This window comes from Suillus subaureus (assembly GCF_016647635.1).
Source record: "Suillus subaureus strain MN1 chromosome Unknown BJ212scaffold_5, whole genome shotgun sequence".
Classification (NCBI taxonomy): Eukaryota; Fungi; Basidiomycota; class Agaricomycetes; order Boletales; family Suillaceae; genus Suillus; species Suillus subaureus.
Window position 1 is genome coordinate 841,234 of NW_024538561.1, and position 1,030,991 is coordinate 1,872,224.

General features: G+C 46.9%; 338 protein-coding genes, 1 non-coding gene and 1 pseudogene across 340 annotated transcripts; 188 read left to right on the forward strand and 152 right to left on the reverse strand.

Annotated features, from left to right (window-relative positions):
• Nucleotides 1–2,468: 2,468 nt before the first annotated feature.
• BJ212DRAFT_1263892 (uncharacterized protein) lies at nt 2,469–2,882 on the reverse strand (the record flags this gene model as incomplete). Its single annotated transcript, XM_041330379.1, has 1 exon — nt 2,469–2,882. A coding segment is annotated over one exon (414 nt), but the record flags the coding sequence as incomplete, so codon positions are not given.
• A 1,502-nt stretch (nt 2,883–4,384) lies between these two features.
• Nucleotides 4,385–6,609, forward strand: BJ212DRAFT_1540454 (uncharacterized protein; the record flags this gene model as incomplete). The annotated part of the gene is made up of 10 exons (XM_041341838.1): nt 4,385–4,691; nt 4,751–4,813; nt 4,870–4,903; nt 4,958–4,977; nt 5,041–5,108; nt 5,273–5,350; nt 5,401–5,509; nt 5,672–5,859; nt 5,910–6,009; nt 6,169–6,609. Exons 1-10 carry the CDS (start codon nt 4,617–4,619, stop codon nt 6,607–6,609), a joined length of 1,176 nt encoding a protein of 391 aa, XP_041197064.1. The 5' UTR covers nt 4,385–4,616.
• Nucleotides 6,610–6,996: 387 nt separating this feature from the next.
• BJ212DRAFT_1444950 (uncharacterized protein) lies at nt 6,997–11,867 on the forward strand (the record flags this gene model as incomplete). The annotated part of the gene is made up of 21 exons (XM_041338031.1): nt 6,997–7,068; nt 7,120–7,165; nt 7,222–7,310; nt 7,371–7,400; nt 7,454–7,518; nt 7,572–7,831; nt 7,885–7,936; nt 7,991–8,361; nt 8,408–8,719; nt 8,772–9,053; nt 9,091–9,381; nt 9,433–9,491; nt 9,544–9,582; nt 9,637–9,783; nt 9,840–9,974; nt 10,024–10,090; nt 10,143–10,245; nt 10,297–10,619; nt 10,673–10,842; nt 10,897–11,177; nt 11,228–11,867. The coding sequence occupies 21 exons, from the start codon at nt 6,997–6,999 to the stop codon at nt 11,865–11,867; spliced, it is 3,834 nt and encodes a 1,277-aa protein (XP_041197065.1).
• Nucleotides 11,868–12,100: 233 nt separating this feature from the next.
• BJ212DRAFT_1444951 (ribosomal protein L5 domain-containing protein) lies at nt 12,101–13,557 on the reverse strand (the record flags this gene model as incomplete). Its single annotated transcript, XM_041338032.1, has 2 exons — nt 12,101–12,985; nt 13,498–13,557. The coding sequence occupies 2 exons, from the start codon at nt 13,555–13,557 to the stop codon at nt 12,101–12,103; spliced, it is 945 nt and encodes a 314-aa protein (XP_041197066.1).
• Nucleotides 13,558–14,099: 542 nt separating this feature from the next.
• BJ212DRAFT_1240455 (uncharacterized protein) lies at nt 14,100–15,079 on the forward strand (the record flags this gene model as incomplete). Its single annotated transcript, XM_041329581.1, has 2 exons — nt 14,100–14,954; nt 15,002–15,079. Coding segments are annotated over 2 exons (933 nt in total), but the record flags the coding sequence as incomplete, so codon positions are not given.
• Nucleotides 15,080–15,981: 902 nt separating this feature from the next.
• BJ212DRAFT_1329607 (IgA peptidase M64-domain-containing protein) lies at nt 15,982–18,390 on the reverse strand. The gene is made up of 9 exons (XM_041334700.1): nt 17,866–18,390; nt 17,678–17,808; nt 17,590–17,621; nt 17,420–17,541; nt 17,341–17,361; nt 17,261–17,279; nt 16,662–17,201; nt 16,569–16,607; nt 15,982–16,516 (listed from the first exon to the last, which is right to left on the reverse strand). Exons 1-9 carry the CDS (start codon nt 18,347–18,349, stop codon nt 16,222–16,224), a joined length of 1,683 nt encoding a protein of 560 aa, XP_041197068.1. The 5' UTR covers nt 18,350–18,390; the 3' UTR covers nt 15,982–16,221.
• An 88-nt stretch (nt 18,391–18,478) lies between these two features.
• Nucleotides 18,479–19,448, forward strand: BJ212DRAFT_1444954 (thioredoxin-like protein; the record flags this gene model as incomplete). Its single annotated transcript, XM_041338033.1, has 4 exons — nt 18,479–18,510; nt 18,561–18,914; nt 18,969–19,171; nt 19,228–19,448. The coding sequence occupies 4 exons, from the start codon at nt 18,479–18,481 to the stop codon at nt 19,446–19,448; spliced, it is 810 nt and encodes a 269-aa protein (XP_041197069.1).
• Nucleotides 19,449–19,897: 449 nt separating this feature from the next.
• BJ212DRAFT_819923 (S-adenosyl-L-methionine-dependent methyltransferase) lies at nt 19,898–22,450 on the forward strand. Its single transcript, XM_041344140.1, has 13 exons — nt 19,898–19,947; nt 19,997–20,136; nt 20,226–20,602; nt 20,651–20,831; nt 20,889–21,124; nt 21,174–21,188; nt 21,237–21,297; nt 21,351–21,490; nt 21,553–21,657; nt 21,716–21,812; nt 21,866–21,927; nt 21,978–22,099; nt 22,149–22,450. Exons 3-13 carry the CDS (start codon nt 20,354–20,356, stop codon nt 22,228–22,230), a joined length of 1,350 nt encoding a protein of 449 aa, XP_041197070.1. The 5' UTR covers nt 19,898–19,947; nt 19,997–20,136; nt 20,226–20,353; the 3' UTR covers nt 22,231–22,450.
• Nucleotides 22,451–24,221: 1,771 nt separating this feature from the next.
• Nucleotides 24,222–25,978, forward strand: BJ212DRAFT_1444956 (pyridoxal phosphate-dependent transferase; the record flags this gene model as incomplete). The annotated part of the gene is made up of 10 exons (XM_041338034.1): nt 24,222–24,342; nt 24,401–24,646; nt 24,713–24,800; nt 24,835–24,856; nt 24,887–25,069; nt 25,127–25,185; nt 25,243–25,346; nt 25,495–25,637; nt 25,690–25,848; nt 25,904–25,978. 10 exons carry the CDS (start codon nt 24,222–24,224, stop codon nt 25,976–25,978), a joined length of 1,200 nt encoding a protein of 399 aa, XP_041197071.1.
• Nucleotides 25,979–26,124: 146 nt separating this feature from the next.
• Nucleotides 26,125–27,348, forward strand: BJ212DRAFT_1477085 (ribosomal protein L1p/L10e family-domain-containing protein; the record flags this gene model as incomplete). The annotated part of the gene is made up of 5 exons (XM_041339488.1): nt 26,125–26,324; nt 26,373–26,639; nt 26,694–26,792; nt 26,850–27,079; nt 27,116–27,348. The coding sequence occupies 5 exons, from the start codon at nt 26,125–26,127 to the stop codon at nt 27,346–27,348; spliced, it is 1,029 nt and encodes a 342-aa protein (XP_041197072.1).
• A 291-nt stretch (nt 27,349–27,639) lies between these two features.
• On the forward strand, nt 27,640–28,820 carry BJ212DRAFT_1329642 (uncharacterized protein). Its single transcript, XM_041334701.1, has 7 exons — nt 27,640–27,786; nt 27,846–27,865; nt 27,918–27,989; nt 28,038–28,263; nt 28,318–28,327; nt 28,383–28,743; nt 28,792–28,820. Exons 1-6 carry the CDS (start codon nt 27,667–27,669, stop codon nt 28,592–28,594), a joined length of 660 nt encoding a protein of 219 aa, XP_041197073.1. The 5' UTR covers nt 27,640–27,666; the 3' UTR covers nt 28,595–28,743; nt 28,792–28,820.
• A 2,660-nt stretch (nt 28,821–31,480) lies between these two features.
• BJ212DRAFT_1263839 (quinone oxidoreductase putative) lies at nt 31,481–33,023 on the reverse strand (the record flags this gene model as incomplete). The annotated part of the gene is made up of 9 exons (XM_041330376.1): nt 31,481–31,508; nt 31,564–31,622; nt 31,680–31,749; nt 31,813–31,924; nt 31,980–32,218; nt 32,321–32,435; nt 32,499–32,604; nt 32,670–32,843; nt 32,913–33,023. 9 exons carry the CDS (start codon nt 33,021–33,023, stop codon nt 31,481–31,483), a joined length of 1,014 nt encoding a protein of 337 aa, XP_041197074.1.
• Nucleotides 33,024–34,440: 1,417 nt separating this feature from the next.
• Nucleotides 34,441–37,123, forward strand: BJ212DRAFT_1263924 (uncharacterized protein; the record flags this gene model as incomplete). The annotated part of the gene is made up of 2 exons (XM_041330384.1): nt 34,441–34,577; nt 34,627–37,123. 2 exons carry the CDS (start codon nt 34,441–34,443, stop codon nt 37,121–37,123), a joined length of 2,634 nt encoding a protein of 877 aa, XP_041197075.1.
• A 329-nt stretch (nt 37,124–37,452) lies between these two features.
• On the reverse strand, nt 37,453–39,521 carry BJ212DRAFT_1477089 (Alpha/Beta hydrolase protein; the record flags this gene model as incomplete). The annotated part of the gene is made up of 5 exons (XM_041339489.1): nt 37,453–38,424; nt 38,483–38,693; nt 38,744–38,870; nt 38,925–39,176; nt 39,227–39,521. 5 exons carry the CDS (start codon nt 39,519–39,521, stop codon nt 37,453–37,455), a joined length of 1,857 nt encoding a protein of 618 aa, XP_041197076.1.
• Nucleotides 39,522–39,615: 94 nt separating this feature from the next.
• BJ212DRAFT_1456337 (translation initiation factor eIF2 gamma subunit) lies at nt 39,616–41,416 on the forward strand (the record flags this gene model as incomplete). The annotated part of the gene is made up of 7 exons (XM_041338869.1): nt 39,616–39,813; nt 39,869–39,884; nt 39,938–40,065; nt 40,124–40,499; nt 40,552–41,022; nt 41,072–41,329; nt 41,373–41,416. Exons 1-7 carry the CDS (start codon nt 39,670–39,672, stop codon nt 41,414–41,416), a joined length of 1,437 nt encoding a protein of 478 aa, XP_041197077.1. The 5' UTR covers nt 39,616–39,669.
• A 3,798-nt stretch (nt 41,417–45,214) lies between these two features.
• BJ212DRAFT_1329703 (uncharacterized protein) lies at nt 45,215–45,661 on the forward strand. Its single transcript, XM_041334702.1, has 3 exons — nt 45,215–45,367; nt 45,449–45,560; nt 45,622–45,661. The coding sequence occupies exons 1-2, from the start codon at nt 45,242–45,244 to the stop codon at nt 45,482–45,484; spliced, it is 162 nt and encodes a 53-aa protein (XP_041197078.1). The 5' UTR covers nt 45,215–45,241; the 3' UTR covers nt 45,485–45,560; nt 45,622–45,661.
• Nucleotides 45,662–46,378: 717 nt separating this feature from the next.
• BJ212DRAFT_820736 (uncharacterized protein) lies at nt 46,379–46,826 on the forward strand. Its single transcript, XM_041344142.1, has 2 exons — nt 46,379–46,408; nt 46,462–46,826. Exon 2 carries the CDS (start codon nt 46,514–46,516, stop codon nt 46,766–46,768), a length of 255 nt encoding a protein of 84 aa, XP_041197079.1. The 5' UTR covers nt 46,379–46,408; nt 46,462–46,513; the 3' UTR covers nt 46,769–46,826.
• BJ212DRAFT_820677 (uncharacterized protein) lies at nt 46,638–47,530 on the reverse strand. Its single transcript, XM_041344141.1, has 4 exons — nt 47,435–47,530; nt 47,021–47,379; nt 46,839–46,953; nt 46,638–46,776 (listed from the first exon to the last, which is right to left on the reverse strand). Exons 2-4 carry the CDS (start codon nt 47,368–47,370, stop codon nt 46,765–46,767), a joined length of 477 nt encoding a protein of 158 aa, XP_041197080.1. The 5' UTR covers nt 47,371–47,379; nt 47,435–47,530; the 3' UTR covers nt 46,638–46,764.
• A 1,608-nt stretch (nt 47,531–49,138) lies between these two features.
• BJ212DRAFT_820863 (WD40-repeat-containing domain protein) lies at nt 49,139–50,898 on the reverse strand. Its single transcript, XM_041344143.1, has 5 exons — nt 50,643–50,898; nt 50,522–50,590; nt 49,442–50,463; nt 49,287–49,386; nt 49,139–49,228 (listed from the first exon to the last, which is right to left on the reverse strand). Exons 3-4 carry the CDS (start codon nt 50,455–50,457, stop codon nt 49,380–49,382), a joined length of 1,023 nt encoding a protein of 340 aa, XP_041197081.1. The 5' UTR covers nt 50,458–50,463; nt 50,522–50,590; nt 50,643–50,898; the 3' UTR covers nt 49,139–49,228; nt 49,287–49,379.
• A 696-nt stretch (nt 50,899–51,594) lies between these two features.
• BJ212DRAFT_1329758 (translation protein) lies at nt 51,595–52,736 on the forward strand. Its single transcript, XM_041334703.1, has 3 exons — nt 51,595–51,777; nt 51,830–52,300; nt 52,329–52,736. Exons 1-3 carry the CDS (start codon nt 51,678–51,680, stop codon nt 52,637–52,639), a joined length of 882 nt encoding a protein of 293 aa, XP_041197082.1. The 5' UTR covers nt 51,595–51,677; the 3' UTR covers nt 52,640–52,736.
• A 3,566-nt stretch (nt 52,737–56,302) lies between these two features.
• Nucleotides 56,303–56,734, reverse strand: BJ212DRAFT_1329769 (uncharacterized protein). The gene is made up of 2 exons (XM_041334704.1): nt 56,679–56,734; nt 56,303–56,626 (listed from the first exon to the last, which is right to left on the reverse strand). The coding sequence occupies exon 2, from the start codon at nt 56,597–56,599 to the stop codon at nt 56,360–56,362; it is 240 nt and encodes a 79-aa protein (XP_041197083.1). The 5' UTR covers nt 56,600–56,626; nt 56,679–56,734; the 3' UTR covers nt 56,303–56,359.
• Nucleotides 56,735–59,445: 2,711 nt separating this feature from the next.
• Nucleotides 59,446–61,517, reverse strand: BJ212DRAFT_1296673 (uncharacterized protein; the record flags this gene model as incomplete). The annotated part of the gene is made up of 7 exons (XM_041332486.1): nt 59,446–59,559; nt 59,687–59,698; nt 60,251–60,387; nt 60,486–60,561; nt 60,613–60,843; nt 60,904–61,105; nt 61,372–61,517. The coding sequence occupies 7 exons, from the start codon at nt 61,515–61,517 to the stop codon at nt 59,446–59,448; spliced, it is 918 nt and encodes a 305-aa protein (XP_041197084.1).
• A 3,667-nt stretch (nt 61,518–65,184) lies between these two features.
• BJ212DRAFT_1477097 (uncharacterized protein) lies at nt 65,185–68,035 on the reverse strand (the record flags this gene model as incomplete). Its single annotated transcript, XM_041339490.1, has 10 exons — nt 65,185–65,470; nt 65,520–65,871; nt 65,930–65,998; nt 66,050–66,364; nt 66,414–66,509; nt 67,081–67,272; nt 67,306–67,556; nt 67,628–67,731; nt 67,785–67,874; nt 67,928–68,035. 10 exons carry the CDS (start codon nt 68,033–68,035, stop codon nt 65,185–65,187), a joined length of 1,863 nt encoding a protein of 620 aa, XP_041197085.1.
• A 1,810-nt stretch (nt 68,036–69,845) lies between these two features.
• Nucleotides 69,846–70,157, reverse strand: BJ212DRAFT_1203827 (uncharacterized protein; the record flags this gene model as incomplete). The annotated part of the gene is made up of 1 exon (XM_041329120.1): nt 69,846–70,157. A coding segment is annotated over one exon (312 nt), but the record flags the coding sequence as incomplete, so codon positions are not given.
• Nucleotides 70,158–72,150: 1,993 nt separating this feature from the next.
• BJ212DRAFT_1444962 (uncharacterized protein) lies at nt 72,151–75,644 on the forward strand (the record flags this gene model as incomplete). The annotated part of the gene is made up of 14 exons (XM_041338035.1): nt 72,151–72,276; nt 72,544–72,736; nt 72,803–72,995; nt 73,077–73,258; nt 73,332–73,610; nt 73,632–74,056; nt 74,115–74,244; nt 74,284–74,328; nt 74,385–74,552; nt 74,589–74,650; nt 74,869–75,087; nt 75,123–75,207; nt 75,261–75,321; nt 75,353–75,644. The coding sequence occupies 14 exons, from the start codon at nt 72,151–72,153 to the stop codon at nt 75,642–75,644; spliced, it is 2,460 nt and encodes an 819-aa protein (XP_041197087.1).
• Nucleotides 75,645–94,464: 18,820 nt separating this feature from the next.
• On the forward strand, nt 94,465–95,351 carry BJ212DRAFT_1585417 (uncharacterized protein; the record flags this gene model as incomplete). The annotated part of the gene is made up of 5 exons (XM_041342363.1): nt 94,465–94,501; nt 94,541–94,609; nt 94,662–94,741; nt 94,764–94,965; nt 95,308–95,351. 5 exons carry the CDS (start codon nt 94,465–94,467, stop codon nt 95,349–95,351), a joined length of 432 nt encoding a protein of 143 aa, XP_041197088.1.
• Nucleotides 95,352–95,987: 636 nt separating this feature from the next.
• On the reverse strand, nt 95,988–97,633 carry BJ212DRAFT_821650 (WD40-repeat-containing domain protein). Its single transcript, XM_041344146.1, has 3 exons — nt 97,430–97,633; nt 96,198–97,373; nt 95,988–96,146 (listed from the first exon to the last, which is right to left on the reverse strand). The coding sequence occupies exon 2, from the start codon at nt 97,365–97,367 to the stop codon at nt 96,306–96,308; it is 1,062 nt and encodes a 353-aa protein (XP_041197089.1). The 5' UTR covers nt 97,368–97,373; nt 97,430–97,633; the 3' UTR covers nt 95,988–96,146; nt 96,198–96,305.
• A 333-nt stretch (nt 97,634–97,966) lies between these two features.
• On the forward strand, nt 97,967–98,391 carry BJ212DRAFT_1477105 (uncharacterized protein; the record flags this gene model as incomplete). Its single annotated transcript, XM_041339491.1, has 2 exons — nt 97,967–98,060; nt 98,108–98,391. 2 exons carry the CDS (start codon nt 97,967–97,969, stop codon nt 98,389–98,391), a joined length of 378 nt encoding a protein of 125 aa, XP_041197090.1.
• Nucleotides 98,392–98,501: 110 nt separating this feature from the next.
• BJ212DRAFT_1444963 (uncharacterized protein) lies at nt 98,502–100,066 on the forward strand (the record flags this gene model as incomplete). The annotated part of the gene is made up of 9 exons (XM_041338036.1): nt 98,502–98,560; nt 98,617–98,711; nt 98,781–98,872; nt 98,933–99,156; nt 99,209–99,293; nt 99,351–99,449; nt 99,566–99,672; nt 99,790–99,907; nt 99,959–100,066. 9 exons carry the CDS (start codon nt 98,502–98,504, stop codon nt 100,064–100,066), a joined length of 987 nt encoding a protein of 328 aa, XP_041197091.1.
• Nucleotides 100,067–103,498: 3,432 nt separating this feature from the next.
• Nucleotides 103,499–105,351, forward strand: BJ212DRAFT_1329871 (uncharacterized protein). The gene is made up of 14 exons (XM_041334705.1): nt 103,499–103,552; nt 103,609–103,618; nt 103,672–103,691; nt 103,749–103,881; nt 103,932–103,960; nt 104,014–104,041; nt 104,091–104,123; nt 104,173–104,249; nt 104,303–104,459; nt 104,514–104,633; nt 104,690–104,727; nt 104,787–104,818; nt 104,870–105,026; nt 105,087–105,351. The coding sequence occupies exons 1-13, from the start codon at nt 103,520–103,522 to the stop codon at nt 105,015–105,017; spliced, it is 858 nt and encodes a 285-aa protein (XP_041197092.1). The 5' UTR covers nt 103,499–103,519; the 3' UTR covers nt 105,018–105,026; nt 105,087–105,351.
• A 1,067-nt stretch (nt 105,352–106,418) lies between these two features.
• On the forward strand, nt 106,419–108,263 carry BJ212DRAFT_821510 (uncharacterized protein). Its single transcript, XM_041344145.1, has 13 exons — nt 106,419–106,745; nt 106,807–106,816; nt 106,875–106,894; nt 106,952–107,084; nt 107,141–107,169; nt 107,223–107,250; nt 107,299–107,331; nt 107,382–107,458; nt 107,512–107,674; nt 107,729–107,848; nt 107,905–107,942; nt 107,999–108,030; nt 108,082–108,263. Exons 1-13 carry the CDS (start codon nt 106,713–106,715, stop codon nt 108,227–108,229), a joined length of 864 nt encoding a protein of 287 aa, XP_041197093.1. The 5' UTR covers nt 106,419–106,712; the 3' UTR covers nt 108,230–108,263.
• Nucleotides 108,264–110,175: 1,912 nt separating this feature from the next.
• BJ212DRAFT_1329890 (uncharacterized protein) lies at nt 110,176–110,577 on the forward strand (the record flags this gene model as incomplete). The annotated part of the gene is made up of 1 exon (XM_041334706.1): nt 110,176–110,577. The coding sequence occupies exon 1, from the start codon at nt 110,288–110,290 to the stop codon at nt 110,573–110,575; it is 288 nt and encodes a 95-aa protein (XP_041197094.1). The 5' UTR covers nt 110,176–110,287.
• A 2,189-nt stretch (nt 110,578–112,766) lies between these two features.
• On the forward strand, nt 112,767–114,477 carry BJ212DRAFT_1456374 (uncharacterized protein). The gene is made up of 8 exons (XM_041338870.1): nt 112,767–113,149; nt 113,206–113,376; nt 113,435–113,470; nt 113,530–113,603; nt 113,649–113,842; nt 113,892–114,023; nt 114,079–114,165; nt 114,228–114,477. Exons 1-8 carry the CDS (start codon nt 113,016–113,018, stop codon nt 114,333–114,335), a joined length of 936 nt encoding a protein of 311 aa, XP_041197095.1. The 5' UTR covers nt 112,767–113,015; the 3' UTR covers nt 114,336–114,477.
• A 381-nt stretch (nt 114,478–114,858) lies between these two features.
• Nucleotides 114,859–115,584, reverse strand: BJ212DRAFT_1444969 (RNA polymerase Rpb4-domain-containing protein; the record flags this gene model as incomplete). Its single annotated transcript, XM_041338038.1, has 3 exons — nt 114,859–115,125; nt 115,182–115,532; nt 115,558–115,584. 3 exons carry the CDS (start codon nt 115,582–115,584, stop codon nt 114,859–114,861), a joined length of 645 nt encoding a protein of 214 aa, XP_041197096.1.
• Nucleotides 115,585–115,711: 127 nt separating this feature from the next.
• BJ212DRAFT_1329903 (concanavalin A-like lectin/glucanase domain-containing protein) lies at nt 115,712–118,066 on the forward strand. Its single transcript, XM_041334707.1, has 11 exons — nt 115,712–116,237; nt 116,290–116,317; nt 116,369–116,462; nt 116,511–116,612; nt 116,671–116,696; nt 116,760–116,853; nt 116,916–117,097; nt 117,159–117,174; nt 117,227–117,380; nt 117,452–117,457; nt 117,512–118,066. The coding sequence occupies exons 1-11, from the start codon at nt 116,096–116,098 to the stop codon at nt 117,820–117,822; spliced, it is 1,155 nt and encodes a 384-aa protein (XP_041197097.1). The 5' UTR covers nt 115,712–116,095; the 3' UTR covers nt 117,823–118,066.
• Nucleotides 118,067–118,480: 414 nt separating this feature from the next.
• Nucleotides 118,481–119,201, forward strand: BJ212DRAFT_1574624 (uncharacterized protein; the record flags this gene model as incomplete). The annotated part of the gene is made up of 4 exons (XM_041342112.1): nt 118,481–118,601; nt 118,654–118,748; nt 118,797–118,845; nt 118,934–119,201. The coding sequence occupies exons 2-4, from the start codon at nt 118,682–118,684 to the stop codon at nt 119,199–119,201; spliced, it is 384 nt and encodes a 127-aa protein (XP_041197098.1). The 5' UTR covers nt 118,481–118,601; nt 118,654–118,681.
• Nucleotides 119,202–120,977: 1,776 nt separating this feature from the next.
• BJ212DRAFT_1477113 (uncharacterized protein) lies at nt 120,978–121,762 on the forward strand (the record flags this gene model as incomplete). Its single annotated transcript, XM_041339492.1, has 2 exons — nt 120,978–121,045; nt 121,111–121,762. The coding sequence occupies 2 exons, from the start codon at nt 120,978–120,980 to the stop codon at nt 121,760–121,762; spliced, it is 720 nt and encodes a 239-aa protein (XP_041197099.1).
• A 7,308-nt stretch (nt 121,763–129,070) lies between these two features.
• BJ212DRAFT_1296684 (uncharacterized protein) lies at nt 129,071–130,710 on the reverse strand (the record flags this gene model as incomplete). Its single annotated transcript, XM_041332487.1, has 6 exons — nt 129,071–129,282; nt 129,352–129,582; nt 129,831–130,079; nt 130,133–130,180; nt 130,415–130,431; nt 130,589–130,710. The coding sequence occupies 6 exons, from the start codon at nt 130,708–130,710 to the stop codon at nt 129,071–129,073; spliced, it is 879 nt and encodes a 292-aa protein (XP_041197100.1).
• Nucleotides 130,711–139,110: 8,400 nt separating this feature from the next.
• BJ212DRAFT_1253206 (uncharacterized protein) lies at nt 139,111–139,320 on the forward strand (the record flags this gene model as incomplete). Its single annotated transcript, XM_041329737.1, has 1 exon — nt 139,111–139,320. A coding segment is annotated over one exon (210 nt), but the record flags the coding sequence as incomplete, so codon positions are not given.
• Nucleotides 139,321–154,099: 14,779 nt separating this feature from the next.
• BJ212DRAFT_1444967 (uncharacterized protein) lies at nt 154,100–155,379 on the forward strand (the record flags this gene model as incomplete). The annotated part of the gene is made up of 4 exons (XM_041338037.1): nt 154,100–154,190; nt 154,253–154,356; nt 154,407–155,133; nt 155,189–155,379. The coding sequence occupies 4 exons, from the start codon at nt 154,100–154,102 to the stop codon at nt 155,377–155,379; spliced, it is 1,113 nt and encodes a 370-aa protein (XP_041197102.1).
• Nucleotides 155,380–158,593: 3,214 nt separating this feature from the next.
• On the forward strand, nt 158,594–160,643 carry BJ212DRAFT_1296686 (uncharacterized protein; the record flags this gene model as incomplete). The annotated part of the gene is made up of 3 exons (XM_041332488.1): nt 158,594–158,900; nt 158,953–159,105; nt 159,160–160,643. The coding sequence occupies 3 exons, from the start codon at nt 158,594–158,596 to the stop codon at nt 160,641–160,643; spliced, it is 1,944 nt and encodes a 647-aa protein (XP_041197103.1).
• Nucleotides 160,529–161,123, forward strand: BJ212DRAFT_822419 (uncharacterized protein). The gene has a single exon (XM_041344148.1). The coding sequence runs from the start codon at nt 160,645–160,647 to the stop codon at nt 161,023–161,025; it is 381 nt and encodes a 126-aa protein (XP_041197104.1). The 5' UTR covers nt 160,529–160,644; the 3' UTR covers nt 161,026–161,123.
• Nucleotides 161,124–162,107: 984 nt separating this feature from the next.
• Nucleotides 162,108–163,960, forward strand: BJ212DRAFT_1329929 (uncharacterized protein). Its single transcript, XM_041334708.1, has 8 exons — nt 162,108–162,253; nt 162,353–162,559; nt 162,676–162,847; nt 162,967–163,064; nt 163,118–163,148; nt 163,218–163,288; nt 163,357–163,467; nt 163,527–163,960. Exons 2-8 carry the CDS (start codon nt 162,393–162,395, stop codon nt 163,810–163,812), a joined length of 936 nt encoding a protein of 311 aa, XP_041197105.1. The 5' UTR covers nt 162,108–162,253; nt 162,353–162,392; the 3' UTR covers nt 163,813–163,960.
• Nucleotides 163,961–164,678: 718 nt separating this feature from the next.
• On the forward strand, nt 164,679–168,645 carry BJ212DRAFT_1263459 (NAD-specific glutamate dehydrogenase; the record flags this gene model as incomplete). The annotated part of the gene is made up of 18 exons (XM_041330347.1): nt 164,679–164,822; nt 164,890–165,170; nt 165,226–165,597; nt 165,647–165,894; nt 165,942–166,129; nt 166,179–166,246; nt 166,294–166,425; nt 166,474–166,677; nt 166,729–166,845; nt 166,896–166,938; nt 166,989–167,088; nt 167,138–167,365; nt 167,418–167,435; nt 167,490–167,687; nt 167,740–167,827; nt 167,877–168,043; nt 168,093–168,520; nt 168,574–168,645. The coding sequence occupies 18 exons, from the start codon at nt 164,679–164,681 to the stop codon at nt 168,643–168,645; spliced, it is 3,096 nt and encodes a 1,031-aa protein (XP_041197106.1).
• A 197-nt stretch (nt 168,646–168,842) lies between these two features.
• BJ212DRAFT_1329970 (flavoprotein) lies at nt 168,843–169,994 on the forward strand. The gene is made up of 6 exons (XM_041334709.1): nt 168,843–169,137; nt 169,199–169,312; nt 169,365–169,493; nt 169,545–169,716; nt 169,771–169,875; nt 169,935–169,994. The coding sequence occupies exons 1-5, from the start codon at nt 169,015–169,017 to the stop codon at nt 169,851–169,853; spliced, it is 621 nt and encodes a 206-aa protein (XP_041197107.1). The 5' UTR covers nt 168,843–169,014; the 3' UTR covers nt 169,854–169,875; nt 169,935–169,994.
• A 1,071-nt stretch (nt 169,995–171,065) lies between these two features.
• BJ212DRAFT_1329998 (terpenoid cyclases/protein prenyltransferase alpha-alpha toroid) lies at nt 171,066–172,860 on the forward strand. Its single transcript, XM_041334710.1, has 7 exons — nt 171,066–171,329; nt 171,384–171,606; nt 171,656–171,804; nt 171,858–171,990; nt 172,043–172,088; nt 172,144–172,334; nt 172,402–172,860. Exons 1-7 carry the CDS (start codon nt 171,223–171,225, stop codon nt 172,552–172,554), a joined length of 1,002 nt encoding a protein of 333 aa, XP_041197108.1. The 5' UTR covers nt 171,066–171,222; the 3' UTR covers nt 172,555–172,860.
• A 327-nt stretch (nt 172,861–173,187) lies between these two features.
• BJ212DRAFT_821934 (uncharacterized protein) lies at nt 173,188–174,616 on the reverse strand. The gene has a single exon (XM_041344147.1). It carries the CDS (start codon nt 174,306–174,308, stop codon nt 173,589–173,591), a length of 720 nt encoding a protein of 239 aa, XP_041197109.1. The 5' UTR covers nt 174,309–174,616; the 3' UTR covers nt 173,188–173,588.
• Nucleotides 173,354–173,548, reverse strand: BJ212DRAFT_1220636 (uncharacterized protein; the record flags this gene model as incomplete). The annotated part of the gene is made up of 1 exon (XM_041329375.1): nt 173,354–173,548. A coding segment is annotated over one exon (195 nt), but the record flags the coding sequence as incomplete, so codon positions are not given.
• A 497-nt stretch (nt 174,617–175,113) lies between the features above and the next one.
• BJ212DRAFT_t33 lies at nt 175,114–175,196 on the forward strand. The gene has a single exon. It is a non-coding gene; the product is annotated as a tRNA-Asp (tRNA).
• Nucleotides 175,197–175,302: 106 nt separating this feature from the next.
• On the reverse strand, nt 175,303–179,793 carry BJ212DRAFT_1330024 (NAD-specific glutamate dehydrogenase). The gene is made up of 17 exons (XM_041334711.1): nt 179,309–179,793; nt 178,969–179,249; nt 178,548–178,913; nt 178,249–178,496; nt 178,014–178,201; nt 177,897–177,964; nt 177,714–177,845; nt 177,464–177,667; nt 177,292–177,408; nt 177,199–177,241; nt 177,050–177,149; nt 176,772–176,999; nt 176,508–176,723; nt 176,370–176,457; nt 176,154–176,320; nt 175,677–176,104; nt 175,303–175,620 (listed from the first exon to the last, which is right to left on the reverse strand). The coding sequence occupies exons 1-17, from the start codon at nt 179,510–179,512 to the stop codon at nt 175,552–175,554; spliced, it is 3,147 nt and encodes a 1,048-aa protein (XP_041197111.1). The 5' UTR covers nt 179,513–179,793; the 3' UTR covers nt 175,303–175,551.
• Nucleotides 179,794–182,158: 2,365 nt separating this feature from the next.
• On the forward strand, nt 182,159–182,942 carry BJ212DRAFT_823202 (uncharacterized protein). The gene is made up of 2 exons (XM_041344149.1): nt 182,159–182,392; nt 182,449–182,942. Exons 1-2 carry the CDS (start codon nt 182,261–182,263, stop codon nt 182,572–182,574), a joined length of 258 nt encoding a protein of 85 aa, XP_041197112.1. The 5' UTR covers nt 182,159–182,260; the 3' UTR covers nt 182,575–182,942.
• Nucleotides 182,943–185,368: 2,426 nt separating this feature from the next.
• BJ212DRAFT_1330078 (uncharacterized protein) lies at nt 185,369–186,526 on the reverse strand. Its single transcript, XM_041334712.1, has one exon. It carries the CDS (start codon nt 186,082–186,084, stop codon nt 185,473–185,475), a length of 612 nt encoding a protein of 203 aa, XP_041197113.1. The 5' UTR covers nt 186,085–186,526; the 3' UTR covers nt 185,369–185,472.
• Nucleotides 186,527–186,640: 114 nt separating this feature from the next.
• On the forward strand, nt 186,641–187,809 carry BJ212DRAFT_1263726 (uncharacterized protein; the record flags this gene model as incomplete). The annotated part of the gene is made up of 3 exons (XM_041330367.1): nt 186,641–187,015; nt 187,073–187,347; nt 187,653–187,809. 3 exons carry the CDS (start codon nt 186,641–186,643, stop codon nt 187,807–187,809), a joined length of 807 nt encoding a protein of 268 aa, XP_041197114.1.
• Nucleotides 187,810–190,229: 2,420 nt separating this feature from the next.
• On the reverse strand, nt 190,230–193,788 carry BJ212DRAFT_1330090 (uncharacterized protein). Its single transcript, XM_041334713.1, has 7 exons — nt 193,476–193,788; nt 191,914–193,427; nt 191,334–191,768; nt 191,017–191,259; nt 190,638–190,967; nt 190,304–190,581; nt 190,230–190,252 (listed from the first exon to the last, which is right to left on the reverse strand). Exons 2-6 carry the CDS (start codon nt 193,409–193,411, stop codon nt 190,481–190,483), a joined length of 2,607 nt encoding a protein of 868 aa, XP_041197115.1. The 5' UTR covers nt 193,412–193,427; nt 193,476–193,788; the 3' UTR covers nt 190,230–190,252; nt 190,304–190,480.
• A 139-nt stretch (nt 193,789–193,927) lies between these two features.
• Nucleotides 193,928–194,664, forward strand: BJ212DRAFT_1262984 (ENTH-domain-containing protein; the record flags this gene model as incomplete). Its single annotated transcript, XM_041330309.1, has 6 exons — nt 193,928–194,002; nt 194,057–194,127; nt 194,185–194,223; nt 194,273–194,284; nt 194,337–194,418; nt 194,467–194,664. 6 exons carry the CDS (start codon nt 193,928–193,930, stop codon nt 194,662–194,664), a joined length of 477 nt encoding a protein of 158 aa, XP_041197116.1.
• A 267-nt stretch (nt 194,665–194,931) lies between these two features.
• Nucleotides 194,932–196,017, forward strand: BJ212DRAFT_1330096 (uncharacterized protein). Its single transcript, XM_041334714.1, has one exon. It carries the CDS (start codon nt 195,279–195,281, stop codon nt 195,930–195,932), a length of 654 nt encoding a protein of 217 aa, XP_041197117.1. The 5' UTR covers nt 194,932–195,278; the 3' UTR covers nt 195,933–196,017.
• A 648-nt stretch (nt 196,018–196,665) lies between these two features.
• Nucleotides 196,666–198,038, forward strand: BJ212DRAFT_1585433 (uncharacterized protein; the record flags this gene model as incomplete). Its single annotated transcript, XM_041342364.1, has 5 exons — nt 196,666–196,680; nt 196,735–196,959; nt 197,008–197,199; nt 197,250–197,346; nt 197,407–198,038. 5 exons carry the CDS (start codon nt 196,666–196,668, stop codon nt 197,547–197,549), a joined length of 672 nt encoding a protein of 223 aa, XP_041197118.1. The 3' UTR covers nt 197,550–198,038.
• On the forward strand, nt 197,489–198,038 carry BJ212DRAFT_1330097 (uncharacterized protein). The gene has a single exon (XM_041334715.1). The coding sequence runs from the start codon at nt 197,807–197,809 to the stop codon at nt 197,966–197,968; it is 162 nt and encodes a 53-aa protein (XP_041197119.1). The 5' UTR covers nt 197,489–197,806; the 3' UTR covers nt 197,969–198,038.
• A 140-nt stretch (nt 198,039–198,178) lies between these two features.
• BJ212DRAFT_1477129 (uncharacterized protein) lies at nt 198,179–199,782 on the reverse strand (the record flags this gene model as incomplete). Its single annotated transcript, XM_041339493.1, has 8 exons — nt 198,179–198,506; nt 198,555–198,911; nt 198,959–199,014; nt 199,069–199,231; nt 199,283–199,416; nt 199,472–199,534; nt 199,596–199,717; nt 199,770–199,782. 8 exons carry the CDS (start codon nt 199,780–199,782, stop codon nt 198,179–198,181), a joined length of 1,236 nt encoding a protein of 411 aa, XP_041197120.1.
• Nucleotides 199,783–200,180: 398 nt separating this feature from the next.
• Nucleotides 200,181–201,003, reverse strand: BJ212DRAFT_1264039 (uncharacterized protein; the record flags this gene model as incomplete). Its single annotated transcript, XM_041330395.1, has 3 exons — nt 200,181–200,511; nt 200,610–200,816; nt 200,870–201,003. 3 exons carry the CDS (start codon nt 201,001–201,003, stop codon nt 200,181–200,183), a joined length of 672 nt encoding a protein of 223 aa, XP_041197121.1.
• A 25-nt stretch (nt 201,004–201,028) lies between these two features.
• On the reverse strand, nt 201,029–202,076 carry BJ212DRAFT_824209 (uncharacterized protein). Its single transcript, XM_041344150.1, has 2 exons — nt 201,661–202,076; nt 201,029–201,618 (listed from the first exon to the last, which is right to left on the reverse strand). Exons 1-2 carry the CDS (start codon nt 201,936–201,938, stop codon nt 201,228–201,230), a joined length of 669 nt encoding a protein of 222 aa, XP_041197122.1. The 5' UTR covers nt 201,939–202,076; the 3' UTR covers nt 201,029–201,227.
• A 1,041-nt stretch (nt 202,077–203,117) lies between these two features.
• Nucleotides 203,118–207,094, forward strand: BJ212DRAFT_1477131 (uncharacterized protein; the record flags this gene model as incomplete). Its single annotated transcript, XM_041339494.1, has 18 exons — nt 203,118–203,222; nt 203,276–203,321; nt 203,384–203,391; nt 203,442–203,960; nt 204,010–204,102; nt 204,157–204,258; nt 204,313–205,010; nt 205,063–205,116; nt 205,167–205,242; nt 205,290–205,557; nt 205,712–205,843; nt 205,895–205,978; nt 206,026–206,082; nt 206,139–206,159; nt 206,211–206,461; nt 206,511–206,687; nt 206,735–206,826; nt 206,875–207,094. The coding sequence occupies 18 exons, from the start codon at nt 203,118–203,120 to the stop codon at nt 207,092–207,094; spliced, it is 3,003 nt and encodes a 1,000-aa protein (XP_041197123.1).
• A 6,911-nt stretch (nt 207,095–214,005) lies between these two features.
• On the forward strand, nt 214,006–214,452 carry BJ212DRAFT_1477134 (uncharacterized protein; the record flags this gene model as incomplete). Its single annotated transcript, XM_041339495.1, has 3 exons — nt 214,006–214,149; nt 214,199–214,326; nt 214,380–214,452. The coding sequence occupies 3 exons, from the start codon at nt 214,006–214,008 to the stop codon at nt 214,450–214,452; spliced, it is 345 nt and encodes a 114-aa protein (XP_041197124.1).
• A 1,390-nt stretch (nt 214,453–215,842) lies between these two features.
• Nucleotides 215,843–216,082, forward strand: BJ212DRAFT_1263163 (uncharacterized protein; the record flags this gene model as incomplete). Its single annotated transcript, XM_041330323.1, has 1 exon — nt 215,843–216,082. A coding segment is annotated over one exon (240 nt), but the record flags the coding sequence as incomplete, so codon positions are not given.
• Nucleotides 216,083–216,538: 456 nt separating this feature from the next.
• On the forward strand, nt 216,539–217,000 carry BJ212DRAFT_1208683 (uncharacterized protein; the record flags this gene model as incomplete). The annotated part of the gene is made up of 1 exon (XM_041329186.1): nt 216,539–217,000. A coding segment is annotated over one exon (462 nt), but the record flags the coding sequence as incomplete, so codon positions are not given.
• Nucleotides 217,001–217,273: 273 nt separating this feature from the next.
• Nucleotides 217,274–218,017, forward strand: BJ212DRAFT_1477136 (uncharacterized protein; the record flags this gene model as incomplete). The annotated part of the gene is made up of 2 exons (XM_041339496.1): nt 217,274–217,855; nt 217,904–218,017. 2 exons carry the CDS (start codon nt 217,274–217,276, stop codon nt 218,015–218,017), a joined length of 696 nt encoding a protein of 231 aa, XP_041197127.1.
• A 3-nt stretch (nt 218,018–218,020) lies between these two features.
• On the forward strand, nt 218,021–218,302 carry BJ212DRAFT_1262965 (uncharacterized protein; the record flags this gene model as incomplete). Its single annotated transcript, XM_041330305.1, has 1 exon — nt 218,021–218,302. A coding segment is annotated over one exon (282 nt), but the record flags the coding sequence as incomplete, so codon positions are not given.
• Nucleotides 218,303–219,527: 1,225 nt separating this feature from the next.
• BJ212DRAFT_1477137 (uncharacterized protein) lies at nt 219,528–220,004 on the forward strand (the record flags this gene model as incomplete). Its single annotated transcript, XM_041339497.1, has 3 exons — nt 219,528–219,848; nt 219,903–219,931; nt 219,983–220,004. The coding sequence occupies 3 exons, from the start codon at nt 219,528–219,530 to the stop codon at nt 220,002–220,004; spliced, it is 372 nt and encodes a 123-aa protein (XP_041197129.1).
• A 3,386-nt stretch (nt 220,005–223,390) lies between these two features.
• On the forward strand, nt 223,391–225,434 carry BJ212DRAFT_1296702 (uncharacterized protein; the record flags this gene model as incomplete). The annotated part of the gene is made up of 8 exons (XM_041332489.1): nt 223,391–223,512; nt 223,661–223,793; nt 223,885–223,946; nt 224,004–224,614; nt 224,669–224,897; nt 224,952–225,188; nt 225,239–225,365; nt 225,396–225,434. 8 exons carry the CDS (start codon nt 223,391–223,393, stop codon nt 225,432–225,434), a joined length of 1,560 nt encoding a protein of 519 aa, XP_041197130.1.
• Nucleotides 225,435–226,297: 863 nt separating this feature from the next.
• On the reverse strand, nt 226,298–226,789 carry BJ212DRAFT_1296703 (uncharacterized protein; the record flags this gene model as incomplete). The annotated part of the gene is made up of 4 exons (XM_041332490.1): nt 226,298–226,369; nt 226,392–226,457; nt 226,508–226,607; nt 226,668–226,789. 4 exons carry the CDS (start codon nt 226,787–226,789, stop codon nt 226,298–226,300), a joined length of 360 nt encoding a protein of 119 aa, XP_041197131.1.
• A 4,267-nt stretch (nt 226,790–231,056) lies between these two features.
• BJ212DRAFT_1263995 (uncharacterized protein) lies at nt 231,057–231,557 on the reverse strand (the record flags this gene model as incomplete). Its single annotated transcript, XM_041330390.1, has 1 exon — nt 231,057–231,557. The coding sequence occupies one exon, from the start codon at nt 231,555–231,557 to the stop codon at nt 231,057–231,059; it is 501 nt and encodes a 166-aa protein (XP_041197132.1).
• Nucleotides 231,558–231,584: 27 nt separating this feature from the next.
• On the reverse strand, nt 231,585–232,160 carry BJ212DRAFT_1477142 (uncharacterized protein; the record flags this gene model as incomplete). Its single annotated transcript, XM_041339498.1, has 2 exons — nt 231,585–231,818; nt 231,867–232,160. The coding sequence occupies 2 exons, from the start codon at nt 232,158–232,160 to the stop codon at nt 231,585–231,587; spliced, it is 528 nt and encodes a 175-aa protein (XP_041197133.1).
• Nucleotides 232,161–236,573: 4,413 nt separating this feature from the next.
• Nucleotides 236,574–237,030, forward strand: BJ212DRAFT_1330135 (uncharacterized protein; the record flags this gene model as incomplete). Its single annotated transcript, XM_041334716.1, has 3 exons — nt 236,574–236,635; nt 236,737–236,820; nt 236,890–237,030. The coding sequence occupies exons 1-3, from the start codon at nt 236,590–236,592 to the stop codon at nt 237,027–237,029; spliced, it is 270 nt and encodes an 89-aa protein (XP_041197134.1). The 5' UTR covers nt 236,574–236,589.
• An 800-nt stretch (nt 237,031–237,830) lies between these two features.
• BJ212DRAFT_1330137 (uncharacterized protein) lies at nt 237,831–238,366 on the reverse strand (the record flags this gene model as incomplete). Its single annotated transcript, XM_041334717.1, has 2 exons — nt 237,831–238,122; nt 238,146–238,366. Coding segments are annotated over 2 exons (357 nt in total), but the record flags the coding sequence as incomplete, so codon positions are not given.
• A 229-nt stretch (nt 238,367–238,595) lies between these two features.
• On the forward strand, nt 238,596–243,387 carry BJ212DRAFT_1444980 (ubiquitin elongating factor core-domain-containing protein; the record flags this gene model as incomplete). Its single annotated transcript, XM_041338039.1, has 23 exons — nt 238,596–238,622; nt 238,676–238,942; nt 238,993–239,071; nt 239,120–239,195; nt 239,322–239,436; nt 239,486–239,601; nt 239,695–239,860; nt 239,940–240,221; nt 240,285–240,386; nt 240,463–240,579; nt 240,632–240,730; nt 240,849–240,969; nt 241,102–241,262; nt 241,317–241,361; nt 241,423–241,580; nt 241,651–241,743; nt 241,797–241,914; nt 241,976–242,096; nt 242,147–242,191; nt 242,245–242,326; nt 242,378–243,024; nt 243,083–243,232; nt 243,284–243,387. The coding sequence occupies 23 exons, from the start codon at nt 238,596–238,598 to the stop codon at nt 243,385–243,387; spliced, it is 3,291 nt and encodes a 1,096-aa protein (XP_041197136.1).
• Nucleotides 243,388–243,821: 434 nt separating this feature from the next.
• Nucleotides 243,822–244,675, reverse strand: BJ212DRAFT_1477146 (chromatin modification-related protein EAF7-domain-containing protein; the record flags this gene model as incomplete). Its single annotated transcript, XM_041339499.1, has 3 exons — nt 243,822–243,937; nt 243,983–244,406; nt 244,460–244,675. 3 exons carry the CDS (start codon nt 244,673–244,675, stop codon nt 243,822–243,824), a joined length of 756 nt encoding a protein of 251 aa, XP_041197137.1.
• A 146-nt stretch (nt 244,676–244,821) lies between these two features.
• On the forward strand, nt 244,822–247,306 carry BJ212DRAFT_1444982 (uncharacterized protein; the record flags this gene model as incomplete). Its single annotated transcript, XM_041338040.1, has 11 exons — nt 244,822–245,023; nt 245,077–245,179; nt 245,229–245,425; nt 245,475–245,562; nt 245,611–245,716; nt 245,769–245,915; nt 245,962–246,292; nt 246,347–246,459; nt 246,508–246,623; nt 246,674–247,030; nt 247,090–247,306. 11 exons carry the CDS (start codon nt 244,822–244,824, stop codon nt 247,304–247,306), a joined length of 1,977 nt encoding a protein of 658 aa, XP_041197138.1.
• Nucleotides 247,163–248,404, reverse strand: BJ212DRAFT_824419 (uncharacterized protein). The gene is made up of 5 exons (XM_041344151.1): nt 248,205–248,404; nt 248,071–248,152; nt 247,862–248,014; nt 247,262–247,794; nt 247,163–247,208 (listed from the first exon to the last, which is right to left on the reverse strand). The coding sequence occupies exons 1-4, from the start codon at nt 248,336–248,338 to the stop codon at nt 247,345–247,347; spliced, it is 819 nt and encodes a 272-aa protein (XP_041197139.1). The 5' UTR covers nt 248,339–248,404; the 3' UTR covers nt 247,163–247,208; nt 247,262–247,344.
• Nucleotides 248,405–248,484: 80 nt separating this feature from the next.
• Nucleotides 248,485–250,272, forward strand: BJ212DRAFT_1477149 (uncharacterized protein; the record flags this gene model as incomplete). The annotated part of the gene is made up of 5 exons (XM_041339500.1): nt 248,485–248,595; nt 248,660–249,361; nt 249,411–249,553; nt 249,624–250,140; nt 250,189–250,272. 5 exons carry the CDS (start codon nt 248,485–248,487, stop codon nt 250,270–250,272), a joined length of 1,557 nt encoding a protein of 518 aa, XP_041197140.1.
• On the reverse strand, nt 250,156–251,273 carry BJ212DRAFT_824717 (uncharacterized protein). The gene is made up of 5 exons (XM_041344152.1): nt 251,108–251,273; nt 250,952–251,051; nt 250,498–250,897; nt 250,357–250,439; nt 250,156–250,180 (listed from the first exon to the last, which is right to left on the reverse strand). Exons 1-3 carry the CDS (start codon nt 251,190–251,192, stop codon nt 250,507–250,509), a joined length of 576 nt encoding a protein of 191 aa, XP_041197141.1. The 5' UTR covers nt 251,193–251,273; the 3' UTR covers nt 250,156–250,180; nt 250,357–250,439; nt 250,498–250,506.
• A 50-nt stretch (nt 251,274–251,323) lies between these two features.
• Nucleotides 251,324–253,451, forward strand: BJ212DRAFT_1330174 (RIO1 family-domain-containing protein). Its single transcript, XM_041334718.1, has 5 exons — nt 251,324–251,618; nt 251,665–252,071; nt 252,128–252,411; nt 252,471–253,275; nt 253,325–253,451. The coding sequence occupies exons 1-5, from the start codon at nt 251,378–251,380 to the stop codon at nt 253,424–253,426; spliced, it is 1,839 nt and encodes a 612-aa protein (XP_041197142.1). The 5' UTR covers nt 251,324–251,377; the 3' UTR covers nt 253,427–253,451.
• Nucleotides 253,452–255,898, reverse strand: BJ212DRAFT_1330177 (dihydroxy-acid/6-phosphogluconate dehydratase). The gene is made up of 11 exons (XM_041334719.1): nt 255,684–255,898; nt 255,561–255,634; nt 255,181–255,434; nt 255,092–255,120; nt 254,917–255,054; nt 254,672–254,866; nt 254,433–254,622; nt 254,197–254,371; nt 253,956–254,149; nt 253,814–253,907; nt 253,452–253,760 (listed from the first exon to the last, which is right to left on the reverse strand). Exons 1-11 carry the CDS (start codon nt 255,825–255,827, stop codon nt 253,508–253,510), a joined length of 1,740 nt encoding a protein of 579 aa, XP_041197143.1. The 5' UTR covers nt 255,828–255,898; the 3' UTR covers nt 253,452–253,507.
• A 974-nt stretch (nt 255,899–256,872) lies between these two features.
• Nucleotides 256,873–258,686, forward strand: BJ212DRAFT_1477152 (uncharacterized protein; the record flags this gene model as incomplete). Its single annotated transcript, XM_041339501.1, has 3 exons — nt 256,873–257,599; nt 257,655–258,086; nt 258,148–258,686. The coding sequence occupies 3 exons, from the start codon at nt 256,873–256,875 to the stop codon at nt 258,684–258,686; spliced, it is 1,698 nt and encodes a 565-aa protein (XP_041197144.1).
• Nucleotides 258,687–259,170: 484 nt separating this feature from the next.
• Nucleotides 259,171–262,740, forward strand: BJ212DRAFT_1330188 (uncharacterized protein). Its single transcript, XM_041334720.1, has 7 exons — nt 259,171–259,999; nt 260,058–260,095; nt 260,155–260,881; nt 260,940–261,255; nt 261,311–261,364; nt 261,417–261,998; nt 262,052–262,740. Exons 1-7 carry the CDS (start codon nt 259,265–259,267, stop codon nt 262,414–262,416), a joined length of 2,817 nt encoding a protein of 938 aa, XP_041197145.1. The 5' UTR covers nt 259,171–259,264; the 3' UTR covers nt 262,417–262,740.
• BJ212DRAFT_1330193 (Septin-domain-containing protein) lies at nt 262,740–265,366 on the forward strand. Its single transcript, XM_041334721.1, has 6 exons — nt 262,740–263,393; nt 263,448–263,759; nt 263,811–263,857; nt 263,908–264,883; nt 264,940–265,054; nt 265,107–265,366. The coding sequence occupies exons 1-6, from the start codon at nt 262,992–262,994 to the stop codon at nt 265,118–265,120; spliced, it is 1,866 nt and encodes a 621-aa protein (XP_041197146.1). The 5' UTR covers nt 262,740–262,991; the 3' UTR covers nt 265,121–265,366.
• Nucleotides 265,367–267,204: 1,838 nt separating this feature from the next.
• BJ212DRAFT_1263077 (chorismate mutase) lies at nt 267,205–268,296 on the reverse strand (the record flags this gene model as incomplete). The annotated part of the gene is made up of 5 exons (XM_041330318.1): nt 267,205–267,270; nt 267,321–267,604; nt 267,655–267,944; nt 267,992–268,013; nt 268,068–268,296. The coding sequence occupies 5 exons, from the start codon at nt 268,294–268,296 to the stop codon at nt 267,205–267,207; spliced, it is 891 nt and encodes a 296-aa protein (XP_041197147.1).
• Nucleotides 268,297–270,516: 2,220 nt separating this feature from the next.
• BJ212DRAFT_1330217 (uncharacterized protein) lies at nt 270,517–271,816 on the forward strand. Its single transcript, XM_041334722.1, has 4 exons — nt 270,517–270,720; nt 270,808–270,963; nt 271,019–271,083; nt 271,319–271,816. The coding sequence occupies exons 1-4, from the start codon at nt 270,550–270,552 to the stop codon at nt 271,344–271,346; spliced, it is 420 nt and encodes a 139-aa protein (XP_041197148.1). The 5' UTR covers nt 270,517–270,549; the 3' UTR covers nt 271,347–271,816.
• A 518-nt stretch (nt 271,817–272,334) lies between these two features.
• Nucleotides 272,335–275,021, reverse strand: BJ212DRAFT_1477156 (uncharacterized protein; the record flags this gene model as incomplete). Its single annotated transcript, XM_041339502.1, has 8 exons — nt 272,335–272,362; nt 272,423–272,737; nt 272,788–273,078; nt 273,133–273,426; nt 273,474–274,548; nt 274,601–274,734; nt 274,782–274,926; nt 274,982–275,021. 8 exons carry the CDS (start codon nt 275,019–275,021, stop codon nt 272,335–272,337), a joined length of 2,322 nt encoding a protein of 773 aa, XP_041197149.1.
• A 1,506-nt stretch (nt 275,022–276,527) lies between these two features.
• On the forward strand, nt 276,528–277,643 carry BJ212DRAFT_1296715 (uncharacterized protein; the record flags this gene model as incomplete). Its single annotated transcript, XM_041332491.1, has 5 exons — nt 276,528–276,584; nt 276,646–276,762; nt 276,890–277,028; nt 277,351–277,373; nt 277,515–277,643. 5 exons carry the CDS (start codon nt 276,528–276,530, stop codon nt 277,641–277,643), a joined length of 465 nt encoding a protein of 154 aa, XP_041197150.1.
• Nucleotides 277,644–278,186: 543 nt separating this feature from the next.
• On the forward strand, nt 278,187–280,628 carry BJ212DRAFT_1444991 (uncharacterized protein; the record flags this gene model as incomplete). The annotated part of the gene is made up of 15 exons (XM_041338041.1): nt 278,187–278,227; nt 278,285–278,345; nt 278,395–278,433; nt 278,490–278,504; nt 278,563–278,975; nt 279,031–279,115; nt 279,170–279,234; nt 279,309–279,360; nt 279,415–279,505; nt 279,529–279,549; nt 279,607–279,708; nt 279,758–279,807; nt 279,864–279,994; nt 280,080–280,446; nt 280,617–280,628. 15 exons carry the CDS (start codon nt 278,187–278,189, stop codon nt 280,626–280,628), a joined length of 1,545 nt encoding a protein of 514 aa, XP_041197151.1.
• Nucleotides 280,629–281,461: 833 nt separating this feature from the next.
• Nucleotides 281,462–282,071, reverse strand: BJ212DRAFT_1330257 (uncharacterized protein). Its single transcript, XM_041334723.1, has 4 exons — nt 281,943–282,071; nt 281,713–281,889; nt 281,532–281,664; nt 281,462–281,478 (listed from the first exon to the last, which is right to left on the reverse strand). Exons 1-3 carry the CDS (start codon nt 282,040–282,042, stop codon nt 281,555–281,557), a joined length of 387 nt encoding a protein of 128 aa, XP_041197152.1. The 5' UTR covers nt 282,043–282,071; the 3' UTR covers nt 281,462–281,478; nt 281,532–281,554.
• Nucleotides 282,072–283,711: 1,640 nt separating this feature from the next.
• Nucleotides 283,712–285,188, reverse strand: BJ212DRAFT_1263648 (uncharacterized protein; the record flags this gene model as incomplete). The annotated part of the gene is made up of 10 exons (XM_041330362.1): nt 283,712–284,078; nt 284,129–284,169; nt 284,222–284,320; nt 284,371–284,414; nt 284,471–284,519; nt 284,579–284,655; nt 284,708–284,902; nt 284,952–285,001; nt 285,060–285,086; nt 285,148–285,188. The coding sequence occupies 10 exons, from the start codon at nt 285,186–285,188 to the stop codon at nt 283,712–283,714; spliced, it is 990 nt and encodes a 329-aa protein (XP_041197153.1).
• Nucleotides 285,189–286,058: 870 nt separating this feature from the next.
• On the forward strand, nt 286,059–288,620 carry BJ212DRAFT_1477159 (ras guanine nucleotide exchange factor domain-containing protein; the record flags this gene model as incomplete). Its single annotated transcript, XM_041339503.1, has 5 exons — nt 286,059–287,915; nt 287,971–288,054; nt 288,105–288,228; nt 288,285–288,407; nt 288,457–288,620. The coding sequence occupies 5 exons, from the start codon at nt 286,059–286,061 to the stop codon at nt 288,618–288,620; spliced, it is 2,352 nt and encodes a 783-aa protein (XP_041197154.1).
• A 363-nt stretch (nt 288,621–288,983) lies between these two features.
• On the reverse strand, nt 288,984–289,818 carry BJ212DRAFT_1330278 (60S ribosomal protein L17 L23). Its single transcript, XM_041334724.1, has 4 exons — nt 289,747–289,818; nt 289,563–289,691; nt 289,374–289,501; nt 288,984–289,315 (listed from the first exon to the last, which is right to left on the reverse strand). Exons 1-4 carry the CDS (start codon nt 289,772–289,774, stop codon nt 289,115–289,117), a joined length of 486 nt encoding a protein of 161 aa, XP_041197155.1. The 5' UTR covers nt 289,775–289,818; the 3' UTR covers nt 288,984–289,114.
• A 291-nt stretch (nt 289,819–290,109) lies between these two features.
• BJ212DRAFT_1444994 (IMP dehydrogenase/GMP reductase) lies at nt 290,110–291,834 on the forward strand (the record flags this gene model as incomplete). Its single annotated transcript, XM_041338042.1, has 4 exons — nt 290,110–290,569; nt 290,617–290,738; nt 290,783–291,759; nt 291,810–291,834. The coding sequence occupies 4 exons, from the start codon at nt 290,110–290,112 to the stop codon at nt 291,832–291,834; spliced, it is 1,584 nt and encodes a 527-aa protein (XP_041197156.1).
• Nucleotides 291,835–293,005: 1,171 nt separating this feature from the next.
• BJ212DRAFT_1477162 (uncharacterized protein) lies at nt 293,006–295,302 on the reverse strand (the record flags this gene model as incomplete). Its single annotated transcript, XM_041339504.1, has 15 exons — nt 293,006–293,371; nt 293,420–293,469; nt 293,527–293,662; nt 293,729–293,754; nt 293,801–293,902; nt 293,960–293,980; nt 294,028–294,094; nt 294,147–294,203; nt 294,253–294,342; nt 294,396–294,480; nt 294,533–294,945; nt 295,000–295,014; nt 295,063–295,101; nt 295,151–295,211; nt 295,262–295,302. The coding sequence occupies 15 exons, from the start codon at nt 295,300–295,302 to the stop codon at nt 293,006–293,008; spliced, it is 1,569 nt and encodes a 522-aa protein (XP_041197157.1).
• A 786-nt stretch (nt 295,303–296,088) lies between these two features.
• Nucleotides 296,089–298,407, forward strand: BJ212DRAFT_1330312 (major facilitator superfamily domain-containing protein). The gene is made up of 10 exons (XM_041334725.1): nt 296,089–296,175; nt 296,236–296,545; nt 296,619–296,684; nt 296,753–296,913; nt 296,963–297,097; nt 297,152–297,308; nt 297,360–297,867; nt 297,923–298,089; nt 298,142–298,177; nt 298,231–298,407. The coding sequence occupies exons 2-9, from the start codon at nt 296,366–296,368 to the stop codon at nt 298,172–298,174; spliced, it is 1,407 nt and encodes a 468-aa protein (XP_041197158.1). The 5' UTR covers nt 296,089–296,175; nt 296,236–296,365; the 3' UTR covers nt 298,175–298,177; nt 298,231–298,407.
• Nucleotides 298,408–299,499: 1,092 nt separating this feature from the next.
• Nucleotides 299,500–300,525, forward strand: BJ212DRAFT_826003 (Ndufs4, NADH dehydrogenase Fe-S protein 4). The gene is made up of 5 exons (XM_041344153.1): nt 299,500–299,774; nt 299,833–299,983; nt 300,042–300,115; nt 300,168–300,183; nt 300,237–300,525. The coding sequence occupies exons 1-5, from the start codon at nt 299,576–299,578 to the stop codon at nt 300,328–300,330; spliced, it is 534 nt and encodes a 177-aa protein (XP_041197159.1). The 5' UTR covers nt 299,500–299,575; the 3' UTR covers nt 300,331–300,525.
• Nucleotides 300,402–305,654, forward strand: BJ212DRAFT_826020 (uncharacterized protein). The gene is made up of 17 exons (XM_041344154.1): nt 300,402–300,761; nt 300,823–300,963; nt 301,018–301,044; nt 301,094–301,227; nt 301,284–302,303; nt 302,352–302,772; nt 302,827–302,914; nt 302,963–303,293; nt 303,350–303,394; nt 303,449–303,453; nt 303,512–303,602; nt 303,656–303,760; nt 303,816–303,832; nt 303,883–303,961; nt 304,020–304,036; nt 304,089–304,183; nt 304,241–305,654. The coding sequence occupies exons 1-17, from the start codon at nt 300,721–300,723 to the stop codon at nt 305,595–305,597; spliced, it is 4,014 nt and encodes a 1,337-aa protein (XP_041197160.1). The 5' UTR covers nt 300,402–300,720; the 3' UTR covers nt 305,598–305,654.
• Nucleotides 305,655–305,908: 254 nt separating this feature from the next.
• On the reverse strand, nt 305,909–307,960 carry BJ212DRAFT_1540904 (Haloacid dehalogenase-like hydrolase-domain-containing protein; the record flags this gene model as incomplete). The annotated part of the gene is made up of 5 exons (XM_041341839.1): nt 305,909–306,653; nt 306,738–306,848; nt 306,936–307,100; nt 307,135–307,184; nt 307,233–307,960. 5 exons carry the CDS (start codon nt 307,958–307,960, stop codon nt 306,187–306,189), a joined length of 1,521 nt encoding a protein of 506 aa, XP_041197161.1. The 3' UTR covers nt 305,909–306,186.
• A 1,376-nt stretch (nt 307,961–309,336) lies between these two features.
• On the forward strand, nt 309,337–309,829 carry BJ212DRAFT_1245313 (uncharacterized protein; the record flags this gene model as incomplete). Its single annotated transcript, XM_041329648.1, has 3 exons — nt 309,337–309,534; nt 309,583–309,708; nt 309,752–309,829. Coding segments are annotated over 3 exons (402 nt in total), but the record flags the coding sequence as incomplete, so codon positions are not given.
• A 4,709-nt stretch (nt 309,830–314,538) lies between these two features.
• On the forward strand, nt 314,539–314,730 carry BJ212DRAFT_1263297 (uncharacterized protein; the record flags this gene model as incomplete). Its single annotated transcript, XM_041330332.1, has 1 exon — nt 314,539–314,730. One exon carries the CDS (start codon nt 314,539–314,541, stop codon nt 314,728–314,730), a length of 192 nt encoding a protein of 63 aa, XP_041197163.1.
• Nucleotides 314,731–315,339: 609 nt separating this feature from the next.
• On the forward strand, nt 315,340–315,549 carry BJ212DRAFT_1263056 (uncharacterized protein; the record flags this gene model as incomplete). Its single annotated transcript, XM_041330315.1, has 1 exon — nt 315,340–315,549. One exon carries the CDS (start codon nt 315,340–315,342, stop codon nt 315,547–315,549), a length of 210 nt encoding a protein of 69 aa, XP_041197164.1.
• Nucleotides 315,550–319,799: 4,250 nt separating this feature from the next.
• Nucleotides 319,800–320,534, reverse strand: BJ212DRAFT_1263475 (uncharacterized protein; the record flags this gene model as incomplete). Its single annotated transcript, XM_041330349.1, has 3 exons — nt 319,800–320,042; nt 320,103–320,191; nt 320,291–320,534. Coding segments are annotated over 3 exons (576 nt in total), but the record flags the coding sequence as incomplete, so codon positions are not given.
• A 1,797-nt stretch (nt 320,535–322,331) lies between these two features.
• Nucleotides 322,332–323,057, reverse strand: BJ212DRAFT_1223253 (uncharacterized protein; the record flags this gene model as incomplete). The annotated part of the gene is made up of 4 exons (XM_041329414.1): nt 322,332–322,489; nt 322,514–322,639; nt 322,694–322,847; nt 322,869–323,057. Coding segments are annotated over 4 exons (627 nt in total), but the record flags the coding sequence as incomplete, so codon positions are not given.
• Nucleotides 323,058–324,532: 1,475 nt separating this feature from the next.
• BJ212DRAFT_1263384 (uncharacterized protein) lies at nt 324,533–324,919 on the reverse strand (the record flags this gene model as incomplete). Its single annotated transcript, XM_041330340.1, has 1 exon — nt 324,533–324,919. The coding sequence occupies one exon, from the start codon at nt 324,917–324,919 to the stop codon at nt 324,533–324,535; it is 387 nt and encodes a 128-aa protein (XP_041197167.1).
• A 4,230-nt stretch (nt 324,920–329,149) lies between these two features.
• BJ212DRAFT_1296730 (uncharacterized protein) lies at nt 329,150–335,390 on the reverse strand (the record flags this gene model as incomplete). Its single annotated transcript, XM_041332492.1, has 24 exons — nt 329,150–329,500; nt 329,737–329,762; nt 330,110–330,263; nt 330,312–330,471; nt 330,742–331,544; nt 331,614–331,677; nt 331,708–331,748; nt 331,901–332,000; nt 332,055–332,188; nt 332,221–332,317; nt 332,400–332,495; nt 332,943–333,030; nt 333,054–333,086; nt 333,135–333,219; nt 333,333–333,424; nt 333,597–333,773; nt 333,834–333,925; nt 334,024–334,168; nt 334,257–334,455; nt 334,502–334,747; nt 334,800–334,928; nt 334,961–335,125; nt 335,173–335,313; nt 335,361–335,390. 24 exons carry the CDS (start codon nt 335,388–335,390, stop codon nt 329,150–329,152), a joined length of 3,648 nt encoding a protein of 1,215 aa, XP_041197168.1.
• A 696-nt stretch (nt 335,391–336,086) lies between these two features.
• Nucleotides 336,087–336,782, reverse strand: BJ212DRAFT_1477173 (uncharacterized protein; the record flags this gene model as incomplete). The annotated part of the gene is made up of 3 exons (XM_041339505.1): nt 336,087–336,140; nt 336,195–336,263; nt 336,339–336,782. 3 exons carry the CDS (start codon nt 336,780–336,782, stop codon nt 336,087–336,089), a joined length of 567 nt encoding a protein of 188 aa, XP_041197169.1.
• A 2,467-nt stretch (nt 336,783–339,249) lies between these two features.
• Nucleotides 339,250–339,514, forward strand: BJ212DRAFT_1477174 (uncharacterized protein; the record flags this gene model as incomplete). Its single annotated transcript, XM_041339506.1, has 2 exons — nt 339,250–339,313; nt 339,366–339,514. 2 exons carry the CDS (start codon nt 339,250–339,252, stop codon nt 339,512–339,514), a joined length of 213 nt encoding a protein of 70 aa, XP_041197170.1.
• Nucleotides 339,515–348,445: 8,931 nt separating this feature from the next.
• On the reverse strand, nt 348,446–351,034 carry BJ212DRAFT_1477180 (uncharacterized protein; the record flags this gene model as incomplete). The annotated part of the gene is made up of 8 exons (XM_041339507.1): nt 348,446–349,234; nt 349,290–349,496; nt 349,551–349,812; nt 349,881–350,019; nt 350,067–350,185; nt 350,238–350,366; nt 350,421–350,809; nt 350,855–351,034. 8 exons carry the CDS (start codon nt 351,032–351,034, stop codon nt 348,446–348,448), a joined length of 2,214 nt encoding a protein of 737 aa, XP_041197171.1.
• Nucleotides 351,035–351,874: 840 nt separating this feature from the next.
• On the reverse strand, nt 351,875–353,095 carry BJ212DRAFT_1477181 (uncharacterized protein; the record flags this gene model as incomplete). The annotated part of the gene is made up of 5 exons (XM_041339508.1): nt 351,875–352,012; nt 352,060–352,476; nt 352,531–352,725; nt 352,780–352,851; nt 352,907–353,095. The coding sequence occupies 5 exons, from the start codon at nt 353,093–353,095 to the stop codon at nt 351,875–351,877; spliced, it is 1,011 nt and encodes a 336-aa protein (XP_041197172.1).
• A 2,290-nt stretch (nt 353,096–355,385) lies between these two features.
• Nucleotides 355,386–357,046, forward strand: BJ212DRAFT_1296734 (uncharacterized protein; the record flags this gene model as incomplete). Its single annotated transcript, XM_041332493.1, has 8 exons — nt 355,386–355,521; nt 355,590–355,600; nt 355,666–355,698; nt 355,763–355,865; nt 355,953–355,999; nt 356,065–356,073; nt 356,635–356,763; nt 357,005–357,046. The coding sequence occupies 8 exons, from the start codon at nt 355,386–355,388 to the stop codon at nt 357,044–357,046; spliced, it is 510 nt and encodes a 169-aa protein (XP_041197173.1).
• A 1,603-nt stretch (nt 357,047–358,649) lies between these two features.
• Nucleotides 358,650–358,892, forward strand: BJ212DRAFT_1263288 (uncharacterized protein; the record flags this gene model as incomplete). The annotated part of the gene is made up of 1 exon (XM_041330329.1): nt 358,650–358,892. A coding segment is annotated over one exon (243 nt), but the record flags the coding sequence as incomplete, so codon positions are not given.
• A 2,624-nt stretch (nt 358,893–361,516) lies between these two features.
• On the forward strand, nt 361,517–362,855 carry BJ212DRAFT_1243097 (uncharacterized protein; the record flags this gene model as incomplete). The annotated part of the gene is made up of 5 exons (XM_041329617.1): nt 361,517–361,774; nt 361,823–362,004; nt 362,054–362,201; nt 362,268–362,413; nt 362,462–362,855. Coding segments are annotated over 5 exons (1,128 nt in total), but the record flags the coding sequence as incomplete, so codon positions are not given.
• Nucleotides 362,856–363,866: 1,011 nt separating this feature from the next.
• BJ212DRAFT_1540916 (uncharacterized protein) lies at nt 363,867–364,307 on the forward strand. The gene is made up of 2 exons (XM_041341840.1): nt 363,867–364,062; nt 364,123–364,307. The coding sequence occupies exons 1-2, from the start codon at nt 363,879–363,881 to the stop codon at nt 364,218–364,220; spliced, it is 282 nt and encodes a 93-aa protein (XP_041197176.1). The 5' UTR covers nt 363,867–363,878; the 3' UTR covers nt 364,221–364,307.
• Nucleotides 364,308–368,696: 4,389 nt separating this feature from the next.
• BJ212DRAFT_1263334 (uncharacterized protein) lies at nt 368,697–369,032 on the forward strand (the record flags this gene model as incomplete). Its single annotated transcript, XM_041330333.1, has 1 exon — nt 368,697–369,032. A coding segment is annotated over one exon (336 nt), but the record flags the coding sequence as incomplete, so codon positions are not given.
• Nucleotides 369,033–371,181: 2,149 nt separating this feature from the next.
• Nucleotides 371,182–371,922, forward strand: BJ212DRAFT_1296737 (uncharacterized protein; the record flags this gene model as incomplete). Its single annotated transcript, XM_041332494.1, has 3 exons — nt 371,182–371,295; nt 371,351–371,405; nt 371,732–371,922. The coding sequence occupies 3 exons, from the start codon at nt 371,182–371,184 to the stop codon at nt 371,920–371,922; spliced, it is 360 nt and encodes a 119-aa protein (XP_041197178.1).
• A 5,776-nt stretch (nt 371,923–377,698) lies between these two features.
• Nucleotides 377,699–379,669, reverse strand: BJ212DRAFT_1540918 (HAD-like domain-containing protein; the record flags this gene model as incomplete). Its single annotated transcript, XM_041341841.1, has 4 exons — nt 377,699–378,597; nt 378,652–378,794; nt 378,845–378,894; nt 378,942–379,669. 4 exons carry the CDS (start codon nt 379,667–379,669, stop codon nt 377,953–377,955), a joined length of 1,566 nt encoding a protein of 521 aa, XP_041197179.1. The 3' UTR covers nt 377,699–377,952.
• Nucleotides 379,670–380,294: 625 nt separating this feature from the next.
• BJ212DRAFT_1263833 (superoxide dismutase) lies at nt 380,295–381,053 on the reverse strand (the record flags this gene model as incomplete). Its single annotated transcript, XM_041330375.1, has 4 exons — nt 380,295–380,534; nt 380,586–380,607; nt 380,665–380,862; nt 380,914–381,053. Coding segments are annotated over 4 exons (600 nt in total), but the record flags the coding sequence as incomplete, so codon positions are not given.
• A 371-nt stretch (nt 381,054–381,424) lies between these two features.
• Nucleotides 381,425–383,286, reverse strand: BJ212DRAFT_1330348 (PapD-like protein). The gene is made up of 6 exons (XM_041334726.1): nt 383,146–383,286; nt 382,989–383,080; nt 382,880–382,940; nt 382,713–382,828; nt 382,497–382,661; nt 381,425–382,436 (listed from the first exon to the last, which is right to left on the reverse strand). Exons 1-6 carry the CDS (start codon nt 383,186–383,188, stop codon nt 381,852–381,854), a joined length of 1,062 nt encoding a protein of 353 aa, XP_041197181.1. The 5' UTR covers nt 383,189–383,286; the 3' UTR covers nt 381,425–381,851.
• Nucleotides 383,287–383,842: 556 nt separating this feature from the next.
• Nucleotides 383,843–385,185, reverse strand: BJ212DRAFT_826281 (uncharacterized protein). The gene is made up of 5 exons (XM_041344155.1): nt 384,783–385,185; nt 384,673–384,725; nt 384,297–384,622; nt 383,936–384,250; nt 383,843–383,867 (listed from the first exon to the last, which is right to left on the reverse strand). Exons 1-4 carry the CDS (start codon nt 384,902–384,904, stop codon nt 384,140–384,142), a joined length of 612 nt encoding a protein of 203 aa, XP_041197182.1. The 5' UTR covers nt 384,905–385,185; the 3' UTR covers nt 383,843–383,867; nt 383,936–384,139.
• Nucleotides 385,186–385,596: 411 nt separating this feature from the next.
• BJ212DRAFT_1296740 (uncharacterized protein) lies at nt 385,597–387,385 on the reverse strand (the record flags this gene model as incomplete). The annotated part of the gene is made up of 7 exons (XM_041332495.1): nt 385,597–385,712; nt 385,834–385,952; nt 386,438–386,576; nt 386,783–386,858; nt 386,883–387,068; nt 387,158–387,209; nt 387,264–387,385. 7 exons carry the CDS (start codon nt 387,383–387,385, stop codon nt 385,597–385,599), a joined length of 810 nt encoding a protein of 269 aa, XP_041197183.1.
• On the forward strand, nt 387,313–389,502 carry BJ212DRAFT_1330375 (mitochondrial carrier). Its single transcript, XM_041334727.1, has 8 exons — nt 387,313–387,853; nt 387,909–387,924; nt 387,975–387,997; nt 388,067–388,337; nt 388,389–388,547; nt 388,597–388,765; nt 388,835–389,021; nt 389,071–389,502. Exons 1-8 carry the CDS (start codon nt 387,769–387,771, stop codon nt 389,124–389,126), a joined length of 966 nt encoding a protein of 321 aa, XP_041197184.1. The 5' UTR covers nt 387,313–387,768; the 3' UTR covers nt 389,127–389,502.
• Nucleotides 389,503–390,309: 807 nt separating this feature from the next.
• Nucleotides 390,310–391,069, reverse strand: BJ212DRAFT_1263959 (uncharacterized protein; the record flags this gene model as incomplete). Its single annotated transcript, XM_041330386.1, has 4 exons — nt 390,310–390,420; nt 390,468–390,793; nt 390,845–390,897; nt 390,957–391,069. The coding sequence occupies 4 exons, from the start codon at nt 391,067–391,069 to the stop codon at nt 390,310–390,312; spliced, it is 603 nt and encodes a 200-aa protein (XP_041197185.1).
• A 669-nt stretch (nt 391,070–391,738) lies between these two features.
• On the reverse strand, nt 391,739–392,405 carry BJ212DRAFT_1296743 (uncharacterized protein; the record flags this gene model as incomplete). The annotated part of the gene is made up of 3 exons (XM_041332496.1): nt 391,739–391,811; nt 391,860–392,041; nt 392,301–392,405. The coding sequence occupies 3 exons, from the start codon at nt 392,403–392,405 to the stop codon at nt 391,739–391,741; spliced, it is 360 nt and encodes a 119-aa protein (XP_041197186.1).
• Nucleotides 392,406–393,767: 1,362 nt separating this feature from the next.
• BJ212DRAFT_1296744 (uncharacterized protein) lies at nt 393,768–394,477 on the reverse strand (the record flags this gene model as incomplete). Its single annotated transcript, XM_041332497.1, has 5 exons — nt 393,768–393,989; nt 394,014–394,052; nt 394,101–394,123; nt 394,235–394,277; nt 394,322–394,477. The coding sequence occupies 5 exons, from the start codon at nt 394,475–394,477 to the stop codon at nt 393,768–393,770; spliced, it is 483 nt and encodes a 160-aa protein (XP_041197187.1).
• Nucleotides 394,478–395,978: 1,501 nt separating this feature from the next.
• BJ212DRAFT_1445004 (uncharacterized protein) lies at nt 395,979–396,960 on the forward strand (the record flags this gene model as incomplete). Its single annotated transcript, XM_041338043.1, has 5 exons — nt 395,979–396,018; nt 396,269–396,400; nt 396,448–396,611; nt 396,660–396,863; nt 396,922–396,960. 5 exons carry the CDS (start codon nt 395,979–395,981, stop codon nt 396,958–396,960), a joined length of 579 nt encoding a protein of 192 aa, XP_041197188.1.
• A 2,242-nt stretch (nt 396,961–399,202) lies between these two features.
• BJ212DRAFT_1477195 (uncharacterized protein) lies at nt 399,203–400,774 on the forward strand (the record flags this gene model as incomplete). The annotated part of the gene is made up of 5 exons (XM_041339509.1): nt 399,203–399,524; nt 399,581–399,591; nt 399,648–399,773; nt 399,822–400,006; nt 400,315–400,774. The coding sequence occupies 5 exons, from the start codon at nt 399,203–399,205 to the stop codon at nt 400,772–400,774; spliced, it is 1,104 nt and encodes a 367-aa protein (XP_041197189.1).
• Nucleotides 400,775–403,152: 2,378 nt separating this feature from the next.
• Nucleotides 403,153–404,799, reverse strand: BJ212DRAFT_1296747 (uncharacterized protein; the record flags this gene model as incomplete). The annotated part of the gene is made up of 5 exons (XM_041332498.1): nt 403,153–403,583; nt 403,607–403,641; nt 403,784–404,189; nt 404,250–404,317; nt 404,552–404,799. The coding sequence occupies 5 exons, from the start codon at nt 404,797–404,799 to the stop codon at nt 403,153–403,155; spliced, it is 1,188 nt and encodes a 395-aa protein (XP_041197190.1).
• Nucleotides 404,800–405,960: 1,161 nt separating this feature from the next.
• BJ212DRAFT_1296748 (uncharacterized protein) lies at nt 405,961–406,952 on the reverse strand (the record flags this gene model as incomplete). Its single annotated transcript, XM_041332499.1, has 4 exons — nt 405,961–406,209; nt 406,234–406,345; nt 406,503–406,788; nt 406,904–406,952. 4 exons carry the CDS (start codon nt 406,950–406,952, stop codon nt 405,961–405,963), a joined length of 696 nt encoding a protein of 231 aa, XP_041197191.1.
• An 8,813-nt stretch (nt 406,953–415,765) lies between these two features.
• BJ212DRAFT_1477199 (uncharacterized protein) lies at nt 415,766–416,435 on the reverse strand (the record flags this gene model as incomplete). The annotated part of the gene is made up of 3 exons (XM_041339510.1): nt 415,766–416,138; nt 416,283–416,353; nt 416,403–416,435. The coding sequence occupies 3 exons, from the start codon at nt 416,433–416,435 to the stop codon at nt 415,766–415,768; spliced, it is 477 nt and encodes a 158-aa protein (XP_041197192.1).
• BJ212DRAFT_1296749 (uncharacterized protein) lies at nt 416,432–417,819 on the reverse strand (the record flags this gene model as incomplete). Its single annotated transcript, XM_041332500.1, has 8 exons — nt 416,432–416,545; nt 416,598–416,702; nt 416,793–416,928; nt 416,985–417,013; nt 417,143–417,191; nt 417,254–417,255; nt 417,420–417,444; nt 417,620–417,819. The coding sequence occupies 8 exons, from the start codon at nt 417,817–417,819 to the stop codon at nt 416,432–416,434; spliced, it is 660 nt and encodes a 219-aa protein (XP_041197193.1).
• A 328-nt stretch (nt 417,820–418,147) lies between these two features.
• BJ212DRAFT_1296750 (uncharacterized protein) lies at nt 418,148–418,778 on the reverse strand (the record flags this gene model as incomplete). The annotated part of the gene is made up of 3 exons (XM_041332501.1): nt 418,148–418,337; nt 418,395–418,495; nt 418,659–418,778. 3 exons carry the CDS (start codon nt 418,776–418,778, stop codon nt 418,148–418,150), a joined length of 411 nt encoding a protein of 136 aa, XP_041197194.1.
• A 1,869-nt stretch (nt 418,779–420,647) lies between these two features.
• Nucleotides 420,648–421,254, forward strand: BJ212DRAFT_1296751 (uncharacterized protein; the record flags this gene model as incomplete). Its single annotated transcript, XM_041332502.1, has 3 exons — nt 420,648–420,744; nt 420,829–420,935; nt 420,991–421,254. 3 exons carry the CDS (start codon nt 420,648–420,650, stop codon nt 421,252–421,254), a joined length of 468 nt encoding a protein of 155 aa, XP_041197195.1.
• Nucleotides 421,255–423,165: 1,911 nt separating this feature from the next.
• On the forward strand, nt 423,166–423,366 carry BJ212DRAFT_1211945 (uncharacterized protein; the record flags this gene model as incomplete). Its single annotated transcript, XM_041329247.1, has 1 exon — nt 423,166–423,366. A coding segment is annotated over one exon (201 nt), but the record flags the coding sequence as incomplete, so codon positions are not given.
• A 104-nt stretch (nt 423,367–423,470) lies between these two features.
• BJ212DRAFT_1211557 (uncharacterized protein) lies at nt 423,471–423,769 on the forward strand (the record flags this gene model as incomplete). Its single annotated transcript, XM_041329239.1, has 2 exons — nt 423,471–423,619; nt 423,664–423,769. Coding segments are annotated over 2 exons (255 nt in total), but the record flags the coding sequence as incomplete, so codon positions are not given.
• Nucleotides 423,770–426,970: 3,201 nt separating this feature from the next.
• Nucleotides 426,971–427,417, forward strand: BJ212DRAFT_1477201 (uncharacterized protein; the record flags this gene model as incomplete). The annotated part of the gene is made up of 1 exon (XM_041339511.1): nt 426,971–427,417. The coding sequence occupies one exon, from the start codon at nt 426,971–426,973 to the stop codon at nt 427,415–427,417; it is 447 nt and encodes a 148-aa protein (XP_041197198.1).
• Nucleotides 427,418–427,956: 539 nt separating this feature from the next.
• BJ212DRAFT_1330386 (uncharacterized protein) lies at nt 427,957–429,102 on the reverse strand. Its single transcript, XM_041334728.1, has 4 exons — nt 428,909–429,102; nt 428,806–428,858; nt 428,429–428,754; nt 427,957–428,381 (listed from the first exon to the last, which is right to left on the reverse strand). Exons 1-4 carry the CDS (start codon nt 429,028–429,030, stop codon nt 428,271–428,273), a joined length of 612 nt encoding a protein of 203 aa, XP_041197199.1. The 5' UTR covers nt 429,031–429,102; the 3' UTR covers nt 427,957–428,270.
• A 1,213-nt stretch (nt 429,103–430,315) lies between these two features.
• Nucleotides 430,316–434,557, reverse strand: BJ212DRAFT_1263502 (DNA mismatch repair protein MutS; the record flags this gene model as incomplete). The annotated part of the gene is given in 24 exon segments (XM_041330352.1): nt 430,316–430,505; nt 430,562–430,657; nt 430,707–431,024; nt 431,044–431,159; nt 431,209–431,246; nt 431,296–431,339; nt 431,430–431,473; nt 431,522–431,539; nt 431,595–431,757; nt 431,808–431,994; nt 432,043–432,130; nt 432,271–432,374; nt 432,429–432,510; nt 432,564–432,671; nt 432,725–432,784; nt 432,839–432,916; nt 432,967–433,214; nt 433,264–433,340; nt 433,395–433,430; nt 433,484–433,599; nt 433,651–433,925; nt 433,981–434,061; nt 434,110–434,207; nt 434,334–434,557. The coding sequence occupies 24 exon segments, from the start codon at nt 434,555–434,557 to the stop codon at nt 430,316–430,318; spliced, it is 2,889 nt and encodes a 962-aa protein (XP_041197200.1).
• A 360-nt stretch (nt 434,558–434,917) lies between these two features.
• On the reverse strand, nt 434,918–436,724 carry BJ212DRAFT_1425425 (band 7 family-domain-containing protein). Its single transcript, XM_041337656.1, has 9 exons — nt 436,477–436,724; nt 436,392–436,425; nt 436,292–436,340; nt 436,161–436,239; nt 435,924–436,108; nt 435,741–435,866; nt 435,625–435,687; nt 435,390–435,567; nt 434,918–435,335 (listed from the first exon to the last, which is right to left on the reverse strand). Exons 1-9 carry the CDS (start codon nt 436,643–436,645, stop codon nt 435,292–435,294), a joined length of 927 nt encoding a protein of 308 aa, XP_041197201.1. The 5' UTR covers nt 436,646–436,724; the 3' UTR covers nt 434,918–435,291.
• Nucleotides 436,725–436,738: 14 nt separating this feature from the next.
• BJ212DRAFT_826722 (PQ-loop-domain-containing protein) lies at nt 436,739–438,259 on the forward strand. The gene is made up of 9 exons (XM_041344156.1): nt 436,739–436,915; nt 436,970–436,995; nt 437,055–437,217; nt 437,274–437,616; nt 437,672–437,695; nt 437,749–437,892; nt 437,954–437,985; nt 438,050–438,155; nt 438,247–438,259. Exons 1-8 carry the CDS (start codon nt 436,883–436,885, stop codon nt 438,119–438,121), a joined length of 837 nt encoding a protein of 278 aa, XP_041197202.1. The 5' UTR covers nt 436,739–436,882; the 3' UTR covers nt 438,122–438,155; nt 438,247–438,259.
• Nucleotides 438,260–439,444: 1,185 nt separating this feature from the next.
• BJ212DRAFT_1540962 (uncharacterized protein) lies at nt 439,445–440,985 on the forward strand (the record flags this gene model as incomplete). Its single annotated transcript, XM_041341842.1, has 3 exons — nt 439,445–440,215; nt 440,263–440,385; nt 440,440–440,985. 3 exons carry the CDS (start codon nt 439,445–439,447, stop codon nt 440,827–440,829), a joined length of 1,284 nt encoding a protein of 427 aa, XP_041197203.1. The 3' UTR covers nt 440,830–440,985.
• An 89-nt stretch (nt 440,986–441,074) lies between these two features.
• Nucleotides 441,075–442,169, reverse strand: BJ212DRAFT_1263505 (uncharacterized protein; the record flags this gene model as incomplete). The annotated part of the gene is made up of 1 exon (XM_041330353.1): nt 441,075–442,169. The coding sequence occupies one exon, from the start codon at nt 442,167–442,169 to the stop codon at nt 441,075–441,077; it is 1,095 nt and encodes a 364-aa protein (XP_041197204.1).
• Nucleotides 442,170–442,194: 25 nt separating this feature from the next.
• Nucleotides 442,195–444,915, reverse strand: BJ212DRAFT_1330432 (kinase-like domain-containing protein). The gene is made up of 10 exons (XM_041334729.1): nt 444,113–444,915; nt 443,834–444,062; nt 443,720–443,785; nt 443,478–443,671; nt 443,292–443,423; nt 443,083–443,243; nt 442,957–443,031; nt 442,665–442,906; nt 442,512–442,611; nt 442,195–442,451 (listed from the first exon to the last, which is right to left on the reverse strand). Exons 1-10 carry the CDS (start codon nt 444,541–444,543, stop codon nt 442,414–442,416), a joined length of 1,668 nt encoding a protein of 555 aa, XP_041197205.1. The 5' UTR covers nt 444,544–444,915; the 3' UTR covers nt 442,195–442,413.
• Nucleotides 444,916–446,175: 1,260 nt separating this feature from the next.
• Nucleotides 446,176–448,389, forward strand: BJ212DRAFT_1445011 (cytochrome P450; the record flags this gene model as incomplete). Its single annotated transcript, XM_041338044.1, has 15 exons — nt 446,176–446,276; nt 446,323–446,388; nt 446,446–446,542; nt 446,596–446,729; nt 446,784–446,909; nt 446,967–447,015; nt 447,062–447,214; nt 447,264–447,389; nt 447,440–447,542; nt 447,596–447,682; nt 447,737–447,762; nt 447,823–447,869; nt 447,919–448,041; nt 448,096–448,125; nt 448,197–448,389. The coding sequence occupies 15 exons, from the start codon at nt 446,176–446,178 to the stop codon at nt 448,387–448,389; spliced, it is 1,461 nt and encodes a 486-aa protein (XP_041197206.1).
• A 716-nt stretch (nt 448,390–449,105) lies between these two features.
• BJ212DRAFT_1477208 (uncharacterized protein) lies at nt 449,106–451,339 on the forward strand (the record flags this gene model as incomplete). The annotated part of the gene is made up of 5 exons (XM_041339512.1): nt 449,106–449,126; nt 449,176–449,193; nt 449,243–449,410; nt 450,758–451,136; nt 451,197–451,339. 5 exons carry the CDS (start codon nt 449,106–449,108, stop codon nt 451,337–451,339), a joined length of 729 nt encoding a protein of 242 aa, XP_041197207.1.
• Nucleotides 451,340–452,159: 820 nt separating this feature from the next.
• On the reverse strand, nt 452,160–452,618 carry BJ212DRAFT_1477209 (uncharacterized protein; the record flags this gene model as incomplete). Its single annotated transcript, XM_041339513.1, has 1 exon — nt 452,160–452,618. The coding sequence occupies one exon, from the start codon at nt 452,616–452,618 to the stop codon at nt 452,160–452,162; it is 459 nt and encodes a 152-aa protein (XP_041197208.1).
• BJ212DRAFT_1585471 (uncharacterized protein) lies at nt 452,534–453,348 on the forward strand (the record flags this gene model as incomplete). Its single annotated transcript, XM_041342365.1, has 3 exons — nt 452,534–452,706; nt 452,764–452,945; nt 453,109–453,348. Exons 1-3 carry the CDS (start codon nt 452,655–452,657, stop codon nt 453,346–453,348), a joined length of 474 nt encoding a protein of 157 aa, XP_041197209.1. The 5' UTR covers nt 452,534–452,654.
• A 1,921-nt stretch (nt 453,349–455,269) lies between these two features.
• Nucleotides 455,270–460,659, forward strand: BJ212DRAFT_1330480 (P-loop containing nucleoside triphosphate hydrolase protein). Its single transcript, XM_041334730.1, has 23 exons — nt 455,270–455,357; nt 455,418–455,623; nt 455,672–455,744; nt 455,796–455,988; nt 456,036–456,209; nt 456,263–456,446; nt 456,499–456,752; nt 456,807–456,890; nt 456,943–458,076; nt 458,129–458,167; nt 458,224–458,296; nt 458,345–458,472; nt 458,520–458,548; nt 458,602–458,675; nt 458,724–458,806; nt 458,858–458,898; nt 458,951–459,259; nt 459,312–459,616; nt 459,667–459,790; nt 459,845–459,978; nt 460,031–460,086; nt 460,141–460,324; nt 460,380–460,659. The coding sequence occupies exons 2-23, from the start codon at nt 455,421–455,423 to the stop codon at nt 460,489–460,491; spliced, it is 3,990 nt and encodes a 1,329-aa protein (XP_041197210.1). The 5' UTR covers nt 455,270–455,357; nt 455,418–455,420; the 3' UTR covers nt 460,492–460,659.
• Nucleotides 460,660–461,134: 475 nt separating this feature from the next.
• Nucleotides 461,135–462,682, reverse strand: BJ212DRAFT_1263185 (26S proteasome subunit P45; the record flags this gene model as incomplete). The annotated part of the gene is made up of 6 exons (XM_041330325.1): nt 461,135–461,175; nt 461,232–461,529; nt 461,578–461,870; nt 461,918–462,317; nt 462,368–462,493; nt 462,563–462,682. The coding sequence occupies 6 exons, from the start codon at nt 462,680–462,682 to the stop codon at nt 461,135–461,137; spliced, it is 1,278 nt and encodes a 425-aa protein (XP_041197211.1).
• A 315-nt stretch (nt 462,683–462,997) lies between these two features.
• BJ212DRAFT_1263015 (NuA4-domain-containing protein) lies at nt 462,998–463,689 on the forward strand (the record flags this gene model as incomplete). Its single annotated transcript, XM_041330313.1, has 3 exons — nt 462,998–463,105; nt 463,163–463,348; nt 463,414–463,689. The coding sequence occupies 3 exons, from the start codon at nt 462,998–463,000 to the stop codon at nt 463,687–463,689; spliced, it is 570 nt and encodes a 189-aa protein (XP_041197212.1).
• A 123-nt stretch (nt 463,690–463,812) lies between these two features.
• BJ212DRAFT_1263150 (uncharacterized protein) lies at nt 463,813–464,684 on the reverse strand (the record flags this gene model as incomplete). The annotated part of the gene is made up of 4 exons (XM_041330322.1): nt 463,813–464,023; nt 464,077–464,228; nt 464,289–464,438; nt 464,493–464,684. The coding sequence occupies 4 exons, from the start codon at nt 464,682–464,684 to the stop codon at nt 463,813–463,815; spliced, it is 705 nt and encodes a 234-aa protein (XP_041197213.1).
• On the forward strand, nt 464,487–465,869 carry BJ212DRAFT_828767 (uncharacterized protein). Its single transcript, XM_041344157.1, has 6 exons — nt 464,487–464,838; nt 464,888–465,015; nt 465,068–465,195; nt 465,244–465,492; nt 465,555–465,767; nt 465,822–465,869. The coding sequence occupies exons 1-4, from the start codon at nt 464,789–464,791 to the stop codon at nt 465,481–465,483; spliced, it is 546 nt and encodes a 181-aa protein (XP_041197214.1). The 5' UTR covers nt 464,487–464,788; the 3' UTR covers nt 465,484–465,492; nt 465,555–465,767; nt 465,822–465,869.
• An 844-nt stretch (nt 465,870–466,713) lies between these two features.
• On the forward strand, nt 466,714–472,555 carry BJ212DRAFT_1330519 (Rapamycin-insensitive companion of mTOR, N-term-domain-containing protein). Its single transcript, XM_041334731.1, has 27 exons — nt 466,714–466,926; nt 466,994–467,074; nt 467,124–467,373; nt 467,420–467,648; nt 467,699–467,833; nt 467,887–468,107; nt 468,161–468,327; nt 468,377–468,482; nt 468,532–468,614; nt 468,663–468,750; nt 468,801–468,937; nt 468,986–469,114; nt 469,162–469,304; nt 469,354–469,471; nt 469,521–469,700; nt 469,751–469,885; nt 469,941–470,056; nt 470,105–470,209; nt 470,259–470,310; nt 470,365–470,603; nt 470,656–470,734; nt 470,785–470,873; nt 470,921–471,101; nt 471,155–471,261; nt 471,311–471,455; nt 471,506–471,654; nt 471,711–472,555. The coding sequence occupies exons 1-27, from the start codon at nt 466,804–466,806 to the stop codon at nt 472,090–472,092; spliced, it is 3,969 nt and encodes a 1,322-aa protein (XP_041197215.1). The 5' UTR covers nt 466,714–466,803; the 3' UTR covers nt 472,093–472,555.
• A 250-nt stretch (nt 472,556–472,805) lies between these two features.
• On the forward strand, nt 472,806–475,465 carry BJ212DRAFT_1330523 (ATP synthase regulation protein NCA2-domain-containing protein). The gene is made up of 6 exons (XM_041334732.1): nt 472,806–473,338; nt 473,416–474,287; nt 474,335–474,538; nt 474,589–474,782; nt 474,834–474,880; nt 474,931–475,465. The coding sequence occupies exons 1-6, from the start codon at nt 472,954–472,956 to the stop codon at nt 475,146–475,148; spliced, it is 1,920 nt and encodes a 639-aa protein (XP_041197216.1). The 5' UTR covers nt 472,806–472,953; the 3' UTR covers nt 475,149–475,465.
• Nucleotides 475,288–476,583, reverse strand: BJ212DRAFT_1477217 (uncharacterized protein; the record flags this gene model as incomplete). Its single annotated transcript, XM_041339514.1, has 3 exons — nt 475,288–475,436; nt 475,490–476,392; nt 476,445–476,583. The coding sequence occupies 3 exons, from the start codon at nt 476,581–476,583 to the stop codon at nt 475,288–475,290; spliced, it is 1,191 nt and encodes a 396-aa protein (XP_041197217.1).
• A 693-nt stretch (nt 476,584–477,276) lies between these two features.
• BJ212DRAFT_1477218 (uncharacterized protein) lies at nt 477,277–478,063 on the forward strand (the record flags this gene model as incomplete). The annotated part of the gene is made up of 2 exons (XM_041339515.1): nt 477,277–477,761; nt 477,826–478,063. The coding sequence occupies 2 exons, from the start codon at nt 477,277–477,279 to the stop codon at nt 478,061–478,063; spliced, it is 723 nt and encodes a 240-aa protein (XP_041197218.1).
• A 267-nt stretch (nt 478,064–478,330) lies between these two features.
• BJ212DRAFT_1296769 (uncharacterized protein) lies at nt 478,331–479,259 on the reverse strand (the record flags this gene model as incomplete). The annotated part of the gene is made up of 5 exons (XM_041332503.1): nt 478,331–478,600; nt 478,633–478,772; nt 478,975–479,056; nt 479,132–479,183; nt 479,231–479,259. 5 exons carry the CDS (start codon nt 479,257–479,259, stop codon nt 478,331–478,333), a joined length of 573 nt encoding a protein of 190 aa, XP_041197219.1.
• A 2,757-nt stretch (nt 479,260–482,016) lies between these two features.
• BJ212DRAFT_1477219 (ras guanine nucleotide exchange factor domain-containing protein) lies at nt 482,017–486,026 on the forward strand (the record flags this gene model as incomplete). Its single annotated transcript, XM_041339516.1, has 10 exons — nt 482,017–482,427; nt 482,486–483,113; nt 483,227–483,811; nt 483,862–484,629; nt 484,658–485,190; nt 485,243–485,335; nt 485,388–485,511; nt 485,561–485,686; nt 485,746–485,866; nt 485,918–486,026. The coding sequence occupies 10 exons, from the start codon at nt 482,017–482,019 to the stop codon at nt 486,024–486,026; spliced, it is 3,498 nt and encodes a 1,165-aa protein (XP_041197220.1).
• Nucleotides 486,027–486,315: 289 nt separating this feature from the next.
• Nucleotides 486,316–487,816, reverse strand: BJ212DRAFT_1263083 (uncharacterized protein; the record flags this gene model as incomplete). The annotated part of the gene is made up of 2 exons (XM_041330319.1): nt 486,316–487,638; nt 487,697–487,816. The coding sequence occupies 2 exons, from the start codon at nt 487,814–487,816 to the stop codon at nt 486,316–486,318; spliced, it is 1,443 nt and encodes a 480-aa protein (XP_041197221.1).
• Nucleotides 487,817–488,041: 225 nt separating this feature from the next.
• On the forward strand, nt 488,042–490,692 carry BJ212DRAFT_1263416 (P-loop containing nucleoside triphosphate hydrolase protein; the record flags this gene model as incomplete). Its single annotated transcript, XM_041330345.1, has 15 exons — nt 488,042–488,078; nt 488,130–488,188; nt 488,241–488,322; nt 488,379–488,521; nt 488,569–488,674; nt 488,723–488,838; nt 488,885–488,986; nt 489,040–489,269; nt 489,317–489,401; nt 489,451–489,599; nt 489,661–489,958; nt 490,007–490,138; nt 490,191–490,262; nt 490,311–490,435; nt 490,494–490,692. 15 exons carry the CDS (start codon nt 488,042–488,044, stop codon nt 490,690–490,692), a joined length of 1,935 nt encoding a protein of 644 aa, XP_041197222.1.
• Nucleotides 490,693–491,036: 344 nt separating this feature from the next.
• On the forward strand, nt 491,037–492,723 carry BJ212DRAFT_1477222 (uncharacterized protein; the record flags this gene model as incomplete). Its single annotated transcript, XM_041339517.1, has 7 exons — nt 491,037–491,125; nt 491,176–491,561; nt 491,611–491,687; nt 491,740–491,778; nt 491,827–492,177; nt 492,237–492,623; nt 492,676–492,723. 7 exons carry the CDS (start codon nt 491,037–491,039, stop codon nt 492,721–492,723), a joined length of 1,377 nt encoding a protein of 458 aa, XP_041197223.1.
• Nucleotides 492,724–492,881: 158 nt separating this feature from the next.
• Nucleotides 492,882–494,080, reverse strand: BJ212DRAFT_1330584 (uncharacterized protein). The gene is made up of 4 exons (XM_041334733.1): nt 493,872–494,080; nt 493,743–493,824; nt 493,458–493,691; nt 492,882–493,405 (listed from the first exon to the last, which is right to left on the reverse strand). The coding sequence occupies exons 1-4, from the start codon at nt 494,030–494,032 to the stop codon at nt 492,974–492,976; spliced, it is 909 nt and encodes a 302-aa protein (XP_041197224.1). The 5' UTR covers nt 494,033–494,080; the 3' UTR covers nt 492,882–492,973.
• Nucleotides 494,081–494,201: 121 nt separating this feature from the next.
• BJ212DRAFT_1330592 (uncharacterized protein) lies at nt 494,202–498,829 on the forward strand. The gene is made up of 9 exons (XM_041334734.1): nt 494,202–495,065; nt 495,124–496,568; nt 496,624–496,843; nt 497,023–497,142; nt 497,339–497,392; nt 497,500–497,531; nt 497,629–497,691; nt 497,778–498,219; nt 498,304–498,829. Exons 1-9 carry the CDS (start codon nt 494,468–494,470, stop codon nt 498,489–498,491), a joined length of 3,162 nt encoding a protein of 1,053 aa, XP_041197225.1. The 5' UTR covers nt 494,202–494,467; the 3' UTR covers nt 498,492–498,829.
• A 24-nt stretch (nt 498,830–498,853) lies between these two features.
• Nucleotides 498,854–501,056, forward strand: BJ212DRAFT_1330617 (uncharacterized protein). The gene is made up of 4 exons (XM_041334735.1): nt 498,854–499,372; nt 499,407–499,661; nt 499,757–499,858; nt 499,879–501,056. The coding sequence occupies exons 1-4, from the start codon at nt 499,187–499,189 to the stop codon at nt 500,608–500,610; spliced, it is 1,275 nt and encodes a 424-aa protein (XP_041197226.1). The 5' UTR covers nt 498,854–499,186; the 3' UTR covers nt 500,611–501,056.
• Nucleotides 501,057–502,099: 1,043 nt separating this feature from the next.
• On the reverse strand, nt 502,100–506,110 carry BJ212DRAFT_1574689 (uncharacterized protein; the record flags this gene model as incomplete). The annotated part of the gene is made up of 9 exons (XM_041342113.1): nt 505,885–506,110; nt 505,558–505,837; nt 505,344–505,507; nt 505,115–505,299; nt 504,972–505,062; nt 504,839–504,920; nt 503,222–504,794; nt 502,670–503,168; nt 502,100–502,343 (listed from the first exon to the last, which is right to left on the reverse strand). The coding sequence occupies exons 2-9, from the start codon at nt 505,723–505,725 to the stop codon at nt 502,100–502,102; spliced, it is 3,006 nt and encodes a 1,001-aa protein (XP_041197227.1). The 5' UTR covers nt 505,726–505,837; nt 505,885–506,110.
• A 2,220-nt stretch (nt 506,111–508,330) lies between these two features.
• On the reverse strand, nt 508,331–509,293 carry BJ212DRAFT_1574690 (uncharacterized protein). Its single transcript, XM_041342114.1, has 4 exons — nt 509,260–509,293; nt 508,782–509,206; nt 508,651–508,713; nt 508,331–508,599 (listed from the first exon to the last, which is right to left on the reverse strand). The coding sequence occupies exons 2-4, from the start codon at nt 509,090–509,092 to the stop codon at nt 508,539–508,541; spliced, it is 435 nt and encodes a 144-aa protein (XP_041197228.1). The 5' UTR covers nt 509,093–509,206; nt 509,260–509,293; the 3' UTR covers nt 508,331–508,538.
• A 585-nt stretch (nt 509,294–509,878) lies between these two features.
• BJ212DRAFT_1263538 (ribosomal protein L10-domain-containing protein) lies at nt 509,879–510,919 on the reverse strand (the record flags this gene model as incomplete). The annotated part of the gene is made up of 5 exons (XM_041330357.1): nt 509,879–510,343; nt 510,391–510,490; nt 510,541–510,638; nt 510,774–510,832; nt 510,892–510,919. The coding sequence occupies 5 exons, from the start codon at nt 510,917–510,919 to the stop codon at nt 509,879–509,881; spliced, it is 750 nt and encodes a 249-aa protein (XP_041197229.1).
• A 205-nt stretch (nt 510,920–511,124) lies between these two features.
• BJ212DRAFT_1330667 (Deoxyhypusine hydroxylase) lies at nt 511,125–512,863 on the forward strand. The gene is given in 9 exon segments (XM_041334736.1): nt 511,125–511,147; nt 511,231–511,423; nt 511,508–511,689; nt 511,775–512,005; nt 512,060–512,291; nt 512,349–512,500; nt 512,569–512,736; nt 512,747–512,756; nt 512,842–512,863. 5 exon segments carry the CDS (start codon nt 511,274–511,276, stop codon nt 512,418–512,420), a joined length of 867 nt encoding a protein of 288 aa, XP_041197230.1. The 5' UTR covers nt 511,125–511,147; nt 511,231–511,273; the 3' UTR covers nt 512,421–512,500; nt 512,569–512,736; nt 512,747–512,756; nt 512,842–512,863.
• A 549-nt stretch (nt 512,864–513,412) lies between these two features.
• On the reverse strand, nt 513,413–515,622 carry BJ212DRAFT_1445029 (Alpha/Beta hydrolase protein; the record flags this gene model as incomplete). Its single annotated transcript, XM_041338045.1, has 14 exons — nt 513,413–513,487; nt 513,546–513,573; nt 513,635–513,762; nt 513,816–513,831; nt 513,892–513,911; nt 513,964–514,029; nt 514,085–514,279; nt 514,330–514,543; nt 514,594–514,731; nt 514,782–514,909; nt 515,037–515,113; nt 515,160–515,206; nt 515,275–515,330; nt 515,383–515,622. 14 exons carry the CDS (start codon nt 515,620–515,622, stop codon nt 513,413–513,415), a joined length of 1,428 nt encoding a protein of 475 aa, XP_041197231.1.
• A 934-nt stretch (nt 515,623–516,556) lies between these two features.
• BJ212DRAFT_1445030 (Alpha/Beta hydrolase protein) lies at nt 516,557–517,739 on the reverse strand (the record flags this gene model as incomplete). The annotated part of the gene is made up of 7 exons (XM_041338046.1): nt 516,557–516,663; nt 516,718–516,847; nt 516,929–517,075; nt 517,129–517,312; nt 517,367–517,436; nt 517,483–517,551; nt 517,610–517,739. 7 exons carry the CDS (start codon nt 517,737–517,739, stop codon nt 516,557–516,559), a joined length of 837 nt encoding a protein of 278 aa, XP_041197232.1.
• Nucleotides 517,740–519,158: 1,419 nt separating this feature from the next.
• On the forward strand, nt 519,159–521,121 carry BJ212DRAFT_1330682 (uncharacterized protein). The gene is given in 10 exon segments (XM_041334737.1): nt 519,159–519,201; nt 519,292–519,301; nt 519,314–519,663; nt 519,875–520,075; nt 520,126–520,201; nt 520,248–520,317; nt 520,372–520,433; nt 520,454–520,563; nt 520,598–520,958; nt 521,013–521,121. 7 exon segments carry the CDS (start codon nt 519,409–519,411, stop codon nt 520,658–520,660), a joined length of 837 nt encoding a protein of 278 aa, XP_041197233.1. The 5' UTR covers nt 519,159–519,201; nt 519,292–519,301; nt 519,314–519,408; the 3' UTR covers nt 520,661–520,958; nt 521,013–521,121.
• A 262-nt stretch (nt 521,122–521,383) lies between these two features.
• On the forward strand, nt 521,384–523,255 carry BJ212DRAFT_830260 (uncharacterized protein). The gene is made up of 5 exons (XM_041344161.1): nt 521,384–521,551; nt 521,604–521,785; nt 521,839–522,043; nt 522,099–523,051; nt 523,101–523,255. The coding sequence occupies exons 1-4, from the start codon at nt 521,482–521,484 to the stop codon at nt 523,046–523,048; spliced, it is 1,407 nt and encodes a 468-aa protein (XP_041197234.1). The 5' UTR covers nt 521,384–521,481; the 3' UTR covers nt 523,049–523,051; nt 523,101–523,255.
• A 157-nt stretch (nt 523,256–523,412) lies between these two features.
• On the reverse strand, nt 523,413–524,992 carry BJ212DRAFT_1264123 (Cdc37 N terminal kinase binding-domain-containing protein; the record flags this gene model as incomplete). Its single annotated transcript, XM_041330402.1, has 4 exons — nt 523,413–523,896; nt 523,926–523,930; nt 523,951–524,394; nt 524,450–524,992. 4 exons carry the CDS (start codon nt 524,990–524,992, stop codon nt 523,413–523,415), a joined length of 1,476 nt encoding a protein of 491 aa, XP_041197235.1.
• A 6,822-nt stretch (nt 524,993–531,814) lies between these two features.
• BJ212DRAFT_1574698 (NADP-dependent oxidoreductase domain-containing protein) lies at nt 531,815–533,891 on the reverse strand. Its single transcript, XM_041342115.1, has 6 exons — nt 533,286–533,891; nt 533,139–533,220; nt 532,855–533,079; nt 532,647–532,797; nt 532,215–532,588; nt 531,815–532,157 (listed from the first exon to the last, which is right to left on the reverse strand). Exons 1-6 carry the CDS (start codon nt 533,525–533,527, stop codon nt 532,065–532,067), a joined length of 1,167 nt encoding a protein of 388 aa, XP_041197236.1. The 5' UTR covers nt 533,528–533,891; the 3' UTR covers nt 531,815–532,064.
• Nucleotides 533,892–534,789: 898 nt separating this feature from the next.
• Nucleotides 534,790–536,064, reverse strand: BJ212DRAFT_1585493 (uncharacterized protein; the record flags this gene model as incomplete). Its single annotated transcript, XM_041342366.1, has 5 exons — nt 535,966–536,064; nt 535,571–535,682; nt 535,463–535,523; nt 535,317–535,414; nt 534,790–534,965 (listed from the first exon to the last, which is right to left on the reverse strand). The coding sequence occupies exons 1-5, from the start codon at nt 536,029–536,031 to the stop codon at nt 534,790–534,792; spliced, it is 513 nt and encodes a 170-aa protein (XP_041197237.1). The 5' UTR covers nt 536,032–536,064.
• Nucleotides 535,951–539,694, forward strand: BJ212DRAFT_1330738 (Alpha/Beta hydrolase protein). The gene is made up of 17 exons (XM_041334738.1): nt 535,951–536,045; nt 536,110–536,128; nt 536,176–536,253; nt 536,310–536,577; nt 536,631–537,117; nt 537,170–537,283; nt 537,334–537,476; nt 537,581–537,665; nt 537,799–538,321; nt 538,386–538,451; nt 538,502–538,593; nt 538,657–538,716; nt 538,775–538,834; nt 538,896–538,943; nt 538,993–539,168; nt 539,305–539,404; nt 539,427–539,694. Exons 3-16 carry the CDS (start codon nt 536,247–536,249, stop codon nt 539,402–539,404), a joined length of 2,229 nt encoding a protein of 742 aa, XP_041197238.1. The 5' UTR covers nt 535,951–536,045; nt 536,110–536,128; nt 536,176–536,246; the 3' UTR covers nt 539,427–539,694.
• Nucleotides 539,695–540,133: 439 nt separating this feature from the next.
• BJ212DRAFT_830746 (uncharacterized protein) lies at nt 540,134–541,287 on the reverse strand. The gene is made up of 5 exons (XM_041344163.1): nt 540,835–541,287; nt 540,600–540,608; nt 540,461–540,519; nt 540,255–540,395; nt 540,134–540,156 (listed from the first exon to the last, which is right to left on the reverse strand). The coding sequence occupies exons 1-4, from the start codon at nt 541,066–541,068 to the stop codon at nt 540,347–540,349; spliced, it is 351 nt and encodes a 116-aa protein (XP_041197239.1). The 5' UTR covers nt 541,069–541,287; the 3' UTR covers nt 540,134–540,156; nt 540,255–540,346.
• Nucleotides 541,288–544,639, reverse strand: BJ212DRAFT_1541076 (P-loop containing nucleoside triphosphate hydrolase protein; the record flags this gene model as incomplete). Its single annotated transcript, XM_041341843.1, has 11 exons — nt 541,288–541,800; nt 541,865–541,983; nt 542,014–542,279; nt 542,329–542,451; nt 542,498–542,573; nt 542,631–542,780; nt 542,832–543,790; nt 543,843–543,964; nt 544,042–544,100; nt 544,146–544,259; nt 544,316–544,639. The coding sequence occupies 11 exons, from the start codon at nt 544,637–544,639 to the stop codon at nt 541,707–541,709; spliced, it is 2,406 nt and encodes an 801-aa protein (XP_041197240.1). The 3' UTR covers nt 541,288–541,706.
• Nucleotides 544,640–546,385: 1,746 nt separating this feature from the next.
• On the reverse strand, nt 546,386–547,786 carry BJ212DRAFT_1456530 (uncharacterized protein; the record flags this gene model as incomplete). Its single annotated transcript, XM_041338871.1, has 4 exons — nt 546,386–547,019; nt 547,073–547,159; nt 547,279–547,390; nt 547,436–547,786. 4 exons carry the CDS (start codon nt 547,784–547,786, stop codon nt 546,712–546,714), a joined length of 858 nt encoding a protein of 285 aa, XP_041197241.1. The 3' UTR covers nt 546,386–546,711.
• On the forward strand, nt 546,496–546,714 carry BJ212DRAFT_1203999 (uncharacterized protein; the record flags this gene model as incomplete). Its single annotated transcript, XM_041329123.1, has 1 exon — nt 546,496–546,714. A coding segment is annotated over one exon (219 nt), but the record flags the coding sequence as incomplete, so codon positions are not given.
• A 4,510-nt stretch (nt 547,787–552,296) lies between the features above and the next one.
• BJ212DRAFT_1330785 (P-loop containing nucleoside triphosphate hydrolase protein) lies at nt 552,297–555,550 on the reverse strand. The gene is given in 12 exon segments (XM_041334739.1): nt 552,297–552,770; nt 552,838–552,956; nt 553,017–553,253; nt 553,289–553,290; nt 553,308–553,430; nt 553,477–553,552; nt 553,610–553,759; nt 553,812–554,770; nt 554,823–554,944; nt 555,024–555,082; nt 555,128–555,241; nt 555,298–555,550. The coding sequence occupies 11 exon segments, from the start codon at nt 555,146–555,148 to the stop codon at nt 552,584–552,586; spliced, it is 2,055 nt and encodes a 684-aa protein (XP_041197243.1). The 5' UTR covers nt 555,149–555,241; nt 555,298–555,550; the 3' UTR covers nt 552,297–552,583.
• A 440-nt stretch (nt 555,551–555,990) lies between these two features.
• BJ212DRAFT_1296788 (uncharacterized protein) lies at nt 555,991–557,685 on the reverse strand (the record flags this gene model as incomplete). Its single annotated transcript, XM_041332504.1, has 5 exons — nt 555,991–557,034; nt 557,086–557,274; nt 557,323–557,343; nt 557,401–557,559; nt 557,611–557,685. 5 exons carry the CDS (start codon nt 557,683–557,685, stop codon nt 555,991–555,993), a joined length of 1,488 nt encoding a protein of 495 aa, XP_041197244.1.
• A 1,570-nt stretch (nt 557,686–559,255) lies between these two features.
• On the forward strand, nt 559,256–559,604 carry BJ212DRAFT_1477246 (Epl1 protein; the record flags this gene model as incomplete). The annotated part of the gene is made up of 2 exons (XM_041339518.1): nt 559,256–559,373; nt 559,423–559,604. The coding sequence occupies 2 exons, from the start codon at nt 559,256–559,258 to the stop codon at nt 559,602–559,604; spliced, it is 300 nt and encodes a 99-aa protein (XP_041197245.1).
• Nucleotides 559,605–561,820: 2,216 nt separating this feature from the next.
• BJ212DRAFT_1477247 (uncharacterized protein) lies at nt 561,821–562,155 on the forward strand (the record flags this gene model as incomplete). Its single annotated transcript, XM_041339519.1, has 2 exons — nt 561,821–562,015; nt 562,078–562,155. 2 exons carry the CDS (start codon nt 561,821–561,823, stop codon nt 562,153–562,155), a joined length of 273 nt encoding a protein of 90 aa, XP_041197246.1.
• A 226-nt stretch (nt 562,156–562,381) lies between these two features.
• BJ212DRAFT_1263711 (Sec1-like protein) lies at nt 562,382–566,805 on the reverse strand (the record flags this gene model as incomplete). Its single annotated transcript, XM_041330365.1, has 19 exons — nt 562,382–562,496; nt 562,548–562,629; nt 562,680–562,791; nt 562,844–562,921; nt 562,972–563,292; nt 563,345–563,631; nt 563,702–563,860; nt 563,917–563,959; nt 564,498–564,612; nt 564,667–564,810; nt 564,862–564,992; nt 565,041–565,148; nt 565,207–565,365; nt 565,417–565,737; nt 565,787–565,990; nt 566,042–566,269; nt 566,320–566,399; nt 566,464–566,659; nt 566,716–566,805. The coding sequence occupies 19 exons, from the start codon at nt 566,803–566,805 to the stop codon at nt 562,382–562,384; spliced, it is 2,973 nt and encodes a 990-aa protein (XP_041197247.1).
• A 1,711-nt stretch (nt 566,806–568,516) lies between these two features.
• On the forward strand, nt 568,517–568,842 carry BJ212DRAFT_1255734 (uncharacterized protein; the record flags this gene model as incomplete). The annotated part of the gene is made up of 2 exons (XM_041329764.1): nt 568,517–568,711; nt 568,744–568,842. Coding segments are annotated over 2 exons (294 nt in total), but the record flags the coding sequence as incomplete, so codon positions are not given.
• BJ212DRAFT_1330847 (opioid growth factor receptor conserved region-domain-containing protein) lies at nt 568,740–569,857 on the reverse strand. Its single transcript, XM_041334740.1, has 2 exons — nt 569,556–569,857; nt 568,740–569,498 (listed from the first exon to the last, which is right to left on the reverse strand). Exons 1-2 carry the CDS (start codon nt 569,785–569,787, stop codon nt 569,170–569,172), a joined length of 561 nt encoding a protein of 186 aa, XP_041197249.1. The 5' UTR covers nt 569,788–569,857; the 3' UTR covers nt 568,740–569,169.
• Nucleotides 569,858–571,586: 1,729 nt separating this feature from the next.
• BJ212DRAFT_1296792 (uncharacterized protein) lies at nt 571,587–572,949 on the forward strand (the record flags this gene model as incomplete). The annotated part of the gene is made up of 8 exons (XM_041332505.1): nt 571,587–571,739; nt 571,794–572,060; nt 572,114–572,189; nt 572,237–572,291; nt 572,342–572,364; nt 572,499–572,566; nt 572,598–572,705; nt 572,755–572,949. 8 exons carry the CDS (start codon nt 571,587–571,589, stop codon nt 572,947–572,949), a joined length of 945 nt encoding a protein of 314 aa, XP_041197250.1.
• A 3,301-nt stretch (nt 572,950–576,250) lies between these two features.
• BJ212DRAFT_1264135 (uncharacterized protein) lies at nt 576,251–577,953 on the forward strand (the record flags this gene model as incomplete). Its single annotated transcript, XM_041330403.1, has 3 exons — nt 576,251–576,395; nt 576,447–577,706; nt 577,760–577,953. The coding sequence occupies 3 exons, from the start codon at nt 576,251–576,253 to the stop codon at nt 577,951–577,953; spliced, it is 1,599 nt and encodes a 532-aa protein (XP_041197251.1).
• Nucleotides 577,954–578,708: 755 nt separating this feature from the next.
• BJ212DRAFT_832028 (uncharacterized protein) lies at nt 578,709–579,337 on the forward strand. The gene is made up of 3 exons (XM_041344164.1): nt 578,709–578,755; nt 578,818–578,991; nt 579,100–579,337. The coding sequence occupies exons 2-3, from the start codon at nt 578,836–578,838 to the stop codon at nt 579,181–579,183; spliced, it is 240 nt and encodes a 79-aa protein (XP_041197252.1). The 5' UTR covers nt 578,709–578,755; nt 578,818–578,835; the 3' UTR covers nt 579,184–579,337.
• A 4,073-nt stretch (nt 579,338–583,410) lies between these two features.
• BJ212DRAFT_832076 (uncharacterized protein) lies at nt 583,411–584,569 on the forward strand. Its single transcript, XM_041344165.1, has 8 exons — nt 583,411–583,527; nt 583,590–583,791; nt 583,848–583,905; nt 583,952–584,018; nt 584,072–584,130; nt 584,182–584,237; nt 584,287–584,502; nt 584,564–584,569. Exons 2-7 carry the CDS (start codon nt 583,660–583,662, stop codon nt 584,368–584,370), a joined length of 456 nt encoding a protein of 151 aa, XP_041197253.1. The 5' UTR covers nt 583,411–583,527; nt 583,590–583,659; the 3' UTR covers nt 584,371–584,502; nt 584,564–584,569.
• Nucleotides 584,570–584,631: 62 nt separating this feature from the next.
• BJ212DRAFT_1477254 (uncharacterized protein) lies at nt 584,632–585,021 on the reverse strand (the record flags this gene model as incomplete). Its single annotated transcript, XM_041339520.1, has 2 exons — nt 584,632–584,750; nt 584,802–585,021. The coding sequence occupies 2 exons, from the start codon at nt 585,019–585,021 to the stop codon at nt 584,632–584,634; spliced, it is 339 nt and encodes a 112-aa protein (XP_041197254.1).
• A 1,262-nt stretch (nt 585,022–586,283) lies between these two features.
• Nucleotides 586,284–588,126, reverse strand: BJ212DRAFT_1477255 (uncharacterized protein; the record flags this gene model as incomplete). The annotated part of the gene is made up of 3 exons (XM_041339521.1): nt 586,284–587,072; nt 587,126–587,991; nt 588,048–588,126. The coding sequence occupies 3 exons, from the start codon at nt 588,124–588,126 to the stop codon at nt 586,284–586,286; spliced, it is 1,734 nt and encodes a 577-aa protein (XP_041197255.1).
• Nucleotides 588,127–588,188: 62 nt separating this feature from the next.
• BJ212DRAFT_1330923 (uncharacterized protein) lies at nt 588,189–588,942 on the reverse strand. Its single transcript, XM_041334741.1, has 3 exons — nt 588,729–588,942; nt 588,606–588,667; nt 588,189–588,553 (listed from the first exon to the last, which is right to left on the reverse strand). Exons 1-3 carry the CDS (start codon nt 588,919–588,921, stop codon nt 588,410–588,412), a joined length of 399 nt encoding a protein of 132 aa, XP_041197256.1. The 5' UTR covers nt 588,922–588,942; the 3' UTR covers nt 588,189–588,409.
• Nucleotides 588,943–589,501: 559 nt separating this feature from the next.
• On the forward strand, nt 589,502–590,589 carry BJ212DRAFT_1330930 (uncharacterized protein). The gene is made up of 5 exons (XM_041334742.1): nt 589,502–589,764; nt 589,826–589,971; nt 590,033–590,094; nt 590,159–590,363; nt 590,433–590,589. Exons 1-4 carry the CDS (start codon nt 589,736–589,738, stop codon nt 590,180–590,182), a joined length of 261 nt encoding a protein of 86 aa, XP_041197257.1. The 5' UTR covers nt 589,502–589,735; the 3' UTR covers nt 590,183–590,363; nt 590,433–590,589.
• A 553-nt stretch (nt 590,590–591,142) lies between these two features.
• BJ212DRAFT_1330943 (Cerato-platanin) lies at nt 591,143–591,981 on the forward strand. Its single transcript, XM_041334743.1, has 2 exons — nt 591,143–591,617; nt 591,667–591,981. The coding sequence occupies exon 1, from the start codon at nt 591,180–591,182 to the stop codon at nt 591,609–591,611; it is 432 nt and encodes a 143-aa protein (XP_041197258.1). The 5' UTR covers nt 591,143–591,179; the 3' UTR covers nt 591,612–591,617; nt 591,667–591,981.
• Nucleotides 591,925–593,538, forward strand: BJ212DRAFT_1330945 (NADP-dependent oxidoreductase domain-containing protein). Its single transcript, XM_041334744.1, has 7 exons — nt 591,925–592,209; nt 592,263–592,344; nt 592,407–592,628; nt 592,687–592,837; nt 592,897–593,094; nt 593,146–593,321; nt 593,375–593,538. The coding sequence occupies exons 1-7, from the start codon at nt 591,983–591,985 to the stop codon at nt 593,465–593,467; spliced, it is 1,149 nt and encodes a 382-aa protein (XP_041197259.1). The 5' UTR covers nt 591,925–591,982; the 3' UTR covers nt 593,468–593,538.
• Nucleotides 593,539–593,999: 461 nt separating this feature from the next.
• BJ212DRAFT_832500 (uncharacterized protein) lies at nt 594,000–595,149 on the reverse strand. Its single transcript, XM_041344167.1, has 2 exons — nt 594,364–595,149; nt 594,000–594,308 (listed from the first exon to the last, which is right to left on the reverse strand). The coding sequence occupies exons 1-2, from the start codon at nt 595,068–595,070 to the stop codon at nt 594,191–594,193; spliced, it is 825 nt and encodes a 274-aa protein (XP_041197260.1). The 5' UTR covers nt 595,071–595,149; the 3' UTR covers nt 594,000–594,190.
• A 2,170-nt stretch (nt 595,150–597,319) lies between these two features.
• On the forward strand, nt 597,320–601,452 carry BJ212DRAFT_1330954 (uncharacterized protein). The gene is made up of 11 exons (XM_041334745.1): nt 597,320–597,542; nt 597,603–597,644; nt 597,700–597,744; nt 597,774–597,837; nt 598,011–598,385; nt 598,409–598,461; nt 598,521–598,590; nt 598,626–599,475; nt 599,528–599,546; nt 599,607–599,832; nt 599,898–601,452. Exons 1-11 carry the CDS (start codon nt 597,474–597,476, stop codon nt 601,280–601,282), a joined length of 3,198 nt encoding a protein of 1,065 aa, XP_041197261.1. The 5' UTR covers nt 597,320–597,473; the 3' UTR covers nt 601,283–601,452.
• Nucleotides 601,453–603,779, reverse strand: BJ212DRAFT_1330957 (uncharacterized protein). Its single transcript, XM_041334746.1, has 9 exons — nt 603,322–603,779; nt 603,250–603,271; nt 602,931–603,101; nt 602,706–602,871; nt 602,615–602,648; nt 602,310–602,568; nt 601,988–602,258; nt 601,916–601,930; nt 601,453–601,856 (listed from the first exon to the last, which is right to left on the reverse strand). The coding sequence occupies exons 1-9, from the start codon at nt 603,636–603,638 to the stop codon at nt 601,651–601,653; spliced, it is 1,461 nt and encodes a 486-aa protein (XP_041197262.1). The 5' UTR covers nt 603,639–603,779; the 3' UTR covers nt 601,453–601,650.
• Nucleotides 603,780–603,896: 117 nt separating this feature from the next.
• Nucleotides 603,897–606,858, reverse strand: BJ212DRAFT_1264145 (uncharacterized protein; the record flags this gene model as incomplete). Its single annotated transcript, XM_041330404.1, has 10 exons — nt 603,897–603,991; nt 604,040–604,146; nt 604,202–604,325; nt 604,378–604,421; nt 604,480–604,533; nt 604,587–604,861; nt 604,909–605,403; nt 605,462–605,956; nt 606,066–606,549; nt 606,605–606,858. 10 exons carry the CDS (start codon nt 606,856–606,858, stop codon nt 603,897–603,899), a joined length of 2,427 nt encoding a protein of 808 aa, XP_041197263.1.
• Nucleotides 606,859–608,133: 1,275 nt separating this feature from the next.
• BJ212DRAFT_1263004 (Alpha/Beta hydrolase protein) lies at nt 608,134–609,453 on the forward strand (the record flags this gene model as incomplete). The annotated part of the gene is made up of 8 exons (XM_041330311.1): nt 608,134–608,317; nt 608,376–608,444; nt 608,491–608,560; nt 608,620–608,803; nt 608,861–608,945; nt 609,004–609,065; nt 609,146–609,279; nt 609,318–609,453. The coding sequence occupies 8 exons, from the start codon at nt 608,134–608,136 to the stop codon at nt 609,451–609,453; spliced, it is 924 nt and encodes a 307-aa protein (XP_041197264.1).
• A 2,336-nt stretch (nt 609,454–611,789) lies between these two features.
• BJ212DRAFT_t34 lies at nt 611,790–611,871 on the reverse strand (annotated as a pseudogene). The gene has a single exon. The product of its transcript is annotated as a tRNA-OTHER (tRNA).
• A 12,770-nt stretch (nt 611,872–624,641) lies between these two features.
• BJ212DRAFT_1541204 (SMAD/FHA domain-containing protein) lies at nt 624,642–625,882 on the forward strand. The gene is made up of 5 exons (XM_041341844.1): nt 624,642–625,177; nt 625,228–625,342; nt 625,398–625,449; nt 625,503–625,597; nt 625,654–625,882. The coding sequence occupies exons 1-5, from the start codon at nt 624,932–624,934 to the stop codon at nt 625,710–625,712; spliced, it is 567 nt and encodes a 188-aa protein (XP_041197265.1). The 5' UTR covers nt 624,642–624,931; the 3' UTR covers nt 625,713–625,882.
• A 3,063-nt stretch (nt 625,883–628,945) lies between these two features.
• On the forward strand, nt 628,946–630,910 carry BJ212DRAFT_1296804 (uncharacterized protein; the record flags this gene model as incomplete). The annotated part of the gene is made up of 3 exons (XM_041332506.1): nt 628,946–629,209; nt 629,269–629,794; nt 629,841–630,910. The coding sequence occupies 3 exons, from the start codon at nt 628,946–628,948 to the stop codon at nt 630,908–630,910; spliced, it is 1,860 nt and encodes a 619-aa protein (XP_041197266.1).
• A 202-nt stretch (nt 630,911–631,112) lies between these two features.
• Nucleotides 631,113–633,121, reverse strand: BJ212DRAFT_1263367 (phosphatase 2C-domain-containing protein; the record flags this gene model as incomplete). Its single annotated transcript, XM_041330336.1, has 8 exons — nt 631,113–632,011; nt 632,059–632,208; nt 632,259–632,315; nt 632,368–632,452; nt 632,505–632,581; nt 632,633–632,764; nt 632,827–632,916; nt 632,989–633,121. 8 exons carry the CDS (start codon nt 633,119–633,121, stop codon nt 631,113–631,115), a joined length of 1,623 nt encoding a protein of 540 aa, XP_041197267.1.
• A 1,267-nt stretch (nt 633,122–634,388) lies between these two features.
• On the forward strand, nt 634,389–635,594 carry BJ212DRAFT_833229 (uncharacterized protein). Its single transcript, XM_041344168.1, has 3 exons — nt 634,389–634,431; nt 634,494–634,612; nt 634,668–635,594. Exons 2-3 carry the CDS (start codon nt 634,556–634,558, stop codon nt 635,268–635,270), a joined length of 660 nt encoding a protein of 219 aa, XP_041197268.1. The 5' UTR covers nt 634,389–634,431; nt 634,494–634,555; the 3' UTR covers nt 635,271–635,594.
• Nucleotides 635,513–637,228, reverse strand: BJ212DRAFT_1331019 (Bud-site selection protein). The gene is made up of 5 exons (XM_041334747.1): nt 636,995–637,228; nt 636,760–636,938; nt 636,650–636,707; nt 635,922–636,598; nt 635,513–635,872 (listed from the first exon to the last, which is right to left on the reverse strand). Exons 2-5 carry the CDS (start codon nt 636,792–636,794, stop codon nt 635,545–635,547), a joined length of 1,098 nt encoding a protein of 365 aa, XP_041197269.1. The 5' UTR covers nt 636,795–636,938; nt 636,995–637,228; the 3' UTR covers nt 635,513–635,544.
• On the forward strand, nt 637,229–641,898 carry BJ212DRAFT_1425529 (TBCD protein). Its single transcript, XM_041337657.1, has 21 exons — nt 637,229–637,438; nt 637,491–637,686; nt 637,735–638,017; nt 638,065–638,140; nt 638,186–638,402; nt 638,457–638,587; nt 638,635–638,892; nt 638,948–639,172; nt 639,234–639,334; nt 639,386–639,539; nt 639,588–639,707; nt 639,755–640,014; nt 640,069–640,207; nt 640,260–640,353; nt 640,407–640,776; nt 640,826–640,967; nt 641,016–641,239; nt 641,288–641,368; nt 641,416–641,500; nt 641,546–641,649; nt 641,706–641,898. The coding sequence occupies exons 1-21, from the start codon at nt 637,277–637,279 to the stop codon at nt 641,779–641,781; spliced, it is 3,498 nt and encodes a 1,165-aa protein (XP_041197270.1). The 5' UTR covers nt 637,229–637,276; the 3' UTR covers nt 641,782–641,898.
• Nucleotides 641,899–641,914: 16 nt separating this feature from the next.
• Nucleotides 641,915–644,138, forward strand: BJ212DRAFT_1331033 (P-loop containing nucleoside triphosphate hydrolase protein). Its single transcript, XM_041334748.1, has 10 exons — nt 641,915–642,093; nt 642,152–642,179; nt 642,229–642,256; nt 642,353–642,623; nt 642,678–642,817; nt 642,877–643,203; nt 643,273–643,423; nt 643,476–643,663; nt 643,720–643,849; nt 643,901–644,138. The coding sequence occupies exons 1-10, from the start codon at nt 642,003–642,005 to the stop codon at nt 644,071–644,073; spliced, it is 1,527 nt and encodes a 508-aa protein (XP_041197271.1). The 5' UTR covers nt 641,915–642,002; the 3' UTR covers nt 644,074–644,138.
• A 513-nt stretch (nt 644,139–644,651) lies between these two features.
• BJ212DRAFT_1263920 (T-complex 11) lies at nt 644,652–646,951 on the forward strand (the record flags this gene model as incomplete). The annotated part of the gene is made up of 3 exons (XM_041330382.1): nt 644,652–645,012; nt 645,061–645,719; nt 645,743–646,951. 3 exons carry the CDS (start codon nt 644,652–644,654, stop codon nt 646,949–646,951), a joined length of 2,229 nt encoding a protein of 742 aa, XP_041197272.1.
• A 336-nt stretch (nt 646,952–647,287) lies between these two features.
• On the reverse strand, nt 647,288–648,974 carry BJ212DRAFT_1585515 (uncharacterized protein; the record flags this gene model as incomplete). The annotated part of the gene is made up of 6 exons (XM_041342367.1): nt 648,525–648,974; nt 648,447–648,462; nt 648,117–648,351; nt 648,019–648,056; nt 647,660–647,962; nt 647,288–647,568 (listed from the first exon to the last, which is right to left on the reverse strand). The coding sequence occupies exons 1-6, from the start codon at nt 648,876–648,878 to the stop codon at nt 647,288–647,290; spliced, it is 1,227 nt and encodes a 408-aa protein (XP_041197273.1). The 5' UTR covers nt 648,879–648,974.
• A 520-nt stretch (nt 648,975–649,494) lies between these two features.
• Nucleotides 649,495–650,240, forward strand: BJ212DRAFT_1296810 (uncharacterized protein; the record flags this gene model as incomplete). The annotated part of the gene is made up of 4 exons (XM_041332507.1): nt 649,495–649,518; nt 649,595–649,848; nt 649,963–650,068; nt 650,154–650,240. The coding sequence occupies 4 exons, from the start codon at nt 649,495–649,497 to the stop codon at nt 650,238–650,240; spliced, it is 471 nt and encodes a 156-aa protein (XP_041197274.1).
• Nucleotides 650,241–651,447: 1,207 nt separating this feature from the next.
• Nucleotides 651,448–652,187, forward strand: BJ212DRAFT_1445054 (uncharacterized protein; the record flags this gene model as incomplete). Its single annotated transcript, XM_041338047.1, has 2 exons — nt 651,448–651,504; nt 651,582–652,187. The coding sequence occupies 2 exons, from the start codon at nt 651,448–651,450 to the stop codon at nt 652,185–652,187; spliced, it is 663 nt and encodes a 220-aa protein (XP_041197275.1).
• A 1,099-nt stretch (nt 652,188–653,286) lies between these two features.
• Nucleotides 653,287–654,032, reverse strand: BJ212DRAFT_1585518 (uncharacterized protein; the record flags this gene model as incomplete). Its single annotated transcript, XM_041342368.1, has 4 exons — nt 653,287–653,538; nt 653,597–653,689; nt 653,745–653,824; nt 653,902–654,032. The coding sequence occupies 4 exons, from the start codon at nt 654,030–654,032 to the stop codon at nt 653,483–653,485; spliced, it is 360 nt and encodes a 119-aa protein (XP_041197276.1). The 3' UTR covers nt 653,287–653,482.
• Nucleotides 654,033–655,212: 1,180 nt separating this feature from the next.
• Nucleotides 655,213–660,368, forward strand: BJ212DRAFT_1331086 (uncharacterized protein). Its single transcript, XM_041334749.1, has 9 exons — nt 655,213–655,779; nt 655,805–656,007; nt 656,055–656,290; nt 656,340–657,383; nt 657,432–657,489; nt 657,539–658,097; nt 658,149–658,812; nt 658,847–659,927; nt 659,980–660,368. Exons 1-9 carry the CDS (start codon nt 655,286–655,288, stop codon nt 660,198–660,200), a joined length of 4,560 nt encoding a protein of 1,519 aa, XP_041197277.1. The 5' UTR covers nt 655,213–655,285; the 3' UTR covers nt 660,201–660,368.
• A 1,408-nt stretch (nt 660,369–661,776) lies between these two features.
• On the reverse strand, nt 661,777–663,671 carry BJ212DRAFT_1541251 (uncharacterized protein; the record flags this gene model as incomplete). Its single annotated transcript, XM_041341845.1, has 9 exons — nt 661,777–662,280; nt 662,408–662,448; nt 662,526–662,608; nt 662,721–662,985; nt 663,021–663,043; nt 663,139–663,183; nt 663,241–663,319; nt 663,364–663,420; nt 663,581–663,671. 9 exons carry the CDS (start codon nt 663,669–663,671, stop codon nt 662,062–662,064), a joined length of 903 nt encoding a protein of 300 aa, XP_041197278.1. The 3' UTR covers nt 661,777–662,061.
• Nucleotides 663,672–666,268: 2,597 nt separating this feature from the next.
• BJ212DRAFT_1445057 (uncharacterized protein) lies at nt 666,269–667,821 on the forward strand (the record flags this gene model as incomplete). Its single annotated transcript, XM_041338048.1, has 8 exons — nt 666,269–666,313; nt 666,375–666,462; nt 666,589–666,665; nt 666,713–666,839; nt 666,866–667,044; nt 667,071–667,164; nt 667,384–667,638; nt 667,760–667,821. The coding sequence occupies 8 exons, from the start codon at nt 666,269–666,271 to the stop codon at nt 667,819–667,821; spliced, it is 927 nt and encodes a 308-aa protein (XP_041197279.1).
• Nucleotides 667,822–668,208: 387 nt separating this feature from the next.
• Nucleotides 668,209–672,732, reverse strand: BJ212DRAFT_1477283 (uncharacterized protein; the record flags this gene model as incomplete). The annotated part of the gene is made up of 11 exons (XM_041339522.1): nt 668,209–668,477; nt 668,532–668,606; nt 668,656–669,003; nt 669,054–669,435; nt 669,485–669,766; nt 669,813–670,107; nt 670,158–670,304; nt 670,354–670,874; nt 670,925–671,929; nt 671,978–672,213; nt 672,273–672,732. 11 exons carry the CDS (start codon nt 672,730–672,732, stop codon nt 668,209–668,211), a joined length of 4,020 nt encoding a protein of 1,339 aa, XP_041197280.1.
• Nucleotides 672,733–675,114: 2,382 nt separating this feature from the next.
• On the forward strand, nt 675,115–675,600 carry BJ212DRAFT_1263479 (uncharacterized protein; the record flags this gene model as incomplete). Its single annotated transcript, XM_041330350.1, has 3 exons — nt 675,115–675,352; nt 675,406–675,501; nt 675,554–675,600. The coding sequence occupies 3 exons, from the start codon at nt 675,115–675,117 to the stop codon at nt 675,598–675,600; spliced, it is 381 nt and encodes a 126-aa protein (XP_041197281.1).
• Nucleotides 675,601–676,001: 401 nt separating this feature from the next.
• Nucleotides 676,002–676,913, reverse strand: BJ212DRAFT_1296817 (Emopamil-binding protein; the record flags this gene model as incomplete). Its single annotated transcript, XM_041332508.1, has 6 exons — nt 676,002–676,101; nt 676,154–676,167; nt 676,229–676,313; nt 676,363–676,546; nt 676,607–676,709; nt 676,764–676,913. The coding sequence occupies 6 exons, from the start codon at nt 676,911–676,913 to the stop codon at nt 676,002–676,004; spliced, it is 636 nt and encodes a 211-aa protein (XP_041197282.1).
• Nucleotides 676,914–677,114: 201 nt separating this feature from the next.
• BJ212DRAFT_1263607 (Metallo-dependent hydrolase) lies at nt 677,115–679,656 on the forward strand (the record flags this gene model as incomplete). The annotated part of the gene is made up of 9 exons (XM_041330358.1): nt 677,115–677,306; nt 677,368–677,514; nt 677,567–677,608; nt 677,657–677,861; nt 678,001–678,129; nt 678,193–678,538; nt 678,603–678,966; nt 679,020–679,425; nt 679,478–679,656. The coding sequence occupies 9 exons, from the start codon at nt 677,115–677,117 to the stop codon at nt 679,654–679,656; spliced, it is 2,010 nt and encodes a 669-aa protein (XP_041197283.1).
• Nucleotides 679,657–681,369: 1,713 nt separating this feature from the next.
• On the reverse strand, nt 681,370–681,960 carry BJ212DRAFT_1477287 (uncharacterized protein; the record flags this gene model as incomplete). The annotated part of the gene is made up of 1 exon (XM_041339523.1): nt 681,370–681,960. One exon carries the CDS (start codon nt 681,958–681,960, stop codon nt 681,370–681,372), a length of 591 nt encoding a protein of 196 aa, XP_041197284.1.
• A 576-nt stretch (nt 681,961–682,536) lies between these two features.
• On the reverse strand, nt 682,537–683,759 carry BJ212DRAFT_1477288 (uncharacterized protein; the record flags this gene model as incomplete). Its single annotated transcript, XM_041339524.1, has 2 exons — nt 682,537–683,347; nt 683,401–683,759. The coding sequence occupies 2 exons, from the start codon at nt 683,757–683,759 to the stop codon at nt 682,537–682,539; spliced, it is 1,170 nt and encodes a 389-aa protein (XP_041197285.1).
• A 695-nt stretch (nt 683,760–684,454) lies between these two features.
• BJ212DRAFT_1331141 (uncharacterized protein) lies at nt 684,455–685,337 on the reverse strand. Its single transcript, XM_041334750.1, has 4 exons — nt 685,019–685,337; nt 684,823–684,964; nt 684,678–684,767; nt 684,455–684,616 (listed from the first exon to the last, which is right to left on the reverse strand). The coding sequence occupies exons 1-4, from the start codon at nt 685,152–685,154 to the stop codon at nt 684,562–684,564; spliced, it is 423 nt and encodes a 140-aa protein (XP_041197286.1). The 5' UTR covers nt 685,155–685,337; the 3' UTR covers nt 684,455–684,561.
• A 1,514-nt stretch (nt 685,338–686,851) lies between these two features.
• On the reverse strand, nt 686,852–688,937 carry BJ212DRAFT_1574742 (NADP-dependent oxidoreductase domain-containing protein). The gene is made up of 6 exons (XM_041342116.1): nt 688,533–688,937; nt 688,110–688,470; nt 687,902–688,052; nt 687,468–687,841; nt 687,035–687,412; nt 686,852–686,956 (listed from the first exon to the last, which is right to left on the reverse strand). Exons 1-5 carry the CDS (start codon nt 688,772–688,774, stop codon nt 687,320–687,322), a joined length of 1,221 nt encoding a protein of 406 aa, XP_041197287.1. The 5' UTR covers nt 688,775–688,937; the 3' UTR covers nt 686,852–686,956; nt 687,035–687,319.
• Nucleotides 688,930–691,667, reverse strand: BJ212DRAFT_1574743 (DUF254-domain-containing protein). The gene is made up of 12 exons (XM_041342117.1): nt 691,230–691,667; nt 691,123–691,179; nt 691,009–691,075; nt 690,767–690,956; nt 690,590–690,704; nt 690,391–690,533; nt 690,253–690,334; nt 689,856–690,199; nt 689,618–689,802; nt 689,454–689,565; nt 688,992–689,404; nt 688,930–688,938 (listed from the first exon to the last, which is right to left on the reverse strand). The coding sequence occupies exons 1-11, from the start codon at nt 691,570–691,572 to the stop codon at nt 689,240–689,242; spliced, it is 1,803 nt and encodes a 600-aa protein (XP_041197288.1). The 5' UTR covers nt 691,573–691,667; the 3' UTR covers nt 688,930–688,938; nt 688,992–689,239.
• A 32-nt stretch (nt 691,668–691,699) lies between these two features.
• On the forward strand, nt 691,700–692,529 carry BJ212DRAFT_834788 (cytochrome b subunit of succinate dehydrogenase, Sdh3p). Its single transcript, XM_041344169.1, has 5 exons — nt 691,700–691,808; nt 691,861–691,900; nt 691,950–692,110; nt 692,167–692,349; nt 692,402–692,529. Exons 1-5 carry the CDS (start codon nt 691,745–691,747, stop codon nt 692,485–692,487), a joined length of 534 nt encoding a protein of 177 aa, XP_041197289.1. The 5' UTR covers nt 691,700–691,744; the 3' UTR covers nt 692,488–692,529.
• An 18-nt stretch (nt 692,530–692,547) lies between these two features.
• Nucleotides 692,548–694,098, reverse strand: BJ212DRAFT_834810 (eukaryotic porin/Tom40). The gene is made up of 6 exons (XM_041344170.1): nt 693,975–694,098; nt 693,542–693,916; nt 693,208–693,488; nt 693,081–693,142; nt 692,931–693,031; nt 692,548–692,877 (listed from the first exon to the last, which is right to left on the reverse strand). The coding sequence occupies exons 1-6, from the start codon at nt 694,008–694,010 to the stop codon at nt 692,848–692,850; spliced, it is 885 nt and encodes a 294-aa protein (XP_041197290.1). The 5' UTR covers nt 694,011–694,098; the 3' UTR covers nt 692,548–692,847.
• Nucleotides 694,099–694,176: 78 nt separating this feature from the next.
• On the forward strand, nt 694,177–694,756 carry BJ212DRAFT_1263283 (uncharacterized protein; the record flags this gene model as incomplete). The annotated part of the gene is made up of 4 exons (XM_041330328.1): nt 694,177–694,314; nt 694,393–694,471; nt 694,522–694,582; nt 694,636–694,756. 4 exons carry the CDS (start codon nt 694,177–694,179, stop codon nt 694,754–694,756), a joined length of 399 nt encoding a protein of 132 aa, XP_041197291.1.
• A 28-nt stretch (nt 694,757–694,784) lies between these two features.
• BJ212DRAFT_834849 (Rhodanese-like domain-containing protein) lies at nt 694,785–695,724 on the reverse strand. The gene is made up of 6 exons (XM_041344171.1): nt 695,491–695,724; nt 695,380–695,422; nt 695,161–695,323; nt 695,082–695,100; nt 694,938–695,030; nt 694,785–694,877 (listed from the first exon to the last, which is right to left on the reverse strand). The coding sequence occupies exons 1-6, from the start codon at nt 695,512–695,514 to the stop codon at nt 694,833–694,835; spliced, it is 387 nt and encodes a 128-aa protein (XP_041197292.1). The 5' UTR covers nt 695,515–695,724; the 3' UTR covers nt 694,785–694,832.
• A 1,120-nt stretch (nt 695,725–696,844) lies between these two features.
• On the reverse strand, nt 696,845–698,261 carry BJ212DRAFT_834986 (uncharacterized protein). Its single transcript, XM_041344172.1, has 3 exons — nt 698,094–698,261; nt 697,263–697,909; nt 696,845–697,206 (listed from the first exon to the last, which is right to left on the reverse strand). The coding sequence occupies exons 1-3, from the start codon at nt 698,180–698,182 to the stop codon at nt 696,968–696,970; spliced, it is 975 nt and encodes a 324-aa protein (XP_041197293.1). The 5' UTR covers nt 698,183–698,261; the 3' UTR covers nt 696,845–696,967.
• Nucleotides 698,262–699,776: 1,515 nt separating this feature from the next.
• BJ212DRAFT_1331193 (uncharacterized protein) lies at nt 699,777–700,493 on the forward strand. Its single transcript, XM_041334751.1, has 2 exons — nt 699,777–699,863; nt 699,913–700,493. Exons 1-2 carry the CDS (start codon nt 699,791–699,793, stop codon nt 700,089–700,091), a joined length of 252 nt encoding a protein of 83 aa, XP_041197294.1. The 5' UTR covers nt 699,777–699,790; the 3' UTR covers nt 700,092–700,493.
• Nucleotides 700,494–701,534: 1,041 nt separating this feature from the next.
• On the forward strand, nt 701,535–701,957 carry BJ212DRAFT_1574749 (uncharacterized protein; the record flags this gene model as incomplete). The annotated part of the gene is made up of 2 exons (XM_041342118.1): nt 701,535–701,771; nt 701,826–701,957. The coding sequence occupies 2 exons, from the start codon at nt 701,535–701,537 to the stop codon at nt 701,955–701,957; spliced, it is 369 nt and encodes a 122-aa protein (XP_041197295.1).
• A 1,045-nt stretch (nt 701,958–703,002) lies between these two features.
• On the reverse strand, nt 703,003–704,902 carry BJ212DRAFT_1331216 (kinase-like domain-containing protein). The gene is made up of 6 exons (XM_041334752.1): nt 704,532–704,902; nt 704,359–704,476; nt 704,175–704,305; nt 703,638–704,120; nt 703,359–703,577; nt 703,003–703,301 (listed from the first exon to the last, which is right to left on the reverse strand). The coding sequence occupies exons 1-6, from the start codon at nt 704,700–704,702 to the stop codon at nt 703,149–703,151; spliced, it is 1,275 nt and encodes a 424-aa protein (XP_041197296.1). The 5' UTR covers nt 704,703–704,902; the 3' UTR covers nt 703,003–703,148.
• An 85-nt stretch (nt 704,903–704,987) lies between these two features.
• Nucleotides 704,988–706,532, forward strand: BJ212DRAFT_1574751 (inositol-pentakisphosphate 2-kinase; the record flags this gene model as incomplete). Its single annotated transcript, XM_041342119.1, has 4 exons — nt 704,988–705,521; nt 705,571–705,840; nt 705,890–706,460; nt 706,501–706,532. Exons 1-4 carry the CDS (start codon nt 705,096–705,098, stop codon nt 706,530–706,532), a joined length of 1,299 nt encoding a protein of 432 aa, XP_041197297.1. The 5' UTR covers nt 704,988–705,095.
• A 1,008-nt stretch (nt 706,533–707,540) lies between these two features.
• Nucleotides 707,541–707,912, reverse strand: BJ212DRAFT_1331222 (uncharacterized protein; the record flags this gene model as incomplete). Its single annotated transcript, XM_041334753.1, has 1 exon — nt 707,541–707,912. A coding segment is annotated over exon 1 (211 nt), but the record flags the coding sequence as incomplete, so codon positions are not given.
• Nucleotides 707,913–709,628: 1,716 nt separating this feature from the next.
• BJ212DRAFT_1331234 (uncharacterized protein) lies at nt 709,629–710,892 on the forward strand. The gene is made up of 4 exons (XM_041334754.1): nt 709,629–709,766; nt 709,820–710,033; nt 710,084–710,191; nt 710,243–710,892. The coding sequence occupies exons 1-4, from the start codon at nt 709,726–709,728 to the stop codon at nt 710,735–710,737; spliced, it is 858 nt and encodes a 285-aa protein (XP_041197299.1). The 5' UTR covers nt 709,629–709,725; the 3' UTR covers nt 710,738–710,892.
• A 114-nt stretch (nt 710,893–711,006) lies between these two features.
• On the reverse strand, nt 711,007–712,969 carry BJ212DRAFT_1331236 (uncharacterized protein). The gene is made up of 2 exons (XM_041334755.1): nt 711,872–712,969; nt 711,007–711,815 (listed from the first exon to the last, which is right to left on the reverse strand). Exons 1-2 carry the CDS (start codon nt 712,944–712,946, stop codon nt 711,235–711,237), a joined length of 1,656 nt encoding a protein of 551 aa, XP_041197300.1. The 5' UTR covers nt 712,947–712,969; the 3' UTR covers nt 711,007–711,234.
• A 560-nt stretch (nt 712,970–713,529) lies between these two features.
• BJ212DRAFT_1445067 (aryl-alcohol dehydrogenase) lies at nt 713,530–715,337 on the forward strand (the record flags this gene model as incomplete). The annotated part of the gene is made up of 13 exons (XM_041338049.1): nt 713,530–713,566; nt 713,625–713,684; nt 713,741–713,804; nt 714,012–714,033; nt 714,099–714,200; nt 714,255–714,321; nt 714,374–714,411; nt 714,470–714,545; nt 714,660–714,760; nt 714,811–714,905; nt 714,962–715,012; nt 715,070–715,200; nt 715,252–715,337. 13 exons carry the CDS (start codon nt 713,530–713,532, stop codon nt 715,335–715,337), a joined length of 930 nt encoding a protein of 309 aa, XP_041197301.1.
• A 541-nt stretch (nt 715,338–715,878) lies between these two features.
• On the reverse strand, nt 715,879–718,628 carry BJ212DRAFT_1445068 (calponin homology domain-containing protein; the record flags this gene model as incomplete). Its single annotated transcript, XM_041338050.1, has 17 exons — nt 715,879–716,025; nt 716,078–716,149; nt 716,204–716,284; nt 716,345–716,491; nt 716,537–716,743; nt 716,793–716,898; nt 716,951–717,027; nt 717,087–717,317; nt 717,375–717,472; nt 717,528–717,627; nt 717,678–717,740; nt 717,793–717,850; nt 717,898–718,014; nt 718,064–718,142; nt 718,195–718,336; nt 718,448–718,538; nt 718,594–718,628. 17 exons carry the CDS (start codon nt 718,626–718,628, stop codon nt 715,879–715,881), a joined length of 1,851 nt encoding a protein of 616 aa, XP_041197302.1.
• Nucleotides 718,629–718,968: 340 nt separating this feature from the next.
• Nucleotides 718,969–721,319, forward strand: BJ212DRAFT_1445069 (structure-specific recognition protein-domain-containing protein; the record flags this gene model as incomplete). Its single annotated transcript, XM_041338051.1, has 8 exons — nt 718,969–719,023; nt 719,075–719,250; nt 719,298–719,403; nt 719,453–719,958; nt 720,005–720,108; nt 720,160–720,282; nt 720,330–720,757; nt 720,808–721,319. 8 exons carry the CDS (start codon nt 718,969–718,971, stop codon nt 721,317–721,319), a joined length of 2,010 nt encoding a protein of 669 aa, XP_041197303.1.
• Nucleotides 721,320–721,422: 103 nt separating this feature from the next.
• On the reverse strand, nt 721,423–722,584 carry BJ212DRAFT_1541336 (uncharacterized protein; the record flags this gene model as incomplete). The annotated part of the gene is made up of 5 exons (XM_041341846.1): nt 721,423–721,725; nt 721,776–721,982; nt 722,032–722,154; nt 722,205–722,323; nt 722,374–722,584. The coding sequence occupies 5 exons, from the start codon at nt 722,582–722,584 to the stop codon at nt 721,498–721,500; spliced, it is 888 nt and encodes a 295-aa protein (XP_041197304.1). The 3' UTR covers nt 721,423–721,497.
• Nucleotides 722,190–724,500, reverse strand: BJ212DRAFT_835213 (uncharacterized protein). The gene has a single exon (XM_041344173.1). The coding sequence runs from the start codon at nt 724,425–724,427 to the stop codon at nt 722,667–722,669; it is 1,761 nt and encodes a 586-aa protein (XP_041197305.1). The 5' UTR covers nt 724,428–724,500; the 3' UTR covers nt 722,190–722,666.
• Nucleotides 724,501–725,707: 1,207 nt separating this feature from the next.
• Nucleotides 725,708–727,825, forward strand: BJ212DRAFT_1331263 (uncharacterized protein). The gene is made up of 13 exons (XM_041334756.1): nt 725,708–725,897; nt 725,925–725,978; nt 726,021–726,102; nt 726,198–726,288; nt 726,350–726,437; nt 726,475–726,494; nt 726,548–726,582; nt 726,636–726,698; nt 726,756–726,835; nt 726,884–726,984; nt 727,036–727,209; nt 727,262–727,348; nt 727,398–727,825. Exons 1-13 carry the CDS (start codon nt 725,852–725,854, stop codon nt 727,662–727,664), a joined length of 1,188 nt encoding a protein of 395 aa, XP_041197306.1. The 5' UTR covers nt 725,708–725,851; the 3' UTR covers nt 727,665–727,825.
• BJ212DRAFT_1331267 (uncharacterized protein) lies at nt 727,776–729,180 on the reverse strand. The gene has a single exon (XM_041334757.1). The coding sequence runs from the start codon at nt 728,817–728,819 to the stop codon at nt 728,142–728,144; it is 678 nt and encodes a 225-aa protein (XP_041197307.1). The 5' UTR covers nt 728,820–729,180; the 3' UTR covers nt 727,776–728,141.
• Nucleotides 729,181–731,198, forward strand: BJ212DRAFT_1331272 (uncharacterized protein). Its single transcript, XM_041334758.1, has 5 exons — nt 729,181–729,826; nt 729,887–730,147; nt 730,204–730,394; nt 730,443–730,701; nt 730,762–731,198. Exons 1-5 carry the CDS (start codon nt 729,262–729,264, stop codon nt 731,019–731,021), a joined length of 1,536 nt encoding a protein of 511 aa, XP_041197308.1. The 5' UTR covers nt 729,181–729,261; the 3' UTR covers nt 731,022–731,198.
• A 1,055-nt stretch (nt 731,199–732,253) lies between these two features.
• Nucleotides 732,254–733,688, reverse strand: BJ212DRAFT_1477308 (major intrinsic protein superfamily membrane channel protein; the record flags this gene model as incomplete). Its single annotated transcript, XM_041339525.1, has 9 exons — nt 732,254–732,335; nt 732,387–732,513; nt 732,569–732,779; nt 732,831–732,869; nt 732,917–733,111; nt 733,165–733,223; nt 733,281–733,314; nt 733,366–733,489; nt 733,540–733,688. 9 exons carry the CDS (start codon nt 733,686–733,688, stop codon nt 732,254–732,256), a joined length of 1,020 nt encoding a protein of 339 aa, XP_041197309.1.
• Nucleotides 733,689–735,147: 1,459 nt separating this feature from the next.
• Nucleotides 735,148–737,069, reverse strand: BJ212DRAFT_836171 (major intrinsic protein superfamily membrane channel protein). Its single transcript, XM_041344174.1, has 8 exons — nt 736,659–737,069; nt 736,479–736,602; nt 736,386–736,419; nt 736,275–736,333; nt 736,028–736,222; nt 735,937–735,975; nt 735,541–735,878; nt 735,148–735,489 (listed from the first exon to the last, which is right to left on the reverse strand). The coding sequence occupies exons 1-8, from the start codon at nt 736,805–736,807 to the stop codon at nt 735,411–735,413; spliced, it is 1,017 nt and encodes a 338-aa protein (XP_041197310.1). The 5' UTR covers nt 736,808–737,069; the 3' UTR covers nt 735,148–735,410.
• A 1,212-nt stretch (nt 737,070–738,281) lies between these two features.
• On the reverse strand, nt 738,282–741,111 carry BJ212DRAFT_1477310 (nineteen complex-related protein 2-domain-containing protein; the record flags this gene model as incomplete). The annotated part of the gene is made up of 11 exons (XM_041339526.1): nt 738,282–738,350; nt 738,402–738,692; nt 738,752–739,012; nt 739,064–739,630; nt 739,680–739,927; nt 739,982–740,097; nt 740,146–740,254; nt 740,300–740,494; nt 740,542–740,738; nt 740,793–740,866; nt 740,923–741,111. 11 exons carry the CDS (start codon nt 741,109–741,111, stop codon nt 738,282–738,284), a joined length of 2,316 nt encoding a protein of 771 aa, XP_041197311.1.
• A 669-nt stretch (nt 741,112–741,780) lies between these two features.
• On the forward strand, nt 741,781–742,865 carry BJ212DRAFT_1445073 (uncharacterized protein; the record flags this gene model as incomplete). The annotated part of the gene is made up of 4 exons (XM_041338052.1): nt 741,781–741,917; nt 741,971–742,220; nt 742,274–742,418; nt 742,468–742,865. The coding sequence occupies 4 exons, from the start codon at nt 741,781–741,783 to the stop codon at nt 742,863–742,865; spliced, it is 930 nt and encodes a 309-aa protein (XP_041197312.1).
• Nucleotides 742,866–742,990: 125 nt separating this feature from the next.
• BJ212DRAFT_1264089 (mRNA capping enzyme) lies at nt 742,991–744,042 on the reverse strand (the record flags this gene model as incomplete). The annotated part of the gene is made up of 5 exons (XM_041330400.1): nt 742,991–743,176; nt 743,230–743,354; nt 743,407–743,677; nt 743,737–743,786; nt 743,832–744,042. The coding sequence occupies 5 exons, from the start codon at nt 744,040–744,042 to the stop codon at nt 742,991–742,993; spliced, it is 843 nt and encodes a 280-aa protein (XP_041197313.1).
• Nucleotides 744,043–744,196: 154 nt separating this feature from the next.
• BJ212DRAFT_1331342 (Zinc/iron permease) lies at nt 744,197–745,636 on the reverse strand. The gene is made up of 5 exons (XM_041334759.1): nt 745,398–745,636; nt 745,265–745,340; nt 744,794–745,206; nt 744,559–744,740; nt 744,197–744,504 (listed from the first exon to the last, which is right to left on the reverse strand). Exons 1-5 carry the CDS (start codon nt 745,495–745,497, stop codon nt 744,343–744,345), a joined length of 933 nt encoding a protein of 310 aa, XP_041197314.1. The 5' UTR covers nt 745,498–745,636; the 3' UTR covers nt 744,197–744,342.
• A 1,790-nt stretch (nt 745,637–747,426) lies between these two features.
• On the reverse strand, nt 747,427–748,167 carry BJ212DRAFT_836446 (uncharacterized protein). The gene is made up of 2 exons (XM_041344175.1): nt 747,689–748,167; nt 747,427–747,624 (listed from the first exon to the last, which is right to left on the reverse strand). The coding sequence occupies exons 1-2, from the start codon at nt 748,101–748,103 to the stop codon at nt 747,578–747,580; spliced, it is 462 nt and encodes a 153-aa protein (XP_041197315.1). The 5' UTR covers nt 748,104–748,167; the 3' UTR covers nt 747,427–747,577.
• Nucleotides 748,168–748,234: 67 nt separating this feature from the next.
• On the forward strand, nt 748,235–749,610 carry BJ212DRAFT_1445077 (mitochondrial K+-H+ exchange-related-domain-containing protein; the record flags this gene model as incomplete). The annotated part of the gene is made up of 5 exons (XM_041338053.1): nt 748,235–748,501; nt 748,565–748,702; nt 748,803–748,983; nt 749,076–749,135; nt 749,213–749,610. 5 exons carry the CDS (start codon nt 748,235–748,237, stop codon nt 749,608–749,610), a joined length of 1,044 nt encoding a protein of 347 aa, XP_041197316.1.
• A 1,489-nt stretch (nt 749,611–751,099) lies between these two features.
• Nucleotides 751,100–753,100, forward strand: BJ212DRAFT_1331365 (uncharacterized protein). The gene is made up of 8 exons (XM_041334760.1): nt 751,100–751,180; nt 751,239–751,497; nt 751,555–751,789; nt 751,846–751,886; nt 751,947–752,107; nt 752,156–752,319; nt 752,370–752,869; nt 752,919–753,100. Exons 2-8 carry the CDS (start codon nt 751,459–751,461, stop codon nt 752,967–752,969), a joined length of 1,191 nt encoding a protein of 396 aa, XP_041197317.1. The 5' UTR covers nt 751,100–751,180; nt 751,239–751,458; the 3' UTR covers nt 752,970–753,100.
• Nucleotides 753,101–754,178: 1,078 nt separating this feature from the next.
• On the forward strand, nt 754,179–754,789 carry BJ212DRAFT_836793 (uncharacterized protein). The gene is made up of 2 exons (XM_041344176.1): nt 754,179–754,280; nt 754,358–754,789. The coding sequence occupies exons 1-2, from the start codon at nt 754,248–754,250 to the stop codon at nt 754,607–754,609; spliced, it is 285 nt and encodes a 94-aa protein (XP_041197318.1). The 5' UTR covers nt 754,179–754,247; the 3' UTR covers nt 754,610–754,789.
• A 1,209-nt stretch (nt 754,790–755,998) lies between these two features.
• BJ212DRAFT_1445079 (thiamine diphosphate-binding protein) lies at nt 755,999–757,808 on the forward strand (the record flags this gene model as incomplete). Its single annotated transcript, XM_041338054.1, has 9 exons — nt 755,999–756,241; nt 756,291–756,316; nt 756,370–756,448; nt 756,562–756,617; nt 756,675–756,682; nt 756,731–756,843; nt 756,902–757,199; nt 757,255–757,646; nt 757,695–757,808. 9 exons carry the CDS (start codon nt 755,999–756,001, stop codon nt 757,806–757,808), a joined length of 1,329 nt encoding a protein of 442 aa, XP_041197319.1.
• Nucleotides 757,809–758,090: 282 nt separating this feature from the next.
• On the reverse strand, nt 758,091–762,847 carry BJ212DRAFT_1566970 (P-loop containing nucleoside triphosphate hydrolase protein). The gene is made up of 21 exons (XM_041341980.1): nt 762,477–762,847; nt 762,318–762,420; nt 762,254–762,265; nt 762,083–762,188; nt 761,801–762,030; nt 761,697–761,746; nt 761,405–761,644; nt 761,229–761,309; nt 761,030–761,173; nt 760,915–760,970; nt 760,410–760,883; nt 760,264–760,360; nt 759,962–760,215; nt 759,799–759,913; nt 759,622–759,741; nt 759,415–759,570; nt 759,226–759,363; nt 758,957–759,175; nt 758,749–758,907; nt 758,561–758,699; nt 758,091–758,514 (listed from the first exon to the last, which is right to left on the reverse strand). Exons 1-21 carry the CDS (start codon nt 762,774–762,776, stop codon nt 758,315–758,317), a joined length of 3,393 nt encoding a protein of 1,130 aa, XP_041197320.1. The 5' UTR covers nt 762,777–762,847; the 3' UTR covers nt 758,091–758,314.
• A 2,542-nt stretch (nt 762,848–765,389) lies between these two features.
• BJ212DRAFT_1477318 (uncharacterized protein) lies at nt 765,390–769,521 on the forward strand (the record flags this gene model as incomplete). The annotated part of the gene is made up of 15 exons (XM_041339527.1): nt 765,390–765,478; nt 765,529–765,580; nt 765,641–766,459; nt 766,510–766,776; nt 766,825–766,936; nt 766,988–767,117; nt 767,166–767,348; nt 767,403–767,516; nt 767,570–767,683; nt 767,730–767,791; nt 767,895–767,973; nt 768,021–768,830; nt 768,880–769,018; nt 769,070–769,171; nt 769,234–769,521. 15 exons carry the CDS (start codon nt 765,390–765,392, stop codon nt 769,519–769,521), a joined length of 3,360 nt encoding a protein of 1,119 aa, XP_041197321.1.
• Nucleotides 769,522–769,680: 159 nt separating this feature from the next.
• Nucleotides 769,681–771,685, reverse strand: BJ212DRAFT_1331400 (uncharacterized protein). The gene is made up of 3 exons (XM_041334761.1): nt 771,294–771,685; nt 770,522–771,224; nt 769,681–770,471 (listed from the first exon to the last, which is right to left on the reverse strand). Exons 1-3 carry the CDS (start codon nt 771,452–771,454, stop codon nt 770,154–770,156), a joined length of 1,182 nt encoding a protein of 393 aa, XP_041197322.1. The 5' UTR covers nt 771,455–771,685; the 3' UTR covers nt 769,681–770,153.
• Nucleotides 771,686–772,938: 1,253 nt separating this feature from the next.
• BJ212DRAFT_1477320 (Mur ligase) lies at nt 772,939–774,420 on the reverse strand (the record flags this gene model as incomplete). The annotated part of the gene is made up of 1 exon (XM_041339528.1): nt 772,939–774,420. One exon carries the CDS (start codon nt 774,418–774,420, stop codon nt 772,939–772,941), a length of 1,482 nt encoding a protein of 493 aa, XP_041197323.1.
• A 60-nt stretch (nt 774,421–774,480) lies between these two features.
• Nucleotides 774,481–777,233, forward strand: BJ212DRAFT_1331409 (uncharacterized protein). The gene is made up of 4 exons (XM_041334762.1): nt 774,481–774,818; nt 774,879–776,150; nt 776,203–776,347; nt 776,401–777,233. The coding sequence occupies exons 1-4, from the start codon at nt 774,798–774,800 to the stop codon at nt 776,961–776,963; spliced, it is 2,001 nt and encodes a 666-aa protein (XP_041197324.1). The 5' UTR covers nt 774,481–774,797; the 3' UTR covers nt 776,964–777,233.
• BJ212DRAFT_1331419 (uncharacterized protein) lies at nt 777,234–779,576 on the forward strand. The gene is made up of 10 exons (XM_041334763.1): nt 777,234–777,361; nt 777,409–777,469; nt 777,532–777,597; nt 777,657–777,694; nt 777,762–777,806; nt 777,856–777,916; nt 777,966–777,982; nt 778,032–778,324; nt 778,380–778,867; nt 778,919–779,576. Exons 1-10 carry the CDS (start codon nt 777,279–777,281, stop codon nt 779,219–779,221), a joined length of 1,455 nt encoding a protein of 484 aa, XP_041197325.1. The 5' UTR covers nt 777,234–777,278; the 3' UTR covers nt 779,222–779,576.
• A 590-nt stretch (nt 779,577–780,166) lies between these two features.
• Nucleotides 780,167–781,453, reverse strand: BJ212DRAFT_1264106 (GRASP55/65 PDZ-like domain-containing protein; the record flags this gene model as incomplete). The annotated part of the gene is made up of 5 exons (XM_041330401.1): nt 780,167–780,566; nt 780,622–780,693; nt 780,750–780,796; nt 780,855–781,129; nt 781,192–781,453. The coding sequence occupies 5 exons, from the start codon at nt 781,451–781,453 to the stop codon at nt 780,167–780,169; spliced, it is 1,056 nt and encodes a 351-aa protein (XP_041197326.1).
• Nucleotides 781,454–781,522: 69 nt separating this feature from the next.
• On the forward strand, nt 781,523–784,307 carry BJ212DRAFT_1331441 (uncharacterized protein). The gene is made up of 3 exons (XM_041334764.1): nt 781,523–781,644; nt 781,706–784,095; nt 784,146–784,307. Exons 2-3 carry the CDS (start codon nt 781,714–781,716, stop codon nt 784,152–784,154), a joined length of 2,391 nt encoding a protein of 796 aa, XP_041197327.1. The 5' UTR covers nt 781,523–781,644; nt 781,706–781,713; the 3' UTR covers nt 784,155–784,307.
• A 29-nt stretch (nt 784,308–784,336) lies between these two features.
• BJ212DRAFT_1331447 (fungal-specific transcription factor domain-containing protein) lies at nt 784,337–787,786 on the forward strand. Its single transcript, XM_041334765.1, has 12 exons — nt 784,337–784,717; nt 784,944–784,957; nt 785,026–785,167; nt 785,222–786,007; nt 786,057–786,226; nt 786,317–786,410; nt 786,477–786,873; nt 786,928–787,058; nt 787,108–787,147; nt 787,206–787,302; nt 787,356–787,398; nt 787,461–787,786. The coding sequence occupies exons 1-12, from the start codon at nt 784,611–784,613 to the stop codon at nt 787,516–787,518; spliced, it is 2,079 nt and encodes a 692-aa protein (XP_041197328.1). The 5' UTR covers nt 784,337–784,610; the 3' UTR covers nt 787,519–787,786.
• Nucleotides 787,787–787,954: 168 nt separating this feature from the next.
• On the forward strand, nt 787,955–789,720 carry BJ212DRAFT_1331461 (uncharacterized protein). Its single transcript, XM_041334766.1, has 8 exons — nt 787,955–788,094; nt 788,186–788,243; nt 788,334–788,505; nt 788,568–788,723; nt 788,774–788,886; nt 788,979–789,127; nt 789,186–789,333; nt 789,390–789,720. Exons 1-8 carry the CDS (start codon nt 788,040–788,042, stop codon nt 789,559–789,561), a joined length of 1,023 nt encoding a protein of 340 aa, XP_041197329.1. The 5' UTR covers nt 787,955–788,039; the 3' UTR covers nt 789,562–789,720.
• Nucleotides 789,721–789,945: 225 nt separating this feature from the next.
• BJ212DRAFT_1264149 (glycoside hydrolase family 16 protein) lies at nt 789,946–792,224 on the forward strand (the record flags this gene model as incomplete). Its single annotated transcript, XM_041330405.1, has 11 exons — nt 789,946–790,020; nt 790,075–790,637; nt 790,691–790,724; nt 790,776–790,851; nt 790,902–791,000; nt 791,055–791,077; nt 791,130–791,160; nt 791,212–791,804; nt 791,854–791,881; nt 791,940–792,084; nt 792,137–792,224. 11 exons carry the CDS (start codon nt 789,946–789,948, stop codon nt 792,222–792,224), a joined length of 1,755 nt encoding a protein of 584 aa, XP_041197330.1.
• Nucleotides 792,225–792,629: 405 nt separating this feature from the next.
• Nucleotides 792,630–796,887, reverse strand: BJ212DRAFT_1477327 (uncharacterized protein; the record flags this gene model as incomplete). Its single annotated transcript, XM_041339529.1, has 22 exons — nt 792,630–792,917; nt 792,976–793,165; nt 793,224–793,321; nt 793,377–793,460; nt 793,515–793,703; nt 793,755–793,838; nt 793,889–794,035; nt 794,096–794,170; nt 794,224–794,311; nt 794,359–794,383; nt 794,439–794,667; nt 794,716–794,905; nt 794,957–795,066; nt 795,118–795,170; nt 795,231–795,434; nt 795,490–795,556; nt 795,611–795,898; nt 795,949–796,097; nt 796,149–796,210; nt 796,270–796,340; nt 796,387–796,550; nt 796,602–796,887. 22 exons carry the CDS (start codon nt 796,885–796,887, stop codon nt 792,630–792,632), a joined length of 3,141 nt encoding a protein of 1,046 aa, XP_041197331.1.
• Nucleotides 796,888–797,469: 582 nt separating this feature from the next.
• BJ212DRAFT_1296857 (uncharacterized protein) lies at nt 797,470–798,922 on the reverse strand (the record flags this gene model as incomplete). Its single annotated transcript, XM_041332509.1, has 4 exons — nt 797,470–797,547; nt 797,614–798,078; nt 798,131–798,481; nt 798,659–798,922. The coding sequence occupies 4 exons, from the start codon at nt 798,920–798,922 to the stop codon at nt 797,470–797,472; spliced, it is 1,158 nt and encodes a 385-aa protein (XP_041197332.1).
• A 298-nt stretch (nt 798,923–799,220) lies between these two features.
• BJ212DRAFT_1477328 (uncharacterized protein) lies at nt 799,221–799,656 on the forward strand (the record flags this gene model as incomplete). Its single annotated transcript, XM_041339530.1, has 3 exons — nt 799,221–799,281; nt 799,334–799,489; nt 799,541–799,656. 3 exons carry the CDS (start codon nt 799,221–799,223, stop codon nt 799,654–799,656), a joined length of 333 nt encoding a protein of 110 aa, XP_041197333.1.
• Nucleotides 799,657–800,595: 939 nt separating this feature from the next.
• On the reverse strand, nt 800,596–801,214 carry BJ212DRAFT_1331502 (uncharacterized protein). The gene is made up of 2 exons (XM_041334767.1): nt 800,875–801,214; nt 800,596–800,820 (listed from the first exon to the last, which is right to left on the reverse strand). The coding sequence occupies exons 1-2, from the start codon at nt 801,091–801,093 to the stop codon at nt 800,734–800,736; spliced, it is 306 nt and encodes a 101-aa protein (XP_041197334.1). The 5' UTR covers nt 801,094–801,214; the 3' UTR covers nt 800,596–800,733.
• Nucleotides 801,215–801,469: 255 nt separating this feature from the next.
• BJ212DRAFT_1296858 (uncharacterized protein) lies at nt 801,470–802,894 on the forward strand (the record flags this gene model as incomplete). Its single annotated transcript, XM_041332510.1, has 3 exons — nt 801,470–801,507; nt 801,549–801,568; nt 801,723–802,894. 3 exons carry the CDS (start codon nt 801,470–801,472, stop codon nt 802,892–802,894), a joined length of 1,230 nt encoding a protein of 409 aa, XP_041197335.1.
• Nucleotides 802,895–804,568: 1,674 nt separating this feature from the next.
• On the forward strand, nt 804,569–805,701 carry BJ212DRAFT_1263818 (uncharacterized protein; the record flags this gene model as incomplete). Its single annotated transcript, XM_041330374.1, has 5 exons — nt 804,569–804,789; nt 804,845–804,937; nt 804,990–805,266; nt 805,320–805,528; nt 805,584–805,701. 5 exons carry the CDS (start codon nt 804,569–804,571, stop codon nt 805,699–805,701), a joined length of 918 nt encoding a protein of 305 aa, XP_041197336.1.
• Nucleotides 805,702–806,477: 776 nt separating this feature from the next.
• On the forward strand, nt 806,478–813,089 carry BJ212DRAFT_1331537 (uncharacterized protein). Its single transcript, XM_041334768.1, has 28 exons — nt 806,478–807,793; nt 807,844–807,965; nt 808,016–808,246; nt 808,300–808,416; nt 808,457–808,873; nt 808,931–809,065; nt 809,116–809,197; nt 809,245–809,341; nt 809,391–809,429; nt 809,482–809,575; nt 809,627–809,694; nt 809,748–809,818; nt 809,867–809,963; nt 810,017–810,086; nt 810,211–810,385; nt 810,435–810,489; nt 810,538–810,697; nt 810,747–810,833; nt 810,887–810,961; nt 811,010–811,027; nt 811,084–811,205; nt 811,259–811,518; nt 811,572–812,137; nt 812,188–812,292; nt 812,345–812,621; nt 812,673–812,757; nt 812,954–812,981; nt 813,013–813,089. The coding sequence occupies exons 1-27, from the start codon at nt 806,686–806,688 to the stop codon at nt 812,979–812,981; spliced, it is 4,761 nt and encodes a 1,586-aa protein (XP_041197337.1). The 5' UTR covers nt 806,478–806,685; the 3' UTR covers nt 813,013–813,089.
• A 2,157-nt stretch (nt 813,090–815,246) lies between these two features.
• BJ212DRAFT_1331542 (uncharacterized protein) lies at nt 815,247–816,060 on the reverse strand. Its single transcript, XM_041334769.1, has 4 exons — nt 815,979–816,060; nt 815,776–815,925; nt 815,619–815,717; nt 815,247–815,567 (listed from the first exon to the last, which is right to left on the reverse strand). Exons 1-4 carry the CDS (start codon nt 815,995–815,997, stop codon nt 815,533–815,535), a joined length of 303 nt encoding a protein of 100 aa, XP_041197338.1. The 5' UTR covers nt 815,998–816,060; the 3' UTR covers nt 815,247–815,532.
• Nucleotides 816,061–817,168: 1,108 nt separating this feature from the next.
• Nucleotides 817,169–818,540, forward strand: BJ212DRAFT_838998 (uncharacterized protein). Its single transcript, XM_041344177.1, has one exon. It carries the CDS (start codon nt 817,342–817,344, stop codon nt 818,365–818,367), a length of 1,026 nt encoding a protein of 341 aa, XP_041197339.1. The 5' UTR covers nt 817,169–817,341; the 3' UTR covers nt 818,368–818,540.
• A 5,001-nt stretch (nt 818,541–823,541) lies between these two features.
• On the forward strand, nt 823,542–823,874 carry BJ212DRAFT_1263646 (uncharacterized protein; the record flags this gene model as incomplete). The annotated part of the gene is made up of 2 exons (XM_041330361.1): nt 823,542–823,634; nt 823,683–823,874. 2 exons carry the CDS (start codon nt 823,542–823,544, stop codon nt 823,872–823,874), a joined length of 285 nt encoding a protein of 94 aa, XP_041197340.1.
• Nucleotides 823,875–836,521: 12,647 nt separating this feature from the next.
• BJ212DRAFT_1541580 (uncharacterized protein) lies at nt 836,522–837,079 on the reverse strand (the record flags this gene model as incomplete). Its single annotated transcript, XM_041341847.1, has 2 exons — nt 836,522–836,727; nt 836,770–837,079. The coding sequence occupies 2 exons, from the start codon at nt 837,077–837,079 to the stop codon at nt 836,522–836,524; spliced, it is 516 nt and encodes a 171-aa protein (XP_041197341.1).
• Nucleotides 837,080–837,977: 898 nt separating this feature from the next.
• Nucleotides 837,978–839,003, forward strand: BJ212DRAFT_1477339 (uncharacterized protein; the record flags this gene model as incomplete). The annotated part of the gene is made up of 1 exon (XM_041339531.1): nt 837,978–839,003. The coding sequence occupies one exon, from the start codon at nt 837,978–837,980 to the stop codon at nt 839,001–839,003; it is 1,026 nt and encodes a 341-aa protein (XP_041197342.1).
• Nucleotides 838,999–840,552, reverse strand: BJ212DRAFT_1331549 (uncharacterized protein). Its single transcript, XM_041334770.1, has 5 exons — nt 839,694–840,552; nt 839,567–839,631; nt 839,404–839,512; nt 839,256–839,349; nt 838,999–839,146 (listed from the first exon to the last, which is right to left on the reverse strand). The coding sequence occupies exons 1-4, from the start codon at nt 840,108–840,110 to the stop codon at nt 839,257–839,259; spliced, it is 684 nt and encodes a 227-aa protein (XP_041197343.1). The 5' UTR covers nt 840,111–840,552; the 3' UTR covers nt 838,999–839,146; nt 839,256.
• Nucleotides 840,553–842,111: 1,559 nt separating this feature from the next.
• BJ212DRAFT_1263998 (uncharacterized protein) lies at nt 842,112–842,976 on the reverse strand (the record flags this gene model as incomplete). The annotated part of the gene is made up of 4 exons (XM_041330391.1): nt 842,112–842,204; nt 842,263–842,371; nt 842,429–842,493; nt 842,554–842,976. The coding sequence occupies 4 exons, from the start codon at nt 842,974–842,976 to the stop codon at nt 842,112–842,114; spliced, it is 690 nt and encodes a 229-aa protein (XP_041197344.1).
• A 1,095-nt stretch (nt 842,977–844,071) lies between these two features.
• Nucleotides 844,072–847,525, forward strand: BJ212DRAFT_1477342 (uncharacterized protein; the record flags this gene model as incomplete). The annotated part of the gene is made up of 3 exons (XM_041339532.1): nt 844,072–844,180; nt 844,225–845,149; nt 845,197–847,525. 3 exons carry the CDS (start codon nt 844,072–844,074, stop codon nt 847,523–847,525), a joined length of 3,363 nt encoding a protein of 1,120 aa, XP_041197345.1.
• Nucleotides 847,526–848,026: 501 nt separating this feature from the next.
• Nucleotides 848,027–855,628, reverse strand: BJ212DRAFT_1263514 (pre-mRNA-processing-splicing factor; the record flags this gene model as incomplete). Its single annotated transcript, XM_041330355.1, has 11 exons — nt 848,027–849,073; nt 849,123–849,368; nt 849,422–850,201; nt 850,255–850,846; nt 850,904–851,204; nt 851,262–852,552; nt 852,607–852,883; nt 852,935–853,626; nt 853,683–853,940; nt 853,994–855,379; nt 855,431–855,628. 11 exons carry the CDS (start codon nt 855,626–855,628, stop codon nt 848,027–848,029), a joined length of 7,068 nt encoding a protein of 2,355 aa, XP_041197346.1.
• Nucleotides 855,629–857,330: 1,702 nt separating this feature from the next.
• On the forward strand, nt 857,331–858,132 carry BJ212DRAFT_1331577 (uncharacterized protein). Its single transcript, XM_041334771.1, has 2 exons — nt 857,331–857,769; nt 857,820–858,132. The coding sequence occupies exons 1-2, from the start codon at nt 857,626–857,628 to the stop codon at nt 857,913–857,915; spliced, it is 240 nt and encodes a 79-aa protein (XP_041197347.1). The 5' UTR covers nt 857,331–857,625; the 3' UTR covers nt 857,916–858,132.
• On the reverse strand, nt 858,094–859,095 carry BJ212DRAFT_1264057 (uncharacterized protein; the record flags this gene model as incomplete). Its single annotated transcript, XM_041330396.1, has 4 exons — nt 858,094–858,297; nt 858,354–858,494; nt 858,556–858,769; nt 858,842–859,095. 4 exons carry the CDS (start codon nt 859,093–859,095, stop codon nt 858,094–858,096), a joined length of 813 nt encoding a protein of 270 aa, XP_041197348.1.
• A 1,219-nt stretch (nt 859,096–860,314) lies between these two features.
• Nucleotides 860,315–861,672, reverse strand: BJ212DRAFT_839530 (uncharacterized protein). Its single transcript, XM_041344178.1, has 6 exons — nt 861,483–861,672; nt 861,391–861,431; nt 861,315–861,337; nt 861,108–861,256; nt 860,457–860,985; nt 860,315–860,405 (listed from the first exon to the last, which is right to left on the reverse strand). The coding sequence occupies exons 1-5, from the start codon at nt 861,612–861,614 to the stop codon at nt 860,464–860,466; spliced, it is 867 nt and encodes a 288-aa protein (XP_041197349.1). The 5' UTR covers nt 861,615–861,672; the 3' UTR covers nt 860,315–860,405; nt 860,457–860,463.
• Nucleotides 861,673–863,400: 1,728 nt separating this feature from the next.
• BJ212DRAFT_1477347 (uncharacterized protein) lies at nt 863,401–865,061 on the forward strand (the record flags this gene model as incomplete). Its single annotated transcript, XM_041339533.1, has 2 exons — nt 863,401–863,598; nt 863,652–865,061. The coding sequence occupies 2 exons, from the start codon at nt 863,401–863,403 to the stop codon at nt 865,059–865,061; spliced, it is 1,608 nt and encodes a 535-aa protein (XP_041197350.1).
• A 12-nt stretch (nt 865,062–865,073) lies between these two features.
• On the reverse strand, nt 865,074–866,802 carry BJ212DRAFT_1331594 (uncharacterized protein). Its single transcript, XM_041334772.1, has 5 exons — nt 866,683–866,802; nt 866,195–866,611; nt 865,577–866,140; nt 865,488–865,531; nt 865,074–865,435 (listed from the first exon to the last, which is right to left on the reverse strand). The coding sequence occupies exons 1-5, from the start codon at nt 866,768–866,770 to the stop codon at nt 865,184–865,186; spliced, it is 1,365 nt and encodes a 454-aa protein (XP_041197351.1). The 5' UTR covers nt 866,771–866,802; the 3' UTR covers nt 865,074–865,183.
• A 632-nt stretch (nt 866,803–867,434) lies between these two features.
• Nucleotides 867,435–867,980, forward strand: BJ212DRAFT_839720 (uncharacterized protein). Its single transcript, XM_041344180.1, has 2 exons — nt 867,435–867,639; nt 867,698–867,980. The coding sequence occupies exons 1-2, from the start codon at nt 867,548–867,550 to the stop codon at nt 867,879–867,881; spliced, it is 276 nt and encodes a 91-aa protein (XP_041197352.1). The 5' UTR covers nt 867,435–867,547; the 3' UTR covers nt 867,882–867,980.
• Nucleotides 867,981–868,649: 669 nt separating this feature from the next.
• On the reverse strand, nt 868,650–870,429 carry BJ212DRAFT_839708 (F-actin capping protein alpha subunit). The gene is made up of 8 exons (XM_041344179.1): nt 869,951–870,429; nt 869,773–869,888; nt 869,619–869,717; nt 869,519–869,568; nt 869,331–869,465; nt 869,184–869,280; nt 868,913–869,134; nt 868,650–868,865 (listed from the first exon to the last, which is right to left on the reverse strand). Exons 1-8 carry the CDS (start codon nt 870,030–870,032, stop codon nt 868,797–868,799), a joined length of 870 nt encoding a protein of 289 aa, XP_041197353.1. The 5' UTR covers nt 870,033–870,429; the 3' UTR covers nt 868,650–868,796.
• Nucleotides 870,128–872,577, reverse strand: BJ212DRAFT_1331615 (isocitrate lyase). Its single transcript, XM_041334773.1, has 6 exons — nt 872,119–872,577; nt 871,898–872,061; nt 871,727–871,842; nt 870,653–871,677; nt 870,458–870,595; nt 870,128–870,407 (listed from the first exon to the last, which is right to left on the reverse strand). The coding sequence occupies exons 1-6, from the start codon at nt 872,179–872,181 to the stop codon at nt 870,294–870,296; spliced, it is 1,620 nt and encodes a 539-aa protein (XP_041197354.1). The 5' UTR covers nt 872,182–872,577; the 3' UTR covers nt 870,128–870,293.
• Nucleotides 872,578–872,692: 115 nt separating this feature from the next.
• BJ212DRAFT_1331619 (glycosyl transferase family 4-domain-containing protein) lies at nt 872,693–874,946 on the reverse strand. The gene is made up of 8 exons (XM_041334774.1): nt 874,584–874,946; nt 874,383–874,533; nt 874,119–874,332; nt 873,739–874,066; nt 873,498–873,686; nt 873,198–873,438; nt 872,839–873,122; nt 872,693–872,790 (listed from the first exon to the last, which is right to left on the reverse strand). The coding sequence occupies exons 1-7, from the start codon at nt 874,829–874,831 to the stop codon at nt 873,048–873,050; spliced, it is 1,446 nt and encodes a 481-aa protein (XP_041197355.1). The 5' UTR covers nt 874,832–874,946; the 3' UTR covers nt 872,693–872,790; nt 872,839–873,047.
• Nucleotides 874,947–874,983: 37 nt separating this feature from the next.
• BJ212DRAFT_1263860 (uncharacterized protein) lies at nt 874,984–876,784 on the forward strand (the record flags this gene model as incomplete). Its single annotated transcript, XM_041330377.1, has 6 exons — nt 874,984–875,110; nt 875,168–875,320; nt 875,384–875,749; nt 875,804–875,858; nt 875,907–876,243; nt 876,293–876,784. 6 exons carry the CDS (start codon nt 874,984–874,986, stop codon nt 876,782–876,784), a joined length of 1,530 nt encoding a protein of 509 aa, XP_041197356.1.
• A 545-nt stretch (nt 876,785–877,329) lies between these two features.
• Nucleotides 877,330–879,549, reverse strand: BJ212DRAFT_1263412 (uncharacterized protein; the record flags this gene model as incomplete). The annotated part of the gene is made up of 13 exons (XM_041330344.1): nt 877,330–877,446; nt 877,500–877,800; nt 877,856–877,974; nt 878,025–878,125; nt 878,176–878,236; nt 878,293–878,493; nt 878,548–878,691; nt 878,743–878,838; nt 878,888–878,930; nt 878,982–879,045; nt 879,097–879,241; nt 879,294–879,323; nt 879,382–879,549. The coding sequence occupies 13 exons, from the start codon at nt 879,547–879,549 to the stop codon at nt 877,330–877,332; spliced, it is 1,590 nt and encodes a 529-aa protein (XP_041197357.1).
• Nucleotides 879,550–880,228: 679 nt separating this feature from the next.
• On the reverse strand, nt 880,229–880,774 carry BJ212DRAFT_1445098 (mitochondrial ribosomal protein subunit L20-domain-containing protein; the record flags this gene model as incomplete). Its single annotated transcript, XM_041338055.1, has 1 exon — nt 880,229–880,774. The coding sequence occupies one exon, from the start codon at nt 880,772–880,774 to the stop codon at nt 880,229–880,231; it is 546 nt and encodes a 181-aa protein (XP_041197358.1).
• A 73-nt stretch (nt 880,775–880,847) lies between these two features.
• Nucleotides 880,848–881,934, forward strand: BJ212DRAFT_1331633 (UbiE/COQ5 methyltransferase). The gene is made up of 3 exons (XM_041334775.1): nt 880,848–881,335; nt 881,384–881,594; nt 881,643–881,934. The coding sequence occupies exons 1-3, from the start codon at nt 880,891–880,893 to the stop codon at nt 881,872–881,874; spliced, it is 888 nt and encodes a 295-aa protein (XP_041197359.1). The 5' UTR covers nt 880,848–880,890; the 3' UTR covers nt 881,875–881,934.
• A 179-nt stretch (nt 881,935–882,113) lies between these two features.
• BJ212DRAFT_1262940 (Cullin) lies at nt 882,114–884,777 on the forward strand (the record flags this gene model as incomplete). The annotated part of the gene is made up of 7 exons (XM_041330303.1): nt 882,114–882,306; nt 882,371–882,450; nt 882,514–882,681; nt 882,744–883,619; nt 883,674–883,854; nt 883,907–884,649; nt 884,700–884,777. The coding sequence occupies 7 exons, from the start codon at nt 882,114–882,116 to the stop codon at nt 884,775–884,777; spliced, it is 2,319 nt and encodes a 772-aa protein (XP_041197360.1).
• Nucleotides 884,778–885,196: 419 nt separating this feature from the next.
• On the forward strand, nt 885,197–886,750 carry BJ212DRAFT_1263897 (histone acetylation protein-domain-containing protein; the record flags this gene model as incomplete). The annotated part of the gene is made up of 1 exon (XM_041330381.1): nt 885,197–886,750. One exon carries the CDS (start codon nt 885,197–885,199, stop codon nt 886,748–886,750), a length of 1,554 nt encoding a protein of 517 aa, XP_041197361.1.
• Nucleotides 886,751–888,024: 1,274 nt separating this feature from the next.
• On the forward strand, nt 888,025–890,093 carry BJ212DRAFT_1296878 (uncharacterized protein; the record flags this gene model as incomplete). The annotated part of the gene is made up of 2 exons (XM_041332511.1): nt 888,025–888,251; nt 888,299–890,093. The coding sequence occupies 2 exons, from the start codon at nt 888,025–888,027 to the stop codon at nt 890,091–890,093; spliced, it is 2,022 nt and encodes a 673-aa protein (XP_041197362.1).
• A 116-nt stretch (nt 890,094–890,209) lies between these two features.
• On the forward strand, nt 890,210–890,894 carry BJ212DRAFT_840549 (uncharacterized protein). The gene is made up of 2 exons (XM_041344181.1): nt 890,210–890,213; nt 890,273–890,894. The coding sequence occupies exon 2, from the start codon at nt 890,384–890,386 to the stop codon at nt 890,741–890,743; it is 360 nt and encodes a 119-aa protein (XP_041197363.1). The 5' UTR covers nt 890,210–890,213; nt 890,273–890,383; the 3' UTR covers nt 890,744–890,894.
• Nucleotides 890,895–891,104: 210 nt separating this feature from the next.
• Nucleotides 891,105–892,168, forward strand: BJ212DRAFT_1263408 (glutathione S-transferase; the record flags this gene model as incomplete). The annotated part of the gene is made up of 7 exons (XM_041330343.1): nt 891,105–891,244; nt 891,316–891,553; nt 891,610–891,640; nt 891,688–891,738; nt 891,795–891,915; nt 891,992–892,049; nt 892,109–892,168. The coding sequence occupies 7 exons, from the start codon at nt 891,105–891,107 to the stop codon at nt 892,166–892,168; spliced, it is 699 nt and encodes a 232-aa protein (XP_041197364.1).
• A 1,042-nt stretch (nt 892,169–893,210) lies between these two features.
• Nucleotides 893,211–894,996, forward strand: BJ212DRAFT_1262983 (major facilitator superfamily domain-containing protein; the record flags this gene model as incomplete). Its single annotated transcript, XM_041330308.1, has 7 exons — nt 893,211–893,384; nt 893,448–893,513; nt 893,576–893,736; nt 893,786–893,920; nt 893,984–894,140; nt 894,190–894,688; nt 894,743–894,996. 7 exons carry the CDS (start codon nt 893,211–893,213, stop codon nt 894,994–894,996), a joined length of 1,446 nt encoding a protein of 481 aa, XP_041197365.1.
• Nucleotides 894,997–896,121: 1,125 nt separating this feature from the next.
• On the forward strand, nt 896,122–897,898 carry BJ212DRAFT_1477361 (major facilitator superfamily domain-containing protein; the record flags this gene model as incomplete). Its single annotated transcript, XM_041339534.1, has 7 exons — nt 896,122–896,295; nt 896,360–896,652; nt 896,703–896,837; nt 896,891–897,047; nt 897,098–897,440; nt 897,558–897,587; nt 897,645–897,898. 7 exons carry the CDS (start codon nt 896,122–896,124, stop codon nt 897,896–897,898), a joined length of 1,386 nt encoding a protein of 461 aa, XP_041197366.1.
• Nucleotides 897,899–913,155: 15,257 nt separating this feature from the next.
• On the forward strand, nt 913,156–913,843 carry BJ212DRAFT_1477364 (uncharacterized protein; the record flags this gene model as incomplete). The annotated part of the gene is made up of 3 exons (XM_041339535.1): nt 913,156–913,432; nt 913,489–913,547; nt 913,604–913,843. 3 exons carry the CDS (start codon nt 913,156–913,158, stop codon nt 913,841–913,843), a joined length of 576 nt encoding a protein of 191 aa, XP_041197367.1.
• A 468-nt stretch (nt 913,844–914,311) lies between these two features.
• Nucleotides 914,312–915,476, forward strand: BJ212DRAFT_1477365 (uncharacterized protein; the record flags this gene model as incomplete). The annotated part of the gene is made up of 5 exons (XM_041339536.1): nt 914,312–914,873; nt 914,933–914,962; nt 915,039–915,183; nt 915,232–915,374; nt 915,436–915,476. The coding sequence occupies 5 exons, from the start codon at nt 914,312–914,314 to the stop codon at nt 915,474–915,476; spliced, it is 921 nt and encodes a 306-aa protein (XP_041197368.1).
• Nucleotides 915,477–920,846: 5,370 nt separating this feature from the next.
• Nucleotides 920,847–921,059, forward strand: BJ212DRAFT_1211751 (uncharacterized protein; the record flags this gene model as incomplete). Its single annotated transcript, XM_041329243.1, has 1 exon — nt 920,847–921,059. A coding segment is annotated over one exon (213 nt), but the record flags the coding sequence as incomplete, so codon positions are not given.
• A 990-nt stretch (nt 921,060–922,049) lies between these two features.
• On the reverse strand, nt 922,050–923,238 carry BJ212DRAFT_1296885 (uncharacterized protein; the record flags this gene model as incomplete). Its single annotated transcript, XM_041332512.1, has 5 exons — nt 922,050–922,465; nt 922,523–922,617; nt 922,665–922,741; nt 923,017–923,142; nt 923,197–923,238. The coding sequence occupies 5 exons, from the start codon at nt 923,236–923,238 to the stop codon at nt 922,050–922,052; spliced, it is 756 nt and encodes a 251-aa protein (XP_041197370.1).
• Nucleotides 923,239–926,475: 3,237 nt separating this feature from the next.
• BJ212DRAFT_1263794 (uncharacterized protein) lies at nt 926,476–926,664 on the forward strand (the record flags this gene model as incomplete). The annotated part of the gene is made up of 1 exon (XM_041330372.1): nt 926,476–926,664. One exon carries the CDS (start codon nt 926,476–926,478, stop codon nt 926,662–926,664), a length of 189 nt encoding a protein of 62 aa, XP_041197371.1.
• Nucleotides 926,665–927,712: 1,048 nt separating this feature from the next.
• On the reverse strand, nt 927,713–928,138 carry BJ212DRAFT_1263066 (uncharacterized protein; the record flags this gene model as incomplete). Its single annotated transcript, XM_041330316.1, has 1 exon — nt 927,713–928,138. A coding segment is annotated over one exon (426 nt), but the record flags the coding sequence as incomplete, so codon positions are not given.
• Nucleotides 928,139–947,953: 19,815 nt separating this feature from the next.
• On the reverse strand, nt 947,954–949,062 carry BJ212DRAFT_1477370 (uncharacterized protein; the record flags this gene model as incomplete). Its single annotated transcript, XM_041339537.1, has 3 exons — nt 947,954–948,417; nt 948,466–948,517; nt 948,604–949,062. The coding sequence occupies 3 exons, from the start codon at nt 949,060–949,062 to the stop codon at nt 947,954–947,956; spliced, it is 975 nt and encodes a 324-aa protein (XP_041197373.1).
• Nucleotides 949,063–963,202: 14,140 nt separating this feature from the next.
• Nucleotides 963,203–964,987, forward strand: BJ212DRAFT_1477374 (major facilitator superfamily domain-containing protein; the record flags this gene model as incomplete). The annotated part of the gene is made up of 7 exons (XM_041339538.1): nt 963,203–963,376; nt 963,439–963,504; nt 963,573–963,733; nt 963,787–963,921; nt 963,975–964,131; nt 964,181–964,679; nt 964,734–964,987. The coding sequence occupies 7 exons, from the start codon at nt 963,203–963,205 to the stop codon at nt 964,985–964,987; spliced, it is 1,446 nt and encodes a 481-aa protein (XP_041197374.1).
• Nucleotides 964,988–965,704: 717 nt separating this feature from the next.
• BJ212DRAFT_840815 (MFS general substrate transporter) lies at nt 965,705–967,724 on the forward strand. Its single transcript, XM_041344182.1, has 8 exons — nt 965,705–965,742; nt 965,802–966,057; nt 966,126–966,191; nt 966,258–966,418; nt 966,470–966,604; nt 966,658–966,814; nt 966,864–967,353; nt 967,408–967,724. Exons 2-8 carry the CDS (start codon nt 965,911–965,913, stop codon nt 967,659–967,661), a joined length of 1,410 nt encoding a protein of 469 aa, XP_041197375.1. The 5' UTR covers nt 965,705–965,742; nt 965,802–965,910; the 3' UTR covers nt 967,662–967,724.
• Nucleotides 967,725–969,373: 1,649 nt separating this feature from the next.
• Nucleotides 969,374–970,498, forward strand: BJ212DRAFT_1263382 (uncharacterized protein; the record flags this gene model as incomplete). Its single annotated transcript, XM_041330339.1, has 5 exons — nt 969,374–969,588; nt 969,642–969,734; nt 969,787–970,063; nt 970,117–970,325; nt 970,381–970,498. The coding sequence occupies 5 exons, from the start codon at nt 969,374–969,376 to the stop codon at nt 970,496–970,498; spliced, it is 912 nt and encodes a 303-aa protein (XP_041197376.1).
• A 244-nt stretch (nt 970,499–970,742) lies between these two features.
• On the forward strand, nt 970,743–972,347 carry BJ212DRAFT_1477377 (FAD binding domain-containing protein; the record flags this gene model as incomplete). Its single annotated transcript, XM_041339539.1, has 2 exons — nt 970,743–971,447; nt 971,505–972,347. 2 exons carry the CDS (start codon nt 970,743–970,745, stop codon nt 972,345–972,347), a joined length of 1,548 nt encoding a protein of 515 aa, XP_041197377.1.
• A 1,192-nt stretch (nt 972,348–973,539) lies between these two features.
• On the forward strand, nt 973,540–976,132 carry BJ212DRAFT_1574813 (Sas10 C-terminal domain-containing protein; the record flags this gene model as incomplete). The annotated part of the gene is made up of 5 exons (XM_041342120.1): nt 973,540–973,666; nt 973,721–974,168; nt 974,216–974,380; nt 974,432–975,493; nt 975,545–976,132. 5 exons carry the CDS (start codon nt 973,540–973,542, stop codon nt 975,801–975,803), a joined length of 2,061 nt encoding a protein of 686 aa, XP_041197378.1. The 3' UTR covers nt 975,804–976,132.
• BJ212DRAFT_1566994 (uncharacterized protein) lies at nt 975,947–979,305 on the reverse strand (the record flags this gene model as incomplete). Its single annotated transcript, XM_041341982.1, has 18 exons — nt 979,168–979,305; nt 979,011–979,110; nt 978,910–978,952; nt 978,761–978,795; nt 978,585–978,707; nt 978,278–978,427; nt 978,132–978,224; nt 977,579–977,934; nt 977,508–977,528; nt 977,408–977,460; nt 977,228–977,355; nt 977,079–977,175; nt 977,023–977,028; nt 976,759–976,972; nt 976,537–976,706; nt 976,457–976,486; nt 976,110–976,409; nt 975,947–975,994 (listed from the first exon to the last, which is right to left on the reverse strand). The coding sequence occupies exons 1-18, from the start codon at nt 979,220–979,222 to the stop codon at nt 975,947–975,949; spliced, it is 2,022 nt and encodes a 673-aa protein (XP_041197379.1). The 5' UTR covers nt 979,223–979,305.
• Nucleotides 979,306–979,563: 258 nt separating this feature from the next.
• On the forward strand, nt 979,564–980,111 carry BJ212DRAFT_1262904 (mitochondrial import translocase subunit Tom22; the record flags this gene model as incomplete). The annotated part of the gene is made up of 2 exons (XM_041330299.1): nt 979,564–979,951; nt 980,041–980,111. 2 exons carry the CDS (start codon nt 979,564–979,566, stop codon nt 980,109–980,111), a joined length of 459 nt encoding a protein of 152 aa, XP_041197380.1.
• Nucleotides 980,112–980,578: 467 nt separating this feature from the next.
• Nucleotides 980,579–982,060, reverse strand: BJ212DRAFT_1296895 (39kDa subunit of Ndufa9, NADH ubiquinone oxidoreductase; the record flags this gene model as incomplete). The annotated part of the gene is made up of 8 exons (XM_041332513.1): nt 980,579–980,624; nt 980,684–981,027; nt 981,084–981,139; nt 981,196–981,440; nt 981,503–981,594; nt 981,650–981,744; nt 981,802–981,946; nt 982,004–982,060. The coding sequence occupies 8 exons, from the start codon at nt 982,058–982,060 to the stop codon at nt 980,579–980,581; spliced, it is 1,080 nt and encodes a 359-aa protein (XP_041197381.1).
• Nucleotides 982,061–982,217: 157 nt separating this feature from the next.
• Nucleotides 982,218–982,525, forward strand: BJ212DRAFT_1263396 (uncharacterized protein; the record flags this gene model as incomplete). The annotated part of the gene is made up of 2 exons (XM_041330342.1): nt 982,218–982,361; nt 982,421–982,525. The coding sequence occupies 2 exons, from the start codon at nt 982,218–982,220 to the stop codon at nt 982,523–982,525; spliced, it is 249 nt and encodes an 82-aa protein (XP_041197382.1).
• Nucleotides 982,526–987,670: 5,145 nt separating this feature from the next.
• BJ212DRAFT_1477384 (AOX, alternative oxidase mitochondrial precursor) lies at nt 987,671–989,314 on the forward strand (the record flags this gene model as incomplete). Its single annotated transcript, XM_041339540.1, has 10 exons — nt 987,671–987,878; nt 987,939–988,069; nt 988,124–988,188; nt 988,243–988,360; nt 988,415–988,498; nt 988,547–988,611; nt 988,669–988,751; nt 988,808–988,883; nt 988,934–989,185; nt 989,236–989,314. The coding sequence occupies 10 exons, from the start codon at nt 987,671–987,673 to the stop codon at nt 989,312–989,314; spliced, it is 1,161 nt and encodes a 386-aa protein (XP_041197383.1).
• BJ212DRAFT_841318 (uncharacterized protein) lies at nt 989,181–993,553 on the forward strand. The gene is made up of 7 exons (XM_041344184.1): nt 989,181–990,708; nt 990,763–990,920; nt 990,969–991,222; nt 991,273–991,627; nt 991,684–992,265; nt 992,323–992,639; nt 992,699–993,553. The coding sequence occupies exons 1-7, from the start codon at nt 989,601–989,603 to the stop codon at nt 993,153–993,155; spliced, it is 3,231 nt and encodes a 1,076-aa protein (XP_041197384.1). The 5' UTR covers nt 989,181–989,600; the 3' UTR covers nt 993,156–993,553.
• Nucleotides 993,204–994,696, reverse strand: BJ212DRAFT_1566998 (uncharacterized protein). The gene is made up of 6 exons (XM_041341983.1): nt 994,189–994,696; nt 994,007–994,123; nt 993,836–993,958; nt 993,721–993,775; nt 993,565–993,670; nt 993,204–993,516 (listed from the first exon to the last, which is right to left on the reverse strand). The coding sequence occupies exons 1-6, from the start codon at nt 994,612–994,614 to the stop codon at nt 993,294–993,296; spliced, it is 1,050 nt and encodes a 349-aa protein (XP_041197385.1). The 5' UTR covers nt 994,615–994,696; the 3' UTR covers nt 993,204–993,293.
• Nucleotides 994,697–994,892: 196 nt separating this feature from the next.
• On the forward strand, nt 994,893–995,368 carry BJ212DRAFT_1263005 (uncharacterized protein; the record flags this gene model as incomplete). The annotated part of the gene is made up of 2 exons (XM_041330312.1): nt 994,893–995,170; nt 995,227–995,368. The coding sequence occupies 2 exons, from the start codon at nt 994,893–994,895 to the stop codon at nt 995,366–995,368; spliced, it is 420 nt and encodes a 139-aa protein (XP_041197386.1).
• A 1,679-nt stretch (nt 995,369–997,047) lies between these two features.
• On the forward strand, nt 997,048–998,185 carry BJ212DRAFT_841699 (mitochondrial 39-S ribosomal protein L47 (MRP-L47)-domain-containing protein). Its single transcript, XM_041344185.1, has 3 exons — nt 997,048–997,423; nt 997,482–997,651; nt 997,701–998,185. Exons 1-3 carry the CDS (start codon nt 997,138–997,140, stop codon nt 997,926–997,928), a joined length of 684 nt encoding a protein of 227 aa, XP_041197387.1. The 5' UTR covers nt 997,048–997,137; the 3' UTR covers nt 997,929–998,185.
• Nucleotides 998,038–998,389, reverse strand: BJ212DRAFT_1263387 (uncharacterized protein; the record flags this gene model as incomplete). The annotated part of the gene is made up of 2 exons (XM_041330341.1): nt 998,038–998,287; nt 998,337–998,389. 2 exons carry the CDS (start codon nt 998,387–998,389, stop codon nt 998,038–998,040), a joined length of 303 nt encoding a protein of 100 aa, XP_041197388.1.
• Nucleotides 998,390–998,491: 102 nt separating this feature from the next.
• On the forward strand, nt 998,492–999,653 carry BJ212DRAFT_1263495 (isoprenoid synthase domain-containing protein; the record flags this gene model as incomplete). Its single annotated transcript, XM_041330351.1, has 5 exons — nt 998,492–998,713; nt 998,764–998,859; nt 998,909–999,026; nt 999,072–999,475; nt 999,525–999,653. 5 exons carry the CDS (start codon nt 998,492–998,494, stop codon nt 999,651–999,653), a joined length of 969 nt encoding a protein of 322 aa, XP_041197389.1.
• Nucleotides 999,654–1,000,040: 387 nt separating this feature from the next.
• On the forward strand, nt 1,000,041–1,003,462 carry BJ212DRAFT_1445116 (uncharacterized protein; the record flags this gene model as incomplete). The annotated part of the gene is made up of 15 exons (XM_041338056.1): nt 1,000,041–1,000,056; nt 1,000,108–1,000,298; nt 1,000,375–1,000,665; nt 1,000,717–1,000,737; nt 1,000,794–1,000,886; nt 1,000,937–1,001,046; nt 1,001,128–1,001,244; nt 1,001,393–1,001,738; nt 1,001,797–1,002,141; nt 1,002,193–1,002,325; nt 1,002,380–1,002,480; nt 1,002,531–1,002,647; nt 1,002,707–1,003,108; nt 1,003,162–1,003,227; nt 1,003,280–1,003,462. 15 exons carry the CDS (start codon nt 1,000,041–1,000,043, stop codon nt 1,003,460–1,003,462), a joined length of 2,532 nt encoding a protein of 843 aa, XP_041197390.1.
• Nucleotides 1,003,463–1,003,618: 156 nt separating this feature from the next.
• Nucleotides 1,003,619–1,005,920, reverse strand: BJ212DRAFT_1477390 (MFS general substrate transporter; the record flags this gene model as incomplete). The annotated part of the gene is made up of 16 exons (XM_041339541.1): nt 1,003,619–1,003,940; nt 1,003,996–1,004,029; nt 1,004,087–1,004,122; nt 1,004,178–1,004,207; nt 1,004,255–1,004,373; nt 1,004,431–1,004,477; nt 1,004,530–1,004,709; nt 1,004,759–1,004,955; nt 1,005,005–1,005,069; nt 1,005,125–1,005,191; nt 1,005,248–1,005,356; nt 1,005,428–1,005,451; nt 1,005,485–1,005,568; nt 1,005,639–1,005,657; nt 1,005,717–1,005,737; nt 1,005,787–1,005,920. The coding sequence occupies 16 exons, from the start codon at nt 1,005,918–1,005,920 to the stop codon at nt 1,003,619–1,003,621; spliced, it is 1,488 nt and encodes a 495-aa protein (XP_041197391.1).
• Nucleotides 1,005,921–1,006,703: 783 nt separating this feature from the next.
• Nucleotides 1,006,704–1,008,257, forward strand: BJ212DRAFT_1331805 (ATPase V0 complex subunit D). The gene is made up of 5 exons (XM_041334776.1): nt 1,006,704–1,006,835; nt 1,006,892–1,006,991; nt 1,007,045–1,007,216; nt 1,007,261–1,007,439; nt 1,007,490–1,008,257. The coding sequence occupies exons 1-5, from the start codon at nt 1,006,815–1,006,817 to the stop codon at nt 1,008,089–1,008,091; spliced, it is 1,074 nt and encodes a 357-aa protein (XP_041197392.1). The 5' UTR covers nt 1,006,704–1,006,814; the 3' UTR covers nt 1,008,092–1,008,257.
• Nucleotides 1,008,258–1,010,791: 2,534 nt separating this feature from the next.
• On the forward strand, nt 1,010,792–1,010,968 carry BJ212DRAFT_1262971 (uncharacterized protein; the record flags this gene model as incomplete). Its single annotated transcript, XM_041330307.1, has 1 exon — nt 1,010,792–1,010,968. One exon carries the CDS (start codon nt 1,010,792–1,010,794, stop codon nt 1,010,966–1,010,968), a length of 177 nt encoding a protein of 58 aa, XP_041197393.1.
• Nucleotides 1,010,969–1,012,209: 1,241 nt separating this feature from the next.
• BJ212DRAFT_1264000 (Alpha/Beta hydrolase protein) lies at nt 1,012,210–1,013,782 on the reverse strand (the record flags this gene model as incomplete). Its single annotated transcript, XM_041330392.1, has 8 exons — nt 1,012,210–1,012,375; nt 1,012,427–1,012,595; nt 1,012,646–1,012,899; nt 1,012,955–1,013,022; nt 1,013,073–1,013,101; nt 1,013,156–1,013,198; nt 1,013,252–1,013,412; nt 1,013,461–1,013,782. 8 exons carry the CDS (start codon nt 1,013,780–1,013,782, stop codon nt 1,012,210–1,012,212), a joined length of 1,212 nt encoding a protein of 403 aa, XP_041197394.1.
• A 2,073-nt stretch (nt 1,013,783–1,015,855) lies between these two features.
• Nucleotides 1,015,856–1,017,390, reverse strand: BJ212DRAFT_1331826 (Alpha/Beta hydrolase protein; the record flags this gene model as incomplete). Its single annotated transcript, XM_041334777.1, is given in 8 exon segments — nt 1,015,856–1,016,021; nt 1,016,069–1,016,231; nt 1,016,280–1,016,357; nt 1,016,377–1,016,535; nt 1,016,703–1,016,727; nt 1,016,799–1,016,846; nt 1,016,903–1,017,060; nt 1,017,111–1,017,390. Coding segments are annotated over 8 exon segments (1,077 nt in total), but the record flags the coding sequence as incomplete, so codon positions are not given.
• Nucleotides 1,017,391–1,018,914: 1,524 nt separating this feature from the next.
• On the reverse strand, nt 1,018,915–1,020,456 carry BJ212DRAFT_1541707 (uncharacterized protein; the record flags this gene model as incomplete). Its single annotated transcript, XM_041341848.1, has 8 exons — nt 1,018,915–1,019,057; nt 1,019,115–1,019,149; nt 1,019,219–1,019,431; nt 1,019,476–1,019,504; nt 1,019,546–1,019,749; nt 1,019,851–1,019,982; nt 1,020,083–1,020,206; nt 1,020,293–1,020,456. The coding sequence occupies 8 exons, from the start codon at nt 1,020,454–1,020,456 to the stop codon at nt 1,018,915–1,018,917; spliced, it is 1,044 nt and encodes a 347-aa protein (XP_041197396.1).
• A 472-nt stretch (nt 1,020,457–1,020,928) lies between these two features.
• Nucleotides 1,020,929–1,025,235, reverse strand: BJ212DRAFT_1477396 (uncharacterized protein; the record flags this gene model as incomplete). Its single annotated transcript, XM_041339542.1, has 15 exons — nt 1,020,929–1,021,110; nt 1,021,166–1,021,275; nt 1,021,328–1,021,917; nt 1,021,969–1,022,102; nt 1,022,161–1,022,245; nt 1,022,296–1,022,697; nt 1,022,747–1,022,852; nt 1,022,919–1,023,091; nt 1,023,142–1,023,183; nt 1,023,239–1,023,383; nt 1,023,434–1,023,491; nt 1,023,640–1,023,667; nt 1,023,717–1,024,711; nt 1,024,774–1,024,990; nt 1,025,050–1,025,235. The coding sequence occupies 15 exons, from the start codon at nt 1,025,233–1,025,235 to the stop codon at nt 1,020,929–1,020,931; spliced, it is 3,453 nt and encodes a 1,150-aa protein (XP_041197397.1).
• A 561-nt stretch (nt 1,025,236–1,025,796) lies between these two features.
• On the reverse strand, nt 1,025,797–1,026,744 carry BJ212DRAFT_1477397 (uncharacterized protein; the record flags this gene model as incomplete). The annotated part of the gene is made up of 3 exons (XM_041339543.1): nt 1,025,797–1,026,162; nt 1,026,216–1,026,484; nt 1,026,537–1,026,744. 3 exons carry the CDS (start codon nt 1,026,742–1,026,744, stop codon nt 1,025,797–1,025,799), a joined length of 843 nt encoding a protein of 280 aa, XP_041197398.1.
• A 701-nt stretch (nt 1,026,745–1,027,445) lies between these two features.
• Nucleotides 1,027,446–1,028,134, forward strand: BJ212DRAFT_1477398 (uncharacterized protein; the record flags this gene model as incomplete). The annotated part of the gene is made up of 4 exons (XM_041339544.1): nt 1,027,446–1,027,464; nt 1,027,517–1,027,584; nt 1,027,640–1,027,765; nt 1,027,823–1,028,134. 4 exons carry the CDS (start codon nt 1,027,446–1,027,448, stop codon nt 1,028,132–1,028,134), a joined length of 525 nt encoding a protein of 174 aa, XP_041197399.1.
• Nucleotides 1,028,135–1,029,236: 1,102 nt separating this feature from the next.
• On the forward strand, nt 1,029,237–1,030,753 carry BJ212DRAFT_1296909 (uncharacterized protein; the record flags this gene model as incomplete). The annotated part of the gene is made up of 6 exons (XM_041332514.1): nt 1,029,237–1,029,253; nt 1,029,317–1,029,331; nt 1,029,514–1,029,609; nt 1,029,961–1,030,080; nt 1,030,225–1,030,309; nt 1,030,396–1,030,753. Coding segments are annotated over 6 exons (691 nt in total), but the record flags the coding sequence as incomplete, so codon positions are not given.
• Nucleotides 1,030,754–1,030,991: the final 238 nt, after the last annotated feature.

Here is a 1,030,991-nt window from a genome sequence, read left to right on the forward strand (position 1 = left end):
CAATGTCTCAGTCCTCGTCTTTCCAGCCTGGGAGGTGCCATGCTCTCCACCTCCCATTGATCCAAACCATGATCCCAGTGCCTGAGCTAGTGTCTGAGTAAGCCAAGGGGTCAATGACTTCGACGGGCCCTGGAATGGGGCGGGAGATGATGGGTTGTGTGAGCCTGGCTTTCCACCAGCGGATGTCCTCACCTGTGCATTTAGGGGGGGTACGAGGCATGAGTGGATGGTCGTGAAAAATGGATAACATGGCTTCAAGAGAGACAAGGTAAGCGTGTCCTGCAGGAAGGACCAGAGAGGCGTGTAAGAGCTTTCCATAAAGCTCTTGGACTTCCTGTAAGGTATGTGATGCTCAAGCCTCCCAAGTCCAAATGGCTGCCAAGTATTTCTCTTTCTTTTTCTGAGGGATCAAGACTGACTTTGAGGCAATATCCCAGAGGAAACCGATAAATGGAGCATGTGACAAGAAGAATATGTCCTTCGCCAGTTCCTAGGGTATTCCCAGTATTTTGGATAGGCGGTTGATGTCGTTGAAACAATAGGTGAAGAGAGCATCCTCTGGTGACCGTGGGGAACATGCTGATAGATCAAGGATAGGGAATGACATGTTCTTGTCAAATTCCTCAACACTGTCATCTGGCATGACTGATCCACGGTACCATTTTCGACCTCCTTCCACAAGCAAGCCCCCGTTTCTAGAGATAATGACTGAGCGGGCTTTGCAAAGGGCATTATAGCTTTTGAGGTGCTCGCAAAGGATGTGGATGAACAGGTGGTCATCCACCCATTTGGATATGGGTCCGATGCCTTGTGATCTGAAAATGTCAGCACCTGCATTGGCAACCTCGCCGTAAGTTCTGGTGGAAGCTGAGAACCCAAAACAAAAGTTTGTATCAATAGCGAAATCTTCATTCCCAGTTCTAACCACCAGACCCAGCCATTGAGATGGATGAAGTGGGATTGTGCGATATGCTTCCACCACATCACATATGGCTGCTTGAGATCCTGGGGGAAGGGACCAGATAAGAAGGCAGATAGTCAAAGCAGTGCCCCAGGTGCATGGGTAGAGATTGAAATCAATAGATGAATTAATAGATGATATGGTAGCTGATGGGTGCATAGGGAATGATAAATTTTGTACGAGCCTGAATTTCCCTGGCTTTCCTGGTTTTGGGACCATGGATAGAGGGGCTGTCTGAAAAGAACTGATAAGTTTTTCTGTTTCCAATTTAGATAGGGGACCAATGTAATGACCGGTGGAGTATTCACGATCCAGAACAATTGTAAAGGCATCATGGTGTGTGTGTAAGGATGGACTATTAGATGGGGTATAAGTGTGAGATATAACAGGGACACTGCCCATGAAGCTGATACGTAAGCCGTTAGGAATATGTGCATATTTATGTAAGAGGTGCAAAGAATTGAGAAGATCAAACCATGCTTCGGGTTGGTAGGGAGTGACTGCTCTAGATGCTCTCGCTTTGAGGACATTCTTGAGCTCCATGATCCTTTGCTCCACAGCCTGAGCACTCGTGCATGTGAGAGCAAGCAGTGCTGTGACATCCCTTTGGTCTCTGCCAGTTGTAACAGAGTTTGAGGCCTTCAGGGTTGACCAAGTGACCCTCTGTGCCACGTCAACAGCGGGTTTTGGTCCACTTGTCCCAAAGGAACTCGGAAGTGCACTTGTGGATGGGGTGGCAGAAATGGCCGAGACAGAGGGCACAGGCTGAGGGACTGGATTGACCTGCACCCACTTGAAAAGACTGTTGACCTTTGTGTGGTCTCTTCGCTGCCTGTTCGATGGGGTGATATCAGTGATATCAGTTGTTTCCTGATGGCGAAGATGGCTCTGCACGCTTTCCCCGATTCTCACTGACTTCCCATCCCCGGTAGCAGGTGGGAAGATTGTAAGCTGGAAGCGAGTTTTGGAGCTGTGTAAGATGGAGTGTGGGTGCAAGAGGGGCAAGTTCAATTCAAACCGGTGGTAGCAACAATATAATAGGAGCTGGGTAGTCAGCATTGGTGTACACATGAGCAGAGGAAGCGTGATTATTCAAGTGAGCAGTGGTAGCAGGGTCATGACCCATTCGAGGAAGCAGTAGCATGGTATGGTTAAGTAAGCAATGGTATACGAGCGTGGTTGTTGACAACCCAAAGTAGGAAGCATAGAAAGCAGATGGTAGCCAGATGCCAGCAGGACATGAATCATTGAAGGAAATGATAGCAGTAGTGAAAGGATATCAGTAATTTCGTTAGTTTTTGGGATAGTCTGTTAGAAGATTGGTAGAATGCACCAATTTGAGGCTCTTGTCATGCTCAGCTTCCCAGACATCATCTGATAAAGATCTGCACAGGGCAGGGTTGAATGTGCCGATATTGAATCCTTGGTTTTGCATGAGCCAATCATGCCATTCACAGCACACAAACCCTGCATAACAAAGGAGGGTCTTCTCTCCCCTTGGATGCATTCAGTGTTCATGGTTGGTAATGAGCATGAAGAATAGGGCCAGCACTTGCTGGTGCTTTTCAGGCCATCCGTTCTTCTCTATGTGGATGAGGAAGCTGGTTTTTGCCAAGTCAAATTGACACCATGATAGGTCATGGTCCTGCAAGGCTTTCTGGGAAGCCTTGAAGGACACATTGGTCTTAAGGGCCACCATGCCATTGACTCTCATGAAGCCAAAGGCATCATCAGAATCGGAAGTGGACCTAGAAGTCAAGGCAGCTTCATGACAACCATCGGGGCTGAAGTACCATAGTTCCACATATTCCATGTTCTTTACCTTCTGGATGGCATATTGGGATGGTCGTGGAATGATAACATCCACTACCATGATTTCAGCATCGAAGTCACTAATCTTGGGTTTCTTCTTCTTGGCTTCTCAACACTCTTCCTGCTCCTCAGCCTCCTTTTCAGCCTTCTCACATTCTGTGTGCTCCCGCAGCTCACAGGCTTCCTCTTCTATCTGTTGCTGCCACACATGAGTACATTCTTGGCACTCAAGTCCCCAGCCCTCTGCCATCTGTGCAAGGGCCCCCCATCCATTAAAGCAGCGAGCCATGCTCGGTATGCGGCCAATTCAAAGTTTGGTTGTGCCTCTAGCACTGGGTCAGATGTGATGCACTCCATGAAGCTTCGGGAGAATTCAGACAGTAGCCAGTGATAGCTGGGGGATGATTATCGAGCTCGAATTTGTAGTGAATGCACAGACAGTAGATTCAGTGAGATTGAGAATGGGAGGAAAAGAAAGTAGGGAAGACAACGTCGTTGAGAATGACTGAGACGAGAGGATGCGTCGTCGCAGTACGAAGGCAAAGGTTTGTACTGCTCCCGACGCTTGCGCAAAGACCTAACTCTATTCTTCCGCTCGTGCCTCGTTACATAATAGAGTATCAATTAGTATTACCTGTGCACAGCCACTGGTGCCGTCCACGTGTCCGACAACTCTGATGAATTGACGACTTTAACTTAGTCATTCGCGCGAAGTTCACACGATATTACAGCCTGCACCTGGACATCGGCAAATGCCGAGCAAATGCCGAGGAGGCTCTTCGCCAACGATGATCGATGATCCGCAGCTAAAATTACCATGCTCGACAACCCCTATTCCATACATCTCAATGGAATTTGACGATGCTCAATCTTTCAAGAGTGTTGATGAGCAGGGTCTCTGTCATGACATGCCTCATGAACCCCAGGGAACCGTCCTAGCCGAAGGCGGCATAATTCTGTCCTGTGTACCGTGATGGAATGCTCAGGAAGCCTGTGCCGTCCTCACACCAGTTAGCCGGACAGTCCGCAGCAGCGCTAGCACCAAAACAGCACAATTGCTATTGCGCCTGTCATTCTTATTGGACACCTGGCAGGAACATGCACTTTGTCACATCTGCTGTTGGACCAAAGATACATAACTCACAAGCGCCAGATACACCGCAGCGATGATGACCATGGGAACTATTATGTTAAATCCTGTATGCACCGCCCACTTGTCGACTCTTCTCCACACTTCTCCACAGGTGACCTATTGTACGAGCGAGCCACCATCCACATGCCAACATCCCACGTCAGTCCCATCTCCATGATACAGCGAAGGTAGACGCTCGGCATTGTGGTGCTTTTATCTCGGAAAAAGTACTATTGCTTCACTCACAGTGATGCATGTGTAGACTTGGAAATGTATGCGACCATACTGCTCCACAAGGTTGCCCGTTCAACACTGGATGACGACCGACCACTTGCATTGCTGAAGACATAATATTAAACATCACTTATGCGATACTTCAAGTTGGCACAAACTTGGCATGTGATCACCTGATGGCTGTCGGTGACTTTTCATTTGGACGTACTTACCAATAGCCAACTACTAAGCCGTGATATCTCGGACCCTGATCGGACACGCCCATTGGACCAGTGCTGTTGTGTATAAATGTGTTCATCACAATGTTGTTGACGTTCTCTCCGTCCACAATTCCATTCAGACAACCTTTCGGGATTGATAATCCTAAAATCTTCCCTGAAGCACACACCTTACTGACTTGCTGAGTCTCCCATCATAGATAAATGTCTCACTTACCCATGACAGAACCAATGAAAGATAACGTACTCCAGGACTCGAATGAAACGTGAGCCGTGCTTGTCTGTTGTACGTCTTTGCATACATTATACTCACTATTTCAGGCGCCAAACTATTGTACGTTTTTTCTGCCTAGCCTGCTGTTGCCAGTGGCTGACACGTATCCTATGATTTAGTATGTTGGGATCGTTGGTTTCACCATATTGATTTGGGACCACATTGTCACCATCGCAGACGAGGTGCGACATCACTAGAATTTAGTGAAACTCAAATTTATCAATATATTCTGAGTTAGATTGAGTTAATCTGGCGACGCCCTAAGGGGACTCGTGAGTGTCATCTTTGATAAGGGCATGTGCTGGTATCTGAACTTGTTTACCAAGTTGTATACTTATTTCTACTGGTATGCATATGTATTGGCAGTGTCTATCAGTAAAAACTCTCATGTTCCGGGTTAATATTCCAGAACCGATATCTTACTCCTCTCGTCTTTATCATCAATCTGGTTGGTGAGTACTTCACCTTTGACTTATAGTTTCACCTGTAACCTCTACTAGCATATACTCTACCTTCATGGGACTACGCAGTGAGTTTTGATGTTTTACCCCCACTATCTGCCAATGGTGAATCTTACAATCTTGATTGCAGAGGTCGGCATTGCACTGTGCCACAGGACTTAGCTGACATTGCATTTGAAGTTGCCGGCATTTTGTTCGATACGAAGGGGCCACCACAGCTGTAGGGATCGAGATAGTCGGGTTGATGATGCTGTTACGGTAAAATTTGTTTCTCCTCCCGGCAAACATCTACTAATGATGGAGAGCAGCGTCATTGCAATGTATAAAAATCAATGGGCCGCCATTGCGCCGGCAGTGTTCTTACTGCTAGCTTGGATTGTAGTGACTGCATGGCTATTGAGTTATGGCGAACGTATGGTTTCACCTTCGCCACGCAACGTATGAGTTTACGACATAATTCCCAGCCGTTCTTCACTCAAACCATGTTCAATGTGAGAGATACTCATTTTTCACACACGACAACCCCATTCACGATTTCACAGCTTGCACTATGGTGTTCGATTCGTGAGTCCTTACTAGCAATATGCAGATGTGAGTTCTGAAACCCTTTTCAGCGGCAGTATTGCTTCGGCTACAGCTTGGTTGCCTCTGCTCTACGACACGTATGTCTTCGGGCTGACGTTGAAACGCACGCTTCCTTCGATCCGCAATAAAGAAGCGGGGTATGTTATCCGTACTGTTTTCGCAGACGGGCTGCTGTACTACAGGTGCGCAAACCAGGTTCTCCCGGTAGCAGAGCTCACCGAGCACATGACAGCGTCATTTGTACTATAAATCTGATATTGGCAATCATGATCGTCAGAGCTCAGGAGGGGGTGAAAAACATCGCCGCACAGTACGCATATCTCCATTACAGAGTTTGCTCACATTTTTATCGATTTACTCACTGTACACAGGCTTGAGCTTCTGTGAGTGTTTCTTAGTAAACTACTAATAACAGAGATTGACCGAGATTATTCTGTCACAGCCTTACTGTGAGCACTGAGCAGTAGTTCGTATTCGTCGTAGGCTGACAGTTTCACGGTCAACAGGTCACAATGATGTCAAGGATTACTCTAAACCTTAAGAAGCAAGGATTTCATGGATTTAATCCCCACCACTCGCGGGCGGAAGATTTTATTATGTCTATACGCAATCATGTCATATCCACACCCTCAGGGGAAGTTTCGCTCAGCCGATTGCGATCACATTCTGTCTCCTCCGCAGCGCGCGTCGAGTCGAGCAGCCGTGCGCGATCTGGCTCGGTAAGTTCTATTGTATCTCCCGTGCGGACCATCACCCTCCCAGAGGATCCATTAATCTTCGCTACTCGGCCTCGCTTGAGCACGGTATTTTCTGCTACCAGTACTCCAATTGCTTTAAGTCCTAGTGGTAGTCCAGTTAGTAGCGAATATGTCGACTGGCCTTCAGCTTTGAATTCCGACCAGCGAAATACTACAGACATTAATATTGTATGATTTACATCTCATCGATTCTACTACCTAGTCGGTTATGGCAGATTTGTATGCACTAGTTCTTCCACCTGTTAGGCCAATGAATGTTCAATGCAATGTACTAAATAATTTATTCATAAATGGACGCGGTCACTGAGGGAGTGACAGTGACAGGTGAACGAAGGCTTCCGAATCGGACTGAGTTCTGCTCAGTGGCCTTGGCTCGTTCTTCTTCGTCAGCGCAGGACGCGACGCTCAAACTTAGAGAATCATTTGTGAGCTCTCTTTTGTTTTCCTAGTTTAAAGGCTTCAAATACCTTCTAAAGTCCTCTGGACTTGGACGCCAGGTCCACCCATCACAGGCCATCCTTCTATACCCGCCTTGATACCGACCATATCCCATCCAAGGCTATGGCAACTCCTTCGTCGACTTCAACCAGTCCCGGAAAGCGCGCGAACACGTCGAAGCTTCTCAATGACTATGTTTGTTTGCATCGGTTACATCTCGTGGCATTGTACTGAATATGTTTGCAGCAACTCGGGGACTCTCTTGGAAAGGGCGCGTTTGGTCAAGTCTACCGTGAGTAATGAGGATTTCTGCGGAAATAAACTTTATGCAAGTGTTCATGCACGTAGGGGCACTTAACTGGGCTACTGGTGAGACCGTGGCCGTGAAGGAGATACAACTCAGCAACATACCAAAGGGAGAGCTCGGGCAGATAATGGTGGGTCCGGGACTCCATTATTCAAGGGCTTCGGGCGCCTTGTTCAAGACTTCATTCTAGTCCGAAATCGACTTACTCAAGAACTTGAATGTATGTAGCTCTCGAAACTTATAGTCTGATCGTTTACCCGATCCATTCCTTAGCACCCTAATATAGTCAAGTACAAGGGCTTCGTCAAGACCAGGGAATACTTATACATCATCCTTGAGTAAGTATTTATCCTACCTCAACCGAGGAAAGTAACTGAGCATGCCGTGCCAGGTTCTGCGAAAATGGATCATTGCATAATATCTGCAAACGTTTTGGTAAATTTCCAGAGAACCTGGTAGCGGTTTACATCTGTCAAGTCCTGGCGGGGCTCGTATACTTGCACGACCAAGGTGTCATCCATCGCGATATTAAGGGCGCAAATATTTTGACTAACAAGGATGGCTGTGTAAAGCTTGCTGACTTTGGAGTCGCTAGCTCTACTACAACTGGTGCCATTCATGATGATGCCGTTGTGGGCAGTCCATATTGGAGTGAGTTGTCATGGTATATGTCCTCGCCACGACTTAATAACTTTCTACGCCAGTGGCACCTGAGGTCATCGAGCAATCTGGCGCAACTACTGCGTCAGACATCTGGTAAGTATAATCGAGCCACTTGTGAGTCAACATAAATGCTGACATATTATTCAGGAGCGTTGGTTGTGTAGTTATCGAACTTCTGGAAGGAAAGCCTCCATATCACTTCCTCGACCCCATGCCTGCGCTCTTTCGCATCGTCCAGGATGACTGCCCTCCTATTCCTGATGGTGCATCTCCAATTGTCAAGGATTTCCTACTTCACTGTTTTCAGAAGGACTGTAACCTCCGAATATCGGCCAAGAAATTACTCCGTCATCCTTGGATGATATCTGCAAAGAAACAGATGAACATGGCTGCAGGGAAGGGACCGGGGTCTCCAGAAGGCGGACCGCAATCATTCCTGGATGGCAAGAGACCCACGAGCAACTATAACTACGACGAGGCTGTTCTCAAGGTACAGGAATGGAATGAAGCTCTCAAATGTGATTTGTCATTGTTTTGATCGATACTTCGCTTATGCTCCTTTAGCTCCTACACGACCTACGAAGAAGACTAGTCGTAACTCCGTCTCTGAAGGTCAACCACCATCCCCGACTCGTGGCGGTCGAGATAAGCCTGCGGTGTCGCTCCTTCAGCATTCAGTTCTTGGTCTCCAGGCTTCGACCTCTGGGAACTCTGTTCTCAAAGGATCCAATACTGCCCCGGGAAAGCCCTCTGCCCCCGTTGCTCTAGTGGAGAAGATTCGGGAGCCGCTAGCTTTTGTCCTTCAGCCTCCAGAAGAGCAAACAGACAACTGGGACGATGACTTTGAGGATGGACCCTCATTCACCAAGTTACAAGGTATGCGCGAGATTGAACGAGAATCGTGATCTTATTTTGTATTGCTATGTAGCCTCCACCTTAGAGAAAACGTCCATGGAAGATGAAAAACCGGAGGGTGATGATAATGCGCAGACCATCAGACCAAATCGTAGCCCAGCTGGCCCCGGGACAATACCACTCGCAAGGGCACCGTCTGCCGATATTGTACCCATCGTCGAAGACTATTCCGACATCGCAACCGAGGAGGACGAGCTCCTGCTTCAAGAGAAAGTGGCAGATTTCAAGGTCAGTGTATCCCTTTTCCCCTTATTGCTGTCTGAGAACTCTCGCAATGTCGAAGATGAAGAATTCAGTGCGTAGGGGACTCTTTCATCCTGACGATATCAAAGTTCTCGGACTCCTTTCTGGTTCTCCCGGTCCTATATCTGCACCTCTTCCTAGTCTGTCGCGGAAGGCATCCCGCCCGTCTCTCAGTCCTATTTCTGGCATGGGTCTACCACCTACAGGTTCGATACGATCACATTCCCGCTCATCTTCCTTTGTCGGATCTGGTTCAAGTGCTTCCGGCTCTTTTGGTCGCGTAGAGGCGAAACGTGCGGCTAGCCATGCTGAATTTGGCAAGTATGCTGAGGACGACGATGAGGACTACGATGATATCTTTGGAAAACCTGGCGGAACTAGTAAGTAGTTTTAGGCCAATGTATGAATAATTTTGAACTCTAGCTCCGCAGCTCTCGAACAACCGATGCAAACTCTACAACTCAACACAAGGTTGTCGAACAAGTCATGGGTAAGGTCTATGTTTTATTTCGGACATCTTGTGGTGATTGATTTTGCTGCAGCTCGGAGACGATTCGGACGAAGACGATCCTTTCGCAGAAGCAAGTTTTTATGTGTCATCTATGATACTGGCTGATTAAATCTAAATTCCTCAGATCGACGAAGGTTTTGCTGAAGATGATCTTGAAACTAATCTCCAACGTGACAAGAATGCCCGGTTGTGCAACATGGTGAACCAACTCATCGATGAACTGACGCCCTCGGCGCCTGACTTCCAACTGCGTGATGCTTGCGATCAACTGGTCAGTTCAATTGCATTGGATGATTTTTATGGTCTGATATGTTGTCACATCTCTAGATCAATATCATGACAGAGAACCCAGATATGCTTGTGCAGTTGGTGTCTTCACATGGTATGCTGGCAATTTTGGAGGTACTGGAAGGCAAGTGCTCTAGGGACGTCCTCATGAAGCTTCTTCACATCATCAACTTGGTAAGTTGGCGACTTGAAATGCATCCATGAACTTAACGTCATTGACCAGTTGGTCACGAGCGATCTTGGGTTCTTAGAAAGCTTCTGCCTCATAGGTGGGATTCCGGTCATGATGGGTATGTGCCGTAGCCCCAAAGGGGTTGATAATGAAGGATTGACGCGCTGCAGGTTTCACTTCAAAGAAATACCCTTCTGAGTGTCGCGTAGAGGCGTCCAACTTCATCAGGCTACTCTGCCACACATCTGTATTGACGTTGCAGATGTTCATCTCGTGCGTGCTTGCCTGACTTCTCTTTATGCACGCGTTCATATCCCCTTACAGATGTCGTGGCCTGAAAGTTCTTGTTGATCTGTTGGACGAGGACTACACCGACCAAACTGAGCTCGTTGTCGACGCTCTCAACGGCATAGGAAGCGTGTTCGAATTGCAAACACCAACGACTAAGAATGACTTCTGTCGTATGTTTATCCGCGAAGGCCTTCTCGACCCTCTCTCCTCCGCTTTGCTCAATGTCATGGGCAATTCCAGTCCCAATGCAGTCCAGATGAAGCACAAGATTATACAAATCCTTCTCGTGTTCTCGCAAGTGACACAAAGCGATATCCACGTACGTAACGCCATGGGAACACGGAAGATCGTCAGACGTGAGATTTTCGTGTCGATCAAATGATGCACCTAACCGCAATTATGATGGCAGGTCTATTACGCGCATGCGAGCTTCTGGAGATGGAATGCCTAGTTCAGATGCTGAAAGCTGTGAAGCACTTGTCCATGAATGCTAATCTGCTTGAGGTGCTTCAAAACGCCAACGCCATCGAGATACTCATTAAACTGCTGGACGAAGAAAAGACCGATCCCCATAGCACGGTAAGCCATATGAGATCACGACTTGGGCGTCGCTCAGATCAAATGGTACTTCAGGAAGTGTCAAATCACATTTTCCAGACCTGTTATAACCTCTGTCGGCTGAACAAGTCACGACAAGAGGAGGCGGCTCAAGCCGGCATTATTCCGTGCTTGAAGCGAGTAATTGAGACCAGCTCACCTCTCAAACAGTTCGCGTTGCCCATTCTGTGCGACTTAGCTAGTGCGGGGAAAAGCTGCAGATATCTCCTCTGGCAACATAATGGTCTCGCGCTTTACTTGAAACTTCTAGAGGACCCATACTTTCAGGTCAGCGCCTTGGAGGCGATTCTGTCATGGTAACGAAAATTTTGAATTGCATTCTGCACCACGACTAACATGAACTTAGGTTGCAAGATGAAACGGCCAAGATCGAAGATGAGCTGGTCAGCCACGAGTCTCTTGAGGCGTTGCTCAAGTGCTTCGTATCCGCGAAAGCCAACTCCTTTGAAAACCTCCTTGACCCCCTTCTTAAAATCTGTCGTATCTCTACCCCACTCACCATCGGCCTTGCAAAATCTCAATTCTTCAAGCGCATCATTGACAGGCTCAACCACAGCCGCGCGGTCGTTCGTCTTAACCTCTTGCGTATCCTTCGGACTGTTTGCGACGTGCACCCAAACCGTGCGATGTTGGTAGAGCGCTACGGATTGCACGAAATGGTCATGAAGCTTAGCAAGGATGATGGTGCTGTCTTGGTGCGCGAGCTGGCGAGAGAGATTCTACCGGCACTAGCCCCTGCACTTAAACCGGCGGGCAACAGGTCTCTGCTCAAGGGGTACGATACTCCGAAAAGCAGTGTAATAGCGCCCAAGAAAGCCAGGCGGACGGCATCGGAAACGTCTGTGATGACGGGATCAAACTCGTCCATGCTGGGTCTGAGCATGGGTCCCCCTCCGACATCGAGGACGGGGATAGAGAGGGCGCACTCATCATCCAGGCATAGACTTGGTGATATACCTTGGCAATCTCATGGGGGACAAAGATGAACCATTTATTTTTATTGTCTGGTCAAACAGTGTGCTTTTTATTAATTTATTGTCCGCTCTATATCGTTAGCTTTGCATCGCCATCACAGACAGTACTTTCATTTGCACATACCATATATCCCTCACTAATGATGGCATGCAAAGAACAAATAACTTGATTAACAATGTAATCTGGACATGGATTATGAGCAAATTAAGACACGGCGGAGTAACGTAACGAACGTACAAGTAATCTACTTGCGAGCAAAGGGTATCTGGAAACCGGAGACCAGTGCCCTTGCACGATTTTGTGCACCGAGGCCCACCGCATTGGTAATAAAGTGTATGTGCATACCATAAGATTTGGGGTACGAGTCCAAGTTGACCTCAATTTGAGGGAAGTAGCCCATGGCCTCTGGCGGCAAGCCAAATGAAACGACACCAGCCACGCCGCTCGGAGATTTCATTGTTGATGATGCGGGAGGCATGACTATGCCCGGGAACTCTCGAATCCTCGGAAGCACAAATTCCACCAGGGTACTCAAGAAGTCGTACATCTTGGGTCCCTTCAACTCGACCTTTGCACCAACTGGAAGACCAGGACGCATCCATCCACCGACATTCTTTTTCCCCTTCACGATCTGCACTCCATCGCTCGAAGGACGACCTCCACCATCCTCGGTTTCTCCCGACATTGCACGGAACGCGGCGATGAGACCAAGTAAATTACTCCGGTTGGTAAGTGCTTCCTTGGTCATGGAATGAATGACTATTTTTTCCAAACGGACGATATTCTCTGAAGTGGTGGGGGGTGCCGGCTTCTTGCCTGCCTGGGAGCCACCAACAGGAGGGTTATAACGGTTTTTAGTGTACGGGTCGTTGGGGTCGTAAGTGAGACGGATTTGGCGTGGTGATGGTGGTGTACCAGACTCGTGATTGTAAGTCATGTACATCAAGTTGTCTTGGAGAGTCGTGTGGTAGTGATCCATGAGACGACATGGGTGGGTATCGCGGACAACGAGATTCCTGACGTGCGGCACTGGAAGACCATTCTCGTCGCGCTTGAGGAATTTGCGAATTTTCGGAGGCTTCCTGAAAGGACGGATTGCCTTCGCGCTGTGAGAGACGCGAGCTGCTGCCTGCACTCATCTGAAAATTATATCTGTGAGAAATAGGTTCAGGTGTCAGAAACTGGAAAACGAACTGAGGGACGCGAGAGTCGAAGTGAGGAAGCAATTTGACTTGGTGGACAAGTATGGAAATATTTATTTGTAAATTATTTTTGTACTTTCTTCCTCGGGTTAACGGTCAGGTCAGCCTTGCTAATTCATTGCCATTAGATTGCAGTCCTCAACGTTGCTGACGACGTCGACGGTCGACTTTATTTCTTTTCTTTATTTCTTTTCATTTTTCACTTAATGGCTTTGACTGCAACAGCACATTCAGCTCTCCCAACACGGTGGGACGATACAATCGTGCCAACTCTTCGCAAGAGTACGTATAATACTATAACGTTCTTGTCCAGAAGCTTCTGGCCCGTCAGATTCTGACGGACCCGCCTTCTCTTCCTTTTTTCCAGGACTAGAAAGCGAAAGTCGCATCCTTGCTAAACGCCTGTCAGTGGCATCTTTTTCTTCTACGGACGACACACCAAGGTCGAACGCTCCTTCAATTTCTGGCCATACTCTGCGAGATCTGGCTCCAAGTTCATTTTATTCTCCAGAACACAAGAAATCTAGTGCTATACCCAGACCAAACTTGCAACAGTCGGAAAGTCCTTCAGAAGCATCCCGTGCCAACGGCGCTTCCTCATACAATCCTCCATATACACGCGCTCGCACAGTTTCTCAACCATACTTGTACGATTCTTCTTCTCAACTTAACGGCTACGCGAACGGACACGCTATACCCACCCCAGATCCTTCTCGCCCTACTTCCCCTCGCACTTCTGACGTGAAGCCCACCCGAATACCGATGGTCGCGCGGGGGAGAACCACAAGTACTTCCAGTCATGCCCAGAGTGTCGCGACTCGTACAGAAAGTCGCAATGACGTCCTTTCCCACCAGACACCTACTCCTGATACGTCTCCTGATCTCTGGATTGTCGATGAGACTGACCCCACTTTGTCAAATGTCACCATTCGACATCAGAGATCAAATATCATGAACGAGCCTGCTCCATTCGGGGCGAGTTCTATCAGTTCCTCTATTCTCTCCAAACAGTCTCACCACGACACTGCCTTTGCGCCTCCGCGGCCTTCCAACGAATCAGAAGAACGTCCGTTTGAACACTGGTACAGAGGAGATGTGCATAGAAACGGTGGCGTCGGGGAATTGCGTGTAGGTAAACGTATGGAGATGTTGCGTATCGCCAACTTCGGACACGACATGAAGTCGAGCACGCACCGTTTTGCACCTCGTGACTTCTCTACCGCTTTGGAGTACAGCCGTAGACGAAAGAGAGCTGATAGTGCTTCTGGCCTACGGGAAAGAGAGAGTTTGTATTTGGATGAACAGAGAGCAAAGGAGGCGGATATGGTACTGGACGAAAGCCCACCGACGGATATTGACGGTGATCCTGACACCGACCCGGAAGATAACTATGACGCATATGGCAGCACAGAGGACGTCACCATTCATCCTCCATTCAGTGCGTCTACGCCCGGTCTGGTCAGATTCTCTACGGAGAATACCCGCAGCGAAGCACACCCCACTATTAATACCGAGATGCCACCTACTCGGATACCCGTTGCACGTACAGCCTCGGAACCCCTCAGAGCCAACACATCCATTGAAACAACACGCAGTTCCGAAACTTTGATTCCATCTCCTGATTCCATCACAAGTTCCCGCCGGCGGTCATTTTCACGATCACAGAATCAATCGCCAGATCATCCGCCGAGTAACAAACGTCGCACGAAGAGCCCAGTGTCGCCTTCAACACCGAAGAGGTCCAAATCGAAAGCGAGGACGCCCCCTTCTGCTGCACGACGGAAGGATGACAATCGCGGTTCGATCGCTTCATATCCAACTCCCGAAGGAGATGGTATGGTTGACGCTATACCCACGTGGACCCAACCAGTTCAGAAGTCGGGCACCTGGGACGAGGTGATAAGATAAGAGTAACATTAATCGTTTCGCTGATAGCTTTTCAGGTGGTATTACCGGTTGTGGCGCGCAAGAAAGGTCTGAATGGTCAGTACGAGCAAGCAGATGGTAGCCCTAGACCGAAACCTCCCAATCCTGTTGCTCCAGTAAGTGTATTTCCAATTCTCGTATCCGACCAATTACTGACGTCTGCATTAGGCGCCTGGCACTTTTGGTTATGATTACTCTAAGTATCGTGCGCCTCGGGGGGAGGAGATACCAATGGATGAATTCGGCAAGCTACCAAGTGCAATTCAGGAGACACCAGCACCGATACCCGAAAGCCCATCTCCAACACTACCACCGCCCCTCACCGAAGAACCAGAGCGACCTATCCGTCCAGCCCGTCGGAAAACGACCCCACGTCCTCCTGATTCTCCAGCACCATTCTCGCACTACCGACATGCAGACATTCCGACCATCAACGTTACGCGACCATCCACTGACGTCGAGCCATCACAGCAAGTACCTCACGACGATGAAGACACAGGCGCTGGGTGCTGCAAGTGTGTTGTTATGTGATTGCGACGATTTCGAAGCATTTGGTCGTTTTCTTCTCTTCATTGTTCTATGTTTTCACGTTCACTTTCTCATCCACATCTGCACATATGTCATCTTCATTCTCTCTTAGTCGCGTCACTCAGATTTCTTTGCATATTGGGCGTTCCTCCTCTTTCCGCATACCTTATCACTCAAGACAACCGGAGTGTCATACCTCTCGTTCACCTTCCGTTTCGTATCGTCCTCCACCCATACCATTGCCTTATCGCAGAACACGTCTGTCCCTCTTCTTATGCCGCTCATTTTCCTTGTGTATTATGGATCCATGGCCGGTATTCACTCTCAAACTATTCTAGTGCTCTAGTACTCTGGGTTGACTCACTTACATATACATCATCAGTGATATTCTTGTTGTGCATCGCGAGCTGCCAGTCCAAAGTTAGAAACATTAATCGTATGACATTACTTTGGGATATGTGGACGGAGAGTCGAGAGAGCCACTACACTTTGCAATTTTCAAGCTCAAGGTCAAGCGGCACATGGTCAATTCACTTCCGTCCATATGGTACTGTAATTTATTGCCATGCATAACTCAAGGGCAAGTCTCAGTAACAGGTAAACGATCTGCTGGCTCCAAGCAGTCCATCTTCATCTACACGCACTTCCTCCGTCGAGAACCGAATATCTACATGGTACGTCCCAACTTCATCACTCACGTCTATGTGTGTCATGTTCGCAAACTGCGGAAGGACTTTCCCGTCCTTCGACCAGGCGATGCTGTAGCTTTCCTCGCTGGAGACAGGGGTTCTCTAAACTCAGCAAGCGGAACCAGATCAACCCCAAATATCCTGCGGCGATCACGCCCACACGCTATCTTGAAGTTGTCGACGAGATCGATACGTTTGAGTAGCGATAGCCAAAGACCCTCCAAGCACACTTTGCAAAAGTTGGGCTTGGTGACGCTGCGCATAAGACAATCGTCGTTCGTCGGACGATAAGAAGTATCATTATCTATGCTGAATCTTCACACCAGTCAATGGCTTAAACTCCTTGACGTGAAAACCACCCACTCACGTCGGGAACATGCTATAGTGACCGAGTGTCGCGTTGAATCTGTCATTGGTATTAGATTTCCCAGATTAATGGATATGCGTGATCACAACATACTCAGCTTCCGTCCCATATTCCAATACCTCTACGCTACATAGTTGCGCGCTTCCTTCAAGAGCGCCGTTCTTCAGGACAAACGAGATTTCGTGTACGCCAGCGCTCAACGACGTATCCTCATAAACATCATAGTGCCATCTATCGGCACCGATATCTTTTCTTGGAGCCCAGCGTAAATCGACTTTATCAAATAGGACAATCAAGTCATCTCGATCTGGGAGGCCAGACAGCGAAAATTTGACCAGATGACGTGCGTAGTTTCCTGATGACAAGAAGGAGATCGTCCATGGTTGAGTTGTATTTAGCAGTGTCCATGGATACGCTTGCATCGGCATCACGGACCGTTCTGCGCGGAACATGTTTGCATCATCTTCCTTGTGCTCGAGCCACTGTGTCCACGTCACGTCTGAGAGATTGTGAACAGCATTAACACCGAAATAAGCATATCCTCCGTCATATTCTTCGCCTACGTCGATGATGGAGTGACCAATCTCGTGTCGAAGGACCAACGCCCCGTTTGCTAGGGAGGCGGTAGTTGTCCTTCACACCTTCTGTTAGTATGATGAAGACCAAGAATTAATGCGGAATCGCAAACATACGTATACTCTCCACCAAGTCCTGGGCATAGGAAAGTGGTCAGTGTGATGCAGTATTTAAAGATAAGTACTGGATATCTTACCGCCGTATAATGGATCATTGCCTTTCGTAAGGAAGTAAGCCTGAGAGGAAAAGCTGAAGCAAGTATCCAAAACACGTACCAAGGAGAATCGCATAGTTACATTTATTTCCGAGAGACGCACAGGCCATTAAAGCAACATCAGAGTTATTTGCGTAAAGGCCCCTTAATTCCGTGCCATCGCGGTATAACCCAAAGGGAGTCCTGAGCCGGAATGTTTATGAAGTAAATGATTATGGATATGATAAGCACCTCTTAGCTTTCCCATTAACACCCACGCCACTCTAGATGATGGATGGATCAGCCTAGAGGTTGGTAGCCAATTTGGAAGAGCACTGACTTCTCGACTAGGTGAGAACACGGCCCAGAAGTTCAACAGAGGCCTGACAGAAGCAAACGTCTGATTTGTTGACAAGTCGGTAACCAGACGCATTGTATCATCAAGAAATTTATCTCTTTCACGCATTGTATCTGTACATTAGGTGAGGACTGAGGACATGACATGCAGAAAGACAGATGAAAACGCACACCCGTCGGAGAAGAAAGCAAGATCGATACGGTTGTCTGACGGCCCAGATTGCAAAAGACTGACGACTTCTAGCGGCGGGACGGGGACGTCCAACAGAATACCATGCAACACCCCTTGATCCCCAAATGACACTTGCGTCTCGAATCCATTGAGTCCACCTTGTCCAACAAACGATAAGTCATTCGAACACTCGAACTGCGCACGAAGCCATAATTCGTTGGTGTTATATGATAGAAACCGTATTATTTCTTCATCGCCAAGCAATCCAGTAGATGGTACAATGTTGTGCTGCCTGATTATCTGCCCTGATGTCGCTGGCAGGAGACTCTTGTGCAACTGTGTCTCGCCGAAAGACACGATGTCACATGAGCTAGTATTTGTTTCCCGTCGAAGAGTTAGTTGGTATGGTCGAGAATTCCAGTATGCACCAGTACTAGCTACGAGGGCAAATGCAACAGTACTAGTGGTCAGCAACGTCTTCATGTTTCATTGAACCAACCGTATGGTGATGAAAGGCTCAGAGGCGGGCGGCCCTCGATCTACACAACACCAAATAAAGCAGTAGCGAATTCTGCGCGTTTACCTGCGGAACTCAAGTACCCGCGTATAAGCATGGCCGTCAATCCGGACGAAGATACGGAATTGTGAGCAAATATTCTCTACCTCATCTACACTTGCCTATATACGTACCCAGCAACGATGCCCTCCGCAAGTACGGCATCATCCCTCCTAAAGAAACCACTCCCCCTACCCCTTCACCTCCAAGCTCTCCAAAGCTACAACATGTACTCGATGACCTCACTGTAGAAGAGCTAAAAGAACTGGGCGAAGAGATCACTGACGACGACATAGACCGCGATATCGATTTATATCGGAGGCAGCGATTAGCTCGAGAACAACTGCAGCAGAAACGCGCCCGCTTTGGGAGAGTTTATCCAATTGGACGCGATGATTATACCAGGGAGGTTACTGAGGCTAGTAAGATCGATGAAGAGGGTGATGAAGAAGAGAAAGGCACCGGCGTGATCTGCTTCTTATACAAAGATGGGTCAGTTCTCCTCTGTTCCTGGTAGCTCAGCTATTCATTTGAATAAACTATCAGAATTCCTCATAGTGACAGAACTTCTGGACATATACAAACTCTAGCAAGTCGATATCCGCACTCAAAGTTCGTGTCAATCGTGGGCAACAAATGCATTGCAGACCTCCCAGATTCTCGAATTCCCATGTTGATCATATACCGCAAGGGGGAAATACGGAATCAACTTATTGCGTGGGGCGCTGATCGTGAAAGACAGCTTGAAGGCAAGCTCATTCAATTTCATGATATCACTGCATATTAAGTTATGGATTTATTGCAGAACTCGAGGCCCTTCTGATTTTGTGTGGCGCCCTAGATCTTCCCCGCGGGCCACTCGGTGAACGACGAGCGCCCGATGGTGACGACTCAGAGGAAGAGGACGATGATACGTCTTCTCGCATGCGGTCTGCTACCACAAGTACGAACATTCGGGTACCCAAAAATATACGGGTGCAAAGCAAGAAAGACGACTCAGACTCGGAATTTGAATTTGACATGTAGTTTGCAACTGTGTCAGAATTTCAGGTGTACCAAAATGTACCCCTCTTTTGTTTCGTGCTGTGATTTTTCTGGCCGATCTGCCTTCTGTTGGTACGAACCTGCACTTTTTACGGCGTACGAGAGTTTCCTTATGTACCGAGCCCCGGATCTCCCCAGATATGCTCGCTCCACTTGGGACATTGCGAAAAAGGATATTACTTTGAAGGTTAGCGAATAACCCGAGCAGAGGGATGTCCGCAAGGTCACACTGAAACTTACCGTTGGCCTAAGTTGGCCTGCGCGATTTCTTCTCGATATATGATCTCGAGTTCCGCTCGGGAGCACAATCGTGGAAAATTATTGACATTCCGTGGCACCCACAACATCAGGCCACCTGGCGTGTAAATCTTTGGAAATGGGTAGTTTCTAACCAGACCTTCCGGGACCACCGATGAGGTTCTTCGGTGGAGCGTCGGCGATCGTGTTGTGTTCAATTCAGAACTTATCTGGTTCGAGAACAGTAATTATCATGCTTGTTACTCATTCGTTGTATATTGACTATGATCAAGGTCAATATCACGTGTCCCAAAAGACAGGACGTGTACCGTCACAACTACATGCCCCATCGGTCTAGCACGATATTATATTTGCCTACTAATCAAGCGTATAAAATCTGAATGACTGACAGGAGAACTTCGACGTCACTCTCGTACGTACTCATCCGTCTCTTTTACATACACAATCACTCCTCATTACACGCCCCATACGCGTTCACCTTTGATTCTCCGTCTCAATCAGCGTATTAATTCCTCTCCCCTCGAACAATCTCATCAGCCTTTTGATCTAAGACTGGGACCCTTTCCCGTTCCTAGTCCGAGCTTCTTCATTCTTTGAGATTGTTTCCCCGTAGTATCACCCCCCGAAAGATGACGGACTTCAATGAACCGGAGACTAAGCTTGAAGCTCTTTTGAACATTATCAACTCCTCTGCGCACCAAGCAATCGCAGAGTACAAGAAAACCGGACATGGGGTCCCCAGTGCCGACGCAACGACCTTCCACCCCCTCGACCTGACGACGGATACACTTGCCCTCAAAAAGGCGATCAGGCTGCTCGAAGGCGCATACCATCAACTGAGCTCAATACTGGCACCCCCCCAGCACACGGTGATGAATGTGAGTGTCGTTTGCAAATGATCTCCACTCTGTTGTTAATTTCCTTAGTTTGTTCTCAATTACAACTGGGTGTGCACAGACGTTGCCCTCCGAGCGCGTCTTGCAGATGTTCTGGACCAACATCCGGAAGGCCTTAGCGTGGATAAGCTGGCTGAAGCAGTCAACTTCGACAAGGTCAAGACTGCACGCGTCTTACGAGCTTTGACCCTCATGGGCTGCTTTAAAGAAGGTAATGTGCATGTTGTTGGTTGAGGATTGTCTCTGAAACATGTGATGCGTCAAAAAGTCGAGCGAGACGTCTTCGCAAACAACCGACTATCCCTTATACTCAAGTCAACGAACAACACTGGGTGTTATGCGCGACTTCATAGCCAGGATGTCTCGAAATCTGCCGGCATTGTGTATGAAACTATGATTGACGAAGAATTTTCAAGGTCTCATGAGATTGACAAAGCACCCCGGGTATTTGCCTTCAGAAAGGAGGGTATAGAGGTTAACCAATACGAAATGATGGAGGGTGACGTGAGTTGTTGTCATCACACTACCCCTTCACTACCTTGACACATTTTAGGAAGAGAAACGTGATGTATGTATGGTGTCATCCTCAAGTGATGGCTCACAATCCTCTGTACAGGCTTTTCACAGAGCCATGCTTGGCCAAAGTGATATGTTAGGCGCTTCTGCAGTGCTGCACCGTAAGCCATCACAGTTTTCGAATCATTAATATGTCTGACGAACAGGTCGTAAGACTATCCTTGGAACGATATATCATCTGTGGTGGATGTCGGATCTGGCATTGGAGCATTTTCCACTCCTCTGGCGAAAATGTACCCTCACCTTAGAATAACCCATCATGATCTCCCGAATGTCATGGTTCTAGCACGAAATGTGAGTTCAGATATCCAGTACACATAAGTATTCCAGCGGGCACACCGTTGATATCTGATTAGGCATGGGAGAGGAATGTTCCTGAGGCATTGCTTGACGGCCGCGTGGAGTTTATCCCGATTGATTTTCTCGAGGACGCACCTGTTGCTGGGAAGGATGTCTACTATGTAAGAGCCTAATCTCGTTTTCATTCGTCACCGGTAATTCGATCACCTTACTACATAGTTGAGGCACATTATCCACAATTGGCCGGACGCCAAGGCAACGACGATCCTCCGCAACATTCGCAAGGCAATGGGACCAAACAGCCGAGTGTTAATCCGTGAGTGCTATCTTCAATGTGGTGTTTACTCCAAAATCATTGCCTCGTGCTAGACGATTGCGTGATTTCCCACACATTTCAAAAGCCTGATGTAGAAACCAACGGATTAAGCGTCGTGAGTCTCAGAGTGCAGCCTGGCGTATTTCTGAATTCATGATCCCCAAGGCCCCTGAACCTATGTTGCCGAACTTCGGGGCAGGCAGTCACAACGCGTACCAAACAGACCTGACTATGTGGCTCACATTCAATAGCATGGAACGAACCTTGGAAGAGCTGAAGATCATTGGGCAAGTTCATTATAGATCTATCCGATTATCGACTAATGACGGTGGACAGGGCTGCCGCTGGTCTGGTGCTCACTCAGGTTTATGATCTTGTAGATACAATGCTCGTAGAGCTCAGGATCGCTCAGAGCTGATGCCAACAACAAGATCTCCAAATACATGGCCTGTGCCGTAGGTATTTAGCGCTATAGCAATCACGGATCTGCTCATGGAATCGTACGAGATACCGTGACTATGGACGACTTTGCTGTATGCTACCTACTTTTCATGCAACTGACTTCCTTGTCCCACCGTCTCTTTTACCAAACGTATTCCAATAACTTTCGCTTCGTAGGCATTGCCGGGGCTTACACTGGTGTCTCCCCTTCCGAGAAATATATGTGTCCAGCTTCGTTGCTTCTCCTCATGGCATCCGAGGCACCTCCGAGTCCTTGCTGTCAGTATTAGCTTTATATAAGCTGCCAGAAGGCATACTTAGAACTCGATGGTAGAACATCACTGGACAGGTAATGGCCTGAACCGCCTGTGTCGTTCCTTCGTTGAGCGCTGCAGGACTGTTGCCGTGCACCCCACATGGATGCGAAGGTACCCCTCGCGCTGCCAGTAGTTGTTCCGCTGACAAACGGTCAATGTTGCCCGTTTACCACGATAAATTTGCATTACTCATCGGGAACACCTCCTTGGTGTAAATTCGCTAGCTCGAATAGAGTAGGTCAACATCGCAGCGTCGGTGAAATGGCACATTTATGAGGAGTAATTGAAGATCTTGAAGAGTTGAGGTCGAGAGTTAGTCGAAAGGAGTCACAAACTCTAATACACGATTTTACGTAAAGGAGATGCCGGGGGCACGGAAGCAATACTAGACCCTGTGGAAGAACGGCGACGCTCTGGCGAAAATTGGCTCCATTCAATATTAAGATATTCATGTTGGGGCGAAAGCCTAGTATACACGAGCTGTACATGGACTGCACGCGCGTACCTCAAAGAGAAGTAGCAGGTCGAAAGCGAACTATATGTGCGGCTGTAAACACTGTCTCGGAAGCGGATGCACTGTGCGGCACAACCCGAAGTTATGCAAGTTACTTGTCATTTTGCTCGAAGCCTTTGCCCACATAGTTAGTCTGATCGAGGGAAGGCTCCGAGTCTTTGCTTGACTTGACTCATCAGTGGTACAACTTGTACTACAAGCCAGGCTAGCCTTGCGTCTGTGGTCTATCTCTACCCTTATTTGGAATTTGGATGTTACTCTGATTTGCAACCCAGCACCCAGCAGCACATCGTTCGTGGGGCTCTACTCGCTAGCGACGCCGACGCCGCTACAGCAATCCAGCGTCAAGCATGGCAGTACCTGCTGCTTGTTCCCGCCTATGTGGCCTGGCGAGAAGGAAAGAGTACCAACGAGCCCCAACAGCCTCCTCAAGCCCAGTCGGACTCGACGACAGTGCGCAACCTCTGTAGCCGGCCAAGCACAAGATGATTTCCGAGATCTTCGCGTCCTCGAACAGCCTTATGGCTCAAGAGAAGGAGTCCTAATATGTCTCTCGCTCGAAGCTTGTTGATGCCGCAAGTTTCTGTTTACCGTCGTGCTAACCGTTGTGCTTATGTCAAGGCGAACGTTCCCAGAATGTAACTCTCCTGCCTGGCAATCGCTTCTCTGCTTACCTTGTTATTGTTGCTTTCATCCTCTCGCTCTCCCAACTTGGTATCATGCCGTGGCAGATGAAGATTGTGGTTGTTGCGCATCTGTGATGTTTGCCAACTGTTCTGCTTGTTACTTGGATTCATGTTGTATGCGAATGCTGCACCGTTCTGCGCGTTCCCGCATTGTTCTATTTGTTACTGCTGCATCAATCTGTATGCTACACAATTCATTCACGTTCTTGGCATGAACACGCGATCCCCGATGTGTGGGTCTACTGAACGGCCTGCCGCGCCAAAATTTCTGTGGCTCATGGTTGACTTGTGGTCATATTCGCTCTGGCGGATGCACCGGTCTGGTTGACCGGTGGTGATCAAGTGATCACTGTTCGTGCTCCCACGGTGAATTGCCAGGAGTATTTGGCACTTGACTTGGACCGTGGCTGCCCTGCGCCCCATGCACCCCATGACCGACATGGAGACCCCAATGTCCTCCGAGTCGGCCCCAACATCCAATGCAGAGCTCGACAAACAGGCTCCGCCTTCATTTGGGCACGCTATGCACAAGTTATTCGAGTTTGACCCATCTTACGTGAACCTCAACCATGGTGAGTTCTATCAGGCGATATCAATATCGTACATTGGTTCATAGCCGATGCATCGAAGGCTCGTATGGTTCATCACCCAAACCAGTCAGAGTTGCATGTGATAAGCTCAACACTCGGATCGAAGCTAACCCAGACAAATTCTTGCGCATCGAGTGTATTCACCACTGGATCGAGGCTCGTACTCGAGTGGCCAAGCTGATAGGGGCAGATGTTGATGAATGCGTTTTGGTGAATAATACATTACATGGCATAAGTACAATTCTCCGCAACTTCGAGTGGCACGAAGGGGATATCATCATTGAGAGTAGGTCAATAATCACCACATATGAAGTCCCCCCACTTATTGTTATTCTCTTTCCCCATAAAATAGCGACCACAACTTATAATGCCGTGTCCCGAGCGATTAAGTATCTCGGAGATATCCCACCGTATCCACAAGTATCCATATTCAATCTTCAGTTCCCTACCACACACGCGGATATACTGGAAAAGCTGGCAAGAACATATCCGCCAGGTGACTTTGGAAAAGAGCGACCTCCAGCAGACTCGCAAGGTCGTCACCGTAGTAGACGCCATCGCGGCCAACCCTGGGGTACGTCTTCCTTGGAAAGAAATGGTGGCCATTTGCAGGGGTGCAGGTGTTTGGTCAGTGGTGGATGCCGCGCATTCAATTGGCCAGGAAGTGGATATCAATTTGTCGGAAGCGAAGCCTGATTTTTGGATATCGGTTAGTCTGTCAATTCTGACTTGTGATACTGTGTTCTTGACCAGCTGAGCTGAACAGACTTGCCACAAATGGCTCTTTGCAAAGAGAAGTTGCGCAGTCCTTTATGTGCCAAAACGGTATGTTCCAACCTCCCAGAAGTATCATATCGAATGACATCCAATGGGATGGGCTAGAAACCAGCATGTTATCAAATCTTGTATACCCACTCCACGCAATTATTGCTCACCTCGAGACAAGGATTACAATGGCCCACAAAGTTTCGTGAATCTTTTTGAATGTTAGTTCTCTCGAAAACACTATAACTTCGAGCGATCATGTCTTATTGATTGCTAGGGACGGGGACCATAGATTATGCTCCATTCATAAGCGTGAATTCAGGTTAGTGCGAAGTTGTCATCGACACCACTGTTCTGACTTGCGACTAGCCTTGGACTTCAGACAGTGGCTCGGCGGCGAACATAAGATCAACAAATACACTCACAATCTCGCAATCGCAGGTGGGAAGTATTTGGCAAGTCTCCTAGGAACTAGTGTAATGGACCCTGACGGTGACTTGACTTTGAATATGGTGCGTTAATGCAGTTTTCTATTTCTTCGTTCACTTCATGTTCCTTGATCAGGTTAACGTGGAACTGCCCATTCCTGGCGACATTAAATATTCGAATGAAATTAACAACCTGCTGAGAACTACGTTGTTAATTGAGTGGAACGTGTATGCTATTCATTACTACCACAACGGAAAATGGTGGACAAGGTGTAGCGTGCAGATATGGAACGAGGTGAGAAGAGTCTATTCGTGAAGATATCGTCTTGATTCTTACCCATAAAAATAAGATTTCAGACTTCGAAGTTCTCGCCGATGCTTTCAAGGACGCGTGCCAGAAAGTAGTGAAGTTTGCGAGGCAATAAATACTCACTTCGTGTACGAATATATTCCTTACAAAAAAGAGATTATTAGAACAGACTGGCGCCAAGAAGATCTACCTGCTGACTAAGCCAAGGGACTAAAGGTAGCGGAACAAAAGCTGTTAGATGCAACTTCAAGGGCGCACACCATGGCGAAAACCGAATTAATCGACTCCCGTATTTCCGTGAAACAGTGCACACGGGCCGTACATGCACTGCATGCATATGCCTTGAAAAAACAAAAGGAACAGGAGGAAAACGAGCTTTTACCATCCAACGAGCAATATGTATGGCTACAAATTACAGTGAAGCGGATGCACCCCGAACACAAGATCAAACCATTCAAAATGTACGTTTTACTGCTCTTTAACGAATGTACAATTGTGACATTTCCAAGCCCACTTAAGCATCCTCTCATCGATCCACGAGTTACGCCTGTCTGTCTCATCACCAAAGATCCTCAGCGAGAGTACAAAGACCTTATCGAGTCTCATAAAATCAAATTCGTATCAAGGGTCGTTGGGATCACAAAACTCAAGGGCAAATTCAAGTCCTATGAAGCCAGGCGAATGTTGCTAAAAGAGAATGGAATGTTCCTGGCAGATGAACGTGTTATTCCATTACTGCCGGGCTTGTTGGGAAAGAAATGGTTTGATGCAAAAAAGTAAGATTGCTCGAGACTGCCTCTATCGCGAGCATATCTGAATTTATCTCGCAGACAGCCAATCCCGGTCTGCTTGACACGCAAAGACCTTAAGGGTGAATTGGAGCGAGCCATCGAGTCAACCTACATGCATCAGAACAGAGGAACGTGCACGTGCGTCTATTTTTACCTGCCTCCTGAACGCGAGCCTGATCCAACGCTGGTTGTCAGGTCTGTTAAGATTGGACTACTATCGCACGCGCCAGAAAAAGTCATTGACAACATCAAAATATCTCTCCCTGCTATCGTGAACAATATAAAGGGTAACTGGGATAACGTTCAAAGTCTTCACATCAAAACAAATTCAAGTATCAGTTTACCGATATGGACATGCGAACTCGGAGATGCGGCTGGTGGACGGTGGGATGGTATGGTCCAGTCCAAGGACAAATCTGAGGAGAGTAAGTCAGATGAGGACTCTGATTCTAATGACACAGACATGGATTTGGAGGAACACGTGCCGGAAGTGCCGGTCAGCAAGGGTAAGAGCAAGGGCACGAAGAAACACCTGGACGAGATTGTTGAGAAGTCCGAGTCAGTTACGCTGAAGGAGGTGAAACAAAAACGGAGCACTGAAGGAGCAGAGAAGAAGAAAGTGAAGTTTGTGAAAGGCGCCACAACAAAGAGTGTAAAGGGAACCCTCATTGGCAAAAAGCCAGGTCGACCGTGATTACTGCTGCTAGGTAGTATGTCATTGAGCAGATATGTATTGCTGATATTGCATGATTGTTTGCGAGCTTGTTCAGATATCTCAATATTCCTTCACCTAGGCATATACTGCTGCCAACGCTCTTTCCAAACGCCATTGTTTATATGCTACTGAAAGTATGTACAACAGATTTTGGGTGAGTAATGGCAAATATTGTGACTCCGAGTGCCGAACACTACCTTCCTTTTTTGTCATCGTTTCTGATTGGGTCGGTACTCAGTACTTGCCGGTACCACTCTGTGCCATTGTCATCTTGCCTTTTCCTTCACACCTAGCACAATGGCCAGTAGGAAGTCCACAAAACTGCGTGTACCGCATTCTCAAGATGATTGCGAGCTGGTTGGGATTTTGGAACAACTGGCACCTAAAGAGTCCACGCAGGGCAGAAAGATTGCCCTGGTATGATGCTGATCATCATCCCGATCTTACAAAATTACTTGACTCATTGTATGTTCCAGATTCTCCACGGGACTATGGGGTACGTTTCTACTATTTCTGCTCTTCTCTCTTCTTATTCTTCTTATCTCCAGGCATAAAGACTACTTGTTCCAAAAGCGTCTTGCACTACGGTTTCCGATGGACTCATTCAGATTTGATTTCCGGTCCGTCAACCGTTCATCTTGGCGTCAATCCCTATTCATATAGAACAGCGGCAATCACGAAAGTGGTGGCCAACGGACACAAGGTGGATTTGCGAAGGACGTCGAGGACCTCGTGACGGTCGTTTCTTACCTCGGCGATACGTATGGGTACGAGATTGATGTAGTGGTGGGCCATTCTCGTGGTTCTGTGGTGGGGATGTATTGGCTATGCACGTCAGAAGAAGGCAAACGTGCTCGTGCTATGGTCAATGTGTCAGGCCGTTACCGAATGCATGTGAGAGAAATCACCTCCTGTGTGCCACAGAATAACTGAAATAGCCGTCATTAGCGAATTTACGGTAAGTTCAAGAGTTTCGAAGTCCAGCCAATCGGTCATCTGATCTTAATTTCTAGACGTTGCCGAGGCCTACAAAGAGCAGTGGGACGCCAAGGGTTACTACGAGCGGACCGTGACAGTTGCTCGACAAGCAGTTGTGGAAAGGATCTATCCACGCGATCTAGAGGAGTTTTCTCAGTGGAATACCGCGATTGTTTGGGATAAATTTCCTGATCAAATCCATGTTCTGACAATGCATGGTCTCGTCGATAAGACAGTTCCTACGTGAGTGTTTGTGAACTGATAGCGAATGACAGGGAAAAAAATTCCCATTGCATCAGATATGATGCAGTTATTTACTCTCGGGCACTTGGTGCCAGAACGCCTGGAACCCACAGCCTCCATTTAATAGAGGAGGCCGATCACAATTTTACAAATGTGAATCTCGATTCCTATCGTCGTGGCCACTGCTAACAATATACCTAGCGCCAAGACGAGGTTGTAGACTGCATCCTAGAGTGGTGGGATGCTCTTAACCAAGGACGCTTGGAAACAGGCATATTAATGACAGGCGTACGTGGAAAACTGTGATTACGAGTGCCTGGTCCTTGCGAAAACTAGTCGAATACACGTTGTTTTTCCTGGACACTATGTAGTGGAAATGTATTCAGTGAGTCCACCGCGCTGCGCTGTCCACGCCATTCTTTGGACAGCTTGCGAATTTCCGCTGTGCCGCAGAATTTCTGGGCGCCACAGGCTCTCGTGTTCGACGGTCTCACCTGGTAGTTCACTCGTAATGCAGTATTTTAATCCCATTTTTCATGGCACGGAAAAGCCAGAAAACATCGTCAGCTGTGTAGTTTCATTTCCTCGCTCGGGATAATCCCCTGGTGAATGAGTTGAAACACAATAGAAAGTTGAAACAACCACAATAGTGCATCATTGATCACCCGGGATACCCGTCTCCGTGGTCAGCACCGCATACTACTTGAATGCGCAGTAGAGCACTTTAACCAAACTTGTTTCAGGCCGTTGATGTGTCGGATCCCTGGTAAAGCACAGGTTGCTGATCGGCAATCACTCCTTCATGCCACTATGTATGCACTGCACTGAGCGTGTTATGGGAGTCTTTATCACGGCTGGGCGTTTCTCGGACAGGGTGACAGGCCGGGCGTCCTCGTCCTCGTCTTTGATGCTACCAAATCCGTGTATCCGGACAACTTCGGAGATTCTCGAACAAGTGTGGCGCCAGACCTATACGCAGCATTGATACTTTCGATAACCCGCAGGCGCCACCGCAGTGCAATGTCCCGCTGAGTACAATCAGATTAACTCCGGTGATTACTAGTTACTAGTTACTGTAATCAGATAGCAAATCAAATGCCAAATACATAGTAAAATCTGTGGTGAATCAAAGTATGGTCCGTATGATAGAGCCTAGATTTAGCCAGGATTGATCTTCTTCCTCGTGTTCCTTCCCTGCAAATCCTCTTTTGCACATATTAAATTGTGATTATGCGGCAATACATCCCAGCGTAAGCGGTGGGGAGTCTGAAGGTGGTGGCGAATTATGATAGTGATGTATGATTATGGGGATGTTGAAAAACGGGAGCGTGCTCAGGGAGCGAACGCTAGACACCATGTGGCGTCGGGTGTGCTTAGGCAGCAAAATGCTCCCACTTCAGAAGAACACTGGTACGACTGTGCTAGCACCAGCACGGATGGTGGTGCGCTGCGACGAGTATTGTGACGACTGCGGGTGTGATTGACCACGCGAGTCTGGATGGCTCGAAGGTGATTGGGAGCTGGGATTGCTCGAGTACGACTTGGATGAAGCGTAAGCAGCTTGTGAAGTGTTGGAGGTGTTGTATTGGCTGCTCATGACGCGTTCGAGGTAAGTTCTGGTACACTGAAGTGGTGGTAGGAGTGCTTTCTGAATGAGTGTGCTAGCATTGCAGGCCGAGTCTTTATAGGTAGCAGGTTCATCGCCTTGCTGTATTGAATTAAGAAAGATTCCAAGATCTGGACTGCCGGGACCGACACCGTGACAGGCCCGATCGAGAATAAAGGAAGGGGTACTACGTACTCTCACGGATACGCAATGGCTTGGGAAGGCACATCAACTTTGCTTGCGAGCTTATTAATATTGACGCTCATCTAAGGGTAGCGTTTTACCAACGGCTGCCAACCAGGTAGGCCTGCTGGGTAGCACAGGCTGCCGCTCGTTCCTGCCACAGATCCGCTGTGTACGTAGATCGGCGTTTGCCGCCCCGCTCTCACACGCTTCTTACCTCCGATGCTGTACAGATCTGGTTCTGGATGTGACACCCATTCTGGCGAATAGTCTAAAGTATGCACCCTTTTATTAGGAACCCTTCTCTTCTTCCAGTACTTGTCGGATTCTCCTTCCATTTGTTTTCCCCGAAGCACTCGGCGTATGCTGTAGAGGTATACTTATGATTGCCGATTTGTTTGACGGGCACTCATCATTCAATGTCACTGAGGTCCGAACTTCCGAGTCATCCAGTGTCAAAGCTTGGTCAAATCCAGTTGGTAAGTTTGATGACTAACGTTCCCTTCAAGGCACGTTCTCGCTAGTACTCTTCTGTGAGATAATATGAAAGCAATTGTCTGGCTAAATTCGTGCCTGATGCTTGGACGTAGTATCATACAGTGAGTCATGAAAATTAGGGTGACCACTGAATATACCCTTCTTTGAAACTCGCTCACCTTGGCGGCGAAACACAACTCGATACCGAGGTCCCGAGGAACCCCCATCTTGTAATGAGTCTGACAATAGCAATGCAAAGGCAGCGAACAAGGTTACATGTAACTTAGGGCACACACTAGATTTGACCTTGAAGAATGAACGATTGAATTACGGGGAGCCCCGTTGTTCCTGTCATCGGCTTGATTTGGGGTTCAGTACGGTATATCAATCATTCTCGCACTGTCTGTGGTAAGCGGACGTTGACATCCGATGACTCCAAAGCCCACAGCACATTGGATCACGTAGTTCATGTTCAATAAATAAATCTGTTTGGCAGCAGCTATTGATTCCATATCGCACTGCCTGCCTTGATGCCGTGCAAAAATTTACCCATACAAATAAGCGCTCGAATTAAGCGAACAGTTGGCAGATTCTTGGAACATGTTGATGCTGTTCGGGTTCAATCTACTGAACTTCGACAATTATCTTCCCGCTAACAATGAAGTCTCGGCCACCGTTAGATCTTCCGATGGAGACAGAGTGCTCACCTATTCTTATTGTCAACCATCTCATGATGAGCACTTTGAATCTCTGTCCAAGGATACACCTGTGGAGTTGTGTGTCCGTCTCCGACGGGATGAGAAGAGCAGAAGAATGTACTCACTTTGTGAATGTAGGTCCGCATCGGGCCACCTCCGTTGGCGCCAGTTACCTTATCAATCATATCACGGAAACTTGAGCTTATAAGATAAGTTAGTCTGAAAGGGAATCACATCAGGCAAATATTATGATGATACCTTGCGATGAGCTCGGTCTGATATTGTAGACTACGGGAACGCAACGTAGAACCTTGAATGCGAAGACGCTTGTAAAGGATCGGGCCAAGGTTGACTGCGGGGACCTCGCTCCCTAGCCAACCATTTAGTCACGAGTTTTTGGAATTCAAGACATAACAAATGCCCACCACTCAAAGTAGCCAACATCGTCATCCTACCATCAATGGCGAGGGATTCCACATTCTTGGCCCAATGACTTTGTCCAACGAAATCTATGACAACATCGACACCTTTACCGTTGGTCGTTTTCTTCACCTCCGCGGCAAAGTCTTCAGTTCTGTAATTGACGGTATGCGTGGCCCCGTTAGGAATAGACCGCAGCCAATTAAGTTTTTCTGTGGTAGACGCCGTTGCAGTAACGGTTGCCCTGTGAACACGAGGTGATACGTATTCAGTAAGAACGTGCAGAACAAGGCAGAACAGCATCGAAGGCAGTGGGGGCCGGGATACTGAATACCGGAACACTCACGCTCCTGATTCTCTCGCTATTTGGATAGCCGCAATGCCTACACCAGAAGCGCCTGCATGAACGAGTACATGATCGCCCTTCTTGACTTCCCCGTACTTCACAAGAGCTTGATAGGCTAAGAATGACCCCAGAGTAGTCAGAACCGAAGACGACCGCTTGGCTGATCTGCCGTACTCACCTGTAATATAGCATTCTGGTATACTGGCTGCCTCTACCCAAGATAAGTGACCGGGCTTCTTCAACAAGAGTCCTTCGTCACAGTTTACGAACTCCGCATAAGCTCCCTGAGGTACCCGTGACAATTTTAGTCAGTCAAGAACATACACTTTAGCTTGGGCAATCGACTAACGCCGCCCACAAGACCGAATACTTCATCCCCAACAGCCCATCTTGTTGCTCCTTCCCCGAGTTCAGTCACACGTCCAGAGAATTCCACACCAAGAATAAAGGAAGCGCCTTGGGGTACAGGGTAGCCACCCTGACGCTGATGATGGTCCATGCGATTAATGCCGAATGCGACAATCTACCACGAATATTCCATACCGGACTAGATCAATTTGCGTAGATCCATAATATGAAGAAAGGCACGGACCTTTACCAAAACCTCTCCCCTGGTTGGGACTGGCTTATCTGTCTCCCCAATGTAGAGGTTCTCGATGGGACCCTGACCGTCTTTAATTAAAACAGCGCGCATTTTGGACATCACTACACTAGCACGGAGTGTCGTTGTTCGGACGATCGTTGTTCTGTGTCTATGATGCGTGATGCGCGTGGATGTTTGAATTTGAACAAATGGATCCTATCTGTAAACATCGGCTCCCCACCAGAATATACATTTCAAATTGGAATAGCTAATTATAAGAGGTTTTGTATTCCACGAAAATCCAGCGACAACCCAGCTGTCTCCGGAAAGAATGGCCCGTAGATATCGCAGGGAAGTCTGACTTCAGAAGTTGTTCAAAGGTCACCGCTCTCGAAGCAACGATGTTTAGTCGGTAGTATGATCGAAAGTGAATTCAAATGGTGGATATGATTGCCTGATCGATGGCGAGCACCGTGAAATCGCGAGAGTCGGATACGAAACCAGATCGCAGTCGCCGTCCTTCCCTGTTCTCAAGTTCTTTTCCACCGTGCAGGACTATCAGCTGAACTGTCCTATAAATGCTCACCACTGGGGGGATCACAAGGTGGACCGTGCGATGCACAGGAGATAAGAATAGTATTCCGCAGGACAACCACAAGGCATGGGTCATCATTCCAACGTGGAAGGAGATACTCATCTGATAGAAGGCTCACTGTTCTGCCGACAACCACTTTTAGACGTTCATTAACAAGTTCTCATGTCAATGCGCTGACCACACACGACGCCTGAGTATGCGGAAATGAGTCGAGAGTGGCCAGCTTTTGGCATGATCAACCTCATTCAGTTCGACCCTATCGTTCGTACCGAGAGAGTGGTAAGACTACGCGTCAGCGCAAGAGTAGAACACCGGAGGATAATAAAGCTAGTGGGATAAGTCAGCATTGCGAATGCATCGCGCATGACTCAAGCTGCTACTGCCTCATGGTTGATTGCAACGCGGGTAAATTCAAATTCCTGACCTTGAGTTCGAGGTTCAAACAAGACCACGAGTAAAGCACCAGCGAATAAATTGGCACAAGTTATCATCCATGTATTAAGGATTGCAGATGCAAATTCCCTAAGGCGAGTATTGAGTTTCGTTGGACCAAAGTTGTGGAACAAAATAATACCGTCCCAACTTGCCAAGACACCGTTGAATTGTCGTCTATCCGTATTGGGTGGTACCTACCAAGCTCGCTGTTGCATAGCATCGAAGTCGCCGTCCTCGATAAGTAATAGATGTTGTAAAGCCACTAGAGCCTATAATAGTAGCCAAGGCAGCAGTTCTTGGCACTTGCCAGTATAAATAAGTACTGCTATGAGTCGGGGAAAACCGCTATGGTAGTGCTCGGGCGGAAGCGGCTGAGTAAGCGGAGCGGCTGGCCAAACATACATCATCATTGACATTGACGACCGGCGTCGAACTTACTCACAGCTCACTGTTTCGCTTGTGCTCGACGTTACAAGTAGTTTGGAAGCGCAAAGACCCTTTATTGCAATGGCGCAGTCTTACTTTCCCGCCCCAGCTCGATCATCTTCGTCGCTGGCGAAGGAGCCTTTGATTTCAAATCATGGCGGTGAGAAGCATTTAAAGGTGGAGGATGTCCAAGAAGCCTACATTGAACAAAAGGATCGGTTTGTTTGGAATCTTTCCTCACGTTTTATTTTCTAATGCGTTAGGTAGTTTGATCCAGGCCCTTGATTCCTCCAAGTCTATTCTTGGGGAACTGCGTCGGTTCAACAAGGAGGAGTGGGTGGTAAGGTACCCCACTTTACACGAGCAACCCTCCGCGGAGCCTTCATCGCTGTCAAGGACAAAGCCCCGTCGCTCTCTTCGCCGTTCGCTTTCGTTCGCAGATGATCCAAACAACCAAACGGAAGTTCTTTATACTCCTGTGCGAGAGGGCCTGAGCCGGGCTGTCACACTGGCACCAATTTCTGACGCCCCGGAAGGCACTGATGTCAAGCCTGCAGATGAAGACATGAATCAGGGCGAAAGGGATACATGCGAGGGGGAGAGGTTGATGTTGTCGTCCAAGGATGGTGACTTTAATATCCTTCGCCTGGACCTCAAGCTCGGTCCCCACGGCTCCACCACATCCCCTGCCGCTCTCGTATCACACCTCGAAAAGGGTTCTATTGCCAGTTTATTGGACGAACGTATCGGTGCTTCCGTCAATCATATGGATAAGCTCCGCCTTCGTGTGGAGGACACTTCATCAAAGGTTCTTGTCACCGGCGACCTTAATTCTGGAAAGTCCACTTTTGTCAATGCCCTTCTTAGGCGTGAGGTGATGCCAATTGACCAGCAGCCTTGCACAACCGCCTTTTGCGAAGTGCACGATGCTGCCGAGAATAATGGCAAGGAGGAAGTTCATATTATCGAGGAGGGTGCGGCGTATAGCATCTCGGACGAATCGACCTTCACTCGCGCTTCGCTTACTGAATTGGAGACGATTGTCTCAGACAATGAGGGTGTTCAGCCAGTCTTGAAAATGTACCTTTCCGACAGCCGGGCACCATCGGAATCATTGCTCAATAATGGGGTCGTTGACATATCCCTGATTGATGCACCCGGTCTTAACCGCGACAGTTTGAAGACAACGGCTCTCTTCACTCGCCAGGAGGAGATTGACGTCGTTGTCTTTGTCGTTTCCGCCGAAAATCACTTCACTTTGTCCTCCAAGGAATTCCTATCGAACGCTAGCAATGAGAAGGCATACCTTTTCATTGTCGTGAACAAGTTCGAGCAGATCAAAAATAAGGAGAAATGCAAGAGGTTGGTGCTGGAGCAAATCAAGCAGCTGAGCCCTAGGACGTACGAGGACGCTGAAGACCTTGTCCACTTCGTTGATTCTGCCGCTGCTCTTCGACCGTACACAGCCAATCCAGCATTCGACGACCTGGAGTCCTCGCTTCGTTCGTTCGTTCTCGTCAAACGATCCAAGTCAAAGCTCCAGCCTGTCATGACCTACCTCTCCAACCTCCTATCTGATGTTGATCTTTTGGTTGGCGCAAATGCCATCGTCGCCCAATCTGATCTTGACCGTGCTGAAGATGATTTAACTCGTGTCAAGCCAGTCCTTGAGAAGATGAAGGGGAGCCAGGAACTATTGGAAGAAAATCTGGAGTCTATAGAGGAATCGGGGGCAGAGAAGACGAGTGCCAGAACAAAGGCCATCCTTTCCTCTGCCATCGAGCGCGTCGGGCAAGGCCTGTCTGGGGTTGATCATGCTACCATTTCTCTGCCAGCTTTCCCTGGATTCCTTCGCATTTGGGATTATGCCAGGGATGTGAAGAAGGCTCTGCTGGCGAGTTTGGATGCGGCTGTGAAGTTGGCTGAGGATGAAGCGCGCGTCATTACTTCTGCAGGGGTGAAGAAGATCGGGGAGCTTGGCGACGTCAATCTTCCTGAAGGAGTCGAGAAGTCGCGGAGGGTATTCATGCCCGAGGCCATGTTCTCATTGCGTTCAGGCAAGAAGGGACTCCGTCGCCGTTCCTCTGTAACAGCCACCGCCGTCGTGGCTGGAGGGGTCCACAACCTTGGCATTGGCCTCTCCCAGCGCCCGGACATGCTCGACACGTCTGCTCTCGACATCTTTGACTTCCATCGGCTCTGGCCTCACTTTGCTGATGATAAGAAGGAAGCAGAGGATGTGGCCAGTCCTACCACTGCGCTTAGCGTGGTCTCCGTTGGCGTCAGTGCGCTCACAATGGTTGGCGGTCAGACGTTCGGTGCCCGAGGCATTGTAGATGGTATCGTACGCATTTCTGAGCTGTTCGGAAACGAGACTGCAAGGAAATGGGCAGCTCCTGTTCTGGGCGCTTTCGTTATCGGTGCAACTGCCTACTTTATCCTTGAGCTACCCAACACCATTCCACGTACCATCGGTCGCCGTATTCGGACATCCCTAGTTGCCGTTGACGAGAACGCAACCGAGGACGAACTCTTCGTTAATGCCCATGCTGGCCGTGTCAGTAGGGAGACACGCAAGGTTTTGCGCCTGGCGTCTTGGGACCTCAAGGAGCGCTTCAGAGCCGCGATGGAAGAAAGAGGCAAAGAAGTCAAGAACGCAGAGGAGATGGAGAGGAAGGCCAAGAGAGCACTCGAGTACTTCCTGGAGGTGGAGGCAAAGACGGGTTTGATTAGAAATGATGCTGGCTTGACCAGTGTCTTGTAAGATCATCACGCTTGTTTATTTTCTTGCACCCTTACCACCTTGCTGTCTTCGTTCGTCCTTCTGCGCACCATGATGTCTTTGTCGTTGTCGCTCACTGTCGTTGATTGATCTTTTTATTGTTTTGTTTCGTCTTTCATGCACATGCCTTTAACGTAGAATAGCAATGAAATTTCCGCACGTTAGGTGATCGGAATGTCACTATGTTTCAGCACAGACGAAATATTTCTACTTGCCTACGCTAACTACAGCTAGTAACTAGGTCGACTTGTGTGCGCCAGTGACAGAGTTGTATCCCCAATAGAATAAAATGGACTGCATTTAATATAGATTTACAACCCCTCGTCATACAACTTTCGAGATAATGCCACATAGAATCTCTCCAGATCCAATTTAGAGGCTAGCTCATGCTTGACAGACTTCTTGACCTTCTGCTTCTGTGAAGTGTCTCCAGGGGGAGACTTGTTCGTCGATGGGACCTGATCGATGATCCAATCAAACACAGCGGAGAGCTTATCCGTTGACGCTTTCACAACAGGGTCACTCTCGCCCTCCTTGTGCATCTCCTCCCTAGCCCCTCGAGAGACTCTCGGGTCCGATGACGACATCGAAGATCCACCAGCACCAGCGAACTCATACCCACCAGACGACCCTTTCTCTTGCTTCTTCCACGCCCGAATAAACTTCGACCAGTCGCCAAATGCCCACCCATCTGCACCGACGCGACCCGCTATGCTCGTCAAGGGCACAGACGACAAGTCGACATTGAATTCCAGCCCCCGTGCACCTCTGATCTCCCAGTGATCGCAACCCTCCATTGTCCCGAGAAATTCGCCCCACCTTGCACTCTGCACGGTCACGAGGCCGTCATTTCCCCACTGGTCGTCCTGCTCCCATGTCAGAGGCGCGTGTATATCCCCCGAGTCGGTGTGTTGGCGTCTGAGGCGTTCCTTTTCTTCTCGTTCCAACTCATCAAGCACCATCTTTGGGAGACAAAGCGGGTGCCAGATGCTCATGTCGGCAGTACGTCCAGTGACGCTGAAGTACTTAACACGTGGATCATTGGGGGTGGCAGGATTGAATACGTTGTTAAGGTAGGACGATGTCAAGTTGGCATATGCTGGCGAGTCCAGGATGGACAACAAGAGCGTTGTGAAAGAAGACGGCAATGAAGCCAGTGACAAGGAGAATGAAGTCTCGCGCTTCTCAGTGGTTGTCTCTTTTTCTGACATAGACTGCTCTTGAATCTCGGTCGTTTTCTTGAACATTTCTTCCTGGGGTCGTCTGCCGAGGCCGATATTTGTCTTAGCGTCAGGTGAAGTGAATGCACTGCAAAGCGAGAACAAAATTTTGGGAACTTACCGCACACCAGTCCATAAAGGGGCTTCCTCTATGGGGAGTACTGATTGTTGTCAGCGATAATGGGGTATATTCACTTGGCTGCACGTGTGTAATGAGATGGCGGCAATCGAGACCTCCCATGGAATGAGCCATGAAATTGACACCTCGCCCTCTGGCCTTCTCCTGGAGTAATCGATCAAGGTTTTCTGCCCTCGACGCTATGGAACCCGTCCTAAGTAGAAAAAATCAGAAATGGTCTGATAATAAATTTAATGACCGTACCCGGGTACCGCTGTGACAATAACATCTGCTCCGACCTTCTTTTTGAGGATGTTGAGAACGTTGGCCCAATAGTGCATTCGGAGACTGGGAAATGCAGCAGGACCTCGCACGTCAAACCCGTATAGCCCTATATATCAACGTGTGTGGTTCACTCTAATTAAGCAGATTAAGATGAGCTAACCGTGGCAGAGGACAATCGGAAACCTAGGGGCTCTGATAGGGTCATACAGCGCTGGATTTCGCAGTAAACGATGGATGGTATCAGTGGAATCACCCTCGGATGGTTCTTGAGGTGGTAATTTCCCCTGCGGCAATTTGGAATTGAGAGTGAATGTGTCAAGAGCAGTGGTATGAGGCTCAGATGGGACTTTGGAATCAGAAGGAGATAGATTTGGCGGCCATGATTTGGTATCGTCTTTAAAGAAGCATCGGCCTGTTTATGGACGACTACATGAGTCTGGTGAACACTGGTGAACGTCAAACGAGGTGACTTGCCTTCCAAGGTCCGATGAGGGAGCGTTGAAGTCAGGGGTTTGGTTGGTTGCTCCAGAACACTATTTACAAATAACCCTACACGAAGCCAGTCCCATTTATTCGGTGACAGCGGGTTCCACCAAAAGTCATTGGGAGTGGTGGGAACTTCAGGTGTGTTACTGGAGGTATCTTCGACCCTGACCTTCGATACGAGGTACTGGCCAGATAGTGAAAAGGTAGCCATGACATTGACGAGGCGCCGAAATAAGGCTACGACTTGAACTGGGAAGTGGACGTTGTTCATGATTTCGTTGGAGAAACATGCATGAACGTGACTGAGTCGGAGCAATCAAATGAGTTGCTTGATTAGGGTGGTCTGATCCATTATTCAGATTTGGGACATTTTCGAGTCACAGCTGAAAAGCGCTGACCTCCTGCCTTGATCACACAAAATGTCAGACGAAGAAACTCCACAGAAACATCACGAAGAATCAGACTCTGAAGAAGAAGAGGAGGAACAGCTGGAAGATGTCCCAAAGATTGATATAGATATCTCAAAGCTGACGCCACTTTCGCCTGAAGTAATATCAAAACAGGTGCGCAAGCAGCTTTCCTTTATCTGAGGCATCTCATCGACCACGATCCTTTCAGGCTACAATAAACTTGGGTACGCAGAGTTCTGCGAGTACATATAAGTTAGCCATTGATTGGTCTCTACAGGAACGATCGGTCATGTCGCACACGGAAAATCAACAGTTGTGAAGGCCATATCAGGCGTCATGACTGTACGATTCAAAAACGAACTCGTTCGTAACATCACGATTAAGCTAGGTTATGCAAATGCAAAAGTATGTTCCTTCTGATTCGCATCTGATCCATTGTTAATCTCGAGACCCACCACCATAGATCTACAAATGCGAGAACGAGGCATGCCCCCGCCCAGGCTGCTATCGATCGTACCGCTCAGACAAGGAAGATAATCCTCCTTGCGAACGACCAGGATGTGGTCACCGGATGAAACTCATTCGTCATGTTTCCTTCGTGGACTGTCCCGGTCACGACATTCTGATGGCTACCATGCTTAACGGTGCCGCAGTCATGGACGCTGCCCTTCTTCTAATCGCAGGAAATGAGACGTGTCCTCAGCCGCAGACATCGGAGCACTTGGCAGCGGTTGAAATCATGAAGCTGGAAAACATCATTATTTTACAGAACAAGGTCGACTTGATCAAGGAAGCCCAGGCTCTTGAACATCAAAAATCAATCGCTGCATTCGTCAAGGGTTGGTACTTGGTGACATGGACTATTCAATGATGTACTAATTCTCACAACAGGCACGGTGGCCGAGTCGTCTCCCATAGTTCCGATATCTGCGCAGCTGAAATACAACATCGACGCTGTCAACGAATACATTGTAAAGCGTATACCCATCCCAGTCCGCGACTTTACCTCCGATCCTCGTCTCATCGTTATCCGTTCCTTCGATGTCAACAAACCTGGTGCTGAGGTCGACGAGCTCAAAGGCGGTGTTGCCGGTGGTTCTATCCTCACAGGAGTTCTAAGGCTAGGGCAAGAAGTCGAGATTCGTCCGGGAATTGTGACGAAAGACACTCAGGGCCGCAACCGCTGCAAACCGATTTTCAGCAAGATCGTGTCTCTACACGCGGAGAACAATCACTTGCAATTTGCAGTTCCGGGAGGGTTGATCGGTGTTGGAACCAAGATTGATCCTACACTATGTAGAGCGGATCGTCTTGTTGGTCAAGTGCTGGGTGCGGTCGGGAAGCTCCCGAAAGTCTACACTGGTAAGCATCCTCGTTTTCGCCAAGCTAGTGGGTTCTAATGAGAATTCAGAGCTTGAAATCAGTTTATTCCTCTTGCGCCGTTTGCTGGGTGTTCGGACAGAGGACAAGAAACAAACCAAAGTCTCGAAACTCGCTAAGAACGAGCTCCTTCTGATTAACATTGGTTCAACATCGACTGGTGGGCGCGTATTGAGCGTGAAAGGGGATCTCGCGAAGATTCAGTTGACTTCACCGGCATGCACTGAGGTTGGAGAGAAGGTCGCGCTTTCGAGACGTATCGAGAAGCATTGGCGACTTGTAGGCAAGTGTTTCTGTAGACTCAGTAAACCCATTTGCTGACTTGCCGTCAGGTTGGGGAAGTGTACAGCGCGGAACGGTGTTAGAGTTGGACTGATTCGCTACCCACATTCTTGCACTTAATGTGACCGGAGCCAATCTACATCTGTATCATTTTTACAGCACGCAAATGCATTATTTCGATTGCACTGTGCATCTTTGTTGTGGAGACTCGTGATGGTCGCTCTCCATTATCAGGATCTCTTACAACTTGATTTGTAGACTTTGACGCCGCCTACATGCATATTCAATCTTCAACGTCAACTATGCGGTCTTGGCTAATCAGACGACCTTTGACTGTTCTAACAGGGAAGCTCTGAAGCCGCAAGTATGTGCGTGTGTTGTCTCAGACTCGAACTTCATTTTTACCACAGGGTTGCTGTCTCAACCACAAACTTTGCAATCTCAAAGTGCAGCCTACGCTGTCCGATTACTGAAACTCTACATTGCGTGGATGGTCGACCGGTCAATGGGCTGAATTATTCCTTATGTCTTGAACATGACGGACCCCGTATCTACTGCATAAGAATGACACTCCGTACTAATTAGAAACAACCTTCCCGTCTCTGTTTTTGCTTTTGGAATAATATTTACTTCAATGACGCTGTGAAAGAACGTGATCAAGCACCTCCCGATGTTCCCAAGTACCTCGTAATGCGATTTCAAGAACTTATCCGAAGATCATTTAAACCTGAAAGGGAATACCATTTGCGCGGTACAATGGAGCACATCAGTCGACAATGGTTCAATGTGCGGGTATCTATTATAAAAAACATCGTTGTATGAACGAGACGAATGTTATAGCGTGTCAAAGGACAAAGGTGATCTTTTAAAAGACAGGGAAATCATTAATGATGACCGTCGTCATACTCAGAGGAGGCACAACACATGGAGACCCAAAAACGAGTCCAGCGCCCAGCGTGTTTGATTATAATATGAGGATTGGTGCTTGATCCGTTAGTAACAGCGGGATCCGGAGATGTGGTGGATGATGTCGAGACGGCAGCCTGTGTTTGCAAAGATGTTTTGGCTTGAGCAGCACCACTGGGTTGTGGTGTGGCGTCGCTATTTGGAGGGCGTGAGGTGCATGCAGCAGGGTTCTTGGGTTTCAATGGAATTATTACCATCCGTTTTTCTCGTGCTGACGCGTTCCTCTGTGTGGTGTATGATGAGGTTTGAACATCGGAAAAAGAGAAGATCACATACGCGCTTGCCCTTGGCATACGGAACATCGACGATTGCTGAGGGGCGCTCGTGCAGCTCGATCTCCGCACGACTGGGTCGGGCAGAGAAAAGGTTTCGAACCCAGTGAAATATGTGGGGTCGTGGTGGCGTATCGCGGGAGTTGAGTCGCGCAGAAGACTAAGAACATAGAGGTCAGGAAAAACAGTACAATGTAGATGAGAGATGAGCGACGTACGTGAGCACTATGTGGTGTGCCATCGAAGAACCCTTGGGGAACCCGATTGGAGACCTTGATTGGCTGACGGACTGGACGTCGTGTAGCATCAGCCTAGAAAATGTTTGAATGCAATGAGATCTGTGATAAAAGTGTCACGCACAGCGAGTAGAGACTTGTCATGCTGGTCCAACAGAAGTTCGTCGAGGCCAGCCTCTTTTACGATTGCAGAAACATCCCACGTGTATGCATTGTTGTCACCACAGCCAGTGGCTAGTAGCTTTCCATCTGCCGAAAACGACACAGAATGCACAGTACTTGCATGTTGGAGGGGCGAACTGATGGACTGGTTGTTGTCGAGGTTCCATAATCGTGCTGTTGTGTCCGCTGATGCGCTTGCGAGGATGCAGCCATTCGGAGATATTGCAACGCCATAGACTTCAAATTGTGCCCTTCCAGCACCGCGATTTGTTTCCAAGTTGTTGTACTCCATTTTCTAACCGAGTGATCGTTTGATCCGGAGATAAGTGTTTTTCCATCTGGCGTCCAAGCCAGGCACCACACCCAACCTTTATGTCCTTCAAGGGTAGCGACAAGCTCGCCGGTCTTCGCATTCCAGATTTTGATTGGGCACTTGTCATTTCTGCTATTCCAAGGCTGTTTGCCTCCGCCAGTCGCAAACATGGTCGTGTCTGGCGAGTAGACGGCTGCCTTCACACTTTCATCCCCAGTCTCGATTGGACCAAGGATGGTCTTTCCGCTCTCCACATCCCACTCCCTTGCAGTCCCATCGTCAGATCCGCTCAAGACTCGCTGACCATCTCGACTCCAGCAGACAGACATTACTCCCTTTGTATGCCCCACCCATTTCGCGATGACTTTGCCTGTGTCGATGTCCCACAACCTCACTCCACCATCTTCACCCCCGCTAACCACTTTCCTCCCATCCAGAGACAACGCTATGGTCCACACTGAATTGTCTCCGTCCCGCCACTCATCTCCTATCTGTTTGCCACTTTTCATGTTCCATACCCGCAGCGAGCCGTCATTTGAACAAGTCATTATCCGTTGTCCACCTGGCAGATGTATGGCACTGTAGACCGAATTAGTGTGTCCCTCCAATTTCTGGCGGGGTGTGATCACTGATGCCTCCTGCGCTAGTGAAGACATAATCAACTATTGGGCACAGCTCGGTCTCAGCTTTCATACAACAAGGTTCAAAATCATCACTTACAACAATATGGTCCTCAGCTGCTCCCGATGAATCGAGGCAAGACACAAAAGGTGTTTAGGTCAAAAGAGCACTGGAAGGTTGAGCTGGTGCGTTTTACATGTGTTGTCCTCGTGTTCACTTCACAGCTTACAGTATATCCTGTGCAGCTGAAGCGCCCAAGCCTCATTTCTGATCACGAGTCGCATTCCATTAGTCACAGTTCTGACTGAAAGCCCTCTATGTTTCCCGCTATGACCTTGCTCAATACAACTTCACTCGGCCATACTCGTTAACACCGTCTGAAACTGCTTCACCCTCCCAACTGCCACCCGAAGATGCCGTCGTCTCATTGATGCTTGCATACAGTGCATAAGACACGTATTTCTGTATATCGGTACACGGGGAATCACCAGAACTTTCCCAAATTTAACTGATACAACCCGCCGATTCGTCTTTGTTCAGAAGCCTCGGCACAAAGTCACCACGCGCGAATCTGGCGTTATAGTTTTGTCACCGGACTACAATCGCCCCTCCAGAGCAGCAAGACAGCTAAGGAGATGACCGCCCCCAGAAGGCGTCGTAGCTTCTAAACAGTCCACTTGGCTGAAGGTTAATGTCTGCTCAGTGGGAGGATGCGATACCTGGGAGCTGCCGAAGTTGGATTACAATAAGGGTGAGGAACGTCCAATGTTTTACTCATCATCATTAACAGGCATTCGTCACCCAGCCTTTCGATTTCTACGTATCTGAAATATAACATCGATGCCGTCAAGGAATATGTTGTAATCACTCCAGATCCTCGTCTTATCGTCGTCCGTTTCAGACCTGGTGTTGAGGTCGCAGGTGGTCTATGCTCACTGACGCCCTACAGCTAGGACAGGAAGTTGAGATCCGTCTGCGAATTGTGGACACTCAAGGCTGGGACAGTTTCAAGCCCATTTTCAGCAAGGTCGTCTCTCTGCATACCGAGAGTAATCACTAGCAGTTTTCTGTTCTGGGAGGTCTAATCGATGTTGGGACCAAGATTAATCGCTGTGCTGAGCGGATCGTCTTTTTGGTCAAGTGCTGGATGCGGTCGGGAAGCTCCCGAAGGTCTACACCGGTAAGCATCATCGTTGTCTTCATGCTAGTGCGTTCTAAAGAGATTCTAGAACTTGAAATCAGTTTGCTCTTCCTGCGCCGTTTGCCGGGTGTTCGCACAAAGGACAAAAAACAAACACAAGTTTCGAAACTCGCCAAGAACGAACTCCTGCTTATCAACATTGGTGAGCATGAAAGGGAATCTCGCGAAGATTCAGTTGACTTCACCTGCATGTACTGAGGTTGGAGAGAAGGTCGCGCTTTTGAGACGTATCGAGAAGCATTGGCGGCTTGTAGGCAAGTGTCAGACCGTATCGGTATGTCCTTCATATTTCTGTTGGGGAATTATCGTCGATGAACCCTGCGCTGGTGAAGACATAATTAACTACTGGGTGCAGCTTTGTTTCAGCTTTCATGCACAAATTCTGCAATGATCACTTACGACTGTTGGCAGGTCTTGACACCAGGACACAATGAGCGTTGAGGTTGGTGCACCGGAAGTTTGAGCTGGTATGTGTTACATGTGCTATTCTCATGTTCACTTCGTAGCTTCTAAGCATAGGCTGTCCAGCTGAAGCACTCAAGCTTCGTTTTTGATCACGAGTCGCACTCAACAGCCCCAATATTCATTCCACAACGGATGCTTGATCCTCGTTCGGCGCGTAACATGTATCATTCTGGGTCTCAGTACATAGAAAACAACTATAAATTTGTCAATCGCTGGTATGTCTTCAGAAACCGAAAGCTTGGCGCAACATCGCTGCGTGCGAATCTGGCGGTATAGCTTTGGTGCGATGGATTGCAATATTGCTTCCAGAGTAGTAAATGAAAGTGTCGTAGCTTCCGCAGTCCGGATGACTGAGAGCACAGATGTCCAGTGGCCTGGAGACAACGATGCCTTCGGTCGGAGGATGCGATACCCGGGACCTGCTGAAGTTGGTCTTTTAGTTAGATCACAACAAGGGTGGTCCCCGGACCCCGATGGCTTGAAACAATATTTTTACTCATCCTCGTCCTAGGCACGGTAGCCCTGTCGTTACCCATCGTTCCGATATCTGCGCAGCTGAAATACAACACCCACCGTCAACGAATACATGTCAAATATATATCTATCTCAGTCCGTGACTTCACTTCCAATCCCCGTCTCATTTGATGCTAACAAGCCTAGTGCCAAGGGTGGGCGTGTCGAGGTTGCTGATTATAGACTGTGCGAAGAGGATCTGGTAAACTTTAACTACTAGCACATTCTCTGGAACGATTTTATGGCTCCTGAGGTATCGACTGCATCACCCTCCTGTGAGACCGGACTGACGTCGATGCAGATTCTACTCGCAACGGCGCGGTCGCGCCGTGAATTGGTGGGCTTTTGGTGTCTTGCTTGGACAATCGCCTTGCCATGACGACAATGAAGAAAAAAAATTGATGCGATCTTGGAGTATGTGCCTCTACATCCATCACCATGGATGCCGAGAGATGCTCTTTGCATCTTACAAAAGGTCAAATGTCCACTGCTTTGCTTTCTGTGCCTGCAGGTGGCAGCTTTGACATGGGATATCATTTGGAATCCGAGAAGGCCAATACCGGGGAGAGTAAAAGACATCCATTTTTCAAGGTTGTGTATCGAGCTTTGGCAATGTCTTGAATACACGCATCCCGCTGCTGTACTCTTTTCCCCAATATGTGTCCAAATCTTTGGAACCAACCCTGCTGTGACTTAAAAACAAGGCTGCGCAAAACACTTTGGTATCAGTGTTTTCCTTGCCATGCCCGAATGTCAAGATCACCTACTGAATTTCCCAACCTACATAGCACACGAGCTCGAGACTCGAGACTATCACAATATATAACACTCGGTACACATACACTGCCACTCGTCGGATCCGTTGGATGAAGATTCTCGTATCTGTCCTTTGTCAGTGAAAATTTTGTCTTCGGACTGCGCGGTTCTAACTCGTGATCCATTTCCATACCTTTCCACGAGAGGCTTCAGATGGAGACAGTCGGCGACGCAATGCTGTTCGAGCGTCATGCTTGTCTTTCTGCTCTGTTGCACTGAACGATTCTCGCAGTTACTCCCGCCGATCACTTTCTGGCCATCCGGAGACAACGCTATGGTCCACACTTGACTTTCTCCATCCCTCCACTCGTCTCCTATCTGTTTGCCGGTCTTCAAGTTCCATACCCGCAGCGAGCCGTCCTCTGAACACGTCATTATCCGCTGTCTGCCTGGCAAATGTATGACATCGCAGACAACATCGGTGTGTCCTTCAAATTTTTGGTGGGGCGTTATTATCGATATCTCCTGCGCCGGTGAAGACATAATCAACTACTAAACGCAGCTCCGTTTCAGTTTTCATCCAACAAAGTCCCAAATCATCACTTACATTGATATGTTCCTCAGCTGCTTTGTCGTATTGGCACCAAGACATAAAAGATGTTTAGGTTGAAATTTGTCGTGATACGTTTACATGTGACTAACTATCCTAGTGTATCTACTAGTTCATTCTGGCTTACAGCATACACGCTGAAGCGCCCAAACCGTATTCTATCAGTTCCAATCACACGACAATTACCTTTCTTCAACCTCACCGCACAGTCATGCTACCACCTTGTCCGGTACAGCTTCACTTTGCTATCCTTGTTCATATTTCAACGAAACTACCCAACCACCCCAATATCCGTGATCTCACCGATGGCTCGATACCCATTTGACATGTAAGATATATTCTGTGTCTCGGTACACGGAAATCCCAATCACTGATAGTTCCACCTTTCTCCATAAACCTCGGTATTTTGATTCCATGATTCAGATTTGGGAGTCACAGCTGAAAGCACCGACCTCCTGCCTTGATATCAGATGAGGAGACTCTGAACAAGCACCACGAAGAACCAGACTGTCAAGAAGAGGATAAGCAGATGGAGGATAAGAAATCGAGATTCGTCCGGGAATATGTGACGAAAGACACTCAAGGCCGAAACCGCTCCAAGCCGATTTTCAGCAAGATCGCATCTCTGCAGCCATCACTTGTAGTTTGCAGTTCCGGTTTGTACCAAGATTGATCCTACGCTATGCAGAGCGGATCATCTTGTTGGTCAAGTGTTGGGTGCGGTCGGAAAGCTCTCGAAGCTCCATACCGATAACCATCATCGGTTTCGTCATGCTAGCGTGCTGTAAAGGGAATATAGAACTTGAAACCATTGCGTTCCTTCTTCATCATTTGTTGGGGTTTCGCACAGAGGACAAGAAGCAAACAAAGATCCCGAAATTCGCCAAGAACAAGCTCCTACTCAATTGTCTATGCGTTTCGAGACTTTGTGTCTGACTTTGAGAAAAAGATGTTCAGGTACGGCTGATTTTCAATGACCAAAGAACGGTGTTAGGCTATATTCTGTGTTAGCCTCGTACCAGATGCCTTGGCTTGCTCAAAATCACAACTTTGCCCGCATGTACTAGTAAGGTTGGAGTGAAGGTCGCACTTTCGAGACATATCGAGAAGTATTGGCGCCTTGTAGGCAAGTATTTCTGCCAACTCAGTAGACTCATTCGCTGACCTGGGTCCCATCAGGCTTGGTAAGTGTACAGCGTGGAACGATGTTGGAGTTGGACTGATTCAGTACCACATTCTTGCACTTGATTGTGACCGGAGCCAATCTACATCTCAAGAAACCAGGCGCGATATATTAATGGTGATCATGAGTATACTCGGGAGAGGTGCAACAAAAAAACAGCCAGAATCGAGTCCAGCATCCAGCGTTTTCTATCGTTGCACGAGGATTGGTTTGCGAAGTTGTGGTAGCGACGGGAAGTGCGGCAGAAGGTGTGAATACAGTGGCCTGCGCTTGCGAGGATGTTTGGGCCTGAGCCGCACCACTGAATTGTTGTGTGGCATTGCTATTGGGAGGTGAGGTGCTTGCAGCAGGTTTCTTGGGTTTCGATGGAATTGACCTCCGTTTTTCTCTTGCTGACGCGTTCCTCTACGTAATATGAGATGGGGTTTTGAACATTTGAGAAGGAGACATACACGCTTGCCCTTGGCATACGGAACATCGACAACCGCTGAGGGACGCTCGTGCAGCTCGATCTCCACACTACTAGGTCGGGAAGAGAAAAGGTTTCGAATCCAGTGAAAAATACGGGGTCGTGATAGCGTATCGCTGGGATCGAGTCGCGCAGAAGACTGAGAATATGGAGGTCAGGAAAAACAGTACAATGTAGATGAGAGATGAGCGACGTACGTGAGCACGATGTGATGTGCCGTCAAAAAATCCTTGGGGTACCCGATTGTAGACCTTGATTGGCTGACGGACTGGACGTCGTGTAGCACCAGCCTAGAAACTGCTTGAATGCAATGAGATCTGTGATGAAAGTGTCGCGTACAGCAAGTACCGACTTGTCGCGCTGGTCCAAGAGAAGTTCGTCGAGGCCAGCTTCTGTTACTATCGTAGAAACATCCCACGTGAATGCATTGTTGTCACAGCAGCCAGTGGCTAGTAGCTTTCCATCTGCCGAAAACGACACAGAAAACACATTGCTTGCATGGTGAAGGGGCGAACTGATGGGCTGGTTGTTGTCGAGGTTCCATAATCGCGCTGTCTTGTCCCAGGACGCGCTTGCGAGGATGCGGCCATTTGGAGATATTGCAATGCCATGGACAAAGCGGGTGTGTCCTTCCAGCACTGCGATTTGTTTCCAAGTTGTTGTATCCCATGTCCTAATCGAGTAATCGTAGGACCCGGAGACAAGCCTTTCTCCATCTGGGGTCCAGGCCAGGCACACCACCCCATTTGTGTGTCCTTTGAGAGCAGCGACAAGCTCGCCAGTCTTGGTGTCCCAGATTTTGATTGGGGACTTATCATACTGAGTTTCGTGTGCGAGCTCTCCGCGATCGACTGCACCGGTTGCGAACATGGTCATGTCTGGCGAGTAGATGACTGCCTGCACAAGTTCGTCTCCTGTCTTGATTGGTGCAAGGATCGTCTTTCCGCTCTCTATGTCCCATTGTTTTGCAGTCCCATCGTTAGATCCGCTCAAGACTCGTTGACCATCTCGACTCCAGCAGACAGACCACACTCCCTCTGTATGCCCCGTCCATTTCGGGATAACTTTACCTGTGTCGATATCCCACAGCCTCATTCTGCCGTCCTCACTCCCGCTAGCCACTTTCGTCCCGTCTGGAGACAACGCTATGGTATACACTTCCCTTTCTCCGTCCCGCCAGTCATCTCCTATCTGTTTCCCGCTTTTCAAGTTCCAAACACGCAGCGAGCTGTCCCTTGAACAAGTCATCATCCGTTGTCCGCCTGGCAGATGTATGGCACCAAGGACTTCATCGGTGTGTCCCTCAAATTTCTGGCTGGGTGTTATCTCTGATGTTTTCTCCCTTCCAACGGTAGTGGGTGAAGACATGATCAACTACTAGGCGCAACTCCATCTCAGCTTTCATCCAACAAAGTCCAAAATCATCACTTACAATATTATATTCCTCGGCAGGTCTCGACGTGTTGATACAAGTGACAATGAGCGCTAAGTCAAAAGTACACTGGAAGTTTGACATATTACGTTTTACACGTGTTATCCTCGTGTTCACTTACACCATATATGCTGTGCAGCTGAAGCGCCCAAGCCTTGGAATCGCACTCTGTCAGTTCCAACAACCTTACTGTACACCATCCATATGTCACGCTACAACCTTGTCTGACACAGCTTCACTCCGCTATTCTTGTCAACATGTCAACAAAACTCCCTGTCCCTACCCAACTACTCCTCGGCTCGTCATCTCACCGATGTTCGATACCCATTTGGCGCGCAAGATATATATCTGTGCCTCGGTACATGGAAGTCCCGATCACTGATCATTCTATCTTTCTCTAGAAATCTCGACATTTTCAGTACATGATTCAGATCCGGGACGGTGCCGACTTCCTGCCTTGATCACACAAAATGCCAGGAAGAATCAGATTCTGAAGAAGAGGACGAGCAGCTGGAGGATGTCCCAAATATTGACATAGATATTTCGAAGCTGGCGCCACTGCCGCCTGAAGTAATATCAAAACAGTGCGCGTGCAGCTTTCCTTTATCTGAAGCAACTTATCGACTGCGATCACAATCAACTTGGATATGCAGAGTTCTGCGAGTGCATATCAGTTAGCTGTTGATTTGTCTCTGCGGGAACGATTGATCATGTCGCACATGGAAAATCAACAGTTGTGAAGGCCATATCAGGCGTCATGTACAATTCAAAAGTGAGCTTGTTCGTGACATCACGATCCAGCGGGGTTATGCAAATGCAAAAGTATGTTCCTTCTGATCCGCATCTGATACATTGTTAATCTCGAGACCCACCATCATAGATCTACAAATGCGAGAGCGAGGCATGCCCTCACTCTGGTTGCTATCGATCGTACCGCTCGAACAAAGAAGATCATACTCACTGCCAACGGCCAGGATGTGGTCACCGGATGAAACTCATTCGCCATGTTTCCTTCGTGGACTGTCCCGGTCACGACATCCTGATGGCTACCATGCTTAACGGTGCTGCAGTCATGGATGCTGCTCTTCTTCTAATCGCAGGAAATGAAACATGCCCTCAGCTGCAGACATTAGAGCACCTAGCCGCGGTTGAAATCATGAAGCTGGAAAACATCATTATTTTACAGAACAAGGTCGACTTGATCAAGGAAGCCCAGGCTCTTGAGCACCAAAAATCAATCGCTGCATTCGTAAAGGGTGGGTACTCGGTGGCACGGACTATTCAATGATGTACTAATTCTCACAACAGGCACAGTAGCCGAGTCGTCTCCCATAGTTCCGATATCTGCGCAGCTCAAGTATAACATCGACGCTGTCAACGAATACATTGTAAAGCGTATACCTATCCCAGTCCGCGACTTTACTTCCGATCTCCGTCTCATCGTTATTTGTTCATTCGATGTCAACAAACCTGGTGCCGAGGTCGATGAGCTCAAAGGGGGTGTTGCCGGTGGTTCTATCCTCACAGAAGTTCTAAGGCTAGGGCAAGAAGTCGAGATTCGTCCGGGAACTGTGACGAAAGACACTCAAGGCTGGAACCGCTGCGAACCGATTTTCAGCAAGATCGTGTTTCTGCAGGCGGGGAACAATCACTTGCAATTTGCAGTTCCGGGAGGGTTGATTGGTGTTGTGATTAAGATCGATCCTACGCTATACAGAGCGGATCGTCTTGTTGGTCAAGTGTTGGGTGCGGTCGGGAAGCTGCCGAAGGTCTACACCTGTAAGCATACTCGCTTCCGCCATGCTAGCGGGACCTAACGAGAATTCAGAGCTTGAAATCAGTCTATTCCTCTTGCGCCGTTTGCTGGGTGTTCGGACAGAGGACAAGAAACAAACCAAAGTCTCGAAACTCGCTAAGAACGAGCTCCTCCTTATTAACATTGGTTCAACATCGACTGGTAGACGGGTATTGAGCGTGAAAGGGGATCTCGCGAAAATTCAGTTGACTTCACCGGCATGCACCGAGGTTGGAGAGAAGGTCGTGCTTTCGAGACGTATCGAGAAGCATTGGCGACTTGCAGGCAAGTGTTTTCGTCGACTCAGTAGACTCATTTGCTGACTTGCCGTCAGGTTGGGGAAGTGTACAGCGCGGAACGGTGTTAGAGTTGGACTGATTCGCTACCCACATTCTTACACTTAATGTGACCGGAGCCAATCTACATCTGTATCATTTTTACAGCACGCAAATGCATTGTTTTGATTGCACTGTGCATCTTTATTGGGAAGACTCATGATGGTCACTCTCCCTTATGACTTAATTTGTAGACTTTGACGCCGGTTACATGCTGGTCAACCTTTGACTGTTCTGATATCGCAGCTTTTAAGCCGCAAGTATATGCTTGCGTTGTCCCGAGCTCCATTCATGCCCACGGGGCTGCCGTTTCTACCGCAAACTTTGCAGCCTCAAAGAACAGCTTATACTGTTCGATCACTGAAACTCTACAGTGCGCAAATGGTCGACTGGTCAGCAATGAGCATTCTCTAGATTGAATTATTTTCTGTCTTGAACATGACGGACCCCGTGTCTTCATTTCACTGCATAAGAATGACACTCCGTACTAATTAGAAACGACCTTCCCGTCTCTGTTTTTGCTTTTGGAATCGTATATACTTCAACGACGTTGTGAAAGAAGGTGATCAAGCACCTTGAAATCCGATTTCAAGGACTTATCTGAAGATCGTTTAAACCTGACAGGGAATGCCATTTACGCGGTACAATGGAGCACATCAGTCGACAATGGTTTAATGTGCGGGTATCTATTATAAGAAACAATGTTGTATAGATGAGATCAACGCCATAACATTTCAAAGGACGAAGCTGGAGATCTTTGTAAAAGACGAGAAAATGAATTATGTAGATTTATGGTGACCGTCGTTATACTCAGAGGAGGCACAGCATATAGAGACCCAAAAACGAGTCCAGCGCCCAGCGTGTTTGATGATGATATGAGGATTGGTGGTTGGAGTTGTGCTAGTGACAGCGGGATCCGGAGATGTGGCGGATGATGTCGAGACGACAGCCTGTGGTTGCAGAGATGACTGAGGCTGAGCTGCGCTGCTGGATTGTATGGTGTTGCTATTTGGAGGACGTGAGGTGCTTGCAGCAGGCTTCTTGGGTTTCAATGGAATTGGCCTTCGTGTTTCTCTTGCTGACGCGTTCCTCTATGTGACATGAGATGGGGTTTTGAACATTCGAGAAGGAGAAGATAACATACACGTTTGGCCTGGCAATGTGGAACGTCGACGACTGCTGAGGGAGGCTCATGCAGCTCGGTCTCTGCACTACTGGGTCGGGCAGAGAAAAGGTTTCGAACCCAGTGAAAAATGCGAGGTCGTGATGGCGTATCACGGGATCGAGTCGCGTAGAAGACTGAGAATATCGAGGTCAGGAAAAACAGTACAATGTAGATGAGCAACGTACGTGAGCACCATATGGTGTGCCATCGAAAAATCCTTGGGGTACCCGATTGGAGACCTTGATTGGCTGACGGACTGGACGTCGTGTAGCATCAGCCTAGAAATGTTTGAATGCAATGAGATCTGTGATAAAAGTGTCACATACAGCGAATAGAGACTTGTCATGCTGGTCCAACAGAAGTTCGTCGAGGTCAGCCTCTTTGACTATTGCAGAAACATCCCACGTGTATGCATTGTTGTCACAGCAGCCAGTGGCTAGTAGCATTCCGTCTGCGGAAAACGACACAGAAATCACAGTATTTGCATGCGGAGGGGCGAACTGATGGACTGGTTGTTGTCGAGGTTCCATAATCGCGCTGTGTCGTCCGCTGATGCGCTTGCGAGGATGCGGCCATTCGGAGATATTGCAACGCCATAGACTTCATTGGTGTGCCCTTCCAGCACTGCGATTTGTTTCCAAGTTGTTGCACTCCATTTTCTAACCAAGTGATCGGTTGACCCGGAGATGAGGGTTTTTCCATCTGGGGTCCAAGCCTAGGCACCACACCCAACCTTTATGTCCTTCAAGGGTAGCGACAAGCTCGCCGGTCTTCGCATTCCAGATTTTGACTGCCACTGGGTACTTGTCATCTCTGCCAGCCGATTCACCTCCGCCAGTTGCAAACATGGTCGTGTCTGGCGAGTAGACGGCTGCCTTCAGCAAGTCATCCCCTATCTCGATTGGACCAAGGATGGTCTTTCCGCTCTCTACATCCCACTCCCTTGCAGTCCCATCGTGAGATCCGCTCAAGACTCGCCGACCGTCTCGACTCCAGCAGACAGACCTACAGTCCTTTGTATGCCCCATCCATTTTGCGATGACTTTGCCTGTGTCGATGTCCCACAACCTCACTCCACCATCTTCACCCCCACTAACCACTTTCTTCCCATCCGGAGACAACGCTATGGTCCACACTTGACTTTCTCCGTCTCGCCAGTCATCTCCTATCTGTTTGCCACTTTTCATGTTCCATACCCGCAGCGAGCCGTCATCTGAACAAGTCATCATCCGTTTTCCGCCTGGCATGTGTATAGCACTGTAGACCGAATTAGTGTGTCCCTCCAATTTCTGGCGGGGTGTGATCACTGATGCCTTCTGCGCTAGTGAAGACATAATCAACTATTGGGCACAGCTCGGTCTCAGCTTTCATACAACAAGGTTCAAAATCATCACTTACAACAATATGATCCTCAGCTGCTCCCGATGAATTGAGGCAAGACACAAAAGGTATTTAGGTCAAAAGAGCACTGGAAGGTTGAGCTGGTACGTTTTACATGTGTTCGTGTTCACTTCACAGCTTACAGCATATCCTGTGCAGCTGAAGCGCCCAAGACTCATTTCTGATCACAAGTCGCATCCCATTAGTCACAGTTCTGACCGAAAGCCCTCTATATGTCCCGCTACAACCTTTCCCAATACATGTTCACTCCACTATCCTCGTTAACAACATCTTAAACTGCTTCACCCTACCCGTGACCCAACTACCACCCGAAGGTGTCACCATCTCATCAATGCTTGCATATGGTGCATAAAACACGTATTTCTGTATACAAGTACTCGGGAAACCACTGGAACGTTCCCAAATCTCACTGATGCCAACTCACGTTTTGTCTTTGTTCAGAAGCCTCGGCACAAAGTCACCACGCGCGAATCTGGCGTTATAGTTTAAGACTCGTGATCGCCAGTCAGACAACCTTTGACTGCTCTAACAGCGAAGGTTCAAAACCGCAAGTATATGTGGACGTTGTCTCGAACTTAATTTATGTCCACAGGGCTTCTGTCTCCACCGCAAACTTTGCAGCCTCAAAAACAACTTTACACTGTTCGATTACCGAATCTCTACAGTGTGTGGGTGGTCGGCAGATCAGCAATATTATTAATGAGCATTCTCTAGGCTGAATTATTTCTTTCCGTCTTGAACATGGTGGACCTTGCGTCTTCATTTAACTACATTGTCGATATTAAGAATGACACCGTACTGATTAGAAATCACCTTCCCATCTCTGTTTTTGCTTTTGGATCGTGTATACTTCAATAACGTCGTGAAAGGTGATCAAGCACCTCCCAATGCTTCCAAGTATCTCGCAATGTGATTCAAAGGCGAAGGACTCATCTGGAAATCTAAAAGTGAATGCCATCTGCGCGGTACAACGGAGCATGTCAGTTGACAACGAGTCGATGTGCAGGTATCTACTATAAGAAACAATGTTGTGTGGATGAAATGAACGTCATAGCATTTCAAAGGGCAAAGGAGATCCTTGTAAAGGACGAGAAAACAAACCGGGTAGATTAATGATGACCGTCGGTATACTCAGAGGAGGTTTAACACATAGAGACCCAAAAACGAGTCCAGCGCCCAGCGTATTTGGCCATGACATGAGAACTGGTGTTCGGAGTTGTGTTAACGACAGCAGGAGGTCTGGCGGATGGCGTTGAGATGGCAGCCTGTGGTTGCGAAGATGACTGAAGATGACCCGTGCCACTGGATTGTGTGGCGTTGCTGTTGGGAGGGCGGGAGGTGCTTGCATCAGAGTTCTTGGGCTTTAATGGAATTTTTACCATCCGTTTTTCTCGTGCTGACGCGTTCCTCTAGGTGATATGAGTTAGTATTCAAGTATCTGAGAAGAACGAAATGACATACACGTTTGCCCTTAGCAGACGGAACATCGACGACTACTGAGCCACGTGCGTGTAGCTCGATCTCTGCATCACTCGGTCTGTCAGAGAAAAGGTTTCGAACCCAGTGAAAAATGCGGGATCGTGAGGGCGTATCGCGGGGGTCGAGTCGCGCAGAAGACTGAGAACATCGAGCTCAGGAAAAACAGCACTATGTAGATGGCAGATGAGCGACGCACGTGAGTATGATGTCGTGCGCCGCACTTCAGTCACCCCCAAAAGTATACCTATTAGGTTGATAGTCCTGTATACATGTATTAACTTAAGAGGTGTGATTCCTCTGGTTTTTCCCATTGTACTGTAGGTATGGGATAAGTCCTATGGGACAAAGCCAATGCTTTCCCAGCCCACCTGGGACATAATTTTGTGAACATTCCCATGGGCTTTCCCTGTAATGTGAGTGGTCTCAGGAGTCTTTTGGGCTGATTTTTTTACCATATTGGGGGGGTATAGCTGGGATCATTAGGGGGTATAGGGGTCATGAAGGTGTGGTATAGGGATCATAGGAGGGTGGTACAGGGACCATCAGAGGGTAGTATAGGGTGGTATGAGAACCATCTGAAGATGTTATTGGAGACCATCGGAGGGGAGTATAGGGATCATGATGGTCTGAATAGTGTGATCCCCAAGTGATGATTCTGTAGGTGTGGGCGAGTAGCTGAGACCAGGCATTGGTTGATCAATATTTGAACAGTGCAATCCCCAAGTGATGATTCTGTAGGCATGGGTGAGTAGCTGAGACCAGGCATTGGTTGATCAATATTTGAATGGTGTGATCCCCAAGTGATGATTCTGTAGGCATGGGTGAGTAGCTGAGACCAGGCATTGGTTGATCAATATCTGAATGGTGTGATCCCCAAGTGATGATTCTGTAGGTGTAGCAATTGGAGGGTACCATAGGGTGGTATGAGAACCATCAGAGGGTAGTATAGGGATCATGATGGCTCGGTATGAGAACCATCTGAAGGTGTTATTGGGATCATGGTAGGGTGGTATGAGGATCATGAGTATATCTGCTCAAGTGATGATATGTCATGATGGGATTTCCCCAGCCACATATACTCATGTTTGGAATTTCCTGGCCATATATACAGTGGCTCAAAAAACTGATCACATTCCCTGTCTCTTCACACACTGTGAGAAACATTCTCAAGACAGCTCATCTCAGGTCAGTAACAAGGAAGAAAAGGCTTTCCTCTCTATCACACATATGCAGAGAGGACTAGCACCCTTCTTTTTTCACATATATACCTTGCCATCTGACCCAATCCTATTTATTGTGGTCTTATATGATCATATAACATGCTTCCAGTCCATGTAATCCAATTCTGATGGGCTAAGGCAAAGGTTAGTCATCTCTGTTTACGTGTGATAGAGAGGAAAGCCTTTTCTTCCTTGTTACTGACCTAAGATGAGCTGTCTTGAGAATGTTTCTCACAGTGTGTGAAGAGACAGGGAATGTGATGGTGGAATTGATGTAATAGGTGACCTGGACAGCATTATCAGCCTTTCCTGTAGTGATATGTTGAATAATAGCCCTCCTATCAGTAGAGGTGAGCTTGGATGGACACCCTTCACAGAAGTTTTCCTTGTCTGTGTGACTTTCTTTGATGAACTTGGCCACAGTGGACTTGCATACTCCAGTTCTAGAGGAAATTTGACAAGCAGAGAGGCCAGAATAGGAAAGAGAGAGGATATTATCCCTTTGAGCAGGGGGGGTGGCTTTCATGGTGAATATAACCATGACATATGGAAATTTTTGGTTTGTATAGTTAGATATGGTTTTAAAATGACACAATGACACCACTTTATAATTTATTTAATGGTGGCATGATTGTTATGGTGTCATAAATGATGATTTATATAGTTTTAATATGTGCTCAAAAAACTGTCCGCATGAGTCATGATTTTGTGAGCCTTGTATCTCCACCATATCTCCACCGATTCCCACGGTGTAGGGCTCAAATGAAAGCCCTGAAGCCATACTACAATGTGCTATAAGCATGTCTTTGAGCCATTTGTTCCTTCTCACACAATATCATAGATAGTGAAAAATGTCAAAACATGCGGACAGTTTTTTGAGCCACTGTATAACCTCAAACACCACAAAAATATTTCACCATATGTACAAACTCTCTATTTTTACCCTGGGTTTCATCTGGCAACCTCTATTTCCCTTACTCACTGTCTCATATAAACATGCATTGCTTTCACATACTCAAACAGACTCTCGAAAATACCCCCGTGTACCAACATGCCTAGATGTATCGCATATACATTGAATAAGTTCCTATTTTTTCTCTCATGCGCACATAATCAAGCCCATAGACATCTACTTCGAACACGTGTAGCCGCACCGCACCCATTTGTTCCTGAAATATAGACTTATGCATTCACACTAATCAGGCGACAAGACAGCAGGAATAGACGATGATAGATGCACGAAGAAGATAAGATGAGTGCACACCTCGCACGACTGACCGACTGTACAGCATCTATCATGTTATAACCCTCTTATGTACTTGCGCTTACTATAATTATCTTTTTCTACCAGGCACAGTGGACCAAGCGACTTAGGACATGGATTGGACTGGACCAGGACTTGGAATGCAACGTGACATCAAACACATTATTTATACAGTGCACATTGGCACGCAGATATATCTATGGTACATGAGGGGTGCCCGGCACCAGCAATCCAAGAAAGGTACAATTACATAACACGCGCTACTCTACTGTTCCCTGAGGATGTCCCCCATCTCCCTCTCCATGATGCTCCAGTCATCTGACATCGTGTAGAGCTTGTTGGACATGAGGAGCAACTCCGCCTCCTGGCCATGTGAGTGCTGCCTCATGTTCAGAATGAACTTACTATAGCATGCATTGCTTGCGCACAGCCCCTTGTTCTCCCATTCCAAATGCCTGCTCTCAGCATGCACACGCACAAGCTCTTCCTCTAACTCCCTTACTCACATATCTCCATTCCTGGCATGGGCAGGAAGGGGGCAGGAAGGATGGATGTCCTTCTTTTGAGGATGTTACAATCATGTCTGCCCCTATCTCTTTTCTTTACTTCACCTGTGTATTATGTCATGACCGCGCCTTGTTGCGCTATCACTAGGATGAACCTTTTACCATATCTGTATTACATCACGATCGCCGCAGCCATCGCTAGATGACTCACTCTTCCCATGATGTATGACTTATCTCTGACTCACTCTTCCATGATGTATGTCTTATCTCTGACTCGTCTTGATGACGAACATGTACCGGCCCTAAAGCTATGATTACCTATAAAAGCTCGGTCATGTACTTAGCAGATCTTTACTTTAATCTACTAGGTTTTACCTGAAACATCCTTCGCTTAGGACCCCCAATCCTAAGTGTCTGATATCAATATTCAAGTTGGAGACACTCTCTCTAACTTGTCTTAAGACGCCTTGCATTTGCGAGGTCTTGATCTGACCCCAGACATTACTCTTATCGAGTATCTGTCGTCACACCCATCCTAGTTCGCTGTAACAGAGGAGGCAGGACCTCCTGGATCTTGACCTCCGACTTGCCAGATGTGTCTGCATCATCAGCAGTGGTAACAGTAGGCGCAGGCACAGTGGCCTCACCAGAACACACAACCTTGTGTGAACAAGGTGCACCAGGAACGGCCTTGCGCTTGGCTAAAAAGGCATTATCAGTAAAAACGCGACCCATACTAAAAACAACTTACCAAACAAGCAAGCCTGGTGCAGATGCATGCAGGATGGGCAGCACGTACCCAGTGTGCCGTTGCACATGATGCCGCGCACAGTGCAGCAATTGCACTTAGGAGTAGACATGCAACCCCCAGGACACTAGAAGAACGCATCATTAACAGCCAGGAAAAGGAAGGTGCAATCACTTACCAGAACCCCCATATCGCAATCCTCTGCAGCTGTAACTGCGGGAGCCTTGCCAGTGCGTGCGTCAGTGGCAGCAGCCATCAGCTCTTCAGCATGCTTCTTCCAATCGCTGACAGTCTTCTGGGCCACGCCTGCCCACTTAGTCGTTTCGGTGAGGAGTTTCACCTCGCCCTCGTCCAAGTTGAGTGCAATGCCCGCAGCGCGTGCCTTGTCACTAGACGCAGCCATGGCTGTCTGGAAGACAGGTAAAACACATTAGAAGGGCAGAAACCAAATACTAAAGCAACAACTCACCGAGATGCGGTTCCACTCTTGCAACCAATCCTCTATCTCTTCCAGGAGCTCTTGCTTTAGCCCTGGATGTGTCTCCATGCATGTGACAAAAGTCACAACAACCATGCTCCAAGTGCGAAGGACGAGTGTCATTGGCATTTCCTGGGGTGGTTCCTCACTGCGCTCTTCTAGCCCAGGGGATGGAGGGGGGAACTGTAAGAGTCTAGCATGGAGAGGGTGAAAGGAGGCATCACTGATGTCAAAAGATTATCATGGTATAGCAATAAGAGGAAGAAGAGGAAGCACAACACATGCCTGGTTTTTTATCCAACATGGCCATATTAGGTCAGCACAGGTCAATGAGCCTCGCGGCCACAGCATCCACACTGCGGTGCCCAGCTATTGAATCCTTACCAGAGCGAATGCCCATGGTCACATGACTCCGCTCATTGAATTTTTGCTAAGTCCATTCACACTACAGAGACTGACTGAGGACAGTCAGTATTCAAGTCCCCCGCGGATGTAGAGACTTGCTCCTCTATATTGCCACTATAGGACAATATACCACCCCTTCCCACTGATACTTGGTTCTGATCCTCTGGATAAGTCACTTGCACTATTGCAAACTGATGCATGATCGCCACACGCATGCGAACGCACTTGCATGTCCTGCGCACCCACTCTAGGTCCTCCACTACAGTCTGTCCACCTGTCCATGTCCTCACTAAAGTCCACTGGTGTGTTTTTATTATACTCTTATCACTCTGACATACCTTCTGGGCTGATTATAGCACTATAAATGCACAGGCACTGCATTTAAAACACTATTACATACAGATATCACTACCTACTTGCTTCACCTCCACGCTAAAAGTGTCGCCTAACACCCAATATAGGGAAGGGAGGGGGAGTTTTTTAGGGTACCTTATCCTAGCACCTCCCACCTCTGTGTAGTAGCAGTAGTTTGTGCATTTGAGCTAGTTTGAAAGCACTAAAGAATTGGAACTCGTGCGCTACCTTCATAGGCGCTGTTAAGAACCATGCTCAAAGGAGAGAGAGACTGACTCAGAGGGGCTTGGCCTCAGCTCGTACGCTGTGCCCCTTACCCAAGGATGTGCCCTTCATTTCAGAGGAAGTCTGATGATGGTCCGATGAAGTCTGGAGGACTTCTGAGGCTGGCTACTCTGGTGGAGAGTGCAGGAGGACTTCCAGAGGAGCACAGGAAACGTCCAGAGGAGCATGGGAGAGTTCTGGAGGAATGCAGGAAATGCTCAGGAGAGTTCCCACTGCAAGGTAATACTTCTACAGGAAAACAGGATGGAAGGATAGGAGGTCTGGAGGACAGGAGGGCAAGATGTCTGGAGGTCCAGAGTATGGAGGACAGGAGGTCTGAGTATGAGGGGAATCTGAGGTACGGAGGCGGAACATCCGAAGGACAGGATGCCCAGAGGTATGAGGGTCAGGACATCTGGAGGTACAGAAGACAGGAGGTCCAGAGGTCCGGAAGGAATAGGGGCTACATCGGACAAAGTCTGATGTAGAAGCAAACAGAGGTAGACTACCCTTAGGTAGAGTCGGAGAGACAGGAAGTGGACCTAAGTCCAGAAAGAGGGTAAGTGCCAGAAAGGCAAGACTCTAGCCTAGGGAAGCAATCCCTAGACTTGGGACAGAGACATAGGGGACAAATCCGAAGGTCCGGAATTCTGGCCTAGGGAATCCTTCCCTAGGCCTTATGGAAAAGGACGAGACTCAGACAGACTGAAGTCCAGAAGATGATTGGCAAGTAGAACAGGATCTAAGATAATATTCAGACTGAGGACTCTACTGTAGTTGTACAGGGGTTATATACTAGAGGCTATCTGAGAGGATCAGTAAGCAAAGGAGTAAGGCTATGTACAAGCATGCGGAAACACATTGGTAAGCAAGACAGAACATAAGTAAATGAACTCAGAGATGAAACTAGTACAAGGATCAATCAGCAAGATGGAAACAGAGATAACTGAGAACCAGAAAGGCAGAGATGCCTAAATGGGGATAGGCGCAGGATCTCGGATAGAGGGCAGGAATAGGTCCAGAGATAGTAACAGTTAATATCCGGAGGTCCAGAGATCTGGTGATCTGGAAGGCAGGGCGGAAACAGGACTGAGATATGTGAGGTGGTGGATGTAGTCCAGAATCTGAGAGGAGGTAAAGCCTGGATGTCTTGCTGGACGGAATGTGCATAGGGTGGACAGGATAGGGGATCCAGGAATGAGTCAGATATGGGGTCCGGAAATAGGTCCGGAAAGCGTGGGAATATGATTGGATCTATGTCTGGCATATGGGATATGACAGGCACGATCACCTCTAGTCAGCTCAATTCTCTCTCCACTGGATTTCATTTCCAGATAGCTCTAGCACCTACACTTTAGACCCCCATTGTGTGCACTCTCACTTTCTATCGCATCAGTGCACTTTCGTGCGCGTCTTCTTCATGCTTCTTCCAGTATTCGCGCTTTGTGCATCCTATAACGCTCATCTGGTTTTGAAGTCTCCCTCTGTCATTTCGAGGACCTTCTCTCAGTAGCTGTCCTTAGGGTCGAGTTCAGTCTTGCATCCAGGTCTTGCTTTAGTTCCCCCATAGTCCAAAGTCCTCACCTTCACTGACCCCCATATTCTTTGGTGGGGAATATCCAGACCCCCCATATTGTCACGTTGGGGATTCCCAGACCATATATATTCTGAAGTTGGGAAGTCCCAGGCCACCCAAATTATTTAGTTAGGAATATCCAGACCCCCCTTATTGTCAAGTCAGGAAGTCCCAGGCCACCCAAATTATGTAGTTGGGAATATCTAGACCCCCCTGATTGTCAAGTTGGGACATCCCAGTCCACATAAATTATTCAGTTGGGAATATCCAGAGCCCCATATTGTCCTGTTGGGATGTCCCAGACCATATATATTCTGATGTTGGGAAGTTCCAAGCCACCCAAATTATTAAGTCAGGAATATCCAGACCCCCCTTATTGTCAGGTCAGGACATCCCAGTCCACCTAAATTATTCACTCGGGAATATCCAGACTGCTCAAATTATTCAGTTGGGAATATCCAGACCCCTGTATTGTTATGTTGGGATGTCCCAGACCATATATATTCTGACATTGGGAAGTTCCAAGCCACCCAAATTATTCAGTCAGGAATATCCAGACCCCTCTTATTGTCAGGTTGGGACATCCCAGTCCACCTAAATTATTCAGTCGGGAATATCCAGACCCCCCTTATTGTCAAGTCAGGACTTCCAAGACCACCTACATTATTCAGTAGGGAATTCCCAGACCCCCCTTATTGTCAGGTCGGGAATATCCAGTATGCAATAGTAACCTGGCAAGTCAAGTCCACACTTGGAGTTTTCAATGTCTTATTTTGATAAGTCACACTGAATATTTGTTGCTGTCAGTGGTATCATAGTTATGTGTAATGATCAAGTGTCATATGCCATTCCAGGACTCTCAACTCTAAATCCGCTTCTCTGGATATCTGGATCCAAGATCTGGATCTTAAATGATCTGATCTATCTTTATCTCCCTTCTGGAATCCAAACCCTATATCAGCACCCAACTCCATTTAGACTGCCCCTGTCTCTGGACTCTGGTTAACCATGTTTCCCTTTTGATTATTGATCCATTACATACATTTCATTTCCGGTGTTCATTATTTGTGATCCTGTCCTACTTACTAATAGACTCTGCATATGCTTCGTACATAGCCTTTATGTTTGCTGACTGATTCCTATATGATACCTACAGTATATAAACCTCCTGTAACTCTTGGAAATACTCCAGTTCGAATATCATCTTAGTTCCTGCTCATTCCTGTGTCCTCTGGACTTGAGATAAGTCTCTTGTCATATTCCAAGTCTTAGGATTGTATCCTAGACTACATTTCCGACTCTACCTTAAGGGTAGTCCATCCTCTGTTAGTTTCTGGTCCAGACTTCATCTGGATTAGTCTTATCCGCTTGCCCAGGTAATATCCGGACGTCCATCGGGTTTATCTCACGTTTCAGATCCGGATGTCTGTTATCTGCCCCAGTCAAAACCCAGAAACTCCGGACGACTGTTCTAGCCCCCGGAAATTAAGGGCACATACTCAGGAAAGGGGCACAGCGTACAAGCTGAGGCCAAGCCCTTGTGATCCAACCCCCTTGAGCACGCGACCTTAACATCAAGACATTAATTCAAACTGCATTTGGAGACAAACAGATATAAGGTTCATGAAGACGGCACAGGGAGATTGACAGGATGACAGAATAGGTAATGAAGTTCATTCATAATCTTCGAAGTAATCATGATCATAGCCACCATCCTCTACCTCCACCTCTTCTTCATCTTCCATTGGAGACACCCAAGCCTTAGTAGCACGCCTCGATGGACCAGCAACAGGGGCAGATTCTTGGGTATATGCATACTGGTGTCGGACTGGAGATCTGGAGTGAGCATAGCCATGATGATGAGAATGGCGAATAGGTGGTGATGGGCTACAATGACAAGGTTGTTGAGTGGGATGGTGCTGCAAGTGATGCTGCTGCTGATGGCCATGGGAATAATGGCTAGTCATGATAATCAGTAGTGGATTTGTGTGACAAGCAGAAGACATACTGTGTAGCACTGCTCATCATCCATCTGCCAACCTTGTGATCCTCACCATCACTCTCATCTCGTTGGCACTTCTGAACAAGTGGTACTTCTGCAACCTTGTGAGATTTCACAGGTGTGCCAGGTGCAGGGTGAGTTATTCGAGACATAAGTTGAGGGTTCAAAGTATGCATGACAACACCTTTCTGCAATGAAGGTTGATGAGGAGGGACTTTGGTAGGGATGGGACAGGGAAGTGGCATGACCTTGTGGTGATCCCTACATGGTGGAGAAGGGGACCAGACAAGTGGTGAGGAGGGCTGAGGAGTTGGAGAATTGCGAGGGGGGGAAACCAGCAGAGTCTGGAACCTCAATACTAGGCAGCAGATTCTTCATAAACAGAACACAGTCCATGAGAGTACACTGGACTTTACCATCTGTGTCAGTGATGAGAGGGATGTTCAACATGGTGGAATCTTCATTGCTCATTAAGTCTTTAGACTCTGTCAGAATTTAAGTGAGTCGTGCCATAATACAAGTAAGTTCAATCTTACCATCCAACCAAGGTATGAACATCAACTCTGTCTCAGGAACCTTCACCCCACTTAACTTATCTTTCCTTTTCTTCTTCAGCTCTGGGTGTTCGACACGAGCAAGCTCCACATTGTAGTCAGAGCCCATGCAGCGCTTTAAGTAGGGACCAACCAGTGCCTTGAGCTCGTCTGTCTTCAAGTCCTTGAATACAAAATCGGAGCCAACAGGAGGGACACCTGCAGGCCAGTCAATGACCTGTGCTTGGTGAAGGTATAATGAATTGAGCATAGTTTTCCAGGGAATATTTTTCGCCTCATGTGGGATGCCAGCACCTTCTATAGCTAGAATGAATGCAATGATAGATATGATTACAAAAGAACTTACCAAACTTTTTGAGCATCATAATGGGAGCTACACAGTGATTGCAGTCATGAGTTCCCTCCCCTTTCTCGCATGCAAGCTCAGGATTGAATTTCGGAGCTGTAAAATGAGTAAAGGACAGCAAGGAAGCTGTATCGTCAATGCGATTGTACCTAGAATATAGAAACTAATATAGCAAAACATAGAGGGAAAAGATAAGTACTTGATTACAGTCATCAAGTAATCAACAAGTTCTTTGATGTCTGCTTGCTTCTTATTGACAAGCTCCAGGATAAGTGGTGACCCAGCAAACACCCCCGCTGCTCATCAACCCACTTCGGCAGTACCTGTATATAATACAAAACCCCCCACATAAATATCCTCAAGGCACGAATAAGCTTGGCACTGCAAATGACTTAAGACAACATAGAAATGTGTTGGCAATACTGACTTACACTGAGGGCGAAGGCATCGTGTACAGCCATGATACGGTTGTACAACACTTTTGAGGACTCTTCTGTGATCTTGGAGCTCCCATCCCAGAACTCACAGATCTCCTTCCATAATTCAGGGTTTTCATGCTTATTGCAGTGTTTGACCCAATGGTCATGTTGCAACTGCTTCCAGTCATTTGTAGACATTAGAAAAAACACGTAAGGAAGAGATTTGATGAGTACTGCACACTACTTACTGTCAGAAGACTTGGGGTGCTTTGTCTTGTACCATGCTTGGTACATGTTCCAACTATTGTCAGCACAAGTAGTTTTCACTGCTAACCCAGCTTGAATCAAAATTGTTCGTACTGATTTGCCATACTCCTTGGCAATTTTCTCCACCTCTGCAACTGTTTTGTCACCCAAGGCGACAGCCTTATCAATGGCTTCTTGTGGGAGTCAGCCAGACATAAGGGAATCACCAGAATTTTCATCAAGGTCGACCTGCTGCTGACCATCATCAAGGTCAGCCTGATGCTGATTGTTGTGTTGCTCTTCATCATCTGCAGGGGGAGGTAGCTGCTTCCCCTTACCCTTGGCCTGTCGAGCAGGAGGTGCAGGTGAGACGTGATCCTTGTCCGCTTGTTGAGGCTGTGTACCAGGAGGCACGGGTGACTTGTCAGCATCATCATTGTCAGAGCCCAACTGGCTCTTCTCCTCATCGTTGTAGTTGCTGTCCTCAGGAGAGGCCTCTGGCAGCACAGCATTAGAATACTATAATGCAGTAATACTTGTCTAACATACCAGTCTGATTGATTGTCACTGTCACATGCTGCTGATGATATTGTCTTGCGCTTCTTGAAGAGTATAGGGCCATCTACAGTAGAATCAACCACAGTGTTATCATCCTGAAGAAGGTCTGTCAGTAAGTCGTCAGAAAGATGAACACTGTTGTGCTTACTGCAAGTGCACCAGAATCCTTATTGGTAGGGGAGGGTTCAGGGCTTCCATCTTCAACAGAACCTTCAGCAATAGGCAAGGTATCTGGGAGCTGCAGGAGTTAAGGGTTAGTGACTTGACTCCCATAGTAAAGTGACCATGCACCTTAGAGAATTTGTGATTAGTCTTTGTGATGTGGGCAGGGCTGACCTTGTGTGGAGGGGGAGCCTTGCGAGCAGGGCCAACCTTGCAAGATGCCGATGTCCTCACCATTGTTCAAAAATGGACTGTAAGATGCGTAGTCTGTTGGTCCAAGTATTCCAGGATGCATAGTCACAGGAAGGAAACAGTCAACACACAGTCAGACCTCAGGATGGGGGAAGATAAAGACAAACCAGGGTGTAACAGTGAGTGGAGGGTGAAAATGAGGGAAAATTTCCTGGAAAAAGTAAATAATGGGCTTTTATATTGACTGAAAGACTTACCACTCAAGAAGGTTCGGAGGCATTAGGTTAAACACTGGAAACCAAACGGAGCTAACATATGAAATATTGGGTTAGTTACTTGGGCTGAGGGATCAGGCCCATCAAGTCAATACCAAGGAATGCAAGACAAGACACATTATGGTCAGCATATTCAGATCAGTGAAAAATAATCAGTAAAATAGCCTTGCCCAAACAACAGTCCATGTATTGCATCCACTAACAAATATACAAATTCTTGGCACAAATGGCCACGATTGGACCATGTACAGATGAAACACATGTCTGTTCAGAACATGGCATAATTGCAGAACTAAATTGGCTGTGTTGATTTTAAATGCAATAGAATGAATATAGTGTAAACAGGCTTACCATGACTCAGATCGCTGAATGAAACTTGTAGATACAGGAAAAATTATGCAGGAAAGCGGTGTGGGACGACAGGGGGCCTGCCGAAGTGGTCAAAGAAACATTGCACATAAAAATCACAGGCTGGTTGCATGATCTGGAAGTACATAGTAACATTGAAAACACTTGCATCCAATGGCGCATTGAGGCATGATGGGGAATCCTCCCAGCAGGACAACAGCTTGCGGAAATTTTCAATGTAGGGGAAAGTGTCAATCATCTGACGACTCCACAACCCACTGTTGTCATCAGGTAAAGATGATGACCACATCACAAAGCCGCCCTCTTCAGGGAAAATACTGTAAAGGAGATCCCGGCAATTATGTTGTGACTCCTCCCATGATGTGCGGGCCATGACTTGATCTAGAGCTAGAAGCTCATACTGGAAATTGAGTTCATACAATTCCCAGAGTATAAGGTGCATCAAGCGCAAAGGAGGGTTGCAAAGAGACATAATTGAAATGGACATATTACGCCACTGCACATTCTTGCCAATGGCCCATGTGGTTCCCTGGGTGTCCTGAAGATCTTCGCCAAATATTTGTGTGGCTGCTTGCTTCTGTGAGGCTGCAGCAGTAGGACCTGCCGACAACAAGGCTATTATGGAGGGCTCGCCAGAGGGGCTACTGTTAAGAAAATCTCACCAAAGTTGTGGTGTGGAAAGCACTCTGGAGGGTTGTGATTGACATGACTGATCCACAGCGGTCATGCAGCAAGCCAGTTCACAACAAATAATTTCTTATGCTCCAGTGAACTAGGAGTAATGAGAAGTGCAGGCTCAGGGAACCAATACCCTTGATCAACGAGACCCTTTTTGATGTGATCTTTGTCCTTGTTTGCTCTCTGGAAGGCAGAAGTCCAAAAGCCGATGGCTTCGGGGTTTTCTGGGCAATGGAGGTCCTCCCATTTGTCATGGTTAGGTTGGCCATCAGCAACCTTAGAAACTTCTAAAGACAAAAAAACAGTAAGGTTCTAGTGTCAATTACAATAGAAATACACACACTTTGCTTCATCAATTGAGATGAAGTAATGTTTCATGCCTTCTCATTTTTTTGTCCCTGAGAGGGAGCTTTACCACTAGCTGGGGTTTGAAGCAGTGTTGAAGGCAATGGGGCACCAGGGTTCACAGCAAAAGTGCCAGTGTAGGCCCAACGGGTATGAAAGTGACAGTTGAAGCCACCAGGGCCACAATACAGGAGGGGGAATGGCCGCATGATGTTGCCTTCACAATAGATGTTCCTTGTCAGATCATCTGGGAATGTCAGGACGACCAGTTTGATGATGTTCATCTGGGGAGAAATATAAGCCTCTGCGTGAACAAGCCACACAGGCACACTGGCATTGAGAAATATATCACAAGTCTTTGAATCAGTAGTAAAGCAGCCCATCAATCTCGAGTTCCCGTCAAGTAGACCCCAAGAAGACCAGCCTGAGGTGAGATGAGGTTGAACTATCTCAATGAAGTCCATGAAAGCCATGATGTTGAGGAACAAGCATTGTGCTTGGGTAACAAAGATGATGATATCACAGTACATCAAGGGATGTCACCGGAGCACATTGATGTCATGCTTGAGGGATGCAAGCATGTTAATGATGATGTCCTTCTTGCCTGCCTAATTCGCCTGCCATGGTTGAACTCGCTTGCGAGCAATGGTAAGCAAGTTGTCAATACTGTCAATGATATGTGAGTGTAGTGAACCAACAGCAAATGCAGTCCCAGGTTGAATGGCAAAGTCAGCTGTAGTGGGAGTGAACCAGGCAAATTGCAGGTCAATTGATGAGGCATCCTTGCAAGGGATGCAGACGGTGTATTTGAACTCTTTACAATACATCTGTGGCCATTGGAAACAATCAGCAGCTCCAAAATGTCCATCTGCTCAAGCCCTGAGTTCTTCTAGGTCATCATTGTGGAGTTCTGGTACCCAATCCATATTCAGAGTGGTGATGACAAGTGGTTCTTGATAGCCAATGGCTCTTGCATCCAGGGCACTGATAGCCACTGTAAACATCTTGTCAGAAGGTAATAGATGGCATATAAATGATAGTCTTACCATCTGGGCACCTGTAAGGAGTGAACTTAGTTAACACAGTAGGCATAGTTATCAACTCAAATCAAATCAAATCTGTAAGACTGTATCAATTTGGTGTTTGAAAAGATTAAAGTGAACTCACATCACAAAGACGAACTAACAACAGGCTTGTGTGATTTTAACACATGTAGCACAGTAGAAAAGTAAGTGCAGGGAGTTCCCAATGAAGTTTGTGAGCCTGGAAGGTTATCAAATCTGTAAGACTGTATCAGTTTTGGTGTTGAAATCGGTTAAAGTGAAGTCACATCACAAAGACGAACTTTCAACGGGCCTGTGTGATTGTGATGCAGGTAGCATGGTTGACAGGTAAGTGCAGGATATTCCCAGTGATGTTTGTGAGCCTGCAAGGATGTGAGTGTTAAAATCAATTGAAGAAAACAAACCTTGTGAAAATGTTTGGTGCAAGAGTAAGGCAGGCAGCGAGTGCAGAAACTAATGTAGGGTACTCCCAAGAGAGTCTTCAACCCCACTGGTGCAACAACAAGAGAGCAGCTGGGGCGACTCTCCAGATGCGAAGTCAACTGCAAGCGATGTGAACGGCTTGTAGCCAGTTCAATGGGTCCAGGTGAATTTTGAGAGGGAGACGGCTTGAAGGGGCAACAAATACGACAGGCAAGGAGGGAGTGTAAGAGGAATTTGAGGTGGGGAAACTGGTGTGTGGGGTGAAGTTTGAACACAAACTTGGATTGGTGGGAATTCCCATAGATCTTATTGATCATTGATTATTGATTATCAACATCTGTTTGTTTGGTCTTGTTGTTGCAGTTGTTGCACTGCAAATGTTGTCCTGGTGTTAACTCATCATCGATCTTCACCTCTACCTCCTACATCTATCAATCACCTTTCCTGCGCCATGGATTTTGTTTGGCCACATTCTCTCTCTCAACACTCGCACCTGGACCCATTGAATTGGCTATGTGCCATTCACATCACTTGCAGTTGACTTCACATCACTGAAAGCAATCTCCTAGACTTCGCATCTGGAGAGTCGCCCCGGCTGCTCTCTCATTGTTGCACCAATGGGGTTGAAGACTCTCTTGGGAGTACCATGTGCTTTCACCAACAACTAATCCTACCTGACTCATTTTAAAATTGGTAAGTGATTTTTTCGACTGTATTCTTGAGATCTCACTGTAAATATCAGTTCAACCACACCAGGGTTAGCAACTGTCATCAGTGAGTATTTTTTTTCGTATGTCTGACCAAGTTTACTGTTCACATGAGTATCATTCAGTCATATATGCCACACTTGGCACATGTAAATGCACTAATTCAGTCTCACAGGTAAGTTTTCTAGATTGCTGATACAATTCACAATTGACTCCAGCCTAATTATTTGTGCTGGGCTTCCCAATAGGCACTTTTGAAATGAAGGTTCAAGCACTTGTACATTGAGACTACGTGTCTCATGGCTGTGCAGTGTCCCAAACGACCCTGTCATGCAGGTCCCTCGTCACATCCCCACTCTGATCACCCACCACCTGTGACTCCTACAGACTCGCAGCCAATGACTATCATTTGTGAACTGTGGATGGTTCGTCACAAATGCCAAGCTTCTCGGACTTACCACTCAGTTGCACCTCCCCTTCTTGTTCTACCTGGCCGGCAGCACTTTACCCAAACTATTTCATCTTCATCTCAACACTTGCTTGCCCAGGATCAAAGTCACCCGCATTCCCCTAGCAGTGCTGATCCTCCAGATCACAATCCCTTCATCACCGACGAACCTCTTTTCAGCAACTTCCTCTATGAGCCCGATGGTCCTATCAACCTTCCACACCCACATCTGTCTGGCCTCCAGAAGAAGCAAAATCAATGGCAGAGATGGTCTCAAGAAGTCATTCCTTCCCTCATTGAACCTTACCTTGCCTACTGCCAGCAATCAGAATCCTTGCAATCCAACCCTGACCTTGGTCTCCTCACCAGAGACAATTTGCATTGCAGTGTGTTTTGTCGCTTGCGATCACTGGCAGTCACCTGTGTACTCTTTGACTGTGCATTCTGTCTTTTGTGGTGCAAGCATCTTCACTTATTTTTGCCATAAATATTAGGTTTGCAAGTCATCAGCATTACCTGCTGCGAGTGTTGTCCAGCACCACTCCAACTCATGACACATGGGTTATTTGCATGTGCTCCTGTTACCCTGTCTCTTGCAGTAGACATCCATGTGTTGGAGCTAGTAAAAAATCTGTTTGTACAGATGACTCCCAACTCAACTGCATGGTGCAATGTGCTAGAATTTTTTTTGAATGAGTGAGGTTATGAATTGAACACCAAGGTCAGTCTATTGCTGTTTACATTGTGTCATTGTGTTCACTCCAGTCGATAGGACAGTCTTAGATGCTGGTTTAGCAATGCATATCATTGGTATACTGTTCTGACCATAATGGCATCGGACTACCTTACCACATTTATCTCTAAATCTCGGCGCGCTGGTGCAGAAGCAACAACCAACACACCACAACTACTAAGTCAGCCAAGTGCTTACCTTTCTTTGCGTTGTCCTCTGTGCTTCGGTGGGAATGACTGGCAGGCAGCATCATGATCTGACCACAACATAAGACACTTAAATTTCACTCTATATCTTAGCTCATCATTTCATTAGGGTCGACTACATTGTTTGTGTTGATGCCTGCTTCACCCAAAAGCGCTCCAACAACCCACGAAATGGTAGCATGCAAGATCCACCTAACCACATGCCAACTGTTTTTATCCCTGAACACGAAGTCAAGTTGATGGAAGACCATGTCAATGACTGCTGTGGGGATGGAACTGGGACACACAAACAACCAAGGCAGCCAGCTGAAGAGGTTCACGATGGGTATGAGGACAGGATGAGGATTCCAGTGTCTGTCTTGGATGGGTGCAGTGAGTCCTTTGTGGCGGCAGATGAAAAGCGCGAAAAAGCAAGTACATGCTTTTTTGCAGACACTGGACTCATGGCATTACTTTGTCGACACAATCGAGTGCTGTGGCTCGTTAACATGACCTCTGCTGGCGAGAAGCAATATTACTCCCTTGCATTAGTGAAGTGGCTCTTCGAGCATCTACTGCCTGATATGCTGGTGGGGTTGCTATATGACATTGGATGTCAACTTGAGCATAGTTGTTGGAAGTGGGGCTTCCTGGATGACTCTATTCTATCACATATCAGCTTCAGAATATCTGTGTTTCATGCATATGGTCACCAGTGGCCTTGTCAAATTGTCTACCACCCTCGAAAGTGTGCTGGGTTTGGGCTATCTGATGGAGAGGGCTGTGAGCATCTATGGAGTGCCTTGAAACATCTCATTCCAGTGCTTCGAGTTTCTGGTGTATGTTACACGCTACTGTATGTTTCATGCTGGCTGGTACTGAATGTTTTCTCTTTAGTATCACCAGCAGTTATTTGTACTGGATGTACAAGTGTGCTACTTGGCTCTCAAGTCTCTGGATGCATCAGGGCAATGGTTAGTGTGGAAGTGGATGATTTGCCAGAGGAAGAAACAGGTGGCTCTGGATGGTCTGAGGGATCTTGGGTCTGATGAGGACATCCTCTGAGAGGAGTGGGCAGCCCAGATAGCTCATCAGACAAAGCCGATAGCTTGTAAGTAATTTTCTGGATTTTATTCAACAACCTGTCATATTTATTTTTGTGTACAGGCAGATCTAAACATAAAGCTGCAGAGGCTATTGTGGGTGTTCTTGCATTGGAAAAGACCCTTGAAAGCCATCAGAACACCATACAGCAACTTGAACATCAGCTCATTAGCAACAATGTTGACAACATGACTACTTTCAATCTCCAGCTTCATGATGCACATGCCCGATGTGCCAAGGTCATTGAGACCCTTGGGTGGAGATGAGCCACATTAGGTGTTTCAGAGTATGCTGATCTGCAAAAATTGAAGAAGAATGTTTATCTTCAAGTTCATATGAATGCCCATGCTTTGAAAATGCGACTTCAAGAGCGACTCTGACAATGAAAATTCAAGCTGGAAAAATTGGAACGGTCCTATCGAAACACAGTCAATGGTACATTTAATTATTTTTCATTCATATTAATGATTTACATTGAGTTATAGAACTGAACATACGCAATCACACAGAGGCCTCCATCAAGCAGTGAGAACCTACAATCCTCAAGATTGTCTCAACATACAACTCCTTGTGCGACCAACTGCATATGCTGATACATCGACGCAAGGTGCCTGCTAATGCCATTCCACCCATACCTATCTCATGTGATGGTATCTTTCAGCTGGATGTTGATGATGACATTTGGCAAGATGTAGGTCTGGAAGATGAGACTGTGAACCCACCTCGATGGCTTGCTGATGACAATGTCCTGTCAGGGAATTCATCTGTTACTTGATCTTGGACCGCTGTTTGGAAGAAGAGGACAGGTTAAGATGCGAACACTGTGTTATGCAAGAGTGCATGATCACAGAGTGGACTGCACTTCAGGAGGCTCAAGAAGTTGCAAGTGAGTTGCCTACTTAATCGTTATTGTTGGTATGTCCTAAAATATGGTGTTAGATGTTGATGTGGCATGGCACCTTGAGAAGTGTGCTGCACAGCTATCCCTCATGTGCTTTGAGTGGCAATCAAGAGTACTGTCCCATACCCAGTGCATGGGAAATGCCTGATAGTTGGGGACCATCCTCCACTGATATTGCCCATGCTGGACATTCACTTTACCATGCAAAAACTGTGCAGCCTGCAAATGCTGACTCGGGGGAATTGTCAGAGGATGAGAGCAACAATGATGACATCGATGAGGGAGGAGTTGATGATGAGTTGATGGTAGCAATAGAGGAAGTCACATATGCAAATGAATATTGGATTGTGGAATCAGATTCCAAAGGAGACCTAGAGTACTGGGATGAAGTACATGTGCCATCTTCTCCAACCTTGTATTAATTTTTTGTGTCAATGAATTTCATCAGTATTAGACACTTGGATATGAGGAGAGTAACAGATATTCAGCATGACTTGTCAACTGTAAGACATTTCAGCTTCAAATTAACCAAAGTAAACTCCATTAATGCTGTTTTTCTGGATCACATTGAGAGCATTGGCAACTCAGTGAATTTGCAGGATGATATGGGGGCTGGATATTCCCAACCAAGTCTGGATATTCCCAACTTGACAATATGGGGGTCTGGGACTTCATGATTTGAGAATATATATGGTCAGAGAATACCTGACATGACAATATGAGGGTCTGGATATTCCCTACTGAATAATGTAGGTGGACTGGGACTTCCCTACTTGACAATAAGGGGGGTCTGGATATTCCTGACTGAATAATTTGGGTGGTCTGGGACGTCCCAACTTGATGATAAGGGGGTCTGGATATTCCCAACTGAATAATTTGGGTGGTCTGGGAAGTCCTGACTTGACCATAAGGGGGGTCTGGGAATTCCCTACTGAATAATGTAGGTGGTCTGGGAAGTCCCGACTTGACAATAAGGGGGGTCTGGATATTCCCAAGTGAGTAATTTAGGTGGACTGGGACGTCCCAACCTGACAATAAGGGGGGTCTGGATATTCCCGACTGAATAATTTAGGTGGACTGGGATGTCCCAACCTGACAATAAGAGGGGTCTGGATATTCCTGACTGAATAATTTGGGTAGCTTGGAACTTCCCAATGTCAGAATATATATGGTCTGGGACATCCCAACAGGACAATACAGGGCTCTGGATATTCCCAACTGAATAATTTATGTGGACTGGGATGTCCCAACTTGACAATCAGGGGGGTCTAGATATTCCCAACTACATAATTTGGGTGGCCTGGGACTTCCCAACTTGACAATAAGGGGGGTCTGCATATTCCTGACTAAATAATTTGGGTGGCCTGGGACTTCCCAACTTCAGAATATATATGGTCTGTGTCATATCCCACAATCCAGACCCATGTTCCATCATATTCCCACGCCTTCCGAGCCTACGTCCAGGCCCCATATCCAACTCATTCCAAGATCCCCTTCTGCTGTGTACTCCACACCTCAGCAGGATCAACTACACTCCAGATTTACCCCTGAGCTCCAGACCTCTGGATCCTCACTGCTAGCCTGATCCGTACAACCCTATCCTGTCCACCCTATGCGCACTTCATCCAGCAAGACATCTGGACTTCACCTCATCTCAGATTCTGGACTATATCCACCTTCTTGTATTCCAGTCCTGTATCCACCTTGTCTTCCAGATCCCCAGATCTCCGGACCTATTCCCACCCTCTGTCCAATGTCCTGCACCTATCCCCATTTAGGCATTCTCTGCCTTCCAGCTTTCAGTTACCTCTTGTTCCATCTTGCTTATTGATCCTTGTATGAGTCCTCATCTCTGAGTTCATTTACTTACAGTGGCTCAAAAAACTGTCCGCATGTTTTGACATTTTTCACTATCTATGATATTGTGTGAGAACAAACAAATGCCTCAAGGACATGCTTATAGCACATTGTAGTATGGCTTCAGGGCTTTCATTTGAGCCCTACACCATGGGAATCGGTGGAGATATGGTGGAGATACAAGGCTCACAAAATGGTGACTCATGCAGACAGTTTTTTGAGCACATATTAAAACTATATAAATCATCATTTATGACACCATAACAATCATGCCACCATTAAATAAATTATAAAGTGGTGTCATTATGTCATTTTAAAACCATATCTAACTATACAAACCAAAAATTTCCATATTTCATGGTTATATTCACCATGAAAGCCACCCTCCCTGCTCAAAGGGATAATATCCTCTCTCTTTCCTATTTTGGCCTCTCTGCTTGTCAAATTTCCTCTAGAACTGGAGTATGCAAGTCCACTGTGGCCAAGTTCATCAAAGAAAGTCACACAGACAAGGAAAACTTCTGTGAAGGGTGTCCATCCAAGCTCACCTCTACTGATAGGAGGGCTATTATTCAACATATCACTACAGGAAAGGCTGATAATGCTGTCCAGGTCACCTATTACATCAATTCCACCATCACATTCCCTGTCTCTTCACACACTGTGAGAAACATTCTCAAGACAGCTCATCTCAGGTCAGTAACAAGGAAGAAAAGGCTTTCCTCTCTATCACACATATGCAGAGAGGACTAGCACCCTTCTTTTTTCACATATATACCTTGCCATCTGACCCAATCCTATTTATTGTGGTCTTATATGATCATATAACATGCTTCCAGTCCATGTAATCCAATTCTGATGGGCTAAGGCAAAGGTTAGTCATCTCTGCATATGTGTGATAGAGAGGAAAGCCTTTTCTTCCTTGTTACTGACCTGAGATGAGCTGTCTTGAGAATGTTTCTCACAGTGTGTGAAGAGACAGGGAATGTGATGGTGGAATTGATGTAATAGGTGACCTGGACAGCATTATCAGCCTTTCCTGTAGTGATATGTTGAATAATAGCCCTCCTATCAGTAGAGGTGAGCTTGGATGGACACCCTTCACAGAAGTTTTCCTTGTCTGTGTGACTTTCTTTGATGAACTTGGCCACAGTGGACTTGCATACTCCAGTTCTAGAGGAAATTTGACAAGCAGAGAGGCCAAAATAGGAAAGAGAGAGGATATTATCCCTTTGAGCAGGGAGGGTGGCTTTCATGGTGAATATAACCATGAAATATGGAAATTTTTGGTTTGTATAGTTAGATATGGTTTTAAAATGACATAATGACACCACTTTATAATTTATTTAATGGTGGCATGATTGTTATGGTGTCATAAATGATGTTTTATATAGTTTTAATATGTGCTCAAAAAACTGTCTGCATGAGTCACCATTTTGTGAGCCTTGTATCTCCACCATATCTCCACCGATTCCCATGGTGTAGGGCTCAAATGAAAGCCCTGAAGCCATACTACAATGTGCTATAAGCATGTCCTTGAGGCATTTGTTTGTTCTCACACAATATCATAGATAGTGAAAAATGTCAAAACATGCGGACAGTTTTTTGAGCCACTGTATGTAGTCTGGGCTTCCCAACTTGATAATTTGGGGTGTCTGGATATTCCCAACTAAAGAATTTTGGTGGGGTGGGAATTCCCAAATTGACACTATATATGGTCAGGGAATTCCTGACTTGACGAAGAGTTGGGGGGTCTGCAAATTCCAAGTGTAGGGACTTGACTAACCAGGTTACTATTGCACACTGGGAATTCCCAACTGAATAATTTGGGTGGTCTGGGACTTCCCAACTGCAGAATATATATGGTCTGGGAATCCCCGACGTGACAATATGGGGGGTCTGGATATTCCCCACCAAAGAATATGGGGGTCTGGACTTCCCTGACCCAACAATGTGGGGTCTGGATATTTCTGACTGCAGAATTTCGGTGGGCTGGGAATTCCCGGCATGAGAATATATGTGGGCTGGGACGTCCCAACTTGACAATATGGGGGGTTTGGATATTCCCCACTGAAGAATATGAGGGTCTGGGAATCCCCAACATGACAATGTGGGTCTGGATATTCCTGATGTGATAATATATATGTTCTGGGAATCCCCAACCGGACAGTATGTGGACCTGGATACTCCCCACCAAAGAATAAGGGAGTGTGGAAATTCTTGGCTTGAGAATATATGTGGTCTGGATATTCCTGAATGAAGAATTTTGATGGTCTGGGAATCCCTGACTTGATAATATATGTGGGTGGTAAGTCCTGGCTGGAGCATATATATGGCCAGGAAATTCTGAACATGAGTATATGTGGCCGGGGAAATCCCATCATGACATATCATCACTTAAGCAGATATACTCATGATCCTCATACCACCCTACCATGATCCCAATAACACCTTCAGATGGTTCTCATACTGAGCCATCATGATCCCTATACTACCCTCTGATGGTTCTCATACCACCCTATGGTACCCTCCAATTGCTACACCTACAGAATCATCACTTGGGGATCGCACCATTCAGATATTGATCAACCAATTCATGGTCTCAGCTACCCACCCACACCTACAGAATCATCACTTGGGGATTGCACTGTTCAAATATTGATCAACCAATGCCTGGTCTCAGCTACTCGCCCACGCCTACAGAATCATCACTTGGGGATCACACTATTCAGACCATCATGATCCCTATACTCCCCTCCAATGGTCTCCAATAACACCTTCAGATGGTTCTCATACCACCCTATACTACCCTCTGATGGTCCCTGTACCACCCTCCTATGATCCCTATACCACACCTTCATGACCCCTATACCCCCTAATGATCCCAGCTATACCCCCCCAATATGGTAAAAAAAATCAGCCCAAAAGACTCCTGACACCACTCACATTACAGGGAAAGCCCATGGGAATGTTCACAAAATTATGTCCCAGGTGGGCTGGGAAAGCATTGGCTTTGTCCCATAGGACTTATCCCATACCTACAGTACAATGGGAAAAACCAGAGGAATCACACCTCTTAGGTTAATACATGTATACAGGACTATCAACCTAATAGGTATACTTTTGGGGGTGACTGAAGTGTGCGCCGTCGAAAAAGTCTCGGGGTACATGATTCGAGACCTTGATTGGCTGACGGACTGGACGTTGTGTAGCATCAGCCTAGAATGCATATGTTTAAATGCAATGAGATCTGTGATGAAAGTGTCACATACAGCAAGTAGTAGTAAGTTGTCGCGTTGGTCTAACAGGAGCTCGTTGAGGCCAGCTTCTGTTACTATCGCGGAAATGCCCCATGTGTACGCATTTTTGTCCCAGCAGCCAGTGGCTAGTGGTTTTCCATCTGCATGGTGGAGGGGTGAACCAATGGGCTGGTTGTTTTCAAGGTTCCATAAACGCGCCGTGTCATGTACTGGTAAGGTCGGAGTGAAGGTCGCACTTTCGACACGTATTGGCGCCTTGTATGCAAGTATTTCTGCAAACTCAGTAGACTCATTTGCTGACTTGAGTCCCATCAGGCTTGGGAAGTATACAGCGTGGGACGATGTTGGGGTTGGACTGATTCACTACTACATTCTTGCATTTGATGTGACCGGAGCCAATCTACATCTCAAGAATACAGACGGGACATAATATCAATGATAATCATGGGTATACTCGGGAGATATACAACAAAAAAATAGCCAGAATCGAGTCCAGCATCCAGCGTTTTCTATCGTTGCACGACAATTGGTTTGCGAAGTTGTGATAGTGACAGGAAATGCAGCAGAGGATGTGGAGACGGCAGCCTGCGCTTGCGAAGATGTTTGGGCCTGAGCCGCACCAATGGATTGTTGTGTGGCGTTGCTACTGGGAGAACGTGAGGCGCTTGCAGCAGGTTTCTTGGGTTTCGATGGAATTGGCTTCCGTTTTTCTCTTGCTGACGCGTTCCTCTATGTAATATGAGATGGGGTTTTGAACATTTGAGAAGAAGGAGACATACACGTTTGCCCTTGGCATATGGAACATCGATAACTGCAGAGGGACGCTCGTGCAGCTCGATCTCTGCACCACTGAGTCTGGCAGAGAAAAGATTTCGAATCCAGCGAAAAATGCGGGGTCGTGACGGTGTATCGCGGGGATCGAGTCGCGCAGAAGACTGAGAGCATAGAGATCAGGAAAAACAGTACAATGTAGATGAGAGATTAGCAACGTACGTGAGTACGATGTGGTGTGCCGTCGAAAAATCCTTGGGGTACCCGATTGGAGACCTTGATTGGCTGGCGGACTGGGCGTCGTGTAGCATCAGCCTAGAAATGTTTGAATGTGATGGGATCTGTGATGAAAGTGTCACGTACCGACTTGACGTGCTGGTCCAACAGAAGTTCATCAAGGCCAGCCTCTTTTACTATCGCACAAACATCCCATGTATACGCATTTTGGTCACAGCAGCTAGTGGTTAGAAGGCGTCCGTCTGTGGAAAATGACGCAGAAAACACGGTATCTGCATGGTAGAGGGGTGAACTGATGGTCTGGTTGTTGTCGAGGTTCCATAATCGCGCTGTGTTGTCCGCGGATGCGCTTGCGAGGATGCGGCCATTCGGAGATATTGCAATGCCATGGACAAAGCGGGTGTGCCCTTTCAGCACTGCGATTTGTTTCCAGGTTGTTGTGCTCCATGTCCTAATCGAGTCATCGTATGATCCGGAGATAAGCGTTGTTCCGTCTGGGGTCCAAGCCAGGCCCACCACCCCATTTGTATGTCCTTCAAGAGTTGTGACGAGCTCGCCTGTCTTCACATCCCAGATTCTGACTGGGTACTTGTACGACCCAGCTGTGATATCGGGCTCGGTTGCACATCCACCAGTCGCGAACATGGTCGTGTCTGGCGAGTAGATGACTGCCTGCACAAGCCCGTCTCCTGGCTTGATTGGTGCAAGGATCGTCTTTCCGCTCTCTACGTCCCATTGTTTTGCAGTCCCATCGTTAGATCCGCTCAAGACTTGTTGACCATCTCGACGCCAGCAGACAGACCACACTCCTGCTGTATGCCCCATCCATTTTGCGATGACTTTGCCTGTGTCGATGTCCCACAACCTTAGTTCGCCGTCCATACTCCCGCTAATCACTTTCTTGCCATCCGGAGACAACGCTATGGTCCACACTTGACTTTCTCCGTCCCTCCACTCGTCTCCTATCTGTTTGCCGGTCTTCAAGTTCCATACCCGGAGGGAGCCGTCCCTTGAACAGGTCATCATTCGTTGTCCGCCTGGCAAATGTATGGCGCCCAGGACGTGACTGGTATGTCCCTCAAATTTCTGGCTGGGTGTTATCTCTGATGTTTTCTGCCTTCCAACGGTAGTAGGTGAAGACATGATTAACTACTGGGTGCAACTTCGTCTCAGCCTTCATCCAACAGTGTCCAATATCATCACTTACAATATTATGTTCCTCAGCAGGTCTCGATGTGTTGACACAAGGCACAATGAGCGTTAGGTCAAAAGTACACTGGAAGTTTGACATGGTATGTTTTACACGTGTTACCCTTGTGTCCACTTCCTAGCTTACACCATATATGCTGTGCAGCTGAAGCGCCCAAGCCTTGGAATCACACTGTCAGTTGCAACGATCTCACCACACACCACCCATGTGTCACGCTACCACCGTGTCTGACACAGCTTCACTCCGCTATTCTTGTCGACATGTCAACAGAATTGCCCCTCCCTACCCAACTGCTCCTCAGCTTGTCATCTCACTGAAGCATTGGCGATTTGTAAGCAAGTGTCTCCGTCGACTCAGTAGACTCATTTGCTGACTTTCCATCAGGTTGGGGAAGTGTACAGTGTGGAACGGTGTTAGTTGGACTGCTTCGTTACCCACATTCTTGCACAGAGCCAGTTTACATCTGTATTATTTTTACAGCACGCAAATGCATTGTTTCGATTGCACTGTGCATTTTTGTTGTGAAGACTCGTGATAGTCGCTCTCCATTATCAGGATCTCTTACAACTTGATTTGTAGACTTTGATGCCGTCTACATGCATATCAACCTTTCAACCCTTAACGTCAACTATGCAGTCTTGGCTAATCAGACGACCTTTGACTGTTCTAACAGGGAAGCTCTGAAACCGCAAGTATGTGCGTGTGTTGTCTCATACTTGAACTCCATTTTTGCCCACAGGGCTGCTGTCGCAACCACAAACTTTGCAATCTCAAGGTGCAGCCCACACTGTCCGATTACTGAAACTCTACATTGCGCGGATGGTCGACCAGTCAATGGACTAAATTATTTCTTTGTCTTGAACATGACGGACCCTGCGTCTTCATTTTACTGCATAAGAATGACACTCCGCACTAATTAGAAACGACCTTCCCGTCTCTGTTTTTGTTTTTGTTTTTGGAATAATATATACTTCAAAAACGTTGTGAAAGAAGGTGATCACGCACCTCCCGATGTTCCCAAGTACCTTGTGATGCGATTCGAAGGACTCGTCTGAGAATTGTTTAAACCTGAAAGCGAATGCTATTTGCGCGGTACAATTAAACATATCAGTCAACAATGGTTTGATGTGTGGGTATCTATTATATAAAAAACATCATTGTATGAACGAGATGGATATTATAGTGTATCAAAGGACAAAGATGATCTTTTTAAAAGACAAGGAAATAATTAATGATGACCGTCATCATACTCAGAGGATGCACAGCATATAGAGACCCAAAAACGAGTCCAGCGCCCAGCGTGTTTGATTATGATATCAGGATTCGTGGTTGGAGTTGTGCTAGTGACAGTGGGATCTGGAGATGACGTCGAGACGGCAGCCTGTGTTTGCAAAGATGTTTGGGCCTGAGCAGCACCACTGGATTGTGTGGCGTCGCTATTGGGAGGGCATGAGGTGCTTGCAGCAGGGTTCTTGGGTTTCAATGGAATTATTACCATCCGTTTTTCTCGTGCTGACGCGTTCCTCTGTGTGGTGTATGATGAGGTTTGAATATTGGAAAAGGAGAAGATGACATACGCGCTTGCCCTTGGCATATGGAACATCGACGACTGCTGAGGTGCACTCGTGCAGCTCGATCTCTGCACGACTGGGTTGGGCAGAGAAAAGGTTTCGAAACCAGTGAAAAATGTGGGGTCGTGGTGGCGTATCGCGGGAGTTGAGTCGCGCAGAAGACTAAGAACATAGAGGTCAGGAAAAACAGTACAATGTAGATGAGAGATGAGCGACGTACGTGAGCACGATGTGGTGTGCCATCGAAGAACCCTTGGGGAACCCGATTGGAGACCTTGATTGGCTGACGGACTGGACGTCGTGTAGCATCAGCCTAGAAAATGTTTGAATGCAATGAGATCTGTGATAAAAGTGTCACGTACAGCGAGTAGAGACTTGTCATGCTGGTCCAAGAGAAGTTCGTCGAGGTCGGCTTCTTTGACGATTGCAGAAACATCCCACGTGTATGCATTGCTGTCAGTGCAGCCAGTGGCTAGTAGCATTCCGTCTGCGGAAAACGACACAGAAACCACAGTATTTGCATGGTGGAGGGGCGAACTGATGGACTGGTTGTTGTCGAGGTTCCATAATCGCGCTGTTGTGTCTGCTGATGCGCTTGCGAGGATGCGGCCATTTGGAGATATTGCAATGCCATAGACTTCAAAATTGTGCCCTTCCAGCACTGCGATTTGTTTCCAAGTTGTTGTACTCCATTTTCTAACCGAGAGATCGTTTGACCCGGAGAAAAGGGTTTTTCCATCTGGGGTCCAAGCTAGGCACCACACCCAACCTTTATGTCCTTCAAGGGTAGCGACAAGCTCGCCGGTCTTCGCATTCCAGATTTTGACTGCCACTGGGTACTTGTCGTCTCTGCCAGCCCATTCGCCTCCGCCAGTTGCAAACATGGTCGTGTCTGGCGAGTAGACGGCTGCCTTCAGCAAGTCATCCCCAGTCTTGATTGGACCAAGGATGGTCTTTCCGCTCTCTACGTCCCACTCCCTTGCAGTCCCATCGTCAGATCCGCTCAAGACTCGCTGACCATCTCGACTCCAGCAGACAGACCACAGTCCTTTTGTATGCCCCATCCATTTTGCGATGACTTTGCCTGTGTCGATGTCCCACAACCTCATTCCACCATCTTCACCCCCGCTAACCACTTTCTTCCCGTCTGGAGACAACGCTATGGTATATACTGAATTGTCTCCGTCCCGCCAGTCATCTCCTATCTGTTTGCCACTTTTCATGTTCCATACCCGCAGCGAGCCGTCATTTGAACAAGTCATCATTCGTTGTCCACCTGGCAGATGTATGGCACTGTAGACCGAATTAGTGTGTCCCTCCAATTTCTGGCGGGGTGTGATCACTGATGCCTCCTGCGCTAGTGAAGACATAATCAACTATTGGGCACAGCTCGGTCTCAGCTTTCATACAACAAGGTTCAAAATCATCACTTACAACAATATGGTCCTCAGCTGCTCCCGATGAATTGGCACCAAGACACAAAAGGCGTTTAGGTCGGAGGGTTGACTTGGTACGTTTTACATGTATTATCCTCGTGTTCACTCCACAGCTTCTAGCATAGGCTGTGCAATTGAAGCGCCCAAGCTTCATTTCTGATCACGAGGGATGCCATCAGCCACAATCTTCATTCTACAACGGTCTGACCGCATACCCTCTATGTGTATTGCTACAACCTTGCTCAACACAACTTCACTCCGCTATCCTCGTTAACACCATCTTAATCTCCTTCACCCCACCCAACTGCTACCCGAAGGTGCCATCATCCCATTGATGCTCGCATACGGTGCATAAGACACATATTTCTATATATTTGTACACAGGAAACCACCAGAACTTTCCCAAATCTCATTGATAAGACTCATCGTTTGGTCTTTGTTCACAAACCTCAGCACACAGTCACCACACGCGAATCTTGCGTCATAGCTTTGTCGCCGGATTATAATCACCCCCCCAGAGCAGCAAAATAGCTAAGGAGATGTTCGCCCTCAGAAGGCGCCGTAGGTTCTAAACAGTCCATTTCGCTGAAGGTTGATTCCCAGAGGTCTGGAGGCAACGATACCCTCAGTTGGAGGTTGCGATACTCGGGAGTTGCCAGAGTTATATTACAACAAGGGTGAGTCCTTGGGTGACGTAGAACATGTAATGTTTTACTCATCAATATTAATAGGGACAGTGGTCCAGTCGTCACCCATCCTTTCGATTTCTATGTATCTGAAATAACATCGACGTCGTCAAGGAATACGTTGTAAACACTTCGGATCCCCGTTTTATTGACATTCGTCTTTCGACATCAGCAAACCTGGTGCTGAGGTCGCAGGTGGTCTATGCTCACTGGTATCCTACGGCTAGGACAGGAAATCGAGATCCGTCCACGAATTGTGGACACTCAAGGCTGGGACCGCTGCAAACCCATTTTCAGCCAGATCGTCTCTCTGCACGCCGAGAGCAATCACTTGCAGTTTGCTGTTCGAGGAGGTCTAATTGGTGCTGGGACCAAGATCGACTCTACGCCATACTGAGCGGATCGTCTTGTTGGTCAAGTGTTAGATGTGATTGGAAAACTCCCAAAGGTCTACATCAGTAAGCATCCTCTGTTTCAGTATGCTATCACGTTCTCAAGGGTATTTTGGGTTTGGAATTAGTTTGTTCCTGCATTGTTTATTTGGCGTTCGTACAGAGGACAAGAAACAGACAAAATTCTCGAAACCTATCAAGAACGAACTCCTGCTCGTTAATATTGGTTCAACATCGAGTAATGAGCATAAAAGGCAATCTCACGAAGGTTCAATCGACTTCACCCGCATGTACAGGTCGCCGTTTCTGGATGTATGGAGAAGCGTTGGTGGCTTATAGGTGAGTGTTTCTTGTCTCAAGGTTAGGGACATGTCCAACTAGACCGATTCGCTGCCCACATTCTTGCACTTGAACCAGAGCTGATCTACATCTGTATCATTTTTACAGAATCTAAATACATTTTTTCAATTGCACTGCACATCTTATTGGGAAGACTCGTGATGATCACTTCCCCTTATCAGCGATCCCTTGTGACTTGATATGTAAACTTTGACGCATATCAACCTTTCAATGTCAATTTTGGTCTTGGCCAATCAGACTACCTTTAGCTGTTCTAACAGCGAAGCTTTCAACCCGCAAGTATGTGCATGCGTCGTCTCGAACTCCATTTATGCCCACAGGGCGTCTGTCGCCACCACAATCTCAAAGGATAGCCTACATTGTCCGATAACTGAAACTCTACATTGCGCGGATAGTTGACCAGTCAACAATGAGTATTCTCTAGGCTAAATTATTTCTTTCTGTCTTGAACATGATGATGGATTGCGCATCTTCATTTTACTGCATCGTCGATATTAAGAATGACATTCTGTACTGATTTAGAAACGACCTTGCTGTCTGTGTTTTTGCTTTTGGAATCATATGTACTTCGATGATAGGTGATCAAGCACCTCCCGATGCTCTCAAGTACCTTGTAATGCGATTTGAAGGCGAAGGACTCATCTGAAGATCGTTTTAACCTGAAAGTGAATGGTATTTGCGCGGTACAATGGAACATATCAGATGGCAATGTGCGGGTATCTATTATAAGAAACAATGTTGTATGGACAAGATTAACGTCATAGCATTTCAAAGGACGCAGGAGATCATTTCAAAAGACGAGAAAATTAACCAGGAAGATTAATGATGACCGTCGGTATACTCGGAGGAGGCACAACATATAGAGACCCAAAAACGAGTCCAACGCCCAGCGTGTTTGATTATGATATGAGGATCGGTGCTCGGTCCGTTAGTGACAGCGGGAGGTGTGGTAGATGTCGTTGAGAGGGCAGCCTGTAGTTGCGGAGATGGCTGAGGCTGGGCCACGCCGCTGGATTGTGTGGAGTTGCTATTGGGAGGGTGGGAGGTGCTTGCAGCAGGGTTCTTGGGTTTCAATGGAATTATTACCATCCGTTTTTCTCGTGCTGATGCGTTCCTCTAGGTGATATAAGTTGGTGCTCGAATATTTGAGAAGAACAAAATGACATACACGTTTGCCCTTAGCAGACGGAACGTCGACGACTACTGAACCACGCTCGTGTAGCTTGATCTCTGCATCATTCGATCTGTCAGAGAAAAGGTTTCGAACCCAGTGAAAGATGCGGGGTCGTGATGGTGTATCACGGAGGTCGAGTCGCGCAGAAGACTGAGAAAATCAAAGTCAGTAAAAACAGTACAACGGTAGATGAGCGACATACATGAGCACGATATCGATGTGGTGTGCAGTCAAAAAATCCTTGGGGTACCCGATTGGAGGCCGTGATTGGCTGACAGACTGGACGTCGTGTAGCATTAGCCTAGAATGGATAAATCTAAATGCAATGAGATCTGCGATGAAAGTGTCACATACGTTGTCACACTGCTCCAACAGAAGTTCTTCGAGGCCAGCTTCTTCTACTATCGCAGAAATATCCCAAGTGTACGCATTTCGGTCGTTGCAGCCAGTGGCTAGTAGCTTGCCATCTGCCGAAAACGACACAGAATGCACCGAATCTGCGTGTTGGAGGGGCGAACTAATGGGCCGGTTGTTGTCGAGGTTCCATAATCGCGCTGTTTGGTCCAAGGATGCACTTGCGAGGATGCGGCCATTCGGAGACATTGCAATGTCAAAAACAGGGTAAGAGTGCCCATTGAGCACTGCGGTCTGCTTCCAGGTTGTTGTATTCCATGTCCTAATCGAGTGATCGGTTGCTCCGGATATATGGGTTTTTCCATCTGGGGTCCAAGCCAGGCACAACACAGATTCTGTGTGTCCTTCAAGAGTAGCAACAAGCTTGCCGGTCTTCGTGTCCCAGATTTTGACTTGGGACTTGTTATCACTGCTATCCCAAGGCTGTTTTCCGCCCGTCGCAAACATAGCCATGTCTGGCGAGTAGACGGCTGCATACATGTATTCGTGTCCAGTCTTGATTGGACCGAGGATTGTCTCTCCCTTCTCTACGTCCCACTCCCTTGCAGTCCCATCATAAGATCCGCTCAAGACTTGCTGACCATCTCGACTCCAGCAGACAGACCACAGTCTCTTCGTATGTCCCAACCATTTCGCAATGACTTTGCCTGTGTCGATGTCCCACAACCTCAATGCACCATCTTCACCCCCGCTAACCACTTTCTTCCCGTCCGGAGACAACGATATTCTCCACACCCCACTTTTTCCGTCCCTCCACTCGTCTCCTATCTGTTCCCCACTCTTCAAGTCCCACACCCGCAGCGAGCCGTCCGCTGAGCAAGTCATCATCCGTTGTCCGCCTGGCAGGTGTATAGCGCCATAGATAACACCGGCGTGTCCCTCAAATTTTTGGCATGGCACTATCATTGATGTCTCCTGTGCCACACTGGCAACCCTGGGTGAAGTCATAATCAACTACCGCGTGCAGCTCGTTTCAGCTTTCATACACACAGTTGACAATGATTACCTACGACGATTATCAGGTCTTGACACTGAGACACAGTGAGCGTTTAGGTCAAGAGCGCACTGGAAGGTTGAGTTCGTACGTTTTACGTGTGTTGTCCTCGTGTTCACTCCACAGCTTACAGCATATCCTGTACAGCTGAAGCGCCCAAGACTCATTTCTGATCATGAAGAATGCTAAAGAGTAACAATCTTCACTTTACAATGGACTGACCCTCTATGTGTTTCGCCACGACCTTACCCTGACATCACTCCGCTAGCCTTGTTAACATGCACATAACCACCCACTGCGCCTTAAAGGTACCCGACATCTCACCAATGGTCGATACTCATCTTGCGCGTCACATGCATCATTCTGGGTCCCAGTACGTGGCAAACCACCTCAAACTTCCAGATCGCTGATGGTTCCTCAGAAACAGAAAGCTCAGTGCAAAGTCGCCTCGTGCGAATCTAGCGGTATGGTCGGGCAGATTACAATAAATCTTCCAGAATGGGGAATGAGGGTGTCATAGCTTCCACAGTCCGGATCACTGAGAGCACGGATGTCTAGTGGCCTAGAGACAACGAGACTTTCGGTCGGAGGATGCGATACCCGGGAACTGCTAAAGTTGGTCTTCTAGCTGGACCACAGCAAGGGTGGGTCCCCGATGCCATGAAATATCTAAATATTCTTATGCATTCTTGTCTTAGACACGGTAGCCCAGTCGTCACCTATAGTTCCGGTATTTTTCGGGAGTGATGATACTAACAACTTTGCAATGGACCAATTGACGTTCACGGTCAATTATCTTCGGGAGATCGACAGGGATTTCATGTGTGAGCATGACGCTTGTCTCTCTGCTCTGTTGCACTGAATGATTCTCACAGTATCATTGATATTGTGAAGGTCATTGGCACTCCATATGCCTTTGATAGAACAAAATTTTGAAATTGAAAAATCTTCCCATGCTTTTGGTGGCGGAATGGCACCCCCAATGACGGGTTAATGCTCGTGTTGTGCACTCACTTTGTATCTTCCGAGACGCAGCTGTTAGATACTGGACAAACTTTGCCTTCTGAACCTATCGTTGGCAAGATATCGCGCTCTTTCAGAGCAAAGAACTGATCACCTTGTAATGCTATTTCAATTTAAAGGACTTCATTTGCATTGAAATAAATGCCATTTGCGCAGTAAAACAAAATATATCAGTTGAAAATGGTTTAGCGTGTAGGTATATACATAAGAAACAACTTTATGCCTCCATTTTATGTACTTGAGGGATGAAATGAATGTCATAGTGGCATGCCAGATGAGATCTTCGTAAATGACGAGAAAATGGTATGTTAATGATGACCATCGGTATACTCAGTAGAAGCGCAGCAGATAAAGAGCCAGAAGCGAGTCCAGCATCCAGCATGTCTTATTGTTACATGAGGATTGTTGCTCGACATTGTATTAGCGACGGCGGGAGGTGCAATGGAGGTGGAGATGGCAGCCTGTGTTTGCAAAAATGACGGGCCTGAGACGCACCATTAGATTGTGGTGTGGTGTTGCTATTGGGAGGGCGTGAGGTGCTTGCAGCAGGTTTCTTGGGTTTCAATGGAATTGGCCTCCGTTTTTCTCTTGCCGACGCGTTCCTCTACGTGACATGAGATAAGGTTTTGAACATTCAAGGAGAAGATGACATACACGTTTGGGCTGGCAATGTGGAACGTCGACGACTGCTGAGCCACGCTCATGCAGCTCGATCTCTGCACTACTGGGTCTGGCAGAGAAAAGGATCCGAACCCAGTGAAAAATGCTGGGTTGTGATGGCATGTCGTGGGGCGCAGAAGACTGCAAACATCGAGGTCAGGAAAAACGGTACACTGTAAATAAGATGAGTGACGTACGTGAGCACGATGTGGTGTGCCGTCGAAGAACCCTTGTGGTACACGATTGGAGACCTTTATTGGCTGACGGACTGGACGTCGTGTAGCGTCAGCCTAGAAATGTTAGGTTTGGATGCAATGATATCTGTTTATGAAAGTGTCACGTACAACGAGTACCGACTTGTCGCGCTGGTCCAACAGAAGTTCGTCGAGGCCAGCCTTTTTTACTATCACAGAAATATCCCAAGTGTACACATTTTTATCGTCGCAGCCAGTGGCTAGTAGCTTCCCATCTGCTGAAAACGACACACGAAGCACGCAGTTTGCATGTTGGAGGGGCAAGCTGATGGGCTGGTTGTTGTCGAGGTTCCATAATCGCGCTGTTTTGTCCGCCGATGCGCTTGCGAGGATGCGGCCATTCGGAGATATTGCAATGTCATAGACATTGTTGGTGTGCCCTTTCAGCACTGCGATCTGTTTCCAGGTTGTTATACTCCATGTCCTAATCAAGTCATCGGCTGACCCGGAGATAAGCATTTTTCCATCTGGGGTCCAAGCCAGGCACACCACCGCATCTGTATGTCCTTCAAGAGTAGTGACAAACTTGCCTGTCTTCGTGTCTCAGATTTTGATTGGGGACTTATTATCTCCAGTGCTATTCGGAGGCTGTTCTCCACCGGTCGCAAACGTGGTCGTGTCTGGCGAGTAGACAGCTGCCCACACCCTTTCATGCCCAGTCTTGATTGGACCGAGGATTGTCTCTCCCTTCTCTACGTCCCACTCCCTTGCAGTCCCATCGTGAGATCCACTCAAGACTCGCTGACCATCTCGACTCCAGCAGACAGAAGCCACTCCCTCTGTATGTCCCATCCATTTCGCGATGACTTTGCCTGTGTCGATGTCCCACGACCTCAATGCACCATCATAGTTCCCGCCAACCACTTTCTTCCCGTCCGGAGACAACGATATTCTCCACACTCCACTTCCTCCGTCCCTCCACTCCTCTCCTATCTGTTTGCCAATCTTCAAGATCCATACCCGCAGGGAGCCGTCCACTGAGCAAGTCATTATCCGTTTTCCACCTGGCAAATGTATGGTGCCGAAGACCTGATTGGTGTGTCCCTCGAATTTCTGGCATGGCGTTATTATTGATGTCTCCTGTACCACCATACCAACGCTGGGCGAAGTCATAATCAACTACCGCGTACGGCTCATTTCAGCTTTCATGCACGAAGTTCACGATGATCACTTACGACGATTATCAGGTCCTGACACCGAGGCACAACGAGCGTTTAGGTCAAGTGTGCACTGGAAGTTTGAGCTAGTACGTTTGACCTGTGTTGACCTCGTGTTCACTTGACAGCTTCTAGCGTAGGCTGTGCAGCTGAAGCGCCCAAGGCTCCTTTCTGATCACGAGCAATGCTAAAAGTCATCAATCAGTAACAATCTTCACTTTACAATGGACTTACTCTCTATGTGTTTCGCCATGACCTTACCCTGACTTCACTCCGCTGGCCTTGTTAACATACACACAACCACCCACTGCGCCTTAAAGGTACGCGGTATCTCACCAATGGTCAATACTCATCTTGTGTGTCCTTCAAGAGTGGTGACGAGCTCGTTGGTCTTTATATCCCAGATCTTGATTACGGACTTGTCCCAAGGCTGCTTAGATCCAGCAATTGCAAACATGGCCGTGTCTGGCAAATAAACGACTGCCTCCACAGATTCGTCCCGAGTCTCGATTGGACCGAGGATCTTATTTTCATTCTCTACGTCCCATTGTCTTGAAGTCCCATCGTTAGATCCACTCAAGACTCGCTGACTATCTCGACTCCAGCAGACAGACGTCACCGGCAGTGTATGTCCCACCTATTTCACGATAACTTTGCCTGTGTCGATGTCCCACAACCTCACTCCACCATCCTTACTCCCGCTAACCACTCTTTTCCCATCCGGAGACAATGCTATGGTCCACACTTCACTTTGTCCGTCTCGCCGGTCATCTCCTACCTGTTTGCCACTCTTCAAGTTCCATACCCGCAGTGACCCGTCCCTTGAACAAGTCATCATCCGTTGTCCGCCTGGCAGATATATGGCGCCAAGGACTTCATCGGTGTGTCCCTCAAATTTTTGGTTGGGTGTTATCTCTGATGTCTTCTGCATCTTAACAATGGGTGAAGACATAATCAACTACCGCATGCAGCTGATTTCAGCTTTCACTGTGCACAAATGATCACTTACGATAATTAACAGGTCTTGACACCAAAACACAATGAACGTTAGGTCAAAAGTGTACAGGAGGTTTGAGCTAGTATGTTTTACATGTAACATCATCGCGATTGATTCACAGCCCAGTACAGGCTGTGCAGCCGAAGCGCCTGAGCCTCATTAATACATTCTACAAAAACACCAGGAAGAACCGGACACTGAAGAAGAGGACGAGCAGCTGGATGATGTCGCAAAGATTGACATAGTTATCAGGAATGATATAAAAAAGGTGCGCGAGCGTCTGAAGCAACTCATCGACTGCAATCCTTCTAGGCTACAAATTTAGTAACTTGGGCACGCAGAACTCTCCAATTAGAAGTAATCTAACAATCGAGCTGTCTCTGCAAGAACGATCTGTCACAGTTTTAAATGCCATATCAGCCGTCATGACTGTACGATTTAAAAATACGGTCGTTTGTAACATCACGATTCAGCTGGATTAAGTATGCAAATGCAAAAGAATGTTCCTTCCAATTCGCATCTGATCCATTGTTAATCTCGAGAATCACCATCATGGATCTACAAATGCGAGAATGAGGTATGCCCTCGCCCAGGCTGCTATCGATCGTACTGCTCAGACAAGGAAGATAATCATCCCTGCAGATGACCAGCACGTCGTGGTCACCGAATGAAACTCATTCGTCGTGTTTCCTTTGTGGACTGTCCCGGTCACGATATTCTGATGACCACCATGCTCAACGGTGCCGCACTCATGGATTCTGCTCTTCTTCTAATCGCAGGAAATGAGACATGCCCTCAGCCGCAGACATCAGAGCACTTGGCTGCGGTTGAAATCATGAAGCTGGAAAACATCATTAATTTACAGAATACGGTCGACTTGATCAAAGAGGCCTAGGCTCTCGAGTACCAAAAATAATAGCTGCATTCGGCAAAGGTGGGTCCTCCCTGGCATGGCCTATTCAATGATGTGCTCATTCTCATAACAGGCATGGTGACCGAGTCATCACCCATCGTTTCGATATTCGCGCAGCTGAAATACAATATTAACACTGTTAACGAATACATTGTAAAGCGTATACCTATCCCAGTCCGCGACTTTGCTTCCGATCCGCTGCAAGCCCATTTTCAGCAAGATCGTCTCCGAGCACGCTGAGAACAATCACTCGCAGTTTACAGTCCCAGGAGGGCTGATTGGTGTTGGGACCAAGATTGACTCTACGCTATGCAGAGCGGATCATCTTGTTGGTCAAGTGTTGGGTGCGGTCGAGAAGCCCCCAAAGGTCTACACTGGTAAGCATTCTCGGTTTCGGTATGCTAGTGCGCTCTAAAGAGATTCTAGAACTTGAAATCAGTTTCTTCGCCTCTTGCTGGGCGTTCATACAGAAGATAAGAAACACGCAAAAGCATCCAAATCGCCAGGAACGAACTTCTGCTCATTAATATTGGTTCAACGTTGACTGGCGGATGAGTACTGGCGGTGAGAGGAGAACTTGCAAAGATTCGATTGACTTCACCCACATGTACTGACGTTAGAGAGAAGGTTGCTCTTTCGAGACGCATCGAGAACCATTAGTGGCTTGTAGGCGAGTGTTTCTGTCGACTCAGTAGACTCATTCGCTGAGTTGCCATCAGGTTGGGGAAGTGTACAGTGTGGAACGGTGTTAGAGTTGAACTGATTCGCCACCCACATTCTTGCACTTAATGTGACCAGAGCCAATCTACATCTGCATTATTTCTGAGGCAAGTAAACGCAAGTAGTTCCATTTCACTAGTACACATATTTGACTTGCGATGATCATCTTTCCTGATCAGCGAAGCCTTCTTACTGGCACAGACAACAATTAGAATCAACTGTGGTAGGCAGAGTATGCAATAAACAACTTTGTCTCCATTGTATGTACTCGAGACATAAGATAGGAAAGATCTTCGTAAAGGACAACAAGATGGACGGGATATATTAACGACGATCATCGATATACTCGGGAGATGCACAACAAAAAAACAGCCAGAAACGAGTCCAGCGTCCAGCATTTTTTACCATTGCATGAGGATTGGTGTGCGAAGTTGTAGCTTGGGAAGTAGCGACAGGGTCAGGTGCAGTGGATGACGTGGAAGTATGTGTTTGCAAAGATGTTTGGGCCTGAGCAGCACCACTAGATTGTTGTGTAGTGTTGCTATTGGAAGGGCGTGAGGTGCTTGCAGCAGGGGTCTTGGGTTTCAGTGGAATTATTACCATCCGTTTTTCTCGTGCGGACGCGTTCCTCTGCGTGGTGTAAGATGAAGTTTGAATATTGGAAAAGGAGAAGATGACATACGCGTTTGCCCTTGGCATATGGAACATCGACGTCTGCTGAGGGATGCTCATGCAGCTCCATCTCTGCATCACTTGGTTTGTCAGAGAAAAGGCTTCGAACCCAGTGAAAAATGCTGGGTCGTGATGGTATATCATGGGGATCAAGTCGCGCAGAAGACTGAAACCATCGAGGTCAGGAAAAACAGTACAATGTAGATGAGTGACGTACATGAGCACGACTTGGTATGCCGTCGAAGAACCCTTGTGGTACATGAGGGGAGACCTTGATTGGCTGACGGACCGGACGCCGTGTAGCGTCAGCCTAGAAGGGATAGGTTTAGATGCAATGATATCTGTTTATGAAAGTGTCACGTACAGCGAGTACCAACTTGTCGCGCTGGTCCAACAGAAGTTCGTCGAGGCCAGCTTCTTTTACTATCGTAGAAATGTCCCATGTATACGCATTTTGGTCGTCACAGCCAGTGGCTAGTAGCTTTCCATCTGCCGAAAACGACACACGAAGCACGCAGTTTGCATGTTGGAGGGGCAAACGGATGGGCTGGTTGTTGTCGAGGTTCCATAATCGCGCTGTCTTGTCCCCTGATGCGCTTGCGAGGATGCGGCCATTCGGAGATATTGCAATGTCATAGACATTACTGGTGTGCCCATCAAGCACTGCGATCTGTTTCCAGGTTGTTGTACTCCATGTCCTAATCGAGTTATCGGCTGACCCGGAGATAAGCATTTTTCCATCTGGGGTCCAAGCCAGGCACAACACAGATTCTTTGTGTCCTTCAAGAGTAGCGACAAGCCCGCCAGTCTTCGTGTCCCAGATTTTGACTTGGGACTTGTCATCTTCAGTGTTATTCCAAGGCTGTTCTCCACCAGTTGCAAAAGCGGTCATGTCTGGCGAGTAGATGGCTGTGTACACACTTCTGTGTCCAGTCTTGATTGGACCGAGGATTGTCTCTCCCTTCTCTACGTCCCACTCCCTTGCAGTCCCATCGTAAGATCCGCTCAAGACTCGCTGACTATCTTGACTCCAGCGGACAGAACTCACTCCACCTGTATGCCCCATCCATTTCGCGATGACTTTGCCTGTGTCGATGTCCCACAACCTCAATGCACCATCATAGTTCCCGCCAACCACTTTCTTCCCGTCCGGAGACAACGCTATTCTCCACACTGCACTTTCTCCGTCCCTCCACTCGTCTCCTATCTGTTTCCCAATCTTCAAGTTCCATACCCGCAGCGAGCCGTCCGCTGAGCAAGTCATTATCCGCTTTCCACCTGGCAGATGTATGGCGCCGGAGACCTGACTGGTGTGTCCCTCAAATTTCTGGCATGGGGTTATTATTGATGTATCTTGTGCCACACTAGCAACACTGGGTGAAGTCATAATCAACTACCGTGTACAGCTCGTTTCAGCTTTCATACACAAAGTTCACAATGATCACTTACGACGATTATCAGTTCTTGACACCGAGGTACAATGAGTGTTTAGGTCAAGAGCGCACCGGAAGTTTGAGCTAGTGCGTTTAAAATGTGTTATCCTCGTGTTCAATTCACAGCTTCTAGCGTAGGCTGTGCAACTGAAGCGCCCAAGCCTCATTTCTGATCACGAGTCGCATTCCATCAGTTACAACCTTCAGTCTATGGAGTTACTGCACACCCCCCATATACTCTGCGACGACCTTGTCCAACACAGTTTCACTCCGCTATCCTTGTTAACATGGGCATAACCACCCCATTGTTCCTCAAAGGTATCCGACATCTCATCAATGCTCGATACTCGTGCGGTGCGTAGCATGCATAATTCAGGGTCTCAGCCTCCTCAAATTTCTAAATTGTTGGTAGTCCTTCCAGAACAGAAAGATCAGAACAAAGTCACGCCGTGCGAATCGGGTGGCATAGCTTTGGTGTAATGGATTGCAATAAATGTTCCAGAGCGGCGAATGAAGGTCGTAGTTTCTATAATCTGGATCACTGAGGGCACAAATGCCCAGTGATCCGGAAACAATAATACCCTCAGTCGGAGAATGCGGTACTCGGAAGCTCTTGAAGTTGACCTTTCAGTTGGATTACAACAGGGGTGGGTCCCGATGAAACATTCAATATTGTTACTCATTCTCGTCTCAGGCGCAGTGGCCCCGTCGTTACCCGTCGTTCTGATATTTGCGCAGCTGAAATACAACACCAACACCATCAACGAAATACATATAAAACGTATGTCTATCCTAGGCCGCGACTTCGCTTTTAATCCCCGTCTTGTTTGTTCCTTTGATGTCAACAAGCCTGGTGCAGAGGGCGGACGCATCAAGGTTGGTGATTCAATATATTCTGCCATCACTGCTGGAGAGTATACGACGCAACGATTGAAAGCTACGTATCACGAGAAAAATGTAATTGCTACTTGCTACTAGTATTGGAGCATTTCGGATGCGGCGCATGGGATGTACAAACCTCTTATCTTGTTCGGAACGATGCGGGGAACTTCTATCCTCTTCCTTCCCGGCCTGCTTCAACAATGATCATGTCTTTAGCAGAGTCGGCGTCCGTCATCGATGGCGCTTTTCAAGACATACCTGTAATGTCTGTTTGCTGGTCAAGTTCACTTGCCAAGCACGACATTTCTGACTTGACTGCAGCGATCTTTCCTGTGCAACAAATTTGGACGAGAACGAGAAGAAAGTCCTTGCATATCAGATACGCGATGCGTGTATGAGTGTAGGGTTTTTCTATGGTAAGTCTTCTGTATATGCATAGAAACAACTCTCCTACGACACTACGGCCACTTTACATTTACTGGCAGTCAAGAACCATGGGATACCAGCAGAATGCGTAGACACTATCCTCGAGGTCAACAAAGAGTACCTCAAGCTTCCAACGGAGGAAAAGCTCAAGGTGTCGATCATAAACTGTCACCCGTGTTTAGAATTGCTAATCGACGGCGTTTTTATACAGCTCAACCACGAGGCCGTCGCCAACTTCAAAGGATACATACCACTACTCGATTCCAATATCGAACCCGGGAATAGAGGCGACCTGCACGAGGGGTTCCAAATTGGCTGGGAGGAGCTCGAGACAAAGGCCCATGATGACAAGCGAGCAAATGCTGGCACCATGTCGGGCGCTAATGTATGGCCTGAGCGTCCCAAAGAGTATAGAGAAGCCATGTTGAAATACTAGTGGGTACTATTCTGCCTTGATGGGTGAACTTTCAACTTATGGCTTCGTTAGCCATGCGGCAGTAGGTGTGGGAAGGATGCTTTTCACACTGTTCGCACTGTCTTTGGATCTGCCAGAGAGATATTTTGACGACAAGGTGCAGTGCCGTTGCAATGAATGTTATGTGATCTTCGGACTTTTGAATATTTTGTAGACGAAGAACTCGGCTGCCACTATGAATGTATTATACTACCCCCCACAAACAGGTCCTGCAGACGATCGTATCGTTGGTATCGGTGCCCACACGGAGTGTGTCATTCGTTGCCAACTTTATTCTGTTACCATATTGATGCCTTATAAACATTTAGCTTTGAGGTGCAATTAAATTGCCCCAGAAATCTACCATGATTCACATTGATTGTGTTCCAGTGTTTTACGATACTCTGGCAACAACCAGGAATCCAAGCGCTGCAGGTCCTAAATTCTCAGAAGCAGTGGATCGCAGTCCCACCCATCAATGGAACGCTCGTTATTAAGTGATCGGATTTGCTTTCCACTTGGTTCCAATGATTGATTGTCTTGTACAAGCCTGGGCGACCAATTCACCAGGTGGACAAGTACGTTTTTCACACTATGCCTTGACTTCATCTCAGCGTTCGATTTTTAGATGATATTTTCAAGTCTACGGTACACAGGGCTGTCAATAGGAATGGCGTTGATCGATATTCTATTCCCCTATTCTTCGGCACTGATTACGATGTTAACATCGAGGTTCGTGCTTGTTTAGTGGTTGAATACTCGATGATTGAGATAGTGGAGCAGCCTATTGCAAGTTGTGTATCTACCGAGCGACCCGCGAGGTATGGACCTGTATTAGCTGGGGAATATGTCAATCAGCGCTTGAAAGAATTGTATTACCAGACGACCTGAACTTGGAACTACATCAGTGGTCTCAGTACTTAGTCTCGTGTGAGCACAGATCACGAGGGTTACGCGCAGTGAGATTTATTCAATAATCGGCGGAACCTTTCATGGTAAGGAGATTGTATATGACGTGTGTCCTGTATCATTTCTGCAGTATGCAAATGCAAGTCCTTCCATTTCTGTAGTACACGTGTATTGAAAAGACTCGCGATGGCCACCTAATCGTCTGTACTTATTGGCAGCGACAAAGAATAGAATCAACCTTAGTATGTAAAGTACGCAAAAACGACTTCATGTCACCATTGTATGTACTTGAGGGTAAGATCTTCGTAACGGACAAGAAGACGGACGGGATATATTAATGATGATGATCGCTATACTCAGGAGAGGTACAACAAAAAAACAGCCAGAAGCGAGTCCAGCGTCCGGTATTTTTGATCGTTGCATGAGGATTGGCGTGTGAAGTTGTAGCTTGGGAAGTAACGACATGCGCAGGTGCAGTGGATGACGTGGAGACAGCAGCCTGTGTTTGTGAAGATGTTTGGGCCTGAGCAGCACCATTAGACTGTTGTGTGGCACTGCTGTTGGGAGGGCGTGAGGTGCTTGCAGCAGGGTTCTTGGGTTTCAGTGGAATTATCACCATCCGTTTTTCTCGTGCAGACACGTTCCTCTGTGTGGTGTAAGATGGGGTTTAAACCTTGGAAAAGGAGAAGATGACATACGCGTTTGCCCTTGGCATATGGAACATCGATGACTGCAGAGGGACGCTCGTGCAGCTCAATCTCTTCACCACTTGGTTTGTCAGAGAAAAGGCTTCGAACCCAGTGAAAAATGCTGGGTCGTGATGGCGTATTGCGGGGATCAAGTCGCGCTAAAGACTAAGACCATCGAGGTCAGGAAACATAGTACAATGTAGATGAGAGATGAGTGACGTACATGAGCACGATGTGGTGTGTCGTGAAAGAACCCCTGGGGTACATGATTGGAGACCCTTATTGGCTGACGGGCTGGACGTCGTGTAGCATCAGCCTATAATGCGCACGTTCAGATGCAATGAGATCTGTGATGAAAGTGTCACATACAACGAGTAGTGAGCTGTCGCGCTGGTCCAACAGAAGTTCATCAAGGCCAGCTTCTTTTACTATCACAGAAACATCCCAAGTATATGCGTTGTTGTCGTTGCAGCCAGTGGCTAGTAGCTTTCCATCTGCCGAAAACGATACAGAAAGCACCATGGCTGTGTGTTGGAGGGGCGAACTGATGGGCAGACTGTTATCCAGGTTCCATAATTGCGCTGTCTTGTCCAACGAGGCGCTTGCGAGGATGCGGCCATTCGGAGATATTGCAATGGATCCGACATAGTCGGTGTGCCCATCCAGCACTGCGATCTGTTTCCAAGTTGTTGTACTCCATGTCCGAATCGAGTGATCATGTGACCCGGATACAAGCGTCTTTCCATCTGAGGTCCAAGCCAGGCAATGCACCCAATCTGTGTGTCCTTCAAGAGTTGCGACAAGTTCGCCTGTCTTCGCATACCAGACCTTGACTGGGGAGTTGTCATCTCTGCTATTCAGTTCGGACCCACCAGTCGCAAATATGGTCATGTCTGGCGAGTAGACAGCTGCCCACACCCAATCGTGCCCTTTCTTGATTGGTGCAAGGATTGTCTCTCCGCTCTCTACTTCCAATTGTCTTGCAGTCCCATCGTCAGATCCGCTCAAGACTCGCTGACCATCTCGACTCCAGCAGACAGACACAACCTTCTCTGTATGCCCCATCCATTTCGCGATGACTTTGCCTGTGTTGATGTCCCACAACCTCACTCCACCATCCCCACTCCCGCTAACCACTTTCTTCCTATTCGGAGACAACGCTATGGTCCACACTTCAGTGTCTCCGTCCCGCCAGTCGTCTCCTATCTGTTTCCCACTCTTCAAGTTCCATACACGCAGCGAGCCGTCCAGTGAGCAAGTTATCATCTGTTTTCCGCCTGGCAGATGTATGGCGCTGTAGACTGATTCAGTGTGTCCTTCGAATTTCTGGCAGGGTGTGATCACTGATGCCTTCTGTATTTCAACAATGGGTGAAGACATAATCAACTATCGGATGCAACTCCGTCTTAGCTCTCATCCAACAAAGTTCAAAATCATCACTTACAATTATATGTTCCTCAGTTGCTCCCGACGTATTGGCACTGAGATCTAAGAGACAAAGGGCGTTTAGGTCAAAAGTGCACTGGAAGTCTGAGCTGGTACGTATTATATGTATTATCCTCGTGTTCACTTCACAGCTTCTAACATAGGCTGTGCAACTGAAGCGCCCAAGCCTCGTTTCTGATCACGAGTCGTATTCCATTGGCCACAATCTTCATTCTACAATGAAGTCACCGCACACCCTGCCTATGCTCTACTATGACCATCCCCAACACAACTTCACTCTGATGTCTTCGTCAACAATGTCTTAAGCTGTCTCTCCTCACTCAACCGCCCCCCAAAGGTGCCCATCATCTCATCAACGCTCGATGCTTATCTGCGCAAGACACGTATTTCTGTATATCGGTACATGGGAAACCACCAGAACTTTCCCAAAATCATTGATACCACTCACCATTTCATCTTTCTTCACAAACCTCACTACAAAATCGCCACGCACGAATCTGGTGTTATAACTTTGTCGCCAGATTACAATAACCCCTCCAGAGCAGTAAGGCAGCTAAGGAGACATTCGTGCTCAGGAAGCACTATAGCTTCTAAACGATCCACATCGCTGAAGGTTGATGTCTAGAGGCCTGGAGACAACGATACCCTCAGTCGGAGGATGCGATACTTGGGCATCTGAAATACAACATCGACGCTGTCAAGGATTACGTTGTAAACAACTCCGATCCCCATCTTATTGCGTCTGTTCTTTTGATGTCAACTTATTATATATTGCTAGCATTTCGACATAACAATGTTTAGATAAGGGTTAGGCCTGCTGAGGGCCAGGAATGACGAGGTTAGGACGTGGCGCTGCGCGCCGTAAGGTTAGGTAGGAGTCCCGTTTAGGACAGAGTTTGCGTGTGTCAGCTCCCAAACGATGGCATTTTAGAGTTGACGACATTGACGTTAAGCATATGTCCCTTAGTCGACGACGTCGAAGTGTCACTTGGACTGACTTCGGTACTACAAAGTCAACCGAACTCCCACGTTTTAGAAGCAAAACGAAATTACCTCGAAGTCACTTCACCTCGACGACAATACTAAGTGGTAAGGAGGAGCAGGATTGTATCCCTCTCAGTGCAGTTCTCGCACAAGATGATCTAGCACTCACCGATTCGCTGATTAGTAGCTGCTCAAGAAAGCGACCATAGTGCTAGCGGGCTCTGCCGCGAGCGGCCCTGCACGTTATGATATATGATATATCAGCCAGTAGCAATTCAGAGCAACACTTTAAGGATCAACATTAATCACCATTAATATGGTTTTCCTACACACACAGCAGACGATCGAGGTACGAGCTCAGGCTGCGTGATACCCAATCTTCCATCTTTTGAACCGACTCAACAGTACCTTCGAGGTTTGTCGTTGGTTTCCCTTCTCCACGTTAGTCTGCTCAAATTCCTAGTAAAGTTGCACCGGCCGCTGTTTGGGTGAGTTAAGCGTATACTCTTCTCGCAATCGAGACGAAATCTTATTCCCATCACAAGGCACTCGATTATTGTTTGACCCTTGAACATGAAGTCCGTCTGTTCAGCAGCACGGGTCGTTGGAACATTGCGACTGTCATGTTCATCATAGCTAGATATGTTCCGATAGCATGGATTGTCAGCGAGATATACGGTGAGCAATAATATTTTTTCTTAGGGACAATGTTCTTAGTGGTCTGCCAGTCACTCTTGGGCCACACTCGGTGCAAACGGTATTTACTCTATCTTGACCATGCTTTAAACACGTTGATGTTTAGTAACACAGTGCTTGACTACATACCGGATTGCTGGGAGTAGGTCACCTCACGATTACTAGTTCCGCATCGCTTAATACTTCCTCAGCGTCCCTGCTTCTCATCATGCTGGCTACTGAAGGTAAGCTTTTTACATCTATAACGAAAGCTCTAGGATTTATGTGTTTCAGGACTGCTTCTCACGCGGACACTTGCCTTATGGCATGACAATAGAAAGATAAAGCGGTTTTTATGGGCAAGCTACTTGGTAATGTTTCGCCAGTTTTGTTGTCCTGATGAGTGATTCAATGGAGCTTGAAGGTTACTGCCATCTCCACAGTCATTTGTGGTGCAATTACGACACCTCTGCTTGAAAGCGCATGTGTGCCCACATCAACTCAGAGCGATCTAAACGTTGCCACCAAATTGGAGCGCCTGATAATGGGAGGATTTGTCAGTACAGCGTTGTTTGAGCTCAGTGAGTGATTCAGGACGCTGCCTTTCTTTGAATCTCCTGATGAAAGATGTGCAGCGGTGGCTGCTATCACAGTGTATCATTCAATTCAATTACGCTCTGATGACATGCACACCCTCTATAAACTAGCCCCGACCTTATCGAAGGGGAGTTTGGTATATGCGCTGTCGCTTTTTGGTATGTCACTCGTATGTTTATTAATTCCTTTCCATGTCATCTGACTGTGCTCAAAGCAATCTCTGTTGCAAACATTGTTTCTTTTTCCTTGCCGGTACGTAGTTTCTATACACCCTACCATGACTATAAGGTGTGGACTGTTTATCGGTGCAGGTCTCGGGCGGTTATAATGGCATCATCGACGTGTAAGTCGACGGCCCTCATATCTGAGTTAATTGCTCAACTGTCAGAATCAGGTTTCAAGGTGTCCTTCATGGTATTATAGCTTCACGAATTCTTTTTGATCTGCGCGATGCGAACCAGAGTCAAAATGATAGCTTTTGCCTGACTAATTTACAGTTTGTACCGCATGTGATACCCACAGCTACCCAAAGCAACGTGTGATTCACACATGTGCGTCGTGCACGTTTGATTGTCGGATTCGGGCAGACTTAAAATCTTTCGGCAATACAGGAGGGGCGGTGCCCTTGGTGCCATTAGGCCGTCATGTGTAAAAGTGGACATTGGCTTGCATCTTAACAGTAATAATGTACATGTGCTGTCATGGGAATCCGAGAGGAACGACACTTCCATTATAGCCATAATTGCGCTGTGCTGTCCCATGATGGGCTTGCGAGGATGCGGCTATTGAGAGATATTGCAATGGAGATGACAATCGTATTCCCATCCAGCAGTGCGATCTGTTTCCGAGTTGTTGTACTCCATGTCCTAATCGAGCCATCCATTGACCCGGAAGTAAACGGTTTTCCGTCTGGGGTCCAAGCCAGCCTTAGCCAGGCACATGACCCAGTCTGTATGCCCTTGACTCTTCAAGAGTAGCGACAAGCTCGCCGGTCTTCGTGTCCAAGATTTTGATTGAGGTCTTGTATGATCCATTCAAAGGCTGTTCGGCTCCGCTAGTCGCAAGTATCGTCATGTCTGGCGAGTGGACGACTGCTGGCATTCACGCCCTGTCTTGATTGGACCGATGATTGTCTCTCCGTTCTTTACATGTCATTGTCTTGCAGTCCTATCGAAGGATCCGTTCAAGACTCACTGACCATCTCGACTCCAGCAGACAGTCCTCACCGCCTTTGTATGCCCTATCCATTTCGCAACGACTTTGCTTGTGTCGATGTCCCACAACCTCATTCCACCATATTCACTCCCGCTAACCACTTTCTTTCCGTTCGGAGACAATGCTATGGTCCATACTGAACTGTATCCGTCCCTCCACTCATCTCATATCTGTTTCCCGCTCCTCAAGTTCCATACTCGCAGCGAATCGTCTACTGAGCAAGTCATTATCTGCCGTCCACCTGGCAGATGTATGGCGCCGTAGACCGAATTAGTGCGTCCCTCAAATTCCTGGCAGGGCGTTTTATCTGATGTCTCCTGCACTGCTGAAGACATCATCAACTACTGGATGCAGTTCCGTTTCAGCTCGGGCGGCCCCTCTCATGCACAGAGTCCACGATGATCACTTGCGACGATTGCCGAGACACAATGGGCGCATAGGTCAAGACTGCACTGGAAGTACGTTTTACATGTGTTATCTCCACAGCTTAGAGCATATCATGTGCAGCTGAAGCTCCCAAGCCTCATTTATGATCAACTTCATACTGCATATGCTGGCATGTTATTTTCCCAGCTAACATTAACTCGTCCATCGTGATCTCTCGTAGCGTTGCAATCGATATTCACCGCCGCAGGTTGCGCGCACCGTGTTCCACCTGCGACACAGCCATGCTTGAAACTTGATACATGCGACTTGCACTTTATAGTGTATTACCTCATGCCAGCAGTGAGTTTGTGATGCATTAAATGCAGGTCACTCATGGATCAACCGTAAGTACGGTAATGAGTATAGATAGTTTACGTACGGTGTGTGATTTCAAGTGACAATAGCCAGTAGCAATGCAGCACATGGCAACACTTATAGAATCTCCCCGTCGCCTGATGATAAGACTAACTTCTTCTAGGGCTCGGGCTGCGTGTTTCAATCCAAATTTCCTTCAAAAAGACTTGTCCTTTCCACCATCGCCCACCAAACGGTGAAATATTGACGCCCACGCACTCCACAATAACACAAAACGCCATATGGTTTTACTGCACACACAGCAGACGATCAAGGTACGAGCTACGTGGCATTCGATCTTCCAATTTTGAAATAATTTCCGTGCTTTGTTTGCAGTATTTTCGAGGTTTGTCGTTTGTCTCCCTTATTCGTTCTATTCCGGCGTGCTCAAATTCCTAGCAAAGTTGCACCAGCTGCTGTTTGGGTGAGTTAAACGCATACTCTCCTCGCAATCGAGACGAAATCTGATTCACATCACAAGGCACTCGATTATTGTCTGACCCTTGAACATGAAGTCCGTCTATTTAGCAAGATGGGTCGTTGGAACATTACGACTGTCATGTTCATCGTAGCTAGATATGTTCCGATAGTGTGGATTATCAGCGAAATATACGGTGAGCAACTTGCACCATTTTTTTAGTTTGGGGACATGTTCTTATCGGGCTGCCAGTCACTCTTGGGCCACAATCACTACAAATGGTATTAACTCTTTCTTAACCATGCTTAAAACATGTTAATGCCAGGCAATACAGTGCTTGACTACATACCGGACTGCTGGAGGTAGGTCACCTCACGATTACTAGTCCCACATTACCTAATACTTTCCAGTGTCCTTGCTTCTCATCATGTTAGCTGCTGAAGGCAAGCTTTTTGCATCTATGACGAAGATCTGCAGGATTTATGTATTTCAGGCCTGCTTCTCATGCGTACACTTGCCTTATGGCACGACAATAGAAAGATAAGGCGATTGTTATCGGCAATTTACTTGGTAATGTTTCGCCAGTTTTGTTGTCCTGATGGGTAATTCAATGGGGCTCGAAGGTTACAGCTATCTCCACGATCACTTGCATTGCCAATTCAATCACGGATCATCTGCTCGAAAGCGCATGTGTGCCCACAACAGCTCCGAGTGATTTAGAAATTGTCACGAGACTGGAACGCCTGATAATGGGAGGGTTTGTCAGCATGGCATTTTTTGAGCTCAGTGAGTGATTGAAAATGCTGCCTTCCTTTGAATCTCCTGATGAAATACGTGCAGCGGTGGCTGCCATCACAGTGTATCATTCAATGCATTTACGCTCTGTCGACATGCACAACCTCCGTAAAATAGCCCCGACCTTATCGAAGGGGAGTTTGGTATATGCGCTGTCACTTTTTGGTATGTCATTCGTATATTTATGAATTCCTTCCCACGTCATCTGACTGCGCTCAAAGCAATATCTATTGCAAACATCGTTTCTTTTTCCTTGCCGGTACGTAGTTTCTATACACTCTACCATAGCTAGGTATGGACTGTTCATCGGTGCAGGTCTCAAACGGGTATAGTGGCATCATCGATGTGTAAGTCGACGGCCCTCATATCTGAGTTAACTGCTCAACTATCAGAATCAGGTTTCAAGGTGTTCTTCATGGTGTTATAGCTTCACGAATTCTTTTTGATCTGCGCGATGCAGACCAGAGGAACAAAGATATCTTCTGCCTTTCTGATTTACAATTTGAACCGCACAGGATATCTACGGCTACCTCAGGCAATGTATGAATCATATATGTACGTCCAATCGTAAGATTCAAGCAGACTTTATGGAATAAAATGTTTGGCAACGCACAGGGAGCTATGAGAAGCGATTCCCCCACTATGCGTGAATGTGGGGTTGGCTTGCGACCCAACAGTATGCACATGTACTGTAGTGGGATTTAGAGAGGAACTACATTTCCATGATAACGTGGCCGAAAAGATGGTATCATCAAAGACATCATCAAGACACAATATCAAACAGCCGGAAGCCGGGAAGAAGTACAGAGAAAAGCTTGTCAATTCGAACCTGCACAAGATGAACCTTCAAGAAATTTATTATTCACATACTGGCCTTGTAAGATGATTTCAAAGGACATGAACAAGTGTATATCTCTCTATCCAGAGTTTTGGGTATCGTGATGACGTTCGAACCTTATCGCCAACTACAAATAACGGAGTATCAATCAACAAGTGTTTCCAGTGTTCGAAGCTGACATGAACATCGATGAGATGGATGAGATCGCAGTAAAGGTCGAGAGAATAGTGCATTAATGATGACCGTCGGAATACTCAATAGAGGCGCAACAGATAAAGAGCCAAAATCGAGTCCAGCGTCCAGCATGTTTCATCGTTACATGAGGATTAGTGCTGGAAGCTGTAGCTTCGGGAGTAATGACGACCGGAGGTGTGGGCGATGACGTAGAGGTAGCACCCTGTGATTGCGAAGATGACTGGACCTGAGCCGCGCTGCTGGATTGCTGCGTAACCGGGGAAGGACGAAAATGACATACACGTTGGGCCTGGCAATGTGGAACGTCGACAATTGCTGAGTGATGCTTGCCCGGCTCAATCTCTGCACCACCCGGTCTGCCAGAGAAAAGGTTTCGAACCCAGTGAAAAAGGCGGGGTCGTGATGGCGTATCGTGAGGACAGAGCCGTGCAGAAGACTGAGAACATGGAGGTCAGGAAAAATAGTACAATGTATATGAGAGATGAGTGACGCACGTGAGCACGATGTGATGTGCCATCGAAAAATCCTTGGGGTACCCGATTGGAGACCTTGATTGGCTGACGGACTGGATGTCGTGTAGCATCAGCCTAGAATGCACATGTTTAAATGCAATGAGATCTGCGACGAAGGTGTCACGTACAGCGAATACCGACTTGTCATGCTGGTCCAACAGGAGTTCGTCGAGGCCAGCTTCTCTTAAGATGGCAGAAACATCCCAAGTGTACGCGTTTTTGTTATAGCAGCTGGTGGCTAGTAGCTTTCCATCTGCCGAAAACGATACAGAAAACACCGCATCTGCATGATGGAGGGACGAACTGATTGACTGGTTGTTATCGAGGTTCCATATTCGCGCTGTCTTGTCCCTTGATGCGCTTGCAAGGATGCGGCTATTCGGAGATATTGCAATGCCATAGACACTCTCAGTGTGCCCATTAAGCACAGCGATCTGTCTCCAGTTTGAAGTATTCCATTTTCTAATTGAGTGATCGTTTGACCCGGAGATAAGTGTTTTTCAATCTAGGGTCCAAGCCAGGCACACCACTGCGTCTGTGTGTCCATTGAGAGTTGCGACAAGCTCGCCGGTCTTCGCATCCCAGATTTTGATAGGGGACTTGTTATTTTCAGTGTTATTCCAAGGCTGTTCGAATCCACCACTCGCGAACATGGTCATGTCTGGCGAGTAAACGACTGTGAGCGCTTGAGCACGTATTCATGCCCAGTTTTGATTGGACCAAGCATTGTCTCTCCGTTCTCTATATCCCTTTGTCTTGCAGTTCTATCCCCAGATCCGTTCAAGACTCGCTGACCATCTCGACTCCAGCAGACAGTCCTCACTCCCTCTCTATCCCCAAACCATTTCGCGATGACTTTACCTGTGTCCATGTCCCACAACCTCACTCCACCGTCCATACTCCCGCTAACCATTTTTTTCGCATCTGGAGACAACACGATGGTCCACACTTTCTCCGTCCCTCCACTCGTCTCCTATCTGTTTCCCACTCTTCAAGTTCCATACCCGCAGCGAACCGTCAACTGAACATGTCATCATCCGTTGTCCGCCTGGCAGATGTATGGCACCTAGGACCACATCGGTGTGTCCTTTAAATTTCTGGTGGGGCATTATCACTGATACCTTCTGCTTTCCGACGGTGGGTGAAGACATAATCAACTATTGGGTGCAGCTCCGTCTCAACTTCCATCCAACAACAAAGTGCAAAATCATCACTGACAACAATGCGGTCCTCAGCTGCTCCCAACGAATTGACACCAAGACACAAAAGGCGTTTAGGTCAAAAGAGCACAGGAAGGTCGAGCTGGTACGTTTTACATGCATGTTCACTTTACAGCTTCTAGCGTAGGCTGTGCAACTGAAGTGCCCAAGCTTCGTTTCTGGTCACGAGTCGCATTCCTTGAGTCGCGATCTTCAGTTACCGCACACTAATCATATGCCCTGCTACAACCTTGCCCAACACAACTTCATTCTGCTATCTTCGTCAACAACGTCTTAAACTGCCTCTCCATCCAACTACTCCCTGAAGGTGTCCATCATCTCGCCGACGCCCGATGCTTATCTGCGTAGGACACATATTCCTGTGTATCGGTACCCTGGAAACCACCAGAACTTTACCAAATCTCACTGGTACAACTCACTGTTTCATCTTTCTTCACAAACCTTGGCACGAAGTCGTCACATGCGAATATGGCGTTGTAGCCTTGTTGCCGGATTACAACCACTCCCGTAGAGCAGCAAAGCAGCTAAGGAGATCTCCACCTTCAGAAGACACCATAGCATCTGAAAGGCCCACATCGCTGAAGGTTGATATATAGAGGTTTGGAGACAATGACACCCTCAGTTGGAGGATATGATACGCGGGAGCTGCCAAAGTTGGTCTTCTGTTAGATTGAAACAAGGGTGGGTCCCTGGTGGTACGGAACGTCCAATTTTTTGCTCATTATTGTTAACAGGCATGGTTGCCCGTCGTCACCCATCCTTTCGATATCTGCACATCTGAACACAACATCGTCACCGTCAAGGAATACATTGTAAACACTTACGATCCCCGTCTTATTGTCATCCGTCCCTCCGATGTCAACAAATCCGGCGCCGACAGTTCAAATTCATTACTTACGATCATATGTTTCTCAGCAGGTCACGACGTCTTTACACGAAGACACGATGAGTGTATAGGTTAAGATTGCACTGACAATTTGAGCTGGTACGTTTTGCATGCCTCATCATCCTCGTTCGCTTCTCAGCTTATGACACGTGCTGTGCAGCTGAAGCGCTAAACCTCATTTCTGATCACAGGTTGCATTCTATCAGCCTGACTTAGTCTCAATCGTCATTTTACGATAGACAGACCGCACATCATCCATGTACCTTCACTCCGCTGTCCTGACTCCCGTAGTTACTGCCGTCCTCAATGACATCATACTTGAAATTGTGCTAACTACTCCCATTGACATGTACCTAACAGAGTATAAATCCGCCCCACCCCAGCCAACTATCACTCGAACGTGCCTGTCCCGCCGATGCCCGATACCCAGTCAAACGGTGCGCAAGATGTATGCTTATGTGCCCCGGCGGCGGTACACGGGAAACCGCCCAGGACCCCTAGTCACAGATATTGCTTACCATTCTATCTTCCTTCACAAACATTTAAAGTGACCACGCGTGAATTTGGCGTCGTGGTTTCTGAACAGTCCGGATCGCTGGGGGGTTGATGTCTGGTAGATGGACCTGCCATTAATGGAGACAGCCACGCCCTCAGTCGGAGGATACGGCTGCTGAAGGTGGCATTTTGAATTACAGCTTGTCTGCACCCGCGCCTGGCCATGTAGATGCCACCGATGTTCATTTATTTCCGTCGGACCCAGGCGCGTTGAATTGTGTGGGTGATGTTACTTAGAAAGGCGTTTTGTATCTGACCCTATTGGCGCTTCAGCTAACATTAGTTTGTGCATTGCGATACTAATGCCCAACTCCCTAGGTGGCGTATACATCTCATTGTCTTGGAAACAACTGAGATGTTCGTGCGCTACTACTGGCGCTTTTAAGGTAGATTTGTCGACGGCTATAACATATGAAAGAGAAACATAAAATATTAGAGGACGCGAGCCGATGTCAAAGCGTCGCTCGCCCTTGTCCATTTTTGGCTTGTGCTCGTACCCCTCACTCACTCTCTGTTCCTATTTCGGATCTATCGGTCTTCATCGTCCTGGATCTCTCGGAGTTCAACGCATGGTTCTAACATCGCAGTATCCTCGTGAGACCCAAGGTGGATTCCTTGTTATTGACCATTAAGAATATATCCGTGCGCGAGTGTTCACGGAGTATGGCAGGAAAAGACAGACCTTCTGATTGCCTTCCAGTCATAAAAATACTGTCCCTGACAGGTTTCGAATCTGTGTGGTCGTAAACGGATTTCTACTCTGTTGCGGTAATCACTTGGTTAAGACCAGTTAAAACAGGCGGTGGGGATCGATCTACCCATAAGCGGAGTAGAAGGTGTGCCTGCACAGAAAAAGCTCTTATTGGCAGGTTTAGAACCTGCGCCTACTGTACATATCCAAGAGCAACAGATTTCTAAGCTGTTGTAGTAACCACTTGTCTATGACCAGCCAAGACTGACGTCGAATGGTCCAACCATGAGTGAATGTCGAATGGCCTACCCGATGCTCATATCTATCATGATGGTCTCTCACCAGCGTGGAAGTCATCACACAGGCTATGTTATAAGTACTTGGGCCGTCGTCACAGAGGCTACATCATCACTTTGAACACTTTCTGCGGCCGCCATGGGCAATCACCTGTCTGTACTGGGTCAATCATTCCCGTCCAAGTCGAATTTTCACGTCGAAGACATCCCCGACCTGACGGGGAAGGTCATGATCGTTACTGGAGCCAATACTGGGATTGGCAAAGAGACAGCGAGGGTAAGTTGCGAGGGGTGGACGCTAAATACTTCATGCTGCTGACCCTAGAACGGAAGGTCTTGTTGACCCACAATGCCAAGGTATATGTAGCTGCCAGAAGCCAAGAGAAGGCAGAGGTAGCCATCAAGGATCTGAAAAACAGCACTGGGAAAGAAGCCCTCTTTTTGAAACTTGACCTCGCAGACTTGAAGTCTGTGAAAGCTTGCGCAGAAGAATACCTCAGGTTCGTCTCTCCTGTCGACTCGCAACGCCACAGGGGCCTCTTTTGATGCTATTAACAGCAAAGAGACTACGTTGGACGTCCTGTTCAATAGCGCGTGAGTGCACAACATGCACTGAATGCTGTGGTTTGTATGTGCTCACCTTGGTGTATAAGGGGAGTTATGTTCCCTCCAACAGACTGGTTAACTGTGGACGGATATGATCTTCAATTTGGAACAAATGTCCTTGGTATGACGATTGTATTTCTGCCACAAGACTCTAATTTATTTGCAGGGCACTTCTACTTCACTAAGCTGCTATTACCTACCCTCATCGCTACCGCGAAATCTGCGCCTGATGGCAAAGCTCGTGTTATTACAACTTCGTCCTCGGCACATGTCCTGAATGGTCTCAACTTTTCCGCGTTCAAAGATAGTCCTACCCGCAAAAAGATGTCTACTTCTGACCTTTATGGGCAGAGCAAAACCGCGAGTTGACTATGGTATTTTGCGTTAGCTTCTACTGACTCGCCAACAGGGTAACATTGTACAAGCATTCGAACTCGCAAGGCGCTACAGTTCAGAGGGGATCGTCTCCATACCTCTGAACCCAGGTAACATCAAAACAGACCTGGCACGCCACATGCCGTCCTTTCTACGTAGCATTTTGGTTCGTAAATGTCCTACATGCAGCTGCCAGCTGAATGCTGATGAGTATGATGTAGAACTTGTTCCTCTACGACGTTGAACATGGAGCACTAACTCAACTCTATGCTGGAACTGTTCCAGAAGCTGTGGAGTTGAACGGCAAGGTGAATTCTCTATCGAATGTCGTTCGCAAAGAGATGCTGACACCCCTCGCTCTCCTATGTAGTATCTCGTTCCTTGGGCCAGGGTTGGTCCAACTCGCCGGGATGCTCGGGACCCCAAGGTAGGCGAGGCTCTATGGGAATGGCTTGAAGAGCAGGTCAAGGATATTTGATTTTTTTCGCTGATGCCGGGAAGTATCATATATGCAAACCTTTCTGTTGTCTTTTTTGTTGCGGATATTGATGGATTTGCAGGTGCGAATAGTAGATACCCATGGTTGCGTTTCTCGTAGTCAGACTTTCAAGAAGGAAGACAGTTATTTATTCATTTTTAACATAGTTGCTTTTTGTGGAATAATCACGTTTGAAACTTGGGGGATTAGTCAAGCAAAGGGTAGCCGGAGTAACGCTGCGAGACTTTCCATTCATTATACCTCACGGACGTGAGGTACAGTAGAAATAATACCCCATGTTAAAAATCTGCAAAGCTGAGCGACAGAGTTGTACTTTGCCCGATGACATTTTCCCTCAGCCTTCGCGACAGCTAGATCTGAGGCTATCTGGTGCGCATCCAAAAGCTGTCAGAGACATCTGTTTAATTGAAGAGGAGCGTCCGTCACTTACAGCAGCGGCCTGAGGATGACCAATGGGCTCTTGCACTTGGCACGTACATGTATCCCTTGAATCATAGCATCCTCAATCATCATCAATGTCGAGGTCGCCCTCGACGCCTACTCCCTCTCCCATATCATCAAACTCCATCGCGTTTGCATCATATCCCCAAGTCTCTTGATCTGCCTCTTCGTAGACCTCCACTGCATCTTCACCAAGCGTCCCTTTGTCTTCGGGTACGGCCGTAGTCCCATTCGGATGTCCAGGGGCGCTTTCTTGTAATGACTTGGATACTACAACAAGAAGGTCATTCATTCGGTCCCCTAATCGATCTTCGAGTTCCTCGACAATCTGAATGGCGGCGTTCAGATCATTTTTGCATGATGCATATGCAGACCCGCACGTACAACATAGAGCTCGACTGGCTCAGTTGGAGCCAGGTTGACTATCTGAAGCTTTTCTGATTTGGACAATCCAAACGACTGAAGACCACGCACAAGTTGCGTGATGCCCGTGTCTGATTGGTGGAGGGTTGGCTGGTAGTCCGCAGATAGATATTGAATAGCTTCCAGCTCGACTGTGCGAAGGTTCTCGCTTATCTCTTCAGTCTGAGTGTCATGCAGGTTCTTTCCCGTAGCCTCTCCTTCCTTTTTGACGCGGATGGCAGTTTTTGTGCGGGCGATGTGCTCCGCATCTAGCTCGCGAAGGAGGTTCAAGACCTCAAAGTTCGATAAGAGTGCCGACCGGGCATTTACAACCTGTTTGAATACATAATGATTGTACAACAACTTGCAAAGTATAGAAGACCATCACGATACCTCCATAGACACGTTCGTACTAGTAGGTTGTGACCCAGGAACAGAAAAATTGTAACAATTATGTAAACAAAAACGAACGTAAGGTTAGGGTTATGTAATTGTGATTCAGAGTCAGTGCACGTTTACATGTACAGCAACGTTGCTCCAACGATGCTCAGCCGCATCATCAAATCCGCAGTTTTGGCCAACTGTTTCAGATTTCTGTCCGCACTTCTCGAAACTCCAACGCCCAGAAATCGAAATTTATCTAACCATTTCATCATTTCTATGTTTGACTGCGCTGCCAAACGTCTGATAGTACTTCTGAGATGATTGCCGTAGCAGGCACCACGTAAGCTATTGTAAACTGTGGTATTTTTGAATCTGCATCCAGCAGAGAAGAACCGCATGGTTCTCTGTGCCGGCGTGTTGGAGGTCGGCGCAGTTGCGGGCCAGGCTCGTGCTATTTATTATGAACTCCCGTAAATGGGGTCACAAAATTTGCCCTCTTTCCCTGCAGTATCATGGTATCTGCTCATCCCATAATGTCGACGGCGCTGGCTTGCTTAGCGTTCTCCGTCGCACCGGTGACTGCCACAACATACTCTATGGCTAAAGAGTACTATGGTTCTAGCTTCTTTGACGCGTGGACTTTCTATAATTATTGTTCGTGCTTTATTTCGAATTTACCATGTCTCGAGCTCACTTTTTTTTCCAGACGACAATTTGACGAATGGAGATGTAACGTGGGTGCAAAAGTGTCCTGTTGCATTTGCGATTTGACATTTTCACGGCAGTTATGTTTCGGCTCAGAACGCAACTACGTATCAGTTGGCGTATGTAGATACCACAACGAACCATGCCATCATCAAAGTAGACAACACTTCCACTGTAAGTTGTTCTACAAGATATCTCGTCTTCACTAACAGCTCCCATCAGGTGGTTTATAACAACAAGCGCAACTCCGTCAGGATTACAAGCAGCGACTCCTTCGATGTGGGAAGCATGTGGGTAGCTGATATGTATCATGTGCCTTATGGTGTGCGTACACTAATTTTGTGCTAAGATGCTCACGCACTGAAGTTTGTCTCTGATTTAGTGCTCCGTGTGGCCGGCGTGGTGGAGGTGAATTACTCTCTAGGGCGTCGCACTCTTTAAATGCATCCGAGAGCTGACGAATTATAATAGTCAAGCGGCTCTCTGGCCACAGGGTGGCGAGATCGATACATTTGAGGGCATCAATACCAATACCCAAAATCAGATGTCCTTGCACACTGAAACTGTTCGTGAACTGGCGCTGTTCTGAATTGCTTATCCTCCAGCACTAACTTGTCAACTTTACAGGGGTGCACGGCGGTTTCCCAAAATCAAACTTCAACTCTGGTTGCTAGCACAAATTGTTCGTATGCCGCGAACGAGGACCAAGGTTGTATTGTTACAGACCCGTCGACTAATTCCTACGGTGCTGGTTTTGCGAGCAGTGGTGGAGGAGCTTTTGTGACCGAAATGGCTTCTACTGGTATAAAGTACAATGATTGTCTTTTGATCTCTGTTAAACTGCATCACTTAACTTTTTGTGTCATTCAGCATTTGGTTCTTCCCTGTGAGTTACTGTACGAATGATGGGCATTTGCCAAGTACTGAATCAGTTTCAGAGGTCCGAAATACCTAGCTCGCTGTCGAATAACGAAAGCACGATTGATACCTCGACCTTTGGTATTCCTGTTGCCAACTGGCCCTCTACGGGTTGCGACATTGCCCAGTACTTCCAGGCCCAGAACTTGATTTTCGATATCACCCTCTGCGGAGGTACGTCAGTCGTATACCGGCTCGATTATTGAACTAACATTCGGCTCGTGTTAACTTTTTCTAATGGATAGACTGGGGTAAGCAGGCTTTGCTATCAACGGGCGTTGCAGGATGCTAAGACAGTTTCACAGCCGATGGTGTTACATGGAATAGCACATGCTCAGGGATTTGTTATAACAACTGGGTCATGGGAAATGGTACCGACTACAATGATGCCTACTTCGAAGTCAGTTATGTGAGGGTTTTCAGCACGGAAGGCAGCAACACTGTCGTATCTCCCTCCGGATCTTCCACCGCTGCTGCTTCTGGTTCGTCCTCGACATCAGGCTCATCAAAGTCAAGTAGCTCGTCTGTGGGCCTCCCGCATGGTGACTTTTGGATGACTGCTACAGTGCTCGTTGTCGTTGGACTTGTCAGTAGCGCCTTCTTTACATTTGCTTGAAGGGACTATGATGGTAAAAAGACCATCTCTGACGTTGCTCGGTGATAAGTATGTATTTTCCATATGTATAGGCTCCATTCACCTTATGATCACGTCCGTAGAATCGTCATACCACGGCAGCTTTTAGGGAAGAGGTATCCACAAGACTTACGTTTACGTAGTATTGACTTTGTTGAGACGATATGATTACATATAATGGTAGATCCGGACTTTGGAAAGTGAATATTGAAATATTTAGTGGTACTCAATATAACTTTTGAAACTTTTGAGAACTCGCTAAGATGCCGGCTAAACACTTCAAACTCCCGGCTAAAGCGTCAGCCGATGACCTAGGATTCAAGGTCAGGCCGGCATCGTACGGCGGACTCTGAAATAACCATGCCTCCTGTCCGTCGTGAATGTGTTTGACGTTCTGCACGCCTCAAATCTAACGGTCCATTGCACTCGAGGGCAATGGATGATGAATCAAGCTCTCAAGGGCCACCAAAACCTCCAGAATCATCTGGACCTCGATTAGCTATTCAATGGCAAAATGATTGTGCTCTTACTGATTCCCTGGTGAATTACCTGGTCACTCATTCTGCTGATTGCAGGGTTCTGTTTTACTCTGACAGTAAAAAAGCGATAGCCACTGTTGACAACCACCCATCAGGCTTGGATAAAGGCCAGATCTACCATAATATTGCCAAGCTCTTATTTGTGGGCCACCATAAGTATGGTGCCGCATACTCCATCAATCCCAAAAAATTCTGTGACACAGTTGGCAACTGCATTGGAATGTACATCCTTTTAAAAAAAATTTGGTTGATGAAGACACTAAAATTTCTGCAGTCTCAGGGGGAAATACAAGAAAATCAAGATGTCATTTGGCAGCACTGGTGCTGGTGTGATGCCAGCCAAAGGGACCCAAGCAAATAATCTCTTAGGTGAGTCCCTGGTCCCTATTTTTTGGTTCTCAACTCATTGATTTGTAGATGCAGCACTTTTGGAGCTGCCATGGTACATGGATCTGGATTCCATTTGGTATTCCAATCTGTCCATGGCAGCAGTGACCCATTCCTCAAAATTGGGCATTGATCACACTGGTGCATTGTATTCACTTGTGCAACAGCATGGTGGGGCTGGTCCCCCCACATGCTTTGGTTCTACTCCTCAACCCCAATGGTCACCTTGTGCTCCCTCATATCCTGTCATATCCCACAATCTGGACCCATGTTCCATCATATTCCCATGCCTTCCAAGCCTACATCTGGACCCCACTTCATATCCAACTCATTCCCAGATCCCCTTCCACTGTGTGCTCCACACCTCAGCAGGATCAACTACACTCTGGATTTACCCCTGAGCTCCAGACCATTGGATCTCCACTGCTAGCCTGATCCATACCCCCCTGTCCCATGCACCCTATGCACACTCCATCCAGCAAGACATCTGGACTTCACCTCATCTCAGATTCCAGACTATATCCATCTTCTCATATCCTGGTCCTGTATCCACCTTGTTGTCTGGATCCCCAGATCTCCAGACCTCCAGATATTAACTCTGGACCTATTCCCACCCTCTGTCTGATATCCTGCGCCTATCCCCATTTAGGCATCTCTGCCTTTCCGGCTTTTGGTTACCTCCTGTTCCATCTTGCTTATTGATCCTTGTATGAGTCTTCATCTCCAAGTTCATTTAGTTATGTTCCATCTTACTTACTAATGTATTTCCACATGCTCGTACATAGCCCTGCTCCTTTGCTTACTGATCCCCTCAGATATTGTCCAGTATATAACCCCTGTAGATACTCCTGTAGTTTCCTTAGTTTGAATATCATCTTAGATTTTGCTCTACTTGCCCAATCCTCTCTTGGACTTTGGTCCAGCTAAGTCTGTCCTATCCATCAGGCCTAGGGATTGATTCCCTAGGCCAGAGCTTTGCCTTTCCAGCACTTACCCTCTTTCTGGACTTAGGTCCAATCCCTGTTCTCTCCAACTCTACCTTAGGGTAGTCTTCCTCTGTTTGTTTCTACATTGGACTCTGTCTGATGTAGCCCCTATTCCTTCTGGACCTCTGGGTGTCCTGTCCTTTGGATGTCCTGCCCTCCTGCCCTCCATACCTTTGTACCTCTGGACATCCTGTCCTTCTGTCCTCTATCCTCCTGTCCTCCTGTCCTCCTGTCCTCTGGACCTTCAGACCTCCTATTCTTCCATCCTGTTTCCTGTAGAAGTATTACCTTGCAGTGGGAACTCTCCTGAGCACTTCCTGTGTTCCTCTGGAACTCTCCTGTGCTCCTCCAGACATTTCCCATGCTCCTCTGGAAGTCCTCTAGCACTCCACCAGAGTAGCCAGCCTCCAGCAGTCCTCTGGACTTCATCAGACCATCATTGGACCTCATCTGAAATGAAGGGCCCATACTTGGGTAAGGGGCACAGCATACGAGCTGAGGCCAAGCCCCTCTGAGTCAGTCTCTCTCCCCCTTGAGCAACATGGTTCTTGACATTTTTTTATTTTTTTTTGAATCCTTGTTTATTGTCCATTGGGGTGAAGCCCTATGTTAGACAGTACATGCGGTATGTTACTCTATGATACTCAGTATTTATCTAATCTGATATGGGGGTTCTGTGATCCTGGTCTGGGCTGGTGTGAGGACGATAGTGCCGTCTTAAGGCATATAAAGAGGGGATGGCTAAGCACTTGGCGCATCATGATGGTTCTAATTCTTCTTTAGGGGGTTGACATCTCCGAAAATGCTTGCTAAGCATTTGGTACGAGCAATGAATTTGAGGACTGCCTTGATACTTTTCCCCTCGTTTAGGAGGTCTTTGAGGCTGTGCGCATGTGTTCTGATCTCTGCTTTCATGATTGCTCTTTGTCTCACGTGTGCTGGGCATGATAGAAGAAAGTGGTGTACTGATTCTTCTCTTTCCTCGCAAGCAGGGCAAAGTGGGGAAGGCGCTCTCGAAATTCTGTGGAGGTGTTTGTTCAGAGAGATATGGCCTGTGCGGAGCTGGATGAGCAGGGCAGTGTGCTTTCTTGGGTACTTGTCTGCTAGTTTCACGAAGCGGTTGGATGGGTAGGATGGGTCTATTTCCTGGAATCTGTCGCTATGTGGTGAGTTGCACAGGACAGTTTTTGCTTCTTCGTTGATTGAGGCATTGAACATTTGTTTTATGGCTGATTTGCTTGCTGGGAGGGTAGCTGGCTTGTTGTTAGGTGAGCAGAGTGATGCGGGGAGTAGGTGGGTGTCTGTCGTTTCTCCTCTTGCTGCCCTTTTGGCTTGTTCATCTGCCTGTTCATTTCCAGGGATGCCAATGTGACCCACCAACCAGCGTATAGCCAGTTTTCCATTGCCCTCAGCAGGGAAGAGGGTGTGGAGGTCATCATGGAATTTGTCCATCAGATAGTGACCCAATGGTTCTTAACATATCCCTTGCATGATACCTGTCCTTATCCTCCCAGCACTTCATCTTCTCAATATAGTCAACAATACTCTCTGAGCCCTCAATATTACACATCTGCTCCTGCTCCTGCTCCCCTTTCTGCTCCCCCTTCTGCTCCCTCCCATACTGCTCCTTATAATACATCCCCCCAATTCCACCTTCCCAGTCTTCCAGCACCAGAATATAACTTCAAATATGATGACAACAATTTTAATCAGGAAACTAGTGGACAGTTTGATGCAGACACCCCAGATCACCTTGAAGGTGATGATATGATGATTGATGAGACAACTGATTGCCCTCCCCATGTTGCAGGGTCGAAATGGCAGCTCCCCTCATCACTGTCACTCCCTCCTGATACTCCAGAACCATTCCATATGCCTGAAAAATCCTCGACATCTTCCTACAACAGTCATTCAGCATTTGGTGCACACAAGCCATTGAGCCATGGGGGACAATGCAAACTACCATCAGAAATGTCATGGAGCATGTCAACACCGTCATTGACAACATGAAATACTACCTTGACGTCAGACTACTTTATGTCCCCAGCTCCCCAGACATCACATCCAACTAGTGCCAGCAGTTCAAAGAAGAAAAAAGCAAAATCAGATGTGGTGGAACAGGTAGACCAGGTGAAGGATGAGATCCAGAATATGCACTCTTATGCCATGTCCTGCCACAATAGCAAGCACAAACACTTCATGTTAAGGTCATACTCAAGGCTAAATGAATCTGAAGGGCTTCAGCCTCAGCTTGTGCCTGTGCCCCTTACTCGAGTATTGCCCCTTATTTCAGGAAGGCAAGACTAACATGTCTGGAGGGTCAGATGGGTAGCGTAGCAGATCCAGATGACTTCCAGATGCAGGATAAGTATCATAAGGCTAATCCAGATGAGTCCAGACTAGAAACTAGCAGTAGTGGCTGTCATAGACAGAGGCGGATGTGAATAGACTATAGGAATCAATCCTAAGTCTTGGAGGGTGACGAGATTAGAGGTACTCAGGTCCGGAGGACAGGAATGAGCAGAACTAAGTTGATATTCAGACTGAGGTGTTACAGAGATTTACAGGAGGTTATATACTATAGGTATCTAATGGAATGATCAATCAGCAGAGGTCTGAGGCTATGTACGAAGCATATGGATATTCTATTGGTAAGTAGAAATGGATCACAAATAATGAAACAGAAATGAAGCATAGGTAATGGATCAGTGAGCAGGACGGATATACTGATAACTGAATTACTGGAGTTAGGGGACTACTGAAAGGAGACGAGCACTGGTTGTGGATTTAGATGAGTTGTGGACCAGACTGGATGAGTGGACAGATTGGATGATGAGATGTTGGAGGGGGATAAGATGTGGATAGGATTGGAGATAAGATTGGATCTGAGATCTGGATATGTGGATGTGACAGTGGGAGAGTTCTGGAGGAATGCAGGAAGTGCTCAGGAGAGTTCCCACTGCAAGGTAATACTTCTACAGGAAACAGGATGGAAGAATAGGAGGTCTGAAGGTCTAGAGGACAGGAGGACAGGAGGACAGGAGGATGGAAGACAGAAGGACAGGAGGATAGGACATCTGAAGGTATGGAGGGCAGGATGTCCAAGGGTTAGGAGGATGGAATGTCCGAAGGACAGGACATCTGGAGGTCTGGAAGGAATAGGGGCTACATCAGACTCTGTCTGATGTAGAAACAAACAGAGGTAGACTACCCTAAGGTAGAGTCGGAGAGAACAGGAATTGGACCTAAGTCCAGAAAGAGGGTAAGTGCTGGAAGGGCAAAGCTCCAGCCTAGGGAATCAATCCCTAGGCCTGATGGATAGGACAGACTTAGCTGGACCAAAGTCTGAGAGAGGATTGGACAAGTAGAGCAAAATCTAAGTTGATATTCAAACTAAGGAACTACAGGAGTATCTACAGGGGTTATATACTGGACAATATCTGAGGGGATCAGTAAGCAAAGGAGCAAGGCTATGTATGAGCATGTGGAAACACATTAGTAAGTAAGTTGGAACATAAGTAAATGAACTCAGAGATGAAGACTCATACAAGGATCAATAAGCAAGATGGAAGAAGAGGTAACCAAAAGCCGGAAAGCAGAGAATGCCTAAATGGGGATAGGCGCAGGATATCAGACAGAGGGTGGGAATAGGTAGGTCTGGAGATCTGGGGATCTGGAAGACAAGGTGGATACAGGACCGGGATATGAGAAGGTGGATATAGTCCAGAATCCAAGATGAGGTGAAGTCCAGATGTCTTGCTGGATGGAGTGTGCATAGGGTGCATGGGACAGGGGGGTATGGATCAGGCTAGCAGTGGAGATCCAATGGTCTGGAGCTCAGGGGTAAATCTGGAATGGAGTTGATCCTGCTGAGGTGTGGAGCACACAGCGGAAGGGGATCTGGGAATGAGTTGGATATGAAGTGGGGTCTGGACATAGGCTTGGAAGGTGTGGGAATATGATGGAACATGGGTCTGGATTGTGGGATATGACACACTGGCTGGAAAGACCAAGGGACATCCAAAGGCTAGGGGTTAGCATTGGTCTACATAGTGTGTCACAAAAGGTCTGGTTGCAGGTACTGCTATTGTGGTGAGCACATTATAATCTTCTAACTTTTGCATGCATGCTGATCTCATCTTGTTCTCAGGTGCATTTCTTGTTAATGCATCATCAAGAGCTTACAGCAACCAGTGTCATGCATGGTATGTGATTCTGTCATATCCTGGAATAATCCAGACTCATCAGCAAGATAATATACCTATTGAAAGGATCAAATTGAAGATTTAAATTGATAGCTTAAAAATACAGATGCACATGAGCAGACAGTGCTATGTGAGGGCAAATCTGAGTGACAATGGAATGATCCAGACTCATCAGCAAGATAATATACCTATTGAAAGAGGGGCCTTGGATGTGTAAGCCACTGAGGCTGAGTCATGAGATTGGATTTGACTGGCATTGCTGAATGATTCAACTAGGCCAAACAAGTTAAACCCTGATTTGTAATTCAATATGTCGAAATTTTTGGTGTGTCACATGTCATATGCCTAAGTGTCAGAATGTCAAATTGACCCAGCATGTCACAGTCACACAGGGGTGTTGAATTGTGTTGATTCCTACAGTAATATGCACTACAAAGTAGGGTAGTGTGTATGAATAAAACATGGCCTGAGGTGTGTAACTACTAGTGGTCCATCAATGCACTTGATCAAAGTGTGTAAGCATGAATATGCATGAATGAGTATGAGCAACAGACAAATGAAGGTAGTGTGTGCAGACATGCACAAACAGATGAGTGCAGACGAAGAGAAACTTCAGAAGGGAGGACTTGTAAGTGATGTACACATATACATATGAAACAAAAACCCACCTAGAATGAGTACAAACATAGGGCATCTGTGGAAATAAGGCAGTGAAGCAGCATAAAACACACCATACATGCACCTCTGCAGCTTAGAGTAAGACACTCACAATCCATCCAAAGCCCACCTTGACAATGCCCAATGCCTTCAATGTTCAGTAAAATGTCATTCCAATCACTACAACCCTGTGAGAGTTCAAAGGTCAAAAAGGGTCAATAACAGTAGTCACAGTCTTTGCTGATAAATAACAGATTATTACAGGCTTGGGCAATGGGCAACTGGTAGTGAAGATAAGGACTGGGGGTATATGTAAATGGTGAAATTCATTTGATGGATTGTTGATGAATAATGCAGATCTGTGGAGCTGGTGTCACAGTGAAAGTCTGGTGCTTTAATAGATGTTGGAGATGTTGGAAATGTAACAGGGAAGGTACCAAGGGCATCCACACTGAGTAGCAAAAGGGCACCCATGGTTGGCCACTGCTGGCATTGATGTTCTGGATGTTGGTCATGAGAGTGTGAGCTGGATGGAAATGGACTGGAATGGAACTTCCTGAATTTAAACTCAGCCATAACCAACATCATATCAAGCAACAAAAAGATAGGGGAATTGATCCCTTGAACCTTGCTATGCCTTGTCCAAGCAACCAGGCAGAGATGCTGCATAGCCTTGACAAGGCTGCACTTGCACTAGCTAGGGTCACATATGATCACATAGTGCAAGATGATACCACAGACTCTCTGTCAAGCTTTTCTTCAGACTCAGACCTTGATGATTTTATGAATATCATGCCAATCACCCCTCCTTCACCTATTTCACCATTCTGAATCTGACCATTCTGAATCTGACTTTGACTCATCTGGCAATGAAGTGAATAATACTATGGCTCATTACAACTGCCTTTGAGACCAGATTGCTGTTCTCCAGGATGAGGTGGAGAAGGCACATGTACTCCACTGTCCTGATGAGCCTATACCTCAAGCCCCACAACTACACCTTCTTGTGCATTTTGGAGAATATTGTCCCCACCTATTTTGGCAGAAGCTATGTGTTGAGCCTGAAATATTTGATAACATCCTCAATTTAATATCTGACCACCCTATCTTCCACAACAATTCACACAACCTGTCATATCCCACAATCCAGACCCACATTCCATTATATTCCCATGCCTTCTGAACCTACATCTGGACCCCACCTCATATCTAACTCATTCCAAGTTCTCCCTCCACTGTCTGCCCTACACCTCAGCAGGATCAGCTCTACTGTGGAATTATCCCTGAGCTCTGGACCATCAGATCTCCACTGCTAGCCTGATCCATACCCTCCTATCCTGTCCACCCTATGCACACTTCATCCAGCAAGACATCTGGACTTCACCTTGTCTTGGATTCCAGACTATATTCACTTCCTCATATCCTAGTCCTGTGTCCACCTCATCTTCTGGATCCCCAGATCTCCAGACCTCCAGATATTAACTCCAGACCTATTCCCACCTCTGTCCAACATCCTGCATCTATCCTCATTTAAATATCTCTGCCTTTCTGGCTTTTGGTTACCTCTTGTTCTGTCTTGCTTATTGATCCTTGTATGAGTCTTCATCTCTGAGTTCATTTACTTATGTTCCATCTTACTTACTAATGTGTTTCCACATGCTTGTACATAGCCTTGCTCCTTTGCTTACTGATTCCCTCAGATATTCTCCAGTATATAATCCCTGTACATACTCCTGTAGTTTCCTTAGTCTGAATATTAACTTAGACTTGCCCAATCCTCTCTTGGACTTTGGTCCAGCTAAGTCTGTCCTATCCATCAGGCCTAGGGATTGATTCCCTGGGCCAGAGCTTTGCCTTTCTGGCACTTACCCTCTTTCCAGACTTAGGTCCAATCCCTGTCTCTCTGACTCTACCTTAGGGTAGTCTACCTCTGTTGAGCACTTCCTGCATTCCTCCAGAGCTCTCCCATGCTCCTCTGGACATTTCCCACGCTCCTCCAGAAGTCTCCCAACTTCATCAGACCATCATTGAACTTCATTTGAAATAAAGGGCACATACTTGGGTAAAGGGCATAGCATATGAGCTGAGGCCAAGCCCCTCAGAATCAGTCTCTCTCTCCACTTTGAGCAAACTGGTGTAGAGAATGAGATTGCTCTAGGCTTAGATCACACATATTTTGACTCATGACAATTGGTACAGCACATGACTTACTAGCTATGACTATCCTATGAAATGCACCAGAGGCACAATACATTCCTGCACTACATGATGTATTCTGTGCACGTGCTTAGCACACTCTTCCCACACTTTGTTGCACTATGTTGTGCAGCATCCTGAGGCCTCCATCCATTGTCCAACCAGTTCCCTAGTATGTCCCTTTTCATTATTTTACTATATCAGACCATTTCTGGTATTGTATGATATTTTATTTCATCATGGACCCTTTATTTACCTCACTTACATATATACAGCACTCCCTATTTGCTTCTGAGCCCTGGGAGTGCGCCTAGGCACAGCTTACCTGTTGCCTAGGAAGTTTTCAATACAATAACTACCATCATGTCACTTAGCATCTAGTAGTCAGAATCTATCATCTTCAGTCAGTATGCATTAGTCTTAGTCCTAGCCCTCAGCAATAGCCTATCATCATCAGTCTCCACTTAGCAGCCTTAGTTCACATCTTTACGCCATCTTTCAGTCTTTACATGTTTATGCACTGCTTGCACCTTATTCCTACACTTTGCACTCCTATGCACTCCATATTCCCATATGCACTTTCAGTGCACTTCACTAGAGTTGATCTGGCATCACTTTGTGGATATTTGCTTTCTTTGCTTCCCTTAAGGGTCAAACATATTGCTTGGTGCATTTTGACCAACACCTTAGAGAGTTAGTGGCTTTCCTCTCACTCCAGAGTGAGAGCCATCTTTCTTTCTTCTAATCTGCAAGCCAGCAGAGTTGTTGAACCTTTACCAGTTCTTAACACAACCCCCAACTTCCTGTCTCTATACAGCTTGCCATTTTTCTCAACCATGCAGGTCACTATGGTAATGACATAGCAGTGAAATATGTGGCTCAGTGGGCAGAAATTACTGTTGGATCAGTTATCAATTGCACCAACCATAATATGGTCATACTACTAGACCAGCATAACACATTTATGGGTTTCCCTCCTCCTGATTCAGAGAATTTCGAGCTTGCCCAGAAGTATGCAGCAGAAACTGTTTGCCCTAAGTGGTAGAATGGGATTCTAGCTGTGAATGGCTCTACAATCAATGTGTATCAGAAACCTGGTTTTCATGGTGAGATTTTTTTTGATAGGAAATCAAGATATTCTCTTGGCTGCCAAGTGTGTTTATTTCCTATTGATCTACCATTTGTAATTAAATTAAATTATAGGCTGTCATTATGCCTTATAATCTTCTCATAGTCAACTATACTCTTGGTCACCCTGAAAGTATTCATAATGCCTATGCTTTCAGATCTACTTGCCTTTATTGAGAACATGCTACACTTCTTCCTGATGACTACTGGGTCTGGGCAGACAGTGCATATCCACTGGAGCCCTGGTACATCCCCCCCTTCAAGAAACCCTGCAATGGTAGGCTAACAAATAATCAGAGGACATTTGACTTTCACCTCTCTTCAGTTTGTATTTTTTCATCTTGCAGTTGTTTTAAATTTTATTTAGATCCATGTCCATGTGGAACACATATTTGCAGCTCTCAAAGGGCACTTTCAATCTCTTAGGGACCTTCAGCAAAATATTCAATCAGAAAATGACCTTCACACAGCTGTTCATTAGATTCAATGCTGCCTAATACTATACAATATGGTCATACAGTTAGAAGAAGCTCATGGCTGGAAGAAAGCAAGTAGAACAGTTAAATGGGCCTATCAGCAGGGCAGAGGCATGACAGATGAAGAGTTTGAGGCCCCTAATGATAACCAGGTGGTGGACAATAGGATGTATGAAGGTACTCCAGGTCAGGCTTGCCACATGAGGTTGATGGACTTGCTATTTGACAGTCCCACATCAAAAACACAGTGCAGGGAAGGATAGGAAGCCACTACAATCAAGTACACAGTACATAGAGAAAGAGTTTGGCATGTGGTATTAATGAGATTCATAATGTAAGGGAAGATGGCAGCATACTATCATGGAAGGTGTTAGAACAGTGAAAAAGATCAAACAACAAAGCTAAAAGATAACATGAGACATGATGCACAATGATGATATACAAGTGTGACAGTACATGAGCATTCAAGACCCACCAGTAAGTTGACAGTATTTGATTTTGAGGTGCAGTAATACTGCCTCAGCATGTGCTTTTGCCTCTGCCTCACAGAGATGGATCTTAGCATTCTTCACCTCTTGAAAATGTTAATGAACAATTGCAGTATCCATGTGCTCATCCTAGCACTCAGCATGGAGAAATTGGTGCTCATTTTCCTGTCATGTGAGATTTAGTTTTGCTATGTAATGGTTATTCTTCAGCTCCTCACATGATGCCTTGTCAAGCCTGTCTGACTGAAGGTTCTCAATCTCATCATTGATCAGGCCAACTTGACTCAAGATTTCAGAATATGTCTTCTCCAAAGGCCTCTCATTTCCCTTCTCAGGGGCCACAGATTGTGTCATTGGTGATATTAACATCAATATCAATGCTAATGTTGTAGGCATAGGCCATGAATAGGAAGTTCTAATACCTCAATGGGGTTTAAGTGACCTCTCACTTGTGTGTCTCATAGGGTCAGGTGTACTGAAGATAGCATGACTATTGTGCAGTGTTGTCTCTGGCTTCTCAGGAAGCACAAGACTGGAACAAGGAGGGTGCAAAGGAGAGGATGGAGGGAGTTGGCATTTATGCCCAGTTTCATGCCTGGGGGCGCTATTAAGGTTCATGATGTTGTCATCACCATAGTCCATCCTTCTGTCATCTTGATTGAGGGGTGATGGGATTGGTCCTGGTCATGGTGAGAGTAGGAGAGCAGTTCATATCAACTATGGGGGCTGGGGGCTAAAGGCTGAGCACTGCAAGTATAACTGAATTGATGGGGTTGATTTTGATCATTTTGAGGATGATTGGAATTAGAGCACTGAGCACTGGGAGTATAATAAAGTTGGCCACTATTACTAAGGTGAGAAGGTGGGACATAGCTGCTGTTGTAATTGTCAGATAATGTGAACTAGCCACCAGGAACATAGTGCTCACTATAGGTAGCCATGGGGGAAGTAGGCTGAACACTGAGAGGAGAAGGATGAGTGCTAGGGACATAGCCCCCATACTGAGTACTTGAAGATGGCTGTGAATTTACAGATGTGCTCTCCTGTATAAGTAAAAAATAGTTAGCTGCATGATCCATTCCTGGGGCTGATGAGACTGTCTTGAGGGAGATCACTGGATTCCTCTCTAGGATGGCTGTGAGGTCATCATACCAGGGGAATTCCTCCAGGATTTGCACTGCAAAGGCAAATGTTAAAGTAGTATGACCAAATTTAAATATGAGCACATACCATGCAAGTTTGTTGCAGAAGTATCATCAAGTGGAGTGATTCCAGTGCCTGTAGCATGTAGCTTCTCATAGTATTCTCAATACTTCTTCCTCAGGCTGTAAAGGTTCAGTAGATACAAGAATAGATAGGAAAATACTTATATAATGATATGGTTATTCATGGAGTCATGAAACTTTTCAGGCTCATCATTGTAATAATTTCCATGATCAGGATCATGCTCAAAGATGTGCTTTGCAATTACATGGCAAATGGAAATTTTGTCTTTGCCTGAGGGGTGATTACCATTAGGATGGGATTTACTATCAGAGTAAAACAAAACATGACAATCAGCAGTATTTGTTCAAAGGTGTTATATGACTTTTTCAGTGTGCCTAGAATTGGCTTGCCACTGGATGGTAAATTTTGAGGGATAAACTTGGTCTTGGCCACTAGTACTAGTACTAGTGGCCAAACAACCTTGTGACCCCTGATTTTTTGGTTTTCCACACATAACAGGTATCTAGGACAGTTCCATAGTGGTTAGGGCCTTTTGTGAGGAACTCTGCAAGGCCTTGAGTCATGTAGAGCAACAAGGACATGGTGGTCAAAGTGCAGGCATGATTTTCAGAGTCTGCCATAATGCTAAGTTGTGCCACATGTTCTGTACATGTTAGGTTGGTGGTTCAGCCCAGCTTTACCTGAGTTTAGTGAGCTTTACCAATTTTCTCAAATCTTACTGTGAGTCCCACTAATGGTGTATGATAAAAGTTCAAGGCACTTATAATGCCTGTCCAAATCATGTTAAGGCACTGTAATTATCCTGGGTGGCATGTGATGAGCCTAACATTTAAGGTCATGAAATGATAGTGTAAGCATTGTAAAGGGTAGCAAGGTGAATTCAGACAATTTCAAGACTTGTCACTTGTATTTCAATGCTCTTGCTGGAATTCCAAAATAATAATGATAATGATAATAACAATATTGGTTGCATTGGTACTGATCATCATACAGGTAAAAAATGGTGATTGTAATACTCACATTATAGCAATCTGGCAGGTGGTATTTCTTGGCTAAAGGTCATAGGGTTGGTCCTGAATAGAGAAGCGAAAGGTGTGGCAAGGCACAAGGTTTTGATAGTGAGTGTGGGTCAAGGAAGTAGAGATAGCTTGGGTAGATGAACTTGAATTGGGAGAGGGGTGCTGGGTGCTAGAACTGCATATGAGGGGCATGATAATATAGTTGGGGAGTATGAGGCAGATGTTGTTTTAGGCCCAGGTGGTCCAGGAGATGCACATGAGAAGGATTTGGATCAGACATTGGACTGTGAGGAAAACTTGAGTACAAATTCACAGCTACTATTAATGGAGTAATGAAATATCTACTTACTAGTAATTGATCTGGCAGGTGACTGACTTGGCCAATGACAAAGGTGGGTTCAGCTTGAAGAGCCTTGGTGATATTCAATATGCAGTGTGGGAAACACAACAACAAGAAGAGAACTGGAAAGTAGACTTCTAATGTTGGGCTAAATGTGCTATGCCTAGCTGCTATTCAACCCTAAAGGGTTTCTGGACTAAGCTCAGTGCTCAGAGAGAGTAGGAAATCATGCTAATAACTCTCAGTCTGAGACTGGTGCTGGTAGGTGGTGAAAACTATGATGATTACATAAGCACCAAAAGTGCGAACATAACACTAAGTAATATCTGCCTATACAAGCCCACAGAATATGAAATCCCTACAGCGGGAGGGCACTGGATGCAGATACAATGGTCCAGGAGGATGTTTGAACTGTTACTGACAAATTTAAAAATTGAAATATAGATTAGAATCATCATTGAGCGGGAGAAATTTTTTGCTTTGATGACACACCAATAGACTTGATTTCAATGGACAAGCATTGCCTCTTGAGAAAGTGTTGGTAGTGTATGAATTGAGATGAATAAGAGTCAAGTAGTCAACAGAATCTTCAGAGTTGATGATGTCTGTTCAGAGGTAGAAATGGTTGAAATGAGAGAAGACTCAATGGAAGTATTGATCAGAACAAAGCTCAACTTGTTTGGCCTTGTGGTTATACTACCCTAATTGGAATGCAATTTTATGACCTAGTAATCATCTGAATTCTGAATCAAGAGATGTGCAATGTGTTGTTGAGTGAGGCATCCAAGAATTAATAGCTGTTGGAAGGTGTCAATGGGTAAGCTGGAGTTAGCATTTATAGTTGTAGGCAAATGTAAACAAATCAGAGGGTGACAGGATCAACAAGTGAGACTCGGATTCCACTACTTCTTCCCTACCTTTCTTGGTTTGGCACTACCATTGCATGTGACATACTTGACTGCTGGAGGAGCCAAAGGAACAATAGGGGCCATGTCCAAGTCCACTGGAGTCTGAGCAGCTCAATATTGAGCTGCAGACACCCTACCACCCTTGGATGCAGATGGCACCAAGTCAGTTCTAGTACCATCCAGTGACAACTGGCCAATGTCAACTTCAAGTTGCAGCTGAGTGGTGGTGGCAGGCCCTCCTAGGTTGCTGATAGACATTGCAGCCTGGTAGTTAACAGTGGTGACTGCATTCATGTCAGCACAACTCATAGATATCAGAGCATAAGTGATATGTGAAGATGATAGAAGTTGTGGTACAGGGATGAGAATGGTTTGTGGTACAGAGGCAGGATCTTCTCACTGCTGTAAGAAGTCACCTTCCCAGGTGTGAGGTTGGGAGGCAGAGGGTGGAGTAGGGGTACCACTAGTAGCTGTCATATCCCACAATCCGGACCCACATTCCATCATATTCCCACGCCTTCTGAGCCTACATCCAGACCACACTTCATATCCAACTCATTCCCAGATCCCCTTCCACTGTGTGCTCCACACCTCAGCAGGATCAACTATGCTCTGGATTTACCCCTGAGCTCCAGACCATTGGATCTCCACTGCTAGCCTGATCCATACCCCCCTGTCCCATGCACCCTATGCACACTCCATCCAGCAAGACATCCAGACTTCACCTCGTCTCAGATTCCAGACTCTATCCACTTTCTCATATCCTGGTCCTGTATCCACCTTGTCTTCTGGATCCCCAGATCTCTGGACCTCCAGATATTAACTCCGGACCTATTCCCACCCTCTGTCTGATATCCTGCGCCTATCCCCATTTAGGCATTCTCTGCTTTCCAGCTTTTGGTTACCTCTTCTTCCATCTTGCTTATTGATCCTTGTATGAGTCTTCATCTCTGAGTTCATTTACTTATGTTCCAACTTACTTACTAATGTGTTTCCACATGCTCATACATAGTCCTGCTCCTTTGCTTACTGATCCCCTCAGATATTGTCCAGTATATAACCCCTGTAGATACTCCTGTAGTTCCTTAGTTTGAATATCAACTTAGACTTGCCCAATCCTCTCTTAGACTTTGGTCCACCTAAGTCTGTCCTACCCATCAGGCCTAGGGATTGATTCCCTAGGCTGGAGCTCCACCTTTCCAGCACTTACCCTCTTTCCAGACTTAGGTCCAATCCCTGTCTCTCCAACTCTACCTTAGGGTAGTCTACCTCTGTTTGTTTCTACATCAGACAAAGTCTGATGTAGCCCCTATTCCTTCTGGATCTCCAGACCTCCTGTCCCTCATACCTCTGGGCATCCTGTCCTTCAGACGTTCCGCCCTCCGTACCTTCAGACGTTCCGCCCTCCGTACCTTCAGATGTTCCATCCTCCTAACCCTTGGATATCCTATCCTCCTGTCCTTCTGTCCTCTGTCATCCTGTCCTCCTGCCCTCCTGTCCTCCTGTCCTCCTGTCCTCCTGTCCTCCTATTCTTCCATCCTGTTTCCTGTAGAAGTATTACCTTGCAGTGGGAACTCTCCTGAGCACTTCCTGTGTTCCTCCAGAACTCTCCTGTGCTCCTCTGGAAGTCCTCTAGCACTCTCCAGCAGAGTAGCCAGCCTCCGGAAGTCCTCCAGACTTCGTTAGACCATCATTGGACCTCATATGAAATGAAGGGCACATACTTGGGTAAGGGGCACAGCGTATGAGCTGAGGCCAAGCCCCTCTGAGTCAGTCTCTCTCCCCCTTGAGCAACATGGTTCTTAACAGTAGCTAGGACTGAGCTTGTGCTGAAAACCTCCTAGTTATAATAGTTGATCACACTGGTAGCCCATGGGCTGCATTTGAATGGTCACTCCAATTAAAAATCAAAGTCTTGTGCATAATTGATTTTCATGGCTGGTCCAGTGTCCTACTACTTAAGGGTCTTATGTACAACACATACATAGTGACAACACAACTATACAGGATAAAACTTCTTGCCAGTCCTTAAGTACATGGTCTACAACTTTTCTAGTTTTTGTGATAGATAATATGTGAGTTCTTGGGAGGGATATGTTTCAATTATCCTCTTGTTTCCTTGATCTTAAAACAACTAGTGGTCTTGGGGTACTGCATGTGATGAACTTTGAATGTGTAGCACTTTGTGTGCTTGTGAATTGTGTCTCCCTTCTTGAAAAAGAGAGAAGAAAGTAATGTAGATAAAGCTTTAGCTTAGTCAGCTGTACTGTTAGTTATATAGTCAACCCCTGTAAGGTAGTATATAACCTGAATAGATGTTTCTTAGTCTTACTTCTAGGCTACTGAATGGCCTACACTTAAATCTTAATTGTTCTCACACAGTTTGAGATAAAGAGTGAAAGTGGGAAGTCTATTTTCATAGGTGTAAAATGAGCTCCTTATATACATTTTTGGAGACCATCTTACTAAGCATGATTCTTCACAATGATTAGTAAGAATGTGCTTACAAACTTGTGTTGAGTCAGCTTGTTTACTAAGTAGATACTGAATAAAGCGAAATCTTACAAAGCATAAAGAAAAGTGGCATGAGTCATCACATGGATTGGTAAAATTGTGCTTACAAACCAAGCCTGTGGGTGTGCTGAATTAGCCTTATTACTAAGTGGATTATAAATACAGTTGCAAGTCTTACAAAGCATGATGAATCATAACCAAACATGATGAGTCAAGTTGAACCCTTAGTGTTTCCTAGTCATATGACATGCTTACAAACATGCCTGGTGGCTCATGAGAAAGTCTGGTGGCTGGATATGCCTAAGAAAAAGTAGAAAGAGAAAGAAACTCATAGAAATACATGGAAAGAAAATAGGAGTGAAATCTGAAAGTAAAATAAATACTAGCTAAAGAATAAGGGGAAAATGATAGGATAACTTGGTGATAGGGTTCAGTCTAGTGTTATACCTTCCTTATCACTCCTGTTATGTATATGTCATGGTATGAATCTGTTAAGAACCAGTTTGCTCAAAGTGGAGAGAGAGACTGATTCTGAGGGGCTTGGCCTCAGCTCATATGCTATGCCCTTTACCCAAGTATGTGCCCTTTATTTCAAATGAAGTTCAATGATGGTCTGATGAAGTTGGGAAGACTTCTGGAGGAGCGTGGGAAATGTCCAGAGGAGCATGGGAGAGCTCTGGAGGAATGCAGGAAGTGCTCAACAGAGGTAGACTACCCTAAGGTAGAGTCAGAGAGACAGGGATTGGACCTAAGTCTGGAAAGAGGGTAAGTGCCAGAAAGGCAAAGCTCTGGCCCAGGGAATCAATCCCTAGGCCTGATGGATAGGACAGACTTAGCTGGACCAAAGTCCAAGAGAGGATTGGGCAAGTCTAAGTTAATATTCAGACTAAGGAAACTACAGGAGTATGTACAGGGATTATATACTGGAGAATATCTGAGGGAATCAGTAAGCAAAGGAGCAAGGCTATGTACAAGCATGTGGAAACACATTAGTAAGTAAGATGGAACATAAGTAAATGAACTCAGAGATGAAGACTCATACAAGGATCAATAAGCAAGACAGAACAAGAGGTAACCAAAAGCCAGAAAGGCAGAGATATTTAAATGAGGATAGATGCAGGATGTTGGACAGAGGGTGGGAATAGGTCTGGAGTTAATATCTGGAGGTCCGGAGATCTGGGGATCCAGAAGATGAGGTGGACACAGGACTAGGATATGAGGAAGTAAATATAGTCTGGAATCCAAGACAAGGTGAAGTCCAGATGTCTTGCTGGATGGAGTGTGCATAGGGTGGACAGGATAGGAGGGTATGGATCAGGCTAGCAGTGGAGATCTGATGGTCCAGAGCTCAGGGATAATTCCACAGTAGAGCTGATCCTGCTGAGGTGTAGGGCAGACAGTGGAGGGAGAACTTGGAATGAGTTAGATATGAGGTGGGGTCCAGATGTAGGTTCAGAAGGCATGGGAATATAATGGAATGTGGGTCTGGATTGTGGGATATGACAGGTTGTGTGAATTGTTGTGGAAGATAGGGTGGTCAGATATTAAATTGAGGATGTTATCAAATACTTCAGGCTCAACACATAGCTTCTGCCAAAATAGGTGGGGACAATATTCTCCAAAATGCACAAGAAGGTGTAGTTGTGGGGCTTGAGGTATAGGCTCATCAGGACAGTGGAGTACATGTGCCTTCTCCACCTCATCCTGGAGAACAGCAATCTGGTCTCAAAGGCAGTTGTAATGAGCCATAGTATTATTCACTTCATTGCCAGATGAGTCAAAGTCAGATTCAGAATGGTCAGATCAGAATGGTGAAATAGGTGAAGGAGGGGTGATTGGCATGATATTCATAAAATCATCAAGGTCTGAGTCTGAAGAAAAGCTTGACAGAGAGTCTGTGGTATCATCTTGCACTATGTGATCATATGTGACCCTAGCTAGTGCAAGTGCAGCCTTGTCAAGGCTATGCAGCATCTCTGCCTGGTTGCTTGGACAAGGCATAGCAAGGTTCAAGGGATCAATTCCCCTATCTTTTTGTTGCTTGATATGATGTTGGTTATGGCTGAGTTTAAATTCAGGAAGTTCCATTCCAGTCCATTTCCATCCAGCTCACACTCTCATGACCAACATCCAGAACATCAATGCCAGCAGTGGCCAACCATGGGTGCCCTTTTGCTACTCAGTGTGGATGCCCTTGGTACCTTCCCTGTTACATTTCCAACATCTCCAACATCTATTAAAGCACCAGACTTTCACTGTGACACCAGCTCCACAGATCTGCATTATTCATCAACAATCCATCAAATGAATTTCACCATTTACATATACCCCCAGTCCTTATCTTCACTACCAGTTGCCCATTGCCCAAGCCTGTAATAATCTGTTATTTATCAGCAAAGACTGTGACTACTGTTATTGACCCTTTTTGACCTTTGAACTCTCACAGGGTTGTAGTGATTGGAATGACATTTTACTGAACATTGAAGGCATTGGGCATTGTCAAGGTAGGGCTTTGGATGGATTGTGAGTGTCTTACTCTAAGCTGCAGAGGTGCATGTATGGTGTGTTTTATGCTGCTTCACTGCCTTATTTCCACAGATGCCCTATGTTTGTACTCATTCTAGGTGGGTTTTTGTTTCATATGTATATGTGTACATCACTTACAAGTCCTCCCTTCTGAAGTTTCTCTTCGTCTGCACTCATCTGTTTGTGCATGTCTGCACACACTACCTTCATTTGTCTGTTGCTCATACTCATTCATGCATATTCATGCTTACACACTTTGATCAAGTGCATTGATGGACCACTAGTAGTTACACACCTCAGGCCATGTTTTATTCATACACACTACCCTACTTTGTAGTGCATATTACTGTAGGAATCAACACAATTCAACACCCCTGTGTGACTGTGACATGCTGGGTCAATTTGACATTCTGACACTTAGGCATATGACATGTGACACACCAAAAATTTCGACATATTGAATTACAAATCAGGGTTTAACTTGTTTGGCCTAGTTGAATCATTCAGCAATGCCAGTCAAATCCAATCTCATGACTCAGCCTCAGTGGCTTACACATCCAAGGCCCCTCTTTCAATAGGTATATTATCTTGCTGATGAGTCTGGATCATTCCATTGTCACTCAGATTTGCCCTCACATAGCACTGTCTGCTCATGTGCATCTGTATTTTTAAGCTATCAATTTAAATCTTCAATTTGATCCTTTCAATAGGTATATTATCTTGCTGATGAGTCTGGATTATTCCAGGATATGACAGAATCACATACCATGCATGACACTGGTTGCTGTAAGCTCTTGATGATGCATTAACAAGAAATGCACCTGAGAACAAGATGAGATCAGCATGCATGCAAAAGTTAGAAGATTATAATGTGCTCACCACAATAGCAGTACCTGCAACCAGACCTTTTGTGACACACTATGTAGACCAATGCTAACCCCTAGCCTTTGGATGTCCCTTGGTCTTTCCAGCCAGTGAAGCCTTCATTGATGGACAGGCTACATCTCAACAAGTCTTGGCAATGGCATGCCTTGCCATTGTCAACAACTACAGATGCTGGCATTCTACCAAAGTTGATGCAAATGTGGCACTCATTGAAACCATATCGGCTAAGTTATTTGCTACACTAGAGCAGCAAGTTTTAACCATTGCAGGGCCCTGTCTTGACATGCTTGATGAAGTTAAGTCAGAGCACAACCAATACAGAAATGCAGCAAGGGATTCAAGACTGCATGCAGATGAACCAGTGCAAGTTATCAAAGAAGCCCCTTTTCCAAAGGATAAAGTAGAATGGGATCTGTTGAGCCAGGAGAACCTGCTCACAAATGGTCAAAGCTTGACTACTCCTCCATTGAAATCACAATCAAAAATAGGAATTACTAACCTCTGTCACCCAGTCTTGAATGAACTAACAAGATTCTCAAGAACTGGTTGTAGGACCAGAAAGAGGTTCAGCAATACCTCATGTACCATAAATACACTCCCAAGTTCTATAAAAGCAGATGGGCCAAAATCATCAGGGGGGAATGTATCAACCTTGATGTCATCCACACCATCATTACCTCTTCTTGAACAGTTGACAAACAAACAGAAACCCTCAGAGGTGTTGAAACCAAGTATGGAGTCTTTGAGGCAGCCTCTAGGAAAATTACTACCAACTCTAACTAGTATGCAGCATGGAATAAAGCAGCTGATGCCATCAAATTCACCTTCCCTCATAAAGAGGCTGAGCTCAGTGAATACTTTGCCTTCATCTCTAAGTACTTTGTGCAGGCAAATGTATCAGCTCACAGAAGAGTCATTCACTTTGACAAAACCGTTAAAAACAGAGTTGGGTCATCATGCAGGCTTGAATTTACTGACTTCCCAGAATTTGAGGACATTATCTTCTCACATTTCAACTCAGATGGCAAGCAATGCAATGATTCCTCAGACCCCAGAACCAGTATTGGTATTAAGATTGCATGCTCAAGGGGGTCAGATCACAAGGGCTTGGCCTTAGCTCATGCACTGTGCCCCTTTCCCAAGTATGTGCCCTTAATTTCTGGGGGGCTAGAATAGTTGTCTAGAGTTTCCAGGATTTGGCTAGGGCAGACAATGGACATCCAGATATTATTTGGACAAGCAGATAAGGCTAATCCAGACAAAGTCTGGACTAGAAACTAACAGGGGATAGACTACCCTAAGGTAGAGCTGGAGATGTAGTCTAGGATACAATCCTAAGACTCAGAATATGACAAGAGACTTGGCTCAAGTCTGGAGGACACAGGAATGAGTAGGAACTAAGATGATATTCAAACTGAAGTATTTCCAAGAGTTACAGGAGGTCTATATACTGTAGGTATAATATAGAAATCAGTTAGCAAACACAAAGGCTATGTACAAAGCATATGCAAAGTCTATTAGTAAGTAGGACGGATCACAAATAATGAACACCAGAAATGAAATGTATGTAATGGATCAACAATCAAAAGGAAAACATAGTTAACCAGAGTCCAGAGACAGGGGAAGTCTAAATGGGGTTGGGTGCTGATATAGAGTTTGGGTTCCAGAAGGGAGATAAAGATAGATCAGATCATTGGAGATCCAGATCTTGGATCCAGATATCCAGAGAAGTGGATTTAGAGTTGAGAGTCCAGAATGGCATATGACAATTGGAGGCTCAACCTGATCCAACAATAAATGTGACCCATGTTGGAAGTGGAATGCAGGCAATATGCACATATCTGCTCATTTGAGCAAGAAGGACATGTCTGTGGGCACAAGCATGTTAAAATGAAGCATATCAAAGACTCAAGAGCCAAATGATGCTGAGAGTCCCTTGAAATGTCCATGTCATCATCAAGGATTGATTTGGTCACCACTGGATGCCAGCTTTAGTCCAACCACTCACTTAATGGAATATGCAGATCCTGTTCCTAATGCTCCTCATGTACTTGACAACAGTGATTCTGCAGTAACTGTTGCACACAATCCTGATTTGTTCAAAATCATTTGTCCTATTAATGTTGATAAATTCCAGTCTTTACTATCAGAACATTCCAATCAACCTTTTGTCATTTTGGTTTGTCATGCTCTGCACCAAAGATTTTGGCCTTGGGCAGATGTACCAGATGATACCTACCCCTCAATCAATGATGATCGAATGTGAACCTGCCAGAAGACTAGTGAATAGCTGGCCTTCATTGAGGCACAACTACAAGAGGAGATCCAACAAGGACATGTCTCTGATAGTTTCAGTCAAGAACTCCTACCAGGCATGTATAGTGTCCCTATGCACATGGTACCCAAATCCAATTCTGATAAACTACATCTAGTCATTGATCACACCACTGGAGATTATTCTCTCAATTCAATAATTGAGTCAAACTCTATCAAGCACAAAACTTGACAGTTTACACTCACTCAGCACCTCTCTTCTTTGTTACCACAAGCTCCATCCTGATGATGAGCTCATCATGTTCAAATCAGATGTTTCACAAGTGTTCTGACAACTACCTATGCATCCTCTCTGGCAAGTGAAGCAAATTCTGACTGTCAATGGAGAGTGTCATGTCAATCAGAATAACAATTTTGGTGGCAGAGGTTCACCTAAGGTGTGGATCTCATTCATGTCTCTAGTCACCTGGATCATGATTCATCAGGTCCTAATTCAAAACTTACATGAATGACTCCTTTTCATTTGAACTGGCATCAAAGAAATTGTACTATGAACCCTACCAGTGTTTTTTTCCCACAAAGCAGATGTGACTCCTACAAATGCAGGATGAAATTGGATTGCTGCATGAACGACCAAAACAGTTGTTTGGAACTCCTCTAACACTCATTGGGTTTGATGTGGATCCAAATGCAATGTCTGCAACCCTACTGGAACACAAAAAAGCAGCACTTGTTGCACATTTGCATCATTTTGCTGGAAAGGGCTATAGGTGATCACTATGGGAATTTCAGCAACTTGCAGGGTAGTGTAAGTGGAGCTTTAATATCTTCCCACTGCTTAAACCAGGATTGTCTGCTGTATATGTGAAGATCTGCAGGAAGATGGACCCTATTTGGATGTCTGCATGTCAATAATGCTATCATTAGCAAGCTTCATTGGATGGCAGACCATATAGAGCATTCACAAGGTTTGATTTTCTATAAGTCTTTGGACTTCAGTCTGCAATCACAAGATGTTGCTGTGACATACACTGATGCATCAGGCATTGGTCTAGGATTCTGGTTTCCTGATGAGGACTTCACTTGTCAATGTCCGCTACCAGAGTGCTCATTCTCAGAGATCATATACTTTATGGAAGCTCTGGGTGTCTGTTCAGCTATACATGCCATACAAAACATGGCAGAAGTCCCACAGCAGATGCTCATCTATACTGACAATCAAAATGTTGTTACCATGTTCAACTCATTGCATGCTCAGCCCCCCTATAATCTGATCCTTATCTCAGCAATGGGTGTGCTTATTGAGCATGGTGTTGATTTGCATGTGGAATATGTCAGTGGGCATTGAGTGTGTACTCCAGTTTGTGCCACATGCACAAATATATGACTTTGAACTCCCTTGGAATGCACTAGGGGTGTTCAAAAAATGATGCCACTGCCTGGCACATACAGGCAACCTATTTGGGAAGCCTGGATAAAAGAGTGTCTCTTCTGAGCACACTTGATTGCACTTGGGTTTGCCATAGAGTCATCAACATCAGCTGCTTATGACTCTCATCTAAATTCATATATCACATTCTGCCAGCTGCATCATCAACCTATTGATCCAACACAAGACACACTGTTGTACTACATTGTATGGCTATCTCATCACATAGAGCCTCATTCAGTGGACAACTATCTTTCTGGTATCACCAATCACCTGGAATTCATGTATCCAGAAGTTCAGTCTGCCTGCTAGTCACTGTTACAGTTCCTCTTTTCCCTTTCACCTCTTCACTTATTCACATTACTAGTCATTCTCAGACATTCTATCACATTCTATCATATAATTCTTATTCTCTTTTCTGATTCACTATTTACTTTTCATCTCCAATTCATTTATTAAAGCTCTGCTTTAATCCCTCTATTTAAACCCTATCTCTTATGCTTGTACTCTTTAACTTGACCTACACAGACCAGGGCCTGCAATCTACTGCTTAACTTGCATGACTCATGAATAGGTTCATGCTATAAGACTCTTTGTTTCTGTCTAGATGTTCTAGTAACACCAAGCATAACAAAAGGTTAAGTTACTCCATTACTGCATGGTTCTCTTGAACTTGTGCCCAGAAACAAAAACCATTTCAACCATCACACTGACCCCTCCTGGTTTTACCTGGGACAACAAAGAAAATGAGTTCTTCTGTATTGACACCAAAGGCATCAGATACTCTCTAGACCAGTGGGCAGCATTCTACACCAACCAAGCCCCAAAGAACAAAGTTTGGAATTTCTTTACCCAAACCTATGAACAATCTGCCACCATGTCATATCCCATATGCCAGACATAGATCCCATCATATTCCCACGCTTTCCAGACCTGTTTCCGGACCCCATATCCGACTCATTCCTGGATCCCCTATCCTGTCCACCCTATGCACATTCCATCCAGCAAGACATCTGGACTTTACCTCCTCTTGGATTCCAGACTACATCCACCACCTCACATATCTCAGTCCTGTTTCCGCCCTGCCTTCTGGATCCCCAGATCTCTGGACCTCTGGATATTAACTGTACTATCTCTGGACCTATTCCCACCCTCCATCCGAGATCCTGCGCCTATCCCCATTTAGGCATCTCCACCTTTCCAGTTCTTGGTTATCTCTGTTTCTGTCTTGCTGATTGATCCTTGTACTAGTTTCATCTCTGAGTTCATTTACTTATGTTCCGTCTTGCTTACCAATGTGTTTCCACATGCTCGTACATAGCCTTACTCCTTTGCTTACTGATCCTCTCAGAGAGCCTCTAGTATATAACCCCTGTACAACTACAGTAGAGTCCTCAGTCTGAATATCATCTTAGATCCTGTTCTACTTGCCAATCATCTTCCAGACTTCAGTCCATCTGAGTCTCATCCTTTTCCATAAGGCCTAGGGAAGGATTCCCTAGGCTGGAATTCTGGACCTTCGGATTTGTCCCCTATGTCTCTGTCCCAAGTCTAGGGATTGCTTCCCTAGACTGGAGTCTTGCCTTTCTGGCACTTACCCTCTTTCCGGACTTAGGTCCACTTCCTGTCCCTCTGACTCTACCCTAGGGTAGTCTACCTCTGTTTGCTTCTACATCGGACTTTGTCCAATGTAGCCCCTATTCCTTCCGGACCTCCGGACCTCCTGCCTTCTGTACCTCCAGACCTCCTGTCCCTCATACCTCTGGGCATCCTGTCCTTTGGACATTCCGCCCTCCATACCTTCTGCCCTCCATACCTTCCGCCCTCCGTACCTTCGGATGTTCTGTCCTCCGGACCTCCAGACCTCCTGTCCTCCTGTCCTCTGGACCTCCTATCCTTCCATCCTGTTTTCCTGTAGAAGTATTACCTTGCAGCAGGAACTCTCCTGAGCATTTCCTGCATTCCTCCAGAACTCTCCCACGCTCTTCCGGACATTTCCTGCCCTCCTCCGGAAGTCCTCCCACACTCTCCACCAGAGTAGCCAGCCTCCAGAAGTCCTCTGGACTTTGTTGGACCATCATCAGACTTCCTCTGAAATGAAGGGCACATACTCAGGTAAGGGGCACAGCGTACAAGCTGAAGCCAAGCCCCTTTGAGTCAGTCTCTCTCTCCTTTGAGCATGGTTCTTAACACACCACTACCATGCCTAAAGAAATCGGCAAGACCCCCTCACCCTTCAATGGTGATACCTGCCTTGCTCAGGGATGGACCCTCCAAGTTGAGGTGTACCTAGATATGAACAATGAAGTATATGATAATGACAAGAAAAAGGTTATCTTCGCACTAAGCCTTATGACCAAAGGTGAAGCTGCTAAATGGGCTGAAGGCCAATTGAAAGCTGCAGTAGTAGCTAAGACTTATGGAATGTGGGCTGACTTTGCCAAACAATTTAAAGCAACCTTCTTCCCTAAAAACATAGAACAGACCATGATTTGTCACATTTCTACTCTTAGGCAGACAGGCAGCATAGCCGCATATGCCTCCCTATTCCACACCATCCTCACCAATACCGGCATCAATAAAGAGAACACCAAGATAATGTTCTTTAGAAATGGCTTGAAGCATGAGATTACCTCTGCTATCTATGCCTTCGACACAACCCCCACCACCATTGAATCCTGGCTAGAGAAAGCCTTAGACATTGAGGCCTGAAGGACCTTAACAGCACCTCCCTCCTATACCAAGGCATGTGACCCTTATGCCATGGACATAGATAAGTTAGAAGTAGATGAAGAAGACAGTGAGAAGAAGACTAGGAAAACTTACCTAACTCCTCAAGAACAGGAGTGTAGGCGCAAGGGCAGCCTCTGCTTCAAATGCAGTAAAAAGGGCTTAGCTGCAGACTGCCCTAATCATCCCACAGTTACAACCAACACCAGAAAGGTAATCAAGGAATCATCTGATGATGATTACAAAGAATTCCAAGAATGGAAGGCATTTAAAGCACACCAGATGAAGAAGACTGGTAAGAAACCAGTTAAGAAAGATGAGAGTAGCAATGAAGAGGATTTTGCTTAGGGGAGCCTGCACCAGTGTCAGACACTCCCAGAATTGGACTAGTAGTACAATCTGTTGGCAACACTAATTCTATTTGTTTGCCTTTAACCATCAGATCAAACAAGTCCCCGAAAACCACTGTAGCTGCCACTTTAATTGATTGCAGCACAGAAGGAGAATTTATTGATGAGAAGTTCATACTCAGAGAGAACATTCACACACACAAACTTGAAAACCCCATACCTGTGCATAATGTAGACAGCACATTAAACAAAGCTGGGAGAATCACACAGTATTGTGAACTTTCCTTTTTAATCAAAGATATCCCAATGCAGAAGTGATTCTTTGTAACCTCCTTAGGAGGAGAAGACGCTATCCTGGGAATGACTTGGCTAAAGAAAGAAAACCCAGATATTGACTGGACTAACCAAGAAGTCTGCTTAAGGGAGCATACCCTGAAAAAAGCAACCATTGAAGAAATCAAAGATGAAGATATCTTTTATGATGCTCTAGAAGAACTAGAAGACAAATGGGATCCCACTAATGAAACTCTCTCACACCTTCTAGATCCCATCAACAATGATGACAACTTTTATACCTTTATCCAGAGAACTGACAATATTTCACAGACACTCACCCAGGATGCTGCCAAACCAAAGAAAACTTTTGAAGAACTCATTCCCAAAGAGTTCTAACAATATAAAGACATATTTGGTGATGTAGCTAATGGTACCCTCCCTCCAGAATGTAAATATGACCACAAGATCAACCTCAAAGAATCCTTCAAACTGTGGAAATGCAAGATCTATCTGCTCAACACAAAAGAAGAGGAGGCTATGAACAACTTCATCAACAGACACCTCACCAAAGGAACAATCATTCCTTCTGAATCCCCACAATCATCACCCTTCTTCTTCATTGGAAAGAAAGATGGTTCTCTCCAACCCTGCCAAGATTATCGCTACCTAAATGAACATACAGTTAAAAATAACTACCCCTTACCACTAATCTCTGATCTTATAGATAAGCTAAAGGATGCCAAGATCTTTACCAAGATGGACATCAGATGGGGATATAATAATATACATATGAGAAAATCTGATCAATGGAAGGCAGCTTTCACTACTTCCAGAGGACCTTTTGAACCCATGGTCATGTTCTTTGGAATGTGTAATTTGCCTGCCACCTTCCAGTCTATGATGAATGACCTGTTCAGAGACATGATCCAAGAAGGATGGATTATCATATATATGGATGACATACTCATCTTTTCTAGAGACAACAAAACTCACTGTATCCATACTCACAAAGTACTCCAACAACTCCACAACAACCTCCTTCATCTCAAACCCAAAAAATGTACCTTCAACGTAACTGAAATTGAATACCTCAGTATGATCATCACACCTGGTTCTATCACCATGGACCCTGCCAAACTAAAGGGTATATCTGAATGGACAACTCCCATGAAAGTGAAGGAAGTCTGATCATTCCTTGGATTTGCTAACTTCTACCAACAGTTTATTGCTGACTACTCTTCAATTGCCAGACCCCTAATTGACTTAACCAAGAAAGACAAAGAATTCTCTTGGACCACAGAACATGAGGAAGCTTTTAATAAGCTGAAACATATCTTTACCTCATCTCCAATCCTTCAAATACCCGATAAGAACACCCCTTTTGCAATCGCCACTGATGCCTCCTTATATGCTACTGGTGCAGTACTTCTCCAAAAGAATGACAATGGAGACTGGCTTCCCTGTTCCTTTTTATCTCAATTATTTAATCCTGCTGAACATAACTATCAGATCTATGATCGAGAACTCCTTGTGATCATCTGAGCTTTGAAAGCTTGGAGACACTATCTCCTCAGATCTCCCTTTCCCATCTTAGTACAAACTGACCATAAAAACCTTCAATATTTCAGGGACATACAAGACCTCAATTGCCATCAAGCCAGATGGCAGACTTTCCTTTCTCAATTTAAACTCCAAATCCAGCATGTACCTGGAAAAGACCTCATTATACCTGACCTCCTTTCTCATAGAATGGATCACCTTCCAGACATAGACATCAAAAAGGACAATACTAGTATTCAACTCCTACCAGACTCATTATTTCTTAACATCATTGACACATCATTCACTGACAGATTACACATCTCTTCTGCTATTGACCCCATAGTACATACAGCACTTCAGGCACTTACAGACTCTTCTATCCCTCCTCCCCTCCATTCAGCTCTTTCTGATTGGAAATTGAGCAACAGAATTCTTACTTATAAAGAACTCACTTCCCTCCATCATGACTCTCCCACTGCCAGACACCCTGGATGCTGTAAAACCCAGGAACTCCTACCTCATGACTACTGGTGGCCAGGACTAGCCACCTTCATCAAGAACTTTGTAGATGGCTATTGCATCTGTCAACAGAATAAAGTAAACACGCACCTGTCTACTCCATCCCTATTCCCTATCCCCACTCCTATTTCCAACTGACCCTTTGCTCATTGCTCAGTTGACCTCATTACCGACCTTCCCCTCTCTGACAGCTTTGACAGCATCATGGTCATGGTCAACCATGGACTTTTGAAGGGGGTAGTTTCACCCCTTGTCTCAAGACTATAGATGCTGAAGGCATCATGAACATTTTCTTTTCTAAAGTTTTCTCTAGATATGGACTATACGATAAGATTATCTCTGACCACAGACCTCAGCTCACTTCCCAATTCCAGATCAAACTCGGAAAACTCCTCAGATACAAGAACTCCCTTTCCACTGCCTTCCATCCTCAGAGTGACAGAGAAACTGAACAAGTTAACCAAGAACTCAAGGTTTATCTTTGAATCTTCTGCACTAATGACCAGACAGGTTGGGTGCCCATGTTACCACTTGCCAAGTTTGTCCACAACTCACATCATCATTCCGCTCATGGAACATCCCCCTTCTACCTTATGATGGGTTATCACCCACGTCATCTCCCTGACCTTCACTCAAAATCTGATATCCCTAATATAGAACAACACCTCACTGTTCTTAATAAAGCACATGATGAAGTGCTAGCTGCTCATGAACTTGCATGCAACACTATGTGTCAACAAATCATGTCTAAATTCATACCATTCTCCAAAGGTGACAAAGTCTGGCTCGAAGCCAAGAACTTACATCTCAGATACCCTAATCAGAAACTTGCTCCTAAATGCAAAGGACCATTCACTATTATTGATGTATTATCCCCCATAACTTATCGACTTGCCCTACCTGCACAATGGTGTATTCACCCTGTTTTCCATGCTGCACTCCTTTCTCCTTATAAAGAGAATGATACCCATGGCCCTAATCATATTATGCCCACACCTGATCTTATTAATGGTGAAGAAGAATATGAAATAGAAGCCATCGTCGGACACTGAGACTCTTCTCCTAGACACCAATATTATGTTAAATGGAAAGGATTCCCGAGTTCTGAGAATGAATAGATGAAGGAAGCAGAACTAGGTAACACTTCCGATTCTCTTCTCACTTATAAATGATTGCATCATCTTCTTTGATAGTAGTCAGTGCCTACTACCCTTACAATGGGGGTAATGTTACAGTTCCTCTTTTCCCTTTCACCTCTTCACTTATTCACATTACTAATCATTCTCAGACATTCTATCACATTCTATCACATTCTATCATATGATTCTTATTCTCTTTTCTGATTCACTATTTACTTTTCATCTCTAATTCATTTATTAAAGCTCTGCTTTAATCCCTCTATTTAAACCCTATCTCTTATGCTTGTACTCTTTAACTTGACCTATGCAGACCAGGGCCTGCAATCTACTGCTTAACTAGCATGACTCGTGAATAGGTTCACACTATAAGACTCTTTGTTTCTGTCTAGATATTCTAGTAATGCCGAGCATAACAGTCACCTCTCATAACTTGGACATTACAAGGTTGTAAACATCATTTGTCAAAACCCATTTGCCAGAAATTGCATCTGGGACTGGATGATCTTGCTCATATAATTGATATCATCAGGAGAGACGCTAATCCACCCTATGATGACACATTGTTCATTGCAATAGTAATTACAGGCTTCAAAAGTCTACAGCAACTCAGCAAGCTTACTTGGCCAGACTCTACCAAACTTCAATCTTGTTACAGTCAATGTACACCCCTATTCATTTTCCCTTACTCTTACACTGTACTACATCTGTTAAGGTCACGTGCTCAAGGGGGTCAGATCACAAGGGCTTGGCCTCAGCTCATATGCTGTGCCCCTTTCCTAAGTATGTGCCCTTAATTTCCAGGGGCTAGAATAGTCATCCAGGGTTTCTGGGTTTTGACTAGGGCAGACAACAGACATCCAGATGTTACTTGGACAAGCAGATAAGACTAATCTGGACAGATTCTGGACTAGAAACTAACAGGGGATAGACTACCCTAAGGTAAAGCCAGAGAAGTAGTCTAGGATACAATCCTAAGACTCAGAATATGACAAGAGACTTGGCTCAAGTCTGGAGGACACAGGAATGAGAAGGAACTAAGATGATATTTGAACTGAAGTATTTCTGAGAGTTACAGGAGGTCTATATACTGTAGGTATCATATAGGAATCAGTCAGCAAACACAAAGGCTATGTACAAAGCATATGCAAAGTCTATTAGTAAGTAGGACAGATCACCAATAATGCATATCAGAAATGAAATGTATGTAATGGATTAACAATCAAAAGGGAAACATAGTTAACCAGAGTCCAGAGACAGGGGAAGTCTAAATGGGGTTGGGCACTGATATAGAGTTTGGGTTCCAGAAGGGAGATAAAGATAGATTAGATCATTGGAGATCTGGATCTTGGATCCAGATGTCCAGAGAAGTGGATTTAGAGTTGAGGGTCCAGAATGGCATATGACAACATCACTGTGCCACATGCTGCCAGCTGCTAGACTCATCTCCACACCTGCCCTAAAGCACTTGTATTCACTATACAGTGGCTCAAAAAAGTGTCTCAATGTTTGTGACTTTTCATGTAATTGCTGTATTATGAGCCAGGGTGTGAGAATATGACTAAGCCATAGGGAGATGTGGGAAAGCTCTGCTTCTAAGCTTCACGTTTGATTCCTATAGCGTGGGAATATTATGTAATCAAGTGAAGATATGGTTAATTTAATTTGGTGACTCATTGAGACACTTTTTTGACTTTTAGTTTGGCCAACACAATCTCTATAATTCTAGTACTTGGTGCTTCCTTCTGTTGCTCTAACTACTTCCACCACTCTTCTATGCATACTATCTATCAATTTTAAGCATTCCTCATCAACAATCTTGCCCCACTCTGCTGCAACTCTCTCCCACAGCTAAAATAACCCCTATTGAGGATCTTGATAGACTGCAAGTGATATCTTGAGTAATTACCAGAGCTGTTCAATAGGGTTGATGTCTGAGGACCAGACTTACTATGATAGCACACTGATACCATAGTTTTCAAACCATTTTATGGTCAACTTGAAGTATGCTCAGGGACATTGTCTTGATAGAAGGTAATGTCTTATTCAATAATTCTTGATTCTTGCATGCTTCTGAGCAGATAGTTTTCCAAAATTGAAATATGCTACTCTGCATTCATCCTCCCCTCCCCCCCCCACCTCACAGAGAATTCCTACTCCATTCCACCTCATACAACACCATACCATCAAGTCTCCTACTTTACATACTTTAGTGTTTTCTTGACTTTTTTTGCTCTGGTAGTTTTTCTGCCTTTCATCATATATATTCCTAGCCATCTGACCCCATCCTATTGATTGTGGTCTCATCTGACCAGGTAGCCCTATTCCAGTCCTCAACAATCCAATATTGAGGCTTTAAAGCCAAGGCTGATCTTCTCTCCTATAGGCTGAAGACAGGAAAGGTTTTTTCTACCTGTTTACAGCTTTAAGATTGGCTGCCTTAGGAGTATTCTTGACTATTTGAGTGGAGAGAGCAGTGTAGATGATGTAATTAATAAATTTGGTGACTTGAGTAGCATTGGCAGCCTGCCTAGTTTGAATATTATGAACAAGAGATTTTTTGTTATATGGTGTAAGCTTGAAAGGACAATCTAGTTTGATATTTTTCTTATCTGGCATGACTTTTTTATGATCCTAATGATAGCAACCCTGCTCAGACCAGTTTTGGTAGCAATCTGCCTGGTGTACAGATTAGAAGAGCTGAGGATAATAATAGGGGCTATTTCAGCTGTGGGAGAGAGTTGCAGCAGAGTGGGGCAAGATTGTTGATGAGGAATGCTTCAAATTGATAGATAGTATGCATAGAAGAGTGGTGGAAGTAGTTAGAGCAACAGAAGGAAGCACCAAGTACTAGAATTATAGAGATTGTGTTGGCCAAACTAAAAGTCAAAAAAGTGTCTCAATGAGTCACCAAATTAAATTAACCATATCTTCACTTGATTACATAATATTCCCACGCTATAGGAATCAAACTGTGAAGCTTAGAAGCAGAGCTTTCCCACATCTCCCTATGGCTTAGTCATATTCTCACACCCTGGCTCATAATACAGCAATTACATGAAAAGTCACAAACATTGAGACACTTTTTTGAGCCACTGTATATAGTCTACCTTGTACACCTAGATACTGCACTTAATCTTACTAGGTTTTACCTGGAACATCCCTCACTTAGAACCTTCAATTCTAAGTCATCTGAACCGTACTTTAAGTTAGAGGCACTCCCTCTACCTTAGCTTACTCTGAACACTTGGCTTATCACTTTGTGTAGAATCTCAACAGAGGTCCTGACTCTTATTGAGTTGTCTGTTGTTAGACTACCCTAGTTCATAACAAATCTTACAAGAAGGTGTCATTATGGCACACCTTATCCTACACAACCACCTCACCATCATATCTACTGCCTTATCAGAAAAATGACAACCTGGGAACCAGCTGCAAAATCCACATTGTGGCTGAGCCAAACTCAGCCATTGATCCCTTAGCACACATACAGCACTATCTTGACACAAGGGATACCTCGTTCTTGCATCATCCTGCTCTATGGGTGACTGAGGCTGGGAAAGTGCCAACACAATCATGGTTTCTGTGGCGGTTACATCATTTCTGTGGGACAGATTTCTCTGGACATTCCATGCAAGCAGGGGGTGCAACAGCACTGGCAGCTGCAGGAATGTCACTAGATCTAATTCAAGCATCAGGATGGTGGTCTTCTGACAAGTTTAACAAGTACATTCAGCAGCATCCAGTCATCTTGCATGCACTTATGCACAGCACAGCATGCACACTGTAAACAAACACAACAATCTAGGTCTCTCACACACTCAGACAGTCTTGGTCTTGTTGGTGTGTATTCTTGGTCTTGTTCTCTTGAACACTCGGCAAGTTCAAAGACAAACTTACAAACAACAACAAAAAAACAATTAAATTTTTTTTAAAAACATTAACCCTTTAGCATTTCTCTCGAATCTCCAAACTCACTATTTAGCTTTTCTCCTTCTCTGCGAGTCCCTGAACATCTGCATCTATTCAATTTCTTTGTATTCAGCAACTCTGGCTGTAATAAAAATGTGACTGAGTCCCCCGAGCATAGAGCTGGGGGACTCCACTTGCCCTAAACAAATGTGACCTCCCATCCAAGCATAGATTGATTCATTAGGCAGGAGTGAGCTAGATTTTGTAAGTAGTCAGAACATATGTCATACAGATACAGCGCTGAAGCCAGAGGCATGTAGTCAGAACCACTGTGCAAATTAACATGCATTATAAGTGTACCGTGTGAAAAGGTCCCTTAAAATGTCTTAAATTGAATTCGAAGGCTCGCTGGAAATTTCCGACAAAACTCCGCACCAGATACTTTGGCCTGTAGTCAGAATTATCATCATGACGATTGTGCGAGAATGAACTAGAAGCACACCACACTGGCCCGGGCAATCTTGGAGAGTTTGACGAATCGTTCCTTCTCCTCAACAGTGATGATGTGGCAAACTCGCATTAGTCTTGCGTTGCGCCAGGCCCATCTGGCAATCAATTCAAAAATTGTTACACGTATAGCATGATAAGCAAATCGCTTGGAAAGCGAAGAATCAGGGGCACAGAATATAAGGGTCATAATCGAGCTGGGGCAGGCAGGGAATCCAAGTACGTATTGAGACTCTCGATGCTGCCTGTGAATATTGGCGGAGACCGTTTGCTAGGTATCGCATCTATTGGCGGAAATGACGTCCTTATCATGTTGCGACCACTACTAGGACCCAGTCATATGAAAAGGATCTGAGGGGCATCGACGTAGACTGGTCTGCACTGCTCAGGACCCCGGGAGGCTGCGTCAGCAACAATGACCGGCACAGCTTAGCGATAGATAATGGTATGATTCACGAATCACGTTGATTTGATCGGGCTCTGCGCTTGATCAGATGAAGAGAAGGGGAGATGAAAGAGATCGTTCGATTCGAGTTGAACGAGCAGGGCAACCAGGAGCCCTTACACTGGCATGAAAAATGTCTTTGCGCACTTTGCACGGCTGCGGAGTAAATTAACTTATGTAATACGATGTCGAGGAAATTACCCTTTACTATGTTTGATGATTTCCCCTCGCGTTTCACCACGCTCACCTGTGAACTTAATCAACCATAGATACGGGCGATCCGTAAAATCTATTGCATTGGAGTTACGGGCGAGGGCATCACCAGCTGGATTCTTCTTCGACGTCGTCGATTCCTTGGCTGATGCTGACAACTGATATGAAATGTTTAGCGCCCGGTCGGTTGCAGTAGAGCTTACTGTTTATTTCCGAATCGACCTGAATTTGTACGGACGTTGCTTCCTACGCTTGCCTTAGAGTGCTATCGCCTCGGCCCTAGAATTTGTAGCTGATTGATACTACATGGCCTAATCCGCCATTGCAACTTGACGTTTGCATAAAGCAGGTTCAAATTGGGACACTGGCAAACTCCACTGTAACTATATAATATCGGCACACCGGTGTTTGTAATGCACATCTCACACCCCTGCCCGATACCATCATGACTAGTACAGGTGTATCCATTCATACGAATCCTGCTGCCTTGTTTGGCGTAGAGGGACAGGTCGCTGTGGTCACAGGGGGTGGCACCGGTACAGTCTTTTCTTGGCCTTGTGACAAATCCTGCTCATCATCATGATATAATGTTTGCTAGGTATCGGACTCATGATTGCTACTGCGTTAGAGAACAATGGTGCCACCGTGTACATCATTGGTCGGAGGCTTGAAGTTATAGAAAAGGCTGCCAAGGAGAATAACGTATGGGATATTGCATTTATAGTGATAGTTTCTGACGCCAAAGCTCCCAGAGATTCGGAAAGCTCATCCCATTACAGGGTGACATCACGTGTCGTCGGTCTCTCACAAAACTCGTCGAGACTGTCAGAACACGCCATGGCTATATTGACCTCCTTGTCAATAATGCCGGCATCGCCCGCAATATTCTACCCTCGCATTTACCATCCCCGCTGGACGGCCCCGCAGATGCCTCCCCATCCATCAAGGCGTTCCAAAGTGTCCTTTGGGATACTGGATCACCAGAAGGCTTTGCCGAGACGTTCGATACGAACGTCACTGCCGTTTATTTTACTACCGTCGCCTTCCTCGAGTTGCTTCACCTTGGCAATTTAAGAAGGGGTGACCTGCCTCCTGTCATGTCGCTGCGTCCACCGGTTTTCAACAAGGAGCCCTGTGATGATGTTTCGAACGATCGAAGCTCCGCATCCTTCAGTCCTTCAGTAGCCTCTCATTCCTTTTCTCCAACATCACCCTCACCTCTTGCGTCCCTTCCTGCAGGATTGTCCTCCATTAATTCTACTCAGGCCACTCATCCTCCGGAGAAATGCATTCCACAGCCGACATCTCAAGTTATCACCATCTCCTCATCTGGCTCCTTTCGCATTGATGCGCGAGTCCTATCTATCTCTTATACGATGGCAAAGAGTGCTTGCACACACCTCGGAAGGCTTCTTGCTAACCTTTTGGCTGATTGGGGTATTCGCTCCAACGTACTATGCCCAGGTGTTTTTCCAAGCGGTGAGCAATTACTTCTCTAGATATTGATTGGCTTGTTGATATATTTTTGTGACAGAAATGACATCAACTCAACACCTCACACCTGCCCTTTTGGCTCAAGCTGTTCCTCTCGGGCGCGCAGGTGTCCTATCTGATATCTCTGGTCCTATTCTTTTCCTGGCTGGCCCCGCGGGAGCATACGTTAACGGTGCTGTATGGCTGGTTGATGGGGGACGAGTTGGCTCTGTCGCTAGCTCCTACCACTGATTCGACTGGGTGCCTCGGCCCACAGATAATGCAACGGGTCGGCTCACATGTTTGTTTACGCCCTCAAACAAGAAGTGCTTCACACTCGCGGCTTTCATGATTCTTCAAAAGTTTTTTTTTTCATTTGTGCTGACTGTTCGATACTATTATTTCATCGTCAATTTCATACTTTTTTGGTTTGATATCACGCCGTCAAATGCTCTTTAAAACAGCGAGACGCGTCGCCAATGTCGCTAATCAACTACGCAATTTTCGCTCACTGCCTCGATGAATCTTGCACGGTGATGGTAGGCAGGTAACAAACATTCCTGACCCCATCCTACTTGCATGAAACTTTATCTAGAAGGTGCGGCAAACCATCATCTACCCAATCCAGACTCTAAATTTAGACCGACAATCACGAACCCTCTATTTACCGAAGAATATTTCACCATTCACACCCAATTATGACCTCGGCCATGGATCGTGAACCCCATGGGCGCGTGGATTCCCAAACTTGACACCGGGCTCTGTTATGATTGGTTACCCTATCCCCGGTCACGATGCCATTGAGGTCGACAAGCGTCGACATCGTCTCCATTGACCACTTCATGTGAGGTCACATGAGAGACCAAACAACGTTAGTGGATTCTGACATGTACAGATGAGTCAACTTGTCAAAGCTATATGCGCAAAGTCTCTTTTTGAACTAAGTACGCCATACAAAGAACGATGTAACGCCGTGCGGGCTCAATATAATCATGGCTTAAAATATTCAGAACTTACCATACTATGAGCCAGTTTATCGGGCTCACTGGTACTCAGCAAACTACACCGCCGCACCTCCCCCGGACTTGCCTGGGCTCGCGTCCTACGTCGTCAGTCCGTTGTAGTTCCCGTGTTTTGGTGTTGATGTTCAATGCTCGTGTTATGCCGGTACACAGCTGCCAATGCAGGGGAATTTCGGATGCAGACACCAATCACTGAATTGTGAGACTTTATTCGTCGTTGTGTGACACAATAGGAAGAGTCTCTGCTTATGCAGCCGAAATTGATGCGTAGTGTGGACAAGTGTGTTGAAGATCGAATGCAAGGCGATCTTTAAAATTACCAAATCTGTAATAACACTACACGATCCCCACATTCCCTTGTGGTGGTTTTATGGGGCGGCCGTGTGACACTCCCTTGGGTCAGTCCCGGTCCAAGACCTAACTACAATGCCAACGTTTAGCCCAGTTGCAGTCTGTCATCAGACCGTAAGGCAAATCAGCAGTTATCAAATTAAACCTACGCAGACTCATGAAGCGTCACTCATCTTCAACGAAATTCCTTCAGATAAGTACTGGAACCTGCGTTCCTAGTCAATTAAGTGGCGATATGGAAAACATACTACTTATGACAATGATTATGTAGCGATTTTCGTCACCACATGCCATATCAATTCGCGAAGATTTGGACACATGGACACGAGAACGGGCCAGCATTGATATTGGCGAACGTTCTGATGACACATATAAGATCTTGGCATTCACAAAGTAGCTCAATGTTTATGTAGGAAATTATATGACGAAACATTATTCGGCCAGTGAATGACTGAAGGTGCCTCAAGCACATACTGTGATTGATGTGGTCCCCTGGAGTCCGGAATCCTTGTAATGTGTTCACTTACCTTAGGAGCTGCAATGGGGGTGGGGAATCATGCGCGCAGCAGTCCCTTGCTGAGTAATATTTGCGCCTCAACGGGGTGGCTAACACGCCGTCCGTTAATTTGCGACTGATTCACGTATCTGTGAAATACGGAGTGGGTTTAACTTGTCCACCTGGCAAACAGGTCTCCGAGTCTATGCAATCGCATTACAAACAAGATATGGTCACATATTACTAGATACGTACTTCCAGGATCGGAACAGCGCTGAGCCCATGTGAGTGATATTCTCCATTTACAAGACTCAGACCATATCTTGTTGCTGAAATTACTGAATGGTTACCGGAGCCGCAGATCAGATTGACACGAATCCTATGCAGGATACTTTAACACAAAATCATACCTGATAACTGTAGTAGGCAGTCGCTCAAGCTGATCGATTTACGTGCAGTACTCGTTATGGGCACCGATAACCGCACATGGATAGCGTGATAGCTGCATGATGCAAGCGCGTCTCTTCACCCTGTTTAAGTCAGGAGCAAACGATAAAAGAATCTCAGGCTGAAAAGACTGACCATCTCGTCAAAAAAGGATCTGGCAGAATATGAATGACATCTGTTAGACTCAACGCGAAGGCAAACAGGGAAGATTATCAATTTCTTTGCAGGAAGACTGGGAAAATAGGCATAAATACTCCAACGATGGATTTTTCGCATAGCATGAAAACCGCGAGACTTGCTCAGGCAAACTATTGGGCCACACGACATCATCTGTTGCCTAACCTTCAGAGCGAATGTCTTTGGTTCCCAGTCGATGTCGAACGTTTTCCCTGAAATAGCGTTCTCTGCTGCATCAAACATTACCAGTCATTAGTACTGATAGGATCAATATATACGAACCACCAGTACTGTCGGTGGACACATCACCCCGTCAGCAAGAGCACTGCAACTCGGTAGGTATTGCTAGTGTCCGCTGTGATCATGATCATCTGATTGAACGAAACTGACTGATGGTCGGCATCAGTCGGCAACGGAACTTTTCCCAAAAGGGAAGACAACGTTTGGAAGTGACACAGCAGCAAGCTGTTCGACGTTGTTCAACGTCGTTCTTGTTCGTCGCCCGCAGGTATCTTGAATTTTTGTCATTCTTGTCCTTCGCAATCGTCTAGCAGGCTTTGACTTTCGCTAGACCGGCAGGCTCCGCTGGTCTCGTCTAGACCCAAAGCAGCGCAACGCAACGGTCGCATTATCATCAGTTCTGCTCAGCAGACTTTGCAGTCGTGCTTTTGATTCTAGCATATAGTCCCCAAGACTCGACGTCAGGGCTCCTTCTAAAGAGATTTAGCTCTCATCAAAGAGCCATCTCAATCTCATATCTACTCCCCTCCTTCCAAAATCTCATCTTCTCATCGTGTCCTCGAGGATTAGGAACACATTTCTACTCCCTTCCTATATCTTGCAAAAACGTGTCTAGCGACATCAATTCTTCATACATTTTACCGCTAGCGGATCTTCACGAGCGTCGCATTTCAAATTTCATCCTCTAGTTCAATTCGCATATCATCGTGCCTTCCAGTCATCAATAGCGCCCATGTCTACTCTTCGTCCTCCTTCCAGTCCTTCACCTTCTCCTCTCAATGCTGATCACGCTCGCTCTGCTCGCGCTTCCATGGGTCCTCGCCAAACTCTAGCGCCAGCTTCCCCTCGTCCCGGTGGAGGAAGTAGTGCTCGTCCCACAAGCGAACTACTCGGTAGCGCGACCATGTTTCAAACCCCAGAATCGGAGGCAATCGACCAATGGTTTGAGAATCTCCAAAACTACGAAGAGACTCTTGAGGAGATGGCTGCTGCATCCTTGGATGTCAATTTCAAGGAAGAATTAAGTGCCATTGAGCAATGTAAGCGCCTGTCCCGTTTTAATTCGTCATCAATTAATATGCTTTTTTGAAGGGTTCAAGGTCCTTTCTGAAGCAGAGCGCACTGCTGCTCTTTACAGTCTTCTTCAACAATCTACCCAAGTTCAAATTCGATTTTTCATTACCGTTTTGCAGCAGATGGCGAGGTCAGATCCGATGACCGCTCTCTTGAGCCCTGCTATTGGTGGTGAGTATTCTTGGTCAATATTTATCGTCTCATGAACCTAATTTTGAGATGCAGGTTCGATGCAGAGTCAGATGGAAGCTAAGTTAGCCCAGATGACGTTGAAGAGCCCCGCGCTTAAGTCGCCTATGCCCGCCTCTCCTCGCGTATTCAGTGGCAGTCAGAACAGGCAATCCCTTGCACTCGATACCACTTCTTCTGGGTTTCTTTCCCCAGACTCAGCTGCAATGGGATCTAGCAATGACGCAGCCGCCACTCTTGCCCATCAACGCGCTAAGCTAAAGGCCAGCAATGCAGCACATAGGATTTCCGCACCCATTCTTGCGTCTGGCAGCAGTGATTCGCGTACCTCCTGGGGATCTGCACTCAGTCAAGTCGCAGAACAGAATATCAACTCTCCTGCACAGGAAATTGTTGTTCCGTCTGTTGGCAACAGCTCAAGGCCCAAAAGCACTGAGTTTAGCGGCTCTCTCGGAACACCACGCGCTGGAGTTGAGGCGTTGTCCCCTATGGTCGGCGATAGCTGGGCCAGCAATGTCAATACACCCTTGATTCCTATGTTCTCTAAGGATACACATTCCCATCTCGACGTGGCAGCTGCCAAGCTTAGTGACTGGAATCCTGGTGCACGTGTTCCCCTCATGGCCGATCCGAAGTCCTTCCGTCGGCCGTCGAGGGGTAACGGAAGTGCAAACCCTCCTGCTCCGGACACCAACGTACAAGCAAACAACAATATATATGATAATGAGGGCAATCTTGTTTCTCAACAGCCATCCGGTCAGCGTCGGAACGTTAGCCAGGGTTCCAACGCCAACAACGCACAGCTTAATCTCGGCCAACAGCCAGGCAACTGGAACAGTAGTAGGAGTCCTGCGCTACCTCAGTCGAACAGGTTCGGCGGGGAAGATGTGAACGGCCCCCTGAACGGGCTGGGCATGAATGGGTTCAACATTGGTGGACTCGGTAGCCCTGGACTCGGGATGGGTATGCCAAGCGCAGGGTTATTGGCGGGCATGAACCCCATGCAGATGAACATGTTGAACCTACAAGCTCAGATGAGCGCCATGGGGATAAGTTCAATGACGCCGGAGGCGCAGCTTCTTGCGGCGCAAATGGCTGCTGGATTTCCGCAGAACTGGCTAGGCATTCAACAAGCTGCTGCTATGCAGCAGAGCAACAACAACAATAACAGCAGGAGCCGTGGAGGAGGACGATCCCCTGGGCTTCCGAAGACCGGTTCTTCTGGTGGAAATAGTGCGAGTAGTGCAGCAAAGAAGGATGAGGAAGACGTTGACCCCGCGCTGCTTCATGATATCCCGGCTTGGCTCAGGAGCCTGAGGCTACACAAGTATACGCCTAACTTTGAGAAGATGAAGTGGCAAGACATGGTCGTGCTTGACGAGGCGGGCCTGGAGGCCAAAGGTGTTGCCGCTCTCGGCGCAAGGAGGAAGATGCTGAAGACTTTCGAGATTGTCCGGAAGAAGATGGGCATCGAAGCTCCTAGTGGTTCTTCCAATAACTCAGGTGGAGAAGAGTCTTAAAATGGATGTATTGGGAGTATGTATCTGCCGGGGCAGATCGAGCATGCTACCCCGGTTGGTTAAATCTTTGCTGATGTTGATTATGATTCCATTTGTTTTGTACGTGTTGACTCAACTTCGGTTTACCAATAGCCACCGCTCATATATGGACGAAAATTGGCTAGTCGTTATGCTTTCTCGTTACTGTAGTTATCCTGTACTCGCGTACAATCAATTGTCCGCTTGTTCATGCGATAGATACCTTGTTTTTAGTGGTCTAACTTTGGGCGCACTGTATCTACGGCCTCTGGCATTATTATCTCATTCGACAAAAGTTATTCTCGAAGGATTAGCATGCGTTTTGCAAGTCTTGGCCTGTCTCATAATACTATTTGGAGTTTAGCCAACGTACCACAGATCACATTATATGCTTTTTGCGTCATATTTACTCCGAGACCGGTGCACGATAAGACGGTGCCAATTTTTTTAATGTTAACGTTCAAATGATTATGCTAACTTGCAGCTAAGTACCAGATTCAAGGGGAGAAGAAGGGACGGCCTGATCTGGACTCTTCTCGAAGCTCGAGATCTGAGTCTTGGTTTCTGAAACCTCCAGGAAGCATGCCTTGGGACTGTTCTAGTATACTGTCTACTTGCGCGCTCGAGGTGAAGGTGTGAAGCCGATTTTCTGCTCAGAGTGTATCCGAATGCCTTCTAACGATTGCTGAACCGTTCAGCCGTTCAGCGCTCAGCCAGGGACGAGCTTTTTAGCATTCCAGAGCATATCATGATATTCTTAGAATTAACATTTGCGGGGTGTTCGTGCGACTTTGGATCCCAGTCACTAGACCTTTTATAAGCACGACTGTCTTCCTTTTGGAAGTTCTAAAGGTCTGGCCAGGGAAGAACAACTAGGGTCGAGAATCGAGACCAACTTGGATGGTCTACCCTTCATGGCCCTTGACTGTTCACAATGACTCCCCGCATCTGACCATCACCTACCTGTAGGTTTCAACTTACATAAACGAGGTTGAAAAGCTGGCTGCAGACCATCTTCCTACCGCACTGGGGCCCCAAAGACTACGAAGTTTAATGGCCTGGATGAAACAGGAGCTACCTGAACGATTCGACGAACATGTCGTCAGCGAGGACTCCGAGGAGAGTTGCTGGCATCCAGTAGGTCAGGGAGACGCAGAACGAGCCACAATAAAATCAATGCCGAGGGACCACCAAGAGCCAAGGCCAAAGCGATTCCAAGTTCGAACATCACGTTGGGGACCACGTTGCGGCTTGACGTACATTCTTCGTACATCAATCCGAGGGAACAGTTCAGTTATTACCATTTACTTTACATGCTGCGCAGTCTGGAATGATCAATCCCACCTCGAATTTATTTATTTTATTTTATGTTATTTTAGGCGAGTAATTTCTTGAAAGGTGCACTTTGCTTCGGAGTCCGGACTATTCGGGCGATGCCTCTTGGATTGCTAGTTAAGCTTCTCATGGTATATAAACATCGTATTTAAACTTGTCCTAAACATCGCATGTGTCCTCGTTATTTCTTTTGATTGCTCGACGAGACAACGCTTGCGAGTCCAGCGAGTCTACCAGAGCCATTTTATTGTATTTCTGTGGGTTATATTTACTCCTGCGCTATACACGACAGCCACTGACAATGTATGACATGTGCTCGACTTTTTCTCTGATAATAACCACCAATCGATCCCCAGTTATTTCTCAGGAATCGCATCCACCGCTAGACCTGCAGATATGCCTCTTGATCGTGGCCCTTCACCTTTTACTCCCTCCCATAGACGTTTCGAAGCCATGTCTCCCCTGGATAGCGAAGTTCATCCAGTCTTCCATGCTGGTAGAGTGGCAGTTATCACCGGCGCTGCGAGCGGTATCGGTAAAGCTGCTGCTGTCGAATTGGCAAAGTGCGTGGGTGCCGTCGCTCTTGACCCCGCGAGCGAGATACTCACGAATGTGATATGTCTACGCTGACGGTGTCGGCTGTTGCATTCGGTGCTTTGGTGATTTGTATTGTAACCAGGCTCGGTCTGAAAATTGCTATGGCGGATGTCTTGGAGGATGTCTTGGCCCTTGCTGCTAAGGAGGTTATTTCCATCGTTGGAGAGGCTAATGTACTTGTTATTCCGACGGATGTGTCGAAGATCGACGATGTTGTGCGTTTGCGCGACAGGGTCTATGAGGCGTGGGGCGAGGTGAGCGAATTATGCCATTGTACACAGAACCTGTGATTCCCACCTCAAATCACGCCATTCAATCTCATCTCATCCCATCTTACATCGGGCGAACATCCTGATCTGATCATTATCGACAGGTTGCAGTTCTCCTCAACAATGCCGCAATAGGTCCTGACAGCAAATCTTGGAAGATGCTGGACAACTGGAAGAAGACGTTTGACGTCAATCTTTTCGGGTTCGTCATCAGTTTGATGGGAACGCGAGCGTAGTCCAACTTATAATGTTTAGTGTGGTCAATGTGCAGCAGACCTTTGTGCCAGTTGGTGTTCCCCTCTGCGTGTACCGTATATCCTGGCGCTGATGGTGATGTCATTCTTATTTCTGCCAGTCCATGCTGCACCAGGAGAACCAAGCTGTAGTCATCAACACTGGATCTAAGCAAGGGATCACTAACCCTCCGTAAGTTCGAGCAAAACATCGTTGTTACCCGAATTAATCATTACGTCATCCCATTCGCGATGGGACAGTGGCAACCCAGCATACAACGCCGCAAAGGCCGCAGTGAAGAGCCTAACGGAAGGACTCGCACACGAGCTTCGCGAAAGTCCGGCGTGCAACGTCACCGCGCATCTCTTCATGTGGGTTATCTCGGATTCTTTCGGGTGTATTTACATGAAGGCTCACTTGGGTCCCACAGCCCTGGGTGGACCTTCACAGGTCTTACCGCCCGCAACGGTGGTGAGAAACCCGCGGGCGCTTGGACGGCCGAGGAGACAGTTCTTTTCATGCTCGACCATGTTCGTGCTGGCGAGTTTTACATCCTCTGCCCTGATAACGAGTCTCGCCACCAACTTGATCAGCTACGCATCATGTGGGGCGCGGCAGATGTTGTTGAGGGCAGGCCTGCGCTGAGTCGTTGGCACAAAGACTGGAAGTCCCTCTTTGAAGAGTACGTGCGTGACGGGCTAGCTAACATGGAGTGAGGAGAGGTGCAATAATATATTATACCGATCATGTTGGGAGGAATGCAGAAGTAAAAGACGTGTTCTAAGTGTTGTTGTTCTCATCGTTATCGAGTATCGCTTCACTATGTATAAACGTTGTTCCTATATAACATTTTGTTCGAGTTTATTTGTTTGGCGGCAGATTGCGGTTGATCACCCTTACTTACCCACATGACTTGTGAGTCCTACATCTGCACTTCGAGCGTAGAACTTATCGATCGCAGCCATGTCCTGTGTCCGCATATCTGTTTATGCAGCTGTTGCTGCGCGCTCGCCGTTTAAGATTTTTGGGAAGATCCCCACCTCCACCGCGCTCAACACTTGGTGGAATTGACCCATCAGGGATACTACTGTGAGTTTACTGGCCAAGCCAGCTTCATCGTTTGAACTTAATTGGACCACAGATCGCATCTGCCTGGAAGTAGCGTTTGCCATGTGTTACACCGCGGGTAGAGTGGCACTCAAAAATTTCAAGCAACGGCGCTTCCCGGGTATAAATCTATTCACTTGATTTTGCATTTGAATGGCGATATAATTGGAGCCGCAATGCCACCTCAAGCTATGACGTATTTGCGAACCTTAACCTGTACGAATTTGCCACAGTACTGTCGTGGCAAACGTGGTTTTGGCGATGCAGGTGACAGTGGATGGTTGCAGAGTCAAAATGCCCCAAATTCTAGACACGGTCCGTATAAATACGCTGTTTTACACTCACCATCCATCGATTTATCTTTCTGACAACTGGACACGACCTTCCTATAGATCATAGACCTTAATCAATGCTGGACGCCGTGCTGGACGCCATCCTGCCTCGTCCTAGTTCAGGCATCCACCGTGACCCCAACATGACTCTCGTCAATGGACATGACTCCGGTCCAGGCACCGAGGAATCGCCGCAGCGCGTCAGGAACCTGCCTGGCTACACTACGCCCATATTCAATGGTAAAGATGAACAACGCGCTAAGGTGAAGGTTGACGTCGCTGCCAAGGTGCTGCAATTTGCATCTTTTGAGGTCAATCCTCACTGCGCATCGCGTCATATTAACATAGTATTAGGGATTTATTCCTCGCCAGCTGGTCGAGAACGAGGTGGACTGGTTCTACTCTCAACTTGGTATCGATGATACCTACTTTCAAAACGAATCGTCCTTTGTGATATCTGATCACATCATCGCGCTCTTTGGTGCTAAGATTCTTGCATTCACGAAGCACGACTTCAATAAGCTCGTCATCGACCTCGAGAAGATCGACGAGAATGGAGATGGTGCGACTTTCATTCACACTAGTTTGCCGGGCCTGACTTCTACGGAGGGCCCTGGCGCTACTTGCGAATCGAGGTGTGTTTACAATTAATAGCTTCCAATTAATCTACCAATGCTGTTTTTGATGCAGAATTGACTCTTTATACCTTGACAAATCAACCCCGTCGGAATGTTACCGCCTGGAAACTTACCGGTCAACTGGATCCATATCAGCAACAGCAGCTAAACAGTTGCGCTGCTACTTTGTTACCAAGTGCAACTTTCCTTCCCCGCCCACGCCCACGCCCTCAACTCGGGGGGATAGACATACCGACATCCGCACTGTCTCTGACACTGCTTTCCTTGAGAGAGCGAGCCCGCATACTCTTCGGGTGTACCAGAAGATCATGTGGCAAGTCGAGAGCCGCTATGGTCCTGTAATGGAAGTATATGAAGTTGAAGGCACTCGTGAGAGGCGTCTTGTCATTGGATACAAGATGGGCAGCACTTCCCGGTTCTTCAGGTATGTTGACCGGCATATGTAATAGCACGGTGGTTACATCCGTTTTCAGCGCTCTCTCGCACCTCTATCACTTTTACCAGCTGTACTCGGCCCGCAAGTATGTAGAGCAGTTCTCCAATGGGATCACGATCATCTCTCTATACCTGAATCCGATGCCTGATTCAACCGGCGCGCCCATCGAGCACTCCATATTCCAGGTGATGAAAGAAGCATCTCTTCTGTACTGCCTCCCCGATAACCCCTTTTTTCGTGATTCCGTCAACTCTGGACATGCTGTGCAAGAGGCGACCTATGCCTGTACGTCAAATATTGTTTAGACAGGAACAGAGTTCATCCTTCATTAGATTGCGGTTGGGTTTTTGCTCAACACTTCTGCAATCGCCTGGGTCCTGCATACCACCACCTCAGGAATATCTTGGACGAATCAAACCCCTCGCACGCTGAAGTTCTCAATGATATCAAGAGGCGCTTCAGAGAGGAAACTTTTACGCGCGATAATATCGCTCAAGTTATCCACGCACATTCGGAAATTGTGCGTTATCCGTTTTGCTCGGTTCCCTGTATGAATATTTCCCTAACAGATCCGCCTCCTGTACGTCAACTTCGCTATGGTACACTATCCCACTGCGGACCAAGCATCACAGCTGCGGTGAGTATGATAGTTTTCCCTGGGCGGCCTTGACGAGCAATTCCCAGTCCTACTCTCTCCTACCAGCGTCTTCACACGACGCAGCCCCTGTCCGACTCTGAGTTGCACGATAAAATCAGGCGTGCAGTCTCAAACAAGCAAGATCTACAAGTTCTCGAGAGCTTCCTTATTTTCAACAAGTGAATTCAAAAACAGGTTGATTAACTGGGAGCTGACCTCGCTTCAAGGCACGTCCTGAAGACGAATTTCTATCAACCAACCAAGGTCGCACTATCGTTCCGTCTCGCCCCCAATTTTTTGCCCCAGGGTGAATATCCAACACCGCTTTTTGGAATGTTTCTTGTCATCGGAAATGAATTTCGTGGCTTTCACATTCGCCTCAGAGATGTTGCCCGTGGCGGCATTCGTATAGTCATGTCGAGAAACGAGGAGTAGGTTCACCTCTTTTGAAGGTGGTTCTACGACTGAGCACCGGACGATAGAAACTACACGATCAACAAGAGGATGCTGTTCGATGAGAACTACGGATTAGCTGCCACCCAATCTTTGAAGAACAAGGACATTCCGGAAGGAGGGGCCAAGGGTACTATTTTGCCTTCGTGCGTGATTTTCCGTGCTCTCTTGGGTGTTCTTTTTACTCGTCACCCAGTCTTGGAGCGCCGCCCAGACGCTGCTTCGAGAAGTATATTGATGTAAGCGTGCATGGTACATGAGTTGATAAATTTATTGATCGTCATTCCAGGCTATCATCGATCTCCTTATCCCCAATCATAGCTCGGGAATTAAGGAACGCCATGTCGACTTGTATGGCAAAGAAGAGTTGTTGTTTTTTGGGCCTGATGGTAAGATCCCTTTGCGCTAACTCGTTGAGATGACTGACATCTGGTGTAGAGGGTACAGCAGACATGATGGATTGGGCGGCATTGCACGCTCGTGATCGTGGTGCCGAGACATGGTGGAAGACATTCACCACTGGCAAGAGTGCTGAGCTTTTGGGCGGTGTTCCCCATGATACTTATGGGATGACATCGTTGTCTATTCGCCAATATGTTCTCGGCATTTATAAGCAGTTTGCACTAAGGGAGACGGACATCACAAAAGTGCAGACTGGTGGCCCTGGTATTTGCGTTTTCACTCTGGGGTTTTTCGTCCTTGACGCAAGATTTTGCAGATGGAGATCTTGGTTCAAGTAAGTTGTGATATGCGGTGTGCCCATGGAGTGTGTTCATTAACCACTCTGTAGATGAGATACTCTTGAGTTCTGACAAGACCGTTGCTATTATTGATGGCAGCGGCGTTCTTGCCGACCCTGTAGGTATTAACCGCAAGGAGCTCATCCGCCTCGCAAAACTACGACTACCCGTGTCTTACTTCGATAAGACCAAATTGAGCAAGGACGGGTACCTCGTCAAGGTCGAGGAACAAGATGTCAAGCTACCATGTCCGTTCAGCTTTCTTCAAGTTCGATATTATCTTACATACTCTGTACTTAGCTGGAGAAGTCGTTCTCGATGGCAACGATTTCAGGAACGGCGCTCACTTCCGTTTCAAGGCAGACCTTTTTGTGCCTTGCGGTGGACGGTATGTTTGCGTTACTACCTGCACAAAACACCAGCTGACGATTATGCAGTCCTGAAGCCGTAAACATCTCTAATGTTGCTGCTTTGACGGATACAGAAGGCAAACCCCACTTCAAGTACATCGTTGAGGGTGCAAATCTGTTCTTCACTCAGCAGGCAAGGTCTCACCTGGAGAAACGCAGGGTCGTTATGTTTAAGGACTCCAGTGCGAACAAGGGTGAGATTACCTTACTATCACTTGTTTAATAATGTTGACCCTGCTTCAGGCGGTGTGACCAGCTCCTCGCTTGAAGTGCTCGCAGGTCTCGCCCTCACGACCCAGGAATACCTCGACCTTATGGTCTTCAAGGGCGGCAAGCCGTCAGACTTCTACCGAAACTACGTTAAAGACATTCAGACCAAGATTGCTGAGAATGCCGCCGCAGAGTTCCACTGCATTTGGCAAGAGCACGCCCGCCTCCAAGGTGGTAAGCCTCGGACGCAGATTTCGGACGAACTCTCCATCATGCTCAACGAATTGCACACTAAGCTCGAACATTCCGACTTGTTTGAGGATGTTCCGAGCCGCAAAGGTGTAATGAGACGCGCTATACCCACCACCCTAGTGGAGCAGGTCGGTCTCGATACCCTGCTGGAGAGGCTTCCCGAGCCATACCAGCGCGCTCTGTTCTCGAGCTGGGTTTCTTCACATTTTGTGAGTTTTAGCCACTTTTCATGTTACATGAGCACCATCCTCACCTCTCACAGATCTATAAATACGGCGTTAACAGTTCCACTATAGATTTCTTTCACTTCGCTCGGGATCTCTCACGGGAATGATTGATTTGGGTATTGAAAAAAGGGAGTTGGTATCAATATTGGTACAGCGACTAGTATGTGGTAGCATTTTCATAGTAGAGAATGAATAAGCACTCTCAGCAACGCCTGTTCAGAGACTCACAAGTGACTGTTTGCTGAAACTTCAAAAGTAGTATATGATAATTGATTAGTAGGCGCCCAGTGGGCGCCAGTGACTCGGACGTTGACGTATGCGGCCGTAGCCCGTGGGATAAACATCTTACCAGCACTAGCGTTGAACTGAAGCTATCGTCAGTGCAATCAACTAGCTCAAAACTAGCTACTTGCAAGTCGACTACAAGTACCCTACTTTCTCCAGCTGCTCAGCAAACTTCTAATGTATACGCACCGATGATGAACAGACAGTTTATTGCCGAAAAAGAGCGCCTCCTAGATCACTATCATGTGCTGCTGATAACAACTGGCAGCGTAGCATCTATCAAAGCTCCTCTCATTATCGCAGGGCTTCTTCAAGTCTGTCCCTCTTGATAAGATCCTACTGCTGCCAGTGCTTACACTGCACATGCAAATATAGTATCAGAATGTCAAGGTAGAAGTGGTTGCGACGAAAGAGTCGCTTGCGTTTTACGACCGTGCGGACGTAGTCAAGGCAGGTGGACGCGTGTGGACGGATGAGGACGAGTGGTTAGTGAGTACACGAAATTTCAAGATGAATTTCTGCGTCTCAACGTCCATGACAGGGAACATACAAGATAGGAGATCCAATCCTGCATATCGAGTTGAGGAGATGGGCTGACATAGTCCTTGTCGCTCCCTGCTCGGCAAATACGCTCTCAAAAATCGCACACGGACTCTGCGACAACCTTGCAGTATGTTGTGCCGCCTGTTCGCGTCTCATGCGGTGATAATATTTTTAGTAGACCTCTCTACTTCGTGCGCTGGCACCTACGACGCCGACTTACGTATTCCCGGCAATGAACACGCTCATGTACGAACATCCGCTCACAGCAGAGCATGTGCGCATTGTGCGGGATGTTGTGCGGTATCAAATTATCGGGCCAATTGGAAAGAATCTCGCATGTGGGGATGTTGGTATGTTACTTCGACTTTTGTTTTCGTTGTGGATAACTTGGTCCTTTCTCGCAGGACTGGGTGCCATGACAGAATGGTGCGATATTGTGAAGATAGTGGTGGATCAAATGAAACTCACTCGCAAAGATGATAAATAATAATAATTTCATGACCGAAGGAGTCTGTATGAGACTACTTCAGAGTATTCTGAATTGTCTCATCTTGGTCTATTCATCCAGGACTGTTTCTTTCGCCATCACGTGCTAGCTTGGATGTATGATGTTTTCGTGGATCAGGAGGTGAGTGTTCCATGAGGCATTCGGGACGTGTCTATGCAGCTCCATGATCTCTGGCTGCGAATAGATAAGCAGGACAGGGGAGTGATGCATTTTTGTCTTTTTAAGGCCTAGGGTCTATTACAAATGTTGCTAGGTGGCAGGGACGATTAGAGAAAGATTTTCGTCCCAGCATAGCGACGCTTTCGCGATGGAAGGAACGCTTTGATTCGGTATTCATCTAGCTTTGTCTTTTCCCGCCATGCGACTGATCGAACCAGATGACTTCCATTCTGTCACAAGTGCCGTATTCATATTACTCCTCAATCACTTGATTACAGGATTTCCATCGCAAACGAACCTAAATCGCGCATCTCTCGCCCAATGTGCTTGATCGGACATCACATGCTCATCGACATAAAACCAATGATCACAAGTTGCCATTCTAGCGCAACAATACACCAACAAAACAGTGCCGTAGGCACTTGACCTTAGATATGACACTAGTTCTGTTTCAGTGCCGCCGTCTTCAGGATATAGTTCAAACCTTCCCAGCGCAGGTGAGTCGGATTTCCACAACACGCCTCTCACAAGGCGGTTGATCTTTGTACAGGATTTTACATGTGAGAGAATCGGATATTGGGGAGTGCTTGTATTACATCGGTTGTATAGCAACAAGAATATCAATCTTCTCGATATTTCAAGTTGCAGGAGCTGTACACGACAGCATGAATATGTCATCGCGATAGATCTTATGTGAGAGTAGTGCAGGATCTTCAAATCTCGGAAGTTTCAATCCGCAGGAAGCTGAGCGCTGAGCGGTACGCGCGATAACACGCTCGAACCATAGAGACCAGAGACCAGCCCATCTATGGGGCAGGGCTGATCACGTCTAGCTCGAATATGTCATCATGATATTTCTCGAAAGGCGATAGTAGGTCTCATACCAGATTAGCAACAGTCTCCTTGATAGTTCATCTCAAAAAGTCTCGAGGCTGCAAGAGTTCAACGGCACGGCTACACAGTGCGCACGCGCTTACATTGAGTTGGGTGACCTAAGACCTTCCATGTGAGCAACAACGGCCCGCCCGGGGACGGTTTTCCGACGACCACAATCATCGATTTTGAATGCGCGCGAGAGTCAGCGAACACTATATATGCTAGCCACCACACCCTCTGCTTGCTAGCAAATCGGAACACCTCTTCCATCTTTATTGATCTGACCAAGGGAGACTCTTGTAGGAAAATCACCATGCTGCCAACAAGTTTGCCTCTGCTGAGCAAAGGTGGTCATGCAACACACTGCAAAAGATGCTTGTCCGGCTTGCCATCTTCCCAAGTGGATATTGATCCGGCCAAGTGCTTTATTCAATGCTGATCTCGATGGCAGCTATTCTAACACGATTATCACAGGCTTGCCCTGTCCTTTTACTGCCTAGGCTCCCTAGATGTTTCGGGTGAACTCGAAAAGAAAACTAGGGATTGGGAAAGAGAACAATGGAGGGAATGGATATGGAGTCAACAGACTCGTGAGCCAGTTCTGAAATCCAAGTGTGTTGGAGAATTGAGCCAGTCACCAGGCGGACATTATGGGACTGGCTTCCGAGCGAGCTCTTATATGACTACGAAACACTCGGTGAGAGTCGACCTTCGTTATATAGACATAATTGATTTCTGGTCTGAAGACAGAGGAATATTCGGGCCATGATAACCCTCAGATCATCATGACTTATACTGCCCTTCTCTCCCTGTCCATATTGCGCGACGACTTTTCACGTCTTGACAGGAAGGGCCTCCTGAAATTCCTTAGGTCCTGTCAGAATATCGATGGAAGGTAAGTCCCTATATCATGTCAAACACTTTCAAGGTACAGACCAAGGGTCCTAGTTTTTCTTCTGAGCCTTTAGGGGGTGACTCTGATCTACGCACGACGTTCTGTGCTTTCGCCATCAGCACCATGCTTGACGACTGGTCAGGGATGGACGTTGCAAATGCTCTCCAGTTCATCTGTTCGTGCCGAGTAAGCTTGCGATAATTTTACATTGGGAGCTGTTCTAACAGCCGTTCTTAAGTCATATGAAGGAGGCTATGGGCAATCACCGTTTGGGGAGGCTCTAGGTAGCGCACCATGCCTTATGACGTAATAAAAGTTCACCCCACCTCCCCTCATCAGGCGGCACTACGTATTGTGCACTGGCAGCACTCCAGTTAGCTACTAAACAACTAGATCCTCTTTCCCTTCAAGATCGACAGAAAACCATTCGGTGGCTTGTACAAAATCAAGCATCTAATGGCGGGTTTAGTGGAAGGACCAACAAGGACGCTGATGCATGTTATTGTTTCTGGTGCGGCGCATCGCTGCATGTAAGTTCGTAGCATCCTATGGTGTCGATAGAAACTAAAAAACAAATTCCCCGTTCCAACGCAACAGGTGTTAAATGCAGGCGATCTGATTGACAAAGCAGCAATGACATCTTTTATAGCTTCCTGCCAATTCAAATACGGCGGAATTGCAAAGATTCCCGGCGAGCACCCTGGTACGCCATTTTCAAATCCTTTGACTTTGCAGCAAACGCTGTCCTAGATCCTTATCACACATACCTCTCACTGGCAGCGGTGGCGTTACTCCCACCCAATTCGTCAGAAGGAACATCGTGGGCACTTTGTCCTCTAGATCCTCTATTGAACGCGACGGACCAGACGTCCTCGTGGGCTAGAGCACATATTCCAGCACCTAAAGTTGACGGTAATGTAGGCATATAGGCGCGCGCTGAATTATGTCGAAGAATTAGACAGCTGGTCTGGATAAGCACCCGATTATAACATTTCACTGACTATCTTCGAAGTGTTTGTATGGAACATTGCCTCATGCCATTGTTACGTGTACCGTTGACAAAGGCGGAACCTCTCTTCGACTTACCTCATTATTCTCTTGAGGTGAACGTCACAGAGCACATTCACGCTGCAAGTGCAGCACTAAATCCGTCTAGGGTTTATCCTACGCCACCCAAACCCTAGTGTTTGAATCAAAGCACACTATTCTTATAGTCAAACCTGGTATTCTTCATAAAGCATATGTTTTTATCTTCAGAGACACTCAGCTACGATGCGCATAGACTACATATTAAGGCCAGATAATCCCCAGATAGATTTCACCGCAGGCGGAGGGCACTCTGACCGCCGCGCTTGCCATTCACTGATCAGCGAGATAATATTATCAGCCTGTGCAGTGAACAATGTGTTTTAATTCCACAAAAGCTATTCAGCAATATCACACACACCTTTATCACCTTACGGATGCTTTCTTCTTGTCTAGTCAGGCTTGCATTATCTGGAAGTGATGTAGTGCGCTCCACGAACTGCGTGGTGAATTCCTGGCGGCGTTCATGACTATCGGCTGATTGCCATAACGTCGGTCCAGCGCGTTTAACCATGGCTTGGACGGCGCGTACGTGTTGCACGCCAACCATCTCGTGCAACAGAATCCCCAGACAATCGTGCATGACTGGTGTTTCGATGAGGCCAAATGAGAACATGTCCGCTATGAAACAAGAAAAATCCAACGCGACATTCCACCGTTTGCTTTCGAGTCTATTCCGTTGGCAAATAGCATCCGGGTTATCCTGTGCGATGGTGAGTACCATCAGAATGAACTGCGATACTACGCACAAAAGAACACCAGAATGATTTGAAGTGATCTAAGGCGTACTTTTGCAAGTGAGACACAAAGCAGCTAGAGTGCCACTCGGAGTGATGGATCGTCAATGTATCACGCACGTCTCGCGCAAAGAGCGCCGCCTCCAGTCCAAAATCCACTATATTCGCTTTGGCTAAAATTTCCCAGCAGAAAAGTTGTGCAAGATCGCGTAATGTATCGATTGACCATGGACCCAACCGTACCAGGAGAGGTGGCAAGGTGGGATCGGATGTCAGCATACCGATATCAAGGATATGCAACCATGCCTCCGGTGTGTGAATAGGTGGAGGAAAGTAGCCGTACTCTACAAAGCGGTCGGGAACAAATGTCGTGGCGTTCGGGTTGAGCTCGGAATTTATGGGTTGGGCCGCCTGAATGCGACACGAGTGGACGCCTGGCACAGTTTCCTGAACCGATGCCTGACTAAGTTGGTCATACTCGAGCCCGTGAGCTTGTGTTTCGTCATCGACCAATGTTGTATTGCTGCTGCAGGGAGAAATATTCAAGGATCGATCGGGCGTGCCAGCGCTCGACTGCCAGGAGAGAGCTGCGTATGGACTCTTGTCGCCTCCGAACGATGATGCTGCATGTTCATAGAGATGGTTCATTTGTGACATGAGTTCAGCATCAACAGTTGCCATGGCTAAAAGATGAGGGGACGAGTCGATAGATAGGCTGAGGGGGTATGTTGGTTTTCAATGATAGGTACAACTCCAGTCCGATGGTAATTTATAAGATTGGCGAGGGCCACAGCTATGTGGAACTTTGTCGTAGTGGTGGACCTCCACCCAGGTCCTGAACAATGATCGTCAAAGCATAGTCAAAGCATAGTACAACGCGACTGGCATCTAGTACTGGTAAGAAGATGGCGACGGGCAACAAAAAGCCTTGTACACCACTGGTCCACATCGATGTGATGACCAAGCCTTTTATTGTGTACAACCAAGGCCATGTCGCCGACACATTGTCACGACATTCAAGCTAATACTTGAGAGGAGTAATTTTACTTACTTCAATACTCCGGCTGATGGCATCCGACATCATCGATAGAGAAGCACAAAACAGGTTCCGGTATCGTGGCGTCCACAGTTATGAATTACTGGTCGACAGGTGACCAGTGAAAATCATGATCTAAGTGGGACCAAGCATCAGTGCGGGTGTGAAAGCATAGCCATGCGACCGAGTCAAAGGAGCGGAATCTGGATTCGAATTTCAAGTTCAAGCAGCAAGTAACCTCTCTGCTTTGGCTTGAGATAATCAAGCCCATATGGAAGAGGCACAAAACCATTTACTTAACAGTTCTCCTTTTGTGCCCTTGACTGCACAAGGTCTTTCGTCAGTGGCACAATTCTTGTTACATAGGGACAACCTAGTAAAATAATAATATTGAACGTTTACCATATATACGAGGATTAGAGGTATAAGTATTTTTCCTCTCCAAATATATCTCTGGTAGTATATCGGATAGTACACCCGCCTGTCACAGCTGCTGCGCGCGGGAGAGCGGGGTTCGACTCCCCGCCAGAGAGTTTTTGTATTGTTTTAGTTTCGTGGTGTCTTGATACTTGGAACTTGCTTTCTTGATAATTTATTGTCAGCTTTCTGGACTTTCGAGCTGCAGTTTCATGCAAACGATGGTTGCAAATGTTTTTAAATTCCTCATTTCATTCGCTGGTGTAGGACATGTCATCTTCTACAATGTTAGAGTCAACGTGGCAGTTCGGGTTTATAACGTCGTGTCACATTTGGTACATTATGTATATAGTCCATTTTGAAAGCGCCACTAGGCAGGAGAAAGCGGTCTTATCGGTCCTGATATGGCATTATTGGCCTCTCCTTATGTACAGTACGTAGTGATTCCAAAGTCAAGTCCCGAAACAAATGTTACCGTGCGAGATCCCGAGCGAAATGGAAAAAGTCTACACTAGAGCTGTTAACGCCATATTTGTAGATCTGCAAGACGAAGGTTAAGGATGAGCAAATAGCAGGGAGGTACGGTTGGAACTCACGTAATGCGAAGCAACCCAGCTCGAGAATAGAGCGCGTTGGTATGTTTCGGGAAGCCTCTCCAGCAGGGCGTCGAGACCGACCTGATCTACTAGGGTGGTGGGTATAGCGCGCCTCATAACACCCCTGCGGCTAGGTACATCATCAAACAAGTCAGAGAGCTCAAGCTCTGCCTGCAAGTTATTGAGCCTCATGGACAACTCGTCTGAAATCTGCGTTCGGGGCTTAGCGCCTTGGAGGCGGGCGTGCTCGCGCCAAATGCAGTGGAACTCCGCTGCGGCATTCTCCGAAATCTTCTCTTGAATTTCTTTCACGTATTTTTGATAGAACTCTGAAGGCTTGGCGTCCTTGAAGATCATCAGGTCGAGGTATTCCTGGGTCGTGAGGGCGAGACCGGCGAGCACTTCAAGCGAGGAGCTGGTCACACCACCTGAAGCAAGGTCTAGACCATATAATAGACTGTAAAAAAGTAATCTCACCCTTGTTCGCACTAGAGTCCTTGAACAAGACAACCTTGCGTTTCTCCAGGTGCAACCTTGCCTGCTGAGTGAAAAACAGATTTGCACCCTCGACGATGTACTTGAAGTGGGGTTTGCCTTCTGTATCCGTCAAAGCAGCAACATTAGAGATGTTCACGGCTTCAGGACTGAATGATTGTCAACAGGTGTTTGGTGCAGGTAGTGACGCAAACATACCGTCCACCGCAAGGCACAAAAAGGTCTGCCTTGAAACGAAAGTGAGCACCATTCCTGAAGTCGGTACCGTCCAGAACGATTTCACCGGCTAACAACAGCATGTGAGATGACAACAAACTTCAAGAGAGCTAAACATACAGGGTAGCTTGACGTCCTGTTCTTCGACCTTGACAAGGTACCCATCCTTGCTCAACTTGGTCTTGTCAAAGTGAGCGACAGTCAGGCGATGTCTGGCAAGACGAATGAGCTCCTCCCTATTGATACCTGCAGAGTCTGCAAGGACACCACTGCCATCGATAATAGCAATGGTCTTGTCAGAACTCAAGAGTATCTCATTTGAACCAAGGTCTCCGTCTGCAAAATGTCAAGGACAACTTTCAAAAAGTAAAGACGTAAACATACCAGGACCACCTGTTTGAACTTTTGTGATGTCTTTCTCCCTTAGTCCAAGCTGCTTGTAAATGCCAAGCACATATTGACGAATAGATAGCGACGTCATTCCATATGTATCATGGGGAATACCACCCAAAAGCTCAGCACTCTTGCCGGTGGTAAATGACTTCCACCATGTCTCGGCACCACGATCGCGAGCGTGCAACGCTGCCCAATCCATCATGTCTGCTGTACCCTCTATACGAGATGTCAGTCACCTCCATGGAACATCGAACACGCAATCCTACCATCAGGGCCGAAGAACAGCAACTCCGGCTTTCCATACAAGTCAACCAGGCGTTCCTTAATCCCTGGAGTTTGGCCGGGGATAAGCAGGTCGATGACAGCCTAATTGAATGATCAATATCTGTCCATTGATGCATAGTTGCGCACTTACATCGACATATTTCTCGAAACAGCGTCTAGGCGGCGCTCCAAGACTGCATGAAAGGTATATAAAAATACAAAGATGGGAAGTGAAATCACGCACGAAGGCAAAATAGTACCCTTGGCCCCTCCTTCCGGAATGTCCTTATTTTTCAAAGATTGAGTGGCAGCTAACCCGTAGTTCTCATCGAACAACATCCTCTGGTTGATCGAATAGTTCCTAATTGCATAGAACTTAGCTGCAGGATCCCGAAATCCAGAAAAGGCGCACGTACTCCTTATTCCGTGACATGACGATTCGAATACCACCACGGGCAACATCTCTAAAGCGGATGTGGAAGCCACGGAATTCATTACCGATGATGATGAACATTCCAAAAGGTTTATTTGGATATTCGATCTCGGGCAAAAATTCAGGGGCGAGACGGAACGACAGTGCAACCTTCGTGGGTTGATAGAAGTTCGTCTTCAAGATGTGCCTACGGAAAGGTCAGCTACCAATCAATCACTCGCTTTCAGACTCACTTGTTGAAGATGAGGAAACTCTCAAGAACTTGTAGATCCTGCTTGTTCAGGACTGTGCGTCTGATTTTATCGTACAACTCAGAGTCAGACAGGGGCTGCGTGGTTTGAAGACGCTGGTAAGATAGAGTGGGACTAGGCGCATCTCGTCAGAGTGACCTAAGGCAAATACATGAGCCGACTCACCCGAGCTGCGATGCCTCATCTGCAGCTGGATAATGTACCATGGCGAAATTAACATAGAGGAGACGAATCTGTTGGAAAGATATTAATGTAACATCCCAAGCGAGACTGGCAGCGCACAATTTCCGCGTGTGCATGGATGACTTGTGCAATGCTCTCCCGCGTGAAAGTCTCCTCCCTGAAGCGTCTCTTGATATCATTGAGAACTTCGGCGTGTGAGGGGTTCGATTCGTCCAGGATATTCTTAAGGTGGAGATACGCCGGGCCCAGGCGATTGCAGAAGTGTTGAGCGAAAACCCAACCACAATCTAATGAACGATTAATTCAATTTCTGTCTTAAAAATATTGAGCATACAAGCATAGGTCGCCTCTTGCACAGCATGTCCAGAGTTGACAGAATCGAGGAAAAAGGGGTTGTCCGGAAGACAGTAAAGTAGAGATGCTTCTTTCATCACCTGGAATATGGAGTGCTCGATCGGCGCGCCAGTTGAGTTAGGCATCGGATTCAGGTATAAAGAGATGATCGTGATCCCATTGGAGAACTGCTCTACATACTTGCGGGCCGAGTACAGCTGGTAAAAGTGATAGAGGTTCGATAAAGCGCTGCGAATGAGTTTAAGGCTAGTGTGCTATAATATAAACAGGTCAACACACCTAAAGAAACGGGAAGTGCCGCCCATCTTGTATCCGATGACAAGACGCCTCTCACGAGTGCCTTCAACTTCAAATACTTCCATGACAGGACCGTAGCGGCTCTCGACTTGCCACATGATTTTCTGGTACACTTCAAGAGTATGCGGGCTCGCCTTCTCAAGGAAGGCAGTGTCGGAGACCGTACGGATATCAGTAAGTCCATCAGTCCGAGTTGAGGGAGGTGGTAGGGAAGGAAAGTTGCACTTGGTGATGAAGTAACAACGCAGCTGTTGAGATGCTGTAGCCGATATGGATCCAGTAGATCGGAAAGTCTCAAGGCGGTAACAATTCAACGGAGTTGAGTTGTCGAGGTATAAGGAGTCGATTCTGTGTCAGGCACAAAATCGGCATAGCAATTATGAGCCACATCAGATAAACATACCTGGATTCGCAGGTAGCGCCGGGCCCTTCGGTAGAAGTCAGGCCCGGTAAACTGGTGTGAATGAAAGTCGCCCCATTGCCTTTCTCGTCGATCTTCTCGAGGTCGATGACGAGCTTATTGAGATCATGCTTAGTGTAGGCGAGCACCTTAGCACCAAAGAGCGCGATGATGTGATCAGATATTACAGAGGGTGATTCATTTTGAAAGTAGGTGTCGTCGATGCCGAGCTGAGAGTAGAACCAGTTGACTTCGTTTGCGACCAGCTCGCGAGGAATGAAACCCTATGGATGTGACATGAAAATTAATGCTTGCTGTGACTGAGAGATGCAATTTGCATTACCTTGCCAGCGACATCCGCTTGCACCTTGGCGCGTTGTTCTTCCTTGCCTTTGAAGACTGGGGTAGTATAACCTGGCAGGTTCTTGACGCGCTGCAAGGATGCCTCGCTACTAGCCCTCGAGCTTGCGGCAGAAAGACCGTTGAGGTGATTCATGTTTGGGAGAACTCCCAGACTGGGATGAGATTGGGACGGCGTCGAGGACATCGTCTAGCAGTGATAATAGACGTCTATAGAAAATCTACAGGTAAGTCGCGTCCACTTAACCAAGAATCGATTGATGCAGTGAATCGGGGAATAACAATGGTTTCAATAGTGACAAGAATCAACCTCGTATTTATACAGATTTACGGACCATAACTCGAGTTTTGAGCTCTCTGTGTACGGATCTTGTGCTTGCCAAGGTATAATCTGGTATGCCGGTCAAAATAATGACAAATAAAAAGAAAAAAAAAGGAACAATTCGGAAAAGGTCGCTTTACCAGGTACCAAGTCTCTGATACTTCATGTACTCAGTAATTGATGTGATATATTTCGAGGAGATCAGGTGTCGAGTTAACATCATACATGTAGGTCTATCCAATATTTAGCTGTCGTGAAACTGCTCCTTATTGTTTCAACCCGGCTCTTCAAGGTGCCCGATAGCAGTTCCGTTCCCCAGACGGCGCTGACATGATTAATCGGCGGCCAGGGGTACCTGGGGTTTCACCGTTACAGCCTTGCGATTGCTACCGCCATCACCGACAGTCTAATAGTAATCTGCCTGTCTGGACGGTCGTAACTGATGCATGGCAACCACTTTAAGGATGAATTCATCGAGATCAATCTGCAAAATTATTTCGAAATCAATGAGCAAAAATCAGAACCCATTGCATGCTTCGCCTCGTCATCTTAAATCATCGGATCGTATCATGGGGCCAAATTGCACAGGCATGAAACTGCACATATGTCCAAATCCGCTACATCATAAGGCCGGCGGACCTGAACTCGTGCTCTGCTGCATAACGTTGTTTGCGTCTCCGAAGGACCGAAACTGTATCTGCCACGACACAAAACACATCGCCCGTTATGTATTTCTTTCGACTTTTTAGTCGAGACGTGATCAGGACGGTACTGGTCGTTTATCGCCCAAAATTCCTCCCACCCAGTACTTATTGTTGCATATTACAGGTGTAGGCTCACCACATTCCATGACACTGCACACCATCCATCATGGGGCATGTGTACATGTTACAAGGCGTTGCAAGTACGGCTTGGAAGGTTGAAAACCTAACTTGAAGCTAGCGGCTCGCGCGGTCCGGTCCATGTCTTTTAGGTCATTCCAACCTCAGCTTCGTCACTGACTTACAGCGTCGTTCCCCCGAACCTAATTTTTGCGATTAAAGTTACGATATCCCGCGTTCTATTCAAAAATGCCCCTTGATACTACCCTTCATAGCAACGACGCGTTGAAGAAGGGGCGATGGAGGGAGTTGTACAAAAAATCACTCCTTTTGAACATGAAGGACCAGACTCGAGTCCGAACGTGCTACATACACTGCAAGGTACATTGTGACACATTTGTGGACTCGATATCCTATCCGGAGATATGCTTCCGCGCAACTCGCGAGAACGGTTAGTTGAAGGAGATGTAGGATTTCGTGAATAATTCCGTCATTTAGACACATCAGCCATACCCTGAAGGAATTGAATGCTGCTCGGACCGACCAACGCTGGGGCTACGTGATTGGTATGGGCTGGCTTCTGCCTGTCCCTATTCAACTTCAATTGGAGCTCCGTGGAGTCTTCCGAGAACGAACCTCGCGGGTATACTCGAGTATCGAGGACTTGACACTTTCAGTGAGAAGCGAATGATCAATCCATGACAACGTATGGATCCCTGTATGACCAACGAGAAAATGAAACTCGTATCTTGGTATATCATAAGAATCTGCTAGTATGCAGTACTTTCCTTCATTCCGAGTCGTGGTTTATTGCTTCGTAGCACTAGTTTCTACTGCACCGATTTCCCGAAGGTCATCATGAGTGGGCAGTGAATTTGTAAATCCGTGGCCTAATGCCAAGCTAACGCCCCTTATATATTCGAGTGACCTGGCAGCTCCTGGTAACAGGCAGCGCTTTGGGCTGCGAATGATAACACTCACTTGAACTCTGTTATACTCGGAAAGCGCCGTCTCAGTCGGCAGAAACCCTTCAGAAGCCTTGCATGGTAAACTCCGGGTTGGTACTTCTCTGAATAACCTTTCGACGGGTTCTGCGACGCCCCGGAAGCGAAAGCGTGTGCATATTCAATTGAATTCAAGATATTGGGAGGCATGCAACTTGCTTCGAAGGTTCGAAATCGAACACTAGGGGGCTCGGACTACTTTTGCCAATGACTTGTGTCGTTGGTAGGATTTTATAGCTTCCGAGACTAACAGAGATGTTATCTAGAATAAACGTACCGACGGTTGGGGTACAAACCAACGGTACCATGACGCAATAGTAGTCTGTCTTCGTCTGAATGGGTGAGGATATTGCAAGGATCAGCCTGTACGGTTTGGCTACAGTTGAGGTTAAGTGGTTCTCGCATAAGAGAACACAGATGCCGAGCCTAGATCATTTTTTGGTGAGTCGCCCCCACGAATGACTTGTTGAACCATGATTGAATCGTATGGAAGTCCGCGGTAATCAGTGGTGACGATGCAGTCGCACCACCGCAAATTCCAGGGTTTTCCCTGGATTCTCGTACGGTCCTCATCTAGGGAAGCTTTTCAATCTGACAACAAGCTGTTGTCGATTACGATGGCGAAGATAATGTGTGGGATGATGCAACTTATGTTGTGCCGGCCGGCGAATACCCAATTTTGTCAGCCGGGCTCCGGCAGGACCGGTAGAGTAGTCAACCTGTCGAACATGGATCTTCAGACTTTGAATTCGATTTCATATAATTGACTCGCTTGGCATACTGTTACCATGTTCCTCTCGCGCCTCGTAGCGACTGCAAAACAATTCTCCACATCTGCCGTTACCAGTTTCCCAAAACTCAAGACGCACAGCGGTACAAAGAAACGGTGGAGGGCGCTCAGCAATGGCAAGTTCAAACGCGTACGTGCATCTCCCCGTTCCCCCATCGATCTTATTTAGCTCAACGATGCGCACAGGCACATGCGGCACACGCGCATTTGAACGTTACTAAGAGACCAGGGCGTAAGAACGCACTTTGTCAGACAGCATATTCCAGCGGAGCGCAGACACCAACCTTAAAAAAACTCATGCCCTACGCCTAGCCTTACTTATTCTATAGGTCGGTTCCTTGTTCTGAGCTAGGGAGCATCGCACTCATCGCCTCCAGATACTCTGTACTTCTTATATAATCAACGTCTGTTTTACCAAGAGTGGATGTTTGCGATACATACGTGACACTTCCTGACGACATATGTTCGTCTGGCATCACAGTTCCAATTTGCATAATTATCCTCCAGAGCAGAGGGTTGGTCCAGGTGCACTTAATGTCACCATTTCTGATAGATGGTCCTCAGATACACAAAAAGCACACCATATTCGGTATTCAGGAAAAACGCGGTGAAGTCACTGAAATCACTAACGCTTCAATGATTTTATGATTTGAGTCTGTATAGCTTGAAGAACAAGAATACGTAAGTGCGTGGTCATGCGGTCGTTCGTGCGTGTCTAAATCGATGCAAAGCTGACTATATCGACTGCATGATGGATCTAGACTGATGAGCAGTTACGCTCACCAATCCAGGAGCGCAGAAAGCGCCGATGCTCTTCGAGAATGATTGAGGTGGCTGGGTTTTCGGAGCGTTCCGTCTCGGCTAGGCCTATGGATTGATCGGATCAATGGGCGGCAAGGCTCATTGCTCTCGGAAAACTGATTGCACCGGTATAGATTTGGCAGGGTTATATTAAGGTGCTGAAAACGCTCTCAGCCCTTCACGGCCTCGCGCGATACCCGAACGCCCCGCACCTCGCGCACGACACCACATCGCCGTTCCATAGCCAAATATCGTTTGACTCAATAGTTAGTACATCCACATTTTCTATTTGCACCACGATGCTCACTTCCGTCAATCAAGGCAGTGACGAATATCTTCATAATGTTTGGTAATGAAAGTACCGGGTTGTCGCGTATATCTAGCAGGAATTTTCACATCCGATAATCTCACCCCCCGCACCCGTCCATCAAATATGACACCAATCTCGAATAATCCCACTCAGTGGCCAATAATCAGTTTGAATATTTATTATAGCTATCTTATACATTCGTGAAGATTCAGTTGTGGGTGATATGTTCACCTAACTATGACTGAGGGATCACAGTTGCCTCGTCTGCTGTATTAATTTATGATTGAGGTGAGCAAGATAATTTTCAAGAATCACTGATGCCTCATGATATTTCAAGCACTTACATTCAGACAATAGGTAGGGGTGACGCCATTACCGAAGCAGCCATCTCGCTAAGAATGTGTTGAAGGTCGAATTAATTTGGGTGGGCACAACACACGAGCACGACGGGATAATACAACTGATTCGTGCAGAGGCAACGTTGATCCCTCATGACTGTTATATGTGTGTGCGCGCAGTCTGTATTATTAATATAGGTCCAGTTGACAAGGTGTACCGACTTGAACCTATTTAGGTCCGTTATATGGGAATAATGTACGCAACGTATGTTTGTAAGGCGAACAAATCTGCCTTGTGCTAATAGCCCACCTCATGTAACTAGCGTCAACATGCTGAGTGTGTCTCACCATATACACTGCGTTTGTTTCTTATGGCTGGTGGTATATAGTCAGTCTTCCGTCAAGCTCGGTGACAGATGTAGTGGGTAGTCTACACGAACGCCTGCCATTCACATCTGATTAAATGCACTCTTATGTAGGGGTAAGTCAATTCTTCAGCTAGCTAATTCATAGCATGATGACCGCCCCAGCCCTGAGTTTGCCTGGAGCTTTTGATCCACCCAAACACTTCACTACCCAATCTCGCAGGCAATTTTACGTTTTACATCATAGATTGGATGGATCTCGTCACAGTAGTGGGTCACTCCGTTGCAATACCATCGGTGATATTGACTAGACCGAAACGTGCTATGAGTGATCATAATCGCTCGATTACATGCTATGCATCAGCGATCCAGAAAGATGCTGATCTTTCTTGTTGATGTATTCCTGGCCGTCCACATTGCCTGCATCGTGATCGGCACAATAGACATCACGTATTTCGCAGAAGGTAAGCTTGATCATGGACTAAAGAGAATTGTGTCATCAGGCTCATTAGTGAATAACAGAGAAGTTGATACTCTCTGGCGTCTATCTGTGCGAATAATGGGATAAATGGACAACTTCTGAGGACCATGATTTGGGTACTCTACACTGAATGCGGGGTTCTTGTGTTGTGTCTTGCAGTGCGGATTGCTGTACAACACTTCCGTGAACTGCAACAATTCGGACCGTCAGTAATTATTTCAAGGCGTTACTACAAACTCATGTGGTGGACTTTGCAAGGTGAATTCGATTTCAATGCGGTTGTATTTTCTGCTGAAGTTCCGCACATGCTAGTTTTATTGGTGCCCCTCGCTTCAATGTCGGTGCTCTCGCTAAACATCTCGGTAAGCCAATCTGGCCATGATATCTGCATGCGACCATTATTCACAATTTCTTTCTGTAGACCTCAGCTTCCACGGGAACCGTAGTTTGTGATGGCATTCTTGGAATCCTCGCGGTTGTGCAGTTGTTTGTACTGGGATCAAGGCTCATCCTTAGCGTTCGTGAACATCACGTTAAGCCCGTACTCCGATGCAGGGACCACCTTGACTTAGACTGTTTTCCAGGAGCGCGTCCATGTGCCAACTAGTAGTGGTGTATAACATGAGGAACGCTCCAACCAATCAGCACATATTGAGTACTCATATCTCCAAGATCATCCAGAATGCAAATAATTATGAGGGCGCTTCGCGTTACTCCCATCAACTGGTTAACTGACCATGTTGAACTCGGAGTCATGCCTGATCAGAGGACAAAGTTCGTTTAATTAGACAGCAATCAGATGGAAGGTTAACTATCATTACCAGCCACTATCGAAGAAACAGTGCCTTGTCCACACTTAAAGCAACCCAGGCAGCTTCATGAATGACGCCCAACCCAATACGTTCCATCAAGCCCTCATTCTGACTGACTGTCATGACATGTAGCAAATATCATCGCAAACCACGAGAATCTCCTCGTCGTGCATGCCGCGCAAATCATTAGTACGGGAAACAGCGATGAACCCAAGGGAATTCGGCAGGGCAGGATCCAATGGCAGGATAGCAATGCTAACCCAAGTGCGAGGGGAAGATGTGGTAGAGAGAATATTAAAGACATCAGGTGGACAGTCGCACTTGATTCCTGGTTTTCTTCAGCATCTCGTCGCGCAATACCAAAGTAGCTAGAAGTCATGCGAAGATGAGCGTGCCCGGTTCTAGCGGTCGGGTGGGTCAGCTCCGTTGAGTCCCTTGCTGAGAAAAACATGCCGAGTTTGCTTCCTCCGTGGGCTTCGAAACGACCCCAGGGGCACGGTGAACGCACTATATCGCCGCTGTGGTCCACGTTCAATGAGCGATTCTCGCACCGACGGTTTGCCACTACTGATTCGAGTCCCCGCATACACACACGCCGACATGTAGATAACAGCGTTACGCCACGCAAACTATGCCCAAGAAGGCCAAAATGAGTGAAGTACATCCTTCGCCGGGAGGGTGTTGCTCCCGATAGGTCCAACAACGCGTATTCCATGGGGACAGAGCGACAGCTTCCGTAAGTCTTCGAGGGGCCATATATAGATGACCGAGTCCTTGGACAACCTCGATATGCTGTTGTAGCGTTCTAGTTCGTGGACGGCATCTTGGGAGAGGTCCCTGCCTCATGCTAAAACTCTGATAGAGATTTCATATTATTCGGGACGCCATTGTATACGTGGCTGCTAGAATAGAAAACTCTGCAGCGACCCAGATCGCTTGTTCCTGGCCAGAGTCGAACGGTAAGTTGATTCTTGAACGAGCGGTGGATGACATGAGCAGTGGAAGAAGATTTAAATTGAAAGTTGATAGAGTCTGCACATTGTCTGCACAGTGTACCGTGGACAGGGCCTTCTAGGGCTCGCACACGACGAAGGATGATCCAAACTCTGACAAAGAAAGTTGGTGTTAGTAAGTCGATTAGTAGGCCGTGGATGACATAAGCGCTCAGAGAAGGTTCTTGAAGTTGCCCTGTGAGGGTGCTTGCGTGTCGGTGGACGCGCGTCTGGCCTTTAAAAGCTCTGAACTCGACCGCCACTACCACCAAACACACCATGTCCTACAACGAACACGAAGCCCAACTTCTCGGCCTCGGAACGCCCTGCTCATACCCTCACTGCTCCCTCCTCGATTTCCTTCCATTCAAATGTCCACACTGCCCAGGGACTCCTGCCTTCTGCTCAGAGCACTTCCATCCACACTGCACTACCGCACATGCTCACCTGGATCGTGTGGCACCAAACTGCCCTCTGTGCAGCGTTCCCGTCGCGATTCCTCCCGGGGAGGACCCGAACGTGCGGATGGAGAGACACATCAGCCGTTTCTGTGAGGTGATGAATGCTAGTGGTAGACAGCAGGGAAAGGGTGGGAGCAAGATATGCGCTAGGGGAAAGTGCGGTAAGGTGTTATTTGCGCCCATCGGGTGTGATGTGAGTCGAACGACTGCTAATTTGGTGTATGTAATGATACTAATAAAGACCACACAGAAATGCCACAAGGAATTCTGTCCCCAGCACCGTTTTCCAAATGATCATAGTTGTCCGTCGCTTACTTCACACCGGCCGAACACCAATTCCAGCTCAAAGCCATCTATCAGACCGAGTCCTGTTTCAGCCACTGCCAGCTCATCCTCAGCCAAATCTGCGCCTACGGCCTTATCCAGACCGGCTCCTTCATCCAAACCGAAATCAGCACCATCCCTTTCGAAGTTCTCCATCCCAGTCTCTGTCTCTGTCCCAGATGTATTCTCCAAGTCTGATCGGTGAGTACACGTCCGCTTTCCGCGTCTCAGTATCAACTCATAACGCACCAGCGTTTCTCCTGCGCCTGTTCTACCCACGTCTCCCGCATCTATATCTGTATCACCTTTATCTGCAACCAAACCTCCTTCACCAATAATCGCTCCCAAACCTGTGAACTGCACCAAATCAACCTCGTTTAATTTCCTCGATCCAATGTCCTTCGTCCCTCCATCGATCTTCGTATCTGCTTAATCTCACTCATCACACTATGCATCAACCCATCTAATGTCTTGCTGTATCAACATCTATATATCCTTCCCTACAGACGTGCAAAGGAGGAGCGTGCGAGCAGACGGAAAGCCATGACAGAGCGTGCCAAAAGGGGTCTTCTCACAGAAGAAGAGAAGCTCATCCTCGCGCAAGAAGAGGCAGGACGCGCGCAGAAAGTCAGACAGGGAGGCAAAGAGTGTCGCATCATGTAGCTTTCCCCCCTGAACATGCTAAGAACTTCACATAGTACCCATATACTACACCACACACGAATCTTCCCCGCGACCTTGTATTTTGTTGAACCCCTGTTATATTTTAAGGACACTAGTGATATAGGCCCCGCTTTCGTGGTAAAGTGTGTTGCTTGTAACGACTGTTGCAGGATTACACTCTTGAGTCACGATTCATTTGAACTATACAAGGACTCCCCTTCGGTCAGCCGCGAGAAAGAAAAGATGTCATGTCAACAGCAAGAGACAGAAACTCTCATGCAGAAGCAACAGCGAAAACGCGCAGTAACGTAGCATGACGTCACATGGTCATAATAGCCAACGTTGAAGATCTAGAGAAAGATGGAAACTATAGCGGTCCTGGTCATCCCCAGATCCAATAATCACTTCTGCGTCTGCAACTCATGAGGGACTTGAGACTTGAAATTTTCACACGCCCAACTGACATCATCATATTCAAACAGCAATAAGCTTTAGCTTCAAGTATTCGTGCAACTTTCCAATTGGCATCTGTTCGACCAACTCGATGTCATTATCATAGTGGGTTGAGGAAATGAAGCCCAAAACAGAATTTCAGTCTCTTGTCTAAGAGCTACAGTACATCTTGCCCTACCGCGAGATATCCTTTGTTGTACATCAGTGAGCAACAAACTATTTACTAATTGATGTTGCGACCTTGCAGGCATGTAGCGCACTTCGCCAGACGTACGTGTCCTCCCCGAGCTTCAGTACATCGTTGAACTCGGGTTGCTAACGGGTATCTCTGCCTCTGGGACCCCAATAAAGACTCGGTCACGGTCTTCCCGACAACTACCAAAGGTCCCGAAAAAGACAATCACGCATGATTTGTCTCCCAAGGTCGTTGCGTTCAGATGCTGACGCACACACCTTCGACGTGTTCATGGACCCAGCGCAAAATCTGATTGCCGTCGCGTATGCTATTCCTACTGTCATCTCCGGCCGGTAATGAGAGGTTCTATGTTAACATTGGAACCTTGGATGGAGGTGGTATCCACCCCCAGGCTGCTGGACATGCAACCTCTGCTCAAGCCGAGACCTCAGACCGTGGGTATTGCAAATTTGGGACTGTAAACATTCGACGATATCCGGTGTGAACCTGGGTCGGAAATATTAAACAATATGGTCTTGATAGCTGACATTTGATTTAGAGCATCCTCACTGGCCCCCAAGAACGTGGCGAAACAACAGATTTTTGTTTCCTTGGACACGATCCATTGCTGGTTTTCAGCCACGATTTGGAACTCTATTCCATCGAGGATATATCCCAGGCGCCACAACTGCTGGCGTGCTTCATGATGGCTGTCCCAGCGATGGGAATATTTTACGCAGAGTGCACCTATCCCATGGATGATAGCACGCAACCACTGATACAAGCCCAACAAATGATGTGAACCTCGGACCCTAAACATCAACTTTTAATATTATCCATTGACCCATACTATACGACTTTCGTCATCATCACTCCCACCAGGATTTTCTGAAGGAATGCTAAGGGAAATACCGTGGACAGACTGGCGCCCTTTGAATTCTCGTGCGTTCCGGGAATACAAACGATGCCGTGTTGACGTTGGCGGAAATCGAGTTTTGATGATAGAGGAAGACTGGTATGTCTCAAAGTTCAGATTTCACGCGATGGACTTTAGCCCGTTGGCTGTTGAACGCCGGCAGGGTCTTGGACGAGTAGTGAAAGAGCCATCTACGATAGACATCACCGACTCACTGGAATCCCCCGACTCGTTGGAAAAGGTGACCCTTCGGTTGTATTGGACGTAATTTGTTTACCAGGATGTGGATTGATATGGACAGAATATATCTTTATCAAGTACGTGCTCCCCATTGTTTCAAGCATGTCTTGACATATTGGTTTATCAAGTATCATGAATCTCCTACGTTCAGCCATGCATATCCGAGTCCTACGCTCGACGTCATTGAGATAGCAACGAGGATGGGAGAAAAGGCAACGCCTACTACATACGTCATCTGACTAGTAGTAAAATCAGGTAAGTCGCAACTACATAGGAGTTAAACCAGACCAAGTTGGCAGTAGAATACTTCTACATCAAACACGTAAAGCAGACCGCAGGGGGACTGATACTCCCACAGAAGTAAAACTCATTCTCGCACAAGAAAAGGCACGCACGCAGGAGATTGGAAGACTGATTGGAGGACGAGTATCTCGTCATGTAGCTTTCTGACTTTCGCGCTTCTTTGTATACTACAGTGCATACGTATGCTGCGCACATGGGTCTGTCCTACGAACTTGTGTTTCCTCAAACTCCTCCGCTTGGATTGCCACGACACTACTAAAAACACAACACCGATGAACAACACTAATAGCGGTACCTACTTTAGGAATGCGGTCGGGGATAAGTCGACGAATAACACAGGAAACGAGTGAAGACAGTAAGTGAAAGGAATGGATACAGTCAATGAATGTTCACAGAACCAAAACAGGACGAGAAAACTGTGATGGAGAGGAAGGTTCGTAGGAGGTTGCAGATTGCATAGAACGTGAAGTATGCAGCAAGAAAACGGAACGTCATAAGTGCAATGAGAAACGTAACGTGCCGTTGCGGGTAGAGTCAGGGTCCTTGGGATGCAAAATATGCGCGTGACTTGTTCATGTGCAGTGCTATCGTCGGACAAAGAAGACAACCAAAATGATGAAGGGGATGTATGTAAACAGCGACACTATGGACATCACGCGGCACCGGAACCGCCATGCCTTTGCATCTAGCATCAGCACACTCGTCAGTTCGACCCAAACCCTGCATTATATGATCACCCACCATGCTCGATCTGTGGATCATCTAGTGAAACGCCCTTCTCATCACCAACAACGCGCGTGCGCGGCGTGCGGAGAAAGAGAGCAGCAACCCACCAGACAGGGAACAAGGCGAATCCCACAAAGAAGCACCACGCATGCACAGGTGACCCAGGCTCATCCTCCGCACGAAAATGCAGCGTCCAAGGCGTCTCTGCAAGTTTCTTTGGTGGACGTCTGGGATCTCGCATATGAAACGTGCCAGAACGCGCGATTGAAGGTGCATGCGGGGACACAAGCGCGCTGATAGGGATAGATGCCTGAGACATGCTTTGACGTCTCGCGTGATTCGGATCTGGTAATTGAGTTGGTGTGAGAGTTCTTGTTGGGTGTTTGTTGAGGACGGGCTGAACCAGCGGACGCGGCACGAGAGGGTACGCTAGGACTGGAGAGGATACGGGCGCTCGTTTGGCTCGACCAGGAACCGAACTTGCCCACCTCAGGCGCCTGCTCTAAATTCGTACTCTGGCTCTGAATGGAGACAGGTCGCGAATGGATGGGGGTGCCGAAAGGAGAGGACGATGATATACGGGGGCGCTTGCGGTGGTACGATGATGGTGCGTGTGATGAAGCAGAGAGCTTTTGACCTGCGTAATGAGATTAAGCAATCATTTCGCGTTCGGAACCGTCAGGAAGGGGCAACGTAATAGAAGGTACGTACTTCGATTGCTCTCTGGGACGGCGAACGTTGCGCGCTGGGCGTCCTTTTTCTGCTCGGGCGGTGTGGTGTCTATGTCTTCGGCTTTGCGCTTGCCTTTTGTCTTGTCGCTATGGTTGCGTGAAGCGGGAGTAGGGGTACTTGGATCAATGGTGATTGTGCGGGAAGTACGTGCAGGTGTGGGAGTCATGGTGGAGGGAGGGAGGAGAAATTGAGACGATGGACGACCTTGTGTTTTGCTTGGACCCACAGGCACATCTAGTCTCGAAGGAGTATGGTTTGGCGAGGCGGCGCCATCCGTAGCGACGCGAGTACCATTTGGATTCACAGACATGCGCGGGTCCGCGTAACTTGCTGGGTGGCGATGGTGGAGGAGGAGGAAGGTTAGGTAATGGGATGAGATGGAGGTGGAGGGGGACTGAGATGCGTGTTCCCCGCCTAGAACAAATGAGTGAGTAGATGAAACGAGTGACTGAAGTGAACGTATGAGAAAGTACATGGATGAATAGAAAGAGAGACAAGATGCGGAATCCGGAATGTGTGGCAGAAAGCAATACCTGAGTGCCGTAAGCACTAGACTTACCTTGGGGAGCTGGGGAGCGTGGTCGAAGTGGTGAAGGTGATGGAGAAAATGATCGTTGTATGGGCGTCTGATTAGGAAATTGAGCCATGCTGCTACCGCGTGTTTCGGACCCCGGACCCGGGACACCACTTTGGGATGGCCAATTGACGAGCCCTTCACCCAACGAAAGCCGCAGCATTTCGCGCGATACCTCTGCGGGCCATGCAGTGTTTGAATATGAGTTGACACCTTCTGTAGCTTGCTGTGCACTCCAAGAGGCACTGTTGCGTCGACGAGGTCGGGCTTTGTCAGATATTGTTCGGGCGCGGAGATGTTGTGCGGCAGGCTGCTGTTCCGAGGAAGGAGGGAAGTCACCTTGCACCTTAGGGAGGCTCGCAGAGTGTCTAACAGATCGGCCAAATGTCATTGATAGCGATGCAAAAAGATCATCACCAATGTCAGACGGGATCCGTGATGAGCGTTTGGGAAATGAGTCGGATCGGTCTGCGAAACCTGATACTGTGGGAGTAATATCATTAACGTTTTTGTCCTTGAGGCAGGATGACAAAGCCGGGTGGTTCAAGGGGGGCAGAGGGGGTGGAGGCGATGGATATGCAAACGTAAACGTGGACCGGCTCTCCGGTGTCGGATGGCCAAATGTTCCGGGAGAATCGAATCCCAGTTCACGAAGGATAGGTGTAGTGAAGTATGCAGTTGGGCGAGTTGTCGGAGACGTATTGGAGCGTGGACTATTGGGTGTTCGTGGATGCAATTTAGAGGACACAGAATCTGTTGGCGATGATTTGGAATGGATGGATGAGCTGCTTGTGTGATCATTGTCGGGTATCATTAAGGTGCGTCCCCTATTGCTTGTTTGTGCTGATATATCGCGAGGCGCTGTGGAGGATCGTGACACACTATGGGAGCTCACGATAGAGTGCGAACTCTCGGCTGAGCTGTGGCCTTTATCATTCTTATTTTTGTCACTTCTCTTCAGCGAAGAAGAATATGACGTCCGTCTGGTAGTGTCTTTGGTGGGACTAAGGTCTGCAAATCCTGGTACCATTGGGGAGCTGCGCACTCGTCGGCGACCAAACGTGGACCAATCTCCAGGGGCAGCCAGGGGATCAATAGGTTTGGACTCGCTTAGAGTTGTTACATGGGTTGGTGAGTCTAACTCAGGTTTGTCCAGTTCGCAGATACTCTCGGACATAGGTTTTGCCCGCAGTATATTGCGAAGCCTCCAGCTGCTGTCATTAGCGGTGTGTCTCCGAGTTCTGGGACTCAAACTGCGAGGCAGAAATTCTGAATCATCCATGTCCAAATATGAACTCGGATTTTCGAGAATCTTCTTGTCTATGGCATAACGCACTGCTGAGGATGTTTCGATGGTTGAATCAACACCATAGCTGAGGGCAGGAGTGGGCGGGACAATGCAGCAGTTTTCTGGTTGTGAAGGTGGAGCAGCGGAATGGTTAGTAACACCTCGGCCTCGGATATGAGAGAAGAATGAATGCATCTCTCGCCAGATACCTCTGCTACGCGGGTCAGTGCGGCGCATAAACGAGGATCGTCAGACGTACAGTCGCTCCACAAACTATAAAGCCCTAGATCGAATGCGCTGAACCTGTGTTCCCGTGAGGCACCGGGACAGTATGAACAGAACTTATAACTGTTGCACGTGAATCGCAACTATCGCTTATCGCCAAGCAACCGGGCAACAAAGGCCGACCTAAACCAGCACGAAGGCAACAGTCGTGCGCCTACCCAACGAACGTTGACTAGCTGAACGGAGCTGAGAGAATCACCGTTCCCTGTTCCGGATCAGTAATAGCCTAAGCACTAGATCAGGAGCCATAAGATTCAACCCCTTCTGCAGGGGTCGATTCCATTTACGCGTCGGGGTCACATGATCATCGACAATCGATTACATAATCACATACCTCAGTTGAGGCAGTGGCAGTGGCAGCTGCACATCCAGACCGTGACCACACTTTCCATCGAGCTGCCAGCTGTGTCCTTGATTTTGCCTACCATGGATCGCTTCGACTCCCTGGCGAATACCCTGTCAAACCTGACTGTTTATGACCTCAAGAGCATGTACAACCAAGTACGTGGCGATGAAGAACAGAGCAATTGCACATGCTAATAGTTGTCGATGTAGGCCAAAAATGTTGTGCTTAATATCAGCGAGATGGAGTCCAAGGTCAGGGAGGCGACTAATGATGAACCTTGGTAAGCATATCGCGACCAAGCTCAATGCAGGGCGTAGTAGTCTCACGGGCAATGCAGGGGTGCCAGTTCCACATTAATGCAAGAAATTGCTCAAGGGTTAGTAACTTTCTATATCATAGGAAACGTCAATTAAAATTTTGCATAGGACGTTCAACTTGTAAGCCTATTGCTCCAGGGTTCCGGCTGTATGCCCCATTGACGTACCCTAGCCAAAACTTCAATGAGATCATGCCATGTATATATGCCCGGTTCATGGAAAAAGAGGCCCGGCAATGGAGACAGATCTACAAGGTAGGCTGTCCGTGCTTTATTCAGCCTCTCGCCAACCTATGCCCACAGGCACTCCAACTACTCGAATACTTAATCAAACACGGCAGTGAGAGAGTTGTCGATGACTCTCGCTCCCACATCTCTACGCTCAAGATGCTCAGAAATTTCCATTACATAGATGACAAAGGCAAAGATGAGGGCCAGAATGGTATGCAGTCGACAGCGAGTCAATGGACACCTCTGACGCATTGCGCATATAGTCCGTAACCGGGCCCGTGAACTGGTAGACCTATTGTCTGATGTAGATAACATCCGCACGGAGCGACGGAAAGCGAAAACCAATCGCCATAAATACATTGGCACTGGAAACGATTCTATGAGTTTCACCTCAGGTGGCAGCCGTTTCGGCGGATTTGGCAGGCGATAGCTTCTCGAGTGGAAGTGGAGGCTATTATGGCGACAGAATGAGTGGTAGAGATGGTGAGAGTCTCGTAGGTCTCATCTCAAGAATCATCGTTTGCTCACGTTGTGTTAGATTACGGAGGCAACTCTGGTTTCAGAGATAACAATGGTAGAAAGGACTTCGAGGAGTACACTGCTGGGGACGACGAGACTGTGGTCAGACGATCTGGTTCTGTCAGTAGGAGTCATACTGGGTCCCGTCAGGGCACACAATCAGTTAGTTCTCCTGTTCGTCCGGCGCAACCTGCACTCCCAAAGCCGAGGGAAGCCGAGGTCGACCTCCTGGGTAGTTTCAATGACGAGCCGGTGGCCGCTGCCAGCGTCAATCCCGTGTCCAACACAAACAAAGCCCTCCCATCCGTAGGCAATGTCAATCTCGACGGTGAGGCGCGCATCAGAATGTTTCTTTCAGAAAACTGATGAGTCATGCAGATGATGATTTTGCCGATTTCCAAGCTGCACCGTCTTCACCCGCGCCGTCTTCACCTGCCGCGGCACCCGCTCCCCTCTCTACCAAACCTACGTTGATGGAGATGCTACGGAGCACCAGCCCTCCTGCCAATCGGGCACCCATGATGAGCCCATCACTTGGGTCACAAGTTCCCAAACCCGCTGCGTTTTCTAACACCTCTGTGAGGGCGCTTTCTCCTACAAACAGGCAATTTTCCCCTACTACTGCCGGTGGGTCATCCGGCAACTTGTGGTCTACGTCGACACCGTTGTCGCCCACGACATCCGTCCGAACATCCATGTCAGCTGTCCCAATCACCCCCGCGGCTCCACCCCAAAAAGCGTCACCCGCCGCACCCCCGAAGTCGTCATCGAACTTTGAGGACTTGTGGTCGTTGTCCCTAGGTACATCATCGACGACCTCGGCTTTCAAATCTGGAAACACTGGTAAATCTATTAAAGATCTCGAGAAAGAGAAAGTCCAGGCTGGTATCTGGGCGTCGAGTCAGAAGCCAGGTACAACCCAGATGGGAATGGGCAGCGGATTCGGGAATTTTGGTGGTATGGATACCTCCGGCAGAGCTTCTGCTTCTGCAAGTGGTGGAGATGACCTCTTACTGTAAATCATGATTACAGGCTTGAGCGTGCGGTTCAGGGGATTGGAATGGACGACGGGGTACTTGAAGGGTACAGTTGCTTGTTTAATGTCGCCACGTTGGTTCATAAGTTTATCTGCTATCAAATTTTGTGGACTGATTTATGTTGTATCCGTGTACAACAACTCTGTCTGAGTTCTTAGACCCATTAAGCTGAGGAAGAGTTGGAGGTACAGGAGTCACCATACCACTTCTTGATCTCCGTTAACATGCAAGTCTGAGCGAGAGATGTAAAAAAAGTCAGCTGAGCCGGTCATGGAACGTTATCGCCACGCTTTGCTGTGGTGTCTCCGCATTCTTCCGCCTTGGACAGGTGACACTGACAGCGCTCAATTCGGTGTGAAGAGAGCTCTCGATGAACTAATGAGCATTGAGTGCTGAGTGACGTCATGGATGAATCAGAAACACTATGATTTGTAAGGTCATCGCTCTTGGTTTTCAGTGATCACCGCGCCATTTCTCAATCGTATTCAACTCCGACAGTAAAATTAAACGGTCCTTCAGTAGGGAGTACTTTTCAGCGTTGGTTGGTTGATGCCAGGGAACACAGCTTTTCACTTTCAACTCCGACAGTCGTATCTTCCATGCTTCGAAATTCACTAATACGGTCACGGGTCAAGATATCTCAATCGTATATAAGCCAGCATGTCAAGATGCAGTATACGTAGTCCAACTGTACTCTTCTCTTTGGCCGTTCGACATGGCTCTACCGGAGGTGAGTTTTCAACATGTAGGAAGACTTGCTCCTTGTATGACAGGACTACCCTAGGCTTTCAGCACTGATGAGACTCGGACCTCCGATCAAAGTATACTTGCTGAAGACCGAATACTCCCCGGAGCTCTTCACAACACATCCTTTATAACGAGGGTACTCTGTCTTTTTGCACTGGGACGCCCCGATCTTGAAGCCCATTGGGGGTCACTGCAATCCGAGGAGGCATTCCAGAACGTGAGGGAAAGGTTATGCTCCATCCTGACCAACACTGTCACCGCAGTGAGTTATTCGACTCCTTGCTGGCGCTTACACAGTCTAAAACTTCAGAAGGCGGGTCTACTTCTCGCGACAAGTGGTGTCTTCGTGACCACTGTCTCTCCCGCGCCGTATTTTGACTACACTTCACCCACCCCCTATCTTCTACTCTTCATATCACTCATGATGGCAATGATTGCAATGTTGACTTCTGGCTTGGGCATGATGCGTTGGCTACACGCCGATCGGCAGTGCACTCAAGAAGTAAGGATTGTTTCTTGCTTTGTTGACTACATCGACTAACTCATTATCAGCAAATCAAGTCAGGCGGTTATTCCCTCTTGTCCTACCTCTTATCAATGGTCATGCCCATGTTCTTTGTCGGCTTGTCCTTGAATTGCTTCATATTCGGTGAGTTGCTCTACTGACGCTGTGTTCTCTTTGGGTCCTCATGCACTGCTTCATCCGCAGCGATGTTGATAGCAGGCTTCTACTCTCAGGACACTGTCTGCCGCACTCTCACCGCGGCCTGGCTCGTCGCATACGTCGTCAGCGTTGGGTTAATGTCGATCGAATTTATGTGGAAGCTTGCCAAGTGTCTCAAGTCACCCTGATTTAGACACCGCTACTGATCTACTAGCTCTCACTTACACCGATCTGAACATTGAATAAGATCAACAGCGTGACTCGAGCTCGATATGTCATAATTATTTTTGGAACTAATGTGTCAGTTTCTGCCTCCTGGTGTTCTGGAAGCCAGGCAGCACACTTCGAACGCAGTGTACCGCTCTACAATGAGTTGATTTCTCCCCATCAAGGTGTTTCTGGAATCCAGTCATCAGGCGCGCGGTTGTGTTATCTTGAAAGTGAGATGGGTAGATGTTGCCAAGTACTGGCACCGTTGACTTTCGAAGCGTGTTTGATTGATCCGCAGTCACCTCTGCTCACTTCGTCACAACATCTGCACCGCCCGGTCCGCCCCGCACAAGCCCATGCACAAGCAGAGTTAACGACTTACTGTAAAAGTAGCTAGCATGAGCGCCTCTGCTTGGCGTCGCTCCAACAATAAACAAAAGCGACTAAATGAATTTTCGATATTCTGGTCTATCGATATGAAAATAACTGTAGGCACAAACTATATCACTGGCGTCCTACCTCATCGATTCATTATGATCATGCCAATGATTGCAAATATCGATCCTTTGAGATTATGTGGTAGTATGATACATAGATGCAAACAGAACTACACAAATTTTTTCCGCGGCCTACCCTTTTTAACAGTCGATGCGTTCGAATCAGGATTGGCGAGATATGCAAAGTTGCGTTTTATCGGTTTCACATAATTCACGCCGAGCTCGCGTAGGATAGCGACTTCGCTTTCGCCTTCTATAAACGTCCAGTACCCTTCCTCTGCATCCGCTGGGAGTGATGGATCAGAGGTCCATCTCCACAGGCCGAATTCATTGAGGAGCAAGCCCAGTTGTGTAGCTTTGGTGCGGATGTCGAGGCTGAACTCCTTATCCCCAGTCAACGCGAGTAGTGCTGCACCCTTCGACTTCATAGGGGCGAGGCTGCACGCGATTAAATCAGTGCGCCAAAAGATTTTTATCAAAACTTACTTCAAGTCCAATCGAATATAAAGGCCCTGCTGCTCGCGAATGCGCTCGATTCGTTGAGAACGTTCTTCCCAAGTTCCGTCTACAGTCCTTTCAGGTAGGCGGATCACACCCTGCCACTTCTTGGATCCCAGCAACAGTGTCTCGGCGACGAGGCCACGGCTTTCGAGTGGGAAGACTACATCACGGAAGAGAAGGGAGTTCTGCGCTTCCCGTAGCTTTCTAGATGGCGTGCGAAAAGGTGCACTGTTAATTCCCTGTGTAACTGAGCCATTCTTTGACGGGGGCGTAGGCACGTGAACATGAGATGGGTGAGTCAACATAATATCGACGCCTGGGAACGACTGAGCACCCCGTCGGCTATTGAAGTCAACGCAGAGACGAGGAAAAAGATGCAGGCCGCTTACTAGCTACCCACGAGCTCAACATCAAATTTACAAGAAATGTTCTCCGAAATAAATTTCTATACATTAATGAGCTGATGGAGCGTTCTTCGAGCAATAAATCAATAACGTACAGCGAGTAGTTCGGCTTGACTTCTCTCGACAGGTCGTCCGAGATGCTCGTGGTATCGCGCACCGGTTTGCTGCAGGGGACTCAACATGTCAAAGAATTTCGGTTTCTTCAGGTCCCCAATGGACATACAGCCCGCGTCAATGAGGGCTTTCGCAGCTGTTGGGCTGTAGTCATTCAACTTGTCAGAACACCGTCAAAGTCGACGCGAGGCGAACGTGTAGTACCCAATGCCGGAAACAGACGTTAATGACCGAACTATCATTTTCCTTCGTGTCTCCTCGGGATCAGAGCCTTTTCTTGCCTTGGATTTCGATGTTCCTTTAGAAAGCTCGGTAGCAGCTGCCGGGTCCTGGAGACATGCATGAAACCCACGGACACTTGAAAGATACGCAACACCTACGGACATAATCTTTACCCGACAAGAACGCGTCTATCCTGTTGCTGATTCCGACGCCTACCCCTTTCAGCTACATAGAGTCCCTAGCATTGAGCACTAAACTGGCAGAGTCGGTAGTGAATGGTTCTGACCTTTTTCACCTGACCTACGTCCCGCACGGGTTCCTCCAGCGCGCCAATAACCTCGATAGCTCGTGCAAACGCACGAACTTTGTAACCGTTTCTGTTTGGGCAGGAGTTTTCACGGTCTAAATCTATGTTGGGGGTTGAGGATTCCCTCCCCAGTTTGAACTTGAAGGAACTCACTTTGTGACAGCATTTGGAGGAGATCATGGTTCGGACCAAGATTTCTCGTTGAGAATGCCGTCCTCGAGCATGAACCATGGGAGAAGATAGTGGTCGCTCGAAATAGTGAGCGGGACAGCATGAAGCGCAGTACGCGATTCTTGAGCCAGCTTTAATGGCCACAATTCTTCATTCAGGTTGCCAACTTGCAACTTGACTTCTATTCGGAATTTGATTACATAACCTCATTTTATGTCAGGTGACCAGTTGTTCATTTGCTCAAAAGGAAATTAGGCGAGTCGGGAGAATTCATGAGTGCACAGAATCACAGATACAATCGTTCACTTCACAAAAAAAATGGCGATGAAGCAGAACTTAAAATACGTAAGCGCACATGCGAATCGAATGCGATGATAAGGTCATCACTCCAGCTTAGATACCCGCCATCTGCATCCTAGCCTGCCCAACAGATTGTGCTCCTCCCTGCTGCCCTGCGGCACCCTGCACTTGCTGTTGCCCAGGTATGGTTTGATTGGGTTGTGCCAACACCAGACCCGGTCCCATCACGAATGCTGGGACTGTCTTCTCCTCGAGGTCTGCATAGCGAACGCTCATCTCTTTACGCTCTTTGCACCAGTCATCGGGATTCCACCATGTATATGTTCCTGCTTCGCCCCCTGGGATTTTTGATGATGGAGCACTGCCGCTTTCTTTTGTTATCCAAATCCGTAGGTCTTTGTGGTATCGCCAATTACGATTCCACCTGTGAAGCCACAAGTCAGCCCGAATTCATAAGTTGAGGCAGCCAAAACAGCATTGTGGGGGTCTCGAAAGTTTTCTGGGGCATGAATGGAGACCTACAATTCTTGCGCTGCGATTTCTTGTAGTGCATCCCTCGGACTTGAATAGAACATGAAAAACAGCGTCTCGTCACTGAAAGCTCCAGCCTTGGCTGGTCCTAATGCGGGCGGTTGAGCGCTGTAACACGGAGGCAGATGAAAATCAGGTTCAACGCTATGGGCTGCAGATTGATCTGCCCACGGCGTAACAAATGTCGAATACAGGTTTCTTTTATGCAACATAAGTAAAAATGGTCGAGTGTCTAGTAATGCATGACATACCCCTCGTAACCCATGTCGAGTCCCATTGCACCTAAATCCGTACCAACGCTGCTCAGACCTCCATCTGCATCAACACCTGCGTTCTTAATCATTGCGAGCAGGCCAAGTAGGCCCCACCGGTCAGCTGCGGACATAAGCACCTGCTGTGCGGGAGTCTGTGGGTGATGGTGAGCCTGCACAAGTGGGTTATGTGTCGGTTGTGGATTATGCAGCTGTGGGAGCGCGTTATGCTGATGCGGATGTAGATGATGGGTCCCATTCGACACATGCGGGCTTACTCCTGGAGGTGGTACACCGGGTGGTGCGCTGAGATCAGCACCAGGCGGTGGATTCTGCGATTGGGACGAGTTCTGGCCGCTTAGTGGCTGCTGACCTGCCTGACTTCCCAGCGCTGGGAAATCATCAGGGCCAAAATCTCTGCTCTGCGCCACTGCACCTGCAGTTCCTGACCCACTCTGCCCCGCCTGCGTTGCATAACTTGTGACGTTAGAACCTGGTGCAATGGCAGGCGTTCGGTGCGCATTTTGTTGCTGGAGGGTTGGTGTCGGATAACTCCGTTGTGGTAGAGGATATTGCGACGTTGGGTAGGGAGAGCGAAATTGTGACGACAAGCCGGCTGGGGGAGCAAGACTTGGTGGTCGCTGTAATGGTTGACCTGAGCGGAACTAAGTGCAACAATGGCGCCAGAACAAGCTGGGAACACACCTGGTCGGTTCATTATGAGTGAAGGATATCTGCTACAAACGTTACTGTCGTTATGATATTAGATGCAGTGAATAAGAAAGACTCACGGCAACTGGTTTGACGGTTTCTGATGTTTTGCGTAGCTGGTCGATGAATATCTTATGTTGATACTTGTTTGTTGACCTGTAGCGTTCTGTTCACGGAGCGCTTGTCGGTTACGAACGACCGTCAACAAGAACGAATTTGGCGTCAGCTGAGTTATGATGAGGCAGAGAAATTTAGCAGCGTTTCCCAACAAAGAAAGCGGGCGCAAACTATGATATGCTGTCTCTCCATGTACGTAAGTTTTCCCGCTAAGCTGCTGCCCTGACATTGCAATGTGCATGGCGCATGCCTTATTACTGACCTACAGCATGCGGCACACCTCTCTGACTGGCGTTCAGTTGACCGACTCTACTCTACTTTGGTGTAATGTGCGCAAAGGCTGCCAAGCCTACCGCTCTGGGTAACCTGATGCTAATGCCGTTCCAGGTGCGACGTCACATACATCTTCGATCCTCCAGATACGGTAATTCTGCGGTCTTGACCCCACCAGAAAAAGCGTACATCTACGAACGACCAGCAACGCAGAGATTTTACACACCATCCACGTACCCAGGCGTATGGACCTCTCTTGCTCGCATCGGACTGAACTGAACGAGTTCCCACCTCATAGCACGCCGGCTTGTGCAGACAACCGGTACTTGCCTCAACGCAAATCGCTCAGTCTACTTACAATGAATGATACCATCAAGGGTTCGCAACCACAACGCGCGGCGCGGTCAAACTACGGTCTCCAGCTTCCCGAAAATCGTCACTTTCTTGGCCGTTCGGTGTCGCCAGTTACCGATCACCACTCTTGTGGCGTACTTCGAGTTAGCTTACCACTGGTGCCTGATCTTCCAGTTGGCAATGGGTGAGAACCGAGCTGGCTCCATAAAGATGCAGCATGTCAGTCTTGTGGAGCTACTTTCTGCCTCGGCAATTTTTAGCTCCGTGTTTCTAGCCCCTGTGAGTGGATGAATGAATGTCATGATCATGTTCCAGGATACGTCTGGTTCCCGCGGTGTCACATGATTATCATTTTGCCATGAGCCCTCAGTGTTTTGCTTGTGGCCTCAGCTTTTTATTCAGTCTTACAGAACCGACAACACGATTCGAGCGTCTGGTGGAAGGATTTGTGGGCACGAGAACCCTGAGTTCGACCAGTTGTCTTTCCGTGGCTATGATCTATTCGGTTAACGCGTCAAAGTTGCGTCAAAGGGGACTTGTCGTTGAAAGGGACCCTCATTCTCTGGTAAATTATACGCTAAAGACATTTTTCCTTTCTAAAGCTCCATGGAATGTGGCTGTCCTCGTACCACAGTCGTGCTAAATATAACCGAGGGAGAATGAAATCTGCATGTCGGTATCAAATTTATGCTCCGACACGCTATAGCCTCATTTCGGTTGCACTTCGGTATGTAAAGGCTATTGATTGGATTGATCAGTGTCAGATACCATCAGCATCCTCTGATCAGACAAGATGCTCACAGTGACATTGGTACGTCCATTCAATATCCGGGAGACTCTTCTAACATCGCCGATGGTGTACGCGCAGATTAGACATGGAGAGTCCACGCACAACGTGGTAAGGCTGAACTAGTGGTCCGGCGATACTCACTGATCGCGAGATCATTGCAGCTAGCTCTGTGGTCGGGCTGCACGGAATGTCCTCTCACAGAAAGAGGTGAGTGGTAATTCGAATGCGCCTTTAACTAACGAGCATCACGACTGATCTTAGCTAATCAGGGACGCAGGTAAGCCTTTCTACCGCCTCTCCATCAACCCAAGCTAAACCCGAGAACAGCAAGCACGCGCCGTAGGCGCATACTTCGCAAATACACAATTCACCAAGATCTACGCGTCTCCTTTACCCCGCGCACGGGACACAGCCCAAGCGGTACTAGACGCGCAGCCCACGCCCAAGCCTCCTCATGATTTCACCATCACCCAGATCAGAGAACAAAGTTTTGGAGCCGCAGAAGGGCATCAAACGTGCATACGGGAGCCAGGCAAGACGCTCGAAGCCCACTTTGCAGAGGACAAGTACCCGATTTTATATGAAAGCGAGAAACACGTGGCGTTTCCTGGTGGAGAGTCGGTGGAGGATCTGACCAGGAGGGCTGAGAGGGCAGTGAAAGAGGTTGTGCTTCCTCATGTGGTGAATGTTACGAGGTCTGGGAGGGACGAACATATCGCACTTGTGAGTCATGGGTTGTGTATTGCGCAAGTGGTGAGCGCAATTGTGAGATTGGGTGGGGGAACATGGAAGCGAAAAGGACCCATGGTTAATACGGCTTGGGTGAGGGTAGAGGTGCGGATTCAGGTGAGTGTAGCGGGCATTCATTATGAGGTGTTGCTCATGGATGGCTTAGGGTGGAATGCCCGTGGAAGTCGCAGACGACGAGGTTCCTCCGGTAGAAGTGACAGTGACGGACGAGGCCAGAGCGGATCACCTTGAAGGCCTTGTGCGTTGATTTCGTTTGTGATGTTCGACTGGCTGACGTGAACATGACTGACAGCTCGACGGAGGCCCACTTCTTGGCATAAAAGCGATTATGGGTGGAGGAGTGGTGGATGCAAAGAGCCCAAATGAGGCGGAGGCTATCGCGCAGACGTCTGCGGTATAGTAGAGCTTGGATATACATTACGGATGTTATGTAGAATAGAATTGCCAGTCACAGCTGCAGCCTGGATTAATGTTGCAACATGCACTCGTTAACATGGTGGACTTTGCTATGCACATGATCGGTACCACCTCATTATTTCCCGGTATCCAACATCCCGCACTTCCCAAGTTGAAGTTCCTGGACGTACCGTTGAAGCTTCGAAGCTTGCTCGGCTGGATTCGAATAAAAAAGGAAATCAAAACGGTGTCGTTGACATGCAGTGCCTGGAATTGGTTCATGTCATATTCTCACTTCCTACAGGCTAACCTAGTAGCAGACAAAATTCTAGTTTCTGTGTTCGGATCCTTGATTGTCATGCAGGGAGGATACTCATACATCCGCACGTTAATCTCCTGGCTGAGGCTCACTGTCAAGACAACCGCATTCAAGTCGTACAGAACTCTCCTCTCTGTTCTCCTGCGGATGATTCGACACTGTCAATTCGTCCTTAATGGAAAGGAGAGATCTCTTCGGGAACAGAGTCTAGCATTGAGCTCTCAGCTAGTGACCAACCAAGATGGGTTGACGGCTTCTGTGACCCTCGCCGTGCCGCGGTTACCTGAAGCAGCTGTAACAAACATTCAATTTCCAACTCCCGAGCTCAACCAAGGACCGGATGGCACGGCGTCTGGACAATCCTTTGATATCATTCTTACTCCCATTGTGCCTGAACCACAGGTCAGCCGATACGAGAGGAATGTACATGTGTATGCAAATCATGGTTGTCGAGTAAACTGCTGATCTAATTCATACTCACAGTCAAGACAAGGATGAGTCATTTGAGATTAAGAAAGGTCCTTTGGACTGTTCCGAGTAAGCATGTTAATGTGAGAGCTAACGACAAGATTCAAATGGGTTCGTAGGGAGCTTGCTGTGGTAGCAGGGTGGGAGCCGCTCACGCACCCTGAAGGGGCTTTGTTCTTCTACCACCTATATAAAGTGTGTCTACCACCCGCTTCTAATGGCTTGACTCATCGCCCCACCAGAGAGTTTTCACTGACGCTAATGTTCGAAACCCTGAAACGGCTGTAAGGATAGGCAAAGCTGTTGAGAAAGCATACGAAGAAGCGCGCAACGCAAACATCTTCTTGCACCCATCCATCGAGCTAGTGTTGGAGCTCATAGAGAAGGATAGCGAAGAGTGTGGCTACTATTTTGTTGATCACGAGAAGCGTGTCATTTTCTGGTTTCAAGACCACAAATCCGATGTGCTCATGTGTAACATTCGCGGTGTAGAGCGCAAAAGTCATGTCAGTGAGTTCTTTCGTAAATTACTTTCCATTTAAGCATTTGTGATTGTGTTACTGTCAGGATATGCACTAGAATCACAGTATTGGTCCGTATGACTTTTAGAAGTAGGCATCTCCCCTTACATGGTCGGAATAAATGTGCTCACACTTTGCTGCAGCTCCCTTGTACCTCCTGCGATTTACATATCACGGATCCGACAGGAGACACGTCGAACTATTTCCAAACAAACGCTCCCTTCCGAAAGATGTTGTCATGGAACTCAAAGAAATTGTCATGCATGCTCACGCAGGTGAGTAAGACTAGTGAGTGTTTTGTTCCCTACAAGATTGACTTGTGATAGAAAATATCACTTCTGAGACCTGCCTGGCCCCTTTTGCTGCGGATGAGGTTGCAAGTATGCTCAGCCTTGTGGATCTTCTCACGAGTGAGTCATCTTCTGATGTGGGAGGTCGTTGTTGATTATCTTTTCAGACAGTGATACCAATGACAGTACTCACAAGGCGCGTGAGCATTCAGTGTGGATCGTCGGTAAATCTAATCGCGAAATGTTAGCTTGTTGCTTCTGATACGCTGGCTTATTTCAGCTCGATTGATGAGACTTTTCTGTAAGCTCATCCCAGTGGTCTACGAATCCTCCTTCCTGATTTATTTGCTAGGCAACGCCAAGTTTGTGAATTTTTGTGGGCAACCAGGTGCTCGACTGAACGTAGACCAATCATTATACCGAGAATCCATCACCCGCTCGAGAAGGATTTTTCTTCGTCTCATGAATGTAATGCTGTTTGGATCCCCTGATGCCCAGAGCAAGGCTCTTCACAGGATATGGGTCGACGATACCATCGTTCAGCCACGGTGGAAGAATTTTATTGATAGGCTCACTACTGAATGGAATGGGTATACAATATTCGTGAGTTATGTTTGCTTTATATTGTTTGCGCAATGAATGACTATCGCAGTCTACTGTGATGCTTGCTGTTGATATCAGCTTTCTTGGGGTCTCATTTGTCCAGACTCAAACGTCTGCGATCATTCTAACATATCTGTCTACCCTCTGCGCTATGGGCTCGTTACTGGTCTCACTGATCTTGGCTGGACAAGTTAATGACAGCCGGCGAGGCTCTGCCGAAGCCGTGGTAAGTTTCTTTTCGATTGTTTGATCTGTATTTTTTTACGTGTACAGGCCTCTTTCATGGTAGGAATGTCGCATTCTATGCTCGGCCTTGAGAGCCTTGCCCTCATGCTCAGCCTACCGTTTGCTCTTTTGATTTGGGGGTGCGTTTCCAGTTATATCCAACAGGTTAGTAGCTCATTCTTTGACAGAATGGTGTTCTTTGCTGTAGCATTGTCCACCTTGATCTTCCGCACATCTGGCGTTGTCGCAGTCTCGATTACATCTCCGGTTTGGGCCGCCGTATTCATCCTTGTAACGTGGCCTGTACTGGCTGCCAATGATATTCACATCTCTCGCTTGAGATCCTGGATCATAGAACATGTGTCTATTACTGATTCGTCTGCAGTTGCCACCCCGTCTCTTGTCTAGAGCTTTCGCTTTTTGGTGGGCGCGTGCAGTTGTATCTGATGCTTCGGTTGATGTATGCGACCTCACGTTTCCTCCTGGATATTGATACACAGGACATGGTTTGCACTACATTAACGTTCATTACTAGGGCGCTCTCACGTATTGTATGTTCTACATAATCAATATAAATATACTAGCTATAGAATTATGCGCGTGCGAAATCAGTCATACAGCAATACTTAGAGTCTGTTCGGATAGGTTCAAATTTGCGCAGCTAGACAAAATTTCAAATCTCCAGTTGCTTTGTCATCATCAGTATTAGTGTGACATATGTGACCATCGATAATCAATATCAGTAAAATATGCCCGCAACCCGATCCTCTACTACTCGTTCTCGTTCTCGTCATTCTAAGGGTGGTCGTGTGTATCTCATGGCACCCAGGAAGAAAGCTTCTGCAAATTCAGGTACCCAGAGTCAGGAACCAGAGCCAAGGTGTATTTGGATGCCAGCAGATGAAGCACACCTCATCACCTACATCACTCACAACTGTGCTAAAGGTGGCAACAGACTGAATTTTGACAAGACATTTTGGACTCAGGCTGTGATTGGTATTGCTCAATCTATGACTGCCAGTGCTCCCAAGACAGCTGATTCCTGTGCAACAAAGTGGTCCCAGGTACATCATATGTTATTGTCATATACCAGATATTAGTACTGATAATAAACTTCCAGCTTCGCGCCACATATAATGTTGTTAATAGAGTTGCACATTATTTGGGTGTGGCATGGAGTGCAGAGCATGGTGCTGATATCACAGCCAAATCAGAGGGACTTTGGGTGGATGTTATTAAAGTAAGTACCAGTATTTTTTTTCACCCTCTGCCACTAACACTGTTTAATTTAGAGTATCCCAGCTGCCAAAATTTCAAAAATAAAGGCTGGGCACCCTATAACTCCTTGCATAAGCTCCTGCCTTCAAAGGTGGTTGGTAGCAGTGCCTTCCACCCTCTCATGCAACTTACTACCAGCTCATTGACTCCTTCTACCAGTGCTGCTCCCACAACCTTGAACTTCAATCAGGTTGATGCACAGGAGCAGGAGCAGATGCTCACAGACCTCGAGAATGGCACTGGTGAAGCAGCATTGAGTATCCTCACACCACTGCCCCCTCCCTTCAATGCCACTCAGCAAGCAACTTTCTCCCCCTCCACACTGGGTACAGGTATGAGCCAACCTGGATCAAAGGCCACGGGTAAATGCAGAGCTGAGGGTGATGACAGTGCAAGAGCCCTTGCCCGCCCTTCGGGCTCTACCAAGTCACCCACAGTGTCCAGCAACTCTGTGAAGTCCACACGTATCAGTACCCCTCAAGCATTTCAACAGATGGGTTCACAGATGTGTGACCTTAACTCATCATTCAGTGTTGTGGCAAATGCATTGAAAGATCGCACTGAACACACGATCACGCACTCTGTAAATCCTATCCCTATGCACAGGGAGAAGGCTATCTCTCATTTACTAACAGAGGGTCTAGAGGATGCCCAAGTAATTGCGGTCATGAAGCAGTTCAGGCAGGATGACTCCATCACAGACTCTTACTTAGCTATTGTTAACGCTAAGGATAGTATATGCCAAATGTTTTTTCAGGACTTAATCAATAGTTAGAACAATTTTTGTACTAGGTACAAATACATTTGATTGTGAGCACTACAAATATACACTAGTACAAGTCAGTTGGATACTCCTCCACATATGACTCCCCCCTCTCCCATCTTACAGTAGTGTAGTCCTCCCACATTTGGAGGGCAATGTCTTTGCAGCATTGATGTGAGCAAGTGTGCACCTCATCAGTGGGAGGGCCTTGAGTGAGTGTGCCAGTATCATGTGGCTGCTGGCCATCCAAGTCGAGATCAATCTGATGGTAGTCCAGCATGTTGTTGGGGTCATGAACATGGATGACATTGTGCACTAGACACAATGCTGGGGGGATGCGAGCTTGCACGGATGTATCGTAGTGAGGGGGGAGGAGGAGAATCTGGAAGTGATTCTTCAGAATACTGAAGATGTGCTCAACAATGTTTCAGAGCATGGCATGGCATAAATTAAATAACTCTTTGTAATCACATGGTCTAAATAAATATCAGTACAGATGTATGATAGAAGGGGGAGTACATATGTGAGACGGCCATGGCCCCATTCAGTGAGATGATAGCGTACTCCCTGATAGGGGATGAGTAGCTCATCACACACTCCAAAACCAGCATCCACAAGATAGTACTTACCCGCAGGGATATTAAAATCCTTAATGTGAGCGTCATGATATAAACATGCATCTGCTGTGGATCCCTCCCAGCTGCTCAACATGTACATAAATGACATGTTGAAGCTACAAGCAGCCAGGCAGTTTTGGGTCAGACTGCCCTTATGATTGCGAGTGGCATCACGATCTTTGGCAGGGGGATGGCATGCAATATGAGTGCCATCAATAGCACCAATGGTGTCAGCAAAATAGGGGTAAATTTTCGGCTTCTGGAGAATTTCCAGAGGTGTGGGATTGTCTGTGTCAGGCAAGTGGACATATAAGGGATATATAGGGGGAGAGGTGAATGCATTGAGAATCTGTTTATAATATCTTGATAAAAATCAGCATATCTATCAATAAAATGAAGGAATGACACACTTTGATATGGTATCATTGGAACGTTGAAAGCGCTCACCAACATGGCACACAGAGAGACCTGTGACACTTGTGTACAGGAATATGGCGAGCTGCTCCTCCAGCTGGACATATCTGGAATTTTTGCATCCAGAATCACAAAGTAAATTCAGGAGAACATAGAATACATGCTGCTGCACTCCAAGTTCACATCATATACAATCAGGATGTCCGTTGAGTAATTCATTGACCCATCCCATCCCTGTCAAAGCAGAAGTATGGTAAGGTTGCTTGTTAAAGTGAGTATCAGAGTAAGAATTAAGGGTCTCAGTAGCAGCATTGAGCATGATGTTGACCAGACAAATAGCACCAAAGTACATTTTCTGTATCCACTCCAGCTGGAGTATATCCAGCTCATCGGTGTTGACCACAGTGCTGCCATTGAGACTCATTATTTTCATCAACAACAGTAGTGTTGTCGTATTCTGGCGGGTCAACGTCAGGGTTGTGCTTGTTGGATGACATTGTGGGTGCACAAAGGCTGAAGGGTGTGTGTTATCGATACATATCTGATGTCACACTGATATCGGATATTCAAGGGCTGATGATGACAAAGCAACTGGAGATTTGAAATTTTGTCTAGTTGCGCAAATTTGAACCTATCTGAACAGACTCTTACCCTTGAGGCCTTGAGGTGTGGAACTGTGGGGAAAAACTGGATGGTACCAGTTAGTGTTCAAAAAGTCCTGGAAATATTGGAAAATATTACTTGGATAGCAGACACCAGATAACCATCTACTCCCGCAGAGCACGGACTCCGGAGTGGATGCGAACATTTGGGTACTATGTACAAAAAGTTGACACCATGTTGAGACGTGGAATCAATCCACTTCTACTCTCCTGACATGGTGCTTGCCATGGCCCTACAGTATTTTCCAGAGGTGCGTTTTGATAACAAAGACATAGAACTCAATTGGGACGCTAGGTTTCTACGTTCCACCAAGAACAAACAATCCCCGCATCCCTTTGTGACACATCCTCTTTAACGAGAGTACTTTGCTTTTTGGCACTCGGACGCCCTGATCTGGAAGACCACTGGGAGTCACTGCAATCCAAACAAGGATTTGAGGACGTGAGGAAAAGGCTATGCTCTATCTTGTCCAACACTATCTCTGTAGTAAGTTATTCAACTCTGCGAGTTCAAGTGCTGCTGACATAGTCGAAATTTCACAAGGTGAGCCTGCTTCTCGCAGTTGTGTTTTCGTGTCTACAGGTTCTCCTGTGCCATACTTCAACTATTCCTCACCTGCACCCTATTTCCTGCTCTTTATGTCGCTCATGCTTGCCATGATTGCAGTGATGACATCTGGTTTGATCATGATTCGCTGGCTACACACTGATCAATGGTGGACCCAAGAAGTAAGAGTATGTTTGCTTTACCTATGATATCAGCTGACATCTTATCAGCAACTCAGGTTGGGTGGCTACTTCCTCTTTTCCTACCTGCTATTGATTATCATGCCCATATTATTTGTTGGCCTGTCCCTGAATTGTTTCATATTCAGTGAGCTCCAGTAGTTCAGTGCTCCTTCTGGTTCCTTATGTACTTTTTCATCTGCAGTGATGTTGATAGCAGGCTTTAACTTCCAAAATACTGTCTGCTGCATCTTTGCTGCGCTCTGGCTAGTTATATATGTTATCTGCATTGGAACAATATTGATGGAATTTGTGTGGAGGTATGTGAAAGACCTTAGATTGCAATGATCCAGACACTGCCAGGAGTTTCTACTTACTTTTCGCCTATTTACCATGTTGGAACCTCTAGCACTTATGTGGATGTACAATAAAATTGTCAGGATGGACAACACTCCGGCAGATGGTTTGTAACAGTGGAGGAGTATTGCTTTTACTTCAAATATACCAATATTTACTTCAAATAGTCAGATTACTGGTGCGAGAGCAATTATGATGTGTCAGAATTCTTTTGTCTATGTGGGCATTCTTCGATATACACTCATGAATCGAGCCGGGTGATTAATGGGAGCCTTGATGCTACAGTCAAAACACAGGAGACAGTTTAAGTAGTGTGGTTTGTTTTGATGGGCATGCTGCTGTGGCACTGGGGCAGAAAAGAATTGGCCTTGTGGCAAGATCATCTGAATCCTGGAGGGGGTTGGGCATATCACTTCAGTGAAGTGCTTGTCAGTGACTGTTTTAGCTATAGGAATCTACAGCATAGCAATGCAGTGACCAAGGCTAAAGATCCGGAAGTGGTTTGAGGGTGGTTAACACCTTACACTGGTATTGAGGGCGGTTGACACCTTGCACTAGTCTGTTTTCTCACCACCAGCTCCACCACAGGACCTTCAAGAGATGACACCCAGTGAGAACTGGCCCTCACCATATCGACATAAAATGATGGATATATTTATAAATATTGTCAAAGCTACACAAATCGTGAATTTAACATATTATCAAGAAAGATGACGCACATTGTGTTGATCAAACAAAGCAAACACAATTTTGTCAATGTCTTGCACATTTGGATCAATCAAATCAATCAATCAAGATGATGTGAACACAATGAAATTTGAATCACCTGTTCATGTTGCTTTTAACTTGATAACTGTGTACATGTCATATCCCATGATCCAGACCCATGTTCCATCATATTCCCACGCCTTCCGAGCCTACATCCGGACCACACTTTATATCCAACTCATTCCCAGATCCCCTTCCACTGTGTGCTCCACACCTCAGCAGGATCAACTATGCTCCGGATTTACCCCTGAGCTCTGGACCATCGGATCTCCACTGCTAGCCTGATCCATACAACCCTATCCTGTCCACCCTATGCGCACTCCATCCAGCAAGACATCTGGGCTTCACCTCGTCTCAGGTTCTGGACTATATCCACCTTCTCGTATTCTGATCCTGTATCCACCTTGTCTTCTGGATCCCCAGATCTCTGGATATTAACTCCGGACCTATTTCCACCCTCTGTCCGATATCCTGCACCTATCCCCATTTAGGCATTCTCTGCCTTCCGGCTTTCAGTTACCTCTTGTTCTGTCTTGCTTACTGATCCTTGTATGAGTCCTCATCTCCGAGTTCATTTACTTATGTTCCGACTTACTTACTAATGTGTTTCCACATGCTCGTACATAGCCTTGCTCCTTTGCTTACTGATCCCCTCAGATATTGTTCAGTATATAACCCCTGTAGATACTCCTGTAGTTCCTTAGTTTGAATATCAACTTAGACTTGCCCAATCCTCTCTCAGACTTTGGTCCACCTAAGTCTGTCCTACCATCAGGCCTAGGGATTGATTCCCTAGGCCGGAGCTCCACCTTCCGGCACTTACCCTCTTTCCAGACTTAGGTCCAATCCCTGTCTCTCCAACTCTACCTTAGAGTAGTCTACCTCTGTTTGTTTCTACATTGGATGAAGTCCAATGTAGCCCCTATTCCTTCTGGACCTCTGGACCTCCTGTCCCTCATACCTCCAGGCATCCTGTCCTTTGGACATTCTGCCCTCCGTACCTTTGGACATTCTGCCCTCCGTACCTTTGGACATTCTGCCCTCCGTACCTTTGGACATTCTGCCCTCCGTACCTTTGGACATTCTGCCCTCCGTACCTTTGGACATTCTGCCCTCCGTACCTTTGGACATTCTGCCCTCCGTACCTTTGGACATTCTGCCCTCCGTACCTTTGGACATTCTGCCCTCCGTACCTTTGGACATTCTGCCCTCCGTACCTTTGGACATTCCATTCTCCTAACCCTTGGACATCCTATCCTCCTGCCCTCTGTACCTTTGGACATCCTGTCCTTCATACCTCCGGATATCCTGTCCTTCTGTCCTCCATCATCCTGTCCTTCTGTCCTCCATCATCCTGCCCTCCTGTCCTCCTGTCCTCCTGTCCTCCAGACCTTTGGACCTCCTATCCTTCCACCCTGTTTCCTGTAGAAGTATTACCTTACAGTGGAAACTCTCCTGAGCACTTCCTGCATTCCTCTGAAACTCTCCCACGCTCCTCCGGACGTTTCCCACGCTCCTCCGGAAGTCCTCTAGTGCTCTCCAGCAGAGTAGCCAGCCTCTGGAAGTCCTCCAGACTTCGTTGGACCATCATCGGACTTCATATGAAATGAAGGGCACATACTCAGGTAAGGGGCACAGTGTATGAGCTGAGGCCAAGCCCCTCTGAGCCAGTCTCTCTCCCCCTTGAGCAACATGGTTCTTAACAGTACGCGTATGTCCTTACTTTCAACTACGATGTCTTCATCTCAGGCTGATATTGTTAACTGCACCGACAGTGTAGATTTCTGCGACAATGTTATTGTTATGGAAGTCAACAATCTCCTAGTAGGATGGCTGGCATATGAAATAAAATTCACGCCTAAAAAACCAGGCCCTGTGGTAAGTAGACACATATCCAATTGGTTGTATGCTAACAATTCTGCTATAGAAACTCATTATTCATCTTAAAGATGCTGTCAAATTCATGCATGTTGAAGAACCCACTGACAGTGAGGCTGAGTTGTTGTTTTTGAGCAATGGATGGAAGAGGGCCCGCAAGAACAAGAAAGTCAAGATGTAAGTATTTTGAATGTTATCATTCCATCCACCTACTAACTTATTGACAATAGCTCTGTTATTGATGCAAACATGATCACAGAGGGTCTCACAGCTCTCAAAATCACATCTACCAGTTCTGAGTAGGAACAATTTTATTTTTGTTTAAATCTCAAATTGACATGAAACATATCTACAGTAGTACCTCATTCCATGCGAATCCTGTATGATTGGTCAGAATCAGGGAGCCTCCAGCTGCTCCTGTGCGTGTCATTCCCAAACACAAGTTTGGTGATGACAACAAACCATGGCCACCTGTTCGCCCTTGCCACACTCTTGGGATATCAGGACAGATGAAAGAATGAACCTGTTTGAGATGGTCAAAGCCATTCCTGCTGCTGTTGCCCCCAACAAAACAGACACTTAGAACGCTCTTTGCAGCTCTTGTGTTTGTTTTGCTACTAAGGCTTTTGCATGTGTTTCATTGCAGTTTTCACTTCCACTCTTGCATTTGCATCTTTGTCATATTATAAATTACACACCCTGTACTAATAGCTGTTTGTTGTTGCTGCATACCATTGTAATAAGAATATGTTGCTGGTTGAAAAAACTGTTTGCTATCAGTCACAATTGTACACATTGATCCAATCTGTTGAAGTCTTTGCATCCAAATAATACCTATGCCACCAAGGGAAGAAGACAGCACTGAGTACTGGTGTGTCTGTCAGCTCTATTGCCATGGATTGTGGAGACAGCTACACTCTCAATCTGCATGGTACCAGCACCTGCAAAAGGCTCCCACTGAGGATGAGAAAACTGCCATATGTGCAGCACATCTTTCAGACAGATTTTGAGCATCAGTAGCTCTGCCAGCTGGCCCATCTTCATCAAACCAACTAAATAATGACTTTGATAATTTGGATCACCCCGAGCCACCTCAAAAATGTATGCATGATGATGCAGAGGTATATTTCAATTTGATTGTCTAATGCTAGAGCTAGATAGTGATCTTATTTCACAGGTGGATTTCGAAGATTTTCCACCTGATGACTCTGATCTCAAGGTGCCTCCAGATGTGCCCTGTATGCCCCCAGATGATGAACCTCACCTACCCCCAGACAATGAACCTTGCCTGCCCCCAGATGAACCTCATAGCAATACAGCCCCAAATAATGGATGTTACCATCCCCCAGATGAACCTCACCTGCCCCCAGATGGGCTGCCTTGAGGTGAAGACCATCCATTTCCCCCAGAACCTCCCACTCCACCATGGCAAAACCCTCTGAAAGCACTTGACTTTGATCAGCTCCTGCAGTCTGCTCAACTTCTGCACCTTCAGCATGACATGGGGGTCATCTGTGCTCTCCAACAAGCATCTCTTGATGATGAAGTAGGGCTGACTGGAGAGGATTTGGAGCAGCTATGAAACCCACCACAAACATCATGTCACATCGACAATCTGTGCGACGAACTTGCCATCTCGATGTTTTTAGCCCTTTAGCATTCATCTGAAGCAGCATACTTGAACATATGAGCTGCTGTCAAGAAATGTTACCCTGATTCAGAAGTCCCAAGCCTTCACTGCATCAAGAAAATGATTGCAGACCTCACCAGTATCAAGTCCATAATCAACCACAGATGTATTAATTCCTGTGGAGCCTTCATTGGCCTGTGGGCTGACCTTGATGCCCGTCCAACATGTGGGGAGCCATGTTATGACCAGAAACAGCTTCAATGGAGTCATGGTCATACAAAGGTTCCCTGTGCTGTTTTCTAGACCATTCCAATTGGTCCACAGCTACAGGCACTCTGGCATGAACAAGGGAGCATGAAAAGCATGAGATACAGGAACAAATGGATGCAACAAATATTTGATGAAATCCATTGGAACAATGGCTTCATTGATGCATATGATGATATTCTCACTGGGAGTGCTTATCTTGATGCAGTCAGAGTGGGGAGAATCAAACAAGGAGATATGGTTCTGTTGATCTCCATCAATGGCACATAACTCTATGAAAGCAAGATGCCTGATTGCTGGATTTATATTTGGATCATTGTTGACCATTCTCCAGAGCACCATTACAAGAAAAAGCATGTACTTCCTGGCGGCGTCATTCCTGGTCCCAATAAGCCCAAATACATCCAATCATTCTTGTATCCAGGCTTTCATCATCTTGCCTCAATTCAGAGAGCAGGTCTGCATATTTGGGACACCTGGAGTGATGTTGTCTTCATATCCCATCTGTTTCTTGCACTTGCACTTGCCAATGGCCCTGGACTTCTCTGCATGAGCAGCCTTGTCGGGCACACAGGAAAGAATGGTTGCTATATGTACTGTGGTTTGAAAGGACAATGCAAGCCACATGCCTCTCAATACTACCCTGTCCTACTGAAGCCGAACAATTACACCATTGCAGGTTGCACACATGATGACATTGACATTGCCAATCTTTCACAAGGCACCTCTGCACACTATGTTGAGAATCTCCATATCATGATGGCATCATGTACTCAAGCCCAATATGAAAGAAACCATTTAGATACAGGTATTGTTGGTCCCAGCATCCTCCTTGGACTCGAACTGGATCACATTCTGGGTGTACCTGAGTGCTTCTCCTCTGAGATCATGTATTTCTCAGGCACTAACATGGCATCACTGTATACAGATCTTTGGCAGGGTGTTGCAGACTGTCATCCAGTTACTGATTCTGTTCAAGACTGGGATTGGGCAGTGCTCGTTGGTGATGTATGGGAGGCTCATGGAAAATCAGTTGCTGCTACGCACCTGCATCTCCCTGGCTCCTTTGATGTTCTCCCTCGAAATCCTGTTGAAAAAATCAATTCCTTCTACAAATCACATGAGTTTATCACTTGGCTCTTTGGTATTGGCCCTGGTTTGCTTTATGGTGTCCTCCCTGACAGATATTTTTGACACTATTGCAAGTTTGTACGTGGACTCCACATCATGAGCCAGTACTGTATCACACCTGCAGAAGTCATTGATGCATGTGTTTCCTTTGCCGAATGGGAGCAGGAATTGGAGGAAATGTATTACCAGCATTGTATTGACAACATTCATTTTATCTGTCCATGTGTTCACCTCTCAAATCACATCACACAAGAAGCAACTCATGTTGGTGCTCCCAGTTGCTCATCCCAATGGCCTCTCGAGCAGACAATCAGGGACATCAAGTTCAATTTGTGCCAACCATCCAATGCTATGGCTAACTTCACTGAGATCTGTGTTCTTTGTTGTCAGGTAAATGCTCTCAAGGCCATCCTCCCACAGTTTGACACCAACGACAATCTACACCCACATGGCTCATTCAATGTTGGTGATGGATATGTTTTGCTTCATGGTTGGGATAAAAAGCCTCAGCAAGCTCATGGTCTTGAGGCTGCTATTATTTCAGATTTCCTTCATTGTCCTGCACCAAAATTCAGATGGTGGTCATGTCTTCGACTTCCCAATGGCCAAATTGCCTGTTCCACTTGGAGAGAAAAAGAATCTTCTGCTGAGAATGTCCGCACATCTCATAATGCCAAGGTACTTATTTCTACCACTGATGTAGACTATCTGACAATTCAGCATTAGTTCCATGTTCATGGTATTGACTGTTTCGGGGAAGTTCAGTACTTCATGCAACTTGCAGTAGAGGACAATGAGCCAGAAGATGTGGATGATGAATTATACAACATGGATGAATGACATCATCTCCGATGGGAAAATATTGCCCTTATTTCCATTTACTCACTACCAGATGCACAGCTCCTTGACTTCTCCCATGGAACTGTATGGTCATGCATTCATGAAGGTGACAATGGCCTACAAATTATCAACATTAAAACAATCAGGGCAGTTGTTGCTATGGTTCCACATTGCCCCACTCTACCTTCCGGTATCACCAAAAACAGATTTTTCATGGTAGAGAAAGCTGGGCTTGATGTTACACTCACTGGTGTCAAAGTCGAAGTTGATGTACAAGATGAATAGCACTTGAATTGAAATTGCTGTATGTTTTTGTGAGCACATGATAAGATATTGGCAATGTCGATAATATCAAATACAAACACTTCAGCAACTATGATATTCACATCTTTCCTTTAGACCTTTACGACTTTTATGCCTACTGAATATGCTCCCAGACACTCCACAAATGCAGCATCATAGGCCTCTATTTTCAAATCTGCTTGAACCAAATGATACTTCTTACTTTCCAGATCTCCGGTGCACTCACAATGGGAGGGCAGATTCACTGTCACCATTCTTAGATGGATCATCAAAACAGGCTAGTACTAGCTATGGACATTGTCCACCACATGACAATGGAACAGTGAGTATATGGTAACATATTCAATGTACTAGCTGAATCAACACATAAGGCTGCATATACGCACATGCATCAACAGATTCAAGCTCTAGTGAGCGAAAACAAGACTCTCAAACAGCAGAATAATGTATTATTAGCATCTCAAGATGCATACAAGTTTGTTTTTCACATGTATCTATCACTGTACCTGATACTGCTACAGGAACACCTTCAAGATACTTGCAACCTCAATTTCCCTTGATGTCAGTGACTCGGACATTGCTAAGTTCTCTGGAATTCCACCTGGTTTCAAATGCACCATCTACAAACCCTCAGCTCATGAGCGAAAGCATTCCAAACCCCTTCACCAGAGTGCCTATCCAAATATGAGATTTTGGACACCTAGCTTGTATGAAACATGGAAGAAGTCACCCGACGTGCAGTACACTGAACACAGAACCTTTCCTTTCCTCGAGAATGCAAATGGCAAGCCAGTTGAATAGTCCAAGGTAACTTGCATTACAAAGAGTTTGTGAAGCTGCTGGGCCACCTTAAAGCAAGAGAACTGAGCTCCCAATACCTGGGGCAAGACCAGAAACAAGATCCTTGACGAAGTTGTGGAGGAGATGGCACGTTTGCACCCTATTCTTGCCTTATGTGAAAATGGATGGAAGGTACATGTGATTGCAACAGAGCAGTATCCCTCATGGACAGCTACACACCTGGACAAAAAAAAGGAAGGTCCACAACACAGGGTTCAACAATCATGACACATCAAAACAGCGGAAAGTATCTGGGTCTGTCAAGCCTGAGTCTGATGCATCGAAGTCTCGAATCACTGGCAACAAGTCTATTAGTACCCTCCCTGAGTGTGAGGTGAAACAGGACACACCCCTGAAAGACATTTCCATGACTTTTGTCCTCAATTTTCAGAAAAGCAATATTGACACTTCTGGGCAGGAGCAACAGTCCAATGATACACAACAGCCACAATCTATTGAAGTGTTGACTCCTTCCCTGTGGCCCAGGCCTGTGTCTGTTCCTGTGCTCCATGTTTCACTGATTACTACTACCCATGATGCAAGCAACTCTCCAAAAGCTTCATCCCACGCAAACACAGCAGATACAACCCCTCAAGACTGTTTTGATCATAGCAATGACACCATCAACATGAGCACTTGTATTACTGAGGACACAGAGATGCCTGTAGAAGTAACAGTTGCAGCCATAGTAAGTCACCAACTTGTGCTTGTATTATGTTCATAAATACTGATAGTATTGTAGGCCTCCTTCCCTGTTATCAAGAACCCTCTGTAAGTCTTCCATAATCTTGTTCAAACTGGCACTGACTCAGGTACATGCAGTGTGAAGCTTGCCAGCTGTTAAGGTCATACTCAAGGGATAACTGGATCTGAAGGGCTTTGGCCTCAGCTCGTGCGCTGTGCCCCTTACCCAAGTATTGCCCCTTATTTCAGGAAGGCAAGGCTAATGTGTCTGGAAGGTCGGATGAGTAGTGTAGTGGATCCGGATGACTTCTGGATGAGGGATAAGTATCGTAGGGCTAATCTGGACTAGTCCAGACTAGAAACTAATGGTAATGGACTGTCAGAGACAGAGGCAGATATGGATAGACTATAGGAATCAATCCTAAGTCTTGGAGGGTGACAAGAGCAGAGATACTCAAGTCTGGAGGACAGGAATGAGTAGAACTAAGATGATATTCGAACTGAGGTGCTACAGAGAGTTACAGGAGGTTATATACTATAGGTATCTAATGGAATGATCAATCAGCAGAGTCCAAGGCTATGTACAAAGCATATGGGTAGTCTATTGGTAAGTAGAAACAGATCACGAATCATGAAATGGAAATGAAACATAGGTAACGGATCAGGGAGCAGGACAGATATACAGATAACTGAAATACCAGAGTTAGGGGGTTACTGAAAAGAGATGAGCACTGGCTGTGGATTCAGATGAGTTGTGGACTGGACTGGATGAGTGGACAGATTGAATGATGAGATGTTGGAGGGAGATAAGATGTGGATCTGAGATGAGATAAGGGTCAGATCTGAGATCCAGATATGCAGATATGACATATACATGTTATTGATGCAAAGAGTATTACTGATGTAGTTGCAATGGTTCCCCACCATCCGAGACTACCATCCAGAGTTGTCAAGGACCGCTTCTTTATGGTGGAAAAACCTGGCCTTGACGTGGCATCATTTGGTATTTTACCAGTGGATGATGCAGTAGAAGGTGAAGACAGTGATAATGATTCAGATGATGCTATGGATGGATGATAAAGTCTTTGGTCATTTAGTGCCTTGCCTGACTCAGTCTCACTCCTCCTTGCCTTCCCTATTGCAATTGCAGTTCCCCATGTCATCCTTCGCATACCCAAAATCTCCAAATCAGACTCAGGTCTCACTGCATGCAACAAGTCAACAATAGTTGTTATTATTTTTGTATTGTGACTCAGATACATGCGACAACAGTGATTACAGTAAATTCAGAATGCAATCAAGTGTCATATCCCACAATCCGGACCCATGTTCCATCATATTCCCACGCCTTCTGAGCCTACATCCAGACCCCACTTCATATCCAGCTCATTCCCAGATCCCCTTCCACTGTGCTCCACACCTCAGCAGGATCAACTATGCTCTGGATTTACCCCTGAGCTCTGGACCATCAGATCTCCACTGCTAGCCTGATCCATACCCCCCTGTCCCATCCACCCTATGCACACTCCATCCAGCAAGACATCCAGACTTCACCTCATCTTGGATTCTGGACTATATCCACCTTCCCATATTCTGGTCCTGTATCCACCTTGTCTTCCGGATCCCCAGATCTCCGGACCTCCAGATATTAACACCGGACCTATTCCCACCCTCTGTCTGAGATCCTGCGCCTATCCCCATTTAGGCATCTCTACCTTTCCAGCTTTCGGTTACCTCTTCTTCCGTCTTGCTTATTGATCCTTGTACGAGTCTTCATCTCTGAGTTCATTTACTTATGTTCCGTCTTACTTACTAATGTGTTTCCACATGCTTGTACATAGCCCTGCTCCTTTGCTTATTGATCCCCTCAGATATTGTCCAGTATATAACCCCTGTAGATACTCCTGTAGTTCCTCAGTTTGAATATCAACTTAGACTTGCCCAATCCTCTCTCAGACTTTGGTCCACCTAAGTCTGTCTTACCATCAGGCCTAGGGATTGATTCCCTAGGCCAGAGCTCCACCTTTCCAGCACTTACCCTCTTTCCGGACTTAGGTCCAATCCCTGTCTCTCCAACTCTACCTTAGGATAGTCTACCTCTGTTTGTTTCTACATCGGACTTCGTCCAATGTAGCCCCTATTCCTTCTGGACCTCTGGACCTCCTGTCCCTCATACCTCCAGGCATCCTGTCCTTTGGATGTTCTGCCCTCCGTACCTTCAGACATCCTGCCCTCTGTACCTTCGGACATCCTGTCCTTCTGTCCTCCATTATCCTGTCCTCCTGTCCTCCTGTCCTCCTGTCCTCCTGTCCTCCTGTCCTCCTGTCCTCCTGTCCTCCTGTCCTCCTGCCCTCCTGTCCTTCCATCCTGTTTCCTGTAGAAGTATTACCTTGCAGTGGGAACTCTCCTGAGCACTTCCTGCATTCCTCCGGAACTCTCCCGCGCTCCTCCGGAAGTCCTCTAGCGCTCTCCAGTAGAGTAGCCAGCCTCCAGAAGTCCTCTGGACTTCATCGGACCATCATCGGACCTCATATGAAATGAAGGGCACATACTTGGGTAAGGGGCACAGCGTACGAGCTGAGGCCAAGCCCCTCTGAGTCAGTCTCTCTCTCCTTTGAGCAACATGGTTCTTAACATCAAGGTCCAGCACAACAGATATAAGCGGTGCAATGAGACAGATGTGAACAATGCAATGAGATGGATTGGAAAAATACAATGAGGCAGTTGCAAAAGCTGCAATGAATGAAATGGGTACAAGAAATGCATGAGGACGGATTGGGTACAAGAACTGCGTGAAGATGGTTATGAGAACTATGCAATGACAGTTATGAGAACAAACTGCAATGAGACAGGTGCGAGAACTGCAAAGAGAGGAGGAGGATGTCATTCTGCTGCAACAGCACCAGGCAATGCCCTAAGCATGTCAAAGTGGGAGATTTCTTCACTAGTTTCAATGTCTCTAAGAGTGCAGCAGTGATGAGGTGGCCATGGTGTGTCTGAGTCATCAACAAACTTGCATCATTCAGAAGGCACGTTGGCAGGAGCTTTGTAGATTCATACCAAGCGTACCGGGTTTGCTTTGAATGAGTTACTTTGGTAAATAAATTTCTGTTAGTTTAAATAATCAAGGTGATAAAAGCAAACCCTACCTGGAAGCCAGAGATGTTATTTTGAGGGCCGCAAGATCTTCTGCAATCTTGTTTGCATTAATGATTGAGTTACTGTAAGCATGTTAGTAGGAACTCAGGGTGAGAACATTGATTCTTATGTCTTGATTTGCTTATTCTTGTGATCAGAAGAGGTTCTCTTTTGTCCTTTTGGTTTGCCCAGAAACAAGAGCTCAGCCTCACTATCTGTTGTGTCTTCAATATGAATGAGCTTGACAGCATCTTTAAGCCGGATGATGAGTTTCTATAGAATAATTGTTAGCATATAATCAAGTGTATCTAGGCATTCAGTTTACTCACCATGGGTCCTGGATTTTGAGGTGTGAAATTTACTTTGTAGGTTGGCCATCCAGTGAGAAGGTTGTCAATGTCCATTACCATGACATTGTCCTGGATAAAGACGTTATCTGTGCAGTCAATAATGTTAGATGAAGCCATGGAAGATGTACTATGTAGCTGGAGCTTAGGATATGAGGACTGGAAAGACTTGGAAGAATTTCAGTGAGTTGATGACTAAGCTTGACCTCATTATATGCGCATTGGTTCTGATGTCAACTTGAAAACACCCCAACCCTATATGCCTCTCCTTCTCTGCAACCATTATGATGTTCTATACCCCCCAGCTTCCCCATTATCATTTTTCTAATAGTTCTAGTCCGACGTTAATACAAACACCATCCCCACTGCCTTCTGGGCCCAGTCAACTACTGCCATTACATGGTCTTGAATACCCCCAGTCAAGTGACAACCTAGAGCGTCCGGGTGACTCTTCCCTTTTTCAAGTAAGTCAAATCTATATGAATATTTTGCTACACTGATTTAAAACCCCAGAGTGGATATTCAAACAGCAACTTGTATATTAATACGTTACAGAATCAGGTAACCAAACTTCAGCTCAAGCTTGTTACAGCCAAAACTGCATATTCAACATTGGAGTATGTTGCTGTTGTGTTTCTATATCCACACTGTTTAATTGATGTTTGTTTTGACAGGGGAGCATTCTGTGAACTTGCTTGTAACGTGCAGCTTGTTCATGCAGATCCTATGACTTTCACAAGTGCCAGTATCTCCCCAACATCTTCGACAAACCAACTATCCCCAGTCAACAAGAATGATTATCCTGGTGTCATTTTTTGGACACATGCAGACTGGGACAAGTGGCAGACAACATCACAGGGACTCAAACAGAAGGGAAAGCACAGGCCCGCAGCTTTCCTAGAAGACAAGAATGGTGAGGCGATCACAGAAGAATCACTTGACATCATCTGCAAAACCATTCATGGCCTCTGGTTCAAATTCACCACCAAAGGACTTCTTGCAACCAGCTGGAGCAAAATGATGCACTTGACCAGAACACTGTTCCACAGCATCATGGAAGAGAAGCACCCTCTTTTTAGATTAGCGACTGACAGCTGGAAGTTGGACTTATTGTGCAGCACTGCCTACCCTTCATGGCGCAAGAACCATCTTGATGCCGACAGTAACCTCTTGAAGCAGTTGAAGAAAGTCAAACAAGAAGATGACAATATTGACTACTGCAGTAGTATAAAGCGAACATGCAGCCCTGATTCTGAGGGGGCCAGTGCTTTGAAGCATGTGAAAGGTATTTTTTCTTTTGATTTCCACACATACACTCACACATAATATGTCTTTGCAGACGAATCCACAGGACCTCTCCTGCCAGTCAATTCTGACATCCCTACATCTCAGCCAGTGCTACTTGAAGGCAGCCCTAGTCCTATCAAGACAAACCTCCCACTAGCAGATTCCAATACTTCAATTCCTCCCCTGTTCAAGTTGCTTGAAGCAGAAAAAGAAAATGAAGCACCTCTGGCTTTAGCAACAATGCCGCTGACTCTGAGTCGCATTGTTTTGACAAATCCTCTGTAAGTGTCTACTACATTTGCACATTATTACTAACCACAACACTGCAAATGTAGTGCCAGTTTGACTTGTCGGCCATTATCGAAATCAACTACCACTAGTCTTGGTCCCTCTGATTCTGTTTTGAAGCCTGCAATGGCATCCCCTTCAATTACAGTGGACCTGACTGGCACAAACACACCTCTGTCACCTTGTATACCAACTACACTCTCTCCTCAGTCTGATGTCCTTGCTGCTGCCATGTCATCAAAGAAGGCCATGAAAATGTGCCCAGGTCCAAAGAAGAATGCGCAGTACATGTTTTTGTCTAATTGTAAGGATTGTTACTTATCTGATTGTATAGGAACCTCTGTGCATTTTGCTGGCTTAAACAAGTCAATGCAGCTGGTTCCACTAATGAATTCAATGTCTACTATTCGAAGTTGAATGAGGTGCAGATCAAATCTTATGATACTGAGGCCAAGCAGCTAGTAAGTTCAGCCACTCTCTCCATTGTCAAGTCGCTGAGAATATCTAGGAACAAGATGCAGGCTGGATGAAGAATAGTGACATCGCCAACAGTTCATTATACTAGTATCCCTATTGCTTTCCTAATCTTGCCTGCCTCATTGCCTTGCAGTCGTCTGCTCTCGCTTGCCTCATTGCCCCACAGTCATCTGCTCTTGCTCACCTGCTTTTGCCTGCCTCATTGCCCTGCAGTTGTTTGCTCTCGCTTGCCAGCCTCATTGCTGTGTTGTATTTGCTGCTGCCATGTTGATCTGCTGTGTTTCGCATCATTATCGTGCTTTCTGGTCACATATCATGTTTTCTGGTTGCCAGTCAAGTTATTTGTACCATTAGATTATAGCACAATTGGCATGAATACAACTGATTTTATTTCATACACGCAACTGAAAGAAATGTGGTGAAATATGATATAAATATTCTCAACATACCCTACAATATTTGAGAAGATCACAATGGATGTGAAATATTCTATTTGTCTCCACAGCAAGTCTCCTATAGCAAAATATGTTGCTCCCAAACTTGTCATATTTTGCATGATTCCAACAGTTTTGGCCATGTCCAGTTTTCCCTGGGGATGAACCAGGAACACAAGATTTCCATAGATTTCCATAGAGAATGGGACATATATGAGATTTTCTAGTGATGCTGTTCGACGGAGATCTCACAATTTTGTGCTGATTCTCACATATGATATTTCCATTGATGATCATAGATTCTCAATTGTAGTTGTACCAGGCAATAAAACTATGGAAATTGCATGAAAATGATGCTGATATACATTGCAAGAAAAAGCAAATGAATAGCTGGTTGATACTGCCCACTGCGGCCTGCCACCCCCCTGGTCCTCACCAGCAGGCCACCTGATGTCGACCTCTGCATGCGCCCTGGATGCCGACTAGTATAAGGTGCCAGAAGAGATCTTGCTGATGATGTCAACTGTATTGCTGTTCCATATATCATCCTTGACCTGAGAAAAAAATTGTAAACACCTGCATCAGGATGAGGGCGCATTTAGTCAAGTTTGTTACCAGCTTCAGCATGTCTGTTTCATAAGCCTGCAAGACAGAAATCAATGTTGTGAAACATGTATCACAGGAGTACCTACCAGCTGCTTCTCTTTTGTCAATCCGGACCAGTAAATCCTGAAATTGGCTGATGAGCCATTTGGAGCAACCTGCTTCAACCACTGATGTGTGCAGAGTGACCTAAGTCCAAGACTCCATGTCAAAGGTTGCTACTGTGTTCTAGATCAACACATGACATACCTTCCATTCTTCGATGTACAAGGTCGAAATTTTTTAACACTTGCTGACTTGACAGTAGCTGATGCAGGGGGTGTGGGCATATCATTGGATGGCAGTGTGGGTGTGGACAGTGGGGTCAGCATGTCAGATGGAGTCACCACAGGATCGGGGACAGTAGATTTGTGCTTTCAGCTGGTGTCATATCCACATATCCAGATCTCAGATCCGACCCTTATCTCATCTCAGATCCACATCTTATCTCAGATCCTATCCACATCTTATCTCCCTCCAACATCTCATCATTCAATCTGTCCACTCATCCAGTCCGGTCCACAACTCATCTGAATCTACAACCAGTGCTTGTCTCTTTTCAGTAACCCCCTAACTCTGGTATTTCAGTTATCTGTATATCCGTCCTGCTCCCTGATCTGTTACCTATGTTTCATTTCCGTTTCATGATTCGTGATCTGTTTCTACTTACCAATAGACTACCCATATGCTTTGTACATAGCCTTGGACTCTGCTGATTGATCATTCCATTAGATACCTATAGTATATAACCTCCTGTAACTCTCTGTAGCACCTCAGTTCGAATATCATCTTAGTTCTACTCATTCCTGTCCTCTGGACTTGAGTATCTCTACTCTCATCACCCTCTGAGACTTAGGATTGATTCCTATAGTCTATCTGTATCCGCCTCTGTCTCTGACAGTCCATTACCATTAGTTTCTAGTCTGGACTAGTCCGGATTAGCCCTATGATACCTATCCTGCATCCGGAAGTCATCCGGATCTGCTACAATACTTGTCCAACCTTCTGGACACATTAGTCTTGCCTTCCTGAAATTAGGGCTGTTCATCGTATGCCATATGATGGGACTTTATGGGGCCATAATATGGTCACCATACCTATACTGTTGGCTGTTTAGACCTTCAGTTGATGGTTATGGGTTATGGGTGTAAGGGGCCTGTATGTTGCTGTATTACTACGGCCGTAATACAGTGTGAGTATGGTTTGTTTATTGTGTATAAACAAATAGACTTAGCTTGATACATGCAGTAGCCATATGTCTTATTTTGCAACAAGTTGTTCTGGACCTGATCCTCATGCCATGGAAATCCTCAAAGTACTGGTGCATCTTCTACTACAATATATAATCAATCAGATTCTAACATGTACTATGTCATGTCCAGCTATGTTCTTCAATTCCATTGCTCTGATTCTGGAGGAACCATGACACCAGTCAAGATATCCACCAGCGCTGTTGCTTTACTCTCATTGCTTGCTGTCCCCCCTTCCAAATCTCATACAATTGCTCAATGTCATCTGATGCTCCCACCACATGTGTACCTGCCAAGGATCAAGCCTTTCAGGAGGTTCTTGGCCATGGGAGACATCCCAAAAATGTTGAGTGCATGAACGCTCTCATCCAAGCTGAAGGCAACCACACTGATGATGATCGGCCCTCATGCTGCCAACACCATTCTCATCATGTACCCAAAAAAAAAAGTCACTGTCAATGGCAACAATTCTTTTTCTTGCCTCCCAGTCAAGGAGGCCTTGGATGTGATGACCAAACACTATGTGACCACTTGGACAATGCAAAGGACCAGTTGCACCGGTATTATCAAAACAATTACCTTTCATTGCAAGCTTTGAGTTCCCCCACCATCATTCCTCAACCTGTGGCAGCAGAAACCCCATCTGGATCACCACAGAAAGTGAACTTTACAGCTTGGTACAAGAAGTGCCCAATGACCTCAAGAGACAAGCTTGAGGAGTACTTTAGGCTGCCCATGAAGGACTTTGATGCCTGTGACCCCATTCAATGGTGGGCAGGCCGCCACTCACAATTTCCGAACCTCTCACGTCTGGCTCAGGATATTCTTGCTATTCCTGGTGAGTTCAATCTGCTCAACTATTGTACATAGGTACACTAATTCCCCGCATGTTGTGCAGGCTCTGCTGTTGCTGTCGAACACATCTTTTCCACTGGCCATGATACTATCTCTCTTCAGCATGCTAGTCTCCAACCCAACACTATCAGGACATTGATGTTGCTTAAGCAGTGTCTGCGCCTCACTCATAATGCCATCACAGTGATTGATTGATTCATATTTGTATATACCTTTTGCTACATGGTTAGTACTACTGTAATTCGATGTTTTTTCATCTCCTGTACAACCATATAGCCGGTCATATGACCATATGATGACCCATACCGTACCATCAAATGTTTTGAATGTTTTGTACAACATACAGTATGGTACAGGTAGTACCTGTAAGCCCACTGTAAATTGTATGGCCATAACCATATATGGTTACAGTGGCCAGCCCTACCTGAAATAAGGGGCAATACTCAGGTAAGGGGCACAGCACATGAGCTGAGGCTGAAGCCCTTTGGATCCAGTTATCCCTTGAGTACAACCTTAACAGTATATCATCATCTCCATGATTAGTGCAGGATGCAACAACATGAGATGAGAGTTCAAGAAGTTCCTTATCTGGGAGGGAAAACAGTGAGATGACTGCGACATTGATGAATGACCATTCCATTTTGCCATCATCACTGCCAATGGTCTCCATAGCAAGCTGCGTGAAATAGTGGACTTCTCCAAATTGTATCACACCATCAAGAGAAAACTAAACATGTGGTGTTAGAGCCTTGAGAGTATTTAACATTGGTAGTGAGAAAACTACCTTGACATTATGAGAAACTTGTAGAGGCTTAGTGGCATCCATTGATTTCAATGACTCCCACCAGAGTGAACATGCAATTTGTCCATTAGGCAACTTAAGATGAGCCCACTTGAAAATTTCAGGAGCAGGCTCATTCAGGAAGAGTGTGATAGCGTGTTTTTCGGCACCTTGTGGGTAGGCTGACCAACAATCTTGTTTCTGGAGCAAAGCATAGCCTTCGCCAAGGTCAATTGCACCACTGGGAAGTCCCTTGAGTGGTTCATCAAGCTCTGGAAGCATTGCCTTGAGGGCATTGACTTGCGAGCGACAGACTCCCTCTCTGGAAAGGTTTGCGTAAGGTTTGGAAGGCTGTCTGATCTCCTGGCCCAGGTTTCTGATGGTCCTCTCCATCATCCACTGGGCATAGCAGACTGGGGGTCCTTTCTGAATGGCTTTGGACACGAGATGGTTGACTTGATGGGCACAAGGGCAGATGAAATGTATCTGATCCTGGCGGCGCTGATAGTATAGCTCTTCGAATTCTAGCTCCCATTCACCAAGTATGACCTGGGCCCTTTGCAAATCAGAGCGAGTGATACAATGCTGGTATATGATCCAAAAGCCTGCAATGAGCTGGCAATAGTTAAGCCAGTATGGCTCTGGCAGAAGGCCATATGTAAGTGCAGGAGCAAGGCCAAACAGATACAATTGAAACTCCCATGTTTTATAACTGGTATCGATTTTTTCTGCTATGTTGCGTGGTTTTCAATCGAAGGAACCAGGAAGATATTGTCTGGCAGCTGCCACAGCTTTGCCATGAGCCTCCCACACATCACCATGCATAACTCTCCATTCCCACAACTTGACATCATCTGAAGCTGTGCAATTGATCGTTCCTCACCAGAGTGAAAGTAATAAGTCACTCAAAAGCCCAGTGAGGTGCATAATATCTGTGGAGAAACAAGCGGGTACTTGTAGCATATGAGAGGGATTGAGACTGAGGAGAATGCTGGGTTTTGTGATGCTGGTTTCCGTCTTGCACTTGTCATACTGACATTGATTTGGAGATGATACAAGATGAAGGAGGTTTGTAGCATAGTTCTGCGATGCAGCAAGAGGAAGGTTGAACACATCAACATCAGGATGGTCGCATCTGGTGACATGGAAGTTGTTTGGACGAAGGAGGACAGGATAGTAATATGTTCCTCACTCCTTTTGGTGCCCAATCACACCACAATATAGATGGCATCCATTCTTGCCACAGTGACCAACCATTCCATCGAAATACATGAGACCCAGACTGTCAGCAGTTGCAAGAAAAAGATATGGATGTGATAAGAACACAGTATTGCACCAGGCATTGTAGACTGAGAGGCCTTCATTCTGAAGTGCGGCAAGGTGATGGAGACCAGGAAAGAGGAATGAATCAATGTTTTTTGGTTTGTGGGGGCCAGGGATAAATCCACCAGGAAGGACATGTTTTTTTTTGTATCGAACATCAGGAGCGTGATCCATAACAACCCAAATATATAGCCAGCAATTCAATAGCTTGCTCTGGTAGAGCTGAGTGCCATCCATCAATATCATCAATATGATATCATTCTTGCTGATCTTGCCTTCAAGAACTGCATTGAGATAATCGCTCCCCATCACAAAGTCATCATACACGTCAATCGACCCCCCTGACTCATGAAGTTTGTCAAATAGTTTTGCTGTGCAGTCAGTGCAATATCACATACATTTTGCACTATTGTGATCATGATAAAGTGCCTGGAGCTGTGGTCCAGCAGGAATGGTATGGAATTTCCAGGCAACTTTGTTATGGCCCCTGCTAGCCTGCAGTTTAATTTGATCATACCAATGTTTGTTGCAGACAGGGCAGTGGTCGAGGTCAGCAAATGGACCGGTGATAAGCAATACATGTGTCAGACACATGTCATGAGTTATAGACTCAACTCCAGTGTACTCGGCAATCATGCGTTCAATCCTATAGAAACTGGGCATCTCATCTGTACCAGGGAACGTGCATGCTGTAGAAGAATGAATGCATTTGTAAGTGCTCTGTGATGAGTGCTCAAGAGCATAGTAGGTTGAGATCAAGTGGCAAATGATGGGATTGGTGATATCCAGAGGTTCATGAGGAGGGTTCCGCAAGTTACTTCTGGCCTCTTCGTCAAGTTTTGCAACAGGGTCGCCTAACAATGCAGACTGCAGTGCTAAAATAAACTCCATGGTTGTTTTGATTTTAGGGAGGACAGCTCATTGTGCGAGTTCCTTGATATCAATAGCTGGTTGTTCTCTCTGATTATTGTGTTGTGGGGCATGGACCTCCTCATCTCTGCGACCATCATCACCCCACCCATCCAAATTCCCATCCCTCCATCCACCAATATCCCCATCACCTGGTCCATCTAGATTCCCATTATCCTGCATGTTGAAATCCTGATCTTTGTCACCCATGGGAATGATGGGGTCTTCATCAACAAGGCCGCGCTATTTGCCATGTGGAGATGATGGGGTAGGCAGGTGGTGCTCTCGTACATGACTCCCTTGTGCTGCCTCATCAGGTCTTTCTGGCAGACAGCTTCCTGCATCAGTCGCAACATTTCGAGAAGGACCAGCACTTGAAGACAATTCACCAAGGGCATCAGCGTGAGCTCGAATCTGTGCATGTAAATTGAGAGAGAGATTCCTGGCATGAATGGTGTCTCTTTCTTCCTCGGTTTCAGCTGCTTGCAAGTGTTTGTACCACGTAGAGCGAGAGACAGCATGGGGACAACTGCCATTGTGCCTCTTGCAGACACACATGTAACCCACTGGCAGGTCTATGGGCATAGGTAGGCTGATATTGCCAATTATCAGTTAATAGATCTATGTAAGACATGGAATCAGACATACAAAAACACCAAAGGGAGTCCAGCAATATTGCACGTGAACGCAAGTGGTGTGCACATCGACAAAAACACTATCAAGAAACACACTAGATCATCAGAACAAAATGAGAACTTTGAACAAGATATGATTGAATTGTACTTACTGGATCTTCGAACCTTCCTTCTGCCAGTTCCACCTATTTATGTGTTTTGCCCCCTGGTTACACCAAAGAGAGTTACTACACAAGGAGGGTAGAACTAGCAATATGATGGGATAGGTTTCAAGGCTGCACATGAATGAAAATGTGTTGCATCAATTGTGTACGTGTGCGATCAATGTGATTGACACGAAATGCGTGTGAGACGATGGTAAAATGATGGTACTATCCCTTCCACTGCAATCGGCACCCCACAGAAGTCAGCACTTTCACAAAACTCATATTTCTAGCTACTTAAACACAAAATTCTTAACATAGGTATCATTCTCTGTCTAATACAACTCATTCCAAGGTTGAACAACCATGATTAAAGCAGAATTGAGCGAGATAGTCAAAAGTGCCAAAGTCACGCAGAAATGTCACCTGCCAATATGTGCTGTGATGGAGTCTCAAATTGCACACACCCACTTTGGAAGTGCTGACTGGTGCAGTGCTGCTGGCTATGGGGCTGGTCCGCATTCACAAGTCTAGCAGCGGCAGACAAGGAAAGCTGCGAGCTTCGTCAGACCCAACTTATGAGTCACATATTCAGGCTGCAATTCAGGGAATTGCAAATGGGTTATATAAATCCATTGCAGCTGCAGCTAAGGAACAGAATGTGAGTCATGTTTCATCATGTGATTATTCACTCAACTGGTCTAGGTATCATGTCAGACACTGAGTGACCAATGCTTGGGAGTGCATAAGTTTCATCAGCATGCCCACGAGAGCCAGCAATTATTATCTGCTGCACAAGAGGAAACTGTTGCTGACTGGTGTAACCTGGCATCCACATCTGCAACTCCTATTCACCCTGCAAAGTTGCATGTGTCTGTTAAGGAAATAACTGGCCAACTCCCATCATGAAAGTGGCATTATGGCTTCATTCATCGACATCCATCCCTTCATATATCTCAAGCAAGTGGACTGGATCCAAAATGTGCTCAAAATTTTAACAAGGATACCATTGGGGAGTTTTTTGAGATGTGAAAGAAGCTTGATGATGACCATAATAAAATTCCACCAGAGCATCATTGGAATATGGACAAGAAAGGCAATCAAATGGGCAGGGGGAAGGAAAAATGCTGGCATGAAATTCATTTTCTCTGCAGAAGATTCAGATCATTATCAGGTCCATAGCAATAATCTAGAGCTCGTAACCATTATCAAGTGCATCTCAGCTGCGGGTGCTAAGATGCCACCATGGTTTGTCCTTTCAGAAGGACCAGCCCCAGATATTCGAGATCTAAAAGATAAAGTAGGTGGGTAAGTAAGCTACATAAGCATATCATTGTGCTCTACTAACACTGTGATATCCTTGGACAGCGTTTCTTTCTCTCCAACAGGATGGACAGATCATGAGATTGCAGATTATTGGTTCAGGAACCACTTTGTTCCTACAGCAGAGAAATACTGTGTTGATCCTGAGAAACCAATTGTTCTGACGGTTGATGGTCATAGTTCACACGAACAAAGAGCTATCAAAAGGGCAGCTTATGATAATGGTGTCATAATTCATGCCTTTCCATCGAAAACCACGCACAAAATTCAACCACTGGATGTGGGCATTTTTTCCTCTGTTCAGCGTGCTTGGACCAAACATTGTGACAAACACCTTGCTGATGGGGTTGAAATTGATCACTATAATTTTATTCATGAATATATGGCCATTCACCATGTCATTACACCAGAACTCATCCAGAAAGCATTTAAAAAAACTGGTATCTATCCTCTTGATCCATTGGTCTTCACAGACAAGGACTTTGCACCAAGCCTGGTTTATTCAACTACTGCACATCTTCCCCCATCATATCCTTCTGAAGTCCCTTCATCTCCAATGGCAATTCCTTCTGACGTTGAAGAATTTGACCAGTTGATGAGACTGGATGGCAACCACGAAGAAGAGGATTCGGAGGATGACAGCAATTTTTTTCCCATGGCTGTTGATGAACATGACTCAGACTCAGACTCTCGGAGCTCTGACTCAGGCGACTCGGAAGGACCTCAAAGTGACAACTCGGAGTCAGATGAAGACAAAGACGAAGGAGAGATGCCCCAGCAAGACACACAGCCCCCTCTAATGACACTCACATCACCGCTCAACATTGCAACTATCAGGCCCATCCAACATCCAGTTATCCCCTCATATGTTCAGGCAATGACATTGATGAAGGAGGAACTTTGGCATGAGCTCCAGCGCATGTATGAGCAGAATGGGGCATTAGTTCAGACGACTCAGATCCTGACTGCCCAGCTTGACGCTACAAATGCACACTGTACAATGGCACAGCAGGCATTGGCTCAATCTCGACTGGAGTTGGAGAATGTAAAGAAAAAGAAACAGCCAAGGAAATCTGTCAAATTACAGGCCCGTTTCATGACACACCCAGAGCTCAAGGAGGACTTCAATAAAGCGGAGGAAGAGCGGCGTGAAAAAGACAAGCTCGATGCGGAGAAACAGGCCAAAAAGAAGTCTGAAGATGAAGTGCGTCATGCTCAGATTGAACATGATATTGGGTCAAAGACATTTGATGCACTCTCAACACTCTGGCACAAGGACGACTTCATCACGCTTGCTGGTGCTCTTAAGATTTCGAGAGATGGGACAGTCGACGAACTCCAAGTGAGAATCAAAGAGTTTCTTGCTGATGCCGAAAATCAGCACTTTGCTGATAATCCACGTTTTTCTGCGCTCTTCCAGACAGGAAAAACACGTTCGAAGAATTCGGCCACCGCATCATCAACGGGACAGGCCAGTACTAGCGGCACCTCGCAGGACAACGGCGCCACCTCGTCAAACACTGTGGCTTTCAGCGGCAATCATTTTTTCACTTCTCCCACGCATGCTTTCAACTCAAATTATCCTTCGCACCTTACTAACCAGCCATATTTTCATCAATTCTACCCTAATCCAGCTCTTCAGGCGCCATATTACCTACAATGCAGAATAATAATCCATCCAGCGGTCCCATTGCATCATCATCGAACTTACATAGACAACCTCAGGCTCAGCCTGGCCATCCATACAATGTACACAGTCTCCCTATACATCCACCTCAATTTTACAACTATGGCACTAATAACAGTCACCCTCGTACTTAGGTATATCTACTAGTCAATACTGTACTTGCTCGTTCAAACATTCACGCCGAATACTAATTGACCTTGCGCTCTTGCTTGACTGCCGAACTGACTTTGAAATCGGCCTACGTGACATGTCGTGACTCACGGTGACATTTGCGTGACTGCCGACTTCTGTGGGGTGCCGATTGCAGTGGAAGGGATAGTACAGTGACAACGAAACGATAGCAATGTGGTGCCGTTGCAGATTACACAATATTTTAGCATAAATTATATGTCTAAACGATATTTCACGCAATCTCAACCGTTCTGGCCATGTCCAGTTTTGCCTGGGGTTCATCAATATTACGGCCGTTTTCCGTCGATACGGTGAGGTCCGGTTTTCACTGGGTGCATTCGAAGACATCTAACGTCGAGTCTATTTTCTCACCACTAGCACAGGACCTTCAAGTCGACTTTCTTGGTACTAAAATTAACCACGGGCCCTAAACTCATGCCCTGAACCGAACTAGTGGACCCTCGGAGGCGTCATTTGAAGCCCCATTGCTGCCGAAGCGGGTATTACAATCACAGCTTCATTCTTCCTTTATAAAAGGTCGCAACTCCCTGTTCTCAGTATGAGCCTTAGTCCATCTTTACTCTTCCATTTGGCTCCATGGCCTCACTCTATTTCACTGAGGTGCGCTTTGAAAACTTTGAAAACCTTGCTGTATCACTGAATTACGCTTGCCCTTCAAGTTACATGTGACTGGCCAAGAGCACTTACTGAAGAACAACCCCTTCCCGAAGCCCTTCGTCGCAGGTCTCTTTTAATGAGGGTACTCTGTTTTTTGTCACTGGACGCCCAGATCTTAATGATCTTTGGAAGTCGCTGCAATCCGAGGAAGCGTTCGAAATCGTTAGGAACAAATTGTGCTCTATCCTGGCCAGCACCATCACCACAGTAAGCTATCCAACTCCGCGTGCGCCACGAGCTCTAGCCAACGCTGACATTCTCCCACAAAGGCAAGCGTCGCCCTCGCTTTAAGTGGTGTCTTCGTCACTACGGGCTCCCCTGTGTCATACTTTGACTATACGTCACCCGCTCCGCATTGTCTGCTCTTAATATCGCTCATGCTCGCTATGATCGCACTGTTGACATCCGGCTCCGGCATGATACGTTGGATACACACCGATCGGCATTGGACTCAAGAAGTAAGGATCATCGTCACCACACCGATTGCACCAACTGACCTAAATACGATCAGCAACTCAAGCCAGGTGGCTACTTCGTGTTATCCTACCTGTTGTCAATAGTCACCCCCATGTTCTTCGTCGCCTGGTCCCTACATTGTTTCATATTTGGTGACTTATTCCATCATTTGAGGCTCTCCGGTCCCTTATGCATTTTCACCCCAGCGATGTTGATAACAGGCTTTTCCTCTCAAAGCATAATCTGCCGCGCCGTCACTGTGCTTTGGATGGTCACATACGTCGTGAACATGGGGACAATATTGATAGAAATTATGTGGAAGTATGCGGCAAGCCTCAATCACGCTAGATATCACCAGTAGTTTACACTTTCCGCTTTGCTCCTTATTTCACCTGCGATTGGTCTGCGTTTTATGTAACCTCCCTGATGTGGCCCATACAAGTGTGCTCAATGTAGACGAGTATATGTATGTAATTTGTGGCTTTCAGTTACATCAAATTTTCAAGTATTTGACACAGCAAATCGTGTCAATGTGAAAGCCTCAAGTGGAGATTAGTATGCACGCATTGCGCAAAAGCAAGCAGCAATAATTAATCAGAAAGCACGACACAATATTTATTTCAATTGGCTCAGTGAAGCAAGCCTGACCATATTAATATTATACAATTTGTGTGAAGTAAAAATAGCCCAATGACAAAGTTACAAAGTGACACAAGTCCAGTGGACCTCGAGAGTTGTATTGGATGAGTTGCAGGCATGGTCGTCAGTTCCAGAGAAGGAAACACGGTTGTATGATGGTTCATCTAAAGGTCTTCGGGAACACAATCTGGCAGTTCAGAGCGCGAATGGGAGTCGCCCAACGATATGCACAAGGTATCATCACCGGTGTTCAAGCCTCCATCTGTGAAACGCGACCCCACAATCCAAGACCCCATGCGACACCCAAAAGTCCAAGATAGCTATTGCTCCCGGTGAGTTTGCAGGGGTTGAACGGAGGGTTCGGCGGGACATGAAAGCCACAAGTCGAGCTCGTCCTCATACTTGCCCATGATGCCTTTCCAGACGCATGTCGGAAGTAAGTGTCGTAAATAGTGCCTCGGAGGTGACTCTCAACTTCGACGTTGCGCTAGTCTGGCGAATCTGGAGCAGAGAGGAGTCAGAGAAGGTTTCGGTGCTCAAGAGCATATCTGGTTCTAGCAAGTTGCCATACGGAACGCTAGTCTTGGATACTGAGGGCATTAAAGATGCCATTTCCGCTTCGAGGATGCGTATGTACAACTTTTTCCCCTGCACACGTTCTCGGTGTTCATTACATCTTTCACCAGGCGAAAGTCAGATGTCGAAAAAGAACGCCTCCCTCCAGAACTTTTCGATGCCGAAGTGGCAAAAGGCTTTCTTGGCTCAAGCACAACCTGGGTCGCGACCGAGAGCCCCCAGCAGACATCATCGAGTCCCTGTGTCTCCGAGTGGAGTCAACGTTGGAGTGGACACTTCCATGTCGTCGGAATCGCTAACGTCCTTACCTAGTCTCCCAGCGGTGGACAGATGGGCTCTCCGCGTACCCCATTCAAAACTCCATTCGAGGGCAGAAATAATCTGCAGGCTTCGCTTGGGATGACGATTTCCTCGACGAGGCGCTGGAATTTGGAGAGCACAATTTCGATGATCCAGAAAGTGCTCGATTGGAAGGACTTGGAGGACTCGTGGGCTTCCTGGAAATGTTTGGTCTTATGGAGTGGTAGTTCTCCCCATAATTGACTGAGATCGAAGCTCGATACTGTATATCCATAGTCTTTTTTTTCTAGTCGCTTTGATGGATCGCAACCAAAAAGAGAGGGACAGCTAAAGGAGACAAACTCTAGTCACGTGTTGATATAAAGGGCATCTAGCAGTGTACCAAGTTACAATTTAGTTGACGACCTGGACGATGAGTGAACCCACTGATGCTGATCGTGTATGGTTATTTCGTTTATTTATGCTGAAGATAACTGATCATTCGTGCACCAGATCCGAGCAAAGCGCCTTGCAAAGTTACAGGCGGGATCTACATCTAATTCACCAACCCCTTCGCCCGCCTCTCCTGGGCCTTCAACCCCCGTAGCCCAGCTTCCACACCCAAAACAAAAACCTCCTTTCATTCCACCCCAATCAACAACTCCGCCCCCTCAACGTAATGTCCCTTTGAAGAGGAAGTCCGCCGCGCCTGCTCCCAAAGTCGATTACCAAACATGGGAGAACGACACAATATCTACAGTCCTCAAGGTTACACTTAGCGTATGCTCTCCGCTTCTTTGCCGTTGTAATTGTACCTCATTGGTGAACAGAAATCAATTGCCGAGGCAAACGAGTATGATCTCGTGTGGCTCAAGCATCTTCAAGCTGAACTTGAGTCTGAGGGTTACTGTACGTCTTATATATAATCCACTTGTTTCACCGATGTAGCTTTAATAGCCCACATGACTCTTACGAGCGATATCGTGGATCGACTCCTCATCACTCGCCTCGAGCTTGATGCCCAGGCCATGTCGTAAGTTTCTTTCTTCGGTCGCCTCTTATCATTCATTTTCATATCTCATTCATCGATCCTATTCAAACGTTTGCACTCGATCACCGCCTGAGTTGTAAACGATCACTGACCAAGTCGTAAATGCAGCGATGACCTCGAATATGTTTCAGTACTTGCCTCTCTCCCTCCTCAGTCCGTCTTCGAGTATCTTGTAGGCTGCTGGAAGCGTATCAACACTGCCAAATCAACTTTACTCAAGAAGGTGCTCTCACCTCTTCTACACCTTAATAAATCATCTCACAAAATCCCAGAACCCCGTCTCTGAAACCCAGCAGGCCACTGTACTCCTCGACAAGCTCAGAGACCTCATCATCAGTTACACAGGTCTTAGCCTTCAGGAGCCAGATATGTTCCCACAACCCGCCGAGTGCGTTCTCCTCATATTTAATTGACGTGTCACTGAATAGTTACCCTTTCTCTCTTCCGCCTGTTTCAACTTTACTTTCTCTTAAATTTATAGTCGCCCGCTATCAACCCTCGGTTCACACGAGCTGCTCACACCCCTGCTCTCCCTTTCTACCCTTTCTACGCCTCTGTATGCATCCACAGCCACCCCTCAAACCACGCTGGCTCCCACAGAGATTCAGCCGTTCTTGCAGGACCTTGCAGCTCGCTTTACAGACCCAGTGCGTGTGGTTTTACCTCACAACATTCTATCGTAGAACACATACATTCCCTCAAGCTCAAACTTATTTCTTCCTCCAGGATGAACTTTTAAGCACACTGAGCACCCTCATCAGCACCCTCGTCGCGCACTCCCTTATCATACCATCCGAGGGCATCGGCGGAAGCGGCGGGGACTCAGCATGGCGCGGCGTCATAGGCGGCATGGAAGCCCTCGTTGGAGTAAAGCCCATCGCGGAGATGATCACGAAAATGCCGCAATGGCTCGGTGAGGGTTTCGGGGTGGAAGTGACGGCTGCGAACTTTGAGAGGCTGTCTCTCATGGGCCCGCTGCTGAGGTTGGGGACATTCAGTCGGGAGTGGGTGAGTGTTGTGCCGTGATGCGTGTGGATGATGACGTGTCTGACTTACGTCGTGCGCCAACAGCCAGGTATTGCGCAGACATACTTTAGCGACCCGACGAAACGCAGTCGTGCGGATGTTGAATCGTCGAATGCGAGTTTGAGAGGGACATTGAAGAGTTTGCAGGCGAGTAATTTTGGCTCATGGTTCCCTGTATTATTTGCTCACTTTCGGGTCCTTTTTATTCGCACCTGTGGTTCAGTCCTCCCTCTTCCAAATATTTAACACCCTTGTGCGCACGTCTCCCGAGGCGCGTGAGCGGGTATTAGAATACTTTGCAACGGTAGTACGTCTCAACGTAAAACGTGCAGGAATGCAGGTATGTTCTCTTTCCTTCCTGTGCACAGGGATGCTAATCAGCACTTGCGCAGGTTGAACCCGACACAGTCGCGTCCGACAGCTTCATGGTCAATCTACAGAGCGTGCTGCTGAGATTCGCGGAGCCCTTTATGGACGCAAGGTATACAAAGGTTTGTCCGTTTATCCTCAATGAATTCCAGACTCCCTCATGACTTGCTACTATTCTTCTATTCCTGTAAACGTTATTGTGTGATTGCATGCATTTTGGATGCTGTTCTGTGAGCACAGATGGACCGCATAGACCCCTATTATTTTTCGGTGTCTACCCGAATTGATCTGAAGGAAGAAACGAGGATCAAAGCGACGAGCGATGAAGCTGCCCAATGGGTCGAGGAGAGCAAGTCAAAGGGTGGGTGTTCCCTCACCTTAGCATGTTTCCCTATTGATGGCTATGCTCCACCAAAAAAAAATCTCGACACGCAATGCAACTGTATGCTCGCACACACTTCGCATCTAAATCTTATCACCTTGACCGCCTCAGCCGCAACGCCCAACTTCATCTCCGACATTTTCTATCTCTGCAATGCGCTAGGACACTATGGATACATACGCACGATCCAGGTGTACGAGGACTTGGGGAAGACTCTTGATGATTACCAGAGGCATCATGATATGATTGCTGGGGATGGGTCGTGGATGGGGGCGCGTATTTTTTCTTCGATGATCATGCATAATGGCCTCATGTTGTATCTGTAGACCCCTCAACAAGCACACGCGCAAGCAGCCATCGACAATGCCAAGGTACGTATTTTTCACGCACTAATCCCATGGCTTGAGTATAACAATATCTCACGAAAAAAAGAACGAAATGTCAAAGATCCAGTCCCAACAACTTGCGTACCGCGTTCAGCTGCTCGACCCTGAGCTTGTGTTCCGGTATATAGGGTTCACAAACTTTGCGTCGACTTGGTTGATCCGGAGTGTCGATCCGCAGGGGGCGCATCCGAATCCTGTCGTTGAGTGCGTTTCTCAGCTTTGAATAAGAAGTTTTTTTTTGGCGTGATGGCTGATGCGCGACATTCTTTGGCAGGCTGCCCCTTCCGAAGGACGTTCCGATGACGTTCCGAGTCCTTCCGGAGTTTATTATTGAGGATGTGGTAGAGTTCTTTTTGTTTGTCGTGCGGTATGTTTTTCGTCGCTTTTGTGAAATGCGCATGGCAGTTGATGGGCTTGAAGGCACTCGCCAGAGAGTCTTGACTTGTCTGGAAAGGACGAGCTTGTGATCTTTGCGCTGACGTTCCTTACTTCGACATGGTACATCAAGAACCCGTTCTTGAAAGCTAAGATTAACGAGGTGCGTTTCCCCGTTTCGCTTACTGCCATGAAAATTCGCTGACGTTGTGGATATGAAACAGGCGGTATTTTACGGTGTGTTGCCGTACGGGAACGACAGGCACGGTATTCTGGGACACACGCTGAACACGCACCCCGTCGCGCTCAAGAACTTAATACCGGCGTTGACTCATTTCTATATTGGTGTGTCTTGTCAAAAGCTGGACGAGCGTTTCTCATGATGTTTTTTTCAGAGGTCGAGCAGACCGGTGCTAGTTCGCAGTTTTATGACAAATTCAGTGCGTGCGATTTTTCAATGAGTAGATAGAATCTGAGAACATTGATAACTCAGATGCGAGGAGGAATATCGCTTACATTTTGAAAGCGGTTTGGGATAATCCTGTTCACAGAGATGCATTGAATAAGGAAGCTCAGTATGTTATTTTCCTCCATAATATTCACGCAAGACCAATGTTATCCTCTAGGAACGTCGACAAGTTCATCCGGTTCATCAACCTCATGATTAACGACGTCACCTATCTCATGGACGAGTCTCTCAGCGAGCTCACGCAGATCCACAACATCCAGACCGAGATGCGTGACCAAACCGCTTGGAACGCTCGTCCTCAGCAGTACCGACGTGAACGCGAAGGTACGCTCCGCGGCCTCGAGCGGCATGCGTCTGGGTATACCACGCTGGGCAGATCTACCGTCGGTCTTTTGAAAGATTTCACAGCAGAAACTAAGGGGCCATTCATGATGCCCGAAATCGTGGACAAACTCGCGGCTATGCTGGATTACAACCTCGACGCGCTCGTTGGGCCCAAGTGCGGCGAGTTGAGGGTACAAGACCCAGAGAAATACAAGTTCAATCCTCGTCAGCTCCTGAGCGATATTTTGCAAGTATACATCAACCTCAGCGATCAAGAGGAGTTTGTGAGAGCTGTTGCAAGCGACGGAAGAAGTTACAAGAAGGAGCTGTTTGAGGCGGCGATGGAGACTGCTAGACGGGTGCCGTTGAAGACCGAGGCTGAGATTGGGGTTGTGAGGTCTTTTATGTCCAAGGTGGAGGAGATGAAAACTACAATTGAGGCAGAGGAAGATTTGGGTGAGATTCCGGAGGAGTTTTTGGGTTGGTTTATTTCACCTTGTGCCTCGTCATGGAAAATGGCTCACGACGAATTCATCAGACCCTCTCATGGCTACGATCATGCGTGATCCAGTCACACTTCCATCTTCTCGTGCCATCATAGATCGCTCGACTATCAAGTCTCATCTACTCTCTGACTCCAAAGATCCTTTCAATCGGGTGCCGATGGTGATAGAGGATGTTATCCCCAGTACGTTGTTTTTTGTAATGCGCGTTTGCTATGCTTGACGTGATGTGGTAGATGTGGAACTTAAAGCACAAATCGATGCGTTTATAACGGAGAGAAGGAACAAGCGGTCGACGATAGAGGAAGGGATTGTGAAGATGGATGTTTCAACAGATTGATCATATCAATGCTTTATCGCTAATTTTGCATCAAGTTGAACTGAACCTGATGTCTTTTTCAGGAGTTCGTTTGAGATTAGATACGGGGTCGGGGAGACGAGCGTACTTCTTCCACCAGTGACCTGGACTCACGTGCGTTGCAGAAAGATGATATCTTCGTATGTAGACTATGCATGACGTTGGCTTTTATGTCCATCTTCTATGTTGATAAACCGCCCATTCCGGTCTGCCTGGTTGAAGTGGGCGACACTGAGCTCGTCTGTATCTTGGCCTCAATCCAGTGCACCGATGTTCGCAATGCTACAGTCGGCATTAGTATCGGCAACGGCACTTACAAGATTGGACACAATATTGTATCCCTGATAAGGGCATGCCTGTCGTCAGAGCAAACGGGTAGAGGCATGATAAGCAAATATGATAATGAACACGAAATGCTACTTCTTTCGTTTCTTGTTTCCCCGGGCATTGCTCGCTGACCCTGCCCTAGCTCGTCCCACGGCCCCTCCTCGAGCAAGCTGTTTGACACGTCCTCGTCCCGCTTTCAATTGACCTGTATACATCAGCCGAGAATAAGCCAAGAGCGAAAAGGATTTACCAGGTGATGTTTCTTGCACGTCCGTATTGTCCTCTTCGTAGTCCGTGCCTGCATCAGTGCCTGTGATGACGCTAGGAGTGATCCCAGCACCCTCATCTCCACTCTCCTGCGTGAGTGCACTGCTATCGCTATCGCCCCCTACCAGGCCAGCCATATCCGCCTTGCTCTTACTACGTTTCGTGGTCTTGGTCTTCTTCGGTTTACTGGGCTGGCGCGGGGATGGTGCGGGCGTTGATGATGGAAGGGAGGCCGTTGCGCGTATTCGACGCTCTGAGACGAGACTATTAAAACCATCCTCATTAGGAAGAGAATATTCATCTCGAAAGAAAGGATGTCGTGAGAGGTTCTGGGAAGGCGAAGGCGATCGTACGAGGTGCGGTGTTGAATTCTGGCTCGAGGTTGGCGTATCGAAACCATCAATTTCCTGGCGCGTACTGAGACAAGTAAAAACAAAACCGAAAGCGCTGTGCAGCTCACCGCTGTCTCTAGGGCATCAAGATCATAACACGTTTTCAACTTTACCCAAATACTCTCGACGGGTAGTACACGTCCAGTTTCATTGTGTATTGCATTGCGAATGGCTAATACGTGAAAATGCTTGTGAAGGCCAACTGGCCGAGCCTTCATTACAGATCGGAAGAAAACAATCTCCCCTTCGACACTGTCGAGGAAGTCACTTGGGCTATCAGACATGTTATTGAAACGTGGTTTGTGGATCCGAGTGTGGTAGCGGTTGTTTGGCAAAGGCTTTGAATCCAAACAAACGCGTTCACATTGAGAACAGTCACGTGGGCACACTCTCATTCTCGCTCACTGGTTACTTACGGTCACTGGATTTCATGTCTGACACAGAGCAGGATACAACCGTGCTTGGCAAGCGTGATAGAAACTCGGACGATGATACAGGTCGTGTGCAGGATGGCGAAGATAGTCCTATGCCAGCTGTCGACGCAGAGATAAATCAGGACGACAGCGATGATGATGTTGGTCCTATGCCTCTACCTGCCAGCGCCAACGGTGGATCCAAAAGGAAGCGCAGAGGTGGGCTGTATACTTGTCAGTCTATGGATCATGGGCTTACAACTCAATGCTAGTGGTCCCTCACGAGAAACTGTACCTGGACCACCTCCCAGATGCTGAACAGTACTACAAAAGCTACATGCACCGCGACTTCCTGAGCTTTGTTGTTGTCACGAAGTGAGTTCCAGAGAATATTTATACAGCGAATATCTCAAATTCGAAACAGGACAGGCTTTATCATTACTACATCGGTTGACGGACATCTAAAATTCTGGAAGAAGCAGGACGAGGGCATCGAATTTGTGAAACACTTTCGTGCACACACGAGCCCTGTCACCGGAGTCTCAGCAAGTGCAGATGGACAACTTTTTGCAAGTATCTCAGAAGATGGGTCTGCAAAAGTATTCGATGTGCTCAACTTTGGTGCGCAAGTGGCCCACGTTTATTCATCTTGGCGCTGACTAGCAAGCAGACATGATCAACATGTTAAAGCTCGGGTTTACCCCTCACGCTTGTTGTTGGGTACACAGACGAGGGCAAGCACAAGGCCTGCTGGCAATGTAAGTGTCTTGCGCGATTTTCTTGTTAACTTCTAACAAAGTATATAGCTCGGAGCAAGGGACGGGCACCATATGGCTTTATGATGGTCGCGGTAATGACACCCCACTGCTGACAATTGAAAAGCTTCATCGTTTCCCTGTGCATTTGATGGCGGTGAGCCTCCCCTATTTGAACGAAGCGCCTGATGTGACGGTCATGGTTTTAGTACAGCGACCGCTATGATACCGTGATTTCTGGTGATGAAAACGGTTTCATCGAGTACTGGCAACCATTTGAACCTTTCGAACCACCGAAAAATATACCCGGCATGTGGTCATTAAAGTCTTCGACGGACCTCTACGAGTTCAAAAAGGTAAATGAGCTTTTCCATCTTGTAGCATTTGCTGAGTTTTCTCTAGACAAAATCAATCCCTGCTTGCATAACGCTTTCACCTGATTCCTCTTCCTTTGTGACATTTTCTCTTCCAGATCGTCAAATCCGTATATTTTTTTTCCTGAAAGGCAAACTTACTCGAAAGTACGACGAGTCATTGACAGCAATCCAGGAAATGCAACAGGCCAGCACTTCGATCCATCGCGTAGAGGACATGGAGTTTGGTAGGCGGCTGGCAGTGGAAAGGGAGCTCGAGATGCCAGGTCCTGATGGACGGATTCCTGCAATGTCGACCAATGCAGTGTGGGACGAAAGCGGGGCATTTGTTTTGTATCCAACCTTGCTCGGAATCAAAGGTTGGAAATGACTTTGTTTGGCAGACTCAAAACTGACATCTTATGGTTTCTAAGTGGTCAACACGGTAACGAACCGTGTTGCGCGGCTACTAGGAAAGGATGAATCAGTTCGATGGATGAACCTTGCATTGTATCAAGGAGCGCCTGCAAAGAAAGGGCTAGCGCCTGTATGTGCCTATTCATGATCAAGGGGCACTGACGAGCAACTTTTATAGGCGATGACAGCATCTGCGAATCCCATGCTTGCCAATAAGGGCATTCGAGACCCGACCCTCTTGTGCATGGGGTATAAACGCCAGCGCTTCTATCTCTTTACCCGATCCGAGCCAGAGTAAGCACTTCATCATCTGGCTGCGCTACGTCTTCATATCTGTATTACAGAGACAACAAAATACACGACAGAGATGTCTTTAATGAACGACCGACGCGTGAAGAACAGTCCATTGCCTCTGCGACTGCCCTTACCAGATCAGGACCATCACCTTTGGCTTCATCTGCAGTGATTCACACTTCCATGGGCGACATACATATGCGCCTATTTCCCCAACAGTCTCCCAAGGCTGTGGAGAACTTTGTTGGCCATGCACGGAGTGGTTACTTCGAGGGTGTTATTTTCCACAGGGTCATTCCGAAGTTCATGATCCAGACTGGAGACCCATTGGGCGACGGCACAGGGGGGACGTCGATTTGGGACAGGGAATTTGAAGATGAGTTCTCTCCAGATTTGAAACATGACCGGTAATTATTTGGCGTTTGTTCCAAAGTCAAATTTCCATGGCTAATTGACTGTATTACAGCCCGTATACCGCCAGCATGGCAAACGCAGGTCCCAATACAAACGGCTCACAGTTCTTCATTACTACCACAGCCACTCCATGGTTAGACAAGAAGCATACGATCTTCGGACGCGTTTTCTCTGGATTGGAGGTCATCCATAATATCGAAAACGTGAAGACGAATAAGATGGACAAGCCATTTGAAGACATCAAGATAGTCAATGTTGATGTCGATTAACTTGAATTATACATCTTTGCATCATCTTGAGGAAATATTTAAAGCGCAACACGGTCCACAACCTCCACGTGATGATGAACCAAGAGCGATGACCCAATGGAAGAAAGGCTTTCTGAGAACTGTGATTGGATGCGTTTTGTAACGCGTTCCGGAAGTAGTTCACGGTTCGTCTCCGCGAGCAAACACAGACAGGAGAACTTGAGTAGAGTATGCGACTGATTAGAGCCTTGCAGCGAAGATACACGTGGCGTCGCGGGGACAACAATTGCTTCATAAACGTCCAAAGGTTGTCCGCTCAGGAATGAGGTCTGATCAGCCGAGACGGGGACATATGCGACCGGATAACCGATCAAAGTCGCAGCCAGAGGAACAAGATTGTCTTGTGTCAAACCATCAACGAAGGAAAATGAGACCTTGGCTTGAGATTCTAGCATGTCTGCATTCATGGCGCATATAACGTTCAGCACTGTCTTTGGCGTGCTATACAGCTGGTAGGAGGCATTGAGATGTGGCTCGGAAGTTGAGGTGTTTCCACGCAGTCTGCGTAGTACTCACCAGTGTAGGGAATACATCAAGGAGAATATATGTGACCGCAGTATTGTCCTCCAACAATGTTCGAGCGAAGGCTCGCAGGATGCGAGAATTTACGATGAACGACTGAAGTGACGAAGGATCGTACCAATGGACAATATCAGCAAAAGTCGCGCTCTGATTCATCCGCTTTCGATAAATTGTGCTGCAGTATATCCCTGATCAAAGCGTACCTTCGACCGCAAGCCAGCCAATACGCGAGAAAACAAGCTAACGGGGTCCTGTACAGCGAACGCGTCCACTAAGCAAGCAGATCTGCAGAGCCCACCATGTCAACCCACGTGTTTTCGCGACTACCAAGGCTTACCGGATGCCATGAGCAATTAGACATAATTCGGTTGAGAATTGTTCTAGTTTTCCAGGCCGAACCTTTCGCAGCGTCCTCTGCGCGGATAATTCTTCATGAGCTAGTCGTTTGTTCCCTAGAAAAGACCTCGACATCAACCTTAGACTTGTGCCACTAGCTTCTAGATCTGTGACCCTGGAGTTACGTTGTGTTTGAACTTTAGATGCTTCAAGTTGTGCCTCACCTTGGCACGGCGTCTGATCGGCCGCTAATTCGGCTCAGCTTCAAGTTGTTTTCAATGATGTTCCAACAGGAGACGAAGCCCCAAGCCGATTTCCAGTCTCTTGCTGAAGAACTCCAGTCTTATATACTGAGTTTTCTTCCTTACCGAGATATTCTTCGATGTATATCCGTGAGCTACAACCTGCTACTAGTAATTGATGTTGTCGTCCTTGATACTGACGGATTTCTTGCAGGTATGTAAGGCCCTTCGCCAGACGTACATATCGTGCTCCGAGCTTCAGTACATCGTGGAGCTTGGCGGTCAACACCTCCTCCCTGTCCCTAACACCTTTGATAATCGCACTCCTATTTCCAAGCGCCTACAACTCCTGAGGGATAATGCTCACGCATGGTTCAGATTTGATATCCACTCTTTCGAAACAGGTTTCTATACCATTCCATACCTGAAATGTGGGTTGTTAACGGGCATCTTTGCCTGTGGGAGCGACATGGAGACTCGACCACAATTTTCCCAGGTACTACCGAAGCCTTCCCAATACACGATTGAGCGTGGTTGGTCTCCGATGTCGTTGCGTTCAGATCCCAATGCATACGGCTTCGATGTGCTCATGGACCCAATGCAAAATCTCATCGCCATCGCGTATGCCACTGTCGACGATCATTTCCAATGGAATGACGAGAGAATCTATATCGATCTCGGTACCCTAGATGGAGGAGGTATCCACCCCCAAGCCGTCGGACGGACATTATTTCGGTCAGAGTTGCCCGGAATCCAGAGCGGCACTCGCACTTCAACAAATTTGGGGAAATTAAAACTCAAGTATTTCGGAAGGCATATCGCTCTGTGGCACTCTCGACAGATCACTAGTGAATATTTGGATGAGAGGCTATGGGAATTGCAGATCTGGGACTGGCAGCACTCAACAACGTCCAGTGTGAGCCTTGGTCCGAACTAGTCGAAAGACCTGTTGACACTTGATTTAGAGCTTCCTCAGTGTCACAATAAACCCACCGTGTGAGGAAGCAATCGATTTTTGCTTCCTCGGAAACGACAGGTTGCTTGTTTTCAGTGATGTCATCAAGATCTATTTGATCGAGGACACGTCCCAGGCGCCGCAATTACTAGCGTGTTTCTTGTTGCCCGTATCACTGGCGAGTATACAGTGCATATACTCAACGGATGATATTGCACACTAGCTCGCGACCCCAGATACTAGCCCAACAAACGTTGTGGACTTCTGACCCTGAACATCAACTACTATCGGTTGTCACATTCTCTCCGAGTCTCATCTTCATCATCTCCACCAGAATTTTCTTCCATCTCGATTTATTTGAGGGGATGCTGGGAGCAATACCGTGGAAAAACTGGGGCCCTTTAAATACTCGTGCATTCCAGACACCTCACCGTCGCAACATTTCCGTTGGTGGAAATCGAGTATTGCTGGCGTTTCCTGAAGATGACACGACTAGCATCTGGCATTCCCCAAAAAAGTATAGATTACATGTGATAGACTTCAGCCCGTTAGCTGTTGAGCGTCGACAAGGTCTAGGACGAGTCGTAAAAGAGCCATCTACGATAGAAATCACAGACTCACAGACGGGGGAGAGCTTAACGACATCCCTGCCATACGTCGAGATTGCGTTGAACCAGGACAGAGCATTTGGATATCGTGGGTTTGAAAAGATGTGGATTGATAGGGACAGAATTTATTTCGTAGGTTCTTCCCATTCTTTAAGAATTCGCTGATTTTCATCTACATAGTATCATGGATCGAATCAGCTCGAGGTCATTGAGATAACGCCAAGGAATGTAGTTGCAGCAAAGCCTATTACATCGTCAAACTAGCCCCCAGCAATATTGTACCGACTACAGTACATAGTATCTGGACTTCATTCAAGATGCAATCTAAAAAGAGGTTTTTGTACTCACATCGCTACTGGACAGCCCCAGCTCGTGTAATGACCTCTAACGATTAACGACGTCTAGAAAAATGGTGTGCAGGCACATCGAGGCTGGCGAAATCAATGGTCAGTCAGAGTACAAAGAAGTAACCAATTTCAGCAAGCATACTTGCGTTTTCTACGCCCCAGCAGATATATACTTCATTCTTTCAAGTTCGGATATACTTTCTTGCTCCTGCACAACCCACTTATTTGATGCATGTACGATCCAAGTCAAAAAAGCGGCAGTACACCACCACGCTGTGGTCTGCCATATTTTCCCGCTCAGAACCGAGATTGTAGGAGCAATTGCTGATAGCCCGACCGCGACGCTATAAGGAAGAGGCGTTATTCGCCGTTTAGCAAGAACCAAATTCCGGGGGTGAGTAAGCAGAGCAGCGTTTGCATGGAGGATGATTGCGAGGAGTGTCAAGACAGGACTTAGATAGAGTGGAGACTCCGTTCTATTGGCTGGTGGAAAAACAACGATTAATGGACTGTTGTAGTCGGAGATGATGTAAATGATATGCCTGGTAATATACGTTGAACCTGTATCACTGTTGCATTCATAGTGTTGTGCTCACAGTATAAAAGACAGCGCGAGCATAGTCTGCAATGCAATGCGGTTCTGGTTATTTGATGTTGCGTTCAGACTCTTAATGTTGTCGATAAGTTCACTTTGTTCTGCAATGACCAAATCAACATCTCTGACACCCAACGAAACGGTTTGACTGCGTCACCTTGTTCATCCAGGACGTGTGTGTCATGTGATTCAGAGGGTTCAGAGGAGTGTTTGAATGGGTTCCTTCGTCGGAGGGTATCCATGTCAAGAATTCGTTGTGGGACGTTCACTTTGAATGGGCTGCGCAAGAGGTACCACTGGTCACGTAAACGTTGAACTCGAAGGATTCAGGCAAATGGGTCACGTGTGTTTTATCTTATCAGCCCTGCTTAAACTTGAACTTTATTTAAGTGGTAGATTATCGATTTCTAGTACTTCAAACCACGGCATGTCTGCAGAAAACCAGTTAGCCATCGTGGAGGGGCAGTTTGATGATGCTCCTTGTGAGACCGCTATCCGAGCCGTGGACGACCAGCAAGATCCGCGCGCAGGCAGATACTTCATTGACGACGAACACCTTCTCTCATGGTCTGACGAGAGCTCGGAAGATGATGACGGAGACGAGCTAAACGAAGATGACTTTGAAGATGTCAGAGCAGATGATGAAGATTGGGAGGTTGCAGAACGAGGTGAGTTGCATCCACCCTTACGACGACCGATGTTTGATCATCCTAGATTTTACCAAACAATATAACCGGCTTCGGCAGCATGTCGCTGTACGCACTGGCAACGCACAGGGAACCCCATCCTCCATTAATCGTGCAGCTGTCGTTGCACCTCTTCCTGCGGTAAATAAGCCACGCAGCCTGAATGCAGTTCCTGCACATGCAAAGGACAAAACTACCAATCAACTAGCTGTTCTCTCGAAGTACTCGTCTCGCATTGCTAAAATTGATCAACCGTACGTCATGGGCGCCAGCGTGAACAGAAAAGGTCCTAGTTCATATGCGAATGCGAAGGACAAGTCAGATCGCGCCACATCTGAGCAAGTACTTGACCCCCGCACTCGGATCATCCTTTTCAAGATGATCGGACGAGAACTCATCCAGGAGGTGAATGGATGTGTTAGTACAGGAAAGGAGGTGAGGTCATTTGGGTTTATCTTGACGTTTTTGCCTACAAGCCTGAGAGTCTTTAGGCAAATGTTTATCATGCTCTCACCCCCACCTCCACGCATATTGCCCTCAAAATATACAAGACATCAATCCTTGTGTTCAAGGACCGCGATCGTTATGTGACAGGCGAGTATCGCTTCAGACGCGGCTATAGTAGACGCAATCCACGCAAGATGGTACGTCTGTGGGCGGAGAAGGAAATGCGCAATCTCAAGAGACTTGTGTCCGCCGGGATACCATGCCCCGAGCCCATCGAGGTCCGGGAAAATATCTTGGTAATGGGTTTTCTTGGTGATGAGGAGGGCTGGTAATATTTTTTGTCACGCTCAAGTCTCTTCCATCGCTCATCCATCACTTGGACGCCAGGGCATCTCCTCGCTTAAAGGACGCCGACATCCCCTCTGCATTATACCCAGCATTGTACGAAGAGCTCATTCTCAATGTCCGGAAGATGTACCACACTTGCAAACTTGTTCATGCCGATCTTTCCGAATACAATATTCTCTTTCACGGTGGACATCTCTGCATTATCGACGTCTCGCAATCTGTAGAGCACGATCACCCCAGCGCGTTCGACTTCCTGAGGAGCGATATCAAGAATATCGAGGACTTTTTCGAGAGGTTCGGGGTAAAGTGCCTGGGTTTGAGGCGATGCTTCGATTTCATCACGAGAGTGCACGTAGTCGAGGAGGGGCAGGACGAGGGATCCGCTTTGAAGCACTGGCTAGCAGAAGCCGACAAAGAACAACAAAGCCCCCCATCTATGGACGGAAGCACTAACAATATCATCTCCTTATCGAACACATCAGCTACTCATGAAGACAATATTTTCCTTCAGTCATATATCCCCCGCACGCTGAACGAGGTATACGACGCTGAACGCGACGTGGAGGTTTTGACGAAGGGTGATGGGAAAAATTTGATTTACGCAGAAACCATTGGTTTGACGCATCCCACCTCTGGTGTGAGTCAGGAAGGCGAAGTCAGGCCACATGTGCGATTCAAGGGCGAGGGATCTTCAGAGGATGGGGGCCTCGTTGACGAAGGCGAGTACACGAGCGATAGCGAGGAAGAAGGGAGTGGAGAGCCTGAGGCAGCTGAGGTGAGCAAGGACACCTTCGACCCTCGCACACCTAGGGGCCACAGGCACGAAGATCGGGAGGCCAAGAAGGCGAGTATCGCTCTATCAGAAGCCAATCATATTGCTGATTTTCACTCAGGAACGCAAAAAAGCTGTCAAAACCGAAGCACGTGAGAAGCGGAAAACTAAAATCCCCAAGGCTGAGAAGAAGCGCAAAACAAAAAGCTCGCGAGCACACTAAAAGGACCCTTGGCTATATCCCTTCATCTTCAGTAGATTTGTTTTATTTTCATTGAATACTGGGTAAAGAATATAGCCGATCTTAACCATCCGTGATGCACCCATGGCTAGCGTCTTCGACCATTTTGACATACTTGTAGAGTGTTCCTTGGGTGACCTTGATCGGTGGGGCAACCCAGGTTTTCCGACGGCGTTCCATCTCCTCAGAGGAGATGTGCAGTTCCATGGTGTTTGCCACAGCATCGACAGAAATGGTGTCACCATCCTCCACGAGCGCAATAGGTCCACCGACCTGGGCTTCAGGGACGACGTGACCTATGCAGAACCCATGAGATCTAATAGATATCCCATCAGTCTATAAATCGTCGTGAATGGAAATGGCACAAACCCTCCGCTAAATCGTCCATCTGTGAGGCACGCAACGTCCTGACCTAGGCCAGCGCCCATAATCAAGCTAGTGGGTTTCAGCATCTCACGCATACCTGCATAGTCCGTGCATTAATATTACCCCAAAGATACTATTCACTCACCAGGGCCACCCTTAGGGCCGAGGTAGCGCATGACGACGACTGTTTTTTCGCCCTTTTTGATTGAGCCAGACTCAACGGCGGAGACAAAGGCCTCCTCTGAGTCGAAAGTGCGAGCTTTTCCGGTAAACCCAAGACCTTCCTTTCCGGTAATCTTGGCGACAGCACCTCCAGGAGCCAAATTACCACGTAGAATTCTAGGGTTATTTGAGAAAATATCTATTGAAAGATAGCAATGACAAACCTGATGTGTCCAGTAGCTTTAATAGGCTTGTCGAGGGGACGGATCACGTCCTGACTAGCGGAGAGTTCCCCGTGTTTATGTACCCAACGCTCCAGGTTCTCGCCTATAGTAGCGCCAGTGACCGTCATATTGTTACCGTCAATGAAATTATTTTTCATCAAGAAATGAAGTATCTCTGTAGTTGAAAAAAATTAATATGTGAACGCGGAAATCACCGCGGTAGTGGAATCACTGACTGGGTATGCCTCCGATTTTGTAGATGTCTTCCATAACATACTTGCCGCTTGGTTTGATGTCGGCAAGGAAGGGTGTTGAGTCAGACACTCGTGCGAAATCATCAATAGTAAGCTTGATGCCTACGGCATGTGCCATAGCAATAAGATGCAGTACGGCATTAGTCGAACCTCCTAGGATCATGGTAAGAACCTGAAACTTGGTATGAGTGACCGTGAAATTTGAAAAAAGTATGGCACACCATAGCGTTCTCGAATGCCGAACGTGTCATGATGTCGCAGGGCAGAATGTTTTTCTCGATGAGATTCCGCATGGCGGCACCAACGGTCTTACATTCATCGTGTTTTTCTTGAGATTCGGCTGGATACGACGAAGAGCCAGGAAGAGTCATTCCAAGGGCCTCAGCTGCACTGGCCATGGTGTTCGCCGTGTACATCTGCCAATTTGTGAACAAATTATCGCTGAACTGGGTACATTGGTACTAACGCCTCCACAAGCGCCTGGGCCAGGGCATGCATGTCGCACTGTCTCGTACCTGAGGGCTTCTGCTTCCGGTGTCTTTCCGTCTTGTAGGTATTGTCCATAAGCCTGGAATGCGGAAACAAGATCCAACTGAGGTTGACCCTGCGCATGAGCCTGCACGAATCGTGCCTCCATACACCATAAGACCCGGACGGTTGAGTCGTCCAACTATACAAGTATGATAATACGTCAGTACGCATGGTGAATCCAAAAAAGTACCTCACTCACGAGCCATCAGGACACCTGGCATATTCTTGTCACATCCCGGTACCACAACCATTCCATCCAACCAGTGCCCGCCAGCGGCTGTCTCTACTTGATCGGCAATGAGGTCGCGCGATTGCAGAGAATATGACATTCCCGCAGTGCCCATGCTGATCCCATCGCTAACACCAACTGTACCAAACTGGTAGCCAATGAGGCCAGACTCGACCAAGGAACTCTTGATTTCCTGCCCCAAGCCAAGCAAGTGTCGGTTGCATCTGAAAGCACCTTAGCCAAAAAAAATCTATTTATGGCATACGTTCTTCCTTACGGATTGCCCTCATACCTTGACCGTAGTCAATGGAATGGCCACGGAAGAATTTGATTACTTCCACACTCACCACACGCTAGCGACACCGACCATGGCCTTTTGAAAGTCCTCGTCATCTTTGATACCTTCAGTAGCGTACAGCATGGCCTACGAATATCAGTTTCTCCACATTCCTCACCTGACTCGAATGACTCACTTGGCTTGCACCTTGGTCTTTTGGTTGCGTGACAGTCCTGCTGTAGCGGTTCATGATGGGCTTGTCCTCGCATCTTGCAGGAGACGACCACAGTGATCTCGTTTGCCTTGCAAGGCTCCTGCTAACTGAGAGTCTTGAATGCATCGTTCGACCTGCTAACGCGACAACTCGGCACAAGTAACGAAAAATATCGATCTCCCGATTTGGTAGCTTACAGAGATCGAGAATGCCGTAACATATCGCACTTTTCAGCAGCCAATGAATTCAGGACGATTCCAATTGAGACGTACGTGTAGTACTGCTATGTCTCGGATGTTTTTTTTGCTAGGCTCTAGCCATAAGTTCCATGGAGAAACTATGCATGCGCTTGTCATAATTTTTTTTTCGACCGTCTCCACGGCACTTGAATAGTCAATCAGTGAGCGTGAACTAATCGCAGTTCATAACTGTGTAGTTTGCAACTAATGCATAGCTCAGTCTAGGCACTTTCGAAGACACTGTTGTGATATTAGACTTTCAAAGCGACCTACCGGTAAGCAGGTCCACTTTGTACAAATATGGAAAGGCTGGCGTAGTACATTTCATCCTCCCCGCCGATCATGTTTCACTTTTGTCATCCCCTCGATACTGAAAAATCATAGAGTTAGGGTCAATTGTAAGCTCCCGACAATAATGGCCAGTCAAACTTGTATGTTTGACTCCGGAGTTGGACGCGGTATACGAGCCCGATGATTTCTTGGCAGTGTGTTGGCGATCTGACACCTTCTGACACTGTGTATATCACAAGTTTCCAAAGGGGGGGAGACAAAATTTTCCATGAATTTAGACACCGGTACGGGTTTTTTTGGAGTGTCTGCATTATCTAGATGTGGATCCAGTTGTTCCGCCATTCCGCCTCAAAAAAATCTGAGCTATGCCATAGCGGATGTAAACTTATTCCAGCGGATTTTTTTTCGTTTCTGTGCTCGTCTTCCCTTCGTTGCAACCAGCAGGCTCCTCACAGAACATTGACCAGCGTGTTCAGCGCTTTCGCCATCAGAGGACATCTCACTAATGGCTCTCAGTAACATCGTCATTTCCCAACAATCCGAGCGCTGCTGAAAGAAGCGACCCCTGCATTACCGTCGCACCGACGCTTCCTCCAAACTTTCGCAAGTTTACGTTCCGCTTAGATTGCGAGGAAAGAGGTATGGATGACAGAGATGACGATAGGGTATCAAGTTCGCTCCCAGAAACATTACACGCACATATAATCCGTCCCAACGATCAATATGGACGTTCCAATGAGGCGTCATGGAGTGCCCAAGATAGACATCTCGTCCAGCAGGCTTCCCACCTCACTTCCCAATCTATATCGTCGTTGACTCCCGCGACCTTTCCAAACAGCCATGGTTCACGAGGGGAGTCGTCACAAGACAGATTAGTCTCACCAGATGTAGAAGAGAGTGGATATAGTTCCCAACGCATTCAAAACACCTCAGCTAGCCGGAGGGGAAGTGCGGCCGCTGGCCTTGCGCACCCCCCTAGGGCTTTCTTAATCCCCCATGGTAATCGAACTCCAGGCAGCGAGCCACCCTTTTACCATCAAGTTCCAATTCATTCTTATACGTACCCCCCACCCCTTCCAAGTCAATATCATGTACCGTCACCGAGCGCATTTCAAGGCAGGGCGGGTCTTTCGTCGTCGTCTCACACGGCCTGCAGGCCGGGAGGTGGCAGTCGTGCGCCAGAAGAGAATCGAAATGGAGATGACGGCGACGACAGTGAGCAGACGCACGAAATTACGCCCCTCGATCCTGTACAGGAGATCCATTTAGACAGATATTTGACTTCACAGCCAAGACCAGTGCCTTTTCCGCCCTTCATTCCAAGGGGTAGTCGTGAAAATAGCACCTACCTGTACAATGCACCTCACTGTGAGTCCTTGATTATGTTTGAAAAAATTCTGAAAATTCTGAATTTTCCCTGAAGCATATGATGATTCTGGTCACCTACAACCGTCTTCGCATCACCTCGAGTCAAATATCATACGACATCACTCACTTCCCCCTCAGCGACGGGAAGAGCGTAGCCGTCCTGGGTCCTCTAGCAACCGACATGCACCAGGAACGTTGCTAGATGGTCGCCCAATTCAGAGGGCATCCTCGTATTCTCTCCCTCCAATTACAACTTTTATGCGGCCGCTGAGGGAAGAGTACTCCGACAGAGGGCCGCAAACGTCCTCACACGGTCTACTTGACCAGACACGGGAAGATTTGCCTGCAGAAGTATCAGTGGAGGACAGAGAGTCCAGTAGCGAAAGACCGACGTATAGGCGAGGGAAAAGAAAGCGATCAGATACTCAGGATGAAAGGAAGACCAAAGTTGCGCGAAAAATCTACGTTGCGTGTGATTTTTGTCGAGGTGAGTGGATATCTTTGCGGGAATCGCTCCGATTGGCATCAATTGCCCCATAACTTTACAGGGCGGAAGCTTCGATGTGACGGGACCAAACCTTCCTGCGCGAATTGCTCCACCCGGACATTGGAATGTATATATAAGGATCACCCTAGACGTCGTGGCCCTGGAAAAGCACCAAAAGGTTCGCGGACCAAGAAATCAGAAGGGAAAGGTCGAAAGGGGAGGAAAAGTTCTAAAACAGCCACAAGTGAAATTGATAGGGAAGGATCTGAACAGCCTTCAGCTGCAGGACTCCCAGATCGGCATGTATTTGAGCCACCGATGATGTTACCAGGTCACGGTCACCCTCACTTGTCCAGACTGGTAGCTGTTTATGCGCTACCGCCCTACACTGATCGTCCAAGCGCTTCGAACATGCATCGCGAAGAACCGGAACCGATCCCACACTGTCACTTCAGGAGCGATGTGTTCGATCAAGGACCAGTAGAGGGCATGCAGCCACTCTGGAGACGAGACGAAGAAGACAGCCGGTCAGCGGAGTCTGGACATCCATTGCCTCCTGGGTCGCGGAAGGGTGATACAGACGAGGAGCTGACTAATTAAAAGCAAACAACACACGAGGTCATTCAATGGAGACACGGTACTTGCTGTTGATGTTGCGGACGTAGACCGACGCAGGCGGACAGTAGAGGATCGGCACCCACAACTGTCCACGGTGTTGACGGGATAGTGACCCGGCGGCGCACTGCTTGTTACGTATTCTGGAGATCGGATACCTCTTTATCGTTGCTACGGACTTTTCTTGGTGAGCGTCTTTTTCGAATAAGCTCTCACGTTCTGTTGACGAGAAATGAAGTCTAGATGCGAGTGTTGTTTCGGAATCACCCTCTTTTCCGTGGCTGAGCCATATCCGCCGTACCCTATTTCCTTGTTTCAATCCTGATGGTGATAACCTGGTTTAATTTTCTCAGCTGCAGATAGCCTCTCTCAGTGATAGCCTACCACATTATAATGTTATGTAGTGCCATTTGATTTATTTCTACGATATATACTCCAAGTCTGTGCTACGTATCTACTACAGACCGCTTTATCACTATTTTGTCTGTTAACATTTTTGAGCCTCGGCTGTCAGATCGTTGAACCTGAAATAATAAATGAATATTGAACGAAAAGGGAAATAAATGATTGAAATTTCCAAGGATTCAATTCAAGTCGGAGGAATAAACCTGGGTGTAATGGACCCGATTGGCTCGGTGCATGTAGATTTCAGGCTCGGCTCCGTTAGCTTCCCTCTTTTCTGGAATTTCGGTGTTTATCATCCCCGCGCTTGCCTCACCTCGCGGGCAAACCCTCGCTCTGTCTCCCCCGAACGGACATTCGATTCGTCTGTCATACTCACGATGCCGCTCGTCGTCGACAATGGCGAACAACGCATCATGAACGACGACGACGACCGTATCCCAATCCCTCCTTCCGTTCAGTCCGTCCCAGGGGCCACACATTCATATTCTTCAAACGGTCTTGTCCCCGGAACAGTTGGCAACGGCCATGATCCTCACTCCAACGGCTTAAACGACTTTAGTGGTTATACAGTCATGGTTGCTGGTCAGCGCACCGGCAAGACCTCATTTCTGCGTCTTCTCTTGGACACCAGTGAAATCTCCTCGACAGCCACCAAGGACCAGCTCGCCTCCGTCGCAAAGTTCGTGCAGGGTTGCAGCGGTCATACATCCCACATACGCACCGCATCCATCAATATCGAACATGATATTGACCAAAATAGCACACCTCAGGTCCTTACTCTCACGCTCGTGGATACACCCTCTTTGACGTTCGAGGATGAAGCTTCCACTGAGCGGGCTATCCATGAGATACTCAGGCATGTTGAATCCAGATTCGCCGATGGTATCGAGGATGTAAGTTTGCCCAGACTCCTTTCCTACATTATATTGAACCCCAAATTTTTCGGTGCAGGAGTGGAGATCCCCAGCGGGTGACAACAACATCCATTTGTGCGTTGCTGACATGGGCGCTTAGTCGCCGCGTCACTGTGAACTGACCCACGGACCAGGTGTATATACTTCTTGGATCCCGACGTGATTGTTCCACCGTCTGTACCAGGACCTCCCGCTCCTCTGGTCACTCGTGCTCGGGGCAGTAGCTTCTCTGTCACGGAGCCGGAGCCCGTCATCCTCGAGCCCCCTGTCACGAACAACCCACTCCTATGTCGCCCTTCCCTTCCTCTTAGCGAAATTAGCACCATCAGGCGGCTTTCTGCCAGAGTCAATGTACTGCCTGTAATAGCTCGCGCAGACACGCTTACCAACGACCGCCTTGCGGCCGTCAAAATGGCTGTCCGCCGAGATCTTGCGGAAGCCGGCATTGGCTTCGGAATCTTCGATATGGACTCCCATGCGCAGTACCAGCACCGTAAAGACGCGGCTGAATCTGCGCACCCTGTAAAGGGTGAAATGGTGAATGGTTACAGTGGTCATGCGAATAAGACTTCTCCGCATGGACATCCTTCGCCTCCGAATTCCCCAGCGATGGCGTCTCTCAAACTCCCATACGCCCTTATCTCACCCGATATCTACTCGCATAGTGATGGCGTAGCGAGAGTGCCCCTATCACGTCACGAGCTTGTACAGCAATATGCTCCTTTGGTTCTTCGTCACACCGCTTCTAAACTGACGCGTGGCAAATTCATCAGAAGCTATCGGTGGGGATCTATGGATGTTCTAGATCCTGTTCATAGTGACTTCATGCCGCTCCGCACTGCTATATTTCATCACATGGAGGTGGGTATTCCAGTTGTCCGACTTTTGATGTCACCATTAAAATCGATCCTGGCCCTAGACGCTGCAGAAATACACTCGAGAATATCTTTTTGAAAAGTTTAGAAACGAATACTTGCTCCAGCACCATTCTGCTAACCACCAGCTTCACCCCCATACCCTACAACAAGCGGTCCCACGTACTTCTGTACCTCTTGCGCATGCTCCTCGCCCTGTCTTGACTATTGAGACTCAGCCAGGTCATGGCTCTGTCCGACATCCCCCTCTTCCCATGGCCCGCGACATCCCTCCTGGGGCGGATTTGCGTGGGCCGCCACTTTCCCGTCCGATGACAGATGGTGCTTCTTCACAGCTTCAAGGCAAGACAGCGTCTGGAAGTAAGTCCATGCGTGGTCCTGACTCAGATAAATTTGTGCTAACCCTGGACAACAGGATCCTCCAAGCAGAGGACTAAGAAGATTACAGTGGCATGCAACTTCTGTCGATGTATGTAGACTCCGCCCTCCCTTGCGGATTCAATACTCAGGACGCTCTCTAGCCCGAAAACTCAAATGTGATGGGGGGCGCCCTGCTTGTAGCCAATGTGTCAAGCGGTCCAACCTTTGCGATTATATGCCACAAACCAGCAAACGGCGCAACCCTCACCGTCCACCTAAGGAGGATAGTGAGTCTGAGATGAGTGGCGAAGACCGATCCGCCGAAGACAACGATCCCTCGGTATCCCCCGAGATTGTTTCCCAGCCACTATCTCGCAGGAGCTCCAACGTTGTCGATAAGCGGCCAATACTAGATAGCTTTCCTGCCATCGCTGGCCCATCAGAGCCTCGCGAAGGTCTTCATAATATGCCTCCTAGGCCTAAGTCTGGCATAGCTACAGGAAGTTCGGGAACCTCCGACGGACGGACGTTGTTCAAGGACAATGAGTTACCCCATATTGCAACTCTGTCGCTACCTGAGAACTCCCCTGCGGCTGCGATGAGTGCTCCCCCGCTCCCGCCTATTAGACCAGCCTCAGAGCAACAGGCTGCTCAGCGAAAACGTGCTTCCACTGTTCCAGGGAGGAGCAATCGTCCCGCTGCCAGCACCGGTCCCAAAGTGGTGGCATGCAACTTCTGCAGAGGTTGGTTTGTCAAGCATTATGTTGTTCTGGACTGATTCAATCATCCTATCTAGCAAGGAAGACGAAGTGCGACGGAGCGCATCCAGCCTGTTCCAGCTGTGCGCGAAGGTCCCTTCCATGTAACTACAATCACGATTCCAGCACCAACGGCGTGAATAAAAAAGGGACTCGACGTGCCTCGACCTCCAAGGCAAATGCTCCTCAAGTACATCTTTCCTCCGTGCATTCACCTCCCGCCCACTCTCCCCCTTCGTCAACTGTTGTCGGTGACTCTCGTTATTCTGCCGGGAAGTCCTCTGAGGAAAACCAAGGAGAGCCCATGGATATCGATCTGAAGAGAAAGATGGACGATATGGAACCCTCGCATATTCAAAAGAGAATGAGGGTGGATGAAACCACTGGGGACCTTATACCCTGAGCACCCCTCATCATCACCCCTCCTCCCTGACCAAATCAGGTGTAAACTGTAGAATTAACTCGCATATGCACTGTCCCTTGGAAAGCTTGGAAACTGTCGTTGAACGTTATGTTTTTTGGGTTATCTCCAAGTGTTCTTGTCTTGTTTTGTGCATGGACCACGATTGCACTGTATTTTTTCTCCTTTGCTATTTTCGTTTCAGGCGCCAACGTTTTCTCTTCGATATTGCTATCATCGACCATTGTATGTATGTCGATTCAAGTTGGGGAATCAAGATCAAGTTTGTATAAACGTTGTAACTCGTTGTGCTATTGCCATTGGTGGGAATCCTAATGGCCTATCAACCAGCGCAGGTTGCTATGGGTTGCCCTGAGCTTGTGATTCTGTCGAAATATGGATTTGACTTATCCTTAACACCAAAATTACCGCTGAAGCGGAAGCCCTGTTGCCTGTAAACCTTTCTCTTTGGCTGTAAACTGATATTCCTATATCCCTCACGTTCTTTATTCTACCAGTGTTGATACCCGCCCCACACTGTCGCACTCTCACTATTCTTCTATTTCTTGTATCTCATCATGTTTTCTTTTCGCAGAAAACCCCGAACTTCAGACTGCACGGGGTCACCACTGAAAGCCTCTCCCTCTCTGCCTGAGCTGCATTCTCAAGGCATTCCGTGGCCGGAAAACTTGGTAGATGTCACGGTAATACGCGAAAGTTCCATTCCAGAGCCAGAACGTTATCCCCAGCAAGGTGCGGTCAAAAGCTCTGTATCATGCTCCGATCGTGCCCCCATTCCGTTCCACAAACCATTTCGGTTAATTGCAGGACAACCGGCGGAAAATGGCAGCAAGATTTCGTCAATGTATATGTCTCACCCTCCGTCTGCGTTCGGTAATTGGAGATCTTCCACCGTTCCTGTCCCGTCACCACGGCGATCCCACCGTAAAAGCCGTACTCCACCTGCGTTCAACCTCATGGTATGTTATCACATTGATCTCCCCAAATTGATTGAACTGCGACGTGTCAATCAGGTTGTAGGAGCAAGAGGCACAGGGAAGACTTCGTTCTTGCGTTTGCTTCTCGAAACTGCAGATATATCATCAAATGCGACAGAAGACCAGCGTGTGGGCTTGGACCGGTTTTTAAATGGTTCTCTGAAGCACACACAGCAAATTAACACGGCGTGTGTTGAAATTTGCGAGTCGCGGTATGACCGAGTGCTTCTGACTGTCATTGATACTCCCGGACTGGATTTCAGCGATGGGCACGAGTTGCGGGTTGAACGTCAGGTCAGTGGGATGATCAAGTATCTTGACACGCAATATGCAGATACAATGAATGAGGTATATCACGCAAGCTTGTTCTTTCAAAGTTGTTACTGAATAGATATATAGGAGTCTAAAGTCGTTCGTCAAAGCAAAGGGGATCAACATGTTCACTTGTAGGAATTTTATCATGTTAACAATTATTGATTCAAAATTATGGATTTAGGTGTATCTTTATGGTTGATCCCTCGTCTATATTGTCACCGTCACCTTGCGCCCAGTCTATGTCGGGCAGAGCCCGGTCAGATACCACGGTTTCTCGGACTACCATCGGAGATACCCAGGAAGTCATTTACCATCAAGAATATTCCAGAGACTTCGCAATGTCCCCCGCTGAGCTTCGCGTGATCCGTCGTCTTTCGGCACGGGTGAACGTGCTTCCTGTTATTGCACATGCGGACTCACTTACGGATGACACGTTGTCGCTGGTGAAAGCTGCCGTTCACAGGGACCTAGAGTCAGCTGGGCTAGACTTTGGGGTGTTCTCTACACCCAACCCGAAAGCGGAGTCCCCCGCATCGGTATCGCTCTTGGACGATAAAACTGCCACAACGTTGCCGCAAGAAGTAAACGGTCACCGTGAGAACGGTGACATCCACCAAAATGGGAGCTCTTACGTTGCAAATGATAGTGAAAACAAGGGTCGTCCCTCACGTCCAGTGATCACACTGAAAGGGACACGGCTTTCCCGTTCCCGTTCCCGCTCTCGTCGTGACCTATCTGCCATAGTTCAAGACGAAAGAAAGCCCTACTATCCTGATGGCGCCGAAGAAGATAGCGTAGCGAATATTCGTTTCTCAGCTCATGTTGTTTCTAAAACAGATATCTCAACGTTACTCCCCTTCGCGCTTATCGCTCCAGAACAGGCAACTTCCCCGCGGATTAGACGGCCGCAGCCAGCTTCCCCTGAATCTAACCTTTCCGCTCGGGGAGACACGACAGGGCCCTCTAGCCCTGTGGCAGAAACACCCATCTCCCCTGATAGTCCTACTGTCCGCAAATCCTTGTTTCTTCAGGGTCCCCCAGAGGATCTCAGGGGCATTTTCACTAGGAAGTTCAGATGGGGGACCGTTGACGTACTGAACCCTGACCATTGCGATTTCGCTGCCCTTCGAACAGCAATCCTATTGACCCATCTCAAGGTAAATAATTTGCTAACGTATTGTAAACATTAATGAAGCTATGGAACACTCCCCAGGTTCTCAAAGTACATACTCGGGAAGTTCTGTACGAGAAGTACCGAACGGAGAAACTCTTGGCTAGGCGTGCAACCAGGAACATAGGCCCCGAGGAAGCAAAGCGTCTGTTGGAAGGTACGCCACCTGTTTGTGAATTACGGTCTTTGTGACTCACTCTGTCCCCTAGATCTTGGCTTGTAATCCCGTCGATTTATTCCTATTTATGAGTTCCCTCTTGTACTCCCTAATCTTTGATAACTTCCTCTGCACCAGTTGTATGTTGTACATATGTTATCGTTCATACCATGGATCTATTTTTTGTATTCCCTTTCACATTGGGAACATCACATTGGGCTTGCCGTCCCCCGCACTTTTGGATTCAAATCTACGCTCCTTTGCAATACACTACTTTTGAACCCCTGTTTGAAATTGACTGTGATCTGGCACGGGGCCCCTCAAAGGTTTTTGAGACTCAAACTAAGTGGGAGATAGAAGCACATGCGAAAATAGCTCCGGAGAGAGCCCGTGAGATTAGTATGGAGCCGATACATAATACAGCGGGACAACCTCGTATACAACTATATAAGTAGAATTTGGTCAATCGCGATTGAAGGGCGTAACGCAATACTTTAACCAAAAAGACACGAATACGTAGACATTAGCAATCACGGGTGGTGAATACAGCGACCATAGAAGAGCAAACTGGACTTGAAAATCCTGTCATGATGATCAAACTCAGTCACAGTGGGTTCTTGCGGCAAGAATCTTGCGAACGTAGCACTCCCATGTAAGTATCTGAGCACCAAATTGCTAATGCGCCAATGCGCTGGCGCAGCGGCGGTATCCGTACATAATATATTTTAGCGGGGCAACAAAAAGACCAACCCTCTCCAACCCTTCGGCGCCCCCTCTGAGTCAGGAATGACGCAAACTTGTCACAGGATCCAAGCCTGTCCAGTGGTACATGATACAGGCAGAACACGCCCGCTGGACCAGGCAGGGACTGCATGCAAAGGAAACCCAAGGCCAAACTTCTATAGCTATAGCGGCTGCGGCTCTATCTATCGAGGACTGTCACAGCGCAGGACTGCCGAACGGCGACCCTGGCATTCCCGAGGACCTGCGCCAGGCCAGGCACTCCGAGTAAACTTGTAAGTAACATAAATAAAATAATTATAATTATAAACTGCGCTTACCATTCTTGGGTACTACCACCAGCAATATGAGCTGACATAAGCTTCCTCTGAACAACTTAGCGTCAAACGACTACGCAGCTCCTACTGTTCTATTGATTTAAAGGAGTTGTACTCCTTTTCTGTCTATAGTATTGTTGGCAGATCAACTGGTAGCAGATATAATCGTTCTAGGCCACGAGCGTTGATGCAATCGTGCGCTCTGCTCTAGTGACGCCAATTTAGGTGCCTGTCCTCGGCCTAAATGCTCGTTGAGGGTCGATGATCATTGCATTTTGGGACATCAATAGAGATGAGGGCATCCATGTCGGCTCAAAACAACGGTCGAACTTGACAACTTCCCACCCAGCGACGCCACACGACCCACGTTTGATGTCCCCCTATAGATTTTCTCAGCGGATTTGGAGATTGCTTGGACCATGTCCGTGGCAGAGACCGCTAGTGCTAAGTAACTATCCCTCAAGGATTATTGTTCTGCTGTGTTACGATTTTGCAAGCAGAACTTGACAACGGCTAATCAATGATCTTGTGGAGATCATATGCTGTGTCTCACTAAATGCCATGATTGAAACTTACAGCTGTACACGAATGTACACATCTGACACTCGAATGCGAGAAGACAGTGCAATAGCACAGTAGATGGCATCCAGAATCAAGTACTTGGGCCGGAGATATCAAGATTCGAACAACATCACTGATGTTATAGCGATGCGGTGGTTCAACTGTCTCCCGAACGCCCGTCACCAAGGGCATCCCACTAGTGAGTACTAAGATCTGTCAGCACCTGCTCACACCATCTGCTGCAGCTGCGGCACGCACGGATGAATAGGCTTCTCTTCCAAAAATAACCCTGAATCTCCCTCATAATTTCCAGTGAAAATCTATCAAAAACCCACGTCCAAATGTCCGATCCAAAAGGTGGTGGAATACCGCAAGATCAACGTACGTCGGTATCAAGTGACGACAACCTAGTTATACAAAATCGATGGAAAAAAACAAGTGACTATCGTGATTATGTATGGTAGTACCTCGAGGCAGGGAAGTAGGTTATACAGCGTAATAAGTTCAAAAAGTCAATCATATGGTTCATTACTATGCAGCGAGAGCATCGATCTCTTCCTGCGACAAACCATCTAATCTGTGCAATAGATAGTCGACCTGGCAAAATACATTAAGTTGAGGGATGACAAGACTGAGTAAACGCATACCTCGACCTCTTTTGTCAGAGGGATGATATAACTCTCGTACAACTCCACCACACCATCAACATCAATTTTTGCACCACCATTCAAATGGGAGTTGACGATGGCCTCACCATCGGCGCTGAATTCTTGTGCGTATGTGGCAGCTTTCTTGCGTAACCGCTGAAGCAGCTTGCGCTCAACCTCTGGTTTCGTAACCAGCGCCTCGAGTGCGGTTGGATTAGGCGTGAGGATGTGGGGAATGAAAGCAGCGGGGTTTTCAAGGAATTTTGATTCAGAAACAAATTTGCCTATATTCAGAAATATTAGAAGAATATCGGGCTCGATGGAGGTGACTGACCGTAATGTACGCGTTTACTAATTGCCTGCAGAACTTCAACGTCTATGGTTGCCGCGCTGCCATAATTACCATCATCCTCGTATTCTTCATCTCCAATAATCCCATTTGAGCGCTTGATGGCAGCTAGCGCCAGGGTCGCCCGCCTTGTTATCCGCGGAACAATAGAACGAGTATAGAAAGACAGGATTGATGGATTTGCATTGATAGTGTTCGGTTGTAGTATTTTTGGGAAAGCCAGGGGTAAAAGCACTGGGACAGGGAGATTGGACGTGAAAGGGTATTCGTCTGGGCTATGATAACGTTAAACCGCGAAACGGATGTGATTGTAAGAATATACCTTGTATATCTACGAGCTCTAGCTGTGTAGTAATGTGATTTAGCATACTGCCTATGTTTAGCATTGGTCAAGGTACGAACCATGGAAAGTTTCAATCTCTTCAAAAACCACTCGAGCCAACTTCCATCAAACTCCATATCCCTCAGTTCCTGAAAGGAGCCACGGATGTAGATTCGGGGGTTGTGAGCAAACTGCGCTCGCTCTATCAAGTCAAATATGATAGTGTCTTCAAGGCGGACCAAAATTTGACGGATTCGCTCGAGAGACAGAGGGTCTTTCTCTAGCATGAAATTTTGGGACAACATGGCGAGGAATGGGTGCTCGGGTGAGAGGAGGGTGTGGGTGCGGATGGAGCTACTGAGACGTGGTATGGGTTTAAGTATGACTCCGGATGAGATGCAACGGGTTGCTTCCGATACGAACACAGATTCCGTTGTCAAAGCGTCAAACTAACCACACCGGTGACTCAGGGTACAGACGTGTGCTAGTACTCAACGTTCTCTCTAGTCTACTTATATATTAAAAACTGATCAGGTGCTGTGATTTTAACCTTGAATAAAATTTCGGCCGTCGATTTATCATCAAGTACGGCATATCCAACTACGAATATTTCCGAGTAATTGATCTTTTACCTGTACTAGATGCTGATCACGCCATGTCCATATATCACTTTACTACATATGAACAGGAAGAAAATACAGGGCTGCCAGTGGGAACTCGAGAAAGTAACGTTAGATCCTTCTACATTCTCTGAGAACCCCGTGGAGTCGAGCTCCATTGGAGGCGTCACTAGGACTCACTAACCGAGGCCGAGTGACGAGATGAAGTATTACCGCGGCTACACGACAGGCTGCCGACTTAAACAAGCTTGCTTGCAAGGTCAATTGACAATCGGTCACCGGTCATACATGGTACGTTGGCGAGGCTATATGTACTGGATTAAGCCACTAGCGAACTTGTCGGAATTCGAGAACGAGGAAATTTCAAATACGGAATACATATACAGTCATTTTATACTATGAGGATTTGTTGAATAGTTCAGTGTGCAATCTTAGAAAACTGTTTAACGGTTAAACAATTCACCCAGCCTGTAACACGCCTTCAAGTCGCTGTCACTCTAGCAGCCAGAGCGCCCATCCCATGATCATGAGCATTACTAATAATGACTTAGAACTAGATCGGCTGCTAGGCATGTGGGCGCTCTACTAGTAACACGCCCCGCATTCTTGGTATTACCCCGTCGTTGCAGCCGAACTACTACCCCAATCCTTTATTTCCCCAATGAAACCTAGAAGTCCTGTTCGGAATTGGGTGTACACATTCGATTGCTTGTTCCCTACATTATTATGTAGTACTGAATAGCGCTTGCAAACTAAAGACGTTTTTGCCGCCTCATTTTGCACTTCTTCGGCGCCAAGCCCTTACATTCCGCCACGTAGACAGCACATGCTGCGCCATGGGGATATGCTGTACTGATCACTTTACCAAGAGCAACTGAGAGGAGCTGGGAGGCGATTCAACGGATCTGTGGCTATTGGAGTTGCACCATTTGCTGATCAAGTCCGACGGAGATGGAGCCACGGGGAAGCGATTTGTAATGGCACTAGTTGAGCTACTACTAGTAAGGCTCCAATGAACCGTGCATTGGTTTCGTGCAGCTACGCGGCACTTTCGCCCTTTGGTATTTTGTACACTGTACAGTGCAACCAGTGTCGGACACCCACTCTTCCAAGTCGTCACTTCCTTCTTGATACAGGGAATAGACAAGGGGGCACACAGCCAGAAGGTTGACGGGAATAAACGAAAAGGAGATCGAACCACCCAACACCTGAGACTCTGAATGACGCAGCGATAATAGCTGAATGATTGACACCACCAGAAGTACATCAGACATCCGGATCATTTACGGACACAAATGGCAGTGAAGTGCAATGTAGGGTTGTCGAACACAATGGTTCCTTGCCGAGTGAGATGAATGCCCGTGATAGAATTGAGCAGAAACACAAGCTGCGCTTTGATATCCCTATATCGACGCTCTGCTCCCACCGAGGGTGCCCGGTCTGCAAGAATTTCTGGTGTGCTTCTTCTAGTGCGCCTATCATGTCGCAACGCATCGCCCGGATCTTGAAATTGCTATCTTGGTTAATAGAACAACGGTAAAAGACAAGATTATCCGAACAGATTTACAAGGTCTAAGAACGACTCGGATGTCGAGACGAACTGACCATCGTCTTAGCACGGAGTCATGTATGGACACCCTTACTGCTCTTGTCATGGCCTCAGCGACATGTGTGATAGCCCAGCGGACCCACCTTTGGTGCTATGATGGCAATCGAACAATTCGCGTCTTCAGTCCTATCTAGAACATGTACAGCCAGGTAATTGGATGTATACATCGAGGAACATATACTTTTGAGAGTGTATATGCATGTACATGCTGAGAATGAACCAGTTGGTTGGAACGTCGAGAGTAACTCCTTGCAGGTTACGTAAACGCGTCTGAATCACATAATGACATTAGATCTTCTCCAACTCATCTTTCTGCCAGAAATACGAACATGGGGTTCATGCTGCCGTCCCCAACCAACCCAAGAGAGCACGCTCGTGCTCTCATGTCTCAAAAAGAGAACATCGAAGCCGAACTCGACGCGCAGTTTTCTATCCTTAAAACCAATAACGTTGATATGACCACACCCCTGGTTGATCGGGAAGGCTTTCCTCGAGCAGATGTCGACTTATATGCCATACGGCATGCCCGCAGACGCATCAATGAGCTGCGGAACGACTACAAGCTATCATGAATGAGATTGAGACAGCTCTCCAGGCGGTATATGATCCATCGACAGTTGGATCATCACCCGCTGCATCTGAGGAGGCTTGCACAGCACACGAGTTTAACGGATAGCGCGGAATCGCTACTTGCCTTTGCAAGAGTGGATGGCGTGGCCCCGAGTAGCCCCGCAGCAGAAGCGGTACGTTGGTATGAAGCTCGCTTCAAGGACGACATCAACAGAGTTTTACTTACAGGGACTTCGACGAGAAGATCTGATATTGAAGTTTGGATCTCTCGCACGATCATCATTTACATGCAAGTTCTTTGCAACCACTGGCAGATCTAGTATCCGTTAATGAAAATGTTGGTTCAGGTTGCTTTCCCGCACAACCTACCTATTGACATCATTTAGCGCGAGCTTCAGGTCATCATATCAAGGTCTGGGGAAACCATCTCATTGAAACTCATCCCCCGTAAGGGCTGGGGTGGGCGTGGCATGCTAGGGTACGATGTTTTTGGTCGTTCGCCCGACGCGAAATAATGCTCATCAACAGGTGCCATATTGTCCCTCACGAATCCTAGCCATCATCGACGCTCTTTTGAGACGGCGCAGATGTTTATTCATCACAGCTTTGTACATGTACTTATACACATACTGTCGAAGATCATTCGCTCATCGCAGGAGCCCTTGGCAATGCAGACGATACGTTACGGAATACAGTTCCGGGATCGACCTGGTGCGGGTTTCCCGTTCCAGGTCCACTCGAGCAATTTCAAAGTTATTCCTTTCAAATATTTCATATTGAACGATTTCTGACGCAAGCCAGTCAATCGATTGCGCAAAAAGGGCAACCTTAATAGAGGAAGTACGGATAGGAAGAGATGTTCAGCCAAAGCAATGTCCTACTTTCTGATTATTGATGTATCCCGATTCGCATGCATTCGCGCCCGGTCATGGTTTTTCACAGCTGGTAAACCCCGACAATGGCCTTATCCAGATTGGCGGGTTGTAACTTTTATACATACCGAACGGAACGAGACTGAGCACTGCGGAGCGCTCTCATTCAGCAACTAAGTACCACCTTGATAGCCCTGATGAACTTTGAGTTTGTAGTTTCAGTTTTTTAAAAAGATTTGCAGTGCGATATACAACCACGATGTCCGCACGGACGAATTTAGTACGAGTTTCAGAGACAACGCCATACCTGAGTTCGCGTTGATGGTACCTTCCTTTCAAAGGGAAAGACCAGATCACTGGTCAAGATGTATGTGCTTCGAATTCTCTCGTATACGCCACATCGTACATGGCCCATCTAGGAAATCAACGATGTCAAGCAACGTTGAAGACTATGCGGGCGGGAGCGGATCGGGCGAAATCAGTCATCGCTGACTCCGCTTAGGCAGGCAGGCATCTATGCACCCGATCGTCGTTTGCATCAATACTGCAAAAAGTCAGTCTGGTACCGATGCGAGGATGCGGAAATTAAGGATGGTTCAGCAGCGTAAAGAATTACAACACTTTGATATTCAAATAAACAAGAGAAAAAAAAATCGAAGCAAGAAGTACAACTCATTCTACACCAAATCCTTCTGTTTCCCTGTGAAGAACCCAAAAAAATCAGTGTGCGCCTCCAAGATCGGATAGAAAACGAACGCACTCGATGGCATACGTCAATTTTTTCTCGAGGCTCTCGTAATCTTCGTAAGGAGGCAACTCGATCCTGTTGAAACACGTATGACTCCTCGGGAGCTGTGATGGATCGCCAGACTTGTCGATGGTGAATCTCCGGGGCCCATCCGAACCTTGTAAATCCTTGAAGCCATTGACAGGTACCCTGGAAGTACCCGTCGCAAATTGCAGTAAGCGCGACTTGCGTTCTGGGGGCCAACTACGGATACATTGCCAGAACCACTCGATGACTTTGTCCGTCTTTTCGTATCCGCGGTAATCAGTGTATTGGATCCAGTCATCGCTTGTAACGCACTGTTAACGTGATAAAGATGAGCATGATGAGATACGTACGTGTCAATTTCGGACATCCCTCCTATGAGAAGCTCCAGTTCTCGCTCGTCAAAGAGTTCAATCAAGTCTTGAGGTATGATCTCATGGAAGCCGTGCATGAAGGCTTGTGATTGTTCCCGGACTCTTGTCTTAGTACGGTATTCCACAACCGCTTCGACGTATTCCTTCTTGTTATCTTCTGTGACGGGTATACTAGCTCCACCAGGCTTCAGCTCGACTTCCACAATCTCGCCAAAGCGGTCTTCCGTAGAAGTGAACGTCTCGTCCAAGACATCGGTGATGTCATTTTCCCTGAGTCAAATGATTGAGCGACTCGACTTAGCAACGATAAGAACGGAAACATACAACATCCACACTAAACTGCGGTAAAGGTCGGCGTCGACACCTTCGAGATCAGCCAATGTTGACTTTTTTCCGAGGATGATCTTGTAGAAACTCGGCACGAAATAGGCATCGAGGAACCGCCTATGGAATATAGCAAGCCCAAGACATCGCCCGATAAATTTGAAGTACGTTAGGTGCTCAGGATTGATGCCCGACATCCAGTTCATCTGAAGGGTGTAATTGTCGTGTGCAGAATATTGGAACAAGCCGTAGGATGGGTCGAAGATCTCATGAGACACCAGGAAGAACCACTCCCTATCGCAGCATTAGAACAAGGTCAGCTCAACCAGTGAAGTGCGTACCTTGAGACACCTCCATAGTCCAAGCCATCTTCTCCTTCGAATTTGATCACGAGCCTCTTCTTCAGCTCGTTTCCGCTCATTCTCATGACAGTGGCGAAGCTGTCATCCAAGACTCGGCTTCTCCGTAGCTTCAACTCGCATTTTCCCTCCTTCAGGTTCATCGCAGGTTGACTGCGGAAGTAGATCACCTTCCTTCGGTAATCACGCTTGTACTGAGGGGCATTAGAATCCAGATTCGAGGGTAATCTTGGATCATCCCAGGTCGTGGTGCGGGTATTGTGATCAACAAAGTACACTCTGCCAGTGGAGGTGAGGCGCATCTCCCAACCTGATGGCAGGGGACCCATATTCGCATTCGCGCTCGTGGACGCAGAGATAGCGGAGGGAGCGACCTGTACTGTACGTGGGTCTATCCATGTCGTCAGGCGTGTATGATGGTCAACGAAGTAAGGACGTCCTTCTGGCGTTCGACGCTCTTCCCACCCTGCCGGTAGGGGGACATCTACATAGCCACCGCTGCTGCGAGTAGGGCTCTGAACGTGCGGCTGCGGCGCCGAGATTGATGGAGCACGAACAGAAGATGCAGAAGGTGTGGCTGCGGGCTGTGCCCATGTGGTCATCCTTCTATTGTGGTCAACGTAATAGACTCGACCGCTTCGCTCGTCAAGACGACGCTCCCATCCTCGAGGGAGGGGTGCTTCGTCTTCGTCGTCCACAGTACTGGAGGTAGAATGAGAAGGCTCACGTGCAACAGCTACAGGAGGTCTGGTTAATGCTGTTGCACTATCTGACGAGATTCGGGAGTCTGGGTTGGAAGTTGAACCTCGGCGGTTAACAAGGGGACCGAGAGATGGGACACGGGGAAGAGTGGGTACCCTTGTTGAGGACTCGGGGCGAAGCATGGGTGTGCTCTGACGGGAACGCAGACACCTGTTTGATGATACACTAGGTGATAGATTGCTTTGTCCTGCATCCGACGGAGTATTCGTGACTGGCGGAAGCGAGAACGAAAATAGCATCTTCCCGTAGACAGATACTCCAGTAGACGATTGGCGAAGGTCGTGAGTTATAAGCCCTGAAGAAGTATCGTGTCAGCTTGGGGTGTTGGAGGTGGAGATTATGAGTACTGTAACTGTTGGCCGTGTGGTCTATCGCCTGTTGGCCAGTAAGCTCAACAAGCCCTAGGAAACCTTGATCTCGCTTTCTGAATCTCTTTTGGTCGAATATCTGGATTGTGATAGTAGAAGATGGCCGAACGGTGCTACGAAACATGTTTAATACTGATATAATAGCAGCGAGATAACTCACATATCAAAGTGCTGGTTCCAAGTTGGGCTCAGACTCTTTTTCACAGGACTGGTGGTGTATGTCTGATCGGTGTCAACGGAGACGACAGCGAATGGGTCTGGGAGACTGAAAACCTCTCGTTTCACAAGGGAGTTGGCGGCAAGGACTGGGCGTGCGCAGATCAGCAGTCATTGTAGTACAGATAATCATGCAGTACTCACCAGTGATTCGGACGGTCTGTGTTTGCTGCTCGTTCGACATCTAGAGCAGCCAGGGTGCTCGTCAGTAGTTGTGAAGTAAATGCCAGGATGGTGAGCGAACAAAGAAAGAAGGTCTCTCTCAAGTTGAGGTTGAGTGGGGTATTCTTGAGCGCTATGCTGTGAAGATGGCAATGACCATGAGACGACGATTCAAAATTAGATTACACGGATATAGCAGTCCGGTCAATACTGACCAATGTTTGAAGAAGATATGGCAGATATTTTATGGACGAAGATGGTGAGCGACCAATTCGTTGGAGCAACGCAAGACCAGCTGCGGCAAGGTTGCGCAGAAAACAGCGTTGCACAAAACCCTTGCAAGGGCGTAACGCAAGTAACATGCTGTAACATGCTCGTAAACTTTTTGTAATCCTGTTTTCATTACGCCAACCTTACCCTCGGAGCCTCTCGGAGGGTATCCATGCCATTGCACAAAGAGCTACTTTAAATCATACATATATGACTATGTAGGCATGATACTAGGCTACAGGCATCGCCAGCACCAAGGATTACCTTGCCAACATCCCACCGATAACTCGACTTTCTTTCGACCGAATCATCATGTTAAGCCGAGCACCCTCGAGAACCCCCGCGACTTTCAATTTCACAGTACCTCGTGGATCAAAGCACGGCTGAACGCTTCCATCAGAAGATCTGTCGACCTTCGAATCCAAATCCAAGCCGCTTTGCGAATGCGAAAATATCGCGGGAAGATAGCACATATCTGGCTGATAGGGGAAAGGTACTAGGTGGAAGATGCCTTGTAATGGTGGATTGGACATCAATCAGTTATAACGAATTAATCAGATGTTCCTTCCCCAATTACATTCACGTAACACGCTGCTAGCCAAACAAAGAAGTTACTTACTAGAGTTCGGCCCTGCCGACCTTACTCCGTGGCATGTGGTTTTGTTTTCTGCACCATTTTATTGCGAACGTACTAGGATCTGGAAAACTACATCAACGTGCCAGCCATTTTGGCGACCAGTGATACTCAAGCTGTGCACGGTGATTCTCGATTCACAAACAAGCCTTTGTTCTTTTTGTCACCTTGAAAGAACTAGCACTTGCGTTGTGGTGCATCTTTTTGCCTGTACTAGTTCATCGAGCGAGTCGTCAGAATTGGCTGGTAGGGCCCGAGTCTAAGCATATTGATCTTCTGCGGTGTTGCTTGGAAACTATCATAGCCCTTGATCCTCCGGTGCCGTACAGTGAACTCGATCTCTCATTTATGTAAGATGTACGGTGAATGAGGACGTCATCATAGTAGACAAGAAGGGGTTCGGTGCGAAAATGGTACTTCAATCATTGTCATGATGTTTTTAAAGACAATGGATGTAAGTACCACTGGCCCAAGCTCTTCGGTAATCGCGACCCTTCCGAAACGGTTCTAGTCGGTACAAGATGCAGTACGTATTGAAGTTTTGCCGTTCTGTGACTTCTGGGAATATCTTAAGGGAGATCACAGAACGACAAACCCACTTCATCTCCTGAACATTGTCGCGTGATGGCCTTGAAGACTCATTGGATGCTACAGGAGTCAAATCATGGGGAAGTATTGACTGTAAGTTTAAAATATCAGACTCACACAATCATGATGGACCGACTGTATACAACTTGACCAGGTCCGTACTCGCAGCAGCAGACGAAATGATCGTCATGTTTGGCAAGACCGACAAGTATGGCATTGTTATTACACTAAGGTTATTCGTAACGTGGTCACGATCGCTGGTGGTCGCCCCGTGAGTTAACAGATAGCCAAACAGTCTGACGCATGCCAGTGCCAGTGATAATAACTTCACCCTTGATAACCAATGAGACGTAGGCTTTATGTCGATGATCTCGACCCCTTTTGATTGGTTTCATTAGCTTGGCAGGGGAAATACACCAACAGGCTCGAACAACAACACCCACTCTTTATCCACCACGACGCCGAAAGGGCAGACAGCAAAAGTGGGATTGCCAATTATCTCTTCGTTAGGAAGGAAGGCTGTCACTGGCATATACTGTTCGTCATCCTGTGGAATGGCGGGTGGAAAATCGTAGCTTCCCGAACTACCTTACAGATACAATGCCTGTCTTAAGACCGATCGGCACTTCCAAGTGGAGTATGAAAGTCACTGTGGTTAATGGCAGTCGTTAACCAGCAGCGATTACCGGGTAGGCCTATATAGTAGAACAAGAGTGAAGGGATGAAATTTAAGGAAGCGAACGAGTACGAAAGAAAACGGGCAGGAAATATCTTCGATCACAACCATGGCGGCGGGCGAGTTGGCAGCAAGTCCTAGTACACAAACGCTGCTCGATGGTGACTCATGATCCCAAAACAGCGCGTGCTCATCATGGGTGGGCGGTGTGTGGTATGGTTATATCGTATCAATGGATTGTTGAATTTTGTCTGCCCAAGTCACACTTGGTATGAAGAAGTCCACAAATACATCAAATTTGAATTGCTCCAAGCATGAACTAATTTAAACCATGAATACCATGATAGAGACGGGAGCGGGGGCACCATGAAGCTCACATGAGTGGGCGGGAGGTGTCGGGGCACAACTGGATAGTCGAGACATGGGCGTGCAAGAGTGCAGATCAGACACAAGGAGTTGTGGGAGGGCCCATGTAAGACGGTACGAGAGCACGCGAGAGGGGGCGTTCAATGGTTCCATTAGTTATGAGAACCCTTAATGCGGGTGAGAGGACAGTATGTGCTGCTGGAGAGTAATAGCATATAGCAACAAGCACAAGAAGTTAGCGGGAGGTGTTGGAAAGTAGGAGGATACAGAGGATCCAGGTACTGTCTACTGAAATATTAGTGCGCAGAAGAAAAAAGTAATGATATGCGGTGAGTACATAAACAGGTGGCGGATGGGAGGGCGGGAAGAATAGAGCTCGGGAGGCGGGGTGGCACATCAATATTGCAACTCCGCTCGCCCTACAACACATCGGGCGGGATTTAAACCCCGCATAACTTTCTGGCGATAAGCCCGCAGTTATGTAAGGGCACCAGAGTCCGAGGCACAAGGTATCTCCCACTTAGGACAAGCAACTTCCTCGATAAGGCTTGATAAACCAGATGACCTCGTTCGGTGTTGCCTAGCTAACCGGTATACCCAGGTGAGAGAGTATTAAAGGAATATTCAGAGTCTTGAGAGTCATTATTTTTAACATGAGTGAGATTCAGCGGAGAGTTGCCATCATCGGCACCGGGTAAGTATTGCTTTTGACTTGATTCTATACCAACTGAACATTGGACCGCGCGCCTAGTATTGCCGGGTTAACCCAAGCTATTGCACTCAAGACCAAGCTTAATTTTCACAATTTCACAGTGGGTGCATCCATGCAACGAGTAGTGTGCTCGCTGAGTAGTTCAATAGATATATGAGAAAGGGTCTGAAGTCGGTGGAGTATGGAGGGTACGTTGTTCTCATGTGACATGTACCAAACGTTCTGCTGACATTTGTTTGCACAGGCCAACACATATCCTGTATATATTGTCAACGACTGAAGCTGCAGCACATCCCTCACCTCAAAGCTTGTTTTAGGGATGTTCGTCGGATGTCGAAATTCATTGGTACAGCTTATCAACAGATCTCTACCCATACTGGAACAAGTCTCATGGCCTTCAGCCGGAGATTCAAGCCTACTGGATTAAGCTCTCGAAGAAATATAATCTATATTCACATATCGCGTTCAATACAAAAGTGTTATCTGCCGAGTGGGAGGATGCTAAACAACAATACGCCATCGTCGCAGAAGATGTCTTTTCAGGCAAGAGGACGACGAGTGTGGCCCACGCTGTAATATCTGCACTTGGCATTTTGGAGGCGCCAAAGATGCCATACGAGATCCCTGGAGTTCGGAAGTTTCAGGGGGTTTCGTTTCACTCCGCACGGTGGCCAAGTTCAATAGATCTGCAGAATAAGTGTGTTGCAGTGATTGGAAATGCCTCTTCCGGGTGAGTTACATGACTTCTGCGTATCCATTATATGGTGATCCAGACATGCGACAAGAGCACAATTCGTGCCAGCTATATCTGAAGATCCATCTGTCGAAGTAGTAAACTTCATCCGCACCCCGACCTGGTTCAACACTCGAGTGAGATTCTTTATGTTATGTTCAATGATTCAACAACTGAACAAAACGTCTAAGCCACGTATTCCGTACTCCGACACTGCGAAATGGATATTTGCTAGCATCCCCCTAGTGATGCGACTGTACTGAGCTTGGATCGCATTCTGGGTCAGGCCTCCTGCATCACAGAATTTTAGCCTGTTGACATTTGTCACAGTACGTTAATCCCTTTCACTCACCCATGGGTGATGAGGATCTCCAGAAACAACGTGACGTGAGCAGGGGTCTCGAGACCGTGTATTCGATCTAACGTTTCTACTCAGGCGATGACGAAATACATCCTCGATAACACACCGGATAGATACCATTCTCATATGATTCCTGATCATCGTACGCGTCTGATCAAGGAGTTTTGTTTGTGCTCACATGTTCCACAGCTCCAGGTTGCAAGCGGACCGGTTCGTCAACAGTAATCAGACTGATTCATTATTTTCTTTCTTATTTCCTTATATCAGTCGCGGACAGTGGTTTCCTGAAAAGTCTCTATCGCTCTAACGTGAAACTGAACTTCGACGGAATCGCCGAGATAGTGGAGAATGGCATTGTCACAAAAACTGGTGTGTGAGAATTGTCAATGATATCATCACTTTCCTCACATCAGTTTAGGCGAAATGTTACCATTTGATGTCATTATATACGCAACCGGATTCATTGGCGTGAGTTGCTATACATGATCCAACATTCCATTCGATGCAAACTGCGGAAACAGGAGCGGTACCCGATGCATGCTCGAGGCTTGAATGGAGCCATTGTCCAAGGCTATTATGATGCCCATGGTGGCCCTACCGCATACATCGGGACTGCAATTCCAGACACACCAAACTTTTACTTGATAAATGGTGAGTTCAGAGGGGAGCATGTCGTTATCAGCTGTCGCCTGAGGTAATAATAACAGGACCGAATACAGGATCACAACTCGGAACATCAGGGATATTTGTTGTGGAAATGCAAGTAAGTACACCTTGATTTTTTTATCTTTCTACTATCTTTCTACTCAAGCTTGTCGTAAGGTTGCATACATCCTTCAACTCATAGAGCCGGTCCTTACCGGTTCTGCCTCATCTTTTACCATTAAAGCTACGCCCACAGATACATATAACGACAAGCTACAAGAACAGCTCTCTCGCTCGGTGCACGTACACTGTTTCTCTTGGGCGCGTACGAACGGTACAGGCAAGACATTCAATCCGTTTCCTTGGCCTACGACAGTTTTGTGGTGGTTACTTTGTAGACCGAACTGGGATCATTATACGGCAGTCGGCGCCGAGAAATGGGCGTGGGCAAGGCGAAGAAAGGTTGTTTTAGAATATTATGAAATGCACTGCAATCTTGATGCTGTTGCGGTCATATATCAGCGGCTCTGCGCAGCGGATTTTATACGAGATGTGGTGAGTCCATTAATGTTCTCGATGCCTATCATTTGAACGATCTCTATCTTTAGGCATGGAATTCCCGCAACTTGTAGCTACTTGAGTAAATTTGTCCTCCGTCTTTGAGGTGCCATAGTCTACGAGACACATCATACCTATACGAAGTAAAAACTGGATGTCTCGTCTCCTGTTTCTTCACGACGAAATTTGGCAATCGGGAACAATACGACGACAACCTGTTAAACTGGTCTTCAATATGTTTGCCGATCATTATGAACCATGTTTTTCAGCTTGCTCGCTAGGTCAAATCTAACAAAGCGGTTAGGTTGGCTTCGTCCATTCTTCACGATTATAATGGAAGGATCTGAAGCAACCGAGCGATCTTCAAACTTATTCATGGGAACACGTCTATGCGGAGTCAATACTTAGCTTGAAGCACCATGTTCAACAATGAGCCGAGCAATGGAAAAGTAATTTATCTTCGGTCGTTGTGAGTTACCTTTTCTCGCCTTCTTCAGCTGCCAATGAGTTTGAAGGACCCTGCATTCGTGTTAAACAAGCTCCATCGCATTCTAAGAACCACCTTTAAGACAGACCCGTATTCAATCTCTCATGCAGAACTGCTAACATGCGTTCGCTAAGACACTTCCAGCCACTTGTAATTTATGTACACTCTCCAGGCTGATATCTTCAGTCACTCAGTAGGTTCGTGCGACTAGGAACGACTGTATTAACTGAATAATCCAATCAATACAGAGTTCATATCACATCAACAAGTGGACTCACTAGTACCAGAAGCACGCGCAGACCGGATGTTAACGGTGAGGTTATCCACTACTGTGCCAGAGCCGCAACACGTAACACGCTCACGCCTTCGGGCGTGAGTCATTTGAGGGGAATAAGCCCTCGCAGACGGTGGTCGCTATGGTCGGAACGTGCCATCGGGAGTGTTGTTTGCTAGAGGACTGATCAGTATACAACAGCAACGAGTTCAGAATTGTGTCGCTCACTTGCTCCAGTCGCATCGTCTGAGTCAATATTTATCGTTGGTGACCCAACATACGAGTTGGAATCGAAAAAAAACGCAGTCTATGTCTTCACCCAGTGGTGCATGTGGACCAGTATTCTGAGCCGGGGGTGGTGCTGTGTGGCGTCAGTGTTGAACTGTAGGTAAGAACATCATGCACATGCCTGTAGAAGCATTTGACCTGGTTTGGGTCGCGGGACCATCTGTACCGGTTGAAGCCTCGGAATAGTACGAGTTACTACCACTGGCACTCGTCATTGTTGAATCGAACCGAAGCGACATGGGTCCTCCAGATGATGAGTTTTCACTAGAGCTGGGTTCAACGCCGGTTTGGGCAGTAGCTGGTGTCCGGGACTAAGTTAGCCCTCAGTGACATCGGCGACGTAGCACCTACCCAGAGTTTCTGGTAACACCGGGCCACCCTGTTCTGAAGCTGGTGAAGTAACAAAGTACTTCCAGAAGGAAGACATGATGTAGCGGTATAATCTCATCATGGTCTGGCTATTTGGTGAATTATTAAGAGTATGTTGATGGGTACTACTCACCTCTGACTGGTCTCATATTTATACTTTTGCAAGGCTGGCCCGGGCAAACTACTCGAGTTTCGCTTTCCATGGTATTGAGAAACAATGACACCTACTATAGGTAGTCACCGTAACAATTTAAAGGAAACGTTCGTGATGGCCGCAGTTCGATTATAAGGCAGTGAGAAGATAGTACAGCACCTACAAATGGTTCACAAAGGCCCAGAAATAACGTATACCTTGAAGTTGCCAGGACCGCCAAGGCAATCTTTTTTATTTATTTTAATTCTGGCAATTTGTGTCCTTTCAGAGCAGACTCTATGTAGGACATTACGGTCTAGTCTAAGGGCCCCCGGTGCCCTGTTCGCACCCCTGAATCCACGAATGCCCTGGTGTAAGGCGTATCCCACCAGTCTGCCATTCCTGCCGGCCATTTTAGACGCGCGATTCATCGGAAAGGCAATCTTAAACGATCACTCACATCACTGGGCTGTGCCTACTACACGCGGTGGTCGCATCAAACTCAGAGTACAATTGGATTTTTTTGCGTAAAAGAACCCGCGCGGGTGAGTCAAGGGTAACTTGAAACGCACTGCCAATCATGATTTTATACTATATGTACATGGAATCTTGAACAATTACAACCACTGTTGTCATAGACAAGCTGCCTCCCCTGTTCAATATTGTAACTAGCTCAACAAATACTATCATGCGCATGTTGTTCGATATTCAGCTTCGAATTGAGTCAGGACTCCGAGGTCAAATCTGCCAGATCCATGCCTTGTTTCCCCCATCCGAACTAACTAGTACATAGTCGCTGGCTGCTACGTCTCTGACTTACCTTATATTTCAAGTGTCGTAATATTCTGAGCACTCGCGAATGAAAAGATCACTGAGCCAGTAAAACAGACAGCAAAAATCAATATAGTAGCACAAGTAATATTTACCTCCAACGCGGAGGCGAAACTGACTCATCTGAAAGACAGGACTCTCGCGGAGTCCAAGTGCTTACCGACACTACAATGCATAGATATCACCAGTCTCTGACTACGCGACACGAGTCGCCCCCCGGCGCTCAATCAACTCGTACACCGTATACTATGTACATGTGCTACACCAGACTTCGTCAAAAGAAATAATCATTTGTGCGTGATACTTAAATTTTGATTGTCGCGGAGCACGAAAATGCGGTGAGTAGGTCCGTTATAGACGCGTAACGCGTGGTATAATACCGTGCTGTGCAACGGACAATATTTTAGTTGCAAAATTCGTGAGTTGCTGTAGAGGTAATGACTGCAAAATCGTACTTCTCGCATCCGGCGCTGGCTCCAGTAGGGCGAAACCCCAGGCGAGAATCCTCATTTCACCTCGCTTAAGTTGGGACACGCGTTTTTTTGGCGGGACCTCAAGGCTATAGGCAGCATGTGCCTCGCAGGTAGCATATGATATTGCCCCGCACCCTGTACTGCATGACATCATCGACACTAACGTTCCCGCAGGCTTCCCCCCCGCAGCACCACCCATAATTCCACAAGGGTCGATAAATTTGTCAAGGCGCTTTATCGACTGGCTGCCTACTTATCACGTACTTACGAAAAATGAACGGCAAGATAATATCACAATAACCAGGTATACAACATTACAACTTAGCCTTCGCCTTGACCAGCTTGGCCATCCCACCGATAATCTCTTCTGTCTCCCTCTCTATACGCGACAAGAGCTCTTCGCACGTCGGGATGTCCTTGATTAAGCCAAGTACAAGACCTGCAGTCCAGATCCCATAGTCAGGATCACCGTTCTCGAATACAATTCTGCCTCGTGCGCCAGCAACAAGGTCGCGGACGTCTTCAAACTTCGCCCCACCTGGCCGCCGCTCGATGGCGACGACTTGCTGTGAGACTACATTCTTGAAAACACGTGAGGTGTTGTTCAAAGTACGGAATATGTGGGTGGTATCATATTCGGTGGAGGCGACAATCTTCTCTTTGATATTTTGGTGGATAGGGCTGAACAGCACAAGTGAGAAGGGTATGGAGTTGCAGTGTTACTACCGTACCTCTCAACCGTGCACATGAATCGTGTGCCCATGTTCACTCCCTGTACGTGCATGTGATCAATAACATTATGATGGGGGAGGTACAATACTCACAGCGGCACCAAGTGCGAGACAAGCAGCCAATCCACGGCTATCTCCGATTCCACCCGACGCAATGTAAGGTATTTTGAGTTCTTGCGCAGCTCTTGCAAGCTGCGAATTGTTACTGTGTAATGATAGACATGGCCGGTGATAAAACGCACCAGAACAAGGCCACCGATGTCCTCCTCCCCAGGGTGACCAGCACCTGACCATGTCGTTAGGTGTCGCGATCAAATTCAAACATATAGACGAAAGACTCACATTCGAAACCGTCTATACTCACAACATCAACGCCCAGTCGTTCTGCGGACTGCATGCCCGCTTTAGCCATGAAATATGCAGCGTAGTCTGATTAAACGGGGAGCGAACCTTGGCGTGTCGAATCGTAGTGCACTTGTGTATTACAATACATCCATGCGACTTGAAGAACTCGATGAGCTTTCCCGCTATGAGTTGTGTCAAAATCATTGTGACTGATGGGAACATGAGATTACACACGATTGTTCCCTGCTGTTTCAAATATCTTGACGCCCTCTTCTACAGCTACACGCGCGAAACCTTCGTAGTCTGGTGGGTTAATCGAGGGTAGAATCGTCAGGTTTACGCCAAAGGGCTTGTCAGTTGCTGCGCGTGTTTCACGAATCACAGTGCGCAACGCTTCAGGATCCGGCTGGGTGAGTGCGGTGATTAATCCTACAGCAAATTTAGCGGATGCCGCTGAGAAGCGAACAGTATTGCACACCAAGACCTCCCGCATTCGACACGGCAGCAGGAAGTGGAGGTTTTCCGACCCTACGCACAACAATCAGATCATTCTTAACAGAACTTCACCGGCACGAATGACGTTTACCATTGCATACCCCCTTGTACTACTGGGCTATCGACAGTGGAACAAGTCGTAAATATGCCTTCCGAACAGCAAACGTACATTAACTTACACACGGATGCCCAGAAGTTTGGTCAATGCAGTTGTAATCATTCTGCCTGGATTATATCTTGAATGCTCCTGGTATACTCGGTTCGCTTTGAGATGTATACAAAGCAACAGTGAGCCTGGTATGAGAATGTGAAACGGGTGTATGCGTGATGAACAAAGGTCTGTGGGCTGGGCAAGCAAACTAATGCGTTGAGTGCTGAGGGTGACTCTGCACCGGTAAGAGAATCCCGAGACTACATATACGACGCTTTTCTATGGGCGCTCGGTCAGTTCCCTCGGTGACAGGTAACCGGCATGTGATTATAATACAACCGGTTGCCAACTTGGACCTTTAAGCGCTTTATTAACATTGCTACTACTAGAGTGCTTGCAATCACATTCAATTGCGCCATTCAACCCATCATCATCAAATCCAACTTACGTAGGCTACAAGTATAGCACGCAATGGTGGGCTCGTGTAACCGGTGACTAACTTTAAAAATTGCATAGGACTCGGTGCGTTATGCACCTGAATGATGACCTCAGATCTTGCTAGTGACTACTAGTAGGTCACTCTGAAGTTGATACTGGTACGCCTTACTTAGAATGAAAGTGTGGCATCTGATATTACCATGTTCAAAGGATCTCTGCTTGAAAGTTCAGGCTTAAGACCTATAATCTCCCTTCGCAGAATATAAAAATGTGCCTCAACGAAGAAGTTTCGTGGCTTTGACTGTGGATACAAGTTGTTGCACTGTCCTCAAGTGTGGACATACTTCCTCATGCCAAAACTGACTTGTGGATCAAAACTAAAGTTCACAACGTCCACAGCTAAACAATGGGTGGCAATCTAGAGCCTCACTATAAAAACTTGATGCTATCTGAAACCACTTGCTCTCGCATATTATTGGCATTGATACCTGTATCATCTCAATGAACAACACAGTAACCCCAAGCCCCTCGAAGCCTCGCACTATCAAACGGAAAGCAGCTCCTCGGTTCGCACTAGAACCAGAACCCCAAGTCATCGTACTTGGCCCTGGAGAATTTCCTACGCAGAAGTCGGACAGCACCACCAATGACAACCTCGCTGTTTCGTCGACCTGCATATCTTCCCCCAATGCCCCACAGTTCGACATCGAAGGAACGTTCCAAATGATCCTCGGTTCTGCCAGACTTCTCCGCGAAGCCGCAGACGCACAGGACATCGAATCAATCCGTTCTTTGTCGCCGACCTTTTTTCGCAGCTTGACTACGATTTTACGGTCGATGTCGCGGCTCCCACGGGACGTTCTAAACGCTTCAGGCTACAGGAACGCGGAGTGCGGAGTCCAGCACTACAAGCTGCTCTTCATGAGTCATGTCCAGCTCCTTGACAACAAGGACTTCGAACTGGGTTGCAGGAGGCAATTTACTTGGAAGACTCTTGGATGTTTAGGTGCTGTCATGTCTAGCCTGAAAAGGCTCATGCAAGTTGCCGAGCGCGAGATGCGTCAACTAAAGCCCCTTCCTGATACTCCCGAAGAATGTGAAGAGGACGTTGAAGCGGGGGAGGTAGATGGGGTAAAAGCGGAAGAAGCGGAAGCTGATGGCGACCAGTTCTATGGAGCTCGCCGAAATTCTTTACTGTCAGGGGATACTCACCAGACCAGTGAAAGATCATCGACGGACAGGACATGTGTTGAAGAGGTAGACGAAATGGGTTCTCTTGTCAAGCCCCCAGCGGTCAAACGCACGAAACGGGGACTGGCCGCTATCCTTGGGCCACTTTCATTCAACTTGCGCCGCAAGATCTCGCAGCCATTTTTGAAGGCGGACAAAGTGGTATCTATCGAGAAGCTCGCGACTCGCGCAGGGCATGCTCGCGCAACTGCGAGTATCAGGGACTCGATTGCCCTCTTTCCCGAGTTATTTGACAGCAAGCTGGAGAATTCCTTCCCTCACCCAGATGATAGTACGGACCTCTTCCTGGACAGGAACGGTGTTCTTCAGCTTGCCTCGTTGAAGGGCCTTGTCAGGTATCTAACATCTGCAGTCTCCGATGATGACCTGGAGCTCCCAGATGTCTTCTTCCTCTGCTTCCGCTACTTCTCGACTCCAACACTCGTTCTCGAGGCTTTCATAGAGCGATACAAGGAGAATTTGTTTAGTTGCTCGTCTCCCGACCAAGTTCCCATTCAGTCCATGCACGTCAAGATGCGTGTAGCTCGCTTGCTTAACCAGTGGGTCGATCTTCATTGGCGCCACTCGGAAGATCAAGAGGTCTTCGCGCCTCTCCTGCAATTCGTATTCTCTGATCTCTCTCGAGATCTCCCCCGCAATGTCTCCTCGAAACTTATCGACACATTGCACAACGCCGCGTGCGCTAACGAATACAACGGACGTCGCCTCGAGAAGACGGTTCAACTCATTCAAGGCTCTTCGCCAGCTGAAGAGTTCCGTAGCTTATGGGAACCTCGCGATAAGAAGGCAATGGTTAAGGGGGAGTTTGCAAAGATCAAGTTGTCCAACTTCGATTCTCCTCAAGGAATGGAACTCCTGACCCATCAACTCACCGTCATCTTGTGGGAGAAGTACCAGGACTTCCAGCCCGAGGATGCTGCGCGCTTTTGGGTGGAGGAGGCAACCGGAAAATCCACTTATGGCATTTCCAATGACGCTGGCACGAAGGTGACCACTTATGCTTCTTTTGAGAAGGCCCTTCACCTTTGGGCACTGGACGTCATCGTGTCTGCGCAGTCGATGGAGGATCGTATCGAGAAGGTTCAGTTTATCTTGGAGTGGGCACGGGTCAGTTTTTCGTCATATAATCATGGCCTCCCCTGACGCGTCCTTTTACTTGCAGGAATGCCACATCATCAGAAACTACGCTGGTTCATGGGCATTGTTTTCCGCGTGCGACAGACAGAGTTTGGTTGGCTCTTTGTCGGTATGCACCTAAGATTATGATATTGTCTTCTCACTCACGTTACTTCGCAGAACATCGGTGTTAGGCATGAAGAGATTCTACTCGCCCTGCGCCTCTTTTTCAGCTACACAAACCGCATGAAGGCCTACAAGGACGCGATCCAAAGTAGCGATGGACCCACTCTCCCAACCCTTGGTACATTTAAAGACACTGATGACTTGACCCCTGCCTCTAACGATACCTTCATGCAGTTCTTTTTGTAGGCGACGTGAAGCGCCAGTGTGGTAACGAGGAACGCGTAGACCACCCAAATGCGCCGGGACATAAGCTCATCAACCTAAGGCGTTACCGCCCTCTCACGCGAGCTATCAGAGGTATGTTTTTTGCTCGTATGCCTCTTGGTCAGTACTGACGTTGTGACAGATATGGAGAGATGTCATGCCCCCTATTACATCCAGCGTGTGGATTACGTCTGCCAATGGATAGAGGAGGTCATCTGCTCTTACCTCAGTCGCCCGGAAGCGGAATGGGAGGACATATTCTATGACAAAAGGTATGATTCTGTATCCTGCTCTAGACGTTCATGAACCCACGACCCTCTCAAGTCGGCGTCTAGGGAAGAAGATAAACCGGAAATGCAGTGTCTATGTGTAACAACAATATTCGTTTTTCTTGTGGACGCTTTACCATTGCTCTCGATCTTTTATTGGCTGGCTTATGATTCAGTCTGTACACATTAGTCTGCTTTCATTCACCATGTACATTTTTATTGTCGATGCTTTGTTGCTTTTCGTTCCAACGTTTTATTAACTGGCTTATAATTTTCAGTCCACACATTCATTTGCTTCGCTTGCTTTCGTTGACCACGTATACGTATAAACACGTCCACTCATTACCTTTCCTGTTATCGCGCTGTAGTTGCTCACACACTTGTTCATTTGCTCAATATATCAGTTTTGAATGCGATTCGGATGAGATTGTGTAGTGTCATAACATATGCATAGGTGCATACAAAACATGGCCCTTGTGCTGTCGCATATCGTCGCATCACCAGCCGTGTCGAATATGTGGGATAATGACATTAAGCGCGCGCAGCCTCGATTCTCCTTCTGGCAACCTGTCTCCGGTTTAACGACGACAAGGATGACACGCCAACAGCGTCCTTATCCTTGCTCCGCTCGACCTCCTCAGCTGAAACACCCAGAATGATCTCGACGTGGCATGGGTGGCCCTGGTAAGGGTTGATACGACCGTGTGCACGGTACGTGCGGCGGCGAGTTTTCTATGAGGTGTCAACAAGATTACTATATCAACTGGAATTTAGAGTGAGATATACGTACGGGTGCTTGCTGGACGCCGATGTTCTTGATGTAAAGGTCCTCGAGCTCTAGGCTCTTTGCGTCTGCATTCGACTCTGCGTTTTTAAGGAGGCGAGTGATGAACTTGACGGATTTCTCGGGCCAACGACCTATAGTATATCACCAAGGTCAAATTTGCGCCGCCCACTTGTCTGATATCACGAGACGCACCCTGGGTTGCCTTAAATTGCTTGGCTTGGCTGGCCCGTCCGACACCACCAGCGAATCGACGGAAAGGGATGACTTGTTTGTGGTCCGAGACGTCAGATAGGTAGGCATAGGCCTTGGTAAGTTTCAAGCCTGAATCGATCATATGGTTTATACCCATCACCATCACCATGACTTGGACACTGACCTGTGAGGGCTGCAGCAACTTCCCTCATGTTCTTGAAGTGCGTACGGAGGTACTCGCCCCGAGCACGGGCGGCTGAACGAGACCAAACAGCTATATGAGTGTTGGGTTCGATATCAAAGTGCAACACAGACCTTTTTCGGGATTGGTGGCGAGAGCGGCGGCGGCGTAGCGGACTGTTTGAAGACGGTGAGCATTCTAGTGAATACAAACGACGATGACGCACCCATTTTTGAGCCTTGAGGATGTTGTCGAGCGCGGGCTTGTAAGTTTAGGATCGAAGACTGGGCAAGTGTGGCTTGAACCTTAATTCTACAGTACTTCGGAATTTACCGATGACATGGTAAATTAGCGACCAAAGTAAAAATGGCGGGCGCTCTCCTGTCTCCCTTAGAGGCTGTTGCTCATCTTGCAACTTACGAACGATTAGATGGCCTCTCAGCCAAGGATCTCATGGACTCTCGCGTCCATGGTGGTCTCACATACAATGACTTCCTTATGCTTCCTGGAAAGATCGATTTTCCTGCTTCCGATGTCATTACGGAGACCAGAATAACTCGGAATGTCATTCTCAAGACTCCTTTCATGAGTAGCCCTATGGACACTGTCACCGAGACAAACATGGCTATTAGTCTCGCCCTGCTAGGTGGTATCGGTGTCATTCATCACAACCAGTCCCCCGCTTCTCAAGCAGCCATGGTTCAAGCCGTGAAAAGGCACGAGAATGGTTTCATCGCGGATCCTATCGTCTTCTCTCCCAATCACACCGTTGCAGACATGCTCGATATCAAGGCGCGTCTTGGATTTTGCGGAATCCCTATCACAAGTACGCCATCTCCTCCGTCCCTTGAACCTGATGCCTATGCTCTTCAGAAACTGGATCTTTGGGAGCTAAACTTGTCGGTATCGTTACCTCGCGCGACGTGCAGTTTGAGTCTCCTGAGGCACCCCTCCATAATGTCATGACCACGTCTCTTGTCACTGCGCCTCAAGGCGTTACACTGACAGAAGCCAACCAAATCCTCCTGCCTCCAAAAAGGGGAAACTCCCCATCGTCGACGAACAGGGTCGCCTCACCTCCCTCCTCGCCCGTTCTGACCTTCTCAAAAACCAAAATTACCCGCTAGCTAGCAAGGATCATAGCAAGCAACTGTATGCCGCCGCGGCCGTCGGCACGCGACCTAGCGACAAAGACCGCCTCAGGCTCCTCGTCGAGGCTGGCCTTGATATCGTCATCCTCGACTCGTCTCAGGGTAATTCCGTTTTTCAGATTGACATGATTAAGTGGATCAAGCAAACGTTCCCAAAACTCGAGGTTATCGCAGGCAACGTTGTCACCCGTGAACAGGCTGCCAACCTAATTGCCGCAGGGACAGATGCCCTGCGCGTTGGCATGGGTAGTGGTTCCATTTGTATCACCCAAGAGGTTATGGCTGCAGGTCGCCCACAGGCCACGGCTGTGTTCGCTGTTGCTGAGTTCGCGTCCAAGTTTGGTGTTCCCGTGATTGCGGACGGTGGTATCGGCAACGTGGGGCACATTGTCAAGGCACTTGCCCTTGGTGCGAGCGGTGTCATGATGGGAGGGCTTCTTGCGGGTACCACAGAGGCACCAGGAGAGTACTTCTACCACGATGGGAAGCGAGTAAAGTCTTACCGAGGCATGGGTAGCCTTGAAGCTATGGAAGAGGGTAAATCGAATGCGTCAGGTCAGGTCAACGGCTCCACAAAACAGGCGTTCCAGTCCTCGAACGAGCCACACGAGAACGCTGCTACGACGCGCTATTTCTCCGAGTCATCCGCAGTCAAGGTTGCACAGGGCGTATCGGGCGATGTGCAAGATAAGGGCAGCATCGAGGCGTTCATCCAATACCTATACGTTGGTGTCCAGCACAGTCTTCAGGACATCGGCATGCGCAGCATTACGGATCTTCAGGAAGGCGTGATGAAGGGTCGTGTCAGGTTTGAAATGAGAACGGCGAGTGCACAGGTGGAGGGGGGTGTTCATGGTTTGCATTCGTAGGTGATGATAACGTGCTATCGTTATGCGTCGCTGATGTCTTTGACAGATATACCAAACGATTGTATGCTTGACATGACGGTCTACCGACCAGCTACCACTCATACGACCAGCAATATAATAGATGATCCGTCAGTACATACATCAATCTCTTTCTCGTGCTTGGCTAGCACCACCTTCTTGTTTAATCTCTCGACGTGCTGGGCACGACTTTGTCAAGTGGCGCGAGGTTGTATAGTAGAATGATTTCACATACCAGTCCAGGATCAACTCGATGAACGCGAACGACAGGTCCTCGTGGGCAAGCCCCGTTTGCTTGATGGGAGGCATTCGAATTGTCGATGTGTTCTGTTGCTCATGTTGTCTCCAGTGAAGAAGCAGCTTTGACGGCATCAAAGAGATCTCTGACATGGCCAAATATTCCCTGAGCAGGACCTTCACGAAGCTTACAGCTTCCTGACTGTAAATGACAGCAATGCTCGAGGCCGGCTGGTATAGGCATGGTGACTATCTTGTAACAATAACATGTAGAGTGAAGTAGCTAGTAGCTGCATTGATGCATGGGGATGAATATAATCTACAAACGCGAACGGTAAGTGTGCAAAGAGACAGCGTGGTTATCACTTTGTGGATTTCAATAATTTGTTCCTGAGAAAACCTAGACGACAGGGCTCGCCGCTTTACTGGCGACATGTATCCAAAATGTGTAGAATTGCTAAGACTTGCCTTCGTTCTATACGCTCTATGCTTTCAAGAACTGCAGTGTGTGCTCGATCTCCCCCCAAATGCAGGTACAGAGCTCGTCCTTTTCAGTCGGGACTAATCCTCTGGTAGACCTTGAGAAGTCCGAGTAAGAAATAACCACGAGATGGTGTGTTTGAAGCCATTCAGAGGCCGACAAACCTCGAAACTGATTTAAATGAATCTTCAACATTTTCATTATTTTTGAACCGCGCATGTGCTAATTCCCTTCACGTACCACCGACGTTCAAGCAATCCGAAGTACACATTAATCGAGTAGTGAGCATGTTCGGGTTGAAGCATGCCAGAGGAGCCTCCGAGAGCGATGATGAAAATGGTGACATGCCAGTGGATGATGCTGTTGATGAAGCAGTGAATGACAGAAATCCTGTGATGATCACGCTCCGTCCAGTGAGCAGGATCATTGGCTTTGACAAGTGATCTCATTTGTAGTGGATGTTATTGATGATATTTGTATTTAGCTTCATGTCCTGAACATTGGACTCAAATCCGCTGAGCAGAGCCGCTGATGTATGACCACGATAGCGTCAAGATTGCAGCGCATTTCAGAATGTTCTTAACAGCCTTTCCTCGCCTTGCCCATACCCATTTCTCGGCGCCGACTGCCACATAATGATCCCAATTCGGTTTGCGAAGCCACCACCACCAAAGCGTCACGGCCCAAGGGAATGGATTAAATACCTTGCCTGTGCCGTTCGTACGCGCCCAGGAGTAACACTGCACGAACACCGAACGGGAGATTTGTTCTTGAACCTTGGCGTTATATGCGTTTGTAGGTGAAGCTTTGACGGTGAATGATGAAGCAGAACCGTTGAGGACTGGCTCTATGAGTTGAAGGATATATCCAATCTTGTGACAAACTTGAGTAGAAACACGCAAAAATTACACTGGATTTACTTGAACTTCTTCCACGAACAACGTTGATGTTGGTGTTCCGGTATTTGGCCCTGGAATCAATATGTCAAACAGCAAATCGATGATAAACATGTCCCTTGTGAACTCACCAGCTAGCAAGTAAAAGTTTGGTATGTCAGGAACTGCGGTCCCGAGGTATGCGGTAGGGCCACCGTGCGCATCATAATAGCCTTGGATAGTGGCTCCATTCAAGCCTCGAACGTGCATTGGGTATCGCTCCTGTTTCTGCAGTTGGCATCTTATAGAATAGTGTAAGTAGCACTTACGCCGATGAATCCAGTCGCAGTATACGATGACATCAAATGTCAACATTTCGCCTAAACGAATGTGAGGGTGATGATATCGTTGACGGCCCATACATACCAGTTTTTGTGATGATGCCATTCTCCACTATGTTGGCAATTCCATCGAAGTTCAGTGTCAAGTTGGGCCGATGGAGAACATCCAGGAAACCACTGTTTGCGACTGCATGAAATGAAATGAGAAGGAACATGTCTACAAGTTCAACCACCGCCGACGAACCGGTCCGCTTGCAACCTGGAGCTGTGGAACATGTGAGCACAAAGAAAATTCCTTGATCAGGCACGTACGATAATCAGGTATCATATGATTATGGTATCTAGTCGGTGCGTTATCGAGGATGTATTTCGTCATCGTCTGACAAAAAAACGTTGGAACGAATGCCCCGAGACTCTCGCAGCCTGCTCACCTGACGTCGTTTCTTGAGAGTTCTGTCACTCGGGCGCACAATAGAGGGAAGATCGAACTACAACAGACGTCAGCAAGCTAAAACCATGCAACGTAGCTGGTCTGACCCAGAACATGATCCAAGCTCGGTGCAGTCGCATTGCCAGAGGGATGTTGGCAAATATCCATTTCTCAGTGTCTGAGTACGGAATATGTGGCTTGATGTTTTGTTCAGTTGTTGGGTCATTGAACATGGTACGAAGGATCTCACTCGAGTGTTGAACCAGGTCGGGGTGCGAATGAAGTTAACTACTTCGACAGACGGGTCTTCAGATACAGATGGTACGAACTGTGCTCTTGTTGTATGTCACCACCGATTACCTGCAGAGAAGTCATCGTGTGACTTACCCGGAGGAGGCATTTCCAATCACTGCAACACGCTTGTTCCGCAGATCTATTGAGCCTGGCCACTGTGCGGAGTGAAATGAAGTCCCCTGAAACTTCTGAACTCCAGGAATCTCGTATGGAATCTTTGGGGCCTCCAAAATACCAACGGCAGATATCACGACGTGGGCTATGCTCGACATTCTCTTGCCTGAAAAGACGTCTTCTGCGACGATGGTGTACCGTTGTTTGGTATCATCCCACTCCGCCGATAACACATTTGTGTTGAATGCGATGTGTGGATATAGATTATATTTCTTTGAGAGCTTAATCCAGTAGGCTTGAATCTCCGGTTGAAGGCCATGCGACTTGTTCCAGTGCGGGTAAAGGTCTGATGATAAGCTGTACCAATGAATTTGGACATCCGACGAGCATCCCTAGAAGAAGCTTCGAGGTGAGCGATATTCTGCAGTTTCAGTCGTTGACCATACAGGATATGTGTTGGCCTGTGTGGAAAAATGTCAGGAGAACGTTTGTGTATGACAACAACGTACCCTCCAAACCCCACCGACTTCAGACCCTTTCTCATATATCTATTAAAATACTCAGCGATCATACCACTCGTTGCATGGATGCACCCACTGTAAAATCGTGAAATCCAAGTTTGGTTTTGAGAGCAATAGCTTGGGATAACCCGCCAACACTGCGAGCGGATATTCAGTTGGCGTAGAATCACAACAAAGCAATACTTACCCGGCGCCAATAATGGCGACTCTTCTCTGGAGGTCAATCATGTAAGAAATGGCTAGTCTCAAGACTGTGTAGTATTCCTTTAATACTTGCTGACCCAGTACGATAGGCTTTATCGAACGAGGTCATATGGCCCTGTCAAGCTCCGGGCCAGGAAGTCCGTATCCTAAATACGACTGTGAGATATCTCGCAGTCACCACCGGTCGAGACTCGGCAACATCAAGCTGACTTGGCACTTGACGGGGTAATTGCAAAATGAGATGTATCTACCCCAGGCGTGTTCCAATGCTGAAGGAAATGGCAACTCGGCGCCGCATTTACGAAAAGTGATGGCGGGACATGGAATTCTCACATCTTCATCTTCATCATCGCTCTCGGAGGCTCCAAGTTTGGCATGCTTCAACCCGAATGTGCTCACTACTCAATTGATATGTGCTTCGGATTGCTTGAACGGCGATAGTGCGCGAAGGGAATTAGCATATGCGGAGAGCTCCAGGACCAGTTCGTCATCCAACTTGGCGGTGAGGGTATGGAATATATATCTCCTTCAAGCTGGTAAATGGTACCATCGCGTCAAAACAGTGTGTATAGAGCAAAAATTTAAAACACAGGTGCGATGATCGGCGTTAACCGAGAAGCGGGTTTGTTGCAACTTGCAACCGTTATGCATCATGCATTATGGTTGTGTCCAGCAGAGGTTTGAAAAGAACGCCAAATTGTTGTATTTGGATCTTCAAAAGTTTCGACCTTGGGCGAATTGTTTTGCCAAAGAAAGAAGGTGACCCCCGGGGCAGTGAGCACCTCTTTCTGGGATGCTGACCTTTCAAGCTGGAAAGCTTCGCTGGGCCGTAGCTTGGCAGACCCGGCACCTTGCCATGACCAAATTTCCTATTGAGCGACGTTAGGGCGTTTGCTGGTGGTTATCTGGCCCATCCGATCCATATCAAGAGCTAACGCGAATTCCTCATCAACTTAGCACCTCGCCCTACGTCGCCCCGTTCGGTGGCTCCTATCAATGTGCATGCTGTTCTTGTCCTATATCAAGGCGATTTGATTGGTTTATCTCTGCACTCGCAAAGATCTCACTGGAGCCCTGATCCACCTGGATGGTCACTTCTGGTTCTCCTCGTATAGCAAACGGCGAGATCATTGTGATGCCTCTTGTCCATGCAATGCCCCCGAGAAAGCCTACAACGCCTCTTCCACAATTCCAGACAGGCATGCTTATGATGTTTGAACTGGCGGAAATTATAGCTTCGATGTCTATATACCCGTACATCAATCAGGTATGAACTTTTACAATGATACGACATTTACTCAAATGTCCGTGATCGATACTGTAACTGAAGCTCTTCTCAGCTCATCAGAGAAATTGACATCACTGGAGGTGATGATGCGTCTGTAGGATACTATGTTGGATTAATTGTAGGTGGCAATATCATGACTTGTAAAAATTATCATTCCCTCATAGTATTATCGGACATGATCGACAGGATTCTCTGTTTTACCTTGCACAGGCGCTGACAGTATTGAGCTGGAGTCGGTTGTCCGACCGAATTGGACGCAAGCCGGTGTTATTAATCGGACTAACAGCAGCTTGCATTTCGATGATATGTTTCGGCCTTTCGACGACCTTCTGGAGCCTGGTCATCAGGTTTGCTTCAGCTGAAGGAGGTATTGTAATGCTGACATGGTTTCCTCAGCCGCTGCATGTGGGGTGTATTGAATGGCAACACTGGAGTCATGAAGACCGTGATGGGTGAATTGACGGACTCTACAAACATGGCTCAAGGATTTGCCTTGATTCCGATCATCTGGTCCATTGGAAGTTTTGTTGGGTAAGTGGAATCGTTTGACTATTGCGATGGCTGCCGACGAAATTGGCACACCAGCCCTTTAATGGGGGGAATGCTTGCGCGGCCGCAGGATCACTGGCCTGGATTATTCACTAATCCATTTTGGAGAAAATACCCGTACTTTCTTCCTTGTGTAGCGTCGGCTTCTCTGCTCCTCTTGGCTTTTTTCATGCTGTCACGCTTCTTAGAAGAAGTAGGTCCCATATACTACCTTCTTCAACGTCACGTTATTCACGTATAGCAGACATTGTCAACCAAGCGTCGACCAAGGTTGACATTGTCCATTCCCGACGTCTCTCATGATGTCGACAGTAATGACCAGGAAGCGTTTGTGCGACAACCCACGGCAAATGCGTCCTTGTGGTCTCTGCTTACACCTGCCATTGTTATTCCGATCGCAAACTATGCTATGCTGTCCTTCCTTGACATGTCTTTCAGGGTTCTCGTACCGTTGTTCCTTTCCACGCCCACCCATCTTGGCGGTATGGGTCTTACTCCTTCTTCTATTGGTTTGTGGCTGGCGTTCTATGGGATCGTGGACGGACTCTTTCAGGCATTGTTCTTGGCCAAAATTGTTGATTGGGTTGGTCCCAAACGCCTATTCTGTGTATCAGTGTCGTGCTTCACACCGCTAATGGTCGTGTTTCCGACAATGTCGTGGCTGGTATGCACAAGGGGGGTGGTTGATCATGCAATTATGTATGCCTTGCTTGGCCAGCTGATTCTGACGGTAACTTGGGATATGGCATTTGGTGCGTGTCACAATGAAACTTGTCGTGCCATTACAAGTAACCTGCTTAAATACAGCTACTGCTTTAATGTTTGTCACAGCTTCTGCCCCTACGAAGAATGTTCTTGGCGTTGTCAATGGTCTCTCCCAAAGCTCCAGATCGATCGCTTGTGCCCTTGGGCCTGCCCTAACCACATCACTCTTCGCATTCTCAAAAAAATACAATGTTCTCAGTGGAAATTTAGTATATCGTCTTGATTATGCTGTCCGGTGTACTGAGTTGGCTGGGCTCGCAGCTGCCAGATAAAATACGAGACAGGGATGAGTGAAAGGTCAGTACTTCCCGAGGTTTTCACCTCGAAATCCATGAATAATAAATATCCAGACAGTTCAACAGGCCTGTCGGTTCCCGCACAGAATCATGTCGGATATAGAAAATGTACCCTGCTGCCCCATTGATTGACTCAGACGCATACTTAATACATGTACTATCATTCCGGGTAATCTGCAACATTTTCAGCAAATCTTTTGTAGCTCGTCAATCACTTCATATTATCTTCCACGAATTTAGAGTGTTGTAGATTCGTACCGCCTCTATATAGATCTTATTTTTGCTCATTTTTAGGATTTTGTGGTGTGGTGTCGGATGAAAGCCGAGAAAATTCAGGGTCTGACTGCTAATCTGCAAAATATGGTCACGTCGAGTCACACCTCGGCATAGCACCAGCACAGTCAACTTTGATTCTCCGCACTGCGCTCTCGATCTGTTGGCGTTGAGTCGTCGAACTGGAAGCTTGAAACTTAATGCTCTGATAAATAATGAATACAGCAATATATTATCATCAAGTATCGTGATTCATGTAATGATTGTGAGTGTACTGGTGATATGGTCCTGAATAAGGTTCTTGGTCTTCTCCTCTCTGATAGCCTGAATAGCAGCAGTGAAGTTGGCTTCGCGAATCACATCTTCTTCAGCTTTCTTCTGACTGGTAGTATGCCTGCGGTTTGGTGCCATTGTAACAAGGATGTGAGAATGATGCAAGAGGAGACAACAATGCAAGACTTCGTGCACTTGCTGAGTGTGCCGTAGAGGAGATTGAATTTGTTACACACTCTCCTATCTACTGTCACATTTTCATACATGTCGTCAATTCTTCCTCTATAGCATCTTAAAATGACAGGATGAGCTTTATCGAAATTGTGTTCTGTAATCCTGACGAGGTGATTGTTGTGCTCCAGGTATAACTTCAGGAATATACCTGCAGGATCTATGGTATCTGGATAATTTATGTTCCTGCATGGTTACAAATTACCACTATTTCATCCCTCGCAGCTGCAACACGCAAGAAATTTTCATTCTACTTGGACAGTACATCATATATAAGTAGTCTACATATGCATGAATTTTTTTGAAGTGAGTTGAGCAGTGCGTTGAGGTGTTTTGAACATTTTGCATATTGCATGCATGTTGCAGATTACCCGGAATGATAGTATACTACCTAGTATCCCCGCTCATCTCAAAGACATGGTTCAGCTTAGATCCTCACTGTTTGCGCACCACAAAGTGCTTCCTGTCAAGTAAACGAGGTAATTGAATGGCAGGTCTGGGATACATCAAAATATTAATCTACTTTAGTTAGCGGACGAGCCACCTTGCACCGCCACTAAACCGGACTTTGCCGCGTCTCCCGAGAGTAGCTCGTCTCTTCGCCTCTCAATAGATTTCGACCATGTCTCTGCTCCGTTCTTCTAAGCAGGCAATATTTAGATGGCCATTGCCTGCGTGTCCAACTTATACGCGCCGTTTCTCTGCAGAAACTCACAACCAGCCAGTTCGCACTGGTGATGCCCCCCAGAAAGAGACCGCCCAAATTGCAGAGGTTGCTGATACTGATGTATTGACGGCTGAAGTTATAAGTGGTGCTCCAGGTGTGTTTCAATCAACCGACACTGACGAAAACGCCATACTTAATGACTGCCGATCCAGTGGAGCTCCGGCATCGCATGGTACGGATCTATCAACCAGCCCGCAACACCATGCAAAGCGGAGCAGGAAAGTCAGAGCGGTGGCGCATTGACTGGGATGTTCTGCTGGGAGCAGGTCGGTGGGAGAATCCGCTGATGGGTTGGGCCAGTTCGTGAGTGGTTGCTACTTGAATCTCCCACCTGAAACGGCGTTCATCACTGTCTGCACAGCGCGGATTATATGCAGGGGACCAGGATGTCATTCAGAAGCAAAGAGGATGCCATGCACTTCGCAGAGAAACAAGGTACGCTTCATCTCTACCCCAACGTCCATTGCCCTCACTGTTTTTCCTTCAGGCTGGAATTACTATGTGTGAGTGCCTCTTTCACTTTTGACATGAACTAGACACTGATGAGCCACCGCAGACAACCACCTCCCACCAAGAAAATTCCTCCGAAGAACTATTCAGAGAACTTTGTCTATAGGCCGAATACACTACGGATAATGCGCACGAAGTAGACTATTCTGTCCATAGAACTAACTTGCATCTAGTTCACACGTTCTGCAATTGGTTGGAACTTAAAGCTTAAACTTGCACCTAAGACATAACGTACTAAGCACTTGAAGCTTGCAGACTTTTGTGTTGACAGCTAGTAGTAGTAAGTAACAACAACACATGGATTAATACAACATCGGAGCATGCCACGATTGCGAGGCAGCTGCATGCTCGGCGGCGCTGATCGAAGCTTGTCATGGTGGAGCCACACGGGATAGAGTTCTTTGAAACCGTCGAACTCGGAATTTGAGTACCACAGTTTACTCCATTTGCTCCACTCCTGTTGTCCCACCTATATATCATCATCTGGACCAAGCTGACGTATTTGACACTTACTGGATACTGTCGCCATCATGGCCGACATTCAGAACAGGCCCTTTTCAAAGGATTACAGGTTTAGTCTATTCTCTCAAAGTCTTCAGTGCATATAAAGTTAACATTTGGTACTGTCTTAGTGGCCTCGTCAATCAGTCGGTCATAGCAATTGCATTGGCCGTGGTGTCTGTGACGTCGCACGAGATCATGAAGAGAAGGAGACGCGGACTTCACACCCAATCTGGGGGGCTTGGAAGTGTCGAATCTTGGGAGTTTGGCTAGTGAGCACACTCATCGTTTCCTTATTGTCTTCTAATTGGTGCTCGAACTTCTAGCTTGTATCAGGGTCGTTCGTGGGCGCGGTTTGTCACTCGTAGCTCCTGTTCTTTCTCATTCTGATAGTGGTAACAGGAATCCTTCCCCTCCGACGCCGAAAGGCTGGCCATTATCCTGGGTCAAGGACAGCATCATATTTCCCCAAGCGAAGCTTAACGAGCTTAGAGGAGTCGATGCAACGTTGTATGTGCGTTTCCTGCGCGGGACCCGTGAGTACTTACAGCGTGCACTTGATTCGTATCCGCTAATTTCTGTCGTCCATAAGTATTCTTTGTCCTCGTCCACACATTTACGACCACTCCTATCCTCCTTCCAATACATGTGCACTTTTCTTCGGATGGCGTTTCACCGCAGTCAATGACAAGAGCATCAATTTCTTCACTCGTAGAAACTCAGCAAGGTCGCTCCCTACTTTGGATTCATATTTGCCTCCTCTTTTGGATCACGCTTACATGGATGTGCAATCTCTTCTACATTTGCAATGGAGCGTTCAGGTTACGAGCAGCGAAAATAGAAAGTGCCATACGCAGTGTGGAGTCCGATACCACGCTCGAGAGGGAGGCACAGTACCACCCTCATCCTCACCCACAATACCCCTTCCAGGATATTCAATCCCTTGACACCGACCACTCCAACCGTGGTTTGCGTCTGCGTACCGTGATGGTGACCAATGTTCCATTGCAGCTTCGCTCAGAAAAGGAGCTTAAGGAGTACTTTGAGTACTACCTATCGCGGTCTCTCGACAAACCTTCCGTTGGCTTGCCAGCATCGACTCAACCCGGTCTATTGAACAAATTATTCGCCTTTGGTTTCAATCGAGCAAGGCGCATTCCGCAGAACATAGGTATGTCTGCACGTGAAACTGTGAATGGGAGCCAGGAAGGAAGCGATGGAGCTCCACTTGGACAAATTCTCAGCCTAAACCTGGAAAATGTGCCACCCATCGACCGAGTTGTCATTGCACGACGAATGACGGAACTGGCGTCGTTGCTGGAACGGCGCGAGGAGATCCTCCGTCGTTTAGAGGGTGCGCATATCAGATTGGCGAAGAAGGCACTCTTAGCGGTATACAGCGTAGAACATAGACGCGATTCAAGGGGGAATACCACCGTGCCCGGGCGCGCTAGGACTTCTGATGTAGAAAACGAGCGTAATCAAAGTCACATCGGACACCAGAACAATGATACAGACTTACTCGTTCGGACTCTCTCACCGTTTGTGGTTGATTATGAGTTGACCGGCAAGTTTGCGCTCCCAAAGCGCAAGCTCATTTTGAAGACGGAGGGTGCGTCTTACAGAATTTAACAATTACCACAGATTGACAGTGTCAAAGTGGATCCGGCGACGGACAGCATTGACTCACACAAGACGATATGGGATGCACTTCTCAGTTTGCCACGAAACATATTGGACCCATACCAGCCGTTAATCCACCTTTCTGTCTTTTTCCGTGGGAAGACCGTGCCTAGCATTGATTATTACGCTGCCAAACTCAACCTCCTTACATCGTTGATAACGCAGAATCGAGCGCGGGCTGCTACGGAATACGACGCTGTGTCAACAGCGTTCGTAACCTTCAAAGATCCGGCAGATGCAATAAGGGCATGCAAGTACTTAGCAGTGCATCCCAATAACCCACTCGCATGCCTTGTAACGATGGCCCCGCAGTATGAAGACATCGATTGGACGAGGGTTATGAGGTCAACTTACCAAGTGGACATTCTCAAAGATTGGGTAGTAAATATTGGGGTTTGGTAAGTGCTGGTCCGCTGTCATATGACCATGAGGGGTCGCTGACTATGTCTCAGGGGATTCACGATATTCTGGGTTTTTCCAGTATCACTATTCGTTGGTCTCGTTTCTATTCAAAGCATTTCGACGTTGTGGCCGAGTCTGGTATGTGTGATCCTTCTTGGGCATCTTCTGTGCTGAACATCCAAGTAGTACAATTATCTATCCAGTCACCCTTGGGAGGAAGAGGTCATTCAATCATTCCTCCCGACTGTCCTTATATCACTACTCACGATTCTCATTCCGCCCATTCTTCTACTCATTTCGAAGAAAGCGCATACAATCATCACTCTTTCCGTAATGCACGACACGATCACGACCCGTTACTATAAATTCCTAATTGTCAATGTCTTGGTATTTTTCTGCGTGGGAACCGCTGCACTCCAGTCTTTCCTTACTTCATTCAGGACCGTTTCCGGGAGTGGTATAATAAATACTGTCGCTAGTAGTTTCCCGACGGCCGGACCGTTCTATGTTGGATGGCGTAAGTACAATCCCTTGATGTCTTGCAGTGAATTGATGGGTTCTACTTGATTGCAGTGATCTTTACCACCGCAATTCATGGAGGCTTTGAGCTTGTATTGTGTAAGCATCCGTAACTTATGGTATTGCATACCGTTCTCACGTCGAGCTTTGCAGTTGGTGTAAGTTTCTATGGGGTCGTATTAACGATCGTCATGATGTTGACATGCCTCGCTGTAGTTGCCTTTGTTCACTCATCCCTCCACCAAGCGACATGTGACTCCGAGGAAAAGAGCTACTGGTATTCGCCCACGAACATTTAATTTCTATTGTGAGTTTCGTCATTTTGCCCAGCAAGATTTCTTACAGTGTTTCCGAATGTAGACTGGCTACCAAACCATCTCCTGGTCATTCACGTGTTACTCCTCTTCGCTCTGCTTAACCCACTTGTCATACCCTTCGGGTTGGTCTACTTCTCGGTCGAGACTGGTTTGTTGTTTATATGGTCCATGATAGCACCTATGCTGACTAAAACGTTTTCCAGCTGTTGTAAAAAATCAGGTATGTTACATCACACCCTTCGCGGAGCTAGATTCGACTCAGATGGGCAGTTGCTACATGTTTATGCGAAGAATTACGAATGCAATGGTCGAATACTGTTGATCCGTATCCTTCGTTATTCATTGGATGGTATGATACTCATAAGTATCTGCACACCTGAACCCTGCTGATGTATTTCCATTCATAGGATTGATGCTATCTCAAGTTCGTCCTATTCTCTGCCACTCGCTGTACGATCAACTGACTCTTGGCTTAGTTTGTATTCCTGGCGTACATGGCTGTGCTGCGGATAACTGTCAATGTAGCGCTATCGGGTTTCTTATTCGTCTTTACTGCGATAGTCAAGGTGATGTGCGTGTGTTTTTATCTTTTGATCAACCTCTACTCTGATAATGAAGTTACGATCAGCATAACCCGAATGTGCCGCGCCAAATTCGAGCTAGATGATACTGAGGAGGCGCAGGCAGTCTGCAGGACGGGCACGGGAGAATCTGAAGACAGCCCTGAAAGCCAGATTATCCCGTCAGACCATCCTGGCAGTGCTAAAAACGTAGCAGTCAGCGCTGAGGATCACCCTTCGAGATTCCAGATCTGGCGCTTACCGGCCTGGGTGAATTTTTCTTATTCAACCGTTCCTCGAAGACTTCGACCGCACGAGCGGCGTAAGCCGAATCTGTCCGGCCTTCACGCCCGTTCGTTCTCGAGGCTACATTCAGTAGATGAGAAAGGGAAAACGCCATCGACCTCGGCCCAAGGAGAACCATCCGCTGCCATTCTGGATAGGGCGGTTGAATCCCCATCTGCTGAACGGCAACACCAGCCTCCAGCGCGCATCTCGACTTCCCTCGTACAGCGACATCCACCTCTTGCAGCGTGGGATGATGAACCCCGCCATGACATCCCTTATGATAACCCTTACTACACACGACCTATCACTAATGCCCTATGGCTCCCAACAAATCCGCTAGGTCTTCTAGACCTCAATGACACTGTTGATGTTTACCAAGCTTTAACAAGTGAGCCCGGCACTGGTGATATGGATCACTGGTTTGGTCCTGGCTCTTCCGCATCCCCCGTGTTTCAGCCCCCCAGCTCAGTGCCCGGCGATGAACAACCGTCCATCCTTGTAACTAGGCAATACAGTGGCAGTGAAGATATCGATCTTCCTGAAGGCATCAAGTCCCGCGTTGTCACTATTGATCAAGAGGTTGATGTAGAGTCCACAAGACCACACCGTCCATCCTTGTTCTCTCGACATCGCTCAGGTAGTAATGTCAGCATGAAAAGTGGCGACCGCGCATCTCGAGGTCTTCCAAGTCGATCGCAGATCATGGACGGCAGTCGCCCCGAGTTCTCTCGCAAGTCATCCTCCGACCACGCACCAAGGTCCTTTCGTGAAAGGGTATCTTCATACCTTCCGCCACCTAACCTTCACATTCAATCTCAGTTTCGTGGCCTTGACCCTGAGTCTCGGCCAGATCTATACGCACAGGCTGAATTTGCGCGTTCTACGGCATCGATTTTAAGGTTTGGTGGCTCGCGGGTGTCGTTGTCACACCCCATCAATGTGACTTCTCAAGAAGCCGCAGCGACACCTCGAGAAGCTGTCGTGACAACCCGGGAAGCTGTCGTGACTGAAGCAATCGCAGAAGAACATTTGGCGATGGAGGAACGGTTGAGAAAGGAGCATGCGGCTGCTAGGTCAAATCATGGGTGGACGAGACGGTCTTGGTTTACATCTTGGATTTATGCTGAGGTTCAGTGACAAACTGAGTGGGGCTGATTGTTATTTCGAAATACCTTCTGTGGAATCGACATATTATGTGATGACAGTGCGTTTAGCGCCCAGCGCTGGGAAGTCCTGTCTTCGTGCGAAGGGTCAAGTATAAGCCGAAACTTCACGAACATGATTGTTCGATGTCGGAGCTGGAGAACAAAGCTGTATCGTGTGTCCACAACGTAGGTGTATATAAGTAGTAGGGACTATCCGAACATCGATCAATGACGAAGGGTGAATTACCAAACTCTAACACACGATTGAGTCGATGTCAGTGGAATCCTGTCGCACGACATCTCTGGAATCATATAAGGACCTTGATAACATGGAACGGTTACATTATGGTGATGCGAGGGGTCTAGACTTGACAACGAAAATCTAGAATTGCTGTAAGTGCGTAGGATTCCGCTCAAGGACAACAAATGGCACAGAAGGGCACAGTAATACTGGTACATATTCGTTTTTTGAAAGTATCGCACATATTGGACAGCGAGAAAAAGCAAAAAGCGCCACGAACCACGGCGGGAAATCTGTCGTCAGAACCCTGCCTCATCCGCAGCTTTCGTCATTTCTTCAATCATCCTAGAACCAATGGAACAATTGATGGGTGTTCCCTCGTACTGGCTGATGGGCTCACTGCAATAGAGCTGTGAGTAGTTGAAGAGTCGCTCTTGCGCTGCAAAAAGCGCTCAGGAGGAGATTGTGCAGTGGTATTAGCCTGTTTGACGAGGGGAACAGCGGGTGCCACAGAAGGGGACGAAGGGGGACTAGGGAAGCGTTGTTGCATCTCCAGAATGGCTTTCATGGCCAGGGATGTGGCAAGACCGCGGTTTCCGATTTTAATACCGGAGGACCCGTATTTGTAGATCCACCCGATTTCCCAGCCTCCATCTTCACATTGCAGAGGAAGCAAAGTGCGAAGATCAACGTCGTTGCGTAGTCCAAGGTAGGCACAAAGCCGGAGGCGCATGGAGAGCGCCAGAGCGTCACCATCAGCCCCTATGCGCTCCTGAACACGTTCAATCAGCAGCGGCTTTATATAGGCTGCCAAGTGGACGTCGTTAGTGATTTCAAGCAGCCGGCCAAGGAAATGAAGAAAGCACTCCGGGGTCGCGTAATATCGCGTACCATCGAGATAAGCTCTATGCAGGAGCACCTCACGTATCCAGTGAAGGGTGCGATCGAGCTGATGGCCGCGTCCATAAAAATAGAACAACGTGAGCGCGTTGACGCATACAACTGGATCAAACCGAGGTCGGCGGTGGTCAAAGTATGTCTGATTACTAGGAGGTTGGCTAACACATGGGAAATAACAACCGAACGCACGTACCTGAATAATCCCATCGTCATCAATGTAGTCAAGCATGTCATCCATGACGGAGTGTGCTACGTCTTCAGGGCTGCCCATTACGGTCAACCCAAGGGACGTGGTATCCAGGTCAAAAGGAAACTCTTCAGTAGTAAGCGATGGTTTTCCTGATACCAAATCAGCTGTTAAATAATGGTAACAAAATTTGATATATACCTTGGAAAAAATTCCACGTCCGATGTGTATCAGTCAAATTGACGAGACTCCTGGCATGCTGTTCGACGAGTGCAGGAAAAGAAAGGTAATCCTCTTACCGGTTATCAGTTGTCTCCAGTATCAGGAGCTGAGAGAAGTTCTCCCGTAAGAAAATGCCGTTGTCAGTTACAGATAGGAGTTTCTTCGCATTCACGGTCAAGTATTGTCTGCCCCTTTCGACAGGGTCTCCAAGTAGGTTATAAAGCGCGCGGACGACTTTACGTTGATCGTCGAAAACAATACCATGCATTCCAAGCGAACGCGCGGAGAGGACATTCTCTATTTTATCGTCCACAAAAATAGTGCGTGAGGGGTCAGCCCCTGTGCCTGAAATCACTGCCTTGTAGAAGCCGAGGTTAGGCTTCCGCTCGCCCACGCCGGCGGAGGTGAAGATGCCGTCGAACAACGACCAATCAACAGGCTTGGTACGAAGGACTTCATAGTCAGGCGCAGAAATATTTGACATGGCGAAGACGTGTAACATCCCATCCGAGTGTGCTTTGAGATGTCGAATAACCGATATGAGCTTTTCGTTGGACTGCAGAGAGTCACGAGCATCTTGGAACGCACGACCGACCTCTGTGGGGTCTACAGAGAATTCGCCGCCGACCGCAGCATAGCACTCAGCCTGGGAAATCCTCCCCTTCTCGTAGTCAATCCATGTGGGGGAAGAAAGAATTTTACGTAGGGTGGTTGGGGATATGGAGGTTTTGGTCTGTGGGGACCAAGAGAACAAAACATCACCGATGTCGAAGATGAGAGTGGTGTAATTCGAGGTAGATGACATCTGGATCAGTTAGATGTCGCAGGTAAAAATGTAAAACGGAGTACGATGGAGCATATATTCCTCAACAGATGGCTATTTGAATGCTTGGAGAAGGCCTAAGACCAAAGCACCCTGTTCATATTATCATTCGGACCTTCATGTTTCCGGTGTCTGGTAAGTTTCCGGTGTCTGGTACTATACCCTGTTCGTGTTATCATTCAGACCTTTCCGGTGTCTGGTATTATACCCTATTCATGTTATCATTCGGACCTTTCCGGTATCTGGTGCTATATGGGTAACAACGATTACGACGGGCAGTTTCAGAATGTGATGTATGAGGCGTAGCGAGGACCTTTTGTGAGTCTGCATGCGCTATCGTAAACTTAGCATTCTGTGCTGTACAGTCAGACGCACCTATTAAGTATATACCTGGCAAGACACATTCAGCAGGGTGAGACATTGTTTAGATGGGAAGATAGAATCAACTTGATTGAGTGATCCTCACAAACCTTAATCTGTATATGTGGTATATGGAATGGGTGCTAACATTCAAACCATTGTGAAGGGGAGACCTCATCCGTTGTGACGCGCTAATAGGTCCACTCCAGGATGATTTTGTTACCCCAGTTTCAGAAACGATATGGAGCGCGGGTATTGCACAATGAGTGGCATTAAGACAGGTCGGAGACTGTCAGGAAATCTGGTGAATTGGATCAATTCGGGTACACAGATTGACTCATTGATTTCAATTTTGTCAATTTAGACCAGGGGCCCCCTGGAGGGCATCTCGGGCTTCGACTTTCGCCCCATTCGCCCCATTCGTGCCAAAGAAATCACCTTGCTCCGCAAGGTTAGGTTGTTGGAAACCCACCAGGAATGATAATGGGGGGAAACAGGCGATAATTCACAGGACAACCGTGAATCTCCGAGCATGATACAAAAGAGCAGATGATGGTAGGTCAGAGACCTGAGTCTATATGAAAATAACGTTGGTAAACGAAAGGGGAGATCATGTGACTTGGTGATGTCATAAGCAGCCAGCTGCGCTCCTTGTGGGGATGGGCACACCCATTACTCCCACCTTTCTAATATAGTAAGCAGGTACCTAAGATGTTTGCTCACCCATAGATTAAGTTAAAAAGTGTTCGAGTCTGTTCGGGAAGACGATTTCACCCAACTTTGCCCAACTTGAAAAAATGAAATCACAGTTAAGTAAGCATGCCGGTGTGCCGGATTAGTGTGACAGATCAGTGATGGTCAGTAACAGGCTCTTATCAGTCAATATGCCCTCGATGCAGATGCAAACCTCTGTCTGTTTATGCAGTACCACCAGGATGCCACCAAAAGGCAAAGGGAAAAAAAAAGCAGCCACTGATGATCAGGATTCCTCCGGAGAGATGAAAGACTGTTGCATCTGGTCTTTGGCTGACAAAACTAGGCTGATTGACTATATCATTGAATGCCATTCCAGAGGGGGAGATGGGATGAACTTCAACAAAACCTTCTGGACCAATGCTGCCATACATATGGTGGCATTTCAGACTGACCAGGCTGCTCTCAAGACTGCTGATTCCTGCCAATCCAAATGGGGTTGTGTAAGTACTCATCTATGAGTGCCAGCACTGATACCAACATATTTTTAGATAAGAAAAATGTATAAAGTAGTCAATAAAATAAGCAATGCCTCAGGTTTATCATTCAACATCAAGAAGGGGGCTAACATTGGCAATGGAGGTGAGAGTGTGTGGGTGGACTATGTTTTGGTATGTGTTATTTGTCTCTCCCACTCTACTGCACTAACTATTCACATAGAAAAACCCTGAAGCAAAGAGCCTCAAAACAAAAGGATGGCTGCATTATGAGAAACTCCAAGGTATTATCCCAGCGACCATGAGCAGCTGGACTGGCTTCCACGTCAACATGAACCATGTCAGAGACACATTGACTCCCACAGCCAGTAGTGACATTACAAGTGGCAAGTCTGGTGACATGGTCATGTCAATGCTGGAGAAAGCACTTGACCAGGTTGAGTTTGGTCCTGGTGGTTTTGTCGATACTGAGATGAGCAGCTCCTCTAATCTAATACCCCTGCCACCCCTGCCTCTCACACCTGTCATGCTGGGTGGTTTCAATGCAGCAACACAGCCCTTTGTTCCTCCTCAATTGCAAAGTGCAAATGCAATGGGGAGAATAATTCATGCAATCATTCCCACCCCCCAAATTCTTCCAAATCAAGGAGCACAGCAGGATCAAAGTCTCAATGTCTCAGTATGCCACTTGCACTGGAAGAGTTGGGGGGAAAGGTTGCTGATAGTATCAATAATGCCACTGTGGTGCTTCAAGACACTGTTGCTGGACATTTCATGGATCCTGTTCTGCTTCGCAAGCAGCAGGCTGTCCTTCATGTGCAAGAAGAGACGAACTTGGATGACCATGAGATCGTTACCATGATCAACCTTTTCCAAACTGATGTCATGATGGCTGACTCTTACAATTCCATCAAATGAGATGGCATTCGCAGTATTTTTTTAGCACAGTGCTTGCAGGATGCAAGGGAAGCATGGTGAGGGAAAGTAACAGTATATCTCAGATGTGTTAGACTTAGTTAAACAATATACACTTCATTTGTGTGAAGGGCCCAGTCATGCATGACATCAAATGAAAAGTGACACAGAGTAGCACTCTTGGATTTCTCTGTAAGTGCAGTGAATGCAGCAAAGGATGACTTTCAATGGTTGCTGAGGTGTAGAATGGTAGCTCTGCAAATCTCAATGATAGAGATGATGAGCTGGACACCATTTTCAAATCCATTGGTAGTCAAGGTTGAACTGACATGGTCTTTGGCTAGTTTGCTGAAGAGGCATAGAAGGGATGCACTGAATGGCTGACCAAGGGTGTTATGTGAACCAGGATCATGTTCAGGCTGAAAACAATACATTGTACATTGAGGGAACTGAATACAACAATGAACAACAAGATAAAAACTATTGACTATTCTATACTGGCACTTGTACACCAGGCAGTAAAGCTTTGCCTCTACAATACCTTTCTTTAGGGTAATCGACCCACATTGACTGTGTGATCTCATCATGGACTTGGTGTGCATGTGTGTGTGCCACATCAGTGGGTGGTCCATCAGTGAGTGTACCGCTGTCATAATGAGCCCCCATTCATTGGACTCCACATTATGGTAGTCCAAGATATCATCAGGGTTGTGGATGTGGATGATGTTGTGGACGAAACACAGTGCTGGAGGGATGTGAGATTGTATTTCCCAGTTGTACTCAGGAGGGAGATGAATGATCCGGAAGCACTTTTTCAACACACTAAAGATATGCTTGATGATGTTTTGGAGCTGTGCATGATGCAGATTGTACAGTTCCTTTGGGTTGCAAGGCCTGAAAAAAATAAGTACTAGGGGCAGCAAGTTAGTGGGATAACATACAACATATTCACCTGGCCCCATTCAGCAAGGTGGTAGTGTACACTGTGATAAGGCACGAGCAACTCATCACATACAGCAAATCCTGCATCTGCAAGGTACAACTTGCCCAGAGGGATTGTGAAGTTGGTTAGATGAGCCACATTGTAGAGGCGAGCATCTGCTGCAGACCCCTGGAAACCACTTAACATGTAAGTGAAACACATGTCAAAATCGCATGTGGCAAGGCAATTTTGTGTTAAGTTTCCTTTTTGGTCACAAACACCATTGTGATCAGCAGCATCAGGATGGCATGCAATGTGAGTGCCGTTGATGGCACCGATTACATTGGTGAAGTAGGGATATAATTTCTTTGTCTTGAGGATTTCAGCAGGTGTTGGAGTTTGTGCATCTGGAAGCCAGACATAGGTAGAGTAGATTGGCTGAGAGGATAGTGGAATGAGAATTTGTTTGAAATACCTTGTGAGGAATATTAAACACATAAGTATGAGAACTAAGGGAGGACGTACTTCAATATGGTATCATTCAAGCATTGAAAACACTTGGCAAGGTGCCATACAGCAAGGCCTGTAATGCAGGCATACAGGAAGATAGCCAGCTGCTCTTCCAGTGTGACATTTCTTGAGTCGCTTATCCTGCCACTATGAAGTACATCCTGCAATACAAAGAATATGTGGTGGTGTACACCAAGCTTGCATTGGATTCATTCTGGATGGCTGCTCAGAAGCTCATTTACCCAGTCTATCCCCAACAGAGCTGAGGTGTGATATGGTTGTTTTTTGTAATATGCGTGTGTATAGGAGGTAATGGCATCCCTGGCAAGACCAACAACTTGAGAACCCAAAGTAACCAAGTTCTGAAAAAAGTGTATAATTGTGTGGAACTTCTTCATATCTGACTGCTCAGCATCCTCAATATGGGCCTGCCTGTCATCCTGCTCATCCTGCTCATTCTGCTCATTCTGCTCATCCAGCTTGTCCTGTGAACTCATCTCATCTTCATCAGTGGGAGGGTTATCAGCGTGGCACAAGAGATGGGGTAGCATGGCCATAATGTGCATAGAGCATATGCGCTGTACTATATGTTACTGATAGCGCTAATCAGTGTGTCATTAATTCAAGCTCCAAGCTTACTCAATGATGTTTTTCTTTTTTTCAAGTTGGGCAAAGTTGGGCGAAATCATCTTCCTAAACAGACTCTTATTTGTGAGGACCAGTGGTCCAGAGCAGCAAATTAAGGTGACTTAGAACACATTTAGTATTGTTGCCCTTGGGAAAGCTGACACAATCACTGCATTTGGTAATAGCGCACCATGTATGTTGCTTTCAACCTTCTGCTCACCATCACCCATGACAAACTCAACAATATACTCAACCCTGCTACTTTTTGCCCATTTTCTCACAGCATATTGCTCACTCTTACTATGATGCTATCAACACCATGAAGTGCACAGTAGGCAATGTGGCACACCATCAGTTTCTCAATATGCCTTAACTGTATATCACATGTCACCATCAAGCCACCTGCCTTTAACCACCACCATCCTCCAAGACACTCTGTTTGTGATGACAAAAAGCAGCTTCAGCACCCCTGGTGTCTCACAGGCATTGTGAATATCTGTTGGAGGAAGGAGAAATAGGGTGGTATGCAGCCAGGACTGTGCCAAATGAATGGCGGCAGCATCTGCAGAACATGCAGCCCAACTCCAAAATAAGTTTTTTCTGTTCATTTCTATTGCTACTGCCTAATAGTATCTACAGCCATGAATTTGCACCAGAGAGAACAATTTCTCAAGGCTGAGCATAATGTTACCACACCCATATTTGACCCCAATGATGATAGAGTCAACAACAACATGGATTTTTCAAGTATGATCCCCCCCATTGGTGAGGAAGGTTTTGCAGTCAGCCATGGTGGCAGGGAGATGGAGCTTTATGAAGAACTTAGCCAAGATTTATCATACCAATGGTGTGTAATTCCATGCAATTTTTTTCTACTACCTCTCTCTCATGGGACTATCCAGAATTTGTATTGATGATCATGACCATCATGACTGTACAGCCAGACTCACATTTGTGTGGGCAGAACAATACAAAGCTCTTTCCAATGCATATATTCAGTTTTGTCTCCACAATCCTTCATTAGTGTCCCTCAATGCAAGTGTCCCAGCATCCAATGACACCTTTACAATAGGTATTGTTGACATCTTTGGTGAGTGAACTTTATTTCACAGCATGTATTTATCATATGTTTGCTTAGAACAACAGCATAGTGTCTTTGAGCACTGCTCACCACACATCAACATGTCTCTCATGACATGTGGGTGTATAGGTTCTTCGCCATTACAGCCCACTGTGGCCATCACCATACAAACACTTGAGGTCTATCATCAGACACATCATGTATGCCCAAGGCTCAGTATCCATGCAGAGGTGAAGAAGTTATGTCACTTGCATGGTGTGAGTACATTTATTTATTGAGTACATTACAAATGATGGAATGAGTCTTCTGATTCTAGGTTCATTATGGTTGGTATTTAGCTGAACAATTTTGCATTGCTTATGACATGTATCTGGAAATTCTGCAGCAGGTGTCCATTTGTGTTTCACAAGCCCTTGGACACACTGGTCTTAACTGGCATGCATGCAATTTGTGTCCCTGTTGTCACTACAAAGTTGAGGATGAACCTGAACTTAGGCTTCCCTTTGAGATTGCACTGGACAGTAATAACTCAGCAAAGTTTGTAGATCCTGGATTATGTATGTGGAGGAAGAGAATACCTTGACCCTTGCAATGGACAATCAGATATATGGATTGACAAAGAATATGTTGACCGATTCAAAGACGAAGTCCAGAACACTTGATACTGCCACTGTCCAAATACTTCAACCCCTGCCGACACTGTGGATCCTGATGATCCCTGGATAGATTGCAAGAATGATGAATAAGATTCAAATGAACCAGTCAATGTCTGCATTGATTGATGGCATAATGCAGCACCTGAGGCTCGCAAGTGAATGTTCTCTGTTTTCTGGAAGTCCAGCATTTTTGTTGTGGTGTGCCATCATGGATTCCTCTTGTCCATATGTGACATGGTCCACAGTGGCGAGCTGTAAGTTCTAGTCTAGATTGATATGTCTGCTGACAATCTTGCAGGATGAAATATCCACTGGCAACAATCAACAAGTTGATTGATGTTTTTGCTGAGCCCTTTCTTTACAGCTATGATATCAAATGCACATTCCATTCCATCCTTCAACATTCATCCTTGGGACCTGCTGTACAAGATCTTGGTATCGAGGGTGTTGTGCCTGGATTCCATGGACATGCCCATGACTGCCTTTGTTAAGTTTAATATCACTCTAAGTTCATGCTTGGCACTGGCAAGGAGGACTTTGAGACTTGCAAATGAACATTCTCAGAGTCAAATGCCCTCACACCCAAAATTTGGAATTCAACAGAATTTCACTGGCATCAGGCACTCAACAAGCATTTCTGATTTGCTGATCAAGACAAATATGCTGCCCTCAGTAAGTTCATCAGTGCCAATCTTATCACCTGATATATACTGATTATGATAATTAGGTACTTTGTTTATCATAATTACATGCAGGCATTAGAATGTATCCAAGCACATGATGACTTCCTCCTCCTATTCAATCTCATGCTGGAAGACTTTGAATCTGACTTGAAAGATGAACAAGACTATCTTCAAAAGGCTAGTCAATGGTGACCTGGTGATAGCATGGAGGTTGAGTACATAAAGGCACTGAATGAGCTTGATGTGGCATGGTAAGATTAAAGTTTACTGTCAATTTTATAATTAACTTTTTTTAGATCTCAGTGGGAGATCACTCAGCATGAATTTAACTGCCTTGACCTGCATGCCATACCAGATGGATTCACAAACAAGGATATTGCCAACATCTGCCACTGTCACACAACAACCCAGAACAAGATGGAGCTCAAAGGTCAAGTAGTTGATGATTTTGAAACTCACTTGGGGATCAAGGAGAGATGGATGCCAACACACCCTGAATGTGTGAGAGTGCAATCATATATTGTGAATGTGCAATACCATAAGGCTGTTGATGATGTGGAGTGTCTCATTATAATGCACCTGCTTGAACTTATGAAACTTCAGATGAGTGGTTTAGGTAAGTTCTGAACATTGTTGGATCATGCTCTGACACATATTGCAGTGACCTATCTCCATATTATATGAGTGAATGGACGTGCATAATATCCCATATGATATGGGCCAGCAGACCATGGGCCAAAGGTAAAAATATCCCTGACTATGATGGATGGGCCAGGAGGGATATTATTCCTGATGGAGGTGGGTGGGCCCATGTGAGGGATATGTACAGTAGATGAGTTGGCTGAGGTAGTTGGATATTATGTAGATGGGTGTACCAATGTAGATGTGTATCAGATAGATGGGTATGCCAAGAGTACTTGTTATCACATACATGGGTGGGCCCAGATGTATATTATATTAGATGGTGAAGGAATCAACTACCAAGCTATGGCACTACAAGGGACGCCAAGTCAGAGTATATGTGTGGTTGTCTCAGCTCTGCCTAGGCTGCTATACTTTGCAAAGGCAAGTGCATTCGACCCAAGGGGAAGTGAGTGCAACACATCCACAGGTCGTGCGAAGCATGGGAAAGTCATGCGCTAATAGGCAAAAGTGCACAAAGGGGTAGGAATGTGATGAGGACTAAGGAAAGATGATGACTGATACTGATGGGCATGAGAATGACAAATGCAATGATAATTGAGTGTGATTGCCAAAATGCTACTGACTATGGCTTGAAAAAGCATGCACTATGCTGAGGGATGCTAAGGGATACTAACTGGGAACTAAGTGGTAGCTAACTAAGTGATAAAAATGTGAATGCTATCATGCAAAAGGCAACTAAGTGCATTTCCATGATGCGGAGCCAACATGAGTAAGGTGCAGGAACAAAGAAGGTATATGTAAGTAAGGGTCCATGATGGAATATGGTGTCATGATAAGAATAAGTGCAAAAAAACGTACCAGTAGGACTTGCTGGACAATGGATGGATGCTCCTGGATGATGGGTGATGAAGCGTGGGAAAGCACATGGGAAAGTGTCACAGGAGAGTAGTGTGTGCATCATGTGATGTGTGGGAGGATTTCACATGTATAGGCTGAGTGAAGGAATGATATAGGGAATGATGCTGCAAGTTTGTGCTGTGAACTGTATGCAGATACATTGCAATATAGGGCTCTACAGGCATACAGAAGCACAAGTCTCTACAACAGGTGGGCCAAGGGTGGTATATAATATAGATGGGTGGGCCCAGGTGAATGATAATTGTAGACATGACAGAGCTTAGGTAGTTGTATATCATTGATATCAAAGGAGGTAATAATTCAAAGTTGGAGCATGGGAGAGTTCTGGAGGAGTACAGGAAATACTCAGAGGAGTTCCCACTGCACAGGAAGTGGAGAGACCCCAAGGTAATATCTCTATGGGAAACAGGATGGAAGGATAGGAGGTCTGTAGGACAGGAGGACTGAATGTCTGGAGGACAAGATGTCTGGAGGTACAAGGAACAGGATGTCCAGAGGTCTGGAAGGAATAGGGGCTACATTGGACTTCATCCAATGTAGAAAAAAACAGAGGTAGACTACCCTAAGGTAGAGTTGGAGAGACAGGAATTGGATGTAAGTCCAGAAAGAGGGTAAGTGCCAGAAAGGCAAGGCTCCAGCCTAGGGAATCAATCCCTAGGCCTGATAGATAGGACAGAACTTAGGTGGACCAAAGTCCAAGAGAAGATTGGGCAAGTCTAAGTTGATATTCAGACTGAAGACTCTACAAGAGTTGTACAAGGGTTATATACTAGAGGATATCCAAGAGGATCAGTAAGCAATGGAGTAAGGCTATGTATGAGCATGTGGAAATATATTAGTAAGTGAGACAGAACATAAGTAAATGAACTCAGAGATGAAACTAGTACAAAGGTCAATCAGCACAACAGGAGTAGCTGAGAACTGGAAGGGGGAATATGCCTAAATAGGGTTACACACAGGATCTTGGACAGAGGGTGGGAATAGGTCTGGAGATCTGGAAGGCAAGGCAGAAACAGGACTGAGATATGTGAGGTGGTGGATATAGTCTGGAATCTGAGAAGAGGTTAAGTCTGGATGTCTTGCTGGACAGAATGTGCATATGGTGGACAGGATAGGGGTGTACAGATCAGGCTAGTAGTGAAGATCTGGAGGTCTGGAGCTCAGGGTAATCCATAGTGGGCTAATCCTGCTGAGGTGTGAAGCACACAGTGGAAGGGGATCTGGGTATGAGTTGGATGTGGGGTCTGGAAATAGGCCTGGAAGGCATGGGAATATTATGGGATCTAGGTCTGGCATACAGGATATGACAGTATGCAACATGTGAATTTTTGTCATATGCCATTCTGGACTCTCAACTCTAAATCCACTTCTCCGGATCTCCAATGATCTGATCTATCTTTATCTTCCTTCTGGAATCCAAACCCTATATCAGCACCCAACCCCATTTAGACTTCCCCTGTCTCTGGACTCCAGTTAACTATGTTTCCCTTCTGATTATTGATTTGTTACATACATTTCATTTCCGGTGTTCATTATTGGTGATCTGTCCTACTTACTAATAGACTTTGCATATGCTTCGTACATAGCCTTTGTGTTTGCTGACTGATTCCTATATGATACCTACAGTACAGTGGCTCAAAAAACTGTCCACATGTTTTTGCATTTTTTACTATTTACAATATTGTGTGAGAATACATAAAGACCTCAGTGACATGCTGATATCATATTGTAGTGCTGCTTCAGGGCTTTGGATTGAGCACCGCATTGTGAGAATCAGAGGAGATATGGTGGAGATACAAGGCTTACAAAATCATGACTCATGCGGACAGTTTTTTGAGCACATATTAAAACTATATAAATCATCATTTATGACACCATAACAATCATGCCACCATTAAATAAATTATAAAGTGGTGTCATTATGTCATTTTAAAACCATATCTAACTATACAAACCAAAAATTTCCATATGTCATGGTTATATTCACCATGAAAGCCACCCCCCCTGCTCAAAGGGATAATATCCTCTCTCTTTCCTATTCTGGCCTCTCTGCTTGTCAAATTTCCTCCAGAACTGGAGTATCCAAGTCCACTGTGGCCAAGTTCATCAAAGAAAGTCACACAGACAAGGAAAACTTCTGTGAAGGGTGTCCATCCAAGCTCACCTCTACTGATAGGAGGACTATTATTCAACATATTGCTACAGGAAAGGCTGATAATGCTGTCCAGGCCACCTATTACATCAATTCCACCATCACATTCCCTGTCTCTTCACACACTGTGAGAAACATTCTCAAGACAGCTCATCTCAGGTCAGTAACAAGGAAGAAAAGGCTCTCCTCTCTATCACACATATGCAGAGAGGACTAGCACCCTTCTTTTTTCACATACATACCTTGCCATCTGACCCATGGTTTTAAAATGACATAATGACACCACTTTATAATTTATTTAATGGTGGCATGATTGTTATGGTGTCATAAATGATGATTTATATAGTTTTAATATGTGCTCAAAAAACTGTCCGCATGAGTCATGATTTTGTAAGCCTTGTATCTCCACCATATCTCCTCTGATTCTCACAATGCGGTGCTCAATCCAAAGCCCTGAAGCAGCACTACAATATGATATCAGCATGTCACTGAGGTCTTTATGTATTCTCACACAATATTGTAAATAGTAAAAAATGCAAAAACATGTGGACAGTTTTTTGAGCCACTGTATATCATATAGCCAGCCCAGGACACACATGATCCTTCTCCAGGAACAAAGCATAGACAATTGTGCTTTTGACATTTTTCATGATTTTCAGTATCTTGCCCTTGCATCCATGATCCAATCTTTTAATATGTAATGAGCATAGCTTATATTCTTGCTTCTTATGACCAAGATCAGCTCACACATCGGTGGTTTTGGAGTTTTGTGTCAGGCAAGACTTAGCACAACAACACATTTCGACACCCATTTGATGTCTATGTAAATGTACAAAATACTTTTGCATGAAATGTTGGCACAAATGTCAACTTTCACAATCCTATTTTATCCAATGATAAATCCAAAAATTTGGAGTTGTGGAAACATTTTCCACCAAATATTATATATTAACAGGAGTTTTCCCACTCCACAAGATTTTAAATTTGCCTTAGATGTAAATGATATTGACAAAATGTAAAGTTTTGGCAACTGGGAATTATAGCAGGCATTCATTGGGCACTCGCCAGGTGCTGAGTGAGCACACATTCTCACAGCCAAGCCCCAAGCAAAATAGAACATAAATATAATATTCTATAGATATGAGAACATCAGTGCTACAATCTACAGAGGGTGTGATTTCAGGTGAGTGGTGAGATGGACTATTGCTTTGTGACAGGCATTCTGTAGAGGGTGGAGGTCTGGAATTAATGTTGAGTGGCCCACAAAGTTCAAATGAAAATAAGAGACGTACCATAAGATTCTTAGTACAGGACCCTGAGAGTGTGACAGAATGCCTCTTCCACTGAACAGGGTTAGCTGATCAAAGCCGTCGAGATCATAATCTGCTAGCCAAACCCATGTTCCCTTGGTGAAGGCAATTTAAATCAGTGCACTAGATATGTTGCTAGGGCCATAATACCACACCTCAAGAGCTGTTGCACCATAGGTTATGTGTAAATCAAGGAAAGCTGGAAAACATGCAGAACTATAGGTTCCTGAAGGGCACTCCCCATCTTGAAGGTGGGTCCCATTGGCTACAATAAGGAGTAATAATGCATTGTCCGCAAGTGAGAAAACTTCAAACTTGCCTCCGCTGAGCCTGTCACAGACACAGATCAGGGGATGGACCCAAATGAGATTAAAAGGAACTCGCCAGATGTGTGAATCCCACATTCCTGCAGCTCCTTGTTGATCAAAGGGATCATGGACATTCCACTCCATGACAATGGTGCCTGCAGTTGGTCCTTGTGTCATGAATATGATATCTGTAATCTCCGTAATGCCCTGCAAGCCCGGAGTACCAACTTGCACAACAATGTTCAGGTCTTCTTGATTATTGAAATAAGAGCCAGCAGTGTATAGTGATCTCCTGGAACCAACCTGACTGGGGGAAAGGGAGTGCTGGGAGTTGTAAAGGGGCTGGGTCTAGGTCTGAACATCAGAAGCTTCTCAGATTATGTAAAGCATGACTTAACTTACCAGAAGTTGACAGAGTAAAGTACATTGTTATCAATTACTCGCCATGGCTGGGGTGAATGCAAATGCAAACATAAGTTGTTGGCAATGGATCATCCATGCAGGGACTGACAAAGAATCTATAGATGCAATACATCAATCACAATGTGAACAATATAAGTGTGTACCATCTCATCTACATGCAGCCTAATAAGCTTGTATTTTAAGCTCACTGGAGAAAACATTGTCAGTTAGCAGTTTCACAAATAAAGTTGGGCACTCACAATCCCGTGTGTCAGGCTCAGATGCAGGCACAGGCACAGGTGCAGGTGCAAGCACAGGAAGTTGAGGAGGAGGAACAAATGTTTGCAGTCACACCAACTGTGATGGTAAGCCTCTCTCATCATATCTGGCATGCTAATCGTGATTTGCACCAGGCTCTATGGGATTACGCGCATGAGATCGTGCAAGATAATGCAGTGTGGGCATGAAATCATCTGCAGGCCCCCCATCCCCCCATCCCAATGTCATGTTGTGACAAATGCATTCTCACCCTGATGGTGGAGGAGAGACATGACAAGATTTTCTGGTTGTTGAATGAGGTGATTGAAGTGGAGTGTCTCTTAGGGTTGGAGGACATGTAAGAGCATCAAGTCAGTTTCAAGGAATCTGTGTAAGAGGATGTGGACTTACTTGTAGGTCTCCTGTTGGAGAGCTCTGTGCTGGAGAAGGATAGGGGCTGGATCTGAAACTTGGGAACACAAGTCTATGAAAATAAAATAAAACATAGTTAGCACATAGAAGTGATATCAGTGACCATGTGCTTTTTGCAGTATTCCTGCACTAGTAAGAGAAGCTGTTATGAGTGTGATTCATATCGAAATCTACTTTGACCATCATGTTCTCAAACTTATAGTTGCCAACATTGGCAATGAATTCATGCTCTCTGCTTTTTCTGATTTATGTCAAGGAGTGTTTGGTGGACCGCATGTAGTTCACACTGTTTTACAATGTATATGTATATGAAAGAACATGTATATGAATATAGGCTTGCAAAGTATATCATTGGCCAAAGAACACAAGGTCACCATCACCGTCGCCATCAGGATCCAGCCTACGTTTCTTGCCAGATGGAGTGACTTGTACCCATATGAGTGTTGGATCCTGTGAGGTGCATAGTGACTTCATATATAAATGACATGCGCTCAGCCTGTCAGTCGGATGCAGTTTTTGCAGGACAACTGTGTCTTTATCAGGCCAGTTGGGCAACCCAAGGTGCTTGTTGTAGATATTGATGACAGAGTCATGTAGTTGCAGGATCTGCATACACGTCTCCTTCTTGTAAGCAGGAGAAGTGCACATGATATTATGTGCAGTATCAATCATCTTCTGCTGTGCAGCCATGTGCACAGGTCCAACTTCATCCAAAACTTCCTTCAATGAGAGCTGCATTTGTAAAAGGTCCTCCTGGTCCTCAAGGGGGATCACAGAGTACTGATGTGAGAAGAACTGGGCCAGTTCAATGATGATATTGTCAAGCCATTTGCAGCTGACAAATACATCTTGCAGAAAGTAGGTTCTCATGACAAGCCAATTAGATTTTGCAGATCCTCTGGACCCCATGAGTGAATCAGTGTCAAAGACCTGCATGATAAATTGGGTCTGCTCAATGATGTCCATGTGGCTCTCCTTGTACATTAATGCCATCCACAGAACAATGTAAAGACTGGACTTGAGGTCATCCTTGACAGCATGGATGGCCTTGATGTTTTTGATGAGGTGAGCAGACATGAACTGCCAGGTTCCCTTGGAAACAGCAAAATCAGTACAATGAGTGTGGGCATAAAAAGAACATACTGTGCAGGTTATTTGTCAAGGACCCTGAATGGTGAGTACCTTTGCTAGGTCCCAATCAATGAGGATACCCTTCCCTTGGTAGATGACAATATTCCCAATGCTGAGGTCCCAATGTAATATTTTTGCGATTTCATATGCATCCTTGTGGGCTGCATGGACAATGAGCATGACATCAGGTAATATGCGAGGTTCAAGATACATACCAAGCAATGCATCATGAACAGACTGGACAAGTTGACAAGAGCTCTCAAAGTCAGTCAACTTCTCACCCACAATATTGAGAACCAGACAATGAAGAGTGTGGGGAGTGACAGCCTCATTGCGACATGTCCATTTGGCCTCATGAAACTTGACAGTCTGGGTGTTTTGCTAAGGGACAGGGTGGATGATGTCATGAAATGCAATACATGTTGCGACATTGCAAATGTTGTGCAGCTTCAACAATTTGTAAGTCTTGCCTTCCAGTAGAACATCCTTTATTGACATGCACCAAGAGTCCTTAAACATCATGACCTTCTTGTTGAGGATATCATATGCAGGGCTCGTGCAAGTCCAGCAACCAACAAGTGGGAAACCTTTTGTAACAGGGTGGGGAATAATCAACACCAACCAGTCTGAGCCCTCAACAGCAGGATCCAAAGGGACTGCAACTCTGAACATGCGTGTAGTACTGGCAAGGTTTAATGCCATCCTTGTGAGGGCAGCATCTTTGTCACTAGCAGGTGTCTGTTAAGAACCATGTTGCTCAAGGGGGAGAGAGACTGACTCAGAGGGGCTTGGCCTCAGCTCATACACTGTGCCCCTTACCCGAGTATGTGCCCTTCATTTCATATGAAGTCCGATGATGGTCCAATGAAGTCTGGAGGACTTCCGGAGGCTGGCTACTCTGCTGGAGAGCACTAGAGGACTTCCGGAGGAGCGCGGGAAACGTCCGGAGGAGTGCAGGAGAGTTCTGGAGGAACGCAGGAAATGCTCAGGAAAGTTCCCACTGCAAGGTAATACTTCTACAGGAAACAGGATGGAAGGATAGGAGGTCCGAAGGTCTGGAGGACAGGAGGACAGGAGGGCAGGATGATGGAGGGCAGAAGGACAGGATGTCCAAAGGTTAGGAGGACAGAACGTCCGAAGGTACAGAGGGTGGAACATCCAAAGGACAGGATGCCCAGAGGTATGAGGGACAGGAGGTCCGGAGGTCCGGAAGGAATAGGGGCTACATCAGATGGAGTCTGATGTAGAAACAAACAGAGGTAGACTACCCTAAGGTAGAGTTGGAGAGACAGGGATTGGACCTAAGTCCAGAAATCCCTAGGCCTGATAGATAGGACAGAACTTAGGTGGACCAAAGTCCGAGAGAGGATTGGGCAAGTCTAAGTTGATATTCAAACTAAGGAACTACAGGAGTATCTACAGGGGTTATATACTGAACAATATCTGAGGGGATCAGTAAGCAAAGGAGCAAGGCTATGTATGAGCATGTGGAAACACATTAGTAAGTAAGTTGGAACATAAGTAAATGAACTTGGAGATGAGGACTCATACAAGGATCAGTAAGCAAGACAGAACAAGAGGTAACCAAAAGCCAGAAGGCAGAGAATGCCTAAATGGGGATAGGTGCAGGATATCAGACAGAGGGTGGAAATAGGTCTGGAGTTAATATCCGGAGGTCCGGAGATCTGGGGATCTGGCAGACAAGGTGGATACAGGATCAGAATACAAGAAGGTGGATATAGTCCGGAACCTGAGACGAGGTGAAGTCTGGATGTCTTGCTGGATGGAGTGTGCATAGGGTGGACAGGATAGGGTTGTATGGATCAGGCTAGCAGTGAGGATCCGATGGTCTGGAGCTCAGGGGTAAATCCGGAGCATAGTTGATCCTGCTGAGGTGTGGAGCACACAGTGGAAGGGGATCTGGGAATGAGTTGGATATGAAGTGTGGTCCGGACATAGGCTTGGAAGGCGTGGGAATATGATGGAAGGTGGGTCCGGATCATGGGATATGACAGTGTCATAGAGGTATCAACACCACGCAGTGCAGGCGATGCTCATGTGAAACAATGGAAGAAATCAGCCAAGTGTGGCTCATGACAGTAGTCGAAGGAGTTCATGATGATAGCTCCCTCCCTGTCCCATCTGATGATGTGAGCACGATTATGAATGATGAAGACAGAGAATGCATGGGTACGATATTGAGCGCCGAGTTGAGTGACAGTGTAGCTTGTTATTTGACCTAATGTGTTGAAGCCATTATCAGTCTGAGATACAATAGGTTTGTTGACTGCAGGATTTTTGCTGAATGCATCATGGCCATCAGTCCATTTGAATTCAATGATTACTTCAGATTTGGAAATGTCGCAGCCATGGGATGTTCCATTGGCATATACACATACATCCAGCTTGACATTGAAGGTGAACAATGAACAGTTCTTCATGTCTGCATGTTTGGAAGTGTTCACAAATGATAATTCCAGAGTGAAAGGTCATATGGCATCAATCTGCAGATAGATGGTCAAGAATCTTAATATCATAGGTGTGGGTCACTCATGAATGGTTTGTAAGAATCCTCTTCTTTCTTGATGGATTGCATGTTGAATGCTTTGGCATTGGAGGCTGAAGTGAAGTGTGAAGCAAAGTCCAAGTTGTCATAATCTTCAGGGTTTGGTAGGAACTCGTCAAGAAAGTTCTCTACTGGCATTGGGCCAACAACATGGTCTCGCATCTCCTTGCCCATGGAGTTGAGAGTATTGATTTGGCATCATGCAAGGGTCATGAAGGGTAATAGTGTAGAACTATCCCATTTAATGGGAGTGTCAAGGATAGGGGAAGCTAGCAGCGCAGCAGGCTGTGCCTGTATTGCTACAGCAGGAGTGATGGTTCTATCAGTTGCAGGACTATCCCATTGCAGAGTGCCTATGGTAGTGGGAGTAAGCTGTGTGGCAAGCTGTACTGGTATTATTTCTACATCTATAGCAGCAGGAGAGACAGTCTCATGAGCTATAGTAGGTTGGCCCAGGTCAAGACCTAAGGTCATGATATTCAATACAATATATAATATGAACTGGTATATGTACTGGTATATGTGGGTATATGTAACAAGGCAGAAAAACCAAACATGTTTTTGGTTTATGTACCTACAGAGAGAGAAAAAGAAGATGAGATAACAACATCACGAGGTTTAGATAGTGAATAGAACTCAGTCTGGATTTTCCCATGTGATAACATATTTCGGGCTCAGCACCTGCTTCATGTATCTGCCATCTTGAAAGCTCTTCTTGATCATGCGAATGACTTGTGCCAGGCTGTTGCATATTGTAATTAGTTTTTGTAATAATTCAGTCCTATTGAATGTGAGTTATCATGAATTGTCAGATAGAACTTCAGGATGCACCCGACTCAGAGACACAGCAATGATGTGCTGTGGAGAGAAGTTCCACCATGCAAAATGTGAAACCACCCACTCAGGCATGACAATTGTGAGATTTTCAGCAAGTGCTGATAAGAATAAACAAGCCAGGAAGTGAGGATAATGGCAGAAAGGATCAGAGTGAGAATGCGATGGAAGGTGATGCTGTATGGTGAAGCATACTCCTCATTTGGTCTTGAAAATATATTTAATGGTCCCTGGTGTTGGTTCCACACTCCTAAGGCCACCGGGATAATAAAGGATCAGGCTATTGCCAACATGAGTGGAGCCGCAAGTGTAGATGGATCCCTCATGGAGGATGTGAGCATGCAAGACTGCCCACTGAACTTGAATGAGCTGGTGGAGATCTTCCAGAATAAATTCTTTTAAAGTAGGGGGCATTGGGTGACCTTTGGATACATTGCTGGGATTGGTGTTGATTGAAGAAGAAATGAATCTGTCAAATAGCCACTTGACCTCCCTAAACACAAGAGGACAAGAGGGTCGGTTCAGCCAGTATTTGAGCTTTGCAGCCTTGATGTATGACCGGAGGAGAGTCGATTCTTGCTGTCCTGCATTCCAGCTTAGCATAAGAAGTCTATCATTGACAAAGAAGTTCAAATGTTACCAAAAATGTGATTACTGGGCAACCACTGCAGCTGTCCAATGAAGCATTCATATGGGAAGCACCACCATGACCACATGGGTCTGAAGAGTTGCAAGTAGTCCCAGATGTGCAATGCCATATGGCCATTGGTTCGATGGTGTGCATGGGGGAGTACTACCTGTAAATCCCTTATCCAGTTGACCATATATGTATGATATGCATCTGCACAATCTGTCATCATAGATCACAGACATATGATATGGATAGCAGATACAAGGGACATCATGTGATTGAGGATGGCATGATGGCTGGCTGTGATGTCCAAGTTGCAATGTACTGATCCCTCGCCCCATAAACTGACTAGTGCTATGGGTAAGTATACCAGTCATTAGTGTGCGCCATTCATTGGCCTTCACAGTCCCAGCTTTTGTTTCACCAAAGTTATAGGGGACTGATCTCAAGAAAGAGGGCACATCTGTTGTCTTAATGACATCAGCAATATGTCACATAACTTCTGGGGTAGCAATGCACAATTTTGACAACCTGGGAGCAAAAGGCTGTGTTCAACACTACAAAGAGGTTGCTTAATTAAGAGGAATGAGAACAGCAATACCAAAACGCCTACCCAACCCAGGAGCAATCTAACCCAGTGGACTTTGTAGACTTTTTTGCTGGGGTGTGTGACCTCTGGCCCAATGCCCAAACCTATAGATATGAACCAAAGGCATGCAACCTTCTTCAACAACAGTCTTCTCTCTAAGTTAAGAATGTGATCTTCAATGAGCTGAGGGTCATCTCCCTCAAGGTCAGCAACCACTTCTGTAAGAAGGCTATGGATTGACTTGATGACCCTGATGTCTTTCTCATTGAACTCCAGAGGTTTGTTTAGATCAATGTCAAGGAAAGGGTATTAAAAAGCAGGGATGGCATCAAACTTGCAATTGGCAGAGTCAGCTGTGAGGCCTAGAAATTTGTGGAAATGAGCATGCACGAGACCCTCCAGGAGACAATGCATGGTGTTGATGACAATTTGACAAGAGGGATCCCAGTACAATAACCTCCAGAGTGCTGACCATTGCATGCCATGTGATGCAAATAGTTTGTTGCACTCAACCGAAGTTCTGGCATTCTTCCAGAGCTCAGCATGGCAATGCACTTCGTCCTTGTCCCTAAGTCCCTAATCTTCAGTCTAGATATCTGTTCTACTGCAAGTCAACCTGTGCCAGCAATGGCACACAGTGCAATAAAAGTGACTCATTGGACCTGCCAGCTGAGCAGCCTTTCTTGCTGCCAGGAGGTCACACACAAGAAATGCTATGATGCTGCATGCAACCCAACCAGAGGCATGGAGAGCTGTGTGGGAACAATGTATCCCACATTCCCAACTTTCTACCATGTCATCAACCATGGGATAATTCAGCTCATCACCCAAAGGTTCTGATGGTCCAGGGATGATGCCAGCTAAGTACATGTGTTCAGGTTTATATTGAATATTGAGGGGGAGGTTCAAACATGCACATGAGATGATGCCAGTAGAGGTTGAGGCATTTTGCTGGAAATTGCCCTCAATGTTGAAAAAATCAACATTAAGTGTAAAAGTGTATTGACCCTCGACACCTCTATCAATAAACAAGGATTGCCCAGAAGGACCCTTGAAAGTGTGAGAGAAGTCAGCATCCCAAACATCCTTGATAATATGTGGTGGGTGCCCAATGGATGCCAGCAAATCATCACAAGGCTTATCCATCAACACTTCAAGGTTGGGATGAGACAGCAATCCAGCAAGGTAGTTGTGGAAGTGGTGATACAGGAATATTTTAATCAGCTCCAATTGCCCATCAGCAGAGGGCTGCAACAGTGGCTTGTTGCAAGGGCCATCCTCTGGTATTGGATTATTGTGGCACTTTGTGGGGTATCAGGTGCGACTTGAGTTAAGGCCAGCAGTTGGTTTATAAGTACAGTTGCATGCTGGACAGACTGCATAAGTTTTAGTCTGGGCATTGAGCTTGAAGTGCAAAAGGGCAGTTTCCATGGAGCATGGTATTTGAGACAGTGTGTTTTGACAGCAAGACTCAGAATGAGGGTTCTGAGCATCCATAGCAAGGCTCAAAATGAGGGCAAGGACTCCCATGAGGAATTCCCTGTGTCTGCAACCGATGCCAAAAATGATGACAGGGATAGCCCCTAGAAAGAGGGATATCTGGGCAACCTCATCACATAGGTCAATTGGCAAATCAAAATGGTGGACTTCATGTACATTAGTTGAAGGGCATAAGAAGGATGAATGGAACTCACATGAATCAAATTCAAGTGACTCAGATGACACAGTAAGTGCATCTTCCTTGTTGCTGAGGAGTCTGTGCATGTCATCACATGATGCCTCTAGCTGACTTCTGCAAGAAATGATACATGAGACCTTGTACTTGACTGTTCTGAGGGCCATCATGATCACAGCCAGTTCATCTCAGATGGCTTGAATAATATTATGGGAAGTCACAGAGAAAATTTGACTGCAAGCCTTGTCTATCTGTGACTCCACAATGTCCAAGGCTGCTTGAGCCTTTGACTAGTGCCACTTCTCAGCAGCTTGAAGAACAAGGGCAATGTGTCTGGGAAACAACTAAGTTAGTGAACATGTGTATGATATGATGCTCACTGCACATCATCTTCTGTGAATCTAGCTATACTGTCCAGAGAATGGTAGACCTTTCCCTTGTCTTGTTGAACTTCTGAGTGCGAATTCCAGAGTTTGCTGTGACTGTCTGGATTGGCATCATTGTCTGTTAACATGATGGCAAATAACTTGGCAGCAAGATTGTCGACCTGGGAAGTATTAGGCTCCAGCTGCTGGTGAGCAAGATGAAGCACAGATGCTTCATGTTCAGACAATGAAGGCAAGTTGGCATCTTGCAATAAATGTATGGTTTTCTGAGTGGTAGGCACTTCTTTGCCACCAGGATTACCAGGTACACCATCCCCTCCAACTTTGCAGCATCGTGTGCACTTGCAAAAAACATGCAGCTAGGCATCTAAACAAACATCAGATGATGCACTGCACATGTCGTTGATCTGACCTTTGAGAGAAAAGCAAAGGGGGTAAAATAGTACAAAGTCACACACGTATACATGTATATGTGTGGTGACTCATCTAAAGAGTCACATAACGTATAAGGTAAGGTCTGGTCCCAGGTTGTTAGGGGTGATGCCAAATTACAAGGAGCTACATTTTGAGGACTTACTAATTCTATAAGACAGGGTGCCAGATCTAAAACATGAATGTAAATCACAACTCCTGAAGACACAAATGTACTTTGTGCTTACTGATCTGTACAAGCCTGATTTTTCGTGATGATCTTTACTCATAATGATAAATTAAACTTCGACCAAGCTATGACAGTACAGTACATCAAAATCAGAAGAAAGTCGGTTGCCAATTGAGGATGCCCAAATACTGAATGGCTATGGAATCTGGCACTCAGCACCCAACATTGGATGTAAGTGAGAAATATTGTTACAGTGTTACAGTGGTACAAATATAGGCTATTCTGTTCAGCACTGGGTTACACTGCATTGGATGTAAGGAGAGAATGACTGATTATGAGCAGTTCTCACCTGGTGAGACATGCAGATCCACAGCCAGTTCAACATTGCCCGCTGCAAAGCTACACATAATGTCAAGAAGATCCCCAGCAGCAGTAGCCAAGTAACCTCGCAAAGTAACACACTTGACTTGAGGAAGAGCTTGAATCCATGCCATGGATAGCGCCTATGACCACCATTAGTATTGAAAAAGTGCTGTAACAATAACACACACCAATGGATCACCTGGAGCACTTGGGACCAAACCATCTGAGTAATCTATTACCAAGTGTTTGATATGGACCATGGAATGGGCGCCCAATAAACACATCATTGCTGCACTAGAATGACCATTAGGCAGGGAAAGGACAAGATGTCCAATGCTGTCACAATAGCTGACACATTGCAAAATAGAGGTGATGTAGTTGGGCAATGGATTATGGGCTTGTAGGGAAATATAAAGACATGCAAGGTTTTGCAGTTTATGATGACTCTGAAGAACTGGAAGGAGATGTGACAGGGGTCCATCCAGAATAGACAAAGAAAGAGTCAAAAGAGTGATGATTCAATTGGTCCTCCAGGGACCACCAGGTGGCAGAATGATGCTGAGGTTACTAATAGCTGGGTGACAGGCTAGAAAATGAATCAGTATGGGTGGCACACACTCTCCATTGACTCGGAGTTCTACAAGCATTGGGATCACAAAGTGGCATAGGGGTTTGTCCCATTGTGCAGAACTGAGCTTGACAGAACTCAGCTGAAGTTTTTCCAGACATTGGGAAAGACAGATGGTCTGAATGGTGAAAGGAAGAAGCTTCAGGGAAAAAAATGTCCATGAAGATGCATCAAAGGCTTTCAGGGTGTTCAGACCTACACATGCCTGAATTTGGGCGAGGCCAGTGACAGATGGTGAGACAGCGTCATCGCAGAAACCCATGCATGTCAGTTCTTTGACACTGGAGGCACAGATGTTTTCCAGTAATCTAACAATTTGAGAGAGAATTGGGGAAGTGAGAATGTTGAAATTCCAGAAAAGTGTGATGTATTGTATCAATTTGCAGGGAATGGACTCAAGGAAGTGCGAAAATGCAGATAGCTGTGAGGATTGCAAATCCAAATCCAGCCAACTCAACACCATATGTGGCAGATGAAAAGTGTCCATTTGTCTCCAAGTAGACAAAATGTCAAAATTTGGCGAGTCTACACAAATGTGGAACAGGTCCTGCAGGGAAGTTGGGAAGTTTCTGTCAAGGAAGAAGAGCAGCATAGCAATTTCTCTCAGCAGAGAAGAAACTTGTGTGACTAAGTGCAGATCTAGTGCTCCTAGAAGGGCAATGGTAGTGATGAGGATTTCCACAGGTAGGGACCAAATAAACACCTTAGAGTTGCATGGCTCATAAAGTGTTACACACTTGATCGCAAAGGGACCTAGTTGAGCATCTGCTTTGCACTTCAAGAAAACGTCAGACTAGAGTCTGAAATCAGTAAAGATAATTATATTTAGGAGTGATTCCTTACTGCCTCCCTGAACAAACACTTTGTTGTCAAGCTGGTTAAATCCATGTGGTGGCAGCTTAGCTTTAGCTACAGCTTCATCAATGCTGAAGCAAATATTTGAAATTGGAACATACTGTAGCATTGGAATATACCACAATAACTTGACATATGTTGCCTGTGGAGTATGATTCCGGAATACATTGCTTTCAAGGGGTGATCAAATCACCAAATGGATGGTGCACTGCTTTCCAGTGTGCTGAGGTCCTGTAGCATAGGTGTGTAGCATAGGTGTTAAATTGAGCCTGATGTACATATGAAGGATCTCACCTTGGAAGGTCCTAGACTCCCAGGGAAGTCAGTCTTTGAAACCTGCGACTGGTCAGTCTGTGAGACAAAGTCCTGTGACTGCTGCATGAATTTGAAGAATCTAAGTCATGAGGAGTAGAGGTAAAATATATGGGGTGCACATCATGAAAAGCACTTTTTGGACTGGAGAGGCAACTTGTCGAGTTTCCCATTGCAAAGGTGGGATATACGATTGAACATGATCTTGATGATATTTACTTGTTTTAAGTCGCATGAAGTTGTTCCAAGGACAGGGAAATTATTGTTTGTCTGACATGTCCAGGGGATACAGTGGCACTCACTGAAGTGAGTATGGGTAACTGGGAGATAAAATACTGAATGCAGCCTAGGATGAAGTTTAGGTGCAATACCATTGTGAAGTTACAGTAGTTGTAAGTACTACAACGACCTTGTGAGTTTATTTAAATATTACAGGTTGGAGCTTAGCAGAATCACAACTTACTCATGCCATGCACATTACCTTGCCACAAAATGACTGCAGCCCATGGTATACACTTTAACCCATACACTTGGCCCTACACCTCCAGCAATGAAAGTATTGCACCCATCACTGCACCTATAACAAGGACATATGCCTTGTATATTGATGAGGTGGTGCTGAATACTACTATAAGTAAAGATGCCATGGCCATGGCCAGCAACGACTGAACAGACCATTCATAGCTCGAGCAGATGGGATCCGCTATGTTAATCAACAAACCCCATGCACTTGACGGGACAATGGGCAGTCAACAAGATGTTCCAATTCAGAATATTGATCTGGCAGACGATGAGGTTCATAAGATTGTTACATAGCTAGCTCCATGACTGACCCTACAGTTTTCAAAGATGAGAAGCACATTGCTGGTGGTGAACTTCACGGCCCCTGATGCCAACCATGTCAGTCCCTATGTGGGGTGCCTGTCTCCAAATCAAAGAAAACTTGTTCAGAGCCTAGAGAAGGTGATAAACAGGTGTATCAATCGTAATTGTGAAGGGGACCATCCTACTACTGACCTCTTACATGAGAGGATCTATGCAGCACTGGAGGGAGCAGTATTGGGCATAGAGGTGGATGATGTTATGTGCAGGCATGTTGTGAAAGCCAAGAACTCCAAAACAAACAACAACAGACATGTAAGATGGTCATTTGGTGTCCCAGTAATATCTAATAATGAAATTCATCAGAAGCTTCCAACAAACAATGTTATCCCACCTGCAGCACAATACATTTTTGATGGTATGAAACATGGATTATTTTCACTTGGAACAGTTCTTGGCACACTTCGTTCAGAGCAGTTCTAGAACCATTGAAAGTAATCCATAGGTCAAGAGAATGTTGAACTCCGAAAATTGAATGTAAACCAGTGGAATCATTAGTTAGTACAAAGAATCAATGTGGGTGACCACTTACATGATGGAATTCCTGAGAGTGCATCTGCGAGATCAAGCCATCCATGTTTATAATTATTGGTCTGCCCATATTTTCGCTCATACAATATTGAGCTGGAAGGAAATCACCCACAGTTCAGTAGATGGACAACTTGTCACTGATACTGGTACATACAGTAGTTCTGGTCAACATTGTACAAATGGCACCTCAGTTATCCGATTTACTGGCAGGCAATGATAATCTCCATCCTCTGGAACTTCTTTTTAGATACCATGAATGACGAACATTGTTCAGTCAACCAGGTAGGATCATAGAATGCTGTTGGCAGGTCCTCAATTGCATTGTGAGAAGAATCCTGGTTAGCATTACAAAAACACTTGGCAGGCTTGCTTCCGCAAGGAGTGAAAATTGTGGCACCCATCAAATGCTGCTGGTCAATAATCTGCATCTCATGACCAAAATCTGCTCTTCATGGCATGCTCTTCCAATGAAAGACCTGAACATCACCATCTCCATACTCACTCATATCAGAGCTCATGCCATCTTTTCCAAGATTCTCCATCATGGATTGAAGATATGCCCACACAACCTGATCATCTTTTCCTGTGGCATTCCTATCACTCGGTAGCATCAATGTGACTTTTTTGTGAGTTTTGAACTTCTAGCAACTAGCTCAATATTATTCTGCTCTGAAAGAAACAAGTCAACTGACCATTGTCCTGTGAGTGAGAACCCTAGCAAGCCACAGTCACTCATTTGTCTGATCCACAAGTCAATCTCCCACTTGTTGCATGGTCTCACAAGTACCATCACCAAGGCTGAGAGGCTGAGCTTTCCTCCAACACTTGTGGCATTGACTGAATTTCAGTTTGATATCATCTCTGATTGATTCAGTAGATCATCCAGCCTATCCATTGCTCTCTTGCAAAGTCATGTACTGGGAACAGAGGAAATTGATGACTTTTTGGTTCCATTTGGACTTGTGTGTGGTCACCATATCCCATTGCAGTGCAAGGGGGTCAGGGCCTGGGCCTGTTTCATCTGCAAAAGACAATATAGCTTTGTGCAACACCGGGACATGAAGCATATACTCTTCATCTTTTGTGGCATGGAATGTGGTTTTGAATAACTCCCGAATGTTTGCCTGACATTTCCATGAGCAGAGTCATGTGCTTTAAATGGTTATGGACCTTGTTATCTTGGCACTGGTTATTAGTAAAATTCTCAACAGGAGGCTTAAGCAGTTTGTGTCCTGAGTGAGGTCCTTGGGGAGATGATGTGTGTGGAATCTGAAGAACCTTTGCGAGCACCTCAGCAAGCATACCAACAGTCACATGCACAATTGGCACGTCTCCTAGGAGTGATGTCAGGGGCAGTCCATTACTGGTCATCTGGGGTTCCTCGTCTGCATCAGACTCTGAGCTGATATCAGGAATCTATGGTGTGCAGTGTCAGCAGACAATGTACATGTGAGAGTCATGGACTTACAGGTGCAAACCCAATGATGTTGGTACATGTGGCAACAGGTTTTTTGCCCACGAGGTGCTGCCAGGCAGGTGGGGATGTGGGTGACAGAGTGTTGGCATGTTGAATTTGGCTCTGTGAAATTGTTAGAACCTTATGCACCAGGATGTCAGTTCAATACATACATTCAATGAATCAATCTTAGAACTATAACTGGCATTCAAGCAGATCAATTCAGCTTCTTTGTCAGCCAAAAATCTATCTTTTGCTAAACGCATCTCATGCTCAAATCGAGCCTCTTTCTGGCCTATTTCAGTGTGAGCCTCATTTTGGGCTTTTGCCATATTGTTCTGTCAATGAAAATTAGAATGTTGATATGACTGCAAAAGTATCCTACCTGGAGCTCCACCACTTCTTTATGGTGGTTCTTATCCAAAGAGGTGAGGGCATTAGCATTGTTGCACTGTAGAGATTGGTTGTGTTCTTCATACTGTAAAATGACTGACTGCATATCCAATTTGCGAATGTTGGAGCTGATCTGAAGCCAGTCAATTATGAACATGAGGGATGTGAGATTATGTGTACCTGTGCAGTGTTTTCGGACCAAAAGGTCATGGTTGCTAAAATGTAGCTCACACACATCTTCATGCAGCTTAGATGACTGATCAACTTCTTTGAGAAAGACTTTATTTGGCTGAACATTTCATTAGCTGACTCTAGGTAAATTGGATGTCTCGTACCTGCTGCTCATCATCATCTCTCATCCTATGAACAGACTGCCAAGGATTTGCCAACTCCATTGAAGAGTCCTCACTGGAGGAAATGACTGGCTGCGGTGGGTATGTGTGGATCATTGCTGAGGAATGACAGTCATCATGATCTATGCTTGCCAATGCAGGTGGGTATGTATGGGTTGCTGCTGGATGAAGATCACTGAGGGGATGGGACTCCACAACATCAAGTGCCTGATTGTTGAAAGAGAACAAGGGCATCAGATGAGACATCTTGATGCAACAAATCATTCTACAATCTGTAACTCATTTGAAGACAACTCACCCTGATTGTGTACCTTAGGTAATTACTGACTATGAACCGATTCAATCGAACAAAATGTTCCAAATTGTGCACATGCTAGGCAAGGTCTGGAATACTATGAGAGTAACATGATGTATCAGACAACTACTGATTCCCCTTTGGGGACAATAACACATTTGACTACTACTTCCTGACTCCTTCTGGAAACATGGAGTCTCTATTGTTATTTACCATTGTGTCATGCCTTTGCAGATGTGTTTTTTAGTTGCATCTGAATTATATCTCCAACTGGCCAACACCCTTGATAGTCAGCCAGTTCTGGAAAATGGCCTAGAGCCTTGAAAAGAAGTAAATATCAAGTGGCCATAGCAACTGCACACGTACCTCACTATGAACTTCTTGCAATGCAGCTGGAGTTTGATGTTTCTTGCTCTTGCTAATGTCACAGTGTTTCTTGATATATCAGTGAATGTACGCCTAATGTCATATCAAGATGAAGGGAAACAAAACTAAAAAGTGTAATTTCACCTTGAAATTCTTGAAGTAGTCATCATCCCAGTTGAGCACTGTTTCCAAGTTGTACCCACCATGGCCAGGATGCCCTGCCTCACCCTCCAGTTTGGGGATTTTAGAGTCCTTGGAATCTATGGAGGACAAGGAAGAATATGTTGACACCTCACTGTTCGGTGTGAACTGCTCTGCTGTGAAGGAGACTAATTTAACAACTTTGGGGGTGGGTGTGTGAGGAGGGATGGGTGTGGTTCCATGAGACATGGTTGTGAAGATGCGGGAAGGAGTAAGAGTGTGTCGCCTGAGTGGAAGAGTAGAGAATGCCATCTCTTCTTGTGAAGATATCAAGATGAATGATAAAGCAGGACAAAACATTTCTGTGTGATATGTTAATAATGGAAGGGCCTGGGGAGGACCTTCAGACTCATAAAAAGGAATGACAGGAGTAGAGGATTGAGGCATGACTGACTTTGGAAGTGAGGAAAATATGTAAATGGTGGATGATGGGTAATGCAGGCCTAGATCGGAAACCCAGTGCCCACCCAGGGTTGCCAAGTAAATGGTGTAATATTCTTATTGTATAAACCACCACCTTATAAAGACATTCAACCACACAAGGTCTCTGCATTGACAACTACCGATGCTTTTCCTATCAACCAATGATTGCAAAGAATATCACCTTGAAGGGCACCTCATTGGGCACAAGAATGCAATTAATTGCCTAGCAGTCACTTGCAATGGAAATATGTTGGCAAGTGGGGGTAAGTTGAATGTTCACAATGACAATTTCACACACTCACCCAAGTACCAGGCTCGGATGGCATGAGGATCTGGGACCTCAAATGATGAGTGCAGCTCCCAACTCCATGTCAAATGCCAGCCATTCAAAATCTGGCCAATCCAGTGACTTGTGTGTGCTGGATAATGCACCAAGAAGCAACATGCGAGACACTATGCTATGGCACAGGCCTGGGTTTCATAACCATCTGGCAACAGCAAGGGGAAGGCTTGGAGGACTTTAACGCAAAAGTATCAAGATGAATTGGAATGGGTAAAGAGATTATGTGCCTTACATATGACCATACCAGCAATGATACTTGTATTGCAACTGGAACATGTGACAGATGGGTTCAAGTATGGACATTCAACTTCAAAGGACCATTGATACCAATTTTCAGTGTTGAACTCTCCACTACGATTCTGCGCACTGTTAATTTCAATCGAACACTGGGCAGAAACTTGTTAGTATTTGGGATTCATGATGGCAAGATGTAGGTGCACATCCAAATCCATACAAATCAGCAGAGGTTTAATGTTTTAGCCATACACTTCAGGGCTCAGACGGCACTGTCATTGCTACAAATAAGGCTGGACCAATAATGTGAGCGATATCATCATGCAAGTCAACATTTACTTACTAATTTACCAAAGTGGGTATGCTGCCATGGATGCCCCTCAAACACTGTTCCTAATTGACAATGTAATGAATGGATTTAGCTTGCATCAATTGGAAGATGGAGCATGCCTCCGTACCTATATAATACCAATCCAGTGAAGACATTTCTGAAACAGGTTGTTTTTGGGGAACAGGCCACCCTTGTTGTTGGAGGTAGTGACACAGGGACAATTCATGTTTTTGACAAGAATGAAGGCAGAATTAAGCAAGTACTGCGACACACAGACAGGGGGTGAGTACAAACCATAATGGTGAGTTATTTTCGTCAATCAATGTAACATGAGTTTGACAGAATGCAAAATGTATGATAGCACACACCACAGCCTGATTTTTGGAGCAACATCTACCAATGATTCAGCTGACAATCTCCATCTGGTGTCACAAACGTGTGACATCACCAAGTGACTGTCCTCTGGGGATGGCAATCAAGAATTTTGTGCATGGAATAGTCCAGCTAGCTATCGCAATGGTGATCATGGCATATGTGAGTGTCATAGTATGGGATGCAAAACACACACTGACTTATTGGAATCCAGTTTATTGGACAAACATTGGGGATCACATTGCTGGGAGATGCCTGGCAAGAGTATTCAAAGCCAAGGGCTCAAACAGATGAGCTAACAAATGCTAACATCTGTTCCTTGGTAGAACAGTACATTGAGGTGCAGAGGGGTGAAGAACTTGAGAGAGCATGAATCTCAGGAATGAATAGAAGACATGGCAGATGATCAAAGCTCATAAAGCCACAAGAAGATATGCTACAACTTACTTTACAAATTGGATTTCAGTGGACAGACAGTGATCAGATTGATCATGATTCACATTTTACATGCTATGTCTTAAATTCTATAAAGTCCTACATAATGCAATCTATATGGTATGGTACACAATACAGTATACTAACAAATGTATTGCAAAAGTGAAAGTCCAGAAGAAAGCCAGTTCATGGACAGACACCTACCTATATACTGAACAACTACATAATCAAACTCTGCCCAAAATATGAAAGCGCCCACTTTGCATCCACTTCACAATTCTGGTGGACCACCAACTGAGTTTCAATGTGTAGTCATTCACTATATTATGGCTGCATTTTTCCAAAATTGTCTTTTCCATTTCCTGTCGTACATTATCTATTACTGGTATTAGCTATAGTGGGTTTGCTGAAGTGGGTTTGCTGAAGTCCAACAATTAAACTTGGGACAAAAAAGAGCACTATGGTCCACAATACCTCCTGTATGCATACAATAGACAATTTGCTGTGTCTGTTGTCCACAATCTCCACACTTCCAAATTAGTCATTCTCCATAAATACTGATTTCACGCCTTCATGGTTTTCTTTCCATTACTACAACCTTAACATGACACTACATAGAGAGTAGACTGACTATCAAATATAGTATGTGATGTGGTCAAGTTCATTTATTGTAATTGTAAACCATTCTAAACAATATTCTATAGAGTACAGAAATCATGTCTAAATGTGCTGCATCCAATGATGATGCACCTATCATGAAGTGCATCAGAATTGATGATGGTGAGTAGCATCATTATATTGCCGATATTGTCTACTCATGAGTTTATCACAGGGAATCAGACAGCACTGCTGGCAGATAAATGTGCATGGGCAATTCTGGAGCAATTCCTTACCATGGACATGACATACACTCAGATGGAAGAAGCACTTTCATCATACCTTGGCAACCAATATTCTCCAAATGACTGGAAGGAATCTTGAGATGCACTATTTTCCGGTGATGGTGATGACAACCTCGCCTTAATAAACCTTCATGCTGTAATGGCAAAGCACATACATCTGGGATCTGCTCTCAATGATTCTTCCTTGGCTGAAAGATGATCATCCAGTGCATGCATTCAAAGTTCTCATAGACCAGCCAAAGTAAGCAAAAATAACATGATTCTGACACCTTCATTTGCTAAACAGCCACATTTAGTTAAAAAATCCCTACCTTGATCTGGATGCAGAGGAGGACGAGGAGTCAGTGGTGGAGGACCACAACCACAATGGCCCCTCTGATTCATGGAAGGTTACATCTTTGCCAGGATCATCATCAGTCACTAGGTTTGCCACGGTCATTGATGACATGACACATAGATTCGAGGCGACACAGCACAGCTCATTGCATGATTGCCAGGCTATTCCCTCCTTGATATCTGACTTGATCCCTCCAGTTGGATTGCAGGATGGGAGAATGTATCTTCTTCATGTCCAGCATAAGTCTTTCTATCAACATAATGACATCTTTTTTCACTCATCAATCACAGGAAACATCACAGATTATATTGCTGCACACCTTTGGAAGAAAAAATTTGTCATCAAGGTGTCAGCTTGGATAGCCAGCCAGCTTTACAAACCTCCTGTAACTCTCGGAAATATTCCAGTTCGAATATCATCTTAGTTCCTGCTCATTCCTGTGTCCTCCAGACTCGAGACAAGTCTCCTGTCATATTCCAAGTCTTAGGATTGCATCCTAGACTGCATTCCTGACTCTACCTTAAGGTAGTCCATCCTCTGTTAGTTTCTAGCCTGGTGTTAAGAACCATGCTCAAAGGAGAGAGAGACTGACTCAGAGGGGCTTGGCCTCAGCTCGTATGCTGTGCCCCTTACCCAAGTATGTGCCCTTCATTTCAGAGGAAGTCCGATGATGGTCCGACAAAGTCTGGAGGACTTCCAGAGGCTGGCTACTCTGGTGGAGAGTGTGGGAGGACTTCCGGAGGAGCACAGGAAACATCTGGAGGAGCATGAGAGAGTTCTGGAGGAATGCAGGAAATGCTCAGGAGAGTTCCTGCTGCAAGGTAATACTTCTACAGGAAAACAGGATGGACGGATAGGAGGTCCGGAGTATGGAGGACAGGAGGTCCGGAGGTATGGAGGATGGAATGTCTGAAGGTACGGAGGGTGGAATGTCCAAAGGACAGGATACCAGGATGTCCAGAGGTACAGAGGACAGGAGGTCCGGAGGTCCAGAAGGAATAGGGGCTACATTGGACTTCATCTGATGTAGAAGCAAATGGAGGTAGACTACCCTAAGGTAGAGTCAGAGGGACAGGAAGTGGACCTAAGTCTGGAAAGAGGGTAAGTGCCAGAAAGGCAAGACTCTAGCCTAGGGAAGCAATCCCTAGACTTGGGACAGAGACATAGGGGACAAATCCGGAGGTCCAGAATTCTGGCCTAGGGAGTCCATCCCTAGGTCTTATGGAAAAGGACAAGACTCAGATGGGGATAGGCACAGGATCTTGGATGGAGGGTGGGAATAGGTCCAGAGATCTGGGGATCCAGAAGGCAGGGCAGAAACAGGACTGAGATATGTGAGGTGGTGGATGTAGTCCAGAATCCGAGAGGAGGTAAAGTCTGGATGTCCTGCTGGACGGAATGTGCGTAGGGTGGACAGGATAGGGGATCCAGGAATGAGTTGGATATGGGGTCCGGAAATAGGTCCGGAAAGCGTGGGAATATGATGGGATCTATGTCTGGCATATGGGATATGACATCTGGACTTCATCTGGATTAGTCTTATCCACTTGCCCAGGTAACATCCAGATGTCTGTCAGATTTATCTCACATTTCAGATCCGGACGTCCATTGTCCACCCTAGTCAAATCCTGGAAACTCTGGACAACTGTTCTAGCCCCTGGAAATTAAGGGCACATACTTGGGAAAGGGGCACAGCATATGAGCTGAGGCCAAGCCCTTGTGATCCAACCCCCTTGAGCATGCAACCTTAACAGTATATTTGAACTCACACCTTTCTGAGTATACTTACATCTATCATGGCTCCTACCAAAACAACAAACCCTCTCCAAGCAGCTGGACTAGTTTCCACCTGCCAGGATTCTACCCCTATCATCGAAACCTTCAATAGCTTCTCTCAGCATCGTGTTAGCAAGTGTGCTACTGCTGGAAGCATCTCAGAACTTCTGAGTCATCAACATCCAGAAACCCCTACATGGACTCCAGCCTTAGCCCCTCTGGGCAAAGGAGATCTGGATGACAATGACAATGATGATAATGATGATGATACCCCTGGTGGAAATCCGCCAGATGGGAATAATGGAAATCCAGACAATGATCCGGATGATGATGATGATGACAACAAAAATGATGGCCTGAATCTGCAGGACCATGTCATGGTACTCCTATCCAGAGCTATCAACAACCTCACCTGAAACAATCGTCGCACCACTCTTTCCAAAGACCCAAAGGTCAAAGTCCATGAGCTGGATGTCTTTGATGGCACTGAGCCCCAGAAACTTCAAGCATTCTTTGTCCAGTGTGAGCTCAATTTCCAGAGCAAACCCAATGCTTTCCGTACCAGAAGGTCTAAGGTCAACTTCACCCAATCCTACCTCAAAGGCATGGCCCTTGAGTGGTTTAAACCAGACCTCCTTTCTGATGAGAATACTGATCATCTGGACTGGATGGATGATTATTCCGAGTTCATGCTTGAACTCCAGACCAATTTCGGACCTCATGACCCCTCCGGAGATGCAGAAATGCAGCTTGAGCAACTCAATATGCGCAACAGACAGCACATCAATAAGTACATTGTGGAGTTCCAGTGGCTTGCCTCACAAGTCCGTGGATGGGGCGATGGAGCCCTATGCTGACAATTCTATAATGGACTTCTGGCTTGTATCAAAGACAAAATCAGCCGCATAGGAAAACCCGCTACACTCCCAGAATATAAGACCCTCGCACAAACCATTGATGCCTGTTATTGGGAACACAAGGGAGAGATCTCCCACAAAACCAAACCCTCCTCATCCACTCCTCCTAAGCAGTCAACCTCTGACCAGACCAGCTCCCACTCGTCTGGATCTGGAAGTAACAAATCTGGAAATCAGAATTCCAGACATAAACCTGGAAAACCTACTACATCCTCCACCTCATCTGCTCCAAAGGCCCCAGACCTTACCTCCAAGTTGGGTAAGGATGGAAAACTAACTTCTGAGGAGTGCCAGAGGCATTTGGATAAGAAGCTCTGCTTATTCTGTGGTGGACCCGGACACACTGCCTGGGACTGCAACAAATTGACGTTGCGCACTGCCAAAGGCCATGCTGCTACAGTCACTCTGGAAGCCAAACTGGAAGCCTCATCTGAGGTGAAAAAATAGTCCACGATCCTCCTGACTCCATATGGGATGGGGGTCATGTTATCTCAACCCATACAAAGGAGTTATGTCTTAACACTGTCTCTGTTTCCGATCCGACTTCACTCTGTCCATATATCACAATTCTGACATATCCCAGTATTTCCAAATTTCTGTCTCTTGTAGATTGTGGTTCCTCTCATTGTTTTATAGATACAAATTTCATCTGAAAATATAAAATCCCTACATATAGAATCCCTCCGCTTCCGCTTCATTTATTTGATGGTACTTGTAATAACAATATTTCTGAAGCCATAAACCTCCCTGTCCGATTTCCATCCAGTGTAGTTACCTCTGATATGTTTTATGTTACCCCTTTGGATTCGTCTTGTTTTATTGTACTTGGATATAGCTGGCTCACCCGACACAATCCATTGATTGACTGGGCTTTGGGCAGCATCTGGATGACTCCTCATGGAATGCCATCAACCCCCCTGACGTCACTTCCGCCTCCGGAACCCCTTCCTCCGGTGGAAATCCCTCCTCCAACTACACCAGAACCTTCTGCTGATAAATCCGGTCCGCATATTTCCCTCATTAATGCAGTTGCCTTTTGCCAGGCCTGCAAGATGGAAGGATCCAAGCAGTTCAGCATCTATCTCCATCCTTCCGGACTGGATCTCCGGTCCACCTCACTCTTGTCTGAAGCCCCTAGCCTTTCCAGAATACCTCCAGAATATCAGGAGTTTGTGGACATCTTCGATAAGGGCAAAGCTAGTCAACTTCCTCCTCATCATCCATATGATCTGAAGATTGATTTGGAAGAAGGAGCTAATTTGCCCATCGGAACTATCTATTCCCTTTCTCTGGTCGAGCTTGCAGCTCTCTGCAAGTTCCTTGATGAGAACATTGCAACTGGACTCCTTTGATCCTCATCCTCTCTGCATGGAGCCCCTGTCCTGTTTGTAAAAAAGAAGGATGGCTCCCTACAACTTTGTGTGGATTTCTGAGGTCTCAACCAGATCACCAAGAAAGATCATTACCCCTTGCCTCTCATTTCCAACCTCTTAGACTCTCCAAGCTGCGCTAAAGTTTACACCAAAATTGACCTCCAGTCCACCTATCATCTTGTCTGGATAGCGGAAGGAGATGAGTGGAAAACTGCTTTCCGGACATGCTATGGCTCCTATGAATGGTTGGTTATGCCTGAAGGTCTTACCAATGCCCCAGCAGCTTTCCAATGCTTTGTCAATAGCGTTTTTGCAGATATGCTGGATGTATGTGTTGTTGTGTATCTGGATGACATCCTCATTTATTCCAAAGATCTTGCAACCCATAAGAAACACATCCGAGAAGTACTACATCAACTCCAGAAGCATTGCCTATACACTAAACCAGAAAAATGCGAATTCCATTCCTCATCCATGGAATACCTTGGATACCTCCTATCTCCAGATGGCCTTACTATGTCATCTGAGAAGATCCAAGCTATCACTGACTGGCCGGAACCCCGGAAAGTCAAAGATATCCAATCTTTCCTCAGATTCACAAATTTCTATCATCGTTTTATCTTCAACTACTCAGATATTGTGGTCCCACTCACCCAGTTAACTTGCAAGAATGTCCCTTGGAACTTTTCTGAGGACTGCTGGAAATCCTTTGAAACACTCAGGAAAGCCTTCACTTCCACTCCGGTGCTTATGCACTGGATGCTGGACATTCCTATAGTTGTGGAAACAGATGCCTCTGATTATGCTATCGCCAGAATACTTTCCATTGTATGTCTGGACTCAGAGCTTCATCCAGTAGTGTTCTACTCCCATACTCTTTCTGCCCCAGAACTCAACTATGACACCCATGACAAGGAACTCCTAGCCATTTATGAAGCTTTCTGGACCTGGCAACACTACCTGGAAGGCTCTTCCAAGCCTGTGGATGTTGTCATGGACCACAAAAACCTTGAGTACTTTGCAACCACAAAACTCCTTTCCCACCATCAGGCTCAATGGTCAGAATTCCTGCATCAGTTCAACCTCATTATCCGCTTCTGTCCCAGAAAACTTGGAGCTAAACCAGATTCCCTCACTAGACATTGGGACATCTATCCCAAAGAGGGGGATAAGGACTATGCTCAAGTCAACCCTCATAATTTCTGTCTGGTATTCACTATGGAACAGCTAGCTTCATCCCTATGAGCCTCAACCTTAGCAACTCCAGTTCTTAGAGCAGCTGTATTAATGGATATAGAATGACTCTGGACTGACATCCTGACTGCACTCCCTAATGACCCTATTGCCTCCACACATCTTCTGGAACCCTCAGATCCAAGATGGACAGTGGATGTTGATGGTCTCCTCCGCTGTGACAACCATATATATGTTCTGGAATCCAATGATCTATGACTTCGCGTGCTCCAGAATATTCATGATCACCCCCTATCCAGACATTTTGGTCAAAACCAGACATTAGAACTCATCTGATGCAAATATACCTGGCCCCGGAATACACACCTATGTTAGGGACTATGTTAGATCCTGTACTACCTGCACCCAAGCCAAGGTTCTGAGACATAAACCCTATGGATTGCTCAAACAGCTCCCTATCCCAGAAAAGCCATGGAACTCCATTTCCATGGATTTCATAGAACAACTTCTGGACTCATCTGGCTTTACAGCCATCCTCATCATCATAGATCAATTATCCAAGCAAGCAATATTTGTTCCGATTCATGACACCATTACCTCCCCGGACCTCACACACCTATTCCTACTCCATGTATTCTCTAAGCATGGTGTCCCATCCCATGTCACTTCTGACCAAGGTACGGAATTCATGTCCCACTTCTTCCGGTCCCTAGGGAAAGCACTGGATATGGTCCTCCACTTCACATCCAGATATCATCTGGAAGGAGATGGACAGATGGAAAGAGCCAACCAGACCCTGGAACAATACCTCCAGATTTACTGCAACTACCAGCAGGATAATTGGTCAGAATTATTACCCTTGGTGGAATTCGCATACAACAATGCTCTGAGTTCTACTACCAGAGTTTTGCCCTTCTTCGCCAACAAGGGATACCATCTGAACATTTCCGTCCATCTGGAACATGACCTCTCTTCTGCCCGTGCCCAGGATTATGCTATAGATCTCAATGAGCTTCACCAATTCCTCCAAGAAGAAATGTCCCATGTGCAGGAGTGCTATCAGGGCCCTGCAGATGCTAAGTGGAAACCCACTCTGGACTTCAGGGTCAGAAATCTAGTCTTTGTCAAAGCACAATATTTCCAGTCCACTAGACCCTCAAAGAAACTCTTAGAAAAGAACTTAGGACCCTTTGAGATCATATCCCATCCCAGATCCTACTCCTTTACCCTATGTCTTCCAGAATCCATGAAATCCATCCACCCCATCTTCCATGTCTCCCAGTTAGAACCCACAACTCCCAACACCATCCCTAATCGCATCCAAGCACCCCCACCTCCAGTGGAAGTTGATGGAGAGCCTGAGTATGAAATTTCCAAAATTCTGGACTCTAAACTTGCCACCGGAGACAACACCATCAGCTCCTATACCTCGTCTGGTGGTCCAGATATGAGGGAACAGACGAGGAAACATCTTGGCTACTTGCCACAGAGCTCAGAAATGCCTCAGAATTAGTATCCAACTTTCACTCTGCATACCCAGACAAACCCAGTCCCATCTCACTACTTTGAGATACATGCAGATACATGAGTACATTTAAAGGGCAAGAGCAGAAATCTGGAATCAGGCATCAGTCTCCATGTCACCTCTGGATCTGCCAGCCTCATTTCTGGCCTCCTTTTCCACCTCTCCCACTCCCTCATCCTCCTGAGCACTCTCCTCTCCAGATCCAGAATCCCAGGATCCACCTTGGATATACTCCATAAGGGTGTTCTGGAACTCCCTCTGCTGATCCAGGAATCCAGCCATACCAATACTCATCCAGTCTGCTGCAGCTCTACTCCCTTCTGCTGCCTGAATGCTCCTCTCCAGAAGTCCATTAGTCTGGACCAACTCAGCCACAATACTGTTGGCTGCAGTGACCCAAGCCTGATCATCATACTCCACATTTGCTTCTTCTGCCCCTATAATAGTAGCTGGATTAGAGATGATAGTCACCTCATCTCCGGAATCTGGAATCCGGATCCAGACTGTACTGACATCTCTTCCCCTTGCCTTTGGGAGAAGGAGTCCCCTCCAGACGAGTCCTCTTCTTGTTGGAAGATGCAGATGAGGCCTGGTCAAAGTACTTCCAGTTCTCCTCAGGGCCCTTTGGATGTCCATAGCACTTCTCCTTGGTTTTCTGGCAGGCATCACAAGCCTTTATCTGTCTGGATGTCAAAATACCGGATCCGGACGTCCAGCAAATAGACACTTACAGTGGACCTACTACCAGCCTCAACCCAACAGCAGTCCCTCCTCTTAGTCACGCAGTTCCTGCATGCCTCCAGATCATATTTCATCTGAGGACAAGCACATTTTCAATTCCGGACCAGTCCAGACCACAGGAAACTCACCTTTTCTGCCCTCCAGGCCTTCTCAGCCCTTTCCTTCTGGATCTCAGCCAACTCCCTCTGCTTCTTCTCCTCATCCTCCTGATGTTTCTGCTCCTCCACCCTCTGGAGCTCTTCCACCTTCCAGCACTCTTCTGCTTCATCAGCCAGACAGATGTTGGCCTCCACTTCAGCTAATTCCGCCCTCATCCAGGCCTGACACAGTTCCAGTTCCTCCCTGGCAGTTTTGGGCTTGTTAGATTGATTGGAAGAGTTGCTAGACATAGTGAATAAGCTGATGGAAGAATATGGGGGGTAAGAATCAAATAGGACACTTTGGAAATACTATATCTGTGAAATCTGTCCCCTGGAATCCCCCATCGACTTCTCCATTGTCTTGCACTCATTTCTCCCGGACCCTCATTTCTGACCCCCTGTGCCTCAAGGGTTCGGCCTAAAGGGGGAGATACTGTCATATGCCATTCCAGACTCTCAACTCTAAATCCGCTTCTCTGGATATCCAGATCTGAGATCTGGATCTCAAATGATCTGATCTATCTTTATCTTCCTTCTGGAATCCAAACCCTATATCAGCACCCAACCCCATTTAGACTTCCCCTGTCTCTGGACTCTGGTTAACCATGTTTCCCTTCTGATTATTGATCTGTTACATACATTTCATTTCTGGTGTTCATTATTTGTGATCTGTCCTACTTACTAATAGACTTTGCATATGCTTTGTACATAGCCTTTGTGTTTGCTGACTGATTCCTATATGATACCTACAGTATATAAACCAACTGTACAGAGTGGCTGGCCCACTGGGCCAATATAATATCAGTGGGCCAGCCGCCCATATTCTACATACAGCATAGGGTGGCTGGCCCAAATAGAGGACCTTTGTCAATTATATTGACCATACAATATACAGGGTATTGTCTATGCTAACATCAATGTTACTCAAAATTGATGTGAAAATTGAAATATATATGACACCAAACTACAAGAAGGGAATTCTATGGTATTGTGCTAATAACAGTGTCTCAGTCCTTATACTTCTTTGAAGCCACTCTCTCTCGGGTAGAGCGACAAGGAGGATCTGGAGGAGCAGATGTCTTCACCTTTTTCATGACTGAATCATTCACATCTGTTGCTGGTCGCTTACCCTTCCCTTTTCCCCCAGTGTTAGTATTGCTTGCCTTCTTTGAGGTGGCAGCCCTCTCCTCAGCCATCCGAGATGCCTCAACAATCTGAGCCTCCTCAGCAACCCTCTTCTCCTCAGCCATCCGAGACACCTCAGCAACTCTCTTTTCCTCCACTACCTTCTTCTTCTCAGCAACCCAAGCCTTCTCATCCACCTTCTTTTCTTCTTCCACCCTGGCCTGCTCTGCCTCCCTCCTTTCTTTCACTTGCCTTTTGTTCTCCAGACACCCCACACAAACTTCTTCCCTCACTGTCATCTGCTTCTCATTATCACCTGGCAGCATTGCATCCACCTTCACCTGGATTCTAGTAATTGCCTCCTCAATCTTCTCCACTGCCTGGATACCAAGGATGGAGTTACCCAAATATTCAGGTACATCATCTCCAGCCTCATCTGCTTCATACTCCTGAGCATGGCTACACTCACAAAGGAGGAGTCCAAGTCCCAGGACAACAATCATACTCCAACCACGAGATTCAATGGTATAGTTCTCTAGCTCCTCCAAAGCCAGAAAGGATGACTGAAAATTATTGTGCATATTTTGAGGTAGATATGCCTCAGACCACATCCAAGATGCCCAGACAGGCAGATGTTGCTTCCTAGCCTTGCCCTTAGGATCTGGAGTTTGCTTTCAAAAAGAGTCAAATTTAATGTTGTATCACAGAGTAGTGAATTATACACACTGTCTCAGAAAGTTTTTGAACTGTGGCCAAGAGATGACGATATGATGGGAGGATAGAGAGGGACTGAAGATAACTGACTATGTCACCACCAATATGGAATTTTGGGCAGGAATTGGAAAGAGATGGACCATGGCTAGCATGTATTGCCAAGTCTTCCTCTTCATCAGAAGAAAGATTGGCTTGGGGGGCCTTCTTCAGTACCTCATCCTTATCAGATGATACTTGAACATATTTTCGACTCTTCCTTGATTTTTGACTTACATCCCCCTGCTTAGCCAGTGAATCATAGAAGTCACCTTCCTTGTACCCAACAAACCATACAACTGGTTCATTACAGTTAGCACAATATTTCCAAAGTGAAAAGATCATGCTGATGGCTTCCTTCTGCAGGTGAGAAGGATCCTTGATGACGACATTCCGGGGGATACAGTCCATGTCAAGGTAATGGTCTGGATCTTGGGTAATATGACCCCAGTGGACCGTAGCCTGAGGGTTGTTTGAGATGACCACTGTTGAATGTAATCTGTCAGAAAAATACAGTACTTCGAAAATAGAAATGAATCACCATAAGCCTTTTGAAATACCTTTCACACGACCTTCTGCTGGTTCTTGAGTATGAGAGATTCAAAGCCTGTCAGTAGGCAAGGATAGCCCTCATCGTCTACATGCACTGTTAAATTGGGCACCTTCTCATTGTCCTCATCAGATTCATCCTCAGGGTCTATAGCTACTACTAGATCATTAGCAATTAAATAAATTGCAATATCCAAAACTTACCATACTTGGCTTCATTCAGCCAGTCAGCAAGTTGATCTTGTGAGTCTCCTGCCCATTTCTTGTTGTCTTTGGAAGCCAGAGTAAAAGTTTTCTTTGCCTTCCTGGGACAGGATTCCCAGCTAAACCAATAATTTATCAATAGTAATGTCAATGGTAAAACATAACACTGACATGGTCATTTCAGGCATTTTTCCCTCCCCTCTATCATGAGCTGCAAGAATCACAATATGTAAGCCCATAGTTCTTCCTGCCATCTTTATGAAGTCCTCCATGATTTTCTTCTGGTGTCGGCTGCAGTATCTGTAGATACACATGAGTTTTTCTTAAATATATCAATGTAGTATTAAAAAATACCTGTCCTTTGCATCAGAATGAGGACCTTCCTGGTTCCACTTTTCTGCCACAAGTCTGAGCTCCTCAAGCACAGCTGGTGACAGGGCATTGTACCAGGACCAAACCAGCTTTGTCCTTGTCCCCATGGACCTTAGGTCAGAGGTGTCATGATGCTTCTTGTCATACTCCCCAATTTCTTCTTTGAACAATTTCTGAGTAACATCAAAAGGTGAGAATTTGGTCTTGAAAGCTGCAGCATTCAGAGGCTTATCATCCTTATGGTCTTTGACCATGTCTACAGTCACAATGCCTGGACCAGACATGAGTTTATGACCTCCCTGTATGATTTTTTCCTCAAGATTCTGATCCTCATCATCCTCCAGGAACCGCAAGTAATATGTACAAATAGCCTATAAAATTAGATTAATGTAAACACAACCATACTGGAAACTCACTTTACGAAGATTATTATCTGGAAGCATGGTAGAAGGATCCTTCACCTGATCAGTTTGAAATATAGTATCCTTGATGCTTTTGAGGATCATAGCTCTCTTGGTTGCGTTTCCTTTGGTGGAAACATAGGCTATCTTGTGCTCATCCAAAACAGCCTTGAATACATGTGTCCAGTCAGCCATGAGATGCAAAAATCTTTGAGAATGCAGGCCAGTATGAGTTTGCAGAAAGTGCAACCAGTACTTGACAACAGATCAACAAACCATGTCACATGATCAAAACACGGTCACATGCTCATCACATGACTATCTTGAGGTCACATGATTCAAATCACAAGTACAAAATCACCTAAGTATACATCTGACCGACTTATAAATTTAATGACATTAGCTTGTATACCAAATCTCAAGATTCAGACACCAAACAAATGATTACTCAAACTCTGAACAATGATAACATAAGCGGAGTGCAATGTAAGACAAATAGCACTGAAAAACATGTAAATCAAGCAAACTGTGTCTCTAATGGAATAGCCAACCAAGTACTACCATTCTTCCTACCAGAATACAGTACTGTGGACCCTGGTGGCTGAGAGAATGTATGGCTTACACTGCAAGAGTCATTTTTGCACTCAAAAATGTAAGTCTTGTCCTTGCTGCCTTTGACATAGGCAGACCTCCAAGAATTAGCCCAACCACACCCACTGCATTGGATAGGCAGGCGGTTGCCCCAAGGACAGACCTCCAAATTAGCCCATGCAAACCTAGAGCAAGTGAGGGCGCCCTCCTCGACAGTCCACAGAAATACGTCAGAGTGTCAACCAAGGTCACAGGACTGTGCGAGCATATCCTTGAATGCTAAACGAAGTAGGCACTGTCCAATGAGAACCCTCTCTGTGAACGAAATGAGCAAGTGTGAAGTGAAAGATGGTTGAAAATGAGGAGCATTGAATGCAATGGTACCAGTTAACTTGTGTCTGTGGGAACATTAATATAAGGCATGTCAAATAAAGGCAAAAAAAATTACCAGACAACAGCCTCTTGCAAGCCATGGAATGAGTCTGAGTTGTTGACAAGGGAGCTGCAACATAACATCCAGAGGTAAGATTCCTGGGCATGGTTGATGATAGTTTGCCAGGGTTGGAGAATTATTTCCAAGAACTGCAACAAGCGTCACTATTGGCCAACTTTGAAAGAAAAAAACTCACATCATCAACCAAAGTGCTGAGATAGTTGTTGGTATCACCATCCTCATACCCAATAAAAGGGTTGCCGAAATCCTCATCAGTATGAGTGGAAATGCCAATGACTACACATTCCCAGATGAACGAGTTCTTCAAACCTTTAATCATCTTGCAGACTTTGCTGCAGTAGGGGGTGGCCTTGGCATCAGACCCAATGTCATAGTAGACATCAAGATATTTGATGCTGTCACCAGTGTGGTAGGGCTTGAGAAAGGAATGAGTGAACTCCAAAGGGCTACCAGCCACTGACAAGTTGACGAGAATAAGGTGTATAAAAATCACCGGTGCTGCCAATATTTTGGCTAGCTCGGACAACTCAAGTGCACCGTTGATGGGCAAGAACCTATCCAAGGCCAGAAGGCCATTGGCATTATAGAAACCCTGTTATCAATGAGGCACGAACAAATAAAATAAATAAGATATAAAAAAACTCACAAAGTAGGCGCTGCCTTGTTCCATTTTGATATGGCAACAAATGCACCTGAACGAGATGTCCTCTTGCAGGACTTTGGTCTCCAGATCGGGCAGCAGCTGCAGGCAGAGTCTGCACACCACTCTGGGGCACAGAGTGCACATGAAGAGGGTATTGTCTTCATAGTGCTCTGCACCATCCCTGCAGAGTATGCAGAACTAAAAGCAAGATGAAGCAAATTAGTAACTAGAGTACTGAGAAAATAGACACACCTCGTTGTGACCACCTAGTTTGTCCAAGTCCCCACCTCCAATAGGCAAGGTAGCCTTGGTGGCAGTCAAAGCCTTATAAGAAAGATATAGTGAATCAGCAAATACAAGACAGAAAAGATAGATGCACCTTATGATGAGCATTTCTCTTTTCAAGGTCCCCACCTCCCACAGTTGTGACCTTGGAGGTGGTCAAAGCCTTCCTTCTCTGGACATCTACTCCAGAAGTACTGGTTTTACCAGTTCTCGAAGTAGTGAGGAGGACGCATGGTGCTGAGCCACCATTGGATTTTTTGGTGGTGTTCTTGGTGCAGGCCATGGTGGATGAGCGTTCAAAGCTGAGATTGTAGTTAGTATTAGCATAGTTGACAAAAATAAAACAAAAAAACTCACCTGACAAAAAGAAGCAGATGCAGAAGAGATGCGTTGACAAAAAGACATGTTACCAAAAAGACGCATTAACAAAAGAGAGAAAACTCACCTGTCATATCCCACAATCCAGACCCACATTCCATCATATTCCCATGCCTTCCGAGCCTACATCCAGACCCCACTTCATATCCAGCTCATTCCCAGATCCCCTTCCGCTGTGTACTCCACACCTCAGCAGGATTGACTATGCTCTGGATTTACCCCTGAGCTCCGGACCTCCGGATCCTCACTGCTAGCCTGATCCATACCACCCTATCCTGTCCACCCTATGTGCACTCCATCCAGCAAGACATCCAGACTTCACCTTGTCTCAGATTCCAGACTATATCCACCTTCTCATATTCTGGTCCTGTATCTATCTTGTCTTCCAGATCCCCAGATCTCTGGACCTATTCCCACCCTCTGTCCGATATCCTGCGCCTATCCCCATTTAGGCATTCTCTGCCTTCCGGCTTTCAGTTACCTCTTCTTCCATCTTGCTTATTGATCCTTGTACGAGTCCTCATCTCCAAGTTCATTTACTTATGTTCTGACTTACTTACTAATGTGTTTCCACATGCTCATACATAGCCTTGCTCCTTTGCTTACTGATCCCCTCAGATATTGTTCAGTATATAACCCCTGTAGATACTCCTGTAGTTCCTTAGTCTGAATATCGACTTAGACTTGCCCAATCCTCTCTTGGACTTTGGTCCACCTAAGTCTATCCTACCCATCAGGCCTAGGGATTGATTCCCTATGCCAGAGCTCCGCCTTTCTGGCACTTACCCTCTTTCTGGACTTAGGTCCAATCCCTGTCTCTCCAACTCTACCTTAGGGTAGTCTACCTCTGTTTGTTTCTACATCGGACTTCATCCGATGTAGCCCCTATTCCTTCCAGACCTCCAGACCTCCTGTCTCTTGTACCTCCAGGCATCCTGTCCTTTGGATGTTCTGCCCTCCATACCTTCGGGTGTTCTGTCCTCCTAACCCTTGGACATCCTATCCTCCTGTCCTCCTGTCCTCCTGTCCTCCTGTCCTCTGGGCCTTCGGACCTCCTATCCTTCCATCCTGTTTCCTGTAGAAGTATTACCTTGCAGTGGGAACTCTCCTGAGCACTTCCTGTGTTCCTCCGGAACTCTCCCGTGCTCCTCTGGACGTTTCCCACGCTCCTCCAGAAGTCCTCTAGTGCTCTCCAGCAGAGTAGCCAGCCTCCGGAAGTCCTCCGGACTTCATTGGACCATCATCAGACCTCATACGAAATGAAGGGCACATACTCGGGTAAGGGGCACAGTGTACAAGCTGAGGCCAAGCCCCTCTGAGTCAGTCTCTCTCCCCCTTGAGCAACATGGTTCTTAACATCACCTGACCAAAGGATGCAGAAGCAGAAGAGGGGCATTGACAAAAGGCACATTATCAAAAAGAGAACTAGAAGAAGACGCGTCAACAAAAGAGACAGATGAAAAGACATAGACACTCACATGACCAAATAGATGTGTTGGCGAAAGAGATGCATTGACAAGAGGGAGAGAACTAGAAGGAGATGTGTCAACAAAATAGACAGATGAAAAGACATAGACACTCACATGACCAAATAGATGCATTGACAAGAGAGAGAGAACTACAAGGAGACACAAAGACATATCCAAAACTAGTCAGTATATCATACAAAAACAAACAAAAGACACTCACATGACCAAATAGATGCATTAGCAAAAGAGACACATTGACAATTGAAGAGAGAGAGAAGAGACTTTGACTCACCAAAAATCAATCAAACATACACGTGACACCCACCGGCAAAGTCCAACAACCAGTGGATTGAGCACAGGAACAGCCAGTACAAACATCAACAAATTAACAAACTGGCAAAGTCCAATTGTGGACTTGTTTGTTCCCGCAGTCAGTGGATTTGTACAAGTCCAAAATCGGCATTTGCTGGCAGATGCCACATGCACATTTGGTGAGTGGTTTTTTCACTAAGTCCAGCGTTTCTGTGCATGCACAGAAACACTTTTATGGACTTGGCGAAAAAAACCACTCACCAAATGTGCATGTGGCATCTGCCAGCAAATGCCGATTTTGGACTTGTACAAATCCACTGACTGCGGGAATACCCAGTGCAAACATCAACAAATTAACAAACATACTTTAACACTCATATTTTTTTCCACAGTTCATATTTCTCAACTTCCACCATGTTCACTCCTCTACCATTCTTGCCCCTTATTGCACTACTTATTCTGTGTGCCTACTCTTTGGCTACTTGCAGACTGCAGCTGCAAGTAGTCAAAGGCAGTGCTACAGTGATTTTCAAGTGCACAATACTACAAAGTAAGTTTTTTTTGCACCTGCTTCACAGTACTAACTTGCTGTTTGTTATTCACAGTTGTGCTTGATAGCGTGCCTTAAGGTCAGTCTCTTTTCAATCCTTACAACATTGACTTGTCCCTATTTCTTTAGATTTATTGTCTTTAGTTGGCATACTATCATTTGATAGCACTCCTTAAGGTCAGTCTCTTTTTATCACTTGCAATATTTGACTTGTCTCTTGTTCTTTAGATTTATTTTCTAGGCTATCCATGTCCCCAGGGACTGGTGCCTTCAAGTTTGGGAACTGGGGGTGACTTTTAGGCTATCCATGTCCCCAGGGACTGGTGCCTTCAAACTTGGGACCTGTGGGTGACTTTTGTGCTTCCCTAAGTTGAGCAGGTCAGTTTTTATGTTTTCAAAATGCTCTGTACTAATGGTGTTTCTTTGTCTAGCATTCTATAACCTTCTCTGTTTGACTGCACTGGCCTTGTTTCTTCAGGTGGGTGTAGATTCAATGTTCAATATCATACTGACTTGCACACAATTTTAATTTTATTTCACAAGTTTAATCTGGTAAGCGCCAATTTAACATTCAATATCATACTGACTTGCGCTATACTAGATTGTCAATTACTCTCTATTTTTACCTAGATTTATGTACTGTAGGGTGCAAGGCTAGGATGGAGAGGGCCCCTCCATCCTTGTCTTGCATCATTTACCTTAGCTTTTTGGTTTTTGTTTTTTGCATACTTAGTTAGATATAGCAATTGAGCACAAATGTATTGCCCTTTATGGGCATTTTCTGGTCATGTGATCCTTGATTTTTGCCAAATTTTGAAGTCATGTGATTGTGAGAAATTTACTTAAAGGGCAATAATGTCCGCATAGCTATAATATGAATGTACAAGTGAACCGCTCATCTGCTACTTTGGACCTGTTCTTTGCGCTTTATCAATTTTCTGCATCCTAATTCTAGGCTTTGACTGCTCCTATCCTGTGTGATCCTGAGAAACTTGAGTATGCTCCTATCTCCCTTGAGTCGCCTTTGAAAAATCATCTGCTACTTTGGACATGTTCTTTGCACTTTATCAAATTTCTGAGTCCAGTGCTCCCTGCCTCTCCATTTCCACCTAGTGCAGAGGAGGGATCAGCAGTGAGGTGGATCTCATTGTTGTGAAGTCATGGGCACCTGCAGTAAGAAAGGACTTCTTCAAGAGAGAGTTGATGGGGAGGACCAGCGCTCTTCAGATCCAGGCCCTGAATGTTAGTTAGTAGTGTGGCTATGTCTTTGTACCCTTCCATGCTAAGGAAGGGAGCATGTACCTTTTTGAAACGAACATGGGTTGACCCTGGTTGCTCACATTCAAGACTTTCTGTAGATTCCTTCCACCAGGTTCGCCCAGCCCACCAACTCTCTCTCTCTCAGAAGTCCTTTCTTACTGCAGGTGCCCATGACTTCACGACAATGAGATCCACCTCACTGCTGATCCCTCCTCTGCACTAGGTGGAAATGGAGAGGCAGGGAGCACTGGACTCTGGTATATAGGTTGCCAAAAAAAAACCACCTAGTGCTGCTGGCAGAACACTTACCCAATGAAGTTCAGTTCTCACTTGATGGGGCCAAGTTCAGTAAGGGGAGTCGCTGCTTTTTGAATGTTTCTTGATATTAAGAATTCCCAAAGTGCTGAGCCAACTTTATCATAGGTAAGGTTACCTGGCAAGCGGACTTGGAGAATGAGCTGGTCTATGCTGCTGCACCACTGCTACATGTCCAAATTTACTTGATATTAAGAATTCCCAAAGTGCTGGGCCACTCATACTTACTACCTTCCCCTGTCATTGGCACTTGATGAAAACTCCTTAACCAAGATGGGACTTAGATCAAGGGTCTAATGTAATTTGATCATATTAGGCTATTATCTCACAACAGACTTGCCTTCAGATATAGTCTGATTGTCTAATTACATCATGATTAATTGGACAAGGGCGGAGCGTGGGAACTTTGGTTCATTTTGCATCATGATTGATTGGACAAGGGCAGAGTGCGAGAACTTTGGTTCATTTTTTCTTGTTCCCAATGGAGGACCTCAAAAGCAGGACCACTGAGCTATCAGCAACTCTGGGCAGAAGGGTTGCTGAGATAATGGGCAATTCATCTGAACTAGGTGTCCTTAAAGAGGGCAGCATTGAAACTGAATTACTGCATAAGGCTAGGTAACTATGGTTTATTTTTTTTATTGTAGCTGACTATTAATTACTAAGGGAATCAAGGATGAGAATAGCAGTGCAGCTCCGACAGTGCTTGGAATCATCAGGTGATAATTTGACCTTTGATGATGGGTCAATTTCAGAATATGAAATTGACCGGGCTGCCCTGACCATTGCACATGCCATGGTCAATCCCAGTGAGTGAGGAGATATTTGTGACTGTACATGAATTTAAATGCACAACTACAGTCAATATTGATTGGGATGTGGACAGGTATGCTGATAAGGCCAAGTTGTCACCACCAAATGTGAATGGGTCGTCCTCTGCTGGAACAGAGAGATTGAAGAAGTTCTTCCCTGAAACAATACTTGGCAAAATTTCAGTTCCAACAACTGTTGTAGACAGGCACAGAAAAATTTTAGTGGTTTACCTCCCAAATATTTTGTCACCTTCTCGTATAGTATGTTTCAGGTTGGGGATTTCCTCTTAAGGCTAATTAATTAATTGATTAGGAGCATGTCAACAACATCACTGTTGGCTTGAGGGATTCCCTTCTAAAATCTCTTACCCCCTCAAAGAAAAAAACTTGGCGAGATGAGGGCTATATGGTCTCAGATGAAGGGGGGAGTTTGGGGCTGGTCAAATAACAGTGGTGCCTGCATACTTCATGCAAAGACATGAGGTATTATATTTTCACTAAGTTGTTATATTTGGCCTAGTTTTAACTCTATTTGTAGCAACTAATGGATCTGTTGGTGACATCGGAGCATTATGGATCCAAGAAAGTCCAAAAATGGCTAGCAGCTTTGACAACTTCAGAAGTTCTGTGGAATGCTATTACTGCTGTGGTGCTGGATCTTTTCCAAGCTGGTATTTCAGCATTCTCTGAGGTCATCAAGAAAGTTCAGCCCAAAAAAAAAAAAAAGTCGCTGTGGACTCTTGGCCCTCAATATTTTCAGGGCTTGAAATCATTGCTAATCATGTTATGTTCAGCCACAGAGATGGTGGTGGATCTCCTTCCCTTTTGGATCTTCTTGTTAGTCTTGGAAGAAACCATGATGCTACATTGGCCTTGGCAGACCTCAATGCAGAGCTTGATTATTCCCCTGGAGCCATGGTCTATATCTCAGGAAGGGTGCTAAACACTCCGTTGGCCCCTGGCTTAATGGAGAATGGTTCATAATTGCCCACTTTATGAAGGATGCTGTGCACAACAGGGTGGGGGTGCCAAAGCCAGGGTTTCCCATGCAGAGCTTCTTTTTAGAGTTAGTAGGAAGGAGGCAGAAGGGTAAGACACAGAAAAGGGGTAGAAAATAGTACTGGGGAATCCCAAAAATATATATTTTTTTTTTTGGGGGGGTGTGTTATGTAGCCATGCAAAAATTCATGTTGCACTGCAGCCTTCATAACTCATAATCTCAATGAGCTCAAAAATCACACCCAAGCGTAATAGGGTCAGAGTAGCTTCATCTTCATCTGATACTTGTTTGACAAAGAGAAAATGAGGTGCCTACAAATATACATATATCTCATCAAAAACTCAGAGGGGAAAAGATACAGTGGCTCAAAAAACTGTCCATATATTTTTGCATTTTTTACTATTTACAATATTGTGTGAGAATACATAAAGACCTCAGTGACATGCTGATACCATATTGTAGTGCTGCTTCAGGGCTTTGGATTGAGCACCGCATTGTGAGAATCAGAGGAGATATGGTAGAGATACAAGGCTTACAAAATCATGACTCATGTGGACAGTTTTTTGAGCACATATTAAAACTATATAAATCATCACTTATGACACCATAACAATCATGCCACCATTAAATAAATTATAAAGTGGTGTCATTATGTCATTTTAAAACCATATCTAACTATACAAACCAAAAATTTCCATATGCCATGGTTATATTCACCATGAAAGCCACCCCCCCTGCTCAAAGGGATAATATCCTCTCTCTTTCCTATTCTGGCCTCTCTGCTTGTCAAATTTCCTCCAGAACTGGAGTATCCAAGTCCACTGTGGCCAAGTTCATCAAAGAAAGTCACACAGACAAGGAAAACTTCTGTGAAGGGTGTCCATCCAAGCTCACCTCTACTGATAGGAGGACTATTATTCAACATATTGCTACAGGAAAGGCTGATAATGCTGTCCAGGCCACCTATTACATCAATTCCACCATCACATTCCCTGTCTCTTCACACACTGTGAGAAACATTCTCAAGACAGCTCATCTCAGGTCAGTAACAAGGAAGAAAAGGCTCTCCTCTCTATCACACATATGCAGAGAGGACTAGCACCCTTCTTTTTTCACATATATACCTTGCCATCTGACCCAATCCTATTTATTGTGGTCTTATATGATCATATAACATGCTTCCAGTCCATGTAATCCAATTCTGATGGGCTAAGGCAAAGGTTAGTCCTCTCTGCATATGTGTGATAGAGAGGAGAGCCTTTTCTTCCTTGTTACTGACCTGAGATGAGCTGTCTTGAGAATGTTTCTCACAGTGTGTGAAGAGACAGGGAATGTGATGGTGGAATTGATGTAATAGGTGGCCTGGACAGCATTATCAGCCTTTCCTGTAGCAATATGTTGAATAATAGTCCTCCTATCAGTAGAGGTGAGCTTGGATGGACACCCTTCACAGAAGTTTTCCTTGTCTGTGTGACTTTCTTTGATGAACTTGGCCACAGTGGACTTGGATACTCCAGTTCTGGAGGAAATTTGACAAGCAGAGAGGCCAGAATAGGAAAGAGAGAGGATATTATCCCTTTGAGCAGGGGGGGTGGCTTTCATGGTGAATATAACCATGGCATATGGAAATTTTTGGTTTGTATAGTTAGATATGGTTTTAAAATGACATAATGACACCACTTTATAATTTATTTAATGGTGGCATGATTGTTATGGTGTCATAAGTGATGATTTATATAGTTTTAATATGTGCTCAAAAAACTGTCCACATGAGTCATGATTTTGTAAGCCTTGTATCTCTACCATATCTCCTCTGATTCTCACAATGCGGTGCTCAATCCAAAGCCCTGAAGCAGCACTACAATATGGTATCAGCATGTCACTGAGGTCTTTATGTATTCTCACACAATATTGTAAATAGTAAAAAGTGCAAAAATATATGGACAGTTTTTTGAGCCACTGTACATGGAGAGAAGCCAATGGTTCAATTATCTATGAAGACTCTGACAGTGAGATAGAGCCAGTCTCACCATCAAAACAAAAACACCAACAAAATATTGAAGATTATTCTCTGGTGGAATATGACAGAGAGATATATGGTGATTTTGGTACAAGAGGCTCAAATGGTATTCATTGAAAAACTAAAGTGAGTTCTGTCGAATTCATTATTCTCCAAAATTGGCCAACATTGCAGACTCAAAATGATTTCCTTTAGGAGTACCTGCCTTGGAGGGATGAATATATTTCGGTGTTGTTGGGATTGGAACAGCAGATCAATGGTGGGCAATGTGAGGATTGTGGAGGAGAGGAGGGACTCATTAGGTGTCTATCCTGCTCAGGAGAGCATGCTTGGTGTCCCTCATGTGCAGTTAAAACCCACCAGCACAACCCATTCCACAACCTTCAACTTTGGAATGGCAAGTTCTACCAGTCCACTACCCTATGAGACCATGGGTATATAATGCATCTTGGCCATGGAGGACATCCTTGTCCCAATTTGGTGCAGCATTCAAACCCATCACCCTGGTCAGATCTTGGAGCCATGGAAGATGTGTCTGGACAAGGAGAGGGGGATATTATTTATGAAACTCAGTTGGGATTATCTAACCTGGTTATTGTGCATTCCACTGGAGTTTACTCACACCATGTATCCTGGTGTCAGTGTCCTGGAGCTGAGATGGACAGACACCTACATCTCCTAAAAGTGAGGTTATTTCCTGCCAGCATCACTTGCCCTCAATCTGCTTTCACTTTCAACATTCTGGATAACTCCCTCATAGACACTTTGGAGTGCAAAACCTCAGCTATGAGTTTCTATCAAAAGCTATGTCATTTCACCAACAATGCTTTCCCTCATAAAATACCTGTGAGCAATTTCTTTATTATTGAACTCCTGGCTTACATGATAAAACAGGATTGTTACTGTGAACTAATGCAGGTGTCCCATATATGGAGGGATTTGATGAATAGAATATGGTTTGGTTTTGGACACAAGACAGACAGATCTCCTGGCCCAGGGGATTTAGCTCTTTATTGTCCAACATGTCCCCAACCTGGCATCAACTTACCCTCATCTTGGAAGGATTCCTATGATGAGTAAGTTCTGTCAGTAATAATTATTAGATGAGCTAATTGGTGGATTTAGTTGGTTGGTAACACAAAGATATGTTGTCGATGGAAATTTTACAGCACAACATATGAAGATGAAGACTCCAGAAGATGATGTTTCACTGGCAGATGGAAAGGGATACATGGTAACAGAGGGACCTTATGAAACTCACATAACAGAATCTGTCAAAGGGAAAGAGGCAAGTATTTCATGACATGTTCTTTGGAAATGTTGTCTAATATAATCTCAGAAATCATCTTGTAGCAATCACTGTGCTGTGAATGCAGCCAATGTTCAGAGAAGCAACCTAAGAGCTACAGGTGTTGGGGCAACAGCATGTGCTAGGCATGGATATTTTGTTCCTCATGCCATAGTAGACTTTCAGAAGGGCAAATGGTATGTAGTTTCATTGTTGTATTACAACTTTGTGCTGACAGTGGTCAGGCAAATGAACATGGACTATTCCATTTGCAATGCATTGAAATATCCATCAGAAGATATCAGCAGTGCACTCATAATCTATGATGTTGCATGCCAGTGGAGCATCCACTTCTATGAATGGGCAGATCAGAGCTATCACCTGTCTGTTCCTCAATCAATAAAAATTTTGCCAGCAATTGGCAAGTTTCATTTGAGTGCCCATAAGCTACCATGCTTTGCCAGATTCAGCCTCAATTTTATTACAGGAGCTGGTCATGTTGATGGAGAAATCTTGGAGACCCTCTGGGCTCCATTTAACAAGATTTCTCCAACTACGAGATCCATGACTCTCTCTCACAGAAAGGAAGTCTTGGACGACCATATGAGGGATTCTAATTGGAGGGAGCTTATTGGAATTAGCAAGTCCCCTTTACTTCAAAAATGTTAACTTTGACTAACAAGGCATTTAAATAGTCAAATCATTACTAAAAAAGTATCATCATGCTGTACAGGGTGTTAATAACACTCAGGGTCCATATGAAGAATTGACAAATTCACTTGATCTGGCTGATGTCCAGAAATGGAAGAAGGAAGCTGAACTAGCGGCTCTTGACTGTGGCGAGCATCTTGACATCTATCAGCTTAGAATGGATAAAGGTAGGTTTGGTGAAATTGAACTTTTAGTTATTGCTGATTGTAAATCATCAAAAGCTCCAACTATGGCTGAAATAAGGCTAAGGTTGACTGAAAATGGACTATCCACCATTGGTCGGACTGGGGCCATTGCATGGTTGATCAAGGGTATGAATATTGAAAATGCTCAGTAAGATATTCAAATTTACAAATTGTCATTGACTCAAATTGTATTACTAGAGATGCCCTGAGATCTTCTATAAGACAACAGTCAGATGATCCAACTGCTTCTCAGAAAATCATGATAGAAGAAAAAAGACAGAAGCTCTTGTCATGGATTAATAAATTCTATGAGACTGCAATGGTGATTACAAATGGTATGGAATTGGAGGGCAGAGAGGGATTGCAACAGGATGACCCTGAACTGTGCCTGGAGAAGGCTGATGGATATAATTTTCCAGGAATCGATGTTCTGGAGGAAGACAGTATTTTGGACCTCAGTGACAATGCTGACTCAGCTGCAGAGGTTGCAGAACTTTGGATGCTGTCATGGGTTGCATCTGATGCCATCATGGATGATGTTATCATGGCATTACAGCAAAAAGAACTAGAGCTTCGAAAGGGTCAAGCAAATGACTGCCTGGAGAAGCTTCGTCAAGCACTTGGTGACAGATCTGTGGTATTTCAAGAGAAATTGCACTCCAACAAATTGGTCCATCACTGGGGCACTAGATCAACGAAGGAACTTCAAAAAATGACTCTGGCCATCAACAAACATGCTCAAGAATACTGTTGATCAAGGGCAGCAATGCAACGATTAGGGGCTGACTCTGATACATTGACATCCTATCAATCTCTAAAGGCTGATGACCTTGCAGTGAGCAAAGAAGTCACTGAGGAAAATAGGCATGGCCAGGGTTCTGATAAGCTGGCTTGGTTTTGGAGAATCAACAGTGTGACTAATAGTCAGAAGAGCGAGTGGATGTATGAGTGTGAGTTTAAATCTTATCTGATTTTTATCAATGCAACAAGCTTATGTTCCCCATTCCTAGTTTATTGGGTGAATTGGTTGAAAGCAAAAGCACAGTATGATTGTTGGAGTGAAGAGCTGAAGTTGGTGCAGCATAAAATGTATTGGACAGTATGCTAGTTTCAGAACCAGCAATGTGGAGAAGGAGGTCAGGAGAGAGTATCAAGAATGGACATAAGGCATATGCTGAAAAGCAGGCTGTCATGTGGGCTGAGTTTGCAGCTGAGGGCACAAGAGGTTTTCAAGGAAAATGGAGTACAACAAGTTGATATTGGAGATGGCTTTGTAATGTGCTAGATGAGGGTACACATCCCTCTCCAAAATGTTGTAATGGCTGGTGCAGAAATACATATTGCAAAGGTTGGATGGCCCATGTGACATGGGTGACTGTCCATCCCATACAGACCACATCCCCTGACCAGCCAGTTGGTGTTAGAGTCACAAACAAGGGCAGCCGGCCTAGATCTGTAGGTTGCAAATTCAGGCTGGCCCATCTACAATGGGAAATCACAGTGGTGGCTGTCCATGACAGACAGACTGCATCCCCTGGTCGGCCAGTTGGAGGATAGGGTCACAAGCTAGGGTGGCCAGTCCAGAAATGCAGGCTGACCTATGTAGGATAGAGCACCATGACTGGTCTCCTTTCACTCATTGACATAAAAGATGAACATTGTAAATGAGTGAGGCTCAAATAATAGACAATATTTACAGTCATTATGTAGTAGAGTAAACTACATACATCAATTGATAAGCTCATCATGAACTTCATGTAACCAAAAATATTTCTGGACTGCTTACTCAAGTAAGAAGCATGCAGGCCGACCCAGTCATATAGACTGCATGGGGAGGCTGGCCGATCAGTTCAAATACAATGTTCAGCTGGCTGACCACCCTCCACAAATTGCAGAGGTAGCAGGCCTAATGCACTATAGTGCAGAAGCCCATTGGCCACCCCTATCTTACAGACTGCATGGGGAGGCTGGCTGATCAGTTCAAATGCAATGTTCAGCCAGCTGACCACCTTCCACAAAATGCAGAGGCAGCAGGCCTAATCCACCCATAGTGCAGAAGTCCACCAGCTAACCCTGTAACATTCTCTATATGAGGCATTGGCCTACAAGGCTTCTGTATGACCGGCCTATACAGTAAGTGCATAGACTGGCCAGTGTCCTGTACACCTGGTTTTGCAGGCCAATGTACATGTCCTATCAACAGGTTATGCAGTAGAAGTGACTGAAGGGTCTGGCACACAGTGGAAGGGGATCTGGGAATGAGTTGGATATGGGGTCTGGAAATAGGTCTGGAAAGCGTGGGAATATGATGGGATCTATGTCTGGCATACAGGATATGACAGAAGTCAGTAGTACTGGGTTTTGGGTTTCAGCACTCCACACTCAGTGATTTGTGTAATGAAATAAAATAATTTCATGTTATATACATTTTTTCAAGATTTGGTATTTGGTATTTGGTTTTCACATCTCAGGTTTCAAGTCTTGAGTTTCAGGCTTCAGGTTTCAGGCTTCAGGTTTCAGGCCTTGGGTTTCAGGTTTCAGCACTCAACACTTAGTGATTTGTGTAATGAATTTTTTTTACATGTTATATACATTTTTGTGAGATTCAAGTTTGGAGTTTTGGGTGTTCAGGTTTCAAGACTTGGTGATTTATGGTGAATGAAAAATGGATATGTTGCACACTGGGTTTCGGTTTTTGGGCTTTCAGGCTTTGGTACTTGGTGATTGGTGAATGTCAGACATGGTGTATTCAGGTTTTCAGGCTTTGGGCTTTGGTGGTCGATGGTAGGTATATGTTAAAGTCACGTGCTCAAGGGAGTCAGATCACAAGGGCTTGGCCTCAGCTCATATGCTGTGCCCCTTTCCCAAGTATGTGCCCTTAATTTCCAGGGGCTAGAACAGTCATCTGGAGTTTCCAGGATTTGACTAGGGCAGACAATGGATGTCCAGATGTTACTTGGGCAAGCAGATAAGACTAATCTGGATGGCCCGGACTAGAAACTAACAGAGGATAGACTACCTTAAGGTAGAGTCAGGAATGTAGTCTAGGATGCAATCCTAAGACTCGGAATATGACAAGAGACTTATCTCAAGTCCAGAGGACACAGGAATGAGCAGGAACTAAGATAATATTCAAACTGGAGTGTTTCCGAGAGTTACAGGAGGTTTATATACTGTAGGTGTCATATAGGAATCAATCAGCAAACATAAAGGCTATGTATGAAGCATATGCAAAGTCTGTTAGTAAGTAGGACAGATCACAAATAATGAACACCAGAAATGAAATGTATGTAACAGATCAATAATCAGAAGGGAAACATGGTTAACCAGAGTCCAGAGACAGGGGAAGTCTAAATGGGGTTGGGCGCTGATATAGGGTTTGGATTCCAGAAGGAAGATAAAGATAGATCAGATCATTCGAGATCCAGATCTCAGATCCAGATATCCAGAGAAGCAGATTTAGAGTTGAGAGTCTGGAATGGCATATGACAGTATATGCACTCATATAGTGGGTATGTACTCCATGTGCTCAATTCTCTGGTGCCTACATCAGCACACTGATTCATATGTTATCCAACTATCTCAGCCCAGTTATGTTTATTGCACTATTTACCTGGGCCCACCTGTGTATATGATAACAACTACCTGGACCCACCCAACATGAAACATCAGGTGTTGGCATTTGGTACTTGGCATGGTGAAGAGTTTTGAATTTTGATGTGCAAGTTTCAGGTTTCAGTACTCAGTACTTGGTGATTTGAGACTCAAAACTTGTAAAAATATATAAGTTTTGAGTGTTGAGTTTTGAAGTTTGTTTTGATGTTCGAGTTTTGGGTTTCAGGTGTCAGGTTTTGGTACTTGGTGAATGTCAGACATGGTGTATTCAGGCTTTTGGGTTTTGAGTTTCCATGGTCAATGGTAGGTATATGCACTCATATAGGGGTATTATACCAATACCTCAGCCCATACATCTAAATGATATGTATCTGGGCCCACTGTTAAGGTTGTACTCAAGGCTAAATGGATCCTAAGGGCTTCAGCCTCAGCTCATGCACTGTGCCCCTTACTCAAGTATTGCCCCTTATTTCAGGAAGACAAGACTAACACATCCAGAGGGTTGGACAAGTATCGTAGCAGATCTGGATGACTGCCAGATACAGGATAAGTATTGTAAGGCTAATCTGGATGAGTCCAGACTAGAAACTAATGGTAGTGGACTGTCATAGACAGAGGTGGATATGGATAGACTATAGGAATCAATCCTAAGTCTTGGAGGGTGATGAGAGTAGAGATACTCAGGTCTGGAGGACAGGAATGAGCAGAACTAAGTTGATATTTGAACTGAGGTGTTACAGAGATTCACAGGAGGTTATATACTATAGGTATCTAACAGAATGATCAATCAGCAGGGTCCAAGGCTATGTACGAAGCATATGGATAGTCTATTGGTAAGTAGAAATGGATCACAAATAATGAAACAGAAATGAAGCATAGGTAATGGATCAGTGAGCAGGATGGATATACAGATAACCGAAATACTGGAGTCAGGGGATTGCTGAAAGGAGACAAGTGCTGGTTATGGATTCAGATGAATTGTGGACTGGACCAGATGAGTGGGCAGATTGGATGATGAGATGTTGGAGGGGGATAAGATATGGATCAGATTGGAGATGAGATATGGATTGGATCTGAGATCCAGATATGTGGATATGACACCCACCCGTCTATATGACATCCCCCTACATTGGCCCACCCATCTATATAATACATATTTCACTGCCCCATTGGCCCACCTGTGTATCTAATATACCCCCACCTCAGCCCACTCATATATATAATAAATATTTTACCACCCCATCGGCCCACCTGTCTATGTAATATACCCCCATCTCAGCCCACCTGTCTACAAAATAGTACTAATATGTCAGCCCACCCATCCATATAATAATATCTGCCATACATCTCTCTTCAGCCCAGCTGTCTATAATATATGTCTATCCTACTCTACATACTGCCCAGATGGGCCCACCCATCTCCATCGGTAATAATATTTCTTCTGGCCCATCTGCCATCATCAAGGATATTTACAACATCAGCATAGATGGGCCCACCCATCCCATCAGAAATAATATCCCTCCCAGCCCACCCATCAACATCAAGGATATACATAACATCAGCCCATAGTCTGCTGGCCCATCTTATATGGGATATTATATAGGTTGGGTGACCCATATAATACAGAGTTTGTCACTGAAGGGGCTCGCTCTGACATATGTTTTTTTCAGGTTATAAGCTTTGAACACAGATTGCAAAAGTACTGAAGACTCATGTGACTGCAATCTGGAATGCACTAAATCACTACAACAAGTTCACAGTGGAACTTGATCCTCCCCGACTACCAATTACATAGGAGCAGGTAGTTGAATTCTCCTAGCTTGCTGAATTTGATCTCCTTCGAGACATGGATAATCAGTTGCTAGACAAACTTTGGGCAATTCCTCGCAATTGCCAAGTGTCTGCAAAATACTTTGACCTGCAATGATGCAAGGAGGAGATTGTGCACTGCAATGTTGAGATCACATGACTTTGCATGAGCATTCAAGACAATGCCATTCATTTCCCAGAGGTAATCACACAGCTTCATACATCTGATCCCACTCTTGCAGTAGAAGTTCAGCACCACTGGGATCATCTCCACTCTGTGAATGCTTTTCACTTGTCCTGCTGTGACAATCATATTGACTCTAGCCTGCAAATGGTAATTTTTACTATACTTCTCTTGTTGTTACTTTCCTTAGGTTATGTTCGCATTTTTACTGCTTACATAATTGTCTTCCCTTTACCTAGGACTCTACAGTCACTACTCAGTTTTCCCTTGTCTCCAGTTCTTGGTTGCTCCCTATTCACTTGGGTTATTTAGTAGCATCCCCTAGTTGTAGCTTCCTAGTTGTAGCTTCTCAGCTCACTAGATAGCTCCTGAAACATAGTTTTCTGTCTTTGGCCTGAAGTGTCTCTCTTTCACTCATTTTATCTCTTGAGCTTGAGCCTAGTCCATTGATTCCCTTGGGTTGAATGTTCTTGCTTGCAGGTGTAGCAGCTAGGCAGAGCATTGACCATTATACTGGCTGAGTACTTTTATCAAGTGTCCAGTCGGGTTGTGTCTTTCACACTGAAGTTTCTGTTCCTTAACAAAACAGCACTACCTTAGCAACACTTTCAAGGGCATGACAAGCACTGATAAACAAGCAGCCTCATGAGAGAGAGTGAATCATTTGTTTTGAGTATGAAAATTAATATATGACCTGGTATGTTGTGTCTTCATTTTCCTGTTCATGATTCAATTGTTTTTTTCCAGTGCACCATTCTTGACCACCTGTCTGGTAGTGTTATACTCTGCCTACACCACCCAGGTGCAACAGCACCATTAACAGACCTCCAACCTCAAGATCTTTCTGTGTTGCTGTATCTCAATCCAAAGCTCCTTGCTGAGCCCTTACAATGCCATCAACACATCACAGAAATCACATAGATGTTTACTGAGAGATGTGCTCTACCTGTTGTGCAGTCTTTCTGAGAAGCCCATCTCGCACATGGATGGAAGCAGGAGTTCAGGTGCACTGCATCAGATGTCCAAGACTATGATTCCCTGCCTCTCATTCCATTACCTTCCAGTGGCTCTCACTTATCTGATTTTGAAATCCTTGGACAGCCTTTTGGTTGCCTTGATTGAGTCATTTCCACTCAAAGAACTATGGACTCAATGGTGCCATTCTTGTCCACCTCTTCTGCAACTCCATCAATTCAGTGGATCCATCAACAGGTATCATTATCTAGGCACCCTCCATCACACACACTTGATCTCATAAGTGAGAGTGCCTCTGCATCACACACTCTTGATCTTGTAAGTGAGATTGCCTTAAAATTTATATGACTAATATTGGTTTGTAGGGTGACCAGCTCCAGCACCTCACACTCAGGGACAATTCGCCAACCCACCCAATCTCTCCATCAGCTCATGAGGCTATGCAAGTCAGGGTCAACCCTTTGGAACCATACACTACACCTACTGTTACTCCAGCTTGTTCAACCTCCAGGACATTTCATGTGGCTCAAACACTATCAAAGCCACCACTGCCCTCATGCATGTCTGCAAGCACTTTGTCAGTAAGCTTGTCAACTCCCTTGACACATTCAAAGAACCATTCAGCATCACTTTTCCTTTCACCATCACAGCTGGGGTCAATACTGGCACCATCTAGTAGCACATCCCCTCCTATATCATTTTCACCATCATATTCCATTCCAGGAAAACCTCTTCTGCCCTTTGGTCTGAAAACTTGCATCACACTGGAGAATTTGAATTACAGTGACACCCTTCACAATGTTTGCTGTGAAGTTTTCAATTCATATGTTCCTGATAGGTGGGCTTCTGAGCTAGCCAAGAGGGGCAGTATTAGTTCTAAGTCCAATGTCTGTCAAATCTTGGCTGCAATGTGGGAGGACTGGAACACATTGGGTGACAGTAACTGATCGCTTTGCTGTTATTTACATTGTAATTTTTCACTGACACAAATGAATTTTATCTCAGAGACTACCCTACCTCTTTTGCCATGGTTAGAGCAGTATTCCTCAGTAGCAGGTGGTGCATCATAGGTTGAAACCATGCACACAAAAAGGGTCCAAAGCTGACTCAGGAAGCAAGACATGCTTTGATGGCCCAACAACATGAAAAGTGCACAGATGAGGATACTGAAGTGGACAACATACTAACATATATTGATGAACAGGCCACAGATTTGGCAGAAGCCATTGATGTTATCTGGAAAAGTTTTACATTGGTTTGGCCTTATGGAGAAAGCAGCACAACAAGACAAGTGCATGGTCTGCCTTTCTGCATTTCAAAAGTGGAAAATTCAATGCTGGTGTGTTCTCTGTTGCCAACTTGTCATAGAATAGACTCAACTGATTGATTGCCAATTGATAAAGACCTAGGCCAATGAGCCAACCTTTGTGCCATCACTAAGGAGACAAGCAAATATCACTAACTGACACTCAAGCAGCACACAGAAATGGTGGAGGAATTCAAAAAGATCAAAACATCAGGATGGAGCAAGCCACTAAATATAACCTCTTGTACTCATCTCACTGAGGTAAATAGTAGCTTTGCAGCCATGGTCAGTGAGGTCAGTCCTAAATGTTCTTCATTTGAGATTTCAAATCTGACTTGTCTTATTACAGGCCGAAGTGCTGAAGGAACATGTGGGCATGGAAATGTTAATTGTCACCATTCAAAGTTCACCAAACATCAACATGCTGCCAAAAGTACACCTTATGAGTGACATTGTTTCTCACTTTGTTCATACACTTCTGTGGGAGGATCTGATGAAACTTGGCATCAAGATGGAGTCCACCATGCTTGCTGGGCTTGCACCATGAAATAGTAAGATTTTTCAGTATCCACATGCTTTCTTGTAAACTAATGCAGATTTTTAGTTCTGTCTATGAGTTATACAGACCACAAATTGGCTGCCAAGCAAGGAATATGAAGTGGTCTAAATGAGAGTCTAGGTATAAATTTTCTTAGCCTTTGATTGATAGTCTGCTAATCTATTTCAATAGTTGAGGTTACCGAGAACACAAATGCAACTCTAGAGTTTGTCTGCTATGAGTGCATGGTTCAAGAGCATCTAGTCAAGCTGGTTGGGTGGTGCCACACTGAATGGGGTAACCCCAGCAATCTGAAAGGTGGAGTTGAATGGCTAGAGGCTCTTGCACAGGCAGTTTCAGATAGGAAGTGCAAGTTTGTTTGAATTATGAGACAGGATGCTGATGAGCAGATGAGATGCATCAAGGCAGTGTCTTCTTACTTGAGGGTCTTATATAAGTTGAGGTGAAATACAATGACTATCACAATTGTACTTCAATAAGACTAAGGTGCCAGCTCCTCAAGTTCACGGTCAACAGATTTTCTACTTCTTGGTTGATAATGTGTTGTTTGTGGGTGGCCAAAGGGTAATAAATTACTTCTTTGCTAGATCACTTCTTGATAGTAAAGGGAAGTATATATTTGTCAGGTTAACTTAAACCTAGTAGGTAATATGGACCTCTGCTGAATCAAATACGATAGACTGTTGTATAGGTAATCCCTGTAAGATAGTATACAACCAATCTAGACTAGAAATACTATAGTTTTCAAAGGCAATCTCAAGGCCTTCACTTTCTTTGTAATCTCACACTATTGAGACAGAAAGAGGGAAAACTCCTGCACTTCAAATCTTATGAATCTCATGGTTTGAGACAAGAAAGAAGAAGGAAAAACTTGTTGATTATGTGAGAATGGAGTCCTTATATACATATTAGAAACCATCCTTACTAAGCAATGACTCATCACTGGATTGGTAAGAATATGCTTACAAACCAAGCCTTTTGGTGTGCTGAATCAGCTGCTTACTAAAGTACATGAGTAAAATATTACAAAGCACTGCAAAATGTTACAAAGCATGACAAATCATGACAAAACATGATAAGTCATGGAAAAATCCTTACAAATCAGAATATTACCAGTCACATGACATGCTTACAGACATATCTGAGTGGTTCACTGATGTAATCAAGTGGCTGAAACTATAAATACAAGTAAATAAATAAAGGGAAATAGATGACTAAGCTCCTAAGTGAGAAATATATCCTCATACACTCTCCTAATCATCTCCTTCTATACTTCTTCTTATATATGTCATGGTATGAACTCCATACCATGCATGACAGTGGGTGAGATCTTGACCCTGAATAAGGTAGATAAAGAACCAGAGGAGAGCCATGACAATGATGGCAGTGCTTCTGCTGACCACACAGATATTCATCCCATCCCTGCATCATCATTGCCTGCATCAACAGAATCCACCAGGCTGTTAAGAACCATGTTGCTCAAGGGAGAGAGAGACTGACTCAGAGGGGCTTGGCCTCAGCTCGTATGCTGTGCCCCTTACCCGAGTATGTGCCCTTCATTTCATATGAGGTCTGATAATGGTCTGATGAAGTCCGGAGGACTTCCGGAGGAGCACAGGAAACATCCGGAAGAGCGCGGGAGAGTTCCGGAGGAACACAGGAAGTGCTCAGGAGAGTTCCCACTGCAAGGTAATACTTCTACAGGAAACAGGATGGAGGGATAGGAGGTCCGAAGGTCCAGAGGACAGGAGGACAGGAGGACAGGAGGGCAGGATGACAGAGGACAGAGGGACAGGATGTCCAAAGGTACAGAGGGCAGGATGTCTGAAGGTACAGAGGGCAGGATGTCTGAAGGTACAGAGGGCAGGATGTCTGAAGGTACAGAGGGCAGGATGTCTGAAGGTACAGAGGGCAGGATGTCTGAAGGTACAGAGGGCAGGATGTCTGAAGGTACAGAGGGCAGGATGTCCAAGGGTTAGGAGGACAGAACATCCGAAGGTACGGAGGGTGGAACGTCTGAAGGACAGGACATCTGGAGGTCCAGAAGGAATAGGGGCTACATCGGACGAAGTCTGATGTAGAAACAAACAGTGGTGGACTACCCTAAGGTAGAGTTGGAGAGACAGGGATTGGACCTAAGTCTGGAAAGAGGGTAAGTGCCGGAAAGGCGGAGCTCCGGCCTAGGGAATCAATCCCTAGGCCTGATGGGTAGGATAGACTTAGGTGGACCAAAGTCCAAGAGAGGATTGGGCAAGTCTAAGTCAATATTCAGACTAAGGAACTACAGGAGTATCTACAGGGGTTATATACTGAACAATATCTGAGGGGATCAGTAAGCAAAGGAGCAAGGCTATGTATGAGCATGTGGAAACACATTAGTAAGTAAGACGGAACATAAGTAAATGAACTTGGAGATGAAGACTCATACAAGGATCAATAAGCAAGATGGAAGAAGAGGTAACTGAAAGCCGGAAAGCAGAGAATGCCTAAATGGGGATAGGCGCAGGATATCGGACAGAGGGTGGGAATAGGTCCGGAGCTAATATCCGGAGGTCCGGAGATCTGGGGATCTGGAAGACAAGATGGATACAGGACCAGGATATGAGAAGGTGGATAGAGTCCAGAATCTGAGACGAGGTGAAGTCCAGATGTCTTGCTGGATGGAGTGTACATAGGGTGGATGGGACAGGGGGTTATGGTTCAGGCTAGCAGTGGAGATCTGATGGTCTGGAGCTCAGGGGTAAATCCGGAGCATAGTCGATCCTGCTGAGGTGTGGAGCACACAGTGGAAGGGGATCTGGGAATGAGTTGGATATGAAGTGTGGTCCGGACATAGGCTCGGAAGGCATGGGAATATGATGGAATGTGGGTCCGGATTGTGGGATATGACACAGGCCATCTAGTGACCATACAACACCCACTCACAACAATGTCTCAAATACAACCCCTCATACTAGTGAGATCACTGATGATCTCATTGATCCAGTGCTTCAAGGTAGATATTTTATCTGTGTACATTATTACTACTGACTTTCTGCTATTTTTCAGCCCCCCCTTCTATCATCTTCACACCATCTTCTCTGCTCACCACACCTAGCAGGTCACACATGGAACCTCTTCTACCCAACACTCAGCCACCAACCAGCAGTCTGTCATATCCTGTATGCCAGACATAGATCCCATAATATTCCCACGCTTTCCAGACCTATTTCCGGTGAAGGAATCAACTACTAAGCTATGGCACAAAAAGGAATACCAAGTCAGAGTATGTGTGTGGTCATCTCAGCTCTGCCTAGGCTGCTATACTTTGCAAAGGCAAGTGCGTTTGACCCAAGGGGAAGCAAGTGCAACACATCCACAGGTCGCACAAAGCGTGGGAAAGTCACGCGCGCAGAGAGTGATAGGATGCGCGAAGCGTGGGAAAGTCGCATGCTAATAGGCAAAAGTGCGCAAAGGGCTAGGAATGTGATGGGGACTAGGGGAAGATGATGACTGATACTAATGGATGTGAGGACGACAAATGCAATGATGATAGAGTGTGATTGTCAAAAATGCTACTGACTATGGCTCAAAAAAGTGTGCACTATGCTGAGGGATGCTAAGGGATACTAACTGGCAACTAAGTGGTAGCTCCAAAAATGCGAATGCTATCATGCAAAAGGCAACTAAGCGCGTTCCCACGATGTGGAGCTGACACAAGTAAGGCGCAGGAATGAAGAAGGTATATGTAAGTAAGGGTCCATGATGAAATATGGTGTCATGATAAGAATAAATGCAAAAAATGTGCCAGTAGTACTTGCTGGACAATGGATGTATGCTCCTGGCTGATGGGTGATGAAGTGCAGGAAAGCGCATGGGATGCATGCAGGAATGCATCGTGGGAGAGTAGCATGCATGTCACGCGATGCATGGGAAGATCATGCATGTATAGGCTGAGTGAAGGGATGATATAGGGAATGATGCCACAAGTTCATGCTGTGAACTGTATGCAGATACATCACAATATAGGGCTCTACAGGCATACAGAGGTGCGAGTCTCTACACCAGACCCCACCTCCAACTTATTCCCAGATCCCCTTCCACTGTGTGCTCCATATTGAAGCAGGATTAGCACTCCTACAGAATTACCCCTGAGCTCTGGATCTCCAGATCCTCACTACTAGCCTGATCTGTACACCCCTATCCTGTCCACCATATGCACATTCCATCCAGCAAGACATCCGGACTTTACCTCCTCTTGGATTCCAGACTACATCCACCACCTCATATGTCTCAGTCCTGTTTCTGCCTTGCCTTCTGGATCCACAGATCTCCAGACCTCCAGATATTAACTGTTACTATCTCCGGACCTATTCCCACCCTCTGTCTGAGATCCTGCACCTATCCCCATTTAGGCATCTCTGCCTTTCCGGTTCTTGGTTATCTCTATTTCTGCCTTGCTGATTGATCCTTGTACTAGTTTCATCTCCGAGTTCATTTACTTATGTTCCATCTTACTTACTAATATGTTTCCACATGCTCATACATAGCCTTACTGTGTTGCTTACTGATCCTCTCAGATATCCTCCAGTATATAACCCCTGTACAACTACAGTAGAGTCCTCAGTCTGAATATCACCTTAGATCTGCCCAATCATCTTCTGGACTTCAGTCCATCTGAGTTTTGTCCTTTTCCATAAGGCCTAGGGAGCGATTCCCTAGGCTGGAATTCTGGACCTTTGGATTTGTCCCCTATGTCTCTGTCCCAAGTCTAGGGATTGCTTCCCTAGGCTGGAGTCTTGCCTTTCTGGCACTTACCCTCTCTCTAGACTTTGGTCCACTTCCTGCCTCTCCAACTCTACCTAAGGGTAGTCTACCTCTGTTTGCTTCTACATTAGACTTCATCCAATGTAGCCCCTATTCCTTCTGGACCTCCAGACATCCTGTCCCTCATACCTCTGGGCATCCTGTCCTTTGGACATCCCATCCTCCTAACCCTCGGACATCCTGTCCTCCATACCTCTGGACCTCCTACCCTTCCATCCTGTTTCCTGTAGAAGTATTACCTTGTAGTGGGAACTCTCCTGAGCACTTCCTGCATTCCTCCGGAACTCTCTCACACTCCTCCAGACATTTCCCACACTCCTCTTGAAGTCCTCTGGACTTCGTCAGACCATCATCGGACTTCCTCTGAAATGAAGGGCACATACTTGGGTAAGGGGCACAGTATATGAGCTGAGGCCAAGCCCCTCTGAGTCAGTCTCTCTCTCCCTTGAGCATGGTTCTTAACACAGTCCCTCAGCATCAAACACAACATCTTCACCAGCTGATGTCCTTGTGCAATTGATGAACTGTGAGGAAATTGCCACAGTGCCATTGAAGTGGAAGAGGAAACCCACAGAAAAAGCAGCGCTCTATGCAGCATTGAGGAAGGCTCAGAAGTTGAAGAGAGGTGCAAAGAGTGCTGCTGTGGTAGACTCTGATGAGGAGAATGGGTGGGAGGATGTTGACACTGCCAGCACAAACTAGTACACTATCATGTTATTGTGCATTTTTGGCCCTTTATACATGTACCTGTGCAGTGTTTGAATGTATTGTATTGAAGAGCAGAATGGCTTTACAAAAAATGCGCACAAAATTGAGCAGAATTAAGGGAATTGTTGAGCTCATCATGTCCAATGATGAGCGGAACATTGATGGCAACATGCATGGCACACTATTACTGAATGCAGTGCTTGTGTCACCTTTCCCAAGGGCAACAATACTAAATGTTCTAAGTCACCTTAATTGACTGGTCCTCACAAATAACACTTTTTAACTTAATCTATGGGTGAGCAAACATCTTAGGTACTGGCTTACTATATTAGAAAGGTGGGAGTAATAGGTGGTCTAGTGGGGACCAAGCTGTGGCTCTGGTGAACTGTACAGAGCATTGTAGTTTACTGACACTCTAGCCCCTATAGCTGTTAATGTCCTTTCATGGAAGGTTATCCAGTTCAAGCCATCTTCAGCAAGCTTTGGGATGTTAGACAGGCTTGAGTTGGTGCTGTGGAGCATAGTATACATGATCAAGCCAGGGCTCATAACTTCTGGTGAATTGACAAAGGTAGGGGGCACCTAACACTATGAACAAGTGCAACCTCAGTTTCTTGAAAGGAACTCTGTTAATGGTTTGATCTGCCTATAAACAAGCACACTAGTAGCTGTCAGACTTTGTAAATATAGGTAACAATTCTAACTCATATCTCAGTCTCTTGAAAGGAACTGAGATGCCTGTGCAGTACTGAGGGCATTTTTAAAGGTAAGTAGCTTGGTAACTATTATATGAGAAAGAAACATTACATATTGCAGAACGCGAGCCAACGTCACTACGCCACTCGACTTTGTCCTGTTTGGTTTGCGCTCGGATCAAGTTACTCTTCGACCATCACCATCTCGGATCCTTCGGTCTCTCTCCTCTCGGATCGCTCGGACTCCAACAATTGTGCAGTGGTATCAGCTTGCTTGACGAGGGGAACAGCGGGTACCACAGAAGGGGGCGAAGGGGGACTAGGAAAGCGTTGTTGCATCTCCAGAATGGCTTTCATGGCCAGGGATGTGGTAAGACCGCGGTTTCCGATTTTAATACCGGAGGACCCAAATCTGTAGATCCACCCGATTTCCCAGCCTCCATCTTCACATTGCAGAGGAAGCAAAGTGCGAAGGTCAACATCGTTGCGTAGCCCAAGGTAGGCACAAAGTCGAAGGCGCATGGAGAGCGCCGTAGCGTTACCATCAGCCCCTATGCGCTCCTGAACACGTTCAATCAGCAGCGGCTTTATATAGGCTGCCAAGTAGATGTTGTTGGTGATTTCAAGCAGCCGGCCAAGGAAATAAAGAAAGCACTCTGGGGTCGCATAATACCGCGTACCATCGAGATAAGCTCTATGCAGGAGCACCTTACGTATCCAGTGAAGGGTGCGATCGAGCTGATGACCGCGTCCATAAGAATAGAACAACGTGAGCGCGTTGACGCATACAACTGGATCAAATCGAGGTCGGCGGTGGTCAAAGTATGTCTGATTACTGGGAGGTTGGCCAACGCATGAGAAATAACAACCGAACGCACGTACTTGAATAATCCCATCGTCATCAGTGTAGTCAAGCATGTCATCCATGATGGAGTGTGCTACGTCTTCAGGGCTGCCCATTACGGTCAACCCAAGGGACGTGGTATCCAGGTCAAAAGGAAACTCTTCAGTAAACAATGGTTTTTCTGATACCAAATCAGCTGTTAAATAACGATGGCAAACATTTGATATATACCTTGAAAGAAATTCCACGTCCGATGTGTATCAGTCAAATTGACGAGACCCCTGACATGCTGTTCGACGATTGGAGGGAAAGAAGGTAATTCTCTTACCGGTTGTCAGTCGCCTCTAGTATCAGAAGCTGAGAGAAGTTCTCCCGTAAGAAAATGCCGTTGTCAGTTACAGATAGGAGTTTCTTCGCATTCACGGTCAAGTATTGTCTGCCCCTTTCGACAGGGTCTCCAAGTAGGTTATAAAGCGCGCGGACGACTTTACGTTGATCGTCGAAAACAATACCATGCATTCCAAGCGAACGCGCGGAGAGGACATTCTCTATTTTATCGTCCACAAAAATAGTGCGGGACGGGTCAGCCCCTGTGCCTGAAATCACTGCCTTGTAGAAGCCAAGGTTAGGCTTCCGCTCGCCAACGCCGGCGGAGGTGAAGATGCCGTCGAACAACGACCAATCAACAGGCTTGGTACGAAGAACTTCATAGTCAGGCGCAGAAATGTTTGACATGGCGAAGACATGTAGCATCCCATCCGAGTGTGCTTTGAGGTGTCGAATAACCGATATGAGCTCTTCGTTGGACTGCAGAGAGTCACGAGCATCTTGGAACGCACGACCAACCTCTGTGGGGTCTACAGAGAATTCGCCGCCGACCGCAGCATAGCACTCAGCCTGGGAAATCCTCCCCCTCTCGTAGTCAATCCATGTAGGGGAGGAAAGAATTTCACGTAGGGTGTTTGAGAATATGGAGGTTGTGGTCTGCGGGGACCAAGAGAACAAAACATTACCAATGTCGAAGATGAGAGTGGTGTAATTCGAGGTAGATGACATCTGGATCAGTTAGATGTCGCAGGTAAAAATGGAAAATGGAGCACGATGGGCATATATTCCTCCACAGATGGCTATTTGAATGCTTGAAGATAGTCGAAGACCGAAGCACCCTGTTCGCGTAACTGCACAGCATGATGTTCATGTCAGGCAACTGACAGATTATCCCAACACCAACATGACCGTGCTTCGCGAGGTAAACGCTATTAGTGCGATTCCAGGCCCTGCTAGAAAAGGTGGCACGGTTCGTGAACACAGGACTTCCACCATACTTCCCTCTTCGCCCATGGGTCACGAAACAAAGGGGGATTGGACATGACTGAACTGTAGATGAAGTTCAAAATGTTATTGAATAACATATTCAACTTACTTGGATACCTGTTAGAAACTAGAAACTATTTGTTTTCGGCTTGTTCAGCTGTGACTAGATTGAATATCTGTATCAGGAGCAAACACAGGGCAAATCCGATGGCCCGGCTAGTGCTGTCAATGGAGACGCCGTCATTCTAGAAGATGATCACAAGACTCTCGATTCTTACTGAATTCCGCAGGTACTGGCGGGCGTATCGATCCGCACTTTTTCATCTTAATGAGTTCTCACGCGACTCAGGTAAAGACAAATAGATTGTCAGAGACCAAGAAATACGTGCAGCATATGATGATGCAATGAAAGTGACAAGTGCAAGACAATGCAGCATGCTCCAATACTCAGATGATTTACACGAGTCCTAAAGTGACTCTTGATTAACATCAGGTTGTCGTGAAAGATTATTAGAAACAGACCAATCACACCACAAGCAGCTCGTCCCCCTGCATTTCCGGTCTTGAGAGACTCTTCATTATTGCCTTTTCCCAAATCATCGATACCCTATACGGTATATTAGTAAGGAACCACGTTCAACATGAAAAGGCGCCATACCGCATGAACGACAACAGCCCGTCTGGCAAACGGAAATGAGTTTCATACTATTAAGTGCGGATCTGTATATCTAACTTACCCAACTATGCTCGTGGGGCCATTCAAGGAAATGAATCTGTCCTTGAAGGAAATGGTGGCTGTGCCATATTCGTCGCTCTCGATATTCCCAAGGTCGCCAACATGCCTGACAGAGTCTGAGGGAGCACCGTGGGTTTTGTCGTATGGATTGAAGTGCGATCCCGTAGACATGCAACCATTGCTGAGATCTCCCAGAGAGCTATTGATATGATTTGAATACTTGACCTACTTCGCGAACCTCGACACTCACTGGATATGGAACCCACGCAGAGAGGAAGGGTCAAGGTTCTCGATTTCTCCTGAGACTTTGACTGGCCCATCTGCTGAAGACTGCTCAAATGTGATAGTGCCAGTGACTGGGGAGTCGCCCTTTAGTACCACGGTCGCCTGCACTTTTTGTCAGCCATGTATGCAGTGGAGAACCATAAACAACACACCTTTTGGACGATTGCGGCCTCAGATGGCTTGAAGAGCCAGGTGTAGCCGAAAAAGAAGACCACAGCAGTGATTGCTGCAGTGAAAATGATAGGTTTCTTAGATTGTTTTTGAGGGTATGTGTTCATGGTGTGCGTGTACTAGAAGTTACGTCATCCTAGTGAGGCATTATTAATGAGGTATTAATTTAGTGAGGCACAATTTTCGGCCCGACGGAGCGGACCGGCAGGTACCAGGTGCAAGGAGCTGCAAGCGTGTGCATGCGTCATTAGTGAACTCGATGACATCATTCGCGTTGCTCCGAGATACAAGCTCTCGGCCTAGCAGAGATCTCAAAAACGCGCACAAACAGGTTATTGTGCGGCATGGAACGCTGGTTACATAATGCTATTACGGTAGGCCTCGGGGTTATCGCCGATCTTTTCCTACAACATCAAATTTGACTGCAGGAAGACCAGCTCCTCAACCAAGTCCATAGTCGTGTTATTCAAATCGGATTATATATAGCAATGCACAGAACGATAACACTAAGCAGACACAACAAAGAAGAAAAATGCTAACGTACTATGTAACTCGGTAATAAATGCGAAAAGTCATGAGAACTGCAACAACACCCCCCAATACCCCATTCATATCACCAACGGAAAAAATATTGTATATGATGCGTGGCATGTGCAGCGCGAAATGGCTTCAACGAGCCCGGAGGGATCGACGAAGGAAGGGGATGAAAGGAGCACGTTCCTGCTCGGCTACTTAGAAAAATAGATACGTTGTGATAAAAACGCCAAGCGCAATAATAACAACCACCTGTAGTGGAACGCCTTCCTGGTGGATAATACTATCATGCTCCACCATGGTACCGACGTCAGATCCCGCGTATGTCTCTCCGTCGTCTGAGAGCGCCGATGTATGTCTCCTCCGGAAATCTGAGGGAGCGAGGGAGGTAGGTGCGATAGACTCTGGCGCCAGAGAGCTGGGGTCTGGCACAGCCGCAAGAAGATCCCGGAGACGTTGTATCTCGTCCTTAGCTGCGATATACTTCGCTTCCAACTCATTGTTGATCGAGGGCACCCGTGCAGCTGGAGGTGAGGGTGGCGGTGAAGATGAATGCACGTTGACGTTGACAACGCCAACTCCCCCACTGGTAGATCTCTGGAAATCGAGTTCGTCCCGATAAGAACCAGCCTCTTGAGAACTGTTCACTTCTCGCTCTGGTGCAGGTGGCGTGACGGAGCGCTGAGGTTGCACCAGTTGTGCAGCTTGAACTGCGTCATCGTGAGAGAATTCTGGCATGGGTGGAGTAAGGCGTGGCTCCGGATCCTTAAGAGTTGCATAGTTCTGCGAATAGTGCGATCGTATTCAGTAATTCGAATGCCCCTAGGTAGTCAAAGCACTCACAGATGGTCCACCAACATGTTCTGCAAGAGGGCGGGAAGGCATAGGAGGCTCCACATGTCCCTCATCCTCCTCTTCAACAGTTTGTCCTTCGGGTGGGAGGTATACGACACGGAGTTTTTGCTGGTAAACTTTCCACTCATCTCCAGCGCCCGCTTGCGCGTTCCACTGTGGAACAATATAAAGATGAGAACACGATATGCACGAGGAAAAACTTACGAATTCCTGTAAATCTCTGGTCTCCTTCTCGGGTGTGATGAGGGTACTTTGGATTAGGAACTTGTCCTTGCACTTAGACGACAAAGGTGGTTCGTCTTTCATCGGTTGTAACATTACTGTTGAAGATGTAAGCAAAGTTGCAAATGGACTAAACACGAGGCACATACCAGAGACATCGACACTTTCACCAGGTTCTATCCTGCCAGAGTTTGGTCGTACACAGTACAACTACGGAATTTATAAGTCCCTGAGATATCTTCCTCTATATCAGCTCACCTTGGGCGCCGTAGTCTTAACTTTGAATGCTACTGGTTGTGCATTTTTATTTGTGATAGTTAGAACTTGCTTGACGAGCTGCGTGAAGGGTCCTGAACAAAAAAAAAAGATGGTTGTTTCGACGGGCGCTTGACCTAGAAAGTGGGAGAAGACGTACTATTGAAACCCAACGCGTTGTTTGGAATGAGATGGACAGACATAGTTAGGAGAAATGCGCAACGAAGGCGACAGTGGATATGAGGAAGGTGAACGGTACGTATTCGTTTGGGCGGAGTTGAAGTTCTAGTGTACCACCTTTATTCCATCCGTGGCGAGGATCACACAAGGTCAAATAAGCAACTCGTGGACTGTGCGTGCTCGCCACACACCACGACGCACTCTCACCAAACATGCATTTATCTCCTCATAAATCATATTAAAGCGCCATCATTCCTAAGCACCCGCGGTGCTGATGGTATGCTTGAGGTGGACGAAAGGGTTTCTATCTTCAACTCAACAGGCTCGGAACTCACTGTATCACAGCCGTTAATCGCATTTGCAAGCCTGTCTTGGCTATTAGTGCGATTTCGCCGCGCGGTTGCATGCAGGCGCAGCAGGCGGTGACTCATCTCGCCTCTAGGTCGCATCTCTGTTTACTTGAACCGGCCTACGTCGTCCTGAAGCGGTAAATAATTGTCTAACTCCTCTGCCAGTGGGAACAAGGCTCAGCATTCAATGTGATGCAATGAGAGTAACCATAGCATAAGATTGTCGACAGACAGCATGGCGAGGCCGTGCTTGCGGTCCAATCAAATGCGCAAGGACTTCATGAATCATGATCCAGTATCGGCGTCAATTCACCACTAGCTGCCACTCCATACGACAGTGGATCCACGGAGTCTGGATAATAGTTAAGGCAGTGCCGAGGTAAATCCGGTTGCCTTTGAATTGATGAAAACCATACTTACCAGAGCCAGCTTGATATGTCATCAGAGTCGAATCCGATCAAGTGAAGTGAAGGGTGGGTTATGGGCACACGGCTCACTTGTAAAACACTGCATGTCAAATAGAGGAACGTTTACCAGAATGTTCCTCGGGGATGTTCAAGACTGCACATATTTTACAACTTCCTATACAACAACAAAATTTGGTTCGTACTACGACCATCAAGTTTACGCATGGGATTGCGTCAGTATAGCGTGGACAAGCCAAAGGTCAGCAACCTTCTTCACTTCATCGATGATCTCCTTGAGGGGACCCGAGCTTACAGCATCCCAGTGTGCCTGTGACTGATAAGTAGGTGATCGGAGGAATTAATGTTAGAATTACCTGCACACTCTCCCATCCTAACACGCCGTGAACTACGTTGGGCTTATCAACGACAGGTGCCCAGCTCGAGCCGTAGAACTTGGGTGTTCCTGGAAGCTTAACCTCAAGCTGTGTGACGAGGGGCTGGAGCTTATCCATACTGACACCCTCTTTGAGAGTGAAAGTGACAAATTCCGTTACTGGAGCGGAAAAAATCCGACTAGTATCGGAAAAGTTGACAAACACACTGGTAGGTGTGCTTGCAAAAACTTGTCGAGCAACTGCTTGTGTAGCCTTGAAAGTGTCTGTCTGACGATATGTGCGATACACATTTAGGGAGGCCCACTCTGCCAGTAGTTCAACACGATTGGACTAGTATGTCGCAAACTTAACCTACCGAAGACCCAGAATGCATTGCTTGGATCCTCAGTCTCGAAACCAAGGTATGCCCTTTAATCGATCAACGATAAGCCAGCATGCGGCTTCGAGGATGACTTTAATATTCACTTAGAAAGCCCTTCAATTGTGTCTGCTGAACTTGTGGTCGTAAGCTCAGCAATCAATCGCGAAGGATCCTGGAGGTAGGATGAAGAGGTCTTAAAGTACATGATCTGTGTGACGGGCGCCATGATGAGAGTAGGGTATAACCTGGCATGACATGGGTCGATTCGGATTACAACCGCACCCAACCCGCGGGTACCGAAATATTATTGGTTGGAAGTCTACCCGTGCCTACCCGGGTCAGATCATCGCAGGTGCGGGTCAACTCGCAGGTGATACGTGTCACCCGCTGGTGACCAAGTGTATAATGTGCAGAACAGTTGAAACGAGAATATAGATACGAAATGCGTTCAAGTAATCAATCAAAGTCGATTGATACCGGACGATAACAATGCCAAAGTACGAGTAAGCAAAAGGTGCTGACCATCCGTCGATAACAAAGTGGACTGAGCTAAGATGTTTCTACAATGAGATCAGCAGTGACTAGTGGTAGTGCGAGCCTCACAATACATCTCACCGAAAAGTGAATCTTGATATTTTAGATGCCTCGTAGTAAATGGTGTTGATATCGCGTGAGACTGCGCGGAGAAGGCACCTTAACATCAGGGCGTAAGAGTTTTACTTCTTCGACATAGTAGAGATGATCAACGACCAAGTGGAATGGGCGTTTATTGACTGCGCATCACACCGCTATAAATGCACGATGAGCCTCCGCTGTATATTTCGAAACTGATCGAGGGATAGTTTATTGTGTGCCTGTGGCATCAGTCCCTGACAATAAGACACCATGGCACTCGACGCACGCTTTGATGCCTCAATATCAATTAAGATTTTTCGTTCCTTGTGGATGCATGTGCTTGCGGTGATGGAGCCTATGGCTGACAGGATCAGCGCAGCACGTAAAAACGAACTCAAGATAATCAGCACTGTCATCACCTTTCAAGCAATGATTTAAGGTAGTGAAGTGATCATAGGCAGCAAAATTCCATCGAGCTTTGGCCGCTGCTGAAAGGGCCAGTGAGTCCACGAATGAAACAGTGAAGGAGGAGCAACATACATATCATCTGGTCATCATTTCCGTCCCGGACATCGAGATCTGCGGCCTCGGCTTTTGCTCGACATGTTTTGGTGGAAGACCCTAACACGGGAACCGACGAGACCGCTGTGCGCTTACGACTGCGCGTGTTTTTTGCCAGTGAAGAGTCAAGGCTGCCAAGCTCAAAAAAGTCACCTAGCGGTGTGCTTGTCAGAGGGGTGTCATGGTCTGATATGGGGGACTCAATGCCAGTGTGTTGCAACTTGCGATGTTTGCAAGTCTCGCGACTTATAAGTCACTTGTCCATGATACGTGGACACTGGAGACGGTAAGTAATATAAATCTGAGACACTACGGTTGACGTTGCATTTAGAAAGAAAGACAGCCGATAATCGGTAAGTCGATGATCCATGGCATTAGGCGAAAGAAATGTTGCCAAGCAAGGTAATCAACCAAACAACTAATAATACAAGACTTCAAATATTCCGGGTGGCCCATGGGCCATTATAGGTACACGGCTAAAAGCTTGTAAAACACTGCCAGTGCATATCGAAAACAGAGGAACCTCTGCCGAAATGTTCCTTGAAGATATCCAAGACTGTACAAATTTCACGACTTCAAATACCTTCCTATTACAGCAACGACAAAGTTTGGTTCGTACATCATCAAGTTCGCACTTTGTACTGCGTCAGTAATAAGTATCGCGTGCACAAGCCAAAGGTTAGCAACCTTCTTCACTTCATCGATGATTTCCTTCAGCGGACCTGAGCTAACAATATTTCAGTGCGCCTGTGACTGTTAACTAGGTGAACCAGAGGAACCAATGTGTAACATGGTCAGACTGCCGCCCGCATAACCGTTACACCAAAAGATGAAATACTGAAAGCTTAGCTTTCAGCATCAGCGACAGTATATGTACTGATTATGGGAACTCAGGTAAGCCAGCGTGCTTACACAATGTCAGAATTACCTGCACACTCCCATCCTAACACGCCGTGAACTACGTTGGGCTTATCAACAACAGGTGCCCAGCTCGAGCCGTAGAACTTGGGTGTTCCTTACAGCTTGACCTGAAGCCGTTTGATGAGGGGCTGAAGCACGTTCATGCTGACACCTCTCTTGAGAGTGAAAGTGACAAATTCCGTCACTGGAGCGGAAAAGATCCGACTAGTGTTGGAGAACCCGGCAAATGTGTGGGTAGGTTTGCTCGCAATGATTTGCCGAGCAGCTGATTGTGTAGCCTTGAAAGTGTCTGTCTGATGATATGTGTCATGTGCAGACTTGGAAGTTCACTCTGCAAGTAGTGCAACGTGATTAGACTTAGTATGTCGCAAACTCAACTTACGAAGACCCAGAATGCATTGCTCAGATCCTCAGTCTCGAAACCAAGGTATGCCCTTGATCGATCAACTATAAGTTAGCATGCTTAGAGGATGATTTCAGTGACTCACTTAGAAAGCCCTTTGATTTTGGCTACTGAACTCTGGGTCGCAAGCTCAGAAATTAACCAAGCAGGATCCTGGAGATAGGACAAAGAGGTCTTAAAGTACATGATCTGTGTGACGGGTGCCATGATGAGATATGATCGAGAGGAGGCTGGCTAGAAATCACTATCACTTGGTTTAAGTATCAATGATAGAAGCGAGCCAGATTAATTAGGCTCGACACTTTTTGGATTCAACCAGAGGCAACTTGATCATGTTTTTAAACCGCAATAACGGTGAGAAGAACGGTTGACTGTCTTCCTTCAAGATCTGGCTACGAGAGGCTCGCTCGAGATGATCGAGCTATTGAGGGAGGACACGATTCATGAAGACACCGGGTACTAATTAAAACAAATGTTGACGTCATCATCGCAGTTAGTGGGTGGCAAGTATAGTACTTGCACTGCAACGCCAGCGGCTGTATAGTATAAAACGTGTCCAGTCACTACTTACCTACTCCACCTTAGACGTGATGACGAGCAAAGCAATACAAGCCCGTCAGGCTGCTGCAATCCCCCAGTTCACCTCAAAAGATTACTCTTCCTTCTTCCTCGCGGGTATGTCTGATAAGGACTATCTCCCAATACGCAATTCTGAAAGTATCCATGTCAGGAGCACTATGTTGCACGTAAGTCTCCTCAACGGTTCCACAAAGACCACGCATTAATACAGATGAAGGGTCACCCACGGTGCAATGACGCGTGAGGCGCATTGTTTTCAGCCTAGTTTTCTTTTGTGCTTATCTTTTGACCCGCCGTTCACTCGTGCAGCCGTCGACGTCGTGAAAACGCGAATTCAAATTGATCCTGCATACAAGAAGCTGAACATGTTGACTGGAACGCGCTATGTCATTGCGACAGAAGGTCCCAGAGCACTCCTCACAGGTTTCGGCCCAACTGCAGTTGGTTATCTTATACAAGGAGGCGCAAAATTCGCTGGTTACGAGTACTGGAAGAAAAAAGCAGTCGAGTCTATAGGTGGCCAGGAGGAGGCAGTGAAGTATCGAACGGCAATATACCTTGGATCAGCCAGTATTGCTGAGTATGTCGTGATATACTGACAATCTCCTAACTTTCCTACATTCCATCCTAGGTTCTTTGCAGATATCCTCCTGACACCTTTAGAAGCCACCCGGATCCGTCTCGTGTCAGACAGAACTTATGCAACTGGACTTGTCACAGGCTTCACTCGTCTGGCGCGTGAAGGTGGCATGAGCGAGCTTTACGCAGGCTTTGTCCCGATTCTTTGCAAGTGAGCCTATAATTACTGACGAACGTCGCATAAATAATGTTCTGTCCAGACAGATACCTTACGCTATCGGGCAATTTACAGTGAACGAATTCTGTCATGAGATTGCTTTTCGTTCAATGTCCGAAGAGACTCGTCGCACGCTCTCCAGTGCCAACAAATTCACAATACAGCTCGGTAGCGGCATTATCGCAGGTTTTGCAGCAGCCATTCTAAGTCATGTGAGTATCTGTCTCGACTCGGAAGTATCTTCACCCAGATTATCTGACCTCTGGAACGATGGCATGCAGCCAGCGGATACCCTATTGAGTCAGATAAACAAGGGACACGGACCAAAGGGCTCCATGCCGCATCGACTCGCAGTGCTCGCTCGTGAGGCTGGTTTCCGCGGCCTTTTCGCTGGTCTTGGACCTAGGATGATAATGACCGCAGGCCTTGTGTCCGGGCAATTCGTACTGTATGGTGCAATAAAAGAAGGCAAGCATCAAGGAAGGTTCACATTCTACTTTTTAACCTTTCACAATAGCTTTGGGTGCACCCCCTGGTATGGAGATACACAGAGACACCAGTGCTGTTGCTTGATAAGACACCGAGCTTCCCCAAGACTCGACTTAGAAGGCTTCGCTTGCATTTTCTTGAGTCACAGTAATCCTTACAATGGTACCATACATATGGGTAGAATGCAATCACTCACGTGGAGCTCCAGGATAGAGCAACGAGTCATTACAGCAACAATATCATCCCTTTGTGTATGGAGACAACTGTGACGCGTCGTACGGCCTTGGTTGCGTTGCTAATTCACTCACTAGTGACGCAAGCGCAAGCTAGAAAACACCAACATCAAAAATCAGACGGTCTCTGTGCTATTCGTACTGTATACCTATTTCCCTTATCTTGTCAATCTTGTTCGATATTCCCCAAGACAGCTCGCAGAGCGCCGCGTCTTAACAGTTTCAGCGATATATAAATATAGAAATTCACTCTCACCTACCGGTGACGCGTCACAGAGGGTTGATTAAAGTATGTCACGAAATTCAAGATTTTGAGAAAAATATTCTACGAGCTCCCACTATACGGGGCAAGATAGTACCTGCGCTCATATATTCTCGTGACGCGTGATCTCCCAGCCCATGCAAATCACCTCTGTACATCAGCAACACAATATTTCCAGGATCAACAGCCAGGATATCAGCTGATGTCCACTGCCCAGAGCATCCTCGATAACTGCACCAAGGGATTTTTGCATCATCATCGCCAGCTTCAGCATCGGAGTGAGGCTCGGGTGCCTTGTCTTCAAGGCTGTAGAAAATGCTGGTGTTCTTCAATCTCATCACGCCTGAGATACACTCCGACAGAGGACCTTCGTAAGAGCAGTTTATTTCTGAATCTCACACTTGTTGGACGAGGCTGCTATTTCTGTGTATGTGGCTGAGTGTCATGTTCAAGCTACGGTTGCCTCCATACATGGAAGGCATAGTAGCATAAGTTTGTCAGGAGACAACACGGCGAGGCTGTGCTTATGGACTTCGTGAGCCAGCATCAGCGTCAGTTCACCACTGACCGCTACTGCATAGGATAGTGGTAAGTACACCCACAGTGGCTGGCATATTGCTAACTTGTAAAATACTGCGTGTAGAATACAGAGAAGCGCTTGCCAATGTTCCTCGGAAATATATATCCGGGACTGCATGTCTCATGACTTCAAAATATCTTCCTACCAAACAACAACAAAGTGTGGTTCGTACAGAGCATTCGATAATCAAGTTCACACATTGTATCGCGTCAGCACGGCGTGGACAAGCCAAAGATCTGCAACCTTCTTCACTTCATCGATGATCTCTTTGAGGGGACCTGAGCTTACAGCATCCCAGTGTGCCTGTGACGGATAAGCAGGTGACTCTGAGGAACTAATATTGAAATTACCTGCACGCTTTCCCATCCTAACACGCCGTGAACTACGTTGGGCTTATCAACGACAGGTGCCCAGCTCGAGCCGTAGAACTTGGGTGTTCCTGGAAGCTTAACCTCAAGCTGTGTGACGAGGGGCTGAAGCTTGTCCATACTGACACCCTCTTTGAGAGTGAAAGTGACAAATTCCGTCACTGGAGCAGAAAAGATCTGACTAGTGTTGGAGAACTCGGTAAGTGTGTGGGTAGGTCTGCTCGCAAAGACTTGTCGAGAAGCTGATTGTGCAGCCTTGAAAGTGTCTGTCTGATGATACGTGTCATGCGCGGACTTGGAAGTCCACTCTACGAGTAGTTCAATGCAATTGGACGTAGTATGTCGCAAACTTGACTTACCGAAGACCCAAAATGCATTGCTTGGATCCTCCGTCTCGAAACCAAGGTATCCCCTTAATCAATGATAAGCTGGCATGCTTCGAGGATGACCTTAGTGATTCACTTAGAAAACCCTTCAATTTTGTCTGCTGGACTTTTGGTCGCAAGCTCAGAAATCAACCGAGCGGGATCCTGGAGGTAGGACGAGGAGGTCTTAAAGTACATAATGTGTGTGACGGGTGCCATGATGAGAGGTGATTGAGAGGAGGCTGGGTAGAAATAACTGTCACTTAGTTTAAGTATGAATGATAAGAAGCGGGCCGCGTCCGACCCGCTTGTTCGCTCGAGACTCGTTTCTTGGACTCAACCGGAGCCAGCTTGAGCATGTTTTTAAACCGCAATAATAGTGAGAAAAACGACCGACTATCTTCCTTCTTCAAGCTTCGAGGTCTAGCTACGGGAGGCTAGGTAATGCTCGAGCATCGAACTAGCTGAGGGGAGGACACGAGACTTCAAAGTACCTTTCTACATCAGCAAACTAAAACGGCCTGTACAGAGCTGTACAGTATCTCAGTTCCCTAGCTTGGTCCCTACTACCTAGCTTGCTACAGTGGCAGACTTTTCTGTTAATCTCTGTACAGATACCCACAGACATGCCCAGTGAGCACCAAATAACTCTCAAGTAGTCCTGGTTTCCTCTGTCCATGTCTGTACAGACAATGCTCCCTGTACACCTTACTTGAGCTTACTATTTACTCTGTACAATGAATAGCCGCAGATAATATATATTGATTCTTGGATGCAAAAACATGAAAGCACGTAATACTAGTAGCAGATGCAACAGATCAAGAGAAACAGTATGGAGTACAACTAAGAGTAGCAGAGAACTGCAATTCAGATGTGGAATACAAAGAGTTAGTCCAGGATGACCTGGAGATCATTGTGTTTCGCCTCTGCTGCACCACCATTGAGCTTGATATTTTCAGCCCTGTATGAATGAAATCAATTTAAAGTTTTTGGCACAAAAATAACTCACCATCCAGCTTCTGTCCATTCTTGAAGTTGTGCTAACAATCTAGGGCCATGATATTCATCCTTGAGGGTATCATCGATAATTTGGATCATTTTGTAGTAGATGGGAGAGTATTCCTTTGAGGAAAAGTTGGGATAACATTTACCATTCCTGTTCTTCTCAAGACCATCAAAAATGCAGTGGAACTGTAGAGGAAAAATCAACACATGAGCACAACATTGGGGAGAGAACACATTACCACTGTGGCAACTAAAGCCAAACATGATATGGGTAATTATGGGTAATTGCATGTGGAACTTCTCTGGCTGCCTCCGTGTGATCTGGTAAGGCCCTGTGTAAAAAAAGGCTATGCAGGTATCATGGAGGGCAGGATAGGCCAAATTCCTCATTTTGCCCTGTTGATTTTGTTGTGAGTAAGGTTGCGATTAGTACAAGGTCACTTACATTTTGGTCTATTCTGAACTGTAAAAACAAACCACCCTTGAGTAAATCTTTAGTGTCCCTTTTGACCCAAGTCACACATTGTTGAGGAGGAATGGAAGGCCACATAATACAGTGACTTATCCCCACACTTATTGGACAGCCCAAGTTGACATTCCTCCACAGGTGTTGGGCCAGCCCATCATGGGCCCACATTACAATATACCTCTCATATAAGGGACAGGCCCATGTGGAATTATGCCCCTAATATATTGGGTGGGCCAGAGGTAGACAGGCTCCAAGGCTAATGAATGGGCTCACAGTTTACACATTTCAAAGGTACTATAATGTATAGGATAGTAGTGTTATGATATATAGTGTTAAGAACCATGCTCAAGGGAGAGAGAGACTGACTCAGAGGGGCTTGGCCTCAGCTTGTACACTGTGCCCCTTACCCGAGTATGTGCCCTTCATTTCAGAGGAAGTCCAATGATGGTCTAACAAAGTCCAGAGGACTTCCAGAGGCTGGCCACTCTGGTGGAGAGTGCTAGAGGACTTCTGGAGGAGCATGGGAAACATCTGGAGGAGCGCAGGAGAGTTCCAGAGGAATGCAGGAAGTGCTCAGGAGAGTTCCCACTGCAAGGTAGTACTTCTACAGGAAATGGGATGGAAGGGTAGGATGTCCGGAGGTCTGGAGGACAGGAGGACAGGAGGACAGAATGTCCAGAAGTATGGAGGACAGGATAGGGGATCCAGGAATGAGTTGGATATGGGGTCCGGAAATAAGTCCGGAAAGTGTGGGAATATGATGGGATCTATGTCTGGCATACAGGATATGACATATAGCCTAATACTGTGAGATGGTATCCAACAGTGAAGGGTGGGCCCATATGTTGGTTGGTAAAATTGCCAGTACATGATGATAGGTCTGGCATCTGGTGTCCAGCATCCAGTGTCCAGTGGCACTGATGAAGATGATGACACAAGTTGGGATTGCTGACAACAAATATTAATAGGGATAGATGGGTGGGCCCACAGATTGGTTTGCGAAATAACAGATGCATGTGTGCACCCATCCAACATCCTGCATAGCCAATGAATAGATACAGGTGAGGGAGGCCCACTGATACAGAATATTAATGGCGAGCCTCAGCACAATCATTGCAATTACTGCTGAGGTCAACTGCCCATGCCTGAATACAAGCTGCCAGAAGGAGCAGCACAGATGAAAGGTGACCAGCCCACTTATCACAGTACAATGCATTTGGAACTATTGACTTGTTTATCTACAAATTGATGAATATCATCCCTCATGTACCACACCCAGCCTACTTGATCACCATTCACCTTATCCATCCCATGCCTAACAATTCTGCCTGAAGCACCTGCCATAACACCTGAATTATAGGTGATTTCAACACCAATATTGGGCATCTGCATTTGTGCTGGTGAATAATTGCTGACACTGGTCATGACATCAAACCACTGAGCTCAGGACAGAGTATCATGGTGCAAGGGTGAATGCCGGTTGCACATGACAGCAAGGGCTGTAAACACAGACACCCATTCTTGCAGGTGATTTCCCATTTCCTCCAATTGATTATTGTCTGCCCATAGACCAAGTCCCAGCTTCATTGTCAATGATGACCAATATATGCTGGGGTGCATAACTCTCAATGCAGCAGCAATAAGAGCTGCTGGTCTCTGCATCGCCTAGCATAAAGATGAACCACACACTCTGAGGGTCACTGATACTTTGGGATGAAACTTCAGAGCCTATGAAGAAATAAGGCTGCTGTGTGATGCTGTCAAGTGCCAACTCACTGGATGAGCTTGTAAAAACCATCCTGGAGAGAGATTAATGCATCCTGGGGTATGACCTTGTTGACTGCTTTGAAAATTGGACTCATGTGTGCACTATTTCTTGTTGGCCACTCCACCATGGGTGACACTCATACCCAGTGGACCTGACATCATCAAGGTCATCACTATCATATCATTCTAAAACAGTCAGCAAAGATGTTAGGGGAGTGGTATAAACCAACCTGGATTGCCGGATCAATTGCTCCTGGGAGATACCACAGGACAATGACACCAAATTTGTCTAGGACAACTGCAGGCCATTCAAGTATGATGTTCTGATCTGGCAGGAATTGGGCAAGAAGCAATTCTTCATGCCCAAGGTTGAGGCCAGTTTTCATCATCTGCAGTGATTCTGAATACCTAACTGTATCAAAGTTGATTGTAACCAACACCGATGGAATTTAGAGCTGGTGCTGGATGAAAAGTAGGGTCATACCTGGATTCAGATATGCATTGGCAAGTGTTCTTGCTGTCTTAATAACCAAGGGTCTTATATAAATGCATGTAAAATGTAATGACACCACAATTACACTAGGATAAGACTTCTTTCCAGTCCTCGATTAACACAGTCTATGACTTTTCTTCTTTCGTGGTAGATAATGTGCGAGTTCTTGGGAGGCTCGCTAAACCAATCTATGTGATTAACTTAGCCAGAGCTTTTGTGTTATATCCCAACTTATAAACTTGTCTAGGATAAACCATCTAGACACTGGAATGTGGTTCCTCGTTAAGATAATCCTCTGTAGAGACTACGGTCTCAAATACAAATACATTGACCAAAGACTGGTTGGTCAAATAGGCACAAAGTGGTGAGAAACTGGTCTCACAAATGAACAGATTGACCAAAGCTCATGTTAGTCAATATCAGATAACTAGGTGAGAAGTGGGTCTCACAAATGAACAGATTGACCAAAGCTCATGTTGGTCAATATCAGAAACTAGGTGAGAAGCTGGTCTCAAATAAACTAAGTTTCTATTGTAAGAAACTTATGTAATCTCAAGGGAATGTCTTTTCCCTGCACTTGGTACTTCAAAGGGGCTTTCTTTGTAAGCAACAATCCTCACAGTGAGTAGCTCAAACTGAGATTCAAATGATTGCAAGTGGGAGATCCTATTTTTTTTGGGGGAGAATGGGCCCTCCTTATATACATTTTGTGTGGGAATATTATGTAAGTAAAAAAGCGGAGCAATGACATCAGAAGTGGAACAGAACATTCCAGAAAGTGGAGCAGAACATTCCAGAATATTCCATAGGTGGAGTAATGACATCAGAGGTGAGTCATTGTGGAGCAGAACATTCTAGCAAGTGGAGCAGAACATTCCAGAACAAATGACATTATCATGACATCATCATGACATCATAACTTTCAACAGAATACTTGCAGGAGTATCTGTGGAGCCATATGACATCATTATGACATCATACCCTGTAGGTACAATTGTGTGAAGTATCTGATGGGTCAGAGCATCCCAATAGAAAAATAAATCAAGGAAATACTAGAGAAAACAACTCAGAAATAATAATACAATAACAAGACACAAAACACAGGCTTTTTAGATAGGTTTTTGTTAGGTTTTGAACTTTTCTCTATGGTTTTATCTAGCCAAAGTGAATAAGCCAAAGGCAAGGCAATACCTTAACCTTCTTGCTTCACAATATCAACTAGGTCATTATGTGATTCCCATCTCACAAATGACTTTTCTTCAAGATATAATAAATTCATGAATCACAGAGGGGAAACTGAACTATATGACCAAGGTTTGAAACCAAGGTATGGGTTGACTAGCCTGATGCCTAAGCTAACAGACTTTGTCTTTTAGGGGGGCTACCTAGTAGTCATGTCCATGCATGATTCCCAAATCATGCAGGACAATGGCAGTGAGTTTGACTGGTTGGCATTGCATGTTCTTCCTCCCTCACTTAGTTCATAAAAGGTTAGAATGGAACAAGGCTCGAGAGGCTGCCAATCAGGCACTGACAGGTGTCCCTGTTGGTGACATACATCAAATTAATGCCATTCTTAGTCAAGCCCAAATTCATGTCGACACTGCTTACACTAAACTCCAGCATGCTGAAGCTTTCACTGCTCATATCGAGAGTCAGCTCACAATCAAAGAGTGATGGACAGTTGGAGGCAATGAATACAACAAGTACAAGGATGAGGTATCGCTCCAGAAGTATTGTGTAGCTCTCGATGAATTGGAGCGTCTCATGGTCATGCAATTATTCGAACTATCCAAACTCTCACTTTCAGAAATGGGTAAGCAAATGGTGTTGTGTTCAACGGAAGCTGATCACCATTAGCAGGGTACAAATTATGGCAACAAATCAGAAAGGCATTGCAGAGACGTTCAGATGCAATTCAGAATGCCATCAACAAGTATAATGTGCAAGCTACTGCCCTTAATCCTTCCCGACCATGCTTATCATGGAAGGACATAGCTGATTATAGTTTCCTGGGCGAGTTTGATGTTCTCTGATATTCACGCACTGACATGCATGAACTTGACTGGGCCAAGCCTACGCATCGAGAAGGCTCAGTCAAATTCTTCAAGCTTCGCCATGCATATGAAGAAGTTGAGCATCTCAACATTGAAGTTCATCATCTGCAGACTGCCATTCATGATGAAGGTGCACAGATATCTACAACCATCAATAAAATCCTTGACTCAAATCCTCTGCTGGGTTGGGAGCTGCAGAAGCACTGGAAACTGCATTCTGCAGTTAATTCAGTACATTTATTCTGGCTAGATGAGATTGAGGTGCAACCTGGATTCTCAGGTATTCAAGGTCATGGACAATGGATTGGCTCCTTGGTAGAGAATGAGTCTGGTGCAGTAGAGTGTTTGAACCATCAATCTGCCACTGGTGTGTTCGTCTTTCAGGTGTTGAATATATTTATGACGTCAAATTGATCACTCCCCAGATCATGATATTGTCAATGACATCGCTTTGGGGCATGCTACAGACCTTATGGAGCACAAGGAACAAATACAGACTACCCAGGCCATTGCAGATTATATATCAACCATTGTAGATTAGTAGACTCGATGTTTCGAATACAATTACACTTTCACCTCTATCAGCATCAGTCTATGAACCAGACTGGCAGTGAAATCCTCAGTTTCACCTTCACCACTATCAGCATCAGTCTATGAACTGGAACAATGGACACAGCATATATATATTCTAGGATTGTGTATCCAGATTCAGGTATGTTGTACATAGACAACTTTCATTAAGATAGCTGCTTTTGACTTTACTAGATATCAAGATAGGTGCTGCTACAAGTAATGCTTTACTCAGTCTTTGCATCCCACCTCAACCGCTACAAGGTGTACAACTACTCATTCAAAACTGCGCTCTACAGATAATTCAAGCATGAATGAGTTGAGCTATTGTCCCCCACATTTCATGCCTGTGTTAAGAACCATGCTCAAAGGAGAGAGAGACTGACTCAGAGAGGCTTGGCCTCAGCTCATATGCTGTGCCCCTTACCCAAGTATGTGCCCTTCATTTCAGAGGAAGTCCGATGATGGTCCAACAAAGTCCAGAGGAGCGCGGGAGAGTTCCAGAGGAATGCAGGAAGTGCTCAGGAGAGTTCCCACTACAAGGTAGTACTTCTACAGGAAATGGGATGGAAGGGTAGGATGTCTGGAGGTCTGGAGTATGGAGGACAGGAGGTCCGGAGGTATGGAGGACAGGAGGTCTGGAGGTATGGAGGACAGGAGGTCTGGAGGTACGGAGGACAGGAGGTACAGAGGTATGGAGGACAGGACATGGAGGTATGGAGGACAGAATGTCCAAAGGTATGGAGGGTGGAACATCCAAAGGACAGGATGCCCAGAGGTATGAGGGACAGGAGGTCTGGAAGGAATAGGGGCTACATTGGACAAAGTCCAATGTAGAAGCAAACAGAGGTAGACTACCCTAAGGTAGAGTCAGAGGGACAGGAGGTGGACCTAAGTCTGGAACACTCCTGATTGTACTGTGGTAGACCTTTACATCACTCCACAAGAACTGCGTGAGGTGCCTGATCAAATTGGTGGAGATGTCTCTGTTCTCATCCAGGCATTCTGTGAGGAGTTTGTGATGCCCCATCTTAGGCATTTTATGGAGCATTGCAGTATAGAAAATATCACACCTCCCAACCAATGTATGTTTGGATTCGTTTTTTTATCTGCTTCTGACATATTCAACTACTACAGATCCTGCAACTCCAGTGAACCCAACTGGATCCCTGTTGTTACCTGCACCATTGTGCCCTACTGGGGCTTGAATTCAGTGTTCAGCTCGCTCTCCCACACAGTTTCAGCATGACTTCATTATTGCTGCTTCATCCAAGTCACCCATGCCACCAAACCTGAAGTCAGTGGCTGTGAAGCATGCCACAGCCTTGGCTTCTTCAGGCTCTGTTGGAAGCCCCAAGATAAAACAGTATTGAAATGCTGATGCTTTCTTGTTGTCTGGGACAAACGCTGTACTGGACCCTAAGGTTTTCGCTCCCCTGCTTAGCATCAGTCCAAATACTGATGCTATGCTTGATCACTTCAAAATTGGTGATGAAGCAATCTTGAAACTTTGCAACCTCATTGTTACCGTGTGCAGTAGCTGGTGGGAAGTAGTCTTAAGGTCCCCCAAATGGGATCTCACTTATGAACAGGCAGCTAATTTGATGAAGGCCCTCCATGTGGACCTGAGTGGCGCTCCATTAGGCAGCATCAAAAAGGTATGAAGATCAAAGTATTTATTTAATGAAACTGAATTGTATGCATGCCCCCAGACTTTGATGCTACTATCTGTGATTCTCAAGGTGCTTGGCACACTTGTCTTAATTTGCACACTCTGTTTTTTTAGTCTTGTTTTATTTTTCTAGATCATGGTGCCCCTTGTCCTTTCATAAGTGCACACACCTGAAGTTCTAGGGTGCTTTGATCTTCAACTGTTAATGTAGATCTGCGTTAGTTTGTTGATTGACTTTCATGTCCTTATTTTGTTTCTCAGGCTCTCTGAAGTATATAAAGTGGCTTATAATGAATTGTTTTGTTTTCAGTGTGAAGTCATGCCTCATAACAAGACAATGAGTCACTGTTCACAAGGTTTATCTCAGTGCCATCTGAAGGTCATCCTCAGCAAGGAAGCTAGAGCTCTTCTCACCTCCCAGCATCGCCAAAAATCTAAGGGTTTCAAGACAGCACTCAATGATGCTTGGCTCCATATTGATGAAACGGTGAAGACAATTGCCTCGTCTCACCACAAGAGTATCCAATGTGTCACAAACGACTTGTATATGGGCCATGGAGGGCTGCGCTTCAAGCATTTGAAGTTGAATGCCTGGAATGCATTTTGCTGGAAGAAAAATCAGGAGGCGAAGGATGACAATGGTATGATGCATTTCTTGCTTTGCTTGAGTACTGACAGCATAATTAGCTCAAACTAGCTCCGGAAAAGGTGTACTGTAAGATCTTCTACATAACTACTCCGACAAATATTGTGAGCTCTCTCAGGATGAAAAAGATCATCTTGTTGAAGAATATGAGGAGAATAAGCTTCTCAAGTCCAAAGGTATTAGAATCTCAATGAAGTCCAAGATTAACGATGTCACCCAAACACTGAAGGCTATTGAGAACAAGGTGCTTTTTTGTGCTATTGAGTCTATACAGTGGCTGATGTAAACTTAGTTGAATAGTCTTAAGTGTCGCACCAGCACTGAAACAATTCTTTACACAGTGTGGGGCTCTACTAACATCCCACTATGTGGTATAATATTTGCCACTGAAGGTGTCAATGATTTCATGGCATTGGTAATGAATATTGATGACCAGCACCTCGTCAGCAAGATGGAAGGTTTTGCTATCCAAGGCATGTGAGGTGAGTTCATCGGTATTGCTATTTCATCATACCATACTTAAATTATTTGGGCAGGTGCTGCTCACAATTACAAGGACTGCTGTTTGGAGAAGTGGGCATTAATAAGACAACAAATCAATTGTGCACTTCATATGTTTTAAAAAAAATTCAGATCCATCAGATCATGCCTATATTTGCTTTAGAGGAAATCACTAAGGTACCCAAGGCAACAATGCAGTAGGTGAACTACTGGTGCAACATTGTCCAACATTATCACATCATCTGTGAAGGTTGGCCCACCCACATCCCATTCAAAAATCTTAGCGAAGTTTCTACTTCCCTTCCTGAGCTGCAGATGCTCCATGACATGTGGAAGAACAAGCTGATTTCATGGAGACTCCTCAACAAGGATGAATATCAGTGGCTCCTTCAAGAGCACAACAAGAAGGTTGATACTGGAGAGATAGTTGAGTCCTCCCATTGGCCTTGCTCAGACAAGGGGAAAAAATGCGTCCAACTAGCAGAGGAACCTTCCATTCCTCGTCACAAGAAGGTATACAAAAGCCTAGACACTATTGAGAGTAGTGATGAAGAGGTCAATGCACCACACACAGGCACTTCAGCGCCTTCGCCCTCTTCTGTCCAACCCTCTGTGTCTACTTCGGCACCTTTGCCTTCACCTTCTTCTGTCCAGCCCTCTATGTCTACTTTGGCACCTTTGTCTTTGTCTCCCTCTGCATCTACTTTGGCTCCTTCAACAGCAACTGCTTCTGCCAGTACCTGATATCATGACACATACAGATAATCTTGATCCCTCGCTTACAAACTTTGATTTTGACATCAATCCAAGTAGTTCACCAGTATGATATTGCAAACACTTTGAATACATATATTGCTACAAACTCCTTTTCACTTCGCTGCTGTTCTCATTCAATCCAAGTTGTTCGCCAGTATGATATTGCAAGACCATCTTGCCTTGGAGTACAATATTGCGAGAAGGCTGACGGCCTGAATATGTGAGATGGTGATGAGGGAGGAGGGAAGGCTGTGGGAACAGTTCCATATAGCAGGGTGGAAGGTTTAGTGACAAGGAGAGCCCTGCCAGATAAAATTATGAAATTAACAAAAGGGGGATGTTCCTAAAGCAAGGTAGAAGGTATGTCAATGTACCTAACACCAAACAGTGCCATAACTCTCAGTGTACGTGTCGTCTGTGAAATGGAGGAGGAGGAGAGACTGTTGAACAACAGTCAGTAGGTACTTGCTATTGGTAGGAATGGCAGCAACATACCTAACACCAAACAGTGCTATAACTCTCAGTGTGTGTGTCATCTGCGAAACAGAGGAGGAGGAGAGACTGTTGAATGACATCAGGTCATCAGTTAGTAGGTACTTGGTATTAGTAGACATGGCAGCAATGTACCTTGCCAACACCAGAGTCACCGACAAGGGGTGACAAACAAAGGGAGATGAGCACTAGAACTGTTGATTTCGTCAAGGTATTAAGGTTGTACTCAAGGGATAACTGAATCCAAATGGCTTTGGCCTCAGCTCATGCACTGTGCCCCTTACCCAAGTATTGCCTCTTATTTCAGGGAGGCAAGGCTAATGCATCCAGAAGGTCGGACGAGTAGCGTAGCAGATCTGGATGACTTCCGGATGAGGGATAAGTATCGTAGGGCTAATCCAGATGAGTCCAGACTAGAAACTAACAGTAATGGACTGTCAGAGACAGAGGTGGATATGGATAGACTATAGGAATCAATCCTAAGTCTCGGAGCATGACGAGAGTAGAGATACTCAAGTCCAGAGGACAGGAATGAGTAGAACTAAGATGATATTTGAACTGAGGTACTACAGAGAGTTACAGGAGGTTATATACTATAGGTATCTAACAGAATGATCAATCAGCAGGGTCTGAGGCTATGTACAAAGCATATGGATGGTCTATTGGTAAGTAGAAATAGATCACAAATAATGAAATGGAAATGAAGCATAGGTAATGGATCAGGGAGCAGGATGGATATACAGATAACTGAAATACCAGAGTTAGGGGATTACTGAAAGGAGACAAGCACTGGTTGTGGATTCAGATGAATTGTGGACCGGACTGGACGAGTGGAACAGATTGGATGATGAGATGTTGGAGGGAGATAAGATGTGGGTAGGATCAGAGATAAGATGTGGATCAAATCTGAGATGAGATAAGGATCAGATCTGAGATCCGGATATGTGGATATGACACAAGGGCGATGTCCAGAACCAAGCCTACATGTCACTGACAGCCTTGGCATCACAGATGACGATGAGGGAGAGGAAGGAAAGTTGTGGGAACAGTTAATATAGTGGAGTGGATGGTTTAGTGACAAAATGGGAACAGCCGAATTAGCATCAGGGTGGAATGTACATGGAACGGAACCTACCTAGTTTCCCCGAGGCTTGTATGTAGATATATCTAAGGATGCGCAGGATTTGGGGCAAGGGTTATGGCTGGTGTTAATGTTTTAGTGCAAATGACTATTCTAGTAATTGATGGCACACATATTTGTCCTGTATTAGTAAAGCTACTTATTGGGAAGGCCAGGTGTCTGTGGGTGCTGATTGCAGTGGAAGGGATAGTAGTCATGTCTAACTGCACTGTGGGCAAAACTACCTCAATTTAGTTCTGCCAATTATAACTAACAAAACTCCAGGCACCCAGGTATGCTATGTGAACTACATGTATGACATCCCTAACAATGATATCAATGTTGCCTCATTCAATCTGTCACCCTCACCCTTTCTCAGAGCCTCCTATAATTGAGAAGATTATAGCAGCAAAGAACTTGAGTGGGTGGATTTAGGATTGTCACAACCCTGGACTCAAGCACCTGATGATCAATGAGTTCCCTGTGTTGCTGCAATGCTCTCATTCCAGGCACTTGAAATTGTTGTTGATCACCCTCCCCTTTTAATCACTTGAATTCATACACATTTAAACTTGTCACAGTCAAGCTATATTTTAGACACATTTCACAAAGACCAAATTATTTACAAGATGATAATAAACATGTCATTTTCAGGGATCACTACTTGCCCTTGTGTGAACCACAGACTTGGCCAATATTGTTGGCTGCTGCAGTGCATTTGAATTGGAACTACTGGTGTTTTCCTCAACCTTCCTCAACCACTGGACTCAACCACTGGACTAAGCCTGGTGGCTCCCTCAGCAGCAGGGTGATTTTTCTTCTGATGTTTCAATGGCCTACCCTCTTGTTCTGGAGCATTCGTTACTGGGGGAGGAATGACAGGTGGCGTGGACTGTACAAGAAAGGAAGCTGATGCCAAAGGAAGTGGGGGAAGCAGCACAGTCTTTTCTGGGATGGAATTGAAGACATACTTTTGGTTGGTGGTTGTTTCAAAGCCACCCAAATTCTGAAACTGATGGCCAATCTCGACTCCCTCAGCAGCAGGGTGATTTGTCTTTTGATGTTTTGATGGCCTGCCCTCTTTTTCTGGAGTATTCATTGCTGGTAGAGGAGCAAAAGGTGGCATGGACTGTGCAGGAAAAGAAGCTGATGCCAAAGGAAGCAGAGGAAGCAGTGCAGTCTTTTCTAGGACAGTGTCAAAGACATACTCATGGTTAGTGGTTCTCTCAAAATCACCCAAATTCTGGAACTAATGGTGAATCTGAGGTGGTGATGATAGACCATAGTTGAATTGAGGATGTTCAATTGATGGTTCCAAAGCTGGGCCTTCAAGGAGGGAATAAGCTTTATCGGGAGATTTATGAGGTGCAGGGAGTAATACTGACAGTGGTTGCATTAATTCAATGTCCTCAGCTGTCTCAACTGGTTTTGGGGGGAAGTCAGGGAAAAAGTTCATGTCTAAGGGATTGTGCTCCTGAATCTGGGGTGTAGCAGCTTCAGAAAGGTAATCATTTTGGTTAAAGGTGAAATCTTGTTTGAACAAGGGCATCTGACTGGCTGTATTGAGTGCATGATGCACTGGTAATGCAGGCCCAGAAATGATAGGTGATGTATCAGCAGTGATCCCTCCCAGAGTGTCATCATTTTTGTAAGTGAAATCTTCTTCAAAGGAGAGCACGTGGTTGGCAGTATTAAGCATTTGCGGAGGTAATGCAGACATGCCAGAAACTGGTCCTGATACACTAGTGGATGGTATTGAGTGTTTTGCCCTGGTGAGCAATGCTGCTTTGGCTAGTGAAATCAACCATTAGAATCTTAGACTGTGACAAAATCCAGCTTAAAGCAACTCACAAAATACACACTCTACAAACTGAGTATAAGGAGCCATAATGCTCTGTGTAAAGTCAGGGTATGTCTGGCTGAACCAATTGTTGTTTTTTGTTGCACTGATGTGGAAGCTGCTAATATCTAAAACACCTCCCATGGCAGGGTCAGGACCACCCATCAAGATTGTGAACACCCAATCAGTCATTTCATGCAGTTCCGCAAAGAATTAAGTGAGAATTGATGTGATTTTGGATATATCACTGTGTCATCTAGGGTCAGCAACTTGAAGGCCAAGGCAGTGCACACAAGAAGACTGCACAACTTACACTTCCTTGTTCACATCTGACTTGCCCTGCCCCCCTGCCCCCTGCATCTCAGCACACTTCTTCTCTTTCATTGCTTCCACAGCTGCAAAGACCTTGTCTCTAACTTCCTTGGATTCTTCCTCAAAGGCTTGCTTAGTCTGTTGCTTGATGACACTAAGCAAAGATTTCTTGTCTGGCTTAGAAGATAAATGCTGTTTGGCTATGACAGCATCCTTAACCTTGTCTTGGTAGTGAATCTTCGAGTACATCTCTTATGGCTTCAAGACACAAGAGTTCCTTTCAGCAGAACCTTTCTTCATTATGTGGCCCAGCATTTTGTTCACAGTCATGGTATGCACAGCATTTGCGACTCAACTAGCCTTCAAACCACCTAGGTCATTATGGAATTTCTCCACCAAGTGCTTGTGATAGTAAGGTAAGTCTTTGATTGTCTAATGGGATAATAAACATTAATGAACACACCTGTTGGTGCAATCTCCAGGATTCTGCCATGATTGCATGTTGCTCCTCAGACAACACCTCATCAAGGGGAATATGCTTGAAGACTTGAAGTCATTCTGGGAAGGCCTTAGACCATTCCTCACAGAATGGAGACCAGAACAGTTTGTAGTTTTTATTTGCTTTATACTTGAGGAATTTATCATGGTAGGTTTGCATGAATGCAATCTGCTCAGGAGAATATTTGCTTTGTGGTACCATCTGATTCTGCAGATAAGTCTAGGCTATAGAGAGGTTGGTATACTGAAGGTTGCACAAACAGTGAATTTTTTTGCCATCGGTTAGTAAGTTCTATTTCACTTCAAATCATGTCATGCTTGGGTTCAGGAGGTGCAAGGTTATTTTAGGATCAAATTGTCCCAAAGTTTAAAGTGTTGTAGTAGTGTTTGACACATAACTGTCCTGAAGTTGCTCTAACTTGGTCTCACTCTGAAGTAGTATAGGATGCAAACACAAGTTGTCACTGGAGTGTCAGAGAGCATGCAAAGAATCAAAAGATTGGCACTATTTTTGGTGAGTACCTTCAAGCTGTTCCCACCAATACTCTTGTGCACTAACATAAGCCAGTCATTTAGGACGAGAGCATATGAAGTCTTGCTGAAGATGGTGAAAGGGGGCACTAATGAGGTGTGTTTATCTGCTCACTGTGTGCTCATGGTAGGTTACCAATTACTCTACAGGCTACACTAAATTCCTTCAAGAGTCTGGATTTTCTGTGGGCTAGTACATACACAGGCAGCCAAACCAACATGGGATGTCAGGAGCATGTTATTGAAGTACTACAGGACATCAATGTCTGAGGGTAGGATATAGTCAGACCTATTTGTGAGAAGGAATTGTTGGAAGCATGGGATTTGGTCAAGGATGTTGAAGTACTCATTCACTCCATCACCAATCTTAAGGGTCCATACTCAGATCAACTCCAAACTGAATGCACTGAACTTCTTTGCTGGACACAGCTGTGGCTTGTGGCCAAAGAACAGATCATTTCTTTGATGAACCAAGGGCAGGAGGTATTTGATCAAGCTCTCTATGAGGAGAAGCTTGTCTGGCAATGAATAATTGTAGATTGTTGAACCAGGTGCTGTAGTCTTAGACCCCATATCAAGATTGTGAAACTCAAACAAATTTTGGTTCATGGTTGCTACACTAGATACATGCTAGATAATACATCATACCCTCACAGTAACACCAGTCTCAATCACAGACTTGATGATATCAATACCCTCATCCACAGAGTCCACCTTACCATAGAGAGTGCAACTGACACCTTGGACCCATGAACCAACATTGTTCCTGTCAGTGGTCAATTAGTAAGTCAAGCTCATCATTGGAGGGGAATCAACATGCATACCATCCATAGAACACCCCGATCTTTCAGCCTCTTGTGATATAGTAGATGGTCACCCCAGTTTTATTGTCCATGGGGACATTAAAGTAAATGCCCATGTACACACTGAGGACACTGTCTACAGCAATAGCTGCATCAACTTCAGCATAGCCATTGGCTGTATCTACAGTGACAGTGATAGTAGACATAATGGCAGTGGCAGCAGCAGTAGAGACCATGCTGGTAGGCATGGAGGCAGTGCTAGTGGTGGTAGGCAAGCTACTTTTGGTGGTAGTCTCTTGTTCCTCATCACTGCTGATAGGAGAACTGCTGGTGGAAGACACTGTTTGTGAATCTATGGTGTGCAAAGTACCACCTTCATTGGGGTTTCTGAAGAGAAGGTTAGAGGCTAGATTCACACAGTCAGCAGAGGAGAGACAAAGCATTGACAGCAAAGTCATGACAACCTCTAGTATAATCAAATTTGGTCAGTACAGCAAGATGAATGTAGATATAGGACATACCTAATGTGTCCTTAGTTTCAGTGAAGGTCTCCACATGAACTGAGGACATGTTTGATACTTGAAGTGCTGCTTGTGTGAACAAAGTTGTGAGGTATGGATATGGATACATGTGTCAAGACACTCGCCTTTTATCCATCCAGACTAAAGATCCATCTGCGGCCTGGAGAATTGTTGACTCAGGAGTCAGGAGTTCAAGCATTCATTGAACACATTCTCAGATACAACAAACATAAGCAAACACACTTGTCTTCTCACACTGGTTTGCCAACATCATCTTCATTCATATGCCAGACATTGTTCCAATTACAGGTAAGCACTCAGTACTCAGTATCCAGACCTATCTGCAGTCTGGATAATCTTTGATCCTTGAATGCAGGAGTCCAAGCTGAACACATTATCAGATACAATAAGCACACACACTCTTGCTTTCTCATGTTGATTTGCACTGTCTTTGTTTGAATGCCTGACATTGTTCCAATTGCAGGTAAGCACTCAGTACTCAGTATTATGCCCCCCAGTAGGTCCAATAGTCTGTAGGCCTTACACCAGTCTGGTGGAACTCCTGCTTTACCATCTGTCATGTTTTCCATAACAAAAAGCATTTTATTTGCTAGTGTGGGGTATCAGCAGCAAGGTAATATCAGAAGCTAGAGGACCCACCACACAACATTTGGCAAGTGCTCTGTGTAGTTCCATGCCCATCACAAATGTAATTGGAACATCCTTTTCTACATCAAGATCAGGCCAGAGGAACTCCCACAATGGCCATATTTCATTATACTCCTCAAGTATTGAGCCCCTTCAGTGACAAACTCCATATTATACAGGTCACCCAACCTACATAATATCCCATATAAGATGGGCCAGCAGACTATGGGCTGATGTTATGTATATCCTCGATGTTGACAGGTGGGCCAGGAGGGATATTATTTCTGATGGGGATGGGTAGGCCCATCTATGCCAATGTTATAAATATCCTTGATGATGGCAGATGGGCTGGGAGAAATATTATTACTGATGGAGATGGGTGGGCCCATCTGGGTAATATGTAGAGTAGGATAGACATATATTATAGACAGCTGGGCTGAAGAGAGATGTATGGCAGATATTATTATATAGACAGGTGGGCCAATGGGGCAGTGAAATATTTATTATATATACAGGTGGGCTGACATAGGGGTATATTGGGTAGATGGGTAGGCCAATGGGGTGGTGAAATATTTATTATATAGACATGTAGGCTAACATAGGGGTACAGTAAGCAACAAAACTGTTGCAATGTTTGTATGAGATTGATTACTCTGGCTATATCATTACAGGGATGGCAGCTATGAAAATGTGAATGAGAGCAATACTGTAGCCCTACATCCAGGCTACAATAGTTGTACTACATTGGAGATGTGAAAATATTTCCTTAAAAGGATATAAGCAATTTACTACATGGTATGCATTGCAATGGTTTTGTTGCTGATATTTTTAAATATCAAAATCCTATCAATAGACATCAGTTATGTTATTGAGTATGTCTTATAATGTTATACCATGTAGTAAATTGCTTATATCCTTTTAAGGAAATATTTTCACATCTCCAATGTAGTACAACTATTGTAGCCTGGATGTAGGGCTACAGTATTGCTCTCATTCACATTTTCATAGCTGCCATCCCTGTAATGATATAGCCAGAGTAATCAATCCCATACAAACATTGCAACAGTTTTGTTGCTTACTGTATATTACATAGACAGGTGGGCCCAGATACATATCATTTAGACATATGGGCCAAGGTATTGGTATAATACCCCTATATGAGTGCATATACCTACCATCAACCACAGAAACCCAAAACCCAAAAGCCTGAATACACCATGTCTGACATTCACCAAGTACCGAAACCCAACACCTGAAACCTGAAACTCAAACATCGAAACAAACTTTGAAACTCAAAACTTATACATTTTTATAAGTTTTGAGTCTTGAATCACCAAGTACCAAGTATTGAGTACTGAAACCCAACACCCAACACCCAAAACTAGAACATCAAACATTGAAACTTGAAACTCATACATTTTTACAAGTTTCAAGTCTCGAATCACTGAGTACCAAGTACCGAAACCCAAAACTCAAACATTGAAACTTGAAACTCTTCACCATGCCAAGTACCAAATGCTGACACCCAAAGTTTCATTTTGGGTGGGCCCAGGTAAACGAGTGCAATAAACATAACTGGGCTGAGATAGTTGGATAACATACAAATCAGTGTGCTGATGTAGGCACCAGAGAATCAAGCACATGGAGTACATATACCTACCATCAACCACCAAAGCCTGAGGCCTGAAAACCTGAATACACCATGTCTGACATTCACCAATCACCAAGTATTGAAGCCCAAAAGCCTGAAAACTGAAACCCAGTGTGCAACATATCCATTTTTCATTCACCATAAATCACTGAGTCTCAAAACCTGAACACCCAAAACCTGTCATATCCGCATATCCGGATCTCAGATTTGATCCACATCTTATCTCCAATCCTACCCACATCTTATCTCCCTCCAACATCTCGTCATCCAATCTGTTCCACTTGTCTGGTCCGGTCCACAATTCATCTGAATCCACAACCAGTGCTTGTCTCCTTTCAGTAATCCCCTAACTCTGGTATTTCAGTTATCTGTATATCCATCCTGCTCCCTGATCCATTACCTATGCTTCATTTCTGTTTCATTATTTGTGATCCATTTCTACTTACCAATAGACCATCCATATGCTTTGTACATAGCCTCAGACCCTGCTGATTGATCATTCTGTTAGATACCTATAGTATATAACCTCCTGTAAATATCTGTAACACTTCAGTTCAAATATCAACTTAGTTCTGCTCATTCCCATCCTCCAAACCTGAGTACCGCTATTCTTGTCACCCTCCAAGACTTAGGATTGATTCCTATAGTCTATCCGCATCTGCTTCTGTCTACGACAGCCATTACTGCTAGTTTCTAGTCTGGACTCATCCAGATTAGCCTTATGATACTTATCCCACATCTGGAAGTCATCCAGATCCACTATGCTACTCATCCAACCCTCTGGACATGTTAGTCTTGCCTTCCTGAGATAAGGGGCAATACTCGAGTAAGGGGCACAGCACATGAGCTGAGGCTGAAGCCCTTTGGATCCATTTAGCCTTGAGTACAACCTTAACAAAACCCAAACACCCAAAACCCAAAACTCAAAACTCACAAAAATGTGTATAACATGTAAAAAATTTATTCCATTACATAAATCACTGAGTTTCAAGTGACGAACCCCAAAACCTGAAGCTCAAAACTCAAAACTCAAAAAAGTTTGAAGTCCATTTATTGAATCACTGGGTGCAAAGTGCCAAAGATGTATGCAACATGTGAGTTTTTCACTGAACAAATCACTGAGTGTCGAGTGCTGAAACCTGAAACCTGAAGCCTGAAACCCAAACACTGCAGGCATTTTCCCATTTTCCTTCACAAAACATCCAATGAACATTGATTGAGTAGATAGAATTTTTCTCTCATTTTGTCTGTCAAAACATTGAAAAAAAGTAATTCATGTTTCAATGACTTCCTGTGTGTGGGACATGATGCCAAAATTGATCATGTTCCTTCAAGGATAATGCTATATTTTCCATCTATTGTCTTTTAAATAACAGCTTAAAATAATGTTGATTTTCTTCTCTATGTTTTTCAAATATACACAGAACATTTGACAAACATGGAGACAAAAATCAACATTATTTTAAGCTGTTATTTCAAAGACAATAGACAGAAAATACAGCATTATCCTTGAAGAAACATGATTGATTCTTGCATCATGTCCCACACACAGAACATCATTGAAACATGAATTACTTTTTTCAATGTTTTGACAGACAAAATGAGGAGAAAATTCTATCTTCTCAATCAATGTTTTTTGGATGTTTGGTGGAGGAAAATGGGTAAATGCCTGCAGTGAAAGCCCAAAGCCCAAAACTCAAGACTTGACACCTGAAACTTGAAAACCAAAAACCAAACATCAAATCTCAAAAAAATGTATATAATATGAATTTTTTTTATTTCATTGCACAATTCACTGAGTGTTGAGTGCCAAAACATGAAGCCTGAAACCTGAAACTCAAAAACCAAAAACTGCAAACCAAAACTTGAGACTCAATAACCAAATCTCACAAAAATGTATATAACATGAATTTTTTTTATTTCATTACACAATTCACTGAGTGTTGAGTGCTGAAGCCCAAAACCCGGTACTACTGACTTCCAAGTGTTGGGACTCAGGACTTGGTAGTCAATATAGGCAAATAATAATGAAAAAATGAAAGTTGTTATTATGCTTAACTTTCTTAATGAAGGTTGTAGTCCAAGTCAAGGTGAGTGTCTTGGTAGCCTTTCCTTATCAATTGGTTATCATTTGACCAAGATATAAGCTAAAGAAATCTGAAACATCAGCAATAATGAAAAAATGAAAATCATTATTATGCTTCACTTCCTTAATGAAAGTTCTAGTCCAAGTCTATGTGAGTGTATTGGTGGTCCTACTGAGTGTCAGTACTCAAGACTTGGGAATCAGTACTTAGTACCCAGGAATCAGTAGTTGGGTACTCCAGCCAAACAGTTTGCAGTTGATTTTACATGTATTCCCATGAGCCACACCACTTGCAGGCATATTACATACATATTTCTGGACCCAGAATTTCAACTAGCATTCCAGATTTCTACATACTTAGTTAAGTACTGTGCAGATGCATAGGATACCTTACCATTTACCACCTCTCCTTACCTCTCTAGAGTCTTGGTCACTAGATACTCCTCATACTTTGGTGTACTTTGGAATATATCTTTTTACTCATTTTCTGGACCTGTATTTCGGAGACTTTGTCTCCCCTTGTGTTATCACTCCCTTGATAGTCTCTCCTTTGTGAATACCTTGTCTACACATAGTCCCTTTGCATTCCCTTTGCTTTTCCCTAGTTTCCAAACCTCATTTTACCATTCCCTTTCCCTTTCCCACTCCAGCTGAAGGTTCCCACACTCTGGCTAACACTTTTTACCTCTGGACTTGTCATTTCTACCTTTGGGTTACCTTTGCATAGCTTCATGTTTATTGATATCATAACTACTAACACTCATCTAGTTGCAGATCCATCATGGGTCAAACATTCTTGCTTTTGCAGGTGAAGCAGCTAGGCAGATGCAGAACCATATAGAGTAGAGCTGTTTTATTACACTCTGACTTGTTGTATGTTTGTTATATCAGTACTCAGTAGTAAAGACTCAGTTATTGATATTGATGTACTGCTTACTGAGTGTCAGGACTCAGTAGTCAATCCAATTCCCAATTTTATTTGACCCCCTGAAGCACCTTACATCACATGATGCGAGTAGCAACAGACAGAAGGCTGCAAGAGATGCAAAACTCAGTCTGAGAACAAATAGACTCATTATAATATGTATCTGCAAGAGATGGAAGACTATGGTAAATGTTTGTGATTGCAGTAAGTGAGTGTAAAGATAAAAGAATGAACATCAATAGTGAGACTTGCACATTATGTTGAGATATCCAACATTTCAAGCCTGTGATGTGATCAGAGACCTGGAATAACTCCCATATATGTCCATTATAATAGCCCTAAAAGCTTAGAAAGATCCATGAAGGATTAATGTAATGACAGGCAAAAATGACATATGTGTGAAAAGTGACAATAGGCATCTTTTTACACAAAGTCACATTTATATATGATTCTGGCCAAATATTTCATTAAAAATATGTAGGATAGATTGTAAACTACCTGAGGAACCCATACTGCCTACTGCCCTGAGGGTAGGGGGTGGGTGGAAGGGATGTAGTGAAAATATGAGTTGACCCAGCATTAAAGTCCTACCACTGCTCAACTGATTTCGATGCTTTGGGTCTTTGAAGTTTCCCACACTCAATTTCTTGTCTATTCCACTTCCTCAGCAATCAATTTTTGGTGGATTTGTCTGTAAATTTATGTCTATGATACTTGATATATTTTAAATATACTCCAGGTTTCTGATTATTAAGATTCAATGTCTTGAAGGTATGGCCCCTTATCAGTAGAAATGGCAAGCATACACACTAGCTCACAACTCCAGCCTATTGTGAGCTGATCTTGGTCATAAGAAGCAAGAATATAAGCTATGCTCATTATATATTAAAAGATTGGATCATGAATGCAAGGGCAAGATACTGAAAATCATGAAAAATGCCAAAAGTGCAATTGTCTATGCTTTGTTCCTGGAGAAGGATCATGTGTGTCCTGGGCTGGCTATATGATATATCTACTCCAAATATGCTCAGGAATAGACTCCCTACTGTCCTTGAGGTCTGGTCCTGCAGGGAAAAAATACCCAGGGAGTGAACCACCAGGAGAGGGGGAGGTACACTATACAATAAAGGATTAACCTATGGTCCTGAGCTCCTGATACATTGTTTCTATTGCTGAATAGATGATGGGGATATAATTTCAAAGTCTATTCACCTAGAAATAAACACATAGGAACATCTTTTGTATTTTTATGGATACATGCTATATCCATTTAAGTACCGAGTCCCAACACTTGATAGTTGGTAGTCAGTATTCAAGCTCCGAGTGCTAATATCACCTACCAATATGTTCACCTTGACTCAGACTACAACTGTCATTTTTTTCATTATCCCCAATATTTCAAATTTCTTTAGCATATATCTTGGTCAAATGATACCTGATAGACAAGAAAAGACTGCCAATACACTCACCCTGACTCAGACAACAACCTTCATTAAGAAAGTTAAGCATAATACCAACTTTCATTTTTTCATTATCATTTGCCTATGTTGACTACTGAGTCCTGAGTCCCAACACTCAGAAGTCAGTAGTACTGGGTTTCAGGTTTCAGGCTTCAGCACCTGACACTTGGTAAATTGTGTAATGAAATAAAAAATTTCGTGTTATATATATTTTTTTGAGATTCAGTTTGAGTCTTGAGATTCAGTTTGTGGTGTTCAGTTTTTGAGTTTCAGGTGTCAAGTCTCAGGTTTTGGGCTTCAGCACTTGACACTCAGTGAATTGTGTAATGAAATAAAAAAAATTCATGTTATATGCATTTCTTCAAGATTTGGTTTTTGGTTTTTGGTTCTCAAGTTTCAGGTTTCAAGTCTCAGCACTCAATACTTGGTGATTTGTGTAGTGAAAAATTCACATGTTGCATACTGTCATATCCCGTATGCTGGACCTAGATCCTGTAATATTCCCACGCCTTCCAGGCCTATTTCTGGACCCCACATCTGACTCATGCCCAGATCCCCTTCCACTATGTGCTCCACACCTCAGCAGGATTAGCCCTGCTATGGATTTACCCCTGAGCTCCAGACCTCCGGATCTTCACTACTAGCCTGATCTGTACACCCCTATCCTGTCCACCATATGCACATTCTGTCCAGCAAGACATCCAGACTTTACCTCCCTCAGATTCTAGACTACATCCACTACCTCACATATCTCAGTCCTGTTTCTACCTTGCCTTCCAGATCTCCAGGCCTATTCCCACCCTCTGTCTGAGATCCTGTGCGTAACCCTATTTAGGCATATCCCCCCTTCTGGTTCTCAGCTACCTCTGTTTCTGTCTTGCTGATTGATCTTTGTACTAGTTTTATCTCTGAGTTCATTTACTTATGTTCCATCTCACTTACTAATATGTTTTCACATGCTCATACATAGCCTTACTCCATTGCTTACTGATCCTCTCATATATCCTCTAGTATATAACCCCTGTACAACTCTTGTAGAGTCTTCAGTCTGAATATCAACTTAGACTTGCCCAATCTTCTCCTGGACTTTGGTCCACCTAAGTTCTGTCCTATCCATCAGGCCTAGGGATTGATTCCCTAGGCCAGAGCCTTGCCTTTCCAGCACTTACCCTCTTTCTGGACTTATGTCCAATTCCTGTCTCTCCAACTCTACCTTAGGGTAGTCTACCTTTGTTTGTTTCTACATTGGACTTCATCCAATGTAGCCCCTATTCCTTCCAGACCTCTGGACATCCTGTTCCTTGTATCTCCAGACATCTTGTCCTCCAGACATTCAGTCCTCCTGTCCTCTGGACCTCCTATCCTTCCATCCTGTTTCCCATAGAGATATTACCTTGGGGTCTCTCCACTTCCTGTGCAGTGGGAACTCCTCTAGGTATTTCCTGTACTCCTCTAGAACTCTCCCATGCTCCAACTTTGAATTATTACCTCCTTTGATATTGATGATATACAACTACCTAAGCTCTGTCATATCTACAATTATCATTCATCTGGGCTCACCCATCTATATTATATACCACCCTCAGCCCACCTGTCTAATATAATGTATTATATCACACCCTCAGCCTACCCATCTAATATAATATACATCTGGGCCCACCCATGTATGTGATAACAAGTACCCTTGACATACCTGTCTATCTGATACACATCTACATTGGTACACCCATCTACATAATATCCAACTATCTCAGCCCATCCATCTATAGAATATTCATGTCCATTGGCCCACTCATCTACTGTACATATCCCCCACATGGGCCCACCTGCCTCCATTGGGAATAATATCCCTCCCGGCCCATCCATCATAGTTGGGGATATTTTTACCTTTGGCCAATGGTCTGCTGGTCCATATCATACAGGATATTATGCATGTCCAATCACTCATATAATATGGAGATAGGTCACTGCAATATGTGAATGTACAGCATGGGCACGAGATGATCAAGTGGAATCCAGCAAGTGAGAGTGTTGAAATCTGTATGATTAAAGCAAGAGTCAGAATAGGCAAACCGACCAGGATTCAAAATACCTAGGCAGCCTTTTTACTATGACAGGGCATGGGCTTTTTCTTTGGAGGTGTGGGAGCATTCACATCCACAATAGCAGTATCACCCGCCTTGTTCATGGGTTCTTCAACCTGGATAGCACCAGCAGAGAGATGTGCAGAACTGCAAGTGTTGGACCATGTCTTGGGTACTGGTTTGGCCTTTGGAACAGGTTTAGGCCTGGGGACAGGGTTGGCCTTTTTGTGTGCAACAAGCACTGGCTTGGGAAGAATGGCAATGGATATAGTGGGTGGCTGTTTCGCCAGGGAGGGTGGGAATGATTCTGAGTTGGATAGTGGTATCAAGGCACATGATGGTGATGATAATAATGTGGAAGGTACAGCCTGCAAAGGGAGCCTGGGTGGAGTTAGTACTGGTGCAGATGATGATGGGCATTCTGCTGCTACTACTAAGGGTGGAGAAGTAGTAGTACTGTGCACACCATTGTTTGTTGCCAATGTTGAAGTGCTGCCTTGTTTACAAGCAGCACATTTTGCTCACATTTTCACAAGGTCAGAATCAGTATCATCTGAGGCAGTCACCATGGCCTTGACTGCATGTTTCCAGAAAGCCTGTCTATAATTCTTGTTAGTAGACATTTATGATGAACTACACACATACTTGTTGATCCATGCCAGTGTGTCTACTGCTCATGGGTCCTCAGGGTCATTGAGAGTTTTGATGATAGTGAAAAAGAATTCTTCTAGATTGAATGACCCAATGCACATTTTGTATGAGTTACAGGTGGAGAGGGAAAACCACACCTGTACAAAAATCAGGATACTAGTAGTCAATAAAATAAACATAAACACACACTGCACACATGGCCCAAGCCCATGCTTGCAGCGTCACCTTTGTAAGCCCATACATGGTAGCCTTGGATTTGCTTCTGCCATGCTTGCCATCATCATCATCATGTTCCTATGATCCCACAGCAGCAGGTCCTAGGTACAAGTGCTGGAATGCCTAGGAAAACTGTGAGCACACAAATAGCAACAGTGCACTACATACCCTGATACCAGCATGCCCACAAAAGAGGCCAATGTTTGGGTTCTCCCTGTCATAGATGGCGTTAGCTGCATATAGGAATAACAGCCAATTAGTTGAGAGTAGAGGCCAAGTCCTATCTTGAAGATGCTCCATCCCTCTAAAGGTAGAGTATGCAAATTATGCAAACATTGATTTCAGAGTCAAAACACTCACAAGTTGACATCTTCATCAAACACCTTCAGCTACTTTCAAGGGCAAAGTTCCTGTGCTAGCCAGGGATGATTAACACCACGATTCAACTTGCAAGAAGACTTTGGGATGGGAGGCTGGAGCATGTCAGTGCTACAGTCAGCAAGAATATACTCAAGCACCAAGTGCTTCAGGGATGAAAGATCATCTGAGCATTGTGAGCTCATTGAACTATTAATCTACATGTTTATAGTTATTTAGGTGCATATATGCGCATACATGCATGGACTCACCACTGTGAGATAAGGTTTCAGCTCATCATAGGACAGCTCATCAAGATTTTCACAGAAGCCAGGAATAAAATCTAGAATGCCATTATAAAACACAAGAAATCATGCCTGTTGCTCCTCAGATCTGGCAAACAAATCAGTTTAAGTTCCAAGATGGAAGGTGACTTACATATTTGAACTGGATGTTAACCACCCTTGTCAAGGGTCATACCATAATGAAATGCAAGTGACATGTTTGCAAACGGATATAAGGTGGCAACTGCCTTGCACCCAGTGGTGTGATATTCTGATAATGTGTCACTCAACTTCAAATCACATAATAGGCCTGGAGGTGAGCCCCAGATCATGCTTGAATACTATGAAACTTACTTGGTCTTCTTCCTTCTGCCAGTGGCAGTCATATTATCAAGGATATCATCCATTGAAACACATTTTTTGGAGTTGGAGGTTGGCAACAACATGTCAAGGTCTGATGAAGATGCACGTTGACTGGAGCTGGACTTGTTCAATGATGCACATTTTTTGGGGCTGTAAGTTGACAATGACACATCAGAGTCTGATGAAGACATGGTAGGGGTGAGGTAAAGGGCTCAGGGGAAACTCAGGGGATTGTTATCACATATATTGGAGTTTAAAACTATTGATGGCCGGAGTTTCAAGACCATCATCAAGCAACTGTGACAAGCAAATACACTTTGAATTTAATAGTACATGACAATAATCAGCAAAAGAGCATTGCAAATTAGTGGTACAGTGCAAGAAGAAAGAGGTATTCAATGTGAGCAACATGAAAGGTATTTGTAGTATGAGAGCAGGTGATAGCAAACAGTAGTTGATATAAATGACTGCAAAAGGTATGAGTGACTACAGGAAAATGAGCAAACAATGGTGGACAGATCATAATTTACAACACTTGCATGCATAGTCCTTGATGTCTTGATGCAGTGCCTTCTTTTTAGCAGCCTCCAATGGAATGTTTGACCAATCAAATGGCCATACTGAGTAGTGCCATGGTGCAAATGGGTCAGTTGGTCTTGCATTTGGATTACCACAGTGTTGAGTGAGTAGGTTGTATGGAGACATGTTCCTTTGAAAATCTGTTAGTCAGAATCTGAGTATAGTAATTAGACGGAAGGTTGCATACACAGAATTTATGGAATTCTTGTCGTCCTCCTCAAACTTTACAGAAGTCTCAACTAAATCAGGTTCTGTCTTGACCTTGTCAGCCTTGAGTGTGCTCAACACCTGATTAGTGCTAGCTTCAAAGTGAATAGTTAGCACACTGTATCAAGTCAGATGATCCCTCTCAAATGGCCCTTCCAATATCTTTGAACTGGAAAATCACTTGCTGAATTGATGAAATCATGATGGGTTTAGTGGTACTTGTAAATAAACAAATATTTCATACCTTGGAACCAGGAGTGACTATATTTAGGCCAAGACAATAGGTATCCCATGTAGAGGCAACACCATCAATCTCAATGAGTATGTTGTCCTTGAACATGTTAATGATAGACATTGAAGGCATTGAGGATAATTAATAGTAGTGTAAGTAGTACAATTAAGGGTGTTGGTATAAGAGATAAGCAAAGATTGACACATTATTGAATTGTGTATTTCTGGAAAGTGCTGACTGACTTTGTTCTTCACTGTCCCATTGTTGTCTATTTCTAGTTCATTTACTCTTTCTCTTGATCCAGTTTAATCCCTTCCAGAGGCTTCCACCTGCATATGATGGCCCTGAACTCTGGTTGGACATTAAACTTCTTATTTCTTTGATTTCCAAATGCTCCACTGGATATAGTGGGGCACTGCTTCCCCTTCCACCACATCCACAAATTTTGACCATTTTTTTGCTCACTTTCATTCCTCAGGCAATTCTAGACATCTCTCTATCTGACTACTTTGTCAAGCACTACCTACACTGGAAATTCTGCCTAGCATGGTTGAGGGATCACAGGTATCTTTCCTTATTTGGAGAGGTGTGTGTATGGTACATTCTTATGCTGCTTCACCACACTAACCTACCTTGTTTCATTGACACCCAGGACATGAGGTACATATTTGTTTACAATAGTGCAGTTGGCATCCGAACCCATCTATCCTACATAGATTGTCACATGAATATCATTGTTTCTTGTGTTGAGCTGACATCTATGTAACTTGACCCTTATTGCAAATATTGTCTCCATAACTTACAAGGTTCAGCTCTCACTCTGTACTCATCTTTCAAGAGTTTGATTGCCAAATCCACCTGTTTATCTATGGTGGCACAGTGATGATTCTACACCCAAGACTCTTCAAACCCATTTATCAACAAACTACCAAAGATACTGACTATAGGTAAATACATAAAAACCTCTTCACATCCAGTTATTATTGAATTACCAGAGATATTGAGTATATATGTCAAGCATCGCCCTCCCATTCAAGTGAGTTGCTCTGCTCTACAATTGCGCTCTACAACACATTTCACAATTCTCCTTCAGCTCACAAGGGCAGTTACTTTGCTCAAACATAGTCTATTTGCTTCAGTCATGATCTGCAGAGGCTTGGTCAAGCATGTCAGCCAGAGGGAGAGAATGGCAATATTGGACCTATAGCAGGAGCAAAGGACACACCACCATATGGTGCACAGCTGTTAAGGTCATACTCAAGGCTAAACGGATCCTAAGGGCTTTGGCCTCAGCTCATGCATTGTGCCCCTTACCCAGGTATTTCCCCTTATTTCAGGAAGACAAGACTAATGTGTCTGGAGGGTTGGACAAGTAGCATAGTGGATCTGGATGACTTCTGGATGCAGGATAAGTGTCATGAGGCTAATCCAGACAAGTCTGGACTAGAAACTAACAGTAGTGGACTGTTGTAGACAGAGGCAGACACAGATAGACTATAGGAATCAATCCTAAGTCTTGGAGGGTGACAAGAGTAGAGATACTCAGGTCCAGAGGACAGGAATGAGCAGAACTAAGATGATATTCGAACTGAGGTGTTACAGAGATTTACAGGAGGTTATATACTATAGGTATCTAATGGAATGGATCACAAATAATGAAATGGAAATGAAGCATAGGTAATGGATCAGTGAGCAGGACAGATATACAGATAACTGAAGTACCGGAGTCAGGGGATTACCGAAAGGAGATGAGCGCTGGTTGTGGATTCAGATGAATTGTGGACCAGACCAGACGAGTGGACAGATTGGATGATGAGATGTTGGATGGGAATAAGATGTGGATTGAATCTGAGATCTGGATATGCAGATATGACAACAGCACTGCTAGGATGCTCTTTGGGAGCGTAGAGTTTTGCAGGCAAGTATAAAATGCATCCTTCATTCCAACCCCTTGCCTCACCATTACATTCTCACAGTGACCCAGGTGGATATGTGCTGGCAATGCTGGCAAAGTACATCATTCTCTCACTCCTCAGCTTCATCCTTGTTATGTCATTTGCATGTCCTGCATGCAATTATACTGCTGTGTCAGCACATGGTCTGTCAATGCACCAGAACTAATGGTGCAAAGGCCTTAGAGCTGTTTCAAATAATGTCATGAATGCCTGCCATGAGTGCCAAGCTCTGCAGCCTCCTCCTGCACTGCATGCTCAGTCAGAAGCTCCCTTACTTGATGAGCCCTCACTCAATGAGGCAAACCAGCCAGAGTTTGAGAATCCTGAGCCGTATGTAAGTGAATGTTTCTTTTGTCAGAGTGATACAGGGTATTCATGCTGCTGTCTAGGAATTGCCAGTACATCATTTGCCCTCACCCCCACCACTGGCACAAGCATCAGGTCTTCCAAATTGCAGGTGGCAACTGCCTGCATGTTACCAAGATGAACTTCCTGCCCTTCCCATCCCCATTCCAATTCCACCTCCAGTAGATGATGTAGCCCATGCCATTCCACAATCTCCTGTTCATTCTGACTCAGGTACTACTGAATCAGAAGGAGAAGTGTGGGTACACACCAAACAGGACACTTTTGACACCTTCCATCCATACTGAGAAACTTTCCATTCCTATGACCCTGAGAACACTTCATTGTTCAATGATGTATGTGATTCTCATACTTTCCAACAGGCCAACAGTTCAAACAAGCAGCCCTGGTATGCGGGCTTAGGTACTGCTATTGAAGCAGTCAATCACACATTTTTCACACCTTTTCTCAATGCTATCACATTTCATCTCATGGACTGGTTTTACAAGTCATCCAGCAGTAACTCTCTGGCTAACTGTTAAGGTTGTGTGCTCAAGGGGGTTGGATCACAAGGGCTTGGCCTCAGCTCATATGCTGTGCCCCTTTCCCGAGTATGTGCCCTTAATTTCTGGGGGCTAGAACAGTCATCCGGAGTTTCTAAGATTTGACTAGGGCGGACAATGGACATCTGGATCTGAAATGTGAGATAAATCTGACAGATGTCCAGATGTTACTTGGACAAGCAGATAAGACTAATCCGGACGAAGTCCAGACAAGAAACTAACAGAAGATAGACTACCCTAAGGTAGAGCTGGAGATGTAGTCTAGGATACAATCCTAAGACTTGGAATATGACAAGAGACTTGGCTTGAGTCTGGAGGATACAGGAATGAGCAGGAACTAAGATGATATTTGAACTGGAGTATTTCCAAGAGTTACAGGAGGTTTATATACTGTAGGTATCATATAGGAATCAGTCAGCAAACATAAAGGCTATGTACAAAGCATATGCAAAGTCTATTAGTAAGTAGGACAGATCACAAATAATAAACACCAGAAATGAAATGTATGTAATGGATCAATAATCAGAAGGGAAACATAGTTAACCAGAGTCCAGAGACAGGGGAAGTCTAAATGGGGTTGGGCACTAATATAGGGTTTGGATTCCAGAAGGAAGATAAAGATAGATCAGATCATTGGAGATCCGGATCTTGGATCCAGATATCCAGAGAAGTGGATTTAGAGTTGAGAGTCTGGAATGGCATATGACACTAATGTTGACTGCCTTGTGCAGGGGGTCATATTGGTGGATGACTTTGAGCATGAGGACCTCAGGGGTTTTTCTGCATTTTGGAAAGCAAAAAGAATGGACCAGGCTGATGAGGACCTAGATTCAAAGCTGTTCAGCACATCTGACAAGTGGCATGAAGCATCTGTGAAGATTAAGCTGCCTGCTGAGAAGCACAAGTATGCATCTGAAGCTGACACACTTGAATGTGCCATGGATGGGCTCTATTACCAGATGCCTCTAGAAGTTATCAGGTCAGCCTACAAGGAAGTTGCTTTGAAATCATTTCACAATGTCCCATACAAACTCTTCTGGTAGCCTGATGAGGGTAAATTTCCAGGATGTATCATTATGAAGATCTACATGGCCAACACTATGCTTGATGAGCATGAGAAGATAAAGGCACAGCCCCATGAACCTGGTTGTCAGCTGGAGACTGTTGTCGCTTCCATCATGCTTTGGTCAGACTCAACACACCTTGCTTCATTTGGACATGCTGCACTATGGCCAATCTATATGTTCATTGGAAATCAATCAAAGTATATCAGGAATTGTCCCTCTGCATTTGCTGCTCATCATCTGGCGTATATCCCAAAGGTTTGCATATGTTTCATGATTGAGTTTGCAAAGTTCACTGACTTGCCTTTGAGTTACCAGACATTGTCCACGAATATTACCACAAATTGTATGGGCAAGCAGCAACAAGCACAGTGCTCACACATCTCAAGTGAGAGCTTATGCAAGCCATTTGGCTGTTTCTCCTTGACAAAGAATTCATGCACACATATGAACATGGTATTGTGGTACAGTTTGCTGATAACGTGAAACGCAGAGTATTTCCTTGATTTCTTACATATGCCACTGACTATCCTGAAAATTAAATACTCTGCCTATGCCACGAAACTAATCAAACACTGATAGGATTCTTCTCACATGCATCAAATTTCTGGGAAATTTTCCCTGTCCATGCTGCCTCATTCCTAAGGAGAAGATTGCCAACCTTGGGATGAAGCTGGATAGACTATGGTGTAAAAGGGATGTGCGATTGGACAACCATGCATGCAGGAGTACCATTGAGAGAGTGTGTGATTGGATCTTTATGAAAGGATGCAACATTGGCAGCACTGTGATTGACAAGTTGCTGGGGCCAATGTCACTGGTACCGACACATGTAAGTTTCAAACTTCATTAAGATAACTTTGACTGATAGAGTCAAAGAATGCATTTTCTGAATGACTATCTAGGTTTGGATTTGACTTCCATTCAATGTTCATGCCTGACTTTATGCACAAATTTGAACTCAGTGTTTGGAAAGGGACTCTCACCCATCTACTACAGATTCTGCATGCATTTGGTGGAGATACTATGACACAGTTCAATGCTAGGTGAGTTCTGTGATCTAATGCATCCAAAGACTAATACTTTGAAGATTTTGGTGTGTGCCAACATTCAGGAGGGACATTATTCAAAAGTTCAGTCAGAATATGTCAAATCTCACCAAACTCACTGTGAGAGATTATGAAGACTTGTTGCAGGTCTGTCCACCCTTTAGTATACTATTAGCTGTCTAACAACCTGATTCATATATAGTGTTGTATTCCAGTAATGGAGGGCTTGCTACCTGATCATGACAAAGTCATTCCCGACTTACTTTTTGAGCTTGCAACCTGGCATGCACTTGGAAAGCTTCAGATGCACACCGAAACAACACTCCATTTCCTTGGCAACTTGACCATCAGACTGGGATGAGCTCTCCACCACTTCAAGCAGTTTACATGTGACTCATTTGTGACACAAGAGCTACCAAAAGAGGCTGCTGCTCAGGGGCACCAAAAACCTGCATATTCTGCCAAGGGGAATTCAAAAGCCATGCCGACAAAGAAAGGGAAAAAGATTGTCACCAAGGGCACTCAACAGCGATTTTTTAACATGTCTACCTACAAGTTACATGCACTTGGCAACTTTGTGAAGTCAATCTGGTTGTTTGGGACAACTGACAATTTTTCAACACAAGTTGTGCACTAATACATACATATCCACTCTTGATTCAAGGTTCTAGTTTTGATGGTGGGGTGAGAGATTGTGGGAATGATCCTGGCGGTAGAGCTGTTGAGAGAAAGAACAAGAAGAAGGGGCAGAGCTAGACCAACAATGGCACTTGGGGTGGATAACCAAGCAGCAATATGAGCAACCAGTGGATTCCAATTGAAGCCAGGCCACTACCTCATCGATATATTCCATGATGATCTATGCTGCTTACTGCTGAGGAATGACAACCACAAACTGATCATACAATGGTCAGCCAGCCATATAAGCATCCCTGGAAATGAGGCAGCAGATGAACAAGCAAAACATGCTGCCCATGGAGAGAGCTCAGAGAATGCCAAACTCCCTACATCCCTCTGTAATGCAGACAACACCCCCATCCTACTCCCATGCAGCAAATCAGCAATAAAGCAGGCCTTTCACAGCACCATTGCACTTGAGACAACATCCACCCTCCAGACATCTCCCAGATACACATGATTCAAAGAGATAGACCCATCTTTCCCCTCCAAAGGTTTCGCAATACTGGCCAAGAAGCTCCCCAGATGCCATGCATCACTGCTAATCCAATTATGAACAGGACATGTACCTTTGAACAAACACCTTCATCACATCTTGAAAGCCCCCTCCCCACTATGCCCATCCTGCCAAGAACAAGAAGAATCAGTTCATCACTATCTCCTTGCCTGCCTGACATACACCAGACAAAGAAGCACTATGAGAGTAGAACTCAGCTGCAAAGTACACCAACTGAAAAATCTGCTAAACAAAGACAAATGCACCAAGTCCCTCTTCAAATTCATCACCTGCACTCGTTGCCTGCTCAGCTCCTTCGGAGACATCACCCCCCCAGAAAAAGATTAGAACCAGACAGAAAGAGTCAGCTAACCAGAAAGCCACTCAAAACCCCATGTCACACCTTCAGATGGCGCCTATCGTCCTCACAAAAGCCTGGACCAATATCATGGACACACATAGATCTCAATGCACATATTATACTAGAACCGTAAATACACTGTAAGTACTGTCCAACATAGGGCCCTGCCCCACAGGACAATAAACAATGACCCAAAAAAAAAAAAAATGGTGGGGTGAACTAGAGCATCACCATGTGAAACACTTTTATGCATGCACTAACAAGATCAAAATTGTGCATGGTATTGCAAAACAGCAGCGCCATGAACGACTCCTTCACAAGCTTCAACAGAAGGCTGCTGCACAATGAGCTGAAGGTCATTTGAACCATGCAGAAAATTCTCCATTGGTTGGTTTTGCTGAAACAGAGTCATTGCCACAGTGTTCTCCAGAGACCTGGTATCAGATTTCAAACTCACACTGTCAATACTGGGACATCACTTCATGGCTGCACAAGAATCGTGAGGACCTTGCAGTGAAGGTATCTATCAGCCTCTGTGGTTTTCAGTGTATCTGATTTTGTGCAGGATTTTTTGCTGTGACTCAAGGACCACATTCTTAGTTGATTTCTTGGCTATGATGATTCTGAGGAGCACACATTTACTGCTGCACAGCAGAACTCGCTCATCATCCCCAACAACAAGATCTATAAACACAAAGTACTCCATGTCAACTACATGACATACAATCTTCAAAGAGCTCAAGATTCACTCAATCCACATACACATGCAGACATCATGCTCCTAGGCAATGAGGAAAGTGAACCTGGCAAACTCACTCCTCACCCATATTGGTATGTGCATATTATTGGCATTTTTCACATATATGCCAGGTATCATGGTTCAGATTCTTGTGACCAGGCTTCATGACATGTCAATTTCCTATGGGTGCACTGGTTCTGTCAAGACTCAAATCATAAATCTGGCTGGGTTGTGCATCAGCTACACCAGATTGGCTTTTATGATGCTAACAAGGTCAGAACAGATGCTTTTGGATTTGTTGACCCTGCACAAGTGATTCATGGTGTCCATGTGATCCCAGGATTTGCACATGGGTCCACTGTGAACCTTCTTCCTCCATCAATTGCTCAACAGCCTTGTGAAGGTGATATGGATTATAGCTGGTACTATGTCAACCAGTTGGTGGTTTTTTGACTTGCAAAACAAATGATTGACTTACATTTTTTTTAGATTTGTAGACTGCTGTTATGAACTCAGATAGAGCATCGTTCTAATAAAGGAATCAAGGGTCAAGGTCAATCAAGGACTAAGCCTTATTGAGTGATGCCTCCCTCAGGAGCAATCATCTAGACTCCTGCAGGATCTAGAGTTCAAATGGGATAATGGCTAGCCTTCTTCCCAAGGAGCTAGAGTTCAAGTATGAAAGAGAACTGAGTAGATTCAAGTTAGAGAAATACAAGCAGTAACTAGGGTTTATATACATAGAGGAATTGTGCACAGACCAAGCTGGGCAAAGGGTAACAGATACTAGGAAAGGAAGGTTTATGGGAAAACAAAGGTATAAGTCAGAGATAAGAGAGACCATGAGGAAACAGCACAGTGAAAAGGAAGTGTTAGAAGTACAGCCATAAGGTGTCCACAGTGATGGTGAGAAAAGAATAGGGGTACTGTAACAACTGCAACATGTTCATGTGGTTCTGTGGTGGTGTTGGACACAAGACCACATGAGAGGCAGCACAAAGTTTCTACAAGGACCGAGATGCACTTGACTCAGTGCCATTTATGAAGGAAAGCGAGCACACTGGTATGTTTTACATGCCAGGTTTACTGATGAATGAGGATACCAACTCAGAGTCTGGCAATGATCGTGGAGATGCACTGACAGATGCAGACATGCACAGCATTAGCAGTTCCAGTGGGGAGCATATGGATTATACAGGAACTCAATCTGAGTTGGACAATGAGCTTGAAGAAGGAGAGAACTCACAGAGTGCTGCTTCCAAGTTCAATACAGATTTGTTTGATGGAGATGAGGAATCAGATGACGGGGCTGATGATGACAGGGATGGCTCAGTATTGGATGACAAGTGCAGCGAGTTTGGTTATGGTGACCTAGAGGAGCAGTTGTTGTTGGATGACAGCTCAGAAGAGGAAGGACTTGAAGGCTCACAAGATAAATTGGATGATGCCATTCTTGGTGCTGAGGATGGAGAGGGTGCTGCAGATACTGAAGAGGATTATGGTGACTATGCTGAGTATTAGAATGCATTGGAAGGACTTGTCTTCAGCTGTGTGAGGGAAGAAATATATTACATTACTTGTATTGATGATTCTTGCATACATACATGTGCGAGTGACGTGGTTATAACATTACTTTGTCATCTGGGAGCCTTACAATGCCTGGCACGACGCCCGCAAGGCCTGTAGCCAGGTTTGGAACTCTACGTCAGGCTTACGGCATTTGCCGAGGCCTTGTCAGCTTGCGCCACTTTTGCTGATGAAGTTGGGCGAAATCGTCTTCCCGAACAGACTCTAAGTTAGCTGATGTCCACTGCCCAGAGCATCCTCGATAACTGTAACAAGGGATTTTTGCATCATCATCGCCAGCTTCAGCATCGGAGTGAGGCTCGGGTGCCTTGTCTTCAAGGCTGTAGAAAATGCTGGTGTTCTTCAATCTCATCACGCCTGAGATTCACTCCGACAGAGGGCCTTCGTAAGAGCCAGTTGCTATTTTCTGAATCTCACACTTCAAGTTGTTGGACTATTTCTGTGTATGTGGCTGAGTGTCATGTTCAAGCTACGGTTGCCTCCATACATGAAAGGCATAGTAGCATAAGTTTGTCAGGAGACAACACGACGAAGCTGTACTTATGGACTTCGTGAGCCAGCATCAGCGTCAGTTCACCACTGACCGCTACTGCATACGATAGTGGTAAGTGCACCCACAGCGGGAGACTTGCATATAGCTAACTTGTAAATACTGCGTGTAGAAAACAGAGAAAAACTTGTCGATGTTCCTCGGAAATATCCAGGACTGCATGTTTCATGACTTCAAAATATGTTCCTACAAAACAACAACAAAGTGTGGTTCGTACAAAGCATTCGATAATCAAGTTCACACATTGTATCGCGTCAGCACGGCGTGGACAAGCCAAAGGTCTGCAACCTTCTTCACTTTATCGATGATCTCTTTGAGGGGACCTGAGCTTACAGCATCCCAGTGTGCCTGTGATGAATAAGCAGGTGACTCTGAGGAACTAATATTGAAATTACCTGCACGCTTTCCCATCCTAACACGCCGTGAACTACGTTGGGCTTATCAACGACAGGTGCCCAGCTCGAGCCGTAGAACTTGGGTGTTCCTTGAAGCTTGGCCTGAAGCTGTTGGACAAGGGGCTCAAGCGCGTTCATACTGACACCCTCTTTGAGAGTGAAAGTGACAAATTCCGTCACTGGAGCAGAAAAGATCTGACTAGTGTTGGAGAACCCAGCAAATGTGTGGGTAGGTCTGCTCGCAAAGACTTGCCGAGAAGCTGATTGTGTAGCCTTGAAAGTGTCTGTCTGATGATATGTGTCATGCGCAGACTTGGAAGTCCACTCTACGAGTAGTTCAACGCAATTGGACGTAGTATGTCGCAAACTTGACTTACCAAAGACCCAAAATGCATTGCTTGGATCCTCCGTCTCGAAACCAAGGTATGCCCTTAATCAATGATAAGCTGGCATGCTTCGAGGATGACTCTAGTGATTCACTTAGAAAACCCTTCAATTTTGTCTACTGAACTTGTGGTCGCAAGCTCAGAAATCAACCGAGCGGGATCCTGGAGGTAGGACGAGGAGGTCTTAAAGTACATAATTTGTGTGACGGGCGCCATTATGAGAGGTGACTGAGAGGGGGCTCGGTAGAAATAACTGTCACTTAGTTTAAGTATGAATGATAGAAGCGGGCCGCGTTCGACCCGCTTGTTCGCTCGAGACTCTTTTTTTGGACTCAACCGGAGCTTGAGCATGTTTTTAGACCGCAATAATAGTGAGAAAAACGATCGACTATCTTCCTTCTTCAAGCTTCGAGGTCTAGCTACGGGAGACTAGGTAATGCTCGAGCATCGAACTAGCTGAGGGGAGGACACGAGACTTCAAAGTACCTTTCTACACAACAACGACAGAATTTGGTCCATACAGAGAATCGACAGTCAAGTTCACATGATTGTAATTATATCGCATCATCGTGGCATGGGCAAGCCAAAGATCAACGACCTTCTTCACTTCATCATATGATGATCTCTTTGGGGGGACCTGAGCATTCAGCATCCGGTGTGCCTGTGGTCGATAAATATGTGACCTGCTGGAACTACTATTAGATTCACCTGTACATTCTCATGCCGTGAACTATGTCAGGCTTATCAATGACAGGCGCCCAGCTCGAGCCGTAGAAGTTTGGTTCCTTGAAGGCTTGGCCTGAAGTCGTTTGACAAGGGGCTGAAGCACGTCCATCTTTTTTGAGAGTGGAAGTGACAAATTCCGTTACAGGGGAAGAAAAGATGCGGAAAAGTTGACAAACGCATGGGTAAGTCTGCTTGCAAAGACTTGTCCAGAGGCTACTTGTGCAGCCTTAAGAGAGTCTGACTGACGATATATGTCGTGTATAGGCTTGGAAGCCCACTCCACCAGTAGTTCGATATCATTGGACCTGGCATGTTGCAGACTTGACCTACCGAAGACTCAGAATGCATTTCTTGAACCCTCCGTCTCGAGACCAATGTATAACCCTTAATTAATCGAAGGTAAGCACGCGCGCTTCGGAGATGACTTGTATTCACTTAGAAAGTCATTCAATTGTATTTGCTACACTTTGGGTCACAAGCTCAGATATCAATGCATCAACTGCAAGGGATCCTGCCGGTAGGACGAAGAGGTCTTGAAGCACATGATCTGTGTGACGGGGGCTATGATGAGAGGCGATTAAGGAGGCTGAGTAGAAATGACTTAGTTTAATAGCAGACTCGGCGGGCCGAAGGTCCATCGGCTGATTCACTCGAGACAAATTTTAGGACAGGAAAATACATATTCCCCCGAGAATTGAGCGAGAAGGCCTTGCTTGTATTTTTCTAGAGTTACAGCGATCCTTACAATGGTATCATGCGCATGGGTAGAATATAGTCATCCATGAGGAGCCCGGCCAAGCGCCTCTACAAGCCTTGGTTTGATGTCTTTTTCATGAGAATCGTTCGTGAGATCCATGGCTAGAAATTTGTAGGTGGCGATCCCAGCAGCCTTGATATTTTCTTGCTCCTCCGCAGTCATTTCCTCCTCCAAAAGCTGACCGAGTTCATGGTCACCCAACAATTTGCTTGACGTACCAGTGAATAATCTCTCCATGAGGTGCGCAAGAGGAAGGAAAACTACCTGACGTACTGCGCACGCTGCGCAATACGGGACGGCAAACCAAACATTGTAGCACATTGAGCTGCATGAGAGTTGCGGGAAAGACCCGGGGAGACACTGATCCATTGGTTAGGTACGTCGATGGTCGTATAAACCCAGAAGATACCGATAAAGATAAGTTATCTTTTCTCCAGGGGCGACAACAGATGTAGGTTCCAGTCGTTCGTGATCGGTTGATTTTGAGTCTCCAGACATCGACACGTCACCGGGGTTGAGGTTGCCTTTGCTTGAAGTGAAAAGGACTTGCATGTGGAGGAATGTGATTGGGAACTTGTGGGGATCGAGCATGTCCTTTTGGAAGACATCGTGGAAATGTGTGGCAGCTAAAACCTTAGGACACTGAGACCCTCGGTTGAGAAGATGCTTGATGACACCGCAAAACAATCCAGTCCCGTCTATGGACAAGTAAGAATCAACAGTTATGCTTGCACCGTGAAGCAAACGAGCCTGCAGGAATCGTCCCCTTTCCGAATTCGTCAAGGAGAATGAGAGATTTTGCGGTACAATTTCGGAGGGCCAGGGAAACCTGGTTGAGATCAATCATAAAAGCAGATTGGGCCTTGCAACTAGTTCAGCATTGGAGGGAATCGGGGATACTGCGAAAATACTTTGGATACTGATTCGCGTGTCTGTATACGAGTAAAGACTGCAGAGAAAAGTTAGTTGACACAGGGCGGAAAAGTCCAGAACGTCACTTTTGTCGACAATTCCCAGGGTGGCAGATACCGCTGGGACAAAACTTCGCAGGGTCATGAAGCACGGAAGCAGCCACGAGTTTCTTACCAGCCGATCTAAGTTGTCATTAATGAGTTACAAGTGGACCGATAACTCGGAACGGTTACTAACCTGGGCCATGTATTGAATTAGAGCAACCTGTATTCATTTTAATACATTCCGGTGTATGAGTGATCAGATCTTTACCTGTTTCAGGTAGACGCTCTGCATTGTGCAAGAGGGAATTTAGCTGATATTGTGACGTGTAACTTGAACCTACTTTTCCACACGCATTCGCGCCAGTGCACAAAACAATGCTGCTATACATTGGCGGGTTGTCAACTTCTGTCTGTGGTTCAGCACTGTCACCGAAACCGATACCAGCTAAAAGCTGAGCATTGTTGGGAACAAAAATGTCGACTACCTGCTCTTGTAAGGGATGTCTTACGAGAGAAGGTCACTAGTGTAGCGAGTAGCATTCCACAATGCTCACCGTCCTTGATCAATGTCGATGATAGGATCCTCTGAGATCTGAGGCCGACAGTAATTGTATGCTCGAGAAGCCTCGGCGAAGGCAAGCAGGCAGTCTAGTTCAGCACAAACGTCACATGTGTGCCTCATCCCTTCACTGCATACAAGGATCCGTTCCAAGAGCTCCTGGACGATCTCTATTTCACGGTCTGTTACCCGTGAGTCTCTTACTGATGAGAAAATATCAAAACTCGCACCGACTATTGATGGGTGGAGATCGCCAATGTGGGTGTCCATGTCTTTGACCTGAATCGCACGATTTCTTGAAATAAGGTTCATGTCAAGCTTACCATGCATCTCTTCCGATTTGAAATACACATGGGCACTGAAAAGACGCCGTTCAGCAACAAAGTCGATCATTGATAAGACTTATCACTCGCTCTGAGGAGAACTGAGCGATTTAGTCAGCCTGTTACATCAGATACGGCAGGGACAACGTCAGGACTCACCTGGAAGCTCCATCCGTCTAGAACATTGATGCCCTCCTCAGACCTCCATTTCTCCTGCATTGGAACGCAGATCAAAAAGCCTGCCGATAGAAACCGTTGAAAATACACTTATACTAGGTTCGAGAATGCATTACCTAGTTGTGGGAAGTATACCACGTTTAGAGACGCCGTATAATCCACAGGAATCTTCTGGCATATTTGTTCAGCGACTTTACACTATAACATGTATAAGCAAAATGACAGCATCTTTGAGATAGTAATAACCCCACCAAGACAGAGTCCAATCCAGCGTAAACGTGTTTCCTCTGATCTAGTTCCTCATCAATGTACGGCCTAACACATATGCGATTCTTGTTGGTAGATTCCTCCCAGTCAATCTAACCAGTGAAGGGGAACATGAGTAAATAGAAATAATGATACAAGCGCTTACTGTCTCGTTGACAGCATTTCCGGTGTCCTTGAAACTCGCAATGTCCAACGATGCAACTAACTAACAGCTGATTTAGTTCAGCTTCTCCTGGCGAGCCACTCATTGATACCATACCTTACGTACAACCTCTACTTGATCACCTCCATGAAGTTCCGCCAGGGCGTCGCGTATCATTGCAGAGTGATATGTGAACTTCGCTTGACGTCGGATTGAATTTGAAGCAAGAACTGGGTGAATCATACCTTCACTAGGCCTTGCCAGTCGCCAACGCTGGCTTTCCCAGATTGTAGGAGCCCGAGGATCCTCGGAATATTCTTGACACCCTTCAAGTGAGTTTGCAAAGTACTCGCAGGTGCTAAGTTTTCCGGATGTAGAAAGCATTCAATAGCGTCATGACGGGCTGCGATAACAGGAATGGACAGAGACGGGCGCATGAGCCAGGTGCGGAGCAATGAACGACCCAAGGGTGTCCGAGTATTGTCAAGAATACCTGTAGCATATTGATGAACGCGACGACATCGAAAGTTGTGACAACAAACCAAAAAGCGACAACCCCTCTTTTGTCTTATCAGAGTGGATGGACGCGTGGCTCTCATTTTCGAATATCTGAAGGGAACTGTGCTCTGCCGGTTAATGTACTCTCAAGGCAACATCCTGATACATCGCTTACAAAAGTGCGTCAGCATTGATATGCATGACCTGATCTCTTTGAAAGGAGTCAACGCGATGCTATATGAAGCGTTCGCGATACCGACTTACATGGTCAACACTTCGATGCCAGAGATGTTGAGCCCCTCGACTCCTGCATCATTATCCAGGTCGCCTGCCGCTCGCTCCCTCGCAAGGTAGTCGAGCAGAGCGCCGAGGCACGAGATCTATAGTTTCACAGATGAGACAAAACATTGCACCCGAGTATCTAGACGCACACAAAGAGAAGACTCCACCGATGCATAGTTGGCCAACCTAATCGCCGCATTCCATCTTTTCATGGTTGGGTCGCCTGCTGCCTGTTTGCGTTTTTGCATAAATTCATATGCGTTTCTTGGCTCAGCGCCTGAATTGCTGTCGGATGACAAACATTGACCAGTATCTTCGGTTGTCAACTCGGAGAGAAAACGGAGCGACAGCAAGCGGTCTCTCCCTCTGTGAGGAGTGAACTCTTTATGTGGCCTGATTTGAAAGACCCCTCCAGAAGCCTCAGCTGAGTCGTTGGATTAAGTACCTGCGCATATATGCAGTGACAGTAGAGAACATACCAAATTTCTGAAGGACCGATATAAATGGGTCATCGGCTTTGGAGCTAGTCAACACTACGTCAGCGTTGCACTGTTCGAGAACTGGTACAGGTTCATATGGGTAAAATGATGAGAAGGATTCGACTCAACGCATGTTCGTAAGATCGAAGTGAACATCCTCTTGCGTATCTTCAAGTACATAGACTATGCACCTAACAGAATCATAGTACGCGCCCGCAACACGTCCTCTAGAGTGACCGCACTTATATGCATTTGGAACACATACTCATTGGACGACTTACGATTGGCAGGAAATCGTCAAGCAGATCTAACTAGATGGTGAGCTCTACGGGACACGACTGTCTTTGCAAAACTTTACCTTTGATGTGCTCGCATCGTCCTCTGAGCTACCATTCTCCATACCTGCTGCAGCTGCCACTGATTCGGAATTGCCCTCCCATCTTACTTTCTTTCGTGGCAGCTGGACGCTCTCTTCAGTGCCAGACTCGGCTGTCTGGTTTTGCTCGTGGTTTTGCGTGCTCTTAGCAACTTTCTTTTTACGGTGATTAGAAAACCTGTTTTGTTTTGTCCTCTTCATATCGTTCCGATGTCTGTCTGTGGATGGTAGTAAGCGGCGAAGCAACAAGTTATGAATTTGTTACGTTACGTACTGTGGGGCTGTTTGGCAAAAGCTTTGGATCCAAACAACTGATATCGTGCCGCCAGTCCTGAGTCCTCGCAAATTATCATTGTCAGGTCTGCAGATCTGAATCATGGCATAGGATGTCATGTGCGGTCCCACTGCTAGCGCCAACACTTCCCTGCATGTCATCCATTCTGTAAATGACCGAAAATCCCGCTTATGCTCTGTATATACTTATCTTTTCATCTGTGTTCCAGTTCAGTGGACTCCGGCTCGAGTTGTCTACGAGAGACGCGCGAGCAGCCAAGCAAATGTGTCAAGAAAGAGGTTGTCATTTAATATAACCATGTATAAAGGAAAAGGCATGTAGCACAAGTCGGGCAAGCGAGTCATCGTAGAAAATTAGACGCATTAATCAGAAGGTCGATCATGCCACGAAATTTTGAAGACGCTTGCGACATTATTCGCATGCCCATGTTTTGTAGTTAACATAGCACGACGCGCGCTGGAGTGGAAAGGATGATGTGATCATGGACAAGAGTGCCACCGAGCCCTCATGCATCATGCTTCACTTCAGATATGTGCGTCCCTGTAGTTTGCAGTTCAATATATAAGCTCATAGTCAACATATGCATTTTTATTAGCAGCGGCGGTGACGATGGTGATGAGATGTGGACCAGGCAATAAGATTACTTCTTTACTTTCAGCAACTCTTTTGTGTCTTCTCCAGTCACTGTAAACGAGTAATTTGTTAGGAGCGGTCATCACAAAGCAGAAGACATCATACCATTCAACAAGAGGCTCTGGGCATCTAACATCACTTTATTTCCTGAGGAGGCCAACATGTTGGCAATATCCCTTGCGGCCTCAAGTCGACGAAGCTCCAGAAATCCTTTGTTCGTGCGCATAGCTTCGCCGATCAACTCAGCACTCTTTGCCTCACCTTGGGCTCGCACTATAATAGACTGCAGAATATGCATCTGAATCAAGAAAAACCGGTAATCGCTACAAGGGAATCTTACCTGCTTTTCTTGAATGGCCTGGTCAACCAAGAAGGCGGCCCTCAAAGCTGTTTGTTGAGCTACCTTTAGGGCGGAATTAACTTTGCAGATGGGCGAAGTAGTACCATATTACTCGCCTGCTTGGCCTCAACAGCATGCGTAAACTCGGGTGAAAATGCCACGTGGGTGATAGACACATCGTCCAGCACCACGTTAAAGCGTAATGCGCGATTTGTTAAGTTTTCACGAATTAATCGGGACACCTTGACACAAAACTCATCGTCAGTTTACCACAGGCAACAGTTGAAAATACTCCGCACCATCTCACGTTGTGTAATAAGCTGACTTGCATTAAACTGTGCGACTACACTTTTGAGAACTTCGTTGACGATAGACGGTAGCACGCGCTCGTCATAGTCTTTTCCTAGTTCGCGGTATATTTGAGGCAGAGCAGATACAGCGGGTCGGGATAGAACTCTGCAAGTGATGTTAACCATTTGCAAATCTACAGTTCCAAAGTAAGCGGGTACAAGCATGCCGCGAACTGCAGACGTCACCTTTCGTGCCAGTCAAACTTGCTACACTCCGAGGCTTCGCGCGAATGTCGAAAACTATTGGAGTCTCGAACCAGGGAACCTGAGGAGCGTAAAAAAACAAATCAAACTGCATTAAAAAGAGTGGTACGGACCATGAGGTGTGTCCCTTCGCTGTACACCTCATCCTTGACACCTTGGAGACTAAAGCAGGATGAGCCATCAACTTAGAAAGCGCGCGACACAACAGCCTACCGAGTATATTTAATAGCTCTGTGGCCACCATCAACTTATTTTAGGTTATTAGAACCCACTACAGAATTCACGACACGAGACACACCATTGAACAAGCTCGCATTCAGAAGAAGTCCACCGCCCACCAACGCGACAATAAGGCCCCCGCCTGCGAGGAAGCGACCTGGACCTCCTGGCATCCCACCACCACCTCCAGACTGACTAGCCCTCTGTAATTGCTGAGCGAATTTTCTGAATGCGTCTTGACTGTTCATAGTGTTGAGTATGCTTTGGAGACTTGTAAAGAAAGTTCAAAGCCTACTGCAGCCAGTGGTGTACGCACACACCGGCATCCGTCACGTGCTCTTTCATGAAATTTCAAATTTCAAACCCAGAAACCCCCAAAAATTATACCTTGATTTAGTCACCTTGATCTCTCCCACTAGCATCTTATCTATTGGTACTGGACACTGAGTGCTGAGCTACCAAGTGACACCACCGGTCAATCATCAATGTTCGAAGAAGGAAATGTAGCTAGCAGTGTCGTGCGTTTTTACATATTTCAATTGACCCTGTGCTGACTTCGAATTTTATTGAAGTTTGGATGGATTTCAATAGCATGCTGGTCAGTGAGGCAAAGAATTCATGTCAAAAAATCAGACTCATCTTGTACAACCTCTACAGGATTGTCGTATATTCTCCTCAGATAATTGAGAATTACCAACTAGAGAGCGGGGAGGGTTTATCTCTCCTTTTCATCTATGTATGGTTGTTGGGTGATGTATGTAATCTTATGGGCGCAGTGATGGCTGGATTGCTGCCTACCGTAATTATTCTTGGAGTTTATGTGAGTTTTATGTGCTACTTGTAAGCTACCTTCCTGATGTCACATTTATCGGTTAGTACACTTTATGCGACACAACATTGCTTTGCCAAGTATATTATTACCGATGGAAGCGGCAAACCGGGCGGCACGTTGTACCTGTGCACATCCCAGGGGAGGTTTCCGAAGAAACTTGCCTTATTGCTGATAATCGCTCGGCGGATCCCTCCGAAAGACCAGGGCCCTCGGTCACGCGAATTTTTGTGCGGTACCTGGCCGCTGTCTCATTCATATCAGCCACTGGTGTGGCGGCGTATTGTATCAGCAATTGGCTTCCCAACGATGATACTTCTCCAGCCCTTCCAGATACGAAGTTGGATTGGCACGTCCAACTAATAGGGTGGACCAGCGCCACTGCTTATCGTGCGTTCTTGTCACACCATGTGTGGATGCCTTCACTTACTATCTTCCTCGACAGTTGGTGCCCGGCTACCGCAAATAGGTCAGTGTCACACACGCATATTGCCAGTCCCACTGTTCTGAATTCCAATGCAGTCAAGAACTTCAAGACCAGATGCGAGGGCCTTGCTCCTGGGTTATTTGTCTTCTCTATCCTAGGAAACATGACATACGCATTATCTATTATTGCTGCATCTCGCGACGCAGACTATCTGATCAGGAATGCAAGTTGGCTAGCAGGTATTTGCTCATGACTTATGTACTTGGTACATGCAGTTGACTAATCGCTTAAATCTTTCAGGTAGTGGTTTGACCATCTTTCTCGATATACTTGTGCGTCCAATCGCTTTCTGCCAAATGGATTTCATCACTCAGACTCTAATCCTCCTAACTTTAGGTGCTCAGCCAGTTCTTCTATTACGGATTTATTTCGGGGCAGAGAGGCTGGATCGATAGAGTTCCGGCGTAAGTGTATCCCCGTTCAGCGTTGCCATTAGACGACCGTACGTTACTGTTTTCCAATAGAATTTTACGAACTTAGGCATACGCTATCTATTGTATCTTTATTTTGGCTGGGCTGACGGAGATGACCAGTGCACGCTCGTGAAACTGATTGTATTGCTATTTTGCCCAGAAAACATCAAGGAGGATGTCTATGGTACAAATGACCCATATCCCTGGATTTTGCAGTTCTTGTTAGTTGTGTGGGAAGGGGATTCGGATCGAACCAGGGACTTTGCACTTTGTTTGAATCTCACCTTGCCTCGTTGCTCTCCTCGTGCCGAATTGCTATTTTGCCGCCGCACGTTGCAAGTTTCATCAAACAATTCCGGATGAAATGTCCTCCTGGAGTAACTTAATACAACATGCTCCTGGCCTCGTGCTAATCTCGACGGACACCGCAAGATCCTATTATTTCGCAGGTACATTCTTATCCGTGCGATCAACTTAAAACCTTCCAGCCTCTCGTCGGATTGGGTCCCCATCTTTCTGTCCGGTCAACTCTGTACGTACCAAGATGATCACAAACACAGGCATGTCCCATCTTAATCATCGATTAACTACGATGACAATTATGAACAGGTGGTGTTTGAAAACGTCCACGGCTAGTCAAGCCGCGTTTTGCTGAAAGCCCTACAACCACATCACCGTTATTAATTCAGCACTTTTTACGTGCGGTTGTTCAGCACTCATAAAGAGCTCAGTGACAACCACATACCCATCGATCACCTGTAGCCATCATACTATATGATGCAGTGGCCATCTTTATCTCGCTCAGTTAGGGACGATACCACTATCATCGCTGATCGTCGTGGTTCAAAGTTACCCGATGTAACTGCCACCTTTCTCACTCCGGCCATCTAGCGTATCGTCCTCGACGTCCTCATCGCCAACGTCTCCTCCTCCACCTTATGAAGCAATTCATTTCCTATCTCAACCAGTTTCGCAATGCATTCCAGGTTTTATCCCAACGCCGTCCGCCAACGGCAGACCGCCTCGTCGTCGTGAAAGTTCTGCACTATCCATTACACGATACAATGTCGACCACTCGCTCTCAGGAGGAAGTTCGACTCCGGGTGTGTCCATTCCTCATTTGAGGGAGGCACTAGACTCCCTGGATACACAGATGGCATCCTTGCTCAATCAGCGCCAGGAGCTAGAGTCGCACCTGGAACAAGTTGTTCGATCCCAATCTCCTATCCATCGAATTCCAGAAGAACTCCTTTCGTCGATATTCGTTGCAGGAGTGTGTAATATGGGAGAGGAGGACCCCCTATTAGTAGCGACCTTAATGTTGGTTTGCCGATATTGGAGGGATGTCGCCATCGACACCCCAGAGCTGTGGGCGGATATCTGCGTGAGTCCGCACGACTCCCTTGAGAAAGCGCATCGCAAGCTCGCACGTTCAAAGTCGGTGCCTCTCGATATCACAATCAACTTCACTCCTCGAGTTGACAATTCGAGCGGCGCCATGGAGAGTATCATCCATGCAATGGATCTCATTCGTCCTGCGCTTTGGCGAGCAAGGTCCTTTCGCCTCAGTGTTCCCAACAAACCACAGGCACATGCTGCCCTTCTGCGCTGTAGAGAAGAAGCTCCCTATCTGGAAAGTCTTTGTATCCGCGTATTCCATTCTATGCAGGAAGACCATTACTCCAGCCCCTGCCTTCCGCTTTTTAAGGGGCATACTCCTCGTCTTCGTTCGTGCTCTTTCACGTCCTTTAACTTCAACTGGGACAGGAGAGTCGTATCAAACCTGCGTGTGCTCCAACTAGGGGGCTACTGGAATGGGTCTTCACCGTCCGTCGACACCTTGCTAGACATCCTACGAGGCTGTCCAGGTCTCGAAGAACTTGCATTGCGCAACATGTCAGACGTGGATCCCGAGACTTGTGTTTCTCTCGAACATGAGTTTATGTCTACAAAGGTCGTGAAACTCCCGAAGCTTACAAAGGCATCGTTCTATTACGCAGGCATCATGCGTACACGGATGCTTCTTAGTCAAATATCGTTCCCTGCGCTTGAGTCGCTCGACTTCTGCTATCTCGACAACCTCACACCAGTTTTGGAGCACCTTCGACAGCAATCTCTTACTTCCCTTCGCTCAAGTACCTTCGTATTGAGTCAAGTTTCTTGAACGAACCGAAGTTTATAATGTTACTTCGGCGGCTTACATCATTGGTTACTCTGGAGTTGGTCGACGTAGAGGATGTCACATGCTTCCTGTTGAAGGTGAGCACCCACGTAACCGTGTCATTAGCGCATATTCCAATTATTTCTCATTAGAATCTTTCCTCGCCGCCTGTGGCCCATCCTTGGGTATGCCCCAAGTTAGACCGTCTCAACCTTGACGGGTGCACTGCACTCGAATGGGATGCTTTACGAGGACTTGTGGAATCTCGCCTCTCCGGTCGCCCACCTCAACTCTCTTCTGCTTCGGCTGCAGTGGCCTCGCGCTCATCCTTCGTATCCACCGCGTCTGCCTCTGCTCATATCCACGCCTTGTCCCTTAGCCGTCCTGCGACGCCCACAATGCAGCCTTGTCGCTTGTCGTCGATCGATGTTACACGCTGTCATCAGATCAGCAAAGAGATGGTGCAGTGGCTCAAGATGTACGTCCGCGATGTTCGCTGTGAGCCAGCAAAAGGGATATGGGGAGAGTCTATCCTACCCTAGTGCCGAGCAGCTCCCGATTAATATTTCTCACGAATATACACACCTAGACTGCAAATACTTGAATTGATGCGTGCTATATGGATTTCCTGTACTGCTTGTATATTGTACTTACCCGCACGACAGTGTCTGCACGTCACGACATTATGTATGTAACGAAAGGCTGTCACTTATTAAAATATTGCTCCTGTGTAGTTTGTGGTTTTCATGCAATTCACTTGATCTCTTGAGTTAATCCGAGGTCAAAACTATTCATTAAGATAGGCGAGCATGCGTTTCCTTTCGTTCTCTTCGCGCTTTCGTACCTTCGCAAATCCTCTTCGACCTCGACCGACCTCGGCTCTCTTTCTTCGCAGCTCCTCAGAGATCCTGATGTGGGATGCCAATGCCGCTTGGTTATGAGTAACCCGCTTCTTAGACTGCTTGTATGGACCCTCCGTTTTCGCCTTCAAGCCAATCCCAAGGCGGTCAGACTTGAGTATCGTTGGAATAGGCGTCAACAGCGACTTCTGGGAGTACGGATCAGGGTCTTTAGATGCACCAGACGCTGGAGCAAGCGGAAGGGAAGAAGATTGGTGGAAAGATTCAAAGTCATCTTCTGACTCTGACTCAGATTGGGTGAGGTCAATGACGTCGGACGGTATGTCTCGAGATTTCTCGTTGCCGACCGGTATACTTGCCCCCTGCAAGGGTGCATGCGAGAGTGATACAGATGATGTGTGTGTTGGCGATCGGGGGCGCAGAGATCGAGTGACGTGTGCACCAAGCCCTTCTCCTTCATTCCAACCACCTTTCTGTAGTAGATTGAAGCCTTTGTTGGATGGCCCTATTGCCAACCAGACTGGAGGAACAAAACGTCCCTCCGATGGTAGTGGTGGTGGATCTCGTGCAATGAGGTCTGCCAATGACGGTGCGGGAGAACTGGGTTTGCTTGATGGTTCAGACTGGAGCGCTCTTTTAATGAACCAATTGTTCTTGGTGGTAGTCTCCTTCTTTGGCTTGGGATCCTCACTGGGTGTACTTGACGATCTGGCTGGTGGTTGGTTCCCCAACGTCTTTGAGTTATCTCTTGTCAAAGCTCTGTACCACTCAGAGGTTCCACTATCTGGAGCAGAGGCATTCGCAGATACTTCATGGGTAAGCGAGACAGCAGAACCCCACTCGTCATATTGAATGCGCGCGGGAACAAAGGATGGAGGTGGGGCGTGGCGAGCAGCAGAGAAAGTCGGGGCTGTGTTCCATTGTTCTGCTTCGTCTATTGGAATTTGGCCTGTGTCCTTCTCTAGCTGCTCTCTATCAGCAGGATCATAGTCTGAACGAATGTAATGAGCGACAGTGGCCATACTGATGGTCGTAAGCACTTCAGACTGGTGATTGGCTGTCTGACTAAGTGACTGTGTGCTATCTGGAAATAATTACCCCTGTCATCATCCACCCAATCTGATCACCTTGAAAACTATGACCAGAACTGTTTAACCAATATCAAAAATACGCTGATTGAGCAGTTATTACAGAATGTACGTGCAATGCGACAACAAATACATGATACCAGTGCTATATCCACTAAATGAGATTTGAGATGACCTATCAACTGATAGGCATGTTGGAACCATTATACGAGAATCCTATGGCAGACAGGGTGAGTCAAATTTCTGATATCTACAAGGACATCGTAATGGACACACCAGCAAACTGAGCTTGGACGGTGGATGAGAGGTGGGAGCCATCAACATAGCTGTCGATAGGCGCCTCGGCCGTAAAGACAGTGTCGAAGTTGGAAACATCCTGAACATCGACACGCTCAACAAACACGTACTCCCGGGGAGACATGCACTTACCACGGGACTTGAGACACTTGGTTTAAACGGCGGCTGGATCTTTTTCTGCAGAAGCTTCTTGAAGTCTATGTGGTTTACGAAGAATGGGTGCTTCTTGATCTCCTCAGCGCCGTTCACTCCAAGCCGTTTCGATGGGTCTCTGTTGAGAAGACTAGTCAGGATGCTTCGGGCTTCTGTGCCAATGTCGGGGCCAAAGGTGAGCGGATCAGAGAGAATCTTCTGGTACATCTTGTCCGTGACCTCTGAAGTGGATGGTTCATGGCAGAGACACAAATACAGTAATAGGACAAACCATCATAGAAGGGTGGAAGACCGGAGAGCATCTCGTACAGAAGTACACCAAGAGTCCACCAATCAATTGACTTGTCTAAAATAGATGATCAGGAAATCATACGACAGGCGACGGTGTGGAACTGACTATATCCTTGACCATTCAAGATCTCCGGTGCAAGATATTCAGGTGTGCCACAGAACGTGTTCGTCGTGTCTGAGTCCTTCATATTGAGCTTACATAACCCGAAGTCACACAATGCAATGTGTCCAGTATAATCCAGAAGAATGTTTTCTGGCTTCAGATCGCTGGACTTCAATGAGCACAACATAAAAAGAGGGAGACAGTCCGCCTACCGGTAGACGACGTCGAGTTCATGTAAATGTTCCAGAGCTAATAGCAACTCAGCACTGTAAAATCGCGATCGTTCCTCGTTAAACCGTTGTTCGCGTTGCAAGTGATGGAAAAGTTCTCCCCCATTGACAAAGCTAAAGGGTGCATTCATGAGTAACTTCGAGAGGCGAACATTGAAGTGGCCTTACGCGAGTACCAAGTACAGTTTCTGCTCGGATTGGAAACTGAACTTCAGGGGCACGATGAAAGGGTTGTTGACACGCGCCAGCACGAGCCGTTCTGCCAATGTGTGTGTGATTTCCTTTCGATCGACTATATGAGCTTTGCGGATGGTCTTGAGGGCATATATCCGCATGGTGTCGCGTTTCCTAACCTGCATGACCTGTAAGGAACGTAAGTACAACTATTAGCGCATCAATACTCAGCCTACCTTCCCAAAGCTGCCTTTGCCAATGACAGTGATGAGCTCAAATTCATCGATAGTCAGAGATTGACCCTGTCAACTTCGTTAGTCGCTCAAAACTCGAAACATGAAATCACCAACAGAGCTGGGCTGGTATGCCACACCAATCTGAATTTTTCCTTTGCCACCTGTCACATCGTGCCACTGGTCTTGGCCCACAGCGCCAATATTATCGAAGTCTGGCGTGAACTTGATTCCGCCCATGAAAATATCATTGCCCATATCATCCGCTAAACCATCACTGCCGACTTTGGGCTGTTCTGTTCGCAAGTAGCACTGTATTGAAATTTCTGAGTGGCGCGACACGTCACTGACAGCGAATTCAGGATGAGTTGTACGTGATGTAGAATGGACACTCACAACTGCGCCTGGTACATGTACAGTGGTTTCTCCAGATCACCACCCAATGGGGTAATTAGGACTTGATTGACTTCGAACTCCATTACCAGGTAGGGTAGCCACCAGCATTGTGTGCGCTGGATACTGTCTTTGGCGCCATGGCGCTTCGCGAGCCGCCTCTGCGTTACGCTCGAGGGAGATACAGACGCGGCAACCTTGGCCTGTTGCGTGGACAGCGCGGCTTGCACAGCAGAAGGGACCGTGGCGCCTACAGGAAGGGCAAGGCCTTCAGCCCATAAAACGCGTATGCTGAGAAGACCAGTCCGTGAAGTGGGTTTCCCCCCAGGATTGCTCGGTGTCGGAGTGGTCGACCGTGGAGGCTCGTCGGGGGATCCAGCAGACAAGGTGGCTGTTGAAGCTTTTTTAGTCAATTTCCCGAATCCTTTTAACATGGCGTCCAGCTAATATTAATGTTCAAAGGAACAAAATGGTATGTAGTTAAGGCGACGCGAGAGGATTGCACAGGATCGATGTGGGGGCAGTTGACAAAACAAGTTGATGGTCTGTGTTAACACTCAGGCCGTCGCGGTGAAGCGGTTACAGCTTATACATAGAAGTGCCTGAATAGGAAACAGCTCACTCTGATTTCCAGCGTTACAAACTTCAAGGTATTTTCATTCGGAATCTGCGTAGAATGGGATCTAGAAAATGCTCCTGGCTATCATAATATCGAGCTCTCCGTTCGAAGTGTTGTCAATGTTCATCTAGATGGTCTCAATTTCGATCAAAACTCGCGTAGTGGGCCAGTCAGTGTTATTAGTACTAAGCAAGACACCCTGCAAACCACATGCAATTATTTTTGGCGGAGAACTTGTTGGACAGGGTCCAAATTGATCCAGGTATCCAATTATTTGTGGAGAATGATACCATAGGAGAGGTCAGACTCAAAAGGTTTCAGTACTAGTACTCAACGTTCAACCGTTGCATTGAACACTCGTGTACTTTGTTAAAGTTTGCGTGTACTAGATGAGCCGCTTCCTTTCTTACTAATATAGATTTCATTTTCACTTGTTCTCCCGATCTTCTCCGCCAGATTTGTTTTTTTTGGGAAGACCGCGCGGAGTTCGGGTTGGAGTCTATGATATTTACATGGATGAAGCTGAAGAGAATTCGCAGAATGGTTTTTTTAAAATAATCGACTCGACGCGAATTGATCAAACTCTGTAAGTGCGCTCCCGCCTCCGTGAACAAGATGGGAAAACAAACGCTTAGACATTGGGCCGAAATGCCTGTTTCCCGATCTTTTTCGCTGGATTTTTCGAGTATGATAGTGGTGTTTGGGCCGCAGGTGAGTTTAAATTTATCTGTTGGTCATACATGGAAGCAACTGAAGAGGGTCCGCAGAGGATTTGGTGACCCGACGCGTATTACTTCCGCGGAATCAAGCTCTGCAAGTGTGCTCACGTCCTCGCGAAAGCGATCGGGGGACGGCGTCTAGATGCAGTCACTGTTCCCCGATCTCTCTTGCTGAGTTTTTTGGGGCACAACCGCGCTGTAGGCAAGTTTATGTTCTATTCATGTGTCGTTGTGACGTGTGGCGAAGCTAAGGTCATGTCTCCACAGTACACTAGTAGCTGAGAGGCTGGCCCCGCCCACCCAGGCGTCGTCACGGGTAATGCGTCTGGACAGAATACGTTCACATCGGGTGGTAAGGACGTGATATAAATTTGCTACTACCAATGCTGTGAAGGAAAATACTTTAGGTCACAGAACGCTCTACCGGATGAATTATCCTCAGAAAATGCTCCTACTTACACTCAAGTGTTTGGGAGACTTTGGGTTGCGAAGACATGGCATCGATAGGATGAAGTATGCTGGCTAAATGAATCATTTACAATTCCTTATACAGGTGTCCGTCAGCATAATTATCGTAGGTGCGGGCCGTGCGGCTCCCCGGATCTCTAGAGCTCAACAACTTCTCTTGGTTATATGAGGCTATATGAAGGCCGTGGCCTCGCATGCGAGCATTACTTCATATCCGGGTGTAGCCTGAGGTGAGTTGTGTGGATGCGCTGTGACTTATGATGAGTTCCCTCCAATCCTTCTTTGCGCTCATCCCACTACAACTTCCTGACCTGCGCATATCTGACGACGCGGCTCCTCCTCAGTGCTGTGGCTTGTCTTGGTGTTATAAGATTATTTGCTCGGGCCTACCGTTTTAAATCGGCAAGCAACCTTCCTCTCCCGCCTTCCCCTCCCACTTGGAGATTTGGGGGGCACTTCCTTCCACGTCGCAAGTAAGAATTCGCATTCGAATCCTTAACTTTTGAATGCTAAGTGTGTCATATCACAAGACCATTTCTTATCGTGGCGGGATGGATTAACGAGTACGGTCCTGTGATCACTATTCGATCAAGATTTGAGAAGATTGTTTACATCGGGCGTTACAAAGTCTGTCTCCACGCTGCGTTGTCATATCCATACTCAACAACGTTCTTTTGCAGGCTGCTGTGGATATTATGGAATGTCAGGGCAAATTGGTAGCCGGTCGTCCTCCCATGATTTCTGCGGGGATATCTAGCGGCGGAATGGGCTTCGCAAATGCACCCTCTGGAAACAGGTTATATCGGATGCGTAGGTTAGTAGTCCACGATACTTCCCCTCATCTATCCTACTTTTCAACGTCTTGCAGAACACTTCATTCTTATCTCCGGTCCAAAGCAGCTAAGGCCTATCAGCCCCTGCAAATGTCGCACGCGAAAAACATAGTTGTTGGCATTCTCGATGATCCATATAACTTCCAGCGCCATGTGGTAACGTAAGGGTTGTTGGTCATGATATTATCAGTAGTACTGTGCTTACGGGTGCTTTAAAGTTATGCTGCAACGACAATTATGAAAGTTGCGTACGGGAAGAACACCCACGTCTGCGACTGATCCCGAAATCGTTGAAGTTAATCAACTCATTAAGACGAGTCGTGCAGTTCAACGCCATGACGCTTACCTGGTGGATTCAATCCCATGGCTCAAATATCTTCCTTGGTATGGCCGGGACTTGAAGCTGAGATTTGAAAGGAGCAAGAAACTTCACACCAGTGAAGTGAACCGCGTGAAAGAGCAGATGGTATATATTTCTCTTTCAATCTTTACTTCGTGACTGAGTCGTTGCACAGCATAATAACGAGGACATCGGTCCTTCGTTCACGAAATATATGCTAGAAAATAGCCATATCTACGGTTTCACAGAGACTGAGATAGCCTTTCTTGCTGGTAGCTTTCTGAAAGCTGGATCACAAACGGTAGGGTGTTACCTTGCCTTCAAAGACATGTGGCTGAAAACAAGCAAAAGACCTCTAACACCATGTGCACGGTGCTCATGGCAGCCGCATGTTTCCCTGAGGAGCAAGCTAAAGTTCAGGCCGAGCTCGACGCGGTCATCGGATGGCACCGAGGTAGCTTGATTCCCTATCGCAGCGCTATGGTTTCAATAAGTTCTTCACTAAAGCACCGACTTTCGCCGACCAAAAATCCCTTCCTCGCCTGCAAGCATTCATCTCTGAGGCTTTGAGATGGAGACCTCTGGTTCCCGATGGTGGGCGTTTTCGCTTTTGTTTTGTACCCAGGTGTCACAATATTCACACTGCAGGATTGGCTCACCAAACAATTAAAGACGTGATTTGGGAAAGTGATCTTTGAACGACTTATCGCGCGAATGATGATTTTGCCCATCAGAAAACCTATTGTATTCCAGCTGGGACCACGGTATACGGCAACGTTTGGTGAGCATTGTGCTTCAAGATGCCAAGGATCTAATGGCCACTGCCTTAGGTCCATCTGTCGAGATCCAGATGTCTTCCCGGAACCTGACGCGTTCAAACCTCAGCGCTGGATTGATGGCCAAAGTAGCCTGAGAGACGATATAAAATTGTTTGTCTTCGGGTTTGGTCGTCGGTCAGCACCGTCTTTCAAATATTCGTTTTTTTTTGGAAATGACATTCCTTTCAGCGTATGCCCTGGCCAACATGTCGCGAGCAGGTAAAGGTATTTTGCACGCGCGTGGTCTTCCAAACTCACTTCGGTTGTTACGGTTATCTCTTTTGGTACAGATCGGTATTCATAACTGCTCTTCTTGTTCTTTGGGCCTTCAAGCTCACTCTGGATCCTACGAAGCCATTAGAGGACATGGGGTTTATGGGCGAGTCGATGCCAGATATCCGGCCGTGCGAATTTGAGTTTGAGAAGAGGATTCCGGAAACAGAACTCAGGCGCATGATGCAAGATTATCCTGAAGTTGCATGAGAGACTTTGATGTCTGGATGGGTCAGAGAGAGAACGAAGAAATAGTCCCCAATGAATCACTGATATTAATACATCCCTCCAGGACTCATAGTGTTTTCATTTGGTCTGAGCCGATTCTGAATTGCGCATTATGTATTTAGTGGTTCAGCCGGTGAGAAGATGCCATAATCCCACTATCACGCTGATTTAGTATCCCGAGGAACATTCTTCGCATATGTTGCTGTATGTTGCTGTGACCCCCAACGGAGGCAGTACTTTTTATGAATGACGCTCAAGCCCAGCACAAGATATTCCTGTGCCCTGATGTTGAAATCTGTCTTATCAGTCTTTCATCCCTTCTTTGAGGCAGCCCACTACAACCCTTGGGGCTAACAACACCCTTTACTTCGCTCGGTTGGAGGAACAACTTAACGGGGGTGTTAAGTTCAACGAAAGCCAAGCCGCAGCTAAGCTCGAAGAATTCATTGTAGATGATATTATATTGCTGCAGCTGACCTCCTGGTGGTGAGCTGGATTTGTTCCGTGAACTGCCGTTAACACCTCAAGCAATACTACTATTGTACGTCAATATTCCGTCACTGACCTCCATCGCCTCAATAGGGAGATTCTACTTCCGAGGTAGGACTTTGCACCATCGCACGACGAAATTTACCCTGAACTGACTTCCACGAACGGAACTTGCACCCACGGACCCAACTGGCAAGCCGAAAGATTCCATGAACTCCACACTCAACCAGGTTAGGGCGTGTAACTCATTTCGTCGCTGACCTTCCTTGCCCTCTATAGGGAGATTCTCGCCCTGGGGTAAGACTTTGCAGATGTTGTGAATAAATTTCCGACTTATTGAATGCAGGAGGCACTCACGGTTCCCAGAGGAGGCTGGACCGACAAGCTTTATGGTCCTGCGATCAAACAAATCCTCTCGGACTACATCAACGAGCCGGACCCTGACACCATTGAGGACATTTTGCGACATCCCAATTCCCAAGATTACATGCTTTCTTGCAAGGGAGAGTTTTACGTTTGCAATTGCCTAAGTGATGGGATATTTTGATACTCGAGCCGAAGGAAAAGGCGGCGCTGTGGGAGCAGATAGACGAAGATATTGATGAAGTTGCGCCTAAAGGAGGTAGTGTTTTCTGACATGGGTTCGGACAGTGAGTGTCAGTGGTAACGCCATCTACATACATAGACCTATCCCTGACCCATCGTGACTCACTCTCAGGATGATAGGTAAAGGGGAAACATCCATTCATCGTATCTCTTCCCCGAGGCGCCAGAGGAGTTTTGTTTTGATGATCGGGTTTTCTGTCATTCTTGTGGTTGGGGTATGCCCCGGGCCCCGTGTTCATTATATGTAAGTTGTTAAGACTACCGTCCTTTTATAGTTACGCCAAAAGGCAGTGATAATGAAAGCTCAGGCTTCATTATCGCGGGCAGCACTTATGCTGATTATGGGAATTCAGGTAAGCCAACGGGCCGACACCCTCTCACGTTTTCAAATCTTTTTATCCCCCCACCAGCTTTGTTCAGCATCGGTTATTCCTTATAAAGTCAATGTTCCTATGTCTTCAGTGCCGTTTTTTCTTCGTTGGGGCTGCCGCTTCTCTACGCTGGTTATTGCTGTCGTTTTGTGCCGCATTTGTCCTCAAGGACGTTGAACACTCAGGGGTTCGGCGTTGCTGACTTTTACCTTACTGCATCTCACCGTCACGCTACCCAGCGAGCGCCAACCAGCAACCAAAACCCTCGCATTCGACGTATCCTATCATCGAACTGTATCATTGCCCACTCCACAGCCCGTTTCCACATCTAATGTCAACGCACGTCCTCCTTCCCCTCGTAAAAACCCCCAGCCCCTAGTCACTACGTCAACACAGTTTTTCCCCAGTTCACCGCAAGGAAACGTTTTGTTTCGTCCTCAAAGACAGCTGAACCTTCGTGGGCTGCCCGTGTTGCAGTCTCAGGACATCCATCTACGCCTGCTCCGTCTCGATCTCACCTGCCACCAGCTATGAGTCGTAATTTCTTCCATGAATTCGAGAAGCTGATGACGCCTTCCTCTATTGCACCTTCAATATCTAAGACGTCGTAAACATTGCAGACGAATTTCGCCTCACTACACCAAGTAACTGCGCCCCCGATGAGGCAGAGGCAGGTGTCAACAGCATCTAAGGAGTCGAAGAAGAAGCCGGGTGGTTTCCTTGGAGGGTTATTTAGCACCATGTCGGGGTCTGGCTCTTCTAAGCCTCTCGAGAGTCCTGTTGCTCGATCTCTAAAGCTATCTATGATGCAGCACAAGTCTCCGGCGATTGCAGCACCATCCATGCAACACTCTAAGTCGTCTTCTTCGCCTAAGTAATTAAAGGATAAGGCAGTGGATCCCGCACCTCCTGCTCAGACTACTACTGTTCTGCCCTCATCAGCGTCGGTTCAACCGAAGGCATCAAAGGACAGAGCCCCTGAGATTACCACTTCATCTACGCATCCTCCTCGTGACCGCAAGCAGCGTCCGTCCAATGCGTTCTCCTCATTTAGTTTCCTGACTAGCAAGAGAAATCGCACTACGTCTGGATCATCTCTCGACGCGCGTATGTGGTGGAAACACAACGGTACATATGATTTTCTTGTTGTCGGATGTCGAGTCTCATCATGGTTCACACTCCCGGCTCACTCTACCGTCAATCAAGTTCAGCCTCTTCCGCCTATGATGCCGCCGCCTTCGCGCGATTCTGTGGTGGCAGCCAGTCAGTGGTGGGATTGACAAGAGGTTGAGCAGAAGAGGAAGAAAAATCGACCGAGGCCAGGAGTGACCTTTGACGTCGAGGAAGACCCGCCTGACCCTCACCCTGGGGCTACAGGCAAGCAGAAAGGCACGCGGCTGGTTGGCGCAAAACTGGCCTTCTGCGACTCCCAGACCTCGCTACTCCCGGACCTCGCTGATGCATGATACATGTCCATCGATCGTATAACAACCCAGGAAATAGCTATATTAGCATCGTCTGCAAATAGACACCGTCTTTTCGCGCTGTCACTCTCGACAACGCTGTGCACAATCTATCATGAGCGAAGAGATCAGTCCGGAGGTCGAGTACGACATCCATTACATGCAATTGCATGTGGGTCGCAGAGGAACTGTTTTCGATTCACTGTCCATAACGAATGGTTTGTATGCAATGCGGAGGATGCAGTGGCTTTCGAATGTATTGAGAAGTTGGACTTTGAGGAAACAACAATATTAATGCAGTGCGACGACGCGCACACGCGCGTTTCCGACCAATCCTATTTTTCCGAGAGGTTCCATCCTCCGGGTAGACATTGCAAGGACGCAATCACACCCGATGCCGGCGGCATCTCGTGCTTATATATTGCATAAATGTAAATAGATATATATAACGGCAGTCGAGTCGCTTTGTTTCGTTGCAGTTTGAATTAGTGCCTGAGTTATGAGGCACTGGTAGGTCTCTGGACTAAAGCTTCGTCTTTGCATCTTCCGCTTTCTGGCTTCTACTGTTTCCCCCGAATCAATACTTTCTACTTTTCTGGCATTCTACGTCCACATTGAATCAAGCGAGAGGATGAATGCTGCTTTCGAACTTCGAAGCCAGCGGTGCCAACGATCCCGAGAGATCCGTTGTGTATGCCCGATATGCTTGCATTGGCAAGCAGTCTCATTTAGCCGCAGCGGGAACGTCGAACTAGGCCCAGAGAACGGAGCGCATCTCCTCGCAGGCAATGTCCAGGAAAGATGTTGAAAGACAGCCCATAGATCATAATGCACTGCTTCGGATGATATAGCGAACGACTGAGCGAGAAATGTTATGAATAATGATGACTGGTGATAGCAAGTCAGGAGCGATGCTCAAAGGCACTGTGCGAGGCTGCAGCAAGCAGATGTCGTCCTTGAATAAGTGTGTACGACGAATGAAGCGATAAGGTTGAGAAGCGACCGCGAGCATCTGTGCAAGCTCGTGGTGTGTTTGTAAGGCGTCATAGAGGGCGCCAACATCCGTTGGCTGGTCAAGTGGTGGACACGGTTCAGTTGTTGTCGGTGGACTCGGAATACTAGATGGTAGGAACAGACCCACGTCTTGAGTGTTGGCTATCGTCGCTGATGTGCTCGCTGGCTGACGAGAGGCGGGCACGACGGCGGGAGATGATGTAAGACGGCACACTGGCCGGAAATTTCCGAAAGACACCAACACCTCCTCCACGATGTCTTGGATCATCAGTGAGTACTGGTCAACGACTGTAGCACATGGCAAATGATTATGATGTCAATTCAGAAGGCTTCCTGGAGTCGACGGGGGATTTTAAGTAGCGTTATTGCTAATTATTTTTATCCGCGCAGAGTCCTCACGAACTTTTTATTAGAACGAACCGTCGTCTTCCTTATTTTGCAGGACTGGCCAGCATCGCAAGCCAACTTAAATCAGCCTGAACCCCCAAAATATTACAACGCCGCCTTGCACAGTATCGATAAGCACAGCGGCGCTAGTACTACTTACGAGTCTATGCTTATCGAGTCACACCGACGCCTCCGGAACCCACGAATGGTGAAGCTGATGATGTCTCACATCAAAGTCTCAAATGTGATTAATATGTATGTGCGACTTCCGATTGGCTCCTGAGGCTCACACTTCAAAAGTTATGGGATCATTGATCAATCGCATTCCCCTATGAATAGGAGACTGTCAATTTCTCCAGAGACCTCTTTAGCCAATAGGGATGAGCACGCGCAAGACTTCGGCAGATAGACTCCCAGTGGGAAATTTAACAAGCCCTCAGCTTTTCTTCGACGCCGAGAAAGCGGGCAAGTATTCCCCCAATGGTGATTGCTGTGCCTCCATTGCTGTGCCTCCGAGTCCATCCCGTTGGAAAACCCAACGCATGTCGACGGGACTAAAAATTGAAAAACTAGATCCCTTCCAACGGAAGGTCACTTACAGCAAGACCTAACCATCGTTGGTGCGAGGTCTCAGATAGTGCAGAATGCCGAGCACTTACACAAGCTTACATAGCATTAAAATTTTACGTGACCAATAACACAAATGCAAGGAGGCAGGGAAGTGTCTGATGCGGCGATTCGGACCTATGTGCTGCAACTGCAAGTCTTCGCCACCTCTCACTTTTGGGGGCAGTTTGGAACGTGTTTTCGGAGTGGCCGGGAACAACCCGAGGATATCCCCGTCCCTGTTTCCTGCTTTCCATACAGTGGTGGTGGTGGACTCATGTTGTGGCTGGATCAGCCCATGGAGAGAGGATGAAACTCCACCGGTACTTTTGAGATTTGAATACTGGTCAACCATAACCTGGTCCTTTGGCAAAAGTAGTACAAGGTAGTACGATTATCCGTTGCTTGGAAATTAACATGGACTTTGACTCCAGATGAAATTGAGGCTAATTTCTGAACAACGATGAAACTAAATAAGGCAACCCTTCGCAGTGTCTCCTAAGTAATTTCTAAAGCAGGATGCAATGTTGTTTTGTGGGTTAGTTCCGGTTGGCAATGGGGTAGGAAAACCAATAGGTGCCGGAAATTATATTAATGAGGTCAATGCAGGCGGGTCCGAAGCTTGCTTGTATGTCCGCAAATTTCAAAAAAAAAACGGAGTTCGCTTCGCGAACTGGGGCGTGGCAAGTGATGTTATGGGGCTACGATGCGTTATCACAACTTGTAAGCTGAGCGAAGTCGGACAATGCTTGGTGGCCGGAAATATACTAAAAGCGGTTTAATTCCTTCTGCTTCTGGGGACTGTACATAGCTGTGAGTGGCGCCACTCAGTGGCCGAGTGACTCGGTCAAATTTTCCATCTGTAGGTCAACATGAGTTAATGCTGTATGAACTTAAAAATAATGAGTGTATTTCAAAAGCCCACTGCTTTAGAATAGATACCGGTCTTTAACAGCGGAGATGGGCGGCGAATTCCTTCGATGCTGAAAAGTGTCCACAAGCGACCCATCGATTTGCTGAACGGCGAAGATGAGAACTGGTTAGCATAAAGAGAAGAAACCAAACAAAGTACATACCTGAATAAACATCCACGATAATACCAAACGAAGAAATACCTTTTGACACCAGCAATCGGTATGCTCTCATGGCCCAAGATAAGTGACTCATCTGAAAGCGATCCTGACATGATAACGTTAACATAAGATCCAGCACGAGGGAAGATATATCATTGGTCCTCGAGAACGCCAAATTTACAATATCAGATCTTCAAGCCGAGATGGGTTTGCCGCTGCCCAGTTACCAATATCAGTTGTACGGGTAATCAACAGCAACCGACGTTACTTACGCATGAAAAGCCCTGAGAAGCCTCCGAGTCGTGATGCATCAAGTGTCTGATTGCATGCATGATCATTATCGGTCGACTGGTCAACATTAACGCTAACCTCCGATTGAATGAGTATGCCGAGTCATATTTCATAGCGATCCTCGAGTCTTAAGGGTACTCAGGCTAGATGTTGGAGTCTGTAAAAAAAGTGACCAGCTGCGCAGACAGCGGGATGTGCCTATCGCGAGGGCTAATATTATTTCTGGACATGGGTGGGAAAGGGGATACAATCCGACGGGATAACATAAGCTTTGTATTGATTTGAAATTGAATCTTGGGGCCGGTACCCAAATGAATCATGGAATGAACAGTCATCCGAGGAGTGCTAGCATTCATACCTGCATAACACAAGTATTCGCACTACCATAACTCGAAATGCGCAGGCAGAGGGGCGTTACGAACCGTGGAAGGAAACAGTAATAGACCTCGTGGGTGTTAGTGTCGGCAGCCCTAGGTCCCCTATATGACGCGGAAGCAAGGCCCGTCAGTCGCGACTGGATGACTAACCATGTTAACGTGAACCGGGCCAGTAAAACGGTATATATCTGGAAACGCGAGACAGTACAATGCCACACCACTCCGAACCGAGTACTACTATACCTAGGGTCTCTGGTCCCTCTAATTTAGCAGGTCCGTGCAACTAGGTCCTTCCCTAGTAGACCATTAAGCGCTTCCTGTTGTCTCCTCAAGATCATGTCAGACAATCACTTCTCTACGCCTGGCGAAAAACGGCCTGCTTCTCAAGACACTCAAATATCGTCGAAGCGCGATTTCTTCTCCGGGAATAATAATGCGTCCATTGCGGTCGAGAAAAAGGATCCAAATGACGACGATGCTGTTGTGGATGCTAAGCCAGTGCAAACCATTCAGCCTGTCTCTTTTTTTTCGCTGTTCCGGTGTGTCCTTTTACATTCAACTTATCTCTCAACCTGATCTATCAACAGGTTCTCTACTTCATTCGAGATTACAATTGACATTATTGGTGTCGTCTGTGCAATTGCTGCTGGTGCGGCTCAGGTGAATCTCGTCAATTTCAAATCATGTCACTATTTACGTATCGTCTATCAGCCTCTCATGAGTCTACTATTCGGTAATTTAACCCAAGATTTTGTCAATTTTAGTTTGGCGGAGAACAATTATACCGCGTCGTTACAGAGCGGCGATCCCGCTGTCATTGCACAAGCTCAACAGATTATGGACGCCGCTGCAGCAGGATTTCGTAAGAGTTCTGCACTAGATGCCTCGTATCTGACATACATTGGTGAATTCGTTCTCTTCAGATTAAACTGCTATTAACTATGTATACAGGCATCGGCATGTTCGTGTGCACATATGTGTACATGACTGTTTGGACTTATACCGGCGAGGTTAATGCGAAAAGAGTGCGAGAACGGTATCTTCAGGCGGTCCTCCGTCAGGAAATTGCTTACTTCGATGATGTCGGAGCCGGAGAAGTTGCCACTCGCATCCAAACTGATACTCGTGAGTTATGAGCCCATGATTTTTTTTCTACCTTGTTGACGTATAACAAATAGATTTGGTACAACAAGGCATATCCGAAAAAGTCGCTATCGTCGTGAGCTTCCTTGCCGCATTTGTTACCGGTTTCGTTCTCGCATATATTCGATCGTGGCGCCTTGCATTGGCATTGACGTCGATTTTTCCATGCATCGCCATAACCGGAGCTGTCATGAACAGATTTGTCTCTAAGTATATGCAGTAAGTGTTTCTTCTCTGGCGAACAAAGGTCCCTTGATGTGATTCAATACAGAATGTCTCTCAACCATGTCGCCGAGGGAGGAACTCTTGCTGAGGAGGTCATTGCCACTGTCAGAACTGCGCAAGCTTTCGGAGCTCAGAAATTCCTATCATCTTTGTATGATAAGCACATCGATGGTTCCCGCATTGCTAACTCCAAGGGTGCTATTTGGCAAGGTGGAGGACTGGCCTCCTTTTTCTTTGTCATTTATAGCGCATATGCTCTCGCTTTCGACTTTGGCACTACCCTCATTAATGAAGGGCTCGGTAAGTCCTCATATTCTTGGAGTAACAGAAGAATCTTTAATATTGTAAATATAGCCAACGCCGGCCAAGTCGTAAATGTCTTCTTTGCTATCTTAATTGGTTCGTTCTCTTTGGCCCTTCTTGCACCCGAGATGCAAGGTGAGTTTTGTTTCCTTTTATGTATTTTGCGCCTTCTCATGTTTCATTTTAGCAATCACCCACGGACGTGGCGCTGCTGCCAAGCTATATGCTACGATTGAGCGTACTCCCTCAATAGACTCTGCTGATCCAGGAGGGTTGAAACCTGAAAAGGTCATTGGCGAGATCACTTTGGAGGATGTTAAATTTAGTTATCCCTCCCGCCCCGACGTCCCTATCCTCAAAAGTCTCAGCATAAATTTCCCTGCTGGTAAGACCGCTGCACTCGTTGGGGCATCTGGTTCTGGAAAGTCGACCATCGTTTCACTTATCGAGCGTTTCTATGATCCCTCGAGTGGCTCCGTCAAGCTTGACGGTGTTGATTTGCCGGAGTTGAACATAAAGTGGTTGCGATCTCAGATCGGTCTAGTTTCCCAGGAACCTACACTCTTTGCGACAACAATCAAAGGCAACGTCTTGCACGGCCTCATCGGCACCCCATACGAGAATGCCTCTGAAGAAGAGAAATTCAAACTCATTCAAGAGGCGTGTATCAAGTCAAATGCTGATGGTTTCATTACCAAGCTACCGCAAGGATATGACACTCTGGTCGGCGAACGTGGGTTCTTGTTATCAGGTGGGCAGAAGCAGCGTATAGCTATCGCTCGTGCCATCGTCTCCGATCCCCGCATTCTCCTTCTTGATGAGGCCACCAGTGCGCTTGATACACGATCCGAGGGCATTGTTCAGGATGCATTGGACAAGGCTGCCGCTGGGCGTACAACTATCACCGTCGCTCACCGACTCTCAACGATCAAAGATGCGGATAGGATCTTTGTCATGGGAGACGGCCTCGTTCTGGAGCAGGGCACCCATGATGAGCTATTGGCCGATGAGAACGGCGCATACGCACGCCTCGTCCAGGCACAAAAGCTGCGTGAGTCGCGTGAAGAACAGAAGGTTGAGAGCACAACGACAGCCGGTAGCGAAGAAGATACGGAGAAGGCCATCCAGGAAGAGGTTCCCCTCGATCGCAAATACACTAATCATTCGGTAACCAGCGATATCGTAAAAAAACACAGCGAGGAGAAAGCGAAGACCGAGATCAACGAAGACGAATACAGTTTGTTCTACTTGTTCAAACGTATGGGAGCTCTTAATCGGGAAGGACTGTACCGCTATGCAATTGGTTCTTTCTTTGCAATGTGTATGTTGCTTCAAGGGTCCCTCGTTATTACTCTGACATGCCAGACGACTAGGTACTGGTGCTGTTTATCCTGCATTTGGTATCGTGTATGGTGAGCAACCTTTGACCCTTGCGTATCTAGGTCGGGTACTGACATATCCTTCGTAGGTCACGCAATTACTGGATTCTCTGCGCCGACAAACGCTGAGAGACGCTATGATGGTGATCGCAATGCCTTATGGTGTGTTTATGCGCATATACGGATTCTATCCACTAAATCTCAAAATAGGTTCTTCATCATTGCCATCTTGTCTGCAATGAGTATTGGCTTCCAAAACTTTTACTTTGCATCCTCCGCAGCAATTTTGACGGCTAAAATACGGTCAATCTGCTTCAAGGCCATCCTTCGTCAAGATGGTGAGCATTACACACTTTTTTCTTCTATCAAACCTTATGCTTCGCAGTTGAATACTTCGACAAGGAGGAGAACAGCGTAAGTTCTCCCACTGGAATATAGACATCCCACTCAATGACAGGATCTTGTAGACTGGTGCACTGACATCAAATCTGAGCGACAATCCGCAAAAAGTAAATGGCCTTGCCGGCGTTACTCTTGGAACGTAAGTTGACGCTCATTATGGTGCGGTTTAATTCTCATGCCTAAGCAGAATCGTGCAAGCATTCGTCACAGTGATCACCGGGTCGGTGATTGGATTGTGCTATGCATGGCAGCCAGCTTTGGTCGGAATGGGTGCGATATCTCTTCTACATCATCGAACTTCTACTTACGTTCCAAATGCAGCATGTATTCCAGTGCTTATTTCTGCAGGCTACATTCGTTTGGTACATAACATTATATTTGCTTCGGAACTCGCAGGTATTGACTTATTCACAGCGAGTGGTTGTCTTGAAGGACCAGCAGAATAAGGCAGCACATGAGTCATCAGCTCAGCTTGCATGCGAGGCTGCCTCAGCAATCCGCACAGTCGCATCGCTAACGCGCGAAGAAGACTTTCTACAGCTTTACAGCACCAGCTTAGAAGAGCCCTTACGTAGATCGAATCGCACGGCATTGTGGAGTAGCTTTTTTTTCTCCCTGTCTCAAGCCATGTCCTTCTTCGTCATTTCATTGATTTTCTGGTACGGCGCAGTCCTCGTCTCACATTTCGAAATTTCCGTCACGGGATTCTTCGTTACACTCATGGTAAGTCGAGAAGAGACCTCATCCAGCTTTTCATTGACTCATGCCGTATCAGAGCACAACCTTCGGAGCAATTCAGGCTGGCAATGTTTTCGCCTTTGTACCAGATATCTCGTCCGCCAAGGGTGCTGGTGCCGCAATCATCAAGCTCATCGATTCAACCCCAGAGATTGATGCCGAGTCGACTGAAGGGAAGAGTACATCCGGAGAAACCGTCAGGGGCCAAATTCGCTTTGAAAACGTTCATTTCCGTTACCCCACTCGTCCTGGCATCCGTGTCCTCCGCGGCCTATCGTTCAAAATCGAGCCAGGTACATATGTCGCTTTGGTTGGTGCCAGTGGATGCGGTAAAAGTACAGTGTAAGCATCCAATTTTTTCGACCTTCCAGTGCTCTCATGCTGTACTGCAGTATCCAGTTGATTGAGCGATTCTATGATCCGTTGTCGGGCCAGGTTCTGCTTGATGACGAACCCATCAATGAGTTCAACGTTCAGGAGTACAGAAAGCAACTTGCCCTTGTGTCGCAGGAACCAGTAAGTAAATAGGATCCTGAGGGGAGTATGTCTAATCTCACATTCACCATCCAGACACTCTACGCCGGCACCATTCGCTTCAACATCCTGCTAGGTGCCATCAAGCCAGAGTCTGAGGTAACTCAAGAGGAAATTGAGACTGTTTGCCGCAATGCCAATGTTCTGGATTTCATCAAATCTCTTCCCAAGTATGTCTCCAGCTGTCAGTTTAAATGAATATGTTACTGACATAATGACCAGTGGCTTTGACACTGAAGTCGGTGGGAAAGGGTCGCAACTTTCTGGCGGCCAAAAGCGTACGTTACCCATGATTTTTTGGCTTCTCTCTCAGGTACTTACTCCACAATCAGAGCGCATTGCAATAGCCCGTGCCCTCCTTCGCAACCCGAAGGTTCTTCTGCTAGACGAAGCCACTTCAGCGTTAGATTCGAATTCTGAGAAGGTTGTGCAGGCGGCTCTTGATCAAGCTGCAAAGGGTCGCACGACGATAGCAATCGCTCATCGTCTCTCGACGATTCAGAACGCTGACTGCATGTGAGAAGTCATCATTGATAATCCAGACACAATTGTACTAATACTTCCTTCGCAGATACTTCATCAAGGAAGGCCGGGTCAGCGAAGCTGGTACTCACGACGAGCTCCTTTCCCTGAAGGGTGACTACTACGAATATGTCCAACTGCAAGCATTAAGCAAGAAATAGATAGATGCCTAGCCATGTCAGTACGAGTGGTATATCCGCGATGAACTCTCGAAACATAATTACCTTACTTATCATCATACTCCATGCGTTACCTGGCCGTATTTTAATAACAATGAATACACGGAACAGTCAATGAGTTACAGCTGTTTGCATTATGACAATGACTGCAGTCATCACCGTGTCGTGACCAAGGCGGCGTTGAAATAATTGTTTGATTGAGTGATTACTTTTTCTACAAGGTGCAAGACCCGCAACAACCTTTCACGCCCGGTCGCTTTGCCGGTAGTCAGGCTCTTGCAAAGGTCCTTATAAAGCATACCATCACAAGCTGGGACGGGGATTGGGTTGGCAGCGCTGGGTTTTCTTGATAGAGCTGCACGATCGCACGAAGATGTACATGTGTGGAAAACGGAGAAAGGATTTTAGTCTGCGTGACACGACATCGAGCTCAAGGAGTCCGGGAAGGAAACATCATGTTAGTAGCTGCACAGTCAAGCAACTGGCGAGAGCAACAATATTACAGAAGGTGCACTCGCACCCCCTCAGCATAGCACAAAGCTGGCGATGGAAATGATAGTGGCATTGGTGAAGATATGAGTGCGAAAATCGAGTCTACCACAACGGAATGAATCGATAAGGCGACTTATGCGAAGTACATCAAATTGTTCTTCTTCTTGCTTTGTACTACACGACACAATTAGAAGGTTATCGGAGACAGTCGTCGAAAGCAAGCCACTCACCCTCAGCGATCCCGCTTAGGAAATGTTCGTGCCCGAGCTTGGTAGCACCCTCGCGCAGGGCGATCATACCGGCCTCCACACAAGTCGCTTTCAACTGAGCACCATTAAACTCGTCCGTGCTACGAGCCAACTCTTCAAAGTTCACGTCTGGGCTGACAGTCATCTTTCGTGAGTGAATTTCCAGGATACGGGCGCGAGCGGTCTCGTTTGGTAGTGGGAACTCGATTTTACGATCTAAACGACCTGAACGGAGAAGGGCGGGGTCAAGGATGTCGATTCGATTTGTCGCTGCGATGACCTGGACAATCTGAGTAAAGAACCTCAAGTCGATAGTAAATAGTATCACCTTGATTCGCTGGTCGCTCGAGAAACCGTCAAGCTGGTTTAACAATTCTAACATCGTTCGCTGCACTTCACGATCACCACTCTTTTCTGAGTCGAAACGCTTTGTTCCAATAGCGTCCAATTCATCGATGAAGATGATTGCAGGTGCTTTCTCTTTGGCAAGTTCGAACGCGTCGCGAACAAGCTTAGCACCATCACCGATGAACATCTGGACGAGTGAAGGACCGGCAAGCTTGAGATAGCAAGCCTTTGTTTGTGCTGCGCATGCACGGGCAAGAAGAGTTTTCCCAGTACCTATCAAAGTTATAAGCAATGGTGTGCACGTAAATAAGCATACGTACCTGGTGGCCCATACATCAAACAACCTTTCGGTGGTTTTATGCCCAAGGTCTTGAACTTGTCTGCCTGCTCCATCGGCAGAACGATGGCTTCGACCAGCTCTTCAATTTGTTTCTCTAAGCCACCAATATCAGTGTAGGTTTCTGTTGGACGTTCATCAACCTCCATTGCCTTGACGCGTGAATCATATTCAGTCGGAAGTTTGTCGAGGATCAAATAAGAGTCTTTGTTAACACCGACAAGGTCGGAAGGTCTCAACTGGTCGGCAGGTACGAGACCAATAAGAGGGAGGAAAACAGTTTGTCGAGTGGACGTCTTCACAACGGCACATTTGCCCTTGCGCATTGAGTCCAAGTCGCGGTTTGCTCCGTCTTCCTCTGATTCAGGATCAACGTCCAATACCTATGGCAGATGAACGACGGCATATGAGGATATAGCCTGGTTGTGCGTACCTCCACCACATTTCCAACGAGATACGGCAAGACTTTATTTTGCTTAATTTTCTCCCCATTGTCACGTATCTTCTCCTTCATTACGGTTTGCTCATGTTGTAATCGTAGCGTGTCTGACTTCATGACCTGCATCACCAGGACAAAGTACTCTAGATTTGAACTCTGAGAAATTATTGCAAGATGCAAACGACGCACCTTGATATCATTATCAATCAGCCGTATTCTGGTCAAAATCTCATCTGTCGTCAAAGCCTTTATCTCCTCTGGAATGTCATCCCAAGTCTCTTCTGCGGGTTGATCTGGCGTTGTGTCCATTTCAACGCCATCCTGACCTGGCGAAGGGGAAGCTTCTGGTTGTTGTGGTGTATCCGGCTTCTGCACGTTATCACCTGCAGGAGGGTCCGATGGAGGTTCAGAGGGGGGAGCTGAGGACATATGAATTGAGAAGCGGGTGGTAGAGATTGATGACGGTGCTGAATTGAGGTGCTCGCCGACGCGTAACTCCTCCCAAAAAGGGAAATCGAAGCACACGTGGTACCCCTTCGTCCTTGTTGCTGAGCCTGAGTACTTACTCGAGGGTTATTAGCTGTTTGGATGGCACTTGATCTCTAAGTCTATTGGATTCTTGCTATGGCGAGCAAAGACCCTCCCACCGCAGAGGAGAAGGCACGATACGAGAAGGTGAAAGATGAACTTGTGAAGATGATTCAAAAGAAAAGGGCCGCGGACAGACAACTAGTACGTTGACCCTCTTTATTGACTTGAATTGTTCAACCTGCTCTATATAATCTACAGGCACAGACTGAAGTCCTGATACATACACTAGAAACGTCTTATCTCGCTGAAACCTCCACTACGGGTAACATCATCCATGGATTCGACGGATATCTTAAGCCCACACAAGGTGCTGCGGCGCGTAGAAAACACGATATTGGGGACGGTGACCGGTGGTTCTCAACAAGTAGTGGAACATGGCAGAAGGTATGTCCAACTAATTCAAGATACGGATAAATATTTCATTGGAGTACTTCGCTTTTCTTCCTCAGTCCTTGGATCTTCTCGGAGAAGGTGAAGATTCGACACCTGCACCTGACGATATGAGGCTTCAAACTACGCCAGGGCTAACTACTGTTGTCGTACCTCCGGCTCCACGCACGCAGGAGTTAACTGCTGCGCAGCAGAAAAAGAACCGTGACAGAGAATATCAGCGACGTAAACGCGCTATGCGACGGAGCGCAGGTACTGTCAGCGACGAAGACTCGCAGAGCATTGGTACAGGCAGGCGGCCAACGAAACGTGCGAGGATAGCAGATGATGATTGAATTGAGAGAAACTGTGGTATATGTATGTGTCATCGCTGTCTTTTCAGCTGTACAACTTTCTTTTACTACCGTTACTTGTACCAGTGCACAGGTATCTCTCACAACTGAGGGAATGTACAGCGATTATATATCCAATTTGCTAAGGAATTTCTTTACATTAGTTGCATCCATTCCGCCGCCGTCTGGATCGACTGCCTCAATACGCCGCACGATGGCAATCGTATGTTTTGTCTCCTTCGTGCTGATCCATACTTTTCCATTCATTCCCACTGCCGCTTCCAGAGGGAAACGCGATCCAAGCAGTGGCAGGAGAAAATGTTTAGGGTCAAGTAATCTGGGTGAAAATATAATGAACAAGAGAAAAATAACAGCAAGGATGTAGCATACAGTCGGCTCATTTGCAAACTGCACTGAAGCACAAAGCCATCCTTTAGCTCACCAAACCCATCTGCCTTGTGAGTTTGCGCGTCGAAACACTCGAGTTCGGGCTCCATATCTTTGTGGGCCAAGGAAACGCGAGCATAAATGAGCGAACCAACCTGATTGATACATCAAGAAGCTATACATTGACACTGGAGCTGAAAGGAACGTTGAAGTACCTTTAGACTTGGCTTGTTTCTTTTGGTTGCCCCTTCAAACGCTAAGCCATCCAGTGAAGCAGGATGCGCAGATCCAATGTCGACGCGCCAGCCCTCACCACTCCGTCCAGTGATCACGCCAATTACACTCTCCTGAGGCGCCGGTACATACTGGAGGTGGTTATTAGACGGCTAGCTTGCACGCTATGGAGTAGAGCGCCGTACTCTTCTTGAATTGCCCTCTACCCACCATTTGCTCTTATTAACTGAGTGGTTGAGGACACCTGAGCGAGTAGCAATAACAGGAGCTGACTTCGCTTGTTGCTGTGTCTCGCTCGATAATTGAAGAAGGCCAGGTCCAAGCTTGAGGTTGACATGCTGGGCAGGGACTTGTTCACCAGGAAGGACGATGGACATCGTGGAAACTGGAAAAGGAAAAAAAGGCACACTAGCCTCCTGAACGTTGGACTCTCAAGCTGCTTTACATGACAACTTGATTGATTTACTATCCCGCGTCATTTATGGCTGCGACACCTTTGATGAATGAATTTCCCGAGCTAGCTCACCTTACGTGTGTATCACATACGAGCCTGCATTTTCAGTTCACTCATCTTGCGCAGACGTGAAGATCTCGAAGACATCCTCAATGATCCCGCTTACTTCCAGAGCATATTCCATTCCTTGCCTCAGGTCAAGGAGTTATATCAAGCTCAGGCGGAGCTAGGTATGGCAAACGAAGCCATCGCTCGTAAGCTTTTAATCATTCTTTGATAGGCAACACGCCAGATATCTCGCTTTAGGAACAAATCTATCACTGCAGGACCGTCTGTATGAGTTGCGGACTGAAACCAAAGAAGCCTTTGATAACGCCAAGTCTATGGAGTCTCGCTGGAAGGATCTCGAGCGCGAACAACGAGAAGTCTATCAAGTACGTCACCGAATGTGGCATATAAGCTAGCATCTGATGTTCTTTCAGCGGTTCAACCCTCAGTTTCTTTTACTTCGCCTTCGTCATGCGACTACCGCACAAGATGATGCTTCAGAGGCTCTCGCATCATCATTTGTGCAATCCTCTCCTTTGCCTTCCTCGGGTAACGATGCCTCAGATGTGGATGAATTCATTAGAGAATTTAGAGAGCTTAGGAAAGTCTACCACAAACGATTGATGTGGGGAGATAGGTGGGCTTCTGGACAGGTGCCTTGGGAGGATGGTTGACTGGTTATTGTGAGCCTATTCTGCCTTCTCTACGTCTTCTTCTGACGCAAGTGATCTCATGGATTGTTCAGTATTTTACTGATTTATGCACGGAGCATACACTGGTTATATCACTGTTGTTGCCACTGCTGCTTTTTGTGGGAATCTGACTCTCGATGGCGACCATCCCATGTGACACCAACCCATGGAATTTCAAGATTTGACTAACAGCTTCTTGTACTCTTCAGCTACCTTAGACAAGGCCCCTGCCTATCATCCTGAGAGTGATCGAGTCAGATATATAGGTTTGGAAAACGGCAGAACCATCCAGCTTTACCACTGACACATTTGACCGCCAGGAACACTATGCTGCATATCAAATCTCCATCAGCCATAAGCGCGCCTTCGTACTATCTTCGTCTGTCTGTTTCCAAATTTGCGAATTTCCCTTCGGCTCAAGCACAACATCCAGTGTCACTCCAGAAATTGCAGATGTAGAACTCGCCGTTACAGAAGAATACATGTTCATCGCACTCGGTGTCTTTTAAAACGTCCTTGATGGTGTTGAGATCAGGCTGGCTAATGTATTCCGCGAAGATTTCTTTGGTTGGGGTTAAACCAACTACATTGTTAGTCCGACCTCCCTTCAGGACCTTGACTGTTTCCTGCATTCAGCAAGTCAAACCAGTTATTTCCAACTTTTGCGATATCATACCTCGGGGCCTAACAAGATGAGGGAGGTCAGTGACGAAAAATGGGTCACACATCTCATCATTTAACTCATCATTTAACTCACGGAATTCTTCCAGTGGAATCAGCATGATTGGGTTGTTGCTGGGAGAGGCTGTCCGATGTGGACATTCATGAGGCAGCTGCGTCATGGCAAGGAGTCAAACGGTCGACCGTTTTTCAAAGAGAAAAACTTCGGAAGTAGTCGAAGGCGATTTCGATGTCTTCTTTACATTTCGCACTCATCTACCAGTCACGATGAATCTGGAATTTTGGAAGACGTGCTGCTGAGGTCTAGTAATCCCGAGTGTTCATACTAGGCGCAGGACTGATCGCTAGTAGACAACAGTGTTGTTGTTATTAACCCGTGTTATAACTGAATAGGAGGTCTGAGCGTAGATGGTCAAAAATGTGGGCTCCGTCATGGATGTCGCCCCTCAGCAGAGGTGGTGAGCCTGGGACTTTCTGTCAAGTTTAAAATTAGATCTCAAAGATTCCGGCCAAGTCTTAACTCTTGATTAACATAGTATAGTACCATTCGGCTGTCAGGCAGTACTCTAGAACCCGCAGCAATTGCATATATTATATCACTACTGTCCACAGCAGGTGTTGATGCCCACCAGCATCGATCAAGAGAACTCTGGTACGACACACCCAGATCATCTTCCAAGTCCACTGGAGCCAACGAATCAACTCCATGAGATAGAAGGAACTAACAGAGATTATGATGATCAGGTAGGTCCTTCCTTCGTTTCGTTTGAACCTCAGGCTGGCCAATAGCGGGCGCTCATTTACGCACCAGCTCGATACCCTCAATGCATTACTGGAACGGGAAAACAGAATTAAAGAGGGCGCAGAGAGGTTTCTCAAATTGCCCTTGAATGTATGTTCCATTACATTCTTATTTGATTGATTTACAGTGGGACGCACAGGAAACGATGCGTTTGCAGGTAGAATCGGAGCTCGAGATGGCGACGGGCGAAATCGAGTCCCTGACGAGGAAAATCGAACTTGGTGCGTCTTCTTCACGATTCGCATTGAAACTACCAGTACACGACGCACCAGAAACGTCCCGAGGCAGGCGCAGGAAGAACGGAATTCCTGTGAATCGGCGCAAATTCGCTGGTCAGGCTCCTCCAGTCGGGGTTCGTTTCAGGGCAGACAGCGATGATAGGGACAGAGGTCTGTAAATTATTCGTTTTGACTTGTAAGTTGACATTCGGGGTAGATGATTTTAGAACAACTCTGGCTCAAGCTAATGCCTGCATCAAATCCTTAAACTCGCTATCGCGTCCAATAATATCACCCCCTCCAGCATCGACTCCGTCAGCCACGAGCAGTATTTCCGCAGCAGGTAATGACAGGTCCAGGGTCGAAGTAATGAATCGATTCGTCTGCATTCTCCAACGCAATCTTCGTGTCCGCTACGAAATCAATCTACCTGAGGTTGTTCAAGCGTGCGCAGTTTTACGCGCTTTCGTCGGTACTTATTGATGCCAGTTTTCAGGATAATCCCCGCTCTCTCTGATCGATGCTCTATGCGTTGCAGAGCCGCTGCCTATCGGCTCATCAGGCATTCATTGGTCGACTCAGATTCAGCAGAGGAGCTGCATAAACAGCCTCTAGAGTGGTTCATCGTAAAGTATTGTGTTTATTTTGCCCTGCTCGACAGCAATCTCACATTTATCCGAATAGATCTCTAGCCCGAGATAACAAACACGCCATAGAGAGGGAACAAGTCATCAAGCTCATTCGTACTATTGTCGACATCGTTTCCGAACCTCGAGATCGACGTGGTATTACTGGAACAAAGACGATTCCTCTTTCGGAACCCATTATGCGAGCATTTGTAGCAGTTGCTGAACATGCTGAAGATCTGTTTCGTCCCATTTGCGTACAAACTCTCGCTGAAATGGGTGCGTGGATAGTTTTCTTGTAATCTTTCCTGCATCTGATCCAAACATTGAAGTTCTCATTGACATTGACCTCGTGGCACGATCTGGAGGCATTCGGTTCCTTTTGCATGCCCTAGGTGAAGGTCCAGTCGAAGTCGGGCCAATATTGGCAGCCACATTCTTGCACATCATCGACTCCCCTCGTACTCGTGCATACCTGCATCTTGGAACTGACTTAGAGGTGGGCAGGCTGTTCTTCTCTGCGTTCACGATTTTACCTTGTATACCAGATCGCTCTTTCTGCCATCACAGATGCTTATGGCAAGGGTGCAGATCACGCAGATCGTATGCGGAGCTGTACCAAGATCATACAACTGATGCTACGGACTTGGAGCGGTAGGCATCTTGTGACCTGCTCTCTGTTCAAGGATGAAACAATTCATAGGTTTGATGTATTTCTGTCTGGGAGATCAACACGCAATCAAGTCTATCGTCAATACGCTACGAATACCGTCTCTTGAGACAAGAGTGTGTTGCTTGAGTCTGTTGGAAGACAAGAACTCACATCGATTTAAGGAGATAGTGCTGGATATGTTCTTTGATCTGTTCAATATCAAAGCTCCGCAATGGTATAAAACGTTCATAGATGGTCGACGGCTCACAAGTAGGTCATCTAGCCCTCACGTGTTGTTGGTGACTCACGGTCCAGTTCAGTGTACCGGAAACCCCGAGCTTTTGCGGATCAGCTCGCAGATCAGAAACTTGTAGATAAGGCTCCTGAAACGCTAAAGCTGACCGACCAATACATTGCTCTTCTTGTCCTCGTCTTCACAGACGCTGGTCTGATAGATGTAAGCATAAATCCATTGTGCACCTCCAGTTAACCTGACGGCCAATAGGCACTCACGGCAATGCTTGAAGAATGTACCACTGGCTCCAACTTGTCACGTAAGGCAACCCTGCTCATGGCCGAAGTTATGCAGATGGCAAACAGAGTACTTCCCCTGGGTGTCGCTGCCAGGATACAGGTGTGTCTGCATCCAAATTATTTTTTTGGAATCTGAATCTGTTTTAGGCTGTTCCTCGCGTGTTCTGTCTGGCAGCAGATTATAACCGAGGAGAGCACAGGATAGTCGGAACATCTGCTCTCTCCGCAATCGACAGCTTCAATCGTAACCGTCTGAGACTACAACCTAGCGTTAGGAATGCACGCCCAAGGTGAGCGCTTGTGGATGGCCAGAAGAAATACGTTTACCTGGTATCATAGGGCGAATTCTGTTGAAGACGCAGTTCGGAGAGGACAGAGACAAGTCGAGCAGGTCAAAATCAAGATGGGGATGCAGATGGACGATAAAACTTTCCAGTCATCGTTGCTCGAGACTCAGGTGGGTTTACTTCGGGTCCGTGTTGTGAGGCAGGTTGACTTTACTCCAGGTTATGTTGACAAAAGATAGTGCGAAATGGAACTTTGAGATGCTTCAAGAGTTGATCGAGGGGCCACTATTGAATCCCAAGCGATTGGAAGAAGCCATCAAAGTAGCAAGATTCATGCGACGATTACTGTCTTTTTTCCATCCGTTCACACATCGATTTTCTGACCTTCCCAGGAAACAGGTATTTTACTGTCTTGTTCCAGATGCTCCACGCTGACCGTAAATTGCAAGCCCAATGTTCGCTGGGTGCGCTTGGGATGCTCTCTTCTCACCACGTTACTGGCTAGTCCAGACGGGATCCGGTTCCTTGCTTCGGAAGATGATTTGTTGAAGCAAATAGTAAAGTGTTTTGCTCAGCTGGACCCTGTATGCTTTTACCGTGTTGATCCCGTGGTTTTGTTGATGTCAGCATGTCTTGCAGTTCAACGGCACATCAGAATCCGATCCTATATTTTCCAAGTACAGGCTATCGGAGACGTTGACTTATGGCTACTTTGAGATGCTGGGAACTTTAAGCAAGCATGCAGAAGGCATTGAGTGAGCCATTCGCAACGCCTGATGTGTCTTACTGATTGATGTCCCCAGGCTGATGGAAAAGTTCAAATTTTTTACTGCTTTCTATCACCTTAGTGAGCTACGCGATCGTGAAGACTTGATCACCGCTGTGATTACGAATTTGGATTATACGATGTGAGTGCTCAGTTGTGTTGATAGAAGCAGTCATTTACTGGATATGAAGTGATGGACATCCCCGTATCGTGCTCTCGAAAGCTCTTACATCGAGCGACGTCGTGAGTCATGCCACGTCCAATGCACCGTTCATTCGCTTTATATACTTTCCACAGCGCACACGCCTTTATGCGACGAACCACCTTGGAGATCTCATACGAGACTCAATCATACCAGTCGCATGGACACTACGTCTTCTTTTAACTCAAATATATGATCAAGCGCCAGAGGTTTGTGAATTGGCGATCCAATTCCTTGAAGAAGCCTGCGATGTCATGGAAGTACTGCAACTTGTCGTAGAAATGCAACCAACGATGGACCATCTCGGAGAAATTGGACATCCGCTGCTGCTCAAGTCTGTTCGCTCTTCTGCCTTTAGCTTAGGCGCAGAGCTGACCTGAAACTAGATTCATGTCAACTCCCATGGGCTTCCGTTACTTGTATAGTGCAGGTTACATCGACAGGGAGATGGACATGTGGTTCCATGTCTGTGTTTTCCTTTACTCGTCATACTACTCTGATCACCGCCTATCTAGGATCGTAACATCTACTACGTCATACAAGTGGAAATCTTCCTGTCTAAGGTCTTCAGCTCAGAGGCCGCAGAAGATGATGAAGATGTCTTGTACGTGTCACTCTCCAACGCAGCCAGTGTAACTAAATCGACCTCAGAGCCTTCGATGGAGTTGTTCCACCCCACTTTTATGGGGAAATGTCGAAAACTGAGCTTGGCTGCCAAGTTCTTAGCGAAAAGGGCCATTTCTCTGAGTTCTCTCATTTCATAAAACAGCACGGTCTCGAGAGTGAGGATCTTGAGTTAATTCTCAAACTAAAAAGCATCCTGTGGGCGGTGGTGCGTTATCTTTACCGGTGCGCGTTCAAATAAAATCATTGATAATGCTGTAGGGGAATGTCGGGGCCACTGAGGGCGGCCTTCCGTTCCTGGAAGAGGAAGAGATCATTCCCGCCATATTAGAGATCGCTGAACACTCTCTCATTCCCTCTGTGCGAGGGTAAGCACTTTGTTGAGTGCTTGGTTCTTTGCATTGAACACAAATCTAGGTCGTGCTTCTTCGTTCTTGGGTTGATCTCCTCAACAACTCAAGGAGCAGAAATCCTAGATGATTATCGGTGGGAGGCAACCTTGTCGCCACTTGGGGTGCCAACTGGGTTGTGCATACCCCTGGATCTGAATAAATTTATCTCAGTAAGGCACTAGATTTATCTATACCATACTGTATATCTGATGCTTTCCAGTTACCTGCGTGGGATCCTGTCGGGATAAAGGGGGACGGTGATTCTCGGCTTATACCGCCAACATCTCATACGGACCTGGAGGTAATCTCCGCAATAGAGAACCTAAGCAACACCGTGATTGCAAACGCGGCATCGAGATCACTTGCCAGGTAAACTATATAGAATGGTTTTACACTTTTCTACGATTTCTCAACAATCATCCCAGGATGAAGTCTCGACCTGAATACCGATCAGCATTTTCATCACCCTCTGTGTTTTTCCGTGCTCTGCACACCGTTTCGACACAACGGTACCGTTTACCAGTAAGGAGATATATATTCGACCTCTTTACCACCGAGTTGGACAGTGAACTGGTCCTGGAGCTCTCCGCATGTGCTAATTCCCTTCGCGCACCACCGATGTTCAAGCAATCTGAAGCACATATGAATCGAGTAGTGAGCATGTTCGGATTGAAGCATGCCAGAGGAACCTCCGAGAGCGATGAAGACGACGATATGGATGATGCTGTTGATGAAACAGTGAATGACAGAAATCCTGTGATGATCACGCTCCGTCCAGTGAGCAGGATTATTGGCTTTGATAAGTGACCTGATTTATAGCGGGCGTTGTTGATGATATTTGTATTTGACTTCATGTCCTGGACATTACACTTCTGACTGTTGTGCTTGTATCTTATACACCACCACTTCCATTAGTCCACCCTCCCCTTTGGCTGCAAGCCATGTCATGCGGGAGTATCTTAGACAAGTCTCCCGCCTATCATCCTGAGAGTTATCGAGTCAATCTGATATACAGGTTTGGAAGGCGGCAGAACCATACGGCTTTACAACTGACACATATCGAGGACTTTTGAATTCACTGATGCCTGCCAGAAACACTATCATATTGCATATCAAACCTCCATCAGTATTCAGTGCACTTTCGTACTATCTTCGTTTGTTTGTTTCCAAAGTTGCGCCTTTCCCTTCGGCCCAAGCACAACACCTACAGCGTTGCTCTCGAAATTGCAGATGTAGAACTCGCCGTTACAGGAGAATACATATTTATCGCGCTTACTAGTGATCGAAATTGTTGCGGAAAACATGTCTGTTTGGGGTTCAAAGAGAAAAACCTCGAAGTAGTCGAAGGATACTCTCAGGCTAGGTATCGATGTCTTTACATGTCATCTACCAGATGAGTCTGGAATTTTGAAAGACGCTGTGCTGCAGATTTTGAGGCCTAATATTTCCTGAGTGTCGCAGGCCTATTAATCGCTTCCGTCACTGGATGACATGTACAGTGGCCAAATATAAGTGTCTTTGCAACAAACATTTTCAATGACTTCTGAAGGCTTTTATACGCTTTCCTGAAGATCTGACGAGTGCACTCTTTTACAAAGGACTTGGTTATTTGTCGAAACCATTGCTACTGCAGTCGTCTGGAAGTGAGACGCGTCACCCAGCCTCTTCATGACGTTGAACTTCACCGTTCACTACACTGAGCGTCTGGTTCCGTTGACAAGGCTGCAGTTATCTACGCAGACTAAGCCTACAAGCGATGACGGTGCACTAAAGTCGACGCATGCAATGCTCCAGGGCTCACCCTCTGAAGCTACGGTGCAGCAATCTATAGACTTTCTCCGTACTTTCCCTGTTCGGGAGGGCAAACCAGGGCTGCAATCTGACAGCGAGGAACTCGTCTTCTACAATGCCGTCGTCAGGAAAACCATTTTCAACATGTATGCGCTCGCCGTGGATCTTTACCTGGAGGAATCAAGTGCGGCTCAGCTTGACGCAGAGTGGTGGGCCGATATCGAACAATCCACCTGGTCTGTGGCATTGTATCTCTTACAGTGTACGTCTGTTTTCATTATGTACTGTACACGGCACATGTTCCTCATCTCTGTCACTTCTTTGGGCTTGGAAATTCAGCGTTGCCAAGCCGTCTTCGCAGAGTTCTGCAGTTGATTCAGACACGGAAGACGTCTGTTCGATTGTCGGCATTCCGCCCATCGTCTATTACAAGATTCTACTGGAATGCTGCGCCTATTCGCCTCAACCCGTTCATGGTTGCACTCTTTCCCTATCTGCGAGACCAGCCCTCTGCTGTGGCATCATTTACTCCTGTTATCGCAGGAAAGAGTACGCGACCAGACTCCCTCGTTGCCCTGGCTGAGAAAGTACATGGTGGGGTCATGTACAGTATACAAAGAGTGGTTTCTCTCGTGCTCTTTCCTCTCCGTCTTGCTCGAGAAGAGTGTCAGCTCAGAAGAAAAGAGTTGGAGAAGGTGAGGGACGAAAGGGCGGAAGTCCTTGGAAATATTTTGGAGTTGCGATCCTTGCTCGCAAATGGTCTGGAGGCTGACTTCAATGTTTCGACCACTGGTTCGTCCATCGACAATCAAGTCCTTACGGAGTTTCTGTTCAAGTTCGCTGTCGTCACGTCAGGCGACGCATCACAGAAAGCTGTTCTTCCTTTGATCGAACAACTCCTCAATGCATTTAAAAACCATGGAATTCTGCATGACGCGTACCTGGACGCCCACGATCTGCGACGACCATCCCGACTTACCCTCTTATGGCCTCGCTTATTTCTGCTTCCCCCACTGACGCTCTATTGCGCCAAGCACATTTATGCTTCCAGAGCAACTTTAGCCGACCTTATGCTAGATGTGGTGAACACCGTACAAAACTTTTTCAAGGGTTGGCTGTTTGACCCTATAAAAGACGTCCTTATAACTATCCGTGCTGGTGGAGAAGATGGTGTCATTGTTAGGCGAGAAGCAGTTGCTGCCGACCTCGATGTGAGCAATCCTACCACTTCCAAGTCGTTGTCTGACCGTCAGTAAAGTCACTCGAGCGCATGACCCTTGCTCTCGCTAGGGAGAAACTTAGTTATGATTCTACGCAACTTGAAGCACTTTCACAGCAGATACGTCAGGGTGACCTCACTGCCGTGCTGAAGATCTATGAAGAGGACATAAAAAATCCGGTGAAATCTGCAATATCGGGGACGCTCTTGAGGTCAATGTTCATTCAGGTCCAGAAGGCCAAAGTAAGCACAATGCACCTTTATCAGGCTACTACTCATTTAAGTATTCTCAGGTGGATCTCGATCAAGCACTGGCCGGCATCGATAAGCTGTTGAAGTCTCAAGAACTCACTTTTGCATTCGTGGGTGTCGCGCCAGCCCTTGCTGTCATATATGTCGCAGGAGGATTCCTAAGAGGATTACTGTCTATCAGACCTGGGAAGTATGGAGGGAAACTCAGAAAGACCAGCGTTTGGCTTGCAATGAGGTAGAAAAATCCTAGTGTCTCGGAAAAAGCTCGCTGACACTGCATTTCCAGACGTATCGAGCGGCTCCTGCTATTCCAACCTAAATTGTTGCACCATCGTCACGATACCGAAACGTGCACTCGGACACCATTCCTGCTTTGACGACAGGATTATTGGTTTTATCTCTGGCGCATCTTCGAGAGTACGCTCTGACGTCACTACCAGCACGGTCACGACTCCGGGAAGGATTTTTGGAAGATATCGAGATCCTTGAAGATCCTGGATTGCGTCGATCGGAAAAACTCAGAATTATCGATAGAATGTGGAAGAGTTGGGGAAAGGAGCTTGGTTGGTACGATTTGGCGGGTGGTGGGTCAAACAGGTAGAGATTGGTTCCCTCCAAGGCGCATTGCAGAGGAACCGATAGATAACTGGGGACTCAATGTGATCATATTATTTCGTTGCGTGCGTTTCCGAGGCCAACCAACAACAATCACAGCTTGTGATAGCAAAATGCAGTATTGACTACGCAGACCCAACTAGGAATTCTAGGATATCCGTACCCGTAGCATTGAGGGAATGTCGAATGCATGGTATAATGAGCTGGCGAGCGGGACTTAATGAAGGAGGAAGCATAAGCCCACCACCGAGACCTCTCCTATGCCAAGAGTTCGCTGCAAAAAAGCGCGTCAAGGTCAGCATCCACATAACATGCTCAAGCACGTACATAAGGGTTGCCCGAGTATGATGACGCAAAAATAGACCCACAACCTCCCATACAATCCACCGACACGGTATCCTGTGTACTTGTACCATGCCTTTTCACAGAGGAGCAGAGGAGCCTGCAGCACAAAAAAAAGCGGAACGATGGTATCAAAACCTCTCCCGAGTGCATATGCAGCGAATTCGTGGTATAATCCAGACCCGATGAATGTCCCAAACAGCATGCCGAACTTTCCTGCGATGACCTTGCCAAAAAATCCTCCAAAGACAAAGAAAATTTCTCGAAGGATTTGGTGCCAACGTTTGGACCAAAAGATATGAAGGGAGTCAGACTGCCAAGGGTGGTCTAGCACGGGAGGCCATGCAGACGGGGAGCTTCCCAAAAGCAAAACTGCAAAGATCGTGATGAGATCGTAAAAGAGTTCGAAGGCAGTCAAAATGCAACTGCCGGTTGCAATGTGGATGGCTGTAGAAAGCGCATATCTATGGAAGAAGGGTAGTTCCGCCCTGAATATGGTGCCGCCATGAGGAGTGCCAACGTCAGGTACTAGTTTGATCAACGACTCGAGGAGGTCGAAGATCATGTAGTTTCCGACGAATGATATCAGTGTCGCAAACAGGAATGAATTCCGTTCGAGAGATCTCTCCTCACGAGGAACATGAATCCCGATACCAAATTTCCAACCTAGACCCCGGTTGGATAGAATTACTTCCAAAGCATCATATAGCCAAGCAAGCGTTAGGGTAGCTGGATTTGACGTGACTGGTTTTGCATGCGCATCACCATTAGCTTTGACAGCATCGGGGTTTCTTGCGACACCTGGCTGAACCTCGTCAATCTTGAGCATACCCTCTTTTCTCCATGCAAAATCTATTGCCTTGGCACTTATGGCTTCTGCAAGTACACCTGTGGCAGTTTGAGTGACTATGCAAACACGAGGGAAGTGATATTACGTTACCTTGGCCCCAATTGTAGATGTTGTGATGTGGCTCTGTCCACATGAAACGAAAGTAGGTCCCAACAGCAATTGCGACCACCAACGGGAGAAGTAGAAGACGCAAGGTAAACGTGTCTGGCCGTCTCGCTAAATATCCCATGTAAATTAGTGGCAGAAAAGGGAATAGAAGGTATAGGGTATTAGTTCCAGAAATCGGTATACGCTCGTGAAGTTCGGGCACGAGTGCTCGGAAGACATCACGGACGATACAGTAACTTTTTGGGGAGGTTGTTAGTGAGCGCGAGAATTCTGAATACGAGATGTGAAATAACACACCTCAACCACATCTATCAGTCAGTGAATCCTGCAATCCACCAGTAGGGTTTGCGAATTAGTCCAATGAAGATGCGATGACGACCATGTCTCATATAAGCACCTAGTATCCTCAAGTCTAATTAGTAGCTTAGTCAGCTGATACCAGTATGTAGAACACGACGTTTTTTTTTGACCTCGCCCAACACTCAAAGGTCTTGTGAGTTTGCATTCGGATCTACGCCCGTCGGATATCTGTAATCCGCTACCTGGTTTATCTGTTGCTGTCGCACGCCCTTGTTGAACGCAGCGCGACGTGCCGCCGCACTGAACATAGAGTCTGGTTCCGATTCTCGCACCGCTTCTCTCACGCAAAACCCTGTTGTCGTTGCATCTGCCGCGTCTGCAGTACCATCAAAGATGTCCAAACTTGAACTTACCGGCATTCTCTGGTCTGATTGAGCCTGCGACAATCAATGCCTGGCTTTGGCGTTGCGAAGACAAATATCTCGCGTGGTCCGCCTGGAACCCGGTATATGCGATGTCTCCACAACTACTTGTTGTACTTGCGGACCTCCAGCTGGAAGAACCGAGCGCGAGACTTTGGTGGAGCCAGAATCGTGATGTGCTCAAACAGCTTGCCACGTGGGAGGAGTTCGCGTTGCGCTTCAAAGATCGCTTCATACCATCCGGCTGGCGTCTCGATGCCCTCACGCGCTTCTACGACATCTCGCAAGACTTCGATGACTTCCGCCCGTTCGTTGCTTCCTTACAAGCAGCTCGGAACATGCTTGGTTCGGCGGGTGATAGTTGCACTATCAGTGACTCTGTTTTCAAAAGCTACTTCTTCTTTTTTGCCAATCCCGTGCTTCAACTTCGTGTCCGGGTCATACAAAACTTTGCGTACAAGAACTTGACGGTCGACGCACTGATCAATGCCATGGCGACTACGTGGTTAAGCCTCGTTGCGGAAGGCTTCACGATGCCCGTACCCAAGTCGATGCTCAAGTCTGCCTCTGCTCCTATGTCAAACACGCACGCATTAAATTTCATATCTCCCTTCCTGACCTTACCTATACCGAACGAGAAGCCTTGCGCTCAGTAGGAGGTTGTTTCCACTGCCATCTGATTCCATCTGGAAATCCCATGTTGCTCACGAGTGTCCGGGTGACAAGCGACGCAACATTCCTCCGCAAGCTCCTCATCCCATCGCAGAAGACGCCCTACCTGAGGGTTATCGTGAGGTCCTGATTTCACATACCAACCCCGGAGTCACGGATCTTTCGAACCCGAATGCTGGTATCATTACTGGTGTTCTCCAAGTGTAGTTGTGCCATCGTGTGTCCTCGAGGGCGACTCCGATAGTGATGGAGATGATCATTATTGATAATCTCAGCTCTCAACTGTCACCCGGGTTATATTCTTATTCTTTTTTTTGGCTACCTCTGTACCACGGACTCTCCACCATACGCAACGAAGCAGCCAAAGGCATCGACTCCATGTCAAGTGCCGAGCCAGGCCTGCTTCTCACTTCTAGCATCCAACCATCTCTCCCTCCACCCGTTAACTGAGCCCTAGGTTCTTGCGATTTCTTGTTATGCCTCCCCGATACGAATCTGCCAGTTGGATCTTAATACTCCACGACCTTCCACGAAATTCTTGCCAAAGTTGACCTCAACGGCGGGAGCGGCGACGGCGCGATCATCACCCACCCGCACTTCGAGCCACCCCAACTTCAACTTCGACGCCGCCATTCTCCCTGCTCTCTCCCCACTCATCAAAGCCCGACATTTCCGCGACGTCTGTACGATGACGGACCCCGCCCGAGATCTCTCAAAAGAAAGCGACGTCCCTTCATCTAGAACCTATCGCCCCGTCATCCCCATAGACAACTCACCCCCAATCGTCTCCATGATTTTGCCACGAACACACCACAGCTCATTGACAAAGCCTCCCTCGAACTGACCATCATGAAGACACTGAATCCTTGGCTGTCGGTTGCAGCAAACGTGTTTCGAAGCGCAACGACATCGCTAACTGGATCGGATCCGTGAACATTGGTGCTCAAAACGGGGAGGCTCCGGTGGAGGTGATATGTATAGTAAGTAAGCCACATCTTCAGTGTTGTCAAACCGTGTCACTCGTCGTACTCCGAGTCATTCAGGAAGCAAGAAATCGTCTAAGTTAGCTCTTGAGCGCTTTCTCAATCATAGTCAAGTTGTTCCCTTTCAAGTTGTACCTTGATATTCTACTTGAAGGCTATTGAGCATCCATTCCGAGTCGCAACTTTGAGTTGAACGTGTATCGTAGCCCGGGCGTGTCTGACCAATTATTGTATTATTATTGTCTCAAGTGGATGGTGCTGACTCGCAAAGTCAGCTGTCCTGTGGCGGAACCGCGTTCTCCCAAAAGCCTCGCGTGAACGCTGCATCCTCAGTGCCCTCGATACTGCATGCATATGATATCATAGGATATGTTTGGTACACGTTACCTACAAGTCACTGTACGACTGAGCTGGTGTCATGTCTGACCGTAAATAACGAAGTCGGGACATATCTTACAAAGCCGTGCGGTCGGAGCATACAAGAGTTGAGGTGTAGAACTGAAGTGCTAGCCGCAGGTTAAAAGCTCTGGGAGGCCACTTCGATTGTTTCGCGGTAGTACCCAGATAATTTTATAGTTGTGAAGGTGTTAAGGAGCCATGGATATCTTATGAAAGGAGCCATCAAAAAAGAGCAAGGAGTGCTTCGCCATGTTAGGTGGAGGGCATTTAGGTGGGAATGATGGCGAAGGGTCTCGCGAAGAGAAGTTTTCAGTTCGGATGATGTGCCAGGGGGATTCGTTGAACAGAGCCAGGTCCTGCCAGGACAAAGAGCACGGGCCGAGATTTGCACACATGAGGACAAGCGTCAGCACATAGAGAAGGAACAACTATTTTAATTCGCTCAAGGTCTGCCTAGGGGAAACTAAGGATAGGCTGAGAAACGGCCCAGAAATAGTTCAGAAGATGGATAAATTAGGAGAAATGGTATGTGCCTTCTTTAACCCGATGGTGCTATTTGTAAGAAAGGCCAGGCGATTCGCCAGCGCCATAGTGAAGAATCATGTGGTAGGCCCAAGAGCTTGATCAGCAATAAGTTGGACGTTATTACGAGTCGCTGGAAGGTAGTCTCGAACCAACGTTGTGGGAAGACGCACCGAACGCTTCCCAGAGTTGCACCTGGTTGTCCCAGAATCTGGTTCAAACTGAACTGACTTGAGGGACCACCTTCGTCCTAAATGGTAGTTAAATGTCTTTCTAATGGATTTTTGGGATGATTCACGGATCATCTCAAGACCGCATTGAACATTCGGAGCTACATGAGACAGGTCAATCATCCAGTGCACAACCAGAGCCGTTCCATGATGTCAGTGGAGGGCAAACTCGTTTCTGGACTCCGACCTTGTAGGCCGCCACTATTAACATTCACAGGAAGGGCGAGCAAAGTATCACAGTCATCAGTCCACTGGATATGATCATGGCGCATTGTAAGGCGATATTGTGCCATGGTATTACTGTCATGGTGGTGCCGTGGACTTTGCATACTTGGCAAACTTTGCTCGGCGAAGTTTGATCACGGAACATTGATGGAAACACGGGCATTTACATCAACTAACGGTTTCATTGGTGAGGCGGAGCAAAATGATGGACGGAATTAGCACCACGATGATACATAGTTATGAGCGTTTTACTTGCTGGTTTTGGAGGTGTATTTCACCAATTGCAAATACACATGTTCGGATGTGGGAATTTGCATGTTTGGACCTGACTAGGCCTGGCTCTTGAGGGCTAGTCAGCAAAGAGTGTAACACCCACCATTGCTTCTGACGAAGACTAAATACATCAGTGGTGGTGATAGGTATGGATTCGAAGTAAACAGGGTTTGGTGGACATTGAGAAGAAGATCTGAGACCTGGGCTGGTAGGTATGACAAGAAGCTTGAAGGTGGGAATCGAGAAAGATCAAATGCAGCGCTATATGCATACACGATAAGTCATAGAGCTCACCGTGGTGGGAGTGCATTGTGTAAGTGGTCTGTCGAGTAACCGACTGTGTTGCCAGTAAAGAATATGTCAGAAACGAGTCTGTAACGATCACGATCACAATGACCAAGGAGATGAGTGGTTGACTGTGGCTGATCAAAATCACACAACCGTCACCGCAACTGAGTCGCTGCGAGTGTTCAAAGGAATCAAGGTATAATAGCACTGAACTCTAAGTCCAATGTGGCAAGCCGCATCAGCTTCGGCATTTTGGAGCATGATCATCATCACGGAGAATTTCCAACTTTTCTTGGACATCACGGTTGCGAAACCACGGCAGCGAAACGTTTCCCGTCAAGGCTGCGTGCCATATGTAGCATCTATGAATTCTGCGCAAAAATTTGAATAACAAGTATGTCCTACTAACCTCCTGTACTTCTTGGAAGTCGAATACTGGAAGTAATTGATGAGATTTGAATACCATAGGATCAATTATTCTTGCGGCGCGAATGGTCGTGGTTTCTGTGCTCGAAGAAATAATATCTACGCGACAGAAAAGAACGCGTTGTTTGGCTGTGTTGTTGCATTAGTGTGTTCCGTTCAATCCTATAATTTACACTGGCATCGCCGGCATAGCCTACTTGAACGGGTTGCCGCTACATATCTCGCTAGTGCTTTAACGCTTCCACGACAGTATTACGACTCTAATCTGTAACTCTACCTTTTTCTTCGTTTTTTGTATTACTGGCACTGGTCTGGCCTATCTTCTTCTCCTCTCCGGCGTCCATATCTTGTGGCGGCTTTATCGGTCTGTTCATTCTAATTCGCTCTGTTCTCCCATCTTGAATCAGTTTTGCTACCATCCTGATACTATCTTTCTTGTTGGTTTCAACCACCTGGCGCAACTTTGGTCCTGCGAGCGATCTCATTCGCATAGCAGAAGGCGCTCGGACTGCGGTGCGAGTGGGCTGACATTTTTGTGCGTGTTCCTGCTTGGTCCTTGTTCGTGGATGCATGTCAGTGACCTTACAGTTTATGACTATCAGTCATACATCACCCGCAGTTGCAGCGACCGCCAGGAACACGCAGTGATAATATCTTGCACTGGAATTAACTAGTTTCCCTCCGCCATCCTGAGCGTCGGCCCGCGAAAGAGATGCCTACAGCTCATCTTCACATTAATACAAACGTCGCCCGTGATACCAGCAATTTGAAAAGACCAGATGATACCTCCGCTCCAAACCTGATGAGCTTAAATATGGCCGTTACCCGGATGAGGAGTGGGTCCACTGCGTCAACTTCATCCTCCATCTCTGTTGACTCCCCTGGTCCATCATCTTCCTCTGCTTCCTCATCCTCACTCAACCTGCCTGATTCCGAAAAGTCATCCCGCACCCTCCACTACCCTTTGGCAAGCCCGTCAGATGAGACTGTTCGCGTCTCCCCTTCTCCGGAATTCGTTCTTGCATTACATGACTTTCATCCTCAGCACCAGAATGCGACCTGTCTGTCGTTTCGAGCTGGCCAGGTTATCCATGTCCTAAATCGGGATTCGAGTGGATGGTGGGATGGTGAGATTAATGGTCAAAGAGGATGGTTCCCCTCCAATTACGTCAGTGCTGATGAAAGAGTAATCTCACTGGCGGAGGAAGTCCTTCCTCAATCACCTGTATGTTGGTATAAAAGCGAGCGGTTTAAAGTATTAACAACGTTGTCTCGATTGTCAGGGATCTCGCCACGGGCATACTATGTCCGCCGTATCGGCAGCTTCTTGGGCCAGTGCCCCCTCACGTGGTTCGCGAAAGGACCACAGACCATTGGTCACTGAAGCTCTTGGATCGGACATAACATCATACTGTCCTCCTCTCATGGTCAATCTTTTGCACAGTTTATCTCTCCTCCAGAGTGCAGTTCGTTCCAACCGCATCGCCCATTTTCAGCCTTCCACTGCCTGTATCATATCCTGTGTGCGATTCATTCTGTCTTCGACAGAGTGTTTACCTAGGGAGGCACCGTTATTAAAGCGCTTCCCCACCCTCGCTCAGGAGCGGAAACAGATTCTATCCGTCCTGGCATCCCTGGTGTCACAAGCTAAAAAGGCATCGGATGAGACGCAAGATGAAGATTTACGGGAAACAGAAATTGAAGGAATGTTGAAATTAGGTGGTCAAGTCTTTTCACAAGTCCGGCGTTTTCTTGCTGTCGCTGTCCAATGTGGCATCGACTTGCCGGAAAGGCGTCAGCAGGTTACTTCAAATGAAGCCATCGTTAATGCGCCTGGCCTACAGGAACAAACGAGCCCTGCAGGACCTGAAGACATAGTCCTAGTATCACCCGATCCTGTCGTCCCTTCTTGTTTGTCGTCTCGTCTAGCAAGTCCCGACAACCACACTCGCATGATGGCATCTTGCAAAAGACGGCCCCGCGGACCAAAAGTTTGGGAGATCTGAGGTCGCAGCGGAGATTAGCTGCATATCGGGATTCTGATTCTTCCGTTTCTCCCCTCCTTCCCCACAGAACGATACTATCCCGGTCGAAGAAGGATCAATATCTCGTCTACGAGCGTGTCGCTGGCAAGCATAAAGCAGACATGCCATCCATCAGCAGCATTTCGTCATTCTCGTCGGTTTCGTCTGCGGAGTCGCCGAAACCACCGACAATGCCCCCTTTCCCATCAGGACCCTCGACATCTTCGGAGGTGATGGAGGCCTTGAAGTTTACTCATGATCAGTATTTATCCACTATTGCCGCCTTTATCGGCCATGCACACTCTCATTCACGCTCATCACACGCTTCTAGCACGGGTCAGATGTATGATCTCGTGCGAGAAGTAGTAGAGATGGTGTGCAAGTTGCTCACTATCGTCGAAGCTGTCATGCGGCATCCCGAGATCCCACTTCACAAGATTGGGAACTTAAAGTCCGCAAAAGAGAGGCTCTACACCGTCACTAGCTCCCTTGCCGAATCCGTGCGATTACTTACGGTGCCCCTTCCTCCCGACCTTACAGAGGAATCCGAAAAGGCATCCTTGATACGATCCGCTACAGCAGCATGTAAAGCGGGTGCCGATTGCGTTTCGGCATGTCAAAATCTGCTTGAATAGGGCTTCAGGGAGAGAGGCAGTTTATCATCCAAATACCTACAACGTCCGATTCAGACCCTGCGCCATTCACTCCAAGCAAATTTTCTCGTAGGACTGGTCACACCCCGTCCGTCAGCTTGTCGACGCATCAAAGCTTGTATCACAATGACACCGACGAAGATGATCTCACCGTGCAGGCTCTGACGCCGGCTTCTCCTACCCCCAATGCTACTATCGTCCGAGACAGATCTTTCGACACGTCCAATATCACGGCAACTTCTGATTCATCAGGCGGTTCGCATGACACTCAACCGACAACGCCAGAAGGCGGCTTATTATCTATGAGCGATCCCGACTTGATGACATCAATGGAACCTGTATCATCGCCTTCACCGGCAGTTGATGATGGGCACACGGACGAACAACAAGATCGCCAGACCACGGGCACATTTGAGGAGCGGTTGATAACCAACGAGCTTCCTGTCACACTACAAGTCAAGCGTGATCCTCTTGGTCATGACTACTCTACAAACGATGTCGTCTACAATAATGAAGGTCACCTCGTAGCAGCGACAATGGGGGCCCTGTTCGAGAGGATGACACCCCATGACAGCATTGTAGACCCTGCGTTCTCAGCGGTCTTCTTCCTTACCTTCCGCCTCTTCTCCACTCCACTTGCACTCGTAGAAGCACTCATCAACCGCTATAATATTATGCCTCCGTCCAATCTCCCAGAGGACGAAATGTTGATTTGGCAAGCAGCACAAGGGCATTCCAATCCGCTTGCGCGTATCCAATTTTGTGAAGACGTGGTTAGAGATGTACTGGCGGCCTGGGGTTGACGACATCGCTCTCTCGCACCTTTCATCGTTCACGAAAGATGCGCTCCTACATTACTTCCCTGCGCCCTCCCAGCGTATTCTCGATTTAATTTCCATGCGGCAAGACTCCAATACCAGTCTTGTGAGCCCCAAGAGTGAACGTGTCCGCGATCCTGGCATGTCAATCAATCCTCCGTCATATACATTGTCCGAGGTTCCACGACCAACGATGACGAAGGCATTGCTAGCCACGCTGCGTGGAAAGAATTTTGACACTGTTGCCATCACTGATTTTGATGCTCTAGAGTTGGCGAGACAGCTGACGATCATGGAGTGCGACTTGTACTGTGCGATCCAGCCCGAGGAGGTTCTTGAGACCGGACAGGAGGGTACAAAACCGCCTGTCAACGTCAGAGCTGTTTCCTCCCTAAGCACAGTCATCACGGGATGGGTGGCCGAGAACATCTTGAACGAGCACGATATCAAGAAACGGACGTTACTCGTGAAATTCTTCATCAAGGTTGCCGATGTGAGCGAATACGAGATTGTTAACATTATCCCAACCGACTGTTATCTTTCAGCGATGTACTTCATTGCACAACTTCAGTACTCCTAGGTCCATCCTAGCGGCCCTCGACTCTTCTACGATATCTCGGCTTCATCAGACTTGGCTAGTAAGCATCCTTCCTATTTACACCGTCGTGTTGTCCATGGCCAATTTTTCAGGGTGTTTCACATAAAAGTAAAATGCAGTTGGAGTCTTTGCGTCGATTGGCAGATCACGGGCGGAACTACCATCAATACCGAAGCAGGCTTCGCAACATCGCACCTCCAGCAGTTCCATTCTTAGGTACGGCAGTGTTTTTATCTGAAAGTTTTATATGTTGACTGGTGTGAAGGCCTTTACTTGACCGATGTGACTTTCTGTCGCGAGGGAAACCCGTCATACCGCGAGTCCCCTAGTGCACCAGGGAAGAAACTCCTTAATTTCAACAAGTACCACAAGCTAGCTCGAATTGTTCAAGGTTTGTATTTCACAATCACTGTGGGCTTCTGGGCTTCTCGACTCAAAATTTGTTCTCAGACATGCAACGTTTTCAAGTGCCATATAATCTTAAGAAAATTCCTGAAGTGCAGGAATACCTGCAGATGGCATTTGAGAACTCTAAGCACCACGGCGACCTTCAGGATCTTTATAGACGAAGGTTTGTGAGGTTTACGGCTTCTCTAAACGTCCACTAAGTTGGTCGTTGTAGCCTGCTTGTTGAGCCGAAGCAGCCTGCCGACACACCCCCTCCTAGCGATATGCGGCAATTGTTCAACTGGGCAACACGTTCACAGGCACAGCCGCCTACATCTACCTAATACTGCTTCTTCATTTTATGTTCGTTCAGACTCGTTCTGTCTTTCGTCCTTGTTGCTGTCCTCGTTGTTTATTCTATAATCACTCTTGCATTTCCCCCAATACGTGCCTATCCACTGCATTTTGAGTCACCTTTGCTGTCTGTTTTGTACTCCCACGTATGCATGGAAACCTCTAGTTAATTCCGAACCTCATCCAGCTCTGTAATATGCAGCGGTCTTGTGGAGACCACAAACATATACGTAATTCAACATGATTGAACAAGATGAGATATAAATTGGAAGATATTGTCTATGTGCGACTGTGATTGTATTGGGTGACGCAGTATCCCACTCCGTTCTTCTTTAGTTTGAGGGAGTCATGCTGAGAGCGTGTAGAAATAGGTAGGGAAGGGTATGTCTCTTTAGTCACACCGGGCCCAAAGTCGAACACAAAGGGTCGACTTTGCGTTACGCCAAATAGGCGAGAGCTCTCGAGTACCAGGGAGTAGACTGGAGATGAGTCGTTGCCTGGAGCGTGTACACTCCATCCCTCTGTGGCGCAGCGAACATCCCAGAATGCAACAACGCTGTGACGGGCAGTGCCCGCTGCAACAAAACTTGAAGAACCACCTCCACATGACACGGAATAGATGGGCTCATCAGACCAGGGATCACAGAACGTGAGCATGGGACGCAAAGGGGCAGGGGAGCCCGTCACCCCTGAATCACGCCGACCTGAGCGCATATCATGTACCCGAACAGCGCCATCGTACCACCCGGATACGATGATCTGTTTTGAGGAACCCCATGGTGCAGATGGTGGTGCATCCGTTATATCGTACACTGCAGTGGAGCGTTCACGCGTGGGATGCAGGATGGCAAATGGTGCGGGAGATAATGAGGAAGGGGTTATAGCGTGAACGACGAGAGGATTTGGGGATGTTGTGCCAAATGCCGTAAACGGGGTAGAAGACCTCATGCAGATAAAACTGGACCAAGATCTGCAATCCAGGTTTATGGCACTGACGAGCGGTGAATCTGAAGATAAGTTGCAAAGGCCTGCTGTTCCAAAAGCTGATAAAGACAGGAGCATGTCATCTGAGCATGTCAGGCTCTCTACTATATCCATGATGCGTAATCCGAGAGGAGAATCGCGTTTGATGTTCAAAGCCAATGACTTATTGTTGGATTGCTCCTGCTGGAAATGAGGAAGAAATACACGATGTATATGCCCATCTTCGAAACCAACAGCTACCGTCCGTTCCGAATGACCATCGGGAATGAAGGTGATACTTGTGATATCCTGTCGGTCTGTGAATGAATATGAACCCTCATATAAGACTCCAGGAGCACCGTCATCAAGCGAGGAAGAGCCGGTTATATGATATACGTAGATAGTGTGACCGGCGGCAACCAGCAACACAGAAGCAGACAGGACAATTATAGGCTGAAGTTTATTGCGCCAAGGGTGTGATAATGGTCGCGCGTTAAACTTGGCGTGAGCCCAGCAACGGTCAGACGCAACATCATATCGAACTTGATCAAAAGAAGACCAGCTTCTACGTGCCAGCTGTAACGTGAATGATGAACGAACGTTGTGCCCGAGGTAGAGCGACCATCCAAATTCGTGAACCTTTGGTAATGGGCAGTATCAGAGATCCGAATTTATGGAAGACTTAATTCAAATTTACCAAGAGGTTAACGAATTTGCACGTGTAGGATAAATTGATCAGGTCTTCTATACCAAGGTTTTCCATTACAATGATTAGGACATCGCTGGGAAGAATGAGACCGGCCGCCTCGACAGTCATAGTAGCGTTCAGAGGTGGTATCAAGCAGTGGCAGTGCTAAGCCGGACTTCCATAAAAGTCAATCGACTTCTTGTGCTTATATAATGCCGATCCGTGCCGAGACAGTAGAAGGACTGCCAAACAGGGAGGGATTAAGTACACTGACAAGTCTCCGAGTTCACGTCCATCGTCACCTCTAGCTAAGGCTTCTCACAGCAGTTTATCACGTCTTCTTTCGAGAGGGTCATGAGGAGGGATGTTCGCATTTTGCTTGTGGGAGATGGTATGTTATTATTCCTGTTATTCACCGCGTGTACTGACACAGGTTTCGCAGAGGGTGTTGGTAAAAGTACCATTGTCACCTCTCTCATCAAGGAAGTCTTCGTTGCACATGTATTATCTACTCTTCCACACGTAATTGCAGCACTGATGGTTTCAATACCAGGTTCAACATGTCGTTCCAGAGGTCACCATTCCACCAGAGGTGAACCCAGAGAACGTGACCACTTATATTGTCGATTCAGGAGGTATTGTACCATATTCCTATGAACGAAGACGCTCTATTCTCAACTTACGATAAAAGCTGGCCCACAAGACCGACAGCATCTCGAATCGGAAGTCCGCAAAGCACATGTTATTTGCGTGGTATACTCAATCGACAACCCTCACTCATTTGATCGAATTCCTACGTATTGGCTTCCCTTGTTTCGTCAATTAGGCGTCAACGTTTGTTTCATCTTAGCTTCCTCCCATCACCCTGACAATATATTCAGGTCCCTGTGATCCTTGTCGGAAACAAGATCGACCTAAGGGGTGGTGAGGTCACTAACGAAGCCTTGGAGGAAGAGATCATACCCATTATGAATGAGTTCAAGGCATGTCAAATTTTCTGTGATATTCTTAAATTCAATAATGTCACCTAGGAAGTCGAGACATGCGTTGAATGCTCCGCTCAGCTGCCGTTGAACGTGTCGGAGGTCTTCTACTTTGCTCAGAAAGCGGTCTTGCATCCCACTGCTCCTCTTTATGACTCCAGGGAACATGTGCGTACTGACAGCTTGTGGCGGGTTCTCAATTAAAACTTTCCAGGTCCTGAAACCCGCTTGCGTCAGCGCCTTGAAACGAATATTCAAGCTCTGTGATGCAAACAAGGATGGTGTTTTGGATGCTGCAGAGCTGAATGAATTCCAAGTATATCTTTTCACTTTCTAGCATCTGGAAGCGCTAAACACGAAATCGTGTAGCGAAAATGCTTTGACGCGCCATTACAGCTCCAGGAGCTTGAAGGCATCAAGGATATGGTTCGCGAACATGCAGAGGGAGGTGTGCGAGACGACGGGTTGACTGAGGCTGGATTTTTATACCTGCATACAATATTTATTCAACGCGGAAGGCTGGAGACAACATGGGCTGTTCTCCGCAAATTTGGTTATGCAGAAGACCTGCGACTCACTGAGCCATTCCTACTCCCAAAGTACGCGATTTATCTTTATGAGTTTCAAAAATTGATCGACCTTTCAGATTCGACGTGCCCCATGACTGTTCTGTTGAATTGAGCCCTCAAGGATATCAATTCTTCACCGATATCTTTGAAACTTTCGACAAGGTTTGGGAACCAGGACGTGCCTTTATGTCATACTCACATTCATCTTCAGGATCAAGATGGTGCACTCAACAGCGCAGAACTGGAAGAGCTATTTAGTACTTCCCCAGGGAATCCATGGGAAATTCAGAAATTCCCGGACACGACCCTAGTGGATGATAAAGGTGCGGTCACTCTGCAAGGCTGGCTTGCTCAATGGAGGTCTGTGTTTTGGGCCACCTCCAGTTAAATGCCCTGCTCATCCACCTGCCACACATGCCAGTATGACCACTCTCTTAGATCACAAAACCACTCTCGCATACCTTGCCTATCTTGGATACCCTGATGAACAACGCACATCTGCATTACTAACGACACGTCCCCGCAAACTTGACCGCCGGAAAGGCAAAGTTTCCCGCAACGTTTTCCTATGTTATGTTTGTGGTGCGGCTGGTTCAGGCAAGACGTCTTTACTGCGATCATTCGCTGGGAAGCCATTTCGTGAGGCCTACGAGCCAACTAGTAAGATGGTGAGCGTAGTTAATGCGGTGGATATTGATGGGTCAGAAAAGTACCTCGTGGTAAGGTCTTAACAACACTTGGAACGTGGATAATTGACATTGGTTTAGCTTCAGGAATTTGGATCTAAATATGAGGCAGAAACGCTTCGCGCGTCGAAGAAGACGGATCTTGCTGACGTCATTGTCTACGTGCATGATTCCAGTGATACTAACTCGTTCTCTTACATCAGTAATCTACGGGTGAGTCACTTTGATCCTCGAACGTGGATGCTTGACCCAAATTCGATTATAGCAACAATACACTCTCGACCACACACCGACCCTGTTCGTTGCGACAAAGTCGGACTTGGACCTTGCACAACAAGTTTGAATGTTCCTCGCTAAAGCCAGTTCCTTTCTGATGTCATTTTAGAGACACGAAGTTCAGCCCGACGTATACTGCAGACGGCTTGGCCTTCAGGTACCTGTCGCTGTCAGCGTCAAAACCGGACAGACCGCAGACGTTTTCCACGCAATATGCAGCATTGCCATGAATCCGTGAGTCGTTCCTGCTCTTGTGTTTCTTGAAGACGGTCTGCTGACTACCTTATTTTAGTCACGCGGCAATACCCGGAGGGGCAGATCGTGCGATGACAGCATCAGAAAAGCTGCGTGTTTACGTGGCGTTTACTGCGCTACTGGGGGGCGTCAGTGCGGGTCTCGTGATGCTCTACAGGAGTCTCCTACGACAGGAGATTCTTCCTAGTTGGACAACGCCTTGGGCTACATGGCTATTGGGCAGATGGGATCCTTGATTATCTTCGGATATTGCATATGTCTACTTTATTTTATAGAGTTACTTCACAGTTGGGCTCGTGCGTGAAATTATAGATGCTGGGCGCTGGGTTAGTTGTACAGAAGACGAGATCCGATATCCGATTGCTCAGATCCGAGATGCCTGCAGGATGTCGCCTGGAACTACACACAAGAAGCCCTTACTCCAGAAGGTGTAAACGTTGACTATATTTACCAGGTTGGATCCTCTGCATCTCTTTCAACCGCCTCTCAGGAGAACGAAGACGGACCAAGTATTCGTCGATACATATTCCCAGGAGCCTGCATTCGAACCAACTACAATACAATAACACTGTGACTCGACATGGATGAAGACATGGATTTTGATGTCAATGCGACGCAGCCGACTCCCCAGTTTCACCGTCAAAACTACTATGATGGAAGAAAGATGCTGTACGTGCCTGCAAGACTCTATACCAGCCGTCATGTTCACCCGTGCACAGTGACTTGGTGTTTGTGCAAGACTGTACGGGCAGCCAAGGAAGCTACATCTCATCTGCAACGAAGAACATCGAGGAGATTTGCGCACATATTTTTGAATCGGGGAAGCTACAATCGCAAGAAGATTTGCGCGTCGGCCTTGTTGCGTTCCGCGACCATCCGCCACAAGATCACACATATGTAGTCAAGAACTTTGGGTTCTCATCTGATATCAGCAAGGTGCATCGGGATCTTGCGGGGCTTTATGCTTCTGGGGGTGGTGATGGACCGGAGGCCGTGACAGCTGCGCTCGCAGAAGCACTCCATATGGACTGGAGAGAGCATGCAAGTAAGATGGTCGTCCTGATTGCTGATGCCCCACCGCATGGGATAGGAGAGTATGGTGATGGTGAGTACGGGGATCTGTCTAGTCGAGCGATGTATCTAATCTTTGGCAGGATTCGACGAGGGCTCTCCAGACGGACATGATCCGTTACAATTAGTTCGCGAAATGGCTAGTCGGGGCATCACGCTGGTACGTTTTATCACGGTCTAACGATCAATGATTTAGATAACCGCCTTCCCAGTTCTTCGTTGCATGCGAACCGGCCCTCAGTGGTTACTCGGTATGGTCGTCGTTGCTCGTTTGCCACAGGTACTTAGATGTGTTTCAGTATGCAACAGATTTCTACCAAGCAATCACATCCATCACGTCTGGGCTCATGCTCCCGCTTACGACAGCTGATCTCCTCTCGCACGCGATTGTAGGCAGTGTGTTGGAAAACCTTGATATGGAGCGCCTTGTTCGGGAGGTGGGGCATGCCGTGGCGCAGCGAATTCTTGGGAACAATGAAAGTGTCGATGATGTCGCTCGTGAATTGCACGAGAAGTTACTCCTCCGGAATGAAAGCACCAAGAAAGTAGTGATCGAGAGCATCTACAAGGAGTCTCCTGAAGCTGCGCATAATGTCGCGGTCTTCACTCACGCTGGATCGCTGCATGAGGCGAAATCCCAGTTGAAGAGGGTGCGTTATGATTCCATGTTTCTTTCGCGAGTTGACTTGAACGACTTTCATCGTCAAAGGTGCAAGGCACACGTTTCACGGAAAAGTATCTCATTGCAAGACAAACTGCGAATCGGAGTTTGTACTCATATCCGTATTCGCCTCATACGCCTTCGCGATCAGAAAAGACTTATTCTTCTACGACGCCGAGTACCGGCCTAGCGCCGTCGTCCCCTCCTCGTAAAGTCGTGACTGACTTTGCTGCATTCGGCGCGCCGAAGACTGCCAGCGTATTTGGTACTGCTGTTGCCACGACGCCTTTTTCGTTGGCGGGTGGCAAGGCCGCCTTTGGCGGCATGAGGAGTCCCGGTGTTCGAAGCTCATATGAAGTTGATGAGGACGATGAGGACGATGGGGATGGTAGGCAGCGGGTGGAACTCAGGGAAGATTCCATCTCACTTGATCAGGTAGGTCTATCTTGTTGCTCTGCTATCTCACACTGATTGCCGTACCATACAGGCCCGGCGTATCGCCATGCAAAGTGCGTGGCGGGGCGTGCGAGGTTGATGACCTTGTAGATGTTCATCCTGATTCTTTGTTTTTTTTTTTGCATCACGAGTGTGATTAGTTTCCTCTTGTCAGTATATCACGATGATGGATCATGTAGAATAGTTGCACATCAATCGCAATCATTAGCAGCTTGGTTTGTATCATTCGAACTGGGGTGGTGTTTTATGTTTTTATGAGAAATACTCGAATGGCAATGCAATGGTATAAACCTGCGATAATGTCAATGGTGACAGGATGAAATGCTAAATTATGAATCTTTCTTTTCCCTCTTCTTATTTCTCTTCTTTGTATCTATGTTGTCCTTGGTCGCAGGGTCGTCAACCTGAGGAGAAGCATCTATGGATCCTTCACAATGTCTCTTTGATCGAAGCTGATCGACGCTCGCGAAGACCACATCTCTAGGTGGTTTTCGACGTTCTGCAATATCAGGAGAATTTACCTCTAATTTTTTCATAGTCCTCTTGGCTTTCTTCCGCGAACTGCGCTCGTCCTTCGTCTTGAGGTCGTGTAGTACGGGCTTTTCTTTTTTAGCTTTTGCTGCTCTCTTTGCCGCTTTCTTATCCTTTTTCTTCCGTTTCAGTCGTTTTCTTTCTCTCCGTTGCTCTCGAGTCTCAAGCAGCTCTGACGATTTCCGCTTTGTACTTTCCTTGCTGCTTGGGACATCAGTCTGAGGAGCGATCTCTCTTTCGGGAGTGGAATCAGCAGAATGCAGGGGGGATGGAGCAGGGGACGATGACTAAATTGCTAGAGTCATCAGGGGCCAACATTGGCCCACGGAAAAATCGAGAATATAAGCCCTTCCTTGCAGCCTCGCGTTTCGCAATGGTCATTACGGAGGTGCGTGGGTAAGTGTCTGAGTCTGGGGTAGATATTCCGGTTGCAGGGGTACCTGACAACGGTCTTCTATTCGAGATGATGCCCGTCGTAGTTCGTTTTAGTTGAAGGGTCGTGGACTCTAATGAATCCTAATCATGCAGTGAGCGGGTGATCGCGCGGTATGAAATACAAGTGCAGACCTCGTTTTGATCGTCGTCGACATCGCTGTCATCATCATCTGCTATCTTGATGGTGATAGCTTTCGTGGCAGCTGAATATAAGCTTCGAATGGATGAGGTATCGGAGAATTTGAATGGAAGAGAACGCACTGATCCCAGAAGGGGAATGCCTCGTCACGGTCCTTGCCTACGCCAGCGAGGTTTCGTTTTTGGGGGATAGCAAGGGGCCTGTCGATAGCGCCCGTGCGAAGGCCTGTGCCTTTGCCTGACCATCCGTACGATGTCAGGTAGCCGTGTCCGTCGAGAGGCATGAAGCAAGGACTTGCAAAAATATTAATATGTAATATCGGTTGTTTAACCCTAACCCAAGCCCCACGTCAGAGGAGGTTAGCGATCAGAATTGCTCATGCTTTTGCAAATGTTCGGCGGGGAGCTTAGCGTGACAGACGTTGCGGTAGGTACTGATTAGCACAACACCCTCCTGATATAAGTCACTATTAAAATAATAGGTATACGTTAAACACTTGGTATATTGTGGACTCGAGTGAGAAAAGAGTGGGGGTCCGTGCGTTTTACGTCAGCAAAAACACCGCGCCACTGAAAGTTGTGGGTTGGTCCCCTTGCGCCTATATTCCCATCAATTGCTTGCACCTTTTCTTGAACTTGCAGTATCTTCTTCTACTGCAATCAGCAATCAGGAAATCGTTGGTTTGTTAGCTTCTTTCGCAGGTCCAAGTCGCACTATTATGGATATCGACAATCCACCACCGCAGGATCTTGACTCAGTTGATCCCGCCCAGTCACTGCGCGCAGCCGCTTTGCTTTCAAGAAAGCGCCGTAAAGTGGCTGTCGAACAACCGCCGGTACCGCCTCAGCGTCCTCTGGTCGAGCAGACTCTGCACTTAGATTACGGTCAAGAAGATACTGCCACTTACTCAGCGCCTTCTGTAAATTTTCCCGCGACAGAAACAAGGATTCCATCGACATCAGAGGAGGTCCCTAATCCGATACCAGAAATTGAAGATGGTCAGATCCGAGAGGAAGGTGAAATCAGCGATACGGAGGAAGCCGCCCCACCGCCAAGGCCTACGTCCCCGCCTCCAAAATTTCGGAGGCTCGAAACTTCCTCGAAGGACACCATCGCTTCCAAGCCTGTTCCTACCTCTCCAGTCGAGTCAAATATTAGGCATAGGCCTTCACCTCGTCTCGATTCTCCTTTCATGTCAAAATCTGCCTTCGAATCAGAAATTTACCAGTCGCCACCACCAGCTTTCCTGCAACCATTTATTCTCGAAACATCCACGTATAGACTTGACCCGGATCATGTCAGGCCAGGGCTGGCCAGTTCGTATTAGCTTTTCATTGATGACGTCAACTAATCATTGTTACTCTTGTAATATAGTGACGGAGGATCAGTATAATACCGCAAAAGACATCGTTTTGGATCTACTTGGTTGGGGTGTTCCCCCCGAGTACCTCATCGATTGTGGCCTTAGCCGTCACGTTGTGTTCTACGTTTTCACCGAACTTAATTTGCGGATGCCCACAAACTTGGATACCAATGGTCTCATCCCATACCCTACGCCTGAAATGCTGTCCTCTATTCCCGCCTCACCTTCGCAATCAATTCGTTCCTCCTCATCAGCGATGCCGCCGCCGCCGACAATCCCTTCTCACAAAGAGTTGACTAGCCCGGTTGCGGCTGCCTCTGATCACTCACGTGGCAGACGCGTTACTCGTCTTGGCTTACGTATATCGTCAGGGGGTGAGCCCACTGTCATGAAGGTGGAGCCCACATCCCCATCAGCAGTTGACTCATCGTCTTCTCGTTCTCTTCACATGATCGAACAGCAACGACGACAAGAGTTACTTGCTCGGAAAGCTGTTTTCGCTTCTCGCAAGGCCAAGCAGTCCGATTCCCCTGGCGGTTCATCTTCGAGGGACAGGGACGTTGAAATGTCTTATGTTGCTCCAACCGAGATTGTCGAAGATTTTTTAAAGAGTATTCCCGCCGTGGACAGCGAAACTGCAGAAAATGGTAGTAATTCTCCATCCTTGCGTCCAGCGCGGTACTCCAGCCCTGAAAACATGGAAGTTGATCAGGCGTTCCTAGGTCTTGTCACGCCGCAATCGACCTCTTCTGCGGAACCATCTGCTTTCTATTCAGCTGACTCAGAAATGTCTGGAGCAGGTGATACTATTTCGCCGGTGACTGATGCTCCACCTTTGTCCGGCAGTTCCACTGCACCATCCTCTGATACGTATTCTGGCGCATCTTCATCCACTGCACCGGTTGACTACTCTAATTCCACCACTCCAATACTCGCACCTGCTACTCCAGGTCATGACACCAACGGCCTGCAACGAAGGGGCACTAAGCGACCAGTCGCTGCAGACTTCGTTGATTTTGACCATGGTCCTGGTACTTCCAGAGCTTCTGGCAACGGTTATTCGAGTAATGGCTACACGCATCCTAATCTACTTCGACGGAATACAGGGAGTTTTGCGGGAGTGAGTGGCATGCGCCGATGTGTCATCGAACTCAGCGATAGCGAGGATGATGGAGATGGCGAAGGGACTGGTGATACTGGTCCATACGACGGCCCATCATCATACTCGCCGATGATCTTTGCGCGTCCCCCACGTTTTAGTGGAAATGGGACGCCAATTTCGTCCAACAGTTTCGCTAACGGCGAAGGGCGTTCGACTCCCGTAAATCTACACCTAACCAACTCCAACGCTTCGGGTATGTCGCCTGCTGCTCTCGCTGAGAAAGAGGAGGAGATCAAAAAGATGCGCCAAATGATTGCTCAGCGAGAAGAGCTTCGGCAGAAAAAACTTGCCGCTGTGCGTTCACCTTGTGTTGCCTTGACCTTCGTAAAATGATTTACCAACGTTTCAGATGTCGGGGAAAGGAACGCCGGCGATCCAACCTACACCCGCAGGGCCTGTCACAGCCGATCCTGCTGTACCTTCTTCGAGCACCGTCGTGATTAGGTCAGAAGATGGTTCCGGAGCGCCCATCAACCAGGAGGACACCGCCACGCCCCTTCATAATGGCCGCGTTGGGGGTGCGCAGTTATCCGAAGCTACTGAAGATGCTGTTATAGCAGATACTCAAGGTTCGCTTTGGTCTTTATCGCCCTCTGCCCGTGTGGTTTTCGTATGGCGTTGTCATGTCGTGGCATTGATTTCATTTCATCTGCGATCTATTTTTGAGCATGTACCGCGTCTGCCCTTGATTTCCACTCTCTTTCCTTTTCTCACATCGGCATACCTGGTGCTTATTGTGGGTCTGCAGATCACACTGAACCGACGACAGTCATCCAAGAAAGCACCGATATTCGTGTGGTCATTTCCGCTGAGGAAGTTGCTCCTGTTGGCACCAGCGGCGAAATAACCTCAACCAAGCACACCATGGGTTCTTCCTGGTTCTTCACCAGTCCGACAGCCGGCTGATATATCTCTTTGTTTGTCCCCCCTCTGGGTTTTGACTGTTGTAATTTTTTTTTCACTTTATACTTCATTTTGTCGTCATCTTTGTTGTTCATTCCTTTCCCTTTCCTGGTCATTCTTTTCATTTTTGATCCTCGCCATTACTACTTGGGTCTACTCAGGGGGTGTAGGATTCGAGCCAATCACTAATGATGGCACCGTCGACGAAGACCAAGGTTCGTAACTCATTGCCTTGGTTGAGCATGTCCTCACTTCTCCGCGGTCGCATTGACCTCGTCACTCCCGTTCGTTCGTTACATTAATATCTTGTTCGCTTTTGCAGCACTAACAGAGGAAGCACGTTCCGAAAAATGGGCAAGGACCTTTCTCTCTGTTCATTCAAGTGTGTTTTATGTCCTGACTTTAATTTTCTGTTTCCTTTCCCCATTCGTGATTCCGGAATTGGATATAGGAATCTGTAAGCGCAACGTTTCATGAAACTGCTGGCGTGTTTGATGGCCTACCGTCGTCAAAGGTGCGTCTTGATCTATTCGATCACTGAGGCTGTAAGGCCTACTTAGGCCTATCTATGCTGACGTCGGGGGTGGCGTGGCATGCCAGGTCCCGAAGAAGGAATCGCAAGATTCTCAAACGAGCTTTCCGTATTATGATTCGCCATTCTCGACCTACCCTCTGCTTCTCTCCCAATTACGTGCAACGCCTTTTGATGATGCCGATTCTTGTCAAGATCCTCGGCGAACTGCCACTCATTCATCCAGATCATCATCGCGAGCCAGTGCGAGCTATGCACCTAATTTATCATCGCCCTCATCACGCGCTTCGCTTATCTACTGTGCACCATCATTATCTCATTCATGTTCGACTGTTTTTGTTCCAGATCTCAAGCCTTTGAAGCTTGCAACGTTGCAGCGCGCCCTTGGTCAAGTCAGTGCTAGCGACTCGGGTCTTCGGGTATGTCAGTACGAAGTGCCTGGTGGAGGTGTTTGTCGCGACAAAGACTGTAACGATCTGCATCTGAGCCGACTCGCGAGCGAGCCGAGTGGTACGTATGCTTTATGTGTCAAGCTTTGAGCTGACTGATGGATTATTTGCTGTGAATACGTCTTGTGTTTACTCATCACACTAGACGCAGACGTAGCGGCGTACGTGCACGGAATATTGCCGCAACCTTGGCGTAGTCGGTGCGACGTACGAGCTATCGAAATTGCCCTTGAACGGGTTCGGCTCGGTAGCAGCACCAGAAATATTGACGAGCGTGTCAGAAGCGCGCTATCAGGACTTGGCATTCCGGCCGTTCCATCAACAAGGTCGTGACACGTTCCAACCATCAGTATGTGACCGACAATGCGGCCCGACCTCGACAGATGATGAAGACCGTGAAACTTAAAGAGACCATTGTCCAAGATGATTCGAATGTCAAAATTGTACAGGGCAAAGGACAAGAGCGCTTAGCGCCACAGGGGCATGGGCTTCTGATGGTACTTGGATTGAGGCTTGGACATAGGATTATGATATAATCAAAGTATTTGGTTGTCACGTCAGAGGGGTTGTGATTGGATGATGCGGAGAGTGAATTTTGTGACACGAGGTTTGACATGTTTTACTAAAATGGATAAGTTTGAGATTGCCACGAGGTAATCATTTCTATAAAAGGGATAGTATTTCCAAATTGAAAGTGAAATAATTACGGAAGCGGGTATCGTGAGAGCGATAGCTGCGGAAGTATAGTCGGCGGGGATTACCGCGGTGTGCCTGGCGGGCATCTGATACTCCGATTGTGACCAAACAAATGACCACAAGGACAGTCTTTTTTTGATCGTCCAGACTGAGACAACACACGCCCCGTTGACAACTCCCTCCCTTTTCCACCTCCTTCCAACTTCAGCGATTCCTTTTAAGGACGCCGTCCGCACTGACACTAAGAACATCCTCCAAGTCGCGTTCAACGTTCATATCATCTTTTATTTCAACGCGTCCTCTTCATCGTCGTCGTAGGGTGAACAACCCATATGGCCTATCGCCGTCAACCTACTTCCACTACGACTAACTCTCCATCTTATCCGTATTCCAACGCCGCGGCTCATCACAGCCAACAACCTTCCCTTTCTGGTCAGACTATTCAACAAGACGACCCCGCCGCATCCTCTCCAACAATGCGTAAGCGCCAACGCACGGACCTCAATTTGGCAAATCCTGTCATTGCGGATCCTCAACAGCAACCACCGCCAGCCTGGTAATCAACAACCTCACCAACATATCCCACAACCAGTACAACAGCCAGGCGTACCAGAGGATGGTTTCATTCATGATCAGGATGCTGCCGAGAGTGGTGGAGACGACGATGATGAAGAGGAGAAACCAAAGTCTGACAAGAAGGCAGGAAGGCGAAAGATTAAGATCGAATTTATTCAAGATAAATCGAGACGTCACATAACATTCTCCAAAAGGAAAGCTGGTACGCGATCGACTTTCTTTGCCCTCTCTGTACTTTTCCTCAATATGTTCGTCTACTTTCGCAGGCATCATGAAAAAGGTCTATTTCATCAATAGACTCTCTCGCTTATCTAACCGATTTTTAGGCGTATGAACTTTCTACTCTCACAGGCACTCAAGTCCTTTTACTCGTCGTGTCAGAAACAGGTCTCGTTTACACCTTTACGACTTCAAAGCTACAACCTCTTGTTACGCAACCAGAGGCAAGAATCTCATTCAAGCATGTCTGAATGCACCCCATGGCTCGCTTCCTTCTGCAATGCCAGTCGGTACACCTATAGGTCGTGCGTCTGGACCAATGTCTTTACCTGGTCCTGGAAGCACTAACCTTCCCGGAGGGCTTACTATTCCGGGCGGTCCTGTTGGTGGCCCTCAAAGCGCCACGAAGGAGGACGGTGACGATGAAGGTGACGAGGAGGCCGCTCGCGGTAATCGCGCAGCTGCAGCCGGAGACAAGCGTCGTCGGCGTCCGTCTACAACTGGCAGTGGGCCTGGTCGTGCCGGTCCTGGATCGCCGCAGACCCCAAATAGCACTATTCCTCCTCCCCTTTCTATTCCCGCTGCCTCTCAGCACCAGCAGCCACAGGCACCACCCCCACCACAAATATCTCTTGGCTCTCCGACGAGTCCTCAGCAGCAACATTCTCAAGTGCCTCAATCCCCTCAGTACGGAACATCCCCAACTGGAGGATACGCTCATGCGCAGCATCATGGTCATCATGCACCTGGTGGCGGTCATGCTGGAAGTCCAACTGACCCTGGCATGTACGGCGGTCATATGGGCTTACCCCCACCAGGTACCTACTCATACCCTGGTCCTGGTGGTCCTGGAGGCCAGGGAGGTCAACCTTTGGGTGGTTTGGCCGCTGCTGCCGCGCAGCACTCGCATTGGGCCCCGCCTCCACCGGTTAGTCAGGGTGGCCATTATGGTCGAAGATGATGGTGACGGGTGCTTACATTCATGCATGATAAACTTTCTTGTCCGTCCAAACTGGGTTGTTTTATGCTTTTCTTACTTCTCTGCATGCTTCCGCTTCTTCGTCTCAGCTTCTTCGCTGTTAGTTACTCACAGCTATTTCGGCTGAAATTGTACAAATAATTGATCAATCTGCGTTTCTTCTCATTTCCCCTGACTTGGTCTTATCCATATTTCTTTCCCCTATATTTTGGATGTTTATCATGTGGTTGGCGTCAAAAGTGCTTCGTACTCCATACACGACTCGCATCTGTGATATTACCAGTTCAACAAAGGCATGTCTTTGGCAAAAATAAAACCCGCGGCCAAACTTGAGCTTCAACGAAACGGGTGCGGCATGTACATTTCTGTCCATATGCTTCATTGTGATCGTTTTCTTTCCTTTCCTTTCTCGTTCCGATCGACCCTAGACAAGTTGTCGCGGAGTCTATTCTGTTCAGAAATGGAGGTAGTGATTGACCCGAGGTCGCGATGCGCGCTCTGCTGGACGGACACTAGATAAGCGAAATCGGTCACTTTGAAATGGAACTTGGCTTGCGATTGCGTTCCGACACGCGATGATCCTGAAACGTTGGTGCACTCCACCCTTTGCGACGTCAACGGGCTCCAAAGATCAAGAATACGGCGAACTCTCACCATCGATCGCTGCGACCTCACCTCTACCTCACCCACGTTCTAGCCATAATTTGTGCCTAGTCACCCGGTTATCAAGTCATGCTCCACAGGAATAAATCACATGCGGGTCTTATCTTCTTTTGACTTTTTACGTAGGAATGACGCGGGGAAGGGTCTTTTCAACCCGAGAATTGAATTGGGTTACGTACGACAGGACCTGACTCGATCCGAAAATGCCGATACTGTTGTCAAGAGATAACAAACTAGTGCTACACTAACCATGACATCACACGTAAAAGATCAAAAATACATGTACAACAAATCCTATCCATCCAATAAATACCGTTAATAAAATTATGCAAGATGAGTCAACGGTGCCGAGATGCTGAGCGCAGTCCACCTTCAAATGGTATACAAGACATGCGTCGAGCACATGCGCGAATGTTCGGAGGTAGAGGGGGAATGTGGGGATGATGGTGCGGAAATGACAAGTCGGCGAGAGACAGGGTTCTGCAAGGCTGGCGAACAAGCTTTTTTTCATCCCCTTGAACAAGCCGAGGACAACGAATACGAAGAGAACGCCACCAGGAAGTCACGATACCTCAGCTGATCCTCCCAAAAAAAGAAAATTCATATCTCCCTATCCCAAATGCAGCCAAGAATGGAAGCCCCTTACAAGGACACCAATCCTTCGCAAGGTATGGCGATATAAAGACAAGGACCAGGCCTAACAGCACGGAACCTTGAATAATCCACATTAGGAAAATAGCTTGAACACTGAAACGAGGCTTCGCCACTGCCTCATGGTCCAAGATCCGGCTGCAGGCGCCGATCATGATCATGCTGTAGGCTTCCATGCAACGAAGACTCGTAATGAACGGCTGAGACGCGTAGCGGGGTGCGGAGCGGCGACGCCGACGGCGCAAGGGGTTCGATCACCACCCCCAAGCCTCCGATACGCCTCCCATTTCTCGCATGCCGTGTCAAACGAGCGCTTTTCCTGTGGTGTCGGACCCGAGATCATACTCCAATTGAATCGGTCCTCGAGCACAGATCCGAGTCCCATGTGTTCCCTCATATCCCTGTAACAACAGAAGTTGATTAGATCATGTTGTCGCGAAGACGAGATCAAAAATAATTTGTTTGGGTGATCAGAAGAAGAAGCAGCAATTGAAACACTATCTCATCCCCCCGTTTGGAAACGATGCCCCTATCAGGAGCACACAGACTGAACTTTCTAAACGTGTATCATCCAGCTGCCGCGCTCCCCACGAAGCCAGCAAAAAAAGACGATTCCACGCCACCCCAAGGTCTCACCATCAAGAATTTAAAAAAAGATAAGCACCATGGATACCGAAGAAGAAGAAAAACTCAAATCCACACAGAGAGAGAAAGAAAGAGTACTCACAGCTCGAACCTCAACAATAACTCGTCAAACTGCGACCTCGTCAACCCCATGATCTTGACATACACACCATCCGTCAAGTTCTTCCTCCCCATGCTTCCCGTCTGAAACTCGCTTACCCACTCCCACATCGCCTCTGCGCATGCTACGATCTCTTTCACGCGCAGCGCCAGATGGAGGTTCAGAAACTTCAGGTCGATGTCTAACGCGGGGTTCGGCAGGGCCCGCATTTGTGTCTGCCGTTGAGTAGAGATTGCGGAATCGAGGGAGGCGTAAGGTGATGCCCCATTACTCAGACCGTCTAGTGAGATAATCGTGTTCTTCAAGTGGCCTGCGGCACCAGCGGCAGACTCAACGCTGGACGAGCCCACACCCACACCCGAACTTGATACCGAAAGTAGCGTATTCGCCCCATCGGGTTCCCTCAGCGGTGGGAAACGCAACAGATTGGCGGGTGCGTGCGAACGTCTACACGTCCCAGTTAGCTCAAACCCTGACATCGCTTTGCGCAGAGAAATAGAGGACAGGTTGGATGAGCCTGATATATAGGCCTACCCGACTTGGAGTGAGGCACCCTCCGTAATTCCACCCTATCAACATCTGCCCCACTCGAAAACGATGCAATAAACAAGGACTCACCCTTGAACCACAGCCCCACCGTATTAGCCAACAAACTCAACGGAGAAAGGTTAATGAACCGTTCCGCGTGCATCTCGTTGTAGATCGTCTCCAGGACTGTATGGTCGCGCGGATCCGGTGGTATGACGCCTCGAGAATCCGGTGGTACGACACCTCGCGAGTCTAGTGGTGCGACACCTCGCGAATCCAGTGGTACGACACCTCGCGCATCCAATGGCGGTGATACGACGCTCCCAGAATCAAGCGCAGCGCCACCCCGCAAATCCGGCGGCGTACCCACAGGAAACTGTACCTCCGTCCCCTCACCCAATTCATCCTCCAACAGCCTCGAACTCGAACTCGGACTTCCAACACCCACACTGGTACCGCTCCTGACACCGAACCCCAGATTCCCCAAGCCAACGCTCACTCGACTCCCCAGCGAACCTCTACTCCTGCCCTTCCCGGTTTGACTTTGACTATCCCTCCCACTACTAGAACTCGAACTGGAACTCTCCCCCATCAGCGAAACTCGACTCTTATTCTGCGGCAACACGAAAAAAGGGGTAGGAGGCTCCATCAACACCGCCTGCGCTGCCTTGTTCCTTTTTTGTGGGACTGGGGGTGAACCTGAGCTAGGGCTAGTGCCGAAGCCGGACCCAGAGGCGAAGAGAGAACCAGAACCAGTAACGGAACCGGAGACACTGGCAGAACTGGAACCAGAAGAACCAGACGCAGTGACAGACCCCACACTGACGAAAAAGGGAGCATGCATAGGTTCCATCAACACAGCCTGTGCAGCCTTGTTGAATTTATGGGATGGTGGTGGACGAGGGGTCAGTGAAGGCGTTGAGGTGTGGTTCATCATGCTTGGCGTCGGCGTGCTGCTGTCCGAGGAGAAAGAAAGGAATGTACTTTGCGAGGAGGAGGAAGAAAGGAATGGTTGTGAGGGGTTCGAAAGGGGGGGTTGGGACGAAGGAAGAGGGGTGAACGGTTGGAAAGAGGGACTCGAAGGAGAAGTTGTGCTTGGCCTGGCTAAAGTCACCGTCTCATGGGATATATTGCCAGAGGGAGGCTGGCGCAAAGAACGATGGATGAACGCATTGGCGTGGGTATTGTTCGAAGCCACGGAATGGCTGTTAGTAGGGAGGGAGGTGGATATAGTTGGGTGTTCACGTTCGTGTTTGGAATTGGAAGGGCCCTCGATGTTTGAACGATGGGGGTGGGTGTTGATAGTAATAGATGGTATAGAGTCAGGAGTGGTGACAGCACTCATGGAACCCGCAGAGTCCGAGCTGCTCGTGCTCCCGATTGCGCTGTTCCTCCCTGATTCGGTCCCGGGGCTTGGACTAGAGGTGGAGATGGAGACGCTGCTTCCTTTACTTCTCAGCGTCCCAACTTCGCTGCCTTCCACATCTGACCGCCCCGGGAAGCTCAAGTCTTCTTCGATGACTTCGAATGCCGCGCCTGGTTTCATCACGCGGGTAATTTCTTCGAAGAGGTCGTCCCACTATGCGGTGTTAGCAGAGTAAGGTGGAGAAAACACAGACGCACCTTGTCCTCTGGTACGCCTCGAGCGATACGTTTGACGTGTACAAAATCGAAAGATTCGTTTGCGAAAGGAAGACCTTCGAGGCTGTGCGAGTCAACGATGAGAGTGGGATATGGACTAGGTAGGTGAACCTACAAATTGGCTTGGACCCAGCTTACTCTCTTCAACAGGTCCTTGTCTCTGGAGAGACGGACGAGGTCAGGGTGGAGAGATACAACATCGAGGCCTGTAAGTTGTTGTTAGCGTTCCTTGGCAGTGATAGCGAATGGAGGACTGACCGACGACTTCGCAGGCTTTCCAGTGTTTGGCAGCTTCGACTACCCATACGCCGTTCCCGGAGCCTATATCCAATATTCTCTTAAGAGGGACATCCGGTGGTGGTTTGTTCCAGGATGGCGGGAATACATGCCAAGTTAAGGAACCGCCACTCATTTGGCGGGCCAGGAGGGTGTCGACGGCGTCTCTGGATAGATATGAGTGGAGTCAAGGAAGGAGATGGCCACATACAGATCTAGGACGTTTCGTTCATGATTCCTGGGATAAGGGACTTCATGGCGCCTGAAACCGTGGTGGAGCCTACCCGAGGTATCGATGCCGCCATGGACGTTGAGCACGAGGGCAGCATCAGAAGGAGAGGAGTTGTCTTCAGCTCTTAGTGAGTTTGGTATTGGCTGTGATTGATAATAAGGATGAGTGATTGGATTGTGCGCAGCGGACGTACTTTGGCAGTAGAAGCGCCTGGAGCTGCACGTGAAAGGGGTAGTACACCAACTGGACCACGTAGTATAAGGTTTGGCTGTGGTGGAGAAGAAGGGGGAGCTGTTGGGATAGGTTTTGATGGGTATGAGGATGCACTCCAAGGAGAGAGACCGCCTGGCGTTGGGTACATTGGTTGTGGTACGTGAATTAAGTTGCTGCGAGGGAGTTACTGGATCCGGTGGTAATGGAGGAAGAGGGGAAGTTGGTGGTGGAAAACGAGGAGGAGTTCTTCGATTTATAAACTAGAGATTTATCAGTGAGAGTGAGTTTATCAGTCCAACGATCTTACTGGTATAAGTTCATTCCTCAATCTATCTGGGTTCCTCGGTGGTCTAGGTGGTAGTTCATAAGTTGGAGCAACGGTATATGGAAAGAGATCAATAATATCGGATAAATTATCACTATTATCGTTCATCGTCGTCGTCGACGACGACGAAGCAGCTGCAGCAGATCTGAGGAATACGGGGAACGGGGACAACATTTTAGTCCTTCAAATAATTGAAACCCGTTCTTACATAGCCCGACACAAACTAGTGACCGACGTCATACAGATTTATCAGCCAATAGCGTCACACCAGTCACTGCCCGCCACACAGCGAGTACCCAGATAAGCAAACTGTTCCTGTCCGACAGCAAGCACTACCCCTGTTCCTCTCTTTTGGCGATTACCTGAGGATCCGACGTGGAGGCACATCGCCTCAGTCTTCGAGCAATGTCCTCGTCCTCGTCGCGAAAGTTGGACGCTGACGCGGCGGACGCACAGTACTGGAATTTTAAATTCAAACTCTTGGATAAAAAATTTCTGGACAGTCCACTATCTTATCTCATGTCTGAGACTGATACACCTCCCCCGTACGGCGGCGTCGCAGCACCCTTGGAATCACTCCGACCAACTTTCTGTGGAAGAAACGGAATGTTCTATCGTGCATCCATCACATAGTCTCCACTCCTAATCTCACTCCTTCCTCTATCACAAAAATAGCCACCGCATGCGCTGCCACCCTTACGCCCGCACAGTTCGCCCATCTCCTCCAAAAACCCAACATAGAAGGTCACACAGCCCTGTATTGGTCAATCGTCAATCACAGGCGAGAAGCCTTTTCCGCACTTGCCACATTCATCCCGTAATTTACTCCTGTTTGCTCTTCCGGCCTGCGTCTGGCCTGTATCGCAACTAGTGACCACGAATTGTTCACCCAACTGAAGTTGGGGCATGTTGTCAATCGTAAGTGGTCACACTCCTGCCCACAAGGCTTTGATTAATTATCATGTTGTAGCCAAGCACGAGTCTTGAGACGTTTTCTGGGCTGTCCGCCTGATGAGGTACAGGTGCACTCTGTCGCAGGGCATACTCCCACAAAGAATGAGTTTGTTGCTTGCTTCTCCATCAGGATGTTCCAGAAACGCCTGCGCGCGAATCCAACACAGGAATTGGGCATAGAATTTATTGCAGGGGGTACGAGCCATACTTCTTGGTATTCCTGATGCTGATTCAATCCTTGCAGGGCATATATGGTTGCTGAAGTCCTGTATGAAGAAAGAACACCGGCCCATCTCGCTTGGTCTTTCTGACGAGAGTTTGCCGGCGTATATAGACCTCCGTGTGCTTGTCATCCAGGCACCCAGTGGGAAAACACCACTGCGAATACCGCATCCTTCCAAAACATTTACCATGGTACCTATGGGGTGGGTTTATTTCAACACGGCATCAAATTGTTACACCTCAATGTATTGGTATTTGGACTGGCTGATGAACGAGCAAGTCTTTCCTATCTTGTTTTGCAGTTGTTCTGATGACCGTGTCGTTAGCACGACTATGCTGGATTGCGATGGCACCCTGCATGCACAGCTGGAGATCACATTAACATAGCCACTCCGTTACTCTCGCACTCCATTCTGGCTTATGTGCTTCTAGTATTTATTCCGTCGATCTCATTGCTTCGTATTATAACCTGTTACCTGATAGTTGATCCTTTCCTTGCCGCCCAAGCGCATACTTGGCACCTTTGTGAACATCTGCCACAAGTGCGCGCATCGGCTCACACGACCATACATCCACAACTGAGCATCATGATATGAATAACTATAATGTACATCATGAACGGACAACCGTAAATCAGTGGAGAACATTTATCATCTCCTGTTTCTCATCTGGGATGGGATTTGCGCCCTCGACAACAGAGGACCATCATAGACTCTGTTCATGGTCGAGGTTTCGTATGATAGGTCGGATTTGCGTTGGATTAGCAGCTAGGTACATTTTGTGTCTACTCACTTACCCTTTCTCCCTCGGAATATGGTCTGGTCAATTTCTCACTTCCGCAGGGAATGTAGAAGAAGAACTGCCTGGTTACCGAGGTTTTTGGTATGCGGATCACTTGTAGAATTGCCAAACTTGAGGAGTAATGAGAACCTTCTGCACTGGTATCAGCATCTTGTATCCTGGCCTGCTGCCTTCTCTACACAGAGTCGATACCATTCAATTTTCCTCAGCTGCGGCACTCCTTGAACATGATTGAAATGACCACCATGATGAAAGGCAGCACCTCCGAGTCACATGCCTGGCACTAGTGATGTACCCTCTACAAGGAGGTTTAACGCGCAGCCTGGCACTGGTACAGTGGTAGTGGTGTTGATGGTGGTCCTGGTGGTGGTGGGGGCAAAAATAATAATCATGGGCGCAGGTTTGTAGAACATTGTACTAAATCAGACTTACGGTTGTCCGTTAATGATGTATATTATAGTGATTCATACATAATACTCAGTTGTAGATGTATGGTCGTGAGTTGATGCGCGCACTCGTGACAGATGTTCACGAAGGTGCCAATTACAAGGAAATGATCAGTCATCAGGTAACAGATTATAACATGAAGCAATGAAATCGACAGAATAAACACTAGAAGCACATAAGCCAGAACGGAGCGCGAGAGTGGTGGGGAGTCGCTACGTCAATGTGATCTCCAGCTTTGCATGCAGGGTGCCATTGCAATCCAACGTAGTTTTGCTGAAAACACGGTCATCAGAACATTTGCAAAACAAGGTAGGAAGGACGCACTCGTTCATCAGCCAGGCCAAAGGCCAGAAGATCGAGACGTATATTTTTGATGCTATGATGAATCTGTGTTACCGACAGTGGGAAGATGAATCGTGAAACCATCAGTATGCTTTGACTTGGAATGAACGCACACCATAGGTTTCATGGTAAACATTTTGTAAGGATGCAGTATTCGCATATCTTCGAGTGTGGTTTTCCCACTGGGTGCCTGGATGACAAGCGCAGAGGAGTCTACACGCGCCGACAAATCCTCAGAAAGACTAAACTCGATGCGCCACTGCCCTTTTGCCATATGGAATTCCAACAACCATATGTGCCCTGCGAGGATCGACAACTGAATGAACCAGAACCAGGAATACCGAGAGGCATCGCTCGTACCCCCTACAATAAATTCTATGCCCAATGCCTGTGTTGGATCCGCGCGCAGACGTTTCGGGAACATCCTGATGCAGAAGCAAGCGACAAACTCGTTGTTTTTGGGTGTATGCCCTGTGACAGAGCACCCGTGCCTCAGCAGGCGGACAGCCCAGAAAACGTCTCGAAGGCTCGCCCTCGGCTACAACATGATAATTAATTAACGAGTGTGAGCACTTACGATTGACAACATACCCCAACCCAACTTCAGATGGGTAAACAATTCGTGGTCACTAGTTGCGATACAAACCTGACGCAAGTCGGAAGAGCAAACGCGAGTGAATTGTGGGATGAATGTGGCAAGTGCAGAAAACGCTTCTCGCCCGTGATTGACGATTGACCAATACAAGGCTGTGACCTTCTATGTTGGGTTCTTGCAGGAGGTGGGTGAACTGTGAAGGCGGAAGCGTAGCAGCAGCACATGCGTTAGCTATTTTTATGATAGAGAAAGGGGTGAGATCAGGAGTGGAGACCATATCACGGATGCATGATAGGACGATTGTTCGTTTCTGCTTCTTCCGTAGAAAGGAGAATAAGTCATCTGCCGATGGAGTGGACGGAGTCTAACTAGTGATACGGACAGGGAGATCTCGTCGTGCGTGGGAGGTGTGTCAATTACGGACTTTCTGTCATCGAGGGCCTCAGACTTGGTAGCCATCATTCGAAGGGGAATGGAGAGAAGATAGGGGCCTGAAAGAGTCAAGGACCACACAGCATTTTCTCTATAATTTGAACATCTTCTCGCCCACATAGTAATAGTAAACTGGTTCTTCCCAGTCGTGGTTCATCGCGTGATCACCGAAGGAATTGAAACCTACTCGCTCATCTCCTCATCTTCAAGATCCTCATCACCTTCCTGTTCTATCTCCGTACATCTACCCTCAACTTGAACAACCTCCCCGCTGGCAGCATCCCACCTTGCCAACAACCCAACCCTAAACACCACTAACTTCTCACCAAGAAGTTTGAGTAGCTGCGCCTGCTCGCCCGTCAAAGCCTTCCCCTTATCACACACCCGATGAGGATTTTCAAGCGTTGGTACACCCCGCTTCATCGACGTCGTGAGACCCAGCTTCCGGAGCTGCGGGTCCTCATTATGCGGGAACGGCTCAGGCGGGTCCGAGTGTACCCGCATCACAGGTCCTACAGGTAGCATCACCGTTCGCGTAGCTTTGTTTCCCGTTCGCGCGTAATCCGCTTGTTTGAAATCGTCGAACCACTCGATCACTTCTTGAGGTTCTGAATCCGTGAAAAACAATCCTACCTGGCCTTTTATTTGCTGAGATGTTTTGTTAGGCCGAGATGAACTTGGAAATGTTAGCTCACTTGGGCCAGTTTGTGGAGTCCCATTCGATGCTCTTCTTCTACTGTCGTGCCTAGGGCTTTGGCCATTACTGCTCCTCGACCGAAGAATATCCGTGCTGAACTGCAAGTCGTGAGTCGATGGTGTAGACAGGAAAAGAAGCAAGGTCATACTCTTTCCATAGTTTCCGCACAGTTTTTAGATGGGCATTGCGCATCGCGCCGACTTCAAACAGCCAGCAGTATTTCCATTTTTCAGCATTTTGTTGTACCTTGGAATGAAAGAACATTTAGCACTCGCATAAGCAGGGCACCGGGCAGTAGAAAGCGCCCTGAAATCGTCTATGATACCGTCTGTCTCCGCAGAAATGCATCCAGAGGGCAGAACAAATTCCACAAAAACTAACCTCGGCCAACAGTGCATTTTTATGCTCCCTCGTCTTTTTCGAGACGTTTGTAAGAGACACTATCCACACAGAATACGACATCAACCTCCATCACGATCATAAAAGAGTATAAACTTACCGAGTTTTGAACGTTTTGACTTGGGCATGGTATGTAGGAGAATAAGGTTTAGCAGATGAAATCAAAAGTCCGCTGCGCCAAATTATCTTTCATCTCGATCCTGCTCGATGGATGCCGTTTCTCCCAAGCGAGCTTTCTGCCATTCGCTCTGCTCTCCTCAACACGAGCGGTACTGTGCCCTTGCACGATCGTTTCAGAGCTCTCTTCACGTTGAAAAGTCTGAAGAATGATGAAGCAGTCAAGATCATATCTGAAGGTACGTGAATTTCGTCTGTTCTCTTGTTCGTGTGATCCTTTTCTTTCGATCCTAACATCAACCACCATATCTTTCATAACAAGCCCTTTCATGCGATTCCCTGCTGAGACAAGCATGCACTGATGCATGGTCCATCCACCAGGCTTCGCTGATCACTCAGCACTGCTTAAGCACGAGCTTGCATACTGCTTAGGACAGATGAAGCTCGTCTCAGCTTTGCCAGTCCTTCAATCAGTGCTGGAGAATCTTGACGAGGATCCGATGGTCCGGCATGAGGTGAGCGTCTCCATCGTCCCGCTTCGCACAGTCCCGCTTTTGTACGCTCTAGTGTATCATGATGTTAACTAGCATTCGAGACAGGCAGCAGAAGCAATAGGCGCAATCTCATCGCCTGATTTCAAAGCAGTCCTTACAAAGTACCTCACCGATCCCAACAGGAGTGTGCGTGAGACGTGCGAGATCGCGCTCGCTAAAATTGAATGGGACAATTCTGAAGAGGGACGCCAACATCTTGTGTCAAAAGAATCGTCAGATCAAACACCGTATGTAACTTTCATTGCCTATTTCGACATTCCATTCTACCCCCATTACTGCATGAATCATAAGTGACTCACAACACATACACAGTGCATACACCTCCATCGACCCTGCTCCACCCTGCTCCAAACTTCTCTCTGGTCAGCCCAGACCTGACGACCTGTCTGAATCTTCAATCGCCTCCCTCCGTGCTACGCTTTTGGATATTTCCGTCCCCCTCTTCCAACGCTATCGTGCCTATGTTTGCACTCCGCAACATCGGACGCCAGCAGCCGTGGATGCACTAGCAGCAGGATTCTCTGATGACAGCGCCTTGTTCAAGTCCGCCTCTTCAAATTTTTGACTTCATCATGATACTCAACTTATCTACTGCAGGCATGAAATCGCCTTTGTTTTTGGCCAACTCTTGAGCGCGCATTCTGTACCTTCATTGCTTAATGTTCTGCAAGACGCATCCGAGTCCGATATGGTGCGGCACGAGGCTGCGGAGGCGCTTGGAGGAATCGCCACACCTGAGGTACTGCCCCATCTTAAAGAATGGATGACGCGCGAGGATTCTCCGCGCGTTGTGCGGGAAAGCTGTCAGGTTGCTATTGACATGTGGGAGGTGTGTTATTTCTCGCTTCCTATAAAGCTTTTAGGATCTATTTCTAACGATTGGTAGTATGAGAACTCGGGGCAATTCCAGTATGCGAATGGACTGGAGAGCGTTAGGGTAGAGGCTACCCCTGCCTGATCCGTGTCGTGGTCGTTAACTATTAATCAACGTGATGTGTGCCGAATTTGCGCCAAATGCAGGATCCCGAATGGTCCTCGGCAAGCCCTTATTTTCTTATCACAATTAGTTTCTCCTCTGATGTGGGTGATATTGGGCAAATTGTCAGTTCTATCCGACATCGAATGTCCACCAGTGGACCACGTTTATCTGTTCTCATGTCCAGCCCTGCAATTGCCGTGTACCCGGGTCTGACTCAGGGACTCCGTATATTATTGACATTTGGGGCTTCAGATGAGAGCGGCAGCGTTGTTTCTGCTCTCCTTCACGAGATCGATGACCTGCAGTGAGCAAAAGACCTGGTGAGTAACACGCGTGTGCATATTACCCGGTACCGCTCAGAATCAGATTGCGCGAACATATATGGTAAATATGCATGCAGTAGCTTTCCTTGTAATCCGCCCACCTCGAACCGCCAACATTTGACGCGCTTAGAATGCCTATGCCTGCAGTCTTACATAACAGGCAGCCATATGGTCTTTTTCACCTCACGACATTCATATGTCTGATCCTTTTATTAGCTTTAGTTAATTCATTGGTGCTTGGAAGCGGGTTTTGGATATAAAATGTTATCGAAGTGAGACAAGACTGCATTCGATGTGTTTTTGGGATTCTAACAAGTACAAGGACTTCTCTTCGACCAGCTGCGAGAAAGAAAAAAATGCATCTAGAGATCTAGACAGGAACTCTCATGGCACGACACCGATCCTACACTGCAGAGAGATGCAGAACAGGACAGACTAACAGGAAATACGCACAGCAACATAGCATGATCTAGTGGACGTAATAGCCACCGTCCTTAGATTTTCGGTCTTTGAATTAAATGAGACTTCCACGAATGAAATTTAACGCAAGCATTTGCACAATAGGTCTCAGAGGAACTGTTTGCCCACTGCCCAAATACGCGAAGAACCTCAATCCAGATTCACGATGCGTGCTCCTAAATCCACCCTTTAGACAGAGTGAAGTTGTTCCTTATGAACAACCTGCGAGAAAATCTCCAAAGCTGCTTGGGGCTGGAAGGCAGCCTAACAATGACATAACAGGCATCAGTGGATATCATCATCCTCAGGCGAGTCAACTGACCACTTCGTGTCCAGCACCATACACCCGTCTAAAACGTAAAATGATGAGGTATATCTCTCGTTAACAAGCTGAGATGACAAAAGACTTACGCAAAGGAGAAGTTGTCGACGTTCTGCACAGCCGCAACAGGCGTGCCGTTGATCGTCATATTGGTGAATGGGGTATTATGGAGTGTCTCATTGCCATACCAATCCATTGCGAGAACTGACGCGTGGCCCTATTAGCCAAAATAATTCAGCGACGTTGGTGGCAAAATACGCGACAGCCTACCCCAAGCCAGTTGCAACTAAAATCAATGAGGTGTCAGGATCATGATATAAAAGGTTATTACAGCACAAAAACGAACTTCATATCAGCATCTCCAGCCTGTTCTTCCCTGGTAAATTAGCAGACAATGAAGCAGTAACTAAGTACGCACCCAAATCAAAATCTTCATCCCAGAGTTTGCCAGAGCCGATAGCTGGGGTAGCCATGTTCTAGCATCCTTTAACAGGAAGTTCTATTTAGTACTTGAGGAAAGAAGTTGGACAAATACATACGTCTCCTGTCTTTACAAATTCTTCATACGGTGCGTCTGGGCATTCCTTGTATTTGACCTGAGCACCGATCTTCTTCATGACATCTTTTTTGCGCAAATAGTGCACATAGTATTCAGGGGGGAATAAGGCAGATGAATTTTGACGTATATCATAGCTGTCGTAATCGCCCACGGCAGGGACGAAAACATTGTCGATCTGCAAGAGTTTGGTGATGTCCATACATATTGTATTGATATATTACTTACGCAGTAATTATCAGCATCTCGGCAAATCTTGTTCGAGTGAGCGGAAGTTCCAGCAGCGTAGCAAGCATTCTCTTGCACTACGCAACCATCAGGACCATACAAGGCATCCGAAATGTTCTTAAGTACGTCATCTGGCTGGAGCTGTCCATAGCCAGGGGCATAAGTCGCAAAGTTTAGGTATGCGATGTTCTGAATGAGCGGATCATACCAGCCACTGTGAATGCTCATTCAACGGGGTATTAGTAAGTCAAGAAAGCGACTTGCTTGTTGATCATCAAGGCGCTGACAACAACTGGAACAGCATCAATCTCCCCACTAGCGATTAAGGCGTTTTGCTCTTCGAAGTAGGTCACAAAACTGGGTCCGTAGTGACCACCATAGCTCTCTGTGCCAAAGATGAACCTGAGCCCGGCATAAGTAACCGTCCATGATAGTTGAGTTAAGCGACTGACTCTCGACTGGCATACTTCGAAAATAGCTGGCTTTCAAACAAAACCTGGAATGCAGTCCATACAAAGGGCGCAGCGGCTTCTGTGCTGTTTACCGCATCAGTGCCGTAAGAAAACCCTGTTCCGATTGGCTGGTCAATGTAGATTACTGGGTAAGGAAGTCAGCTCTGGTGACGAAATCGGAGGGCTACGTGCTACATACCATTGCTGAGACTATTCCAGCTGCAGGAACCCATGTTAGATTAGCATATGAAAAACAGCTATAATCCTGGCATACCTGTAGGGGTTAAGAGTGGTGGAATTGCGGTCGGCATTCACTAAGCATGGCCCGTTCTCTGTAGAAAATTAGAATCTAATTGAAAGGTAATGAAACCAATCAACCTTGGAACAATCCAATCATAGAAGAACATCCAGGGCCGCCATTCAACCTGCGAGAGCGGTTCAGAGGTGGGACTCAACTCAAGTACTTAGGTGACCCAGCTTCCCGGCAACCTACCACAGAGTGAATGGGGCTGTTTCCGGTGAGTTTCTAGACTCGAAGAACCAGAACCACTGTGTCTTAAGTCAGTTTACATCTAGAGCATTGCCGGGAACAGCGAGATACCATGGACATGTTTGTGCCAACGTCAATGTAACCAGAAAACTGGGTAACATTCGGAGTCGTTTCACAGATTCCTGAGTTCTTGACATAGCGAATGCCAGTTGCATTGTGAACCTTGGATTGAATCTCGACGTGCCCTGCTTCCGTAGTATCAAGATCGCCCTTGACAACAGAAACGGCACGAAGAACGGATAAGCTAGCTATTAGCGTAACGCCAACTCGGACGAGTGTTCTCAGAAACATGCCAGCACACACCGGTGGGGAAATCTGTAAATAAAGTTTTCATGGTCAATTAACTCAAGGTACTTATAGAGTACCAGGCACTCTGGCTAGATATTATCAAGCGATTGGAAGCAAGTGCCCACATGGCGAGAAAAAAAAGAGATATGACAACGTGCTGATGGGTCGTACGTGAGCGCTTCAGCATAAGGGTGCTGTTTTAGACTGCTTGGTTCCACGGCTGGCAAGCGAAAACCCACTGGTGTGCTAGAAATAGGGACTTGGCCACCGGCCGCATCGACCAGCGGGCGACTGCTGACCTCAGTTGGAACTTGGCAAACGACGCCGCCGCCGAAACCATTACGAAGCCGGGTGCCGTCGGGCCGCCCGGCCGCCGCATGCAGCATGCTCCCACAGTTGAATACAGCTGAATTCAGACCACTGCATACATACTTCGAGTTGTACGCTGGCAGCTCGCAGACGACCGTCTGCTGCCCACTTCTGAACAACAATCCTCAGCCGCGGCCGAGGTGGTAAATATGACCTCCAAATTTAGGTAAAATAACGACCACGATGTCATCGTCGGGAACCACCGTGACTGTGTTTCCGAGTCTGCGGTGCCTCCAATGCTTATCTCTTGCGACGAGTACACGCGTTCTCGCAACATGCTGTTGGTATTTGGGGAATGATGCCACATAGTAAAGATGGGCGCCATAGCACCCATGCCTGCACTTATTCATGCTTGAATCATAAAGACCAACTAGATATCCCGCCGTTCAGCTGTCTAATACGAGTCCATGCAACTTTTGAAAGTTCCAATTTGTGTCCATTGAGGATGAAACCCTATGCAGGACAACACTTTCTAATCTATGCCCCTGTTGTCTCTTCTGATCTCTAAAGTCGCGAATGGCCTGATGCGAGGCTCGCCCCAGTCAGTCCATGTCAATCATAAGGGATATCACATATAAATCCCTTGGTATGGACCCGAGTGGTCCGAGGCGTTGCCCACGAAGATGTTGGGCACACTCTTGATTGTGCACTGTAAATCCGTGGCATCGTCGTCGCCTATACAGGTGAGAGATGAGCGATCATATTCGAAAACACAAATGTTATATTCGCCTGGGCACTGGACTGCGTCTCCGTTAGATACGATATGGACCTCTCCATGGACATGCGAGAAGCCCAATTCGCGCCCTGGAACAATCGGAACAATGTCCTTCTTATTGTTAATTCGTTGGAAGTCTGGTACCTGCCCCGTGATTTCAGTAGTTAAACACAGGTCTAATGTGGGGAAGAGACAACGAAGTCCGAAGGGGAGAATCAAACTCACCTTGGAATCGAAGAGAGCGGCCCATGCCCGATTTCCTACGCGGGGCGTACCAAATGTCACACCTTTGATAGCGATGCTAGAAGGAAGGTTCAAGGCCATAAACACGCATTCAATCTCCGAAAGAGCGGCTCCCAGGGAGTGTCCGACCTGTCCTCGAAATCAAAGTCATTTGGAGTGGTTACAAAATGCTCGATACTGACCAACGTGACGCTCTTGGCGTTATACTGAGAGATCAGGCTCTTCACCTCCTTCAAGATGATGCTTGCAGTTAATGCGTGTTCGTCGGCAAATCCGCTGTGAACCTCGACGTCGCCATCAACACCGGGGAAAAGCGTGGGGTCCAAGCGTTTCGTCAATGCATTGGCATCAGTGAGATCAGCTAAGCTATGCAGGCCGATCAGCCTTCTCAAGTCGTATGCTGTGAACATGTACACCTACATTTTGGCCGGGTCTGTACCTTCATGAGCGACTACCACGGTATTTTCTGTCGGCCAGTAACCAACGTAGTCTGCGAAATCTCAGGAAAGGCGTGCAATATTTTGACTGGAACGCACAATATTGGATACTGCCGTCATTACCCCCTGTGAGAGAAACCTTGAACTCAGGCACCGCCTCGCAAGCTCCTGAGAGCTCAGTCAGTGAGTCAAGGCAAACCAAATAAATTAGGGTGGAATTACGTACCACCACACTTCCAGCCATTTATCAGCGTAGGCGAATAGTAAGCAGCACGAGCAAATTGAGCATACGGGACCATCTCATCTAGCTGGGTAGACGACATCTGAGTGACGACTGAGATATTCGCCCGACGCATTGCAGGAGGCGAGGGATGAGAGACCGCTGCAACTTGCAAGATGCATGCGAGCATGATGCTTGAAGCAGAAGAAAGGAAAAACATGATGTACTGCAAGGTGTAGTGGATACAAAGCTAGAATGCTGGGTTCCAGTGGAGGGACATGGTTACTAGTAACCTTGTTAAATATATTGTAAAAGAAGCATGATCTCATCTATGCTGAGTGTTTGAAATGGCAAGTGGGCTCGAGGGACGGACGCCATGCAGTATAATTATTCTGGCAAAACTGGTTATGCCTGGTCCATGGTGGAGCTCATGCGTAGTAATTTAGATCTGATGGCACCGTTTGAATTCAATAACATGAAAGCCGACGTCCCTGAAGTAAGATGGTACATGCTGGAGGACGCCCCCTCGCGCCACTGTACTGGTCCAGAGAGTATCTCTCCTGACGATGTTGCTCCTGAATTTGCGGCTTTCGAGGAGTTGAAGAGGACCGAAGAATATAAGAGCTTTGACTTGAAGTGCTCGAGGGAAATGCTTTTGTCAGTTATTTGGATCGGGTCGAACAAGGAATAATTCCACAGGTTGTTCCAAAGGTGGTTAACTACCATGGCGAGGATGACGGATGGGACAAGGTAACATTTATATTGATGAGTTGCCATTAGGAATGTCATACATATAGTTTACGTACCTAGAGTTTTGCCGTCCCGGTTTTGCCAGTTCCGCCGGTTATTGAGACCGCGTGCAAAGTTCAAACTTAGGCGTTCACCCCAAAAACGGAAGCTCGGACAAATTCCGGTAAATATTCCGTCATTTCAACGTTGTTCATCAATATCCCTCTCGCTGCCTACACAACCACAACACAGCACCTGCTCTGCCTTGCTATGCGTAGGTACTCAGTACCCAATTTCGCCATCACAAGACATGTCTCACAGTATAACAGCGGTACTGCATTATTGGGACAATTAGTGCAGTGTTCCGAATTTGTGATCCGAACTTGTGCTCGAACGTCTGCTGCTGTTAAGGTTGTGTCTATACAATGATGTGCGGCTTGGAATATATACGTTCTGTCTAAAGCCATTCCTTTGGTCTGATCACACCCTGACTCTCTCATATAACAGCGGCGCTTGTGCCCTTGCTCTGCATGCATGCCGGCGGGCCTTTACCAGACGAGTCAATCAATCAGGCTCTATTTCAAGCGAAACAAATATGCCCATCGTCAAACAGCCTCAAATGAACTTTACTTGGACCAGGAATTTGTAGGCTCACGGCCTGGCACTGACTGAATGCTCGCTAATATCTCCCTTGGGAAAATGAGGACTTCGATGGAAACGATGATGGGAATATGGTCATTTGTGTTGAGAGGAACTTTCCAGTTCAATTCCTCTCTATACTTTCCAGCATCCGATGTCGAGTCTCACATGTTTTCCTGCCGGTTTAAATAACCGGCAGAACTAGCAAAACCGGGGCGGCAAAACTCTAGGTATGTAGACTATGCGTATGACATTCCTAATGGCGACTCATCAATATTAATAATGTTACCTCGTCCCATCCGTCTACCTCGCCATCGTAATTAACCACCTCGACCTCATCTAGAATAGCCTGTGGAATTATTCCTTGTTCGACCCGATCCAGCTCGTTAAAATCACTGGCAAAAACATTTCCCTCGAGCACTTCAACTTCGTCTTCCATGAATGCTCTGATCTGGTTCGGTCCTCTTCAACTCATGAAGTCACAAATTCAGCAGCAATGGCGTCAGGCGAGATACTCCCTGGACCAGTACAGTGACGGAGGGGAGCCCTCTAGTGTACACTGTCTTACTTCAGGGACGTCGGCTTTCGTGTTATTGAATTCAAATGGTGTCATCAAACCTAAATTACATCAAGTCTCGGATGCCCTGGTGCTCTGCCAGATTCTACCACCGTCCCTTCGCATGAGCTCTGTCGTGGGCCAGGCGTAACCAGTGTTGCCAGAATAGTTGTAATGCATGACACAAGCGCGCGCACGGCGTCCATCCTTCGAGCCCAGTTGCCGTTCCAAAACACTCAGCATAGATAAGATAATGCTTCCTTTACAACATATTTAACAAGCTACCACTAACCACATCCCTCCACTGGGACCCAACATTCTAGCTTTGCATCCACTACACCTTGCAGTACATCATATTTTTCCTTTCTTCAGCTTCAAGCATCCTGCAGGTTGCGGCGGTCTCTCATCCCTCGCCTCCCGCAATGCGTCGGGCGAATATCTCAGTCGTCACTCAGATGTCGTCTACCCAGCTAGATGAGATAGTGCCATATGCTCAATTTGCTCGTGCTGCTTACTGTCCGCCCATCATGATAAATGGAAGTGTGGTGGTGCGCAATCCCCCCTAATTTATTTGGTTTGCCTTGACTCACTGACTGAGCTCTCAGGAGCTTGCGAGGCGGTGCCTGAGTTCAAGGTTTCTCTCACAGGGGGTAATGACGGCAGTATCCAATATTGTGCGTTCCAGTCAAAATATTGCACGCCTTTCCTGAGATTTCGCAGACTACGTTGGTTACTGGCCGACAGAAAATACCGTGGTAGTCGCTCATGAAGGTACAGACCCGGCCAAAATGTAGGTGTACATGTTCACAGCATACGACTTGAGAAGGCTGATCGGCCTGCATAGCTTAGCTGATCTCACTGATGCCAATGCATTGACGAAACGCTTGAACCCCACGCTTTTCTCTGGTGTCGATGGCAACGTCGAGGTTCACCCGACGAACACGCGTCAACTGCGAATACCATTTCGAAGGAGGTGAAGAGCCTGATCTCTCAGTATAACGCCAAGAGCGTCACACTGGTCAGTATCGAACATTTTGTAACCACTCCAACATGACTTTGGTGTTTTCGAGGACAGGTCGGACACTCCCTGGGAGCCGCTCTTTCGGAGATTGAATGCATGTTTATGGCCTTGAACCTTCCTGCTAGCATCGCTATCAAAGGTGACATTTGGTACGCCCCGCGTAGGAAATCGGGCATGGGCCGCTCTCTTCGATTCCAAGGTGAGTTTGATTCTCCCCTTCGGACTTCGTTGTCTCTTCCCCACGTTTGGCCTGTGTTTAACTACTGAAATCACGGGGCAGGTACCAGACTTCCAACGGATTAACCATGGGAAGGACATTGTTCCGATTGTTCCAGGGCGCGAATTGGGCTTCTCACATGTCCACGGAGAGGTCCACATCGTATCTAATGGAGACGCAGTCCAGTGCCCAGGCGAGTATAACATTTGTGTTTTCGAATATGATCACTCATCTCTCACCTGTATAGGTGACGACGATGCCACGGATTTTCAATGCACAATCAGGACTGTGCCCAACATCTTTGTGGGAGATGTCTTGGACCACTTGGGTCCATACCAAGGGGTTTATATGGGCACTTGCATATGATCGACATAGACTGGGGCAAGCCTCGCGTCAGGCCATTCGCGACTTCAGAGACAGAAGAGACAACAGGGGTCCCATAGATCAGAAAGTATTGTCCTACATAGGGTATCACCCTCAATTGATACAAATAAAAGTGGCATGGACTCGTGTTAGATAGCTGAACGGGGTGGGTGCTATGGCGCCCACCTCGGTCCTCTACTAGTGTGTGACTATGTGTGATAGAAGGATGACTCCGGGCGCAGTACCAAGTCCAACCCAATTGGTAATGCGGAGACTAATCACATGATCACATAAGTTTTAACATTAGCCTGCACCGTGCAGTCGATCCCTAAACTATTCCCGCCGAACTACGAATGGCAGACTGTTCTTGTCGCATCCTCGCTCTATCTTCTTCAAAGGATGACACCTTGCAGTTTCTGCAAAGCACGTTTGTCGCTGCAGTGCAATCATTCCTTGCATTGACGAGTCGACACAGGACTGGTACAGAGTGACCCCTCGATACCAACCGACAATTCGTCCATCATTCCTTGGACTATCGCGAACAAGTACTACACTGCCGATGTGCATTTCGAATTACATCATCTCCCGGATTGGATACCAAACAATCATGAGTTAGAAAGCGTGCCTGCCGTGGTGTATACATGGACTGTCGGAGAGGTAAGTGCTCAAAGGCTTGTTATAGTTTTTGTATGCATCTGACTTTTGAGCAGCCATACCGGGAGAATGTCCGGATGATATCGCAACGCTTATCACATCATGATTTCGAAGTATCTCTGGCCATTCGACTTCCATCCACTACGGCCAGTGGTGAAGATACTGAAGATGACGAAATAGACTCATTTCTTGGATCCCTGGGGTTTGAATTCATCGATGTGCAAGATTTAGCAAAAACTTCAGTCCATCATGATCATGATGGTAAGCATATACAGTTTTGAAACATGGAGAAACCCGTCTTGAGTTTCTACTCTAGGAGTTTCCCGAGTCATAGATGCCTTGAGCACGATCATGTGGCCGTCCATGGTGCAAACCTCCTCCAAAGGAAGGGGCCTTGGTCTCTTGGTGACGAACCGTGATACGGGAGAAGACCTCAGCAGCCTCATCGCTATGCGCTCCCCAGGAGGGCGTGATCGTATGCAACGAGAACTGGAAGAGTTGGAGCGGTGGTTTGACGAAGATAATTTCGATGGCCATCGTGATGCAAGTGAAAAAACCATAAGCAATGATCCGTGGAGTGCCACAGCCACATCCGGCAGCTTGTCGCCTACAGAGGATTCCTCTACCCAGGGCCCCCACAATAACACATTTGACGACAATTTCACCGCTTTCGTGTCTGCTTCGGTGTCAGCGGCAGATGTTGAAACTCAGTCTGCACAAACATCATCTGAGAGACGAATTTCACCTCTCCCTTCGCTGAGCTTCGATTCAACGTTCACTTTTGACTCTAGTTCTGATACCTCTGGACGATCGACGCCAGCCAACGATGAACACAACTTTTCTCGCTTGTCTGCGAGTGCCTCAGATCTTGGTATATCTTATAGATCTTTAGGGTCAGTTTCCGATTTTGGAGACCCAGAAGCAGAGGAATCCCACGAACGCGAAGATTCCAGCGACGAAATGCCTTCAAATGCTGAGATCGCTGCTACCTCAAAGCGTATCTTCGGTGCAACACCTCTTACTTTCTCATCCACTGATGGAAATGGCACCTGTTCGCTGCAAGAGAATCTTTCTGTACCGTCTGAAGTCGAAGCAGTCGACCCATCAGAAGCGGACCTCGAGCGTTTCGATCTGCAAAGGATGCTGAGCGCGCTTCAGGGTCTTAAGGAGGAAATTGCAGGGATGTCCGATTCGCAGGAACGTAAAAGGGCAGCTGCTAGAGTGGCCTTAGGTTTGGTTTATGGGCTTGATGGAAATTCCGATTAAAAGGTGCGCGCCAACAGCACACAATGACTGTCGCTAATTCGAGAGATAATAGCAAAGAACTGGATGCACATCTGGGAGGTTTTGTTGTCTACAATTGTCTTGTGCGACTTGTCGTATAGACGCGTCCCGTGTAAACCAGTGGCCATTTTGACATTCCAACTTCCAAGCTTCCTGCTGTGCTACCATGTGCACTGCTTATCCTCTTACGAAGGAATTGTGGCGAAATAACAAGCAAGTCAGTGACAAGACATTTATAGACTAAAGGCGTACAACATACATCAGACTCTTCGTTCGACAGCAGTTATACAAATAGCAATATGTACGCGTTTTAACCTGATCAACCGGAAACATATACTCCTTGGATTTATTCGGCGTTGTCTTCGTCTTCTTCCTCATCCACATTCCCAGTCTCGTCCCGGACACCTCCCGACACGAAGCTCATGATACTAGCCATCTCAAGCTTTCCCACTACATCTTCCGCAACGCTAACGTCCATATTGCCCAGCACTTTGTTGACCTCATCCAGAGTCCCAAGCTTGAGCGCAGCCCTCAGGTCCTCGGGGAAGCTCTCGAAGACATCCCATCGCATCTGCAATGCTTCGCGAACTTGTTCAACATCCAGGTCCTCCGTCCCTGGACCCTCGAGGCGCAAGTCCTCAGGCGGAGGACCATCAGGCACGTTGAACGAGATGGTTGCAGATGGGTTCTCGGGCACAAGTTGTATCTGCTCCCTCTGCACGTCAGAAGTCTCCGTTTCTGCTACTTTTGCACGCGTCTTAAGGTGAGAATATGTGCCTTCGACATCCTTGACGAAGACGGAGACAGCGCGCTGATCGCCTGTGATCATCCTACGAAAGTATCAAATTAGCATCTATACATCAGCTTATGCAGGAATCAGGCACTTGCTTCTGGAAAAATAGTCGGACGCCATCTTTGCCTAGCTTCTCGCAGTACTGCAGGAGTAAGCTTTGGTGCACACACTTCTCTGCATATTCGAACTGGCCCTTCGACTCTGCACGGAAAGCCGCCACAAGTAACGCGTCCGATGCACCGGGAACAACGACATCGCGATTTGCTTGGATAAAGTTGAAAGATTGTGTGTAGTCCCACAACGATAAGCGAGAGAATCGTTCGAGAGAGGGTGTGAGTTCTGGTAGCTCCTCAACTTCGTCTTCCTCAACGGAGTCTGGAGAATTTTTCGGAGCGACCGATTGCGATGGCGCTTTAGAACTCGAGGCAGCAGGGTTCAACACCTCGAACTCAGTGGTTTTGGTCGTTGTGGTCTTTGTCGGCGCGTCGATTTTAGCATTCTTGACGGGTGGAGGCGGTGGTTTCGCGGGAGTGTACTATCGGGAGCATTGTGAACACCATCAGTGAAGACTAATAGAATGCCGATCTTACCTTGCTCTCGAATCCCTCGTGAATATCTTCGCTTGTGATGTGCTTCTTTTGTTCATTCTCCTCGTCAACGAGATCCTTCTCCAGCTTCTTTGTGTGATCTGCGAGTTGCTTGATGTGCTTATCGAGACCACTGAGTACAGCAGCCTCCCGCTCATCTGCAGGAAGGCTCTTGGCGCCATCCCAAACCTGCAGGAGCAAAGATAACAGCATTGCGTCGTAGGTCGGCTGATCTTTGGCGTTCGTCGGCGGTGCCTCTGGAGAAGGCTGTGTTTGCAATTTCTCCACCAATTGTTGGAAGTACTTCAACCCGCCGTCTGCGCTACCGAGTGTAGCGCGGACGTTGTGAAGACGGGGAGAAAGGACGCCATTGCATGCGATCTCAGCGCCGAGAGCTGAGATCTTGAGTTTGCGGGTCTCGCGCTTCTCATGAATATCGCGTTGCTTCCATCTGATCAGAGAACGCTTGTCAACGTTCGGGTGGCCTTCGATGTCAGAATCATCAGAGAGCTCGAGCTGATCCCACTTGGAGTAGTTAAGCGGCATTGCGTCTTTGCCTAGTAGAATAGATGCTGGGCAAAGGGAAGATGAGGAGTCAGGATTCGGTGATACAGGAAGATTGGGAGTCCACGAATGTTCTCGAAGAACAACAGCGTCTCAGATCAATACAGCTTGTATCATCGGCGCTTGCCAGCAGTTGCTAATATTACTGAGGTATCAACGGGGTATGTATAAGGGTATGTATAGTACAGTGTCAATTTCAAGATATCTAATATTGAGACCGCTGACGCCAAAGCGCGGGTATACTCTGTTATCTAAACAACATAAATAAGCACACATTCCGGCGGTTCGTGTCCACCCCATCATGTAGTATCACATACTGTACGAAGTACCAATGAAAACCGTTCAGATCCCTGATCTGAATACAACTATAGTATTTCTATCATCCTGATGTCCATTAGGTCTCGAACAGAAGTCACGTCTTCGACGACCTGTGCAATGATATCACGATCCGACGCGATCCTCTTGTATTCTCCGCCGCGCTGTCGCGCTAGCAAAAATGCCCCGAAAGGCTGCCCAAGGCGAACAAGTAACCGCAATGCTCGTGATTCTGGATCAACCACCTCCCGTTTTACAAGAGAGCAGCTAGGTGAGTCATCTGACGGAGGAGGCGGCGTCCAACAATCCCCCTCGTTCTCCGTATCGTCCACAACGTCTGGCAAACCTGCAAAGTCAGGTAGTTCAAGGAGAGACCGATCCCAGGGATGGACAAGTACGAAGGTTTGCTGAATGGGTCTTGCCCGCGAGAACTGAACAATCAGCTCTTTGGTTGTGATCAGCAGATCATGAAGCCCGTCTGCCTTGACTTCATATCGAGTCTCCTGGGATGGACCGTAGCTTAAATTGACTTCTGTGACATGGAATGCAATGCAAGGCAGATGCAGTCTGCAGTTTGCGAAACGAGCAGCGCTCGTGTTATCAAGCTGGTTGTAAAGTTTCGAAGCCAAATCCACAGCCACGGGATTTTTTTGCAGCGAAGAAATAATCGTCTGAATCTGATCTTCGGATAAAGATGGAAGGGTATGTGGAGAAGTAGTGTAAGAGGTAATATAGGCTGGAAGACAGCTATTGAACTCGGAAGGTTGTCCGATCCAGTCGAGAACAGTGATATCGCCCGACCGAGCCACGATCTCCTGCAGGAGCCGTCCAAGCGCGTTCTGCTTCTTCTCGCCGTAGATTACAGGTAAATGGACACCAAAGATACCAAACAATGAGTACGCGATGTCTTCCTGCAATGTAGTGACGCGTGATGACGCCCATTGCAGTCTCCGTCGTGCATCGCTCATCCCTGGACGGAAGGAGATCAGGGCCTGTGAATCTATACCCGTCGCATCCTTCAACTCCTTCATGATTGCTGGGGACTCTTTGTGGTTGGAAGAGTGATCGTCGAGATATAATGACCAATCGTTCTGATAAAAGATAACAACTTTCGGAGCGACGAATTCTTGAAAGGTCCATCCTCGCTTGTTCCAAACACTCTTCGCCAGTGCACCGGGCTGGGATAAAGGAAGGACATCGCATAGGTAGACGATGGTAAGCGCTGAGTGGCGGTACCAGACGAACATGGAGTTGATCGATTCTTGAAGCTCGGTGTTGCTCTTCTTGTCGATGCAGCATGTGTCCATCCATGCCCAGCAATACCCAGCATTACGAGCGATTTTGCAGAATGACTGCAGTTTCACGATGCCACCAAGTCCATTCAACTCGTACAAGACTTTATCCTGGATGTCGTGCAGCAGCACCTCTGTCTCTTCCCACCTGTGTGATAGCAGGACGCAGCAGAAGTACTTCGCCACTACATCTTTGATGCGCTCTGTTCGGAGGTTTGAATCCTTCGTTGGAAATGAGATAAGCTCATTGTACTCTGGACTCATTTTGAAGGTATTTATTTGTGCCGTTCTATCGCACAAAAGACCCGTATAGGTGTTGAGCAGACGAAGGGGGGCATATTCGAGCTCAATCCAAACAGCTCTTTGAATAGCATCCTCTACTTCAGATGGACAGACATACTGCTGACGCAGATCTGCAGAGCGAGATAGGCATTTCGAGACAATGCAGGAGTGTTCCAAGGCTTACCTCGTATCTGAGCTTCGGGAGCGTCGTCCAACTTGGACAACATGATTGTGAAAGCCTTCGTGGCTTCGCCATAACGTTGCGCGCCAAGCAGCGCTGCATGTGTCAATTGGTATCCAACGTGAGACGAAGGATTGAGTTCGGTGACCTATGCATCGCCGAAGTCAACATGGGCTACGAAAAGGTAGATACCATCACACCTTTTGTGCGTCGAGGAGCGCATCCTCCCATAGCATTTTAGCTAACTTTGCCTTGCTGCGATTTGCAAAGATGACATCGGATGTACAATCCAGGTTGATTGCCGCAGAGTATAGGTCAATAGCCTTGTCATACTCGCTCGCAACGAGGGCAGCATCTCCATTAACAACGCAGAGTGCGCTGCATTCTTGCTTAAAATCTAACAGAAATGCAGGTGAGGATCATAGCTTGCATGACATTGCGGAGTCTAGACTTGCCATTGGACCAATCGAGGTAGTCGGCCCTGGTATTTTCATCACTCGAAATCATCATGTACCGGTATGATTTCACGGCATCTTGAAGTCTACCTGCCCGCAGGAGTGCATCACACCGTTTCTGGTGTGCAGTCAGCCACAAAGATTTGAGATCCCAGCCAAAGAGCTGGACAAGACACTCAGTTTTGGAAAGTATTATGTACACATTATCTTAACGCACCACGACCAAGTCCTCATATATTTCATGAATGACTAATTTTGATGATGAACTGCTGGAGTTGACAGCAGCAGTGAAATGGTCAGCGGCTTTAGCATAACGTGTGCCATCCATGGCTTTGATTTCGAGTTGAACGCGTAGATATGCCTAATGTGCAAGGTTTCAAAGGTTAGTGTTGATGACCAAGTGTGGTCGCATGATACTTACTTCTACAATATGACAGGCACGAGTATCGGCATTCGGACAACCAGCAGCGAGTTCTTTCAGGAGCAGGTTTGCCTCATCGTGTTGATCTGCATTAAACAGCGCGATGGCCTGAAATATGCAATGAGACAGAGAGTATGCGAGGCAACTGTAGCATACCTTGATCAAGAGCAGAAAATGAATGGTTTGTGAATCTTGGTCCGTGTACATGGATGCAACATCAAATGCTGCCCTCGCATCCCGGATGTGGCCTTTTCCGCAGAGAGCAACTACCATTAGAGATATAGCCTATCAATGAGGGCTGAATGCTGACGGACTATGTCACCTTCGGGTTAGTATTTCGTAAGGGGGCCATGATCAGTGGGTATACCTCACCTTAATCGCATCCTGAAGGGCGTGGTCCCAGTCGTGTTTTCGCGCCATAATAAATGAGCGATGAGCGTAGGAAGTATGGTTGTTCACATCAGTGTTGATATCTTGCGTGAGTAGTTGTTCGGCGGTAGACAAGTCTCCATGTACGCACGCAATGCAGGCTGTCATGATGCCTAGGATCTGCACGAAACATGCTCGAATAGCTTAAATGAGTTAAGGACGGAAACGTGCCTTTGAATTGATGTCGTTGGGTATTGCCCACTCTGAGATCATCTTATCGTCACCTCCGCTGAGGATGCGCTTGCCATCCACGGAGAAGGTGACACATTCTCGCGGGAATGAGTGCTTGAAGACGGCAACGGTTCGTTGATCTGAGAGCCGCCAGAGACGGACATGTTGATCATCAGATGCGGAGGCGATGAGTGTGCTAGCAGGACTGACGGCAATGGCATGGATATGGCTAGTGTGGCCCGTCCAGGGATCACCGACCTGCTGCCAGGTCAATGTATCCCATTCGCGTATGGTAGGATTGGGGTCATTGCCGCTTGTAAGAAGGCGTGTGCCATCAGGCGTCCACGCGAGTGAGCAGTTGTGAGATGAGTGACCCTTGAAGGATGCGACGCATTTCCTCGTGCCTGTGTTATAAACTTGGATGTTGCTGTTTGTTGCGATTACAAGAAGTTCTCCAGACGGCGAGTAGCGTAGGCAGCGGAAGTCTCTACCACACTTGATTGGATCTCCTTGTTGCTGCCAGGTTTTGGTATTCCACAGTTTCATTGTGTTGTCAGATGAACCAGTGGCCAGCACTGTCCCATCAGGAGAAAAATCCAGCGAGTAGATCACAATGGAGTGGGCTTTGATGGGTTGAGTGAGAGGTTCGCCAGTTTCTCCGTGCCAGATGATGACCTCTCCGCCAGCATCACCGCTTGCTATCAATTGCCCATCTCGTGATACCGCCAATCCCCACACGCTGCTGCGATGCCCCTCCATCATCGTCAACACAACACCTGTCTCCAAGTCCCACAGCCGAAGTGTCCTGTCGTGCGAGCCTGTAACTATTCGTCGTTTATCGAGGAAAACTGCAACTACTGATACGCTGTCTTCATGACCTTTAAATTCTCGCAGGGGTGTAGTGATTGGAACGAGCTTCGACATTTTACTGGAGGTTGATGGCGTTAGGCGCAGTTGAGGTGGACTTTAGAGGAGTTTAGAGGGCGGGTAGGTGACTTTCTCTCAGTTCCAGAGGTACGTGTATTTTCGGTTTAAAATATGCTTCACTGCATTCACCTGTCTCATTTCAATAGACGCCCAGGACACTTAAGGCTGTTCGCCTCCACGCCTTCATCACCACAAGGAACCTTATTGTCATACCAGCCGTTCTCGGCAATATATCCTCCCAGCGCTCGAATCTGACTCTCTATCCTGCATGATCGCATGAATAGCGTGTCGAGCAGTTACTCCAGCACATCACCATCCCACTCCTTCGAACGCATGCATATAGCTTACTACAGTACCATCCCTTCATCCCGCCTCCTCCTGGCAAGACCTGCTTAGACTGGTGACCAGCCCAACTGATTTCAGCTCTCACCCCTCTCAAATCCATCATCATTGGAATTCCGCACCATACCAGTACCAGTGCAACATGGTCACCGACTTCGGCGAGCTCTCACCGTAGATCTAAGATGCTACGCGAGCCCTATATTTAAAGGACTGCCATCGTGGGTGTTTGGGAATCTCATCTACCATGAACCTATACCTGGACCGCCGAGACACCAAGTGAAGCTCACCAGTTCTCTTACCAAAGCTCTCATCCCGATGATCATGTGCCAGGCGCTGTGTGATCGATCTTTTATTGACTCGTTGGACGCCATGTGCTGTTTCCTTTGTGAATGACAATTGGTGCATACTAATGGGGACGACACGATGGATGGTCTGCCTGTAGAATGGCAGAGCCCGCGCCTAAGCATATTACAGCCTGCATACACATTCTGTCTACGGCTCTGTTCTAGCAATATTATGATGAGCCTACTTGTAGCCCCCGAGTCCTCGAGCCGTTTGACTGTGCTTGTCAATGAAAACTGTGACTTGGAGTTGCTTAATGCAATGAATAATGTAGTTCTGATGGACAGGATATACAGTCAGTCCTTGGGAAAGTTTATGGGATGCACGAATTAGCCCTATGTCTCCCGGTGGTCATTCGAGCCTTCCTCAGACTCACACTCGTAGTGTCTACATAATTAGAAGGTCATCTTTGTAAAAAAAAAAAAGTGAGCTTCGAAGTGAGCCAAGAGCACCACTTGGGCGGAAAGTAAGTAAAGGCGACATTCATTCCGCCGTAATATATTTCTCCAGCAGCAATCGTGCGAGGACGGTCAGCTGTCAATTTTCCCAGTTTCTCCATAATATCCACGGCGGCCTGCAACAGCCTAGATATTACAAATCAGTATGTACTAGGGACCGACCTTGTAGTGGCCGATAATGACGATCTTCTCAAGTCTTGACCGAATGGTGATCAGAGGACCATCCTCGTCAATCTATCCTGATATAGTGAGGGATGGGCTTAAAACACGACCAGCATTTACAAGTCAATAAGTTGAATGTAAAATTTTACTGCCAATGCAGCAGGAAGTGCCCCCCAAGTCTCCAAGTGGAAGGGGAAGGTGGGAGAAGAAGGTCGCTCTCTGATTTAGGAAGGTCAGCCCGAGCAATTACTCCTACCACACCAAGACAAGCCACAGCACTGAGGACGAGCTGCGCGTTGTCAGAGATGTATAGGTTAGGCAGTTGTAGCATGGTCGATGGGGTGCAAAGAAAAGAACTCGTTGTAAGCCATGACTCATTCAATCAGGATCCAATATTTCAAGTGATGAATGGCTTTTTTTAAAAGTGCCCCATGCCAATGGAATGGTGACCCATACCTGAGGTGCAAACATATGGCCCTGAAGATGGTTGCGACTTGCCGGGATGGAGATATGCATATTCTAGCATGTAATGATCCGCCGCGGCGTACTCTGATACTACCTGCCATATAGTAATCAGCACCTTCGATGATCATGATGATGTTCCATTGCACAAAAGTTACACCGAGCAATACAATGGCACCGACGGATAAAGTAAACACCTATAGATACATAGGGTGAGTGATACCTGGGTGCTCACTGCTCAGTCTCGGATAGAAGACCCGGTGAGTCTGACCGACTCTATGTCATTCTGATTTGTCCACCAGTTTGCTGATGTACTAGTAGGGAATGGCGACAATGAGCGTGCATGTACCAGACATCCAGACTCCATGTCACTGGTGCTGAGGGCCCAACAACTTTCCATGCGAGTAGTAATTATAAATTTGTAGAGGTTCTTTGAAGTTCATTCTTCGAACTCGAATGAATAAATTGAATGGTAGGACACTAGGAGTACGACAACCGTGCGAAAAGAAAAGGAAGTGTATGCATTGCACGAATTTCACGCAGCACAGCATAGTACAACTTCGGAGGCTGGTCTTAGCCAAGTGGTTGCCAACAACAGAATCAAAATCTCTTTCTCTTGGACTGTGCAAGTTTGAAAATTTTCGGGCCACGAGAGCGGTCGTCCGAGTCATGGCTTCCCAGTTCGAAACCTGCTCAAGCGCAGGGTGTTGTCGGCTTCAGAATAAAGTACGCACGCATTGTCTCTTTTCATATCATCTTACAATACTGGGGCGCGCTACGCCTTAATACATGTGTAAATTACGAGCAGTGCCATACTAATCAACGTCTGGAACTATGGGCTGCCCCTGCGGCTGCTTTTCCAGATATGCAGTGTGGTGCAATAGATGATTGTATTGCTTGCCATCACCCTGAATAAGATCGGGTCTCAGTAAACTGACACAACAGAGCGCTGATCAGTGACTTACGATGAGTGTATAGGGGAAGCCGGGATCAAAAGGAACGATGCTCTCCAAATACTTCATGTGCTCGGGCGTTAGCGAAATCGCCAGAGACTCCAAGTTGGCCTCCAACTGCTCCACTTTTCGCCCGCCAATAAGCGGGAACACATAGGGTGTCTTCTGCATAAGATATGCAATAGCCACAGCTGTGATGTGCTTCGCACCGACTTCTTTCGCGACCTTCTCAAGCGCTGCGCTCATCGCCCTCTCCGTTTCGTTACGTTCCCAATTGGGATCCATGAGCATGCGGCCTTTCTCTCCTGTCTGCCGGCGGCGCTCCTCTTCTTCGTCGGTTCGAAGTTTTCCACCGGCAAGGACGTTCCAAGGGGCAAGCGCAAGACCTATGCATGAATGAACGTGAGTTGAGCCACCAGATAGCGAGGAACAGTGCTAATTTACCTTCGGAGCGGGCCATTGGTATGATATCCCGTTCAAAGTCCCGAAACATAACGTTCCAAGCACCTTGGTAGATCACAAACGGTGTTTTTCCATGATCCCGAGCATACTGGTTCGCTTTGGACACGACCCAAGCAGGAGAGTCCGAGATGCCCTGTCAGCGATACATGTTAACGAACGTTAGTGTCAGCATAGAAAGGGGGACACTCACGAGATACAACACTTTCCCTTGTTGTATCAGCACATGCAGACCGTTCATGACCTCTTCGACGGAGGTGTCCCAGTCCCACCAGTGCACGTACAAAATGTCGATGTATGAAGTCCTCAGCTTCTTCAAGCTGGCCTCAACGCTGATGTGCATTGACTTGATGTTGTTACCGGTGTATGATACCTTCTGGCGAATGGCGTCGTTGCCGCGCTGGTAATTGGTCGTGTACTTGAATATACATGTATCAGCATTGAACTATATTCCGAGTCACCGAATCCCAAAGTCACCTTTGTAGCGATCACGAGCTGGTCACGGATTCCCCGTTCCTCTGCCCACTCTCCGATGATCTCTTCAGAGCTTTGATCTTGGCTGAGGGGTTGCGGGGTATGTCAGCAACGACAACGAATTCAAGATGACTGCGGCATGATACGCACTAGTTATTAGCAGTGTCGATGAAATTTCCTCCAGCATTGTAGAAGGTGTCGAGGAGCTTGAATGAGGATGTCTTGTCCATACTACCCATGCCAAACTTCTCCCACTTGTCACCGATGCTCATGGCACCGAGCTGCAAGGGCGAGACATGGACGCCGGCATGAGGGGATAATACGCGATAACGCGCTAGCCTAGATGATGGCTTTGGAGTGGGTGCCCAAAACGCGGTGCTTTCGCTAGACATGATTGTAGAGTTGAGTGTTGATGTTGTTAAAGTGCAGTTTGTCTGGAGGCTGGCAGCATTTTATACATGTTTTCCAGCCTGGCACCTCGTCAGCACCATCGGGTGTTCACTCTGATGCCAGATAAACGCGTCAGTTTTCCGAGTCCGAGTAGGTTGTGCCGCACAAAGAAGCCAGCCTACGTGTGTCAGTTGGAAATTCAGGGTGCTGATATTATAAAGACACATACCGGTTATCACACCGCTAACGTCTAACCCTTGCTAATCCCACTCCGGGGCTTGTATCGAGTCATGCTATGTTACTCACGCAACTGCTAGTTTGTCACGAAATTCGTGTAAGACAGGCGTTGCGGTACTTAAAATGTACAAAGAGGTTCCAATAAAGGTGCCGTGTTTCTGATAGGCCATATTAATGAATGGATACCGTACGTGGTATCATGATAAGATACATCAACCGAAGAACACAACGCGAACGAATGATATTTGAAAGGGGTATCCGTCTCATTAGCACATCTATCCATTGCAGTTAAAAGACCGGGACATCCCTCAGGAAAAGTTGACCTTCTTCTTTCTTCACGCACCCAGTCACTGTGTTCGCAGCGTTAATCACTGCAGCCTTGGGTAACCGCGGCGATAAAGCCAGTTCGAACGGTTGCGTTATCTGAAGCCACGAGATTAGATTAATTAAACGGTGTTGAGCAGCCAAACACTTACCCAAACCATGACTATTTCCTTCTCCGTACGAATGCATTGTTTCCTGTATGCTCAGGTTTTGCATGTATAGCGTCATGTACGATCTGGTACAATATGACAATCCTATCTTCTGTGGTCGATTACGCTGCAAACGAAGAATTCGATTACCTTCGCTTCACATCGAGAGTATCACAAAGTTCCTCAAAAACCGGTGAGGTGATCTGAACATGCAACCTTCGACCCATAAATAAAGCAACGCAATCCAGATATCTCCAGCTGGGAGGCAGAGTGGCTCGTTTTCCCGGAGTCAAGCATAGAGCGATCCATTATCATTCAATTTCTAGGGTCAATATCAGCGACATAAATGTGCTTAAGGTAAACAGTTAAGCACACTTGAATAACGATGTCGCACCATGCTCATACAGTCTTGAGCTCTCCCCCGCTGTTGATGCACACAAGTTCGATGCCAGAATTTTCTATGAGCCTGGTTGTGTGTCGTGAAGTAGCACCTTGACTGTTTTCGGTAACATGGTTGGTGCCAGTGGTATATGAGTTTTCATTGTTCTCGGGTGTTATCCTCTGGAACCAAACTCCCATTGACACTTCGATCGTTCAGGTGTCGCAGAAGGTTTGACCTTCATCTTTGAGGTTGGTACCAATGCTTCGGCAACATGTGCTCGCAAGCCTTGATCCAACTGTAGCCAATTCAAGGAAGAAGTCGCCATTGCAAGGTCGAGTTCCACTTGACCTAACAACGAAAACATAATGATAGATGGTTCTGAACCTATTTTTTGGACAAGATTAAAAAACTTCAAGGAACAATAACAATAAAGATGAGTTATTGCACCGTCTAGTAACCTGCGCAAGTCAATGCGTGCGCTAGATGCGTAGTTGGGATGCCATGACGATACTCGGCATTTGTAGATGTAGATACTCGAGGTATGAGCGAGTCTTCCTTGTTCATAATCGATTGAATCACGAGTGAATATTCCAAAGCGAGGCCACTACTCACGACGGATTCTGGCTCACCCCACGAAACAGACATAACACAGGGGGGACAGAAGCAGAAAGGTTATCCACCACCTTCCGACATTTATACAGTGTGGCTTATCGCCATCGTCGAGGAAGGCCAACAAAAACACTTGAACTATACCCACGATAGAGGATAGATTCTCGACGTCCAGTCCATCAGAGCGACTAACAAGTGATGATGATCATTGGAACTAAATAGGCCAATACCCTCACCTAGCAAGCACAAGCTTTTCAGCGTCCTTGAGTACAGAGTACTCGAGGTGTCCTTCGAGAGCTATGCCAAATTTGGGACACATGAATATATATCATGGTGTTACTCACTTGTGTCAGAAGACACAGAACTGATTTCTAGAAATCCATCAGTTTTTCGCTTTGCATCTGCAGCATTCTCAGAAGTGCCCATAGAGTTACTCACACTTTCCAATGCAAGAGGCTAGTACACCGTTATGTGATCGTGAAGAACAATCAGTGAATACCTGCAACTAAGTGGGACCACTACTTCTAAAGGTTGATGATCGCAATGTATTGATAAATAAAGGGCTACCTCTGGTTCGTCCCAAAATAACAAAGTGGTTTCCCTTATTCTGGGGTTTTAATTCACGTCTCGTGCCTTTGTGGCATGAGGCCCATAAATTGACTTGGCGTCAGTCGAACACTTCCGAGTCCTTAGTTCATGTAAAACCTAGACCAAAACACCAGGAGTGCATCGGAATCACCTTGGCAGGCGTGAGCTCCGCGAACTCCTCAAGAGACAGCTCGCGCACGCCGGTATTGTTGTCCATAAGGTAGACCAGAGGTGAACACCACTCGCCAGCCCAGTCGGCCAGATAGATGATGTAGCTGACGAACTTCGAATCCAGGAAGAACCTGCGGGATCATGTATGCGGACTTTAAGTTTGAGTACTCAGAGCGTTTACACTCAGCAGGTCACATGTGAATATTCTTACCCACGAGAACACGCGGTACTCGACAGCTTAGTCGCACGACGTTGCACGCAATGGTGAGTGACAATGAGCAATAATTGATCTTAAAATTGAGTACCTCGTGTCGAACTAGCTAGGCCGTGGTGCACGAATTTGTGTCATGCGAATACTTCCTTTCTTGCAGCTGGGCTTTGCTGCTCAGGTGCCATTATATTACAGTTCCATTTCACCAGCTTCTGCCCCACAAATTCCTCAGATGGCTACAGACTTTACCCTCAGCGAGGGTGCAAATGCACTCTCCCCGCAAGATATGCTCACCCTCCCTCGGCCTGGTGTGCCTCTGCCAAACGACATCGGTGATCTTGCTATCGTACCCATCAGCACTTACTCTTTTCAGGATCGCAAGTATGCTCCTCCTTCTTTTCTTCGTTCTCATAATTGTAACATCGGGCCCTTAGGTCTCACAAGTCACTCTCCGTCATCGCTCTTAGCGATGGCCGTACCTATGACATTCCTTTGCCCGACGGCGGCGATGCCTTTTGGCTTGATTCTCGCACCATCGCACATGTCGTAACAAAAGATGACACACAGAGCCTCTACACCATCCCCATCAGCACTTCTCCTCTCTCCTCCGACCTCTCCTCCCACGTAGGATCCTTCCCCATCACCACTGCAAGCGCATTCCGTTATAGCTCCAGCGCTCAGCGCCTCGTGTTCTCCGCATATGTTTATCCTGATGGCCTTGTCGAGACCGTGAGAGAACAGGACACGGCGTATGAGAATCGGGGCAATTCTGGTCTGGTGTATGATGAGATGTTCGAGCGTCAATGGGATACATGGGTTGGTCCTAAGAGCAAGGCTCTCATTGGGGTCAGTCTGGCCAAAGTAGGTGCGAAGTGGGTCCTGGGGGAAACCTACGTGAACGTGCTAAAGGGGACGGGACTCGTGAGTGCTTGTTTCTACTCTTCGGGCTAGCGGTGAAACTGATTTGAACTAGTCTTCCCCTGTGGAGCCGTTCGGTGAGACGGATGACTATGATATTTCCAAAACGCATGCCATCTTCACTGCCAAGGACCCGCAACTCCCCAGAGCTGTGCACACCAGGCAGAATGTGTGTGCACTTCATATCTTGCCCTTATATGCTAACACACTACCACGTAGATCTACCTCGTTGCACATGACGGAAAAGATCTCAGACAACTCACCTCGGGCGTCCAAGGTGCGACGCACTCCCCTGTGTTCAGCCCTTCTGGCGATAAGGTCGCCTGGCTGGAACTGGCTCTTGATGGGCACGAGAGTGATCGGTAGGTTATACGATCTATTCGTATGTCGTTCTAATTTTAATTCGCTCATGTACTCTCACTCGCTCATACACTCACTTCCCGCGTTGTCAACTTCATGTGTACAGCGCGAAAGTGGTGATCTATGATCTCAAGGAAAACGTTCGGTTCACCATTACGGAGGACTGGGACCGCTCCCCTGATTCTATTGTCGTGAGTTAATCTTCACCCAACCGACCTTACTTCCTTCACTCTATCCTCTGTATTGTGATCCTTGTCAATTCCTTGCGAGTTTACTCCTCACTCCCATACGCCTGTCGTCACTAGCCAACTGATCCGAACCCAGTTTTCCCCTTCCTCTACCCTCATTTACGCTACTACCGGCGATCACGCCCGCATCAAGATCTTTGGGCTGGCTGTTCCGCCTACACCTCCCTCCAACGCCACCATAACCACTCGACCAACAGCCCTCACCTCCAGCGGTTCTATATCCGGTTTCACGCCAATCCCAGGTGGCAGGGCTACCTTCGCTCTTTCAAGCCTGACGTCTCCAAACGAGGTGTATGAGCTTAGTGGGCTCGACGCCACCGAGCGGGATCTCTTAGCAGGAAGAAAGGCAGATGTGAAGGCGACGACGGTTACGCGCCTTACTTCGTTCTCTTCCGCTGGGCTCCAAGGCAAAGATCTCTCCCCCGGGAAGGATTTCTGGTTCAAAGGTACGGCCGAGGGGCAGGACACACATGGTTATGTGATTACCCCACCTGGATTCGAACGTGGGATTAATGGGAAGTGGCCTGCGGTGTTGCTTATCCATGGAGGTCCGGAGAGCGCCTGGTTTGATCAGTGGTCGACGCGATGGAATCCGAATGGTACACAATTTCCTTTTGTTGGGTTACAAGGACTGTGTTAATATTTGAGCTATGTGTGCTCTAGTCTTTGCGAGCCAGGGATATGTGGTCGTTGCTATCAATCCAACAGGGTCCACTTCATTTGGACAGAGTGAGTTACTCTCTTCTTTTGTCTGTTCTTGTGCTGATGCAACATTTCAGAATTCACGGATGGGATCAATAAAAACTGGGGAGGCCGCCCCATCCAAGACTTGTTGATGGGATGGAAGTATATCCTTCGAGAATACCCAGAGGTGAGACCCTGCGCCTTGTCTTCCTGACACTCAACGCATCCTGATGTTGGCCTCTGCGCATAGATCGACCAAAACCGCACGGTGGCTGCTGGTGCTAGTTATGGCGGATATGCAATCAAGCGCGTATCATTTCCTTCTCGTCCTTCACATCCTCTTATGTCCTGATTCTCGCTCTTCGCAGCTGGATCCAGGCAACCCCGAGCTCGGATTTGGGTTCAAGGCACTGGTCTGTCACGATGGAGTGCGTCTCCCCTCACTGCATGATGGAGCGAAGGAAGACCTGATCTATTCACATAAAACAGGTATTTGACATAGCCTTCAACGGCTACGCCACAGATGAACTATTCTTTGTGCGTCTCCCATCTCTCCCTCACAATACTAACTACTGACACACTGCAGTTTAATCACGAATGGGGAGGACGTCCATGGGATCCTGCCGCAATCGAAGCCTCGCGGAAATATAGCCCCGCGTATACCGTTGCCAAGTGGTCGACCCCACAGCTGACAATTCATGGCAGCAAGGATTACAGGCTTCCGGAATCAGATGGGATTGGGGTGTTCCATGCGTTGCAGCAGTGCGTTTTTTTTTTCATCCTGGTTTTTCATGTATCGTTCTCTTGCACCGTAGTTTCTCTTTAATCCACCGTTCCTCTTCCTTTCCTTCTATTTTTACTCCTAGTGGGTGATTCATACTGATCGACACGCATATAGGCTGGGCGTCCCAAGCCGCCTTCTGATCTTCCCAGACGAGAACCATTGGGTGCTAAACGCTGGGAATAGGTACGTATGCAGTTCTACACGCTGGTCGTGAGCTGATGCTTTGACTGGGATAGTTTGAAATGGCACCACGAAGTGTTTAGGTGGTTTGACCAGTTCGTTGGGCTTTCTTAGGCATGAAAGCGTCAGTGGGAGAGGAATTTTTTTTTTGGAAAGTGGTAGAACTGAAGGATGCGTTTTGGAGGGGCAAATCGGGCGTTTGTAAGATAACATACATGACTATATCTGAATATTGAATCGCTAGAGCTTCTGCGATTTATGACTTGCGAGCTGAATTGTTTGACCTACCGCCTGTGCGTCTCTTTGCAAGACCAGGTCTGTGATGCAAGCACAAATTAATGGCACTTGAATTCAGCATATTGGAAGTCCATCGCAGTTGAAATGTGTCTGGGCCCAACCCCACAGTACAATCAATGAAATTACAATGGGTTCGGCTCGATGGCATTGTATGACGTTTCTCCAGCTTCTCTCCTAATGGACTTTGCAAGGCACGAGGTACGGTTGGAAGATTGGCCAACGAGAAGCGGTTCGCGGGCGATTGTTATATACTAGAATCCATCCCAGATCCATGGAGCTCCTTTGTCTTTGAAACTGACCATATCCGAGGTCCGACGGCAGTGTTACTGTGCCTTCGGAGGGCCACATCATCGACCTCAGATCTTCCAGGCCTACATGCCTGAGTGTTTCTCGACCACGAGTATCATTTTAGCCAGCAGATGTACTTGCTCGGTGCATTTAGTATGCGAGTCTATATTCAGCACGCTAGTAATTGGTGCATAGTACTGCCTATCATGATCAACGTTCACGCAAAAAAAACAGCAGCAGCATGCGTAGCAATTTATATTACCATGGTGCGATGACACGAGAGCACGCCAAGGACTCACCCTAACCAAGAAACGCATGTAGACAACCTGCAAAACAACCCCCAGCAACAGGAATGTGATGCGGCGTTTTCTGGATGCGGGGTTGACAGTATCTACAATGGAAGGCGAGTTGGGAAGGACCAATGAGCGGAGGGAACGCAGCTACACGAGTGCGAGTGCGAGTGTAAGTAAAGAGTTGACATGTATGTTATAGGGACAAGACATACTATGGATAAGGCGTTTGCAGCGAACGCATAGACAGATACGAGGGTTTATATGGTTGAGCCTAGATTGAGGAGACCCACGAAGAGTGTGAGGGTGACGCCGGTCGGAATCAGTAACGAAGGGTACAAGGAGCGGACTCACCCAACAAACCTACACCCGCCATGAGCAATCAAATCTACTACTTGACCCGTGCCTTGAGTATTAAGGAGGTAGCAGCTGCATTGGACGAAGATAAAATTGAGTATACGACGACGAGGATTTGGGGGTGAAATCGTTCTTGAAGACCAGTTTGTCGCGCTGCTACGAGTATGTATGTTACGAGTGCCATGGCGGCAGAACGAATGAGAGGGGATGGATTAATAGGAAAAAGACGCACGTAGTATGTGTAAATCACTATTATTGATATCGTCGCGAGGAGGCTGCCACTCTGTGACCAGTCTCTGCGACGGATTTTTCGTGCCCAAGGTTTGTGGTGCCAAGGGAATATAATGAGCCGGAGTTTGTAGATTACATAGGAGTTCGAGACATTGAAGTGATGTTTTAGGACGGTAACTGGTATTACACCGGCGAATTGTTCATGGTGAGCAAGCGGGGCAAAAAGAAAGTACATTCTTGTGGATAGTCTTGCCTACAGCAACAGCTATTTGACCTAAGTGCATTGAGTGCGTGCAGCATATTGTTGGTTTGGAGGTGGTGAACTAACAAAACGTTGGTAACCTTGAGGTGAAGCTGGTGCTGAAGGCGGTTCTGGTTAAAAGCTAGATGAGTCAGAACCAGGTGTTGAAGAGGCGGGAGGTGCTGGTGGGCGTGTCGCGAAATAAACAAAAGCAAATAAAGTTTTAGCATCACTGTATGGCCGAGTCATGTACATTTGTGCACTCAGGCTATATTTGCACTCGCACACTCTCTGGGTAGGCTGTCCACCATTCTTCAAAGTCGTCAAGAATACAGAAACTGCCCAGCTCCGGAGTTTTGACAGTGCTGTACGCATGGACAACCCCAGAGTTTGTTGATGTACATATACTACACTTCACATACCGGATACAGTCCGATATCATGCCATCCCTATTCCTTTGATTCACGTCCAGCTTCTTCTGATCGTGTTTGACTTACCGGGGGGCTGACCTCCCGAAGAAGTCCTCAAATTCTTCATCCCTTTTATCAAGCCTTTGATATCTTGGTCACTTCTACCAACGCGCGTCGCTTTGAGTTGTTTCTTGCGTGCGGTCCCCCGGTTCGTAGACCTCATCATGCACGCATCATAACCCTGATCAATGCGCGCTTCGTCTCTCCATCTGGCCAATTCTTCAAATCAAAGTACAAGGGCGCGTACTCGAGGAGCCTGTCGGAGCGTCAATGTGAAAATTTGCATAGCATGTCAAGATACAGTGCTAAGATGTACGTACCATTCTGGTCGGACATCTGTGACGGTCCGTATATACGGTCTCGTCGTAAGTACGAACTCGTGAAAAATCACCCACTCCGGTTGCGTATCCAGTCCGCACGATGGATGCAGCGCCGTGGCCTACCACAAAGATAGTATCAGTAAACCAACCCCACGCAAATCAAGATAACATGCCTGATTGTCCTTCATGGTCATATAATCCCCCATCCCTCCCACCATATGTGCAACTTGCATGAAAAAGCCACAACACAATGCCTGTTTGATTGCCAGAGACATCTCCCTCTGATCTCGCATGCTTACAACGGCCAACTCAAACCGCCCCATCGTCTGTTCCAGCTGCTCACGCACGTTGACTGCTTGCAGTAGCGCTGAAGCGGAGAGGTAGTGAACCCATGTCCAGTTTTTGTCGCGTTGGTCTGGGGTAGTTGTGAGTGAGTACGTACGTGGTTGTAGGAAGAGACTTACTTTGAATGTACCTATTGTACACGTTCAGAAGCATTAGGTGGTCGCCACCGGGGACGGTAAACAGTGCTTTTGCAGCATCCGCCTCTTTTAGTTTGTTACTCGGCCGTAGCCATACATTTGGCACTACAACAACTTCAGATAGGAGCAAGCCTCCAGGATGGGTACGCACCTGACAGCATCGCAGTGATCGTCAATATCTCGTTGCTACATTTTAACTCTGGGCTGACGATCAGCATCTTTGAGAACTGAGAGCATGCGTCAGAACCGTCAGGACCAAACCCACCACCAGGACAATCGCCTACCTGGGGATCCAGAGGGAATTCAGCCATGATACTCCCAAGCGCCGTGAGGTTCCCATCATCATCCACTGCTGCGAGGTAATTCAATAATTCCAGTGCCCTCATCAATGTCTCTGGTGCTGGCGCATCCACCCAATCAAACCTGATAAGATCCTACACAAGTATCAGCCCAACCCAAAAGACATCACCCCACTTCACGCTTACCTTCATCCCTGCCTTGATAAGTATCAACACGATATTAGCTAAATTACTCCTCAGAATTTCAGGGTGCGTCTGCTCCTCGAGCTCTGAGATGAAGTCATTCTCCGTGTACAACCTATAACATTTACCCGGCCTCGTTCGCCCGGCACGGCCCGCACGCTGCTGTGCCGATGCTTTGGAGATCGGGCTCACGAGTAAGCTCTCCGCACGGATGCGCGGATTGTACACCTTCTGCTTGGAAAACCCTGGGTCCACGACGTACACAATCCCATCGATCGTCAGTGACGACTCCGCGATATTCGTGCTTGCCACGACCTTGCGTCCTGGTGGGCCATTTGGACAGATTGCTTTGGGCGGTGGGTCGAAGATATGTTGCTGGTGTTGACGCGGTAATGACGAGTACAGAGGGATACACATCAGAGGGCCCACAGACATGGGGTCGAAGTTGATAAGGTCATCCGCCTCAAGCTTAATCTTCCGACACACCTCTTCTATCTCCACCTCGCCCGTCAGGAACAATAAAATATCCCCTGGTTCCTCGGCGCAATGAATCATGAGCACAGTGCGGATGGCAGCCTCGACATAGTCCGGTTCCGGCTCCTGCGTATAGAACACCTCGACGGGGTATGTACGACCGGAAACCTTAAATAGCGGGACAGGGGTGCTGCCAGAGACAGTGAAGTACTTCTGGAACTTGAGAGTGTCCAGAGTGGCGGACATGATGATGAGCTTGAGGTCTGGACATCGTTGGACGAGAGTTTTGAGGATGCCCATGAGGATGTCGGTAGCGAGGGTACGTTCGTGGGCTTCGTCGAGGATGATAGTGGAGTAGCGGCTGAGATCAGGGTCGTGCATGGCTTCGCGCAGGAGTATCCCGTCGGTCATGTATGTGAGGAAGGTGGTGCCGGGCTCGGTCATGTCTTCAAAACGTATCGAGTAACCGACTTGTTTGCCGAGTTGGACTAGGTGATAAAGTGAGCTCGGAGTGAGATCAGAGTAGTAAAACAAACGGACCGTCCATCTCATCTGCCACGCGTTCCGCAACAGACGTGGTAATGACTCTGCGAGGCTGAGTGCACGCCACAATCTTGTTCTTGGTGTGCGGAAGATCTGAGTAAGCGACAAACTGGGGTATTCTATCAGTGACAAAGGGTCTATGATAAGCGACTATCCAAAAAGACAAGGGAGCATGTGTCAAGGGATGCTAACTTACTGCGTGGTCTTGCCTGAGCCGGTCTCGCCGATCATGATGATGATTTGGTGTTTGTTGAACTGCGAACGTCAGAGTGAATGGTGTGAGGGATACATAAAACTAACTATCTTATAGAACTCGGCCATATGTGCAAACACGGGAAGCGTTTTGCGGCCTTCAAGAATCTTTTTGTATTGCGCAGTATGAGGCTGATTTGTGAACGGGTTTATATCGTGTTCCTAAGGGGATTCCCAAGTCAGCCAGCCCCGACATAGCTCTGTTATCGAGGTTATACCAATGCAAGATGCACTCGATCTGCGGTGACTTCTCCGGGAAGATAACCAAAGTTCCTTGTGGCACTGGCACCATCGAGAGTGCTTGAAGCAGCTCGTTCTCGATCTGTGGCGACCTCTCGCAGAACGACAGCAAATAGAGGCTCCCTAGGGGATGCACTGGCACCATCTTGAGTGCTTGAAGTAGCCTGCCCTCGATCGATAACATCATGTTGTGGGTTCTCTTTCGGTATCTCAGTCTTTTGGCGGGCAGGAAAGATTGCAACGTCGACGTCGTCCGTACTCCTGGTGCCTTCAAAGGACCTCAGGATTATAATTAAAGTCATTCATGAATCCTTTACCATGTTACGAAGCCCCACAGTTTCTTGATCAGTTCTGTCATAAGAGGTCGGTCTTGTTATAGGCACCGTGATACTTGGGAGACAAGTGAGGGCCAGTGCAATGTGATGATGGAAACTATCTCATCCCAGGATTCGTGAGTATTCAGGTGTTGGTATCTTGTAAGCGCTTTAGATTTGGTGTCATCATAATCATACAAAAAGAGGCATGAACTCGCACGAACACCGTAGATAGCGATAGTGTGTTGCAAAGAATGAAAAGTATAACTCACGTGGACATCACAAACGTAAATCAGACACCGCCGAACCATCCCCATCAGGGGCTTTCACCCACTCACACTCTTCGCAAGAGGTTTCTTCCCACCACCATTATTATGGTGGTTGTGCTTGAAATCAGCTTCCTCCTTTTCGCATGCGCCTGCGACACGGCTTTCATACTGCTCGTAGTTGCTATGCGCTGGGTGCCATAAACTTTGCAGCAGTTTTCCTAGCGGGCTTGGGCATCAGCACGCTGAACCGGATGTTATGATACAGCGAATGTACCTCAATGTCCAACGTCAACTCGCCTTCTTCCTCTTCTGAAGAATCAGCTTTGTTCTTGGCCCACCTGATTTGCACTAAGTCTGATCCTCGTCTTCATCGATCTCAATATACTATCGTTTAGTACTTATTTTGCGGGCGGGACGGGACGAGGGAGTAGGCTTTTTGGTAGCAGAATTGGATAGTGGTTTGTTGCCAGTGTCGGTCTACCGATAATATGGATTTGGTGGATGGAACTGATGTAGACTTGTTGTTCAATGATATGGATTTGCTCGTAGCTGAGACGACTTTGTTGTTAGTACTCTGTCCAATTTTACTAGGGACGCTAGTAGGTTTGCTGAGTTTGGGTATGGTTTTGCTCGAGATGGCTGAAGTTGGTCTACTAGATTCTGGTACTGTGGATCCTGAACCCGAGCTTGATTATAATATTAATAACGCAGAAGAACTTGATGCAGATAGTGCTTCATCAAAAATCGTGTTCTCCGCACTCTCCTTTACGGGCACCTCGATTACAGCCTGAATGGGTCGGATTAGGTACTGCTTTGACTTGTCTCTGGAGGCCCTGCGGCTTGTGGGAATGGGTACGGGGAGTTGTTGTGTGGATATGGGTTTGGATGCTCTGGATGAGGGTTCGTCAGAAAGTTCGGAGGTATAGGGAGGGGACTTGGATGCGGGTGGGTCGCTTGAGGCAATTCCTTCAATCCTAAACTTACCGCGGTATCGTCTACCTTATCCGAGCCCCCAACAACCCTTGATCGCGCCCTGGATGATGAATCTAAGACGTTACTCCCTCCATTCAAATCGAGGATTTTGGCTCGTTTGCAGACATCAAAAATGAAGGGCATGCGATCATCCCATTTTCCAGACATCTTTCCTGAAAACAAGCCACTTTTCCTCATTCAGTCTGTCTCGCAGCCTGTGAAGCGACAGAGAAGAAGAACTGTTGATAGCAGACACATGGTTTCCTCTCTCGATCTGAAAGGCGATGGCCTATTGTGGAGCTTTATTGAGATCAGCAGTGTTTCATAAGGCAGCCCCCCCATCAGACTCCAACCATTTGGCAGGGGTGTTATCCTACATCCTAGCACAGCTTCATAATACATTGTACTTGTTTGCTTCGTCCAATTGAACTCCCGAAACTTTAATGCTGAGGATAAATTAACACCCCAAACCGACTGGAGAACTTCGCTGTGGCTGAACGTTTGTTCTTATTTGTACTCACCGAGAACCGGTGTTCCTTACCAAAAATGTCTCACTGCGCGAATCACAGTGCGTCACATGAAGACGCGTCGTGTGCAAGGATGTCTGCAAACAATAACATCCCTTCGGTCGAGGAAATTCGGACTGCAGTAAAATCTACCTTTGGCTTCACTCCCTGCCCATGGCAAATTCAGTCTGCTCAGGCACAGCTTGCAAAGAAAGATGTCATTACCATATCACCCACTGGCTCCGGAAAGACACTGTGCTTTTGGATACCGTTGTTGTTTGATGACAATCGAATAATAATCTTGGTCACCCCCCTACGTAGCACTCACGAATGTGCTCTGTCGCTCTATGGTAGGTTGCGCCGTCTTGAAATTGATATCAAAATTGTCGTATGCGAATGCTGACTGCAGTGATCGGACAGCTTGCTTGATTCGGGACGAAATTTCATGAGACATGGAATTTACGGCGTGATGGATTGTTGTTACGCTGATTGAGAATCCAGCGTGAGCTAAGACCTCAATGACCTTTTGAGGGGTACCGGTCGAGTGAAGAAATATGCCGAGGATGCACTGCAAGTAATTGCAGAATTTGTTGGTGCTCTGCAGGAATATGCTGGTGCAAACTACCGCTTTCTTTCAAAAAAACAAGGTCAGTCTGTATGCTCCGAGAATGTACTCTTGTAACTGACAATCTGATATAACGCAGCTCTCCTTTCACCGGCCCTTTTTGCTCGACGACGGCGCTGCGCATTTTGACGCGAGTCTGTGCAGAATTGTCCGTTTCGCCCTCAGGCTGCCCTTCACTCCCACGTTCTGCGCTGGATATTTCATCATTATCCGTTTCATCGTCATCGCTGTGCATTTCATTCTCGTCCATGCCACCACCATCTGCCCGATACTGCCTGTCCCCCCCAAATTCCCCAAGGTCCATTTCTTCCTCTTCGTCTGGTTGCTCACCCTCCATATCGCAGTCTTCATCGACTGTAAGATTCTTCTTGCCCAGAAGAGCCATCATCATTGTCAACATATTCGGAGCAACTGATTTCACCTTTTCTGAGATAAAATTCATAAAGGTTCCCTCGAGCTGCTCAGATGTTGTACTCGTTGCTCGAAAACGGAGTCCGTGGCGCTCGTGAGCCAATTCCTTTATTTCATTGCACAGTTGAGTCCTGACTGTGACCATTGCCCATGACAAAACATGTGCTCGAGTTTTCGGGTGTTGATATAGGCTTTCGCACATGGTCTCCGCGTCTCGAATTATGTCTTCCTGAGCTGCGGAGTGCTCATGTTCACGGCTGCTTAGCACACCTTCGAGGAAAGTCAAGATAGTGAGATTGTTCACTTGCAAAACTTGCAGAATTTCACTGATTCGAGCAGTGGTAGAACTCATTAGAGGCTGGGGTGTTGATTTGAATAAGAGTCTTATTATCATCTGAAACGCTGTTCAACATGCTGGATCCTCGTGTCCTTCGACGTGTATACCCTTCACTTTCTTACTCGACTCTTTTTAGCACCGATATACCGGTATTCCGGCGACTGTTAAGGCAAGCACGCAGTTTTTACGGTGAGTACAAATAAGAACAAACGTTCAGCCACAGCGAAGTTCTCCAGTCAGCTTGGGGTGCTATCCTCAGCATTAAAGTTTCGGGAGTTCAATTGGACGAAGCAAACAAGTACAATAGTGGTACTCAGAATAAATCTTGAAACTCCTTGAAAACTCGCCTAAAGCTCGGCTACTTCAACAAAACACAGCATGAGCATGTGCTGCAATTGAAAGTCAGGCCGGCATCGCACATCGGAGTTCGAAAAACATGCCTGTTGTTCACCAACGTGCTCGCCGGTCTGCACGACTTAGAGCCAACGCTCATCCATGCGCGAGGGCGATGGACCATCTGCCATCCACCTGATCAGCGGCGCCTCGCCCTTACCGGCAAACGGCCTGTCCACCTTCCGCCTCCTTATCTGTCTCCATGGAGGCACCCTCACGTTGGAGATGGAGTCATCGGACACCATCAACAACGTGAAGGCGAAGATCCAGGACAAGGAGGGCATCCCAACTGACCAGCAGCATCTCACCTTCACTGGAAAGCAGCTCGAAGATGGCCGTACTCTCAGTGACTACAACATCCAGAAGGAGTCCGCCCTTCACTTGATCTTGCGTCTCCGCAGAGGCACGCAGATCTTCCTCCCGACGCTTTTCATCCCCCCCCACTGCTCAGCATCCCCCCCTCCTCCACTCGGCACTTATTTGGTCCCTCCCGCGCTCCCTACCCACAGCTGATTTCATTCCCGCAGGCCTTGTTTTTTTTACAATTTTATTAATGCTTTCATTTGAAATACAATTATGTTGGACCGCTACTCTACCACTTTCCCCTATGTACATAGCACGCTTTGAAAAATCACAAGTGTCGTTTTAAAGTCCGACTACATGCCGACGTGTGCCGAGCACATTTCTCTCGGACTTGCGCGAGTTCTTTCAAACTTTAAGCGGGGAGTTGAAGGGAGTTGAACGCAGTTTAGCGAGTTTTCAAGAGTTTCAAAATTTATTTTGAGTACCACTAATGTATTATGAAGCTGTGCTAGGGTGTACTGTCCTGTCCCATGCAATTGGCAGCCCCCAGAAGTCGGCACTTTCACAAAACTCGTATTTCCAGCCACTTAAACACAAAATTCTCAACATAGATATCATTCTTTCTCTAATACAACTCACTACGAGGTCGAACAGATACGATTGAAGCAGAATTGAGTGAGATGGTTGAAAGTGCCAAAGTCACGCAGAAAATGTCACCTGCTGATGTGTGCCGTGACGGAGTTTCAATATTGCACACACCAGTGCCGACTGGTGCTGTGCTGCTGGTCATGGGGCTGGTCCGCCTTTGCAAATCCATCAGCAGGAGACGAGGAAAGCTGCGAGCTTCATCAGACCCTACATATGAGTCATGCATTCAAGCTGCAATTCAGGGAATTGCAAATGGGCTATATAAATCTGTTGCAGCTGCTGCAAAGGAGCAAAATGTGAGTTGTCATTTGTCATGTGATTATTTACTCAACTGGTCTAGGTATCATGTCAGACACTGAGTGATTGATGCTTGGGAGTCCATAAGTCTCGTCAGCATGCTCACAAGGGTCAGCAACTGTTATCTGCTGCACAGGAGGAAACCGTTGTTGACTGGTGTAAACTGGTGTCTGCATCTGCAACTCCTATCCACCCAGCGAAGTTGTGTGCATGTGTTAAAGAAATAACTGGTCAACTCCCATCACAAAAATGGCACAATTGGTTCATTCATTGTCATTCATCCCTCTGTGTATCTCAACCAAGTGGACTGGATCCAAAGTGCGCTTGAAATTTCAACAAGGATACCATTGGGGAGTTCTTTGAGATGCAGAAGAAGCTTGATGATGACTATAATAAAATTCCACCAGAGCATCATTGGAATATGGATGAGAAAGGGAATCAGATGGGTGGGGGGAGGAAAAATGCTGGCATGAAATTTATTTTTTCCACAGAAGATTCAGATCGTTATTGGATCCATAGCAATAATCTAGAGCTCGTAACCATTCTTGAGTGCATCTCCACTGCTGGCACTAAGATGCCACCATGGTTCGTTCTTTCAGAAGGTCCACCCCCAGATATTCGAGACCTAAAAGATAAAGTGGGCAGGTAAGCAAGCTATATAAGTATAGTATTATGCTCTACTAACATTGTGATCACCTTGGACAGTGTTTCTTTCTTGCCAACAGGATGGATGGACCATGAGATAGCAGGTTATTGGTTCAGGAAACACTTTCATCAGCAAAACCCTAACCCTATGTGCAGTGCTGCACAACGCTGCACAGCAATCAGTGTCACAGCGAGGTCCCCCCATGTACAGCGCTGTACAGTGCTGCACACTACACAATTTCTCTATAAAACATAATTATTAGCACACCATCTTGTTATATACATGTTTGTGACTACATTACACTCATTTTTACATAGAATCAATACTTGTGTGGTGCTGCAGAGCCTTTACAACAAAGTCTATGTGACCTGTGACACGCTGTGTGGCTGTGGCACTGTACCCAAATCAGGGTTTTGCTGATGTTGTTCCTACAGCAGAGAAATATCACGTTGATCCTGAGAAGCCAATTGTTCTGACCATTGATGGTCATAGTTCGCATGAACAAAGAGCTATTCAAAGGGCAGCTTATGATAATGGTGTCATAATTCACGCCTTTCCATCAAAAACCACGCACAAAATCCAACCATTGGATGTGGGCATATTTTCATCTGTCCAGCATGCTTGGACCAAACATTGTGACAAACACCTTGCTGATGGGGTTGAAATTGATCACTATAATTTTATTCATGAATATATGGCCATTCACCATGTTATCATGCCAGAACTCATCCAGAAAGCATTTAAAAGAACTGGTATCTATCCTCTTGATCTGTCAGTCTTCACAGACAAGGATTTTGCGCCAAGCTTGGTTTATTCAACCACCACCGCACATCTTCCTCCATCATATCCTGCTGACATCCCTTCTTCTCCAATGATGGCTCCTTCTGATATTGATGAGGTTGACAACTTGATGAGGCTGGACAGCAGTGAAGAAGAAGATTCAGAAGAGGACAACAATTTTTTTCTGATGGTGGTTGATGAACATGACTCAGATTCTGAGAGTTCTGACTCAGAGTTGGAGTTGGAGGAAGAAAGCCCAGAGATGCAAGACACACAGCCCCCCCATAACCCCTATAACAATGCCCACATCAACACCCACATCACTCACTCAACATCACAACTGTCAGCCCCCATCCCACATCCAGTTATCCCCACATATGATCAGGCGATGGCATTGATGAAGGAGGAGCTTTGGTATGAGCTCCAGCGCATGTATGGGCAGAATGGGGCATTGGTCCAGACAACCCAGATACTGACTGCCCAGCTTGACACTACAAATGCACACTGTATGATGGCGCAGCGGGCATTGGCTCAATCTAGATTGGAGTTAGAGAATGTGAAGAAAAAGAAGCAGCCAAGGAAATCCGTCAAGTTACAGGCCCATTTTGTGACCCACCTGGAGCTTGAGGAGGACTTCAACAAAGCAGAGGAGGAGTGGTGTGAAAAAGACAAGGCTGATGCAGAGAAACAGGCCAAGAAGAAGATGGAAGACAAAGTGCGCAATGCTCAGATTGACCGTGATATTGAGTTGAAGATGTTTGATGTGCTCTCAACACTCCAGCACAAGGACAATTTTATCACACTTGCTGGTGCTCTTAAGATTTCAAGAGATGGGATGGTTGAGGAACTCTGGACTAGAATAAAAGAGTTTCTTGCTGATGCCACCAATCAACACTTTGCTGACAATCCACGTTTTGCCACACTGTTCCAGACAGGAAAAACACGTTCGAAGAATCCAGCCACTGCATCACCAACAGAACAAGCCAGTACTAGTAGCACTTCGCAGGACAATGGCACTACCTCATCCAACACCTCCAGTAATCATTTTATCACCTTGCCTGCACACTCTTTCAATTTGAATTATCCCCCACATTTTACCCACCAACCATATTTTCATCAATTCTACACTAATCCAGCTCTCCATGCACCATCTTATTCTTCAACACATTACACTAATAATCCATCCAGCAGTCCCATTGCATCATCATCAAATTTACATAGACAACCTCAGTATCCACACAATGTACATGGTCCCCCTACACATCCCCCTCAATTTTACAACTACGGTACTAATCACAGTCACCCTCATACTTAGATTCTACTAGTCAATACTGTACTTGCTTGCTCACGCCGAATACTAACGACCTCCTTGCGCTCTTGCTTAACTGCCGAGCTGACTTTGAAACTGACCTATGTGACATGTCGTGACTTTCAGTGACATTTGCGTGACTGCCGACTTCTGGGGGCTGTTGCATGGGACAGGACAGTAGGATAACACCCCTGCCGAATGGTTGGAGTCTGCCCCCCCATGCGCTTAGTCATTTGCTTGTAACATAACCCTCTTCCACTCAAGTGGAGTCCGGGAACCGACTTGAACGCTACTTCACATATTTACTCCACATACACGCCATATCTATTCACCTGATGCATCATGCACAATGACCGGCTTCTTCCCTAGCTTTTTGTGTTACACTTACCCCGTGGTCTCGAGCTCCTGCAGCGCTCGAGCAAAGTACTCCACCCCCTCACCAGGTCCTCAACCTCCTCATCATTTCCTCAACCTCCTCGTCACTTTCACCAACACGCGCTGCCTTGTCAAATTGCGCCCCAAACCTGCCCGTCATCGTGTTCGCAACCCTCACCAACGCACGCTTAGTCTCGCTATCTGGCCAGTCCTTTAAATCAAAGTATAAGCGCGCGTACTGGAGGAGCCTATCGAAGCATTAACGTGCAAATTTGCATCAGTATGTCAATCTACAGTGCTAAGAGGTGTACGTACCACTCTGGTCGGACACCCGTGACGGTTCGTATATACGGCCTGTTCGTAACCAAGAACTCATTGAAAATTACCCACTTCGGCTGTGTGTCCAGTCTGCACGATGGATGCAGCACCACGGGCTACCACGAAGAAAATTCCCATCAGCACGCCAACCACAACTCCAAGCCAAGATAATATACCTGATTGTTCAAAGTCATGTAGTTCCTCTTTCCTCCCACCTTATGTGCAGCTTGCATGAAAAAGCCACAACACAACGCCTGCTTGATTGCCAGAGCCATTTCGCTCTGATCTTGCACGCTTACGAGGTCCACCTCAAACCGTCCCATCGTCCGTTCCAACTGCTCGCGCACGTTGACTGCTTGCAGTAGCGCTGGAGCGGAGAGGTAGTGAACCCATGCCCAGTTCTTGTCGTGTTGATCTGGGGTAGTTGTAAGCGAGTACGTACGTGTTTGTAGGAAGAAGAGACTTACTTTGAATGTACTCATTGTACACGTTCAGAAGCATTAGGTGGTCGCCACCGGGGACGGTAAACAGCGCCTTCGCAGCATCCGCTTCTTCTCGCTTGTTACTTGGCCGTAGCCATACATTTGGCACTACAACGGTGTCAGACGGGAGTAAACCTCCGGGATGGGTGCGCACCTGACAGCATCGCAGTGATCGTCAATATCTCGTTGCTACATTTAAACTCTGGGCTGACGATCAGCATCTTTGAGAGCTGAGAGTATGCGTCAGAACCGTCGGAACCAAACCCGCCACCAGGATAATCGCCTACCTGGGGATCCAGAGGGAATTCAGCCATGATACTCCCAAGCGCAGTGAGGTTCCCATCATCATCCACTGCTGCGAGGTAATTCAATACCTCCAGCGCCCTTATCAATGACTCTGGAGCTGGTTCATCCAAATAATCAAACTGGACAAGATCCTACACAAGTATCAGCTCAGCTCAAGAACATTACCCCCGACATCAAGCTCACCTTAATCCCTGCCTTGACAAGCATCAGCACCGTGCTCACTAAATTGCTCCTCAAAATTTCTGGTTCCGTCTGCTCCTTGAACTCCGACGTGAAGTTCTTCTTCGTGTACAACCTATAACATTTGCCCGGCCTCGTTCGCCCAGCACGGCCCGTGCGTTGCTGTGCCGACTCCTTGGAGATTGGGCTCACAAGCAAGCTCTCCACGCGAGTGCTCGGGTTGTACACCTTCTGCTTGGAAAACCCCGGGTCCACGACATACACAATCCCATCGATCGTCAGTGACGACTCCGCGATATTCGTGCTCACCACGACCTTGCGTCCTGGTGGGCCAGACGGACTGCCTGCCTTGGGCGGTGGATCGAAGATGCGCTGCTGCTGTTGAGGTGGTAACCAGGAGTACAACGGGATGCACTCGAGAGGGCCTACGGTCTCGGGGTAGGAGTCGATGAGGTCTTCCACCTTGAGCTTGATCCTATGGCAGGCATCCTCTATCTCCTCCTCACCCGTCAGGAATACCAAGATATCTCCTGGTTTCTCTGTGCAATGGATCTTGAGTACAAGATGGATGGCGGACTTGACATAGTCCGACACCGAATCCTGGATGTAGAATACTTCGACGGGGTGAGTGCGGCCGGGAACCTTGAAGAGCGGGGGAAGGGCGCCGCCAGAGGCAGCGAAGTATTCCTGGAACTTGAGAGCGTCCAGGGTGGCGGACATGATGATGAGCTTCAGATCTGGGCGACGGCGAGCGAGTGTTTTGAGAACCCCCATGAGGATATCAGTAGCAAGGGTGCGTTCGTGAGCATCGTCGACGATGATAGTGGAGTAGCGGCTGAGATCAGGATCGTGCATGGCTTCGCGCAGGAGTATCCCGTCGGTCATGTATTTGAGGAAGGTGGTGCCGGGCTCGGTCATGTCTTCAAAACGTATCGAGTAACCGACTTGTTTGCCGAGTTGGACTAGGTGATAAAGTGAGCTCGGAGTGAGATCAGAGTAATGAAACAAACGGACCGTCCATCTCATCTGCCACGCGTTCCGCTACAGCCGTGGTAGCGACTCTGCGGGTCTGAGTGCATGCCACGATCTTGTTCTTGGTGTGCGGAAGATCTGAGTAGGCGACGAACTGCGGTATTCTATCGATGACAAAAGGAGTCTATGATAAGCGACTATCCAAAAAGACAAGGGAGCATGTGTCAAGGGATGCTAACTTACTGCGTGGTCTTGCCTGAGCCGGTCTCGCCGATCATGATGATGATTTGGTGTTTGTTGAACTGCGAACGTCAGAGTGAATGGTGTGAGGTATGCATAAAACTAACTATCTTATAGAACTCAGCCATATGTGCAAACACGGGGAGCGTTTTGCGGCCTTCAAGAATCTTTTTGTATTGCGCAGTATGAGGCTGATTTGTAAACGGGTTTATATCGTGTTCCTAAGTGGATCTCCGAGTCAGCCAGCCCCGACGTAGCTCGATTATTGAGATCATACCAATGCAAGGTAAACTTGATCTGCGGTGGCTTCTCCGGGAAGATAACCAAAGTTCCTCGAGGCACTGGCACCATCGAGAGTGCTTGAAGCAGCTCGTTCTCGGTCTACGGCGACCTCTCGCAGAACAGCGGCAAAGAGAGGCTCCCTAGGGGATGCACTGGCACCATCTAGAGTGCTTGAAGGAGCTTGCCCTCGATCGACGAGATCACGATGTGGGTCCTCTTTCGGTGTCTCAGTCTTTTGGGGGGGAGGAGAGATTTCATCGTCCGTACTCCCGGTCCTTTCAAAGGATCTCAGGATTACAATCAAAGTCGTTTATTAATCCTTTACCATATGAAGTCCCACAGTTTCTTGATCAGTTCTGTCATAAGAGATCGGTCTTGTTATAGACACTGTGACGCTTTGGGAGATAAGTGAGGGCAAGTGCAATGTGATGATGGACACTTTTATCTCATCCAAGGATTCGTGGGCATTCGTGTATTGGTATCTTGTAAACGTTTTAGATTTGGTGTCATCATAATCATACAAAACGAGGCATCAGCTCGCACGAGCATCTAGATAGCGATAATTTCATATGGAAATTCCGAGGCTAGAAGAACAAAGGGTGTGTTGCAAAGAATAAGAAGCATAAGTCACGTGGATATCACAAACGTAAGTCAGACAAACCCTCTGGCGAACCACTGGCAGGGGCTTTCACCCGCGCACACTCTTCGCAGGAGGTTTCTTCCCACCGCCCGATATTATGGCAGTCGTGCTTGAAATCAGCTTCCTCTTTTTCGCCGGCGCCTGCGACACGGCTTTCATACTGCTCGTAGCTGCTATGCGCTTGGTACCATAAATTTCGCGGCGGTTTTCCTGGCGGGCGTAAGCGTCAGCATGCTGATACAAATGTTCACGACAGAGGGAATATACTTCTGCGCCCAGCGTCAGCTCGTCTTCTTCCTCTTCTGAAGAATCAACTTCGTCCTCGGCAGCCGCATCACTACCTGACTTGCACTGCTCTGATATTCTATCTTCTCCATCCTTGTCTTCATCAATCTCGATATACTGTCGTTTAGTGCTTATTTTTCGGGCGGGACGGGACGAGGAGCTGGTAGCAATATTGGATAGTGGTTTGTTGCCAGTCCCGGAGAGTGTGGGTTTACCAGGTCTTACTGTAGATTTGGACGGTGGTAGGGCGGACTTGGTGGATGCTGCCGATATAGGCTTGTTGTTCAGTGATGTGGATTTGCTGGTAGCTGAGACAATATTGTTGACACCTTGTCCAGTTTTACTAGGGGCACTGGTAGGTTTGCTGAGTTTGGGTATGGTTTTGCTCGAGATGGCTGAAGTTGGTCTACTAGGTCCTGGTACTGTGGATCCTGAATCCGAGCTTGATAATGACGCAGAAGAACTTGATGCAAACGGTGTTTCATTAGAAATCGTGTTCTCCACGCTCTCCTCCTTTACGGGCACCTCGATTACCGCCTGAACGCGTCGGATTAGGTACTGCTTTGACTTGTCTCCGGAGGCCCTGCGATTCGCAGAAATGGGGGTAGGGAGTTGTTGTGTGGATATGGGTTTGGGTGCCTTGGATGACGACGTAGATATGGATTCGTCAGGAAGTTCGGAGGTATAGGGAGGGAAACGGTGGCGTGTGGATGCGGATGGATCGCTAAGACTTGTGCTTGCGGTTGTGTTGGGGTAACGAAGCATTGTCGTGAATGGAGTGATAGATGCATGCGTCTGGACAGAATGCTGTTGCGTGAACGTCAGATTCGAGGTTCAAGAAATGAGAGTGGTCCGCACAGAAAGCTGCTCTTCAATAAGCTCATCCACACGCGTTGCGAGCTTGTATCGCTCCTGTTCAACGCGTAGGAATTGCTCCTTCCAGCTGGTGGCTTCCTGGCGCGATGTGTCTTCGAGACGGAGGCACTGTTGTTTCCATTGCTCGGACTCGTAGCGAAGTTGAGCAATCGTCTCTGCATGGTGTTTTATCTGCATACAAATTTCAGTATCTCTACGCTATCAAAGTGATGGGCGTACAGTCAACTCGGCTTGCTCAACCTGTGTCAGGGGGCAAGGTTAAATAAGGTGAATGTGCAAACATCGATGAGGACATACAGCGGACTGTCGGGCACCAGCCTCTTGCTTCCACGCCTGCTCCTCAAGCCTAAGCTCATGGAGAGCCTTAACGGCTTCATCCCGCTCGTGACGCGCTTCCCGTGCTTCAGCACATGCTTGTGTGACTTCTTGACGTGTTTGATCCTGTAAGCTCGTGAACTACGCAAGTCAATGAATTTCGAAGAGCATTGAAGAGGACGATGAGCTTACTGCTATGTTTACTGCTTTATTCAGAGATGCGAGTGCATCTGTAAGTATGACGGACGGCGGGGAGTTTGTTGTCATCTAGTTGCAAATCTGGTGAGAGCAAGACGCGCCTCCGGCAGTTCCCGATTCAAAAGGTTTAACTTCAACGCGTGCCACAACCGCACAATTCAGAAGTGCTGTGAAACAACTTGAAGAAATTCGAAAGCCAGCTGTTTTTCAACTATTTATGCCTGCAATGCGCGCAGACCGCTACTTGTTGTCTTTGTGCTGTCCGCAGGTACTGGCACTGGTGCCAATCGTGACTCCGAGTCTTTACGATTTCCATGAACTCTCCTCCTTTTGCCAGGTCCATACATTCGCAAGGAGTCCAGAGTTCACATGTGCACATGTTTACCAGTATGTAGCCTACTTCAGCAGCACTCCCTCCCAAGTACCCATTTTTGTACACACCGCAACGCATCGCCTCTTGATTAGTTCATTCACCTTGCATTCACGTCTCTTTTTTCCTCGTCCCTTCTAGTTTATTTCCTGCTAGACGCTCCCAGGTACCTTGATTACTCTATTCGCAGGGGAGTATGACGAATTGCGGTGGAATATCTAGCCGTTCGAAAGTTATTCAAGCAGCACCACGAAGAGAGACCGGAACTTAGAACATGCCGTCACCCAGAATGTGTGGTAGCATTCCTCGAACAACTACATACATTCTTAGCTAGGTATGTGCACAATGTTAGTTCTGTTTATTTTCACACTGCGATATGTTCCTGCGGTGGACAATGTGTATAGCACTCATCCCCAAGTGATTGACTGGGTCACTGACTGCTGTACATATTGTCTACTGTAATCATGATATGATGTTTTAGCTTTGCTTCAAGATGTGTCATGGCCATCCTTACCAGAGTACCACCAAAGTCGGCAGTTTTTCGTCACGTGAAGCACACTAGCTGACCCTTTATTAGGAGGGATGATCTCTCAGGTTTTTCTCGGGGAGAATAGTTGACCTAAATTTGCACGCACTTGCACTAGTAACTTTGGAATCACCGCGCACCCTTAACTATTGTGAGGGTGGTCTGTGCCGATTTGGTGGCCTCGACATGTGAATATCATAAGTAGGGGCTTCTTTCATCATCGTCCGCTGCTCACTGAACCTTTTATTGCAAATGCCAGATAATCTTTCCTTCTACAGTCAAGATGGAAAGTGTCCTTCCTTTCAAAAGTCCAGGGATGCTATGTCATCTCGACATTCGCCGTTGATTTGTCTCTTGGCCATGACTTGGTTCCACCCCCCCCGCACCGGCCACTCTTGCGCATGGCAACCGTTGCGCTGAGGGGAATTAGAATACTATATGTGGTCATGTACGCTACTTTCAGCTCAGGTATGTACTTAATGTCTCGATGGTAATCAAGGAAGAAGGTCAAGCAAATGTCGGTGACCTACTCCCGACGACCTGCCCATGTGCTTCGAGTGGAGCTCGATCTGGCATCTAACCCTTCTCCCCGATGTATAAATGTGAGTAGAAAATCTTGAAATCTGCATCTGAAGTTACATCAAATAGTTCTTACACAATGAAATTCACTACTCGCCGTTGCTCTTATCTCTGCCCTTGCCCTCCCAGCGTTTGCAGTACCCGCAAATGTTACATACGACCCTATGTACACCAACCCCAATTCGTCCCTCGCTGCTGTCTCGTGTTCTGGCGGCTCGAACGGTCTTTTGACCAAGGGGTATACCACCTTCGGCTCCATTCCTTCATTCCCCAACATCGGAGGTATTCCAGGTGCCATCTGGAACTCCACCTTGTGCGGCACCTGCTGGAGCCTCCAATACACCTGCGTCCTACGGCGTCCAAACTACCATCTTCATCACTGCCGTCGATGCTGCTTACACATTCAACGTCTCCCCGCAGGCATTCAATGAGTTGAATAATGGCACCGGCTTTGAGTCTGGCAAAATTGCTGCCGAAGCCATTCAGGTCGCTGCGAGCAACTGTGGCATGTAGTGGCATGTACGTTCATCTTTGATGTTCTGCGAGACTCAAGTTCTGATTCAACGTGAGTCTAGGCAATTACCCTAGAGAGTTTTCTGGTGTGCTGGAAACAGTTGAAAGTATCGAACAAGAGGTTCTTGAGAATTTGGTCGGAGCAACTTGTATGTTGTGGTTCGTTATTCAGAAGTATGTGCGATGTAATTTTTTCGGGAAAGTAGTTACTCGACGAGTAGCCCAGTGGGTTATAGCAAACCAGATAGTAGTAAACTCCCTAGCTGGGGCCTACAGTGGTTCGAGCTCCAATGCATTTGGCCTGATAGTACGAGATACTTCTTCGTGGTGCCTCGGCTCTGATTTCAGCGCGACGAAGCCCTGGAAAAAAACTGGCTGATACGAGGTTTCTGGTGCAATACCGTCTGGACTCCTGGCAGCTGGCGGACATTTCCCATCGCGATATTAATGTGTAGGCTCGTGACCGGCTTGTGCACTATGGACAAGTCAAGTGGCGACGCCAAGTGAGGAATATCCGAAATTGGGATCCAGGCAGAAAGGAGCTATGTCATCCCAAATAAGCAGCTCAGTCCATTCATTGTGCTAGCTCCCTGTTCAACCTGAAATATTCACTGACTTCTTGCACCTGTCTTGCTCGCGTGAACGCCCAGCCTATGAACACATGGTTAGACCTCTCAGCGGGCTCTAATCACAACATTAATATTAATCCCACCCCTGGTAGACGTGTGACAGGTGACGTGTGACACCTGTATCGATCCAATGCCAGACCATATTCAACATTGTCGTGGAGTTTGAAATTTGAATTCTGCCAGTGGTGCCCTCATTGCCTTCGCATTCGATAACAAGCACGTTCGCCTCTGGGCTAAACGAGCCATCGCCATATCCGTATTCCAGCAGTCTCAGGCTGGTTGAGCGAACTACACCACCTTCCCGGGATCCTACTATGGATGGGTCATCAGATTTATCATGGCAGGCACACAGGTCACTGTCCGACGATAAAATTTAGTACATAAGTTTCCTTACTGAAAAACGCGGTGGCGGTCTTGGGACTTGATGCTGGCTATTGACCCTTGGCCAGACTCCAGAGACCCTCCCCGTCGGCCGACTACTACTTATGAACCGCACTTGCATCGTACGGTGCTGATTAATGATTGGTCTACTCCTTCGCTCACTTGCCCTGAGTCCGGTCGTCCGTTGAAGTCCGATTTTTCAAACCTTTCGATCAAAAACCACTGCATTCACGCGTCATACGTTACCTCCGAAACAGTCCCACCCAAGTCGGAAAACTGAACTATTCCCTTTCATAGTTTCCCTATACACCAAAACGAAGGAATGCAGTTTGCTATATTTATAGTAGGCTTCTGGGAAACGCAGAATCCTTCAAAGTGTAGTATGGATGCTCTTATGCTAACGGTAACGGAGACTGCGTCGTGTCAAGACGCTGTCTGTAGACTGCTTAGTACGGCGTGTGCAATTGTTGCTCATAACGTCATATTTTGCGTTCGTTTGACTTGACCTTCGTGGAGTGGACCAGTTAGTAAGTTGGCATTGTTACGCGCATACTCAGGTACTGGGGACTTCGGTAACTGGGCTCAGCTAGGCGTCGGTTGGTAGTGGCTCACTCGCTGGTGGGAACTTTTAGGATCGTCACTGCGTGGATTTTGGGCGAATTAAGGACTTCTTTCATCAGATGACCTGGAGATCATTTCCACCTTGAAATTTGCAGTCGACTTGTCTCTTGACCTTATCCTGATCTCGTTGCACTCGTGCCGGCCCTCCTTGCATTGCGCTTATCCGGGGAATATGACTACCGTGCATTTGGACACCTGCGCTACTTTCAGCTCGGGTACGTGCTTAATGTCTCGAGGGTAAATCAAGACAAATGTCGGTGACCTCCTACCGACTTCCTGTCCGTGAGCATCGAGTAGAGCTCGCTCTGGTGTCCAATGTTTTGCCCCGACGTATAAAAGTGAATAGAAGATGTTGAAACTCTGTCATCTCAATCACTGCAATATTCACATCAAACAGCTCTTGCACAATGACGGTGAGCACAGGCTTACTAGCTGAGTGCTCTTGTACGTACTGATCTTGTGTACTAACGTTGTGGTTTGTTGTTCGATGAGTAGCATATTCATGTAACGTGTCGTCAGAGTGATGTCATGCCCAGTCTCTCTGTCCATACGTACTACGCACCGTTCTCCTGTAGTTATTTCTTCATGGCACCACCGTATCTCATAACGCTGAACAAAATACCCGGCATTGACCGTCATGAGCTTCAGAAGCTGGCGCGGAAGGAGGGCAGTGGCATCACAGACGAAGCCCTGACCTTCAAGAAGTCCTTCCAGACCGTCGTTCGGCCACCCACTACGAACTACAATATTCACGACGATTATATAAAGCATCCCCCAGAAGTACGCGGCATGTGACATCGTTCGCATCAGTAACTATATTGAACTACAAGTGTCGTTCATAGAATGTTTCCCTGGTGCCGATGGAAAGTGTAAATTTGGCAAAAAAGAGGGCTCATTCAAACCTTAGCCGATGGAGATAGGTGAGGGACTGGGCCAAAGCAGCAGACATTCAGGATGGGATTCTTTGCAAATCCTTACTCCATCAGTGATTCCAAACAGCGTAGACGCGTATTTTGTGTGTTTTTTTGGGACTCTGAAGCATGCCATTAGCTGATGCATAATCGCCATCATGTAAAGTTATATGCAAGATGTGATAAATACTCAAGGAGTGTGCTCAAGTTGAATATTTTGCTATGGTACACGGTTTTACATGAGTTTCACGTTCCCGTCACTACCTTTCCTCAACTTGCGTCCTGTAGCAAATAGGATGCCATCCAGTAGTGCAGCCACGGTGAGAACACCTCCGACGATAGCGCAAGTACTATAAACAGAATAAAATGAGAGATTTCAGGCTGGATACATTGTCACTTACGAAGTGAGGAAGTGTGCAAACGACTGCCTCGTTTCAGAGTGCACGACAAGGATGGGTGAAATTTCAAAGTTGAAGTACGCGCCTGAAAGCAGTGTCAAAACATAGATGAGTAAGCCATGCTTTTCAACATACCTGGTGAGCCCGCAACGCCGTGTTGAGTGAAAATGCCTTGCTTGTTCTCGCCTTCATTAAACTTCGTCAGATCACGTTCAAATTGTGTTGAACTGTATTGGTGCGTGTTGATCTGCATTATTCAGGCAATTAATTTGTGCGACCAGTTTGATTCATGTACTCACAGTCTTGCCTTCCAGCATGCGAAATTGTGTTGATACGACTTTGAGGAAATACTGATACATGTACGCCGACTTGGTCGTCTGCGATTATGTAAGCAGAAGTATGAAGAACTATGCACACTTCATTTTACCTTCGCTTCAACACCATCTAATGGGTTGTCCGAAATCCCCATACGTTGCTTCATATCCTTCCCGATCTTCGCCTTGTTAGGGTTGTACTCGTCGTCTGCCATGAACAAAAACTCATGGATGATGTGGCTGAAATCGTGTGGGTTACCATCATCGCGAAGGTATGGCACCAGATCTTGGAAGGTACGCGAGCCTGCCTGGTAGGAACGTCCTGGAGAGATTTGGATGCTCCCGACGACCTTGTTCACCCGGATACGTCCAGAAACATTGCACCCTTCATCCGCCTGGTCCTTGAGCTTGTCTGACCATCCTTCCTCAACGCACTGTCATAGATCCCTTCACAAATTGTTATAAGAAATTCAGCATTATTCTCACCTGCTCAATACCGTCGGGAGTACTGAAACTCCACCCCTTGTCTGTATATGCCTGCCGAACCTCTTCACACGAGTTACAGCACCCGCTCTCTGGTTCCTGTCCACCATAGCACGAGCCACAATACCCACTTGCGCGTCGTTCAGCAAGCTTGTCTATCTCGTTACGGAGGTCCTCGCCCCGCAATGTAGGCATGTCCACACCACTCTTAGTGATCCGCTTCTTGAGAATATTGTGTGAAATATCGCGTTGTTGCTCGCCAGAGATGTCCATAACATCCAGGCTGAGTACTGCGCAAGTCAAAGACAAATGCACCCATAGTTAGATTGTACAGTCAGCAATACACGGGAATGGACTCACAGTAACACGGAACATGGGGGAAGGTGACGTTCAACCGCACACTCAGTTTCTGCCCACGGCTGCGGTCAACTACTATCGACGTGTCGACACCAACGCGTCGGTAGTCGAAAAACTCCATTGTTGTAAATGCCAAAATGATACATGCAGATATGATGGTCACTAGACATCCCGCTGTCAATTTCACTTCATCGTAGTGGCTCCGGACAGTGGCTTACGCAGAGCTCCAGTACGGGTTTTAACTTTGACATCCTCCGTAGTCTGATTGTGCGCGACGCATACGTGGTCAGTCTTTGCCCGTTCCCACTTCGATGGAATCAGTTCTCACCTTTCCAAAGGCATCTATGCCTTTGAAATTAGATAAAAACCCCTTGGCCATTTACGACCTTTAATGATAGCGAACACAATGAAGCGGCAGAAAGAGCGGGAGGAGAGGAGAAAAAGCTGGAAATGGTTGGTCAGTGAATTCGGAGGCCTAGAGACTATACTTGGTTTAGACCACGTGGACTTTGTGTATGAGTTACGTGTCACTTCGACTGAGTGTAGAAACCTATATCCGAGCTAGTCCTTTATTAGAACTTGAAGGGACAGATGAGTTCTCCCTCTTCGTCTAGTAAGGTAGGCTAGATCTAGAGCTTATAGTGTAATGTACAGGCTACTGCAATCCAATTTTATCTACACCTTGCTTCACCCGTCCGATGAAATTGCGCACACCATCCTTAATGCCCTCGGCTTGTACGCCGACATGGTCAGAGCTCGTTCTATACACACCAGTACCAGCCGAACCTCCAAGACTAACATTGACACCGCCAAGATTTAGGTTCAATGATGGAGCGGTGGTTGCGGATTCTGGAGGTGGTTCGTAAACTGATGCGGGAAATCTCTCTGCAGCGGCACGAATCATCTCAACGTAACTGATAAGGGTGTAGGTAGGTCGCCTCTTCATTTTTCCTGAACATACTACGCACCTGGACGAGTTGTGTACACAAGTGCCGCCAAGAAGAATTCTTGTGCCTGTTAAAGAATTACCTGCTTCTTGGTTCAGGAGTGCGACTGTCCTTGCTTCTTCATAGGTAGTTCCGCCGATCATAAAAATGATGATATCCTGAGGCCTAAAAAGCCGAGTTATAAGCTCGGACGTTACTCAGGGGCACATTTCCCACCGCTGCAATCCCATGTTTGTACCAGTCCCGTCTAAGAAAGGGTACGCAATATCCTTCAATCGGCCCTTGAAGAGATTTTCTAAAGTTTGAGAAAGATGTGGCGTGTGCTGAGTATACACGTTTTCGACACCCTGTGCATTATTAGTATGCCACGCGATGCAATGCTGTGTCCGAAATACCTTGAGTCCTTTCAAAGCGGATCTGCCCTTAGCTAATAAAGATTCCGTCGAGAATAAATCATCCTGTCGCTGATCTGATCCAGCGACATTCAAAAAAACGTAAACCAGCTGAAAAGGAATGAGCACAGGTATGCTTGTTGTGTAATTCTCAAAGCGCGAAGCTTACCCGAGCCTCTTCACGAGACATGCCATGGGAGAGTAGCAAATTGATTAAAGCGGCAATGTTGCTCGTCTGTGTCTTTTGATAACGCAATGCGTAGAGAATGACGACCCGCAACTTGTTCCAGGCTGGCACAACTGGGTTGTTGACTACAGCCTGTACGTTCTACCCTTTGTCGTAAGTGCCAAAGAATGACATCGATTCAAGAATGCAAACCTTAAAGTCTGAACCGGAGCTCGTGGCCAGCCCCTGCTCTACCTCCCCCACATCAAGTAACCTGTCACGATCTACCAACCTACTAAGCTCGCCTACCAAAGCGACGTGTTTACTAACGTTCCCACCCAGCTTCCGAAATTCTGGGTATTCCTCCACAAAGCGTTTCATGTCAAATATTGAGTTGATGGACGAAGGTGATTGGGCGAGGGAACGCGACTGATATGATTGGACATAATTCTTCAGGGAATTGCCAAGGTCTCCGAACGTCGCAAGGTAATGAGCTTGAAAGAAAGGGTCGGTAATCGTTGTCAAGGTTATTTCCTATGCATAGCATTAAAATATGGGCGATGCAAAACTTAAAGAGACATACAGAAAGCTCTGGACGGATATCAGGAACCATGCTGAGATTTACGCGACCATTATGAATGCCCAACAACTCGTGCACCATGGCTTGATAGGTCCACTGCGATAGCAGAGGAGTGACAGGGTCGTTTCGCCGGTCAAGAATCAATAGCAGTGGAGCTACTTGTGTGAGGCGAAAATCGAACAGCGTCGCTTCCGCTTGGATACGATGCTGCGATCTTCGTGAGTGATATACATGGGAACTTGCCAGCCTGACATTCACCTGCACTTCGCTCGCCAGTTTTTTGGCCATCCCGCTTGATTTCTCGTACCGAATCACAGGCTTCTTTTTCAAACTGAGAAGGACAGCCGTAATACCCTGCACAGAGCGCTCAAGCGCAAGGGAGTCCCACACATTTGGTGAAGAGCCATACAGAGGTTTCTCTGACGTCGGTGTGTGATTAAGAGAAAACAGGCAGGGTAACAGGGGCGCATAGTCGGCAAAATATTCCTAGTCGGGAGACTTGGGTAAAAATGCAATCTGAGACAATTCTCACTTACCTGCACCTCCCTGACGACTTCAAATTCATCAACATCAGCCAAACGTTCAATGGCAGGTTTACTCAGTATGTTGCTGAAATCTGAAATGTACAACTCATGTAAGCGGTCCATCTCCTTTTCTACCCTCCGTAGTCACGCACTGACACAAATAGTATTCCCCGTATTTGGGTTCCCTTAATTCGGCGGAAAGAGCATCAAGACTGTCTTCACTTGGTTGCAGAAAACAGACACATTTCATGTGCGACATACGGTCCCGTTTCCCGTTGTCGATACGATCGGTCAGGTAAACCTGATGTGAAAGTAGAGTAGATTGGGTGGACGCGAGTGAAACGATGGGTGTCTGCGATTGCGAACATGGAGTTTAGATGATTGAGCAGTAGTATGAAGAAGATGTACCGTGTGCGTGTCAAGTAGTAAGACTTTCATTGCAGAGGGCGTAGACACCAACTTCGTGATGTATGTCTCCACTGCCTTGACCACGTCCATGGCTGAATGACAATTCAGGTGAAGCTGGGTGGCACAGCGTGGGTTCAACGGGTTTGTGGCGTGAACTACCTTGCGATTCACAGGTTTCTAAGAATGTCTGTATGTGTAATAGCGCCGTGCTAGTACAAGCTGTTAAGATCTTCAAGTTGGTGAGCGTGGCGTGCATGCGCAGCGATGTCACGAGCGGTCGAATGCAGTTTCCTAAACTGGACACCAAGAAAAAGGTTAAACATTTGCAAATATTAGCAAAATTCCTTGCACCTCTTGATCTACATGGAGCTTACAGCTTACAGCACTACCAGACTAAGATAAGGATGGTTTGCTAAGAAGAATTCTAGGCCCATAGTCACTTCTGATGGACCTGTCAAGTAGCCCAGATGTTCGTATCCCCTTTTTCGTCATCCTACATGAACCCGCAGGTCAGTATCCAATCTCTTCGTACGCGTTAGTCCGCCTTCAGGCACGCAGTTGCATTTCTCAGCGTCGGAAAATGAACGTTAATGAAAAATTCACTGGTGGCAGCAGTCCTGATCCAAAAAAAAAACAGAGCGCTTGACATGATCGGTCTTTTAGGACTCAAGCTCCTTCATCTATAAAGGGCAGTCTAGGGGTGACTACTAGTATCACCTGTAAGTCTTGATCAACTTCACAGCGTTATGGACGTCCTGTAGTTGTGTGACGTGGTGTGTTTTTTCTGCCCGAGGGCTTTCAAGCGGTAGGGCTGCAAACTTGTTGAAAGTACAATGAGCGAGACTTTTCCTAGCTCACCTACCTCTAATCTCGTACGTATAATAGTCTGCTTGATCTGATTTTTACGTTGAGGCTTGAAATTTGAAACCTTTCTTGACCGCTAAACGGTTTGAACGGGATATTCCGTACACTACTCCTTAAGGGTCTCAAAATGCAGCAGCCTTTTGAGGCTTTGCGAGTAGCGAATGTAATCTAAGCTTCAGATGCGCATAACGTAAGAAAACGTTCCATAATTCCCGTCTCTCCACTAGTATCTGAGCGTTTCGCTTCTATCGGTGTTGTTTTCGTTCTGATCTTACCCGTTGTTTTGACTTCCCGTCGCCTCCGTGCAACCCTGGGGCTGTGGACAGACCACAAGACCGTGAATCACAAGCTGTGTGTCTCGTGCACCTCACCATGTGCTCCGGTTGTCTCGTCGACGGGATTATTTTGCTCCTGCATCCCGATATGGTGGTCGCTCCTCTGGCTATTTTGTGGAGAACATTACTGAGAGCTTGTGGATTCACTGAGCGTGGATGTATTCCTATATGATCGCGCTTTTAGATCTGGGCGAGAGCTATTTTCCTTGTAGCCGTACGTACCTCATGAGTCATGACTAAAAGCCAAGTAAAAATAAGACAAAAGATTGGTCGTCGAACTCAGGAAAGCATTGTACTCCTGACCGTCATCGCGGTAACTACCGATTTTCTTTCTCAACCTTCATCGAGTCTCACCTGCTCCACTACGTGAAGCCCCTCTTCAAACAGCCATCAAGATTCCTGGGATTGCCGAACTTCAAATTGCACCAGGGTCAAGCAAACAACCATGATCATTTTTAAAGCGCTGGAGTTGACATCTCGCTAAAGTTGACGTCGTGGAGTTCTTTCAGACAGGAGCTTTTACAATGTCTGCCCCTCCCTGGTTTTCAAAACTATATAACGCCGGGATACATCAATACACATGGAAACTCACATTCAAGTTGCCAAAGATCATGTCTCCTTCATTCTATCATACCGAGCTTAGCAGGGCCCTTTCTGAACAAGCCTTCGGGCTGACTCGGTTTGACGTATACGGAGGCTCGTCACCTCATGAGGCCACTGCTTCTGTCACTCTGTTAGAGGGCAGAACTATACGTATAACGCTAACTGCTCGTGGATATCAGGTGCGAATAGCGTGCGTATGGTTTACGTTCACTAAATCTTTTTTCAGCTTGATGGCGATCAGATCTTCGAATCTATTGAGGGTCTCTTGCAGGCCGTCAGTGCAGCATACGAAGGAAGGAGGAGAGAGGCTTTATTTTCGCGCCTGCGAAGCCTATCGTGAAATGCAATCGCGATATACAATGGCTCTAATGTCAGTCCTTTGTTCCCCGGATCATCGCATCCTGCTAACCTCTTTGCCGCAGCGTATTTGTAGTATTTTTGTACTAATGTATAGTGTGACACATATTTTTGTCCGTCGTCATAGCGCGTTGCTAGAGGCTCACTGACAACTGACAGGCTTGGTCCTGCAGAAGTCGGGAAAATGAGTCTTGTAGAAGATCTGGTGCAAGCTAGAATAAATTTCTTGAACATACTTCAGTTCTGAAAAGAGTCGGGTCATTCTGCCCAGTGCAAACCGGTAGTGAAGCACCTGCTACGCATCGGTACATTCAAGTTGCGGTTCAGCAAAGGACTCTGATTCCTTTCGCCTCCGCAGACTAGCTTCGTACTTCTCTCTGCTGAAAATCTCGCCGTTTCTCGCCTTCTTAATCGTAAGCCCGATCCATTCCCGATCCGCTTCATTCCTCAAGCAGTTAGCCCACCATCTATCCATGCTATCCCGTAGCAGGCTAGTATTTAGTTGTTTATGTTCGCTCTGTTCATTGAGGACATGGAGTAGGAACCCGGCATTCAGATGCTCCAGGCCCATTTCCGACAGACACTTGAGAATCCGTGTGACGCGAAGGTTGTTGTGAGGAGCTTCTGTATAGTTTATCCAAGTTCGTAAGCATGAATTTGTGATCATGGCGTCTCACCCACGCAAGAGGTTTCGGTATCGAGCTCTGTAGCCCTCTGAGCGTCCAATGAGACCAGTCTCGAAGTTCAGCAGGCACATGCCGTAGAAATCCAACATCAACCCATAAGACCCCTTGATGCGCTCAATGACATCAGAATCTCCTTTCATTGCCGCAGCCTCGTGTGGCTGGAGAGCTTGTGCCTCGAAATTCATTCCGTTCTCCCTGATGGGGAAGCTGCGCACACCATGGTTCATGAGATAATCACCGGACGCCACCAGTGGATATATGTCGCTCGACTTACAGCCATTGGATATAACCGTGATTGTACTCCAGTTGATTATAATCTTTGCACCAGCTATAGAACTTCACGGTGCATCAATTGTGTACTGAATAACGGTCGCATACCTTTCATGGACCTCGCTGATCAAAAGATCGTCTGGCTGGCAGCGCAGTCGATTTTGGTAAAATTGTAGATTATCTGAAGCTTGGGGGTCATCCGTTTGACCGTGGTAATGAGAGAGAAATGCACGAATATCGCGCGGAAGTGACATAGAGTTCAACGGGGTTTTCTAACCTGAGATCGTCAACCTTTCAGTGAAAGGTTCCGGTGAAGGACAAGGGTGAATCTTGCACCGAAATAGGAAGTCAAGAAACACATCTTATCTAAGTATGCGCCCGGCGTCTCAACTTAAAAGTCTTTGAACTGCCTGATATGGGCCGGTTCCCCTGCTGTTCAGACGAGAACAAATCGATGTACATTTAATCCCCTTCCAATAGTGCTGCTGAGAGCGATACAATTCTGTGGAATGGCCATTTTCTGACCAGTAGTATGCGCTGTGAAATGGGTTTGGATTTTGCAAATTGCGATTGAATTGCAATGTATATCGGATTAAAATTTAATCGAGGATCATCACAACCTGATTTGGTAATTTAGTCCGGACAAATACTAAATTTTAAAACACAACCACGTGTGAACCACCCCCCGGCGCTGTCTTCAACAAGTACTACTTGCTGCTGCAAGTTTGCACCTGTGCAGCCTATATTCACCCATAATATCGTGCTTTGCTTGACGAGCGAGCTAGTCGTCTCAGCACCATTCCTATACAACTTCGTCCGGTGGTCCCTCAACCATGCTGAGTTGCGCACATCCCGCATCATGACGCTGACAATTAATGCGAGGTAAGGAACCATTCTAACTTCGTACCTGAGCACTACATGGTCCAGAGCACTTTCACACCTTATACCAGACCTATCTTCCACTTGTGGGGCCTCTAAATCTGTCATATTGATGTAGGTTGTCCGCCTGCAGTTCATGCCCATTTTGTAGTCAAGTCATGGAGTTCGTCCCGAGTGCCACAAATCCGTTTGACATTTCGTTGCACTTACTACCCTGTGTCGTCCTTATTGGGAACATAGTGAGTGATATCAGTTCATTTATATCCGAGCTCACATGAAAGTGCCAGCTATGTTTCCAGGTGCTTGGCAAAACAAGTTCCCTTATCTGATCTATCTTACCGGCTAGCTGGTAGTCACACCGACCATCCGATTCAAAATACACACATTTCGCAATTATAGCTTGTCCAAGATCTATGAACTTTTGGACATCCTTAGCTAACAGACGGCAGCTTTGGGGTTCAGCGGCCATGACATGTGAGAACATGAAGACATATTACGGGATTGAGATTATCATGGTTATTGGGAGAATTGATAACCTTTAGGTGGGCTTTGACATTTACAATCGGGTCATGTCGAACATCAGATCTATTCCAGAACGCAAGGTGTGTATGCGAGCCTCATATCTCGTAACAGACAGGGTGGGCGTGACAGCTCTATATGGTAGTGGTGGATGGCACGGGGAATTGCCACTGAAAATACGAATGAAAGTGTGTATTACTCTTGCACCGATACACGCCACCATGACGCTGCATAAAATGATAGACTCAATGTGATAGGTCCAGATGCACGCAAGCACGTTCGAAGCAATACAATAATCTCCCTCCAGCTGTACTTCATTCATCAACGATTATGAATATTTTGACATTCTTCGGGGAAGATGTCAGCATGTCAGAATCTTCTAGTCAACGCGGAGATGAAGGCGCGAAATTCACTTTCTGGACGAACGTTGGCCCGAGCTAAGCAAAATGGTAGCCCCGATAAGTATCTAGAAGTCATATCTAGGCTCTGGTGTCACTCGTCCGATTGGCATGTGATCCATCTTACTAAATCGTGTCAACTCACATCTTATCAGTAAATTATTCAGCGCCCTAAGACCGCATATGCTTCAAGGTCCGCCGTGCTTTTATTCGTGTGGAGCATATCTTACGTGGAGAGGGGCATGCGAATAGTCAAGCTTTTTGGCTTGCCTCCGATCGAGGGCACGAATGACAATAATTGTGGTCCATATGTGGTCAATTCTTGCATGGAAGGGGTCATACTCTCATGGAAGGAATCATACTCGCATGGAAGGGAATCATACTCGCATCTAGTAGTAACGTGTGAGTTTCTGCGCAGCGGCAGTGTTGTTAACGTACGTGCACAAGGCCTCGAAGCCATGAGCGTCAACCCCTATAGGTTTTGCAGGAAATGGTGATCGAGCCTTGCGAGATGGATGTGTTCTTTATTTCTTCCGTGGACGACTTCTATGCAAGTGTCAATCGTATGTCTAGCCCATTGACGCCACTGATGGACCAGTCTGGTTTCCAGGTCTAAGCCTTATCCCCATTACATGGATATTGAGGGGCATTGCAAAATGCAATATGTGCATTACTACATGGGTTGAACATTGCAGGCAACAATAATGCGTCAAAGGGTGCATAATCTACACCTGATTGGTGAGTGAAATGACGACAGAGAAGTATGTTTGATGTAGTATGTTGTACCCTCAGATATTATCGAGGCAGCGTGTGACACGGCCGACGCTACAGTCATGTAACACACGCACACGGTGGTCAAACGCTGACAGTAGAGCGCATTGCATCCGCTGCGAAGCAATTGCTGGAGAGGCACAATCGGAAGTTTTTACGCCTTGTCAAGGTCTTGCTCTCCTTGCTGTTGGGCATGCCAGGTTACCGGACGGTTTAATAGAGAGCCAGCACAACTTCGTGACGCCACAAAGGAACCCGATAATATCCATGTCAAACCCGATAACACATTCGAGTTCCTCACGAAGGCAGTGCGTCACATGTGTTGCTCTGGCCCTGTGATACGCTGCAGCGTCATAGGAAGATATGTCCTCGAGGGGAAATAATCGTGGTGCTCGCATGCCATTGGCTCCAAGCCACGAAATGAACAGTGGTGCTCGCATGCTATTGGCCCCAAGCCACGAAATGAACACGTCTAAATGCTTCCAACAATGCCACTGGCTCGCAAGATCGTATTTTCCGCTGGAATTCGGTGGTCACCAGGCCCAACCATGACAGCCAAGCAGGAGGGACTCCGCATTGCCACGCACTGGCGGGATGCCATACCATCCAGTGTGGTCTGAGCGGTTAAGCCTCAGCCTCCTGCGCGTCTGGCCTCTGAAGTTGCCTGGGCAAGACCTTGACCTAGAATTCCAACGTTCCATTTCATTTCATTTCATTTCTGCATTCTGCATTCTGGGGTTTTTCGTAGTTCCAAATTTGGGCCTATGAAACAATGAAATGAAATGTTCAAGAATTGTTCGCATCTTTAAGGTCTGGATCGGTGGAGCTTTCAACTGCTTCCAAGTGCCTTTACTAGAAGAGCGGGCCTGGAAGCTCTGCTGGCGCACATGTATAACGTAAAGTAATGTATTGCTAACAAGCTACGGAACTTCAAAGGAATGCAACCAGCGCTCTATTAGCGCAATGATGACGGTCAATTTACTACTATGAACATATTATGATTCAGATATATCATATGTACCTACATGAATTCAATTGCGCGGTGTTAACCCATATGTACATAGTTGAGTGGCTATGACATACTGCGGTGCGTCGGACGGCCTTCAAAGGGAACTGTATTGGCACTTTGGCACCTTTGGTTAGTGTTTGTGAAGTAATCGTGGAAGGACTAGAAAGCAGATTGCGCGATAGGCCGCATCCGACGAGTTCAAGGTCACCATCCGGCAATGAGAGGGATGAGAAGAACACTAAGCTCAATCCGGTGCGAGCCGGCCGAGTTGGGGCTTGCCTCAGTTGACGTTCCAATTCCTCCGCGGCGAAAAGCGAGTCGACGTCAGTGGTACTGTATAGATTGAGTTCAATTTGGCTGCTCATGGATGACTTGATCGAAGATAACCAAATACGAGCGCGCATATCATGGAGACTTTTGTCAGTCCATTCCTGTGCGGCTACCGAGGTGCTAAAAGGTATTCCTGTGGACCGGGGTGTTGGGACTGAATGACGCTGAGGCAGGCCCGGGCGGCGTGCTGAGAACCAACATACAATACCAGTGTGTCCGCCCCGCGCGACATGCGTGGTGCCGCCCGTGTGGGGGATTCTATTTCGCGGTATTCAAAGAAGTATGCCGTCGCTTCTTTGCATAGAACACGGATCCGAGGGCTCAGCCTGTACTCGCTTATACAATCGCTTACCTGCTTGCAGGGAAGTACGCCTTTGCACTGGGTTGACGTGTTCGTAAGCCGATAGGCGTTCTTCGCGTTGAGAACAAAAATCTAGATCTTCGAATCGATTTGAGACAACATGCCAAACGTTCCATCATATGTGCTTCTGAGATCTCAACACGATGTAAAGGCGAGATGAGGTTCTTCTTGCACGAGGAATATTGTGCCTCTGTGAGAATATCATATGAATATTAGAATTGATCGAACATGACGTCGCGACCTCATACTTTGTGCAGTCAATGTTCGCTGGATGTTCCAGTAGAAACGGCGTGAGTCACCGAGGAGCGATCTTTGTCAGGCCTGTAGATGAAATTCGCGAGCGAATAAGGATAAAAGATCGATGCGATAGTAGCGGATTAGATATCACCGACGTAAGATATTCAAATACAATCCCCAACAGCCTATTAGGAGTGACACGGAGGAGAAACTCACGGTAGCACCTCAGTGAACACAGCAGCTGCCTATTTTCGATCGCAAAACTTGGTGGTACCTAGGTGTACATTCGGCTGGCTGAAGTTGCCGCGTGCCTTTAAAATATTTCCGGGCGGAAATGAATGATATACGGTTACTGACCGTGTGGGACCCCCGTACTAGTAAGCTTCAGCGGCGGAGAGCCCCGCGGGGAGGGCAACAGATGAGATGATCACATTGAACAGAACAGGATTTATGATGGCAATGACTGGGACTACTATAGTTTGAGCAGTGCATCTGATGAACGCCGAATAGTAAGGATCGCATTGGTGTATTCACGAGTGAACGTTAGCTGGTATCGCATTTCTCGATGCAGCAAAGGCATCGCCCAAAATCTGACGAGTCATCCGACTAGTTCGGTTTGACCTGAAAAGGACAAGTCGACTACTTGTGAGACGAGCGAGGAACGGAAGGCCCCCGACACGAATGACCCAGAGCGCAACTCGGGAACTCACCGAAAAGCAAGCGGACATCGACGTTGAGAGACATCTGATTATTAGTTACTGGAGCTCCCGAAGGAGGGCAGTTCTTGCCAAGAATGGCGTGAAGTCGGACTGGGTTCCGCGGTCGGAGAAAGCCGAGTAGTCTATCAAACGTGAATTACGAATTATGGATTGGATGGGACCAGGTGAGACAAGATTGGGCCAATGACGGATAGCGGCTCACAGGGCGGTTGCCACAGTTTCAAAGGCTGGAGTGATTGGACCAATCAAGGATGTGAAGCACTGTGTACGGTTGTGTACACCTACACATGCAACAGGTCCTATTATCTGAGTCTGAACAGCCAATTGATTCTTGTTTTGGTAAGACAAACTGTTGAGGGCAGCATGATCATGTCGAGCGTGGAGATGGATACATTCACGGAGATGATATCGTACATGTTTTTTGGAAAGGAATGATATCTAGTGTAAATCGGTGTTTGCCGATCCCGTAAGTAACGTATGCACACGGGGTGAACCGGCACTGAACAGAAAAACAATTTAAGATATGCTAGAGGGATGAGTCTGGCCAAGCTAGTGATGATTAGACTTGGTGTTTATATGAACGGCGAATTGCTTGGTATGTAAGGACGGCCAGTCTAGAAGTGTACATACGGGCCGATAGGGAACCAATTGCCACGTGCACAGGGTTCCACCACACGGGGTAGCGTGACAGCATGCGATTTCCCAATGCGGGGGCAGAGTATCATTGCCGAGGATCCGAGGTAGCCGAAGAGTAATAACCCAATTTCCAATAATTTTCAGTCGTGAATTTTTCGGCATTCGGTGCGATTGCAATCCCCAATTGGGTAGTCAATTTGGTGTATATGCGAATCACCAATCAAATAATAAAACCCCGACCTTTCACTCTTTTTTTCGTCCAATCCCATCCTCCCATATCTCACCTACATCCTTTCCTCGTCTTCCTCGCCGTCGTCCTCAACGTTGACGACCTAAACAATAGTCGTTGGCATCGGGTCACACATCTGGTGGCACGCTCCACACGGCCATAAATCGTGCGTTCATCGTTTCCATTCCATTGAAATCTGGTCTAGAACGTTTACCTTTGTTGGTGTTTCACCTTTTGTCCACATCTAGACATCTTCAGCACCGCCTGCCAACTTCTTTGTTTGACTGCCTTTAAAGCCCCCACCACTTCCCCGCACTTCCTTTAAACCACCCATGGATAACCACTTCGACGAAGCCTGGTGTCCAGTTTGTGATAGGCAAATCATGCCTAAGCGGTATACAGTACCCGTCCTCCCACAACCTCAAGAACCCACACCTGTCCCCACGTCATCCCCAGCATCGTCATCTCGTGAGTCTTGTCACCTGTCACCGTTCGCTGTCATAGCTCACTCAATATTTTTTTTTCTAGCGTCGAAAAATCAACAGAGTGACTCTACTACACGTACTTCCCGAACGAAAACTGGGGCCGTTCGCGCAAAGAATGGCCTTGTGCAAGGTACCGGTCGTCTCAAGCCTAATGGAGCAATAAAACGATCCGACTCGACGACAACGGCAAACAAGGGGCGTGCCTCGCCATCTCAACCTCAACAACCTGTCGCACCTGTCAAGCACCGTACCGTCATCGACCAGGGTCCAATCCCTCTTTACTGTTCGGATGAGTGTCGTCTCCAAGACTTGGCAAGACTTGATGGTGCTTACCCACTCAACTACCACCCTGATCGCTCATCGCCACCTCTTCCTCGCGTTCCTCATAATTCTTTCGAGAGGCGGTATTGCGAATCAGAAGATGAATCCACCAGCACTTCCGGATCATCACTTGACTCAGGTTTTTCGTCTTCCGCACCGGTCGTCACTGTCTCTCGCAGTATGGCCACGCTTGCCGCCCTGTACAACTTCCCTCCCTTACCTCCTGCGCCACCTATTTTGTCACCGGCTGACAGCACGTCCTCATTGATGCCCGAGTATCACAACGATTATCAGGGCGGGACAATGATGGCAAGCAAGCGTATCAAGGAAGTGTTGTGCCTGCCACGCGCCAAGCCTTCGTCGTTTTATAGTGAACCACCTCAACCTAGGAAACCAGTTCCTGGTTGGACCGACGGCGGTAGTGAATGGCGTCAATCAGTGTATGGCGGATACTCTAAACGTTCAGACAATGCATCTGTTGGGTCCGAGAAACCCCAGACCTCATTTGCAGCATCGTCACATCGTGGTGTTCAATGGACTTCGACACTTTCCCAGTCAAATTCATCTAGTGCTCTTGCTGCGCAGTGTCCTGTCTCCAACCTGCCTCCTCCTCGTTCGACTCAGTCGTACAGCGAAGAGTTGTACACCAAATATTCCTTGCCTCTTTCTCGCAGATCAGAATCACGTATGTCGCTTTTCCCTCACTCGGCGTCTTCTTCCGCACAATCACCTCCGCTGTCTCCTACTTCCACATCTTCGTCCAGTCGACGTCGTCGTGAAGTCCCTCTGCTCAAGCGAGGTGCAGAGGGTCGTCTACTAGTTCCCGACGTCATACTCACTCGAAATAACTCGAGCATGGGTTTGTTATCGCAACGTGTTGCGAAACCTTTAACGCGGCACCCCAGCGAAGTGAGTGAAGACAGTATCTTGAGTGACACCACGTCCGAATCACTTGGTACCCGGTCCCGACCTGCACCACAAAGTATGTTCTACCTTTGACGAATGTTTAATTGTGTGACCAATCTGTATCTCCAGCTCGCGCATGGTCATACGATAACATCAAGACTTACCCTGTGATGATGCCTCCTGCAAAGAAGGAGAAACGCATCGAGCATCGCATGGTTGATGGCGAGGTTAAGGAGGTCGAAGTCGAGGTTGAAGTGGTTCAACCTGTGAAGCGCCTCTTCCTGTTCCCTGGCAAGGACACAACTCCTGTGGGACGGTCCTAAACGGGGCGCTGCAGTCACTATCCCCCTCGGCCTTGTCTGTTTCTCGAGCATTCCATCATACCCTGTATTTGCACGGTCGCGGATCGCCGACGGCCATACCGCCACATTCACGACGCATACCCATTACTTTATCGATTCTTTACCGGCATTTCATCGCATCATGACCACACGCAATTCACGACATCCCATTTAACGATCGCGTTGTCGACTCAGCTGAATCGCGCCACCGCTACCCTGCCTAATACCGCGCATCCATATCAAAAGTTGAATAATGATTTGTACCATACCATTGTATTGTGTGTATACCTTTCCTGCTTTTTTCTTCTTCTGGGTCCGTACATCGTGTAACATCAGACTTGCGCATTTACTGTACGCATTATTCTAGGACATGGGACTAATTGGTCTTCTGTCTTTCGGGTCGAGTTTTGTGGTTGGGGTGCATGCTCGGGCCAACGTTAATTGCTTTCTGTCTTATTTTCTTATCACTATATTTTGGTCTTCGATGTTTTCTCGCTGTCATATCGCATCGTCGTTCCGTTGTGAGTAGCACTTGTATACTTGTTGCAATAATGCATGTACTGGACACTTATCTGGGTCGTTCGAAATCAAATATTCGGCTTGCATGGGAACATCGAAGCTCAGAAGTAACATTAACATTATTCAGTAGGCACCTTGTGGTCACTTCGCCGTCGGCCCTGAGCTTCTTAGTCCGCATCATGATCTTTTGTGAGTAATTCGGTTAGCTCCCTCTTTAATAAACACGGAATCATATCGTTGTGTTCAATAAGATGGCAACAAGTCGGTCAGTCAAAATTTATAATTTCCATGTCCAGCAATGGAGGTTCATTTTCGAGGTGCTCCAAGTTCCGAGTACACAAACACATGCATATACAGATATCAGTATCCTTGCATTCTGGAGCGCACGTCCGGATCGTTCCATCTGTTTATCTGAGACGATCACGGAAGGGCGTAAATCCATCCCGGGACGAGAGTCCAGAAGCGGAGACTAGCGACCCCTTGGTACCCCAACCCTCAGAGGTAAGTATTACCCCACGCCCCGGATGCATGTATTCGGCCTGTGCACAGAGAGTCAGCACCATAGCCCAATACACCAGCTTTGAATCATTGACACAGCTCTTGACACAGGAACATCACTTGGTTCAATCATGTTCCGTGCCTGCCGCAACAGCGCTCAGTTGTTTCCGCAGCAACTCTGAATCAGACGGGTGACGACGGACACGGCTTACGCTGTGAGACCTAATCCAATTCTGCGATCAACGGAACGGTGCTGGAAGACTGAATTTTTCAGTTGACCGGATCTCCGGAGTCCGGATATGACTGGCCACGTTTGTGCTGGAGCTTATTATCCCGTATGTGGGAATGGGCGCGACGCGCGACGAGCAGACATACTACGTTACAGCACCCGTTCCCTAGTAAGTAAATGTTAATGACCTCCAGGGTAAAATATATGACGAAATTCACGTTCCCTGAACCACCTGGGGCCTGATCATATATTGAAACAGCCCCATCTCTCCTGGATGGGAGTAGTTGCCCCTCTCCGGAAATGGATAGGGAATATCGCTGAGATTGCTGTGCGTGGGGCGCTTTCATTGATATCGGAACTGGGCGGTTGCACTCACCTCGGTGAGGGCATGTGGGGGATGCCCACGACCAGATATATACTTCCGGAGCTCATCATGCCATTAATATTGCTGACCGTAATAGAATCTATTTCGATCTATGATACGCATCATGTTTTGAACTCGGTCTCAACCAATAATGCATTCAGTTCGATGGACGTCGAACGCGTGCGCGCGTGTGAGCAGGGTAGATGCTTCTACGAGTCTCCGTCACGCCACGCGTCTAATACGCATCCCCACGAGCCTGCACTCATCATACAACATCCGAGTGTTACATCCAGCAAGTCAGGGCTGCCCAATGGCCTTCCACGATTATCAAAACTGCTCCCAGCACCTGCCGTCTCGATGCCTGACGAATAAATAATTAACCTGACACATGTTTATGATATACCGACGTTACCGTTCCATAAAATTACGCACATTTTGCCTGTCTGGGGCATGAACGCTCATCAGGCGGCCCGATACGACAGTTGATGCGGGGTAACGTAGTTCACGGCTTCCGCCTTTCCCTGTCCACGTCACTTTCTGGAAACATTCCTTGCGTCAGCGTCAACCGTGCGGCTGCGAGATACTTGATACAGGGACGCAGAAAACCGCGGATACCATAACGGAAGCCCGCAATACCAGCATGTTGCGGTGATTATTGGTTAGGCTGCATCATATACTAGCCTCATTTCGCGTGTGGTAATGACCTGCTGGTGCATGTCCAGGAAATATCGTATAATGCAAAAGGGACGGATATTACAATGCCTAGCGTAGACACTGAGGGGTGAACAGAAGAGCCTAGCTGCACATATTGGGAGAAGCAATTTGAGCTTTACTTGACATGCATGTCGATGATTGCTGTGCAAATGCGGGGAAACTTAAAAATCAGCATGTTTACGCCACACTGACTAGTCTCGGGTGAAGGGTCTCCCTTCTTTACATAAGGGTGCTTTCGTGTGTGTGACATACTCTGACGTATCCCGGCATCCAGCTAGCCTGAAGAAACTCAACTTTGCTGTACGTGCCCAAGGCTAATTCGAATTTTTTTATCCCATAGTTTTTGACTTGGCCGTAAGGAGCATCGCGACGTGTGACCTGTACAGTTAGACTTCACTAGCACGCTGAGGAATTACAGTCGCACAGCGCTGTGCGCATTGTGGGTAAGGAAGTGCACAACCTAAAACGTTATCGGGCAGACTAATTGCATAGCGACTGTAGGAAGAGACCATGAGATACACTTGTACATACACATGTGGTTATTTCTCTGAGGCCTTATTTGGGATCCGGGCTGAGGGGAGATCCAATATTAGCAACAGGAAACTTCTGTCAGGATAATGTGACGAGAAGGCACGTACATCCTGCCTGACCCTTAGTACTCACAAGTAGTATGACAAGCTAGACAGATGCATCAATACCTAGCGACATGCCAGAACACGACAATCAAAGACCGATCCTTGCGTTTGCTACTACGTCGCGGAATGACGCTACATAGCCTGAGGTATCCGGTGATCGTGTGCATGACCAGTGACTACCCTGCTGGGATGTGCGACAGCATGGACGAGGACCAATGATACATTCACGAGGCGATGACTCACCCACTGCGGTGATCGCCGAATACAACCTCTTTCAGCGTGGGGTTGACGGTTTGAGGTAAGTCAAAATCTAAGATACTGGGAATATGAATCGCGGTACTTGCCGACGACCGGAAACACCATCTATGATACTAGAAATACTAGAGTCACAGGACATTTAAGGCAATATTTACCTTGAGCGGATTTGCTGCAGTGTGATTTCGTCCGGCACTGAAAACCTGCCGGAAGATCAAGATCAACAGTTCTACAGTTGATAGTTTACAGCTGATGCATCTAGATGCGACAACAATGGACTAAGATGAATGCTGAAAAGACGGTAAACAGTTGCCGCTTAAGAATCTGAATACTCAGACGCCGCGTTCTTTTTGGATTAATATTTCAATGAGATTGCCGTTTCCGAGTCATTTCACTCGTTTCGGTGCCTAGGAAAGTTTCAGGCGACACCTGTAAGTCAGCTTGAGCATATAGTAGTACCCGCTAAAAGTAGGAACACATGTTTCCCGCCGGCGTTGCGTCACAGGACACCGGAAGCCGACCAGACGATGGCTTATGACGGCGGATGTGCGGTCAATTCTCATGTGGCCGTGGGCGGAAATTTTCTTACCAGAATATCATAGATCAGTCATGAATGGCTAGTTAAATTTGAGCTCGGCGAGGTGCCTGAAACTAGGGAACTCTAGAGGCGGCATGGTAACAGAGTACTGGAGGAGTACCTGACTTCTGTGTGAGCACGAGAACAGTATTAAGCACTGAACGATAGTAAGCCTTGTCTCCGTCTTAATCTAAATATCCTGGTGAAAATCTTACTTACAGGTAACCGGGCGACGCGTGAGGATCGATTAGTATCAACATGGCCAAAGGACTCCGGACGATCCGGCATGGTGTTAGAACTTCATCGAGTGTGTCATGGTGTTACTTATATGACTTTTTCGTTTCTTCCTTCTCAGCCAATATTAACGCAGGCTAACCGCATCAGTGGCCTTCAAGTCTGTGTCCGCATAGTATGATTCTATCGATAATAATTGTCAACGTTTCGTGCTCCCTCTAGATCTCAAGCCAATGATATACTTACTGTGATTGCGATAGATTCTACAATGTTTGTAGTCGGCACTCATCAATACTCGGGGACAACATGGAGTTCCACCCACCTGCAGCTCGGTGATGTGACGATGCTGCTACCTGCATTATATTTATCTTCGAGCATGGCACATCCATCGTGACTGGCGTCTACAGCTGCAGCTGGACTCCAACCTAAAAACACCCAGCTATGTCCTAAAAACCAAGCCAATTTCAAGTCGAATGTTCAGTGCAGCATTACAGCTCTCCCACGCCTGCGGCTTTAAAGCTTGGAGTTCCCGTGAGACATGGTTTTCAAGAATGGATGTAGTTGAAGTTCTGAATTTTTGCTTCAACAGGCACCACAGCGAGTCTGCCGCAGGATGTGGCCAGTTGATCCTCGGCCTGGTGTTTTTCTTTCGTGCAAGCAGATTCATTATCCATATCATACCCAGTGGCACTACTAGCTCACCATACAGTCTTCACTTGTTTTCAACTGGCGCGTCATCTCTGTCAAATACCACTCGCCGGGCCGTATTCCGACAACTTATGATCTGCGACTACCTATATGTATGCAAGCATCCGCACCTCTTAGCCACAAGTTCGTGGTCTTGGCAAGAAAATGTACTGTTGTCCATAATATTTGTGGCTGAAAGGTCAACGGTCGCTTTCGATGCAATGACAGATCTTATAACAAAGTCTCATACTTCGCATGAATTATTCCATGCGTCGTTTCCACTCTGTTCGGTGACTGGCTGGCCCTACAACAACCTGTTAGAGACGGCCACTATCCGATTTCTTCGCTGTTCAGTCCAGCAGAAGAATTTGTATATTGGGAATTATCGGCAAAGTGGATCGAGGATAATTTGTCCTGTCTTTCATCACGAGATGATGTTTAACAGAAATAATATTTTTTCTGCCCTTGTTTTGATTTGAATTTTGTGCATGCAGCTCGGACATCGGAACCATCGCCCCACCTCGTTGCTTCGGGGTAGTTTGTCGTACCTATAAATCAAGGAGTATCCACGAACAGGAAAAGAGATTTCCTTCCCCCCTGTGTAAAGGTAATATCTCTGAACGTTTATCTGCCCCCGCATAAGACAAGTCGGGACCTATGCACAGGTACGGCGGTCTCGACTCTTGACCGATGACTTGGCTTGCTAGAATTCAAATTCTTTCTCAGTTCGTACTTGTGGCACTTTGACCTTCATCTTTGATTATGATCGATGGTTTCGATGGCGCTCAACCAGCTCCCCATGGCTGAGCTTCATGGGAAGATACGAATGAAAATCAAGGGAGACGTGCGCTGGAAATCAGACTCCGTGTACCACCGGGGGGTGAGCGCTGATCATTTGGATCATAGGGTCTTGATGTTGAACCGATATCGATAACTTTCCTGCAACACTTGTATTGGGTTCAATCCGGTTCATTGAATGTTATCGACTGTAGCGGATTACCAGATTCGGATCAAGATCCGCACTCCGCCTTCCCGCCACTATAAGTGTTGCCACAAATCCCTATCATATCTATCTCCCCGCACCTGGTACGTGTCACCGTGTACAATGGTGAGCGCGCGGCATCTCCGCCATTATTCTCCTCTATCGCTAATGACTCGAAACAGGGCGTCAGTATTGAGACAATTACTCCTGGTGACGGCAAAACGTTCCCCAAACGGGGTGGTATGTACAGTATCTCCGAATCACGTTTCAACTAAGATCGCGACAGACACGGTTACAATTCACTATGTTGGCACACTAGAAAATGGCACTGTCTTTGATTCGAGCAGAGATCGGCAAGCATCGCACCTCTTGTCCATGATTATAGCTGACGATCATTCCTCCATAGTAAAGATCCTTTTGTGACACAAATAGGCGTCGGTAAGGTGATCAAGGGATGGGATGAAGGTCTGTGACTTCCCCGCATCTTTTGCTGCTCAATATTCAATGATTGATTAGGCGTGCCGCAACTATCGCTCGGCCAGAAGGCCAACTTGATAGCCTCTTCTGATTATGTGGGTGAATATCTCATGAAGATCAAGTCCCGGTCTAACATTATCTCAGGCCTATGGATCACGCGGATTTCCGCCCGTCATTCCACCGCACTCGACCTTGAAATTTGAGGTTGAATTGTTGAAGATCAATTAATGACTTTTAAATGACGCGGCGTGTACGAGCTTACTTTCGGCATTTGTGACTGCCTTTTTGTACCAATCCACTCAATTGTATGTTCATGCATTTTGGACCGTTTCGTAATTTCGCAATGGAAATATTTGTCAGGTTTGTGGTATGCATGATTGCGAACATGGTATCATTTACTTTGATTGATCTCCCCTACCAGGCGCCATAATTCTTTGTGCTCAGCTTCTCGTTGCGTCTGGTGCTCTGAATGTCGCATCATCTTGATGATCAGCATTTGGTGACATAAATGTATGGGCCTGCTTTACCCTCTGCGAAAGCCTCGATAGCAGCCAGCGACTCGTGATGAGCTTGCCGAGATGCTTCCAAGAGGACTTCCATCGATATATCTACTCGATATCAGAGATAAAGATCCAAGAGACTGAAGCGTTTCAGCTTACGGGATGTCCTATTCTCGCGCGAATCCTCCATCAGGCTATGAAGTTTTCCCCGTATCTCCGCATAAAATTGGTCCCATCCTCCTTCACCGTCCTTTTCAGCAGCTCTCGCCTCCAGTCGCATTTTAGCTTCAGCACATCTTGCCCGATTTTCTTCAAGCACTTGTTGGAGCCTATCCAGCTCAGCTCGCAACGGATCGTTCGCGTTAGATGGTGTGCTCATGAAAAAAGACTGCTCGTTACTATGTAGCGTCGGATCTCTTATGTCCCTGCTGACTGGCAGGTTGCGTTGCAGTAAACGGAAGCAGCAAGCTTCGAAGTCTAGAAGTAATTCAAGAATTCACCTCACGATCGGTCGACACACTTCTTATTGACTGCAGCTCCTTGCCTTGTGACAACCCTGCGCCATGCTGTCGGTAGTATACTATCGATCGTTTAGAGTTGCGCGAGGCGAGATTGTTCTTCGGCCACCAATAAATTATACGGCTCTCGGCCGACGGACCAGATCGAGTATTCTTTTAGAACAACACGAATGTACTTGAAATATTCACTAGTTGACACTGGACAACCATCTCCTGCAGCCTGCACCGTTCGACGGTGTCATGACGTCAACACTTGGCAGATGAGCATCTCCAAGATTTGGTGGAGCTCACAAGAATTACTGAGGAACTTTGCCGTTGAAAGCGGTCCTGATCTAGAGTCTGGTCAATACGTCGAGCATCCGACGGAGAAAACCGTACCAGTGAATGTGTGAATGCCGCGGCCAATTGTAAGCAGACCACATGGTTCACAGGACAAGCGCGATCGACCTGATGATCGATGCTATCGGTCCCTTGAACCGCTGCGCTGGAAGCCGTGGGCCGTCAGATGAAATGCGGCACCAAATAAACAAATTAAGCTGCAGTTCAGTAACACAAATGGGGGTGGTGCAAGTTTGCGGTGTTTGCATAGTGAAAGCACCTGGAACCACGCACCCTTGGATGAACGGCGTTACCATTTCGAGTACAGTACGACAACGACAGGCGTCATTAAGTCGCTGGGAACAGGACATAGTCTTCAATATTCAATCACATCTACACATAATCAGTAACACACCTGTGCGCAATTAAACTCAGTGACGTTGATCAATTACGGACCTTTGCGGACTGACGAGAGGACGGGTTGGACGATGAGGGAGTCTGGCTGTTCTTCACATAAGTATTCATTGGTTTGGGTTGCCAAGAACAACTCGAAAAATCGAGGAACGACACTGCATAACTTATTGAACGGCGAGCCTCGACTTTCTCCGGGTCACACAAATGTGTCGTCATGCCAGCCAAGGATTGCTTATGATCACGCAAAGCCCACAGTGCGTAACACCTGATAAGTTAGATGAAATCATCGATAGATCGGAAGGCCTAATTACATGTTCAGGGGAAAGTTCATACCTCCGTATGGTCGAAGTATCGGAGAACCCCGACTGGCACGGAACATCCTCTCAGAGCCTCAAAGAAAGGGATTATCGCGAGTATTAGCAACCATGTCCATGTCGTCGTCGTCATCGTCATCGTCACTATTCGATATCTGATCCGCAGGAGGTAGAGCGGAATCATGAGAATCGTGTGATTTTGCAGTCGCAGCGGAAACATAACCCTCTTCCATGCTTCTGGGAGGGTTGAGGTCTTGGGCTAGCTCGTCCTCGCCCACATCTGCAAACTCCGCCAACTGAGCAGCTAAGAGGGCAAGCTCAGCCTGCAGCGCTGCCCTTTCATCGCTGTTCAACTCAGTGCGTAATAAGGTCTCGGTATTACGAGATGGCAGAGATGTGCTCGCAATCGTCGAAACTGGTTGGCTACCGAATGTCGACGATGCCTCGGCAGAACCGGCAAATACTGGAGGTGGCACTTGAGCCATCGTCGCAGAATCTGCATGTATTGGCACTCCATCCTCGTTGGAGATCTGAAACAATTGTCCGAAATTTATGGCTTTGAGTATATTTTGGGCCGCTTCCCAAGCATCGCTGCCTTCCCGAACCTGGCTTTCGGCAGTTTGTGTTTCCGACGGAGCAGGCTGAGGGTGATGATTTGCCACAGACGTTGACGACCCTGGATAACCGAAGCTATAAGGATGGCCAGGTTGTCCTTGTGTGGAAGCATGTGGCTGAGACGATGGTGTACTGGCATCTGCGTCATGGACAAGGGGAATATGAGTGAAAGGTGATGATGTATGTCCCTGATGGGCAGACAATGCAGTTTGAGCGTGAGTCTGCGGACGACGAGTAGTTCTCTTGGAAGTCTGATGGATAACATCGTTAAAAGTTGCAACAAGAATCAAAGTGTTGTGCTTACATTCCCACCTTCCCAGTTGACATTCAATCTGTATTTACCATTATTCCCCTTTTCTAGACGTCCGCGTTTGAAGGCTTTTTGGAGGGCCTGACTAGCTGAAGGCCTAAAATTTGACTGTAACGGGTAATGTGACGCCATCCAACTAAAGAGGGCCTTTGGTGCACACCCCTCTGGGTCCCCAAAATCTATCAGCGCCTCTACAATCATTTCTTCGTAACTGGGGAGGTCATCGACGTTATTTGATGATGAGGGTGGTTCTGAAGGATGTGCTAAAGGTGCACTCGTGAACAACGATGGTGCGTGACTTGGCGGAGGTGGTGGAGGCGGGTTTGGTTGGTATTGACCCGGAGGTGGGTGAGGGTAAGGGGGATATGGATGGGGAAAATTGTAGTGTGCTTGGGGTGGCGCAGGATAGTACGGAGCATGTGGGTAGGAAGGATGGTAATAGGGTTGATGTGGATAGTGCGGAAGGGACTGTGGTGGTGGGTGTGGGTGAGCTGCCACAGACGGATGAGGTGTAGCACTACCAGAGGCCAGGTCATGTGTTACAGAGGGCACCGGTGGTTGCTCAGAAGAGGATGGAGCAGTTTTATCTCCTGTGTCTGAAGGTGAATCCTTTGGCGGTGATGTAGATTTAGATTGATCCCCAGAGTCCACTGGAGGGCTCAATTGTTGAGCTGGTGCATGCTGAGAGATCTGTGCATTTTGGGCCTGGATTGCTGCAATTGCAGCTCGAATATCATACGGCCACACAGTACTTTTTACATGGAGGGGTGCATGAGCCTCAAATGTAAGGCAGATATCTATTATCTGTGGTGGAGGAAGCAGTCCCAAGTACTGTCGTTTGATGGCATAAATTTCAGATTCTGTCATTAGGTTACGCATAAATATGCAGTCGATTATCCAGCACATTTGTCCGTACCTGTGAGGGGCTGGTATCCATTTTGTATTGGAGGATGTGTTGGATGGTAAGGAGCCGCTGGAGTGCTCGCCGTTTGCATGGTTCCGTGTGCTGCACAGTTTTTCGCATCAAGGTTTGCAAATAAATTCAGCCACCGACGACGCTAAACTCATCCATCAAACCGCACTCTATTATCCGCCTAGTCATCGTTCCTCTCGCGAACTTAAGTGCATTCTTGGGAAGAGTGATAACACCTTTATCTTTCGTCTACCGAAGATACTACTACCACAGGGTGGCTTCTAAACATATGGCCAGTACTAGGCAGGGTCTTGAAATTCAAAGGCAAACGAACTGCATCCTTCGGCAAGTTGAAGACACGTCTCTCATGAAGGACGGCCTTCTACCTGAATTCCTCTTGTAACCGGCAGTTCTGTGGTTGTTGGCGGTTGTGACTCCTCAATCAAGGAAGCTTCGTCTGGAGAAAGAGAGAGAAAAGATTCCTTGTATTTCATTGTCCATCTGCGCACCTGAAAGATCACAGGTAAGACGAGCTAAAAAAAATCTAGATGAGACACGTACTGGCGAGAAGACATGTTCCCGCTCGCCCCAATCAGCAAGGAAGACACAATAGACTATAGCAGCTAATCATTATGAATAAGTTTACTATGGTCATCAGCGAACTGTGAGAGCGCGAAAATTCACTGGGTATCAGGGTGTAGGTGAGGATGTGGGACGCAGAGTACACCCATGGTGGACGGAAGTCTCCATCATCTTGCTCGGAGCTCTGATTTTGACTCGGAGTTGGTCGAATGACTGGGGACTTTTTTGAGTAGGAACGTATACACGGTGTTCTGCGGGCCAATGCAGTTAGTCGGAAGTGGTTGATTGCGAACATGAATAGGCTGAGCAGCGAGGTCACAGCCACTGATACAGTTAGTTCCTTGTACTAAATTCTACTGAATTGTAATCTTTTGCAAGTTCAGGCTTGCAAGGTTGCAGCTTCAAGCAACACTTCCTCCTTACAACAATTACACATTGAATTTCTCTTAACAACTTCACTTTTCGAGGCTCCATGACACTCGGAAAGCCAAAATAACCCACTCTGCATTATTTCGCGCACTTGCCGAGCACCCTGATGAAAAACAGGCGTTTTAACAGAGTTACTGAGTATGAAATTTCGAAAGCGGAGAGCTGTACGAATATCTTCCCACTGGCAAGTATTGGCGTCTATCATAAAATTCTCAGCTTATCAGACTGATAAAGTACACAGAATATATCTCGGATGTCATCTTATACCACGAGACCCTTCTCGACTTCCAGCTGGCCCTGGGCTTTCGAACAGGGGCATCATTCCCGGCATTCGTGCTGACATGGACGCGCATTCTCTTCTGATTTTTTAGAATTTGCTACTCAGGGTCTTGGCGACCTTCTGCTTTGTCTACAAGCGGCAGGAGGAGGAGGAGGAGGAGGAGGAGGAGGAGGAAGAGGAGCCCGTTTCAGCAAATGGCGTGCCCCGATCCTCTGCAATTCGTCGTCCCCACCCACTCAGGCTGATCTCGAAGTCCAGGCTAAATCCTTGCTCACTGTGCCGCTATTAGTTAACAAGCTGGTCTGACCATTGTGGAGCCTGATGTTGACTTCGCTGAAGACGCGAAACTCAGGAAGAGCATTGGGGTCCACGTGAGGATAATCAGTATGTTTTATGCGAGATGCACTGCATATGGCGTACTGCTGGAGGGTAAGAACTACTTCTGGCCTTTGAGGAGTTCAGTCGCGAGTAATTGAATTGTTCACGCAAGTTCTTCTATTAAGCCTTCCTTTCCGCAACCCAGCCTCAAGTACTCTTCGCATTCTACCACGCCAACTGAAGAGAGTGGCTCGGCCACCGCTATAATCCTTGCTCGTCCAGTCCCTGTCGCAGTTGAAGGCATCATCTTCCTTTCAGGCAAGACATTCATTGCTCTCTCCTGCCCGTCCCATCCTAAACTGATGTTTTTGTCGTGTAGGTGGTCTTTCTGACCCTGATGCAGTGAAGTTGCTCAACGCGGTCAATATTGTCGCCAACAAGGTTCCTGCCAACTCTCTTGCTCGTCTACCTCATCTCATATTCTCATTTGGATGCGGTCTACAAGGTGATGCTATGCAGAAGTAGGTGAAGGCTGATGACGCTGGTGCAAAATCTGTGTGAGGCCAGGGGTGAAGCTTGGTCGCTCGCGGTGAAAGGCGAAGCTTGAAGCCCAAAATATCAGAACTTGTCCGTTTTCAGCCACCTTCCAAAATAATAGACGTCTATGACTCAGGTGCGTTGCAAAATCACGATGAGAAAGAATACCAGAGGCAAGTTTGAACTCGTAATGCATATTCATCAACAAATCTCGATTTCGAGGCTCATCAGTTTACCGCCAGATGCTTTTGAGCAGGTTTATTTTCATGTCTTGCGCTGTCTTCCATTCATCAGTGGCGCTGGCAATCTCAAACACGGCCTTGAAACATGCCACATGTCCGACCAGCACAGCGCTATTTGTCCATGTCAGAGTTAATTGGCGATGTCCATTCGCAGGTCCTGATAGGGTTGCTGCAGACTTATGGTGTGGTTGGTTCATTGGCTGATGACTGAAAGGCATATATCAATGCAGACATGGCCACCGCACGTAAGCTACACACGTGCACTGTCACTTGCTGACGGCTGAATTGTCCTGCATAGAGTTAGTTGTGTTCTCGGCGCGGGTCATGTGGTCGCTCTCCATATTTTGCGCTCATTCGTGAAAAGTACATGGCAACATACTGACAAAACAGCAGATGGCACTGTCGAAGACGCCTGCGCAGCCAATGATGGTGTTATGTAAATGCCCATAGTGCCGTCGTCTCCAGCACCTTGGTCACCGTATTTGGGTTTTAAACGTCCCGTTATGTGTCCTGCCTCGTCTCACAGGTTTGCAGGCACGAGAATTAACAACTGTCATCGGGCACTTGAGGCCACTACTGACCTCCATCCTTTGCGGTCTAGCTGCATTTTATCCTGATGCGCAGGTAAGCCAGGCTCAAATTCTGGCTGCGTGCGTGCTATTTGTCAATGGGCACGGACTATAAAGCCTGGCCAATATCCAGAGGTCAGTCATTAACAAGTCAGTCTTCAAACCACTTGTCTGCACAATGAAGCTTTCCTCCGCTGTCGTTCTTCTCTCCGTCTTTGCTCTTCCTGCTTTTGCAACGCAGGTCGAAGTGACCTACGACAGCTTCTATGATAATTCAGCCACTTCCCTCTCCAATGTCGCTTGCTCTAACGGTGTCAATGGCCTGTTGACAAAAGGCTACACCACTTTCGGCTCTCTTCCGTCTTTCCCCAACATTGGGGGTATTCCCAACCTCACTTGGAATTCAACTCTGTGTGGTACCTGCTGGAACTTGCAGTACACCACTCCTACTGGGACACATGAGAGCATCTACATCACCGCTGTCGATGCAGCGTATACATTCAATCTGTCCCTTGAGGCATTTAACGAGTTGACGGACAACACTGGTGTCGCTGCGGGCAAGGTCACTGCTACCGCCACACAGGCAGCCGAAAGCTTCTGTGGCATGTAATGACAGGCAAGCTGTTTTACAACACGCGGGTGAACAAAAGCTTACTTTTGAACAGCAAGTATGTCACATCACCAGAATGTCTTGAAGTTTGATGAATTATTGGGTTACACTATGGAACTTTCGTCTCATCTTCTTGCTTCCTCTGTCTCTACTGTTATATACTTGACCTTCGGTTTTCATTTGAAGTACAGTTGTTCACAGTACTTACTGTTCATTGTGGTTAGTTGGCCGGACTTGCATTAACTTGATTGTCTATAAATGGAAATTTGTCTTGATCGTCATGATGCATGATGGGCGTCATCGACGCCTGCGAGGATAAGTTAATTAGGAGCTCTAGGACAGGGGGTTAACAATTTCTCTTCGTTGCCACCATGAGTATCTATCAACTTGCCCCCAAACCGCCCACCAAGCTCGGCATCTATCGCACACTGGCCCCCACTGCGGGTGTGCACGTTTCTCCACTCGCGTTGGGAGCCATGTCCATTGGGGACAAATGGCACCAGTACGGAATGGGTGCAATGGACAAGCAGTCCTCAGTGAAATTACTGGACACGTATTTTGACGCAGGCGGGAATTTTATCGATACTGCGAACAACTAGTGAGTACCGTATTACTGGGCTGTGAACCCCCCTGAGTAGAATGCCATAATAGCCAAGACGAAAGCTCAGAGGAGATTATCGGCGAGTGGGCTGAAAAGCGTGGCATTCGTGACCAGCTTGTCATTGCTACCAAAGTCTGTTGTACCCAACACTTCACGACACAATTTTCTTGGGCTGAGAATTACCTTTTGAACAGTACACTACCAATTTCAAACGAGGCTCAAATGAAGCACAGAAGGCTAACTTCACCGGAAACAACGTCAAGTCGATGCGTCTCAGCGTCGCTGCGAGCCTAAAGAAACTCAGAACATCTTACATCGACATCTTATATCTTCACTGGTGGGACTTCGACACCAGTGTTGAGGAAATCATGAACGGATTGCATGTCCTTGTCCAACAGGGCAAAGTTCTCTACCTGGTAACGCATATCAAAAGCCCCTGTCACGTCATTGAGTTATTAAATGTCACTGTATCAGGGTATCTCTGATACACCCGCCTGGATCGTGTCCAAGGCAAATCAATACGCTCGTGATTACGGGAAAACTCCTTTCGTGATTTATCAAGGCATGTGGAACATTTTGGAGCGCTCATTTGAGCGCGACATCATTCCAATGGTCCGCGCTGAAGGTACAGCCGCGGAATTGTGGCCTGAGAAGTCCTATTTAATTAGTTGTCCTATTCAATAGGTATGGCGCTCGCGCCCTGGAATGTTCTCGCCGGCGGTAAATTCCGCACAGACGAAGAGGAGCAGAGGCGCCGCGAAACGGGAGAGAAGGGGAGGGAGATGTTTACCGCAGGTTGGGAACGTACTGAGAATGAAAAGAAGGTGTCCCATGCGTTAGAGAAGGTAGCAAAGGAGGTTGGTGCCAGTCACATCACCGCCGGTAAGTTTCATTATACCTATCATAAAAATACATCAATAACGGGGAATGCAGTGGCCATCGCATACCTTATGCAGAAAATGCCGTACGTTTTCCCCCTAGTTGGAGGGCGCAAAGTCGAACAACTGCATGGGAACCTCGAGGCACTTGATATATCATTGTCCCCGGAACAGATCAGGTATTTGGAAAGCATCATCCCGTTTGATCCGGGGTTCCCTACCTCCATGATTGTGCGCAGTGCCAATCTCAGTCGTATATACCAAACTGACGCGTCATCTCGCAGGGCGATGGGTCATCTCCTACTATACTTCTCGCACATACCGCTCATTTCGAGAAGGTCCCGCGCGTCGAACCAATCAGGCCATCGGATAAATAAGAGTCTCATGTCCCTAAGCGCCGTGTCTACAAAGTTGTATAGTATTCCATATCAATGAAACTCTATTGATTGGCAATTAATTCCTGACATGTACTTCACTATCATGACCGACTGCCCGAAGTTGGGTCCAATCCGAATTGCACGCGATTAACTCATCGTGGGTCACTAGCTCGATATTGTGTGGGTAATTATACACCCTCGTCGAATACTGATAGAACACCGGTGTCGAGTTCACTGAGAATCCGGATTGAACGGTCAAGGAATGGATTCAGCCCCGCGGATCTGATTTATCAGTTATCGACAATGATCTCAAGATCACCTGATGTTTTTGCCATGCTCTGATAGGTCGTGCAGACAAAGCATGGCGTCGCAACAGTCTCATTACAGTCATAGTCTGGCCTATCCCACCGTGAGCTTTAGAACCTCGTTATTCTCGCAAGTGGCCTCATGATCCAACCAAGTGGAGTTACCTGGGCGCGTTCTCCTGCGCGTATTTGTCAGTCGTATTGGTACTGAAATTTCTGACAAGTTTGTTGCTTATTCTGGGCTCAGTTAAAAGTCCCGATAGGTTTCTGTTTAAAAATATGATGTCAGAAAGTAATCTCGAATTCCATCTGAAGAGGCCGCAATGCGCAGCTCGCCGTGATGCTTGGAATTTGTGATGAATTCATATTTGCTATTCATGCGAGGTATCGGTCCAGAGTATTGTCCTCATGTTGGAGATTACGGGGACAATCTATCTATCGTCCACTGCGGTTGGTTGTTGGGCGAGCCTTCCACACGAAGATATCGGACACGGTCATGAAGCCGTGAAGGCTTTCCAAGCCAAAATTCAACTTCGCTGTGTAATTTCAACGCATAAGATTGATTGTAGTCAAGAATATGGAGAAACCTACCTGGGGATTACTCTCCATCCACCCCAGAAGTCAGGTAATGGGACATCGCCTTCTTTGTCAGATGCCTGTACTCCAAATCGTTCCTGGACCTCCGTCAATCGGTTGACTAGGTCATCTTCCCCGATGACGCTGCTCTGATGGCTTGCCCACGCACCCAAACGGGTGCCGACAGGGCGGGATTTGAAGTACTCTCCGCTCTCTTCTTTCGACAACTTCTCGACCCTGCCAAGTACCCTCACCTGCCTGGACATCTCACGCCAGAAGAAAAGCAGGGCAGCTTGAGGGTTCTCTTCCAGTTCTCGAGACTTGCGAGATGTATAGTTAGTATAGAAAACAAAGCCCCGCTTGTCTAGCTGCTTGAAGAGCACCATGCGCGAAGAAGGTATACCCGATGCTGTTGCTGTGGAGAGAGACATAGCATCAGGTTCGCGGACATTGGCCTCGCGAGCTTGGTTGAACCAGATATGAAATTGCTCTAGGGGAGATGTGTGGACATTTGACGGGGTGATATGATCTGGGGTATCATATTGGACATGTCCTTGGACTTGGAGGCAATCTGCTGATTCTGTAACGGAGACTGAAGACATGAATGATTGAGAGAAGCCACTATAGATCGGAGACAATGAAGGGACGCGAAAAGAAGATGCCGCCGGGATAAATCTGCGAAGTGTTATGGAAGTAATGATAGTACTGGTTAAAAAGAGCATGAATTCGACCGTTGTCAAGGATAATGCCTATTGAATCAGCCTGATTGATTTGAATAACTTCGGGGATTCAATTGGCGTTTGAGCCTGAAAGTCAACTTCAGAGCACATCGTTCATGAATCATGATGTTTCGACTAGTGCGAGAGGACTGGGCAAGTAAGCCTAACAACTGACGATGTTCACTAATTAATTCTGTGAATGATTACATTCCGCGCGATGAGTTATTCTATCAAGCTTCAGATGCCTTGCTCAGGCTCTGTGATCTCTTATCATCCGGGCTCTCCAATTCCAATGACAAAAACAACTAGCTGCACGGCGGAACTTGCAGCTCCCGAATTTGCGCTTCACGTACCGACTTGTTTAACTATCTGGTGACCGCGGATCACAGGTCATGTGAGAAGCTCTCTAATACGATCATATTCTAGCGAACATCAGGTAAGCGCAAGAAGACGCAAATGAGCAAAACGTTGCAAACGAATCCATAAGCGACTCGAAGCGAGTACTTCCGTGTATCGTGTACGGCATTTCCATCTTATCGATGAGCAGGTATCTCACAATCAGTTGCAATCTTTCTCGGGTCCATGACTCCTGCCGAGGTAGGCGAAATATCCTTGAAAGGAACCTCTCGGAATGAGTGAGATGAGTGATAATCTCTGCGATGCTCATAACTTTCTTTTTGTAAGATTGCGGTCCTACCGACTGAGTTTTCAACTTCTCAAAGTCTGTGCTATGGCTGGCTCAAATTATTCGCGTATAGAATGGCATACGTACGTTCTTGGTGTTTGAACGATTTTACTAGATGAACTTCCCTTCTGTTTACGTGTAAGCTGCCCAACTATGCACAAAGATAGGCCGCCGCATCTGGCGCTTCAGTAGACGCTTGTCACTCTCGATTAGGAGTAGCTTAACTCACGGGTCATGTGAGGGTGCACTTGGCTAGTACACAAACTCAACTTCAAGTTGGGGTAAGCCTAGGCTCGCTAACTTGGCGTCTGTTCAAATCAGGATAAAAGTTTGTGGATTAATTATGATGAGAACAGATAGGCTTACCTCGGGCACAGCAACGGATTGATGAAGAAGGCGGCGTCCTCGCTTAGCATAGTATCCATGTCGTCTGACAGCAGGCTCGAATGACTGCCGGCAAACTGGACGTTGACAAGAACAGGAATCATACAGGGGTTTTCATCTTCAATGATCTAGGCTTGCTGCCACTGGGAAGCGACTGAGCTTTGCTGGAGCTCTCCCCTCGTTTCGACTATTTCCCCCAATGGTAGGGGCAGGAACAGTTACCAACCTCTATGGCCCTTCAGTTGCCGCCTCACGTCCTTTATGGGCGCCAGCGCGAATAACTTAGTTTGTAAGTTGTGAGTCGGCCCGCGAAAGCGGAAATATGAACGTTGATCCCCTCAACACGCGCAAGATAGGATTTCGATAACTTCGTCGCAGGGAGTTATTACCTAATGGCAGCCCTGACCCTCGATTTTATTGTGTGCGATTGGTTCAACCGAGAATGAATAAATGGATTGAGTTCGCCGAGCAAGCGTTTGACTAAAGTGGTGACGAGGGGTACCGATTGGCGCCTTTTGCTGAGGGACTCCCCAGTCTTAATCTGTACAAATATTTAGTAACAGTGCCCACGATATATGACACACCTCAACATACCACTAGATACTTATCAACCAAGTGCCTTGGAAATACTAGGCAGATAGAGAGCTGTCAATGCGATGCAGTTCTGCCGCTGACAGCGCTGCTTGGACGGTCTATGCAGGAGCTTCCAGGAGCACCATTAAATTTGGAATGGATGAGGGACAGATTTGAAGTATTGTGCCACTACAGGGCTTTGAAACAGGTTTCAAGATTGATTTCACTTATCTGTGTGCGCTGGCAAATGATGCGCAGCTACTCGGGCCACTAATGGCCAACGTCCCCGCGTTTAGACCTCACACGAACAAGGAATTGAGTGGACTCCATCAGCATAAATTAGAATGATACTGTCTGATGGATTAGTGATCCTCGATTGGAATAGTGCAATAAACATGCCGTTTCTAGTCCTTTCCATCAACTATAAGAGGGTCCCCGACGTAAAAAAAAAAAATCAGCGTTAGTCAAGTTGAGCAGGTTTACTAAGTATAAACTTTGGAAAGTTCTAAGCTTCAAGAATCGGAGAACAGCTGAAAATAGGACTTGGAGTTGCTGCTAGCCTCACTGCGGCGCCACATGCCTGAGATTGCCGGCATATTCCGATTAGGATCTGAGATTGTAACCAATACATCCAGTGAAATGATTTCTTAGAGGTCTTAATCAACCCTTCATCTCCTGGTTTTCACTCTTCTCTTTCCTCCACAACTCCCTAGTCCCGTATCCATCTTGCCTCGTTGCCCAGCGAGCGCATTCAATTCTGAAAAATGCACTCCATATCCGACTTGACAACGTTCTGTCGGAAGACGACCGGTGACGTCCCTCCGAAGCTTGTGGTATGCATGCATTTTGCGTTGTCTACCATCCACTCATTCAGCGTTCGTCATTTTTTGTAGGGCGCGTCTACCACAGTTGTAGGGTCGAAGATGTATCTTTTCGTGCGTTGCTAGTTGGTCTCTATCATCCTTTCTTATCAAATCGTCCGTATATTAGGGTGGGCGCCTGGTCACAGAGCGCCGCATGGTCTCCGATCTATATGTGTCGACATGGAGACCTTTGTCTGGGAGAGGATCACACCATCTCCGGAGGATGATATCCCAGAAGCACGATATTTCCACTGCACAGAGACCTGTGAGTTTCTCCACCTGGCTGTTTGTCGCCCAGCTCTTATGCAAATTTGATTTGCCATAAGGGAACAATCAACTGATTGTTTCGGTGGTATGGGCAGCACCCCGAACTCCAGTAATCCAGAAGATCTTTGTGTACTCAACGACGTCCGTTTCTTCGACTTGTCAACAATGCAGTGGTTCCCGCAACAGCTACTAACGGTGCCTCTGCGGAGTCTGGCGCAGAGACGTTGGTTCCAAAGCCTCGATATGCGCATCTATCATCTGTTTCAGCTGACCGTCTTTTCATCATCGGAGGCCAAGACCTATCGAATGTTTGGCTGGATGACATCTATGTGTATGATTTATTGGGTAGAGCTTGGGTTCAGCGCCGAAGCTTTCCCCACCATTGTGGTACCTATCGTAGCGTAGCCGTTTCCGCAAACCAACGTGTCCGATTACCGCAGGAGGAAGTCCACTCGACGGATACGACCACCATGTTGGGTCCCCCTGGGGCACGATTCCGGCCCGAAAAGTCCCCTCCTTCAACCCAACATTCACTTCATCCGATTCGTTTGTTCACATGCCGTATTCAGCTCCCCCAACTGACGACTTTCCGAATGACATCTACCTGTACAGCAACTACAACGTAAGCTGTTAACTGCTGTGACTGCTTCGTTTAGGCCTGATGACATATTTATCACACAGTTCACAGATGTCAAGCGAGAGTTTGAGGTTTTCTCTCCATTGCCAGACACAGATTTCACGATCACGGATCGTTCCACGGATATGACAGGCACGTCATTCCCCCAGGACTCCGTTTTCCCTCAGGTGCCATCCTGGGCACGCACTTCATCATTGCTGGCACGTACCTGGCGCATACATACCAATCTTATTCTATCTGGGCGTTAGACATGTTGACCATGACATGGTCTCGTATTGACTCGGGGAGCGCCATGGCGACTGGCTCCTGGTTTCGTGCCTGTTTGTGGGCAGAAGCGAACAAATTTATGATCTTCGGAAACCGGAATGGCAACCTCATCGAAGATTACAACCGCCGGCTTCTCAGTTGGGATCACGTTGCTGTTATAGATTTGGAGTCATTTGGAATCTATCAACCTCCACCTCTGCAAATTGATATACCGATGCAGGAGTTTGGATTATCAGCCCTAGAAGAGGGTGTTCTTGCTGATTTTGAAATCATCTGTGACGACGGGCGCAAAGTCAAATGTTCGAGAAAGACTCTCGAAGATCGTTGGCCCTGGTTCAAAGATCAAAGGAACAAGTTCTTGGCGCGGGCTCGACAGGCAATAGAGATCTTGCCATCATCTTCCATGGACGTTGGGCTTCCGGACCTCCCTGGCGCACCAGGGTCCTCAGAAGCGCGTCCAGACCCACGTCTCACGCCACGCGCCTTCAACCTATCTGAGCCTTATCCAATCACACTGGCGCTATTGCAGTATTTTTACTCACTGGCGCTCATCACTCCCCTCCAACATGCACCTGCAGTGTTGAGCCAATTGCTGATTCTCTCGAGTACTTACCAAATTCATCACCTCGAATCCCTTGTAAAACATGCAATGCATCGGGCTCTTTCGAATTCGACTTCTGTCGGTGTGTACGAAGTCGCAACACTGTGTAGCTGTCGGAGCCTTCAAATTAGGTTTGTTTATCCAGTACCTCTTGACGGCATATTTTGACTTTTTTCCGTTCAGGGCACTCAAGACAGTTATGGTGATTATTTCAAACATGAAGGGTCTCTTGTCACGAGCTGACATAGTTCTCAACTCCTAGTCTTATAGCCAGAAGAGGACTGGTCGTTCCCGCGCTGACAGTAAAAACGGAGGCGGTGGTCGTAACCCCGACCCCAGTGACAGTGATAACCCTGGTCGTTCGAGCGACATTGTCCCAACATCAAGTCGCAGCCGTGGCGGTGGTGTTTCGAACGCAAAGTCATCTAGCTCTCTTGATCAGCAGAGCAGTACAGGCTCGACGACAAGAGGCTTCACAGCTAATCTCAGTGAGTACTTTGAAGACCGTGAGTAAAAATGAAGTATTCTAACCCGTGATTTGGGTATCATGTAGCTTTTCCCACTCGTGGTGGATCATCATGTCAGAACTCGGCTGCCACCGCAACTCCGACAGTTTCTCAAATAACACAGGCCTCACATAAAAACACCCTTTCTGAATCTACCTTAACGCCACGGAGACGATCCATGGCGCACCACCGCAACAGAACGTTCAGCATTATTTCAGCACATACGGACTTTGAGATATGCGCCGTAGCTGACCTCCTGTCGCCTGCAGTATCGCATCCACGGAGCTATGCCGAAGAGCAAGAGCGCGTTGGAGTCGCGATAGATGACGTCGATGATTTCCTTGATCCTAGCAATGGTGTTCATACTGCCGGAAAGGCCCCTACCATGCCATATCTTCTTCTAGAGCACGAAGAGCCTCTTTCGCCTTCCTTCGGATCCCATTCCATGACCAGCTCAACCACTCATTCAGAGTCAGATTTCGATATCTCTTCAGATGATTATTCTGGCCCTTACACTCCCTCCATTTCCTCCTCCCCTGCTTCCCACCTTCCACGCCGCACAAGGATGCGATCACGTGCTAGCAACGGGCACGTAAGCGCCAGTGACAGCGATACACCCTCCTTGTCGTCTTCAACAACGTCTATCAGCTCGAATGGCAGTATCTCGCAATTATACTCAGCATCGCCTCCTACCAGCCCTATCACCCTTAAAACTCCCATTGATCATCCAGCTGTTGCTAACCAGCAGCTTACAATCATTGAGGAGCGAACAACAGAAGACCGGGATATAACTGGTCGTCGCTATTCTGACTCGGGCAGCATTATCTTTTCGCCCGATTATACAACACCGTCACTACGGAAGCCATTTATTACACGAACTCCTGACGTGCGACCGAAAGGTCGTGTGTTCAATGTAGAACACCTACGACTCAATGTTCAACCCACAGTCACCCATCATTTTCCATCCATATCACCTGCACCTTCTTCGACCTTTGATATTGGCTCACCCGTGAGCAGCACCTTTTCCCCGGCAAGTGCCTATACATCGATGGCCAGCCCTCACCCTACGAAGTCATCTCTGAACCATCTCATGTCCCCGGGCGCGAGCAGTAGCAAGGCTCCAAGCGTGCTTGAAAGCGCGTGGTCAGCGTCTCCAACTGCGAGTGTCGTAACATCCAAAACTGCTCGCAAGGAAGACAGCAAAGCAGAGAAGGCGCGCAAATTGGAGGAGAAGAAGCGACAGAAGGCAGAGGCCAAGGCTGAGGCTAAGGCCAAAGTGGAGAGATTGGCGGAAGAGTTGAAGGAGCGTCAACGACGCAAAGTTGCCTCACTGGACAGGCAGTCAGTGCACACCCATCGGTCATTTGGCCGTGTTGCACGACGGCATTGGGACGATGACATTCCTATGTATAACGGTCTGGGCACCCTTTGATTGTCGGTCCTGTCTTCATTTGCTTTCCACTATCCTTACTTGTTCCTAGATTTCATCGTATATATATCATCATGTTCATTTTGCATATATTTACAATGTTGTCCTATCTGTCATTAATGTACCACACGCGATGTACCGGATTAGTCTCAAACCTATTGGAAACTCATCCCACTGGCTTTGAGGTGAAGATAACGATAAAATGACTATTAGAATTGGAAAGAGAAAGGAGACATGAAATCCGCGGTGCCAATGACATCTGAGCTAGTCATTGACTTGTAACCACGGTGAAGATTTTCCACGTGCAACCTGAACTCCGTCACAGCATTAAGCTCGTTGTAGATGCTAAGGTGAAGCGGGGGGAGTGGTCCTCATAGTCCATCAGTCAGAAGGGAGATTGTCGGGAAATCTGTCACTGCTGCATGTCCCCGACTTTCCCTCATCTCCGGCTCTAATTGCCTAGCGGCATCGGCAGTTGTAGCAGCAAATGCGAGTGGGCTGCCTTGAGTACCTGTCATTGATGCATCAGTGGAAAGGACCGAATCTCCTGAAAAACGAGGGGCGATGATGTGATTATCTGAGCCAAGAACATTAGTACAAGCACAGAAAATAAATAGGGGACGATCTGGGACTTACATTCCCTTGCATGCGCTGTAGCCGGCGTTGAGTGAACTTTGAACATGTTTATCCAAACAACAATACACTCACCGAGATCTTTCTGCCTGCTGCAGGAGGTGCCTTCCTTACAGTCAGGTCGGCGAGTCACAGTTTCCTCAAGAAAACCTTTCTGCCTTTCTCGTATCCACCAGTCCTTCATACCCCAGAGCATGACTTCTGTAGCACACTGTCTGCATATCCTGTTTCTCGGCGCATCTGGATTCTCATCAATCCCAGCGGTAACGCTATGGATATCCACGAACAAGTCGAGCTCTATCAGGGGACGGAAACCATTAGGCTGGGAGAGGATGTGTGATGCAACCTACACTGCGTCAGATACGTAGGGCCGTGATCAAAAAGGACCATCACTAACCTCGCGATAAATATGCCGAGGTGAAAGTTCTTGAGCGGTCAGGTAATCAAGCATGATATCGACCTCGACGGTATTATGATCGAAGCATCCATAAACTTCGGATGATTGGATAAGATCACCGAGGTCAGACATGTTGTGAGGGTGCTGAGACAGCAGAGGTGCCGCTAAGCAACGCCCTGGTACACCAACGCCGCAAAATGAGACCTGGCATAGGTCACATTTTGTTGTGGAAGGAGCGCGCAAGGCGAGAAGGTTTTCGCTAATAGCCAGGTAAGGGTAGGAAAGGGATAGTAGTATTCACATACCAGTTTCCGCAAAACGCATGACCAGGAGGATTACCTAGGGTACAAACAACTAAGATAACTCTTTGATAATGAAACTAATAGTGTAACCTACCGTCATCCAGGTGCCACGCGCGCTCTGGGTCGACGCCGTAATCGATAACAGGCTGAGGGCACCTCCAACCGAATGCATTATCAGGCACACAATGAGGACAAGGGCGAACATAATCCGCATTTTGATTCAGGTTGGGTTCTGGTGACGCTTCTCGTGGTGTCGGGATCTAGGAGACACGTGCTTCAGAAACGCATTCGTAAATGAACTGATTCTTGAACTACGCACCCTCATAGAACATCCAGCCTTGTATACCTCATCCGCCTGAATTCTTTCTCGTTTAGCGCGTTCTCGTGACGGATCGGCCCGCAAAAGAATATCGACGATCGATTGCAATGGGCGTGATGGTGTAACGATAGTAGATACCCCTCGGCATGCAGGACAGTTCGTACCTCCATTCTGGAGTCGGTACTCGTTAGATCAATAGCTCGGTGATGACACAGAGATGGGAAAAGAATGAACGCATGCAGCCAGCATGAATACCCGATGTGTCGGGTAAGCGCATAGTGTGCCACGAACGACTGTCAACTGGAGACCAAAAACTCACACGAATCCATAGAACACAACAGCTTGGCGGAGGTCAGCATTGGTATACGACAACATTCTTAAAGAGTCATACCTGCCACAGAAGAAGTGCTGACAAGGGGACACGACCACCGGTCGATACACTAGCTCAGTGCAACAACCGCACTGAAGTTCTTGAGCAAGATCCTCTGCAAGGGTCTCATAACCTGGTTTAGCGACAGACTTCTCGCTATCTGGCTCATTCCCCAGGTCCCCTTTGAACCGCTTCTTGCTCGTCTCATCCTCAAGTCCTTCGAATGAGGAAGGGGGCCCGCGCTTCAGGGCTGAGCTGGAGGTGCCTCCACTGCGGGACATTGATAGCCCCATCATAGAGTCAGATGTACCTGGATGCGAGGGTTGCGGTTCTTCCATCGTTCTTGAGAGTTTGAAAAAGAAAGATGTGAATGTTGTGAAGAGCTTCAAGGTCTTCAGTACTTTAGTACTTAAAGTACTGACCAAACAATCACTTTCTATTTTTGGGTCTCATTCACTACACGTATCGTCACTCAATGTTCTTAGTGATTCGCAAACAAAAGGCATAATAGGTTCAATACATAGCGTGGTAGAATAGTAGTGCGAGACTAGAGAAACAAATATATTAGGGAATAAAAATCATCTGTGATTTATACTCTACCACGCCGAACTCGGTGAGGTAGGCGGTCGTCCAATACTCCTGTATGCACACGTCAGCTGTCCACGAAGCTTAACGATCCTACGTCGTATTTCTGAAGAGTAATGATGAGAATAGAGAGCTTGTACAAGTCAAACCATACCTTCGCACGGCCAGAGGGCGTTTAGGTAATCCACAGGCTTGAATAACGCCGTACAAACGTCAAGAGCAAGGGTCAGTGTATGGTCGCAATCCCACAGAGTAAGTGCCCTGAAGCAAGAGTCCCGTCGACAAACCATACATAAGAGTAAAATGACATACTCACCGGCCGATCTGACTCATGAACCAGAGAATGAAGAATGGCCTGTGCATGAGAGAGTGAGTAGCATGGCCAGTCACTGCGCTCATTCCAAGTACAACACGCTGAGCAACATTAGCCTGATGGGATACTAATTCGCAGGTCATAAGTAAAGGAACAACACGATGAATCAAGCAACTCACGCCATTCCTCGGCTTTGCTCCGGTGGAACAGTCCGTTAGCGTTGCTGTAAAATAGACGACAAATCAGTGATCGATAACAATCGATTGCGTTTCAAGACTCACGCGGTAGCGACAGGGATAAACCGTTTGAAATCATGAGATACCGTCATGCGAACGCTGCAACAACCGGTCATTGCACAGAAAATCAAAGTAGTGAGTTCCCAGCTTACTTGAATAAAAACTCCCGACCTTGGAACAAAAAAGTCCTTTCCAAGTCACAGGTATGCGCGTCAAATGCTTGCTCCAACGCATCTGCCTCTAGCCAAGCATCCACTCCAAAACGAGCCATTTCAGCCTCGTTTGCACTCGGGGTGCGTCTAATTTGCAGGCAACTGTGCCAGAGAAGCATCGTTCGGTGAATTAATGCCCACATGGTGTCTTTACCCGAATGATGGGACGACATGCTCGACAATCCTAGTGCCTCTCCAGGAAAGAGCAGCGCATACTACATAGAATATAAGTACCTGACTGACAAGGATTGCCGAGACTCACATTCGCAGGTTCCCTGAGGAAAAGTTCTGTGGGAGTACGTTTTTCAGCAGTAATATATGAGGTATGGCCGGCGATTAAGGCGAGGGCGCTCCAACATAATCGACGGCACCCCTCCTTGCGGACCTCAGCTTCTGACCAATTATCATCCCACCCAGGGGTGGTAACCCAAAGTGGGGTATACTCATAGGCAGCTGGCCAACGTTGCCCAAGCGTCATAGAAAAGCAGGAGCAACCTTCCAAAGGATATCGTGGTTGAGTGATATTAGGAGTGGCAAGTAAGTGGTCGGTTGGGTATACGGCCTGCCGAGGAGGGCTCCACGAATGGGGTGCAATGGTAGGTACAGATCGAGGCGAGAACTTGGCAGAATATGGATTGTCGACATCAAGAAGGGTCAACCCTAGGCTGCGTATGATCATGTCAAGCATGAGTGTCGACGACGAGGCCCGCTCCCTGGTGTGTTGAGGATGGGGACAGATCTCGAAGAACGCCAGAAGCTAAAAGACGATCGTAACACATGAACACATATACAACCTTGCAGATGTATGAACTGACCCAGGCAGCTTGAGCGAGCGAATCATCTATCCATCGAGCGTTAAGGCTTGCCTCAAGATGACCTTGCGCAACATCCCGTAACCTAATAGCTCTGTCTCTCCCTTCCCTCCCGTTGCCTGCTTCTGAACTCTGAAAAAATGCAGCAATAGCGAGGGCAGCCGGAAGCAGCGCGGGTTGCATCCGCTCCCTCTTTATGGGATCAAAATACCTCCCAAGGAACTGAGGAACGTTAATAAAAGTAAACCAATAATTAGATCCGCGGAGTAGAAATTGAATGTCTGCAGTGGCTGTAGCCGTAGCGTGGCGACGTTGCGTCGCAGTTAAGGAAGGAAGGTATGATGAGGAAGTGTACATGGCGAGAAGTGAATCCCACCATGTTTTACGAGTGAAATCAAGAGAGGGTTCGGGTGTGATATTTAATGATTCGTCTGAAGTCTCACTGGTCTCATTGTCCAGTGAAGCAATAAGCGTCCGAGGTGGGCTGTGGCCATATGACTCAAATAACTGAAAATCCAACTGAGTTGCAAAACCGAAATCATCGTCTGTGTCCTTGATTCATAGGTAATATGAGCGGACTTCGTCCAACAAGTAATTAAGTCGGTACCTCAGTGCTCGTCATGGTACGATATAGAACCTCATTATCTGAAGGTGCAACCAACGCAACTGCATCAGTGAGGATATTCAAGGGTAAGGGTTGAAACGAGTTCGACCCTACTGAACCCTCTACCGGAAAAGGAGACATGGCAGTTAACTGTGGGTCGATGACTGGTGGGGGGATGTTAGGAAAGGATATGAGTGATTCGGGCTGGGGTTGATCGTTCTCCAAGTCTGTATTAGCCGTTTGATCCGAAAGAGTATTGGTTGCAGAGACTTCGCGCCTTCTTCTGCGCCGCCTACGGGACACAGCAGCATCGCTCTCGCTTCCTACATGAGCATCCCGAGCCGTTCGCTGTCGGGCGCCAGGAGTCTTGTCAGGACCCCGACGTTTTGGCACCGCATCGTATGTACATTCATCTCCACTCTTGGAACGTCGACTGCAATTATGACATTGGGGTTTTGCCCCGTCACAACGTATCTTGCGTGTCCGACTGCAGTTGTGATAGATCAACGGTCAACTCAGTGAGGCTCTAAAAATGGACGAACCATTGAAGGCAAGCAACATAAACTCGAGCACGGGGCTTTCCCTGCGTGGTAAGTGGTTGATCTGGAGCAAGCTCAATTCGCGGCTTTTCGCGGCGAGTCCTGCGAGCATCGGCAGTATCATCCCCTTCTTCGTCATGTTGCTCAGGCGATCGCGAGGATTGAGACTCAGCGTTTGACAGAGCGGGAGGGTCGTGGATCAAAGCGGAGCTGAGCTGGGATACAAAGTCTACCGCAACGACTGGAGGGCGTGACATCATGTTAGAGCGATAATAAGAATCGGTCTCGGAGGCTAGCCGTGGGTCTCGAGTTACATAGTTAAGCATGCCAGAGTTCGATCCATATTGAGACCGGCTAGATGAATCCAACTCAGATGCATAGGTGTGGGAATGACCATATGATCCTGGAGCAGGGGAAGTGAAGTTTGGGTTCATGGCAGCTCTGGAGTCTGGTGAATGTCTGGAAGGGGAGATGCCGGGAAGAGACATGCTGGTGATTGAGGGGAGTGATTCAGGGTTTAATGCATCTTTCAACTGATATGGTTGTGAATTGGAAGGATCCGAAAGCAGTGTATTCCGAGTCTCGGAGGTGGTCTGCTGTGTGTGATACATGGTTCACGGAGTAGCGCTCGCAAGGACGAACAAACGCCTTGTCGCGATGATGAGTGGAAGAAAGAAAGATGGGGAAATGTTCCTAGTTCCTTCAAAGGGGAGTGACCTCCACCTGTTGATATGTGTTTTGTTGGGTGGGAATGACGCTGAACATGGGTTGTCAGATCGGCTCGGAGGTTTGACCGCTGCGACGATCCAAAAAGCAGCACGACAAACGACAGGCAGAGAGGAAAATCTACAAGATCGAGGTCAGTAAAGTCATTAACAACAGAAGAACGGAATATACGGGTGCTGTTACTTAAAGCTTGCAGCAAGCGTCGGACCGTTCCACTCAGGACTGCTGTTGAAGCATCTGCACTCTTCCCACCTTAGTAATGCGACAAGAACGGCAACTTCCGTAAGTCAATCTTTCTTCCACCTGAATCATGGTGGCGGGCCGTTCAGGAAGATCTTTTCGTGATTTGGAGGTTCCTTTGTTTTGTATTCCTTGGTCCTCCTACCGGTGCTTAACCCAGAGACAGCACATGGAATGTCTGGTCAAGTGATCAAACGTATTTGGAGGGACCACGTTATTTCGAGCTCATTTAATTCCCAGAATGATGTCTCATCCACGAAGGAACGAGTATCTGCATCTGATGGGTTCATACATCGGCCTGATTTTGTTATTTTTGTTGCAGCAGCTACTAGGAATAGCTGTACTGCATGGCACAAACACGCCTGTGCCCGTTTGCGAGCACGCTGTCCGTCCCTCAAGCGCAGTTGCCGGTCCAAAACACTCGGCATGCATAAGATCATGTTTCCTTTGCAACATGTTTAGCAAGGCTGCTAATCACATCCCTCCCCTGAGACCCAGCATTCCAGCTTTTCATCCACTGCACCTTGCAGGACATCATGTTTTTCTTGTCTTCCGCTTCGAGCTTTATGCTCGCATGCATCTTGCAAGTTGCGGCAGCCCCTCATCTCGCACCTCCTGCAATACGTCGTACGGATGTCTCAGTTGTCACTCAGATGTCGTCTATCCAGCTGGCTGATCTAGCGCCATATACTGAATTTGCTCGTGCTGCTTACTGTTCGCCTACCATCGTAACTGGTTGGCAATGTGGTCGTACGCAATCCCACCCTACTTTGTTTGGTTTGCCTTGGCTCAATAATCGAGTTCTTAGAAGCTTGCGAGGCGGTGCCTGGGTTCGAGGTTTCTCTCACAGGGGGTGACGACAACAATATCCAATATTGTACGTCCCAATCAAAATATTGCACACCTTTCCAGACATTTCGCAGACTACGTTGGTTACTGGCCGACAGAAAATACCGTGGTAGTTGCTCATGAAGGTACAGATCCAACCCAACTGTAGGTGTACACGTTTCACAGCATACAACTTGAGGAAACAAACTTATTGGCCTACATAGCTTATCTGATCTCACTGATGCCGATGTATTGATGGAACCCCTGGACCCCACGCTTTTCCCTGGTGTCAACAGCAGCGTCGAGGTTCACAGTGGATTTGCTAACGAGCACGCACTAACTGCAAGCATCATCTTGAATGAGGTGAAGAGCCTGATTTCTCAATATAACGCCAACAGTGTCACACTGGTCAGCATCGAGCATTTTGTCACCACTCTAAAATAACTTTGATATTTTCGAGGACAGGTCGGACACTCCCTGGGAGGCGCCCTTGCGGAGCTTGATTGTGTGTTTATGGCTTTGAACCTTCCCTCTAGCATCGCCATCAAAGGTATGTCCATACCAGTAATTTTACTGGGGCGCGGGATTTTCACAGTCGGAATTTTTAGGTGTGACATATGGTACACCCCGCGTAGGAAATCCAGCATGGGCCGCTCTCTTCGATTCCCTGGTAAGCTTGATTCTCCCCATCGGATCTCGTTGTGCCTTCCCCACATTAGACCTATAGTTAATTACTAAAATCACGGGCAGATATCGGACTTTCAACGCATTAACAATATGAAGGACATTATCCCGATCGTTCCGGGGCGTTTCATGGGCTTCTCACATGTCCAGGGAGAGGTCCACATTGTATCTGATGGATACGCAGTCGAGTGCCCAGGCAAGTACAAAATTTGCCTTTTCGGGCATGATCGTTCATAAGGATCTGTATAGGCAATGACGATGCCACGGACGCTCTGTGCACAATACAGAGTGTGCCCAACATCCTCGCGGGCGATATCTTGGACCACTTGGGTCCATACCAGGGGATTTATATCGGCACCATCTATTGCACATGATTGACATGGACTTGTATTATATTAGCTGAACGTTGGGACATTTGATTGGTCTTTATGAATCAAACATGAATGACCGCAGGCATGGGTGCAATGGTGCCCACTTCTATCATGTGGAATTGTCTCCCCAATACCACCAGCATGCTGTGAGAACGCATACTCGTCAGCAAGAGATTTACAAGCAAATATTGGAAGCACCACAGGAACACTGGCTCCCGACGATGACATCGTGGTCGCTATTTTGGCCTAAATTGAGGTCGTATTTGCCATTCTGGTCGTAGCTGAGGGTTGTTGTTTAGTAGGCGGTCGCCTGGCAGCGAGCTGTGCAGTTGTGTGTACGCAGCGGACCGAAAGCTGTATGCGATTGTTGTATCCCTAAATTTCATGGGAAGTCTGGGGGTACCATTTACTCAACAATGAGAAACTACACTCACTAAAGTCCGCATGTTTTCGGGGGATTCATTGATAGTCGATTCATTGAGCCCCTCCACTGTTTCGGTGAGTACCCTACCGGCGCGGCCCATATTACTAACACGGCATTGTTAGAGGCGAGCGATGGCAAAATATGCTAAGCAAGATTTACTCATTCATCAGCCAGTCGCCCACTGGCCAATGCCATGACAATTCTGCGTCATCGACGAAGGAAAGATGAATCATGAAACCATCAGTATGCCTTGGCTTCAGGTGAACATATTTAAACCTACCCCTTAGGTGCAACTTGAATGATAAACTGTGTCAGGACTCAGTATGCGGTATTCGCGGATCTTCAAGTGGGGTTTTCGCGCTGTGTGCCTCGATGACAAGTACAGCATCTACGCACGCTTGCAAGCCATGTCGATCGAGAAGGACCACAGTTACTTTCACATCGATAAACCGAATTTCATTTTTTTTCCTCTTACCGCTTCTCTTTACTTGTGGAGCTGGACAAACAACAGGGTCACGCTTACTGCGATACCCTGGTCGGGCGAAATACCCTTGAATGGCAAAGGCGTTCTGACTGCCTGGACACCGCCCGGACACTCCAGTGGCTGCTGTTAAACAGTAATAGGTCATTGTGTCTGCCCGTATGTCATGGCTGGTTTGTGCACAGTAGATACTTGTTGCAGAACCCCTCATACTCGCGATACTGAATACCACTGAATAAGTGCCGAGCTTTGCCGGCAGTAACTTTGTCCCACAAGTACTAATGTCGTGTACTATCATTTGGAAAATGTATCAAAGATATACTAATTTTACGTCATCAACGGTATCCTTTCGAAAGTAGCGAGCCAGGGCAACATTTGAGAAAAGCTGCAGAAAGTTTGTCGGACAATATGCTATCAAGACCTGTGTAACGAGGATGGGCGCATTTCAATAGACAGGTTCTAATAAATGATTGAGATGGATATAACAGAGGGCCGGGTTTACCAGAAGTCGAAAGATGCTTGAGCACCATAGCATTCCTTTCCTTTGAGAGGTTTGTCCGATGAAAGGCCACCGCCAAGTTTACATCATTTTAGTAAACCGGAAAGCTTAGGCAATGCATGTTTAAGGGTGGCTGTAACACAATCAACTCGTGAAGGTTAGTTTCACTTGGTCAGATGAGATTGCGGGCACATTAAGAAATCGAGAGTGATGAACAAGAATGACTTACAGCAAATAAACAGTGAACAATCAACACCTACAGCGTGTGAATGATGTTTAAGTTCTCGGCATAGCAATCACGTCGAATCATCTTGAATGCCTGTAAGTTATGGATGACAACTGGAAAACTTTCTGAGAAAAGCCGAAGCCATTACAGGGCATGAAAGTGAATTTGTTTTCATGAACAGACTATCACATAAAAAAGAGGTTTCGGCACAATGACTTGGCTTAGTTGAGATGGACCTCCAAGGATCTATATACTGCAAAATGTTGTCAGTAGGTTTCGAACCAACTCCAAGAGAAACAGATTTCGACTCTGTTGTGGTAACCATTTGGCTAAGACTAGTTAGACGGAACTCTGAGGAACTATCCATGAGTCAATCTCAAGGTGTGTTCCAATATAAAAAGACCTGTCATTCAGCAGGTTTCAAACCTGCACCATCGAAGAGAAACAGATTTTGATTCTGTTGTGGTAACCACTAAGCTAAGACCAATTAAGATGAACATCCGACGAAACCATCTGCGAGAGAATGTCGAAGTGTGTTCTGACAGGGAAAAAAACTTTGTCATCAGCAAGTTTTGAACCTGCGCTGGCACGGTCCAAGAGACAGATTTAGATTCTGTCGTGATAACCACTTCAAGTGGTCCATCAGTGAATTCATGAGTCCCTGATACTGGGAGCGAATCTTCAAGCTAAGGCATGTTTCGGTAGAAAAAAACTGGCAAGTTTCGAACCTGCACAGTCCAAGACAAACAGATTTCGATTCTGTCGCGGTAACCACTTAGCTAAGACCAGTTGGGCGAACCTGCGACGAAACTATCCATCAGTGAATGTATCAAGGTGTGTTCCGAGAGAGAAAAAACTTGTCGTCGGCAGGTTTCGAGCCTGCGTAGTTCAAGAGAGACAGATTTCGATTCTGTTGCGATTCACTTTGGCCAGCACGCTTCGCAAGACGAGATGAACCTCCGAAGAACTGTCCATGAACGTCAATGTGTGATAAGACATTTGTTGGATGATTTTGTATTCGCACCACCCAAGACTTCTAATCTGTTCTGGTGCCAGTTGGCTATGACTACTTAAGATAGACCTTGAAGGATTCATGGGTGAGTGAATGTTCATGGCGTGATAAAAGGAAAAAGATTGTTGAGCAGGTTTCGAACCTGCAACTGATTTCTGCCCTGTCACACCACCACCTGAGTAAGACTGGTCGTCTGTAGTATGAGTCGAAGAACATCATGTAGTAACTGGGTGACTATCCGTAGGCTAAATAATCCAGAATAGATTATAACGGACTTTGAAACGCATTTGCAAAAGATAATCTATATAGAATACTAAACTGTAACGCATATGGAATAAAATAATCTGGATTTTCTTGGTGAGAACTCCAATGGAAGAACTACTGCTACAGCATGCTCTGGTAAACGATGCAGAAGAAATGGAATTTATTGATGACAAAGAAGATGCAAGAATGTTAGCAGCCATGTTGGTTGCTGGCATCGAGCTTGCTTGACTTGATCATATCAAAGTGTGCAATCCAGGATGACTTTACCTTTGTCACACTCAGCTACTCCCTGATCCACATCGCAATACTCTGTGGCAACTATTGTATGAAAGTCAGAATGACCATGCTTTTATTACAACCATGGGCATCAATGTCCAAACATTTGAATTCATTCTTACTTCTGGCTTTGCCACTCAGTGGTATGAGAAGCCCATCATCTGTCCTGATATCAATTTCCATGGCATTCCATGCTTGAATCGGTGTTCACTTAATACTGGTGGAGCACTTGGCCTCATACTTCACTATCTCAACTCCACCATGCAGGAGACTAGCCTTCAACAGATCTTTGCATTGATTCCTGCCACTGTCTCTTGCTATCTCACTTCTGGACTGCTGATGCTCTTACAAACTCTCCATTCAATGACTGATGCCAGAATTCAATGGCCATGGGGACCTGATTTCAAATGGTGTAGTGCACTCATGATCACATGTCACCCACAACTGCAAGGTGCCTTCGGGGGTATCAACAGGCTCAAATTGCCTGTGCAAACTTCTGAGGATGATGACATTGAAAACACTACCTACAATGGGTGGCTCTCTGAGCACTTCATAAGTTCCATCATGACTTTTTCAGCTGAAGGTGTGTTTTCTTCTCTTTTGCAATAGTCTGTACTTAATTCTTTCTTTACAAAGGCATTGTGATCACAGCAAGGATGAATGCACCTGGTAGCTGGCATGATTCTCACCTCACATCTCACATCTACACTCAACTTCAACTCCACATGCCTCCCAACTATTACATCATTGCAGATACTGCCTTCCCTTGAGGGACATCCTCCATTAATGGGCACATTCATGCACCTCTTAAACATGGTCAGGTTTTATGCAGCTCAGTTGCCAAGATAGTGGAACAAATGGCATTTAACCGTGAACTACTTTCATACCATCAAACAGCAGAATGGGGTATGCATGCCATCCAAGGAGCCTTTGGAAGGCTACATCTACCACTCAACATTGCTAATGAAGAAGCTTGCAGCAACCTCATCGAAATATGTCTTTGCCTGCACAATCTCCATGCCATACACATCGGAATCAACTAGATACAGACTGTGTACATGAACCTTTGGCAGGCTACAGAGGATGATATGGATGTGTGGCGAGATTTTGAGAATATGTTATTTTCAGACCAGAGGAAGATGTTACAAACTAGGGTAGTTGCAATGGCAGCTACTTGATAAGAGTAATGGCTGAAGTTGAATCTAGACCTTATGAATGTAAGGGTCATAAGACAAGTCAGAGAGTGTGTCTCTGGCTTGAATATCGGTGGTCTGACGACTTAGGATTGGAGGTCCTAAGCGAAGGATATTTCAGGTGAGAACCTAGTAGATTAAAGTGAGGATCTACTGAGTACATAACTGAGTATATCTAGAACATAGATGCTTTAGGGCAGGTACGTATGTGTCAGCAATGAGTCAGAGATAGCAATGAGTCATCTGGCAATGGCAATGGCGATCGTGATGTAGTACAAATATGGTAGAGAGTGAGTCTAGTGATGGCATGATGTGGTGCGGTCATGACATAATACAAAGGAGAAAAGGGAAAATGAATAGGGGCAAACATGACTGTAACATTACCCCTCGTTTAGGAATGAAGTCACCGACTTCAGTTATCCTGATTAGCCCAGTAAATAGGGTCAGTGTCGTAGTTGGAATGTAACAAGTCATCCTGCTCTTCGGTGATAGGGAGCGACCTGTCAGCTAGCTCAGCAGTGTGGTAAATGGCGTCCTGCTCAATCTCCCAGCAGGCTAAAGCTTCGTAGAAACCGGGATCAGTCCAAACCAGTGGAATGACTGCTTCTCCTTTCAACTCTTTACAAAAGACCGATAGGTGTCCAGGTGCATACTCTTTGCAAACCTGACAATAGTACGCAGGGCAGTTCTTGTGATGATGTCCAGAAGTGCGACAATTATGACATACAACATTATCAGCTGGTGCTGTTTTTATGGTTGTGATGGAGGCTGACTGATCGGGAGGAGAAGGGGATCTTGATTGCTTGTATGTTCTGTGTGGTGAAACAGATGCAGCTCATTTGGTGGCGATGCGGGAGGATCGATGTCTAATAGGGTATCGGCGTGTGGTGGGCGTGATGGGGGTAGGAGATGGAGAAGCTGGTATGTTAAGTACAGCAATAGGAGGGATATTGTTATCCTGATGCTCAACGGTAGTCATTGCAGGAATTGGTGGTGGGACTGGAATGGCAACATGTGGAGAGGGAGGGCATGCGATTGGGTCAAGAGCGATTCGTTCTGTGACAATGTGAATAGCCTCTCTGATAGCTTCTCTAGTATCATCAGGCAGCAGATGGATTGCAGTATTATGAATGCATATATGAAGATGGCGGAAGATGGTTTTGTGACATTTGTCATCAAGAAGATTAGCAGTGCGCTCGATAAGGCTAGCGTCCCTGATGATTCAGATGATGAGCCCACTAGATATCACTCCTCTTTCTCCTAAGAGGTGATCTATTTCTATAGCGTATTGCTGAGACATGATAGCGGATTCGAACAAGGCGCTGGTTTCAACTTGATCGATGATTGAAAAGTAGTCAGTAAGGATAGAGTCGTTGGTGAGGGTGGATTTGGACGATGGTGGGGAAGATGTGTTATTGGCGAGGTTAACAGTGGTGGCAGTTTACAATTGATGGGCTCTCTTATATGCAGAAAGGACATCTGTGGCATTGCTAAGGTTTTCTTCTGGGATCCATTCGTTACTGGTGGAAGAGTATCCTTTCCAGGATACTAGATAGTGTCTTCATTTACCTGTTCCTTTGTGCGATAAGATTGCATCCATTTCATATTCTTCTTCGTTATCGATGACGTCTGGGGGTGGATCATGGAAGTTCGGACCATGAACCTCTGTTTCATGATAGGACAATAGTTTGGAAGCATGGAACGTGGGGTGAACTTTCCACTGTGATGGTAACTGGAGTGTGAACGTGATGGGAGAGAGAACGGCAGTGATTGAGAAAGGGCCATATTGCTTCGGTGCGAGCTTCCGTGATGGTAACTGCGTGATTAAATTCTTTCCTGATAACCAAACTTTATCTCCTACTTTCCACAGATGATATTTCTGTCCATGGGTTCGTTCCGCCATTTGTTGCATAGCAAGGTTATGGCAGGAGAGTGCTTCTTCTCTAGATTTCTGGAGTGAGTGGAGTCTATCCTCTGCTGCAGGGATAGTGGAGTTAGGAAGGGTATGGGGAAGGGCTCTTGGTTCGTATCCCATCATTAGGAAGAATGGTGAGGCATTGCGAGAGTCGTGTTTTCGGTGATTATGCATGAATTCTGCCATAGGAAGATGTTCCACCCAATCTTCAGGGTGGTTCCTGCAATAGATCCAAAGGTAAGTTTCGAGTTCCTGATTAAGACGTTCGGTTTGACCATCAGTTTGGGGATGATAGGCGGTGGATGTGGATATATCGTATTTCAAGAGCTTGGCAAGGGCTTTTGAGAATTTTGACACAAATTGCGGTCCACGATCAGAAATGACTTTCTCATGGAAGCCGAATCGGGCGTAGACATATTTGAAAAATTTCTTGGCGACTCCTTCTGAGGTAATGGTTTTAGTACATGGGATAAGAATTACCCCCTTCATAAGCCCATGGTCTACCACGACCATGACAGAATCAAAGCCGGCACAAGGGGGAAGATCAGTGATCAGATCAACAGAGACTTGGGTGAATGGAGCTGCGGCGATGGATGGGATAGGGACAAGAGGGAGTGTAGTCGGATGGGATAGGGACGAGAGGGGGCGTAGTCAGATGGGTATCAGATTTCATCTGCTGACAGAGGGCGCAACCCTCGACGTATTTATGGATGTATGTGCCCATAGAGGGCCACCAAAAGTCCCGTTTAACCAATTCCTCAGTCTTAAAATGCCTGGGGTGACTGGCAGTGGGGTGATCATGACATCGTTCTAAAATAAGGCGCTGACCAGCAGGGCGGATGTAAGTGCGGTCCTTATAGTAAAGGATATCATCTTTGATAGTCCAATCCACAAGAGCAGATTTCATGGGGGGAAGGGAAAGGCCATCCAAGGTGTCGGAAGCAGCTTGGAAGATGGGGTTGGGGTTGGAGGGATTGGGGTTTGCAAGGGAGGTCATGAGTTCGATATCAAGGAGGCGGACGAACATGGAGTTGGGAAGAAGGGTTTCATCGGTATTATCCTCAGAGGAATCTGTTCCGTGGTCGGGGCAACAGGAGAGTGCATTGGGGGCGGCAAGTTTAGTTCCAGCAACATGGTGGAGTTCAATATTGTAGCAGGACAAAATCAACTGCCATCAGGCCTGTCATCAAGTTAATTTCTGTGCAGTCCTAAAATATAGCAGATTCTTGTGGTTGGTGAAAACAATGATGGGGTGATGGTTACCCTCCAAATAATGATGCCATTTGGTTAGGGCATGGATGACAGCAAGGAGTTCGTGATCAAAAATCTGGTAATTATGTTCTGTGGGATTCAATGTTTGTGATAGGTATCCACATGAGTGGTAAATGCCATTTTCATCAGTCTGTAGCAATACTGCGCCGGTAGCGATGAGCGACACATCAGTTGCTACTGCGAACTGCCTGCTTGGATCTGGGTTTCGAAGGACCAGTTGCTTGAGGAAACATTCTTTCAAAGTGGAGAAGGCTGATGTGCATCTTTCTGACCAAAGAAACTTGATGTCTTTCTTGGTAAGGTCAATCAGAGGTCTGGCGATGTCGGAATAATGGGAAATGAAATTTTGATAGAAGTTGCAGAATCCTAAAAATGACCAAACTTCTTTTACCATCGTGGGGGTAGGCCAATTGCAAATACCGTCAGTTTTGGCAATGTCCATTGCCACGCACCCGGGACGGATGATCATTCCTAGATATTCTACCTCTTGTGCGTCAAACGTGCATTTCTTGGGTTTTAGGAAAAGTTTCTCTTGGCAAATCTTTTCAAGGATACGCTGGGTTCGTTCGCAATGAGAGTCGAGGTCGTTGGAGAAGATTAAGATGTCATCCATGTATATGACAAGCCATCCTTCATTGATCTCCTGTTGGAATGTCTGGTTCATATACGCTTGGAAGGTGGCGGGGGAATTGCAGAGACCAAAGAACATGACATTTGGCTCAAAGAGACCATATTCCGTGGTAAAGGCAGCCTTCCATCTATCATCAGGATGAATACGAATGTTGTTGTATCCGGAATGGACATCCATCTTCATGAAGTATTTAGCACCATGCAACCGTGTGACTAGCGAAAGTGGTAGCAGGAGAGGGTAAGCATTCTTAACTGTCCAATTGTTGATGTACCAATAGTCTTGACAGGGGCAAAGATCTCCGCTTTTCTTTCCTATGAAGAAGAATCCGCTCACTTGTGGTGATTTTGACTCAGAAATAAAGCCTTTCTTTACATTTTCATCAATAAAAGCTTTAACTGCCATATGCTCTGCTTCTGATAATGGATACACCTTGGACATCTTGGGAATAAAACCAGGTTTGGTTTCGATACGATGGTCTATGCCGGGTCATTCAGGTGGTAGCTGATTAAGGCCATCTTTCGCAAAGATATCAGCGAAATCATGGAGGTAGGAAGGGATGGGCTCCTTGAACGACCTTTTCTTTTGTTCGAGTCCGGCTGCTAATGCAAATTGCTGTGCCTTGTTACTGGTTTTGATGTATTCCGATTCTGTTGGCCATGACAGTGGTGTAACTGTAGTTCGTTGTTCTGCAATGCTAGTACCGTCTTTGGTTAGGGGAGTATCCATAGAAGTGTTGGTGATAACCCGAAGCTCAGAAGTGTCAGCAGGATATTTGACTAGAAATTCATCGTCTTCAAGGTGGTACATAGTGATTTCGCACACAGGTGGTGCATAATCTGTGGTCCATACATCTTCTTTAGTATCAAAGGAGTCGTCTTCATCATCAGGAATGGGATCAAGGTTTAGGAGCACTCGGGGTGTTTCTTCATCTAGGATTTCCTCAATGGTAGCCCAGGGAATTGGCTCTTTCTTCGCAGGAGGCACCTTCGGCAGCACTACAACTGGAGTCAGATCTGATTTTAGATCGTTCTTCAGGAGTTTCCTGAAGAAGGGCAGAAGGCCGTTTTTCTCCCATTCGATATCAACTTCTTCCTCAATCTGATCACTTTTCTCAGTTCTTGAGAGTTCCAACATTTCTGCTTTCCATCGGATTACTGGGTCCATAGCACATAGCCAGGGAATCCCGAGTAAAATCTGATCTTGGTGGCCAAGCCGCATGATATTGAATTTTCCAATCATGGATCGTTCATCTATTTTCACAATGAGGACACAATAGTGGGTGATAGCGCCTCCTCTGGCATAACTTCCATCTGCAGTTGTGACTCTGAATGGTTTTGTAAGTTTATGCATCCGTATTCTGTGGTTTTCAACAAAGTCTTCAGAAATAAAGGTTCCAGTGGCACCAGAGTCAACAACAGCCATTGTTTTGACGGTTTTCAGACAAGTTTTGGAGATGAGGGAAATGGGAACGCGAAGTTCCTTTCTGATTCCAATACTTCATACAAGTCTGACAGGTACATCAGAAGATACTGACATCAATCCAGTCTTCCACATTAAAAATCCTCCATGAGACGACGGATCGTTGTATCTTCATTCTCTTCATCGCTATCTTCTATTTCTTCACGGCAAACTGGGGTTTTCTTCTTCTGTGGACACACTCTAGTCATGTGTCCCCTCTGGTGACAGGTGAAGCATAATCCTTTCTTCATGTGATCACTTCTTTCAGCTTCGGTCAGTTGATCTACCTCCATGGCATTCGGATCATGCTGGTCAATGGATGGTCTAGGCACATATCATTGCCCTGTTGGCTTGGTGGTAGTGCAGTGGTTCTGCCAAAATATGGCGCCTCTCTGCCAATTGCTATCAAGCCTAATGGCTGCGGCGACGTATTTGTCAAAATCTGTGGGAATGGTTTCCATCTGGAAAATGGAATTGATGATTCCCTTCTTTAATCCGTCATTGAAAAACATGATTAGGACGGCGTCTTGTTTTACGGAAGCCTGCGCAGCAAGAGTCTTAAAGCTAGTGACATAGGAAGTGAGGTCGCTCATTTGTTTCAAGGTACAGAGCTTATTCATGGCTGTGCCGATAGCATCGGCCAGTATGAAAGCTTCTTTGAACTTCATTTCAAAGTTTGCAAAGGTTCCATAAGACTTGGAGGCAGAGTTATCAACTTCAGTGTAAAAGGTGAGCGCCCAACCCATGGCGCTATCTTCAGTCATATATGCAAGGGTGGTGATGACCTTCTTTTCGTCGGTGTTATAGATCATAGCATTAAGCGCAAAGTACACTTTAACCGCATACAACCATCATAGGGCCTGCTGAGGACTCCCATCATAGGTAGAGGGGGCTCCGGCTTTAAGTTCTGGGGTATTGGCAATGGTGGACATCCTGATCATTCTGGTCTAGTGATGTTTCTGTTTCAGGGGATGTTTCATCTCTCCCTGCTTTCTTATTTCTGGGTCTGGGACCTCTCAGATGGAGGGGGTCAATTGGTGACTTTAATCTTTTGTTATGAACTAGGGTAGTCGCAACAGCAGCTACTCAATAAGAGTAACAGCTGAAGTTGAATCTAGACCTTACGAATGTAAGAGTCATAAGACAAGTCAGAGAGTGTGTCTCTGGCTTGAATATTGGTGGTCTGACGACTTAGGATTGGAGGTCCTAAGCGAAGGATATTTCAGGTGAGAACCTAGTAGATTAAAGTGAGGATCTACTGAGTACATAACTGAGTATATATAGAATGTAGATGCTTTAGGGCAGGTATGTATGTGTCAGCAATGAGTCAGAGATAGCAATGAGTCATCTAGCAATGGCAACAGCGATCGTGATGTAGTACAAATATGGTAGAGAGCGAGTCTAGTGATGGCATGATGCGGCATGGTCATGATGTAATACAAAGGAGAAAAGGGAAAATGAATAGGGGCAAACACGACTGTAACAGAAGAAGGATCAAGTTTCACACTTTCATGTCACATTGGAATACCAGTAGATACATATGAGATGTCTAGTACTGCTGCATGTTGCCTGTCTTGTATAGAGGATATCAAAGTTATCTAGTACTGTTACATGTTGCCTGTCTCGTATAGAGGATAGAAAAGTGATCTAGTACTGCTGCATGTTGCCTGTCTCATAGTACTGCCACATGTTGTCCACCTCGTAGTACTGCCACATGTTGTCCACCTCGTAGTACTGCTGCATGTTGTCTGTCTCACATGAGATGGACAAGGATGGACAAGAGGATGGACAAGAGGACAGTCAATTTTTCAAATGGTACATTGGTACCCTAAACACACTACAAAACTATCTAAATAGCATTGTACAATCAAATCTCTTGTGACACTTCCCTTTGAAGGGACTTGGAAGGTTCATCAGCCAAGTCCTCGAAGTGCAGGCAATCAGAATACTTGCGATGTCCAGATGGCCCCCATCTTTGAAAGCGAGGTGGCTTGGATGCCTCAGATGCAGTACTTTCACCCTCATCAGTAATCCACCTAACAGATCCCCCACCCTCAGGGTACCATTCCTGATGCAAGTTCTTGTGTCTGGGCATCTGGATATGCCAACGGTGTGTGGATCCACTCATCTCCATCATCTCAATGCAAAGCTGGGCCCAATCACATTCATGTTCAACATCATACAAGCGAGTGCACAAACCAAAGAGTTGGCCCTGCAAGTTTTCCACACTGGCTTGTGAGTCACACAGCTGCTGGCTCTGGGTAAATAGTTGCACAGTAGCCAGGCTGCGATTGGTGCATTCTTCATCATGGTTGTGCTGGGCAGCTGGGTCAAAAGCTCCAGAAAGGTGAGTGAGGAGATCTGTAGCTGCAGCTCCTCAAGCATTGCAACACAGAACAGGGGCATCTGTGTGAGCAATGGAGCGTGCAACAGCAGTGTGCTGAACTGGGGGGGAGGTACGGTATGGCTCATCCTGAATGTCAATCTCATTGGAGACAACAGAGTGATTGTCATCATCTTCAATGGTATCAAAATCCATATTGTTCAGGTCACAGGTTCCTGCACACTCATTGATAAGTTGATCAATGCGAAGTGCACATGTGACATCTGGAGGGCAGACACCATCTCCTGTGGGCTTTGTAGTCTTTACAAGCTGTAGTTCAATGTGTGAGCCATCTTGCAGCCATATGACAATTTGAACCTTACCTGCTTGAACTTCATCTCAAGTGAAGTGACTTTGTGCTCAGGACAGCTGTTTGCTTTTGCCCATTGGCAAAACTTGACATGGACAGCCTGCCACCCACATTGACCAAGGGGGAGCTCCTGATGGACCATGTTGAGAAGAATAGTCACATCTGAAGTCATATAGTTGTTAGATCCTTGAGGGTGGCCTCACCATGCATGCGCCTCATCATCTTCATCAGCATACTCTCAGGAACACTTTTTTGAGTTAGCAGATGTCAAATTTTCCTTGGTTTTACCTTTGCCCCTCGGGCCTTTGACCTGGCAACACAAGCCCACTGCTTTGACTGCTGGAGTGTGGCCTTGAGCCTCTGCAATAGTTACAGCGTCAGTCAAGTCAAGATCACCAGATTCAGGTAGGGGAAGGAATGCAGGATCAATCATACTGTTTGTCGGCATCTGGTGCAGAGGAGTACGATAACTGGACAGTAAGAGTGGTGTGTCTTCCTCAGATTGGAATGTGGCTGGAGTTCTGAGTGCATAGGTGCTGAGCTGTACATAACACAATTAGTCAAGTGAATGATATCATAGTATGGTGCCATCAACATACCTCACAGCTAAGACTCAGTTGGGGCTCCCCATGTTCAATGCAAAAGGACTGTTGAGATGTAGTAATAACCTATAATAATGTGAGCATCTGAAACTGTAGAGGTGAAAAATGAAACTCACCTTGCAAATTCCTGGGTGAGGAACCCAAGCACCAGCTGCATTGCATGTATAGGCATTGCCAGTGTCATTGTAGTGTAATTCTGGGTAGGCTGGACTACTACCAGGTGGTATCATAGATTGTAGAGGGGCAATGTCAGACATTGTGTGATTGTAGTAGTGTTTAAATTGAGAAAAAGCTTACCTTGTTGTCCTTGAGCTTTTATATGTCTCCCAAATTGCCACTGTCAGACGTGCAAGTGATTATTGAAGTTCATAGATAGCAGAAAAGACCCTGTGGTTGCAGTCATACATTAGTAGACATATATGAATCAATGAATTTAACAAGAAAAAAACTTCACTGAAGCTTGAAGGATGGACAGTGCTTGTTACTGGACAGATACAGGCAGATTGGGGTTAGCATTGCTCAACTTCAGTCACAGTGATACATGACTGCGCAGTTCTGCTGTAACCAATCTTAAAACTTCAGTAGTATTTTCACCAGCCAGTGTAGGTATTGGACCACAGTTAAAATCCTGTATATTCGAAGACATTATGATGAAGCCACAACTGTTGCTAAGCTGAAGATGAGCGAGGCAGCGACCTGAGTTGTGGATTAGTCAGGATTAGTCAGTGGATAGCTGAGGCGTTAGCGGCCTAAAACGGATATAATCCGACTGATTAATCTGTAAGGGGGGGGCCCCCCTTACAGATTTAGAGTTTATAAGAGGGTCAAGAAAATAATGTTTTGCAAATTCATCCCAAATGAACAGCGGCATCGCGGCACGACTTCCTTAAATGGGTTTTTTTATTCTATTATATTCTATTCCGCATTATTTGAGCCTACGGATAGTCACCCACTGTGACAGTGGAATCACATAGGATTATCAGTACTCATTTGATGGACAATATTGGACAAGGCGCCAGCGCTAATAGCTATTAATTCTCACGGGCGGTATCGTACAGGCTGGTCCTCCGGTAGGCTCCGAACCGACACCTTGCTCATTAGTATAAATGAAATTCCGAGTAAGCGGTGCATGCTTGATATGAGGTGTGTATGCTTGTGCATGGGTTACTTACTGTTCGACACGCGCCCGCCGCAACATTCACGCTTTGCTTTTCAAAATGCTGTGGAGATCAGGCTTCCAGAAAGAAAACAGATACAGGATCCGGCCCTCAAGACGTCGCAACTTGAATAACCGTCGCAATATATTCCGTTGGCTCCTAAACATATGTCTCGAAAACCTACCCAAACGCAAATGGGACCAAGTCGTCATGTTCTTGTTCCTTTGCGCTCTCTTCCCCTTCCTTCGCGCACTTTTCGGTATAGGGGGAAAAGCTGAGCAACGTCAAGCGAAAGCAACCGGCGAGCCTCCAAACAAATCACAAGGGAATGACTTATGCGAAGCCACCCTCCTCACGAGTTACACCCACATGAACTATCCAGTCGAGAATTCCGAACACATCGCACACTTCACGTGCATGCCCATTGTATCGACACTACAACATGCATTCCCTAATCCGACCTCTCCGGTCGCCCACTCAGAGATGGCACCTACGATGCCTTCAACGTCCGCATTCGCACAGACACGTGAACCTGGCGCTCCGGTCTTGTTTCAGGGAGACAAGTGGGATGGCAGGCCGTATGACCAATTCTATCTTGAATTCAACGGCATATCATGGAGTGAGCCGACAAAAGCAATCTAGACAACCACGGCGCGAAGAACTCGGAGCATCCGGCAAATCCAGAGGAAGTTCAAGAGGTGTTCAACTTCAGGGAGGTGTTGAGAAATTGGTGGGTCCCATCCGAGACACCAACCGTGATCAGCGAGTATGCACTTGTTTAGTTTTCAACGTACTTTTTGATATGTAAAATATGTTCTTCGTAATTATAAGTCTGTTCGTACACTGTACAGTGTACATCCATGTTTAAATATTGTCGATGGGTCGATGTTAGCGTTGAAAGTGATTTGAATGAGTCCCCAGTGGTAATGTTGACGTTGATGACTCAGCAGGAAGTATTGCTCTTCACTCAAAGCCTTGCACTGCAGATTCCAGAACTACTTATGCCTCGCGACATCTCAGCCTCACCGAGAAGGCGGCTTCATGCCCGAGAAGAAGACCGTTCTGGAAGAAGAGGAGAGAAAGATTATCCCAGAACGGATCGTGCGCACAACAATGGCTATGAGCGCGATTCAGATAGGCGAAGGGGTAAAGATGACGATGATAGACGCGCCAGACATGATGATTATCGTAGAGAGATGACCGTCGTGACCGTGATCGCGATTCTAGAAGGCCTAACCGCGAACGGGACAGAGAAGATCAATATGACCATGACCGGTCCAGGAGGCCTAACCGTGAACGGGATAGAGAAGGTCGAGATGACCATGACCGGACCAGCAGGCACCGAAGTAGAGATCTCGCAGTCTCGTCTCGTCGCTCTATGTCCCCGAAACGACCGTCTTCTATCCAACCCTCCGCTCGTCCACGCTCTGGCTCTCGGTCTAAGTCCCCTCCGCCTATCGACAAGGCCAAACCCAACTTCGCTAATTCTGGGTTGTTAGCTGCAGAGACGAATGCTGTCAAGTTAACTGACGGTACGAGCACAATCCTAAAATATAACGAACCTCCAGAAGCAAGAAAGCCCACTCTGGGTTGGAGGTTGTATGTGTTCAAAGGAAGCGAGCAAGTTGGTCAGTACCATATGTTTATCTTCTAATACCCAGCATTGACTTTTAGGCAGAATTACTCCATATTCATCGCCAAAGCGCCTATTTAATTGGACGTGATCGTACCGTCACTGACATCTTAATTGAACATCCTTCTTGCTCGAAGCAGCATGCTGTGATCCAGCGTGAGTAGTCCTTATTTAACGTTTCAGCTGGTGTCTTATGTACAACAACCTCTAGATCGTCAGGTAACGGAGAAAGATGAATTTGGCGCCTCAAAACCGAAGAACAAGTGCGTAATATTACATTTTCTCTTGTGTCTATCTTTTACAGCTAAGAATACAGGCCTTTCATTATCGACCTGGAGTCGACAAATAGTACATATGTCAACGATGAAGCCATTCCGACATCACGGTTCTATGAACTCAAAGCGGGTGATGGTGCGTGCTTCCTATTCCACATGAGCATATTGGTTCACCTACAGAATTTGTTGCAGTCATTAAATTTGGATTGTCAAATCGGGAATATGTCCTTTTGCATGACGATGCAACCTGAGGCACCTATGCCTGGCAACGCAATTTCAGGCAGTACACAAAATGTTGAATCATGTCACTTTGGCTTGTATACAAGTTAGTTCTTGTTGGACTCCCTCCGAGCTCACTTGATTTTAGGCGATTTGGCATCAGGTGTGAAGGGCTGAACCTGTTTTTTCTTTAAGTAATCATATGTCTTGTCTCGCGAGTTCTTGCGATGGCATGAGGTTCAGGTGATGTACGGCGCCTCAGCTCGAGGGAGCTCACGAATCACAACTAAACTCATGAGACGAGTCCGGTGCCCCCAGCTCCGAAATTTGAGGTGTGCCGGCGACAAACGTCACATCTCGTGTTTGGCTTGCTAAAGGACTAAAGACACTCGGGGGTCCCAACTTCGAGTCGGCATGTGAGTCAGGAGTGATCATAGTGTATCGGCTGAAACTGCAGCTGAAGGTGTCCGTCTTTCTCGAGGACTGACGATGGCTCAATTGAATCTTGATGATGGGATCCGCAGACATGAGAATTATAGCACCTCCCGCACGAGCTCCACTGCAGAAATGTTTTGGAGGATAACTCAACTACCATCTACAATCGATATTTCCTGAGGGAGCAATGGAAATTGGGAATGCTTGAAATGTAGCCATAACTTTGGAAATCGTGTGATGCAAATGATCGATCGATAAGCTAAGCTCAAGGGCGAAGAATGTCCTAGAGTGTGCGATACGCGCGCGCGCGACGACTGTTTGAGCTCTGTGATCCGTCTAGACACTTCTCTAGGCAAACAATTTGAATGGCGCCAGCAGCTCTCCCAGTGCCATCGTGCCCAACTTGACCGTCACTCTTGCCTACAGCGATCCCATCTCGACGGCAGCGTGCTCGTGCTGGTTTTGATCGCGATCTTTCTCGTCATCGTCGTCGCCCGCCCCCGGTGGAAGCAAAAACTCCCGCCTGTGAGCGCTGCACCTTCATTGTGGACCCGGCGTTCGCTAGGTAGGACATGAGCGGCACCAGTCTCAAGAAGGTGAGCACGTCCACCTCGTGTATTTTGTATTCGGAGCGCTGACGGACCGCGTGTACTGTTCCCCAGGGCGCGTAAACTTACAGACGGAGGGAATTTGCATTTTCTGAATCATGTAAGTAAAACCAAGCATGGGTTAGGCATGGTTCGATCTACATGATTCAGAATACAGGGTGGCTTGCCAGAAATGCGGTTACGAGACTTCAGCTCGTCAATTGAATCCGTGAGTTCGGTCTTGAGGGATGTAACTTGGGTGAGTATCTTTGGATGTGCAGGAATTCGGATCTTGAGGCCAGTTCGTCGAGAAGCCACAGCAGCGAGTGTGTCGACAGCTTTACTAAGGGCGCGATTGGCAATCGAGCCCAACGAGGAAGGCAGCGCTGTGGCTGAGCGCTGAGCGCTGAGTTGTCATATGTCACGTTTCTTAAGTGAGACTGCAAATCTCACCCATTGAACCATCAAATTTCCACACAAAGCAGGAGGCAAACACGGGCTGCAGGAACGACGTAAGTTTACGAAAAGGACAAGAATAGAAGGAAGTACCAAGGGGTGAGGCGCACTCTTCTTATGTGACAAGCCCAGTCGGGGAATCTGACAGTGATAAGGAAAATGGCTGAAAATGGCCGCGTTCTCGCACTGTTTGGAGGCCAGTGAAAATCGATTGGAGCTCGGTAAAGTATACATGTAATGAGAAGTAACTGGACACGGGACTAGGGGACTTGGTGCGTATGCACCATTCTGACAGAAGTATCTATAATTGCGGAATTTTGTGATTAGCGAATGTGTAGATATTTTGTAATGTGGCTGCCTGGGACGCCGTCAAACCCAGCCCATGGAAAGCTAAACTCAAGTCCTCCTTGGAGGCACTATGAGCCACAGTATTTCCTTCTGACCGTACTGTACCAAAGCTGCCATCAAAAATCATGCATAGAGCATCATCATTGAGTAGAAGGGCATCATCTGGGCGGAGCCTTGCACGGACTTTACCCACCAATTGTGGCAAAGCGTTCAGCTTGCCTGCAACTCCCTGACCCTGAAACCGGAGTTCATCGGTGGTAAAATTATAACGTGTGCTTATAAGTTCACGTGCATCGTCAAGTACAACTCGACGATGTAGATAATGCAGTGTGATGGAATGCTGGAATAAAAATCAGTAAGAAATACAGAGCATTCAGGGTATTGAAATTGAGCACTTACACGTTGTTGGGTGACGAATAGCGTCCATAATCTTCCTATCCTGCAGTGAAGTGCTGTTGTCGACCGCTGAGCTGTATGCCATCGAATCTGCTCGATAACGCTCAGTACAGAAATGATGACGTTGGAAAGATGTCGAGAACAGCGCCTACCTTTCTTTTTTTTTTTACCACCGAATGACTTGGACGACACCTGCTTTTGTTCTAGGTGCTACTTCTAGTAAGAGGTGTTGGGCGTTCACCTCAGCCTGACGTTTCTTCAACTGCATCTGGCCTTCCTCCAGCTGGGCTCGATTTTGTGTGCTTGTTGAGAATCGTGCTAATTGAATGTGATGTTGGCATTCTGAAGTTTAGCGTTAAGACCTTGGCTGATTGCGGGGCGGATTGTGAGGGTATAGGGTCTTACATCATGGTGGTGTCGACAGAAGCCGAAATACTGCAGTGGAATGTTCCATAGACTTGCGAACTCCAGAGATTCAAGGGGTCCGGTCATCGTCATCCCATGGGTATGTTATACTGAATATATGTATACGTGCTAACTTGTGGCTTAGACTCACCAAATCATTGCCAGGTACCCATACATTCCTGAGCCTGACATGATCACCGAACCTGAAATCGGCAGTCCACTTGAGTCAACATGTGAGCCAGGAGCAACTATAGCGCATTAGCTGAAACCGCAGCCAGTGCTGAAGGTGGATCATTCGAATCTTGATGATGGGACCTGCAGGCATGAGAATTATAGCACCTCCCCGCACGAGCTTCGTATACTGCAGAGATTTTTTGGAGGATAAGCTCAACAATCTTTCCTGAGGAGCAATGGGAAATTGGAATGTAGCCATAACCATGTGTTGCTCATATTAATGTAAATGATCAATCGATAAGCTAAGCTCAAAGGCGAAGAATGTCCTAGAGTGTGCGTATATACACTCGCGCGCGACGACTGTTCGAGCTCCGTCTAGACATCGCTTATGTCCGAAAAGAAAGGAGCCTAGCCGGCGTGCTTATATTAGATCACATCTCTCCTGTGTCATTCCACTCATCGTGATGTCGAGTTTCACGCCAAACCATGCCCTCCAGAACCCAAAGTTCGAGGGTTACAAACTGGAGGTAATCTCACAAGAAGACGCTGTGACGCGCTTTGGCCTTGAATATAGACCCACACAAGTGGCTAATTCTGGTCGATCCCCACTGTCTTTCAAGGAGATCCAGAGCAGGATCACACATAACCACCTGGCCATGGCAAACGGCAGCGGCAGGTGTCTATACATCGACTCAGAGCATCATGTTATCCTCGTCGACTTTACGAACGTAAGCTTTTGTGATGCCATCTTGTGTTCCACCATCAGTCTCACATCGTGCACAAGTAGGACAGTCACACACCATCATTTACTGTGGTTTATGAACTTCCCACTCCGATCAGCGCTCCTGCATCTGTGCAGGTCCATCGCGAATATCCATCAGCAGTGTTTCTTGACGCAAGGACTGCATTCGTCGCCGATGGCCAAGGGGCACTTTACATCCTCGGACTTCCTGCAGAAGGAGTTGCTACTATCCTAGCTGCTTTGAACTTGCTGATAACACGCAAACTCCTCATTCGGCTCCGACTCCATTCCGCATTCACTCTGTCGCCTAAGTTGTCCGATAGCGCAGCTATAGCACTTCTGTCTTCTCGCTTCTATGGAGACCCTGAAGCTGCTCAAACGCAATCAATGGCAAGCCATGCATCTGAATTTGACGTCTGGGCTGCGAGATTCTCGTTGCCTTTTCCAAACCAGAACAGCGATCTCGCTCCCATTGACATTCTTTGGAGGAGGCGGGGACAGGATGTACCCATGCTGACGGAGTATGACAATTATCGAAAATGCTATCTACTGGCTGGTAGCTCCGTCTATCGTGAGCTCAGCCAGCCAACCCCACCCTCGTACGAGCCCTCAGTCAGATGAAGTGGCCCCTATTCCGCGTCTGGGTGAGGAATTAGATGTAGAGACTCTCCCCAGGCCTCCACCATATTCCTGGACACAGACATCTGACTCCGTGACAGTGGCCTTCCCTCTCCCTGCAACAACTCCAACTTCAAGCATTAAAGTGACATTTTCCCAAAAGACCTTGACGGTGCACGTCCAAACCACATCACATGTTGAAGGCGTCCCTCTTCCCCGCTATTCTGCTCAACAGCTTTGGGACGGCATTCAAACCTCCACCAGCTTCTGGACTTGGGATCGCGAGGGAGAGCACTCATTTGGATTGCTCACGTTGCATCTGGACAAACAGCGTGAAAATACTCGATGGATGCATGTATTTGCATCTGCGGGTACACCAGGCGGAGAGGAGGAAGTTCTAGAAACCCTCGACCCTTCAGAGCTCTACCTCATCAGAGAGTCGTTGGAGAAGTACACAGCCGCACTCCAAAGTGGGGAGGATATGAGCGGGCTTGGACTGGGCCGAGGAGTACCAGCGCTTGCTCAGGGAGAGATGGATGAGGAAGTTGACTTTTCAGTCGGACGAGTGGCGTTCCTGACGTGGGTGGATGAGGATGGAGGGGTCCCTGTGTGGTCATCTGGCTTTGGTAATTCTGCATGCAACATTCTTTCGATCGATCTTCCTGGATCGGGTCCAGGAGCATCTATGGTTGTGAAGAATGGTATTGATGGCATCCTGTTCGCATTGGATGAAGCACAGGGGGTGGGTTCTCTGCCTACTTGGACGCACAGCTCAACCTTCTCGGCGCTCGCCTTTGTGCTCGCCTCTAAGCGGGATACACGCTTCACGTATCATGTCTCATCGAAAGCGGTTTTGGCATTCGAGAACGGCAGTAGGGATCGAGGAGGGAATGTATACATCTACCGCGGTGGGCGTCCGGGTCAACTTTGGGCAAAACAAAGTGTATTGAAAGTCGGCGATGGAAGCGCTGGTTCTCTGTTAGGTGTTGGTACGTTCAAAACGGCACAGGGGCACACGATTGTCTGTCTGTGCGAGAATGAGCTAGTGGTGATGCACAACATCTTTTGAATAAAATTGGAGGAAAGTACAGCGGACAGCCTGTAGTTCGAAGTATAATACTTGTGATACTACAGGAGGGAATCATGAACCGTCAATATTTGAAGGCGACGGTAAGAAAATAGTAATAGACGAAGCACGAGGTAGCCCAGAACACAACCTGCAGCGATCACTGACAGGTAAAAGGAAAATTAAAACACATTGAAAAACACAACTATGCCTTCAAAGGGTCTTCACTAGAGGGCATTAAGCTGTCAACATTCATCGGGGGATCACCTCGGAGAGGCACCTTGAATTGCTGGACGGGAGTGACATCTCCGTTGAGTCTAGGATTTGGCGGACTAGGTGATGGACTGGGGGATTTCGGGATGCCGTCATTTACGTCATCGAATGGACTAGCTCCATCGTCATCATCCTGAACCTCCTCAATCCGGGCGACGCCATCCAAGGACTTGTCAGTATCTTCATCGTCAAAGTCATCGTCGACCTCAAAGGAGGCAAGGCGTGCGCGCAGACCAGCTCCAGCGACAGGTGGCTGTGCACGGGGAAGCCCGAACGTGTCGCTGAAGAATGAGCGTCCACTAAAGGACGCTTCCATGTCATCACTACTGTCGTCCTCATCGTCGTTGCTGGCGAACATGAGGCGACCAGCATCGTTAAGGATCCCTGAACCCGGATGGAAAGAAATACCACCAGTGCTTCCCAAGACACGAGCAAATGGACTATTTCCGCCAAACAAACTGCCTGACGAGCTGTCCTCGCCTCGCTCCCTCCTCAATCTGTCCCTCTCTTGCTGCGCCTCTCTCCGCGCTCTGTATGATGACAGTCGATCTGATGAATAGATTTGTGGGATAGAGTCGGGTGTTGAATAACCGTAGCGGTTCTTGACACGATCTTTGACCCAGTCGTACCATTCTTGCTTCGTTCTCCCATGAAGAAGAGCCACGATGAGGACAGTCATGTTATCGCACCCGATACCTGACCCAGACGAGGTATCTGGAGCAAGACAATGCTCGCACATCATCTCTCCGATCTCTTTGAGTTCCAAGCCCTCTGAGACTTTTAGCCGCACAAAGTCAACGACGGCTTGTGAAGATAGACAGTCCCAGATACCTGACAAAAAATTAGAACCATGTCGTGCTTAGGACTCGCTGTCTCACCATCACAGGCCAGGACTAGAAACTCGTCTTCATCTGTCACATCGTGGACGGTGACATCAGGATCAGCTGTAATAATTTGTTTTTGAGGACCGAGTGCATAGTTTTTCTTGAATTCGAAATCTCCCAAAGCGCGAGACAACGCAAGGTTTCCTAGGAAGTCCATCATAAGTAAAGTCTCAGAGAGTGATTGGATGACTCACCATTGACGCGTCCATATTCTACGTATCCTCCAGCTTCCGTGATCCGTTTCCGTTCGGCTGAATACTAGTGAACAAAGATAATGGGCCAATGGTTGAATGATCAACGTACTCTCGCTTGATGGTTTATGGTCGAAACTCAAAGGCTTGGCATTACCTTGGACGCTAAGGACAGACCGGGAATCACCAGCATTTGCCTGTCGTGCAACTATTGGCAAAAGGATAATGGAATAAGAAAAACTGCTGTACCACATAAATCTTGTTATCGTCTGTTATCAAAGCAGCTACAGCAGTACAACCTGATGGGTCACGGGTATGCGACGGATCTGTGTTGAAATGAGCGGAGTGTGCAGAGGCACCAAGGCGATATAACATACCAGCGAGGAGATCTTCATCGGTGCCAAGGAATGCTTTCTTCAATGCTTCATCATAACGCTTTTCACGATATGCCTCTTCTGAAACTAGTCGCTTGTGAACGTTCTTCCCCGCAAACCTCGCGACGGTACTTCCTGTGAAGAATCAAACTAAGTTCGAGGCTAGGATCCGCGAAAAGAATCGGCAAGCAATTTACCACCGTGTCCATCATAAACAGCAAAGAATGTGTTTTTATCGGCTGTGCTCTCTTCAAGGGTCAGCATGGTCACATGGGCATCTTCCATAGCTGCAACAAGGACAAGATACGCGAAATGAGTGAGATCACATCAAAACTGCAGCCGAAAAACTAGTGACGCACTGATTCTCCATCCTTGCATCTCAGAAACTGCAAATAGATAGCGATCATCTTCTCCCGTTTCTGATTTCTTCTCTGTGGCTGTAGAAAGAAACAGGGATAGGTCATGAATGTGTTTCTTGTAATAAAATGACATCCAAAAGGCTGCACAAGGGCCCCCTTACCTGGTGCTGAGAGCGTTTGACCCTAATGGACAGCCGAAAAGTAAGACTAGCCGTATAGTGATGAGATGTGTCAGAGCGTACCATGGATGGCTATTGAGGAGAAAGACGTAAGAAAGTAGAATGTGATCGCTTAGCCGATGAGCCGAATCAGAACTGTGTAAGTGTCAGACTGTAGAGTTTCGTGGCTCGAAGGGATGGAAATGAAAGGCGAAGGGTAAAATTTCAAGAGGATGCAGATATGGTCTATGCTGGTCAACGAGCACAGCAAGCACACAAGTCATTCCTATTTTGTCTTGTTTGTCTGCTAGGGTTATCCTGAGCTGATGCCGGGCCCTGGCTATCCTACCTTGTAGCCCTAGTACGTACTCACTCGGCAAATCCGGGGTAGGACAACAACCAGCAGCAGCAGGGTACGTAGCAGCAGGGAATCGCGTAATGACTTTGAGTCACAATTGAATCACAATTGAATCAGGTTCCTAATTTTGCCATATGGTCACGGTGACTGGGCCGGGCTCACCACCACTGTAACTCTAAACTTGTGCGTGTATTTTGCAATTATCTAATTGGCTGGCTGATCACAGGAAACGTGATGGTTTATAAGGCCTAGGTTGATAGCAGGCCGTCCTTTCGAACATCCTGTTTCAAATTTTCAAACTTTCTACCGTGCATACGCGACAAGACTGACGACTGTCAAGAAGTTCACACACTCTATGCCTGCAATACAATGAAGCCTCGCGTCGTCAGTCCGTTGTGTCGCTTTGGCGTGCACCGAAGTACGACCGCCCGGACTGCAAATTCTCTGTCATGTGGCTTGCTCAAACTCGGATAAGTGATTCGGAGCGTCGTGATAGTCCTGACGTTTTCTTAGGCATCTGCTGAGGATAATGGTAGTTAAAACGTGACGCAGGACACTCACCGGCACCGGAATCTTCCAATTACCGCAAAGTACGTGAACTTCGAAGTGACACAGTAATTCAGCCCTTGAGATAAGAATGAATGACTGTCGAGATGATTGCAGGTCGCACTTTCCTGAAAAGTTCCTCACAGGTGACAACGCATTATGAATCTGATACGATACCGCTTAGGTGTAACCTGCGGACCTAGGGCAATCGGTTGCTTCTCGCTTTATCCATTGTATGCCGTAAGGAAGTAGCTAGAAGCTTCGACTTCGGGTTCGGAAAGGAAATTCCCGCTATAAAGCAAATTATGGGCACACGACCACTTTTACTCTGCCAATTGTAAGCACCCTCATTTGCCACGCAAGTCTGTGCGGAGGGCGCAGGTAAGTTATCATATCTTTAATGTTTTTCGGCAAAGCTTATTTCCACGCTCCCATCTCCTGAGATCATTGGTCGATAACTAGGAATATATACTGTGGTATTTATTCACGCTCGGAAGAGTGTTGTATGAAGAAGGATAACACAATGAACCCCTCACATCATACATCGCACAGCAGCTCTGAGGTATGTCTTTAAGCTCGATGTTGACACCCTCCTAACATGTGCGGCTTTGTAGCAGCATCAGAAATATGCTTCTGTTGGTTATAGGCGCAAACGGACATGGAGTGTCTCGCACTCTTCCATAACCTCCCAGTCGTCTACTGCATCACGATTTCCACAAAAGCTTTACGATCCATCCCCTGCTGAGGTCGTCCAAGGCGACCTCGAAGCTTATGGTTCATTTACCACGACCGTATCAGCACTCTTCTGGCTCCGCTCGTGTTTTTCTGTCCCTTCCAAACCACACGGGAAGCAACTGGACACAGGGTGGGCGAACGAGTACAACTTTGAACCCCCCGATTTCTCTCGATCGCGGTCTTGTTCACCTGTTCGCCCATCTATAAGTTGCACGTCCTCTATGAACTCAGCCTTTGGTGAACAACTTATATCTGGTTTATCCTCGCATGACTCCCCGCCTGCATCACCTCTCGGGGACAATATCTCTACACTTTGTCCCATTCTTGAAGCTATCGAGAATGCCTCGAAGTTGTCGTGCCGCACTGTGTGCGTCACATGCTTAAAAACAGGTAGGGACTTCCCGCACTGTCCCCGGTGTGGAGATATGTGGTGCTCCAGGGAATGTAGGATGCAGGGAGGGAAGAGACACGTTTGTAGAACGTGATTCCCTCTATGGTCTCTTACAATGAATACCGTCGCTGTCCAGATTTTCTTCAAAATGCTTTCCACCACTTTTATTGCCCATATACCGTTTTACAGCGACCCCATACGCACACACCATGCTTCTAGACACTTTGTTCCGCACGCGTCACGCTTCTAGGCAGCTTCTTTTTATTTACGCAAGCGTCATATGCTCCAACAGCTTTCTTTGATACATGCGTAACGCCAATTGAATTGAATTAAGTGTATTGGATGGAGTCATATGACGTCTATTAAGATTAACTGAAGACAATTCTTGTGCCCTGCGCAGGCACAATTGCGACATTTTGTTGTTTCTTCTTAGCCTCCCAGGACGGATGAAGCGATTTCTCGTCCTTACGGTTACCTAACACGAGGCGAGCGGATGCCTCGTATCTGTTCTTGTCTGGTATTCGGGTATTTTGCCTGCGGCCAGAGAACGGCGCGCCATCAGAATCGTGATTACCATTTCTGTGCTGTCGCTGATGTTGGCGGACGACCGCAATGCTGGAAGGGGCATCGGGACGGTTAGAAGCTTTCTGCTTCATCACATGATTGGCATGTCTTCCAAATTTCTTCTCCCATATTCTGAAGAAGAATTAAGTTTAATTGTTCCAAAATCAAGCCAGAAACTTACGCCCTGCGTGCCCGCTGACCACGTCTGTTCTTCTTGGCTGTGTCAGCTGCTCTCTCCTCGCTGTCGCTAAAATCGGTGTCCGAATCTCCGCGAATAAAACCCACCGAAAGGGAAGGTAGAAAAGCAGATTGCGTTGCTTTTGATTCCCCCCGACTTGATCGTTCGCGAGGGACGGGGAGATCATCACCACCGTCAGAGGTGTTGTCTTCCTCGTCAGACCCTTCATCGACCCCTGAATCTCCCTGGACAAAATGATCGCCGTCACTAACCGTGCCTGACTCCCAGCCATCATCTTCAAGATTTGCTCTCGGCTCATCTTCAGGAGTATCCACCGGAGGGACCTTAGGCAGACCCTCATTTTGTTGTGTCTTCTGTTTCTTCTTTCGAGACGGTGATACTTCGGCGCTATCGGCTTCTGCGGAGTAGACCCGTTCCGCAGGGTTCAGTAAGCGCCGGAGTCCCTCAATTATACGAGAAACATCAACCGCCAGGACCTTGGAACTAAGAAGCCTGCTTTGGACTATGCCTGCTGCGGATCCAGGTACAGCAGATGCGAACAAGTTGGAAGATAATGACTTTGACATCGCAGATTGCAGGTTGTGATCCTGTGAAAGGAATTTGTCTTTCCTGATTTTCGTTGAGAGAGCTGAGTCGGCGATAGGCCCGGGGTCGAGTTGCTGGTAGACTATTCGATAAAGACGTATATCAGATGCATCGTATGTGCTCACCTTGAGAGCCATATGCTGTGCTTCGATATCTTTGACTGCATTATCATCGCCTTTGCGCCTGGGAAATAAATCGTCAGAAAAACATTCTAATGACGAAACTGACCACACACCTCGCGTCTTTCATTTTCTTCAAAATCTTCTGCATCTCGAAGGTTTTTGCCTTCTTCGCGGCTTTCCTGACCTCCCTTGCGTCATGATGCTTGATGAATAATCAAGGATTAAGATTTTGGGTGGCTACCAATTAGAGAACGAGACGTGCCAGTTTCTTCTCTAACTTAGTCCCGATGTTCTAGGGTACAAATAAGGTAAACCATGGCATGAAATGACTTGGTATTGAACGCGCACCGTCTCGTCAGTTTGAGGTTGTCCTCTTTCTCTTCGTCGTTCTTACTGGCGCCTCAGCAAGTGACATCAGTATTTGTTATGTCTCCACTGAGCTAAACTTCGTGTGATGGGATCGAGAGGTCGGTGGACCAAGTAGTAGGTTCATATATCTCTGTAAAAGTACTCCATGGCTTTTAGGCGCTTGGCCCATATTAAAGCGGCTGACGTAAACGGACTTAAGATCAAGCTTCGCGTGTTAGTACTGTCGACTCTACTGTTCACTTTGTCAATGACACGGTGGCCATGGATGAAGACTCACAGGAAACCCGATTGTTCGCAGCTTTCGAGCGCCATGATGAGTTTGTAGCAGCTCAAAACACCCTGCTGGCAGTCGATTTGTTCGCAGAACCCAGCCGTGGAGAGGAAGACGTGGAACTCGATTGCAGTCGAAAATTAATCATGATTGTAAGTCGTCCGTTATATCCAGGGTTGACATGCTTTGATGTGATTGAGAAAGTTTGGAGAATACCAAGAGCAATCGTATTTGTTGGACCCGTACCTTGAAAGCCTCGTGTCTCCCGTCGCGGAATGCCTTAGGAAATATGCAATGACATGCGTTAATGCACGAGGTGCTCAGTCTTCTCATAGCCGTGTGGAACGCCTCGCAGATCTTCTTTATAATTATATCAAGTTCCGCGGGTATAAGACAATAAGTCGGTGGTACTTTTCTGATATATCCCCTTTATATTCATTCCAAGCAGCTAGATTCTTCCCTCATGAAGTTGCCGATCTCTCAATCGCCTTGGATTTTATTCGGCTACCGTCGGGGCCAGTAAAAGATCCCAGTCAATGGGGGCTGCGATATGCCGTGCTGCTTTGGCTATCTCTCATTTGTCGGATCCCTTTCGACTTGCAGAAATTCGATGATGTCGCTCGATCCGGTGAAACAGCAAATGCGATCGAGCTCGTTGGAAAAGATCGCCTTAACATGGCTGGTTTAGAGCGCGAAGGAGCGGCTACCCTTCTGGCACGCTTCTATGCACGGTGAGCTCAAAGCACGCGATTGCATCTATTTCTTGAACTTCTTTAAGAAAGGACATCAAGCAGCAATTCTTCTCTTTTGTCGAGTGGTCAATGTCAGTCTTTCGCTCTTCGGATATCATCCTGGTGAGATGACTTGGTGCTTTCCGAAATGCGACTCACTTGAAGTAGTCTATAGGAGTATTGCAAGTCCTCTGTGAATTGGTTAAATCTGGTTCCTCTGAACAGCTCCAAGCCTTTACGCAACAGTTCTTGGAAATTACAGATACCTTAGAGCAAAGTACCACTTTGGCCAGCAACACACTGGTTCGAAAATATCGCACGAAACTGCTATCGCGCATCGCGTTGCGTTTGATGCCTCCAAATTTATCAAGATCCAAGTTAACATGTAATGTCAACTCACATCTCAACATGGTCGACGATTTAATCTATAATTTCGCAGTCCGTAGCCTGGATGGTGATATCAGGAACGAGACTGACAACGGGAACGCAGATGGTGACAATGAGGATATCGACGTCCCTGAAGAAATCGACACAATCTTGGAGTCTCTGTTCAAGAGCCTGCAGGACAAGGTATTTTTCTGTATGCCACGTGCAAACATCAATTACACAACGTATAGGACACAGTGGTACGATGGTCAGCGGCCAAAGGCATTGCCCGCCTTTCAGAACGCCTTCCGTCGGATTTTTCCTCTCAGGTATTAGAGACGATTCTTGGTCTTTTCTCAATCCATTCTATAGCAGGCGCAAGTGTTTATGACACTCCTGCCATCGCCGAGGCAACCTGGCATGGCGCCTCTCTCGCGTCAGCAGAGATGGCACGCAGAGGTCTTGTTCAAACTGCTGCACTAGGAAGCCTCCTGGGCTGGCTTTCGAAAGTGAGAAAAGCCAGATATGAATTAACTGCTTTCATGTGATGATGATGCACATTAGGCCCTCTACTTCGATATACGTAAGGGGGCCCATTCCATCGGATCAAACGTACGGGATGCTGCGGCCTATGTGATCTGGGCTTTAGCGAGGGCACAAGATCCGAAATCCTTCTCTCCCTATGCTCGTGAACTCGCGCAGTGGCTCATTTCTGTGGCGTTGTTCGACAGGGAAATTCACATTCGAAGAGCGGCTAGTGCCGCCTTCCAAGAACATGTTGGCAGGATGGTACACCTTGATGTGCTTGTCTCAGGTAAATTACGTCGAAAGTTCATGCAATGTGTTTCAGGCGCTGTTCCCACATGGTATCGACGTCCTTAGAAAAACCGACTTCTATGCGGTCAGCGTGCGACGGAATGCATTCACTGTCGCTGCTCCACAAGTCGCTGAGTAAGTCGCCCTTTCACAACTAAGAACGGTTGATTCAATGAACCTTGCTAGGCACCTGGAGTACAGATCATATCTGATCGATCACCTCATTTCGATCACTTTGCGTCACTGGGATGTTGCGATGAGGGAATTGGGTGCTCAGGCCTTGCGCCGGATATGCGAGCTCGACTTGAAGACACTAGGGCTAGAGTGTGCTTCGAAGATGGTGAGAAATTTGATTATTCGACAAAGGATATTTCTCATTTTGCTTTAGGCGGGATTTTTACACTCCGTTGATGTATCTGATGTGCATGGAGCACTTGCAGCATTAACAGGTATTTCTGAAGCGTACCGAGCTCAGGGGAGTGAAGAAAATGCAAGCAGTCGACAAAAGGTGCGAATGAAGTTCTCAATGTCTCCCTCGTGTTGATCGCCTATCAGATATTTGCCTTCATCGCGATTGTTTCCCAAGATGCCGTTATGTCCCCTCGAAACGGCCTAGTACTTGCGGCGGCGTGCGATCTCATTGCAAGCAGCTTGACACTGCAGGAGGTTGAGCTTCAAGAAAAATCATCCGTGCCCCATTGGAAAAGGATCGTGGACCAGGGACTGCGGCACAGAAGCTCTTCCGCCCAACAAGCTGCTGCCGCTGCCATGGCCACAACAAGTTCCTTAATAGATTGCTCGCCAGATGTGCACAGATAAGATTAATTGACGCTGCACTTTTCCATTAATTGACATGCCCCCCTCAGCACATTAATCAAGGACTTTCGCCGTGGCCCTCAGTCCCTGCAGCAAAGTCTTGGATATACTCTAGGGGTTCTCAATTACAATCCGCATCCGCATGGTTTCTCTGAGGTAGTCAAGTGCTTGTTGGATAGCGTCAATCCCAACGTAAGATTTTCCCTAGTTGAGGGTTTTATGCCGGTTGAAGCGGTGATCGCAGTCCTCTGGAAGAATGTCGAGCATTGAAGCACGTCGAAATTGCTTCCAAGCATTACCCAAGATCATCGCGAATGTACTGCCTCGCCTCACCGAGTGTTCGTGTTTTTATTTTATGTTCGGCGAATGTAAATGAAACATCTCCCCTCAGATCTAATTGCAGAAAATATGTGTGGAGTCATCGATGCCCTTGACAGCGGACTGGATGATTACACGATGGATGAGCGTGGCGACGTTGGTTCGTGGGTGCGGATGGCGTGCATTCAAGGTCTAGCATCGATTTTCGAAGATCTATTTCGCGTTTCAGGAAGCATACCTGAATTCGCGAGTTACCTGCCTGCGCAGAGGTATCACAGTGTGATAGCCAGAATCCTCCGTCAGGGCGTCGAAAGACTGGATAATGTACGTCAAATTGCGGGACACTGTTTATTGCAATTGTTTCGAATTCCTCTCCCGAGCGTTCCTCGTCAAGAGGAATGGTGCATCAAAGGCTCACAACTTATGATGAAGCTGTTTCTGAAGTGAGTCGCTAATGACTTGTGTTGCTCGCACCTATCTCATCCCGAATAGCGACGCCTCGGACGCTATAACCAGCTGGAGTGTTGGGGAATGGCTATTTCCTAAAGCCGTAGAACTGCTCCGCGTACAGGAGTACAGACATCCCCTACTGACAGGTCTTATACACAGTGTAGGAGCTAGAACTGGAAGCACGGTCCGTCTCCTTTGCACTTTTGTTTCGCATCTCTGATGACGTCACTAGCATCGCCCGGCATCTTCGAGTCTGGTTTCCTTTGCGCAGGGCCTCCAATTGTCCCCCGGCGATTCTGGCTATAGTTTGTTCGAGCTGTGTGACGACCTCATTGAGTGCGCGCAAGGGAGAACGACGTCAAACGCTGTGGTGGTCCCTATCTTGCAAACGTTCAATATGCTTTTGGAAGCAGACGTATTATCTCACTTGCCTAGCGTTGACAACGGCCCATCAAAGTCGCCTTCGTTTTCCTCTCAGTCGAACCGAACTAACGAAGCTTTTAGATTGGAGAAATTATTGAACATTGCGACGAGTAATGTCCTGCGATTGAAGAATGTACAGCGAGTGCAAGAGTCCATGAAAATGTGGGTTTATTAATCGCACGATAACACCACAACTGAGCGATATGTAGCGTCGTAAATCTCTTGATCATTTCCTCGGTGTCGAAATCATCCTCGGAGCGAATCATCGACTTCCTTTCTCACCCTTATCCAAAGGTCGTATTTTTACATCACGAATAGATGATACTGACCGTGTCTTAGATCCGGACCAGTACGGCTGAATACCTTTACACATTCACACAAAGCAGAGACCTCGGCTGGGAGGCAGATGAAGCAGTCGAAGAACTACTTCTTGAAACAGAATGGTACAGTTTAGGAATCGTGTCCCCTTTTTTCGCTCAAATAGCTGACTTTATCACAGGTCTTCGGAAAGCATGCAAGTGAAGGTGGCAGCCACTCGCGTCTCGGAGCTCCTCTCTTGCGCAATTACCGAGTGATTAAAACGTTGTCCAGTGTACGACCTATACGCAGGATTAAGTCGCATGTAGATCATATCGTATGAACACCCTTAGCTGGAATATACTTTTTTTATACGAGGGGCGTGTTGTGATCTTAATGTGGGAGGCGTGGGAAAGTCGGTTTGCAGCAGCCTGCTACTTACAGTGGGTCCGAAAACCGTAGTCCTGTGCCCGCCAACGCCCAGCCTCACCTGTGCATCATGGTTGCAGACCCTCGCATGAGTGACGGAGAGCTAGCCGCAATCAATGCAGCTGCAGTGACACGGGAATACCACGTCCAACCACACCTTGGTGCGTCCCAAAGCATAAGCATTGCAAGACGCCGAGTAGTTATTGACGAGCCCACAAGACTACCGCACTGTTTCTGCGATCAATGGGTTTGTGCCGTTGTCATAGCTAATGAGTGATCTGACCGGGTCCCTACAGCCCACTTGTGGTGCTTGATAATGTCAAGGTAGGCGGCGTTTTGATGTTGATATTGATTTTGTTCTAGTTTTACATTGCCTTTGGTTGGGTTGTGCTGACCTACATACTTGCTTGTTTTACGCAGTTCCCTTCATACAATGAGATCGTACAGCTAACTTTACCCGATGGATCGAAGCGAGGCGGCCAGGTTTTGGAAGTTCAAGGAAAGAAGGCGATTGTTCAGGTGTTTGAAGGCACGTCAGGGGTGGACGTCAAAGCGACGCATGTCGAATTCACAGGAAGCAGTATGAAGTTACCTGTGGCCGAGGACATGCTTGGTCGTATCTTCAACGGTTCTGGAAATCCTATTGATCAGGGTCCAAAAGTGTTTGCTGAGGATTACTTGGACATTAATGGTGCGTGATACTTGTAGAGACTCGGCCACCTTCTAGTATTGATCGGTGGTGCAGGATACCCAATCAATCCTTACTCGCGCATATATCCTGAGGAAATGATCCAGACTGGAATTTCGACTATTGATACGATGAATTCAATCGCACGTGGACAAAAGATTCCTATTTTCTCTGCTGCTGGTTTGCCGCACAACGAGGTGCATATGAAGTCCACACAGAATCAAAAACCCCTTAAGGAGCTAACCGAAATGCGCAGATCGCAGCCCAGATCGTACGTCAAGCCGGTCTAGTGAAACGTCCCACCAAAGACGTCCATGACGGCCACGAAGACAATTTCTCGGTCGTGTTCGCAGCAATGGGTGTCAACATGGAAACCGCACGGTTCTTCAAAGAAGACTTCGAGTCAAACGGTAGTCTCGATCGCGTGACGTTGTTCCTTAATCTTGCGAACGACCCCACCATCGAGCGTATTATTACGCCTCGTCTTGCGCTCACTACGGCAGAATACTATGCATACCAGCTGGAGAAACACGTGTTGGTCATCTTGACTGACATGTCGTCTTATGCGGATGCCTTGCGTGAGGTGCGTTCTTCGTTTCTGTCGATGCTTTCTAGAAAGAGACTTACCACTCTCGGTGTGGTTCATGTGAAGGTTTCTGCGGCTCGGGAAGAAGTTCCTGGACGTCGTGGCTACCCGGGTTACATGTACACAGACTTGTCAACAATTTACGAACGGGCTGGGCGAGTGGAGGGACGGAATGGTTCTATTACTCAAATTCCCATTCTGACCATGCCAAACGATGGTGACGTCATCCCGCCTTTTTTCCATGTTCGAGCGCTGATCCGATGAGTCAGACATTACACATCCAATTCCTGATTTGACTGGATATATCACTGAGGGACAGATTTTTGTAGACCGACAATTGCACAACAGACAGATATACCCGCCCATCAATGTTTTGCCATCTCTATCACGACTGATGAAGAGCGCGATTGGGGAGAAGCTTACAAGGAAGGATCATGGCGATGTTTCGAACCAATTGGTGGGTGCCTTCATATTAGCCGAAATGACGATCTGACTGAGTTGGGATTGGTGCAGTATGCGAAATACGCGATCGGTCGCGATGCAGCTGCGATGAAGGCTGTTGTTGGCGAGGAGGCACTGTCGGCTGAAGATAAGCTTGCCCTGGAGTTCTTGGACAAGTTTGAGCGTCAATTTGTTGGCCAAGGTGGGTGAATTTATCAAGGGGCGCGGTGAAATTTTTCTGAAGGCTATGCAGGACCCTATGAGTCTCGTACTATCTTTGATTCGCTCGACTTGGCTTGGTCGCTACTTCGGATTTTCCCGAAGGAACAGCTTAACCGGATAAACCCAGAGATTATTGCAGAGTTCTACGGTAGGAAAGCTACGAAGAAGACTAGTGAGGAAGAGGAGATATTAATTGATATGTAACGATGACCTGTCTTACGATGTTCATAAAGCGATTTCTGGGGTGAATCTCCATGTGATGAGAAAACAAAGTCCGCAAGGATCGACGACGGCCAAGTTACCACGATTGCGTTTTGGCCATTATGAAAAGGAACGAGGCTAGGATGTACGAAATATGTCCGTGGTGTGCGGAGCCAATCAACGTTGATAGCACGAGTTTTTCCGGCTCGATCATGATTTTGAAAAGACTCCAGTACCAGTGAGCTAGCGTGTAATTTCTTGTACTTGATAAATAATTTAAGAGAGACACGTTCATGTGAATAGGATCTCCCTTACTAGACAGCGTGGTATACAGCTGGCCAAGCCTTGAAACTCGCGGCGTACGTCAGGTAAGGCAGTTGTGCATGTGTTCGCCCTGAGTTGCCTTTATATAACGAAACCCATCATTTTTCACTGACTAGACTCCCTTTTTATCTTGTACTACCAGCATGAGCGATTTCGGTCATCAACTCAACTGCAGAAAACGAAAACTCAACAACGACAACGAGGATGAACAGATTTCAGATCCAAAATCTAATTCAAACGATGATACCGCTACTAGTATGATACTAGACTCAACTTATGCTCCTCGTCAACCACCTCCCTCAATCTCAACTGATGCTGCACGAGCCGTATGGCCATCAGAACCCTCTCCAAAACGTCCAAGAGTCGACACTCATAATCTACAATCTTTCAAAACTCATAGGCGTTCAGCTAGGACACCTTCATCTCCTCTTACCAGTCCTTGGCGTTCTTTCAAATCACGCCCTGACCCTCATTGTACTGCTATCGATTGTCCCCCTCTACCAGTTCACCCTCCAGTCGACCTCTCATCACCCCATATTCCAGCAATGCATCCACTCATAAACAGACAGACCCTCAAAGAACTAGATCTCGACTCTATCCTTCGTAATCCACAACTTCGTCAGTTTTAATATCAATTAAACTTCTAATATATCTAATATTTCATAGGACACGACCTTCTTTTTGATGCTGGTCTCCAGTTTCGTCCTACATCTGGTCGACGTAAACGCGATCTATCAGACAAATATTGGTCCGCTATCGCACAAGAACTTCAAACAGGCTGCACCTGCGTTTCCTTTGATCTTCAATGGAAACCCCACGACCTCCTCTGCGTTTGCGCCCAAGGCCCTATACCTCAAGTACCTAGCCTCACCTACTGCTCCCCTCGTCGAGCACTCACACTCCGCATGCCCTCTCGTATTCGTCCCCTCCTCACAGAATTTCTCGAGGTTTTACTCTTTGTCATACAACCCCTTACAAGCATATGCGGCACATACGCCAATCCTGCAACTCTTCAGACGCAAATCGAGCAACACGCAGCTCAGGCCGCTCATCTCAGATCCCTCTTTGATCCGGAGCTTATTCAGCAGGAGCTTCACCACCAACTCTTCGATCCATCAGGACTCTTCATCGTCATTGGTCACACTCTCAAAAGCCACTGTGCCCCCATGCGTGATCGTCTTGTCGACGCTATGGTGGAAGCAGCCAAAGCTTGCGCCCCGGGCTGCGGTGGCACTAAAGCGGACGCGGTCAAGGCCGTTCGCATGTGCCTCGATATCTTGGAACTCATGAAACTGGCAAGTCTCTCCCAATCATCTTCCTTCCTTGTCCTGAAGGTCTTCTGCTTTAGGATATTGCGAACCATCAATTGCAAACCCTCCGCCCATTCCTCATAGAAACCGCGGGTCAATACGAGCTCAAGGCGTTCAAAGGCCGAAAGGGGGCAGGTGCCTCACTCGACCTTACCCGGAAATGGATACGAACGGCATACCACCACCTCGTGTCCTCGTCCCACCCAATTCCAATCTTACTTCCCCATCCGTCCCACCCTTCCAACACCATAACTCTAAATTATCGCCAACTCCCACAAACGCAGCAAATATACCTAAGCGTGCTCAAAGCACTCACAGACCTCGTTTTTGAACCTCCTTGTGGCCCATCCCCCACGCCCGTTCCACATTCCCACTCCCCCCAACGCGAACGCGTGTCGAAATCGAACATACCATATCTCCCACTATACCCCGAAACCACGTATCTGGACGGCGCGCGTCTGTTGGTGTTATCAGGCGAAGCGGCGGACGCCACTGCTATGTATATGTTCCTTCTTTTGTTTCGGCAACTGGCATTTAGCGATCCCGACCCTAACTCTTGCGGCGATCCGGGCTTGAAGGTGGTTGTGACCGATGCCCAACTCGCTTCGCTTAAAAAGGAAATTCGAGATATTTCTTCAGGGCATCTTGGACATTGTTTTGCGCAGGTGAAGGGAGATGGCGACGGTGAGAGATGGGCAAAGATTAGAGAGGATATTGTTTTGCAGATCGCTATGCGTGCGAAGGAGGCTCGTTCGTCTTCCACACCTTTGTCGACTTCCCCACGGACACGGAACCCAGAATCAGCATCAGCATCTGAAACAGGGTCGGATCCTCGACCCCAATCAAGGGTCCTCGCTTCCGCACCAGACGAGCGCATGCTCAAACTAGCCGAACGCTGGTCCGACACGAACATGCGTCCCAACTCGCCGCTGAGCACGCTGCTACGCAAGAGGATCCGCGATGTTGTATTTAATCAGGTCGTGGCGCTCACATTTCCTTCCACTTCTTCCTGCGATTCTGGCATAGGCTCAAACACGAACACAAGCCTAGGCAAGTCATTAAACTTGAAATCCCTCGTCCCTCCTTCGGCGTTATCCTCGGGCATGGAGCCTCTTGCAGATGAGATCCGCTTGCTCTCAGAGCGACTCTCGAGATTGGCGCATATCCATCTGGGGGTGTATCTTCCCCTGTATGAACAGGATGAATTTTCGACGTCTGTTTTTTCTGATTTAGAACCCTGTAGCTAGCCTGTTGTACATTATACATACATACCACCACCATCATCGTTCGGTTCCCACCCATCATCCTCCGATTTCTTTCCACATTTCCACGATTCTGTTCTTTCATTTTTTGACGGGCATTTAGGTCAAAGACCTACGCATATGATTGATACCTCTGACGAAATTGACGAAAGGAGCAACGAGGACGACTGCTGTGGCATTACCTTATCCAGTTAGCAGATAATACCCCCATCCATCTCCCATTGTATCCCATCATTCGAGGATCTAATGGATCGAATCAATGACAATGACAATGATATGTATGTTTTGATTTTAAGATATATGACGATGATAGATTTAGATTCAGAACTTCCTGCGTTTCTTCGAGGGCTGGGTTCTTTCTTCGTCTAGAGTAAATCGTGCGCGCTTCTTTGCACTTCCACTTCCGATGTCGATGTTGTTGGAAGCCGTACTTATGCTGGTGTTTTTGGGGGTGCGACCTGGAGCCGGAAACGGACGCGATCTCTTCTCCTTCTGACTCTGTTTCTTCTGCTTCTTTTCTATCGCTTTCTTTACTGCGCGCTTTCCTCCACTTGATGCGATGGCATCGTAGCGAGCTTTCATCAGCAACTCTTTTTTCTCGGCTGCATGGGAGACGAGGTAATTTTGATCAGCATCAGTCGGCAAAGACGAAGACCAAAAGAAGGAAGGGGAAAGAAGAGGGAAGATACTTACCCGGCTTCATCCACCAACCTGCCTTCCCCTTTTTCCTCTTCTCCCTCTCCTCCCTCCCGACCCTATCCAACGCCTCCATCTCCACCTTCTCCCTCTTGTCCCTATTAACACTACTTTCAGCCCTCTTCACTGCAAGCTCCAGTCTCCCAACCTCCCGCTCTCGCTCTGCGCGTAGGTCTTTGGGAGAGTTTAAGAGAAGCTTTCGCGCGAGGGTGAGGTTGGACCGGAGGGTGTCGAGTTCGGAGGTATGGAGCGTGGAAAGGAAAGTATATTGGGATTTGAATTTTTGAGGGTCGTAGGTGCCTGTTATGTGCAGGAAGCGGGGGTCTCGAGGTATAGGGTGTTTTGGATTCAATGACTGTTCGTCGACGGGTAACGGGGCGTTTGGAGGTTATTTCTGTGGGGCTGTGCGAGATGAGACGAGGAGGTGAGCGTGATAGGGGGAGTGGGTGCTTACGCATGCTTGCTAGATCTTTTGGCGAGGTCTTTACGCGGTTTTGAGTGTTTGTCTTGATGTTCTTTGTCTTTGTCTTTGGATGTAGTCGATTGTGGGCGTTCGTCGTTGGTTGGATATGCGTCTTCCTCTGATGGTGCGCCGGACTCGGACTCTGATTCGGAATCAGTTAGAGCGCGGGTTTGGGAGAGGGTGCGTTGTGCTTTGCGGAGCATTCCTAGAGGTACGGAAGATAGATCTAGAGATATAATAGAGGTAGAAACAAGTAGGATAAGTCAGTTGCATATAGACAAGTACAGGTGCTTGTATATGTGTAACGAAACTCGTACGCACCGTCTTCGAGAGACCGCTTCGGAGTAATGAGCGCAAATCAGTACGTCTGCACAGCGCGAAAGGAAAACGAGAGCGAACCAGATCTTGGGAAGGTTTCATGGGAAGAACGATGTTAGTGTCGTCGTCTGTTTCCTCTTCCGAGAGTCCTTCGCTGTCCTCATCTTGCGAGTCTGCCCACTGTACCACCCGAGGCGCATCCGCATCCTCATCCTCATCGTCCTGAGCATCCCCGGCACTCTCGTCAGAAACGTTCTCCGAGTCGCTATCTAACTCAGGTCCCGCTTCAGACTCAGATGCTGGGTGATGGTGCTGGTGCTCGTCTTCTGTTAGAGCATCATGATGGACGGGCTTTGATTGTACGTGTTGTAAGGCTGATTTTAGTGGTTTGGTGCGGTGTTGGAGGTTTGTTGGTGATCGAGTGTTGTGAGGCATACCCTAGCACAGCTGTGAGCTAGAGGGGAAGAGTCGGACGTGGCAGACTAATTAGATTTTGCGCTAGTGCACAGCCACATTCAACCTTGATTGAATGCATAAGTCATCTATGGTATGCCACTCTACTAAATTCTGCGAACTATTTTTCTGCAACGATATCATGTCGAAAACATTTCCTGATAAAAAAAGGAACGCAAATTCATCGATGCATATTGTCTTTTTCGAGATGAGTGTCATCGATAGCGGTCTTTAACCAAATGGATGGACACTGATACCACTGCCTCTGTGTCACAGCACTAGCTCTTGCACCTGGACCCAATATAATGCAGGTCGTGTATTTCAGACTTTTGGCACGACTTGGTCACTTGAAAATATTCAAAGGCAGTACGGTATGTGCAAAGGCATGCTGTGTCTAGCGTTAGATTCTAATACGAAAAGGACGCGGTACATTGCAAGCATTTGCATTGTTTGAGACTTGGACGAGTGTTATTGACATTACAGTAACTGACAGAACTAACTTTGTGTCACGATAGCTCTGGTACGCTGGCGTAATGATGTTTGAATATTTTCAAGTTATGGTGTGAGCCTTAAAGCTTAAATGCTCAATGCTTCCGGCATGACTTGGACGCATTCAAATGTAGTACGTAGATGACTCGCCTTCTAGTATTTCAGCTCCTGGTTCATCATCAAGTGTATGTACTCAATCTTCCCTTTAGCTTCCGAGAACTCATCACCGCGGGCATGGACAGGGCATGACTTTAAACGCTGGTCTCGGACAAGACGCAGAAGGCTACAGCCCATTCCATAGCTTCATGCTAGTATTACTGACAACTTCGTTACAGCTTGCTTCCCTTTTTGGCGACCACGCGTTTATGACTGCGAGACTGGAAATTCCGCGGACAACTGATCAGTCAAATTGCCGTCGTGTGTCACCTCCTGGAGCAAGGTCACGTTGGATGGAAGATAATCTGTCAGTCGCCTGATATGAACATCATGCTGTGTAACCACGTGAGATAAAAGAACATCGTAGAAAACAAGTAACCTAGATCTAAAATCTAGACACTCGAAACTGTAGCAATTACAGAAATCCAAAGCACTGGCCAGTTGCTTGCAAGTTCAGAAGTTCGCAATGCGGACCACTAGTTGATGCAGTTGCGGAGTTTAAATATGTCACGGTAGCTCGTAAGAAAGTGAGTTGATGCCATCCCATATCAGCCTATATCTTAACGTCGATATTTGATCACCAGTCCCTTTGCTAGCGAACCTAACATTCAGTCTGATTCAGACTCGACGGATAATGAAGGATCGGGCATCATGACCCTGCCCGACCCTGCTGCTACGATAGTACTGTTGAATCTCTGACCATCTGGTTGTCAAGTTGCGATCGAACACAATCAAGAAACAAGTGTTGTAACCAATAAAACCATTATTGCAACGTATGGAACCAGAGAAGCTGCGAAGGGAAAGGAAGAAGCCTGCGATCTGCGAAGAGGAGGAAGAAACCGGAAAGGGCGGGGGAGAAGGCTGACACTGGAGCCTGCTCACCGGTTCTCTGATGTGAGTGTCATCGTCGACATTCAGACGTTGTGGTTAATGACGGATAGCTCAAGAGTAAAAGATACAGTAAAATGTCGTTTATTCTTCTGTGGATAAGAAATAAATTATGAACAATTTTTCCGTCCACAGCAGATTTCTATACCCCGGGCGTGTAGATGATATGTGATTTACTTGTACACGTGTAATCATCATCCAATCACGGTCCCCTACTCATGGGAATGCATTTCTCAAAAAGGCATGCTCCTGGTGAGTATTTATCAAGTTCTCCGGTCGGAATGCCGATCGAAGAACTTTAGATCCAAGAGGTGGAGGACACAGGCTGTGACGCATTACGGTTGCTTCCAGAGGTATATATTTTAATTTCTACTACGAAGACCACTTACCCTACTTTCATTTTTTATATTTCACCAACTCAGGCTGTTAGCCTCTTGTCGCTCTTTAAGCAAGGCAGCGCCTCACATATAGGTGTTAGCTATGATATTCACGTCTATCACTGCCACGGGCCTTCCCATGCCATCTGATGGCAAGCCCGCTAGCTATTACTTCCATGTATCTACTCCCTATGGCCAGTGTAACACCACTGAGGTGGCAATGGCCAACCGCAGCGTGTCTTGGAACCAGATCCTCACCATACGTGAACGCCCTCAAACGTTTTTACAGAGGTTCATGTCTTTCTTCAAATTATCGAAAGCAGTTCACCTTGAAATTCGTGCCTCATATGAGCATGGTCCAATACTCGGTCGATATGAAGTTGTGTGTGCGTTTGACACGACTGTCGAACAATTGCTTGCAGAAGACGGACAGTCTAGTGAGTGCTCACCTTCAGCAATGCCATCGTCTGCTGATGTCAATTCTGAAGCATTGTATTCAGATGTTAATAATCAGTCCATATCCCTCAAATTGAAAGTGGGCGATACTAATGAGGTATAAAATCGATTCAAGGCCTTGTTATCACCGCTAATTCAGTTGAACTTTTCAGAGCATTGTGAATGGTCAACCCACACACTCCCTGATGGTGGTGCAATCTTCTGGCAAACCAGCTTCACCTGTGTCATCAAGCAAACGTGAAGTACGTGCTCTGCTTCTTGACTCGCATCATTGCAAAGAAATCTTATCAATATGATGTAGCAGACGCATCCGCGTGAGAAAAATGTTGTCATATTCGGCGAAACCGGCTCAGGGAAAAGTTCCATGATCAATGTTATCGCGCAAGAGCAGGTTGCGATGAGCTCCAATGATGCGCAGGGATGCACCTCTGAATCGAAACCCTACTCAGTAAACATTTCCGGCCAGAAATTTGCCCTGTTTGATACTGCGGGTCTCAATGAGGGGACCGCAGGCACGGTGCCACAGATGCAAGCGAGGCAACAGCTGAAGAACTTGTTGGACAAGCTCATGAGCCATCAGTCGCCGTCGGGTGGTATCGACCTTCTGGTGTACTGTGTGCGCAACACGACTGCCCCTCACGCCATCCTCAGCACCTACAACACTGTTTACTCTGGGGCCTGCCGGAAGAAGAGAGTCCCAATTGTCGTTGTCGTCACAGGACTAGAGTTTGAGACTCCCATGGAGAGCTGGTGGGATTCTCACAAGGAAATATTCACAGGCATGCATCTCGCAGGCCATGCATGCGTCACAACGATCGAGGACTATCCAGACATTCCGGAAGATCTTACTCGCCGCGTTGCACAGTCGGGCAAGATCCTGCGCGACCTTATCATGAACAAGTGCTCGGCTTCGGCGACCAAGTGAAAATTGACGAAAAAAGAGGTAGATATGTGTAACGGTGGTGCTATCAAGCGCCCGATACATTGCAACGACCACAGTTTATCGGCCACGATTTCTGGTTTTAATTCTGTTTCCTTCATCATTCCCGCCGACTCTTTGCTAAGCATACACTCCTTACATTTGCTCTGTCTTTGACAGTTGCTATGCCCAACGCCCAATGTCAGGCGCACGCTCGTTATCGACGGGATACTCCATTCCTCTACCCGAGACCTTGTTTAGAATCAGTTAAATACGGGTTACTGTCATATACCTAGGGTAGCGTTCTTTACAACCCTGAATACCAGGCTTTAACACCATTTATTATCTTGTGAACACGCTCTTCACTTGTGCTGGCTTATTGCCACGACTACTCATGCCGCCATCGAGGCCGAGTACTTTACCACTTGTTTCGCACTAGATATCTACAATATTTGACCATGACTAGTGACAATGCCTGAAGGTTTGAAGAAGTATCAGATTGCAGAAACGGTTCCAACATAACTGCTCACACTTACCTGAGATTCGCAATGGTTAGGGTGTTAAACCAAGCGTAGACGAAGGTTGCCGGTGGCAAGTGCAACTGATGCCAACACTGCGGTGTTCACCCACAATGTCCACTTGCAATTGTTCGTATCCCCTTTTGTCTATCGAGTTCAGTCTACGTACTCACGGGTCATTATGTGCACTTGAGCAATAATACCATCAAATTCCAATCATGATGAATGTCAAACATCGACCTTGCGAGTGAGTGCTGTTATTCAATTAGTAGTGATCCAACTGTATTTTTCAGAGTTTCACGTTGGGATTTTCTCTGCCGATCGTGGTTCATGAATATGCATGCATTGAATAAGCCAATTCTGATGGTATATGGTCTTGGATGACTTAGCGATGAGCCATCCGCATACGTAGTAGCCACTCGCGGGGTCTCTTTCTCTTTGAGGCCGAATTTCAATGAAAAAAGATCTAGCGTGGTGACCACTCAAACAAAAGGCCCCGATTACTAGGCTTGGACGCCCCACTAAGTATTGCCTTCAAGCGCTTCCGCCGGCAAACCGAGCACCATGATTGTAATGAACGTCCCGAAGAAGTACAACCATCACAGATGAGATTCAAAGCAACTTTGTCGCCACTAAACTACAATTTGTCCAGTAAGATCCGAGTGCATAACTATTACATAGTCCATCGCATTAAAGGGAGCACGATTACACCTGCGCGCTCTCCGTTCAACATTGACATTACTTGTTCGTCGCGTGATTAGATAGGACGTGGTAGGGTGCCAGTTACTGAAGGCCGATGATCGTGAATTGTGGGCTGTAATTGCCCGAGTCACCAAAGACTACGAGTGATGCTGATTAGCTTGTACGCACCAATCTAGGATGAAATCATGGACTTACGGACAATCGAGTAGTTCTGACCTGTAGGCACAGACGGTACTTGAATGGCAACACGACCATCCAAGATGTTGAAGCCAATTGCCAAAGGATGGTCTGAGACATTTGCTCAGTCCGAGTCGGATATGAAATGGGAAGATAGGAAGCTTACCCAGATCAATGATGGTATTGGTAGCTAGATATACCCTGCCGATCCCGTTGGTAATGTTTACGGGTGCATCGTCGGTCTCCCTGTATCCGATATGAGATCGACGATAAGCGAAGACGAGAAGGAAGAAGCACTGACCAGGTAACATTGTGATGGTGACCAGCCTATCCAGACCACACCAGCTTGTGGGTAAATGATTGGAGGGACGAAAACATCTCTGCGCATAGGAGCAGAGAGGGAGAGGCTGAAGAGAGCCAAGAGGGTAAGGATGAAAGTCGTGAGTGAGATCATGATGCGTATTGAAGAGTTAGAGTAATTCAAGTTTGATCGTGGGTTGGTGAGAAGCTGTTTGATGGGTCTTTAGAAAGTTGGATGAGCTGGTATTTGTACTTACTGGATAGTAGCCGCGTGACCCTGTGGTAAGAAACGTAAGAAGCCTGACTGGTGCGTTACCAGCGGACAGTCGATCTCGAATCAAGACCTGGTTCTCTCTAGTTCGGCTTGTTGTTAGATCTTCTGTGCTGCAGCATGCACGCGGCAATTCAACTTTGAAACGATTGCATTGCACGAACTTCGAGGCAACTTCGAGGAGTTAATTATTTGGAAGCGCTCTCGGTGTGACAGCGGCTTAAACATCACGATGTGCCTAAGACAATGACTTCATGCTCTCATTTCAGAGTCACAATCAGCCGTTACATCAATGTATACGCGTGATCGGAAGAGGGGGGGCTGCAGAAGCTTTACCAGTACGGTTATTTAGTACTTATCGGTACCTTGAACTTTTACAAGCCTTTCATTCGTGGGGTCATCGGAAGCCACAGGTTTCCATCGGACTGAATCAAGTATAAATCTCGTAAGTTATCATCAATACACTTATTGGCTCGTTGCTCGCACCTTCTTCCGCTATGAATGTCAGCGGAGGTTCTTGCAGCAATCCTCCAACTGATTGTGAGGGTCGATAAATTGGTAACCCTCATCTGGATTCTTCTGCCTCGTGTTATCACGTCATCTGGATAAGCCATTACCACTTTCTCTTTTTACCTGCGCTGCGGGTAAGGTACTGGGCTGATGTACCCGCCTCCATGATATTTCGATCTAGCATCCTCAATTCCGCTATGATCGTTCGCTGTAAACTAGACCGGTTTGCAAGCTGATCTCAGCTTCTGACTAAAATTCGCAAGGCGGCGTCTGCAAATATATTGTCTTGCTTTGAGTGTCGAACAACGTTGAAAACGCGTGGTGCCTTCTCCAAATGTATCTGCTAGGATAGTGGAGATAACTGGACGCAGCTGCTGCCCCAAGCGGCAGAGCCCCTCTGTCGTTTGGTTCGAGGCCGTCGAACTGAATGACCTTTGAGTTTGGGCCAGGCCATGTTTCCCATGGACACGATGCCAAACAAGTGCAAATATTGCACGCGACGCGTAAATTGGCGCGTTTAATTGCAAATATTTTAATATTTGGCTTGTGCTTGGTTTGTCGGATACAGACCACGACGTTCACCTTCACCACCATTTGCCACTAACGTCGTAGTATTTACTATCGACATGGCAGTCTTAACTAGTCTGCCTACGCCACCTGGCACATCTCATAGGGACAAGGAAATAACCAGCTTTCCTGGCTCTCGTGTCTCCTGGACTCAACAGAACCAATACCACATTCTTACAAGTCCAAAGGGTCACGTTCCCTTTCCACCAACTGCCTCACGCCAGTGTCCTACAAAGTCTATTCTCAAGAGATCAACATCAAATCTCCTCACCGTGTCGGAGCACGGACAACGGGAGCCAACTCCAGAACCAGAAGACCCGCTTGTAAACCTGTCGTATCTAACGCGACCTGTCTCCCAAATTCTTGCGTCAGAGACCTCCTTCACCGACCTTATCGATGCCTATGCCGTCCTCGCTGCCCGCATTAGGTCAGCAGTGGCAGGTACAACTGACGCGGACGCTTCCTGGCCTCTATTTCAACCGCTTCGTAAGAATACGCAGTCATTCACTGACGCAGTATGCCGTGACCTCGGTAAAGCGCTTGTGGAGCCAAAGTCTCCTGAACTTGAGAGCTGAAAGCGAAGAGTTTCCATTTGCTCGTGAGGAAGAGGAAGAACTTCCCTCGCTCCTACCTTCTCCGAAAAAGAGTCCTAAGAAGAAAAAACGCGGTATGTCGGCTGGACAGGCAAAATACGCGCGCGACCTCTGTACTACCTCGCACGCTGTAATGAGGCTGCTTGGATCGGTCTTTACACTTCCTGCTGTCTATCGCATCTTCACAGGTGCGTTTCTATAGCGTTCCGAAGCATGTAGCCTGACATTTTGCAAGACACTCAATTGGGCGAAATGTTGACCGCTGTTCTGTCTATTCCCATGGCTGATGTGCTCCCGACTCCCAACGCTCGGAAGACGTGTGCACTGTCAATATGGCTTTTGCAAGTTCAACGCTTACCAGAGGAAGTCCTCGTACCAGCGAAAGACAGAATTGCTTTTGCTCTGCGCCGAGGTATGGAAGGTGAACTAGGCAAAGAAGGCAAAAAAGGGTCTGCTTGCGACGGCCTAAAGGTTAACGAAGTCATTCTGCCCTCAGTTCGGTGCTTACCTTGTGCTACAGGCTATTCATGATCTTTCCGCGTATCAACCCTCGACCTTCGTACCTGCATTCACAGAGTTGCTCCCATCTATACTGGCGAACTTGCTCGCGCCAACTTTGCTTCTCCGCACTCAAGCTTGTCATGCACTCGGAGGTTTCACCCTAGCTTGCGTCTCTATCCCGCAATCGTCATTGCATGTCCGTATATCCAAAGCAGTAGCTGCCTTCCTTACAACAACTCAACGATCCTCTTCTCCGCGTAAGACCCCAACGAAACCATCGTTAGACCCGATAATCGTTCGTACGCTCCGCACAACGCTGAACGCGCTAGAGCCCCAACATGCAGCCCAAGGACCTGTCTGGGCCCTTAGCGTCATCGCTAGCTTCATCGTTTTGTTGGGGCCGGCAGTGTACCTGGACGTTCGATTGACGCGTATAATCTCGGCGCTGCTACAACTCGCAGTACGCAATAAGAAGAGTTCAGTACGAGGACTTGCTTGTGTTACGTGGCGTTGTGTTGCTTGGTCCTACTTCCGTCCACCCCCATCGACAGCCTCCAATAATGAGGATAACATCCAAGATGTGAACGACAAGGACGTTGAACTTCTTCGCGAGAACTACTGGAAACTTCTCAAATCTATTACCGACATGGGTGCCGGTGTCTCGACGGTAGCCGCTCTTTTGGGCGATGATTCCGAAGATGAGGATCGTCTGCGGAAGACCTTGACCCTGATTAAAGCCATGATAAAAAAGGGCGGTCAAACCTGTGGCGACGGAATGGAGATTGCGAGGATCTTAGTGAGCTTCGAAAACACCGGGGAGAATTGGACCATGAACAAGCTTCTTCCACATTCCCTTTTCTCATCAAATCCGGGGCTTCTTACAGCGGAATACAAGACTTTGGCTAGCGCCGTGAGACCAATATTGGAGGAATGTCCTCAGACGAGCGATATTCGGTCCCTGACGAGGGACGAGCTGTCTTGCAGTTGGGTGTTTGACGACCTAATTCACATCTGGAGATCTGGACTTGGATGCCTTGAGCTGCCAGAGGATAGTGGAACGCCGGTCAGTTGTATGCCGGGTTTTTGTTTGCACGACTGATATCAAACACAGGGCGATGTCTTGTCAATTTGGGAAGGCCTTCTGAAGGCCAACGTGGCAGTCTTGCAAGGTGGGTATTGGCCGGCGATTCATTCGTTCGATGTTCATACTGGCTTTAGATGACAACGACGACCATGGAACTATTGACTTTGCATCCAAAGCTGCCGCAATACTTGTAGACATTCTTCGTGATCCTAAGCTCGACCTTTCAGCCAAGTTTGGACCTCCTCCATCTCAGCAAGCCAGTAGTCCTATTAGTGGAGCCAAAATTACCCCCGGGCGAACCTCGATACCATCCCGGTCCAATGCCGCTCTCAAGCTAGTTGTCACCAGGGATTTGTGGACCGTGATACGAACTACTTTCCCCAATAACGTGCTTCATTCTGCTGGTGCGAGGCTCCTTGCGTGTCTGATAGAGGACGAAGCCGACCTTGTCTGGGAAACGGATTCTCCGGACGATGCTAGGAAACAATGGGCCTACCTCTGCGCGGAAGTTTTAGTCGTCTGCGAAGTGGACGATTTGCGAGAATTCTGGGCAAAGAGATCGTGTGCTGTGGCTCTGATGTCCTATGAGCCAGGAGTTCAGAGCCTCGTGTGGGGCTGCTTCGTTGAGAAGTGGACCGAGGACGCCGAGGGCTCTTGGGAAGGAGCCGCCTTGTTACTCGGTGTTCCTTTCGGGTATGCATTCTCATTGTCTTGTGTCCTTTAGAAGATCTGACCTCTTTGCAGGAAATCAAACGCGTGGGATATGGCCAACGACGAATTCGACACCTGGGATAACTTCCTGCAGCATGCAGTCAATAAAGCTCTCGATTACGGCATCGATGCTTCCAACGTGCTCGATCGTGTGGCAGAGATTGTCTCTGAGAACCCATGTCCCGCCTATGCATCGTCGACTCGCGTTGCCGATCTACTGCTCACGCACCTTGACATGGCTGACGCCCGCCAGCTTCCCTCATACATCTTCGACTTTGTCAACGATACATTGCAGTCCACATATCCACCTGAGCCTCGGAATAAAGTGACGTCGATTTGGATGATACGATCGTTGATCCGCGTGGTTGACGCGTGCCCTGCGGAACTTCGACTGAATCTTTTGGAGACGCTTCAAGAGGGCATCAGTCTTTGGATATCGGATGAATTCCACGTGTTCACTGAAGATGAATATACTGGAGATTTGCTACCGCTGTATCAAACTTCTTTGCTGAGCATGCAAGAACTTCCGAGGAGTGTTTATATGCTCGACACGCTATCAGCTCTTATTGAGTCCGTGTTTTACGGTCGTGGCGACAAGCCTTCGATTGCATATGAATCGTTTGAAGAATTCTGGCAGTCAACTTTCGCTAGCCACGAGGAGCCAGAAGGAGGATGGCCCAAGAGGATTCAAGCTTGCGTCAAGTGGTCTTCCAACCCGTGCTACAGCGGAGGAAGTGACTATAGAAGTTTCCGAGACTGTTCCTCAGGTAGAAGAGTCCGAGTCAGGATCTTCATCCGATAGCCTAGACAGCGATAATCATCAATACCCCAGCTCCCAAACAACTCCCGAGCTTGAGTCACCATTTGTCTCTGACCAAAATGACTTGCCCTCATCAGACCACTTCACCAATGTCTCACCATTCGTCGGGCGACTCGGACCTGCGCTCTTTTCCCCTTTCGAAACTTTAGAGTCCGACTCTCCACTATTTCCCTCTATCTTCTTTCCAACGACGCCGACGCAACGTCAAAACCGTGCTGAGACCCCCCCTCGCCCCCAAAAGCCCTCGACTACCCCAGAATCATTCCATTCGCTCTTACTTCGTTCACCTGCTTCGACATTGCCATTGCCTTCAGCTCCTCCATCGACCCCGCGGAGATTATCAGCCAAGTTAGAAAAGACCCCATGCAGTGCGTCACCAGGCAAGCGGCGGATGCTCGAGGACAAGGAAAACATGTCACCTGTTCGGTCGGTCATGCAACGCATCGCCAACAGTTCTCCTAGCAAGGACACCTTATCCGTGCTTGGACAACGACAACTACCTGACGACCCTTTGGACGATATCACTAAGAAAGGAAGGAGAGCATGTGGAACATTCATTCGTTCTTCCATCGAGTTTCCACACGTTGATGGAGATAGTGATTTCGAGGACGAACAGGTGGTGGCGAGCCTTCTCTCCCCGAGTAGATCGTCGGTGTCGAATCTGTGTTCAACTCCGGTTGTCAATGTCTGCAAGAAGCGGAAACGCGTGCTCATGGATGCTGTTGTTCTCCCTCCCCTTGAGGAAGTTCGTCTTCGGTGGCAGATGCAGCGTCGGGCCAGCATTGAACATTCATCCGTTATGACCACGCCTAGCAAAGGCATGCGACGCACGCGCTCTTTGCCTTTGTTCTCGGACACTGAAACAGATGAGTCTGATGGCAGTTGCCAGAAGAGGATGAGGCTCTGGGACGACTCGGACTCCACTACCTTGGAGGAACAACTGTCTTCTTCGCCCCTGAGAGCTCTGGAGGACGTACAGATGGCGGGTAGCGGTGAGTGTAAATCTGACTTCGATCATCACATGTGGCTAATCATTCTGATCAGATGATTCCATCATGCTTACTGGGCCTACGCGTGAACCATCCAAAGGATCAGATGATGATCTTCATGCCCTCGAGGTTCCTCAACATTTGGTATCACCAGCTCCGCGAAGAATGGCGCATGACCTATCTAGTGACCCCCCTTCGAGTCCATCCAGAGAACTACTTGCTCGTCGCAAACATCGCATATTTTCCCTTTCTGAGAAGCCAAGTTTGTCGGTCTGACCTGCATTATATCCACTGCATACATCCCAACAACATTCGTCCATACATCTTATATGTATCATTAACTGTCTCGCTGTGTTTATTGTAGCTGTCGTGGATTTGTTGCTAGTATAATTACAGGAAATCGTACATCAGAATGCAGATCAAATGAAATATGACACGATAACATCAGACTCCGAGTCGCAGAACTTGATGATAAGAACCACTGTCTTCTTGCACTCAGTCCCAGTGGCGGGCACTGGCAGACTTCTGATGATCTCGATTAACAGTTGCCCGGTGTGTTCCCCGTCGACGACATTCTGCCCATCACTCCTGTCCAGGTGTTATTCTCGGCATTCGAAGGTGTTGCCTAACTGACAAGGCCGTCATAGTAAAATGAAACGATTAAGTCCCCGACCATCATTAATTGCAAGGGGTAAATTCAAGCTATCGGTGTCGATTCCGATCCGACGAAGACAACGACGATTCGGTGGGCCCATCGACCATGCACAGATCTTGATTGATGCCAGTGACTAAAGCTTGAGGTTGGCCAGATCTATGCATGCAATTAACGTTATTTAGCCAAGACTACTGATCCTCAGTTTTTACTCTTCGTCGCAGATAGTGCTGTTAATCTCTGCTAAAGGATACGCGGAACTACTACGTGCAGCAAGGTTTCAGAGACGACTGTGGCGGCTATCCGTTTCCTATGAATCTGGCTGGCGTTTTTCTGTGCCTCTGATAATTTAAATCATGGAAGAGGAAACGACATTTTAATTGACTGACTTTGCATTACGGATACAGATCGCCGTTTCTGACCCATTGAAGCTACCTAGACTTAGACCATCAGACTACGGTGCTCCGGGCTCCCTTACTTACAGTATCTTCCAATCCACTTCGATTCGTACCTATCAGGATGTTAACTCAGTAATGCTGTCAAAATTTTGAGTTGCAGGCGCAAGGATGGTCGGGAGAGAGGCATATGCCAAGCAGATAGGATTGCCAGACTCATTTCTCACGGTAGATCTCCAACTTACTTGGCAACATGGCAAGACTCAAGGCCATGGTCAAGGATCAGGAGGCTAAGGCCTTGGGACCAGTTTCAAAGGCAGCCCTCTTGATGCGGAGTTCGGACGCTCTGCGTGCAGCGGGGACATACCTGTAAGTATAAAGACGGTCATATAATTTTATAGGCGTGAAAAACTCATAACGCACTCCTTAAGGACAGACTATCCTCCGAAGTTCGGAGTGCACATGAAATTGTGTCTGGTATGAGTATGAGTCCTTCCATGGTCTATAAGGGGAGTAGTTACCGAGAGGCGCACGGGACACGTAAGACAGTGACGTGCGTACTTCAGATTGCGCAAGTCACATCAACATTTCGAAACCCTCGTAACTTTCCACTCACCGGCCTCCATAGTGGTCTGGTCAAGAGTAGTAGTGGCGTGACATAGTATCTAGCGCATGACAACCTTTCACAGGAGCGCAGGGTACGAAACCACAGCAATCAGTGGTACAGGGATCGTCCTCAGGCTGCCTTCATGAAAACAGCACAGGCACTCGGTGCCGCCCCGGAAGGTCTACCAAATACTCGGCACTGAGAAGTATCATACCTCATGCAGGTTGCATTCCGAAACCTGGGTGACTATCTGCGCATCTCAGTCCAAAGGTGGCACCATCTGGCAATGTGAAACTATTAGTGATATATATCATGTATCACGGAACTCGTAACTGTCTCATAAAACGAATGAATTTACTTTAATTCGTAGAGTCCGATCCCTCATCACCAGTGCATCTTTCGACGAGCATGAATGTAGGCACGCAGCTCGACAGCGACGCATTATCCTCCTCCCGCTCTAAAGATGTTCGTCAGCGATATCCTTCATTCCTGCGGCTGACATAGAGTCGAACAGGGTGGGTTGGTCGACTCGACCTCTAAGCCGGAGGGACTCGTCGGACATGCCTCGGGGTCATCAAAAGGTCTAATGTCATCTAGGTCCACCTCGATCGTCTGAGTCCACTGACTTGGATCATTAATGCCACCCTCCTGGGATTCTTGGATTTCACGAAATTTCTCTCGGTGAAGAACTATACGACCAGCCTGAAAAAGTGAATGAGCAAAAAAACGACATTTAAGATCTCGCACTCAACAGCAACCCAAAGGCAGGAAAGCAGCACGCTAATGAAATTCAGTGAGCAGAGAAATCTGCGGTACACACAATACTTACTAAAAGGTGATATTTCCACTCATCGGTATGTTGATGACGCGCTTGGCACAGAGAAACATAAAAATGAGGATCACTGGAGCGATGAGCATATATGAACAAATAAGTACACCAAACCTACTTGTTATCACAATGGTCGTACAGCTACCGTCGCGGACCGCAAGCTTGAGCCAAGCACGCGGACCTTCCGACCAGCCGGATGTGCTTTTGAAGAATGGCCATAGCATTGCAACAAGGATGAACATAAAAGTTGCAATGATTGAGGCGCTGGTCTCGACTCGGCGATCAGATATACAAGAGGCGCAAAAATTCTCACCCGACATAGATCCGACTGTAATGAGGCGAGATTATGACGCAAGTGGGAGAATAGCGAGTGCCAGTTACAATAAATCGAGAACTGACTACCATGACGGCAGACTGCGCGCCACCGAGGGTGAATAAGAGTGCACCGCCTTTGTTGTACATATTGTACACTGCAACGAGGGTGGATAAATAGTTGCCAAGAGTAAGATCGAAAGCTACGTGCCTCGCAGTATGAGTAATGACTCCACTGAAAGCAGCAGACATTGGATCGTCGCGATCTGGTACGAGGACCATACTCTGCAAGTAAACAGACTATTGGGAACCCCTGACATCATCCTAAACGCAAACCAGATGTTAAAGCTAGCGGCAGGAGTGAGCACGCGACCTTGAGTTGCCGAACCGCTTGCCTTTGTAAAGCTAAACCAGTATACCTGGTCACCACATAAATTTTCGCTTCGGTGGTCTTCCAGATTCGTCTATTTGTCAGAACATGTTCATCAACGGCGTATATCAATACGCGGACAGGTACTCACGGCCAGACCAGCCTCATCTCGTCGAATATAGAGCAGATATACTCGAGGACCATGAACGCAGTTAATGTCGCTGATGAGTCTAAATCAAACCAGAAGATTGTTCAGATAGCGATTAGAACGCACTTGTTATTATAGCAATGTTGCGTGCAACAGGATCGATCATGATGGAGGGGGACATCACTAGGGCAAGCAAGGAGCGACTAAAGTTGAACAAGGAAGGACAGAAAAGTGGCAGACGAAAGCCCGAGACTGCCCCACTGCGAAGTTGGACGGTTAGAGGGAATAAGTATCGAACAATTATTGGTGAAAATATATGTATTCGTGAGCAGACCCGACGAACCTAGTAGGCCTGGATCACCCTGACCCTGACGAAGCACTGGCATGACATAAGTGCGCGCGCTAGACTTGAAGCTTAAGCCGAAGAACCACATGTTTCCACTGGTATTATCCCACCCCCAGCAAGTCCGCCGAATCGGCTAAGCCCAAGACTAAAACTGTGAAACTTTACTTTAATACTTACTTCGGATTCAAGCCCGACTTGCTGGCTACTGACGTGACAGTGCCGATCAGCTAGTAGCTTTAGGGTTAGTCTAAAGGATATGCCGTTTGCTGCTCACACATGATTCCCCTCCTAGTTTCTTGTAAGCACGCTGACTTACTAGAGTTCCCATAAATACTGTCCACGATACTAAAACTTTCAGTATCACTGCCTTTTGGCGTAATAGTTAAGCGGACAACTAAGTTAACATTTCTACCCCTCGAAGGTTTCGGCCTGTCCGACATTCGGACAACGTATAGTGTACGCAATGTGAGTTCCGCGATTACCCAAATCGGTGGATGAACATGCCTGTCGAACTTAAACTTTGTTTAAATTCTGCATGTACTTGGGAAGAAAGACAAATTCTGAGGCTCGTCGACTCGGACATGCGGCAAAAACGATGTCTCTAATCACAGCCTCAATCATTGACCCAGACTCAGCGATCAGGGTATTTTGAATAACATCCCGCTACGTGCGCAACGACACAGGGTCGATTAGTCGATTGCCCGCCAATTTGATCACGATTTTATGTACAATTTCGTAGACGCAATCCCTCTCCTTCCGGTAAGGGAAGAATAACGCTGAAGGTCCCGCTCATGAAAACCCACACGCTTCACCGTCATCATCAATTGAAGTTCGTACACCTGGTTTTATAAATATCGTGGCACATGGAGCATGTCACCCAAAATATGTAAAACCGCTCGCTGAACACGTAGTTCGTGAAAGACATGGTCAACAGGACTGGAAGGTCTAGGGAAGAGTCTGCATGGTAACGCAGGAGGTGGAACCAACCAATAAGAATGTCGATAACAGACGGTACTGATGAATACCATGCCGCTCGCCTGAGCACCCTCTGGAGGGTGTCGTCGCAAAGGGGGTCCTCCTGGGTAATTGGATCCGTAGGCCCTGTAATCAGGTTCTGACGCGGCATCATCGGTCACATGCAGGCGCGTTCAATACATCTGATCACTTACTCATGATAGGCTGTCCTATTTGAATCGCGATATATGCCCGATACCTGATGGTAGGACATGCGGTGAAAGACCATAGCCTGCTCTAGTATCAAGCAGGGCTTCGAAAGAGTACCTTTGCTGCTTCAGCAACTTGTGGGCCTAGCTCTCTAAGCTATGATTCCGGAAAGTGCAGCTGCGACGATTCCGGGGTGTCGCTCGACCTTGGGCGTGTGGTCTGACATTCGCTCTTGCCTGAGACAGTCGCCGAGAATGCCTGCGATGACTACTGTGCAGGGCGAGCCGATTCAGAGTACACATCCAAAGGCTATCTGGTCGACGCAGTGAATACTAAGCAGGTCTGGAGGAAAAGACCTTTAGGCCACAGGCTGTGGCCATTACAGTGTAACACATAGAACGCCACGCGACTCGTCGTACTGGGGCTGCGGTAGGGGTCTAGCAACATTTTGTCGGCTCCCTCACGATATGTGATCCCTGGTAAGGCAGGGGTGAGCTCGACTGTTGGTGACAGTAAGGTTAAGATATAGCGAAAGCGACAAGCCTACAACGTCGAAGGTGATATAAAGCTTGAACTTGTAATGCAGGTTTCCCACGGCAGAACTTTAGATTTCCAACTTACTTGGTAGCGCGGCAAGACTCAAGACCCTGGTCAAGGATCAGAGGGCCGAGGCCTGGAGGCCAGTTTCAAAGACATCCCTCTTGATGTGGACACTCTGCATGCAGCGGGGGAGATACATGCCTGTAGATGTTTCTTTCTTAGCTGAAGGATCTGACTCAGGATGATACCCTAGCCTGCCCAGGCAGCCATGATTCCCAACTTGAATATCTCGAATTCGGCATCTATGATCTGGTGCGCCATTCGGCTCACATTTTATGTCCTCAGATATCATCAATGACTAGCTACTGTTTCACTATTCGTCAATTGATTCGAATCTCCCTTTGTTTACTGTATTTTGAAATACCGGCTCTCTGTTAATATTTATCACCTCTCTCTTCTATTCAATGTGCCAACGCTGCCACTGTCGTATCAATTCTTCCCTCGACCCCGCGGAAACCTACTACATGCTATTCAAGCCATAAAATGTGCAGTGCAGTGCACATACCGGACAAGTGGCGTATGTTCGAGCGCAAGGAAAAATATGGAACCTGTTCAGTCTGTCGTCCAATGCATCCCAAGCAAGGAAGCACTTTATCTGTGCTTGGAAACACAATGATAGCACTGGCAGGTTCATCGAAACTTATTGAGGATCCGGACCCACTTCGTACATAAATGATGACGCATGAGATGTTATCATGAAGTCTTGCAGGGCCTGCATGCGTTATGCCGACACATCCCTTCAGGATATAATTGATATATCCTGCAAGGTACTGCATTAATCTATCGTTTTCAGCTGCGTCCGTTTACGAGATTCTAGACCTTGGGGAATTGTCGACATTAACGAAGGTACGGTGATATTGCCACAATCCCGGTGCAGATCATGGCTCGATGAAGTCCTCTAAGCATTAACTGCAAAGGGTCATGTACGGGGAGGTGGAATGCAGTGACCTTGTTGCTTTGTTCAAGGTCGGCTATCGCATTGCACGCCTGAGGTGTGTGCCAGATGACGTTCTGAGGTTGGCTGCAGATCTTTTTGATAAATCGGCAACATCTGGCTAGCATGGAGTCTGTTGCATCGTGGTTTTTCACAATTCCGTACACGATCACGTCTTTCGGTTTCCAAACACACTTGGCAATTCTCGGTACAATTTCGACATATCTAATGCAATGTTCGTAGGTATACCTTGTGCTTTCATGGTTGTTGCCTGTGGCTGACAAACCCTCGGGTTTCCTGTCCGAAGATATGTCATATTCTTGCGCTATCCTTGACGATCTTGATGGGGACCTTGTCTCTGGTGCTGCAGACTCAAATCTTTTAGTGGGGGCGAACATCTCATAATTCTGAATACACAACATATCCCAAAGTCGAAGAACGATTCAGGAGCTGACTGTTGCCTTGCTCCATCGCAGGATTCGTTATATGAAGCGCAGCTCCGAAAGCTGAAACACATCATTGACAAAGCCAAGATCTCCTCTGAACAGCGCGTACTGGGTCCAACTGGGGTTCCATGGCTATAGCCATTGCGCAAACATACCCCGGCACAACCATAGTTACTCTTACACTTTCCGTCCAGCAACAGGCGCTAGCTATGGAACTTGTCCAGGACGCTGGACTTCAAGACAGAGTGACAGTGCATCTCATGGATTATCGTGCGATGGTGCTGAGCTGGAAAGCTTCTTTTGGTAGAGTCATCAGTGTCGAGATAATTGAGCAAAATACTAGTATTGGTGTGTCCTTGACTTGGCGTTGAAACCCGAGGGAGGGGTCGGAGACTTGGAGTCGTCGCACAAGTCATTGACATTCCGGGGGCTCGTATGTATTTCCGTTCACAGGTTTCTTCTCTGACAATATTGCTTACAACGCTCCTTCGGAAGGTTTAGAATGATGCATCTCAGAAATCGATTTCATTCGAAAATGGGTGAGCAACTCAGTTAGGTCTCATTGATCGGGTTTTACACTGAGATTCTTGTCTACCTATAGAGTAAGGATGGACTACACGTTCTCCCCGAGTTTACGTTGACACGATGATTTACAGTATTTCCTAGAGGATTTCTGCCAACTCTGACACTGCTGCTTAAATCCATGGAGAAGGGTTCCGGCGGCTGTCTTATAGTTGACTCTGTATCGAACGTAGGTCCACACTATGCCCGAGCGCTTCGGGAATGGCGAAGTCGCTTCGTGAGCAGGTTCGAAAGTGTCATCGTCCCAGCTCTAAATGTGGAGCATCCTACCATAATAAATGGCGCTAGAGGAAGGGAAGAGAGAGAGGTCTTCCGGAGGAAATGGCTATGTAGATAGAGCACTCTTTGGGTTGAAGAATCTGACTGATATGGTATAGATTACTAGTGGGTACGGAAGGAAGGCACGTTGCATCGCGCGCTCATGATTCCCTTCTAGCTGTTATTGTGAAGTGGGCTTTACGGCGCGTGTCTTGGGAGGAGAGCTGACCGGTTTTGTCGTAGACGCAGGCTGAAGTGGCATAAGACCATATCGTCACTTTCACATGCGAAGGGTTTGAAGGGGTTGGTTACGACATTTTCTATTGATGCAGAAGATCATAATTCGACATTACATAGTCATACTGCATATCGAGTCTCTGCATTGTCCCGCTTAAACATCTAATTGGTTTAGTTGACGAACTTCGCTATAACTTCAATTCGGGTGACTTCGAGAAACGAAGTGGGACCAACTCCGAATCCCACAGTTCACTTCGCGGGAGCACTCGATGTCAAGGCGTATTAGACATTAAATGGTTGATAATAGTGCACGTACACACGTCCCAATAATGAGCAATAATGATAGCGTTCGAGTAGTCACCTGAACCCGGACATCCCCACCAAGCATACATCTTCCTACATCATCATGAAGAACCTCCAAACTGCTTATTCATCCGTTCAGAAAGGGCCGCACCGATCTGGTGGACGAGCCTGGTAGCTTGAACCAGTTCATGTACCGGTATCTGAGAACCCCCACTAGCGACCGCGGCGTACGCCTCGCGCAATGCATCCAGATGACCAGAACCAGTATTTGAACGTCTCAATGGTGTGGGATATTGAGTGACATGTTGACTAGCTTCTTGTGATTTAGAGCGTTGCTCCGTCCTCGGTGCTGCTTGCGCTTTCATAGTTCCTAGGATTTAAACAAGATTAAGCGGCTCAAAGAACTGTAACGAAGATATCCCACCTTCTTGCAAAATACTGTTACTCTCCATTAGAGAGTCCCAAGGAACTCCGGCAAGGGAATTGTCGACCTCCATTTCTGTAATCACGCATCAGTGCGGACATATGGCTGTATGATGATGGCATACCTGAGAAGCCTATCTCAGCGCAACGAATCTCCCAGCTGTCGTAATCATCAGAATCATCAGATGCAATCGAGAGTGTTTGAACTGAGCGGTGCGGATCATTGAATTGGAACGTCTCAGCTGAACTTCTTGTTGACAACTCCAAACTCCGTTCCGCGGCAACAACCTGACGCAAGGTAGGAAGCACAACGCCATCAAATACCCTCTTGCTCTGTCCAATAGGAGCCGAGTATAGTCGAGTAATGGGAACTGGGGGCATGAGCCTACTTGTAGTGGGCTCTGATATAAAGCGGGACGGATGAGATTTCTGCGTTCCTGAGATCGTTCGGCGTCGTTTTTGTGGCGTGGTATCTGACAAAGGGTTATTCAAGGTACAAAGGGGTCAAGATGATTCTAAAGACCTTGATATTTGTGGCTTCTTTTTGACCCTTGACCAGTTTGATGCGTGGACTTTGTCAATGGAGAGAAGCGTGGTGAAAGTGACTGTCCATTCAATGGGATTATCCCAACCTGACGGGAATCAGGGATGTTTAATGCAGGAATTTCGTCAGCGCTGCTTGGGATGTTCTGCGGGTTGTGAAGCATGTCGCCTTGAGACAGTGATGCAGGGTCACGCGGAAGTACTGTAGATACACTGTGAAAAGGCAACACAGATACACTTCGTAGAGTCGCGTTGCCAAAGGTGTGTTCTACGCAATGTGTATCGTCGAAAACAGCAGAAGAAAGGTGTTCTGCGGCTGAATGATTTCCTCTGATAGGGGAAGAGGGAAAGCCGGAGCTTGTCTAGTTAAATAATCAGAGACTGACTCCCAAGATGACGCGTATAGCGTACTGTTGATTGTGAGTCCGGTGGGAACCCGGCCAATAAGTCACCTCCGAACACTGTAGTGAACGCCTTCAACACTGATATTACGCCAGCAGGAATGTTCGAAGAGAATTGATGTTGCCCATGATATGTTGCCCTCCAGAATCTTTCAAACGCAAGCGGTGCAAGGGCTGGCGCAATTATGCGCGAAAACCCAGCAGCCAAAAAGAATTCTACTGAATTCAGAAAGTCGAGACCGAGAGGATGCCGTTCCAGAACCGCGAGCGTGTCTGAATACAATGGCATGATCTATACAAAGTGAGCAAGTCACCTGACAAACAGAAGGTCGACAGACCACAAGATTGAACTCATTCTCCGTCAACACCTCCTCTTTGTCTTCAATCCACAGTTGCAGTCCTGCCCGAAGTGACTCAAGGATATGCAACACGTGACTCGGCGAGGAAACCACGATGGTTGTTTGGATGCTGTGAAGAAGTTGCAGAGAGCCGTTCATCAACTCCACACTAGTCTTGTAAGTGCCCTTCAAAACAGAGTTGACGATGCTTAATAACGAATCCGGAGGACACAAGCTCGCATCAGGGATGAAACAAGACAAGAGGTGTGACAGAGGGATTTGCAAAAATATCATGCTATGTAGAAAATAAGTTGAGTGATTCTACATCTCATGGTTGGTTCTTACCGGTCCACACATGCCACTGGTAACACAGCCTGAGCGATAGCGTCGATAACAGTTGATAATTCTGTAGAAGCCTGACTCGCAGAAGTGAGGGTCTTCTGCAGCAATGAGTTCCAGACATCTAACTCCACGTCAGACATCGTCCATGACCTAAAAAGATTCTTAATATGATCTCAAGACGACAATGCGGGTAACATACCCCAAAGGAACGACGAGAAGTTTCACTGTGTCCAGCCAACAGGATATTTCGGACTGTGATATCAGCGACTGCGCTACAAGTGACCACAATTGTCGTGCGATAGTTTCTGTTACCTGCGAGGAGCTCATAGCAAAAAGCTCTTGGGTCCACAAGGGCATAGCGGCAACAATGAGGTCGGCACAGAGCTTGCTCCACCGATCCAGCACACTCTTGTCACTGAGACGAAAATCGTGCTTTAATAAATTCGTCAGGATGATCTTCGCAGCAATAGATATGCATTTTGGAGTGAAGGCGTTTTTCATCATAGACCATAGTTGCGTGATAGCAGCCAGTGCACGAACTTGAGCCGTCATTAATATCGTAGAATCTGGTTCCTCGGAATTCCCTGGGGTCTGTGGGATAAAGCCAGCGATGACGAGTGCTGATTCTTCCGCGAGATCCGCCGAAATAGCGTGATGGAATGCTTGGGTCAGTTGTGACTCTGCTAAGAGCAGAGACTGCCAGATTTCGATCAATTTGGGCTGCGGAGCGATATTCAGTCAATGACTATGGCACGTGTGGAAATACGAACTGGCAAGCAACTTTCGTACGAAATCCGTGACTGAGCCAGGTGTAACCATATGGAGCGCAGACGTATTCGGTGGCGAACAATCTCTCCCTCGGATAGATGCCGTACCTCCGTGAGTGAAGAGGGATAGATGGAACGGAGTGTAGACCGATCCCATTTGCCAGTGAGTAAGCTGCCGTCAAATAATGACGTGGGTAACCTGGGTGAACTCGTAGTCATGCCAGGAGTAGACGGTGCGGGAGCGCCCACTCCGCCCATGAGCTTGTGAAGAAGCGAAAGACCGTCAGAAGAGATGCGTTTATCGGAATCGTGTGCCATATCGTGCACAAGGGTGAGGGCTCTAGATACCGCGTCAAAGGATGTAATTTGCTCAGATGAGGACGATGATGGCGTGGCTGACGTATTCAGGAGCATTGTAACAACTGCGATTCCTACGTCACTTAGAGGTTTTCGATCAAGGTAGAGAAAGACAGCTTCTTTGGTTCGTATGTCTTGGTCAGGTATCCTTGTAAACGCAATGGCAAGGCATGACCAGAGACGTTGAGCCAATCCCCGAACCACAGATCTCACATGTGCATAGCCCAGTACAGCGAGCTGCATAAAATATTTGAATGTGTCGGAGTGAGAAAATAAACAGTGATCGGAGAGGATGACGAGGGAAGACATCATCGACAAAAGCCAAACGGGTCCCTCAACAAGTTCGGATTTCTCCTCCGCAGCTATGGCTGCCTTGGCAATGTGGTGAAACTCCGAGATCTGTGTTGAAGCTGTTTTGGGCCATTGTTTGTCCAGGAAGTCTAGAACGAAGTCTGAGATGACTTTGCGGTGATCAAGGGAGATATCGAAGGAGCTGTTCAACAAACTGAGAGCCATTCTCCCTAGAACTAGTACAGCTTGAAGGCGGACAGCATAAGAATTACACAGCAAATGCGAGAGGACCAAAGGTAGCTGCTGAATTGCATGAACGAAGAACGTTGTTGGGTAGAATTCCAAAAGGTGGCATACGCCCTATGCATTTTGTCAACAAAGATTCATATCGAAAAGTCGCTTTCAAACCTTGAGGCCGTCCTCTGTATGCTGAGCGAATTGCTGCCCAATAGGTTGAGTGTACAATGTGCTGCGGAGGACGGAAACTATGTCTGACGCCTGTGATGATAACAAACCTTCCGGCAAGCGCTGAGAACCCAGGATCCACAACGCAAGAGAGAACACTTTCGCGCTGTTCAGAATTGGTAGTCGCCGAGAGTGTGTAATGTTGAGAATTTCGGCTAAAAGACTCGAGATATCGGAACCTGGTACATGCAGACTCGTGTCGATGATTAGTCTCGGATGCACAGCACAGCTCACATACCAGAAAACAATGAATACAAATTATGGAATCTGAAAATGTCAGACAGGGCGCAAAGGGCCTGCTGGCAAATGGCAGATGAATCCCCCGCATGTTTGACCACATCGGCAGTTGATTGTCGGGGCCCTGATAATAGCGATTCCCCGGAAGTGAGGGCCCGAGGAGGTATAAATGGATCGATGTGTGCGAGGGCAAGGTCACGCCTTAGAGCTTGACTAAATCCAGGTGCTTTGGCGCGTAAGGACTCCAAGGCAGGAAGTGAAGCAGAGCTCTGCTGAAGCTCTTGAGCTTCAGCCCTGATTCTATTTGAGAAGGTGTTGTATGCATCCAGTAAGTCATGGTTGGAGTGGAGGGAATTAGGTTCCAATGAGTTTACGATGGATTCCAGAGGAGATGTAAGATATGTAGTGTCGTGCAAGGGGTTCATATGACCCGGGGCAAATCGCGTCAGCTCTCCGGTCATGATGTAAAGGTGTAAGCTCCTATGTCCACAAGCACTGGGATTAGAACAATGAACATGGTGAGCTTGTCGAAGTTCTCGATTGAAAAAGGCGAGAATGAGCCAGTAAACTGCAGGTGCGCAGCCCTAGATAAGAGGCTGTCTTTTCAAAGTCCGAATAATAGCTATAGAAGATGCGCGGATACAGAACAAGTTGGCAGCAAGCAGCCCAGCCTTGGCCTAGTACCTAGTTGAGTCAATACATCGTGTGATTATTTGCCATATGAAACACGATGTGACATGTCACGTGGAATACACGTGATGCGATGACTTATTATTGCTCGCTGTGAGTCGTGACAGTCGGAGTTCAAACTCGGACTGAGCCAGAGTGAGTGGTCTGTTATCACTTACTGACAGCGTCAGTCCACGGTTCGACATGTTGAATGGAGTTGGCGTTGAAAAGCCTGTTACCGTGCATGAAATTTGCCATCGCGCAGTACAATAGGTACGAGGTTTTGTATAAAGATCATTTATTGACAATCATATTGCGGCTTGCCAGTGAGATTAGTCTATCCTGGATTCCTGCTGCCTCTGCTTGCAGCGCAGATTTCGTTAAATTTGCCTTGTTAACAAGCGGTCTTCAGCCATATTAGTATGGACAGACCATGGTCAAACTCCGAGTCAAATTTGACGCCCACACAAAACACTGTACAATAAGGATTAGGAAACGAGTCTCAAATACGACCTCTTGGCATGTGTAAATTCTCTGCCTAAAGTTCAGGTTTTACTATTCGATCGTCTCATCTTCTGTATCGACACGACAACCCCCAGCCCATAGTGCAAGAGCAGTCCAACTACTCATACCACACCCCCGCTTGTTTTCATAACTTCTAGACTTCAGGATATTTTGCGCCATGACGATATCTATATGTTTTTTGCCCTGCCACCTTCTGCCATCTTTCTTTCTGGTACTGCCGCATCCATCCAACCCGTCGCTACTTGCTTGGAGGCTTCAGATCACCAGCCCTTCCCAAAAGTCGATTTGGTGACGTGGCCCCACGGACCTTGGGCCGGGAGACCAACAACATTCCTGAGGAGGAACAGAATTCTACCAATGATCTCCTATCGGAATACGTGCAAATGGTCACGAGAATTTGGACGTCGGAATGCTCATTCCGTAACCCTGTCCTGAATACTGTTTTTGAAAGCAAACCAGACAACCCCCTTGCTGTGGATTTCCTAAAATCAAATAGCCAGCTCTTGATCACTGTCTCTGGTGACATGATAGCTCGCGACAACGTTATTGTTGCCTATATGTGTTGCTTGTCATTTGGTTTGGTGCGTTCCTTACATGCGCTTCTACTGGTTGGTGACTCTGGAATTACTTCTCCCGAGTGTGCTATTGTATAAACTTGTGCCTCAAGCTCTGTCAAACTCATTTCTCAGGATGGATATACACGGACTTGAAAAGTGAAGATGGATATGGACTTACGCTTTACATCAGTGATGGACTTGTAAAAACAGCAGTAAATCCCCCCAGACTTGACTCAGCCGTTAAATTTTGGACTCCGGGAGTGAATGTTTGATGTGGATGTGGCTGAACTCATGAGTTTGCTGTGTTTATAGACTAATAGTCGACGCAGCGTGATAAGTCACGTGTAAATACACGTGACCTTGTTGTGAGCAGCGCGTTAGTTCCTGTCCGCGGTCTTCTGCTTAGCGCGGCGAAGCAGTACGTCGGATCGTGGGATGGATCACTCATGGGATGTGTCTCAAAATCTTGTGTGATAGCTATTCCGCTGGGTGAAGTGTAAACCCGGTATCCGGTGTCCGACATTGATAACTTTTTGATAACTTTCACTAGGACTCACAGGCTACAGCGGATGAAGTGTACCAGCAATTGATGTGGAACGACTATCTTCCTTCTATTTAGTCTGCCTACGGGAGAATTGTTCGATGGCCCGACTATAGCCCCGGCCGCTAGTAGCCGCCACCGTTCCTTACCGTGACCGTGGCTGGCTCAATAGACTTCTCCATAATACTATGGGTGCCAGGTTTGCCCAGGATTTTGCATGGAGTACTTTGAAGAATGATCAGTCCCTCCTTAGAGTCCGAGCATGCTGGCCTGCAGAGGTCTTGTTACATGCAGCTTCTTAACAAGATCTTCCTTACGTCTTCGATCATATGTATGTTTCAATCGGACCCACACGGTGGCTACAGCAAATAGAGCCAAGCCTCTCGGCGCATATATAAATACTCTGCCTCAACTCTTGCTACTCAGTCTTCCCGTTTTCTCCATCGACACGTTAAATTTAAGTACAAGCCTTGAAACCAGGCCAACTGCCCGCCCAGCACATCCCACTCCTTTTCACGACTTCGATTTCAGAATGTTCAGCACCAGTCACGATGTTCTCTATTTTTTCTGCCTTTTTGTTGGCATTTGCTACCGCTGCACCCGTCCATCCCGTTGAGCTGCTCGCCTGGAGCCCTACCATCCTTTCTCCCACTCAGTTCACAATATGGCCCAGTGGTTCCACGCAGACCGTGACCTGGGCGACTAACAACATCCCTGAGGAGAAGCTGAATTCTACTGGTCTCCTGTTGCTTGGGTACATGGAAAACAATTCAGAGAACCTGGATATCAGTACGTTCATTTCGTAACTATGTCCTAAATACTGTTGTTGAAATACAATCCAGAGCATCCCCTCGCCGTGAATTTCCCCATCATCAGCGGTGGGGTTACAGTCACTGTTCCTGAGAACGCCACGGTTCGCGGTAATGCTATCGTTGTCTGTATGTATCGCTTGTCATTTGGTTGGGCGTATTTCTTACACATGTTTTTCAGTGTTCGGTGACTCTGGAAATGCTTCTCCAGAGTTCGCCATCGTCTAAGCTTGTGCCCCGGGCCTTCAAGCTTAAACTCGGGCGGACTTGGCTCCCAGGATGGACATTGACATGGACTCTATGCATATGGACTTAGCTTTGCTTTTTTTTTTTACTTCATCACGGACTTGATGCCCTACGCCTTATTTTGCGCTTGATTCTGCTGAAGCAGAAATAAACTTCTTTCCCTCCTAAAACATAGAGCTGGGTTTCTTCAGTACACGTTATATGGACTATTAGTTACTTACATCGTGCTTGGTTCGCGAATCGTATTTCAACGCACGACTAGTCTTCACGATCATCTGACTTAACATCAATAGGAAAGCAATCTGAGGTAGACCACGCAAGGCAATAGATACAAGATATGGACGACATAGGTACCAACTGAGTATATTAATAGTGCTGGGGGTTCAGTTCTTTTTGGTCTTTGTGACTGCCTGCACGCGGCGCAGTGAGCCAGCAATGTGTCCATACGAATCCCACATCAGCCAGATTGGAATGACCACCCAGCTGAAATTGATCATTAGAATTGACGACGATAAAATCTTGCGGCTACACTCACATGACGTTCATGAACTGTCGCAGTGGAAATCAGTTGAGACAATTACAGTCAAAGTATGGAACGGGGATTACTTACGACAAGATAAACCCAGAGGTAGAGCGGGTTAGAAGTATCCAAACTTGGGCTTCCCGTCAACCATTCCGGACAGAACGTCATCCACCTGAAAATGGGGTCACTAACTTCAAGGTCACTTGCAACAACATACGTACCCGCCATATAGCTCAGCGGTGCTCAGGACGATGATCCAATAGTGACGGGCAGGATCGTCCTTAACAATTTGCCTTATAATGTAGCAGCACATAGGTGCCGCACCTAGGACCGTCAAAATCTCCAGGGAGACGACAGTAGGATCAGAAACACCCCATCGTGCATCCGCACGGGTATACTCCTTCCCTGGATAAGTAATTATCCGGTTTAAGGATTGAAGACCAGCATCGAGCTTAGATCACTCACACAGTTCAGCAAATGGCCCCACACTGGAGTTCACGGTCCTGCCAAAGGTCGAGAGGTATAGGAATGATCCTTCAAAAGAGAAGTGAATCAATGCATCAAATGCCTGTCGACATTGTCACGGTCAAATGAGGCCGAATGTGCAAGTAGACTAACGAACCAGCCAGATGAAGGTAAATGAATCCTGCCAGCGCGCGTTCTTCGGCAGTAAAACCTTCGCACCAGTGGTGGCAATGAAGGCCATGGCAGCCACCCCAGCTAGAGAGTACGCTGAGGTCGCGGTGAATATCCCTGGGCCATCGGAGGTCATGGTATAGTGTGATTGTGTGAGGAAGCGTAATGGCGAACTTCTCCCACGTTTTCTTTCCACTGTACTTTTATTGAAGCACTTACTACTAGTAAGTAGCAGACACGATTGTCGCTCAATTTTCTGATTGCGTCCAGCGACACGTCACACTGATTATAAATCCCGGTAGAACTCTCGAAAGACGTCCGAAAGACGACCGTCACGATGGTGTCCTACTCTCTTTCTGAAAACGCGTACCTTAAGATATTCTTTCATGCGGCGAAACATCCCCATCTGCCAGTGAACGGTGTTCTACTTGGTAGACAAGCCTCGGACGTGGTTGTGATAGAGGATGTCATCCCACTGCTCCATCACTGGACAAGCCTCAGTCCTATGATGGAGATCGGACTTGATTTGGTACGTCATTCCATTTCAACGCGACCTTCGTCATGATACTAACGGACAGTAACGTTTCTAGGCGAAAGGGCATGCTGAAGCACGAGAGATGACTCTAGTGGGGTACTATCAAGCAAGCGAGAGGCTAGATGACACCGCTCTTGCGCCTGTCGGCGAGCGGGTTGCACAGAAAATTCGCGATCAGTTTAACGATGCAGTAGCATTTGTTGTGAGTAGATGGATAGACCACAGCTGGGAAACTGTCTAATTCTCATTTCAAGATTGACGGCGACAAGTTGGGAACAGGAGATCCAGCTTTACTCGTATGTTTAAGCCATTATCATGACTCATAGCTGTCTGACACGCGATAGCCCTATCTACCACAGCCTTCCACGTCATTCTGGAGGCCATGCATAGCGCAAAGTCCTGCGTTCACAACGGGATCAAATTTCTTGTTGGCCAAAGCTGATTCACCTTCACGTGCAATTGCCCTTGTTCGCGACCATAATCTTCACGAGAAATTTGGAGACTTCGACGACCATCTAGAGGATGTAACGATAGATTGGTTGCGGAACAGTGCTTGTAGAGTAGAGAGCTCTGAAACATGAACGGAACTCGCCGTGGACCATTTCATGTTGAGCATTATACACGTGGTTCCGGCTAATTGCCGCAATGGGTAATACGAAGGGTCAAGATCTTATCATCTTCAGACCAGTACATCGGGATAGTCACGAACATCATCATTGTTTGTCGACTACCATGACGATTGCGAGCGCTTTCAAAGGTACCCTGGTTCACTGCCCTTCATTGGGGCAACTTCAAGTTCTTGAAGATCATATTTTACGTGAGGATTTAGTGTTTATCGTACGATCCTCGAGACATACTAATCCATCTGCGCATGCCTTAGTTGTGGATCACCAAGGTTTCATAACTTATGTAGGACCTGCTGATTCCGAAGCCTCTGTGGAATTTCTGGCAAAAATCGATATATCTACCACAATCATACCTTCAGGAGGTTTTTTGCTTCCGACATTCTGCGATCTGCATCTCCATGCGCCCCAGTTCCTGTTTCAGGGAACTGGTCTCCATCTTCCTCTGATGCAGTGGCTAAATGAGTATGCGTTCAAATCTGAAGAAAGTTTAGACAGCCAACCAGAATTGGCAAAGGCAGTTTATATACGTCTCGCAGAGCGTCTAAGAGACGCCGGAACTGGCGCAGTTCTGTTGTTCGGGACGATTAACAACACAGCGAAGTAAGCGCAAACTTAACGGGAACATCATGTCGCAAACGGACGTGCTGATTTGAAAGAATCACAGTTTAATCCTTGCAGAAGCCATGCAAACCATCGGTATACGAGCGCTCGTGGGGAAACTGTCAATGGATATCTCGTCCCGGCCCTCCTACGTGGAGCCTTCCGCTTTATCTTCATTACACTCTGCCGAGGAATTTATCGACGGCTGTCGTGACTTGGTTTCATCTTACGAACCACATAGACGTCTCGTTGAACCTGTGATCACACCGCGGTTCGTACCAACGTGCTCGGATGAGCTTTTGCAAGGGCTCGGAAAACTCGCTCGTGACAAAGGAGTACGAATTCAAAGTCACCTGGCGGAAGCTCACGAAGAAGTGCAGTGGGTTTTGAGCGAACGTCATAAAGACGATATCGACGTTTTTGACAACGTGAGTAATTCTCGCGTTCGATGAATACTGGGCTGACAACGTTCAAATCCTAGTTCGATTTACTCACAGAGAAAACTGTTCAAGCCCACTGCACATTCTTGGATACAGACATGTTGTCACGTATGGCTGGCAGCTGTTCCGCAGTGGCACATTGTCCTCTCTCGAACTCGTATTTTTCAGAAAAGCCGTTCCCGCTCCGTGAAGCGTTGGACCTCGGCGTACCCGTCGGTCTTGGCACGGATATTGCCGGTGGATATAGCATAGATATCATGAACAGCATGCGGCAGGCCGTGGCTGTCTCCAGGATCAGAGACGGTACAAGAAAACTGAGCGGTGGTGAACAGTCTCTTGCAATCGATTGGAAAGACGCGTTGTATTTGGCTACCAGGGGAGGGGCTACTGCACTCGGCCTTTCATGTGGAGTCTTCCAAGTTGGCGCTCCTTTTGACGCCCAATGCAGTGAGTTGGATGATCATTACAAAAAATAACCCCTAAACGAATGGTGCCGCAGTCGAACTGTACAAAGAAAGCAATAAGGGAGTAGGTGCGCTCGATTTCTTTGAGCCACAGTCAGGTATTACATTGGGTATACTGGAGAAGTGGTGGTGCATTGGAGACGAACGGAATAGGCGTGACGTTTGGATACAAGGGCAGAAGTTGGATGTGAACAATGCTCTAGAGCGCGCATAACTCCTCCATGTACAGGTATGGATGTCCTGAGCTTCTTGGTTTATAAACTGATTGCATCGTTTGTTCCTTAGATATCCATTCAAATTCAACACGTTCAGTTTGCCATGCGTAGCATGTGTTGCAAATGATGTACGATGAATCTTTACTCAGAATAAATGTTTGGTTTGTCCAGTACTGAGTCTAAATGCGACTCTTTCCTGTGTGAACACTCTTGGAATGTAAGTTCCTCTAACGTCATGAGTGTTGGCACTTGAAACGAGCGTAGTAATGCGCATCGCGGCAGCTACGGTGGTGGCATAGGCCATGCAAGGTTTCTGCCGACCCAGTCGGCAGTTTCCCCAGTACAAAAACTTCTTTTAAAATGACTCTTCTGAGTCGACCTCTGACCATAGTGGTTGTGGTTCGGAACACTGGGTCTCCACGATCAACATTCAGAGGGCCCACCTGATGGCAGTATGTTTGACCTATTGAACAACAATAATTGAATCGGCACTGACCTCCTTAGCTTCGGTAGGTAGTAAATCCTGTTTATGAGGTACGTCCTCGCAGCAGTTCTGAATGTGTTTTCCGACTTACTGGATGCAGACAACGTTGAGCGCCCCAAAAAGGTTGGACTGAGGATATCCTTGCTCCGAACAAGGTCAAGCCTCAACGTTTCGACGCTAGCTGTGGAATCAGGACGGCGCAGTGCATATAGGGCATGCATTCACCCTAATTCGTCCATCCTCCCCCGTCTCACCTGAATTTCATCCACAGTCACCACGTCCTGTGCCTCTTCCCGTCCTACCACTCAGCCCATCCGCATCTCTCGTCCTTTGCTACTTCGCGACATTATGTCAGGTAGCTTGAAAGACTAATGTATGAGCATATGAAGCTTGAATGTGGAGGGTGGATCACTCCATACAACCCTGGTATTCTTTCATGGCCTTCACGCTCTATCCACAGCCATAAAGCGGGCACCATAACTAGGGCTTTCAGGGGCGGGACCGCCGTTGGAGCGTGCCTCCATGAACCACAGGACTGGCTGTAGAAAGAATCGAACTAAATTGTTGATGGTGTGATCCAGGTTCCCAGCTCACCGCGCTTTGCAGGCTTCGGCCATTCCTATGATAAGGCGCGGTGATGCTCTTCGTACTATGTTACGCGGCGGACCGAGATGGAGCAAGCCCTTCCATTGACTCAGACGTCTTGCGACTACCGCGTTTGAGACAGATACGGGGTTGATATCATCCTGTTATCTATATTATTATAAGGGGGACCCAGAGTAAAAAATGAAACTTCGGTAAAGCTCGGCTAGAGTTGAACAAAACCCAGGTAAGGCTGAAAGAAACAGCTGAGCAATACTCAGCGCGCATCGGCACGACGTTGGACATTAATCAAATGACACTTAGGATTTGCGAAGCATGCAATATGTAGTCGTACATGTAGAAAATGGAACCGTGTCATGTAATGAATAGCTACAATGAAATTGCAAAAAAAACCAAGTCCCCGCAAGATAATAAACGCCAGAGGAAGCAAAGGCTGAGTGCTGGGGAGAGGCTACATCTGCGTGGCTGGAGAGGAGACAGAAGGAGGAGTCTGAGCGACAGAGGAGGATAAGAAACTTCGACGAAAATCTGCATGCCCCCACAGAGACACAAGGAATAAGCAGCATCTACACACTGCCATGAAGGTGAGCATAAAATAAGGACGAATGAAAACCACAGCAGAAACTCAAGACCCAGAGCTAGAACTAGTGAGGCGAGCGTACTCGATCTTGAGGCGTAATGTCACTGCCTCCTCTGCATGTGCACGCGCCAACGCATTATGCACCTTCGTCTCTGCTTCACAAAGGCGTATCTCGGAATCCTTAGCCTCCGGGGCACGTTTATGTGCGGCAGCAGCTTCAGCATGATCAATTGCACGCTCAGCTTTCAGGAACCGATGTTGGTTAACTTGTTCAGTGAGATGGTACTTAGCCATGTAGCACTCGCTTCGAAGTTCTTCCTCAGTGATCACGTCCGACTGCGTGTTTTCAATTTCTTCATTGATTGCAGGTGAGGAATTAGCAGGGGACATCGTAGACCTTGATGGAGGTGCCGACGATGCTGACGCAACCAATGCAGGTTTGGACCTTGAAGAGCGGCGAGAGGCTACTTTGAGTGACCCCGGGCCCATGCTGGTGTATCGAGCCTTGCCACCTCTTCCGCGAACGATGGGTCCTTGCATTTTTTCTACAGTCTTTTTGCTCCTTTGAGAAAGTGTTTGTAAGGCTTGGAGTCGCGCAGAGCGACGACGGTGAGGTGATAGTCGAAGGGCAGGCATAACGTTTGAACTCTGCTCCCAATGCCGAAGCCTGTGGCCACGTGTGTCCTACATGTTGTGGGTGGCGTTTCCTGTATTATAGCTCTAGCCGGTCTGAGCGAGCTTTACCGGAGTGTACGAAGGCTACTACTCTGAGTCACCCTACAATGTGTAATAGTCCACTGCGTCCCTTACCACTTCTCGAGTTCGCTTGCCAGTACCTTGCTGCTAATTGACGGAGAAAATATAACTAGTGCTTGACGTGACAACCGGATAGGGGAGTGATTGATGGTTGTTTTATAAGTACATACACGCCGCACGGCAATACCAGCATTCTGACAAAGTTAAGAAAATGCAACAAGCAATGTACAGAGAAGATGGTGCAATAGTAGCTGGGGTAGAAGGGTGACACTTGAGTTCCAGATATAAGAGAGATAAGCGCTGTGTCCAGGGTATGATAAAGTACTTGATAATACATGTAAGTAGATGCTGTGCAAAATCATGAGCGAGCTGTTTCACAACAAAAACGTGCATAGATCTTACCTATCAGATTATCTTGACAGCCATCACAAACCTGATCATTTCACAAGTTCGTAATTAATCATCGTAGACATTAGCGAACGCGTCGATATCTCCCACACAAGAGATATGGTCATTGCCCAGATGACGCTTGAGCGCGTCCCGTCTGCTGAACTCCTTCCCGCATCCTCCAATCATTTGTTTGCCGTTGTGAATGTAGGGAGTCGCGTTGGGCGGAACGTTGTAGATTGCAGCCGATTCAGCGGGTATGCCGCAGCAGACCCACTGCGCGGGTCTCTCGAAACGCGTATGCGTGCGGATATGTCGTTTAAGGTCAGGGGTACGATGATTGCGCTGAACCCACTTGCAATAGGGACATGCCCAAGGGTTGGATTTGTTTGTAAAGTTGGGAGTACTGCCAGGGATGGCTTGTGCGTTTCGCGGGAGGGGGGCAGCGCGAAGTCGTTTTGCGGGAGGCGATACGTATTGGGTGGTGGTATAGGTGGGAATATGGGAAGATACACTGGAATGACGCGTGGAGCGACGACGTTTCTTCGGATTACGCGAAGATGACGGAACATATTCGTCATCCGTCTCGTCTGCATCACTCTGTCCATCAGCATCCTCCCCCAAATCGTGGAGTGCAACAGAAGCATTACGCTTGAGGACAGAACGAGTGGAGCGCGTCATAAATGGCAGGGAGTTGTTTACTGTAGGGAACGCGGGTTGCGGAGCCGGTTGCGGAACAAAGAAAGATGGGGGAGTGGGTTCCATTGTAAGCGCGGCTTGGGATTCCACGTCGTACTCAAAGTTGAGTGGAGGATTGTACTCGAGCTCGACGGGAGGGATATAAGGAAGATCCACGATTGGATGAAGATTCTGGGCCAGGCTGTGAACGAGCATAAGAAGAATGACTTGTCATGACATTGACCCAAAACATACAAGTCTGAGGGGTCATATTGGATAGGGTCATAACTCTGAAAGAGAATCCCATCTGGATTATCAATGTGTTCGATCTCCGAGTCCGAATCAGAGGCGGAGTCGGATTCGCCTTCGGATTGATCATTAGAGTCCAAAGAAGTTGTTGAGTTTTGAGGTGAAGACGAGGCTGAAGATGAACCAGATGAAATAACTGAAGGTGGACTTGGGACAGAAGGAACAAAATGTTCTGGCTTGTCTTCTGTGTCGAACTCGGCGGTAACTTCGGCAAGCCAGGCCATGTGATCTTCCCCGTCTTGAGCGCGTAGTTTCTCGTAGAGAGTCGCCATAGACTGACGACGATAGATGATAGCGGACGTCATGGCGAAGTAAACTTGTGCGCAGGGATTAGGGTAAGGTAGATTTGCACTGGCCGTTAACTTGGACGCGTTATATAGATTTCTTTCTTTCATGTCTCAACTTCGGCTTACCGAACCTCGTTTTGTTCTTTCAAATAACTCCGACCTTCAACCCTCGATGTATGTCACATCGAGGCAGCCTCGCTCCAGGGATCGCCCGAATATAGACCCCTAGTACCCACTCCCTCGGTTCTCGGAACAGAACAAAAGGGTCCTCAAAAATTGACGCTCGGCTAGATCAAGATAAGATGGTTCAACCACGGTGGGAATGTGATGATTCGGTGTGGTACGCCCTGGTTGCCACGTGGGTTCCTCACAATTGTCGTTGAGAGCAAAACAAAGGGCATAGCCCTGAATTTGATTCCGGAGGTTGAACAGATACCATGCACACTCACGCAGATGGCGAGTGTACTTGATTGTCGATATTAGGGTGTAGTACAACCGACTTGCGGGCGGGACCACTGTATCCTACACAGCAAGTGGACAATGATCATCGATCAAAACCTATTTGAGCTTGACTTCTGAACGCGTGCACTGCAACGTGGGGTCGAGAAAGCTCCCAACGCCTGAGACTTCCAGTATGCCTCGTGGGAGATTGTCTGGACCAACAAAGGGTAACTCTGGCCTTAAGATTTTACCCTGAGAGAGTCACCGATCTGTTGACAGCGATTTGAACGCGATTTAAACAAAGGTCGTCAAATAATTCAGAATATGCGTGTAATGAAGAAAAGATCTGAGCGGTATTATGCTGAAGTACGGTACGGAACTACCGATCTCTCCGCGAGCGAATACGCTTTCCGAATTGAACAGCGGGACCTCGACTAATCAACAATACTTATCAGACAAAGGACAGGTCTTATTGGAAATTAAAGCTGTACGTACCCCCGTATTTTCTTCTTGGGTCTCTCCTCATGGGCAAACCCTTCTATCGGTTGATTCTGCCTGAACTTTTCCATGCACCAAAGAATATACCTGCATTTGTGTATGATGCACTGGCAAGAAACAACATAGGCAAAGAGTTACGGACCTCCGGTCTTGGATGCTCAAACCAGCATTCTTCATATCCCATCCTGATGTACGCCAGAACGCGTCCCAGCTGTCTATGGTTATTTTGGTCTCTGAAGAACGACCAATGGCTTTAAGAAAGTCTTGCGGCGTAGATATCTTGCCTGGCGCTAAGCTGGTAAGTATAACAAGTAAAAGCAGGTATCTGTCAATCAGACCTCTTGGACTCGGAATGTCAGCCCTCCGCGGAACGTTACACCTCACTGTTGTAGCAACCGTTCTACTCTGAGCATTTTGAATAGAAGGGAAGACAGGGCGAGACAATGGAACCTTGGACAACGAAATTCTAAACATCGAGCTCAAGGAAACAGGACAGCAACGGACAGCTAAGGAAATGAAAACATTGGTTTATCCCGAGTTGGTCCTAAAAAGGAAGATTTTCATGTGACGGCGACCGACGTCACGCTAACCGACTCGGGGATGTCGACACAAACAGGAAAACTGACTTGACGACAGAACAACAGATCTAGAGCTTTAATTCTATCGATCACTATGTTCTGAACTTCTGATGGCTACAAGGCCAATATCATAATTATGGCTGTACGATCCCACTTTTTAACCCCGTGAGAATTAATAGCTATTAGCAGCTCTGGGTCCGATTTTTAATTTTTTCGTTGGCAAATGATTACTAATCCTATGAGATTCTACTGTCAATGCATACTGTTCTTCGACTCGTACTGCAGACGTCTATCTCGACCAGTCCTCCTATAGGAGGCTAGCCAAGTGGTGAGCGTGGCACTCACCAGCAGGACAATCTGTCACGGTTGCAGGTTCGAAACCTGCTCAACAATCTTTTTCTTTTTATCACGCCTTGAATATCCACTCATCGATAGATCCTTCACTTGAAGGTCTATCTTGAGTAGTCATAGCAAACTGGCGCCAACACAGATTAGAAATATTGGGTAGTGTGGATTCCGACGTTCACTCATGGACAGTTCTTCGGAGGTTCATCCTGGCCAAAGTAATTACCACAACAGAGTCGAAATCTGTTTCTCTTGGATTGCGCAGGTTCGAAACCTGCCAGCAAGTTTTCTCTCGGAACACACCTTGACATTCACTCATGTATGGTTTCGTTGGATGATCATGTCACTGGTCTTCGCTGAGTGGTCACCACAACAGAATCGAAATCTGTTTCTCTTGGACTGTGCAGGTTCGAAACCTGCCGATTAACTTTTTCTTCTTCTATTGGAACATGCCTTGTAGATCCGCTCATGGATAGTTTCCTCGGAGGTTTATGTCAACTCCGTCCTGGCCAAAGTGGTTACCGCGACAGAATCTAAATCTGTCTCTTGGATGGTGCCAGTGCAGGTTCGCAACCTGCCGTTGTCAAGTTTTTTTGTGCTATTGGAATATGCCTTGAAGATTCGCTCATGGATGGTTTCCTTGGAGGGTTTCCTTGGAGGTCCATCTTAACTGGTCTTATACCCAGGCGGTTCCCACAACAGAGTCAAAATCCGTCAGACCCACCGACGACAAGGTTTTTTTCCCTATCGGAATACACTTCGACATTTACCCATGGATGGTTTCGTCGGATACTTGTCTTAACTGGTCTTAGCCAAGTGGTTACCGCAACAGAATCAAAATCTGTTTCTCTTCGATCGTGCAGTTTTGAAACCTGCTGGATGACAGGTCTTTTTCTATCGGAACACACCTTAACAGTGACTCATGAATGGTTTACTCAGAGTTCCATCTAACTAGTCTTAGCCAAATGGTTACCACAACAGAGTCCAAATCTGTTTCTCTTGGAGTTGGTTCGAAACCTACTGACAACATTTTTGCGATGTATAGATCCTCGCATGTCTATTTTAACTAGGCCCAGTCAATGTGCCGAAACCTCTTATTTATGCGACAGTCTGTCCATGAAAAGGAACTCACTTTCACGCCTCGCGATAACTTCGGCTTTTCCTCAGAAAGTTTTTCAGACTTACGGGCGTTCGGGAAGATGATTTACCGAAAACGTGATGCCGAGAACTTAAACACCACTCATACGCTGTAGTTCTTGATTCCATCAAGCTTGTTCACTGCTTATTCATTGCAACTTATTATCGTTCATCGCTAAATGCGCTTACAATCTCGTCTGACCGAGTGAAACCAACGTGAGTTGATTGTGTTGCAACCACCATTAAACATGCATTGCCCAAGCTTTCCGGTTCGCTAAAATGATGTAAACTTAGCGCTGCCCCTTCATCGGACAAGCCTCAAAGGAAAAAGGATGAAGGGTGTTAGAGCGTGCGGCATGTTCCAAAGGCATTCTACCACAAGTGGTGATATCTGTGGCGATCGCCGCAAGAGCGGTCGTCCAAGCATATGGCATCCCAGTTCAAAAGCTGCTCAAATGTTCTTCATCGACCCGTCGGCTTCAGGAATAAGGTACACACGCATTGTACCATTGCATTTCACCTTAGAATACCGGAGCGTGCTACGCCTCAAATCATGTGCAAATTACAAGCGGTGCCGTACTAATCGACGTCTGGAACTATGGCCTGCTCTTGTGGCTGCTTTTCCAAATATGCAGTATGGCCCAACAGATAGTTGTATTGCTTGCCATCACCCTGAATGGGATCAGATTTCAGTAATCTGACACAACACAGCGCCGATCAGACTTACGATGAATGTAGAGGGGAACCCAGAATTGAATGGAACAATGCTCTCCAAATACTTCACGTGCTCGGGTGTTAGCGAAATCGCCAGAGACTCCAAGTTGGCCTCCAACTGCTCCACTTTTCGCCCACCAACAATCGGGAACACATAGGGCGTCTTCTGCATAAGATATGCAATAGCCACAGCTGTGATGTGCTTCGCACCGACTTCTTTGGCGACCTTCTCGAGTGCTGCGCTCATCACTCTCTCCGTCTCGTTGCGTTCCCAATTGGGATTTGTGAGCGTGCGGCCTTTCTCTCCCGTCTGCCGGCGGCGCTCCTCTTCTTCATCGGTTCGAAGTTTACCACCGGCAAGGACGTTCCAAGGGGCAAGCGCAAGACCTGTGCGTGCGTGAAGTGTAAGTTGAAGGCACCACATCGCGAGGAACGAGGTTGATTTACCTTCAGAGCGAGCCATTGGTATAATATCTCGTTCAAAATCCCGAAGCATGACGTTCCAAGCACCTTGGTAGATCACAAACGGTGTTTTTCCGTGATCCCGAGCATACTGGTTCGCTTTGGACACCACCCAAGCAGGAGAGTCCGAGATGCCCTGCCAGCGATACATGTTAACGAGTCTTGTTGTCAGCATAGAAACGAGGACACTCACGAGATACAACACTTTCCCTTGTTGTACTAGTACATGCAGACCGTTCATGACCTCTTCGACAGAGGTGTCCCAGTCCCACCAGTGCACGTACAGAATATCGATGTATGAAGTCCTCAGCTTCTTCAAGCTGGCCTCAACGCTCAGGTGCATTGACTTGACTGTTGTTACCGGTATATGATACCTTCTGGCGAATGACGTCGTTGCCGCGCTGGTAACCGGTCGTGTACTTGAATATAGATGCATCAGCATCGAAATATATTCACCGAATCCCAATGTTACCTTTGTAGCGATCACAAGCTGGTCACGGATCCCTCGTTCCTCTGCCCACTCTCCGATGATCTCTTCAGAGCTTTGATCCTGGCTGAGAGGTTGCGAGATATGTCAGCAACAACAAATTCAATATGACTGCGATACAACACGCACTAGTTATTGGCGGTGTCAATAAAATTTCCCCCAGCATCGTAGAAGGCGTCGAGGAGCTTGAATGAGGATGCCTTGTCCATACTGCCCATCCCAAACTTCTCCCACTTGTCACCGATGCTCATGGCACCGAGCTGCAAGGGCGAGACATGGACGCCGGCATGAGGGGATAATACGCGATATCGCCCTAGCCTAGATGATGGCTTTTGAATCGGTTCCCAGAGCGCAATTCTTTCATTAGACATGATTGTAGAGTTAAGTAGAGCTGATGTTGTTGACCTGCAGTTTCTCTCAAGGCTGGCAGCATTTTATACATATTTTCCTGTCTGGCACTTCGTCAGCACCATCGTGTGATCGTTATGATGCCAGAGAAACGCGTCAGTTTTCTGAGTAAGTTGTGCCGCACAAGCTGGAGAATCGGAGTGAGCCAATATTATAAAGACACATTATAAAGACACATACCGCTAACCCTAGCTAACCCCACTCCGGATCCGGGGTATCGAGTCATGCTCTATGTTACTCACGCAGCTGCCGGTTTGTCACGAAGATGTATAAGACAGGCTAACACGCATCGCATTACATAAAATGTATAAAGGGGTCAGAATGAACGCGTCATATTCCTGATGGGCCACAGATCTCGTAGTCATAAGGTGCATCAACCGAAGAACACCCAACGCGAATGAATGACGTTTGAAAGGGGTATCGTCTCATCAGTACAGTCCATCCAGTACAATTAAAAGACCGGGGCATCCCTCAAGAAAAGTTGTACCTTCTTCTTTCTTCACCCACCGAGTAACTGCGTTCGCTGCATTGATCACCGCAGCCTTGGGTAACCGCGGCGATAAAACCACATACAGTTCAAACGGTTGCGTTATCTGAAGCCACGAGATCAGACCAAGCGGTATTGAGCAGCTAAATACTTACCCAACCCATGACTATTTCCTTCTCCGTACGAATGTATTGCAGCTTGAGGTTTCCTGTTTGCCCAGATTTTGCATGTATGGCGTCATGTACGATCTGGTACAATGTGACAATCCTATTTTCTTCAATTAAATGCGCTGTAAATGAAGAATTCTCAGATCGGTTACCTTCGCTTCGCGTCGAGGGTATCATAAGGCTCCTCGAAAGCCGGTAAGGTAATCTGAACATGCGACCTTGATTTATAAACAAAGTGACGCAATCCAGGTATCCCCAGCTGGGAGGCAAAGTAGCTTGTTTTCCCGGTGTCGACAGCTCTGGCCAGCGCATCGAGGGATCCATCATCGTTCAATTTCTAGGGTCAATTTCAGCCACACGAATGTGTTTATGGTAAACAGTCTAGCACACCTGAGTGACAATGTCGCACCATGCTCGCACGGTCTCGAACTCTCCCCCGCCGCTGATGCACACAAGTCCGATGCCAGAATCTTCTATGATGGTGTGCCTTGAAGTGGTACCTTGACTGTTCTCAGTAACATGGCTAGCGCCAGTGGTATCTGCACTTTCATTGTTCTCGGGTGCTGTCCTCTGATAAGATTTATGGTCTGCATCAGGGCGATGTAAAAAAGTGATATACGCGTTGACAAAACCAGCAGGGTTGAACTTCGGTAGACAAACTGGAATCCATGAGGCAGATGCAGGCGAGTTGATAATAGACGGGGAATAAACGGTATTGACGAGAATGTGTATATCTGCAACAAGCATTCATGAAAGTCAGACATCAGGATAAAGAAATGGCACGTGCCAGCAGGGTGTATTGAATGCTTTTTAGGTCGCACCAATGTTATGACCTGACCCCGTGCAACTAAAATGATGTAGAGGGTATCCTGAAACCAAATTCCCATTAACACTTCGACCTTTCACGTGTGGAAAAAGGCTGGACCTTCATCTTTGATGTTGGTACCAGTGCTTCGGCAACACGCGCTCGCAAGCTTTGGTCCAATTGTAGACAATTCAAGGAAGAAGTCGCCATTGCAAGATCGAGTTCCATTCGAGCTAACAACGAAAACATAAATGGTTCTGAACCTATTTTTTGGACAAGATCAAAAAATTCAAGGAATAATAGAGATGAATTATCGTACCGTCTAATAACCTGCGCAAGTCAAAGTTCGTGCGACGCTCGAAGATGCGTCGTAGTTGAGATGCCGTGACAATGCTCAGTATTTGTAGATGTAGATACTCGAGGTGTGAGCGAGCCTTCCTTATTCATAATTAAACGAGTCACGAATGAATATTCAAAACACGAGGCCACTACTCACGACCGACTCTGGCTCACCCCACGATGACGCGCAGACATAATACAGGGGGGACCGAAGCAGGAAGGTTATCCGCAACCTTCCAGCATTTATGCAGCGTAGCTTATCGCCATCGTCGAGGAAGACTGATAAAAGCGCTTGAACTATACCCATGATAGAGGACAAATTCTCAGCGTCCTGCCCAGCAGGGCGACTAACAGGTGATAATGATGATTGGACCTCACTGAGTGGGCCAATAGCCTCACCTAGTGAATACAGGTTTTCCAGCGTCCGTGAGTACAAAGTACTCTCGAGGTCTATGTCCTTCAAGAGCTACGCCAAATTTGAGACACATGAATATATGTCGTGATATTACTCACTTGTGTCAGGAGACACGGGACTGATTTCTAGAGATCCATCAGCTTTTCGCTTTGCGTCTGCAATACTCTCAGAAGTGCTAGTATGCACTAATCAAGATAAAAATGACCTGATTTCTCCCTCTGAACACTTAAAGTCCGCCGTAGATGATCACGCAGGTTCTTCCTGGATTCTTCGTCAGCTACATCATCTATCTGACCGACTGCAGTGGTATCTTCGCTGTGGGTGGTGTCCACCTCTGGGTCCACCTCATGGACAAGAATACCATCATTCAAATCAAGATTTGTTACTGATGATGCTGAACTTTCAAGACCCGGCGTGGTCACGGATAGGTTTCCTGTGCTGAAATGGTGATCTTTGATATTTGAAAGTGATGGAGGGGAGTGTAATACTGGTGGGATGACCAAATTATGAGGGGACGATGGGGTTGTCTGAGACCGTGCTGAGGTCATGACGGTCCACAGGCAAAACTGATTGTGTCAGTCACACAAGAAACAAAATTTGTACTAAGCTTGTCGCCTGAGTAGTACTGACCGCGGCAGAACACTGACCCCTCCGATATTTCCCACGATCCGGTTCCGTCTATCACCGTCAGTTTCCTCAAAACACTTTTCCACCCCCACCATGATGTCCGCTCGCATTGGCCTAGGTTCTGTTACCAGGAAAGTAGCATTCGCCCCAGTTATTGGTAAGTGCGCGTCGTAACTCTTGAAAGTTGTGCAATTACATACTTATTACAGGGAGAAACCAAACTGTTTTGCGTACCTTGATTCCCAAGCGGTAAGGATAGCTTTCATGATTTCGAACTGTCATTCTGAATGCACTTTAGTGGCGTGCAGATACAGTCCCTGTCTCCATCAGCTTCAGAAGAAATTCTGAATGCTCAGCGTCTTAAACGCCCTTCCAGCCCTCATTTCACAATCTACCAGCCTCAGTTGACATGGTTTAGCTCGATTGCAAACCGTATGACTGGCGGGGCACTCAGCGCGCGTATGTTCGATTCCTCACGAATGACTGAGATATGGCGTAATTGTGATATCATCTAGTCTTGTACGGCTTCTCGTTGGCATACCTCGTCGCTCCAGACACTTTTGATAGCGTTCATATCGTCGAGTTCGTTGCTGGGTTGCCGGACTATGTGAAATACACCGGCAAGGTTATCCTGGCTGCCCCTTTCACTTTCCATTTCTGGAATGGTCTCCGACACTTGAGTTGGGACATGGGTAAATGTATGTCACCTATGTCTTGTTTCATTGATGACTGCTCACGCGACTTTCGAAGTTTTGAGTCTCAAAGGGGCATATAGAGCTGGTTATGCTGTTTTAGGGGCCACAGCTGTATCTACAGTCGCATTGGTTTTGATGTAAAAGTCTCGTTTCAACTAGTGGCAAATCACTTGATCCCGGGTTCGTACGTCAAGCTCAAGAGCGACATGGCCAAAATCTTGAGAATGTTTGTCGAAAGTCGTGCAATAATTGTATTACATACCTTAGTAGCTTGAAAGTATGAACTCGCTATTGTCTGAGAGCGAATACTTAATAGCAGGTCAAAATCTCGGCCTGCACTGCTCCGTTCTGACGTTACTAACTGGTCCAAAATTAAGCGAGCAGAGCTGCAAGGCTATTTGGGATCTTTAAAGGTTTCCATCTTTCTAAGTAGCAATACGTAGGACGATAATGTCATTAATTATGCGGGATGACACTGCTAGCTATAGAACCGCCATGACTTTACGACTCAAACACAATGTTGGCTCCAACCTAGATGGACGGTCACAATCAATACGCTAACGAGAGCACAACGAAGGACATACCTTGTGAGTTGGGCCGGTGGGGCTGATTTCGTTCAAGCGTTGAGTGTCCAGGGCAAGACCGAAGGAAGCCTTAACACCAGGACGGAGGGCTTGTGTATAGCCTGCCAATGTTGTCAGAGAAAGCTCATCAGTGTACCTACAGTGACTTACCGAGAGCGAGAACACCGGAGTTGTTGATTTTTGCCTTAATGAAAGCAGCCGAATCAAGGTACCTATACGTAATAGGTTCAGCGGGTTTCCAACCAACTGAACCAAAACCACGCGGTCTTCAACTCACGCCTTAGTGCCCACCTCCAGAGCAACACCTGAAGTCGTTGCCTTGGTGTCGTACACAGCCTTAGCACCAGCCTCAACATCAGCGCTGACGCGGTGGTAGTAGCTCGCAGTGAAAGTTTTGAGGTTGTTGAGACCGTGAACAGTCACGGCGTACTCGGGAGCGTTGTAGCCGATAGCAGCGGCATACCGAGTAATCTTACCCTCAGTGACGTTGTATGCGGTCTCAGCACCGAACAGGAACCCGTCGCGACCGAAGACGGTGTCAGTGGTGAAGGTGGGGCCCTAATATTCTCTTGATATTAGACGGAGAACAATAGAATTCAACGTCACCAAACCTTGAACACATCGAATGCGCCACGGGTGTGGACGCCAGACTGCTTGTAGATCACGTTAAGCAAAGCTGACTTTTGGCCCTTGTCAGGCGTCAATGACGTGGCAATATCAAGCTTGAGGCCTTTGGCAAGGTAGTTCTCGAGCTCGAGCTGAGATTTGAGAGCGTTGGAAGTTGTCCACGTCTCGGTGAAAACGAGGCCGTTCTTCTTGTCGGTGTACTTGGCCTCAATGTCCCCGGCGATGAGACCAGATTTGGAATCCCGGTTTCCACCAGCTTTGAACGCGACATTAGATGGCGTTTTAGTCTTAACCTCCAAAGATGTGCCATGGAAAGGATAGTCCTTCCCCAACAAGTCGTTAGAGGACTTTCCGAGGTCCTATATTCAAATGCTTTGAGTTGCAAAACATCGCCGGCAGTCGCGACATGCATCATACCTTCCATGAAGGAGGAACTGGTTGAGGGAGAGACATGATGTAGACGTGAACTAAGACAATGAGCTGAAGGAAAAGGGAGAAGGCGGAACTGGCTTTTTGGGCGGAATTAGCCGTGAGAAGTCCAGCGGCTTCTGAATCGGCTGCGAGCCGAAGTGGCAGCTAAGCCTATAACCCAAGTACCTCGTAATATTTAGTGTTCATCATGTCCTCTGACTCTGGAGACGGGACGCAAGTTGCGTCAAGCCAACCTTCTGGATCCCGCAGACCCGTCCAAAGGGTTGAATCAACTGGTAACTTTTGGCAAGATGCGCGAGAAGCTTTCAAGGTGCGCCTGCCCCAGGTATTAACTCTTATGCAGCTGAACACTCGGCGAAGCTAGCGCATATCAATAGTTGATGATTTCCAACGTCTTGGCGAGATGCCATGTGCTCGGAACAGTCTTATGAGTGGTATCGCCAGTGGTGTTGGAGTAGGAGTCATCCGTGTCATGAGTGCTGGTGCGTTATTTGCTGGTTTATGATGACTGTCATCGACGTTATTTGTTCAGGGTTTCTCGTCGGATCACACTGGGCAGTAGGGACTTTTATGGTTGTTTCCTTGGGCACGTGGTATGTTCTTCGAGTAATTCTCATCAAATATTCCCACCGATCGACTTGCAAAGGACTGTTTGCCAGAGGAATATTGAAGCCGAGCGACGTAAGCTCCAAAAGGTGGTTGAAGAGATGCCGAAACGCTTTATCAAGCAGAAAGACAAAGCGGTAGACGAAAGCGGGGGAAGCTGACAAGCATAATAAAGGGCAGCGCTAACCCTTTTCGAACAGATTTTCTATCACCATCGACACAGGACCCTAGCTGATTCTACCAAATGATCTCTCTCCAGTTTTCCACCAACTCTGGATCGTCCTTGAAATATCTAATTGGTGACGGGTTCTAAGCTGATTGAAGCCAACGATGCAACGTTACCTTGTACGACTGCCCGAATTGGACGAAGCCCCCTTGAAGCACATACACAGTGTGATTCGTGCCATGCAAGGTGTTGCGAGTTTCTTCGTATATCTGTTCTGTTCTCAACTTTTATAACGTGATCGCTTCAAGGAATGAACGTACTCTGGCTGCCTTTGGCCCACTGTCCAAGGTGATGAGTATGGGCGGTGAATATTGGTCAGATCAAGTGGACTATTCATACCGCTCCTGACTCAGTGCACAATGGAAGATCATAATCGGTACATCCTTGGTCCGCTCAACAAGGTCATCAAGCTCCAACAGGAATCTTTGAGATGGGTGGTTTCGGGAGCCTTTGATATTTCCTCCCTTCCAGTCTTCGTCTCTGACGTCTACGATAAGGTAGTCTATGTTACGGTCAAGTCAACGACGCCCTCGAACTTGTAGTTGAAAGTAGTGACACCTTTGTCTGGGACTTTAGCACTCTTGATAAGCTTCGCAAGTTCCTGCAAAGATTAATTTCAGTCGTCAGAGTCACCCCTGGATTGGCAATTGGATAACCCAGTGCCCTTACACTTCCTATTATACCTTGCACCATCGTACACCGGGGGTCTGGCGTAAGAGTAGGGAATAAAATTGGAAGTTTGGATAAGGCTGATTGTGTCTAAGCCAAGTCCAAACGATCTAAACAATGCAAAAACAATGTGAGCCAAATGTAAGCAGTGGCTTAATGGATACATGTTATCCGCTTGGAATTGCGCATGCACGTGAGTAGTGTACGTATATCTCGGCAATTTCTACTTTTTAGATACCACTACGTATTCGAGAAACGTATGTGGGTATTGATCCTCCTTGTCAATGTTTGATCCAAACCTTATCATCTCTTTCCTCAAGGACGGCCTTGACATCCTCCACTACGGCTATTTCATCTGGATGGGGCACGAGAATGTAACTCCAACCCAGTGATCACTCCGTAACAATTTATTTCGTGAAAAGAGTATAATATGACCATTTGTTCTCTTCGTGAGGATGAAATATAGAGGTTTACCAGAGAACACCCGCCTCAGGAGATCGATGAGAAATTGAAGCACATTTTTCTGATGGACCTTCCTGCGATCCGGTAGAGCTGCTGCAACTGCAGCACGAGGTTCGACCGCTCCCAGCATGTCGATGCTCGTGAGTCGTGGCCCACTCAGCTCAGGGTATTTTATGTACCAAAACACAGGTGAATATTCCCGCCCCTGCCCCGATTCTGAATTCCAACTGAAGGGAGAAACTAGAGGTAGCTCATACGACCCACTCGATGACTTGGATGTTCAGCGGTGCTGTGCTCTTGGATGTCTGGTGAATGTACGAGGGGCGAACTGTACCTGTCATAGAACAATGGAATCAACGCATGTGGACCGGGCGGATGGTCCACTGACCGATCATATATCTCAGTTGTCCTAATCCCGAAGCATGACCATGCGATTGGATGCACATTTATCGCCGTTGTTTTCGAGTTCTCTTGGAGATACTGTTTTGAATGTCTTCTGGGATGTGGTTTTAAAGCCAAGAAGTCTAGTGGTAGCAGGTGGTCTCCCCGGTCAGTTACATCCATTCAATAGATCATCTGAATATACTGTATGTAGTTCTCTGCACGGTCACTACCTCCTGTGGTTAGGCGGCGCAGCCAATCCTTCTGAGCTTCACAGGGCATGTACGACAATCTGTGTCGTTTGACTGAGGACCAGAACGCCCTGCAACAGGACCGTGGAACTTCGGGGCACTGAACTTGAAGGATAGCATTGGACATGAGGCCGTTCATCTCCAAACTTTCATCAAAAAGTAGCCAACGCAATGCCATCCGAAGCATCCGCACTGTGCAGGACTCGGAGACACGCTGCAGGCGCGGCTATCCACTGTCACAATGGCTTACTGAGCCTCATCATAGTACTGTCAAAACAGTTCACAATAAAATTGAGCATTATCTTTATGATGAAGAGGTTCTAGTCAAAAAAGATCCGAAGCCCACTTGGAGTTCCCATCAACGTTCCCGAGCAAACATCACACTACTTAGCGTCCGTTCTCGAATTTCCCATTTCCCTCATCTTCTTGTAAACGGTGCGTAAGCGGGCTTCGGAAGCTACCGTGGAGGATGCACCATCAAGGCGAAGAATCTTATTCCACTTCGGCCTCCGGTCAATGAGTTGTTCACCAGGGGGTCGATAGCTCGGGTCGTTGCTTGAAACAAGGTCCATGGTACGTCCAACGTCGCTACGATGAATTGTGGTGCCACTCCAGTATGGACCTGCAATATGACGGTCATGGTATGTAATACATATATGTGGTGTGTGGGTAACTTACCTGCGGCGGCGATGGCCATGATGGAATCCTTGGTTTTATCTTGAATAAAAAGATGTCCTGATTGTATCACCAGGTCGATCCTAGCCTCCTGAATATGCGCCCGAATCTCTGCATCAAGCTCATCATCCTTCAGGCTCCTGCTCACAAACCTCTTCACTTCCACGAGAAGGCAAGCACTTGCCGAATTTATTCGCCACCCACCATAGCGAGACTTCTCCTCTGGTTGAGGCACAGCTGTGAGACAGACGATCGCAAAATCCACCAGAACGCTTTCAGCGTTCTTTACCGGGACTGTCGACGCGAAAGAAATGTCCCCGGCCTCCGAGTCAGGCTCATGGTCTCCTTCTTCTTCGTCGTCGTTACCGGGGACTTGGATACCTGCTGCAACATCCTCCTCTGCCTGGGCTGCCCTTTCTTCTAACTCTTCAGGATCATCACCGTCATCTGCCCCTTCAAGCTGGTCATTATGCTTTACAATCCAAACCGGAAATTGAGGTGCTACGATTAAATTTGGCACATCTGCTACAAGATCGAAGAGTGTCTGACACCACAGTGGGTACCAGTAGAATTCCATGTTACGGGAGTTGAATGTGCGAGAGAACGCATAAGACGTTTCCAAGCGAGCCTTGCGTGGCAGCAACTGATCACTGGAAGTGGCCATCACAAATTATGAGTATGTGGTTGGTGCGACGAATGACAGCATATGTTAATATACGTCGTGCGGACTTCAATATTTTTTGCGAAGAACATCACTGAGAATGTATCATTCCGACGAGATGCTATTATACAGCATTTACGGTAGACAATAACAATATTGATTTTGATGCTTACCGAGTGGCTCGACATTTTCGTATGGTTCGGATCTGAATCATGACGTGGAAGTTTAACATTAATCCCAAGAGAGGAAACAAAAAGATCATGGTCTTTTGACTCTCGAGACAGAAGAGGACAACAATGAGTGAGCAAACATGATGACAGTAATTGTGCACCAGTTGCCACTTGGCACTATTAGCCCACAGGACCGCAGTCACCGCGACCATATAAAAGCACGTGCCTTGTCACATGACACCCCATATAAAGGCAACACTTGGTTCAAAGTTGGAATCAAACAGCATCACGGATCCACTTAAGGTGAGGGCAGCAGTTGCGTCGGAACTGTCTGTATCTTAATGCTTCCTTATGCATCGTAGTCATGGTAAAATACTGTGGATATCTAGTGAGCGATAGCTGGTTGCACCAACGAGCCCTCGATGTAGGCTATCCGCCCGCCAAGACACCCGAGGACTCGGATGATATCATCAGCCTTGCGTCAATAGATGTCATGGCAGCGACGGGCGTTCTCTCCTACGCTAGAGTTCGTCGAGTGAAAACTCCCAAGGGCAAATACTTCTGGTGCATTGCCCTCGCTTGCGACTGATCCTTGTACTGTGGGGGAACGCTTATCAACTCACGCGCCGCCGGAGGCAAAATATAAGGCTTTGAAGGAGGCGCTGGGGAAGGATGGGCCGCCTCACTGGTATCGAGCGATTTGAAACGAAATGTGGGCGAGCTTTCCGCATCGCGAATGGATACAACTGACGTTTACTTCTTTTAGGGAAAGTACACAAGTCTCCTAGCATTGCCAAATGTATCGCCACATACCGTCGAAGTTATCGAATCCCAGGACGTGGTGGCATATTGGCATATATGATTATTTTCTTCCAGTTATACGCGTATATTTATATATTGGTTTGATTGAGAGGTGGGGCCAGGATGCCGAGGATCCTCTATAAGCTCCCCCTTTATTCAGCTCCCACTATATCCTGTTGTATCGAGAAAATCATTGAGGAGTATTGCGAATTAACAAAATCAAGTTGTCCAACATCTGAGTTCATTCATTCTGTGCCGTCACATTGAACACTCGATACTCTACTGAGTACATGCAGACTTAAGTAACGCCACGGGCATCGGTTATTGGCGTTGGAAGCCTGCGAGGTGGCCTAGTGAACAGCTGCAAATTGTTCTTCTGAATTTGTCATGTTGCTTTTGTGTACAGGGGTTCATCCGCTTTTGGATGGTCATGTTTTCGAACTTTTCAACGCACTCTTGCAAGAGGTGTGTAAATTTGCAACATACACCCGCCGCAACTTCGGAGCACCCACCTGGGTTGCCAAATAAGTAAGTCTCTTGTGCGTTTCTGAAGGAACCCTCACAGCCGCTGGGTGACGCTGAAAATAGTCATCGCTGATCTTTCAAGCAACAACGGAAAGCATTTCGATTACAGGATGGGAGGCCTCTCAAGCGTCTAGACGTGCCACGTACCATTCGTCCCCCTGAGCTGACGTTCTATAATCTATCCGACGGTCAAGTCAAAGATGAGTGGGGCTTGCCCAGCGACGTTTGGTCGATGGCCTGCACGAGTAAGGTCTCTTCCTTCCGACTGACGTATAGTGACAATATGTTTGCACTATAGATATGGGAGATGGTATTCTCAAAGGTGATGCTCGCAAAAGGCAGCGACGGACGATAACAGGCTTATCTATGAGACGATGGAACTCATTGGCCCATTGCCAGAGCGGTGGAAACCGTACTGGAATTCGAAGTGTTTCGAAGACTCTGACGGTACAGTTACATTGTGGTTGTCGATTACATCACTGATGTGTACTGTTAGGCAACTTCACGATCGATCCTGACGCAATATGGAAGGAAAGATGTCCTCCTAAGAACGATGACGATGCGACTGGCAGTGTGGTCACTGTGGTGGGCTTGCTGCGTGACATGTTGTGCTGGGAGCCAATGGCCCGTCCTACAGCGGCTGATTTGCTTCAACATCCTTGGTTCGCGACCTAACCATCGAGCTGGGCTTACTTCCGCGGAACTTGTATCTCCAGTCATCAACAGTCGTTGAGACATTACCGCTCGGCTCGTCGATACAAAACCAGCAACGATATGTTCTCTTGTCTAATTTTTGTCGCTACGTCCATACGGTGGAAACGTCAGTGTTTTGTGCTTGTCAAAAACACCCAGTTTTAAAAGTCATCTTTGCTGGAATCTTGATTCATGTGAAACGTTGGCAGTTCGGTGAGTGAAGTTTGCAGCCCCTGATTTGCGGCTTTGAGAGGTGGCGAAAAAATAATTTTGTTGAGTGTCCGGTACAGGAAGAAGTGTTTGTTGTAGTCGGAATAAGTGGGGGTGACTACGATGTTGTTTTTCATGCCAATACGAATTTTGTTGTATTATTATATTTGTTCATTACCAAATCGTAACGGCGCTCAGCTGCGCCAGTCCCATCTCTTTATGATTTGGCCGCCATCCGAATTTCTTGACGCGGCAATGTTAATGTTGTAGAATTGATGATTTCGCAAAGGATGGTCGTGAGTCATGCGAATGATTCAATTTTGTATGCTAATCAGACTTAGTGTACTGTGGCATTTGTTCACTTCCCAGTGCTGGTGACGGCGTTTTCGGAGCGAATCTCTTCGCAGATATCACGTGATGATGTTGTATCGATGGTAGCACAGTGCATGCATGCATGAATGATCGAATCGTATCGACGAATACAACAAACCCTGCAGCGACAGATTCATATTCCTTTTGACTACGCGTGCTGGCAGTCTGGGTGTCGACCTCAGCTCACCACCGCTAACATCGTCATTTTTCCGATTTGCTCGTCAATTTGCAGGAATCTCCAGGGCGATTTACAAGCTATGGATCGAGCACATCGTATTGTCCGCTAAGCAAGTCTACATTTTCCGCTTCATCACCGATGATAGTATTGAGGAGCGCATGCTTGAACGTGCTACACAGAAACTCCGGCTCGACCAGCTAGTTATCCAACAAGGTCGCCAACGACAAGCAAAAGGTAAAATTCTGATCAGGGGTTTTCTTGCAAGGCGCTCACTGTTGGGTGCAACTGCCAGCAGAGACGAGCTACTCGAAATGATCACACGGCGCTGAGAAACTCATCAATTCGACTCATGCGTGAGTTACTCGGCATTACACAAGTTTTATATTTCTTGATCACTGCCCATCAGATTCCTCATCAATGACGACATTGATCTGTTGTTCAACGCGGCGAGGAACGTATGGCAGAGCTGAACAGCAAGTACGAGGGCCTCGATCTTGAGGACCTAAATAATTTTAAGTCCGATGCTGCTGTGCAACAGTGGGAAGGCGAAGACTTCCGGCAGGTGTACGGTTTTATTGAGAGGTCTTTTGCCTGATAGATGGTTTATCATATCTCTGTATTCGTGTTTCTGCCATTGATCATCTACTTAAGAGGTCACGGACACAATGTACCAGAAGATTCTAGCCGATCCGCTCACCTTTGGCTCCGACATTGACACAGAAGCCCGAAGCATCCTGGCTAGTCTTTTCAACAGAGATCCCTCGAAACGAATTGGAATAAACGGCGCCGAGGAGATCAAGAAGCACCCATTCTTCGTAAACCACATTCACTTCGGGAGGCTTCTACAGAAAAAGATCGAACCGCCGTTAAGCCGGTGTATCAAGTCCGTCGCTATAAGTCCCGTAAGTGCATGTCTTCCCGGGAGTACGTGTTTGTTGATTGCTGTCGATGTCTAGGATGTTTCCAACTTCGATACTGTCTTCACGGCAAAGGCGCCTATTGACAGTTATGTTGCTGGCTCCCACCTCTCATCTACCGTCCTCAGTTCGCTCAGTTTCGCTGGTGTGTCAATTACGACGTCCTTGTAGATATAAGAATTTGACCCACCCTGTCTGCCATATGATTCTCGTATAATGGTTCCAACATGCCTATTGGTTGACAGGCGCCATACTAACGCACTTCTTCGTCTGGTCAAGTAACCTCTCGAGTTGTGGCCTGTCCCTAGCATCGGTGACTTCAAATGTACTCATCAGGTTTCTAAGCTGAATTCTCATCAAATCTGCCCACGCCATGTCCTTCAGCTTGAGATGCATCCCAAGCAGACCAACATGCATATCCCCATATCACTTCGTTTTCGCAATCTGGTGGAGGACACCCTTGGTGCGGAGACCATACGGAGCAAGTGGGTTTTGTCCTTTCTCCTTGCACTGAGATATCATACTCTGATCTGCAACAACATGCCTGTGCACTGTTCTTCTTGCCTTCGGCCGTTTGTGGCATTCCTCCAAATCGATTCTACCAGGGCCAGATTCGGAACGAAGCGGCCCGTGCTGTCCCCTGAATATTGCACTTTGCATTGAGCAACCTTTAGATCGATGGTATATTGCCGTCGCTGGCACTGGCTCGTTTCACCTAAAAATCGACTACAGACCAAGTCTTTGACCGTTGGTGTATTTTATTCGTTGAAAGTGATTGGCAAAGGGAGTTTTGGTAAAGCGATGCAAGTGCGCAAAAAGGATACGCAGCGGATATATGCTCTCGAAACGATTCGAAAAGCCCCATATCACGTCACGCCCCGGCGAGATCACATATATTGGGTGAGCAGACGGTCCTGGTCAACAATCCGTTTATCGTTCCACTCGAATTCTCCTTCCAAAGTCCTGACAAGTCAAACCCCGCAATGTCATTCGGTGAGTTGATATATCTACCTGTTGTAATATATTCAAAGTTTACTTTGCGCCATTGTCAAAATGCCCGAGATATGAGCAAGAATGTTATATTTTCCTTGGACGACAGTGAGCGCGAGGGACGGGAGTCGCCACTGACAGATACAGTCCTACCATCTGGCATATGAACATGTACTCTGATACATATAAGTATTGGTGTACGGAAAAGCGTAATCACATCACCAGTACTAGTATTGCCAGGCAGCAATAATCACACGAGCATTGATGAATTAGATACCATCCTTACATATGTTAGATAGTAGTGTAAGAAATACAGGTGATGTGTCAATGTGCAGTAATTAACAATGAAAGAAACATGGCAACCGGAGTCAGCTAGATAGGTAATTGTTTTCTAGGTAGACGGTTATCCCACTCATGGTGCACAGCTGGTACACAAACTTTGAGTCCAGGAATGCAATGCTGGGGCGGAAGGCCCTTGTTTAACCATGTCTGGGTGGGTGCGGGTGCTTCAGGGATCCAAGGAGCCTATAACATCTATCCGTCAGACATGGCAAATATGTTTGCTCACACGAGGAGACATACCATGTAGTTCCCGGCGTCCAATTTATCAAAATCGATATTGTTGAGCCATGGGTGGTCGAGAACAGAATCCTTAACACCCAGACGATGCTCGGCCGTCGTGACCAGAAGCGCTGCGACAATAGACTTGAGGGATGCACCCACGCGGAGGCCTTTGGGCCACTTGTACCTTCCCGAGGAGATCCTTTTATATATTTTGTTTTCGTCCGTACCGAAGAATGGCTGGAAGTGATAGGAGAAACATAAGAAAGGTCTCATGGCGCAGGATTCAATGGCACTGACCGTTCTCTTCGTGAGCATTTCGTACAATGTGACACCTGCTGCCCACCAGTCAACACTGTATCCTGTCATGTGCTGGTAACATAAGAGCTCAGGGGCCATGTAAATCGGGGTCCCAATCATCAACCAATCTGTCACCGGTCCATTGTCAATTTGATCTAAGCGAGCATATCCAAAATCGGCGATGGCCAAATACCCATCGGGTCTGACGAGGATATTGGCCGGTTTGAAGTCCCTGTGGATAATCCCCTCACCATGAAGGAAATAAAGCCCAGACACAATGTTGGCGAAGTAGAACCGGGCGGTGGCAGCATCAAAAGGGCCGCGCGTTTGGATGACGTCATAAAAACACCCACTCGGTATAAACTCGAGCATAAGGTAAAGATTCAATTCATCTTTGAAGGTGCCTACGACGCCGTTCACCCAGGGACTCCATGGCAATGCTGACAGGTGCATTCTCTCTGCATTAGTATCCGCAGGGTATTTCTGGTGGAAAGGTTATGTATAGTCGGAAAGATAATGTAGTGGAGGTGGACATACCTGATCGATCAGTTTCATCCTTTCTTTGGAGAGGACTTTCACGGCGAATAGAGACCCTGGGCGTGCCAGTTTCCCTAGGTTTTGCTGTTCGCGCGCTCGTACGAGTAGAACGTGACCATAAGCTCCATCGCCTGCATCGAGTAAGTTGGATCTAACTCTCAATCCTGGAATGGGGATGTCATACCTAATGTGCGAATACATTCGAAACCGTCCAAGGGAAGTGCAGGTGGGCGAGGGTCTACTGCATCAGGTGGCAAGATACCACCAGTATAACCAGGTAACCCATGGACAGTGATACGTGCCTGTATACAACAGTCAGTGAACATATTGCTCAGAAGGACACCAGGGAGCACAGACCGTTTTAGGATCATAATGCGAAGCGCGTCGAGTCTTGGATGCTTTGAGAACATGCTTGCGAGCATGGACACCTTTGAAGGGCGCAGCATTCGCTTTCGGGGATCGAGACGGATGTTTGGTAGCCCGCGAACTTTCAGATGACTTGGTTGATGAGGGAGCTGGGTATCGCATTCTGATTCTGATGGTATTAGATATTTCGTGAAGCTTGCGAGGGACAAGATCGTCGAACTGGGATGAAACACTCAAGGTTGTAAATTCCGGACTTCAAATATGGTCAATAAATACTGTGGTCAGGGCAGCAGTAATTCCACATCATAGTCTATTGTTTCTACAAACAGGTGTGGCAGCAGGTCAAAGCGTGATCGTGCTTCAAGCTTCAAGTTCGAATTGGCTTCGAGAGTCAAGCGGAGTGTTTAATTAACCCGGCGCTTGTTTGGCACATCATGTTGCGGCCATAGCCGGGTCAGTCTTCTACCAACATATACATACTACTAGCTTGCGGCATGTAACATGTTTTATCGATCATCGGTCGCAAAGCACACCTAACTCTACCCAATCTCCGCAATGACTCTAGCGTTGATTACTGAAACAAAACCTGAGGATTGGATATATGTCTCTGAGGGAGGGGCGACTATCGTATTCTCGTATCGAGGACCTCACAATGTCCAATTCTCCGATCAAGTCCTACGTCTCCGTAAAGTCCCTCACGGGTCATTAAACAGCATGCTGCTCGATACCAACACTGAACAACCAGACGATCCTATGACCACCTTTCAAGAGAACATCATCTCAAAACTCGTTCCTTCTGAGTTTCTGCCGAGTCTCGTGGTGGTGGTACTCGACGAAGGTTGGCTTAGGTCACTTATTGTCCTACGCGACGGCGATCGCCCAGCAGAGAGAAGGCAGACGGATCAGATTGATATTCGCAGGAATAAGGGTGTGTTGGCCACGGATCTCATTGGGGGTACCCCCATCGCGATCGAAGTCAAGGTGGTCGCCAGTCTATTGGGAGAATATCTGGATCTGACTGAGTATTTAGCCGAAATGGGGATATTTACCTACAGAATGCCATCTCTCGCCTGAGACTGTTGCTCTAAAGACAACAACATGCAGATTTTGTATGCACACGAGCTTCAGAATGAAACAAGGGGACATCGGTACGACCTATTGTCCATTGGACCTTTTCTCTCGCGATGAGATGCGTGTTAGAAAATCCCTAGGTGCTTTGTGGGCTGGGTGGTATGAAAGCCGTGGGTCTCTCAATAACCTACGGCTCTTTGTCGAGGGCAGAATGGCAAAACCAGATGATGTACGTCTTTAGTACACCACGCTCACAGATTTCTGATAGATCTAGATAGGACCACTCAGTACAATTGTTGGCACGCTTTTTCGCGGCGGGCGAATCAACTGACGTCCAGAACCTCCGGGAATTGTTCTCATCCACTCTTGCGCAGGTACTGCTGGATAGTCCCATTCTTCCCCTCCTGTCGAATTTACAACGAACACTGGACATCCTCGATATAGAGGGCTTATCCAGGTTGTACACACAATCATCGTCAGGTTCCTCATGTGACAGTCTCGGGTCTTCGATTCCTGATCCTTCCATGGAGGAATGGAAAGACTTCGTCGAAGTTTACCAGTCTGATCATCATTCCTGGGATCACACAGTCCCAAGTCCTGGACACCTGCGGTATTATCTCATGGCATACCTTCTTTCAGCGACGTTCAAAGATTGCTCCATCATTATCCGGCCCAAATCTGCGTATGTAGGTTCGTTTGATGCCACAATCATCGACATGGATATCAAGAGTATGGATCGCTTGGGGAAGTGGGAAAGATTAGACAGGAAAATCGTGGAACATTACAAAAGTTCTGCCAGCCAGCGGCGTTGCATCGACAGCCAACGCGTCAGTCAATCGGGATATACACGTATGTGCTGTCGCTCTCTCGCGTTGAATGTTTCTTATAGATCGATTTGAAGAACTGTCGAAGTGGCGTTAGCAAGATGTATCATAGACTGATTTCTGAGTACCTCTGGAGAATCTTTGGACGAGTGATTTGTGTTTGGCATTTTTCTTTTCGTAACTGCAACTGACATACAAGATGTATTCAAAGACCACACTGACTGTGATGCATGCTGACAGCCCTCCTGTATAGGTTTGGACATCAACAAACCTCTGTAGAAGGCCTGTCAGCAGACGAGTCGTCGAAGAGTCGTTATGTCTACTCTCCTGTGATTGGCTCGAACCCGCGTATTACAAGGACGAAGGCACAACTCCACCCGCAGATTCAAATCGACATTCGGCGAGATTCCAACGCTCAAAAACGTAAGAACTGACATGCTCCGATAGCATCGCTCCAATACAGTCGCAAGTACACCCAACGCTCCCTATAACAACTCGCCCAACATAATCATCACGTTCTCATCACTATATAATCCACCTTCTACACGTGTTCTCGCCCATCCAAGAAGAACAAGGAGTTGGACCCGAGCCGACCAGTCAATCAGTCGACCATTAACTAACCCTCATTACATCAACTCCATTAGATCCCTGTATCATTCCGCGAAAGTGGACGAGAAACGAGTTCCATCACTGCAAAACAAAACACATACCAGTAGCCATCCAAATCTATATCACACGAAATACGCATCTAAAACGGCTGGCGGGAACGGCGGACTGATGGGGGTACGCCTCACATCAGGGCATTCGCGATTTCGGGATCACCAAGACACAGGGGGTCCAGTAGATTAGATAACATTGTCCTACATAGGGTATTATCCTCAATGGACAAAAATCGGAATCAAAATAATAATAACGAAGGCAGAATCAAGGAATGATTGCTCTCCTCCGATTGGCCCGAAGCTGCGCATTCCAAGAATGAAGACAACGTCAAGGAGTGGTCCCCGTTATATTCCTTATTTATTAATAATGTTGTACGCAGGAAAAATAATACGTTCGTGATGACGATAGTATCCTGACGCTAAATGTGATACTGTCTGAACAATACAGACTGGGACAGGCTCCTTCACAACTCACTCATGTTCCGTGGATCGAGTTGCTGCGCCTTCCACCCCGTGTACAGGCTCAACGTTAAGTTCCCCTACAGCACCAACCCCGACTAATACAGCTATTGATGGACCTGTACACCTTATGCTAGTCCTTTGGGGGAAAATGATTTCTGACGTTGAGTGCCACTAAAGTTTCTCTCTCTGTTACGTTTCCCGTTCCATTTCGTGCTGATGGTGCTTAGAACAAAATAGATGTAGTTACAGGAAAGCATTCCAAGACCCAGACATACTAGGTGTATTGGCCTGTCCGCTCGATCACACAGGGCCGGTTTGATTGCCGGGCCGGTCTTAGTCATCTTGCAATCTTCGGTCCGTCAGAGTTCTGACTCCTGGCTTGCTCATACTTGTTATTCTCGCAACGCTGACACCTCTTGAATTTTGCAAACAGACCTTTTTTTAATACCATGGCTTGTAGTTCACCGACGTCAAGCCCTACTGGACGATGGAGCCAATCGGCACAGTGATAGCGCTGATCATTGATGAAATACGTCTGACAAGGATTCGGCCTGAGTTGCTGCGTTGGGATTTTAGATAGTGGGAAAAACTACGATAGCATGCAACGACATGGCCGTAATAGTGTGCTATCTCAGAGAAGATTGCGAGGAAGACGGAGACGAATGGGTGCACATGACTGCCGCCGAAGCGCGTATTGTCCCGGTACCACCAGCAGCACCATAGACGACGACTCGTTGCATTGGGATTTCAATCCAACGATAACGGGGAAAACCGTGGTGGCATGCGACAACATGGCCGTGATAGCGTGGTATCTCGGAGAAGACTGCGAAGAAGACGGAACCGAGACCTATGCTGACACGATGTAGTAAGTTACATAGGCTTGGTGCGGCACCAATCTGAATGGAGTGCATCACGTCGAAATTGTAAACTCAATTGCATTTCTCCGCTGAACCTGCAATACAACGGTACGTGTACTTGGGCCGAAAAAGGGAGGGTCCTGGGATGGAGGGGCTTTGTGAATCCTAATTGATCAGATTAGAAGGCTAGTCACTGCCAGGAGGACTGTACTACCTCAAATCAATTTATGGAAATTTACGAAAGCCCATCGCCATTCTGAAAACAATTAGAACAATCTGGAGATTCTGGACGAGCTTGAATGCATGGCTGGTGAAGCCCTTTTCGACACTCTTAGTTTGTGACACTGATTATGGAGTACAGGAACAAATTATTAATGATCATTAATCAACTAAATTCGACCTACTACCGTGCCTCGTGAACAATCGAGTACGGGATTGGGCGTCCCCCTATATGACGGTATCAGTGACGCGACTCTAGATTGGAAAAGGAGTGAAATGACCAGTGCTGAGGCGTATGTTGGTCACCGACTCGGCCGAGGCGAGCCCTCGACCTTTACCTTTCTTTCCTTGTTCTTTCCAAAAGGTTACCTCACCGTTTCTAGCCACACTAGTAAGTACTGGCGCTAGTCACTGGTATGAAGTAAGTACTGCCTCGATGTCATAGGATATTAATATTCCTTGCGATATATACCCAAGCATTTCTCTGCTGGATGTATCAATCTACTGGGCTGCGTTCAGCCATCGGGGCGCCAGCTCAACAACGTAACTATCCGCGATGCATTGCACGTCCAGCTTGGATAAATTGGCCGACGACATCCTCATACAGATACTTCAGGCATTGTCTGTGCGGGGAATATTGACACTGCGATGCGTACGTCTTATATTGTTATTTACATATGAATCCATTGCATTCTACCTTTCCCAGACCTCCAAACGTTACTATTCTCTGTCTAAGCTTCACTGCGTTTGGTATGTGGTGTTTTGTGCTGAAGTATTGGCCCACCACCTTGCTCCCCCCGGCCCTTCATGTTCTCTCAGCGCTCTGTCTTCTGCAGATCTAGAGTATCGGACAATACTAGCTCTTTCTCTCGAGAGACATTGGTTACGATCCAAGGCCAATGTCATTGTTTCGAGCAGAGAACGAGAGACTGTCGACCAGATCGTCCTTGTTCCCGGAGGAATGCAGGTCTTGACAGTCCATGGGAACAAAGTGGTGTGTTGGCTCATCTCCGGCAAACCAAGCTCACACGAGCTTCAAAATATTGAGGCGTGGTCATCACCGGGTGACGATACATGCATCGTTGTGAAGGACATGGAGCGCCAGGGAATTATTGCCATCGGCTCTAGAGACAAGTGAGTCCCTCGGCCTCTCGACACCGTTGTGAAGTATCGCTGACAACGGATAGTCCAAACCGGCATGCTGCAGTATTTTTGCTCTCCTTAAAGCCTGCTCTCAACAAGCTTTGCGACTACCCACTCATCCCTGGTACTGTCACAGGGATTTCACGGCACCTCCTTTTCCTGGATACCACGTCACAGCAAGACGGGGGCAGCCTCGAAGTCCTAGATTGGCACGCTAAGACAGAAGGCACTGCCCTTCTCCCGCGTATACCCGATCTGGTGAGTTTTCCACGTGCAACTTCAGATGATGGGCTAATGTGACTTTTCAGTTCGGTGCCCTCCTAGACTTTGTCCATTTCTCAGACCACATACTTGTAACGTGGGAGGCATGCATTAGCGTGTTCCCTGTGCCTGACGTACCGGCCAAAGGACGAACTGTGGTGGCGCATACCAAAGTATTCATGTTTTATGAGTACATCAGCTCACCTGTCGCCTTCACAACTTGTGTTTCTCGAGGTTGGTCTGGTGTAGATGCTCCAGTATATGCACCATCACAGGAAACACCTTCCCTTACAATCGCTGCCAGAGGCAAATCGGGCGGAATTTCCCTGTCGATGCTTGTTCCGCTAGATAACGACGAGGGGGGGAAATATCCGCCCAGTTTCCCGTACCGGCTTCTCCGACTCTCCCTGGTCGTTCCGACCGTGACACAAGATTTAGGGGGATGCACACAGATATGCCTGGGGTCGTCGGGGCGCGGGTTTTTTGTGTTTGGGGAGAAGGTGCGACTTTGTGCGCCAAGTCTGCTGTTCATGCCCCCATGTGAGATGCAATTTAGTCCTGAGTTTGAGACGGAAAGGGTTGTATATGAGATTGAAACCGGTGATGCTGTTGGTGGAGACAAGGTCGACTTTGACGAGGGGATGGGACGGCTAGTTGTTGCGAAGGGAAACGGGGGCTTTGATGTGGTGCAGCTGCTGTGACTGACCATACTGAATGCGAAGCGTTTGCGTTCTCTTATAAATCTGTATGATGCCCGTTAGATTTAACGTTGTATGGTACTAGAGGTTACTTGAGAAAGCTTTAAATAACGTTCCAGAGTAATCAACATTGACTCTGTGTGTTCCCACTTGGATCTAGCTTCCAACGTCAACTGCACTCCATATGGAAGAGGGGTTGCGGGCCTCTATATGCGTTGCAGGTGTTGATGTGTGCCTGACAGTAGCAACAATGGAAAAAATGTAAATCACGCTATGATTCGTTCTGCTCATCGATACAGTAGTCGGAGATCAAGACTGACCAAGTAAGAAATATATTATGTCGGCACAGCGAGCCGAGTGTGCGCATCAACTGGGTATATGATGAGGGTAGTAAGTAAGAATGAGTAACAGTACAACAGATTCTAATAGTCTTTCTTGATACCCAAGAAAATGTCCAATACATACTGCTTAAATACACAACGAGATGAAGATCATACAGCTTACGACTTGCGTTTTGCCTTTCCCTTCTTCTTGTTCGTGCTAGTGGACTCCTTAAGACTACGGGTAGGAGATGGAGTACCAGGCGTTCGTCCCCTCGCTACGAAACGCTGGTCCTGATATGTTTCCTCGTAGAATCGGGCGGACCTCCGGCGCTCAATCTTTCTCGCGTCCCTCCTTGAACCTATGGGACTCGTGGACCGCCTTCGCCTTCTATCATTCTCTAGCGTACCACCGTCATGGCCCACAAGTGTACCATCATCATCCGGCCGGTCATCATCATGTTCATCATTGCCCAGCTTAAAAGAGTGCGATGCTTCCGACGTCCCTTGTGGTCCCCAAGGATGCGCAAAACCTGGTGGGTATGCACCCCACGGACCTGTCGGTGGTGGAGGCATATGAGGTGAGCCGTATGTCAACATTGTGGCGGACAAAGCATATGACAATTGGTGCATCGCCTGGTAAAGAAGGAGTTGTGGTGGTTGTGTGGGATCGACGGAGGGGGCGGCAAAAGGGTAGACTTGAGCCCGCGGAGTACGAGACGCGAAACGGGTACTTGCTGTAGTCGAAGGAGTATCAGGCACTGCGGAACAGACCGCTGGTAAGCAACTGTGCAGACCGTAAAGGTAGCTACATTACCTAAGGTGCTGTCGGAAGATGGACAACGATACAAAGAAGATGGAGAAGATTTTCGTAGCGGAAAAAATGGTAAAGGTTTACGCCGTGAAGAAGATGGCGAAGGCTTTTGCAGTGGAGAGGATGGCAATGGTTTACGCCGTGAAGAAGATGGCGAAGGTTTTTGTAGTGGAGAGGATGAGGAAGACGTTCGTTGCAACGAAGATGGGGAATATGTTCGCAGTGGTGAGGATGGTGATGGCGTTCGTTGCGATGAAGATGGGGGATATTTTCGTTGGGAAGAAAACGAAGAGTTTCGTTTTCGCTTTCCGGCTCGCGGGGGTCGCTCGAGGAGCGCAGCAAACTCCTCGTCAGAATCAGCGAACTCGAGGATTGTTTGCTCACCTTCCGCAACATCCTGTTCAGATTCATTGCGGGTGATGTGGTACACAGCACTAGCCTCGTCGTGCTGCCATATGCTATCAAGTTCATCCTCAGACTCGTCTTCTATAACGGCTGCATGCTCTGGATCAACGGTCTCTGGCTGTTCTTCATCCTCCTCCGACTCGTGTAAAGCCTCTCGTAGTGCAGCTAGTTCTTCCATAGACATATCATCTTCACCGTCCTCATCCCCCAACAGTTCTCTTCGTCTCTTTTCAGCCTTCAGAAAGTCATTGAGATCGTCAGCGTCTGTTGTTGCTGAAAGAGGTGGCACGGCACGAAGCAACTCAGAAGTTGATGCCATAGTACCGTCGGTTCCAGGCGCGCGCCGAACGGGTAGAGTGTCCAATTCATCGACGTCATCATCCTGGTCCTGCTCGCTGGGCTCCTGCTCCTGCTCCTGATCTCGGTCATCCTGACTATCATCGGGAGTAAAATGACCAAAATCATAGTCCTTCCCATTCTTCAGTACTCCTCTGTCACTAATTATAGTACCGCTGTAGAGATCGACTATGTCATCTTCATCGAGGCGTTTGTTGTAGCGTTCGGCGAGCTGAGCCCAAACATTAAGAACGCGATGAGTAGATTTAGATAAACGAGGACGTTTCGTAGGTCGGCTATCCGGAGGGGCAACAGAAAGGGAGGCATGAGGTGCCATGACAAGCTTAAGGCCTTTGGGCTATCTTCTTGTTTACCAAGTCCAACAAACAGTCAATGCCCGTGACCTGATTGACACTCCGACATAACTCCGACGCCAACATGGCAGGCCGCTGGGCGGCTTGTTCATGACGGACATCGAGGTAGGTTAATTATAAAATGTGCGTAGATCAAGCAGTATGTTCCGGAGGCTACGTGTTACTTAGTACCTTTCAACGTCAACTCAGATTCGATATTGCATTTCATATAGCATGGCTCATGACGAGTCAGCACTATACGCAGACTGGACTGTGCTGGCACCCTCGCCTGACCGTAGACTGGAATAGTCACGAATCCAGCCTGAGCGGTATCCTCCATTATTTTGTTAATCTGGTGCTGTATTTTGATTGACAGACGAAGTAACCTTCATAATAACTTCTCCTGCAAATTGGTTCGGAGACGATCATAGTATCTGCCAGATTCCGTGAACAACTTGCCACCGTTGCGCCGCCGATGATAATGTTCCAATGTCTTTATAACCTATGATGCGTCAGTTCCAACCTCTCAGAATAGCCTCCCCCCCAACCCAGCCAGTACTAGCGATTATGTCGACCACTGGCACGCAGAAAGGAATGCCTTACGGTATGATATTAGTTCGTTTATCGAAGCTGCTACTGGACTGGCTACCACTGGCATGAAGTACGCCTGGGCAACTCTGGGCTCAAAGTTTCCAAGATCATTCTGGGAACAATGCAGTATGGTGTGTAGAGCGTTTACTCGCGCGAATGATTAAAGTCACCTGATTCTTCAACATAGGTACCAGCGAGTGGCAAGACTGGGCTCTTGGAGAGGAAGAAGCCAACATCCACATCAAGGCTGCGTGAGTACTATCGTCGCATATTTTCAATGCCAAAGCGTGTCTTTACTATCGATATTGAAATTATGACGCGGGCATCAACACCGTTGACACCGCAGATGTGAGATGAAACATCTCTTCGCCTCGGGCATGAATTACTAATCTATAAGATTAGACGTACTCCAATGGACTTTCTGAGGTCGTACTTGGAAACGCGATCAAAAAGCTCAGCCTACCTCGGGACAAGATTGTAGTCATGACATAGGCCAGACCTCAGATGTATTGGCTGTTTACAGGTCTTGATAAATGATCTTTTAGGTCTATAGAGTTGTTGGCCGTACCCCTAGTGAAAGGCTCTCCAAGCCAGGTGTACGTCCTGATCAACTAGGCTACGTTAATCAAAGGGGTTTGAGTCGCAAGGTAAGGATGTTGGCTCTTGTGGATTTGTTGCACTATCTGATCTGATACAAATAGCACATTTTCGCATCCATCAAGAAGAGTCTAGAGCGTTTGCAACTTGATTATGTTGATGTTCTGTCATGTTTGTCCCGTCCCGCTGTTCGATTAGAGATTCAAGGTTGACTGATTTCCAGGCAATCGTTTTGACACAGAGACGCCGATCGAGGAGACGGTATGTTAGTGCCATTCCTCAGCTTCATCGTCTATTGACCGACTTGCATCATGCTCAGATGCAAGCTCTGCATGATGTTGTGCAGGCTGGTTATGTCCGGTACATCGGCATGTCTTCATGCTGGGCTTACCAATGTACGCTTTGACATCCATTTTGTCATCTTAATGCACCTTCAGTCCAGGCAATGCAGAGTGAGACCATATCTTTGGCGTGAACATAATGAATTTTAACTGCATGGATCTGTTTAGATTACGCGATCACAAACCACCTCACGCCTTTCATTTCTATGCAGAACCACCACAATTTGATCTATCGTGAAGAGGAACGAGAGATGTTCCCGACACTCAAGGTTTGATTTATTTGTTTTTGTCTCTCCCTGTCTTCTGATCATCATAGTAGATGTTCGGCGTTGGATGCATCCCCTGGTCACCGCTTGCTCGAGGACTCCTCACTCGTCCTCTCGGTGAGAAAACAGTTCGTGGAAAGAGCGATTCGTTAGTTGTCATCATCTATATTTACGCATGAATCAGTCATAAAATTAACGTTGTAGTGCCATTAACTCATATGTCCAGCACGAGTCTGACAAAGACATTATGAGCCGGTGAGAATGGTCGCCCCTCGCCCCTTCATCTACCAGATTTTGAAGCGATGTACATAGCCTCGAGGAAGTTGCGAAGAAGAAAGGCGCAAGTATGGCACAGATAGCCCTTGCTTGGTCGATGGCACAAAACATCGTCACGGCGCTGATCGTCGGGACCACGTCCTTGAAGCACCTGCAGGATCTTCTTGGTATGTATCTTGTAATCAAAGAGCAGACGTCCTGAACTGATTCTTATTCAGGTGCCATTAACATCACTCTGACTGCAGAAGAGTGTAAGTATTTGGAGGGGCCTTATCAGCCAAAGTCGGTCTTTGGTCACAGATAATCCCTGCAGATAGTTGAACCAACGAACCGGTGGCTAGTTCGAGATGAATTTTTGGTGGTAAGAGTCTAGTACGCTATGCATTGAATGCATACAATAGCACTGTGACGTAACGCATTCGTGCCCACGAGTGGGTGGCACCAATCAATACAGGATCCCATAGCATTCGCTGTCTCATTTTAATCGACAATGCTGTCTTTTCTTCGTTGGATTGCAACGAACCGGGTTAATATGGGCTCTGCTGGCTTGGCCACGCGGTGGGGACAGAACACGGCTTGTGTGTTTCAGGATTCTGCCAGCAGCTGCATTACTAGGTGTCTGCTCAATTAAATCTTGCTTAACCCAGACAGGACTCAGACACGTCAGCAGCAGAAATGATCTCCAATTGCAATGTTATAGAGAGTTCAGATGCGCTGATTCGAAATTCGTGTACTGACAGTAGCTACTTACAATATGCGGAATCCAAAATATCAAGTCGGGTACATTGATGACTGACGCCACCAGGACAGCAGAGAGTTCTGAGTCATTGACCTATTGCTTGACACTATGCAAAGACGTCCTGGAGCCAAGTCTCATAGTCATACTCGGGTTCTCCGACTTCATTGTTTGTCGACGGTATCACCTCACTCAAGTAGTCGACTGCACTTACGGGCAACTGAGCCACGCGCAAGTCGAGTTCAGTCACAAACGGCTGCGGGGGGGAATTTCATCAATGCACAAGCCACGGAGTGAAAGTCGCGCACTTTGTTACCCGCGATTCCACGGAATGATTCACGCAGTTGCTCTGGTGATGTTTGATCCTCCGTTATGTCGACCTTTCGCGAGTTGTCTGTAAGAATGTCATTGATGTCGGAGGAGAATCAGCTCACCAAGAGATTGATGAAGGCTTCAAAAGTAACCGCGCCGTAGTCTTGTAACAGCTGGTCGTAAATGTAGGTCATGTCCTCATCCTAATCGTTCAATAGCTTGGTGAGCAGCGCAGCTATGCAATGTATGTATGATACACTCACTGAGTACACAAGGCCCTGGCTAGCGAGAGCTGCGCTCGTCTCTGTCAAGCTCAACGTGTTGGTTTCGTCGCGGTCGAAGTACCGGAAAGTGCTCTCAAATTGCTCCAGTTGTGCGGGAGTTAGGTTAGTCATATTTCGGGAGACAATCTGCGCTGCATTAGTCAAATAGGATGTGCTCAAAGAGATACGGACCTGATTGTCAATAAAAGATATCTTCTTCGTAAGGCTCTGCGCCACAAGTCCAAGTTCAAACTCAAGGTCTTGACATGTGAACACGGTGTAGTCGTTCTCTTCTACGTTTGCTACGACGCAGTCTTGCTCTGCCTTTGCTACGCGCGTCAGCGCTTCAGATAACGTCGGCAGGCGGGTTTGAATTTCTTTAACTTGGTCTTGCTGGGTCTATTTCATCATACGTAAGCCTCTGTCTATTTGCAAGTTAGATACAAACCTCTAGTGGCCCCGCGATACCCGAGAGTTCCAATGATATAGCATGCAGACGTTGCGAGAAATCATTAGCCAGATCCGCAAATTCTTTCCGTAACGACTCTTTGATCCTGGGCTACCCATTGAACATTGAGAGCGAGTAATGGAAAGCGTAGGACTGACTGTCGTATCTGTGCATTGATTGCCCGTGACCTTTTCGCTTCGGATTGAAGCAGGTCACTCCATGCATCGTCGAGGTCCTAGAACTCAATGTATATAATCAGGTAAAAAATTAACACATTGCGTCTCGAATACCCACCAAAAGTGCGAGACCAACGGGAGGGATGTATTCTCTCAGCCCATAAGTCCGAAGCTTGGTTTGTATGTTGCCAAGGAGTGTAGTGACATCCTGTCGCTCTGTGACCCATGTGCGTTTGGTTGTGTGTTTGTAAGCTGTAAAAGTGGCAGATTGTTCTTTCGCATCCGTATATGAGCCAGTGAAACAGCTAGTTGACCACTTTTTCTGGACCTCAGAAAGTGCATGTAGGAGCTATGGGGACCAGAAAAGGCGTGAGCTATGATAAGTAAGCGACATGAGTAGACGTACAGCGCGAGCCCGACGCTCGTAATCATTTTTGCTAGTCCAAACGGATTGCATTAGTTCAGCAAATTTTTCGACACGTCGGGAAACGGTTTCGGCTTGATCTAGCCAGGCGATGAGATACATATGATGTGATAGCAAGATTAGCCTCTAACGTACCCATCGTTGAAAAGGCGTGGAAATAACTTGCGATATAGGTCATGACACTACGTTCGTCTGGACGCGTCGAATCGCACAGGTCCTCTACCTCGAGGAGTTGCTGCATAGGAAAGTAAGCACCTCCGCAAGCGTTGCCTAATGCGAGCTTACTGGCACATCAAGATGGTCTGCAGCCACTTGGAATGCCAGGCGAGTATTACCATGTCGATCGGACTGAACAACACAGTCAGGTACAATATTTACGGATGCCTCTACTACCACATGCCTTGTCAAGTTTGTCATAATCCAGGAGCTCGGGGCGATGACAATGGATTAATGCACAACTGAACGAGTAGGTCAGCGGCGGATTGCAATCATGGAGTGTACTAACAGCGCCAGTCCATCCGACCAACTTATGGAAAAGTCTTGTACATTGACTTCTTTGTAAGGCGCAGTTTTGCGTTGTGCCCAAAGCAGCAAGCCTTCTTTCGCCGAAAGGCCTTCCTCACTGAAATAACCACATTCAACGAGGCATCTTCTCGTAAGAATTCCCTTACCTGATGTCTGCGATGGTAAAACGCAAAACCAAGGTCCAGATCATGCCTAAGATCAGTTTCAAGTTACCGTCGATGATGTCTAGAGTCCGACGGGTTGGCTGAGTTCCTTCAGACCGAACTGTGCAACGTGCCTTCTGGGCCAATATTTGTTAACTTGATACCGCGTTGCCGTATGAATTCCAATGCCTTGTTGACATTCTCTGCCTTCTGGACGCGCATCCGGGGATTCTTATTGTATCTTCCGAGGGATGTATCACCTGCACAACACGCGAGCTATCCACATCATATAGAATTGGAATGACATACAACCTTACCCATTATTTCCTGTGCAAGACAGGGTATAAATCATAATTGGTCGAGCTAGAAGACAATCGTCTCTCTTACCATGAGCTGGATTAAGCGCACCCCGTCCGAAAGGTCTTGGACGAGCGAGTGCATGGGTGGATAACCATTTGCTTCAAGTTTGGTGTTAAGCCTAGATGGCAACATGAGCTATTCCATCGGCGGCAGTGTAGGGTCAAGTAGCTCACCACTTGCAGAAGGTTCTTTCTTGAGTTGAATCCATTGCAGTTGACACTGGACAGCTAGTTCACTGTACAGTGTATAATGCGGCCACTTGATCGGCGAGTAGCACCCGAAACTTAAAGAGATCGCGTTGCCAGCTGATCCTACACTCTAGCTCGACGTGCTTCTAGAGATGCTTGGTGGAGAACAGCAGTACTAGGCTAAGGTAGTAGGCTAGATGATATATCTAGTCTAGGTGTTCGCTTATATATATGAGCAAATACAACTTCAAGCTCAAGACGCGCGTGATGATTTGTCATTGGACGCGTCAAGACTACTAACTCTCAACGTTGCAACCCCCATCTACTATCCTCTTTTGCTGACACCTTCTGTTGTCCGCTATGGCGACAACGCAGTTTGATAAAATTTATTATGGCCTTTCATCTGAAGTTGGGAGTAAGGAGACTTCCTTTGATCTCACATCCTGTATTGATAATTGCCTACCAGAATTTCGTGTTGCAGCAAGTGGAATGGCCTGGAAGGGCGAAGAGAATGATACAGTAACTGCCATACCGTCTGCAGAAGTGAAATGGGCCCAATGGTATCGCGTTGCAAGGAACTTCCAGCTGCGAATAGGCTTGAAGGACAGACGGCGAGAAACTTTCGACGGCTTCTTGCGGGAGGTTGGTACAGGCTTTGAGCGATGAGCTGCTATTAAGGAGTCTCGCAGGATCACGATAAACTCGCAGGGCTACTCAAACAGCACTTTGCGGTGACCTTGGAGGTCAAAGATGTCACATTCAAAGGCTGGAACTGGGGTGTAACGGACATCCAAGGTGTGGCATACTTAACTCTTCTTTATTTTATCTCAAACATCTATTTTAGGGCAAGATCTGGCGTTCCTCGTGTCAAACAAGACGGCTTTCGAGCTCCCTTTGAGCCAAGTAGCAAATTCCAATATAGCTGGTCGTACTGAAGTCTCACTAGAATTTGCCTCATCGACACCATCTGGAAAGAAACCTTCTCGCAGCGCTCCAGACGAGATGGTGGAGATTCGCTTCTATGTCCCTGGTACGCAAGCTCGTGCCCGAGGGTCAGACGCTGGCTCGCAGAAATCCGATGACGAGGGAGAAGGAGAAGGAGAGGAAATGAGCGCGGCACAGGCATTCCATGACGCCATCAAAGACAAAGCAGACATTGGTCAGGTTTCGGGAGACTTGGTCCTGAGTTTCGAAGAAGTTCTCGTCTTGACCCCTCGTGGACGATACGACGTCGACATGTTCCTTGACTTCTTGCGTCTTCGTGGCAAGACGTACGACTATAAAATTTTATACTCCAGCATTGCTCGATTGTTCCTCCTACCCAAAGATGATCAACACGTACTCTTCATTGTAAGTCATATCTAGTTGATTTGACCTTAGACTAAGATCGTCACAGCTAGGATTGAGCACACCCATTCGGCAAGGACAGACCAGATATTCTTATCTTGTCATGCAATTTGCCCGGGAAGAGGAGACCACAGCGGAGCTCAATATGTCAGAGTAAGCCCACCATCGATGTCTCAACATAATCATGCCTCATATGCGAATCAGAGAAGACATCGAGAAGTACGACAGATTGAAAAAGAACTACGAAGACCCCACCTTTGAGGTCGTCTCGGGTGTTTTCCGTGCTCTATCCAAGAAAAAGATCATCAGCCTAGGGTCATTCAAAAGGTGAACAAGTCATCCTGCGCTTAGACCTTTGCTGACTCCTGTCTCAGTCGCGATGGTCATCCAGGCATCAAAGCTAATCTCAAGGCTGTTCAAGGCGACTTGTTCATGCTGGAAAAATACATCTTCTTCGTTTCCAAACAGCCGACTCTCATCGAAATATCTGACATTCATCAGTGTGTCTTCTCTCGAGTCGGTGCAAGCATGGGTGCCACTGCAGCCCGCACATTCGATCTGAAGATTGTGACCAAGAGCGGCCCAGAGTATACGTTCACGTCGATCAACAAAGAGGAGCACGAGCCGGTCGAGGCCTACCTCAAAGACAAGAAGGTGAAGTTGAAGAATGAGATGGTGCCCGATGTCGACATGCTAGCCGCTGTAGGTGATTCCTCTGACGAAGAAATGCAGAGTGTTGCGAGTAGTGGGGACGAAATGCCCAAGCCGAGGTTGGGTGGTGACGATGAGGATAGTGAAGAAGGTACGGATTTCTCTCTATGTCATGTGATGGTTCTCATCCTTGTGTTGTAGATGAAGACTTCCAGGCCTCTTCCACAGACGAAGGTTCTCCGAGTGAAAGCGACTCAGATTCTGACGGCGGTGTTACTGCCTCTGATGCTAGCGGAGATCGCGAGCTGGCGAATGCTGCGAAAGGGAAGAAAAAACTGACCAAGAAGAAGGTGAAGGGCAAGGCAGCTGGTAGTGATGCAGGGGATGATGAAGACAAACCAAAGAAGAAGAAGGCGAAGCCCAAAGCAGCCGGTAGCGATGCAGGGGACGATGAAAATAAACCCAAGAAGAAAGCCAAGGCCAAGGCAGCTGGTAGTGATGCAGGCGATGATGAAGATAAACCCAAGAAAACAGCGCCCAAACCGAAGCCCAAGCCCAAAGCCAAGAAACAGGACGATGATGCCATGGATGTTGACGAAGAGCCGAAACCCAAGCCGAAACCGAGACCAAAACCAAAACCCAAAGCTTCCGGCCTTAAGGAAGGTGAGGAGGACGAACCCGCCAAGAAGAAACCCAAGGTATCTTCAGATTAAAACACTTGTGTACTTTTACTTGCTCCTTATTACTGTTCTCCTTGCTAATCATGGTTTCAACATTGTATACATTCCTTTTGAATACTACTACAAGAGTATGTAGTTACAGCTTGCGATATACAATATTCCATGACACGAACAGTAGATGCGGGGTATATTCAGTACACATAAATGCACATTATGACATGACGTCTCCTTTGTGTTTGGCTAGGAGAGAGCCAGGTTCGAATGTGACGGTAGCGGTAGCCGATGCGCTGAAGGGAGCTGAGACACTAACGAGAGGCTGACTAGGACGCGTAGAGATAGACTGTTTTCTGGTTTGAGACCGAGATAGGTTGTTAGAGATCGAGGTGGATTCCTCTGGTTTTGCGAATAGGACATGCCGTTCCTGGAAAAGAACATAGGACTAGAACAGCGATGAGCAACTTGTCTGAGGGATCGGATGCGAAGGCTTACTCGTGCTACAAGAATGGCTTCCATCCATCTCTCGCCGTCCTTTTGATTGCATGACAAAATATGAACATAGTCCGACACATTCTCAAATAGTGAGATATTGTCAGTAGATTTGATGGCAAAAACAAACGGTTTAGGAGACTTATGTTTCCGGGTGATATAGTACGCATCGAAATTGGAGAGTGAGCACAGGAAAGTCTCGTCCTTTCCCTGCAACAAGTTTTGAGTTGAATTTAAGAGACCAGATACGATAGCGTACTGTATCGCGCTTGGCCAACCACAAGCTGTGCTCTCGCAACTCCATCCAACGTTTGCTCCACTTGCCCTTCTTGCTCTCATACTCGACATATCCACGGTTGGTAGGTGAACTTGTGGGTATATTCTATGTCGCCAGTTCAATAGGTTTCGGGTCGTAACAAGTAAGAAACTTACCGAACGGCTCAAGAAGGGCGTCAGGTAGGTGCGTTTGACCACAAAGGCATTCAGAAGTTTGTCTTTGTTCCAAGAAGCAGTGACATCTGATAGTAGCTCGTAACTTCGGATAGGACGTTCTGTAATTGCGAGTCACTTGATGTTCACAGAAGATGTGAAACCTGCCTACCCATGCCAAAATCATTCGCAAGCTCGAACAGCATCCAGACTGCCGTATTATCCAACGATCCTTGGCTTGCAATCAAGGCAATGACATCACCAGCATTGGTATTGGAGGTAATCTCCACTGTGTTGAACCTTTGCATATCTCCAATAAAGACCCGTTGCTGGGTGACCTGTACTTTTGACGTAGGCAAAGGCTGAGATCGTGAATGTATCATCTCGACGGGAGGGCGTTGAAGAACACGCTGCTCTGCATCCTGATCTACGGAGACGCGAGGGACTACTGGTGTTGGTCTTCTACTATCCTCGCTTGGACGGGCGGACCTCAAGTAGCGGGTCTGAGGCATTGCGAATCTCAAAACCATCTCTGGATGGATGGGTGACGGACTTGTCCCGGCGCACAGGCGGGTCTTCTGGTCTGCGCGAAGCAGTCGTCGGTCTACGTCCGGGGCGTTGCGACAAGGACAACTCTCGGCGTGGCTGAGCTGTATTCACCGTTCGTCCCTCTGGACGATGGAAAGATCGCGTGGATCTCAACTGCCGATCTTGAGGAGGTTTGTCGGTGGTATAAGTCGGAACGTGTTGGAGGAACGCCATCTCGTCCACAGCTTGCGGACTGTGAATCCGTGGACCAGAGCCAGAAATAGGTACTCTTGCAGGTAGTGGTGCAGAAGCAATCCCATTATAGGAAGGCGACGCGGTCGACGGAGGTGTCACCATTTGAAAGTTTGCTAATTTCATCGCCAAATCATCAACGGGGAAAGGTTCGAGGGGAGCTGGCCTGCCACGAGTCCTCTCGCCTCTTGATGGGGCAAGCGAGGGCGTGACGGACGCAGAACGTTGTCGACCATGTATGACAGTAGGAGGAAGGGCAGGAACAGGAGGTCGTTCGGACGGCATTACTGCGCGAGTGCCCTTCGCACGCTGCATCTTTCGTTGGTAGCGCTCATCACGCAATTGCCTTCGAATAGACTTTTGGGCCGTGAGTGCCGTTGGCATGCTTTGAGCGAGTGGCACATCATCATCAGAACAAGAAACCATCCTTGAGCGAACGGAACGTGTACGAGATGGCGGTCGAGAGGAGTGTCCATCCACGCTATAGTAAACGGTACCGTTATCTCCTTCATCTGAAGAAGAGCTGTAATCCGAGTCGCTCCATGCTGGTGAACGTGTGCTTGGCCTACGCTCTCTATCCCCATCGTCCCCACCACCCTCGTGACCGTACCCTCCAGAACCATGATTTCCAGAATTACCCCCCTCCGCTCTTCCTCCGTATTTATGGCCTCGTCTGTCCTCATCACGGTCTCGCCCTGGGGGTGGGCCCTCGTTGGTCAGGTGTGCCATCACCATCGCGTGGAGCATCTTCATGTCTTGGTGAGAGATTTGGCTTCTTGTTTTTGGGCAGGTCGTGTAGGATTCCAGGCATAGTTTGAAACGATCGTGTGAGGTCCGAAGATGTTTCAGGAGAGTAAAAGAGGTGTATGGTGTGGGCGCAACTTCTGGGTAAGGGGTTTCAGATGTTACCTTCGAAGGTAAGTCCCAGTCTGACTCCGAATAATCAGAGTGCGGCTGTGTGTAGTAATCAAAATCAGAGTGATAGCTGAGAGGATGATCTTCATCCATGCCATTGACCTCGTGGACGAAAGACATTTCCGAATCATGAACGTGGCTGACAGAAATACTATTTTGGTCGGTCGCAGTTGTGGACCACGGGGAAGATGATATGGATGAGGAACGTGAGAGCGCAGATGAAGAAGCCTGAGGTGTAAATGAAAGGGACGGGAGGGAATCGATGTCGGCATCATCAAGCTGTACTGAGGCTGGTCTTTCATTGGTGGAATGAGAGCTACTCTCGGGGTCATCCGGATCTGTGGGTATTTTCTCTGATATTGATGAACACGCCGGTGAGGGGGGACCTTCTAAACTGAGTGTAAAGTCTTGTCTGGTATCCAAAGGCTCTGGCGTTTGCGGGACAGTAGCTGCACGTTGCCGCTGGGAGGGCCCCGCTATTGGTTCCGCAGAAGAAGCAGATGTGATACCGAGATGGGAAATAGGTTCCATGTCCCATGGTTCATGTGGTAATCGAGCGCCAGGGGTTCCCTTACGAAGCTAATGGTAATCATTAATGCGGATGTCATCAACGCCACATAAGACGTACTTTGCGCGGGATACCAATGTTCATTTGAGCTAGTGTGTACAACGAGGGTAATGACGGTCGGGGAGAGAATGCCGGTCTGGTGTGAGCGGGACGAACTTGGCCGTGACCGGATGACTTCGGACGTTTAGGATTATGGTGTCGAAGGTATGCTTGTGATGGAAGTAGTACAGTAGATGATCTCGGAGGATGCAATGCAACAGAAGGATTGGAATATGCACCCGGGCGTTCCGAAGGCGGAATTACGGAAGGGGACGAGTGCAAGTTGGCAAAGGGGTCTTCGTCCAGTAAGGGAGACGACGTAGGAGGGATAGGGATGTTTGAACCCTTCTCGAAAGCAGCGTTATGGGTGAGCGTGACCGCTGAGAGGGAGCGAGCTCGTGACGCGCTACTTGAGGATGTTTGGAAAAACGGTGGAGTAAGGAGCGACTGTAGTGAAGGTCGTTTCGTAGGAAACTTGACGTGAAGCAGGCTGGTCTTCTTCGAAGACGGAGATGTTTTGGGCTCAGATGAGAGTGGGTCCAAAGAATCTTCCATCATTAAAGCAGATAATTCTGGAGAGAAGGCAAAGGGTTCGTTGATTTGAGTCTGGGAAAGAATGTAGATGAGCACTTTCTTTTGCCATGCCACGGAGGAACTATAGTATAAAGAAGTGGAATTGTCACATTCCATGTGGTTGCTAGCGGGAGCACGTGATCAGGTCGCACTATGTAGTGAGGTGATCATTGTTCATCATGTACATGCACATCCATCACGCATCAATGATGGACAAAACGCGTCAACGGACTGCGCCGCATCTGATATTCAAAGACCGCCCAGTCCTAACAATAGGAGGAAATTCATAGAACTACACATACCTGAAATGGAGACGCAAAGCATGGAGTATCTTTAGCAACAGTTCCTATCACCTCGTTATCACATTGACACTTAATAGCCCAGCTAAAACAAGTTTCAGCGGCTGTAGGCGCTAAGCGTGGCAGGTCATCCCTAACCGCAGCAATATGCGTCTCGTTTTGGCAGGCTGTGAAAGTGTTCTGGAAAACAGTGACGGTGGGAAACGTCGATAAGAGCATGTTTGTTGTCCTCGGATCACAAATAAATGAGCTAGGCGTGATTTGAGGTGTTTAGTGCCTCTACCACTGGAGATATTACAAGAAAATACGAGTTGTACGACAGAACAAGGAGTAAGAGAAGGTAAGAGAGTTGGAGTAAGGCGACAACAAGAGCGCACTACGGACCAAAGTGAGTATTATGTAAGGCACTCCCCGCATCGACGGAAGTACCGTACTCGCAGTTTCGGCCTTTGACGTCTGTTTCTGAAGTTCTATATATGCCTCGAGATCTGCCTGGATTGTACTGGGATGAAGGAAAACAACGTTACTTTCTCTAGCATCGTCTCGGAGGCCTCAAGTTGTGGGCCCCAGCACCCTACATCCGCCGACCAGGCCGCAATCCGAGTCAGCGCCTCAGGCTACGGGGGAATCCCACAACTTGAAAAGGCTATCGAAATCGGTCTCTCTTGCGCGCAAAGGAAGATGCCAGGTTCAGCTTCCGCACCACTCATAAAAACAAGTTGATGCAGTACGTCTCTCTTTCTGGACCTGGTATGGCAGGTCACGGGCTCACCAATACCTAAAATGACTACTGCTCACGAATCCCATCATTGTGGCGCACAGCCAGATATCGTGCTTCCAAGTAGCGCGGACGTCCCATGTCGCATCATCATCCATTCTATCACTTACACGCTGCGCTATCACTGCCTTCCAGGTACGATCATCATCATCAACCTCTTTGCAGTCATATTCATGATGACCGGGTTCGTGGTAAGGCCGTATCCTACAATAACAATGTCCACAGTTTTGCAGGGGATACAGGAGGGTGGTTTTACTCGTCAGTCATTGGTCGAGACGAGCCTAGTCACAGGGTACAACACCTCGCACGACTGGCGCCCAGAGTTCAGTCTCTCCTCAGAGGCAAGCGCTGAGCTGTTCATTGTGAAAAATACCTCACACACCTGTTTCGTCAGATCTCTTCCATATGTATATCTGGTTCCCGCTGCATGTCAGTATGACCTTACCTATGATTCCGTTTATCCACTTATTTGTGTGATCCAGTGCAACTTCGTTTGGTCCAGAGAGCAAAATATTGCACTTCCCCCTTAACTTGGACTCAGAAGAGTAACAACTTTTGCCGCTGCCCCCTTCATGGTATCTTATTTCCTTTGCGTGGTGCAGCATCCGTGTGACTCGTGTAAATAATCGCTCTGTTCGTGACATATGGACAGCCGACTTTCAAGGTACCCGCTTGGTGCTGGGTATGTTCGATATATGTCCACCGTCTTCCAATTCTCAAAGAATACCAGGCACGAATGATCAGGCTGTTGTCATCGATGACGCTGCTGACCGAGCGACCGTTTGTTTTATGAAAACGGGTAGCGACGTATTTGCCGTTGCTCAAGATAATGTACATTTCAGGGTGTCACAGTGCCTGCTTTGCACTGATGCGTTTCCACAGAATATTATTTATACAGGGTCCCGCGCTGGCATTGTCCAACGTTTTGATAGCCGTATAGCTAGCACCAAGGGCGATCGCATTTTTAACGACCCAAGTACGACCCAGAATAATTCAGTGACCAACCTCAAGATTTTTTACGACTGGCAACTTCTCACGAGTAACATCGACGGAAGCGTGAGTTCACGAAACACAGGATCTATAATAAATTTACTGAGTCTGACATCAGCTGGCTATGTTTGACCTCCGCTTCCCTAGCAATCGGACACCTATAATGTCGTTTACAGGCAATATCAACACCTACACTACAAAGACTGTAAGACCTCACGTTGGCTTCGATTCTCTGTGTTCATAACATTACACAGCCTATTGCTGTTGATCCACATGAACAATTCCTCTTTGCAGCTGGTCAAGACCGCCGGATTCGTCTGTGGTCTCTCCGTACAGGAGGTCCACCGCTTGTTTCGCCTGCTAGCGTGTTTCTGAAACCATTTGAAGATCTGGTCCGTGCGCTCCAAGTTGTTGAGGAAAAAGAGGGCGTTCTGGGCTTGTGGGCCACATCGGGCCCAGCACTCTACAAGTATAACCTAGGTCAAAGGATGGAAGAAGAGTCTGAGGCGATGCAGTGCTGATCACAGACTCCAGCCTGTTTTTTTTGCTCACAACCATGCTCTGTTTTTGCGTGTCATCAAGGCAGCTGGGGGTTTGATGAAGTTGCAGTCATTCTGCAAAGTCGCTCGTGATGCGGGGTATCACTGGGCGTGGATCGACTTATGCTGCACCGACCAGAATAGCAACGTCGAGCTTCAAAAATCGCTCAACTCCATGTTTTCCTGGTACCGCGACTCAGCTCTCACGGACCAGGTAAGAAGGCTCGTTGTGAATGGACTAGTGGATTGCTAAGATACCGCAGTTTGTAACAGTACAGAGGAAAGGCGAATGTAATTAGTGGATCACTCCTAGCTGAGCGCGAGGTCTTTCTACAGAACCTGCCCAAGCAACTCGAACAAACGATCCCTCTACGAACCCTCCCGAAAGGCTCTTTCGTGCTGCAAGGTCTTAAAATTACGGAGATGGCCAGGGTCATGGGGCGTACCTTGGGTGCAGCCTCAGTAATCGGGGAATGACGAGTCTTGTGCATCGTGCGCCAGTATGTTGTGCAACAAGGATACTCTTACGGAAAAAAATACAGGCATCGTAATTGATGGATACAGCTGTGTGGTAGAATCGGTGAAATCTGGAGACAGCGCAGTATCGATGCTCGAAGCATTGTGTGTCGGGGATGACATGGCGATTGGTGAAAACTCGGGCGTTTTACTAGTAGCGTCGCCGATGGTGTCAGAAGGTGCCGGAAGGAAGAACTTTGAAAAGTTTGGGTATCGGTTGTGGAGCGGGTCCCTGGAGTATCGCCACGTTCTTGTATTCTGCCGCAATGCTCTTTCCTTTCCCAAGGACGAGTGAGATGACCTTGAACTGGGTGTGGTCGCCAAAGCAGGCGGCGCGTCTGAAGTGTGGCCAAGAGGACGCGGCTCGACTGAGTTCGGGAGAATGTATCTGGGAGCCAGCCTCTGCGTTGGGTTAACCTTGTCTGCTCTGTCGACCGAAGCGAGAAGTGATTCTGACGTCGGAGGAAGATCTGACGTTCCCTGGGGCACCATGGGATGCGAAGGAGAGGGACCTTGGGACCTTGATGCGTCAGAGGTGTTGGGTTCTGGCGGATCCAACTTTATTACTCGCATTAGCGGTTCCATCTGAACCGGAGCGCGAGGCACCCTGTTTTTTCTCATAAACCAGTTCCTGATCCACGCTTCATCCCTGTAATACTTATATGTTCGCCGGAAGGGTAGGTGGTATTAGAGTTGAACCTACAGGCCAGTCTCCACAGCCAGTTTATGCCTTTGGGAAGTTGACGGTCGAGCCTCCTCTGCGTGCATTCTCTTTAGAATGTCTAGCTGCCATTGTTTTGCGCGGACGGTCGGCTTTTTAATCGTGGTGAAGGTGGTGCTGTTCATAGTGAGAAAATAGAGCAAGAACTTAGATGAGAGAGTGTTTAGAAACCAGCGCGCGAGAAACAGACGGGGAGCGCGACGAGCCACGTGACGAATAGAATTTAATCCCACAGTCGCTGCGGGTTTAATCCGTCTGGTCTCTACTCGGATTGCGAGCAATCATGAGAAGATAATTGTATTCTTCCAGGACACCAACCGTCCTTCCGCTCTTTTGTCCTTCATGGCACAAGCCATCTCGTCCGGTCGTCAGTCAAGCTTGGACTCTCTGGCAGGCTCACCAATTACATCGCCAACCTCGCCAGCGTCTCCATATTCACCAACTGATAGCATATCCGTCCTTGATTCATCTTCAGCGCTTGTACTCCTTCCCAACCAAGATGATGAGGATTCTTTTGAGTTCAGTAGCGATGAAGAACATGACGAACACGACCCTCAGTTGGAGATTGTGAAGCTTACCATACCTCCTCTTGCGCCTGCCACAGTCTTTCTGTACCTTCTGGCGCCATACCTCAGGCTTGGTGCTATTCTCGTGCCAAATGGTATCACCTCACTGAAATTTGGTCTCGTAAATCTTTTTGTTGCTGCAGCGTTATCGATCTTTTCTCGTAACTTATGGTTCCTTCTGGCAAGGTACCTACGGAAGAGTACTACAGAGGACATTTTCTTAGAGGTGATTGCGAAAGGTATTAGTAGGGCCAAGCGCAGACAACGTGAAAGGATTCGACGACTACTTCTTTGCGTCACTGGGTCGTTGAGAATATTGATGGCATCTATGTATTTACGCGGTCAGTCGTACCATAGCTACTTCGCCGTCTTCTGTGTCTGACTTTGGCATCAAATAAAAGCATCTGTGGACTCCGTTTATCCACTTCTACTCAAGGCTCTTCCTGTACAAACCCGCCTTACTACCACTTTGGTATTGGGCCTGCTCATATCTGTCGCATCTTTCCCCAAATCTCTAGCGGCGAAGCAAGTTATTTGTATAACGTGGTTATCGATAATCTTGTACACCGCATGGTTAGCCGCTGCGCTGTATAATCATATGACTGGCACCGTGATGCCAAGCCCCATTCTGGCGCAACATGGCGTGCTCTGGAATTGTACCAGTAAGTATATGGTGATACTTCCTTGTTCGCGACCAATTATTAACTATATGGGGTAGCATCTATTGCGTTTTCGTTCGCAACATCGCTAACTGTTCCCCTACCCGCTTCTCTGGCCGGGCGACCCTCTACTTCATCAAACAAGACGAACAGGGGGACATATTTCCAGGTGCTGAGCATCTTATCGACAATCATAGCGACTCTCCTTATACTTCCATCAATTTTGACGGCCTCCTTGCCCAATGTTCCAGTATGATTTTCCGTCCTTTTAATTTCCTGCTGCTAACGTCAAGATAAGGGAGCACTCAGTGATACACGTAATATTATAGTCCACGTTCTTAGGGCATCCTCTCTCTTGTTGTCCATCCCTCCCGTGTTGGTTTCTATACATCCTCTACCAGTTCCGCTAGCTGTACGGAGAGTTTGCAAATTGGACCTCAGCAAGGCCACTCTCATATTCGTTGTTGTATTACTCAGCTCAGGCCCTCCATCAATGGCGACATTCCTTAATGACCTCACTATATTGTTGGCCCTGTGCGGAAGCTATTTCCTTCCAGGTAAGTGTACTCTGCAGGTTTTCTCTCGATGCGGTTATTCTTACATATTTTCTTCTACAGCATGGGCGCACATCACGATCCATTATTTCCGGCGGCCTATATCTATCGTGATTCCTCACTCGGTCCCGAACACACCACGAACCATACATTCACCTTCACCACACAGTCCAGACGCCCTTCTCCAGCGCAAAGAGAGGCTACTCCAGCGAAGGCGGCTTGGAAGACGAGTGTTATGGGATGTTGGTGTTTGGCTGTTACTGATACCCATCAGTGTATTTGGGATGGTCTGGGCGGGTGGCCGACTGGTTAGAAAGTGGTAGCTTTCGCAGCAGTGTACGGTCCTGCAGAATAGGCTTTGCGTATTTCCAGAATCGAGCGATATTCTAAACAAGGACTCCTCTCCTTCGGTCGGCTATATTGTGTTTACTCAGGAAATATAATGTTAGCATCGTCTCTGCAAATAGGCGGTGTCTCCTGCATTCTCACTCTCGATAACGCTGTGTAAAATTGACTACCTCGGAACGAAGGGATCAGTCCGGAAGTCGAGCACGGTTCGCACTAGCGTCAAATAAGATTCTGGATTGCTTTGTGAGTCGAATGTGTGATTGATATTATGTTGATCGTAGTTGAGCCTTCCTCTTCGCGGTGTTCTTCCCGCAACTCGAGACTAACCTTTTCTTGCTCAGAAGGTTTGATTTTTCTCTGCGCCCGGCTTAGTCTCATCATTCCGTTGACTCCGAACACCGCGCTCACAGATCGTACCTACAGCCGCGGTCTAGCAAAGCCCCACGATCAGTTGCGATACTTAGGAAAATCGCCCGGCGATTTGTCTATAATTTTGTCGTTGAAAAATCGTACGTTGAGAGGGGACAGGAATGTACGATCAAGATACTCGCTCTTACATCATGGTCACACTCCAGACCTGCTTCAGACTCGGGCCGTTCTATATAAATTACAACAGGACATGATTGCAAGGCTGTTATACTTTGATCTCCTTGTGGCACTCAGTCCGATTAAACCCTATGTACTCGGTGTCACAGGGTGTCTCGGATGGGAAGAGTTCGAAGTTAATGGTGTCGTCGAAGATTGTGGTCGCTATTATGAGTGCGAGATTCTGTCGATTTCCGGAGTCCTTGATCGGGGATCCACGAAAGCCGAGTGGTATTAATACAAAGTCCTCCAGAAGGTATTCCTGGCCGATTGCAGCAGCACAGCATGACGTAGTGGACACAAGCCGACTATTCAGATATTTTCACAGGCTGCGCATTCCGTGTTCCCCGCTGACCGGTGACTGATGACTGGACCACTAATAGTCATTTAATCAGAACGCTGTGTGCACCTGCGTTCACCCATAAGTTCAGTTTTCATTTAGAATAAAAAATCCAGCCGCACAATCACCATACAGACTAGTATCTACCATCACATCGGGCAATTTGGGGCACATTATGGAGATCAGACATGGTATACTCTAGGCCTTCACTAGGCCACCTTTGCCGAAGCTAAAAACGGTATCGTCAAAGACCATGTGCTGTTAACATAATGTAGGGTCCATTCAAGCACTCTCGATCCCCACAGGGAGCTTCCCTCCTTGTCCTGGGCAGGCATGAAGACAGCGTTCTATGGCCTGGGCGTTACTAATGTCGAGCAAAATCAGCGGTGACTAATGCCCTTCCAGATGGACTTACGGTTTATTTATAATGCTTTCTTTGCCTTCAAAAATCAACGTATCATAGACGAACGCACCACATAACATCCCGGTGACTGGACCAAGCACAATGCACCATAACCAATACTGATTGCGGTACGTGAACACTGATGATAAATTCAAGCCATCGTCCAATCTACATCAACGATGATCTCGACTTACCTGCAGTTCCATAGCCTACGGCTGCCGTGAGGAACCTTGGCCCAAGATCTCGAGCAGGATTCAGGGAATAACTCGTATTCATACCAAGAGAAGCCCCAATGCCGAGCACCAGAATGAATAGGGCAAGAGGAACAAGACCCTGTGGGGGTGGCCCATTTTTCTTGTCAGTGATGCAGAGTACACCAATAATCAATATCGCAGAGCCCAGAAACTATTTTCAGAAATAAATCAGTATCCCTTAAAGAAAGATCGAAGTTTTAACCTCGGAAAAGAAGCATGAGACAGGGGTCAGGAAGCTCGCCTGCGAAGTTATCAGTAAAGGACGGTGTGAATAAGTACACTCCGCACGGCATATGTAGCAAGAAGATCTCCTGAACCGTTGATAGTTCGGATGCCAGGCCCGCCTTCCACTATATCTATGGCATGGAAGTAGTTGGCATAGACAACACCACCACCGCAAAATCCTCCTAATAGCTGAGCAAAGATGTAGAATGGCACCTTTTTCCAAGGGAACCCTCGGAAAACTGCCAGAGTAAACGTGATCTGCGGAATTACTACTCAGAAAATAATACCCTAAGAGCAGAAGTCTAATTTACCGCAGGGTTTATGTGCCCTCCAGATATACCTCCTGCGATCCACACTCCGAGTGCCACGCCTAAATGTATTGTCACATATTTTGTGATTGAGGGACGAGATCGACATATCAACCCACCTGAAGCCCAGCCGAAGTTGAGCGAAAGGAAATCCTATATTAAACTTCACCATGAGGTAGATGCTAAATGGTAGCATTCACTTACACCTCTTGGGACCGCTTCAACACTCGGGTTGGTGGACAGAAACACCTGACAATTGACACCAGTACCGAATATCACGAAGATCATCGTGCCTAGAAACTCGGCCGCTGGTTCACGGATAGCATACCTGGACAAAGTAATGAGGAAGCACATAAATAACCGATACATATTCTTTACCTGATTCTCGACCACCTATTAGGAAATGCCGTGCAGTGATCACAATCAGCAAGGTTGGCCGTGCTATCCGAGGGAGTGCATCTTTGCTTGTCGTAAGAGCCGACACTTTCCATGCGTATTTCCTCTGACTTCTCAATAATTGCCGACATGATTCGCAAGGGATATGAATCGGAGAGCTAGCGGAGAGAGGAGAGGCACCTACAGGCCTAAAGAATCGTATTTATGCGTCAAAATGGTTTGGTCACGTACGTAGTTAGTGGCTCCTTCCAGCTTGAAGTTTATTCCGGGACCAAAGGCACAAGATCGCAAATATCACATGGCCGGTCAATGGAACAAGTTGGTCTCCCGTAGCCATACCTATACAGATGTGCCTTCTCTACTATAGGTACAAGCACAGTGAAGCCGGCTGACTTGAATAATCATTAATCAGTTTTGATAATGATTTGAAGGTCTGGGGAGGCAACCACATGTGAGGTCTCGTGATTCGGCTTAGAGAAGAAACCTACTAATCGTAAACGCGACGAATCCTCCGATTTACGGTCTGGTTCTCAACAGTAAGCATGCTCATGATCAGATATCTTCTACTTCCATTCCAAAGATTGAGCCTGCAATTCGACGTACACCGAGTAGCAATGCCGAAGACTGAGAATCGATGAAAGTGACTGCGATGACACATGACTACCACATGAGCAGGTTAGCAGGGCATACAACTTAGAAAAGATTTCCCCCTTCGGTCCAGTCTGCCTGATCGGTTGAAACTTGAGGCAAGATATCAGCATGTGATCACAGCGCCAGAACCGTTCTAGAGAGCAGCTTGTGACCAGACGGACAAGTCGAGCTTTGCTACGTCAAATATCTCAACATGCATCTCGAACTTCTTGACGTGATGACAGTCAGACCGGTTACGAGTCTATATAAATCACTCATTTACGGACTTATAAAACGAAAACTTGCCTTCTTCAGAGGACAATAAACTCGGCAGCCCACCCAATATAATCCTAAACAAGTTCTTTCATGGCTAGCGTTGGTTTCTTCAGGATGTGTTTTTGAAATGAAAAGTTGCGTGCCAACAGGAGAAATTTTAAAGTTACTTGAGGTTACCCGACTATGTTATTGAAGCTTGAAGATAAGGTTTGCAGCTTGGGATGACGTTATTGACTATCTCCCTTCGTCTAGGCATCTGCCAATAACACTTCAAGTTTGTCGGCTGAGTCTCAGGTGTAAAAAGTATACGCACACGAGCGTTTTGTGAGCGCTTTCGGACAACCTCGTGCGAACTCGCATATACTAATCCGGGCCTATAAAAGGGAGACTTACTTGAAGTACTTACATCTCGGAAGGCCCGTACCCGATTTACATACTCGGGAGTATGCAGACAGATCTATGTCACAGGGGTTGTTCGGTAGGAAGCAAGGCCTGAGTCATAGCTAAGGTTGAGCCGTAAGCTAGTCACGGTCTGTCAGGCTTCAGCAGCTCTTTCTATTTTGCGAGACGGTGGTTTGTATCCGAGTGCGATGTCATCAAGCGATGGGAACGGAAAGACCGAGTGACATAACAAGTGAACAAGACTCAAAACCTTCAACTCAAAAACGTGTGCTCTCATTCTACGTGACGTTATGTAAAGTCCGACTTGTTCTCGGTCATCGTTTATGCAATGCATTATGTATCGTTTATCGGACTTAACTCGAAATATAAAACAAAAACACTCGTGCAAAAGGAGTCACTAGTTAGTCAATGATGTCTGCCGCCATCATTAAGAGCATGCGCAATTAATCATTTCGCAAACATGTAGCAACAGATAGTCGTGTAAGGATACGAGGTCGTCAAAATCTTAGTAAGTACATGTCCGAGTTACTAGCGTCATTCAATCATCAAACTGTATCTGCAACCCCATGAAGTTTTGTCTGGCGAGCGCACGAGTGCAGGTGATGCCTTTCAGCCTCTTCAGTCCTACATACAAACGGGTTAATATTTGCGCCATACATAAACATTAAAACGCACGGCTTGTTCGTGATACTCTCGGAACCCCTGTAAAGCATAGCATCGTAGAAGAATGCAGCTACGATCATGCCAAAAATTGGACCAAGAATAGGACACCAAAGCCAATACTGGTTTCTGAAGCTGAAGACTGCGCTACCATATCCAACCATGGCGGTGAGGATACGGGGGCCCAGGTCACGAGCAGGATTAAGGGCCGCTCCGGTATCCATGCCAAGAGCCGAACTGATGCCAAGAAGTGTAAGAAATATTGCAACAGGAACAACACCAGGAGGTGCAGGTCCATTTTTTTTATCCGTGGCCATGAAAATTCCAGTGATGAGCATGGCAGACCCTATAAACTACATCGGGTCGTCAGTATGTATTCAATTGAAGATTGTTAGTTATGGATGGGCTCACTTCAGCGAAGAAGGCGGAGACTGAAGTAAGGTAATCGGCCTAGATGCAATTGAGCCGGAGGAAATCATGCCAACAAAAGGTCTAGACTTACTGCGTAGGTCCCGAAAAGGTTGCCAGACACGGCAATTGTACGAACATTAGAACCCCCTTCGGCGATGTCGATCGCATGGAAGTAAGTAGCGTAGACTACACCTGCCCCACATAAGGCTCCCAGGAGTTGCGCAAGTAGGTAGATAGGAACTTTCTTCCAGGGGAACCCGCGGACAGTAGCAAATGCTATGGTGACCTACTAATAGTCAGCACAAATAGTTACATGCAAGATATTAAGGAGTACGTACCGCAGGGTTCAAATGACCGCCTGAGTAGTTCATAGAGAGCCATACACCAAGGGACAGTCCTGACCAGCCTGTAAGGAATATGTCGACACGCGATGATAAAGGTCCGCTCACCGAGAGCCCAAGAGAGGTTGGATGTGAGAGCATCCTTTGAACAAGCACCCGTGAGCTTCAGTCCATCCACCACTTCTGATGCCTTGAACTCACCCCCGCTGGGCTTGCAGACACATTTTTATTGGCGGAAAGATTTGCCTGGCAATTGCCACCACACCCAAGCAAGCATAAAACGAAGGCGCCCATGAACTCGGCTGCAGGTGCGGAGATCTGCTCCCTGGAACACAAGTCCAGTCAACTATTGTCAATATTTTGAAGACAAGTAGGTACTACCTGATGTTTGACCATCGGTTGGGGTACCGGGAACATTGATCGCAGTCAGCGAAGTCAACGACGCCTAGGGCAGAGACATCATTGGGTCGAGTTGCATAGGAGTTGTTCGACGTGTCGGAGTGACGAGGCTTTTCGATGATATCCGTCATCGTGGGCTGAGAGAAAAAGGAAGGACAGAGTGCTAAAGCTCCTGCGGAATAAGTTCTGGCAGCTGCCTGTTTTATAGCTCCCCGTTGTTATCATCTATGATGGGTATCACGTACATGACCAAACCGGGACTCCGGACGTGAGCGTAATGGATAGACCTGCCTGCGGAAACATCATACCTATTATCCATGCATATTAGTTTTGCTTAATACATACTCGTGCCTGTTAGCCAATCGGCACGCATGATTTAGTTTAAAAGAAAATTACGTTTCTCTTAATTCTCGGTCGAGCACAACCCGTGTGTGCTTCGTGTCGACGAAACTGTAAGCAAAATTTATTCAAGCCGCACTATACCGAGCAGGGAGGTGAACAAACAGGGTATGCTATTCTTAACGCATGCAGCGTGAATAATATTATGGCCGCCGGCTCCTTCGCGTTGACTGAACCACGAACCAATTCGAAGTGAAAACAAATCGAGCCGGTCTAAGTTGGTCCATCAGTTTTAAGCCCAATTTGATTTTCATAAAGTACCTCATGATGATCTCATCAAACTTCGAAAAGGACAAGCTCAAACGCGCCGGGGTCACGTTGCAACTTCTTCAAGAAATCCTTATCGGGCAAAATAAGTTCAAATAAGATGGTCACGTACAAGCGGGATCGGGAAATCCCTTGACAGAAGCCCCCACTGCCATGGGGCTGGGGTGAGTCCAATCTGTGAATTGCGAATGACAAGGTCCAGTGAGAGCAGAGACAACCAAAAACATCCCGAATAGTTACCAAGAAGGGCACGCACATCGCACTCGTGGTCCTGCACGCTCCCAGAGGACCCTGACGAGAGATAACGACTGATCCTACATCGGATACAACTGTGTGACTCAGAGGGGTACGCAGAAACCAACAATAAAAGCTGCGTCATGATTTCACAACGCGGAAGATGAAATGTTGATATCGCATAAACAGGGTCGGCTGTAGTAATCAGACTTGTGTACTTGTCGGCTTCAAGACATTAATTTGATTGAAACTCACGAATGCTACAGCAGTTACGGAACACAGTTCAAATATTGTCGTGTAAGGTATTCCGACGAGGTAAAACACGTAACACAAGACGTATTTTCTAAGTTGAAAGTTATTCCTTCTGTCGAATCTGTGGTAAATCTGTGTCAGCGTCTAGAAATGGGATCCGACATAAACGATGGGGTGATCGTGGAAACGCGTGACAGTGGGGAATGCTACAACGGTGCAAGTGTCTGACAGCGGAACGAACCGTCCATGCGTATAGAAGCCACAGAGGCTTTGCACGACAGTCATTTGGCTTCATATTGATCTTCCGAGCGCCGAGCGGTGATAGTGTGATTACGTAGGAGGTACCCTGCACTATCCTCGCCATACAGCGTGGACTACTCGGGGAGAAACAAGGGGATAACTCGAAGTAATTACATACCCCGCTCGAACGCCGCCATAAGAACAACACTGAATTCAAGATGCCAAGGAATTTAATGGCGCTTTCAGTGCGCGTATCACTTCGTGTGGCATCATGGCAATCATCTAGAAGATGTAGAGTCAGCTACGAAAACATCCGACATTTCCGTCGATTACCTCTCGAGTTATTTCCTCTCCTCCAACCTCCCACCCGCTTTCGGCAATCGGCAAAACTATATTGTTCATATGTCGAACACAAAGGTCGCCAATGCCCAATTTCTCATCAGTATACTTGCGCCATCGAATGAGCGTATCCAAAAGCTTTAAGGCATGACGAAGTAGACGCCGACGGGCGGCAATAGCATCTGGATCGAAGACGGAGTGGTTGAGTGCAACAAAAGGAGCTATCAAGGACTCCGATGCTGATACAGAGCGTTCAAAAACGGAGTACACCGATTTCAATAGCATCTAGATAATCGCGTTAGATTAGCAAACTCGTTCGCGGTGATCATGAGGTATCTAGTTACCTGAAATTTGGGGTTGTCGTGTCCAATAGAAGCTTCCACTTGCTCTGCCAGGTTTATCATATTGCGGATGTCCAATGCGGAATAAGGGTCGAGTGCGCCTGCTTCAACTATCTTGCAGATGAGGGGCACGACCGCCGTGGAAATCATCGCAGAAACCAAGTCATCATTCGGACCTGTATCCGGCTCTAAATCTTCATCCTTATCTCCACAGTACTCGTGTAATGAAGCACACCACGAAAATTCATCTAGGGTGTGCGAAGTCTGATACCGGTGGTAAATCAAACGTCTCATGGCATAGAAGAATCAACGCACTTCGAAGGGGTTCCATCCGAGAATTTCTAGTCGCACCCAGAACTCCCAAGCACCGACGAGTCCAAGCCCACCCCATGCACCAGTATAGCTATCACCAAAGCGTCTACGCCATCCACCAAACCATTTAGCTAACCCTAAGCTCGGGTTCCTGAACTCAGCTGCATGTACATCAGATAATAATCCATGCCCGTCATTGGCTATTCTCTCCATAGCACTTCGATAATCCATGGCGTCCGATGGAGGTAAAGAGGAGTCTGTCGAGTAGCCTTCTTCCCGGTCCAGTTGCATTGTGATGGCCCTGGTTTCGCGTTCACGTTTACGACAAAGTCGACGGGCTATTCGCGCGGCTTCTCGCTCACGGCGAACAGTAACAGGGTTCGATCGAAGTAGAACTCGCCCCAGGTCATCCACCTCTTCAGATTGATCTGGGGTCGCTAAAAGAGAAAGAGAACCGAAAATCAATGATAGATTATCCTGGTCGTCCGCTTGGCGTCGCTGAGCGATCATTTCAGAGCGCTCTTTGAGCACTGAAATATATTCATCTTCAAGCTTCTCAAGCTTCGGAAACTAAACATCCGTAAGATTTTGCTTGATGTAAGATAAGGATGGTACTAACCTTCTCATCAAGAAATGTGGCCACACTTTCCACCCATTCCTTGAATGCAGCGAACCACGACCTTTTTACTTCAGCTTTGGTAATCATCTCGCGTAGTTCTGTTTCGCGGACATCCAATTGTTCTCGTTCATCAACCAATGCCGCTGCTGCCTTCACATTCGTTGCATGCGACGTTGCCATCGCGGTCAATGACTGAGACAGGCGGTCCATTGCCGGTCCAAGAGAGGGTATCGCAGTCGATGTAGGAACTTATCAAAGGCTCCAGTTAGTCAACGACAACTCCAGAAAAACCTATATCTTACTTGCAGCAGGCTTGTAGACCTGCTTTGCAGGAGACGCCTCGTGAGAAGTGGTGAATGGACCGCCTCTCCGCAACTGTTCCCTCTCCCACTCCATGGTCTCCTCATCTTCTTCATCGCTGTTCTCGGAATGTTAGTAAAATTCTCAACATGATGCTTATACATACGCATCTGCGATCAGCTCTTGCATAACATCCTTGCGCTTCGAAGCTTCAAGTTTTTTTGACTTCTTGCCAAGTGCAATGCGTTCTTGAGCGCTCGTATACTCCGCGTACTCTGTCCTTTGTCAGGCTGGTGCGAAAAAACTGATAAACGACATACCATCGTCCCCTTCTCCAAGCTCATCCTCTTCGCGCATCAATCGACTTTCTGGATGTGGACCCTGCGGTACGGTATCACGTTTCGTGACAGAAAGAGATATGAAATCATCTTCTGTACCATGAGTCCGCATGCGTTCTCGTCTTTGTTTAGCGGATAGAATTGACGATTCCGAAGGAATCACTGTGTCAACATCGACTGCACGTCATTAGATAGTGAACAAGGCATTTTAAGTGGAATTTTACCAGACATCTCAGTGGCCTCCAAACTAGTTTCAGCTGGGTCCATCGGAACGTCTGCATCATAACCCTCAGCAACTGGAACACGTCGTGACGAAGGCGTGCTTGCTTTCAGCTGTGAGAGGTACGCTTGGTCATATACGGGTGCCCCATTAGAGCGGGGAGTAATGGTAGCTTGGTCAAGCGAGACAGGCAGTAAATTCCTAATAGATCTCATGAACAAACCGAATTCTACTGCAGCACAGACATAAACATACGCAGGATGAGCACTCAGGGACAACTTTTGACTAAGATTTGATTTCTTCACTTGAAAAACTTCCCCATCTCCTGCCTAACATCTTAAGTGGTAAGCGAGAGTTCAATAGTATATGAAGTGAAAACACAAACCTCCTCGTCACCGCCGAAACTGAGCGTAGATTTGGGCTTAGTACGCTTGGATTTGTTCTTGAGTCTAGCTGCGAGGGCTATTGGCGACTCTTCGACGTTCTCCCCTTTCTCGGATGTGGCTTGTGGTATGTCTTCAGGTGACCTTTCCCTGCCCCTTGGAGCCAGCCTTGACTTGGGTTTTTTGAACATTACTGAAGAGTTTGCAAAATATTGGATGGAAGCTGGTGACCACTGGGGCAGGCCAATATTTGGATTCTTCCCACGCTGTGTACTTTCGTCATGTCTACTACGCGCCCGCGTCCAAGGCCACGTCCAGTGGCAAAGCCTAAGGTTGCATCGTCGACAACAGCCAACTCAAATATAACACCATCACCAGTGAAACCATCCTCTTCTACGAGCGCAACACAAAATTCTATTGCAGGGAACAAGTTAGACGATGAAGATGTTATATTCTTGCGTAATCGCGGAAGAACCTCTCAATACTGGAACAAGCTTCGGACAATGGCAAAGGGTGTGTCTGCTCTCATAGGTTATCACACTGACCTCACTCTACAATCCGATTCTTAGACACTCCGTCCGACAAAGCTGATGAGGACGACCTCGATTGGGGTGAACAAACTGAACCGGAATCTACCCCGAGGCACCGCAAGAAGAAGCCAAATAAACAGCATGAATTACCTCGGTGGCAAGCAGCGGACATAGTCACTCTGTGCGTTGTTCTCTCTAGTTTGTCGCTATATCTCGTACTGTTAGAGTACTTCGGCATAGTACCTGAATATCATATGGTCCCCGGATCAGTTATATTGATAAATCCTTCGTAGCCTTTCTTCAGATAACGAAGAGGACGATTTTGAAATCATGGAGAATACACCAAATGTTTCACGTAACGATACGTCCCCCCGAAAACGCAAAAGAGACCGTAGTCGCTCAGAATCTATTACACCACCCCCACAACTTCCCATACACCAACTCAACAATGCGAGGGCATTGGTCAGGTTGTGTGAAATCACTTTGGGTGAGACTTGTATCACTCACGAAGACTTACCAGACAAGCGCTTGCTGTTGCTCCACCTCGCGCCCCCTCACCAATTCAAACTCCCGATGAACCAGCGGATACTTCTGACTTGAATCCGGAGCTCGCAAGAATCGCTGAGGAAGTTCGTAGAAGGGCTGTAGCAACCAAGAACACGCCAGAACAAGGCGGTGGCCCTGAGTTAGTTATCATCAAGGTCCGATGGCAACCTCATCCGCTGAACACAGCTGGTACAAAAGATGTTTGGAACTTTAAGATGAAAAGAGTGAGTGCTTTTACCAACCAACAACATCACTGATGGTACTGACCTCTCGTTAGCATGACACATTCCGGTACTTGTTTGAGGAATTGGCAGACATGGCCGCTGTCTTGGTAGACCATCTTGTCGTCAGTCACGATGGAAAACGTTTGTTTGCTTCAGGCACACCGCACGGTCTTCGAATTTGGGCAGAAGGAGAGCTCGGTGCGTTGTTCAGGGTATACGGGCGCCTGAAACTGACAACTATTAATAGAAGCATGTGATCAAACAACTTGGGATTACGTACGTGCTCAACGCCATCAACAGGCTCCAATGGCCGCTCAGTCGTCAAATAATTCACCGTCTCCGGAAAGAGAATCAGACGCGGAATCGGAAGCCGAGTCCACTGGCGGCGACAAAATCAAGCTCGTGCTCAGGTCGGCGGCTACTGAGGACAATATTAATCTTACAGTTCGACCTACAACAACGTGTGGAGCCATTGTCAAAGCGTTTCTCAAGGCGGCTGGTCTATCTGATCGATACCCTGTTTCTCCGCGAACTGCACAAGCCATGCCTCAGCTAATGGTTGATGGTGATAAGATGGCAGATGACATGGAAATCGGAGAGGCGGACCTAGATGATGGAGATCTGGTCGAAGTTGTTGGACTGTGATTGTACTGATACTAATTTTTGGTTGCTCAGGGGTATTACATTACTGTTGTTGTATAGTTGAAGTCATAATTCGGAATACTCGAAAATTACTGAGTTACAGCTGTTGAAGAGTAACTCGGATGTAACTACGTGTGCCAGCCGTCGTTCGCGTTCTTGACCAATATTCTGGCGTTATTGACAAACGATCGAATCAGCTCATCAAACGCGTTGCGGTCAAGTTCTGACACATTTGGATCCCCGCGTTTGGCGGCAGTCGAAAGCAGCAGTCCTGGGCGAGCGATCTCCACCTCCAACTCATGAAGAACTTCAGTCTTCGTATAAGTATCTCAGCATCGTATTCGCGACAACTCAAAGGACACCATACCGGTGCATTGGGTGCCGCATTATTATTGGAATGAACTTGGGTCAGGTCGATGTTGAACTCCTCGTGCGAGTAGCATATCCTATCTTTCCGTCGTACGTGGGTTGGAGATCCAATGGGATGGGGGACTGTCGACCAATCGTCATTATTAACTAGCTGATAGGATGCATGCGAGCCTACCTGGAACTTCGAGCGACACGCTGACCCTCCAATCCACCGCCCTCTTGGGACTATATATGTTGAGATCCCCAAGCCTTATTTTGCGCGTTATTTCAAGAACGGTATTGGTCTTCTCCTCCCGGGTAACACGTATTTTTTCTCGATCCTCGGTTGAATAGAATGAGTCGATCACCTTGACATGGGTATACTCGAGGGGAGACGTCGGGTGAGACGGTTGAGATGATATTAGTTTCAGATCGTTGAGCATGGTGTTGAAGTGCTTGTGCTGGGTCTGCCGTTCGAAATGTTCGCGTGAGCTATAGCTAAAGGACTACATGAAATGGAGCTGACAAGAGACATATTGGACTCGAATCGAAGGTCAACCTCGTTCGGGATTAAGACTACTGATTGTTAGGCAAAGACCACGAACAACTTAGTGAACATACTTGTCTCCACAAGAACTGGCAGCATTAGGCGCTGCCCACTTGTGCGGTCCCTGAGGATACCAAGTTTTGCTTCTACCTCAACTTTTGCATCTGGATGAACGGGTCTCGTCACGATCATATGGTGAACGAAATCAGCGATCTCTCGAATGAATTCATCGAGAGGTTCAACACCAAGAATTGATAATGACAATGGAGGCAAGTTGGTGTTCATACTGGATGAAACGGATGGTTGATTGACTTTTGCGGCTTCGGAAGCCTGGTCATTATGGCGGGCTCGTTTTAGTGGCGGTGATTCTTTATCATCAGATTGAGAGTGACTGTCTTCCGACATGGGGAGAGAAGTAAATGAAACTGGCTGCTGAGGCAATCCAAGCATATGTTGACCTTTCTACCCTGAGATCAACCTAGGATGTAAGTAAACCCTATAAATTCCGTGTCTACTAGGCGGTGTCTAGTCCTACGTGACCATTTAATGTGCATTCTTTAAATTTATCCCAGACCTGCAATGGTATCAATGACCATGGCCCAGCATTGAACTAATTATAAATGGGAAAAACATTCCCAACAGCAGGAGAAACGTTCGTGACGTCTTGCTGATGGTTTCTAGAGTGGATGAAGATGCGTGTTCTGAAGGGGACTTCAGTACTGTCGCTACATAGAGAAAGGTACCTCCCTGTGGAGTATTAACATCAGTGCCAATTGACGGTAAGAAGCTTATGGATCTTACGCTAAATAATAAGGGTGTTCCGACCCACAGGTTATTTCCATCACCGGTGTGGGTGTACAATATATAAGAGAAGATGGCACTGACTGGCGTAGCGAGGCTGAAAAGTAGCAAATGTCTCTTGCATTCTGAAGGAGGAAGGGATGTTGCCAAGAGAGAAGATGTCAGAGCTAACGCTGTGGGTGCTGTGGTCTGTGGTTAGCAGGATGAGTGAGTGACAGAAAGCCATCAGGCGTACCCTTATGTATTATGATAGCCAAGAAAACAACGAAAGATAGAGCACCCGATTGTGTCTCAAGAGATGACACGCCCAGTACATATCCATCGACTAAAGCATGCACTATAAGTCCTAATGACAGTGGGTATGCGCGTTGTAAGCTTGAGGAAGGTGCATGTCGCAACATTTGCAAGGTAGAAGGATGTGAACCGGGTAGCGTCATGCCCTCCTCGCGCTCGAGCTCATCAAGCACGACATCAAATTGGACATCTCCTGCTTCGTCGCGAATCTCCAGAGGCATCAGCGGTCGAGCATGTGGGGATACATACTCCTCCACGAGGAACATGAACGCAAACCCCAAAAGTACGCATGACGCGATCTTGTAGGAGTACGATTCTGGTTCAGGATCGCCAGCGATCGTGCTTGCTACTCCTCTGTTAATATTGCAAATTAGAAGCGGAAATTTTTGAAGGAGAAGATATCGAGACGCACTCGGGAATAATAACACCAAGTGCAGCACCAATGAGTAATCCAGTGCTCAAGGTAGACAACTTCGCAAAGTGACTTTCTGCGAACAATAATAACGCTTAATCCAAATACAACTGAAGTCCAGCGTAGTGCATACTAGTCATTGACGACGACAACGGTACGAGGCCAGCCCCAAAGGATGCAGCTCCCATGACTAGAGACATAGATACGATGTGCAGGAAACCACTGGATGCCATTCCGCTCGCAAGATCAGTATCAGTACGATTGATGTATGTCTTTGCAAAACGGCCAGGGATTGGACCAGGATGTCGACTCGAGGCGAGCGCTCGTATGGTAAGTACACTGTACCGACATCGCGGAGTTCGAACCTTTTCATTTACTTCCGTGCGGTCACTGCAGTCTGCAATGCGATGTACAAAACACAAAAACTTAAAACTCTCAGGACGATTTTGTCAAACAGGGAACTGAATGCGCAAGAAATGACCACGAAGAGAGAGGCCCATCTCCTTCGAATAAGCCGGCCGACCATCAACACCCGCGACGATCAGTTTCAGATGGACCAGCCAGTGACTGGCAGTCATGGTGGCCTATCTGAATCCCTCACGGCACGATTCGAATACTGGCAAGATATTGGACTTCGGGATATGTAACGAGGAACAGTCGACAAAGGATGCTGTGATCATGATATACTCCTGACAATTCGTGTGTGTTTGCCAACTCGATAAACAGATCTGATTGCGACGATGGACCATCGTCTGGATCTAACCTTCTTCTTCGCTGACCTCGGTTTGTCCGAACCCACTCTGATTCTCTCTTTCATCTAGCATGTCTGGTTTAATTTCCGATGAAGCGCGTTCGGAATGTCTGTCCTCTCGATCCCGAATATTGAGGTCCGAGATCCTATCACATATATAGCGGAGGTTCAGTTGCGCAATCTGCGACCATATCCACCATACGATCGTGGTGCATGCCATCAGTCTCGAACCAACCTAGCTTATACCACGAACAAGTCAAGTGAACCTTCACTCCCCAAGGACATAGTCACTTACAGACACGGAGTATCATAGAACTTGTGCTGGTTTGCCGTCTTGGATTTTAATTAGTACCTAGACACGTCCACATTTTTCTAGAAACAATCCCAGTTGTTGTTGAATTGAATTGTTGACTCTATTTTGTGCTCCTCGTCGATAGCCAAGGTCAGAACCGAACCAGGGCAGCTGTGCAGCAGGATCTCTACCTTGACGCGGACGCGTGACGGTGAAAGTTCAGTCAAGGAAGATGGGTGTGCCTCGGCCCGGTACTCAGAATAGAACCTTATCTTTGTCAGGTCAGACAGTCCCCCCCTTTCTTGACGCTAAAGTAATGATACCTTGCAAGCAACTTGAACGCAAACCCCCGTGATAAGAAGTCAAGAATGAGCCCCCCCCCCACTCAAATAGGGCTATAGGATCTCACGTAGGGTCCACGACCCCAAAGAACAGTGATTCGTTTTTCACTAACAAAAAAACGCAAACTTCGTTTCTCTCGATCGAAGACGGGGAAATTCGAGCTGGTTTGGCCGTCGGTGTATAGCCAGAGATTCCGGCAGTACTAGCCTCATTTCAGGGAAAATGATAATCAACGCGTATCGTATGGCGGCACGAGTACGGGATGACCTAAACGAAGTTCTTCATACATGAATTTGGATACTTGAAGACTGGATTGTCGGTCCGATGTGCCATTACAAACTTGCGAAAGATAGCACATTTGATGACGATCTACAGTCTGCCCTGGGTGCGAAGATTGGGACATTTCCTTGTGCCATGGAATATGGATTGTTTCCTGCCCTCCTGTCACTGTCATCAAAGCAGAGACGAGTCAGAACCACTCCACAGGCGATGCCATTCTTTAACGACGATGGAAACCCATTCCCAGGAAACAACACAAGGGAGATATGGTGGTTAGGGGCTGCTAATGCGGGAGTATCCGGGTATCCGATCCCTGTTCAGCAGTCGCGGGCGCCAGGCCGGGGATAGGAATGTATTGATGATGTATTTCGCAACATAGAGTGCTAATATTACACTTGTCACCGCGGGCTGATATGGAAGAGAGTCATGCAAGTTCGACGCTACCACAGAACGGAAAAAAAACTCAGGAATGTCACTTGAATGAATGTAACTTCGTGTGCTCAGAAGACGTTCCTGCCGGTCCAATACGAATACGACTATGATATGAGCGGTTATATGGCGGAATGAATACAGGTGAACGGTGAGAATTTCATGCAAGAACCATTCCTCACCAACTAGGGGGAACGATTTAGATGGTGTAGTACATCGATCAGCTTGGGCTCTTAATGACTGTCTCCAAGAACGGATCCCCAAATTCTATAAGTAACAGCATACGATAACAATCAGATTGATTATCATTAAACCTACAATCGTGACCGACCTTTTCTAAGTTGTTCTGCCATTAAAACATCAACAAGGTCTTCCTTATCACGCCTGCTCCCGTGTTCGCCCTTTGTTCCCCAGGCATTACTTGCAGTCATTCCAGAGTTGCTTCCTCCTGCATTTTGATTTTGGCTTTCTGTCATTCGGCGAGAATTTCCCACCATGCTCATTGCATCCTCTCGTCTCCTCGTCTTTGCATCTCTCCGTGAAGGACCATCGAAGGAAGAGCCGCCAGGGAGGCGGCGCTTAGACCCAGGGCTGGGCATCACCGACGTGATGTTTCCCAATATTTGAGTCGTGGCAGAATGGAGGAACGATGTATGAGAATCACGCACGAACTGGAAGGCATCATCGGGTGGAGGTGAATCAGATGAATCTGTTGAGATCGGGGAACCGGGATCAGGAGAATTCATGGTCAATAGCGCTGATCACGATGCAACTTGCAAGTCGTGTTGAGCCCTCGCTGCCACATGTCACGTGGTCCACTGAATTCTTTGCAGACTGTCCCTAACATTAATGCTTTTCTATTCTTACTTTCAGGATCATGTCTGCCCTTCCTAAAGCGATGCGTACAATGCGCATCATTGCCTTGCCTCTTGCTCGCCCAAAGATCCCGCCTGATCAAGGCCTGAAGCCACACGCGGTTTTCAACCCCAACCGCATGCTTATCTTCTACCATTTTGACCTCTCTCAAGGCAACAGTGTTAAAAGTCAAGACCAGTCTGCTATGAAGCGAGCGATGAAATGGGCGTCCACAAAAGCTGCCGACCTTTGGGCTGGTTTTGGAAAGGCACCCGAAGGCAGTTGGAAGGCAGGTCTTTATTTCTGAAATATTGTGTCCGGTCGTCAATTTTTAAATGTCTCGGCCATCTAGTTGCAAACTTATGAGCTTGGCGAACGCATTGTCGACCGCATAGACTTTGAGGAGCTAGTCCTGAAAGGCGTTGACCCTTCTTTAGGGCCATCGATTACTCACGCAGACTCGGATATAACTGGACAAGAAGCAGATGAGGTAAATTTCTCGGAACAGCAAAGTCCGAGGGAGGCCTTACGAGTAAGATGAATGATGCTTTATCCGAGGATTCCGAGCGTGTATTGACCTTACCTGTTAGATACCCCTCATTTATCCGCCATCTATTTACGCTTCACTACCGCCCACTGGTATGGATGAAATATTGCATCCCTCAATTGTACACCTTCGCACACTTCTAACCAGTCGGGAACCCCGGCATCGCAGAGGATTTTGGATGTGGATGGCAATTGCTCCACTGACGGCCCCCTTCATCCTTGTCCGTGAGTCTTCCGGTCGCGACGCGTTGTTGAGTAACGTGTTTTCGACATTTGCTCACACCTCCGATCCAAAAAAAAATAACATGTCGTTATAGCCGTCATACCCAACCTTCCATTCTTCTTCTGTGCATGGAGATCCTGGTCACATTACAGAGGTTAGTGCAGTCTTTTTTTGAGACGGAATAACCATTTTTCCCACTTCTTGTCGATACACTCTGACTACCCTATACAGCATATAGAACTTCACAGTATCTATCATCCCTTCTAGATCACGGGTTGATTGCGCCAGAGCCGAGCCCGGCACTTGATCAACTCTACGCTTCTCACGTCCCATCCTTACCGAACATCAAAAGTTTGCGCTCGCCAACGGCGCCCCCTCCTGAATCCGTGACATCGTTACCGGTAAATGCTTCAAGCACGAATAGTGGCTGCCCGCCCAGTGATGTCTCAGCTTCTCCATCACAGCCCGGTGCATCTAACGTGCGCAAGACCTCGCAACGGCTATTACTTACTCGCAAAGCCATTCCGCATATCTTGCAGCTTTTTGGTCTTCCACAATCGTCAGCGGCAGACATGTATCGCGCGGTAGAACAAGTGCGCGGACGTCTCGGAGGAACACCCGGCCGGTGATAGTTGTCAATGAGCTACGCGTTTTTCTTAAGCACTGGAGCAACAAGCTCGATGGGCATTACATCCCATGGTGAGCAATGCAACGCGTATGATTGGCTGCATTAAAGCCGATTTTGCTCCATCGCTTCATCTACAGTAGAAGTTCTAGATCATGAATGCGGATTTGCAAGGCTTCGTAGCTTCGTCAATCCAGAGCATGGAACCATTTGAATAAATGTTCTCGGTCGTGTTCCATTTCGATTTGTCACGTTAGAAATGGCACTCCTATATCTGTAAGCCTGTTGTCTCCTATTGGTATCCTCAAGCAGCTCGTTCGACACGCTAGCGCCAAACGAGGTGTTTGCAAACTTAGCACTGATCCGTACTTGTCCAGTCTTAATTTATTGCGTCAACTTTAGAACAGGTTGTTTCCATAACCCGGACAATGTAGCATGTCCCCAGCTTCCTTGACAGGCGTCATTAAATTTCGTTATACGCGAGCAGGATAACCCTTCGAAGCCCTTCGGCATCGGGGTTTCATCTTGAAATACTGTTCCTGTCATTGGCTACCGGTCAGGCCATGGAGATATGGCCACATTCCGTCGCTCGCTTCGGCGCAAGGTCGCTCAATAGGAATCGAGCCTTGCGTACAAACCACCATGAACTGGTCCACGCTCGGGCGAACCTTGCACCAACCCCAAATCACACGGGGTCCCGTTTACCTGTGCTCTTCTCAGACCACATCTACATTCTAGTCTGCAGCTTAATCCTGTGTCTATGTTTGTGATTTTTGCCGTGTCCTTCGGATAGTAATATCGACCACAATTCAAAGATATCCCCAGTTAAGTACCAGCTTGCGCTCATGTAAAAGTTCCGTGTTTATTGTGATTACCACCCCTAATGATTGTTTGACCCGTAATGCCAAGCGAGACCCGTGTAAAAACTGAAGGTCGCGACACTCAAGCTACCACAGCTAACCACTATCTACCAGATGATAAGAACAACAAACACACCGGTGTTGACATATTTAACTTACCATACCGCTGGACTTGATAGCAGGGCTACCTCACACTGCATCGAAATCTACGGTGCACTTTTCAAACGAAACCATTCAATAGAAGCCCATGGCAGTTGGTACCTCGCAGTTATTGGTTATGTTGACCCTGCCAATCTACGGAGTGGCGCTTCGACAAGTTAAAACCCTGAGACCAGCTTAGTCAGGCTTTACGAATAGCATTTGCAAGTATTGCCGTTACCTCGTTATCTGATAGTACATAAGTCCGACTGATGGCCTGTTAAAGTAACATGTACCTCAAGCAAATATCAATTGGAAGATGGCAGATACCGACCCGTAGTACAGGGACCCCCACACTGAAGTGGGCCCTAATTAAATTGACGCTACTCAGTTACTTATTGGCCCTAGCTTGCGGCCTCTTGCTCTATCACCTGTTCTCCCCTTGCCGTACTTACTCTGCTGGTTCACTTCGCTCCATCGGGATAAATAGATGCATGTCAATGATGTCGTTTAAATGCCATCGTTGTCGAATCGTCGAGCAATGTACAAGCTAGTCTACTTACGAATTCGAATAGCCCTGCATACAGGCATGTGACATATGTCAGTAGCCCCTATATGATAAGTCGCTAACTCACGGGGCTCATGAAATTTTATTGGAATCTCATGATCAAGACCTCATTATCACCCTGGACGAATTTTGTTTCGTCGCCGAGTCCACTTTCGCTTTGAAGTTACATTCATCAGTTATCATTGAAGACTGGTACTGGTGTGAATTTTGACCAGGCTGTGACCAGATTCCTTTTTGGACTCTCACCGTGAACTTACAGCTGGCAGCGATACAACACTTGCCTATCATGTCCTCCGTCTTTGGTGTGTTCAAGCGTGTTTATGCGGTAAGTCGGCTTCTACCGACCATACCGTTTACATGAGTCTCATTGTTTTGATCACAGGCCTTCATTAGTCCGCCTCGCTCACTCAACGCGGAAGATAACGATGCTTCTCCTCCCCTGAAAATTGGTATTATAGGGGCAGCCGCAATCGCTCCCCCTGCTCTTGTTTTGCCTGCGATAAGCCATCCAGAGGTAGAACTTTATGCTGTGGCGGCGCGGGACATCAGTCGTGCCGAGAACTTCGCAAAGAAGCATGGTTTCAAGAAGTGGTATGGGGGGAAAGATGGCTATCAAGGTAAGTACGACAAGATGTTGACAGTGACGTCCTTTGTATTTACTGCTGTATGACAGAACTTCTCGATGACCCTGCAATAGATATCATCTACAATCCCGTGTGTGATCGAACGTTGTTGCGTGCGAACTTGAAGTCGCTGTGACTGATCGCCCGTTAGCTGCCCAACGGGTTACATTACGAATGGACGATGAAAGCTCTTGCTGCTGGCAAGCATGTACTTCTGGAGAAGCCCAGTGGCAATACTGCCGAAGAAACCCGGCGTATGTTTTCCCTCGCGGACCAGAAAGGGCTCGTTCTTCTTGAGGCATTCCACTATAAGCAAGTGTCTATCTAATCGCAACACAGGGCCGTCTTAACGAATTTCAGGTTTCACCCCGCTATTCAACGTGTCAGGGCTATCATTGACAGCGGCGAACTGGGCGCTATTAAGGAGGTAAATGCAACTCTTGCGATTCCGAAGGGTGCTATTGGCAACGATGATATTCGGATGAACTATGATATTGGTGGCGGTGCAATGATGGATTGCGGATGTCAGCTGTCCTTTCACTCGAAATGAGCCCCTCTAATGCGATCTTACAAGGTTACCCTTTAAGTTGTGTTCGTTATCTTACATCAAGAAACCCTAGTGCGGTGATATCCGCAACCGCAATGCGGTTCTCAAGAGATCCACGTATCGATACAGGCACCACCGCCAATCTCACTTTTGCTTCTCTAAAGCCTGGCGAGGAACCAGTGAGGTCCACTATCAAATGCGACTTGGCCATCCCTCCCCGGTGGGGGTTCATCCCTCGCTGGCCGGAAGTTTCCGTCCGCGCAGTTTGTGAACGTGGCTCCATCGAGATGTTCAACTTCGTGATGCCAACGATTTACCACTATATCACCGTGAGACCTGACGGTGGCGCTCCGAGAACAGAGAAAGCATACACATTCGAGGGCGGTAAAGGAGAGGAGTGGTGGTCTACCTACAGGTACCAGCTGGAAGCTTTTGTGGACAAGGTCAAAGGCCGAACACCACAAACCTGGATGAGCCCTGAGGACTCCATTGCAAATATGGAATGGATAGAGAAAATTTATGAAGAGGTGAGTATACCACACATCTTAGCGGTGATCCGTCTAATCGGACGTGCAGAGTGGACTTGGGTCTCGACCCCAATCCACATATGTCTACCCAACTGCTTGATGACAGATTGGTTATTATCATGCATGTTTCAAAGCCCTATACCGTGCAGTTTTTGAGAAATATCTAACGCGCAAGCATTTTGACACTTTGCACCACGATCCCTTACTACATGTACTTAATTGTGATGTGTGATAACATGACAACTCAGTCAGCGATCCCAGCACACAATTACGATATTCAAGATAGGAGCCCAGGAGAAGCCCGAATTCAACCCCCACAACGGTTTAGAAATATCATACACAACATTGTTCGCGAAGACAGTGATGAGGTTTAGAAGGACCACATCGTAGATGATTGTCCCAAATGCAGTTTTGGTAGGGCTAATGTTGGATCACCTCAAAGACTGTTGTCTTGGGAGGCGCAAAGTTGGCTTGTGCGTGATCAATTTCCGTACCAAGCGGTAAGGGCTGTCGATGTAACTATATAGGTAAACAGACAATGACAGCAATCACGAAGGCGTTGCGCTGGTAGGATCCGTATGGACGGACGGCGCCTCGGACTGGTTGCAATTGTGAGAGTGATGGTTATAATTCACTAGTGAAATGAGCACACTAGAAGACCATTGTACCACATCACTGCGCTCAATGTATTCATTTCCACTGAATCTCCACTGCGCTGGCGCTCGAGACCGCATGGTTTACAACAGCGATGATGATCAAGCTTCCGGTATAATTGCGCGTCATATAGTGATGATCACATGGGTCTAAATCGAGACCCACACGCGCTTGGGGCGAAACAAGAGTATCAACGTCGATGCATTCCACAAGATATGGGGTCAAAGTTTAAATGATACTGCAGCCAGTACCAATGGCTGCCGATGATTATGGATCCTGGGGGAGAACAGTCGGCAAGAAGCATGTGGTATGTACGTACCGCACCTCTGAGGGACAGCAATACTAATACCACTGCTGTTGCATTGATGCTTTTAGCCAAATATATTGTATACCAGCATCCGGCGTAAACTTTCTTCGCGCACCGAGACTGACCAACTGTGAATAAAATGACACTCCGATTATAAAAGTTTCAAGCTCACCTCCACAATAAAGACAGAGCTGGCACACTAGCAGTCGAGTTGCTAATGACCAGAGGTCGTTGTCGAAGTACATTGCCTTTCTCCTATTATTGAAACTACATCAGTACGGAACGACCGACGCCAAGTTATATGGTTCTGTAAGGTCTGTGGCATGAGAGTGTTAAACTGTGTTCAAACAGACTTTGTTGCGGTGCACGTGACAAGCAGGTAGTATTGTCTCTTTCCGAGAAATTTAGACCATCAAGATGGGGCGGAACGCAAAACTGCACAAACGCATTGTGAGTTGTCGACGATCAATTTAAATCCCAAACTTCGAAGCTTCTGGGTCTAACAATGACTCGTTGTGTCCCCTTAGAAAAAGAAGACAGCTACATCATCTGCGTCACACCCTTCTCTCAGCGCTGCCAAAACATCGGCTCCACATGTAGTATCATTACAGGTACAAGCCACAAGGAGACGCGCAGATCTTAAGTCAAAGTCAAAGTCAAAACCGTCATCAAGCAAGGCCACGGGAGAACATATTCTCGGAGGCGCGGATTATGTGACATTACTTATGGGCGGCCGCAAGAAAGTTGCAGAGGAAGCTTTAAAGTTACCAAAAGACTGACCAAAAGTGTGTTTGCAACAATTCCATCCCGCAGTGCACAATTCTCAACCATTTTATAGACCTGCACGAGCCTGATGCTTTTTTAAGCCTCATGGAAATACCAAGTCAGACGTATTACGATCTCCGAACAGTATTGTTTGCATGGCAACTATGTGCATTCATGGGGTATCTTCGGGATATGAGCAGGTCCTACTGGGTCGCTATAACGTTCGTGGCCCCTCACCCAAGTGGACCTAGATGTCGTAGTGACAACCACTATTTCATCCATCACTGTGTATGAACTTCAAACGACAGAAGATACAAGTTTTAACCGTAGTATGCAAACTCCATACATATCATAATTTGCATACCGTCACACGTTTACGATTGAATCAAAGCCGAATCACCAGTTTGATGCTGACGATTCTCGATTTCGATCGACAAGTACTTTGTAATCAACCGGGGGGAGCTCTCACACGAGTTCCAAGTTCCTTCACTGATAATGAGTTTAATTATATAAGAGCTTGCAATACCTTGTACTGGTGGTTTTAGACTTGACTTGGCGACTGGCTTGAACTTGAATAAGCGAAGCCCAAGCCAGAGCGCCCAGCAGAGCGTCGCGAGGCAGACCACGTTCTTAACACCCGCTGCAGGCACCCGTCTCCTAGGATAAAAGTTCATTAGAGAAAAGGAACGCTAGAATGGCGGAGATCGTGAAAGCTCTCATCAAGCAACTGTGCCGACCTTCTCGTTTTATTTAGGATTATACTGAGCCTATACCTAGTGGGAGTAAAGGTTCCGTTGCAAGACTGCAACCACGTCCGATGACCAGCGACCTGCATATGTTAACCTTGACCCACTGGTAGGGTAGTTTGCGGACCCGGGTACGGTTAAGGGAGGAAGCTTCGGATCCCGGGTCTCGTGGCCTTTAGCCCATCGAGACCTAAATCCACTCACCAAAGGATCCCTTCAGTCGTTTCCAAACTGATTAGGAATATGGCGTCTCCTACAGAAACGATGCTGGAGCCAACTTCTGTGGAGTGCTGATTGCACTGTTCCGAAGGGATCATAGTACAGGCTACGTGAGTGCCATTTCGTGAGTCACGCTGATTTTCGTGACCTACCGTTATCTCGCGTGACCAACCATCACGTTTCCTCACGAACTCACGAATAGAGTCTAGACTAACGACCGTAGGGGATAGTACAATAACATTTGCGTGACTTCCGACTCCTGTGGGGTGCTGGCTGGGTCGGAAGAGTAGCGTCATACGTTCTTGTGATAATGGCGCACTGAACGTAAGTACTTACGACTGTTATAATATCGTGTAGATTGAATCCTACTTTAACGGAACCTGACAAGCTCCGTGGTGCTCTTATTCCGGAACTACCACCATCCGAGCGTCTCTAGAAATGATGCGTTCATTGTCAGTCAAATATTCTCCCTTGCTGACGAGGGTTCGCTCCAGAGGTCGGGCACTCTCGACCCAACCTACCTCTTCTTCATTAGGTTGTCTCCCCACGACAGATTCACCGGTCGTGTCGAAGCTCGCATTCTTCAATTCTGTAACTGGCGACGGTAGCAAGATACCGAGTTATAGAGTCCTTGATGGGTCTGGTATTCCAATAGAAGGTGCTGAGGTGCCTGAGGCATGTGTGCGCTCTTCCGTACCAAACAAACTCATTGACGTTTAAGTTCATTTAGATCAGCGAACAGTTCGCCCGACGATTGTGGGTTGGTTCCACCGTAATTCAAGATCTTAGCTTACACAGGGTTGAATTAGATATGAGAATATGCAGTTGCTTCCGACACTGGATAATATACTTTACAATGTCCAACGCCAGGGCAAAATATCCTTCTATGTATGTGCACAATCTAATGATGTCTCTCAAACATCTGCTGACAATTCTTTAGATGACTTCTGTAAGATAAATGGCTACGCAGCGTGAATTCTAATTGCTGACCCCTTACCAAGTATGGAGAAGAGGCTGCCGTGATCGGCTCTGCTGCTGCACTGGCTGATGATGACGAGTAAGTCTCCCTGAGAACCGTCATTTCGGTTAAGTTAACGACGAGTCATGTTTCCAGAGTATTAGGTCGGGCGGATTTATTCATTACTTATGTTCTCGCTAATTCCACTACAGCACAGTACCGTGAAGTTGGGGTGCTCTTATGGCGTGGCTTCACTCTTGATCGTGTCATGGCTCAGTGTTTCGGAAACCACGAAGATTCTGGCAAAGGCCGTCAGATGCCTGTGGTACGTCACCTTGCCCCATTGTCGTTTCCTTGTTCAGAATTGACTGGCACTCTGTTAGCATTTCGGTTCCAAACAGCATCATTTCCATCAGATATCATCTCCACTCGCAACTCAAATACCACAAGCTGCTGGCGTTGGCTATGCACTGAAACGTGACCCAGAGAGACGTTCCAAGAATGTGGCCTGCGTATTTTTTGGGGAAGGGGCAGCGTCTGAGGGGGACTTTCACGCTGGAATGCTCCTTGCTTCCACGCTGCCTTCACCAACATTGTTCCTGGCACGTAACAATGGCTTCGCTATCAGCACCCCAAGCTCGCAACAATATTATGGCGATTCTCTAAGCGCAAGAGGCCCAGGTAGCCTGATCACATCTTGGGCGTTTGTGTCACAGTAATTGAACTTTCGTCGCAGGTTATGGTGTCGATACCGTTCGTGTAGATGGAAACGACGTGCTTGCGGTAATGAGCGCTGTTAAAGAGGGGCGAAGGAGATGCTTAGAAGGCGGTCGGGGAGTCCTGGTCGAGATAATGACTTACAGAGTTGGCCATCACTCGACGTCAGACGACTCGTTCGCGTATAGGGGACGCCAGGAAGTCGAGAACAGAAAGAAGATTGACAACCCTATCACGCGATTCCGCTTATTCATGGAATCCCGGGGATGGTGGAACGGGACAGAAGAGGAAGAGCTCAAGTCTCGTTTGAAACAGGATGTGCTCGCAGCGTTCAAGCGCGCGGAGACTCTTAAGAAGCCTAACCTGACGGAGCTATTCAGTGATGTATACTCAGAAGAGCCTTGGAATATAGTGAGTATAGTTGGATCCATCAGTGACGCGTACTCATTCTGGCTACAGAGGGAACAGCGGGAGGAGTTGGCGGGACTGCTCCAGAAATATGGACAAGTGTGGGAGCCATGGCGGAATGAGCTTAAGATCTTCGAGGATGAAGGGAAGAAGCTGTCGGATTGATGTTTCCCTCGATACCATTTCACAACCGTCATTCGGTTGATCAATTGCATGCAATGCATTATTGCAGGATAACCATTCCCGCAAACCCAGCATACATGGAACTGTGTAAACATTGTAAATTCGGTTGACAGAACTAGTTTAGTTAGATCTGGCACGAATTTAAATTTCATCGACAACTAGCAAATAATAACCTGGCTCAGGAGTTCCGTGTATGGAGCGATAAAGCTCGATGTCCAGAGGACAATTTAGGATGCCACTGCACAGCACTGAGCACCATATCATGAGGCTAAATGAGTGACAGTCAAAAAATGGCTGCTCGTATTTATTAGCACTAGCACTACCATTATATCGAACTGCGTCTGACTAGTTGGCATATTAATACTTAGGTGTTAGTGCTATACTCGAAAAGCATGACTAAAATAAAAGGCGACGAATAATGTATCATCTGAATACGTCTACGACCTGTCGAGACCAGAGAAGACACGAGAGCAAACAAACTCCAAAGGTCAAGTGAACGCCAGAATGCCCTGCCCGCGCTCAGGATCACTCATCCGATGGACACGGACTGTCTGGCCGACATGGATGTTGCCCATATCTTGGGGCGTGATCAGGATATACTGCTTCTTATCCGAAGCATTGGCAGTGTCGATCATCATCTTCATACTGATGCGGCGATTGACAGCATCCATGAAAACGTCAAACTCGTCTAAAAGCGGTCAGAAAGGAGAGTATATCTGTGTATGTGCACTGACCTAGGCAGCGAAGGGGGCAGCCAATCGCATCCCATAGTGAGAGCAATAAACAGATCGTGGAGAATGATTTTTCTCCGCCACTCAGCGACCGGGGATCTTTGTCCCTTCCTTGCGTAGCCATTTGATCATCAGTTTGAACCTGGTTCCAAAACGTAAGTCGCAAGTCATTCGCATATGAGGAGGCGTGCCTTCAGCTGGAGCGTTTGGTTGGCATGGTCGAACAGAATCTTTCCAAAGTACCCACGATTGGAAAGATGGTACTGGAATACAACCTTGCATCGCAGGGCAATGTGGCGCCGGAATTCTTGCCAGCGGGTTAAGCGAATAACAAGCGACCTCTTCAGAGCCTAAAGAATGACATCAGTGAAATGAATCATTAGCGCGAGCCAGCCTTACATTATTCAGCGCAGCGAGACTTTTTAGATCCTTTTCCGCGCTGTCTAGGACGACTTTCGCATTGTTTACCTCAATCGTCATTTCCTCGACCGTTGCGCCATGCCTGCGCTCTCGTTCTTTGAGTGCTTTCTGAACGGATTCGAGAGTGCGCTCCACTACATCGACTTTGCGAGGATTTTCAACCCGTTCGCAATACTCTTCAGCACTTGTGGTCCAGTTCTGATAAAAAATCAGCGCTTAAGCCCTTTTGTGAATGCAGAAATATTTACTATGAACTCCTCCTGCAGCTGTTTCGCAATGACATCAATGGCATCAACCTTTTTCTTTTCTTCCTCGAGCTTCTTTGTGTAGTGATTTTTGTTGTTTTGGGCTTCAAGACGGCTCGCGGCAGCGTCCTCGATCTTTTTCTGTATTCTGGCGTTAGGTGACAGCAGACGGAACGTGAGAGTAACTCTTGCCTGAACTTCCTGACGTGCTTCTTCAAAGTTATGGATCTGGGCTTTGACTTTGTTCAACTCCACAAGTAAAGTATTCTGCTCTTGATCGATAGCCATTCTTCTACTAACTGCATCCTCGAATTGTTGCATGATCGAGGCTTTTTCCGCTTCGGCTTCCTGTACGAAGAGGGTTGTCAGCTGGAACAGATAAAATCCACCTGAACATACATCTTTCGCGCTCTGCAATCCCATGATATCAGCCGGCATCTCTTCCTTTGCCTCCTCCTGAAGCGAAGCAAGCTCTTGTTTCGCAGCACGGTGGGCTTCGAATAAAGAGCGTTCTTGTCCCTAGTAAGCCATACATATTCAGGAACAGTGTAACAAAGAGGAACAGGGGAGACTGACATCCATTCTATTGATTTCGCGTCCCAGGGTTTGGAACTGCTGTCTGAGCTGAGCAGCCTCTTCTTGTGCAGCCCTACATTCACCCTCCGCATTCCGCAAGTTCTCTTGCCAAGTGCTGCAAATTGGTTTAGCATGATTGTGAGATCGTGCAACATCGACGAACCTAAGCACAGAGGCAGAGTCACTCGACGTGAACATCATGTTGCGGGGATCATTTGGAAGAAGCCTATGCAATTTGATCGACTGACCACCTCCCTCGGGATATCGATGGACACGCATGTAATCGGCTGCCCACGCTACACCTCCTCCATTCATTCGTTTCAGGATGTTGTCAGCATCAAGACGCTTGGGCGCAACGACTGTACGCTCGATATTTGCTTGGTTGATTAACAAACGGAGAACGTAAGGGTCTGTGATCTGGATGATAGAATTTAATAAGCAGTAACGAGAACGGTGCAGACTTACTTCCAGGACCCGAAGGACAGTGGGAATGTGGTTGGGTGGTTCCCCTGCGCTGAAGTCGAACATGTCGCGCTCGGATATGATGATATTAACATGAGAGCTATGTCATGGTCAGCCCGACGAGATAATTGAAGGGTTGGCTAACACACTTCTTCGTTTGATCAAGTAACCTCTTGAGTTGTGGCCTGTCCCTGGCATCGGTGACCGCAAACGCACTCATCAGGCCTCCCAGCTGAATTCTCATCAAATCTGCCCACGCCATGTCCTTCAGCTTGACGTGCATCCCAAGCGGACCGACAGGCACGTCCCCATGCCACCTCATTTTCGCAATCTGGTCGAGGACACCCTTGATATCTCGACCGTACGGAGCAAGAGCGTTCTGGCCTTTCTCTTTACACTGAGAAATCATACTCTGGGCCGCAACAACACGCTCCTGTGCGCTATTCTTCTTGGCTTCGGCGGCGAGCCCCCTGTGCTTAATGCCATCCTGCTCAGCCAATTTTTGACGCTTAGCTTCAAGGAAGTCCTTGTGCGCCCGATCGGCGTTCGTGACATCTGTTCTGGCAAACTCCAGCCTTCGGTTAAGCTCGTCTCGTTTTACTTGTGTGTCTGCAGCGAGACGACTGCTCTTCTTCAGCAATATTTCTCGTGTACGTCTCAATGGCATCATTGAGAGAATTAAGAGAAGTGTTCATTTGTTTCTCGTCATTCTGAATGAAAAGACAATTATGTTAGACAAGAAGTAAAGCAGAAGATAAGGTGGATAGACCTTGAAGTTTCCTATCTTTACCCTATTGCTGCGCATTTTCTCTTGCAGATCGTCGCGCTGCTTGGTGAGGTGATCAATGTCGCCAAGTGCGGAATGCTCCTTATCGAATTGTTCTACAGCATCAGAGGCAAGTTGGAATTGGGACTGACGAGAATGTGAGTATATGAATATCGGTACCCATGAATTTCTGGTGGCGCACCTCAGCTGCTTTCATCTCAGTCTCGATCTTGGGCAAGCGGCGTTCCTGCTTCGCAACTTCCCCAAGCTTCGCTTCCATCTCCTAGAAATTATAGCTGCATCAGCTCATTGTTCACAACACACACAATCAACCATGCCACACGGATCAAGGGAAATATTAAGGAGATCTGTTCTTACCGCTTGCTTCGCTGCGACATGAGCCCAGGCAAGCTCTTTCTTGAGCTCATCAACCTTGCAGCGCTGCTCGCGTGCCTTGCTTGCTTCTTCAAAGCGCACGCTCGCCTCCTTGAATGTGGCACGTAGGTCAGGAAGAACTTGCTTTTTCTGGTGTAGCACCTTCTTGGTCTGGTTAATATTATCAAGGCAAGCGTCGTATTCCTCGGAAAGCTGCGATAGCTGGGTACCTCGTAGGAAGAACTGCAATGCATGCACGTGAACTAAGAACACTAGAATGTGAAAGTAAACCCGCCTTGTATTTGTCGGAGGGATGGGAAGCACTTAAAAATTGCCTAGCAGCATCTACGTAAAACTTTAACATGGAATTCAAGACGCATATATGCATAAAGTACTCGCCTTGACTAAGGACATTCATGGGGTTATCGACCTGTATGTTCATGTGATCACAGATGGCTGAAAGCTCGTCTCTCTTTGTGGACACGACCTTGCCGTCCTTGCTCTTGATTTTCCACGAAGAAGATCCGTCCTTGGTAAATTTACGCGTAACGACAATACTCTTTCCGTATTCTTTGGGTTTATATGCTTCCTCGCCCTGGTTCTTGAGCGAAATGGTGATTTCTGATATCCTTATGTAACGTCTCAAGATCAGTAACATAAACCTGAGTGACTTAATCTCACTGTTGGCCTTCACGAATGAAAGATTTCAGGCCGCTACCGCGTCCTGTCGAGTTTGCTTTTCCTCCAAGTGCGATTGTGATCGCGGACAGGACGGCACTCTTTCCGCCTGACAGGGGTAAGTCAGTGAAACGAAACACAAGAGTTATCAGCCACTGGAGATACGACACCCACTTCCATTGTGACCTATAGAGCTATTTCAGTATCTGTTTAACGTACTTGAAGAAGTGACGCTCACCGATAATGAAATTAATCTGAGGTCCAAACGTGAAAGTAAGTCGTTTATGGCACATGAACTGGTGCATCTCAATAGACTCGATGATTCCGTGCTCTGCAATACCCTACAGCACATGGATCAGTTTGGGCCATCGCTAGAGGTAGCTGACATCCCACTAACACCGAAGGTATTACGCTTCTGCTCGAGGCGCTGGCGAATCGCCTCGCCATTGAGTTCTTCGAAGCGTTGCTCCTCTTCCTCGTCATGCTCCTCCTGGGTTAAATCTTCTTCGTCTTCGTCGCTATCCTCCTGACGTGCCTTGCCGTTGCCATTACCAGACTTCCTATTGCGGTGTCGCGAGCGGTCAACAACGACCTCATCATCGCTATCAATAGTCCTGGCACGCTTAGAGTGTTGAGATAGAGCATCCAGAGCCTCGTCGTCGTCGTCGTCGTCAACAATGACTTTGCGTTTTGCCATTACTGCTGCAGACAGTGTACGTGAAGGGGAAAGAACGCGACGGCGACGCGTTGCAATTGAAAGGTTGCCACACTATCGACGACAATAAGAACAAACAATTCAATAAAACCAACCTAATTACCTCCTTTTCTTATATTTTGGTGAACTCGAGCAAGTGTCTCGTCACTCTCGGTCTTCTCATACACACCCTCCCACTTGAGCATACAATCCTGTACAATTTGCTTGATAGGTATGTACAATTAATAATAAGCTGAGCATGGAGTTACTTATCCTGGTAGTGACTTCGTTCGAGTTTACTGTACTGCCGATGTCTTGACTTGCATTCTCGGGCTCACTTGCTTGAGTCCATGCTGCCACTGCTCATGTTCGCTAGATTTTTGGGGCACATGATTATCCATGCACCCAGCGCCATTGGTCATCTAAGCATCGCGGATAATATCAGTGGCTCTTACAGTGACTGGGCTCCTCGATCTCGCTAGGTTCTACTTGGAGCATCTCGATCTTTTGTGAGTGCACTGTTACAGCCAATAGGAGGCGTACCGTGCGTGACCTGATATCTCAAAATTGCAATCAGGTCGCAGAAGGGTCGAACCCCTTCACCTTTGGTCTACCCTTTCAGGCCGTTATTTGTTGAGGCGTTGATAGACTCAATAGACTCCATTTTCGACAGTCCAAATGACCAACACACAACACAAGCTAATGTAGGGACACCATCTGTCGAATGTTCTGAATCTTATTTCAATCAAACCCTCATTCTGGACTGTCATCGATGCCTCCTTACCAACCACTACGATGCAGACTACTTTGCCAAAAATCTCATGAAGGACCTCAACCCTATTGGGAGAAGTAAGATTAATGAGACCCGTTGCCTCATATATTCTGGCTGGAAGATGATGCGAAGGTACAATCTTTTTTTTTGTTCGTCCACTCAATACCAACTGCATCTGGTTGGATTCAACGGTGAGTTACGCGATTCAAATGCATCGAGGTTTAAATGACTTGTAGCTGATCATTCCCAAGAGAGCACAGTACAGACGAACTTGAAGGTCTCAAAACCTTTAAGTTGATCACCGCTGATCTTGGCTTGCTCTTTCCAAGTCCTCACTATCTTAGTATCTATGTCGCGTGTTGTAAAATCCCGCATCTCTGGAGCAGGAGAGTACATTGACAAGATGTGAAAAGTACAAATCACACTTTAATGTAGCAAGTTCAAGTCGACTCAGCGTCTTGAAGGGAAGGTCCTGGATTCATCGACCTTCATATTTGTCCACTGTACCATTCTACATCTGGCTCGCACACTCCGTTCTATAACCTCAATTATGCCTGCTGTATCCCTACTCTCTCACCCGATCACAGCTGTGGGCCTAAGAGAGTCAGGTTGCGCTTCCTTGATCAACGAGACAGAGTCTCCTTGCAACATTCTACGTGCCATTCCGAGACTGAACGTCAGATACATCCTCTCACGGGCTTACTAGGCTCTTGGAGAATGGTCACAAGCCCAGTCCAATCAATGATTATGTACCCGGAGCTCGTCGATGATGACCACTTCATGGAACACAATATGGTCTATTAATATCCGGAAGTTGTTCGAGTTATTCCGCTGTAGAAACCTAATTCATAAGTACCTCGACTTCGTTCATTCTTGATTACGATTCAATGTTTTCACACCTTACAGACTTAGCTCGGTGATTCTTTCATCTCTCTTGCAACCATGAACGTCGTTGGTTCCCGGTTCAAGAGAGACCCCTATGACTGGGGGGAGGATCTCAGTTACCCGTATGATCACTCGACTAGATCTTTCTGATTTTGAGATTGCAGACTTTCATTCATATGAGAAGTTCCAAGTGATCCCATGGGTGTTCTCCGGAAACCGTAGCCTCGTGGCGCGTACTGGTTCCAGCCACACGCCGCTTTCCACAGTCCCAGGCTTGTACTCGGGGCCCGAGTTCTAATCTGTACCACCAGATATCGGAAATGACGAGACACCGCCGCAAGACCTTGACTTGGACGCCTGGACCTGTGCGTACGATATTATTGGGCTGGTGGCCGTTGCAAGGTCACCACTGGATTTTCGGAGAAGGAACCAATCGCAACTGTCTTCCTTCTGTTGGTCTGCCTACGAGAGGGTAGCAGAAGAGAGATCCGCAACTCGTTTACAATGTATTGTCGGGCGCCCACTGGACTTGGTTATCAAGCTCAGCTATGAAACACATGTCAAAATTACTATGGGATCCAGCCTGACTCGGAGAGGAGTTTATTTACGTTAGCTATGAAAGCATGACTTAAGTGCACTTAAGTCCGGGTGGTCGTCTATTTCCAAGTAACGATGCGCAGATGTGTGTTGCTTTGCTATTGTTCAAGTAGAAAATCAAAGGAATCTTAGTGTGCGCTCGCGATGAGCGAAAATAACAACGGATTCCCTCCAGGTTCCTCCGTGTGTTTGCTTTGTTTGAGTAAATTGCCTAACTAAGGCAATATGAGCAAGTGAACAACTGAGCATTGGGCTCAATCTGGGTAAGCGAAGGTCTTGCGCTGGCCACCTGCGAGCTGGTCGTCTTCTTGCTCTCCCTGGCGCGCGACGAAGTGCTATTCGCTGGGCTGCAAGGGGCGCAAATGGAGTTTCCAGCCTCTCAAAGACAAAAGGTCAATAGTTTGCATGGCACTGCAGGGCCGTCCAACTACCGAGATGCATCTAGTAATTCGTACGTCTGATTCTTAACTTCGCTAGATCATTCTGAATGAAGCTTTGCAGAAGAGGAACATGGAAAAACTCTCCCACTCTAATAGCTGCCCCATCGAACACAGTGAGTTAACTGACACCCGTCAGATCCAACTTTAGTGGTAATGCTCTCACTGTTATGTAGCGTAACACACGTCCCAAGCCAGCAGCAAGTCCCTACGACCAAATCGCCAACGGCAACAATCTCCGAACAAATCCGAATGCGCAACGGACGGTTCTCGGTACCCCTGCACGATCACAAGAATACAAGCGTCCCAAACGTGATCACACATTCTCCACTAACCTTGCTATACGGATCAATAACTCGAGTTCCACAAACAACACCCGTGCTTCTGCAAGATATACAGGGCAACCAGATCCCGAGGTACAAATCATTGACAGACCTCATGGAATGAAAAGTACACCTGGACACCACAAGCATCCCATTGGTCAAGAGGCCGAGGTAATTATTTCAGACGGAGAGGATCTTGGGATGCTTGTACCTCGTTCTCATCCTTCGTCGTCTTCACCGGACCCTATGAATCTTCATCCTTTCCAGACCTTTCCAGGTGACGCACAATATGCTGACTCCAGGAAGGGCAAAGGAAAGGATTCCTCTCCGACCACACAGTCTTGCACTGTGGTTGTGTCTGATGAAGTTGATGATATTCAAGACTTTTCGTCAGAGGCAGGCAACAACCGGCCTTCGCTGCCCCCGAAACCTCAATCGCAGCGAGCTGCAGATGATGTTCAAGACTTTTCGTCAAAGGGAGGCAACAACCGGCCTTCGCTCCCTCCGAAACCTCAATCACAGAGAGCTGCAATCCGTACGCCCATAAGGCAAAATATTGTCCGCGACACTCGAAAGGTGTTCGAGCCTCACCTTCCATTCCTTGATTTACGGAAACAGGATGCACTCGGCGGCGGAGTTGTGAAGAAAATGAAACCCAGGAAATCAACCAAGGTTCAACATCAATGCATTTTTCTTTTGTAATGACTCACGCCTTCAATCAGTCTGCCTCAACGTCTCAATCGCAGTTTGATCATATTACGACATCGTCCACGCAATTCACATCCAAGGAACTTCCTCGCACTAAGGACCCTCCCCTGAAACTCCCTTTGCGAGCATGGGCAATCGGTTTGAAAATATTTAGTGCAGAGGATGGTTCCGAGCCCCCTGTCTTTGAGTATGACCCGAAGAGCAGACGTCTCACTGTGGCTGTACCTGGACAGTCTCAATTTTTCCAGTTCCAACAAACTAATGGGTTTGAAAACGTAACAGTACGTCCCCAACATAAATTATGTGGCACTTGTACTAATATAGATTAGGTCACAACTGACGATAAGAAATCCTTGAAAGACGATGTGGTCATACAGCTACTGACGGGGAAAGACTGCAAGATCTGTGATAACGGAAAATTAATAAATGAGTTTGAACCCGGTACGTATGCCATTCTGATTGGTGTGCCATGCACTGAGCCGCTGTGCCCAGGACTGAATCGTGGACGCGGGAACCTGACGTTCTTGTTTAGTACGGCCGAAGACAAAGGATGGACGCAAACGATATATCAGAACCTACGCTTTCGCCTGGCTGATGCGGCATCTACACACAATACTGTGAGGTACGAAGCCATTGACCGCCTAAAGAGAACTTGCCTGATTGACGGCAGACCAACGGGCGCGCGCACACTCTGGGAAGAAGTTCAGCAGTTTGCAGAGATGTTTCAACAGCAAAGTCATCGTTCGTCTAATTCTCGCCACGTGTCGATGGCTCCTTCCGTCAAGAATGCATCTCCTGCGCCAGATGTACTTAGCGCCACAGTCAATTCTGGATCGTGCTTGGCACCTGATACGTAGGTTACTCCATGACTGCATAGAATTTGGTTGATGACCTACAACCTTCACAGTAAATCAGCAAACGCTGAGGCCGGTACATCGCTGCGCCGTTCATCACGGCGTTCTGCTGCTGCAGCACCCGAAATTCAGTCAGAGTCTCCTCCCATAGCAGATCCTGAAGAACTGTGCGACTCTTTGATCATTAACATCTCGTTTCATTTCTTACTTGTTTTACTAGAATTCTCGTATATCCCCCATCTGGCCCTGGCGCATTGAATATCATGGGCAGCGATTTGAATAGACTCAGACCGCACGAGTTCCTCAATGATACATTGATAGAGTTTGGCTTGAAGTACGGTTACCTGCCATTTATTGAGCGTGATGCTGACATTATGTAGGCTTTGGCTCGCTGATCTTAAGGAGCAAAACCCGGATCTTGCGGAACAAATTCACGTCTTCAGTTCGTTCTTCTATAAGAAGCTCAACAACAAGAAAAGGCAAGTCTTCTCGGTTTCATTTTACAAATTTTGAAATTATATATCTTGCCTGAAGCTTGGACGAAGGATACCAAAGCGTGAAGAAATGGACGTCTAGGGTTGATATATTCTCGAAGAAATACATAATTGTCCCGATCAACGAGAAGTGAGTATGTCCTTAACGAGGTTGACTCTTACTGACTCCGTTCCAAGTCTTCACTGGTACCTCGCCATCATCTATGAACCCGAGCACACTCTTCTCCCACCTCTCCCTCAGAAAGAACCTTCTCTTTCTCAACGAGGAAAACTACGGCGAAAGACTGCTGCTGAACCAGACGTAATTCCTGCGACTGAGCCGGAGGCTGCACCACCCCACGACCTACCAGCATTAGAAGCACGATCAGAACCAGATGCTGAAGCGGCCTCACTGCACGCTACTTGTGCGTCCACGCCAAGTATTACGCAAGATGAAGACATGGATGTCATCTCACCTGTGGAATTCACACAGTCATGTTCAATATCCAACCAACACCCTCCGAAACAACTCAGGGCTTCATCACCTAAGTCTGTACCTATACGAGGCAGATCTACCTCTGTAGGCAAGGCCTCAGGGAGATCGATGTCCGTCGAAGCACATGTAGACTTGTTGTTACCGACGTCTTCTCCCCGTCCGGAACCGATGGATGTGGATGTTACTGTTATCGACATCGATACACTCCCAGAGGGGATCGAGCCGAAGGATAATCTTCCATCTTCCAATACATCAACTTCAACACATGTCTCTGAGCCTCCCAGCGCTCGGTCATCGAAACCTCCGTCTCGTATGACTGGTATCCCTACGGCTCACTTTTATGGAACCTCTGCCAAGAGCAAGGGAAAGCAGAAGGCTGTCGAGCCAGCCATTGTGCCTGACTCCGAAGAGGAGGACGAACGCAATGAGGACGAGAGGCACGAAAGGGAAGTAGATGCTATGTTGGACATCCAACCCAGTTTGGCCACTCAGATTTCCAGTGATCCTCTTAGGTAAATCTACGCGCCTGCATTTGAGTGATCGGCTTATAATACGTTGCAGGACTTGGATCTTCACGCTAGATTCCCTAGGTTCACGGCATCCTCAAGTACAGAAGGTATTGCGGTATTGGCTGAAGGCTGAAGCGAAAGACAAGCGACAACGTGACGAGGTGAGACTGGCTGAGGTCAAGTTTGCACAGGTGTGTGGAGTCTTGTTTTGCAAAAAAGAGCTTTCCAACGCTCCACTACAGGTCCCATCACAACCCAACTTTGCCGACTGCGGCGTCTACCTGCTACATTTTGCCAAAACCTTCCTTAACAATCCTGTTCACTACTTTGATCTCATCCACCAAGTGCGTAGCTTGCCTGGTTCTTACTTTTTGAATACCTGACTGACACCGGTTCTGGTCTGAAGAGCAAGAAAATATATCCTGCAGAACAGCGTAAAATCGACTGGAATGAGGGTGAGGTACAGCACTACCGGAAAAATCTTATTGCACGGATCCAAATCCTTTCCAAAGAGTGGAAGGTTTCGAGGGCGGTGAAGGAAGAGGACGCGAAACGCAAACGGGAGAGCGAAGAGCTTGGGCAAGCTGATAACGATTCAGATGCGGAGGTGGACATCCTCGAGGACGTGAAGGTCCCACAGCCCGCGCCCAAGTCAAAGGAGAAAGAGCGACCAGCCAAGAGAATGCGTGGTTGAAGGATTTCTCAGCACCTTCAGTGACAAGGAAGCTACTTACACAATTGATTATTTTTGATGCATACTCTTTAGATCCTGCATACTGAGTCCAATTGGACGGGTACCCTATTAATAATGTCGTGCTGGGCATCAGACTACACGCATATAACCACTTGGTATAATAAATAAATAAATTTCCAAAAGTCCCAAGCAATCAGTACTTGCTGAGCGCTGAATGATACAAGTTGGTGGCTGCCTCGATTCCCGTGCTCAAGCAATCGTCGTGTGCCAATGTATCTATCTGGTATCGAAGGTTATGAAAGGTGAACAGATTGTCTCCAGTGAAAGAAAAAAAAAAGGTCGTTGGACGAACGTGAAGAATGTATATTTGAATTTATTTATTTTCCCAAAAAATGCGATAGAACCCGAGCTGCGATTCCTGATAAGTACAGATCCATCACGCTGGTACCGTGATGAAATTGATTAAACGAACGGACAGGGGTTCATCCTTATGGATGCATACCCCCACAATGGAGCATGGGTTGAGGCTTGTAAGTAACCAGAAGTAGAGACCACCTAGATGAAGATCTAAACGTGAAGCCTAAATCATGGAAGAGAATTCCTGAAATGTGATGGAGTGCGAGAGGCGCGGCTTAGAGCTGGATCTCGACGTGGCGACGATGTTTCCAGCTCCGTCCCGCAGGCATGTTTAGTTTTGCCGCTGGAGCTTGGCCAATCTCATCCAAGAATTCCCCGACTACCTTGCGAATAACAGGTGTGGGTTCGGCTTCGTTACGGCGTGCAACTGTGTTTGTAGGCGAAACGTGCAACGATGAAGAAACCGCCACCGATGCATGAGTGCTGGTGGGGTTCATGGTTTCGTTGGCGCTACCACCGATCGCCTTTGGGGTCGTATTCGATGATGACTTATGAGAGATGTACCAGCCAATTCCGATACCAGCAGCAATGAGCTGCAATAATAGATGAGTTGGGAGGGAGGAGAGATAAAGAAGGCGCATACGACTAAAAGCACCATCCCAATGAACCAAACCCAGCGTGACAATTTTGAAGACCCATTCTGTGTCTTTATCAGCCAAGAGCTCGTCTTCTTCTCGTCCTTCGCAACCATGCTGAACCTCCTCCAGAAGTCTTCTCGATTCTGGCCACGTCTCGGCACCAAGTTGTCCTCCGAGCCTCCACGAATGATTGCGTCGCCTGTGTACTGTATATCTCTTGGGGCGGGTGACTTGGCGGGACGAGCAAAGACAGGAGTGATTGGGGTCATTGGAGGCTGGAGAGGATGCGGAGTGCTTGGGACTGATGGGCGAGGGGAAGGAGTCTCATAAATTGGGACAGGCATACGTAGTTGATGAGTATTTATGTCAGCTGGGGGCCGGTTGACTTTCAGTGCATTTGGCATAGGTTGTGGAGGCTGGTGCACAGGAGGGGGTTGGACAATCTGTCTCATTTCGGGTGTTGCAGCGGGAGACGGTACATTGAGTGCTGAGATGGGTGTTGGATAACCAGGACGAGGAGCAGCGAGGGGTATCGGAGACGCATTCATAGTAACATCGTGCTTAGACTCGGTTGCCATAGGAGGCTTATGCATAGGGACATCCTCGTCCTCGTCGTCACTCAAGTCCCCATTCAAGAAACCAAGGCCAACTGCACCAAAACCAGACTGACGATTGGAGGTATCTTCATGGTCAAGATATTGATCGTACCTGCAGAGTGCCCAGTCAGTTTATCCGCCTGCTCTTCTCAAGTTGAAAAAACAAAGCGTGTGAACATACATGTTATAGGCAGAAGTGCGGTCGTTGGGATTAGGATCAGCTGGTTTACGAACACGGCGTTTAGAAGGCGGTGGTTGGTCGAAAAGTTCGTCTGGATCGTCTGTTGCAAATGGCGGTTTACCGGCAAGAGGGGGTCTTCTGGATGGCTCTATACTGGACATTCGGTGATTACTGGATTCAAATACGCGATGTGAAGCGGCTGGCTAGAAAAATAAATACGAAAAAGCGAGTGGACGCCTCTCTTGATGGAGACTGGCTGAGCTGGCAGCGCGCGAGCTCTGAAAAAATAAAACAGGGAGGAGAGACAAGAGATGAGGGGAAGAAAGACAACGCGTGCTGATCAGCTCAACTGGTAACCACAACTTAAGTGTCGTGGGACTAATACTAGCTGACGTATCACAGAGTTGCATCATGAAGTTGGTCAACATTTCATCTTGATCAAGAACTTCCACCGACAGCGACATTGATCTGCATGGTCGAACGCGGGCTCGTACTCTACCGCTTATAATCACAATAGTTCGCAAGGAAATAGCTCAATGTTTTTAGGTGACTTGCCAATGGGGCACGTATATGTATTGCGGCTTATCATGATGGGTTGACAAGGCGACACAATTACATAGCTTCCGACAAAAGCATTCACGATGTCACTTTACAGGTTCTCATTCTACCAGCGGCACCTATCGGAAAGAGCTGTATTATTGCGACTGAATGGTTGCAGAGGTATGGACCCTCAGAAACGTGTAGTCTGTGAATTGACGCTTCACGAAGATGAGCCCCTGTTTTTGATGTAAGTCGAAGACTGGGCTCTAGCCAGAGCTAGATCCTGTGTCTTTACGCACATTGCGTATATTTAGTGGCAGTGGCGGCAGGATATCAATTCAATCCCACCATATCTTGATGGATTCGCGCAACGTGTACTGCAGAGCCGCTATGTCGCATCAATGGAATCATTGTGTGCCACCCAAACCGTTTACCAATAAATTAGCAGCATTCACCGTTTCACCCACCAGAAATGATCATCACTTCCATCACCTCCAAGGGAGTGGAGACTTCGACCTAGCACCCACGAACATGTCGGTATTCGTCGATAAGTGCACTTGACAGGTGGCGGAGCCCCCCGTTTTTCGGACTCGTGCTTCGGACCTCGAAGATACTTGGATCAGTGGCCGCTACTAGTGTACCATTTTTATTGACAGCTGTCAGTGGATGATCTGAATGGCCAATCACAACATTGATAATGTCACAGAAGAGAACCATTTCACCTTCCTAGTAGCATCGTACTTGCGAACAGTTCCACGATGTAGAAGAGGATATAAGTAGGCAGCCGTAATCTGTCTTGCTATAGCTCAAAAATTAGAAGGAGCCTCAGAATGAGCGCTGATCGATCATCAGATACGCAAGCATGCACATGGGTTGCACATTCCATACAGACGAGTACTGCTAGGCTGTTTGAGGCTTGTTATACACGCCACTGGCAATCATCAAATCCTTCAAAGCTTCACCCGTCCCCCACAACAAAAGACTCCACGTGGTGCCACAACCCCAATTGTGACAAACTTTTTGAGCACACCTCCAATCATTGGGCCAGAAAAACAACGATATTCAAAACAGCTGTACCGACTTCGGTCCGACCAGTTCCCCCTTGTCAACTGGGGTTCGCCTCTTGCCTCGCAAGAAGACGATAGAAATCCGCCACGAGGTATAGACTCCCCGCAACAATCATTAGCTCTTGTACTCCATCTTCTCCTTCCGTCCCCTCCGTGGTCGCCCATTCAAATGCACTCTCAAGTTGCCCCTGAATTTCGCCTTCGTCGGACGCAACCCACAACCCTACACCTGATACAGACTCACACACAGTAGCGGCGATCTCAGACGGCGGCACAGATTTCACCCAAGGCATGCCTTCCGGCGAGGTGAATCGTACTGCGGCAACTTTCGTTTGTATCGAAAGTCGTTTACTACTTTGAGAGGCGAAGAGCGGAAATAGGGTATCCTTCGGCGTTTTAGGGGGAGAATGGGATAGGCCGAGGATATAAGTTAATCGTAATATCCGCACTTTTGGATTTCCGTCCAACATCGTAACGAGGTTGGAGACATACGAAGCGAGGGTCTCTGATGACGCACGATTGTGTGCGCCATCGACAAGGACAGTGATCGCGCGGGGATTAGATGAGGAAACCGTGAGACGATGGAATGACAGGCGACCTCGCCAAGTTGCTTTTCTAATGCCTGTCTTTATGTTTTCCAAAACGCGTTCGCTAAAACCGCTTGGCATCCTCGATGTACACGATGGATGCGTCATGAGTGTGGATATGACAGTCAATACGAGACTCAAGTTCTCCACTTGATGGCTTCCATTCAAATATAGAAGTGCGGATAAGCTGCTCGGGAAAGCCGAACTAGCGAATATAATAGGTTGAGCAGGCGGAGGCCTGAATGATTCTGCATCCAGCGAGAATGCAGGCGGCAATGGTCCATCTATGGTATCGTCCCACGCTCGTCGCTGCGCAGAGTGAGTTGCTATGAAGTGAGCGCCGGTCTGTTCAACGACAGACCGCACAACATTCCCGACAGCAGCGTATTTCTGAATGCCTAGGACAAAAGGCTTGTTCTTCCTCGCAATGCTTGCCTTCTCCTTTGCAATGAGTTCGACGGTATTTCCGAGGAATGATTGATGATCAAGATCGACTGTCGTGAGAGCAGAGAGGAGTATGGATTCGTCTGGTATGTAATTGGTCGCGTCCAGGCGACCACCCATGCCCACTTCAATAACCACAATATCCACTCTAAGTTTCTCGAAGACCTGCAGTGCAACGAGCGTCAGCATTTCGAAACTGCTAACCTCTGTGCCATGGACTTGGTCCGCGCTCTCAACAGCTGCACGTGAAAGACTGTATTCCTCTAGTGATACACTCTGTTCATTGATCAAAATGGAGTCGTGGACGGATACTAGATGAGGGCTGTTGAATCGACCAACAGTAAGACCCGACGCAAGGAAAATGGATGATAGTATGCAGGTGACACTTCCTTTGCCATTTGTGCCAGCGACATGAACAGTAGGACGTGAATATGGAGGAAGGTGTGCTGCAAGAAGACGAATACGCTCCAGCGAAAGTTTGACCGACATGGTCAAATGTAAAACTCGGCAAGGACCCCGTGATACAGAATTTACAGTACAGTTTCCGATGGACCTAGGCTTGAGCTCCAACATTTCTCAACAACATGTGTGTGGCACCAGGTGGCACAAGTATCAGGATCATGTGGAACCTAGACTCTCATGATAAATCATCCAGTTATGAACGCTTGCAGATTCATTCAGAAGGCCCCCATCTGTCCTAGCATCTGTAGATCTGCAGTGCAATGCCTTCCATCGCCCGGCACGATCACTAGATCGCTATTGACGAATCCGATATGTAACAAACCTTTTTGTTCAGCATGTGGAAGGGCATATATAATTCGAGTCGCCACTAGGAAAACGAGTTTTATTAACCAGGCCATCTCGTCATGTCTTCCAACGAGCTCAAGGTTTACCGTGCTTCTACCCGTCACCAGACATTCAATTAACCATTTCTCTCAATTATCTAGAACATTTTAGACAACTTGAGCAAAGGGTCTTTCGACTCCGTCGCCTCAGCCACTCTCTTTACTCTGAGGGACGACTGCACGTTCCCTGATGCGTATCAAATCACCATCGCGTTGTATGGCATCGTAGACTCAGTTCATCTCCAACGAGTCAAGCGCGGTCTCATTGCTGAGCCCTTGCAGCAGGCTTTGGCTTTGCGAGGCCTAGCGTCATTCATGCCGTTCTGGCTTGGCCGCTCTGTTTACACTGCCAGAATGCTTAACATACTGACTTCCCGCTGGCCCATCATCCGCGAATGGCTGCTTTTCCTCGGGACAGACTACGTGTACAAAGAAAGCATCGATAGAAGCATGCGTATTCTCGCCAAGCGAGCAATCGTTGACTTCTTGGGAATCTGCAGGCATGATATGCTTGGGGACTCGCTTCCTATCGTCCTGTCTAGCCCCGGAATCGTATCTTTGATGTTCAGTCTGTGGGACTTAGAAACAAAGGATCGTCATTTCAGCTCCTGCGTGCAAGACGATGACATCCCTGGTCCACCTCCGATCATTCGCACTCCAGCCATTCTAGATTCCTGGATGTGCACATTTTCTGAGACGGAGACCTGGAATTGGCACGAAATCATGCGCCCATTCAATAATGACGGAGCGAGGATCGCTGCCACAGCTCTTGATCATCTAGAGCACGACCTCGCACAGCACCCTATTGATTACGATTTAATTATCTGGGATATCCACCTTCTGACCTCCCTTTCTGTAAACAACACGGTCCGCATTCCATTACTTATGCAACACTCCATGCAGAAAACAGCAGGCGTTATTGCTACCATGGTATCTCAGCGGCCTCACTGCATCAAACGCCACTTAGTGGCTAAGGCCATTTCGTACGCGTGTTGGTATATCAGGGCGTATGTGGAAGACACGGATGGGCTACCCTGGATTTCCGAGGTCCTCGAGGCAGGTCTGTTGCCCTCGCTGCTAGCGGTTGAGCCGTGGGTTAGATACCTCAAGGATAATAATGACGAAGACTGGGAGCCACTCTGGCTTCTTCTCTCGACCATTTTCCCCAAGTATGCGATTTTTCGTTCCGTGCTCAAAGTGATGGGTCGGTCTATCAAGGCCATAAACGCCGTTAAGGCCGTGGATAGGCCAAAGCCGGGTGGTCCAATGTACAAACACTGGTCCACATTGGAGACACTTGTGATGACCCGACTTAACTTGTTAGAGACTGATGACGTCGACGAGGCACATGTTGATTCTTGTCAAAGTTCAAAGGTGCTTACCATCTCACATATTCCCTATGATATTCACAGTGATTGTTGTCCAGTGCAATAAATCGGGAGCAGCGGGCACCTTCAAGCGCTGCGCTGGTTGCCTTCACGTGCATTACTGTAGTAGGGAATGTCAAATTTATGATTGGAAACAAGGCGGCCATCAAACATATTGTCGCGGAATACAAGCTCGCCGTGCCAGTGCGTGTTTCATAGATTTGCAACTGATGCCGAATTTCATAGATTCTTCACAGAAGGAATCATGTCCCGTATTTCTACTCGTGATCTCCGTTTTCTCGACCGCGTCATTGCATCTGATCTCTCGTATCATAACGAGCGAATCTCCAAGGCAGCGACAATACATGCTCCGGGGCCTGCTGTCGTTGAGATTGATTATACCTGCATCCCTTTCCGCATCGGTGTTGGCTCTACAGAATCCCTCCCTGTGCCAGACACCTGCAAGTGCGACAGGTTGATGCAACAAAAGTGGGACACTATGGTAGAGTTGGCACGGAACAGCAAAACGCCGGGGCAGAAGCTTTTGATTCGTGCTTTCATTCCATGTGGGTCTGCTCCAAAAGTAAAATTGCAGCTCATCCCAATCAAACGGATCATCCCCGGTTATGACCCGACCCAGGACCACGATCCCGCTGAAGCTAGTGACACGTTCGATCACTTGTATTCGTGCGCGGGGATCTCTTTTACCATCGTTGATCATTCATACCCCGTGGAGACTCTGAGGCTCATGAACAAGGAGATGGACGCGTTGACTATTGAAGGAAAGGAAAATACCACTGACCCGGCCCCATCGGCTTGAGGAGTCTTGGATACATTGTTAGATGAGTCCACATATACTAAAAGTGAATCATGTCGCATTAGCTTTTACGCAGCTTGATTACTTTCATCCATGTTCAGTATACATTGTACCTATTTAGCGACGGACAGGGGCTACGGACTTAGTCAAATCATCGCATGGCCAGTCATCGCACACATGTTTACCACACGGCTCAACGTAATAGAGCCTCTGTCTCAATATCGTCCACATATCTCGTCTTGTACCCATGAAAAGCCTTGATTCTCACACCCTCTACTGATTTGTCGGCATTAAACTATTTCATCCGAGTCACTCGTGATGGAAAAAACAGACACCCAAGAAAGCACGGCAGTCACCTTCGAATGGACCCTTCGAGGTCTCAAGAGTATCTTTGAATCGAGGTGATCGCATTGAAATACCTCCCAGCTGCCGCTGACCAGAATTGTAGCAAAGGTGAATCGAAGTCAAAGGTTACCAAGTCTGTGAGATTTGGACATGGACGCTGGCAGGTATGTGTTACACTAGTACTGTATTGCCTCCCCGGATAGCTTCATCGAATACCGCTATACAGATTCTTTTTTATGCAAACTCTGGGACGGAGGGTGGAGGGTTCGTGAGCTTGTATCTGTCCTGTGAAGTGCGCCCCTTGCATTGTTCCTTGTACCACGAACTCGTTATTGACGTCATTATCTCTAGCCCACTGCTGAAGAAAAAGACAATGCAGTGGACGGGAAGTACGTCTTATGAAGGCTTCGGCCGACTTCGGCCATATCCTCCCGCACACTAACCTCAAATTCATAGGTGGGTACGAGAGGGCGTCTATAAATTCAATTTCGAACTTCGAAGGTCGGACTTGACATGTTTATGGTTCGTCTGCAACTGATTCTTTCCATAGTCTCGGAAAGACTGCATTATTCAATATCAAAGAAGCTCACAATCATTCGTTTTCATCGAAGGTATATTTTTCGGTTAACTTTTCGATCCATGCTTAGTTGGCTCACACAGACAGCCAATTGGGGATGGTGCGTGCGTCCCGTTATTCACGAGATACGTTGGCACATCTTTGGACAGGGCTCAGTTTGCGCGACGAGATCATGTATACTATCATTCAAATGCCGTCAAGGAACAGGACGCTTTCCTCATCATCTGCACCATCACGTCATCTCCTACCGTTCCTGCGCAACCACCATCAGCGCCAGTTCAGCTTGTACCGAAGGATTTTCTGGAACGCGTAGGGTCGCTGCTTGATGATCCACTATACTCCGATGTCGAGTTCGTCCTCCCTTGCCGAGGCAGGTCAAAGAGTTTTAGGTGTATCTACGCCAACAGAAAGATATTGCAAAGAGCAGATTACTTTCAGACTAGTAAGGCCAACTGGATCAGTACAGTACATGATGCTTACACTTTCGCTGTCCTTAGTGTTCAGCTCGGGATTCTCCGAGGCTTCTTCAGACCATGGCCAATATGATATCGATGATGGCGATGGCGCCTCAGACGACACCTATCTTAGCCGTCAGTATGACGATTCGGATGACGAAGATGATGAATTTACGACACAAACAATTGATGAACCCAGTTTTGACGGCACTGTAGAGTTGCAGATCGAAGAGGACGCTGGACCTTCTGTGCCAGTTGCAAGTACTAGCACCACCGAGGCAAACGTCCATTGCGTAGAGGAAGATGCTCAAATGTTGAGTGGCCCGGAAGACGGACAGACACGTAATGTTCAACCCAAGTTGTCCCACCCGTCATCCCCAAGGAGTAATAATGTGGCTCTTGACACGAATGCATACAATTGGATTAAACCTACAGCACCTACTGAAGGCAAGGAGGTTGCGGGACCCAAGAAAATGCGTGTCTTTATTCGGGACGTCGCATATGCAACTTACAAGGCTGTTCTCTACTACGTGAGCGTGGTTTGGGATATATTTGGTACAATTATGACTTATGCATTCCAGATTTACACTGATGTTATTGTCTTCGCCCCTATATCCTCGTCGTTCATCTCAACGGCTCGAAAGAGGGCTCCGACAATAGTGTCAACAGCGCAAGCCCCTTCTGATAGTCAGTCTAATTTACTCGACATTCCAAAAGCAGGGAGCTCGACAGAAACTCCCACCTCAAGGAGAGAGTGGATCCGAAAGTGGCAACAAAGTCATCCAGGGCGACCATCGCCTTGTTCTGCGAAGGCTGTTTATCGATTAGCAGACAGTGAGTTAATTACACGCCTTCCTGTTATTCGCTGTAATCGGAAAGTATAGAACTTGGCCTCCTTGATTTGAAGGAGCGTGCATACCAGGTAGTTCGTACTCTCATACGATTGACATTTGTGTTGACGCACACGATACAGCACATTCAGAAGTCGTTCACCGTCGACAATATTCCATACGAGGTGTTTTCTCCATTTTCTGCGACCTTTTCGGATGTCCGCAAGGTCCAAGTTAATTTCTTCCTTGAGCACTGGGGAGATATCCGTTCTTCAGACGCGATGCGCAGTGTGTGGCAACAAATTCGCATAGGAAGACATCCTGGATTCGAGGAAGGTATGTGTTCGGACTATCAATTTCACGACATGGGAGGTGACGGATCATCCAGTGTGGCCCTTGATCGCACAGCATCTAGAGTTTAACCCGAAGACGGGAGGCACAGGGGATGCGGAACCGACTGAGGGTTAGAAGTAGGAGTAATAAGCTTGCGTTATTGCAAGGACATCATGTATATATGTTCCTGATATATTTAATGACACCTTCCCCTTGTTTTTGACTTGCGAGTAAGTTTTACAGCTGAAACATTTGACAGTGTATACAGTTTTTTTTTGCTGATCGCCGAGATAGAAAGCTCGATGAACAGACACAGGGGGAGGCGGAACGAACATGTAAATAACAACGTTCAATGATTGATAGAGGTGAACGAAATCCTAGAGCTCGGCGCAGTACACCTGGTTATAGTAACATGGTTCTAAATAGTCAGATAGTATTCGATTATGCGCTATTCGGTCATCATTCAACAGAGGTCAGACTGCCATAATCCGTGGCTTCCGTTCCAGACACGCTGACCGTTCCATCATGATCACTGTCTTCCTCATCGCCTTGAAGCTTCTCGGTAACTGTAGACATGCTAGTACTGAACTGGAGGGCGCTTGGGCCAGAAAACATTGCTGTTACTCCAGTACCTTGATGTGCGTAGATCCTTGAGTGAGAACGAAACTATGAGCGGGGTGACGAATCACCATTGAGGAGTGAACCAAATGAACGGCTGGCGTTCGATGTCTGTGGTGCAGGGTTTGGCGTGTTGGTGGACCGTCTCGGTGTCCCAGGACGTGAAGCGGTTGACGCTGAGTCACGCCGGAGCACGTCGCCAGCGGGCCGTCGCCCTTGCGTGGCTTCATTGTAGTGGGTGGGACGAGGATGTGCAATGTCACTTGGGCGCTGGTGAACTCCGAAGGAAGGACGTCTCTGATCTTCTGCCCCGAAAGATCGTGAGCCCTGTGAAACATCGGCGGGAACAAAGAGCTGCTGATCCTCAAGGTCACTGTGAGAATTCTGGAGGACAGCGCCTGATGGGCCGTCCGCCGTCTGCGACGGAATGCGGTGGAGAAGTCCAAAGCTATCAAAAATAATGTTAGTCCAATGATCCGTTTGAATTATATATAAAAACAAACCCAAAAACGCATCCTAATAGCCCTTCGCCACCCCAATGGCGATTGGGCACCAGTACGACCTCTCTGAGGTTGCTGAGAAGTGGCAGGTCAGAGGAATGCAAGCCACAATCTCCAGCACCAGAACGTACTCGAAATCATATGAATAGACATAAACTCGCAACGGCTTGTCAACATGCTGTGAATACAAAATGTTTAGCGGCTCAAAATAGCACAAGATCCAGATAATATCATACAGCTTCCACGACATCGTAAAAATCGTTCTCCGCGGTCAATATGCCGCCGGACCATCCTATTATCCAGTCGCCGTAAGGAACAAGACCGGCGCTTTCTGCTGGACTTCCTTCTAGAACTTCAAGAACATGCCAAACATTGTTTGTCGCATTCTCGAATTCGCACATCCGCATGCTCAAACCCAACAAAGAAGGTTGAGGAGAGTTCTCAACATCGTCTTGTGGGATAGATGCTTGTTGTGTCAAAGCCCAAGCCCGCGAGGGAACAATTGGTACAACTAAGTTTGATCACATCGTAAGTTGACACCATAAGCGACGTGTCCTCTCAGACTAGACGCACCTCGAGTTGTGCGCGTTTTACTGTTCCAGACTAGAAGATTAAGCGTTTTCTCCTCATGTTCTTCTACTATCCTTTCGAGCTCTGTAGCATCTATATCGCTCTCAGCGTAGAAAGCATCGCTGCCGTCGAAGCCAACGATGAAGTCAAAGAATGGCTCTATGGACGTCTGCGAGGCTGGCGATGAAGCAGTGACTCGTAAGACATGCAGGGCATGGGATTTTTGCGCTTGTGCTGCAGATGTCGATGATTGTCCTGCTCCCATGGAGTCTACAGGGAAACTTCGAGTCTTACATCAATTGCAACGGTGTTGGAGACAGTAGCACTAGATAGGTTGTTTATCATTGTTTGCTTTTAGCCATCCTTGAACCCTACCCAAATTTTCTTTCGCAAAGCGCAAGTCGCGTCCATTCGGGGTGTCGATACTATTTCGTCGACTGACTCCATGCGGCATGCGGTGAGCCAATTCATTGGTTTTGTAGTTTATCGTGGTCTGACCTGACATTTACCTGAGACAGCTAACTTATGTTACTTTGTCGCCGTTTACTTCCTCGAGTACACACCCCGATTCGTGTTTACGCGCAACAATTAACTGGCAGCCAGATCCATGGCAAAGCTGTATCTCACTCGGGGCTTGCCAATGTCACTGTGCATAATGCCTTGCCGGAGGCTGTGGACTTGGCGCCTATGCTTCACCGTACTTCCCGTGTTGAGAAAGAGTTGTTGGAGAGAGTTACGTGCATTTCAACATGGTTACCTCCACAGATGCCGAAGAAGTCTACACAAGTGGAGAAAATGGTGGAAGTTCTACCCGACCCTTTTGCGGCCTATGCGGAACTGCGAGCACAGGACAGAACGCTGGCCGCGTCTTTACCGCTCCCCATTCTTGTCGCTCTCTCTGAGAAGGCCACAAAGTATGGACTGTCGACTATCGTGGATGGTATTGCTACAGACTTACTGGACGGGATCATCACCACCTCAAACCGCCAGCTCCGAGTCGCTACGGCGTTGCTGTCAGCGACACACCACGATCCGCCCATTCTTGACAAGCAGAAAATTTACTCCCTCCTCATCCTCCTTCGTCAATTACACGCGCTTTCTGAATTAAGTTCCGCGAATATCTCCACACTAGTCAAGCGTATTGTCGACAACCCCAGCATAGATCCGTACGATGCAAAGACCGCGGATATCCTCCTCCCTATCTTCCACCAATCCCTTACACACCAATCCGCGCCAAAAGGTGCAAAGTCTATGTCCTATCGCCCTCCGGGCGATGTTTTCATAGCTTTTGGCCTGATTCATAAGTTGATCATATTCGACCGAGACAGACACGCGCTCCGCCTCTTCCAGACTCTCACCGAGACCTGCCATATCCCAGTAGAAGCCTTCGCAGAAGTGTATCATACGTCTGCAAAGGACAACAATTTTGCGTTTGTAGTCAGGTCGACATTGGTCAGAGCCTGTCTCCACTGGGGCTGGTACCACCGTGCACTCGACATCGTGGTCACTGCCATCCGGACTCAGGTTTCCACTGATATTGCACTCACTGAACTGGCGCTTAGCACGCTACACCTTGCTCTGCATAACGCATCTCCCAATCATTTCAAGCACTGTACATGGCTTACACGACATCTCATCAATTCCGCCGGCAGTGTTATCGTCCCAGATAGCATGGTTCGCCTATTCTACGACAAAGCCATGCACTTGCAAGATGGTCCATCTGCGGAAATTTTCTACAAGGATACACAATCCCCAAGAGTCATTCGGAGGAAGAAGTATCCTATTCCACGAGGATATTCATTGACGTGGCTCATGAACCATCTTACGATCGCCAGCCGCAACGTACACCTGGCTCGGACATTAGCCAAGCAAGTTGTCGACGAGATGGAGCCAATACCAGTGCAAGACCGGGCTCATTTCATTGCTCTCACCGCATCCCATGGTTTCTCCTCCTCCGCACGTACATTGTGGGAGCGTTATTCTGTCGGAAAGGATCGCGAAGCGGTCCTTGGCAATGCTTCCTTGATGCTTCGCATGGTCAGCATCTTTTCCAAGCTCATATATCGCACCAAGGCCGAGATAGAGGAGCCGGCGTCAAGTCAAGACGAGGCTAGCCCGAGCACAGCTTCGACGCTCGACGAGCGGCAGAAGCTGTTGGAGCACTTGCTCCAGTTCGTCGAACTGGTCGTTGGTGCTTTTCGCATGTCTAAAGGCTCTCTAGAGGAAACATCTCATTATGATCTGAGCACACTGGCTCGTGCCTACATTACGCTTGGGCGTGTTTCCGAAGGTCTGGACATGCTTAAAGTTCTACTTCAGCGCTATGAAATCCCGGACCTCTACGATATTAACATCGCACTATCTGCCATGGCTGAGCTTCATCCAAAAAAGGCGGTGGGCATCCTGAAAAAGATGGTTGAACGAGGTATACGCCCTGATGCAGTGACATTTGGAACCATTATTCATCATGCCATCCTTCATGGCGAGATGAGGCTCGCTGGCTACCTGATTGGTCGTGCCAAAGAGCTTGGTTGCGAGGAGCTGTCAGCCAAAACCACTGCTTCGCTTATAAGGGCGAGTGTAAACGCGGACGGGGCTCCCAAGTCGATTTTGAAGGAGAATCTGCAGCGCGCCTGGGAAATCATTCAATCAGGGGACATCTCGAGCGTCGTGCACACGCCCAACACCGGGAAATACTGCATTTTTGCGTCACTCCGCCTTGATGACCCCGTGATGGCGTTCAAGTTCTGGGAGACGCTGGTAAAGGAGAAGACTGAATGGGGAGATAGGAAACAGGTGTTTCAACGACGGCTTATTGCCGATATGATCCAACGACATTGCCAAGAGGGTGCGCTGAGTCGGAGTCGTGGTCGACAGATGCTTGCTCAGTTGAGGGAGAGGAGGGTGCTATTGTAGATGGTCATGCGGATTGCAAATTGTAGATATAAACTATTCACCCTACATAATGACAACGAGCAGCTCAAATTGCAAGGAGTAGCCGGAATGACTATCTTCCTTGGATATCGCTGGCTGCCACGCGACCAGATGGTCATAAACACATAGGAAGCGCGAATGACCGTAGTACTGTTAATACGATATTTGCGTGGGTGTTGTCAAGCGGAAACCGTTGGAGACGTGATCCCAGCAGGTCCTTGAGGGCGGTTGTTTGTCAGTGTTTTGATACTTCCTAAAGTGGGGTGCGGGCGACGGGCCGATGTTGTGTGCTCGTCAGAGAAGCTTTCTCTAATTGTGTCTACTAGCTGGGAGCACAAGGCGTACCTAGGCCTATAATATCTTACCGGTTCCAGCCAAGAAAAGGACACGAGAAACTACTAACTATTCATTGAATCACCGTGGCTACGAGAACTCGTTCGTTTCCGGTTCCGTCTCCACCAGTACCTCTCAGAGCTTCACTGTCACGCATGCCTGCTGTGCGAGCAAAAAAAGACGCTAAATCTGTCTCGCCTACATCGTGCGACGCAGATCCAAACGAATCAACAACCGCCGAAAACAGCAGAGGCCAGAGAAAGTGCGTCCGTGTCCTCATAAAGACCGATGTTTCTCCGTTGAGCTTCAAACCCCCCATCTCATTCCACTACCTCCATTGTGTCTAACCCGATTCATACGACCTTCGTAGCCGGGTCGAGCCTGATCTAGTACTATCGGTTGAAATAGCGAGCTTGTCATGTCATTTTTTTCTCTGCTTTGGTAAAGATACAATGTTCTAACTTCACATCCCTTTCTTCATTCAACAGGCGGCAATCTCAGAGTATGTTTTAGCGCTCATTTCTCCAAAGTTGATCGAGATTAAGTGATTCCTTCCCTTCTTTCGAACAGGCTGTGATGCTTGTAGAGCCAGAAAGGTTCGATGCGTCCGGGAGAATCTAGAAGATCCGAAGCAGACATGCAAGCACTGCGTAGCCCTTGGAATACCTTGCACTTACGACTACCGACCAAAAAAGAGAGGACCTCCTAACTTGTAAGTGATCTCCTAGGGCCACACTCTTCCCTGATACCAATGCTAGATCCTTAGATATCTCCGTCGTTTACAAGAAGCTGCCGCTGCCGCTGTTGCAGCTCAATCTGAGCAGAATAATCAGACAAACGATGTTGCGTCAGTATCGCCTACCTCTGCTAACCAATCCCTTGCTAGCCCAATACATTCAAGTTTATCCCCATTGCAGCAGCACATACAGTCCCCTTCCCTGGAACCCATCTTGGCCCCAATCCAGACTTCCGCTCCCATTATTCCCCCATCCCGATACCCTATCGCAGCCGACTCATATCACAATCATTACCCTCCTGTTAATACGATTCTCCCGACATCCACTAGTGGCGCCCTACTCCCTCAGAAGACAGACGACAATCAATCATACCCCTTTTCTGAGTCATATTGCGGATTTCCCGCATATAACTGGTCTTTTAAAAGTCAGCAGCCCCTCCCGGTTCTACTTCCGAGTGTCGTACCCCCACTTTCATATTATTATCGACCTCACCGCTTGGAAGACATTGCTCCCCGGGACAGTATTTCACTCATTATCGCTCTTTTCTTCGACTTCGTATACCCGCTAACCCCATGTATCCACAAACCATCGTTCATGGCGGACCTGCACACCAAGAGAGAAGAACGCGACCCGCTATTTTTTGCTCTTGTCATGTCCACAGTAGCATCAACCTTGGTGCAAGTACCACGATCTTACGTACCCATGGAGCGCTCGGTTGTGCGAAAGCTTGCGCAGAGGTGTTATGAAGCCAGCCGACATATCACTACTGCAGCCTACGACCCTCCCATGTCTATGCACGTTGTTATCCGATACTTGTGCGTGGTTCGGCTATCTTTCATGACTACCTCCATTCATTATCGCTAGCGACTGTATCTACCACTTTTGTGAAGGTAATGATGCCGCGCAGCACGCGGCCTTCGGCGAAGCGGCTCACATTGCCGTTACTCTGCGCATGCATGAGGAGTCCTCCTACGAGGGACTTGACCCCATTGAATGCGAGGTCAGACGGCGAACATTTTGGTTACTTTTTGATGGTACGTTTTGGATTGTCTCGTTTTGTGTCGTTCATCGATGCAAAAACATGTTTAACTACGGAAAAAACAACTTGACCTTGGGATTTGCAGCCGACAAGTCAATGTCAATTCTCTTGGGGCGCCCCATATGTCTTCGCGACGAAGATTGCACTGTTCACTTTCCGAAGGAACTCGATGACGAGTAGTAGGTCGCTTTTCTTCTCGTCCAAGAACTAACCAAGCTTATCATTTCGGTAACTTCTCCTTTGAGCATCATTCACAGCGCATATCTGCCTCAGCCGCGTGGCAAGACAGCCCTGGTCTCAGGATTAAATTACATCTCCAGGATTTTTGCACTTCTCGGTGAAATATTAGTTCGTATCAGAGTCGATAAGCGGTCACCTCCACAGGGTCAATTTGCAACGGCGAGACTGGAGGAGGTCCAATCGTTGCACTCGCGTATTATGGGGGCTCTCGTGCACACACCAGAGCCCCTGAGGCTGAAACAGACCCGTCGGCACAGCCGCCTTCCAGCGGAGTGTGGTGGCGCTGGGTTCAGGCAAGCCACATTTGCGGAGGTCAAGGACTTCTTCGAAAACCCCAAAGCTTCACGTGCAAACGCCCTTAACCCGTTCCTTGTCATGCAGGCAAATCTTTACGTGACTCAAGTGAGTTGTGATAAAACGGCGTTATTTAAAATCCCGTTAACCCTGTTGATCAAGCAACTCGTTCGATTTGTGGTGGAGCAATACCGTGATGAATTGGTTATGGCTTTGCAGGGTAGTATTGATGAACACCAGGTCGCCGAGGATAGGGAAGCGGTCGCAAGTGACTTGCTCAATATTCTTCACAGGCAAGAACTTCTTGCATTTGACACGGTGCTATTAAACTTTTTTCCACAGCATCCCTATCCAGTCAATCGCTACTAATGGTCCATCACTGGTGAGAATCCTCCGTGTTGGTTTTTGAATTTTTCAAGTAATATCATTGCGCCATCCAGGTGCACAAAGTGCGATTCGTCGCATCCACCTTGCTAGATGCTGTCCGGAAGGCGGAGACCGCTCCGGCATCGGCCGCGCGTGCCCATGCTTTCCTGTGTGCGTTTCACGCGATTATCGCCGTACCGTTATCTCTCTGACACGCTTCTTAGGGGACTTCCTATCTATTCTGTCCGAAGTCGAGAGAAATTATCTGTGAGTTGCGGCCATCAGATTCCCTACGTGTGAAGTCTGTGAAGCTCATTACTGTATGCCAGTCTCGACGACGATCGTGATGGCACATCAAGTGGCGAAGGTGGCATGCCCATGATCTAGTGCTTTTCAAAATTGGTACATGATCTATTTACTTCCTTTTGTTGCCCTTGTATCATAGATTCTCTTTGGGTTGGTGTATCATATCGCTGGACTCGTCTATTCGCACACACCAGTGTTCTTTCTAAACTTATCGATAGTCGATATTCGTTCAGTTAGACTGTCAGCTCTCTCTCAAGCTTGCTATCTTTAGCATTAGAATTCTAAACAATCATACCATATTCATGATTGGCATACGGATGCCAATGGTCCATTTTCAGAGGCATGACACCCGACCTTAAATATCATGGTGCTATCTTGACTGAACTATATTTTTGTCGGACGGTTCATAACCTGTTTCTGTGTTGGAGCTTAAATTTGTTGCTTGAGAATAGGGGAGTTCTATGTTTGGCCTAGCGTGACCACCCTGTGACATCATGTGACTCGCAAAGTGGTTTTGGCCAAAGCGGTCAACGTTTTACTTATGCCAGTCATTCAAGCGTGATTCCTCTTGGCCTGCTTATTAGTTGTCGTGCCAATTCGTCATGGACACACAATACGAAGCAGGGAGCAAAGGCGACCCAGTGCAGATTACGGAAGGTTGGACAATCTCTGCCAATTGGCTCCATATGCTGACAGGAGACGCGTCTTCTTTTGGTGCAATGACAATTGAACCTTGGTGGTTATGCAGATGAAGCAGCTGTTTATGACCGCCAGATCCGATTATGGGGCCTCGAAGCTCAACAACGGTGAGTGCACGATCCTTTGTTAGTAGTTACACAAGTAGCAGACATGACTTGCTCGCATTGTACCTCGAGTACTGAACTGACCATCGATAGAATGCGAAATGCCACCATCTTGGTTATTCGACTGCGAGGTACTGCGACAGAAGCAATCAAAAACATCGTTTTGGCAGGGATAGGGAAACTTGTCATTTACGACTCAGAAGATGTCAAGGAGGAGGACTTGGGAACTGGCTTCTTTTTCAGAGATGAGGACGTGGGGAAAAAGGTGCTACCAAGTCCAATTCTCGCAGATTTTTCGTGGTTATTTACCAGCGGTTTTTCTGATAGAGAGTGGGTGCTGCGAAGGCTCGAATAGAGGCACTAAATCCGCTTGTCACAGTGCAAACCCTGAGACATCCAACGATTTTAGAGCAAGGGTCTCTGGAAGCCCTGATTATGAGCGTTGATTTGGTTTGCGTGACGGATTGGGACCGCGAAGCCTTGGTAAGTTCGATGATTTTCAGTGTACCCGTCAGTTTATTTGTTTTTCTTAGATCAAGATCAATGACATCTGTCGGCAATTTGGGAAGCCGTTCTATGCTGGCGGTACATTTGGCTTGCTTGGTTACGTCTTCTGCGACCTGCTCAAGCATGATTACATTTCTCCGTGAGTGGCCCCCATCCATTATTCTGAATGACCGCTCGTCTCTGTCGGCCGTCAATCCTGCTCCTTTTGTCGTCTAACATCATTGAGGAAAGTGACCGGTCGGCACCCAAAGAAGCACCAAAAAATGTGAAAGCGACTGCATCCTACTCACGGCTGTCCATGGCTCTGCAGCATCGGTGGACAGGTCTGACAAAACGCCAGACAAAAGAACTCAACCCCGCTGTGGTGCATATCATTCTGGGTATGAAACGATATCACGCTCTGATTCTACGCGCATGACCTGATATGCAACTGGCCAGCCCTTTGGGAGTATCAACATAACCATGAAGGGAAACTCCCAGACGACATGGACGCAGCCTCTGAGTTAGGGCAGATAGCCAATTCTATCTTCGCTACATCGGACGTTAACCGACAAGTTCTGACCTCAGTTCCTCTAGATCTGATTGAGTGCGCATTATTAAAGCTTATCTGTTTGGGATTTTAAAATGACGTATGTGTTCCAGTGCAATGAGTACATCAGCTGCGCATGAGTTTTCGCCGACATGTGCGGTTGTTGGAGGGATTTTGGCACAGGATATTTTGAAAGCCCTCGCCGCTCGAGAAGCGCCGATAGCAAACTTTTTCACATTCGATGGAAACACAGGTAGTGGATCGGTATGTAGGATGAATATGTAGTTGATGCTGTTGGACCATACGTGATCCTCGTTTAATTCTTTATTCCCTCGATGTGATCTGTTCTTATTCGATGACTGGCTATTACCACGATATTTGTATTAATGGTCGAAGCGGTGCAAAGCTGGCCGGCGTGGGAGAGTCAATCCATCCAGGTTTAGACCAGTGTTGAAGCCACGGGTCAGGGCCACCCTGTGAATATCTTGGAGTTGCCAAGTCTCGTCATTCTTCTTCTTAACCCTCATGATTCCTCAGCAGCAACGTCGGCCTCCTCCAAGCGCCCAGGAATATTACGCCGTACCGCAGAGTCCACAAAGTTCATCTATGCAGGCCCCATATAATCAGTCACGACGACCCCCGGCAAGGTCTGGTTCTGCAGGCAGCCAGATGCAATCAGGTAGGGGCGCCATTGCACAGGGAGTGGCTAGTGGTCAAATTGGTGGGGGATATGGTCCTTATTCTGTAAGCACTCCTCACTCTATGTTGATCCTGCTATGAATTTTCTGGCGCCTCAAGTACAACCCATCTACATCCCAGAATAACGGCGTTCACAACCCTTCACGATTCAGCGCCGCCGCCTCTGAGGGCTCTTCTGCGACTGGCGAAAAGCCCGGCGGTCCTATAGGCACCTCGTCTACCGTCCCACCATATCTCTGGGACATTCAGGATCCAGATCTTGATGACGCTCTGCACAATCCAGATCCTGTCAATGATGCTGCACTCGATAGTTCTTTCACTATTTTCTCAGCACGAGGATGGGCGAATGCATCTGCACTTTTCATCCTCGTCGTTGGACTCATCACGCTGTTTGCTGGATACCCCATTATACATTATTTTACCACGATTGCTGGCACGACACCAGGATACAACTTGGGCGGAATAAACGCATCGGGTCAGATACCACTACTCCCTGGCATGCCGAGCCTCATAGACGCTGCCACCCCGTCACAATATCTCTACCGAACGGGGAGCGATGGAGATACGTACAAGCTGGTATTCAGCGATGAATTTGATACAGACGGTCGAACATTCTGGCCTGGAGACGACCCATTCTGGGAAGCAGAGGACCTTCATTATTGGTGAGCGTGGACAACGTGAGATTGTTAGCTTGATATAACACCCCCTGATACAGGGCTACTGGTGATCTCGAGTGGTATGCTCCGCAGGTGTGGCAGCACCCAGATCCTGTGTCCATCATGATCTAACATTCATCATAGGCTGTAACGACTAAAGGAGGCAGCATGGTAATTACCATAACGGAACAACCCATAAACAATCTCAACTTCTTGAGTGGTGTGTGGAAGCCGCCAATGCGATGATCCCTGTCGACTCATCATTTATAGGCATGGTTACAACATGGAACAAGATCTGCTTCACAACGGGATACATAGAGGTCAACGTGAGCATGCCAGGCTCGCCTCTAGCTCCTGGTTTCTGGCCTGGTGGGCAAAGTTGGCTATCGGGTGCTATCTATTTTTACTGATGCCGTTATTTAGGTGCATGGACCATGGGCAACTTGGTGAGTCCTTATAATCCGCGAGGCTTTCAGTGGTAATGACCAAAATCGTTAGGGACGCGCTGGTTATGGAGGCACCACCCAAGGTTAGAGAGTGAATGCGCGTGTTCTCTCACTCGTGTTTTACATTTTTGCAGGCACTTGGCCATACAGCTATGACACCTGTGACCTAGGAACACTGCCTAATCAAACCCAGAGTGGAGTTCCTGCTGCAGCGGCTACAGGTGGAAATGGTGGCGGGCCTCTGAGCTATCAACCAGGTCAACGACTCTCAAGTTGCACATGCCCTGGTCAAGATCATCCTGGGCCTAATGTGCAGACGGGACGTGGAGTTCCAGAGATCGACATTTTTGAGACCGAAGTCGACGTTACCGTCTTCGAAGGTCAAGTTTCGCAATCGTTCCAGGTCGCACCGTACAACTATCAGTATGACTTCACTTCGACTACACCTGCTACCACTCTCCAGAACTCTCAAACCCAATTGAACTCTTACAAGGGTGGTGTTTACCAACAGGCTTTATCCGCGATCACCTACATCAATAGTGCGAACTACAACGGGCAGGGCTTCGCGAAGTATGGCTATGAATGGTGGTCAAACCCTAGCAACCGGCCAGAAGGATACATCCAGTGGTACAGTGAAGGCCAAGAAACATGGAAAATTACAGCTGCATCTATCGGGGCGGATAGCACAGCTCAGATCTCGGCGCGTTTGATTCCTGAGGAACCCATGGTAAGTTGTTTGTTGTATGACCTGTTCCAACGTTTGACGCCATTTGCAGTACATCATCCTGAACCTGGGTCTCGCTCGTGAGTGGAACCAACGGAGACATCTCTTTCATTGCTCATTAAACGTGCTTTACCGTAGCTTCGTTCCAGGCGCAAGACTTTATGCACATGCAATTTCCAAGTGAATTGTACGTTGACTACGTGCGCGTTTACCAGCGGGAAGGCATCCAGAATGGCTTGACCTGTGATCCGCCAAACTACCCCACTGCGAATTATATCAATAAGTACGTATCCATCGTGCCCTCGTGCTATCAGTCGATATCTCATACTGCCCAGTCATCTGAACGCATACACCAACCCCAACATTACAACCTGGACACAAGCTGGATACCAGTTCCCCACAAATACTCTCACCGGGTGTTAAGTTGTGGCCATCCCCCTGCTTCGTGCTATGCTGTTAGTCATGATCTTTAATAACCATACGTCTTGCTTGCACTATTGTACGACCACAGCTATTGCGCGCTGGACACTTCATCCTCCTCCACTTTAACCCTTATCACGATCCCTCCCACTAAAGGACGTCCCGCCCACGACTGTGGTCACATACTTACTTCTCGTCGACACACATGGAACTTTACTAGTCTCTCGTTATTTGTGGTAGAGATTCCTTCATAGTCGTTGCCTATCGTAAATAGGATCCGAGACCACAACAGAGGAGATGGTAAACTAGATAGACCATCAGTATACCGAGCTCACTGATGAATGAGACTACGTGTCAATGTGGCAATTGGAAACAGGGATGTATGGAAAGTATGGAAAGGGCGATCGTCTAGCCCAACATCTTTCTGAAGTCGTCTTGCCCCTTCTTCCCCGTGTGCTCCGGTGGCTGGGCGTCTGAATTTGATGGCGTCTGCGTGGCACCGAGACCAGGTCTACGGGCACGACCAAGGCCAGCTCTCGGCCGAGACCCGGCCGCCCGAGGTACAAACATGCCCCCAGTTACTGGCGGCGGTGCCGCAGGCTGACCACGGAAGGGCCCTGCCTGCTCTTCAGAGAACTGTAATACATTCCCGTCCAAGATGATAGGTTCAGTCCGAAGAAGTAGTTTCCCAGCCTCCTATAAACGTGAAGATGTGTCAGTAGGATTCTGTGGAGCGTCTGAACGCAACACTAACAGCAGGATTTTCAAGTTCGACCACTGCCTCGTTCAAAGCAGCGAAGATCTCAGTTCGTTTAACGATAGAATGTTTCTCCAGGAGCTGATGAAGTAGCCCTTCTTGTGTTCCTGAGGGAATATTTCGAACTCGGACAGAACGATTTCGAGCATCAGCGCGGCGACCAAGACCTGTTTCGGCCGTGCCCTCTCTAGAAGGCGGGTAAAGTAAATTGAGTGTTGTACAGTGATGCGAAAGATTGACTGAACTTGTTCTTTGCACGCACACGAGAATCTGTGAAGGTGACCGCGATACGTCGATTCTTCAGTTCATGGTTGTTAGCAGCAAGCGCAGCACGAGCATCCGTCTACAAAGCAACATATTGAACAAACAAAATAGTTGCATGTTCGTGCAAACTATACCTCTGATTCAAAATCAATGAAAGCAAAACCTTTGGGCTGTCCGCTCTTATCCTCCGCAAGGCGGATTTCTTTGATGGGTCCGTACTGACAGAAACAGCCACCCTTAGCAACCAACTACTGCACATAGAACGGGCTCACAGTCTCGAAGACTTTTCTTAGGTCTTCTTTCGTCGCAAATTTGCTAAGGCCAGCGACGTAGAGTTCTCGCTCATTAGCATCTGCATCTGATCTCTCTTTCTTGCGCTCGGGATTTGAGATGAGCACGCTGATAGCGCGATCGGGCTCCAGCTCGCGACCATGAAGCTCGAGCGCTCGTTCAGCTGACGACTGCCGTGCGAAAGTTAGATGTCAACAGCTCATACAAAGAGTATCACAAACCGGAGATGTGTACTGCAAGTAGCAAAAACGTCGCGTAGCTTTGAATTTCTTGCTTGGCCATCGTACATCAAAGATAAGGCCATACTTTTGGAACTGAATCAGGTTTGTATAAAATACGCAGCAAGGTCGCTCACCTGGCCGAACAAATCACGAATAGATGTGTCATCGAACTTTTCTGGGAAGTTTGTGATATACAACGTAGAGCGCCACGCTAGATGTACGCCAATCTCGGTCTCGTGTATCCTCTTCTTATCCTTAGTAAGAGCGGCTGGTACGCTGTCCTTAGGAAGGGATATACGTGTCAATACACACGGTATGGTCCGTAAAATGATGTAACTTACCCTATCATAAAATTCCACCGTTGCGACAAGTGTTTCCGGCATACGAGTGAATTTGACGTCTCGGATATCGCCACACTAGATGTACGGAAGTGAGAAATATAGGAGGAACAAAATTAGGAGGATAGAACACTCGCATCTTTGAACAATGCCTTGAGATCGGCTTCAGTCGCCTCAGATGGTAAGTCGGCGACGAAAACGGTGCAGTTCTCTCGATCACTGATCATGTTAAGTGAATATCCTTTCGAGTATAAAGGCATCCATACCGTTTCAGGGAAATAGGTGGAGTTTCTGGAAGCATGGTCTCGTCAAAGCCTCAATGCAATAACAGTAATGGATGACTTACCGAGGCGAGGCTTCTTACTCCCACTGGTTTCAGTAACAGGGTGTTCTTCCTCAGCTTTTCGTTTCTCTTTCGTGTCGGCTGGAACTGAGAAGTCGACATCCATCGCTTCACTGACAACCGGTACCGAACCTTGTGTCGCACCTGTCGCGAGAATAGATACAGCTGCACCCGACGCAGCTTGCTGTTCTGCATACTGTGCTGCCGCCGCTGCATATGCTTTCTCGGCTTCCTAGAATATGGTTGAGTTATTACTAGATTATTACATGAGCACACTTACCCGCGCTCTCCGCGTCTCAAGTTGGGCTCTTGCTTGAGTGATTTTGCTAATGGCTTCCTCGAGAGAAGAAAGGGACCCATGTGCATGTTCAAAGTTGTGCCATGCATCCCAGAGGGCCTCTGGATAATCCAGATTCTTTGTGCTCATATCTTGAAAGGTTTTGCGGGTAAGATCATGGTGATCTGTGCGGCTAGACACAGTTAGTTAAATATCCAGGTAAATGAAATTAAGTGGAGCGCACATGAGAACATCAGTGTAAGCCACCCAAGCCGCCCAGCTTGACCTATAGTGAGCAGCTGTGGAAGCCCATAGTTGCACGGCGGCACCCGGAACGTCCGCGAGACTGAGATACTACATGGAAAATTCGCTGAGTTTGTTTGCGGCGCTCATGAATTGACATACGAATTCAGACAAGAACTTCTCTAGCCTGAAGCGGGGATCTCCACTATTTGACGCTGGAAGAAGGGTACTTATAGTTGCTATCAATGATCGGGTCAAACAGTATGTATTCTTACCTTGGCGAACCATCGCGATACCATCCTCCACGACCTTGATAAAGGTGGCCAAATTATTCTCGCCAGCATGACCAGCTTCAACTGCGCGCTTCTCCGCGCCTGCACGAGCGAGAACCAAAGGTACAATTTGGTCAGCGTCAATTTCAGGATCACTCCTCCTGTTCCTAGTAAATAGGGTTGTTGAAAGTGCACGAGTGTAGGCAGCTGGAAAGAGACATAAATGAGAAAAAGAGGAGTGGAGTTCAACATGGTTTTTTACCTTCAATATCCTCGTTTTTGCTGGCATCCATATCATCTTTACTGGCCTCAGACTCTTGGTCCCGTTCCTGGGGGTGAGAATAAGGATGTTGAGGGAATGGATCAAGGTTCGTCGAACTTACCAGGAAACGAATATATCGTGCCCAAACTTCGCCCGAGCCTGGTACGCTGCGCGTCGCACGTTGCCAAAACTCCACACTTTGACCTTGTGATTTCACAAAATCAATGTATCCAACCCAGAACATTTGCATTGCCCGTTCTGCGCCAGGCTCACCAGCAAATTGGCGTCTTGACGCTTCTGCAAGGCCGCGTTCGTACAATCCACAGAGAATAAAATGATCCGGATCTTTTCGACGTTGTTCTGCAGCGATGTAAGTTGCGTATGCATCGAGTGAGTATCCAGCAGCTGCCTAAACAGAGTAACAATCATAAATTTACGAGGAAAAGGTAGTTTGCCTACCAGCGCCATCTCTGAGGCCTCTCGTTTCTCATATGCTTTGATGGCCCGTGAGCGCAGTTTTGACGCAGATATGAGGAGCGATTCGTATTCGCTGGCAGGCTTGTGCGCAGTTGTAAACGAGGAGTACGATTGGTAGGTGTCCTGATGGTCTATGGTTAAAACCTTAGTATCGAAAGAGTGCATGAATGATGGTATCTTACTGGCGTGTGGCTGCTGGAGACGAGCGAGCAGAATTTTTTCAATCACGTCGACTGATAGGGGCCTAGCATATCATGAGCGAGTTGCTACAAGTTGTGAAGTGTCGAAGCTTTTGCAACGCACTTCTCATCCGTTGAGGCCTTCTCCAGTATCTCAAGCTCCCAGTTGTAATACTGATCCCATAGTACATGACTCTGCGTGTCGTCGGCGTCTAGCGGTGTGCAGTATTGAAGAACTTACTTGTGATATGTCACCAGTGCCTTTGGAAACAACGATAGACATTGCTTCTCGAGTCCAGTTATCAGAAAATAGCTCTCCTAAGTTGTCTGGTTCAACCTCTAACCCAGAGAAGTACTCGTGACGGTCGACTAGGAATCCTAGATGCTTTTGCAAAATGGAGAAGGCTAAATGCAGCCCATTAACATCTCTTATAACGCATACTGCAGCTCACATACACATATAGTCCGACTCTGCCTTCGAATATACGCCCAACACCTCCAGTGTGCCCTCTGGCGTATTTGTATCACTCACAGCAGTCTTCGCGTCAATAAGAGGTAGCCAGATGGTGTCTGGTGTTGCCATATAGTTTGCTGCCATCTCAAGAGCAACCAACAGTTGGTCCTTGTCGTCCATGGACTTTGCCAGGCGAATGTGTTGTGCATGGAGGTCAACACTGTACGAATTCGCGGATAGTCTTGTGAGCGTGTCCGCAAGAGCATCGAGAGAGGAAGATTCGTCCATGACGCGAGAAGCGGAGCAACTAAGAGCACTTATTCGTTTGGATGGTCGACTGCGACTGCGTCAAGTGTTATTGAATGATCTAGTACTTGCTGAATTCGACAAACAACTTTGTTGCAGCGATTAGTACGTAGGTGGTGTAGAGCGGACCCCGAATATTACTTCAGCTGCTGATTTTGGTTTGTCGCAGAAGAGCCAACCTAGTTCGTGGACCGTCGACTGAGGCGAGCGCGTTGATTCCAGGAATTATCATACATAACTATGACCTTCGCATACCAAATACTAGAGTCCTCACGCCTGAACTTGCTTTCCCACCGAGTCCTGGGTCAGTAGTAACTGTACAGCGTTTCGTCCCCCATCGACGTTTCATGCACACGAGTTATCAACTTCAACAACTGAATCAGTCTACACTTAGGACGTAGGTTTCATGTTTTTAGGCAAGCGGAGTACCCCACTCACAGGACTCGGCACATTTTATTGAGAGAATAGCCAGACAATGTCATACGAAAATGTCCCCCATGGGATCGAAAATAGACATGCACACCTCAAATTTACAATGAGTCAACGAGTACATGGAATGATCAGTCAGACCAATACCATTGCTTCAGGGTGTAACATGGTCAGACTGCCGCCCGCATAACCGTTACACCAAAAGGTGAAATACTGAAAGCTTAGCTTTCAGCAGTATATGTACTGATTATGGGAACTCAGGTAAGCCGGCGTGCTTACACAGGGCCGGGGCAATTCTGGATACTTTCCCATCATTCTCATCCATCCCTCCATTTCTCTGCGATCAAGCTGGAGGAACATAAATGTCTTTCTATCGCAATGGCCCTTCTCGCCCATCGAACAACATAAAATAGGAAGTGGCATGAGCTCCCGAATGTCATTCACAGCCCGATGGCTCCGAGTTTGATTATCCTCACGAGGCCCAGTTAGGAGGCAACCCGACTTGTCATCAAAGAAGTCAAATGATGTTGACATGTCTGGTCCAGCGATCACGCACGAGACCTGCTCAAGACGGGACAGCTCATCATGGAACTCCTGAAAGAGAAGCTGAGCCCATCCACACGCGTCTTCGCGCTCTCCCTCCATCCAGAATGTCAGTCTTTTCAAACTCGGTGTGCTTCCCAGTATGCGATGTACATCATATATCCAGTGGCTCATTCCGTGTTCCCCAGATATGAACGGGCGCTGTGTGGCAGTCAATATTAATGTTATAAATTAAAAAAAGTGTTTTGCTGACCCCAGTAGCAAAACCCGTCAGCGTGATTTCCTCAACATGGTTTGGAAGTAGTCCACGAGGATTATATAGTACTGACAAGGGCCAAATTGTGAGATCAAGTCCCAAATTCCTGACAGGCACTGTGGAGTGGCCAACAATCTCATCAAGACCCCATTTTGCGGATTGTACATGGCAGCCCTTGAACCACACTGTTTGAACCGGGCGCCCAGGTACAAGGGCATGTAGAAGAGAGATCGAACCAGATATTTCTGTTAGATGTGGCAGAGATGTGGGAGAAAGTATCCCAGGGAACTCAGAGTAAGTATCTCGATGTCTTGGTTCCCCAGTGATAGCGAGATCACGGATGTTATCCTGCTTGTTTAGGAAGGATAGCAATTGGAGGTTAACATCATAGGTGCAATGAAAAACACGAAGTTTGGCGTCACAGTATCAAAGGACAGATGAGTAGCGCTTTTGGGAATGAATAAGCTTGAGTGTCGAGAGGCAGGTCATATTTTTGAGGGCTAATGTGAGATTATCCAGGTGCACCTCAGGACTATCATACCCCATCGTGGTTGGATATGTAAAGATGAATGACTTGACTTTCTCTGCAAGATGGGGATGCTCTGCAAGGGTAGTGCAGACATCAGAGTTGTCGACTGTGATGCACTCGTACAAAGAGTCGACTATTGCATGATGGAAGCCAATGCACACCCGGCACAGTGCAGCTAGGTCATTCAAGGAAAATTTGAGGACTTTGGTGAGAGAAAAAACAACATGCCAGAGCTCAACAGGTAAGTTATTGGTCGCCATGATTGATAAATGATTTGTGCTCGCAATGATAGTTATACTAGGGGTCGGCGTTGCCGACTTTTTACCTTGCGGAGCTCTTTCGCTTAATTTGACTTGCCCACAATATCAACAGGGCCAAATATCTTTGATTACTCGCCGTTCAGACGCACAACATTCTGAGCATGATACAAAAGGCTGTAAACTTTCATATGGGTCCATATTCACCTTCATTAAAACGTCTCTCGGTGTCTTCTACCAGTTCTCGCATTCTTTCGTCTTCTATACGAAGATCTTCCAAAGGGTGTCGAAGGGGTCTACGATGCAGCTTAGCGTGTTCGAATTGCTGAAGACTTCCAACGCCGAATGTGCTTTTATATTTAGTATGTTTAATTCGTTATGTGCATTATTTATCGTTGATGAGTGTCTCATCAGTCGAACACCAATCTCGCGGCACTCCTCATATCTTCATTCAGACTGCGGCCGCTGTCCAAGAAGCCTTTGAGTCTAGCGGGTCTCGAATGATTTATACAGACTCTCCTACCATCCTTGCAGATCAAGTGTTATGTGCAGATCCAGCAGAGTTTAATCGTACGTCAGTTAGTTATATGTTGGCGTCTTTTACCCTAATTTATTACTGAGGAATCGCTCAGAAAATGGCACGCGACTTAGATACTACAGTGGTGTATGCAGATACACTTCTGTTAGCAGAACGGTTGAGAGATGCTGCTCTCAAAATTCCTCGAGTGGTCAGTTAAGAAATTGGTGCTTGGGCTGTTTGTCTGACAATTAACTTACGGACTTTCTGTGTTCTCTTTTGCCGCATTTTTGATAATGGTTATGTCGTTCGTTCGTCGTATTGTTCGCTGTGAATGAAGTCCATGACACCTGTTGTGATGACATAATCTGAGTTAGTCATTTGCTCGTATCTAATTGCGGAATGCGCCAGGCTGTTGACTTTCATACAGAAATGACGGCAAGCAGCTACATTTGTAGAATCGCAGGTCAGACGATCAATTGGAGTCGTGGTTCATATTCAGGCGAGTAGTCTTTGTCACTATGCATTTTTTCATATCTTGGACAGGTTTCAGGTATAAATCAATTTGGACGCATTCGCGCTCTCGTATGCTCTGGATATTGGAGCACATACCATCCTCGCATATGCTGTGTGCTTTTGCATCAGCGTGGTTGAAACAACCTCGAGGTTAATTGTTCGCGCTGTTATCGAACCTCGGGCCGTTCATAGCATGGCATATGTGTGAGGGCCAGTGATGAAATGAGTTTGCCAGATGGATTTTAAAAAAAGTAGTGTAATTATTGTTCGGGAGGATCGTTCTTGAAGATACTTTGTACCATTATCTCATTCGCCATAATGTAATTCTGTGCAGAATCAGCAATAACGCAGTCTAATTCATTTTGGTGTGTCTGGTGTCAGACGGTTCGCGATGATCACGTGTATATTTTGTGATGTTTACCACCACAGGTCACGCCGCATTCATAGACCTTGCTCCGCAAGGTAACTCTACATGGCTCCACCCAGGACTTACATAATCATTGCATCATTACGCCACTGAGCCTGATTCCTGCTCCAGAGAGATGCACAACTATACAATACGTGGCAGTACTAGTGAAGACTTGAAAGGAACGAACAAGGAACACCAGTGGTCAACTAGAAGGTTTTGACAACTTTGCTTCGACGGCTGGGTTCGAGCGGAGTTGTAATATTAATGTGCTCATCACCATCGTACCTCCCGCCCTCCCTTCCTGCTGCCTTCTCATGTCTGCTACCACTCTCCTGCATCTGCCGCCCTCTTACTTGCATTGAGCGTTCTCCTTCACTGATCAAAACATCGAGCGCCTCCTCTCGTGTGCTCTCGTACCGTCTTACATGAGCCCTCCCACTGCACCTCACACCCGCTCATGTGAGCTCCATGATATCCCGACTCCCCCGCCTCGACGTTTACGATTCAACTTAGTTCATGTATAGAGTGATTTGGTTCGGTGTGTTTATGGATTTCTTTGTACCATGTGTGCCTTTTGATACTTAGGAGAAGACCGTACATACCGTCGACTATGAAGGTACGCTGTCTCGAGAGCACCACATTCGAGTAGTGTTTGAACACTGCCCGAAGCCAGCCCAGACTGGCCCTAGACGTTGGCCCAAGAATCATGTAGAATAGCCCTAGAGTCGTCATTTCCCGGACGTTCTCGGCAGGGTTGACAGCGGGTCATGGTTAGAAGGTGCCAATCTGGGGCACAAAAGAGACCCACGTTACTCAGTATCAGAGTTACGACCCCCATCTTGTTCCATTACGAGTGAGTGACGCTAGACTATTTAGACCCATTCCATTCACAAAGCAATAATAATGGCAAGACCTGTGCTAGGATAGGACACAGCAATTCTGCTGCCGCCTCAGGCTTTTCTTTTGTCCCGACGGACTACTCTTTGTTTTCATGCTCGGAAACAATTGAAGCCGGAGCTATGTTAGGTTTAACGAGCCCCTGTGTCGCAGGAGTTACATGATCTGGATCCATAAATGAGTGGCATCGCTAAGGTGCTTCCCCCCAACCATGCAGCATGCCATCGATTCTCAGACGATCTCGTCGTCGTGAGTTAACCCTCACGAAGTCATTCACGTGCGCGATTCAGGAAAAGATTCACCCTCTGCAGTAAGTCTACCCTTCGACGTGCCATTACTAACGTCTCCCTGACCATATAACCTGACCAGGCGCTTTCCAGAGTCAATATCCTGCAGTTCATTAATCGTCGATCGCCCCGATTGTCGCCCTTCATCATCATCACCTTCAATTGCAAAATCCTCAGATTTCGCTCGCCCTTCTCTAACATTTTCCCTATATCGTAGTCCGATCTCCAACCTCCAACATCATCCCGTTCACATTCTTCCTCCCGAGCTTCTCATTCGTATCTTTGAGCTGGGCTCGTTTGATGATGCCCTATTTCTTATCACCATCTCCCACGTCTGTCACCCATGGAGGATGCTTGCTATACACACGCATACCCTCTGGCGGCGCTTGTCGTTTTGTTCTCATGGATTGCGTTTGTGGAAGGAGCGCATAGCCCGCGCCCGTGGGTGTTCCCTCGACGTTACAATTACACCTCCGCAGCACCATTTTCCCGATATGGACGCATTAGCCCTACAGCTGCATCTTCTTGTCCCACACATATCCAGAGCCCGCTCATTTGAGCTGCGGTTTTCAAGCTACTCGCCGTTCTTATGGAACACTGCTCTCGGCCCCATATGTCGTCAAGAACAACAGGACGATAACATGGGCAGACATGCTTTTACTCCATCGGTGCGCGCGCTGCAACTGGAGAGACTTACTCTGTGTTATCCAGAGAATGATGACACAAAGGAGTTTGCTCTTTTCGCAGGCGTTGCGCCTCGGTTACATAGCGTCACGCTTGATGGCATTCGCCTAACCTGGCTGCCAGAGCTTTATGGTCGCCTCACATATCTCGACTATACTCACCACGGATTCACAACTGGGCCAACCGCCGTAGATGAAGTTCTAGGAATGATTCGAGTTTCATGCGCACTACGTGAGCTTCGCATATGTTTTAGGGAAAGAGTACTGGATGGAGAAGTGTTGTACCTACCTCGCGATAACGTTCCTGCAGGACAGACTCACCTTCTGCAGCTCGAGCGGCTCGTTCTTGCCGTCGACGAATCGGATATCGATATACCCCCTGAGCTTACATCGCTCTTGTCCCGCCTTTCTGTGCCCAACCTTCGCGAATTACACCTGGTCGACCTTCGCTTTCAACCCGCTAACAGACGCTGGTGGAAACCAGCGCCATTTCTTGGACTCGGAGACGCCCTGAGCCTTTTTCAAGTCACAATACCATCCAGCATCAAAGTTCTGGCGATGGCGGGTCGCTGGACAGATCATTCCTCCATTCCTGCTCTTGCGAAACGCTTCAAAGAACTTCACAATTTGGAAGTGGATGGTGTTGAAAATCTTGTTCACATGTAACGCCTCAGTGTGAGATTTGCCACTGCATGACGAAGCGTGGATGTAGTGAGCAATATATATACCTTTGCCCCAACTTTACCCCATTCTTTACAGGCCAGTTCTTTCGCACCGGTAGACGGGGTCCCACATTCCTTGCAAGATCCACCCGTGAGTCAAGTTTAGTGAACTAAATACCTGTTGGATTTCTGTAAGCAATGGATACATCTTCCTGATTGGGATTTACACACTCGTTATCAACACGCCCAAATTTGTCTTATCTGGATTGCCTACTGCAACTGGAGACTACCGTGAACCAACCACGGGCGCGTTCATTTCGTCATTCTTTCTTGGAACCCCCGTGTCAGCCGCGGCTGAAACTATGTTCGGCCGACTCGGCCCGTTCAACACGGACCGAATGCATATCACCAAAAAGGTTGATAACTTACGTCTCAGTACACCCCTCACCAGCATGTTGTCAAAAGATTAATCGACGTAAGGTGCTAGTGGATAGGCAAAACGATGGAGAATAGATTATAATTTACAGACTCTTTTGAAAATTATTTGCAAAAGATAAGCTGTACAGAAAACAAAATTGTATCACATATGGAAGCTATGTTGGACGATTCATCTACTGCGAACGACCGTCTTCCTTCTATATCTAGGTTTGACTAGGGAAGACGGGATAGACTAGTGATCAGCCCCGGACCTATGATGCAAGCCAAGCAGGGGACGGTCCCACTGCCACTGGTTGGAGTACAATAGTTGCTTTTTCGGCGGAACTTGTTACTGACTCGTTCACTAGTTCCGTGGAGTTATCGGTGAGGGGTGGCGGCCCGATGCTTTTCGTTTGACATTTTAAGATGAGTCTGGCCAAGTGCAGGGATGGTGCAAATGATATAGCTCAATAAATGATAAAAAACATATGTTATTCCTGAACTGATATGTACAAGATGGTGAAATCTATCAGATTGTGGAAGTCGCCCTCTGCCGGCAATTGCCGGGGTGTGGTAAAACTGGCGCGGCACACTGATGGCGCAGTACTACTACTAGCTAGCCACGGCAACAACTATCACCAATTATCACCATGCTCTGGCGTTAGTCACTCAGTAGCCCCAACCGTCAATTTCATTAATCGCCATAGTCTGGACTGTGGAAGAGGCACCCCAGATCTGATATTGTTTTGCAAATTCTACCCAAATGAACAGCAGTATCGTGGCTCTGCTTCCTTAACTGGTCCTTTTCATTCCATTCCATTCTATTCTTGAGCCTACGGATAGTCACGTCTATTCAACTAGTGGGCCGCATGGCCACTCGAGGTGTCAATTATCTCACGTGTTGGCCCTTCGATGATCCGACGCAGCGTGCAGGTATCGGTACGGCAAATCATCCGCTCATTTTCATGACCACTTACAACCGCACACGTACAATAGCACACTATATTTTACATTACCGGGTGCTACATTAGTATATAGTCCACATGCCCGTTACATTTCGCTTCACTAATCCTTTCCAATCAAACTGATTCAGGTGAGACTCATCTATATGTATTCCATGCTCGATCAGACTTACTACCCCCTACACAGTAGCCTCTTGTTGTTGTTCTCTCGCAGGTAATTACTGCGCCACTAAGACCCTTCCGCCCAAACTGAGTCTGTTTCTAATCGCTCGCAGCCTCTTTTTGTTGCTCGTATCACCATGTCCTCCCCTGATAGTTATACGCTAAAGAATCTCTACGATCTCAATGGCCTGATTGCTGTAGTGACCGGTGGTGGCACAGGCATCGGCCTTAATATTGCACGTGGTCTCGCTGCTAATGGAGCCAAGGTGTACATCACCGGCCGAAGAAAGGATGTCCTTGATGGAGTAGTTGCGGAGTGGAATGCAACTAAGGGTGCCGACATGGGACCTATGATCGCGTAAGGTCCATCCTTTCTTCTCGTTTCGTGCAGGCTGATCAAGCACAATACATAGGCAAGAGATGGATGTAACGAAAAAGGACAGCATCAAAGCTGGTGTGACAAGAATATCTCAAACAGAGGGAAAGCTACATATTCTCGTGAACAAGTATGACACTCACTCTCCCTATTTTATCGTGACTCATCATGGTCGAACAAAGTGCTGGCCAATGTGGTCCTGTTTCTGATGAATTTAATCAACCATCGACTACTGCTCAAAAGGAGGCCGGACCAATTAGTGAATACCTCTTCAACAATGAATCGTTTGAGGAATGGGGATCCCTTTTCGCAATTAACACCTCTTCGATCTACTTTGTGACTATTGCGTTTTTGGATTTGCTCGACAAGGGCTCTAAGGATATCGGTAAAAAAGGATTCTCTTCAAGCGTCATCAATATCACGAGTATCAGCGGGCTCATAAAGCTCGCACAGAGACACGTGAGCAAAGTCACGGTCGCGTTCGTTGATCATCACTGACTTTGGTGGACAAGTTCTGCTACAATAGCTCAAAAGCTGCTGGGTCTCACCTTACCAGGATGCTTTCGACGGAATTTGCTCTGAAAGGAATCAATGTTCGAGTGAACGCTATCGCGCCAGGCGTGTATGAAAGCGAGATGACATACGACACGATTACAGGGCAAGAAGCAACTGATTCGGTTGGTATGCCGGTGGTGCCTGTACCAGCGAGAAGGGCGGGAACGTGAGTGAAGATTGATTCGTGAATCAGGGCGCTCACTGACGGGAAAATGTAACAGCGCTGCCGAGATGGCAGGCACTGCCGTTTACCTTGCATCGCCTGCTGCGGCGTATATGAATGGGCAGGAATTGGTGATCGATGGTGGGTACTTGGCTGTGAATCCTTCCAGAGTGTAGTGTGCTGTGGGCTGGCGTTGCCTCGTGACCTTGCTAAGCTGTTGTCGTGTGTTATTGTTCTCCCCGACTTGTTGTGTACAATAAGTATAGTCGTGTAGCAGGCGAACAGCCATAGATCTAAATGTAGTATATTGGGCATTTACAACGGGCATTCTCCGAGGTTTTAGTTGTCTACATTTTGACGATCTGTGCATGCGCAGCGAAGTTGACTTTGCTCAACAAGGTAATCTACATTTTCTCCCCTTAGCCGGACCACAAAGAACGAATACGGTCGTTCGTTCCTGATTTCGTTGCAGTGGCTGAGTGAAACGCTCAACAGCCAATTACAAGCATTGCACCACTGTCAATCCTGAACAAAGTCAATGACCGAATGCAGCTATCCGACCTTGAAAAAGGATCCCGCATTTTATGGAGTCCCACCATCACCGTGACTGATACACTCGGGTGCCAGACATAGAGGAGGTGCCACCTGAGTTGGTAGTGTCAGACCTCACACCGCAGCCAGCCGTTTCTACTAGATCTCAGTTCATCATGACGATAGACTGAGTCCAACAGTCGATCGTGAACATAGAAGCAGGAACAGATAGTTAATTGACCACCCGGACGGTGCGCGCGGAGGTCCTGGTAGTAAGTACTAGTATGCATTTCCTGAGTCGTCTGAGGCTGAAATCTTGGTCCGTCCGTGTACATGGTGGCCCAAACAATATCGATCGAATTAGTATTACGTCAATAATAATAATAATTTATGAGCGTCTATTCACGCCTTCCTTTTCCAAGCTAGCACGCAGTTGACTTTGAATTGCTGAACACAGTGGCGCTCAAGCTGCAACTGGTAATAGCACTCAAGTCTTTGATATCGGGTTTCTGGTTGGCGCGTCAACTCCACAATTGCCAATCATATTCATACGCGATTGAGCAACCAGTGGAGTCGCTATTGCAGACTGTGTAAAAACCCGTTCATCTTCTGCATACCGCGACTTCGCAATGTCATCTGTAAACTCGGTCAACGTTGGAGTCAGCGCCAGCCATGCACGAGAGGCAAAAGAGAGCTCTGCAAATTCGTCTGGACACGGCAAACATGATGATGAGACCGGGAACGTTGGCTCACGGTCTTCGATGGACCAGCGCATGAGCCGCGTTGAATCACCAATCCCAATCTCACCTACCGGGTCTCCGCTCAGGACACCGAAGGCTACCCTCCCTGACACACCCTCAAACCGTACAGGACCACCACGCTCCTTGTCATTCACCTTCTCCCACCCAAGCTCTTCATCCGTCCCGCGTCAAACTCTTCTCAACGGCCAGCGGGAATACAGCGATATTTTTGAAAATGATTTGGGAGATCGTGGCAAAACCTCGTTTCAGATTAATTCAAGTTCGTCGAGCTTCCGGGGTGCGTTTGAGCTTAGCCCTTCTCTGGGAAAAGTGTCCACAGATAAGAAGGGTAAAGCAAGAGAGAGTAGAGTTTTCGACCAATTCCATGATTCGCCATTAGAGGAGAGGTCGAATTCGATGTTTCCGGAACCTCCTAACACAATAATTGAAGAGGAAGAAGAGAAGATAGAGAGGAAACCCATGTCTCGACACCAAACAATAGGACCTATTCGCAAGTCCACTGATCCTCCCCCTGGGGATCTCCAGCGCTCTCAATCTCACCCTCCCCGAGTAGATTCCAAAAAGCCAGGAACATCCGCAAGATGGAGCAAGTTACGTGGTCTTCTACCTTATGTCGTTCGCACCGGGCAACCTGCACTACACTCCGTGGTCACCTCAAACGAGGTGAATATCACAGACGAACTCATTACGGGCGGTTTGTCCACATTGATGCTGCGTTTGTGGTTCGAACGCGATGAGAAGGGGCACCGGCGTATCCCTGTCCTCCTCCATCGTCTGCGCATACGGATTAGTGACAGTCTACATCCCATGCAAACACATAAAGCTGTGTTTCGTATCGAGTGTGAATATGCCAACGGTGCAGTGCGTTGGGTGGTCTACAGGCAGCTTCGTGATTTCTTTTCCCTGCATGCCCATTACACTTTGTCCAATGCGTTCCGCACTCAAAAGGATGTATTGCCAGAGTTTCCTCGAACTAGTAAGAGTTGTGCACTTGTCGATATTCAGAAGTACTAAGCTGTTGTACAGGCCTTCCTTACTTTAAATTCTTGAAGAAGGAATCCAGCGGGCGTCACGTCAAACAAACTGACTTTGCTCGTTTGCAACGAGAAGCGCTAGAGGACTATTTGATTAAACTTATACGCGCTGTTGTTCGTCTCTCCCCCTATGCCTTAATTACCCTTCACAAACACCGTTCTAGATGTTTCACCCAACCGCAAATCGACTCGCAGGCTTCCTAGAGATAAGCGCATTATTCATCACTCGTGCGCTGTCTGGCGGCGCACAATATAAAGCTGGATTCCTGCGCATTCATACAGAAGGCAATGGTCCCGGGTTTGGACGAAAATCAGCACGGTGGCGAGAGCGGAAGGAGGCTCGATGGTGTGCCATTCGTGAGAGCTATATCGTGGTCGTGGAGGACCCGGGGGAGGCAAGCCAAGCGCCATTTCAATGACAATCCTGCTACTAATAAACATGACTTAGGTTGTAATTTGGGACGTCTTCCTCTTCGATACGAGTTTCAAGATCATTCGGCCCACACGATACTATCGCAAGGGTCTGCACCTCTTGCACCCAGAACCGGAGGACCGTGAATTTCTTGTTGGCCTCAACAGGCCGCAGCAGCAGTCCGCACCCACAGATTCAGACGGAATACCCACAGGCCGAGGTCGACTGTCTCTCTGCAATAGATAGTATCAAAAGTCGCCTTTCGCGGGCCTTTCGAATCGCTAATAGGTCGTCACCAAACATTGCAGCCACTACGGGTGGTGAGGTGCAGGGTAATGGGGATGTTGCTACGGGAACAGGGCACAGGAGAACAGAGACAGTCAGTTCTGGCAGCTCCGCAGTATCATCTCGTCCTGCGACACCGATGCTGGACCCGTCTACGCATGTGAATCCTCTGAAGAGTAGTAACACCGCGGAGACTAGGGAGATACAAGAGGAGACAAACGAGCAGGATAAGAGAAAAAAGAAGAAACGGCCAGATGATGTCTCAAAGCATACGTTCTATGTCGAGAATTCGCAAATGCGGTTGAAGTTGTTCGCAAGAAATGAGGTCAGTTCCTTACATCGAGTGATTATACATCACTGACCAGAGGTACCCCAAATTTAGCGTCAAATGTTGCAATGGATTACTGCCCTGGAAAAAGCCGCTGCTACGACCCCTTTCATCGCAAAAAATAAAAATCGTTTCGACAGTTTTGCTCCAGTGCGATTGGATGTCGCTGCTCAGTGGCTTGTTGATGGGGTTCGTGTCTCCTTTTTTCTATATAATCTGACATTGACCATAAGGACCAGCGCGATTACATGTGGAATTTGTCCCGGGCTATCCTCATGGCGCAAGAGACTATCTATATTCATGACTGGTGGCTATCCCCTGGTATGTCCATAGCTTATCATGGTAGTCACGTTATTCATGTAGTACAGAACTACAACTGAGGCGTCCTAATAAACCCAAGTATCGTTTGGATCATCTTCTTGAGAGGAAGGCCAAGGAAGGGGTCAAGATCCACATAATTCTGTAGTAAGAACCTTTCGAATGTCGGTATCTAGTATTATTGATCTGCTTCTAGTCAGGAAGTTTCGAACCGAACTACCCCCACGGATAGCAAGTAAGAACTGACAAGCGCGTCGTAGATCTTGTAGACTCACCGTATCATAAAGCTATGCGAAGCAACGCCTCATATCGCTACACCCAAACATCATGGTTCAACGTTCACCCTCACACTTCCAAACTGGCACATTCTACTGGGCACACGTAAGGGTTCTTTACGCAGAAACGCGGCTATCAATGACATACCCTTAACAGCATGAGAAGCTCTGCGTTATTGACGAGACTATCGCATTCATGGGAGGGATTGACCTATGTTTCGGAAGGTGCGAAGTCAATTCAGATGTCGACCAGCTTTCATCACTGAACGACTTTAAAGATGGGATACGCCACAGCACGTCATCATCGATGACTCGGAGCTATCGGCAGACAAGACAGAAATCTGGCCAGGTACATTTTAACCATACGGTTTGGAAATTGACTGACCATGTATCACAGGCAAAGACTATAGTAATCCGCGGGTTCTTGATTTCCATGCGCTAAACAAACCCTTTGAAGACATGTATGACAGGGCGAAGGTGCCCCGGATGCCTTGGTACGATCATCTGTGTTTGAGGGAATATTGACATTCACAACTCCTCTCCAAAGGCATGATGTAGGCATGCAAGTCGTAGGCCAGCCTGCTCGCGATCTCGCTCGACACTTTGTTGAAAGGTTTGTCCCTAAATTCATTCGCGCGAAGCACATCGTTGAACTACCGAGCCACAGATGGAATTATTTGCTTCGGTTGAAAGTGTGTTGATCACTTCATAGGTCTCTTGCGTTTGCTTAATTCATATCAGAACCATTCCCGAACCATGCCTTTCCTGCTACCTCCGCCGGAGTTCAAACCTGGAGAGCTTGCCGCAATGGGTCTGACAGGCACATGCGAGATGCAACTTTGCAGATCGGCCGGCCCTTGGTCGCTTGGTACTACCAATCGAACTGAGCATTCGATTCAAAATGCATATCTGAAAGGTCAGGCGTCATGGTTTACGCAGGAGGTGTTACTAACACAGTCATTTAGCCATCGAGATGTCGGAGCATTTCGTGTACATTGAGAATCAATTCTTCATTACCTCGCAAGTATTCGCCGCTCTGCTACCACTGCTTGCTAATTTGTCTCGCAGGACCGTCGTGAATGATATCAAGATTGAGAACCGGATTGGCGATGCATTGGTAGATCGGATCACCCGCGCACATCGCGAGGGCACCCCGTGGAAATGTTGCATCGTCATTCCCCTCCTCCCTGGCTTCCCCTTCCCCATTGATCACAGCGACGCCAGCGCAGTTAGTTGGGAAAAATATTTTCTGAAATCTTACTAAATTAACATATTAGATTCGAATCATTATCGAGTGTCAGAACCGCACTATCTGTCGTGGGCCCAATTCGATATTTTCTCGACTTCGTAAAGAGGGTATAGATGTGCGTGCTTGGTTTTACCATTGGAATCGCTGTGCTTATCCTTGTATGATTAGCCTGATGAATATATCTCCGTGTTTTCGCTGAGAAACTGGGCTAAAATGCGGAACGGTGTATTGACTACGGAGATAGTAAGTGCCTACACTGCCGTGCCTTCCAACCCGCTTACCACACTATAGTTATATATTCATGGCAAGGTATAATACCGATTTGATCTTTGAAGCTGAATACTCAGATCCATCGATCTCATCAGGTCTGTATTGTGGATGATCGTCTGGCAATCATTGGCAGCGCAAACATCAATGAGCGTTCCCAACGTGGTGATCGAGATTCCGAAATTGCTGCAGTCATCCGAGACACTGATCTGATTGACGGGTACGACTTTCTCGGTCTCGCCTCGCAATTCTCTGATAGCTGTGGTACAACAGGACGATGGCAGGAAAACCGTTCAAAGTTGGGCGATTTGCACACACCTTGCGAATGCGGTTGATGCGAGAGCATGTTGGTGTGGATGTTGACGCCATGATTGAACATGAGCCTATGCCCCACGAAGAAATCAAACCTGACCATGAACAAGAGTGGGACCCAGAATCGGAGCAAGAGCCTAGTGGTCGCGAAGTTACTTCAGCCAAACATATGAGTCCCATACGTAGTATACTCCACACCGCAGGCGAGGGTATCAAACAAAGTTTGTGTTCACCACAACCTCGAAGACCTGAGAGACTAACCTTTTTGGTCAAGCTGGCAACGCTGCTTTGAGCGCTTCCCACCACCTCAAGAAACCTATTGTGAAGGTGGAACTCCACAAACCGAACACTCCAGAGCAAGATGTATCCCTGGAGGAGGAGCGTATGACGTGCAGCCGTGAAGGCAAGAAGGAGCCAGGGCTCGCCGGTGCGATAGTTACACCTGTGGAAGAAGCAGTTGTTCAAGAGCGCCTGCCTTCAGCTTCACAAGCTGAGAACCCTCCTTTGAAAGACAAGCTCGAACATCGACTGGGCGAAAACTCTGATCCCGTCGAGAAGCGCACGGCTGATGGGGAAGCATACAGTACTCCAGCGCTTGCGTCAAGGAATCCACAGACTGATGACAAACCACCCCATCTGGAGTCGGGAACCAATGGCCAGGACGAGCTTGAAAACACTGCTACGGGAACAAGGACCCTGCTCAGGAAGCATCCTGCTAGCAAAGTCGGCAATAAAACGTCGGCTGTACCGATCCTTCCCCATGTAAATCCAGAGGGTTTTGAGGACCCGATATCTGATGCATTTTGGAAGAATGTTTGGAACGCCTGCGCTGTGCATAACGTATGTTATCTTTACGTAGGAGTTGTGCACGGACTGATTCTTTCTCGCAGACTGAGATTTATCGCAAAGTTTTTCACTCTGTCCCTGATGACCTCATTGCGACGTGGAAGCAATACAAAGAATTTGTTATTCACCATGAACGCTTCTCTAAGCCGGTTCGTGAATCTCCCCCCCGCTATACCCCTCTCAAATACTCTTGTTTCATAGGCAACGGGTAGCAATTCGCCATACCCAGTATCACGAGTGCCCTCAGAGACAGCATGCGAAGACGGACCATATCAAAAGGGAGGTTTGGCGGATGCTGCTGAGGAGAGCCGTGAGACCTTTCATACCAACGATGGGAGCGACGGCGCTCCCTCCAGGGGTTCTCACCTCCCAGACAAGGACGGTCGTAGCAGGAAACCTGTGAATGGGATAGAGCCTTTTACCAAGCAGGAGCGAGATGAAATGGAGGAGCTGTTGAAAGATGTCCGTGGGCACCTTGGTGAGTGCCATCCACTCCCCCCATCATCGGCTTCTTCTCATATCCTCGAAGTTGTGTATCCCTCGCGATTCTTGGAAGGAGAGGATATTGCAGGGAACTTCATGTTCAATGCAGACAGGTGTGTTGCATCACATACGTATCTTTCATGCTGTTCACAGTTGCTAGGATGCTACCTCTCCCGATCTATGCCTGAACTTTCTCCGCACCACCAGTTTCACGGACTCATTTCGCATAAATAATCGACAATGTATATATATTACGTGCACTCCCGACATATGCTTTCGAGGTTCTGTTATTTTTTTCTTTTAAGCTGTCTCCATGTCGAAGACCAGTTTGTCTGGAAGTTCTTCTGCTAGGTGATCTAGTCCATTGATAATATTAATACACACACCTTCAAGGTACGGACTGGAGAGGGTCCGGTATTCAGTGTGCGCCTGATGCGGGCGGAATTCATCCAGTTTCTCTTTGCTCTCGAACAAAAAAATAGTCCCTAGAATATGTCGGACAGCAAGTCGCGAGCTTTTGTGAAATAGCCCACCCATGTCATAGTCGCGGTCAAGGGGGTTGGGGACCTTCTCTCCGGTGATAACGCTCTGAAGCGCGGATATTCTCGACGGAAGTTCCTTGATAAGTTCCTTCACATACTCTCGTTGCTCGGGGGTTGCCTCCGACTTGAACTTGTACAGGACTATGCTGTGTCAATCCCGAGCGAGGCGAGGGTGGCCGATTGAAAGTTACCTATATTGTAGATGGTCATGATGAACTCAGATGAAGCCGCCCGGGAAATGGATGGTCGCTTGAAACCTCGGACGTGTGTTACGATAATTTGGGAGCGTGAGTATTCTCTATTTAAGTGCAACAGTTATACAGTGTATGATAGCTGATTGGATGACTGAGTGTGAAGATAGGGCTTGTCAGGGCGCAAGTACCCGGGGGACAAAAATACCTGTCTACATAGAAATCACAGTCGCAGCCCGAAGGTGAGGATTATCAATTTCCTCGTATTTGGATTCATGATATTTGCAGTGGATTTAGCCATCTACACGAGTACTTAGTACGGTATGATGTCAAGTTAAGTAGTTTCCCCTCTAAGCTGTCTCGATATCAAAAATGAGTTTGTCTGTGCCCTGTTCAGTTAAAGAAATATTCGAACAACAACAAAACATACCTTCCATATAGGGTGCTGAGAACGCCTGGTAATCAAGATGTGCCTTGTGTGGGCGATACTCGTTCAACTTGGCTATGCTCTCGAATACAAAAATAACCCCTAAAGCACAATCTTATCAACCATCCGGTTTGCAGATACGATGAGAAATGATGTACCAGCATCATAGTCATGTCCAAGGGCGTTGTACACCGTTTTGCCAGTGATGAGGCTCTAGATTGCGGGTATCTGGGATGCAAGGGCACTGGCAGAGTCCTTCACACTCTGGCGTTGTTCTGCGGTTGCCTCAGGCTTGAACTTGTACAAGACTGTGCCATATGTTAGACCACTTGAAGTTGGGCTCGGGAGAGAGAGAGAGACACTACCTATATGGTGAATCGTCATGATGAACTGGAAGGGAGGAAGAAAGGATGTCCGAGTCCAGTCACATGAATGTTGTATTTAACCAAAGTCACTCGGTGCGAATGCTATTTATAGTATGCAACAGACTAATCAAGCCGGCGAGAGGCCGAAGTTGGTTGAGGGCGGGAACAGCTCAGAGGATGACGATCACCAGAAAACTCGATGATTAAGGAGCCTGTGGCCCAGGACGACGACTGACCGCCAGCACTGCAGTTGCCCACCAATCTGCATCGTGACTTCCGACGCTCACTCCGGCTCATGCATGAATGCATTGCCACCCGGGCCATTATAAGCCCCTAACGGATGGGTATTATTAGTTAGTGGAATCTCTGACCGTCCGACGAGCTAACCTGTTTCCGTGTTGGAGCTTGAATTTGTGAAGAACTTTTGGCACCAACCTAACTCAGAGCCGTCCTGTCATGCCATTGTCAGGTGTACCGCAAGCTGATTCACGGATGAGGTGAATGGTCATGACGTCACACTCGAAGGTCACGGATGACTCAATTAATTCAGTCACCTGCGAGGAAAATGACCCCTGAAGCACAGTCTTCTCAGACCTGCGAATCCTTGCAGACGAGAAACGCCATACCTTTGTCATAGCCATGCCTAAAGGGATTGAACACTGTTTCACCAGTGATGACACTCTGGATCACGGGTATTTGCGATGGAAGGGTGTTGACGGAGTCTCTCACGCTGCGTTCCTTCAGGCTTGAATTCAACAAGACTGTGGTGTGTTGGAATCTCAACTCAAAGCTGGTTTGAAGGAGGGTCTACCGATGCGGGGAATCGCCATGATGGATGGATGAGTCGAAGAGTCGAAGCAAGTGGTATCCGAGTTCAGTCACGGGAATGTGTGTTTAAGAAACGTACGATGTAAACTCTATGAACCGACTTAACCAGCGAGTACCAGTGAGGGAAGTTGATTCCACGAATTTGTATGCGAGAGCGATGCATGGGGCCAGTGCACCAACTTTTGAGATAAATAGATTGGTGATCAAAAGAAGTCGACGATCAAGGGACTTCTTGAAATGACAATCACATACGTAGAGGGGGTTGCCGTTCCTTTTGCATCGCAGAGGACAGTAACACGCGCAGTATTAACTCGCCTGCCATGTTAAGCTACAATCACGATTCAAGCCGCCCATCAGAACAAGTTGATGTCACTGTCAATAAGTACACGAATTATACGGGGGCTTGCCGGGTGCATGGACACGTCAGGGCCCAGGTGGTGATAACACTTATCTACATAGAAAAAGGGTCGCGGATCCGAAAGTGATTCATAACGCAGGCCTTCAGCCACCACCTGCATGAGCAGTACAACATCCTATCAAACTAGTTTCCCCTCTAGGCGGCTGTCTCAATATCAAAAATGAGTATACCTGCGCCTGACCATTCAATCAAAACGATCTTCAATCAAAAACAAGACATACCCTCAATCAAAGGCCTCGCGAACGTCTGATAATCAAGATGCGCCTTGTGTGGGCGATATTCATTCAACTTGGCTACGTTCTCGAATAGAAAAATGACCCCTGAGGCGCAATCTTGTCAACCACCTATGAATGTTTCAGATGACGAGAGATGACATACCTTCGTCATAGCCGTGTCCGAGGGGGTTGAATACCGTTTTACCAGTAACAAGGCTTTGGATTGCAGGTATCTGAGATGGAAGGGCGCTGATGCAGTCCCTCACGCTCTGTCTTTGTTCTGGGGTCACCTCGGGCTTGAACGTGAATAGGACTGTGCTGTGTGTTAGAATCAAGCTGATTTGAATGCTTCGAAGCAGGGTTTACCTATATGGTGAATCGTCATGATGGTCGATTGAAAGGGGTGAGAGGAAGTGATGTATGAGCCCAGTTAGCAGCTTGACGTCTATTTAAGTAAACGTCGGACTGAAACTGAAACCGAAACTGAGACTGGCAAATGATTAGAAACGTATGCGAGGGCGATGCATGAGGTTCATGGAAACAGAATAGCGATCAATTGATTTGTAAGGAACGACAACGGACTGCCACTATCATGATACTATGCACGGCCGTGTCAGGCAACGATCCTGATGCGGCCGACCTAACAAAACTCAAATTAACATCACTGCTAGTACATACTTATATGAAGCGGGGGCGCTACAAAAGCTCACACCCCCCATAGTCGTCATCATAGCTGAATAACGGGTATTTGTAAGGGAAGGGCATCTTCGATTTCGCAATTGCGTCTGTTCTATGATTATTTCGGGCTAAAATTTACAAAGAACTGCAGCCCTGCAGCAGGCATGTCAATCAAGTTAGCACTGGTCTAAGACTCACGTAAGTGTGTGAAATCTACGCTCAGCTGGCGATTAGCGCTCTGATGAAGAACCTCTCGAGGATGTGTCAGTCGATGACGCGTTGGCGGCAGCTCCAACGTGAATGAGTGACCTCAATGGAGTGAAGTGAAGGGTTTGACAATGGCCGACCTTTGCGAAACTGAAGTTCATATGTGACATTATCACCACCGTGACAGCGTGACACAGGGACGATTCACGAAGCGTTACTTTTCACATGTAAGACTCAGGCTACTATCAGACTATGTATGCATTACAAGCTCTGCAGCGCAAGGAGAGAGCACAGAACAGAGGGATTTGGTGTGAGACTACAAGAAGAGGTGAAAGTGCGGTTGTGGACCACCGCCACGAGCGCATTAGTAAGCTATTGGTGATTTGAGTTTTGAAGTCAACAACTCAAACTCGAGTACCAGGGTTGCCAACCTTCGATCATACAAATCTCATGCTCTCAAGTCACAATAACATTCAGTTAAACTCATTGCTCAAGTAGCAGTGAAATGGGCCACTCAACTTTGCAGATGTAAGAATTGTGTCGTGAGTCAGTGACGCTTTCGAGTCCGGACAGGACCTGGATGTATGCCGAGTCTGGAAGAAATCAGGTGAATGCTAATAACTCTTCCGTGGACAAGAGAGCGACACCTCCTGCCAATGACCCCAAGCAAGAGCACACTGTGCGACCTAGAAGGAACAATAACTCTGCTGTGGACTACCGAGTGACACCTTTTGGTCCTGCCATGCACACAATGGGTTTCCACTGCTGTGAATAATGCCACGATGGACATTGTTCATGAGATGAGTATTAAAGGGCTCCTGCAAACCAACTTTACTCCCCCATCATGGAACCTGTTACTCAACTTTCATTTCCGTTTGGCGACCTTCCAGTCGAGCTGGCCCTCCTCATCCTTAAATATGCAGCAGAACCCAGTTTTTCTCAGATTGAACCATACAAATCTACAAACCCATATGCATGCGCCCTCACTCTCTGTCTTGTATCTAAAGAAGTCAGAAAAACGGTGCTGCCCGAAATTCTTCACACCGTGTTGCTCCCGCAATTACACAACGTGACAGCGTTCATGGACACTCTACGTATGCAGCAAGCATACGCTCAGCAAGATCATCAATTTAAATGCGACTACACGAAGTACATACGCAGGATGTGGATGGGACAGTTTCGTGGCTCTCTCCCAGGACTTTCACTCGACGGATTTGGACCAATACACACTGGGCAGGACCTCAGCCCCTTGGCCCCCATCCTGCTTGCTGCGCCATGTATTGCAGTCGACTTTGAGAATCTGGGCCTTCTGTCAGGCTGCCTTTTCCATGCCTGGAAATCCCGCACGAACAACCACGAAGGTTCTCCGGCTCTGTACAGCCCAAAAACTTTAATGGTAACTGGTTCTGAGTTCATGACTCGCCAATGGTCGTCCTTCACCAAGACTGTTCATGGAGCGGTGTTCCTCGCTTCTATATCTCACGTCATTTCCATCACATTCACAATATCTGATAACATTCGGCACGCGCGTCACCTCTGCCACAGCGGCAATGGATCGAAAGTCTATCACAAGCTGCCTGATTGGATGGCGCAGGCTCCGCTTAGCAGTCTCCAGACCTTTTCATTGCCCATCCCGCATAGCGCACACCCGCTCGTTGAATGTGAGGTTAGCGGCAAGGACATGAAAGTAGAGCTTTTGACATTCTCTGTTTCCAAACTGTCGTCGCCCCCACGCACACTTAAGGGAATAAGGATGATTGAGCAAATGACGCGTTCTCCATCGAATCATGGTCCTTTGGCGGTGTCCAATCCTTCTTGTATCCCTTGTCAAGATTGGCTGAAAGCTTGGGCCTGTGGATTAGGGAGCTAACGAGTAGTGTTATGAGATGACTGGTTATTAGATATGTGCTTGCTCACTAGCGATTTCCTACTGCTAGTAAACTTCACCCATTATTCGGATATGGTCAAGACTAGTTTGTTGCCTCTCGACTACTTACAGATTTTGTATTTTTGTATATTAAGCACCGGTTTATTATAAATTCCCTTCACAATGATAAGACACAGGTCGTAACACGTAACGGTTGGAAGTCACGTTGGAATTGTTTGAAGAACGAAGTGTTCTGTTGGTATACAGTTATAACATTGTTAACTGGTATCGTAGATCAATACAGAATACGATAAGCAAATGTGAAGGTAATTCACTACACAGTCATCAAACTAAGTACAGTCATGTTCTTGTGGAAGGCTTCTAAAACGTGTCGCTACTCAAGAAGCTCGAGAGAACCCTCAATAGAGGTTGAAATTAAATAAAATGCTCGCAGATGCCTTAGAGATTTTTTGAATGAGCAGTGCACTATACTCCGTGTCTGACTGGCACTCCTGCCAGTCTTGCGCTCTAAATGCTGCTCGACTCATTTCTGACGTTTTGATGGGTATGGGGTGTCTGACTCGAGTAGACTGTTGCTGCTGATTTGAAATTCATCCAACTTGCACTTTCTGGATGTGCCAACATGGAATACAGCGGTGTCGGGTCCCACAGAAGGGACGGGTGGCAGGGGTGGTGCAAGAGGCGAAGTAGAAGGAAGACGCTGTGAGATTGGTTTCATTGGGTAAGTATCAGTAGGAACGGATTCCGCGTATAGGGCCACGATGAGCTCTCCTGTGGGAAGAGTGGTTGTGGGAGTTGACGGTCCGCTCATCATTCCAGCAGTGGATGGGCGTGAAGTTTCTGTTGCTGAGTGTTGGATATTGGGACTGACGGCTAACAGCCCATCATCAAGCTGCGCGTTAACGGGTTCAAACTGAGCATGAGAGAATTACAAGGAGTGTTGTAAAATGAAACAAGGCAATATTATCAGCTTTTTGGGTGGGTATTCATTGTTGGGAATATGCATACCTTTGCAAGTTTCTGCCCCTTCGATAAAATATCAAGGCAAGACCGCAGACCCTTCAAAAACCACTGATGTTCGAGCCAAGAAAGGAGGTGACAATTCCAGAAAGTCTGGAATATACAGTGGAGCATGTCATCCCATGGATTTGGAGCATGTGACAGATGAACAACCCAGTTTTGACATGCATACTTGAAAGTGTCAGAAGCTGATTGACTTCATTCCTGTGCCTTGTTTGCAAAAGTTGTAAACACATTCATAGCATGGATGATTTCTCTGTCAGGAACTTCAGGCAACACAGAAGTGAAGTGATCTCAGGGCATCAATGCCAGGAACATCAGAAACATCAAGAAATCCAGCAAGCTTTTAAACTGCTGGACTACTGGAAGGTCGGTAGTAGAGGCAATGCTGGGATAATGATATACTTGCTGATTGCATCCAATGTACTTGAGAATTCTTCCATAGTCACCCAGACAGATGCTGCAGGAGTGGATTGCCATGCTTGGCCATTGGGCATCTGCAGCCAATCTCGCCCACCCAGGGTCTGAAGCCAGTCTCACCCACCTGGGGTCATGAACCAGTCTAACCCTTTCTGAGTCTGGAGCCAGTCTGGAGCCAGTTGCACCCTCCCTGGGTCTGGAGTAGTGATGTGCATGGCCTGGCTTCAAGCCGTGGGCTGGCCAAAGCTGGCCCTAGTTAGGCCAAGCCAGGCTGGGCCAAAGTCATGGCCTGACCACAGCCTAGGGCCTGGCCTGGGCAGTTGGAAAGCTGGAGCCAGTGGCTCGAGCCATGGCTTTTACTCTTACAGCTATACTAGTCATCTGAGACAATGATGAGCTCAATTGTTAATGTATCACTCTGACAGTCCCAAAGTTGCAAATTCTCCTTTGTCTGAGTCGAGCCCTCTAACAGTCCTTCAAACAAGCCTCAATTAAAACCACTGGAATCCTCAGCGCTACTTCCTCCTTACCATGGACTCATCTGCATGTCAGCAGCTTCTGTGAATCCAACACACACTTAAGCACATCCAAGATGTCCAATGGAATAGAGGCCTGAGAGAAGTCAAGTGTTTGATGAGTGTTTGCAGAGCTTAGCCAAAAGGAGCATCAGAGCATCAGAGCATGGTGTGACGATCATATTCCTGCTAGGCTTGCAATGGCCATCTTTTGATATAGGTGATGGAAAGCTACAAAACCATCGACCACTTTTCCTGCACTCAACCCACTCTGGACACGCATTCCTGCACTCTGTGGACCCACACATTCACTCCTGCGCTGCGTGCATACCTGCAGTCGATTTCCTGCACCTTTGGACTACCTTACAGATGTCCTGTGTCAGTCCATTGTCCATCCTACCTCATTGGTACATATTTTGCCTTGCCTTGTGTGTTGTAACAAGTGTTGCAGTCTTATTACATGTCTTTACATATTCCTACTGCCTGTCTGTCCTGTCCCTTCCATTTCCAAGAGGGTTTAGCTAGTATAAAGTGCCTAGGGTGACTACTTCATATTTACTTCCCTTCTACAGTATTTCCTTCCCTTAGGTTTTACTTAGGAGCAGTCACCATTAGTGTGCGCTTTTAGCCCCTATTGGTTACCTTATACCTGGACACCTTGTCTTGACTTTCCTTACCTGTGCAATCAATACCCTTGCCCTCACTTGTTACCTGCACCATTCCTTAAGACTTCCCTACCCCTTACCCTAGCATCTTGCACTTCCACATTGACCACTCATCAACTGCTCATCAACCGCTCATTGACTGCTCATTGACCACTCATCGACTGCACTTCCACATTCCCACACTCTACATACCCACACACTTGTTCCCATGCTCTGCACACTTTCAGGTCTTTAGTATCATCAGCCATTCTCAGTAGCAATTCCCTTTAGGGTCAAACATTCTTGCTTGCAAGTGTAGCAGCTAGGCAGAGCATAGACCTACAACAATATTTTTGGTTAAGCACTTTAACAAGTGTCTAGCCATTGTTGTGTTTGCACAATGGCATGTCTGATGCTGGTGTAGAGAATGAGATTCCTCCAGGTGTATATCATGCATATTACAACTCATGACAATTGGTATAGTGTGCAACTCACTATCTATGACTTTCCCACAAAATGCGCCAGAGGCGTGACACTTTCCCGCATTACACAACGCATTCCTGTGCATGCACTTAGCATGCTCTTCCCGCGCTTGGTTGCACTTTGTTGTGCAGCATCCTGGAGCATCCATCCATTGTCCAACCAGTTCCATAGTGAGTCCTTCCTCATCTATTCTCATTATCAGACCATATTTAGTATTTGTATGGCATTATTTCATCATGGACCCTGTCCTTATCTCATTTTACATACTTAGAGCACTCCCTATTTGCTTCTGAGCCCTGGGAGCACGCCTAGGCACAGCTTACCAGTTGCCTAGGAAAGTTTTCAGACACCTACCACCATCATGTCACTTAGTGTCAGTTAGTCTCTAGAGTGAGAATCCATTGTCTTCAGTCAGCATGCTTCAGTCATTGCCCTAGTCATCAGCAGCAGCCTATCATCATCTTTTACACGTTCATGCACTGTGTGCGCCTTATTCCCATGCTTCGCTGTAGGGATTTCATATTCTGTGGGCTTGTATAGGCAGATATTGCTTAGTGTTATGTTCGCACTTTTGGTGCTTATGTAATCATCATAGTTTTCACCTCTTACCAGTACCAGTCTGAGACTGAGCAGTTTTTAGCATGATTTCCTATCCTCTCTGAGCACTGAGCTTAGTCCAGAAACCCTTTAGGGTTGAATAGCAGCTAGGCATAGCACATTTAGCCCAACATTAGAAGTCTACTTTCCAGTTCTCTTCTTGTTGTGTTTCCCACATTGTGCTCCTACACACTTGACATTCCCACACATGTGCCTTCAGTGCACTTTACCAGAGTTGACCTAGTGTCACCCAGTGGATCTTGCTTTCCTTGCTTCCCTTAAGGGTCGAACATATTGCCTGGCACACTTCAACCAACACTTAGAGAGTCAGTAGCCTTCCTCTCACCCCAGAGGTAGAGGCTTTCTTTCTTTCTTTAGCTCTGCAGCCTAGCAGAGTTGTTGAACCTTCACTGGCTCACACTCATATGCTAACCAGTAAAAACTGTGAGTCACCTTTTGTCATGCTTCATGAACTTGATGCTACTTAGATCTTTGAAGTGTCATCTATCTGCAGCACAATCTCAATGATTTATTGAGATAAATAGTATTAGTACGTTGCTATCCCTACTCACAAATCTCTAATTCTAATGGCAGGAACAATCCTCTCAGATAGTGATGATGAACCTTGACTAGTGCATCCAGTGTGCAAAATCAAGCCCTCTGCTGCACTCCTTGAGCATTCTGAGAAGGCGGCTCTCCCATCTCAAACTAAAGCCATCAATGCATTTTGTGTGGCAGAGGCCGCAAAGCATGGTTCCAACAATCCCCAGCCCACTAACTCACCTAGTCCACCTGCTCCTGAACCCACTATCCCTGTGCCTACTAACAAACGATCATGCACCAAAGATGCTGAAGAAGGCTATGAACCAAGTGACAAGGAATGTGAAAATGCATGGACAAACTCCAAATGTAAGTTTATCTATTCATGTAAGAGAGTGTGTACAAAGCTCATCTGAAACCATCAGCCAAACAAGCCTGCCAGCATCAGCAAGCTATTGTTGAAGACCATGAAGATGTGGATGAGGATGGAATTCTCATAGATATTGGTGTACAGCCCATCACTGATGAGTCTGGTCCCACACATGAGGATAGGACTTGTGATATCGACAACTTCTTCAGCAAACCTTTCAAGTGGACTAACACCAATGGCATGGTGAAAAAACACCATAAGTGCAAAGTTTGTCTGTACATCATTCCATTATCATTTCCATGTGCTGTTGTGTCATTAACATTGCCTAATCACTTGTAGGAATGGTTGTATAATTGTAAATGAGACCTCAACACTGCACTGTCACACCAAAGCTAGATTTGCTGTAAGTTTTCATCTTCATATTATTATCAATGTATATCTAAATAACATGCACAGGGTAAATATTGCAAATGGGCCAAAGACAATGCCTTCCTGTCCAAATTGCCAGGTGATATTGCTGCAGAGAAAATGAAAGCTGCATGAGCATAGGAGACGCTCAATGCACATATGACTGAGCGCAAGTTGTTGGAGTGTGTTGTTCCTTACTCCGACCAGCTTTTCAGAAAGGCAGCAATCAAGTGGCTCATTGCTACGGATCAGGTAAACTCTTCATATCATCTGGCTGCATAGTACTAATAATCATTATAGCCCATTCAGGCTCTCGAACACCTGAGATTCAAAGAGATGGTAGATGTTGCCTCACGTGCTACACAGGGCGTCAAAATTCCAGGCCACAAAGCAACCCATGCTGAAATTATGTGTATGTTCAAGAGCCATCTCACCAAACTCAGAAAGAAGTTAAATGTACATTGTCATTCTTTGCACTATTGTCTGTTATGATCTAATGTCATATTCTAGAGTGAATCTGTCAGCAGCACCATCAATGTTACATGTGACACATGGCAGGCTGACAACACAGACAGCTATTTTGCAGTCACTGGCCACTAGATTGAAGAAAAGATTCCGATGCAGTGGGAACCTGGGAATGCATTGCTTGGTTTTACAAAGCTCAACAATGCTCATAATGGCCAGCACCTGGGTGGTATGTTATTCAAAGTGCTTGATCGCCTTGTTGTTATACATAAAGTATGTTATATTAATTCCTCTCAAATGCTCCAGCTCATGTCTACTTACTAGATTGGTCATGTTACATGTGACAACACAGCCAACAACAACACTATGCTGCAAGAGTTTGCGCAGTTATACAAGGTGAAGTATAAGAAGGTTTTTCCATGGCTCAAGCACAAGATCAAGTAAGTTTGTTTTGTTATTTCATTGATGGAACTGCTAACAATATCAACAGTTGTTTAGCGCATGTTATCAATCTTGGCACACAGCAGCTCATTGGCACATACAGCAAATCTGTTCACTACAATCCTCACAATCCGCACGGCCACAAACCAGACATGTCTCTTAAGGTTGATTGGGATGAGATTGGCCTTGTTCACAGCATTTGTGTGAAAGAACATTCATTGGCAAAATGAAAAGAATTATACAGGAACATTCAAATCAAAGCCAACATGTCATTGCTGACACAGCTATTGATCGACATGAAAGTCTGCTGGTCGTCCACCTACATTATGCTGAATTGTGTTGAATTGAACAAGCAGGTGTGTATTTGATATATCATTATACTTTGTTTATTCTCACTCTTACTCACTGTAGCACATGGATACATTCATGTATGAAATGGGGCGTCAAGAACGCAGTCTCAAAAAATGGGCCAAAATTGACTTTCTGCAACTATCAGCTGCTGAATGGACACGAGTTGGTCAATTCATGGACCTTCTTTCATACACTGATGTTGCCCAGCAAGCTTTCTTGTCTGATTGAGGATCAACTCTCCATCTTGTGATACCTGCCCTGGAGATGCTCCACAAATCTTGGTCTTCATGAGCCAAAAGGCCCAAGTATACTCAGTTTGCTTGTGCACTGAAGGCAGCAGCAACAAAGCTAGATGAGTATTATGAGAGAACTACAAACTCTCCAGCCTACATCATTGCTATGTGTTCGTCATTTTCTCTTTCAGTCAGTGTGATTCTAACATCTGATATAGTACTTGATCCAATGGCAAAAATTGCTTACTTCAAAAAGCATTGGCTGTCGAACTTGCTTGATGACATGCTTACATGTGCCAAGAATGTGTTCAAACAGCACTATGACAAGCTACATCAAGATCGGCTGTTGTTGCAGCCCACAACTACAAAAAGCAAGGTTAGTGGCCTCAAGAAACTCATTCAGGAGGTCCAGAGTGACTCTGAGGATGACGCCAAGCCAGAACCAGGTGCCACATCTACTAGTGATCTGTCAAAACCATGGAGGGCTGAATTTACGAGCTACATTGAAACTATTGAGGCGGTTCAATCAGCAGGTATGACTACTATTCAATGGTGGGGTGTAAGTGCCTTTCATTTGCTTCAAGGTTTCTTGCAACTGACAGTTGTTTCTATTAAGATTAATGGCCAGAGATATCCAGTGTGGGCTTCACTGGCAAGAGACTACCTGTCTATTATGGCAGCATTGGTCTCAAGTGAGCAAGCATTCTTGCAAGGTGGGATCACAATCAGCAAGTGGTACAATCAGTTGAAAGGAAATATTGTCAAGGTGCTACAATGCGTCAAGTGTTCTCTCTGTAATGATCTTCTATTCCAGGAGCCTGGCCCATCTTCCCTTATAGAAGAGGAAACCGAAGACTCTGAACACAAGGCTGAGGTGTTAGAAGTTGAAGCAGCAGATGATGAGGGGTGGGATACACTGCTTTTAGGTGACAACAACGATATGTCAGGGTCTGATGTTGATTCAGCAGATGATGACTAATGTTAGTATACTTGAATTGAATATAGACTCTTTTCTTTCTTGAAGGCTGTGAATGAGCCTAAGCCAGCTGTGGCTTTGGCCCACAGCTTGGCCTGAATTTTTTCAAAGCCCAAGCCTCCCCAGGCCAGACCTAAGCTGGGGCTTTCAGGCCAAGCCAGGCCCGCACATCACTAGTCTGGAGCCAATCTCACCCTCCCTTAGTTTGTACCCAGTTTTTCCTACCTGTGGTCCACAGCCAATCTTGTGCACTTGGGGTCTGCAGCCAATCTTTCCCTCCCTGGGTCCTGAGCCAGTCTCTCCCTCCTTTGGTTTGCACCCAGTCTCACCTGCCTGGGGTCTGCAGCCAGTCTTGTATGCTCTGGGTCTGCAACCAGTCTTTCCCTCCCTGGGTCCCAAGCCAGTTTTGTCCTAAATCACTCTGGAGCCAGTTTCCTCCTCTCTGTGTCTGGAGCCATTCTATTGTGCTTTTTGTCTGCAACCAGCATCATCCTCCCTGAGCCTGCAACCAATTACATCCTGCCTGGGTCTGTAACAAGTCTCGTTCTGCCTCAGGCTGGATCCACAGCGAGTCTACTTCTACCTCAGGCTGGGCTTGCAATGAGTCTTGTCCTGCCTCAGGCTGGGCCTGCAGTGAGTCTACTTCTACCTTGGGCTGGGCTTGCAACAAGTCTCATCCTGCCTCAGGCTGGGTCTGCAGCAAGTCTACTTCTACCTCAGGCTGGGTCTGCAGCCAGTTCCGTCCTCCCTTGGTCTGCAGCCAGTCTCGTTCTGCCTTAGTCTGCAGCCAGTCTCATCCTGCCTGGATCTGCAGCCAGTCATTTCCTGCCTGGGTCTCCAGCTAGTCATTCCCTCCTTGGGTCTCCAGCCAGTCTCATGCTCCCTGTGTTACAATAGTGGGTACCCCCTATCTCTTTTCTCTCCGTCTCTTTTTGTACTTGTGTATTACGTCATGACCGCACCTGGCTGTGCCATCATTAGACCAACGTCTTTCTATATCTGTATTACAGCACGACTGCCGCATGCCATCGATAGCTGACTCATCTTTTATCTCTGACTCAGTCTCTTATCTCTGACTTGGTCCCTTATCTCTGACTCGTCTTGATGACAAATACGTACATACCCTAAGGTAGACTACACCTATATAAACCAGGTCCTGTACTTAGATAGACTTCACTTTAATCTACTAGGTCTTACCTGAACTATCCTTCGCTTAGGACCTCCAATCCTAAGTTGTCTGATAACCGATATTCAAGCCAGAGGCACTCCCTCTAACTTGTCTTATGAACCTTACATTTGTGAGGACACGATCCGGCTTCAGGCATGCTCTTATCAAGTACCTGTTGTCGCGCCTATCCTAGTTCGCCATAACAAAAGATTAAAGTCCACCATCAACCCTCTCCAACCGAAGAGGTCACAGACTCCAGAACTCAGCGAGAGAACGAGAACGTTCCCCTGAAAGAAGAAGAAGAACTCAGCGAGAGAATGAGAACGTTCCCCTGAAAGAAGAAGAAGAACTCAGTGAGAGAACGAGAACGTTCCCCTGAACCAAAACATCACTTGACTACACGCTCAGGATGTCTACCACTGTCAACACCCCAGAATTGAAAGCCGGAGCTCCCTCCACCTATGATGGGAGTCCTCAGCAGGCTCTTAGATGGTTGTATGTGATTAAGGCATACTTCACGCTTAATGCTACGATCTATAACACCGATGAGAAGAAGGTCATCACCGCTCTCGTGTATATGACAGAAGATAGTGCCATGGGTTGGGCACTCACCTTCTACACCGAAGTTGACAACACCACCACCAAAAGCTACGGAACTTTTGCAAACTTCGAAACCAAGTTCAAGGAAGCCTTCGTCCCAGCCGATGCTGTCGGCACCGCCATGAACAAGCTTAGGACGCTAAGACAGACAGGAGACCTTACCTCCTACATCGCCAGCTTCAAAACTCTGGCCGCTCAAGCCGGTGTTAAGCAAGATGCTGTCCTCATCACATTCCTCAATGACGGGTTAAAGAAAGGAATCGTCAGTTCCGTCTTTCAGATGGAAACCATCCCAACCGACTTCGATAAGTACATCGCTGCGGTCATCAGACTCAATAGCAACTATCAGAGGGGTGTCGTATACCGATCTAACCATCAGGTCACTACCAAACCCTTGGGGCAGCACTATGTACCCAGACCGTCTATCGACCGACACGACCCAAATGCCATGGAGGTAGACCGCCTCACTGAAGCGGAAAGAAGTGAGCACATGAAAAAAGGACTGTGCTTCACATGTCACCAGAAAGGGCACATGACTAGAGCATGCCCACAGAAGAAGAAGATCCCTGTTCGCAGAGAAGAGATAAGCGACAGCGAGGATAATGAAGATACGACTATCCGTCGTCTCGCTGAGGATTTTTAATGTGGAAGACTGGATTGATGTCAGTATCTTCCGATGTACCTATCAGACTTGTACAAAGTATTGGAATCAGAAAGGAGCTCCGTGTTCCCATTTCCCTCATTTCCAAAACTCATCTAAAAACTGTCGAAACAACAGCTGTTGTTGACTCCGGCGCAGCCGGAACCTTTATCTCTGAAGAGTTTGTCAAGACCCACGGAATCCGTACTCACAAACTCTCAAAACCATTCTGAGTCACCACTGCGGATGGAAGTTACGCGAAAGGAGGCGCTATCACGCGATACTGCATCCTCATCGTCAAGATTGATGACCGATCAATGATCGGAAAGTTCAACATCACACGACTTGGTCGACGCGACCAGATCTTACTAGGAATCCCCTGGCTACGTGCCATGGATCCTGTAATCCGATGGAAAGCAGAAATGTTAGAACTCTCTAGGACGGAGAAAAGCGATCAGATTGAAGAAGAAGTCGATAACGAGCGAAGAAAGAATAACCTCCCTCCTCTCTTCGGTAAAAAGAAGCAAGAAGTCTCCACTCCAGTCGTAGTACTGCTGAAAACCCACCTCGCAATGCCAAATCCAATTCCTCGAGCCACTATCAAAGAAATCCCGGATGAAGAAGTCCTACCGTTGCCCAATCTTGACCCCATCCCCGACGACGATGACGAAACCTTCGATACCAAAGAAGACGTATGGACAATAGATTACACACTAACTGTGCGGGAAATCTCCACGTATCATCTCGAGGAAGATGAGTTCTTGGTCGAATACCCTGCTGATGCTTCTGAACTCCGGGTAATCACCAACGTCTCATTAGACACCCCGTTGACAAAAGACGGGACTAGCATTGTGGAACAGCGAACCAAGGTTACACCTCTGACATGGCTCCCCGAATACGTTAAGACTAGCAACAAAGCCCAACAGTTTGCATTAGCCACTGGGCTTGAGCAGAAAAAGAAGTCTTTTGAAGAACTCGTTCCCTCTTACCTTCACGACTTCGCCGACATCTTTGCGAAAGATGGTCTAAACCAGTTGCCTCCTGAACGACCTGGGATAGACCACCGAATAGAAACTAAACCTGGTTTTATTCCCAAAACGTCAAAGGTATACCCATTGTCAGAAAAAGAACGCGCGGCGGTCAAGGCATTTATCGATGAGAACGTAAAAAAGGAATTCATTTCTGAATCGAAGTCTCTGCAGGCTAGCAGATTCTTCTTCATAGGAAAGAAGAGTGGAGATCTTCGCCCTTGCCAGGATTACAGATACATCAACGAATGGACAGTTAAGAACGCCTATCCCCTCCCGCTACCGCTCTCTTTGATTGCACGGTTACACGGTGCTAAATACTTCACAAAGATGGACATTCATTCTGGATATAACAACATCCGCATTCATCCGGAAGACCGATGGAAAGCCGCCTTCACTACGGAATACAGTCTCTTTGGACCAAGCGTCATGTTCTTTGGTCTTTGCAACTCTCCCACCACCTTCCAAGCCTACATGAACAAGACATTCCAGCAGGAGATTAATGAAGGATGGCTCGTCATATACATGGACGACATCTTAATATTTTCAAATGACCTCACTTCCCATCGCGAACGAACTTGGCGTATCCTTGAAAGAATTCAGCAAGAGCAACTTTTCCTTAAACCTGAAAAGTGCACATTCGACGCTCAAGAGGTGGAATACCTCGGAATGATCATCCGCCCTGGATGTGTAGCAATGGACGACGCTAAAACTAGCAGTATTCGAGACTGGCCTGTACCCACCTCTGTGAAAGAAGTTCGGTCGTTCTTGGGCTTCTGCAATTTCTATCGGAACTTCATTTCCCATTATTCCGACATCGCTAGACCGTTAATTGACCTCACAAAGAAAGACGTTAAGTTCCTTTGGACAGAGCAATGTGCGTCCACTTTCTCAAAGCTGAAAGAATGCTTTCTGAAGCAACCAGTCCTTCGGAACCCAGACCCCACCAGACAGTTTGCGGTCGCTACCGATGCATCCCTTGTCGCTACGGGCGCAGTGCTACTCCAGACTGATGATAGCGGTGTCTACCACCCATGTGGATACTTGTCCCAGACGCTAAACCCTGCAGAACGAAACTACCAGATCTTTGATCGTGAACTCCTTGCGGTTATTCGCACACTAACCGAATGGCGTCACTACCTAGAGGGAAACCCCCATCCTATCATCGTCTTCACCGACCACAAGAATCTCCTATATTTTAGGACAGCCCAGAAGTTGACCCACCACCAGGCTCGATGGCAGCTAATCCTGTCATGTTACGACATTGAACTTCACCATGTTGTGGGAACCAAACTCATCGCCCCTGATGCCCTTTCCTGTCGCCCTGATCATGGGTTGGATTCCTCAGAAGATAATACCAATGAAACCCTCCTCCCAAATTCCCTGTTTGTCAGACTTCTTGATACCGAACTCATGACCACACTTGTGAACCCTGAACCCTCCGACCCCGATCCCATTTTCTCCACCGCCTCCAATGCGCTGGATGGTCTGTCCCTTCCTCCCATGAAATCCGCTCTCACGGATTGGAAAATCAACGACGATATCCTCTACTACAAGGACCGCGCCTATGTCCGCCCCGCTGGACGGTGCCTTATTTTAGAACGCTGTCACGACCATCCTACCGCCGGCCACCCTGGACACTTTAAAACTGAAGAACTGGTCAAACATGACTTCTGGTGGCCTGCCATGGGTACCTATATTCGTAAATACATTGAGGGTTGCGCTCTCTGCCAGCAGATGAAATCAGATACTCATCCAATGACCCCCCCCCTTGTCCCCATTCCCTCCGTCGCAGCAGCACCATTCACTCAGGTTTCCGTGGATCTCATCACCAACCTTCCCCCCTGCACTGGTTTTGACTCTGTCATGGTCGTGGTAGACCATGGGCTTATGAAGTGGGTAATTCTTATCCCATGTACCAAAACCATCACTTCCGAAGGGGTCGCCAACAAATTCTTCAAATATGTCTACCGGCGATTCGGCCTACATGAAAAAGTCATCTCCGATCGTGGCCCGCAATTCATATCCAAGTTTTCTCAAGCCCTCGCTAAGCTCCTGAAGTACGACATAGCAGCGTCAACCACCTACCATCCCCAGACCGAACGACTCAACCAAGAGTTGGAAACATACCTCCAAATCTACTGTCGGAATAACCCCGAAAATTGGGTAGAACAGCTCCCTATGACGGAGTTCGTACACAACCACCGAAAACACGATTCTCGCAACGCATCCCCATTCTTCCTAATGATGGGATACGAGCCATGAGCCCTTCCACACACCCTTTCCGACTCCACAGTCCCTGCAGCAGTGGATAGACTTCGCTCACTCCAAAAGTCTAGAGAAGAAGTGCTCTCTTGTCATAACCTTGCGATGCAGTGTATGGCAGAAAGAACTCACGGACAAAAGTATCACCCTTGGAAGATTGGAGATAAGGTTTGGTTATCTGGAAAAAACCTGATCACGCAATTACCTTCACGAAAGCTCGCCCCCAAGCGATATGGCCCATTCCCAATCACCGCCGTCCTATCCCCTATCACATTCACACTCCAACTACCGCCTCAGTGGAAAGTTCATCCCACATTCCATGCTTCCGAACTATCATCCTATCATGAAACAGAGGTTCACGGGCCAAACTTCCACAACCCACCCCCTGATGTCATCGATAACGAAGAAGAGTATGAAATCGATGCAATCCTATCGCACAAAGGAACGGGTAAACAAAGATGCTATCTTTTATCATGGAAAGGATACTCGTCTGCCAGTAACGAATGGGTTCCTGAAGAAAACCTCAGTAATGCCCCCGATATCCTCGCCGCCTATAAGAAGACCCATGGGTTGTAGACTCCCCAATAATGTCCCACATCGAACGATTACGTCTTTGCATTCTCCGCATTGAAGAACTTACCGCTGCCATGAACACCGTCACTGAAGGAAACGCTCACCCCTTAACACTCTTGGATTACCAGAACGCCACCGCCGCCAACCTTGCGCAACACGCATCATCTCCCGTAACTTCGCCACCTACTTCTGACTCCACCTTAACCCTTACCGACGACTCCACCCTCACCGATTACTTCTCAGTCATTGATCAAGTCGAAACCAGCGCTTTGTTCGAATCCGCTATTACCTCCCAACAGTACGCTATTGAGATAGACCGCCTCCTCGGAGAAAGAGGAGCAATCTCTAGTGGCCTTATAATCAGAATCATTAGAGATGCTAGCCTTATCGAACACACCGCCGCCCTTCTTGATGATGAGCGTCATCAGACCATTTTTCGTCACCTTCACATATGCATTCGCAACACCGCAATCCGTCTCTTACCAGAAGAAACAAGAGACGCTATCAGAGAAGTCATTCATATCATCACTGAGCGAATTGCTCTCAACCCCGTCACACGACCACCTTCCCCCCACGTCACCATCCCCGTACCACCACCAGCTCCTGTCGCAACTACCATGGAGCATCAGGATGATAATATCCCTCCTATTGCCGTACTTGACGTACCGACTTCCCCTTCTCCTGACCCAATCGTACATACCACACGACGACTCCCGCTCAAACGTAGATCCTCCTGCCTCGCTGCTAAACGAGCCACTTCCGTCTCCCCCGCTAAAGCACCACTTAAACGATCGCGGTCACCATCCCCCCCAGACCAGTCCTCATCTGTCACAGTTGTAAAAACATCGCCGGTCGATAATGTTGTATGTTGCAACTGCCACGTCACCAGTCATCATCATAAGAACTGCCCTGCATATTACTGCAGAGTTTGCAGGGAATACGCACCAGGTCATCTGTCGGTCTTTCATAGAGACTTAAAAGGAGAAGCGGTTATTCCTTTGGTATGGACTGACGTCGGTTTCTATGATGCACTTGCTCGCTGGGAGATTGAGCAAGACACCATTGCTCACGCTGAGCAGATGGCGCAAAATACCATCACAGAAGAACAAGACGATCTTCTTCATTCCAACTACGATGCAGACCCCATCTACTGGGCTAACCAAGATATGTAAAGTTGGCGACTTCATCGCTAAACGAGGGGTAATGTTACAATAGTGGGTACCCCCTATCTCTTTTCTCTCCGTCTCTTTTTGTACTTGTGTATTACGTCATGACCGCACCTGGCTGTGCCATCATTAGACCAACATCTTTCTATATCTGTATTACAGCACGACCGCCGCATGCCATCGATAGCTGACTCATCTTTTATCTCTGACTCAGTCTCTTATCTCTGACTTGGTCCCTTATCTCTGACTCGTCTTGATGACAAATACGTACATACCCTAAGGTAGACTACACCTATATAAACCAGGTCCTGTACTTAGATAGACTTCACTTTAATCTACTAGGTCTTACCTGAACTATCCTTCGCTTAGGACCTCCAATCCTAAGTTGTCTGATAACCGATATTCAAGCCAGAGGCACTCCCTCTAACTTGTCTTACGAACCTTACATTTGTGAGGACACGATCCGGCTTCAGGTGTGCTCTTATCGAGTACCTGTTGTCGCGCCTATCCTAGTTCGCCGTAACACCCTGGGTCTCTGTTAAGAACCATATTGCTCAAGGGGGAGAGAGACTGACTCAGAGGGGCTTGGCCTCAACTTGTATGCTGTGCCCCTTACCCAAGTATGTGCCTTTCATTTCATATGAGGTCCGAGGATGGTCCAAGGAAGTCTGGAGGACTTCTGGAGGCTGGCTACTCTGCTGGAGAGTGCTAGAGGACTTCCGGAGGAGTGCAGGAAACATCCAGAGGAGCGCAGGAAACATCCAAAGGAGCGCAGGAGAGTTCCAGAGGAATGCAGGAAGTGCTCAGGAGAGTTCCCACTGCAAGGTAATACTTCTACAGGAAACAGGGTGGAAGGATAGGAGGTCCAAAGGTCTGGAGGACAGGAGGACAGGAGGATAGGAGGACAGGAGGACAGGAGGGCAGAACATCTGAAGGTATGGAGGGTGGAATGTCTGAAGGTACGGAGGGTGGAACATCTGAAGGTATGGAGGGTGGAATGTCTGAAGGACAGGATGCCCAGAGGTACAAGGGACAGGAGGTCTGGAGGTCCAGAAGGAATAGGGGCTACATCGGACAAAGTCCGATGTAGAAACAAACAGAGGTAGACTACCCTAAGGTAGAGTTGGAGAGACAGGGATTGGACCTAAGTCCAGAAAGAGGGAAAGGTGGAACTCTGGCCTAGGGAATCAATCCCTAGGCCCGATGGTAGGACAGACTTAGGTGGACCAAAGTCCAAGAGAGGATTGGGCAAGTCTAAGTTGATATTCAAACTAAGGAACTACAGGAGTATCTACAGGGGTTATATACTGAACAATATCTGAGGGGATCAGTAAGCAAAGGAGCAAGGCTATGTACAAGCATGTGGAAACACATTAGTAAGTAAGTTGGAACATAAGTAAATGAACTCGGAGATGAGGACTCGTACAAGGATCAATAAGCAAGACGGAACAAGAGGTAACCAAAAGCCAGAAGGCAGAGAATGCCTAAATGGGGATAGGTGCAGGATATTGGACAGAGGGTGGGAATAGGTCCGGAGTTAATATCTGGAGGTCCGGAGATCTGGGGATCCAGAAGACAAGGTGGATACAGGACCAGAATACGAGAAGGTGGATATAGTCCAGAACCTGAGACGAGGTGAAGTCCAGATATCTTGCTGGATGGAGTGCGCATAGGGTGGACAGGATAGGGTTGTACAGATCAGGCTAGCAGTGAGGATCCGGAGGTCTGGAGCTCAGGAGTAAATCCAGAGCATAGTCAATCCTGCTGAGGTGTGGAGTACACAGCGGAAGGAGATCTGGGAATGAGTCAGATATGGGGTCTGGACATAGGCTCAGAAGGCGTGGGAATACTATGGAATGTGAGTCCGGATTGTGGGATATGACAGTCTCCAGCCAGTGTCGTCCTGACTGGATCTCCAGCCGGTCTCGCCCTGTCATGGTCTCCAGCCAGTCTCATTCTGCCTTGGCCTGCAGCCAGTCTTGTTCTGCCTTGTTCTGCAGCCAGCCTTGTCCCACCTGAGTCTGCAGCCAGCCTTGTCCCACCTAAGTCTGCACCCAGTCTCATCCTCCCAGGGTCCACAGCCAATCTTGTCCTCCCTGGGTCTGCAGCCAGTCTCATACTCCCTTGGTCTGCAGCCAATCTCATCCTCCCTGGGTCTGCAGCCAGGCCCACCTGTCCACAGTCTCTAGGAAAGATCGTACATCTGACTTGTGATCACCCCAAAGCCACAGCATGCTGATAAGAACAGACAGTGAGTCTGGTGGCTGAACGAGGAAGGCTAATGAGTCTTTTAATCTATAAGGGTCCTTGGCTTGCATGGCTTGGCTCTGCTTCTTCAGTTCTAAGAGCTTATCCAAGAGAGCTGTACTTTCTTGAACCTCTTTCATCATCAAACAAAGAGAGGAATCAGCAAGCAGGGAATAAGCTGGCGATGTATTATGTGTGTAAGGGAGGCTGCAGTTTGAGGGGTCACAAACATAGTCGCAAATGGATGAGTGATAAATATTCACAAGGAGTGTGTTGTCAGTAGGAATATCTATGACAGACTGTAACTGTATCAGTGTTATCTCAACATCATAGCCCTGACCAGGGCCAAGCAGTTTTGAGATTTGTGATAGTGGTAGAGGATCTGCAAGTGCAGTGACAATGGACAAGTGCAGGTATGCCCACTTTGGGTTGGCACACATGGAGAGGATACAGTCATATAACTTGTACATGTCTGTTCCCACTAGCAGCTTGCTCACCAGCTCGAGCATCAGCTGTAACCAATTGTGGGGATCCTTATATTCATCATCAATAATAAACTTCACCATTGTAGACACCACAATGAAACATCTGCCAGCACAGCTTGCTAGCTGTGCAAGTTGATCCCCTGATGGCCACAGGAAATCAGGATGGCGACTTCTCAGCTCTCTGAAGGAATGCTGCAGGAAAATATAAATGTCATTGTCAACATCGGCGCCATCTAGTGACAAGATGGTCCCAATGCCCTCTCCAGAAGTTTTCACTGGTACTTCACACACCAATGAGTGCACCACATCATTCTGAAAGACTTTACTAATATGCAATTCTGAGCAACTTGTGAGCAGAATGTGGGTCATGGGAAGATCAGGGTTGCGAAGAGCCTGTGCAAGGGAAATGATGAGATCAACAAGCTCAGGTTTGGATGTGCATTCATCAAGCACATCAATAACAAACATCAAAGGCACACACTCACACAGTCTGTATCAAAGTCACCAAAGAGGTTGGAGAAAGAGAGCCTCCATCTGGTCACAGAGAGGTGCATCAGGGTCTAGTAGAGCAGGATTGTCACAGATGACTCTGTTCACATCCTTTTGAATGTTCAGGAAATTGTTGGCAAGCTGGTAGACAAGTGTTGCAAAAAAATATCCAGTTGTGCAGTGTTTGGTGTGCTTTTGCAAGAAAAAGAATGTTCCTGCTAGTCACTTTTCGACATTCATCTGCTCTGTCACTTTTAAACCTCTCATTTTTTCAGCTACTGTGAATGCGATGGCAGACTTTCCAACTCCAGCCATACCATGCAGCCAAATGAGTTGGTTCTTCTCAGGATCATCCAGTAATTCATGGATGTATTTGAGGAGATCAATCCGAGTCCCTTCCAAACATTTCAGGTGGGGCTGACATTCATGGGAGTTATATTGAGCACCCTTGACAGCCACTTGGGACAACCTGGCCCATGTTCCTTCAAATGATGGAAGGTCTGTCAATGAGGTCAGAGGGTGAGAGAGGGATAAGAGATATACATGATACTGACACTGATCGTCACTCATTAACGAAGGCTGTGATATGAGTGTGATGGAATTGACTAATTGAAAGTACTAGTTGGGTTCAAACTTAGTGCAGTTAGAAATGATAGTCATCTCCAAGTCAAGGGATGACATATGAATATTTAAATCACTGCTCATAAGTTGAGACAAGACTTTGGCTGTGAAACGATCCAGCTATCGAGTGATGAAGAGTGTGGACCTTGATTGATATGAGATCAATAAGTAAATACTTCAATCTATGGAAGACTCGCGAGATGGTAGTGGAATGCAGTTGAAGGACAAGTGGGCGCCTGTCTGGTTGCAGGACCTGCTGTACATGCCAGCACATTGGTGTCAGACCCGACTAGAGCCTAAGACACCTCAAGCACACTTGGCTCACAGGCAACTCTATGTATTAGGGCTGAGGAAGCACGGAAAACAGTACTGTAGAACGTTAGTAAAGGACCTATTATTCATCGTGCAATCGCATGTCACCCCCTAAACTCAACAACACGGCCTCAAGTTGGTGAAACAGGCAAATTAACTCGGCAATTGTAAGAGTTGTGTCCTGAGTTGATGACAATATTGACAGAACCTGGATGCACGCCGAGTCTGGAAGAACCCAAGTTGATGCCATATTCGCATCATTCCTATGATAACTGTAATCAAAAGTACTTTGTGACCTACACTGACTAATAACTCTGCTGTGGACTACCAAGCGACGCCGTGACCTTGCGGTCACAAGCAAGAGCACAGTATACGACATAGAAGAAACAATAAGTCCGCTGTGGACTACCGAGTAACAGTGTTGGTCTCACAATGCACACAATGCATCTCCACGACGCCACACGATGGATATTGTTTATAAGGTGAGTATTAAAGGGCTCCTGCAAACCAACTTTACATTAGTTACTCCCCCACCATGGAGCCTGTTGCTCAACTTTCATTTCCGTTTGGTGACCTTCCAGTCGAGCTAGCCCTCCTCATCCTTGGACATGCCGCACAACCCAGTTTTTCCCAAACTGAACAATACAAATCTAAAAACCCATATTCATTCGCCCTCGCTCTCTGTCTTGTATCTAAAGAAGTCAGGAAAACGGTGCTGCCCGAAATTCTTCACACCGTGTTACTCCCGCAATTACGCAATGTGACAGCGTTCGTGGACACTCTACGCATGCAGCAAGCATATGATCAACAAGACCATCGATTCAAATTCGACTACACGAAGTACGTACGCAGGATGTGGATGGGACAGTTTCGTGGCTCTCTCCCAGGACTTTTGCTCGATGGATTTGGACCAATGCAGCCTGGGCTAGACCTCAGCCCCCTTGCCCCCGTCCTGCTTGCTGCACCATGTATTGCAGTCGACTTTGAGAATCTGGGCCTTCTGTCAGGCTGCCTTTTCCATGCCTGGAAATCCCGTGTGGACAACCACGAAGGTTCTCTGGCTCTGTACGGCCCAAAAACATTGATGGTAACTGGTTCTGAGTCCATGACTCGCCAACGGTGGTCCTTCACCAAGACCGTCCATGGAACAGCTTTCCTCGCTTCGATATCTCATGTCATCTCCATCACACACACAACAATCGACAGCAATCGGCACGCGTATCGCCTCTGCCACTCCGGCAATAGATGGAAAATCTACCAGCTGCCTGAATGGATGCAGCGGGCTCCGCTAAGCAACCTCCAGACCTTTTCATTGCCCATTCCGCATAGCGCACACCGGCTTGCTGAAGGTGAGCTTAGCAGCACGGACATGAAAGTAGAACTTTCGACGTTCTCTGTTTCTAAATTGTCGACGCGCCAACGCACACTCAAGGGAGTAATGACGATTCAGCAAACAATGAGTTTTAATGGTCCTTTGGCGGTGTCCTATCCTCGACCATCATCCTCTTGTATCCTTTGTCAAGACTGGCTGAAAGCTTGGGCCTGTGGATTAGGAAGCTGACGGGTGGCATGATGACATGAGTGGTTATTCGATATATTATGCTTGCCCGCCAGCGGTTTCATACTGCCTGTACACTTCACCCATTGGAATTCAGATATGGTCAAGACTAGTTTGTTGCTTATCAACTACTTATATACAAATTCTGGATCTTTTGTAGATTAAACACGTTCTATCGCCAGTTGATTATAAGAATACTTTCCCTTTGAAATCATCATGAGTCCTCCAACTCGACGCGTTGCATTTATGACACACATCACCAGAGGAATGGAATAACGCGTGCAGGCACTTTTTGCATGTATGCGCGGTATTCTGTGGCAACAGCAGAATCCTTCATAATAAGAGCCTCCTGCAAATAGAATAAGTACTGCTGACTCGGAATACACAAGAACAAGACACTCGCCTCAATAGGCATCTTGACAGCGAAAGCGCCCGCAGCAATACCAAGACACACAAGTGGCGCATAAGACCAAAACATCACTGCAAAAAGTGCCTGCTGGATGAGCCCGAACCTAAGGAGGATGTCAACGTCAAATCCGACCGAGGTGATGCAATATGAGACCCACGTGTATAGCGGATGACGCACCAGTCCATATGGACCTGTCTGCACGACTCTAGGCTTCTCCCGTCTCTAGTGAGGAGCGGTCAACTTACACATATCCTCAACACACAAGTAGTAAAAATGGCACGCACCCCGATCGTGTGCCACTGGTTCCCAAGGTGTGTGAATGCGCGTCCCACAAACTTGAGGAGTACAAGGGTCAATGCACATGCCACTATTCTCAGCGCGACTTCAGTCTTGTGTTGAAAGTAATCATTAGGTAGGCTCATGCGCTGCATCCACGCAGGCTGCGTGAACAGGTTGCCGGTGACGCATAGAACATATGTCACGGGTGGAATGAAAAATGCGAGGCCGTGTATCGGGGTCACGGCCTTACCGATGAAGGTGGTTGGGCTTGTGCGAATGGGACCTGATTCTGCTCTAGCGATTGGGACGATCGTACGAGTGCGGGAAGATCCATATTGAAAGAACCGTAAAGTGGTTAATACTGCCAGTCCCTCCACGGCTTGTTGGGGTACTGGAATAGTGAGGCCGGCAATGTAATACATGCTGGACTTGGATATCAGACAAGTGTTTGGAGTTGTTTCCGATATCCGAGTGATGGTTTTATATCCCGTGTTCGTCCTCCACTGACTTGGCAAGTTGGAAGTATTGCCAGTGCTTTATGATGCGCTTCTGACTGGCATGGTCCTCACGGCGGTGTCAATGACCAACCGTGACATAGCGAATGACAAATGATGCATGATGAGAATGACAAACACAGTTGCTCATTTGATGGGCTGTGTTGTAGGTATCCAAGCTGATATCAAAATGGACGTGAAATACGGCCTGCACGGACTCACCAACTTGCCCTGTGTGACAATAAAACCGACCGAGTCCAGTGTCGGGATCGATGAACTCCGCTTGAAGGTTCCAACTTCGTCGTCTCCTCAGTCATCCCTACCAGTGAGCGAGACTGGAGAACCGTTCGGTAACGTCACACCACCGAAACGACGAAAACGAAAGTCAACTCCCTGCAGACGGCTATGTTTAGATCGCTCTAGCCTGATGAAGAAAGTAAGCATCGAACGGGCACACAGGATTGCAAGAGGACCACATGTTATGTGCTATGATAATATCGACATCAACGCATGAATTTTCGTTGAACAATGAGCGTCTGATTCTGGGCCAGGTCCAATCAGGAACTTTGGCTATCCTTTACGAGGTTCGAAATGTACCTGCCACTGTGCTCCTTTTCATCGAGCTGATCGCAGAGATTATTGATACTACCCATGACAGCTCTCAGGCCTGAGACCTCGTGCGAAACTGCATCTATCTGCTGCTGGCGCTCAGCAATGGTGGTCTCAATGATAGGCCGGTCTTTGAGCTCGATGACAGGGTAGTTCGTTTGGGGGGACCGGCTTGGGAATATGGGGTTCGAGGTTTAGAATCTGGGTATCACCAATGAAATAATATCTGATACACATATCTAGATAGACATACGGTCACTTGTGAACGTGCGAGCTGAAGCGAATGAATTGTTATATACAGACACGAGCACCTATAAAAAACTGGGGACTTACGATGTCTTGCAGAGCGGGAATAGTGTCCGAGACAGACAAATTTGCCTTTGAGTTGGCCGCCATTCCCTCGGTTGCCTGCACGTTGCCTGTCGACGCGGGGTGAATAGTACTGGTCGGAGGCTCCGATTTTCTCCGATTTACATCGTGGGGCTTGAAGTGCTGAGAGGCTGACTAAGCTGCTTGAACGTTCTCGGTGTTAGAGTTTTGGCATTCCACCAGCACCCTTCGTCACCGCTCAATGTTCGGATGTTATCTAGCTACCTGTCTCGATTTCCCCTTCGAACTCTCACACAGCCTTACACCACCAGGCTCTCCTTTGACGTCTCCCACCATTCAATAAAGCGTGGCTCTCCAGCTTTTACAAGTTACACTCCAATTCCTAAAAAAAAAATGCTGTGGATGACGTGGGTTTGGATACATATCATACAAACGCATATCATCCACGGTATTCTTTAAGCTATGAATGCTCTGAAAAGCTCTATTAGCGCCTAGTACGCAAAAGGCTTGGGACCGGCTTCTCACATCCTTCGCTTCCGAGCCGTAGTCGCCACAAGTTCCTGATTTTAATAGCGAGTGGCGAGTATGACAAGAAGGATCATCGTATCTGCAGATTTACGTCAAAGTTATGCCATGCTATCTGAGGTCAGATACAAATGTGAGTAGGAACGTTGAACGATGGCAAGGCCCAGACTCGGAGTCACTCGGTATTCAATAGTTACTATGGAAAGCAACACCAACCTGACCGCCTTGACGAGCTTCAGCGTTGAAATTAAAGGCGATCCAACCACATCTAAATCTAAATCAAATACTTGGAACAAGACGCACAGCGTCGGATAACGCCTCGGCACAGCAGTACCTGCAAATTGATGTACTTGAGGGGGATTATCGGAAATAACCTATAGGAAAAACGCAGGGTAATACTATATCACAAAAGACCGCGGGCATCCAGCAATAATAAATAACATAATCTTCAGATTAAATGATATATCACCAAAGGAACGGAATAACCCGTGCAGGCACCTTCTGCATATACGCACGGTATTCCGCAGCAACAGCAGGGTCTTGCATGATAAGATCCTCCTAAAAACAAAAGACAATCAACCCCTGTATACAGCACAGACTCGGACGAGATACCCACCTCGATAGGCATCTTCACAGCAAACGCGCCAGTAACAATACCCAATCCTACAAGCGGTGCATAAGACCAGGTCATCAGAGTAAAAAGCAGCCCTTGGATGAGCACGCCCCTGTCATAAGGGAGACGTCAGAACCCAATCTCCCAGCAGATGACACAAGAGACTCACGTGTACAGCGGGTGACGAACCACCGCATATTGACCCGTCTGCACGATTCTAGGCTTCTCGCGTCTCTGAAGAGGGGCAGCGAGCTTTATGTCTTGTACACGTATGAAAAAAAAGACGGCACGCACCCCGATCACGTGCCACTGATTCCCGAGGTGCATCATTGTGCGTCCAGTGAACCTGAGGAGCACAAAGGTCGCTGCGCATGCTGCGACTCTCAGCCCCACTTGATTTTCGTGTTTGAAATGGGTATTAGGAAGACTCATGCGCTGCATCCACGCAGGCTGCACGAAGCGGTTAAATGGGACGCATAGGATGTATGTCACGGGTGGGATGAAGAACGAGAGACCGTGTATTGGGGATATGATCTTGCCGATGAAAGAAGTTGGAGTGGTGCGGATGCTACCTGCTTCTGCGTTAGCGACTGGGGCGGTTGTACGTATACGGGATATGAGATACTGGAGATATCGGAAGGTGGTGAATACGGCGAGTCCTTCTACGGTTTGGGCGGATGATGGAAGAGCACTAGTGAGGCCGGCGATGTAATACATACTGGACTTGGATATCAGTTGATGAATTTGCGGTTGATTGATTCCAATTTCCGTGGTACGATGGTACATTTATAACATGTTTTGGCGCTCATGTTCTGGTATGTCAAACAGGTTAACAGGACTGGCCTCTATCACTGGTGGGGTCCTCATGACAAAGACCGTCAGACGGTGTGAATATCACTGACAAAGTCTATTTGGAGTTACCTCTGTAACAGTTGAGGCTGTGCTACGACGAGCCGATATTAATAGAAGTTGATTTGAAGGCAGTAGTCCTCGTGCCAGGAGTCATGATCACAAGGTGATGACCACCAGCTTTAACTGGTGTGGTAGAAGCGCACTATTCCAGGTATATCAGTATGATAAGAACTGACGTACAAATGCGCACGCAACCAGTGCAAGGTTCAGCAATGGAAACTCACGTAAGTACATTGCATGGACAAGCCCACTAACATGATTTATTGGCATGTTAAGATATCATTCAGGAGGTGGTCTTACGAGCTGGGTAAGTGGATACAGTCAAATATTGATCGCAGCACCTAGGATAAAAGAAGACTAGAACTGGACCCGAAACGATATTAATTGCGAGGCTTGGGTTGTTACGGTGGAACATTGCACGGAGTATATGCGGTGTGGAAGACGGGCGCTCCGCACTGGACGGCACCGCCAAGTTGATGATCAGAGGAATTTCGTTGTCTTCCAATAATGATGAAGAGACTGGAAGGCCGAGGTTTAAGCCGTAGTCGGTGACAGTCGTGGCGATAGTTCATGTACGTGAAACATTAAGGACCTGACAGCATATGTCATAAGTAGCATACAATTTTATGTCAAAGAGCATTTCAACGTTGACCTCATGAACTCACCATCGTTGTCGTTGTCGCCCTCGCCATCGTCGATGGAGTTGATGAATCCATGGAGCAAGGTTGGTGTTTTGCGTTGGCATTGAAATAGAAGCGTGATTTCTGACCTGTGTACTATCACTGCCCTGACTGAAATTTGACTACTGCCACGTTAAACTCGTCACACATCGCCGCTGGTCGTCGTTGTTATCCCTCTCAGTCGCTTTCATCTCAGACTACACTCGAATCACCGGCCACGATGCCAATTCATTTCTTCACTGAATCACAACGGGATGGTCGTGCAAGTCTAACCCGAGAACCGAAGGGAAAGGAGAGGGAATATGTTGATCACGTCGAATTTCCCTATGGTGCGTCGCAAGCTGACCCGCGAGCTCGAGCTTACATTCTGTAGATCAAGACTCTGCTGCAGTGTTGACCGGGTCCGCTAGCATCTCATCTCATGAATCATTAAGATATCCCTATTTGTATCCTGCTCAGCAACCAAAATCACCTCCAAAGCCCACATCTCCAAGAAAACCTCGCACTTCCCTCCTATTCTCTCTCGTTCGTAAAAAGACTGGTCCCAGTGGCCATGTTTCTCAATACGCGCATCCCATCGTCATGCCAGGCGTCATGGAAATATCCCGCCCATATTCCTATGTTCAAGAGGAAGAGGAGCGAGAGAGACTCAGAGATGCTGCTGCTCAGAGTATTGGTCTCGTCGACTATGCTGCCACTGAACACCAAGAGGATACTCGAGAGGACCAAGTACCGACATCTGCAACCATTGATTCACATATATCCTTACCTTCTCCCCCTATGCCTTCATCACCCATACCCTCATCAACCCCAACCCTCTTACCTCATCTCCCCCCCTTTCCTACAACCCTCGCTTCCCTCACATCACGAATCACACTCACCGGCACATTTCCCAAATTCTGTCCCTCGTCCTCTCTCCTCGTATACGCCCTCGCAAAGCAGTGGAAGACAAGGTCCATAGTCCTCACGACTGCGACCTCGGCCGCATCCCAGACAGTCACACATCTCCATCTTTTCAAATCAAATATTCCCTCATCCTCGGAGCTTCACCGCTTACCTATCACCCAAGACACTGCTATTTACGTTACAGAGCAATCCGGACCCAGTGTGAACTATACCCGAACCAACAGCCTTAGTAAACGCGACAGCAGGAGCGGAGCAAGAGGCAGCGGAGGCAAGTCAAATGGCTCAGTCGTTGCTATTGAGCAAGGCAACATTATCTGGCATTTCGAAATGCAGGATCCGAGCGAGAGACAGAAGTGGATTGGTGCCATAAAGGCAGTTGTCCTGGGTCAAAGGTGAGTTGCGTCGCGTCGCTGGGTCCTGATTTAACACCCCTCTCCAGATCCATGCGTGCAGGTATCACTGCATCACCCCACCTCAGTGGGCACGAACCCCGCGGGGACATGGATGTCATGCTCTCCATGCGACTCCAAGCATCATTATCTTCCGCCGCATCCCCTATATCACCCCCAGCTTCATCAACCCACACCTCATCATCTCCTCCACCTGTTTTGGCAGGTTCCCCTTCCCTCTCACCGCCCACATCCCCAATTAGAGCGTCTCTGTCGTTCGAAGGCATGCGTTCCCAACCGCACACACGGTCTTCGACACCCAACCTACCCGCACCCACCGAGCCCTTCACGCGCGCATCAAGTATCAGATCAACCAAGAAATCCCAAAGCCAAAGTTCCAACGCACATAGATCCAACTCAAACTCTGACTCCTCCCCAACGCCTTCCATCCACCTCCAATCCAAGCGCTCAGGCAACATCTCCCCTATCCAACTCTCCCAAACGCACTCTTCTAAATCCTCCACATCTACTACCAAGACTATCAAAGGCATGTTCACGCCTCGTTCTCGTTCGCCGTCCTTGTCTCTCAACGGACACAGTCATGAGCGCGAAAGTGAGCATGCAGAAGAGAGCTTTGGGACCGTGGGGAGTAGTTTAATGGGTATCACTAGTGGCGTGGGCATGAGCACCAAGAGGAGCAGCTCGCCGATGCGCCGTTCGGACTCCCCCGTTCCTAGCGTGGCATCGTCAGGACCCGACGAATCTAGTGTGCACCTGTCAAACGGGAGTACACACAATGGGAGTTTGTCTAATGGTGTAGGTGTGACCCCGAGTATGTGCTGCTCGAGCATCAACGGGAGCTTGTCTAATGGGACCCCGAGCACGTGCTGTGCGAGCATCAATGGTATTCCAGCTTGTGATCTCAAGATCGTCAAAGAAGATGAACGGTGGGCTCCTTCGCCGTCCACAACTCCACCTCTGTCGCACACGCTTTTCCACCCGCTTTCCCACTCACACTCACACTCGCATTCTCTCCACCCGCCCCCGTGGTACAAGAAGCAGACTTTCGTACACTCACTCACAGACGCGCTATGCCAGCAAATGGACACAAATACTACGCCTAGCATGCAGATCTCCACCGTGACCGAGGGCAGCTCAGGTACCGCAGTCACCCCACGTTCCATTACCCCCACACCCACACCCACGCCTAACCCAGCACGTCTATCCGTGCAAACAATTTCCACTACAACTTCCACTGTCGAAAGATCGGGCTCATCAGCTTCATCCTCTGCGCCTTCTCGTCGGTGGTCTCGTACCCTCCCGAAGCGGTTAACGCCCCCCAGCGGCCCGCTACCGCTGACGCCACAAGCGCCGTGCGAGTCTGAGCCGAGCGTAAGTCCTAGCAGTGCAGGTTCTGCGAATGCTAGTGCTGCTTTTTGGAAGAGGACGAGCGCGTCGAGTAGCGTGAGCAGTGCGAGTGTGAGATCGGGGAGTGTGCGGCGGACAAGTACGGTTGGGTCTTTTGGCTCAGGCATTGGTATGGGTATTGGTGGTGGTGGAAGTATTGGCGTGGGGAGTAAACGCCGCTCGATGCCTCCTCCGCGCCCTGCTCCGAGCTTTGCGCCCCCGCCTGCGCCTGAGCAACAACAACAGCCCCAATCCCAGCCCCAGAAAACGCTGTTCAGAACGTCTGTAGCTCAGCGCGCGTTGAGGCTCAGCCTGACTGCACCTCCTCGTCCACCACCTTCAGGTGTCCTTCCACCGCGTCCAGACGAACCTGCGTACGCACATCACCGCAACAGCGGAGAATTATCAATACAGACATCAATTCCTCCTCGTCCTGACAGCGCCGCTTCTGCACGGAGTATGTCTATCAAGCAGCGTCTGAGGATTCTCAGTGCTCCGTCACCTCCGTCGCCTGTCATCGCACTGCACGATACTGATACTGACAACGAACTCACACCTCACCAAATCGTGCATCCCGTGATTATTAGGCCCCTTCCTGGTAGTAGGAGCAGGAGCAGGAGCCCCATCAGCAGTCGCAGTAGCACCAATAGCACCACCAATTCCCGACCCTCAACGCCTCCCCTCCCAGGCACCCCCATAACAACGATGCAGAATCACCCAAACTTCTTGTCGATAAACACGCACACCTCGCTTCCGGCGATCCCACTACGTAATCCGCTCCGTCCGCCACAGCCGCAGCGCCTCCCGAGCGCTCCAGAGATAATGGCGTTATCGCCACCTCCGAGACGAGGGAGTACGCAGCTTATGGTGCAGTGTCTTGCTGATGGCGGGGAGGAAAGGGAGACGGTAGAGGGCGAGCTTCCTGATTTTTCGGATATTCGGGTGCATGCAGGATCGGTTGGGAGTGAATAAGACGTGTAGAATGGGGGTAATGATGATCCCTCGCATTTTTCTGTCACGAGCTTTGAACTTGACTTGCTGAACTTTTTCATTCAACCCCCTTTTGCAGTTGTCGAGTTCGTGTCTTCTTGCATTTTCTTTCTTTCGTGGTGGTGCATATCGTTAACTTAGTCCATATAAATACAAATTCAATGTACAATGTACACATACATTACATATATGCCAGCATCTCCTCGAGGCGCTGTGCTGTGTCGCGTCGTTCATCATTGAGGAATTGATGATTGGTAGCCCTTGTAGAATCGGATATTTTGGTCTTATGTTTTCATTGAAAAGACATGTCCAGCTCAAGCTTCGACTCAATTTTGACAACCCTACGGGCAAAAAAATAGCTTATGACAGGGGTGAGGCACAAAGAAAACAACATAATATTGTGTGGATTAACTATTTCATACAAGTGAGATTTTCGTATGCAGCTACATGAAAACAGCAAGTCAAGCAAAGAGTAGTAATAAATCAAGCGAAACTGTTTTCAACGTCAGCACTATCATCCCCTTGCTCGAGGTTCGCAAACGTCAAGAACGCAGCGGGCCGGTGATCCTCTGCCCAGAACAACAATGGCGTGTCTAGTGTTACAGCAAATGGCAAGTTGGCCGACCACAATTGGGTAAGACCAATCCCGTAGTTCCAGACTTTGCCTTCGGGCACGAGTGTCATCCCAAGAATACGGTCAGACAACAGGAGCTGCACCCGCTCCGACATGTTAGGGTTGAAGCCAGGTGGGTTGGCAGAATTATCCACGTTCTTGCGGCCCCACTCGAAGCCAGGCACCGTCAGCTGATGGGCGGACAGCGAGACTGAACCAGGAGTGAAGGAAGCAGCGATACAGATTGATGAAGAGCTCCACTCTGGGTGGTTAGCCATCAATTTGGCTTGGGTGGTGACGTCTGTAGGAGAGAGATGGTTGAGCTCAAGCGCTTGCGTCTTGATCCACCCGAGAGGTTCGAGATCCTTGAGGAGGAAGTCGTCCTTCGGCAACTGGTTGGGCAACTCAACGCTATTGTTGCTTCCACGCTGAGGTACCCATACAACTGCCTTGATCTCCTTGACCTGCTTGTTGTCTGGCGGCGATACACCGTACAAGAAGGCCGCAACCTGAGTGCGAAGATCTGCCGCAGTAATGAATGCCCGCAAGATATTCTTCGGCAACACATAGGTGTACGAAGCAGCGTCATCCTTGACATCATCATTGGAGACATAGATATGTTGCAGACGGAGGGGAAGATGCGTGGCAGAGATGGCACGGACACGCCAATCAGATTTGCTGCTAAACACCTGCTGTTCGTAGTTGGTCGTCGTGACGGTCTGAATCGTATCACCGTGAACGTTGGTAGTCTGAGTCTGCACAGCGGTGACTTGACCCTGCGCCTCGCTACTCTTCTCGAGCTCAGCCATCTGCTGGCGCTGTACGGAGGGAGCGGCAATCTCTTGACCAAGAATGATGTCACGAATCTCACTGGCAGTCAAGGATGCAATGTTGACGCTGTTCCGCTTGCCGAAATCCTTGAACTCGATATGAGTTAAAGTTCAAAAAGTGTGTGGTATTACTTACTGCCAAGATAAGATCCTTCATTGCGACCTCAACCTTGATCCATTCATCATCTGTAAGAGTGGGCCAGACGAAGTGTGGCTCTGTAATGGTTGACTTGTCCGGGTGCAAAATAATCTTTGCCTTCTCGTTGTTGACGTGCAAGCCACGAAGGAGGAGGATAAGACGAGAGAAGGCGGTGTAGCTGGACACCGACTTGAGCCAGTCGTCGTACAAGCTGAACAGGACCATTTGAGGTTGTGTAGCACGCTATGAGAAACAGCATCGGCAACGAAGATGCAAATACGCATGGACTAACTTACTAAGATCAAGTCACCAAACTTCTCCATCTTCATGCAAGCCTGGAAGGGCAATTGCAACTCACTTCCCTTGATAACGATATTCGGGAAATCAAGCAAGTGAACCTCGAGAGGGTCCAACATGCCCTTGCGAGTGACGATGACCTGCTTCGGCTGTTCTTCGACAGGCAGTGAACGAACTAATGCAGCCACTTCTTCGGCAGTCTTCCACTTCGCGAGTTGACCAAGACGCTTCTGACCAGCCCAGACACTGGTGTGAATGATCTTCAGGAACAACTGTCCAGAACGTGGATTGAAGATGAAGATAGCACCGTTAATCGGTTTAGTCGTCAAGTTGCCCTCGAATGTCTTGTGGATAGTAACACGATATACGTTAGTGTCGTCAACGAACCAAATGATCTGGTTCGAGAATAGTTCCGAGTAGTTCTGGCTGTTGAGGTAAGGCTCTGTAGGCTCAGAAGAGTACAACTGGAGACCCTTGCGAATACGCTCGCGCAAGACGTGGCATGCCGGGTTGGCCTTCATGATCTTGGCCATGGCCTGCTGGATCAGAGGCTTCATACCGGGGAACCAGTTGCCGTACGCAGACCACAGGTTATAGGCTAGATCCATGCCGATCATAACACCAGTTGGCGAGGGGTAGATACTCATAGAGTCAGACACGTAGTCCAAGAATTTGGCACGAGTATACCGCTCGATATCATGGGTGTCGAAGTCGCCCCAACGAAGCTGAACGTCGATCCAGTACTTGTTGCTGGTTGTGCCATCCAAAACGTCCTTGTTCTAAAGAAACCGAACGATTAGATCAGTCCAAAAAAGTATGAAAAGTGACCTACGTCTGTAACCAGCGAAGGCCGAGAGATGTTCCACTTGTAGGCCGAGAACAGCAAGATATCGGCGCAAGACGAATTCATCTTATAACTCTTACGAGGGTGAATAGTCTCCTTTTGTACTGTCTCGATCTGGAGAGGCTCTAGCTCTTGATCGAAGACCTGACACAAGTCCATGACTACACTTTCGTGAATCTTCTGCCACAAGTGCGCACGGAAGATCTGAATCAGCGAGATCTTAAGGGTGGGGATCTTGCCGTGCATGAAAATACCCGTCAGGTCAAGCTGGACCTGGAAACCGACATACACGTTGGCGCGGTTGATGGTCGGACTCCACCAAAGTGTGAACCGACGGTTAGGGATCTGGTTAAGACCTGACCTCTGAGCGTTGGTAAGCTTCTTGTATCGCATAGACTCTTCGAATCCAGACGCTTTCTCCCAGAAGAGACCCTCCCAGGTGGGGAAGTAAGTTCCTTTGAAGAGCGTGTGCTCCAAGATACCCTCAACACCACCCAGTGCAGCAATGACATCAACACGGTAGTTGTTCAGTTGCCAGAGCTTTCCGTCATGGCGCTGAGATGTCCACCAGAAGGGGTTGCTAAAATAGCCATCTCATTAGTCGACAATAAATCCAGACAGCTGGAGAGCGACTCACTGTTTGAGCAACTGGTACTGCTTCCAATCCGTACGCACACGCCAACCTCGGTCATATGCCAATGTGTGACGATCCTTTTGGAAGAGGGTGTTGATGCGAGGAATACCGCGATCCCAGCTATCTTCAAGATCTTCGAGGGTGAGGCGACGGTTCTGGGCATTGGCCTCCTTCCGCTTCATGGAGTATTCAGACCAAACACGAGCCGAATCCAAAAATTCTGCCTCCCATGGCTGAAGGTATCTGTACAAGTTCGGAATCAACTGGTCCTCCTCGTGGGTCATACCAGCACGGAAATGTGTGACTGATAAAACGAACTATTGAGCCAGATAAGGGTTATAAAACAAGAGAGAGAACGAACCTCCAACATCAGTTTGCTTGGACCATCGCAAGTCACTCTGCGGGATAAGGACGTGACCCATCGAAAGCATTCCAAGGCCACCAAGCTCCTTCGGTGTATAGAAGACGACAGGAGGGAAACGAGACGGCATCTTACTGTTCAAGCCGATCTTGACACGAGTTTGGATCTTGTTCTCTGCCTTGACAAGAGAATCTAAGAGCTCGTTTGTGTGGATGACGGCCTCACGGTAGTAGGTCATCAAACCGATCAGCGCAGTGTTCCACTTGTTGACGATCTTCGAGAAAGTGGTGGAACCGGAGCTCATGAGGACCTGACGGATACGGTTGTTGAATTGCTGGACACCATCATCAGAAACACGGAGGAACGCCTGCGCAGTTCTCTCCTTGGTCTGCTCGTTGGTGAGATTCCACACAGCGTCCTTCAACGAGAACTGCTCGCCACCCATCGTCCTAATCTTGGGCAAGATACGAACCTCGAAGCCACACATCGAGAACAACAACTGTGGGTTGTCTTTCGAGTAAACGCTGACAAAGGTGTCCTCCCACTCGATGGTGGTGAGTGAGCGCGGGAGGCTGTTCTTAACGTTCCAGAAGACCGCTCTTCCGAGATTGACATCATGTTTGATAAGACGCATACGACAATCACGAGGCCAGCAGCGCTTGTTGTTGTACCCGATGACGTTGTTGTTGGTCGGGTCAGGGTTGGCACTAAGATAGCGTTGGATCAGGTCCCTTGCCTCATCAGCGCTGAAGCGGAAGAGGATGTGCAAGCGATCAACGTAACGGGAGTATAAGCGGATGGGGTGCCGAGTCTCTGTCGCCGAGTCACGGTACTGCAAAAAGTTGTTAGGCATCTGTGGAGGACCAGCCATCTCGCTAGCTCGCTGCAAGCCAAGAATGAGGAGATCAAGGACGAGACCATAGTACTGGAAGACGAAGGCAGAGAATTGAAGGCCACGGATGAGACCGAATGCATTCGTGTGCGCCATGTCCTTGTAGGTCAGTACCGTGTTGTTCTTTGCAGTGATGTAATCTGCCAAGTTGTGATCAAGAATGAGCCGGAGAAGACGGTTCAGCAGGGTCAGGTCGATCTTCTCGTACACCTTGGAGAAGACGGTCTCCATCATCACGTTGCACTCGCCCTCACTCGTCTCCCAGATGTCTGTCAAGTTGTTAATGCCCTGGCACCACTTGTACACAAGCAACGGCGGTGGCTCCGTGTCGGCAGGTTTTATCCAGGCAGGGAACAACCCTCTTTTATCGGCCTCGAAGAACAGGAATTGATCAAGATACTGTGTAGTATCAACGTTAGCATGGCATATAACAAAGTAAATGCTGAAACTTACGGCGTCTGTAATCTTCTCAACGGGCTCAATGTCGTAGCACGGAATGAGTTTGTCGTAGGTGTCAAAGAACTCAATACCAGCCTCCTTGAATGCACGCTGGGTGAGAAGCAGTCGCTTGATGCGCGATAGACATTCGTGCGGATTGTCATACGCCTGCTCAATGAGGGCAAGCTCTTCACGCTGCGACTGGTTAAGGCGACCCTTGACCGAGTAAGCCTCCTTCAACTTTTCAAGTGCAAGTACAAGTAGCTTCGTGTCGTGCTTGTACGACAGAGGACTAGAGAGAACGGTGAGTTCACAACGTGCAAAACATATCTGGCTCACTTACGGGAATGGTATAGGAGCAAATTTGCGGCTCTCTAGCCAGTGAACAGTCGCTGTGTAAATTGCAACAGCCTCCTCCGCACTGATATACGGCCCATCCTTCAAATACCCATGCTGCCTCTCCTGCTCTGCTTTCAAGTACAGACGAGTCAGCCGACCCAGGTTTTTCTTCACTACCGCCTTATCAACCGTAGCACCCCGACGGATACGCTCCCGATTATAGTGTGCAACCGAGCACCACCAATCAGCCTTGCTCTTGATGTATCGTAGGATAATGTTCTCAATCGCAGTGGGCATTCCAGGGACTTTCCATGGGATGTTCGCTTTCCAGCAACGCCACGCCTCAGAGAGATGCTGCAGAATCGTCTTCGACTTGTTCTGTTTGATGGACTCGGGCATCATGTCGAGAATGTCATGCATGACAGCCGCACGTAACTCAAGGTCGTAGTGAGACTCGACACGTTGCTTTGTCACAGTCTTTGCGATGCCCTTGCTGTTGCGTCCCTCAAACTGGCGCGCGAGGAGGTTACCGAGCCAGCGCTCGAGTAGCGGTACAATGCCTCGCATGAAGAAAAGCCAGACACGCCAGCCAGGAGCCCAGAAGCCGTTTCCAGGACCCTTGCCGACAGGGCCAGTATTAAAGCGATAATAGATCAAGTGCTTGAGATCTTTTGTCATGCGGACTTGTCTCATGAGCTGGATGAGTAAAAATCAATAAAAGAAACTTCGACTATAACAGTAATTATGCGAACCTTGTACTTGTACCGATACATACCAGTCAGTGCCCCAATGTGTGCAAAGATATACTGCAGCGCGTCTGCGAGCTGGAAAGCATCAACATTACCAAGGCGGAACTGAACATGGGCATCAACGACAAGCTTTGTAAGACGCAGAATCTCGCGACACAAATGGAAGGCGTTTCCGAAGCGAGACTTTTTGCGTTCCTTCGTAGTAAGCGTCTTCACTGGCTTCAAGTTCATGTTATAGTCGAGATGCAAGTAGTTCAAGTTCTGAAAATGGATATTAGCTTCGATGTACCCCAGCGGTCTCTACGAAAGCCTACCTTTCTGTGAATAAGGAGGTTAAGCATGTTATACCCTTGTCTGCACACCTGCAAACCGGCTTCCACCCAGTCAAGCTTTGTCGTCTGGAAGAACTTCGTCGCCTTCAACTGCCGGAAGAGATTCTTTTTAGTCATCGCCTTCTCAGGTCGACTCTTGAGCTCGTTGAGGACGAAGCACTTGAGCAACTTCTGGTACGATACGCGAACTTTGACTGGCTGGTTGGGAGGACAGTGCTCCAAATACCAGTTCTTCACCAAAGGTATGTCCTGCGCACGACGCATGCGACCGGAGCGACGATTATAAGGCTCAGGCGCCCACCATAAAGCAATGCCATCAGCAGTGAGGTCGTTTTCGAGGGGCTTGTCTTCAAGGAATGGCTGTACATCATCGGGCAGCTCAAAGTTGTCGTCATCAGCACCGTTCGGACCGAAGATAGAGTCCTCATGAGAGACGAGCGGTGCATTCTTGGGAGTAGCGCCGCGTAGAGAAATAGGGTTGATGAGAGGGTCAAAATAGAAGGCGGGCAGGTCGGGATCATCAGTGCGAATATAAACATTCTTGGGCGCATGATACGGAGAGAGGTGAACAGAGCGCGGGAGAGAGTTATAGAGATGCGGGAAGGCAACCTTGTACTCGGTGCGGATTTGTTGACGAATGATAACTTTATTGACATCATTGAACTCATTCCAATCTTCGTCGAAAGCATCCATGTCACGGTATAATGGCTCAAATTTCGGCCCTCCAGGAATTGCCAAGTTGAGAGCTTTTGCAGTGAAGAAGGATTTCTTGTCGAAAAGATAGCTCGCGTTGCTATCAGGTTGGTCTGACAACAGGGTTCTCCCAAGACGATATAAATTCGCCATGACAGGTAGTGTGAGTTGCCAATAACGATATGAGGGACCATTGACTGCAGGTGTGTCCACTAGCGGCTTTGGGTCGTAGAACCAATCAATAATGGCAGAATCCTCCTCTGAATCGAGCTCCAGCTGAATGGCTTCAAGAGGTTCAACATCCAGTACGTTGTCACCATAATCCAGCGGTGGCTCTTCATCATCAAAAGGTGGGAATCGCATACGCTTGAAATGTCTACGATCACGCTTCTCTCGACGCATGGCTAGCCACATGGAACTCCATTGGGCATGATAAACAGGTTCGATAATGCGGGGAATTTCATTGACGAAAGTGATTGCGCCAGTGATATGATAAAGGACGGGCACCTCGCGAACCTGCTCCCAAGGGTATGGAATGTTTTCAAGCAGCTTCATTACAGCGTGAGGGACGTATTTCAAGGCGCCGAGGTGGACACGCTTATCATTGCGAAACTTGCGGTTGCTCATGTCACCGTGGTCCTTGATAATTTTACGGACGTGCTCCGGAGGCAAATCCTGCGCAATCATTATTGAATACGTGTAAAATTACATACCAATTGAACATACCTGTTTTCCCATATCAACGTATCCTCCTTTGCGCTTTTCGCCATAGCGCTTCTTCTGCATGGACACCCATTTCTGCGACTTTTGTGCAAGGACTTCGGGAGGCACCTTTGAGGTGGACGCCTGTGGAAATCCTGGCGGTGGTGGCATGCCTGGAGGTGGGGGCGGCAAACCAGGAGGAGGGCGAATGAACGAACTCATCGTCGTCGATGTTGAGGGCGACGGTGAAAGTTTGGTAGATGACTAATTACCAGTTCTGTTGATTTAAAACTCAGACCTTCGCGGGGTTCAAAATGTACTTTGTCGAGTAGATGTTTCATGACCATCATCCTTAGAGACCAAGCGGCTGAGAAGAGCTTGAAGCTTGAAGCCCAAAGCAGAGTTCCTGTCTCTTCCTGAGGGGCTTCAGTCCTACACTCTATACTTCCTTTTGTAGCAAGATATTATTCGTTTCATCCATGCCAAGTCACAATCTATTCGTCGGTGTCAATCTGAAAAGCCCGTTGCCGGTATGCTCAGGTTTTTGCCAGGCAAACGTGTCATCCTCTAGGCTCCAGTACGTCATAGAACTTGGTCAACATCTGCTCTCCGTCCCCATCTTGGATATCGTTTCTATTTCTAAGCACCTCCAACTCTTAGCTTGAGGGGTAAAGCCCACGCATAATTCAAGTTTGACTTCCACTCTTTCCAAACAGTCTCCATACTAGAACAATCTTGCATAATAGACTCAATAACCTTCGCCAATAAGCATCTTCATCTCTAGGACGATGATGGTTACTCGAGCTACCTGTCCAAGACCTTTCTAATACTGCCAAAGCCCTCACCAAGTAATCAACGTCATTCGTATCCAGGATTGCTCTGTTCAGTTCCCAGTGCATACATCCTTGGTGTGTTCATGCATCCAACACAAATTCTAATCGACATCTCGTATGCCATTGATCATGGTACTTCCAGGGGGAATATATTGTATGTTGACCTTAGAGCCCTGGATGGAAATGGTACTCACCTCGAAACCGCAGGACGGACGTGATTTCTGCCTACCGCACAGGACATCGAGTCCGCAACTGCACAGGGTTCGGGAAGGCATATCGCTCTCCTGCGCCAACTCACTAGATGATACGTATGATACTGCAGGCAGCACTACGTACAGGCTCACGTAGTGGTTTCAACTGTGGGACTAGGACTAGTGGCAGTTAGCAACGTTCAATGCAAGCCATTGACAGACATGGTCGAAGACTTGACAGTTGACATTCATTTCAAGTAAACCAATCTCAGAGACACAGTATTATCAAATGACTATAAGCCGCTCCATCTTTATTTTGTCGAAACGATAGATTGCTCATTTCCAACGATGATGCTAGCTTCTATTCAGTCGAGGATATGTCCTAGGCGCCACAATTGCTGGCATGCTACCTTTTGCCTATATCAGCGACGCACAGACAATGCCTCCAGAACGATGACATAGCGCACATCTCACAACCGCAGACGCAAGCACGACAAACGACATAGACCTCAGACCCTAAACATCAACTGTTATGCTTTGTAGCATTCCACCCATGGCTTGTCTTCGTCGTTTTTACTAAACTTTCTGCTCAGAAGGAATGGCGGTGATAATACCATGGAAATACTAGGTCCTTACAAATTCGCGTGTGTTCCGAGACTCCTGGCAAGCATGCATTGACCGGAATCAAGTTGTACACTGTTGTACAGGCATTCCCTATGACGGGTGTCATGAAGTATAAATTACATATGATGGACTTCAACCCATTAGCAGAGTCTTCGATGCTAATGAGTTGATCGAAATGTGGCTCACCAAGGATGCTTCACACAATGGATCCGGCGGCCCAGGACAACGCAGGCTTCCCAAACCAGCCCAACAAACTAAATACTATTTTTATTTATTCTGCAGTCAACATTGGATAGGGTCGGAGTCATCGAGATGTAGAGCGGCCAGTACTTTGTAAAAGAATGTCACGTTTCCGTTGGAACGGAGAGAAGGGTGAGCATTGCAGACCTACTCGAGCGATCTTCAAGGAGTGACGAGTAACTGCGATCCTCCTGGCAATGGTACTTATATCGGTGCAAGAAAATATTCCAAAGCCAACTCTGAAGACTACCTAGCGTCATAAATATGTCTAAAGCAAGAGACGTCTGAGTCTAAATATGATACGATACGTTGGGGATCTCGAACAATTGTGATGAACAGAATTTATGGTCTGTCCTTACTCCTGGGCATACGTTCAATCCAAGTAAGCGCAACCTTCCAAGCTACCGCCGTAACGTTGTTTATCCTCTACCACTGCAAACCGCAGCGATTTGGCATCTATTCGAAGCGGAGTCCACTTGAATGTGGTTCGTCAAAGTATTCCCAATGTGAAATGTCGACTCGAACCTTCCAACACGACAGTTTGACAGTATCAAAATCGCAAACACGTCTCGTTTAACGGCGTGGCTGGCCATACGCGCCGTCCATGCGTCGCCGACCTGAGTGGCATGGACTTATCTCTGTTCACAAATGATAGTTAGTGAATGTCTTTTCAAAGTAAGGACGTCTCACGCGATAGATATATTAGGCCTAGAGCCAGCATAAATGCAGTCCATTTTCACAGCCGGCAGCGAGTGATCACTCGTCCCTATTTGAAAACGTCAATGCACTATCCTCGTGGTCATACAAACACTCTACCAGCGTGACAGTACGGAATTTCGTCCTCCTTGTGACCCCACCACATCACAGGCGACCACTCATCCACGAGGTTTGCGAGTGTCTGGAGGTGGCCATATGCAGCTGGCTGGGGGCCGTGCGGTTGGCGTAATGAGACAAGAGTAAAGAAACAGGCAAATACGAATAATGCTATGCACAAGTTCCAGATCTACATAAGTGTGAGGATCTGTAGTGGTTGCAAGTACCTAGACTATGAGCGCGAACCTGGATTGTGTGCATATAGAATGCGACTCCGAGTGTCTGTGCATAGGTACCGGTTTGCGATTTGAATGCAAGCCCAAACATCCAATCTATATCGTACATAATGTCGTTCAAGAACATTGACCAAAAGCTGAGTGCGATAAACTCACGTAGCACAGGTTTCGTCACGAAAAGTATAAGACAGAGCGGATTGGCGAAAGCCGACTTCAACGGGTTCGTCGCTGACCTTAAGTCCTTTTGTTCCACTAGCGCATCTCCAATGTCTTTCATCCCGAATGACATCCACGATGAGCTCCGAGCAATGCAGCCCAAATGTCAACGGTCCCTGGAAACCTGCCACATTGGCAAGGCACAAAATCCACCATGGTCCATTCCCAGAAAGCGGCATCCCGTAGATCACCGCATTAGAAAAATGGTCACTAGGGAAGAACGACCACGATTTTGAGGTCATCTTGACGGGGTAGTTGCTTTCATACTTATCGTAGAAGTACATGGCCAGCGTAGCCCACCCAGCATATGCTGCAACGAGGCCCCAAAGAGACATGATAACTTTTCGGATGCTAGGGTGGGCATGCCACGCCGAGGGCTGTGTGTCCGACGGTTTCGCTGGACCTACGAGCACATCTAGGTCGGACACCGCACGCATGCACCGGAAAGGTACCGGGATCAATTTTGTGTGGTGGAACAGAGCAGCGGCCAAGTGGAAAGATGAGGAGCTCCATGTCAATATCTTAACAGCCCGCATGCCTAACCATGCGATCACCACCTGGAGAAAGAGTGCGATACCCAATAGCAGGAGAGGCAACCCCCAGATGCTAGAGGGATAGACAACCTGACCAGATCTCATCTCAAAGGCTGAGTCGTCAGATAACGTAACGAGCGAGGCCGAGCTGTAGGATACAATAAGGAGGATAGCCATGATGCCATTAAACAGCGCTCCGTTAGGGTTTCTCCATCCACGAGCTGCAGTCAGAAGACGCAGATTGGAGTTGAAACGGAGCCGAGATTCTGAGGCAAGTGCAGAGCGTAGTGAGATGCCATGTACGAACCCAGTGGATTCGGTGCATAAAGTGACAATTAAGCTTAGCACCAGGGCTATCATCTCTCTCTGCAGTTGGCTGCTCAGCATTACCGCCATTCCAGCCATCACGCCGTCTTCTTTGTCAGTGGCCATAATGGCAATGCCTACAATGATACAACAGCAGCTGATGACACCAGAACACACCATTCCAACAAGGGCGTATGTGCGGCTTGTCGGACTACGGTCGTAGAGTTCGGTTCCAGTCTCAGTGGTGGACGTCGTGTCAGATATGAGGAAGCCAAGGTCATCCTGGGGATTCGGCAGCGCATCACATGAAAGAAGACTTGTTGGATCCCAATAGTCACGGTGTTCTGTCGGTTTGGAAGAAGTTGTTGCCATGGGAGAGCCGAGTATTGGAGAATCAGCTCATTGACATGCAGATTAGGTATATATAGCCTTCAGCAAATGATAGCACAGCCTCATCTGAGTGCATGTAAGTCGGAGTTGGAGCATCACTCAGTGTGATGGAAGGGCGGTAACTCGAGTCTCGAGGCGGCGTTTGTGGGGATGCTATGCACCACAAAATCCTCAAGTGGCACTGGAAGGGCCTATCAGACACGTCAAGTGACACAGTAAAATCATTCTCTTTCTCAAGGACGTAGACTGGTCAGCGTGGTCATGCATGGATCAGGAGTCCACCCACAGCGCTCACGTGATTACGACTGCCCCAGGTTTACAAGGCATAAACCATTCGAACCCTCTTCTGTTTTGGAGCTGCATAGCAGAAATACGAATGAGAGCATAGCCGGAAACCAATTCTGGTCGATATCACCAAGTGAGATCTAGTGATATTCGGGCCAAGTCTGAGCTGGACACAAAATTTCAAATACCCTATTGCTCGTATGATGATGTGTCATCCAGCTCGATATAGCTCTTGCGCGGAAACGCATCGAAGAATTAGGAGTATCCTGCCGTTGCACCATGGTATGAATGTACAAAAGTCCACAAGTAATGAAACGAAGAAAGTGGATAGTCTGAAGAAGCGACAGTCAACAGATATCCAGTTCATGAGAGAAAAGCCTCACGCTCTGTTCAGCCTGATTTGCCCTTCTTGTACGTTCCGTACGGTCCCACCGTGCCCGGTGCACCACCTAGTATTTTCTTTTGTGGCTGCAGGGGCTGAAGAGGATGCTTGATTGATCCAGGACGCGGTCCGAGCAGGCGCGAGTTGTCTACTGCATAATCTGTGACATTCCATTTAGTGTCAGCCTCGATCTCATGTACCTCCATCCCCAGCATTCTCCGCAATACAGAGTTTTCTCGTTCCAACCGGGCGAGCTCACAGTCCCTCTCAAGAGACCAATCCTTTTTTTCTTCGAAATCAAACTCCTCCGCATCGCCTTGCTTTGCTTCAGGCGAAGGAGTCTCAGCAACTTCGGTATCCTCGCCATTCAGTACGCGCATGAGATGGCGAAGTGTATTTGATATCCGCCCGAGAGCCGCGGATTGGGCAGTACTAGCCGACAGTGCACGGAGAAGGCCTTCCGACTCCCTGGCAATAAGCTTGGATTCGTATTCGCGAATGAGAGCGAGTTCGTGTTCTTGGACGTCACGCTGCAGATTAATTACCGCGGGTAACACATGTACATAGGGCGGCGGATCGAGGCGAGGGAAGAAAGAGGTCATATTTTCGTTGGTTATCAATGAGCTGCCATGCCGTGAATATGTACACGTACAGCTCTTGTGCGGAATGCACTCATTACGCTTTCGAGTGTCTGCTCATACTCCCGAATGAGCGCACCGAGCTGTTTATTGTCGTGCTGCAGCGTCTGATTCTCAGCTGCGAGAGAGGTGTTCATGCGCTCTAGTTCTCCGTCGTACGCATCTGCGTTCAAGGAAAGAATCAGTCCAGTAAATATATGTCAGCAATGAGTAGGACAAACCTTGAACCTTGTCGAGATTGAACCTACGGCATGGTCAGTCCAATCTACGAATACCGCTCAACATTCATGCTCCCACCTGCGAAGGACAAATCCGGTTTGTGTATGTGCCGCTTGATTCTATGGTTCTATCAATCGAGGCTTTCTGACTTTACTCAAAGGAGGCAGAACCTTTATAGCACCAGCTGAGGCATGGAGCGAAATTGATATAGAACGGTTCTGCGTAAGCTGTTCAGAAAGTTCTTGGACACTGTTGAACAAGCGAATAAGATCATTCTCGCTGTTTCCGTCGACGATCGTCATGTCATAAAGACAAAGGAGAAGAGGGGGGTCGTATGATGCTACGAGGGGTCGCAAGTCAAGAGTACTATTAAGCTTACAGTTGCACTAATTAATTGCTACCAATCGTTAACGTTGTTTGCTAATATCAAGTAGCTTGAGCTACTAGTCACTATCATTTGCACGAATCTGCCAATCTCATCATTACAGCCCTGCAGCCGGCGCATCAGTTTATTGTATTGCCCATACCTCCAATTGATTGTCTGGCGAGTCCGCCGTCTTCTCTTGACGTACTAGGATCTAGATTGGCACATCGCTTTAAGGAAACCATATGATTCAAGAACCCTGGCCCGCTAGTATACAAGTATTACTACATGTTCACCTGAAGACGTTACTTACTTTAACGGGACCCGAAACAACTCGAAAACCAAAACACACATACATTACTATTGCCTCCGTGCCGCGCTAGTTTTCTCATTTCGGCTTCGCTCAACTTGTAAACCCGGAGTGAGTTGGTGGCTCCGCAATTGCCTAGACTCAGATTTGACCGTGTTGAAGCTTGGCAAGGTATGTGAGCTCCTTTAAGCAACGGTCAATTTCATCTTAACCGCTATATTTTCATAGGATCGGATTTCTGAATTCTGATGCCTGTCCGGGTTTCGGTAGCACAAGCCGCCTTGATTGCCACGCACCGCTTCAAGTCCCAACAGCATTTTGTACCGGCCAACCTTTCGCGGTAAGGTAGTACATATCTGAGTCAGTAGCCGCAGCTTGGGAGCTCGGTCTCTATTTTCCAAAGCAAAATCATGCAGCTGTATGTAAACTCTGCTCGGCTGCATCCTAGACTTCAGATGCGGCAGGTCCAGAAATTCTTCAAAAAAACTTTTCAGATCACCGCCGTTTGCGATAGTATTTGTGCCGTTGATGCGCTTCCCGAAGCAGGGAAATAGTTCATGATCCGTACATGTGAGCATGGCGCTGCACTGCACTTCTTACGGCGGTAAACATCGCAGTGAGTCATTCTCGTCTAGTTGAATGCTATCAGGCCCAGGTCTCGACCTCTTACTTTAACTTAAAGCGAACTCGAGTCACAATCTCAGGTTCCGACACGTGCTACCTTCTCGGAACTTTCTTCTGCGGAGCGCATTGGCCCACTTGCAGCCGGGATCTCAACGCTGTTACACAAATATCCCCATGTCCACACACGAACTCTTGCTCTGAGTGTGCGACATATTTGGTCTATATTAATGGAGAACACAAAAGGATTTCAGCTAGCGCCACGATCATTTCTAGACTTGTGTCTAAAAGTCAGCCGTTTCAGGTCAAGGTTTCATCGCATTCATTTGAGAACACTCATACGATATCTTCTACCTTACTAGGCTGTATGGAATAATTGATAAGGAGTCATTCACGGACGTCCCTCGGATGATAGCGCCAGGCCTCGGCAACATTGAATTCTGGGCTTTGCCACACGGCTCATGTCCCTGCACGTCTTGGACGGCAAGACAATAGTTCCACGGTAGCTCCGCCAATGAATTATCATCCCAGCCTTCTACTTCTCACGACCTCCCATGCCAAACTGTCTCATGGCATGAATGACAGTATATCATAGAATCCTTCCAGTACAAAGCTTTTTGTTTCGCTGAAGCCTCATCACCCTCGATAACGAACCATCACCTCTGCAAATAAGTGCCTATCTTTGCACGAGGCGATTAATCGGTAGTGATCTGTCATCTATTATATTTGTCAACTCCCTGCTCTTGCTCAGCGCCTCAGGAGCCACACTCACATCTTCCCTCCCATATCTACCATGCATCACGCGTTGCTAGTTGATGAAATCCTGCTGAACATACTTGCCGCGCTACGAGAAGCAGACGCACCATACAGTCAGCTTAATGCTGTCGCTCGGACATGTCATTTCCTATCACCTCTGGCATTGGACTTCTTATGGTCTGAATTGCCAGACGCAAGGCCCTTGCTCCAATATATAAAACCAAGGATACCAAATGTGCGCGAACACTTGAATAATAGATACCTTGTTGGCTGACTTAATCCTCCAAGGACCCGCACATATCAGTACCATCCGCATCCTTCCAGCGCGCTGCGTCCCGTGTCCGTAAACTATCATGTCCCGCTCTGACATGTTCAGATACCCACTCCCAAATCGCCCTTACAGAACAACTACGATTATTGAGCATGATGGACATCACGACCTCGTTGTTTCCCTCCCTCCGTCGACTGTCATGGACTGACACTGATCAATCACGTTATGTGTATATCCGACTTTTCCTAAGTCCTACCCTGGAGTCGCTCGAGCTGGATTTCTTTTTCCATAAACCTCCCAACTTTCCCTTCCTAACTATACTGCCAAAACTCTGCCCCAACCTCCATAGCATGTCAATAAGCAAGCACCCTGTCATATCCTTATCAGAAGACGAGGGTCCCTCTGCCGTTCGGACGATTTGTCGGCTGCCTCGTCTCACTGCCTTAGAATGCAAGTCATCGACCATCAGCGAAGCAGATATTCTGCACCTATCTCAACTCAAGTCACTCGTGACGTTAAGCTTGGGTATCCCTTCGTGGGTGTCAAGCGACCGCAGAAGCTCAGCACCTCATAGTTCCAGGGCAGCCAAAGAATGTGCTGATTGCTTGTGGTTCTGCAACCTGCGCAATCTGCATCTTCGTGCATTTAGTATCCCAATTATCACATCCTTCTTGGAACCTGGATGCAGGCCTTTGCAGTCAGTTGTCTTCGACATCTCTGAAGCACCGACCACTGCTTCCTTAACAGAGTGTTTTAGCACACTTTATTCCAGTCACAATGAATGCAGCGCAATGCGTTCTATTAAAGTGCAAGACAGCCTTTCAAATGCTACATTCGGAGTCTCCCAATTTCTTCCCAACTCAAAGATTATCACAGCGGACGTATTCAAACCACTTTTCGCTTTCACCAAACTACGAATTTTTGATCTGGGCGTGTGCCTGTCATTTTCTCTGGGTGACTCGGACCTTACAGCAATGGCAAGCTCCTGGCCAGAACTTGAGGTCTTTTGCCTCAATGAGGGGCGTGGCTGGCATCTGTCCGCTTCTCAGCCTAGACCATTGATCACTGTCCGCGGTCTCCAATCGCTGTGCACTCTGTGCCCGAGGCTCTATCAAATTGCGATAGTCTTGAATGCCCTAGATCTATTTCTTCCCTGTCCCACAACGTCCCTGTTCTCACGGCAGGACACAGCTCTGGTTCGTAATTTGGCAGTGACCCGCCTAAGCTTAGGAGATTCGAGATTGGCCAATCCACAAGATGTCGCATGTGCCCTGTCCAGTATCTTTCCCTGCCTGAAGAAAATCAGTGCGTGGCAGTATCCTTTGGACACGTTGCCTGAAAGTCGGTATTATCGTAGGCTATGGGAAGAAGTAAACAATATCTTGCAGCAGCGTTCGAACAGGGACATTATAGCGGTAGCCAATTGATTTATATTAGACCATTAGTACAACTGTATACGAGAACTATTACGTGTATGAAGTTGTATGAAGTTATTCATGTTACCAGTACTGGTAATGTGTCGATTATCTGGATTCCAATCATGGGGGTATTAAATACTGGCTTGTGTCTGCTGAATCCAGTCGCGGCAGAAAAAAAAACCGAGTAGTTCTCTATCCGTTGTCGCCACTGATTGCACCGGATCACCAAGAAACTTAGCTGTAGGTTTCTTGCATCTATTACTGACACCATGCATTCGGCGCCGTGGATCGCAAAGACAGCGCCATGGATCATCGGCAACCGAGTATCGAGCTTTCAACCAATCAGGGCCCAACAATGGTTGTGTTTCTGCCTTTGGTGTTTGCTGTTGAATTACGTCAGGAAAGAACTGTTTGCAATCTAAACGTATGTCCGACCTTGAGGCTGCTCTGGCCTTCGAGTTGATGGTGCGATTGAAAAACTCCTTGTCGCTGAATCGTCTGGCAACCTTCCCGCATCACGGAACCTCCTTGCTGCTCGTTAAACGGTCTCGAACTGGATAGAACAGGAGTAGAGCCATTATCCTGTGGGACAGGAGGTCCGTAGAGATCATCACTGTCATCCTTCATGTGGACGTCGCCATGTTCAACGGGGGTTCCTGAAGGAGTATCTGTATGAGTACCCACTTCCTGCCCGTTTCCCCCAGGACTCTTCACCACCGAATCATAGTGAATATGTTCCTCTTCTTTAACAGGCAGTGAAGTGAATGGAGAGCAAACCCTTTCGGAGAACAAAGTAACAGAGCGAGAGGGAGGCGTATCTTCTTTTCTTGCGACAGGTTTTTCTATGAGTGAAGGATTTAAACGGTTTTCTTCTTTAGGCTGCTCCACTCCTGGTGGGTACCCGGACGAGACGACCTTCTTTCCATCTGGAGCACGGGCGTACTTGGGGGGCATAGCGGGCTGATCTAGATAGAGCTTCGTTTTATGAGGATAGTCACGGTCCGCTCTAGGACCATCAAGGTGTTGCTCTTGGAGCACACGTTTCACTTGGAGCCTTTTAACTGTAGTTGTCGGAAGTTTATGATTATCTGGAAAACGTAGACGGTCAGAGCGCAAAATCGCGGAGCGTAGGTCTTCAGCACCTATATTTCTCATCTGACTATCTGTATGATTGTCCTGATGTTGTTGGTGCTGACTGCCGTGGTCATTGTGTCGTGTGCGTTCAGCGGTATGGAGTATATGGGTGGTTGTTTCGATACTGAGTCCTGCTGGCCCACTGCCGCGAGTTGCAACGTTCGGATCGATTTTTCCCTTGTCCTTCGGAAGTACAAGCCCCAGCGATTCTTGCACCTGAACGGAGGGTGGTGGCTGTTGGTTGTCGTCCGGTCTTGGTCTCAGCGATTGAGCCGCAGTTTTGCTGCTGGTTTCAGCTGCCTGATTCTTCTTCTTACTACAACGTTTGCATATCCAACCATCGAGGCCATTGTCACGATCGCCTGCATTTTGGGAGCAGACGAGCTGAATGAGTTCATCGCTTTCGAGAGGAGGGGGGTGACATCCTAAGGACAAATAAAACGACGAGTATGTTTCCTATCAGATGTTCTGTCGTCACAAGCAACCAATCACTTACTATGATGCCAGTATTTGTGGCAGTTTCTGCACCGTAAAAGAAAGTTGGCGGGTGTGCTGCTGGACTGTGAACAGCGGTTGCAAGACATGGGACTTGTTATGTAAACTATGAACTCAGTGGTCCCGAACCCAATCCAAGTCTTTTCCCAAACAATAGAGCCACCGACTAGTAACAAAGCCCACTATACTACGCGCTTTACAGTACTTTCGGAGCACTCGCCTGCTACATCACATTATGTCAAATAGCTCATTCACGAAACACGAGCAACTTCAGCGACTTAAGCGACCTCAGCAAACCTGAATCTGTCGTCAATTTTCTTCAACAGAGATGTGAATGTAGCCACGCAAAATGCTCGAATATCCAAGGCGACTTATGCGGGCTCGACAAACAATAGAGCAGCTAGCGACAAGGCAAGAAAGATGAATCAAAACTCCACCAAGCGTACAAGACATGGACACATGAAGGGTTCTAGACGCGATGCTGAGGAATGCGCGTGAAACGGGTGGCGAAAGCTCCGAGTTTTACACTGCTATTTCTGCACTGTCCGGAAATCCACAAGTAAGTTGGCCTCGCCTGGACTTGGTTTATGTATCTCCTACGGCCACTGTATATTGAAACTTCGAAGCCAATATCTGTCATGCATACCAACGCGATATCCTCCTTGGTGGTCACAGCTAGATCCCCAACCAAGCCACGCCGACTTCTGACAACATCTCGATCAGTGTTACAACTGCCAATTTTCAACGACGTAGTGGATTTATGTAAGAGCTATGTGCGTTTTATTGGTAGAAAAAATGGCTTTTGGCGTTATAGTGATTTCCAATAGGTCAATTGGCGAGACGGCTATAGGCATACTGTTAGCGGTATGTGGGATAAAGAACAGATGCCCGCCGATAGCAATCAGGTTTTGACAACCTTGCACGCCACGCACATCCTGAAACGGGTCATCAGTGCCGGGTACGGATTTTTCTGCCAGGCCAGCATTACTTCTGATCCATCAAGTTGGATCACGCAGATACATGCTTCAGCTTGCAACGTGGGATATTATTCGTCGTTACTCAAGAATATCCGCAACTACTATTAGAAATATGGAAAGGCTTGTAGACGATTCTTCCAATGGCATGACCCTCTATTATAGTGTCCACACTGCCTTCGATAATCTGACAGTATACTTTGAACAGGCGGAGGAGAACCTGTAGGCTTTCGTTCTCGCAATGCCTCATATTAATCAGCGCTCCAGCGAGACAACGAGTACATAGCCAAGAAAGTTGGCGACAAAATCAATACACCCCGAGTTCCTCGGTAAAAGCATCACGTTCAGGAATCACGCTACCCCTGAACAAGATTTGTCGTCACCTATCCCTCGTTTCACCACCTTACACGCAAGTATTTTGCATATGAGCGTTGCATCCGAGGTATTCACACAGATCTCGGGCAAGTTTGATCGGGCAGCAGGAGGCGATGCCGGCATTCTGAAAAACAATGGGAATTCGGTGCATCAACTATTGTCTATGTGCGCCTCGTTAATTGCTTGGTATCTCACACCTTGCAGTTGCGTGGAGTTTGTGGTATAGAAGTTGTATTTATTCGTGTAAGCTTGAAAATTGCATATGCCACCTGTCATTTTCATCTGACGTCTAACGTGTTGGAATCACGCAAGCCGGTACCGGCTAGCACAACGCCAAGATCACAAACAGGTTGGTCGTCGAAGCATGTGGATCCTTTATGACAATGAGCGTCGTCCGTGCGTACCACTTGTACATGAGAAATATGGCTTTGTAGTTTTTTTTTGAGATAGAGACAGTACACTGTCCTCGACATATACAAGCTCACTCATTGGCTGTGCTACGACGACCGCGGCGGGACCCCCTTACAATGCTGTGTGCACCGCGCTCCTGCCATCTGGCGTGGTACACCATCCGAAGTAAAAGATGATACTATGTGCGAGTGGGGCTGTTAACATACGCACTAATATATTTGTTAAATTGCAAGTTAGATATATGCGTCATTTCAGTGAAATGGGTTTTCATTTCCACAGAATACAACTACAGACAAGTGAAACCAAGAGGTATCCCTCGAAACCGGACGACATAAGTCAACTGCTGATGTGACCACTATCGAGGTTGGGCGCCAAAGGCACGATTGCTAGCAGTAAGTTCAGCGCCCAATTTATATCCCATAGTCTAGACAAATTCAGTCGGGACAATGACCATCATAATAATAAACTCACTTTATCCCAGTCTATCTTTTGTCGCGTCAGGGGCAGGGCGCGCCTCAACCCTTTGAACGCCTTCTCTCCCATCTCATGATATGCATCATTCAGGGATGTCTGGCATCGCGACTCTTCAGCCTCGATCAATGCAAATATTTTGGATGCCGATGATACAGGAGATGACGATGATACAGCAGCTGGTATTGATATTGACGAGTCATTCGATGTACTGAGTTGGACCTATACCAAACGTCAGGCCAATGAGTTTGTATCCTGCGACGAATCTTACATTTCCTTGTTCGTAGTAGTGAACATTAACGAGGACTCTTCCCTGTATGGTCCTACTCTCTAAGTCTATTTCGTAGTGCGAGCGCCATCTACCAGCCCTGCAGAGATGATTTAGTTTGACATACGCGATATGTGATAATGAACGAACCAGTAATTTGATGGATTGTATTTATTGGAGACGATCTGAACAGCGAATTGGGTGGTCGACATAGCTAGCACGGTAGCAACTCCATCGTGATAGTGTGAGCTCAAGTACGACAGAGCAGCAGATTCCAACGCAACACTGATCTTTGATAAATACAATGCACATCGATGCATAACGGTTGATCCACTGACCGCTGAGGCTCAGCCTCTGAAGGCTCCTCCGACTGAGGATCTGTGGCTTCCTACTAACACCATTGGTGACCACCGCTCGTGACTGAAAGTGAGGACTCACTAGAGTCAAGTGGTTGAAAACAAAAGAGGTTTTAGATCGTGGGTCTAGATAGCGTTCTTCTTCGGTGCCGGGTACACGCGCAAATTCGCTAACTATTGTCTAGAGCAAGATCCAATGAATAACGGCATCTCGACGCGTTGAACCAGATACTGACCTGATGGTGTTCACCTGGCACTTCGACCGTTGTGAACTGCGCGATGTTATATTCCCGAAGGGCAGGAAGGATGCCTTCCTCTAATCCCGCGTCATCATCTACGATGACGCGAACATCTGCACGGAATGGACCAGAAGTCAGCGTTGCATGGAGAGACAAGGTACTAAGTGCTAGGCACCGTTCAAGACGTCATTGATCTCTCCTGGAGGCGATTGGAGGATGAAGGAAGCAGCCACTTGTACACGATCTTCAGAGCTCATCACGATGATCGATTCTTCTGACGCGTCCCGTAGGTTTGGCTTTCAATTGTAAGTCGAACTTGAAGCTGTAGCATTCGATGAGAGCGATCGGCAACTGCCGATAAGAAGTGCATAATCCAGCAAGTACTTGTGTTCTACTGGTAAAAAATATAAAACTACAGCTGACGTGGAATGGTTCCGGACAACAATACAGATGTTAATTCTGATGTATTTGTAGAATGTCTTTTAAGATCAATCTAAGATGATCGTGAGTGCCGTAGATCACAGTTTAGCCTTGAACTGGTCCTCGGTGACACCCTTGCCCATGGCTGCTGTAGACGATACACCACCGGTCACAGTCTTTATGAGATTATCGGCGTAATCAGCGCCACTCCACTGTTCAAGCATTAGCTTCAGGGCGTACGCATGAGCTCGTAGTGGCAAACCTTTTGATGCGTCAAGACATCACAGCTAATCTCCCGCTCTTTGCTCTGGACAATCTCCACGTACGCTTTCATACCTTCCTTCGCATATGAGCGAGCAAAAAGGTCGCTTATGTATGCATTGGAGTGCAAGCCGCCGAGCTGACAAGGAGATCAAAGTCAGTTAAGCGTTAGTTGATTGTTCGTTTAAGTACTAACCGTGATAAATTGCCAGACGAAGCCAAGTTTGCCCAGCTCCCAGACAAAATTTTTCATATCCTGGCTATTCAAACCAGCGGCTTCCCAGTTGAATGAAGGGCTGAGGTTATATGCCAACCAGTGACCTGGGCGTGCAGCATGGACCCCGCGAGCGAACTCCTGGGCTTGGGCCAAGATCGGTTTCTTTGTTTCCATCCAAAGGGCATCGGCGTATGGTGCGTACTCAATAGACCGTTTGATCGCACACTGGGTGCCACCTTGGTAGCGATAGAACCCTTCCCGGGTCCGAGGTGTATCCCAGTTCCAGTAGGGTACGGACTTGAGACCAAACTCTCTCTGTGCAATGACCACTGCTTGAGGGTATGACGAGTGCGCAACACGGGAGATGAATCGATCCGTGGTAGCCTTCGATGCACCTTGTGCGGACAGGGCATTAGCCAAGGTCTCAGAGAACAACTGCAAGTTCGCAGACGCAATCCAAGCGTCCTCAACCGCCTGCAAACCATCACCAGACTTTCCGGCATTCTCGGCATCTGTCATAACGTTCACAAGAGGGGGAAGATCCGGATTTGTGGAGCCGAAAATGAAGGGGTGGTCACGGTCGTCAATGTTTGAGGTAATCAGGGTAGCGGCTTCTGAATCGGTCCGTGCAATGACCAAATTCTCTACACCCATGATGTCGTATTGAAGTCGAATGGCAACGAGGCGGTTGATATGCTCAGATATGGGCACAAGAACCTTACCTGCCATGTGTCCGCATTTTTTTGTGCCAGGTGCTTGATCCTCGATATGAACACCAGCCGTGCCTTTTTCGACGAACATCTTTGTAAGCTTCATAATCGCAGTGAGGCCACCATGTCCAGTATCAGCATCGGCAACGAGTGGACGGAGATAGTCAATGAACGGTGTCGCAGCAAGCTCTGCTTCGGACATATTCGAACGAGCTTCGCGTTGCTTACGGTCATGGAAGAGCTGTGCCATGAATAGGTGCTCAACCTTGTTAGGAACCGTATTCGAGGGGTAATCTGGATGCAAGTTAAGGAAGCTACGTTATCGCCGAAGGAATGTGCGTACCAGCAAGATCGGGGCCGGGTTCGTTGGTAGACGAAGCCGTGCTAGAGGATTGCCAACCAGAAACATAAATTGTCTCAAGGTACTTGGCCATCTGGGTAACCTGTACAGGGTCTAGGCTATACACGTTCCATTAATCCCGTCACACAGAAGTATCTTGCGGAGGTCACTTACGCCCCATATGTGTGTGATGGTGTACCATTCTTGGCATGCTCGGAGAGCAGGGCGAAGAGCTTCTTTCCTTGAATCTCGGAAGGATATTTGATTGGAATGCTACCCCGCTTCGCGACGACCTGAGCAGCGGTATATGGCCGCTTCACTCTGGCGAAACGTGGGCTCTTCATGATCGACATTGCTCAATACCGCAACTCACTTCTTGCAGTTTAGGGGCTCACCTGGAACCACCGTTCGACCTCAGCGACCTCAACCTGGAAAGCGGCGCGCTCAGCGTTTGCCATGACAGTAATACTGGGAGGATGATTGAAGGTGACAGGAATATGAAACTGTCGTTAAAAGGTGAATCTATTCAATGGGTCAGTAAGCTCAGCGGCGAGGTACGGATGAGACATGTGATTCCGCCAACAGCACTTGATCTAAATTGATCCAAATCATAACTCCAACACTACCGATGACAACGGTACTATGGAGCGAAATTGTACTAGGCTTGAATGTTCGCTCGTGATTACGCTCTATGTCCGGAAACACGGGGTACACAGGCGGCGTTATACGGACTTTCAGCGGGAGCGACCCCGCTCGAAGCTGTTGCCCCGCGAGCCACATGTACCCTCTGGTGTAGCAGAGCAATGATTCGGCCGACATGACAAGGTCTACTGAAGCTTGCTCATTCAGGGCACTCATTAAAGCCAAATCTAATCCTAAAAACTTAAATCTGTTTGATTGACACCTGTTACACGTCACACGCCGAACAATGCCGATGAACAACAACTTCGGCGGCTCAGTACACACTCAGTTTACTCCGACACCTCCCGCCTATCTCTGACAGTTTATTTTTCTTCGCTTGTTGTTCAAACAGTAAATAAACTCGCGAAAGAAACTGTCATTGAGTAGGTTTAATATCATGATATATAACGTGGTGATCTAAGTAACCAAGATACCCCCCCCCCTCATCTCCTCCAGCAGGTTCTTCACCGTCCGAAAGCCTCCGCATATCACTGGTACGGGCTGTTTGCGGTGCCACCGTGAAGCCGCCATGGCCAGGAGGACCCTGAGGTCCACTATAGGTTGTGCCCCACGACAGTAAAGCCAGGCTTGTGTTTGTCTAAATTAAGTATTATTCATGTTGCTGTTGATGGCATATGCATCATCACCGCCTGTCGCCATCATAGACGAGGCCAGCTAAACCGTAGCGTATAGTAAAAGCAAAGACACTGCCCGCGATCTGTCAGGAAAGAATTCAGGGAGGAGGTGCCAGCGTCAGTAATTTGGCGAACAGGGATGTGCTAGACCTGCACACCTGAGTACACATGAGTACCTGAACGAGCTTCTTCTCGTTCATAGGACCCAGACGCAAGAGAAGGAAATTGAGGATCGTCAGATTGGTGGCTTCAAGGACAATTCCGTTGGTTGGGTCCATAGTCAGCTCTGTGAGGCCGAGTGTGGCAAATATACGCAGGGTAAGAGACGCGAGCTTCGTAGGAGGCCGTTTTTCAAAGACGGTTTTTGAAGGGTGCAGCAGATTGGTATCAGAAACGAATCTAAAGGGATATCATACGTTAGTCAATGACGGACTGTATCTCAAAGATGATGGTAGAACCTTGGAACGCGATGCCGAGGACACGGCACGATACCGAAGAGCTGTGGGCATGAGAGCAAAAAGTTGAAAATCTGAGGAATAAAGAACAGGAGTAGGGTCTTGGAGAAGTGTGCCTGTATTCCGACCACGGAGAAGGCCATTCCAGTAGCATAACAGAGCGTGTCTCCGGGAAACGCACGCGCAGGATACCTATGGGTAATGATAAATAGCCATTCGAGGACTTTGGATCATTCGAACTCACCAGTTATGATACATAAATCCAAGACATACACCCACGAGAGGAAGCATGAAGTACAGACTAAAGAGATGTCTGTCAACAAGTTCGATACTTCCATAGGCCATTCCTGCATGCCAGGCCCCACCGACTTCGACTTCAATTTGATTGCCGAGAAGGTGCACGGGTATACGGAAGTCAAATGGCCAGGGCATGTATAGAAGATCGTTAATGATAACAGAAATTGCGATGATCAACGCTTGGCTGACTTCGGAGCCATTGATCCCAGCGAGAATGTTGATGCTGTTAGTCGTAAATGTCGAAAGGAGTGACATGTAGAGATAATACAAGGGACCTGAAGGAATGTTGAGAACATCATGATCGATGATACAATGAAAATTACAAACCTAGGTTTACAAGAAGGCCAAGGAATGGCCGAAGAGGAATAGGTACGACTACATGAGTATTCCCTCCTTCCGCATAGTAGACCATCAAGAGCGGTATAGCAGCAATAAGCGGGATAGGCAGCTTATGCCTCCATCGGATATCGAACACATCGTCGAGGAACCCCAACAGAGTTGCTATCAAGAGCGATAGCAATGATGACAGATATACAGATAACTTTACTGCTCATTACACAGAGATTCTTTCAACACTGAGGGGGTACTAACCTGATGATGTAGAGACGCAGCGCCCAGCAAGCCTTCGATCTTGCTTCCTCCGCCAGAAAGGCTTGCGATGGAGGTGGAGAACGAGAAAGGAATAAACAAGATTAATAGCAGGATATATATTGACGCGCAGACGAGGCCTTGACTTTCTGGTCTTAAGATGCAAGTCAGCTTTCGACCTTGTGCTCGTTCAAGGGCACGAACATAGGATCAGAGTAAACCTTCAAAAGATCTTTCCCTTTCAAGTTGGCTTTCACGAATGTTGGTCCAAGTGCAGGGACCAGGTAAAGCGTGGCAACGAATGCAAATATAGAGAACCCAACAGATGCCCATAAGGCTGGCAATGGAGGCACGGGGTCTAGCAAAGGACGAACAACAAACCATGAAGCAACTGGTATTAGGGATATGAACAAGATGCTAGGAAGTGGTCTGGGGGATAGTGGAGGCGCCATGGCTTGCCTGCCGATGTTCCTAGTAGTAGTATGATGTTCTTGTTGGTGAAGCTCTCCACGTGCGCTGTGACCGACGTACGCGTCGTTGAAGACGTGTTACTGTCACCGTCAGGATCAATTTCAGCACGTGAAGATGCGCTGCTCTTCCGTTTATGGCCACGACTTCAACCAGCTCAGGGGAATTTTCTACGACAAATTCATCGTGTCGGAGTAACTGGGTCTTGAACCGTGAAGGATGCTGCATAAAGATCGCAGAAGGCAAAGGAAGAGGTGTTTATGGTGAGCAATTTCATCTAGATCTTAGAACAAAAGTTGAGGACGAATGGCTGTTGGCAGCATCTCGCGTTATACCACCCCAGACCGTAATCGAAGTTAGCCCTGTGCTACTTTTCACCAGAACTGAGTATGAGGACTATGGAAGACATACGATCCTGGACCATTACACGTTCAAATGGCGAGATGGACGAATGGCTCTCGCCCTTGGGCTCGGTGAGATTTGTTCTCGGCACATCATCATCGTTTACTCAATGGAGACATGTTGGTACTGCTTAGGCTCCCTTTTCAATCATTCGAGCCATCCAAATTTGTCATACATGATCGATCCCGTTCATGAGTGTATCAGGTATACGTCGGCAAGGACAATCAACCCCGAGGAAGAGCTGTGTATCTTCTACGGACATCAACTCTGGTTTGATCCCGTGGGCACCACAGAAAATTTGAAACCTCAAGTCTGTCTCGACCAAAGTGACCAGTCTGAATTTCTTGATATTCTGGCTATCGATGGTGAGGTGGATGAGATTGAACCACGGGATACTGGCGACCCGAACGATGATATCCTGGAAGGCGAGGCTCTTCCGTTCATTTGGAAGAAGCTTCAAATAGATGAAGAAGAGGAGTCAATGGAAGACATTAGGACAAGTACGTTCAGCCCACTTTTTGAAAATTGAGAGCGTGACTCACCACAACATTTAGTGCATGCCTGGGCGGTTGACATCCCGGACTTGAAATATATAGCGACGATGTTAAAGTGAGACTATTCGCTACAATGTCACTAACCAACACTCAAACCCACTAGATGGCTGAAACAGTCAGGTCTCGAGAGCGATACCCTGTCACATCTCAAACGCATCAGGAAAAGAGATAGTATCACCACGCTCCTGCTCAGCGTCTCGTCTTCGGTCCCTTTACTTCCTACGAACGTTGATATCGGAGATCCTTATCAGATTCCTGTCCCCTGCAATCCCGCTTTAACACAAACGTCACTTATCTTTAAAAATACGTTGTGGCCTACTGTATACGCACCACGGCGGAAATGGGAACCCGCAAAATGGTCTATTGCTAAAGTCCAATGGGCTCGTAATGCCGTCAGTCATATCTTGCGAAATACCGCTCAGACAACGTCAAGTGACGAGGTTAGTTTAATTAGAAGCTTGCCATGGGAAGGGGCTCACAGTATCTTAGCTTCCAGTTATTGCACACGTGCCCAAGCCCTTCGAAGACGAAGCCTTGTTGTCTCGGTCATTTACAGCCAAAGATACGCGTATGTCCACTGGGCATCCTTTACGCCATGCCGCAATGAACATCATTCGAAACGTGGCTGATTGGCGTGCAAAAACATCCCCCACCGATCTTCTACCCGACCCTGCTGCTTCTCCTTCTAACGGCAGCCTTGGAATCTCAGACACATCGTGCAATGGCACGAATTACCTGCTAACTGGGCTTACGCTCTTCATAACTCACGAACCATGCATCATGTGCAGCATGGCCCTGCTGCATTCGCGCGTCAAAGAAGTTTTCTATATCGTCCCCATGCCACGAACAGGAGGATGCGGTGGATCTGAATGTCTGCCTGCACTCAAAGGTGTTAACCACCGCTATAACATCGCACAGTGGAGATCAAGAGACGTTGATAGTGCAGCCCCAGCACATGTTGATGAGCAGATAGATGTATAATGAACTGTCATCTAGATGGCTTGATAGCACAATGAATGATCCCTTCAAATGTACCTGCCAACCATCTGAACGATTCTTCTAACTTGTGGTGCAAGTGTCGACAAGCAGATGATTATCTAGATGTAAGGACTCGGAGTACCTTTCCACCGACGATGTGATTCCCTTTGTACCGCTCTGATGAGCCACCCGCTTACATATAAAAGCATGTCCTTACTTTCCGTACCCATAGGCATTGGTCAAAGTCCCACTCATCAATACTCGACACTCACGACCCGTCATTCCCCGTCAAGCTCATCAACAGCCTTATTACATAGATGCCACCAGCCATCTAAGCGATTCTTCTAGCTTCTTCTATTGAAATAGGTTACAGTACATATATACTGTTCGGTGGACAACGATGAATCGGGGCATAAGGAAAGCAACGATAGCATGCAAGTGACAACAGTTCAAAAATAGATACATTCCGTCGCCTTCCCGCATTCTCCGTCGTCCGTCCTGACAGTCTCGGACTTCTGTCTTAATTCCATCCCCATAACGACTCGTCACTAGAGTCGTGTGAACGAACGCAGTTGCAGCGCAGGTGGCTGCCACATCTTGTCATGAATGAGTCCCAAAAGGTCAAGATCGGGGAGTGTACGGAGATAAGCATTATCATCCAATTTCTGAACGAGTACAAAGATCAGCGTCGAATTTCTACTGATTGTTCCTTCCTTACCTCTTTTTGTGCTTGTCTGATGACAGCAAATGCGACCTGGGCGCTGATATCCCTTATGCGCGCAAGGCGAGGATATACGAGTTCGGCCGCTTTCTCTTCCTCGGTCAATGAGTTGGCAAGTGCGATGGCTGCCTGTTCGACCATGGCATCCGATACGTGCCGAGTTCGGGAGAGGATGGAACCGAGGCCGATACCAGGGAAGATGTACATGTTGTTTCCTTGGCCAGGCTCGTACACAACACTATCACGGGAGACAGACTTGTACGGGCTACCTGACGCGAAGATGACCTGACCATTGGACCTTTACAGGCGAGGATCATTAGGATCGACTATCTGCGGGGGCTCTGTTGACTTACCATTCAATGGCATCCTGGTAGTCCAGTTCGCATAGCGTGACAGGATTCGACAAGGGGAAGATGATGGGACGGGTGTTCAGTGCACACATCGCTTTGACGACTTTCTCAGTGAATGCATTCTAGAATGAAGTAAGGTTATGTAAAACATAACTATTACTAGAAGGCGTACTCTGATGGTGCTCAGGCCGAGCAAGGCGGTGGGCTTCACGTGGTTAATGATGTCAACAAGGTTAGTGAGCGCAGGGCCGTCATAATCAGTGCGTGCGAAGACTGTAATTGCACTTTAGCTCGTAGAAAACAACGTAGGCATATTCTCGTACACTTCTTATGCTCTTGGAGACCCTTGCGGTCAGCAGTAATAAGACCTTTTGAATCAACAGTCTAACAGGCTCATTCAGTGACAAATTCAAATGCCCTTCGAATGTGGCTTGGCTCACATAGATTCGAGACCTTGCTTCTTCGGGACTCAGACCAGACAAGGTAAAGAAGGACAATAACTGCTTCGCAACGCCGATACCTGCAGAACCGGCTCCGAGGAATAAGATTTTGTGATCTGATGGCGGCAACCCGGAGGCGGCAGAAGACAAACGAGCGGCATTTGTGAAACCTGACAAGATTACGGATCCAGTGCCTTGGATCTGCACAGGGGTCAGTACAAAAACAGAGTAGGAGTTGGATTGTGATTGACTGACATCATCGTTGAAAACACGATACTGATGGCGGTACCGTTCGAGGTATCTGAACGCGTTATCTGTTGAGAAGTCTTCGAATTGTACTAGAAGGGTGGGGAAGACTTCTTTCATGGCCTCCATGAACTCGTCCATGAATTCGTCCATCTGGAATATACATCAGTACATCAACGTGCACACGGTAGCAGGGGGACATACTTCTGGGCCCAGTGGGCGTGGGCGGCGAACGCCGATGTAAAGAGGGTCATCGAGATAGCGTTGTGTATTGGTACCCAAATCCAGGCAAATGGGGACCTAGCTAGGGTCAATTGGGTGCAGGTGGATACTAACAGCATGGGCTTACAGTAGATGACGGTTTAATGCCGGCACCAGCAATGTACAGGTCCCTGCGTAATTATGTTCGATGAAGGATCCTCTGAAAAAGTGTGAACACTCACAATTTTCCAAGACTGATGGGCAGGCCGTTTGCCCCAAGATCGCCCAAGCCAAGAATACGAGAACCTGATGGTTTGATCAGGGAGGTACATAACACGGAGGGTCCAACTAGCTCACCATCGGTAACGACGGCTATGCGCCCGTCATTGAAATTTGGCCAGCTGGCTAAGACGTCGCGAATGCGACCCTTGTCTTCAATGGAGACATATAGACCCTCTGGTCGCCTCCATATATGGGAGTAGTTGACACAAGCTTCTCCAACCTTTGAAGAGCGCTTCTTAAGTATGATCACACGACTTGGTGGAACACCTTACAGTTGGTGTATACAAGATGGGAATCATTTCCTGAGTAAATCAAAACACCTCAGTCCCGGTTTTACACGAGACAATGAGGGCGGCTTACTTGCATGTTCTCAAGCAAAATGTCATAGAATAAATCAGAGTCACGGCCTTTGAGCCCATTTAGATAGATATATTTTTCAAGACCAAGCTGTTTAGAACGCATTTGGTTGAGAGAGCGCTGATGGTGATCAGTTTTGGCAAAATGGGGAGGAAAGCGAGCTGGCGACATGGTATGAAAGTTGGATGCGAGTGAACGGGATGGGCGGTTGAACGCAGAAGCTAGTCTAGCTTTATAGGAAGAGCAAGTGGCACGATACAGCATTCAGAATTTGAAACAAAGTTCTCGGCACAAGGTGGTACGAGAGGAGGAGGAAACTCCAGACTCCCCACAGCTTCGAGTCTATAAAAAGGGCTTTAATAAGGATTCGGGGAAATATGTACCTCGGCAAAAAAAATTATATCAAGTCAGCATTATGGATTAATGTAATTGGACCACGGGGAAAACACTAGAGCACTCTTCTAGTGGCATCGGTATGAAAATCGACTCATTTGGCCCTGCAGGTCAAGTGGAACGATGGTAGTTGTGCTCCCAATATGGAAAGAGGTCGTGACAAGAGTCGGAAGCAAGTCGGAAGAACGGAAGACTACGGAACGGGTTGTCGCGTCGGACGGTGTTCGTCACCACTGTTGCATTGATCAGTCAAGTAGATCAATTAATTGCATCGGTAACCGCAAAACGTGTGCATGTGCATGAGTATAACAGGTCCAATCAACACGACTATACGAAGACAAAGGTACACTAAATGCGCAGCTGCTGAAGCCAGAGCCAGTCAGTCATGCATGAATGATTAGAGGCCTGAGAAACGGACCAAGAAGATTGCTCCCTTGGTAAAGTACCTCTTGTCATCTCACCAGAATTCACGGCGTTTCTGCTTAATAGCAACGAAGGTGGCCTTCTTCTCTCCCCACTGCTCCCTCACACTTTCATGCTCTGCCTCAACCTTCCTTGCGAACTCCTTCCGTTGGGGCCTCGGAAGGGCAGCAACTTTGGTCACAAAGTTCGGCGTGCATTTGAACATTTTGGCGAGTTTAGTACGGCTGTATTTTTCTGGATTAGACAGCCTCAGCTTCCGTAGCTGCTCCATGTCTTTATCAGACATTCGCGACGGTGTAGCATTGTAAGCCGAAGGCCGTAATAAAGGTGGCATTGGTGCATGTTTATTAGATGGTGTTGGAGGCTTGAGCAATGGAGATGCAGGAGCTAACGTTGTTGAATGAGGTGAAGGCGCTGTTGGGGGAGGTCGATGAATGAAGGTCAAGTTCTCGTCCTTGAGTGTTTTGACAACGGCGTTTGAACGGTTCAGCAATGGATCTGGAAAACGCGCAGGAGGCTTTTCTGCAATACGAGTTGCATAGCTGCGAGTGAATGAAAGAGATAACCGTGGTTTCAGCATTTGAGCTGTCCGTAGGAGGTTCATTCAGCAGGAGTTAAAGCAAAACATCGACGCTTACATAAATATTCCCATCCCTATAGTGGACGCGTTGTCTGCTCAAAAAGTTCATTCAAGTTATGCAGGCAACAAGGTCAATACGACTACCTCGCAAGCTGTCAGCATGCCGCCTAATTCATAATCATTCTATCCTTCGTTCATCAGATCCTTCTGGACGGACAACTTCATTTGGCTTCAAGACAGTCCCAGAGGAATCGAAGGAATCACTTGTGAAGGGTGTTTTCGACTCTGTTGCGTCGAAATATGACTTGATGAACGATGCAAGCTCCCTCGGCGTGCACAGGCTGTGGAAAGATTCCTTTGTAGACTCTCTCAAACCGGGTCGCAAGGGCCCCCTTCGGTGTATAGATGTTGCAGGAGGAACAGGCGACATTGCTATCCGTATCCTGGATTATGCGAGGGAGAACTATGCAGACAGAGAGACGACCGTGGACATCGTGGACATCAACGCGCAGATGCTCAAGGAGGGATTCACGAGATTCAAAAAGACGATGTACCATAATAGTGAGCTTACTGTGCCTGCCGTATACTCTACTTCATGACATCTGTCAGCACCTCAGGTTTCATTCCATGAAGCAAACGCACAAGAGCTACCTGCTTCTCAGTTTAGGAATGATTCATATGACCTGTACACGATTACGTTTGGTATTCGCAACTGCACGTCCATCCCCGCCGTGCTAAACGAGGCTTACCGGGTTCTCAAGCCTGGCGCCACCTTCGCGTGTCTTGAATTCAGCAAGGTTAATAACCCGCTTTTGAGCACGTAAGTGATTTTTGTTTATTACTATCTTCATTTTAATTTAGTGCGTAGACTGTACGACCAATACTCATTCACGGTCATCCCACTGCTTGGAACTATCCTAGCTGGCGACCGCGATTCATACCAGTATTTGGTAGAATCTATACGTAAATTCCCAAGCCAACCCGAATTTGCGCAGATGATCAGAGATGCAGGGTTCTCCACGGGAGGTGATTTTGATGGTGGTGCGTGGACAGATCTTTGGGGAGGCATTGCCTCGATACACACAGGAGTGAAGATTTAGCAGTATCATAATTTTCATTCTCGTACTACAATTCTAATACCCATTGTGTGTCTCGCTTTCTTTGTGAATTGCGTGAGTTGCTGCAAACAATATTTGTGGAAAGCACACGAAGTAGCGCCACCGTGACAGCCGCGCCTCTCTGCCAGCGTACTCACGAGTCACGACAGCTTTCATAAACGGCCACCATGTCTTCTTCTTCAACAACAACAACAACCGCGTCCGCTCATGTCTCTCATCAAATGCCACCTGCAACTGCAGATCTTGCAACAACATGGGCTTTCCTTGAGGAGGGAGTAGACCACATCATGACCAAGCTCCAGACTGGCGTCTCATACTCCAAGTATATGAGCCTCTACACCGTGGCATACAATTATTGCACGTCCTCGCGCATGCATAGTACCACTACAGATACAGTTGGGCAGGGAAGCAGAAGTAAGTGTCATTGGCAGAAACAACTTTCCCGTGGTGATAAGGCCGCAGTCTGACTCCTCAGCAGCAGGGGCTAATCTGATGGGCTCGGATCTGTACAACAATCTCATTCGGTATTTTATCACCCATCTCAAGCTCCTCAAAGATGTACGTTAACTCCTTTCCCCCGATCTCACGAGCGATCAGACATTATTCTTATCCGTTCTACAGCAATCCGATTCCCTCCAAGATGAAGCTCTTCTACGATACTATGCTGGTGAATGGGACAGATACACGACAGGTGCTAACTATATCAATCGACTATTCACGTATCTCAATCGCCACTGGGTGAAGCGAGAAAGGGACGAAGGTCGGAAAGGAGTCTATCCTGTATACACCGTGCGTCGCCCCTTTTCCTCACGCTGTCACACTGATCCTCATGCACGCATTGCCTCTCACAGCTCGCACTCGTGCAATGGAAATCAAATTTCTTCCTTCACGTCCAAAGCAAGCACACAAAGCTCGCTGGTGCTATTCTCCGATTGATCGAGCGCCAAAGAAATGGCGAGACGATCGATCAAGGTCTTGTGAAAAAAGTGGTCGACTCATTCGTTTCGCTTGGTCTTGATGAGTCGGACATCAACAAGGCATCGCTTGATGTCTACAGGGAGCATCTGGAGACACCGTTCCTTGACGCAACGGAGAAGTATTACGAGCAGGAGTCCGAGGCATTCCTTGCAGAGAGCAGTGTATCTGACTATCTGAAAAAAGCCGAAGAGCGCCTGAAGGAGGAAGAGGACCGTGTCGACCGATACCTAAACACTGACACACGGAAGCAGCTCGTCAGCAAATGCGAGCATGTGCTGATCCGACAACACTCTGACCTCATGTGGGAGAGCTTCCAAAGCTTGCTCGATTTTGACAAAGACGAAGATCTGCAGAGGATGTACGCACTATTATCGCGCATACCCGAAGGCCTGGAGCCTTTGAGAAAGAAATTTGAGGAACATGTGAAGAAGGCCGGGCTGGCCGCTGTTGCAAAACTCTTGGGCGAAGGATCAGAGGGTGCAGATTCGTTGGATCCCAAGGCATACGTCGATGCACTACTTGAGGTTCACCGCAAGAACTCGGAAACCGTTACGAGGAGCTTTAGGGGAGAAGCTGGCTTTGTTGCGTCGCTCGATAAGGCATGCAGAGAATTTGTCAATCGCAATGCTGCAACGGGTTCGTCGACGACAAAGTCGCCAGAATTACTGGCTAAGCACGCGGATATGTTGCTTCGCAAAAACAACAAGATGGCTGAGGAGGAGGACCTTGAAGGTGCTCTGAACCGCGTGGTAAGTACCTCGTTTGATGACCTCTGCTTATGTCTGTCTCATTCGTGTGCGTAGATGGTACTTTTCAAGTACATTGAGGACAAGGACGTCTTCCAGACGTTCTACGCTACGAAGCTGTCCAAACGTCTCATTCACGGTGTATCTGCATCAGACGAGAGTGAGGCGAGCATGATCTCCAAGCTGAAGGAGGCCTGTGGTTTCGAGTACACCAACAAGTTACAGAGAATGTTTACCGGTATGCTCCGTGCACCATACACCACCTTGCGGTCGCTTATTTGCTTCTGTAGACATGAGTCTCAGTAAAGACCTCACCGATCAGTTCAAGGAGCGCATGGCGAATCACGACGACATGGACATCAACTTCTCCATCATGGTCCTCGGCACGAACTTCTGGCCGCTCAGTGCACCCAACAACGACTTTATCATTCCTCCCGAAATTCTTCCTACGTACGACCGCTTCTCCAAGTACTACCAGACGAAGCACTCCGGCCGTAAACTGACCTGGTTGTGGAATTACTCAAAGAATGAGCTGAGGACAAACTACCTCAATCAGAAGTACATTTTGATGACCAGTTCTTATCAAATGTCCGTTCTTCTGCAGTACAACAAACATGACACATTATCACTGGAGGAGTTGATTACCGCTACGGCCATCAGCAAGGACATCTTATCTCAGGTGCTCACACTTTTGGTGAAGGCCAAAGTTCTGATCAACGAGGAGACAGATCAATATGATTTAAACCCGAGTATGGCTTGCCTTGTTTATATTTCGTGTGGGGCTAACGCACTCCGGTTAGACTTCAAGTCTAAGAAAATCCGTGTCAACTTGAATCAGCCGATCAAGGCTGAGGTGAAGGCCGAGTCCTCGGAGGTACTCAAGACTGTTGATGAGGACCGTAAATATGTGATTCAGGCCACCATCGTTCGTATCATGAAGGCGCGCAAGACGATGAAGAACCAGCCTTTGATCCAAGAGGTGATTTCTCAGATTTCGCAACGATTCGCCCCCAAGATTCCCGATATCAAGAAGGTAGGATTCCTTGTTTCTTCGCTGGAATGTAGACTTATTTGTGGTTCTAGGCAATCGACACGCTGTTGGAGAAAGAGTATATTGAGCGCGTGGACGGCACGAGAGACACATTTGCATATGTGGCATGATTCTAGTCTTTATCAAGGCAACTCCCTGTATCATACATTCCTTCTTGTAACCTAATATCGTGTATTGTCCTCAGAAGGTCAAGCGCATATTCTCTTCCTTTTATTTCCTCTTTTATATGCTCTCGGGAGCGAAATTCTACAATCTGTGATTGATCTAGCTATGATAGCATCCGAGTCAGTGGCGATTGGGTGGGTCGGTGATCTCACGGGAGGCGTGTGTGATTACAAGGCAGTGGATATCCGTTTTGATACACAGGACGGTGGAGCAGCACCATAGCCCCGCAACCCCCCCGTGACCTCCTTGGCTCGGTCCAACGTTAACCTTGACGCCGCCTTGGCTAGTACTGCCCCGCAAACCTATTCGGGTCCAGGTCCTTGTGCCGCTGAGCAGAAACCGCATTTTCCCACGTATCGCAGTCATGACTTTGCGGGATGCGCTCCTGGCAGGTCTCAACAGCCTACCAGGCACTCGTGAGTTCCATCTTCATGTCTTGGTCTCATCACCCAGAAAGCACGGGAACCTTTTCCCGTTTGCAAATCCACGACCGAGGTCGTACTTGCAGGATATTTTGATTCTGCTTTCCGAACAAACCACACCAGACTCTCCCTCCGTTTTCGTCTCTGCAATCGAAGCATGCGTGTATAACATCCCAACGACATCCTGTGCGATATTGTATGTCTCGAAAGTCGACTCTACTGGACAAGCAACTGCGCCATCTCCCACTCCAGCTCTTGTTCGCGCACTCTTGTTGTTCTACGCAGACCCTGCCACGCGTCCCATCTCTGCTGACCATCTGTGGATCCACGTGTTTGCAAGAGCACAGAATCAATACCTATTCCCAAACTCTTCAGAATACCCGAAAAAACATCCCCTGAGCGATATCAAACTCTGTGCTTGGTGGAAACGCCAATTCAGCACCGTCATAGGCGAATTAACGTCTCGTGTGGGCGATACCTGCCGTACGAAACTATATTATACTCTACCTGGTCTCAGCGAGTTTGAAGCTCATCACTCGCTGGAGAGGGTATACCCATCGACTGGTTCGACCTCCAGTTGGACATACGGTCACCCTTATTCCCAGGACGAAATCCCCCTACCATGTCCTTGTCCTTCCGGGGGCGATTCGCCTCGCCATCTAGGACAATGTATACCGTCATTTGATGATGACCCTAAATCTCGGTTTATTGATGAGATTGCGTACACGACGGATGCGGATGGGATAAGGTCCCCAGAGCGAAAACGCCCAAGAGCGGATACGTTAAAGACGTACGAAGAAGACGTATCGTCAGCCGACGCTTCAGAAAAGAAGGAAGGTCGGAGTAAAAAAGAGGACCAGACCCATAAAGAAGTCAAGAAGGTGTCTGTGGAAGAATTCTGGGAGCGGATGTCGTTCCGACAGGAATGTATTGCAGGGGCGGTTACCGGGTTTTTCGTCATTGCTGTCTCTGCCGCCACACCAGCTTCGACTCTCTCCAAAAGTGAAGTGTCACCGCTTGCGCCCCAACCAGGGCAGGTTTCATCTGTGATGAACAAACGTGTGTTGACGTCACTATTAACTGCTCATGAATTTCCGTCTGTGGAAAAGGCGGTGTGGTCGACTAAAGTGATTGAGGATTCTATACGAGGGTTATGCGATGGTCTCAAGTCGAATCCTCTTCCACTTGCCGTACCAGACAGGTCGGGCCGACAAACACCCGAGCCAGACCCTGTTCGGACCACTCTAGCACCTCCGCAGACGCCTCCACCTCGTCTTGTCAATGGAAAAAGGCCGATCGTTGACATATCTCCCAATCCATTTCCAGAACCAGTTGCTTCTCTAGAAACATACCACTCGTACATATTTGGTTCGATTGCGGTCAAAAATCGCCCATCGCCGACGAAAGAACGCAGCGAAGCCACACTGAGCGCTGGTAACGGCACACCTCCAACAATCACGGTGCTGACAGCGAGGAAGAAGCGGACGAAATCATAAAGGGACGCGCGGTGAATAACGGTCCAGCCTATCAGATGAAATGTGTGCTCATACGTAGATTTGAAATAGACTTCTAGGAGGCTACCGCGTTTACGTCGCTGGTGTTGACGTATGATTTGGGTGGGTTTCACTGGCTTGTAGGAGAGTGTCGCGGGTACCCATTTATGGGGTGTAATGTTGTCGTTTATGAAAGAGATGCTAACGCCTCGCGTTAGGCTGACGATCGGATCTTGGACCGTGTACTTCATGGGGGATGGTGGTTACGGGGCATTGAAGTGACTACCAGGCTCTGATGAGAAAGAATCCCAATTTGAATTTTGATCTAGGTTCGGACCTCAATTGGGTTCTGTCGAAGATTCTCGTCGTATCGTTTTTTTCATTATCTGTTGAGAACACTGGGGTGCTACGCCGTTACGTCTGAGTGATAAGGAGTTAAAAAGTGAGATTGGTGTTCGGGTGAGAATTTGGGTTGGATGGGTTAAATGAAGTCGGTTACGATACATATGCATATGGCGTTCTTTTTCTGTTGTACGCTGTTTTTAGAAGGCTGGAGGTTATTGTGTCGAAGCAGAGGGTACCCACGAGTGTTACGGTATTATAAGAATTGGTTGGGGACTCCAATGATATACTTATAACCCGCATGGTGATTTTCCCTTGGATGGTAACCAACTTGGTACACATGCAATGAGGCAGCTACCAGCCTACGCCCAGTTTGAGTCACATATCAATAGGGCCTATCGGTTGCGAAGGAAGAGTATGCTCAAGTTGTGATAGTCAAACTTTGACCGGCTGTCGCCCCACGGAAGAACGTAAATACAGGAGACTCGGCATATGAGCCTAGCACAGTTCACGGCAATGTGAATGACTGTGTGATTATAGGTCTCCATAAGCCTCGAGGCCATAACATCGGATAGCCGCGACATCGGATAATGATTTACTACTATGAAGTTGACCGAAAGCCGAGTTGCAGTGTTTGCATAGTGTTGCACAGGTGATAGATGATGGGTGATGCAGATGATGATCTTGAGCTGTGCTACCATTGCCAGACTTAATTAAAAGCCTCTATCATGATCTCGCCATTGGAACGGTCTCAATTACGCGAATAAGTAGTCGAAACTTCTTGTGGAAGCTATACGCCAACCTGCAATTCGAATTCATTTTTGGTTCATATCCAAAACTCTTCAATTCGAATTGAATTCATACTCTATTTCGATTTCTCATTCGGTTCCGTTTCAACCACGACGACAACGACGACGGCCTCGGCGGCTACGACCATGTCCGTCAATCACGCTCCACAGTCTCTACCTTCATTTGCACAAGCATTTAGCAGCTCTTCTCTTAGTTCAATCCCGAATTCTAATAACGCGTTACCACCAATTCAACCAAGAACTCATCATACAATTTCGCCATCAAGACAACCTAGCGTGGAACAATTAAGAAACTCTAGGAAACGTTCTAGGGAAGACGTAGCAATCCGTCGTGAAAGTACAGATGACTCTGGGTATGTTCAATCCCTATTTTCATACCCCTTCTCAATCAAAATTATAGCCGCCAGTCACCTAGAATCGTTAGAATCAAGGAGGAAGATGACCCTGATGATAGTCTCATCGATTCTCCTTCCCCTCCTGAAATCACTTCTCCTATTGTCATTCCACCGTCACAAAAGAAACGACGAGTGACTGTGAGTGGTACCACACTCCCTCCCTCAACCGCCCCCTCGTCCTCTGAAATATCGCTTTCAACCCCAATAACTCCTGTGGTCATAACAATACCAACTGGAGAAGATGTTCAGTTGAGGTCTACCCTAAAACAGCAGCTCATCGAACAGCGCAGACCAAGTTTCGCTGCTCCCCCCGGTCCGAGCCCCATGCTTTCAGCTGCTATTAATAATGGTACTTCATCCTCTTCTGCCACTTATTCCCCTCCAGAAGGTTCCTTGGCAGCATCAAAGCTGAGTCTCCCAAGGTTGGGTAGACGTAGTCCCAATACAGTTGCCCGTCTAGGTGGAAACACTCTCGCATCTGGCAGCCGTGCGACTGTTCAACCACAGCCACTCACCCCTCCTCCTATGATCGTCCCAAGTCAGCAACCGCTCTCTCTCACCGCCAACCAACCCGAGGTGCCACTGAAAAGCCCTCCATCAAACTCTCTACCGCCTCCCCCTATCAGTTTCGCACGTCGTCGAGCAGCTCAGTCTGGTGGCCGCAAAAGAAAGCCTGCCGATATTGTCATCAGCCCTCGTGGCACTCACTCTTCTGACTCGCTTGCGCCTGTCATACAAAGCGCCCCTCCGGTCCCGGAACTCGGTCGGTTCCCCATGGCTATACCACGACTTCCGACTGCTCTAAGCGGAAACCAGACCACGCGAAGAGTAGCCACTAATGTTCCTCCAACACCAACCCGATTTGGCTTGCAGCACACGATAGGTCCCTCGGTGAGCGCGCCTAAGACAGCAACTACAAGATCTCCTCCTGCTATACCAATTGCCAGTTCATTAGTCCCGCCCACACCCCGCGCCCTCCAACACCCCGGTTATTCAGGAGACAAATCTGCATTCCTAGCGCCTTTTGAAGTCTTTTACGACGCGCTTAACGACTCAAAACAGATGAAAAACTGGCTGTCTGAGCAGCTTCAAAAATCAAATACGCTCCTCCAATCTCTGCAGAAGGTGGATGCGGTCGTCGAGGATTTGGTGGAGAAACGGACGCGGTCGATGCAGGAGGAGATGCAGAGTATGCGTCAGCGCATGGATTCGTTGGAGGAGGCCCTTCGTGCTGTGCGTGCGGATTCGGCGCGAAACCAGAGTTCGAGCGGTAGCGGCGTTGGGTACCCCCAGTCAAAGTTCCAACAAAATGGAATGTCGAGTTCGGGTTCGGAACCGTCTTCATCGTACAGATTCCCAACCACTAGCAGTGAGCAACGCAGGCGGGTATCGCCGCCTAGCTGGGGCACCGATAAAGACCGGGACCGCGCCACGTCCCCTTCTCCTGATACAGACCGTGACCGCCGAATGTCGGCCTCCGTCGCACGGTTAGAAACTCCGCGTCTCGACCAGGGCCAGCCGCAATCTCAATCACAAACGCCATATTCGCCATTTGCTGCTTCATCTAGTCGCGGTGGACCTGTTGTGCCTGCGTCTAACGCAAAAGGCACACCGCCGCTACGATCTCAGGTCGTACCTGGGCCTGAGCGTTCAAACACGCTTCGCCAAACACAAGCAGATGTGGCACGACCACCGGGTAGGATGTATTACCCGGGCTCGGGGGCGTTCAATGGTGGCTGTGGGAGCGGGAGCGGCGAGACAGCGAGAGGCGAGAGCCATAAAAACCCGGAGGAGCGCTAATTTTTATTCGCATTCCATTGATTTCATGCCATGTCAACGTGGCTTTTCTCGATGTCACGATGCCGATTGCCGCTTTCCTCGACGTGCTATGCGTGCCACCGCTTTCCTTGATGCTATCAGGTCACATTCTTTGCTCTCTGCTCTATGCTCTGCATGACCGCGTTTCAACTGTGCGACAGTCTTGGACAATGTTATGTCACGGTTATCTCATCTCATCTTCTGATTTATCGCATGCATGCGTTCCCGTCTAGTTGCAGCACAGTCGCTTTCGAGTTCTGTTCTCTTTTCGCATGTTTCGTCCAGTCCTTTTTCGTACTCTGTTTGTTGATGGGCCGATGCGAGTCTACATCACGATGGATATCATATTTCTAGTATCATATCATATACGTACTCCTCTCCCTCCTGTTATCTTTCTCTTTATCATGGCCATTCTTTTTCGTTCTCACTTCTCATTAGGTGCTCCGTTATATATATGTACTTATAGCTATAGCTCTTTTTTCGCAGTAGAAGCCCAAATTTACATGTTTTTAAGTCCTTCTGTTCCGGGCTACTACCAGTTCTTATCATTCCAGGCCAAGTCTCAAGTTTTCAACTCAGAACTTGTTCCGAATAGCACTATGCTTCGAGCGAGCGGTGCTCGGCTCTATTAACATTAGAACAACTTGGGCGAAACTTATTGTTCTAGCTTCTTCTAATATCACTCGGATCGGCAAGATACGCCTGAAGAAGCTTATGACCGTGTCCAGAGTTCTTGAGAGAAGTCCGCGAATTAGAGCGGTGACCGTTCGAGTTGAATTGCTGACCGATGCGGTTGAACTATAAAATCCCGGACCGCCTTTGCTGCGTGGGGATATGTCACCCGTCGGTCATACAGATCAGGTCATCATGGCAAAACCAGAGCTGAGAGTACTAGTGCGGTCATCCTCCAGAGAGCGAGTACCCTAGAGCGCCATGCAAGTCGCCTTTAACCGCCTTAGCTCTGTAGCAAGATCATTAACATTCACTCGTAATATGTCTACTGCGCCCGCACCTGCACATGCGTCTAAGCCCAAGCCTTTTGTTTTGTATACCGCTGGAACTCCCAACGGACGCAAAGTTAGTGTTTTTCTGGAGGAGCTTAGAGCGGTTTATGGGGAGAAGGTTGGTTATGAGTGAGTACCTCTTTCCTCTCCTCTCCTCCTGGGACCCGAACGAATGATATCCTGGATTCCTACTATGACAGCGTCGAGAAAATAGACATCGGACGCAACGTCCAAAAAGAGCCCTGGTTCATCAAGTTAAACCCCAACGGCCGAATCCCAGTGCTCGTTGACCGCGCACGGGAAGACTTTGTCGTGTTCGAGACAGCTGCTATTTTGCTTTATCTCGAACAGCATTATGATCCAGAGAGGAAGCTTGGGTTTGACCCTGTGTCGCAGCCTAATGATTATAGCGAGATGCTTCAGTGGATGTTGTGGGCGGTGAGTCCATCCTTAGCGTTTGGTGGGATGTAGTATTGATGACACGGTTGTTGTAGCATGGAGGCGTTGGTCCTATGCAAGGGCAAGGTCTGTAAATTCGAACTTGGTTGAAGTTTTGAGTTGACGCAGCGCAGCGAATCACTTTAATAGGTTTGCACCTGTGGATATTCCCTATGCGAAGAAGCGTGAGTTGTTTCTTTGTTTGATGTCTTATATACGCGCCTGACGATGACGACTCCAGGTTATATCTTGGAAACGAAGCGCCTCTATGGCGTGATGGAGATCCGCCTCACAGATCGTGATTACCTCGCTGGGCCCGGCCGAGGTACGTATAGCGCTGCAGACATCAACGTTTTCCCATGGTAAGTTTCAGCTTTGTTTCTTTTGATCTACTAGGCCATTTTGCTGAGGTTCTGGCTCTGGTTCTCTTGTATTCAGGATCAAGGCTCATCAATTTACGGGTATCGAATCTCTCGACGAGTGGCCGAGTCTCCAGGTGGGCTTTCAAAAGCGTTTTGTTTCGTGTGTGTTGTTCTAAAGCTTTGATCGGTTTAGATGTGGTTCGGTCGTATTGAAGCGCGTAAAGCTGTTCAGGATGGCCTTGCTATTCCGTAGTGGACTCTTAGCACTGGGTCTGGGTTCTAGCGTGGGTATTTAGTAAACCATCTCTTTCACACTCAGTTGTTGCATGATGGAACTCATTGGTTTTGACGTATCAGCAGGTGAAGTCGAGCGTCCGGATTTAGTCTTCTGTTCGTCTTGTTTGAAACGCCCGATACTACCGAAACGGTATGGCAACGAGAGCATGTGAAAGGGCACGAGGGGCCGCGCTGTGCAAAGCTTGAATACTTGAACAAGTTCAATTGGCGGCGGCGTAACATCACTACAACTGCATGCCTCCCTACACAGGTCATCGGATTGTCTTTCTTGAATCTCACAAATCCCTCAACCACGGGATGTTTTGGATCAGACTACGGCAGGAACAGTGTGAGCCTAAGCGACCTCTGGAGGCTGATTAATTGATCGAACTCCACAGTGTGATTAACTTGAGGCAGGAAGCAGAATATCCACGGGCCAATTGCACCGTTTCTCTCCATTTGAACATGCGGAGTAGCAAATTTCCCTGACATGATTACATCCAGTCCTCGTGATGATTCTCGTAAAACATAGTCAGCGCGTTCCAGAATGGAAATCACCCGCCGCTTGGCTTGCAAATTTCAATATCTCGCTTGCTCAAGTAGCGGTAGCCCTCGGTAGTCTTAGTGTAACGTATGGAATCGCTTCCCAATTGTCTGCATGCTGTTTGTTTCTATTACTAATACTTTTGTCAAACACGAGTGCTGAAGATGTTTCCATACTTATCGAGAGCCGTTGATCGCGACCAGGAACCTATGTTGCTCTCTAACAGCGTTGTATTAGGAACTCGGATGGCTCGTGCCGGGTTTCTCTCGTTGGCTCGCGCCAATCTTTCAGCCTGAGGTAAGTATGTCGCTTGACAATTTGACACGACATTGCATATATCACATCGATAGCTAACTCCATCGATAATGTGCAGGCTATAAATACAGATGCGGCTTGTATCATCAAATCAAGGGAGTGCGCTGGACTTCTACCTCTGTACTCAAGGATCTCACTAGCTCATCTCTGACCCACCGGGATGGATGCCTCCAATTCTCATGAAATCATAGCAAGCGAGATAACGCCTCTGATACCTGCAAAGGGCTTGAAGAAACCTAAAACACCCCTTCCAAAACTTCAGATAGGCATTCTTATAACGCTGCAACTTGCAGAGCCCATTGCTTCAACATCCATATTCCCATACATCAATCAGGTATGGCTTCGCAATCAACACTTCTCTTCGATGTACACCTTTGATGCTGTTTTTCCTTCTTAGCTGATCAGAGAACTTGGAATCACTGGGGGTGACGATGCGGCTGTAGGATATTATGCCGGAATGATTGTAGGTGCCAGGATTATGACTTGCAAATTGCTTGCGGTTCCCTCATTGTATGTGATTGGCAGGAATCTCTGTTCTTCGTCGGACAAGCGCTGACAGTGCTGAGGTGGGCTCGGCTGTCTGACCGCATTGGGCGCAAGCCGGTGTTAGTAATCGGACTATCAGGAATTTGCATTTCGATGCTATGTTTTGGTCTCTCGACGACCTTCTGGGGCCTTGTCATTAGGTATGTCTTCAGCCGAGGGAAATATGCATCGCTGACATGATCTCTCTAGTCGTTGCATGTGCGGTTTTCTGAATGGCAATGCTGTAGTAATGAAAACCATGATGGGAGAATTGACGGACTCCACGAATATGGCTCAGGGATTCGCCTTGATCCCGATTGTCTGGTGCGTCGGAGGCTTTCTTGGGTAAGTGGGGCCGTTGCTGGTCGTTGACGATGGAGATGGCAAATGCTGAGATCGAGATGTCAGTCCTTTAATGGGCGGAACGCTTGCGCGACCGCAAGATCATTGGCCCGCAATATTTTCCGGTTCATTTTGGAGAAATTACCCATACTTTCTGCCTTGTGGAGTGGCAGCCTGTCTGCTTGCCCTGGCCGTTGTCATGATGTCATTGTTCTTAGAAGAAGTAAGCTCTACATACACACCATATCGCACACATCACTCACGATTAATAGACATTATCGACAAAGCGTCGACCGAAGTTCACTTCAACCGCGGTTGGCGTTTCAAGTAGTCCCGACGGAGAATCACTCGCTCAAAAATCAATGGCAAATATGTCCTTGCGATCTCTTCTCACGCCTTCCGTTGTTATTCCGATTGCAAACTACGCCATGCTCTCCTTCCTTGACGTTTCTTTCAGGGTTCTTTTGCCGCTGTTCTTTTCGACACCTACTTATCTTGGCGGTCTTGGATTTGATCCCGCTACTATTGGCTCGTGGATGGCGTTCTTTGGGATTACCGATGGCATCTTCCAGGCATTATTTTTCGCCAGAATCGTCGATTGGATTGGTCCGAAGCGTTTATTCTGTGTCTCGGTGTCGTGCTACGCACCACTCATTGCTATATTTCCGATAATGTCGTGGATTTTACGCGCAAGGGGCGAAGTTGATCATGCAATCACGCTTGCCTTGCTTTGCCATCTAGCTGTAGCAGTCACATGGGATATGGCATATGGTGCGTGTTGCAATGAAATCGTCTTGTCATTACAAGTAACTTACTTCGTTGCAGGAACTATTTTCCTGTTTATCACGGCCTCTGCTCCCACAAACAGTGTCCTTGGAGCTATCAATGGCCTTGGCCAAACCTCTGCGGCGGTGGCTCGTGCCGTTGGTCCCGCTTTGACGACTTCACTCTTTGCTGTATCGAAAGAACACAACCTTCTAGGAGGAAATGCAGTTTTTGTTATCTTAATTATGTTGGCCGGTGGATTGAGATGGCTGGCGTCCCAGTTGCCAGATGAAGTACAGGACAGGGATGAATAAAAGGTGACTCACAAAAGGAATCGATATCGAATTGCATTGTCGTAGGTTTCGTGTTCATCACTTTGCAGGTATTTATTGATGGGTCGTCAGATATCAAGGTAGGCATCTGAGCATGTTTGGATCTTGTTGTTTTAAGCATTTGATTCAGACCTGGTTGGATGATTGAGGTTCACTGAGGTAGGCTATTCAGGATGGTGCAGTGGAGGAACATCGCGTTCTAGTATAGTTGTTTGACATCCGGCTTTCACATCACGGTATTGAACTTGAGTTGTTTTGGTTTTGACGTGGATCGAGACATGTGGTATTCTCATAAATCAAAAGTACCGTTGCCCTAAGACTAGTCGGAGTTTGAGGAACCTGATACTAAGTTTCAACTTGGTTTCAACTACCCTATCATGGCAACTCAGAGCAACCTGCCCCAGCGCTGACATGCGATTTCCAGTTTAACAGTGTGAGCATGCGCGATCGATTATTTGGTCTAAGTAAGTGACCGAATTCAGAGACTGTTGTGATTGATAGCTATATATAGCTGACTATTACATTTCAATAGTCTATTCACCGGTTCACTGATATCATTAGCAGACTCCCTACAGCATAGCAGAATCACTCCAGACTCATAGAGTTTCTCCTCATACGATGGATCATATGGACTAGCAATTTGAAACAACCAACTTTCTGCGACTTACAGTGCGCGAATCCCAATCACGCACTCGTGCTCAGTTCTCCCAAGAGGTGGTTTCAAACTTGGAAGTAACTTCCTAATCGTTTATGCCGTCGTAGGCTATTTCTACTAAGCGCTCTTTGGCAGGAGCCCTAGTACCGACTTGCTTGTCCAATCGTTGATCGTTATCACTCAATTGTGACTGGATGCTACTTGTGTAGTCTTGCCACTACTCTAGGTCTAGTGGGAACGTGGATAACGCGCTCGGGTACTGCGCGGGTCGCCGTTTTCGACCTATTCCCGACACTTCAGGTATGTTGCTTGATACTTCAACAGCCGACCATCAATCATATGACATTGCGCAGGTTATAAATACACATTGCTCATTCACATCGGGGTGGTTGGTTAATTCTGCCTCTGGACTTGCTAGGCTCTTGTTGTATTTTCAACCCTCACTCGCCAGGATGGACACCTCCGATTCCCCTCGTACGGTAGCAAGCGAGAACACGCCTCTGTTTCCTGCAGAGGCCTCGCAAAAGCCTAAAACACCACTTCCAAAACGCCAGATAAGCATACTTATGATGCTGCAACTTGCGGAACCCATCGCTTCGACGTCTATATTCCCCTACATCAATCAGGTATGACTTCACAACGTCGGTATTTGTCCTTGATGCACATTTTTATACTGTTTCGCTATTTCAGCTTATCAGCGAACTTGGAATTACTGGGGGTGACGATGCGGCTGTAGGATATTATGCTGGAATCATTGTAGGTGGCGACATGACGACTTGCGAGAATGGTTTCCTCATAGTCTACTTTGGATATACTCAACAGGAATCTCTGTTTTTCGTTGCGCAGGCATTGACAGTGCTGAGGTGGAGTAGACTATCTGACCGCATTGGGCGCAAGCCCGTGTTGGTAATTGGACTCTCAGGTGCTTGCATTTCGATATTGTGTTTCGGTCTCTCAACGACCTTCTGGAGTCTTGTCATTAGGTGTGTCTTCAGCTGAAGGAGATGAATGCTGACATGCTGGGTTTCCCTAGCCGTTGCACGTGCGGTTTTCTTAATGGCAATGTGGGAGTTATGAAGACTATGATGGGTGAATTGACGGACTCCACAAATATGGCTCAGGCATTTGCCTTGTTCCCGATTGTCTGGAGCCTTGGAGGCTTTGTCGGGTAAGTGGGGTTGTTGATTACGGAGATGGCAAATGATGAAATTGGCATGTCAGTCCTTTAATAGGCGGAGCACTCGCGCGGCCGCAAGATCATTGGCCTGCACTATTCGCCAATCCATTTTGGGGAAAATACCCATACTTTCTGCCGTGCGCAGTGGCAGCCTGTTTGTTTATCCTAGCCTTTTTCATGATGTTAATCTTTTTAGAAGAAGTAGGTCCTACATACCTGCATTATTGCACATGTTACTCACAATTGGGCAGACATTATCAACAAAGTGTCGACCAAAGTTGACATCAGCCACGCTCGGCGTTTCAGGTGGTGAATCACTGCATCAACAATCCATGGCATATGCCCCCTTGCGATCTCTCCTCACACCTACTGTTGTTGTTCCAATTGCAAACTACGCCATGCTCGCTTTTCTTGACGTTTCTTTCAGGGCTCTCTTACCATTGTTCCTTTCGACACCTACATATCTTGGCGGCCTTGAATTTACTCCTTCGTCTATTGGCTCGTGGCTGGCGTTTTTTGGAGTCATGGATGGGGTCTTTCAGGCGTTGTTCTTCGCCAAAATTGTCGATCGATTTGGTCCAAAGCGTCTATTCTGTATGTCAGTGTCATGCTTCGCACCAGTCATGGTCATGTTTCCGATAATGTCATGGCTTGTAAACGCAAGGGGGGGAGTTGATCATGCAGTCACATTCACCTTGCTTTGCCAACTAGTTCTGATGGTTGCATGGGATATGGCCTTTGGTATGTGTTGCAATAAAATCATCTTGTCATTGTCAGTTGTAACCCACTTCATTACAGGGACTGTCTTCATGTTTATCACAGCCTCTGCCCCTACCAATACTGTACTTGGCGCTATTAATGGTCTTGGCCAAACCTCTGCGTCAATGGCTCGTGCACTCGGGCCCGCATTGGCGACTTCGCTCTTTGCTGTATCGAAGGAACGCAATATTCTTGCGGGAAATGCAGCATATGTTGTTCTAATTATGCTGGCTGGCGTGTTGAGATGGTTGGGGTCGCAGTTACCGGATGAAGTACAAGATAGGAATGAGTGAAAGGTTGGTACCTTTTTTGTGATCTCTCACTTCACCATGTATGAGTACCCAGGAGCTTCAATGGAAATGTCAATTTTTACATGGGACATTATGTCTGACAGAGTGAATGCCACCACTCAATCTAGTTAACTGTCCCACTGAGTGTGTTGAATAGGATTCACCCAGCCAATTGTGTGGCAGCTTGTAATTATGCAATTTGACTCTACCTTTCCTGCATTTTGATGGTTTGTGTTTCTGTTTTGCATTTCTGTTTTATGGTGAGTGCTTGATAAGTCAGAGGAGCAAGAATCAAGTGCTTTTGCAGTTAAAGATAGGGGCCACCTCTCTGGCATGTTCCAATGTAGATTCAAAACATTACCCATATTTCAACATCAGCCACTTACCCAAGTAGTGGTGGATTTATAATGGTATGGCATTGCAATGCAAGGAATGGCCTCCCAATCATCCATGCATGGGCCATTTAAAGTGGGTGCCCATGCCCACCCTCAGATACAACACCTTAAAGCACTGTATATCAGACTCTGATATGAAATTTAACCAGGAAAACATCAACTAAATTGCATGTTCAACTTATCCAATCACTGGAAAATGCACTGGTGCTGAATGTTTCAGAGTAACTTCCACTGAAACTACATGCAGTTAATTTCATTGGAGTGCTGATTCTGGATTCCAGCCAATCATCCTCAATTCAGTACTACCCTTTCAGTAGAAAATTTACTAAATTAGATTCAGCTCTGTATGAGGTGGAAATCTGAGACCCCTGTGCCTTCCTAATATGGTAATTTGTTTGTGTTCAGTGTTGGTGCATATGCATGTGACCAATGTGACAACCAACTGGCAGTGGAGTTGAATGGTTGGAATATGAACCTTCATATATAGTTTCTCTCGTATCACCTCTTCCCCTCAGTCTGTTCTACCACAACTGAGGGTAAGTTCCTTTATATGCTTGAGCCATACCTAGACGCTAACAGACATTTATATTAGTCTAACATTGTGTCTAGGTACATCATAATTCAGTCTGTTCTACCATGACTGAGGTCTAATGTTGTGTCTAGCCTTAATAGGTTATGAGCCCTGCTCACTCATAAATGAGGAGTGGAATTACCTTCTAGGCACCAACAGGACACTTGAGAACCACCCTGCTGGGTTATCGAACCCTTGGGCCTACCTTATCAAGGACAATGATGACTTCTGTCAACATCATCAAGAACATATGCTGACTTATACAGATGTCATAGAAGTGTCTATCTACTTCTCTTTTGGGCAAGAAGCATTGAACACAACAACTGTCTGCATGTATATATACCTGTGAGTTATGAATTATTCCACCCCCATCTCTTGTCCTCATGCCACCCACTGTTCATACCCACTCTAAAAGCTCTGGCTCCAAAGGGGCAACACTCAGCCCACTGATAGCTAACCCAACTCCCTCCATTGTGACTATGTTCTCTCTGCAGGCCACAGTTATGGCCATATTGCTCAGCCAAACAGACTTAGACAAGATTGAAGTCTTAGACCACAGTACAAATAACTGGAGCACCTGGTCTGACTGTATGTGTAACTACCTACTACTGAAACATGGAGGGGGGTATATACTAGGGTTGGTCACCCACCCCAATCCATCCTTAGACCCTGTCAGCACCAGCCACTGGGACCCTAACAATTTGTGCATCGTTGCAGCCCTACACACTCATTCTAGTTTGGAGGAGAACAATTTCCTTTGTAACTACACTAACACTTATCTTACATGGAACACACTCAAATCTTGCCACAAGAAAGTTGGTCCCATTGCTCAGATCTTACTCATACAGCAGGCTCTGGTGGTCAAATATTGTCATTCAGAACATCTCGCCACCACAAGCATGCAGTTAAATGATCTCATTCGGTGCATCTATGCCACAAGGAGGACTTTCTCATGATCATGATGTTGAATGCAATGTCTGAGGACCTCCTCCATGTGCATAACCACATCATGGATGCACTTGCTACTAGCACCTCCACCAACACCTATGGCCCATCAAACATTCATTCACACCTTGATGTTGAGCAACAGCTCATTGATACTGAAAAGTCAAAGGGGAATGATGTAGTGATGGCTGCCACTGGTAAGGGGGGTAATACTCACAGTCATGAGCATGTGTCATGTGGCACCTGTGGCAACTCCAGCCACCCCATGAAGAACTGCTTCAGAAAGGGGGGAGCTATGGAGGGGAAACATGACAAGGTACTGGTGTGTAAATGCACAGCAAATGAAGCCAAAGGGTCCTCTGGAGGTAAAACTACCAATGCCAAGCCCACAACTACAGGCAAGCCAGGTGGACTTTGCTATGACACCTCTGGCTGCACATACCTCCTTGACAGTGAGACTCACCAAGCCATATACATTACCAGTACTCCAGAAGCTACTGGGCCTCCTGCCCCCTCTGGCTCAACTGAGTTCGCTGGTTTAGCCAGTGACACCATCACCCCTGCATTCATTTGTGAACTATCCACTGCAGAGGAGGATGAGTACACCACTCTTATCGCTGCTGTTGACTCCCTTGATACTAGCCTCAACTGGTGCACTTGCACCTGTACTGTTAATTTTGCCAGAATCACTTACAAGGCTCCAAACCAGTGTAAATGCACTGTAGTGGACCCCTCCATTGTACCATTCTTCCTTGACAGCAGTGCTTCAGTTCATATTAGTAATGATGAGGCTGATTTCTTCAGCCTATGACCCATCCCCCCTGCTCTGTTAATGGCATCAGTGGATCCTCAATTCAGGCTGTGGGTATTGGCATCATGCATCTGGTCATTGCTAGGGGGATCCATATCATGCTTGACAATGTCCTCTTTATCCCTGCAGCCACTGTATGTCTCATATCAGTCTCAGCCCTTTGCACAGCTCATCGCTGCATTGTGTCCTTCAATGCTGCCACCTGCTGGGTCCAAGCACAAAGTGGAACCCATATGCTCTCTGGTACCCTGATGTTATACCACCTGTATGCACTCACTGGTGGGCAGTTATCTGTGGAACACATGGACATTACTCATCAGCTACCTACCCTCCTGTCTTGGCACCGTCATCTAGGACACACCAATTACTGCACAGTCTACAACCTTGTGCACTCTGGTAATGCTACTGGTATGCCCATTAACCTCTCAGTTATACCACCCAAGTGTGACACATGTATCCTCAGTAAACAGACAAGGGCTAGCATCCTGAAGGTTTGCATTGGTAGCGGGGCAAGTAGGAAGCTGGGAATCATTCATGTTGACCTCATGGAACACCTGGATACTGTATCAGCTTCTGGCCATAAATATGTCATGGACCTCATTGACGACTTCTCTTCATATGTGTGGGTGATTCCTCTTGCTACTAAGTCTGATACTTTCCCTGCCTTGCAAGCCTGGGAACATGCACATGAAGTTGAGACAGGAATGAAAGTTGGTATCTACTGCTCTGACAATGGCAAGTTGAAATCTGCAAACATGCAAGAGTGGCTCCTGTCACATGGTACTTAACATCAATTCACTGTGCCACATACCTCAGCACAAAATGGCCATGTTGAATGATTACATTGCACCCTAATGGGAAAGGCTCATGCCATGAGAGCGACTTGCGATGTGCCCATGAATTGTTGGGATGAGTTTGTCCTTACCACATGCTACCTCACTAACTGCACTCCTGTCACCTCCCAGAATGGTCATACACTGTTTGAACATTGGAATGGCAGCAAACCTGATCTATCAAACCTATGTGAAATCGGCTGCCACGCTTTTGTTCTAATTCAGAACCAACACAACCCTAAAGTCTACAACCATTCTATCAAATGTGTCCTCATCAGGTACTCCCTTGATTCTAAAGCTTATTGCTGTTACCATCATCAAACTCACAAAGTACTCATCTCTTACCACATATCTTTCATAGAGTTCCACCAGAACAGTACAAGCCCCCCTCCTGATCCAATGGTTCCAGCACCCCCTTCTTGCCCAGTTTCCATTGAGGAGGTACTGGATATTGATGCCCCCCAAGCACTGACATCAACACCCACAGTAGCAGACCAACCACACCGATCTACACACACTCATCAACCTTCTGAGTGCTGCTGCGCCATGGATGGTAAGCCACATATATCTCCTACCCAATGTGCTGTACTTGAGTCTCTCACTGCAGTAGATCAGGCACACACCTTACCTGTTACCCCTCCCCTTGATGGTGATGCCCTCACCACCTCCATATCTGAGGAGGAGCTCTGCAACCTCAACAACTTGTTCTCAGCAATACCCAACCACCTCGAGCATGAACTGGCAGATGACCCTACCACCTACTCTGAGGCAATGGCATCTGATCATGCGACAGAATGGACTAAGGTACTGAAAGAGGAGTTTGATTCCCTATGTGAACTTGAGGTATACAAGCTTGTTCCTCAATCAACAATCCCACCTGGACATAAGATCATGTGTGGGTGCCCGGTGTCCTGCATGATTTGGGAATCATGCATGGACATGACTACTAGGAAGCCCCCTAAAAGACAAAGTCTGTTAGCTTAGGCATCAGGCTAGTCAACCCATACCTTGGTTTCAAACCTTGGTCAAATAGTTCAGTTTCCCCTCTGTGATTCATGAATTTATTATATCTTGAAGAAAAGTCATTTGTGAGATGAGAATCACATAATGACCTAGTTGATATTGTGAAGCAAGAAGGTTAAGGTATTGCCTTGCCTTTGGCTTATTCACTTTGGCTAGAGAAAACCATAGAGAAAAGTTCAAAGCCTACAAAAACCTATCTAAAAAGCCTGTGTTTTGTGTCTTGTTATTGTATTATTATTTCTGAGTTGTTTTCTCTAGTATTTCCTTGATTTATTTTTCTATTGGGATGCTCTGACCCATCAGATACTTCACAAAATTGTACCTACAGGGTATGATGTCATAATGATGTCATATGGCTCTACAGATACTCCTGCAAGTATTCTGTTGAAAGTTATGATGTCATGATGATGTCATTTGTTCTGGAATGTTCTGCTCCACTTTCTGGAATATTCTGCTCCACTTCTGATGTCATTGCTCCGCTTTTTTACTTACATAATATTCCCACACAAAATGTATATAAGGAGGACCCATTCTCCCCCAAAAAATAGGATCTCCCACTTGCAATCATTTGAATCTCAGTTTGAGCTGCTCACTGTGAAGATTGTTGCTTACAAAGAAAGCCCCTTTGAAGTACCAAGTGCAGGGAAAAGACATTCCCTTGAGATTACATAAGTTTCTTACAATAGAAACTTGGTTTATTTGAGACCCACTTCTCACCTAGTTTTCTGATATTGACCAACATGAGCTTTGGTCAATCTGATCATTTGTGAGACCAGTTTCTCACCACTTTGTGCCTATTTGACCAACCAGTCTTTGGTCAACATATTTGTATTTGAGACCATAGTCTCTACAGAGAATTATCTTAGCGAGGAACCACGTTCCAGTGTCTAGACAGTTTATCCTAGACAAGTTTATAAGTTGGGATAAAACACAAAAGCTCTGGCTAAGTTAATCACATAGATTGGTTTAGCGAGCCTCCCAAGAACTCACACATTATCTACCATGAAAGAAGAAAAGTTGTAGACCATGTTAATCAAGGACTGGCAAGAAGTCTTATCCTAGTGTAATTGTGGTGTCATTACATTTTACATGCATTTATATGAGACCCTTGGTTATTAAGACACCGGTATTCAAGCTAAAATGAAACCAAAATGGTGAACCCATCCACTTTAAGGCACAATATGTTTGCCAAGGATACTCTGCCATCTGGGGTCAAGACTACACTAAAATGTCAGCACCAACTGTGCATCTCAAATCTTTTCATATCTTCATGCACCTGGGTGCTGCATTGGACTGGGAGATCAATCAACTCAACATCAAGACGGTGTTCTTACATGGGCTCCTTGAATCTGACGAAGTATGCTATATGGAGCAGCCTGAAGGTTTTGTAGAAGAAGGGAAGGAAAGCTGGGTATGGGAACTCCAGAAAGGCTTGTATGGAATGAAGCAAGGGGGACTCATCTGGAATCGAATCATGAATGACACAATGATCACCTGGGGATTCATGCACCTCAAATGTGAACACTGCATATATTACCAAAGGACAACCTTGGGCATACTCCTCATCGCAGTCCATGTGGACGATTTTCTCACTGTTGGCAGTATGAAAGTGGCTATATCCAACTTCAAAGATCAACTATGTATGAAATGGACCATGTCTGATCTTGGAGAGGCCCATTTCTGCCTTGGCATTGCTCTTGAACGTAACTATACCACACAAACTATCAGCCTGTCCCAGACTGCACTCATCGATAGAATCGTCATTCAATTTGGACTAAAAGATGCCATCCCCATCTCAACTCCCATGGAAACAGGCTTGCACCTGTCCTGATGTTCCCACTCACTTTCTACCAATGCCCAATGTGATCTCATGTCAAGGACACCCTATTGATCACTGGTAGGATCACTCATGTATCTCACAATCAGAACTCACCCAGACATCACACATGCTGTACAACAGCTCTGTCAACATCTTGATTGTTATGGTCCCATACATTGGGAAGCTGCTAAATGTGTAGCATGCTATCTCAAAGGCTCTCATGACATTAAACTTGTCCTTGGTAGAGAACACCTAGCGCATCTCCTCAGTTTTACAGACAGTGACTTCACCAATTGTCCTGACACACAGATCAGTCAGTGGCTATTGTTTTACCATGGGAAGTGGCATAATCTCTTGGAGTGCCCGCCAGCAGAAAACAATCTCTTTGTCAACATGTGAGGCCAAGTATGTTGCTGCATCAGAAGCTGCTAAGGAGATTACATGGTTGTGTACCTTGCTGCATGAGATTGAATTCACTCAACAATTGGCTACCCCTCTACTATGCGATAATACCAGTGGTATCACTCTTTCCAAAGACACTTCTTATCATTCAAAAGTCAAACACATTGACATTGCAGTCCATTCTTTTCATGAGAGAGTCTCCTGAGGACAACTCAAATTGCACTATGTCAAATCCATCAATAATTCTGCCGATATCTTTACCAAAGCTTTACTGCACAAAGACTTTGAATGGCTGTGAATGTGCCTCAGATTACAGTGATGAATTGAGGAGGAGTATTGATTGTTGCGTTGAGGAGGAGTGTTGGTGCATATGCACATGACTGACATGACAACCAACTGGCAGTGGAGTCAAATGATTGGAATATGAACCTTCATATATAGTTTCTCTCATATCACCTCTTCCCCTCAGTCTGTTCTACCACAACTGAGGGTAAGTTCCTTTATATGCTTGAGCTGTACCTAGATGCTAACAGATATTTATATTAGTCTAACATTGTGTCTAGGTACATCATAATTCAGTCTGTTCTACCATGACTGAGGTCTAATGTTATGTCTAGCCTTAATATTCAGTTGTACACAAGTGGCTGTTAGAGTTTGGTATCTCACCCTTCATCATTGCTTGCTGCTTGGATAGTCCTGACTATGTATGTATATATACCTATGTCATAGATTTTCCTCTCCTTGTCATCTCCTGCCATGTTGTAGACACTCTATACAGTGCCATTCTCTAGCTCTAACAGTGGCACCATTAGTGTCACAACCCTTCTAATGAATTAATGCAGGGTGGAGACTAGGACTCACACAAAAGTTATCACAATGATGATAGTGGAAATAAGCTGATATTGAACAGAGACATCCAGATGGATACAATAAGTATAGACAGAAAGTTTGAACTGAAGAACTATTGACTACAATCAACTAATGATATACAACTATTAAAGCAGAGGTTCAATCTGAGTTCTAACTACTAACCAATCATTAAATAGGGAGGCTAATTGTTCTCACTCAAGTCTTGTGAATACACAGATGATGAGGATTTAGCCAGCAAATTCAGGGACCCCCATGGATTCAGGAAATAAACATGCCCAAATACAACTAAACTACTTATACAAATACTATAACTGCAGCTATTGAGGGAGGGAGGAATTGGCAAGGGAGATGAAGCAAGAGATAATAAAATCAAGATTAAATCAGACAAAAAGGTACAGAAGGATCATGAATGGTTCAACCATTAAACAGTAATGTGTGTAACAAAGCTGGATTTTTTCAGATGTAAATATGAAATGAGTCACTTGTTCAGTGGCCCATAGCTTGGGTATGGTCAGCAGAGATGCTGGTGGCTGCTAGGGAGGTAGCTTCACCTGCATGCAACAAATGACCTGATACAGAATCAGGAAAGAGCACAAGCAGATGAGCTATGAACCATGTGTGTGTGGGTATAGACCCATCACTATGTAACCAGAGGAAACTGTTAAAGGGAAACAGATGATCTCAAGACTTGAGATAGGATAAGAAAGCTTGCTGAGGGTCTGCAAGCTCAGTACATTGAATAATGATAGTACTCCCCTTGAACTGAACATCCATTGTGCAAACTCAACAATGGCTAGATGCTTGGTAAAGTGCCTAACCAAAAACATTGTTGTAAGGTTGATGCTGTGCCTAGCTGCTACACTTGCAAGCAAGAATATTTGGCTCTAAAGGGAATTGCTACTGAGAATGGCTGAAGATACTAAAGATCTGAAAGTGTCCAGAGCATGGGAATGCACAAGTGCAGTCAATATGAAGGTGTGAGATGCAAAGGAGTGAAGGTGTGGAATAGGGAAGTCTTAAGGAGGTGCAGAGAGCAAGTGAGGGCAAGGGTACATATTGCAAGGGTAAGGAAAGTCAAGGTGATGTGTCCAGGTATAAGGTAGCCAATAGGGGCTAAAAAGCGCACACTAGTGGTGACTACTCCTAAGTAAAACCTAAGGGAAGGAAATACTATAGAAGGGAAGTAAATATGAAGTAGTCACTCTAGGCACTTTATACTAGCTAAACCCTCTCAGAAACAGAAGGGACAGGATGGACAGGCAGTAGGAATATGTAAAGACATGTAATAAGACTGTAATACTTATTACAACACATTGTTATGAACTAGGATAGTTCTAATGACAGATGACTTGATAAGAGTCAGAACCTCTGCTGAGAATCTACATAAGGCAATATGCCAAACGTGCAAAGTAAGCTAAGACAGAGGGAATGCCTCTGACTTAAAGTACAATTCAGATGACTTAGGATTGGTGGTCCTAAGTGAAGGATGTTCCAGGTAAAACCTAGTAAGATTAAAGTAGAGAATTACACAATTTGGAGTCACATATTTATAGGGAAAAGCTAGGAGAGGTTTAGGACAGGTGCAAGTAAGTAGGAATATAAGCATATGCCTAATACAGATGAAGCGATGAAGTCAGAGATACCAGAAAGGAAATATACATGTAGACAGGACATGTAAACGGCATCTAATGGTGGCACATGACATAATACAGTAAATGTAAGATGAGTCAGACAGAGACAATAGATGACAAGAGAAAGAAAAAGTACAGCAGGGCAGGGTGTATCATAACACACATAAGGCAAGGCAAAATACATACCAATGAGATAGGATGGGTAATGGACTGACATGGGACATCTGTAAGGCAATCCAAAGGCATGGGAAATCAACTGCAGGTATGTGCACAGCACAGGAATGCGCATCTGAAGTGGGTTGAGTGCAGGAAAAGTGGTCAATGCAGAGCAGTCATGTACTGATGCACCTAAAACACATTACTAGGTGAGCTGATAGTGTGTGAGGCATGGGAAATGTGTGGGTTAAGGTGCAGGAACATGAATAGCAATGCATGGTGCATGCAGGTATTGTGGGAAAGTGTGGACAAAGGAGTGGACAAGGGTTTTGTAGCTGAACAAGTGAAGGCCACATATAGGGGAGTGGTAAATGATATGAGGGCTATCTTTCCATCACCTATATCAAAAGATGGCCACACAAGCCCAGTGGGAATATGATTGTTAAATTGTTTTGAGATGCCATAACACAAACAAATGATATGAGTCAGTAATGACAACTGATATCCACAGGGATAGCTTTGGATGAGATTGCAATGGCAAACTGTCCAGCCACATAAGCTCCCCAAGTGTTAAGGTTGTACTCAAGGGATAACTGGATCCAAAGGGCTTTGGCCTCAGCTCGTGCACTGTGCCCCTTACCTGAGTATTGCCCCTTATTTCAGGAAGGCAAGACTAACGTGTCCAGAAGGTTGGATGAGTATCGTAACGGATCCAGATGACTTCCGGATGCAGGATAGGTATTGTAGGGCTAATCCGGACAAGTCCAGACTAGAAACTAACAGTAATAGACTGTTGGAGACAGAGGCAGATACGGATAGACTATAGGAATCAATCCTAAGTCTCGGAGGGTGACGAGAGTGGAGATACTCAAGTCTGGAGGATGGGAATGAGTAGAACTAAGATGATATTTGAACTGAGGTGCTACAGAGAGTTACAGGAGGTTATATACTACAGGCACATATCTAACAGAATGATCATTCAGCAGAGTCTGAGGCTATGTATGAAGCATGTGGATAGTCTATTGGTAAGTAGAAACAGATCACAAATCATGAAACGGAAATGAAACATAGGTAACGGATCAGGGAGCAGGACGGATATACAGATAACCAAAACACCGGAGTTAGGGGGTTACCGAAAGGAGACGAGCGCTGGTTGTGGATTCAGATGAGTTGTGGACCAGACCAGATGAGTGGACAGATTGAATGACGAGATATTGGAGAGAGATAAGATGTGGATAGGATTGGAGATAAGATGTGGATCTGAGATGAGATAAGGGTTGGATCTGAGATCTGGATATGCAGATATGACACCAAGATGCAGAAGACCATAGAATCCATCAAAGAGTTGTGCAAGAAATAAGAGGTCATTGTGATGTTGTGGACTAGGCATAGATACCAAAGTGGTCTCTAGATCAGAGTGAGAGACGGGAAGTTTCTGCCATATAGGAATGCCAAACTGATGCTTTGCTCCCTGTAAGGTATGAGAAACAAGCTGAGCATACTGATTTTGTTGAACTTCAGGATAATACTCTTCCAGGAGACTACATATTCCCAAAAGGTAGTTGTTAATAGACCTTAGATTGATGTGAGCAGACATAAAGGTTACAAAAAGCAAGAGTGTTAAGGTCATGCTCAAGAGTCACAGATCTGAAGGGCTTGGCCTCAGCTCATGCACTGTGCCCCTTGCCCAAGTATTTGCACTTATTTCTGGTGGTAGAAACTAAGTCCAGGACTTCTGGAGTATTAGTAACTATTGGATCTGGAAGCCTAGGAGGTAAGATGTCAGACATCTGGATGGGTTCTAGATATTAAATGGAGGATGGATGCAAGGCTAATCCAGACAAAGTCCAAACTAGAAACTAACAGAGATAGACTATCCAAAGATAGAGGTGGAGATGTAGACTTATAGGAATTAATCCTAAGTCTTGGAGGTTGACAAGAGTCAAGAAAACTCAAGTCTGGAGGACAGGGATGAGCAGAACTAAGATGATGTTTGAACTGAGGTATTACAGAGATTTACAGGAGGTTATATACCCCAGGTATCTAATGGAATGGTCAGTCAGCAGAGTCTGAGGCTATGTATGAAGCATGTGGAAAGTCTATTGGTAAGCCTGACTGAGCAAAGGAAATGAAACTGGACATGAAACACACATAGTAGATCAGTAATCAAAGCAGGGGAGTATACAACTGAATAACCAGAACAGGGAAATGTCAAATGGAGATGAGTTTGGAAATGAAGTATGAATGCAGGATAGAGATTAGATGTGGATTGGATCTGAGATCTGGATGTCCAGAACCAGGCCCAGATATGCAGAATATGACAAAAAGAGTGTTGACAGAAGGTTCAAGGGGTAAGTGATGCAGGTCACAGAAGGTAATGTAAGAGTTGAGTGCTGAGGAATATAATTGATTAATAGACTGATCTAAAGCAGGACCAAGATTAATGGAACACTCATACATGAGACATTCCATTGACCAGGCAGCCTGAATTGGCTGTCTGGCTGCACCCAAAGATCAGATCATTTTTCAGCCACCCCCAGTATATTTTGAGGGACTTGGAATGGAAGTACCTGTAACCCAGGCAATACCTTATAGACACTTGAAGCCTGCCAGCATAAAAGATGGTCTGTGACTGCATTGTCTTCTCCTGAAATATGGAAGACTCAGAAGTCAACTTTGAAGGCAAGAATAATGGTATTCAAAGTAAAATTTTAAACACTTTGAAATGGTTCTGAAACATTCTGAAGCTATGTGTTTCTCCTGAAATATTTGATGACATCCTTGATCAGATCAGTAATCATCCTGTTTTCCATAATCAATCCAATAATCCCCAACTTCCAGTTGCAGTGCAGCTTGCTATCTTCCTTAATTGACTTGGCCACTATGGCAATGCAATTTCCCCTGAGGATGTCTGCCAGTGGGCAGGGGTATCTGTTGGGTCAGTTATCAACTGTACCAATCATGTTATGGCTGCCTTGCTGGCTGAGCATGATAATTTCATCTCCTTCCTGGCTCTCAACTCTGTTGACACTGCACATGCCTGAGCCTATGCTCTCAGAGTATCAGGCTGCCCAGAGTGGCAGAATGGTATCCTAGCTGTTGATGGATCATTATTTAATCTTTTTCAAAGGCCAAGTATTTTTGGAGATACCTTTTATAGTAGGAAGTCTCAAATTTCTGGGTATGTTTTATTATATATATATAAATTTAATACTGATTGTTCTAATTTTTAGGCAGTTATCATGCCCTATAATCTTTTGAAAGTTGATTATTCTCTTGGTCACACTGGTAGTGCCCATGATGCCTATGCATTCTGCTCTACCCATGTCTACTGTTAAGAACTATGCTCAAGGGAGAGAGAGACTGACTCAGAGGGGCTTGGCCTCAGCTCATATGCTGTGCCCCTTACCCGAGTATGTGCCCTTTATTTCAGATGAAGTCTGATGATGGTCCATCGAAGTCCAAAGGACTTCCAAAGGCTGGCTACTCTGGTAGAGAGTGTGGGAGGACTGCCAGAGAAGCACAGGAAATATACGGAGGAGTGCGGGAGAGTTCCAGAGGAGTTCTCTCTGCACAGAAAGGGAAGAGACCCCAGGGTAATACCTCTTCAGGAAACAGGATGGAAGAATAGGAGGTCCAGAGGACAGGAGGACAGGATGTCCAGAGGTCTGGAAGTATGGAGGACAGGAGGACTGAAGGTTAGGAGGATGGGACATTCAAAGGACAGGATATCCAGAGGTCTGGAAGGAATAGGGGCTACATTAGACTTTGTCTGATGTAGAAGCAAACAGAGGTAGACTACCCTAAAGTAGAGTTGGAGGGACAGGAAGTGGACCAAAGTCCAGGAAGAGGGTAAGTGCCAGAAAGGCAAGACTCCAGCCTAGGGAAGTAATCCCTAGACTTGGGACAGAGATATAGGGGACAAATCTGAAGATCTGGAATTCCAGCCTAGGGAATCCTTCCCTAGGCCTCATGAAAAAGGATGAGACTCAGATGGACTGAAGTCCAGAAGATGATTGGGCAGATCTAAGGTGATGAACAGGATCTAAGATGATACTCAGACTGAGGACTCTGCAGAAGTTATACAGGGGTTATATACTAGAGGATGTCCAAGAGGATCAGTAAGCAATGGAGTAAGGCTATGTACAAGCATGTGGAAACACATTGGTAAGTAAGACAGAACATAAGTAAATGAACTCAGAGATGAAAACTAGTACAAGGATCAATCAGCAAGATGGAAACAGAGATAACTGAGAACCAGAAAGATAGAGATGCCTAAATGGGGATAGGCGCAGGATCTTGGATGGAGGGTGGGAATAGGTCCAGAGATAGTAACAGTTGATATCCAGAGGTCCAGAGATCTGGGGATCCAGAAGGCAGGGCAGAAATAGGACTGAGATATGTGAGGTGGTGGATGTAGTCTGGAATCTGAGAGGTGGTAAAGTCTGGATGTCTTGCTGGATGGAATGTGCATAGGGTGGACAGGATAGGGGTGTACAGATCAGGCTAGTAGTAAAGATCTGGAGGTCAGGGGTAATTCCATAGCAGATCTAATCCTGCTTAGATATGGAGCACACAGTGGAAGGGGATCTGGGAATGAGTCAGATATGGGGTCTGGAAATAGGTCTGGAAAGTGTGGGAATATGATGGGATCTATGTCTGGCATATGGGATATGACATCTACCAGAATCATCAAGCACTTCTGGGTGATAACCATTGGATTTGGGCTGATAGTGCTTATCTACTAGAGTCATGGTGTATTCCCCCATTCAAGAAGCCTATTGGGTGGCCTTGACCCATGAGCAGAAGGCATTCAATACTGTCCTTTTCAAGGTATGTGTCCCATTTTATTTTATTCTTCCTGATTTTTCCTGGTGTGTATTCACATTTCTTTTAGATTTGTGTGTGAGTAGAGCATGCATTTCCTGCCCTTAAGGGCCATTTCCAGTGTCTCTGAGAGCTCTGACTCTCATTGCAGAATGAAGAGCAACCCAAGTATCATTCCTACTGGATCATGTGCTGCCTTATCCTACATGACATGATCATTAGGTTTGAAGAACAACATGACATCTCTGGTGGTAAATATGGTACTGAGAATTGGGCCCTTTTTAATGAGGGGTCATATCTCATACCACCTCCACAGCCAAAAGACTTTGACACTGATGAGGTGGGAGATACCTCATTTGAAGCACTACTAGCTACCAAGCTTGTGCACAATTGATGGAGTACTTATTGGGTTAGAAACTTACAAGAAATAGGAAGAGGACAGCAAAAGAAGTGTATTGGTAGCATAGGAAACAAATGACACGCATATACAACATATAATGGGGCATAAAAACAACTACAAGTGTCCAGGATCATGTATAACAAGAACAACAACAAAGGGAATATGTTGAGGGCATGAGACTAACCCTAACCTAAGCATGAACCTAAGCCTGACCCTAGTTAGACAATGAACCCCCCTTCAATTTTAAGAAGCTTGATCTCAAGCTGGAGTGTAGCCTTTTTCTCAGAGTGAACCTTGGCCTGGGCTGAATCTCTAGTGCTTTTGCTTCTTGAGAATGTTAATGGATAGCAGTGGCCTTGCAGCATTTGATCTCATAGCTCTGACCTCTTATCATGTGCCTCATGGTGCCCTACACCTGTATACCAGCAAAATATACCAGTTGTTTAGTGTCCCACTGGTGACTTGATGATATAGGTTGATCGTCATAGGAGAGATTAGCTAAGCATGCCCCCAGTAGTGATGCCTAGTGGTGCGCCTAAGCCACAAGGCTGATACAGTACTTGCTGCAAGAGTCAAGATGAACTTTGACAAAGATTCCTATCACTATTCTCCTACTTCTTTTCCTGTTAAGAAGAAAGCCAGGACAAAATCAACATCCAAACTCCCTAGAACACTGACTTCATCCATCACCTGGGAGGAGACTCCATCCAAGCATCCAGTCAAGCATGAGTATCCCTTCAGGATCTCTCTACCTACCCAAAATGCCAAATTGTCTTCAAGTATGCCTATTATGAGGCAATGTATTCTACCTGAGCTCCTCCCTCAATCTACCCATCAAGATCACTTTCCATCAGGTATGTTCTATTGAAATCAGTCATCCAAGCTCTATTCTTACACTACGAACTTCAAGTTTGGTGCAAAGAGGTGCTGAGGTACATTGTAGAAGGTGACCCTGAGATCCAGTATTTGGTATGTTAGCAAAATGACAATGGGTTGCACACTCAGTCAGTTTTCATGTATGCCAGGAGTTCCCTGAGATCTGTCCAGAGGAATACAAAGTGATATTGAAGTTAATTGAGGAGATTGACTTCCAACACCACCCCAAACCAAGGTCAGAGTACTTGGTGATTTCTGAAGAGCAGGCTGAGCAACATTACCTTCATGCTAGGTTAACCTATCTACTGCACAATTCCTTACTCACTGTTGAAATGCCCTCCACCATTCATGAAGGTTCTTTTGACTACATGTGTTATGGACTAGGATAGTCATAATAACAGCAACTCAATAAGAGTTTTGGCTGAAGTTAAATTGAGACCTTGCAAATGCAAGGGTCTTTAAGACAAGATGAAGAGAGTGTCTCTGACTTGAATATCGATTAGATGGCTTAAGATTGGAGGCCTTAAGCAAGAGAATGTTCAGGTGAAAACCTAGTAAGATTGAAGTAAGGAACTACTGAGTACATCATTGACTATATATAGTGAATCATAAGTAGTTTAGGGCAGGCATGGGTCAATGATGAGTCAGAGATAAAGAAAGGACATGTAAGTGATAAGAACAAGTCATAGAAGGATGAGTCATCTAGTGATAGCAATGGCGATTGTGATGTAATACAATAGGGAAAATGAGAAGGAAAATGAATAGGGGCGTACACAATTGTAACAACATGAAAGAAGCTTTCTCTATGAACCACATACCATACAACCATACTCTGGTGTACATACTCCACAGTGGCCATGAATTGGTCCCTGGTCACACCAACTGTATCTGCTACACCCAACATGGTCATTTCTTTCAAAGCTTTAAAAGTTCCCAAGGGTATTCATCTCACAAAACATGTTTATTGTGTCGCCATTGGAGAGACTGCATTTACCCAGAAGAAGGAAGCACTTTACTGCAAGACTAGAGCTATATTAGGTGAACACAAGGATGTTGAAATGGTCTTATTTTCATTAGTCTGGGAAGCCACAGACTATCACTCACCCATTACCCACTCTGTTATTTTCCCATCTCTGAGCCCTCAAGCCTCATCATCCTCATCATCCTCATCCTCATCATCCTCATCCTCATCCTTGTTAGCCTCATCAGCACCAGCACCAGCCTCACCCCTTCCTGGCACCCCCCTCTCCTTTGATGACTTCATCAACCTTAGTGATGCCATGGACTCAATCACTGACCCAGTCCAGGTAGCAGGGCACACATGGTGTCATATCACCACTGTTGATTATCTAGTCTGGGTTAGAGATGAAGGTCCAATCAACATAGATGTGGAAGACCAGCACATGGCCAAAGGCATAAGTTTTTTTATTACTCATTTACTATCCAACATTGACATCAGAAACTAATATATATTGCAGACACTGGCACCAACTTTGGACATGGATGTGGTAACACTCATGATTGAGAAAGGCCTCACTAGGATGCGGAATTGTCTGATTGCTTTTTGCCTGGAGTTAAACCCAGCCCTTGACACCACTCCTCTTAGAGAAATCAAGATGGACCTCACTCTGGATTGGAACATTTGCCTTGGTATCCTCACTCTAGCAGCACAGGAAACTGCATATCAATGGTACATTGTGTGGCACCAGGAGGAGTCAAAAAACCTCAAGTGAGGTACCCCTGACAGTAACAGCTATACTGATAGTACACAGGACAGTTCCACCTCAACATCTGGCTCCAGTAGCACATCCACTCCTTTGCATGACCCCAATGACCCTTCAGGATCTAGTACTGCCTCGCACAATGCCAGTGACCCTGCAGGCTCTGGTCCTGCACCCAACTCCCTTGCCTCTGAGGAAGGTAAATTGGGAAATCTGGAGAGAAGCAGGCCAGGCACAAGGGGGAATCCAGGTAAAAATAGAGATAGGTGGGGTCACCAACCTTACAAAGCTGCCCATATGAAGTAGCTTCACATGAGTAACTTCCCTACAATTATATCACAGTAGGCTTACCATCAGCAAAGACATGTTGTATTCGTGAGGCTAGGGTAAACTTTCAGCTTTGGCACTGTGACTTGCAGGAGTCATACGTGGTAACCATGACTGTGTTCATGCGAATACAAATATATTTGGCCTTCATGTAATGACTAAACTGCCACTGAAATCTTAAACTGACTGACATAGGTATGAGTAAAACTAGCAAGTGATGGTCAAAAGCATCACAACCACAATTGAATGCAATGCAGTGCATGCAAGATCTGACTCAGAAGTAGCTGAGGGATTCTCCTCTTTATGACCAAGCCTTGTGACAAATTACCAGGAAAGGCTGCCAGAGAGATGTTACTGGTGCTAGTGTTGATATGTAAGTTGAGATCTTGCAGTGAGATGAGAGGGCTGTCATACCTTGTTGCGCAAGTCTTCTGCATCCCTGACCATCACCCCATTCTCCACATTCACTCTGTCTGTCTCTGTTAGCCTGCTGTTCTCATCTCTATTACTGCTTGCCGTGGTCTGTTGGTTGTCTGGATGGTGCATTGAAGGTTCAACAACTCTGCTAGCTTGTAGAGCAAAAGAAAGAAAGATGCCTCTACCTCTGGGGTGAGAGGAAGGCTACTGACTCTCTAAGTGTTGGTCAAAATGCACCAAGCAATATGTTTGACCCTTAAGGGAAGCAAGGAAAGCAAGGATCCACAAAGTGACACCAGGTCAACTCTGGTGAAGTGCACTGAAAGTGCGCATGCAGGAATGTCGAGCGTGTAAGAGCGCAAAGCGTGGGAATAGGGCACACACAGTGTGCGAATGTGTGAGAACTGAAAGATGGCATGAAGACATGAAGTGGGACTGCTGAATGGACACTGATGCTGATGGACTGATGCTGATGGCTAGGGCAATGACTCTGATGGATGCTAACTCATGATAATTCTGACTGCTAGATGCTACTAGACATGATGTTGGTAGGTGTATCTCTCTGGTGGTGGTTGGTGTATGAAAACTTGCTAGGCAACAGGTAAGCTGTGCCTAGGTGCGCTCCCAGGGCTCAGAAGCGAATAGGGAGCGCTCTAAGTATGTAAATGATGTAAATAAAGGGTCCATGACAAAATAAGATATGGTACAATGCTAAATATGAGCATAAATGAAAAGGGATGCATTAGGGGACTGGTTGGACAGTGGATGGATGTGCTGGGACACTGTGTGGCAATGTGTGACTGAGTGCAGGAAGAGTGTGCTAAGCATGTGCATGGGAATGTGTAATGTAGTGCAGGAAAGCGTCGCACCTCTGGTGCATTTCACTGGAAAGTTGTAGATAGTGAGTTGCATGCTATACCAATCATCATGAGTCATAATATGGGTGATCTATGCCTGGAGGAATCTCATTCCCTACAGTGTGTTGTAAAACATCTTGAAAAGCACTCTCAGACTGAACAAGTTTTCTATGATCTGAGGCTGAGAGTCTGTGACTAATGGATTAGGGAGAGTGGAAGCTGTGGTAAACCAATAATATCAAGACCCATTGTCACTACAAGATGATTGATGATGAGCCCAACAGTAGACTACACACCTTCCTCTTGATGAGATCTCTACCAAATGAAGTGGGCCAGGCCATGGGTGGGTCACAGTTAGGTGATAGTCCACCTGCTTGAAAGAGATGGCCAAAGGAGTTCGTTGCAGCCACTTATAAAAAATTTGAGTGATGCAAAGAGGGTTGGAATGATTGTTAAGGTCGTACTCAAGGCTAAATGGATCCAAAGGGCTTTGGCCTCAGCTTGTGCACTGTGCCCCTTACTTGAGTATTGCCCCTTATTTCAGGAAGGCAAGACTAACAGGTCTGGAGGGTCAGATGGATAACATAGCGGATCTGGATGACTTCTGGATGTGGGATAAGTATCATAGGGCTAATCTGGATGAGTCCAGACTAGAAACTAGTGGTAGTGGCTGTTGTAGACAGAGGCGGATGCAGATAGACTATAGGAATCAATCCTAAATCTCAGAGGGTGACAAGAGTAGAGGTACTCAGGTCTGGAGGACAGGAATGAGCAGAACTAAGTTGATATTTGAACTGAGGTATTACAGAGATTTACAGGAGGTTATATACTATAGGTATCTAATGGAATGATCAATCAGCAGAGGTCCAAGGCTATATACAAAGCATATGAATATTCTATTGGTAAGTAGAAATGGATCACAAATAATGAAATGAAAATGAAGCATGGTAATGGATCAGTGAGCAGGACAGATATACCAATAACTGAATTACCGGAGTTAGGGGACTGCCAAAAGGAGACAAGTGCTGGTTGTGGATTTGGATGAGTTGTGGACCAGACTAGACAAGTGGACAGATTGGATGATGAAGTGTTGGAGGGGGATAAGATGTGGATTGGATCTGGGATCTGGATATGCAGATATGACAATGATGCAACTTACGTGTACATCTGTGATAAGAATGAAACTCATATTCCTCAAAGATAAACTGGTTATAAACATCTTGGATATTTGGTAGATTGAGATATGGTTTTGTGATGAGCAACAAGGACTTGATGGTGTCCACCTGGGTGCTAAGTCAGTATTCATCCAGCTGGAACCACAGGAGGGACACATGTTCAGAACCTCAGATGAGAACATGCCATCCCAAACAGCTTTTTGTGCATCCCAGTCCACCAGATAACCCTGCAGTGCTTCCATGGATAATGACATGTGCATGTAGTTGCAACTTTAAATAAATCTAACAACTGAAATGACATATTCTAAACTAACCCTAAACTGCGGTCTATGGTCTGGGTCATGCATGTGATTGCAACTTTAAAAATAAATCTAACAACTGAACTGAAGTGACATTGTCTAAACTAACTACAGTGGCTCAAAAAACTGTCCACATGTTTTTGCATTTTTTACTATTTACAATATTGTGTGAGAATACATAAAGACCTCAGTGACATGCTGATACCATATTGTGGTGCTGCTTCAGGGCTTTGGATTGAGCACCACATCATGAGAATCAGAGGAGATGTGGTGGAGATACAAGGCTTACAAAATCATGACTCATGTGGACAGATTTTTGAGCACATATTAAAACTATATAAATCATCATTTATGACACCATAACAATCATGCCACCATTAAATAAATTATAAAGTGGTGTCATTATGTCATTTTAAAACCATATCTAACTATACAAACCAAAAATTTCCATATGTCATGGTTATATTCACCATGAAAGCCACCCCCCTTGCTCAAAGGGATAATATCCTCTCTCTTTCCTATTCTGGCCTCTCTGCTTGTCAAATTTCCTCTAGAATTGGGGTATCCAAGTCCACTGTGGCCAAGTTCATCAAAGAAAGTCACACAGACAAGGAAAACGTCTGTGAAGGGCATCCATCCAAGCTCACCTCTACTGATAGGAGGGCTATTATTCAACATATCACTACAGGAAAGGCTGATAATGCTGTCTAGGTCACCTATTACATCAATTCCACCATCACATTCCCTGTCTCTTCACATACTGTGAGAAACATTCTCAAGACAGCTCATCTCAGGTCAGTAACAAGGAAGAAAAGGCTTTCCTCTCTATCACACATATGCAGAGAGGACTAGCACCCTTCTTTTTTCACATATATACCTTGCCATCTGACCCAATCCTATTTATTGTGGTCTTATATGATCATATAACATGCTTCCAGTCCATGTAATCCAATTCTGATGGGCTAAGGCAAAGGTTAGTCCTCTCTGCATATATGTGATAGAGAGGAAAGCCTTTTCTTCCTTGTTACTGACCTGAGATGAGCTGTCTTGAGAATGTTTCTCACAGTGTGTGAAGAGACAGGGAATGTGATGGTGGAATTGATGTAATAGGTGACCTAGACAGCATTATCAGCCTTTCCTGTAGTGATATGTTGAATAATAGCCCTCCTATCAGTAGAGGTGAGCTTGGATGGATGCCCTTCACAGACGTTTTCCTTGTCTGTGTGACTTTCTTTGATGAACTTGGCCACAGTGGACTTGGATACCCCAATTCTAGAGGAAATTTGACAAGCAGAGAGGCCAGAATAGGAAAGAGAGAGGATATTATCCCTTTGAGCAAGGGGGGTGGCTTTCATGGTGAATATAACCATGACATATGGAAATTTTTGGTTTGTATAGTTAGATATGGTTTTAAAATGACATAATGACACCACTTTATAATTTATTTAATGGTGGCATGATTGTTATGGTGTCATAAATGATGATTTATATAGTTTTAATATGTGCTCAAAAATCTGTCCACATGAGTCATGATTTTGTAAGCCTTGTATCTCCACCACATCTCTCTGATTCTCATGATGTGGTGCTCAATCCAAAGCCCTGAAGCAGCACCACAATATGGTATCAGCATGTCACTGAGGTCTTTATGTATTCTCACACAATATTGTAAATAGTAAAAAATGCAAAAACATGTGGACAGTTTTTTGAGCCACTGTAACCCTAAAGTGTTCATATCATTGAGTGAGAATCCACCAGTACTTGTCTGTAGGTGGAGTTTTGTAATATGTGGGCAGTGTGACTAGGATTTTCACCCACAGTACTGTACTGTAGGTGGAGTGCTATGGCAAGGCAGAAGTGTATGATGTGTTTGACTGAGAATCTAACCTAACTAACTAAACAATTCTGCCCATGGTACTGTTGTGTAGGCAGATTGAAAATGAATAAAAATAAAAATAAAATATTAATATTAAAGTAAAAATAAATAAAAATAATGTTTCCACCTACCATATAGTTCCTGGGGTGGACTCTGAGGTTAGAAAGGTCACCCTAACCACTAAATGACCCTAACCAATTTACAAAAATTCCCTTTAATTTTGTCTTCATCTCATGTGGTAGGTGTTTTTGTGGTCCTACTCTTATCCTGCTGACTCACTTCCTAGGACCACATCAACAATGCAACCAAAGGGCTGTGATCCCTACTCATGAGATCCCTTCCAAAAAAATGCTCAAAACCAGCTCCTTGGAGGTCAACAGGGTTTTGTGCACCTGAGGGCAGGGGGAAATTTGGGGCTGGGAGAATAATGGTATCACCTGCATATTTCATGCAGAGGCACAAGGTAGCTTTATCTCTCCATCAAGCTCATCTAAGTTGAAGACAAATTCAAAATAGAGACTCCAAGATCCCCTGGTGATGTCAATGTCCTACTCCTCCAAGCAGGTTCAACAATGACTGACCATGCTATTGATCACAGAATCATTCTGGAATGCCATAATGGCCTGTGCTGCCCCAGGACTATTTCAAGCTGGTACTGCAGCAATGTCAGGAGTACTGGAGAAGGTTTCTTCTCTGTCATCGAAATTGCCTCCAGCAGCTCAATGGCTGTCAATATTTTCTGGATTGGAGCTTATTGTGAACAGGGTGACCTTGAGCCACAGGGACCCTGGTGGCTCAGCTACCTTGTATGATCTTCTAGTCAGCCTGGGAAAAGGCCACCATGCAAAGATTACATTGCCAGACATCCAGGCTGAGCTAGACTATCTTCCTGGCACCATGCTTTTCATTTCTGGCATAGTGCTGGAACATGTGGTCAGACCTTGGGTCAATAGAGAAAGATTCATGACAGGATGGGGGTCCCCAGACCAGCCTTTCCTATGCACTCCTTCTTGGAAATGATAGGAGGACAGGTCAGCAGCAAAAGATCCACAAAGTCTTGAAATCATCCACAAGTGTAGACAGATGGGTCTTGTACGTCATGCATGGTTTGGCCAAGAAAGCATAGTAAGGCCTTTTGGTAATCTTTCATCTCTGTCTCTCCATTCCTCCATTCTGCACAGATCCTTCTTGGCCTATGAGGACAAGCAACAATAATATTACAATAGAATTTAAACTAACCAGGGTCACAACCCATTGAGCGCAAATCGCTGCCAGATATAGGCCTGTCGCCACCCATCCATTCCTCAAGAGGATGCGTTTTGGCTGAAATGGTGATCCGATATGTGCTAGCAGGATGGCCTCCATTCCTTGGAGGGTGAAAAAAAAGTCATTGATTGAGCCTACATCAGGGTAGGTGAGACTGATATATGGCACTGAATTGACTTTGAACAAGGAAACATCCTAATAAGGGGAAACTCCTATAAAGTATTGGAGAGCTTATATGCCAATCCTAGGGCATCATTAGCAACTCAATTCATTTTAGTGCCTTGAATATGCAGCTCCCCTGCTTGTGTCCAGAAACCCTTTAGGGTTGAATAGCAGCTAGGCATAGCATATTTAGCCCAACATTAGAAGGCTACTTTCCAGTTCTCTTCTTGTTGTGTTTCCCACACTGCTCTGTCTGCAGGATGACATCATCCAATGCAAGGATGGCACCATGGATGATGATCCTGCCAATGATGATGTGATGGAATGAGGCAATGAGGGTGAGCAAATAGATCCATGATTTATGGCACAGTCTACATGGGACCTTTAGGTCCCATGAGAGGGCAGGGGTGTAAGTGGCAGTGAGGGCAATGACAAGGGGGGCTTGTTGGAGGCATGAGACTGGGTGCCATTCTGCTCCTGACCATCCATATCAAAGTCCTACTCAAAATCATATGGTGTGCCATCTCCCATGTTGTTGTCATCACCATCAATGGTAGGGCAAGTAATGGCAGGGGGGACAAATAGCAGGGGAGGGATGAATAGTGGGGGAAGGGTTAATGGCAGGGAAGGGTTAACAGTGGAGAAAGGGTCAATGGTGGGGGAAGGGTTAATAGCAGGGGAAGGGTAAATAGTGGGGGTAGGGTTAATGGTGGAGGTAGGGTACATCTCCATTAGTTCATTTTCAGGTTCAGGAGGAGCCTTTTCTTTACCCTTGTGCTTTGACATGAGTGTGATCATGCCACCTGAGTGATCTGCCCCTGAAGCAGACAAGAACATTTTAAGGGCATATGCAGGGTTATTTTTCCATATCTTGTCAAGAGCCTTGTACCATGGGAATTCTGAGATCACTTGCTCTGAATTTTTAGATGTATTTTAGATAAATTCATTGAATGAAAAAGAAAAAAAAGTACCAAGTAGATTGTTTCCAGCATTAGATTGAGAGGGGTCAACACCTGCACCAGTCTGCAAGAAGTGACTGTGAAGCTTTTTGTACTTGTTCCTAAGACTAAAAATTATGATGAATATCTAAATATGAAAAGGGAAAGGATGTACTAAGTCAAACAATTGGACACAGCTTGCATGAACTTGGCTGGCTCCTCAGCATACAACTCATTATACTTATGATCATTCTGAAATACATGGCATGTAATCACCACATGGATTTTTGTCTTGTTACTCCCAGATGGATGGCCTTCATTGTCAGGTCTTTTGCCTCCTTCATTAAATAGAATGTGACAGTTAGTGGGATGAGTGGATAAGAATTGCTTGAGGGAATCAGTACATTGTCCATTGGCCTCCCACAATATCTTGATTCCATAGCATGCATTGAGTCTAGCATCTGTAATGGTGTCAGATTGGACAAGATCAGCTCCAGTACTAGCAGCCTGTCCTCATCCCCTCACACCATGAGTTGAAATACCCCTCCCCCTAGCACAGATAGATTTTTGGGTAGATTTGGTGGCCATAGGTAATATTCAGCAAGTTTCAAAGTGTATTCTAAGTCACTCTGAGCAACAAACTTGAGGATGCTCTACAGGCATCTTGCAGGTGCTGCACCAAGTTAGAATTCAGACTCCAAACATACATGCTGAATATTCTGAGAATTTCTAACTAGCATTACCCACATTTCAAAGCTTTGATAATTTTTACTTTGAACACCATTAATGACTTCAGTAATATTTATAAGGAGGTTATTGTAACCAGGTCCTCCAGATAAGGAGTTAAAGAGATATACTGAGTTCAGGCTATTAGTGAAAATAGCCAGGTGTCCATTCTGCAGCAAACAGGTAATGACATCATGAATCACAGATAAATATATCTTCAACAAGGGGATGTGAGGGAAGATTAGACTGGAAACCAAGGTTGAAGGATGGATACCAAAATCCCATCCCAGATCCAGAGATATTGCAAAATATTTGAAGGATGTCAGGTAGAAGAGGAGGATAACTCCATGAGTTAGACTTTAAGAGAAAGATACCATCAGACCACTCCAAATGATAAGCTACCACTTCAATTAAGCCAAAGCATACCTTTAGAGTTGATCTTGCCTTTAATTTTGGCACAAATGGCTGAAAGTCCTGGACACAAAAGTAGACAGATGTTTAATGCCCAGTTCAGCAACCCTGCAATATGCTTCAAGTCTCAAGGTGATCTTCTCCTCTTATATCTCACAAAGTCTCTTAGTTCTTGAACTAACCCTCTCTTCAACTCCTCTTTGAGAGTGATCTTCATTAAATTCAGATCAACCTCAAAACCAATGATGAGAAGAGGAGATCTGAAAATCTGATTCTGTTCTTCATGAGGGATACCTGGCTCATCTCAAAGAAGAAGGAGAGTGACTATGTTGGAAGGTAACATCTTGCAATACTTGACATAATATGACAAATGTCTGGCTTTGGCAAATGAAAAGGAGTTGTCCATGTATATGAGGGCTTGGATTAAGCAAACAAACATGGTGATCCAAATGATGAGGGACATGAAGGCATGAAAGATTCACTGGGAGGCACAACCACCAAATACATTTGCTCTATCAACTCAATATTCCCTGTCAAAAGATACAATTTGTTTGATTTGTCATAGAAGATGCATTGGCATATGATGATACACTATCCTACTACTTAAGGGTCTTATGTACAGTACATGCTATATAGTGACAACACAACTATACAGGATAAGCTTGCCAGTCCTTAAGTACATGATCTATGACTTTTCTAGTTTTCATGGTAGATAATGATAATGTGTGAGTTCTTCAAGGGAGGAATATGTTTCAATTATCCTCTTCTTGTTTCTTGATTAGTTTAAAACTAGTGGTCTTGGAGTACTGCATGTGAAGTTTGAACATGTTTGCAACTTGTGTGCTCATGATTCATGTCTCTCTTCCTGAAAAAGAGAGAGGAAAGTAGTGCAGATGAAACCTAGCCTAGTCAGCTGTACTTTAGTCATATAGTCAACCCCTGTAAGATAGTATATAACCTGAATAGATGTTTCTTAGTTTTACTTCAAGGTTACTGAATGGCCTGCACTTAAATCTTAATTATTTGCTCACATGGTTTGAGAGAAGAGTGAAAGTGGGAAGTCTATTTTCATAGGTGCAAAATGAGTTATATACCTTTTTGGAGGCCATCTTACTAAGCATGAAGAATAAGTAGCATGAGTTATCACATGGATTTGGTAAGATTGTGCTTACAAACCAAGCATTTGGGTGTGCTGAATCAGCCTTATACTAAGTGGATTATAAATACAGTTGCAAGTCTTACAAAGCATGACAAATCATGACCAGGAGTGAAGTTTGAAAATGAAAATACTAGCCAATAAATAAGGGAAAAATGATAGGGTAACTTGGTGATAGGGATCAGTCTAGTGTGTTAAAACCTTCCTTATCACTCCTGTTGTGTATATGTAATAGCAGCCAGCATGAACTTACAGCTGTTTACATAAATGATGACAGTATACAACTTTTTGAGAAAGAAGAAAAAATAAATAAATCTTACATACACAGCAGTAAATAACATGTCTCACATGTATGTGAGCTATGATTGAGTTGAAAATGACAAACTCAATATCCTCTGATTCTATGGACTCTGACAACAATTCAATAATGGCAGCTGTCAGGGACCAGTATGACATCTCACCAGAGGATGAAACAATTGTCATGGAACCCACTTCTGAACTAGAATCACAAGAAAACAAAAAACACAGCCCTGGTTGCCCTCCTAAGCCCAAGGAAGGTACAATTGTTCAAAGTTCATTGACCATTAAATACCTGAATGTGAGATTTTACTTAGTACCTCCATCACCACACAATGTCTCAATCTTGTACACTCTCATAGTGTTTTTGTACTCAGAAATGAAGAAACCAAAAGCAAGGTGAGGTGGAGAACCTGCAATAATCAAGCTTTCAAATGACAAGCCTTTCAATACCCTCAAAGCCCAAATACTCAAGTGCATCTCGGAAGTACTGAAACCCAAAAAACTTGCCTATGATGATTATAAAGTAACTTTCACAGTTGCATGGCACCAAACATCACCATTATTATCCTTAAAGAAACAGTTGGAATTCAATCACCTGCTTGAATGTATGTTGAAAATGAAGGCTCCTGCAGCAAAGATTCTTGTTGAGGCCTTGAAAAAACCTGATCCACCAATGGTTTGTACATTATGTGCATATATGTATGCTGTTCAATTCTAAGTTTTACAGCCAAAGAAGAAAAGAAGAAATGATAGGGATGAGCAGACCAGTGAGGACAATGATATGAGCCAGGGAAGCAATAGTGACAGTGATTGGAAGAAGAAGAAGAAGAAGAAGAAGAAGGTACCAGACATGGGATTCATGTATCTTGTTCATCATGACTGACATTGTATCCTCTCGATCACATGGAAAAAGGACCCTAGTGAACTCCCACTCAATGTCAAGCTGTTGGCACAGATGAAACTCTTGCAAAATTGATACATGTGCAACAAACCTGGCTGCCTCAGTTCTGGCTATTGCTACATCCGCTACATCCTACCTGACAATAATGCTCATTTCATGCTCTCTCATCAGCATCTATCTGTATGGGCAGCTGCATTGGCTGCTAAACCTCCAATTACTACAATTGAAAAACCACCAAACCACACAGAATTTGATGGACTGTTATCAAGCCTCTTGTCCAATACTGCTCTGTTGATTCAGTGCCACCTTGCTGAATGAAACAATGCACAAGCTGCTCCATCTGCATCAAATACTCCAACAATCAACTTTAATATTCCCAATGACTTCTTTAGTTTTCTACAACCTGCCACAGGACCAAATCCTCTGCTACATGCTGCTCCTGCAGACCATGTTTCAAACATGATTGACACTCCACTCCTTTCTGTCTCCACAATGCCTGGTCCAGACCTGCCCCTCATGGACTTCTGTGCTGCATTTGAACTCTCGCAGGATATTCATGCAAAGCTTGCTGACAGTGGCTATATAGGGACACAAACTATCAGGTACATCATTGTTTCTGAGCTAAAGGAGATGGGTTTCAAGAGTGGCAAAATTGCTGCAATGAAGGATGTAGTTGCATGATGGGCTACAAGGGACTGATTTTCATGTTTCAATTCAAACAATTGCTCTGTATTGTTATTGTAATGTGCTCACTGAAGGTTCAACAATTCTGCTGGCTTGCAGAGCAAAAGAAAGAAAGAAGGCTCTACCTCTGGGGTGAGAGGAAGCCTCTGACCCTCTAGGTGTTGGTTGAAGTGCACCAAGTGATATGTTCAAGCCTTAGGGGAAGCAAAGAAAGCAAGGATCCATGAAGTGACCACAGGTCAACTCTGGTGAAGTGCGCATGTGGGAATGTCAAGCATGTAGGAGCATGAAGCATGGGAATAAGGTGCAAGCTGTGCACGGATGTATAAAAGACTGGTAGATGTCGTGAAGGTGTGAACTGAGGCTGCTGAGTGGAGACTGATGATAGTAGGCTGTGCTGATGGCTAGGGCGATGACTAATGCATACTGGCTGAAGACAATAGATTCTGACTCTCTACTAGATGATGACTACTGACATGATGGTGGTTCTTGTATAAAAACTTGCTAGGCAACAGGTAAGCTGTGCCTAGGTGCGCTCCCAGGGCTTGGAAGCGAATAGGGAGCACTGTATGTATGTAAATGAGGTAAAGAAAGGGTCCATGATGAAATAATGTATGGTATAATGCTAAATATGGTCTGATAGCAAGAATAAATGAAAAGGGACTCACCAGGGGACTGGTTGGACAATGGATGGAGGCTCCCAGATGCTGTGTGACATAAGGCGACCAAGTGTGGGAAGAGCATGCTAAGCACATGTGTGTGAATGTGTTGCATAGTGCAGGAAAGTGTTGTACCTCTGGTGTGTTTTGCAGGAAAGTCATAGGGGGTGGGTGATGTGCTGTACCAATCATCATGAGTTGAAATATGTGTGATATATGCCTAGAGGAATCTCATTTCCTACATTGCACTGCCAGGACTCAACTTGAAAGCCTTGAACTAGAAATATCCCACATGAATGAAATAACCTGGGGGAATAGGGTGGAATATATTCAACTTGGACACCTACAAAAGTTTCAATTCAATAGTGAGATCAACTCACATTTGATCAAAGGAGCTTACCATATGCTTCTATTAGTTCAGCAACACCCTCTCCATGATGAATTGTTGCATTGTCCATCACAAGGACAGACAGAGGACCAGGATAGGGTGAGCACATAGGAAGCTGAGGCATGTTAGGACATTCACAACAGTTTGAATCAATTATGCACCACTGTAGACTGAAGAAACTCGATGTAACCATGCCATCAATAGTCATGAGCCCCAATGTGGAGACATGTTGTCCATGGACAACAACCTGACAGCTAGTGGCACATTGTCCTTTGGGTGCATGACCATGCAAACACCCTGGGGTACATTTATCCTTTGATGTCTTGTCAAGGAAACCAATCTCCTTGGGTGAATACTGGCTCATGCGAACCATAAATGCCATCCTCCACTGTTCATTCCTTTCCTTCACAATTTGTTCAAGCTTTATGAGGGAAACACTGACATGCTCCAGCTCATGATGAATTGTGCTGTAGTGTACAGATACAAAATGATTGCTATCCAGCAGTCTGAGCAGTTTGTCAAGGAACAATCCAGGGCAGTGATGGACAAGATGGATGAGGTAAAGGACATTGTCACAGTGCAGAACACAAGGGTGTTCATGAAGGCTACAGGTGGGGCTAACAACATTGCCTGTCTCATACCAAAGTTTAAGGACACACCAGAAAGTACTTTCCAAAAATCCAACACAAGTGAGAATGTCCTGAAGAGAAAGGTGTCAATGCTCATAGAGATTGATGGCAGCAAGTTTGATGTTGTGACTGATTTTTCAACACATCAATGTTGATTGTGGTTAATTGTTGCAGCACAAGACAAAGTGTTACACTAGAATATTTAATTTTTCTTCTTTCCAAAAAAGTTGCATACTGTCATCATTATTAATGGGTGTCTTGATGTTGTGTTGGTCTTGCTGCCCAGGGGTTGGTGGTTCTTTAGAATGACCAGCATTAAGCTAAAAGAGAATGGCACTCTTTTAAGTAGTAGAGAGAGATCCCATGGTGGTAATGATTAAAAATAAAGAAGCAAGGGAGCAATTTCAAACTCAGACATAATATTTTTATGTATATTTCTATTTATATAAGCAAATAACAGTAACCATCCTCTGATTTGACTGAGATCCCACCATCTATATCAACAGCTACAAAACTGTTATAATGGTATCTCTGTCTTAAAATAGGCATGTCTTCACATCCTCTTGGCCAAATCATGTGATCCAAGTGTCAGTCTGTAGCCAAGGGTTTGTAGTTCACACGCCCCTACCAACACTAAGCATGATTCCCATGTGCATAGGTGCTATATTGTGTACACTGAAAAAGTACCAAACATTGTAACGGTTTTGCAAGTCACTGTAAGCAAGGTACTGATGGAAAACATAAAAACAGCTTCTTCACTTGCCCCCCTTCATTTCTTTAACAACAAGCTTGAGTCTACTCTGCAGCACTCATCCTTACTCTAGATTTCCTTCTTTTTCATCCACCCCAAGGTCATGTTAACAAACAGCAACCTTCAGTGCAAACAAGGTGGGAGTCAGGATTCAGGGATCAAAAATGATCAAAATACATGTTATTAGTATTATAAGTATTAACACTATTGTATATATTTGAATAGCACCTAAATTTTAGATTTCCAGTGATTAGAAGTATGCACATGGCTTACAGTAATGGGTCTCAAAGCTAAATTTACTACACCATGAAAAACAAGCTAAACTTCAGCACCACCCAAGAGTTTTGGCATCTTTAAACTCTGACAGACAGCATACTCAGTGATATTAATTTGATAGCACTGTTATTGTTACCATTGCCATTACCAAAGTCTTCTGCTCACATTTTATCATCATGGCAGGTATAGCTGGTCATGGCCATGGTTGTGATTGTAGTTGTGGTTATGGTCATGGTTATCTGAAGCATGATCAAGAACTCATGATGGAGTCTTCTACTCCTCTGAGTGCTAGCCTACCTATTAGTGCAGGATCAGGATCCAAGGCACCTATAATATATTGGGAGAGCAAGAAATTCAATGCATGCACTGCTTGCCTGATCAAGTGATGTAAAGTCAATCAAGATGCTTGGCTTAAAATATTTTCTAATTCTGCAAAGGATGCAAAGGAGAAAGAACACACATGCCAACAAATGACCACACAGAAGAATATATACTTGTAGCAGCTTGTAACAGCTATTTTCCCATGGTGAGCTAATCTTCATGGGTAGTCAACCCTGCATATAACATGTTGTTTTCAATGGCTAATCTAGGCCAGGATTCTACAGCTGAGGCAGCAACTCTCTGTGGGACATGCAAGGGGAAGGAAAAAAAGATTACCCTGGATGATGAAGATCATATTAATGTTGAGAATGATGAGGGAGATGTGGGGCTTCTTGATAAGGAGCTTGAGCCTGGCAAAATCCTAGATGAAGGGATTAACAATAGTGAGGATGATAATTTTCCAATAGCTGATGACAATAGACCCTCAATGCCTCAGACTGTAGACTTAGACAATCTGAGGATAACCCAGCAGGGCCTTGTTATTTTACTTAACTCCACAGAACCAGATGGTGATAGAGGATGAAAATTCTCCTTGTTATCTATCATTTTGTCTGGCAGCCACAGAACAGTCCTATGAGTTGCACAAGCAGACTTGATGGATGACTCTGATACATCTACAAGGCATATTATAAAATCACTGATGGTATATTCCTGCAAAGTCAGTAGTACTACAGGTGCTCACAATTCCAGTCACACATTATCTGAGCAGGACTCTGATATCTTGCCAACTACATCCACTACATCTAAAGGATCTCACAAGTGGCCACATGACATGGCAGCTGAGTTAACCATAAAGATGGGTCAGGCAGATACCCTCATTTAGCACATCCAGGACTCATCAATAGTTAAGGCCAACTACAAGCACTTAAAGATGCAAAATAAAATAGCTGCTATGGAGCTCAAAGCTTATGAAAATCAAGATGAGCATAAACACTTGTTACATTCTGCTTTGGCAGATCATCAGACAAAGCAACTTAAGTTGGAGGTCAAGCTCAAGCAAAATAAAGTTGGATCACTTGGCTCTGGAGAAGAAGAAGGAATCATAGAAGCCTGAGGCAAAGGCAAAGGAGAATCATTAGGGTGGTAGCTCTGGTGGTTTTCATTCTCACAACTGATCTGGTTTTGTGCTTTTTCTTCCATGCTGTAGGCATTTAGGCTCACATTTGAACCACATTCTAGCCCTATGTTTCTTTGTTGTAGGTAAATCATATAGCAATTCTTCTGCTTCTGACAATGAAGCCTTTGAGCATAACTATTGCGTTGACATTATGGACAACCCCTCCTCCACACTTTCTTTACATCAGGTATAAAATTTACAGAGGTGTGTGCCTACAAACTACCTTCTTGTTGTCTGCATAATAAGTGGTTCATTAGTGTGTCATGGAAAATCTGTCCTTCAGTGTCATTGAAGCTCTTATCTCTAGTACCACCCTCACCATCTGTATCACCTTCCTCTGCACCATTTTCAGTGTTACAACCACCCCATTGTCCTGCTTCTTGCATCAAGTCCTTAAATGTATTTCTATGAGTAGGCACTTCCTCAATTTCAACAATCATGTTATGAAGAATAAGGCAGCAATGTGTCCACATATTGGCTTCATCTAGGTCTTGTTGCATTTATATTTGGTTGTGCATTTCATGAAGGAACTGAAAATGTCATTTCAATGAACCATAGCCATGCTCTGACAAAATGTGAACATGTGAACACTTTGAGTTACTTGTATCCACACATGGGAATGGTGTGTACTAAACCTTTGACAAGTAATAATTGAACATTTTTTGATCCCTGGTCAACTCCCCAGCTACTGACTGTTTCAACAGCACAATGCACCATAGATGAGAACCATAGGCTGTGTTGGCCTAAAGCCGCCCATTTCCACCTAAGAAGGTATCAGGATGATGTGCAATTTGAGCTTTCAAAAATGCATTCAAATTGTGCACACTCCTAGGAATGCTGATGACATAGTTGACAATATAAAGGTTATGCAGCATAATCACTACCTTTTGGGTACATCAGTTTCATGTTTTCAGCTATTACTCATGATGCACTTGAGCTGACAGAGAATAATTAGATTTACAGTCATAAAACCCCTCTCCATGCCACCATCCTGGTTTCTGGAAAAGGTTGATTGGTGTGCTGTTGACACATAGAAACCCTCCCTTCATTTCAGACAGGTTCAGTCTTCAACCCACTGTTTGGCTCTCTCTTGTTCCATTTGGTCATCCTCAAAGAGTGGATCAAAATGGATTACAGTGTTGTGATGCTACAGAAGTGCAATAATGACATGATGGTGACAATTGCATACAGTGCCTGTTGAGACACTTGCCTTATCTGCCATGACATCTGTTATCACTGCATTTCTGTAATGACCAGCACTATTTAAAAAAATTGCAAGTTGCACAGAGACAGGTAATAGAGGGTATTTTGAGTTATTCTGGAAAATGAGGTGGTTGATGATTGTATTGACAAGGTGTGCAAAGATGGGAGCATCCACATGAAGTTTATGATGAAATTTCTCAGGGTGGTCCAAATGCCCACTCCTCAAGAAGATATGCCTGCAGTGCATGGCTCAATTTTGGATGTGTAAAAAAAATGTGACTCTTTTTGACCTCATCCTGCAGGGCTTCAATTGTGTCCAAGAATTCAGTAAAGGCATGTGAAGTTGTTATCATTTCAGTTAGTGATTCAATTGAGGAATTGCTCAATATTGACAACATCAACAATGTAGATGAAGTCATCCCTGAATTTCTGGACTTAGATGCATAAAAATCTGAGTCATCATTGAAGGTTCAACAACTCTGCTAGCTTGCAGAGCAGAAGAAAAAAAGAAGGCTCTATCTCTGGGGTGAGAGAAAAGCCTACTAAATCTCTAGGTGTTGGTCAAAGTGTGCTGAGCAATGTGTTCAACCCTTAGGGCAAGCAAGGAAAGCAAATATTCACAAAGTGACACCAGGTCAACTCTGGCAAAGTGCGCTGAAAGTGCATGGGCAGAAATATGGAGCATGTAGGAGTGCAAAGTGTGGGAATAATGCACAAGCTGTGCATGAATGTGTAAGAAACTGAAAGATGGTGTGAAGGTGTGAACTAAGACTGCTGAGATGAAACTGATGATAATGGACTGTGCTGAGGACTAGGGCAACAACTGATGGATGCTGACTAAAGATGATGGATTCTGACTACTAGATGCTAAGTGACATGATGGTGGTAGGTGTATGAAAACTTTCTAGGCCCCAGGTAAGCTGTGCCTAGGCATGCTCCCAGGGCTTGGAAGTAAATAGGGAGCACTCTATGTATGTAAATGAGGTAAAGAAAAGGTCTATGACAAAATAATGTATAGTATGATGTTAAATATGGTCTGATAGCAAGAATAAACAAGAAGGGACTCACTAGGGAACTGGTTGGACAATGGATAGATGCTCCAGGACACTGTGACAAAGTGTGACTGAGTGTGGTGTAAAGAATGAGATTCCTCCAGGCATAGATTGCCCATATTACAACTCATGACAATTGGTATAGTGTATGACCCACCATCTATGATTTTCCCATGAAACGCGCCAGAAGCGCAATGCATTCCCGCACTATGCAACACATTCACATGCACGTGCTTAGCATGCTCTTCCCATGCTTGCTTGCACTTTGCTGCACAGCATCCCAGAGCATCCATCCATTGTCCAACCAGTCCCCTGGTGCATCCCTTTTCATTTATTCTCATTATCAGACCATATTTAGCATCATATGATACATTATTTCATCATGGACCCTTTCTTACATCACTTACATACATACAGCACTCCCTATTCGCTTCTGAGCCCTGGGAGTGCACCTAGGCACAGCTTACCTGTTGCCTAGGAAAAGTTTTTAATACACAAACCACTATCATGTCCATCATCATCTAGCAGTTAAAATCCATCATGAGTTAGCATCTATCACAGTTGTCACCCTAGTCCTCAGCATCAGTTCATCAGCATCAGTCACCATTCAGCAGTCTTAGTTCATGCCTTCACACCATCTATCAGTCTTTTATACATTCACACACTGTGTGCACCTTATTCCCATGCTTCATGTTCTTATGTGCTCAACATTCCTGTGTGTGTGCTCCCAGTGTGCTTCACCAGAGTTGACCTGGTGTCACTTTGTGGATTCTTGCTTTCCTTGCTTCCCCTAAGGGTTGAACATATCGCCTGGCACACTTCAACCAACACCTAGAGAGTCAGTAGTCTTCCTCTCACTCCAGAGGTAGAGACATCTTTCTTTCTTTTGCTCTACAAGCCAGCAGAGTAGTTGAACCTTTAGCAGGAAGAGCATGCAAAGTGCATGCACATGAATGTGTCACATAGTGTGGGAAAGTGTTGCGCCCCTGGCGCATTTCATAGGAAAGTCATAGATGGTGAGTTGTGTGCTATACCAATCATCATGGGTCAAAATATGTGTGATATACACCTAGAGGAATCTCATTCTCTACATCATCCCACTCATCAAGGCCTTTAATGGCAGTCTTCACAAGTTTAAGATATTGAGCAAATTGTAGATCTAGTTGTTTTGTATGTAGTGCTTCAAGGATATGTTAATGGGTACAGTTGACTATGTGTATCAGGGTTGATTTTACTAATGCAGATTTTTAGTTGTTGTATTACATTGTTTGTATTGTTGATTTCCCCACACTGCTACAATTCTGCCATAATAATCAGCACTCATCAGTATGCTCATTGTCATTATCAAGCTTGTCATCACTGTCAGCATCTACCATATCAATTTGTATTATTTGGACTTTCCCCACACTGCTACAGACAGCTCTTTGTCATCACCACCAGTGCTTATTAGTGTGCTCATCATCATAGCATGCAGCATGTTTGCACTGTTGTCATGTTCCTGTAATAGTGACATTAATTCTGCAATACACTCATGCCCAACTCAATGGTAAGCCTTGTGCACTCAATCTATTTATATCATTGAATCAACTGATGTATGTATTTGCCTCATAGTTGTACTTAATGGTTACATGTCTCAGAGCAATCAGGTGGGCTGCATATGATGCTAGACAGCTATCAAATCCCTTCTTCTTGTTCTTGTGTTATACCAGGTGCATGTACTCTAAACATTATATCTTCTGCCCTGTTTTTATGGAGTCTTATGATGCTGATGAGGCTCTGTGTGAAGATGTATGTGATGAGTCAGAGACTCTACTTGTCAGAGAAGGTACCTCTGACCTTGTCCAAAATCCCAAGGGCAAAAATCAATACTAACATTATACTGATTTATATATCATGATAGCTTCAAGAAATGATATATAAATCCAGCAGATCCTTACCTAGTATCACCATGACAACATCACAAATAGGGCAAAAACCAGCTGCCTTCTTGAGGTGGAGCATAGTATACCCATGAGGTAAATCTGACTCCACATGTTCTGGGAGAATGCTCATGTCTTGCTAAGAGTAAAGCAACTGTAATACCAAAAACAATTTGAGCCTTTAGGAGGTGGTCCATTGACTCACTCACTTCCTAATTCAACTAAGCAGCAATTAGTGCTTGATTAACTTGAACAGGATCCACTTCACCGCTGTGATCCACATTTAGTTTGAGAAGCCATTGTGGCTGATATGGGACATCTACTGACTCAGTAAGTTTGATGATCATGATTCTTTCATTCAGTCCAACTAATTTTGAGGAAGGAAATATGTGACAAATGAAATGAGGCAACATGAGCCTGATCAATTTTCTCAATGGGAACCTTCAATGAAGAAATTTTCTCAATAGCTACTAGTCTCACTTGGCTCTCATCATCAGTGGAGTGGCAATGGGTATGATAAGTTGAGCAAAATAGGGTTTCTCATATGGGTAATACAAGATCAGTGGTTGGGGAAATGGCTTGGGATGTGAGTAGTCCCAAACAATCAACTCAAAACATCAATTGCCTACCTGTACTCATCTCTTGTCTATGAGATTAGTAGTATGTTCCATGAATATTTGTGAGTGGTGACTGATTATGTACCTAGGGATGCCAATACAAACAACAACAGACTGTGGAATAGAAGTATATGGTTTTGCATCTGCTTTAAGGTGAGCCCTACTGGTCAATGTAGGTCTTTTGCTAAACATACAATCTTATAGGGAGTTGTTTTCTCTGAACTTATCTGTTGATGAGTTTCCAGCCTATCGCTTTTTAAAGAGCATTCATAACATTATAGCTGAGCATGGCTGGCTTCATGTATAGGTTTAATGGGTAGATAACATAAAGGTGTTTTGGGAAGCTGATGAAGAAATTTATAATGATATGGATCTGTGCCATTAGTAGGTTAATGTTTGTACTGTTTTTGGCCTGTTCTCATCTATACTTCAGTGATCTTGTTCAGTGGCTATGGCCAAAATTGATTCAGCAAGAGCTTGATAAGCTTAAGCATTGTCTCAACACATACACTGTTCAGTATGATTGCAATAAATACTCATCTGAAAAAATTAGAGTTTTTATAGTTTACTTTATATTATATATAGCTGTCATAGTGTCATAACAACCTCCCCTTTATTGTCCCTGTATATCAATCTTCAACCAAGCATCTTCACCCATAGCTCAATATCAACTCTTGCTGACTCCCTTGGGCTGGAGGTACTTTGTTGAGACCAGTCTTGGTGATTTTTAGCAGACAGCTAGGCTGTCCACTAGAAAAGTGCATTTTAGTTTCTCCTGAAGTTTAACTAAGCTTCTTGATGCTCCTTCACCTATAGCTCAATATCAATGCTTACTGACTCCCTCAGGTTGGACTCAGGAAGCAAGTATAGTGGCATAGGCATCTATGGCACTTTTAAGTGAGTCATAATTTATTCTCACTTCTATGCTTCCAGAAAATTTGACTTCTTGGCACAAGGTACCACTCAGAAGAAGCAGAAGAACCATGGAAGTACTAAAGACAAGGCTGTGTGAATCTTTTTCTCCATCTTTTGGAGGATCTGCAAAATTTTCAGCTTGAATAACCTTCCCCATGAATGCTACAGTCCCCATAATATTCCATCTCATCTCTGTGCCTTGTTAGTATTTATTTAAACTTGTACTATATGATAAGCTTACTGGGAATATTATGGGCACTATGATCCTCAGCTCACCTATAGAACAAGCCTAGAAAGTACTGAGCCAGATACAGAAGTGTCAGTTCACCCTCCAAATCAACTATATCAATGTCAGCCTCACTCAAGCAGATCTGTTTGCATTGGAGGATTGCACACTCATTGTTGTTATAGTAACCCTGAAATTGTCATTAGTAGTAGGTGCAGTAAAGAATAATAAAACTCACATAAAAATGAACTCTGTAAGTCCTTGGCCAAGATAACCCATGTATGGTTTTCCCACCTTGATGTGAGCTTGCCAGCCTCTCACAACCATGATTTCTTCTTCATCCTCAGAGTAATCCATCTGTATGTTGCCATTTTCACTTATGAAACATGTTGCATATTTGATTTTAAATGTTTCATACTCAAGCATGGGTGCATTAGCTGACTGTCTAGGTCAGTATGAGCTCTGATAACCTTCACAGGCAGCAGATGTTCAGGTGATGTTATTAAGATATATAAGCACAATTATTGTGACAGTTACAGCTGCATTAACCTGATCAGGACCTTTTCCACTTCTAACAAATACTTGGTGCCATCAATTCTGAGTTGATACTTGCCAGTTTTACTGTACTTCTTGAATATCATTATCCTCAAGCTATATGTGTCAGACAGTTACTTCAGAGTACAGATATTAGATGTCACATACCTCATCAGTGACATACAGGAACAAGTAAAGTGTGATTCTTGGAGTTTTTACAGTAGTGTCCCTCTGTCATATCCCACAATCCAGACTCACATTCCATAGTATTCCCATGCCTTCTGAGCCTACATCTGGACCCCATATCCAACTCATTCCCAGATCCCCTTCCGCTGTGTACTCCACACCTCAGCAGGATCGACTATGCTCCAGATTTACCCCTGAGCTCTGGACCTCCAGATCCTCACTGCTAGCCTGATCTGTACAACCCTATCCTGTCCACCCTATGCGCACTCCATCCAGCAAGACATCTGGACTTCACCTCATCTTGGATTCTGGACTATATCCACCTTCTTGTATTCCAGTCCTGTATCCACCTTGTCTTCCAGATCCCCAGATCTCTGGACCTATTCCCACCCTCTGTCTGATATCCTGCACCTATCCCCATTTAGGCATTCTCTGCCTTCCAGCTTTCGGTTACCTCTTGTTCCATCTTGCTTATTGATCCTTGTACAAGTCCTCATCTCCGAGTTCATTTACTTATGTTCCGACTTACTTACTAATGTGTTTCCACATGCTTGTACATAGCCTTGCTCCTTTGCTTACTGATCCCCTCAGATATTGTTCAGTATATAACCCCTGTAGATACTCCTGTAGTTCCTTAGTTTGAATATCAACTTAGACTTGCCCAATCCTCTCTTGGACTTTGGTCCACCTAAGTCTGTCCTACTCATCAGGCCTAGGGATTGATTCCCTAGGCTGGAGCTCTGCCTTTCCGGCACTTACCCTCTTTCCAGACTTAGGTCCAATCCTTGTCTCTCCAACTCTACCTTAGGGTAGTCTACCTCTGTTTGTTTCTACATTGGACTCCATCTGATGTAGCCCCTATTCCTTCCAGACCTCCGGACCTCCTGTCCCTTGTACCTCCAGGCATCCTGTCCTTTGGATATTCTGCCCTCCATACCTTCAGATGTTCTGTCCTCCTAACCCTCAGACATCCTATCCTCCTGTCCTCCTGTCCTCCTGTCCTCCTGTCCTCCTGTCCTCCTGTCCTCTGGACCTTTGGACCTCCCATCCTTCCATCCTGTTTCCTGTAGAAGTATTACCTTGCAATGGGAACTCTCCTGAGCACTTCCTGCATTCCTCCAGAACTCTCCCATGCTCCTCCAGATGTTTCCCACACTCCTCCGGAAGTCCTCTAGCGCTCTCCAGCAGAGTAGCCAGCCTCCAGAAGTCCTCCAGACTTTGTCGGACCATCATTGGACCTCATATGAAATGAAGGGCACATACTTGGGTAAGGGGCACAGTGTATGAGCTGAGGCCAAGCCCCTCTGAGTCAGTCTCTCTCCCCCTTGAGCAACATGGTTCTTAACACCCTCTCAGATAGCATCCTATCTTGTTTCAGCTTTCCATAGAGGCTTTCCATAGTTGCTGCTACCAAATACTTTGGATCTATCAAATTTATAGCAGTCCTGTTGAGGGCCATTATAGAAACTCACATCTCTACATGTCCATAGGGCCCTATATTGCAATCTATCTGCATACAGTTTATAGCACAAACTCACAGCATCATTCCCTATATCATTCCCTCACTAAGCCTATACATGTGCAATCTTCCCATGCATCATGCAACAGGCATGTTGCCTTTCCACAACACATTCCTGTGTGCATCCTGCATGCTTTCCTGCTTCATTACCCATCATCCAGGAGCATCTATTGATTATCCAGCAAGTCCTACTAATATGTTTTGCACTTTATCTTCATTATGATACCGTATTCCATCATGGACTCCTACTTACATATATCCTTACATATCTTCTTCATTTCCATGCCTTAATTGTGTTAGCTCCACTGGGTGGGAACACTGTAGAGAATAAGATCCCTCCAGGACTATATTGCATATATTTCTACTCATGATGATTGGTTATGGTGGTTATATCTTGGTGGATGGTATCCAAATATGTGGGAAGGTGTGAGGATAGCCATAATGGTAGATAGTAGATGCTGACAGTAATAATGAACACATTGGTGGTGATTAGTTCAACAATAGTAAGGGAAAGCTTGACAACAATGAGCACACTGAGCACTAGTGATGATAACAAAGAGCTGTCCATAGCAGTGTGTCATATCCTGTATGCTGGACCTAGATCCCATAATATTCCCATGCCTTCTGGGCCTATTTCTTGACCCCACCTCCAACTCATTCCCAGATTCCCTTCCACTGTGTGCTTCATATCTAAGCAGGATTAGCTCTGCTATGGAATTACCCTGGAGCTCCAGACCTCTGGATCCTCACTATGAGCCTGATCCATACACTCCTATCCTGTCCACCATATGCACATTCTGTCCAGCAAGACATCCGGACTTTATCTCCTCTCAGATTCCAGACTACATCCACTGCTCTCCAGATATTAACTGTTACTATCTCTGGATCTAGTCCCACCCTCCATCTGAGATCCTGTACCTATTTTTATTTAGGCATCTCTGCCTTTCTGGTTCTCAGTTATCTCTGTTTCTGTCATATCCCACAATCCAGACTCACATTCCATAATATTTCCACACCTTTTGAGCCCATGTCCAGACCCCATATCTGACTCATTGCCAGATCCCCTTTCACTGTGTGCTCCACACCTCAGTAGGATTGACTCTGCTCTGGATTTACCCCTGAGCTCTAGACCTCTGGATCCTCACTGCTAGCCTGATCTGTACCACCCTATCCTGTCCACCCTATACATACTCCATCCAGCAAGACATCTAGACTTCACCTCATCTTGGATTCAGGACTATATCCACCTCATCATATCCCAGTCCTGTATCCACCTCACCTTCCAGATCCTCAGATCTCCAGACCTCCAGATATCAACCATAACTATCTCCAGATGTATTCCTGCCCTCTGTCTGATATCCTGCACCTATCCCCATTTAGACATCTCTGCCTTTCTGGCATTTGGTTACCTCTTCTTCTGTCTTGCTTATTGATCCTTGTACAAGTCTTTATCTCTGAGTTCATTTAGTTATGTTCCATCTTACTTACTAATGTGTTTCCACATGCTCATACATAGCCTTGCTCCTTTGCTTACTGATCCCCTCAGATAGTCTCCAGTATATAACCCCTGTAGATACTCCTGTAGTTTCCTCAGTTTGAATATCATCTTAGACTTTGCTCTACCTGCCCAATCCTCTCTTGGACTTTGGTCCAGCTAAGTCTGTCCTATCCATCAGGCCTAGGGATTGGTTCCCTAGGCCAGAGCTCCATCTTTCTGACACTTACCCTCTTTCTGGACTTAGGTCCAATCCCTGTCCCTCCAACTCTACCTTAGGGTAGTCTACCTCTGCTTGTTTCTACATCAGACTTCGTCCAATGTAGCCCCTGTTCCTTCCATACCTTCAGACGTCCTATCCTCCTGTCCTCCTAACCCTCAGACATCCTGTCCTCCTGTCCTTCTGTCCTTCATCCTCCTGTCCTCCTGTCCTCTGAATCTTCAGACCTCCTATCCTTCCATCCTGTTTCCTGTAGAAGTATTACCTCACAGTGGGAACTCTCCTGTGCTCCTCTGGACATTTCCCACACTCCTCTGGAAGTCCTCTAGCACTTCACCAGAGTAGCCAGCCTCCAGAAGTCCTCCAGACTTCGTCAGACCATCATCAGACCTTATCTAAAATGAAGGGCCCATACTCAGGTAAGGGGCACAGCATATGAGCTGAGGCCAAGCCTCTCTGAGTCAGTCTCTCTCTTCCTTGAGCATGGTTCTTAACAGTTTGGCTCAGATGCCAGTGAAGGTTCAACAACTCTGCTGGCTTGCAGAGCTATAGAAAGAAAGAGGGCTCTAACTCTGAGGGAAGAGAAAAGCCTACTAACTCTCTAGATGTTGGTTGAAGTGTGCCAGGCAATATGTTTGACCCTTAGGGGAAGCAAGGAAAGCAAGATCCACAAAGTGACACCAGGTCAACTCTGGTAAAGTGCACTGAAAGTGCATGCACAGGAATGTGGAGCATGTAGGAGTGTGAAGTGTGGGAATAAGGCGCAAGGAATGCATGAACATATAAGAAACTGGTAGAAGTTGTGATGTCTTGAACTGAGGCTGCTGAATGAAGACTGATGATAATGAACTGTTGCTGAGAGCTAGGGCAATGACTAATGCATGCTGGCTAAAGATAGATTCTCACTCTAGGTGCTAACTGACATGATGGTGGTTGCTGTATGGTGGTGGTAGCTGTATCAAAAACTTCCTAGGTAACAGTTAAGCTGTGCCTAGGTATGCTCCCAGGGCTTAGAAGCAAATAGGGAGCGTTCTATGTATGTAAATGATATAAGTAAGAATTCATGATGAAATCATGTATCATACAATGCTAAGTATAATCTAATAGTGAGAATAAACAGAAAAGGACTCACTAGGGAACTGGTTAGATGATGGATGGATGCTCCAGGATGCTGTGGGACAAAGTGTGATCAAGTACAGGAAGGGTGCACTAAGTGCATGCATGGGAATGTGAGAAAACATTATGCCTCTGGTACATTTCATGGGAAAGTCATAGGGAGTGAGTTGTGCACTGTACCAATTATCATAAGTTAAAATATGGGCAATCTAAGCCTGGAGGAACCTCATTCTCTACACCAGTGCTGGCTCAAATGCTGGTCCTATACTGTATATAGCAATGGAATCACCCCAATTCATGCTGTATTTGGACCTATATATTACTAGGGGTTCATGTTGCAAACTTCTGACCTTGCTCAGATATGCAAGTAATTGGCCAGTACTTTGGATTTCTGTAATTGCTGCAGTTTTGAGTGTCTTATATTTTAGATCTAGGTCACTTGTTTTCTGGTACATCATGTTCTTTTATCTCACATGATTACACAGCATGATGTTCATATCAGGTGACTGACAGATTATCTGGGTTAGGGCCAGTCTTAGGATGCATACCATGTCCTATAGACATTGAAACAATCACACCTTTGGCAGCTGGTGTGGAGGGCTACATGATAATAACAGAACCATGATCTATACACAAAGCAGACAGTGTGGATTCAGACAACTGAAAAAGGAAACAACAAAGCATTGATTTAAGATGACTGCAAAAGGAATCATCACATGATCACATAAGTGTTGACATCTCAACCTGACCTTGCAGAGCAAGGTGACTTTATATTGGGGTCATTCAGAGTAAGATTAAAAATGTATTCTGAAAAGTCAGAATGCACCATGACAGTTCAGAAAGCTCACTTGAAATTTGTGAAGTTTAAACTCCATTTTGACAAACAAGGTAGGGCTGGGGTTATCTGCCAGTTGTATTTTCACTAAGTATTGGTGCAAACATTTTCATAGTGTATACAGAAGAAATACCACTGAATAAATGTAAAACATATCAAAAAGTGTGCAGGTTAATTTGTAAGGTGTGTTTATGAGCAGGAAGATGGTGGGAACCTTGTGCAAGACTGAGAGGATGGCCTAGGAGTCTTGGTGCATGAGGAATGTGCCTAAGTGAACAAATGTGTTGTTAGTATTGTCCATTGTGAGAAGGGTGACTTGAGTACCATGGAAGCATCATTTTTTATAATCAAAAGAAGATGGAGCACATGGTCAACATTAGGATCAAATGAGGGAAGATTCACATAGTGCTCATTATCATCTGTTTCAGGATCAGATGAGAGCTGGCTATTTGCAATCTGAATGTTGCAAGGATCTGCACCTGTTTGAGGGTAAGAAGAAAATTCAGAGATTATCATGGTATATGTTTGTGTAGAGCTTGATGTTGCACTCAATGAGCAAGAGAGGATTTAAACTCCACTCTACCACAACTGACTGATACCAATACCACCTTGTCACTCAATTCATGATCAACTCATCTATGAGATTGATAATACTACCCTAGAAGTAGTAGCAGCACTTTATGATCATGTTATGAAAGATGGTTCTGCCAGTGACTCAGATTCTGATATCATCCTCTCCCTACCCTCCCCAATATCCCCCTATTTCTCTGACAGTACTAGTGGCAACTCCAGCAACTCTAGTGATATGATCACATGCTACAGTCTCCTCCTTGATGCAATTTTGGCTCTTCATGATAAGGTTGAAGCCTCAGATGTCTTCAATTGACAAAATTGTCCTATCCTGCATGCTCTGCAGATTCAACTCTTAAATGACTTTGCTGAGAATCACATCAATTTATTTTGTCAAAAATTGTGTGTAAACCCTGATGTTTTTGACACCATCTTAGATCAGATCAGCAGTCACCCAGTGTTTCAAAATAACTCAAACAATCATCAGCTTCCCATTGCCATACAGCTTGCAGTCTTCCTTAATTGTGCTGGGCACTACAGAAATGCCGCTTAAAATCAAGATATCACCCAATGGGTATTAGTATCAGGTCTGTCACCAATTGCATAAACCATGTAATAGTTGTGCTATTAGATCAGCACAACAAGTTTATGTACTTCCCAATGGTTGATTCTAATGATACAGAGAAGGCTTGTAAGTGGGTAGAGGAAAAGACCTGTTCAGAGTGGTGAAATAGCATATTTGCCATTGATGGATCTGCAGCTAACCTGATGAACAAGCCTAGCCTTCATGGTAAGGTCTTTTCAACAGGAAAAGCACTTACTCCCTTAACTGCTAGGTTTGTTTGTTTTTCTAATTTCACACATTCAATTTAACTTTTTTTCATAGCTGGTGATCATGCCTCACAACCTCTTCATAGCCAACTGCTCCATTGGCTATGCAGGAAGCACACATGATGCATATGCATTCCAGTCAACTTGGCTCTATCAGGAGCACATGGACCTTCCTGACAATGACTACTGGATATGGGCTGATAGCACATATTTGGTAGAGACATGGTGTGTTTCACTGAAGGTGAGGACTATGGGCTATGAGAGAAACAGATGAATGCTAAGGGAACTCTACAGCAAGACCTGGATGTGAGACAGAACTTGACCCAAAGGACAGCTACTGAGAGGGGGTCCTCGAAATGACAGAGGGAGACTCTGTAGCCAAATGGGTGCTAGAGGATGCACAAAGTGCAAATGCTGGAAGAAGTGTGGTCAAAATGCACACAAAAGTGCACTGGGATGGTAGAAAGTGAGAGCACATGCAAGAAATGCAGTGCACTGTCTTCTTACTTGAGGGTCTTATATAAGTTGAGGTGAAATACAATGACTATCACAATTGTACTTCAATAAGACTAAGGTGCCAGCTCCTCAAGTTCATGGTCAATAGATTTTCTACTTCTTGGTTGATAACATGTTGTCTGTGGGTGGCCAAAGGGTAATAAATTACTTCTCTGCTTGATCGCTTCTTGATAGTAAAGGAGTAGTGTATTTTGTCAGGTTAACTGAGACCTAGTAGGTAATATGAACCTTTCTGATGTGTTATGCTGGCTAGATAACTCATGTCTCCCTTCTTGTAAAAGAGAGAATGCTGACTTGAATACGTGAAACAATAGATAAAACAATAGATTATTGTATAGGCAATCCCTATAAGATAGGATACAATCAATCTGGACTAGCAATATGATAGTTTTCAAAGGCAATCTTGAGGCCTTCACTTTCTTCACAATCTCACACTATTGAGACAGAAAGAGGGCAAACTCCTGCACTTCAAATCTTACAAATCTCACAGTTTGAGACAAGAAAGAAGAGGGAAAAACTTATTGATTATGTGAGAATGGAGTCCTTATATGCATTTTAGAAACCATCCTTACTAAGCAATGACTCATGACTGGATTGGTAAGAATATGCTTACAAACCAAGCCTTTTGGTGTGCTGAATCAGCTGCTTACTAAAGTACATGAGTAAAATATTACAAAGCATGACAAATCATGACAAAACATGATAAGTCATGGAAAAATCCTTACAAATCAGAATATTACCAGTCACATGACATGCTTACAAACATATCTGAGTGGTTCACTGATGTAATCAAGTGGCTGAAACTATAAATACAAGTAAATAAATAATGGGAAATACATGACTAAGCTTATGAATGAGAAATATATCCTCATACAATCTCCTAATCATCCCCTTCTATACTTCTTTTTGTATATGTCATGGTATGAACTCCATACCATGCATGACAGCACATGATGGGGGTCAGAAGTGTAGAGACTAAGGGATGACTGGAGACTGAATCCAGTGATGGGATGATCAAGCTAATGCAAGGCAGTTGCATCTAAGCAAGCACATGTGAATTTGGACTTCTGAAGGCTTCAAACTTGCTCTAGAGTGCAAACTACTGCTACTATACAGAGGTGGGGGATACTAAGATAGGATACTCTAAAAAACTATAAGTCTCTTCCCTATATCAAGTGCTAGGCAACACTTGTAGTACAGAAGCAAAGTGAATAGGTAGCAATATCTATATGTAATGGTGCCTAAGTGTGCACACATGTGCTTACAGTGCTGTAGTTGGTCCAGAAGGTACATCAGAGTGATAAGAGTATAAGAAAAATGCACCAGTGGACTTAGCAAGGACATGGATGGGAGGATGGACCATAGTGGAGGACCTGGAGCAGATATGTGGGATATGTGAGTGTGTTAGTGCACAATGACATGAGTGACTTATCCTAGGGATTTGTCCTATAATGGCCATATAGAGGCATGAGTCTCTACACCACCATCAAGAAACCACAGAATGGAGCCTTGACACACAATCAACAAACTTTCAATTATCACCTTTCCTGCATATGTATTTCAAACATCCTGAACACTTCTGTTAATTTTAAGGTGATTCAGGTCTGGGTTCAGGTTGAACATGCCTGTGCAGCTATTAAATGATGTTTCTAATCTCTTCACAAGCTTTGCCACCCTATCACTGCAGAAAAAGACCTTCACTATTTGAGCTATTGGATTTTGTGTTGTTTCATCCTTCACAACATGATTGTTCAGTTTGAGGCACAGCATAAAAGCAAAGATATGGTTGAATGGGCTTGTCATGAAGGGGCATGGTTTGTGGCTACAGTGGGGGATGGTATAGGTAATAATGCTACTAATGGTACTCCTGGCCAACAGTGCCAGATAGAGCTTGTGAATCTCTTACTTGACAGTCCTTACAGTGTCAATGCAGAGTGCAGAGACTAGTAGATATCCCATCAAAATCTGTAATAGTACATGAGCAACAAGGCCATACTAGTAGGTGTATCAAAAGCATGCTAAACAAAACAAAGATAACAGCAACAATACCTGACAATGACAGCTAACAAAAAAAATATGTGATGTATAATGAGGGTAGACTGAAAAGACAGGCACAATCAAGATGTAGGTTTTGACAAAGATTCAGCAATGGATGGAAATGATAGCACTGCTTCATGCCGCTTCTGCTGGAGCTGGGGCTGCTGTTCTCCTAGCTAGAGCTTGAGGCAGAGGAGTTTTATTTCAGAAGCATGTGTTTGAGCTTTTGCTTGCTCAAGACAAATATCAGTGTTCTTTGATTCTATTATGCACTGGTGCTCAAGTGAAGAGCTCAACTGCTGAATCAACTGTTAGCTAAGAGAGAACATTTGGTCCCATTTGTTAAGAACCGTGCTCAAAGGGGAGAGAGACTGACTCAGAGGGGCTTGGCCTCAGCTCGTATGCTGTGCCCCTTACCTGAGTATGTGCCCTTCATTTTAGAGGAAGTCTGATGATGGTCTGATGAAGTCCGGAGGACTTCTGGAGGCTGGCTACTCTGGTGGAGAGTGTGGGAGGACTTCTGGAGGAGCATGGGAAACATCCGGAGGAGTGTGGGAGAGTTCCGGAGGAATGCAGGAAGTGCTCAGGAGAGTTCCCACTGCAAGATAATACTTCTACAGGAAAACAGGATGGAAGGATAGGAGGTCTGGAGGTCCAGAGTATGGAGGACAGGAGGTCTGGAGGACAGGACATGGAGGTATGGAGGACAGAACATCCAAAGGTACGGAGGGCAGAATGTCTGAAGGACAGGATGCCTGGAGGTATGAGGGACAGGAGGTCTGGAGGTCTGGAAGGAATAGGGGCTACATCGGACGAAGTCCAATGCAGAAGCAAGCAGAGGTAGACTACCCTAAGGTAGAGTTGGAGGGACAGGAAGTGGACCTAAGTCCAGAAAGAGGGTAAGTGCCAGAAAGGCGGAGCTCTGGCCTAGGGAATCAATCCCTAGGCCTGATGGGTAGGACAGACTTAGGTGGACCAAAGTCTGAGAGAAGATTGGGCAAGTCTAAGTTGATATTCAGACTGAGGACTCTACTGTAGTTGTACAGGGGTTATATACTAGAGGCTATCCGAGAGGATCAGTAAGCAAAGGAGTAAGGCTATGTACAAGCATGCAGAAACACATTGGTAAGTAAGACGGAATATAAGTAAATGAACTTGGAGAGGAAACTAGTACAAGGATCAATCAGCAAGACAGAAACAGAGATAACCGAGAGCCGGAAAGGTGGAGATGCCTAAATGGGGATAGGCACAGGATCTTGGATAGAGGGCAGGAATAGGTCCGGAGATAGTACAGTTAATATCCAGAGGTCTGGAGATCTGGGGATCCAGAAGGCAGGGTGGAAACAGGACTGAGATATGTGAGGTGGTGAACGTAGTCCAGAATCCAAGAGGAGGTAAAGTCCAGATGTCTTGCTGGATGGAATGTGCATAGGGTGGACAGGATAGGGGATCCAGGAATGAGTTGGATATGGGGTCCAGAAATAGGTCTGGAAAGCATGGGAATATGGTGGGATCTATGTCTGGCATATGGGATATGACAGCCATCCAGATCATAAAATTCATTATTATCATCTGGAGCTGGACAGCTACTGACAGCAGCTGTGGAAGTAAGAGCACTTTTCATGTGCATCATAGACAGAAGGTGGCCAGAGTAATCAGCTTTGTGATTGGATGAGAATGCCTTGGGGGCATATGATGGGATGCTGTGCCATAACTCATTGAGGTCATCATAGGTTGGAAGTTGTCTTAGCACATCCTCTACAAATTGATTGGCATTGGTTAAGTATTATAGAAGAAAATACTCACCACATAGATTGGCTGCTGCACTTGGATCAGTGGGGTCAACTCTACCTCTGGTCTGATTAAACCTTGATTGTTGTATTCAGTATTTGTTTTTAAGGCTAGGTAAATTAGCATATAAAAGGTGAAGGAAAGAAAAAGTACTTGCAAGGTAAAATGGTTTCCAACTGCAACTGCAAAATTTTGAGGATATGCCTGATAGTAGTTGCTATAGTGAACATCTTTGGCAAAGATCTCCTTTGCAATGACGGCATGGATGCCACCCTTTTCTTTGCTGGAAGGCTGCAAGCCACTGTCATCATCTTGCATAGTTTGATTCTTCTTCTTTTTGTTCTTGCTGAAAAGTACACAACAGTCCCCATGATGAGCCATAAGGTAAGCAACCAGGAAGGAGGTGCGATCTATGCCCCTGCTTTCCCATTTGATGTTGAATTTTGAGGAAGGGACAGGTGCAATGATAGTGCTGGTGGAAGGTGCAGCAGTGCTGGTAGTAGGAGGAGGAGGAATATTGACAGGGGTAGAAGGAGCACTAGCGTTTGTGGTATTGGCTGAATCAATACTTCCTCCCCTTGTCCCTCCCCTAGTCCCTTTTATCCCTCTCATTTGGCCTCTTGCTCTATCTCAGATTGTCCTCTGTGGGTCACTCATGGTTGATATGGGGGTAGTAGTGAGCCTTCAGACCACTGTACACAAGGGCAAAGGGCAGGTATGGTACTTAAAACTCTGCATCAAAATTGCCAAATGGATGCCATGCATTGGGCTGTGTTAGGGCACTTACTGAAATTTCAGGGAACAACTTTGAATGATACTATTGTTTTATCACATCATGTACAGGAAACAGGTACAAAATCTGGGAATATCTGAGTCTCAGCAGTTTGCTGATGGCCATTGTTCAGCTTTAATTTTGTAATTCTGTTTGCTATCACATCCTAATATACATTTCTTCCATCTACTTCCTATCCACCTATGAAGCCTGTACCTTGTCAAGTGCACCATTCAGTGTGCTGAATGTGCTGAAAGGCCATATTTAAGACTCAATGTGCCATACACTTATATCTTCAAGCATGGCCAAAGGTAGCTGAGCAGAATTAAAACCTGGCAACTCAGCAACACTCATCCTACCATACCTAACTTCTAACTGCACCCTCCTGTGCCAGGCCTAACCACAACTGCATGAAGCCTGGTGTTGCCTCCACCATGACACCTCAAAATTTCAATGGCACCCCCCACACCAGAGTAAAGAAAATACAAGTAAATTTGCTCACAACAAATGCTGAACATTATGGAGACATGTGAAAATTTTATTTAAACAAATTAAGGAGACATGTCTCTATGTTCTAAGCTTGTCCAACCTCAAATGAAGAATCCCAAAATGGACAACACATTGAAGTCATCATTGTCATTCAAGTTGTCATTCATGAGTGCAAGAAGGTTGTCCTATATTAGTTGCAAGGGGATACTCAATCTGGAAAGCAAGCTTGCGAGTGTGGCAGAGGATGGTGGTCATACCAGTGCAGGCCCTTGTTTTGAAATACCTAGCAATGATATAAGATATGAGCAGTACTATTTTTCATACCAGGGGGGATGTGGTTAAGGCCAGAGACATCAATGTTAAATAACACAGTGACAGTGTGTCCAGTATTGCTGTCAGGATAATGTAAGATGAATTTGGGGAGGGAAGGCAGGTTTTTGCAGAGAACGATGATGGTGGCCACATGAGGGCATGGGTGCCAAAAGTGCACCAGTCAATCACCAGAGAAGGACAAGAGCAGTGAAGGTGATGGATGAGTGGAGTTTGGTGCGGTGGAGGCCCAGGGTGCATGGCCACATGCCACTGCATGCACTGATAAAACTTGTCTTGGGAGCTAGATATCAATGAGCACAGATAGTAGCAGGTATTCTGGACAAGCAAAAAGATGGATAATGAACAACCTGAGTTATAGGTTGAGTTTAGGTGACACCTTTTGTGTAGATGAATTATCATTGGTGTTCATGATGGCATTGGTAAATGCCAGAAAGTCCTGTCCTGTTCCTATCACTTGGGTAAGTCAGAGGCAAATTTGCAGCTGACAAGGAGCTTTCAGGGTTTGTCATTACTGGGGGTGCACATTCTTGGTTCCATCACTGTGATGCTTATGTAAGATTCCCATAGGCAAATTTTCAAAACTCAATGGTACAAGTCCTCAAATATGAAGTACCATGCACAAGAAACATCAATTTGACTGTCAGATGGTGCCTAAGGTATGCTATATAGTAGTACAAGTGGAGTGTTATGATTTACAGCTGTTTCAGATATCAACAAGACAGTCATGATAGGTTTTGCACATGTATGCACCTCTGAGTCCAAGGGATCAATGATAATCAATATGTTAAAAGTCCATCTTGTCATCTGAATCCTCCACATTGTCATGATGAGATGTGCTCACATCAAATTGTGTGGTAGACAACATGGTAGCTTCTGTACAAGTCTTAAAGTCTGCAACAATTTTTTTCAGGTATGCTAGCTTTTGCTCACATTTAGTGCCAATTTTATGGGAGTATGGTTTGTGTAGTGTATTGTCACAGTAATGATGCAGTTTAAGCTGCTCAATGATTTGTTTCATGTTGAGGGCATTGAGTGTTGCATTGTCAAGAATTAGTTCAACCACATCCAGCAATGTATCCTTCTCTGCTGTCTTTGCCTTCTTTGTGGCAACCCTTTGACAAGTCTCTTCAACCTCTCATTTGTCGTGATCTGCAAGCTCTTGCCATTGCTTTTTCTCCAGCTTCTGCCCATCAATCCATTTGGCCTCCTGTTATGCTTGGTGTTACAAGAATGTCTTGACAAAAACAAAGAGTCTAAAGCATGAACCTATTCACAAGTCATGCAAGTTAAGCAGTATATTGCAGGCCCTGGTCTGCATAGGTCAAGTTAAAGAATACAAGTGTAAGAGATAGGTATTAAATAAAGGGATTAAAGCAGAGCTTTGATACATGAGTCAGAGATGGAAAGTAAATAACGAATCATAAAAAGAGGATAGGAATTGTACAATGGAACATGATAGAATGTCTAAGAATGATTAGTAATGTGAATAAGTGAAGAGGTGAATGGTAAAAAGATATAATTGTAACATTACCCCTGTTTTAAGGGTAGTAGGCACCAACTACTATCAAAGGAGATAATGCAATTGTTTATAAGTAAGGAGAGAATCAGAAGCATTACCTAGTTCAGCTTCCTTCATCCATTCATTCTTGGAACTCAGGAATCCTTTCCATTTAACATAATATTGGCATCTAGAAGAAGAGCCTCAGTGTCCAATGATAGCTTCTATTTCATATTCTTCTTTGCTGTTAATAATATCTGGTGGTGGTGTAATATGATTAGGGCCATGGGTATCATTCTCTTCATAGGGAGAAAGGAGAGTGGTGTGGAAGACAGGGTGAATGCACCATTGTGTGGGTAGAGTGAGTCAATAAGTTATGGGAGATAGTACATCAATGATGGTGAATGGTCCTTTGTGTTTAGGAGTGAGTTTCCAATTAGGGTATCTGAGATGAAGGTTCTTGGCTTCAAGCCATACCTTGTTGCCTCTAGAGAATGGTACAAATTTAGGTGTGATTTGTTGACACATAGTGTTTCATGCAAGTTCATGAGCAGCTAGTGCTTCATTGCATGCTTTATTAAGGATAGTGAGGCATTGTTCAATATTAGGAATGTCAGATTTAGGGTGAAGGTCAGGGAGGTGACATGGGTGATAACCCATCATGAGGTAGAAAGGAGAGGTACTGTGGGCGGAATGGTGGTGTGAGTTATGGACAAACTCTGCAAGCAGTAACATAGGTACCCAGCCTGTCTGGTCATTAGTGCAGAAGATCTGAAGATAAACTTCAAGTTCTTGATTAACTTGTTCAGTTTCTCTGTCACTTTATGGGTGGAAAGCAATGGAAAGGGAGTTCTTGTACCCAAGGAGTTTTTCGAGTTCAATCTGGAATTGGGAAATGAACTGGGGTCCATGGTCAGAAATAATTTTATTGTAAAGTCCATATCTAGAGAAAACTTTGGAAAAGAAAATGTTCATGACACCTTCAGCATCTATAGTCTTGAGGCAAGGAGTGAAAACTACCTCTTTCGAAAGTCCATGGTCGTGGTCGACCATGATGCTGTCAAAGCCATCAGAAAGAGGTAGATTGGTGATAAGATCAACCAAACAATAGGCAAAGGGTCAGTTGGAAATAGGGGCAGGTACAGGAAAGAGGGGTGGAGTAGATGGGTGCATGTTTACTTTATTCTGTTGGCAGATGCAACAGCCATCTATGAAGTTCTTGATGAAGGTGGCTAGTCCTGGCCACCAATAGTCATGAGAAAGAACTTCCTGGGTTTTATAATGTCCAGGGTGTCCAGCAGTGGGAGAGTCATGATGAAGGGAAGTGAGTTCTCATTGGAGATCTCCAGGGGGTACATAAGCAAGTCCTTTATTAGTGAGAATTCCATCACTCAATTTCCAATCAGAAAGAGCTGAATGGAGGGGATGAGGAATGGAAAAGTCTGTAAGTGCTTGAAGCACTGTGTGAACTACAGGGTCTATGGCAGAAGAAATATGTAATCTGTCAGTGAATGACATGTCCATGACATTGAGAAATAAAGAGTCAGGGAGGAGTTGTATACTAGTATTGTCCTTTTTGATGTCTACATCTGGAAGGTGATCCATTTTATGGGAAAGGAGGTCAGGGATAATAAATTCTTTTCCAGATATGTGCTGGATTTGAAGTTTGAATTGGGAAAGGAAAATCTGCCATCTAGCTTGATGGTGGTTAAGGTCTTGTATGTCTCTGAAATATTGAAGGTTCTTATGGTCAGTTTGCACGAGGACAGGGAAGGGAGATCTGAGGAGATAATGTCTCCAGGCTTTCAAAGCCCAGATGATAGCAAGAAGTTCTCAGTCATAGATCTGGTAGTTACATTCAGCAGGGTTAAACAATTGAGATAAAAAGGAACAAGGGAGCCAGTCTCTGTTGTTGTCTTTCTGGAGAAGTACTGTGCCTGTAGCATATAAGGAAGCATCAGTGGCAATAGCGAAAGGGGTATTTTTGTTGGGTATTTGAAGAATTGGGGATGAGGTAAAGATATGTTTCAGCTTATTGAAGGCTTCCTCATGTTCAGAGGTCCAAGAGAATTCTTCATCTTTCTTGGTTAGGTCAATTAAGGGTCTAGCAATTGAAGAATAGTCAGCAATAAACTGTCAGTAAAAGTTAGCAAATCCAAGGAATGAACAGACTTCTTTCATTTTCATGGGAGTTGTCCACTTGGATATACCCTTTAGTTTGGCAGGGTCCATGGTGATAGAACTGGGTTTGATGATCATACCAAGATATTCAATTTTGGTTACATTGAAGGTACATTTTTTGGGTTTAAGATGGAGGAGATTGTCATGGTGTCATTGGAGAACCTTGTGGGTTCAGATGCAGTGAGTTTCATCATCCCTAGAAAAGATGAGTATATCATCCATGTATATAATAATCCATCCTTCTTGGATCATGTCTCTGAACAGGTCATTCATCATTGACTGGAAGGTGGCAGGCAAGTTACACATTCCAAAGAACATGACTGTGGGTTCAAAAAGTCCTCAAGAAGTAGCAAAAGCTGCCTTCCATTGATCATATTTTCTCATACATATGTTATTATATCCCCATCTGATGTCCATCTTGGTAGAGATTTTGGTGTCCTTTAGCTTATCCATAAGATTGGAGATTAGCAGTAGAGGATAGTTATTCTTAACCATGTGTTCATTCAGGTAGTGATAATCTTGGCAGGGTTGGAGGGAACCATCTTTCTTCCCAATGAAGAAGAATGGTGAGGGTTGAGGGGATTCAGAAGGAACAATTGTCCCTTTGGTGAGGTGTTGTTAAGGTTGTACTCAAGGGATAACTGGATCCAAAGGGCTTTGGCCTCAGCTCGTGCGCTGTGCCCCTTACCCGAGTATTGCCCCTTATTTCAGGAAGGCAAGACTAACATGTCTGGAAGGTCAGATGAGTAGTATAGCGGATCCAGATGACTTCCAGATGAGGGATAAGTATCATAGGGCTAATCCAGACGAGTCCAGACTAGAAACTAATGGTAATGGACTGTCGGAGACAGAGGCAGACATGAATAGACTATAGGAATCAATCCTAAGTCTCAGAGGGTGACAAGAGCGGAGATACTCAAGTACGGAGGACAGGAATGAGTAGAACTAAGATGATATTCCAACTGAGGTACTACAGAAAGTTACAGGAGGTTATATACTATAGGTATCTAACAGAATGATCAATCAGCAGAGTCCAAGGCTATGTACAAAGCATATGGATGGTCTATTGGTAAGTAGAAATGGATCACAAATCATGAAATGGAAATGAAACATAGGTAATGGGTCAGGGAGCAGGACAGATATACAGATAGCCAATATACCAGAGTTAGGGGATTTACCAAAAAGAGATGAGTGCTGGTTGTGGATTCGGATGAATTGTGGACCAGATGTTCAATCTGATGGTTAAAGGCAAACAAATAGAATTAGTGTTGCCAACAGATTGTACTACTAGTCCAATTCTGGGAGTGTCTGACACCAGTGCAGTCTCCCCTAGGCAAAATCCTCTTCATCACTACTCTCATCTTTCTTAACCAGCTTCTTTCCAGCTTTCTTCATCTGGTGTGCTTTAAATGCCTTCCATTCTTGGAATTCTTTGTAATCATTGTCAGATGATTCCTTGATTACCTTTCTGGTGGTCGTCATAACCATGGGGTGGTTAGGGCAGTCTGCAGCTAAGCCTTTCTTACCACACTTGAAGCAAAGGCCGCCTTTGTGCCTATGCTCTCGTTCTTGAGGAGTTAAGTAAGTCTTCCTAGTCTTCTTCTCTCTGTCTAGTTCAGTTTTGTCAATGTCCATGGTGTAGGGATCATGTGCCTTGGTGTAGGAAGGAGGTGCTGTTAAGGTCCTTCATACCTCAACATCCAGGGCTTTCTCTAGCCAGGATTCAATTGTTGTGGGAGTGGTGTTGAAGGCATAGATAGTGGAGGTAATCTCACACTTCAAGCCATTTCTAAAGAACATAATCTTTGTGTTCTCTTCATTGATGCCAGTATCAGTGAGGATGGTTCAGAATAAAGATGCATAAGCAGCCACACTGCCAGTCTGTCTAAGGGTTGAAATGCAATAAATTGTGGTCTGTTCAACATTCTTAGGGAAGAAGGTGGCTTTAAACTGCTTAGCAAAATCAGCCCATGTACCATAAGTCTTAGCCACTACTGCAGCTTTCAATTGGCCTTCAGCCCACTTGGCAGCTTCACCTTTGGTCATAAGGCTAAGCATGAAGATAAGTTTCTTCTTGTCATTATCATATACTTCATTGTTCATATCTAGGTATGCCTCAACTTGGAGGGTCCATCCTTGGGCAAGGCAGGTATCACCATTGAAAGGGGAGGGGGTCTTGCCAATTTCTTTAGGCATAGTAGCAGTGGTGGATTGTTCGTAAGTTTGGGTGAAGAAATTCCAAACTTTGTTCTTCAGGGCTTGGTCAGCGTAGAACACTGCCCACTGGTCTAGTGAGTATCTGTTGCCTTTAGCATCTAGGGTATAGAACTTGTTCTGTTCTTCGTCCCAGGTGAAACCAGGAGGAGTTGGTATGATGGTCAAAATAGTGTCTGGTTCTGGGCGTGAGTTCTAGGGAACTGCACAATATAGAAGTAACTTGACCTTTTGTTATGCTTGGCATTACAAGAATGTCTTGACAAAAACAAAGAGTCTAAAGCATGAACCTATTCACAACTTGTGCAAGTTAAGCAGTATATTGCAGGCCCTGGTCTGTGTAGGTCAAGTTAAAGAATACAAGTATAAGAGATAGGTATTAAATAAAGGGATTGAAGCAGAGCTTTGATAAATGAGTTAGAGATGGAAAGTAAACAGTGAATCATAAAAAGAGGATAGGAATTGTACAATGGAACATGATAGAATGTCTAAGAATGATTAGTAACATGAATAAGTGAAGAGGTGAAAGGTGAAAAGATATAACTATAACACCTCCTGCATGCAGAATTTCTCAATGGCACCACTGAATATTGTGGAATCAATGAAATCTTGCATATTATTGCAATGAAACAGTGCCCGCACCCCATACTGATGCATTGTTGTTGTCAGCTTGTTTTGCATAAAAACTTGCATAGCACTGAGAGCACCTTCATTGGCATCACTAGTTGTGAGCATGTAAGCCATTGCACACTCTTCTGCAATTAACATGGTGATTAGGCTGTCAGGTTCATATTCTGCAGTGAAGTGTTGCCATCCAGAGAGATTCCCTTTCAGGAATGTGATGAGGGCAATGTAGAGGTGCAGAAGACCAGGTAAAGCCATGAGTTCATGTACAGCTTTGATAGTGTCCAAATTATGCCATGACTTTCCAGTGAGCATTGCATTTTCACCAGTAGCATCAGAACAAAGCAGGAGGTCAGGATCATCAATAAGCTCCTGAATATGAGCTTTGAGCTGATTGTGATATGGACCAAGGCCAAGAATGTTGAGATCTGTTGACCAAGAGAAGTTAAGGTACCAGATTGAGATTGCCTCATGATAGAGAATTATGACTGACATCTTGGTCATAGAACCAACATTGTGGAGAGTGTTGTAAAGGTTGAGTTCCATATGATTGAAGTTACATTTTTCCTTCTTGTTATGGACAATTTCAAGGAGAATGATGTACTGTGGCCACCAGACAATGAGCTCAATGCAGCCAAGGCAGTGTGACTGGAAATGAGTGTTGCTGGTATCTGGAAATGTGGATATGAAGTCCTTCAGCTTTTCCATGATGACCTAGTGAGTATCCTGCTGCCCTTTCTATCATCCTTGTGGTTGAAGATATCACCAGCTAGGCTGATGGCCTTGACACCTCCATGAGTGGAAATCTTCATTGCACATTCCTCAGCAGCCAAAAGACCATCAGCCATCAGATTGATGCACTGTAGCACTGCAGCATTGTCTTTGTTTGCCAGTAGGATTAAAGGAGTTGGGTTATTCTCAAGCCAGCAAGCCATTAATGCCACATTGCCAGCCTTCATTGCATTCATCTCTTTGTGCATTGCATAGCCAGCCTGTATAAACCAGAGGTACTCCTGTTTCTTTTCATTGGATAGTATCTTGAAAACTTCCTTGCCAACAGCATGTTCCATGTTATCATCTGCAAGTGCATCGTGTGAAGCCTTTTCCCCAGCTGGCAACTAGTCCCAGATGTCCTGGCCACCTGCTGATGTGGCTTTCAATGAATGGGCATCAGCATGAAGAGAAATTACAATGTCATCAGATGCATGGTCAAGGAAGGCTTTACCCAATGCTTAATACAGATTTTTGACCTTCCACTCCTGGACCAATTGAAAGGTTTTTTTCTGGTCCACTGCATAATCACCATTCATTCCACAGATTTTTTGAGTGAAGTCAACCTCTATCCAAGGATTGTTGTGAGACAGTGGTGAACAATCATACAGGTCACATAGTGAGTTAATCTTCATCTTCCAGAGCTCAAGTTGTGTTTCTGATGTGTGATTAGCAGTAGACTCAATGGTGAGCAAGTGGGTTTGATTTTTTGATGATAGTGTATCATGGCTGATACCAGGTGCTGCATAATCAGTAACAGCAAGGTTGATATGCATAGACTCAAAATTGACATGATAGTGAGATGTTCCATCATTGCTTATTGTAAGATCTACACAGGTAGAAGGTCATCAGTGGTAGTCAGTATTTTGCTGTAGTATGAACTCTTTGTCTGTCCAATTTCATGGGCAAGTTGAAGTTTAGCAGCTACTCCACTCTCAAGGATAGTTCATTGAATGGTTCATCAGCTCATCCTCTTCACTCAGACACCAAACAGCAAAAAGAACTCTTAAATGAGGGTTCCAACATGACCCTGAGAGCATCCAGCAACAATGAGAGAATGTGCAAGGCTTCAAATTCAAGAAGTGTACATTCATTGCTTGAAAAATGTTGGTGGGGAAATTTCTCATGTCCATGCAAGCTCACTAGCCTTGTTACAGGACCATCTGATAGATTTTTTAGCACATAGAGTTTGTATCTGAAAGCAGCAAGTTTTTTTATGAGACTCTGAGAGCTTGTTGCACAACTGAGCACATTCTGCTTCAAGGGAAATAACATGGCCTTCAAGCATTACAACACAGGCCTGAAGCTGTTGTATTGTTGACTCAGCTTTAGTGTTTGCAGTTGGGATGATCACTTTCCAAAGTTCCTTGGCTTGGTCTGATTGTCTTCTTGCAGATGAATGTGCACATAGAGACTTTCACCACTCATTACAGAGCTCTTTGTAGTAAGTGACATGCTTGTGCTGTTCCTTTGCAAGTGCTCATTCAACAGTGACCAAAGCCTTCTGACTGATTGCATGCTCTCTGCAGAGTTGTGAGACAATGTCTTAGAGCTTCACATATTGGAATTTTGTGGATTGAAGGGCATCACAAAGATTGCAGATCTCAGTATCTTGCTGGACAAGTGCCTGCTTGTAGCTCTCAAGGTCAGTGCAATATTTTGAGACAGTTTCATGCAGGATATCAAGTTCTTTGAGTGCAACTGCTTGTGTGAGGTGTCTTGAATGTGAACTGGTAGCTGTGACTTCTTCATCAGAAAGTGTGTCCTTGCTATCTTCCTGTGATTTCAGTTGTGCAGATCTGATTCATTCGAGGTGGGCTCACTGTGCTTGTGAATGGAATTGTTTTGAGAGGGGCATTTCAGAATTTGAATTATGTATGGTATGTTAGGAATAACAATCAGAATGGATAAGTACACTGTGCATGAGGTGTAGTGAAGTTGACAGTGGTCAAGACACGTCAAGTTGATGCAAACAATATCATATTTGATACATCTGTGGCTGTGAGCATGTCAATTGCACACCTTCCAACTTGCTATAGGGCAGCAATTTTACATACCTCAGAATTGTTGCAACTCATTGATGAAAGTTACTTTGTAGACATGTATCTTTCAAATGTGGTGAAAATTTTATCACTGGTTGAGCTGTTGGTGGTGCTGGAGGGAAAACTCTCACAATGTCCATCACATCTCAGGGAAGTTTTCAAGAATTATTCATTTTTCCACACCAGCTAAGTGTTAAGAACCATGCTCAAGGGGGAGAGAGATTGACTCAGAGGGGCTTGGCCTCAGCTCATATGCTGTGCCCCTTACCTGAGTATGTGCCCTTCATTTCAGATGAAGTCCAATGATGGTCCATCAAAGTCCAAAGGACTTCTGGAGGCTGGCTACTCTGGTGGAGAGTGCAGGAGGACTTCCAGAGAAGTGTGGGAAATATCCAGAGGAGTGCAGGAGAGTTCTGGAGGAGTTCTCTCTGCACAGAAAGGGAAGAGACCCCAGGATAATACCTCTACAGGAAACAGGATGGAAGGACAGGATGTCTGGAGGTACACAGGACAGGAGACAGGACATCCAGAGGTCTGGAAGGAATAGGGGCTACATTGGACAAAGTCCAATGTAGAAACAAACAGAGGTGGACTACCCTAAGGTAGAGTTAGAGGGACAGGAAGTGGACCAAAGTCTGGAGAGAGGGTAAGTGCTGGAAAGGCAAGACTCCAGCCTAGGGAAGCAATCCCTAGACTTGGGATGGAGACATAGGGGACAAATCTGAAGGTCTGGAATTCTGGCCTAGGGAATCCATCCCTAGGCCTTATGGAAAAGGACAAACTCAGATGGACTGAAATCCAGAAGAAGATTGGGCAAGTAGGATAGGATCTAAGATGATATTCAGACTGAGGACTCTACTGAAGTTGTACAGGGGTTATATACTAGAGGATATCCAAGAGGATCAGTAAGCAACAGAGTAAGGCTATGTATGAGCATGTGGAAATACATTGGTAAGTAAGATGGAACATAAGTAAATGAACTCAAAGATGAAACTAGTACAAGGATCAATCAGCAAGACAGAAACAGAGATAACCGAGAACTGGAAAGGTGTCATATCCACATATCCAGATCTCAGATCTGATCCTTATCTCATCTCAGATCCAATCCACATCTTATCCCCCTCCAACATCTTGTCATTCAATCTGTCCACTTGTCCAGTCCAGTCCACACCTCATCCAAATCCACAACCAGTGCTTGTCTCCTTTCAGTAGTCCCCTAACTCCAGTAATTTGGTTATCAGTATATCCATCCTGCTCACTGATCCATTACCTACACTTCATTTCCATTGTAGGGAACAAGAATCCTCTAGGTGTATATTGCACATATTTTGACACACAACAATTGGTACAGTGTATGACTCACTAGCTATGACCTTCCTGCAAAATGCACCAGAGGTGCGATGCTTTCCCGCACTATGCGACACATTCCCACGCACACACTTAGTGCACTCTTCCCATGCTCGGTTGCCTTATGTCATGCAGCATCTGGGAGCATCCATCCATTGTCCAACCAGTCCCCTAGTGAGTTCTTTCCTGTTTATTCTCATATCAGACCATATTTAGCATCATACAATATTTTATTTCATCATGGACCCTGTCCTTACATCATTTACATACTTAGAGTGCTCCCTATTCACTTCCAAGCCCTGGGAACATGCCTAGGCACAGCTTACCTGTTGCCTAGGAAGTTTTCATACACCTACCACCATCATGTCTAGTAGCATCTAGCAGTCAGAATTATCATGAGTTAGCATCCATCAGAGCTGTCACCCTAGCCATCAGCATCAGTGTCCATTCAGCAGTCCCACTTCATGTCTTCATGCCATCTTTCAGTTCTCACACATTCACGCACTGTGTGCGCCCTATTCCCACACTTCACGCTCTTATGTGCTCAACATTCCTGCATGCGTGCTTCACTAGAGTTGACCTGGTGTCACTTTGTCGATCCTTGCTTTCCTTGCTTCCCTTAAGGGTCAAACATATCACTTGGCACATTTCGACCAACACTTAGAGAGTCAGTAGCCTTCCTCTCACCCCAGAGGTAGAGGCATCTTTCTTTCTTTTGCTCTGCAAGCTAGCAGAGTTGTTGAACCTTTACCGGAAGTCATCCAGATCTGCTATGCTACCCATCCAACCCTCTGGACGTGTTAGTCTTGCCTTCCTGAAATAAGGGACAATACTTGAGTAAGGGGCACAGTGCACAAGCTGAGGCCGAAGCCCTTTGGATCCATTTAGCCTTGAGTATGACCTTAACAAAAGGCGGAGATGCCTAAATGGGGATAGGCACAGGATCTCAGATGGAGGGTGGGAATAGGTCTGGAGATAGTAACAGTTAATATCCAGAGATCTGGGAATCCAGAAGGCAAGGTGGAAACAGGACTGAGATATGTGAGGTGGTGGATGTAGTCCAGAATCTGAGAGGAGGTAAAGTCCAGATGTCTTGCTGGATGGAATGTGCATATGGTGGACAGGATAGGGGTGTATGGATCAGGCTCATAGTGAAAATCCAGAGGTCAGGGGTAATTCCATAGCAGAGCTAATCCTGCTGAGGTGTGGAGCACATGATGGAAGGGGATCTGGGAATGAGTCAGAGGTGGGGTCTGGAAATAGGCCCAGAAGGTGTGGGAATATTATGGGACCTAGGTCTGGCATATGGGATATGACACTAAGGCTTTGATGCCATAGCTACAACTTTCTCTCTCAAAGTCACTGATGCTTGTGATGTGCAGAAATTTGTTGGATTGATGCTGCAGCAATGTTTTTTGTGTCACCCAGTTCCCATACAAACATTTGCCACAGCCCCGTGGGAATAAATCTATCGCGGATGTGATTGCGCTCCCATCATTACGTTCTTGCGTTACGCTGCATGTGCCTTGTTTTCGGAAACCTTGAGGAGCCGATGTATTTCAGAAACGGTAATTACAGAGCACTGCATCACTTCATTCAAACACACCGGAACGCTCCTAATCCGATTTTGCACAACCGAACAATGTTTCATGCTTCGCCTATCAAAGATCATTCATTCAAATTCTCGTCTGAGGGGTTCCACCCCTCTTCTAGCTTCAAAATGACCTTCAGCTTGACATAGATTTCGTACTCGGCAACATCCTTTGAGATGACCCGAACCAATGGAATGCACAGGAGATACGTCACCTCGGCGAATAGGATTTGTGGCATGTGCACCACTGGCAAACCCAGCCTCAAGGATGTCACTGGCAAAAACTTTCTACATCAAAGCCCATTGTGGTGATCAGTGCCCTGTCATTTCGTGCATGGTAGAATACCTGCCATGGAGTAGTAATGGATGGACTCGGTAGCAGTCACTTTGCACGACTCCGATATATGTGCGATGTGCATTGTGGACGTCTGCGTTCGGTGCGTCTTGGTCGCTGATCAGTGAATCGGTGAGTTCTTACTGACGATTATGATTGCGGTGCTTTTACGTGGTCAATTCTGTCTCTCGGATCGCAATAAAAATTTTGTTCTAATTAACAGGGTTTTCTTGACAGGCTTGTCCGGGTCCCCCTAGCACGTAGCTAGGGGACTAGAGGCAGTTGATTCGGAACCGTCTCGGAGCTAGCTCAGGGTCATAACAGGGTGTGACAAACTCGAAGGGACCGAACGGTGAGGTTTGAATAATATTATTAACAGGGTACCAGAAATCGGTTCACTCTGAGTTATGTCGCTCGCTATTATATACATTACCTCGATAGCTAACTATATCGATGATGGGCAGGCTATAAATACAGATGCAGTTGGAAATCACCAGAGCATCCGCCTCTGCACTTGCAAGGCTCTCGCTGGCCCTTCAAACCCTGACCCACCAGGATGGATACTTCCAAATCTCATGAAATCATAGTAAACGAGACAACGCCTCTGGTACCTGCAAAAGGTTGGAAGAAACCTAAAACGCCCCTTCCAAAACTTCAAATAGGCATACTTATAACGCTGCAACTTGCGGAACCCATCGCTTCGACATCTATATTTCCGTACATCAATCAGGTATAGTTTTGCAATCACAATGCTTCTTGGTGTACACCTTTGATACTGTTTCATTCTCTTAGCTGATCAGTGAACTTGGAATCACTGGGGGCAACGATGCGGCCGTAGGATATTACGCTGGAATCATTGTAGGTGCCAGGATTATGACTTACGAAGTGCTTTCAAGAATGGTTCGCTTATTAGATGTGATTGGCAGGAATCTCTGTTTTTCGTCGCGCAGGCATTGACGGTGCTGAAGTGGAGTAGGCTGTCTGACCGCATTGGGCGCAAGCCCGTGTTGGTAATCGGTCTCTCAGGTGCTTGCATTTCGATACTGTGTTTCGGCCTCTCAACGACCTTCTGGAGTCTTGTCATCAGGTGTGTCTTCAACTCAAAAAGATACCCAATGCTGACATGCTGGGTTTACCTAGTCGTTGCATGTGCGGTTTTCTGAATGGCAATGTAGGAGTTATGAAGACTATGATGGGTGAATTGACAGACTCCACAAATATGGCTCAAGCGTTTGCCTTGGTCCCGATCGTCTGGAGCCTTGGAGGCTTTATTGGGTAAGTGGACTCGTTAAATGTGGAGGTGGTAAATGATGAAATCCGCATGTCAGTCCTTTAATGGGCGGAACGCTTGCGCGACCACAAGATCATTGGCCTGCATTATTCTCCGGTCCATTTTGGAGAAATTATCCATACTTTCTGCCTTGTGCAGTGGCAGCCTTTCTGCTCGTCTTGGCCATTGTCATGATGTTGATGTTCTTAGACGAAGTAAGTTGTACATACCTGCCATATCGTACACATCACTCACGATCAGCAGACATTATCGACGAAGCGTCGACCGAACTTCACTCCAACCACGGTTGACGTTTCAAGTAGTCCCGACGGAGAATCACTCGCTCAAAAATCAATGGGAAACATGTCCTTGCGATCTCTCCTCACGCCTTCCGTTGTCATTCCGATTGCAAACTTCGCCATGGTTGCCTTCCTCGATGTTTCTTTCAGGGTCCTTTTGCCGCTGTTCTTTTCAACACCTACTTATCTTGGCGGACTTGGATTTGATCCCGCTACTATTGGCTCGTGGATGGCATTGTTTGGGATCATTGATGGTGTCTTTCAGGCATTATGTCTCGCCAGAATCGTTGATTGGATTGGTCCGAAGCGTTTATTCTGCGTCTCAGTGACGTGCTACGCACCACTCATGGCTATGTTTCCAATAATATCGTGGATTTTACGCGCAAGGGGGGAAGTCGATCATGCAATCACGTTTGCTTTGCTTTGCCTTCTAGTTATGGTAGTTATATGGCATACAACATATGGTGCGTGTTGTGATGAAACTTTCATGTCATTACAAGTAACCCACTCCATTGCAGGAACTATCTCCCTGTTTATTACAGCTTCTGCTCCTACAAATGATGTCCTTGGCGCTATCAATGGCCTTGGCCAAACTTTTGCGGCGATGGCTCGTGCCGTTGGTCCCGCCATGGCGACTTCGCTCTTCGCTGCATCGAAGGAACACAATCTTCTAGGAGGAAATGCAGTTTTTTTTATCTTAATTATGTTGGTCGGTGGATTGAGATGGCTAGCGTCCCAGTTGCCAGATGAAATACAAGACAGGGATGAGTGAAAGGTGATTCACGAAAGGAAACGATATCGGATTGCATTGTCGTAGGATTCATGTTCATCACTTTGCAGATATTTGTTGATGAGTTGCCGGAAAACAGGGTAGGCATCTGAGTGTATTTATCAGATGTTTGGAATCTGGATCATGTTTTAAGTATTTGATTTAGATGATATCATATCGACTTCGAAGTTCATTGAGGACCTTGAGCTGTTCAGGCTGGTGCAGCGGAAAAGCATTGTGACCCAGTATAGTTGTTCGACATCCGGCTTTCACGATTCGCACGGTATTGATCAGAACTGGAGTTGTTTTGGTCTTGACGTATGTGATGTCCTCCTAGCATCAGCGCCACTCGTACCAGCATGCAGTTCGACTCTACTTTTCCCGCATTTAGACGGCCCGTGTCTCCGTTTTGCGGCAAGTCGGAGGAACGAGAAACAAGCTTAATAGATTTGAAACATCACCCATATTTAAAATTTCAACTTCGGCATTTAACGCTGGTTGTGAGTGGGTGATCAACTAGTCACTAGTCACTGACTTCAAGTTTATCTCCAACCCTCTTGCTAAACACGGTGGTTCAACACAACATCGAAGCGACTTGCCTGTTCAATTTCCATAGCTTGACTAAAATGGTACATGTTTTGGCTGTCTGTTTCCATGCTGATCGCCAGAACTCAAGTACTCACGTGCAGGTCTCAGGCTGTAGAACTGTATAAGCGCCAAGCTCAGATCGGAGTTTTCTCCTGTTCCCCAGTAATATAGTATGTCGCTGGCAAAACCACGTCGATAATATAATGCGCAGGCCATAAATACAGATCAGGACTCGGCGCCAGTGTTCGTTCAAAGCTAAGGCGGTTTCAAACATTTCACTGCCAGTGTCTTCTGCCTCTACTCGTACTAGTAAGGCTCTCACTGGACTCCGTCCTCGTATGATAGCAAGCGAGACTACGCCTCTGGTCCTTGCAGAGGCCCCAAAGCCTAAAACACCACTTCCAAAGCTCCAGTTGGGCATACTTTTAACGATACAACTCGCGGAAGGCATCACTTCCACGTCTATATTCCCATACATTAATCAGGTATGACTTCGGATTGACAATACTTCTCTTTCGACGTGCATTTTTTTTATACTTCCTCATTCTCTTAGCTTATCAGCGAACTTGGAATTACTGGGGGTGACGATGCGGTTGTAGGATATTATGCTGGAATCATTGTAGGTGGCGACATGACGACTTGCGAGAATGGTTTCCTCATAGTCTACTTTGGATATGCTCAACAGGAATCTCTTTTTTTCGTCGCGCAGGCACTGACGGTACTGAGGTGGAGTAGGTTGTCTGATCGCATTGGGCGCAAGCCCGTGTTGGTAATTGGTCTCTCAGGTGCTTGCATTTCGATACTGTGTTTCGGCCTCTCAACGACCTTCTGGAGTCTTGTCATTAGGTGTGTCTTCAGCTGAAAGGAGGATACGTCTTGCTGACATAGTTTCTCCAGCCGCTGCATGTGCGGTTTTCTAAATGGCAACGTTGGAGTTATGAAGACTATGATGGGTGAATTGACGGACTCCTCAAATATGGCTCAGGCTTTTGCGTTGATCCCGACCGTCTGGAGCCTTGGAGGCTTCCTTGGGTAAGTGAACTCGTTAAATATGAGGGTGGTAAATGGTAAAATTCGCATGTCAGTCCTTTGATGGGAGGAACTCTTGCGCGACCGCAGGATCATTGGCCCGTAATATTCACCAATCCATTTTGGAGAAATTACCCATACTTTCTGCCTTGCGCAGTAGCAGCCTGTGTGCTCTTTCTGGCCCTTTTCACGATGGCATTCTTCTTAGAAGAAGTAGGTTCTACATACTTGTCGCATCGCACACGGTACTCATGATCAGCAGTCATTACCAACAAAGCGTCGACCAAAGTTGACATCAGTCACGCTTGACGTTTCGAGCGGTGAATCACTGCCTCAATGTCCTATGGCAGACATCTCTTTGCGATCTTTGCTCACACCTACCGTTGTTATCCCAATTGCCAACTATGCCATGTTTGCTTTCCTTGAAATTTCTCGCAGGGCTCTCGTGCCGCTGTTCTTTTCGACACCTACCTACCTTGGTGGTCTTGGATTTGATCCTTCATCTATTGGCTCGTGGCTAGCCTTGTTCGGGATCATGGATGGTGTCTTTCAGGCATTGCTGTTTGCCAAACTTGTCGACTGGCTTGGTCCAAAGCGTCTATTTAGTGTGTCAGTGTCGGCATACGCATTGCTCATGGTTATGTTGTCGATAATGTCGTGGCTTGTACGCGCAAGGGGGGGAGTTGATTATGCAGTTACCTTTGCTTTACTTTTCCAATTAGTTCTGTCAGTCATATGTAGTATGGGACTTGGTGCGTGTTGCAGTGACACTGACTCGTTGTTACAAGTTATTCACTCCAGTACAGGGACCCTCTTGATGTTTATCACAGCTTCTGCCCCTACAAAGAATGCGCTTGGCGCCATCAATGGTCTTGGTCAAACATCCTCATCGGTTGCTCGTGCCGTTGGGCCTGCCTTTGCGACTTCGCTTTTTGCTGCATCAAAGGAACATAATCTTCTCGGAGGAAATGCAGTATTCGTCATCTTGTTTATGCTGGCTGGTGCGTTGATATGGTTGGGGTCGCAACTGCCAGATGAAATAAAAGATAGGGATGAGTGAAAGGCCAGCACCTCTGAATCCTTTTACGATTGTCAGCTCAGCATGTATGTGGTACCTAGATGCTTTAATAGATTTGCAAGAGATACATCAATTCTCACGCAGCAAATTATGTCTAACAAAACTACCATTCAAGTACACTTGATACTGCCAGATCTCGTGAGATTCGTTGAGCCAATTTCTAGCTACTGACTGCACACACATGCTACCACTTCAAGGGTTGTACCATGCATAGTATGCACCCTCCAATACCTAGAGCGCAACCTGCGAGGAACATTATCATGAGGACAGTGCAGCTTGCTGTTCCCGACACTCATCCCATGAGGTACCATGCGCGAAACGACTTAAATCTAGCTGTACGAAATCACTGGGCATCACCAGCATATTATTGGAGTGTGATAAAGTCTGCTCACTCAAGCATCTGTCGCGCCGTCTTTCCGTATATCAATGGCATGGATGGAATATTGGCTCATATCTTCTCTTCCTGGATCAAAGAATCAACCTCCGAGACCTTCAAGAGTAGACGGGTCACGGCAACATCGGAGTCCGCCTGATCGAGAATTGATCATCTGTCATCAAAATGAGAAACGAGCGAACCTTGAACGTTCTGAACGCGCAAGTCAAGATACTTGACGTGACCTTCGCATGAAAGTCAGTCACGTACAAACCAAATATTTGCTTTGGAAGCAGGGGCAGTAAACCGTGACGGTGAAGAATCCAAAGCCTAGCAGGAGCCGTGGGTTCAGTATCAGAAGACTAAGCGAAAGGATCCTTGATTGGCTTGCCTCGGAACCTGCAAAGGAGCCCACGGTGTCGTCTACGAGAACCAGCTCGTGTGGGTGTCAGAGAAGATGGCTATGACGTAGCTTTGCAATCTAAATCGTCCATCGCGTTGTGATTCTGAAACTGACACGCTTATTATGTAAAATGAAAGCACTAAAAACTTGAACAAGCTTTCTAATAGGAATTTTCACAGCGAACCAGTAAATGGACTCCTTGAAGGCTTGAAGGAATGATACGCACTGCGCGAGCTTCTCCACGATAACATTCTCACACGATAGATTCAGTGACTAGCTGCAGTTCGAGCGACTCGTTCTTGCCATCAACAAATCAGATATTTGATACACCTCCCAAGTTTACATCACTTCCTGCCCCCGGGCCCCAATACTCGCGAGCTACTGGCACTCACAGTTGAGCTTCGGATGTTCACGGAAGTCAGCACCATTTCCTGGACTTGGAGTCGTTCTTATTTCCAAGTCGCAATAATATCTACCATGAAGGTTCTGACCACGATGGTGGTCGCTGGACAGGTCATTTGGAGATTTGTCACTACCTGATGAAGCGTTGGAAGTATGAGCAATCTACTCTTCTTTGCAGGCCAGCCTTTCACACCAGTAGCCGGGGTCCCACATGCCTTAGAGACTCTGAGACAGTTTGAATTCTGCAACGTGACCTACATACGAAGGATCCACCTGTGAGTCAAAGTTCATTGAATGAATACCTGTCTGATTTCACATTCAGAGTCTGTCTATGTAACATCCAAGCACATATAGACTCCTGCCACACACATATGATTCCCGCCTGATTGGGGGGTGCAGTTCTATTTATGCAGTCAGCTTTGGTCTTGTGACACTACGGACCTGTTCATTTCGCCAGTCTTTTGAGAACCGTGCATCTCAATCAAGTACTACTAGTCTGTCTCTCCCACCATGTCTATGCCTGAAAATTTTACGCTGAAGAAGTTATACGATCTCAATGGCCTGATCGCACTGGTGACCGGTGGCGGCACAGGCATCGGTCTTATGATTGCTCGTGGCCTCGCTGCCAATGGGGCCAAGGTGTATATCACTGGTCGACGAAAGGAGGTCCTTGACGGAGTGGTTTCGGAGTGGAATGCAACTAAGGGAGACGACATGGGACCTATGATAGCGTAAGATCCACTGTTTCTGCGTTTATTGCGGGCTGATCAAGCACCACCCATAGGCATGAGATGGATGTAACGAAAAAAGATAGCATTAAAGCTGGTGTAACGAGAATAGCCCAAGCGGATGGAAAGCTGCACATTCTCGTAAACAAGTACGATACCTACTCTCACTATTAGTTTGTAACTCACCATGATCGAACGAAGTGCTGGTCAATCAGGTCCTGTCTCTGATGAATTGAATCAACCATCGACCACTGCTCAAAAGGAGGCCGGACCACTCGGTGAATACCTCTTCAACAATGAATCGTTCGAGGAATGGAGCTCCCTTTACTCAATCAATACCTTTTCGATCTACTTCGTGACTGTTGCGTTTTTGGATTTGCTTGACAAGGGATCCAAGAATAATGATAAAGAGGGTTTCTCTTCAAGCGTCATTAATATCACGAGCATGAGCGGACTCATCAAGGTTGCACAGAGACATGTGAGCGAACTCAGCTTCAATTTCGTGTATCATCGCTGACTTTGGTGCACAAGTTCTGCTACAACAGCTCAAAAGCTGCTGGGTCTCACCTCACCAGGATGCTTTCGACTGAATTTGCTCTCAAAGGAATCAATGTTCGAGTGAACGCTATTGCGCCAGGTGTGTATGAAAGCGAGATGACATACGATGCGATTTCAGGACAAGCGGCAACTGATGCGGTTGGTATGCCGGTGTTATCCATACCAGCGAAAAGGCCAGGAACGTGAGTGAAGATTGATTCGTGAGCCAGGGCGTTCACTGACAGGAAAATGTAACAGCGCCGCTGAGATGGCAGGCACCGCCGTTTACCTTGCATCGCCTGCTGGGGCTTATATGAATGGGCAGGAACTCGTTATTGATGGTGGATGCTTGGCTGTGAATCCTGCCAGAGTGTAATATCCATTTTCATCAAGGAAGCTATGTACTAGTAGCATTTAATGTTGCAGTGGCTACGTGAAGCGATGCACCCCCTAATCCGGCGACTCTGAGTACTCACATGTTCAGCGCAAGGCGGCCGTGTGTCCAGCGTGACTTACTACGCCAATGAAGAGTGATGCACGTTGAATGTATTTGAAAACGCTCGCACTTACACTTAACACAAAGGGGGTGAAGGCCCTCTTTATTGTCTGATATCATCTGAATGTCTACACATTACGATTGCATCGTGGTCGGGAGCGGCCATGCAGGTTGCTCGGCAGCCCTTGCCGCTGTTGAGGCAGGTTGTACCTCTGTCCTTATCGTCGAGAAAGCCCCACACGATTGGGTCGGCGGCAACGGCTACTTCACAGCAGGTGCGCATAGAACAGTCCACGGGGGATTACAAGATCTTCTCCCAATCGTGCGCAATGTCACGCCAGAGCAGGCATCCAAGATCGATATGGATCCCTACACTGTCGAGGACTTCATCGGGGATATTAAGCGCCTTGGCCAAGATAAGCCAGACGCTAAGCTGGTGAGGTCCATGGTGGAATCCTCGAGAGAAGCGGTGGAATGGCTTGCGCGGATAATAGATATTCCGTTCATTCTGTCGTTCCACCGCCAAGCATACGAGGTGAATGGGAGGCAAAAATTCTGGGGTGGTATGGCACTCAGTACTGAGGATGGCGGAAAGGGGTTAATTAAGGCCCATATGAAGGCACTAGAAAGGGTCGGAGTGGAGATTTGGTTCGAGTCTCCTGCCGTCAGGCTCAGGGTTGAGAAAGGAACAATAACGGGTCTTGTGGTTCAGATAGACGGCAAGGAATTGAATCTTTCAGCCTCTTCGGTAGTGCTGGCAGCAGGAGGTTATGAATCTAGCTCAGAGCTCCGGGCTAAACATCTCGGTTCTGAATGGGAAAAGGCACGCGTAAGTGGTAACAATTGCTCGAGGAACCCTCCGTATAACAACTGAAATAACGTGCAGGTCAGGGGCACTCCTTTCAATACGGGTGATGGCTTTGCCATGGCCCAAGCTGTTGGTGCAAAATTTGCTGGAGATTGGGCAGGATGTCACAGCACGTGTTGGGATGCAAATGCACCAGCAGACGCAGGCGACAGGGAGCTCAGTAATCAATTCACGAAGTCAGGGTATCCTTTGGGTATCATGGTTAACATCTACGGCCAACGCTTCGTCGATGAAGGGCAGGATTTCAGAAATTTTACATATGCCAAGTTTGGGCGACAAATTCTTCTCCAACCGGAAGGATGTGCATTCCAAGTGTGGGGTGCGGACATGATTCCATTTCTCCGGAAGGAGGAATATGGGGATGAGATTGTCGAGAAGATCTTTGCTGGGAACATGGAGGAACTTGCAGACAAGCTACTTGAGAAAGGGCTCAAGGACAAAGAGTGTTTTCTCAAGACAGTGCGCAATTACAATGCGGCAGTCCAAAATCATCGCGCTGAACACTCAACTCTTGGATGGGACCCCACGATCAAAGATGGACTCTCGACTCAGTCTACCAAGGTAGCGCTGCAACTTCCAAAGTCAAATTGGGCCCTGCCGATCGATCAGGGACCTTTCCTGGCGGTAAAAGTCGCATGTGGTATCACCTTTACTTTCGGTGGGCTCGCTATAGATCCGGATACCGCTAGCGTGCTGTCAAAAGAGACAGATGCCCCAATAAAAGGCCTTTTCTGCACGGGGGAGATGGTTGGTGGTTTGTTTCATAACAACTACCCCGGAGGTAGCGGACTGACTGCTGGGGCTGTGTTCGGACGCAAAGCGGGGGGCCAAGCAGCCAAGCACGCTGGGAAATCAGTATAGTGCGGAGTACAAGAGCGTTTGAATGCGGTCGCCGTCGGTCGGAGGGGGAAAGAAGGTGATATGAAGGTACCGTGGGGACTGGCTGAGGTGCCATTAGTCAAAACGGACGAAAGAAGGTTTAAGATGCTACGAGAGGTGGCAACAAAGTTGCAAGGAAAGGGAAATGGTGCGGGATGGCAAAGAATAATAAAGAAAGATAGAAAAAAAGCTTAGCAGGGGGTAAGGTGCAGCAAAGCAGTGCACGGGTGCAGGTGGCGGTAGGTGTCTATGGAATCTGAATGAGCTGGCGGCTGTAGTGCGGGAAGAACATCAGCTGTCGGCTAGATTGAGAGCTGGAGTTATAGTAAGCGAAGGAGGAAGCACATACTGTAACATCTGCTAGATGACGGATCACATCTTGCATATTGGGAGACCAAGGTCTGTGCAAATTAGTTGTTGGTTTGCATTGTTAGAGTCTGATGAATATAATTTCCCTTTCGTTTGGTCGGAGAAAATCTAAATGATGCGCTCGATCGTTCATATGTTGTGGGTGGCTCGGATGATGTGCTGAAGGAAACGAAATAGGCTACAGGTACATTAACAATGTCCGGGATGCAGTGGAGTTGTCAGTCTAAAGAACACACTGTAAAGAAAAAATAACACAAAGAGTGCCGCCTTCACTAGTCAGCGGGCTCCAGGAAATGGAATAGCATCTGCACGACGCGTCCGAACGCAATGATATCGATAGAAACATTCAGGATTCGGCGGCGCCTTCTAGTGACCAAATGGGCTGCGGAACCGCCAGCGTTATTAACACAGGATTGATATGCGTAAGCACCATTTCATCCTTAGGATGAGTAGCAGCCCAACGAATTTTCAATGTATTGGCCAAGTGCCAATACAAGATGAGACGAAAATGACAATCAAATGATTCAGAAAACTTACGTTAATTGAAAAGTGCACGAAGTCTTTGTACCAATTTTCCAGCACGGTGCTCGTAGGGTGGGGGTTGGCGTTGAGCGCTGAACACACAGGCATTTAGGCTTCTACCAGTTAGAGTGACGGTATCACTTATGACTTCCGTCATGTCCACGTTTGAAAATTTGAAGAGGAAGCTTGTAATCTTATCTTATCTCAGTTAAGCTTATTGCCGGTTTGCTAATTTTGGATTTATTTTTCATGGTGTCTGACAAACCTCAAAGTCCTACCAAGTATGCCTCGCCGTCGCCCATCCGGTAAGGGTAACTCCCGCTCGAAGCCGCGGCCAGTCGATCGCAAGGACAGCAAAATAAAACGGTGGAATAAAGCTTCTGATATTGAGTTAGACGAAGACGACCAATGTACGTTCTCATACCCCGACAATGATTTCATGTTGTTGAAAATCATCATCCTAGTTCATGCGTCCAGGGATAAAATCCTTTTGAATGGAGACGGAGATGTCGAGGATGAAGATGGGGATGAAGACGAAGTTTTTGTTCTTGAAGGGGTATCAGACGAGGATTCAGAAGAGGTTGAAGAAGACGACGAGGACGGACTTGCGCATGCTGAAGATGAAGATGACGACGAAGACCCAGTTGTCACCAAGAGCAAAACAAAAACCAAGACCAAGCTGAAGAAGGCATCATCTCCTTCAGATACTGGATCTGAGGATGAATCCTGGGGTCGAAGCAAGTCAGCGTATTACTCCTCCAATGCTGCCCAGATCGACTCGGAAGATGAGGAAGCAAATGAACTGGAAGAACAAGAAGCCCGTAGACTGCAGGTGAAGGCTCGAGATGCTATTCATGAGGACGATTTTGGATTGGGTGAAGGTCTTGAGCCAGAATCCGATGCTGAGGTTGAGTATGTGGTATCATTCGTCTGTTACCAGCGGCTTACATTGTTTTCAGAGATTCGTTAGAGGAACAATCACGGCCCACAATTGACGTATCCCTGAATGACAAGAAGGCCGTCTTGCAGCACCTGGAAAGAGAAAATCCAGAAGCTCTTGCCTTGGCCCGTGACTGGGATGATACGGCCCGTAATCTCATCGAAATGCAAGCAAAAATTGCTGCGTGAGTTTTCATATTACTGCTTTCCAACATTCATGCTCAATCTTTGTTTAGAATATCGGAGAAAGAAACCGACGGAACTGAACTCGGACTTCTGCACATATATTATCGTCAGTTCTCTCCTCCGGTTTATTTTACTCGTGCTTTATTAAGATTTCTGACCAACCAGTTCCTTTTATATATTACAGAGGCTCTCCTGACCTATGCTACTACCCTCGCGTATTATCTTCACCTTCGATCGTCGGAGAAATATGCAGGTCGTCCTCTGCTCCTGAGGCAGCACCCTGTCCTGAATCGCTTGCTCACTCTCAAGCAATCACTCGTCACGCTAGAAAATTTGGGCGTTGGCACTGACTCGCAGGACGAAGATGACGAAGATGACAAGTACGAAGACGAATACGGCGAACCAGGACCTGAGACACCTGACTTGTGGAGCATCCTGATGACACAGGGTCTCGAATCTGATGAGGTCACAAATCTGTTGATGGACGCCGATGAGGAACCGAGAAAGGCATCCGAGAAGGACAAGATCGAACTCAAACCTCCCAAGAAAAAACGCAAAACTTCTGATGATAAAAATAGACAACCAATCTTCGACCTTGTCGAGCCAGACTTTGAGGCCGCCTCGACTTCCGCAAAGAAGAAGCGTTCGGCCCCCGCTGACACCAGTAGCACAGACGCATTCGGCGAAGCCACGTTCCTACAACACGTCGATGCCACCGACAAGCAAGCGCACAAGAAGAGTTTGCGTTTCCATGTGTCACGCATTGAAAGCGCTACTGCGCGGCGCCAGAACGCTCGTGTCAATGCAGTGGGCGGTGACGACGACATTCCTTACCGCGAACGAAGGAAAGAAAAGGAGCAGAGAATGGAGAAAGAGCAGCAACGAAAAGCTGGAACACTGGGGATGGGCGGAGATGACCTGGATGATGTAGATCCCGAAATCAATGACGCAAGCAGCCGCAGCAAAAAGAGACGGAGAGATGTTGATATCGAGGATGATGATGATAGCGACACGGCTGCAGCACATGGGTATTACGAGCTCGTAAAACGACAGGCCGCGGACAAGAAGAGCAAGAAAAAGATAGACTATGAGGAGGCTCGGGCGGCCGAGCGGTAAGCTCCAATTTTTATATATCACGGGACTTTCTGATCTGATCCACATAGACTTGTCTTTGATGACCATGATGCGGCATCTGGCCCGCGCTCGGTCACGCGGGCCATCATGAAAAATAAGGGACTAACGCCACACAGATCAAAGAGTGTACGCAATCCCCGTGTCAAAAAACGCCAAAAATACGAGCAAGCCAAAAAAAGGGTGTCATCACAGCGTGCTGTTTACAAAGGTGGTATCGGCGATGCCTCAAAATATACAGGCGAGCAGTCTGGTATATCCAAAGTTGTCAAGAGCGTCCGCCTGGGGTAAAGGGTATCACTATCTGGAGTATATCCTGCTACAGTACATCGTACTATTTAGACAACATGATAAAACCACTCGGGAGGTTCGAATAACTACATAATCGAAAATGTGAGTCCATATGTATGCAGGAAGGGCTGGGAAGAGAGTAATCAACAGCCCGTCACGGGCGAGGGCTTGGGGGATAGCAAGTAACTGATCTGTGAAGACGAAAATAATAAAGGACTTGTAAAGCCTAGAATAACGCTTTAAATCGACATGTACTGGCGCATCATACATGAGCCTATCGCCTCGGGAATTAAAAACGGGGCTCACCGTATTTCCATGGTGCTTGCCGTTGCCGTTGGTTAGTGCGTCGACGCTCATGGTGTCTGCGTGGAAGGCACGAGAAGATGGGTTGATAGCGCTAGCCATTTCTTGGAAATTATTCGGACCCTTTAGCAGCGCAATTTCATACTCGCGGCTGATATCCAGTGCATGTTCCTTCGTCTCTTCATAAGCATAGCTGTATTGTTCCAACGCCTTGATGCACTGAAGCACTTCGGGACGACCCAGCCGAGCAAGTAAATTTCCTGCATTGATACAACTGACATGCATGACCGCAGGATCCAGTTTCTGAACGAAGTTAGTTGATACAGTGGCACTTCTAAAGATAAGCGTACCAAGTAGCCATTTGAAGTAAGTACTCCAGCCTTGGAAAAAAAATTAAGCGGTGGCAATTTACCAAACTGCGGTCACTTACGAGCGCCGCGATGCGCAAAGAAGCTTGCAGAGCTTCTTCCATGACTCTACGTTTTGCAGTCTCCACCTGATTGATATTACTTGGCGTGAAAGCGTCGTCGCGGATCCCAAACTCATCCATCGCAAAGAAAAGGGCTACCCAGGTGACGTGATACTGAGCATCGCTTGCACCTGAAGACTAGTTCAGTAGACTCAACGCAATAATGAGATATCGACAACTTACATGCAGAGACCGCAGATACGAAATCCCAATTAGCCTCCAAATTAGGTGGCACACCGACCTTGGACAAATGAGCATCTCTCCATTTACTTAGGTCCGAGATGTACGACAGGACGGAATCAAGGGGAATGCCGTCTTGATCTGTAGATGGTCTCCAGAGTTGGCGTGCAATTGTCCGGGAGATCCGAGCAAGGGCGTGTGCAGCTCGGTAGTACCCCTGATAAAGTGTAAGTACACATCTAAAGGCACCGTTCAGAGTTTACCGACCAAAAACTAAGCATGACGTAAGTATGAGTTTCGCAGAACACGATCTTGAATCTCACCTCAAGTTGTTCTCTAGGGGATGGAGCCGTGGGGTCGGTGGTCTCCTGGGTATTCTGATCAGCGGTGTAGAAGTCGATGTCATAGTCGTCGTCATCACTACATGGGCGGATATTAGTGTTCGATAGAGAAAACATCTCCTTAAACTTACAGCATAGGCTTCCGGCGGTAATAAAACGAGGAGAATGCATCCGACAGACAAGCCATCCACCAAGCGAAAATCATGGTACCGCGCGCCTCGGGATCTTTGATAAGCCCCATCACGGATTTGTGATTGATCTTCAAATAATTTTCTTAGAATGGTTCTTTGGAAGGTAATCAGTCTACTTACCTGCAATCCAAGTAAGTTACGTATTCCGCTGGTGAGCCAGAACCCGTGGAAGCCTGCTCCCTGTCAGCCGGAGCAGTGAGAACAATTAGGTCAATATTACCGTTGTCATGTCGTGGATCCTCTGTTGCATAATGATGAGTAAACGCAAAGACAGCGAAATAAAATACGTACGACATTGCAGAGGTTCGATGAGCAACGAGATGACGACATGATGTGGGTTTGGTATGCGGTGCACTTTTAATGACTCGGCCAACTCTCGGGTGCGGTTGATGAGTGCTTTAGCGAGCAGGCTTTGCCCACCATTTCTTTCGCGATCCGCCACCAGAAGGGGATGTTCGGAGAATTTTGCACCCCAGGCAAGCACTGTTGCGATAAGGGCTGGGTGTAATGGTTCGTCCTGCTTTGCAATCACTGGCCTTTGTTGAGTCGCCTGGAGATTTAACCGCGCGCGAAACTGCAAGGGGTTGAGAAGAGGAAGACGAGTATGGACTATCTGGAAATAAACTTCAACAAGGTCAAGGGCGAACCTGTCATCAGAAGCAGAGCCAGATGTATCAGTAACAGCTTATTAGGGATGGATCGATACGGCAAATGAAAAGGAACAGTAAAGCCACTTAGAAGAGGCTCTTCAGTAACCATCATGAAACAAGATAACACTTGACGTACACCGCGATAATTTCGATCGTTTACGTAATGTAAGAGGAAAGGGGTAAATGCAACGTACTCTGCTCGGAAGGCTTCGTCTTCAAGTTTGGATGCCATGTCTCCCCATGTGGCGTAGCCTGGTGATCGTGATTTGAACATAAATGTGGAGTCGCTGACGTGAGGGGATAAGTCAGCCAGGCGGTGGAAATAGAATACAGTATCTACCTTTCCGGCGCAGCAAACAGGTGATGAAGAAGCGTTGGAGTAGTGGATTGCATGTTGAGACCACCATAACTTTGCAGGCGCCCTGAATTCCATGGACCAAATGCGGCTTTAAGCCAGGGGGGAGTATTATGTTCAGCGATGGGCGATGAACTACTGATGTTAGATGATAAATCGAAAAAACTGTAGTGTGCGTACCTAGCAGATACAGGAGAGGTGCTGGATGACGGGCATGCAAGGCGGCGGCAGCGACGAAGATCGCGCAGAAATAGCGAAATGACAGACAGATCGACAATCGAATATCAGAGACACAGTGAATAAGCGAGACGAGATAGGAGTGCCCAAAGCTAACCTTGAGCTTGTTGATATATTTCTCGGCCTCCGAGCGGCAGCGCTACGCTTCTTTTCGCTGGTCGCTTGTTGAACGAAATGGCTAAAGAACGGGTCGGCTCACGGCTCAACAATTAAATATAGAGAATTACTGACGTGCAAGGATAATTCTTGGACAAGCAGTGCTGGCGTTTATCTTCAGCATTTTGTAGTCAAGCATATAAGGAAAAATGTAATTACCTGGCACTGGAATAATGGAGAGTGAGTCAGACGATTGAAGACAGTATCGCTTAAATATTACTTACCTTGTCTTCGCCAGGAAGTCTATTGCATTTGACCTTTCGGGACCTGCAGTGATGGGAATGAATAAGTTCGTAGACGCCGATCACCAGCATGCTGCACAGACCTGCAGGCATCACACGCGGTGTTTTGCTTTCTTGGAGGCGGAAGGGTCTTCGCTAACTCATGGATCTGATTCTGAACAGATTGAGTTGGGAGAATGAGGCCTTGGGGAGGTGTGACGTCGTGAGAAGTGAGACTTAATCGATTCAAACCGTACTTACCAGGATGCGAGAAGGAGTGACCGTTGTCATTGCGAACATGGTCGCCGTTCTGCATATTATGATGCGGCGGTGTAGACTGATATAATTAAGAAGAAATAACAGGAGGGACAAAGAGGAATCGTTTATATTGGGCCATCCTTGTACTTATAATACCATAAGTCATAATTCCCCCGCAATAGGGATATTGACAACGAAATTCCCAATCGGATAATGTTCCCTTTTCAGAACTGAGTTTAGCTACAAATTCTGTTGATTCGGCAAGAAAGGTTTCGTTTTTGGACAAGACAGATTATGACAAATGTAATACAAACTCCGATCAAGGCATTGCCGGCACCGAAGTCCAGACTCTCACGTCGGCTACAATTTTTTAGTCGTTGCTCACGTTGTGTTCAAACCATGGTCAAGGTCGAGATCGTAGAAGAAAAAGACCCACAGTCTTCAGGCAACTCTCCTTATGCTTCAACCTCATCGTCCCGTCATTCTTCTCAAGAATCAATCTCTTCAGTTTCTTCAGAACTTTCTGCAGAAGAAAACTTGTATGACCGCATAAGCGCACTGGTAGACATAGTGCCTCCAACTACCAGACACAATATCTCTACCAAGGTTTCAAAAGCTGTGTCGTTCGTCAAGACCAGCGGAAAAGTCATTGGTAACATCGTTTGGATAGTCACCACTTCCGCCCTCCTCGTAGGGCTCCCCCTTGCGCTGAGTTTGGAAGATGAGGCAAAGATCGTAGCGCAAGAACGCGAAATGATGGCGCAGCAACAGGGTGCTCAGCAGGTAAGTTTCTGGACAGTTGATCTTCTTCCGTCACTTTGATATGGCTTGTTTGCTGATTCTTGATGCTTCGTTTCTTATAGATGCTTTCGCCAGGATCAGCTTATCCACCACAACCCGGCTCAAATCAGGCACCTCAAAAGGGTATCGTTCCGCCCGGCTTCTGATCAAAAGTCAGCATCGTTTCGAAGGCTGTTCTTTCAGCTTGCCAGCAGTTACAAGTATTCAGATACTTTATGCACACGTGTACCTTATACATACTTCTCTCGCATTCCGCAGTATCCGCGTCCACGCCGGCAGAAACACGCGTCGTGTGTTGCAGCGAATATTAATGCATCTCCCACGTGTCATTTGATCATGCTATAATAAAATTCTACTCAGTTCATTAAGCAGTTCACGCACGTATGCTTTCGTTTCACCTGGGTTCAGGTGGCATTTAAGCGACTTCTTAGCCTGTGCCCAGCGTCATGTGAATAGGTTCACAGGTTCACTTGTGCTAATGCATCATAGCAACGCTTTCATGAAATCATTTATCGCTCCAGTATGGAACAATTAGCAACGCCCATGAAGATCCGATATGACTCTATATATCCTACGGTCGCCACAAATCGTTAGCGTCGGAGATGACATTCGCCTAGCTGGACCGCGCAGGGAAAACCACCGGTCGCACGAAGTTCTCTCTACAAGGCAAAAGGGAAATTTAGTTCCTCGGGTAACGCGTAGTCGACAAGATACGTACGCCGAACGATACCTTCGTAGGTACGTGATCGCATGGTTCTCGATCTCGTCAGGAGTCACGCCTACCGCTTCCCAATCGCCTGGAACATCCACGTCATCTATGTAGCGCCTCTCCACCTCATCAGGACTAATGAGCGGCCACCACGGTGCCTGAGCAACCTTGGCAAGCGCCAACGCAAGAGACTTGGGTAGCACAGGTGCACTCGATGGTGGGGTATAAGTCAAGGAAGACACCATGTCTAACAAGTACTCCGTCGTCAACGTCCTCGGTCCAGGAAGGGAAATAGTGCCGGCAAATTGAGGGATCGTCATCAGATTGGTTAAAGCTTGAGCAACATCCAGAACCTGTCAACCCACGATCAGTTTGAGAAGGTCGTGACCATGACAGGGTCGAGATTTACGTGAACTGGTCGAATTTTGGTTTCTCCGTGGTTGAGCTTCCACCAGATAGGCCAACCTTGACACATTAGTCTGATCAACGGGTAAACGATGAAGCGGAAGTCCAAGACCCACTAGCCATGTTATTCAAAAACTTGTCTTCGCAGCCATACATTTGGCCAGGGCGGACAATAGTGGCAGCGGGGAATGCATCCCTGACCCGTTCTTCACCCTCAGCTTTAGTCCGGTAGAAATGCGACGTGGAAGATGTCGAAGCATTCAGGTGAGAAACATGTACTAGGCGTGGTACTCCTGCTTGTGCCGCGATTTTTGCAATCCTCTCCGCTCCGCCAACATGAACGTCAGAGTATTTAAAGTTCCTGAGATGATTCGAGTGGAGTGAGTGCGTGGGTTGAAAAAGGATATTAAATTCAAAATATACTTTGTTTCATATTCTCGGCCGACAAGGTTGTAAACAATGTCGGAATGCCTTAAGCACTCAGCAATTTGTTCTTCATTCCGGATATCCCATTCCTTGAATGAATTTAAGATTGTCATGATTGGGAGATGGAAGCAGATGCAACACTACCATGGAGACTATCTGGCCGAGGTCGCCCATTGGCTTGAGGTGCCTCTTCTCGTCCTCTTCGCGGTAAGGCACGATGACCTGCGTACCCATTCGAGCTGTAAAGTGGAGTGTTGTAGACGCCAAAACCTTCAACTGAGCCAAATTAAGCTTACCGAGTTTCGAGACGAGATAACGTCCGAGAAATCCAGTGCAGCCAAAGACAGTGACAACGTGGCCGCTCACTGCACTGTAGCCAGGTGTTCCGGACGAAACGATTGGTTTACGGTCAGGAAGCGTCACCAAGTCATGCAAAGCACGCTGCAAAGTCAACTCAGTCGCCACAAGTCAATAAGAACACTTTGAAGGTACGCTGACCTTCCCGCGTGATACAGCTACGCGCTGGACGCGTAGAACATGGGATGCTGAGAACATAGCTATCGCGAACGATGGAAATAGCAGACTGACCCGCAAGCTAGTGCGGAGGAAAGCTAACCGGAATTTTCCGGTGGTGTGATTTATGTCGACCCGATATGTAAGTCCACACATAACTTTGACATAACTCAACGCGAAAGCACGCATCTTATCATCAATGGTCCAGGGCAAAACAAAGGGTCTTCAGAGCAAGGCATCATCATCAAGGCAAGCTGCTAAGGCCGCTGCCAACCCGAAAAAAGGGAAACGGTACATTCCACCCAAAAAGACCGCACTGGTCAAGCAGGCTTCCATGAGGCAGGTGAGTCTTCGTCTTCTAATGAATTACAAGTTTCATTGATCGTTATACTGGATACGTAGTCACTGACGGCCAAGATAAACAAATCCATCGAACAGCAAATGGTATCTGCTGCATCAGCCGGCAAACTCACGATCATGAAAAATGCCGTTGATACGTATGGCTGATAGTCCCGCATACGCATAATTTGGATTTACCTATATTCCGCACAGCGAACCACCCAAGGTAACTCCAGGTGGAAAAGTCTCTAAGTCTTGACAGTCCGTGTGCTGTTACTGGTGCGTTGCCCACGAATATTTTACGAACTGTACTTATATACCCCAAAAATAATTCAGCTGTGATTTTACGGATTTGACCCTCGAGCATTCCGTCGGGAAAATAGTGCTCCGCGTGGCCAATCGACAGACGCAGTTCGCATGTCATTTGAGAGTGACCTGATATCAAGCAGCGCCACGGAGAGGGTTGATGGACGACAGTATATTATAAATGACTATAGCATGCTTAGCTTGAACATTGCAAGGTATAAACAATTGCAAAGTATGACAATCAAGCAATAGTACACAGACAACTTAATGCCTCTGCATTGCAAATGAGATAGGTGAAACAGCAGAGAGTCCAAGAAGAGCTAGGTGGATGCAGGAGAGATGTATCAAATGCGAGGTATGACATGCGCTACGAGTATGTACCGAGTGTAAATGCAGACACGAATGGGACCCTACGAGAGACATGTAAAATGTTGATGCGATCGTGCAATGTCGGGGGAATGCAAGGCATGGGAAGATGATTAAATGCATGTAGAAAACTGGTGAGAGGTAAGGCAAGAAAAAAAATTTGCACGTGGATTGTGGGATGTTGATCCAAGCGTGCGGAGTGAAGGAACCATCGATGGGCGTCCGGTATTATCTCCAGTTACGGTCAAACGGCACTCCACTTCCGAGTTGGAAGAGTGTGCATTTAATCTCGTGGAGAATATCTCGCTGTGTCTGAGACAGGAGATTAGGACGAGAGTCGACAAAGCCTATGACTTTGTTAATGGCATCCTCGGCTTCTCCGATATTAGCAATAGTATCGCCCGCTGTAATAGGCGGCGCGGATTGGTATACAACAGTCGGTTCAGTATATTGGGAACTGGGAACTGGGTGCGTGAGCTGTACCCCTTGCTGTGGGTCTGTCACCTGAAGGTGCTGCTGCACAGGATTTGGAAGAGCGGATAAATTCATGTCCGCTACGACCGGGTCTGGCTGCCGTTCTTCGTGGCGTTGATGTACAAAGGACTGATGGGATATGGGTTCGTGAGCATTGCCCGGTGCCGCAGAAAGTGGCGTGTTGGGAGTGGTTAGATGATCTGTTTGTAGAGCCCACATGCGTGGTAAGGGGAGAGTAGGTCCCAGCGGTGCTTGGGACAAAGAAGGCCCAGTGTCGCTTTGCGATTGTAGAGGATGCGGAACATCTGGCTCATCTTCTGATTCCATGTCATCATCGCCATCAGCCATCGTAGAATGCTCTTCGGAATCGCGTCCATTCGCGGCCTCAGAGCGACCCTCGAATGCAGGATTGAGGGGCGAAAGCACTGTATCTGTGGCGCCACGCCTGTGCTCTTGGGCACCCACAAGGCCACGAGAAGCCCGTAGAACCTTCTCGTGACCTTGCCAGACGCCCTTACGAATGTTATGGCGATGCTTGAAGTTCTCGACCCATCCCGAACTAGCTTTGAATCTCTCGTCAGGGATCTGCAAACTGCGAGCAGTTTCCTTGGCCTTTGTGCGAATGAGGTTATCGGAAAGTAGTGTGTTTTGTTGCTGCTGCTTCATTTGAAGTAGCCACTCGACGAGCGCCTCTTCGACCTCGGGGAATTTTGAAGGCCTGAATACAAGTGAGATTTAGGAAAGACTAGACAAAGGGGATCGTTACCTATGCTTGGCCACACGCATATCTTCATCCTCTGGGACATTCATCCATTTTGTTTTATTTTTCAGAATTTTGCTGATGGTGCTGCGCTCAACACCATACCGCGCTGCGATATCTTCCTGCCGTGCATTGGGGTTGTCTTGGTGGTAGATACAGATGGCCTTACGGTCAACGTTAAAAAGACGTTGCTTTCGTTGCTTGGCACGTGGGATGACAGCGCCTGGGGGTGAAGGAAGAGGGAAGGCTGGGAAGGTCTGAGAGTTGGGGGCGGAGGTAGCGGATGAAATGGATGTGAGTGCAGATGCGACGCTTAACGCGGGAGAAGCTGAGCGTGGATTAGAGGTAGAGTAAGATGATGCCGAACGTGAATGCTGGTGATATATGGGAAAGGGGGAATAAGGTGATGCTGACACAGGCGTGCTCAGGTACCGAGGTGATTGCAAGGGCATACCACCCGAGCCCATTGTGAAAGACATTCTGTCAGGCAGCTGGTAGCGATTTGGGTCACTACTGCTTGCAGGTGTCTGAGGGCGCGAAACGGCACTCCCCGGTGACATGTAGTAGGGAGACTAGTAAAGGAGGTGATGAGCTAACTGAGATGATGAGAGAAGCACGAGTTATGACGTACCTCATCAGCCCCGTGTAAATCAGACTGTGCATTTGACAGCGCAGGTGGTCTGTCTCTTCTGAGACCAAGGTGAAGGGTGGATTGTGCGCGTGTCTGTCGGCGCGTGAGCCTAGAAGGGCCGATGCTACCCGAAATTTGGGGAGAAAGAGCGATTGTCGCGGAGTGATTTCCATCATCTTCGGGGCGAATGTTGGATGGTTGAGAATAATTGGAATAAGAGTCGTTGGGCTGCACTTGCCCATACGATGTGGATGTAGAAGCATAATCTCCGTGATCTGGAGGACGATCCACCGCGGAATAAATGGAGGATAGCTGGGTGGAACTCGTAGAAGAGTTTGAAGCAGACCTCTGCCCAGATAACCAGGCGGAAGACGCGTTTACAGGATTATCATCCTCGTGTGAGCGTGTGCCAGGTGTGCTGGATGATGGGTAGACAAGTGAATTACTATACTGCGCTACGTTTTCCATCGATGCTTAAGCACACATCCGCTAGAAAAAAAACCAGCCGCTGCGAGTGAAAAGGAAGAAAGATTGGGTCGTTGGTGAAAGGTTAAGCCTTTTTATGTAGCCGGAAGGAAAGTAGAAAATTGAACCGGCAGATCAGGCCTTCGACTTGGATCGAAGCCACAAGCCTTGAACTGGCATGGAGCCTGTCCAACACCTGTCAGCCCTTGATTCCTTTTTCGATACCCCTTGGTAGCCTTGTGTTTCCTTATGTCTCAGTCAGCTGCTTCGTTTGTTACACTCCGTCAGATGCAAGCTATCTTTCAGAAACACGTTGAAATCGTCCACAATGTCCAAACTTGGGTCCTCAACATCATCCATCATTGCCATGCGAACCCGACTTTACGGATCCGGGAGGCAACCACGCTTCCGCCTCTTGTTTTTTTAGCTGTGCACCAGCTTTGCTCAGTTCCGACTTACCACTCAAGCAGTAAGCTACTTCTTGTTCTTTGCTTCAAACGATCTCATGACGTCGCTCACTTCTGTGAATTCCAGGCTCCTCGAGATGAAATATGCCTTTTTGCGCCTGATATACCCTGTGGGCTTAGTCCCAGATCCCACTACGTCTTTATACCTGTGCTTTCGATGGATCAACGCGTTTTCCTGCAGGATTCTGAGTTAGCGACGCCTCGTTGGTCCCCTTTCGTGCTCTCAAACTATGTTGTGTTCAAGCGCTTCTTGACCAGAATTAATTATATGATTTACACAAACAGGTCCGGATCTCCCATGATCACACTGCATTGCTAGTATGTTCATGTTTCGTCATGGATACAACCATTAAAGTGTGTTCATCCCTCTTGTTCCGCGCCGCTAACTCAAAACAAAAAAGCTTTGGATCCTTTTAAAGTGACTCGTCGCCGCCCTCGGAAATGAATCACCTCATGTTTTCTATCCATGGATGATCGTGGAATTGGAACCTTATGGGGCCGCCATTTATCGATGGAGCGAACTATCAGCATCTTCTGATGCGATCGTCTGGTGGCGGGGTGTTCTAGACAGGGGCGATTCCCTTGAGTGCCCTAGACACTAGCCGCTAAAGTCTCGGTAATGAACTTTATCGCTGAATTCTACATCTGTTCAATGTTTTCTCCCCTGTCGACTACGTTCAATAACAAGGAAGCAACCCCCAGCGGCTTTCACCCAGTCGACTAGGCCCAAACGTGGATACCAGTAGCGTTATTGGATCTCTGTGGACCCTTTAGTCTGATAATGCTACAGATCTAAGTCACGTTAGATCTTCCTTCTTCTTCATTAATGCTATTCGCGTTACCAGTAATTCCAGAATGGGGTATCTTTATGTTCGGTGCATCTATACTGTCCACAGCACTTTGCGTTGTGGGTAATGTCCCACAGTGGAGTCCTGATTGCCAGTATAGCGGATCCTGGTGTTGGGGGCCATTTTCTTGCCGTCTTATGATCACGACGAGACCAACATCTCAAAGAAGTGTCTGTAGTGCCTTTTTAAATCCGTTGTAGACGCTTTCTCACATTGTCAAGTTGCATTTCCACTGTAAAACTAGGGCAAGTACAGATACTGAACAGGCACACTGGATAGCTCTGGCGCCTCTAAGCTCCATTTGACACGGGTATGTATGCTTCCCCTGATCAATGAAACTTCCATTGTGATGCGCATGTTCATGACAAAATCCTGTCTTGAAATGACTGCGTGGATCAAATGTAAATGTATCCTCGTGTTTCTGCCACACGTTTCTAGCCCACGACATTTGCGGTGCTGCGGTGGGAGTAAATCTTACAACTCAGTGGAGAGTCTGGACTTGAAGCTTCCCTTGAGCGTCCGAGTCAAGGCTCAGTTCGGTCTATCAAATATACTGAAAAGCTGTGTGCATCTATTAATATTCTCCGACGGTTATTCCGGTTTGTACAGTGGCGTGCTTGATGAGTCAGAGTGCCTGCAGGCATAATGTCACCATTCTGTAGGCTATCTGATCACGTGAAGTTGTTCTGGCATAATGACGTAAGAGCGACGATTTTTGTACGGCGATCGAACGTTCACTGGAGAATATAATAATTCTTCAGCTTCAGTAGTTATGTCTCTCAAATGCGAAGTATCAAAATCAAGTGAAACTCGGAGCACAGGAGCACAGGATTTTGGACCTTTTTGGACCTTCTTAAAGCCGGGTCACGGACTGTCTCGGATGCGAGTCGGAGCCATACGGGGTGCAGCTAACATAAGAGGCCGACTTGTGCGCTCGTACCATGTGTGTATAATACCGTTCTTCGTTTTAAACGATTTGACACTCGGACCTGCACTATGTCGAGTATGCTGAGGACTGCCCTTGTTTGTGCTACTCCTGTCTGCCGCGTTGGCATTCTTCACTCTGGATCGAGGCTAGCCCCTAAATTAGGAACTACGTTCGCAACACGAGCGCTCATTCATAGCGGTCAGCCAAACAACAACTCATTGACAGGGAAACGTGTCAATGAAGAATCAGTCACGGGAACAGAGGGCTTCCATATCAGTGAGGGACATCTTCACATTGTTGTTCCTCATTGCTGACGCACCGGTAATCCTTTCGCAGAGGACTCGGCTACATCTAAGCAGGGTCTGACCACTCCTGATGCAATTAGCACATTGCCGCCCACAATCGTCCGAGGCGATTGGGTGCTATTCCATCCTGTATACTCTCAGGAGGAAATCAAAGCAGTCGAAGTACTTCCTGTATTTCTTCCCTGATCACGATTTGTATTAAATACAAGCTGGCAGGTTCTCCAAAGGGAAGCGAAAACCATATCGGACAAAATTGCATGCAATCTTGTCAAGTTGACAAGGTGAGACGATCTTTCTAGTATCGAGTATTGTGCAAGTACTCATGTACATGTCAGATGGGGATTTGACCTAGTGTCCGGTTACAAACACAAGCCGATCCCCGCTGATAGCCAGATGTCGCTCGAAGAACTCAGGAAGGGCGGATATATCTTGGATGAGAAGGCGTGGTTAAGTGTGAGCATATTCGTCATCAAGTGTTATTTCCGTTGTTTCATTACCGTTGTTTAGCGTATCCTTTTCTTGGAGACAATCGCCGGAGTACCCGGAATGGTCGCGGCGATGCTCCGCCATCTCACCAGCTTGCGTCTGATGGTCAGTCAAACTTCTTTTTTGACGATCACATTCTTAATTATTTGATAGCGTCGAGACTCTGGTTGGATACATACTTTATTGGAGGAAGCCGAGAATGAAAGAATGCATCTAATGTGATTGGATTACGTTTCGTGAAGTTGGACACAAACTGACTAGGCATTATCGCATAGGACCTTTATGACCTTGCGAAGGCCTTCATTATTTTTCCGAGGTTTGATTTTAGGGGCGCAGGGCGTGTTTTTTAACTTGTTTTGTGAGTGGCATCGAATCGGTCGGGATCTCAAACACATTGCTAACTCGCACTGTCAGTCCTATCCTACATAATATCGCCCCGCACATGTCACCGATTTGTTGCGTACTTAGAGGAAGAGGCCGTCTTAACTTAGTAAGGACAGCCTTTATTTTATTTTTGTGCAGCAACGCTAACCAACTCAGTACTCGATGTATCCAGGACGTCGAGTCTGGACGCCTACCTGAATGGAGCAATATGCCTGCTCCGGAGATTGCCAAAGACTATTGGCGTCTAGATCCTGGCGCCAAGCTACTTGACGTCATTTACGCTGTGCGGTCTGATGAATCCACGCACCGTTTCGTGAACCACAGTCTCGCCAACCTGAACACCGAGACTGACGTAAACCCTTTTGCCCTCCGAGAACCAGACATGCTTGTCAAAGGGCGCAAGCCCGGGTACGTAAATTGTACAGCTTGGATGGCTATTTCATCTGATGCTTGAACAGATTCACGAGGGAGGAAGCCGAAAAGTACGTGCTAGAGTCGCACCAGATGCTTGAGCAGGGTAAAGCCGACTCGAAGTAGCCGGCTGGTATCTAGCAATCTAGGATCAGGTCAACGGACCGTCACACCCGCTACACGTTAAACGTTAAACCCCCACTTGATTTACACACCTTACATAGTTAGTTAATGTTAATAGTACTTTAAATAGATTTTGCAGACAAACCCTAAAGTCAGGTTAGGGTTTTATGATGTGAGATAAGCCACTTTCTTTGTCTACTTTAACACCGTTACGGGTGGTCCTGTCTAACGAGCGCTAGGTATTCAGCGCTCAGCCACTCGACGTTCAGTATCCACCCCCCCTTCGCTCATGGCTTCATTGCAGGCACATCAAAATGAACCACTTTCGCGTGGTGTCGCATTGATACATCCTGGCGAGTCCCTCGCTTGTTACGGTCATTCAAGACGCCGGATTTTCATAGGACCCATGCCAGAGAAAGATGCCTCGAAGGATGCCTCCCAAACAGACTTGGATTCATCCAACAGAAAGGTTACAAATCAAATTTTGAGGTGGTTGCATTCAAGCGATGAAGGAAGTGATAGGGCCGACGAATCGTCCACCTCGTTCCTCCAAAACCATGCATACCTCGGTTTCCTCCACCAAGGTGGGAGAAAGGAAGATTGGGGACAGAAAGCTGAGACGGATGAACGACAAAATATGTGGAACCGGTGGCAAGAAAGCGAATGGGGTGGAGCTATGAGGCATCGCAAAAAGGATGCTGGTAATACCACGCAACGTTGGGTAGGGGGAAGCTTTGAAATCGGAAACGTTTTAGGTGTAAACATTCTCGACAACGACTTGGCATCGCTTCCACAAGCTAATCAAACCTGTCCTGTAATTGATACCCCCTTCACAACTGATCCCCTTTCTGCGGTCGGCGGTCAACCATTTGTCACAGCTAGGACAGAGGTTTCTCCTAGCGCAGTTATTAACTCTCAAACATCCATATTTCCTTCCCCGAGTTCCGAGCCCTCTTCTAGCGCGGGTCTTTTCGCTACTGGACCGACTCCCGAGTATCGACCCTCCGCTAATGGCAATGTTAATGTTGCACCCCCAGAGGGCTCTCAACGACCTATTGTTTTAAAGAAGTCTTCGGCACACATGCACACAAATAAACGAAAGACGTCCTTCTTCATTGGTGGTCGTATTACCACTCCAACAAGCTCGGACTCCCAGCTCGCGCCAGTTGGCTTGGACAAGGGAAAGGGAAAGGATAGGAGCTTCGACTATGCAGACGAGGGGACTTCCTCGAACTTGCAGCTCTCAATCGATGTCAACGATATCCCCGCACCTCCTGCGGCTGTCCTTGCAAGAAGTGGAAGTGAAGTGGACGAAACTAGTGCAGGAGTCACCTTGGATGAGACCCCCTCACGTGAACAATCTCGGTGTAAAGAGCGGGCAAATATCGTGCTCCGAGGTCCGTATCTTGAATTGTGCCACTAGAAGGTGTCCATTGATATGTGGTTTATAGACCGGATGCTCGTCAGAGTCAGCTACACAAAATCGGAGTCATTACCTTGCCACTTTGATGAAGTTCAGCATCGTAGAACTCCTCATCTTAGATACGAGGACTGGGCTGAATTTCTCGTGGTCTGGCGAGGAGAGCGGCTTGAAATTTACCAAGACTATGTGAGCCTATTCTTCCAACCTGCCGAGCCATGATGTCAATCCTATCAGACCTTGCCAGGGAAAGAGCACATCACTGGACATAAACATCTCGCGTTCATAATACCTCTCAAATCTCAACGAACACATTCAACTCTTTATTCCTTCACCGACTTCACGTTCTGTATCTTGTGTCCACGCGTGCCAGTCCGTAACAACCAATCGAAAGCCCGAGCTTTATTTGACCGTGTGCAAGAAGGGACGAATGTGTTCATTTTCAAGTTAAAATGTCGTACAAGAGCTATGGACTGGTGCTGGCGGTTATGGTCAGTACGAGATACTCAGGGCATAGCTTTTGATCGAGTAGTCACTACAGGCGTCATATTGGCGGTAAACTACCCCCTTATATTGAGCTTAGGTGCCCGGCCATCGGTACACGCGTTGATTTGGATGTTCCTGCTGTCGAGGAAGTTAATATTGACAAGGTCTATCACATGTTTAGTCGGAGAAATATCATCGACACTGTCCGGAAGTCTCTGACTTCATCTGGCGGCTCCCATGAGGTTGCATCCCGTGACTGGAACTACGTGGTAGAACGTAAAATCGCGACAGGCACAACCCTCGAGTTAGCATGGAACTTGGAAGCGAAACTTGATTGGGTTTGGAAGGAGGAAGACGTGATGGGCCAGCCGAGACCGTGGGCCGTCCTCTGTGGGTTGGCGATGCAACAGGTGAACATAATGGGAGACTCCTGACACAAGATTCAGCTGATTTAAGTCCTACTCAGGGAACCAAACCGGCGCACCTTGAGCTTAGGCTTGGCCAACACTATCCGGCTACAATTCACCTACCCGATGGGACAAAGGTACACGAACCTCCATGTATAGAGGGGTATCTCGATCGCATCAAACCCAGCGGTCAAAGTAAACAACATATTTACCTTACTTCGCATGACGGCCATCTTTTTGCCCTTTTGCCCTCAAATTCTCACGCTCCTGTCCCTCCAAACGTTCATTTATCTCGTGCCCTATCATCACACCATAATGAATCACTAGAATACACACGGGCTTTTCGTGAGGCCGAGGTTGCACGAGGAGCCTCTCAAATTGCAACCGCATTTGAAGCTTTTGACCTGCGGAATATCAGGGAGATCCGCAGGGCGACCCACGAAACCATTGATCATGATGCTAGGACCCATGCCACGGCTATTGTAGCTGATGGATCTGTGGGAAACCAAGACATTTTGACTAGGGACGAAGTTAATGTCGGTGGAGCCGATGGTCTTGCGCAGGCTCATGACAAAAATCAGCTGCGTGTTAGACGCTGCTTCGAAATCGTCATGATATCTGGGCGCGTGATCCGATTTGAGGTAAGAATATTTGGAACAATTGGTTCTTACTAACGCCTTGTTTGATTCTCCTGGTAGACATATTCTTGCCAGACGAGTCAAGAATGGGTCGAACGACTACGCACACTTGTCGAATACTGGACACAGCGGCATCACGTTGATGCTCGAGATGAGATGGACGTATCTTACTCTACACGCCATCGTCCCCCGGTCACTCCGCGTGTTACTAAGCATGCATTCTGTAATGGGGAGAAAATCCCGACGGCACCCATTGGAGATGCAGAATTGATGCCCGAACTGGGCTCATTGTATCATTGGTGCACGCTGGACGGCTGTAGAAGCATACTCAAGAGTGGCCGCGCATTCACACGAAAGGGGCTCCAGGGACAGTACAAGTCAGTAAGCGTTGCCTTGTAATAACAGATCATGGACTCACGCCTTCCTATAATGGCAGGCTCGTGCAGTTGTTCCTAGTTGCTGGACGTCTCCTCCAATACCAAGTCTCGCAAAATTCATTTCTCCGTCATAAGAGCAGGGAGATCAATCTAATGGATTCCTATATTTGTTCAGGGTACCTGGCTGCTCTCACTTTACGGCCAGGCGAGTATCACCCTGAAACTCCCAGTGCTGCCCGTCGTTACATTGACGGATTCGAAGCCGATGACCCAGAAGAGGATATGCTCTTTGCTATCTGGTACCGCAAAAGTAGGGATGGAGCTGCGGACAACGTGCCTTCTCTCTCGGCAAAGCACAAGGTTATTATCTTCAGGACAAGAAGCAGGGTTGAAAGGGATGCGTGGTGTTGGGCACTAGGGTGCGAAATCGAGAAGCTCGCTAGGGCAAACAAAGAGAGGGAAGCGAAACTGAGAGACGCCGGAGGGCTTGTGGAAATGTCTGTTCTCGGAGACTGAATATCGTACTACATACCGTATATTGCACACATACCATGAAGTCGTAGGTTATGCTCGTTAGGAAAACCCTTTCATTATGATCTCTGATTAGGGTAAGCTAAGTACAGCCGGACCAAGATTAGTCGCAGGGAAGCTTATTTACTCTATCACCTCCTCATCGTCAACGTCACTGTCATCTTCATCCCGCTGAGCCCTCCTTGCCGCAAGCTTGGCCCGTTTTTCCAGACTACTGTCAGCAACCAGCATAGCCATAGTGAGCTTTTGACTGCAGCCTGCGGCAGGGCATGACTTCCCAGAAGGAGGGCCTCTCTTCAGATAATCCCGGATAGCATCTCCAGAGAAAGCGTGGCCACAGGTGGAGCTGCAAAAGTTGGGTTATAGAGAATAAATCCTATATGAGCGTACTTACGATTTCATGGGATTCACTAGCATCGTCAAGGTGATAGGACATTTGAAGTCTTGTGTGACTCCTCCGATCTCTAGGTCGTCTTCATCATCACTTTCATCTCCCTCCTCTGAAGACCTTTGTCAGAGTCCGTTACACGCAAGATGCAGAAGCAACAACCCCGTGGTATAAAGTCATTGATGGGAGGTATGTTCTCGCCAGGCTTTTGGACCTCCTATTTTAAAAAAAAATGACTTGATGAGGCCAGTGAACCGTTAATTAACGGACAGCGTACAAAAATGCCTTGCTTGAACTGAACGTATTGATCGTTCGAGCCATACTTCTTCCGAGTGGTTCTATCGTTGAATTCATTAATCCTCTTCTTTACCTCTTTCTCATAGAGGTCTACGGCACCCTCCTGTGCGAGGCGTTAATATCCCCAGATTGTCCATCAGGACCCACTCACTACTGGCTCGCCACGCATTAGTTGCTGGTGCATCCCGCTGAGAGTTTTCTCATGTGATTGCATCTCGTAGTCGATGTCAATTAATGTTTTCATAATATCATCAACCTCCGACAAAGCCTTTGGGTGGTCCCGGTGGTCAGCAAGAGTTCATAGTGAATGGTGACTGCCAGTTAATAACTCGCCTGGGTTGCGTTATCTCCTTCCAAGACGTCCGCAAGGGAAGTAGCCACCTCCTTCGCAAGGGAGAATGAACCCTGATGTATCTGCTTCCGGATCATTTCCCAGTCCTGCGCAATGCCCGAGAGCTTCCCGCCTTCCTTCTTGTCTAGGGGCTGGTCATGAAAGTTCTCGATGTCAATGCGATCGTCCTCGTCATCATCCACAACAGCAGGGGGTTCATTGTCAGACTCAGAGTCTCCGCGAGCGCGTTTTCGGGCCTTCTTTTCCTGCTTTACCTTCCGCCTCGGCTGTTCTTCCTCGTCGTCTCCACCTTCGACATCATCGTTGTTACCAACATGCTGAGATGGATAGTCCTCTTCTATTCTGTCTGAAGAAGGTTCCCTGCGAGAACGCGCGCTCTTCCTCCTTGAAGAACTGGCCACCAGCATTTCTGGAATTCTTCAGTAGTATGGACACTTTAGCCTGAGCGGTTGTTTGTCACGAGTCCAATTGAGGGCAGGCGTATACGCGGTACCGTCCTGATTATGTCAGCTACATTTGGCTTCTTCTCCAACTAGTGCCGAAAAATAAGTCGAAAATGCTGTCTGCACTGCGAGCTTGGAGTCGAATATCTCAGCCATGTAGGCTAACACAGCTCTCTGTTATTCCTCTTGCAACAAGATCCCTTCTCGAATCGCGTTTTTTCAGTTCGTCGCCTTCATTGGCCATGACACTCAACCAAACGATGCGACGGAAGCGTCCGCAGAAAGCTAAAGACCCAAAGTCACCACTACTCGAGGTCTGCCCTCAGAGAAAGGGTGTCTGCTCTCAAATCTTTATAATGAAGCCCAAGAAACCCAATTCGGCGAAGCGGAAAGTCGCGCGTGTCAAGTTGACTACCGGGAAGACTGTCATGGCATACATTCAGGGCGAGGGACATAACTTGCAGGAGCATAGTGTGGTGACCATCCGCGGTGGACGTGCTCAAGACTTGCCCGGTGTTCGGTGAGTCTCCTCCAGATATACATGTTCGATGTGCACCTGAACTTTTTTTATCCTAGTTACAAGGTCGTCCGTGGATCTTTAGACTTTGGAGGAGTAGTCAATCGTATGACTGCACGGAGTCGATATGGAGGTGAGAAACAATGTTTACTCCGGAGCTCGCTATTCACCTACGCTCCAGCCAAAAAGCCCAAGAAATAGTATACCTCACTAGTTATTCGTTTTCACTACCCTACCAACGACGGACTAGATTTCACCAATTTGCACAAGTCGTTATTTCAATCAATGACTGAATATACAGTTCCGCAGCATCTGACTCCGTGAATGACCACAGCGTTTATGAGTCCGCTTGGTGTTTGTTCCGCAGAACCAATCCGTGAATTGTCTATAGCTCGTCCGGTCATATGCAACTTTGAAGAACAGCGTCACAGAATGTACTTGATGAAAATGAAGGCCTCCCAGTCAGGATTTTCACCGATACCCTCGCATATTTTTGTTATTTACCGTGGATCCTGCCATCGATCGTCTGCCCCTTATCGCGCAAGTTGTCCCGGGACCTGAACTCAATGCAATGAATTAAACAGATGGCGGTACAAATGGCAGGAAGCGATTTGAGTTTGGGATTACTCGCGTGAGTGTCTTAGCGCATCGGAATATTGATATTTATTTCGGTCGTACAAATTCACACTTGGGGTTGGGAAATTGTCATATGGGTTTTCTGCCCATGCTGACAGTCAGATGACTAGGTACGTAGCATACCCATTTCTTTGGCGTTCTTGTGTTTCCTATGTGTATTTCCTCAAACGTCTCGAACTCGCTTGTAGGCGATGGTTAATTTGGCATTTTCTGAAACAGCAAAAGGTCAATATAACCATCGTTTACAACTTCTTGGCCGCGTTGATGTTATGTTTCTGATGGCGAGCGCATCACGTGGCTAGCAGCACAAAAGTGTATCCGCGTCAATGCGCTCATAGCCCTCGAGATAACTGAGGTTAGAGATCTCGTCAAGGACCTACGAATGAACTTCAGACAAAGACCATACCTCTCACTCCCAAGTTATGCCTTGGAGTGCTAAGCAATGTCCGCTTGCGGCACGGCGCACTTGTCGCGTCTCGTTGGACTCACAGCGTTTCATCAATCATCCGTGGGCTAGTTCATAAGTAGCCATTTCTTCCATATTCTCTTGTGCTGCAGGAACCCTGCATAGTTGCTGTGGCTCAAATCGCCATCAAGAAACCGATATTTCGCCCAATCTGAACAGCCCAATGATCGGGTGTTGCAGGAAGCTCGTTGGATGCAAATATATTGCGCTGTTTGATTCTGTAGAAATGCTCGTCAGTGTTTAAGCCCCGAAGGGAAGAAAGGGTATTAGGGAGATCTGAGTCTTGTTTTGTTAGTCCATGCATTCCCAGATGCCCCTATGCGATACGGACGAACGCTGTGCCTGGAGGAGGGAAAGAGGGGTCAGTCATTTGCAAGTGCAATTCCCGAGAAAGATCCTGGAGTCCAAGGACTCTAACCTCGTTGCATTTGACAGTCCGATATCAGCGGTCGGGCACGGGGACAACAAAATTGTTTCACGGGTTTGGGAGTATGAGTTCCTTCAACCACGCCCGACGCCCGTGAAGTGACGGTTGCACATGGCCGAGATGCTGTTTCTGCTTCTGGGAAGTGCAGCTGATTGAGCAGAGGTCTGCAAGTGTTGACTAGTGGCCCAGACGGTTTGCATTCAGACTGAAATTGCGCTGCTAATGAATAAAATATTCGTGCCAGGAGTGAGCAGCAAAGGACTTGAAACATATCATGGGCTCCCCAAGCTGTTGTTCGGGCCGGTACTTGGTAACTTGCAAGTTAAGGGCAAAAGGCAACTGTTCAGTGACCGTTGCAGAAAGCTGACTAAGCCGATTATTATGTGGTTGGCTGTGTATCTCGGGCAAATTAGACTGTCCGAGTAATTCTTTGACGCAACGATGGCAACAATTCTGCAAGCAATTCGCCCTTTGCGTGCTGCTCGTTTTCTGCAATCGGTGCGTTGGAACTCGAATGAAGTTCCACTCATCGATCCTTCGCGTATGATTCAAAAGCCTGGCTTCCAACCATCCACTCGCAAGTCGAAAGGTGCTACCCTCAGGCCCCACCTTGGCGTCGAGGTAGACCCGAACCATGGCCTTTGGGCTTTTTTCAGGAAGAAGGAAGTCGACGGGGAGATGCTGTATGTGAGTCTTGAAGGAAGAGATACATTCCAAGATGATCCCGGTGAGCATTAAATATTTTCTTCGTATATTATCACGGGTTTCTGAGTTACTGGCCGCAGCGAGGTCATGGAAAGCAGCGGAACTTCGGCGAAAGAGCTTCAAGGACTTGCATACGCTTTGGTATGTTCTCTTGCGAGAACGAAACCTCCTTGCTGCCCAGAGAGAGGAGGCGAGACGACTTGGTGTCAGCAATCATGAGAGTCTTGCTGGCATTAAAAAGGATCTTCAAGTAAGCATACCATTTTTACGCTGGACTAAGGCGTTGAATGTTTTTACAGTGTCGGAAATCGATGGCACGTATAAAATACGTCATTAACGAGCGAAGACTACTTTACGAGAAGTATACTGCTGAATTGGAAGCTAAACGCCAGCTCCTGGCATCCAAGCCGAAACCCACGACAGTTGGTGTTCAGTTATCTCAGGATCCAGAAAATGTTCCTCGTACGCGTGCCGAGAGGCTGAAGGCACGGCGGACCAAGAGGTCGAGTACACCTATTACTGTGTGATGCGACGAGGAAGTTACGCCTAAGACCTTTTGTATCATACTCGTAGTTACCCCCAATATGGCTTTGACCAAGTCTACCATCTCTTGCGAGGTTTGATATTTTAATTTGGCTACTGTGAAGTTGTCCGTGATCCGCGTTGGCTTTGCTCCCAATCACTCATGACTTGTGATATCTGGCAGTCTCTGACAGAGGGCTGCTCGTACATCTCCAGTTGCCTTCTACCACGACGGAGAAGATGCTCTATAACTGTAACGTCGCGAGGTGATACAGAAGATGCTTGTGTGTGAAAGTTGTAGCGCACGAAGAGGTGAAATTTTGGCTGGGTCGAAGCTGGTTTTGTACGGACCATGCGCAATGCACTGGAGAATTTGTCAAGAAGGTCTGCATTCTGTCCCGACTGTCACTCACCGTCTATAGAGCGCTAAGACTTCCTTTTGAAGTCCTGACTTTCTCGCCGACATCGTGGGCAGTTCGAACGTTAGTGGAAGTGTGATTGATAACTCCGGTAACTCATGAAATATTGAAGTTTAGTTGCCGGGTCATTCTACATTTTGTCACGAGCCATGATCGTGGTACCATTGTCACCTCGTTCTCACTGTCTACAGAGTTTAAGTTCTTGTCGCCGGCTTCATAAAGGTTCAGTTTTGCGTTCTGAGGCTGGTATTTCCAATCCAGCTGAATACTGCAAAGACTTGGTACGAAAACATGACTATGAAGGTTATTTGACGTCCCAGCTATATCCTAAACGATTTCAAGGTGGGTATTTCGCGCTCAGAGCATTATATGTACGTGTGACGCTTTACCAGTGTTTAACTGTCTCTGACTCGCGGTTTAGATCGAGCTTGCCACGGTGCGAGAAGCGGTGTCCCAGACTACCTTGGGTCAGGCTCGCCTAATGTTCTGGAGAGATGCCATGAAAGATATTTATAATGTAGGTGGCACTTCCTTGAATACCGCAACCATCTGATTGTCTATTATAGGATAAGCCTCCGCGTCATCCCATTGCTTTCGCGATCCATGAAGCAACACGGGATAACCATTTGCCATTATATCACTTTAACAGGATAATAGAAGCAAGGGTAAGCGAGCCGTTCACGCGTTCACATATGGCGCCCTTATAGTCGTCTAACTTGAAGGAGCAAGAACTTCATAACCAGACACACCTTACTCTGGAGTCCATGACATCACATGCAGAGTCTACTTCATCAACCTTCCTCTATCTTCTGTTGGCAATGCTGAATCTACCCTCTTCCACGCTTGCGCACGCAGCTTCGCATATTGGGGTAGCTCAATCATTGACGACCCTTCTGCGAGCTTTGCCTTTTCATGCTAGCAAGGGCGTTATGGTCATACCCGCGGAGATCACTGCCAAGCATAATGTCAATCAGCAAGAAATTTTCAGCAAGGGGGAATCGTCCCACGGGCTAGAGGATGCGGTGTTTGAACTTGCGACTGTCGCAAATGATCATTTATTCACCGCACGCGACATGTTCAAGGAGTCCGGGGGCAGGGTCCCACCAGACGCCATGCCTGTGTTTTCCGCTGCTGTACGTCGGATCTTTCGGATTACTATGATTTTTTGACCAAAAATTTCAGATACCAGTGGTGTCCATTCTATCAACGTTGGAAGCCGTCAATTTCAACGTCTTTAACCCCTCCTTGCAGATCCGAGATTGGAGATTAGCGTGGCAAGTCTGGAGGAGTTACTATAAGAGGACTTTCTAAAAAGACCCAGACCACATGCCGGCATTGCATCTTAGCACAATGTAGCGCCTGTTAACGGTGTAGAACGTTGTCATTTCACGCATCTTTTCATTCTAAACAACTTGAACTTCATGATATTATATTTTGTGGAACATTGTGATCGCTTTGGCCGAGGTTTTTTGACTTTCAAGATGCAGCGGTGGTTACGAATTTAGAAGTCCGATGAAGTGCGTTCTCCGGCTGCACACCTCTTGACACCCAACCACATCATCGTAAACGGAGCCAACTTCGCCAAGTCTCTGACCCTAGTCGTTAGGTTCTTTGGACGGAGCCAACTTGTGACTAGTGCTCTTCCTGAGTAGTTCAAGCTTCTTCCTACCGCAGTCAAGAACCCTTCTACCACACGCCATGCAACGCCTGTGTGGTATGTTTTCTGATCATTCCTTTTCTCACTCACAACCTGAGATTTGCGTAGATGAAGTTATCGAGTTGATCTTCTACGAGCTCGACGACCCGACCGCTTTGACGCTTACTTCCAAACACTTTCACAATGTGTCCCATGACCCCTACGTCCGAGCTCACTACTTTCTCAACCGTTATGGTCGCATGGACGCTATGTTTTGGGCTTTGGGAAGGGGGAAGGTTATGACCGACAAAGTCATCGACGTTTGTCACTTATTTCTCTTGCTGTGTATCAGCGCTTCATGGAGCCTAACTGATTATATGCGCTCCCTTTGTCTAGATCTTGATCAGTAGTGGCGCATATGTATCCAGATATCTTGTCCAAGTCGCCATACACCATTATTTTAGGTCTGCAAATCATTTCATAAAGACCGCATGGGTTCGCAACATGTCGATTCCCGTTTTCGCTCATTTCATGAAGGTCGCATGCGGGTTATTCGATGAAGTACCGTTGGGAAAGAATGAGGATGACGGTTATTTCTTCGCTGTGTTTTTAAAGGAGAGTAGGCTTCCGCCAGATATGAAGAGCACAAAGTGGGAGACAGTGCGGGATATTTTTGGCAAGTATAAGGTGCGCGGCGTTAATTTCCTCGATGGTATGGTTTCCTACGATTCGCTTTAGTTCATCCCGTTCAGCATGAAGGTTAGCTTCTGGAATGTCGTAACTTGTTTGGGTATGCTCACGGCGTCCTCTGACAGGACCCCCTTATGGTGCAATTACCGATCGCTCTCGCCATCGAGCCAAGATTGCTTCCCTATGCTGAAGCCAATGGATTCCACATGGACACCAAGGTAATCTTACATCCTAACGCATCCGCCACTAGTACTAAAGAATTCGATAGTACCGCGACTTCGTCTTCCGTAAGATGTTTGAGAAGATGGCGCTCAACAACGGTGAACGGTCCGATGACATTCTCAGGAACGTGCGCGAGCTGCGGCGTCTTGACAGTAGGTGAGAGCAAGCAGTCTTATCACAACAGTCTTTGCATGCTCAGATACGTCTTCGCATTTCGTGTCCCTGTTTGCCCACTAGGATGTTCCTGAGTCGCACAGTAGCAGCTGAAATCTGTATGGAATCGAAGAGCAATGAATCGGCTTACCGTGCACTTAAGATCCTTGACCGCACCAAGGAACTCCTATTTGATCTCTCGTACGTATACCACCTTTTGAGATCGATGTTTATTCATTCCTCATTCTTACTTTACTGATCCATAGCACCGTCGTCGCCGAGTTGATCAAGGTGAATTCAAATGTACTTTGTGTTGCTTTGACTTGAGCTGTCTTTAGCTATTTGTCAGAACCCGTTCTATCACTTCCGCCTATACCATCAATGTACTCAGACATCTATACGCCGATTTCCCTAGTACAGATCCGACAGTCCGCATCGTCATGCTCTTGACAGCATGTTTGTCGGATAATGTCCTGGTTCAACCAAACACCTCGGGCACACTGAAGAGCAAACTAGAACCCCTGGGTCTACTCCCGTTGACGAGGAAGGATGTTGTGGACATCTTGACCAATCCGTTCGTTGAGAAACATTCAGCTCTTGTTGACTTCGCGAAGGACGAGATGAATCTCAGTTCGAGTGATATCAAAGACATCCTTCAAGAAGTTGCTGTGAAGTGTCTCAAGATTGGTAGTAAGGTGAGTGGTTGGACTTAAGATTGTGGTGGGCCATTATTTTGACGACTTCGAAAAATAGGGGAAGACGCTCAAGAAACTCGTTGACTGCCATCCATATCTTCATGCGGTATTGCAAGAAAATGCGGTTCAGCGTTATGCGATAAATTTGGATGATCTTCCACCTTATGACGATGAAGAGGCATGCGCTGTATACGAAGCTCCACTATGTAGAGACTTCAACGCCAGCTCGAAAGCCACACGGAGTAACTCTGGGGCTGCTGGCCTGCATTCGGCAGTCCCGAACGCTTCGGGGAATCCTGCAGAAACGGGGGATGCAATTGCTACAGATGGTCGCGAGATGGACGAGGATGAAAGTGGAAATGAAGGGCTTGTTGAAGCCGAAACTGGGGATACCTCAGAATTGGTTAGTGTATCGTTACTTTGAACGTTGGAACGTTTGCTCATTACGTTGTAGGGGATCATCGGCCAAGACACATTGTCCTCTATGATCCGACAGGACGAAATGGCTCCCACACGTTCTCGCAGGCGGTCTCTCTATTTCAGCTACTTTGGACCTGACACCACCGCAAAGCTCGGGTACCCATCAGGTAATGATTGAACCTTGTGCATATACAGCGATGGATGGTCATAATGCTTCGCAGATTTTATTCCAGTTGGTCGGTGGGTGAAAGAACGATATCCGGTCCGAAGTGCGATGGCTGCTACGTTCCTGACACACGCCGTAATCAATAACAACACTACGGTTGGTGCTGTATTCTCCTGAGGAGTGATCCCTCTGACACAACAGCATAGCTTCTTCATGGATTTTTCACATGCAATACCCCCTCAACTAACTATGTTTCAACATCACAACATGTACCTGTAACACTCAAGCATTTCAGGCTACTTGCACGCCTTGGAAAAGCCCCAGTTAGCACAAATCGATAATAGGGTGTATTTTTTGCTGACTGTTTCTCAACCCCTGCTAGAACTGGTGTCTTTACCACGAGATTGAGAATGGCGCCGAGTTTTACTTTTCTGAAGAAGACTATCTTTCGAAGCAACCACCAGCGACGGAACCGAAGCGATGTAGCAAGGTCAAGGTGAAGTCAAAGGAGACCAGCCCCACCATCCCTCGTTTCTCTACCCAGGCCGGTCCATCGAAGGTTCAAGTTTCTCCGCGAGCCAATAAACGGAGACCGCGCCGCTCTGCGGCCGCTGTCATGTCTTATGTCATCCCAGATTCTGATGATGAAGCTATCGTCGAAGATGATGACGAAAATGCTGTTGTCGTCCTCATGACAATGCAGGCAAAGAAGCGCAAGGTAGAGTCGAATCTACAACGGTGGATCAAGCATCTGTCAGTGTTACTGGCTGAGGAACAGAAAAAGGTACCGTTCCGATTTATCAAACTTCTTTCCAAATATCGACATATGTTTCATAGTACAAGGAAAAACGCAAGCGTCTTGAGAAGAGTGCGCCTTCCGATGGTAGGCGTCGCGTTGCGAAGGTAGCCTTCATTCCTCTTGACCTGGCCTTGTCTGATAGACGTCCAAATTTAGAGCGAATTTCATAAATCATTGATGGTCAATCTTCGCTCTCTACGGAAACTCGACCTAGATAAGCGGAAGCAACTTTACGGCCCAGACGCAGCGGAAGATGATTACTTCACCGAAGATGATGGTGATGACGAATATCGGCAACGGACAACACGCGTTAACAAGAGGCGTCGCGTGACCACGTAGCTTTTAGTCTCTGAACTCTGTCCATTATGTTTATATCACTATACGCGTGCTAGTCGCACGTTACGCACATACTAATATCGCATCACACTACCCACTACGTTATATTCCTTCGGGAAAGTCGTTTAATGGATGTTTAGATGATATGGAGCAATCTGCTCAAATTTGGTATCTGTAGCGCACAGAGCGATCGCCTAACCTGATTCTCTCTTCCTCGGTTTCTTCCTTTGCTTCGCCCTGTGACAATAAACCATCTCGCCTCCTGTTTTCTGCACTCATCACACGCCACAAATATGTGGTCATCACAATTGCGAACAGGAGATAGCCGATAGCTATAAGATTGGGTGTGCGGTACAGGTGACTGTCCAGTGTGGGCCTGTAGATCAGACAGCCTGCAATCGCTCCTATATCACCGACGCTGATTTGGAGGGCTACCGCAACTGCGCGTTTAGCCTGACCAGAAACGTTCTCTCCAGGCCAACTGTGTCATGCTATTAGCTAGTGCCACGAGCACAACTGCAATCACCTGAACAGACCTTAGAAGAAGCGAATTGCCTGTATACACGCCGGCTGTATTAAATCAGGACATATGAGCGACAAAACCTCGATTAATTTTCTGCGACTCACCTGCTGCGAGGTGTACTCCAAAGTATTGAAGGCCGGCTGTTATGTGTGAACACAGTGTTGCGCTAACGACTGCTCAAATTGGGCAACTTACGACTTGTGCAAGCGATAAGCAGGATATATCCTTGAAATTCATGAGATAATTGAAGTACGTGGCGCAAATGCTCTCACCAATGATGGATACAATTGCAGCTCCTATGATGAAAGGTGCTCTTACATTGAACTTGCTTGAAAAATATACTGTGGTCCATATTGAGAAACTTGCGAGCACGTTTGGGGGGACAGTCATCCTTATGGTAGGAATCTACATCAATATTGGATTAGGCTTTGAGGTCGAAGGAACTTACAATTGAGCCTGCCACGTCTCAAACCCAAGTCCAGCGATGATTGTAGGCTAGAACGGGCAGTCAAACACCATTCGCAATTCCCTTCGATGACGGACGTACCAGGAAAAGGCTGAGCGAGTACAGGACAAAAGAGAATCCATGGAAAAGGAATGCATATGCCCAGACTAAGTGATCGCCAAAAGCATCTCGGACGGACGACCATTTGAAAACTTGGTCAGTTCCTGCATCAGAGTCTGCTCGCAATCTATCTAGCAGGCGCGTTTTTTCTGGCTCAGATAGCTGCAAAAGTTGACATTTTGGGGTGCCGAAACAGAAGGAGAACACTCACGAATTTGGCCTCGTGAGACCAAGTGGGCACAATAAAATATGCGACGAGGGAAACGACTGCTGTCAGTGTTCCCTCGAGAATGAATATCCTTTTCGACGTTGGGTTAATGAGGTGATACGTGGGAATGCGAACATACCATTGCCAACCCCTTCTGCCACCTACACCGTTCATCAATCCAATGCAATATGCAAATATCCCTTCAGAAATTTAATTGAATTGCAGTCACATCAAGAACGTCTAGCATACCTCCAAACGCCCCCGCCAATGCCGAACCACCGAAGAAAATTGCGACTCGCCAACTCCGCTCGCGTCTATACAAGTAGTCAAGCCTCGGTATGCACAAGAGTCTAACATTCTACTTCTCACCTCAGATAATATACTGAGAAGACGTATATCACGCCAGGAAAAAGACCAGCTTCCGTGGCGCCAAGTACTGATGGCAAGTTAGGCAATCATCAGCAAGATCCCCATACGCAAAAGACAACATACAGAATCTGATTCCAAATAACCCGGCTTGGTTTTTGACAAGGCCTTGGCCAATAGAGACGATACCCCAGACGAGAGTCAATGACGGGAGCCAAACTTGCGGATTACATTTCTTTAATCTGCATAGGGGTGATAACAGGTCAGAATACCCTCCAGATCAGCATTGATGGGGATCGGTATCACATTATCTAGGGGAAATGATGTCAGCTGAAGGGGTGGATCAGAATTTGCGGCACATACATTGGCAGGGACCTCGAAAATAACATAACCAACAAAATATATGGCTAAAGCGGTGTTATAACTAGCGGGAGATACGCCGAGATCCTATGAAGATCACAAAGATATCACATGTCAGGTCTAGACTCCATATCACGAAAGGCGTAAACCATCGCACAGTTGTCATTCCATCGATTCTACATGTGATCTGGGTTGTCAGCAGCGTAAGAGTTAAGTACGTATTAGTTTTGCTTACTTCGCATTCCCGATGTTTGACCTTTGGACATTAGCGCAAGATGCAGCTACTAATCAGATATAGAACAAACCTATCCAGGAAACTAAGGAGGTAAAGCAGAGTGAAAACAGGTAGAAGTCTAAGGTCGACCTTGCGTAAAAGTCTGTGATCCTCTACAGAAACCTGGTCCCCCTCAACCACGGAGTTCTTTTCGGATACAGACATGGTAAGACCAAACACAGGCCCGTAGCATTTGCCCACCACACGAACTTATACGTTGCAGAAACACACGCAACCGAGGAGCGCGATGGCGTATTGGGGAGGCTGTGATTATGGGGGACAAAAATAAACACAACTCATTTCCACGAACTCTGCTCAGTCTCACCACGCGGAACATGGGTGTGGTACATGACCGGTCGACCTGAGAGTCCCCGACACCAGTTGCATGAGTTCGTGGGAATTTGACTACTGCGTTGATGACTGTAGATTTCATTACTAATACTTATATTGATGCATGATGTGCTTTCTGAATATATATCGAGAAACTGTATAGGTTCGAGCGACTAATGGATGTATAGCACCGAGAAAGAAAATGAGGGAAAGAGTGAGAAACGCTTCCGCTCAGCTGGACATGTGGTGCCGGTTCGTTCCGGCGTTCAGGAACAGGCACCCTTCACGTTCTTCCTATGAGGATAGTGTCCTGCGACTCCTACCGTCAACAATTGCTCGCGTTCAAAAACGAGTAACATACCCCGGATTGTGCCATCTTTTACCATGTATTGGCCTGAGTACAGTGTGTCATATCTTGCTTTGTTGCTTCCTATCGAATGAGAAAACGTCGAGCTTTATCCTGCTGGTGATGTGATGCTTGGTTTGTTTGAACGCTTACTCGGGAATCACGAGCTTGACGTCAAATGGGTATTTGAGGAGGAGTCAACTGTATTTAGAGCATCCTACAGAGCTTGTGGTGGACAATCTGCATGAGAACCATGACAAGTCCGTTCTAACTATGAGAAGGTGCGCGCCGCTACGATATACAACCGTGGAAACAACCTTCCTCTTACGTCTCAAGTAATCGGTCTCTGTCAAGTCGCGCAGTAAGTTCATGAGTGGGTCATTATGGAGGGTCTCTTTTTCAACGTGAGTATACACTATCAATGACACGTCTTCTAAAGCTAATGGAAATGCCCCTCTAGGTGAACAACGGCTTCCTGGAAGGGATCGTTCGAGGCTACAAATCCGGCACACTTACTCAATCACATTATGCTAGCTTGACTCAGTGCGAGACACTGGAAGGTCAGGAAGGGAGGCGACACAAGCTACTCTTTACTTACGCGCGCCTGCTATAGATTTCAGAACGCAGCTTTCTGCGACTGACTATGGAAACTTCCTCGCGAACGAACCATCCCCGCTGTCCACCGCAACTATAGCGGACAAGGCAACACAGACTCTCGTGGACCAGTTCAACTTTCTCCGCAGCAATTCTGTTGAGCCTCTGAGCAAGTTCTTGGATTATATTACGTGTGTAATGATCAATTATATGTTCCTGCGCTCATAGTTTGTAGGTATGGGTACATGATTGACAACGTCGTCCTACTCATAACGGGCACGCTCCACGAGAGGGACACGCACGAACTTCTCGAACGATGTCATCCACTAGGCATATTCGACACCATGCCTGCATTATGTGTGGCAACCAACGTGGAAGAGCTCTATCAGAGCGTATTGGTAGAAACGCCTCTAGGTATTTGTCCTGGCGCGACCCCTACCCCGAATACTAAACATCCCAATCAGCGCCCTACTTCCGCGATTGCCTGTCTGCTGCTGATCTTGATGACATGAACATCGAGATCATCAGGAATACAGTCTACAAAGCGTACCTCGAGGACTTCTACAACTATGTCTCTACTATTGGTTCAACAACAGCAGAGGTCATGCAAGGCATTCTCGCCTTCGAAGCCGACAGACGAACGATAAACATCACCATCAACTCCTTTGACACAGAGCTCACCAAGGAGCAGCGTGCTAAACTCTTCCCCGCCATTGGACGATTGTTTCCCGCAGGCAACAATGCCCTCGCCAAAGCGGATGACATAGACCAAGTCCGTCAAGTGTGCGAGAACGTCGGCGAATATCGTTCGTTCTTCGACAACAGCTCAGCAGCCCAGGGCAATGGAGATCTTGGGGACTTTGGAGTAGCTGCACAGCTGGAGGATCGTTTCTTCCGCATGGAGGTACACCTCAATAAGCTGGCTTTCCTGCAGCAATTCCAGTATGGCGTGTTCTACAGTTATGTGAAGCTGAAGGAACAGGAAATCCGGAACATCACATGGATAGCAGAGTGTATTGCGCAAGATGCGAGGGACAGGGTACACGACTTCATACCGATATTCTGAACAAGGACTCCCCTTCGGTCGGCTCTCTGACAATATATTGTGTTTACAGTAGCAACTCAGGAAATACTATATTAACATCGTGTCTGCAAATAGACAGTGTCTCTTCGCGTTCTCACTCTCGACAACGCTGTGCACAATCGAGCATAAGCGAAGGGATCAGTCCGGAAGGAAACTGCCTTCGATTCACTGTTCATAACAAACTGTTTGTATGGAATGCGGGGGATGCAGTGGCTATTGAGAAATTCTAACCCTCGCTCGCCGCCCAGCCCTCAAGCTCATCATCACGTCCACTACTCTCGCTTCTCAAGTTCCAGAAATACTTTGCTGTCTCTGGCGACGCTCATCCCCAGGGTCTTGTCAGGTTTGAAATGAGAACGGCGAGTGCACACGTGGAGGGAGGCGTTGGTGGTTTGTATTCGTGAGTGATGAATCTATGTTATCCCCTTTACCTATCATCCTGAGAGTGCTATAGATGGTGTTACCACTGACACACTCACTGTCCAAACCCATGTCAGAAAACACTAGCTCCTTACGACGCCACATGACGTCACCATTGTGTCCTGACCCCGACTTCCATGTTAGTGGTCGAACACCCTCTAGATCTCTCTCTACCATTCTCTGCACACCGATATCCCGTAACTCTCCGTCCATGACTTGTTCGAACCTCATCAACGCGCCACCCCTATAGCTAGGCGTTCATCATGTCATACATACCCTGCACTAGCACCATAACCCGTCTTACAGCGTCTTCATTAATATTCTTCAGCATCACATCCCTCGAATGCGTTCACCCGCCGACTGTTTCACGTAGCGACTGAAAATGTTAGTGTCGTTAGCTCGTGTTATCTGTCCAGCAGCTTCCCGTCGAATCATGCATGTATTTGATGCCTGAACAGGTCCTCACCGCTTGTGTTTCCTTCCACTGCAGGTCAGGATAGTAGAAGCCAATAATCTTACACCTCACTGTGCTCGGTGCAGATGCCATCAAAGAATGGTACTCGCCCAAGAAGGTGTCTGACGAGGCGGGGCGAGGTGAGTGACAATCTTTGTGGGACGATGGCCCAACGTCTGAAAGGCATCACTGACTGGACGCTGAAAGATATGCTGGACAAGTATGGTCCTTATCAGTTCTATATTGACCTCTATGGAATTGAATGAGATGTACCAGTCATGGTTTTCAATCTTCGCGACACTGCGGAGGTGCTCATTCACCCGTCAGAATACACAGGGCTTGTTCCTGTGCCGTGGATGTTAACTTGCAACTGTGAGTGTCCGCAGGCACAAGAGGCTGAGGGTCCACCTGACTGCATAGAGGTGGACTTTTGGCCCCAACGAGAAGCGTCAAAATAGCTTTCAAGTGTACCAGAGGTCCATGAGGCTACTTCCGATGACTGGCCCAAGCTGCAAAGGGCCCCTCAGAAAACTCACCACCAAAACGCCGGACGCCAAAGGGAAGCGAAAGGCTGACAGGCCGGCAGGACAAGATTCATCTGCAAAGAGAAGAGTAAGGCCACCCGAGGCAATAAGATTGGATCCTTTCTTTGACTTTGACTCTCCATCCGGTTGAAATTTAGTGTCTGATCTTTCTATCCGTTGGAACTCATCTTCGTGGTCGTTCATTGCGGTTCTGTCTCGCGGAACTTCGCTAACTGCTCTTTCTATCCGATGGTACTCATAGTCTGCGTCTTCGTTCGTTTCGTTTGTGTCTGGTTCAAGTTTCGTCTCTGCCCTTTCTAGCCGGTGTTATTCATCTTCTGCGTCTTCTTTCGTTGCGTCCGTCAGGGGTCTTTCTGGGATTAGTCTAGAACTTGAAAGTAGTTTGCTTAAAGGGTAATTTTAATGTCTTGGTTCTTGTGTGGAGGACCAACAGTTGCACTACGATAATCTACGTACTTAGCGAGTTCATTGTTTAATTTTGATACGCATCGATCAGGACACCAGCGCTCTCAAATATTGACCAGCGCCTTCGTGGGCCAAGTAGTAGATAAGCGGTGCTGCCTCCAATTTTGCCTCATGGTCAACCTTGACGTACCTGAAAAGTCAGCTCCAAGAACTTCAGCTTATCCAACACTCCCCGGTAAATCGTTCTCGTTCGTACTACAGCTCTCCCATCTCTGCCCAGCCCAGTTCCATAAGTCAAGTTTCAAGTGAAGGCTGCGGACGCGCGTATCTCCTTCGAGGTGCAGTTCCCGGAATGATACCCGGAGGATTCGGATGTCGACACTGTGCAGGTTCCCTTGGTTTCTCTCAACGGCGAGGGTATATCCAGAGATGAACATCACCGATAGCAGGCCTTTGTTCAGGAGAAATTAGCTGAGGTGCAAGGAAATGAGTGAGCACCGTCACCCGGCGTCTTGTGGATTATGGTCTGAGAATGCTAAACCGTATAGAGCTATCCAATCTACCAGTTGCTTTACATGCACTTGCTGCCGAGGTACATGAGGACGGACATAGTATCGATACAGGACTGCCGGGGGAGTATGGATATCCTAACAACAGAGCACCAATCGTCTCCCATAGACAGCAGACTACCACACGCTCCTGACATCCCATCATCTTGTGTCCCCGACAAAACGGCGGTCATTGTAGCGATGGTCCTTTGAGCTTTTGATATTTGGCTTTGCCACAGTTGGCTACCCAGGCATCATTTATGCACAATGCTCACAAGAAAATGTCAAAGAATTCATTGCCAACGTCAAAATGCAGTGGTTGGCACTAAGAGTGCGATTTGTGAAACCCATAGATTTTGCCATCGATGAGCATCGCCAGGGTTGGTCTGAGTTTCAGAAGGTCGGAGAAGTTGTGGAAGAGATGAGAAGATGGGGGAAAGAGAAGTATATGCCAGAGATGGGTATTGGAGGTTCAGTTTGGAAATGAATTGGCATGCTCTGCACGGGCGAGATCTCCGTCACGGTACATCCTTGATTCAGCATGCCGCGCAAATTACTAAGGATATACGTGGGGCAAGGAGGCGAGACAAGATGCATCGCTGGTCCCGGTTCAGGTAGATCTGGTGAGTTATAACTTATCCTATCGTATGCGTGACCGTTGTTAACGTATCCTCAGTCATGGAAATACCAGCTGTCGAATGGTCAGCATACGGCAGGCGCTCATGTAGCCGAGAACTAAGCGGATCCGCATGCTCTGCCCGCTCACTGTTGGTGTTTGTGTGACCATCAGTTCGGTCATTAAGACCACGTCGCCACTTCTGTGATTCAAGGGATTCTCCTCCTCTGACAATGTCAAGGGGGCGTTATTTTTCCTGGAATGCGATACAAACCCGCTATATAACTATACAGCGCCGGTTACGTGCGCGCTCATGGTTATAACGTTTTGATCACTCTGGCATGGCAGTTTTGCTGCACGATATCAAGGATACCTGGTATTCACATCAACATACAGAATTTTTTTAATCAAAACTTTTTGTAAATTTCCGCAAAGACTGACGTACTTCGCTACGGGATCGGACTCAACTCTGGACGAACTTAATGTGTGAGTCGCAGCGACATTAACATTGCTGATCAAAAATGGTATCACATATGAGCCCACATACCAAGCTTTCACCGACTTGAATGGTTGATCTTGATGCTTGTGGATGAAGATCGAGGCTGGGTTCTGACAGACGACCATCAACTCCTTTGACGCAGAGCTCACCAAGGAGCAGCGTGCTAAACCTTTCCCCGCCATTGGGCGATTGTTTCCCGCAGGCAACAATGCCCTCACCAAAGCGGGTGACATAGATCAAGTCCGTCAAGTGTGCGAGAACGTCGGCGAATATCGTTCGTTCTTCGAGAACAACTCGGCATCAACCCAGCGTAGTGGAGGTCTTGGGGACTTTGGAGTAGCTGTACATTTGGAAGATCGTTTCTTCCGTATGGAGGTACACCTCAATAAGCTGGCTTTCCTGCAGCAATTCCAGTATGGCGTGTTCTACAGGTTATGCGAAGCTGAAGGAACAGGAAATCCGGAACATCACATGGATAGCAGAGTGTATTGCACAAGATGCAGGGTACAGGGTACACGATTTCATACAGATATTCTGAATGGCACTACTTATTCGTACACTTTCACCTAATATTAATTCCGAGTCACTTGAATAGCATACGAATGTTGGTTGTTCAAGCATATCCACTTCTTCCAGGGACAATTGCGAACGCGGGGCCTCCCTTCGCGAACATCTTCCGCACATCTTCAACAAGCGCTTCCGGCCGTTCATAGGCAGCGAAATGGCCTCCTGACGTGTGATGGGACTCGATCACAACGTTATTCAATCTGCGCAGCCACCTACAATCTTATGTTAGCTTCGTGGCAGCAAAGCTTATCGATAGAACGCACGCTGAGGGTAAAAGTAGGAGCTCTTTTGGGAAATACGATGCTCCCATAGGAATAGTGGGGTAACTAGTACGACCTAGATCGTAGAAATCGCCAGACACCTCGGAGTAAATGCGATGGGCAGCACCAGGCCCGGCACGGGAGAACCAGTATATGGAGATCCATGTCAGAGCTGTTTCAAAGGTAGGTGAGTAGTATATTAAGAAGTGGAACTGCTGCTACCTTCGTCATCAGTCCACTTGTAGTCGTCGGTCCAGATGACCAGTTTTTCGTAAAACCAACCAAGCAGAGCAACAGGACTATCAGTAAACCCGTAAGCGAGCGTCTGCGGGAAGGTGCTCTGTTCAACAAAGTAGCCGGATGATTTGTTGCGATACCACGCGGTGCGCTCAAGTCCTGCCTTTTCCTCCGCAGAAAAGGGGGTCAGCAAGTACGACAAGAAAGACAGGGGCGATTTCCAGGTCGGTGGATCGGCCCTAATCAAAGATGAAATGAGTTGATGGGTAAGCAGTGAGCGAGAAAGTGACATACATTGGAAAGTTGGTGTGCCACGCCTTGTGATGTTTTCCACCATACTTGGCGGCCATTCTCCGAGTGATCTGAGAGTACATTAAATATGAATCCGGTCTACTTGTGAAACCTCGCTCACGAGGAAACCCCAGTCGCCTCCCTGGGTCACTGCAAGACAAATGAGCAAACCTATTGTAAGAGATGATCGAAATAGCGATGTACCATACTCGTTGTACCCGAGAGCGATCATGAGTTTGTGAGTTACCTAAATTCACTAGTCAACATTTTAAGAGTTCAGAATGTGCGATGAACAGAAACCACCTCAGCATATTGATCAAGAGCAAAGCCTGGTCTGTGTGGACCCTCTGAAAAGCCAAAACCAGGCAAGCTAAGCGCTACGACATGGAAGCTAGGATGTTCAGGAGACGACGCAGTCAAGAGGGACAACATTGGCCTAATTTCCAAGAAACTTCCAGGCCCTAGCTAATGTCAGAAACATGTCGATGAGCGTGGATACTTAGACCTACATCCATGGCAAAACAACAGCGGAATGGCGTCAACAGTTTTGCTCTTCTTGTGAACATAGTGAATATTCAGCGCGCCGAAACCATCCACGTCAATATCGCGAGTAAACATCGGCAGTTCTTGGTTTAATTCCTTTTCATATTTGCGCCAGTCGTACCCATTTCTCCACCTCTCCGCGAGCCGCTTCATATCCGCCAGAGGCGCGCCGTGCTTCCATCCGATGTCCTGAAGTTCGTCCGGGAAAGTAGCGAGCTCAAGTTTAGCACGAAGGATACTAAGTTTCCTGTCGGGGATGTTGATTTGAAAGGGAGTTTCAGACGACATAATGGTCGAAGGGCAAGTGAGAGAGTTACGTCCGGGTACATCTTGTGGTTTTATACAAGGTGCTGCACGAAGAAGAGCTAACCTTCTGTTCCGTCCAGTGGGAAAAGCCTATTCGAGACTTATCTCTTGTATCGTCATTTATGTTATATCTATATCTTTGGTACTTCCATAAGACACCGTGCACCTTTCCTGGTTTATTGATATAATTCAGCCAGCACATATGAGATTAGGCGAGTTTGTGATGGTAATTTTTTGTATATGTTTGGCGGAGTTGGTGCACAAGCGATAGAGCGGTAGAGTTATCCGTGCGCAAATACTGTCTGAGTATGAGTCGAGCGTACGAAAGAGAGCGAGTTGCAGTTATTGAAGGTAGTCGCATAAGTTCAAAGTTGTTTTCAATTTATCGTACATAAGGAGTGTCTGTAGTGAAGAATGAACATGATTCGGATAATGCAGTGAATTTCGTGGTATGTCCATTAATCGTAAATGCAAATGCGTACTATAATCACCTGTCGACTTTTTCAAGAATGTCAGGCATTTAAATCGTCGATGGAGACATCGAACAGTGATGCGTGAGTGGAAGGCACGAATCGCACAATCGAGGCATGCATTTGCATCGCACAGGATTTTGGGCAGGAACAGGAAGTGGATTCCGCCTTCGATGTTTGAGCCAGGGAGGTGGGTGACCGACGTTGACCGAAAGTACCCTCGTTGATGCCATCAATGAGTGGATGGGTGAAGGCAGGGCCTCCAATGGAGCGGATGCTAGATCCTGTTGCTGCAAGAGAGAATATGTGCAAAATTTTCCATAGCGGTAGAAATTTTTTTCAGACATAGCAAGCATTACTGTCTCATCCGCGCACAGCTGGAGCTACTTGGCATACCTCTAGGCCATTGAAAAGAAGTCCTCCAAAAGGGATATTCGGGCAGTTGCGCACTAAGCGGCAGACTCCCTGAGGCTTTTGTTCAATGGCAATCCCTCCGAGAATGGAAGTCTGAAAACTGGACGCCCAATAGAGACACCAAGCTTTACTGCTTTTATGATGCTTGACAACCGATCCGCCGTCTGGACACTAGGTCCGCAGGATCGAGGGGGAATCATAGTATGTGGCGGTGGTGAGGCGAAGTAAGAATGGTGTACTTCTCATATTGTAGTGGGATTGGCATCTGGATGGCGGCCATGGGTCCTGTTCGTGCAGTTGATGGTCTAGCCCGAGCGAAGCATTTGCAAGTGCTTACGGGTTCTAACACGTTAAATTCAACATTTCAGCAGTGTACGAAGTCCCATTGCTTGTTACGGATGCGCGAATGATCACGAGGAGTGTCTGGGCTTCGACATCGATTCTCCTTATTATGGGGTGGTTTAGCTTGGCCAGGCACTTTGATAAATCGATCCTTGTTCTCGTCACCTCGACGGGTTCGCGTGCGGAGCTATATGCAGGGTCAAAGGCTTGCCCCTGCGGTGAGTACGTGATTTTCACATCTTTGTCAAGTTCCTGGCTTCTGAACCAGGCCCGTTGTTATCAGCGATATCATATGTGTGAAAACGCTCCTCCACAGATCCTCCAGTCTAGTCAATAACGATCTTATTTCAAGTCAGTGAAAGTTTTTGCAAAAGCTTCCGAGATAAGATGCAAACAAGCGACAGACATAGCGGAGCTTGAAATCGGGCTGGTTCACCACGCAAGCCCACGGGACAGTCTTTCAATTGTGCTCGGCGCAGAGCCGCAGACGTCGTTGAAACACGTTTGCACTACCATGACAGATTCTCCGCATGCTATAACGTCCCTCGAAGCACTTGCCATCATCATACTGGCTGATTAGAGACAGCTAGTAACCTCACTAAGTATGGACCATACCCACCATACAACCAACAGAAGGCAAAACAATTCTCACACAATACTCAGGCTCGTATATTTGTTCTACAATAATTTACACCACCCGCACTGTTGACTCGGTGGATTCCGTTAAGCCTTCGCAAACTTCCTGTTGTTTCAGACATCAAAGGCAGACACCTGATATTCACTCCGAGCCATTGTTGAACGTGAGGATACATATAGGAATGAAGTTTGTTCAAGCATATCCAGTTCTTCCAGGGACAATTGCGAACGCAGGGCTCCCTTTCGCGAACATCTTCTGCACATCCCGAACAAGCTCTTCCGGCCGTTCAGTGGCAGCAAAATGGCCTCCTGTCTTATGATGGAACTCGAAAACAACGTTGTTCGACATGCGCAGCCACCTACATACTCATATTAGTTTCAATAAAGTTGATTGGCAGAAACATACGCTGCGGGTAAAACTATGAGCTCCTTCGGGAAAAACGATGCTCCCATAGGAATAGTGGGGCTTCGACCTAAATCCTCACAATCGCCACGCAATTCAAAGTAAATGCGGAGGGAGGCAGCGGGACCGGCGCGAGAGAACCAGTACAATGATATCCACATCAGCACTATTTAAAACAGGTGAGCGATATTCGGAAAAGCAAGACCGCTGCTACCTTCATCATCAGACCAGTTGTAATTGTCGGTCCAAAGGACCAGCTTCTCATAGATCCAACCAAGCAGTGCCAACAGGGCTATCAGCGAGGCTGTAACCGAGTGTCTGTGGTTGGGTACTCTGTTGTGTGAAGTAGCCATATCCGTTGGTGCGGAACCATTTGGTGCGCTCGATGCCTGCCTTTTCCTCTATAGTCCACGGGGTTAGCAAGAAAGACAAGAAAGATAAAGGGCGATTTCCAGCTCGGTGGTTCAGCACTACATAGACGAGAATGAGTCAAGGTATGTGCTGACCGAGAAAATGACATGCAATGGAACGTTAGGTATGCCATGCCTTGTGATGCCTCCCACCATACACAGAAGCCATTTTCCTAGTGATCTGAGGATACATCAACGATAAGTCATATCTGCTTGTAAAACATTACTCACGAGGCCACCCCAGTCACCTCCCTGAGTAACTGTAAGAGAAATCAACAAATTCAGTTAATTCATCGAGGCGATAATAGCTGTAACTTGGCGACAGTACCATACTCGTTATACCCGAGAGCGATCATGAGTTTGTGAGCTACCTAGGTACACCAGTCAACATGTGGAGAACTTAGTACGTGTGATGAATAGTAATCGCCTCGACATATTGATTCATACCAAAGCCTTGTTTACGGGGAGCCTCCGAAAAGCCAAAACCTGGTAAACTGAGCGCCACAACATGAAAGCTAGGATGTTCAGGGGCCGATGCAGTCAGGAGGGGCAAAATCTTCCCGACTTCCAAGAAGCTTCCAGGCCCTAGTTAAGGTCAAAAGACGTTAGGTCTGCATGCATACGAGACGACCTACATCCATGGCAAAACAACAGCGGAATGGCGTCAACAGATTTGCTCTTCTTGTGAACATAGTGAATGTTCAGCGCGCCGAAACCATCCACGTCAATATCGCGGGTAAACATTGGCAGCTCCTCGTTGATTTCCTTTTCATGCTTGCGCCAGTCATACTCGGTTCTCCACCTCTTTGTGAGCCGCTTCATATCCGCCAGAGGTGAACCATACTTCCACCCCGCGTCCTCCAGTTCATCCGGGAAAGTAGCGAGTTCAAGTTTAGCGCGGAGGGCGGTCAGTTTCTCGTTGGGATGTCAATTTTGAAAGGAGTTTCAGACGACATGGCCATCAGTGAATTCATGAGTCCGTGATATTGTAGCCGTGAGAACTATAGAAGGATACAATTTTGCTCTAGGTAAATATTGCTATGTCTACTGCGATAAATCTGAGCTGTTGGTACATAGCCATTAATGTCTGCAAATCTAGATTATCGCGAGGAGTTGATGATAAGGTTGTGACGTCGTAGCGTGACGGCCGGCAAGAGATGGTAGCGTAAGTGTGTCTCCCTTTTTGAACATTCTCATTCTTCAATATTTATGATGTGAATTATATGTCTATACAAGACTTTCTCGTGGAACGTGGTGTTCACATTGGTCACCAAATCTAGATTAACACGCGAGTTTGTGACAATGTTGTGACAATGTACCATTGCTGCCTGTAAGGGCCAGTAGCGTGAAGTGCATACGTTTTCTGAGTGTACTTATTTTTCTTTCGTTATGTTTCAACTATAAGGTTATTTATGACTTTTCGATAGACTACGCCTTTCAACCAGGTGTCGGTGTTGGCGACTAAATGCATTCCTCCAATAGTTTTGGCATTTGAGTAGTAAATGTTCTGCGTTAGAGACACAAAAAGAAACAGACCGAATAATAACTGTCAGAGGAATTGAACTCAGGAGCTTCCTGGTAAATAAATTCGGGATACGTGACATTCAACCGTTATACCATGGACGCTCAAGTTTTGTTGATCCAACGTGACATATACTATTCCGGTAAATGCCGGAGACATATTTTGCCCAAATTGGGACGTTTCTCTCAAACACGCTAACTCAACGTTCGACGAGGGTGATCAATCTGAATTGGATTTTCATATCTACTACTCTAGTACCAGTATGAATAACAATTCTGATGTTGACGGAGGAGTCAGAAACCAAAATGGAGACCAAGACCAAGACTGAGATCACCAGGTACGTCGAGGATTAAAAAAAACCATTCGCTACTCACCGATATTCGACAGATTCCCGGACACCTTTTGCAACTCGCACCGAGGCCTCGGAATGTGACGTTCACGATGTCTGGAAGACAGGTGGTGAGTGACGCATTCATCAGTGAGCCACAACACTGACCTTGTTGAAGGAACTGATGTATATTACATGGGCAGCCGCGCGAAACTGCGTGCGTCAACAACTCTACAACCCCAACTTACCATTTCAACCCTATCCGCTGCCTCCGGTCTGGTCAGACGAAATGCGCGCGATGATGGTGCTGTGGATTGCGAGAGAGTGCCGGATTTTCGAGATGGAGATAGAGGAATTGGAGTGTCTCCTGGGACTCAGAGGTGCGCGTTAGCGCTTCTAGGTAAGCCGGGTTAAAACTATAAAATTCTGAACGGGCTTACGAGTATCAGACCGTACGCATGAAGAGGGATGGAAGTTCCAAGAGGCCGAGAATGAAGTTAAGTGGCTGCCCATACTGGACACATGCACGATACAATGTAACACCAAATACTCCCCACATACAAATTTTATGAAGTCATAGTTGCTGCCTTCATGCCACAACGTCCTTCTCAGGGTGCTTCTCGTGGAAAAGCAAGAGGAGGGACTCAATCGGACTCTTGTCGTGTGATATCTGGTCCGCGCTGTGTTGGCTGTACTTGGCGAGTTTGAGCGCAGTATGCTTGGAAGTAGTGCCTTGAGAGGGTTGTAGGACATCAGTGATGAGGTTGAGAAGTGTCGATTTTCCGGCACCGTTTGCACCGAGGATGGCTACACAAGAGTCCATACTACATATGAGTGAGCTGGACAAGACCCAAGGTAGAAAGAAAAGACGTACTCCATACAATTATTTGTACAAGTAATCTTCAGGATTGCCCGAGTATGAGAAGGCGACTTCGTCGAATGCAATGATAGGAGGGAGTTTGCGAATACCCTCGAAGTGGAAGCGCAGCGGTCGAGGTGTCTCGACTTTTTCGACGAGTCCCGCCGCCTCCATCTTGTCGGTGATGTTTTGTTTCGACTTGGCCTGCTTGACGAGGTTGGCATATGTACCAGCGGAAGCGATGAATCTGATAGCGTTCAGTCAATGGCAAACTGCGAGAAAGAGATAGACGTACTTTTGATGTGGGTTGTTTCTTCCTCCTGACGGTCGGATTCACCTCGTTCTTCTGCTTAGTGCGCACACAGGTAGTGTGGTTACCAGCGTAGTAGACGAGCTTGTTCTTCGTCGTCAAATCCATGACGTTAGCACAGACCGAGATGATGAAACCTTGCGGATGCGAGGTGATAACGAGAACGTCGTTGTATGTTGATAAATATTCTTCAAGCCAAACGACAGCGCCGAGATCCAAATGGTTCGTCGGCTCAACAAGGAGGAGCAGATGTGGCTTAACAAAGAGTGCACGCGCATACGCCAACCACCACTCCTATCTTTTGTAGGATGGAAGCCTGTCTGAAGCCAAGACGCCTCCAGGGCGGCGTCATCAACATCATCTGCGATGCTGAGATCTTCGATGCGCTTTTCGAGTTTAGCGACCTTTTCGCGAGCGGAGGCCACGATGAAGTCAACGGCGTTGACATCGGACGGTTCTGTCTCACCACGGAGGAGGTAGATGTCAATCTGGTGGAATTTCAATGTCGCGCTCTGCGCTGGAGAGGAGGAAGATAGACTAGGGGGAAAGTGTAAGATGATAAGATACAGAAGGAATATGAAAGCGTACCTTTCCAGACTCATTCTCACCCAATAGACCATAGCGCTGTCCGTAGTTGATGGAGGTTTCTGCACCCTCGATGATGAGCAGACGACCATGGAATGATAACGTATAGGAATCGATTTTAATATCCCTGCCTTTCAGCATCTGAAACAAGCACTCCCGCTGCATTCCTATAGCCGGATCAGCATCCTCCATCACAATAGACATGATACACACCTATTGGTGGCGATCTGGAGCTTGGCCATGGATGTCAAGTCATCCGTTCTGTTAGCGTCAGAAATGCTGGTGAGTGCAGAGCGAGACATGCTGCCTGGCACAGAGTCGTTGTGTATAGACGTCGAAGTTGTGCCATTGTGCTTTGCAAATTGCCTTGCGGCCATCTCTGTGAGCCTCTTCTGCCTTCGAGGCCTCCCTCAGTGCCTTCAGGGCTTGAATCAAAGATTTTGCTCCATGCGGCGATCGACTTGCAAGTCTTCCACCAGTCCAATCGTTGTTTGTGGGATATGATATATATGGCCTTTCATATATGCAGGCGACCGTGGTACTAAAGGGCGACTCCCCAGTCACTTGATCAGACGGAGGCATGCATGGGGCTCTAACATATTCTCGTTCCCACGCTTTAGCGACGTCATGCACAGCGACATTGGCTGTAGCACGGGCCATGATTGCCTTTCGTTTCGGATGGTCACGTCTTGGCGGAGGCGGCAATACTACTAGCAACGACGAGAGAAGAGGTGAGATGAAAACATACTAGTCCACGCGACAACTTGTAATGGTTGAGTGCAAGAATTTGAACTTCAAGCAAATGGCTGATAATGTAGTAAATGGCACATAGTAGGGGTAGATTTGAGACTAGAAGGAGATACCATAAAGCTCGTCGTCAAGTTCATCTCCATACTCTTCACCGTTGTCCTCCCCGACTCCCTCGACCAGCTCCCCGTCGCTAAGCTCATCATCCAAGTCATATTCTTCCTCGTCCTCGTCGGAGTCATCGCTGCCCTCTTGTCCATCGTTGCATTCGTCATGACCCTCACCTTCGCAGGTCTCTTCACCGTCAGCATCCCCCTGGTTACCTGCCGTTTACAACACCGCTGTGCACCAAATGAGAGCCGAGGCAATCTTTAATGATCTTCCGCAGCATGGCGGAATGCCCAACGCCAAAGTGAGTATAGCGCATGTACATATCTCGATCCACGAATCTAACTCGAAGCTTGAGGCTTGATGCGCACAGAAAGAGGTACTTGGACTTACATCCCAACGTAATACTCCTCCCAATCATCCAGCTCCCCCCCAGGGCGTGCCAACGACTCTCCGTGACGAAGCGAGCTTACACCACGTCCTGAGGCGAACGCAGGAATTAAATGTGCCCCTCGGATTACCTGTCCTGGATCGAGGAACCCGAAAGCATCCCGATCCGACTCCTCCACAAATGCTATCTTTGGAAGACGAGCATGTTTCATCCCAGACTTATAGCTTCGCAAGCCTGCCAGCCATCTAACCCATAGAACTTCGAGGTGTCGCTTCACCGGTTGGCCCCCATTGTTGATCCATACAACCATGTGGTATATGCCCAATACGCGAGCATACCAGTAGGGGTGACTAGGCCTTGTCTCCCCGGAAAGCACCATAACGTCCCCATGGGTCCTAGGATTAATGGTGTCGTGCTCGCGCCGTAAGTCATAAGTCGTGTAGTGTACTTGCATTGTTTGAACCGAGTAGATCGTGTTGTTTGGGATGATGATCGAGTTCCGTTCCTCGTCCGTGAAAATGTGATCGCAATAACCAATCTCCAGCTCCTGCAGCCTATATAGGATATGGTCCCTTAATTTTGGTATAAAATTCTGATAACGGGTAAATTCTCAGGTGCCTCCAAAATGCAATGATACTCCCACCTGAAGGGCCGGATCACCATCGTGTGATTGGAGAAACGAAAATAGGTTGACCGGGTTGTTCTGAGTAGTTGCAATATGGTGATGCTTCAAGTTGTCATAGGACTGCCAATGAGGGAGCATGGGCTGGTTGTTGACTGCTAGAAGAGGGTGAATCACCAACCTCTCCCACCCGCCGTAGTACACGGCGCCTACGCTCGTGCTTAGCTAACTGTGCTGGAGTGTCTAACTTGTTAGTGAGCGGATAAAATGCCTTTAACGCTCTGTGAGCGAGCTCTCCCTGGTCAAACCTAATGTCAGGAGCGCGATATGAAAGTAGACAGTACATACAATCTGAGTAGTGAAGGAATCTGTGGTCCCAAAGAGCTTGATGGTTCTCACATAGTCCCCCATCGCATGAAACTTATATGTACCTAAATTGAACTTCTTCATCCTCGGCCCACTGGATTGTGGAAGAGAACCATTTGCTTCTGAGCGTTGAGCAGCTTTGCGTTGGCGAGCCGCTTTCTCCTTAGGTAATTCGATGGTGTTGAAAGCGGCACAGGTAAAGGCTCGAAACTTCCGTAACTTCTGCGACAGCTTCTTAAACGTTTCTTCGAGAAAATTGACCGTAGACTCAGAGTGAAGCCTGAGCTTGGCAAGCGCATGCCATTCGGCAAATTGATACAACAGAGACTGCACCATTGCATCATGGTCATCGGGGAACAACCCTTCGAAGACCGGAATGGCACACTAATGACGGACTGTCAGCGGGTCGAACGCAAAAAACGGGTAACACGACCTGTAAGATATCTTCAAAATCACGAGCTGCCAGTCTTTTCATCTCAGATGTATTATTTGAAAATCTGCGAATTACGCCAAGACCAAAGGTTGGGACCTGTCGAAACCTACAGTAGGATGGAGGTGTGTGAACCTGTTAGCGAGCAACGGCACCCCTTAAGATTTCCTCATACCTGCTGTCCAGAGCTGCAACAAGCTCACTACCCCGAGGAAGGGCATAAAGAAGCCTTATAAGATGTGTGAACAGGGCCTTCCAGGTACCCAGTTCGCACTCGTGCATGAAGTCGACGACGAGCATGCAGAATGGGTCGAGGCCTAGAGGTCCAAGTTTTTCGACAAATTGGTTCTGCAAGTAGACGGTGAGAGCCGATCACGAAATGGGAAAAAGTCGCTTACCAGAGTAGGTATCCACGAGCCCTCTCCAAGGGTATGTTCTACCTTTGCGCCAGTCTACCGTGTTTCCCCCAGCGTAGATAAATTCACGAGCCCTGACAACATTGGCCATGACATAAACTTGAAGGTTGCTTATACGACTTCTCATGTCCCTCGCGAGTCCGAGAAAACTAAACGAGATTTTGGGTGTCAAGCAGCGAGGACACGGGCATAAGCCCATGTCCTTGATAGTTGCGATTAAAACCCTGTAGAGTTATGAGTGATTCGACGTTCTTTAGACCATAGATGGACGTACTTTTCAGGATAATCAGCAGGAGTACGTGAAGATGCGGGGAAACACCCTCCACACCACTCTGTCAGCACATTTCAGAACGATACCGTGGTGGTACGCAGAAAGAAAATCTTCATCCAATAGGATCTCCCAGCAGGAATGAAACAGTTCTCTACGACAGTGGGCATGAAGGGACGTCATGCCCGTCTTCGATATGCGAGATAAGCTACTGAGTACATCTTTAACACCGTCGGGAAGCTGCCATTGCGTTGTCAACAACGCTGTAGACATGTCGGAGAGTACTCACTGAGGGTAAAAACCCCACTAGGTGGCATGCCCCTGATAAGGGTGATGATCGTGCATATTTTGTGAGATTACCAAAATATAGGTAGAGCGGCCAGGCCTTCGCAGTCCCAAAGTTTGCCAAATGAGTAGCGTCGGAAAAAAACATGAGACCCGCGATGACGCGCTCGAGTGAACGCCCAGGTTCTTTTGGTATCCTCTGAATACTGTCCTGAGCGTCCAGCCAGGCATCTGAAGTGTACAGCTCGTCATAAATTCGTTCTTGATGGTCATCTAAAGGATCTTTCCATAACCGTTGGAAAGGGAAGAGATGGAATGCTCCCGCCTGTGCATCCGCGAACGCCGCGCGTATGACTTCAACAAGAGGGCGATAATGAAATCCGGGGATGGTATAAGGCTGAGACCCATCCTCCTTTGATTTCGTTGGAATGTCGATAGTGACACTAGTCTGAATCCAGTCGTCTGGAAAATTAACTCTACTTCCACTCTCATGCTTGTCTAGTTCTCGCAAGCTTCGCTTCACTGAGAAGTTCTCGAGGTCCTTACGATCAAAATCTTCTGCCAGTAGGACATCTCTGACCAGACGCGAGACCTTGGTTTCGGATAACCTGCTACTGCCTGAATTCATCCAGGAGATAAGTCGATAGATAGTCATGTTAGCGAAGGGGTAAGGCGGCGCGAAGACATTTGACAAAGGGCTCGGATCAGCTTCATGGATAGCTGTGGGAGACGTTCTTGCCAGTAGCGAAGATGGAATGAATTGGTCTGGCTCAAAAGAAGGACGGCGAGGGTAGAGCCGACATAGTCCAAATAAATTGAAGCCGGTCTGGAGGGTGTCCCTTAGCGTTAAGAGAACGCGTCGGATTCTAGATTGGGCAGGTAGTGAAGCCGTTCGGACTGATGGGATGCCAGCACTATCGGAATGATTCAGGTCGTCGTGCGAAGATTCAATACAATCAAGAGATCTAGGAATGCGTCTCATTGGGAGTGCGAATTCCTCTGAAAGGTTCGAGTAATTCGTTAAAAATATATGGAAGACGATTGCCCACAGGGATACGAACCTGAATCCTCGTGATCATACTCCAACACGGTTCCAGAAACACTTGCCATCTCTACATCAATTTGTCGCTGCTCCGAGTCGAGGGTGCGTTGTGAGTCAGCGAGACAGGAGGCACTGGTACATGACCCGTGAGCCATAGAGATTGCCCCAAGGAGGCTGCGAGGTGCAATTGGTTTCAGACTTGGACGGTCCCTCGCATGCCGGGTGGTCAAGATTCTCTGATGTTTAGTATAACTTTAGCAGCTTTCGAAGTGGGCAGTTAACTATCGCGACTCACTGAGGAGCTGCTTGTTGAAGAGGCTGTTGGAACCAAACGACTGTTGGAAAGAAGCGCCTGCCTTCGCGCGGTCTTGTCTCCTCTGACTCGCAAGGCTGCTCGCTCTCTTATAGAAACGACAAGTTTCGCGATGCCTGCCGAGTCCGCGACTGTCTGTTGGCCTCTCCCAGGAGCATCCCAGAGCATTGCAAGATACCATCAAAAAAAGCAAGAAAAGTCCGATACAACTTGAAAGTATTTTGGGGCGCATGGCAAACGGTTGGCTAGCAGTGGAACACCTTCAGTACTAACATGAATGTCTGCGAGAAGTTAGCACTAAGTTCTAACTACAAGCTTCGGCGAAGCTATAGTAGTACTACTTACTTTCGTTGGGTGTCACTAGGTACCTGTAATACGGTTACTAGTCACGGTCGTTTACTACTAGTGTTATCATTGGCACGTACGACCGTGACTGGACAAGAACACCAGTCGCTATGTACTACAGGGTACTCGACGAACCAATCCGAAATCGAGCATACAGAGTTGTATTTCTTGAAAGACAAAGAACAGTACTAGCTAATACTATTTCAAACTTGCGAGGTAGACGAGGCATAATCGTACATGGTATCAAGAACAAGCCACCAGTTTATCCACCACGATTCCTGCGTGAACACAATATAACTTGCATAAAGGGTAATAATATCTGGAAATATGGTGACTAGGGATCATCATCAGGAAAAGCCGTACGCACTAATTATTCACAAGCTGCTACTGCTCAGTAGAACGATCGGCGAGTATGGCGAGTTCAGCGTCAGCCAGAAGGAAAGATTTCTTGTCGTTGTCGCAGGTTGCAGCAGCATATTCCGCCTGTGCAGTGGTAGCAGGCAGTGTCTGTTGTTGAATAAGAATGTCCAATAGCCAACGCGATTCTCGATCTGCCATGATAAACTCTGTTTCTGATTCATCGCGCAAGGAGAGAAGGAGGGTGTGCAGCCTTTGGACCTCCGCAACCTCCCAGCGTGCAGTGTACCAGCGCATGCGTTTGCGTTCCCGAACAGCCTCCTTGTAATGAATAGCACAGCGAACAGAGTCCGCGCTGAGCCGCCCTATATGGCTAGAGTAGATATCCTGAACCTATAAATGACACATATTGAGATCTGTGGTATATGGTTCAAAACATGGCTTACCCTCTGGCTCACTTTCTCCAGTGAATGCTCGTCATTGACAGGTCTGCCTAAAAATCTGTCAAAATAATGTTGCTCTTCGAAAGAGGTGATCGTGGGATAAAGAGAGAAAGCGTCGGTGTTGTCAATCTTGGGAGAACGATTTGGAGTCGGCGATGCAATCCCAGCAGAAGGGTTGGCGACATAACATGCGCCGCAGGATTGCTTGGATTGAGGTGTCAGCGGGAAGTTATCGTCCTCCGCATCTGACACATTGGTGCTGCTAGTAGCTACTGTCATTTTTATGAGTTAATCCACCACTGACACATTATGAGCCATCAATACCTGATGCTAATATAGCTGACGATGGAGAGCTCGGAGGAGAGCTTGAATAGCAGCTGGGAGCGCTCTCGATGGAATTGCCAGAAATATGGCCAAGCCGCTGGGGGGGCTCAACTTGTTGAGGTGTGGATGCAAAGCGCCGAACATAGAGCTCCAAGTCATCATCCATGCCACTGGCTGAAGCAGGATGAAGGCTTAGCGTCAAGGTCATCACTACAGGATGGAGTCAAACTGAATCGCAACATGTTCAAAGGTCACGGTGGGTACTTGGATAAAGTATTTGGATTTTCGGTCTGTAAGCGATTGGTAAATATGTCATCGGAGTTTGAAAGGAACTTTGCTGAATGACTTGATTCTTCGATTATTGGCATTTACACTGACTCCCACCTGCCAGTGCTTGTCAGACTCCTCGGACAATTATGGGCTGCTGGCTCGAAAATTCGACAGCCAGTTGCCTGAGGAGGAAATGGAGCAAACTTATTTTGACAAGGCGGATATGATCGGATATCTCAGCACATACCAAAAATGGGAATCAATCTGTGTTTCCAAAAAAGGCCTGGTTGGATATTTGCCGAATGGATCTTCCTGAAGTGGAGCCCTATACTAAGCACCTACCAGTGAGCCTGGCTGCGCATATGTACATAGCACTATTGGGCGGCCTATGCGTTGAATCCATTGGCAGGACCCTACTACATGCTGTCATGTTCTGTATTGTACGTCACCTGGGCCAGTCATACGCTCAACTATAAGAGCTCACCGGTCAACGTTAACCTCAACCCAACTTCCTGACAACTGCTGACTTGAACGGTAACATGTTTAAATATGACCGTGAGCATCCTGCCAGTCACAGTGACTCGGATGCGGCAGCAACTGTGACCACACCCTCTTGGGTCAATCGGGATACAATCGTGCATGTTCAACTCGATCCGTGGTAGTGCTTGGTCCCACTAATGGTACTACTAGTAGTACTGGTCCTGGTATAGACTCGGACGGGTCGTTCTGGGAGCCCCTGGAACCTGAGTATCAAGAAGAAGAAGAAGAAGAAGAAGAGGTAAGTGGCCACTCCCCGGCGGTTCCTTCGCTTGCGGTGACTCATACTCATGTAGTACATCTCTTACTGGCAGTCGCAGGAGACTATTGAAGTTATTCTCGCTTCTCATTCAAGTTTGGGAGTCAAGGAAAATGAAAGAGCTGCAGCCGCCGTCACGACTCCGAGTCTGACTCAGAAAACGGTAGGTGCATAATAGTAGCAGCTGTGGATTTCGTTGTGCTGATTCGGATGAAATCAGAAAGCTGACTCAGTGGAAAGTTGCAAAGTCATAGTACGGGCTCAACTTGAAGCTTCTTGCACAGCGGCTGGTACTACCTGTCAGATTCGCAAGAGGAAGATCGACAAGACGGTCGACACCAACTTGAAGCTGCCACATTACAGTGACAAGGAGAACGTATTACTATCTCTGAGTCTGGATCGTACTCCAGTTGCTACCATCAAGCGCATCCGGCGGGAGAAAACAGGTACTGATTGGCAGACAGTTCTCGACGTAGTCAAGTATGGTGAAGAACAACAAAAGAAAACACCTGCAGTGATTGAGGACAAGTAGTTATTTAATTATTCGGCGACCTATAGCACACTTGTCAGAGTTACAGTAGTAGGCCTGATTTATTGAAGGAGGCCTAGCGATGAATTTCAGTTGCAAAAACAATGTTCGTAGTTACTCATGTGACATGCTTCAGAATCAGTCACGGTAAACTGGTGGAGAAATTTGAATGACATACTATGGCACCTAATCACAAGCATCAGCTATCTATCATCACATGACGGTCTTGTTTGACCATTTACTAAATCGTAACGGCGCTCGGCTGCGCCAGTCCCCGATACATATGCATCATGAGTTACAGACCTACATACAGTCTCTAGTACAGGTCAAAACGGAACGAACATAACATCGTGTTCACTATCATTCAGCATCTTACGGGACACTAATTATAACAGGTGCATGGTGAGCATATCAGCTCGGCCTCGTTCAACCTCGGCCGGCCGACATGCTCACCACGACAAGAAGCAGCTTAACTCGGAGGGTCCAGTACTTTTTAGCGCGGACAACACTTAGCACAGGGAAGTCAGATTTAGGTAGCTTACATCGTGCAAAAGACAGATAACACAAAGGTATTTTGTGAAAACATGGAGCACCATGGACCGTCTGCGGTAGATACTAAATAAACAATCATAGTCATAAGAAGTATGACGGGGAGAACACTCAGCTTTCACACTTTAATTCAAACAAAGTCCCGGGATGATGATAGTATCAGACACGGCACCCAGTAACAAATAAGGGAAGTTTCCATGCATGAAATTGGTCCTCGCGCACTTGACAGGCTGCCGCTGCGCGGGAGCTTCATAATCGTAGCCTGTCACAGGATGGCTAGCCTGAGAATATCAGGAGCTTTGGAAGGAAGAACACCATCTAACAATATTTTGAAAGAAGTCCACTGAAGAATGACAAAAAGCACGAACAGGTAGGCGTATATCTGACTCAGAGGGACACAGGGGCCGTCATGGTGAAACGCCAAAGTTGAAAGGAACGAGGGGGCAGTATTGGGAGATCGGACAAGTCAGCCTGGAAGCCACTGCTCAAAGTCCTATCCGAGTCGGATGGGAAGAAAGGAAACATATGTGAGCATTGAGGGAACGGGAGTTACCACATGCAGGAAGAAATCAGGTACGTTTGCAGATAATTAGTTGATATGGCTCAGAACTGAGCCACATGTTGTGCTCCTTGTAGTAGTAGTAGCCTAGGGTATGTCGAACATGACATGATGAGTTGTTTATCGATCAAAGAGAGGACTTTTTGGGCCGGATTTTGGCTGCAGTTAGTGAGCCTTGGTTCAATTCGGAGTCACTTCGAGAACTTGTGGAAAAGTCTAGTGTAATGGTCTCATCACCTCATTGAAGTTGATTTTTATCTTACTGTATCACAAGGTGCACATACTCGCTGAACCCGCTGCACGTAAAACTCAATTCTAGAACCTTCCACCTTCCTCAGGGAGTCGATTCAAGTTCGGCCGAGCCTAATTAGTAAGTATGGAGGGAACCCATATATGAGTCATATCATTGAAGAATCACACGACACGAAGGTGTGCCGACTAATTCAGACCCGTCCAATTGAAATTTCTGCCTTATTATTTGAATTAACAACATGCGGATGAGTAGTTAGAAATGGAAACCCCTATTTCAATGTCAATCAAAACAGTGCCTTCAAATTGTACCGATACTAAAAGCAAATTAGGGATGTATTTTTTAGTGCCCACGCCTCGTTGTTCGGCAGTACGGTCACAATCAGTCGAAGCGTTTCATTAGAACTGTTTCCTATCATATACCCACTGACTCGAGGGTTCAAGTTTGGTTGAGATTATGATGGTGCAATAGCTTAAAGGACTACTCTTGGGTCCTGCAGGCTATAGTACTCGTCTGCGGCTGGCCAGCGATGTACTCTGGTGTGGGCGATCCACAATACAACTTCATCGATGCGCAGGGGTCCAGGCTACCGTGATTCTGACCATCAGCGCAGCAGCCGGCGCTGTTAGCATCCTTTTCCGGGCCTGGTATTCCTGTTGCCGTTCAACACCCCAACTTGAGCTTGGTCACGGTAGGCAGTCAACTTCTACTAAAGTGAATATCTTTTACTCAAAGAGGCCGCCATGATCAGGATTTGGATGCGGACCATGCGGCGGATTATCGTTATCACTACCTCCACGACCAGTCTGAGCAGGAGCCGGTAACGGAGTCCTTCTCCACCCCAAATCATAATCCATTCTTGCTTGATGCACAGGCGAGCGGTCGTCATGATCTTTTCCCCACTAGCTCTGGCAACCAGCTGCCAGCATCACTCAACGACCCATCTGTACACAGTGGCTACGGTACCCCCCCGGAGATCCTAGTTCTAGTGAAGGGCTATTAGCATCGTCTCCGGTTGATACACTTCCTTACCCCAACATCCTCGATGCCCACGCAAGCTATCGTGATAGCTACGCTACCGTGACAGACACTGGCAATGACTCATCGATGATATTTTCTAATGCTCCGTCCCTTCAACTCACCCCCATCGATCCACACGTGGGCACCATGTTTCCAGACCCCAACATCGGTGCCCGCATGAGCTATTATGACAACTACTCCGCTGGTGAAAACCCCCCAGCCGTTCGAGTCGAGTCGGCTCCAGGTACGATGTCTTACGGGGCCTCCTCTACATTATCGCGCTATCACCATCCATTGCTTCATACTTTCCTGACTTCTATGCGCCTCTTCAATCCGCTGATGGCGTTTCTACGATGCCTGACTCGGAGGATGTGATGCCGCTTCATGCTGGCCAGCCCTTACCTTTGGATGAGCCTTTGTGCTTTGATGCACGTCTCGGGAATCCGTTGCCTGCTGGAGAGGCTTCTAGAAGCCAACCCTCA

Bases quoted from the DNA above. Each gene is read 5' to 3' on its own strand.
- BJ212DRAFT_1331461 (XM_041334766.1), top strand. From the start codon at position 788,040: ATGGACACACAATACGAAGCAGGGAGCAAAGGCGACCCAGTGCAGATT. The intron at 788,095-788,185 runs GTTGGACAATCT...GTGGTTATGCAG, and splicing joins CCCAGTGCAGATTACGGAAG to ATGAAGCAGCTGTTTATGAC. The intron at 788,887-788,978 runs GTGAGTGGCCCC...CATTGAGGAAAG, and splicing joins AAGCATGATTACATTTCTCC to TGACCGGTCGGCACCCAAAG.
- BJ212DRAFT_1329998 (XM_041334710.1), top strand. From the start codon at position 171,223: ATGCTGCCAACAAGTTTGCCTCTGCTGAGCAAAGGTGGTCATGCAACA. The intron at 171,607-171,655 runs GTGAGAGTCGAC...TCTGGTCTGAAG, and splicing joins ATATGACTACGAAACACTCG to ACAGAGGAATATTCGGGCCA. The intron at 171,805-171,857 runs GTAAGTCCCTAT...CAAGGGTCCTAG, and splicing joins TGTCAGAATATCGATGGAAG to TTTTTCTTCTGAGCCTTTAG.
- BJ212DRAFT_1330096 (XM_041334714.1), top strand. From the start codon at position 195,279: ATGAGTCATGCAGATGATGATTTTGCCGATTTCCAAGCTGCACCGTCT.
- BJ212DRAFT_1330090 (XM_041334713.1), bottom strand. From the start codon at position 193,411: ATGCATTCATTCTTCTCTCATATCCGAGGCCGAGGTGTTACTAACCAT. The intron at 191,769-191,913 runs GTAAGTCTAGTG...CATTTGTTCTAG, and splicing joins ACGCTCCCCAGCTCCCCAAG to GCGGGGAACACGCATCTCAG. The intron at 190,582-190,637 runs GTGGGTGATCAT...TGCTGATGCTAG, and splicing joins TGATCCACAGATCGAGCATG to ATGCAAAGGCATGGCGGTTC.
- BJ212DRAFT_830260 (XM_041344161.1), top strand. From the start codon at position 521,482: ATGGCAGACTGTTCTTGTCGCATCCTCGCTCTATCTTCTTCAAAGGAT. The intron at 521,552-521,603 runs GCACGTTTGTCG...GAGTCGACACAG, and splicing joins CACCTTGCAGTTTCTGCAAA to GACTGGTACAGAGTGACCCC. The intron at 521,786-521,838 runs GTAAGTGCTCAA...ACTTTTGAGCAG, and splicing joins ATACATGGACTGTCGGAGAG to CCATACCGGGAGAATGTCCG.
- BJ212DRAFT_1329703 (XM_041334702.1), top strand. From the start codon at position 45,242: ATGAAAGGGAATCTCGCGAAGATTCAGTTGACTTCACCTGCATGTACT. The intron at 45,368-45,448 runs GTATGTCCTTCA...TACTGGGTGCAG, and splicing joins GCAAGTGTCAGACCGTATCG to CTTTGTTTCAGCTTTCATGC.
- BJ212DRAFT_1330617 (XM_041334735.1), top strand. From the start codon at position 499,187: ATGGCCTATCGCCGTCAACCTACTTCCACTACGACTAACTCTCCATCT. The intron at 499,373-499,406 runs GTCATTGCGGAT...AACCACCGCCAG, and splicing joins ACCTCAATTTGGCAAATCCT to CCTGGTAATCAACAACCTCA. The intron at 499,662-499,756 runs GTACTTTTCCTC...ACCGATTTTTAG, and splicing joins CGACTTTCTTTGCCCTCTCT to GCGTATGAACTTTCTACTCT.
- BJ212DRAFT_1330188 (XM_041334720.1), top strand. From the start codon at position 259,265: ATGATTGAAATTTCCAAGGATTCAATTCAAGTCGGAGGAATAAACCTG. The intron at 260,000-260,057 runs GTAAGTTTGCCC...TTTTCGGTGCAG, and splicing joins TCGCCGATGGTATCGAGGAT to GAGTGGAGATCCCCAGCGGG. The intron at 260,096-260,154 runs GTGCGTTGCTGA...CCCACGGACCAG, and splicing joins GGTGACAACAACATCCATTT to GTGTATATACTTCTTGGATC.
- BJ212DRAFT_836171 (XM_041344174.1), bottom strand. From the start codon at position 736,807: ATGACGGATATCATCGAAAAGCCTCGTCACTCCGACACGTCGAACAAC. The intron at 736,420-736,478 runs GTGAGTTCAAGG...GCTTGTTCAAAG, and splicing joins TGTCTGCAAGCCCAGCGGGG to GATGCTCTCACATCCAACCT. The intron at 735,976-736,027 runs GTAAGTCTAGAC...AATTGCATCTAG, and splicing joins ACCTTTTCGGGACCTACGCA to GCCGATTACCTTACTTCAGT.
- BJ212DRAFT_1330957 (XM_041334746.1), bottom strand. From the start codon at position 603,638: ATGGAAGAACCGCAACCCTCGCATCCAGGTACATCTGACTCTATGATG. The intron at 603,102-603,249 runs GTGAGTTTTTGG...TACCGACTCCAG, and splicing joins GTTGTGTTCTATGGATTCGT to AATGGAGGTACGAACTGTCC. The intron at 602,872-602,930 runs GTGCGTAGTTCA...CGTGTCTCCTAG, and splicing joins AGGCTGGATGTTCTATGAGG to ATCCCGACACCACGAGAAGC.
- BJ212DRAFT_1425425 (XM_041337656.1), bottom strand. From the start codon at position 436,645: ATGAACAGTCAAGACGCATTCAGAAAATTCGCTCAGCAATTACAGAGG. The intron at 436,240-436,291 runs GTCCGTACCACT...TACGCTCCTCAG, and splicing joins GCGAAGGGACACACCTCATG to GTTCCCTGGTTCGAGACTCC. The intron at 435,867-435,923 runs GTGCGGAGTATT...TTTTGTGTCAAG, and splicing joins TTATTACACAACGTGAGATG to GTGTCCCGATTAATTCGTGA.
- BJ212DRAFT_1331577 (XM_041334771.1), top strand. From the start codon at position 857,626: ATGAACAGAATTTATGGTCTGTCCTTACTCCTGGGCATACGTTCAATC. The intron at 857,770-857,819 runs CTTGAATGTGGT...GTCGACTCGAAC, and splicing joins TCTATTCGAAGCGGAGTCCA to CTTCCAACACGACAGTTTGA.
- BJ212DRAFT_1331502 (XM_041334767.1), bottom strand. From the start codon at position 801,093: ATGACGACTCTAGGGCTATTCTACATGATTCTTGGGCCAACGTCTAGG. The intron at 800,821-800,874 runs CTAAGTTGAATC...CATGGAGCTCAC, and splicing joins CAAATCACTCTATACATGAA to ATGAGCGGGTGTGAGGTGCA.
- BJ212DRAFT_1331619 (XM_041334774.1), bottom strand. From the start codon at position 874,831: ATGGCGCCTCCACTATCCCCCAGACCACTTCCTAGCATCTTGTTCATA. The intron at 873,687-873,738 runs GTGAGTTCGAAT...CATTACCCATAG, and splicing joins GGATTTATGTATCATAACTG to GTATCCTGCGCGTGCGTTTC. The intron at 873,439-873,497 runs GTTCTACCATCA...ATATCCCTTTAG, and splicing joins CCTCGGCATCGCGTTCCAAG to ATTCGTTTCTGATACCAATC.
- BJ212DRAFT_1330024 (XM_041334711.1), bottom strand. From the start codon at position 179,512: ATGTCCTCGACGCCGTCCCAATCTCATCCCAGTCTGGGAGTTCTCCCA. The intron at 178,202-178,248 runs GTATGCTCAATA...ATCGTTCATTAG, and splicing joins GCAAGAGGCGACCTATGCTT to ATTGTGGTTGGGTTTTCGCT. The intron at 177,000-177,049 runs GTAGGATTGCGT...CATCTCGTATAG, and splicing joins GCTGTTCTTCGGCCCTGATG to AGGGTACAGCAGACATGATG.
- BJ212DRAFT_1329607 (XM_041334700.1), bottom strand. From the start codon at position 18,349: ATGAAGACGTTGCTGACCACTAGTACTGTTGCATTTGCCCTCGTAGCT. The intron at 17,622-17,677 runs GTCAGTGCTCTT...TCCATCATCTAG, and splicing joins TGTTCTCACCTAGTCGAGAA to AGTGGCGTGGGTGTTAATGG. The intron at 17,362-17,419 runs GTACGTGTTTTG...TCCTTACGAAAG, and splicing joins TAACTATGCGATTCTCCTTG to GCAATGATCCATTATACGGC.
- BJ212DRAFT_841318 (XM_041344184.1), top strand. From the start codon at position 989,601: ATGGCTTCATTGCAGGCACATCAAAATGAACCACTTTCGCGTGGTGTC. The intron at 990,709-990,762 runs GTCCGTATCTTG...TGTGGTTTATAG, and splicing joins GGCAAATATCGTGCTCCGAG to ACCGGATGCTCGTCAGAGTC. The intron at 992,266-992,322 runs GTAAGAATATTT...TTCTCCTGGTAG, and splicing joins GGCGCGTGATCCGATTTGAG to ACATATTCTTGCCAGACGAG.
- BJ212DRAFT_1330375 (XM_041334727.1), top strand. From the start codon at position 387,769: ATGACGAGCAAAGCAATACAAGCCCGTCAGGCTGCTGCAATCCCCCAG. The intron at 388,338-388,388 runs GTATGTCGTGAT...ATTCCATCCTAG, and splicing joins GGATCAGCCAGTATTGCTGA to GTTCTTTGCAGATATCCTCC. The intron at 388,766-388,834 runs GTGAGTATCTGT...GATGGCATGCAG, and splicing joins CAGCAGCCATTCTAAGTCAT to CCAGCGGATACCCTATTGAG.
- BJ212DRAFT_1331019 (XM_041334747.1), bottom strand. From the start codon at position 636,794: ATGCAGAAGATTTTGAAGAAAATGAAAGACGCGAG. The intron at 636,599-636,649 runs GTGAGCACATAC...ATAGTCTACCAG, and splicing joins CACAGCATATGGCTCTCAAG to CAACTCGACCCCGGGCCTAT. The intron at 635,873-635,921 runs GTAAGTTTCTGG...ATTCTTCTTCAG, and splicing joins GGTCAGCGGGCACGCAGGGC to AATATGGGAGAAGAAATTTG.
- BJ212DRAFT_826281 (XM_041344155.1), bottom strand. From the start codon at position 384,904: ATGGCGCCCGTCACACAGATCATGTACTTTAAGACCTCTTCATCCTAC. The intron at 384,726-384,782 runs GTGAATATTAAA...GATCGATTAAAG, and splicing joins ACAATTGAAGGGCTTTCTAA to GGCATACCTTGGTTTCGAGA. The intron at 384,623-384,672 runs GTAGGTTAAGTT...AACTACTGGCAG, and splicing joins CAATGCATTCTGGGTCTTCG to AGTGGGCCTCCCTAAATGTG.
- BJ212DRAFT_1330312 (XM_041334725.1), top strand. From the start codon at position 296,366: ATGGTCACTTCTGGTTCTCCTCGTATAGCAAACGGCGAGATCATTGTG. The intron at 296,685-296,752 runs GTAGGTGGCAAT...CATGATCGACAG, and splicing joins GATACTATGTTGGATTAATT to GATTCTCTGTTTTACCTTGC. The intron at 297,868-297,922 runs GTGCGTGTCACA...GCTTAAATACAG, and splicing joins AACTTGGGATATGGCATTTG to CTACTGCTTTAATGTTTGTC.
- BJ212DRAFT_1330278 (XM_041334724.1), bottom strand. From the start codon at position 289,774: ATGAGGGAAGTTGCTGCAGCCCTCACAG. The intron at 289,692-289,746 runs GTCAGTGTCCAA...TGATCGATTCAG, and splicing joins AGTTGCTGCAGCCCTCACAG to GCTTGAAACTTACCAAGGCC. The intron at 289,502-289,562 runs GTGCGTCTCGTG...GATATACTATAG, and splicing joins GCAATTTAAGGCAACCCAGG to GTCGTTGGCCCGAGAAATCC.
- BJ212DRAFT_1330519 (XM_041334731.1), top strand. From the start codon at position 466,804: ATGCCCACCAGCATCGATCAAGAGAACTCTGGTACGACACACCCAGAT. The intron at 467,834-467,886 runs GTATTGTGTTTA...TTATCCGAATAG, and splicing joins CTAGAGTGGTTCATCGTAAA to ATCTCTAGCCCGAGATAACA. The intron at 468,751-468,800 runs GTAGGTCATCTA...GGTCCAGTTCAG, and splicing joins AGATGGTCGACGGCTCACAA to TGTACCGGAAACCCCGAGCT.
- BJ212DRAFT_1330738 (XM_041334738.1), top strand. The intron at 538,322-538,385 runs GTACACAATTTC...TGTGTGCTCTAG, and splicing joins GACGCGATGGAATCCGAATG to TCTTTGCGAGCCAGGGATAT. The intron at 539,169-539,304 runs GTGCGTTTTTTT...ACACGCATATAG, and splicing joins GTGTTCCATGCGTTGCAGCA to GCTGGGCGTCCCAAGCCGCC.
- BJ212DRAFT_839530 (XM_041344178.1), bottom strand. From the start codon at position 861,614: ATGACGATCGTCGACGGAAACAGCGAGAATGATCTTATTCGCTTGTTC. The intron at 861,257-861,314 runs GTTTGTCCTACT...CCTTGAACGCAG, and splicing joins CAATCTCGACAAGGTTCAAG to ATGCGTACGACGGAGAACTA. The intron at 860,986-861,107 runs GTACGTGTACAT...ATTAATCTGCAG, and splicing joins GTGCATTCCGCACAAGAGCT to CGTGACGTCCAAGAACACGA.
- BJ212DRAFT_1331409 (XM_041334762.1), top strand. From the start codon at position 774,798: ATGTCTTCCAACGAGCTCAAG. The intron at 774,819-774,878 runs GTTTACCGTGCT...TCAATTATCTAG, and splicing joins TGTCTTCCAACGAGCTCAAG to AACATTTTAGACAACTTGAG. The intron at 776,348-776,400 runs GTGCGTGTTTCA...GATTCTTCACAG, and splicing joins AATACAAGCTCGCCGTGCCA to AAGGAATCATGTCCCGTATT.
- BJ212DRAFT_1331236 (XM_041334755.1), bottom strand. From the start codon at position 712,946: ATGGCACCTCATGCCTCCCTTTCTGTTGCCCCTCCGGATAGCCGACCT. The intron at 711,816-711,871 runs GTAATGTAGCTA...TCTGTTCCGCAG, and splicing joins ATCTTCCGACAGCACCTTAG to TGCCTGATACTCCTTCGACT.
- BJ212DRAFT_834986 (XM_041344172.1), bottom strand. From the start codon at position 698,182: ATGATCTTTTTGTTTCCTCTCTTGGGATTAATGTTAAACTTCCACGTC. The intron at 697,910-698,093 runs GTAAGCATCAAA...GGCCACTTCCAG, and splicing joins CGAAAATGTCGAGCCACTCG to TGATCAGTTGCTGCCACGCA. The intron at 697,207-697,262 runs GTAAGTTACCCA...GTCATATTGCAG, and splicing joins CATGGCCATCGCCGCCGCAG to GTCCATACTGGAGTGGCACC.
- BJ212DRAFT_1330592 (XM_041334734.1), top strand. From the start codon at position 494,468: ATGGATATCGACAATCCACCACCGCAGGATCTTGACTCAGTTGATCCC. The intron at 496,844-497,022 runs GTTCGCTTTGGT...GTGGGTCTGCAG, and splicing joins TGTTATAGCAGATACTCAAG to ATCACACTGAACCGACGACA. The intron at 497,143-497,338 runs GTTCTTCCTGGT...GGGTCTACTCAG, and splicing joins CTCAACCAAGCACACCATGG to GGGGTGTAGGATTCGAGCCA.
- BJ212DRAFT_834788 (XM_041344169.1), top strand. From the start codon at position 691,745: ATGATGTCCGCTCGCATTGGCCTAGGTTCTGTTACCAGGAAAGTAGCA. The intron at 692,111-692,166 runs GTATGTTCGATT...GATATCATCTAG, and splicing joins TGGCGGGGCACTCAGCGCGC to TCTTGTACGGCTTCTCGTTG. The intron at 692,350-692,401 runs GTATGTCACCTA...CGACTTTCGAAG, and splicing joins GAGTTGGGACATGGGTAAAT to TTTTGAGTCTCAAAGGGGCA.
- BJ212DRAFT_1331447 (XM_041334765.1), top strand. From the start codon at position 784,611: ATGCCTGCTGTGCGAGCAAAAAAAGACGCTAAATCTGTCTCGCCTACA. The intron at 786,227-786,316 runs GTACGTTTTGGA...TGGGATTTGCAG, and splicing joins ATTTTGGTTACTTTTTGATG to CCGACAAGTCAATGTCAATT. The intron at 787,059-787,107 runs GCAAGAACTTCT...TTTTTTCCACAG, and splicing joins TTGCTCAATATTCTTCACAG to CATCCCTATCCAGTCAATCG.
- BJ212DRAFT_841699 (XM_041344185.1), top strand. From the start codon at position 997,138: ATGGCAACAATTCTGCAAGCAATTCGCCCTTTGCGTGCTGCTCGTTTT. The intron at 997,424-997,481 runs GTGAGCATTAAA...TACTGGCCGCAG, and splicing joins TACATTCCAAGATGATCCCG to CGAGGTCATGGAAAGCAGCG. The intron at 997,652-997,700 runs GTAAGCATACCA...ATGTTTTTACAG, and splicing joins GCATTAAAAAGGATCTTCAA to TGTCGGAAATCGATGGCACG.
- BJ212DRAFT_1331267 (XM_041334757.1), bottom strand. From the start codon at position 728,819: ATGAGAAAAAACAGGGTGCCTCGCGCTCCGGTTCAGATGGAACCGCTA.
- BJ212DRAFT_820736 (XM_041344142.1), top strand. From the start codon at position 46,514: ATGCCGAGAGATGCTCTTTGCATCTTACAAAAGGTCAAATGTCCACTG.
- BJ212DRAFT_821934 (XM_041344147.1), bottom strand. From the start codon at position 174,308: ATGGCAACTGTTGATGCTGAACTCATGTCACAAATGAACCATCTCTAT.
- BJ212DRAFT_824209 (XM_041344150.1), bottom strand. From the start codon at position 201,938: ATGCACATTGCAATGTCAGGGCAGCAGCTTAGCGGGAAAACTTACGTA. The intron at 201,619-201,660 runs GTGAGTCTTTCT...TCATAACGACAG, and splicing joins AAACCGTCAAACCAGTTGCC to TAACGTTTGTAGCAGATATC.
- BJ212DRAFT_826003 (XM_041344153.1), top strand. From the start codon at position 299,576: ATGTCTCTGCTCCGTTCTTCTAAGCAGGCAATATTTAGATGGCCATTG. The intron at 299,775-299,832 runs GTGTGTTTCAAT...CTGCCGATCCAG, and splicing joins AGTTATAAGTGGTGCTCCAG to TGGAGCTCCGGCATCGCATG. The intron at 299,984-300,041 runs GTGAGTGGTTGC...CTGTCTGCACAG, and splicing joins CTGATGGGTTGGGCCAGTTC to CGCGGATTATATGCAGGGGA.
- BJ212DRAFT_1566998 (XM_041341983.1), bottom strand. From the start codon at position 994,614: ATGCTGGTGGCCAGTTCTTCAAGGAGGAAGAGCGCGCGTTCTCGCAGG. The intron at 993,959-994,006 runs GTGAGTGGGTCC...CGCCTCGCACAG, and splicing joins TAATGCGTGGCGAGCCAGTA to GAGGGTGCCGTAGACCTCTA. The intron at 993,671-993,720 runs GTTGTTGCTTCT...AAAGGTCTTCAG, and splicing joins CAATGACTTTATACCACGGG to AGGAGGGAGATGAAAGTGAT.
- BJ212DRAFT_1330523 (XM_041334732.1), top strand. From the start codon at position 472,954: ATGACGTTGAACTTCACCGTTCACTACACTGAGCGTCTGGTTCCGTTG. The intron at 474,783-474,833 runs GTAGAAAAATCC...CTGCATTTCCAG, and splicing joins AGCGTTTGGCTTGCAATGAG to ACGTATCGAGCGGCTCCTGC. The intron at 474,881-474,930 runs GTCACGATACCG...CTTTGACGACAG, and splicing joins ACCTAAATTGTTGCACCATC to GATTATTGGTTTTATCTCTG.
- BJ212DRAFT_821650 (XM_041344146.1), bottom strand. From the start codon at position 97,367: ATGACTTCACCCAGTGTTGCTAGTGTGGCACAAGATACATCAATAATA.
- BJ212DRAFT_834810 (XM_041344170.1), bottom strand. From the start codon at position 694,010: ATGTCTCTCCCTCAACCAGTTCCTCCTTCATGGAAG. The intron at 693,489-693,541 runs GTTTGGTGACGT...AGAGAATATTAG, and splicing joins GCGCATTCGATGTGTTCAAG to GGCCCCACCTTCACCACTGA. The intron at 692,878-692,930 runs GTATGTCCTTCG...CCGTCCATCTAG, and splicing joins CCACCGGCCCAACTCACAAG to GTTGGAGCCAACATTGTGTT.
- BJ212DRAFT_836793 (XM_041344176.1), top strand. From the start codon at position 754,248: ATGGGGCGGAACGCAAAACTGCACAAACGCATT. The intron at 754,281-754,357 runs GTGAGTTGTCGA...GTGTCCCCTTAG, and splicing joins CAAAACTGCACAAACGCATT to AAAAAGAAGACAGCTACATC.
- BJ212DRAFT_820863 (XM_041344143.1), bottom strand. From the start codon at position 50,457: ATGTCTTCACCCACTACCGTTGGAAGGGAGAAAACATCAGAGATAACA.
- BJ212DRAFT_1330847 (XM_041334740.1), bottom strand. From the start codon at position 569,787: ATGAACCATGGTGTGCGCAGCTTCCCCATCAGGGAGAACGGAATGAAT. The intron at 569,499-569,555 runs GTGGGTGAGACG...TAAACTATACAG, and splicing joins TCGATACCGAAACCTCTTGC to AAGCTCCTCACAACAACCTT.
- BJ212DRAFT_1330177 (XM_041334719.1), bottom strand. From the start codon at position 255,827: ATGCATTCAAGACTCTCAGTTAGCAGGAGCCTTGCAAGGCAAACGAGA. The intron at 254,372-254,432 runs GTCAGTGATTCC...TTTCAACTACAG, and splicing joins CAAAATCGGAGGCATACCCA to AGATACTTCATTTCTTGATG. The intron at 254,150-254,196 runs GTTTGTCATTGC...AAATAACCCTAG, and splicing joins AAAGCTACTGGACACATCAG to AATTCTACGTGGTAATTTGG.
- BJ212DRAFT_1330432 (XM_041334729.1), bottom strand. From the start codon at position 444,543: ATGTTAAAAGGATTCGGGAAATTGACTAAAAAAGCTTCAACAGCCACC. The intron at 443,424-443,477 runs GTAAGGCCACTT...TGCACCCTTTAG, and splicing joins AAACTGTACTTGGTACTCGC to CTTTGTCAATGGGGGAGAAC. The intron at 443,032-443,082 runs GTCAGTTCCACA...CATCTATTTTAG, and splicing joins CTTGAATGGTCAAGGATATA to ACAAGTCAATTGATTGGTGG.
- BJ212DRAFT_1331537 (XM_041334768.1), top strand. From the start codon at position 806,686: ATGTCATCTGTAAACTCGGTCAACGTTGGAGTCAGCGCCAGCCATGCA. The intron at 807,794-807,843 runs GTAAGAGTTGTG...GCTGTTGTACAG, and splicing joins GCCAGAGTTTCCTCGAACTA to GCCTTCCTTACTTTAAATTC. The intron at 809,430-809,481 runs GTAAGAACTGAC...CGTATCATAAAG, and splicing joins ACTACCCCCACGGATAGCAA to CTATGCGAAGCAACGCCTCA.
- BJ212DRAFT_1331542 (XM_041334769.1), bottom strand. The intron at 815,718-815,775 runs GTATGTCATCTC...ATTGCGCCTCAG, and splicing joins CGGACACGGCTATGACGAAG to GGGTCATTTTTCTATTCGAG. The intron at 815,568-815,618 runs GTATGTCTTGTT...GGTCAGGCGCAG, and splicing joins CGCGAGGCCTTTGATTGAGG to GTATACTCATTTTTGATATT.
- BJ212DRAFT_1574690 (XM_041342114.1), bottom strand. From the start codon at position 509,092: ATGTTCCCGAAACGTCTGCGCGCGGATCCAACACAGGCATTGGGCATA. The intron at 508,714-508,781 runs GTGCGTTCATTC...TCGGTAACACAG, and splicing joins TTTACCATGAAACCTATGGT to ATTCATCATAGCATCAAAAA. The intron at 508,600-508,650 runs GTGCGTCCTTCC...CCGTGTTTTCAG, and splicing joins TTGGCCTGGCTGATGAACGA to CAAAACTACGTTGGATTGCA.
- BJ212DRAFT_820677 (XM_041344141.1), bottom strand. From the start codon at position 47,370: ATGTCTTCACCGGCGCAGGAGATATCGATAATAACGCCCCACCAAAAA. The intron at 46,954-47,020 runs GTATGGAAATGG...GACAAAGGACAG, and splicing joins CTGAAGCCTCTCGTGGAAAG to ATACGAGAATCTTCATCCAA.
- BJ212DRAFT_1330667 (XM_041334736.1), top strand. From the start codon at position 511,274: ATGGTCCATCCACCAGGCTTCGCTGATCACTCAGCACTGCTTAAGCAC. The intron at 511,424-511,507 runs GTGAGCGTCTCC...CATTCGAGACAG, and splicing joins ATCCGATGGTCCGGCATGAG to GCAGCAGAAGCAATAGGCGC. The intron at 512,006-512,059 runs GTCCGCCTCTTC...TATCTACTGCAG, and splicing joins GATGACAGCGCCTTGTTCAA to GCATGAAATCGCCTTTGTTT.
- BJ212DRAFT_1331263 (XM_041334756.1), top strand. From the start codon at position 725,852: ATGCCTCGAGATCTGCCTGGATTGTACTGGGATGAAGGAAAACAAC. The intron at 726,289-726,349 runs GTACGATCATCA...GTTCGTGGTAAG, and splicing joins GCGCTATCACTGCCTTCCAG to GCCGTATCCTACAATAACAA. The intron at 726,438-726,474 runs GTCACAGGGTAC...ACTGGCGCCCAG, and splicing joins CATTGGTCGAGACGAGCCTA to AGTTCAGTCTCTCCTCAGAG.
- BJ212DRAFT_840815 (XM_041344182.1), top strand. From the start codon at position 965,911: ATGATAGCAAGCGAGACTACGCCTCTGGTCCTTGCAGAGGCCCCAAAG. The intron at 966,192-966,257 runs GTAGGTGGCGAC...TATGCTCAACAG, and splicing joins GATATTATGCTGGAATCATT to GAATCTCTTTTTTTCGTCGC. The intron at 966,815-966,863 runs GTAGGTTCTACA...CATGATCAGCAG, and splicing joins TGGCATTCTTCTTAGAAGAA to TCATTACCAACAAAGCGTCG.
- BJ212DRAFT_833229 (XM_041344168.1), top strand. From the start codon at position 634,556: ATGAAGAAGGATAACACAATGAACCCCTCACATCATACATCGCACAGC. The intron at 634,613-634,667 runs GTATGTCTTTAA...GCTTTGTAGCAG, and splicing joins CATCGCACAGCAGCTCTGAG to CATCAGAAATATGCTTCTGT.
- BJ212DRAFT_1331615 (XM_041334773.1), bottom strand. From the start codon at position 872,181: ATGGCAAACGCTGAGCGCGCCGCTTTCCAGGTTGAGGTCGCTGAGGTC. The intron at 872,062-872,118 runs GTGAGCCCCTAA...TCGATCATGAAG, and splicing joins AGGTCGAACGGTGGTTCCAG to AGCCCACGTTTCGCCAGAGT. The intron at 871,843-871,897 runs GTAAGTGACCTC...GAACGTGTATAG, and splicing joins CCATCACACACATATGGGGC to CCTAGACCCTGTACAGGTTA.
- BJ212DRAFT_1331141 (XM_041334750.1), bottom strand. From the start codon at position 685,154: ATGTTTAGAATTTCGTTGTCCAAGGTTCCATTGTCTCGCCCTGTCTTC. The intron at 684,965-685,018 runs GTCTGATTGACA...GCTTAGCGCCAG, and splicing joins TGACATTCCGAGTCCAAGAG to GCAAGATATCTACGCCGCAA. The intron at 684,768-684,822 runs GTCCGTAACTCT...ACACAAATGCAG, and splicing joins TTGAGCATCCAAGACCGGAG to GTATATTCTTTGGTGCATGG.
- BJ212DRAFT_840549 (XM_041344181.1), top strand. From the start codon at position 890,384: ATGTTTCGTCCAGTCCTTTTTCGTACTCTGTTTGTTGATGGGCCGATG.
- BJ212DRAFT_830746 (XM_041344163.1), bottom strand. From the start codon at position 541,068: ATGTACTTTCTTTTTGCCCCGCTTGCTCACCATGAACAATTCGCCGGT. The intron at 540,396-540,460 runs GTATGTCTTGTC...GCACTCGTGTAG, and splicing joins CTGCAAACGCCTTATCCATA to CTGCGTTCCCTCCGCTCATT.
- BJ212DRAFT_832028 (XM_041344164.1), top strand. From the start codon at position 578,836: ATGCATATACAGATATCAGTATCCTTGCATTCTGGAGCGCACGTCCGG. The intron at 578,992-579,099 runs GTAAGTATTACC...CTCTTGACACAG, and splicing joins TGGTACCCCAACCCTCAGAG to GAACATCACTTGGTTCAATC.
- BJ212DRAFT_1574742 (XM_041342116.1), bottom strand. From the start codon at position 688,774: ATGTCTAATGAAAGAATTGCGCTCTGGGAACCGATTCAAAAGCCATCA. The intron at 688,053-688,109 runs GTGAGTGTCCTC...TATCGCTGGCAG, and splicing joins AAGGGAAAGTGTTGTATCTC to GGCATCTCGGACTCTCCTGC. The intron at 687,413-687,467 runs GTAAGTCTGATC...GATCCCATTCAG, and splicing joins GGTTCCCCTCTACATTCATC to GGTGATGGCAAGCAATACAA.
- BJ212DRAFT_1331086 (XM_041334749.1), top strand. From the start codon at position 655,286: ATGGCAGTCTTAACTAGTCTGCCTACGCCACCTGGCACATCTCATAGG. The intron at 656,291-656,339 runs GTTAACGAAGTC...CTTGTGCTACAG, and splicing joins CTGCTTGCGACGGCCTAAAG to GCTATTCATGATCTTTCCGC. The intron at 657,384-657,431 runs GTCAGTTGTATG...TATCAAACACAG, and splicing joins CAGAGGATAGTGGAACGCCG to GGCGATGTCTTGTCAATTTG.
- BJ212DRAFT_839708 (XM_041344179.1), bottom strand. From the start codon at position 870,032: ATGAGCTCTGAAGATCGTGTACAAGTGGCTGCTTCCTTCATCCTCCAA. The intron at 869,466-869,518 runs GTCAGTGGATCA...ATCAAAGATCAG, and splicing joins TCAGAGGCTGAGCCTCAGCG to TGTTGCGTTGGAATCTGCTG. The intron at 869,135-869,183 runs GTAAGATTCGTC...CGTTTGGTATAG, and splicing joins ACTACTACGAACAAGGAAAT to GTCCAACTCAGTACATCGAA.
- BJ212DRAFT_1331633 (XM_041334775.1), top strand. From the start codon at position 880,891: ATGCAGGCAACAAGGTCAATACGACTACCTCGCAAGCTGTCAGCATGC. The intron at 881,336-881,383 runs GTGAGCTTACTG...GACATCTGTCAG, and splicing joins AAAGACGATGTACCATAATA to CACCTCAGGTTTCATTCCAT. The intron at 881,595-881,642 runs GTAAGTGATTTT...TTTAGTGCGTAG, and splicing joins AATAACCCGCTTTTGAGCAC to ACTGTACGACCAATACTCAT.
- BJ212DRAFT_1574698 (XM_041342115.1), bottom strand. From the start codon at position 533,527: ATGTCTAGCGAAAGCACCGCGTTTTGGGCACCCACTCCAAAGCCATCA. The intron at 533,221-533,285 runs GTGCGTATCATG...GCAACCCCTCAG, and splicing joins ATCGACACTGCTAATAACTA to CCAAGATCAAAGCTCTGAAG. The intron at 532,158-532,214 runs GTAAGTCACTGA...GATCTTATTCAG, and splicing joins GCTTCCCCTATACACTCATC to GGTGATGGCAAGCAATACAA.
- BJ212DRAFT_1425529 (XM_041337657.1), top strand. From the start codon at position 637,277: ATGGATGAAGACTCACAGGAAACCCGATTGTTCGCAGCTTTCGAGCGC. The intron at 638,588-638,634 runs GTATTTTTCTGT...CACAACGTATAG, and splicing joins TCAAGAGCCTGCAGGACAAG to GACACAGTGGTACGATGGTC. The intron at 640,208-640,259 runs GTAAGATTTTCC...CGGTGATCGCAG, and splicing joins TGGATAGCGTCAATCCCAAC to TCCTCTGGAAGAATGTCGAG.
- BJ212DRAFT_1330386 (XM_041334728.1), bottom strand. From the start codon at position 429,030: ATGGCGCCCGTCACACAAATTATGTACTTTAAGACCTCCTCGTCCTAC. The intron at 428,859-428,908 runs GTGAATCACTAG...TCATTGATTAAG, and splicing joins AAAATTGAAGGGTTTTCTAA to GGCATACCTTGGTTTCGAGA. The intron at 428,382-428,428 runs GTAATTTCAATA...TATTCATCACAG, and splicing joins TAGGATGGGAAAGCGTGCAG to GCACACTGGGATGCTGTAAG.
- BJ212DRAFT_1330945 (XM_041334744.1), top strand. From the start codon at position 591,983: ATGAGTATCTATCAACTTGCCCCCAAACCGCCCACCAAGCTCGGCATC. The intron at 592,345-592,406 runs GTCTGTTGTACC...CCTTTTGAACAG, and splicing joins AGCTTGTCATTGCTACCAAA to TACACTACCAATTTCAAACG. The intron at 593,322-593,374 runs GTGCGCAGTGCC...GTCATCTCGCAG, and splicing joins GGTTCCCTACCTCCATGATT to GGCGATGGGTCATCTCCTAC.
- BJ212DRAFT_1329642 (XM_041334701.1), top strand. From the start codon at position 27,667: ATGGCCAGTAGGAAGTCCACAAAACTGCGTGTACCGCATTCTCAAGAT. The intron at 27,787-27,845 runs GTATGATGCTGA...TGTATGTTCCAG, and splicing joins AGGGCAGAAAGATTGCCCTG to ATTCTCCACGGGACTATGGG. The intron at 27,866-27,917 runs GTACGTTTCTAC...TCTTATCTCCAG, and splicing joins ATTCTCCACGGGACTATGGG to GCATAAAGACTACTTGTTCC.
- BJ212DRAFT_1330480 (XM_041334730.1), top strand. From the start codon at position 455,421: ATGTCAGACAATCACTTCTCTACGCCTGGCGAAAAACGGCCTGCTTCT. The intron at 456,753-456,806 runs GTAAGTCCTCAT...TTGTAAATATAG, and splicing joins CCTCATTAATGAAGGGCTCG to CCAACGCCGGCCAAGTCGTA. The intron at 458,077-458,128 runs GTATGTTGCTTC...CCAGACGACTAG, and splicing joins TGGTTCTTTCTTTGCAATGT to GTACTGGTGCTGTTTATCCT.
- BJ212DRAFT_1540916 (XM_041341840.1), top strand. From the start codon at position 363,879: ATGCAACGATTAGGGGCTGACTCTGATACATTGACATCCTATCAATCT. The intron at 364,063-364,122 runs GTGAGTTTAAAT...CCCCATTCCTAG, and splicing joins GAGCGAGTGGATGTATGAGT to TTTATTGGGTGAATTGGTTG.
- BJ212DRAFT_1330923 (XM_041334741.1), bottom strand. From the start codon at position 588,921: ATGTTCGCAATCAACCACTTCCGACTAACTGCATTGGCCCGCAGAACA. The intron at 588,668-588,728 runs GTGAATTTTCGC...CATAATGATTAG, and splicing joins CACCTACACCCTGATACCCA to CTGCTATAGTCTATTGTGTC. The intron at 588,554-588,605 runs GTACGTGTCTCA...GTGATCTTTCAG, and splicing joins GGGAACATGTCTTCTCGCCA to GTGCGCAGATGGACAATGAA.
- BJ212DRAFT_1331342 (XM_041334759.1), bottom strand. From the start codon at position 745,497: ATGGCATCCAGTGGTTTCCTGCACATCGTATCTATGTCTCTAGTCATG. The intron at 745,207-745,264 runs GTGCGTCTCGAT...CAATATTAACAG, and splicing joins CTTGGTGTTATTATTCCCGA to AGGAGTAGCAAGCACGATCG. The intron at 744,741-744,793 runs GTACGCCTGATG...CACAGACCACAG, and splicing joins GGCTATCATAATACATAAGG to CACCCACAGCGTTAGCTCTG.
- BJ212DRAFT_832500 (XM_041344167.1), bottom strand. From the start codon at position 595,070: ATGCTCTTTTTAACCAGTACTATCATTACTTCCATAACACTTCGCAGA. The intron at 594,309-594,363 runs GTAGGTTTCTCC...GAAATTACACAG, and splicing joins GGATGGAGAGTAATCCCCAG to CGAAGTTGAATTTTGGCTTG.
- BJ212DRAFT_836446 (XM_041344175.1), bottom strand. From the start codon at position 748,103: ATGAATTCTCCTGATCCCGGTTCCCCGATCTCAACAGATTCATCTGAT. The intron at 747,625-747,688 runs GTCGGTCACGAT...TGTTACTTATAG, and splicing joins GGCAGAACAACTTAGAAAAG to AATTTGGGGATCCGTTCTTG.
- BJ212DRAFT_1566970 (XM_041341980.1), bottom strand. From the start codon at position 762,776: ATGGCAAAACGCAAAGTCATTGTTGACGACGACGACGACGACGAGGCT. The intron at 762,031-762,082 runs GTGAGATTAAGT...ACGTTACATAAG, and splicing joins TTCATTCGTGAAGGCCAACA to GATATCAGAAATCACCATTT. The intron at 761,310-761,404 runs GTAAGAACAGAT...TATAATTTCTAG, and splicing joins ATGTCGCAGCGAAGCAAGCG to GAGATGGAAGCGAAGCTTGG.
- BJ212DRAFT_1574743 (XM_041342117.1), bottom strand. From the start codon at position 691,572: ATGACCTCAGCACGGTCTCAGACAACCCCATCGTCCCCTCATAATTTG. The intron at 691,180-691,229 runs GTCATTTTTATC...AGAGTATTGCAG, and splicing joins TGTTCAGAGGGAGAAATCAG to ACGCAAAGCGAAAAGCTGAT. The intron at 690,705-690,766 runs GTGAGTAGTGGC...TGAATAAGGAAG, and splicing joins GGGGTGAGCCAGAGTCGGTC to GCTCGCTCACACCTCGAGTA.
- BJ212DRAFT_823202 (XM_041344149.1), top strand. From the start codon at position 182,261: ATGTTCCTCTCGCGCCTCGTAGCGACTGCAAAACAATTCTCCACATCT. The intron at 182,393-182,448 runs GTACGTGCATCT...CGATGCGCACAG, and splicing joins GCAATGGCAAGTTCAAACGC to GCACATGCGGCACACGCGCA.
- BJ212DRAFT_1329929 (XM_041334708.1), top strand. From the start codon at position 162,393: ATGCCTCTTGATCGTGGCCCTTCACCTTTTACTCCCTCCCATAGACGT. The intron at 163,065-163,117 runs GTTCGTCATCAG...TATAATGTTTAG, and splicing joins TTTGACGTCAATCTTTTCGG to TGTGGTCAATGTGCAGCAGA. The intron at 163,468-163,526 runs GTGGGTTATCTC...TGGGTCCCACAG, and splicing joins GTCACCGCGCATCTCTTCAT to CCCTGGGTGGACCTTCACAG.
- BJ212DRAFT_1331805 (XM_041334776.1), top strand. From the start codon at position 1,006,815: ATGGAGGGTCTCTTTTTCAAC. The intron at 1,006,836-1,006,891 runs GTGAGTATACAC...ATGCCCCTCTAG, and splicing joins TGGAGGGTCTCTTTTTCAAC to GTGAACAACGGCTTCCTGGA. The intron at 1,007,217-1,007,260 runs GTGTGTAATGAT...CATAGTTTGTAG, and splicing joins AAGTTCTTGGATTATATTAC to GTATGGGTACATGATTGACA.
- BJ212DRAFT_1330785 (XM_041334739.1), bottom strand. From the start codon at position 555,148: ATGGCTGAGTTCTATAAGATA. The intron at 553,431-553,476 runs GTGCGCACCCAT...ACACCGTTGTAG, and splicing joins GATCACTGCGATGCTGTCAG to TGCCAAATGTATGGCTACGG. The intron at 552,771-552,837 runs GTACGTACACCT...ATGCTTCGATAG, and splicing joins ACGGGTGTCCGACCAGAGTG to GCTCCTCCAGTACGCGCGCT.
- BJ212DRAFT_835213 (XM_041344173.1), bottom strand. From the start codon at position 724,427: ATGGAACCTATTTCCCATCTCGGTATCACATCTGCTTCTTCTGCGGAA.
- BJ212DRAFT_1330930 (XM_041334742.1), top strand. From the start codon at position 589,736: ATGCACTGCATATGGCGTACTGCTGGAGG. The intron at 589,972-590,032 runs GCAAGACATTCA...TTTGTCGTGTAG, and splicing joins AGGCATCATCTTCCTTTCAG to GTGGTCTTTCTGACCCTGAT. The intron at 590,095-590,158 runs GTTCCTGCCAAC...GCGGTCTACAAG, and splicing joins TCAATATTGTCGCCAACAAG to GTGATGCTATGCAGAAGTAG.
- BJ212DRAFT_1329970 (XM_041334709.1), top strand. From the start codon at position 169,015: ATGATGAACAGACAGTTTATTGCCGAAAAAGAGCGCCTCCTAGATCAC. The intron at 169,138-169,198 runs GTCTGTCCCTCT...ATGCAAATATAG, and splicing joins TTATCGCAGGGCTTCTTCAA to TATCAGAATGTCAAGGTAGA. The intron at 169,717-169,770 runs GTATGTTACTTC...CCTTTCTCGCAG, and splicing joins TCTCGCATGTGGGGATGTTG to GACTGGGTGCCATGACAGAA.
- BJ212DRAFT_821510 (XM_041344145.1), top strand. From the start codon at position 106,713: ATGGTTTTACTGCACACACAGCAGACGATCAAG. The intron at 107,170-107,222 runs GTATTAACTCTT...CAGGCAATACAG, and splicing joins GGCCACAATCACTACAAATG to TGCTTGACTACATACCGGAC. The intron at 107,332-107,381 runs GCAAGCTTTTTG...TATGTATTTCAG, and splicing joins CATCATGTTAGCTGCTGAAG to GCCTGCTTCTCATGCGTACA.
- BJ212DRAFT_1330682 (XM_041334737.1), top strand. From the start codon at position 519,409: ATGAATGCTCTGATCTGGTTCGGTCCTCTTCAACTCATGAAGTCACAA. The intron at 520,202-520,247 runs GTGCGTTCCAGT...GAGATTTCGCAG, and splicing joins TGACGGCAGTATCCAATATT to ACTACGTTGGTTACTGGCCG. The intron at 520,318-520,371 runs GTAGGTGTACAT...CGGCCTGCATAG, and splicing joins GGTACAGACCCGGCCAAAAT to CTTAGCTGATCTCACTGATG.
- BJ212DRAFT_1329769 (XM_041334704.1), bottom strand. From the start codon at position 56,599: ATGGTAAAAATTCCATTAAAGCCCAAGAACTCTGATGCAAGCACCTCC.
- BJ212DRAFT_1329871 (XM_041334705.1), top strand. From the start codon at position 103,520: ATGGTTTTCCTACACACACAGCAGACGATCGAG. The intron at 103,692-103,748 runs GTGAGTTAAGCG...TCCCATCACAAG, and splicing joins TTGCACCGGCCGCTGTTTGG to GCACTCGATTATTGTTTGAC. The intron at 103,961-104,013 runs GTATTTACTCTA...TTAGTAACACAG, and splicing joins GGCCACACTCGGTGCAAACG to TGCTTGACTACATACCGGAT.
- BJ212DRAFT_1331365 (XM_041334760.1), top strand. From the start codon at position 751,459: ATGTCCTCCGTCTTTGGTGTGTTCAAGCGTGTTTATGCG. The intron at 752,108-752,155 runs GCAAGTGTCTAT...AACGAATTTCAG, and splicing joins CTTGAGGCATTCCACTATAA to GTTTCACCCCGCTATTCAAC. The intron at 752,320-752,369 runs GTCAGCTGTCCT...CGATCTTACAAG, and splicing joins TGCAATGATGGATTGCGGAT to GTTACCCTTTAAGTTGTGTT.
- BJ212DRAFT_1541204 (XM_041341844.1), top strand. From the start codon at position 624,932: ATGTCCCCGAAACGACCGTCTTCTATCCAACCCTCCGCTCGTCCACGC. The intron at 625,178-625,227 runs GTTGGTCAGTAC...ATTGACTTTTAG, and splicing joins TGTTCAAAGGAAGCGAGCAA to GCAGAATTACTCCATATTCA. The intron at 625,598-625,653 runs GTGCGTGCTTCC...AATTTGTTGCAG, and splicing joins TGAACTCAAAGCGGGTGATG to TCATTAAATTTGGATTGTCA.
- BJ212DRAFT_826722 (XM_041344156.1), top strand. From the start codon at position 436,883: ATGTTCGAAGAAGGAAATGTAGCTAGCAGTGTC. The intron at 436,916-436,969 runs GTGCGTTTTTAC...ATTTTATTGAAG, and splicing joins GAAATGTAGCTAGCAGTGTC to TTTGGATGGATTTCAATAGC. The intron at 437,986-438,049 runs GTGCGTCCAATC...TCCTAACTTTAG, and splicing joins CCATCTTTCTCGATATACTT to GTGCTCAGCCAGTTCTTCTA.
- BJ212DRAFT_1330174 (XM_041334718.1), top strand. From the start codon at position 251,378: ATGTCTGCAGAAAACCAGTTAGCCATCGTGGAGGGGCAGTTTGATGAT. The intron at 252,072-252,127 runs GTGAGGTCATTT...GAGAGTCTTTAG, and splicing joins GTGTTAGTACAGGAAAGGAG to GCAAATGTTTATCATGCTCT. The intron at 253,276-253,324 runs GCGAGTATCGCT...ATTTTCACTCAG, and splicing joins AAGATCGGGAGGCCAAGAAG to GAACGCAAAAAAGCTGTCAA.
- BJ212DRAFT_1330943 (XM_041334743.1), top strand. From the start codon at position 591,180: ATGAAGCTTTCCTCCGCTGTCGTTCTTCTCTCCGTCTTTGCTCTTCCT.
- BJ212DRAFT_832076 (XM_041344165.1), top strand. From the start codon at position 583,660: ATGTTATCGACTGTAGCGGATTACCAGATTCGGATCAAGATCCGCACT. The intron at 583,906-583,951 runs GTATGTACAGTA...AGATCGCGACAG, and splicing joins AACGTTCCCCAAACGGGGTG to ACACGGTTACAATTCACTAT. The intron at 584,131-584,181 runs GTCTGTGACTTC...ATGATTGATTAG, and splicing joins GATCAAGGGATGGGATGAAG to GCGTGCCGCAACTATCGCTC.
- BJ212DRAFT_828767 (XM_041344157.1), top strand. From the start codon at position 464,789: ATGGCTGCGACACCTTTGATGAATGAATTTCCCGAGCTAGCTCACCTT. The intron at 465,016-465,067 runs GTAAGCTTTTAA...ATCTCGCTTTAG, and splicing joins GGCAAACGAAGCCATCGCTC to GAACAAATCTATCACTGCAG. The intron at 465,196-465,243 runs GTACGTCACCGA...ATGTTCTTTCAG, and splicing joins AACAACGAGAAGTCTATCAA to CGGTTCAACCCTCAGTTTCT.
- BJ212DRAFT_1331234 (XM_041334754.1), top strand. From the start codon at position 709,726: ATGGAGCGCCAGGGAATTATTGCCATCGGCTCTAGAGACAA. The intron at 709,767-709,819 runs GTGAGTCCCTCG...GACAACGGATAG, and splicing joins GCCATCGGCTCTAGAGACAA to TCCAAACCGGCATGCTGCAG. The intron at 710,034-710,083 runs GTGAGTTTTCCA...GTGACTTTTCAG, and splicing joins TCCCGCGTATACCCGATCTG to TTCGGTGCCCTCCTAGACTT.
- BJ212DRAFT_1330348 (XM_041334726.1), bottom strand. From the start codon at position 383,188: ATGTCTGTCCATCTCATTCCAAACAACGCGTTGGGTTTCAATA. The intron at 382,662-382,712 runs GTAAGTTTTTCC...ATTGTTCCACAG, and splicing joins CCAGAGATTTACAGGAATTC to TGGAACGCGCAAGCGGGCGC. The intron at 382,437-382,496 runs GTGAGTGCTTTG...CACTATTCGCAG, and splicing joins AACATGTTGGTGGACCATCT to AACTATGCAACTCTTAAGGA.
- BJ212DRAFT_1331419 (XM_041334763.1), top strand. From the start codon at position 777,279: ATGGAAAAAACAGACACCCAAGAAAGCACGGCAGTCACCTTCGAATGG. The intron at 777,695-777,761 runs GTACGTCTTATG...TCAAATTCATAG, and splicing joins GACAATGCAGTGGACGGGAA to GTGGGTACGAGAGGGCGTCT. The intron at 777,807-777,855 runs GTCGGACTTGAC...TTCTTTCCATAG, and splicing joins TTCAATTTCGAACTTCGAAG to TCTCGGAAAGACTGCATTAT.
- BJ212DRAFT_824419 (XM_041344151.1), bottom strand. From the start codon at position 248,338: ATGTCGAGGTCTTTTCTAGGGAACAAACGACTAGCTCATGAAGAATTA. The intron at 248,153-248,204 runs GTAAGCCTTGGT...TGGGCTCTGCAG, and splicing joins CTAATTGCTCATGGCATCCG to ATCTGCTTGCTTAGTGGACG. The intron at 248,015-248,070 runs GTACGCTTTGAT...CGGATGAATCAG, and splicing joins TGGCTGGCTTGCGGTCGAAG to AGCGCGACTTTTGCTGATAT.
- BJ212DRAFT_1331441 (XM_041334764.1), top strand. From the start codon at position 781,714: ATGTTACTTTGTCGCCGTTTACTTCCTCGAGTACACACCCCGATTCGT.
- BJ212DRAFT_1331193 (XM_041334751.1), top strand. From the start codon at position 699,791: ATGGAACTCATTGGCCCATTGCCAGAGCGGTGGAAACCGTACTGGAAT. The intron at 699,864-699,912 runs GTACAGTTACAT...GTGTACTGTTAG, and splicing joins GTGTTTCGAAGACTCTGACG to GCAACTTCACGATCGATCCT.
- BJ212DRAFT_839720 (XM_041344180.1), top strand. From the start codon at position 867,548: ATGTGGGATAAAGAACAGATGCCCGCCGATAGCAATCAGGTTTTGACA. The intron at 867,640-867,697 runs GTACGGATTTTT...TGGATCACGCAG, and splicing joins AAACGGGTCATCAGTGCCGG to ATACATGCTTCAGCTTGCAA.
- BJ212DRAFT_1330954 (XM_041334745.1), top strand. From the start codon at position 597,474: ATGCACTCCATATCCGACTTGACAACGTTCTGTCGGAAGACGACCGGT. The intron at 597,645-597,699 runs GTGCGTTGCTAG...TCCGTATATTAG, and splicing joins GGTCGAAGATGTATCTTTTC to GGTGGGCGCCTGGTCACAGA. The intron at 597,745-597,773 runs GTGTCGACATGG...TTTGTCTGGGAG, and splicing joins GCATGGTCTCCGATCTATAT to AGGATCACACCATCTCCGGA.
- BJ212DRAFT_1331216 (XM_041334752.1), bottom strand. From the start codon at position 704,702: ATGCGATACCCAGCTCCCTCATCAACCAAGTCATCTGAAAGTTCGCGG. The intron at 704,306-704,358 runs GTATGACATCCC...TACTCGATGCAG, and splicing joins CGAATGTATTCGCACATTAG to GCGATGGAGCTTATGGTCAC. The intron at 703,578-703,637 runs GTCAGTGCCATT...TATCACTTCCAG, and splicing joins AAATGCTCACGAAGAGAACG to CCATTCTTCGGTACGGACGA.
- BJ212DRAFT_1330078 (XM_041334712.1), bottom strand. From the start codon at position 186,084: ATGGAATACGCGTTGTTGGACCTATCGGGAGCAACACCCTCCCGGCGA.
- BJ212DRAFT_1331594 (XM_041334772.1), bottom strand. From the start codon at position 866,770: ATGTCTTGCAACCGCTGTTCACAGTCCAGCAGCACACCCGCCAACTTT. The intron at 865,532-865,576 runs GTTCCGTGATGC...AGCGACAAGGAG, and splicing joins GTTTAACGAGCAGCAAGGAG to TTTTTCAATCGCACCATCAA. The intron at 865,436-865,487 runs GTCGGACATACG...GTAATTCAACAG, and splicing joins AAGGCCAGAGCAGCCTCAAG to CAAACACCAAAGGCAGAAAC.
- BJ212DRAFT_822419 (XM_041344148.1), top strand. From the start codon at position 160,645: ATGGATGTATTGGGAGTATGTATCTGCCGGGGCAGATCGAGCATGCTA.
- BJ212DRAFT_1330257 (XM_041334723.1), bottom strand. From the start codon at position 282,042: ATGATGAGATTATACCGCTACATCATGTCTTCCTTCTGGAAGTACTTT. The intron at 281,890-281,942 runs GTAGGTGCTACG...CCCGGACACCAG, and splicing joins GGTGTTACCAGAAACTCTGG to CTACTGCCCAAACCGGCGTT. The intron at 281,665-281,712 runs GCATGTGCATGA...GACGCCACACAG, and splicing joins CAGGTCAAATGCTTCTACAG to CACCACCCCCGGCTCAGAAT.
- BJ212DRAFT_1329758 (XM_041334703.1), top strand. From the start codon at position 51,678: ATGAAGCTGGAAAACATCATTATTTTACAGAACAAGGTCGACTTGATC. The intron at 51,778-51,829 runs GTGGGTACTCGG...TTCTCACAACAG, and splicing joins AATCGCTGCATTCGTAAAGG to GCACAGTAGCCGAGTCGTCT. The intron at 52,301-52,328 runs GTAAGCATACTC...CCGCCATGCTAG, and splicing joins GCTGCCGAAGGTCTACACCT to CGGGACCTAACGAGAATTCA.
- BJ212DRAFT_1331272 (XM_041334758.1), top strand. From the start codon at position 729,262: ATGGCACAAGCCATCTCGTCCGGTCGTCAGTCAAGCTTGGACTCTCTG. The intron at 730,148-730,203 runs GTAAGTATATGG...TATATGGGGTAG, and splicing joins CGTGCTCTGGAATTGTACCA to CATCTATTGCGTTTTCGTTC. The intron at 730,702-730,761 runs GTAAGTGTACTC...TTTCTTCTACAG, and splicing joins CGGAAGCTATTTCCTTCCAG to CATGGGCGCACATCACGATC.
- BJ212DRAFT_1330584 (XM_041334733.1), bottom strand. From the start codon at position 494,032: ATGCCTCTCGACGGACACGGCTACCTGACATCGTACGGATGGTCAGGC. The intron at 493,692-493,742 runs GTCTGCACTTGT...CTGCATGATTAG, and splicing joins TCGACGACGATCAAAACGAG to GATTCATTAGAGTCCACGAC. The intron at 493,406-493,457 runs GTCCCCTGCTCC...CCCGAAAGAGAG, and splicing joins ACTCTAGCAATTTAGTCATC to ATCGCTCCTCAGACTGATGT.
- BJ212DRAFT_819923 (XM_041344140.1), top strand. From the start codon at position 20,354: ATGACGGACTTCAATGAACCGGAGACTAAGCTTGAAGCTCTTTTGAAC. The intron at 20,603-20,650 runs GTGAGTGTCGTT...TAATTTCCTTAG, and splicing joins CCCAGCACACGGTGATGAAT to TTTGTTCTCAATTACAACTG. The intron at 21,298-21,350 runs GTAAGCCATCAC...ACAGGTCGTAAG, and splicing joins CGCTTCTGCAGTGCTGCACC to ACTATCCTTGGAACGATATA.
- BJ212DRAFT_838998 (XM_041344177.1), top strand. From the start codon at position 817,342: ATGGAACCTGTTACTCAACTTTCATTTCCGTTTGGCGACCTTCCAGTC.
- BJ212DRAFT_1330097 (XM_041334715.1), top strand. From the start codon at position 197,807: ATGGGTAGATGTTGCCAAGTACTGGCACCGTTGACTTTCGAAGCGTGT.
- BJ212DRAFT_1330193 (XM_041334721.1), top strand. From the start codon at position 262,992: ATGTTTTCTTTTCGCAGAAAACCCCGAACTTCAGACTGCACGGGGTCA. The intron at 263,394-263,447 runs GTATGTTATCAC...CGTGTCAATCAG, and splicing joins CACCTGCGTTCAACCTCATG to GTTGTAGGAGCAAGAGGCAC. The intron at 263,858-263,907 runs GTAGGAATTTTA...TTATGGATTTAG, and splicing joins GGGGATCAACATGTTCACTT to GTGTATCTTTATGGTTGATC.
- BJ212DRAFT_1331549 (XM_041334770.1), bottom strand. From the start codon at position 840,110: ATGTATTACATTGCCGGCCTCACTATTCCAGTACCCCAACAAGCCGTG. The intron at 839,513-839,566 runs GTGGGTCTCATA...CATCCTCCTTAG, and splicing joins GTGCGTCATCCGCTATACAC to GTTCGGGCTCATCCAGCAGG. The intron at 839,350-839,403 runs GCGAGTGTCTTG...TTCTATTTGCAG, and splicing joins CTGTCAAGATGCCTATTGAG to GAGGCTCTTATTATGAAGGA.
- BJ212DRAFT_824717 (XM_041344152.1), bottom strand. From the start codon at position 251,192: ATGGATACCCTCCGACGAAGGAACCCATTCAAACACTCCTCTGAACCC. The intron at 251,052-251,107 runs GTGACGCAGTCA...TGGTCATTGCAG, and splicing joins ACACGTCCTGGATGAACAAG to AACAAAGTGAACTTATCGAC. The intron at 250,898-250,951 runs GTGAGCACAACA...GTATATTACCAG, and splicing joins CTCGCGCTGTCTTTTATACT to GCATATCATTTACATCATCT.
- BJ212DRAFT_1331033 (XM_041334748.1), top strand. From the start codon at position 642,003: ATGGTTGCAGACCCTCGCATGAGTGACGGAGAGCTAGCCGCAATCAAT. The intron at 642,094-642,151 runs GTGCGTCCCAAA...CGAGCCCACAAG, and splicing joins CCACGTCCAACCACACCTTG to ACTACCGCACTGTTTCTGCG. The intron at 642,624-642,677 runs GTGCGTGATACT...TCGGTGGTGCAG, and splicing joins GGATTACTTGGACATTAATG to GATACCCAATCAATCCTTAC.
- BJ212DRAFT_834849 (XM_041344171.1), bottom strand. From the start codon at position 695,514: ATGGTGCAAGGTATAATAGGAAGT. The intron at 695,324-695,379 runs GTGTCACTACTT...ACCGTAACATAG, and splicing joins TGCTAAAGTCCCAGACAAAG to ACTACCTTATCGTAGACGTC. The intron at 694,878-694,937 runs GTAACGTTGCAT...AGATATTTCAAG, and splicing joins AATTCGGGCAGTCGTACAAG to GACGATCCAGAGTTGGTGGA.
- BJ212DRAFT_1331400 (XM_041334761.1), bottom strand. From the start codon at position 771,454: ATGTCCAGTATAGAGCCATCCAGAAGACCCCCTCTTGCCGGTAAACCG. The intron at 771,225-771,293 runs GTATGTTCACAC...GGCACTCTGCAG, and splicing joins CGCACTTCTGCCTATAACAT to GTACGATCAATATCTTGACC. The intron at 770,472-770,521 runs GTATGCGCCTTC...CTATTATTGCAG, and splicing joins TTGGGATGGTGCTTTTAGTC to CTCATTGCTGCTGGTATCGG.
- BJ212DRAFT_826020 (XM_041344154.1), top strand. From the start codon at position 300,721: ATGGCCGACATTCAGAACAGGCCCTTTTCAAAGGATTACAG. The intron at 300,762-300,822 runs GTTTAGTCTATT...GTACTGTCTTAG, and splicing joins CCCTTTTCAAAGGATTACAG to TGGCCTCGTCAATCAGTCGG. The intron at 302,915-302,962 runs GTATGTGTGATC...ACATCCAAGTAG, and splicing joins CGACGTTGTGGCCGAGTCTG to TACAATTATCTATCCAGTCA.
- BJ212DRAFT_1329903 (XM_041334707.1), top strand. From the start codon at position 116,096: ATGGTATCTGCTCATCCCATAATGTCGACGGCGCTGGCTTGCTTAGCG. The intron at 116,238-116,289 runs GTTCGTGCTTTA...TTTTTTTTCCAG, and splicing joins GTGGACTTTCTATAATTATT to ACGACAATTTGACGAATGGA. The intron at 116,463-116,510 runs GTAAGTTGTTCT...AGCTCCCATCAG, and splicing joins AAGTAGACAACACTTCCACT to GTGGTTTATAACAACAAGCG.
- BJ212DRAFT_1330217 (XM_041334722.1), top strand. From the start codon at position 270,550: ATGGGGTTCATGCTGCCGTCCCCAACCAACCCAAGAGAGCACGCTCGT. The intron at 270,964-271,018 runs GTACGTTGGTAT...TTTTACTTACAG, and splicing joins GTAGCCCCGCAGCAGAAGCG to GGACTTCGACGAGAAGATCT. The intron at 271,084-271,318 runs GTTCTTTGCAAC...GCTCATCAACAG, and splicing joins CGATCATCATTTACATGCAA to GTGCCATATTGTCCCTCACG.
- BJ212DRAFT_1456374 (XM_041338870.1), top strand. From the start codon at position 113,016: ATGGGCAATCACCTGTCTGTACTGGGTCAATCATTCCCGTCCAAGTCG. The intron at 113,150-113,205 runs GAGGGTAAGTTG...GACCCTAGAACG, and splicing joins GGGATTGGCAAAGAGACAGC to GAAGGTCTTGTTGACCCACA. The intron at 113,843-113,891 runs GCGAGTTGACTA...ACTCGCCAACAG, and splicing joins TTTATGGGCAGAGCAAAACC to GGTAACATTGTACAAGCATT.